The 1,153,433-nt window shown below is 41.8% G+C and overlaps 46 protein-coding genes and 4 long non-coding RNA genes across 122 annotated transcripts; 26 read left to right on the forward strand and 24 right to left on the reverse strand.

The window, feature by feature from the left end:
• The first annotated feature begins 612 nt into the window (after nucleotides 1-612).
• coq10a (coenzyme Q10A) lies at nucleotides 613-5,713 on the forward strand. Its single transcript, XM_071477180.1, has 5 exons — nucleotides 613-1,239; nucleotides 2,800-2,949; nucleotides 3,036-3,228; nucleotides 3,441-3,542; nucleotides 4,079-5,713. The coding sequence occupies exons 1-5, from the start codon at nucleotides 1,103-1,105 to the stop codon at nucleotides 4,244-4,246; spliced, it is 750 nt and encodes a 249-aa protein (XP_071333281.1). The 5' UTR covers nucleotides 613-1,102; the 3' UTR covers nucleotides 4,247-5,713.
• A 2,910-nt stretch (nucleotides 5,714-8,623) lies between these two features.
• Nucleotides 8,624-20,802, reverse strand: cs (citrate synthase). The gene is made up of 11 exons (XM_071477178.1): nucleotides 20,617-20,802; nucleotides 16,874-16,924; nucleotides 16,576-16,683; nucleotides 15,787-15,852; nucleotides 14,970-15,101; nucleotides 13,974-14,162; nucleotides 13,497-13,696; nucleotides 12,810-12,939; nucleotides 11,591-11,692; nucleotides 10,789-10,998; nucleotides 8,624-10,697 (listed from the first exon to the last, which is right to left on the reverse strand). The coding sequence occupies exons 1-11, from the start codon at nucleotides 20,665-20,667 to the stop codon at nucleotides 10,527-10,529; spliced, it is 1,410 nt and encodes a 469-aa protein (XP_071333279.1). The 5' UTR covers nucleotides 20,668-20,802; the 3' UTR covers nucleotides 8,624-10,526.
• Nucleotides 20,803-21,878: 1,076 nt separating this feature from the next.
• LOC139621023 (inactive dipeptidyl peptidase 10) lies at nucleotides 21,879-46,629 on the reverse strand. Its single transcript, XM_071477181.1, has 25 exons — nucleotides 46,431-46,629; nucleotides 40,437-40,551; nucleotides 39,493-39,588; nucleotides 39,246-39,340; nucleotides 37,214-37,285; nucleotides 32,787-32,839; nucleotides 32,106-32,187; nucleotides 31,505-31,625; nucleotides 31,225-31,379; nucleotides 29,998-30,095; nucleotides 29,695-29,818; nucleotides 29,246-29,287; nucleotides 29,068-29,172; nucleotides 28,275-28,366; nucleotides 27,412-27,459; nucleotides 25,887-26,005; nucleotides 25,718-25,765; nucleotides 25,308-25,406; nucleotides 24,859-24,925; nucleotides 24,534-24,728; nucleotides 24,380-24,434; nucleotides 24,174-24,273; nucleotides 24,007-24,065; nucleotides 23,379-23,451; nucleotides 21,879-23,286 (listed from the first exon to the last, which is right to left on the reverse strand). The coding sequence occupies exons 1-25, from the start codon at nucleotides 46,467-46,469 to the stop codon at nucleotides 23,069-23,071; spliced, it is 2,370 nt and encodes a 789-aa protein (XP_071333282.1). The 5' UTR covers nucleotides 46,470-46,629; the 3' UTR covers nucleotides 21,879-23,068.
• A 1,115-nt stretch (nucleotides 46,630-47,744) lies between these two features.
• Nucleotides 47,745-57,478, forward strand: racgap1 (Rac GTPase activating protein 1). 2 transcript variants are annotated; one of them, XM_071477182.1, is made up of 17 exons: nucleotides 47,745-47,886; nucleotides 48,747-48,852; nucleotides 48,955-49,157; nucleotides 49,261-49,403; nucleotides 49,923-49,992; nucleotides 50,106-50,159; nucleotides 50,244-50,321; nucleotides 50,566-50,683; nucleotides 51,291-51,433; nucleotides 51,764-51,928; nucleotides 52,056-52,151; nucleotides 53,189-53,387; nucleotides 53,821-53,926; nucleotides 54,281-54,413; nucleotides 55,828-55,954; nucleotides 56,059-56,158; nucleotides 56,422-57,478. In XM_071477182.1, exons 2-17 carry the CDS (start codon nucleotides 48,768-48,770, stop codon nucleotides 56,495-56,497), a joined length of 1,896 nt encoding a protein of 631 aa, XP_071333283.1. In that variant the 5' UTR covers nucleotides 47,745-47,886; nucleotides 48,747-48,767; the 3' UTR covers nucleotides 56,498-57,478. The 2 variants fall into 2 exon arrangements, with proteins under 2 accessions (XP_071333283.1, XP_071333284.1); XM_071477183.1 differs by having other exon boundaries at nucleotides 47,750-47,886; nucleotides 48,755-48,852.
• Nucleotides 57,479-58,003: 525 nt separating this feature from the next.
• Nucleotides 58,004-61,187, reverse strand: LOC139621026 (uncharacterized). Its single transcript, XM_071477191.1, has 5 exons — nucleotides 60,953-61,187; nucleotides 59,440-59,545; nucleotides 59,085-59,191; nucleotides 58,682-58,854; nucleotides 58,004-58,584 (listed from the first exon to the last, which is right to left on the reverse strand). Exons 1-5 carry the CDS (start codon nucleotides 61,107-61,109, stop codon nucleotides 58,306-58,308), a joined length of 822 nt encoding a protein of 273 aa, XP_071333292.1. The 5' UTR covers nucleotides 61,110-61,187; the 3' UTR covers nucleotides 58,004-58,305.
• bin2a (bridging integrator 2a) lies at nucleotides 59,559-66,624 on the forward strand. Of its 6 annotated transcripts, none has more exons than XM_071477187.1 (13): nucleotides 59,559-59,775; nucleotides 61,962-62,070; nucleotides 62,166-62,246; nucleotides 62,418-62,472; nucleotides 62,565-62,659; nucleotides 62,843-62,938; nucleotides 63,076-63,183; nucleotides 63,280-63,365; nucleotides 63,456-63,531; nucleotides 63,629-63,711; nucleotides 64,128-64,746; nucleotides 64,864-64,939; nucleotides 65,041-66,022. In XM_071477187.1, the coding sequence occupies exons 2-12, from the start codon at nucleotides 61,987-61,989 to the stop codon at nucleotides 64,915-64,917; spliced, it is 1,437 nt and encodes a 478-aa protein (XP_071333288.1). In that variant the 5' UTR covers nucleotides 59,559-59,775; nucleotides 61,962-61,986; the 3' UTR covers nucleotides 64,918-64,939; nucleotides 65,041-66,022. The 6 variants fall into 6 exon arrangements, with proteins under 6 accessions (XP_071333288.1, XP_071333285.1, XP_071333289.1 ...); XM_071477188.1 differs by having other exon boundaries at nucleotides 59,647-59,775; nucleotides 65,046-66,022; XM_071477190.1 differs by lacking the exon at nucleotides 65,041-66,022 and adding an exon at nucleotides 66,510-66,624 and having other exon boundaries at nucleotides 59,690-59,823.
• A 3,959-nt stretch (nucleotides 66,625-70,583) lies between these two features.
• LOC139621028 (small cell adhesion glycoprotein-like) lies at nucleotides 70,584-74,852 on the forward strand. 3 transcript variants are annotated; one of them, XM_071477194.1, is made up of 6 exons: nucleotides 70,584-70,770; nucleotides 71,362-71,393; nucleotides 73,458-73,511; nucleotides 73,631-73,690; nucleotides 73,848-73,895; nucleotides 73,982-74,852. In XM_071477194.1, the coding sequence occupies exons 2-6, from the start codon at nucleotides 71,387-71,389 to the stop codon at nucleotides 74,152-74,154; spliced, it is 342 nt and encodes a 113-aa protein (XP_071333295.1). In that variant the 5' UTR covers nucleotides 70,584-70,770; nucleotides 71,362-71,386; the 3' UTR covers nucleotides 74,155-74,852. The 3 variants fall into 3 exon arrangements, with proteins under 3 accessions (XP_071333295.1, XP_071333296.1, XP_071333294.1); XM_071477195.1 differs by lacking the exon at nucleotides 70,584-70,770 and adding an exon at nucleotides 70,865-70,978; XM_071477193.1 differs by lacking the exon at nucleotides 70,584-70,770 and adding an exon at nucleotides 71,039-71,155.
• A 420-nt stretch (nucleotides 74,853-75,272) lies between these two features.
• dazap2 (DAZ associated protein 2) lies at nucleotides 75,273-81,022 on the reverse strand. Its single transcript, XM_071477192.1, has 4 exons — nucleotides 80,877-81,022; nucleotides 79,060-79,178; nucleotides 78,716-78,964; nucleotides 75,273-78,588 (listed from the first exon to the last, which is right to left on the reverse strand). Exons 1-4 carry the CDS (start codon nucleotides 80,887-80,889, stop codon nucleotides 78,460-78,462), a joined length of 510 nt encoding a protein of 169 aa, XP_071333293.1. The 5' UTR covers nucleotides 80,890-81,022; the 3' UTR covers nucleotides 75,273-78,459.
• A 1,662-nt stretch (nucleotides 81,023-82,684) lies between these two features.
• Nucleotides 82,685-92,234, forward strand: pou6f1 (POU class 6 homeobox 1). The gene is given in 13 exon segments (XM_071477196.1): nucleotides 82,685-82,826; nucleotides 83,538-83,633; nucleotides 84,162-84,200; nucleotides 84,202-84,241; nucleotides 84,569-84,758; nucleotides 84,908-85,044; nucleotides 85,705-85,930; nucleotides 86,723-86,976; nucleotides 87,086-87,214; nucleotides 87,909-88,142; nucleotides 88,247-88,382; nucleotides 88,467-88,635; nucleotides 89,840-92,234. Coding segments are annotated over 12 exon segments (1,926 nt in total). The 5' UTR covers nucleotides 82,685-82,826; nucleotides 83,538-83,607; the 3' UTR covers nucleotides 90,186-92,234.
• Nucleotides 92,235-92,630: 396 nt separating this feature from the next.
• tfcp2 (transcription factor CP2) lies at nucleotides 92,631-102,552 on the forward strand. 2 transcript variants are annotated; one of them, XM_071477200.1, is made up of 16 exons: nucleotides 92,631-92,972; nucleotides 93,313-93,521; nucleotides 95,176-95,327; nucleotides 95,749-95,825; nucleotides 95,974-96,079; nucleotides 96,338-96,444; nucleotides 96,746-96,898; nucleotides 96,990-97,100; nucleotides 97,633-97,721; nucleotides 97,904-97,952; nucleotides 98,768-98,861; nucleotides 99,231-99,321; nucleotides 99,554-99,660; nucleotides 100,754-100,896; nucleotides 101,061-101,112; nucleotides 101,246-102,552. In XM_071477200.1, the coding sequence occupies exons 2-16, from the start codon at nucleotides 93,400-93,402 to the stop codon at nucleotides 101,281-101,283; spliced, it is 1,491 nt and encodes a 496-aa protein (XP_071333301.1). In that variant the 5' UTR covers nucleotides 92,631-92,972; nucleotides 93,313-93,399; the 3' UTR covers nucleotides 101,284-102,552. The 2 variants fall into 2 exon arrangements, with proteins under 2 accessions (XP_071333301.1, XP_071333302.1); XM_071477201.1 differs by lacking the exons at nucleotides 100,754-100,896; nucleotides 101,061-101,112; nucleotides 101,246-102,552 and adding an exon at nucleotides 100,027-100,175 and having other exon boundaries at nucleotides 92,832-92,972.
• Nucleotides 102,553-103,038: 486 nt separating this feature from the next.
• Nucleotides 103,039-110,746, forward strand: csrnp2 (cysteine-serine-rich nuclear protein 2). 2 transcript variants are annotated; one of them, XM_071477199.1, is made up of 6 exons: nucleotides 103,039-103,708; nucleotides 105,558-105,730; nucleotides 105,870-106,132; nucleotides 107,173-107,469; nucleotides 108,926-109,652; nucleotides 109,770-110,022. In XM_071477199.1, the coding sequence occupies exons 2-6, from the start codon at nucleotides 105,571-105,573 to the stop codon at nucleotides 109,889-109,891; spliced, it is 1,569 nt and encodes a 522-aa protein (XP_071333300.1). In that variant the 5' UTR covers nucleotides 103,039-103,708; nucleotides 105,558-105,570; the 3' UTR covers nucleotides 109,892-110,022. The 2 variants fall into 2 exon arrangements, with proteins under 2 accessions (XP_071333300.1, XP_071333299.1); XM_071477198.1 differs by having other exon boundaries at nucleotides 108,926-110,746.
• Nucleotides 110,747-139,384: 28,638 nt separating this feature from the next.
• On the forward strand, nucleotides 139,385-171,450 carry itga5 (integrin, alpha 5 (fibronectin receptor, alpha polypeptide)). Its single transcript, XM_071477202.1, has 30 exons — nucleotides 139,385-139,830; nucleotides 148,508-148,638; nucleotides 152,758-152,858; nucleotides 153,403-153,526; nucleotides 153,681-153,742; nucleotides 153,834-153,879; nucleotides 153,987-154,112; nucleotides 154,207-154,251; nucleotides 154,485-154,528; nucleotides 154,767-154,823; nucleotides 155,414-155,466; nucleotides 155,655-155,863; nucleotides 156,358-156,549; nucleotides 156,638-156,683; nucleotides 156,836-156,949; nucleotides 158,278-158,333; nucleotides 158,762-158,919; nucleotides 159,120-159,257; nucleotides 161,872-161,939; nucleotides 163,402-163,552; nucleotides 163,667-163,759; nucleotides 164,919-164,998; nucleotides 165,132-165,212; nucleotides 165,307-165,412; nucleotides 165,794-165,952; nucleotides 166,598-166,705; nucleotides 169,068-169,181; nucleotides 169,841-169,942; nucleotides 170,060-170,182; nucleotides 170,288-171,450. Exons 1-30 carry the CDS (start codon nucleotides 139,622-139,624, stop codon nucleotides 170,369-170,371), a joined length of 3,180 nt encoding a protein of 1,059 aa, XP_071333303.1. The 5' UTR covers nucleotides 139,385-139,621; the 3' UTR covers nucleotides 170,372-171,450.
• Nucleotides 171,451-173,021: 1,571 nt separating this feature from the next.
• rapgef3 (Rap guanine nucleotide exchange factor (GEF) 3) lies at nucleotides 173,022-196,257 on the reverse strand. Of its 4 annotated transcripts, none has more exons than XM_071477206.1 (28): nucleotides 196,127-196,257; nucleotides 190,513-190,598; nucleotides 186,145-186,189; nucleotides 182,341-182,447; nucleotides 182,133-182,254; nucleotides 180,928-181,105; nucleotides 180,710-180,794; nucleotides 180,303-180,363; nucleotides 180,113-180,189; nucleotides 179,875-180,021; nucleotides 179,643-179,749; nucleotides 178,417-178,505; nucleotides 178,237-178,315; nucleotides 177,845-177,995; nucleotides 177,617-177,699; nucleotides 177,479-177,509; nucleotides 177,297-177,372; nucleotides 176,910-177,047; nucleotides 176,631-176,728; nucleotides 176,389-176,514; nucleotides 175,812-175,993; nucleotides 174,891-174,981; nucleotides 174,722-174,772; nucleotides 174,497-174,584; nucleotides 174,324-174,388; nucleotides 174,162-174,216; nucleotides 173,906-173,977; nucleotides 173,531-173,783 (listed from the first exon to the last, which is right to left on the reverse strand). In XM_071477206.1, exons 2-28 carry the CDS (start codon nucleotides 190,573-190,575, stop codon nucleotides 173,665-173,667), a joined length of 2,586 nt encoding a protein of 861 aa, XP_071333307.1. In that variant the 5' UTR covers nucleotides 190,576-190,598; nucleotides 196,127-196,257; the 3' UTR covers nucleotides 173,531-173,664. The 4 variants fall into 4 exon arrangements, with proteins under 4 accessions (XP_071333305.1, XP_071333307.1, XP_071333306.1 ...); XM_071477205.1 differs by lacking the exon at nucleotides 196,127-196,257 and adding an exon at nucleotides 193,140-193,280; XM_071477203.1 differs by lacking the exon at nucleotides 196,127-196,257 and adding an exon at nucleotides 191,203-191,392.
• Nucleotides 194,645-197,566, forward strand: slc48a1a (solute carrier family 48 member 1a). The gene is made up of 3 exons (XM_071477209.1): nucleotides 194,645-195,095; nucleotides 195,878-196,045; nucleotides 196,147-197,566. Exons 1-3 carry the CDS (start codon nucleotides 194,966-194,968, stop codon nucleotides 196,281-196,283), a joined length of 435 nt encoding a protein of 144 aa, XP_071333310.1. The 5' UTR covers nucleotides 194,645-194,965; the 3' UTR covers nucleotides 196,284-197,566.
• Nucleotides 197,567-197,727: 161 nt separating this feature from the next.
• LOC139621034 (solute carrier family 26 member 9-like) lies at nucleotides 197,728-204,883 on the forward strand. Its single transcript, XM_071477208.1, has 21 exons — nucleotides 197,728-197,790; nucleotides 198,641-198,767; nucleotides 198,941-199,080; nucleotides 199,242-199,352; nucleotides 199,507-199,682; nucleotides 199,795-199,959; nucleotides 200,055-200,207; nucleotides 200,353-200,435; nucleotides 200,526-200,673; nucleotides 200,758-200,871; nucleotides 200,969-201,046; nucleotides 201,164-201,259; nucleotides 201,359-201,465; nucleotides 201,584-201,653; nucleotides 201,736-201,828; nucleotides 201,935-202,075; nucleotides 202,245-202,496; nucleotides 203,365-203,419; nucleotides 203,750-203,886; nucleotides 204,565-204,624; nucleotides 204,729-204,883. The coding sequence occupies exons 2-21, from the start codon at nucleotides 198,643-198,645 to the stop codon at nucleotides 204,744-204,746; spliced, it is 2,322 nt and encodes a 773-aa protein (XP_071333309.1). The 5' UTR covers nucleotides 197,728-197,790; nucleotides 198,641-198,642; the 3' UTR covers nucleotides 204,747-204,883.
• A 4,565-nt stretch (nucleotides 204,884-209,448) lies between these two features.
• Nucleotides 209,449-216,580, reverse strand: tmdd1 (transmembrane and death domain 1). Of its 2 annotated transcripts, none has more exons than XM_071477211.1 (5): nucleotides 216,420-216,580; nucleotides 214,886-215,077; nucleotides 214,461-214,580; nucleotides 213,412-213,555; nucleotides 209,449-212,930 (listed from the first exon to the last, which is right to left on the reverse strand). In XM_071477211.1, the coding sequence occupies exons 1-5, from the start codon at nucleotides 216,487-216,489 to the stop codon at nucleotides 212,638-212,640; spliced, it is 819 nt and encodes a 272-aa protein (XP_071333312.1). In that variant the 5' UTR covers nucleotides 216,490-216,580; the 3' UTR covers nucleotides 209,449-212,637. The 2 variants fall into 2 exon arrangements, with proteins under 2 accessions (XP_071333312.1, XP_071333311.1); XM_071477210.1 differs by having other exon boundaries at nucleotides 212,584-212,969.
• Nucleotides 216,581-218,714: 2,134 nt separating this feature from the next.
• LOC139621042 (uncharacterized) lies at nucleotides 218,715-240,005 on the reverse strand. The gene is made up of 3 exons (XR_011690920.1): nucleotides 223,482-240,005; nucleotides 221,658-221,717; nucleotides 218,715-221,145 (listed from the first exon to the last, which is right to left on the reverse strand). It is a non-coding gene; the product is annotated as an uncharacterized lncRNA (long non-coding RNA).
• On the forward strand, nucleotides 221,730-520,406 carry plxna2 (plexin A2). Of its 5 annotated transcripts, XM_071477214.1 has the most exons (36): nucleotides 328,756-335,807; nucleotides 337,590-337,768; nucleotides 337,854-337,956; nucleotides 338,419-338,882; nucleotides 339,097-339,208; nucleotides 366,013-367,346; nucleotides 371,571-371,753; nucleotides 413,628-413,762; nucleotides 436,695-436,795; nucleotides 447,283-447,406; nucleotides 450,375-450,528; nucleotides 453,258-453,354; nucleotides 456,168-456,282; nucleotides 457,405-457,605; nucleotides 458,302-458,398; nucleotides 458,658-458,857; nucleotides 466,214-466,365; nucleotides 469,498-469,615; nucleotides 471,822-471,958; nucleotides 473,767-473,934; nucleotides 476,187-476,280; nucleotides 483,413-483,652; nucleotides 484,819-484,962; nucleotides 485,511-485,745; nucleotides 487,608-487,750; nucleotides 489,559-489,827; nucleotides 498,019-498,085; nucleotides 498,375-498,521; nucleotides 500,017-500,176; nucleotides 502,422-502,525; nucleotides 508,446-508,545; nucleotides 511,196-511,386; nucleotides 511,969-512,138; nucleotides 512,251-512,463; nucleotides 512,770-512,920; nucleotides 516,386-520,406. In XM_071477214.1, exons 6-36 carry the CDS (start codon nucleotides 366,147-366,149, stop codon nucleotides 516,479-516,481), a joined length of 5,706 nt encoding a protein of 1,901 aa, XP_071333315.1. In that variant the 5' UTR covers nucleotides 328,756-335,807; nucleotides 337,590-337,768; nucleotides 337,854-337,956; nucleotides 338,419-338,882; nucleotides 339,097-339,208; nucleotides 366,013-366,146; the 3' UTR covers nucleotides 516,482-520,406. The 5 variants fall into 5 exon arrangements, with proteins under 5 accessions (XP_071333316.1, XP_071333318.1, XP_071333315.1 ...); XM_071477215.1 differs by lacking the exons at nucleotides 328,756-335,807; nucleotides 337,590-337,768 and adding an exon at nucleotides 221,730-223,566; XM_071477213.1 differs by having other exon boundaries at nucleotides 335,796-337,768.
• A 590-nt stretch (nucleotides 520,407-520,996) lies between these two features.
• Nucleotides 520,997-554,470, forward strand: cd34 (CD34 molecule). The gene is made up of 9 exons (XM_071477241.1): nucleotides 520,997-521,280; nucleotides 536,705-536,811; nucleotides 547,913-548,017; nucleotides 548,232-548,497; nucleotides 548,675-548,752; nucleotides 550,581-550,692; nucleotides 550,853-550,905; nucleotides 551,211-551,357; nucleotides 552,617-554,470. Exons 2-9 carry the CDS (start codon nucleotides 536,730-536,732, stop codon nucleotides 552,806-552,808), a joined length of 1,035 nt encoding a protein of 344 aa, XP_071333342.1. The 5' UTR covers nucleotides 520,997-521,280; nucleotides 536,705-536,729; the 3' UTR covers nucleotides 552,809-554,470.
• Nucleotides 521,297-525,845, reverse strand: LOC139619902 (general transcription factor II-I repeat domain-containing protein 2-like). Its single transcript, XM_071474977.1, has 2 exons — nucleotides 525,772-525,845; nucleotides 521,297-523,598 (listed from the first exon to the last, which is right to left on the reverse strand). Exons 1-2 carry the CDS (start codon nucleotides 525,843-525,845, stop codon nucleotides 522,980-522,982), a joined length of 693 nt encoding a protein of 230 aa, XP_071331078.1. The 3' UTR covers nucleotides 521,297-522,979.
• Nucleotides 554,471-555,581: 1,111 nt separating the features above from the next.
• On the forward strand, nucleotides 555,582-576,228 carry LOC139621041 (uncharacterized). Of its 7 annotated transcripts, none has more exons than XR_011690913.1 (6): nucleotides 563,730-565,201; nucleotides 565,728-565,795; nucleotides 567,569-567,614; nucleotides 572,532-572,634; nucleotides 573,299-573,390; nucleotides 574,687-576,228. It is a non-coding gene; the product is annotated as an uncharacterized lncRNA (long non-coding RNA). The 7 variants fall into 7 exon arrangements; XR_011690917.1 differs by having other exon boundaries at nucleotides 572,532-572,626; XR_011690914.1 differs by lacking the exons at nucleotides 573,299-573,390; nucleotides 574,687-576,228 and adding an exon at nucleotides 555,582-556,982 and having other exon boundaries at nucleotides 565,102-565,201; nucleotides 572,532-573,100.
• On the reverse strand, nucleotides 576,009-586,339 carry LOC139621038 (membrane cofactor protein-like). Of its 25 annotated transcripts, none has more exons than XR_011690909.1 (13): nucleotides 586,184-586,339; nucleotides 585,305-585,388; nucleotides 585,020-585,205; nucleotides 583,488-583,587; nucleotides 583,184-583,260; nucleotides 582,881-583,063; nucleotides 582,477-582,656; nucleotides 581,591-581,695; nucleotides 580,701-580,736; nucleotides 580,528-580,584; nucleotides 580,117-580,168; nucleotides 577,780-577,925; nucleotides 576,009-577,533 (listed from the first exon to the last, which is right to left on the reverse strand). XR_011690909.1 is itself a non-coding variant. In XM_071477218.1 (13 exons), the coding sequence occupies exons 2-13, from the start codon at nucleotides 585,360-585,362 to the stop codon at nucleotides 577,488-577,490; spliced, it is 1,140 nt and encodes a 379-aa protein (XP_071333319.1). In that variant the 5' UTR covers nucleotides 585,363-585,388; nucleotides 586,184-586,339; the 3' UTR covers nucleotides 576,009-577,487. The 25 variants fall into 25 exon arrangements, 21 of the variants coding, with proteins under 21 accessions (XP_071333319.1, XP_071333320.1, XP_071333328.1 ...); XR_011690910.1 differs by having other exon boundaries at nucleotides 577,780-577,926; nucleotides 580,119-580,168; nucleotides 580,528-580,587; XM_071477218.1 differs by having other exon boundaries at nucleotides 577,865-577,926; nucleotides 580,119-580,168.
• A 485-nt stretch (nucleotides 586,340-586,824) lies between these two features.
• Nucleotides 586,825-592,290, reverse strand: LOC139621046 (uncharacterized). The gene is made up of 5 exons (XM_071477244.1): nucleotides 591,292-592,290; nucleotides 590,363-590,689; nucleotides 589,899-590,216; nucleotides 588,372-588,525; nucleotides 586,825-588,274 (listed from the first exon to the last, which is right to left on the reverse strand). Exons 1-5 carry the CDS (start codon nucleotides 591,356-591,358, stop codon nucleotides 588,106-588,108), a joined length of 1,035 nt encoding a protein of 344 aa, XP_071333345.1. The 5' UTR covers nucleotides 591,359-592,290; the 3' UTR covers nucleotides 586,825-588,105.
• A 595-nt stretch (nucleotides 592,291-592,885) lies between these two features.
• Nucleotides 592,886-605,754, forward strand: ptpn22 (protein tyrosine phosphatase non-receptor type 22). Its single transcript, XM_071477242.1, has 26 exons — nucleotides 592,886-593,182; nucleotides 595,351-595,459; nucleotides 595,976-596,052; nucleotides 596,204-596,299; nucleotides 596,524-596,562; nucleotides 596,715-596,786; nucleotides 596,972-597,031; nucleotides 597,338-597,480; nucleotides 599,151-599,217; nucleotides 599,311-599,388; nucleotides 599,571-599,657; nucleotides 600,088-600,640; nucleotides 600,773-600,838; nucleotides 601,032-601,109; nucleotides 601,472-601,543; nucleotides 601,665-601,801; nucleotides 602,139-602,166; nucleotides 602,411-602,506; nucleotides 602,665-602,733; nucleotides 602,846-602,979; nucleotides 603,087-603,114; nucleotides 604,235-604,297; nucleotides 604,527-604,630; nucleotides 604,709-604,739; nucleotides 604,830-604,913; nucleotides 605,009-605,754. The coding sequence occupies exons 1-26, from the start codon at nucleotides 593,057-593,059 to the stop codon at nucleotides 605,068-605,070; spliced, it is 2,559 nt and encodes an 852-aa protein (XP_071333343.1). The 5' UTR covers nucleotides 592,886-593,056; the 3' UTR covers nucleotides 605,071-605,754.
• A 168-nt stretch (nucleotides 605,755-605,922) lies between these two features.
• Nucleotides 605,923-615,632, reverse strand: LOC139621044 (lysine-specific demethylase 9). Of its 2 annotated transcripts, XR_011690921.1 has the most exons (8): nucleotides 614,899-615,632; nucleotides 613,486-614,156; nucleotides 611,573-611,710; nucleotides 609,338-609,480; nucleotides 608,998-609,165; nucleotides 608,786-608,894; nucleotides 607,819-608,662; nucleotides 605,923-607,067 (listed from the first exon to the last, which is right to left on the reverse strand). XR_011690921.1 is itself a non-coding variant. In XM_071477243.1 (7 exons), the coding sequence occupies exons 1-7, from the start codon at nucleotides 615,506-615,508 to the stop codon at nucleotides 608,135-608,137; spliced, it is 2,367 nt and encodes a 788-aa protein (XP_071333344.1). In that variant the 5' UTR covers nucleotides 615,509-615,632; the 3' UTR covers nucleotides 605,923-608,134. The 2 variants fall into 2 exon arrangements, 1 of the variants encoding a protein (XP_071333344.1); XM_071477243.1 differs by having other exon boundaries at nucleotides 605,923-608,662.
• A 299-nt stretch (nucleotides 615,633-615,931) lies between these two features.
• On the reverse strand, nucleotides 615,932-728,662 carry magi3a (membrane associated guanylate kinase, WW and PDZ domain containing 3a). Of its 2 annotated transcripts, XM_071477245.1 has the most exons (21): nucleotides 727,021-728,662; nucleotides 661,223-661,339; nucleotides 654,346-654,465; nucleotides 643,383-643,589; nucleotides 640,841-641,003; nucleotides 639,915-639,994; nucleotides 639,165-639,222; nucleotides 637,292-637,398; nucleotides 632,354-632,551; nucleotides 630,192-630,818; nucleotides 628,292-628,323; nucleotides 626,855-627,107; nucleotides 626,242-626,336; nucleotides 625,694-625,886; nucleotides 624,395-624,610; nucleotides 623,335-623,520; nucleotides 623,053-623,146; nucleotides 621,708-621,783; nucleotides 621,367-621,504; nucleotides 620,434-620,572; nucleotides 615,932-619,166 (listed from the first exon to the last, which is right to left on the reverse strand). In XM_071477245.1, exons 1-21 carry the CDS (start codon nucleotides 727,325-727,327, stop codon nucleotides 618,166-618,168), a joined length of 4,407 nt encoding a protein of 1,468 aa, XP_071333346.1. In that variant the 5' UTR covers nucleotides 727,328-728,662; the 3' UTR covers nucleotides 615,932-618,165. The 2 variants fall into 2 exon arrangements, with proteins under 2 accessions (XP_071333346.1, XP_071333347.1); XM_071477246.1 differs by lacking the exons at nucleotides 654,346-654,465; nucleotides 661,223-661,339; nucleotides 727,021-728,662 and adding an exon at nucleotides 645,834-649,340.
• Nucleotides 728,663-729,429: 767 nt separating this feature from the next.
• Nucleotides 729,430-732,341, forward strand: LOC139621049 (tyrosine-protein kinase STYK1). Of its 2 annotated transcripts, none has more exons than XM_071477251.1 (9): nucleotides 729,430-729,551; nucleotides 729,740-729,883; nucleotides 730,030-730,230; nucleotides 730,452-730,633; nucleotides 730,745-730,831; nucleotides 731,036-731,253; nucleotides 731,354-731,394; nucleotides 731,488-731,584; nucleotides 732,099-732,341. In XM_071477251.1, exons 1-9 carry the CDS (start codon nucleotides 729,503-729,505, stop codon nucleotides 732,268-732,270), a joined length of 1,191 nt encoding a protein of 396 aa, XP_071333352.1. In that variant the 5' UTR covers nucleotides 729,430-729,502; the 3' UTR covers nucleotides 732,271-732,341. The 2 variants fall into 2 exon arrangements, with proteins under 2 accessions (XP_071333352.1, XP_071333351.1); XM_071477250.1 differs by having other exon boundaries at nucleotides 730,748-730,831.
• A 101-nt stretch (nucleotides 732,342-732,442) lies between these two features.
• tmem269 (transmembrane protein 269) lies at nucleotides 732,443-741,741 on the reverse strand. Of its 6 annotated transcripts, none has more exons than XM_071477256.1 (8): nucleotides 741,473-741,717; nucleotides 740,672-740,723; nucleotides 739,568-739,617; nucleotides 737,992-738,139; nucleotides 737,156-737,253; nucleotides 735,814-735,957; nucleotides 735,466-735,666; nucleotides 732,443-734,809 (listed from the first exon to the last, which is right to left on the reverse strand). In XM_071477256.1, exons 4-8 carry the CDS (start codon nucleotides 738,030-738,032, stop codon nucleotides 734,700-734,702), a joined length of 594 nt encoding a protein of 197 aa, XP_071333357.1. In that variant the 5' UTR covers nucleotides 738,033-738,139; nucleotides 739,568-739,617; nucleotides 740,672-740,723; nucleotides 741,473-741,717; the 3' UTR covers nucleotides 732,443-734,699. The 6 variants fall into 6 exon arrangements, with proteins under 6 accessions (XP_071333357.1, XP_071333358.1, XP_071333354.1 ...); XM_071477257.1 differs by having other exon boundaries at nucleotides 741,651-741,696; XM_071477253.1 differs by lacking the exon at nucleotides 739,568-739,617 and having other exon boundaries at nucleotides 741,651-741,741.
• Nucleotides 741,742-742,223: 482 nt separating this feature from the next.
• On the reverse strand, nucleotides 742,224-747,614 carry LOC139621048 (mucin-5AC). The gene is made up of 12 exons (XM_071477247.1): nucleotides 747,463-747,614; nucleotides 747,329-747,362; nucleotides 747,204-747,234; nucleotides 747,086-747,115; nucleotides 746,823-746,994; nucleotides 746,406-746,509; nucleotides 746,134-746,305; nucleotides 745,917-746,020; nucleotides 744,818-744,998; nucleotides 744,619-744,722; nucleotides 744,100-744,271; nucleotides 742,224-743,705 (listed from the first exon to the last, which is right to left on the reverse strand). Exons 1-12 carry the CDS (start codon nucleotides 747,585-747,587, stop codon nucleotides 743,594-743,596), a joined length of 1,341 nt encoding a protein of 446 aa, XP_071333348.1. The 5' UTR covers nucleotides 747,588-747,614; the 3' UTR covers nucleotides 742,224-743,593.
• A 3,669-nt stretch (nucleotides 747,615-751,283) lies between these two features.
• Nucleotides 751,284-845,733, reverse strand: hspg2 (heparan sulfate proteoglycan 2). Of its 4 annotated transcripts, XM_071477259.1 has the most exons (83): nucleotides 844,877-845,733; nucleotides 815,939-816,068; nucleotides 815,596-815,655; nucleotides 803,796-803,905; nucleotides 803,550-803,608; nucleotides 803,081-803,253; nucleotides 801,422-801,547; nucleotides 801,072-801,275; nucleotides 800,836-800,955; nucleotides 800,582-800,713; nucleotides 800,035-800,179; nucleotides 799,314-799,471; nucleotides 799,064-799,204; nucleotides 798,759-798,922; nucleotides 798,494-798,673; nucleotides 798,028-798,224; nucleotides 797,446-797,593; nucleotides 796,718-796,845; nucleotides 796,400-796,486; nucleotides 796,181-796,239; nucleotides 795,823-795,884; nucleotides 795,491-795,631; nucleotides 795,092-795,265; nucleotides 794,609-794,788; nucleotides 794,402-794,520; nucleotides 794,157-794,268; nucleotides 793,704-793,817; nucleotides 793,369-793,496; nucleotides 793,106-793,192; nucleotides 787,788-787,858; nucleotides 787,625-787,689; nucleotides 787,381-787,521; nucleotides 786,202-786,393; nucleotides 782,067-782,159; nucleotides 781,883-781,975; nucleotides 781,510-781,740; nucleotides 781,288-781,401; nucleotides 781,080-781,207; nucleotides 780,503-780,589; nucleotides 780,329-780,387; nucleotides 779,453-779,617; nucleotides 779,122-779,232; nucleotides 778,710-778,810; nucleotides 778,181-778,361; nucleotides 775,680-775,739; nucleotides 773,065-773,187; nucleotides 772,723-772,875; nucleotides 771,731-771,891; nucleotides 771,391-771,468; nucleotides 769,615-769,750; nucleotides 769,351-769,502; nucleotides 768,253-768,397; nucleotides 767,514-767,657; nucleotides 766,248-766,382; nucleotides 765,947-766,128; nucleotides 765,595-765,790; nucleotides 765,250-765,429; nucleotides 764,839-765,099; nucleotides 764,491-764,653; nucleotides 763,530-763,627; nucleotides 763,156-763,422; nucleotides 762,950-763,062; nucleotides 762,689-762,836; nucleotides 762,471-762,587; nucleotides 762,258-762,275; nucleotides 760,928-761,012; nucleotides 760,675-760,819; nucleotides 760,488-760,590; nucleotides 760,288-760,397; nucleotides 760,089-760,197; nucleotides 759,886-759,984; nucleotides 759,515-759,736; nucleotides 759,085-759,329; nucleotides 758,818-758,989; nucleotides 758,453-758,575; nucleotides 758,059-758,115; nucleotides 756,379-756,454; nucleotides 756,182-756,260; nucleotides 755,706-755,753; nucleotides 755,313-755,383; nucleotides 755,122-755,205; nucleotides 754,396-754,499; nucleotides 751,284-753,987 (listed from the first exon to the last, which is right to left on the reverse strand). In XM_071477259.1, exons 1-83 carry the CDS (start codon nucleotides 844,943-844,945, stop codon nucleotides 753,815-753,817), a joined length of 10,674 nt encoding a protein of 3,557 aa, XP_071333360.1. In that variant the 5' UTR covers nucleotides 844,946-845,733; the 3' UTR covers nucleotides 751,284-753,814. The 4 variants fall into 4 exon arrangements, with proteins under 4 accessions (XP_071333360.1, XP_071333361.1, XP_071333362.1 ...); XM_071477260.1 differs by lacking the exon at nucleotides 762,258-762,275 and having other exon boundaries at nucleotides 844,877-845,732; XM_071477261.1 differs by lacking the exons at nucleotides 755,706-755,753; nucleotides 762,258-762,275 and having other exon boundaries at nucleotides 844,877-845,730.
• Nucleotides 845,734-853,091: 7,358 nt separating this feature from the next.
• Nucleotides 853,092-856,816, reverse strand: agmat (agmatinase (putative)). Its single transcript, XM_071477265.1, has 7 exons — nucleotides 856,217-856,816; nucleotides 855,557-855,759; nucleotides 855,317-855,365; nucleotides 854,784-854,979; nucleotides 854,089-854,268; nucleotides 853,701-853,785; nucleotides 853,092-853,599 (listed from the first exon to the last, which is right to left on the reverse strand). The coding sequence occupies exons 1-7, from the start codon at nucleotides 856,528-856,530 to the stop codon at nucleotides 853,526-853,528; spliced, it is 1,101 nt and encodes a 366-aa protein (XP_071333366.1). The 5' UTR covers nucleotides 856,531-856,816; the 3' UTR covers nucleotides 853,092-853,525.
• Nucleotides 856,817-858,602: 1,786 nt separating this feature from the next.
• On the forward strand, nucleotides 858,603-861,639 carry LOC139621053 (tubulin alpha-1B chain). Its single transcript, XM_071477264.1, has 4 exons — nucleotides 858,603-858,858; nucleotides 859,921-860,143; nucleotides 860,232-860,380; nucleotides 860,496-861,639. The coding sequence occupies exons 1-4, from the start codon at nucleotides 858,856-858,858 to the stop codon at nucleotides 861,474-861,476; spliced, it is 1,356 nt and encodes a 451-aa protein (XP_071333365.1). The 5' UTR covers nucleotides 858,603-858,855; the 3' UTR covers nucleotides 861,477-861,639.
• A 514-nt stretch (nucleotides 861,640-862,153) lies between these two features.
• On the reverse strand, nucleotides 862,154-868,542 carry pink1 (PTEN induced kinase 1). Its single transcript, XM_071477263.1, has 8 exons — nucleotides 868,046-868,542; nucleotides 866,748-867,023; nucleotides 866,537-866,640; nucleotides 866,259-866,441; nucleotides 865,362-865,525; nucleotides 865,134-865,261; nucleotides 864,501-864,731; nucleotides 862,154-863,777 (listed from the first exon to the last, which is right to left on the reverse strand). The coding sequence occupies exons 1-8, from the start codon at nucleotides 868,400-868,402 to the stop codon at nucleotides 863,493-863,495; spliced, it is 1,728 nt and encodes a 575-aa protein (XP_071333364.1). The 5' UTR covers nucleotides 868,403-868,542; the 3' UTR covers nucleotides 862,154-863,492.
• A 161-nt stretch (nucleotides 868,543-868,703) lies between these two features.
• LOC139621056 (uncharacterized) lies at nucleotides 868,704-872,402 on the forward strand. Of its 3 annotated transcripts, none has more exons than XR_011690923.1 (4): nucleotides 868,704-869,034; nucleotides 871,655-871,715; nucleotides 871,879-872,054; nucleotides 872,210-872,402. It is a non-coding gene; the product is annotated as an uncharacterized lncRNA (long non-coding RNA). The 3 variants fall into 3 exon arrangements; XR_011690924.1 differs by having other exon boundaries at nucleotides 868,704-868,956; XR_011690922.1 differs by lacking the exon at nucleotides 871,655-871,715.
• LOC139621055 (trypsin) lies at nucleotides 869,510-872,846 on the reverse strand. Its single transcript, XM_071477266.1, has 6 exons — nucleotides 872,795-872,846; nucleotides 872,280-872,349; nucleotides 871,892-872,045; nucleotides 871,553-871,691; nucleotides 871,158-871,412; nucleotides 869,510-870,441 (listed from the first exon to the last, which is right to left on the reverse strand). The coding sequence occupies exons 2-6, from the start codon at nucleotides 872,332-872,334 to the stop codon at nucleotides 870,286-870,288; spliced, it is 759 nt and encodes a 252-aa protein (XP_071333367.1). The 5' UTR covers nucleotides 872,335-872,349; nucleotides 872,795-872,846; the 3' UTR covers nucleotides 869,510-870,285.
• Nucleotides 872,847-877,189: 4,343 nt separating this feature from the next.
• Nucleotides 877,190-885,155, forward strand: LOC139621057 (trypsin). The gene is made up of 5 exons (XM_071477268.1): nucleotides 877,190-877,299; nucleotides 880,460-880,619; nucleotides 882,503-882,644; nucleotides 882,764-883,030; nucleotides 883,343-885,155. Exons 1-5 carry the CDS (start codon nucleotides 877,245-877,247, stop codon nucleotides 883,511-883,513), a joined length of 795 nt encoding a protein of 264 aa, XP_071333369.1. The 5' UTR covers nucleotides 877,190-877,244; the 3' UTR covers nucleotides 883,514-885,155.
• Nucleotides 885,156-921,898: 36,743 nt separating this feature from the next.
• On the reverse strand, nucleotides 921,899-928,088 carry fam43b (family with sequence similarity 43 member B). The gene has a single exon (XM_071477273.1). It carries the CDS (start codon nucleotides 924,097-924,099, stop codon nucleotides 923,086-923,088), a length of 1,014 nt encoding a protein of 337 aa, XP_071333374.1. The 5' UTR covers nucleotides 924,100-928,088; the 3' UTR covers nucleotides 921,899-923,085.
• Nucleotides 928,089-936,291: 8,203 nt separating this feature from the next.
• mul1 (mitochondrial E3 ubiquitin protein ligase 1) lies at nucleotides 936,292-943,144 on the forward strand. The gene is made up of 5 exons (XM_071477271.1): nucleotides 936,292-936,443; nucleotides 938,376-938,514; nucleotides 938,622-938,709; nucleotides 938,906-939,026; nucleotides 940,163-943,144. The coding sequence occupies exons 2-5, from the start codon at nucleotides 938,395-938,397 to the stop codon at nucleotides 940,890-940,892; spliced, it is 1,059 nt and encodes a 352-aa protein (XP_071333372.1). The 5' UTR covers nucleotides 936,292-936,443; nucleotides 938,376-938,394; the 3' UTR covers nucleotides 940,893-943,144.
• Nucleotides 943,145-950,591: 7,447 nt separating this feature from the next.
• Nucleotides 950,592-978,898, reverse strand: vwa5b1 (von Willebrand factor A domain containing 5B1). The gene is made up of 22 exons (XM_071477269.1): nucleotides 978,674-978,898; nucleotides 975,989-976,145; nucleotides 975,626-975,787; nucleotides 973,755-973,974; nucleotides 973,363-973,517; nucleotides 972,713-972,844; nucleotides 970,868-970,992; nucleotides 969,084-969,260; nucleotides 967,826-967,936; nucleotides 966,526-966,728; nucleotides 965,263-965,377; nucleotides 964,871-965,056; nucleotides 964,423-964,624; nucleotides 963,394-963,590; nucleotides 961,953-962,247; nucleotides 960,274-960,567; nucleotides 959,456-959,593; nucleotides 958,169-958,303; nucleotides 957,460-957,531; nucleotides 956,977-957,046; nucleotides 955,648-955,771; nucleotides 950,592-954,802 (listed from the first exon to the last, which is right to left on the reverse strand). The coding sequence occupies exons 2-22, from the start codon at nucleotides 976,125-976,127 to the stop codon at nucleotides 954,143-954,145; spliced, it is 3,912 nt and encodes a 1,303-aa protein (XP_071333370.1). The 5' UTR covers nucleotides 976,128-976,145; nucleotides 978,674-978,898; the 3' UTR covers nucleotides 950,592-954,142.
• LOC139621063 (uncharacterized) lies at nucleotides 964,504-972,693 on the forward strand. Its single transcript, XR_011690925.1, has 4 exons — nucleotides 964,504-964,639; nucleotides 966,584-966,741; nucleotides 967,836-970,146; nucleotides 970,831-972,693. It is a non-coding gene; the product is annotated as an uncharacterized lncRNA (long non-coding RNA).
• Nucleotides 978,899-981,388: 2,490 nt separating the features above from the next.
• Nucleotides 981,389-987,457, forward strand: ddx19a (DEAD-box helicase 19a). Its single transcript, XM_071477270.1, has 11 exons — nucleotides 981,389-981,593; nucleotides 981,784-981,847; nucleotides 981,979-982,171; nucleotides 983,439-983,531; nucleotides 984,473-984,575; nucleotides 984,669-984,783; nucleotides 984,884-985,061; nucleotides 985,171-985,408; nucleotides 986,004-986,166; nucleotides 986,275-986,466; nucleotides 986,559-987,457. Exons 1-11 carry the CDS (start codon nucleotides 981,531-981,533, stop codon nucleotides 986,618-986,620), a joined length of 1,464 nt encoding a protein of 487 aa, XP_071333371.1. The 5' UTR covers nucleotides 981,389-981,530; the 3' UTR covers nucleotides 986,621-987,457.
• Nucleotides 987,451-989,933, reverse strand: ubxn10 (UBX domain protein 10). The gene has a single exon (XM_071477274.1). It carries the CDS (start codon nucleotides 989,613-989,615, stop codon nucleotides 988,875-988,877), a length of 741 nt encoding a protein of 246 aa, XP_071333375.1. The 5' UTR covers nucleotides 989,616-989,933; the 3' UTR covers nucleotides 987,451-988,874.
• Nucleotides 989,934-991,595: 1,662 nt separating this feature from the next.
• cptp (ceramide-1-phosphate transfer protein) lies at nucleotides 991,596-994,388 on the reverse strand. The gene is made up of 3 exons (XM_071477275.1): nucleotides 994,308-994,388; nucleotides 994,054-994,193; nucleotides 991,596-993,440 (listed from the first exon to the last, which is right to left on the reverse strand). Exons 2-3 carry the CDS (start codon nucleotides 994,185-994,187, stop codon nucleotides 992,918-992,920), a joined length of 657 nt encoding a protein of 218 aa, XP_071333376.1. The 5' UTR covers nucleotides 994,188-994,193; nucleotides 994,308-994,388; the 3' UTR covers nucleotides 991,596-992,917.
• Nucleotides 994,389-995,549: 1,161 nt separating this feature from the next.
• On the forward strand, nucleotides 995,550-1,005,712 carry ints11 (integrator complex subunit 11). Its single transcript, XM_071477276.1, has 17 exons — nucleotides 995,550-995,751; nucleotides 995,982-996,079; nucleotides 997,193-997,266; nucleotides 997,374-997,602; nucleotides 997,700-997,798; nucleotides 997,883-997,917; nucleotides 998,008-998,146; nucleotides 998,257-998,321; nucleotides 998,702-998,891; nucleotides 998,979-999,062; nucleotides 999,141-999,230; nucleotides 1,000,638-1,000,800; nucleotides 1,000,945-1,001,055; nucleotides 1,002,418-1,002,479; nucleotides 1,002,657-1,002,799; nucleotides 1,003,102-1,003,231; nucleotides 1,005,288-1,005,712. The coding sequence occupies exons 1-17, from the start codon at nucleotides 995,724-995,726 to the stop codon at nucleotides 1,005,351-1,005,353; spliced, it is 1,806 nt and encodes a 601-aa protein (XP_071333377.1). The 5' UTR covers nucleotides 995,550-995,723; the 3' UTR covers nucleotides 1,005,354-1,005,712.
• Nucleotides 1,005,643-1,007,525, reverse strand: LOC139621066 (lysophosphatidic acid receptor 6). The gene is made up of 2 exons (XM_071477277.1): nucleotides 1,007,373-1,007,525; nucleotides 1,005,643-1,006,858 (listed from the first exon to the last, which is right to left on the reverse strand). Exon 2 carries the CDS (start codon nucleotides 1,006,823-1,006,825, stop codon nucleotides 1,005,800-1,005,802), a length of 1,026 nt encoding a protein of 341 aa, XP_071333378.1. The 5' UTR covers nucleotides 1,006,826-1,006,858; nucleotides 1,007,373-1,007,525; the 3' UTR covers nucleotides 1,005,643-1,005,799.
• A 631-nt stretch (nucleotides 1,007,526-1,008,156) lies between these two features.
• Nucleotides 1,008,157-1,016,830, forward strand: LOC139621072 (PHD and RING finger domain-containing protein 1-like). 4 transcript variants are annotated; one of them, XM_071477292.1, is made up of 8 exons: nucleotides 1,008,157-1,008,246; nucleotides 1,008,517-1,008,674; nucleotides 1,009,226-1,009,309; nucleotides 1,009,404-1,009,531; nucleotides 1,009,782-1,009,873; nucleotides 1,010,330-1,010,529; nucleotides 1,012,612-1,012,702; nucleotides 1,015,829-1,016,830. In XM_071477292.1, the coding sequence occupies exons 2-8, from the start codon at nucleotides 1,008,546-1,008,548 to the stop codon at nucleotides 1,015,906-1,015,908; spliced, it is 804 nt and encodes a 267-aa protein (XP_071333393.1). In that variant the 5' UTR covers nucleotides 1,008,157-1,008,246; nucleotides 1,008,517-1,008,545; the 3' UTR covers nucleotides 1,015,909-1,016,830. The 4 variants fall into 4 exon arrangements, with proteins under 4 accessions (XP_071333393.1, XP_071333394.1, XP_071333392.1 ...); XM_071477291.1 differs by having other exon boundaries at nucleotides 1,008,169-1,008,341; XM_071477293.1 differs by having other exon boundaries at nucleotides 1,008,168-1,008,674; nucleotides 1,009,404-1,009,510.
• A 4,432-nt stretch (nucleotides 1,016,831-1,021,262) lies between these two features.
• LOC139621069 (arf-GAP with coiled-coil, ANK repeat and PH domain-containing protein 3-like) lies at nucleotides 1,021,263-1,096,362 on the forward strand. Of its 2 annotated transcripts, none has more exons than XM_071477286.1 (25): nucleotides 1,021,263-1,021,773; nucleotides 1,054,438-1,054,495; nucleotides 1,058,877-1,058,996; nucleotides 1,059,715-1,059,768; nucleotides 1,068,587-1,068,645; nucleotides 1,069,013-1,069,196; nucleotides 1,070,251-1,070,295; nucleotides 1,070,410-1,070,505; nucleotides 1,071,080-1,071,154; nucleotides 1,073,371-1,073,382; nucleotides 1,078,532-1,078,644; nucleotides 1,080,126-1,080,177; nucleotides 1,080,555-1,080,655; nucleotides 1,081,217-1,081,328; nucleotides 1,081,969-1,082,177; nucleotides 1,084,678-1,084,747; nucleotides 1,085,286-1,085,380; nucleotides 1,085,492-1,085,709; nucleotides 1,086,676-1,086,765; nucleotides 1,087,000-1,087,092; nucleotides 1,087,291-1,087,517; nucleotides 1,087,707-1,087,816; nucleotides 1,089,028-1,089,138; nucleotides 1,089,239-1,089,300; nucleotides 1,095,347-1,096,362. In XM_071477286.1, exons 1-25 carry the CDS (start codon nucleotides 1,021,727-1,021,729, stop codon nucleotides 1,095,451-1,095,453), a joined length of 2,520 nt encoding a protein of 839 aa, XP_071333387.1. In that variant the 5' UTR covers nucleotides 1,021,263-1,021,726; the 3' UTR covers nucleotides 1,095,454-1,096,362. The 2 variants fall into 2 exon arrangements, with proteins under 2 accessions (XP_071333387.1, XP_071333386.1); XM_071477285.1 differs by having other exon boundaries at nucleotides 1,021,264-1,021,773; nucleotides 1,086,991-1,087,092.
• A 1,100-nt stretch (nucleotides 1,096,363-1,097,462) lies between these two features.
• On the forward strand, nucleotides 1,097,463-1,114,469 carry hipk1a (homeodomain interacting protein kinase 1a). Of its 6 annotated transcripts, XM_071477279.1 has the most exons (17): nucleotides 1,097,463-1,097,814; nucleotides 1,099,364-1,100,094; nucleotides 1,100,682-1,101,055; nucleotides 1,101,173-1,101,296; nucleotides 1,102,651-1,102,770; nucleotides 1,102,874-1,102,960; nucleotides 1,103,284-1,103,465; nucleotides 1,103,629-1,103,779; nucleotides 1,105,151-1,105,355; nucleotides 1,105,581-1,105,699; nucleotides 1,107,388-1,107,525; nucleotides 1,109,487-1,109,638; nucleotides 1,109,744-1,109,896; nucleotides 1,110,674-1,110,844; nucleotides 1,110,956-1,111,149; nucleotides 1,111,240-1,111,370; nucleotides 1,111,894-1,114,469. In XM_071477279.1, the coding sequence occupies exons 1-17, from the start codon at nucleotides 1,097,775-1,097,777 to the stop codon at nucleotides 1,112,338-1,112,340; spliced, it is 3,519 nt and encodes a 1,172-aa protein (XP_071333380.1). In that variant the 5' UTR covers nucleotides 1,097,463-1,097,774; the 3' UTR covers nucleotides 1,112,341-1,114,469. The 6 variants fall into 6 exon arrangements, with proteins under 6 accessions (XP_071333380.1, XP_071333379.1, XP_071333383.1 ...); XM_071477278.1 differs by having other exon boundaries at nucleotides 1,097,463-1,100,094; XM_071477282.1 differs by lacking the exon at nucleotides 1,107,388-1,107,525.
• A 1,985-nt stretch (nucleotides 1,114,470-1,116,454) lies between these two features.
• Nucleotides 1,116,455-1,122,634, reverse strand: sdf4 (stromal cell derived factor 4). Of its 2 annotated transcripts, none has more exons than XM_071477288.1 (7): nucleotides 1,122,284-1,122,634; nucleotides 1,121,205-1,121,521; nucleotides 1,120,350-1,120,486; nucleotides 1,120,067-1,120,180; nucleotides 1,119,750-1,119,908; nucleotides 1,118,854-1,119,029; nucleotides 1,116,455-1,118,061 (listed from the first exon to the last, which is right to left on the reverse strand). In XM_071477288.1, the coding sequence occupies exons 2-7, from the start codon at nucleotides 1,121,513-1,121,515 to the stop codon at nucleotides 1,117,885-1,117,887; spliced, it is 1,074 nt and encodes a 357-aa protein (XP_071333389.1). In that variant the 5' UTR covers nucleotides 1,121,516-1,121,521; nucleotides 1,122,284-1,122,634; the 3' UTR covers nucleotides 1,116,455-1,117,884. The 2 variants fall into 2 exon arrangements, with proteins under 2 accessions (XP_071333389.1, XP_071333388.1); XM_071477287.1 differs by having other exon boundaries at nucleotides 1,122,405-1,122,633.
• A 448-nt stretch (nucleotides 1,122,635-1,123,082) lies between these two features.
• On the forward strand, nucleotides 1,123,083-1,141,839 carry c1qtnf12 (C1q and TNF related 12). Of its 2 annotated transcripts, XM_071477290.1 has the most exons (8): nucleotides 1,123,093-1,125,723; nucleotides 1,135,427-1,135,531; nucleotides 1,135,698-1,135,809; nucleotides 1,135,972-1,136,156; nucleotides 1,137,183-1,137,291; nucleotides 1,138,083-1,138,176; nucleotides 1,140,073-1,140,151; nucleotides 1,140,239-1,141,839. In XM_071477290.1, the coding sequence occupies exons 1-8, from the start codon at nucleotides 1,125,544-1,125,546 to the stop codon at nucleotides 1,140,335-1,140,337; spliced, it is 963 nt and encodes a 320-aa protein (XP_071333391.1). In that variant the 5' UTR covers nucleotides 1,123,093-1,125,543; the 3' UTR covers nucleotides 1,140,338-1,141,839. The 2 variants fall into 2 exon arrangements, with proteins under 2 accessions (XP_071333390.1, XP_071333391.1); XM_071477289.1 differs by having other exon boundaries at nucleotides 1,123,083-1,125,723; nucleotides 1,140,073-1,141,839.
• The last annotated feature ends 11,594 nt before the right edge of the window (nucleotides 1,141,840-1,153,433 follow it).

Consider the following 1,153,433-nt stretch of genomic DNA (forward strand, 5'->3'; position numbering starts at 1 on the left):
TTGCTTTATGCAAAAAAAATCATGTTTATTTATTGCTACAATGAGAAATACTCTCAGTTCAAATAACTAACATGTGCAAACTGCATTGTAAAACAAGATGCTGAAATAAACCAAAACAAAAGCCCAACAAAAAAAAATTACAGATGGGCATAGCAATTTTGGTATTTGAGACTAGACGTAAATTCACCGCGACAATAAATACAAATTACTGTCAAGAGAGCCATCTGGCAAGACTTTGAAGCTGAACTTGCCATTCAAAATATCTTTTTTATCCATTACTGCCATGGATGTATTATAAGAATATATATAGGTCTTATAATACATCCATGCATCGACCTCGGTGCGTTGCTTCCTGATTTCCCGAGCTACGGAGTGGCCCGAGGCTCAAATGTCACAAGCGTTAATCACGTTAAAAAAATTACTCCCGTTAAAGGCATGTTACGTTAACGCGTTAACTTTGACAGCCTTAATAAAAAATATGGTATTATATGGCGCATATGTCTCAAAGTAAGATAATTAAATGGAAATAAAAAGTAGATTTTTCAGCCGGTAACCTCCAACACAGTGGGAGGCAGCATTGCACCTCGGAGCCGTTGGGCTGAACCGACGAGCGAAAGGAACAGTTTGTCCCACCGGCGTTTTATTTAGCGGTAGAAGGTCGTCGGCAACTGGGCGATATTTGACAACACGTAAAACCAAAACCAGCTTAAACAACTTAACTTTGTCGTGAGTTTGGATCTCGAAACATGGAGTGATATGAGTATTGCTGAAAATATAGAGGGGACGCGGCTGTGCGTCGCGATTGTCCGGGTTCGTTATGAAACCGTGCTAGCTAATGTTGCTAACGTTAGCCGTTGACCATCGTAACCGACGGTAGCTACGCTGACAGCTGCTAAAAGCGATCCGAGACGCGGGTCAACTCAAGGCAGCCGGGTAGATTTTTCAACGTGGAATTAACGCTACGTGTGGTTTTAGAAACCCAGACCGAAGCAGGGTATTTGGAGCGGAACCTTGAATCCCACCGCCTCCGGTCTTGGGGCAGACCCCGGGCCCAGCTTCTCAGACCCAGGATCGCTCCTCCTTGAACCGAGCGGCTGGCTTGATGGCAGCCGCGGCCAGTGCCCGGCGGTTACCCATGGGTGTGCGGACATTCAGTGACTTTCTCCAGATTGCCACTGTGGGCTCCCCTCGCTCATGTCGTGCACCAGTGGCAAAAGGGTGCCTTCGCCAGAACATCAGGTAAGTCGGATTTTATTATAATAATGACACACGGCTGGTGGTGCAACACACTGTGAATGCCACTGTGTCTCCTTTGCATCGAATAGTATATATAGTTGTGTGCAGAAGTTGGGTTAATCCTGAGGCAATATCCAGGTCCAACAGCCATCTGTACTTTGAATCTTGCAAATGTTTCATCTTTATCTGGCAGTACTGGTGACACAGTACCTGTATTCAGTAATTTGTGCAGTTTAAGTTTAGCTTGTGATCTGTCACACCACGTCTCACTTCTATGTGCAGTTGCATCTCTGGGAAAATTACATTCTATGTGGATTTTTGAAGGAAAATAAGAGAATAAAACTCCTGCTGCAGACAGGCATTAAAAAAATCCCTTCTTCAAATGTTACTCGCATTTATGTTTGATTTTATTGACTGAAAAACACTTATTGTGGTTGGTAAAAAAAAAAAAAGTGTAAAAAAAAAAGAAAGTGAAACTAAAAAAAGTCTGCCCTCTACAACAGGACATAATTCAAAACAGAAGTCACCTCTTAACCATGAACTACTTCAGGAAACACAAGCTGAAGCTTTTGGAAAGACCCTCACAGTCCCTTGACATGAACATCACTGAAAAACTGTGGGCAAATCTTAAACTTGCTGTATGTGTAAGACTGGGTGTGTAACATCCTGAAATATTTCAGCACTTGAAGTGAACTGTATGACGAGTGGGTGAGAACTCCTTAATCATGAACTGAAAGAGTTTTAACTGTGGTCATATATTTTTTTTTCAATCTCAATAGCAGACACCTACACTTAAGGGATGGACCAGTACCAATATCTAATTAATATCACAACAAATAACTCAGTAATGTAGGACAGATACAGCATTGTTTGTCAAATCCTATATCAGTTGACATAGGCTGTATATTCTTGTATTGACTTCATCACCAGCTAGGGTTGTGCCATATAATAATATATGTATTATTTGTCATGTGATACAAATTTAAAATATCACGATATCAATGAGACTGTGACGTGTTGATGTATTTAATTAATTACTACATACAACAGCAACAGGCACTGCTGAAAGTTATATACATAAAAAACATGGAATTTACATTAATTGTTGCTCATTACTGGAACACAGGAAATAAAACCTGTGTCAAAATAAAACCACAAATAAACAAAACGATATTATATATTTTACAAAATTATGGTATTGATTTATGACAATATTGCCCATCCCAGTCCCCAGTAAGTAATGATGTTTTTTCTATTCACATACCATAACATTTGTTCAGATTGTACAGGTTACTTACCGGAAAGTGGTGCAAAGAGCGTGAGTGGGTGTTACAATACATAGCCTTTTGCTATTCACATACCAAGCCCAAATCAGAAATTACCAGCACACTCACAACACAGAGACCTTCCGTTACCTCCTGATGCAGCATACTATGTGCACTCATTGACTGTAGTAGCTGGAAACTGGAATGTAGTGGGCCTTTTTTGTTGCGCAGTGTGCCTGTGTTAGGTTTCACTCTTTCCAGAATGTGGCCTTCAGGACATTTTCTCTTATCTTTTTAGACACCTGTCGTCATGTGGCATTTTGATGACAAGAACTCCCAGAGTGCTTTGCCTTCAAGACTGGGACACAATGACAACTGTTCCCCAAAGCAGAAACTTCATCAGCCTCACCAACAAAAGGAAGGAGTACTCCGAGCGTAGGATACTTGGGTAATTTTCCAGTATGATAATAATAACTGTATCTCTGAGAGTGTTTTTTCTTTGATTCCTTAGCTGTTAAATACTTGTGCTCTTAGGTATTCTATGCAGGAAATGTATGATGTGGTGGCCAATGTTGACGACTACAAGCACTTTGTGCCCTGGTGTAAGAAGTCCCAGACCATCATGAAAAGAGCAGGCCACTCCAAAGCCCAGCTTGAAGTGGGATTCCCTCCAGTGGTGGAGAGATACACATCTATGATCACTAGTGTCCGGCCTCATCTAGTCAAAGTAAGTGTCAGAAGCTACAGTGAGTGTGTGAGTGACAATATATCTGGTTTTAGATTTTAGACTGGTGATTGTGTTTGATATTGCTAAAACTGAAAGCATAGCCTACTGAGACACCAATAAATTTTAGTTGAAGCAAGTCGTGTTTGTGATGTCAATTTTTATTTTTTAACATTCCTGTTTCTGATCAGAGTTTTTCTTTTGGTTGATTTTAGGCAGTGTGTACAGATGGAAAGCTGTTCAATCACCTGGAGACAATATGGCGCTTTAGTCCTGGTATTCCCGGTTACCCTCGCACCTGCACGGTCGACTTTTCTGTAAGTAGCCTGCAGCTTGCTTCCTGATTTAGCGAGTGTGTATCAGCCCCTCTTGATGCATCTTTCGTAATCAACCTTGATCAAAGGAATGGTGTGACGTCTTGGAGAAAATGTTTATTTGCTTACTTGCTGAGAGTTAAATGAGACAGTTGATATCACGCTCATGTATGTACAGGAACTATGGAGCTACAAGCAACAGACACTTAGCTTAGCATAAAGACTGGAAGTAGGGGGGGACTATTAGCCTGGCTCTCTATATGTCTTCTGTTCCTGTCACTCAGAGCCAGGCTAGCTTCTTCCCACTGTTTCCACTCTACGTTAAGCTAAGCTAACTGTGGGGTTGTAGCCTCATATTTATTCTACAGACATGAAAGTGATTTGGATCTTCTCATCTAATTCTTGACAAGAATCAATATCAAATCCATCCTTTATATTATAATAATATTATAATATAAATTCACTTTATTATAAAAAATATATTCATATTTTATGACTGGTATTCACTAAAAAGATGATTATTTTTGTATCTTCTACAGATATCCTTTGAGTTCCGCTCTTTGCTGCACTCCCAGTTAGCCACCATGTTCTTCGATGAGGTTGTAAAGCAAAACGTCGCTGCGTTTGAGCGGCGAGCTGGTAAGCTGTACGGCCCAGAGACTCGTATCCCACGGGAGTTAATGTTTCACGAGGTGCATCAGACGTGATCTCGGCAGCTGTGTGTCCTCATGTCCTCATCTGGCCTTAAATCATACCAACCTTTCCTTCCTTCATCCACACAAACCTGCATGATGCTGCATAATCACCCCCTCACCGCTACATAGACATCATAGCGGCTCCTGAAGTTTTTAGACATCCAACTCTTGTAAGCATTGTGTCGGAAAATTAATAATTCTTATTCTCCTTGTGTTAAGTGTGTCCACTTTCTGTCTACCTCCACTGAAGGGATCCTTGTGTAGCACAGGGAAACCACCATTGCTCTTGCTCCATAGCAGTTACAAGCTGTATTTATGTAAACAAAACAGTAAATCACTGCAACATCATGCTACCAATGGTAGAGTCGACTATTATTTTAAATGAACAGCACAGTGACACAGAGCAAAAGATCCTTTTAGTATTTTATTACAAAAGGCACGGAGGCCGTTTGATCCAGACTTCTGCTTAAGTGTTATAGTACACTGCAACCACAAAGTTACTTGTCACACTGACACTTAATCAAGTCAAAGTGTGTCCAGTTTTTAGTTTTAATTTCAGCACTTTGATCAGCTGATTATACTGTATTACTTTGCCTTTACTTTTACCACTTGCTTTTATTTCAAATGAACCTTTTAATATATTGTTTGACTTACAGTCGTGAACGTGCAAAACAATATTTCATTTCATCCTTTTTAATTTATTCATCAGTGGTTGTATGCAATTTATTTTTATTATTTTACTGGGATCCAGATCAAATGTGCCATGTGTGAGACGCTGAGTGTTGTCACTGTGTGTTGTGACAGTATCACTGAAGTGCAACATTATTACGAGGGGGAAAATGTCATTGCTTCATTAGTTAGCTGTGTCCTCAATTAACCTTGAGGTTTGGGAAGTTAGATTTGTTGGCTGTTGTGCTGTGAGGATTGTGTTTTTGGACATTGAGACTTGGCCTCCCAATTTTAATAATGCCTTATTTTACAGCCCAGCACGAGGAGTAACTATCAGGAGATTAATAGGGATGATGGGGGCAGTTTAACTTTGCACAAACAAGAGCACCTGAATGAACAGGCTGGAGAGTACTGTGAAATATATACTGTAAATGGGATTAGAACAAAAATGTTACAGATCATGTGTGTTAACGACTTAACTACTATTATATTTGATAAATATATAGTTTGGTTTGCAGATTTTTTTTTAAGTTAAAGTTCAGACATTGAGATGCTATTTCTGATGATCACATTAAATGCCACTTTACCTCATGGCAAAATTATTGATAGTAATGTGATAAGGTCACAGTTACAATAATAGAATTGATTACTGCAGTGAAAACAAACAATTTGTAAAAGGTGTTGTGAAAGTTTCCCTTCTCTGCTTTCTGTTTTGTGGTCCATCTTCTGAAGGTCATCAGAAGTCATGTACATTGTTAATATAAAATACACTGGTGGGCTGTAGAATAAAACATTATCATTTATCATTGACTTTGGGTTTCATGCTCATTTTTGAGATGTTTAGCTTTTATTTATATTCATTATGATGCACGGATGTAACTAACAAAGAGGCAACTATACACGTGTCTAGTGTTGCACGTTAGTGTGACTACATTTTGATGGGATATATATTCCATATCGAGGTAGCCCTTTGCTCTGTTCCACAATAAAGGGCTCATAAAGTTCATCGATATTAATATCGTATTTGCCATATTTTAAAGGTGACTGATACATTCAGGTTGCTGAAGGTCAGTGGTAAGTTATTGAGTGACCATCATAACGGGCAGTTCATTTTGCCCACATGCTCCAAGTCTCATACTCCAATGGAACTGAACTGTGGTTCGTTATTTTCAAAGCTGGGTTTTTTGGCTTCAAAGTTTGTGTTTTTATTTTCTCTGTTAAAAAGGTGATTTGGAAATGAAGGGATATTTAATCATCAATGCATGAAGAATGTTAAATCCAATGGGCCTGTGAATCACTGTTGCATAAAAAATAAAAAAGTTAAACTTGTTAAAAGATTTTTAAATGCCATGTTGGAGTGTTATATTTTTAAGCAATAAAATATAAATTAGATTAAGTCAAATTTAAATTGACATGCTATCCAGTGATCAGGCTTTAGGTTGCTTTTTTTTTTTTTTTTTTTTTTTGCTAGAGATGTGTGTTCCACATGCTGCGTACAGATTGAATTTAATGCCAAGTTTTATTGTTGTAGGTGCCAATACTCAAAAAACCAGAAACAGTAGAAACTATTTTTAAGAGACAGTAAGAACAGCAAGAGTATTATATGATCACCTCTGCCCTCTCTCCCCACAGGATATTTCCACATTAATGGTCAAATTGCAGGTGTATGAACGACCCTTGATCTAACAGTGGGGGCCTACAATGTACACATGGATGTAGATACATTACGATAGAAAATATTGCCATTATTTTTGCAGCTCTTTCACTTTTTATGTTGCCAGTTAAAATGTATCTGTAAATACTGTGAGTGTATTTTAAAGGTTTGTTATTTAAATAAAAAAGCAGGTATAACTTATTTTTGTATGCGCAATTTTTTTGCAATTGCATCTTGTGTAGTATATTGTATTTCCTTTGTATAACTGTCTTTCAGTGATTTTTGTCCCAGTTTTTCACCTGTAGCAGCAGCAGCAGTTTACAATATGGTTGTATTATAATGCATTTAGATGAAATTTAGTGCATTTTTGAACTGGGTTTTTATGCCACTGCATTGCCTTGTTGCCACAAGGTGCCCATGGACACAGGCAGGGTAGAAACTGTTCTCCAAAAGGCAGCTGACCAGCAAGAAACCAGAGTGGGGTCATGGTATGTGGGCCAGTTATTAATAACGGCACATAGGAGAGGTGGGTATTTGGACCAACTTCCTTCTTGATCCTGTCAATTTCATGTATTACATAAGAGTCAGGCCTCACTAGAATAAACCGAAGAAGGATAAATTCAAATTTAAGCTCTGCTACCACAGAAAATAAAGGTAGTGGTGTTACCAGACACACCAGTTTCATTGTTTGTTGTTTTGCATTCTAAATCTTGTCTCCAAACTTGTAGACACTTTGGGGGAGGCAGGGGTACAGACCATCAGATAAACACTGATGCCTGTCGTATAATGTACATGCATAAGCATAAAGTACATTTCTAATGTAAAATAATTAATTCAACAATATGCTATTTTCAACACTTTGTTGGCGCAAATGTGACGTAAGCCGTGGCCTTCAGGGCACGCCTCTTGTAAGGGGACGCGCTGACGTCAGAAGCGGAGCCAAGGTTAAAATACACTGAGCCTCGCCTCCATCACGGCAAATAAACTGCATCCATCTGCCATTATCGCTGAAGGAGGCGGAGGGATATCGAAACATAAATCCGCAGCGAGGAAAGGACGGCAGCAGAGTGAGAGGGAGACAGCAGCAGATCCGATCAGCTGTTCACGACGGAAACAGCTGCAACCGGAAATGAGACAATAAGATTCCTGCAGCGCGTCAGCACCGCAATAAAAGCCTTGTTAAGAAATACGGGGCCTCTAATTGGGGGGCTTTTAATTTGAAACCTTTACATGAAGGTCAGGATGTTATCTGTCCTGAACAGAGTTTATGAATTGGCAGAATATTTCTGAACTGTCAGAGATAAAAAGCTGGCTGCAAATCCTGACCAGGTGTTGTCTGAGTGACCACAAACTGGCAGTCAAACAAGGACCACACAAAAAACAGGAAATATACATGTGGTCACTGTTCCACAGGTGAGGTTGAGACATGAAATATAAAAATAATTAAATGAAATAAGAACATTTACTTTATCCAATTCAATTCTGCAATTCCAATTTCAAATGCACTAAATGACATCTCAAAATTAAAACTACTCCTAGGAGAAGAGAGGGCATATCTCACTGCCCATTATATATCAGCATAGCACAGCCTGGGGTGAATGACCTTAACAGAGATATAGCAAATATATATTGAACATATACATGTAAATAGATCTTGGTGTTTGCTGCTATTTTGTCAATAGTTTTTTGCACCTTTGAATATCAAAGAGTTGAATTTGTATTAATACATAATGCAGTGACTCTAATAGGGCAAATAAAAAATGAGGTATCAAGGTAAAATCCTACAATTATACATATAAACAGTGGGAATAAGAAATAAAGGCCTGCCTCTAATACAAGCCTTCTTCAGATAAAGGCCTATTATAGTGACAGTTCACACCAAATCATCTGAAAGTGCAACGGCCAATTGGAAAAGCTGACCAATGGTGCAACGTAATCACTCTCACACTCTTTCACAGACATTCGTTGATGTAGCGATGGCTCATGGCTGGTCCAGCCAAAAAAGCCCTATGACCTGCATTATGTTGCATGCAATTTTCTAAACAATTAAGAAAATCAGACCAAACAAGTGTTAATAAAAACCTTTATTTTTCATTTTTTGTTAGGTTTTCCTGTAAGCTTTCCTTCAAGCTTTTCTTGCCCACTTGACCCATCCAGCCCCATCCCCCTTAACATTTCTCTGATGAATCCATCTATAATGAATTCTCCCAGTTATCATGTACAACCTTTATGCTCCTCTACGATCAAAATAACCTCATCTCTTGAACAACCCACCACATGGAAGAACACTACGATAAAACACAAAACACACCTGCTAAAGCCAGAAGGGAGATGGTAGCAGAGCAGAGAGATTCATACATCTGAATAAACTACTGACTGACACGGCTAGAGTAGTCTGGGGAAAAAAAAAATGCAAGAACTTAAAACTACACAAAAATGGAGTGTTGACAAACCCAGAGTTTAAGAGCAAGCTTGAAATATTGAAGTGAAACACCTGAAAGACAGCACCGGCTAAGCCCACAGAGCTAGGCAAGAAATCATGTATATACAAGATAGCTGCAGTTTCTTTTTGTTCATTGTCACATTTCAGTGACCAGCGAGACTGAACGTTACAGTGAGACTGGACACTACTACTACACTGTGGGTACACTATGGTAATCATTGTGGTTATTACAAGCAAGTGATCGAGCTCATACATTCAAGCTTTACATATATATACCTATGTACACAAAGTATAAATAAAACCACAAAATGAGAACCCAAAGATTATAGTTTTATACATATTCAACACCAAAAAAACCCTCTGTAAAAGGAACACAATCAATCTGGGGGGTGTCTACTGCTACAAATTAGGAAATCCAATCAAGCAAGTGCTCATTTTGGAGTAGTTGATGTTTAAAGCGCTCTCCTGTGGGGATAAAGTAACAAACAGACACTCAAATAAGACAGGACTCCCCCTCTCCCACTTTTCATTCAAGCTTGCTCTTAAGGATTTACTGCAGGCTGCCAATTACAACACCCTTTGCTCAAATCTTTATTACCGTTACTGTACATTATTTTATGATTTTTTGACCATTCAGAAGACCATTTGAGCAGAGAGACCCATTACAAGTAGGAAAGCATGTAAATGAAAATAGACAAGAGTTATTTTGATCATAGAGGTAATATAAGGTCATCATAAAAAAAAAAAAAAAACAACAACTACAAGTTGGAGAAAAAGGGGACACCAAAGATTTAAAGGGGCAGTATCTTTTAACTGATTTTCATGCTTTTGAATGTTTATCTTGAACAGTTTGTTAATTTTACTAGTGAGGACCTTCTTTTTCTAAGCTGGAGTGTTCATAAATGGGAGTGAAATGCATTGATAGACTGGGTGGGATGACATCTGGGAACATTGCATAGAAAAAAACTAAATAGTCTTAATTAGGAAAAAAGGTCTTTTGCTTGGGGATGTCCTCTAAAACAAATCACTGCATTAGCCAAAAGCAGCAAAGGTTGAGTCAGGTATTTAACTTTAGATCTTTGAATAAATACAGAGGAAGTGTACTTCACTCCCACAATTCCCTTTGAATGCCATTGCCTATTCATAGTTCAGACCCCGTGCTCAATGACAAACACGCAGGCACTGCACTGGGGAAAATCTTAGCGATGCTAGCAGACTTATAATGGTACATGGTTTGAGCCTACTATGGGTTACATGTATGTGTCTTGTTTTCACCTCACGTGTTCCAAATATGGAGACTTGCAGGGAAAACCAGTCAGTGGTTAACTAAACACACTAAAACACTAATGGTGTGACAATTTAAAAGGCCCTTCTTTTGTGAAATTACATTAAAAGCGTACTGTCTCTTTGAATCCCATTGAATCCCTGGGGTTGGAAAAGACGGGGGGTCAACTTGTGTCTGCCTTTTGATATTTCCACCTCCTCCCACCCTTCACACTAACCCCTAGCTCCTGTCAGGTGGTTCTTCAGCCTGACTTTGCTCCCACCAGTGTCATCAGTCCATCTGTGCTCATGGACTTGGGGCGCTCCAAGGGGAAGCCCAAGGCTCTACTCCACACCAGCTGAGCCAGCACGCCGAGGGCTCGGGACACACCAAAGAGCACAGTGTAGTAATTCATCTCAGTCATTCCATAATACTGCAGACAAGGAAAAAAGAGACAGGCACGTCAGCGTCTGACAACCATGACATGACAAATGCATGATTAAAAGCCACCACGTGCGTCTTACCTGCAGCAGCACTCCACTGTGAGCGTCCACATTGGGCCAGGGGTTCTTGGCCTTACCCTGCTCCAGGAGCACATTGGGCACAATCTTGTAAAGCTGGGCAACCAACTTGAACATGGGGTCGTTGGGAAGATGCTTCAGGGCAAATTCACGCTGGCAGGTGTAACGTGGGTCAGTCTTTCTCAGGACAGCGTGGCCATAGCCTGGCACCACCTACAGCCAAGAGAGAGGGAAAATTTTCTTGAACTTTTGAATCATTTAAAGATCTAACTACTAATTCTAGTACTCATAATCTTTTTGCATTTCTTCTTATCACCCTAGATTTTTTTTTTTTGTTTTCTGGATTGAAGAATAATTCCATGTTCATGTCAAATCAGAGCTATTGTAATTATGAGTTTCTGAGTAAAAAGGATTGATGGCAATGTCCAAGCCATAATTATGCCTGGGAAACTTCTGAAATATCTGACTTTCCACTTAATAATATGGAAATGCCAGAAAGCCAAACACGTAAGGATGTTTCCCATCAGCCAGATACAATAATTCTATCCATCAAACCCAAGATTAAGGGATGTGATTCAATGTACAGTATTCTAATCCTGACACAACGGATTGTGAAGTCATACAACTGTCTTGATGATTTGATTCCAGCATTAGGCCAAGGGAATCATAGCAGTGTGGCATATGACACCAGGCATCCAGGTTTACATACTATAAACCCAGTATGGTTTATTCTGAAAATGTTGAATTTGAGTGCAAAAATTCATGCAAATAACTATAAATGCTTGTGGAAGTGGTGTGCCTTTACCCTTCCAGACTTGAGTGTGTTCCAGATGTAATCCCTCATCCTCTCATCGGACACCTCTCCTCCCAACTCCTTCTGCAGGGCAGTCAGCCACACCAGCACCTCCTGTGACAAGCAGAAGACACATTGCACATTGATGAGTTATTACCTAAAATTCAGAAAACTTTACAGTCATTCTATACCAGCGATACTCAACCCGCAGCCGCTGTTCTATACAATTATCACTCATTCTAAATAACACAAAGCCCATGATTATGACACTTTTCCTTGATATTATCTGACCTTGTGTGGTTTTTGAGTAAAATATACTGCAGTGAGAGTAGCAGAAACAAATAAACCCCATTTCACACAGGTACTCTCTTTTCTATGTGTTATGGGAATTGTTAAACAATGGCACCATGTTTGAAAAAAAATCCCCGTCATGTACTATAAAACTTTGACAAGACGTTAAAATCATCAGTATGTGAGCAAATTAAGAATTAACTGACAGTAAAAACTGTCATCTTGAACCAAGGAGTGCCTTGGGTGTTGTTTGTCAGTGTAAAATAGGCAGCTGAATAAGACAATAATAAAATATAAATAAATAAATGATGGCACAATTTATTGAAATTGGTATTGGGTACTTTACTTTGACAGCTTATGGGATTACTGTAGCTGTTGTGAGCTTCCCCAAGCAACAGCAAACAAGCCAAGTCATTTAACGCTCGAATAAATTTTACATTCAACACTAAGGCAGCCTGTATCACAGAGACTTTATGTCATTATATTTGCCCTCAGTGTGGTTCACTTGAAATGCTGACATATGCCAGCATAGTGTGGAGAGGGGGAAAAAACCCCTCCATCCTGAGCTGTCATGTCATATGTGACAATAGCTAACATGCTATTCTTCTATTTGGTCTTTTTTACAGCAGATCTTTTCACTTATCAGAGTAGGGAAAGCACAGCTGTTACCAATAACATTAATGATAGCTCAGATCTACACAGCTGTCCCAGTAAGCCATGACTGGGTGACTGTGAGCTAGCATGATAGCAGGTCCTGAAACTGTAGCAGCCAAGTGGAATAATATTGTTAGTAGCATCTCTGCTTTTCCGACGGTGACAGGGCAAAATGTCTTCCTAGGAATGTCAAAACTCACTGCTTCACATAACATCCTGAAGCCAGCAACACAACATTTTCTATATGTGAAAGCACAGTGAAAATGGTGATTTTCTTGGTACAAACCTGGTTGGCCAGGCCATGCAGAGGACCGGCCAGACCATTCATGGCAGCGCTGAAGGACAGGTAGGGGTCGGACAGAGCACTACCCACCAAGTGGCTGGTGTGGGCACTGACATTACCTCCTTCGTGATCACTGTAACATAAAAAAAAAAAAAGAAAAGTTACAAAACACGTTGATTTGGCAAAGGAGCCTGAGATTTAAATTTTTATCCATTCCATTGCAAAGCTCTGCTGCAATGCAAATGCAAAGAGCAAACATTTATCTACCTTTGGTGTCTGAACAGTATATTGTTCACTCCCCCATGTGCAGTCTACATGTTAAATGAATTTACGAGTGGGGGACTGCAACACATAAGTGCCTTTATTCTGATAATGTGTCACTTTCATTACCCATCTAAAACAAAACTAAAACTACAGGTTTTGTAAAATAATATTATCCACTTTTATTGTGGGTAGCTGCAAATTCAGGATAGCAGGACTGCTGTCATGGTAGAACAGTTTCTCCACTCTCCTGGGTATTAGTGAGGATGCTACTGAAAATGATCTCACATGCTCTGACTTGCTGTGACTAAACCAGTGACCAATGATATTAGGTCATTATTTCAGAGTAAATATTTCCAAACTATTTTGTTCTTTTTCCTTGGGAAATTCTGGATTTATAATATAATACAAAAAAAGTTCAAGTTGCACCTGTGGATGGTGAGGTAGAGCCTCATTAGCTCAGTGAACTGGGTATCACTGTAGCCCAGCATGTTGGTGAAGTTGTGGGACCAGTCCAGGTTGGAGTCAATGGCTCCGATACTGCTGCCTTCACGATACAGGTTGCGATAGATCTTGGCAGCAATGCAGGGCAGCTTGGCAATCAAGTCCATGGAGTCTTCATAGACAAACTAAGAGAGGCAATATAAGAGGATTAGGACAGAGTACAGGAAACCAGACAAAACAGCCATGCTACTAGCAGCTCTGTGAGACTGTACTCTTTATACAACAACAAAAAAATCTGTTGGATTGACGGAAAACAGATTCATTATCTGAGGACAATGCTTGTACCAAATTCAATTGCAATCCATCTAATAGTCAAGATAGTTCACTCTGAATCAACAGACCACGGTTTTTATCCCTGCTGCAAGTATGATTCAAGATGAGATGAAATAGATGTAAACTCACCTCCCAGTACTTGGTCTTGTTGACACCCTCAGAGTAAGCCCGTGCAAAGCTGCTCTCACTGTTCAGAGCTGTGATGGCAGCACTGAACTGAGACATGGGGTGCAGGTTTGTGGGGAAATTATCCAACATGGTGACAACGTGAGAGGGAAGGGCTGCTCTCTTCGCCCACTCTTTGGACACCCAGTTCACCTGGAGGAAGAGAGAGAAGCACATAATATAAATGAGTGACCTGAAAGACCTGCTTTTCTGCTCTTTGTGTGTGTGCTACAGACACACGTACACAGTGTAGTAACTTTAACTTTGCCTCCAAATACTTTGTACAATCACTATGGAAAAGAAGGGGCCTAAGCTGGTGTTTACACAAGTAGAGCAGCAACTTTTTGTTAAAGAGATTTAAGATAATCCTAATTTATTCTGTTTAGCAGACTTCTGAGTCAACGGCAAATGCATTAAATGCTTAATATCAGATAAAGATGTGAAAGCTCTTTTTCTGTGAAAAGTTTGAGTCAGCTAGAAAGGTTAAGGCTTATCACTCAGACTGTCCTTGTATCACTCTTCCAGGAGATAGCTGGCAGCAATAAAATGCCAATTTACAGGTGCAGACTTTGTCTTGTTTCACAGTCCTAAAACAATCTATTTTATACACGTTGGATTTCTGGAGTACATACATACTTAGCCATTTAAAGTGCTTATGCTGCAAAACATCTTGGTATCTACTTTCCTTTGTTTATATCGAAGCGACAAATCATGTGATGCCTCTTATCATTTAGTCCCTAAACTGATGTGAAGCAAAGTTCACCTTCATCTGACATTTCTTATTCTGCAGGAATATTCAGTTTTAATAATGCACAGTTTGGGGAAATTCTGTAAAAATCAGACAGTGTCTGAGATTCTAACACTGACTGATGGATAGAAGAGATGAAAAGCTGCACAGTCATCCCTCATTATAACTTATAAAAATACAATAAACAGCTCCAGTGCTCCTCTCCCCCTCACCTGCTCTTCAGTGGGCACCTGCCCTGTGACCAGCAGCCAGAAGAGGCCCTCAGGCAGCGGCTCCTCACCTCCTGGAGCTTTAGGCAGCAACTTCTGACACTCTGGAATGCTGTAGCCCCGAAAACGGATACCCTGTTTATCAATGGGGAGAAAGAGGAAAACACAGAAAACTAAATGTTGGTTGTGATAAACAAAAACAACCAAATTCCCCTGAAATGCACCATCAAGCGAGTGTTGGCAAACTGCCAACACAAGCTCTAGTTCTAGTTCTACCAATGAATAGGAATGATTAAGTATCACACTCCCTGTGGTGGCCTGTTAACAAGCCATATGAAAATAAAGTCACTCTGCCACTGAAAGCTCTAAGCTTCATTAAGAAAGCAATCAAGGTAAGTGCCTATGAGATGGGCTGGTCTCCAAGGGATGAAGAGAGTACAAATTATAGCCACTGTAAGAATGTCTCCCATCATGAAGCTTTGACTATCAGCAGACTGACTACAGCCTGACACAGACAGATATTTGCTGTTAAGGAAATCCAGTCACCTCAGTTTTGATATGGATCCATTCTTTTTTTGAAGAAGAATTGTGACCAAGACACATACTAAGCAGCACATTTTACAGTTGAAAAATCAGCTCTGCGGTAGACATTATGTAATGGTGACATACTTTTATAAATTACCTCAAACCTATTTTGCCATTTGTGTCCTGCAATTACTGATCTGTCGACATATCATATCGTTATCAACATGTCTGCAATAAACTAACATCAGGTGACGCATCAGCCTGGCAGCTATTTTGGCCCAGCTCTAATACTGACCTCCTCAGGATCCAAAACAGAGGTCTCATACACCAGACCCTTCATCCCCCTCATACCGCCATAGACCTGTGGATGAAAACATACACAACACAAGCACATTAGACACACATTACACTGAAAACTGGATTGGTAACACCAACTCCAGTTACGCAAGTAAAAATCTACTGACTGTTCTACAGTTGCAAATATTTTTGAGGCTCGACAGTTTTTAAATCAAGCTGGCAAGTATTTTACAAAGACAGGAAGATAACTTTATGTCTGTTATAACATAACCTGAAATAAGACAATGCATTTGAATTCTAATAACAAATATATTTACATGATAAGGACAGGCCACAGCTGAATGCTTACTTTTTGTTTGAAAGTGAAACAGACCCAGTGACCCAAGAAATTCTTCTAAAATCCCCATGGCTACAAGCCAGAGGTCAGAGGTGAAGTGAGAGATAAACAAAAGTTGTTGCATTGGTGTGTGTGTGTGTGCAGTTGTGCGAGTCTAAAATAGGCAGTGTGCAGTAGAGGTTTGAGTGACTCAGCTAAAATGACTCTGTTGGCAGAAAGCAGTTTATATTGTGACCTCTGAGGGAGATGACCGAACAGTGATACCTGACAGTAAATACTGCTGTGCAGGCCTAGACAGATTAGGTGAGGCCATCACGCCACGTCTAATCTGCATCATGGCAGATGGCCTACATGCTTATTTCTTAATTAATATAATGGATAACACAAATCTGACTTGTTTGTAGTTCTCATTTTATTCTGATCCATAGACACATCTGAGCAGTTACTCACCATGTCAACAGTAATCTGTCCTATGTTGGTTTTGCCATATTGTTGTTTAAAGTTCTTGATCCTGGTCTGCTCTTTAGGGATAAGGTCTGCTAGAACATCCTTCAGATTCTGTAAAAACAACACTGAGTCAGTGATGTCCTGGATCAAACATTACATTTTAATATAAAACATATTGTGAACTGGAATTAATTGGACAGACTTCATGTAAACATTTCAGAGAAAAAAACTTGATCCCTAGCTTGACAACAATTAGCATATTCTAATACTCAATAGTACTTTAACTTAGTGTACTACTTACTGTTGTTGATGCGCTGGCATTTCTGGCAGCCACAAGGAAGTAGGTGGCATTCTGTAGAACAGACAAAGAAATAATAAAATTTTGATTATTAGTACAATGTGATAAGCTATGACATGACGAATCCTATGAAGGTCACAGCAGCATTTCTCGACAACCAAAGCTCCTTATGTATCGAATGAGAACCTTGGAGCAGTACAATATATTTTGCATAATAACATAATATGTTGTGACTTCCTATTAGTCTATGAGCAAAATGACCTTCCAACCCTGGTAACGTGGCAGACTGCAGAATTGTTTGTACACTGGTTCAAAGCAACCGTAAGTAGTTTCTGAGTTGTGAGACACATTTTGAAAATTCATTTTTTGCTCTGCTGAAAACTGCTCACATTATAGTTACATGTTCTTTCTGACCATTTTACATTATGCTGAGAATGACCATTTATCCTGCAGTACATAATTGTCGTTAATGCAAGTGATTAATTAAAGATATTAATTATTAAGCCGTCCTTCCTTTCATTGCCAAGCACTTTATTTCTCCCCTCTGCATAGCCTCAGTTCTTCTGGGCATCATCTCAAAAAGGGTTTTCAACCTGTCTCCATTTTTTTATCCCTGCTGTATGGAGTTGCCTGTTGGTCAGTTTTTAACCACAATTTCAATTTAAAATAAACTGGGGGAAGGTGGTCAGGGTAGATCACTACAAACAAATGCAACAAGTAACTACTAGCATCACCAGACGCATAGGAATTACCCAACTAAAAAAATCCTTTCACAAACTGAAGGCTTGTGACAGAGAGCCAATGATGTGACCATGGGTCTGAGTCATTCAAATATTGCTCCACTTCTATCAAACAGCACAGGGTGTGGCATTAAAAAAATACATACCACACAATACCACAACCAGTTTACAATGTCAATATGTTTGATTAATTAATGTGCTCGTGTGTTTTTAGGTTTCCCATTATTCTGATGCAGGTCCTGATTCTTTTAGCTACTATATAAACACTTATTGTTGCAAGACACAGCTTTGAATACACTTATAAGCCTTATTGTTTTAATTCTTTTTAGATTTAACTCTTGGTAAAACATAAGCCTTCCATCACAGGCTTCCTAGGTTCAAATCCAGAGTGAGTCAGCCTGACTAGTCACAACTTATGAATGTCATACCAGGTGATGAAATATGTGATATTTAGAAAGGCTGTCTGCTTCTTAACTCCCTCATGCCAAGATGTCAAGTTTCTAATGTGAATGTATATTCTGATTAAAGAGGCTTTAAATGGAAATAAACACTGTATTAACATGATGCGAAGTGAATCACAAAAAATAAAATAAATACGAAATGAAATTTTTAACAGTGATTTTTGCATGACTGAGATTAGTCCCAAACAGTCTGAAAATTAGAGCAATAATTAACAATTAGCTAGTTAACAGATAATTAATCAGTTTCTATTATGAAATTTATTTTATCTTAATCTTGGTGCTTGCTTTGCTGCAGTTCCTCACCTTACATTATAATGTACTGAGCAATTTGTGGTTTTCAACCCTTTGTTGGACAAGAGCTTTTATGAAGTAACCTTAAGCTCCAGAAAACTGTGTCACTCATTTTTCGCAGTGTTTTGATGCTAAATACTTGTCAAATTAATGGATAGTGAAAATAATAATTAATTGTAATAATAATTACTGTAAATAAACAAATTACTGGAAATATACAGGTGATTTATAATGCTTCATTTCTAGTTTGACATTCATGAACGGCTGGCAGGTATTCACCAAATGACCTATGTGACATTAGGAAAAAATAATCTCACATTACCCTCAGTAAACAAACATTTCTACATAATTAATGATTTTTAAGCCTTATACTGCTGCTGGAACTGGGACAAGACTGGGGGATGTAAGGCAGATTAAAAGAGACTGGCCCTGGTTATGAAAGTGTTTGAAGGAGAGTAATCTTGTTGGAAGCTCAGTGACAGTAGTGAGAAGTCAAGCCTACTGCTGCTCATCACTGTAACAGGACTCCTCTGCCAGTTTATTAAAACCATCAACGGGTGAGGGAAGAGTCTGGCGGACAGGTGACAGTTGGCTGCTCTCCCAGTGGGATCCCCTCCCCATTCCCACAACTAGTGGGAGTGGATAACAGCCTGAGAAGGCTCACCGAAACAAAAGGTAGGTTCCTGCGTCACCACACACACACTCCCTACACAGCTGAGTGAGATTACGTAACAGCTCAGGGTCTTAAATATAGAGTTGTGTGGAACAGTTTCACTCAGTCACTGGCCTGCCAGAGAGGTTAGAGCAAGTACACTGCACAGAGAAGCAAAGGAGTAAAACCTGCACACAAAATATTTGATTTACCAGTGACATTCTCTTAATTCAACAAAACTGGGTTATGACCAGGCTGGAAGAAGAAGCACTGTTACATGCAAACTTGACCTCTGAAAACCTTGTAATGAACATTTGTTGAATCCATGTCTTCACACTAATTTTTTCTGCATGTCTAAGCATCAAGTTTTGATGTTTAAAGACTTCAACACAGATTTATCTATTGATGAATTCAAATCAAATTTCTCTCCTAAAAAAATGGAAATTATCATGCGATATCCACATGTATAGCGTCCTTTCTCTCAACATGTGAATCACATGATTTTCAGTAATAGCTCAGGGACACAACATTTTATGGTCAAAGAATGTTATGTAAGAACAAAAATACAACTTACTGATAAATCTCTAGAGCAAAGATTACAACTGATAAGAGACAGGGTGAGTGTGACACAGGTTAGCTGCTTCCTAATTGCAAGATTGATAACAGGAGCACAATACCTCTTGGTTTGTATAGAGTTCAACGAAGAATACCATTCAGTCACTGATTATTTTCTATAGGAAAGGAGTAAGGAATAAATACTTAGGTGGTGGGTGACACAAACTGATATGAGGGTCATTAAGTGCAAGTAGTCTAGGTTGAGAGGGCAGTGGAGTAAGACAGTAGGTTACAGTCAGTGGAAGGTTACTTACTTTATCAATGATTGGCAGCCAAAGGATACTAACCAGTTAACAATTAAAGCAATTACCATTCCATAATCACAAACTACAAATGGAAAGATGTGCCAACAGACATTAGGTATTTTAAACTAATATTAGATGACTGAATTCACACTAATGCACTTGAATCTACAGTGTTGAGTGTTAAATTAGCTTTTAAATTTTAGAGGACATAGAAGATATTTTGAACGTCATTAAATGATTTGGCATTAAATTATTGGCTAAAATCTTAATGTGAAGGTCAACGGGGGTGGTGAGAATACACAAAGTTGAAAGTGAATTTAAAAGCAATCACAGCGTCTGTAACGGGTCGAAAACGCGTATTCTTTACTAAGTTAACACAGTCTGGCAAATGCTGGTTAAAGAAACATGTCCAGGCGGCGATAACACCAGGCCAGCAAATAGGGCAGTGGTACTTTAGCTAGCGTTAGCTAACAAGGCAGAAGTTCACAAACAGCACAACTCAAACGTTACGGCATCGCTTTAAACAATAGCAAGGAGTAAAGACGACGATTGTAATAATTTAAACTGCATTATCAGTTATTAGGGGCGCAGCTGACCACCAGCATTTCACAATGTGGTTGTCAGAGCTAAGCTGGCTAACGTTAACTAGCCTTCTGTTACGTCGCTAGCCGTTAGCTTCCAAGGTAACGGCCACAGCTTTGACTGAGAAAGTGGTACCGAGGCAGTGTTTCCGTCCTCTTACCTTTGAATTGAGGAGTTTAGGCGCTAGCCTGCTGACGGTCAGGAAGGACATTGTGTCTGTGTAAAAGTGTTATCTCCACTTATTCTTCAGGACTAAGGACGCCGCTGCCAGTGCACCGCGGAGCTGGTTGAAGGTGCCCCTCCGGAAAGCAGAAGGTTGAAGAGGGATTCGGGCCCGCAAGTAGCGGTATTGTTGATTGGACGACGCGCCGACTCGCTACAATGGCGTAGAGGGATCTGATTGGCTTGAGAGCTATTGGGGGGCACGCTGATTGGATAGAGGTTCTCCCTCTGTATGTGACGACAGCTGGTGATCAGGGTCCGTTCAAGAACAAGTTTTGTAAAGCCCTTTGCATTGTTTCACTGAACTGGATAAAAGTGCCGCAGTATCTTTATTTAAGATTAAAGTGCAAGTGCTGTGTAGTTAAAGGGCATTTTGCATGTGGCTCGAATCAATTTGACGCCAAGCCCTACGAGTTAAACAAGTCTCACCACAATCAAAATGTGGTATCAAGATCAATGAGGAACATGGCGACTTGATTATCTGAATTTCATAATAGCCTCATGAAAAACAAAATACTATCTTATTATACGATATTTTATTATCATCCCAGGCTGCATGCACACTCAGTTGGCAATTTATTAGGAATGCCTTGCCTTGCTAACCACCATTGTTTAAACTGGAAGGTGTTGATTCAACTTTATGACCATCTTGGAGGCTGCAGCATGTGGTGCTGTTGAATTGAATTGCACTAATCATAGAGGTGTTTCTGTTATTTAGCCTACATCACTGATACATGTCCGTATAACACAGCACAGTTCAACAGCACTACAAACTGCAACCTCCAAAATGACAACACCTCTCTGAAACAGGTTCAACAAAAACTGCACTATGACCTTCATGAGGTGAGGATTTATTGTAAGCCTGCATTAGTTTTAGCCAGGTGTCCTAATAAACTGCCAATTGAGTAAATATATTATTTATATCTGCAGTGGCATGTTCACTTTTAATCAGTGTTGGCAGGTACTATAAAACAATCCCTTTCAGACCTATTTGGATAAGTTAATATCAGTGGCCCTGATCTTTGTAGCCATTTAGAGCAATAATAGCAGATAATGTGAATGCCACAGTGGTGCATTTGCAGAGACCAAAGGCAGTATTTACCAAGTGTGAGGACATAACAGATTTCATTATTATCCCTCCAAATGGCTATGTTAGTCTACAGCCATGATGATTAGCGAAGAAACCAAAATACATTTTGCTGTAAAACAAGAAGATCAAACTTTATTGTCAAGGATTATTGGAAAAAAAGGAGTAGCTGGTTGTCTAGAGTCAAGGGCATTCATTTTCAAACCAGCTGCATGCAGTTTACCAGTATGGTTTGGTTCATAGTTTCATGATCAAGCCCACTGCCTTTGTAGGCTGCAACATCATGGCTCAACAGTTTGTCCAAAGAAATAATTTAATTCTGCAATACACAAGAATGATTAAAATGCCAAGATGTATAAAAACAGAAACATTCTGTACTTCCAAAGACAGTACACAGACAGACCTATATAGACATTGCAATATTTCTTGAATGGGAACTTGTGATGTTAATAGTTTCAGTTGCATACTCATTCTTAATCACATAATGCAAGTAATGCTAATAAACCAGTGGATAAAGTCCACAAAATGGATTTGGCACATTTAGAACGATCCATATGCTTCATCTAACTTCATTTAAGCCGGGAACACACTGTGCAAAAGACCCAAAATAACTCAGATTTTACAATGACATCTAAAAGATTGTGGAGAATCTGCCCAGGTCAGTGATCTGTAGGGCCAGCTTGAATCTTAATCTTCAAATCTCTTGTATTAGAGTTGTCCCACTTGTGTGATTTTGTGTGACTGGAATCTGCATAAATGTGAATGTGAGGCTGTATAGCTGGTTTAGTCAGAGATCTATAGTGAGGGAAAGCTCAGGCCTTTTCTTTTACAGTCACTAAATGTGTAAGGTTGAGTCTTATCATGGCATCAGTAAGGTTTTTTAAGTCTTCTTGTGTGTTCCCGGCTGTTGGCAGATTTTGCACTTTTAACCCTGATGGGCGACATTTAAAACCTGCAACACACAGAAAATGCAGTGTAAACTAATCCACGTCATGCAGCCATTATGACATGCATGTTTTAAAATCTTTGTAAACTTTTGGCAGAATCAGTAGCCTTCTAGTCCACATCATCTCAAGTGAAATCTGTAAACAAACAGCGTCTCAAACATACAGTAGAACAGAAATAATTGTGTGCAACAAGGTATACAGTACATCAATTTTTCCAGACGGTATAGGAGGTGATCTGATGTGTTTGGTCCCCACTCCTGTGCTCTTGTGCCTGATAAACTGACCCAAGGTAATGCATAAGATGGCATACAGTCCTAAGAGAGTCTTTCCAGAAGAAGGAAAGGGAAACTCTGGGCTCAGTCATCTTCCTCCTCTTCATCCTCTATGGGATCTAGGAGAACGCTGTGCTTCAAGCAGGTTTGGAGGTAGTTCACCACTGTCCGCTGGAAGTGCTGGACGCTGTGGGGCTCTCTCAGGATGTGACCCTCGTCTGGGTACAGCTGCAGTGAATAGTTGGCCTCCACCTTCACCAGTCGGCTCAGGAGCTCAGCACTGTGCTGGAAGTGTACCCTTGCTTTGGCCAAAAAACATACACATAAGGATGTATAAAATAAACCCATGAGTGAACTCTTAAAACTCAGCAGAAAACTGGACAAAAAACCTCACCATCTGCAGTTCCATGTAGAATAAGGAAATTCTCATCTTTTAGCTTGTTAACCTCCTCCAGCAAAGAGGCAGTCTGAAAAGATACACCATGACAATATGAGTGCTTTATTGGGTACACCTATCTAGCAAAAACGAATGCAGTCCAACACAACAGCCCTGCAATAAACAATAAATCCCACCTTCATAAAAATTTCATTTTTTATTGAAATTGTCTTAGAGAGGCATTAACTAAACTTTACGGTCGTTTTGGAGGCTGTAGCAGTTAAATTGTATTGCATTAGACTGAGTGGTGGGGTTTGTATTCTATTTAGTCTGCCTTCACTGATACAAATGGGGTGGACAAACAATTAGAAACACCTCTTAGTGTTATACAATATTCAATTCAACTGCACCACAAATTAAAACAGCTACAACGACAGTGTAGTTGAATCTTAAATGTTTTCAACAAAAACTGAATTTTATCACCATCGTGAAGACAGGATATATTGGAGGGCTGCTGCATTAGACTGCATTAGCTCTGGGTAATACATTTAAAACTGAGTGCAAATCCACAACCATTATTATTAACTTACAAAAACCCATTTACACCTGAATAGATGAGTTCAGAGCATTAGCTTTGGAGCCTCACCGAGTAAGCGTGCTCCTCCTTTGCTGGAAGGCCTAGATATCTCTCTGAGAAAGCAGCACCTGCAAAAAGTGGAATAACTTGTACTCTAAGACATGAACTATTTCTCTGTTTCATCACTATTACCATGGCTTCCTTGCATGAATAATTGATGACATGTTGCAACTCACTGTAAAGCCTGAAGTCAGTTATAGGTGCCACAGCAGCCGTGCATTGAAAGAGCTTATCAGTCGCAGCCAACATCTTCAGGGTTAGGTAACCACCAAATGCCTGCAGGGGAAACAGAAAATTGCCTAAACAAACAAAACACATGATCGCTTTCATTGGCTTCGGTAGAAAGGATTTGAGTTTACAAATTAAAAAAAACTGCTGTAACCTTTCCATAGAGGGCCATCCGACGGTCATCGATGTACGGCAGTTGCATCAACAACCTGGGGAAACGTCATAAAAGTCTGTTAGTTTATCGGTTCACAGGCTTCATCCACACGTGTCAAGCAAACAGCCTTATGTTGTTGCATAAGTGCACTGACTCTACAACTCCCAGATAATCTTTGACTCTCAGGGAGCCAAGCTTGCGCGGGTCCACAGCGGTGGTCTTCTGCCCGCGGCCAACCCCGCTCCTGCCGTCCACCCAGGCCAAGGCCACACTCTGTGTGCTGGAGAGGACTTGAGGCCAGTCAAGGGCAAATTCCTCCGTCACCGACTGACTGCCAGGAACTCCGTCTCTGAAGCAACGAGACGAACAGGATCAGCAAGCGTGGTGACAGTTGTTAAGAATGGAGGAGGTCATAGGTTGCAAAACAGGTGACGTTAAACATCTATGTTGTCTCGTGTGCTTGTTCGGTGATAACTTACACAATGATGAGGAGAGGGTGCAGGTTGGCCTCGTAACCCTGAGGTAAAGATAGTTTCAGGTGCAGATCTGAGGAAAGCAAACAGGGACTGAACAAGGTCGACTCTTCATAGATATGTCAGGATTATTATTACAGTAAAGAGCCTCTGCCTGAAATACATCTGAACCTCTGAAGTACAGAAAACTGGTCTTCAAAACGTTCATCCTTAATTAAAAAACAAATTAAAAAACATTCCCAACCACAATCACGTGCATGTCCCTGATGACACACATGAGTCGTGCTATTTACCTGATCACCACATACAATAAGTGATTGCTTTGATTAGTACTTATATTATATACTTTTTTTATATATATATATTTATATATATATATATATATATATATATATATATATATATATATATATATATATATATATATATATAGCAAAGGCTTTTCTTAGTTGTACCGTGGTTGTCTGCTGGGAGTGTCCTGAACAGAGTCTCAGGGAGCCTCTTGTCCTCCAGGGCTTTAGACAGAGGACTGTTATCCTCCAAGACGACGTATCCTACAGGAGATAAAACACCACTGTGTTATATTTTTCATCCCAAACATCAACACAGACACAGCATCTCACCAGGTTGTGGACCAAATCCCTATCATCTCCATGTAAACGGCTCCGACTGAGAGCCACAGACAGAGGGCAGTGTTCACAAGCAGGAAATGAATAAATCTACATTTTTGTCTACTTGAATAAATCGCCCCCTGCTGGCGGTCATAGTACACTGCAGACAGCCTGTGTGTGTGTGTGTGTGTGTGTGTGTGTGTGTGTGTGTGTGTGTGTGTACATTATTATTCAGACAGAGATGTAACACTCACTGGAGGGGTCCCTTGTACTGTGAACTGTCACTTTAGGGATTCCAGGTCCTGGGGAATTTTTTTTACAAAAGAAAACATCATAAAACCAACTGTCTGAGCAGAGTGATGCTTTTATATTCTTTTCAATTGCATATCTGTGTGTGTGTGTGTGTGTGTGTGTTTCATTTACCTAAGCAGTAGAGGGCGAAGTGGGTTTGATTGGGGCTGAATTCAGATTTAAAGAAGCGACATCCATCTATGAGGTTACAGGAGATGCACCGGCGCTGAAACACTCCATCCAGGTCCACACTTGGAAATAAAGAACAGGGTTATTGACCACACTTGAGAAGACTAGGACAGTCTAAATCAGGTTGTCTTGCTCCAGGAGAGAGTCAACTGATTGCTAAGATATTAAGGAAAAGTTTCAGTGTCTAGAGACAAACCATTCAGGGAGCTGACTTTCAGAAATAAATGGGGTTCAATAAGGTTAGACTTAAAAGCCGTTATACAGATTGCTCTGTTGGGCGGCGTTGAGTCTCTAAATGTACTTCTCCGCTCCACTGCTTACAAATTTCATACAGGATTAACCACAAGTTTAAACAAGCCATCTTCCCTCCTCCGTACTATTGAGCTGTCTCCTGAGACTCAAAGCTATGTCGGCTAATAAAAAGATCTCAAACCTGACGGGCAGGTGAGTAAAAGAGCAGGTGTGTTTATCGCAGGTGGGTGATAAGTCACTGAGTGGGCTGTTATTTGTTATAGATGTGTCAGACAGCTGTTGGCCATACACACATATCACACGTGTGCAGTTACTTACAGTATGGCTCTGAGGATGGTGTTATCAGGACTGTCTGTCAACAATGGTCCAGACTGAATTATCTCATCAATTATTGACTGGATTGCCATGCCATGCCACTATGTGGTTGAAATTGTTGTTTTTTAGTGAAATATGTCAACAACTCTTGGGTGGATCACCAGGAAATTTGGTACAGATATCCATGGCATCCATAGGCTGAATGCCATTCTCTCACTTTTTATCTTACACCAGGAACAGGTCAAAGTTTTCCCATATCCAGTGTAATAGCTCAATAGCTACTGGATGAATTGGCACATGTTTTTGCAGACATTCATGGCCCCCAGATGATGTATCCTGCAGACTTAGGTGACTTTTACCATGGCACTGTTGACATTTTGGTTTTAAGTATAAATGTCTCGACAGCTATTAGACGGGTTGCAATGAAAACTGGTGCAGACATTCATGTTCCCCTCAGGACGAATTTGGCTGACTTTTCATCTCATGGCAACATCGGGCTGTTTATTCATTCACATCATTTTTAGTTCGTCCAATACTTTGGTTTATGACCAAATACTTACAGCTGACATTCCCATGAGCCTCAGCTGTGCTTTGTGTTTACTGCTAATCAGCAAATTGTATCATTCTCACAGGCTAAACTAAGACAGTGAACATGGGTAAACATTATATCTGATAGTCATCGGCATGTTTGTGGAATCATTGTACGTGTGTATGAATAACACAGATGCCATAGAAGTGTTGGGACTAAAGTCTGACGAAATAAAAATTGAGCATCTCTCAAAAATGAATCAAGAGATTTTTTAACTCCACAGCACACAAGACATCTTATCTGTCTCTCTGGCATTGTATAGAATCTGTATTCGGCTGAGGTTAGGTTGTTTTCAGTGGGGAATATGCTTACCTGTAAAGGTGTCTGCTTTGTCGGGATTCCTCTGTGCTCAGGAAATAGCTGATGAGCAGAAAAATGAACCACAGACACAGCGAGTTATTCAACACTGACAGAGACCCGCAGATCACCTTTGGGCATCTTAACTTCATCCTAATTATTCTGGATATCAATTATTCATGACAATAACCGAACTGCACATATTTACATACTTCAGCATGTTTATAAAATCAGCTATGTTTCACATTTGGTTGGTTATGCTGATTAAAAACATCTGAGCAGTATCATCATCACAGTATCATGAGGTTAACTATCCACTTCTATATATAAGTATTGTGAGACAGAATGATTTGTCTGGAGGCAGAAGAGCAGAATTAGCCTGTGGGCTTTGGGACTGAAATTAATTGTCTAGATCTACATTGACTTTCCTTGATTGTCTGTGATCCTCACTGCTCAGTCAATCTGCTCCAGAGGGGTTTCTTCCCCCAGCAGGATGAAGGGAGATTTAGGCAATAATCTGCTCTGGTCAAGAGTAAATTGTCTTTTGTCCTCTTTAGTGGCAACACACTGCCACGAGCAAAGTCAGAGTCAAAGCCATTTCCTATGGCTTTTCAAACTGGGATCAATGCTACATGTTAAAATGGCCTTTTTACTTATGTTTAACAGACAATCTTATATGTACCATTCACCCACAATCTGACCTAACGCAGGAATTTTCCTCTCCAGCAGCCGACAACATTTTAATGATCATTGCAATGATGGGCACTGTTCTACTCAGCCTCCCCCATCACTTGTATATTCATAGTAAGGGTCCGCGGGCGGATAAATGCACTGAAGGGTGATTCAACCCGGCTCCGCACACTGTGGCTCTCACATACATTTTTCCAGCCTTCTCGTCTAGGGCGCAGAGCAAGGTGACGTCCCAGCTCCCAGATGTCAGGAAGCGAGGAGGGACAGACGGGATGGCGGGCTGTGTTACACAGAGACGGAGAGGAATGTAGAAGCAGGGGCACATATACAGAATAAAAATAGGTGCAGCCATACAATAAGTGTGTGTCAGCAAGAGGATGAGGGAAAAAATGAAGATAGGTTCGTGAAGTTTAAAGGCTACAGAGAGAGTTTGGAAAAAGTACTTTTTAATGATTTTGTTTATTTTGATTACGTCATAAAGACACAGGCGAGAAAGGTCTGGATTTGATCCTGAGCCACTAATGGTTTAGATGTGCTCAAAGTTGTGGGACTTATCTACCCAGCTATGATAAAACACGTGCTCTTTACTGCCAAATTTGCTTTATTCTTTAATGAGAAAAAAACTCTAATAAATATTTTAATTGCCCCACTTGGGAGGAATAAATTGTTAAACTGAGATGAACTGAACTCCTTTAAAAATGGAAAGGGCAAAGGACCAGTAAAATATTAATCAGTGAAATGACTCCTTAGATAAAGATGTTGTTTGGGTAATTGTATAATTAGGGAGAGAATAAAATAACTCAAATTGCTTTGCTAATGACAGATGTGAATGAGATCATGAGACTTGGCTGTGCTGCGCTGCTGAGAACTGTAATCACACACTGTTTAATGTGACCCTCGTTGAAACGTTAACAACGACCTCTGTCAGAAATGATTCAAGGATGACATGAAGTAGTAAAAGTTAACAGCCTTAGAACTGACCTGGACTGAAAGGCCGGCGATGTGGTGAAACTCTCCACGAGCACCCTGTTTGGCTGGCAGGATGGTATAAAACACAGAGCCGTCGGCTGAAAACAACGGCACGTCCTGTTGAAGAAAAGCATCAAGTCAGAAGCAAAGACGGGAGCGAGAAATTGGTGTAAACGCGAGCAACACTTACCTGTCGTTGGTTTTGCATTATGTCCATGGCCATTTTGTGTTTCTATGGATTTAAAATGATACAAAATAGAGAAATCTATTAGTCACATCATTCAAAAGGCAGTTACATCAGCATCTAAAGCTGATTTAAATTGCCTTGTATGAATAAAGCTTATTATGTTTATTATTTATTAAATATTGCATTAATAAATAATTGGCAATGGGCAAACTGAAATCTGTGTGGATTTACAGAAGGGGAACAAGCAATAAAATACTGCAGCACATCACTGAAAATTCCTCTCATGCAGCAAATGACCTTAAATATTAATCCAGCCAGTAGAGATTTGAGGGCTTAAGCAAATCAATCCTGACTCCCAACACTGTGTAAAAGAAGCAAAAATTCTATTAAAGCTGTATATTGGAGCGAGGGGCGCTTGGATTACTAATGTGGAACGACTGATGACTGCTCACCTCGGAGCATGCCCCTGTGGTGGCCTCACACACACAGAGCACTGATTGGTTCTGGGCACGATTCAGCCAACGAACCGCGAGCCGGGTGCTGCTGATCCAGGTCGCCATAGAGATGAAGCTGTCCCTGAAGAGGCAATGCAGAGAATGATACATGGGGAAAAGATTGGAAAGTGATGCAAAGGAATGGAGGAAAAAAAAAAAGCAGTGAAGGGGAAAGGAATTTACACATGTAATAATTTCTGACAGGTGGTGTCTAAAGTCTAACAGGTCTACTCTGCTTTTACATTAACAAAGAGGTACTACCTGGCCCTGAGGGAGTCGGGAGGCATCATTTCCAGAGTGTGAGCTGGACCATAAAGATTCACCACGAACAGACTGACTGATGGGATACTTGAGCCAGCCTTTGAGCACAAGCAAAAGACAAAAATATTAGATAAAATCATTAAAAACCTACGTGCATTTTTTGACAAATCTTTTTAGCCGCACTAGCAGCAAAGGCAATGTTGGTCTGTCGGTCCATCACTATTCTATTGGATCTATTGGATGGATTGCTATGAAATCTGGTACAGATATTCACAGTGACCAGCAGATGAATTCATTTGACTTTGGAGATCCCTCTAACTTCAGCCCCATGGCCAAAATTTCACTGATACAATGAAATATCTCACCATGCACTTGATGGATTGCCAGAAGATAATATTCAGACAATCATGGTTAACAGACGATGTCTCTTTAAAGGGGCTATTTGTGAATTTCCTCTGCTGCTGAATGTGGTTTCTTGCCAGGAGCTGGTGGTGGTGATGGTGGCTTGCCAAGATCTTTAGCCATAAGAGGTTATAATACACCCTCTGAGCAGCACTTCTTCTTCAGGGCATATAGTGGCTACAGTGACCGGGACCCTACCAGAGCTAGATGTTTAGTATGCTAACTTCAGTTGAAGTCCACCACCGGACACAGCTCCTGTGAGTAAAGAAATGAAGTTGCTGAACTGATGCTAGCTCAAGCTGAACTCACGTTTCTACTAGATTGGTGAGTAAACAGCTGTTAATGCTGATGCTGCAAATAGCTCCTTTAAGACTGTGTTCCCTTTACGTTCCCTGTCTCATCACCATGAGGTTGAGAGTTGTGATTATTAGTGAACTGTCTCATCACCCATTTGATGGATTGCTATGCAGTTTGGTACAGACATTCATGCCACCCCCCAACCCTCCCACCCCCCCACTCAAGATGAACTGTCATCACATCCTCTTAGACCGTCATCGTGTCAAAATGTTAATTTGTCCAAGTTATGACCAAATATCTGCAAAACATTGTCAACCTCAGCTGCACTTTGTGTTTAGAAATTAGCAAATGTTAGCATGCTAAACCAAAATGGTGAACGTGGTAAACATTATGCTTACTACACCTCAGCATTGTCAGCTGTGAGCATGTGTGCACGCTGATATGAGCATTCGCATTACAGCAACACTGTGAAGCCTCATTACTGAGCCATTAGTGCAGCTGTAGAGTCCTGTTCTAACCAGTCTTCACCTTGGGGTAGGGGAAGAGCACATTCGAGGGATAGAGACCGCCTAAGAAGTGAGGTATTTCCATCACAGGTGTGGCAGTGTTGTTGATGCTGAGGTATGCCAGCCGGGCCCCGTCCATAGACCACCAGTGGGCAACATATGACAAGAGCACCTCCTCTGTTTTAAAAGACAGTAACAGTTTTTTACTGTCAAACCACAAAAAAAGCACAATTCTGCTTTTGATTATCATGGCTGCCAACTTAAATCAGCAGATGTGTGTGTGAAGCTGGAAGACATCCTACCCTCATACGTCCAGTCAGAGAGCCCATTCACCACATTCTGCTCCTGGTCGGTGGTTGTGAGACGCAGGGCTTTGCTGGTCACGCTCGGTTTGTAGTAGATATCTCCGTCAAACACATAGGCCTGGCATGAGCAGCACAGACAGACAGCGCCAATTCATTATCAAAGACGATTTGGTTGCAGGCTTCATTGCTGGCTGCCTGACTTAAGCGTCGGACTCCGTCCAAGAGTGAGAATGAATCATTGGCCAGCACACATGAGTGAGAGCAAATACATCTTTACTTGCCAGTTGATATGCTGCAGATGAGCACTGACATAGCAGCAAGAGCCAATTACATTACAGGGAAGTTAGATGAATTATATTATGAGTGTTAAGCAACCCCATTATAACAGCACAGTCATTGCAATAACCTCTGAGCTGGAGGTCTTCTCATAATAACAAAGACATGGTACCACTGATGTTATCATTACAAAACAATGATGTGAAATTAAGGCCATTAATACACAGTCAGTAAAGGTTGAGAAAATCTTATCGTGTTGACAGGCGTAGTTGATGCAGATGACGACACATTGATCAGGTAAATGAGTAAGTGCCTGGCTTACCAGCTGGTTCCCCTGAGGACCCCAGGAAGCAAACTGCAGCACTGCCTTCTCCCTCTGCGGAGGGTTAAGCTCCAGCAAATCCCTGAAACACACACAAAGACTCACACATAAGCCCTCCATTAGGGACAAGTGTCCTGTTTAAAGCCCTCTGAAGTCCATCCATGCCCTGGCCTTGAGAGAGATACTGCACTGGGAGGACAAAGGAGCAAGATGCAGCGAAGGAAAACAAAACAGAGAATGGGGTTGCTTCATGCAAGAGTGCAACATTTCTTTTTCCATATTTCTAGCTGCATTCTTTTTTTGGTTCCTCTGGACAGGCAAACATTTTCCTCCAAGGCATATTCAGGCAACAATTAATATTGCAGGTCTTCTTGAAATCCTTTCCACAACCACTCATCAGAAGTTCCAGGGATCATCCCCAGCTACCACAGAGTTTTTCCCACTGATTTAATGCGTAGTATGATTCTCAGGCAGTGAAATCTGAAGTACAGTACAAACCTTACGTTGGGATATGGAACCTGGAAAGAACACTGACGAATGAATGCATGTCTGACAGGTATGAGGTTCTGATTCGATGAGACGCGCTTTTGGGGGGCAAGTTTTTCAATCCGCAGGTCTGCTTGCATTGGTAACGCTCATGCCCAGTGCAGCCCATGCATTAGCATTCACGATTCCACCTACCCATTAGCCACATTGTAGATAGCATAGGAGGCTGTGAAGGACTGAGAGAACACCTGAAAGAGGTAGAGGATATCATGCACACAGGTATGCCACACTTAGATCACACTACATATATCTTAGTGCTCACACATGCTCATACACATGTACAAATAAAGTGAATGAAACACAGGTTATGAAGGACACTGCTGAGGCTGACCTTTACAATTCAGCAATAAGCAACGGGAAGCTTCTTAAATCACTGCAAATTACTGCATCAAGTGGCTTATTGCTTTTATAAAAGGGCAGCAACACACCATTATGCTGCAAAATTAGAATGACAAATATTCATTGATCTCTAAATTAAAGGTCCCATATTGTATAAAGCGGGATTTCCATGTCTTTATTGATTATAAAGCAGGTCTAGGTTCTATATTCATACTGTGAAAGTATCAAAGCGCTCAGTCCACAGAGAAATGCACAAGAAAGGCTCAGAGCCTCTCTTCTGATTGGCTGACTGTTATCTGAGATTGGCTCATCAACCTTTCATTGCTTGAAAACCTGCCCCCTACCCCAAACCACAAATATATTGTAATGGAAAATTTAATTTAGCCATATACTCATATGTGACCTCACAATGGCTTATGTGCCCTGCAGATAAAATCGGTTCCGACTGTTTATTCAACCCTAATAACAACTTCTCGTCTTCTTTCATACAGTTCCTATCTGTGAGAGTTCCTCTTTGCTGAGGCTATAGGGCATTGGCTAAAACTATAAAACATATAAACACGGTTCCTTCACTGTTCATTCTGCTGCAGACAAACTCTGCAGTATGTGTGAACCCCTATGCAAAGGCTTTAATAAAACTCTTAATGAAAATTTGGTTTAATGATATTTAGTTCAGATTTCCACCACTAATATCTTCTTAGGGATATCAAACACTTCAAACAAAAAGTGTAAAATATGGGACCCTTAATTTACTATCAGATGGTAAATAACAATTGAATGTTATTCTTTTACTTCAAAAGCAGTATCAGTAATGGGCCTCATACTGTATGTATCTGTATGTGTGGTCATTTTAAGTGGACCAAGTATTGATTATTACTGAGCCAATCACAGCTTAGTATAAACATTATTTATATGAGTCCTTTAACTGCTGCTGGCAATCTGCATCAATATTACATCACCATTGTGATCACAGCTGGATAGCAGAAATTTGGATCACAAGGATCTTTGGACTGAGTAAAAGAGACAACATCAGCTATCCTTCCCACTGAGATGTATTGTGGCTGGCAACCCTGACACAAGCATTAGCAGTTCAATAATTAATTAAATTAACATGCTGAAGAAGACTAAGGGACCAGAATCGATGAATGCGTGCATGTCTATGGGTGTGTGTTAACTGTAATTGATCACAACATTACCTGATGAGCTCTAGGTATTATATTGATTTCTACCATTTTCTTTTTTGTCTCAAACAAAGGGTTGGAAACAGGCTATTTGCCCAGTGGCCTCTGAAAGCCTGAGCCTCCTGGAAAACCAGTGCCTAAAGAAATTAAATGTCACATCCTCTATACTGCACACTTAGCAGTGAAATTGGATTTCTCCCCTATGTTGTTTGTCTGTTGTTAGAAAATGCATGGATGGAGTGACACAGGGGTAAAGCTGCAGGGGTAAAGTAGGGGAAATGAATTCTAAGGCTATCTAAGTGAAATTGAAATCTGATTGGACTGTAAAGTCTCAGCATGAGGGGAAACATGGTGTACAGGAAAAGAGCCGTGTTACGACAGAAAATAACTGCAAGAACAGGAAGAGGAAGGGATGGAATTGGACACACACTAAAGGAAAAAGTGAGGGAGGGAGATAGAGAGAAAGAAACAAAGACAGGAAGGGAGGAAAGGCTGCAGAGAGGGCAGAGGCACTGGCTGACAGCCAGAGTTGACAGGTACGCCGCACACAGCAAGGACTGACAGGGAGAATCACTCCTCGAGACCAAAGGGGGCAGCATTGCCATGAGCAGCATGTTCAGTCAGCTGCTTATAATTTGTTAAGGAACCCAGTGATTCTGCTCATGATTTACTAACATGAAGCCGGTGGCAGAGGTTGTATGTTATTGTGTGTTTTTGTGTGTCCGTGTGATAAACAGACAGAAAGACTGAGAGCATCTGTCTCGGAGAGGCAGAGTGAACTCTAATGTGGCTGCCAGCGGCGTGTCATAAGTCCTCCAGATTGCTCTGCTTGTCACCCCACTTTACACCCCACCCCCTCCTCAAGCCACGCTGCCAAAACAGGAAAGGGGGGGGGGGGGGGTACAACACACAGATTAAACACTCAGAAGACGGATAATGTGAAAAAGAAAACGTACAGATATCACAACACCCTTTGCATGAGCACAGATATTGGGATCTGTTGTACACTACAGAGATAACAGCATCCTCCCCTCTCACAAGCAGCCCCACAATGCGATGCTTTTGATACCAACACCCATCAGCATTTGCTGCAGAGTGCAGACACGACTCCCCTGGCATTTTATTTGTCCCTAAACTGCGCCCTCCTGGCAGGCACTGTTCTGTTTGACTCCGCTCATCAATCTCTAAAAACCTCCGTCTCCTCTGAACTATCTTTCCATCAGTCTTTCAAAAATACATAAGTCTTCTCTCTCTGCTTTTCCCCTCTCGCGGCCCAAACCAGCTTAATTCTAACAGGCTCTCCTGTAGGAAATCTGTTTTCTCTTGTTCCTATATGGCCAAATCCCTAAGTCACTTCTATGTATACCTTCTTATCAAAATCCATTTATTTTCACCCACCAGGCACAGAACCCTCCCTAAAGCCTCCAGAGCTAATACAAAATCCAGACAAGCCTTTTAACTTTACACACAGCCCTGCTCAACCATTTCTCACCACAGCATCCCTCTCTTTTTAGCATCTTTGTCATTCTTTGATAACCATTGTGATTAATGTCAAATGGACAGTGTATCTAAGGGCAAATGGTGCATATCCCATTTTTCTTCTCCCTTCTATCACAAGTGCCTATCCCAGCTGCCTTCACTGCTTTTCTTTCTGGTCCTCCGCCACTCTCGGCAGCGCGTCGTTCCTCTTCTGAACAGCGAAGCTGGTGCCTGGTGCAAACTGCTTCAGTCAGCAGAAATCCCCCCAGAGATAGACAGAAAAAAAGTGAGTGAGAGTGAGGAAGATGAAACGGGAGAGAGCAGGAGGGACCAAGAAGGAAGGGGGGAATGGAGGAGTAGCCCCCACAAAATAGCACACAAAATGCCAACTGTGTTCACACACACACAAATATGTTTCTAAATATACAAATGATATCTGGTGGCATGCCCGCTGCCTGTGATTTCCTCGAGTGTGCATACACACTGAGCATACAGATGAGAACAGACAATTCCTGCTGATATCAAAGGAAGTATGCTAATGACGAAGCATAAATCAACCAAAGCAACCCACAAACTGGGCAAACATCTGAGCCCTTTCTCTACATCAGAAAACTGATTGGATGTATGTTAACTGCTCAATAATTCAGTTAGGATGCACTGTGTATGTGACGAATGCTGTAACACAGCAACAGGCTCGCGCACACACACACACACACACACAGAAATATGATGCGCAGAGATTAGAGCAAAACCAGATCTCTTTAAAGAAAGCCCAGGGCGACAGAGGAGACTGAACGAATGGGAGTGCGATAGAGCGGCAAAATCTGCTTTCATATTTTTAATTCTGTTTTCCTCTTTTGCCGATTACTCACACATTACACAACTCGCCTATCCTTTGAGGAAAAAGTCAACAATTTATTAGTGGTACGGGTATTTACAGAGTGAGGCGGCTGGTGGGGGATGGAGGAACTGAGCTACGTGGGGATAAAGTGAAGGGAGTAAAAGAACGGTTTTGTCTACCCCAACACTTATCTGAAAGCACCTGCGATTGTGATTCTTGTCAGCTTCTCATTAAAATTCCCCACCGAGCTAGCGGGGCGGTTTCATTATCGCAGCTCCAACTTTACCTCTTCATCTCATTGATTCCCCCTCCCCGCCCTCGCCCCGTCCCCTTGCTACCCACTTCACACTGATCACTCACTCTAAGCTTTCCTCAACCCCCTGCACCGTCTGCCACCAGCCAGTTTAAATATTCAGCTCCCCATATGTTATCCCAGCCATTTGGCGGGCGGTGTTACAGAGCTACAGACTGCTGCAGGAGCAGAAATCAGCACACACACAAATTCTCCTTCATGTTTCTCTCCGTCTCTCTGTTGCTTCTTTGGGGCCCCAATTAAGATGCATGTCACCGTTGTTTCTCAGCAACTAGTGCCCTGCCAGACGTGTAGGTTTGTGAGCAGTAACAGTTCGTCTGTGATATTAGTGCATCAATGTAACGGCCCTGGATATTTTCTGGAGGTTAAAATCTTGACGGCGCCCTCTGTAGTCACCTTGTCAACTTACCGGCTGAATGTTATACGCCAAGAGGACAAACCTCTTGTCTGCGGACACTTGGAATTTAGTAGAGGTCAGATCCTGTAGAAAAAAACAAAGGAAAATTAGACAACACTTCATCAGGAACTTCCATTTGGTTTCCAGTGGAGAAAGTGGGTCGGGATATTTGATATAGCTGTTCTGGGGAGATGGGCTGTAGTAGTGACTTTAATGTGGAAAACACGTTGGAGCCACAGCCACAAGTTTGGACTAATTCTGTGTGAACAGCTGTTGCAGTGTTATGGGGATCCTAATAGGCTTTGTGCAGATAGAATCAGGAGACTTAGAGCTTTCAAGCAAGGTATAATTTGTCAAAGTGGTGTGAAGACTGAGTTCAGTAAAGATCAAACACACCTGAAGTAGCACAACCAAGGCCAAAGGGTCCCACAGGTGGGAGAATGTATTTTAGAAGGTTAAAAACAATCTACGCCCCTTCTTATCTTTTCAACAGCTCAAACAAATCAGCCGTTGTTTTGTCTCCTCACACCTTGACTAATGTACTGCAGCCGAGAAGCTGTAGCACAGTGACTTTTGGTTCAAAATTCTGCACCACAATCACAACCTCAGCTCCTCAGCGTTTCCATATTACACCAGCGCTGGCTTTACTGCACCACACTGGCCTCCTACCAAATTTATGACCTTTCACTTATCAATTTGAAATCCTTCTTACAAGGCGTTACACAGTGTGGCTCCATCTGACACTGTATCAGCGTGTTCCCGATCCCATATGTGTCCCTTAGGCCACCCAAGTCATCGGACTGCATCTGGTGACCAAGCTTTCACTGTCCTAACTCCTAAACAGTGAAACAGTCTGCATCCCTCACAGCAACATGTGACGCAATATTAGCACCACATTTCTCACTGTTGTCTGTCTGAAAACTGAAATGTATTTGCCTACCAAACAACTCACAGCTGACATCATAGGCTGCGATGTTTCGCAACCAAAATTCAATGTCAGGACAATGTCTGATGCCAATGTCAGTTTGACGTGGAATAGCTGACACTGACTCCGTAGTTGGCTCCGTAGTTTTAAGTTGTGTTGTTGTGTCCAACCGAAATCCAACATCTTCCAAACGTCTCATTCCAACGCCATCTTGACATATAAAATACAGACGTCCTAGTCGTGAGGTACGGTGGCTAAAACTCAGTGACTGCAAACGCCACACTGTCAGTTAGCCAATGCCGGGTTTGGATGTCGACCCAATTTTTACTTCCAACTAAAATTTAACGTCTGTCCATTCTTTATGTTGACGTGCGGTGCCAGCCGGGACTACATTTGTCCTGGTATCCGAAGCTGCGTCGTCTTTGCAATGTTTAATCAAAACACAGTGGAAAATAAGGCAGAATTAAGTTACTGGTTCAGGTTATGAGAAGCTTGCATGGTTGAACAAGCTCTGCTGAGTATAACTCATCTCAAAACCTATTTACCCTCAAATGCATTTTTTATCATTGCTTTGATTTGTTCTTATTCTTTGACCATTTTTTTCTTGGCTTTGGTTTAAATATTCATTCAGACACCCAGTTTTTGAAGAGCAGTTATTCATATAAGATGTACTTGTTGGTATTCATATAAGAAAATACATTTTTCTGGAATTAACAACAGCAGCAGGGACGACAAACCATATCACGACACCGAGGAGAGACTTCTTCTCAACCTGACAACAGAACCCTGCTTTAAACTCCCCAGCGATGACCCACATAAGTCAGTCAGTGTCGTGCAGAGGCGGTGTTCAAAATGATGCCCTTGCTTGGAAAATTCTCTTTGAAGGCACATGTTGAGGGCTCACACAGCAGCCAGATTGGGGGGGGGGAAATGAGCTGATACTGTCACTCTGCCAAATCTTTTTTTGTCTCAGCTGTGGGATGTGGAACAGTGGGGCTCCTCAGCTTCTCTTTCTCTCTATCTGCAAGCATTGCCCTTAATGTTGGCCCAGGTGTGCATATTAGCCAATCACCACTGAGACCTGTCTCTGTCCTCATAAGGTGTGTTGTTATAACTCACCAGGGTGCTGTTGTCCAGCAGAGTCGTGGTGAGGTTGCTGTTGAGGCTGAATGACAGGACGTGTCCCTCTCTGGTGCGGAGAGCCACTTCGTTCTCTGACAGGGTAAAGACAGTTCAGGGACAGAGGGTCCTGTGTTACGACTTGAAGAGGCAGAAATGGTTACTGCTCTATGTCTGCAAACCAGCGGCTCAGTCTCAGGCGAGATCATTAAAGGAGCCATTTGTGAGTCAGAGCGGGGATCCTCACCATTCAACCATGCTACACAGGGCTCGTGAACTTTGAACTCCTCACTCTCCAGATCCTCCATGGTGAGATGGGAACGCAGTAACAGGTGAGATTCATCTTTAAGGGCAGAGAGACTTCATTGGTTAGTTCATCAGAAACTCTTTCCCGTTCACAGACAAGCAAAGCAGGAGCCTGGCCTACATTATATTTCTGCTTCAGTCTTGGATTTGCATTTCCTTTAATATTCATGTGTTTGTAGCATTTGCAACATTTATAAAATGCTTGTCCATTTTATGCCTCCCTTTAAACAAAACTTTGACATTTTGGGCAAAACTTTTATACACTTAATAGTTCATTAAATAAAGCTTAGCTTTACGACCGGACGCGGGAGGACGCAGCTAGCCTGGCTCTGTCCAGTGACAACATAATCCACCTGCCAGCACATCTAAAGCTCACTAATTAACTCATTATATCTTGTCTGTTTGATCCACACAAACACAAACAAAGTGTACAAACGTCTATTTGCTGTGTTTTGGGAGGTGTTATAATCTCTTAGGGACTATATTGTGGTTGCCTGGCAACTGCTTTGAGCCAAGAAATAGTCACTGGGATTTTAACACTCCATAAAACGGTGAATTGTTGTTTTTACACTGCAGTTTTTGTACAAATAAAACAGATATAAAGTGTGATAAAGTACGAGCTTAAGAGGTGCTGGTAGCAGATTTTGCTTCCTCTGGAGCTACGCTAGCTGTCTTCACCTGTTTCCAGCCTTTTGTGCTAAGCTAAGTTAACCAGCTGCAGCTTCCGATATCGATCTCCTCTCTCTAACTCTCCACTATAAAGCAAACAGGCATTTCTCAGAACGTCAAACTATCCCTTTAATTCCCCCACATCACAATCCCGCTTTGCTTTGATGCTTTTACTGCCCGTCGGCTCTTTACACTCTTTTTCTCTCTTTTTCTTACCAGGCGTGAGAAGGATGACAGAGAGAATGACCAGAGACATAACAGCCAGGATCACCACCATGGCAATACCTATGCCCTTCCAGTTCCGCGGGGGGCCCTCTGAACTCCCCAGGTCCTGATATTGAAGGGAACACACACAAAAACACACAAACACGGTGATGAATGTGAGCACAGCCGAGGAGGAGGACATTAGTGCTGCTTCATTTCCACAGTCTCACAGAAATTTCTCCCTGACAGGCATATCAGTGCAGTGAGCCTCGGGGGGCTTGAGACTAGTTTTCAGCATCACGGAGACCTCGCTGAATTGCAACAATTTTCCATATGAGAACTGCATAAAATTGTTGCATATGAGAGATCAGACTTTAATTGCAGCAGCAATTTGGGCCAGACCATAATTTTTCTTCCCCCCATCGCCTCATTTCACCTGTCTTTCACATGACTGATGGGCTATGTAGTATTCCTAAAACTGAGGAGGCTCTGGTGAAGCTGTCAAGAAATGTGCGGTGCCTGAGACTACAGTGTGCTTTTATAAAAAATAAATAAATAAAAAAAGCTGCTTCGGTGGATCAAGATTTATTCAACAGCTCTGGAAGAAGTGGTTAACAAGGCAATAAAAAAAAGGAGAAGAAGAAGGGACCATGTAACTATACAATGAGTTATAGATGAAGCTAGAGATGCCAGGAGAGCAAAACCTTTACAAATTTAGTCTCAAGTCCTTGTACACCCCCTTATGCCATCAGGGGGAACTGATGGAATGAGCCGGCAACAAATCAGTCACAATTAAACACAACTGCGTGCTGTTCCCAGGTTCAGCTCCGCTCCCCCATAATGAGTGGCTGGCACTGCTGGAGCCACATGCCCGCTGGAGTGTGAGAGTTCAATCATAGAGCGACTATAAAACTCAGCCTTCATTATCACTGCCCACCCCTTTGGCTTAACCCCTCACAACCTCGCTGGTCTTGATAGCCATGTGGGGGGGGGGGGGGGCAGAAGGTGGAAGCAGGATATCTACATGGTTCACGGGTCAACAGATTGTTTCTCCTCCGCACTCCCTGGGTGACACCAGCTGTCTCTGAGTCTGTGCTATTGGCAACACTCACCTTAACACCCCCACATAGCACTTCCTCTGCACACACACACACACATATGAAAACACACAAAGACACAAACATACACTTCTTTACTTCCCTAGGCTACCGTACTGTCTTAAAGCCCCTAACGCTTGGTTTTATTAAAGTGTGGAGAACTGATTTATGTAACTGGAATCAAAATGTCTTAAAAACCAATTTCAGAAAAGTGAAAACGGAAGATTAAAGGTCAGTGCAGATGAACCAGAAACAGCGGGATTTCTCAACTTACTTTATGGCTCCATGTTATTAAAAAAAAATCCTTGATACACATTTTAAACATTTCAGAAGTTTTCACCTCTGATTATAAGGGGGCGGTTTTTACTCTATACTCAAGATGAATGGAAGCCATACAAGGTCTGCTTTACCTCGACTGGTTGCCAGCGCAGGACTCCTGCCAAGGTCTCATCTTTAATAGATAGTCTTGGCTGCAGTATCATAACATGTTCAAATTAAAACCACTACCACTTGCACCTGCAGGGACAACTTTTAAGAGATGTTTGAACTCTCAGTGCAGACCACAGCTGGGTGATTGATGTCCAAGTATGTGTATCTACTGGCCTTTCTAACACTCTGTTTTATCACACTCTCCTGCCCTCTCAGCAGCCAATCTCTCAGCAAAACCAGCGTAATCCCTCCATCAGATAAAGAAACCCACGGTGGTCTATGAATCTTTGATAGAATAAAGTCAATACTGCATCACACTGCACCTTCAGCACTTTCTGTTTCACTGATCAGGTGCTATTTTGAAATACAGAGAATTTTGAATTGAATCTCATTATATAAACCCTGGTTCTATGTCGTATAAAACTACAATTCATGAACAGCAACGGTCATGTATCATGGTTACATTATCATAAAACATATTAGATATAATTAAATAGTGATTCCAGGGTCTCACAGTGGAAAGACACATTTCAAATTAAATTCCTGCGCTTGACTGATCCCACCACACAGTATTTCATTTCCAAGTCCACCCTCTAATTACTGTGTGCAACATGAGGGCTTGAACATCCTCTTAATGGAAACGGCTCATTCCCCTGAGACCAGACATTAGACCATACTTCCAATTAAGGTTGCATCGTTGTTAAGGCGGACCGGGGAGAATCCCACATTTGTGTGTACGAGGAGTTTTGTCACACCTGCAAATGAGGTACAGATGCACTGAGCAGAATCCCCCCAGGGTGAACACTGGCTGCTGGTCACGATGCACAAGGAACTCTAATGCAGCACAATCTGCTGGCACAGGTGAAACCGATGACGAGCCGGGCTGTGTGACGGACCCGGCGCATCTCACTCAGCATCCTGATGGACAAGCATATCTTAATACATCAATCTCAATATATCTGAGACCAGGTTTTCTGCTGACCCAGATCAAAAATGAATCACAAATGGATCTTCCTCAGCGAGCCATCTATTTTATTCAGCCTGCCTGATCCCATGAGAGTTGTAGTAGAAGCCTTAGATGAGGTGCCAGTCAAACACCAAAGGGTGCAAGAATGCAAATCAAGGGTCTCTGGTGTTCACGGATTACGCTCTTGACGGAATCCCCTTTTTGGCAAACCATGCAGAGCTACATTAGAGGAAAAAAGAGCACTAACGTTTTCCAGCAGAGCTCTGGGAATTTTCACTCAACCAAAAGAGAGAGAATCGATAAGGTGTGCAGTTGTACAAGGTCTAAAGGGAAACAATTAATAGTGAGAATACAGCTGTAAAGGAGACTTTTAGATAGACGTCCTCTGTTGAGCTCTGTTTCTTGTAAAGTGTGACACCTCCATGTGGAATACCAGGCCCTATTCTGACCTTTCTACCACTTCAACTTAAAAAAAAAAATAATAAATCATACTTATCAGACTGGAAGCATTTATTAAACTGTATGCGAAGAGATTCCAACTAACTGGCTCCTTTTTTTTTTTTTTACTCTCAGATCACTGCACACAAAATCAAACAATTCCAACTACATTGATTGAGTTTGCACACTAAAAAAAGCAAGCCACACCAAACGCAGTTACTCAATCTGCACAGCATGCACCACGGCTAGGTTGCGTAGAATCCAGGCGCTGCTAAGAATTCATAAATTAGGCTCAGGAGACCTCCTTAACTCCATCTTCTGTGTCTTTGAGGCGCGGAGAATCCGACAATAAATCACATGCAGCAGAATGAGGGGAACCAATGCAGGCTGTTCGGGGATTCTGGTTCTGGATTTGCATACATCTAAACCCCCCCCCCCCCCGCCGCCCCCCTTTAACATCAGGCAATGATGTTTATTACACATATGACATTGGCAGAGCCATCAATGAAATAACCACCACCATAAAAAGGTGGAGATCTATTGGCAGACACATACGGCCCTCAATATAACCTATATGCTCCTGATTTTAATGATTCACTGTAATTGCTCACAAGGGAAAGCTGCGTATTAGTAACTAACCCACGTATATATTACCTTGTCAATACCTCTCACTGCCTCATTTAAAATGAAAGTCACCATTAGAGCAGGCTGTAACTTTGGCATGGTTGGAATAAGTGGTAACCAAACAGCTTTAGTAATGAGACACTAGAGCTCAGTATTGATTCATATCTAAGCTACCTTTCATCACATCCAGAGCAATTTATGTGCCCCTACTCACTGCAGCACCATTTCACCCTTTGTGATTCTTATCTTAGAGATAGGTGGTATATACACCATATGGGACTAACTAGGCAGATTTTCTTTTTTTTTTTTTTTTTTGCCCTCGAGGCTATTGCCAGACAATGCAGCACAAGCCACAGTGAAGTGAAAGTCCTGCTGCTTTAGCCTCTGCTGCTGCAAGGCTGCCCTTACTGTCTCCTTTTCATGCTCCCCATCACGCATTAGAAAATTACTGTACAAAAGGGTCCTGTATGAGACAGCTTTTCCTCCGCACGTCCAACCACTCACAGTCACCGTGTTCCTGCCTTAGGAAACAAGCAGCATCTGTGGGAGAGCTGAGGGTGACACGATACAGAGTTAGGGTAAAATATGATACAGAATACTTTGCACCAGGCTGAGACTCCATGGAAATACTGTATCAGCAAATAATATGCTTATAATATGCTCACGGTATACACTATATGAATTCACCCGAGTCATATTGTCACATTATCAGTGCTGAGAATGAAAATAAAAACAATAACGCCTTTGAAGAATTAACTTAAATCGCTTTTTATTTTCTTCCTCGGTGCCAGGGATTAACTGAGGCAGAACCGAAGCATTATGTTTTTGTGGCATGAATCACAAAATTGTGATATTGCTTTCACAGTTGCACTTTGTACCTGCTTCATGGTAGCTCTGTCTAAAATAATGACACACAAATATATGACACAAGTCGCAAACCACATTATTCCTCAAACCACTGCATCTCCTCACCAACAGAGACATACATGACAATCTGTGACCCAGCGAAGCCGCAATACAAAACCCTCACTGAAAATGAGCAATTGGGTGATTTGTCTCATTAATAGTTTTTCTGTGCAAAGCATATTGATTGAAAGCAGTGACATGAGAGTTTGCATTTGCAGATAATGGATTGTCTATAAGCCCCACGGCCTTGTGTTGCCATGTCAAGGAGGCAATAATGCTGCAGGATTATTACACAGACGCTTTCAGACAAGTTTCACTGAGATTGCATCACATTAGAAGTGAAGGTTAGTGTGTCACTTAATGTGAGACATCACTGCGCTCATGTTACGGACCTATTCGACATAATTCATCTAATAACTTCGCTGCCCGATCTAGGCTCTCCAGCACCTTCTCAGCCAGTGCTGCCGTGCACTAATGATACCATGATTGAAACTCTTTCCCAAGAAGGGTGACAGTTTGATGAGATCTGTTAATTAGTCGAGTTGGCAGGGTCTTACATTGTTTTCACTGCCCTGTATATAAACACAGGCACTAGAGTGTGTACTGTTTCTGAACAATGTCTGATGGTGCATGAAAAAGTTTTACTCTGAGAAGGAAAGACTGTATATTAGTTATGCAAAGATATTAGCTCTACTATATTAAATATGTCAAACAGAAATATCATATTAAATCATTGTTGCTTAGATTACAATTCTGTTCACACTGGGGTATTAATAGCATTCATGAATCTTGTGTAAAATCCACCTACTTTACAGCTATTACTCTTTATGTAATATCTGAAATTGTGCTCCCACAAGTTAGTTCTGACATAAAAACAGAGGTGAGATGCCTTTTAAATAAACCAGGAAAAGACAGAACTCACATGTATGTTAAAATTCAATTGGAGAGCTGCACTGAATAATAATTTAGAGCGGATTCCACTGTCTGCATGTGTCATCATCAAGGACTGGTAATAGTGTGAGCAACAAACAGAGGATGTTGGTTCATAGTCTTTGTTCACTGCCAATATACACCTACACAGCAGAGGGATAATCAATCATCCAGTGCGGGCTGTGAGCCCCTTTGTCAGTGTGCAGGTCCTGACTGAGGGGGACAGTCTGCTGGGACAAATTGTTACATCTGATTATTAGAAAAAGGAGAATTGGTGCTGATGCAGACATTATGCAATAAAAGTATGGATGGGACAGAAAAGCGATTAGAGTGAGAGGCTCTGGACGTCGGGTTGCTACACCAGCCTGCACCGCAGTGCACGGAGTCAGGGTGTCCACAAGATTGATATTGACGAGAAAGTCTGAATGGGCGAAATGGCTAAAACACTAATCGATAGTCATCGCATTGTGGGCATACATGCACAAATCTCCCCTCACACACACACACACACACACACACACACACACACACATCTGTTCAGAATATGACGAAAAACAAGTAGGGCTAAAACAATTCTAAACAAACAAACAGAACAGAACAAACACGCACACCCACCAGCTCCGTGGTCATGTTCTGCTGAGTTGTGGCAATCATTGTAATCCGCAACAAGCTCCTCTGCCTCTGTGGCCGCAAAACCCGCCGAGCAGCTGCACTGTTGCACTGTTGTCTTGCGGAGCCTTTTCTGCATGCTCTGCTTCTTGCAAGTTTGTCCTCTCTCTCTCTCTCTCTCTCTCTCTCTCTCTCTCTCTCTCTCTCTCTCTCTCTACCTGCTTGAATGACCCGTTCACTCACTCGCCCATTTCCATTCTGCTTATAGGCTATTGATTGGCTCAGAAACTAATCATGACAGGGTGTTGGATATACTCGGCTTTAGCTGCTTCAGCATTTCTACAAACAGCCAAAATGAAGTGATTACATTTACACGAAATATTTAGTGAAAGATTAACTGCCAATTTTATCCATAAACGTTTCAATTTTGGTGCTATTTATACTTATAAACATATTATCTAGTAGTGTATGTAACACAATAGTGTGGTTGAGTATATCATTCAGAAATAATGCTGCAGTGCCTTATTTCTATATTTCTATTAAGTCTTTCTGGGTAACACAACCTTGTGCACAAGTCAAATTATAAGTTTATTATATCAGCAGATTAACACAATTGTGTTTAAATTATGAAAGAAATTATTGTGTCTTAAGGTCAAAGTCAAAAACACTGACAAATCACGCATAACTATATGGATGGATTGTCCTTAATGAAACCAACAAATATTGTTATATGGTGATAATATTGTTTGAAATATATATTTATTCATATATATATATATATATATATATATATAATTGCAGCATCGCAGTATTCCTATGACAGATAATTATCTCTTTAAAAACTTTATTTAATACCTTTCTTGTCTTCCTTTTTTTTCAATGAGCTAAAATGATTACAGTCATAAAATGTAAAATTGATGTGGTGGTGTAGTTTGGGCTGTAACAAATGTGTACTTGTGTAGGTAGAATTGAAGTCGTTATTTTTAGTATTTTTTACTCCGGGGGGGGGGGGCAGTTTATTCTGTAGTATTGATTTCATTTTGAAAGTTGTAACCGGAAGTGTAACATTTTTCTTCTCCTTCATTCCTCTTTTTTTGGTCTCTATTCGTTTGTTTCTTTGATTGTTAGCTGACTAACTTACAACATTTTATTTCTAAAATGTTCTAAAATGACATTTAACATTCGCTTTTGTACTTTTTTGCTGTCTGTTAGTAGCCCCGCAGATGTTGTTTTTTATTTTGAAAACACGCAGTCGGAAGTGACTTCTCTTCCTCCTTGACGTCGGCTCGGTGCTCGTCACTCATTGGCCAACGGCGAAATTTGAAATACAACGCGCTCAATGAAACAGCGGCTGCGGAAGGATGCGGATAAGGATAAAACAAGCTGGTCGCTAAACCAAAAGAAAAAGGAAGGAATACTCTGCTAAACATCGCTGAAAGGATTTTACTGTCCAACAGGAACGGTAGGTAACTGTCGCCAGCTAATGTTGCTAGCACGGACGATAAAACAAAAGTTAACGTGAGCAGCCAACGTCTGACCTAACGTAACCGCCGTGTTATTTTTCAATGGCACCGTTTAGTTACATGTGTAATGTTATTTACTGGAGATTTAGAACAAAAACAAGAGAAATAGAATTTAATATATGAACTGCGGTGGCAAATAAGGAGTAGATATTGATTATTTAAGTGGATTTAACTGGGTTATTTGATATTTTAATGTATTGTTTTTGTTGCCGTTAAGTTTTCAGATTAATTCCTTGATTTGTATCTGAAAATCAAATACACAAAAGCTCTACGAAACTGTACGAAGGTTTTATGGATTATAATGCAATTAATTGTTTTTATTTATCAATTAACATAACACAACCTGCAGTAAACAGAAAAAAACTAAATTTAATCCATACTTGCTGTGACCACCCTTTGCCCTTCAAACAGCACCAGGTCTAATACAGTTTTTCAAGGTACGTGGCAGGTGGGTTGTTGTAGGCATCTTGGAGAACTTGCCACAGTTCTTCTATGGATTAAGGCTGTCTCTTCATGTAATCCCAGACTAACTCCATGATGTTGAGATCAGGGCTCTGTGGGGGCCACAGCATCTATTGCAGGACCCCCCCTTTCTTGTCTCTGAGGCTAGTTTGGTATGTTTGGGGTTGTTGTCATTCTGCAGGATGAGTTTGTGACAGATTCCAAGATGGTAGAGAGTAATGTATGAGAATCTAAACATCTGAACGCCTAAAACTTTTGCACAGTACTGTTAACAGAACCACGGCCCTCATTGTCCTATGACTTAAATGTATGTAACTTACACTGCATCTCTTTGAAGGGTCGTAGGTTATAGAACATCATGGAGACCGCTGTGCTGAGCCTCCAGAGCTTATATGATAAGCTCAGGACGCAAGCTGACCTCCTCAATGAGAACATTGAACCCAGTGAGTAGTTTATGGTTATTGGTTTTATCTTTACTATTTATCATTTGACACAGATGCCACAGATCCCTATACTGTATTACAATGTGCATCTCTTTTCCCTAGACTTCATTCAGATGGCACAAAACTTTGATAACTGCCGTCGCAAATGGCTGAGAGCAGAGCAGGAACTAGGGTCTTGCAAAGAGGTTCTCACAAAAGCTGAGACGGAGAGGGGAGCCTTGGAGGTCAAACTGAAACATGCCCGCAACCAAGTCGATGTGGAGATCCGACGCAGGCAAAAAGCTGAGGCAGACTGCGAGAAGTTGGTATGTTGGGTTAAATGCTTGCTGATATCCTCAGTCTTTTATTTCACCCGGTTCAAATAGTTTCTTACAGTATATGTGCACTGCTTGCATTGCTATAATACAGGACCGTCAAATTCAGTTGATTCGTGACCTCCTGACCAGCGAAGGATCCACCAACAGCATCCAGCTGAGTGCAGAGCAGCGCTCAGCTCTGGCCTTCCTGAACACAAACTGTCAGGCTGCAGCCAACCTGAATACTAGCCGGAGGTAAGAAAATCACAAATAGAGAATGTTTATAGTTCCCACAGTATTTAGTTCCTGTTTCTGGCAATAAAGAGCTTCTGTGTTATTCTTCTTTTTTTTTTTTTTAATCTGCCATGTCTGTGGTTTGTCTGCTGGTTCAGCTGTTGTTTCAACCATATGGTGAGAGGCAGAGAACAACATTCATGGTGGTTCACCCCTGTGGGGAGTTTAATTTGCATGTGGGAACGTCTGACGATTGAGACTCACAGCATTGTATTCACAAGCTAACTTTACACTGGGAAGTCATTTTCCCCATCTGTTATCTTCTCCATCTTTTTATCACATGAATGCACTATTCCAACACACTTTGAAATCACTCTGAACTTGACTGTGTTTTTATTTAGATTCTCGAAAGGAATTAATTGCAAATAAAACCATCTGCAAAAGTTTTTGGGATGGAGGCAAATGTATTGTATTAATCCAAATACTCAATGTAGGGAACACTGCTGACTGGCTTAACATCTTTTCTGTTCCTTCTGATAGACTGATGACAATAGACGAGTCTGCCTCTATCTTGTCAGATATCAGCTATGACAAAACGGATGACTCTCTTGTAAGTACTTTACTTGTCAGCATCCTCTGGAATTAAAGCAACTTAAATGTGCTGTAAAATATCCTGCTTACATTAAGAAATCTGATTCTGATGCTGTGCTTGATCTTTGACAGGACTGGGACTCCTCCAATTTGAGGACGGTGCGACTTAAGAAACGAGAAAAAAGGGTATGTTAAGTGCATGTGGGCTTTGGTTTTTTGAAGAATGTCCATTGGAAGTTCAGATGTCATATCTGCGATTTTTGATTTCAGCGCTCCTCAAGAAATCATGTGGATGGGCCTCCAGTTGCCTCCAAAAGGTCTCGATCAACGGGCAGAACTTCAGAGAGGGTAGGGTTTTTGCTTCAGTCTGCATATAATCATCACTTTTTTAATCACTGAGATGTGTGATGTTATGACACATGACCACAATCACTCCCAATGTATGACGAGTTAAAATATGGCAACTATTCTATGAGCTTTGGCAACCAAAAGCAGCCCTGTAACCAGTTCTTAAGGACACATTTGGGCTCTGACATGGTTTGGTTGTATGTGGGTATTTTGACTGCTTTTTTTCTATTATTATTTGTGACAGGGAAATGAGACTCTGGTGACAAAGACCACAGTGACTGTCCCTGCAAATGGAGGACCTGTTGAGGCAATTTCTACCATCGAGACAGTTCCTTACTGGACTCGCAGCAGGAGAAGAACTGGTAAGATATTTGTAATGATGGAAAATGTATCCTTGGGTACTTCATTATACAAGGCTAATGGTATTCAGCTCAAATTATCTTAATTCTCATCCATCTAACTCGGATCTTAAGACAAAAGTGAAAAAGTGACTTGGGGCTAAGAGACCCAATCTCTTTCAGCCCGTTGAGGACAATTATACTGTACTTTTTCGCAGTTAGAAATCAGTGTGAATACCTTGTCATCACTCTGTCCTAAATTAATTAGTTAAGTTCATCTTAGATGAAATCCCTTCAAAGAATACTTTTATTTTGAAGTTGAGGCGACATGACACATTTTAAGTTATTTTGAAGAGTCCAGTTGGGGCTCATGCCAGATCCTCATCCACCAAATCAATGTACTGTTACTGTGTTTCCAAGACTGGTGATGCAGCCAAAATAAAATCAAAACAAAATTAAGTTAATGGAGACTGTGCTAGTCCACATATTATTTGCAAAAATGCTCTCATTATTTTTATAGACATATTAAGTCTGAATATGCAGCAGCAGTAATTCGCCAGTATATTTTCTGATACCTGCAGGATGTTTATATGCAATACACGGGTATTGATTTCCTGTCTTTCCTGTTCAGCTGCCATGGAGTGGGACTCTGAATCTGTCAAGTCTGAGGATGTCTTCAAGCAGCCTGCCAACCCTGAGGGAGAGATAAGAGCCCAGCCTAGCACTCCGCAGAGCACCGGAGGTGTCCGTCTCCATGAGTTTGTCTCCAAAACGGTAAGAATACCTCTTGTGTGAGAGAATTGCAAAGTGAATGAATCTGACAAGAAAAGCACATTTTCTTTTAGGATTTTACAATAATTCTACCAATAAATTTGATCAAACATGTCACTGAAGTTGAACATATTTGTTAAGTTAATCTATTTCCAAATTGACATATTGGCATCAGAATTGAATGGTTTTAAACTGCCACGGGTCCTCATATTTGCAGTACATTTTTGGCTTATTTATAATATAGTGTGACTTGTGGATTTGGCTGAACACATGCATAGATGTGGACCTACCATCTGTAAAAGCCTTTTAAGTAATTTCTAATGTCTTTTATAGGTCATTAAGCCTGAGTCCTGCGTGCCCTGTGGAAAGAGGATCAAGTTTGGCAAGATTTCACTGAAGTGCCGTGACTGCAGGGTGGTGTCCCACCCTGAGTGTCGCGAGCGCTGCCCTCTGCCATGCATCCCAAATTTGGGCGCCACACCAGTCAAAATCGGGGAGGTGTGTAAACATTTTCATGACATTTCTCTCTTGATATGAGATATAGAGGCACATTTAGAAGTTAGTTTTCTCACCAAAATTTTATCTCAGTGATGACAGTTTACCCCAATTTCTTATTTCCTGCCAGGGTGTGCTTGCAGACTACGTTCCCGACATGTCACCCATGATCCCCCCTCTTGTGGTCCACTGTATCAGTGAGATAGAGCAAAGAGGCCTGCATGAGGTGAGTGGTGTGTTCCTGTCCTAATAAGTGAAATGCAGAAATGTGAAGAGCTGTAAAGCTTCACACCCAAGACGTTATTTTAATGTCTTCCCCTTAAACTGAGACAGAGCTGTAACTAAGATTTAACAATCTGTTCCTGGGAGATTAAATTCGTAATTGGGCTGTGGAAGTTCTCCAAATCTGTCGATGGCTGTGTGACTGTGCTGCTGTCTCTTCTTTCTGTTGTTTAAGTTTTGTTCCTGTCTTATTGTCTCGCTTTCTTTCTAAGATGGTCATGAAATGTTGCCTTTTGTTCTCAAGTTTGCCACTTGTTCTGTTGATTTAGTCAAAGACATCGTTGAACTCCATGGCTCTTAACCATGCAAATTGTGTTGGTAAATGTAGACTTGATAAATATTGTTGTTTGCACTATTGAATTATGTGGGGATGAGGCTGGAGCTTCACTGATAAATTGGCAGAAATGATTTTGTCATTGCAAAATATGGGGATTTGATGATCTTTTTCGTTTGTTGTTTGTTGACAATACTGAAGAGACAGTCTGGCTCACCGGGTAGAGGCTGTGGGTATAAGCTTCGCTGGCTTCATGTCTTACGTAGCTTTTTCCTCCCCTCACCCTTCCAGCCTGTTAGTGTTTTTCGAAATCCCCCTCGCTGCAAGAAACAACAACATCCTCCCAAAATAACAAGTTTTGATGAAGATTTGGATCATCAGTCATACAGTCCACATACATCCTTTACTGTTTTTGTGTAGTTTGTGGGGAATTAGCATTCTTAATGAGAGTGCTCACCTGCCCATGTGCAAATGTTCCACCAAAACATCTGGACTGTATATGGACTACAACAATCATTTTAAATGTATCACCTTGGATTATGGAAAGGTGTAACTGGCATTTTTATCACTATTAACAAATTATTAATCAAGGAAGCAACTGGCAGATTCATTGATCATGAAAACAATCATTAGTTGTGGGCTTAGTTGGGGTAAGTTCACTAAAGAAAATTAAAGAATAGTTAATAATTGTATTTCTACCCTCTCAGGCTGGACTTTACCGTCTGTCTGGTGCTGATCGCACAGTGAAGGAGCTGAAGGAGAAGTTCCTCCGCAGCAAAACCGTTCCCGTGCTGAGCAAGGTGGACGATATCCATGCCATCACCGGCCTCCTCAAGGACTTCCTGAGGAACCTCAAGGAGCCTCTTCTCACCTTCCGCCTGAACCGTACCTTCATGGAGGCAGCCGGTATGTGTGTGTGTGTGTCTGACTGGTGTTAGAAAAGACCCCAGTCTTTGTAATAGCTGTTTCTGACATAGCACATAGCAAAAAGCATCGACACACTAAATAAAGTTAACTTGAAGTGGAACTTGAAATAACTAAAGCTTTGTGTCACTTCTTAATAGACAGCAGAAATGTATCCAACAGAGCAGTTAATTGCAGGTTTCTCAAGTGTTACTACTTTGTTTTTGCAATTTGTTCTGTACAATGATGAAAACTTCAGGCGAGACGTTGCCTGGAATCAACAAAAAGATTGATCTTTCAGTCTGTTTGCATTTTTGGTATTTGTTTTTTTTACTTGAGTCAAATACATTTCCTTTCAGGTTGTTTTTATTGAATTCACACAACCTCCCATTTCTTGGTCTCTGCTGACAAAATTGTTTTCTTGGTTGTCCCTCAGAGGTTTCAGATGACGACAACAGCATAGCTCTGATGTACCAGACCATCAGTGACCTGCCACAGCCCAACAGAGACACGCTGGCTTTCTTAGTTCTTCACCTTCAGAGGTTGGCAGCTACACTCCTCTAAATATATCCAAAAATACCTTAGTGAGCTATGCTGTGCATGTCCCAGTGCGGCTGGTAAAAAGCATGCTCCTGTTATTCTCTCTGTAATTGACTTTTTAAATTTCCCTGTACCCTCTAAATTTAATTAGGCTAAATTGCTTTAGGCAAAAAAACTGTGCTCAGAATTTTATCAACAGCTCAGCTTGATCTATTTTCCTGCTTTTTAGACAGAGCAAAGTTTCATTTTCTTAGAAATTCAATTATCTGTATTTAACCTAAAATACACTGCAGATTGTGGATGTTTGATTTCGTATACATCAAATCGACATAATTAAATCTAATCACATCTTTCAGAGTTGCTGACAGTTTGGACACTAAGATGGACATCAGTAACTTGGCTCGAGTGTTTGGTCCAACTATTGTGGGTCATGCAATTCCCAACCCAGACCCAATGACAATCCTCCAGGACACTAAACGACAGCCTAAGGTAGGCCGCAACAATTTGTCATGTCTGTTGTGTATTCTGTTTCTTCAGGTCTTAGTCATATACTTCCCCATACTCTGAAAACTTTAAAAATAGTCCATAAGATTTCAGACAGTTCATTTGGTGACACTGCAGTCACCATGGTAACAGCATGTGGCATATAATACCAGGACCCAGGACTAGGACCCATAATTCTGCAGCAGCAAACACTTTATTTTGTCAGAAATACAACAAAAGAGCAACTGATGTATGTGTTTACAACTCAGCTAAACACACTTGTATTGTTTTTAATGAGGTCAGTAAGTGGCCTTTTCCATCATGCCGTGAGCGACCGTGACATAAATTTTATGCTGGGCACGATGGGAGTAGTTTTTGACACAGCAGCAGGGCACAGTAAGAGGAGTTGGTTACCAAGCTGAGGAGCTGGAGTCCTGCACCATTTGGCTGCGGCTGCTGCTCCTTGTTTCTATTACTGCCTGCAAAAATGACCCGCTGTGAAAATACCCAGTAAAGGAATACTGTCTTGTTTTGTAGATACCTTGTTAATGAACAATCACTGTTGGCACTCACCTGTTAGATATATTGCATTTCCTTTGACTGCATCACCACAATAAAAACCAACCAATGTTTTGCCAGTGATGGCTTTTAATTTGAACGAACAGTCTTTCATACACCAATCTGTGCAATATCTACATACGCTGCTACTGTTGTATATTCTTGTAAATATGTAATTTTGTACACTATATATAATTTGTATATTATTATATTCTTATTTATCTTTCTTAAATATCTGTTATTGCAGTTTCTTTGCAGCTTTCTTTTCTCTGCACTGCCACTTTGTTGCTGTAACGCTGTGAATTCCCCCTGTGGGACTAATAAAGGCCATCTTATCTTATCATACACTCATTGATGAATCACTTGTGTTTGTGGAGGCAATCTAGCAATCCAGCATAGGAATGGTGGACTGAATGAATGACTCATAAAGAGGTAATTATAGACTGTAAATGTATTGCAAGGGTACAGCTGGAAAAATCTTAAAAACTGGTGAATTAAATTTTCTTTTATGTGGAATGTTAACCACATGGCCAAACTCAAGTCAAGATGAGTTTTTGATATTTTTAAAAAAAGTATTAAAGGATTGTTTTATTGTGATCAATAGTTGTGATCACAAATTTTCAAATTTTGTAAACCAGCCTAATGTGTGAGTTCCCACACTTAGAGACCACAAAAAACCTCTTTGCTATGTAATATTACACTCCTGAAAATCATCACAATACCATACACTTGATTCGTAATAATTCCCCTCTGTCTTGCTCAAGGCATCTTCGTAACCAGTGTGATACTACTGGAAGAGGATGAGGCAACACGCTGAAATATCCCTGATCTCTTTCGTTTTTACTCATCCCCCTCTGTTCAGGTTGTGGAGCGTCTCCTGGCTCTGCCCGTGGATTACTGGGGCCAGTTTGTAATGGCAGAAACCGAGCAGCCCAACTTGAACCATCTGATCATCGAGAACACAAACTGCTACGCCACTCCTGAGAGAGGTACCGGCTCACGATACTCTGTGCATTGTTCTGCAGTGCTTATATGAGTGTAGACACAGTTGTTTATTGGATGACATTTCATCGTAATGTTTGTACTGTCGCAGTGAGCATGCTGGGACCTATCACTACTCCTGAGCACCAGCTCAATAAAACCCCCTCCTCCAGCTCCTTGTCTCAGCGCATGAAGTCCACTCTGACGCCCAGGTAAACACACAAGCACAGCCCCCTCCTGCCCTATTTAAACACTGTTTTTACAACGATCTAATGATTCATTGGCTGTAAAAAGACTGTTGTCATTCAAAGTACTTTTTTTTTTTTTTTTTTTTAATTTGGAGAAAAGCTGACTTCTTTGAACATCTTCCATATAAATTAATCTACCATACAATATCTCATTATCCTCCAATCGCACTGTTTTATTGACCATAACACCTAATGTCATTACATGCCATGTGCTTTCCTCGTTGCAGATTTGGGAGCAAGAGCAAATCAGCGGTCGGATTCTCTCGCCAAGGAAAATTCTTTGCATCTCCGCTCCTAAAATAATCCAAAGATACACAAAACCTTTATTCATACTGCAATAACACATGATGCATAACACATAACAAGGTACCGCTTTCATAACCATATTAGTCTTCCTCTGTGTACTTATAATCGTTTAAATATTTCACAATCATAAGAGTTGTATTTTGATCATTTTACTTGTTTGTAAAAGGATTTCTTTTTTTTTTTTAACCAAATAGTAGGTTTTTCCTATCTATGCACACGTATGACTTTAGAGAAGGCTTTTGCTGAATATTTAACATGACATTCTCATTTCCCATCTTAACGCATGAGAATGTGCTTGATATTTACTATGTTTGAGAAGTGTGCTCATAGATGAAAATATGTACTGTATAAGCACAGTGTTGTTGTGATGTGTTTTTAATCTTATCATTTATTTGGAGTTTTTCAACTCATGTGTCACTCAGAAGTTGAAGAGCTCATTCTTAGGCATTTCATTCTAGGTTTTAAATGAATGTAATTCTTGCTTTTGCTTTCTTTTAGTTTTGATGTTTGTATTTCATTTCTATTTCAGCAGCAAAGTGTACTATAAATGTTTAGATTCACACGTTCTATCCTTTTCGTATATTGACTACAGGCAGTAGTTACAAGTCCTCAGTGGGAAGATCTTGATCTGTAAGCTTGACTGTGTGATATTTTCAGTGATCGTCATCAGTCTCTTCAGAAAGGGGACCAAATTTTAAAGTCTTGCTGCTGTTCTGTTTTATGGTGTATCATGCACTGCCAGTGATCATGAGCAACGTAGTCCACTGGTTTATGTCACCTGCTGTAATCTCTGTCAGATCTTTTTGATGTTTAAAGCTCTGTGTCATGTTCGTACTATGGGAGACAAAAGGCAATTACTTAGTAAGATTAGCCAGTTCAGTTACTGTGGCATTATTTGATTAACTATTAGCACAAAGTTTTTTACAGAAATACTCTTTAAAATTCATGTCACTTATAAAATACATTTCTAACATTTTACGCAAACGTCTCCTGTCATTTCTGTTGAATGCTCAGTGCTGTTTCTAAACCTCAACACCCCGAGTGTGAGGGAACACTGTGGTCCGGACAGTCAACACAAACTTAAATCTGTTGTTTGAGGTGCTACTTTTACCTCAGTATGGCGTCTAACTCCAATATATAAACTTTAAAAAACAACTGTGCTGGTGAAATGCGGTGTCAAAGGAAATTAGATTCACATTCTTGAAAAGGTTTCACCTCTCCATCTGAAAGGCTTTTTCAGTTTTCAGCTCAGCAGTATAACTGGGATGTTCACATCAACACTTTAAGTAAGAAACATAATTATGATAAGACCTTAAGCTCTAGATTCATTCACGCCTTGAGTGGTTGAGGTCAGGAGTGGGTTGTGTTGATGTGCACATGAATGGGATATCAGGACAGCGCTGTAATTGGTCCCTGTTGAGTGATGGTCGATGGCAGTTTTAACAAAAGGCCACCTTCACTCTTTAAAACTAAACATGTAACACCCATTCACACTGTGACCTGTAATCTTAACAGACACCTTTATTGTAGAGATGCTCAACCTCAAGAGGTGCCTTTATATTCTTGATAAAAACGCACTTATTTAGCTCTCAATCATGATACCACAAAAATATTTTACACATAAGTCTGTTATGCAAAGACTAGTTTACAACATTTATTTTATTTTACTGAATAAAATGACAATAATAGAGAATTACAACTACACACTCAATTTTAAATATGCTTAGTTTGGTTGAGAACATTCAGAGTGTGTAAACCTTTGTGTGAGGAAGCTACTGGTGCAACAGTTGAGAAAATGCTCAACATCAAAATTTTGGCCAAGGCCAGAGAAGAGGAGTGTTCTTGATGTAGTTCTGGAAGACTGGGTCAGACCCCCACTTCTTCATGGCCTGCTTCTCCAGGATGGGGATACCGCTGACGTAACGCAGCAGGAACCACACGAAGAGCGGTGACGCCACACTCAGATACTGGGGACCCTGCATCACCGACGAGGCCGAGAGCCACAGGCCCGACCACTGCAGGATCTCTCCTAAGTAGTTAGGATGTCTGCTGTAGGCCCAGAGTCCACTCTGGATGAACTTCCCCTGGAGGCACAACAGTAAATTGGGCAGTATAGTTGTCACTCTCAGTGAACGAGGCATTAAAGTTAGAGGTTGCACAACATGAGGTCTGTTAACTTACAGCATTATCTGGGTCACGCTTGAAAAACCATTTCTGCTGGTCAGCAATAGCCTCGGTAGCAAAGCCAAGGCCCCACAGAGTCCAGCCAACGTAGTCCCTCGTTCCCAGTGGCACATCTCGCCTCTCGCTGTTCAGCATGAGGGTGGGCAGGAGGGTCATAAATACCCACACAGCTGAGAGAAGCAGGAAAAAATAAATCATCTTCAACCAGACCTGCCTTAATACTTCCATGTACTAAATGATGTTAACCTACTGTAACCAACAGCTCACTGCCTACAATAAATGCATATAAAGAGGGAGAAACTAGACAGTGATTTATACAAGGCAACCCTCCCTTCAGTTTGGTGCTGAGTTGGTCAAGGACTATAGTAATAAGAAAGGTATTTACATCACATCCAAGTACCTTGAATAGTCCAATATACAAAGAAAGTCCCTGGGCTGTCTCTGACATTGTTGAATCTGCGATCATGACCGTCCTTCAAGATCCGCATGAAGAGGAATGTACCCAGCCTGCAGAAAGAACACAGTTAACTTCCATTCACATTAACCACGGCATTATTCATTAACCTGACTCTAAAAGTTTCTCATTCATTAGTCTCTCCTCTAACCTTGCCAACGACCCTCTATGACTGAACCTACACAAACGCCCAGTGGGTTTTAATGCAGCAGGATATATTCTTGGCCTGTGTTTCAGTTTAATTCAACCATAGAGGGCTGTCACTTCATATAAGACCAGGGGTCAATACTGCCTTGCCTACCTGAGTCCCCATGCTGTCACCAACCCAGTCTGCACCTTCTGACGGACATGACTGGCTCCACCCCAGATACGACTCAGGTGTGCAAGTAGTATAAATGTGCCAGATCCTGCAGAAAAAAAGAGACAGAGATAGAAGCTGCAGACTCAGGCTGGTTGGGACATGGGCATGGCGGACAGCTCTTCTTGTTGTAGATTAAGGCGTGTTCAATAAATCTTTTACCCAGGATACTGCAGACAATTGGTTCCAAAGTTCAAGGGTAAGAATAACCAGGAGCACAGAGCAGAGCGGAGAACCAGGGGAGGACGAGAGGAGGACGAGTAAAAGAGAAGTGTCAAGGTGATTCATTTGAGAAATTATAAAGAAATCAGTCACTGGTGTCGACAGGTAAGCTACGCTGTTCTACATGTGACTAATGATTCGTTAACTGACTGCATTTAAGTCCAGTGGCACCTTGTCCTGACAGATAGAAGTCATTTGCAAATCCGTAACTTCCTGATTGGTTGTGTCTATCTCATAATTATATCTCACAGGAAAGTGAGGACACAAGGGCTGCACCTAATGATTATTTTCATTCTCAATTAATCTACAAATTATTTTCTCAAATAATTGATTAATTGTTTGGTCGGTAGGATGGCCGCATATGGTTTTCTAAAGTCTGAGGCGGCACCTTTCCGTTTCTTGTGCGACCAACACTCCAAAACCCAAAGTTACTCAATTTACTATGACAAAAGACAAAAAAAAAAAAAAAAAAAAAGAAACATCCTCTCAATTGAGGAGCTGGAGCTAGGTAATGTTAAGTAATTTTTGCTTATTAATATCAAAATAGTTTGATAAATTTAATGTAACTTTAAAAAAGAATATATTTCAGCTTCTGAGGATGCAAATAAATGAAGATACGAAGAACATGCAGTAATTCTTCAGCTATCAAAACCTTTACTAACTCTTCACCAGTCTGTTTTCAAATAGTTTTTATCAGAGTAAAAGTGAGACCAGCCTGCAACAAAATTACAACATAATTTTCTCAGTCACAAGCGTACCAGTGTGCTTATGAGTGGAGAGACGAGAAATGTCCATTTCTTTCATGGGCCCCACAAAACAGCCCCCCTTTTGAGTCAGAGACAGGGCCCCAGGACTGCTCTCTACGCCCCTGCCGACAGGACCGTGGAGTTAAGCTGATTGGAGCTTTATTGCCGCCTCTGAGGCTGAAGGAGGAGCTCCAGGCCTGTTTCACAACAAACCTGTTTCAGATAACACGGCTTTTGTAATGATGATCATTCAACATTAAAGTGTTTTAAAGCTTTAAATGTATATCGCAACCCCCACAGCTGAGTTGTGGTCAATTAACCCCCCCCCCCCCCCCCCCCCAGGCTGCAAAGATGCGACTCTCTGCTCTGTCCAGTCGAGTTTACACCAATTATTTCTGTCGAACAACTCTCCAGACTGCACCACCAGTCAGCTCACGGCTGAAGTCAACCTTAACACAGGGAAATCCCCTCAGTTATTTTTACATTACCTGCCAAGTCGTAAAACTTCTCGGTCTTGAGGGCTGCAGCCACAGCCCAGCCGGCCCACTGGATGCCCAGGTCAGTGACGGCACATTTCACCAGAGTGCTCCCCATGATCAGGTCCTGCAGCTCGGCCAGCAGCACAGGGATCTGCTGCTTTATCATCGGACCACCCCCCCTACACCCAAAGAAATATAAACAGTCTGGGTAAAGTTCACCGCTGCCATGCCACAACGGGGAGCGGCTTAACCGCTGGGAACTCTGGGTATTGTAGTTGTTAGAGGATCAGGCGCAGGGAGTGTCCATGAGTCAGGCAGTGTTGTGCTACTTGCACTTTATGCATATATGGCTATTCCCTACTGCTTTATGCTGAGTAATCCGAGTGATGCTTTAACTAATGAAAGTATTTCAATATTTGAAAAAGTTGCTTTAGTAATTATTGAATCATTATTAAACAATAATAATAAAAAAATCAGAAAAGGTACAAATAGTATATGTACATTATACAATCATAATACTATAAAACAGCCATGAAATTGAAAACAATACCATGATACAGCTTGGTACAATGAGAGTAATATAAGTAGTAATATAGTATTATCATAAAGTAATATGAGTGACATATTGTGTTAAACATGCTTGTTACTACTACGTAAACTACAGTAACAATGATTATATCAATATATTAGTGAGGACAAGGTGCTTTGCTGTAAAATGCATTATTAAATATGCAGCATTAAAGACAAATACTGGGTGGTTTAAAGGTGTTATTGTCCATGTACAAGAGTCTGTATGGAGTCCAGAGCTCTGGATGAAGCTGGAGAAGCTGGAGACGTGGTAGTACACTCTTATGAAAATTTATTTTTGTTACAATAATTTAATATTTTCCTAACGTTGAAATTGCTTTGAGAAAAAAAAGGTGTTTGATGAGTAAATTCTTCACGCTACTTTTGACAGTTGCGGTTTTAAAGGCCAGTGTTCATGTATCCTGTCTTCTCTGTTTCCCTTCATCATCAGGAATAAACACAAAAAAATACAAAACATGACAGACAGCACGAGTCCAAAAGGCGGTTCTGGTGACTTTGCAAAAAAAGTCCAAAGACAGCTGAGCAGAGGCAAAGAAAAGGTAATAGTCTGCAGGATCGTGTTCCCCATATAACAAGAGAGAGAAGATATTACCTCTTAATTGCTGTTGCTGTGAAATGTGCGCTCTGTCTGCAGGTACTGCAAAGGCTGGGAAAGAGTGTGGAGACCAGAGACGACTACTTTGAACGTTTTCACCAGCAGTTTATTGACCAGCAGGTAATCACCCTCCTGCTTAATGAAGAATAAGAAGCATCAACCTAATTTTGCGTGTTTATCTGGACACTTAAAGCTGATTCAGAGGTTCGAACAAATTCTTTGATTGACTGTGTATGTAAACACTGGATGTCTAAAGACTGCCAGTTATGCAAACCTCTTGTCTATTCGCAGACTGATGGGAACCGAATATACAAGGACCTGAGGAACTACATTAACGCAGTCAGAGGTGAAACGTGCTTTTTCTTTCTTGTAGATGCTGCAGACCTGTAGATCTGAGTCCTCTCCAGTCCTCATAAAAACAGCTCTGCTTCTTCACAGACATGCGTGAAGCCTCCAGGCGTCTTTCCCAGTCTCTGTTTGATGTTTATGAAGCCGACTGGGCCGGAGAGGAAGACCTGGGAGCCCTCGTAGAGGTCAGAATCAGTGTGATAATACGCACTCTCTTATTGCATGCTGTACCACTGCACAGTTTTGTTTTACAAGTACAAAAGCAAGCAAGCGAGATTCATACCTCACCAAGGGACCAACCTCCCCCCCCTTTCCCCTCTCTCTTCATACATAATTAATGCAATATTTATGCTGCGCCTTTTAATAAGGGGGAGGATCTCCTGTGGAATGACTACGAGGTGAAGCTATTAGACCAGGCTGTACACACAATGGAGTCCTACGTGAGCCAATTCCCAGATGTCAGGGTAAGGCACAAGGAAGTATGCAGGCAAACACAACGTGAATACACAAAGTCCTGAGAGCAAACGCACAAAAACCAACAGGCAGCTCACACAGAGATATGCACACACAGATAATATATGTGGATTATTTCCATCCGTAGGAGAAAATTGCCAAGAGGGGAAGAAAGCTGGTTGACTATGACTCTTCCCGTCACCACCTGGAGGCACTGCAGACTGCTAAGAAGAGGGATGATATCAAGATAAACAAGGTTATTAAAAATGACACACACGTCTTGTTTTGACTGTGTATTTCAACCCTCATTTGTTCAAACATATACATTGACAGTCAGTTTTTCATTCCACAGGCAGAGGAAGAGATGAATTATGCCAAAAGTGTCTATGAAGGCATCAACAGGGAGCTAAAAGGAGAGCTGCCTGTTCTCTATGACAGGTCTGATAGAATATTTTCATTGCCATTTGATTTGTGTGAATTTACAGATTTTTTCTTTTAATATTAAGTGTCCATGTTTTTCTCCTTCAGCCGTGTCGGATGCTACGTGGCTGTCTTCTCAGCCGTGTCAGGTTTACGAGAGATCTTCTACAAGGAAATGCGCACGGTATGTTTTGATCCGTGTTGGTTGAGCAGCTACATTCAGGTGCCACTCAGTATTTATTGTTATTAAATAGTTTTTTTTGACTGTCTGTCTCTTTTAGCTCAATCTTGATCTACAGAGTGTGATAAAGGAGCTGCAGGCTCAGCATCCAGACAAAGGGTTTTCTTTGAGGGGAGTGCAACCGTAAGTTCTTCTTTTCATTTTGTTTGGGAAATGAAGTGAATAGTTCGTCATAAGATGATACCATCTACTCAGGACAGTTTGAGTTCAAATAAACTACCATACTGCTACTATTACACTAATACAGATCATGAAACACTGTAAAATATCCTTCCAAAGTCTTTTCTTAGCCTTTTCCAAAAATAATTTAATGCCAATAATCTGTCATCAGCTGTTTTGTGGCCAAACACAACCAAAGCTCCAGCATTTACTCATTGACTCATTGATTGAGCTACACCACTGAAACTGCTTTCTGCTGAGCTTTTTTTTTTTTAGGGATGAATCATTTTCATGGGTTGATGTCTCTATTTGACCATAAAATCTAAAAACTGGAACCATATCCCTCCTTTTTTCTGATATTATCTTGCTCAATGTTGCAGTTATGGCTCCCTGAGAAGACGAACTCTGATGTCCCCTAAGGCCTGGAAAGCCAGTTTTTCTGAGTTTCACAGGAGCTACAATCCTAAATCTGGCCAGAGGTTTAGTTTCAGGTCCCCAGACAAACCTCGCCGCGGCACGCTGTCCAGAGAGAGCAGCACCCTTGCAGTCTCCCCACAATCACCAACTCTGGAGAGCCCCACCTCTGGGTCCAGGGACCTGGATGCTGAATCAAGCCACAGTGAGATCTACAGCTCTCCTGCACAAGAGGACGATGCGGCAGCGGGGATGGGTGGAAACAAGCTGAAGTCAGGAGAGGACAGCAATCAGGTGGAAGAGGAGAAGGGCGTGAAAGACAAGCAGTCTGAACCAAAGCCTCCTGCAGTATCTGATAATAAGGGTGACGGTGAGAGAGCTTCAGCAAGTGAGAGCAGCTCTGAACTGAACAACTCCTGTGATTCAGAGAGCTTGGAGCAGAAGCTGTGTGCTTTAGATAACGGCCCACTGCACATTGAAGAAAACGGAGACAGCCCAGTAGCCCTCGACACTCCTAAAGCAAACGGGCTGAAGAATGGTGAAGTTTCTGAGTTTAGCCCTGAGGTCCTGGGCATTCCTCACAAGGTTTGTCATCTGATTAGCCTGCATGATGCTGCAGGCTTCTCCTAAGTACTTACCATCGTTGCGTGCCGTGACTCTCATGTCTTACAATTTTTGCCCTTTTCTTTGTTTCATTTCTAGGATGCTCCTGCAGAAAAACAGGCGTCCATGGATTCCAAAAGCACAGTGGTTTAAAATTTTAACACTCTGACATAAGGTTTGTGTGTCTTTCATGCGTACAGCCTGTTTCATATTATCATTCCTGTTCTCTCTTTGTCTGTTGTTCCAAGTTTTTTTTCATATATCTATGTTTGCCAGAACAGAATAGCTCAGGAGAGACTGAAGTCAACAACTGCACAAGAGAAAAAATGTGGAGACAGCTGCACTGAAACGTCCGACTGGCGTCATGAATGACGTTCTGTGCATTGATTTGTTGCTGTTAGTTTTCCTATTTATCTTTTATTGAAATCAATTGTAGATACAGTCTACAGTGTCATTGGGTTAAACTTTTTATCATTTTAAAGGTATACCCACATATTGCATTTATATCCTGTACCAAACAGGTACATTTTAAAATCAGAGTAGTTCTTTTATGTGTCTAATGTTGCAAACATAAATGCACTATTAGGTTTACATGGTTAGAAAACTTGCCAACGGACTACAACATGAACACAAAGATGTATTGTGCTGTGGTCTCAGTTTCATGAGGAACAGAGCTAAACTCGCTCATGTTGCCACTGACTGAAAGACTGAAACTAAACCGGAGTTTCAGTGATTTTTCTTCTACTTTACTTTTACTTTTTCAAATTTTATTTTATTTTCTATGCAGTTTTCTTAGCAGGGATTCATTTTTTAAAAACTTAATTTTAGTTTGAATTTCATGTTTGATCCTTTCTACTCACAAAATGGGAATCCATTAATTAGCTGAGCACTGTGAAGATAAATCATTACCAGTTATCTTCTTTTTTTTAAAATCCCATTTACACTCAAGTTATTTCAATACAGTTTAATTAATTTTAATTATTTCATGAATATGCACTTCTAAAACTAAGATATACAGGAATTATTATGAAATTTGTACACAAAAAAAATTTTAAAAGATTGCCTTTAATTAGAACTTTGTCTCAATGGCTGCAAATGCTTCTCTGCAAATGGACGTTTAATGTGATAAGGACAAAGTGTCACTCAGCCCAGACTAAATATTAACGGAGAAGTTGAGTGATATGGCTTTCTGCTGCAAGTCTCCTGTATTACAAGGTTTATTTGGACCAAATTGCAATAAAGATATTGTTGAATTCCAGAGTTCAAATATTTGATTTTGTAATGAGGAATGTGGGAATATAGAGTGTGTCTGTCTGTCTATGTGTCTGTGTTTTTGCCTATGCTTCAGTCATTATTGGAATAAGACATTGGATGTGAGTTTCCTAAAATGTGTTGTGGTCAATTAACCAAAATGTGTTACTTCTTCTTCTTCTTTCTTCTAATTGTAGCAGAGGTTTTTATTACAGTAGCCACACGTAGAGACCACTTCTTGCTGATTTTTCAGATTTTATAGCTGACGGTGCAATATAAGCTTTTATGCTGTTAAAATATGAACTCAACAAACCTCTGTGCATGAACTCTATTAGTTGTCACGCAATCATCTAGAGAGCCAACATGTTTGTGTAAGAGTGCAGAGTATGGGTGGACTGGAAAATATTTTTTTGTTGTTTACAAAAGCAGAAAGGAAGGAGGATTTGTGTTGTGATAGGTAATAATAAAATCTATGCATCTTTTTATGGGGACAGCCGGGGGAGTCAGCAGGGAGTCAGCGCTGGAGGAATGCTCATTCTGGAGGAAGGATGAAAGTTTATGAGATGTCCATCTCAATATGACTTGTGTTCTTTGACTTCTTCTGAAAGAGACTCCACTAATTTTACACACAAAGATAAGTTCACTCAACCTGAGTATGTCCTATCAAGATATTTTTCCAGCAAAGTCAAGTAAAACTAAAATGACAAATCTCTAAAATAGTTTTGCTGATAAATTCAAATAATTCATTTTTTAAGCTAAAATTCCAGAAATTCACTGGTTTCAGCTCCTCAAATACAAATGTTCATCAGGTTTCCTTGTCCTGGCCCTGTGTCAAAATCTAGTTTTAAGCCTTGTAATTTTTTATTTTATATTATAAAATTGCATTTAATCAAATTACCACTAATATGTAACATATTGTTCTACCACAGGACGTGTGGTTGCATAGGACCTAATAGATGTCACAAGACATGTTTTATTTAACTGATTATGGTAAAAATGTTGATGCTCTGTGTGTATTTTACAAATAAAGAAAAGTCAACCAACAATGACAGTACTTAAATCAAAATACAAAACAATTCTTGACACTAACAGTCACAAAAAGTCGTTTAACTTACTCAAAACCTGGAATCGGGAGTAGTATCCACAGGCTGATAAGTAGCTACTAAGCCTACTGTGACTGTGGTAGACTGCATGAATCAATCTGGCGAGCCCCAAACCTCCCACACGGTGTCCATTGGCTATAGTTCAGCATGTACAAGGAGTGTTGAGGGCAGTGAGTCTGCACAAGAGCTAGTGTCAGCAGCAGTCGAGTTGAGACAAGTACACAGGTTTGTATGGGTTTGTGGTACTGAACAATCTCAGCAGTGAGCACATACAGCTACGTTCAGCCCCCAGGGGAAAAACATGATTCATTTAGTCGCCTACTACTCCGCTTAAGGAAGCTCAAGTGAGATTTTAACAGTTTAAGGCTACTGTACTGCTTTTATTTACATGGCTGGCAGTTAGTTTGGTAGGCGGGAGAAGGCGAAAGCTTTTGTCGTGTCAGACTTAAGGGTAGGAGTGACACAACACTTCAATAATCACATATGTGTGAATGTGTGTGATGGTGATAAATACACTGACTTTTCAACCCTGTTAGCAGTCACTTTATTGAGCAATATTTAAGATAAAGTTTACATCACAGGTTTAGGCAGTTCTTCATATTTAATTTGTGTGTGTGTGTGTTTGTGCGTCTGAGGCACTGACATGCTGGGTAGTTCATTCTTTTTAGTGCAGGTTATTGCTGCATTCACTGCTCCTTGGATGTCCCCATGGTGTGTTCAAGGGCTTTAAGTCAGACGGTGAAACAACATGGAGGCCTCACAGAAGATGAAACAACATGTTGCTGCTGTTTCCAGTATTTGTGTTAGTGTTATTATGACAGTTATGGCTAAGAATCAACTTTTCTAACTGCATCTAACAGTTTTATCCTCAAACCATATCACTCATTAAATATGAGGAAAAACTGATCTGCAACATGTTTATTAAATATTGTACATTCTTTTTTTGTTACTTTGTGTATTGTATTGTACATATTGTAAGTTATGCTGCTGCTGCAACGCAACAATTTCCCAGTTTGGCATCATTAAAGTACTTTGATTTGATTTGATTTGATGTGAATTTGCACTATTAATCAAAAGTTTCTCACAATTAACGAAACATTTACTTTGGTCTGTTTTTCTTTATGCAGCAACATTTTCACTGAACTCTGAACCTGAAACTCATTTTTTGGATAATTCCGACACCACATGAGTACAGGCTCAGACAAAAGAGAAAACACAAAAAATCATTGATGAATAAATGAATTTGAATATAAACATTGTTTTGAAAATAAATTACTGGAGAATATGACATCATTCCTTCCTGTTCCCAACATTCCTTTCCTTTAATCTAATGACATCATCGTTTTCTGTGCCTTTGTTGTGTCTGTACATTTAAGAACTGGACAAGAGTCAGATATCCTCTCAGTTCCAGACGACAGTCACAGAGCGAACAGAGCGTCTCAGCACAGAAGACACACAGAGCAAACATCTACAGTCAAAAACTTGTTGCAGAGAGAAACAATTTGACTCATCATGGAACCAGCGATGAGGAAGATACCTGCAGCCGTGGAGCCAGTCCAAGGGGGGTTCGACCTGAAGTCCTGGCTGCAGGTCAATTTACATTTAATCCAGAGTGCTCCACCAAAAGAGCACAAAGAAGAGGGACAAGAGAGCTGCAGGACAGAGGGAAACGAAGCCCAGGCTGAGTTGACTCACCAGGCTCTCCTTCAAATACCTGAGCGGGAGCTGAACAGGATCATGGGCGATAAGGACAAGAGGATCTCAGAGCTGGAGGAGGAGCAGCGTGCCATCGTCCAGAGGATCGACCAGGTGAAGCTTGAGACAGTCGAGGAGGAGGAGGAGATGGGGTTCATCGCCAACGAGCTGTACAACTCAGGCAAGATGAGAAGAGAAGCTGCCAGAAAAACAAAAGCGCTGGAGGAAGCCATCAGAGCTGAAAGACTGATGCAGCAGGAGGCCGAGACCCGCCTCGCCAGAGAGGTTGAGGAGACTATGAAAGTCCAGCTCGCACTGGCCCAGGCTGAATACGACCTGGAATCGTCACGTCGCCAGTGGGAGGAGGACAGGTCTGGTCTCCTGGCTGAGAACAAGCTGGAAACCTCCAAGCTGACGGCAGCAGTGACCGAGGCACAGGAAGCTCTGGACCAGGAGAGGCTCCAGTGGCAAAAGGAGAAGTCCGGCCTCATGGAGTCCCTCGCGAGAATCAAGCAGGTTCTGGAGGACGGGGAGGACGAGAGAGATAAATGTGTGGACGAAGTCACCGACAGATTTCTGGCTCTGGAGAAGCAGATGCAGGAGGCTCAGGGAAAGAAGAAGAGGAAATCTGCCTGGAAACGATTCCTGCAGCTCTTTAAGAGGACTTAAAGAGAGAGACACCCTCTGCCCCACTCCCCCTCCCTCCTCACCCCACCTGAACTCACCCTCTGCCCCACTCCCCCTCCCTCCTCACCCCACCTGAACTCACCCTCTGCCCCACTCCCCCTCCCTCCTCACCCCACCTGAACTCACCCTCTGCCCCACTCCCCCTCCCTCCTCACCCCACCTGAACTCACCCTCTGCCCCACTCCCCCTCCCTCCTCACCCCACCTGAACTCACCCTCTGCCCCACTCCCCCTCCCTCCTCACCCCACCTGAACTCACCCTCTGCCCCACTCCCCCTCCCTCCTCACCCCACCTCAACTCACCCTCTGCCCCACTCCCCCTCCCTCCTCACCCCACCTGAACTCATCACCCTCTACCCCCACTCCCCCTTCCTCCTCACCCTCCTTCGTCATCCTACCCTCCTTCCTCACCCTCTCACCCCACCCCCGCCATCATTCCCTCCCCCTCTCCCCACCCAACCCCCCCACCCCCCCCTCCCATCCAAGGGCGACACGGGGGCTCAGGACTGCAGCCTCACAGGAAGAAGAAACCACCGACTATCCCTCTTCTTTCTGTGAGTTTGTAAGTTCTCCCCGTGTCTGCGTGGGTTTTCTCCGGGTACTCCGGTTTCCTCCCACAACCATCTGATCCGATGTCATTAAATATTACAGAAAATGTCAATCTTACAGCCTTTTATTTTGATAAAGAAAACATGAAATAGTTGTGTCATCTAATATAAACGAAGGTGTTTCAGCTCTAACCCTCATCAGTGTAAGAAACAGCAGATCAGACAGCGTACAGGCACCAGGTTAATCTGAGGGGTCATCATGTGAAACGCTGATCTGATTTCCTCTGATGTTTGAGTTTGTGTCATATATTGTATCATTTGAACAAGAAACTTATTTTATAGAAGAGCTCACAACCAGGGTACAAATTATCCAGTGACTGGGAGGTTGACCTTTTCTTAGGGGCAAGGGTCCAGTGCAGATGTGTGTTTTTTTGTTTTTTTTTTAACTCTGCAGTGAGATACTGTGCGCATAGACGATCTTTGACGCGGAGACGGGTCGGAAAGGGAGGGGTCGGAAATCGAGAGCGTGTCCTGAATGACTCACGGGTGGTGGGGGAAGAAGTGTGACTCCTGACGGTGTTTCACAGCCGCACTCCGAGCAGACCCACAGCGACTTTACTTCACTCTGAAGTTCGCAGTGTGCGTTAGTTTTCTCCACCTCTGCGCTGAGCTGCGGGAAAAGTTTGGTTATCCGGGTTTGTGAAACGCCCCCGCTGCGCCCAGGTAAGCCCACGGTCCAGCTGTGATGAACAATGTCGGATTGTTTGTTTAGTGTTTTTTTTTTTTTTTTTTTTTTTAAGCTCCCACGTCGTTGTTGAGGACATGCGGGTGCGGGAGTTTGCGTTTCTCTAAAGGTCAGACAAGCTTGTTTACCAGAGAGACAAAGAAGCCGCCGAGAAATGAGAAATGTCCGGTGACAAAGGAGGAAAAGGTGTTCAGCCGTTTCCCATGTTGGGATAAAACATTTGGGCTCATGTGACACGGGTGGAAAACATCCAAACATTTAACTGCGACGTGTTTTTCTCATCACTTCTTCTCCATCAATCGATAATTGATGGTTCAGCCCGAAATGGCGACAAATGAATGTTAAAATCTACCACAGTTCAAGGTTGAATCTGTTTCACACACTTACTCAAAAGTCTGAAACTCCAAAATCTGAACTTTTGCTTGAAAAATAACTAAAATGATTCATCAACAATCAAAATATAGTCAATCCAGAAAGAGTTGCGGCTCTTAAAGACAGTTCTGCAGAAATGCCAGAGAAATATTAACAATCTATTTGTTGGTTTTTACCATTTTGTGTGTTTCCTACAGGTCTGCAGTGAGTTCAAAAGCAGCCATGAACAGTAAGTGCACCTTTAATCAATACTAACAAGGCTGGTTCATTTCTGTGATTAAATGTCGTTGTGTGGCCCTGCCATAGGGGCCCCAGAAGCCCCAGGTTGATTCATCAGCTGGTTGTGCTGTTGAATGAATGAATTAAAGGGAGCTATCAGCTGAGATTATCATTTGTTACTTTAAGAGTTTTATTCTTTTAGGTTTTTATTTCTTTATTTTCCAAATGCAGTAAAATAAAATAAAAAAAATTTTTAAAAATGAAATTACTTCCCAGTAATTGACATCCATAAAACCTTGGGTGTTGTTATTCCCTGTTACGGCAGCAGCAGGATATAGATGAGGGGAGGCATCGAGATAAAACATATTTACATGATCAGTGTGTTTACGAGGTGTACTATTGCACATTATTTACATGAAGTGTAACATCGAGCAACGGTGAGAGAAGACCCCAGTCTCCTCCTCTTCTAACGTGTATTAGCATTATCTATCCAGTTTCTACACCCTGAAATTCACAGGTGTGGGTGGTGTTTGGTCCTGGGGAAATCTATTCACGGCTCTTTGGTTTTTCAGTGTTTATTAGGAGACAGTTCCACTGACACCAGCCCACAACATCCTGGGTTCGTGCTCTATAGCTCCATCAGTGATGTAGCCAACTTTAGTGGAGTTGTCTGAGAACTTTTGATGAGTTATGGATAGAGGATAAACAGGAAGGGGGCCAGGACTGTCCCTTGTAGAGCCCCCATGCTGCAGAGCACTGTGTCGGGGACACAGTCCTTTTTACCACACATACTGTGGTCAGTTTGTGAGGTAGTCCAGGATCCAGGAGCCGTCCTGTCCCCCAGGAGTGTGGGTTGTATGATGTTGAATGCACTGGAGAAATTGAAGAACATGGTTCTCACAGTACATTCAGGCTTTTCCACGAGGGAGAGGGATCTGTTGAGGAGGTGGATGATGGCGCTGGCCACACTGATGCCTCGCTGGTATGTGAACTGCAGCAGAGGGCGGAGGTAAGGCCAGGACCAGCCTGTCCTGGGCCTTCATCGGGGGATAGGTCGGTGCCACCTGCCTGTGGCTGTGCACTTCCTTTGGGTCTGGTTTCTTTGGCACTGGTCTCACGCAGGAAGTCGACCACGAGGATGGCGCTCTCTCCAGTTTCATGCTCGTGTTGGAGGTGGACTGGACCTTCCCACCCAGCTGGTCCATACAGGAGTAGAGAATTCTGGAGCCGATCTCATCCTCACCTTCGTCCGCCTTAGCTTTCTCAGCTGCTCTGTTGTGGCACAGGGATGGGCAGGGTGGGTAAATACTTGTTGTTGTGTGGGGAGTGAGGAAGTGCACAGGAAATGTGGTAATCACCAGGATGGAGCAGGGCAGCTGTGGGGTCAACAGGGGCCCAATGACAGATTTTTGCCCCCAGACCCCCCAGGAGGTAAACCTGACTCTGATGATTTCTGAAGTTAAGTAATACATACATTTACTAGAGTAATTGTGTCAAACTTTGAGGTAGTTGTACTTGTGAAAAATGCCTGAGAGCCCAAGGTGATGTCTTCAGTTGTCCTGTTTTAATTCAACCAACCGTCACAAAGCTGAGAAAATTCAGTTCACAGCAGAGTAAGACCAAGAAAAGCAGCACATTCTCACATTCGAAAGCTTCAAACCGAAGAATGTTTGGCATTTTTTGCCGATTTATTTTCTGTCAGTCGACTAATTCATGTTGTGTCTGTTGCTGATAATACTTGTGTGCTTCTGCTTCAGTCAAACTTTTAACATGCTTGTATTTGAGTGTTTTTATACTGCGGTATCGTCACTTTTACTGAAATGAATAAATCTCAGTACTTCCTCTGGCGCCGGCGTGTTCTCTGATTAAGTGCTTGCATCACAGAGGATTCAGAAATAAATAGGAGATTGACAGTTTTGTTTCAGTTCCAGCCCTTAATAATCAGATTACTGTGTCACAACACTTAATATCCCCCCCCCCAGCTATGCGGTTACACAAGTCTCTTCTAGCACACACACTGTGGGCTGCAGATAAGAGCCCTGTGACATTGTTAACATGCGTTTTGATCTTCCAGGTTCAGATATGGTGCCTTTAACAACAGACTCTACAAACACGACTGTGAGGCAGAGTGAGTACTCTGTGTTTTTAAGATCTGTTGGGAATGTGAATTTGGATGCTGTAGCTAACACGTATTCTGATGTCATAACCTTATAGTTTGTGCTGTGCTTTTTTTTTTTTCCTCCCCAGCATCAAGTATGGCGCCTTTGACATCACTTCCCACACAAGCAGACACCACGATGATTCAGGGTAACTCCCACCATTTTTGTTTTTATCTTTTCTCTCCTGGACACTCACAGTTTACTTCCTCTCAGTAGAAACAGATTCTCATGACCTTTCTACCTTGTCTCTTAACTGTCACCAGTGGTTTAAAAACTAATCTGCTTGTTTTCTTTTCTCTTCTCAGTGGTAACGACAGCCGTCCCCACGAGTTCAGACTCTGCCGTTATTGCAGGTAACTGTTCGTTGTTTATCCTGAACTTTGTTTTTGTTGCATTGTGAAGCCATAAATGTCTTACAACAGCATTTTTTTTCCCCCAGTGGTCATTGTTCTCATCCTGGTGACGGTAGCTGTTCTGGGCTTCCTGCTTTACCGGTACCTCTGCCACAATAAAGGAGACTACAGGACGACAGGGGAGCTGGCTCCAGGAGAGGACCCCGATGAGGAGTACAGTAACCAGGCAGCGAGTGAAAAGAAGGAATACTTTATCTAAATGTGAAGCATGACGTGCAGGTCGTGAGTGGGGCTTAAGGAAAAAAAAAAGAGTCCATGGAGGCCTGAGCAGAAATAGGACTTTTTCTTTTTGTTTCTGTGTGTGTGTTTTGAGGGAAGGCCGCTACTTGCTGCACACTGATCAGAGGAATACCTTGTTTAAGATTTTTGCTCTAAAGCAAACGCACATGTTCACAAGCAAAACCAAAGATGAAGTTAAGAGTGATGAGGAGCAGGTGACAGACAACAGGTGTGTGCAGACTAGCAGAGCGAGGCGTGAACAGGTGGCGGGATTTTAAATTGGTCACAGTTACATGATCAGTAAATACTCAGCAGCTTTTTAAAGTGTAAGTTTAGCTTCTAAGTTTCACTATTTATCAGCTGTGTTTCGGTTTTTCTCTTTGGTATTTGCAATATGCTGTTTCATTCAGACATACTGTATTTTTTTTTTTCTTGTTCTGGTGCTGTTGAGGGCAGTTACTTTTCTATTGATTTGCTTTTAAAATGATAGTTTTTCTATGCAGTTCTTTAATAAGCTAGTTAAAATAAATTATATCCCTCTTTGAATATAGGACAGCAAACTTTATTTGTTGCATTTGATGCTTTTTTTTTGTATATTTCATTTCCACAGATTGTTACTGGTTGCTTCCCCATTTGAGATAAACATGGAAGGCAATAAAACCTGTTTTTGGACTTGTGTCACAGCTTACAGTCATGTATTTAATGTTGTAATCATCAGCTCTGCTGCACACAATCTGACTTTGAATTGATGATCAATGTGTAAAGAATTCATATGATTTAGACACTTTACATGAGTTTGTTAGACACACCCTGACCCCACATCCACTATAATCCCAGACAACAGTCCAGCACAAAATCTCACTATTATGATGATGCTTATGTCCAGTCGGTGGCAGAACGGTGGTGCAGTGGTTGCACTGTCTCCTCGCAGCAAGAAGGTCCTGGGTTCGAACCTGCTGGACATTTTGAGGCCTTTCTGTGTTCATATGAATGAATGTTCAGTCTGTGTTGACCCTGTTTGAGGGTTGATTTGAAATGTTATGTATCATGTATTCCAAAACGAGACAACAAACCTCTGCTTCAAAGAATTACCACAGATATGAATCAAAACCTTTATGTCAGCATCAACAACAACTGAAACTTCATAGAGGTGTGACGTACTGTGGGCTGGAGTGAACAGCAACACATATGACTGAATGAAGGGAACAAACTGGCAACTCAGTGTAAGGTGGCTGATTTTACCAAAAATACAGAATCATGTTTGACTTGATACCTTTTTTATATCAAAGTGACAATATTTGGGTTCTGTACTGTAAATACTGATGATGACTTCTTGGGATGAAGGCCAAGCAAGTAGAAGGACCCAAATAAGTTAATAAAATTGTAAATGACCTGTGATTCAGTCTGGCCACAACAATACAATCACCTAAATTCCAGATGTTATCTAGTCTCGTACTTGAGATCAATACCTACAATACCTATACCTATTATCAATACCTAATACATTGTACATGTAAATAAAATTCAATGACAAAACATGCAACATTTCAAATTTCCAAAATAACCTTTATTCTAAACTTACATTTTAAATTTTAAGTTTAGTATAAAAAAGTTAAGTGCACCTAAGTTCTTTTTTTCAAAGTATTCCATCTTTGACATGTCTCAGCAAACTGTAGTGACACTCATCTCCTTTAGTAATCTTAAAAGATAGAATGTGTACCAAAGTCCGTCACATCACTTTAGTACATACATCTATTTTACAAAATATTGTCAAGAGAATCCCTGAACTATAAATGTCCATAATCCTTCACCAAAGAGTGATCCATTTGCTGGCTGTGGTTGGCATAGCATCTACTGGTCAGCTGCAGTTTACAGTACTTCATATTGCTGGGACAAAGCCACCATTATGCTGCTTAACAAACAATCAGAGCAGAGATGGGAAAAAAAAAGAAGAAAATATTTGTTGGAATCACATTTTTGGAAGTTTTGAGAGCTGTGGCCTCTTCCCCGTACGAGACAGTAACTGCACACTGAGATGTTTAGAAACACTTGCGTGGCCCGTCAGTCACGTATGCTCTAGCAGCTTTGTGTGTGTGTGAGCTGCATGGAGGAGGTTCATCAGACGAGGGTCATCAGATGAAAGAAGCGGGCTTTCAGACAGCTGGTCTTTCTGACTGAAATAACACTGAAATCACTGAATGTTGCTTGACGGCAACAGCATTTGTTTCCTGTAGGCCACAGCTGTTAAAACTTGATATGGTATGTCGGATACCCAGTGACACATTGATGCTACCAGCAACAAAATGAAGAATATCTACAAATATCAGTCGATGGTATCCACACAGACTTACCTAGTTTCAAATATTTTATTTAAGCTTGCATGATAATGTAGGATGTAAATATTCTAAAGAGGTTTAATTAGCAGCACAAAAATGTCCTGGAAATTAACAGTTATGCTGACAGTGATAATAGCCTCACTGCAAAAAAGTTTGCATACACTTCCAATCTACTGAACAACACGACAAATCTTGACATTACTTTAAAATGGAATAGACTTGATGAAAAAGAAGCATTTTTGTAAAATCTAAAAATGTTCAAAAATCTCACAGCTTTCCTTTAAAAAGACATGAAACCAGAATTTTAAAAAAAGAGAGAGTAGCCCCTTGTCTGCAACTTCTCAGATTTGCTTAGCAGTGCATCTCAGATAAAAAGTATTTAATCAAATTTGTACATAGCAAAAGGTGCAAAAGTATGCAACAACTTAAAAGATGCAAGTGACCCACATAAAGTGACATTAACACATTAACTAACACTCGCAGTCGTGTCAGACTGACGGCGCTGGGCACCAACGACCTCATGACTGCTCTTTCGATGATATGTTTGCTTTTAAATTGTGACGTTGAAAATTTACGGTCACAACCAAACATAAGTGCATTGTAGACCAAATCTTTGGTACAACCAGCTCATTGGTTATACTAACAAACGTACTAGCCTAACTACTCGTGTAAATCACTTGAATGTGGAAAAGTCATGAAGGAAGAAATGAAACACTGGAATATTTATGTCTCCTCAACCTTAGAAAATGTTGACTAATGCTATCACAAAGGTGACGTTCCTCTATGGTGAAGATTTTTATTTGATGATACCAAATTATACTTCGTGAAAGAGAAACTATGGAGGGTAGTTCTTGAAACCTGTACAATAAACATTTAGTGTATAAACTCTGGGTATCCGACTGTGAAATAGAAACAGGAGACAAAAAAAAAAAAAAAAAAAAAAAGCTAAAATGTTACACCAACCACCCCTTCCCATTCAACTTACTATTTGGATTTACTTTAAATTTCTTTCCTTTAAGTTTACTGAAGTTAATTTGCTTTAAATTGGGGCTATCCCCAGTGCTCTTTGGCACTTGACTATGTTCATCTACAAGTTGCCCACCAAGGTACAGTAATTCACTTTGGATATTGCATGGAATCTTTTTGTCAATTATTTGCTTTAATTCAATTTATTTAATTTACAAGTGATTTGAATGGAACAATCTGTCAGATAGGCAGTTCACTGTGCAACAGATTCGCCACGGTATTTTTGATACTGTGCAAAAGACAAGACAATTCTAACTAAAAGCATCCAGGATGCAGATTTTTTTTTTTTTGTATAGTTGAGTTGTAATTTCTCTTGATCATCATCATCATCATCATCATCATCATCATCATACTGGTATTTACATGGAACTATTACACATCTATTAATTGAACTACACTAAAAGTTTTCAAAAAAGACAAGTGGAGATTTCTTTTTTTTTTTGCGCTTTAACTGCAACTTTGTAACTGCGTTTCACTTTCACCATAAAGCAGCTAAACTAAATAATGCGGGTCTGTTATTTCAACATTTCATTTACGTAGCTTTACAGGTATACAAGAACATCTCAATGTAATTTGTGATCTATTTGATCAAAGGAGACCAGGTCTCTTCATCAAATGCCTGAAAGAGGTCCAATCTGGAATGACCAAAGAGGTTAGACCCAATGAAGAATAATGGCATGAACTCTACAACATTAAAAATTTTCATTTATCCTCTCCAGGCAGTGGCATTTATCATTTGATCTCTAGGTCACAAGTGGAGTACTGTACCTTTCACAAGGGCTCTAAAATATTACATTCCGTTAGGTGATATCAGTATTGTGGCATGGCCAAGCAGCCTGAAGAGGGTGGTATATGGGATGGGGGTAGAACTGGGGCATCATTTGGGACGGGGACACGGTTTAGGCATGATGGAGAAGTTGCTGTTACCAGATGGTATAACCTCCACTGGATCCACCCAGGAAGAAGTTACTCTTGCGCTGTGACATTACAACATTGGCACCCTGCATGGCAGCCAGCTGAGCTGCATTGGGTGGATGTCCAGGAGGTGGGGGCTAGAGAAGGGGAGAAACAAGCACAAACATACACAGACATAAGATAAGATGACACTGCATCTCAGCAACATCCTAACTGTGATTCGATGTGGCTCCTTTAAAACCGTTGAATTAGATGGACACTCACTGGGATGGAAACACTGCTGCCTGCTGTGAAGCGAGCACCAGCATCAAAGCCACCATCCACCATCACTGTTGAGCCATGCGGATACATGGCTCCCATGGGATAGTAAGCCATGGGGACATTCTGGCTCACTGGCCCAACAGCCATAGGTGGCTGCATGGGCATAAACATCTGAGCACCAGGGTAGTGAGAGGACATCTGAGCCATCTGACCAGGCACCTGAGGTGGAAGCACATATCTGGGCTGGTATATCTGCAGACACAGAGAAGGACAGACAGGTTTAAATCTGTTTAGAAAGGTTACTGTGAGTATTAATTGTATTACTGTGTGACGTATAAATTAGTTACCTCAGAATATGCAGGTGGTGTGTCTGTGTAAGGAGGTGCCTGAGGAGACATTTGCATAGCAGGAGGGTATACAGGTGCAGTGCTCTGCTGAGGGTACACAGCCTGCTGTGGATATGAACCTGCAAAACAACATTTTACTTTAAGTAAATAGTTGTCTCTATAGTCTTAACAATGACTGACACAAATCTCAGACTAGAGTGAAGTGATTGTGTGTCTGTTTCAGCAGTAAACAACATCATATTTACTGTAAGAATATAACATTTCAGCAGTACTAGAATATATTTTAATGTTTAATATAGACAGCAAATTAATGTAACACTTAATGTCAATTCTAGTAGCTCACAGCTGCAGATGGCCTTCTAGTAAAATTGATTTTATCCAAAAAGAATAAAAAAGGGCCATAAGAAATTTTCTGTTTATACATTCTGTATTGTTGTCTTGACAAAACTGCACCAAAAAGACCACATTTGTTATTCCAACTATAAAAACTGCAGCTAAAATGAATTAGTTGGTTTTTTTTTTTATGGAGAATTAATGTGCAACTAATTTTGATAATCAACTAATCGTTAACATAGTTTTTTTATGCAAAAGTTCTCTGGTTGTAGCTTCTCAAATGTGAAATATTTCTAGTTTTCTTTGTTCTCTCATCAGTCAAAAAAAGACGAAAGGTATCACCTTGTGATGGGCATTTCTGCTAATTGCTAACACTCGATAGACCAAACAATTTTATTGGGAAATTAATCATTCAGTTGATGAAAATAATCAGAAGTTGCAACTCTACATCTACTTCTACAAACCTGCCTGGCTGCAACAAATACCTGAGCATGGTTGTATGGCTGGCTACATGTATTTGGAAACTGTGACGAGGTGGAGTTTCTAAATACTGACTTTTTCATCATCTATTAATTTTTTCTCTATTTTGAAAACCCCATGCTGATGCCTTAAAGTCGAATTTTGTCTGATGGGAAGACAAAGAAAACAGAAATTTTTCACATTTGAGAAGAGAACTTTTGCCATTTCTGCATTAAAAATAAATCCAATTAGTCGCTGAATAATTTGACCAATCAATAAATCGACCAATCGTTTAATCAACTAATCGTTTTAGTTATATTTAATTGTTTTACATTATTATTATTATTATTATTATTAGTCTTGATGCTTTCAGTTTTTTTTTCTTTAATATTACACCCTGCTTCTGATTAACTAATTAGTTTTAGCTGTAGTTTTTATGGTTGTAATTACCAATTTGAACTTCTGTCAAAGACACACTACAGGATTTAGATACATGTGAGTAGCTGGAATCTGAGAAAATTTTTTAAACATTTTGGTAAAAATGACTAAAAAAGGGTTAAACGATTTTTACAATATTGTTAAATATACAACATATGAACTTATCTAAATGCACATGAGCAACATAGCAACAAAATACATGAAAAAAAATGAAAGTCCCATGCGTGGGTCTTACAAAACAAGAGGAAACGGTGACATCTTTGCCTTTAAAATTCGTCTGTTTTCAGTGATGCTAGCTGACTGAAAATATGCGACTTAGCCGACAACGCTGCGGGAATATAAGGTGACAGTGAATCTAGATGTTCCCTATTAACAGCTTTAGTATTAGATGATAAACTAGACGGCCAAGTTGAACATGACTGTGCTCGGTGTTAACCAGAAAGCGTCGGTTTATTGTCATGTACGTAGCTAGACGTGAAGTCCTCTCCTTCAGATGGCCATAACGACAGCTCCTCATCCATACTTATAACGTCAGCGTCCGAAAGCGAACAGTTGGCTGATCGCCTAAATAATGTCTGGAGAAATACCTTTGTTGTTCATTGTTGTGGACTGATCCGGAGGCTGAGGAATATCAGATTAAAAGGGAGACTCTGTCTATGTAGTCACGGCCTTATAACAGGTTACGGCTGCTTCACGATCATCCACTTCCTTGTTTTTCAGCTTCTTGTTGTTGTGGAAGTGGTGACGTCACTCGCTCTCGACGCACGCAGCGCTTCGTCGGCTTGCGCGCCCCCTACCGACGGAAGCCGAGGGGAGCCGAAGAGGGAGGCGAAGGTGAACAGTTTTCTCATTCACGAACAAAAATAATAATAATAATAATAATAATAATAATAATAATAATTGGACTGATTATAATTACGTGAAAAATGTAGGCTAATGTTACAGGAATTGGAACTTGATTGATCATCATGTTTTTAAGATTCCTGCAGTAATCAAAGTAATTCAGTGCTAGTTGTCTAATGTTGCATCTAATGGTAGATAGGAAAAATGATCTGTTAACAGCTATTCTGGCATATTTAATTTTACAAAATGTGAACAAATAAAGGCTAAAAAAAAAACTAGGCTTAAGTTGTTGTAACTCAGTGAATCCATGGCAACGTCATACTTCCTGTTTAAGGCTTGCATCTGTTCACACAAGCTTTTTAACATTTGATGTACCTTTTTTTCCAAAATACTTTATTTTATTACTATAAAACAACACGACAGCAACAGCTTTATATTGATAAAACGACAGGAGACAAAATAACTTTTCACTAACATTTTGTGGAACTGAGATCATAGAAAACGTAATCATGTGTGTGCTGGAGGTTTGTATGATCAAGGTATAATTAGCTTTGTTGTCATAATGTGGTTAAGGATTAAAAACATGTTTTATACATTAAAAACATGCTCAAATCAGTGTGGGGAATAAAACAACATAACAAATCACTCAATGCAGGTCTTTACCCAGTACAGTATCATTATGTAGGGTTTCAAATTCATAAATAGCAAATAATTCTTTCTTTGACAAACAACAAAACCAAACCAAACAAAAACAAGTAGGTAAATTTGAAGCATACACCTACACAGTGTGTGTATAATGTAGCTGCAATATTTATGTGGGTTATTTTCTTTTTCATTTTTTAAAATTGAAGTTGTGAGTTTTGACAGTTAAAATACATTATTAAGTCAATCAGGAATAAATACAGATGCATATAATTCCACTTAGCCAAATTAACAGTACACACACAAAATCACAGCAGGTGTCCCTATTACATGGCCATGTAATAGGGACATCCATGAGTGAGTCTATTTTATTCAATATATAAATAACAAAATATAGCAAAAGTTTCCCTCTCCAGTAGATAAAAATATGGTTCTGCAAAAACACAATGTGAGCATTTTTTTTTTTTTTCTCTTTGGAGGGAATTTTGTTTTCATAATTTTGTATAAATTCATAGAAGTAAACAGGCCATTCAAACGCACTGCTAGTTAGACAAAAGGCGGTATGAAGAAACTGTTAAGCAGCACAGAGTTTCATGTATTATTTCTCTGCTTCAATGATTCATGGCTGCCCGCGCTGTTCAGCTTTTATCGAGGTGCTTCCCCTTTAAGAGAGCCATGGCAGCTCTCAAGTCGAGGCAGACATTTTTCAATGCAAGATTTTTTTCTTGCATAAATTATGTTCATGACGTAGTGCAAAAGGCCAATTTTGTGGCAATTTTCTCGGACTTTACAGCTGAAATAGGATGTTGTGAGACACCTGGAGGATTTCCGATCATCTGAACTGTTGCAGAAAGGCCGTCGTCATTAAATATTAAGAGAGAGGAGATCCTAACATTGCAACCCTCCTTATCAATGCAAATACCTCTTTTGTGTGCAGTCACAGCGCCTGTCTGGGAGCTGAGATGAATTTTTAATTATGTGTGACTGAAACAAACTGTGACAAGGACCTTTATAAGAGCCGGGGATTACAGCAAATAAGCTGCATTTACGCGGTAAGTTGAATATAATATCCGGACTCTGTTCGAGCCTGCTCTTCGCGCATAGCGGCGAAATGGCGAGAGGAAATGAGTTTTGGTTAATATGCAATGTTCGTAATTAGCATAATTTATATATTTATGATAAAGAGAGGGAAATACATAATATTCGGTCTCTAGGCACGGGTCGAGATGATTTCTGTCGCCTGCGCTTGGTGGTTAGTGGTGGTCTCCAAAAGTGGCCGACGCGGCGAGACTTTTATTGGCCGGGATGGGGGTGGGGAGCCCATCAACACCCGCCGAAGTTTTGACAGATCCTCATTTCTAACGGGGGCATTGCAGCAGGAAAGTCATCATCTTGAATCTGTTTTTGATCCGAGATGAATTTGGAACCACTTTATGTCCACGATTAGCGTGTTTCACCCGGTTTTCTGCAGCTGAAGTGTGCAACACAGTATGGCCTGTTTATAGGCCCCTCCAAATAGTCTGGTCCTGCAATGACAGAAATAGCCATGAATAAAAAAACAGTCCTCTGCATGTGGGTCTGGGTCTGTAACCGGCATTTGCCCCCTCAAGTGCGGATAGTAGGGGTTTACAGGGGTCACAGAGACGAAACTTTCTGCATTTCTGTGCCTGAAGTGTCTGCAAAAGATATTAAGAAAGATCAGATAGAAAATTGAGGCTAAATCTGGAGTAGTTTTTTTGTTTGATTTGTGTGTGTTTGCTCAGAATGCCAGGAAGACAGTGACTGTGGTGGTGGTGCAGCGAGCCATGAACTCCCAGGACCTCCCTGCCAAAGATGCCCCGCTTACTGTCAATGAGCAGGTAACACTCACCTGTGTGAACAGTGACAGGCCCTGTCTTCCCGCTGTAGCCACACAGAGCTTAGCTGAACCCTTATGACTTATGTTGTCTTCAAGTTCTTTGCTGCTGTTTGCTCCTGTCACCCTCCATGTGCCAGCATATCATATCATAACGGAAGGATTAACTTCCACACAGCAGTTCATTGAGATCAGGAACCACTTTTGTGTTTTATCGCCTAATAATTCCTGCTGCTCTGTGCTTGTGAGTTACCAGTCTTTAAACTGCCATGCTTAACAATTACTTGTGGTTTTTCTCTCTCTAGTAACAATCTGTGTACATAGACATAGTCAGCAAACAAAAGCAATGCTCCTCACCGAGGGGATCTTGAAGAGAGCATTGCTTGAGCTGCTTGTTGGCTGATGCTCTTATCATTGTTTTGTTGTACTCATGCTCTTTTCATTTTCATTTTTGGTATTGTTTTTTTTGTTTGTTTATTTTGTTTTGAGTCATTGTGTCCTAATATGTGCTTGGCTTCTCTGTTCTCCTTAGCCATTCACTGTCTGACTGCAGAAGTCTTTTTTCAGCCATTTAAATCCTGCACTTTGAAATTCCCTGCCAAAGACAACCAGGTATGCATCCTCCTCTCTCTTCCTGCATTGTCTCTCTGCACTTTGTCCTCCAGCCCAGGTTGTCTTGCTGCCCCTCCTCTAGGTCTTTCATGATTGCATACCATAAGCCAAATCTGACTCACTACATGTAGTTAGACGGCAAATTGACGAGGGGGGTAAATAAATATAGGCTTTTTTCTTGTGACCCTTCAGGTGCTAGATGAAGTGAGATTATTATCATATTTATTAATGATAAAATTTAACTTGAAGCTTGAACAAAAGAGGTGCAATAGAGTAGGCAGCTCGCTCTACATGTCATCTCTGCTTTTAATCCCGATCACTGTGCAGGTCATTGTGATGTCCGGCCATGAGACTATTCGTGTGCTTGAGGTAGAGGTAGACGCGTCTCTGCCATCATCAGCAACTGATGGGAAGTCTGAAGGCAAAGCTGAGGAGGGGGTGGCTCCGGAGGCAGAGCAAACTGAGGGCGGCAGCACCCAGGACAGCCCCACTGCGCCCCAGAGCGCAGGAGGAATAGGTAAATCAAGGTTTTGCTAGATGACGAAGGGTAGCTGATGGCTTTTTATTATTCATATGCACATGACACAGTTGTACTGAAATGCCAATGACAGCTGTGAAAATCACTTCAAATGTCAGCAAGAACCAACACTGGCTGTGCCTCTGCAGTGCTGGGCGAGCAGCAGGTGGTGTCTGTAGAGGCCCCGGCCCCCGCTGTCCAAACGCTGACCCCTGCTGTTCCCATCAGTGTGTCCATGCCGCATCCACAGGCCACCATGCCCATCACTGTACAAGGCTGTCCACAGGTATGACTACAAGTTACACACTGAGTGCACTTTCCATATTCATCTTTTCTCATCAGAGGAAGGATATTGTAGACAGGAGGAGGAAACAATGGTCATTGGCACACTGGCCTTGAAAGTGCAATGTGAAATGTCAAGTGATGAGGGCAAAAAAGCCTCATTAGCATTTCGCCCTCTTCACATATAACTTGTCCAATATTCATGTGTCAGAAGGATTAATGAGACGATTGTCACCTGCAGGTGACTGCAGGTGATTTACTAAAGTCGCTGACTGAGGCAGTTGCCTCCAGTACATTGTGAATGTGAAAAATGGAACAAATTTGATCCCAAACACCTGAACATGTAGCCTGAGGCTGTAGAAACAATTGGAGAAAATTCAAACCAATACACACCACTGCAACAACAAAAAATAAAACATCAAATATAAAAAAAAAACAAACAAACAAAAGGAATCCCAGTAGCACAGCAGAGGAAGATGGATCAGTTGAGTTCAAGGGCAATAAAAAATGTATTAAGACCACTGTTTGGTAAAATTGCCCCTGTAAAACACCAGAGTGACAGTAAAAACAGATAAAGGAGGAATAAGTACCTTCTGAGAAAAAAATGAACTCATCCCAGTCACAAATACTGATGGAGAGCTGATCTTTTACTGCACGACATCAGGTGCTGACCCAGGAAAGCCTGGCCACGTTGATGACTGGCATGATGGCCCAGACGGGGTCGCTGGGTCAGCCCCTGCTCATCCCTCTGAACATGGCGGGCTCCATTGGTGGCCAAGGCAGTCTGGCTGTTCTCACCCTCCCCACCACCAATGTAGCTACTCTTCCTGGGCTGGCAGCAGCTCACACGGCCGGAAACCTCCTCAAGCTGCCTTTCGCCGGCCTCCAAGGTACAAACTGTCTGTGCATGTGTTCCAGCCAGTTGGCCTCTCTCATCCAGATTGTGTTATTTTAATTTTAATTTTGGCTACCTCACAGCTGACACCTGACTTTAAAGGTGCCATAAAATCACAACACACACACACATACCATCTCCTCTTGACGTCTCACTCATTGACAGTATTTGAGATGCAGCGCGGCTCTAGGGATGGCTAGGGTTGGTCAGTCCACCACTTTGTTCCTCACTGAAATATCTCAACTTTTATTGGGTGAATTACCATGAAATTTTGTACAGATGTTCATGTTCCACAGAGGATGAATCCTAATGACTTTGGTGATTACCTAGCCTTTATTATTGTCTCCAGCACGTTGACATTTGTGGTTTTAAGTGAAATACCTAAACCACTATTGAAAATGTCATGAAATTTGATACAAACATTTATGTCCACCTCATGGATGAATCGTAATAGCTTTGTTGATCCCTTCACTTTTCATTTTGCACATACCTACAGAATATTGACATTCCCATCAGCTTAAGCTATTCTTTGTGTTTAGTACTAATTAGCATATGTTAGCATGCCAACATGCTAACCTTGCATGGTGAACATAGTAAACATAATGTTTATGTTACCACGACGTTAGAAGAGGCCTGTAAGGACTTGGGTACAGCCTCACAGAGCTGCTAGCGTGGCTATAAACTCTCAGTGTTGTCATAATATTTTCAGTCAGTTTTCTCACATTAAACTCATGTAAAAATCATCTCAGGGTTCTAACAGATTGCACACCCTTGAATTCTCCTTCAGCTGCGACAGTCTTGAACTCAGTCCAGCCCCAGCTGCAGACGAATGCACAGACAATGTTCCAGCCTCAAGCAGCCTCCATGCAGCCAGTCCAGACTGCTGTGCAGCAGGTGACGTCTCAGCCGACACAGGTGACTCAGGCTACTGCAGCTCAGGTGGCGGCAGCCCAGGCTACCACGGCCACAACCACCGTCTCTCAGTCCAACATATCTGTGGCAGCACTGCAGACTGCAGGACTCTCCCTCAATCCCGCTATTGTAAGAGCACCACTGTGTAGTCACCTCTCTGCTGTTAACATCTGGCTTATGAGTCATGTAATTTTTTTTTTCCTGTGCTCAATGGACAATGGTGTGATTTTCTGCCCAGATCAATGCTGCTTCGTTGGGAGCACAGCCCCAGTTCCTCAGTTCCCTCGCCTCCACTCCCATCATCACCAGTGCCATGTCCAACATGGCTGGCATCACCAACCAGATCATCACAAATGCCCAGGGACAGGTGGGTGCTAAATAATACTTCTATTCTATTCTATTCGATTCTATTCTATTTGTGTGTTTAGATTTGACCCTTGCACTCTCTACTTTGGACTTCAGCTGAAGGGAAGATGTCTTACATATGAGGATCAGTTTGAAAAAATGTCCTTTGTAGCATTGTGTCATTAGTCAAAAAAACTAGACTGATTGACTTTGACAAGAAGACATAACAGTTTTCATAACAAAATGTGAATGGTATAAGAACAAGTAATTTACAATTTGCTCCCCTTACATAATGCCATTTTTATTTTTGCAGATTTTCATATTGATGTGTTTTGATTGATAATCAAGCCCTTTCCAAGAACAATCAAATGTTTTCGTATTGTGTTTCTGTTTCTGGGAATAAAGGCTTCAGCCTCCAGTTAACATCAATCAGCAGCGCTATTTCAAGTCAGTGGAGCATAAGACAATTTCTGTGAAACTGATTTGTCCTCTCAAACATTTCCATTATTCAGTCTTTCCATTATTGCAGCTCATTGCGGTGAGTAGTGCAGCGTTTAATCTTGAAAGACATGATTTTTACTCCAAGTGAACTGCTAATAGGACATTCTTATTTCCCAGAAGCTAACACACTGCCATGAGAGGATATTGAATGTCCTGACAGTGAAAACTATCACAGAGGGTCCAGTTTCAATTATTTATTCAAACAATATTTACAGGTTATAGGAACCCTCCCACTGTTGGTGAACCCAGCCTCTTTAGCTGGAGGGGCCGCAACTCCCACCCTCCCCCTGCAGGGTCTCCAGGTCCAGACTGTCACCCCGCAGCTGCTTCTCAACACCCAGGGCCAGATCATTGCCACTGTAGGAAATGGACCTGCCACAGTTGTGACTTCTGCTGCAGTGCTGCCCAAAGCCGCCGCTCCTCCAACGCTTACCAAGCCTAATACACAGGTAGACACAAAAATCTGTCTGGATTTGTTTTGAGGTCAGAAAGGACCATTACATCTATTATGACAGGTTACATCTAAGTATATGATTTATTTGTTCCCTCCCAGGCTTCTGTAACTACTGTCACCCAGTCACCAGTTGTAATCGCCCCGCAGCCATCTGTTCTGAAGACCGCCACCTCGCTCTCCTCCACAGTACCCATCACCTGTGGAGACATAGCAAAAGTGGGCCAGCTTGTGAACAGTATGTACACCTGCTTCTCCCATCCAAACATAGATCCGCTTTATGGTAGGTAGATATTTTTAACCGGACTCTTCACAACTGTAGAACCCCAGCAGGTAGTCAGCAGTGAGGAAGGCATTAATCTGGAGGAAATTCGAGAGTTTGCCAAGAATTTCAAGATCCGCCGGCTGTCCTTGGGGCTCACGCAGACACAAGTAGGGCAGGCCCTGACTGCGACTGAGGGTCCGGCTTACAGCCAGTCTGCCATTTGCAGGTAACTGACTCCCCTGTTCATGTTGCCATCAGTGACAGGGCGTGCACAGTGCATTTGATTTGTGTATACGTCGACCACATTTGCATGCACACAAATTACAATTCCAATGCTGTCACAACATGAATGTAGTCATGGCACCCATGTTAACACCTGCTCATCTGCTGATATTATCTTACTGCAGTCATGCTCAGTGGAGTGAGTGGAACACAGTGTCATAAAAAAAAAAAACATGATTAAATCAATGTTAATGCATTTAGGTAACTTAATGACACTTTCATTGCTTTAGCTACTTTAATAAGGAAGTCTTTGAGTGTAGATTTGAAGGATTTCTGAGTAACGCTTCATATTTATTATTCCTTAAATCAAAAATGATTTTACATGAGTTGTTTCACATGTTGGGAAATACGTTTATTTAATTTTTGGCAGAGAGTCAGATGAAAAGATTGGTACCACTCTCACGTCTGCCCATTAAATATGCATCTATAGCCAGCGGCCATTTGGCATAGCTTAGCATCAAGACTGGAGACAGGGGTTAAACAGCTAGTCTGGCTCTGTGCAAAGGTAACTAAATCTGTGTATCAGCACCAATAGTTTTTGTCTGGACTAAACAAATAAGACATAATGTGGTAATAAGTGAACTTTGAAGGTGCTGATAGGTTGATTTTGTTTCTTTTATTCAGAGCCCAAGCCAGCTGTTTCCCCATGTTTCCAGTCTTTATGTCTTTTATTTAGTCCTTATTAAGTTACGCTAACCAACTACTGGCTGTAGCTTCATATTTAAAGAGCCATATTGATCCTCTCATCTAATCTCAGCAAGAAAAGCAAACATATTTCCTAAAATGTCAAACTAGTTCTTTAATCCATCAATGTGATTTGGTAATCTAACATCAACAGCCAATAACACTTTCAATGCTTAGGCTAGATTCTAAGGAGAAAGAAAGACGTCTGTGAGTATAGATGTTAAGACTTCTCCAAATGGTTCACGGTCTGAAAGTGACATTTTAATATGAACAGCAATGGAGTCATTATTATATAGAGGTCAGTAAGTCAAATAATGAGATATTTTTCAATAGGCTGGTTAAAACTTGAACTGGTACGCAAAATATATAATTTACTTGCCTGCAGATCTATGTCATATTGAGACACAGTGCATGTAGTGTGCACTCATGAAAAACTTCAGACTGAACTTTGTTTTGTACTGCAGGTTTGAAAAGCTGGATATCACACCTAAGAGTGCTCAGAAGCTAAAGCCGGTGTTGGAGAAGTGGCTGGCTGAAGCCGAGCACTGGAACCAGAAAGGCCAGCAGAATCTGATGGAGTTTGTTGGCGGCGAACCTTCGAAAAAACGCAAGCGGCGCACTAGTTTCACACCGCAGGCAATAGAGGTTCTTAACTCCTACTTTGAGAAGAATGCACTGCCGACAGGTCAAGAGATTACTGAAATTGCAAGAGAGCTAAACTATGACCGAGAGGTTGTGCGGGTATGGTTCTGCAACCGGAGACAGACGCTGAAAAACACAAGCAAGATTAACGTCTTCCAGGTTCAGTAGTGACCTCATTCTGGGAACGTTTGCCACTGATCTTTTTTTTTTTTTCTGTTGGGAAGCTGAACATTTAATACAATAACACAGATGTAAATAGTGTTGTAAATATGATTTAACCTCTGTAAAAGGTTGAAAGAATATGAGCTTTTTGAGAAAATGAAGGAAATAACATGAGTGAAATTTTTTTGAAAGAATACTTAAAACGAGTTATTATTGTGTTTTAAAGCTGTATATATGTACACTACTTCTGTGGTGGGTACTAAGTCAAACTGCATGGTCCTCATATCATATACAGTGATAATAACATCATATTTAAAAACATTTGATGACTTTTTATACAAGTGGTTTTATAGGCTACCCCTCTGAGCTATTTTAAATGAGTGAGCATTGACTAACATTGAGTTTAATCACATTCATGCCACTTTGGCTTACTTTGTAGTCACATAATATTTGTACTGCATGAGCAGCTCTGCAAACATAAACTCTGACAGGCATAATTAAGACTGTAGGGGATAAGTGGGCAATGACCTATCACCTTGTTTTCATCAAAAGCTGTTGTCTTAAGAATACCAAAAATCACCCTGCCCTCTATGGTCTCCTGACTCAGCAGCAAGTGTTTCAGGACAATCATCATTTTGTCGTTTGATTGATAATCATTTAGACATATTTAATTTATCATTTTCTTTCTTGTTTGGCTTTGATAATTTTATTCAGCAATATGAAGTGTGTCACACTGTTGGGTGTTCTTAGAGAGGGTCATTTCTGATGTTCCACAGACAATGAGTTCTTATTAAAATAAAGCAGTAGTTCAGGCTGTTGCCCATGATGCCAACTTATTTTAGTTTTTTATAAAGTTTGTTTCATTTGTGAGTTACTGATAAGTGAGTTACTGCAAATGCACATGCTGTATCTGTGGGTGAATTCACAACAGTCTGTCCTCTTCTCACGCTTTCCGTTTAATGTTTTTATAATACTCTGAGAGTATTTTGTCTTTCTCTGTTCACTGTTGTGACTTTTCCCTTAATGGCTTGACACTGCTGCTGTGACATTTTTCCTGTCAAGTTAAAGAATATTGCAAAATAGGACCTTAATTGGCCCATTATAAAGTCAATTTGAAATAATCTCACAATGCCTGAAACATTAGTGCCAGATTTTTTTTTTTTTAGATACACTAAACCGAATATCAATCAAACTGATTAACTGAATTTCAAAAAAAGTAATTAACTGTTTAGCCAAGAAATGAGGTTTTTGAGGTTTAATGTGTTTTGAATTTCGGTCTGAATGAATTAGAGGAGTGTTTGCATGTGAAACATGGAGTTATTATATTTAGGAAAAATACTGTTACAGTTTTCTTTGTCTTTGCCAATTCTTCAAGAATTCTTTGCACTTTACTGACAGCTGAGAAAGTTAAAGTGTTACAAATGCTATAAGTACAGTGCAAGGTTTCAGTTGTGTTTGCAAAAGAATTTAATTTCTTCATTTTTAAGTCTTTGAACAGCAAGAAGCTTTGATTTCCAAAATGTAGCAGTACTGGCAAAATTGCAATAATCAACTTGACAAGCAACATCTATCATTGAGATTAATGTACTTTTTATGCAGATAAAATGTAAAATACTGCAGATTAAATATAAATGCTAATATGCATTAATCACATCTGTAAATGATTTTATTTGACTTTGTGAATGATATGTTGAATGGTGCATTTTATGTTCCACCTCATAATTTACCTTTTGAATAACAGTAGTCTTACATTGCAGTGGACATACAGTATGCCTAAACATAAAAATAATTAATATTACAAAGGTCTTTCTTTAACATTTGTTTTACTGTCAATATGGGAAGACAATATATATAATATTGTTTATTATACTAAGCTATCAATAAAGAAAAGAAAAGAATAGCTAAATCATAATAATAAGATATCAACTATTAGTTTTTTGACTTTGCAAAGCACACAAAAAGTTCAGGTCTTAGTGAGACAAGGGAAACACAAAAGTTTGATGCTTTTTGTCATTTTCTGTCAGATAAATAAAACCTCTCTTTATTAATCACTCATTATTGTTGTTTATTGATATGCTTTCTGTCTTTGCATTGGCTGTAGTTGATAATAACCACTGGCCTCCACAACAAATAGAGACTGAAAAATGTGTTCTTTATACAAGTAAAATATCTCCTGCAGTCATGGCTGGATTAACCTTCTGTCAACTTCCTTTTGACCCCCTCAGTACATGACACTTTTTATTATTTCCCCAAACAGTGAAAAACAACATATTAACACAATGGAACAGTATCCAACAGTCAACAGGTAAAAACCCCAAATGTTGATGATGCTCATGAAAAAAATACAAAGGGAAAACTGGCAACTCAACCTCATGTGTTACTGGCTATGAGCGGTGGGCGGTGGTAATGAGCCCCAAAGGCCATTGCTAGGACTGCAAAATTAACAACACGAAGAAGAAGACGAACCGGAAATTACGGCAGCTCCTTTTCCTGACGGAACTAGATAAACAAACAAAAGCAAGACATTATATTACATATATTTAGGAAGCAGAGATCATTTTAATGCATTTTCATTTGTAGATATGTCTTTTCAGGAATAATTCCCCCTCATGAATCCCCAATAGCGGAGGCTTAGAAGGACTAGCATTGTCTGGCTAAGTTCGCTGGCAGGCTACGTCGCTAGCTAAGTGTTTAGCTCGACATGTTTATTTTAGTGCTGAGACGAAGGAGCGCGACATGATGGCACGAAACAGTCGCGGTGTCAGCAAGTAGCTACACGTATCTCACTTGAAGGTAAGCTTTGCATGTTTAATTGGAGTATCTAACCAAATAAAAACGAGCAAAGTCTAAATATATCGTAGCTTACCACAAGTTGTTTTGATCTGCAGCGGTGCACGGTTGCATAAAACGTGTGCAGAGTACCGTTAACTTACCGTTAACCTCTGAAGCTCTGCATTGCTCAGAATAATAACTTAGTTACTTAGCTACTAACAGTTGCACTTGCTCTTCATTTGCATTTTTCCATCTTATTTTCCTTGATTAAACGTTTAGATGTCGCCATATTTTCACGGGGTTTAGAGTTGGGGCCAAACTTGATGATAATAAACTTCTTATGTCACTTTCTCCACTAAAGATCTGAAGCCTGTGGGACACAGGTATAACACCTGGATTAAGTTTTAACCAGAACTGCAGTCCGTAAGATCTCCACATTGCCACCACCATGGCGTGGGCTCTGAAGTTACCTCTCACGGATGAAGTGATCGAGTCCGGACTGGTCCAGGACTTTGATGCCAGTCTCTCGGGCATTGGCCAGGAGCTTGGTGCTGGGGCATACAGCATGAGGTACAGTATGACTTTTGAACGGGTTGAATAATCTGTTTTAAGTGCAGGGCTACTGTTCTTACCTGAACACGCCATCTGATTTGTGACTCAATAGTGTGTGCGCCATATGTTCTCTATTTGTAATATTTGGGGACGTAATTATTGATAAAAACAGTGGCAGTAAAAGTGCTGTCAAAGCGATGCCTCCCTCATTTCTCACTTTCTACAGTTAGTGAAACTATGTTACCTGCTTAAGCTTAAATGTTGGCAGTGTGTGTTTTCACTCATCCCTGAGCTTTTACCAGTCTGATGATGTTAGAGTGGCAACAATTCCTGTAATCAAATAGTTGATGAACAGACAATTAATTGGCAGCTACAGTATTTTCAGACAAAAATGTCAAAAACATTCACAGATGGCTTAAATCTGATTTATTTATTTATTTATTTTACTTTTTCTATCTTAATAGTATAGTGAACTGAATGTGTGCATTTGATGACATTACCTTGGTCTATGGAAAGCTGTTATGGGCATTTTTTCTTAATTCATAGACAAATCGGTTAGACTAATCAATTATTTGGAAAAATGCATAATAAAAATAGTAGTCGTAAAAATAATGGTTAGGTGTAGCCTTGGATTTATGACTGTTGATCTTACTTTGTTATTTGTTTCTCATGTTTGTTATATTCAAACGGGTGTATTCTAAATCCCCTCTCAAACATGTTTTTGTCTGAGCTCTTTATTGTGTAACAGGTCAGGGATATTTACTGTGGGTATTTTATTTTTCTCCGTGCAGATCAGCTTTATTAACATGCAGTGTTTCACATTGTCTCTCATCAAGGCTTTGTGTCTGCACCAGTTTGCAGCTTGAACAGTGAAATCTCTTCACGCTTTGAATTTGTAAATGAATATGTTAAGTCCTGTATTGAATAGATAGCAGAAAGGCAGATTAATAAGCGCATACAGATGAATTGCAAAGCAGTACAGTGCTTGGTGACAATCAGGTGAAGAATACTCTCTGATGAAATGTGACTGGAGAATTAGACTTTTCCTATAGATGATGCAGCAAAGTCCTGAATCACTGGTTGTAAATATCTGCACACAGTTATGCGGTGTGTAATTGTTGAGGTCTTATTCAGGAGTTCCAGATAGATATGTATGATCTTTCTGCTCAGTTTTTCATGATGGAAATTATGTGAAATGCATTTAGGTTTAGCTGACTCAAGTGCTTGGCTCTGCTGGGGAAAGCTCACTCTATTTTGTGTCCTTTTCTGGCTGGTTAAGTGCTCTGTTATATGATTCTGTACAAGCTTCAAAGTGCCTGCTTGTTCCCATGAAATTCTTTTGTTGAGAGGAGCAATGAGATACTGATTGGATACCTGGGTATTTAGTGATGTTGCCCAAATTACCACCATTATAATTAATGAACTGCAAAGCTGCCAAACACAATAACCCACCATTCAGCCTCAAGTGTTTTCTGGCGATGGTAGGCAGTGTTTCACTCTCCATAAGATTTAACAATATTTTTATCATGAGGTTTAAAATAATAAGTTCCAACAATTCACTATCAATATTTATTGTCTGCAGACTTGTTTTATGAAAAGGCAACAATGAAGTGTGGTGATCAGACGTTGGCAGCTTACTGACCGCTTTGTTCTTTTTGTCTCTGTTCTCCAGTGATGTACTTGCCCTCCCCATCTTCAAGCAGGAGGAGCCCAACCTGCCTCCAGACACTGACGACAAGATCCTTCCCTTCCAGTATGTTCTGTGTGCAGCTACCTCGCCAGCCGTTAAACTGCATGATGAAACACTCACCTACCTCAACCAAGGTCTGGATCCCGGCCACAGTCTACTCTTCTGCTTTGTGTAAATTTATTGAGATCCAAGAACATTGAGTCAAAAGCCACTGAAATTCAGTTCCCACATTTTATTACCTGGATGACTGTAAATCTTCTGATAGTTAGTATTAGATGTGGAGAGAAACAATCAGTATGGAAATATATTTCAGTATCTGCTGCAAGGGTATGTTTTGAGAAACTAGCACCAAGATAGTGACACATTCTTTTCCACCTCTTTAGTCATTGTTATCTCACAGTGTATTTGGTTTTATTGTGATTAGCTTGACTGCAAATGTTGCAAAAAGACACCAAACACCAAACATCCACAGTTGATTGTGGATGTTTGGTGTCAGCCAAACAGCCTGGTGGGAACCAAGAGCCATTTATTTACAATGTGCACTTGTTGTTACAGGGCAGTCCTATGAAATTAGAATGCTTGACAATCGGAAAATTGGGGAACTTCCGGAAATCACTGGCAAAATGGTGAAGGTAAGATTCTGACGTGCCGTTTCACACGAACATAACCATACATTCGCACAGGTCAGTGTCTGTCAGGTGAAACCATTATAAAAGTGCCTGAATAGAATTTACATGACCCTTGAATCCTTTGTAAAAACAGAATTTCTCTGAATTTCAGAGCATTATTCGTGTGGTGTTTCACGACCGACGACTTCAGTACACAGAGCACCAGCAGCTGGAAGGCTGGCGCTGGAACAGGCCCGGGGATCGCATCCTCGACCTGGGTGAGCACTGAACGAAACGTGACCGTTCTACTTTAAGGTTCCAGATGTTCTGGTTCTTCTTCTGTGTGTGGAAAGAATGTTGCTGTGCTGTGCAGCCTTGTATGTATATTAACCAACCAAGTAATTTTAGATAAAATCAGTTCAGTACATTGACTGTTAAAGTGACCTTCAAGCACAAGATGACAGTGGTGATATTTTGGAGATGGTTTGCATTAAAACTCTTTTGATAACAGCCTGTTTTGCATTGATCCATTGCAGATATCCCCATGTCAGTCGGCATAATCGACCCCAGGGCTAACCCTACTCAGCTAAACACTGTGGAGTTCCTTTGGGACCCATCAAAAAGAACCTCAGTTTTTATCCAGGTAGCATGATGAACAACACTGTTGTTTTCCTGAATTACTTTCATTCATTAAAAGCAATGGCAGTAATCTCAGGCAATTTACAGCATTTTTGCATTATGGTGCTAAGCTTGTTAACATTCAGTGTACTCATCTATTCTGTTGGCAAAATGTCAAGTAAATTGAATGTTATTCTGCAGGCAGTAATTACTAATACAACAATTTAGCAAAGATATATTCATCTATTGATTCAACAGACCTAGGTGTTATTTTATGTCATCATTCCCGTATAGATTTCACTTTTATTTCCTTTGTCTTTTTTTAGGTTCACTGCATCAGCACAGAATTCACCATGCGCAAGCACGGAGGAGAAAAGGGCGTGCCTTTCCGCATCCAGATTGACACGTTTAAAGAGAATGAGAATGGAGAGTACACAGAACATCTCCACTCCGCCTCCTGCCAGGTCAAGGTCTTCAAGGTGAGGGGACTGACAAACATTTGTTTGTTTTGGTCTATACCAGTGTCGTTCATGGCCACCACCGTAATGACTCCCTCATGACCTGTTTCAGCCCAAAGGTGCAGACAGAAAGCAGAAGACGGACAGGGAGAAGATGGAGAAGAGGGCGCCACAGGAAAAGGAAAAGTACCAGCCATCCTATGAAACCACAATCCTGACAGAGGTTAGTATATTAATTGAAAAAGGGGGAAATTATGATATGATAAAAAGAGGGGTCATCAAGCAGAAACGTTAAAACAGTGAAGTGAGGAACATATTCTTATTTCCAGAAATGGGAAAATTGGGATAAGAATAAAAAACAGTTAAGTGATGGGCAGTTAAAATGTTGACACCCATTCCAACTAGAGCTGCAATGTCAATTAATTATCAATTTTGTTTTCCAAAATTATTATTTAGTCTGTGAAATGTCAAAAAAAAAGTAAAATATGCTTTTCATACATTCCCAGAGCCCACAGTGATGTCTTCATATTCCTTATTTTGTCTGACCAACAGCCCAAAACCAAAGATTTTCACTTTACTCTGATATAATAAAGAGAAAAGCAACAAATCCTCACTAAGAAGAAGCTGCAGAGAAACTGATGATGACTCCATTATCACGCAGACAGACTAAACTGCGTCGATAAATGTTTATAACTGACTGCAGCACAAATGTATTTCTGAGGTGATGTAGACACCAAAGTGTTGATCTTTTGCAGTGCTCTCCCTGGCCTGAGGCTACATACCTCAACAACTCTCCATCTCCCGGCTTCAATAGCACACACAACAGCTTCCCAGTTGCAGAGGGGTAAGAGAGTTCTACCAGTGCTTCATAATTGATGCTGCCTGAATGTCATTTACCATAAAACATGTTGCCTGTGTTTGGTTAATGAGGAGCACATGTGATGTTTAGATTCTTCTTAATGTAGACGACATTTGAGAATTCATCTTGGATTCCGACATGGTTACATTTTCATTTTCTTTTTTTAGAAATGGATCACCAAACCACCAGCCGGAGCCTGTTGTTCAGGTACTAGATGTAAGTACAAGTGTCTTTTCACTTTTCAGATTCATATTGAACCGCTGCATAGTAATATTCACATCTGCCTGCCAGTAGATTCACCTGCACAGTTTGAAAACAAATAAAAAAATAAAAGAAAAAATTACAAGTTCAGCTCCCAGTGAAGACACTGAAACTCTTTTCTGTGCATTACAGGGAAGAAGCCAATGATTCAATGCCTCTTTTACTTAACCTTTTAACCTGATGTCACAATCTTTAATTCTGCACGCGCTGTATATTTAGGCAGCGGTCAGGCTGATATGTTATGCTCAGTCACATACACCCACTGAGAAATGAAGGGAGGGGAGAGTAACTGAAGAAGAATTAATAAAGATGAGTAAACCTCAGTGCAAATTAAATTGTTGCATAATTTTTACCCACTAATAATTTAACTCGAGGTTAAATAGATTAAAAAGGTTAAATAGGTAATCTCAGGCTAATTTATGTTGAGAGCACAATTACTGTGCAGATTTCACTTTCTGTCTTTAAAACAGACTTTTGGATATAGTTAGTTTTTTGCCTAATTGCAAAAGGCTGACTTTGAAAGATCCCTACATTTTGAAACAAAATAATGCAGCTTTCATGAAATCTGACATCATCTTTTTAATTTTTTTTGTCTTTACGTTTTCTTTTTTTTTTTTTTTAAATTAAGACAAATATGATGGAGTAGCTGTAAAAAGCAAACAGTAATCTGACACATGACTTTTGTGAGCTAACTCTTATGTGGTCTTTGAGATTGTTGCAGTTGTGTGTCTTGACTCACGTTCTCTCTTGTTGTTTTTTTTCCTTCTCAGAATTTGTTACCCACAGCAACCCCACAGGATGCACAGCAATGGCTTCACAGAAACCGCTTCTCACCCTTCTGTCGGCTCTTCACCAACTTCTCAGGTAAAGCAGCCCCTGGATACAGAAACAGATTATACAAATAACAACAACTTCTTTTAGCGTAGTGTCACCTCCAGCTGCCGCTGATGCCAAGAAGATCTGGAAGAAACATGTTGTATTTTAGTGGGTGCAGGGTGAAAAAAGTCTTAGCTTACCAAAAGTATCCTTCATCAAGGCAAAAAAAGATTGCCAGCACCTTGGACTGTAGCTGGCCTTGTATAGTGACCTCACTAAGGACACTATACAAGGACCAAGTGCTACACTTGCAAACTGTTGAATAACCCAAAACCAAATTATTGGTGTGTAATCTAGGTTCACAGGTAGAGGGAGGGGTTTTCCGCTCTTAAGCAGGGTCTTGTTTCTGTGTACCAGGGGCAGACCTGTTGAAGCTGACCAGGGAGGACGTCATTCAGATCTGTGGGCCAGCAGACGGTATACGACTCTTCAATGCACTGAAGGGACGGTGGGTCTTCTTTATGTAATCCTGCCTGAAAACATATAATTCATACTATATATATATATATATATATATGTGTATGTGTATATATATATATATATATATATATATATATATATATATATATATATATATATATATATATATATATATATATATATATAATATGAAGGAAAGAACGGCTTCATACATTGATGGACGTTTTGTTATTTTCTCTGCGTGGATGCTGCTTTTACAGCGTGGTACGTCCGAGGCTGACCATCTACGTTTGCCAGGAGTCTCAGCAGGCACGGGAACAGCAACTGAAACACGAAAACGGAGATGCTGCCGCCAACACTTTCTTTGGTGAGTCCATGTTTGTGGCTCATGTTCATGTTTGTTTTAGAAGAGTGTATAAAGTAATATTTGAATTACAGCGCGCTGATAAGGCAGAGAGCCACAGGCTTGACAGTTGAACAGCCAGGAGGCCTTGTTAGACATGTCACAGTGTCAGTGTGGCGTAATAACAGCTATAAAACTGGTAATACTATTTTTAAAGTTTTGGCACCATACTTGGTGATTTGCAGCCATAGCTGTAGCGGTTACTGTATTCCACGTCTCAGTCATCACTTGGCAAAAGAACCATGTTGCCAGTACTGGATCTATTTCTGCTGACATTTAAAGGAATAGTTTTGACATTTGGAGAAATACACTTATCTGCTGTCTTGCTAGGAGTTTATAAGAAGATCAGACCCATTCTCATGTCCGTGTGGTAAAACCTGGAGTCCTGTCATCACCCTGAGCTGGTCAGGGATGAAGTCACTGCACTTGGCGTAGATGTAGCCCCGCAATAAACCTGTAAAACCACAAGTTGCTGTTTTTTTGTCTTTACTAACTTTTGTTAATTAGTGAGCTTTAGGAGGTGCTGCTAGGTGGATTTTGTTACCTTCTGATGCAGCCACGCTAGCCTTTCCCCCTGTTTCCAGTCTTCATGTTAAGCTAGCCGGCAGCTGGGTGTAGCTTCATATTCACTGTACAGACATGACAGTGGTATCAGTATCATCTAATTATCAAGAAGAAAGTGAATAAACATATTTCCCAAATGTTGAACTACTTCTTGTAAGTTCAAGTGTGTCTTAAGGCACCGCTCTTTTTGTTCTGCTGTGGCAGTGGCTGCTGCTCATGCCTTCCAACCCTGCTCCCAAAGTTATGTCAGACAAGCTCCTGTTGGTGTAGCTTTAAGTAAAATGAATCACTTGTTATGTACAAGAGGACTCTGGCTTGTGTTGTATTTTTGTACAAAGTATATTTTAATACTAAATACAGCCATCATGTTTACAATATTTAAAATTTCCCTGAAAACTATAGTGTAATCATGACGCATACAATAAGTACAGATTTTACCGTGACAGAAAAAGGAATAGTTTTTGATCGAGACTGCCTTTCTGTCTGGATGCAGTATATCACGCCATCTACCTGGAGGAGCTCACAGCCGCTGAACTGACAGAGAAGATCGCTCAGCTCTTCAACATCTCACCCAGACAGATAAACCAGATCTTTAAACAGGGTCCCACTGGCATCCATGTGCTTGTCAGTGATGAGGTAAGATCATGGTTGTTTTTTCCTATAATCCCCTGCTCTCTGCTTCTAAGGCTACACTTTCAAATCACAGATGAGACCATGAGAAACTGGTTGTCATTACACGTGTTAGTAAACAGCTTTCGCTCGTTTCCCTCTCACGTTAACGTGCACTCTCTTTTTAACAGATGATTCAGAACTTCCAGGATGAAGTTTGTTTTGTTTTGGACACAATGAAAGGTACATGAGCGTGACAGTAATAACAGATGATGATTTATTTGTTTCTATATATAACATAGAACCTTGATTTATCATTGCAAGTTTATTTTTAAAAACCTTCCTCTGCTATGTTTTCTTCTCCTTTTCCTTCCAGATGACACGAATGATGGCTACCACATCATCTTGAAGTGAATACTGGGCAGGAGAATAGTGTAGCCTTCCTTTCGACCCGATCCAGTCAGCCCCTCTGAAGCTTCACGCTCCTCGATGTTCTTGGAATATGTGGCGATGGCCCAAAAAACCTTAATGCTGCAAGGAGGAACATTCGACTGAAGCCCTCTGGCCCCTCTCCTCAATATACCTTATTGTCTTACTTTTAAGGGAATGACTCTGTTACCGCAGTGAAGTAACATTCTCCTTCTCACCCTGCCATTGCCTCCTGTAAAGGGTTGCGTTTTCCTCTGTCGCTTGTGTCTCATGAAATGGGTTAGTGGAACTACAGCTGCCATCACCGTTTATTTGTTTGCTGAACATCTGGTGTGCCAAAACCCTGTGCTTCAGAATCAACAGTTTGTTGTCTCTTAAAAAAACAACAACAACAAAAAAAACAGCATCTAAAAAAGAAAAAAAAATAGAGACAGTTACAGTGACAGTACTTGACTTTCAGTCTGCAATGCAGCATGATTTCTTGTCTTCATGCTAGGTTGCCTCACAGGATCCACTTATGCCAGTCTGCAGGAGACGTGGTATATCTAACACACAGTGTTAGATATACCACACACACAGTCTCATCAGATAACCACAAGAGGCATTGAAATCAGCAATCAGGACATTAAGGGAAATTGTTGGAATCCAGCTGTGCTTGTGTAATTCCTTTGAAAGATAAGAATCTCAGTCTTTCATTGGTTTGTACTGTTACTTTGAGAGGAAAAAAAAGTCTTTTCAGGCTCCCAAACACTGTTAGGTTGTCATAGTGTGGAGAACGTACTGGCCCACGTGGTTGTTACTTATGAATCTTGAAAGATGATGAAACACTGTTTTTATTAGTGATCACACCAGCAAAGTGTCTCCGGCCCATGTGCTTCCTATCCCTATCTGCTTATTAAGCAAAATCTTTGCGGCCATTTCCCAACATTATTTTTTTAAGTAGATCATTGCTTTAAGATGCTTTCATGTTGAATCATGCATTAAGTCATGCATAAGTTGGAGGGGGTTTTTTTTAAATACTTTTTTTTTTTTTTTTTTACTTACTTACGTCTCTTCATTGTTGATTTTGGATGTAACCACTTCCAAATACTAATACATTTAATGGGTTGTTGGACACACCAGAGCTGCATGTGAAAAGATATGGTTAGTTTATGTTCAGTTCATTGTACTGCTTACATGGAAATTAATAGCTTGACATTTTAGATAACCATCTTTGCCTGCATCTCATCAGCATTATTAAAATACTTACCCATGTATCAGTCGCCATCTGTCTCTCCTTGTAATCTTTGCAAAAATAAAAATGTTTTTTTTAATTTTTTATTTTAAATGCTATATCCTAAATGTTTCTAACTCTCACAGAAAGTGTTAAAAGGTGAATTTATTTTATTAATAATATTTAACACAGCTGTCCCTTTGTTTGACAGATGTGGGGGCTTACTCAATACTTTGACTGTCATTTTGTTGCCATGGAAACTGGGTTATGAGGAGCCAATAATAATCACAAACCTGGAACCAGGATGCAGGTTCATGTTTAAAAAAAAAAACCAAAAAAAAAAAACATCCGTGTCGTGATATTGTCAAATTTAGCACATTTGTTTCTGCTCAATATGAACAAAGACGCTAAAGAGAGAGAGAGAGAGAAAAAAAAAAACCTCACTCCATTTCCCAGCATGCCCCGGCGCCGGGCATGCTTGTGATGTCACAATAAGTATATATACTGCTACAGGGAAGAATTTCTTCCTCCATTGTTACATTGTAACAAACGGGGCCGGGGCGACACGGGGAGAAAGGCGTCTTCTTCTTCGGGAATTTGCGGCGTTTTGACGAACCGGCTCATTCTTGGCGTGAAGAGGAGAAGACAGCGAAGTGAACCCGGCCGACAGAACCCGCCCCGGCGAGAAAAGGGATAAACGAACACAGATGTCAGCGGATTTCTCCATTGCAAGCATTTCAAGCCTCACATCAGGAAGATAAGACATCGGGGCTGTCTTCATTATTCATGCTGCACCGAAAATGTTTGGAAATAAATCGCAGCTAATCATATGACGTCCCTCTTCCTGCCGTCTGTCCTTTAAATAGATAGGCATGCAACATTTAAATCAAACCAGCAGGTCTGAGAGGCAGCTCCTGTTTTCTGCGTGATCCTCCGCTGTGCAGAACAATGAGCATGGAGCCTAAGTAGCCTAATATAGTCAGAAATAAGTGTTGCTAATTGACAATCACGCAGGCTTTGAGCCAGATCACCCTGGGCCAGCTTTGCTCCACGGTTGCAGTCTGGATACTGGATAGCGGGTTTTTGGCACAAAAAAAAAGCATCTCGCAGGGCGTTGGAAGATTGATGTGCAGCTCGTACTGGAAAGAGAAACGACCTACGAGTTGGTTGGAATAAGGGTCCCTGTTTCTGCCCCAGGTAAGAGGGTTTAGTGTTTCATTAACCGGGCGGGTTGCCATTGTGTGTGACTGCCTGTGTGTGTGTGTGAAAGAAAAAATGAAGAGAGCCAGTGTACTGGAGAGAGAGAGAGAGAGAGAGAGAGGGAGAGGGAGAGGGCCTTTGCCTGTCAGACTGATAACATCCAACCTCCCCCAACACAGTCTGGTCAGTTGCTGCATGCACACAGTAAAACAAATACCTCATCCCCACTGCACGTCCCTGAAGGGAAACACACCACCAAGTCACAGTTGTCTTTAAACACACCATGGCCTTCCACAGCCCAACTAAGTCCTTAAAGGAACAGGAGGGTGACTCTGATTTTCTTAAGAGCAATGAGCCTACCATCAAAATTCAGCCTCAGCTCTATTGGCTCTATTTATATTTTTTGAATCCCAGGCGGAAAAATGGTTCACATCAGTGCAACAACCACACCAGTATCTGCACTGGACCTCTAGGACCCGCACTTGTTCGTCACAGCCTCTTCAGGGGTTAAATTTAGTTAAGAACCTCATTCCCAAATAGCACCATCAAGGAAAAAGAATCCACATTAAAGCTGAATCTCTGTGCTTTTTCATTGATTTCTGCTCTGTAACATCACAATCACAGTCAACTACAGCATCTCCACAACCTTCAAGACATGAATTGATTAGTCACACATGTGGACCTGTATTTTTTCTGTGAGGTATTACATCAAATGTTAGGACTCTTTTATTGAACAGGAAGTGTCTTCATATCCCGGTAAAATCACTACGGCTGCAGCAGTTATTCATTATTCACTGTCCACAGAGCAGGTTTGTCTCTATGTGACATCATCTCTCAGTTTAGCCAAAGGACAAACTGCACTGTTAAATATTGGTGCTATCCTTTTGAGAACTCACAAACCTGAATGGATAATGGTTCATTAGGAGCTGTCCCATTTGGGAATGATGATTTAGTATGTTAGCGTCCGTGTCATGTGACATATTAACCCCGGCCCGGGTGAAAACGTGGAGTGTTCTGTGGAGTTGCATAATAAACTGGTTATTACCTTGAGAAGTCTCTTATTCACGCTGCAGTGGATGCTGATAGGACAAGCTTCAGATACAGTTTTGGACATGAACACACCGTCTTTATGAAATGTCATCATGCATTTTCATTTATTTGAACTCAGTCTTGAAAATACTAAACTTTGTGTGAGATGCAGTTCGACCACAGACTTACAATACAACATGACACGTACATGCATCTGTTTGCATTCACCTTGGTTGACCTCTCCTGCTGATGTGATTGATCAGCTTTCACGTTCACTCATATTGACCCCCGCCCCCGCCCCCCTGCCCTGCCCCCCCCCCACACACTGTTTATAGCAGATTTAAGAGAGAAAAAAAAAAGGATGTGAAGCCATAGAGATCATTTGCTTCAAGGCTGTTCACATAAATCGTGCTTGCCTAGTTGCCATGGCGACGTTTCTAGACTTGATGATTTCAAAGTAGGATTTCATGTGCGATTTGGGGGGGGGGGGGGGGGGGGGGGGGGGGTTGGCGGCAGAGAGAGGAAATGATGGAGCTGGAATACAGATGAAAGGCGACAGGACCAAACAGCTGATGTCATCTGTTGGTTTCTGTGTTAGTGTTGGTGATGGAACTTACACAGGAGCAGTCTGACACAAATTATCCAGCTCTCTGATTGACAAGAGCATTTTCTCTCCAAAGTAGTAAAGAACTATTACACAGAGTTGCAGACATTGTCCTCTCTGCCTCTCAAATTTGCACATTTCCACCAAAAACCATTTTTTTCTGGTGCAGAGTTTGTTGTGTGTGGCTCGACGTGTGCTGCTCTCTGCCCCCAGACACCCAGTTTCCATGGAGGCAGGTTCGTCCCTCAGCCTCAAACGAAGATATGAAGAGGTGGACAACAGCTCTCCATTCTCTACACCTAAGGACTCTGACGATGACATCTCCAGCAGTGACAGTGCGGACAGCTGTGACAGCCTCAACCCCCCCTCCAGCACTGCATTTACCCGTAAGGAACAACAGAAGACACACATTAAAGGCAATACACTCTAAAAACCCACTCAAACAGTTCATTAGAAAAAGCACTTTCAGTCATTACTCATGTATAACGCTGCACTCCAAACCTCTCCTCCCTTTTCCCACCTCAGCCACCTCCATCCTCAGACAGCACAAGCCGTCACCGGGGGGGAAGCGGGTACGTTTTGATGTGGTGACGGTGTATTACTTCCCCCGGCGGCAGGGCTTCACCAGCGTGCCCAGCCAAGGGGGCAGCTCCCTGGGCATGGCCCGCCACCACTCCTCCATCAGACACTACACGCTGGGCGAGTTTGCACGTGAACAGGAAACCAGCCACCGGCACACTTTACGCCAGCACCTGCGCCAGGAGAAGCTCAACGCCCGCAAGATGAAGGTAAATCCAGACTTTTCAGATAAGACTGTGGGATTCATCAGTGGATTGAAGGGAGGAGGTAAATAATTCCACCTTGTGTTCCCAGTGGCCGTTCTTTGGGTCAAGTACACAGTATTTCTGAGCAGAGAACATTTCTTTACTGTCTGTCCTGTTCTACTTGTCACTTAAGTTTATATTTTACTCTTTTAGTCTGACTTGAAAAACAGATGGTGTCTCCTTTTGCAGAGATGGAAAGTAACTAAATACGTTTACTCAACTACTGTACTTAAACAGAGTTTGAGGTACTTTAGTTAGGCATATCCACTTTATGCTACTTGATCCCTCTACTCCACTACAGGGAAATACTGCTCTGTATTGCATTTATCTAGTCCTCACTTTAAGATTAGACATAATTATATGTTTTTTTGTGACACCTGGTGAAAAAGCAGTGTGTGTGTTTGGGTTTGCAGTTCCACTTAAGAGTGAGTTCCTCTCAAAACGTCTCAGATGGTCTCATTTTCTTAACTGTTGGAGGCCCAAAGAGGTAAAACTCTCCCATAGCGAAAACTAGCTCCATCTGATGACCTGCCACAGTAAAATCTAACAGTATGAATAATCTAATAATAATATAATATACATGTAGAATAAAATGTGAACAAACCCAACAAAAATCACATCATCATCATCATTTTTATATTTTTTTCACTGACAATGAAATGCAAAAAATGACTCATATTGCAATATCGGCCGAAAATATGATTTTTTTCCCACCTAATTTTGGTGATAATTCTTCTCTACTCAAACTTAAATAGGATCATGAATTCTCTGGATTTTTACAAAGAGTGGAGTATTTTTACAGTGTGGTACTTAAATGAAGGACATGAGCACCTCTTCCACCATAGTGCTTTGGAAAGTTGTAGTTTTTTTCTGAATTAATCCAGCAATAAATCTGTTTTTGAAGCATCAGTCTTTAGGATAATTACCAACCACTTGAACTAGAAACAGGGAATCAGTCTCATATTGTCCACAGCTCACGGTTCTGCTCTATCTGTCCTCCACAGCTGACGAGGAACGGCACAGTGGAGTGCGCTCAGGCCGACCTGCTGACTCTGGAGGACGTCTCAGATGAGGACCTCGATGTGGACGGGGTGGAGGTGGACGACTGTTTCTTCCTTCAGCCGCTGCCCACGAAGCGGCGCCGGGCCCTGCTGAGAGCCTCAGGCATCGCCCGCATAGATGCGCGGGAGAAGGCTGAGCTCAGAGCCATACGCCTCTCGCGGGAGGAGTGTGGCTGCGACTGCCGTTTGTACTGTGACCCCCGACACTGCGGCTGCAGCCAGGCTGGCATTAAGTGCCAGGTAATGATCGTTGGCCCGTCTGTGTGGTTGTGCAGAAAGATGAGAGCCAGTGTGCGGTTTGCTGAGACTGAGGATGAGTCAGTACGCTCTGCTTGATAAAACGCGTGCCCGGTTTTACAAACTAGAATCATTTTTGATGTGGAGTCGTATGTGTAAGCATTTATTTTCCCACAGGCATCATTCACTGAAGACATTTGATCTGTCGTCATAAGAAAGGCACAGGTTTACATGATAAAAAAAAAAATTAAAAAAATAATGATGGTTGAATTCCCTTTAGCTGCTTCAGCCTCATGCTGCATGCTCATAGCTTTCAGGATAATGGATCTGTCATAAATTAGATTAGTAACTCCTGTCAAAATGTCAGCTTTAAAAAAAGGCTGAGTCATTAAATTGTAAGCAAATATTTCTTTTGAATTATGGCGTGATTTAATTTAACTGTACGTTTGATTCGGTGACTGGGCCAGCATTGTGTATCTGTGAAGTAAACATTCAGACTGTCCTTACTGTTTAAAAAGATGAAAACAGATCACTGCGTCACCTTAAACTGTGGCTGCATAGATAAACGCTCCTGCAGAACTTCTTTGCAGTTCTGACAGGTTTACAGACTGCATGTGTTTTATGAGGCTGGATGTTTTATTCCAGTTGCTGGCACTTGAGCATAGTCACTCGCTCTGTTTTCCATTTGTTTAAATCGAGTGTCTGTGCTGTAGTTTTCCAGTGAGAAGGTCTCCACTGGAGGAGAAGAACCTAAAGAACCAGAACCAGTGTTTAACAGTTGTGAATATTATGTACAGGCATTTCCCGATAGCGGCTGCAATCAGATCAAAATGCTTCTGTGTTTTACCGATCAATACAGTGAAATCAGTAGAATTTAAAATCAATGCACTGATACAGTTGATGCAGTGAATGAGTCGTTGCACCATAATCCTCACTGCTCTTATTTCAGTTTATTGAAATGAAAGATAATAAATAAAACTGCTAAACTGCTTTTTTTCGCACATCAACAATAAAAACCTTTTACCTCATTGTGCAAGTTATTGCGCATCTGCGTTGACAGTGAAGGATCTGAGTTGTTGCATGACTGGCTTCTTTATATTAGTAACATGTGTGCATGTGGACTATAATTTTCAAATACAATTTAAATTATAATGAACAAATGTATTAAAACCATATTTAACATTTATTTTAACAGTATCTAACATTAAAAGCTGTTGATGTTTTTCTGTTTTTCATTATATATAGTATATATGTTAGATTTTCACATGTAAGGTGAAAGTACACTGAACCTGTCTGAACCTGACCTGTTACACAGTAACCAGCTGTTGTCTTGGTTGCTGTGATTTTTTTGTACTTGATCTCCTTCTTTGTCATTTAAGCTGCACAATATTTATGCAAATGACTCAGTTAATTCTTCCTGTTAATATAAAATGTCTGTTACCTCTGCTTCCTTCCCCAGGTGGATCGAATGTCTTTCCCGTGTGGCTGCTCTCGGGACGGCTGCGGCAACGTAGCGGGTCGTATCGAGTTCAACCCTCTGCGTGTGAGAACTCACTACCTGCACACCATCATGAAGCTGGACCTGGAGAAGAGGAGGATGCTCATCCAGGGGACTGGGGACCAGTATCCTGAGTCTGACCCAGTGTCCTCCCCCACTTCCACCTGCCCCACCTCCCCGGACCTGTCTTCTGTCGCTGGCCTGGACTCTGAGCTAGAGGAGAGCGAGGTGCAGACGGTTGTGGAGGTGCAGGATCTCCTGGCAGAGCAGGACATACTGGAGCGAGAGAACGAGACAGCTGTGCTGCATCTGCAGAGCGCAGAGGAGCAGGAGAGGAGGGAGAGGGAAGAAGCCGAGGGGGAGGCAGTGCAGCAGGAGCTGGGCGCTGGAGGTCTCACAGAGCAGCCTCTCTGTCTTCTGCCTGGTGCTCTGGGAGGGGAGCTGCCCGAGCAGGCGGAGGTGCCAGGTGTGGAGCAGGTCCTCCTGCAGGGGCCATTCCCCACCGGGGCCACGGTGTTGTGCATCACTGACAACCAGGAGGAGAGCCCCTCTGACCTCCTTAGAGACTCCACTTCTCTGCTCTACTATCAGCTGAGTCCCATAGAGCCTGGAGCCTTTGAGACCCTTCCCAGAGCGGAGGAGGCTGAACGGGAGGAGCGCTCGGTGAGAGAACAAGAAGCAGGAGGAGGTGAGTGTGTGAACGGGAAACCTGGAGGAGGAGAGGAGTCCAAGGATGATAAGCCTGAAAAGATCCCCTGCAGGCAGAGTTTGGGCAAGTCTTTGACCGATGTGATCCTGTGCTCAGAGGAACGTGTGGCAGTCGTGGAGGAGAAGCCCTCGAGCTGTCAGCAGAGCCTCCCTGAAGAGCAGCGCTACGGGGAGTCCTGCATGGAGAAAGAAGCGAATCCACTGCCTCCTGAAGTTTAATTCTAGCTTCTCTGCAGATATTTTGCACAATAGCTTCATCTAAGATGAATAAATTACACATTTCACATTTATTACTGCTATCATCAAGGATGATTACAGGTTGCAATCTCTTGTAGTGACTGTCATTGAATTATGTGGAGAATGAGCTTGAGTATTACAATACATGAGGGAGGGGGAGATGCTGAAAGCACATACAGATCACTCCCCGGAAGTAATATGGGTGCAGTTACAAGGCAACATTGTACGTAATTCTGTTGGGGGTGATGGATGCGGCCTTAATGGAAAAAAAAACATAACACTTGTGTGCAGGAGTCATTTGTGGATGAGAAGTACAGCAAGTAGTGCTTTGTTAATTCACAACACAGCAAACAGAAAAACACGTGTGAATGCTGACATAAGCCTTTTGTTCGGTGGTATATAAAAGCTATCAACACTAACACAAATTGTTTTGCAGTGCGCAAGAAGCTGGTGTGTTTAGATACTCACTGCCTCAGTTTCCATTACAGTCTCTGTGCTGTAGTCAAGCCAAATGAAGGCCTCTGATAGTATCAACCGCTGAAAAATAGACCTAATAATCCTGGAAATACTTGTTTTTGTGTACTGTATATGCATTTGCAGTGTGCGACACAGAGCCGAGGTTGCTGCTTTTTTCTTTTTTTCTTTTTTCTTTTTTTTTTAAATCTGTATGCACATTGTGAACTCGGGGCAGTGAGTGTGGCTCTGCTGCATTGAGACATGAAGGTAAGGCAGCAGACTGGCACTGGCCTCAGTCGTTTGCTCTCGCTCACCTCGGGCTGCTCGTGCAAATGCAGTCGATTCGTCAAAAAAAAAAACAAAAAAAAAACCTAACTTAAAAAAAAAAAAGGAACTAGTTTACCTGTAGTTGCAATGCCTATGATATTATTTCTCTGAGTAATGTGTCTTTTGTGGATTAGATACTGTTGGTTTTGAAGTTATCACAGTCTTTGTTTTTAATTTTTATTTTTTTTTAAGGTGAAAGGAAATGCTGTTTCCTTCATACTGCTACACTGTAATGCCTTGTAGCCAGTCTTGTCACGTCATGATGAAATGCCAGAATATAGATTTTCCTAGTCCTCTTTTAACAAGTGGTTCTGTGAGGAGGATCCTGAATCAAGTGAAATTTCATATTAAGAAATCAGCATTTAAAGAGTCAAAGAAAACAGCAGCCTGTGCTATCGAAAGTAGTTATATGAGATGATGTGATGTTACTAATTTATGGAACAGATTGACAGCAACCTGAATTTGTATATTTTAGGTTCAATCTGTATGTGCGCACGTGTGTGTATGTGTGTGTGTGTGTGTGTGTGTGTGTGTGGACGCCCACTTTACATTTATATGTCTACGTGAGAGAGGAGGGTGTGTTTGCATCTGAGTGTGCACTTACATGTATATGTACTGTATTAAGAAAAAGGTGTTGGGGGGTGGGGGGGTGGGGGGGGTGGGGGGGTATATTAGTTAGGATACATATTTTATTCCTGAAAAGGTGCTGATGTTTCAGATTTACAATTCACTGCTTTTTCTCCGGACCATCATGAGAAATGTGATCGGAAGGAGCCGTTTCTCGATGGCTGAAGTCAAAGTGTTGGAGAGCCTCTCGTAAGGAAACGCAATAGAGCAACTGCACTGCAAATCATCAGCGTGGCCGTCATGGAATGAGTCGTTCTGTCGTTGAGTATGTAAATGCAATCGTATAACGTTTCTGGTCTTTAAATGTCTTTTTTTGAGCTACGTCTGACTGATACTGATCTGCATAAGTGTGCCGACTCTCCTTACACTAAATCAGTCCTTTGTTTAGTTGCCTGAAATTGCAGACGTTGCCTCTGGTAACGACTCGCCTGACACAGGACGTGCTGCTGTGTATGAGATGTCTGATGTATTTCTTTGTATTTCTTTCTTTCTTTTCCTTTTTTTTTCATTGTCTTAATATAAACCTGCTTAAGAGTTGCACCAAAGCAGTGGTTTCAAGCCTAATTAAATGATGCTTTCATCCATCAGATTTTAACAAAGCAGCCTCCTGTAGTTATTTGCGAGGCTGCAGATTTATTGTGGCCCTTTGTGTTCGCGTGACTTTGCCTTGCAATAGTACCATCTTTGAAGTGATGATGATTACAAGCTGCCTATTGTTGAGCCTCTGTCCTTGGCTTTCTATTAATAGACTAAGGTTTGGGACCACTGCATCAAATTAACTCCAGTACACTATGTGATTGTGTGTCTCTCTTGTGTGAATGGGGTGTGCGATTGTTGGAAAGACTGACAAGTTTTGACTCCATCTAAAAGCTGTGAGAACTACTCTCATGCTAACTGTTGCCTAAAGTGGACACAAAGGTTTTTTATACAAAAATAAAAACAATAAAACACTTATTTCAAAAAGGATAAAGGTTGATGTGTGTTGATTTTAGTGCTGAATAAATCTTTCTTTTATGAGCCCACGGTTTAAAGGTAACAGGTTATGTTGCCATCAATCACCTTTTGGCCTGTCCTTGATTAGGTCAGATGACAAATACACAGAGGCTACTGATTCCTTTTTTGGGATATAATTTAACACATTTTAATTTATTCACAAGTGTAATTCCACTGATGATGCTGAAGTTGGGCAAAACACAAAACTCAGACTTGAACAGAAAAAACAACAATACTCTACAGCAATAACAGGGGAAGCTTTGAATCTAATATATTTTTCATTATAGTAGTTTGTAGAGAAATTAGCTCCAATGCAATTATGCTTCATACATTTCCTTGTGTTTGCACAATGTTTATCTTATTGCTTAGTCATTAAAATCATCCACTGCAAATGGATGTTGCTGACTGAAGACTCTTCAAAATCTGAACATTATGTGTCGTTACTCTGAGGCAGAAAAGCAGAAGATGAGAGGCCATTGTCCTCTTTCAGACACTGGAGGTCATGGCAATGACTGGCTGCTTGTTGCAGCAGGATGTTTGACCACTAGATGGCAGCATAAACTCAGTGCATCCCTGCCTAACACAACCTGCTCCGTGCATGCAGGATGTGTGTATTACTGTGAAATCTGAGGCTCTACATGTCACCCATGCTACTCAGTTACAGCACCACTGGAGACATTAACAAAAGCCAGCTATAAGTCATCTTTAGACTGTTTTCTTTTCTGGAGTGATGCAGACTTGTAAAAAGAAGTAGGATGACCTCTTTCACAACCTAGCCCTCCACTCTCACTGAGCTGGCTTTAACTCCGCAGAAGGATCAGTAGCAGGAGGACAACATGTAATCTTTTTCTTTATTACCACTGCACAAGCAGATCATTCTTTATCCTATGACTCACTGGGTACAACAACTGATTGTGGAAGCCAAAATATTTGTTCTTTTCTCTCCTCAATAGCAGGAAGTAGAGAGCTGGATAAAGTGACACATTGTCTCCCCCTGTATTCCCCACTGGCCTGAGCCAGAAGTGGTTTCTTAAGAGCAGCCTGTTGCCAGTGTAACCCACACAGCTCCGAGGTCTCTGCTCTGGGCTGCAGGATGCAGTCTCACTGCTTTTGCTTCCTTTCAATGAGTTTTTGCAAACCAAACGCGGATACCCCGGGTACAAATAACACACATCAGCCATTCTGTGACTTTGTGCGATTATCTTCAAAAGGGTATTCATAATCATATTGTCATATTAAAGGGCAATCTGCTGTTTCTACACTTACTCCTACTTGAAGTTCAGGTTACACAGCTTGAAGAGCACTACTCAGTCTGTAGAATCAGTTGCATAATGTTTGCTGTGGCTCTGGAGGATCTTTGTCAAGTCAGAGAAAATAACGACTTAACTGTACTCCCAAAGTTTTGAAATAAATATGAAATACTTCATACCACAATAACTTTAAAGGTTTCTCAGAATACAAATAGTGCTAACATCATTTTCCCAAACTTTAGCTTTGTTCCCACAGGAAGACAACATTTACAAAACTACTGTAAAAAAATGTTGTTTTTTTTCCCACTGTGCCTGCATTTAAGTACCAGCAGGAAGTGGTAAGTATTTTTGTTGGTATCTGATTCATACAATGAAACTGCACTTTAAATTGTGGGCTTTATTTCAAACCTCTGTTGCAAAGTTGAGGGGGGGGACTTTAAAAGATGTGGACAGTTATCAGGAACAAAAGGCCTGACAAAACATACCACGAGTTACATTGTGGTAAACGTAGGATCCAATGCTTTTGAAGCTTGACTCGAATAGCGTAGGACTTAAACAAAACATCTCTCTACACCACTGCTTCAGTTTGGGCCATTTTATGTCTAATGTGTTCCCTGTTTTGTGGAAATCACTGGTGTAGCCCTTTAAGAGTGTCTCTTAACCTGAAAATACCTGATTAAAATCCCCCTTCCCATCTATGCCAGTGACTGAATATGTGCCATATTCAGGATTTGAGAATAGGGCCACACACACTCTAACAAACACCACAAACATGCAGAAACAAATTACCACTTGAAACTCTGGAACAATTGTGGCAGCGTTACACAGCTCTGAGAACTATGCATCATCTGTTTAACCTTTCCGGCCTCTGCTTTTCTATTGTTTCACCTCTCCAATGGCCGGAAGAAGTCAGCCAGGCCGATAGCCTCGGAGCTGATGATGGAACACATCAGGAGCCTGTGGAAATATTTTAAGAAGACATTAAAAAAACATCATAATCAGGGGAGAGAGTGGCTCCCACAGTCATCTCAGATTGTGTTGACAGATGTGCAAAATCACCAGCTTTATCTGGGCGTTCATTTTACTGTTGTGACTGGACAGCGAAATGGAGAGCAATGGGGCATTAGGAGGGTTAGGGTTAGGAGTGACGTATGTGAAATGGAAAGTTGCCACACCACCTCAGTCCAATCTACCAGTCTGAAAGTGCTGCTCCAGCGCCTGGAAAGAATGCTCTCTTTTTCCCTCTCTCTCTCTCTCTCTCTCTCTCTTTCTCTCTCTCTCTGTGACGCCACCGCTATGGCATCATTAGGTCTACACCGAAACCAATCCCTTTTAAATGGCACTATTCATAAAACCGGCGCATGGTATTTTCACTAGTCTGCGCTGCGCTTCACGTGCTGGCCGAACTGAAGAGGGAAATCCAGACCCTCCTGAAAGAAGTTCATTCTGTGTGCTCAGGAGAGAGGATCCAAATATCCTCCTGAAAGAAGGAAGAAGGAAACAATAAGGGCAGTAAAGGTCAACACAGGACTGTAGCTGCTCCAACTTTCTCTCTGGGACCTTCAGAGTAATGATGGATCTCCCTAAGCTTGTCTGCATGTGCGAGCATATTCTATTATATGTACACTCTATTGCACAGGGATGCATTTTCCTAACAGTGTAGTGGATGTATATGTGTTGTAAGGATGCCTTACAACAGTGATTTTCAATGTTTTTGGCATGTAACCCCATAAAATAAGGCAGTATCTACTACACACCTTGTTACAGGTTATAGTCTTAATGTGGACATGAGAGTCATTTTTCTCTCTCCGATTGTTTTCTGAAATAACTCAAGACAAGAAAAAAAAAAGCAAGACATATTTAGAGAAAAAGAATCAGTTTTGTGGAACAGAAATGTTTCGTTTTTGTTTCATTTAGCGAGATGTCACATTTGTCTTTTGACCCTTCGTGAGCGAGAAAAGTAGTTCCAAAGAGAACTGATCACATCAAGGAATTACTTTATTATATCCCACACAAAAGAGGAAAAATCCCCACCAAAGCCTGCCAATGACAGTTGACTTCGCAGCATTAAACGCAACGCAGACTCGAAATGGGTTTGGACCTGCAAGAACCTGCACAGTGAAGCCAAAACCTGGAGATTTGTTTGATGCCCTCCACCTCTGGAGGGCATCAACGAGGTGGCACAGCCAGAACAAGCAGAAAAGGGAAACTGAACAAATGCAAAGCATGGCAGCACAGCCAAGTGAGTCCCTGCTGAACCAGAAAAACAGCTGTGTGTCCACAGCTGTGTGAAATATGCTGCTGTCTTGCTCGGCCGGCTGGTCCCCAAGGACATGTCATTCATCGCTACATCCGAGTTCCCTAACAACGACTCTGACACAACATACACCAAGGAAGTTACTGTATGAAAAAAAACAGCATGTACTTTCTGTTCCGTACATGTTTCCTTGTGTATTTTTTAACATTACATGCTCCCCTGAGTCCTGTAATAAAAACCATCCCATTAGCTAAGCAGCTGGCTGTGTGCCCAGCTTTCCTCGAGGTGGAAGTTTAAATATCTATATGCTTACATAGTCTCTTAACAACAACCAGTGGGTAACCTCATCTGAATGTTTTCTATCTCACCCGGGGAGAGAAAAGAAGTGACTTCACGTCAGATGTATCTGGAGGAAGAACAATCCACATCTCCTGCCTGATGCTTGAAGCTTTGAGGAAGCTTTTAATTTATGTAAACAAAAAGGTTGTATTTACAGATTGGCTGTTGTTCATTTGGTGACAGTAGTGAGCAATTTTGGTTGATGACTGTCTTCACTTGCTTGGGTTTTTTTCTTCTAACTGAATAGTTGCGGCGGATGCTGTTAACGGGACAAAGGATGGCGAGAGATCGAGTGTGATTCATCCCCCTGGTGTGGTAAAATTATGTCATCAAAATAATGTTGTTCCAATATTAAATGACAATCCAGCTCACATTCTTTCACTCCCTAAACTGTGTATTAGCAACATTAGCGAGCTGGCTCGTTGGCATCGCCTCATGGCTGCTCCTGTTAGGGGTCACCAGGCTTCGCACGGCCTGAGCCACAGTCCAGACGAAAATATCTCAACAATTATTTTATGGATTGCCATGAAATTTACAGTGCCTGAAGGCTGAATGCTAATGATTTTGATGTTTTTCCCCTAACTTTTTATCTATTAGCAGCAGCAGGTCAAAGTTTTCGTTTTTCAGCGACATATCTTCACCGGCTTCTACCGGCTGCATTACCAGCAGTTTGGTACAAACATTCGTGATCATTTTGGTCATCCCTCATCTTTTCTTCAGGTGCCAAGACGAGGTTGATCTTTGTGATTTTAAATGAAATATCTCAATTTATTGGATGGCTTGTCATGAAATTTGGCACAGTCATTTATGATCACCTCAGGAAGAGCTGTAATAACTTCTCATCATAAATGTTCTGTGTCCAGTTCTTCTGGTTTATGAGCAAATACCTTAAAAACTTTTTTCTCATTCTTGTTCCCATCAGCCTTAGTAGTGCTTTATGTGAAACCTGCAATTACTACTTTGTTGGCCATTTGGGGGCAGTGGAAACAAGTTGTGAACACAACATTGATTTATCATACATCCAACACAACCAGCAGTTGTGGAGCAGCATTATCATTTATTTGGAGTTGCATGTCTGGCCACTTGGTGAATGTAAGTCTGGTATTAAGTCTCCTTTCAGCTCTGATTTGGCCTCTACCAACTCCTGAGGGAATATCTGGCTCTTTAGCTGCCAAATGGTCCACTGTTAGAAGGTAGAGTACAGTGGGTTTCTAGCCCATCTTCACTGAAAGCAGCTGCCGAAGCAGCGGCTGAAAACGACAATATGAGAGAGGTGACAGTGAACCAACTTAGTAAAGTTGTCACTGGACTATTAAACGATGATTTGAAATTCACTATAAAACTGTGGGGAGCTGAAGTTTCAGGTAGTAATTCTTTGTAGGTGACCCCTTTGAAATGTACACACTGTGACTTCATTTTGTTATTATAAAAACATTTATTATAGGCACTTTATGTCACCAATCACCAATAGCTAGCATGCTATCATCCTAGATTAAGATAGTGAACATGGTAAAACTGTCTGAGAATGAAAAAGAGAAGGGAAGCAACGTATTTAAATTATGTTCAAACAAATGTGTCTTTGTCTAAATATTTTCTAATGCTTTTCTTGCTTTGATCTGCTTTTCGCCCTGATGCTGCTGTCGCCCCGGGCTCAAATGATCAATAGCATATTTTGTGGGGGTCAAACGAAGTGTTGTAGAAGTGGTGGGAATAAGACGGATACGTGTTTTTGCAAATCTGGGAAAGGATGTAGAATCACTTCCTGTCCATGTGCCCTATCCCCTCATGGACAATTAAGTGAATCATGTGAAAGTCCCTGCTTGTGGCAAATGTCTAACCTCCATCGAGGCAGGCAAGTCGCTCCTCAACCTTAATGAATACCATGTTCCTACAGTACTTTTTGTGTTTCTCCATCCCTCTTGTGTAAAACTGGCAGTGACAGCAGGGGTCTGGCTATGTGCTGGTGTTTATAGAATTTCTGTTTTTAGTAGCAGGCTTGTATATTGATTGTTTTATCCAAATGATTTAATTCCCTGTGACAAAGGGGTTCACTGGTCTACCTGTAAAAACAATGCTTTGCCCTCTTCTCTGTGGGTCAGAGTTTCCTGTGTGCCCCCCCCCCCCCCACACACACACACTCACACACACACACATGGAAACATGTATGCAGAAGCAGGCAGTGGTGCATGTGTGTGTGTGTGTGTGTGTGTGTGTGTGTGTGTGTGTGTGTGTGTGTTTAGAATTGGGATGTTGGAAGGTGGAGGGTGCTTTCCATGTGTGGAATAATCTGAAAGGGTGGAATTTAGTCAGGAAATCTGGTGTGCACGGTGATAAGAAATCCTGTGTTCTGGTGAACTGGATCTTATTCCTTGTAAAAGCAGTGATTGGACTGAAAAGTGATGGCATTAGATATAATATTTTATCACTGACATCATGTTAATCATTACAATCTTTCATCTTTGTTACAAACTGGCTTGTTTATAGCTTTTTGCCACATGGTTCCTGCTTTGGAAAGATCATGTTTTTGAGGAAAAAGAAAATCCATCTATGCCTCAATTTTGCAGTGGAGTCACATGCTCAATTAATAGACATGAACTAACTTTCATTAAAAACCCATATCACATTTCTTCCAATTCTAAACATAAGGGAATATTGTTATGCATAAACATTATTTCTTACCTGCTGTGTCATTGGTGCCCGTGTGTGCTGGGAATCAGGGCCTGTTCTTAGGTTACTGCTGGGAAAACAGGCGTAGCGTGAGTCCAACAGGTGATGGGCATGATGGAGGGGCTTGTCATAACACTGCAGCACTCCATCGTGGGGGGATGGGGGTGGGGGTGGGGGTGGGGGGGGTGGGGGGGGGGGGGGGGGGGGGGGGCTACTGCTGAAAAATTAATTATCAGGGATGACTTCAGAAAATTATTTATAGCCTCTCTCAAGGGTTTAAGTGGAAAGGGGATCCCCTTGGAAAGGATGGAAGTATCAGAGGCCTTTCTCCAAGAATAAACTGCTGGTCTGGACACTGAGCAACATGCCTTTGCCCTGTGGACCAAACAAAGAAACGCGAGGTCATCCAGAGTTTGGTTCTTTAATGATCTGCTCTGCATCTGTGAGCTGATGTCAAGTTTTAAGTGTTAGTAATCAGTAACAGATAACACGTCAGTTCAACCAAACGAACATCAGGTTAAGCCTTCTAATGCTCTGGAATGCTGAATAGGTTTCTGTTCACTCCGTTCTTCCTTCCTTCTAGGTTGTTTTTAAAGTTTATGTTTCAGATAGATCACTAAAAAGCAAAGCAGGTGCACGATAAAGACTCTGTTGTACACTGTATTCAGCTTAAAAAAGATGTTGCTGTTCATTGGGTCTGAAGGATTCAGAAGATATCAGTACCATGCAGGCGTGCAGAGTCACCTGAGCTGTGTAAACTGGTGAAGAGGGGAGATTATGCACCAGCAAGAGGGCAGAGTTAGAAGGTCACGGCGCTGCTCAATGTCAATTTGATCTCCTTCTGCCTCCTTTAATGACCAGTTGCTCCCAGCTGCTCCCAGAGAAAATGTTATGGTTCAGCACTTCGGTGAGACGCGTCCTCAAAGAGAATCACAGAGAAACCTGGTCTCTGGGGATCTTCATTTGTCTGGGCTTTTTGGAGTCAAATGAGATTGACAAGGCGTTTCTGAGAAACATCAGAGGACTCTGCTGTGATCATGGTACAGATTTACTTGACTTCTATGTCAGACAGCATCCTGGGAGCTGATAACCCCCCTCTACACACACACACACACACACACACACGCCACCCTCCCCATAAGGAACTAAGCTCCAGGGGAGAGAAATGAGGAATTCAAACTGCCGCAAATTCTTGGCAAAGTAATGTGATGGATGGTTAATGATTAGAATATGTCTCGATCCGCCTCATTTCACCCTCTGGTGCTGTTTCCCACAGGCCACTACTTTTTCCCCCCGGGCTGTAACACTGAAAAGATATCGCTTGTGTGGGCACAGAGGCTTAAAATAGGTGCAATTAGTGTTCTCTTCCTGGCCTGATAAAAATTTGAGTGAAACCTTTGCCTGTATAGTTAGTGTTGAAGGACCTGGGATGTTTTGGCTGTGTGAGCAGATGCTGATTTTGTTTCCTTTTCTGAGCAAATGCCATGGCTTACATCCCAGTAAGTGATGGGTGATTCCTGTATCTCATATTCTTAGCTGACAGATTTGTCTCCCACTGTTTCTCTATAAAGCCAAAAAAAGCCCTTTCCTGTTTTAAGTGCCCTTTAAAGGATTGATTCATCCAAACATATTTTCCATTCACCTCCAGTGTTAGACTAATGCAGAGTTTTTCTACAATTCCTCTGAGCAAACCCCATTTGCTCATGAAGATAATGTAAGATGACCAGAAGCTGGACCTTGAAGTGAGGTAGTTTTGCCAAAAAACAATTTTAGTTTTAATTTAAAATTTATTTTTTTCAGGTTTTGGGACATCCATCTCCAAGACTTCTTCCTTCATCCCAATACAACAGAGTTGACTGGAATTTGAATTGTTGGTGCTAGAACTGGAAAATAACATTGAACATTGATTCCTGAGACTTACAGTAGACGCAAGGGTTGATACCACTCACCTGTTATATGAAGCTACGTCCAGCAGGCTCTTAGCTTAGCTTAATATGAGGGAAAGAGCTAACTCAGGTGCCAAAAGTTTTTTTTAAAACTACAAGTATGGCTAAATTTTATAACTTATCATGTCACTGCACCCAGCCAAGAAGTAGTCCCTGTCTGTAACTCCTCACAAAACCACAACTTGATGTTTTTACATTTCTGTTTACCTATAGATGAGACAAGAGTTTAAGAATTTTTGATTTTTTTAAACTATTGTAACTATTCTTTCAAAGGCATATTGTAAATGAAAAAAACATGTTACTGTTAAAATCTTTTAGTACTGTTTGTACCATAAATGAAGTACTACTCACCTACTTTGTACTCGGACGGAAGCAAAAGCCTCGGAGACTGGTATCTCTAAACCAGGTCAAATACAACCAAAGCTCTGCACAGCTAGATCATCGTATGGTTTTTGTAATTTGGGTGAACCAGCCCTATATAGAACACTTTGCTAAATCATATGCTCACACTTACGCATGCACACACAAGTCTGATCCACCCTGCTCTGATCACAGGGTTCTGCAGTTTCTCACTAACATCAGCATCTAACCCTGCAGGGCCTTTTTTTGCATTCAGGCCCCTTCATTAGGCTCCTGCAGAGTGTGACCACTCACCCAGGGAGGGGAGGTCACCTCCCACCCCCGGTCTAATCACAGCCTTCCCTCCTGAGTGGCCAGACCCCCTCACCAGCAGCTGGCAGGTGAATCAACGAACTCTTTGTCGAATCACCTGAAGGTCTGTTTTCTCCCCCTGAATCTTTTTTCTTTGTTGTTGTTGTTGTTGCTGATTATGGGGTAAAAGTCAGCGAGTCAGAGAAGAACCTTTGTTGGGTTTGAACTAACAGCTGCTCCTCATTCATTACTTTAATGTTTTCTGTCTTTCTTAGTCATCGCAGAGGGCTCATGTACGACATGTTCTTGTATTTACTGTGGTGACGTACACTGTTCATGTTCATGTTTAGAATGAGACCAAGCAATCCTGTAATTTCTCTCTGTCTGTGTAATCCTAAATTTATGCTTAACAAAATGCATGTTCATATTTTTGATTCACACAGTCTCTTTTTTTAGTAAAGACAAATCTCTTCGGAACAAGCACATTTTTTTTTCCACATGCACAAACTGAATTTCTCCTGCAGATTTATTTTACAGGTTTACAAAGGTTGATTTACAACCAAACTTTAGAATTATCTGTCAACATCACTTTACTAATTTGAGCCTGGATAAGTATGGGGTGGAGTCATGTGCATGACTTACCAATTCTTGCCAGTTTGTGGAGGACCATAAGGTGTGGTACTGGCTTGAGTTGGACTCTGCCATGCCTATGAAAACACATAACGACATTTAATACAAGTCTCCGTTGCAGGGCAAACAAGGACATTTAAAGCAGCTCTTCTTTGGACTATGACATGTTTTAGAAGTATTCTGGGGAAACATAAACGATTAATTCATTTAAACCTCATTTAGGATATATGGTAAGTACAAAAGTATTAAAATTGACCAATATAAATTTACCAGTTCCAGCACAACCAGCAAAGGTGACAGATACAAAACAGAAAACTGCAAAACTCAGCCCTCACAGTTCCCTCACAGTGTGGGACGCTGAAGTTAGAAGGAGATTTTTGATCCTGTTTATACGCCTAAATCTGATTCAACAATGACAGTCCAATCAAAAAGCAGGGTCCAGACAAAGGGAAGGTGGTTCTGTTGCCTTGGTCCTAAAGGGTGAAGTAGATTTTCAAGATGGACGATAACGCAGGCTAGTTTTCTGTCCATTTCCTGTGTGTGGGCAGAGTGTAAACGCAGGCAGCCGTGCTCTGCTCTGTTTTTACTTCCTGTTTACAATCATTTGCATTGACATTACACATCTTGTCAAACTTTGATAAGACATTTGATGTTAAATTGTATGAGACCTGAGTCCCAGCATCGTTGATGTCTTAGTCCTTTGCACTTATGAACAAACCATGTTTCTCTTTGAAAGCCAGATTCCAAACGGCTGATTTACTGGGTCCAGTTTGTCATATAATAGTCATTTGACTGATAACAAGATATTGAGACAATAGAGACAGAATCCTCTATGGCAGTGTTACTGTAACCTGTAGGGGTGATGAGTTGTATGCCCCCTTGTCATTAGCATAAAACAAGTCCAGTGTCGTATTATCTGTGGTTTGACATGTGACATACATCGTGTCTCAGGCTGGTTGTCCCCTGGAAACCTTAAACGCCCCTAAGGATGCAAACGCACTGGATGGAAAACTGCTGGCTGTTTTCACACATCGCACTGCCCCTCTGAGTCTCATCCTGTCAGGTATCCATCGTGAATCTACTCAGCTTCTTCTCATGCACCTGTTGTTTGAGGACAGCCCTGGTTAAAACTTCACAACCCTCACACAGACTGGTCCACCTCAACTGTTGTTAGCTGGGAGTGTATTCTGTCACTCTCACCGTCCTTGGTCAGCCTCAGCTCCCAGTACAGCGTCTGCAGCTCCCATGCCTGAGCCCCCGGAGTCTCTCTCGGCTGGTTTAATTCGACCCTACTCTTTTCCAGTTGGAGTTGGTTTCTTCTTCATGGAAAAGAAAGATCACACCCTACACCCCTGCCTTGACTATCAAGGTTTCAATGACATAACAGTTTAAAAAAAAACAAGCACCCACTCCCTCTCACTGACTCAGCTTTTGAGCCCCTTCACAATGCAACCGTCTGTTTGAGATCTTGAACATTCTGTCCCTTCACCTGAAAGGGAAAAATGTCAGAGAAACCCTGAATATTTTGCAAAGTATTAAATATATCAAAAAACTGAATACATATGATAATAGTCTCCTTGAGCTGAACATTTTAAAGCGTGAATCAAGTTTCTCTGTTGAAGCATCTGGAAGGAGATACGAATCAAAAAGTGGTGGAATATAAGAACATATAGTGGGATTGTGTTTGCAGCAATCTCACATAATGAGTGATGAAGGAAAAATGGTGGGATGCAGAGAGATGGGGAAGTGGGAGGAGGGAGAATATGATGAGTGCTGGACTCTGACAGAGGTGATATATGAATGTGGAAGGTTTAGAGACTCTCGCCATAAATGTTTGGCTTTAAATCACTCTTAGACCAGGGTGCGTCCCTATTAGAGAATAAGGGAACTTAAAGCCCCATGCTGTGCTAATGAGGGTACCCAGTGCCTTAAACCAGCATGGGTGCTCTTGCATGCAGAGGAGGTTGCGGGAAAATTGAGCTGCAGAGTGAGGAAGTCTACAGCTTCTGGGGCAGAGGCACTGGGAAAAAAAAAAGTTACCATGAGTCATATTTGAGTTTTCTCATATTGGTGATATTTGAGTCAGTGTGCAAATGCATTATAAACTGTTTTTCATAGGAATTACATTTATTTAAAGCTGTGAAGCTACATGAAGCTACTGCTAGAAGCTGCTTAGTTTAGCATAAAGACTTCTACAGAGGCGTCAATCTTATAATCTAGCTCTTAGCAGGAAAACAGATAAAGGAGTTTTGCTAAATGTCAAACTATTACTTTACATTGATGTTGTCATTTTAGGGATACTTTAACCCTTTATGTTTGAGCTAGCTACTGACTGTATGTAACAATCTTGACTCTGGATATTGTGTTTTTATATACAACTAAACTGCAACAGAAAATTCCTTTTTTTAGGAAACTTAATCTCTTGCTAGATTACGATTCTGTTCCTATAGGCTCTGTTAGGGGATTGAGACGGATGGCAGACATACAAAATGTAGATACTATCACACCAGAAACTGGGGTTTGCATCCAGACTCCTGTCTGTGGTTAGGTTTAGGCTACAAAAGCACTTTGGTCAAATGTAAATAAACACGTTGTGACTGAAGTCAGTGTTAACTCTGCATTAAATCAGACCACAATCTTGTCCTAACCTTACCAAGTGCTGAGAGTGTCTTAACATAACCATAAAAATGTTAGTAAAGCTGCAGTCACAAATGGATGGATGGAACTGATATGTTCAGTATTAAAGTATTTCCATCTTACCAAACATAAATTGACAACAGATCCTCTTTGCATTAATCAAAAATGTAATCTGGCTGCAATTACATTTCCTACAAAACATATTTGCTGTTGCTGTTTAGTTGTATTTGTAACTTAATTTAGGAGACATGGTTGGTTTATAAAGGAGAACTGAAAACATGCCTCATATATTTTTTGACAATAGTACTCTTTAGACTTCAAATGCATTGAATGTGCCTAAGTATCATTCATCCTTCAAGAAGAGAAGTCACAGACTTCAGCTGACGTAGAGTTTTCAGTAACCATGGCAGGATAAACAAATACTTGCCTGCCATAATAACCATAATGGTTTGAACATAGATGATTAGTTTAGATTGTATCTTAAAAGTGGGTCTCACTCCTTTACAAGTTAACCAAAAAATGTCCAAAAAAACAGGAACTCAGAGAGATGTGAGAAAGATGTAATCTTACACTGACTTTTTCTCACAGATGTGTTACTGAAACACAAGAAGAAACACACCCTTGGCTTCGCTGTTTGTGTTGAAACCACAGTGATGGTGTTACAACACACTCCTTTTCGGTATCTGTGCAACCCCTTCATACTGACCAGCACTGAATGTTATTGCTGTGCAACACTAAATCTGTCAAAGGTGTTGCATCATAAAACACATTTTGTTACTTTTGGACGGAGGCAGTAGTTGTTTCCCCATTTCCAACATTTATGCTAAGATACGATAACCAGCCAGCAGCATTTAGCTTCATATTTACTTTAAAGGTATGAGGCATGAGAATGGTCCTCTCATCAACTCTAAGCAAGAAAGTGAAAATATCTAGTTGCCAAAATGTCGAACTATTCCTTTAAAGAAATCTGCGCTCATTATTGATGACACGATGCTTGCTCTTTTCACACAGACAGGTTACAGATGCTCTTCTCCTTTGTATCGTCTGGCAGATGATACGTGTCAGATCAGCACTGCACCGTCTTTAAATCACACCTACAGTTTTCTCTAATGTTTTTCTGTGAGCAAACAAATGAGAATTTGGTTTATAGTTATTCTCTTATTAACTCTGTGAAGTGTGCTCGAAAGGGGACCACAGAAAGAGTCAGCAGCCTCACAGTAATGACAAAACTAGACTAATTACTGGATGTATCTTCCGGTAAAACCACAGCTTGTTTGCGTTGCATCACTGGTGTGTGCGACTCAGCAGAGTCTCCCCCCTGTGAACAACGTCTCGACCCTCAGACAGTGGAAGTGAGTAGGAGTGGAGTCACAGACTGAAGTCCTGCATCTGTGTACTGAAACACTTCCTCATCTGTGGGGCTCTCTCAGTGGCCAAACCCCCTTTAACAAAGCCCTCAATTGTGTTATTAACAAATGATCTGACTGTAATATCTTTTATGTGGCAAACACCAATGAGGAAAGTGCAGGCCACCCTCAGATTAGTGGTAATGTGGTGAAGAAAGACTCTCCACATCCCCGGAGTGGGGAACAATTGGATGTTGTTCTGATGAAGTTACTGTTACAGCTCGTCTTGCTTGAGTTTCTGTAATGTGGGGTGAGAACGAGGCTGTAATCAGTTAATCATTTCAGTTAACAGTGGCTTTTTTTTCCTCTGCTCCCTGAGGAGAACGCACGTGTTTGTCCTGGTCTCACCTCAAATCCTCTCTTATCAAAAGGTATCTTCAGAGATGGGAACACCTGGCTGATCGAGGTCAGAGGAGCCAGACGACACCTGTAGAATTCAGCCTGCTCACCTGCTGCCAGGGTGTGGAGCGCCCAGACACCTGGATAGAGTCTGGACACTGAGTTCATTCTGTTTTCCCTAAAAATACCTGGCTTTGACCGTCTGTCTGAGGGTTTGTCAGACAGACTTGTGATGATAAATGAATAAAAAGCTTCTGCGGATTTCCAGGAGAGCTACAGATCAAAAAGCTCTCTCTAACTGGAAGCATAATACTATGTAAAATCTTTTCATCTGTTTCAAATCAATACATCTCCCTTTCACATCTGAGGGCCTTTCACAGTTCAGAAAGGTTTACATGCACTGAATTTACCTCACTTCTTCTTTGCTAACCGTGTGGTGGCTTTAATTGGCTGTAGGAGGTTGCGGTTCAAGATGTAAAACCGCCCGACATGACTTCCATGGAAATAGCACGTTAAGAGTGAAGGAAAGCCTTACTCATACAGCGCACACACACACACACACACACACACACACACACACACAGAGGTCTCCATAGCTGTGTCATCAACGTGCAGGACTCTCAGCTGAGAGAATGTGCTCTCCACAGCCAGTAAATGACCCCACCCAGCTGCTCTCTGCTGTCCTCATCCAAAAACCTCCCCTCTCTCCACCTCTCACTAACATCATCAGCATGGCTTGCACCACAACTAAGAGACATGGAAGCAATTATAGCAGCAGGCACGGGAACATACATTATAGGCAGGGTGAATTCAGATCTGAGCGACCTAAGAAAATCAAAGCCCTGCCTCTGTTTAAACCTGAGAGGGCGCTGACCATTGATTCAAGAGACTGTCAGGAAGAGGAAAACTGTTTTTATGAATGTGTTGTGCTAGAAAACACGGGGATGTGAGCATATGTTGTTGAAGAGGCAGCGATTGTACACATGGGCTTCAGTTTACTCATCAGAGAGAGCACCACTCTGTGTATGTGGGGAAAACAGTTGTATTAAGTCTTCAGTGGGTCTGGAGAAGCTTTATAAAGCCTGATTAAAAATAACCCTGATGAGGTCATGAGGGATATCTCAACCTGGGCTAGAAACCATCAGATTTTCAACGGAAAGCCTGAGTTACAAACTGAGGGTGTGAAGCTTGAAGGCTGTGGGCGGCACCGGGCAACGAAAGATGCCATCAAGTTATGGGAACTGAAGTGCAGGATCCAGATTTTTGGAGCTCAGCTCAGTTTACTGACTAAATATCAGGACGTCTCAGCCTCTGATGCTTTGATTCTGACCATTTTTATTGAATCTGTAACTCTATATCTAAAAATAAAAACTGAAGTCCCGTACTAAACTGCTGCGGTGTCCCTTTAAAGCAGTATACATTGTGTTTTCCCATTAATGAACAGTTTCACAAAAAGTCTGTCTAAAAACAACATCCACTGTACATTTAAACTGTTTTTACTTGCTGTAATTCTTCCTCCTGTCTTGGCCATTAAAAGATTAACTTCCATTGTCAGTGATGGGGGACAAATCTGAAGTTAATATGAGGCTTCAGAAGTCTGAGTTTGACAATTCAAGTAAATATCTTCCACAGGTATAGTAGACAATGCCCTGTTTTTGTTACTATCTCAACAAGGAAACAACAAATACAAACTTCTGAGAGAAGAAACTTTTGAATGACACCCCTTCATTTGATTAAGTCAGCCTCCTTACACAATATGAACTTAAGATGAACTTTAGAATATAGTGTACTCTGTTCCTCCTGTGCAAACTGAAAAGATCTCTTATAACACGTTTCCTTATTCTGTGCAATTACAGTACAGAAAACCAGTGTCAGTGTCCCTATGGGCATGAGTGCACTGTTTTAAGATAGACTTGAAAACGCTGTGACCCCATTCTTTAACGACAAGCTACATATGTTATACATTTCCTTCCATTCTTTTCCAAAGGATGTCACACATTTTTAGATTGTGTACTGTATATAAGCCAACAGAGACATAACTTCTAAAAAAACATGTTGGTAAATCCAAGGGTATTCCAACATCCAAAAACTAAAATTTATCTACTCAATATCAAGCCTCTAATGCAAAAAATAACTTCGACAACAAATTAAAGCAGTTACATGTGACTGAACTCCCATCTCATTCATACTGTAATAGCTTGAACTAACGCTGTCTATAATGAAAGCATATTAATTTTAAAAAGTCTGTGCTTTGAAATGGTCAACTGAAATGTAAAATATATGCAATTTGTAGTTAATGGGCTAAAAAAATCCAAGGCCAGTGATGTGGTCTTTGAAATCACTTTTTGTTTCTGGATCCACACCAGCAGCTTTGATTCTCACCAGATCTGTGTAATTATTTCCGAATCAAGATGATCATTTTTCTCACCATTTCGCACAGGCTCATCCGACATTTTCTCTGATCCTCCCACCATAAGAACACTTTTTTTTTTTCCCTCTTCTCCTCCACCCCAGCAGAGGTTATTACCGTTCACATCACATGGGGTATTACAAGACAGCAAGGTATTTCTTCCAAGAGTAACCCAACTCCTCAGTGGCTGTGGTTCGGCCAGATCCTGATGAGCTGAGGTGGGTCTGTCCAAAAAAGCAGGACGCGCCCATGACAGCAGCTCCTCGGGGAGTCCACCCCTCCTTGTTACTCATGGAAACCAACATGTTAACACACACAAGTTTACTGGGAGACTCAAATGTTCCAGGCTGTCCGTGTCCCCAAGTTGCAGGGGTGGGACGGTGGGGGGTAGCTGTGAATTTACACATCATACATACACTGTATGTGCATATATGTGTGTGAGTCAAAGTGAGTAAGACAGACTGAGGGAAAGGGGCTAGGTTGTAAAAGGGAAATTTCTGCCTTAACAGCTCCCGTACCTAGGCAGACTGCACGCAGAGGCCTGCGCCAAATCGCTAATAGAAACCAGACACATGGCGCACGAGGAGAGAGGCTTTCACTGCACAGCTCCAGAGGGAACCACTGGAGGAGTGACGGAGGAGAGGAGGCAAAAAAAAAAAAAGAAAGAAAGAAAGAGAAAGAACTGGATAGATAACAAACTTTTAACCGTTATTTGCCCTCGGAGGCAGCCTGAGATGGGACCGTTAACTCCCTATTTGTATCCGAGATTTCTCCATCCACTCGCAAGATGAGTACTTCTGACAGATAAGGGGGAAGCCAGCATAGCACTTAACTGAGATAATTCTTTAAAACTAAGCCTGCTGTAAAAGTGAGAAAATACTCTACTGCTTGACGTCTTATTGATTTGACTTAGCGGATAAAGCACCTAACTACAACCACATGCACACACAGATAGCCACCCAGCTTCAACTCTCAGCTCACTGACAGCATATTGACATGTAGCCAGCACCGTGGTGCAAGATAAACATCGACATAGAAAGTTGAGTATGGTGTAATAGTGTATTTTCTTTTTTATGAGACAAACTGTGTCTGAAATGGGAATAGAGTGGGAAGAATTTGAGTACTTGGGTAATTTGGGACACTGGGACGCCAGATCAGATGATTCATAGTTATAATTTTGTGAATCAGATGTTTTCTCAAGACCACCAGACCCTCTCCTCTCCTCTCCTCTCCTCTCCTCTCCTCTCCTTGTCTCTCCTCTCCTCTCCTCTCCTCTCCTCTCCTCTCCTCTCCTCTCCTCGTCTCTCCTCTCCTCCTCTCTCCTCTCCTCTCCTCTCCTCTCCTCTCCTCTCCTCTCCTCTCCTCTCCTCTCCTCTCCAGGCCTTTGCATCACATTTTCTAATGTCTTTTCTCCCTCTTTTTGCCTGGAGAAGCTCCATGCTGGTCATGTGGGAGACATCCAGTGAGTAAGCACAGAGGCTCCACTTCAGTCTTTTTCTGCCTGCGCTGTATGCCAGGTCATAAGGAGGGACAGTGAGTACCAGCGAAGGGGGGAACGCACTGATAAACGCTGCCGAGAACTGCGCTGCCTTATTTAGAATCACAGTTGGAAGGGGATTTGAGTCACAAGGCAATCGGCAGTACAGTCTCTCCAAGGGGAATTCATTAGGCAGAATGAATCAGCATTTTAGCACAAACATTAGGTGTTGGTGTTTATGCTCAGCAGACTTCGCATGAGATAGATATATTACCATGAATGGTCAATTCCTTCCTGGAGTGAGACATTTAGTCTCCAGGTGGTGGAGATGAATCAGCAGTCAGAACAGTGCCGTCACTTCCCAAATGAGTCTCAGACACTGGAAATGAACGTGCGTGAATGAAAACGAACAAACACCTTGACCTCAGTGTTGGCCGGTCAGTGCTGCTTTATTCCGTCTCTCTCATTCTCATTTATACTCTCATTCGTGTCTTCCTCTCTCTGCTTACCTCATTAAAAACAGGCATGCACCTGTAAATCAGAGGCCAAACATGATTTTTTTTTGTAGAAAGTGGGAAACAGCGTCCCAGATGTCATGAATATGTTTTTAGAACTGACTTTACTGGTTGTTGCTTAGTAAAAATGTAACAGAAACATTGGTTTAAGAAAAAAAGATAAATAAATTAAAATCCTTGATGCTTTTGGCTCATCACAGTCTCTTTTGTTTGGCTGTAAATATGTGATACAAATTTTCCACTTCCTGTGGTAGTTTTATGGGAAGATGGCCACTGACAGGATAATGTTTTCCTGTTGTTTTCCACCTTGGTGTTCCATAACTGAACATTTGTTGGTAGTGAAATAAGAGCAGAAGCTCTGTTGTTAAAAATGTATATTTTAGCATTTACTCCACAGGGAAGACACTGCTGCTGCAGTGTGTAGGTGGTCCTTCACTAAGCCCTAAGCTGTGTTATATTACATTACCAGCTCTGCCTGTTATGTGTGGTCAAAATGCATTTTGTCAGAGCTATATAATGCATTTAAGATAATTACAGCAATACTACGCAAATGCCGGATTAGAGTAATGTCGTCAGTGTTACTTTAATGTGGCGTGACAGGAAATAAAGCTGTATTCGTTATGGCTGCAGATTGACTGCGAGTGGTCACTCATGAAGACATCAACACATTTGTCTCAACAACACGTGATGTTAAATAAACTGTGAAATGAGTCTCTTTTCCTTTGAGGAGAGTTTTCATCAGCAACACCAAAACACAAGATTCCTCTACACAAACACAGGAAGACTGGCAGCATTTGGCTGCAGTGCTCAGCTGTGGCACTCATAATACAGCCTGTGTTCCCTGATAAAACACACAAGGATCACTCAAGTCAATGTGATGTGATATCCAGAAATTAGGTTTATGCAGAGGGGAGTGGGACCCAGCTCTGTTCTTTGGATGAGGGTTTGGATAAACTTTCCTTTATGGAATAAAATAAAAGGCACGATGGAGAGGCTATTTTTAGTCCAGATCAGGCTGTTTGAATTATGGATTCCTTACAGCCAGGAGAGCAGTCACACAAGACTCAGTATTAACAACTGTCCCAAAGCAAAAAAAAAAAAAAAAAAAGCCTTCTAAAAGGATTTTCCATGGAGACGTCCCAGGGTTGGATTCAGCAGTAATAAAAATACCTGCATGGATTGGTTTTTCCTACTGGCTATAGCTTGTATTTCAATGATGATTTTAAACTACATGTTCATGTCGTATCATTAGCTGCAGCTCACGACATATGGCTTTTATGTTTAAAGGCTCATATTGTACCATTGAACAAATAAACGCAGAACAGGTGGAGATTCGGTGGAGCTCGTTCTAGGATATTTAACGCATGAACTTTGGGGATGAGTCAGATTACAAGCGGAGGAGAAAAACCTGCAGCTGAACCATAATAATGTTACTGACCTCGCACCCTTTCATTACAGAGGACACTTCACTTCCCCTCTGCACTGTTTGCTTGTGTGTCTTCAGTTTGTTTGGATTGTAACCCTGTCCAGGCAGGGGACAACTCTCCTCTAATGCCTTCATCAATCTTTACCTCCCCCAGAAAAATGGTATTACCATGCCAACAATTTCCCAGGACCCTTCATCCTGTGCCTGCACTGTGTGGGACCCTCATTCATATAAGGGATGGGAGTTAGCTATTGCTAAACAGCTTCACCAGACCACCTTAGGATGTGACCTCACTATGACTTGTACATTAGCAAGATGACAGAATGCCCTCTGCATGTTGGTTCACACCAGCTGATACTTCTTATGCACTGATTATAAACCTCTGTGGGCTTCTATATAAGGCTGTGCAAGTGCATGCAACACCTCGGTGGTCTGGACAGCATTAATATCAACATTGACTTATAAGGAGGAGCAGGACAGATTAAAGGGAGTCATGGGGGATAGGTGTAGCTTTTTAATGGGCATTGTGACTCACCATCCCAAACATTGTTCCTTGATGTTTACAGTAGGCGACGCAGCTGAAGTATGGTACATTCTTTTGAGACCTCCACATAATTCAGGACCCTACTTCCCTGTTCATCAGCCCTGGGTAAGGAAAGTCTGGACAGGACATAACACACAATACCTCAGGAAGTAGTCAGATGAAAGATAATGGGAATAATAACGATTACCAGAACACAACATGTTAAAAGTTTAGACTTATGTAATACAGGGGATGGCAATGTCAGTCTAATTGTCTTTCAGTTCACCATTTTGGTCCAGACTGAAATATCTCGACAACTATTAGATGTGTTGACATGAAATGTTGTATAGGTCTATAATTAATCCTAACTACTGAGGAGCTCCTGTGATTGATCCTGTGGTGCTACCAACATGTCGACACTTTCTGTGAAATATCTCAACAGCTATTGCCATGAAATCTGGTGTACAGCCCCCACCAACATTATACCTGCTTAACAAGGCACGTTAATGTTGTGACTGTGAGCATGTTGGCTGAAGTAAGCATTTAGCTAAAAGCAAACTCAAGTAAACCCATGTAGACGCTCTAGGAGCTGCAGACTCTTGTTAATATATGAAGCAAACAGAAAACAGGAAGCATTGAGCAAGCTGTGTTAAAGGATCCTGCTCTGCATTGCTGTGTGAAAAAAAGAAATCAAAGTGATAAAGTTTGCTTACAGGAAGGAAGAGATAACCTCATCACTTTAACCACTCGCATCTATCAAAACTGTGTTTATTTGTTACACCCATATTAGCAGTGTAGATGATACATGATGACAGTAAATGACTCCACTCAAAAACACTTGCTCACCTACCAGTCTCAGTGCAAAACGCACAGAGGACACATTATGGGAAGCCTTTGTTTGTGCTGTCAGCCATCATTGTTGTTCCATCAATCTTGTCTGGAAGCGTCTCCTGAGGAAATGCAACCATTCAGCTGATGAAGTGTTGAAAGTCACTGCAATGGTGTTGTGGCGACTGGTGCCACCAACAATTCATTATTGTGACATTTTTGAAGTCACAACACAAGTGGTGAAGCTAAAGTCCTTATTAAAGAGTGATGCCCCCCCTTTAATCAAAACTTCTATTACAAATATATATGTGCTTAAAACAGCAGTGGCTGAATCCTGGCCGCGCCATTTTTGCAACAATAACATCCGGCTGTAAAAATGAAAAAGAAAATGTTTACGCTCATGTCTATGAATATAAGGAGACACGGTATTCTTAGTTAATTATCTATTTTCACTTTAAGTGCAGTTTGTTCTTGCCATGGGAAGCCGGGTGTGTCTGTTTTTATATACATTGTGTCAAACATGTTTGGCCAAGAGGAGTGGGTGTGGGAAAGCAACAGCAGCAAATTGGAGGGAATGTGTGAATGGTTGTGCGTGTGTGTTGTGTGTGTGAAACAATAACCCGAGGCCAGTGATCGCACTGATTCACTGCCCTCTCCTGCTGTACCCCCAGATACTCACATTTTACAGCCGCATTCCTTCTCTCCAAGGCCTTGCGGCGGCCCCGCAGCACGCACCCGCCCCAATAGCATAACACAGGAGGGGGGTCAGGGGGCGCACCATTACTCTGGGAGACAAATAGGCCATCCAAATAAAACATGACACCCTGAACACGGGACCTGAATGCAAAACTGGACGACTGGCTGTGCACACGTCTTTCTCAATGTCATCGTTCAACTCAAACATTCCAGTTTGCAAGTTTTCACAATGAAAAGGGTTTTGACCTTTAGTTTATTTGTTGTTCTTTCATCCTGATAACTTGTAAGTACTGCCTGGTCCGACACAGAGTGTTTCGCTGGCTTTTTTTAATGGTAATTAAGAGGATTTTCTCATAAGCCCACCTTGTCCCACATTTCATAGCCGAGTGCTTACATCTTGTCTTGCTTCATCAGCCTGGCCACTGCCTCGGTGACCTCCCATTAAATGATGTCAAGCATTTTATGCCGCCTCTTAAAATGTTGTGTTTCTAAGCAAACAAAATCAGTGAGGTAGGCCTGAGACTAAACACTGCATGAAGCGCAGCGCTGGCTGTATGTGCAGGCAGGTTACAGTTGCTGTTTTGGGACACTTGTGTGTGTTATGGACTGTAGAATGAGGGTGATGGAGCTAGTGGTGGGGTTGCCCCCCCACCCACCCACCCACCTCCCCAGCAGCTCACATACTGCTGCTTTACTGCCCTGCTCCCTCAGACTGATTAGCAGCTGTGCATAAAAACACAACTGCTTGTTTTCAGGCGTTTTGTGGCTGTTTTAACAAGGCAACTAAACAATGGACACTGTTTAGATCATCTTGCTCCCCACACACGTTGTCTCAATTTGTTTGGATTGACAGTAAGAGCTCACAAGAGGAAACCATAATGGAGAAGGGCGGGTGATCTTTGCCTTGTAAGGAGTCTCAGGGATGATTTCTCCTTCTAAAACAATCATATGATTCACTCAGCCACTACGTTGCTAAGAGCTTGTGTTGAAAACAATGGACAGTCCACTCAGCAACACGGGCCAGCTCAGGACTTCCACCGCTCATGACAAATCTGTCATCCAGTGTGCAATGTCTCAGACTGGCTGGAGCAATCAGCAACACCTCACAACCCTTCCTCCTTGTACATGGGGAATGTTGCAGAAAACAGAGGTGGGAAAGCAAAGGGGAGTGTGCATGTATGTATGTACGGTGTGTGTTTGTGTGTGAGCGCAACAGAAACACAAAGACTAGGAACCTGGTGGAACAGGAAGCCCAGGCTGGCTTTTACATTGGAGGAATTTCCTGTCTGTAAGATGTGTATCACTGCGTTTCTACAGTTGAGGAGAGACAGAGAGGGGAAGAGAGGGAGGAAGGAAGGAAAGTTTGTTCTCTGTGTTTGAAAGGCATTTCAAGACAGGTTCAGGCTTAGGATTTAGATCAAGAGGAGGTTTGAATCTAAACTACAGAAGCCCATTCTTCTATAAGACATATAGAGCTGACCTTTTTTTTCACAACACTATATCCCCACATTTTCCATCGTTGGCCCCAATTTCCTTGCTCAACAAGACTTTTTATCCACAGCTAAATGAATAACAAATCCAATACATGTGAAAGGAAACGGCAAACTGCTTCAAGGAACAAACAGAAGTTAAATCCACCTGATTGTTGGGACTTGTGTGTGTACAAACCTATCGAGTTGCCTGTTGTGGCCTTTATTTGCTGTCTGTTCCCGAGTGGTAAAACAGTGTTTATTCTGCGACTTAAAAGGCTAACAGTTGCCTAATGGCAGCCATCAGTGTGTCTCCCCACCCTGCCCCCATGGAGCGCCCATCAGTGTCAGCCCACTGTTTGTGCTCCAAAGAGAAATGAGATGAGGGAGGGGTGCAGGCTGGTGCCTCGGGGATTAAAGATCATTTGAAAGTGGCAAATAGATTTAGTGATTGATTTCTGAGTAGAGTCAAGCTACCTTGATTTTAAAGTTTGAGTGCTGCACTGATTTAGCATTGCACTCCTACAACACTGATGGACAGTAAAAAAAAAAAGAAAAGGGTCAAAATTAGTGCAGCAGAACCAAAGATAGCACCTTTTTAATATCACACATTCTTCTTTCTTGTCAAAATCTGGCACCTACATTACCCACAATGCAACCTAACTGACATAAATGTTTGGTTTAGAGATTTGCGTGTATTATGCCAGTAGCAGCTCATTAGCCTCCAGCTGTTAGCTTCAAGCGGAGTTGAGGAGCAGGCTATAGATTTCTAGTAAGGTAAAATCTTTCTAACTCTACATCCTGAGATTTTTTTTCCATTTTCAAACCTGTAGTCAGCACCGACTCAAGTGGCGTCACTTAAGGCAATTTATCAGACTTCACGCAGTTACCTCTGGAACCCTAAAAGGCTCTATACAACTTTTTAAACATATGCATGTCTAAAATCTGGTAGCGCTATTAATAATATGTCCCACTATATTGGAAAACATGTGCTCAGTCACCAAAGAGGAAGAAGGTCAGTGTATGTGTTTGTGCACATATATGTGTGTGTCCTTGCATGCATGTACATACACATATTTATATATGCCTAGCTTTGCAGAAGTGCCAGTGTGTCAGCTCTATATTTAAAATAGCTGGCCGGCTGTGTAGAGTTCTGTGAAATGTTCTATAAGTGTTTTGCTGCACTTCAGATCTGTTGCCATAGCGGCTGAGTGATGATGTCAAAGCAGAAGCATTGGAATAAAACCACACCCCCTTTTTCAACGGAAATCACAGTAGGAGCGAGATGGAAAATACTGTTCAGTTAGCCAGCAGGCCAGGCTCCGGCTTCACACACAAAATATGCTTAACGGAACACACTTGTACACACTGGATTGTAGGTTAAGTTGCTACTGGAACGACACACATACAGACGTGTGTGATGAGAAAGAAGAGACAAAACACTTGAAAGAACTATTTCTCCTGCCTCCTGGCAAATCCTGATCCTTTGAGAGGTCAGATAGATAACTGTGGGCGGCTCGATAACATAAGAGCTGTGCTGCGCAATTAGGCAGACGGCAGAGGAGACAGTGACTAAGAGCTGATATGACGATTATCTATTTACAGAGTATTTGCTTGCCCTCTGACTGACCTCATTTATGAGGTCACTGGACTATATGAAGGTGACTATGACTTAAAATTTTCAGACTATCCAAAAACAAAAATTAAAGTGACATGAGCTGACATGCCCAGCATCTGATTCATCAGTATGTTTGTGACAGATTCCCATTCACATTTTTCCATTACACAGTTTGCGAATGATATTCATTCTGAAAACCAAATCATGACTTCAGTGGGAAAGTTTGGACACCAAATCATTCTGAGGGCTACATAATATCTGTCTTTCTGTCAACCATGCCTTGAACTCTGGCTCTCATTCATCTACGATCTCATCCTGAGGACCTAAAAACAGAATGAGACCCCTGCAGGATTAGGGCTTTGAACCATCAAGTGCCCTCAACAGCTGTGAACTGCCCCCTCCCCAGTCACTCTGGACTACTCCCATCACTCTACAGTCAGACCTCGCTCTCTGTGTCGGGGAGCTTCAGTCCAGTTATAAATACGAGCAGCACTTGACAGAGAGTTCATGTTGCTACTGCGACACAGCCAAATTTGGCCCCTGTGTTCAATCCCTGAGGCTTCAAGTGAATCAGCTAAACCAACAGTCACTAATTCCAGCCGGCCTGGATTGGTTTATTAAAGGTCTCATTTCAGTGAGTAGTTGCTTTTCGCAGCCTAACCACTTTCCTCGCTCTCATGTGACTCAGAGGCAGGAATACGAAATCTTCCCACACCCCCTCCAAGAGCACCAGGGGACAACGTATGCCCGAATCAGATCGACACTGTAATTAGATAGAAATACATATGGATCACACATTTAGTTCCAAGGGTGTGTGATGAAGGTATAATTACTGTGGCGTTATACAAATAAGTCACTTGGGAAGTTTATTTGACCAGTGCAGCGGTGGCAGTTTATATTCCTGGTTTTAGCAAAACAAGACTGTACACAGATCTACCTTATAATTATTGAAAACCTGGGGTGAAAGCTATTAAAGGTCCCATGTTTTACACTTTTTCTGTGTTTTATTTGAAGTTATGATAATCATAAGATGATGTATTTGTAGTTTTAAGTACCAAAAATCCTCTCAATGTAGTTTTACATCTCCACTCTCGGGCTTCTCTCTTGAGCTCTAGTACCAACAGGTTGGTGAGCCAATCAGAAGAGAGAGACTCTGAATCTCTCTTCTGATTGGCTGACAGTTTTCTGAGTGATCGAATAAAAGTACAACAGATTTCAGGCAAACACTCAAAAGGCCAAATCCTGCGATGCTGGAAGGTGGGTTTGGGTGGGTGGGGCTTGGGGCATGGCTGAGAGTGGTGACTGCTTTGTTGTGACATCACAAAGTTACGGAAGTCCTGACGGCTCGTCTTAAGGCTCTGTTTCTGAATACAGGCTGTGTGCATTTCCCCGAGGACTGAGTGCTCATATACTTCACAGTATCAATATAGAATCTAGACCTACTTTATAATCAAAAAAGACATGGAAGAAATGTCACCTTATATGATATGGGACCTTTAATGCTCACAAAGGACACATAAACAGTGCTTCTGAACAGTCTAAATTCCTGACTAATCTGTGAAAACCTCAAGAGATAAAGATCCACAAGATTATCATGTCAAGGACAGCAATGGCATCTAAATAGCCAAGCATGTATTGGTTGGAAATGTGAAGTTTCATTGACCTTCCCATCACCCAGCGGGCTGCCTCCTCTGACACCACCTTCAGTCTCAAAAAGGTCAAGATAACTGAGATAAAAGGAGAATTTTGGATTGTTCCTCTGGTTAATAATCTTAGTGTTCCTGATAAGAAAGTGTATGACTCAAAGGTGCAAAAGTGACCATATCTTCACCGCATTGGTAAAGATATACTCCCAGACAGGTCAGTGGATGAGAAGAGCCCTCTGCTAATTTTTTTTTTTCAAGGGAATCACAGGCTCCTCCTCTTCCAAACTTTGTCACGGGTGTGGGAACTCCCTGCTTCATGTATCATGATTAGGTGAGCAGAGAAGGCGTGGGCCTCGGGAGAAGCGGAGAGAGAGAAGCGGAGAGAGGAGTGAGGACGCTGAGAGGAGCTGACGGAGCACTAATGAGATACTGGCCGGTTAGAGTTACAGGGATGCAGTTTTAGCCATATTCCGCCACTGTTTTTCAGGCTTGATCTGCTGACTCGAAAGCGCGGAAACTGGGACATTTTCACCATTGAGAACAAACTTTAGCGGATTAATTTATTCTTAAAAAAAAAAAATGGGATTGGAACGGTTTTGCGTAAAGACGCCGAGGATGGTGGCCCCCGTCGCCCGCTCAGTTCTTTGTACCATCGGGCTGTTACTCTCCTTTTCTCGGCCTGTCTGCGAGGCGTTCAACTTGGACGTGGAGAATCCAACTGTTTACAGCGGACCTAAAGGGAGCTACTTCGGATATGCTGTTGACTTTTATTTGGCTGATTCCGCCAGGTGAGAATCTTTGACACAGAAATAATAAAGTGGCATAACAAATGTTTTAAAGTAAAACATAGAGTCAGGGGGTTTCAGAAGGAAGCTCCAGTAAAGGTCTAAGACATTTGTGTATTATTTTCCTCTGGGCACTTCACGATGCCCAGTTGTACACAAATATGTTGCGCGCAGCGTGCAAACTTTCCATTGGTCTGTGTCGGAGCTTTTGTTTTTTGCCAGACTTCAGAACATTTACAACTCCCCTGTTAAAGTAACAGAGCAAGTTTCCAATAGGAAAAGAACACAATACATTTGTGGGATGGTCTTTTGTCTCTGATATTAAATCGGGGTTCCGAGTAGCCTACATACTGTGCCTCCTGGACACATTCTTTACGCACAGCGCACACACCCTCAGCTTGCATACAACTCACTGTAATTGAATATGTTCAGGAAATTGCATTTATGTTCTAAATGACTCTTACAGCCCGGATAATGGCAATATAAAAGAGTGGCGGTTTCATCATAAAAAAAAGGATGAATCCAGAGAAATAACTGAACCTTTTGGAATCGCCCTCAAACCCTAATCTCATTGCCCCTCACAAAATGACATTTAATTCTGACCTCTTAATCTCCCCTCGCTTTGAAACGCCAGGGAAAAAGCCTGTTAACTGCAGCCGTTAGCAATCACATCTTATTTGGGTGAAATGATTGATTTTGATGCTTCCTGGCTCTGTGGGGATGTGATCTCTGTGACACCCAGCAGGCTACCACTGTCTCAAGCATTCCTCCTTAAGAGATTTTGCTATCAGTCATTTGTTGGACTTAAACTCAAGCATGACATGCCTGTGGTCAGGTCTAATACCCTAGTAGTCTGAGGAGAAAATAATACTGTGGCGCATCCAGACTGGAGCATGTGGTCTTTGTATGAACTGGGACTGGGAGAAAAAGCAAGGCATGGGTTAATTTGAAAGATTTGCATTTTGTGCTGCTATGCATTCAGTAGGTTTTGGTGAGCTGTGGACCCAACCCAACCCTGTAATTGTAATAATCATTAACAAAAGGTCATGTAGCCGCAGTCAAGGTTTTCACTCAGACATGATCAGACTTCCTGTCTGCGGAGCACCAAAGGTGTCTCGGCCCACCGTTGAAGCAGCCAACATGCTGGGATTTGAGGAAGGGCTTTGTGCCGAGTGGGCCGCCAGCAGCAGCAGCAGCAGCAGCTCTAGTTCCCCCTGTTTCTCTTCCCCGCTTCCCTGGCCGTCAGACACTCAGACATGGGGAGATTTCCCCCCTCTTCCCCTGGCCCCCACTGACTCTTTAAAAGCCTGCTGCTCTTGCTGTTCATTTCTCTGCCTGAGAAGAAGGGGCTGCAGGAGAGTGGTATGATTTAGTATGTGAGGCTTATATGCGTGGACCCCACTGATGTCATTCTCCAGGGTTTTTAATTCATCTATCCCCTCGACCCCCCTCCCCACCCCTCCCCACCCCACTGTCTAGCCCCTCTCCCGACCATCTCCTCATTCCATTAAGTATGAGACAGTAGACGTCATCTTACTGATGACTTAATCTGAACTTTTCTACACTTGCGCAGAAGGAGATGAGACAAAGGTTTTTGTGTGCAGGGTAAGAATAATGTTTAAGTGTAGCTTCCTACAGCCCAGTGCCCTGTAATTTCCCTGTGGATGATATGTATTCAGAAGTCAAATGTCAAACCAAACAAAGTATGAGCGAGCAGATTTAAGACCATGATTCATCGCTTTATCTGCAAACCACATGTACGTGCCACTTTTCATCCACAGTCTTTCTTAGAAGTCGACACATCAAAACATATCAGTCGAGTCGTGAAATGAGTTTCTGTTATCTGTTGGTTTTGCCATCGCACCATCATCGCCCACGCTTTGGAGACCCAGGGAGTGGGGGAGTAGCTGGAATCCCGGGTGGTGAGGTCATTTGAGGGATGCACCGGGAGTTTATTCCTGTCAGGATGAGCTGCTGTGAGCCTGGCTCCGACCTCATAAGTGAAATTATTGCTGTTTTTACAAAAAGTTTAGTACATCACTGGTCAGACTGCTGTGGTGCGTTAGTGAAACAAGAGTGATGGCAGATGTAGGAGCAGAGACAAGCGAAGACAATACTTCTTCCTCCCATAAATGCCCCTGTCAGCCCCACAAACACAAAGACTTACTTTCTCCTGCATGGACGCTCATCCCTGACAACGAGTTTATATATGAGGGTCTGTCATGCCCTTCGGCATAATAAAATTAAGTTTGGACGCTGGCAAACAGCCCACCATGGAAGAACGCCTGAGGATAGTGTCTGTGAACTGTGTGACGGCTCTCCTCAGATGCACACAGGAAGGGCAGGAGGATATACGGTCCCCTCATGGGTGTGTATGTTATTCCACGTTGAGAGAAGATGAACTCCTCACAGTTTGAACTGCCTGTATGTCAGTCACCACGCATGCCCTCCTCTGCATCGCGGGGAGGACTTCTGAGGACTGACACTCTCCTCAAGCAGTTTCTAATCAAACAACAGTAACTGACTCTGCTTTGACTTTCTCCAGTGCCAAGCAGGGATAAGGGAGTGGACCATACCTAGATAGAAAGGGTCAAAGGTCAGGGGCTGTAAATAATAACAGACCTGGCCTGGAGTGTGTGAAAGGATGAAACAGCTTCTGATGCCTGTCCAAAAGTGAAGGCAGAGAGAGTGACGGAAGATGTTGGAAAGCTCCTCTGTTGGACTTTTGAGGAAATTCTTCAAACCCCTTTTGGAGCTTTATGATTCCACGTCAGTAAAAAGCTATATCAGTGTGAAGTAACGGAGGACCCTGTGGTGGAGAAAGTAATATATTCCAGTCCATGCATGTGTTTGAGTGACATGTCGGTGATGCGAATTAGCTCACGGATGGTTTGGCCATGACGAGCACATGCCGAGGTCAGCCGGTCCGTGTAGGTCACTCTCCTCTCAAACAGGGTTAGAGTTGAACTAATATTGACATTGGACTGGGGTCTCCTTTGGCCACTAACGCAGCAGTGTTTTCTCTGTGTCTACACCAAGGTCCCTCTCCATATAAGATCAGTCTCATTTCTGTTATTGTTTTCAGCGGTGTCCTTTTCGAGGGACCTGTTTCTAAATCAAACCACTAAGTGTCTGAGCTGCAGGAGTGCAGCTTGTATATTCGGGCTGCCAAGCTTTTCTTCATCCAGGTTCTTGTAGTTGCCTGCAGACAATGGGGCCCTTTGTCTAACGGCAGAAATTGTTGACTGTTTTCCATTGGAGGAGCTTTTTAGTATGACTCAATGCTTTCTTTATTTATTGGACTTGTGAAAAGGCTTCTTTAATTTTCTATTGTCAAACTTCGTATGCACTCATGATAATCAGGCCAGTAGGTTGGGAACATTAATATCTGTTGCTGTAAAGGTCAGGATATACTTAGCATGGCTACCCTGCAGTCTGTCTCAATCATAAAGTGCCTGTCGAAGCTTTTACTGGTCTGTTGGTGGAAGGGGGTTTTGAATAATGAGCCTGTGTGTGTTTCACTGGAAAAAGATGTCAGTGTGGATGGTGACGATGTGTTTAAAGGGCCTGTGGACCCTGCCGTCACGACTGCAGTATTGAGTTGGGAATGCCCCCAGGACTTCACGTCTGCTTTGGGATGGAGTTGGCTGTTGGTCAGGGTCGTCCTGACTCATACTTTGCTAGATTTAATCTCTTGACTGCCAGCAGGTCTGGTTTCTTTTAACCCCAGGTCATGAAATGACTCACATCTCTAGTAACTTGATAAAAGCTATCCTTTATATAGCAATAAGCAAATGACGCCATTGTCCGCTGGTGCACTAAGAAATTCATCTGGCTGAAATTCAAATTAGCATCAGTTCTCATATTTGAGATGGAAATAAGACGTAACCTCTGGCCATTACTGTCCATGAATGTGTGTGTTTGTATGCATGCGTGTGTGGGTGTGGCTGGGGGGTCTGGGTGCACAGACAAAGTGTTTCAGCAGCTGCTTCAACCCCCCGTCACCAACTTTAATACAACAGCCTCCCTATCCTGAGGTGAGAGGACCGGACCCCCTGACGTGGGCATTGTGGAGAGGTGTGAACCACCAGCAGTTAAACTCCCTGCAGGAGGATTTTAGGACAGTTGGAGTGTGAAAGGGGGAGGAGGGGTGGTGGTGGTGGTGGTGGGCTGCAGTTTGGTATGAGAGAGTGCATGGGTCATTTTGATATTTTGCAGCAGCAGTAGGAGGATGTTTACATTTTATTTCACTTGCCACTTGTGAAAGGCTTTTTGTAGTTGGTGGTTTTCACAAAACAGCTGCTGGTTCTCACACATTATCTGTGCGGGAAAACACCCACAAGGACTGTAGAGTGCTGTTACACAATGATTGTTCCTTGCTGAAAGGTTTGAAAGTAAAAACAATAATTTCAAAATCAGCTTGGTGTCAACTTGCTAATTCAGTTACCAGACTAGTACGTCCCAACCCCAGCTGCGGCGTGGCGTAAAATCAGCGAGTCTCAGCCATAGTTTTGAATCGCCTTCGGATATCCACGCATTATTCCCGTGTGACAATAAGCAACATATTTTGGCGAACAAGGCTCACGGCACTTGTAATTTGCAGGCCACCTGTTGCCCAACACTCTTATCCTTTTGAAGATGCTGAGGAAATGATCTTGTGGTCCTAGTGAGATCAGATCCTTAACAGCCTGGACTGTTTATCTGATCAACGCTGGCTGGTGCCGGTTCACATCTCAGTGGCTCCTTCTCAAGTTCAGCCTGGCATGTGGGGACGTCTATAAATTGTTATAAAGGACGCGGCTCGCTCCACACAGTACCATCTGACCGCTTGCAAAAAGATGTGGCTTCATCTCAGCACAGTAGACTCTCTGTAGTCAGCACACGCCATCCCAGCAGGCACTGCTACTCTCATCATCTTCAGGCTCCTGGACAGCGGCGCTGAGAACATGTGTGTATGTGGTGTGTGTGTGTGTGTGTGAGTAGACATTCGTCCATATGGCAGCCTTAAGGAATCAAACAGCTTCTGTCTGGCCTTGGCTCTGAGAGGACGTGAGACTATTCGTGTGGCTCCATGTGGTCTAGAATAAGTCATCACATACTCCTGGTACCTCTCATTTCTGTCATTCAGCTGATCTCACTTTAAGTGCCCACGCAGGCTTTGAAAAGTCAATATAGCTGCTATAGGATGACATCATCCTGCAGCGTCAAGTACTCATTAATTTGTTGAACATGTCCAGCTCTATATTTCCACTCCCACTGATCCGGGAGTCATTTAATTTTGTTGCCGACGTGATCCTTCACACTCAAAGGGAAGGAGATCTATTTTGCTGTATTTTTTGTGTGCTCCGTTTGACTTCTGCAGGAATGAGAGCAGTGAAGGTCAAGAGCTGCCTCTGGCTCAGATCAGGTCACTGCATCTGAGTTCTTTTACTGATATGGAACCACTTCAGTGTTTAAGCATGTGTTGATAGCTCAGTGTAAACTCCATGGGCCAGTGTGCATGTTTTACTCGGGTGTTGCTGAGGGTTGAAGGCCACCCCCCCCACCCCCCCACCCCATGCGCCTGTGCCATATTGTTCATTGAACCATGTTTATGACTGCAGATGGTGACTGGCATGCTTAACAAATGTGAATGCAATTTTTTTTCCTCCCTCTCTTTCTAGCTGAAAGCACTTATAATAGTGTTCAAGTGACATCAGCTTTTGCAGCTGGAAGGAAGACAATTAAATGTGCAACGGGGGGGTTAGGGGTGTGTTTGCACTGAACGGGAGGGGGTAACAGAGGAATTTGCCCTCTGAAAACCTCCTTCTGTAACCTCACCATAGACTGTATGAGCTATAGCTCCTCAAGATAGTGTCCCATCAGCAAGTTGCAGCACTGCGCTTTATCCCTAATTCCTCATCCCCACATAAAGTCGTGGTTGTCTGGTAATTATGGTGTGGTGTCCTCTGATTGCTCGAGCTTCAAATGAGACAAACCCCAGTCCTCAGCTGCAGTGAAGCTGTTGTTTATGCATTCCTTACTTGCAGCCCAAATCACTTACTGTAGTTTAATTAATGCTTAATTGTCAGTGGAGGTCATTAGTGGCTGCTGTACGGCAGCTGGTTTGGGTCGACCGAATTCTAGACGTGGTGAAGCCGCTGATGCCTCTCATTCCCCATAGTGAGGACGTTACTCAAGTCTCTCTCTTGTGAAATGTATTTGTCCATAGCAACGTGAAAACTGACAAATGGCCAAGTGAAGATTGGGTTAATTCCCCTGTAGCCAAAACATTTCAGTGAGCGGAGCAGAGTAGCCAGTCTGGAGTGACTTTTCAGATGCATACTGAGCTACATCTGTCAGCGTGGCTGTCCTGCTGCCTGCTGTGGTCCCTATCAAACCTGTGATGGTGCTGCTTTCACTCCCACTATCAACAGTCTTTTGTCAAGACTCACTTGGTTTACTGTGGTTTGAAAACAACCCAATGAGCCTGTCTGCCCTTCAGCTGAACAACTGAGGCTTTCTCGCCCCCTCCTAATTACATATATTTGCATACACGCCCTTAGAGCCCCTACTTTTTTTTTCACAAAGGAATTTGTTATGCAGCACTCAGCTGACTGCAGCTAAAGCTTCATTAAATGCTAATGATACAAAAGCTCTACCTTTTCAGTGCACAGTTAGCAGATAAGGAGAAGGGGTGGGGAGATGCCAGCTCGAAGTAGACTGATCCTCGCCAGATAGAGGCCCATTAAATGCTAATTCTCCCACATTTTCTGCACTTTCAGATCGCTATCAATCTGTGCTTGTGTGTGATTGTGTGTCTGCACATCTGCGTGTATCTGGGTAAGGTAGTGAAAAGTTGCTTCGGCTGCCAACTTGCTGATTAAAGCATGATCTGCTTGTTTTGTTATTTCCTGCATTTATTTATTTTTTCCTTTTGAAAAGCTGCCACGGCCAATGATGGCTGGACTCTGTTCAGATCTGATTCAACAAAAGATGCTGTGGCTTCCAATTTCCGTGTTGTCATGTTCATGGTCCTGCAGTAGTGTCGCTTATTGCAGGCATATGCTCGCCCTCAGATTATTTCTAAATAATCTGCTTTTCGCTATAGACGCATCAGGACATTTTTCAGACTTATTGCACAGGAAAGGTCGCCTGAAACGTATTAAAATGATTTTTGATGATATATTTATTATTAATATTATTTATATGATATATTTGCAGGGCCTGAAGGTGATGGTGCGTGCTGACTTGTTGTTGAGCACCGTATCATGCGAAGTTCCCGTATCAGGAAGCCTCTCTGTGATTTAGATTATTGTACAGGTGGAGCTCTACTGCTCTGCTGGGATACTCCTGCGTCTGCACATGTGGTCAGAAATAAAAAGGGGGGACACTGTTCCTTGCTTTCCAAGTCAGGCTGGTTTGTTTCTTTTTCTCTCTTCCAACACAAACTGTTACGTTTCTGCTCCACATTTGGAATTGGCATGGTACTGTATCTCTTTTGAGGCACTGCGGCCACAGTAACGGTGTAATACTAAACTCCTACCTCCTGCTCTGTGGCCTTCCCTTTGTTCTCCCACAGTTTTCAAATGAAATAATGTGAAAGCTTTGCACTGACCACCATCACGCCCTGGCCTACTTCTGTTAGATTTTTTCCATGAGACATCTCGTAATGTTTTGTCATCCGAGGTAATAAATAGGTTCAGTGGGATTAATTATCATGGCTTGCAGGGCCTTGGAATATTGCACGGTTTAACTGCTGTTTGACTCATGCTGGCTCTTCGTCTTCCTCTGGACCCTGCTGAGTTGTCACCCCTGGGGGCAGGATGCTAAGTTTAGCCAAAATGTAAACTTTCATGCACTATTGGAAGATCTGGGGCAGGAAAGGGTGTGCTCTTCCTGTTTTGAAGCCCCCTAGACACTGTCTGGTCATAATGGTCCCATTCCTCCTTTACCCACATCAATGCCAGCCACTGTGTCTTGTCAGGTCAAGTGGGTCCAGAATGAGGTAATGGCTAAATCATCCACTTAAGACACATTATCTACTTTGCCAACTTAACCATGCCCAAATCTTGGTTTCCTATTTTTAATGTCTCACCACTCTCTGCCTTCTCTTCTTCCCTTTCATCTCTGACGTACATCAAACATGTCTGCAGTCTTGGACGCACCTGTAACCTCGCTGATTCTTTCTATGTCTGGTGAAGTGCTTGGCCTCCCTTCCTGCAGCAGTACAGTGTAGCTCCAAGGACATGGATGTTTAAGTGTGGCAGCTGTAGAAACAAGAGTGTGACTCCACTTAGCCTGTCTGCTTTCTTGTTTTCCTATTGAATGTGCCCCAAAGGGCTGCATGTGTGACAGTGTGAGAGTTTCTCCACCGCACACAAGTGGAATGAGTGCGTCTGTGAACATCACATGCACACATGTCATAGAAGCAGCTTCTCCTGATTCTAAGAGATTATGTAAAACGGTGCTGCAGCCTGTTAAAATGTTTCTCTTCTGAGTCAGAATACAGCGTGCTATAATGCGGTAAAATGTGCACACCGCATCATGTTTAAAGCTGTCAAGTGGGAGGTCTGGAATGCAATTTTTAATTGAGGCCAGGTTGGGCGCTAGAAACCTTAGCAATGGTTTAATAAAGAGACTTGGATTTGGTGAACTTGTAACATTTGATTTACAGCATGTTGTGTGTCTGTCTTCGCAGCGTGAGTGTGGTGATTGGAGCTCCCAAGGCCGACACGAGGCAGGTAAACGTCACACAGGGAGGATCTGTATTCTACTGCCCATGGAGCCTCAGCCAATCAGATTGTCACACCATTGAGTTTGATACTGAAGGTAAGCCTTATGTACACCCAGACAAATTGTGCATCCATGCGGTGCACTTCTGGTGCACTCCTTTACCCGCTCTCTTTGCACTTGCTGAATAGACATGGCACTTAGTGCTCACACCAAGGTCTCCTGCTGCACTTAAGCTTTAAGTGTTGTCCTTCACTTGTAAGTCTGCGAGGGGCGCCCTGGTAGCTCACCTGGTAGAGGGCGTACCATAAAGGCTTATTCCCAACTGCAGCGGCCTGAGTTTGAGTCCGACCTGAATGCTTGTGCTGCACGTCATCCCCTCTCTCTCCCTGACTTTGCTGTCTCTCTTTCACTGCATCTATCACAGTAAAAGTGAAAAATGCCCCCCACCCCCCCAAAAAAAAACTTTAAAAAAGCATCTGTAATGTAATGTAATGTAGTGTTAGGAGAATCCAACATCTGGGGCTTTTTAATCCAGCTGCCAACGAATATTGTATTCATCTATACTGTTGCCAAACAAAAGCTTTCGTTATGATTAAATGTGCAGTCAAACAGCCCTGATACAGTCTTATTAACTGCTTGCTTGAGAGGATGAGAAACTGAAGACGATGTTCAAACTCTTAAAATGTCTGAGTGTTGTTGCTGCTCTGTGCTCTCTTGAAGCCATCGGAGCATTTCCTCTCTGCTCCTGTTGTCAGCAGCAGGCCTGGATCAGGCGTCACCGTTCCACTCCACTGAACTGTTGTTGGCTACGCTGGCTCCTGGACTCGAGATGATCCTTTCTTCCTGTTTGTGTCCTCTGTTCGGGGATGAAAAGGATAATGGGGTGTTGAAGAGTTTTTTGTTTTTTTTTTGAAGGATACTCTTTCCTTCCTCCAGGTCGTGTTTGTGTTGCCTTGCCCCCGGGAGCTGTAGTGAGATAAGCAACCAATAAACAAATAGGTCAGACAAAGAAATGTCCTGTTTGTATGACAGGTGAGACAGCACGGCTGGTCTGGACAAAATGACTAAAGGTGAGTCAGATTTAGGTGAGGTAGTTTAGGAGAACAGGAGGAAGTGCGTGAGGTTGACTAATGAGTGGATTCATATGTCAGTGTGTTCACAGAGCATCCGTCAGTCTGTATAGAACAATGGAGCCACGGCAAAGTGAGGAAGACTGTGTAGTGACTAGCTTTTAAGTAAAAACACACACATGCACACAAACAGGATGAATCACACATGTAGAGGGACAGTTACTGTGGAGAAATCAAAGCTTAGTATTGTGAGCTCAACTTAATTTACTGTCCATAATATGGAGAGTTTCTCTAGCCTCCTGCTTGGTATCTCTCTGCTAGTTTTCCACCATTTTCCTCACGACATAAAAAATGTGTTGTGCATCCCTGGGTACTGGCTGGAGTCCACAGGGAGTGATGTCATGTGCAAGCGGCGAGGCCTCATGGTGAAGGTTAGTCCCCTGGGTTGTCAGAGAGCGTCCTTCGGTTTTTTTTTCTAAGGAACTTACTTTGAAGGAGCTGATTAGAGTGCCAGAGCCGGTTCCGACATCTGGATCATGGCAGAGCCGCAGTGAAGTGGAGACACAAACACTCAATACATGGACATCTGCATGCAAATGTGCCTGTGCCAAACAGCTGTTACATGGATGACATTTAATGCTATGACTGTTTTATTTGCCAATCCTGATAGTAAATGTTAGAGCAATAAAAAAAAGACATTCGGTGATGATGCTGGCAGTTTTGATTTTTTTTTTTTCTTTTTAGAAAACTTTTTCCACTATGAATGCCTGAGTGAAGGAGTACGTCCACATTATTTTTTTATCCTGTACTCAAGTGTTGGGACTTAGTATATATTCCTAGAACGAAGTGGTGTCATAGGTCTTGCTGTCTCTTGGTGTGTTTGAGCTCTGACCCACGGGCTACAGACCCTCTTAATTAGCCTAACTAATTGGGTCAAAGTGGCCAGAGGCCCCCTCCCATCTACTTCCTCTTCCATTGAGATAAGAGCCTGTCTATGGATCGGAGAGGAGGGGGAGAGGGTTGTGAGGGCAGTAGGGAGGGTGTGAGTGGGGCACATACAGGATGGGAGGAAGGGGAGGGAGGGTGAGAGGGCCAGAGGGAGAGAGGGGAAGGAGGAAAGAGGGAGAAACCAGAGCCCTGTTCCTCCGTTCTGTCCCCCCTCTGTTCTCCTGCTGTCTGTACTCCCACAGGGGCAGCTGATGTGATGAGTGAATTTGGCCATTTGTCTTCTACCACACTGACACACACAAAAATACACACACACACACACACACACACTCACTCACAACGAGAGGTTCTAACCCCCACTAATGGCCATCCTCGCACACACAGTTCAAAGGCGAGAGTTAAGGCTATGGATGCACTCCAGACCCCCACACTCCTCTGCCGGTCCCACGGGAAACTGGGCCAGGCACCGCATCACATCAGCACACGGCGCTAACCGGCCTCCCATGAGGGACTTCGGTCAGATGACACGTAGCTGTGGCCCGACTCTGGGTCTCCCCTCCTCTGTTTTCATCAGAGAGCGTTTCACGTGACTCCAGCTGGCTGCCTTCAGACGCCCCTCAGACAACAAACACAACTTTTCATCACCTCTTATAGTGGCACCGAGCTAATGCTAGAACTAATGCTGTCACGTGAGACCTTAGCTTAGCTTCTTTAGACGGTTATTTTTATCCACCTCTTCTCTTTTATGCGGTGAGATAACTGATCATAGTGCAGTATAAATCACCAGAGGACTTTGCTGCCTTGGTAACATGACTCAAACCAACACAGTCAGTGTTCACCCTCCACCTTCCCCTGGTGGCTTTGCATTGGCCTTACCCAAACAAAGACCCCTGAGTTAGGAAAATATTAAGAAGGTGTATGCCTTACGAAGACGTAGCATGCTGCTAAGGCAGATTAGTTAATGTAACAAGCTTATAAGGAGCCGCTTGAAGTGCTGGTCATGTTATTGCCTGTATGGCTAAAGCACTTCTTTTCACACATGGACTTCTGAACTATTAACACACACTGGGGGCAGGGCTGGCTGCTGTTGGACCACGATGAATAACTCCAGCAGGAAAGCCCAGATATGGAGATTAAGCAGAAATACACTTGGGTTATTAAAAAACTATAATCTCTCTGCTTACCATCTTGGGGGAGGGGAGGCGGCGCTCCCTGAAAGAAAAGGAGAAAGAGGGTTGTAGACATGGGCGTGATAGTGTAAGAAAAATGAATAGGAATATGGAGATAATATTGAAAATGAAAACAGAGGAAGAGAGGGAGAAGTGTGTGCCTAAACAGAGATTACTGGGGAGGTTGCTATGAGGAAGCCCGGGCCAGAGTGTGTATGTTTTCCTTGGACCCCAGCCCCTTCGCTGTTTCCACAAAGGCACGGAGCGGGGCCTTCACCCCCAGCTCCAGGCTGCCTAGTTGGCTTGGAAGAAAGACCAGGGGCGTGGAGAGGCATGGATACGGAGGCCTGACACACGGCCTGCTTTCCTCACATTCATGTAGGTCATGATCTCTTCCTCACTTTCTGAGAGATGCTGGCCTGCTCTTTAGCAACACGCCTGTGGTTTCATGAAGTCTAGTGGGGAAATGAGTCTAGGGACTGTGAAAAGTGAGGGAGGAGTGGCTCCTCACCTCACATTTGCACTCCCCTTATAGATGTCAGCTCTTACACTGAAATGCCAGCTATGTACGCAGCGGTCACGTGACTTCCTTGCCAAATCAATTTGTTTGGATTTCAATCTCCACTGCAGCACATACGTAATATCTGTCTTCCAATAAAGTTGTCTTTAAACCTGACTCCCAGACCATCTGTCATGTCACCTGCTGCTGTCAAAGTGTTGATGAGGGAGATCAGTGTTAGTGGCCAGGTGGTCAAACAGAGTAAAAGGTCAGCGAGGTTAAGCTGGGCCAGCCCAAGCCCAGGCAAGCTAAGAGAACTACTTTCTCCTCAATGTGTGGCAAATATCATCTTTTCAAATTCTCACTCTGATCATCTTTGCATGAGAGATCATCTAACTGGAGTCTCAGAGCCTGCTTTCTGCCAATTGTCCAGATGTTTCCAAGGGTTTGGGAGGGAGGGGGGAGGCAGAGAGCATGTTATATCACAGTCCTATCACTCAGTGTCCTTTTCTTGTGTTTTCTTTCCCAGGGGATCGCACTGTTTCACTCAATGACACGAAACACCAGGTTGATTTCAAGTCCCACCAATGGTTCGGCGCCACCGTGCGTTCCCATGGTGACACAATTCTGGTAAGGCGACCTTTTCAGAAATGACTGAGGGGGTTGGGAAGGGAAGGCCTAAAGTTTCAGTTTTGCTCCACCGTGATGATCAGGACTTTCATTGAAGCCTGGCCACATGGCTGTGAGAGACGTTCTCTTGAAGAGATGTCTCACTCTGACGTCATGGGGGAAAGTGTATGTTCCTTTTCAGAAATTTGTCTCTCACATTACTGTGCATTAGGTTGTTGTCATTGAGGTCCAATTTTCACCTCCAGTCTCGACTCACCATAAAGAAATGTTATGTGCCCACCCCCCAAGTAGCATCAAAGTTGAGCCGCCTGTTGTTTGGTCTGATAGTATGGGTTGTGACCTGGGTTGAGTTACGTGGTTACCCTGCTCCAGATGTACCACTGACCTCAGCCTGGGTGTCCTCCTGAGTTCACCAGGGTGTTGTTGCAACTGAAAAAACATCTCCCATGTTAAAGCTCATCCCATTCATCACCACCATCTCCTCCCACCCCTTCTTTCCTCCCCGCCAATCCCCATCTTTCTCCACCTCCTCTCTGTACCCCAGGCCTGCGCCCCTCTCTACTCTTGGCGGACTGAAAAAGACGTCCCCCACTCTGACGCTACAGGAACCTGCTACCTCTCAGTCCGTAATTTCACCAAATTTGTGGAGTACGCTCCATGCCGCACAGGTAACCATCACCTCTCTCACACTGATCTATTTTTCCTCACGGATGAATGAAAATTATGATTGTAGCTGAATTTTATTTGCTGATGCAGTGTAATGTCTTGAAAGCAGAAGATCTGGTTCTGGATCACATACATACATTCATTCTTGTGTTTCAGAGATCAGTGAGGCGGGGGGACAAGGATACTGTCAGGGAGGATTCAGCGCCGACTTCACAGCGGTAAAAACTATGTTCTTATCAGCAAACAACAGATCATCTGTGATAATCTTCTCTTTGTCCAGTGTAGTGATTTGCTTGGTTCATCTTTCAGGATGGTAAAGTGGTACTGGGAGGGCCGGGCAGCTACTTCTGGCAAGGTATGTAGGACATACCAACCAACCATGAGAAAATCAGGAAGCCCAAGCTTCAAAATGTCCTGTCAAGTTGATCGTCAACACCATTTCTCTTTTTGGTCGTACTTTAGGTCAGGTGATCTCTGCAGCTAAGGAGGACATCATCAAAGCGTACTACCCAGGCTATTTCATGCAGTCTGTGGAAGGCCAGATCCAGACCAAGCAGGTCCAGGCCGAACATGATGACAGCTACCAAGGTAAGAGAGGCTGACTAAAATGCACATTAACACATACCTTCATTTGTTGGCCATGCAAGCTGAGGATGATGTGTGTACTCTTGTGCTTCTCCAGGCTACTCCGTTGCTGTTGGGGATTTCAGTGGTGATCAGGTAGAAGGTAAGTCTATAAAACAGGTTATGTACCCACATGGCCCATGTTAGGTGAGACATATGGAAAGTAAAAAACACAAGGGCAGTTACATAGCAATGCAAATATTACAACTGAAGTGAACAGGAACTGAAGTCAGGAACCAGTCATCAATACTGGAATTCTCTTGTCCTCCTGCTGAGCTTGACCTGTGTATTTTCCCTCCTAAATCTTTATGCTTCGTCTCTCTGTGCTCCTATTAGATTTTGTGGCTGGTGTCCCGAAAGGACTCATGCTTTATGGTTCGGTAAGAAAGCTTAATCATCACTCTTACTTTGGCTTTCATTTCGGTCCTTTTTAGAATGAGATATCGTGGCTTTAGACTTGGGTCTGATACAGGAAAATGAAATAAAATAATTTAAAAAAACAGCCTTCGTGATATCATCACAGTGGGGATTATTTTTGTAGTGAATTCCATACGAGACACTGTGCTTATATTAGAGCCTATAAAAAGACGCTCACCATATGTTGCTGCTGTTCTGCAGGTGTCTATTCTGAATGGTACAGATCTGAAGACCATGATTAACTACACTGGTGAGCAGGTGAGTCCAAGAACCCCCCCCCCCGCAGAAATGTCCTTCATGCTCCGCCTCCCCTGCATTTTCACTGCTCAGCTCCTCGTGAGAGCTCTTAATTTGTTGAGTGAGTGTAAGCAAAAAATAATTTCCTTTGTGCAATTCTCTTCAATAGATTTTGGTCTCTTTCGTGGTTTGCTGTAAAGCTCAGTTATTGAGGGAAAAGTGCAGTGGCAATTTCTGCAAATGGGCCTGGAAGTAGAAAAGCACCGGGCTTGTTGAAACAGCAATGATTGACTCAGCTGAATAAATAAGATCATAAGTGAACGTGTTTACACTCTGGCAATTCGCACTGCTCCTACAATGTCCGTGCTTTTTACAGTGAGGTTCATGACAGACAATTCAGAAAATGAGACAGCTGGAACAGACACAGCACCCATCTGGGCCTAACCTGTAAAAGCCATCAAGCCTTCATGTTTCCTTCAAGCTTCCTTTTATTCTACTAATGCAGAAAGCAAGTCTGAAGATTGCAGTAGCATGACTGTGTTGTACAATCTTTATGATGTTAATGCCATTTGACAATGAGATTAAAGTCATGGAAACACTTTTGTTTACAGATGGGATCATATTTTGGCTACGCAGTGGCGACGACCGACATCAACAGTGACGGGTGAGTGTTCCCTGTTGGGTCTGTTTTTCTCACCCCCCCTGTCTTCCACTGTCTGTCTTTCTTCCTAAACAATTAGCTGACACAATCTAGATTGGATGCTACCAACAACTCATTACAGCTGGATCCTCAGGCGTCAATGTGTCTGAGCTTAAATGAATTTCTGTGTGATCTTCCTTTCTTGTGTGCAGGATGGCTGACCTGCTGGTGGGAGCTCCCATGTTCATGGTCCGTGACTCCGATGGCCGCCTGGAGGAGATGGGCCGGGTCTATGTTTACCTACAGCGTGGCCCCCTGAACCTGGAGCTACACCTACCTCACCTCACAGGCACTGAGGCGTTTGGGAGATTTGGCAGCACCATTGCACCACTCGGAGATCTGAACCAGGATGGTTTCAATGGTAAACATGGGGATTATAGAAATAAATCTAGTTAGCATCATGATGCATTAACTTCCACCTCTTAACTGCATGAATGTAAAACTTTAGATATATTTAAAAAACTGTAGCTAGAAATCCTCCCATTGCTTGACATTCATAAAATTAACGTTCTTAACAGTGCAAATTAAATAATGAAGTAGGAAACAAAGACAAAGACATTTCATTCCAGTATGATTAATGTGACTTTTTCGGGTGTTGGGATAACTATCCTATAGACAAACCTTTTTTTTTTTTACTGAAAGGAAGTGGTCAGCATTATAATACAATAAGAGCTATTTCCTATGTTACTCTTTGTGGCTTCAGTTTAACCTTATTTTGCCAGATAAAACTGTTATTATTTTTCCACAGTCTGCCAAACATATCTCACTAAATCTCTTAACATTCAAGACATAATTTAAATCAATTTCATGAATTAAAAATATCTAATCATTTCCTGACCTTTCGCTCTTTGGCAGACGTGGCAATCAGCTGTCCGTTTGGAGGGGAGGAGCGGCAGGGACTGGTCTACATCTATAATGGGTACTCAGAGGGACTCAGGGAGAAGCCGTCTCAGGTGATCACCGGCCAGTGGGCTGCTGGGACTATTCCTGCCAGCTTTGGATTTGCCCTCAGAGGTGCTAAGGACCTGGACATGAACGGATACCCAGGTGAGTGTGGCTAGAAGTATGTCAAGACCATCATAATATTTTAACCGTTTTTGGTACACTTTCTAATTCTCTTCCTTTGTTTCCTCAGATCTCATTGTTGGTGCCTTTGGTGTTAATAAAGCAGTTCTCTATAGGTATGTCATTTTGAATATGTACTCATTCAGTCTATTTGTTTAAAGGAATAGTAGGAACATTGTAGAAAATTGCTTTCTTGCTGAGAAAATCAGGATGCTTTGTACTCTTTGCCGACTGAGGCTTCAATCCACATCCTTTTCCTTGCCCACAGGTCCCGTCCAATAGTTAACACCAGTGCCTCTCTGACAATTTACCCCACCATGATCAACCCTGAAGAGAAGAACTGCATAGTCACCACTGGAAACACCAGCATTCCCGTTTCCTGGTGAGTGCCCAGTACCGCCACCCGGTTTCCTGTGACACTGCTTCACTGCTGCTTTGTTGGTATTCGTTTGACCCAAGTGCAAAAAGATGGGCTTCCCCATTTCCCCCATACATAAACATTTCTATCTTGGCAGGAAGTTCTGATAAGCAGCGACCTTTGCATCAGCAAGCAGTCAGGGTATTAATTTGTACTCAGTACTGTTCTTATCTGACCTATTTTCAAAATGTCTTCATATCACACTCTTTCTGTTGAGAGCAGAGAAACAACATGCTGAATAGCAGCATTGTGAGCCGTTTTTGGCTTCCTCCAAATGTGCACAGTGTTCGGTTCCAGAAAACTGGAGAGGAAACAGACGACGGGTGCTTGCTGCTCAACATGGTTGACACTGTGCTCATGTGTCTGCTGCTGCCCCCCTGCCCCCCCTTTCCTCCCTTCCAGGTCCTGATCCATAAAGGAAACTCTTGTATACACATGTGTCTTGATTATGCTACGTTGCCTGGTGATGAGGACTTTTTGGTGGGGGTGAAAGGAGAGCAGAGGGGATAATGGGGGGGAGGGGCTGGGAGGGTTTTGCAGTTGCTTTGAATGAGATATTGTTTGGTGGTGGAACACAGCTGGGAAACATCAGGACACGTAGACTCCGTGAGTGTGCGCACACAGCCGTGCAGAAACAGGCGGACACATGAAGTTATTACTACTACTCGAAAGGACTCCTTGTATTCTCTGTGTCTGTCTCATTTTTCACGTCTCTTCCTTTTCCTGTGTTTTTTCTTTTTCCAACACACTCCTGCTGCTTTTGCTCTCTCATGTCTTCCAGTGGGTCTTGCGTGGGTTTAGTAGTAAAAAGGACTCAGGGTTTTGGGATGGCTGACTTTTGGACAGCGTTGTGCAGCTGATGTCATGGGAGACAGCTACAGGCTTATATAGACAGCCATTGACTGGTCAGCATTGAAACCCGAGTCGGTGCCCAATTTCACCCTTCTTAACTCTGCTATTTCTTTGTGTGCGTGTGTGTTGGGTGGGGTTGGGGGTGTTGGAAATGGAGAGGCACTGATTTATCAGCCTGGCTGGCAGCGGCAGTCAGATGCCAGTATGTCTCCAAGCTATTGGCATTTTCTTCATAGTATTCATTGTATTCCCATTACACCCCATGCCCTGTAATGTGAGCCATGTAAGGAGCTGACACGAGAAAAGTGGAGCATGAGAGAAACGAAGGAACAAGTGAGGGCAAGTGAGGTGTCTTGTGCGTACAGCGTATTTATACTGAATCTCTGCCATAAATGAATATGCTTCCCTCATCATGTCCTCGTCCCTTCTGTCCAAAACAGTGTCAACCTGAGTTTCTGCATATCTGCTGATGGCAAGCACCTTCCAGGCATCCTAGGTGAGCCAATTTTCCACACTTGCACTTTACTACAAGCAAGGAAACGATCAAATAGCAACCACCGGTAATGTTTTAAATCCATAACTGCCTGTAGGTTAAAGTGTTTTGGCAGGTAAGGAAGTGTTTTGGATTTTCTTTTGACAAAAAAGGGAGTTCAGCACGCCAAATATCCTCTGTGATCCACCTTTAATGATCAAACCTCTTCTGTGCTCAGTCCCGTTCCCTATCAACCCTGATTTATTATCTCTAATTACTCTATACAGAAAGGTTCCCTGTGCCATTATGTTGGAGTTACATTGACTACATTGTGTGTGATTCAGAGTATTTATAGAGGTCTTTTTTTTTTTTTTTTTAAAGCTGTCATTACACGAGTCGAGATCATTCATCATGCCATGAATGCCTATTTGTGTGTGCGTTATGTGTTCCAGATTTCCAGGTGGAGGTGCAGCTTGATAGTCACAAGCACAAGCAGAAAGGGGCAGTGAAGAGGGCTCTGTTCTTGGATTCCCAGCTGCCCTTGTTCCAGAGGAGTGTGAGGGTTCGCCATGGGGAGCGTGTGTGCAACCACACAAAGATCTACCTAAGGGTATACCTTTCCTTCCAATAATGATGTCATTATACATCATGTGACTGAGCCTTTATAGCAGTCATAATAAAAAAAACCTGATGAAAATTTAAAATAATAAATAAATCAGCAGCTATGGTTATTTTTGCACAACAGATTCTGACTTTTTTGTGCAAATTGCATCTCAGTGAAAACCCTGGTATGTGTGTGTTTGACTGCAGGAAGAGAAGGACTTCAGGGATAAACTCTCCTCCATTTATGTGGCCTTGAACTTCAGCTTGGATCCAAAAGCTGCAGCCGACTCCCACGGCCTGCGGCCCATCCTCAACTATCAGACCACCAACGTCATTGAACAGAAGGTACATAGATCCTGGGTCTGCTGTCCACAACAGTTAACCAACCCTGGTGTGATTCACATCAATATGTGGTGAAGCGGTGTTACCTCATAATGTACATGTGGTTCTTTGATTGCTTAGACTAGATGATAAGAATATCCTCCACATTCGGTAATCATTCTTCATATCACTGGCCAGCTACTCACCCACTCTTCTCCTCTTCCTGATGAAAAAGCGAGTCTGTTTTTTTTCTAATGTAAATTCTAAACTGCTCTGCTGGGCAGACGTCCAGAGTGTCTGGAAAGCTGTTTTCAAAATGAAAATGTGAGGCATATGTACAGTGGAGCGTTCCCCTGTCTCAGCCAGCTTGGCTGTGTAATGGTAACATAGGTGAGCTGTTCCAGAGTTGCAGACACACAAGGCTGGTAGATATTTCAGGGCGGGGCACAGCCGGGATATTTGCCCATCTGGTCGAAATCTTCCGGCATTTAGCCCGTTTTCCTTTGGCAGTGAGTGGAGCTGGCTCAACATGTGGGCATCCTTTCAGCTGTGGCACAGCGTGCACCATATGTGAGTTCAGCAACAGCCATCGGCTTAGAGTGCTTGGGGAACGGCAATCTGTGTAGCTTTATCTCCCTCTCTTTCTCCGTTTTTTTTTTCCTCTGTCCTGGTCTGTTTCTGTCTTTTTCCTCTTGGATCAGGACTCAACCCTGTCATTGATGTCCTCCCTCGATATCAAAGCTGTTGGGCCTCTAACAGATGTGGTCTTTTGCTGAACCAAGACCTTGAGATGAGCCTGAGCTAAAATATCAACCTTAAACCTGAAAAAGCCCCTTTTTACCAAACACCCAAAGAGGGCAAACTTGATCTGTTGTGTGTGTGTGTGTGTGTGTGTGTGTGTGTGTGTGTGTGTGTGTGTGTGTGTGTGTGTGTGTGTGCGTGTGTGTGTGTGTGTGTGTATGTGTGTATGTGTGTATATATAATAGGAGTGGGAGTTAGTGTCAGGCTGCCAACATATTTCATTAATCTTTCTTTAGACTGTGTGAACGTAACAGTGCATAAACAGTGAGGGCTGACTGTTAGACCGCAGCCTTGGCCTTGATCAGACACATGATGCCCTATTGATTTGCACATATGCTTTGAGAATATGTGGCCGGCCATGTAACATTTCATTTCATTGACTCTTGCCAAGTTCTTACTCTCTCCAAGCTGCAGTGAGAATGAGAGATGGTTGATGTGCTCGACACAGTCGCACTCTCTCTCAACTTAAACGTATTCCACATGTTTGTATGAAGAGTTATGACTTAATGATGGTCTGTTAATTACCTTCATCCCCAGATCCCGCACAAAGAGATACATTCGTGCAAAACCACACAGGATCCCAGTTGTTATCACCTTTTTTTTTGTTTTTAAGAACTTGGAAATGGCTGAAACTAGGCATCAATGCACCCATTGTTCTTAAAATAATAACATCTGACCCAATGAGTGTGACTTTGATTAATGAAGAAACTCATATCGCCAAGTTACCGTTTTGATTTCACTGCATGACGTTTGCCCTCATTATGTCACGCGTGGATGTCAGTGTTGTTGTTGATGGGCCTTCTTCTGCCCTGCAGACACGTACAGACCACGGTGCACATGTGGCCAAGTTAGCATGGTGGTTACCATGGTGTCCATAATTAGAACCCCTGGATGGTGTAATAACAAGGGGGGGGCGCTCGGCTCTCTAATCACCTCCTCCATTTCTATTCATTATCCTCATCGTCATGAGCATCATCGCACTGTCACAGTCGCAGCGGGATGCAATTTAGCAATCCGCAGCAGGGCTTTCCCTGCCGCTGCCACACGTTCAGCGGTCGTCCACTTATCCAGTAGTGTTTCTGTTGCTTTCTTGTCTTTCCCTCCACTGCAAATCTTCTCTGAACCGCCCCCACTTCTGCCTCAGGTCGACAGAGATATCCTATGTCACAGAAAGTTCCTCTAGGATGCAGGCTTCCCCTTTTCCATATGATCATATACTGCTGCGGTTGGCTGGGTGGCGTAGCATGTGGTGAAAGTGCGGTTGGCCACAAAGCGCTGTCATGTGGGACGCTGGCGAGAGCTGGCAGGTTTTTTTTTTCTGTTTTTTTTTTTTTTTTTTTTTTGCTCAGTTCCACAGGAGTATGTCCTCTGGAAGAGGGCTCTGGGTTGGACCCCGTTCATCATTTCCTTCTCTTACAATGCAAACAGAAAACATGTGTTTTTCTGGGACAGCTGGTTCAGGCGTGTGTGTGTCTGCGCCTGTCATGACCTCACCGAGTCAGTCATTGTCCCTCTGAGCCATAGCATTGTGTGTGTGTGTGTGTGTGTGTGTGTGTGTGTGTTGTTAACTGTCTGATGAGCGGTGATGATGTCTTGTAAATAAGGAGGGGTCTGCAACCCAGGTGTGTGTGTGTGTCGGGAGGCAGGGGGGTGGAATGTATTAGTCATCCCACATGTCGCATCTTGCTGCACACATCCTGTTGTCTCCTTGAAAACAGATATCTGATTTATCTTGTGTGCCTAATTCTCCTCACATGTACCAGAAGTGTGTTTTCAGTCTGAACCTACTGTATGCTCATCATTAAAACCTTTATCTCCTCCTCTGCGCATCCTTTAGGCTCAGATTCTGCTGGACTGCGGGGAGGACAATATCTGTGTTCCTGATTTGAAGCTGGCAGTCCACGGGTGAGTCTGTTCATTTCCTTATGTGTTTCTATAAACCCCAGAGCATATGAATTTCAGGAAAAATACCAGAATGTGGTGGATGATACACAGTAAACTGTGAACAGGGTAACAGACACTGAACTTTTCACCTCTTCTGCTCAGATGGGACCTGGGGTTTGAGTGCTGAAGCATAAATACAGCTGTTTGTGTTGTTCCGCTGCTTTGTTTCGTTTAGCATACCAGAGAGCAGCTGCTAATAGCCACGGTGTTGCGGTAGTGTAGGTGTGCAGTGTGCACCGTCCTCTGGAAACAGGATGCAGCTCTGCTCCACAGGTGCTACGTTGAAGGGGGGGGGGGCAGGATTGTCACAGGGATTGTGTGCCAGAGTCCCGGCCTCGCCTGCCTCTGAAGCTGTCAGGAGCGCCCTGCCTGCCACACTTTGACTCAAGAAATCTGTTAGCATTTTTCTCAAAAATAACAACCTCCCTGATACTCCCTTCCCTGCTCTGTCATTTTGATTTCACATTCCTATATTTATCTACCATCTGCCTCCATTTTTTTTTTCTCAATGTATGTCTGATCCATCACATATGGAATAATCTGCTGTGAGTGCGGGTTAGAGCTGAGCTCCATCCAAGTGCAACTACAGAAATTGACTTGCAGAATGTGAGATTAGCGCAATTAAAGTAATAGCTTGACTTTTTTTTTGCAGCAAATTATTGAAGCCTAATAGTAGTTAGAGGGGCTGATGGGATGGGCATGATTTAGTGGAATTTCAGAAAGGAAAAAAAAAAAACCATATCCATCATTCCTGCAGTGTTGTTTCTTCTATTCCACTGCCAAAGCACATAACCTGTTAGACCAAGGGTCCCTCAGGGAAGCTTTAAGGTTTTGTGGTGTTTCTGATTCTGAGCCTTTGTTTGGCTTTAAAAAGTGCGATGCCAGTTAGAATCAGACCACGGTTGACTGTCGGGTCGGCAGAGGATCAGCTACAGAAGTCTTCCCTCTCTTCACTTCTCTGCTTTGCTTTATGGGGGGGGGGGGGGGGGGGGGGGGGGGGGGGCTGTAATTAAAAGCGTCTGTGTGGCCCTGCATATGGAACGTCTCATTGTTCTTAGCTGTGGGGAGAGGTGGAGGGAGCGAGGGAGAGCAAGGAAAGAGGAGGTGTTTTACAGTCCTACGCTCTGTTGTACTGCACGTATGACTTTATTGCTACATGGGAAAATCGTGATTTGTTTTTTTTGTAGCCCGGCTCTAAAGACAAATAGATATGCCAAGCAAAAGGCCTGGAAATTTATTGGTTTCATTACAATTTATTGCCCACTTTACTGCCAGCAAACATGCACAATGAATGTCATTGTTTACTCAGAACTTTACTCTGACACAACTTTATTCTTATTTATTTGTCTAAAGAGTCGGAACCCTGTTTAACCTGACAAGTGACCCTATTAGTAATCAGTTGTTTCTTTGTTTGGGTCCTCAGGGACAGGAAGGAAGTCTACCTGGGTGATGACAACTCACTGACCTTGACTTTTAACGCCAAGAATGAGGGTGAGGGAGGGGCGTATGAAGCTGAGCTGTATGTGGTGTTGCCCCCTGAGGCTGATTACAGCGGTATTGCCCGCAATAATGAGGTGAGTGCAATTGCAAACACAGTGAAAATTTACAACTTTTAGGAACTAATATGTATCTTGGGACTCTTTTGTTCTTTTGCTGTGGTTTGACTGATTTGTCCTCCTGGTTCCCAGAGCCTGACCCAGCTGACCTGCAGCTATGAGTCAGAGAACCAGACTCGATACCTCAGCTGTGATTTGGGAAACCCGATGAAGTCTGGAACCAGTGTAAGAACACCACTGTCTTTTGGCTGTTTTTAAGGGTTGTAGTACATGGCACTGTGTCTAAAGTGTATTTTAATAGTAGTAAGCAGTTGGCACCATGTCATGGTTTCCTGCTCTTTGTTGGAAAAAAGTTGTATGCCATCCTCTGGTTGACAGAGGAAATGTCAGTTCGTGTCAGGAAATGTGGTGACAAGAAGCACAGACTCCATCTGTGCCCTCAGCTCCCTGCCGGGCAGAGTTCCCTTTTTTAATGATGGAGTCATAAGCTGGCCTGCTTCTAATGGTTCTGTGAAGGAAGAACGTCAACTAATGATAACTGGGAGAGACTTTCCACTTTCCGCTTTAAAGGTCCCATATATAAAGTGAGATTCCCATGTCTTTTTGATTCTAAAGCAGGTCTAGGTTCTATATTAATACTGTGAAAGTATCAGAGCGCTCAGTCCACAGAGAAATGCTCACAGCCTGTATTCAGAAACTGAGCCTTAAAACGAGTCGTCAGGACGTCCTTAACTTTGTGATGTCACAACAAAGCAGTCACCACCCTCCACCATGCCCCACGCCCCGCCCACCTTGACCCACCATCCAACCTTGCAGGATTTGGTTTCTCTCAGTGTTTACCTGAAATCTGCTACATTTTTACTCAATCACTCAGAAAAACATTGAGCCAATCAGAAGAGAGAGAGCCTCTCTTTTGGGTATCAACACAGGAAAAGTGTAAAATATGGGACCTTTAAAAACAGGTTGTTGTCACAGAGTCTGATCCTGTGTTGTCTCTGAAGCTCTCAGACTGTATTATTATAGATAAAAAGGTAGAAGCAGAGAGACTTAATGTCCCAGTGATTTTCTAAGTGAAGGAGAAAACAAAATATTAATGGAACGCACACATACAGTATCCCTGCTCATTTACCATGTAATAAAAATTACTGCATACAGTCCCTCAGATGAGTTTCTGCACTGAATGTGCATGCAAACTGTGGAGAACAAATGGATCTGAAATTATGAAAACAGCACAGCAAATAGAGCATGTACGCATTCAGTCACTCTTGTCTTATCTGCGTCTCTCTTCTGTTGCTTGTTAGGTCGTAATGGAAAATATTGATTGAGAACTAATTTTCTACGTAATGATGATGATGATTAATATGTCTGATCTTTGTCTTTGCAGCTGTGGGCAGGTCTGCGCTTCACGGTGCCACGGTTGAAGGACACGCACAAAACAGTTCAGTTTGACCTGCAGATCCGCAGGTAAGACACCATGATGTGAACGTACCGACGAGACACTGAGAGTTAATAGTTAATAATATGTGTGTTTTCCGGTTCTCTTCAATGATGTCAGCTAATCAGAATCCTTTTTTTCTTCCTGTCTCTGTTTCCACAGTAAAAATGAGAATAATTCCCACAGTGAGGTTGTGCCCTACAAGCTGGAGGTGGTTGTTCAGGCTGATGTCATTCTGCAAGGGTGAGCCGAGTGTCAAGATTTCCTCATTTGAACTTCAGTAACTTCATTAAAGCCTCTATGCACATGTTCTCACACCGCCACTTCTCTTTTTAAGTGTGTCTCGACCAGATAAGGTCTTCTTCCCGCCAGCCAACTGGAAGGTGACCAAAAACTATGGGGTGGAGCAGGACGTCGGGCCTGCAGTGGAACATATCTATGAGGTAATCAGCCATAGCTGTGCAGACTCATCGGGGCTGAGCAGATTGGGTTGGAAAGCAGATCTACTGTTCATGAAGCAAGTCAACTTCCCAGGGCAGAAATGAGGGAAAACCAAAGAAAATGTACTCCAGATTACGTAGTGTGATTTATTCCCAGGCTGTGCGGATCCACTTTAACTTGGGTGACACTAAACAGAGCTCTACTCCAGGCAACCTATTTGTAGATTAAAGAAATATGTCAGATATGAAAGTTTCAGCAGGGGAGAAAAATCAGATGCAACCTCACAGCTGCACTGCAGCTACAACAAAAAAAAAAAACGATCAAGCTGCTCCTGAAGTTTTCTAATACTCCACATACTTAACTTTCCTATTTTCATTTTCCAGCTGGTGAACAACGGGCCCAGCCGGATCAGCCACACCCTGCTTGAGCTGCGCTGCCCCCTCAGTGTCCAGGGTCACTCTCTCCTTTACCCACTGGAGTTCTCCACAGAGGGACCCATCAACTGCACCTCCGACAAAAACATGAACCACCTACACCTTAAAGTGAGTACCACGCAGATGTGCGCAGATGTGCTCACCTCTCAGGGTCAAATGAGGCAAAAATCAGACAGTGAAGGTCTCCCACTGATTCCCAGTCAGATGTATGATTAACGGTTGGATCCTCCCCGCTGCCGGGCCCACACCCACCTCCTCCTCCCAGCTTCACAGCCCCACCCAGGACACTTACCCCACCGCCGCTTTGAAGTCCCAGCTCTTCCCTATGCTCAGCACAGCTTGATGAACCACCTCACTCAGCAACATACGTACTCATCTTCGACATCCAGCGATGCGCCCCTTATACCAAGATGTAGCTTTGGGATTTTGTGGTCAGAACATCCAGAGCAGTTGTTTGTGTTTACATCTGAAGCTTGACAGATGTTGAACAGGGCTGTGAGTGGTCATCTGTCTTAGCTCTGATTTAATGTTTTTTTTCCCCCCCTGGTGAATTGCTAAGTGCGATTTCCACGGGAATCCATGTGGAGAACTGCTCACATGCTTCTGATTAATGACAAAAAGCCTCAGGGTCATGCTAACATTAGCCCGTATATTGACAGAAAGGGTGGCGTGCTCTTCTGCCCGGTGGGGTCGGCAGTGTCTGTGTTGTCCTGCTGGCTGACGTGTGCGTGCTTGTACTCTCTCTTCCTGCAGCTCCAGCACACGTCCACAGAGCCACCTATCCTGGCGCTGAAGGGCCATGAGCACCGCGTGGAGAGGAGGGACGCCCACAGGAATCAGCTCGCTCATTTGACTAACCTGGTGAGATGCTAACAGAGGAAGTGTCACGCTCGCTTGAATAAACGTTGTCAGGCCAAAAGGTGAGGTCTAATGTAATAGGTGGCTTCAAAGTGTGGGAATGAGGAGCTTGAGTTTACGGTTTAGGGGAAATGTGGTTAGAGCAGATCAAGACTTGTTGAAAGATGAAACAATATATTTAACTGCGTCGCCTTAAGCGTGCAATTCTGGACCTATTTTGGTGGCTCTTACATGAGGCCCCTGGGATTGGGTAATTAGCTTATGATGTCGTTAAAAGGGAGGGGTGAAAGGGCACAGGCCGTGTCCCTTTGTGGTGATTAACATTAAAGAGCTTTTAGTAGTGGTGGAGGGGTGGAGACCCAGAGAAGATGTTGGACACGGGTGGCTTTTTTTTTTTTGTCAGTGATGCACCGACCTCTCTCTAATTTTCGGCTCTGGGTGCTGTGAGGCCCCTCGAGCCCCCACACACTGGACCCATTGATAAACCCACCTGCAGGTAGCTGCTCTCTCTGTCTCCATCTGTGGATACCTGCCTCCACCAAAGAGGTCTTTGTCTGAGCACCTTGTTGCTCTGAACCGCGCTCGTTTATCAAGCATGTCCAATGACACGTTAGCATGAAGGAGCCGATTCTCCTGTTTCCCCTGTGTCTGCACTTTTGTTTGTCACGCTCAGTGGCAGAAGACGTCCCCAGTCACAGTGTCTCTTTATTAGAGTCTGTTAGTGTTTAGCAATGCTTGGATGAAGCTGTCATCGTAGGTCACAGTATGAGAATTGAGAATGACCTGCTCAGTCTTTGAAGAGCTGATCTACACATAGAGAACAAAGGACTGGCTGTAACTGCTCTAATAGTTAGAAAGTAGTTTATAATCACTTTTTTTAACACTTTTACTATTACTTTCATTGTGTTTTAGAACTTTATATAATACATATATTATATTATATTATAAAATACATATGTATTATTATTGTGCAAGAGCAAGAGATATATTTGGTTTTACTTTGTAAACTGTCACCCTTAATAAAACATTTCTTGTCTTTTTAGCTTTTTAATTTGTCAGGAAGTCCCTTGGATGTAACTCAAGAAAACCTGCAGTGAATCTGAAAATCATTTACTAACAACTTATTAAAGTGTGCAACTGAAGCTTTGATGCTTTATTAGTGAAACCCACAAGTATGTATGAACAGAATACCAATATCTATAACGGCATTATTACAAATACAAAGGATAAACACCAGCCAGAGATATCTCTACCTCTATGGAGATATCTCTACCATATTATAATGTAGAAATGGGGCTGCAACTAATTATTGTGTTATTATTGATCCAAACTCCAGAACTGAAACAGATTAAATTTACAAAGGCACAAAACAGAAAAAAGTCCTCAGCCTTGAGAGGCTGGGACCAGAAACTTTATTAGAATGCTTTCATCAGCTGACACATTGATTAATCAACTAATCATTTCAGGCTTTTTTTTTTTTTTTTTTTTTTTTTTAAAACAAAGAGTTAACCTGTGCATGCCCTGTGTGTGCAACAGCTGTGAGTCAGACTAGACTGTTATCTTATGAAACTGTGGGAACAGCCTCCACGCCCCCTCAAGCTCCAGATCTTGACCACGTAATCCCACCAGGGAGGACATGACATGCAGGCATCTTTGGCACTGGACCATGTTCATGTCATTTCCACAAACTCCTGTGGCCCCGCTGCCCTGGAGCATTAGGGAGGTCTACCAGGAGGAAGTGGACTGATATGCTCACTGTCTGTCTGAATACCCTCATTAAGTCTGTCTAAGACTGAGCCTAAAGGAGCTAGGCGGGTACTCTCCTCTCCTCCTGCGTTAGCCCAACATGGTGTAATAAGTAAACTAATGCGCTCCCGCAGGAAACCCGCCGAAACCTCTCAGTGTGGTGGTGGTCTGGCTGCAGCAGCAGCTCCGAAACACACTGCGTGCACGTTTTAAAGTGTTAAACTTACCAAGCTGCATTATGAGGATCTAATTAAGAGTGTGTATTCTACAGTCTTGAGAAAAATGGGCTGGTTTTAGTGGTTGGGCAATAATGTGGAGAGCATGCTGCATTTTTACAGTCTCATGACATTCCTTCAATCTAATTCGAAGCAGGCATGGAATAGGGATCATAACATTGGACTCTTTGTTATATTTATTCGACCTGCGGCGTTAACAGGCCTGTTATTTGTCCTTCCCATGTTTATTTAGCCAGTTTTCACTTTTTCCTCTATGACTCTCATCTGCATTTAGGTCCTGTGACTTTGCTAGTTAAGTTTGGTGGGAATAAAAGGTTTTTTAAAATGCTGTCTATGCACAAGAATGACCTTTAAACTTAACGCCATTCTCCTTGTTTCCATAGTCCTGCTCTAACGTGGAGTGCTGGTCGCTCCAGTGCAAAGTGGGTCTTCTGGAGAAGGGGACGACTGCTATCCTCAAAGTGCGCTCTCGCGTCTGGGCCGAGACCTTCACTGAGGTTTGTTGGAGATGATCCTTGCATTACAAACTCACTAGATATGCACTGTTCATGAACATGTGTTCCTTCTGGAACAGATGAAAAGGCAGTGCACTATAGATTAGTGTTTTCCCACTGGTGTCTGTGTATTTTTTCATGTCAAGGTTTGGCAGGAAGTAAAAAGCCATTTTTCATTATAGCATCAAAAAAAAAAAAAAACCTCTTATGCGTGGCTTGCAAAGACAAATCGCTGCAGTGTCAGTCTCACATATTGGTTTGTGTTGACGAGGCATCGGCATCAGTTCTGGATCAGTTCTTAAGGCTGCCAGTTTGTGCAGTCTCACATATTTGCCTCAACAAATGGGACGACAGTTGTTAACTGAGCATGCAGATTTGCTCCAGACTGGCTGTGCAGATTGCAGCTTCTACCAGTTTACATTGCTGTCTTCCTGAGCTACACACACACTATTTACTACCCCCTGCATGCTTTAACACAAGGCATATGTGTGAATGTATTGAAAATTCATTATCTGGTAGTCCCAGCTGCTCATGGGATAGGAATGCTGAGAGGATTTTCCCTGGACAGATGCACGCGGTCTCTTTCGCCATCTAGTGTACAACTGGGGGATTTCACGCCTTTTGAATCTGATGAAATAACTTGTCATGTTTTTTCTTCACAGAGAGCCTATAAGCATTATGTGCTGGAGTGCTTGGCCAGATACAGTGTGGAGAAGATGCCCTACGCCATCCTACCCAAACATACACCCAGCGGACACAAAAAGGTATTCAAGATCTTTATTCATTGATTGATCTGTTCATTCCAGCTCAGAGGTATCATTTTCATTTTCATTTCTTTTTTTTGGAATTAAACTGAAGACAAACTGTGCTCTCATCCTCAGGTGGTGACCCCGGTGGTGTGGAACAAGCCAGATATCGAGAACACGGTTCCCCTGTGGATCATCATCTTGGCCATTCTGGCTGGTTTACTGCTCTTGGCTTTACTCATCTACGTTCTATACAAGGTCAGTGCTGCTGGGAAACAACCGATTGGGTCTGTGCACATTTTTATTCTCTGGCTTTTCCAAAAATATTGAAACTTTCTGTTTTTTGGGGATTTTTTTTTGCAGTTTGACTTCTTCAAGCGATCCGTACCTTACGGCACCGCCATGGAGAAAGCACAGCTAAAACCACAGGCTGCCTCTGAGGCCTAGATGAGCACCAGAGTTACCAGAACCACAGTACCTGGCCATATGATTGCAACAGAGAAACACAATGGAACGCATAGAGTGGATCAGAAAGCAGTTGAAGAGTTGGACAAAAGAGAGACCACTGGAACTCCACTGTGCTGCACTAGAAGAAGACAAAAAAAAAAAAAAAAAAAATCCAAAGATCTTCAATCCAGATGAATGTTTTTTTTTTCTTTTTTAATTTATGTTTGTTGGCAGGTTGGGATTGTTACCAGATAGAACTTTTCTCTGCAACGAGATACTTTCCTTTTGTGGATTCTCGTGATGGAGAATCCAGTAATACCCGTTTAACTGCCTTATTATTGGTGCTAATGATCTGATGTGTTCACGGCCTCTGACAGGATAGGGCCACATGTAGCTTGTGGCAGCCAGGAGCTGTGAACTACACTGCCTGCTGAGGCCTTCATATCAGAAGTTTTCTTCTATGTCCAGAACACATTAACACATTAACCAGTCTTTAGCAAAGCCTAGAAGCTGAAACCAAATCTGTCCAATAATTCTGTTTAAAAAGTTTTTTACATAAGTCCTGACCTGTCTGAGGTGTTCCCCTGATTCTTGGCCATTGCATGCTGGAATTAAGCTCCAGCACTATTCCCGCAACCCCGAACAGGATAAGCGGGTATTGAAAATGCTTGGATGAACATTTCTCGACTGTTGATGAAAATGATCTCTCTCTGCCTCAGGATGGTGGACAGCGCTGGGTTGAGTTGTTTTTGCACTCAAAGGAAATCTACTGATATATTTCCAAAGACACCAAAGACTGACTGATTGACTTTCCTTTGAGTTCTGATTTTTTTTTTTTTTTTTTTTTTTTTTTTGACTCCTACTGATCGCTTTGTTTAAATCCTGTTTGTTCTAGTTCAGAGTTACCAATGCTGGCACCGTCGTCACTGTGTAGTCGACTGGGATGGGACTGGAACCACCATAGACCTGTTGAACCCTCATGTTAGGCTTGAACCAGTGTGGTGCTTCTGGCAAAAAAAAAGCAGTGTTCTCCAAAAAGAATATTTCGCTGTCTTTACTCCTGCTCAGTTTGGGTTGAGCTCATACAGCATGGAGACCATTGGCAAGCAAATGACACTCAGATAGATGGTTTAATGACATCTTGAGCCAAAGACGTGACAATCAGCAATGTCCTTCACTCTCTTTGTGAGTGTGAAGGATCCATTTTCAGCTCACAGTTTGTGTTACTGTGAGATACTGTATTCTTCATTGTCTTGCCCATGTTTAGACAGAGACGTGGCACAAGTCATCCCACCACCAAAAAGGCTACAGGGACTGAACATGTTAGTGCTTTGTGTTGGTTTCTTTTATTTGTCATGTACATAGATTTTATGTGCCTTAAGTGTAAATACGTCATGTCTGTGGGTCAGAGTTAGGGCTGCGTGTGCTTGCATGTATACATGTGTGACCTCATGCGTACATGCATTTGTGTGAATGGTGTATTTATGAATGTTTGTTTTATGTATGAATTACCTTTCCCGCTGCTTTGTGCTGCTTATCCCTTACCACCTCTGTAGCTTGAGATCGTTGAGGTTAAGCCATTCTGCATTACTATTATTGAACATGATAGAGCAAATACAGCCAGTATTTTGGATGCCTTGTTTAAGTTAATATACTTATAACCTCAGTGGAAATTAAAAAAAAAAAAAATCACTATAAGGCTGCCGTCCAGATGTTAGCATCCTCCAGGATGTCTTGTACCTCTAACAAAGGGATAACAGCTCAGCACTGGGAACTCAATGTTGTTTGAAAGTGCAATATTTATATTCACTCTTTTTTTTTTCTTTTAAATATTACAGTGCTTTCTTTGGTTTTATGATTTATTTGTGACCAGAACCTTGTGTCAAAGTATGTGATAAGCACATAGACTAAATTCTGGCTTTTCACTTTCACTTGCTTTCTCACTAAGCATACTTCAAGTATGAAACTCACCACTTGCTGGACCACTTTCCTGATCTTGCTGATGATTATTATTATTTTTTTTAATATACCACAGACGGACACAGAAACACCACCACCACAACATATCTTGAGTTGAACTTGGGCATGTTGTCAGTTTGATAATTCATGTGCTCTGCTGTTGCACCTGTCCAAACACTACCATGATAGTAACCATATGTTTTACATTTGTTTGCCTCATTACACTCTTTTCACATGGCCCCTCTTATTGGATAGTGATTTACTATTTGTAAAATGGTCCAAAAAAATCCCTCATTTGATAATTGATTTAAATCCTTGAATATTGTCTACATGGAAATTCTTTACTGAACAGGTCAACCCATTATTTATAATGACAGGGGATCATTTTACTACTTCCTCCGTGGTTCCATCAGGAGACGGCACTGGGTTTTCTTTCCTTTTTCTTTTTTTTTTTTTTTACATGTCTTAGCCCATTTTCACTCTCCAGGACTTTTCAAAAGAAGAAGTTGTACATATTTAAGACGAGGAGAGTGTTGAATTCAAATGAAAACTGATTTGTGAATTTTTCTCACCCCATATTGGGGGGATGATTTTTTTCAGGGGGGAGGGAGGGAGGTCAGTTTTTACCTGTTACGGTTTGTACTTTAAATAAAATATTCCTCTTTTTACAAATTCCTGTGCTTTCATTAAATACACATCACTTAGAAAATAATTTATTTAGAAAACAATGTATGAAATTATATGCATGTCAGTTACCAAAAAAAAAAAGATCCGATACAATACATTAGTTTTGATGTTAATATACAAGTGCACAAAAAACTGACCTAAAGTGATTGTGATAGCTAAGATCCGTAGGATGTGTTCTTATGGCCCTTTTGTCTCCCACAGACAGCAGTTCAAAAAAAGGTAATATAAATGAAAATTTGACACCAAAGACAGGCACAGTTTGCCAAACTGTACATGTTGTAACATTGCCTTCGTGAGGGGATCAGTTTCCACTGCAGCACACACAGCAGAGGTGTGCTGTAAGGCGTTTTGGATAAAAAAAAATTTGTCCCACAAGTTGAATGGTTGGAGAATTGGATTCTGTTTCAGCATCAGAGGTCATTACTGTGCTCCCTGCACATGTTCTCTCTCAGTGCTGTGCTGTGCAGAAAGCTCCTCCATCAATGTCCAAGCTGCAGGAGTGAATTTCCATGGTACTCAACGCCTCCGTCTTATTGAGAGAAATGCGGAAGCTTTGTTCATCTAGCTAGAGTATGATCTCCAGTTCAGATTTGTGCTACAGTTCTGCAGTTTTTTTGGTTTTTTTTGTACATTTGCAGGCCGATGTCCTAGCTTTCTAATGTTCTTGATAGCTGCGTTAGCTTGCGCTGGCTGTCAATCACCCTCAGGTTCTGAATGTAGTGTCGGATGTTGCTGGGACTCCGCAGAGGGAGGGCGTGGTCCGAGTCTGGACAAGAGAGAAACATGGGGATTGACTCTACATACGTTTGAGTAGTATTTGTATTGGAAACCTTCCTTGTGTGAAAACAGAGGAATACATCAGTCACTGATGAGGTGGATGTAGCTTACATGTGGATATGCGAGTAGCAGGCCCTTCCAGAAACATCCGATCTGCCAGACCCCTCTGTGGAGACGAAGGCACTGCAGAGGAGAAACAGAAGTTGATTTACCTGATATGTCCTACAAGCCACAATCCTGACCTCACCCCCCTTACTGCAACATGCACATGCAGTTGTTTGATGTCGACTGAATTCATACAGCTTCTAGAGTATGAAGGGTGGGTCCCTGCCGGCGCTGTGGGCCTCAGCTCGGCTGGGTCTCTTACCATAAGGCTGGCTCCTGCATCCTCGTACAATTTTCACTGTCTTGGCGATCATTCGCTGTGACAGTGGGAGGAAAAGGAACCATTTCGGGTCAATATCATAAGGACAAGATGAGTGAGGATAACTGAGCTGAGCAACTTTCCAAAAGCATCTCTCTGTCTTACCATCTTCTCAAAATTGACCAACTTTTCTACATAGTTTGGGTTCCCTTCATGGATGAATGTCATGTCTGCGCATAGACAGAAACAGAAAACATGTCATTTCTCTCCTGGTGATTTAGATCATGAGGTTTATGAATTTATGAAACTGAATCAGCGACACTGCTGGCGTCTGTTACCTTTGAGCAGCAGAGGCATGAAGGGGATGTAAGGAGGACTGAGTTTGGCCACAGCCAGTCTGTAGGCCCTGTGGTTGCGTGAAGGATCCTGACATGAGCAGAGAATAAACACCATCATAACACTTTAGATTACAATTAATTATTAATAAAACAACAGAGGAGATATTGCAACAGTAGAGGCAGGGTATGCTTGGGAACAGTGAGAGCACACATAATGTAACTCACCATCAGCCTCTCATAAGCACAGTAAATTCTTTTTGTCTTGCTGGGTATTCTCTGTAACAGACAAATTGTTGTATGAATCATTTCCAAATTACTGTTTCGTAAATGATGATGCAACACTTCATCATCATCATCATCATCATCATAACTGTTGCAGTCAGGGGTTTCTCACCTCCCACGTCTTGTAAAGCCTGTGAACTGCGCTGTTGCTCAAACCGAACATCACAGCAAAGAATGAATTGAGATTCCTCTGCTCCTTTAAACTGTGGGAAAGAGAACACCAGGCTGTAAATAAATAAGTAGGTCTCAGACTAACGAATACATTTGTGATTTTTGGAGGTTTTAAAGACAAGTTATGTGCAAACAACACTCCTAGCTATGACTCCTAGTCATGCTAGCAGCTCTAATAGGCTGCAAACTAAATGCTAATGTCAGCATGCTGTTGTGCTCACAGTGACGAAGCTTGCATGTGGATGTTCACCCTCTTTAGATTAATGTATTAGCATGCTAACATTTGCTAATTAGCACTGAACAGACTGTACAGCTGAGGCTGCTGGGAACATTATCGGTTTTACAGGTATTTGGTATAAACTAAAATATTGGACAAATTAAAAATCTGAGCTTATGATGCCACTGGAGTAAAAGTCAAAGTCAAAAAAGAAAGAAAGAAATTATCAATTGCTCCCTCCTTCTTTACATTGTAATATATTGCATTCTTCCATCTGTAACTCCACCTCGGTCCCACTTTTCACTACCATTGTTTTTTTATCTGTCAAAGCACTTTGTAAAACCTGTTTTTAAAAGTTTTATACATTATACATTATATATGTTATAGTTTACATATACGTTATCATTATTATTATTATTATTGTTATTATCAATTATGGCATCAAATTCTTTGAGACATTCTTTGAGGCTAGATGAAAAGACCCAGGACCACCACGGTGAGCAGGCTTCATCCTCTGGGGACCATGAATGTCTTTGCAGGATTTCATGGCACCCCATCCGAAAGATGTTGAGATATTTCAGTCTGGACCAAAGTGGCAGACGGACTGACCTACTTTCTGATCAAAACACGGCAGCTAACACTTACACTGCAGCAATCTTGATGAACTTCTTGAGCAGAATGGCTCGTTTCACCAGGTCCTCGCAGAGGCACAGCTCAGTCACCACCCAGTACTGCACCTCATTGAAGCGACGCACAAATCTCTCCAGGTTAGCTGTGATGGCACCGGGAAATTTATGGCGCCCGAATATGTAGTGGACAAGCTCCACCTGGAGAGACGGGGGAATCAATGAGTCACAGATAAATTACACACTGCGAGAAAAAGAAATCTTGAAATCAAAGAGAGGCCTGTTTTTACAGGTGTCCTAATGAATGCGACTTGCTTCAGAAACATGTGAAACATGCAGGAAGTTGTTGTATCACAGGACCAGATGATCTGATGGCAAAGCTGGCGCTGTCAGATAAAAGCGCCAAGGAGTGTGACTCAGATAGATTGTGTCAGAGAGATACCCAGTCCAGTTTCAGCTTTGGCTGCACTTGTTATGACAAACAGGTGGAGCTGAGCCCTGAGGAGGCATTTCAGTGTGTAAATAAGCCGTTCCTCTCTTATTCTGTAGCATTTATGTGCTGTGGTGAGTAAAGTTTGTCATATATGCTGAGTCACCTCATGCATGGCAGTGAACAGCTCCCAGTCATAATTAGTGAGTTCATTGGCGATGTCTTTTGAGCCCATCTGTTCGAGGACGTCAGTTGTTCCTCGCTCTGGACCCTGCTGCTCCTTCAGCGGCGTCTGAGAGAGAGAGAGAGAAAATTAGTGAGAGAGGGTCATTCTGTGTGACTTTGATGTCTTTCTTTATGGGCAGGGACGCTGCTTTGAACAAAGTATGGAAGGCACCCATTCCTCACCAGTTGTTCCACTTGGCCACTTGTGCAGATGAACAGTCTTTCGTTGAGGCCCAGGGCGGTGTAGACTGCAGTTGCATCCAGCTTTAACTGAGCTCTTTCTGCATGCATGTAATATATCAAAAACTCATTTTCAGCACAACGAACTGACGGAGAACAGTAGAAAATCTATAACCACAACTCAGGCTCAAAGGGAAGCTGAATCAATAAGCAGCTCTGATGGAATTATTCTAACAATTTACAAGAAACATATCTGCAATGTTAGAAAAAGATGAGTCCCACCTCCTGTGGAGTTCATTTTGACCAGGATGTGATCTCCACCAGGTTTGCCTATCGCTGACATCACATCCTGTACGGACGTGTTCACTGGGAGCATCAGAGTGAGAGGTTTGCTGTCTGGCCTGTAGATCTCATACAACACTGCGCCGAGAGGGGACAAAAAAGAAAAAAAACAAAATGTCAAGATCTGCTGATCTGATGATTGATGATGTGAGTAATGACGTGTGGTCACATGTGTTACTCATAAACGACACCCACAGATGCTGAACATCTGAGCTAATGTGAGGTAATCACTCTACTGCAGTGATATAGATCAGTGTTCTGTTCGGCATGACATGATTTCATGTGATTGATTTGATTTTCCTGTTTTTGTGCCCGTGCCTTACTCACCTTTATCCTGTGCTCTGATTGGTTGCAACCTCCCCACAGGCTCCTCACAGTTTGAAAACCAATCGAATTGCTGGTTCTGTCGATAGCATCAGAGTGACTCAGTGAGCGAGTGACATTAAACAGCTGTTTCCTCATTAAAATGTATCGCTGATATTGATATTGTGTTTCTGTGAAAGTCTCACCCTGATCAGTGACTGATATCCATTCTCCAAACTGTGAAAAGATGAAAAACAGTGTTATATAGTATGACTGTTGCATAAATAGCAGATGTTATAAGACACACTTATAATTTATAATAAAAATATAATGTTATTATTTACACTTTTGTTCTCCTCCTTTCCCTAAATTGTTCTTTCAGCAGGTTGGACAGACGGAAATCTCCTGCCACCTCCTTCTTCAACCTCTGTTTCAGATCAAACATGGAAATTGAAAAAGCAGAAACGTAAAGTTTGATTCTCCTCATAATAAAGTCTAGATTCTTAAAATTGAAATGTTCATATTTCCACATATTACACATGACTATCATTAAACTGAGCCTGCAATCTCACCTCCAAAAAGTCCAAAGCGATAGGGTCTTCTTTCAGCAGAAGGCCATACAGCGCCACCCACTGGCCAACCAACTTCACTACCTTCTGCTTGGTGTTGAGAACGTAGGCAGCCTTCTCCTGATCTGAGCCCTCAGAGAGCTCTGCCTGGTAGGTGCAATGGAGGTTAAGGGGCGTAACATAACAATCTTTACTGAGAGAGAATCTGAGACAATTACATGACACTGTATTTCAGCAGAATATAGTTCACTGGGAAGTAAATGCTTTGTTTGCACTGTGGGCCATCGTCATCGTAATCAACAACTCAGCAGCAGCAGCAGCAGAGGCAGAGGCTGTACACTTTATCACCGGCTGCATCATTACTGTTATCAGTGTTATTGACCATCTCAGGATATTGGTGCTGTAGTGCAGGACACAGCTGGCTGGAGGGCATGAAGACTTTATAGGTGAGCAGGAAGTCAGTCACGCAGGGATCTGCAGGGAGACAAACACCACAACAACACACGGTTAAATAACTCGTTGACTGAGTCTGCTTTTCCTGACTCACTCAGTTAAACAAGTTAAAAGCCTCCTACCTATGGCGTCGTTTCCATTAGAATCCAACTTTACTGTTTCCAGCAGGTGTTCCAGGATTTTCTCAGGTGTTCCTGACATGACTGTGTACCTGCACAGAGCGTGATAGAAAGGGAGAGAAGAAGAAGTGATTCTTTTTCATAACATCATTGCATAGTGTGCTTCTTGGTTTGTGTGTTTTAATTAGTTCCTGACAATCCAGAAAGAAAGTTTTCTTGAATATAAATGCTCTGCAGGCAAATATCTTATTCCAGAGTCTGCTCATATAAATTCCTTTAAAGGGCGACTATGTAACATCTGCCCAGGGACCAAACATGAACAAAACAGCGGCTACAGACAAACAAAACTGAGTCTACAGCAATGCTAGTGGCTCTGTGAGACTGTACATACTTACTGCACTCAGCTAAATGCTAACACTATTCAGTTTAGCATGTTAGCATGCTAGAATTTCCTAATTAGCATTAAATACAGACTACAGCTGACGTGCACAGTCTTGGTAAAAAAAAAAAAAAAAAAAAGAACATTACAGACATTACTGGAACCGCCTTCATCACATAAACTGTATTATCAGTTTGTGTGTATACATTGACTGATAACCATCCCAGAAAAGAAGAAGCAGAAAAGGGCCGGTGACGTAACCGCTGCAGACTCCTGTGTTTACAGCACTTGCAGAGTTGGCAGTAGCATATCACAGCTGAGTGGACAGAGGTGCTCTGTCTGTCACTGATCACACGTTTATTGTTCTTGCTTTAAATGCCTTGCCTTCTGTGTACGTCATTACTTCTTTATAACTAAATGTGAGGGCTCTTTGTCTGATGGCATCAGACCGGCCAAAAACGTAATATTGGTTGGGCTCCACAGATAATAAATCTTGGCTGTTTGCTGGTTGTTTGGTGGAGTTGGAGGGAAAGAAGGGGAAGCCGACCTGAAGGGGAGGTCAGCATCAAGTTAATTCCCCTTTGTGTTTGCTAAAACACTTCAAGACCGATAACGAGTCATTCAATGAGGCAGGGTTGAAGTCCACTTCTTTTCAGGCTGTTAGATAACAGTGCATTAATAAGAGCTTAACCGCGTTTGACAGAAAGGTCTGCATACTTGTCCCCATGTGTAGTGATGACCAATGGCAGCGCTTGTGTTATTGGTGTGATACATTATCTGCTCACACCCATGTAAAGTGTCTTAACGATGCTTGTGAAGTGACTGTTCTGCCTCAGAGGTGAACTCTCACTTGCTGTTGTTTCCTGCTCCGCCTTGCTGCGCTGAGTCGGCGCTCTTCTCCAACACCAGCACTGTTTTCCCATGCTCCTCCAGTCGCACTGTGTTGGCCTCCACATCCTAGGAGAACAAGAAACACAGACTCAGTCGAATACATTTTTAGCGTGTTTGTGGATTTGACTTTCTGATGCACATGCTTTTGAGCCACGGTGCTGCACCTGTAGTCATTATGTAATCAGACACACCTTGAGGATGCGTATGAAGTCCTGTTTATCGACACGGAGGAAGTGGCAGTTGTCTTCTCTCAGGATAATGGTGGCAGCACGAGGCGCATCATTCAGCAAAGCTAGCTGCCCAAAGTCCTCGCCCTCGTGTAGTGTGGTTACCAGCCCCTGTATGCACCAGCATTACATTATACATGGCAACAGGGCATTACATGGGTGGTAATTCTGAGCTTGGTGAATGTATGACGTATGAGGCTACCTTCCCATGTGTGATCACGTTTACAGAGCCCTTCCAGATGATGTACCACGAGGTGCCCTTGTCGCCCTGGCTGAACACTGCATCACAAAAAAGACAGTCACCACCAACACTGGTCATTTATGCACAATGAAACTGAGTCCGAGAGTCTCTAGCAATCGAGCTCAAACGTCAGCAAAGCTGTCACACTCACACACTGTTCCAGCCTTGGCGTGTGATTCAAAGACCAGCACCGCTGCCAGCTCCTTACGCACCTACAGACACAACAGAGCAGAAAATGAGACTGAGATGCATTGATAACTCCTGTTTCCAATATATTACAATCCAGTGGTTCTTTTGACAAATAGTTTAAGACTCAGTGGCAACTAACTGCTTGATTTGACTGATTTTCTCATAATAAGCTACTACTACTGTCATAAATCAACAAACATGAAAAATTATGGGGCAACTATTATATTTTAAATGTGGAGCACTTCTTTAATTCAAACTGGGCTCTTGAATCAAATGAAATTGAGGATATACTATTATAACAAAAGAAATTCAACATATACTGTCTTTAATCACGAGGACACAGATCAGCAGGCAGTAACAGTGACTGACCGAGGTGGAGAGATGAGCAGCAGCTTTGACATGGAGCAGCTCCTCGTAGATGACCTCCAGGTCCTCAGCGCTCCTCTGACTGGGGCTAAAAAAAGTTTAATCAACATACAGAATTACCACCTCGTAGTTGTATGCCTTTTTTTAATTCATTTTTTATCAGTTTTTTTTTTATTCAGGTTTTTATTCATAATAGTTATATGAAGGCTCAGCACACTGACCATTTGCGTAGAATCATGGTGAGCAGAGCATCAGGGCCGAGCTGAGACAGCAGCGACAGAGCCTCCTGCAGCTCATCCTCTGAGTCCTTCTCATTTGTTATGTGGTTCAGGCCGAACTCAGCGTCTTGGAAGCGGTAGAACTGGGCGTCCTTGTCATGGAAGTTCAGCTCATGTTTCACTTGATGGAGACAAAACACAGAGGAGGAAAAACATAACTAAGACTGTAGACATGTAGTGATGAAGTGATTACATAAAACTGAATTATTTAAACTTTACAGAGGCTATTTTTAACGTTTCTTTGGTGCCGAAAGTGGTTTCTCGCCAAGAGTGGGCGGTGGTGATTGTCACTTGACAAGAGCTTCGGCCGTTGTTGCGTTTATAAGACAAGAAGTTATAATACGTCTGAGCAGCGCTACATCTTCAGGGCAGATCGAAGGCTACAGTGAGTCGCTATCGGACAGTGACAACACGGGCTAGCTGGTCAGCATGCTAACTTCAGTAGAAGAAGAGATGCGATAGAGACTTAAGACTTAACATTGGCGTTGCTTTTTACCACTGTAGACTGTAGCTCTTGGCGAGTAAAGGAATGAGGTTAGGTGTTGAACTCGCAACATTTCCTCTACACTGGTAGGTAAACAACTGTGAATGCTAATGCTAGCTATGTAGCAACAGCAAAAACTTACAAGTAGAATTTACTGACATGTATCGACTTCACAAAACTCCAAGACAAATGGAAATAAATGAAAATCTGTTCTGAGTGATGAACTTCATTTCATGATGAAGCATTTCTGTCCTGATTGGAGTGGTCTCTTCCAGGCAGACGATGTCCCATCCAAAGAGCGCGAGTGGTTCGCGAACACTTGACTGAGCGAGAACACATTGTAAAACAAATGCCTTGACAGACGCAGCCACCAGATTTCAAGCTGCTCAAGCATCTTTGGGAAATTCTTGAGTGCTGCCTGAGACATCATAATCAGAATATATTAATAAATCCCAGACTACAACAAGACTTTCTTTGGAATTACTTTCACATACTTCTACGGTCCATGACAAAGCATTGGCTCGCCAAACCCATGACAAATATTATGTTAATATCTTTAAAAATTTGGCTACTGGTCAAAGGCCTTTTGGGTAAAACTGTCTGGTATGAAGAACATGCGAGCAAAAAAGGATTTGTACACTTGTATCAAAACTGAAGCTCTTACCATGAACCAGGATTCCTTCATCCACCAGGACCTGCCACATCCCAACTGCCTGACTTCTTGACTGGAGGCATTCGTTCTGTTTCATCAGCCAGTCAACAAGCTCTTTACCAGAACAGCATTGTCTGTGGGAGAAATTCAACACATCATGCAATTTGCAAAGACCGCCACACTTTTAATGTGAAAGAAATCACAGCAGCTGTGTAGGTACCTGTATGTTTTGAGGTGATACTTTCGATCCCGGATCAGACCGGGGTTCCTCTCGATCATGACACTGTACACCGATCTCGCTGCCTTCACAACACGATCTGAAAGAAACTGGATAAACCAAGAAAGAAGGTTATTAAACTACTAGTCTCTCTTTATTATCTTCCTATTATGGGAATGAATGGGCCATGTTGTGCTCCCTTTTATGAACCGGGTGAGAAAAAGTGTGAGAGGGCAGCATAGGATATGTAACACAGGTTGTATTGTAAATGAAAAAAGTGTGTGTAGCTTGTCGGTGACAGAGATGTTTTTGTGTGCTTGTGTGTGTGAGAGAAGTTTTCATTTCCCCTGAGCATGGAGATCATGTGTAATGGCATGTACGTCAACATCGTGAGTGGAGATTTCTGTAGGTGTTGGTGTGTAATGTGGTGTGTGTGTGTGTGTGTGTGTGTGTGGGAAGCAGGGAGGTGAGAATGTGTTAAAAATGGCTATGTTAAACTCTCCCACACCTCGTTGAGTTTCCAGCCTCTGCAGCTCACCCACTGGCAGGCACGCAGTGACAACAGACTTTCACTTTCTGACCACCCTCAAAGTGTTACCTTTGAACCCCTCTCGATTCTTCCCCCCCTTCACTCCCCCCCTCACACACACACACACACACACATACACACATACACAACTCAGGTCTAAAACCAAAAGAGACTGCAGACGGGTGCAAAACCTGTCAGCCACTGATGCAGAAGCGAAGCTTATGTAACAAAAATGTGCTTTGTTTGTTGCTGTAATGCGGCTGTCCTATTTCAGGTCATTTCATGCTTTATGCTCCGCTTATGTTTCAAAAACAAATTGGATCAAACTAGCACCCAACCACATGTACTCTCTTAGTGATTGACAAAACTTGAAGTAAATATTTTGCTCGTCCTTGTTGCACTCCAGCCCCCCCCTTCTTCCTTCTCCTGCACCCAGTCTTGTGATTCCACGAGTGACTCAGACGCCTGTTTGTTCTTCAGATTTTCCTCAAGGCACTGCTGCGTGCCCAAGGTGGTGGTGTTGAGATGCGCACAGAGCCCAGCACTGACCATTTTTCTATATTCTTCACTGTCAAATAGAGCTGTGGCAATGTAAGGAAGCCAGTGACAGAACCTACCTGCACCCCTTAAGTCTCCTTAGTCAGGACGTAGAGACCTCTCTGACCTTTCATCGCCCCACGCTTCAGTGACGCCAACACAACCTCTGCTCTGCTCCTTCACCTCGACTGGGGGCTTTAACGCATGCTTGATAGATCAAAGTTCACACAGGCCTGCTTATTACATTGTATGACTATATCTGAGCACTGTGGGTAACACTGGGCACCACATACTTCAACCTATCATTCCCACATCGGCCCGTTCCCAGACCTGACATCGACAGAGTAAATGTGCCCCGAGGCGTCTCCTGTGCCCCATGGGAGTTATGTTGTCTGGAGGTCACAAGTATTCCCAGGGGCCTTTTTTTCCCCCGGGACTCCCACAGTCACAGTCTCAGGCATTTCAGCTCCAAAACTTGTTTTCTACATGAGGCATTTTTCCATTACCTAACCCAGTCCTTACAAAAACAATATCAAAATCCATATTTCACTGAGGGGCTTGGCCCTCACCGGGAAACCTGACAGTCATGTAAACAAGCAAAAAAACAGATTTTTTCATTTCTTACTGTAATTCAGTTCAGAGCTACTGTAGCTCTCTGTGGTGGATTCTCTTTTGTTTCTTCTTCTTCTTGTTTATTGTCTGCATGTGGGCCAGCTTATCTCTGGGAACTATAACCCACAGGTAAGTGTTTCAAATGTGTCAAGTTACAGAGCAAACACCCTTCACCCAGGTGCGCCAGTCAATGACACAAAGTACAATACACACTCGACTGATACTGATGTATGGGCCATGTGTGAGGTTTGACAGGCAGCCATAACCCACTTTATGACAAGGGTTTATTCTACTGTTCAGGTCATTTTACAGTGAAGTACCTATATTCAAAAACTGATTCAAAGTATATAATCACCCCGATGTTGGTTTACACTTGAATTGTCTATTTTATATGGTCATATATTCTTTACCTACAGAACAGCTGCTATACAGCCTGTGCAGTTTGCTCCGACACTCCTGAGCAGGGCAGATGCTCACTATCACACAGCAGTGACACAATCAAGTGGATGGAAAAAAATGTTGTAGTTTTCTTTATCAAAACACAATAATATTATATATCAAATTGCAGAATTTTCTTTAACTCCATTCTGCAGTTTCATGCCTTTGATTTGTTAGGTGGAATAATGATGAGCACAGTTATCTAGAGTATGGCTCCTCTGTAGGCGAGACATCTCTCTGTCTTTTTACTCTCTCTGTGACCTTGTGGGCTCATCTGCGGTGAGAAGCAGCTACAGATGAACACAGTTGGAAAGGAGCTTAATGCAGCTCTGTGCACGGCAGATACCTGACTTTTTCCCCTCTCTGTGCGTAAGAAAAATACAACACTGCACTTCTGAAGGCTGCCAGGTCTTTAAAGCTGCACCTATGGTTTTTATTTTTGGTGAACTTGCACCCCACTCACTCGATGTGAATGGGAAATCAAAGAACACAAACACATCATTCAACTGTGCACAATCTATGTATCCAATTTCAGACTTCCATGATAGACTTTTCTGGTAGTTGCATGGAACATGTCGAACTTTTGTTACATAAATGAAAAGCGCTTTTTTAAATGCAATTAAAATCAGTGGCTGTTAAGCTTGTGATTAAGTGTGGTTGAGAAAAACAGCATCTTTTTCCCATCAACATTGGAGGACAATCACAGAGATCTTATTGGAGACAATCTGTCTTGTACTGTGCTATCAGAATGTACGATGCTCATTAGTGACTTTTAGGATCTGGAGCCAACACTTGCATGGCAACCAAACAAAGCTCCAAAAAGTTAGCAACACCTGCGTCCTGCAGACCCGATTACTCTACTTCCTCTCTCTGGCACAAAAGAAAATTCACAGGAATTGATTTTTGAGGGGTTGAAATAAGCTCTATCTCACTATCTGCTTCTTCTGTCTGAGGGAAACAGCGTTCACTTTCCATGTCCAAGCCTCCTGTTTTATAACGTTCTCTCCTTGGCCTGCAGAGATAACGCTGTGTGAGGGGCCTGGGCTAGGTGAGGTAGGGCTCTGGAGGGTCAATTAACTGTGAACCCTGGAGTGCCCTTTAGACTCCTTGTGACTTCACGCCCCGCTAGGAATGTGTTTTTTAAAACTCGCTTGAGTAGTAATGCAGGATATTATAACAACAAAAGAACAAGTTCAGCAGTTTGAGAGGATGCAAGCACTGCAACTCTCAGGTCAGTACAGCTGCAAAGCCTCCAGGAGAGAGAAAAAATTTGTATTGTAGTTTAAAGACTCACATCAAGGTCAGAGCCAACCACTGGTAATTACTGTGAACAGCTAATTAGCAGACAGATTGAGAGGTTGAGAAGCCTGATTTATCCTTACAAACCTGATTATGTCATGGAGGTATTGGATAAAAAAAATGACATCACGTGACTTATTATGAGATGCCGAATAATAATTAACCCTGGTGACCAAAGCTCGAAGAAAATCTAATTTTTCATTAAAAGTTTCCATAATGTTGCAGGAGACGGTTCGTGTTCTCTTAGGAGCAGAGGACGCTTTCCCTCTGACACTGTGTTTCTTGTAGTGTTCAGCAGGAGTTTAAAAACACCAGCGAGAACATTGGATTATGGTTAGCTGTAGGGAGGGGGTGTACCAAAACATAGCACGCCACACCATGACCGTACACACCTGCTTCATAGTGTCCTTTGAATCCAAGGCCTCTGGCAGTGGAGTCTAGGAGAAACAAAGAGAGAGAGACGTTATCACACCGGAGTCATTCCTGCATATCTAAAACAGCTGAAATGAAGCCGATAACTTGCTTTTCCACAGGAACTAGCCGGACTGGTTGTTAATGATAATCTGGCTGAGTGTAGCACCAAATAAACAGATATGACCAAGCTGGACTGTCCAGATAGAAAGAATAATTATTTTCTTTCCATTTGGGATGAAGGTCAACACAAATACATTATCTCAACCTGTGCTGTGTTACCATTGTCTCCAACGTAGTGTGGGTGGGTGTCAAGTGTGTGTAATGAAGTGGGAGGAAAGAGTGCACAGACATCAGCAAAGGAAAGTACATAGCCTGTTGCCACGTGTGTTTTTTTTTAAGTGAAAAGGTTGCTTTTAACAGCAGACTGTCCTTTCTTCTGAAAGGGCTGTTGAAAATCCCAACTGTTTAAAGGTTAAATGAGCTGCCGCAGTTGCCACAGATACAGTTTTATCCATTATTATTTCTGGAGACTCCCTCACTCTCTGCACTCACAAGCGTGAGATCAGCCCTAACTTAAAAACCTGCTGGCATGTACAAATATTCAGCATTCCCATATCTACACTTCAGTCCAAGCTGCACTTCCTCTTTGTTGCTTGGATTTTATGTTTTTATGATCCTCATGTAGCTGCCACTGTGTACTTTTATTCCAAAGGCAATAGCCTCCAGTGAACATAACTCAGAGACTTTTGAGAAAACCTTTTTCAGGCCGATTATAAATATAAAATATCTCTCTCCAGATCTGGGAGCTCATGTTGCAACAGCAAAAATATTTACTAAGACAGGATGTGAGTTTCTTTCTTTATGCTGCGTTGTTGCATTGAATGAATAGCTTGCGAAAAAATGTCAAATATGCAAAGTAAACAGATGGCATGGCTTGCACTGCATACATACAGTAGCTCTATTGATCAGGCAGGTGTGATCAGCTCTTCACGTCACTGATAAACATCTGTAAATTGTCTCCGGCCCATCTGCAGACAGACTTTGTGGCGTGTTTTGTCTGGACCACCGGGCAGCCAGCTACGTCACATGATCACTGCCTGGATGGCACATTGCCAATAGTTTTAGCCTCCTCATAAAAAACTCATTAAGTCCCGCTGTGAGTCTGTTACTGTGGGTGAAGAGTTTAAAGAAACATGTAACTAAGGCTGAATTTTCACTGACACTGATTTAGTGTGTGTAATTTTCAACTGAATAAGCTCCAAAAACCACATGCACCACAGAGTTTTATCAGTTATGACCAAACTAAAATGACATTTGTGCCCCCTCGGTTCACCAGAAATGTGGAAAAACCAGTGCGCTCCCAGGTCTGTAGACACAATTGGGAACCTATATGAATGTGAGGTATTTGGTTCTGCTTTGTGTCCATGTCTCAGCGCCGGTATGCAAGAGCAGGAAGGAGAGGAGGGACGATGCCATGGCATCTCCTAATGATGACAGCAAAATGAGCTCAGTTTTGCCCCCGTTAGAGGTCTCCGACTGTATGAGCCCAGAGGAGGAATTAGCTAATGCCTCAGAGCCTGTTTAATTGGGCTCATTGTTGATATAGGACAACAATGAACAGATAGACTGGCAACCATTCTGGGAAAAACTGAACTCTGCAGCTCTCTGCAACTTCAGTGAGTTGCAGTTTACAGTTATAAAACCAGTCGTGTTCGTAAGGCAGATCCCACTGCTTTTGTTCCAGTATAGTACAATGTTTTGATAACCTTAATGTCAAGTCAATGCATTTGTTAATATCATGATTAGGCTGTTTTACTTTTGAATTTCACACTTTTCTTTATCTTGTTAAAGTGGCTAAATCTCTGTGGAGGAGAGTTACGTAATTTATCACAGAGAAGACACCCTGGATAAACACAAACTCACTCAGTTCAGTCTCTATAAGTTGAGCTGCTCTTGTGACATTTAAGAACATGTGCAGCAAGTTACATGAAATGATTATTAAACTCTGTCAAACTGCCATAAATCCAGATCCAAAACATAATTATTAGTTATTTACTCTAATTACTCTTTTGATCCACTCCATGTAAACTATGACTTCAATGCCTGGCAGGTTAACAGCAGGAAGTTCAGGATACAGTCAGTGGAGATTTACAGTTGTCTTTGACCTATTGATGGTTAAATGTCAAGTAAATTTAGAAGCTGAAGAGCGTCGCCGTGCTCTGTGTCTTCCTGTGACCTGGAAACAAAACCACCTCCCCTTTGTTCATTCTTCTACAAACTCTTCTGTAAACTGAGCAGGGTTGTTGTGGTGAAGGTGAACAATAAACAATACACTATTTATAACCTGAGTTTAATAAATTAAAAAAAAAACTTTATGCTTTGTTCACCTTCCTGTGTCCCCACCACCCGAGCTGCTCCAACAATAGTGGAATCTGCTCCAGTCTCCTGGAAGCATTCTTGAAATATCTGCAAACTGCTGTTTTATGGGGAAACTGTGTCATGTCGTGGAGGTGACAGGAAGTGAGATGATTTAAACCCCATCTTTAAACACACGGTGATAAATAGTGTCACTATCACTTTCCCCACCTCTCCTGTACTTTTTGCTGAGTTACAGCACAAAATGTAGCAGATGCAGCTTCCTCCTCTTCTAGAGAGTGTTTGTCACTTTAACAAAAACTAGGGCCAAGATATGCCAGACACCTTGACAACTAGAAATGTGAAGATACAGTTTTAATTACACTACAATTCTTTCAGAGCAGTGAATAATACTGATATTCTCACTAATTCACAATAGAAAGCAAATGACATTTAGGAGAGGAGGAGTAGAGAGCCCCCCTCTCCTTACACTACCTCATTGATGATGATCAAAAAATAATGGTGGTGCATTATCATCACTCTCATCTCTTCATCTCCTCCTCATCACCTCTGAGTGCCACCTGACAGCAGCCTACACTGACTCAGTTGTGTCTGTGAAGGTGAACATGAAAGGCAGCGTACCCAGCTGATGCCTCGTATGGTCGGTGTCTCCACCGAGTAGCGGTCCGGGAACACTTGATAATTGTGACTCCGGAACAGATGCATCTTCGCCTCGGATTAAAACGCACAACTTTCCCGGTCAGAAGCTCTGCAGACGGGGCCGGCGGCACCTCCAGGCATGATCCACAGCGCAGCACATCGACCCGTCGTTAACCCCGCTGGTTAATGCGCAGCGACGACGGCTCAACACTCAGCACTCTCTCGCCCCAACTCAGAAAATGAGAAAATAATCCAGCCTGCATCCAGACGCGGACCCGGCTCAGTGAGGACGGGCTGTGCGGTAACGCTCAGACATCCCTGCAGCACAGGCGCACTTTGCTGCTGAGTTGCGTGTGTGCGCCTGTGCTCTTTGGCTTCGGCGAGAAACCACACGGAGTCATCTGAGAGACGGCCTCCTCCGGCATTTTTACCATCTCATTAATGGCTAAAGGAGTTATTAATCTTGGCACTCAGCGTGTGTGTGTGTGTGTGGGCAGGTGCACTTTTTACACTTTGTATGTAAAAAAAAAAAAAAAAAAAAAAAAATTCATCTCAGCAAATTGTAAAATGTGATTTGTCAATTTAAGCAGGATCATATTTTTTTACTGATGCAGAAATAAAGATGACAAAATCTTGACCTAACTATACTATGGTGAACAAAATCCCTCTTTAAACCACTTCATCATTGTGTGTTATTATCTTACATCTCCATAGCTGGGTTTAATCTGTTGACAATCTCAATGAAACCACACACTCACACACACACACACACACACACACACACACACAGCAGGCTCACAGGATTTATAAACTACCTGCTCATGAGACTGGGTCAAGGGTATTTAAGGAGGCAAAATGTTCCACGTACCAATGTTCCAGGCACTGTATGGTCTAGTTTGTTCGGTGCACTAGTTCAGAGCAGCCCACAGGAGCTGCAGTGCAGAACTCTGCACACACACTTATCAGGTTGTCCAGCTGTTTGGCTCAGCCGGGTCTGTGGGCACATGGAGGTGCAGATAAACTGCTTCAAGGGCAGAAAACAGTTTAGGTCGGAGAACAACACTTGATGTCCCTCACCGGTTTTTTTTTGTCGTTTCCAGGTCACAGTGTGAGCTCGGGTGTTTTACCTTTGCACAGGTGTTAAACTGGTACATACCCATTACTGATTTATGGATCCATAAATCTCAAAACTAAATACTGTATATTGTAGCAACAGGTCTATTGTAGTGCTCAGCTGTGAACGCAGCTGACTATGTTGCAATGACCTCATCTTTTTGTGTGTCTCTGGCTCAGACGTTATGCCTTCTGTGGGGCGGCAGCAGATAACTTACTTCTCCATGCTCTGGTGTGCAGCGTCTTGGTGGAGAACACATGGATTTAACCAAGTCCTCCATAGAGAAGTTGGCTTGACTTGTATCTGTGTAAAACATGGACAAACAGGGTAATAATTAGTTTCTTCAAACGCAAAACAAACATAAATCTGCAGACTGTCAAGCAACGACAAGGGAACCATCTATTTCAACTGATCACCCATGAACCTCAAGTTATAACTGGATCATGGTCAACTGTGTCTCGCAGGCTGGATTCGTTATGTAAGACTTGTTTAAATCCCTGCTATTGTTCCAGTGCGGGGCTGCCCTTCCTGTACTGACCTCAGTGACTGAGTCAGTTTACCATGGCTTTCCACAAGACACATACAGACAAGAACGTCTATTCTATCATGCTTTCCATGCCTTGGTTTGGTTGTTCCTCCAGCTGGAACGATGTAGGAGGGACATGTAAGGGCCGAAGTGTTGCTCCTGTGTGTGTTACCTCTGTTTTAGACATTAGTGTTTCTGCATTCTTCTTAGTTCTTAGTTAGTGTGTGTGGTGATGGCTCCCAAAGCCTAGAGAACTTCATTTCACTTTGAATCACATCCATGGTTAGTCTCCACTGCATAGCAGAAGGTAGAGTATGTTGCACTCCCTGTTCTGTGAAGCATATCTCCTGCCACCCCTCTGAAAAAATAATGACTTCTTACCAAGTTTAGCCCTCCATGGAGTCATGAGGACACGCCAATCCCATCTGCCCCGAAAGCCAGTATTAAAAGTAAGAAAGCAATCAAACCAAACAGAAAATACTGTTTTAACCACGGCCGATTAGTTGTGTGACTCCCTTTTCTCTTCCAAGCGCCTCACAGGGACTCCACGCTGCCAAATTAAGAATGTTCACAATGAAGGAAGCCAGTTTTGCTTCTTATGACCTCCTCAGGGAATGTAAACACGATAGTTTTGCTGATAAGAAAGAGCACATTGCTACAGTCTTTTGATAGTATCTGACAAAGTTGACTGTCCTGTGTGCACAGCAGCACATCACTAAGGAAAAGGTGAATGTTTTCAAGAGATTTAATATAAACGTCTCCAGCCGCGCTAAAGGAACAAACTGCTTCCTGGAAGGTTAATCTAGACTGGATGGAGATAATCTCAGGATTGATTTCTGAGTAAAGACAGAAAATTCAAGAATGGTAATTGCTTGGTGGCCCTGGGACTGAAATGAAAGCTCATTAATACTGGTGCATTGTTGGATGACTGTGTTTCAGGGTTCAGACAGTATCGTAGAGATGTAAAGCCCCATCACACAGGAGGAATTCAATTTGGCTCGCTGACACCACGGACTGTTCAGTAAAACCGGTCCCAGGTCACTTTGCATTGCGTAAGGCTTCTCGTCACATGCATGTGTGGCATTTTGAAAATAAATGGTGCCCTCTATTGAGAACTCAGAGGCCCTGCAATCTGCGTCCGTATAAACCTCTGTGAAATTTCCTCATAAATCCTGTAGAAAATCATTAGATCCAGAGATTTCTAAGAGTCTAAAAGTTTTATCGATGAATGTTAATGCACTTGTATTTTGTCTCACAACTAAACTAATAACGTTTCTTGTGTGTTGTTTGTGTGTCTCTCTCTCTCTCTGTCTTGTACTTCTGTATTTATTTATGCATGTGTGTTTCTATTTAGATCCTCTGGGAATGGGAGTGGGATTTCCTGCAACACATCTACGCCCATGGAATGTGCACTTTGCCAACTGTCTGGTGGCACACACACACACACACACACACACACACACTTGTACTTCTATCTTTGTGAGGACACTCATTGACATAATGCATTCCCTAGCCCCTTACCCTAACCTTAACCATCACAACTGAGTGCCTAACCCCAACCCTGACCCTGACCTTAACCTAAACCTAATTCTAACCATAACTCTAAAACCAAGTCTTAACCCTCAAAATGTGATTTGAAGGTGTCTCAAAAAGTGAGGACCGGCCAAAATGTCCTCACTTTCCCAAAATGTCCTCACTCTGTTAGTAAAATACTTTTTTTGGTCCTTACTATGTAGCAAGTACAAGTACACACACACACACACACACACACACACACACAAACATAGACACACAGACACTCAGAAACAGAAACAGACACACACACACCTTTTCCTTCCTCTCCCCTCACCAGTTAGCAGTGACAGGGAGAGACTTATTTTATCTGTTTGACCTCATGGTCAAATAAGGACTCTGGCAAAAAGAAAAGTAGATTTGATTTGATAAACCTCACAAAACCTCCTCTTTGTCAGCATCCCTCTAACACATCTGCCTCCTGCTGCCTTTAGTCACATGGTGACATTTACCAGTGTGAGAAAGTTAGTAATACTAAAGAACAACAAATAACATATAACTTGGACATATCATTTAGTGAATAAGTAACTTGCGTTGTCTTGAGCAAGTGTGATACAAAATTATCAGTGTATATAATAAACGGCTCATAAAATCGTATATATGATGATAATTGGTCAAAGTGCACATTTTTTTGACACACCATGTAAGAATAAACTCCATTTTCCATCCGAAGACATAAATATTTATAAAATAGTATAATAAATGTCAGTCTATCACATTATTCTGAGAAGTGGCCAGTAACTCACCACTGCCTTGTTCTTATGAGATTCTTCAGTCCGATGATTTCCACGTTTTGTTTTTTTTTTGTGGTTTTCTGCTTTATCCTTTTCTTTGCTCTTTGTATATGTCCGAGGATGGTTCTCACTCTGCAGTTTATGTGAGTTGAGGGGAGTGTTGCTGGACACGGCTTCCTGTATCTTTCTGATTGGTCATGAGGAGAGTGCCCCAGGACATGGGCTGACTACAGCAGTGAGAGACACGGCAATGAGTACATGTAAGTGTGTGAACACAGGATGAGTATAGACGCAGCTGCACAGTCTTTGGTTTTCCGTAATTTGCTTTCACTTATAAGTCAATGCTGTGGTTTTCATCTGTGACTGCAGCACAGCTATGAACGACCACATGAAACCACTGAAGCTTGGTTTTAGATCAGAGATTTCAATGCTTCACATTATGAGTGTCTTTGTTTGATTTATTGTAAAACTGTGAAACATTCCTTGGAACAAATTATAATATTTTGCTTTACTGTTTCCGTCATGAAAAGTCACGTCTTGTCTGACCCCTTGGGTTTTACATGAATATATATTGTATAACATTTTTGCATATCAAATTGTTTAATATTCGTTAACGGTTACTGTCTGTATTTCTTTCTAGTTGACAGTTTGGATTAACACAATATTCATGTGCTCAAAGGAAATGCATTTATGCCTTATGACTTTATGAACTTATATAACAGTTTTGTTCACAGTGTTTTATAAGTCACACGCATATTTCTTCTGCAGCATGACAATGGCCCCACACATACAGCCAGAGTCAGAACTACAGAACTACATACTACAAGAAATACAACTACAGAACTTATCTTCAGAGACCAGAAGACCAAGGAATCCTACAACAGATGGTCTGCCCCCCACAGAGTCGGTCTGGGATTACATGAAGAGACAGGAGACACAGAGACACTGTGGGAATTTATCCAAGATGCTTGGTTCAACTTACCTGAACCTGCCATTGTAAAGAACTGTGCACAAGTGTAGTGAGGAGAACTGAGGCTGTTTATAGGCAAAAGGCTGTCACACAAAATACTGATTTGATTTAGCCTTTTTTTTTTTTTACTGTACTTTGTAAAATCACATTTTATGGAATTGTTTAATACTACTGTACACATTGAAAACGAATGGTCTTGGCACAACAGGTCTAAAGTTGCAACTCCCTCTTCCTCCACTAGGGGCGATATTTCGTTTAGTCGGGGGTTTCCTCAGTGCAAAGATATTACAGGCGTAAAAGATCATCGACTTTGTGACAAAGTGTTAAAAACACCCCCGAGAGAGATGTTTCCCGCAGAGTAACAACCCCTATTTTGCGTGTGATGATGTGTTTTATAAGGATGAAGTATATGCACATATCGATAAGATGTAAGAAGCTCAGCCCGTACTGATTCGTGTTGCCATCGGCTGCAGACCGGGATCCGACCAGCTTGTGTCTTCTCGGCCATAAGACGCCATCTTTGCGGCGCCTGTGAGATAAACACTCGCCTCGGTGTTTTGTTGCTGCTCGGTAGCTGAACATCTGAACTGTGCCATCGACGTTTGTTTGCTGTGCAAGTCACACAAACCAGTGATTATTTAGCTGTCTTCGAAAGCTAGTTTTGCTAGCGGAGATAGGCGTCGCTCTCCTGGTTGTTCAGCCGAAGGGACAATTTCATCTCGTCGTTTTCCTGTTGTTAATATCAAGGATATTACATAATGTGGCGATAAGCTGTCCATGTAACTTAATACTTCTACTTTTTTTAAAAATACGCCTTTGTCGCTTGCGCCTGTTGCAAACTTCAAGCTAGCAGTGTTAATATCTTACAATGGGATTCAACAGGATCTACATTAGCATAGGTTATGCTAGCTTTGGAGCCCTGGTTGGACTTTCGGCTTTCCTGGTCTGGAATATTGCTTATAAACAGCCATGGACGGCGGCCATGGGGGGCCTGTCAGGTACATTAACACAGCCAAAGGCTTAATAGTGAATATTGAAGGATAACGTGATCTGCAGCTTGGTCTTTCCCCACATTATAATGGAGCATTAGCCTGGCTAATCCCAATGCAGGCCTGCACCATCAAACTACATCACACCACAACCTCAGCATTTAAAGGCGTTTTCTATGTTTTCTGTGTTTTTCAAATTCAGTCTCTTTCTTCTCACTTGAAATCTTTACAACACATCATTTGCTGTCAGTGTTGGTCAGTGACATTTTGTGCTAAATGCTCTTAGCATGGGTCACACTTGACCAGATTTGTAGCTTGCCCCCTTCCTCGGCATCATTTCTGACATTCACTGAGCCATGCAGATCTGCAATAACTAATATCCTCTGATATATTGACATGGATTTACTGGCAACTATTTTTTATAATCGGTTATTGTTTGAAGTCATAAAGAATAAATGTAAAACTGTCTCCACTTCCAGCTTCTCAGTTAAGCATATATTCTGCTTTTCCTTGTCTCATCTGAGAGTCAACTGAATATTTTTAGGTTTTGTGGAGTTGTTTCAGGGGGACATGAACATCTTAAGAATTAGAAACAATTGTGGCTGTGACTTTCACCATTTTCGGGCATTTTTACAAACTAAACAATGAAGAAAATAATTGGCAGATCAGTTGTAGTGAACGTTGGTTGGTCTCAGGCACATATGATATATGGTGGAATTTTTCTTAAATATAATGCTCCAGATATTTGGTTATAGTCTCTGTGATGTGTGTGTGTTTGTCTCTTTTGACAGGTGTTCTAGCGCTCTGGGCTCTCGTCACACACATCATGTACCTGCAGGACTACTGGCGCACCTGGCTCAAAGGGCTGAAGTTCTTTATTGCTGTCGGAGTGCTCTTCTCAGTTTTGGCAGTGGCCGCCCTGATCACCTTCCTCACTATCGCCATCACACAGAAGCAATGTAAACCCTCCTTCTATCCCACTTGTTTTATAATGTTTAATGCTCAACGACCATTGGTTTCTTAACGAACATATTCATCACCTGGTTTTTCTGTCCCACAGCTCCCACTGATCCGAGGAGCCTCTACCTCTCCTGCGTGTGGAGCTTCCTGACTCTCAAATGGTCCTTCCTCTTGGCCTTGTACTCGTACAGATACCGCCAGGAGTTTGCAGATATCAGCATCCTCAGTGATTTCTAGTCAGTACTCGTTTTATAGACTGTGATGGACTTTGAAGGGTTTTAGGCTGCCGGCAGGAGCTGGTCAAAGAGCTTTTGTAACAAAGAGGAGGAAGCCCAGACATGGCTAGATTAAAAGGTCATCTGTCTTTTACCACATGGAGTTGCACTTGTTACACTTGCTTAACAAGTTCTGTATTTGTAATGTAACACCTTATCCTACTTTCAATGACTTGCATATTATATTCCTGTTGTAGTCGTAAGTCTAAAGCTCTGAAGACTGGAACTGCTTTTGAGTGAATTGCTCGAGACTATTTATGAAGAGACACAGCAGTGGGTTTTCTGACAGATTTTATCCTGAGATTGTTTAATAAAAAAACAAAGAAAAAAATTAACATGTAAGAGGTAAATCTCCACCATAACAGGTTTTAATCCAATGATTAGTTATTAAAATGAAAATGAAAATACTTGCAAAGCTAAAATCCTCAGAACCAAAACTAAAACCGCCTACCTGAAGCCACTCTGATAATACTAGCTTGACAGTGCTAGGTTGGAGTGCTTCATTGTTTTTACCCAAATGAGCTTTTTCATAGCTGCTGTTCTACAGACTAATTACAGAACAGTCATATCTCCATATTGCCACTGTCTTAGTGTCTGCAGCATTAGTCTCTTAGCTCCATTCATCATCAATTTGAGAAGGGATTTTTAAAATTCAACCTGTGATTTCAATTCTTTTTAAAGATACAAGTTTATGTATGAGGAGGAAGGTGCTCTTTATTTCACACTTCATACTCTGCCTTTGTTTTCATTAGAACTGGATGGTGGAGTTGTTTATCATGCCCCAAAGAAAAGGCATTCCTGTGGAATTTGTGCTTTTCATCATTTGTTCCACCAGGGGGAGACTTGCTTTTTCTGTGTACAGTCCACACACATTCCTCTTTAAAGAGAAACACACATAGATTGAAAAATAATTGCACTTTAGTCTTTGATATTGATGCCATTGTTTTGCACACAAATCCTGATACAATGGAAAAGAAATCATGTTGTTACATGCTGTCATTCATGTCTTACCCTTTTTAATGTTGAAATACACTATTTATATGTATCAGTTATGTTACAGTTAGTTTGATTTGTGTGAGACAAGTTACACTATGCTTTGTAAGTGGTTTAGTTCCATCTGTAGCTTATGTCTACCTTTTACCTTACAACATGTCGAATTGTGTTTTTGTTGGTGAGAGAATGAATGTAAGAATGAGACATGTATATAGAAACTGAACCCATTAAAGATGCATTTATTATTAATTACACCATGTCTCATTACTCAGTACCACACAGCAGCAGTGATTTACATGTGTTCACCTGCAGGGCTGAATGTGCCAAAGTTTTCTTTTCAAGATTTTCAGTTGCTTAGGCTCCACCCACACACTGTAGAGGGTCTTGAGCTGTGACTTGATAAGAAATCAAACAAGTGAGCAATGCACACATCAAATCACACCAAATGCCTTCAGACTTCGTGCTTCAACAATAAGGTACAGTGCTGTGTTTTCACACTACTGCTTTGACATTAATCGCTGCTTCTCAACGGATAGTAATGGATGTGTTGGCCTTTTACATGCAACTTAGATTTTGAAGGTTTGTAGAAATGACATTTTTATCAGATTATGTAGAACTGATGCTTTTAGTCAATGTCCTTTTTTGACTGAAAATAGTATCTATTTTATTTATCATATAATGGCATTTTTAATTCACAAATTATGTAGGATGGATGGTTTTAGCAAATGTCCTTTTTTTTGATGATTGAAAATGGTATCTATTTTATTATGAATGGGTGTTCTTTTGTCATACAATGAAGTTAAATCTCATTATATCCAGTTATCTGTTCACTCTAAATGTCCATGACTGTTAAGATTCCTGAGGACAGAGTGAACTTGTGTGTGTGCTACTATTTGCCTGGTGTTGATCAAATATTTTAGCAACGTACTGACCTGTTGGCATACGTCAAGGTTAGATTAAGGTCTTTGCACTTGAAATATACCACTTAAATGTTAAACAGCATAAATGTAGTCCTGAAGATTAGCAGGAAGAAAATTAATATAAATGTGATTTTTAGATGACTTGGGCTAGAATTGAATAGAAAAAATACTTTTACATACAATAAAATGATATTATATTGTTAAACTAACATAACAGTGATGCTGCCTGGACTTAATTTCTATCTTGTAAAATGCAACCGTTATGAGACTCAATAGAAGACTTAACTTCAGCCCATAAATGTGTTTTTTTTTTTGGTTTTGTTTTTGAGTACTTTTTATTGCGTACATTGAGGATATAGTATTGCAGACTGTTCTTTATGGCCTAATATGTTTCAATATGCTACAGCCATGCACCAGGACCACCCACGTTATGTGATTGACAGGCCGGCATATAACCTCCCAGACTTCGACAGAGAGTTTGACAAGAAGACTAGACAGTTCCCCATTGGAGAGAAAGTAAAGAAACTCTTCAGGTACAGAATTACAGTATGCTTCCCATTTTCATGAACTCTACCTCTGACAAGCTTTGGGTTGTGATCAAACAGCTGAGAGCTATGACTACATACAAAGTTTAGACATGTGTTGTGGACTTTTTCAAAGTAACAACAAGAAAACTGGAGCTTTTCAAAGAGTTTGTTTCTGTCAGATGCTCTGTGCCGAGACTGAGGGGCTTGTTACTCAGGCACCTGCCTGTACTGAGCTGGCTTCCCAAGTACAAAGCCAAAGACAACTTGCTGTGTGATGTCATCAGCGGGGTCAGCGCTGGCACCATTCAGGTTCCCCAAGGTCAGTCGGTCCTCTCCTGTCTCTGATGCTTGTCTGTGATACCTACTGAGTGATGCTAGCTGCTGCAGCGTTGGCTCCAGTATATACCATGTTTCTGTGTAACTTTCTATATGTGATCATGATTTATTTGACAGTTGTAAAAAGGTTTCTGTTCTCTCCAGGCATGGCTTTTGCCCTCCTGGCAAATCTCCCTCCTGTCAACGGTCTCTATTCCTCTTTCTTCCCCCTCATCCCGTATTTCTTCATGGGCACTGCTCACCAGATGGTCCCAGGTAAATCAGAGTGATTTATCTATTGCGATTTCACAGGATGACAATGATAAGTTGCCAGAGCTGCACAATGCAGATCAGCTGCACTCAGCCTGCCTCTGCCCAGTTTGCAGTATGGCAAAGAAAATAGATGTGACACACTACTTTCTATGTCCAGGCACTTTTGCTGTCCTCAGCATTATGGTGGGAATCGTATGTCTTCGGCTGGCCCCAGAGTCAGACTTCAGCCATTTCAATGCCACTCTTAATGCTACAATAGTGGACACAGACAGGATGAATGAGGCTCGTCTGGGAATATCTGGAACCCTGGCCTGCCTCACTGCCATCATACAGGTACTCGAACCACTAAAAGCTCAGTATTTTTAAGTGAAATTATGAAGAAATTAAAGAAGAGGTGCACTTTAATCTACAAGTCGCAAATTGAAAACTACTTCCGTGCCTGCAGATCGGCCTCGGCTTCATGCAGTTTGGGTTTGTTGCCATCTACCTGTCAGAATCCTTCGTCAGAGGCTTCATGACTGCTGCAGGACTGCAGATCCTCATCTCAGTGCTCAAGTACATCTTTGGCATCAAAGTGCCACCTTACAGTGGCCCGCTGGCTGTTGTATATGTAAGTATCTGTTTACATACAGTGATAAAAGAACTTCAGAAGGTGTGCTGGTTGATTTGCCAACTAAATATTGTCATTGTTACTCTGTGTCACAGACTCTCATAGATATTATAGTTGGCCTTCCTAACACCAACATAGCGTCGTTAGTATTTGCTCTGGTCAGCAGCATAGTTCTGATTGTCGTGAAGGAGCTGAGTGCACGCTACCGCCACAAACTGCCCTTCCCGCTTCCCATGGAGATCATTATTGTAAGTAGTTCATAGTTTGTTATTTCTCAAAGGACAAAAAAGTGCATTTCTCTATTTTTTGATTACTTTCACGTAGCTGCAGGACAGAGAATATTGCAGTATAGAGGTGACAGTGGTGATTGCCTCCTGTTCCTGCTCTACACAGGTGGTGGTCGCAACAGCCATCTCAGGCCCTCTGCACCTTCCTGAGATCTATCACATGGACATAGTGGGAGAAATCCCTTTGGGGTAAACATCAGCACATTTATTATCAATGGCTGCCTCACTCATTAAAATTACTAAGGCAATTTCGATGCATTTCATGTCTTTATTTACCAGGTTCCCAGCACCAATCCTGCCAACAGTGAGTCAGTGGGATGACATGTTGAGCACAGCCTTCTCCCTGGCAATAGTGGGGTATGTCATCAACTTGGCCATGGGCAGGACACTGGCAGCCAAGCACGGCTACGATGTGGATCCCAACCAGGTAGGAGAGCAGCTTCTCCTTTACTAGTTCAAAATGTGTATCTTATTCCATTTTGTAAACACTGCCTACATGGTTTTTGTACAGGAAATGTTGGCTCTTGGCTGCAGCAATTTCCTCGGCTCCTTCTTTAAGATCCATGTGATCTGCTGTGCCCTGTCTGTGACTCTGGCCGTAGACAGTGCTGGGGGAACATCGCAGGTGAATGCTGTGTTGCAACTATATTTATTCTTGCATGAGAAATAGCACGGACTGTAAGATAATAAGCTCAAACTGCTGACTACTGCACCTCTTGTAGTTTGCCAGTCTGTGTGTGATGCTGGTCGTAATGGTTACCATGCTTGCGTTGGGAGCCTACCTGAAACCGCTTCCAAAAGTAAGTGGACGTAAGACGATGATACTAGCACCTTGGAGAACTATACAAAACATTTAAACAGAGGTGAGAGAAAGGTCTTGGCATGATTAATAATCTATGTTATCTTTGATTTCCCAGTCTGTGCTTGGAGCCTTAATTGCAGTCAACCTGAAGAACACGCTCCTACAGCTCTCTGATCCCTATTACTTATGGAAGAAGAGCAAATTAGACTGTGTAAGTCAAAGCTGTGTCTTGGATGCAATATTGCAGCACAATAAGTTATATTTTTCTCCATATGTTTAAAAAACAAATCTACTGCTCTTTCTCTTCCAGTGTGTGTGGGTTGTGTCATTCTTGGCCACATTCTTTCTTAGCTTGCCTTATGGAGTCGCTATCGGAGTGGGCTTTTCCATCCTGGTGGTGATATTCAAGACACAGTTGTAAGTAAACTCCATATGATAAGTGTTATATTAGAACCAGAAGTTAAAAAAAAAGATAATGCAACATTGTAATATGTATATTAATGGATCACTTCTTTTAATAATGTGTTCCTTGTAGTCGTAATGGTTCGGCAGTGGTCCAGATTATGGATACAGATATCTACAAAAACCCAAAGGTGTACACTAAGGTATGAAAACTAAATATCTTTGTGTTATTGCACATAATGTAAGTGGACCTGCATCTCATTTTTTTTTGCAATAACTCCACAGGTCATGTCAATAACGGGTGTGAAAATAGTGAACTATTGTTCACCACTCTATTTTGCAAATGCTGAAATATTTCGCCAGCGGGTCATCAAAAAGGTACAGTGAATAAATAACCTCTTTTGCTGTCACTCACAGACAGCCAGGTTTGAATGAGTGTATTCATGTGGTATGTGAGTGTTTACATAGGCATGTTTGTGTCTAGACTGGGCTGGACCCTGGCAAACTTATTCTGGCTAAGCGGAAGTTCTTAGAGAAAGAACAGAAGGAAAAAGCACAAAAGGAGAAGACGGACAAGGAGACAAGAAGGAGAAAGCCCAGCTCTTTGGTTAACATGAAGGTTCAGGTGGGTTCATAATACAAATCATATGACACACACATGTCATAACCAGAAACTCATACAAAACCTCTTTATATTTGATATCGCTGCTGTTAAACATTACAAAGATCTTCTGTAAATACAACCTGTGACCTTTTCTGTGACACCTTTCTGAATGTATTTCCTCTAAATCTAGACCATATCTCAGCTGGAACTGCAAAATGACTTTGATATGAACGACGGCAGTGCCAGCAAACCTGAAACTCCCACCAGCTACGTCAACTTCCACTGCAGTGACATTGAGCCGGGTGAACAGGCGCCTGACCAAGAGCCACCCAGTCCCTCTGCTGTCACACTGGAGTGTCAGCCCATGCCCTTCCACACCCTCATCCTTGACCTGGCAGGGGTCTGCTTCATTGATCTAATGGGCATCAAAGTATTGATAAAGGTCATAAACTTGTTTGCAATGCTAATAACACAAGTGGTTCTATATTGTACATTTTTCAGCTTGATATTTAGTACATATATGGCACAGGTAAAAGGTTCAATGAGAAACAATTTACAGGGTTCATTCAAAAGAATTCTCAGGACTCTTTATAGGCATGACATTGTATTTCATAATAAACTATTAAATATAAGAAATAATAATAATAATGATGACATCCTGATGACAATAATAGCACACTTCATACAAGAACAGTGCGTTGTCTCACAAGAAGAGCGGTAGCTAGTAGATAGGCAGTATTGTTGTGGTAACTACTACAAGAAACAGAGACAGAAACACGGCTACAAAAAAAGGTTATTGGCGACAATCTGCAGTTGACAGTTAATCTTGGTTAACTAGCTAATGGTTAGCCTTAACTGACATTAACTGACACAAGAGTAATAATATCATAGCATAATTTGACATTTTGATTTCTGATGTTAATGTTCATGCTAAAGAAACAGAGTGAAATTACAAGAGGAATGTCTAAATGGAGGTGAAAGAGAAATGTCTGAATAAAAAAGAGCGCTACTAACCTGGATTTGACAAAACTGGGTAAGAGCAGATGGCTTTGGCAGAGTGCTGCAGCTCTCCTCTCCAGTAGCTGGCACGTCAAAGAGCCCCTCAGTCATAAAAGCTTATGCTTCCTGTACAAATTCTTGTTAACAGCCTGTTGAACATTTTGTGCCAAAAGGTTGTTTGATTTGGAATTAAACCCTGTAGTTTCTCATTGACCCTTTTTGTGAGAGTATTTTTTAAGAGTATAGGTGTATACAATTATAGTTTGTCCAGCTATGTATGAACAATCTGCTTTCCTTTATTTCCCACACAGATGAACTCAAGCTATGCAACACTGGGTATTAAACTGTACCTGGCTAATGTTCAAGGTAAAATCTCAAATGACTTGCATTCACACTTGTTGGCTCTACTGAACAGAGACGTAGTCATTCATACAACACTGAGTCTGTAAGGTCTGTGAGGGACACTGATAGAATCAGACATTAAGCTACATGAAACACTTGGGTTTCACATATCTTTTGTTTCCTAGTGAGATAAAGGGATGATTCACAGTAACTGTAATTTGTTGTGATTGATTATTTTAAAGCCTCAAATCAGCAGTCATTGTATTTCTCTTTAAATACCAAATAAACATCAGGCAAAATGAGTTTCACTGTGTTGAAGTCCTTGTTTGATATTTGTTGTCTTGCTGCCTGCAGCCCAGGTGTATGAGGAACTGGAGGCTGGAGGAGCTTTTGATAACGGGAATATTGCCCGCAGTAATCTCTTCCTTTCCGTTCATGATGCCATTCTGTTTGCTCAGCACACCTCCAGTGAGAGGCGAGTCTCCCTAATGGTAAGCCCCACCGTATAAAAATAACGTTATCATACAAATCCTTTTCATAAAATCACATACAAACACCTGCTGTTCAAAGGTTCTGAGGTTAGGGGTATAGGGAGAGATTAAGAAGACTGGAATAGTATGATTTATTTTCTGAGTAAGAAATTCCTCTTTTTTAGCATAGCCTTTGTCACCTTATCAGGTCCTACAAGGGTAAACAGAATATCACATTGGCTCGTGCAACGCAGTAAGTGCTGCAACAAACAAAGTAGTTAGTTACACCAAGGTCATCCAGCATATTGAGTGTAGCTGAGTGTGTAGCTAACATTGCATAAGTGACCATCTTTAATTTATAAGGTTCGTGACAGCAGGTTGCATGGAGTATGTGTCACCACTTCGAACTGGAAAATAAAGCAGTTCTTTAAAAACTATGAAATATATTTAAAATGCAGGTGACTACAGGTTGTAACAGGTAACGTGGCCCTTGGATGTGATCATTTCGAAGGTCACTTCAGAGATACTTATAGACCTGCTTTATAATCAAAAATGACACAGAAATGCCACTTTATACACTGGGACCTTTAAAACGAAGCATTTTCTACAACCATTGTCTTTAAAGTAATGCCAGTGCGAAGAATATCACAATGTGTACACACCTGTTTTACTACAAATATGTGCGTTTGCTGGCTGCAGGAAGAGGGAGCAAGACAGGAACGTGCCTTAAGCATTGATGAGGAGATGGATTTGGAGCAGGTATGTACTAGTTTGTGACGGCACACAATTACATATTTTGCCGTCATACTTTTACATATCATGAAGTCATTATTCTATATCTAACAGTCGTTTTACTCTTATAGGAAATGTTTGAGAACTGATTGCTGCGTTGGAGACGAGCAGAGGAAAGATGCCAAAAACGCTGTCACTGTAATTTATGGAAATGTATTGTTGCCAAAATACACTCTGTGCACCTTTTTGCTGACTATCAATTATCCAAATAAAATGTTTTACTTTGTGTTTGTGTGCACAGTAATCAGCACTTGACTCCACTGACAGGGGGCTGGCACATACCAGCACAAGAGACCCCAACAACAAGTACAGGCGGCGAGCAGATAATGAGGGGAACTCTAAGTCTCAGTTCATACACCCCTCACAATAACTGCGGAGTGAACCTGCTGACTGCGCAGTCATACACAAGTGGTCCTGTAATTAACTGAGAGTGTGCGTGGCCACAGCTGTGAGGTACAGCCAGCTGAGCAGTCTTGGCTGTAGTCCCTGGTGAGGCAAGACGTTGAGAAAGGCTAAACAGGAATGAAAGGCAGACTACATAGCATCAGCAGATTCATGGCTTTGTTGTCTTCTAAACTCTATTCAGCACCACTGCATCATTTTCCAAAAAGGAAGAATAAAGCTGCGACAACCAAAATAACACTTGTAATTGTTGCCGTTTGCATCAGTGGTTACTGTAACAAAGAGAAATATGTGGGCCAGCTAACTTGTGTTTGTGAAGCAGGTGCTCAAAGGCCTGTGGTGTCTGGCTGAGCAGCAGGCGGACAGTGGTGTTGGTGTGTGTGTGTGTGTGTGTGATGCATGAATGGATTTATGAAGCTATTAAGAAATCATCCTAAGGTATTCTGGCACACATCTGCTATTCTGCTCCCCTTCCTCTGCAGCAATTTGGCACCACTAGTGATTACAAGGTTTCTATGGCCATCAGCTTTAATTTGGAGCTCTGGGAAAGTCTCTCATCACTTAATGTGTGTGTCCGTGTGTGTTGGAGTGTGTATTTGTATGTGTGTGTGTGTGTGTGTGTGAGAGAGAGAGAAAGTACGTGTTTGTGTTTAATTCATCACCTGCAGCTTATCCTTCTCTTTCTTTTCTCCTTCATTGTTTTCAGACCGTCTGTAGAAGCCCTGTAGAATCCTTGAGCCTGATTTAATGAATACGAATTTGGGAAATATTCAGATTGAAATAATTTGTTTGACCATTTTTTGTCAAATAGTTTCAACTATGCCACTCTGCCCTGTCTGAACTCTGACTGTCTTTTCACATATTCTGGCCCAGTTATACATAAATATACACACACTGCATACTAATTACAAAGCAGGTTTTGAGTATGAAGTGTTTTTACATTGGAAAAGTGACAAAATGAAGTATACTCATAACAGTAAGTATACATACTAAAAAAAACCACTTGATTTCCAAGTGTGCAACAGTGCAATACACAAAGCAAGCTGCTCGCAGCTGAAAAACAAAATAGAATAAGAGAAATATTGGGGGGTTGATATGCAAAATGGGTTGATATGCAAAAACATTTAAAAGTTTAATGGCAACACAACTGACATCCATTGGCACACATAGGCTATTGTATCATTTCCTGTTACTACACTACAAAATGGTAAAGTATGATGATTTTATTGTGTACTAACTGCAGAAACATGCTGTGCCTGGGTCGCTATTCACAAGCTTTGAAGCTTACTGAGGTGTCCCATTTTCACCCATTGCGATTATCATATTTGTATGTTTTTTATTTTGTATTCTATTTCTGTAAAATAAATGAAATGAAATGAAACAGTATACCAGGACAATAAGTGTATAATATTATACTCAGTTATGGGATTGGGACACAGCTTTTGTCTCCACTGATACCTATTCTTTCAGAGATTACAGTGCAGAAGCAGTCAGGGTAAAGCACCTGTTGCTCAGTAGCACTTTTTCCACCTCTGTCAGGCCACCCTCTGTCACCTGTCAGCCATTCTTACCTCTCCGGACCCTCATTACATGGTGTGCTGCTTTCATTCTTTTCATTTATCTAAATTTACTACAGGCTTTGGCCTATTTTGCTTTTTAATTTGACCTTCTTGATATTGTGCCATATAATTACCCCTTATCAGTAAAGCTATAGGTAGAGAAAAACCCTAACCTTTCTGGAGGTCAACTGGTGATTACATTGAATTATGAAATGCTTCTAGCTAAATCCTTTTTCAAACGAGATACCGTTATAATGGACTAGCTTCTCAGTCCCTGTAATTGCAAGTTCACATAAAAATTAATTTTACACCCCTTGCACATTCATTGACCATGATGGTTTAATTAACAAGGTTCCTTTTAGAAATTTGAGACGGAGAGATTTATGTATTAAATTTGTTTACACGCCTGGTGGTTTCATACTATTGAGACTAATTGCATGGTGTCAGAGGGTATCTCCTCGTTGAGTCAGGGGACCTTGTCATTTAGTGCTCGCCTGCTTTTATGAAAAGCCCCTGAGACAATATTCAGCTCTGACCTTTCAGAATCAAGATTTAAATTTGGAGCACTTTAATAAAGAGCAAGGAAGCCAAATTTTTATTAAAAGACCGCTCCTCAAATGGGTTGGGGGCTTGTAAAAGTCATCTCAGGAAATGAGGATGATTGAGCAACCAAAACCACTTCAGGAAATTTAAATAATGGGTGTTTGACATTGATCAAGCGACACCAGTTGGCGCTTTGCATATGCATTTCACAGGCCTATGTTAGGGGAATATATTCTGCTTCATTAACACACCACTTTGCAGCCAGGGAATCATAAATCTTGATCGCGCAATGTCAGCAAATTGTCTTTGGACAGGGTTTATTTACAGAGTTGCTGAGGGCAAATCTGACCACTGATAACTGGTATTAATTAATGTTGTGTATTGTCTCGTTCCAGTACTTCAACAGCAATTAAATGCACCAACAATGGGGCGTTCTCTGGTGATTAATTAAGGCGTACATTTATTGGGTCTACATCTCTGACTACAGGATGGTTAATAATTTACAGTTAAATTAAGTCACAACCCGTCTGATGAAAAAAATTCCTGCTTGCCATTTTCGCTTCTCTGTTTAGCAACTTGTAGATGTAACAAGTTCTTTCATCTCCTGTTGCCATTTTTGAATTAAAAGTAATCAGTGTTAATTCATTCAAAAGCCATTGACCTTTATGGAGTGATATTAACTACAAACAGCCAGAGTTTGAAATTGCAGCTGCTGAAAACCTCTGAGACACCTGTAAATTTTATGTTTTTAATCATTTCTGTGGGAAAGAAAGGAAGGAATGAATTTCAGTTTCATAAACAGCGTCATGAAAACCAAAGCTGAAACAAGAAGACAAAGCTTTGGAAAGATAAACAAATTTGACCTTCTTTCTCGAACATGCCATCAAGACAAAGACAGATTGGCAGCTATTGCAGCATTGGACAGATAGGTAAGTCAGTGTCATCAGTGCAGTGTCTTATCATCCCATCGACTCATTAAACAGAGCGGCAGGTACTGTTTGCTCTCCTGTCTTCTTATTAGATGGAAACTGCAGTGTGATGCCTACAGATAGCAGCTCCTCACTGAGCCACTGAATATCAGCGGGGGAAATTAGACAAGACAATGCAAAACAGCGCAGTGTGGTGCAATGCAAAGGGAACTCATTAGAGCACTACAGCAAGGGAGGAAACCACATGATGCTTTGCAACATGTCATCAGGGGTGTTGTGAGTGTTATTACACAATCATAATTTGATATCTTGTGCACAATTGTTTTATTAATGTTGAGAATCTCGCATGATAAAGTCACAAGACAAGAAAGACATGAAGGAGGGAAAGCTTCGACGCAGTATACGGATTCATCATTTCGGGGGAGGTGGGGTTGTTTGGATTCTTCAGTTCTGCTTGTAAAGGATTCCATCTGCTCTGACAGGATGTCAATATAGCTGTGAATATATGATTATAACCATATGCAAGTAAACATGTTTTTGTAAGAGACAGGCTTGTTCGGAGTGATGATCAGCCTGATGCACAGTAATGATAAAGGACCACTTGAAATGTCTATAAGAGCCATCAGTCATGCTTTACACTCTAATATAAACCATTAAAGAAGGACTGAGAGTGGCTCGGCCGACAGCTGAGGACGACTTTAGGAAACCAGCCGCGTCTGGGTTTCTACAAACGTCTGTCAGATGGAGCAGCGTGCAGGCTGAGGCCATTAACCACACAAGCATTAGTGAGACTGACCCCCAGAATGCATCAGAATCATTACCACAAATGTTTGCAAATTAACTTTGCAGTGAGCTCCACATGAAAGCGCCCCATACAGTTCTCCATGTGACTCTCATTAACCTCAAAACACAGTGGTTATGTTCTGAAAATAAGGGAGGGATGAAGAATTGGTGGATTTGAATTTCAGTGAAAACATTCTTCAGACCAGCTTTGGTGTGCTCTATTGTTGCCTAGTGTCCCATGGGTGCCTCTGTCTGTCTCTGGTGCAGAGGAAACACACCTGTCTGCAGCTCAGAGGAGAAATCTCCCGCTTTTATCTCAATAAACAGACAAGCAGGGAGCAGGCAGCCGTTACTGCTTCTGTTTACCTCTCCATCATGACTTTTCATCAGGGGAATTTCACTGTGCTGGTGATTATGAACTCTTTTAAATTAGAGCTTAATTAAATTAATTAATTGAATGCATGAAGACTTTGAACATTGAGTCATATTATTAAATTTCAGGGCAACAGATATTATAAAAACATGATCAGTCTTTAATTACCTCTTGTTTAAAAGTCATTAAGTTTATTTAAACATATATAACAATATTTAAATTTCAACACGCTGTGCTTTATATCATAAAGCAGAAACATCCTGAAGTGGATAATCACTTTTCATGTGAGCCATTTGAGAAAAATCAATGCGATTTGAACTTCTTCACACGTTTGTTGCACGTCTACATGCATGCAAGTTCCCCAGACATCACACTCACATCTTTGGCCACTTAGGCTTGTGAAGCGTTTTCCCATTATTGTGACAACACCGCTGCCTGGTGATTCAGTGCGCCTCGTGCTCTACAAACAGCTGTCTAACAGCACCACATCATGACCATCTACTCACCGCTCTCTTGCACTTGAATTGTCAACAACTGCCAGTGTTTACCTGCTTCTCCACAGCTGCTCTTAGAGGTAAAGCAATAAAACCAATATACAGTCTGGAATATATTTGCATTTATTTATATTATTATTATTATTAATATCATATAGTATATAATAATATGCACTGCTCTCTCTCTCTCTCTGTCAATGTGATTAAACCATATAGTAACTATTCTTCCATTACAGCACACAGACTCATTGTAGTTATTTAAAACTGCTCACAGGTACAATTATTAAAATAAAAATTCTAAAATGTAATTTCATTCAGTTGATTTTCTGCTGTAATGACCTGTAACGACCACAGGATGGCACTGTGGCTTTATCCTTAAAGCCCCTGAACTTCTCGTGTCTGATCACCACCAAAAACTTTGAAGAAGTCTCAAATTCCCCCAAAGGAAACCATGAAAGACAAAGTTGTGAAAGCCGGAGCCGAGGCGATTAAAAAAAAAAAGTATGACTTTAAAAGAGCTGGTGTTGTGATCTTGATCCCTGTGATCCATATGTATTGAGCAAAGGGAGAGTGATGGTTGAGTGGGGACTGCAGCACCTCAGTGGCCCCGCAGATGAATGAAGATGCAAATGGAGGGAGGGGAAAGTTAAAGCCTTTAGTGACACTAAGCACACCCCAGAGGCCACGGTGCAGAACACTCAGCCTCGGCACATCAAGGACACAGCCCCTCTGTCTGAGTGTCCCCTTGGCACGCATCACATCCCGTCCATCTACATTTTCATCCAGACAAACACTTGACTCCTTATGCTGAGCTGAGCCAATGACAAGAGACAGATGTGCCCTCCTCAGAGAATCCAGTTTGATAAGCTGCTGCTCCGCAAACTATTAAATAAGCCCAAGAAACCAGAGGAATAAAAAAAAAAAAAAGCCCCTATTTACATGAGAATAGATATACCTGGAAACCATAGCCGCACAGGCTGGCTTTTTCCTTGGCTGTAAATGTCAATTTCATGTCAGATCCTTTCTCTATTCATCCATGACGTCTGTGATTGCTTCATCTCTTTGCATGAGAATGGCTTGAAATGAACATTTGCCTATTCTGGCGCTCAGACTTCTGTAAATGAAATGCATCTTAAAGGAGCAGGTTGCGGGCAATCTCATGATCAGACTCAGCTCTATGGAATATGAAATTGTGCACTGCACTGTATATAGCCCTGAAGTTATGCAGTGTGTCTGAACAGGCCTGGGGTGTTCCAATAGTTTTCTTTATCCACTAAGAGAGGCTTCCTGGTGGGACCTTGGCTATGCTTAAGGAGTGTCACCACCATGATGCTGGCCCCATGTGGCATGTTGTTTCTGTGAGTTATTCAGGCATACACTACTCTGGCTTTCCTCTCCACTGGTTACAGAAATACAGGTGAGCCCACAGCAGGTGAACCTGTCATAGTCAGCACCTGCAAGATCCTAACAGCCAGCAGGGGAAAACTGAAGGACAGAGGAAGTTTTGTTGTGAAGAGTTCTGCTGTGCCACCTGGGAAGCTTGCTGATGAAGGTGAAACACAGTGTTGTCTAAGGACACATGGTGAGGAAGACAAACTGTTGCAAAGTGTCATCGCTATATGTTACCGGTTTGCTTTACATGTCTGATTTGACTTTTTTTTTTTTTTCTTTTCTAAATTTCAAAAAAAGTAGCATACACTGGTTCATGCACTAGATTATTAAAACAACTCTAATACCAAAAGAGGAAAAAAAGTAGCATAGACGAACATGCTGTATATGTCAGATTCATTATGAAGGTAATAAGTCAAAACTCAAATCCATGCCCTTTTGGCCTTTTAGAGCATTGCTCATGCAGTTCTGCTCGGCTTTATAATTTGTTTAAATGTTGATTTATGAACTAATTGTCTGTAATTGCTGCTTAGCGCCACTGTTAATCCAAGCTGTCTGCCTCCTGAAGCACATTAGGCCAGATTTGTATAATGAAGTAATTAGTTCAATTACGAAGAAGAAAGTAGGGATAGCGTAAGAAACTGGGAACAAGAAGCTAGAAAGTACTCCAGTGCCAGGAGCGTCTTGCTATTATGAAAGTGTTTGTCTCAGCAGAGTGTGTGAAAACACCCTCATTGTAAGCAAATGCTTTTCTTAATTAAAGCTTGCACATGTCAACAAAGTTAATTTGAATCTTCTAATACGGACATTTTCTGATTACTGATCTCGCTTTCTGGACCTCCTTCGCTGCAGCATCTCATATACCGAGTTATTTCAGCTTGCTAACAATGCTCGCTACTTCACACCTTTAAAAAACAACAGCAAAAAAAAAAAAAAAAAAAAAAAAACAGTTCTGTGTTTTTCTCTTTGACTTCTGTCACCCGCCAGAAGCTGCCATCGCAACCAAAAGTGCTCCATTGTCTGCTAGCATTGTCATTGTTATTAGTCTTTTGGATTGCCTGTGGAGGTATCGGCAGGCTCTGGGGAGGCAGGCGCCAGGCTGGATAATTAGTTGTTCTTCGATGCCAGACGGGCACAACGCCGTCTCTTGGAGGGGGAAATGGAAAGTGGCATCACTATCACAGTAACACCGGAACAACCTTTGGTGTGAGGGCCGGGTTCCAGTGCATCTGTCACACCACTAGTCATCTACCCAGTGGCAAGACAATAATGCTGCTCCAGCCTAGCAATACACAGCAGGGATAATTACTTTATCTGCAACAGCATTATTCTTGTCATATTTGTCACAATTAGCTGTGGTTTAGTGGAATCGATACTGAGTTTCTGTGTCAGTTCTGCTGCTCGGTGTCGACTACGATGCAAGATTTAGGCATTTTAAATCTTCCATAAAAGAGATGTATCTGAATATAATGTATTTTGCCTTTATTTATAATTGTATGCCAGTTGTATTAAACTTTATTTTTTAAATGGCTTTCTATACAATTTAAAGCCCTAAACTCCTCATTTGACGTCCCTGAAGCTGCATCTTCCTCCGTCCCGTCTCCATCCAAGAGCTTACAGCTTGAACTTCTATTGACCCTGGGCTGACGGCTCTGCTGGCGTCTACGGGAGATGCGGGTGATGACGAGGAGGATGAAGACGCCTGCAAGCAAGGTGCCTCCGAAGCCCAGCAGGATGCCATACAAGAGAGGCAGAGCCACATCCAAAGGCCCCTTCTGGTACAGAGGGACAGGAGCCCGCTCTACAATCAGATCCAGGTCACGCCATGTCAGATCCCTCACTGACACACACACACACACACACACAAACACACAAACAGGACACACTTGCAATCTCAAAGGACTGTGGGAGCATTTTTGTCAAGTTTCAACTTGAATTAAACACCCTGAAGGATCCAAAAAAAAAAGTGGACAGGTGATAATTACATTTTTGAATTTCTAGGTATCCTGGGAAATACTCCTCAAATAGTGAGTGTTGATGTTGAGAAGTAATTTGTTGGAAGCATGCCCACGGCCACCAAATCTAATCCAGCATCTCATCGAAACACTTAATAGATTCAGGGTTCAGTGAAACATTACATAATTTGTCTTTCAGGAAGCCTCCAGAGGGATAACCCAAAAAAAATCTCCCCTTGACACCAATAGCCCAAGACATTCCCCTCTCCATCACTTATTCCGGTTGATAATGCACCACACTAAAATGTGTTGGACAAACGATCATACCTTTTCTTTTTCTGACCCTCTGGCCTGCACGCTGGTGGTGTTTTGCGTCTGACAGGACGTTTAAAGAGCTCACATATTTGTGATAATCGTCAACGTAGCGTTTCAGGCTCAAGACCTTGTCCTGGTTGATGTTCTTCCCCACTTCTGTGAAAACACAAGCGCAAGGCCAATCTAAAAGTATGCCTCTGCACTCCAAATTCTAAAAGAGTATGTCTTCCATCCTGGAAAAAGTTGTACATTTGGATTTAATTGTTGTTTTCCTGCCATGAGCATAATTAGTTCTGGCAGGAGAACAACTGCTGTCCTTCGGTTCAGAATAAAACGAAGCAAAATGAACCCCTCAAGTTTCTACGTATGAGTAGATCTCTTCAGAACTGCAATCAAGTGCACGATAATTGCCACAGTCTGCATCCAAACAGTTTTTTCCATCAAAAAAAAAAACTGCCCCCCCATCCCCCAGCCCACCCCCCGCTCATGTCTAATAACTCATCTCTTCCCATCCTCTTCTTGTCTTTTTTTTTTTTTTTTCCTCCAAAGCTGCTGATGAAAGGAGCAGATGGTTTGTTCTGTGGCTGGTGTCAGCTCCACTGAGTCCTCTGTCAGATCATTTACACCTCCCTCTATCCAACGCCACTCGGCTGTGGAGTTGTGTGCACACTGGACTGCAACACATGCCAGAGACTGGCAGTGTGCAAAATATGCCACTTTTGAAGTTCCAATTAATACGAATCTCAAAGTAATGAAGCAATTACGCACCGTTGTTAAAGACTGGAGGAGGCCTTCTTGACCGAAATGAAGCAATTTTGAAAATACACTGCCATGTACCCAAATGAGGCTTTGTTCCAATTTCCTTTTGTCAGGGGACATGCTGTGATGTCTGCTCCTGAGATTTGCTGCTATCAACAACACTCCATTGTACACAAAAAGTTAACTATTCTAATTTGAAATCCATTACACATGGTGACATTGGACAAAATTGTTCTATTTAAAGAGGAATTATTCAGTGCTACAAGAGGCACGTGTTCTCTCCGTCTCCATTTGTTTCTCACCAATGGCGATGTCTGTTCTGCCGATGTGCTGCAAGGCGCGTGAAAGCCTGTCGTAGTAGGTCTGCTCGCCGTTCCTCAGCAGCCAGTCTGTCAGGGCCGTCCGGCACTGAGCCTCGCTATCTGCTCAACACAAAACATATGGCCCTGAGACAGACAAGGTCACTGCCAGAAACTCCCCAAGCTGAGCTGGACATGTGAGAAACAGACAGGTCATGGACTTGTCCTTATTTCTACCTTGTTATAGCTCATAGTGTGTCTGCTCTCTCTGTCTCTGAGAGCTCTTCTCTCTTCTCCTTGATATGTAGCCTGAAACTTTTAATGTGTAAGATGCAACATCTTTAAACTCTGCGGTGTAATGTGCCAAAAGTCTCGAGTGAGACGTGTTTCAGATGATGATGATGATGATGATGATGATGAGCACTAACCCTCATCAGAAGGGGCGTCTCTCTTGGCTCGAGGCTTCAGATCGAGTTGATTTTTCTCTGGTGAGAGGCGCTCGAGATGCTGGAAGATGTTCTCCTCTGGGTGAGAGAGGGCAAACAGAAGGTCCTCACACTCTGTCGACGTCAGTAACTCCACTAGACGCTCCAGCTGATAGACGTCGATGTCTTCTGCCACTAAACACGCAGAACACAAACTAGTTAACAGGGTGTATGAACTCTGTGAAGAACAGAAATAACACCAGTTTGGCCAATAAGCGATACAGAAATGTAACACATGATATCTACTCTGTGTCCCTATATCAAGAGTGATCTCGCCATATATGTCTGTAGTGGGATATATTGTTATCGTGTATATATAATGTAAGTTTACAACATGTATGAAATACCCATAGCAGGTGCAACAGGTTATTATTATTATTATTATTATTATAAAGGACCACTTTATGTTGTATCTATTATCCACGACCATTAGACAAGGTTAACCATGTTGTTATTATTGTTACCGTGACAACAAAGATCGACCAATGTTGAGGAAGTAGCTCAAATCATGATCTTTTCCGAAACCTAACCAAGCCATGACCGTTATTATAGTAGCCTAACCATGGCGATGAAAGTAGGTATGCAACTGTTGGTACAGTCCACGTGTTCATTATTGTAACCATGACAACCAAGATCTGGTACACCTGCCGATGTAGGGCCACTGTTTCAGGGGACACTCCTATGGGTTGTTTGAGAGGGTTGAAAAAAACGACCTACTGTATAAGGTTGCTCAGGTTGTTGAAATATCTATATTGCATAGCATGTTGCAAGGATATATGTTAACAATATATTTTCAATTTATGCAAATGTATTAAAATTTTATGTGCTTTATGTTTTTCTTGTTGTAGTAGTCATTTTAATGTCTATCTTCCCATTGTGGAAAGTGGTCTCAGAGTTTTGCAACCTACTGTATATCTACAATATCAACATATATTGACAAGCTATGGAATATATTTATTTAAAATCTGTCTACAATATAAGTATAAATACATAAACATATATATTTGTATGGGCCAGACATATAGGCTATGTCAATGTATGAACTTGTTCCAACAGACTGTTCTAATAGGTGTTATATCAAATGTTTACACATATATGTTTTTATCTTATAAGTACATATATTTCATATATGGAAATGCAATACATGTACATGTATTGCATTTGCGTATGGGACCATAGATTGCATTCTATTCACATTAACACATGACCATACAGAACACTGAATTCCAGTTAATGAAGCATGGTGCTGACACTACACAACATTTCTGTAGCATGGCTTGTGCGCTCTCAATTAGCAAGTGCTGCTTGTGTGGTGTGAAACTGTCATATTACCCTTCTCAGCTGCAGAGAATAGAAACCGAATAATCAACATTTCACAAAGCAATCAGCAAATTCAGACTTTTTTTCTTCAGTTGAATTCTTATGACACGCCAGCTGCTGATGTAACTGCATCTGCTGCTCGAGCGTTTGCTCTCACCTGTGTCCTCCCCGAGTGTCGAGCTTAGAAGTAGAAAGATGAAGAAGAGACAGAATTTCCAGACTTTCATGTTCAGCTGAAAAAGTACAAACTCAATTCATGCTGTGAAAATTATATGAAGTTTTCTTTCAAAACTGACAAACGATCTAGAATTTGCTGAACTGTGAACAGTGCAACTGTATGAGTAACATTCTTTGTCATTTTTGAAACAGCCAGTCGCTATGCAAAAGATATTCATGCCACACAGAAGATGGTTATGAATACATTACTTTTTTTTTTTCTCTTATTTGTGAGCGATAGGAGAAGCATTGAGTGTTTGAGCAATTTCACTGAAGGGCTGCAACAATTATTTTCCTTACTCATTAAAGTTCCCATATTGTGTAAAGTGAGATTCCCAGGTGCTATATATTAATATTGTGAAAGTGTCAAACGCTCTGTCCACAGAAATGCACACAGCCTATATTCAGAAACTGAGCCTTAAATCTGAGTCTTTACCTGAAATCTTCTGTATTTTTGTCCAGTCACTCACAAAAACAAATCAAACAGCCTCTCTTCTGATTGGCTGACCGACCTGTTGTTACCAGAGCTCCTCAGAGAAGCCTGAGAGAGGAGAGAGGGGGCTGGGGTCGTTCAGTCTATGCCAGTGAGAGCAGGAGGGTGCATTTATATTTATATGAGAGTACCCACATGCATAACCATCGGCCAACAATGTGTTACTTTGCTCTGCGGTATTTGTTGTTGTTTCCCTTTTTAAAAAGTGTCCAAAGGGGATTGATTGTCAGTGACCAAAAACAAAACAGACTCTGGCAGGGAAGGGGCATGCTCACAAACATCCACATGCAGTGCTCTGTTTCATTCAAAATTCTATTGAACTGAAAGCTTTATCCACACAAGGTCTGGTTGAAAGACCCTGCAGCCATAGACTCTGAGCTTTACTAAAACTATAAAGCCCAGCCTACATATGGAATCTGTACCACTTCCATTGCAATGGAGGGTAATTAATGCATGTGTTGTGGAGTAGAAAATGAAATCGTAACATTGCAGTGTGGAAAAGTGAAACAGCAAAGACTATTATGTTTGTCTTTGCCTTTGATGTGCACTACTGGAGAGAAGTGTGCAGGGAGTAGGTGCATCTCTCTAGCAGGGAGAAACATGTTTAATGACATTATTGTGTGGGCTACAGTGAGGGCATGTTTTAAATTGTTAATAAGCTTCATTTGCCAAACAGTAAAGGTTGTTTGTGTGGGCTGAGTCTCAAATTCTCTGTGTTGGCTAATGAAAAAAAATCATGCTCTGGGGCTGAGAACCACAGAAACTTGGGTGTGGGTGGTATAATGGTTCTGTAATGATTTGAAATGTTGCACTTGCAGAAAAAAAAGAAACACTGAGCACAAGGTCACCAAATTTATTCACATTACTGAGTTGCTCAGTACATCATCTTGAATAACATGTAACATGCATAACATTTTGTTCCATATGTCTATGAAAACACCAGAAATACCAGACATCACATAAGCAGCAGGATCCCACAAACTTCATATAGTTTCCAACATTTAAAATACAAGCAAAAGTGTGAAACAAATTCCGATTTTATTTCTTTGACTTCTGACTTTGATGCCCTCTGGCATTGGGACTGTTGATTGTGAAGCCGTATCCCCATGTGTCTTACACTTCACACCACTGAAATCTGGTTAAATACAGATACAGACTCCGGTGGAATGAAGGATAGAACACATGGAATAATCTTGCAGGTAATGTCTGAAATTAAACACACAAATGTACATTGTACATACATACTAATGATAATAATAATGATAATAAAATAACACAGCCTTTTTTTCCAGACTTAAACTCAGATTTTCTCTGAAACATACCAGTTTTCCCAAAGTGACGCTTCACAATAACTGTGTTTACTGAGTGTGAAAGTTACATTAAGAAAAGCCTTAAGCTTCACTTTCAATGTTAAGCTGCGGGATGGAGGTCAACCCTGGCACCTGGTGCAGAGCAGGCGATTGGGACTGTGTGATTTATGAGGAAGCCTCCGAGGTTGAGGGGGTGGCAGTGAGCGCGGCAGGAACTGGATGCCGGGCCTCTCCCTTTTCTTGAGTTTAGGTTTGAGCCTGAGTCTGAGCGAGACCAGGCCTGCCCTGATCTGTGGCTCCAGGGTTTCAAGCTGCTGTTGAAATCCTGGGCTCTGGCACGTTATCACAGGTCTGAGCTGAATGACTAGTCTAGTCATCAGTGATGTAACCCCCCCACCCTCCCCACCACAGCCCTCCTCGAGCCCACCGTTGCCACCACACAGCACGGTCAGTCCTCCTATCTGTCTGCCTCGGGGTCCCACTCCTGGGGAAACACTACACCAACTCAACACTTCCCTCACTCTCCACCCCTGAAGCTTTCTGATAGTCGTACTTTTATGCACTTAGACCTGCACACTTCCTCACACAGCCGCCTCCTACGCCCAAAAATCTCTGCTCCTCCTGCTGTATCTTAATACAAATGCTGCTATGATTTCCCCAGGTGATCTTATCATTTTAATATGACTACAAGTACTTTTGTAACAAATTATTAGTTATGATATTGTTGCATTTCTAGACAAATCTGCTGTCTGAAATATTTGCAAAATTAGATTTTAGCTTTCTTTTGTGCATTGATGAATTCCTTACCTTGCTTAAAATGCATTACTCACCTTATTTGCTCCTTTAGCTCCCCAGTGACTCTGTGAGTGAAGTGCAAATCAAACAACAGAAACGTTCAAGTCTTCACAAGGAACTGAAGGTACAACTGACAAGGTGCAATCTGTCTCCTCTCTGACTTTTTTCTCTACCTGATTCAGGTATTGGTGTTTTAGAAGACTGCGCCAACCAATAAGACACAAACACCTGAGTAGGACCACCCATTCCTTCAGTCATAAAAAACCCCACCACACCCTGCCATGTGGCGTGGTTTTACTGCCAAGAGTTAAGAAAAAGAACAAATAAACACGCAAACCAGAAATAAAAGTAAAGGTGTACTCCCAAAACTGGCGTGCCTAAACCACAGTATTAGTAAAATCATTGTCTTTTCACATTTTTTAAAACCCCTTATTAACATAACAGACACAACATCTTATCCACTTCAAAGGCTTTGAAAGAAGACTCCAAGGAAGTCATAAACTTACAAATGAAATAAAGGAATTTCATGTAATATTCATTGAATAGAGGCCCTGTGTTCATTATTTGATGAGTCTCTGCTGTAATTGGTTCGTTTTTTGTCTTGTTCTCTAGAGTAAACTACAATCTTCATTAGGCCAGAGCATCTCTGAAGTATTTCAGAAGCCCCTCGAACCCTTTTTCATAAAGATATTTGAAAGATAATTTGCAACTGTGGAAAGAAAAAAAAAAAAGGAAATTTGCCTTTGCAGTGAGTTAAATAGATAGCACCATATTCTACCTCCTGAACATCCTTCACCCCTAAAATCATTTGAATTCAGATGGTAATTTATTATCAAAATAATTCATCAGTGCATTATAACCAGTGTAATTTGTTTTCTGGCTGAAAAAAAACCCCAAACACATGCATATACACATATATGATTTTTCTTACAAAGAAACCTCTATCTGCACATATACACCCCCCCCCTTCAGCCCTAAATGAAAAATGGGGGCGACACCCAACATCCCTCACTGTGAAAGGACTGACTTTTTCAAAAGCATTCTTTCCCCTCACAATGGCAGGGTTGAGGGGGTGGGTGGGTGCTGGGGGGGAGCAACCGCACCAACACATTCCTGAGGTACAGCGCTGCACCGAGCCTGCCTCACCTGACAAGATATTTCTCTCGAGAGCACATTCATTTGAGCCCAATCTTCTTTATATGTGATTTTATTGACAAGGACACCAATATCTTTGAGTTATGAGCTGTTGTTCTCCAGAGACAGACTGTGCTTTACCTCTGTGTTCTGTGTGGGCCAGATAGCCCTGGACAGTGTGACTTGTTCGGGGTAATCTTTTGGACCAGTGGAAGTTGACAGCTGAAAAACGAGCCTCTAAAAACACTGCACTCGAAGGCAACCCTGCGTCTGGCTTACTAACCACGCTGAGAAAGACTCTACTGGCTGTGTTGCCTCGCACTGTGGACTGTTTGAACTTATAGTGTTGCTTAGTTTGAAATGTTTATGCAAATAAACACACAATAAAACCTATTTATTTTCTTTTCACAGCTAGACTTTCACCATACCAGCAGCTTGTATCAGTGTGCATCAAAAGCATCAACTGATGTCTCCTTGATGTCTCTGACAAAGGTGTGTGTGCTGTTTTTGGGGAGCTACCTCAGGTGAGATCAAAAGCCCTGTGTTAAACAGCAAGCAGCATCCACGAAAAGCATTGCGCTACAACATCTTTTATTGATATTGCTAAAACAATATGCAAAATGTAAACATCAAGCATCGAATGGCAACGAGCAGCCAGCAAAGTGTGTTCGCCTGCTCCACAAGCTCTGCAGAGAAGATTCGATTGATGCTGGTTTGTGGTTGTGATCCAGATCAGATCTGTCTTATGTAATTTAAATTTGACATTACACATTTACACATTTAATATCATCACAGTTTCTGGAATGAAGCAAATAAAAAATGCTCTTCTATATACTTATGTCTTTGCCCTAGTGGGAGGAATCCCTCAAAGCTGACAGGCTGGTCACAGTGCAGGCAGTCCTCAGGTTTCTAAAAACCTGCACCTCCATGTTTTGCTGGAATGAACAAGCAGGGTTACAGGTTAAAAAAAAACCCGCAGTCATTCAGAGCTGTTTTGAGTAAGCACTGACCCTTAGACAGAGAGATTTGCTGAATGAAGAGGTGCCGTATTTCAGCACTACACTCCCTGAAGGCAGCACACAGAGCCAGGGCTCCGTTGAAACACGCCACTATGAGGAATGTGAGCTTCAACATGGCGTTCGGATTTGCAGGAAGCCTCAGTGGTGTTACATGCATGTGTTACTGTGATCCCCCCACAGATGGCTGAAACACTATATGACTATTACAGAACTCGGCTTAAAACCCAGTTTCCCCTGTGATCAGGAGATTTTACAGACACACAACAGCACCAACATCTGGGAAACAGCACGATATAGTATTTGACATAACGCACAAAGTTAACACATTTTTTCTATTAAATTCACAGTCTCTAAATGCACGTGGCTAACAAGGTCGCAAATTAAATTTCAAAATAAAACAGCTACAAATTAATTTGGTGTTAGCATACCGGTGTAAGGTGATAACCCTGGTAGTCCTCACTGCTTTGCACTTGTGCCATTCAGTCAAACTGTTAAAAAAAAAAAGGTGAATAGTAAAACTGCTGTATGATGCAGGCCTCTACCATCACTGCAGAAATTTGCATCAGTCTGCATCTACATTAAAATGCAAATTACAGTACAGTCTACAGTATAACCCCAATTCAGAAATTTCTTCGCTAATCACATCCATAAAAGTTACATAAACACATCACATCTGTCACAGATGCTTATTGTTTATTCATGTGTGTGGGATGAAACATGCAGCATTATGAGCTCATTTTATGTGCGGTGGTTGCTTCATATTTATGAAGCAAAACAAGATATACCTCTGAACAAATGCACATAATAATCCTACCTTTGAAAAATGAAACAAAAACTCTTTTCATTTTTAAATGATGGTATTTGCTTCAGAGCCTTTTGACATTTATTGCAATTTGAATGTATTTGTGTGAGATTCCTGGGTGTCGCCCTTGTCTGCAGGCTCTGTAGCCCAGGGCTGCCCAGAGGTTTTCGCTCTACCTTGATACTCCCCTCATTGCTTTCTCTCTCTATCTGACACCTCATTGGCTGATTCTGTTCTGACTTGCCTGGGCAGGAATGCACCTATCTTCTAATGCACTTTTATGTTAAAGCAAATTGACAATGAAGAGTGCCATCATTTTGCAGCATAAATATTTCATTCCCCATTTGGATGCAGATTTGAGGTGTCACACCCAGAATACAAATGGGCTGTCTCCACCGTGGAAAAAGGAGACCCAGTGTGAATATGATTTGTGTGAGCTGTAGACAAATATGGTGCGATGTGATTATGTCTTATTGAGAGTCACTGTCACTGTACAAAAAATAAACAAATAAATAAATAATGAAGTCTGAATCATAACCAAATTCCAAGATTTCAGCTATTGGCAGTAGCCGGGAGATGCAATTACCCAAACGTCCAACATTTCTACAATTTCTCAAATAAAATGGATAAAACAATATTGACGAGAGCTTTAAAGAAAAGGGTTTGGGGCAAATTCAGTGGACTCTGAATCTGAATCACTGTTAATAAGGGTTGACATCAGAGAACTCAGCAGCGAGCCTCATGTTTATAACTGGGTGGCCCTGTGCAGAGCTGAGTGATCCCGAGTCGTGGGTTTTCTCAGAAAACACTCAATTGGAAGCTAATTTTATTCTCCATGTTACAAAACTGAAGTGGATATTAACTATATTTGTTCAAGTACCGTATACACTTTATACAGTTTTAGAATACTTCAAGGTATATCTTTCCAAAATGCACTGCAGCGGGGCCCAGTAAAACCAAAGGTTCTGAGTCATAGTCTCTTATGTTTTTATTGCCCTTATTGAAATGTTTCAAAGCTGCATGTTTTATTAAAATTAAATATTATTTCTACCCACCACGCATTTAATTTGGTTAGTTTCTTCCATAGAGTGTATATAAAAAGGTTACTGCTCAAAAGCTATGAAGTAAGGCTTGCTGGGAGATCTTAATTTAACCAATGAGCTGGCTCCTTGTCATTTCTGATAACTTGCGGGTTTGGACGTCAATTTTTTCCACAACCTTTTAGCAAGTAGCTAGCGTCTTCAGCTAATGGACGATTCAGTTAGCAGCGTCATGTTTAGCAAGTCCAAACGAAGAAACAGCTCCCAAAAGAGGAAGGATAAAAGAGAACAGGACGAGTTGAAGGAACCGAGGACATTATTTGAGTTGTTTCTCACCGCGGTTCAAGTTCATTGAATGCTAGCAATGTTGACACAGAGCCGGAAGCTAACGTTAGCTGGATTAGCTTTACCGTCAGTGGAGACCAGCAGAGGCAGGACCACGGCCTTGTTAACGACTTTGCTGAGCTCACGGCCCGGCGGATGAACTTCTAATGGGTGAGTACAGGTGTCTCTTTATGGATTTAAATCTACAGCAGTGTTTTTTGTTGCCTCTCATGTGTTGAATGAAAATGCGCAGCCACCATAATCAGTGTGTGCGTCATAACATGCGACCGCAGTGTCATTGATGATGAATGATGAATTTTATAAATGCAAATGATTGTGTGATCATGTGCTGTCATCCATTCATCCATCCATCCATTCATTCATTCATTCATACTGTGTAGACCTAATGTGTTGTTGTGCTTTTCTTGATGGATATTTGTTCCATGCTCACCAACACACTGTGTAAGCGACCTTTGTGTTGGTTTGTTAGTGTTGGCTGGATAAAGCTATTTCAGATGTCTCACAGTTGAAGAAACCAGGCTGTTTGCTGCGGGCTGACACTAAGGCTGCTGTCAGATTCCAGAAAAGCTAGCTTGCATGATGGGAGTTGCATGGTGGGCATCTCCATGGTGACTTAGCCATTGTCTGCAGTGGTTGTGTGTGGCACAGGAGTATGTGCATGATGGACACAAGAACATATTTGCACCTGGGCCCATAACAAATATGTTATGCCACAAGGGGGTACTTGTACTTTCTTAGACTTTCCAAAAATGATGAACATTTAGATAACAAACATTTTAGTTTTAGTCAAGACCAAGATTGAACACTCTCGTCGAGCTTCTGACAGCTGCTTGCAAGATTTCATCCATGTGAGTGTTTAAGAAAATGTAATATAGTTTCATACAGTCCTTATAATTTTATCTTGTTTTTTTTTTCTTCAACTATACTGTAAGGACATTTAGTCACAGTTATTTGTTTAAATCTGTTTCTTTCGGTCAACCTTCTCCTTTTCATAATGTAAAAAATTGTGTTGACATTTTCTTTATAATTTTTGTTAATGGAATTATCATGGATTTGTATTTAAATATAAACATTACTTTGTATATATAGTGTGAAATACTTTTTTATATTGTGGTATTGCCGTGGTATTATACTTAATCCTGGGGGCAGCAGAAAACACAATCTTTTAAGTTACTATTCTAAATTTGTTAGCATGTAGTTGCTTATTTACCCTTCTATCATTTATTGGTCAACATATTCATTTGGAGTAATTTTTCTCTTTTTAGCTCTATTTTGGAAATGTCTGGCTCTTCAGCAGCTAAATGCTTCACTATGTTCACTAGCTAATTCCTAACTTTGACCCCTGATTAGAGGACAGCTTCCTGTTGCAGCTGAAAACAACACTACAAGAGTGGTGAAAGAGAACCAAAATAGCAAAAGTGCTGCCCCAAGAAGCTAAACGATGAGCTGAGGAAAGATGTAAAGCGCCTTAGATCTCTCGCAGGACCTCCAGAGTAGGGTGCTAATTGTCTGTGGAGGCGTCATTACGAGCACCCTTTCATTTGGTTTGTTGCTTTTTAAAAAACAAATCGATTATAGCTACTACTACCTTCTGAGTTTTGCTATATAGATCAAATGCAATCCTAGGTAATTTTTTTCCTTATACACACATTTACAGTGTCGGGCAGGGGCTCCCTAACGCCGCCTGGTGGCCACTCCTGAATGGCCGCGCATCGTAAACCTCTCAAAAGCTTTAGAAATAGTTGCACATGCACATCATGTCAAAAGTTGCTTCGCAAAATGAATGTGTTGGGCCAGAGGGAGCTGGATAATTCTCTCATTCATGTGTGAGACAGGGGGTCTGTCAGTACCCTGTGTTTATGTGCTTCTCTCACTGACATGGTGTAATGGAACGTGCAGTAATAACAGTGGAGGAATGGCATCGCAGCAGGAATCATTGAAAACACCCCATTTTGCTGCAACATTGTGCCTTATCTGAATATTACTGGAGCGTGAATGGCTAGTCACCGCCATCACTACGGTGCACAACACCACAGACATGGTTTATGGTGTCCAGAGCATCAAGAAAACACTCCTGTTGCCATGGGGATTTAACACATGAAATCTTAATAAGAGGCATTGTTTCATTATGTTTGGCTGCATTCATACTCACATTTTGCAGGATTTTCAACACTTTCTCTGCCAAGAGTGTTTTCTCTCATTGAGACCACTAATACAAAAGCTCCCACAACACTCCCTCTTTTTATAATGGTGCACTGCAGCTTCATCAGTGAATGAGTTTGGGCTTGTTTGCTGTTCAGAATACCTGCCTGGTTTTTCACTAAGCCTCCACTTCTATAGAAACTGGGGACATTCCAGCTGGCTGGAGGTGCAGATTAGTCCTGCTTTGTTTTGAATGAGAGTGTATGGGGCATCGGGTCTGTGTTGAGGGAGGGGATTGGGGGCAGGCATAGCTGGGAGGTCAACATTCATCTATTGACAGAGGTGAGACAGACATGACCAACACCCTTTGATTAGCTAGTCCATTAGTTAACCTGGTCACACAACAGAACAGACATCACACGTCAAATGTGCCTGCAGGAATTTTGTCTTCCAGAAGGTCTGATGGTAATTAGGACGAGGATTCAGGCTTCTGTGTGTTTGTGATTGTGCCTTTCTGCGTGTGTGTGTGTTGTGCACGACTGTGTTTTATATCAAGAACTGAACTATGTTGTCCAACTAATAAGAAAGTAACTTATATCTGATGTTCATGTGCAGCTCCACTCTTCAATTCGAGACCTGAATTCCTAACTCGTATATTAAAGCAAGGGTTATTCAAGATGCATTTCCCAAGTCCTTGTTTTCACATGCACAGATTCACCGTTGGATTGATTTTTTTTTTTCTTTTCCTGCTAACCTTAGAGCACAGGGTTTAGGTACCTTGATGCAGAAAGTCAATACATTGTCTAAAGGGACTGAAAGGGGTCACTGAGAACCAATTTAGATTCTTCAGCTTCTACAGTCTAAAGTTAATCCAGAGACAAAACAAGCTGCAGAAAAAGTGAGCAAGGTGTGACAGGTTGCACGCTGCACTGGTTTGTCTCTTTGTTAAGGTTATTGGGTCGAATTCTGCAGGCAGCAAGAAACAAATTACACCAAGAATATGTCAGTGGTGTGTTCCTGCTGAATACTACATGAGAAACGTGACCTGTCTCAAAAAGAAAGTAAACAGCACTCTCAACAAAGCACCTAGTCTAAATTTGTTTAAGTTTAACACATATAATAATGTGGGAAAAACTCTTGCTTTCTTGCTGAGAATTAGATGTGAGGATTAATACTGTTTTTGTTGACTATAGCCAGCAGTCAGTCAGTCACTATTAGTACTTTCTTAGTGAAATTGTAGTTCCTTTGATCATTTTGCCAGGTTTTGATGTGAAGAATTATGGTTGGACTTCAACACCGATTTGTGTTAAAGAGAAATAATGATAAGTGATAGATACTGTGGATGCCGTGGTAGCTATTAATTTCTTAATTGAATCAACACGTACTGTTTCCGTGAAATGTGTAGGAGGTGTGAATGTGAAGCCATACAGAACAACAATCTAGCAGCAAGATTTTTTTTTTTTTTTGTTTTTCATGATGGAACAAACGCAGAGGCAGCACATAGTTACTGCCAGACTGTTCCCAAGCACACGGTAGCCTCCAGTCTCACCTGGAGGTATTTAAAGCTTCCTCAGAAAGCAGCAGGGAAATATGATGTGAGAAAATGTGGGTTGATTATATGGGCATAGGTGTGAAAAGGACAAAAAAAAGTAATAAATACTCTACGGAGTATCACAATATGCTTGATTTGTAATGATGCAGCTTCTGTGTGTTCAAAATATTCAAATTAAATTGAATTAGACCCCTGCTGCTTAGGGGAAAAGCTGATAGTTTTATCATCGGTAAACAAAGGCCAACTGTCCTTTATGGTCTCGGCTAGGACCCACCTCCCTCAATTACTATTGCTATGTTGTTGAGCTCTCTGCTCTAGAATAACATAAATTCATTGTAACGTCAACATCTGCAGATTTACCATCATTTTTTTTTAACATTTTACATTTCACACAGAAATTAACAAAAGCAGGCGTCTCATTTATCGCTAGTGCTGACGATGGATTTTTTCAGCAGAATTGATGGCTGTTGCTAATGTATTTTATATGCTGTAGCTAGTTTGCGTAGGCTAATGCAGGCACTACAATTTCTTAACTTTATTGAAAAGCTGGCTTTCAAATGTTACCAGTTGGCTTTCAAATGTTACCTGTTGATTTGTTTCAAAACAAGGAAAGTCCAATAAGTCCTCCAACCTAAACAGCGATACACAATAGGTTGTTTGACCCCACTCTTCTAATATTTATTTCTCTATATACTACATAACGTAATACACTAACTGCATCCTAGCTGTGAAACGTAATAGGTTGCAACAGGCCACACTGCTTGCGCAGACGATCTATGGGGTCATTTTTTACAGGAGGTCAGTCTCAAGAAAACGCCATAGACAGTGTAAGGGATTAAACCTTAGCGTGCCTGGCTAACTGCAGTAGCAAAGTACAGTAGTAACCTAGTGTTACCTCCAGAGTCAGGGGGCATTTCATTAGCTGACTTGGATTGTTCTGTGGTGTTACAGATTATGTTAGAAAAATCCCTGTTCATCTGTTCCCAGAACATCAGTTGTGCTATTGTAATAAATGCGGCTCCACCCTGCTCTGTATTTAGATTGTAAACCTGTGTAAACTTGGATCAGATGGGTTTACGTCAGTGTTTAAAAAATACTAACATTAAAGCATAAATCTAACATCTGTGTCCATTGTGTCAAAGTACTCACCAAAGAACAAACAAGAAACATTTAAATCACATTTTTATTTAGAAGACTGTAATCCTGCAGCCAACTAGCGCTACTCTGTAATACAAAAACAATACTGTCATTTATTTCCATGTCTTTCACGCTTGTGAAGGCTTTTTGCTTGCTTCCCTATGCACCCATTTGAGTTTGAAAGGCCTGTTGTGCTTAGTTACGGTTGCTAAACAATGATAATGACTGATCAGTTACAGTAAGACTGACTAAAACAAAACTGGTATTAAGCAATACTGCTGACAACCTGAGAAAGATGTTTTGGCAAAGGTCAGCAACAGCTGCAGATAAACCTGTAACAAAAAAACCCAAAACAAAACCCTGCTGTCACTCTGAAGCTGATAATCTCTGAAAGGATTGGAGGCCCTGAACAGCTTTTATAAGATGTTGAAGCTTAAACCAGCCCTTATGGAGTTGTTTTCCTCAGAGTCTCCAAATTTCAGTTTAATACAGAGTTACAGGATTATCCAAGCTTAGCCAGCAGAAGCACATCAGTGGTGACACCAAACTTTTAGTGGTGAACCAGTTAAGAGGAGATGATCCCGCCTCAGTCAGAAAAGAACAGAAGATACTGTGGATGTGGAAAGGTATGCTCAATAACTACCTCACAATAGTGGAGACTTTTATGTCTTGAGAACAACCTAATAACTGAGCAGCCAGTTTTCAGCGTCTTGTTCTGTTCAACATATTTTCACATATTTTCAACCTATGTGTTATTCCAAATCCATGAACATAATACAGCTCTATAAAAATCCTAATAATACATTATAAAGTTTCTATAAGTGATTAAAACTGTAATGTAACTCAGTGGTCAGGTCTACATGTTTATATGCAATTTATTCTTTGCAGCTCCCAACTTGATGAAATTTTAACACTTTCTTTAGAGTAATTAAGTGAAATTCATGACTTCTGTCCTTTTTGAGATAATTACTGAGTTTAATGTGCCAAAGCTTATTCAAGATACAACAAAGGCATTTTAAAGGGTTAGAATTTAAAATCATAGTCATTTTATGTATAGCCTAATTATTGTTCTTTGAAAAATATTATGAACGTTAATTATAAACATCCATCACTGAATCTCTAGAATGCTTATGGCATAACATCACTGTCTTGAACTTGCAAACCAGTTGCAATAGAAAAAAACAGTCCTGTTTTGTCATGTGGCTGCAAATGCCTGTGTTTGTGGTAGTGCTGTCACACGCTTTGCAAATGAACTTGTTCTATTTGTGGCACATGATGTCGGCCTCACATTTCTCAGGGTGCAGGGCTGCCATCTTTTACATTTCCCTTTTCTCTTGACAAGTACTACAGCCGTGGCAGAGGCAACGCCGAGGCTGGTGTGTGTGGGAAAGTGCTGTCATCAGATTCTCCTCATGTGGAGCTTAAGTTAAGGTCAGGTTTATTTCCCTCCACGCCACAAAGCATTGTGGGCAACACGTCTGTGCTGTTACAGAACAGCTCCACAAGCCAGAACTGTCATTCATTTAAATGTGCACGTGCCAGTAACAAACTACTATTGTAAAGGTTTAATATGTAACAATTCTACATTAAAATGTCTGGTTGCCTGTTCATGGCATTATATCCCCTTTACGTATGCGTCAGTGTTGAGGTTGTCTGCCAGAAATGGTTAAAATTGGCTTTTAATCCAGTTTTAAGACACATTTTCACAATATACATTTTAGATTGTGATCATTTTTAACTATATATTTCAACCAGATGTAGGATTTTGATCATGGGTGGACTGGATGTTAAGAGAAACAAGCTGAGCAAACAGCTAGGCTCACAGCCCCTCCGTTGAAAAACATTGGAGAAACACTTTTTTTTTTTTTAATGAAACTGCTTTATTCAGTGTTTTTACCAGGTTAAATCCCTGGGTCCATTTGTTTTGGAGAGGAGAGACCACTGTGAATAATTCAGCTCCAGATAAAAATCTTGCAACCCTCTGGATCATAGGTTAGCCCCTCCAGTGTGATTTTAAAGGCTTTACTCAGTGTTTTACTGGTTTTGATCACTTCGTCCGTGTGTTTTGAAAGGCAGGATACCTCTGAGGATAATTTGGCCCCTGGTAAAAACTTCCTGAATGATTGACCCTCAAGGAATCCTTACCGGGAGAAGTAGACAACAACTCCCATGATCCCATGCTGCTTCACAATGCCACCAAACTTTATGTTTTGTTATTGTTTTGATTGACAGACTCCTTGTTTTTGAGCCTCTTTCATCTCGTTGTTTTGGATTAACAGCCCACAACTTTACTGTTGCCATGTTAGTGTTAGTGATTAGTCCGTGAACACTGGAGCATTTAAGAGCTGAAGGACCAGATATTTTCCTCAGGAGAAGGTAGAGACCATAAAAGAACTAAAATGAGAACAAATATAAACCTAATTTCATCAGGTGGATACACACATGACTAAAGAATGCTTATATTTCTGCATATCTATGTATTGTTTAATGAAGCCATTGTTTGTTGGCACGTTTCCCATATCAGCGTTAGCCTATAAGGTGATGAGCTTGGTGTGATGCCCCTAAGTGGCCAATAGATCAATAGGCCTTTTTCACAGTAGGAGAAGCAGAGGTATAAATAATCAAACCAGTGATGGCTGATTCCCATTTGGCCATCGTTGATTCTATAACTGTGTTGTTCCTGTGCTGTTCCTACTATGACAAGTGTCTGCTGTGAAAAAGGCCTCTTACTGTCGCGCAGGTTGGGCTGTCGGCAGAGTTACGTAACTCCTATTGCAGATTCTTCTTCATCAATCATCTAAGGTTTGATATTCTCACTCTCACCAGAGCCATGATCCAACCTGAGAATGAATTCCTCATTCAATTTCTGTCACTTGATCATTGTTGTGCTACAACAGAATGACACCAGGGGCCAGAAAAGCCTTACAGTATTTATAGATCAAAGCCATGAGAAGTGATCGTGCGATAATAATGTGTTTGTTCCCACGACACACAGGTGTAATGGTTGGTTCCCATGGGTGGAGGCGTGAACTGCTGTGAATGTATAAATCACAACACTTTCATGGGAATGTTTGGTCCTTGTTGGATGGGAAAGTGTAGTAAGAGGGGAGATGTGCGCGTGACAGGGACACACACACACAAGCAGGTTTGGCCTGCGTCTGGTCTGTAATACCAGCTAATATTTGCAATGTTCATATTTGAATAAATTAGCAAAATTTGTTTCAAGGAAGGATAAGTTGGAAATGTTTTAAGAGACTTGAAGTGACTTTTCTGACTCTCAGGATACTTAATCAAGCCAAACTAAAGGAAAAAAGTAAACACTGTCCTGAACGGCAAACACACACACAAGGTGGTTGATATTTAGCCCAGAGACGATTCCTACATCACTCTATTTCTAGAAGTCATTGGCTCTAAATTGAGAGTTTGTAATCTGGCATTGGTTATTTTCTAGCCTCTGCTTATCTGAATAGAACATGAGGAGCCGAATGAGTTTCTGACTTTTGAAAATAAGAGCCACAGCCGCCGGCTTTACATATTTATTTGGTAGCAAAGGTTGGCTTACGCAGCTGGGAAACTAAATTATGTATCCGCATCTAATGCTGATTCCTCTTCATAGGCCAAGCTCCCTAGATGAGGACAGGGCAACAAAGATGGCAGACATGTAGCTCTGCAAGTGCCTGTTTATCCCGCTGAAGTACGTGAAGCCAGACACTAAACACTACCTACTTTATATGTCGATAAGAATGGTGTTATGGGTTTGGGATTTGATTGAAAGCACTGCTATCTAATCTGTGATAAATATTCATCCCATTGCCTTTTTTTTTTAATTCAATTGTTGCAGAGCCCAGAATTAATGGGAGTTTAACTTGTCAGCTCCAACACGCGGTGTAGATTCACGACATCTGGACGTCTCCTGTGTGGAGAAGTTTCGCCATCAGGAAGCGTTTTACATTCTATTGTGACCTGCAGCAAGTCGAAACTATGCAGAGTTTGTAAAGCTTACGTTGATTCTGAGGAAGTATCCAGCGGTGAAAGAGGGATGCATTTTGTCTTTCTTACGGTCCTTTTAAAGTCATCTCGCACCCCTCCTCTTTTCCGCCATCTTTCAGGTAGGAATTTTCCAGAGGTGTTTCTGCAGAACTGTGGAATGCTAACAGGATGGAGCATGTCTCTGCAGAATATGTCCTCAAGTGTCTGTGCAAACCAGCTCAGATGTAAAAAAAAAAAAAAACTGGAGGAAACTTCCCTTTTCACAAAGTTGTCAGTCGATCAAATTAAGTCAATGTCATTTTAAGTATATAATTTCAATATAGGCCTTTGTTATTACAATTCCTAGTAAATTGTAATCGAGACATTTAATGTTATAACTACATAGATGTGAATAAATACTAATTGGACGAACAATACTTGATCATCTGCTCCTGTACCGATGGGTTGCCTCAAGTCTTTGATATCCTGGTTTCTGGGGACAAATGGCAGACATGATTCATGCCACAGTGAAAAGAGGAGAAAAGAAGCTGCAGACTGAGATTTTTACCACAGAACTCAGACAAAAGCTGTACATGTGCTTCAGGCTGACTCACAAATGAGTGTTTTGCTTCCACCTCCTCCTCCACCTTCATTCCTCACATACTGAAGTACCCTACTGAGGTTACTGCAGGAATTTCGACGGAGTGGAGGATGCCTTTATTTTCTCCCCAACGATGCTAACGCAGGACAACATGAGCTGCAGCTTTGTAAAGCTCCTCGTCCTCTGTGATCAGCTCTGGTTAAGACACTGGACCTGCCCGCCTGTGAAACCTGATCCAGTAGTGAGATTTTCTTTGAAATGGAAAGGTAATACAGTTTGCCTGCCTCGAGCGGAGATAACAGTTTGGCGCTTCTACACTCTCTCTATTATGTGGGAGTACCATCAAAATGCATCAGTGCAACACATCTCCGTGGACGTAATGGGATCTGAGTCCCTGATAATGGTGTACAATTTGAAACCTCATTTTGGGGGGGTAGTTAAGCTTTAACACCAGCAATGCTTGACCATTATCTGCCTTAATGCTGATGGAGATTAGGAGAGATCCCTGAATTAGGCAAACATGACCACAACGTCCTTTAATAGGAAAAATACTTAGTAAAGAGCCTTCCTGCAGTTACCCAATTTATTCCTCTGGAAAATGAAACTAAGTGACTTGCAAAAAGGGCAATAACAATCTCAGCAGCAGGGCTACGCTGATGACCTGCAGGAGGATCTTCAAATATTTGTCTTGCATGGCCAGCTGAGAGGCTTAAAACGCACTTGTGCGCCATCTACTGAAGCAGAGAGGGAAGCATGTGAGTGGAAACCGCAGAGCTCCACAACAGGCCCCCGTGTTCCCAGGCACATGACAGGACCACCAGAATGTGTGAAATACAGTAATACTGTCAACTTTTTACTTGTTATCTTATCTTGTTTGTACTGAAAAGGAAACATTTATTGAGATAAAGAAGAACACCCATACCATTCCTCAAGCAAAAAGAATTAATACCAATGGAAAGCAGTTTAAAGTTTGTGAAATGGAAAACAAAATGACGTACAAAACCATTTGAAACTAAAAGTATTCACCTTAAAATAACCTCTGCTATGTTTATTCATATTTGTGTTGTCATAATGCATCTCTTTGATTTACTTTTTGTTTTGTTTTATTCCTTCAACAACATTTGTAAGTTAAGTTTTATGAACTGACTACATCCTCTCAGCACATTGGGAAAAAAATGGAGAGGAAGTAGGAACCAAAATAGATTCCATCACTCATCTAAAATCTGTGTGTTGTCCTCTGTTAGGCGAGTTGGTTGGATATTATATATATACATCTACAAGTAATTTTCTCCTATTGTAAAGAAACTTCCACGAGTATTGTGTTCTCAGTCTGACTTTGTACACCAGCTCTGGAAAAGCTGACCACTTGCACCACGTTCTCTGTCTTCCTCCACGGAACTGCACATCTGAGTGATAAAGTCTTGAATATGAGAGAGTAAAACCATCATTCCCTCCTCTGTTTATCAGGCTTGACCGCGGGTTGATACCAAACGTTGATAAGCTTATGTGAAACCTGACATTCTGTGGAATTTGTCTTTCTACTCAGTCTGATTTCATATGAGAGACTCTCCTGGAGCTTCCGTGCCCAGACTGAAACTTTTATTTGATAGCCATAGAAATTCATGGCGTGTCCGTCGTGGTGTGCACTTGGACAAAATGTGAAATGATCAGCCTCCTTTGCCCCAGTTTCTGACTATTTCTTCCTTTTCTTTTTTGACATCTAATTTAATTTTGCTCCTTAACCCACCCACCCTAACACACACCTGACACAGGGTGTGAAGACGGTTTGAACCAGTCCTGTGATTTCACACCTGAGCTTCACAAAGGCTCCTTGTTATAGCCAGCCAGCAGGAGAGACCCCGGCCTCTGGTATCTCCATTCACACTTGAATAGACAATAAAACATCAACCCAAACAAGTCAATATGACAATTTAAAATATTATCTGCTATATTTTTAATATTGTAAACTCTAATACACACAGGCAGCACGATGGTTCAGAATAGTTTTTTTTAGAACAGGTTTGTGGTAATTACTAAGGTCAGGAAACTGTCAAAGACTCCACACAGCTAATCCATGGGTGATTGCTTTCACTATCTGTCTCTCAGTGTGTAGCCTATTTTCACTTCTCCTGCTTTTGCAACTCAGATATAGATTTCTGGAGGAATGTGCAGAAACAAGATTTCTGTAACTTTTGAAAGTTACAAATGGTTTGTGCAATCTCTTTTCTCCATATGAGAGTGAGCGAGTCATGCGGCGGTATTTTCTACAGCTGGGGGAGACACATAAAAAAGAATGTTGGCAATATTATTTCTGAAACCGAGTTGACGTTATTGCAGTTTTATGTGTCATGGGAAATCATTGTGTCCTGGGCTGCAGCAAATGATTATTGAGAGCTAATAGTGTGCGATGTTTAATATAAGGGAAGGAACAGACAAAATCACTCATAGCACCTCAGGGAATAAATTAAGGGTGAGGGAGAGTGAGGGTATGAGGCGTTTCTGCAGAAAGAGAATCTTTATTACCACCTGCCTGGCTTTGTGTTGTGTCATTACTGGGACACAACAAATTTCATACAACTGGTTGAGAACTCTATTCCCAGACTCTGCTGGAATGAGCTCTGTGTGTGGACTGCAGTATTTACTGAAGCCAATACATCCGGCAAATATTGACCTGTGAAATGTAGTGAGAAGCCATAGTGCCTGCAAACTCCTGAGGAAATCGGCAGCATTACTTCAATTTTTTTTGCCATATGTTTGACTTAACAAGTCCACTGTCCTTTCATTACACACCTCATGTTCTCCAGTGTAGGAAGCCAAACAAGGATAAATTTGCTGTCTGCAAACTAGATCATACATAATTTACTTCCTTAACTCGTTGGACTCATGCAGCCCAGTGGTCTGCGGTTTCAGGTCATTGAGTCTCCTCTACATCCTGGTCCCCAGGCAGATTTCTCTCTCGTTGACCTTCTGCAGGGCAGACTACTGCTCCTGCGATGTGGAGAAAAGCAGTGTGGTCTCAGGAGGCCTGCCTGCGCCTGGGTGTGCTTATCAGCAAGCGGAAGAGAGAAGCTATTTTCCCCTATCCTTCAGTGAAGGGCACCTGAAGAGGCTTCTGCACAGGTAGCTGCAAAGTACATGTGGCTTCCAGACTGCAGAAAATGAGAATAAATTAAACTCAATGAGAAATAAGAAACAAAACAGAATCATTTATCATGTTTTTGCATGCTTAATTCATTTCACATATGTCAAAACAAAACGCTCTGTAATCCACAAAGTCAAGGACGAAACATGGCCGAGGTATGTTGAGGATTTATTGTGTTTTAATAACATGTCAGTTAGAAAGACAGAAAAAGAGCCAGCTCAATACAGGAGAGCACCCACCCACTGTTCAGGTACAAGCAGGAGTCTGGTTGTGTAAAGTGGACTGAGAGGTGCGAAACATCAGCAGTTACAGTGTCAAACCCGTCACCTGTTCCAGTCCGTCGCAGCCTGCTAAGGCGTCTTCTCACCCTGTCTCCACCTTTGAGTCTCTTCGACTGACTGATGACGGCATTCATCTGAGCTCAGTGATTTCTTGTATCTGTCGTATGTTCTTCAAACACTATCAGATAGACATGATCAATTAGTCCAAATCCAATTCTGAATTTTTCACAAACAAGCTATGGCACAGTCCTCCTCAAAAAAAAAAAAAAAAAAAAAATTCTGGCAAAATAATCATCTCTTATCCTGCCATAATCATTTCTAAAATAGTTCCTGGAAACTTTTTTTTACACTTTATATCATTAATGTTGTGTCGACCAATTTAATGTGTTGCTTTCTGTTAAAAAACAGTGTCATTTATATTTTTTATGTGCAATTCAAACAGTGATTGTCATCATCAGCACAAGCAAACTAATATTTGATTTCCATTAGGTGAGGTTTCAACATTATCAAGATATGTCTGAATAACAGTGTAGTTAATTTATATTGCTATTATTAAACTAAACTATATTAGAATTTTGCAGCACCAGAAAAAGAATGTATTGTGTAAACTGTGACAGTCTTATTTAAACATCTTAAACTGTCACATTAAAGTGCTCAACGAATGAAGGAAAGATCACAATAATAACTGATGTTACAATCCATGAGGAAAGACATGTAGGAACATTCTGCAAAAGCACAATATGACTGTGTTTCCAGATGTGACCCACTGTAAACATTAAGAACGGGTTAACAAAAAGAGTAGATATTTTCATTTCATTAGAAATTCACATGATAAGAAATGACACAGCGACAGAGAATGTGTTCTGACCATTAGACGCCACAGTGCTTAAAAGGAGACCCATGAAGACGGGATCCACTTAGAATCCAGAGAAGAGCCAGCAGGTGGATAATGGGACCTGCTGGGCCGAACCTTCCAGGACAAGCTGACAATGATGATGATGATGATGATGATGATGGGGGCGGGGTGGGGGGAGGTAGAGGGTTGTGCAGTATCAAAGAGCTGCATCCAACAACTGATTCAGTGAGTAGTGGAGGACCATTGAACCAATCACTACTCTTTGAACCAATCAGTGCTCTTTGAACCTGTGTCTTTGAATCCATTGACTGATTGGTTCAAAGAGTGCTGGGAGACCACTGATTGGTCCGATATGGTGATGTATGGAGTTTGTGAATGTGACCAGATTTATCAGCGTGAAAAAAAAAAAAAAGGAAATTGACAGATACTGGAAAATTTTCAAACAGCACCATAGAGGGAAGAGAAGAGGAAAAAAAGACAGTAAATCATGGTGAGTGTATTATTAAAAAAAATGACTCTTACTTCATCACCTGAATAGATTGCCTGTCCTCTTTGCAGAAGTAAATCAATTAATCTAATGCTTTCACAATTAAATATCAAAATAAAATGGATCTTAAGCTTTATAAACATCACATTATTTTCACGGCAGGTAAACATTGTGTCAGCACACTTCACAGTTCTGTTCATGTGTACCATTCATATCAACATCCATGCTCTCCATCATGTTTTGACATTTTGAATCGGATCCATATGTTAACGTAGGCTTTCAAATTAAAAATATCTTTAGAGACTGTTCTCTAACAGACTATGTAGTACTTGCTGCAGTCTTTGTAGTCAGTTGAGTGGACAGAACATAAATTTAGTTCATTACATTTCAGTTTTGAATAAGTCATTTCTTCTCATGCATCAAAGAGCATGGGGACATATGACAAGCACGTGCTTTATAGTATAGGTTTGTGTTGATTATTCGCTACGCATACACAAATGCAATATGCATGCATACATTGAATTTCCTTATATGAAATACATGTACATAAAAAAATAAAGATAAACCTATAGATATATTATTTATATCTGCTTATATTTTGGACATGTCACATAAATATATATCCATCCCAAAGCCTGTCAATATATGTTGATATTATATACAATGGGTCTTGACCACTTTCCCAAAATGGGAAGATAGACATGTTTAATAAGTAATTAATAAGAAAAATATATATAAGTAGCCTACATAGAATTTTTATATGTATGTTGTTCTAATAAACTAAAATATTTGACATATATGGTCACAACATAATATACCATATATAAATTCATCATATAGATATACTTAATATATGTACATATTCAAATTTTACTATGGGTATTTAATATATGTTATAAACTTACACAGGTGTGATATATAATGAATAATAATAAAGTAGTGTTTCTAACACTACACAAATAACTGATCATCTGTTTGGACTTGTCAGCTTGGACATTGCTCCTAAATGAATCAAAAATGCCTGCTATAGCTTTCCCCCACTGACTTGTGGCCCACCGCAGGCCTTGCCCTCTGCATCATCTCACAGCACTGGAGGTCTCAGCAGAGCTGCAGCAGAGCGAGTGGTGATTAAGTTGGAAGGTCAGGTGGAATTGATTCTTTTCCCCATGGTACATCCTTGCAGCACTTAGACTGGAGACAAGTGCCAATTTGTTTTGGGAACATAGGATTATTTTGGAGACACTCATTTCCCCCCCCCCCCTTTCTCCCAGAGTTTTCGTCTGCTCTCGTGAACCCTGCGGGGCTGCCCTCGACTGGACAACTCAACAGCTCGCTGGAGGTCAGACAGACAGTGGTCAGACACTGGGAGAACAAGGCGAGCCCTGCAGAGATCGGCTTAATTGAGCTCAATTACTTCATGATATGGCATACTCTAACCCAGAATGATCTCCTCTAATGATTCATTAGTGCATTAATCACCCATTTAGCTAATGGGAATAACCCTCCCTATATTAATAGCTGCTACAAACAAAAATCATTTGCCCTTGATGTGTCAGGCTTTTCCAGTGTGTGTTGGACAATCCAGTCATAAGACCACCTCACAGCTTCAGTACAGCAGCTTCTCTTTAAGATGAAGCAATATAATTGTTGATTAATTTGTCACTCAAACTGTTCTCCTCTTCTATTATTTTTTTTATATTAAGATGTGTGTCCTGTACGGTGGGAAGCAAAAGCAGGCGTCATGTATTTTATGTCATGTATACAATATCTGAGCAGTGTGAGCTTCAGTCTGACAACTCGTTCCGTTGTCTTCATGCCTCATCAAGAAGTGACAGCAAGCTGTAATTGTGGACCGAGCTTCTTGTTTTCGCCGAGCTGACTGACACGAAGCTGACAGCGCGTTCAGCCGCCATCAGTTAGGAAGCCACCGACATTGTCTACGTGTTTGTCGGGCTGAGCTGATTTCAAAGACACCTGAAGTGCATCAAACAAAAGCACAAACAAATAGGCGTCTTTAAACGCGGTCGCTTGAAAGATGTGTTCAAGTCGCGCCGAAAACCGTAGAGACTTGTAAAAAAGGTTTAGTGGAAACTAGTATGTACAGTAAATGTAACATCAAAAACGTCTGTTATTTCATGTAGATAAGTAAGAACAAAGCGGTGTGTGTGAGAGAGAGAGCGAGAGTCCTCTGAGACTTGGTGTTTTTCTTTCTTTGTTTTTAACGGTTCATCCAACTCATCCTTTTCCCCCCTACATAACTGCAAGTCAGCCCGCCCCATCACGGGTGCTGATGGAGGCACTCCTGACTGTGGGGAACGTGAGTAAAAGGCGCTGCTGCTAAGCGCCTCTCCACACATCCCAGGGGAGATTCAGATGCTGCACTCTCCCTCACCTTGCTTGGTTACATCCGGATATAGGAAACGGTGGTGGTGGTGGGGGTGGGTGGGTGGGTTTGGTTGGGTGGAGGGTTGGAGGAGCAACAAATGCAATCATGACACAGGTAGTGGCTGCTTGGAATGGTAATGCTATTATAATGATTTTGAGGGAATGTCTTCATAAATGTCTGCTCTCTGGGGAGGCAGAGGGGGAGACGCGGGGGCCCTCGCGCGGATGGGCTTTTTTTTTTTTTTTTTTTCTTCCACCATGAATAAATTCATGTCCACTCCCGTGTGCCGCTGCAGCCTCTGTTTGCTCATCTCATATGCAGCTGGTTCTGCAGCCCGTCCCAAGAGAAGAAAGTTTGTAAACACGAATAATAATTAGAAGCAGGTCGACGGGCAGGTAATCTGCATGTGGGTCCCAGAGACGTGCTTGCCCAGTGTGCAGCCGTTTGGGTGGCCTCCCATTAGCATTCACTTTGCACAGAGATGCGGGTAATGTTTGATCTCTTATTGAGGCAAACAGAATAGATGTAATTTCTAATTGCTTTTAAAAGGGATTAGACCTTATATAAAGAGGGGGACGACTGGCAAGTAGATTTTTTTACGACTTCTGGGCATCCTTGGTTCGTGACTCGACTTTGTTTATGTCAGTCACCACACATGCAGCTCAGCAAACCACACCCACACAACTTTTAGGCCTATTTGAGTTCAAATAGGAGACAAACAGCCTCTTATTTAAATTGTCTTATCAGCAGGATGTATATGTACAGCAGGTTTATGCATCAGAGTTTGTGCAGCAACACTCTGTTTACCAGACAACATGGCTGTCCCATTTGCTTATCATTTTCAAATGTTCTCCGGCCTCTGTGTTGAAAAGTCGTGAATTGCATAAGAGTCGGCCGGTGCAGGGAGCAGGCTGGCGAGCATCTGGGGGCCGGCTAAATTAGAACTCATGGGTTTCAAGAATTTGATAGAGAGCCTATGGTGGCACCAGGTTCCTGACTTGTTAATATAATGACAGGATGCTAATGATTAATTAAGAGTCAGATTTTCATTATTGCTGTGGCAAGAGAGAGAGGTTTGATCTTGAAGTGACTTTGGCGCGGGGAAGAGAAATGGAGGCCCGAGCTATTCTGCAGTCATACCTTCTCCTGGCACTAACAAGCCCCTGACAGCAAACAAATCTTTGACAAGTCCCCCCTCATCGCCCGTCCCCCTTTATAGATAGTCTTAAGACTTTAATCCGGATCCAGTGACAGACTCATCCTCAGTCAATAGGGTAAAGAGAAGCTCATGCGAGGGATGTGTGCACTTGTCCAAAGGCTGGTTCAGGTGCACATGCTCCGAATCTTAAACTGGAGCTCACCTCGAATGAAGGGTATTGAAGGAGGAATTGACATATGTTTTGTGAATAAGTCCCCACATTGATTTTTTATTTTTCAATTCCGTCGAATTTCAGCTTCTTGGATCTCAGACTTTTAAAGTGAACACCGAATTTACTGTAAGAAGAAAATAACGCTTTTTTAATTTTCATTTAGTAAAGCGTGGCCCATGTATAACTCCATACCAGAGGAGTTAATGATTCAACCTTGAAATCATTAACTCCTTGCACTCCAGCACTCCTTGCCGTGTGAATTTTTAGAAATACACATTGTCTCGTGCAGCTACGTCTCCTGTGTTTTATGTGTGTGGTATCTGTTCTGTCAGCGGTGATCCATGCACAGTCACTTTTCAGGGCGTAAAGGTGGAGCGTGGGAGAGGATCTGCTGGTTATAGCTACTGTATGTGCCCTGCAGGTCCCAATCTGTCTTTGTTAGGCCTGCTGCGTGGCCTATCACACCTGCCTCGCCTAAGACTGATCACCGGCGTCTCCAGCAGCCTATGCAGCCGCAGCTGATGCAGCAATTCACATGCACTTTGTAATAGGCACCTTAACTCGGTCCCTTGTGTATAGTGAGGACCCCCAACCCTCACGAAACGCACTGAAATTGAAACAACAAAGCAGATTTGAGATTTTCTTACATCATTTATGTTAAATACACAGAAACTGAACCGTACATGGCTGCAGCTTTGAGGCAGCGACTCTTCATTTGACCGTTTCAGTTTTGGTGGGATTTTTTCGCAGCACACATTTACCTTGTCTTAGCAGGAAAAGAACATTTGTTACTAACAACATTTGCAGTGGCTCTCCTCTGCTCAGGTCTGCTCATGACGGTTTGACAGTGAGACAGCGTGCACAATACCAGCACTCTGAGATGGAAGCCGCCAAATGAAATTCAGCCGTTCTTCTTTTTTTTTTTTTTTTTTTACACCTGTGTCTTTCCTACTGTGACGTGTCAAAATGTCTGCTGAGAAAATGTTTCATTACTGAAAATATTTATTAAACAATATCTCACTGTAGATACACTGATGATTTGAGGAATAGCATTTCATATCCAAAATAACTGACATTGTTAACATACATGCAACAGTTTTAACACCTGTGCTTCTTCTAATTGTTTCTTTAAATAAGTTAAATTCATTTTAGTCAATTTAAGTTATCATTTAAGTTATATTTAAGTGAATCTGTAGGCAGGTATAATCAATATTTTTATATTAACAGTGGCTTTCATGTATGTGACAGGGGTCGCTCATAATGACAGACCCACAGTGAATCACGAACTGTCTCTGCAGTTCCTTTGCATCTGACAGAGCTTTATAGCATCGGTCACATCTTTGGTTTTCGTTTTCCAGTCTGCAACTTTACTGTGTTGGTCGTCTCACTGCCCTCATCAGCATCATTTCCCAGAAATAAGTAGTGCTCCCCGCTGTATGCAAACTGGCCAGCACCCAGCGGCTGAAGCACACAGCTAACAGCCAGCTGGTGAACGTAGTGGAGCATTTAGCAGTTAAAGAGCCAGGTACTTCACAGAAGTTGGTGGAGACCAAAAACAAAGCTAAAAGAAAAGTGAATTATACGGTCGTCGGGTGGACAGAGACATGACGCCAGATTAGTGCTAATGCTGCTCTGTGTCTGTGTGAACAGGTCTGCTACATCAACTTAAATGGCGATAATATGTCATTACAGCCTGTTTCTGCTGCCCCCATGTGGCCACAAAGGTTTGAATCTTAATGCAGGTTCCTATTGACCAGTGGTGAACATTAACAAATTATATTTACTTGAGTACTGTAATGAAGTAGGCTATATTTTCTGACTGTCTGATTATCTGTATATTATCTTCATTCGTGTTTTTATGCCCACTTCCATAGTTTATAGTATATTCTTCCAGCTTTTTACTCTACAGGTCCAGGCAGTCGTCCAGTGGGTTGTTTCAGAGTAAATGTAAATGTGGAACAATGTGTTGACAAAAATGTACTTTTTGTACTTGAGTATCTTGGAAAGAAAGTACTCCTTAACTCAAGTAAACTAACTTTCACTTGTACAGGAGTCACATTTGACCAGGAGTGTCTGTACTTTCACTTAAAGAATGGAGCTGTGTTCTTTGTCCACCTCTGATATTGACTTATCTGTTTTTTTTTTTTTTTTTGCAGTACAGTCATTTCTCAGCTGTTGTACCGAAGAAGTTCTTCCTGAGAAATTTTTTTTGCACCATCATTCAAAAAGTGAAAACATTTTCAAATCATATTCTCCACATGTAATCCCTGCTGCTTCGCTATCAGGTGAAAAATGTTGGCTTTATCTTCAAAATACCAACTTTGGCCACATAAAAAAAATAAAAAATAAAAATCACACAGTTGTATATATAAAAAACCCCCCACCAAAACTGGAGTTACAAAGTTTTCACATAGCAGCAGCGATTTCTCTGTGACTTATATTCAATATAAAATATTGAAAGTAACAGTTATGCCTGGAGGAATCATACGCCAGCTGCCCCTCATTGTTTAAACACAAAGCGCCTCTACATTGATTGGTTGTTAACTTTATCAGAATGTCAATAGTCATTATTGCTTATCTTGTCTTGATTATCCTCTGAGCTGTAAAATCAATTAGGCATAATCCAATTCCATTCTGCGGGTCAAAAGTTCATACTGTATGATGATTCACTGTACGGCGTTAACCTCATAAACGCATCACTCTCATGCATTTCTTCCTGTCCGAGGAGGTGCACGTATCACATTTTCTGAGCACCCCAAGAATAAATCTAATTTGCTACATAATGCCATCACTTTACCTGTTTCTCAGTGGGAGAGAACAGGTCACGCAATACTAATCACAAGGCTAATAATGTTGGATACACTTGTAAGCAGGAGCTGCACAGAATGGCAATGATCAATACAGATGAGCCAGTGTGAGCGCGAGCGATGCAAAGTATTCCGTGCCGAGCGCACAGGTTAAAGGTGCGTGACGTGACCTAGCTCGGCTCACGTGGCGCAACTGTGAATTTCCATATCCAAGGACAGACTTTCTCAACCGATTCGCACACACTCCACATCCGCCACACCAATGGAAGCATCTTCAGGTTATTAGTCTGTGAGCTCTGTGAAAGGCTCCATCTTTCCCTGCCTGATTACGTGATCAAATACAACAGTGACCAAAAGCAGTGTACAGTAACTGAACACTGAAGTAGTAATAATCCCTTATTTCCCCCCAGCAAATCCAATTTTAACAGCATATTGTGTCTGGGTAGTTGTTCATCCTTGACTGAATTTGATGGAAACCTGCAGTAACGTGGGCATGCCTGAGATAATGCAAAGTGACATTACCACGAGTGGCTTTGTTTTCCACATTTCTCCCCTGATATAATTTAATGACGCGTCATGGAGCCAGAAATCAATGTGATTAAGACAAAACGTGGTCTAACAGGTCGTGATAATTATGTGGATAAATCCGTAAATCAATATTACACTGTGTCCTTCTGACATTAAAAAAAAAAAAACCAAAACAAAACAACAAAACACAAAGTCACCTATTTGAATAATCAACAGACTGTAGCTGTGGTGAAAGGCTGCAGGTCACTGAGGAATCGTCCCTGCAGCAGCCCTGGCCTAAGCCCTCCACGTCTCCGGATCAGAGTACACTAATTTGATTTCACGACATGCCGTTGAAGATGCATTAATCTTTCCCAGACCATCGCATGCCCCCGAGCAGCTGGAGAAAGAGGGAGAGTGAGAGACAGAGGGAGGGAGCGACGTGCCTCCCATGCTAACAATGTTCTCCTGCCAGCAGAGGCGCATCCCTCCAGGCAGGCCGTGTAAACAGTGCACACCATCTCTAAATCACATTCACACCCTCAGAGACTTTCTGTCCCTCCTCATACTACCCCCCCCACCCCCCCCTCCCTTTGTCTGCAGGGCTGAGGCAGTATGGTCAGTTGGCCACTTTTGCTGATGCAAGTTTTTTTTTTTTCCTTTGAAGATTTTTATTATTTGTGCTTTGTGCTTTTGTGTGGATGCAATTATTAAAAAAAAAAAAAAAAGTCACAACTTTGACATATTGCACCATCTTTCACATATGATTTTTATTATTTTGTACAACCAGTGACTACAGTACTGATACTATTAGTATTCCATGCAGTACACTTACTATTACTAGTACTATTGGTCGGCCCCGAGAACAGCTGTGTGCAGTGATAACTTCTGTCACAAAATCAAAGCTAATCCATAGCTCTGGGGCAACATCTCATATCTTACTTTAGAGCAAAGTGGAAATAAAAAAGATCCATCAATGAGCAGATGTCCCCAAGTCGATATTGGTCACCAGAAATCAAAGAGAAAGAAGAAGAAGAGAGGGAGGAGATAAAGGGGACCACCACAGACTCTCTCTTGCTGTTAACCCCCACCCACCTCCTGTCCCATTGGCCCACCCAACTGTCATCTCACTCTGGGGTACGGCGCAGCTCTGCCAACAGCTTTCTTGTCTTGTTCCATTGATCCATTTTAACACACGGTGGTGAACGCATCAAACACTGCGTGCCATGCAGGATCCATACCCCCCCCCCCCCCCCCCCCCTTCACGCCTTTCAAAGGAAATGATGAAGGCATGAAAATATGAAAATGCTCTTCACAGGGGTCTGTGAAGGAGGCAATTTCCATCATGCCCATGTCTATTTCCTATGTAGAGGAAAATAACACATTTCTCTGATGTTCCTGCACGCAGAGCAGCAGTGACTCTACTTCTGCTGAAGCTTATACAGAGGGTAGAACAGATTGGGGGAGTATTAAATTACTGAGGAGGCTGACATTTTTTTTTCTAAACTCTTTATTTGGTTTACACCCCTGGGGTATGTAATCATAGCCACAGCAAATCCTTGGATTGGCTTATTAGCATATTCATATATCCTGGGTTATTTGTTCACATAAAACTTTGTGGTTGTCCTTGATAAGCATTTTTAACTGGTTGTGTGATTACAACACAGTGGAGATACTGTACACAGAAGATAGGCCACAGTGTGGAAGCATAAATGAAGACATTTATTTCTTTCATTTATTTATTTATTTATTTATTTGCAGGCAGGTTTAAGATTCTCTTATTGGAAAAATGAGAAAAGCATGTTTATATATATATATAAAATGTAGCCCTCACAGGAGAGATAATGTTCACATATTAAGACAAGATTTGTTGTTTTTTTTTTTTTTTTTTTTTTTTTAATCGAGTTAAAGCACAAGATTTATCCTGGGCATTCACTTCAATAAAGAATGGATTTTATGAGGCCTGTGTACTGCACCAACCCCCCCCCCCCCAACCCCAATCTCATCTAGCTTGATTAGTCCTTTTAAATAAACATAAGGCCAAAGAGGGATCATGGTGTCGGGGGGGGGGGGGGGGCATAGTGTTTCAGTAAAGAGCCATTTGCATGAAGGAGATGTGTCCATATCAGAATGTGAGGAGCTGACTTGCTTGGTAAATAAGTGAATTAATCCTGTCTATTGTCCTTGAGATTTATTCAGCTGGCGTCCTCACAGGAGAGTAGAAGTTAATTAAGATCATCGTGAGGGATGTGGTTCTGTCGACTCATAGAGATATTGTGCTTGAGTGGAGTAGCAGTCCTTGGGCTGACTGTTGTGTACACAATACACATTTTTTTCCTTCTTTAAATCAGATTTTCTTCCTTTTTGGAAGATAATTGCAATCAGATTTATATAATTGAATTCATCATCTTTGAATGGATTCCGCAGCAAAATAGTCGAAGTAAATTTCTGCGTCTAGGAATCAACACTATAACAGTGTTTATGAAAGCCTTCACCCTGTCACAGTTAATTTACCAGTTTCATATCTATCACCCATATCTGATCTATTATAGTGGACAATTTTTCAATTATCACCTATCACCTCAAATGAGTTTTAACTGAAAAATAAACCCTTGGAAATGTGATGTATTCCTTTTTTTTTTTTTTCTTTCAATGTATTCATCGTCCTACACAAGTGAATTGAGTCTGACGCCTTTGGTAGATGGAGGTGCTTAAAGGACGACACCGAAACCTGCTGAGGTAAACTGAAGAAAAACAGCTCCTGGGATTTGAGTGTTTTTATTTGCTAACTGTGTTTATATTCAGGTCTGTGTTTATATTTGCTCTGTTTAATAAGAAGCCTTACACAGTTTGAAACATTAACAACGACTCAGTTATTTTACTCATTATCAGTGCAGCTAAATTGCTTGTCATTTAGGTATATGGGGTTGCATTATAGAGACTCTGTAGAGTTTAATTAGGATGTGATAAATACTCTTCTTGACAATTTGCTCAAGAATACCATTTGAATTTAAATCAGCGGATACGTTTTTCTACCTTCCAGGCAGCCAGTGCTTTAACTGCGATCTAAGGACAGGGGCTATTTGTAAGTTTTCTCTACCACCAAGCTTTGGCCATCGGTGTCTGAGTAACACAAGGGGTTATAATACGCCCTCTGAGCGGCGTTAACATCTTCAGGGCAGATTGGAGGCTACACTGAGTTGCTAGCTAGCTTCTTAGCATGCTAGCTTCAGTCGAAGAAAGATGTGGTAGAGTTATCGTCGGCGTTGCTTTCCACAGCTGGAGACAGCTCTAGGTGAGTAGAGGAATGAAGTTTGATGCTGAACTTGCAACGTTTCCTCTAGACTAGTAAGTAAACAGCTAACAATGCTAACAAAGGCTATGTAGCGATAGCAGATCTCGTCATCTCTTGCTCCTAAATTTTTTCATCCCTGAATATAAATGATCTCCTTTCTTGATTTGACTAGAATCTCCAGTGACCCGGGGATGGGCCAGGATTTCTAATGATGTAACACTGTGCTAGCCCTGACGTTATCGTTGACGTGGCCCAGCTCCGTCATGTTGTTTGCCACTCAGGTCACTGTTTTCACTTCATCAGCAGGCAAGTAAACAGTTAAACTGCACAGGAGCTGTAGTCTGACATTATGGAGGTAGTTATTTTCATGGCACCTCCTCACCTCCCACAGGCACTAGGAGACGAATGTGGCAGTGGAAGTAAGGTAAAGTTTAAGCGTCGCTTTAAACTCAGTTTGAAATGTCACTTCCTATATGTACCAACAAGATAAATCTTTCAAAGCGGTCCTGCTGTTAAATCCCTCAACACACAAAGGTATTTAAAGTAAATATGATGACACATAAAAGGCAACAGGATGTTCACTCTGATTACGCCTCTGGTATAAAGTATCTATTGATTGATCACTGCACTAACATGAACTAACTAATGCATCAAAAGTAGAAAACAACTGCAGTGGAAATTTAAAAGCTAAAGCTGCTTTGAAACATAGTAGGCGGTAATTATACATGTTTAAATGGACTGAACATTCAAAACCATAAGCGTGGTTTTCTAAATTACCTATTAGACCTGCTCTTCTTCCTCCTCCTCCTCCTCCTCCTCCTCCTCCTCCTCACTACCATTCAGTTTGAGTGAAAGTAAAAGACTCTAACCTGCCCCACGGTGACTCCAGTTACTCCAGGGAGCTGACTCCTGAATAAGTCAGCGGCATTATCATACCCTCCAGCACATTCCCTCACCTTATCCCAACCCCATCAGCAAATACTGTACTTCTCCACTGAAAATCAGTAATTAAGCTTCAGATTTACTCCCTTTAAACATATGGCCATACTGATTTATAACTGAAAGCACTGCAGAAAATCTGAACAACACAGAGAACTCCACACTAAAGTGCCAGATGGATGCTTCAACTGTTTACAATGATACTAAGATGTGCAGTTTGCAGCTCTATGGTCTCGAGTCAGTATTCATCTCAGGTTTTACACCAAGGCTACTGTACAACTGCTGACCTTCAACAGAGTCACTACTAAAGGAATTATTCAACCTTCTGAACACTGTGGATAAATGTATCCGAGTCATTTGAAATATATGCAGCCCGACACCATAATGAGATAAAATAACCCTGACTCAAATGAATGCATATTGTTAACTTGATTACATGTAACTGCACAAGATGTCAATTGTCCAATGCTTTCAAATTAATTCCAATAAATTGTTTGAATCAACATATTTCAAAGAACAGTGTTTATATTTTCCACCTTCCGAGATGTGTGATCTCTGCCATCGACTGTTTTTATGAACTGTATACCTTTTAAATTGATGCCACGTAGTGATGCATGTAAAAGATCACTGCATCTATTTCTTTTTTCTTTCTTTCTTTATTCCCATTAAAGAGTTATAGGATAAAAATATTATTACAGTATCTAAAACCTAAAACTCCATGGTCCCATAGGTCCTCATTGCTGCAGGAATTTTGTAATCGTCTTGATTTTGGCTTTGCCTGAATTATCAAGCTTAATGCGAGATGCACCCCAAGATACTTCAGAACATTACTGTATATTTAAATCATTTTAATTTTTTTTCCCCCGTAACAAATAGGTGGTGGGGCCACTGTTGGCTGTGGTCCCCCAGCAGCTATTTCTGTGGCTTAATAGCAGGCACTGTAGCTATATTTCACATGCATTTCTTGTCTGTGTACTTATAGAGGCATGCAATAGAGGCGCAGCAGTGATTGAAGTGAAGCCCTTAGCAGTGACAGTTCCAGCCTTGATATTAATGGAAGCCCACATAATTGCGCATGCCATTAAGGAAGTACAGATGCTATCAGGGAGAGCACACATCGTTATTTCTCAGTGTAACACCTCATTAATATTTGTTGTTTTTTCTTTTTCTTTTTCTTTTTTTTTTCTCTCCACCTCCCTCCCACTTTGCAAGGAGGAGGGTTGGATTGGATGCTGCGCGGGACAGAAAGTGACAGAGAGATGAATCTTCCTGACTCCAGGCAGATGTTTCCTGTTCAGCATTCAAATTAGAGACACACCCCTCACAAGAGCCCCAACAGCACGCACGCACGCACACACGCACACACGCACACACACACCCACACACCCACACACACACACACACTGGAGAAAGTGCAAACATTTCTGAAGATCATAAAGGAGATTTAGGCATCTCCGCCTTGTGCCTGGAACTTCCCCGAGTGTTTAAAGGTCAGATGGCTGAGAGCGAGGTGTGATCTATTCAAAGACGTGGGCAGGAAGTGCAACGTCACCCTGTAACCTTTTGCTGCTCAGGTCCTTGTTGGGTTTGTTGTAACCTGCGGTTGCGATGGCCTGTGGAAAAATTGTAGACCACAAGTGTCGGAGTGGTGAACACGTTAACACTATCAGTTCAGTCATGTCTTATGGGATAAAAACAGCTGAGAAACAACTGTGTGAGCATTTTAACTTGGCACCATGTTGCTTATTTTGGCTGATAGAAGAACATATTTGTCACCTATAGCAATTAAAGGGGAGCATAAGGGATGATGTTCGTTCCCTCAACTCCTGCTGCAGGTAGAATAAATTCTCCAGTCGTTGAAATTGATTGATTTGATGCTCTGTTCCATTTAATTCCTGCATTTCGAGCATGCAATGAGTCATGTTTTGCTCATGATGTGGTGATTCTGTCTCTGATGTAAGATAAGGTTCTTCTTAAGGATTCTAAACAAAACATGAATATTTTCATGCAGTTCAGTGTGAGGATATTAAAATTCATTTTCTTCTTTCCAGGGCTGATTGAAACCTCCCAGCATCATTTTGTCGGAATAAAGATAATACTGGCTTTGAAATTAACTTTTTAAACCCACACTTGTGTTTCTTGGAGAATCCTCTGCAGTGCTGCTTTTCCCTCCTGACACTCTCCCCTCAGCTTAAGAGATAAAAAAAAATCTTTTGAGAAGCAGAAGTGTGGATATTGGACTTGAAGTCTAAATTCGTGTCATCTTTGATTCCATGATTTCTCTATTACTCAGTATTTTATAGCCTCTGTTAAAGGAAACATAAAGGAAATGTCCTTATTACATAGCAAATCTCATCATCCCTCACTAGTATAAGTTGAATTTTTTTTAGCCCTGAATATAAATGATCTCCTTTCCTTATCTCCTTATACTTATATAGCTTTTACTAGCCCTGACTTTGTCATTGACATGGAGGAGGGGTTGGTCAAAGCCATAGACTGTGTATAAAAATGGACGTAGACTCCGGGTCTGAAAAGTGAAGCCAATGTGGTAGTGCCTTAAATCTGCAGTCTCCCATGGTTGCTAAAAGAAGTCAGATTATATTGAAGTCTACGGGAAGATGGCTCTGCTATTCTATAGATTTTTTTTACCTCAGTAAACATTTTCCTAATGAGTTTATTATCTCAATTGCTAGTTTAAAGTCTTCTTTAATACAACATGATGTTCATTTTTTAAATTATGGTCCCATTTAAAGGAAAATAGACGATAAAGGGTATGTGTTAGGGCGGGACCTGGCGACCTGCCTGACATTTAGGATAGAGCACAGAGCAGGTCAGATCCAACCCTCACTCCTCCTCAGCTCCACCTTCTTCTCCAAATATGCTTTCTTCTGGTTTCAAAAAACCAAGAAGGCTTCACGGTGGGTTGCCACTTGGTCGTAACTGCTACTGTTGGTTCATGTTTAATGGTGCCGCTTGGTCATTTGGCCAATTAGTTCACTGTATTCACTGCAGCAGCAGGCGACTCAACAGCTAAGCAGCACATTAAAGCAGCTGTGGTCTGACATTGTGGAGGTAGTTATGTTCACCCTCCTCTCCTCCCACTGGCGCCAGGAGACGTAGTGTGTGGCAGTGGAAGAAAAAGTGACTGTAAGAGTCACTGACAGGCTGAGTTCAGGAAATTGATCACACGGCTTTGTGTGTCATGATCACAGGCTGCTTGATAGCACAAACAGCGTCACAGGACATGAAGGTGAAGGCTTCACGAGCTGTTTCTCATCCTTACAGCACATTTTATAAACATGGTTCAGTATCAAATAAAGACCCCCAATTCCTCAGCAAACACCTGAGCTGAAATGAAGCAATACAAATGAAGTCATGTTTTCTCAGCCACGTGTTGATGAGTAGGTGTCCTCCACCGCACTCTTAAAAAGAATCTGCATTTATTCACTCACACAGAGACGTCCCCTATTACAAACAAACAATTAAATGTAATAAACAACATGGGGACCACATGCTGGCCCCCCCCTCTTAATGACCAAGTTGCAGAGGCAGCGTTCACCCTTTAATAACCCCAGTTTGGGCATTCTCTTGTGCTTGTGTGGCAATCCCACATAGTAACATTAGAGTAATGTATGGCTTTGTTTACAGTTAGAACCTTCAGTGCCACTACAGTTATTCATCTCCACTACCTTATTACTGTTATTTGCAATGAAGTAACAATTTCAGGGCAATTTTCCTCCTCCTAACTAGACCAACTGGGAATGTGTTTGTTGAGAATGATATGACTGGGACACATCGCCATCACTCCTCCCCGTATTACTGTCATGTTATGGTTCTCCAATATAATTACTGTATATGAATAATGCTGTGCAATATCTCTCTCTAAACGAAGCAGGCCCTAAATTGGCCCCGGAAGGAAATCTAAGCCGATCAAATTGAGAAAGTATTTGATGAACTGGTCTAAGTTTTATATTATTTCCACTTGCAAATTCAGTTTCTTCAGTGTGCATGTGCTCCTCGACAACAATTGAGCTCAGTCCACGGTATTTTGTTGACTGCAAACGCTTCGAGCCATCAGAATCAGATTGAAATTAATCAATCCCTTGATGCTTAAACCTTTAATATGAAGGTTCCTCACACATTAGAAGAGTATTTTGGTGCACAATCTTGCATTCATGTGCACCCGTTGCTCTGTGTGATAGCAGGTGCATTGTATTTCATTTCTCTGATTTGTCTCCTCGTTACCCTTGCTTGCATCTCTGACTTGCTCCTCTGAACAGCGTTAATGGGATTGAGATGTTCTGAATGATGGCGGGCCGGACTGATTTCTAGATGCACCAATGGCTCAACTGAGGCAGAAAGAAAATAGAAAGAAAAGAATCAGCAGATGAGGACCGGTCTTATATCACATGGCCCTCTTTTCTGTACCTCCTACTTATGCTGAATATATTAAGGTTACTCATATTATCATCACAATGTGATGTAAAGTCTCAGAATTATCTTTGAAAATGTAGGTATTCAGAGATTTCCTTTAACTTCTTCTATTGTGGGCATGGGCACAATGTCCTTTAGGATGGACTAGACTGGCTCAGTGGTGACTTTGAGATAATTATTGGCATTACTGTGCCAGCCAAAATATTTAAATTGTGTTATTTTAGAACTTGCTATTCCCTGAGGAGATCACACCACCTGTGACTGCTCCTCATTGCCTCAAACCCCCAAGGGCTGAAGCCGTCTCCAAACACAGGCCAGCAAAATGCAAACAGACTAATGAGGGATTTATCTACTTCCCTCCTTTTGACTCATAAATCCCAGCCCCACTTCTGTCCTGTATTAGCATAGCTTTTGTCCACAGTGAGATCTTAATCCATTTGTATGTCCTTGAATGTAGCACAAGGAAAGTTTGAAAAAAAAAGAAAAAATCTGTAATTTTCTGCCAACAACACTGAAGTCATCCCACTGTTCAGTAATCCAATTAAAATTATCCTTGAGTCCGATTCAAATGAGGGTCCTTCCCTCAGCACTGCCACCAGATCAGCAGTGTGGGAGGTTGTTCAGCGTGTATTACTCACTGTGGGTGGTTTGCCACAAAGAGACAGCAAGACCCCATCAGAAGAAATATTATACTGTGCCTTCATTACCCTCTGGACCCATAACGGCTAATAAGGGAAATACTTCTGGCTTGACACAAATACTGTTTTGCCGGGACCGAAACACAAAATCACTCGTGGTGACATGTTCTTCCTGTGGCTTACATGGTTCGTTCTTGTCACTAACCCACAAAAAACAGCCGTTACTGCTGTTGCAACTTTCTTTCTTTCTTTCTTTTTTTTTTAAAGAAAACATCAATTATGATCTGTAACGGAAAACCCATATGAGCATCCTGGGATGAGGAATTCTCGCAACAATCATCCTAAATAATTTTCTACTCCTCATCCACTCTCATTTCCTCTGTTTCTCTTCCCCTCCTTATTCATTTTTTCCCTTTGCAGAGATCCATTCATTCTAATTGGAGATGATGAGGATGGGGACTTCATTACCAGCTTGCTATGAATTATTATATGGTGTAATTGGCCCTCCTGTCCCATAGGAGGTGCCCTGCTGCAGCTGCTTTAACTGGAGGACGCTCCTGTGGTCCAGGTGGGGGCTTTTGCACAGCTGAGGTTCAAGTTCATCTCTGCAGCCGCTTCCATTTATCCCCACACTGCAAACTCTGACAGGCTCTGACTGGAATCATTGAATTCTATGCATTGTAAAAAATTTAAATGGATTTCCAACAGATGCTTTAGAATTGCCCGTATTTATGGCCTCCCTCGTAAAGCTGATGCTGATAGAAATCCTTCTCTTCCATAATCATGAGTTAATTAACATGTGTTAATGACTTCTAAGATGCTAATTGAGAGCCAGTGTTTACACCACAGTAAACAATGCGCTCAGGCGGCGGCGGAGAGTTCATGACTGATGTATAGCTGGCTAGTGCTGCACGGCCTGTCGCTCTCCACGGCGCACACTTAATAAATCATGTCGTCCTGTCAGAGCGGCTGATAATTACCCCAAAAGATCACACACTGAAACATTTCTAAAGGATCCTCCATTTTTTTTTTTCCTCTTTTACTCATTTACACTTTTTGCTGTCTCCTCTCTAGTTCAAACAGATTAGCAAGTCTGCATGAGATGTGGTCTTGGAGAAAAAAAAAACAAAAAAAAAAACAAAATCTAATGCTGAAAGTCAATTAGAGGCTGGAGATCTAATTAAACTGGAATTGAATGGAAATCTTGCTCCAGACTCAATTGCTCTCTCCAATTTATAATCTCCTCAAGGCTCTGATTTGCCTAGTGAGTGAATGCAGCTCTCCTCTGTGAGTTGCTAAAATGCAATTGGCTTTTCCAGTGTAGTCATCTGACAGATTGATTTGGATTCAATCACAGTCCCTTACCTGGCTGTGAGAAAGATGAAAATAATAATGTAAAGTCATTACGTGGATGGGAAGTCTCTAAACAAAGACAGACCTGTGTATCTGCCGCTCCCCGAGAAATCCCTTGTGGAGACATTTTCTAATTCAGGCCTGAATCTTGCAGGATAAAGTAACTGATGGAATCAGCTATGAGCTGCTGTGCTCAAGCGGCGCCTCAAATGCCTCTGTTAAGGGCATCACCATTATTCTTAAAGGAATTGATGGCGAAATGAAGATGTCACTCATGACAAACTAGTTCTGTGCGCACTGTCTGGCTGCTGTACAGTGATGCTGTCAGTCTCTCAGGCTACCTGTGTCTGCCTCATGGAAACGTGTGGGCAAAATTAGTTCATTTTAAGCAACAACAAACTGGGGAGTCACTAGGTAATGTATTGACATGCCCAGGTTCTGATGCATGAGAGTCAAACAGCAGTTTGTGGCTTCACAGTGGGAGTTCAGTGACGAACAGCTGTGTGAGTAATGAAAATTGTGTTGGCTAACTAATCTATACTTTTCCTCTGCTTCACTGTGTATTGTAATGTAATATGTTATGGGATTTGATGGGTATTGCTGACTGCTGCAATTTTTTAAACTCTGCCCTAAACATTTTATACTGTGGCGATCCATGAAAATGAATGACTGAGTGCAGGGCTATATCAGGCTCATACACACCACACTGATGGCAGATTCTTAGGAACATTTGGTTAATATTCATTTTGCGGTTGTTGGCTGAAAACCTTGAATTTCCAAAATTTTTACTTTACAGGAGAAGAAGAGCCTTATTTTAAGATTAAAAATGTTGCATTTTTGATGTCACCAAAGGGTTTTGAAAGATGTTGTCCTGGTGGTTTGTTAGTCCTTCTTCCTGTCCTGTCCTCTCTGTAGCTCCACCCCCCCATGAGGTGCACCTGGCCTGGGAAGTGGGATTGCGAGTGCTTAAAAGCTCTGGGGCCAGTGTCACAAAGATACTTTAGACTGGTTCATTCATTTTGCTCATAGATTAGTCTAATGTAAGTAAGACTGTTTCACAAAAATAAAAACTGATTCATTTTAAGACAAAAACATGAGACACCTTACTCCACCAGGCTAGCTCAGACCTAAGACCAGTGTTGCCATGGTAACAATCAATAACATCTGAGCTGACAAACAGGAAAACATGGCTCATAATTTGTGGTTTGGCAACGTTGTTATGGAGAGACTGATGAGAAGAGAAAGAGTTTTAAGAGACCACAGCATTTTATATTTGTCAAATCAGATTATTCTTTTTATTGGTACAATATTGGCTGAATTTCTCAAGTAAGATGTCCCTGTAACTGATGAATTCTTCCAAAAGACAAAAGCAGTTTAGGCATTTTTTAAAATTTTTAATAAAAAAAAAATAAAATAATAATAATTACTTAATTTACCCAGAATTCATTGTACCAGAGTTAGGCTTAACATAGTCAAGACTTAAACTGCTTTGTGCAATGGATGAATTTAGAAGTCTGACTATTTGTTGAAAGTCATAGTCAAACATGCTTCTAGCATGGAGAGTGCTGGTCTTGCAGCCTCTCAGCCCTGGTTTTTGTGTTGCTGTTGTGTTCTAATTCTGTGTGTTTTGGAGTCTTGCTTCAGTGTCCCAGTTGTTTTATACATTTATGTTAACCAACTCTGTGGGCTTGATTGTTTTTAAGGTGTACTAATGTGCATGATTCGGGTCAGAGGTGGGGTGTAACAGTTGTTTACATGTCTAAGAGGTTGTAAGACAGACTGAAATATCTCAACTACTGCACTTACAGGAAGTTTTGTACAGACATTCATGCTCCTTAGAGCAGGAACATTATTGACTTTGGTGACTCAGCTCCTCGTTGGGTTTGTTACACGTTGTGTTTAATGTGCTAAACTGAATTGGTAAACGTGGTAAACATTACGCCGACTGAACATCAGCGTGTTTGCATTGTCACTGTGTTCATGTTAGCATGCTGGCGTTATCATTAAGGCTAATAGCGCTGCTCCGCTTTCGTGCAGTGTCACAGAGCCACAAGCATAGCTGTAGCACTCAGTCTTGTTGAGTCACAGTGAAGCATGTCATCTTCCAGTTTATCTGAACATCGTGAAAATCACTACACTAATACAAGAATTCTGAAAACATATAACAAGGATGAGTCATATAATTCAGATACTATCTAATTCCCAAATGGAGCACACATTTCCTCACTGTGCTTCATTATGTAAAAAGCTCTGTGCAAACAAACTGAATAGTCATTTGTTCAGTTTGGGGTTGGCTCCACTAAGCCATTTATCCCTTCTCATTATCTAAGGCATAATCTTTCACTGAGAGGGAAGGCAAGGACAAACGTTCACCTTCGCTTCTCTTGATCTAGTTTTTTTTTCTTAGGTTGACAGAGATTGCTGAAGGAAGACAGACTGGATTTTCTCTAAAACATTTCATTATGATCCCACTTTGAAAAATCCAGTAGGTTGAATTGGACTCAGGTTCTTGCTTTAATATTTCTTAAAAAAAAAATCATATTCAGATTTGAGTGACCTCTTGGTAGCGCATTCATCCTGAACTTGCTGGCATACTGAACTTTTGTGCAGTTTGGACTGTAAAAACACTGTAGTTTTATATGTTATGCAGATATATACAATACTGGTCAAAAGTTTCAGAACACTTCCATGTTTCCAGTTTTTATTAAAATTGAAGCAGTTTAATTCCCGTCCACAACCTTAAAAGGCACAAAGATAAGCGGTAAACTGCCTAAGGTAATAAAAAAAGGTCATTTTTTGGATCACCAAAACCTGAAAAATCATATACATTTCACAGTGAAAGGCCTTTTTAAAGGACAGGGACGATTGAGGTGCCCCAGACCTTCTGTTGACAAAGGCAGTGTGGGAGCAAATTGTGTTACGATACCCCTTGATGTACCATTAGGACAATACTGTACTGCAGGAAGTCGGTCAGGGGTTCATCCTACAGCAAGACAATGACCCAAAACATTCAAAGAAAAGAACCAGACTGTGGCTTTAAATGTTGGAAGAGCAGCACAGTGTCCAGACTTAAACCCCACGGAGCTGGTGTGGGTTGAACTGGACAGAAGGTGAAAGCAAAGCAACCTGCAAGTGTAACACTTGTGGAAACTTTTGCAACAGTGCGGGGACGAACTTTCCAAACGTTTCCTTTCCAAAGCAGAAAAGAACGCCGCAAATGTGTTAGGCTGCTGAATGAGTCAAACATTTAGATTAAATGTCTGATTTCAATTTCAGTAATAACTGGGAAAATGTTTTCTTTTAAACTGTTTGTTAGTTGTTAAAATTAAAGGAACTCTTTGTAAGTTTTGCTATTGCTACATAACCAGCATTAGCATTAACATATGTTTATTCACCAGTCTTCCCAAGAACTTCAGCCATCGTTGCTTTTACAACACAAGAGTTTATAATACGTCCTCTCAGCAGCATTTCTTCAGGGCAGCCTGGAGGCTACAGCCACTCGAAAGTGACGAGACAGTCCAGCCAGACTGGGGCTAGCTCATTAGCATGCTAACTCCAGTAGAAAAAAAATATGTGACAGAAATGACAGTAAAAAAGGAAGGTTGTTTCCCATAGCTGGAGGCAGCTGTTGATAAGTAAAGAAATGCAGTTTGATGCTGAACTCGCAACCTTTCTTCTTTCTAAGGAAACAGCTGTTCATGCTAACGTTAGCTATGTAGCAATAACAAAACTTACAAATAACTTCTTTAAATGAGTTACACAGCCCAGTTCAGAGGCCATGTGCAGGTCCAAGTCTGCATCTTTTTAGATAGTTGTGCCTTTTGGCTGCTATAGTGTTAATAGAGCGCAACACTTCTCGATTATTTTTAGAATATTTGTCAAAGCAACATGTTACAAACAATATAGTTCAATGAAAGACATCCAGAAAGCTGTTGTACGTGTTCATGTCCCAGTCTTGTTCACCAAAGACAGTTCCAGACAACATAAGGTCAATATTTACAAGAAAACTGCAAAGCAGCTTTGTACTTATAATGATATAATGAATAAAACCTTTGTTGTGTGTGTGTGTGCGTGTGTGCGTGTGTGTGTGTGTGTGTGTGTGTGTGTGTGTGTGTGTGTGCGTGTGTGCGTGTGTGTGTGCTGGGGCATGGAGACTGCATATTGTGTCTCATCCAGCTATTGTGATTATTTTTGTGATTTGTATTTTATCTTCCTCTGTACAGGATCTGAGTCCTAAATGGACTTCTAAGAATATTTCATATTTGTCAGACCAGCCTCCTAAGTGCTTTGACTCGTGGCTATTACAGAAAAAAACAGCAGGGCTTTCTGTAATAGTTCTTTAAGAAGCCATTAGGGAGTCAACAGTAATAAATTATGAACAATACTTTAATGAGCTTGCGCAAGAGGAGCCCCATAGAACTTATTAATGATGACTGGTCACAGACACTTCATTTAAAGCATTAACTCTGATTCATTTGTTAATATTTATCAGAATGGGGGAGTGTGTGAAAAATGACCTAGAGGAGCTGATATGTTATTGAGCTTGAGGCTGAAATTACTTCCCCTGCCCTTTCAGAGCGAAGGAAACTCACGTGCTTCAGTGCCGGTCGGAGTTCGACCTTCTCCACAGCGCAGTACTGTACATGTGCTGCTGTGGGGTTTACAGAGCGAGAGGGATGGAACAGAAATGTCTCCAAGGGTGTGAGTGTGACTTCCACGACACTGGCGATGGGTCGACGACCTGCGAACAGCCTGAGGGAGGCCAGACACCATGGCACACCCCCGGTAGAGTCCCAGTACCTAAACATTCAAATCATTTATGGAGAATGAAGTAAGAGACAGGGGTGGAGATAAACAGTAGGGGTCAGAGTCTTACTCCACTCTCTGGTGGCACATGTCCCTGCGTCTGTGTATCCTGTGGGTTGACCAGCCTGCCCCCTGCTCTCCCTGCTGCTTTGTCCCTCCAGCTCTGGGTGACAGGGCCTGGAGAGAGGGGCGGGGGAAAAGTCACTCCCATCTGGTACAGTCAGATCAGCGTGGTCTGAGATGGGGGCGTGGGGGGTCATGTGTCCCTCTGCATCAGTGACAAGACTGCTCTGCCAATGATGACACTCTATCCACTGGGGATAGTCTGCTTTCTTTGTTTGACAGAAATGGGACAAAGGCTTTATTTTTTGGGGGTATTTACTTATTTTTTTCTTATAACAATGCAGTTTGTTGGCTGGTTCGACGGGGCAATTAACCCTTCATAACAATCGTAATTGCCCCACTGGTTAGGCAGAGGTTTACTGGTAGGACTGACTTCTACTTGTCACTTGAAATGTTCATTTCTACAACTGTGATTAAAGAAGCTTTCAAAGCAAAACTCTCTGGTCAGAACTGAACCTCACAATAATGACACAGCCACGGCCGCATATGTGTATTTCTTTATCAGATATTAAACTCCACAGTGTCAACAATAAGCCAACATAAATACCTCACATATTTAATAGCTAATTATTACACAAAATAAATCGCAGGCCCTCGTATGAATTACTCTCATCTTATCATCAGGCCCTCACCAGACCAGCAGAGACACCCTGAAATAAAAGATAGACTCTGTTTTCATGTGAAATAAGTCACAAATAGACACGTGTTTCTGTTTCTGGCCAATATCATGGCGGTCATTTTACATCAACTGTTCATCCATCTGAGTGTGTTGTCTTTGGTGCTACAAGCTTTTCTAGCGACACAGAAATAATGCCCAGCAGGCGAAGCATCTCAGCGAACATCTGCTGCCCACTTTTGGAGATAAATAATGGTGTGTGTTAAAAGTACAATAATCAAACCATAAATAAAACTCTTGTCCTCAGTCCTGCTGTACAAACTCCTCTCTTTCAAGTACAATACATTTTCCAGCATTTAATATTTCAGAATCATTACATTATCCATCACAAAATACATTCCAAGTAAAAAATATATATATATATTTTACTGAAATTTAAAGTGAATCCTTATTGGGTGCTTTGCTTTCACTGAAAACTATATTATTCCAGTTCTCTCCAGCCTCATGATGTCTCCCTGTTTGTCTTTTCAAATGGTCCCACAGTGATTCATTGGGTTTGAGGTCTAATGACTATGGAGGTAAAGAGCCACACAGGTCAGCTTTCCTCACTCTTCTGTAGACTTCAAACGGTCCCACCGTAGCTTTGATGTATGGTTTGGCTCATTGTCCAGATGGAACATTACATTCTGTTTCAAACACATTTAAGAAGACCGGTATGTACCATTTACCAAACCCCCAGAACTGGTGAAATACTTGGGCACTGCAGGAGCAGTCGTCCAGCCTTTGAACTCATTGGATTAGTGGTGGCTATCATAATTATCGGCGGGATTTGTAATTATTAAATGACAGCTCTCTAAAGGATTAATTTTGGGAAGGATGAAAAGTCAGTTTCAAATGAGAGCTACACATCTTGTCAAAGGAAAAAAAAAAAAAAAAAAAAATTAGAGACACTGATATTCAGTCAGTCAGTTCCTATTTGCCCTTCTCTGCTGGTTTGCTTTACCTCCATGTCTAATCCCTTTACCTTTGGTGATGAGCCAGTCAGTAATTGCTTGATGAGAGAAGACAGCAAATGTGAGCCACAATTCCACCTTGTTTCCAGAGGGATCCTAGTGTGAAGGGCACAGACGGAGCCTATAAGGTGGCATAAATTACTAATTATGCCTTGTGCTTGTTAGCTGGGGGGTCAGTGGACCGTGCCAGCTGTCCTGCCCCTGTGCCCCCCCCCCCACCCCCGACTATACCTCAGCTGTTAATCGCGACGTCACAGTGACTGATCACTTGGCAGAAGTCCACTTTTAATTTTCATATTGAAGGGAAATGAATTCATGGGATAATGTCCCACTTAATGACATACTTATTAGTTACAGGAGAGGAAGAATATATTCACTGTAGGTATTTTTGTGACATAAATTCTACAAAGAGATGAAATCGTTATGAGAGTCACGCACTTTAGCCACATTGCTGAGCAAACTTTAAAGCATTAAAACAGCATAATCCGTTATTGTCCATTAAACGTCCCTGAATCTTTATATCTGAGAGAAAGTAACTACATAAGTACTTTCAGGGATGATGACAGTGGTTTCTCAGTGCCATTTCAAATAGACGTCTAACTTTTCCGCACGGCCATTCCAGTAAATCACAGGGAATAACAGTGATGAAAGTGAACAAATGAAATCAAATAAAACAGGGTCACACATCACTGGAAGGGCAACAAATGGGCACTGAGATGGAAGTAATCTTTTTTCCCTTGTGTCTCAACAAAAATGGGGGAAAAAAAGCCATCAGCTCTGGTCAAAAAGCAAGTTGTCATTTTGCCTAAAGCACCGCTAACCACATGAACAAAAAAAAAAAAAAAAAAAGGTCTGCATGGAACTTTGTATGACAGCAGAGGGTCACTCATTTTAATGGAAAAGGACAGTTCTTTTGTGAAATAATGCTGAGCGATCCAAAACCCAGGCGAGGTAAAAAAAAAAAAAAAACTCAAAAAAACAACACTTTGAATAACCTGAATCTTATTCACTTTGATTTGTTTTCTGGTCTGCAGTGGCAGGTTTCAGGTTTTTAGGGAACCAGGTATTTCTCAAATTGATCTGCTGCCTATGAAGGAATATTCTCCAAAGTGTTTGCATATTTAAATTCTAATCCAATATTTATTCTATTTGAGGTTACACTGGTGAAATTTCATTAGAAAGAATGGTGTTATATTAATGTTTTCCAATAAACTTCTCTGCACATTTCAATGCTTCATGGCTCCATGGTGATATACAAATGAGTATTTAAATGCAACCCTTTCTGTTGATACAATTTATATAATGACTGTTATTACTACTGATACAAATCATGATAAACAAAATGAGCTACAGCATGAAAACATAATCTTTTATCTGCAGACAAGTTTAATAGTTTCAAACTTGAGGATGAGACCAGAAGAAAAGGGATGACTGTCCACTTCTCCAGATAACGACCTCTGACAGTTGTGAAAGAGCAGCATTTGCAAAAGGGAACAAATTCATAGAAATTGAATCCAGGGGCACCAGTGGGGGAATGAAACAAACAGAGTTGTTGTGTCTTAGCTTGCTGATGCCAGTGCGGTCTTCTGCCCACTCGTCAATATTACGAAATCTTCTCAAAAATAATTAGTCCTTTTCTTTTAGAATTCCGATGGTATTCTGCCAGTGTTCATGCAAATCTGAGTGAGCAAAAATCAACATCTTGCCAGTGTTTATGTAAGCTTATTCCCATCAGAGTTCGTTTAACACTTCTGACAGTTCTGAACAGCTGCCCCAGAACCACATCTGCTGTGAGCGGACAAACAACCCTGCAGCCGGCTCAAAATACATAATGGCTGAAAAATACTTCTCATCCCGCCTGAAAAACAAACTGGTAAAATTTTTACATATCTGTGTATTATACCAGAAATTAATATGACAAATATAAAACAAGGGCTTCATAAAAATTTGTAGGAAGAATTTTTTTTTTTTTACAAAATAAGTAGAGACACATGTTCCTCTTCCCTTTTTTCATGTTTGACTCAAAGAAGGAATCCCTCCCCAGCCGGTGCCCTGGAGAGCACAGGCATGTACAGTTTGTCTGCTCTGGCAAGCAGCTTTCTCCAGGGGGGTATGAAACATGCTGGGCCCCATTAAAAGTCAACGGTCACCATGTTAACCACGGAGAATGTGGCCTCACCCCTTCTCTAATGATGTAAATGCTTGCTGACAGCATCCCCACACACTCCATGATGAATCACACGGGCCAGGTAAACAGTGAGTATTACCTGTCTCGCTGTTGGCGTGCAGTTACTGTAAATGTATGTGTGCGCCTGTGGACATGACAGACTAATGTGGCAGCAGCCCATATTTTTTCATACTGCAGCTGCTGGTAAGTAATAGCCTAATGTCGCTTGCAGTATTTTCGAGGCAACTTTTGGTGGCTCCTCTCTGAGCGACAGTGCAACCGTGAAAATGAGATTTAGTGCATGTTGTCATGTGTAGAAACATCCTTCTCATCCTTCTCTTTTTCTCTCCATTTGCATTATTTTCCACACAACTTCCACTTAATCTCTTTGTTTTTTTCATTTTTTTAAATTTTATGTGTATAATGACTGACGTGCAGCTCTGACAGGTTGTATGCGAGAGAAACGGGAAGAATGGCAGCCGCTGAAGGCCACGCCACTGCGGCCCAAACACTCTGCATATTCAGACTCCACTTCTCTCTCTCTCTCTCTCTCTCCCTCTCCCCCTCTTCACCGCGTCTCCCCTTTTCGCCCCTGCAGGGCCTGGCACATGTGCGACATATAATTGATTCATTAATAATGTGAACAGATGTTTCTGGTCCAGTCTGGCATCCTGCCAGCTCTCCGGCACACTATTTTACTGCCACAGCCTGCCTGACTGCATCCCATTAAAAGCGCATTGACACAGAATGGGAGGAAAGTGATGTATTTTTGATCCTTAAGAGAATGCAGGGACAGAAGTGATTACGGGGGTTAGATTTATGGTGCAACTTATGCGCGAGTGTATCGGGAAGAAGTGTGACCCACCAACAAAATACAGCTTTGTCTTTGCACTCATAGAAATGGCCACTTTTCTTAGGAATATGTGAGCAGAGGAAGATGAGGTTTGGACCTGATCACTTTCTCTGTTCCGGGTTTCTGACTTCTTGATGTAAAGCACAAGCTCTAACGATGCTCTTATTTGTACTTTAGACTCATCCAGCTGTGATCTGCTCTCTCATTTCACAAAAAGAGCCATTTTATACTAAAGCGTGATGTTATGCAACCATAGCAGCCTCTTGATTAGTTACACAGTAGTGCTAACAGCCCCCCGCTCATGTAGATATTGCATAGAAGACCTTTTTTTTTTTTCTCCTGTAAAATCAGTGCATGTGAGTGTTTGTGTGTGCACTGTGTGAAGTGACTGTCATCATTATCCCCTCCTGCTGGTGAGACCCACTGGCCTGTCACACTTGGTAAGGCTCCAGTCCTGCACTCCACTGGTAGAATATCAGCTCACCATTAAATCAGAGGTTGAGATGTGCTCCCGGGAAAGTAAAACAAAACGTCATCTCCATCCACGGCACCAACACGCTACACTCAAATCTTATCATAGGGCATTTGTGCATGCAGAGAATATCCATTTTCACTTCTCTGAAAGGGTAATAGGTATTGTGGCCAAGATGTGGGGGCTTTTGTGTTAATGAGATGGAAAGGAGAAGCTTTAGAGCGCATGGTGAAGGTCTAATTAATCGCTCTCTGTGGCAGCTTCCCACAGCTATCCATTAGGGTTTCATTCAACAAGTCACTGCAGCTTCAATCTCACTTTCATTGTTGAAAACGGCTCCATAATAATAACATGATTGCGGATTGATCACTGCAAGGCTCTGAGGGGAAACGCATGTGGTGAGGAATAATGATGTCCTGCCTATATCTGTGTGGATAGACCTCAACAAAAGGATTTTATACAAATTCGGGATTCAGAAGCAATTCCAAATTGTTCCAAATCAATTATGCTTTTCTATCAACGTGAGGCAGCAGACAGCAGACGTAAAGCATTTTCACAAGCCGTACTCATGCTGCGCATAAGAAGCACCACCAGCACCGGGGAGAGCATCAATTTTTGTTAGAGGTGAGAACTACTGCTGAGAGCTATCTGGGCCTTCAACATTAAGTCTGAGCCCCCTGTGGCCGATGCAGCCCACTCAGGATGGGAACAGTCTGCTATAAATTAAAGACGAGCAATACAAACAGTCTGTTAACATCCGCTGCCCTGCAAGGTCCCACCATGGTGTCTGGGTGTGGGGCCAAAGACCTCGCTTCAAGAGAGGCTGAATATGTGGAAATGTAGAATTCTTTTTTTTTTTTTTTTTTTTTTTAAATGACAGCTTATTTCTTCTGATTCAACAAAGCAGTTTTTTGATCTCTGACACCAATGAACTGAGAACAGGAAATTGGTTAAGCGAAGAATTGTGCACACTGTTTGGATTCTCCTCGCACATCTCTTGGATGAATCATACAAGAGAGCTAAAACAGTTAAAATAAAAAAGTTCACACACATTTGGATGACAGATTATTTCTTGACAAGCTCTCTAAAACCTTTCCCATTTTATAATGATTCAAAGAAGTCTGGCTTATTCATTGATGATTTATGTAAGAGTAGTTTTTTTTCCCTTGAAAGGAATCTAAAATATAGGCCGCTCAGGAATAACCATCGAACAACAACTTCAAATTTTGACCTGATGATGTCTGCTGAGTGAAAAAATGAAGGGATCACCAAAGTTGTTAGAATCCACCACAAGGGGAACATGTGTACCTCGACATCTGTATCAGATTTCATGGCAATCCATTCAACAGTTGTTGACAAAACTGACAAAACCACAGATGTCAACCTCGTGGTGGTGCTAGAGAAAATCTGAGGGGATCATAAAAGTCTCTAGGTTCCTCCCCTGGGAGCCATGAATGTACAACATTTTATGTTAATCCATCCAAGTTGTTGAGATATTTCAACCCTGTCTCTAAACTGCTTTTTTTTTTTTTGAGGAAACGTAATCACTGGCTGGATGTTAGCAGGCAGCATTTTTGAATGAATGAAGAACACTTATTAACAGCATTGGAGTCTCCAGGAGGTGGTTAAGGTGGATGGTAGGTGTGTAAAGTGCACGACTTTCAGACCACAGACAGACGTCAGTGTCTGATCTGTGGTTAGGGTTCGGCAACAAACTGATAAAGTAAGTTTTTTCTGTATTAAACCAGATCAAGTTTTCTCTGCCGCCAAACGTGGTTTCCTCTTGTCCCCTTGTCCCTTGACAAGAGCTTTGGCCATCGTTGCACTAATAAGACAGAGGAGTTAGAGGGCTACCTGATAGCAACTCAGTGAGACAAGTCAGGCCTAGCTGGTTAGCATGCTAACTTCAGTAGAATAAGAGACGTAATAGAGACAAGATTTAACATTGGCGTTGCTCTTGGTGAGTAAAAGAATGAAGTTCGATGCTGAACTCACAACATTTCCTCTAGACTGGTGAGTAAACGGCTGCTAATGCTAACGTTAGCGATGTAGGAATAGCTGAACAAATAGCTCCTTTAAGCTGTGAGTGCCCGGCTGTAACCTTTAAAAGTTCACTGATGCTTTTCACCCTGCAAATGAATATTGTACTGCAAGAATATTTCGGTGTAAAACAAACACGCTGTCAGTGAACATATTGTTCATATGATTTTTCAAATACATAAACAACATCCTCATTGTAAATATTCTGGTTGCAATTACATAGGGTACAACATGCGTGCTGCTCAACTTAAACTCCTAAACACAGCAAAATATTACCTCTGCTCATCTCCCTGCTTCCTCCCTCATAGTACGCCCAGCAAATTTCAAAAGACACTCTCTCCTTCAAGACACTCTCTCCTTCAAACGTCCTCTACCTCAGATCCTCCTGAGTGTTCCCCCCAGCTAAATGCTTGTGTCAGTAAAAGTTTGTGACTTATTTTGCAGCAGCTGGTGATTTGACCAAAAGCCATACCTCAGGCTTAACACTGCAGGCCTCATTAATGCAAATCTAGCTTTAACAGACTGATGGGGAAATTGGCTCCCTCCACTCCATAGTGAGGCTGTTGAAAAGGCAGGAACAAGGTGAGAACAGGGAGAGGTTAAGTAGCCTGGGCACTGGATTTTTAAAGAAAATGTTTGTATCAGTCAACTGGTGTTCACTTGGAAGCCAAAACCTGTGAAAGCCTGAAATTAAAACTACAGCAATAGTTTGGTTAAAGTCACTTTTCAAGCCTTTACTTATAATATAGGCAAAGATTGGAGACCAAATCATTATCCCAGTATTTGAACCAAACAATTATTGTGTCACTGCTCACAAGATGCCCGTGCTGCTGTCTTGGGTGGAAGCAGAATGGGGAGAATAATCGCTTTAACAAAGGCAAGGACATCCAATGTTACTGTGTTACTAAAATTAGCAAACGTTAGTCACCGTGGTTGCTGTTTTTCTTGGTTCTTGTCACTTCAAGGTTCTTGGATGTTGTCTTGTCATGCTACTAAGATAAAGCTCAGACTTACCAATTAAATTGGCATGGCTCAAAAGTTTCCATGAGTCTGAGTATCTTATAATGAGGAGAATTTAGTGCACGCAAACATGCATGTGCAGTTTGGTGATTTTGGCTGTTTACAAAACACTGGGGAAAATGCTCAAAATTAAGATTTTTCTTAGTAAAATACAAAAAACAGTAAAAGATTTGCTATATGCATTTGTAATTAATGCCACAGCCCATATACAAATATAACATATGGGTATATCTTACATATATGAAAAGATATGTACATATAAAAGAAAAACATACACAAAAATTATGAATATGTTTATGTATGTGTGCATATATTCTAGACAGATGTTAGATACATAAGAGATACTAATAAGAAAAACATATAAGCATATAGAATTTTTATGTGTGTTGTTTTAATAAATTTGCATATAGAAATTTTATATATATTGTGTATATATATTTTGCAACATGTTCTACCATATAAAAATTAATCATATAGATATTATTGATATATATACTTACACTAATTTTACTATGGGTATTTAATGTATATTATATACTTATATCTTCATATATCCACAGGATGTAAATATTTGATTACAAGAATATATTCCCTTATAGGAGACATATATGACGACAGCACTAGCGATATAGGGACATACACTGTTTGTCATGAGGTTTAGTCGACTGTGAAATTATATTTTTGGAATATAAAACAATTGCAATTTGTCTGTTTTCATAACCCAGTGTTTCTGAGCAGCTCTGAATCAGCCTCTCTGATTCTAAGCACCAATTTAAATTGCACCATGCAATATCTTGTTTGCAAACCATTAAAAAAAAAACCATCTGACTGTGCTCATAGTTGTTTTTAATGGTCATGCCCACCTTCAGGAATTATTGCCATGTGATAGGCTGAAACCTAATGATGTTAGATAGAGTGGCATTGGCAGAAAATGAGACTGGGGCCATGCTGTTCATGGTTTCATGGCAACATTACTCCACTGAATAACAAAGCATCAGCACTGAGAGCAAAAATACAATTGTTTTAAGCTTATTTTCTCACTATCAAATGCTTCACTCAATTATGAACACAAAATGACACAAACTGAATTCCAGTGAATACTGTTACATTAAACAAACAAATAACAGTATGTCGCTGCAAGTGAAGCAGTGCAAACACTTATCACCTACAAATGTGCCACAACGTTACTCCAGGCACTGCGATGAAGCATGCATGTGTGCACGCACTGGGCTTTTAACACATGGATAAGTTTATATTACTCCTCTGGACTGCTTCAGCACTGATAAGAAGTAAAGAGAAGACGTCACGTGATTGTTTCAGGCGGTAGGAGGCAGTGTCTTGTGTCCATTGGTCCCTACTGCTCTATAATGAGGGACACGGCAACACTGCAGGTTAACATTCTGCCCATCTCCTGGAGACCCCACGTCAATATGGATTAGGGGACTGGAGTAGCCCTGGAGGGGAAAAAAAAAAACCTCTCTCCCATCTTCAATTACAATAAGCAAACAGCTACTGGGAATGAAAGGGAGAGAGGGAGGAGATGCACTTTAGCAGCACCGGGTTCAACCCACACAAGACAAAGTAAACATTATTAGCTTAATAACATTTTCAATTAGCTGTAACCCGCATAACCACCAGCTAATGGAACATGAAGCCCAAAATTAAATAGAAAATATAATTTCTGATTATAGCTGCTCTCACAGGTCCTAACTTGAATAATGGCACAGAGAAGTTGGCTTAATTCTCATGCAGCCATCCGCGCATGACTACTGCGCGTGAAGATATTCCTCAAATTATCCCAGCACAACGCAGGACGCTGCAGAAGCATGCTGTTTCTCAGACAGTAGTCCCATTACCAGGTCTGCCTTTACTTGTACCTGTATGTTCTGGGCTATTACCTCTGCCGTATTGAAGACTGTGCCCCTATGATATGTTTATGGCACATTACAGAGATGATACACTTGTCTGAACAATAACTGTCTACCCTCCAGTGTTCTACATGATGAAGGGAGATTGAAACTGTTTTATGATCTAAGTGGAGTCCAGGTAGTGTGTCTGAGGCGTCACTTACCATCTGCTCTCCCCCAGCTTCATCTGCTTGTTTGCTTTTCTTGTTCGGTTCAATTAATGTTGATTAAGGATTTACATATTCAACAAATTTTAAACCAATAGAGAGTAAAAAAGTCTGTGATTTTTATCATCAAGACAAGATGTGTCCTGATTCTTCTTGATGTTTTTTTTTTTCCCTCCATGAATGAGCTTTCCACAGCTCATCTCCTCCGTCCATCAGCCTCTGAGTTATTATCATCCTCATGTCTACTTATTTGTGTGGACATCTGGCTGTTTTTCATGAAATGAAGGGGTTCCACAAATCCAGTGAATGAGCTAATGGACTGGCCACTGTGCCACAGTGTGTGGAAGGATATCACACTCATTTTCCTTTTGTGTTTTTAAGGGCAAGGAGGATCTTAACACGAATATCTGGGCTGCAGCCCAAGTTAACCGTCCAGCACAAGCCCCTGAATACCTGTCCAGATTCTCTCAGCTGCCCACGCTGAGGGCCCTGAACAGCTGGCTGGAGCATAGGCACAGTGAACAGCCCAGCGAAGACAACGTTAAAGCGCATTAATCCCAAAATGATGCAATTACTGATGCAGTACTTGATGTGTAGTCACAATTCAAAGCGCACTTCCATTCAGCAGTTTGGCATTGAGAGATGCCATAAAATGACATTTTTCAAAATTCATCTTATTTATAGTGTGTGCACAGTGGCTTAGCTTGTCAATACTTGTGTTTTTAAGAACAGTAATGACTCACTCTTACCAAGGTCGGTGTTTCAAACTTAGGAGGAGAGGCACTCTTAGACAGCTGAGCTGCTCAGCGGGGAGGAAGATGTTTGGGCTCCTATGTCTTCTGGGAGTTGCTTTAAATGGTTTTTACTGGAGAGTCATTAATATTTTACAGGGTGTAATAGGCCCCGAGCCTTGGGACTGTGTTGGCACCATGATTACAGCACACGTACCCATTAAAACCGATTAGCTCTCGTGAGAGGGGAAGCCTGTGTCCACAGAATGCTTTGATAATAATTTTGTTTTAAGTATTAAATGTTGGGGCCTTTTGAGTCAAGTGAACAAATACAGCCTTTGCCTCATCATAGCCTGTGCCAGTGAAAAACCCGTCCCTCGGGTACGAGACAACTTCCATCAAAGCCTGACAAATGATTTTAACCACCTCTTTATTATGCATGTCATAACGGCAGGGGAAGAGGAGCGGCTGCGTTTAAATCGCCTGAGCACCGTGAAATGATAATACTAATACTCGACAAGCCAGTTGTTTTGGTTCAGAAATGTTCTGTTCGAGCATGTTGCACGGTTTGTTTCCCCCTCTAACGCATCCTCTAAACGTGTATAATCATGCAGAAGTGTTGTGCAGGCTCATGTTTTTTACATTGAGTTCAATGATTTCATTTTTTTTTGACTCTTCATGATTTTTAGTTGGCAGATGCAAAGGCAGTTCTGAATGAAACAGTGGATACAAATATTGAAACCTCCTGTGTATCTTGTATCTTGGTGTAGTGTGTAATCATTTCTCGAGGTAACGCTAGATACAATTAGCTAAAGAGATAAATTCAGTAATATAAGTAAAATGTAAAAGCATCAGTTAATATAAGAGATGTAATTCTCCTCAGTGGTTGGGTTATTCTGGAGCGTTGCTGTGCCACACGCGGCATGTGTGTTGTTTCCTGCGGCAGACTGGAGACCGTGCTGCACTGCAAGCTGCAGGGAGGATTCCTGAGAGCTGGACACCATGTGGGAGAGATATGGCCATTACTGCCAGCAATCCCTCCAGTGCTGGAACAGGCCACATCGACGTGGGGCTGTGGGTCCTTGTTAACATTATTGGCAGGTGGTGCGTAAAGCCAGTTGTCCTTGTCCTTGTCAAACTAAACTAAAAAAACCTAGAGACCTCTGTCAACTTCTTTTTTAACCAGGAGGCGCCGTGATGGATCAGACGAGGCATTTCTTCAATCAGATGTTAACACAAAAATCTAAAATATTATTGGGGTTTGAAATGTGCAGTTGATTTATCGCCTCAGAGAGCACAGTGACTGCTTTAAATTTGTCTGCAACACGATGACGTGATATAAAAACTTCTTACACATGGACGTGTCCCAGGGCAGAGTATCGACATCACTCAGCTGCCACAACAACAGATGGTGCAATGTGTGTGTTTGCGCTTTGTTTGTGGCGACCGCCACAACACTGCATACATAACGTAATGTTGGAAAAATATGCTACAGCAGCAAAAATGTTAAAATTAGGGTTTTGTTTTTGCACCTACTGAAAGCATTTTGCCATCTCGTCCTTTGAAAAGACGACTGAGATTAGCAGCTACCGACACAAAACCACTCACAACCATTTATATCTCCAGAGTCATGACTGAAATGATGTAGCTCACGTTGAGTTCTCACTCTTTATCTTCTTCAGTATCTTCTCTTTGTAAAAAAAAAAAAGAAAAAGAAAAAAAAAAGAACAAGATCAATTCGCTCTTCTTTAAAAACTGTGTTGCTTTGGAAGAAAAGCATAACTGAGGATGAGGAGAATCTGTAGGTGAAGGATCGTAGGGACTGAATTTTCTTAAGGGAACAAAGGAAACTGAAACTACTAAAGACAATAAGTGTTGAAGAAAACTAGTGCCTGTAGAGGAGCTGAGGGGGCACACAGGCACGTCCGGCCATCTTTCCACACGTTGACGCACACACTCACGCTCACACATGAGGCTCTGTGTCTGTATTCCTGAATCAATCCTCACCTACACAAGGTTAAACTGTGCAAACATCTGCAGCTTCTAATTTATGAGCCGTTCAAACACGCGCTTATGTTCTTGTCACATCAGGCGTTATGAGGAGGGGCTGTGATGTTGACAGGGCTTTGGCGACAGGTGTGTGTGTGTGTGTGTGTGTGTGTGTGTGTGTGTGTGTGTGTGTGTGTGTGTGTGTGTGTGTGTGTGTGTGTGTGTGTGTGTGTGTGTGTGTGTGTTGCAGAAGTCCATCACATTTGATCCAGAGTCTTTAGTGATTATTTTTCCAAATAATTGAAAAAGAAAGCATCTTTTGTTTCATGATAATGAGTCTTGTGTCTATTGAATTGGAAGTTGCAAGAATAAGAACTGGAACCAACAACTGAGTGAGACAAAATTCATATGTATAGTTACAGAGAAGAAGCATCCATCAGGTGATCTCAGGTAGAGCAAAGATAAAAGTTATTTCGATGGTTTAAAATGCTCAGAAGTTTTCAGCCTCATAACAGAGATGACAGAAATACTTTGGAAGAGACGGCCTGTTTGACCTGGACTGTATATTCTGTCTCTGTTTTTATTTAATTATCACAGATGAATGAATTAGATATGCAGTTATTCCATATGAAAGTTGGCTGAATATCACTAAGTATGTAAGATATGTTAATCCCTTCACTGTAAAATTGACTTTATTTAATTTAATTTATTTTTGTTTATTTAATTTTGTGAACTCAAAATGGCAAGTGAAATGAACTTGCTCTTTTTAAATCTGAGCAACTTAAGTAAAACAAGTTGGCCGGACTTAACTATATAGTTGTGTTGCCTTAGATAAATGAAGTAAGCACAGCCAAGGATGGTTTGTTTACAGGATGTTTTATTAACAAAATACCATTCTGAGCATCTTAACCCAAGGCCAGTGTTTGTGGAAGCAAATGAAATTTTAAGAGCTGAAACTATATAAAAAAAAATGTTTTAGAAAAAAAAACATTCAGACTGAATTGTTCTCACTTAATATTTCAGCAGGGCTCTGTGTCACAGAGTGCAAGGTTTTAGACGCCGGTTTTTATTTTCTTTATCCAAATAGTTTCTTTGTCAAAAGCCAGTGTCCATTATCCATCACATATCTTATAAAATGTTTATTGTTCACTTGCATTGAAAGTACACTTATAAGTGCTTTTGTCACTTTGCAAACATTTGCTTCTGTTTGCATCCCACCCTGATGATTTAGCTTTTCTTTTCACCACAGGCACCCGGTTGTCAAAAAAAGCCCCTTCAGCCAACCTTCCGGAAAAAAAAAAAAAAAAAAAAAATCTCCATCCTCAACAACTGCTGGAAAAAAATGAAGAATCTCTGACAAGAGTTTGTGTCTCCTATTCTACTGACAGCCCATATGTCTGCTCCTAGATCTCCACTCCAGGGGCTGCAGCAGCTGTCAACACGTCTCCAAGTCCAGGTGAATCTGAGAGAAAGACAGACGAGAGCATCTCAGCAGATGATGTGCTTTAATGCTGGCTCAGAATCAAATCCAGATCCTCAACCAGTGCGCCTAATACTCATTAGGGCGGAGCCTCTGATATAGTGTATAAATATACTTGCAGATGTTTATTTGCTCCCTTCCTCTGGCAGGTTATCTTGAACAGACTGTGTCTCCTTAGCAGTGACACATAGGTGCTGACACATAGACAGATGGGTTGCTAGTTGCCCCCTTGGTCTCGCTCCGACGGCGTCTACCAGGATGGATGAGCTTATTTTTAAGGTACAATTGGTGGTCTCACAACCTGCTGTTGTTTATTCAGCGATCTACATGCGTGGATCTTATTTACTCCCGGTAAATAACTTCTAATCATGAGCACATGCTGTGCTTATGGCAAGAGCCAAATAAATAAATCCTGCTAGAACATAGCCACACACGTATCGAGGGAAAAAAAAAGAAGAAGAAGGCAGCAGTGGAAACACAAACACACAGTCATTCTTTGGCTGTTTTACTAACACAGACACCGCTGGTCACTGCTGATGCCTGTTAGAAGCTACAGAAAGTAGAAGCAAGCAGCTTTCTAAAGATGCTACTTTGCATTTCTGAGCTGCAGGATGATGAGGCCAGACTGTGTGTGTGTGTGTGTGTGTGTGTCTGTCTGTCTGTCTGTCTGTCTGTCTGTCTGTCTGTCTGTCTGTCTGGCAGGCTGGCAGGCTGCTGTGCCAGGTTGGAGAGGGAGTCAGGAACAGTTCCACAGATCTAGGCATTAAACTAATGTGCTGGGATCAGGGGCCAGCGCCTCGCAAGCTGTCTCTTTGGCTGAAGGCTGTAATACGAATGGGCTGTGAGTGAGCACTGGCGCCCGCGATGGCACAGAAACCAAACACCTGCCTAAGTCCTGCTCCAGGCCCCATAAACACATATATTTCCATCTACCCAGCGTCTCCTCTGGTTGCGATTAGTGTGATCAACAATGGACCCAGGTGATGAGAATAATGCCCCTGTTTTGTCGGCCAGAGGGGTTGTTGAGAACCCATGGCTGGTGGCAGCCGTGGGTGGGATCCTACAATGGGAAAAGCCATTATACTTTTAGCAAGCACATGGTGCTGTTTGTTAAATTTGCACCTGTTACTATTTATCTCTGGTTGAGCTCTCGCTGACCACGGCCAGGGAAATTGATCGTGTTCGGTGAGATGCTTCACTATGAATGTGCAGCATAAGAGATATGTACCTGTAACCTGGAGAGTTTCCATGACATCCCAAACATTTATCATAAAGAGTTCCAGACTTTTACTTATTTAGATATAATATGAACTAGACACTGTATCTTATCAGCAAGAATAACTGCTGCAGGAACTGAGACTTAATAACTCAATATGAAAGGATTTTTATTTTTATTCCCAGTGATGAATTCCTCTTGACACGCTCACTGGTAGAAGACGTTTTCCTGACTGCGCCCTGAAGTGAAGGCGCTTCTTCTGTTCAAGTGGGGTTTTTTTGTTTTTTTTCAACTCCTCGAGTCATCTTTATGTCTCTCTAATTTCATCTCTGATCTGTCTCTGCCACAACACTGCTGCGTTGGGTAAAAGCAATGGAGAAATAAAATAGGAGGAATGGATTTGTTTTCACACTGCCATCAACTTTTAGCCCCCCTGACACTCGGAGTAAGGTAAAGAAAATGAAACACAGATCCCTCTGAGTATTGTGTCTGTGCAAAAGGATATGATGTGGAGTTTATTTTCATTATCAGCGGAGGTATCTGTGCAGTGTGGGGGTGATTAGGTTGCTCTTAAAGTCTGGTAAAGTCTGCTGTTTTTTCCCCTTGAAATTGTGGCTTGCTTGCCGGTGTCCTTCATAAGCTCTCCCCCATCTCTGATGTCACCAGGGCCCCCTTCTCAATGCTGTGGCTCATAAGAGACTTACATTCTCTCCTTGTCTGGCATTAGCAATTACCGCCACCGTGGAAAGGTCAGGAGATGTTTTTAAAATGCGACCCGGGCCTTTGCCTGACTGCTCCACTGAAATGTTGTCATACATTTATTGGGTATCAAATGAGGCTTCTGCAAGTGGTGCCAAGTAGAGAGCCGTGACACTCTGACATTTCATAACCAAGGTGAAAGCCTGTCAGAAGACGTCCTCTCTGTCCTTTGTCTCTTACAGTGTAATCCTCGGTGTTTGATCATTCAGAGGGAATTTGCAGGTCAACTCTGTGCATTATGGGGGTTATTTTAAAATCAGAAGTTTATGAGAAGAATTTAATTCTCGGACAAGAAAAAAAAGAAGAGGTAAAAACACTTAGTTTTAGTGTTAATTCCGCTTCTGTTCGACACAGATTTATTTTACCATTTCCATAGTCGGTGACAAATTTAATAGATACGGATCTAAATGACTTTGCTCTATTTTAGAGATAATTAAACTGAGTTGGAGAAACAATACCATTTGCAGCATGGTAGAAATTGAATTCACCATGCTCACAGGTTGTCTAATTTTCCTTAAGGTTGATAACAGAATTGTCAAATATGTGCAGTAAGCACATTATGTCCTCGTAATTAGTCATTTCTATGTTTCAGACCAGATTACACACTCACACACGTGCACACGAAAGCGCACACATATATTTCAGGTTACATATATGTTAGATAATCCTTGACATCCTTATCTGAATTCTTAATTGCTCTTAGTTGCATTCAGTTTTAATTCTGTTCATTAAGCCAAGTCTGTGCTATAGAACATTGGCTCTTTCTGCAGAGGGGTAAGGTTTTCCCAGACTCCTCCATTTTGATTGTAATGGTGAAATGTAAGCCCTAATGTGAGCCTAATTCACTTCACCCCTCAGCAGTTTGGGCTTTGCCTCATCCATCTCACTTAGAAACTGCACAGCTAGCCAGATCCCCCTCTGTATAGAGACATCAGCTTTATTACACTGCCTAACGCAAGGATGCTAAATTATTTATCTTGTTTAGCTATGGTATTGCAAATAACTGCTGGACGCGGAGTCGTAGCGTTCTAGTTATAGTCTGTTCTGTCTACTGTTCTGCTGTGCTGGATTGTGAAGGAGGTGCTTGAATAATGAAGATAAATAGAAAACATTTTTTAAAGGTCACATCTCTATGTATCAGATTTTCCTCTGGTTTCATTGCAGTAAAGGTCCATAAACTGCGCCAACTCTAATCCAACTGTCGTTATTTTGGCAACATATTCTTTCCCTTAATCACGTAATTCAGAAATGTGTTCATGCATTAAAAGGTCTAAAGAGGTGTGACAGCAAAACAGGTGTTCTATTCACATCAGTAGCTTGATAAGAATATTAAAAAGCGTCAGTGAAGAGCACACGCATCACATAGGCTTTATATTAACAAATGAGACGAGCCGGTCTTTGCAGCAAGAAAAGATGAATTCTGCCCCATATGTAATTATACCGAATGCATGCTGGGATATAGATTTGCTCCAAGCTAAATGCAACACAAGATGGATCATGGCCTTTTGATGAATACATTTTTTATGTCAAACATACAAAAAAAAAAGCACTACAGGTGCAGAACCCTGCAGCTATGCTGCTTCTTCTGTGGTTGCAGTTTTACATGCAATATGCATCCATCACATGTTGCTATGTTATTATTTAACCTTTTGCAACTTCATTAAAATATTTGGAATCTTGTGATTGTGTTTTTATCAGTTAGAGAATACCAATAAAATGCTTTTTTTTTTCTTTTTTTCAGGATTGGTATTGTAGTTATTATAGTAACAGGTATGTGGCTGAGGATGCAGAGTTGTATGGATCGGCTGGATCATTATCATCTGCTTAGGCCTCTGTCTCTGCTGCTCATTGTGCTCAAGCTCTCGTGTTCCACTACCTTACAGCCGGGAAAGATAAGGGCACAAGAACAATGCGAGGAAGGTGCATCATTTGTTTAGAGGATGAATTATGGATAGCATTTCTGATAGGTGACCGTAGCCTTTACCTGAGTGTGCCGCCGCCGCCATGCCCTTATACTGCCATATGCATATCCACAATGCCAATAAATAATAATAAGTGATCCAACTGTGGGGGCTTGAAGAAGGAAACTAAAAGACAAAAGATCTTTTCTGACCTCGCTGTTCGACAGTGCTAGTGTGCTTTACACATGTGATAATGAACAGAGGGAAAATTCAGCTCTGCGCATTTGTTATGTTTGAGGGAAGGCAAATTAGTACTTTTGTCATGCTTCTTACTTTTTTGTTCTTCCCAATTCTCAGTTCAGTCTCAGCTACAGCTGGTCTTCCTCCATCCTCATTTTATAACACTGGTGTTGCTGTAATTGCATTGGTTTTTTCACACTTGGTTTTTACACCTCCTTAAGAGCCAGGGCATAAGAGAGGCTTCTTTTTGAACCGAATTAAAGGAGCTATTTGTAAGTTTTGCTATGGCTACATAGCCAACGTTAGTATTAACAGCTGTTTACTTTTTTGAGTTCAGCATCAAATTTCATTCCTTTACACCCCATCAGCTGTCCCCAGAGATGGAAAGCAACCTTTTGTTTTGCATGCTAACCAGATAGTCGAACTGTCTCGTCACTTTCCGATACCGAGTCACTGTAGCGCCCAGTCTGTTTTGAAGAGGTAACTCAGAGGGCATACAACGATGACTGAAACTCTTGCCAAGACTGGTAAGTAAACAGCTGTTAATGCTAATGTTGGCTATGTAACAATAGCAATGCTTAAAATGAACTCCTTTAAGGGCTGGTTCAGAATCATATTGACACATTGAATCATTTAGTACAATATTGCCCATGTGTTTAAAATTTGGGGAGTTGGGGGAATCTACTTTTTAAAGAAAGAAATTGCCTTAAAAAAGATGCTTTGCCAATAACAATGTGTTTTCACCCAACAAGCATATCAGCAGAACCCTATAAGAAATAGTGTCATTTGAAGAACTAGATTAGGTGATATGTTTGGATGAAGGGGGACAAAGAAGTTAAGCTAAAGTTAAATTTCACCTCATGGGCAGCAAACAACAAAAGAATTGGCCACAAACAAGAGGCACAGCCGCTGGGAAAAAAGTAATCAAAGCTTCCGCACAGAAAATGGAAAAATAACACCTTGATTTACCGTGTGAGGAAGAGCTATGTCCCTGTGAAAGACATCCCTCTGAAAAGTATTTCTGGGAGTAACAGGGACAGATGTGTGCAATTTCAGAGATTTAGTCAGGAGACACCGACAGAGGGAGAGGAGAAAGGTTTTTTCACTGTCTCCGTGTTCCTTGTATTTTTATCTGCCTCTCAGTGTGATTAATGCCAGCTAAAAGCCCCTCTGACCTTTCTGATAGATTTATGGACTTCGCGGTACAATAACTTAGTGTTTCCTTGTGCATTCATTTTCCCTACATTGATATTTGTCATTTACAGGGTTCAGAGTTTGGCCTTTTCCCTCCCATGTGAATTGTTTGCTTCCTGAGTTGATTGGCTCATAGTCCCTCAGGCTTGTCACTGGGAGGTATAAGCAGTCTGGTGTCATCTCCACAGGTACAGCACAATTCACTGGGAAGGTTGTTAAAAGGATCATGTGAGGCACTACAATCGTTGATGCAGCAGTACAGACTCTGAGACTGGGAAGCTGCTTTTTCAGCCAATTAATCAGTTACTTGGTTGTTATTAAGTGTTATATATACTGTGGTACACAGTGTGAATGCGACATTTTAATACGTCTGTGTGTCTTTTTGCAGACTTACCTACATGTGTGTCAATTTTAGATCATAACATATGTTGATACTTCTTCACTTTGCCATCACAGCTCTCACGTGTTACTGTACAATGTGGTGCTATCCATGTATTTCATGCTGAAAACAAAAGACAATGTAAATAAGACACGTGTATAAAAGTTTTCGGCGGCCTTTTTCTTAAATATCCCTTTTATTCTCATCTCTCAGAGCGTCCATGTCTGTCAACCTCAGGACAGTTTCTAACCTTATAATTGAGTTCACTGTTGCAATGGTAAATTGACTGCACTTATATGGTTTATATAGAAACCACTCAAAGCACTTTAAATTGCAAGCCACATTCCCCCATTCACACACACACACATACACACACACACTTTTCTATTCCTATCACACACATTCACAGGTTGGGGTTCAGTATCTTGCCCAAGGACACTTCGACATGCGGACTGGAGGAGCCAGGGATCAAACCACCAACCTTCTGATTAGTGGACGACCTGTTCTACCTCCTGAGCCACAGCCACCCAAGGAACTACTCTTTGAAGGAACTACTCTTTCTGCCCTGAAGGCAGGAATCTTACCAAAGAGGTCCTGTAACTGGAATTCATTAGTATGGCCAGCATAGATTTTTAGAAAATCAAAAAATTTAAAGTTTTTAATGAGGGAACTTCATCAAAAAAATAAAAATAAAAAAAATAAATTATACAAAATTACCAGCCTGTGTCACAGCACTGGGTAAGTAGCCAATACTGTATTAAACTATTGAAAACAAACTGAAACTGATAAAAGTGAAATTTTACATATATCATATATCATTATTATTCTTTGTATCCTGTTTCTTTTGTACTTATTGGGTCAAAATATAGCCCAATCTAAATTTTCAATTGCAGACTGGAATAAATAGACAAATAAATAGAGATTGACTCATAATCTTTGAAATGTTTTAAAAATGTTATATTAAAACCTTTTAATTTAATTTCAGTCATTAATTGTGAATGTTAGACTGCTCAGTTTTTTTTTGTTTTTTTTTTCATTTTAAGCTTCATGTTGAAAAATAGCAAAAATAATAACATTACTGGCCGATATTCACAACCAATGAGACACACAGTCTCTGTTTGGGTAGAGAAATATAACCTGACAGTCAGGCTGAGGGAGAACAAAAGGGTTTACTGCTTTATTAGTCTAACCTATGATTTTTACCTCCAGTAGATTTGCTCTGAGTTCAGTCTCAAAAATACAGGACAGGGCAAACCCGAGCTAAGCTAAGGCAAAAAAATAAACTAACATGACAATTGTTTTTATTGGACAGGGGACCAGGAAACTCTCCTTAGACCCATTTAGGACTGTGGCTGGAGTCCACTCACAGCCTTTTCCTTGCACCCCTCACCCATTCTCCATCTTTGCCTTGCTGTTTCTTCAGACTATAATCCATGGGTTTGTGAGTACTGTATTGCACCTGCGTTTTATTTCGGTAACTTGCGCTAGCAATGACCTATTTCATGCCACTATGCTCCCAAGCCAAGACTAAGGCCTGTATAATTGTTTTATTTTAAAGGGCATTATTTTTGAGTTGCACTCTGTGTGTGTGTGTGTGTGTGTGTGAGAGAGAGTATGTGTATGTGTCTGTGTGACAATGTGTGACAGTGTGGGCCCACTGGTTCAGTGTTAGAAGTTGGGTAAATAAGGTATTGAAAGGTCAGTTTTTCACATCATAATTTAAAAGGTCATTCCTGCAAAATTCAAACTATATTGAAACTTTTGGGAGAGGACTAGATTCTTAAGTGAAAATGTGTTTTCTGTCTTGTTGTAAGATATGAGACACTTTATTTGTTATTGTTGGCACGCAACAAAATTATGTTTGATAACTCTGGACTGGCATCAATATAAGAAAAAAAAACGTAATAAGATAAATATGAAGAAGTAGCATTCTCTATCTATCTATCTATCTATCTATCTATCATTTTATTTGTACTAATGGGTGCAATATCTGTGGTTTCTGAAGAGCTTAGTCTTAAACTGCGAAGGTTACATAACCAATGCTATGTGGACTTACTGATAATATTGATAATGTTAGGAGACTGTAAAGAAATATGATCTGCTACATGCGGTACCGCATCATAGAAGTTGACAGTGTGTCACCTAGCAACGCCTGTGAAAGGTGCCCAATCATAGGCTTGAAGTTTAAATGATGTTTCCATTCATATGTCTAAATACAGTTTCATCCTCTTTTATAATGTGGAAAATAGCTATAGGATCAGTACGGTTTCTATTACCTTGAACAAAGTGAGGAGAATTTAAATTATATGTAGACTTTAAATGTACATGTGAAAGGCCAAGCTTTTATTTGAGAGCAGAAACAACCCCTGAGTAATTTGAGTTGTCAGTTCAGCAGTTGTCAGAATGCTCCTCTAGATTTATCCACGTAAGAAAAAAAACCTAAATGGCCTCTGTGCGTAAAATTTATTCCACTAGAATACTCAACTTCCATCCTTCATTCCTGCTCTGTTTTACTGTAGCACTAAGTAAAGATCAGATGGCAAGACGCCACATGTTCCCAGTGAAAGCAGATATGATGAAGTGACTGTGCTGCTTGCCATACTGTCAGAAAGCTGCTCTCATCATCAAAGATGGGGCGGAGCTCATTAAGAAATGCAGTCTCACAATATGCAGTTTTGTTCTTCAAAATTGTTCAATAGTTCATCAGGAGAGTTCATTGAACTGTGAATCATTTATGTTATAATAAAGAGTTCTATCATTTTTTTAATCTGCAGTACAGAAGTTACAGTTTTATATCAGAATCAGAATCAGAATCAGAATCAGAATCAGTTTTATTGCCAAGTATGTTTTCACATACAAGGAATTTTTTCTGGTGATTGGTGCAATTGATCAGCAACAGTGGGGCTCTCTAGCCTTGTTGATGAGGCTAATAGCAGATGGGAAGAAGCTATTTTTGTGGCGAGAGGTTTTGGTCCTGAAGGACCGCAGCCTCCTGCCAGAGGGGAGTGTCTCAAAGAGTTTGTGTCCAGGGTGGGAGGAGTCAGCTACAATCTTCCCTGCACGCCTCAGAGTCCTTGAGGCGTACAGGTCCTGGAGGGACGGAAGATTGCAGCCAATCACCTTCTCAGCAGAGTGGATGATACGCTGCAGTCTGTTATTGTCCCTCTCCGTGGCAGCAGCGTACCAGATGGTGATGGAGGAGGTGAGGATGGACTCAATGATGGAGGTGTAGAAGTTCACCATCATAGTCCTTGGCAGGTTGAACTTCTTCAATTGCCTCAGGAAATACATCCTCTGCTGAGCTTTTTTGATGAGGGAGCTGATGTTTAGCTCCCATTTGAGATCCTGTGTGATGGTGGTTCCCAAGAAGCGAAAATGCTCCACGGTAGCCACGGGGGAGTCACACAGGGTGATGGGGGTGGGTGGGGCTGGGCTCTTCCTGAAGTCCACTATCATTTCCACTGTCTTCAGAGCGTTTAGCTCTAGGTTGTTCTGCCTGCACCAGGTCACCAGACGCTCAGTCTCCCACCTGTAGGCAGACTCATCGCCATCAGAGATGAGTCCAATGAGAGTGGTGTCGTCTGCAAACTTCAGGAGCTTGACAGACTGATGGCTGGAGGTGCAGGTGTTGGTGTACAGGGAGAAGAGCAGAGGAGAAAGAACGCAGCCTTGCGGGGATCCAGTGCTGATGGTCTGGGAGTCAGACACGTGCTTTCCTAGCTTCACGTGCTGCCTCCTGTCAGACAGGAAGTCGGTGATCCACCTGCAGGTGGAGTCAGGCACGCTCAGCTGGGAGAGCTTGTCCTGCAGCAGAGCCGGGATGATGGTGTTGAAGGCAGAGCTGAAGTCCACAAACAGGATCCTGGCATAGGTCCCTGAGGAGTCCAGGTGCTGGAGGATGAAGTGGAGAGCCATGTTGACGGCGTCGTCTACGGACCTGTTGGCTCTGTAGGCGAACTGCAGGGGGTCCAGGAGTGGGTCAGTGATGGATTTGAGGTGGGACAGGACAAGACGCTCAAATGATTTCATGACCACAGAGGTCAGGGCAATGGGTCTATAGTCATTTAGTCCTGTGGGCCTTGGTTTTTTGGGGACAGGGATGATGGTGGAGGATTTGAAGCAGGCTGGCACGTGGCAGGTCTCCAGTGAGGTGTTGAAGATGTCTGTGAACACTGGAGACAGCTGATCAGCACAGTGCTTCAGGGATGATGGAGAGACAGAGTCAGGACCAGCTGCTTTGCGGGGGTTCTGCTTCTTAAAAAGCCTGTTGACATCTCTCTCCAGGATAGAGAGAGACGTTCCTTTGGTAGGGGAGGAGGAGGGTTCTGATGTGGCTCTGATGTGGAGGTTAGTGTCAGGCTTGTCCCACTGTCTTTCAAAGCGGCAGTAGAACTCATTCAGATCGTTGGCCAGACGGAAGTCGTTAATGGAGTGGGGGGGTTTAGGTTTGTAGTTAGTGATCTGTCTGAGCCCTTTCCAGACAGAAGCAGAGTCATTGGCTGAGAACTGGAGCTGAAGTTTCTCAGAGTACAGTCGTTATATGAACATTATACATCTATGTTGGAGTGAAATTAGCACAGAAAAAAATCATTAATGAAGAATTATGTCCTGCTCTGTGCATGTAATGACACACAGAGGATAAGAAGGCTTTGTGTTTTCCCAGGATGCAGAAGAGCTCTGTTGTCTGGCGAAAAAAACACAGCGTTCTAATATGAAGCATAACTCCACACAACGTGATCAGCTTGACCACGGCTGACGTGTGACCTCTCCCTCCTCCAGCTGGATCTGTCTATTGGCCATTAACACTAGAAGAAGGCTTGCTCAGCTTTCTGCACTCGTCAGCTGTGGTTAGTGTCATGAGTTTGTTCAGATCAGGGGCACCACTTCAGGCGACAATAAGACATTGCTTGATTTACACCCATTATTTTCTTGTATTTTCCAGTGGGATTTGAAGGAAGAAAAAAACAAGTCCTGCTGCACGAAATATCTGACTTGGAAGCAAATCTCTTATGGGAGAGGCACAGTTTTTTTTTTTACAGAATTTGTGCATTTTATACACTACGAGTAAAAACAGTAAAAACTAACTTTATTTTATTATTCTTTTTCTTGATTTGTTTCTCTGGATGGAATCAGTTCTCCAGCTGTCAGACAGAATTGATACTATTAAGACTTCAGGATTGCTTCGCCATTTGTCATTAATTTTGGCATATCACAGGCTAAATGATTAGTAAACTAATAGAAAATAGATTCAGGCCATATTTTTCATTTTTATTGTAATGCTGGTTACTCTCAGCTTTAACCATAAACATAGTCCTTAATAAATCAGTCTATATGTCTGATCATGGGTAGAGCAATGACTCTTAATTCATGAGCGTTCAATTCATGAGTGTTTTATATATGCATTGTAGTTACCATTACTTCAATTATTCCAATTCTCTCAATAAACCTGAGGGAAAATAATGTAATGTACAAAATAAATCTTAAAAAAAAATAAATCTCATCTTACATTATTATCAACAAATTGAATAATAAAAAAACCCCAAAAAAACCCAACTGATATAACTTATTTCTCTGTGCCATGAAGTTTAATTATTGTCCACAAACATTTTAAAACACTCAGAATACATGAATATATGGTAACTGTATTTTAATGATTATGTAAAAATTCACATGTTCAATAAATCCAAGAAATATTTTTTCTCATTTTATTCAAATTTGTGATGGGTAAAAAAAAAAAGATGGTGCTCACAGTGCTGTCTGTAGTGCTAGATGTCTATCCATGTGAGCAGGACAGTGAGATGGGCCAGCGTTGAAGTGTTGAAGGCAGATTTCCTCTTACAAAGCTGTATCAGTCGTCCCATAACTTAACAAGTACAGACAGCTCCCTTTTTGTCTCTAGCCGTTGTCTCGGCACCTCAGCCGAACCCCTTCTTGAAATTCAGGCTCCTTCGTCGAGCTCTCCATCTCAGTGAGTGAGTGCAGCCAGGTCCCAGGCAGACACCATGAAATGGGTACGGCTCTGGATCACAGAGCAGGCCAGTCAGCCCATACTACCCATAGCTGGTCCATTTACCATGGCCCATTAGTATGAATCGTGCTTTGCTGGCTCCGCAGCCCTGCCATTCATCCTTTCATCCTGCTGCGCTGGGGGTGTTTGACCACACTAATGTTCAAGGTAGTGTGCTCAGCTCGCTAGGTAGCTCTGGCACTAATAGCCCTGGGCTGTGCAGGCTGGTAATGACTACACACCAGACTAGACATGCAGGATTGATAGTTTTGATTAGATGGGCTATTTTAGGGAATGCGATGCTTAGGCTTATTGATTTGTTTTGTGTGTGATATCGGTCTTGACACCAACCTCATATTGCAACATTAGGGATGTCAGGCTGATGAAATTCTTATGAGCTACCAGGCGGCTGTCTTTTTAATTGATAAAGCGGATGAAGCCATGTGACATCCTATAAAAGTGAAGATACTGAATGATGGTGATGAGGCGCTCATTGTGATGATAGAGCGGCCTCTGTGTGTCAAGCTGTTAAAGTGTAAAGTGCAAGGTGAAATTGTGTGTTTGTGTAATGTAGTGTATAAGTGGTTGTTGAATTGTCCGCACAGACACAAACTATATATGTTGTGTGAGTGTGTGTCATAATGTAAAGGCCACTATTCCTGTCATCCCAGTGATTTATTACCCAGCTGGGGGGCCCTGTGGCCTGGCCGTGCCCGTCTCCCCAGGCCACCGGAGTCACGCCATGCAGCCACATCGCGTCGACAAACAGCACAATATCGCCAAGCTTCGCTTCACTGATGCCAGCTGACACATGAATCTGTCTGTTGACACCGCGGCGTTGTGTTCTGAGGCTTGCGGGTCAAGCATCGGAGCAAAGGGTTAATGTGAAAATAGATTAAAACCCATGAGAGTAATGTGGGACTGCGTTTCGCACCTCTTTCTAAGTTTGGGGCCGTGCCATATATGAGATGCAGACTCAGGTGGACTGTTGACCATTAGCGAGACCCTCAGAGTTCGCATACTCAAATCTGAGATCACCATCGAGAAGATGTATTCTGTTTCTTCCCTAAATCACCTCATGTCTGCAGATAGCCTTGTCTGGAGTGCACAAATCAGCAGACCCATTAGGCCTGAAGTCTCTCTGCTGTTCAGTATTGCATGAAGTGGACAAGGCGTGAACTCTGTTACATCTGTGGTCCTTTTCCTCTGACTGTGTCTGCGCTGACGTTGTCGTCTGTCCTCAAAAATACGGTGGTTCTGTTTTTCCACCTCCTGCCTGTCTTGGCATTTGCATGGTTCATCTACAGCGGTGCTGAAAATAGATTTCTGTCACTTCCAGTGTCCAGAGCTGAATGAACAAGCAGGGTGGAAGCTACATAGATAAAGTTTAAGGGTTGCTCGCGAGGTGTTAGTCAAGCTGTGTGATAAACCAGACTCAAACACACAATCACACGTGTCTACCTGTTGTGCCTTTGCTTCACATCTTCCTTCAAAACAAAACAGGAAGAAACAAGATGCAGACTGATTCTTTATTATTATAGCATATTTAAAACATTTTCAGCATTTGTAATGAAGCCATATAATCAGCCCAACAATCAGACTTCAAATGGTTTCAGCACAATTGCCACTGGAGTAAAGTGTTAGACTACATAACCATTACACTTCCCAGTAATGGTGCAAAACTCCAGTTTTATTTGAATTTTAATTTTAAATTGAGGCTTGAATATTAAAAACAATCATTTGCTGCTCCCCCCTTTTAGGAATATTCTTTATTTCAGTGAGAAATAAATCCCTAATTTACCAATAGTAGTATTTATGAAAAGCTATTGTACATGTTGGTTTGTTGTTCAGTTTACCAGTTTGGTCCAGACTGAAATATTTGAATACCTGCAAAAGTAATGAAGTTAGCCTCAGTTACACTGTGTGTTTAGTGCCAATTAGACAGCATGAGAATACCAAAACCTTGAAATGAGATGATGAAGAGTATATGTATTCATCACATTAAAATATAACAAAAATATCACAAAATTCAGCCCAAGCAACAAGAAGATTGACAACACAACAACAATGACAATGTTACAGTTGTTGTTGCAGAGCTAAACCAGTGTTGTGCATGGAAAAAATAATGTGATTCATGGCAGATTTGCAAGAGTTGTTGCAAGAAACAAGAAGCTGCAATGGAGTGTCCCCAGCCTTCAGCAGAGCAATTTGATCCAGTGGTTGACCAATACAGGTTTTTCAGTGGCGATATTTAGAGAGCAGGGCCATATAATGCTGATATTTGAATCTGATAAATTACAACAGTTCAACAAATGAGACACAACATGCCTGAACTTAAATGAACATTAATTTAAGACTAATGTATTATTCACTTGAGTGGATCTGCACAACACACACAAAAAAAACAAAAAAAAGGCGTACTTAAATGTCTGCAGATGAGGAAGTTTAGTATAAAGTATAAATACTTATATAACTATAAAGTAAATATAGTTTGAAGCAGAAATAGTTAAAAATCTAGTGTACTTTTTGTATTCACATAAATAAAATCACTTTGCTTGTAAATGTCTCTTCGTACCCCTTTAAAACAGAAAAACACATGATTTGAAAAAATTTCATTAAGGCCCCTAAAGTTCTCTGTGCATTCCTGACTTTTTCAACTCAGGAGCTCCTTGGGAAAAATTAAATGTCAAGCCCTGAGGTCGGTCACCAGGAAGAGGGCAGCTCCCGAAGCTGTGATTTAAACCATATGTCCTATAATGAGGCTAACAAGAGGCTGTCGAGTGCCACGAAGTTGATAAAGGCTTGTTAATGTCACTGTCATGTTGTCGATGTCTGGACCTTGAGATCAAAGTGGGGGGGTGGTGGTTGTGGGTGTTGGGGCTGGGCAATTGGCCCTGCATCCTTTTCTGCTACACCAAAACATTTGACATTGTGCACACACAGTAGTTGTCCTGTGAATCATGAACCTCAGTGGAGAGACGACGCCGGCTCGTCCTGCCTGATGCGTCTGGACGTCCGTCACCACTGTGAGCAGACACGCACACATTTCAGAGACCTTTCTCTCTCTGTTCTCTCTGGTTTCTTGAACAGTGCACACTTTAAGTCCAGAGCTAACTCATGTACTGAGTGTGTAAAATATAATTCGTGCTTTCATTTAGAGGCTTGGCCACTGTTCTTTGTGCAAATGTGTTTCCCTCGTGGCATATATCCAAAACTGCGGGAGAACAAGAAAGCATGCGTGTTTCTGTCCTTCCCCTCTTTCCACTTCATTTGACATTCTAAGCGCTGCCCTTCAGCGGGGGATGAAAATAGGATTTATTTGTTGACTCAACTGTAGATGTTCACACTTTTCAATGCTATAATCTCAGATAACATTCTCTGTATTTAATAATTCAACAGGCTTTAAATTAATAATGAATATTCTACTGTCTCTGTAAATGACAATGTAAATGTCACTCTGTGTGCGTTTGAATGACTGATCAGAATTTGAGGCAGCATCCTGTGTATAAAGACATCAGCAAAGAGACATTACTGTGCACTGAGGAGTCCAGGTAATTGGATTGTTATTGACCAGTAGTCTTTCTCTCTCAGTAGTAAATTTTTCCTCTTGTCCCAGGGAACTGTGCACCGGGTAAATTCCTGTGTAACCTTTAAGAAAGGATCCAGAGGAAATAGAAGGATGGGTTTCACCTCTTGACACTCCTTTTGCCTTTTCCGCTTGTCCTGTTATCCACAGTGTTCAGTAAAGCCAGTGTTCGGTTCTCGTAGCTGGAAGCAGGCCAGTTAGGAATGTCATTTTATAAATGGGCCGCTGTGATAAATGTTCCCTTGTCTTAGGATCAGGACCCTGACACTGCAATGCTATGGGATAGGGCTATCCATAGAGGAAACCAAACACTTACAGTAGCAGCAAAGAAACTTTCCTACAATACCACTTTCCCTGTTGGATAGTTACCTCTGAACACTGGGGGTCATGGGCTCCTGGACTGTGCATCCTAATCTCATTTTAACATGTAATAATTATCATTTGGGCTCAAATTCGGCTTCGGGACATAGTGACACAATGTGATGTAGAGGACTATGTGAGAAAGTGAGTGTTGAGAGAGTACCTGCTGCTGCTGCTACTTCTTAACTGACCAGAGCAGTTACCACAACCTGTAAGTGCAGCTCTTACTGCTATTCTAACTTAACAATATTAGCCTAATTAAATGGGATTAATTAATAATTGGGGCCACAATAGAATCATTTGTGAACACAAATTATTTATGGGAGAGAACGAATTAAGTAATTTGAGGGTATACATTATTGATTTGAGGGAACAAATTACTCATTAATGTCCACAACCACTGGATTGCATTTTAGATGGCCAAGTTTTGTGTAAGAATGGATTCACAACTCATTATTTACAACGGGGCGCATATGGGGGACAAACTGAGGTATCAAAATCAGCTGTTATAAAATGCTTTACAAGGCGAGGGAGTGAAACAAACACATACAATCCCACAGATGTACATAGATGTACATAAACAAATATAAATAAATCAATACACAAGACTATGAGACAGCCTTGTGAATAAAAGTGAGTTTTTACAAGTGAATTAAAAGACAATCCTGAGTTTTTTAAGTCTCATCCACATCTGACGTCTTTAGTATTCAGTGCTGTAACATAACATCACTTTGTATCTAAACTGCCTTGTTTTTCTTTTCAGTAACGTTTCCTTTGTTGTTTCGCAGCTCTAGTCATCCATTATACATTGTGTCTATCCCACAGATCATAGATATGTAACTGAGTACTTACCAAACTTTCATTGTATATTATTTGTTTTTGTATTGTATAAAACACTTAAAAGTGTTGAAAAGTAATGTTTTTGTCCAAAACAATTAACCAGAGTGTAACGTTAAGTAATTACTGTAAAGCGCCATCCCAGTGATGTCTTTATCATCATTGCCTTTTATTATTGTTTGATAAATAATTTCCTCTTTGTTTATCTGCTTGTTTTTCCGTTGTGTTTGTCTGAATTGTTGCAGTTGCTGAAATAGAATATAAGCAGCAGAAGTTGGCTGCTGTGAAAAGACAGATGTGGATTTGCGCTTGGCTTAGTGTACATCCTACACTTGAGCAAAGAGGTGTGTGTGTGTTTGTGCGTGCACTGTGTGTGTCTAGTGTGCTTTTCTACCTTCCTGTGCTTTGTTGTACTTCACACATTTGCTTCATCTGGGCCATTGTTTCATCAGGGGGTTTAAGTAACTTTGTTATTTTGAGCTGACTCTGCACACTGTAGGTCAGCTGTCTCTGCTGAGACCTATTCTGGAGCTTTCAGCTCCCCAGTGTCCCCCGCAGCCAAACAGCCACACTAGCCGCCAGGCCCGTATAAGTCATGCAGCTGACAACTCACAGAGACATCTTTGTAATTTAAGACGTAATTCCCTTTTCCACGGAGCTGTATAAAATCTATATTGCAACCATAAACAACGCAGGCTTTCCTGTGAGCCTCACCATCCTCCTTTTTATGTATGCAGAGAGATATTATTGGAGATGTGCAATGGCAAGCAGTTCTGTTTCCTGAAAGGCCAAGCAGCAGTAAAGTGGAATGAGGCCATGTTCTTGGTCATCCTGATGGAGCTGGTTTTCACCCCCTTTAATGCCTGCGTGTTGGCGACAGCTGTGGTCGAAGGCATTATGCTTTTAGATTGTCCCTCTGTTCGTACACAGGCGATCGGTGTAGTTTTAGTTTATACTTCCTTTTTGACTGTGATGGGAATCCACCTTACAGGCTGAAGAAGTCATATGGAGATTTACACACATTTTATTCCAGTCTAACACAGGAGATGTATCTCAGTGGCATTAAAACGACTGAAGTTTGGTAGAAACATTCACTTGGATACAAGGATAAACTGATTACAAATTTCCAGTAAAGAGAGGTCAACACAATGCAGAAGCCACAACACAAATACAAGAGCTACAACACAAATGCAAATTAAGGCACAATGGAAGTGAGCAGTGGTCCATCAGTACTATTACTATAACAATAAATATATAAATGAAAAAGTATGACAAAAGTGCATGAATATGAAAATATATTTGTCCTACTTTTTCATATTTATTGTTATAGTAATATAAGGGATTTAGACGGACTGCTGCTCACTTCTGTTATCTTAACCTCAGTTGTGGCTTAATGTGTGGCTTCTGCATTGTGTTGACCTGCCTGGGCCACCATACAATTTGATGATCAAAGGTGATAGTTCAAGGTCACTGTGACCTCATGTCCGTCCCATTCTCAGAAACACAGTACATCAGGAATTGTCGGGGGGCGTTAAACTGCCAATAAGTGGCAAACTGCAAAGATAAAAGATTAGGTAACTTTTGACTTTTCTGGAGCAATGTAAGCAGATTAAACCTTAATGCAGACAATCCCTACAGGTGTCCCACCTTTTGTTGTTTACCATCTGTCAGTACAAAGGCAGTGTTGGAACAAATTGTGTTACAACACACTCTGAAGTATTATTTTGACAGTAGTACACTGCAGGAAGTCTTCCTCTATAGTTCCATCATAATGATGAGAAAACAGGCAGGTCACAGAGGAAGACGGACGGGTTGGTCAGGGGTTCATCCTATAATGACCCAAAACATTAGAAGAAAGAACTGGACGGTGGCTTCAAATGATGGAGGAGCAGCACAGTCTCCAGACTTAACCCCAAGGAGCTGCTTTGGGATGAACTGGACAGAAGGTGAAAGCAAAGCAAACTACAACTGCAGCACATTTTTGCAAACTTCTGCAACAGTGTGGGGACCAACTTTCTGAACAGTACTTGATTTACACAGTAGAAAGAACACCACAGGTGTGTTGTGCTGCAGGTTGAATCGCAGATTTGTTCTTTGCTTTCATTTCAGAAACACCGAGATATTAAACCACATGAATTTTAATAACAACTGGAAAATGGAGGCGTTGTAAAACTTTTGACTGGCTACTCATTGTCACCACAGAGGATGCTTGAGTTCACAGTGTTAGGAATACTTCTGTACATGATGGTCGGGGTTCACTACCTCATTATACCACAGAGTCATTGTCCTATTGTTGAAATGTTTCTCTTTTATTTCTTTTTATTTTCAGTTTTGCTTTTTTTTTTGTGTGTGTGTGTGGATCCATTTATAGCACTGGATACTGGTTCATGACAAATAAGTGAAATAATCATCATTATTATTTCTGGTTATTTATCATTTGCCTGACAGAATGTCAAAAGCACTGAATTTCAATTTCGTATTGTTCTGCAGTAAGGCTAATTATGCATGTCTAAGTCTCCAGCTACCGTAACGATTTGTGCTTATGAGGCTGCTCATTGTGGCAGTTCCATGTGTCTGCTGCTGCAGAGGCTCCAGGCATTATTCCACTTCAGTCTGACACCAGTGTCTCTTCCAATTCCATCTCATTGCATTAGTCATTAAGCTCGGCACTGACACCACCCATCATATCATTGCCTTAATCACATCTGAGCTCCACTGTGTACATATGACCGTATCGTTAGCACAAACCTCCGTCCCTTCTCTCCCCCCTCCATCCCTCCCTGCCCTTCCATCCTGCTCTCACTTTATTTTTCTGTCACAGATTTGACCTCGCGTTTCATCCATCACGCTCGGCTGTCCGTGTATCTGTACAGTGACAAATGACGTTCACGTTACAATGATTCATTCAGTGATCATTTCCACCACCTCATATGCAAAATTATTCATCCTGAGGGCAGGTTGTTGGGGTGGTGTGGATATCTAACAGTGATGGAGTGCAATGTAGGTTCCCAACCTTGTGTGAAATGGGGGGGAAATAAAAAAAAGTCTCACCATACTATTCTATTAGCTATTTTACCATTAGCCATCCGCCGGAGCAGGGAGATATGGTATTGGTGGGATTTTTTCTATCTCCTGTCTCCTGAGGTCATGATGAGGGAAGTCTGGCCTGCCACACTGATTATACAGTGTGTGTGTGTGTGTGTGTGTGTGTGTGTGTGTGTGTGTGTGTGTGTGTGTCTGTGGGTAATAGGCTGTCTGAACTTTGCTGAGGTGGTGATTACAGACACCCTGTCACCTGTCTAATAGACAGCTCCGGTAGGTGAAGCCAGGTCGCATCTGCAGCCCTGTATTCTGAAAGACACGTCCCGACGTGTGTGTGAATGCACTCGCACATGCTCATCATGCTCATGATTGCAGCCACATGTACATCCACAGGGAAAATGACTGTAGTGCTCATGTTAATTAAAAAACTTCTGCGCAATGGTAATTCATTTAGTCTTTTCTTTAATATTACTTTCAATAAAGAATGTGTTGCTATGAAATAATACAATAAAAGCTGCGTTTGCACAGAAATGCTAAATAATGCCTCTGGTATTTTTACTACGTGGAGCTAGCTATACGATGCGTCAGGCCATCCATCTTTATTGCATTTTGCTGCAGCTTGCTTGCTCTGACTAAGTGATTGTAATATGTGAATTGACAAATCTAATTCAGGAGACAGTATTCTCCCACCACAGTGCGCTGAAATTTACTGTTTTATTTGCTTCCCATTCTCCCAGTGCCCCGTAACAGCATCCACTGCTCTCAAGCCGTCGTATATCCAACTATTTTTAGCCCTGAGTAGAAACCTGCAGACACACCATCATTTCTGGACACGACTGCATAAAACGACTTTCATCTGCTGGATGGCTGCATATATACACATTGTAACCTCATAAAAGTGACGGGGGCAGAGCGTGACTTTTTATTTGGTCGTAACCTCATCATGTATTCATTGTTGATTTTTGCACGGTGCTGCCCATATGTTCTCGGCTGTGGTGTGGCCCGATGTCAGAAAATGAGCTACTCTCTCATCTCCTTTCTGATGGATACATGCAGCTCGCTCAGCAATCTCTTGTATATTGTCATCTTCATTTTCAGACACATGATAAGACACTGTGGCCTTTCTCGGTTGAGGGTGTCCTGAGGAAGCCAGTGGGTGGGGTGGAGTGGGGGGCTTCTTTGATGGATTAAATGCATAGAAGCCATGACATTTTATCACTCCAGTGCAGCAGAGGTCACTGCATGAAACCGTTCTGTTGTACACCTCTCTCTCTTTGTAATACCTTCTGTTCCAACTTGTTCTGAGACACTTTGAGATAAGCAAGAAAGTTAGGGGCTATTATGTGAACTGTCATTGATTTATCTTTTAACATTGCAGCAGCTCATGGAAGAGGGAAGTGAATCAAAATTTTCTGTCTTTTTTTTTTTTTTTTGCAGGAATACAGTCACATCACCCAGATACACTAAGCTGTCCCTCAATTTAAATTTAATTTATTTAATTCTTTCTGCTGTATAGTGGTTGGGTTACTACTACAGGCTGGATTATTGGGATTCCTAAAACTATGTGGAAAGTGGCCCGTGTGCTGCAGGGGCCTACAGTATCTATGACAACAGAGATCTTGGCACTTCCTCAAGCTATGGTGGATTAACCCTATCTGCAATTTGCCCCATTTTAAGGCCTGACTGATGATTGTCTGCCGCCAGAGGTTTATATGGAATTAACACAGCTGGAGTTGATGGTAAATGACAGCTGCTGAGTCCCACCAGGGACCCACCTTAGCAGGATAAAGGTATTTCTGCCTGCTCTTTTCTTCAGCGCGTGTGATTCACTGTAATGAGCTTTTCCTGGCCACTCTGGTCCTGGGAGAGACAGGAGATCTCCTGTTGGCTCTCCAAACCACCCTGATGAGATATTACTGCAGAATCAAATATAATTACAGGAACATGTCAGCGGCATCTGCACCAGAGCGCAGGGATTGTAACTAGGGCTGCAGCTGAGGACTATTTTCATTGTTGATTACTCTGTTAGCCATTTCATTGCACAGAAGTGGACTGTGTAATGTAAGACTGTGTGGCATTTCATTGCTCAATCTTTTCTCCATAGGCACCGAACGACTGCAGGCAACGGTCCTTTTCAAATGACTTTCAAGTGGACTTGAAAGTGACGATAATTAACAGAGATGGAGTAGATAGAAGCAATGGAACTGTATAAAATGGGACAAACAGCACGGCCCTTAATGTACTATCGCTAATGTATATAAACACTGACCTACTGTCTTTATTGGACCAAAAACTGTGTCTCTACAGACTGTGTAAACCTAAAGCTGCCCACTCACAACAAGAGGCAATAAACCTCAGTCCTCAGTCCAGCAGCAGTGGCACTTGTCTCTCTACAGTATTACTCTTGGGGTGCACTGCTAAAACTTACTGTCCCACAGTTACCCTCAAAGTTCGACTTGACCCTTTTTTGCCGACAGCTTATGAAAGGCAAAAATGTGTGAGATTGAGGTGGAGGAGAAATATAATACCTTCCCAGCAGAAACTTATTTTACGCTTGTGTGACTCCCCAGAATTATACAATACATCTTTGAAATTATATCATAATCTTGTTTAAAGAGGAGCTTTGTTATGATCCAGAGCTAAAAGTATTAACTCTTTAGGGATTTTGATTCCTTCATTTCCATATTCAAACATACTCGGCCTGTGGAGCAAAGTTAGAGAACAGTTTTGAATGATGAGCATGCTACATCTTATCCTACAGACATAGTACAGACTAGAGCTTCAAACAGTATTTTACCCTGTCACTGTAGTGTTAGTTTATTAACAACGGTTAATTATCAGAACATTCATTTATTCTTGGTTTTCTGTTGATTTATTTACATTTCTAGATACTTGACTTTGTTAAGTTTTCTGTTTTTTTAATCTTTCACCCATAACTCTACAAGTCAATCCCTGACAGACAGAACCCAGGTTTGACAAACATTGTTCATAACCCAGGAAAAAAAAAAGTATTTTCATCTGCTTTTGATGAAAGTTCCTCTCACCGGCGATAAAGCTGCAGACCTCCACAGATATCCAACTCACCTTTTTGACTTAAAGCGATACAACAGAGGCCGAATGACACCAGGTATTAGAGACATTAAGCTTCTCTGTTGCAGTTGTATGCTGCAGTATAAGACTGCTTTTTGAGACAGAGAATAGTCAGAAGAGTATTGTATCTTCTCCTATACACACTTGGTCTTTGTTTTTGCTTTTGTTCTTGCTTTTGTACATTTCTTAAAAGTTTCCTCTTGGATTGAATCAGTTTATGATAATACAGGTTGTGTGTATGAAGAGTGTGTGTGTTTGGGTACATGCACTATTTCTTGGACAAGCCTGTTTTGTATTCTGCAGAGTAAATGCCAGCGCGATTGTCTGAATGCTAATGACTACAACTCTTGAAATCTGTTTTAATCACAACTCAAGTCCACTATCTAAAGTGGCAGTCAAACTCGGGACGCGAGATTACATTTTTACATTATAATATCCAGATGTAACAGAGCTGGTTCACATCTAAGCACAAACGCTGAAAAGTCCTGAACTAACCAGGCATCTGTCCAGTAAATGCAAGTTCTGAATTCAATGACCTCAATGCAAGTGGCAGGTTTGTCCTATTAAAAGGTCTCAGCTCCCTGTCTTTGTCTCTGTGTAAACAGATCTTTAAAAGGGGATGAGGTCGTCTGGCCTGCACTGCTTTATCTGCAAAGTTACGATTGTCTGGAGAGGATGACCCCAAGCTATTGATTTGTGATTCCTTATATTAACTCACACACACACACACACACACACACTCACACTCACACACACACACCTACTCTGTTTGGCGTAGCGTCCGTCTTCCTTTGGCCTTCTCAAAGGTTATTTCTGGCTTGCTCCTGAGGGTTGCTGACAAGGCAGAAACATTCAAATCAGACTGTCAAAAATGTTTGCAAAGATATCCAGAAAAGTAGAAATAGCTGTTCACCGGTACGAAACAGATCTGAGTAAAGCTAACTGAAATAAATAATTACATAAAAAAGCCATCTGGACAGTTAACATTGCACAGCTTCTTTTCCTCTGCAACCTTGCTGTTTCACTTAGCAGAGGCCTGACTGTGTCAAATCAATGTCAAATTTAAATGTTAATAGAATCTTAAATTATTCACCATGCAGTTTAGCCCATTTGACCCATTCCCTGGCTCCAAATGACTCCCCCATCTAGATATATGGCGCAGAAATAAGGTCTGGCCCCACACCAAGGTGTGCTCAATGGTAAGGATACAGGATGATTCAATCATCTTAAATTATTAAAATGATAATAATAATCTTAATTATTCTACTGGTATGATTTTCTTAAACAGCTATTATACTACAGTAATATCTAAGAATTTTCAAAATGTAACTATGAAATAGTTATTTGTTATTAGTGACTTTTTATTTTATCATAAATAATCTAGTTCAATCAGTACTGACTGGTTTAGAGGTATCTGATGTAAAACACTGATTATATATTGTTTATATATTAAGCAGGATGTCAAGAATTGGGACTGTGAGAATGGGATTTTGAGAATGTTGTTACGTCTTATTCTAAAAAGACATAACGAGTAACTGATTACATTTTTTTTGACATGCCCAACATTGATCCGACCATAATTATTCTGGTTCTACATGGGTTCTCAATGCTAGTGGCAGGGGGGAAGGTGCTGGTTGGAGTTTTGCATCAATAACAGATGCCTTGCACGCTGCAAAAGAACTTAATGCAGGAATGGTCATAAGTGACTTGGGTCCTGAGAGGACCAGCTTATTCGAATGGTTGAAATGACCCGGGATGAAGTTGTTTCTTGGCTTGGCTTGCGTTACAGCGGCGCCACTAGGCTGTCCAATTCTGAAGGCTCCTTCAAATGTCACAGAGAAATGTGTCCTTCTTTTCCTGGGTAACAAAGGCTCCAACAGGTGGATCTTTTGTGGCCCAACCTATCCCAAGAATCATTGCGCCTTGGTAATGAAAATAATATGGCAGCAAACAACACCCAAAAATTAAACCTTAAAATCTAAGTATTGGGTTCCAGCTCAGTTGAACAGTGATTGGCACTGTTAAAACCTAAGGCCTTATAACTCCAGGTTTTTGCAAAAAAAAGTTACATGATGTCAAGTTTGCCAGGTGACAGGAGCCACGCCCACCACACATCAGTAAGGGCGGGCACAGCTGGTGACAAAAAGCGAAAGTCATCTGTAGGCCAGGCCGTCTCATTTCGGTTCAGCCTTTGCAGTTGACGAAGGTGCAACCCTTTGTAGACTGTGAAGGCTGAAGCGAAACGAGAAGGTCTCGCCTCCGAAGGATGTTTGCCTGAATTGGGACACAGCTTAGGTCATGTTGAGTGACATAAAATGCCATAAACATTCGTTAATTCACCCATACCTCCCTTTTCCTCATTTTACAATTACAGTGCTGGAGTTTTACTATGACAGTGACTTCCTCCCACCAAAAAAGCCCAGACGTTTGTCAAAGGAAGTGCAGCTACTGGATGTTGGATCCCATTTATCTTGCATCACACTGAAAAGTTTCTCTGAGAGTCACGTGGTAACAGCGCTACAGGGCAGATAGCACCTTTGCACACACCACTTTTAGAATCTGCAGTTAGACGACAAAGGCTTAAATCTCTATATCACAGTGACCTTTTGAGGAGTGACATAATGATGGCAGCGTTACTTCCAGGCTCCAGCGCTGTGCCTGTGCTCCTGTTACCCTCAGGTGCCCGTGTCAGCTAGCGTGTAAAATATAACGGCGCAACTAATTCTTTTGAGTGTATTCAAATGTTTCACATGTGGAGGTAATGGTAAGAAAGGGTGTTGGTGGGTATTTTAAGACATGGGCAGAATGCAGCCAATAAACGAGTGTGGGGTGTTTTATTAGGACGAAGGAGGATAAAATGTCATTAGTGAGGTGCAGGAGTTGACTAATGTGGACCAGGAATGGGCAAGTGGCATCATCTCAGAATGTGATTTATTATTGCTGAGAAAATGAGATGAAACTTTCATTGAATCACAGAGAAATCATTTATCACTTTTATTAGTCTCAAGTATTTGGTTTGCTGCTCAGCCTAGAGCCATCCAAATAAACACCGAGGAGGAAGTCAGAGAGATTGGACCTCTAATGGCAGTGGCAGAGAGGCAGATTCTGATGTATTCCAGATGTTTTATGATTAGACATAATGGCCGCCTTGAAATGGCAACTGAGGCTGCAGACTATTAAACTGTCTTTTTGCACCCATTTGAGAACAATGTACTGCCCCAGAGAATACTAAACATCTATCATGTAATTAGGGGGCCTGCACACCATATGTAAAATCAAGACTTTGTGAAGTCCTGAGTGTGGGGAAGTGACAGCGGATTGTAGCGGTGAATGGCGGTTGCCATTATTCTTACATCCATCTGTTCACATCACGTAATCACATCAATTGCCCAGTCCTCTAACAATAACACACAGACAACCACCTGCTCGCACTGAAGCTACAGACGAACGCTGGTGGAGACACCGGAGTGAGAGTGGACGCTCGGCAATTTGGCCTTGAAGACAGACATTTGATTGTTTTTCTTGAATCGACCAACAGCTTAATTCCTCGGGGCAAAGCCATCACACCGGCGATCAGCTTCTAAGAGATCTTCCATTGAGATACAAACAAACCATGACAAAGTCCTTTGTAATTCATCAAACCTGTGCTTCCACTTACGGGATCTTTCAGCCAGCTGGTGTGAAATGCCTCGGCACTTGTGCGACTTTGCGAAGCTCTGATGCACTACTATGTCGTTGTTTTTATTTGTGTTGACCTTGACAGCATTTTCCTACTGTTCCACATGCATAATTTTATGAAAGCACGTGTCACTCTTAATGCAGCTGCTGTGCCATCGCATCAGTGCGACACTTTAAAATATGTGACAAGCTTTGAGAACAACAAAGCCCCCACGCTTCAATCAAGGAAATAAAACACACACACAGCACACACAGACTGAAATCCACATACATGCGCAGATACACACGGGATATACAAAAATAGAGAGGGGCAGGGTGTCAAACAAAACTCTTTCACATTTAGCTAGATGAGATACCTTAGCAGTAGCCAGTGTGAGGCGTCTCTCCCCTGCGGCACAGTCATTTAACGGACGATACCCAACAGCGGACAGCCAAATATTGGTTTTCTCCATCTCCCTCTGTACATAACTAGAGGGGTTCACATTCCCTCCCCCTCCCTCTTTACCTCCCTTACCCCCAAATTGCACCTGCACTCATTACCCCTGCAGGATTGATGTTTTCTTTTCATAAAGCAGCAAGCCGATATCCCCTGGATTTAGAATTAATAAAATATGAAGGACATTAATATTCCCAGTATTCACATTTTGCTATTATTGCAGAGGGGCCAGTGAAGCCCCCGTCTCACCAGGCTGTCAATCACCCTCCAGGTATGCTGCTCCCTCTCTGCCCCAGTCAGGCTGGAGGTGAGAACCGCTGACAGGCTTCTAGCAGCTCCCTCAAGGGCATTAAAGGGCAGGTTATGACACGGGCAGTTCATGTCTCTGCATCCAGGACATCCTTGTTTTAACGTGAATCATGTTCAGAGGACTGAGGATAATTTTTTGTCTGATAATTTTGTTTTGTCTGATTTCTGCCGATATGATGATCGAGATCACTTTAATTTTAGACCATCAATATCTTTAATGTTCTTTAACATGAGAATAGCCTAGTAAATTGTACACTGAGGGCAGTAAATTGTACTGTAGGGTAGATATGCTGTTATTTATGTAATTTTAAGACTTAATAATGATGTATACCAAAATAAAATACATGCCACAGTATGTTGGAGTGATAACAAAGTGACGAACACATGTATTACAGATTTTTTTTTGTCCATGCTGGGGCAGCAGAAACAGGCTGTAAAAACAATACTGACATATTAAGCTCTTGAGTTGATGTGGCAAACAGTTGCTTAGATACGCATCCAGGAGATAGACGGCAACATTAGCATTAGCAACATTAGCATTCTTTCTGAGTCTTGTTTGGCCAATCTATAAGACCAACAGCGAAACCCTGTTTTGCTCTGTTTTGCTCTCTACAAGCCTCTGAGGAAAATAAGCTGCTCGCTGCAAAATGGTAAACTTGTTAGTCTCCTGTTCGGGGCTGGGTAGATATCTCACAGCTGGTTTTCTCAGAGCTGCCTGCTGTGTCTGGAAACGATGCTAAGCAGAGCGGTGAGAGCGAACCAAAGCAGGAAGAGGTGCAGGTTAGAAAACGCCCCGTAGAGCTGAGGGGAGGTGCCGAGTCAGGTGATAATTGCCGGTGGGTTCGTCATCATGAGTGCCTCCATTTACATGTAGTTAATTAGTTAGATCCATCATTAATGTAAAAGCTCCAAATCAACTAACGTCAATTTCATATCATGGAATATTTGTCCCTCATGGTAAAACATATAATTGTCAATTTGTGCATGTTGGGTTTTTACATGTTGAATCTAATCTAATCTCGAAATATTATCGAAATCACAATACGACCAAATGAAATATCCATTTCACAGGAGCTGCAATTTCTTTTTTGATCAAGGTAAAATGTGTCACAACAGACCATTAATGAAGCATAGTGGTGATATGGAGACATCCCGGCCCACAAATTATGTTCTCCAGACTTAAAAGGAACAGGCTTGCTTGGTGCAAGCCCCAACAAAAATTACATCATCATCATTTTATATATTTTTCAGTGGAAGTGAAACGTAAAGATGACCACTTATATTGCAATATCTACCAAAATATATATATATATTTTTTGTATGTCATTCAACCCTAATCTAATCCATTCACATAAATATAGATTTCTGATTAAACAGTGTTGAATAAATATACTGGCATAAGATGCTACTGGTGACATGAACAAAATCTGCTTTTCATAAAGAAGACTTGAGGTTTTAAATTTTCTTCAGGTGAGACAAAATGCAAAATTTTGCCTCCTTATAACACCAGTTAAGATTTATACCTTCTTTTTAAACATGGTGTTTGTTTTTCAGACACCTAGCAGACTGGACCAAAGAGAAGTAGACGTGCACATTTGCCTTGTGTTCCTCTCTCTCTCTCTCTCTCATCATGGCGTAGGTTGTCCAGCGCTGTGGCTCTAGGTGGGTTTGTCTGACAGTCTTTAAACATGACAGATAAGAGAGAATAATTAATTTATCAGAGCAGGCCAGGCTTTAATCCCTGGTGTCCTGGTGATAAGGGAAGGTTTCTTCTCCCCTGATCCCTCTGCCGATAGGGGCTTTTTCCTTGGCGGTTTCCCGTTAATAAGCCTGTCAAAGAGGCACATGACTCTGGGCTCCGTCCCGTACAGGTTATCTTGCCTCCACACGTTCCCATCTCCTCCCTGACAGCCGACAGCAACCGGGTCGCCGGGCCTTTGAAACCCTGGGAGAGCGGGGCCTGTGGGCGTCTCTCTGAGGCGGCCCTGTCATTTAAACCAGCTAATTCAAACATCAGGTGGGTCCAAACCCACAGGTGAGGCAGGAGAAGAGAGAACACAGCCCTGACAGGCCAACAGACCAACCAGACGCTCGCCAAAAGCTCAGCTTTAATAATTCTCTTTTAAGGCTTATAGAAATGCAGACATGTTTTGTACAACTGCTCTCCCTTTCTCTCCCTTCCCTACATGCAGCTCCTACCTCTCTCTCTCTCTCTCTCTCTCCCTGAGCCTTCTGTGAAATTGATTGGTTGCTTGTGAGATATAGGGTATGTAGACATTTATCATCCTGTTATAGTATGAAGAGTAATTCCGGACGGAGGAGTGATGAGATCTGCATTGAAGCTGTGCGCAACAGGAAATATGGTAATGCTGCGTCACGCGACTGCAGCCCTGCACGTGGTAAACACTTTCAGCTCAAATCACTCAAAAATAAAAAAATAAAAATAAATAAATAATCAACTTCTTCTTCTGAAAGTCCAGTCGGTCTGAATAACTTAAACAATTATTTCTTTCACAGTGCTGAGCCGTTTGGATGAGGAGAGACAAAACAGCTGAGGCTAAATCTTGAGGACACACTGTGAATATACACGGCATTATAGATGCAACGGTGATGGCGGCTCATTTCGTTTTTAATTCAGAGGCTGAGCGGCACGCTGACTGAGTGAGGGGGACAGTGCGTATCTCGGGGGAGCGGCAGGGTGTCTGCTAAGTGGCAGTGTGCACGGTGGCCTTCGCTGCACTGTGGTCCTTTATCATTTCCCTAAAGCCTCACCTATTTTGCAGGCTGACTGCATGAATTATCATATTTTATGTGGGTCATGAAAAGCACAAAGAAGTTGCACCGCTCAAGAGAATTTGTGTACATTTGTGTGTGTGTGTGTGTGTGTTCAGCTCCAGTTGTAAGTACAGTTAAATCTTGAACATTCGGCCTTAGAATGATAATATTATCACTTCCTGAGACGTCCTCGCTGTTGCTGCTTCAGACCAAATAGCATCTGATTTTTAAATCTACTTTCTGAAGCTGTGTTGTTTCATCATTGATCCTGTGTACCCATCTTTTTTAATCTTCGAACCAGCAGAGGAGTTTACGCACGACGATCAAGTCAAGGTCAGTGCTGAATGATTCACTTTATGTCCTCGCTCTGCCAGTCTGTCTCTGTCTATTTGTCTGTCTTCTGGCTAACTGGAGCACTTCAGCTTTTTCGATCTGTCCAGCCCAGGCAAAAAAAAAAAAAAAAACATTTAGCCAATGCTGCTCCTTATCTCTCCCGCTCTTCTAATCTCCTGTGAGCTGCAGGAGTGGAGGCAGAGGGGCTGTCATTGTCCGGGGATGTGAACCTGCAACCTTTTCAATTTCACCCCGCGCTTCAAAGCCCTTCCGCCTGGACGATCTCACGTCCTGGACAAAGGTGCCATTTGCTTTTCATTTCCTCCACGATAAGAGAGGAGAAAAAGTATTGTATATTGTAATGCTCCCTCACCTTTCTGACATCAGCAAGATTGAGGTGCAGGCGAAAGATCAATACAAATTAAAAGTAAATACAAAAAAAAAAAAAAAAAAAGCTGAGAAGAAGAGGAGATACATTACCATGTTTGGAAATCCATTTCCTTCCTCTGGCTTCTCTCAGCCAACAAGCTTTGTTTGATCAAGAGATGGAAAGAAAGGATGAGGAGAAAACTTTCATCAAGTAATTACAGTAAAAATATCTCAGTGTCTATATGGATATTATATATCTATAGTATAGTGTCTGTGTCCCACTAAAAGTTCCAGTCTCTCCTCTGCCACCGTGCAGCAGCTGGTGTCACCAGTAAACTGTGATGTCATCCCTCATCTGGACCACTTTACCCGGGGTCCCAGCTGCGTGGTCAGTGTGGCGGAGAAACTGTGCGTGGTTTTTACACAAGCTGCTTTTATTTATTTTTTTGCCTTTGTGCAATGAGCCACACTGCTACAGTTGTAGCTCCCGCTCTTGATTTATTGCAGCATCCTTTCTGCTCTTTTTCTAACAGTATTCACCATTTTCACTTCTTTTTTTTTTTTTTTTTTTTAAACTCTGCTGGCATCTCGTCCCTGGTCCTCTGCTGCATCAGAGGAAACCTGCAACGTGATATTCTATCATTATAGCAGCAATATCTACACAACATTAAGCAAATTACATCTGGCTGGCAACATGTTCCAGTGCCTAAGCACACCTCACGGCGTGGCAGGTGGTCTTGCATCGATCAAACGCGGCACTGCCAAGATCGGTCGGCGGAATGGGGAAAATGGCTGCTCGCTGTAATTGTGTTTCTTTTCTCCGCCATTCTGTTTCTCTAACAGTGCTGCATTTCCATGGGAATGGCTTGATGGTGTTGCATCTATCCACAGGGATGCAAGGATGTTGAGAAAATGTGATGCACTGTTTATCGTACCACCTACACTTTGGTTATGGCTTGTCCGGGTTGAAATGTGCAGGTACAGCAGTAAAAGACTGAAAGAGGATATAAAATAATTTTTAATCTGCACAGACCCTGGAGTAAAGGTGCTATCTGTTCATGCAGGTGAAATATGCTGCATGTGGGGCCATTACCTGCAGCCTCAAGCTAAATAAAAACTAGCCTTTATGGAAAATGACTGGGGTATACTTTTATCTTTTTATTTGTTACTTTTAAATATAGTGTTTTATACATTTAATTTACTGAATATAGAAAAGTGAGATGCTAAACCACTGGAGCTCATATTCTCAGGTGGTGTTAGGTTGTTCTTTGAGATAATAAAAAGTGTGTTGGTAGTGGTGGGGGTGGGGTAGAGGGGGGGAAATGTGTTCACTGTGGTGCACAAGGCACTGTGTCTGAACAGTGCAGCACTAGTAGCGAAGGCTTTTGGAGTTCAAGGGCAGAGGCAAAGAGCGGGGTCAGGGAATAGATTGACGTCTACTACGTCTACCACCCTTATTCCTCCATGTGACTTATAAAGCTTATGACTATTCCCAACTCAGGATCCCCTGGAATTACATCCGTGTTGGACGAATCAGCACCTCACCATCTCCGCTCAGTGCCAACACAACGCCGAGGATTTAGAGTGTGACAGTGTAAAGACTGGGGTAGTGGATGGGCTTCGTAGCATGTCCCACTTTCATACAGGGGACCAGAGTCTGCCTCCAGTCACAGACCAGGGGCCAGATGCATAAATGATTGTGCACACACAAAAACCATGCTAACGCTATTTCTCGCGCATTAATTAGTTTTTGTGAACATGTGTGGTGAGACTGTCTGCACCTCAAGTTATGATACAGTGACGTGAAAATGCAAAATAAAGGAGACACGGAATTTAACATAAAACAAAACAGCCAACTTCTCTGAGCTTCATTCATTATTATCATTGTAAGCTTTGCTGTTTACGCAGCAAAACAATTTGACAGTTTGTAAACGGAAATAATTGTGTTTGTGTGCTCAGTGTTTTCTTTAGCACTGTTTAATATTATATCCTCATGATTTTTTGTGAGTCATTCCGTTAACTGTTTCCATATTATATTAATATTTACTAATCACAGTTTCGGACGTCTGTCTGGAGCCTAATGAAGAAGTCTCTGGTCCCGACAAATGAAGTTCAGAGTAAAACAGGACTTTGCAGAGTTATTTCACTAACGTTTACTGTTGAGCTGCTGTTTGTGATCCGACCAACAATCAGTGACGCTGTTCTTTTCTGTGCCAGTCCTGATAACTTGTGGCACAGACAGTTTGTATGCACACTGATGGGTTGAGGGAGTGTCGTCATCTGTTTATGGCTAATTGTGGGAGTGGAAATGAGGCTGGGGCCTTCTGACAAAAACAATGCAAATGCATATTTCTTGTTTTGTGTGCGTGCACAGGTTTGGTTTTATGCATCTGGCCCCAGGACATAACGTTTACTCTTTTATTAATCATAACCACAAATCACCTCAAATTGTTTTAGCTGTCTAACCCTAACCATTCCTTAGATATCATCAATTTCCAGAAACCTCTCTCTAAACTAAAGCATGGAGTGTTCCACTCTGCAGCTCTAGATGAGATATGACCAGTTGTTTGTCCTGGTGGACAATTCGGCCTTTTCAAAGTAAGTGTAGCAGACAGCAGCAGTCAGCTCAGTCCAGAATCTTGCTCCAGATGGACAGTGGAAGAATAAATGTATTGAACTCTAAATTTACTTGTACACGGGTGTGTGTGTGTGCAAGAGAGTGAGTGAGTGATTCCACCAGCTGTCTTGTAACCCACCCGTATCAAGAAGCAATCGACAAATGCATTACTAGCCCAGGCGTTGTCCACTAACAGACCCGCTCTACACTTACTGCAGGAAGGACACACAAAGTGAGCGGACGACAAGCATCCTGGGAGACGCAGTGGCATTTACACTGTTATTGCTTCTGTATATCTGAGCTGAGCCAGGGGATTACCATCAGTACAAATTAAAAACAAATAAAGGATGTAGAGGGAAACAGAAGGCAAAGATCTGGATCTATTATGCTCTGATTTATGGACCACTGATCCATAGCAGGTTGGGTCAGTGAGCCAGTGAGTGTGCATTCTAGCAGCCTCATTGCCAACTCACCTGCCAGTCAATAACCTATTTAATTTAATGTCACAGCCTATACGGGCAAAGCATATTGACAAGCTGCAGAATACACCTTCAAGAGGCCCCCAGCTGCAAGTGCCAGATAAACTGCATTTGAAAAATTCAATCTGGCTTCCATGGATGCCCCTGAGTCCTTTATAAATTATTGAAGCACCCCCCCTCCCCCTCCTCTCAGTAAAGCATTGGGAGAAACTAATAGTTGGTGATCAGTTATTGCAAAGACAAGCCACTAGTCCCACATTGCATTTCAGCGGTGACAAAGTCATGGACTGGCCTTTATGAATCTTTCAGAGGAGGAGAGAAGGGAGCAGACGGCATTTGTGTCTATCCTCAGGTTTGATGCTGATTCTATATGTTACGCTGTAGACACTTTAAAACAAGGCCTCTCTTTGCTTTTTGAAAACCAAATTTCACAAAGAGGGAAATACTGAAGCAGATGACAAATCAAGCTCCGTTGCAGCTCTGTTTGAACTCTCTTACTGAAAACAAAATCAAATGTTGGCACACAAACCCACCATGGCATCCTTGCGAGTGTGTCAAAGACTTTGTCGGGGCGGGTGACATCTGAAGGTGACTCCCTCTGCAAGTCTACATTTTTGATGCCTCTGTCCTGTCGCAGTCAATAAGCCATTTAATCTTGGTGCTCAGCCGAGTCGATGCAGCCGATGTCGTGTCCGGGGCTTATGGTAGACAAGACGAGGGTTCTGCCCAGACCTGATAAACCATTCATTTCCTTGAGCTCCTTTGTCTTTCCATTCAGTTCAGAGAAAAGAGCTCTTGGCCTCTTTCAATCATGGATGCCTCTCTTTAATGAGCTGCTTTAATCCTTAGCAGCGAACGCAGCTTGCCTTTCGGCATGACAAAAATGTACTAGATTAGAGGATTACGCACATTTTTGTATTCATGTACTAATTCATGAACACAAGCCATTCTGAGAATCCCATGCAAAAGAATTAGAGTTGATGTCTGTTTCAATGCTCGTATCAAAAGCTTGTGTTGTACAAACTGCCATTACTAATATGGGTGATTCATCCCTTTGGGATTATTAGCAGCTTTATCTGCCTTTTTCATGTTAGCTGTGTTTATTTAAATGAAACACTACTGTTCAGTTCCTCTATTAAAAGTATGCAGGTGCTCTATCATTGTTCTGTAATCAGCATCAGCTGACATTAGCAACAAAGAAAGTAAGAAGATTTCTTAATGTCTGACATTTTCTCATCTCGCACCTCAATTCAGAGTAAAATAACACGTTACATCAAATAAACCATCACTATTATGTGTCTTTTTAAAAATACTTACCGTAGCATAGAGAGGAGCAGTGAAAACATAGAAGCTTTCTGTGTACTTATTTGATTAAAAGCCAGGAAGTGAACCCCCCCCATTAATGTTGCACAGTTGAGCTAACTTTTGATACATGCATATATTTGCATGTCATTACATCAGAGTGACAGGACCAGTGGTGATGATTATTTGAAAAGATGCTTGAATTGTAAATGAGTGACTGAACATGACGATGCATGTACTTGTACGTGCATGTAGTTTTCCAGCTTCCTTTTCATCGTGTGTTTGTTGTGTCTTTTCTTTCGAACACTCAGAGATGAGGTTATTCCAGATGCACAGCTCACCTTTGACTTTTCCAATAAGTGTACACCCACACTTTTCCTTGCTGGCCTCTGTCATGCTTAGAAATATGAATATGATGATTTTTCTAAAGAAATACCCTTGTGTGATGTAAAGATCAAGTCCGGTAGTTGTAGGTTTTGTGGGAAAGAGTCACTGTGAGAGGTGTTGGTGGGCAGACAAAGTGCAGTGGGACGCCTCCCAGGCTCTTCGGGATCTGGCCACAGAACATCTCGGTAAATGCGGTCAGACAGATGAGTCTCGCCTCGGAGCGCTGCCTCCCAAGGGCAGAGTGACATTTTCTGGGGACAATATGGGACTGCAGTGACATAGAAAACATTTCCCTCCTCCTCCTCCCCCTGCCCCCCTCTCCTTTCCTCCATCTCTCCAGCCTTCCCTCCCTCCCTCCCTCCCTCCCTCTCTCTCTCCCCTAATTTCCCTGGTCCTGAGTGCTGCAGTAGCTGCCTTCTGCCTTTTCATTCTGTTACAGGTCAAAAGACTTGACAAAGTTCCAAAAGCCTGGTGGCACAACACCAGGGAGTGAAATGGATGAAAATGTGACTGGGTTCAACAAAGCAAAATGATTACCGACAGAAAAGCTACACAGTACCAAGTAATATTTTCTGAAATCTTTTGGAAAGCTGTAGCTGTTGTGTATTTTTCATAAACATCCAGACTCAGGAAGGAAAAGTTAAAAACACAGGGGATCAGTCAGCAGTCTGAGATGCTGGATATATTTTGCGGCTTTGGAAGCTCTAAGGTTATTGTTTTTCTCACAGCTTTGCAGAATACCTTCACTGTTCCCTGCTAGTCCTTGATTACTGTGAATAAAATGCTAATCCTATAATTCTCCATATGATTTTAAACTAGCCATTAATATATTTCGGACACAAAAAGAGAAGAATATTGATTCATACCTCAATGCGCCCTGATTATATATCATCAATACTCATGTAAACCAACATCTGACGCCGGCTGTATGTCAGCGTCCCCACATGTATTCACTGTTTAGCCTCCTGTACTGTGCTGTCATGCGTTTGAGTCAGACTGCACATCTGTCGTTGTGGATTGCTACGGTGGTCTGTGTGACAGATGAGTCCTTCCCTCTCAGCGGGGAATCTCCGGGGAGGTGCAAATTTCTGCGCATCCAAGCATTGGCAATCATGCATAGCACCTTGATGAGAGACAGGGCCCCCGCCACTTGATTGACTGGCATACTAATGTGACGCGATGGCGACGAAACACCACAGGCACAGAAACATAAAGACCGCAGGCGTGTGGCCCCCGTCTTCGACACACAGAAACACGCATGGACACACAGAACGAATCGCCGCACATTAAGAGCTCATCTCTCTCCCGCTCTCCTGTACTAAATAATGTGACTCGCTGATATCCGTGGCTAATCTCATTAGGGTATGTCACAGAGCAGGGGACAGGTTGGCCACGGAGGCTGCACAGCCTAGGTGTTATCGTTGATTACACAAACACAAGACACTCCATCATGGAGGAAGATATTTTATTGTCCACTTCAGAGGAAGGATAATGTATTCAACCAGGGTTTGGAGAGTTTCTTGACATGGGCAGCAGAGGGTCAGAGACAATTAACTTTGAAGGGTCTGGTGAGAATCAGGGTTAAAAGCATCCAATCAAGTCAAGAAGACAGTAATTTGCTTTCCCCCTCATTGCACTGCTAAAGCCGGTTAGTGGTCGATCCAATTAAGACTTTGGTTCAGACCTGGCTGCAGTCCTGCAGCGGCGTCCTGCAGGCTGGAGCGCGGGGAACAAGACGAGATCTCTGTGGAGGGTTGTCTGTCACACAGAGACTGTTTGACACTCGGCTTTGATTGCTCCATTTTTCTGTGCTGGGTTCCGCTGTGGGAGGCTAACAGGCCCAGCTCAAGATCGTCTCTCTCTGTCTGTCCTCCCCAATGAGGACAAGCGTAGCTCCCGCTGGGTCAGCAGGACACTGATTGGGGCGAGAGTCTCGACGTCTGCCGAGAGCGAGAGAGAGGATGGACCCAGCGGTCCTGCTGTTTGTTTAAGAGCAGGACGCCATGAGGAAATGCCTAATGTCTTAATTGGCGTGAGTGGCAACGGACGGTACCTGACGAGACTCATTAATCAGAGCAGAGTGAAAAGGCTAGAGGCCTGAATGGCGAGAGGGAGACAGAGAGGTGGAGGGCGGGGGGGTATCAGGCCAGTGTCGTGTGTCAAGCAGAGCCCCAGAGCTACCTTGTCCTCCTGCCTCGCACCAATCCAAGACACCCACTGATACCCTCGCAGCTGTGTCTGTCACACTCGGCCACTCAACCACAGTGCAGAATGAGGATGCAACAATAATTAGAATCCATTTCCACCCACACACACTCATGTCCCCCTCCCTCGTCCCCCCCCTCGCTCCCCCCACATGCATGGCACAAACACAGCAACATGCCATGTTGTAAAAACAACACCCAGATCACGGCCATGCACCGTGGAGACAAGATCTTTGTTGCACAGAGAATGTTCCTCCCAGAGTTTCATCTCTGTTTGTCATGTCCAACAAGACCTTTGCTTTTTTTCTTCTTTTTTTGGCGGGGGGGGGGGGGGCATTTCAAGCTCTGTCACACATCTGTGACAGCAACGCTCCAGAGACTGATATACCAACCACATAAAGAAATCATCACAGACACACACACACACACACACACACACACACACACACACACACACACACACACACATATACACACATACAAAAGTTCTCCCTTTAGGTCAGTCCATCAGACAGCAGCCATTGTGTAGGGGCCGATGTTCCTCTGCACAAAGTGGAAAAAAAAAAAAGTTATTTTCTCCCTCTGTCTTTCTCAGTGTGTCCTTTCAGCATGTTTGCCCCGATCGTGTCCAGGTCACTTCACCTAATGGAGTAAAATGAAGGCCCTGAGGCCAGGAGTTGTCCTCTGGACACAAACATCCATGTTTCAGGACAACGACTTCCTTTGTTTTTCACTGCTCTGCCCCCGTGTCTCTGCCCCCGGCTTGCCGAGAGACAAGTCACTTAACTGCCTTTTACGTTGCCATTTTCTCCGGCTATTCATGGGCAGACCATTAAAGCAAGGCTAGCACTTTATATTTGTGTCACTGCGTTTGTTGGCTGCCTCTCAATGTCCTCAATTTCTGTGGTTGACATAACAACCGGTTGAAACATGATATCAGTGTAATAGTGCTTGTGGAGCGCCGTATACTGTGGGTCATAAACACATCATCTTTTACTGATAGATCTCATTCAGTAGCCGATCTCAGATATCGGCAAGACGTGAATGTTTCTGTTGTTCAGTAACGGCTTTGTTTTATTGAAAGGTCAATGTCGCACAAGGTGGCTTTAAACTATCGTAATTCTCCTGAAGAGATGTGCGTTGATTTTATTTTTATGATCAAAGCAGAGATTTTTATTTCTCTGCATATTGACAGCTGTCTCTTTCATGCACTGCCCCTTTTTTTTTTTTTTTTTTTTACTTTGTTTTGGATGCTTATGTTTTAGTTGCATGCGCAATATCATGCAAATGTTTGCACACTGTTGTTCCCGCAGATGGATTTCTATCAACAAAATATTGCGGCATGAAGAAGAAACCACACTGAGGCAGACTGGGAAGAGATCAGAGATGAAAATGAAAAAGTGATGTCACTTCTTTTTTTTTTTGTTACTAGTTCTGCACGATGAATTTTATTGCAATCACAAACTCAGCCTGTGCGATTATGTAACTGCAAAAGGCTGTGATTTCATTATGTGTGTGAACGTGACACTATATTCTCTGTTTGTGTTCAGCCTGCTCATCATGTAAGAGGTGACCAATCAGCCTCTGTCCAGGCAGTGGAACAGGTGCGCTGTGTGGTCACATGGTCCGATGTGCAGACCAGGTGGGAATGGATACCAGCGAGCAGGCTGAGGCTGAACTGGTGGCCAAACAAAGAGAAAGCAGCAAGAAGTACTGTGTTAAAAAAAAAAAAAAAAAAAAAGTGGCAGGATGGCATATTAGTATCACCATCTTTAAACAGCACAGAGGGAAGTGTGATGAATGCATCGAAGCCCTGATCAGTAAAGAAAGTCAGTCTGTAAGCCAAGCAAAACAAAACACAATCAGATGTGTTTTTGAAGTCCTCATGGATACATAAAGAAATCATCCAACTCCATAACATACGACTTGCCACAGTGTCCATGTGCACTGATCCACACCCTGCAGCACAGGAGGCATCAGCTACTCTCGTGGAACTATTTCTGGCAGTGGTGAAGTTCTGTTCAGCTGCTGCGGACATGTGGTCAGCTGTGCACTTTGTTGACACTGACTTTGAACTGAAAAGCCACTGTGTACCAGGGAGAGAGAGAGAGGAGGAAAGAGGGTTTGGCTGCGTGGCACCTGCGTGAGGAGCTCCAGCTCGATACCACAACAGACAACAGCACTAACACTGTTAAAGGTGTGGAGCTGAATCACAGCTTCCAGTGATTTGGACATTTTCATTGTTCAGTTACATTTATTTGATCTATTTTATTAGAGCGTTGTATTTTTTTACTCCTGTGCACCTGTAAAAAAAAAACAAACAAAAAACTGGGTCATTTCCACAACCTAGCACAGTGTCACTGTACAACAGAACACATTTTTGGTCAAACTGACCCTGCGATGTTGGCTTATACGAATGACCCAACAGGCTCACTCTCCCAAAGATAAGGTCACTGTGACCAGTGCTGGGTTATTTTCAACCCTTTACTGTCTGAGATTTATTTTGTTTGTTTTAAAGAACTGAAGTACTATTCAATAATGATAAACTGTTTAATTAAAAAGAACATCTTTATTAATATTTAAGCTTCTTCTTAGCTCACCTTGGATATTTTAGCACGTTTGTTTCAACCTGTAAAGAGAAGATAACCAACGTTAGACAAAAACAACTTACAAACACAACACAACACTTGACGAACATGTCCCACAACAAAGCCTTATCTGAAGGAATGCACCACACATTAAGAAAACAGTGTTGATATATATTATTTAGGATTTTTCATGAGGGTCTTTTTCACCCTCTGCTCACTCACTCAGACGCATTAAAGAATGATTGTGGGGAAAGAAAAGAAAAGAGGGATCTTGAGGGAGGCACCAAGAGAACTCAAGCTTCCTGGTGTGCCATGGAGACTTGTTCACCAAATCGTGCAGCCCTGTTTGTGACTTCATTGCAGGTCTCAGTTGTTTCAGTTTTCTTTTTTTTTTTTTTTTAATTCACATTGCTGCCAACGGCTCTTCTGTGTTTCACTGAAATATCACCTAAGAGGAAGTTAACAAGGATTTCTTCGTCACTCAGGATTATTCTCCTTCAAAACTTTGACCACACCCCTGATGTGGCTGCTCACCCACTGTCCTGGTGCGAGGCAGCACCATGGCCGTCTCCACTGTATGTGCCACCTACATTAACAGTCCCACACGGCCCCCTCCCACCAGGCAGTGCACACTGTGGAGGGACAGTTTGGCTGGTGGGCATGGTTTCCTTCAACTGTCCGCCCACCAGAACTCATCATCTTAATTGTCCCTTCTGTTGATGTGAAATTCAATAAAAGTGGCAGGGACCATTCTGAATTGATTGTGAATAGATGCCACTGCCTGGCTGTCTACATGACAGCTAGAGCTGATGTACTGTATTATTGTGGGTGTGGGTGTGCACACGTGTGTGTGTGTGTGTGTGTTTTGAGGTGTGAGGGGGGGGCTTCTTCATTATTTTGACTTGAAAAGTGTTTTGCTTGGAAGCGTGGCACATCGGTGAACTGTGTCTGCATTGCCCATCCTCTGTTTTTTTTTTTTTTACAGAACCTTTCTAGTAGTGCATAGCAAATCTGTCTCTTCACATTTGTATAGATATGTTAAATTGCTCACAGGGCATGAATTCCTCATTGGCGCTGGAAAATGGGGAGGTAAAGATGAAAAACCACCACCACCAAGTCCTTACTTTTCACATGACTGCGCTCAACTCATTGCTCTTTGATAGCATGCCCCTGCAACTTAAGCTGTGAATAATGATGTTTTTTAGGCCTTTTAACCTTGCCTCATATATACAACCAAACTCATATTTAATATGTTGCATTTCCTGCACGTGCTGTCTTGGGACAGAAATGCACAATAACCCCGCAGCGTTCGGAGGGCCAAGAAAGGTGAAGCCTGTCAGTGTCACACTAAGATATGCAGTGACAGGTGATCATCATCAAGTCATTTCTAGAAAAGGTGCTGGAGCTGAAAAAACACAGAAGGCGCACGATTCTTGAAGTTAATTGACGAGGTTCTTCCTTGTGTGTAATGTTTTCATGGAGGAAAAGCACAAAATGCATGTGACTGCTGTTTTCTTTTTTTTCTAAATCAATATTGATCAGCAGAGTGTGCTCCTTTCCAGACAGCAATCAAGACATTGCAATGCTTGGCACCCATTTCCCCTCTCATCCTCAGGCTACATTGATTTTATGAAAGCGGAGCTCCTCTAAACCCAGTTGGTACTTTGAAACTTCATCGTTCTCTTGCCCATTATTATCGTGGCTCATGAGGCCTTTCTGCTCTTGGGAATGACAGCTATTGCAGAAAATGTTGCCGGTACATTTGCCTCATTGCTATTTTATATATATATATAAATATATGTTCAAAAACTCTGTCTCTCTTCCTTTCATGATCTTAATCTGTGTTTTCCACTCTACGTCAAAAAGGGTTTGATTTTTGTCTTCGCAGTTTCTATCTGAATCCATCTCCTTTTATTTTTAAATCAATCAGCTCCATGTGTTAGTGCGGTCTTGATGGCACATGATCCTCCTCCTCTGCACTTTATTTATAAGATAAAAGTTGATCAGTTATCTGCAGTTTACTAATTTAAAGCCCTGTGGTTGTAGCACAAGTAGTATTGTTGCAGGTATTTTGTCCCCAGTGAGAAATTTGAAGTAGGCTTTGCATTTGAGAACATTTTAATACAAACTTAGAGATAACAAAACCAAAAATCTGTAATCAAAAGCAGGATTATAGAATTAAGAAGCTGATTTTTTTCATCATGGACACATGATGCAGGTGGTACCGCCTCCGCCTCATTTAGAGCCAAGAAAAACCCTTTGTATGTATGTTTTATGTTGATCTTTAAAGCATTTATGTCTGTGAAAAGTGCTGTAAAAATAAAATTTACTTACTTACTTACCTATGTAGACTGATGAAAACAATTGCTGCCTGTAAGGTACAAGAATACATTTTAAATCCCTAAATAGTTGAAACTGGTTGGTAATGTAATGTAAAATATTCATGATAAAGGAAAGTAATACAGCCCTTGAAAAACTTCCAACCATTTGGACACTCATATTAGAGGCAGATATTAAATCTGACTCATCTGGAGACTTAAGGGGATTTTCAGGCCAACAGCATCATTGTAATTTTTTCCATGCAGTGCTTCTGCGTTAAAGCGGTGGCATTTCACAACTACCTATTGGCATATTTATGAATAACAAAAAAATATTCAACTATTGAACAAACTGCATGACATTCTCCAGTCCCATTATGTGAACACTTCCCAGCATTTTATAGTATTTCAGCTACATTATTAATAAGGTAACTTGCAGCTTGCGCCTGGTGGCTTCAGTACTGGTTGGTGTCAAACTGGAACACTGAAAACGCTAACAAGCCATTTCTGATCCAGGAGCTGCAGTGTGTTAATGGGGTAGATGACACACAAACATGACCCTCTGCACACTTTGACAGATGCCTGACGAAAGAACGACCAAACTAAGATTTTGATTTTAAATGGAGAATTTTTCAAACACAAATGGCAAATTGGCAAAGACATTTGGAAATATCAATTGTATGAAAAATAAATACTATTTTGGAAACTCCTCAACCTTTCCTCACTCTCCCTCGCTCTCTCTTTCTCTCTCTCTCTCTTTTTCTCTTTCTCTCTCTTGCTCTCTCTGTCTCTCTCGTCATTAATTATAGGCTCAGCATCAGCAGTGCATCTCACAGCACGGGGTTAATGTAGAGGAGGATATGTCGCCTGGGGAGGCTGATGGCTGATGCCAGTGAGTTCTCCACACCCCTCACATCCCGCTGTGCCACCCATATTCACACTCTCGGCACCCATGTGCATGCTAAGTGCACCTCTTAATCTGCCCACAGAACTTTCCCAAACATTGGGCACATTTCCATCAAAAATTAATTTTTTCTGCTAAAGTGGAATGGCTAAACGCTGTTGGACTTCTTCGTGTTTTTCTTTTAAATTTCCACCGACAGGAAGAAAGCATTATATTAGGACCAGCTTTTCCATTTAAATGAATGTTTTTCAGTGTTGAGAGACTGGTCTGGGTTTTTGGCTTTTAGCTTAGTCATTGGCCTTACGTGTAGGGGGTGGGGGGCAGAAAGCATAGACAATATGAGAGTGACAGTAGGATCCAAACTTGTGTTTTGACTTTTGGTAGTGCGAAATCTCTTTTGTTAAAGGTCCCATATTTTACACTTTTGCTGTGTTTTATTTGAAGTGTTGATATCCATATGAAGATGTATTTGTAACCAAAAACCATCTCAATTTTTCTTTCTCCTCTCTCAGGCTTTTCCCTGGAGCCTCTCTTCTGATTGGTGGACTGTTGTCTGAGTGATCAAATAAAAATATAGCAGATTTCAGGTAAACACTCAGAGAAACAAAAACCTGCAAGGAAGGTGGGTCCAGGTGGGTTGGGCTTGAGGCATGGCTGAAAGCGGTGACTGCTTTGTTATGACATCACAAAGTTTCAGAAGTACTGACGACTCATTGTAGGCTCAGTTTCTGAATACAGGCTGTGAGCATTTCTCTGTGGACTGAGCACTTTGACACTTTCACTGTATTAATGTTGAACCTAGACCTGCTTTATAATGAAAAAAGACATGGGAATCTCACTGAATACAATATGGGACCTCTAATGTTTGTGGATTAAAGGATCACTCCATCCATATTACAAAAACAAAAAGAAACTTACTTTTCTCCAGTAAGAACCCGTCCAGCCATGCAAATATTTATAGTTTCGTCTTACTTTGTTGATTCCCACCAGCACTTTAATACAGCGGATAGACAATAATTTGTAACAATGACTGTATAAAATAAATCTCCAGCAGAGTCTGTTTCCAGCAACAATGTTTCTAGGTAATCCTCAGATTTTACTGTGAACAGTTTTCAGTGGAACTACTTTATACCAAAGGAACAGTCTGTATGAGAAGTGTTGACAGAGTACCTGCTCTAGGATTAGATGAGGAATACATAAATAAAGGGATTAGTACGATCAGTGTCAATCTCCGACAGGAATGATTTATATTGCCTAAGGTGTACTTATTCTTCTGGAACAAAGACAAGTCATGATTAATTAGCTACAAAACACTGCATTATTGCAGTTACTCAGAATGTGCAGAAAAAAAAAATAAATTAATTCAAAATGTGTGTTCACTCTGACGTCCGAATTTTGTCGGGATGTTTGTAATTGTACTGATGCACAGTAAATCTCCTGCTCTGTTCAGTGAAATGCAACACTCACATCTCGCCTGGGAAATACATTCCATTATTGCTTTGGATAAATAAATAAATTCAATTATGTCCTATGCATCGAATAACTTGGCTCTCACGCAGCCAAGCTTTGCCTGTTTCAAAGTGATTAATGTTGCAGTGGGGAGTGGAAACTCAAGACACAGGAGAGCCGTGTTGACATTAAAGAAGATATCATCACACCAGCTCAGGCTCCGCACATCAATGAAAGAATCACTCCCACGTCCAGGAGCCGTGCAGCATGGAACACAAAGTTTCTAATTTCAGCCAGGTTTATTGAGGCATCAGATTGCACCTGCCGTGGGCTCACACTCCGATGGCCTTTCAGACCTTAACTTTCTGTCTCAATCAGGGAAAATGATTGCCTGGCTGGCTGCTACCTGCCTTCGTCATCCTGTAATTACACTTACTTCCATTTAGAGACACATGCCTGGCAGCTCTGACTGGGACTCGACAGCTCCCACTGAGGGACTGTGGGCTGGGTATCAACAAGGGCCCAGCTAGCGGGTACGAGATGAGGTTGTTGAGGGATGTTGGCGCCTCCTCGGTATTTATTTAACAATGAAAACTACATGTGACTGATTCTCACCTTTCCATCATCTCTTTTCAGCGCAGTTGTCTCATTATATGGTGTTACAGAAGCCATTGCTCCCTCAGAGCCTTTTTTTGTATTAACACTCAAAGAACACTAGACAAATAGTCTAGAGAGGAAGAACAATTTCATGACGGTTGGTACACAAATCCAAAAACTGCTCATCAGAAGGTAAGAAAGGCAACAATGGAGCAGCTCTGGCTCGTGTGATGATGTTCACCTCTCCCAAACGAACCCCCACGAGCCTGCAGTTGGTCCACCCGAACAGCTGCATCGCCTCACAAGTTTGGCTCAGTTTCACAAAGCTTCTGTTTGTTCTGCAAGTTCCACCAAAGCAGTCTGCACTCGCTGTTTAAACCCAGCCCAGTTGTTCAGAAGTTTGTTGGGTAGACTCATGGCACAATAGGCTGCGTCACCATCTGTTAAGAGAAAGGAACAAGAAAACACTCCTATACACAAGTTTGTTGTGTCTCTCCTTAATGAGCGGCACACACCCGTTCTTCCTCCTAAAACAACTGAACACATCAGTATCATAGTCTGGAAAACTTGTTGTTTTCCAGTTGTTTCTGAGTACAGATGGCCCACACACTCTTGTACCTCTTTGGAAGTGTTTGAATACATTTCTCAAAAGTGACTGCAGTTGTTTGGAAAAGATTACCTAACCAACTTACCAAAGGAATTAAGTCTGAAAAATCTATCAAAATATAATCGAAATCGCAATTTGACCAAGTGCAACATGTTTGATAAAGGTCAAATGTGTCACAGCACGCCATAAATGAAGCATTGTGATGCTACAGAGATGCCCCATCCTACAAATCATATTCTTCAGACATAAAGCAACGTTCTCGTTTGGTACAAGACCCAACAAAAATCACATCATCATCCTTTTATATTTATTTCAGTGAAAATGAAATGCAAAAGTGACCACTCTGACTGAAATCTCATATAATCTCTCAGACTCATATAGAAATCACAAAAAAAGTACATATATATATATATATATATATATATATATATATATATTTGGAATGAAAATGTATTACATGTTTTTTTATGATTTTCTAAATGAAATGATGCAGTCGTTTTTTATTTTGACAATTATTTATACTTAAAATCACATTTCTCGTCAATCCTGACAGTTAAAGGTTGTTTGCTCATTACAAATACTACATCATGCAAAAAAGGCAAGAGACAGTGACATACATGTTGCAGGGCCTAAGCAGCTCTTCAGCAGAGTCCTGCAATGTAGCATCCTCACTGAATGTGAAAGAGACCAAAAGCAGCCCTTTCTTTTTCTGTTCTTTGTTTTATGCTTCCTTTGTACACTAGAAACTGCATTTCACACAGGCGCAGACAGGATTTACAATGTTATGTCAGTGTTATTGTATCTGCATTTTTGTCTCCTTTTGCTTTATGTAGTGTGTGACTACTGATCAGTCACTGCGGTATCAATGTCTCAGTTGGTTTTAGGTTTATTCTCTGGTTCATGACAAAATACTGACGCCATTGAGTTGCTCATAAAATTTGATTTGAATTCAGGCATGAAATTAAACTGTTCTCCTGTAAAAAAAAAAAAAAAAAACTATCCCAGAGGTTGTTTGTGCAGCAGGTTATTATGACCCATAGTTACATTTTGTTCTTAAGCAACATCTAGTAACCTTAGTGATTATGACAGGAGCAAAGGGAGAGTATATAGCGACAAAGTCCTTGTTAGGAGGGGGGTGGGGTGGCTGGAGGAGTCATCAAAGTAGCACTTTATGTTGTTCCTTCTATCCATGACCACACTGTTATTATTGTAACCATGACAACAAAGCTGGTCTAATGTTAAGGAGGTACTTATTTTAACCCAAACCACAATCTTTTCCTAAACCTAACCAGGCAGTTTTAGTGCCTAAACCTAACTAAGCCATGACCGTCTATTAGCAAACACGACGACAAAGGAACAGTACACCGCTGTCATTACAGTGTGCGTGTTTATTATTGATAAGGAATGCTACGTCTGCCGCCATAGGGCCACAATTTCAGGAGACACTCCTATAGGTTGAATCAGAGGGCTGAAAAAGACCTGTGTGGCTGTTCAGGTTGGGGGACTTGTTGGAAATTAACCTTTGGGGCAAATCGCTCTTTAATATTAAGAGGAGCATTAGTTATGCTGGTTAAGTGGAGGCAGTAAAATGTAGTTTGCATTCGTCTTTGTTCCTCAATTGGAAAGTGAATGCGGGATAAACATCAGCATACAGACAGTCACAACCACAAACAAAACATTCAGCTGGAATGCTCAGACAAATAACACACAAGCTGTAAGTGACGCACCACAGCTGAATGCCTTGACAATGGCTAATTTATCTGTCATGTCCATGGCATATGCCTCAATTAGAAAGTAATTTTCTACAAACGTCATTGTTCAGCTTTCTGCTCTGTTTTTCTTGTTTTCCACAGTGGCTCACTGCAACAGTGCTATACATTAGGCGCATTATCACTGCCTCCAGGGGCTGTTTGATAAAAAACATAGCAGGTTTCTAGGGGACTACAAGAGGGAAATTTGGGGCAAGGGTTATATATTGCATTACGATGATGGGCCATTTTGGTGAATGGAACCCAATATGGAATGACTTTCTTTAGGAAACTGCAGAAAATGACCATCAGAGCTGCGGGCCAGAACAAAAAGGCTTCATTATCGCCTGTGGCTTTCATTCTGTTACTCTGGGAGTAATGAGAAATCAAATAGAACTGCAGAGAAAACTACAAAAAGCAGTAGTAAATGTTTAAGGTTTCACAACTGGTGGAAATGTGTTGAAGCCATGTTGCTTTTTTTTTTTTCCTGTCTTGCTTGTCAATAATTGCATCGACTTCTGGAGGTGGCCATATCACATTTCTGCAGGACATAAAGGACAAACCAGCCTGCATGTGCTGTAATGAGCTTTTTGATTAAGAATGAAAATCCGCTGGAGGGAAAGAAAAAAAAAAAAAAAAAAGTCTTGTGATAGAGTAATTTCTCCCGTGCCACATCACTACGCCTGCCTGCGTACATAGGCAGCATTAAACGACTGCCGTAGCCAAACGTCTCTCATCCTCCTTCCAGCCCAGCCTGCCCAGTCAGGAAGCCAAAAACAAGCACTTCGGTTGGACACTTATGCATCTGTGTGCATTGTTATCTAAAAAGAGATGGCTTGGTAGCTGCTATTTATCCTTCAAACATTCCTATTAGAGCTGGCTTCAGTCGGCCTCATTCAGGTTTGCACTCAGATGATGTGAATCCAAGTCTCAGGAAAGTGAGCGGAATGGCCCGAAATGGAGAGGAGACTATTGTTGAGAGAGCATTAACGGGGGGTGTGTTCCTCTGTCATTCCTTGGATAAGGTCTCGTGGTTAACGCACTCTTTTGTCACACCTCAGCCTTGTTATCTATTACCTCCCCCCTCTTTCTATCTCCATTTCACTGCCTTTGTGTGTGTGCGTGTGTGTGTGCGCATCCTGTTCTACTTCTGTTGTAAGTTTGGCCTATGTGTGGAGTTCATTACTCTCTTCCTCGCTTCATTACAGCCTAAAGACGGGCTGTCATCACCACTGATGGCTGTGCATTAGTGTGCCCCCCCTCCTCTGTATCCCTACCAGTGTGACAGGACACCCAGAGCAGCACAGCAGGGGTGATGGTGCCATGTGGCATGTGCATGTTGTTTTTTTTTTGTGTGTGTGTTATTTGGTAGATCGAACTATTTCTGTGCTCTTACAAGACCCCCCCCCCCCAGAGGTGTTATCAGCAAAAACAAAAGTCACTTGCCTGTAAGAGATCCAAGCAAATCAAGCAAGAGAGTCCTAGAGGGAGGAAGAGGGAGCGCGAGGTGTGTGTCTAATTAAAGCTCCTGGTGATTTTGGTGGGAGCAGTAGGGTGGTGGAGATGTCTGTCGGTTTTCCTGTAAAGCTTCGGGGCTCTGGTAGACTTCCACTGGCCGTGTATTCACAACACGCTGGGGCTGCATGTGGAGATAATCAGCCTCTATTCAGATGAGGATCAGGCAGGTTTGTTTGCTGGAATCCTTAGCACCCTGTTCCTGCCATATAAACACCAGGCATGCCATGCCTGGTGGGAGGCTGCTGCCGCTGCCGCTGCTGCCGCTGCTGCTGCCGCTGCTGCTGCTGCTGCTGCTGGCAGTGACACAGATGAAGTATAGTTGCTGATTGAATTACAGCTTTCATCAAGTGATTTTCTTTTGAGTTTCTGCGTGAGTGACAGCAGCATCATACTCGTCCTCTGAAAAAGCTTTGGTAATCAGGATGAAGTTTTTCACTGAGCAGAGGAGTTTAAAGAGTCATTGGGTCTGGGTGAGGGCTACTGAGAACTGAACACTGACATATCAGTGATGGAGCCTTGCATTCCCAATGTGGAGGCAGAGATATTTTTGGGGGAAATCTGTCAAGGGGGATAAGTTACCTAAGGACATGTCATCTATGTGGAGAAGTTTCAGTGTCACTTGCTCATGAGAATCACAATATTTCTCATTGCATTTGAATGAGAAGTGGCAAACTCTATTCACAGGGTTTTAAAAACTACCACAACATTTTCTTACTTGCAGAGCTGCTTCTTTCTTCTCCCGTCATACTGATGCTGACCTCTAGGGGGCATTGTGGGAGCCTGATTGTGTCAGACAAATAGTTCTAATTTTTAAACATTCCCTTTCATCATGTATTGATATATTTCCAAGAATTTAATGATTTTGGTTTTGGTGAAAACATTTTAAAATTAATACATGAATCTTAGACCTTTCATGAATATGTAAATCAGGAATCATATCATTATCTCTTTTGATCTCACTCTGCTCAGTCTATGTAAGCTTTTTGAGACTGAGGTGGTCTTGGTGTACCCTTCACCATCATGTTATGTTTGGTAAAAAAGCTGGAAAGGATGGATGTGGGATGCTCATGGTGTGTGAAGTGCAGTATATATATATATGTGTGTGTGTGGGTCTGGAGTCCATCTGTGGCAGAACAAGAAGGTTCCTATGTCATTACCCACTCCACTGCACTAACATCTTCAATTAACAGCGGCAAGCTACTGATGACATATTTTCAGGATGTTGCTCTGCCTCTGTGACCGATCTCCTCACACTCTGCTGGGCTCCAAACTGCCAACAGAAAAACAAAGCTTTCACAGACATGCAGCGAATGCGTACGTGCCATAAGTACCTCTTCTGCTGGTTCCTGCTCCCGCTGCTCTTTCAGCCCGCTCGGGGGAGAGAATAAACTAAATGTGACTTAGGAATCATGCATAATCACGTCTCCAGGTGTAAAGGAATTTGCAGCATGTTTTTTTCCCCTGGCTGCATATGGGGTGCATAATCACTTAGCACTTGACCTTGACTTGTATCATTAATTCAGTGAGTAAACCGTCAGCCTCTCAACAGCTGTGCTCAGGATTGTAACCTTGGCTCGCTGAAGGTCAAGCACTCTTCACCAGAGTTTTTACTTTTCTTTGATGGTGGGGTTTTTGGAGCCAACTGTCTGTCTCTCTGTCTGTCTGTCTGTTCATATCCCTTTTATCTGTATCCATCTTTAGAATAACTGCTGTTGCATTTTTTTAAATTTACATATTTTATCATTTCAAGTAATCAGAATAAATTAAATTGAATTAGTAGTTAACTTCAAAGTAAAGTTTACCTGCTACCAGAGGAAATGTCGATTATTATTATTTAATTACTTTACTCATTACTCTACAGCAAAAGTAACAGTTACTGTACATAACTTTCATTGCTCAGCCCAACGGTGCTGAAGGTGCCTTTCTAAGCCTCAACACCCACAAGTCATACCTTTTGTATTAACAGAAATAGAAATTTTGGCTCAACAAGACATCAGCTTGCGATTTAAAGGTAGTTTCTGAGCATCAACAGCTAGCTTAACGTTAGCCCTGTTGACCGCACACAGCACGCCACATCTGTCCTCACAGTTCACACACTCTACAATACAAAAAAACGTGTTTACCAGTGGCTGACATTAGCAACCTAGCTAAGACCACACAATATCTCTCCACCAAACGCACAGAAACTAATTTCAACCTTCAACAAACTCCAGTGAAGATAATAACCATGCTTACCCCTGAAATGTCATAAATGGAGTGTTAGTGTATTTAGTAACTGTAAGTAATTACAGGACTTTAAGTTGTAATACCTAAGGGACTGTATAAAAATTATTAGGAAGGGATGATGAGAAAGGGGGAAGGGTGATGTACCTTTATGTAAGAGCAGGGGAGGGTGTTCAATTTTTTCTCACCCCAGATATATATTTTATTTAATTTCCTTGGCAGATAAATGAAAAAAATCATAAAAATCAAAAAGAAAAAAGAAAAAGGTTATTGCATTAGCATTAAAAGTAATAAATTACAGTAAGAGTACACCGTCTTAAATTCTTTGCTGCTTTTAGCTATCATTGGTGAATCAAGTTGTACAAATACTATTACATTTAGCTATTTGTGGGAGTAGTTTTGTAGTTTCGTAGTTTTTATGTAGTCAAGGCAAGGGTCAAAATAAAATATTAATACTGCTGTGGATGGTGTTGCTTAGTCAAATGTGACAGTACTGGGTTTTATCTCCCCTCCTTGCACAAGTAATTTTCAAACAGTCCCTTACAGTACTCATTACAGGAAAAATGTAATCATATGACTGTAACAGGTTAATGCCCAGCACTAGTCAGCTCTCCATTGTTTTCAAACACTGTGGTAGAGGAGTGGTGGCTTCATCAGGTTGGAAGAGTAGATGGAGGCAGCAGTATCTAGGTCAGTAAAGATGGACTCTGTTGGGTAACAATGGTATAGTAGCAGGTGAGCAGCTGAGCTACCAAGCCAGAAAATTCAATTAGAGCCCAGTGCCTGCCTGCATTCAGTTTATTATGGTGTGGCTAACAAAGTCCTCCTGCTTGGCGAGATAAAGCCAAAGACTGGTGCCTTTTGTTGGTCCCATCAGAGGATGCACTGATCAGCCTGAGATGTCCTCAATCCTCCTTTGGCCAGCAGGCAGTGAACTGTAAAGCACCCAAGTCTTTTGTGGAGTTTTACTTAAAATAATTTCTGCCCGTGTCTCCCCCACCAACAATCCCCACCTGCCTTCAAATTACATTAGGGCCCTCTCCTACATTAACCACCGGACAAATCAAATTGCCATTTCAGGAGGAGGAGGATCAGGGTTAAATGAGCCTTTCAAGAGATTTGGACCCGGACTGACTTTTAAAAGCTCATCAAGCAAAACACTTCACCTTGGCGTGCCCTTTAGACCTCACTGCCTCAGAGTGGGGTCTCCTTAGTTTCTATTTACAAGGATACAATGTCATCTGGTCTTCCTTGTTTGCAGTGCTACAGAACTCAATCAAATAAAGCGTTGCTGATTGAAGCAGGGTCACTGCGGAGATGTCCTCCGTCTTCAGCGTGACGTGGCTATCTCAGGTGAAATGAGCTGGAAAAGCTGCTGTCATGAGGTGGCAAAGGAGACCCAGAGCCACGAGGGAAATGGATTGTAGTCAGAGCCAGATCTGACTTTTGATAACAGCCGAGCAGGCCTTTGTGTGAGCGGACACACTGATGTGCAGTTAGCAGGGGCAGTCATCCTCAGAGTCAATATAAGTCACATGAACCGCGAAGGGCAGAGGTCAGCGGAGGTCAGACGCACACTTATGCATCAGCTACGTCGCAGTGAAGGAAGATTTCAAAATGCTAAATGTGAAGCAGTATCTGCAAATGTGTGAAATGAATATATTTGAAGTCCACATCTGTTTTTGCAGTATAGTCATTTTGCTATGGGTGGTCAAGCATGAGTTTTCATCTGTATGAGGGGATCTGAAAGAGATAAGAGGCAACTGGGGTTGTATTACATGTTGTCTCAGCTGTGGAAAGATTCACTGTTGCAAACGCAAAGGGATAAAGTCATCCCTCTTTTGAATTTTGTCCATTTATTTAGATCGCTGACCTTTTCACATTTCTTGCTTCCTTTGTTTTTTTGTTGTTGTTTTTTTCAAGTTCAGATGCAAACTTCCTTGTGTTTTTGATTTCAAAGGGAAATCCTCTTCAGATGGCTGCATTTCCAAAGAAATTCTGCAAGTTTGTGATGTACTTTGGTACCAACCTGGGGACTCTGAGTCTCCTATGTCAACACCAGCCTCAGTCTCGAATATCTGGGATCTACTCTTGTGGATTTTACTGCAGGGGGAAAAAGAAAAAGTAGTCAGCCAGGGGATGAGAGAATAAGTATCCTGAGCATTTACTCTTATCTGTCTTATTACAGTAATGTTGGTGTCCTATTGACACTGTGGCCTTTCAGGAAACAACTTTCAATCAGAATGGATATGGGTTTTTTCATACACAGAAGCAGATATGTATGTTTGTATAATGTTATTATTTTTTACTGCAAGTCTGGAAGCTGCAAGAAGCTGATTTTTATATGTTGAATATTTTGCCTATTTATTATATATAGGGATTGTATACCAATCCTGGCTGGAGGTATAACATATTCTGTGTAAATCCTTCTTTATTTGCTCCACAGGCCCTGAGACAACGGAGTCTCAGGGCCCCCCCAATCCCCCCCCCCCCCCCCCCCCCCCCCCCGCACGCACACACCCCCACACCCCCCTTATTATCGGGTTTGAAAACCTGGTGGCCACTAAAGCATAATTGCTTTAATGGTGGAAAAGGTGAGGGCAGTTTAAAGGATTGATTAAGGGATTTGGTTTCACGCTGAACAAACCAAAGAGGGAGCCAAGGTCACAGCCAGGGGCCAAGACAAACAAATATACCTGTCAGCCCGTTCTGTCAGCCACGGACTCGTGCGCAGTCACACTCAACACACACTCAGAGAAACAAAAACACACCTCAAGTCATCTTACACCCCACTGCGTTTTCAGTCAGGAATACCTTTTATTCACCCACAGTCATTTATACTTCCACAGGGCTGGAACAACATAGTAAGCCAAATGCTTTAATTATTGTGTTTTTATTTATCAGCTCTAAATTCTATTCGAATACCCCATATGTCGCTTAAGCTTCAATAAACTTAAAATTAAATTCCTTAATCCATGTGTTATAGTCAGACAATCAAATTTATGCATTTAGAATAATGCTTCTCCTGTTTCCAAGCAAGTAACTTGAACATTAAATGTCATTTAAGCTGTAATTTAACATTATAGCTATTGAGTATGTGGCATATATCAAGTCTAAGGGGCCCTGAGTGTCAGGAAATGTAATGGATGAGTATTTACCCTCCAGTTTTAATTTCATGACACGCCCGCCCATCACCCTCTTTCTGCAGCCAGCACCTTGGCATAACACAGGGTCAGTGCCACTGCTCAAGATAGTGGCCTGTAACTGAATTAGCAAATTCAATCTCCTAAAACAAGATCTTGCTTACTTCAAAAAAGACTCGCTCCACACTTTTAGCGTAATTGCCCAGGCAATTATGTTAATCTAAAGGTTCTGTACTTAATGCAGCTGCCTGTTTGCTCTTAACCAAAAATCCTATGCTAATTTGAAAGGAGAGGTTCCTTCATTTCATTTGGCTCAGATAAATTGCGTGTCCCGTATCACAAATGCCTGTTATTATTTGTCTGCTGGAAGTGTTCGGAAATAAGATATTTAGACACAGTAGGTTTTTATTTATCCTCCATGCCATGTGAGCTATAAAAAAAATATTTCTAACACACACCGAGCCACACACAGTTTTTCCTTTTGCTAAGAAATGTATTTGCCTCTGGCCTCTGCTCTTCCCAGCTGGTCACATCTGTGTGAACAAGCAGAGCAGGCACAGCCGTACGGCCTGTGTACAGCACTTATGAGCAGTTGTTGCTTGGCAACCTTAAAACTCTAGGTGATTGGGGATGTCTCGCTGCTTGGAGGATGGGTAGGGTTAAACGAAGAGGTGGTGAGTTTGAGCTAAAAGGGCTGCATTTATCTGAGGCTAACCAGCTTTCTCCTTTTCATGCTGCTGCCTCGACATCATCGGTGCTATCGTGTAGCAAGCACGGAGGTACAGCACTTCCCGCCGCTGGAACATCTGAGACGCAAATATCTATTTCTGGATGAAGTTTGAACGTCAACATGCAAAGAGCAGTCATCTTCAGATCATGCTCATGGCGGTTTAAAGGTTAGGCTTTGAAAGTGAAGAGATTTTCTGTGTGGGCTGGAGTCAACTCACACAAGTGCCACAGCGCGTTTGTGGGCTTGTGCGAATGCGTTGCTTGTTAAGTGCGTGTTTGTAGTTGCGCGTGACACTGTGTCATCATGCCAGCGTCCTACTGTATAGCCAAGGGCATGCCATCATAATTGCTGCGAGTGATTCAATTATGATCCAATTCTATCTACTCCACAGGGGGCAGGAGGTGCATTGGGACATTAGAAATGGATAATTTACTTCACTGTCAAGAGATGTACACTGCTTCTTCTTTTATCCATGACAAAACACACATGATGCGACGCAGCCATTAACTCCCTGCAGAAATCCCAAACAAATATGTACAGCTGTAGGTCTCAAGCTGCTCAAGTCTTTTTCTAACAAAGGGAAATGTGTATTTCCCCCCTTTTTTTTGCGTCTGTGATGTCTCATTGGGTCGTGGCGCCATTAACTCTATACTCTCAGAGGGAAGCTAGCTTCATGCTACATTAGGAATATGGCCTCATGGATTTCGCATTAAATAGCTTTTTTTTCCTTTTTTTTTTTTTTTTTTCAAAGGAAATTACAATGTTAAATATTGGAGCTTAACAGACCACACTCACTCTTAGAATGCAAAACATTCTTGAGCAAATGTGATGGTGTCACATTCACGGAGGGACGTACAGTGCCTTAATGTTTGCTGCTCTCCTATCTGGTGGTCATAACGTGATGAGGCCTGCAGTCTGGCAAACAGCAGTCATGTGTGAACAGTAATCATGTGTTGTCAATCAAACGCCTGAAGCTTTCACTCAGGAATCAATCAGCCTTGGGCGGCTTACAGACAAATCAACACTTCTGCAGGTGGACAGGATGGACTGGCTGACTGGCAGGTTATTCTGTCTGTCACTGGAGAATTGAGGAGAAATCGAACACTGCCTCGCTGCTGCGAACTGAGGAGATTCTATGACTTTTTCAGAATGACTCCCTATCACTAAAAATGTACACACACAAACACACGCAAATATAAAACCCGCTACTTTTCATACAGAGAAAGCTTGATCTCCCCCTGTGCCTTTGTCTGTTATCAGAGCAAAAAAAAAAAAAAAAAAAAAATCATATTTTAGAGTATTGGAAATGTGATGAGCTTTTTTAATGGTTGAAAAGACATGGAAGGAATCACCACCCATTCTGGACTGCTCTGGTTCAGTGCAGACCTCAATGGTTTTTACGCCTTTGCAGACTGATGCTACAATTTGAACCAGCCTCAGTGGGTTACTCACCGAGACCCCAGTATCATTAGTTTATATGGGGAAGCAGGATGTTGAAGTGCAGGATCTATTCCAACATGCTTCTCCATCTGCTCCATACAAAGAAGCGTGCAAGCTAACTGGTGCCTCAGATGGACCACGGTTCAGGGGAAGATTACGCTTTGATGGTTGGGTTCGCCACTCCGATTTACACTGCAATTAAAAGGCCAATTAAATGCCCATTCTCTCTGTTTCCTGGTAATGGCACTAAATAATACGTGTTGTGGGGGTGCGGAGAGCGTGGATGTGCATGTGCTGCCATCCAGCTGAACTTGGCCATTGTCTGACATGCTGCTGCAGAGCCAACCCCTGTGTTGACGTGCTTCATAAACATTTAACTGCCATTTTACAGAGCTCTAACAAGTCATGCAGAGACACACTGGGTGTCCCTAACACCCTTTTTTTTAAATTACTGACATTGTAATTTACCACTGAGAGTGCAGTTGGTAATTAGCCAAAAGAATCAACAAAAAAAGGACAACACACAAAAGCAAGGGTGCATCCACAGAGACAGACTATTATATTATTCATTTTCAACCCCGCGTACATGTTCGGGGGTGTAATGCCCACCCTCCTGGGCACTGCAGGGCCGCTTTTGTACACATCATTCAAACAAGTCCGAGTTATATTTCATTTTCCTGCAGAGGAACTCATTCAAACTTCATTAGCCTTCTGGGCTCAGAGGAGCACTCTGGCAATAGCAGAATCCAGGTGTGATTTAACATCGCTGGGTTCAGCCATCATTCACATGAGCTGAGAGGATGGGGGTGCCGAGTAATGGTGCACTACCTCTCATGGCTCCTAAATGTGGGAGATTCATCAATACCGCAGACACGGCTTGAATACATGTCATATCAAGGTAGGAAGTTAGCACCACTGCACAGGCTGGGGGCATTGTTACCACTGTCTCTCATTACATTGTAAGTTACTTTAAAAGTCTGAATAATTATTATTATTTCTTTTAATATTTAATTTTGTTCTTAAATCACTGCCACACCACAGACAGTGGAGTCGTCGCTGCAAATCCATAACTAAAAATTTGTTGTTTTTCTCCAACAAAGACAAAAAGATCAAGAGGAGATTAAGGCAACGTCCACACTACTACATTTTAGATCACCTGCCTTCCACACCACTCTGGAGTTTTCATGCACCTAAAACAGAGACTTTTGGAAATGCTGCTGGGCCCGTTGTAGTTTGAGAACTCCGGGGTTGCGTTGTAGTCTGGAGACCTTTGGAAACAATGAGGTGGACGCCCTCTCTCGCTCCCCGATTAGGTCTTATCAGCCTCGACTACCAGTGGTGAAAGCAACATTGATAATGAATTACAAGTGTTACTGACCTTGTCTTTGCTAGCAGCAGTTGTGCAGTTAAATTCTGCATTTTAACTCTACAAACTGTCTTTGTCGTTCCTCGTTCAAAGTATTTTGTGCGACTAATCAACTGCAGAGTAGACAGTCTGCTTACTGAATGGAATAGTCGTGTATGTGTGTGTTTTCAGGTGTGACAGTACGGACGGAGATAGTTTCTGATATGGACCTAAAACGCTTGTCTAGATCTTTTTTGTTTAAAATGAAAACATAGTAGTGTGGGCGTAGCCTAAAAAAACACACCCTGGAATAAAAAAGACCTGGAGACATTAGCTATTACAACGGTGACATTTTGGTTCCATTTTAAGCTTCAGTTACATTGAGGGAAGCCTTGCGCTGCAATTTTCCCATATCCCCTAGAAAGCGGCAACCACAACTAAATAATTTTTTTTTTTTGACATTTCCTGTGACCACAAAAATCTTGCAAAAACATGTTTGTCTCTTAGAAAAAGAAAAAAAAAAGAAACAGAAAAGCCTGAAAGCAAGAGCAAGGATCCGTGCTCCCGAGGATGAATCTGGAACTCATGCTGGTGACTCCCTGCCATCAGCAATGTTTGGTGTGCAGCACGGGCCACATGCCAGGGCAGGCTGCACGAAAATAGCAGCATTTCTAAGGATCTTAGGAGGGTTTTGGCTGGTCATGGCTCCCTGGGGAGGAAATCCTGATGTGTTCTCTTAGACATTTAGATGCATACACACACACACACAGGCACAGACATGAAAAAGAGAAAACTAAAGGCTGCGACATAGAGGTGGAGAGAAAAAGGGAAGTGTAAGACTGGTTTTCTGTACTCCGATGTGCATATGATGACCTGTGAGAGACTGAGAGAGAGAGCACACATGTCATGTTCATGGACAGACAAGGTCGACCACTGGGGCATCTCTGTTGTTGTCTTCTTTCTTGTGGTTTCTGTTGCACCTGAAGAAAGAAACTTGAGATGAGGTCAGCCAGGGATCGATGGCCTGTTGGTTTGATACATTACAAGTACTCTAGTGGTTGTGACTTAAAAAAATCAAACATTGCATGCTCGAGAACATCTCACTGAAATTAAGTGGAGTAAAAAAAAAGGACATTGTGCAAGAAGATAACTGACTAGTGATCTTTGCTTCCCCACACAGTGGACAATGGTAGGCCTGTATTGAAATAAACGAGGTGTAAGAAAGTGAGATAAGCAATTATGTTATTAAGGAGAAAACTAGTCCATCTGACAGGAGGTCACAGCAGCCGCTACACCCGTCAACATGATGACGCTCCGACCAATGAGGACTCAGTAGTCATTACTACATTATCATGACTACTCAGTTCTAGTGGGTCGGCCCACCAGTTACACACCTGTAAAGTTACTTGACTTTATCTTTCACAGTTGTGAAATCTGTCACACCTGACCTGACAAAAGCTGTGTCCTAAATCAGGGGCTGTATCCTTAAGAGGAAGTTGTGTACGAAGGTGTGTCCCGTCGCAGCCGTTTGACACTGCGAAGACTCAACTGAAATGAGACGGTCTGGCCTGCGGAGGATTTACGCATGGCTCTTGTCGCCCAGCAACCTTCAAACTCAAGGTTTTAACCCTTAGGAGTCTTGGGATGTTTTGGCTGTCTCTGAATACTTTTGCGCCAAAAAACATTTACCACGCCATGTGTCCTGTATGAACTTGTTGAACCCAAAAAATATATGTGATTTGATGGATAAAGACTGCTGATGAGGATCCTCCCTCACGGTCACCAAAGCGTTTGCGGTCTTCGCTATTGTTTTCCCTCAGTGACTAAAAGAGGCTAAAGGAGTCAGAAATCCCCAATTCAAATATGGAGATCTCATATATTTCCTTTGCAGCGCCATGGCGACCTTCATTCCAGGAAGTAATTTCGCATTCTTGTTTATTTTGTTTTGAAAGCATCACTTGATGTAGTTTGCAACAGAGTTTCTGGGTATTCACAGAATCAATTCATTCTGGAGCTCGTGTTTCTTCATCGCATGTCTGAAATTGATCCGCATTTCATTGCATTTAGAGTTACAGTTACACCTGCTTTGCATGCATTCGGTGAAAGTTGTTGCAAATGCGATACATCTCAGAAATGTCTTTGGGAGAACAGAATCTTAAAGGCATTCCTCGGGCTAGATGTACATTTTTAATATCATTTTTATAGATAATGATAGCCCAGAACTCCTACGGGATACATTTGGTGCTGCTTTAGAGCTATTTCATTGGTGAATAATTCATGATTAAGAAATGAAACTTTGAATTAATCTAATTTGAATTTTAATCTTTTGGCAAAGCAAAGAATGATTGAAGGACCTGGTGTAAGCATCCAAATGCCGTAGTAGATGTTGCTCTCTGGCCTCCCGATCTGCCCACAGGAAGAGGGGGCTCACAGCAGCTCAGTTACAACCTTCATATTACGCTGCAAAACCTGATGAAGTCCAGCTGTGAAAACATAAATTATTCTTCTTGGAAATATCTCATGTAATTGCTGGTGATCAATATGGACCATATGGGCCGTGTGAAGAAAATGATTAGCATAATACAGATTATTTTGTCTGTTGTTCGGTTTGTGATTCTGTCGGTTACATTGACACTTATGAGCATGTTCATGTGGTCATTGCTTATGTGTGTTTGCACGTAAAGTTTGTCAGTAAAGACAGCCTTTCTGGATTTACCTCTGTCACAGATTTCTCGTGTGTGTCATTTTTTTTTCTGCTTGTGGCACCAGGAACTAAAATGGTAGAGCTAATGACTATGTCAGTCTGTGATTCTGGCATTTCCCTATTGACATCTTCAATCCCCCATTTACATTTCATATCTGGACGAGCCACAGGCTGGGGCCCCATGTGAAAGGCCAGGCTGGATTAAGGTATCACTGCGATGGTATGCTACCTTATGGACAGACAGGCGGGCAGAAGACCTAAATCCCTGTCTGGAGCAGAGCAGGTCTCAAGCTGCTGGTAAGCTCTCATCAGTCTCACCCTCTGCCTCACGGCGCTCCCCCTCTCATACCTAGGAGATCAGGCGTGATGGCATGTAATGGTGGATATAATTGCTTTGTCCTCTATCTATCTTCTTCCTCTTTTCCCTCTCTGACTTGGAAGTAACCAAATGAGATGAGGTGACACACGAGGAGAGCACGAGCTCTCTCTGTCAAAGAGCCCAATGATTTCTGTCTCACGTCCAGAAGCAAATGTCAGATTGGCTGCAGTCCGACAATATTTTGTTGGTGTATCTGGCAATGGTTTTCCCTCACCCACATGCATCTGGTATCTTGGTACGAGTCAACTGTTTTTATATTGGTGCAAAGCAGGAAGTAGCAGATGCAGCATGCTGACTGAATATGTTGTTCTCTCTCTGTGTTTAACAGGGCTCATAAGCCCTAAAATCATGTTTCAGTTCTGCAAGCCTGCTCCTCGCAACTGTAAATAGCCGGTATCAAACAGTGAGCTAAGGTGGAACAGTAATCCAACCCATCGCAGCCAGTTGTCAGGATTTGCCTCCTCTTTCCTCCTTTACAGATACTACGGATAAAGTGATTGTCTTATTCTCTCTGTAACACTCATGAGTCAGAAAATGTGTTTCTCATTGTTGTGGAACATATCCTATCCTCCATAAGCGTGAAGGATAAGGATATCCAAGGTCCCTTATTAGTATGCAAAACGTTGCATCATATTTTTCACCATGTCTCATTTCCAATTGCAAATGGGGGAAGGAATGAAAAATATGCAGGAGATTACTGCGTTAAACAATTTGGTTCTGCTTAATAGTGACTCCTTTGATTTGGTCCCGGGCCCCTGAGATGAGCATGGATGAGGAATGATTGAGATGCATGGAGGAGCTTGTTCCTGGCTGCCTGCTCTGCTAAGCAGGCCCACTTCACCATAATAAGAGGTCATCCCTGCTGGAGTGTGGAAATGTGTCTAATTAAAACAAAATGCTTTATCAAGAGCCGAGGCAAAGTGAGCAGCCACAGTAAAATAAATAGCCAGCTATTTCCTGAGACTCATATTCTGATAAGCATCTTTAAAACAGGCCACTATCTAATGGAAACGCTTTTCATTGTAAGAGGACTTTTTGCTAATTTTCTCTCTCTCTTGCTCTTTTTCTCTCATCCTCTTCTCAGCCCCCACCCTTGTGTGTATGCATGTATGTAGTTGTTTGCATCAGTGTGTGTGTGTGTCGGTGTTTGGTGTGGGCGTGCATGAGAGACAACAACAACAGCACAACAAACCGGAGTTCTACCTAGTTTCGTTGGGAATTTGGATTTCGCTTGCGTTGCAGTTAAGCAGGAGTGTAAATTACTTAGTCCTGTGGGCACAAAGTACTTAATTGTTTTTCTATATCATCATTATTCATCTTCCCTGACAGCTCGATTGTGGTAGTGATGTGTTGAAAGATGGACCATCACTACTTTTACCACCCCCCTCCCCACCACCACCACCACCGCCATCCTCCTCTCTCTCCCTCTCTGTTGCTATTTTTGAGGTGCCATGTTTCCATACTGATGGCATCTGAGTCTATGATTTGTTGCCACGAGTCTGATGTGTGAGATTACAGCACAAGGCTGCAGCTCGTGGAATGCCTCCAAGCAAGGACAAAATAATAATAATACAAAATACAATGCCTCACTCTGAAAACACATCAGAGCAGCTCGCAATTACCACGTCTCCCGTGATTGCATCTCTGTGGAAATTAATTGCTATTTTAATTTTGTTTTTCCATTGATAAATCCTGACAAGCTGAAGGGACACCTCCGGTGAGAGACATACGACTGGGCCGCGGATCAGGCACGTTATGTTCGACTGAATGTCGAGGTGGGCGCGAAAACAAAGTTGCAGCCATGACACCTCTTCGAAATACGGGGACTGACATCATCACTCTGATGCCGTGCAAGTTGCTGCAGTTTGTTGACTAAAAGGTGAACTGGGCATGACGGTGTTAGGCTTCATTTTTTACTTATCTCCCTCTTCTAGTAACTTCCTGTGTGAAATGTTTCTCCTCAGGCATGAGCAGGAAAACTGACCGATCATCACTGCTGGGCTGCTGGGCCATCGCCGATGCAGTCACGGATGCAGCAGGCTACCTGTGTGAACGTGGTTTCTGCCTGTGCATTTGCTGATCACATGGCGTTAGTCCCTAGAGCCTCTTGAGTGTGTATCTAGTAGCCGCTCTGACAGGTGGATGGTGGGAAGCAAGCAGTGGGGGTGGACTTCCTAATGGATCTGGTTCAAATGCCACACATATCCAAGTCCCAAGACAGTTTACAGCTCTGCAATGAGAACTTAAAAAAAATGGACTCTGCTCATTACCTGCAGAATAAAAAGAAGCTATAACGACTGTAGTGGCGTATGCATGTGTGTGTATGTGTTAACTAATCTTTTAAACACCCTTGTACTCATCAGGTACCGTTATATTATTAACTGGTATATATCATAAGTATAAAAAATGATGAAGTTAACAAATGTTTTTCCTTGACTATATAATCGTTCGACCTTTGTCGGTAAATTGGCATCATATGCAGTTTAGTTTTGTATCTGAATGTTTCCTGGTATTTGTTTTTCTCCCCAGTCAGGCTGATTGCCTACACGGGTCAGAGAAGAGAGCGAATGGAGTTTCAGTGGAGTCGACAGGTTGCCACATTCCCTCGTGATATCTTCAAATATGGCTGGAGGGAGAAGGAATTAAAGGCATCACAAGAGGCCCCTTTGAAACCTTCCAACTTAGTATGAAATCACCGCGTGCAAGCACTTTGATCAGCGAACGGCCAAGCGGCAGCCCTGCAGTCGGCCATCTCTCCATATTACCACTGGGAGCCTCATTCCCAGCACTGCGCGCAGCCCTCCACCTGACCGCTGTTTGATTTGCTCACTGAGCTGATCTTCCAACAAATAAGCTTTGTGCTTTGCCGTGATTTTACCCCCCCCCCCCCCCCCCCCCCCCCCCCCATCTCTATCTCCTGTCACACATGCCTTGCAGCATCGGCCCCACCTCTTCGCATTCACCCGGCTGCCCTGTACATCCAGAGATAAACAGTAGGTAGTGCACATCACACAATCATAATTCCTGCAATTAACCTTTTCACCCACCGTGGGCTTTGAATCCCTGCAGTTTCTTGCCTCGCCCCTACACTCAGAAACCGTCTTTGTCTACCAGGCTGGAGTCCAGATGTAAACAATGCAAAGTAACCAATGGCTTTGACCTACCTGACAACACCCTAATGACCAATGATGTGTGCTTTGATTTCAGATTCAACGTGGACAGGTGCCAGGGCTGAGAGTGGTTGAGCTACATCACTTAGGATGCGGACACATCTTGGCTCAGCCGTCTGCTCTGTAAGAGATCCAGGAGTTTAATGAAGGTCTGTGACAAGAGGTGAATCTGTGAGTTATGAGCACATCAATAAGCATCTGCTGTATCTTTGCATTGATCTAAGGTGCTTGAAAGAGCACAGTCACAGAGCTGGGCACGACAGACAGGCAGGGGAATACAGATATTTTCCTGTTGTCTGTCACATGATGCATGTTGCTGGAAAATTACATCAAATCTAAGGAAGTTAAAGGAATGAAATATCCAACAGCAGCTACACCCCTTTTCAAATGTTAATAATTAAAGGTATTTTTTTTTCCTATTTCAAACAATGCACTGGTCTTTTTCACTGTTGCAGAGTCTGCAACCAGCCTCAGCGAGTCGATATGTGTCCTGAAGTGAAACATGACTGATAATATCGTACTGTATGTAATAACCAGACTTCACCTTGCAAAATGGGTTAATCTATCATCTCTCTCTCTGCACAAAACAGGCAAAACCTCTTCCAGACAGTTCTGTGCAAGCTGTTCTTTCAATATGAATTGAGTTATGTTCCAATCAAACAAATCACGGCTTGTTCAAAACAGGGCTGCTCCAAACAGGGCCGTGAGTAATGGATTGAAAAAGTCTGTATTTGATTACCCCTGCTGCCCAGGGTTGACTAAGATCCATTTGAGAGGCAGTGCGGTGGAATTCCAATATGGACACCCTCCAGCTATTGACCCTGTCTTTAAGTGGGCGCTGTGCTTTTAGTGTACTTACACTGGTTGTTCCACATCTTCCTCCTCCTGGCACTTTCGCAATACTTTTTGATGGCAGACACTGGCTCCCTTTCCCCCACTCTGCATTATTGATGCATCAGAGAATGTGGATAGCCTACTTTTTGTCATAACCCTCTCAGGGCACAGATGCAAGAAGATAAGGGGCTGGGGTTGGTGTGATGTATAACTCTTTCAATGTCATTCCATCATCGTAATAGAAAGAAAGAAATACATTACGTTGTAAACAGGATCCAGCCCCAAAGAGAGGAACGCTAAGAAAGCTAAAAGATCAAAAGTGTGTCATTTATGATAAAAAATTAAAGTAATTATAGGCGTGTAGTCATTGGCTGCAGCCCAGGTGGCATGAATCTTCATAGATTTGAAAGTGAGAGACAAAAAGCAGATACAGCAGCATAAAGAAGAGAAGATGCATGTCCCATGTAGTTCTATGTCCTGCCTCGTGCACGTTTCCACCCAAATTACCTTAAATATACAGTCAGCATACTGTGCACGTCAGATGAATGTGGTCCCTGACTAAAGTCTGTAACCTGCAGCTGCAGAGCACCATGTCACTGATGTCATGGTACAATTTAGGGGAAAAAAAACAAAAAAACTTTTAAGGATTTGAAAACTCTATGATGTGATTATTATTTACAAAGCATTCCTCAGCTGTTCAGTTTGACTGGCCAGTGGTTCAGTAAACACATGTCTGAGCCGGAGAGAGAATGAGCGGGAGCAAATCAAAAAAGTAAATATGAGATTAGAGAGAAAAAGAAAAGCAGAAACTCAAAAATGAAAAGGAGGAGAGAGAGAGAGAGAGAGAGAGAGAGAGAGAGAGAGACTCTGAGCAGGAGCAGGCTCTCGGTTTGGTCTATAGATGGCAGTATTCTAACAGAAACAGAGTTGGACTGCAGCCTGGGTTCAATGTGAGCCGCGCAGACTTGACTGTGATGGGTAAGAAAATGTTTCTTTTCATAAACGTGATTCACCATCCAGATGATATATCAATATTCAAATCAGTTTAGTCGGTTATAGAGGGAAATACAAAGGGGAATTCTGGGAAATTTAAATCAGTAGTCCCTCCCTCCCTCCCACAGAGATTTCTCCAAAACTGTAAATTAGGCTACACTTAGAAACTATCATTACCCAGTGAGCATATTTTAGGTAAGGTGTGTTTTTTTTGGGGGGGGGGGGGGGGGGGGGTTGAAAATTACCACACAGTATCATGTTCACATCAAAGTGCTCAGTGTTTTTAAAATTTTTTTAAAAGTTCTTATTAGTACAGTTTCAGTGTTAATCCAAGGCTGAAACCTTGCATCATGCGCAAATGTTCCTTTAATGTATTTATTATGGATGTTTTTCTTTGGGCGGAAACAGTTAACAGCACAATAAGCCGGAGTGTGAGGGGGCTGGGTCTAAACGCGCAGTGTGCCGGCGGCAGCCTACACACACTACTGTACATTGATGGAGCCGCTGATCTATGGCAGAGCTCTGTGAGGAAGCCACGCCGCGGGTCTGAGCCGACGCTGCGCAAATCCCACCGTCGGACGATGGAGAGACCGGACACAGCTTCCACATAACCCGCACATAGCGCACAGCCGCCCGGAGGACGCAGGACCCCGAAACTGAAGGAATGTGTCGCTGCGGTGACACCGTCCAGTAAAGTAGCGTTAGGTCACTTCAGATGCTGACGGCTCCGCTGCGAAGTTTACGCACTGAATTTGCAATTACTCTGGTTATTTTTTAATTTTTTATTTTTTTTTCTCTTTGACTTGAATGAATGACGCCGCCGCGGAACAGGTATCGTAGGCTGATTTCTTTACGGAATTGGAAGAAGTAGTGAATGTAAAAAAAATTACCGAAGCATCCCCTGAACGGGAGACTTGGTCCTGACCCGATAGAGCATTTGGAAACATTTCTTTTTTTTTTACACTGGATGTGAGTCTAGCGCATCAGTTCTAACCCAGAAGACAGTGAAGCAGCCGCGCTGGAGGGAGCAGGATCACCGGGAGATCCAGTTTAAATGAAGAGGTGAGTGAACCATTCACACGCTCGTTTCGCCTAAATCTGCTTTAGTGGGTGTAAATATTTGTTTAAATCCCACATGACTGTCATATCCGCTATGAGAAGAGAGAGAGAGAGAGAGAAAAAAAAGCAGCCACACTGCTCAGGAGAGGGCTAATTTCCGACACTGCGGAGAGACAACTGAAGAGAGACGTTTTTCATTTGGGGCTGCAGGCTCTGATGAGGCAGCAGCCCGTCTCAATATTTCACTGTGGCTTCTGACGCTTCCCTGAATGATCAAGTGCGGCTGTGAAATATATGGTTTACAACAGCTGCATCGTTTGTGCATATGAGATCATTGCCTTGGAGCCGTGGTCTGCACCTACAGCAGGCTTCACACACAGGTGTTCCTTCACATTTCTACCAATCATGATCTGTTCTCATTCATTACATTCATTATTTGGCTTCTTCCTATAATAAACCAGCATTATTGAGTTACAGTCTGCTCCACAGCAGTGATCCCTCCACTTAGCCTCAACCTGGTTGATGGGATGCTCCTGGTTTGTGTTAGTAAGATCTAGTTCCACAGTATTTAATGAAGTTAGAAGACCAGCAGAGTTATTTTTGGAGCCTTTATGTCCTAATGGTTGCAAACATCACACTGCTAGCCTGTCTAATGAGTTTGATTTGTTGACCTTGAATGTGAGCTCAGAATTACACAGCCATTTATTTAAAGAACTACACACTGCACATTAACCATTTTAGATGTAATACGCCAACTGGGAGCAGGCTTGCAGACCCAGACCTGCCTGTCACTGCAACAAGTGAACCTTAAGTCTGTAGTCGGAGCTGATTATCAGAGAGATGGCTCACTTTTTGTGTTCACTAAAATAGATACACTGAATTACTTTCACAAGGTCACTGATCTGGTTCACATCCTCTAGATTTGATGTATTTCTTGTCAGATTTTTTCTCCTCAAGTTGTAAAACGAAACAAAAAAAAAAAACTAAATAGAAAATGAAAATAGCAGAAAATAAATTTATATATATATATATATATATATATATTGTTGCCAACTAGCACTACTTAAGGATTCCAGGTCGACTCTAGACCTCATCTGTCCAATTCAGCAGATGCACCAACAAATCTTCATTCTCTGTCAGGCTGCCAGCGGTCCGGCAAGCACCCGTGACAATGACTCTAAAGAAAATAAATGTTGTCTTAAGTAGAAAATTGCCTTACATTTGCATGAAAATAACTTACATCTGCCATGGCTGATGGGTAGCATATTAATCCCACTGCTTGTGCAATCAAAACCTGCTCCTTCATGATGAAAACAGTTTTTTTTGTTTTTTTTTTTGTGCGTCTGAAGCGTGACCCGCTCACATCATTACTTTAATATTTATCTCAGAGTGAAACAGTGGTTTGACCCCAAAGCAGCCACCAGGGTGGAAATAGTTGCCTTTGGAAGAACAAACCAGAGCTCAGCATTGGTTTGATTATTACATGTTGATTATGTTCACCTAATTAACTCCAATCCAGTGGAAAAAAAAAACTAATAGTGTGCAGCTACCACCGGGCAATCAGTCCCTCTGACCAGCAGCTGTTACATGACTGTTTTATACAAATTCATTTTTACCAACTCTGAACCCACATTAACCTTAAAGGACTCAAGTTTACTGCTGCTAACTCGTTTCTTTGAAGACGAGATCATACGAGAGAATTGCTGTTAAAAATATCTCCAAAGCTGTTGTTGATGGTCTCAATTAATTCTAAAAGCAGTGAATCACAGTCAGTTTGTTCTCTTTTTAAATAATGGAGGATATGAGCAAAGATGTTAAGAATTCTGCTCAATGAATCACTTTCAAGTGATGCCTTTGAAGGCACGCCGTCCAAGAAAGCCTTTTGAGAACCACAACATCACACATTCATCCAATCAATAAGGTCAACCTCACCGAGCTGGAGAGAAATTGCTTCGACTGGACAAACTTGGATCGAGCTTTGTGGAGAAACAGTCGTTCCTCCTCTGCTGCCGCTTCACTTCACCTCACTGTAGGGGGCTGCAATATTTTTGATTGGATTTACGCTGAGGCTGTGTGGGTCAGCAAGGTATCCTGTACTTAGTTTCTGATGGAGTTGATTTTCAAAAGCCTGTTTACGACTGCTGCAGTTCCCCAGGGAAAACACTCCGGTGCTGTGTTCTTTCGTAACGTTTTTTTCCCCTGTCCTTAAACACAACGTCTTCACTGCAAACATTTTATCTTGAGTCTGAATCAGCATCTGTCAGTGTCTGCGACAAACTCTGCTGATGGGCGCACATGGCTCAAGAGCGTCCTCTGTTGATGAAGAGCAAAGAGCCTAAACAACTAGCAGGAGCTAATTGTCGGGCAGCAGCGCGATCATACAACCTCTCTTCATTCACTTCCAACTATGTCGACATCACACACTACATTTTTTCAACTGCACGATTTACCTCTGAATGAGTTGTTACTGCTTCTGCCTTTTTTTTTTTTTTTTTTTTTTTTTTAATGTGTGCTGTGTCACCACCAGCATTCACACAGCACACAGCTTGCTACATTTCGACCCCCCCCCCCCGCTCCCCCTCCCCTTCCCCTGAAGGCAGCCAGTCTCACCACAGTTTAGCTTGAGAGATTTTGACAAGTCGCTACGCATGCAGGCAGAATCCTTGACCTATTTCTTAATGAGTGAATACTGCAAACGCGCTCGGCGGCTGTGTATTCTTGAACGAGCAGCACTGCAACCCCCCAACTCCACCCTCCCCTCCCAGACTCCCATCCCAACTGTCTTTTGCTTGCACACACACACGCAAGGAAAAAAAAAAAACACATCCAGATAATGGCGCTTTTGTGACTTCAGTGGCTCACTCTCCCACAGATATAATGTGGGTCCTCCTTCTCCCGATCTGCTGGAGTGTGCAAATAGTGAGTGTTTGTTTTAATGCAATTGGGCTCCGGTCTTCCCCTCACTGTGGGCTGTTTATCTGAACCTCTCGACTGTCCAGCTGTCACAACAGAGATCTCAATCTCCTTGACCCGCGCGCACGCTTCACTCCCTCGGCCTTGATATGTGCATGTTTGCCTGGAATCCGCGTTTGCGCTTGCGAGCGCCAACGTGTGAGGGTTGACATAAGGGAGATCTGGATCTGTGGTGACATTGATCAAGTGGAGTGCAGCCAGGGAGAACATTTAGTCTGAGGAGGAGTCTGAAGCTTCGGTGGAAAGCAGAAGAACACAACCCGCCTCAAAGCAGGCGGCCCCATTTAAATCTTCCCTTCTCCGGATAGTTATAAACAACACAAGTTTAGTCTGCCTGTCCCTGATGCTTCAAGTGCTGGATGCTGCCGCAGAGATGGTCTCTGTAGGTGATGATTAAGCTAACAAACTTTCATTGAAGCTGTTGTTGAGGCAACACTCTGATATCTTGATTGGGGAGTGCAGGAGCTGAGAAGTCCGTCTCTGCATCTGGTGTAAGGTGACACAAAGCCTGAATGCAGTGACTCTGTCTGCTCAGATACTGGGCAGGTATCAGGCTAAAATTGGGAGCTGATATTGGAGAGCTTCCACAGTGTTACAAAACGATAGCTTATGTTAGAAAGCAGAGCACATTGATTTTCAGACTCTCTCCATTACATAGATGATGAAGTGATAGATCTCTTTTCAGTGGGAAATAGATAGATTTTCATTTACTTTGTAAGTAAGACTGAATCAGAATACATTTGCCTACAATAAACTGATGCATCTCAATGCCCCTCTGTCCCTTCTGCTGTGTACCAGATAGTAAACTCTAGTGTTGAACATCCTCTTTTAAAGTTACTCCCTTGACACTACCATATAGAAACATATATATCTCGATGCTCTCTGATAATTCCCACACAATAGCAGCTGTTTGAAAACACCACAGGGCTACATTTAATGGTGTAGTCATGCTGCCGCAGCCATTTTCATCATCTTGAGTAGTTGTACGTGTTGCCTTCAGTGACTTATTGAATTGTTGAAACCATTTTAAATTGATGACTACAGGCCACTACATTGTTAAGTAGCAGCTTGCCCAGTATGAGCAACACATAGCACAGAGTGCAAAAATCAATGCCACTCCTTTGCATTTCATTTTTCACCTTACTTTTTTTTCCTAATGCTGCAAGTACTTGAAAGAAAAAAATCCACTTCTACAGAGTTTGTTATTTTGTTTCCCCATCTTTGTCAGGATGCTGCACTGTTTTTTTTTTCTTTCTTTTTTTTGGCGAGATGCAGGCTCCAGCCAGTCTCATCAGAGGGACAGGGAACGGTTAACAGTCGTCCCTCTGCCAGGCGCAACCGTGGCCAGTTCAGATCCTGCTCTCTCTATTGATGGCAGCAAGTTAGCAATGAACCCCTGTGTGCGCTCCGCTGTCCCAAAGGCTTGCCAGCTTGCTGAAACAAAGCCTTTTGTAGGGCCACTAAATCCAACAGATGGAGAAATGGACAGTAAATGAAAGTAGAGGGAAAGGGGAATAAAGGAATTTAGTGGAGCATGTTTGTGGGTAGGCATTTAGGCTACTCCTTTGGGAAGCCTAACACCCTCACAATGCAATATTGGCAGAACTTAAACGTTCTCTCGTTGACATGCTTTGGGCCCCTGCATGAGTGGAGGAGGCAGTCTGCTCACGAGGTCTCTCCAGGGCCAGGGAAGCCTTTATTAAGATGTTAATGGAACTGCCTTCGTGACACATTTCCATGGGACAGGATCCCTCGCCTCGCCCGTTCTTTAGGGCCTCAATCCGCCTGCCACAATCATCAGTCTCTCTCCCTCACACAACAGTCTGTTTAGGCATTCAGCCCCATCTCCACATTCCCCTGCCCAAGCGCTCTCACTCTTTATCTGATCTCCGCTGTCAGAAGCCGTCCTATATTTTACCACGTGTAACAAAATTACGCGATGCCAGAGATAAGGGCAGCAATCCTGGAACAGGGACCCGTAGAATAACAAGGCTGGCTGTTTGTTTGTCACTGATCTTCACACCGGTTGGAAGTCAGACTGTCACCCCAGCAAGCCATGAGGGCTGTTCTGATTTTTTTTTTTTTTTCCCTTTTTTTTTCCACCAAACACTGTCAGCTGGTTGCTCGTTTCCAGAACACTACCTGCATTGCTTCCCCCTCAGTCGCCTTAGCCCTGAAGCAGCTCCCCAAGGCTGCCCAGTGCAGCCAGAGCAGCTTATCAAAGCAACAGCAACACGAGAGGGAAGGGGAGAAAGACCTCGAGCTTTACATACAAATGTCTTGACTTAGTTCATTTTCTTGAAAGGCACTGAATGCATTGTCTCTACCATTTTCTCTTTTCACGTCCGTTTGAATATAAGTCAGTTTAGCCTGGCACCATCAATAATCAATTAGCTGGTGTCATGGGAGGATGTGTCTTTTTGTTTGGTGGAAACTTGACAATAAGTGAGCAACAAAAAGGAGCGGGAGAGAGAGGCAGAGTGGGAGGGGGGCTTGTGTAAGACGCCATGGGGCAGCTGTCAGGAGCAGATGACTGTGTGTGTGTGTGTGTTTGTGTGAGAGAGAGTGTGTGTAATTTGTGCTTGGCTGCCTGTGTGTATGTGTGTCCATTTGAATTTATTTTTGTTTGACTGTGTGGCACATGTGTCTCTTGAGTGTGTGTGTGTGTGTGTGTGTGTGTGTGTGTGTGGAAGATGAGGCACCAGGGGTAGGCAGTAAGGGCAACACAATGCTGTGCTGCCCACACTGCCCCCTGGTGATCAGGATGCCTCTGCCTGCCGTTGTCGCCATGGTTACTGCAGGAAAAGGGGCGCAGAGACATTGCTTGTCTAGTCTGCTCATGTGCCATGGGGGAGCCCAGCCAACAGCAGCTTTGTCCCTCTACTATATACACTGTAGCCCAATTACAACTAGGACCGCTTTCAACTCAAAGGGGGGGGGGGCACTCTCCGCTATTTCAAAGCAGTGTGTAATCGACTTGTGTTTGTAGTATTTGCCCAAGAATCGTACAAATTTCATTAAAGTACCTCTCTCTGTGCTTTTTTATTTTTTTGAATTATCTTCCTACAGGAGTTGCGGGAACACACCACTCAAATTCTGTTGTGCGTCAAGGCTCAGTGACATGTACATACCTGCGCCCGTGCTCTCCTCATTGTTACTATTTTGCAGTCAGCCGTGACCTTATCTGGGTGGATAGATCCTCTCAGTGTGAGGCAGGAGCCTCATCCTCAAGCCTCAGCAGAGACGGGAAGAAAAGAAAAGGGGAAATCAGGCCTTCCAAAGTCATTCCTGAGTGAGATAGCAAAAAGAAAACGCTGTCTGGAAAAGTCCTCCCCCTTCCTCATCTATCTTGTTCCCTCCCACACACACACACACACACGCACACGCTCTTGATAAACTTTTTCCACTGTTGTAGACCAGAGTAAATTGTGCTAAATTGATGATGAAAGACCTTGAAACTCCCGCATCTTCAAAACACAGAATGTGGGCCACTGTCTTATTTCCCTGCAACACTGATAGAAGGATAAAGGCAAACAATTATACTAAGAGAGTCGGCTGCTGCTTGCAAAACCCGCATATGTAACTTAAAAACATGGAAGGTTGTGAGTTTTTTTTAGTGTGAATGCTTGGTCAGATTGTGAAGGTACTAGGAAGGAAGGATCTTAGATGCATAATGAGAAGAAAAAAGTTGGACTAAAGCTGCTGCCGCCAGTCCTGCAACTCCAGACTCTTTACTTTGGCCCAAGGTGATTTATAGTGTCCAGGCCAGGGGAAAATGAATTCTCCCCTGGGATAACAGTTATGTTTATGCATGAATACATGACTCTGGTCCACACGCTGAAGCCAGTGGGAGAAAAGGGATGAAAGGTACTTAAAAAGGGAGGCAGCTTGTTATAAAGCCCACACAAAGTCTGTGCCGAGGATGTCAGCTTGCTTTCCTGGCATAGTCAGGGCAAAACCGTTAATAACACTTTATGAACATAATTGCCTTTTGCTGCTGATTTTGACCCCGGCTTGACCTTTAAGATTATAGCTTTGTGCACCATAAGCATAGGGCTTTGTGGACTGTGTGGGATACTGAGGAACAATGAATCCTGTTTACCCCTTGATGCATTTCTGGGAGCCTGTCTTATCAAATGATATCAACAAAATAGCCATTGTGAATCATGCTGTACAAACTAAATGGAGCTACAGCAACTGTGTGCCTGTCGACTGACTGCTATTTGTTCCTGCCAGCCAAATGTTATCAAGATGAATCTATCATAGGGGAAGTTAGATGTTGTTTCATTACTCTTACTTCCTAGTGGCCCTCACTATCAAAGGGAAACACTGCATGTACTCTGCGGGAGCTCGTCTAGACGGGCACATTATTCTTCCTCCGTCATAACCAGTGAAATGTGAAACATGACAGCAGCATCTTCGTGTGACCTGCAGTAGATGCAAAGGAAATGATTAACATGGAGTAAAACAACATGAAGTGATATCATGCCATGCAAAAACACATAATCAAAAATCACTACATCTTCACACATCATCTGCAATGTAGGTCAGACGCGTTGTCTTTCCCGGACTGTTTAAGGAGAATGAATCAGGGTATCTAAGACAGTTATTCAGGAGTGTGACAGCTGAGCCTTTTGCAGCAGAGGACTTGAAAACCCCCTGTGTTGTCCGTGAAGATGCTGATTAAATATGACTGCTCTGTTGCATTTGCCTGCCTGATGGAGGCAGAGGTAGAGGAAGGAGGAGAGGGAGGAAGGCAGAGCACTGGGCAGGTTTGTACTTGAAAGCGATGATCGAGCATCCTTTCTTGTCTTAATCTGCAACAGTTAGAGATTTATACCATGGAAGCTAATGGTGTTAACCAGCTGATCCACACAGAAGGTGCATTCAGAGGATATCTGACATGTTACTGCCGCTACAGCCTCTACACCTCCTCTGTCCTGATTCATCTCACAACGAAGATGAGAAAAGTTGTGAATTAAGAATTTTTATTTATTTTTTTTTTTCACATCGCAAGCGTCTCTGAGCTTGTAGGTACAATGTTTACTGCTAAGTACTTTGCACAAGCCTCATTGCCTTTGCTGCTGCAAGCCCTCCCCCACATTTCGCAGAGAACATGTTCAACCTGACAAGAGGTGAATAGGTGAGGTGGATTTGCATTTTATTACAAAGCGTGCGCAGTGTTTCAGGCAATTTTTTTTTCTGAACAAAATGTTGAATATAAACAATTTGCTTTTGCAGAGTTTCAAGGTCTTTAATGAATGTTTTTATTCACAAATTTTCACATTTCACTGTAGAGGAGGATTTGATTAACGCAGTTCATTTAGTTAGTCTTTGCTTTTCAAGGAGGACGGTGAATGGTTTATTCTTTATTTTTTTCTTCTGCCTCCTCTCTTGGTTCTCTTCTATTTATTTGGAAGAGCGAGAAGCAGAGAGAGGGAGCCGGGCAGGAAGGATGCCAGAGGGGACTGGCATGTGGCTCCGATGCTGGGAAATGTCAGCACATTTTTGCATTCACCTGCTTTTTGGGATCTCAGCCCGTATTCTGTAGAAAACAGGATTTTAAAGGAGAGAGGGGCTGCTGGGCAACATGTCACTGTTGAATAGGTCCAGAGTACTACACACAATCACATTCTTCCTCATCTGAGCGCACACACACAGACCTCTTCCCGCCGCAGTGTAAATCCTTCGTGGATTCCTTCTCTGCAGACATTGACAGGGCTGATAAAGGACACCTTGCCTTTGTTTATTTTGCCAAGGCTACAGTATTCATGGGTTGTGTTGTTGAAAGCATTAATAGCTTCAATGGCTTCAGGTCTGAAAAGCTGAAAATGTAGTGTGTCTGCCTGTCTGTCACCCAGAGAACATGTACAGTAGCTTCTGTGTCAAGGTAAACAGCCCCACCTCTCTTTGTACATTACATTACAAAGAAAAGAGAATGAAACTGTAGACAGACAGAGAGCCAGACTGATTTCACTGCAGTCACTGAAAGATTATTTTAGTCCAGTTCCTTCATTAAAGTACAGTTACAAAAGGAACCAGTTGCTAACATAGCTGCTTGTAACATTTGGCATTAAAGGGTCTTTAATAGGAAAGTGTTTAAAGGTCTTTAAAGGTGCATTTGAAGTTTTGATATCCGCAAGAAGATATATTTGTGGTTATATGTTCAAAAAACCAGTCGGTAAGCCAATCAGAAGGGGGCCTCTGAGCCTCTCTTGTGATAGGCTGACTGTTTACTGAGTAATTGAATAAAACATGGCAGATTTTAAGTAAACACTCAGAAAAACCAAATCCTCCAAGGTTGGATGGTGGGTCTGGGTGGGCTGAGCTTGAGGCATGGCTGATGACTGCTTTGTTGTGACATCACAAAGTTAAGGAAGTCCCTACAGCTCATTTTTTCTGAATACAGGCTGTGTGCATTTCTCTGTGGACTGAGTGCTTTGACATTTTCACAGTGTTAATATAAAACCTAGCCCTGCTTTGTAATCATTAAAAGACATGGGAATCTCACTTTATACAATATGGGACCTTTAAAGGAAAAGCAAATGGGAGGAATTGGCTGCTGTATATCTGCACTGTCTAAAGTGCATTAGTGGCTTAGACGTATGACTTAATTTAACCGAAACACTCAGCGAAACAGAGATGCCATCCCCAGGCTTTCTTTGAGGTTGAGAAAGATGTTGATAATTCCCCTCAGTGAGATGGTGAGGACTGACTCACACCTTGACCATGATTCATCAAGGTCAGGGGTCACTCCTAGTAGAACTCAGAGGGCTATGCTGTAACAATGCACTGAAATCCAGCTGTGCCCAGCCTCTGGTGCAAAGCAGAGGAAGAAACAGGGAGGTGTGGGATTTTAACTTGTGACACTGAGTCAGACAGGAAGAGAAGAGGAAGCTGGAAGGGAGGGCCGGAATAGGAAGGCAGAAATGTTTTTGTAGAGGTCAAGGGCACTGTGTACCAGGCAACGGTGTAGCTAAGTGGCACCATTTGCACAGCGTTAGTTTAAGAAAATAGAGGGCATGGGAATAGACCGATGATCGAGCCCAGCTATCTCAATCTCACAGGATGTGCAGCGCAGGCTCAGATGCTCTAGGTGTGTGTGCAAGTTTAAGACTCCAGACTAATGGGAAGACTCTCTCACTGACTCCGAGTCGTTCCCAGCCAGACTGAAACAGCAGCGAACCAACCACCAAGTGTCCTAATTAGCCCACTTCAGCGTGTTAGTTTGCCCCAGCTGCTCCTATTTATGTTACTGATGAAATGCTGAATGGGGCTTTTTTTCCCCTTGGTTACATTTTCTCGAGGGTAGCAAAGAGTCAATTTTTATCGTTTTTTTTCTTTCCTGTTATTGCAGTTTTTTTTTCTTGCTGGAGTGTGATTATATGTTTTGCCTGCTGCTGATGCAGTTTATGGTGAGCAACAGCGGGGACTGTTTTGTTTGGCTAAAAGCGGCGACTGCCAAATCCCCTACCCCGTGTTTTGCCCCCATCTCCCCCAAACTGAGAAATGACAGAATGTGGCGATAGAAGGAAATACTCCGGCTGCCCACCACTGTGTTTATGCTGACTCTAATGTGGGCATCAATTTCATCATATCCTCTGCCACAGCATACTTAACATCGAGAGGTTTCAGTTACATCTCTCAATTGGATGGAGAGGGGCTGGCTGGCTTGCCGAAGCCTCATTTTACTGCTTCACTAAACCCGTGGCCCAGTATGATCGCTTTTAAAGCAGTCAAGCCGCAGCGTCCCTCCCTCAGCTTCATCATCTATGTGTGCGGTCTAAGGAAAGAGTTAATGTGAGGTAAAAACTTCCACAGAGGAATTCAGATCGCCCAGGTTTGGCATTGGACATACTGACCAAGCATGGGAATGCTTTCGTTGATTTATTTTCAGTTATTGCTCTGTCTGTTCATGTTCTTTATTGCTCTCCTTTTTTCTCTTGGTATTGCTCTTTCCCTCTCTCCCGTTCTTTATTGCTCTTTCTTTCACCTCTCTTTCTTTTTGGCTGTCTTTTTTGTCTCTCTTTTGCGCTGTGGGATCTGGTCCCAGTCTGCCTTGCTTCCCTAACAATGAAACAGATGCTAATTTGAATCATTTTACCAGCAGAGAGATTAGTCTTTGATCAAACTTAATGCTCAGAAAGCAACTGCTGCATTCAGCTTCAGAGGGAGAGAGAGGGAGAGAGGCTGTGCGACTAAGGAAATGGATAGGATACTCCACTGGAGAGCTGTTACACTTAAGCCCTTTATACATGTATTCCTCTCACCCAACATTTTACATGATGTGCAGCCAAAGCATTCGAAGAATTACAGTCCATTTTACACTCGAGCTGGATTTAGACACTTCCTGCTCTGACATGTCTATGCCCCCCCCCCCCCCCCCCCCCCCCCCCCAAAAGACCTACTTATGTGCATACAAGTGTGTGTGATTACATCAGTGACATGCTTCCCAGATATCCAAGCCTCTCCACTGGGTGACTCTATCAAGATGTAGTACAAGAACAATTCTGATGGACAGTTGTTCGAGGCTCAGTGTGGCCACATATAAAAGATGCTCTCCAGTGTCTGTCTGAAGAATATGGATGGCCCGACTATCTCTGTGTTATATCTACAGCATAGCAGGGGACAGACTCTGGAGCCCCTGGCCTGTGAAAATGAGTGTGAAGCACTTATTCCCAGGTTCACTGATGTAGTGGACGGGCTGCAGTAGCTCTTCATACAGCTCTGACAGTCTCAGAGTGGCTCTGACAGCCAGGAATTGAGTATGGTGTAGGCATCCTACATGTGTGCCTCACCAGCGGTTACCTCAGTCACCTCTATCTCATTTCAGGCTGCTTGACTTTCCATGGATCACCAAAAAGGGCAGAACCCTAGCCCGAGTTACTGCAGGTGTAATGACTGCAGGAAAAGGAAGAAGGGAGAGGGGAGATGGGAGCAAGAAGAAAAAGCACACTTGGCAAGTAATAGTCTGTGGTGCTCAAGGTTTCTCTGTATTGGCTGGCTGTTTAAGGCCACAGAATATAATCCCCAGAAGTCCATAGGGCTGTTTCTCTTCTCCCTCCTGTCCCTGTGACTTTGAACATAATGAGTATTAGGCCTCTTCCCCCCTCTGATCCTCCGCCGTTCTCTGTGCTTCATCACAGCGGTGGACAATAATGCTCATACAAAAGCTGCCTCCATCTCTTGCGTATTACACAGCACAATACTCAAACTTCACTGCTATAGTGAATAACGCCATTCGTTGCTATTACTCTGCCAACATACAATTTTTCATTTTACACCTTCTAGGTCACCATGACATTTCATCCTGCCATCTCCCACCTCCCCACTGCTCGCCCATTTTGCTGTAAGCAGGAGGGGAGCAGTTGTGCCACATGTGTAATAAATGGGCTTCACAGTATTTTGTACATGCCTGTTCTCCAGGGGACATGCTGTGAACGCTAGCCTTTCTTTACATTTTTGCTGAGTTTCAAAAAATGCTCTTTTGCCTTTTTATGAAGAAAAAAAATGTAGGTCATTTCAAGCATCCTTGCCAAATTCATTTTACTTGCACTAGTGTTGTAATTTAAGAGTACATTACAGTTGTTTGGCAAAGTTTATAACAGTGTTCCTAAAACTTCACACTAGTGTTTTGATAGAACAGTGTTTGCTGCGGTAGTGTGTCTGCTCAGCTCTCAGTACCCTAACTTACAGGAAACCAGCCAGTGCTGATTTTCCACCGTATCCCAGCCAGCACTGCATCCTGTACGGGGTTCACACGGAACAGGCCGGAAGGCATGCATGTGCGCTTCAGCACTGATCCAGCGAGTCACTCACTCAGCCAGCCAGCCCGTTCCCTGCGCTCTGTCCTGTCCTGGCATGGCCTGTCAGCAGCTGCCGCACTCCAGAGGACGATCAGGTGGATTTTCATACACCCGGCAAGCGCAAGCCTGAACTAATGCTTACTGCAGCACTCACTACTGTTTTATAATTCATATTCCTTGCTAGTCCTAGTTGGACTTGCATACAAATGGAGTGTAAGCTTTCCTCTGAGCTGTGGTCTATGGCAGCAGTTTTATAACTTTGCCTTCCTACTTGCTAGACTTAAACAATTCCTGGAATTTTTCAGAGAGCTCTCCAAATCGGTGTCTTCTATTCTGGGAAGTTGCCAGGTTGAGTTTCACCCCACATTCCCCTATTGCTCATTAATTGGTCTTTTAGAGAATGTGTGAAATCATCAGTAAAATCTTTCATTTATTTATATAAAGGACCTATTTGTAAGTTTTGCTATTGTTACACAGCCAACGTTAGCATTAACAGCTGTTTACTTACCGGACAGTTCAGCATCAAACTTCATTCCTTTATTAGCAAAGAGCTGTCTCCAGTGGTGGAAAACAACACAAATATTAACTCTCGTCTCTATCGCGTCTTTTGTTCTACTGAAGTTAGCATGCTAACCAGCTAGCCCTGGCCCTTCTTGTCACTTTCTGATAGCATCTTACTGTAGCCGCCACTCTGCCCTGATTTGTAAGTTTTGCTATTGCTGCATAGCTAACGTTAGCACTTACAGCTGTTTACTTACCAGTCTTCAGAGCTTCAGCGATCATTGCATTTAGAAGAGGTTATCATTTGCCTCTGTAGGCAGACCCTGCAGTGATTCCACGGGATATTAGAAAGTGACAGGACAGGCCGACTGGGCTGGAGCTAGCTGGTTAGCATGCTAACTTTAGTAGAAGAAAATAAGTTATTGAAATAGAAGCAAAGAGTTAACATTGGCGTTGCTTTCCACCACTCTAGACAGCTCTTGGCATTTAAGAAATCAAATTTGATGGTGAACATTCCTTCTAGACGTGTCGGTAAACAGCTGTCATTGGTAATGTTGGCTATGTAGCTGTAGCAAAACTTACGAACAGCTCCTTTAAAAGCCATGATTTGCCAGCGAAATATGATTTGTAGGCTGCTTATAATCTTGCTACAATTGTGGCACATGCTATCCAGCCCTTTGCTACCAGTTAAAATGACTATAAAGTGTGGTGTATACACAAAGAGAGAGAGTTGAACAGCTTTGTTGTGTTTTGCGGTGGGTTGTCCACAGTCTTCACAGAAAGCAGTGCATTCTGCTTGCTAGGCATGTATCCTTCTGTGTGAGTAAGCACCCAATTTCCTCGCCACATGCTGTTATTGCCTCTCATCCAAAGGGAGATTGGGCTAAGTAACTAGCCGCAGACTTGATTCTGTGGTGTTTTATCACCTTTGATGAAATTAGAGTGGCCTCTCGCAGACTGAGGTAGAGAGAGAGAAACAGCCGGAGAGAGGCTGAACCATTCAGGACGTGTGCGATAATGCATCTGTTATAGGTGCCTCAGAGGAAAGAGCCTGAAAGTAGGCCTCAGTGGTCCCCAGACAGTGTTGTGTATTTGAGAGGCAGGCACCACTATGCTCTGGATCATAGCATGTCCTGAACACAATGAGTGAGGGTTTCCTTCCTCCTGTAAAAGTTTACATAACAAACAATGCAACAACCACATTAACTGAAATTTACTGTTATATTACTTTAGAGATTATTTAACAGGTGATGAGTGAAATGATTTATGGTGTTTATCATTTAATTTGCAGGTCTCATCTCAAATGTTATTTCCATTGTTACCACTGACATTATAAAGAGTCAATTCTTCCTTCACTTTTCCACATGAAGCCTTTTCTGTGATGTTATTTCTCAGGAGATGTCTGGCTTTGGTCAGACTCTAATGTTTGGCCTTTTTTTTTTTCACTGTTAATCGAGTTTGGTGAGAAGACAGAGCAACAGACAGTGTGAGGACAAGGCATGATGTTTATACTGTTGCACTCAGTCTGGAGGGAAGAGGAGCGGGTCATTGGGGTTAGGCGCTTAAACTCCTCACAAGTTCTTCCACTGCAATAAATCACAGTCATGAGTGTGAGATAAACTCCCCCAGTGTGTGTGTGTCTGGAGCTACCGCTGACCCTGGGCAGACTGGGTCTGTGTGGAGTGGAGTACGACCTGCACTGGATCTTGGACTGGAAGAGCAAGTCATAGACCTGGTGACAGCCATATTTCCAAGAGCTTCTACGTGACAGCGGGAAACATTTCACATCTGTTTGTTTGTACAGTCTTTGCTGTTTGTCAAAATGTCAGTGAGGGAGCGTGGCTAGCTGTAAACATCATTAACCCAGCGGTGAGAGTCCCAGAGAAAACTGCCCTGGATGAGCTTGAGGAATTCAATTGGACACATGCACGCTGACACAGACAGACACACACACTCCAACTGCAGCTGTAGACACCATCAGTCAATCACATGACAGCCGAGATGAACAAATGACAAATGAATCCTGCCTTGTCAGTATACTGAAAACTGAAAAAAAGGATTTGTTGTGTGTCTTTTTTTTAGTGCGTAGTTTTTGCTGTGCTGCCAGCCAACTGGTCCATAACTCCGAGCGGTGGGGAGGAGTAGCAATCACACATACTCTACTGTCATGATAATTGCATTGACGGATAATTGATTTTAGCATTGATAGAGCCGCAGCTGGCGCAGCGAGCATTCACAGTTACATGTCCATATTACATCATCAGTCCTATTCTCACCGCTCAGAGTTACATCACAGACCTGGTCCGTGGGAATCGTACTGTCTGTCACCGCACTCGAAACAACACACCATATACTACCTCCCCTGTCTTGCATATCCCCTTTAATCCACGCAGCAATTCATGGTGATCTTTTACAGTGTGCTTGATGGAGGAGCTCAGTAGAGGAGTGTGTTGCCTGCTGCGTTTCCAGTGCCTGGGTGTTAGCCAAGCCAGCGTAGCCTCATCCTCTCAGCCAGCGTGTGATTACAGAGGCTATATCATACACTCCTCAGATGAAACAGTAGCAGGAGAAATTGAAGGGATTACTTTGACTGACAGAATCCCCCCCCCCCAAAGAAACGCTTGCATAACCATTCTGGATTTTGGCCCATGGCTATTGAGTGAAATAACATGTCTCACTGTCTAATGAGGAGATAAAGTATACATTTAGACCAAAATAACAGCATCATCTTTTGTTCACCTGCTTTTCTCGACATGTCTCTGCTTCTCCTCATTCCCCATTATCTTTGGACCCCCACCCGTCCCCCCGCCCCCAGTCCTGCTCCCCTCTCCTCCCTCCCTCTTGAGTGTGCCAGCCAGCCTGTGTAAATTTGCTCCAGATAATAGTGGATGTACCGTGCCAGCTTCTGGAGTTGTGGCTGCTGCTGTGGTTGTAACGGCTTGTTACCCAGCTGGAGTAATGACTGCAAGGCTCCTTTGTCTTCCCTGCTTCCTTCCCTCCTTCCCTTAGTCAAACTGGGGGCACTGTTTCTGTCCTTCTCACTCACTTTCACAGGCCATCACTCACCGTTTCTGTCCCCTTATCTCAATTCCTCTCTTGCCGTATTTCATTGCTCGCCTCACCCTTTTCCTATTTCCTCCCCGTCCTTCTCCCCTCTCTCAATCCCTCCAACAGTAGTTGCCTTGGCCACTGAGCCGTGCTCCCAGCCCCGCTGTGATCCCGATGAGACAAATGATGAAGCAGCGAGCGGGGGAGTAAATGAACGCTTGGGCGATATGCGGCTACTGAAATGGAAGCCATTTTTAATGTGATCTTCATCCGTCTGCCTCTTTGAACCTGAAATGTTTCACACACACATTCCAAGTGCTTAATCTCGTACATTTCAGATCACTTGCGGGGCTGTTGGTGTTGATGGTGCTTATCTGCGGATTTGCCGTGATTATTTGACAGAAGGTTCGGTCCATTGGTGCCTCATTTTGATTGGGTAACTACACACCGAAAGGTCAGAATCCAGGCTTTGTTTAGCCGAGTGCAGCTGCAGGCAGATAACACCTCTGCAGGGAGAGTCTGTTGATAAAGAAAGCAAATACACAAAAAAAGACCCAGTGCAAACAGACACACACTATGTTAATGCTGGTGCTTGCATGCACGCAAGCATGCACACACAGGTCATGCTGTGGCCTGCCTTTGTTTTGGGTTAATTTCACCTATATCTTCTTGGCTTAGCTACCCATCGCCATCGCTAGTCCTTTCTTATTACGTTCAACTCTGCAGCACATTAATGACCTACAGTTTATGTAATCTGATTGCAGCAAGGCCAGACGAAGTGAGCCGTTCATTCATTTCACTCCAGTCCACACAGGACGCACAATTGCCTGCTCACTCAGACCAGTGCCCCTCTAGCTGTCCTTTGCACCTGCTACCTGGTGCATCGGCCAAGTTCCTCAGCTTGCCAAGTCCATTTGTCTGCTTCAACAACTCTTAAATGTGCAATAAGATTCAGCCTGAAAAGAGCAACCTCAGATATGAGAAATGTAACGTGTCAGGCTCAAGCTGTTTTGATGTACGCAATTAAAGGCTCCACTGGAAGAAATTTTTTAACCTCAAAATGTCCTTATGGTCATTGTGATATGATACAGGACATATCATGAGCGAAACAAGTAGTTAGTGCCATGACTGAGTATTTCCACCACGGAACTGCAGTGAACCAATGACTCATAAAAACAGATTCAGACAGCCAGGATTTCATACATCACATATCTAAGGAACCAATCCTGTCAACTTTGCAGGGACGTGGGGTGAGTAAAATAAACTTAAAGCCTTGTCAGTACAGAGAGCAAGAGTTTGCATTAGCACAACCACTAACACTGTTTCAGCCACTGCCAGTTACAAGCTAACAAACAACATAAACAAATAAAAGTTTCTAACTACGCTAACTGCTCTGATACGTCAACGACCTCACTCCTCAACAAACTCACTGAGGCTCAAACATGTGGCTGACTCTCCTATGTTTCACCCACTAACCATCTTGATACACTTTGCTGTTTCACCTGTCAACTTCGCACAAGCAGCAGTGGTGGGTGGGGCACAAGGCCTGATCCAGAATTTCTCAATGAGGAAGTAAGCATAGATGTGGGTCCAGCCCCAGTTTTCCATTTTTTTAAAATAACTTTTTATGTGGGGGGAAAACCATGTTAAATAAAATATTAATCACAGCAGATGGTTTTTACATAGTTTAAAACATGTCTGGAGAGAAAAGTGGCTTTACTAGAATACTTGGAATTTATCATTTAATATAGCAGGTCAGTTGAATAAATTTTCTTTGCACATTTCATTCACTACTCGTCCCTCGATATACCTATGAGAGGACTAAATATTCTACTCACTTTACGTTGTAGTGCAGTTCAATAAAATGAGCTCACAGCCTGAAAATTCACCAGTCTCTGTAGCCATTCCCACACATCATCGCCACTTCTCTTACACAATCTGAACAATAATTTGAAATACAATTTCAAATTCTCTTGGATTGCAGGATAAAGGATAGATTTTTACAGCCGCATGTCTGTATAGCTGCTGTTTTTAATAATTCATATCGACATAATTCATTGTCAGATTCACCAGCCACTGAAACGTACCACACCACAGGTGCTTTACCTTTTATGCCACGCAACTGCATCCCTCCACATACGGCTTTCATTACACCACTATTGACTTTCAAAGTGACAGAACTGTACAGCATTGGCAAAATGCTTCAGGAATAGTTAAGACCCTCCAATTTGACAAAAATGTGTATGTTGTCAATCAAAGAGCCCGATTCAGTCCCAGTCTGTGTGTGAGCTGAGGTGAGCTATCATATTCTGTGGCCTCCAGTGACATCCTGCTGTGCTTGTTTCCTTCGCCCACTGAGGATTCCCTCTCCTCTCACCGAGGCCCTTTACAATTTAGATTTATGGAAATGCCTCCTAATAGAAAGCTGCTTTCACGGGATGACAGACAGCGATGATGAGGCATACACCACATAGCTGCGTGTAGTGGGACTGCCTGAGAAGATCACACTTCAGGATTCAACCTCCCAATTTAGTGGAAAAACTACATGGAGGCTGTTGGTTGTGTCAGCGGAAATGAGGATTGAGGAAAAATAGGGGGGATAATTTATGTGCGTCTGCAGGGTGTGTGCCTGTGCGCCCCTGTCTATATGTGCACATGCCTTTGATTGAAGGTGCGGATATGTGCCTGTCTGAGCTCGTACAAGAGCGTGAGAGTGGATGCCGGTGCACGTGTGTGTTTGGAGGAGGCGGGTCGCTGTGGGAGGGGAAACAAAAAAATTATCAGAATAACAATGACATAGTAATCTCTCTCAGTGGATGTCACAGGTTTTAGACGTAATGCCTCTGTGTGCTTTTGCTCAAACAGAGTTTGAAGTGTGTGAAGCAGGAGGAGTGGCGGGGGGGCTCAGCAGAGAGGGGGAGGGGTTAAAGGAAAGATTAGATACACGTGCCACTGTTTGCATTCAGGGATAAGCAGCGATGCTGAGACCCGATTATTCCTGTGTCATGTTATTACTCCCTTGCATTCGTTGGAGTAATAACTGAGAGGCTGAGGCGGAATGAAGTACTTTGACTGCTGTCACAGCTGAAGGCAATTGAAGGCCTCGCCTCAGGCCTCTAAACTCAGATGGTCATGAGCAAGTGCGCTGATATCAGTCGCCAACAAAGATAGAGCTGTTCAACACTGGATGCAAAGTGCTCTGTTGGAGTGCCCTCAGAGCACATGCTTAATCGTGGACAAGTGCGCATTAATTTACTACGCACTACTAAATTACAGCTCTTTTAGTCACGGCTCGGAGACCGCCACACATCACATGTAAAAACAAACAAACAAAAAAAACAAAAAAGGCTTGATAAAAATGCACTTTGGTGTCTTTCAGTGAATTCTGTCACTGAAGGAATTATTGGGTATAATCAACTACCACCAATGGCACAGCACAGGAAACCAGATGAGAGTGAATGATAGCGGTTGCTGGAGTGTGTTATCCCTCTGCTTTGCCACTGTGTCATTTCCTTGTGGTGGCTGGAAAGGATGGATGGGTGGATGCAGAATAGATGCGTTGAGTTTTCTTGGAAGCTGAGAGACAGAGCTGGCTCCATTTCGTATTGAGACAAAAGAATGTATAAATATAACTTAACAACTCCAAGATGCCACCTCGTCCCCTCATTACCTCTGCTCTCGATAGCAGCAAAGAGAGAAGACTAATGGACTAACCTCTGCTGCTCATCGCTTTTTTATTGCCTCCTATAGAAGAAGATCTCCCTTTTGGGAAGATTAAACTTTCTATTTTTACTGTGCAAAGGGCCACGTCAGCCCCTCACCACGCAACGAGCAAAAAATGTTCAACATTTTAAACCCCTTACTTTACTCAACTAGCGGGTTTGTAGATTTTTGTTCCAAGTTGTCTCTTTGATTTGTAGCGTATCACTTTTACTTAAGCAGTAAGATTTCACGCTTTACATTAATCATTCAGGGAATAACACATTAATCCAGTGCATGAAATTATGATCTCCCATTTCCTTTTCCTATCTGACAACAATGGAATTTAAAACCGTTAATGGATTTTGGTTTATATTCTTTATCTTCTGCAATACAATTGCTATAAATATGAATTCAGGAGATCAAGCAAATTTGGCTGCATTGTTAAGAAGCTTAGTATGTGTGGACAGAAAGGGGGGGGGCACAAAAACAGAAAACCTGCTGCCTATTCCAGGGTGACAGAGGTTTAGAGCTGCTCCCGCTCCAGAGGCCACTTCCTAAAGCCTGCTCTTTCCTGATTCACTTTGCTGGCTGCTGCACTGCCCTCAGGCTGTTGTGTCCACAAGCTGCACTGACGGCTTGCATAGCTTATGATCTCACATTTCCTCATGTCTGGCTTTGCCTATTCCTTCTGCTGCTCCTTTGCATCTTTTCACGAGGTAATCAGCACAATGCACCCCCCCACTCCCCACCTCAACCGTGGTTGGCATGGCCGTTGCGTCTTGCCCAGTGGCTGGGGAAATCAACAGCCTATCAGCAAAGGGACCTACAAGCAGACAGGCAGCCAGTGGGAACGGTTTGTTTAACAAGCAGCCTGGCTGAGTGTGCCAGCGCGGGGTTGTGTGCGCCTGACTATTCATTATGAATGGGAAGTTTTGGGACAACTGTCTTTTTCTCTGAGCCATGATCACAGCTTGCATGTGTTCTGGAATGTGAGTGCTCCTGTCTCTCTTAACTTGATGCCCTGCTTTCTTTGCCTTCCATGTCTGGCAAAGAGATTGTCAGATGAGTGTTGGAATGGAGCTGTACTGACAATGACCATGATGTTTTGAGTGTTTTTTTTTTTTTTTTGGCATTTTATTATCTTGTATGATGTAATACACTGAAGCAGCTGACAGTTTGTCATCATGCCAGTCCATCCTCCCGCCTCAGTGCAACCACCACGGTTGGGATGCGTCAGCAAACTGAACTTACTTCAGAACCAGGACTTGACTTGCTGTGTTACGTTACCAGGCATCTGCTCATTGTGTGTTGACATGCAGCTGATTTTGCAGTTGCTGTTAGAGTCACAGCACCAGTGGCGAAAATAGTTCTCACACATCAGGAGCTACGTTTCCAAAGCTGCTGACTTATATTTGTAATTAGAAGCTTAACTCACCACCTTTCTTCTGCCTCACCCATAATTGTATTCACTGCCAACATAGTCATGCTCTCCTCTTTTTCTAGGTCAGTAGGTAACTGTGTTTAAGTATGAATCATTCCTGGTTGCATTTATATGTTAATTTCCTTCTTGGTAATTCCGACCCCTTATAAACAAAAGAGAGGCATAGCTTTGAACTGAGGAGCATGAGGAGTGACCCGGTGTTGTTCTTGTTCTTTTCAAGTCTACTCCTCAGCTGCATAGTACAGAGAAGTCTCTGTCAAGTGCAACAAAGAGGTGGTCATGCAATCAGCTTAAACAAAGACTTTATTCCCTCTGTTACTAAAGGCAATATGAATGGATAACCTTTGTGGAGCCTCTTATTTACAGCGTTCAGTCCCTCTCTTTCACTGCCTCCGCAGCTGTTGCCTTAATATGAGGGAGTGATGCATATATTTCTTCCGACGACTGGGGAAGAAGAGGGAAATAATAAGGAGAGGAAGAAAAGATGGATGGGAGTAAATGTTGTATACACATATACGATTAAGGGGTGTGGGGGGGGGGGGGCTGGGCAGCTCGCAGGCAGCTGTAAGTTAGGGTGGGGGTCTGGCTGTGGCTCCTTTTTTTTTTTTTTTTTTTAGAAGCAATGGCACTTTTATGACCATGCTAATAAACTGCTCCTGGGACAGAGCACCTCCCACACCTCCGCCTGCACACACGCCAAGAACAGCTTGACTGGGCCTTAGGACCTGTGTTTATGGACACGTGGATCAATACGCTCCCTGAGGGTCTATATTTAAGTCTGAGCTGAGTAGCATGCCCGTTGATCACAGAGGGGGGGCAGGGGGAGGGGAGGGACCCCAAGATGGCCATTACCAGATTTGGAGCGAGGTCTATCAAAGGGCAGGCAAGGTTGAGCGGGAATCCCAGATCGGCTCTGCAAATCAAACCTGCCTCAAAACACAGTAGCCTGGATGTGCAGCCTCTCTCCATATATCGCTCCTTTTCAATCTGGAGTTGCTCTTGCTTGTTAATTCAAGGCGCAGCCGCTGATTATTCCAGCCACATCTTTCACCCTTGATTCTCTGTGCCCTCACTGCTGGAAATGCAAATCTGGAGCGTGACAAACGATGTAGGGCCGTCTCTGACACGTTCAAGCCCCTGGCGTCCCCGTGTCGCTCCCCAGCTTACCTCCTCCAGCTCCACAGTAATTACCCTTGTTGGATCGCTACGCCTAATCATACTTGATTTTGGGATGCACTGCCATTGTCTCCACTTGTTAGCCCCTCACGCTGCTTGGTTCTGATAGAGTACACTGATAATACTGGGGAAATGAGGCACACACACACAAACACTTACAAACACACACACACACACACACACACACACACACACACACACACACACACACACACACACACACATACTGTATATTCTGCTGGCTGGTGTTTCTATGGGGAAGCTGAGTAAGGATCCAACGCGGGAGCTGATTCATTTGAAGATGAGTGTTGTGCCGCCAGTGATTAATCCCTCTACGATTTGATCATGTCAGTAGGAGATGAATAGAATGAAATGATAAGAAAAATTAAAAAAAAAAAAACAACAACAATGTTTAGAAAGGAATAATTAATAGATTCAGATTGTGTAAAACAGGCCCCTTAAAGAGCAGGGAGCGAGGGGAGGGGTGTGTGGAAGGGGCTCCCAATTTGTTCTCACTTTGTTCCAGTAATAAGATCCAGGCCTTCCTTTCCAATGGACGAGATAATTAACTCCTGGGGACAGACTGCACAGAGCTCCGTCTCTTGGTTTATGGCGAGCGAGATCTCCGCAGCCCAGGCTGAGCATGGTTGCGTAAATTGCAGACTGTGCTTGATGTATGTTTTAACAGATAGATATGGAAAAGGGATAAATGATAGTGCTGTTGGTTGATGGCTTGTAGTCATGTGAAAAATGGGAAGGAGGGGGGGGGTGGATGTAGAAATGAAATGAGGAGGCGGATGCTTGAAAGGAAAAGAGAACATATGAATTTCAGCTATTTAGTCATGTATCTGGTCATGTTATTTCTTGTTGAATTTTTGTTGATATTTTCATCAGATGATGGTGATTAATGGTTATTATTGTCATAATGTTTTCACAGCTTGATTTCATTGTAGCTCCTTTTTTATACCTGAACAAGCAACAAGAAAAACCAAAGCCTTATTTTATGTCTTGTTGTTATTAGATGAGTCATTACACAGTGTCCAGGGCTTTGTGTGAAATGTGAGTCTGTGGTCAGTGTCAGTCAGCGTTGGATGTTCTGTTCTTAGAAACCGCTTGCTCAGTGTGCTACGACGGCAGGGGTAGTATGAGTCAGTTCAGGCTAATTTCCGTTGCTGTAACCTGCCTCTCTTTCCTGCATTGTCCTGCCCTGTCCAGCAACTTCTTAGGAATGTGCACCATAATGGTTTCCGCCAATTGTCTCTTTAAACTCCCTTTCTCCGCAGCTTATCGCCTTCACTGAAGTTCAACTTTGACCTTTTCTGCGAATGAAGATCCTTTTTCCATTTGGTCACAGGTGGTTCCTTTATGGAATGTGAGTCATACTTTGATTTCTAACATTGTTTCTCTTTTTCCTCTCCAGAAACATGTGAAGACCCTTGCAAAGGTTTGACCTGCAAGTTAGCCTTCAACAACAAAAAGGCGAAGGTCTCTTCCCTTCATCCCCTCATCCATTCTCTCGGCTTCCTCGGCACTTTCCTTGCAGGCCCGATAAACATGGAGGGCCGGCAGGCTTCACACAGGACTTTATCACCTCACCCTAAAGTAAGAGCTGTAGTGACTCTGCTAGGCCTCTGGCTCTTAGTGATCCCTCCCTTGTGCAGTGGACAGACCTTTACTAGTTTCCACCCTGAGCGCCGGGACTGGGTCTTCAACCACCTGACGGTTCACCAAACCACAGGGGCATTGTATATTGGAGCGGTCAACCGTGTGTACAAGCTGTCAGGCAACCTGACCCTCCTTGTTTCCCATGATACAGGCCCAGAGGATGACAACAAGGCCTGCTACCCCCCTCTGATAGTCCAGCCCTGCTCTGAGCCCCTCGTCTCCACCAACAATGTCAACAAGCTTCTCCTCATTGATTATTCCCAAAATCGGCTGCTGGCCTGCGGCAGCCTCTACCAGGGTGTCTGTAAACTCCTCAGATTGGATGATCTCTTTATCTTAGTGGAGCCCTCCCATAAGAAAGAGCACTACCTCTCCAGTGTCAACCAGACTGGGACCATGTATGGGGTCATTGTGCCTTCACAGGGCCAGGATGGCACCCTGTTCATTGGCACAGCAGTAGACGGAAAACAGGACTACTTTCCTACCATCTCCAGTCGAAAGCTGCCCCGTGACCCAGAATCCTCAGCCATGCTCGACTACGAACTGCACACTGACTTTGTGTCCTCACTTATCAAGATACCATCAGACACACTGGCGCTGGTCTCCCACTTTGACATTTACTACGTTTACGGCTTTGCCAGCGGCAGCTTTGTTTACTTCCTGACTGTCCAGCCTGAGACTCCAGAGAACAGCATGTCGTCAAGTGGATCCACCAGCGACCTCTTCTACACCTCCCGCATCGTCCGCCTGTGCAAAGACGACCGCAAGTTCCACTCCTACGTCTCCCTCCCCGTCGGCTGCGTGAAAAACGGCATTGAGTACCGGCTACTGCAGGCCGCCTACCTCGGCAAGCCAGGCCGCGTTCTCGCCGCCTCGCTCAACATCAGCGCCCAAGATGATGTGCTCTTCACCATCTTCTCTAAGGGCCAGAAGCAGTTCCATCGCCCACCGGATGACTCAGCGCTCTGCGTCTTCACCATCCGAGACATCAATGCACGAATCAAAGAGCGCCTGCAGTCTTGCTACCAGGGAGAAGGAAACCTGGAGCTCAACTGGCTGCTTGGGAAGGATGTGCAGTGCACCAAAGCGGTGAGTTAAAGTGATAGACGCTGATGAAAAACATACACATACACATGAACAGATGTGCTACACATACAGTAGGAACTCCTTACTCATTCAGTGTGTGGAAGTGATTATGAATGAAATATACCTTTTCCATGTGTTGACAACGTGGTGACATTTCCCCTGTTTCACCCATTAATCATCAGTAGTGCAAAGCTGCTCTCATAGGGAAATGTAAATCATCATTTATGCGTATCAGTAGATATTTTAAGGTGAAGCAGGATCTCCCTGATAGAGCATTTCAGTTCTCCCTGAGTTGTAATCAGCCCTCAGCCCAACTACTGTACATTTCAAAGGTCAGAATTCTACAATGGTCCAACAACTTCTACGTCTGGTTTCCTTTCCCAGAATAAGTAAACAGTCAGGGATTGACCAAAGCTTCTCAATGAGCCCAGAAACCGCAGTGTTCGAAGTTTGAGGGTGTGTGCTGTAATGAAAATAAACACCACAGTCATCAGGAAATGTTTTTGACTGCCTTGCATCTCTCTTTCCAAATGATTCTCACACTACAAGTAATTATGTCAATAAGTAAATGTCAGCGAGAGATATTCATGAGTTAGGGAGGGATTTCTTGTCGTTTCTTTTTTTTTTTTCATGGTCATCATCAAAGTGATTATATTCTCCTTGAGCACAACGTAAATAAACACAGTTTCCCCTTTACTGTGGTGGGTGGAGGTGGGTGGGGGTTCTCCAGTTATCCTACTATGCAAGGCCATGTATCTGTTTCATGTTGTCATGTAGAATTAAGTTCCTTGATTTTCCCTCATTCCCAGGAGGCTACAGTCCTTGTAATTGCTGTTAGGAATTTTAAAAAATAAAGAATTAATGACAAGCTAAGTGTATGACTAGGCGGTTACACTGTGTGTGTGTGTGAGTGAGTGTGTGTGTGAGTGTTGTATGTCTTGTCAAGTGTGTATGTGAAGAAGCATAGGTCTTGATGTTTTTTTTTTAAGGTTTAATGATATCCATATCCTCACTATGGTGACAGCCCCCCCCCCAGGGCACTCAATTGACCACTCTTATTAAAATCAGTAAATTCCCCATTAGCACCATGTCAGAGGTGATTGTCAGGAGGAGGGAGACGTTATCTTGAACTAGCTGTGTGTAGTTTTATTAGCTCCACTGAGAAGGCGGGAGGAAGAGGAGGAGGAGGAGGAGGAAGAGGGTGAAAGCAGGAGAGTAGGCGGAAGATGGAGCGATGGTGGCATATAGTGACGACAGCGCTGAAGTAGGGTGACTTTCTGAGTGCGGGGAGCTCAAATTAGAACCTTTTTCCAGTCTCCCAGAAGAATACCAAATCATCTCGCTCTGCTCTGAAGGGTGCCAGCCGTTACCTGCAGAGCTGCACCTCCCACTCCATTCTTTAGACATGCACTGCCAATAATGTTCTGCTCTCCTTTCACATTACACACCGAGGATACACGAGCTTTGTGTGTGTAGCTACAGAGATAAGGAGATGTAAAATACAGTCCTTAAGACTGTGTCCTCATGCTCAATGAACAGCCAGTAAATCCATAGTATAATATGGATTATGCAGATAGATGTCAATGGATGAGGAACTCTTAAAGCCTATACAAATTACATTTAACAGCCGAATATGTCAACCATGCTAACATTGTCTGCTTGCCTTTAAATCCCCAACTCAAGCAGCGTGGCTCCTTCAGAGTGCACACATGTTTCACATCTTGTCTTTCTTAAATAAATATGTTCCTGTGACTCTGTGTGCGGTATTTTTAGAGCGCCCATGTCTGAGAGCCATCAAAATATGAGGTGAATCAAGGTTAGACCAACCCGAGAGCCTATTTCTTTTTTTTTTTGAACTGTTAACTGTACCTCGCTTGGTTTCAGAGTAAATTACACATGCAGTCCCACTGCCTTTCCTCTGGTCCACAGCTAACAGCAGGTAACCAGCGAGCTCAAAGCAGAGAACCTTAATTACACCCCCAGCTCCCATTCCCGTCTTGCAGACATTTGAGTGTGTGTCCGCATATACAGGCTGAGGCTGAGGCCGGGAATGGGAGTGAGGCTGAGCCAGGGGATTCAGACGCAGCAGCCAGTCAAAGATTTATCACCCAGCCGTCCAGCCTTCTGCCATCTGGAGATTCACACCATCTCTGTAGTCACTCCCGAGGAGGGGAGCCATGATGGGATTCTTCCTGTATCAGACTGTGTGTTTGTGTGTATGTCTCTCTCTCTCTCCCTCTGTCTCTCTCTCTGAGCAACACTATCATCCTGTCTTGTTTTTTTTGCCCATGCCCCACCAGCTAATTAACCACTCGTGAGAGCAAAAGGGAAGCTGGTATTGATAACACTGATGTACGCTGGGAGGGAAACTCTTGAGAGCAGACATCCTGTCACATCTAATTCATACGACATTCGAATCCCACACCAAATGCAACGCTTGATGTCATTGTCCAACAAGACTGTGTAAGCGCACTGTTGAAGGAGACCCGAGGCAACAACAGTTTTTCTCAGTATAGGTAAAATATTTTACCGTGTTGTGAGTTATTCAATAAGGATTAATCACGCAGGGTTATTGTCTATTTTTAGCCTCACCGCAGCACAGCCCCCGCTAAAGATAATCAATGTCATTTTGTATGAAACAATCTTGAGATGTGGCAAATCCACATTTCTCCACTGCCTGAGAGATTTGCGATAAGACGCAGGGAAAAATAAAACAGTCTGCGAGAAGGTGAACAAGAAAACAACAACCGCATGGAGTCCGCAGGGACTCGGCTTGGCTGCCAAGTCTGCTAAGTGTACATCATCTGAACAATCTAGATATAATCAGAACCAAATGGTCTGGAGCCCAGCAGACCATATGTGGAATAGCTGCATGCATTTGAGGGAGTAATGATTGATAAGCCAAAGTCTGGAGCTCACGGCTGTCTTTCCCAGCTGATTCCTTCTGTGTCCATCTAATCTGCATATGTTTAAAATAAGCATTAAACACCTATATGAAAAGTAAAGGATAATAGAAGCTTACCTGATTTTTTTTTCTAATTTAAATACTGCAGTGGAGAACCCCCAAAGCACTCTGTGCTATTTTGGGCCAAAGGAAATAATAATAAAGGAAATGCTATAAAGTGGGGGGGGTGTGACTATAAGAGCAGAGGCGATTATTCCCTGTCAGCATTATTGCTTTTGTTCCGCTCAAGAAAATGTGCGTCGCGCTGAACGGTTTTACAGCCGTGGAGTGTAGTGAGAAGCTGAGCTGCCTCCCAGCGTGGGAAACGTCACTCAACACAGTCTGTCTGTATCGCTCTGACGGGGACGGAGACAGAGACAGAGGCGGAGAGGGGACAAACATATTGACAGTAAGAGAATGAATGAATGAGTGAGGGGGTTAAAGAGAGCAAGAGATTGCGGGGTGTATACATGGGAGGCTTGCTTGGCCATCTCTCTTTACTCCACATGGCACTTTGAGGCCACCGCCACTCAGACTGTCTCAGCTGACCTGGTTCAACACCAGAAAGGCTGCTGTGATGCTCCTCATTCACCCCCCCTCCTCTTCCCCTGTGCTATATTCTCTTGTCTTAGAGCCTTATCTTAGGAGAGACCACTTCCTCAATCCTCCTCAGAAATTCAGTGACACCGACATTTTCCTAACAACTGACGTCAAACTTCGTGAGACTTTCTGGTTTCCATTATTTTCTAACGAATGTGTAAATGCAGACTCCTCGCTTACATGCGTATTTCAGGAGTTATCGCGCGGGTGTGTTTGCCAGCGTAGATAGTTATCATGCAGTGTGTGTCTTCCTGCAGAGGTGTGATGATAGGCCAGGGTAATGAGCCACAGTGAGAGCAAGGTGGAGCTCACTCAGGCGGATCTGAAACATGTCTGCCAAGTGGAACAGAAAGGCAAACGTTTGTCTGGCTGGGAGACTCAACTCGTGCACCTCCACCTCGCTCTGACCTCCCTCTCTCTCTCTCCCCCTCCCTCAGGCTCACCTCTCTCACCCACCTCATTTCCCTCTCTGACATTGCCACTGTTTCCACAACTTTGACCATCGCCCGCTCCTTCTGTCTCACTCTGTCACCTTCATCTTTTCCTCTCTATTTTTCTACACTACTTTTTCATGTCAGGGGTTTCTATGTTTAATGTGACACATTTGTCTCATAATTCCTATCACTTGATTTATTTATTTATTTATTTATTCACACTTCATCCTCTAACCTCTCTGCCTCCAGCCGGTGCCTATTGACGACTCCTTCTGCGGTCTGGACATCAACCAGCCGCTCGGAGGTTCCCAGCTGGTCACCGGCCACACGCTCTACACCGAGACTCGGGACCGCATGACGTCTGTCACCTCCTACGTCTACAACAGCTACTGCGTGGCCTTCGTGGGCACTAAGAGTGGACGGCTGAAGAAGGTGAGTACCGGCTCCCCTCCCGCCTCCCGCCCAGTGGTTAAAGGAGGGAGAGTTCTGCTCGCTTCATCACCGTGATGCAGGCTGTCCAGTGGCCCGTGGGGTACAGACACTGTGAAGGGGTCCTATTTCCGTGCAGATGGATCATGGTCACAGGGAAACTTATCTCCTTAATATTTAATGCCTGCTGTCAAAACGTCGGAGAGGGGTAATGGCGATGGCTAGCTCACTGTAGTGGTCATTACCAGTTCCTTGTTAAGCGAGCTCCAGTGTTGCAGTGTTAAATAACCTGCACTGGCCCATTAATTTTAATAGGCACCTTTCTGCCTGTGGCCCACTGAGAGGCAGAGGATGGAGCAGGTTCATGCTCGAAACTTAAGTCTTGGTTAGAGAATAGAGACGCCACAGAGGGGTAAAGGGCTGCTGGCCAGTTCATAATCACAGATTTCACACCCCAGCCACAGGAATCAAGGTATGAGGTGAGACTGCGCATTGATAAAAATGAATAGGGAAGAAAGTGAGTGTTATGCTTTGATGTGAGGTGAGAGGTCAGTCAGAAGTGTCTGTGTTTTGCTGATTAATCCTGAACAGCACTGTTTTGCTGCTGACATCGCTCCAGACGCCTGATGCTCAGAATATATGTCGAATGTTAATGCGTTTACGCTTCCATGTAGCTGATGTGTTTGCATGGGTCCATTGTGCACAATAGTTGTTTGTCTTGCATGCTGACGGGGCTTTCTAGACAACATTTAGACGACTGGTTGAAGGATTTGTCAGTATTCACTTGGCTCCTCCTCCCATGAGGGTGTTTTTTGAGTGACAGCAGGAGTGTGTCACCACAGGGCCATGACTGGCTCACACAGCCGTCCCCTCCCTCTGCTCACAGCTGCATGAAGCTCAGAGGAAAGACACTGAAAAAGGAACGAGAGTCGCTAAAACCATTTTGATACCTCTTTTGGCAAGTTCTTTGTTACCTCAAGCCTGCAACACAAATGGTGTTGGCCTGGGTTATTTTGGTCTCCATGTATTTATAATTAAATCAATACACCAATCAGACTGTCGTGGAGAGAATATTCATTCCATGTAATCCCCTGTTTGAGCTGTTTAATAATTCAGCACCCTTTTCTACTTGGTTACATTAGAAGAGACAGGGAAAAAAAAGTGTTTTCCCCACTGCGTTGCTGTTGCTTTTGTTTTTATCTTCCTGCCTCTTTCCACACTCGTCTGTAGCTGCCGCCTGCCCTCCCCAGGCCTCTGGCTCTGCTTCCTATCTTCTGGTTCGTGTTTGAGGATTCATGCAAAATAACCTCTGCGTGCGCTGCTATGTACATAAGCTTACTCCTCACAGGGGCATGACTGTAACCACAGTAACGGTAACGTGGGGCGGGATTAACCACGATATGGGAAAGGCACCACGATCCAGAACAGAGAAACCTAGCAGAACACACAACCTGATCCAGATCACAGCAGAATAAGATTAAAATGCCGTCCCGTCATCTGATTCATCATAGTTATCATCCTCTCCCTATGAGGTAGCCTGGAGTATTTCCACCTCTAAAAATTCTACCTCATTTATATCTTGCAAAGCACGACATGAGCACTAGCTCTCAACATTATGAATCATGAGAGAAAGCCACCTATTGCTATTTCTAACGCTATTTGTATTCCGAGTTCATCTGTGTTTTTGGTGAGCTCGTATTTTTAGTGCACCGTCGCTGCAGAAGCAAGAGTTTGCTGGACTCAGTTTGAACCTGATTTGTTTGAAATCACGTGAGCAGACGAGGCTGCCACTGCTGTGCAGAGGAATTTGCATGCAAGTATGTTGTTATTAGACAGGGACCAGTGGCGATTTGCATGCAAACACAGGATTCAACAAGCACCGACTGTCCATCTAATGTGCATGAAAGAGAGAGTGACCACAATTAGCCTACCCACCATGGCTCTCTGCAACAGCGTGGAGAAAGAGAGCATTACTTTTTTAATAGGTAATGAATAATCAACAATGCTGCGTGACAGCGGTGGTGGGAAGGAGGGCTGCTTTGCCCACTGTCATTGTTAAGGTGTGTCTGTGTGTGTGTGCTTGTCCTTCTATCTTTGTGAGGACCGTTTTTTTTAGCTATAGGCATTACGGAGTGAGGATATTTAGGCCAGTCCTCACAACTTCATAGGGGCTGTTTTAGGGTTAAGACTTTTGAGGTTTGGGTTAGAATTAGGCGTGTGTGTTTTTTCTGTGTGTGAAATACGCATGTGTTTATATTGAGGCTGTTATCCATTCGTTCCCCTCAGGTGTCGTCTCAGGGAGGGCAGAGGGATAGGGTGACCTGATGAGCCCTGGCTGCAGCTCCTCTGCAGAGGGCTGATAAGCTCCTACAGAGCTGTGTGAGACAAGTAGATGGAGGCAGGGTGCTGCAGGCTTCCTTCAGATGTGAGCATGACACAGCTATAGGGTGACAAGATTTGACGCCTTGCTGGTAATACAGCTCCATACCTCCACCTCTTTCATACAACCAGACAAACAGAGACAGACAGATGGGGAAAGGGAGGTGTGTGTGTGTTGTGTGTGGATGCAGCTTGATGGTTGGTGTGAGTGGGAGCCATGATGAGAGAAAAAAATAAGGAAAGAGTCACAGGAAGAAGGAGAAGTAAGAAGGTACTAGGCAGGGGGGAAGGAGGGGGGGGGCGTTGAAATGTGAATTTAGTGCCGCCAAAGAAACCAGGGCTGCACCGCTGCCTGTAATTGGATTGGCTCCCTTCCCAAAGAACCCCCCAACCCCCACCCCTTCCCCTGCCCTCCATCTCCCGCTTCCCCATTCAATCCCGCTCCTCCTTCCCTCCCCTCCCTCCACCTCCCCCTTGCTCTCCCTGCAGACCCGGCTCCTGTATATGCCGCTGTTTCCTGGGCTTTGCTGGAGCATGGCAAAGCAGGGAGGGATAGTGTTGGCGGATATCACTGCCAGGGACGGGCTTTTGCAGGGGATTGATTGAGAGAGAGGGGTTAAGAGGGTGGGGGAATAAGCAGACACTAAGGTGAGGAGGATGCATATACAGTGCGACAGACTGCAAGAAACAATAACGTTGAAGTTGCCGGCCACACTCAGCGGTACAGCACTGGCATGCTGTGATTGTGTGCACAGGGTGTGAAGTGATTACATTTGACTGTGTGATGTAGGATTTGTTTTGTGAAGGTGGAAGGTTCTCATCCACAACCTAGTGTGAAACCTCATGGTATCATACGACAGCTGTGTTAAAGGTGTGGTCTGAGTGTCATGAGGCTTTCAGAAATTGGTTTTGGACTTCTGGGTGGCACCCTTGGAGGCAGTGATTGATTGTGGAGGGCAGAAGATTTTCACCTCAGCAGAAAGCTGCAAGGGGGCAATCAATATTCCAGGTCTTCATGCACTTTTTCTAGCTACAGTGAGACCACTTCCAATCAGGACCAAAACTAGAAATTTAGTCCACTCTAAGCTCACACCAGAAGATTTTCCAGTGAGCTTCTAGTCCAGCTCATGAGTTAATGTCCTATTTAAATTCTAGCCATAGATTTACATTGATACTCACCAGGCTCCATCATCTATATTATCACTCTTATGTACCCGGAGACCAAAAGACTGCTACAGGGCGCTACGGGTCAAATTATAGAAATAGGCGATCTGCTATGCCGTTTATTCTGGATACACATTAGTCAAGAATTGCATCATTTAATTGGAATTGGCTGTGTGTGTGGTTCACTTCATGCTTAAGCTCAGACGTATCCCGCACAGGGACCAGGATTGGTGGGGAGCAGGAACTAAAGCACCGAGGAGGCAAGGAGCTGAGGGGAGCACTCCCTTTGATATAGATGGAGATGTAGGACATGGACGTACATGTAAAATAGGATGTTGAAAGATATCCCAGCAGTTGATGAGTGGGGAGGTTAAAGCGAGCTCAGCCAAGGCATGTTCAGGATCAGAGTCAGTGAAAGTGAACATCATCCATCCTGGTTTTGTCATACAAAACAGCAGGGGTCAACCTGAAACCAGTTACTGAGTTACTGAGTTACTCAGGGCCATATAGGTTATTTATTAAATGTCCCATATTGTATAAAATCAGATTTTCATGTCTTTTTTGATTTTAAAGCAGGTCTAGTTTCTACATTAATACTGTGAAAAGTATCAAAGTGCTCAGTCCACAGGGAAATCCACATAGCCTGTATTCAGAAACTGAGCCTTGAAACGAGCTGTCAGGACTTCTGTAACTTTGTGATATCACAACAAAGCAGTCACCACTCTCAGCTATGTCCCAGGCACAGCCCACTCAGACCCACTGTACAAACTTGCAGGATTTGGTTTCTCTGAGTGTTTACCTGAAGTTTGCTATCATTTTAGCAACCAGAAAACAGTCAGCCAATCAGAAGAGAGGCTCAGAGAAGAGATGTAAAACTATTACAAGATGGTTTTTGGTAGTTAAAACCATAAATATATCTTGTTATGGATATCAAAACTTCATATAAAACACCAGAAAAGTGTAAAATATGGGACCTTTAAATGATGTAATATGTAATTAAGTAATGAAGCCTTGCCATAAAAAATAAAACATTTCTTTCAGTGGTTTTAGGCTTGTATTTCCTCATCACTTTAACCTGTGATAGATGTTTTCTTTATTCAAATACCACAAATTATGGTGGTGGATGCCAGTGTTGAATGTAAGTAAGGTGGGTTGTATCAGCAGGAAGCAATTCATGAAAAAAAAGTCTCCAAGCTCTTTATCCTTCTATCCTTCAACCGCGATGCGCTGCTTTCAGCCTAATTAAATCTTCTCATCATGGCCTGATGCATAATCAGGAATTGGTTTATATAATGCCCCCGGCAGCTGAAGGGGGCAACTTGAAAGGGTGGTTCAGGTGTTTAACTGGGCAAACTGTTGAACTGGTTATTGTAGCAGAGGGTGCGTGGCTATCTCTCGTGGCTCCCGGACCGGCCTGAAAAGCAGCATGGATGTGTGTGTTGTGTGGGCAGTGCTGGAGTGTTGCAGGGGGGTAGCAGCTGATCACAGGGCGTAAAGTGTCCGGGACTTGAAAGGCTTCTAAATGCCGGCAGCTGCTCCTACGGGGGCCCTGGTGGACAAGTGGCCGACCCCCCCACCCCCCCACCCTCCCCACCCTCCCCTCGCCTCCAACCCCTCTCTCACCCTTCTCTGCTGTGTTCACCCATACCGAGCCTCAGAGAGTTAGTCCTTAGATTTGTCGCCCTCGGAGGAAATGTGATCTGAGAGCCTTGCCTGTCTGTCGCCTGTCAGCTCAGAGGCTGCTCACCTGCTTGACTTGTCCAGGCCCTGCTTTGCTGTGGCCGGGCTTTGCCTGGTCTGGATATTTATGTGGAAGCGAGGGATCAGCTGTGCAGATTTGCCGTCGCTGCTGTCAAACCTTTGGGGTCTGTGTTTGCTGTGGCCCACCTGGGTTTTCTACCTGGTAGTGGAGGAGGAAATTGGGATAGGGACGAAGAGGATGAGGAGGACAGGTGGGAAAGGACTGAAATGAAGGGACAAAAATGAAAGACAGATGGGCAGATGGACAAACACACAGAGAGAGAGAGAGAGAGAGAGAGAGAGGGAAAGAGGTTCTAACTAGCATTTCGGATGATGTCCCTAGCAACAGCTGAGGCCCATGGCAACAACTGAATGGATGCCAAACCTGTTCCCGCGGGGGTACAAATTAGTCCGTGAACAGAACTGAGGAATCCTGTCACCTGCATCCTCTAAACCTCATCCACACACATGTACTCGCTCCCATAATATGTGAAGTATGAACATGAACTCTGTTCACTTCACTTTATAAACAGCCTTCAGTTGTTATTTCCAGCTGGCCAGTGCTGCTTCCTCATGGGATTGCAAACAAACAACCAAAAAGGAAAAAAAAAACAAACACAAAGAATTAGTCATTTGAATGTCTTTATTAAACGTCTCCATTGTTGCTGCATGACTTGCATTAACCCTGAGCTGACATGAAAGGAAATACAATTGCAAGGGAAAAGCGCTGTCACAGTTGCCACCAGGTAGAATTTGTTCCCAACCATCACAGTCACAAGTTGTTATTTCTCACTAAATTACAATAACCATTGCATCACTTTGTTTCAGATTGAATGTTGAGCTCCAATTAATCCCACACTGAACGGAGAATTGCACCCCTTTGTTAAACTGTCTTTGTTTCATTTGTCCTGTTTAAAACTAAATGAAGACCACCCAACTCCACGCACCTGTTCATGAAGCAGATAACTAGCATTTCAAACTCGGTGAAATGACACAAATGGCAAGTGACAAGGAGACATAAGGAGCATTTCTCAGTCGGAATGATGGCTGCCAATATGTTCCAGCCATCCTCAGGACTCTCCCTGCTCGACCGCCTGCAATCTTTTTAATCATGTTAAACTAAGCAACACAGTCTCAGTCTGCCCACAGGCAACAGCTGGAAGCCGAGCATAGCCTGCAGAAATGACTTTTACTAGTAAAAGAACATTTTCCCAACACAACTTGCAGCACTTTCTCAGAGAGACTGAATCAAATGTCCCACAGGGAAACCAGCTCTATACTGAGAACTGCAGATGCAGGTACATTTTATTATCTGAACCTCAGGGTGCTGGTGGAGGGTGGCTCACAGAGAGAGCCTTCAAGCCTTTACAACAAGACAGGATGACCATTAAATATTATCCCACAGTATTGTGAAGTGCTCTATGAACATCTGCTTTGTGCTTGGTGGGGAATACCCTCTGATCGCCAGGGGGCCTTGAACGCAACATAACATCAGTGAGGAACTTCAGCAGAGCCCTCTGTTGTATCTGTAGAAGCTATTTTTATAGGAAATGCTATTATTTATTTTCAAAATCAAAGGGGGCTTTTTTTTTGAGGCTATGTCTTTGTGGGGTGTGGGGCGTGGGTGTTTGTGCGTGGAGGTGGTTGCCATTGGTGTTTAATTACTATAACCATAATGATTAGGTTGCTCATTGAGCCATGGATTGGTAGGATGTCTGCGTGACCTTTAGGAGCCTGGCCTCCACTTGACCCCCTCCTGCTCAGTTCTTAACCCTGAGGCAGATAAAGAGGCGGCCACCGGCGGCCCCACTCTGCAGCAGCAGGCTGTGTCTTTCATGGGCTGTCTTAAGAGTACAAGCCCCCTCTCTCTCCCAGACCTGGTCCAGGCTTCTCTAAACACTTCACTGTTAAAAGGCCAGCGGAAGACTGAGAGCCCCTGCTGCTCCATTCATCCGAGGCCTTATATCTGCTCTTAGTCTCTCTGATTTACTCTCTCTCTCTCTCTCTCTCTCTCTCTCTCTCTCTCGCTCTCTCTCTCTCTCTCTCTCTCTCTCATTCTCATTCCCTCTTTCCTTTCATAGCAGTGAGTTAAATGTAGCCTGGTCAGTCACCCGGCTGTCCCCTCTCATTTTCTTTCACTTTTCTCCTTCCCCTCTCATTACTCTCTTTCTTCCTGTCTCTCTCTCTTTCTCAGTCTCTCACTCTTTTTCACAGTCTTTTTCCCCTTCTCTTCCCTGCTCAGACTATTACAATGACAGAGCCTACCCTGCAGTGATCTCATTAATCACATTCAAACAGCTCTCCGTTGCTTTCTCTCCTTCTATCTGTCTCCCTCTCCATTCTCTTCCTCTAATTGCTTGCTCTTTTCTCTGCCAGTGTCTCCAAGGAAGCGTTTTTCATTATCTAACAACAAGAGACAAATACTTGTACAGTTTTACTACAGATGGATTTTTTTACATGTAGGCTTAATTTAGCCAGGAGATATGCAGGAGTATGCATCCATGCTGATCTCGCCAAATCCAGAAAGATACAGAGATGGAATCATACACGTATGTCCTTATTCATTCATCTATCACAGTGATCACTTTTTCTTTTGTCTGAGCAGAACACTCAGTTTTATTTATTAGATTTGTTATTGGCAATGTCTTTTATTTTTTTAGGAAACAAATTACCCTGTTGAGTGCACCCCATAATTGGACATAACCTCATGAGTGAGATTAATTAACCCATTGTTGATTAGAGGCACTTTCCACCAGAGACTCGCTGTCGACAGAGCGTTGCCGAAATCCAGTTTCTCCAGCGTGCTTTCTTCTTGATTGTGCTGCAAATGACCATCGCAAATGAAGATTTTCTCATGTATGGAAGCACTTGGGGCCTTAAAGGGAAAAGAAGACATAGGTCTTGGCTCTGCTTTTACACTGTTGCTCACACGCAGACTCTGGGAGTCATTTTATGCCTGTGGTAGTGGATTGTGTGGTTTCCACCAATGTTGGGAGCAGTGGTGTCATTAGGACTGGGAAGCCACATCAAACACTGCTTCCTACCCAGATCCATGTCTTCCTGGTTGGGCAGAAAAATACAAGTAAAAGTAAGGGTGAATATTCCCACATGCTCCTCTTAATAAGAAGTTGCCTCCATTCTTATGAATATAGTATTTCTAGCTCACACATCCCGGCTATCAAATGTTTTATGTGCAATAAAAACACAACAAAAATATTTCCAAGACATTATGCAAGGAAGCTGTGTTTGGAGGCAGGGCCTCCCAGCCTATCAATATTCCTGTTTAGTCTGCAGCCAATGTAGCCACAACGGGAAGAACATTCGAAATTCATAGAAATTCTTATCAGTTGTTGCGTTGCTGTTATTGATCTGTTACTGTGGAAACAGTTGTAGGCCTTGTTATTTTTTCTTGCCTGAGGTAGAAGTCTCAGAGCTTCACAGTGACTTCCAACAGTTCTACCAATCAAAGAGAAAATTTCTCCCTCTGTCAAATGAACTTATAAGTGCGCAGTGCTTGACTTTTGTCCTCTGAGTTGCCAGCTGGCATGGAATATGAGTTTTTTTTTTTCAGCTCCCCCACTGACCTTGCTGAAGTACACAGAGAGAGAAGGGACAGAGAAAGAGTAAACATCTTTAGGACAGAAAAAACACAGAAATAGATTAGCAAGCAACGTCTGTCAAAGTGGATGGCTGGCCCTGTGCCAGGTTTTATTGATTTGCTTTACAAAGCACTTGAATGGGCCAGATAACTGTGATTAGCCAATTCATTACTGCTGGATCTTAGAGTGGTCCAAAATTAGATAAAAAGGGGGAATGGGGAGGACAGAGGGAGAATGAGAGAGAAACTTGCACAGAAACTCTAACAGTGACCCACAACAAAGGGAATCTTTTTGAAGTTCTTGATGAATTTCCCCTATTTAACATGCAGCGTAATGATCGTCCTCATTAGAAGCTGTTGTGAAATGAAACAAAATGGGGGAAAAAAAGAAAAACATGTATTGTTTATGTGTTTGATAGCATGCATAATGATGCTAGATTACTCAAGCAACCAAAACAGCATTTCTCTCATCTACTTTGCAAATGTGTGCTTCCATTTCAAGTGTCTTTTCAAGTTGCACATCTCTAATAGATCTTGGAAATGAGAACTGTTTCGGCTTTGATGATATACTAAACTGTTGTCTGTGCGAAGGCAAACTGAGTGTGACAGCGACTAATGTTTCTGTCTGATAGGGAGACAGCTTTACTGCTCCTCCGTCTCCCACTTCATACGAGACAGCAGCAGTTATCAGGGCCCTTAGAGTTAAGCTTGCTTGGGTGACAGCATTGTTTAATGCATTTCTATGATCACACAGTGTTTACAGGAAGCTTTCATGAGCTCTGCACAAACCTTTTCTTTGATATATGTGTTTTGACATTGTACAGTCATCTGGTTATCATTTATTATGAATGTTATGGCTATAGGAATTAGGGATTGTCGTAAGACGCCATGTTCCTTCTTGCTGCCACATTAAATACAGCAGCTGCCCAGTTTCCCTTTGAGATATTCCTGTTTACCTCTGAAACCTGGACGCTGAAGCCCTGACAGTGAAGGATCGAGGAAAGGAGGCCTTTATCGTTTTCTCTGATTTCCCTCTTGCTCCAATTTCCTTTCTACATTTGTTCTGGGCACAGTCATCTCCTCATCCCTCTCTTTCTCTCACTCTCTCCATCTCCCTCGCTCTTACCGCGGGGCTGTCAAGTAACTCCAGCTTGCCATCAGCCTAATGAACAGTGATACAGTGCTAATAGCATGTGATAATATTTCAAGCCATTGGTAATCTCCACTCACTCAGCCTTTACCTTCTCGTCACTTCTGCGCCTTTAACGCACGCATACACACACGGGGCGTCTCTTTCTCTTGACAGCCGTGTGTCAGGTCTTGGCCTCATGCTGTCATGAAACGAAGCTGTCAGCCTAGACTCCGTGTTAATGGTCCATCCGTCCAGTAAAGACACCTACAGTCTTAATATGATTGGACAGTTCCTTCTGTGGAGCTTGTAACACATAGTACAGTGTGTTGTGTTCACTGGCCAGAGCGTCCATGGTTTCCTTCGTTTTTAACACCTATCTGCTGGTTTTAAAGGACCTATTTGTAAGCTTTGTTAATACTACATAGCTAACGTTAGCAGGAACAGCTGTTTAATTTACAGTCTTGGTGAGAGCTTCAGCCATTGTTGAGTTTACAAAACAAGAGTTTATAGCACTACGGTATTGGAAAGTGACAAGACAATCTGACCGAGCTGAGGCTAGCTGGTTAGCATGCTAACCTCAGTAGAAGAAAAGAACAGGAAGGGTGCTTTCCACCGCTGGAGACAGCTGTTGGTGAGTAAAGGAATTAAGTTTGAAGCTGAACTCGCAGTATTTCCCCTAGACTGGTAAGTAAACAGCTGCTAATGCTAATGTTGGCTATGTAGCAGGAGCAAAAAATTCCATATAGCGCCTTTAACTGTATTTATAGTCACATAACTCCACTCATTATTTCACCAGAAAAAAATAATTTACCATTTGCCTTCTATTCCTAGTCAAAGGAATCAGGTTAAAGCTCTCTTTCATTATGTTCCCTCCAGAGAGCTGTGACACGAAGCACAATGTCACAGCCATATAATGCCTTTACACACCACACAGACTGGGGAGATTGAAATAGCAACAGAAAGAGGAAAATGTGTAAGAGCCCACCGCCACCAGGTATTGTCTGAATGGAGATACAGAATAGAGAGGAAATACAGTCCATGTAAAATATGTGATATGTCAGAACGTGTGGGTGGATAGATTGCTGGACAGATTCTGTGTAATAGGAAAGAGGAGGCGTGCAGAGTTACAAGTGAAGAACTGAAGGAGGGAGAAAAATAGCAAGGGCATGTGTGTGATTGTGAACAGCACCTGCATCACCAGAAAAACCCATGCCAGGCCACTGAGAGGGCATTTACGAGGTCATGATATCAAAGAACAGAGCAGGAGCCGGAGGCCTCTTCCAGTCACAGGTCAGCTCAGGCACCGCTGTTATTCATTAAACCCTAATGGTTAGCGGTTGGGAAAACATTATCTGGGCCCCCGGTAACTTGACTAAAGGTAAGGGTCACGGCCAGAGGCAGGGGTGAGGCGTCCCCTCGCTTGGTGACATGGGTTTGCTTTGTCAGATTGGATTAGCAGTCAAGGCGGAGAGGTGATGATTTGATGGAATCACAGCACAGCGGCAAACCATCAGCGTTCCTCCTTTTTACTTCATTTAAAAGGGCAGTTAAACATTTCTGTGGGGAATAACGTGTTACTGTCAAGTCGTAGTTAAGTGTTTCGGTGCATTTGGCAGCCACACTTTGGAGCTGCTGGAAGCAGCTGTTGGCTCAGCAGGGTGTATGGATAGAGGAGGTGTGTCGCGTGTGCATGTATGCGTGTGTTTGGCCTATATTAGCTGACTGCGATCATGAATTAGCAGAGAAACAGACAAACCAGTTTCAGGTTATCCCTGTGCCTGTTAAATTTGGTGATTAGAGTGCGAAGATCCTGTCTACGTAATTTGCATGTTGCTTTTCTAAGGTATTATACCTTTGGCGTTTGTGCACACAGCACATGCAGCTGGAGGTTTATGTTTGTTTTATCGTGTGTACAGCTCTGGTGTGGTGCGCACACAGATTTGACTCGGATATTTGTATGAGAGAGGTGTGCAAAAACTCCCTTGATCATACGTTCAAAAGACACTACGTGTTTTCACTCAATTTCAAGAGTGTTTCATCACACATACATGCATGCCCACACATACACAGGCTGGGGAGGAGGGGGAGGAGGGGGTGGGGGGAAGGGGGTAGGGGGTAGGGGGTGGGGGGTTGGGGCTGGTTGCCTTCCAACTGATTACGAAACGAGAAACACTTGTGTCATGAGTTTTCACCCTAATAAGCCCAGATTGTTGCGGTTGGGTGAATATTTCAGGTGCAGGTATGCTGTGTTTAGGCTGGGAGCTAGATTGCAGGGTCAGGGGGCGGCAGCGGCGGTGGTGGGGGGTTGGATGGGAAGGTGTGGTAGATCAGATGACTGCGTCGGCTCCCCGGGATCCGCGGCTGAAAGGGGATAGGACGCTGTTTGGGTTACACCATGCTGGGAGTGCTGTCCTCTTTAAATAAGACACACTTGAACAAAGTGCGGCTGATCAGATTAGCGTGGCTGATCAGGTTTCTCAGCAGGTTGTTGGCTCCCACTGTCTGAACATCTTGACTAAGAAATGCTGTTAGTACTAAACACACTGAAGAACAAAGGGGGTGGAATGAAGGGATATACCAACAGTTGCTGTTAAGCTTTACTTGGAAAAATGGATGACGATGGGAACATGGATTTTAACTGAATTCATTTGTGATCAGCACAGCCCAGGCTGTTAACATGGTAAACATCCTTCCTTTTGTTCAGTGAGTTTTGCTTCTCTCCATCTGCAGTCTTTCTCAAGGGTGAAGTTATTCTTACTGGCAGTAGACAGAAATCCTACAATAAAGTGGACCTTTGGGACATTGTCTGAAACAATGGTAGCAGGATGAATTGTACCAATCGAGTTGTGCTGGGTTCTATTGTTAAGTTTGCTATTGTGTGACGAGGAGGAAATTGTTTCTGTTCTCGGGCACTGATGAATCCCCCCCTTCAAAGACCAGAGATCACTGAAACACATCAGAGGAGGAGAAAAACAAGAGTATCACCAGAAAGGCAGTGTCTTGGTTTGATTCTCCATTTCTTTTCTCCGTCGGTCTTCGTCTCATCCTCTACGACTATTCACTGCATCTCTTCCCGCGGATCCACTTTTCAGCATCTCCGTCTCTGTTTGTCTCATGTTGTTTTGTTTTGTTTTTTTTCTCTTTTTCAAACGCCTGGTCCCTGTTCCTGTCTCTGCCCTTCTCTGTCTGTGTTTCTCATTCTCCATGGCTTTTCACCCGCGATCCATCCAGGCCAAGCCACAATCCCTTATAAGGCCAATAGAAGCCCCCATCTGGCCTCTTATTTCCATATCAGATCTCCGGTAACAGACAGGGTTTATGCAGGATCAAGCCTGGAATGTGAAGCTCCCTCTCCATCAGCTGTGCCACAAACCCTGCTATGCTCTCTGCTCCTGGGCACAAACCTGGTCACACCTCCTCCTCCTCCCCCTCTCTCCCTCTGCTCCTCTCACCTCTATTTCTCCCCATTCCTCCTCAACTCATCTCCTCATCTGCCTCCTTTATCCCTCCTGCGTTGCTTGTATTTCTCTCTGCACCTCATCTCATCTCATCTCTGCATCCTCTGTCCCGACAAACCTCAGCATCCGGCCGCCGTCACACTTCGCTCCTCTCTCGGCTGCACCCTCTCGGCTGCACACCTTTGCGTTCGGGGGACGGAAGCGCAGCGTGCTCAGGCGGTCGCTTGCTCTAAGTTCGTAGCTTATACAGCGATGCAGCCGCAGACAGCCAAACAAAAGACGAAGCCACATCCAAGAGCGAGACAAAAGGAGGAACGCAGCAAAGCTATACAGTACAACTCCACAACAAACGCTTCAAAACTGGCTCAAAGGACAACTGCGGTTTCGGGCTTACACGCCCATTATTTTTAAAGCTCTCTTCCCTTCATCATCATTACATCTCTCCGTCTCTCTGCCTCTTCCTCTCTGTCCTTCCTGCTCTCACCGAGTCTGTTCCTCATTACAATTTGATGTTTCCACAGGCTTTTTTTCCCTCCCTGTCGAGCTCTAATATGTAAAGTGTCGACTTTCCTGCGTGTGTGTGTGTGTGTGTGTGTGTGGTTTGGTTTGTTGTCGTAGAGAGTCTGTTTCTGATTAGGCTGGCTCTTCACTAAGCCGTTCCTTTACTGCCACATTTGGGCCTGGCTTGGCAGTGGAAGCTTCGGCGTGAATCTCATCCAGGCCTTAATTGTTTTAAAAGGCTGGCAGACCTGGTGTTCTCTTTGGCTCTGTTTGTTGTGTCTTTCTGTCCTTCGCTCTCTCTGTTCTCTCTCTCTCTCTCCCTCTCTCTCTCGGTCTCTATCGCACCTCTACCTCCATTCCGCCACGCTCTCCTTTTGTTCCTCCTTTCTCTCCGAGGGTCTGACACAAATGAAGGGATGAAGGGATGAGAGGGGATCTCATATAGCCTATAATGCCTATGTCCTCTGGGGCCTGCATAGCTCATTAACCTACGTTAGTTCCCACATGCCTCCATTAAAGAGAGACACCTGGCTCCCGAGGGGGCCAACAGGGAAATGACAAGTCCACTCTCCTTTCCCGTCATTGGCATCCAAGACGCATATAAGGAAGGGACTCATTACACAGAAGAGCCACACAGGCAGCGCCGCTCGGCCCTTTGTAGCTACGCCCGCGCTACTTCCTTTATTGTGGCTGCGGCGGTTATTGATGCTGATGTGTTGATTTCTCTGTCATGTCAGCCGTGCTGTAATGTGACACGTATACTACACATTGAAATAACGACGTCCACGTTATACTCAAGTGGCTTTTCATGAATAACAAGCAGCCCCGCTTCTCGCTTTAAAGAAAGGGGGGTCGGGGGGGCGGAGTGTTCAGCCCCTCTGTTCAGCTGGAAACACACTGTGAGCTTCCGGTACAGCGGCAAGTCTCAGATTAGCCAAAGTCCTTTTCAGAGCCAGGGTCGCATCAGCTGCATTCCTGGGGTTACGCATTGAAATGTGTACTGTGAGTAATTGCCAGTGAAAAGCCTAAATCTTATTTGCGGTGATGCATCCCAAATCTGCGTTCAGGTCCCCTGGCTGCCTCTGCTTAATCTGCTTGGTGGGGACTTAGCCTTTCTAATGTTCTCCCCGTCCACTCTGCAATACGGAGGAATGCCGAGATAAGCAGAATGCCCCCGCACCCTGCCGCCTGACCACAAACCAAATAAACGCTTTTTATTATAATGGGAGATGAAGAGATATGCAGATGGCAGATGGTTTTGCCATCTATCTTTATCTATATCATTTTCTGTAACTTTCTGTTTGTCTTTTCTTTTCCTCTCCTTTTTTCTCCCCCCCTTCTGTCTTCCTACCCTCTGAGTTTTTTGGGTTTTTTTTTTTTTCTTCTCCCTTGTGCGTGTAGCTCTCTCAACCATGCATTTCTGGCTCTAAAGTGAGTAAGTTGAACTGCATCACTTTAATGTCAGACTGCGTGTTTTCCACAACACTGACCTCTTTGTCTTCCGCTGGCTGCAGTTTCTCTATCTTCTGCTCTCCCCTTTTCTTTATTCTCCACTACTCCCTCACACCCTGTGCTCTGTGTGTGTGTGTGTGTGTGTGTGTGTGTGTGTGTGTTTGTATGCGAGTGTGTCTGGCAGACAAGTGGATGTTAGGGAGTTACAGTGACCTGGAACAGTCTGGAGTTTGTCTTTTCACCATTTTCACATTTTCCTCTCCCCCCACCTCCTCGTCACTCAGCGCATTTCTTTTCTATTGCATCTGGCTGCTTCTCATTCTTCTGTCCGTCTCCACTGCTAAGAAATATTAGCATATCATTGCTGTAAGGAGCTTCCAACTTCACAATTAATGGCTTTTTAATGGTTCCCCGGGCCTCACCATTATGTGGCCGGTGCTTCTTAGCCTAATCCAGTGGGGACCATATGGGCAGCAGCCCGACTCCATACGCTGGACCCAGAGGTGTATTCAAACCAGTGGGGAAGCTGAGCCAGAGTGTATTTAAATCCAGTGGAGCTCGGGGCTTTATTTAAAATCAAAGAAAGTTTATTTGTTCAACGACCTCAGAGACTGGAGCGAGTGCAGGAGGGTCTCTCCTTCTTTTATGGGCGCTGGATTAATGGTCCACTTAGGTTCAAGGTGTGAAAGTGTGCAAAATGTGTGTGCATATGTGCATTTGTGTAGTTGATTTCACATCATCTTTGTCTTTGCTCAGCCAGCATACCAGCGTGAGCCTGAAAACAAGCATCCAGCCAGTTTTGCAACACACTCAAGAGACCACCAACGATCCTGAACCATCTCCATCTGTGTGAGTCGCTGGTGTGGACTCAAACATCGGCAGAGTAGAATAAACATGACACTTGACACGCTGACAGTGTTGGCACATTTAAACCCACAAGGATTTATTGTTACATATTGTGTTTACGTTCAAATGCTCAGCTTGTCCTGAAAAGGAAGCTGTCTGTGTCGTGGGTTTATGATCTGTTTGGATAAATGCGCCTCAAGTAAATTCAGAATTAGATGGAGTTTATTCACTTACACTGTCCTTGCACCTCCAGTTGCTTCTTTTCATCCCTGAAATTCACCATGGACGTCTGAGCCTGCAGGCGGATGATTACTCAGTTCAAACTGCAGAACATGCAAAGTCTTTGTCTGCGTGTTTTCCTGCTTTTAAAAGCTCGACCCTGCAAATGCAAACTTTGTTTGTCCCGCTGTCCGCAGTCAGTTTACGACAAAACTTTGAGCACCTTCAGACTTTGTCCTTGGTCACTCTTCAGTAAACTCACGCTGATCCAATTTGGAAATCCAATCCTTCCAGATGGACTTGGGAATAAATTACTAAAGGTCAAACTAACTGGCCGAGCAGCTAACAAGCCAGCACACCACGGTCAACACCTGAGTGGAAAGCAGCCAGAAAAGCTCTTTACTCATTACAGTTTCTGTCAATGGAAAGAAGATTAAAAACGACTAAAGACTGTGTCTCCTCAGCTCGCACACTTTTTCCTCAACATGATCCACTTAGGCTTTTAATGTAATGCATGTTATATAGAGGGGATGTGATGTTACAGTATGTATACAGTCCTTGCTCCTCCTTTCTTTTTTCTGTGTGTGTGTGTGTGTGAGTGAATGCCAGGCAGTGCAGCAAGTGCTGACGCAAGCTTTATGCGTCCCTGTCCAGGTAATGGCCTGTAGCAGTGCCGTGGAGCAGCACTGCAGCCCGGGGGCCTGCCAGAGGAGGAATGACATTTACTGCCACCTTAACTAGCTCATTAGCCTGCTTCACAGCCCTTCTCTCTATTCACTCCACAGAGGGTAATGAGAATAGCACTGTTTTACACTGCCAGTTGTTATTCTGCTCATGTCTTTCAAGGCTATCAAGATGGAACACTCAGATTGTTTTGGGAAATGGCTTCTTGTTCCCGCTGCTCTCTCTGCTGCTTTAGCACGAGTGTTCACTCAGTCTGTCTTTGAAGAAACAATTGATGGGAGTGTTGAGCCTTCTTATGACTACCACTCATTGTGCTCCTGGTGAGATACCACCGCTACACACTCACCTATAGTGAGCTCATCTTTTAATCAGGCCTGATCCAGGCGTCTGATTGGCCCTATTGTTCAGTTTGCAGGCTGTTGAAAACTGCTGCTCACTCCTTCTAAACAGACAAACGTGCATTTGTATTCACACAGACAACAGGCAGACACTCACACACACACGTACACACACACACCTGTGCGCACACCTGTGCGCACTGTTGCACAAACTCACATCTTCATTATGCCGCTTCTTCTGTTGATTGGAGGGTTGTTGTGTGATGTTGATGTGGGACAGACTCAACATAATCCTTTCCGCTCCTCTCTCGCTGCCTGACATTTCTGTGTTCTTCATTAGGGACGGAGGGATTGACAGAAGAGAGGCACAGCAGTAACGGCGGGGAAATGACATGCAAATAGCAAAAGGTGTAATTAAAACATCAACGTACCGACCTAGAAGCCAGCAGGCCTCTTTTACTGTGGCGGCGGCTGCATTCACCCTCTCTGCTGTTGTTGACTGACACCAGATCCAGCACGAAGAGATGTATTTGTTTAGTAGGCGTGTGAGCGCAACGGCTATACAGCTACACACACACATGCACACACAGGAACGACAAGTGTGTCCACTCACACAAGTGGAATGCCCCAGGCCCGGGCACATCCCAAGGCCTCTGTTCTGGCTGTGTGTACTTGATAAGGCGGTGGGGATTTACAGACAAAAAAAAAAAAAAAAAAAAAAGTGTTAAGAGATGAGATTGATTCAAAATACAGCACACTACAATACATTCCTGAAACATGCTAAAAATCTTTCATCGCAGGGCCAAGCGGACAGTGGCATTCCTCTTCCTGCGCTCCAGTTCATGGTCTGCTTGGTACAGTCAGTTGTCTAGTGGCTCCAGTGTTGGTCAGCGTTCCCTGCTTGACTAAAAACAGCCTAAGGCTGTTCTTACAGTCTGATCCCCCTTTGTCTTCCTTTCACTAATTGACTGTGTGTGAGTTTTGTGCATGCTTCTGTGTGTGTGTGTGTGTGTGTGTGTGTGTGTGTGTGTGTATTGCCTCGCCACAGCCGCCGTATCCTGTGTTTACAGCGTTAATGTAGCGGGTTAGACATTAGGCTGTCTGTGACTCATAATGAGTTATTGTACCGCTCCTTGGAAGAGCCATTCAGAGGCATGACCGCGGGGCAGAGCACAGAGGCCTCTGCGTGTCTGCACTCTTTAACAGGTATCAGACGGCATTACAGGTTCCCACAAGAAGCGGATTAGACAGCCTGTACTCAAGCTCCTCAAGGTAAACACACCTTTCCCTTCCATCCGTGTCAACATCACTCCAGCGTGCTCCGGTCCAGACTTTTGTTGAGGATCTCTGGGAATATGAAACAGTCATGAGCTGTCAGTTTTGTTTAAGGAGTATTTCAGCCCGTTCTGTTCTGTTTGACCCCACTGAGCAGTAAGGAGAAATGAATCATTGTTGGCGATCCCTGCTCTCAATATTTACTCTCAGAACGTAATGAAGCGACACTAAAACCCTGCTCGGGGACTGGTCGAATAAAGATATTTCAGCTTCTCTTTTACTTCTGGCACGAGACTGTGTTTAAACAGAGATGGGTTTTGGTGCCAAATGAGGTGCCCATTTGGCCAGGACCTCACACTTCTACTCCATTCTCTACGAAGACCCGGCTAGAGAGGAAGTGTCCTCACTAAGCAAATATGCCAGCTGCGACCAATCTCAGAGCTCCCCCCAAAGCTCTCTCCACTCACAGCAACTATGTTCTGCTTTAACTGGTCTGGATCTCTGCATCAGTGCTGGCCAGAATAGTCTTTTTTTTTTTAATGAGCGTTTAAGTCAAAGCATAAACAAAGTGACTGCACGCATTGTCGTTTTTTTTCCCCACAGTCTTAGCTCGTGGCCTCTCCATCATTAAAACAACTGCTTATTTCAGACAGCAAGTAAGTAACTAAGTAAGTTGTCTTCCTTTTTTTCCCCCCCAGCTGCTTTGTTAGCTCCCCGTCTGCTTGTATTTTCAGTCTCCCAGTCTGCTCGCTTAATGACAGCCTTGCTTTGACTTTCACAGTGTGTAAGTGGTAGTGGGTGCGTTTGTTTGCTAGCTAGCGTGCCTGCCTGTGTTTGCAAATTGTAGTGGCATTATGTGAAGAAGAGGCCTGTTTTGGCTCTGGCAGGCTCCTTTTTGGGGCTCTCACAGGGGTTCTGAAGAGGGGTGGCCGTGTCGAACCGTACCAGACTGTGTTAAGGCGGCTCGGCATGGCGCTATCCAAGTGTAGTTAACATGTATGAGTGTGGATTAACATGGAGGCCTCTCTCCTCAGGCACACTCTGTCACAGATCTGTCAGGCCTCTCTGAGACCCTCTCACAGCGCAGCTCTCATCTGTCAACAGGCAGCGCCCTACACACACACACACACACACACACACAGAGGAACAAAGGCATGCATCTACATGCAAATACACACACACACGCATACAGATATATGGCTGTAAACATACTGTACAGGCACACATACACACACACACCTCACCAGTTGATGTGACCCCAGGGTCTGTATCTGAAGTTTTTTTGTTTCATCACATGAATTTTGAAATGTGTTGGACATTAAAAATGATGCCTTCATTTCCTCAGACAAGCAGCTAAGAGTAAAAGTAAACCACAGCCTGTCAGAGGCACATACCAAAGTTCTTGTTTAATTTATGAAAGACAGCTGTCCAGGGTTGTAGACTGATGCTAACAAATAGCTTGTGAGAAAGTTTGACATTTAATATGCTTTTTCTACATGTCTGTGAAGTCATCCAATAAACTAAACTAAAATCAGTTCAAGAGACAAACATAGTTCCTCTTTTTTCACAGTAGTTTTCGTTAAAGTTCCCGTATTTTATACTTCTCTTGTGTTTTATTTGAAGTTCTGACATCTGTAAGAAGATATAGTTGTGGTTTTCAGAATCAAAAACCATCTTAGTGTAGTTTTACATGTCCTCTCTCGGGCTTCTCTCTGAAGCTCTAGTAACAACGGGTCAGTGAGCCAATCAGAAGAGAGACTCCGAGTCCTTCTTCTGATTGGCTGACTGTTTACTGAATGCCCAAATAAAAATATAGCAGATTTCAGGTAAACACTCAGAGAAACCAAATCCTGCAAGGTTGGATGGTGGGTCCAGGCGGGCTGGGCTTGGGGCGTGGCTGAGAGCGGTGACTGTTTTTTTTGTGACATCACAAAATTACAAAAGTCCTGACGGCTTGTTTTAAGGCTCAGTTTCTGAATAAAGCCTGTGTGCATTTCTCTGTGGACTGAGCGCACTGATACTTTCACAATATTAATATAGAGCCTAGACCTGCTTTATAATCAAAAAAGACATGGAAATCTCACTTAATACAATATTGGACCTTTAAAAAGAATGTCCACAGACATACAGTCTACTGAGCTGTGAGTCAGACTTTCAGTAAATTTAACGTCATAATTTCCATTTGTTTAAATTTCAAGTAAATTTGCAAAATACTGAAAAACCTTACACTTGTCTGTCTTGCAACACACACGCACGCACATATGCGCACATGCACAAACGCACACACTGTGCATGAAACAACAAATTAGCTGTTTCTGAAAGATCAAAGGCGTAGCACAGATGAGAAACTCCCATGCTTTAATTAACTTTAATTAGTACATTCTTATACCTTAGTTACTGTTTGTTGTCTGCTGTATTACATCTCTTGGCCTTATGAAAGCATTAGAGGCAATTTGGTCTCATCTGAGCCACTTACTGTATTGTTTGTGTGGTCGTAGCTGAGTGACTCCAAAGGGCTTGCTCAGACACTGGTTGACCGAGCAACCAAATGGATAGCCAAAGAATACAGTGCATCACGCACAGCAACAGCTCAGATCATGTTAATGCAAGTATAAACCAAGATAAGCTCCTACTGAAGTCATAATCGTTCACGTAGACGCAGACAGAGAGGCTTAACACACAGAGGTGCACACGTCATGCATGTGGCCACTGATGCACTCCACTGTTTCATCATAATAACAGATTTTGTGACCTTTATAGTATAATGATTCTAAATAGGCTCTAAATCTAATTCTTCTTCTTACTACAGTGAGTTCATCACCTCAGGTGAAGTGTTGTGGCGTTGTTAGGGGGAGGGTCATGAATGTGTGGAACATCATGTCATAAATAATAATGTTATGGATTCCAGAGGTCAATCAGCCGTCACGCCGCATTAAAGGACAGGTGATTGATTTGACCAAAACGTGATCGATAGGTGACCCCTACTGAGACAGGCTCCTCTATACGCCAGTCTGTTTAGGTGTCAATTGTCTGTGTCTGTGTGTGTGTCTGTGTGATGTTGTGTGTCTGTGTGGTGGGTTGCAGGCCAAGTTAGCGGTCATGGCCGCTCAGTCATCCAGGGAACTATGGGAGGCAGCTGCACTCTGCAGGGGAGCAGACTGGGGTGAGGTGGGCTGGGGATCGACAGGAGGGAGGTGGAGGTGGGGGGGTAGACAGGATCCCTGTCTCTGTCTGCCTGCCTGGCTGCTGGCTGCAGGCGGCACGTCAGCTGGGCCTGTTCCCCAGACCCCCACCCCACTACCCCATTTCTCCATCCCAGTCTCTCTCCCCAATCAGTGATGGACGGATGGTTTGGAGAAGGAGGAGGCGCATGGCCAGTTAGTTCCGCCCCACAGCGGCCTGCTTTATTGGGCTTTCATTGGGGATTATTGTTATTGAATTATGGAGGGCCTCCCTTCAGACCAATCTCTGGCAGGAAGTAGGGACGGCAGGCCCTCACACAACTGCTGATGTGTGACCATCTTGCCCCCCTTCCTCACCCCCTTACCCTTCCCATCCTGCAGTTCTGCTCCAGCCTCATAACTTCAGCTGGCCCCAGTTTGCACGCGCACCGTTTGGATCCCTTACATGTGCACACGCAGAGGCGAGCACAGGCACGCGCAGGTACACGCGATCAGGCGCGCATGTTCAGATGGCAAAGGAATGCACCATTTATAGTCATTTGCCTTTCAGCTGGCATTAGCCAAGCATTAAGAGAAAGGGAGAATAAATAAATGGAAAGTGTGAGGCAGACAGATGAGGTGTATGAAAGGGGTCATATGGTGGCAACTCTCCGTGGGTGGGAGGGGTGGGCTCCTATCTTTCCATATCGCTGGCTGTCTGTTCACCCCAGTTCATCCCTGCCATTGCCCCCAGGACCCTGCATTCCTCACACACATCCCTAAACCCCTCTGCCTCCGTCTGGCCTTAACACCCCCTCGGCCTTAACCCTCACACACACACACACGTGTTCAGTGGAGGGGCACAGACCAAGAGACACCCAAGAGACCGAAAACCATTTATGCATGTATGAACGTTTGCGCACACACACACACACACACACACACACACACACACACACACACACACACACACTCGTCATCTGCTCAGCACCAGCTCCATGCCTTTGTAAGGAATTGAGATTATGATTCCCTATTGTGCTGCACCCAGAGGATTGCAGTAGGTGATCCGGGCTTTGCTGATGTCTGGGACCTACGTATATACTGTAGATTAGACGCTGTAATTTATAGAGAATGAGAGGATTGGTCGGTGTCATGAAACTGTTATGGCTAGACATCAAACTGAGTTCTTTGCACTGATGTTCAGCCGATTATTGTGAGGTAATCTGGTTAAAGACACACTGTCGGCTAAATCTTCGGGATTAACTTTATATCCACCCGGAAACAGTTCATGATACCCCGGTTGCCTCATTAAGGTTTCCTCTTGACCCTGCAACACACTCCGTTCCCTTTTCACATTAGGTAGCTTATGAGGGGATTTGGTGACCTTTGACCTCAAAGGCCCCCCTTGCCCCCCTTATGGCTTTACACCTGCGTGAAAGGACATATGACATCTGCGGCTCTGCATTAACACCCTCAACTCCTCATACACATAAAGAATCCCCTTTGGGACAACACTTGATTTATAAAATCCTAACAACAAAGCTTTGACTTTCTTTTTCTGTTTGTTATGTAAAATAGTCAAAATTTCCTTAATCAATCAATCAAACAAACTTTATTTGTATTGTACTTCATACAGGTGAGTGCAGTTCAAAGTGCTTCACAGAAACAAAAACAAACATAAGAAAATTAATAATAAAAGAACATATAAAATAGAAATAAATACAATTTACAACATAATTACAATAAAACAAGTGAATAAAATAAAATGACTAATGACCATACTGTAAACTATATGCAATTGAAAGCCAATGCTAAATTGTAGCTGCTCGTCCAACACAGAATCCGGGTTGTTTTGCTTCCCCCTCTCAGGTACAGTGGGATATTCTGTACCCAGCCGATACTGATCCTGACACTGTTTATTCTGGCCCGTATATTGTAGCACATGAGTGTGTGGTGAGTACACTGCTCCTCTTGCCATCTGCAGTTTCCTGTCTCCCACTCTCTCTCTCTCTTCTCTCTCTCTCTCTCTCTCTCTTCATGCTAGGTGCTAACTGTTGTCCTCCTGGCTCATTGCTAATGCACTATGACCTTTCCTTTTTACCAGTCCCTTCAGAGAGAGTGTGTGTATGTGTGTGTATGTGTGCCTCAAGGGGGTATCCCTTGTCTGCCCCCTACCCTCCTCTAAGACAGAAAATACCTCCCTGGGTCTGCCAAAAAAACCGTTAACTAACCAAACACCCCTCTCTCCTCCTTTTCCTCCTCCCTCCTCCTCCTCTTCTTTCTCCTCGTAGTTACTTCCCACATATGGACACAGTTATTTAGCCTCCTGTTGTAGGGGAACAAAGAGGGTGTAAGCAGCGGTCGGGGGGGGGGGGGGCACTATATCAACTTGCTATGAATGCTTCCCACAAGACCTCCATGCCCCCCCCCCCCCCCAACCGCCCCTTGCATTCAATGATGGAAAAACAAGCTGCTGGGTTTTTGTTGACCCAAACATTTATGTGGTTTTTACAGTGAGAAGAACAAGCAGCGCAGACGTGGAGAGAAAAAGGGGAAGAGAAAAGAAATGTGTTTTTCCACAAAGAGACAGAAAGCCCAGTTGTGGGATAACAGGAAGCCAGAGAGTTATGGGGGGATCTGGACCGAGGTACCAAAACATGGAGCCGTCTGGCCGGAGTCTGTGGTCAGCTCATGAAAAAGAGAAAATGGAGAAAGCGGGTATTGTTTGATGTGGGTCTTACAGCTTCGTTTCTTTAGCTAATTAAAGAAAATTTAAAAAAAAAAAGGGACAGTGTACCTGATCTGCCAGCTTAGCTCGTATTTGAATGGTACATTCAAATCAAGCTATCAGTAACACTGAGCTCTGAAATTTGAATTTGAAAGCACAGACGTGTGAAAGTAGATGAACGTTCCCTCTTAGGAGAATGATCTCATCCTAAATCTGGCCGAGTGGCGATAGAGCAAGAGTAAGAGAAAATGACAGTGTAGTGTAACATGCTTCCTTTTTGGATTTCACGGTAATCTTGTGTGCTTTTTGGCAGAAGATTTTTAGTGTAACAAAACCCTCCACGGCCCCCACTGCTAATGCTAGACATTACCTCACAAAAGTGGATTTTTACAGAGGAAATAGCAAATCCCTCAGGTAATATGGGCATGAATCAGTCAGGCCAGGCAGCAGGAAAGATCATGCTCGCTCCCTCTCTCAGCTCCGCACACGGCGGAGACAGCCCCTCAGTGCCGTATAGCTGCGCTGTATTTGTGGAGGAAGAGCTGTCACAACCCTTTATGGCTCTGACTCTCGCTGTAGCTCAGGGCGGGAGCGCAGTGCTGCGTGTTTGTGCGAGTGCAGTAGCTGTGCTGTTTGAGCAGGGAAGAATAAAGGGCTGCAGGGTTGTTGGTTTAAATCCTCGGGGCTATGTGCGTTTCTGAATAAAGAGAGACGCCTATTTAAGCAAACATCGTTGTGAGCAGCCTCAGTCACGCCCACACAGATTCACGCTAACACACCCCAATGTGCAGGAACTGATGAGTTTGGAGGAGGGGGGGGGGCACCTTGCCGCTTCCTGTCTAATTTTGAGATCCTCAGAAATATTTACCAATCAAGCACGGTATCAGTTTGCGCCTCCTGCCCCAGGGTGTTATCGCACATCACCAATTTCTTCTCCACACACACACACACACAGACACACACTCTCTCTCACACACACAAACTGGCTGGCTGCTGACCGGCACTAATGTCCTAATGGCGCTGTCCTACATACTTGGTACACTTGTGTCTGTTGGCAACCTTGCACACCCACCCTGAGCTGGAGGCGGATGGGGAGTAGAGGGGGAACAAGATGGACCTCAGCTCATCTGCTACGCTCTCTCCTTGCTACAGTCCACAGCTTTACACCAGACCATCCTGTTTTCATTATTTTTCATCCTTCTTTGATCCTGAAAGTCTTTAAATAAAGGATTTTAATTTATGAGCATCAGCATCTTAAGGACAGTGATTAGGAGAGAAAGAAAAAGTCGAGCAGTGACAGGTTTTCTTGTTAAAATTAGAAACAAAAAAAACCCAAAAGAAACCCTGCTCATTTCCATTCATCAGAAACTGCCCCGGCTTCTCTGTCAGCAGTGGACAGTGAACTAGTTTCTGCAATGAGAAGATAATGATACACTGAATTTCATTGACATTTTATTTCACCAAGAATCAAGGGCCTCATGGTTTAGGTTTGGATTTTTCAAGGCTCTCTTAAGACAATATGTTGAAAATTTTATGAGTCACTGTAATCATCCATCCTCTTTGTTTTGGCCATGACACAAAACCATCACAGGAACACGTACACTGGAAGTATCCGGGAGCAAAGTTCACAGTCCATTCAGAAGTCTCACATTAGCTTTAGCATTAGCTTTGTGCCTTTATTAGATAGGATAGTGAAGAGTGACAGGAAATGACAGGCCAGTCGGGAGTGGACGACTGTGGTTGCCCCAACCACTCGGCTATGAGATGCATTTTTACATGAAAGGAGGCCTGTGGATTTTGGCCTGTTCAGGATGCTTGTGTTTTATTACTGAAAAATTAAATTTCAGTTTGGATTAGCATGAATGTGTTAGTTTTCTCTGAGCTTTCAAAAAGTGCTGACACACCAAAACTTCAAGACGCCCTGTTATCCTATTTCCCAAATGTGACCTGCAGACAAATGGGATGGCTTGTAAAACATCTCTGCTCTTGCAGGCACACAGTGCCATGATCGCCACATGGCGCTGTGTGTCTGTCAGTGTTAGTGTCATAGACAGAGATACAGGTCTGACAGAGCGGGCTGGTCCATCTCGGTCCACCTCCCTGAGCAGGGAAAGTGCCTCCTCTGTCTGGGCTCCTATTTATCCATTCATCCCTGAACCCTCTGCTGCTCCCCACTCCCTTTGCATATGGAAGAGGGAAGCAGAAGCTTTGCAGTGTGATGGAGGTGTGTATTGACTCAGTCAGGCGATGGGGATGGAATACTAATAGGGTTAATAGAATTAATGGTGCTGTCACCCTTGGTTGGGGAGGAGTGTCAGGCATCTTGTTGGCTGTTTGCAAGCTGATTGCTTTTTGCTTGTTGTAGCTTTACTGCTGGATATGACTTAGACTGTATCTCTCTCTCTCAGACACTCACTGTTATCTTCCATGTCTACATCTTTGTCTGTCTTGTTGTCTTACTAAGTGCTACACAAAGGAAACTGGACTTGCTTGAGGTTCTTTAAAATGTTTCACCTCACATCCGAAAGTCTGTTACTAACTGACTGGTGGAGAGTCCCAGGTATTTAACCTCTTCTGGGTTGTTAATGTCACATGTGAATTCTTAACTCACATGTGACCTCAACCCTCCGGCAAAGTCCAGCTGCCTTCGTACGGCGCTTAGAAAGACCATGACCTGGATGACTCCGGCCACGTCCACACTAATATGTTTTCATTTTAAACCGCGGCTTTAAAATGAAAATGATCTCCATCCAGCCGACTGTATCAGTAATAATCTCTGTCCACACTAACAGGCCTGAAAACACATATCACATGACCGTTCGTGTACACTGGGCATTGGTGTGCCAGTGTAAACAGGAAGCAGATTGCCTGCTCTGCAGTTGGTTCCTTAGTTACAGAGAATACCATGTACAAGGAACAGCAATGATGAAAAGTAAGAGCATAGATTTCTTTGCTTAAACTGTCAGATGAAGTGACACATGACTATAGGGCAGGGGTCATGGCGGTGAGAAATGTAGAATGGGAGTTGTTGTTTTCTCTCAGAAAAGATTCATATGATAGGAACACGACGAATCAGGGGAGGATACCCAATCAGGGACGGATCTGGGTCTCTGCCTCATCATTTCCAAAAGTCTCCATCCAGACTAAAACAACCCCAGTTTTCAAACTGAAACGGGGCCAGCAGCGTCTCTAAAAGTCTCCGGAGTAGTGTGGACGCCAGGCATGAATGTAGCAAAAGTGATGCTTTTTTAAACAAAAACATGTTAGTGTTGATGTAGCCACAGGATCTTCACTGACGCCTCGCTCGCTTCTTTCTCTCTCCCTTCCTCTCTCCTGTATCTTTCTATTGCTCCCTCATTCTCCCTTCAACATGGCTAAAAGCTGCTTTAATAATGCACCTTTGTGGCAAATGGCCTTTGTTCATTCAGCTATTGATTTTATAAAGTGGTTTTGATCTATAAGTCTTTATATTCCTTGTGTCCTTGCAGGAGCCTGATTTGTGAATCTCTGTGTGTTTGTGTTTGTGCATGTGTGCTGTGTCTGTGTGCGTGTGTGCGTGTGTGCGTGTGTGTGTGTGTGTGTGTGTTTACGATTCCACACCGGTCCTGAGGCAGGCAGAGTGCGTGTAATAATGGAAGGTTGACATTTAAAGCAGTGTATTTAGTGCCACTGAATTAGCATACTTTAAATGGCTGGTCTATTCCTTCTGGAGAGAAGCAGGCATTAAATCCTAACGCAAGATTGGTGGGCAATTTTAAAGAGCTTTAGTGAAGATTCATAGACTACAAAATGTGCTGGAATCACACACAGTGTACACACAGACACACAGACACATTCCTCTCCACCTTCTCCGTCTCTGTCTCTCTCCTTCTCTTTCAACTCACTGTGACCTGAGCGTGCGCTGCTCGTCTGTTCTGCATACACAGCATTTTCCCCTTCTGCCACTCCAGAGCGTGTGTATGAGTTATGAGCGGATGAGAGAGAGGATGGGGTGTGTGTGTGTGTGTGTGTGGGTTTGTTTGTGTCGGAGTGTTTTGGGGGATAAAGGAAGATACTCTGTCACCAACACATGTCTCTACTGATGAGTATCTCTGATCCCCTGGTCTACAGGAAGAAGCAGGCGTGTTGCTGCTTTGCATGTCTAATGTGGAAACAGGGATGCACAGCTGCGGTCTATGGAGTCAGTGGAGTCCCTGTGCACACAAGCATGTGCCTGTGTGATCATGCGCTTGTGTTGCTCGCAGTAAATGTCATAATGTGCGTAGCAATGTTGAGAACACAAGACCATAAGTCATTATTCACAGTGTTTTCTAATTAGCAGCATATGAATCAAGGCCTTGTTTACTGCTCGCACACAGAACAAATATGCCTGAAAGTCATTAGTGTGTTTTATGTGCAGACAGCATTACACATGCTCACTTGGATGTACTTTACAGAGTGTCGTCTAGACTCTTGGCTTGGCTGGATTCTTTATGTACAGTAAAGCTATTTTTTAATTCAATTAGTGTTTTGCTTTTCATGCACGTAGCCCTCATAGACATGTAATGCTAAGTACATTGATCCCATTGGTTGGATAATTAGGCCACGCAGACACACACACACGCACACAAAGACGTACACACACATTTGCATTAATATGTATAGTATGGCATCAGTTAGACAGCGATGCGGTAATAAATTAAATCGAATAAAGGCTTTTTCATCTGATTATTGTATTTTAAATCATGTAGAATATTCTGTTACACAGGTTACATTATTTAAGAGCCTATTTCATCACCATAAAGCAGGCTGTTTTTTTCTGATGTCATGCTCCCATAACAGATAGAGGAAGTGTTTAATTTCAGTGCCTTAAAAAGATTTTCACTACACAATAATATGAGATAAAGAAGTGTAATTAGTACTGTGGAATATGCAAATCATTTTGCATTTTATATTAGTATTTGTGTATGGCGCCTCGTTGACACTCAGCCCCGCCATTAACAGGAAATGTCTGCAAATCAAATTATGTAATTCCAAAATGGAAAATGTGAAGAGCACCGTTTGTTTCAGGGAAGGAAACAAAATAAATGTGTGGGCCGATACCAAAGTCACAGTGTTGGTGTTGTAGCTGCACCAAAAAGCTGTTAACCTACGGAGATAAATCAGGTTGAGCTGGAGCCATGACCCGACATATCCTGTTTTCAGTGTAAGAGAGTGTTTGTGCTGGAATGCAGTTGTTTCCTGGCAAGTTGAAGTTACCATGTATTCTCACTTGGGGGGGGGGGCGACTCTGAAACAAGTAAAGATGATCAACGCGTCGTCTTAACCAGTTCATCCTGAGCACAAACAATGGTGATGACATAATAGTTTTTTATATGTCCAAGCATATCTACACACACACACACACACACACATTCACATGGACACACACTTTCAGTTGATTCCCTGCTGCTCCTGTGCCCAAGGGGAGAGAGGTTACCATGGCAACCCTTGTCCAGCACAGGGGTTTTGGCCTGCTTTTCTTGTGAGCATGTTGAATGGGGTCAGACAATCCAAACACACACACACACACGCACACCCCACCCACCCCCCAACTCATCAGTAGCATCACTGTCCCCCTGCAAACAACTGATTGGATAAGCCGCCGTCCCTCGTAGCTCATCCTACTTTCTTAGCCCTCCCCCCCTCCACCCCTCCTTACTTTTTTTTTTCTGTTGGCCAGCAGAGGTTAAAGGTTCGCGTGTGGTGTCCCATCTCATCCTTTGCCTCTTTGTGGAAACCTACAGGAGGAGCTCTAATTATCCAGGGGGCTGCTGGGAACTGGGTAGGTTCGAGGTAACAGGAGGTGAAAGGTTGTGACATCAGTCTCCATGGAGATAAGTGTGGTATGGAGTTGGTGTGATGTCATGTGAAGGAGCGGTAGACTTCCTCTCCTGACCACCTAGGCCTGTCTATACCTCAATAACCCCGCCTCACTCCTCTAAACTAGTCTGATATTTTTATTATATTGCTCATCTACAGTATATTCTGATTGATTGAGTTCATTCCATGTTCACATGATAAACACAGAGAGGAAAAACCCTGCGGTGCACATGTTGTAGTGTGTATTTGATGAGAAGCAGCAATGAGGATTATTTGGAATCAGTAACTTACTGGGGAAAAAAGACAAGATTTATGGTAAATGGATTTCAGTAACAGAAAATCCAAGGAAAATAACTCTGGGTACAGGATGCACACACAAGCAGCACAAAAATACCTCGGCAATGACTTATTGACTGATCAAGGATGATGCCAGAAATAAACAAAAATATGGATCCTGCAGATTACTATTTCCACATTATCCTGCTCCTGAGAATAATCTTTCTCTTTCTCTCAGTTTTTCCATGTGACTGTTATATACACTCACTGAGCGCCTCATCACGACCACTACACTGGTACTGGGTAGGGCCTGGTGGACCTGGTGACTGGGGAGGCCTCTGAAGTCCACTGAACTCACCAGTGTGAGAGGACTTTTGCCTTGTGACATGGTGACATTATCATGCTGGAAGCTGCCATTAGAAGAAAATTGTTGCAGTGAAGAGATGCACAGGCTCAGCAGCAATGCTGAAAACTGCCGCTCACTGGCTGAAGTCAATGAGGTGACATTTTTCCTAGCTCTGGAGTTTGATGTGAACATAAACTGTATCTGCATGATTATATACATTGTACTAACCTGGCAAGGCAGCTGGGTTGCTTGCAAACAGGAATCCATCTTGCAAGGCTCCAAACTATTTGTCTGTAGCCGAGCCACAGTGATTCGGACCGATCAGCATCCTCTGAGGGAGGAACTACTTGCAGCCACCCAGCAGCGACTGTGCTGGTGTCCGTCACGGTGCCTTGAATGTGCAAACCGTCATGCTAACCACCCTTCAAAACTCCTCAGACTGTAGCTTCCTGTTGTATTGTGTCTCTTCTTTGGCGCTGTTCTACGTCACATGATGGACAGATGGTTCATCCAATCACCTGCCAAGTATTTTTTTACATTTTCTTTGGAAGCGCCTGCACTTTTCCAAACAGTTTCCAATGAAGCCTTCCCAGATGGTTCTGTGCAACAAACCATCTGGCGCATCAGGCCACGTGATTGGCCGACTGGATATTTGCATGATTAAGCAGGTGTATAGGTGTTCCTAATAAAGTGAATAGTGAGTATATGTGCGTCTCCCAACACTTCTCTCCTTTCCTTATGTCCTTGGCTTCTCCACAGACTCCTTCACGCTCATGTCTCATCACACGCCACGTGCTCATCTGTAATAGGTGCAGCTCATGTCACAGAGGCTCCGCACTAATGTGGCCTTGATGAAGACTTCACTCAGTGTCAGAGCCTTATAGCAATATCATACATTCATCAATAGCACGCTCGCTCACCTATAGCGAGGTTGTTGAAGCCCACATGCATTACAGGTGTAAAAGGTGGGCTTGATTGAAGTGCTTTTATTGTCTCATTTACCGCGGCCGATCCCGCTGGCTATAATTTCCCAGTATCTCACTTCTACCTGCCAATCTTGTCCCACATTTATATCTCACAAATCCGGTGGGAGAAATTGAAACAATTTCCAGCTAATTTGCCCCTCACCTGAGCCTTTTTCCCAGATACTTTCTGATTCACATATCTTTGTGATCTACTTTGAAACACGCCGAAAGGGAGAAAACAGGCGGTGTGGTATTTTCCTCTGGTTCAGACTGTTTGACATTCCTGTAATAACTTTTGTCTAACCATCAATGCGTCGGCTGTGTGTGCTGCATGTAATGGTTGCGTGATTGCTTTGTCCGTTGCTTATTTGCTCACATGAAATAAGCATAGTTTTTCTTTCCTCTTGAACACATGCATCATAACAGCAAGAGCTTCACCTTTGAAGCATAAATTCCCCTGGGGAAAAGGCTCCGTTATTAGAAGAAAGGCTTTTGTGAGGAGGTATTTGTTACTTGTGTGCTGAAAACATGGAATTGTTAAGCTTGTGCGTGGCTGTGTATATTAACATAAGCAGTGGTTTTATCCTGGTATCATATATTGTGATGGTGCTGTCTGTATATAAAGCCTCAATAGGACTAAATAGTTGTCATCACCAAGGGTGAGGTGTGAATGCTGCTGCGTCTCTGCTGGGAGTAGCCACAGTGCTGACTCCTTTTTCTCACCTCCCCTTTAACACCACAATTTTCATTCCGAGACACACTTCTTTTCCATTCTGTGCTTGTTTAATCCACCTCATCTTCCTCTCTGTTAGCTGCCTCTGTTCCTCTGTCTGTCACCGTGTCCACATTAACATGTTTTCATTTTTGAAATGGCGTCCGGGCGACCACATTAGCTCCCTATCACAGCTGAAGATGCATACATACAAGACCTTTACACTGACATAGCTCTTCACAGTTTTATCCATTTGAAACTATAAATAGTAAAACATTTTTAGTTCATTATGAAATTGACTGTGGCCCAGACCACCTCTGAATGTGGTCTGAGTGATCGGCTCTCAGATGCATCCTGAAAGCATCTTGGGTGCGTTCACGCCTGAACTTAGACCTGTCCACTTGAGATCGAATCACCGGAGGATGTCAATACCAGGTCTGAACAGAGCCTACGTCATTGTTACCAAAAGGTCTCCGTTTCTTCAGACTACAAGGCAACCCTGTACATTTCAAACTAAAAAGCACTGTGGAGTACTGTAGATGCCAGGCGTAATATTATTAATATTATTCTCTATACAAACAATTTCTCTCCAGTTGAGTAGAAACAGTGGCTTCTCCTTTTCTGTTGAACCCCATTCTTGAGGGCTAAGCACAAAATCCCTCCCCACCACATCCCTCCGTTTCTGCTCTCTCTGAACCTTCTTGGCCTGCGTCCATCACCAGCACGCTGGCCACAGTTCAGTGTTTTAATGCCGAGCTAAATATAGGCCTCGCATTGTGCTGCTGTGTTTAATGTGTGTGTTTGGGCTGATTAGAGTTGAGGCCTGATCTCATCCCGCCACAGACCCCTGATGCATGCAGCGGCGGTCTCTGGTTTCTATTTGGACTCTTGGTGGGGGGGGGGGGGGGACTGGGGAAAGTGCTGATACAATCATGTTTAGGGTTGTGAGTTATGTGACCGAGAGAGATGGCAATATTACAGAGCTAAAATGGAGCTGAATGAGTCTCAGATAGAGCTATTACAGACGCAGCTGTTGTACAATTGGCTGTTAAGACTCGCTGGGAAGAACTTTAATAGGATGTTTGCGTTTCGATATTCACTGACAATCGATGCTAATAAAGAACCGGTTATTTGAATGGTTATCAGGCATGATTGGATGGGTACATCTGTTTTGTCCAAACAGATGAGGGAAGATGTTGTATAGAGAGGGTTAACTGCTTTGTACATGGAGCGGGAAGGCAAATCAATAGGCTTTATGGTGCCTGGCCAAAAATATGAAGTAACTGCTCCTTGTATTGACTAAGGCTCAGGTCATTTGAGCAGATATACTGTAGTGCCACCACATGAGCAGGTTAGGGAGAGAATTACACGAGGAGTGGAGTCTTTCTCCTGCCCCTCCCGCCTCATGCAGCCTCTCTTTTTCACTCACCTTTCCTCCGAACCTTTTTTTTTTTTCCTCCTCTCCACTTTTTTACACCTCCGCGCCGGCAACAGCCGTCCAGCTGTCCATACATCCATCTGTCCGTCCATCCATCCTGCTCTCATATACACAGTATCTTCAAATTTGGCACAAGCATTAACTTGGACTCAAGGATGAACTGATCAGATTTTGGTGGTCAAAGGTCAAAGGTCAAGGTTGTGGTGACCTCACAAATTGCAGTTTTGGCCTTGTGAACGCAATATCTCAGTAACACCTTGAGGGAATTCCTTCTAATTTAGTAAGAACCTTCACCTGGACTCAAGGATGAACTGATTAGATTGTGGTGGCCAAAGGTTAAAGGTCAAGGTCAGAGTCAGCCATTACTCAAGACTTCACACAGCAATTATGACAAAATTTCACTCAAATGGTTAATATATTATATGACTCTGTATAAACAGGGATGTAATCTGAAACTAGTCTGAGTCACGGAAGCATACAACCACAAGGTGGTAATTCTAGTTTTCCTCTCTTCCTGTCTTCCCTCATGTTCCTCTCCTCCGTCACCACACAAAAACCTCTCCAGCCTCCTGTCTGTCCAATGGGAAGTGACACATAGCACATATAGGCAAGCAGGCTAACATGCGCCTTATGGGAGCTTATATTGTTCAACAGGAGCAGGAACAAAAGAGAGACAGCATGCTGGGCTGGTGGGAGCTGTCACACACACACACACACACACATACACACACACATATACACATACACAGCACATTTCTACATGCCGCTCGCTACTGACACCAGAATTCTTCAGCCTGACACTGGTGATAGATTAGATGCGTTATCGAGGCGGAGAGAGGCTCCATGTTTTCTCCCACTGCACGGAGAAAGAAAGTGAGTGAGAGAAAGAGGGAGAGAGACACAGAGAGAGAGACATACGCACACACAGAGGCAGCAGAATAGCCTGTACCCATTTCACCTGAAGTAAAGAAATACAATAGCAATCTGCAACATTTCAAGCCGGGTTTCCAGGAGAGAGATGCGAATAGATAGAGATAGAGAGCCCGGTTGGTACACAGTGTTCTGCCTGCTGTCGAATACAGCCAGTTGATTTGTATCTGTGTTCGTGTGTGTGTGTGTGTGTGTGTGTGTGTGTGTGTGTGTGTGTGTGTGTGTGTGTGTGTGTGTGTGTGTGAGAGAATGCTCATGCATGTTCGTTCATGAACTTTGAACTCATGTGTACTGTACATTCACGTGTGTGTGCCTCTGTTCTCTTGTTAAACAGAGGAAATAAGGTTGAATTAGTGTGTGGGTCACTGGTATCTGACACACACACACCACCACCACCAGAATGACTCATACCACCAGCTCACTCTCCCTGGTGCAGCCCCAACTCACGCCCAAAGGGACTGACTTCATCATCGGCTGGGCATTATACATCCTTCTCCGGGGGGGGATGGACAGTGGATCTGTCAGCGCACCTCACACCCCAGTGCCAGCCTTTCACTGCACCATGTAACACGATGTACTCACACTCGCATACACGTACGCAAAGGCCCTTCCTCCCGCTGGAGCCCTTTCCATAGCAACCATAAACACCAGTGAATGTTCAGTTTGATGGGGTTAAAAGCACAGGACAAAAGATAAGTACTGCACGTGGATAGTGTCATTTTTTTGTCCTGAAAGCCGGACTGTCAATGCAAAACCAATGTGGTGAGACCCCCCCCACTCGTCCTGTCACAAAAGCCTTTCAAATCATGGCTGCCTCCTGACAAGCTTCACTGGCTCTTAAAATGCTGTCATCAATCTGTCACTTGTCATCTGGCCCAAGGTACCAACCGATCTCAGCATCAAATTGAAGGCCATTAGCTGAGACCGAGATTGGCCCCATCAGATGTATTGGATTTGATTGGATAAGGCTTATCATGGTCATTGTCTGATCCCTGTGACCTGTGTCTTTTTCAACCGGCGTGACCCCCACAAAGCTCCCCTCCTTTCCTCACCGGAGTCTCCTCACTCAGAGAAGGGTCAGCGTATTGAGACGGAGCAGGAAAGAGTGTGGCGGCGTGCTGCCGTAGGATCTAATCCAGCGCGTGGGATCAGGCAGATAAAGGCAATGCCTATCACTTCAGCACCCAAGACTGTTGAACTGGATTAGCGCCGATGCAGGAGATAGCTCTCAGATAGGTTACTCAGAGACTTCAACTTTCACTCGCCACTCTTATTTTTTTTTTCTCTTCCTCCCTCTCCCTCCCTGTCTCTCTCTCTCTTAGGGTTTTAGCCATAACAGCACAATCTGCCTAAAATCAACTCCCATTATGCTATTCTTGTACAAGGTGTAGGTGGAAGCCCTACAATTTGACTTAATTCCATCCCGGTTCAAGGTGTTAGTGTGGCGGGTGCTACACACTGTGGTTTGGTGAAGGTTTCCGTGCGTGGGCAGCAGTCTGCTCTGCCAGCTGAAATATGGTGGTGAAATAATGCACACCCTCATGTATCTGTATTGGTGTTGGCAGCCACCTGTGTAAAATGTGCGTCCTGTCTCAGAAACGCAAAAACCTCCCTCAAGGCAAAGGTTTGAAAATAGCTTCTTTTCTTTTTTGTTTTTTTTTAACAAATCTGAAAAGAAAGCAGCTCTCAGGTAATAGTTTGCAGCTGTGGCCATTAAAGGAGAAACATTCTTTAAAAATTGACTGGCTAATGTTGAGCAAACACTTGCAGACAAGCTGTAAAACAGAGACCAAATCGGTAAATCAGCATATCATCCCTCACAATGTATTTCTTGTAAAATGTGTTTATATTAGGATTTTTTTTTAATTTGAATGGTGGCATTTTATTTTTCAGTGGCTTCTCCTACAGTGTAGCATTATACAATTTGGTCATTTTCATTGTGTAGCGGTGTCTGCAGAGGGAACTTCAGTTTTGGCCGTATCTCATTTCTTCTATCTCTGGGCGGCAGCATCCACAATGCATTGCAAAAACACACATTTGATGCACTTTTACCTTGGATTTATACAGCACTTTTCACTCAGCAAATTGCTTCACACAGACTTACACGGTCGGGGATCCAGCGTCTGGCACAGTGTTCAAAACCAGTCAGACCAAGTGAGGGAGAGAGGGAAAGAGAAAGCGGGAGAAGGGCAATTTGAATTGGAGTTTGGTCAATCTTCAAACGGTTTTCCAGGGTGCTTACATGGTCTGATCAAAAGCACCCCACTGGCAGAAGCCCTTGTAGCCACAAGGGGAGGCCTCTGATGCCGCTGCCATGGCTTCCCTGCTGGCCAAACCCACTCCCACCTCCCACCCGCTCATGCCTGACTAGGTGCTGTGACATAAAGTTTGTACATTAAAAAGTTCCTTTTTTAATCCGTTTGTTTTTACTGGATGTGGCCACTTGAGAACTTTGCCCTCTTTCATGGGTAGTAAAATGTTACTATTCTACATCATCACATCATCACATCAGATTTGAAAGTCTTCACTACAAGAAAAGATGTGTATCATAATAACACTTTAGTTTGTCATTGTTTTAACTTTAAAATAGAAATGCAACATTTGATTGATTGCAGCCTTCCTGAATACCGTGAGAATTGCTTTTGTACTTTACTGTCACTGTACTATGCATTCGGGTGTTAAGTGAAAGACTCGGTGTTGGATTTTTAGCTGCACACGAACTTCAGAGGTGCAATATGAAGTGCTCAGGGCAAAAGCTAACTCACTATTTGTCATACTGAACAGCACATTCAGTTGAGTGTTGCTGGACACATTATAGTCCACGGTAAAACATGATCTGTGTGGTAGTGCAGGGAAGCTTCATACAGCTGTTTTAAGGCGGGGAAGTTGTGCCTTTATTCCGTCTTATTGTATAAAAGGTACAAACACAGAATTTTTTTGGGGGGGGGGGCACTGTTGTTCCAGCAATGATCTGGCAGCAGAGGTAGTAACATAGCTGGATCTATGTCCGTGTAAAAGGGAGGGACAGACACCAGCGCTGTTGTGCTACATATCCCGCCTGTGATTCCTGAATCTAAAATCACACGCTGTGAACCGTCATGATTTCGTGATCATGATCAGCCACATGGGTTTGGTTCAGTGTAAACAAGCAAAGCGTAATGAGGAGTCTCCTTAACTGTAATACAGCAGCATCTCCAGAAAATTCAGCCGAATTGCAAACTTGTTTTAAGAAAAACATTTCAAATCCAACTAAAGGTAACATCACATGCACACAGCTGCACAGACATCATTCCCTCTGAACTGACAGATAACGGCCTCCTTAAGGAGGTCCTCCAATCTGCAATCAGTTAAGGCAGAACCATCTTTCTCTCAGGGGTTTGTCATTCCCTCACACTCAAAACAGGCAATGACAAGACAAAATAATCCTCCCCAACAACAAATTATATCTTTACAAATAAAATAAATTATAATCAACAAAGCATTCAAACAAACACAATCAACCCATTAAAAAGTCAGAAAAAAAGATACATTTAATATTAAAATCAGGAAAAGGAAAACAGTTTAATTTCATTTAACCAGGAAATGATAAAGTGTACACATGGGACAAACGATGCGGTCGCACCCTCTTTGTCACATTTGAAAAATGTTTCTATATAAACACGCCACACTGCAGGGCTGCCGTCAAGAAAATGTGGCCCAAAGTTATTTGAAAGTGGTGAAAGTGGTTTGGATTTTGAAAACTAAATACGGCAGCCCCGCGCGTGCTTCAGGATTTACAGCGAGCTGATTAAGAAGTCCTCCCACTCAGCGACGCCTGGGGACGTTTATTTCTGTCGTTACTTCTCCAGGCGTCTCTCGGAGCGCATCTGCGTGCGTCTGTTTGGATTTGTTTGTATGTGGAGGATGCCACATGTGAATATTATGAGTACGAGACGGCTGCTAACAGGTGGGATTCATACCCCGGCCCCCCCAAGCTCCTCTGACAGTATTATTGAAACTTTGATATTCCACACTAATGTTGAACACTAGTGTTTCTTTTCACAAATATTAACTACACAGTCCACAATGCCTCAGGGGTACATGCAGAGTGTTTTTCACCACTCTGACCCATCCCCCCCCCCCCCCCCCCCCCCACTAGTGGCAGCTCCTCGATGCTGCTGATGGAGAGAGGTTTGCTAATGGCTTTGGTGTTGAAATGGCCGGGAAGGGTGTGTTAGACTGGGCCAAAGCAAGAACAGCTCTCTGGGGTAGCAGGGGTGGATGGGTCCTTGTAAAATACAGGGGCAGTAATATTGTCAGAGGGGCTTTGGGGAGGGAGGTGGAGGGGGGTATCAATCCAACCTGTTAGCGGCCTTCGCATTCAGCCTGATAAATAATGCAGGGTCAAATGGGGCAGAGAGGTGATATGTTCAAGGACCTGAGAGAGTCGGGCTAAAGGTTGCAGTAAAATGATGCTGAGGAAATGGATGTTTTGGACCTGAGAGTTACTCACTCAGGTGGTAAGATACTGTAGCCTGGTAGAAAGGCAGTGTGGGAGTGAGTGAGTGAGTGAGTGTAATAAAGAGATGGAGGTTTTTTTTTTGGTGAAGACTGTTTTCTCCATTTACTTTCCCAGAGTTTTCAATTTCCTCCCTCTTTATTTTTTCTTCTGTCTCGTTCACCTGCCCCAGAGGTGAGCCATGCCCTGCAAAGAACCCCACATTCAACACAACCCACCTCACACACGTGCGAATTTTCCTCGCTACCTTACAATGATGTGTGTGTGTGTGTGTTTGAGAATGTAACACACTTTGCAAGATTTACAGCTACTATAGAAAAGCAGCTTCTTAATGTGAAAAGCAACTGGCTGTGGGTGTGTTTGTGTGTGTGTGTGTGTGTGTGTGTGTGTGTGTGTGTGTGTGTGTGTGTGTGCACAGCGGGATGGTGTGAGTCGCTTCTGGAGCGCTCGAATGTCAGTGATGTTGATCCAGCTTTCTTTGTGTGAGCTATAAGCCTAAGAGAAGTAAGAAGCAGAGACAGTGTGTTAGTGCCCTTGTTGTGGTGTGTGAGTAAATGTTACACCCCTGCTCTGAGAATAGAGGTTTTGTTTTGGACACACTCTATGACAGCTGTGTGTGTGTGTGTGTGTGTGTGTGTGTGTGTGCGTGCTAAGGTGTGAGTGTGTTTCTGGCCAAATGTGAATTTCGACGCCCCTGACCAGCAGTGAGAGACTGTGTGATAGCAATCTGATTCAGATGAACTGCAGGCGTGCAGAGGGGAGGGGTGGGGTTGGGGGGGTCGGGTTATCTTGTGATCCCCAGTGGCAGCCTGCGAGGACACATATCACAGCATGACAGACTGCTCCTACGGGGTGCATGCACATAAACATGCACACACACACACTGACACAGTCGTGAACAGAGCGGGGCCGGTCTGGCCGTGCACCAGCCTGCTTTATGGAGGAGCATATTTGCTGAGGTCTCCCTCCTCGCTGCAGTGTCAGTAACCAGATGAAGACTGGCACGACTTCCACATCCCGCCTTCCTCCTCCTACATATGGTTTTCACATATGTCCTCCTTCTTCTGTGTTTGGATTAGCTAGCCAAGGTCAAGCGTAGGTCAGCCGTGGAAGGCTCAACCACTTTGAGCTGTGCTCTTTCGCCGCGCCCGCCTGCTGCCGTGCACTCAGCTAACCCTCGAGCTTTGAAGGCGCAGCTCGAGGGGCTGTGTGTGAACTTGCATCACATTTCTCTTACGTGACAATCCAGCAGTTTGACACACATTCACACACAAAGGCCTGTGCGTGAGTGAGTGTGTCTGTGTCTATGTGTGTGTGCACACATTTGCCTACATACCCTCCCACGCGCCCAGTACATCTTCTTTTGACAGACGTATGACCTTGACTTTCCCCTCTGTGATGTTTTATAGAGAGTCTGGCTGCTCTTTGATGCTGTCACAATCTGAATAGATAGATGAATGTTTGGGTGGAGGGAGCCAGGCGGGGATGGACAGATGATAGAGCCATCAGCTTTCACGGGTGGAGGAGGTGTCTAGTGACATGTGACATCACGGAGGCATCTCTCTCACGCCCCAGCTTCAGGAAACCCACGCACACCCCTCTAGATTTACTATCCTGGTTATATATTTGGCGGTCAGGGTCTGGTGAATGAAGGAGAAACGGGGGCTGGCTTTGGTCCATTTGGGTCAGGGAGGGTCACGTACTTCATATAAGTCATTAAAATGCTTTTTTCCCACTGTTTTTGCAGGAAGGTGGTCTTGGCCTCAAGTTCAAAAGCTTTACTGTGGAAATACATCATTCATCAGGAGGGAGAGAGGGAAGGAAAACAGAGCTAAGGTTTCACAAAGGTCTAATAATATCAGCAAATAACTCTTAGCAGTTGTTGTAACCTCATCTTTCATTGCATCACAGAGAGCTGACATTTACCTCATATAATGAGTGGCACACATTTTTGGCAATGAAAAAGAAGTAATCATCCCTCCGCTGTTTTTTTCACTATTCAAACGGTCCTTGTGGAGCTTCTCCCCCTGCCCGAATCTCCAAGTAGCCAAATAAGGATGATAGATTGTTTTGCAAATATTATTTGACCCCCGTCTGTCATCCCTGTCAATCATTCTGCATGTGTTTTTCTATTCCTGCCGTCAAATTGATATAAATAGCGAATCACTGACCTGTTTGTTTTCTGTTTTTGCTCAGATTCGTGTCGACGGGCCTCCTCACGGTGGCGTCCAGTATGAGACGATATCGGTCATCAAGGACGGCAGCCCCGTCCTGCGAGACATGGCCTTCTCCCTCGACCGAAACTACCTCTACGTCATGTCCGAGAGACAGGTGGGTGCTGGGAGGATGCACACTGTACATGCAAAGCTGTGATGGCTGGATACACAAGTGTCCTCGTGCGGGAGAATGGATGGTTTCTGTGCTTATGTTTAAATGGCAGGAAAAGTGTGTGAGTGTGTGTGAGTGTGTGTGAGTGTGTGTGAGTGTGTGTGAGTGTGTGTGTGTGTGCTCCAGCAGGGCCCAAGATGGCCCACCTCTCAACATCACCAGCAACCACCACCCTCTGTTAGCTATAAATAACCTGGGTGGCGCAGCGGGGGACGTTGTGACAGCGTTTGATAATGAAGGAGAACAATGAGGGCAGAGAGAAAGAAAGACATAGAGAGACAGGGAAAAGACAAGGCACAAATGAGAAAGAGAGAGAGAGAGAGAGAGTGAAAGATGAAGGGCACTCGCCGGCTGGCTGAGGCAGAGGATGGGAGGAAGAGTGATGAGGGAAAGAGAAGCAGCTGGAGGAGTGTATGACTTAGACAGAGAGACACCAGGAGAAAAAGAGAGACAGACTGCAAGGTCATCCTTTCACACTTCTAATGAAGTGACACAGCATCACGGGGCAGGTGGGAAGAGGCCGATAGCCATCAATGCAGCTGACATACTAAGCAGGCAGGAGTGGACGAGAGGGCAGGCAAGGGTGGAAGGGGACACGAGGACGGAGACACAGGGTGAGGAGAGGAGAGGAGAGGAAAACATAGGGTAGAGAGAAAGATGAAAAGAGGAGGAGAAGTGACGGGAGGAGAGGAGCAGCAGCAGCTGCAGGGGAGCGTGGCAGCGCAGCGACCCCAGAGACACAGAACGTGCGAGGCTGTCAGTGCGAGGTGATAGATTGCCGTCCTCTCTCCTTATCTTTGCTTTTAACACACTCAACGACCGGCCGGCCGGAGATACAGGTGAGGAACCACAGCGGGGCGGATACGGCGCAAAGGAGTCGCTGATACAATAGTGTCGTTCGCTGAAGGAATGGTTACTTTTTTTTAATCCCTTCAGCATCTGTGACTCACATCACTTGTGCTGTGTATGATTTGTTTTACTCCACTCTGAGAAACACAAAAGAGAAAAGTTGCTCAGCCTTATTTCATCCAGACACTTTCCTGCTGCGAGAGTAAAAATATAACAGTCTAATGCAATCACCAGTAATAGCTCAGCACTTCAACCAATATTACAGCTGATCTCTTAGTCAGACAGACCACAGACATCCCAACCAAATTATTTAAAATCTGAAATCTCCCTTTTATTAACATTCATGCAGTGTATTCATCAAAATGTTTTGATTGCACAACCGGTATTTAAGTGTGTTTTTCCAGGATCAGAACTCCAATCTGCTAAGTTCATGCACAAACACACCATGTGCAGATGGATCTGACAGTGGGGTTGATGACTCTGTTGCAAAGCGTGACACGAAATTCAACAAGTAAAGAAGAGTTTGCACTCAGTCTAAACTCTGTTTCCCATATTTATTAAATCCTTTATTCCCACTTATTCCACGGGTGAAACGAGTGTTTGATGTTGAGCTCGTAACTGCTAGTCATCTGAATGAGGAGTGATGCTGGTGAATATTATTAGTATTCAGCATGTCGACCCCTCTGTCTTGCTCTCCCGGGGGTTTTGGGGAGGATCGAAGCAGACACACACACACACACACACACACACACACACACACACACTGAAACTGTTGCCCCGCATGGTGAAGGATACAACTATAGTTAGACTGACAGTCACACCTGATGATTAGGATTCAGTGTGGCCACACTCTTGTTCAGTCTTTTTTTTCATATATAAATGTGTCAAATTCAACTGAATCTACATGTTTTCTTTTAGTATATTTAGTTCTTCACAGTTTCAATTTGATTTATTTAGAATTTAATCTGTGATATTCCCAACCTCAAAGCCTGGACCTGCTCCAGTGTCTAGACGGAGGTGCACATACTAATCTGGATCATATGAAGAGTATTAAACCTCTGTCATGAATCTAGGAATATAACAGTGGGTACCACACTGTATTTGTCAGTAATCTACTACCTATTATCCAGCTATTATCCCCCCCTTTCGCACTAGCGTTCAGTGGAAAACATCTATTTGACCTTTATCTTATCCTTAACAAAAATGTCACCTCGAGCCACACTTGAAGTTAGACATCCAGGACATCACGAGATCTCTCTCTGTCTAAGCGTCACTTGTTCCCATGTGTCTGGCTGATGCTGTCTGAGGCCAAGCACATGGTGATGGGAGACGGCAAGAACAAAGGAGGGGATGGTATCAAACAGAAACCAGGGCAGATTTGGCTCTGGTTGCATTTCCTACTCTGAATAACAAAGAGGCCCTCTGTTTTTGGCACAGTGGGAAAGACAGAATACAGAGAGAGAGAGAGGGAGGGAGAGAGAGAGAGAGTGAGGGAGAGAGTCATATTTGCTCAGCGAGGCCACGCTCCAGATTCTGGGCTCTCGCTCCCTCCAGTCCTCACACCTGAATGTGTTGTGGCGAGGCTGAGAGTCGTAGGATGTGCGAGGCCTTCGTAAATACAAACATGCAGACAGGCACCCACAGGGACACACACACACACACACTCTCGCACACATATGCTCCCTGAGCTTTCATTTGCATAGGCACCAGCATGATGCAGTGGCTCTTGCAATCACATGTACACTCGCACAGAAAAGGAAACACTGTAATTACAGACACATGCGAGCACCAGTCTCCCATTCACTATTCAAATGGAATCTCTATGAGGCTTTCTGAGGCTTTTCATTCAGCCTCTTTCTCTCATGTATAGGTTACACCTACTGCATATGTATAGACCCTCACACACACACACACATTCACTGCCTACCCCAAGTTATCTTTCACTATGTGAAGAAAAAAAAAAACTTTATTCTCGCCCTCGTTCTCATTTGTTTCTCTCTCACCATCATTCATTCTCCCCTCCACCCCAAACATATTTAATAGCTCCCTGTTTCATATTCGGGCCATGGGGCTGTCATGTTAAACTGTGCTTTTGTTTTGTAGATGTAATGACAATGGCATCCACTATATTAATGATGTGGTGAGATTGGCCCAATGCGAGGCAGTGCAGTGGAACTGATGAAAAGACCTGGCTCACTGGCTTTCTCTTCTCCAGGAGCAGTATGAGGAGTGTGTGTGTATATGTATGTGTGTGTGTGTGTGTGCGCGCCTTCCTGTAGGGTGCTGTATCATTACTGACAGTCCTGAAATACATAACAGCAGGTTTTCATCTCAAGATTTATCTTCAGACGACATCTGTGTATATCCACTGCGGCACCTCTGTTGGAAAAAAAAAAACCATTCAAAAACATGTTTGTTGCATCATCTTCGGGTTTTCACTGGACTCACACTTGGTCTCTTCCAACTGTCCTTGTGCGTCCTGTGATTGTGCAGATCCATTGTATGGATTTTTGCCAGATCACATGTTTGAGTCATGTTGTGTGAGTGTTGTGTGTGTGTGTGCGTGTGAGTATGTGTGTGTATGTGTCTGTGACTGCATCTATATTTAGACCAATAATCCAGAGATTTTTGGTACTTGGCTGGGTAGCTGCGCCGGCGGCAAACGCAGTGATGGAGAGAAAAAGGTCGTAGCTGTTTCGGGAGATTCAGCTGAGCTGCCTCCTAGACATGTCCTCGACTCTCTCGCTCTCCTCTTCTTCTCTCCTCTTCCTCCGTCTGCGTCATACCAAATGCCCCCTGAAATGTCTTACATTCCTGAAACACCTCGCTCCATTTAATATTGCATCAAAAGCTGTAGATTTCAAACCGAATACCACATCTTGCGCTGCTCTAACAAAGCACACATGGGTCTGCGCTACATAGCATCTGCCCAAGTTTCACATGGTAAAGCACAGGGGGCTCTAAGCTTTATCTAGAAGCCACACTTTACATGCAGCCAGATACACTGTGCCTGCAGTATGAGCCATAACAATTCCAACAGAGGCTCTAATCAAACAGGTAGAAAGAGTATCCATGTGTGAATGGCAGCTGGAGCAGACGTAAACCACTGGTGCTCTTGCCAGCTCATGCAAATTCATTCTGTTGGATATGCATGTGTGTTTGGCCTGGCCTCATCTTTCACTCACTTCTCTCTCTCTCTCTCTCTCTCCCTCTCTCTCTCTCTTGCTTTCTTTTTTTTCTCTGGATGTGCATTGCCTGAGAATGTAAAAGGACCTCATCTGGTTCTTTTAATACAGTGACCACTGCTGCGTTTGTGTGTACTGCTCTGCAATTTGGGAGCTCGAGCCAGCGAAAGGACATACAGTACAAACACGCCTAACGCAGCGGCCCACATGAGGCCTTAAGCGGCCACTGGCTCTCTTTGTAGTCAGTTTATCAACACAATGCAGTGCACTGGGATAAATGGTGACAACTACTCCAGTAGCGAACGGGGTCTTTTGGGGCCTGGATTATCAACAATTTTATGAGGCCTTTTCATTCCCTTTGTTGGTGTATTGTGCTGTTATGGCCGCTGGCACCCAGCAGTAGGGCTAGCACTCATCACACACGGCTGAGAATCAGTGACTGCATTATGTCGGCTGCTTTGGTCAGCGGCCAGTATGCAGAGCCCGGGCTATAATGTATTATTCATGGTGAACAATCAAGATTTAACATCTGAAAGGGTTTTGAAGTGATACCTGTGGCGTGGCCTTAGTTCTGCCTGAAAAGGTTTTTGAAAACACCTTAATAAAAAAAAAAAAAAAAGGAAAACACACACACACACACACACACACACACGAAATAAGTGGTTATGTTTTTATCATACCATTAAATCCTAAGAAAAGAGGCAGCTTTTGACTTTGTAATGGAGCTCAATGGTTTTTGTAATGTTTTATGACTGTGGCACACACACACACACACGAGTACATAATATACTTTCACAGATTTAATAATGTTCCCAGTGAAATAGTGGCCCTCTAATTGCCAGCTCTTTATAAGGATGAGTGTGAAATTCTTGCTAGCATGACCAACTGAGTGATACTGAGCTGGCTTGTAAAACAGACTCGTCTTTCATGGACGGACACACGGTCCTCCCCCTATAGAGGCGGTCAGTCATGTGCTGCTGTCACTCTCCAGTACATCCTTAGCTCTTTAGAAAGCATTAACCCCCCGCCCGCTCAGCCTCCAGTCCTCATACACCATCCCTCCTCCCTCAGCCGGCTCCACGTATGGAACGGCAACATTACAGCTCAGATTATCAGAAAAGAAAAGAAGACCTCTTTTTTTTTTTTTCAAAATCTGGCAATTTCTTCCAGGTGCTCAGCTGTGAAATTTGAAATCCATGCATGGATTCTTTCTACTCCTTTTAAATCTGTTTTTTTTTTCTACGAGGCCTCTTCTCAACCTGTTCTCCCTCCTCCACCCCCTCAGAGTTTTCTGGTCCCCCTCCCTCCTCTCCCCTTATCCCCCCAGACCTTTTGTTTGGCTGGTGTGGTTAGATTGGGAGGAAATGGGTTCAGTGCTTATCAAGACAGGAGGAAATAGGATTCATTCACACCTCGTCCAGGCTTAGATGAGCTGACATGCTACTGGCTCATCGTTATGCAGGACTTTAGTGTGTATGACACGCTGATTTCACGTGTTAATGGGCATGGAACACATGGTGGCTTATAGCCAAGGCCTTCCACTGTGCACTGTAGGTGTTGCAGCTCGTCCAGACATAGGAAAAGCCACTAGCAGCAGTGTTGGTGGAGGGCCGTTTCCGGGGGTTTACTGTTTACACCCGCCACAACAAGTAGATTGGGCTGGCTCATATCCAGGCCACTCACTCAAAGGCTAAAGGATGTGTGCATGTTCCTGTGTGGGTTTTTTTTCCTAAAAGCCCAATTCTTCTTTTAACCATCTATTTCAGAGCTTACCGGAAGATACTTGCTTCCTTATCTAATAGAACAATAATAACCAGGGAAAACTTCTGGCAATGGTTCAGGCCAAAGGAATGGGCACGACAGTAGGGCACACAAAGTCAAAATGGCACAGGGACAAAAGATTAGCGCTCTGTGTCCACTTCTCCTGAGCCCCTCTTCCTTGTTAGTTTGTCTTTAAGCCTGAGTAGCAAAGGGATTTCCAGTAACTACCCCTACAAGTCAACAAGTGTTGCCTTGCCATCCCATGACCCTGGTCTGGCCCCAGGGCAGTCTGGTTAGCTCGCAGCTGCCAGAGAGTGAACAAGACCAAGGGTTTGACCACTGACCCTTATCTCTGTGCTTCTCACCAATCTGTCCATCAGTGACACCCGAACAAAGAGTCCCAATAACTCCACTACCCACCATTACAGCTCAGAGGACAATCCAGAGACAGCTTTCAGGGTTGAAAGAGCAATCAGTGGAATGTGCTGAACTCACTTAGCAACTCCGTAGCAAGTCCCACAGTCTTCTCACTCCTTCTCAAGAGTTTTTTTTTTTCCTTTCACATAACTGAGGTTCTGAAACCAGAATGCTGAATATTCTCCTCTGCAACCTCTGAATGTGAAATGCCTGTCTGCCTCCCACGGGGTATGGGAGATATCTCTCTGTCATACCTTCTTGAATGTTCCCTAATTTCCCCAATGTGTCTGTGGCTTTCACCACATGAATATGAGTTAAGAAATATATATTGTACTGTATCTAACCTAGGTGTTAAACTGAAGTCAAATGAGGTCTGTTCTGTATGGTACAACTGATAATACAAGAGGTACCATGTAAACCAGGCAGCAGGCAGTTTTTATATGAGGGAACTGACCCGTCATGCATGAGAAAACCGTGGTGCCGTGTGTCAACATATGGACCACTCATCTGCGTCCCGTTCCTCCCTCACTGGAGCTGATCACGAGAGGGGAACCATGGCCACCCCTCACTAGCTGTTTTCCAACAGACCTCAACAACAGACAAACATCTGCGGGACAGCATCCTATCAGTCCGACAGCAGACACCGGCCCTGATTGATCGGCGGTCATGTTTTATCTGCGATGTGAGCGCGGCCGCGGGGTCAGCTCGGCAGCCGGAGGGGTGAGGGCCAGCAAATCAATCGCACGGCCACTTTCTCACCCAGGTGCTCAGCAGCTGGATGGGGGTTAGTGGGGAGCGGGTGGGTGGGTGGGGTGTGGGTTGGAGCTGCAGCTTGGAAACTTGGGCTTAGATTCTTTGCTGCTTCCCTGACAGCTTCACTTGATATTGACACCTGGACAAATTAGGATAAATTCCCCTGTCAATATGCACATCCAGTGTTATTGATAATGCAATTTAGCTTTTCATCCTGAAGAAACCGCTTTCATTCCTGTCCCACTTGTCAAGCCCCCTAATCTGGAGCTTTGTGTGTGTGTGTGTGTATGTACATATCTGTGTGTTTGTTTGTTCTAGTGTAGTTTGAACTAAATTTATCTTTTGGTGGTAGTTTTCTCTTCAGTACCTGATGTTTTACGAGGTTTTTCTTTGCTGAATTGTAGTGGAAACCACCACTGAGCAGTCAGGAAACTTTACATGTGCCTAGTTAAGATCAAAATTAAGGCCAAGTTCTAAAATGGGTGAGGTCTGAGCAAGGGCACCACACATAGGGGCGTAAAAATGCAAACAAGGGGCCATTTGACATCCACTTTACATTACTCGCAGATCACTGTATATGTTGGTGAGATCAGACTAGCTGTGTGATTTTTGTATCATATGACACTGTGGCTGTTGAATAGAAAGTTGTAGTTTGAAGAAAAATGACTAACCAGGTTATATTTCTCGGTATATGCGTGTCAATGTTGCGTGTGTGCTGTTTCTTGCCTGAATCAGACGTGTTGGAAGGTTTATGTGCACGGATGTTTACATACATGCTCTGTGTGTGTGCTTTAACGCATGTGCTCTCCGTGTGTTTACGTGCTGTCTCTCGGCATCGTGAGGTCAGGGGTTGTGGGAAGTTCAAGGGTTGACTGAATGTGTTCATCAAACTGAGGGGGGGTGGGGGCACTCAGCAGGTCAGTTGGAGACGCCCCCTCATTGAATCATGTTTTTATAGTGTCCATTTGCTCGACCACTGCTACTCAGCTATTTCTTTCTCATGATGACCGATACAAGTGTCCTCCCGCCTTTCAGCTATGTTCTGCCGATGTTTTACACGTCTGAATGCTGAGCTCTGTTTGCTCCCTCTGCGCTAGCCTACCTAACAAAGGCACCTCATTTGCATGAGTCCCTGAGCAGGCATTGTTAATTGACTTAAGCCAGGATTAGTGTTAATCAGGTTTTGTGCCCTGGAACCATTGGCCAATCCTAACCTCATTATTTGATAGCAGCACACGTCCTGTCAGCCCCCATCATGCTGTTAATTAATAGAAGCCTGTGCACCCAGGTCCCCGCCTGAACCCCCTCTTACCTTTCATTTCCCCGTCTACCCATAACCCCTTCCCCCTTTTTCCCACCTTCACACCCAAGCCCCTCCGCTATGAGCAGAGGTCAGTACATAGCAACGCCCTGCACAAGCCGTGAATTCAGTGATTAGGCCGGCAGACTGTGTTAGCCGACCGTGCAGCTGTCAGTAAACAACTGCGCTGCAGCTTGACGTCTGCTTCAGGTGAAACGGTTCCCAAATAGACTCAATAGTGTCAAGTCCACTATGAATGGATTTTAAGACCCATATGAGAGACCCTATGGCGAGGTTTGTTTGTGTCTGGCTTTACGATCCTGTGTGTCTGCACATCCCTTAATACCAGCTTAAACCTCACGGCTGTCTCCCACCCCAGCCCCCGCCGCAGCAGCCTCTCACTGGCCCTCTGACATAATATGAGATAATGAGGAAAAGGATACCTGATCCTTAGACTCTCTGACACCTCTGTCTCTCTCTGTCTGCAGTCTCCCAGAGTTTTCCATTTCCCTCAAACGCAGCCCCCCTGAAAAGAGATATATTTCTCTAAGCTGGCTGCACTTTTGTTACACTGTTGAACCTTGAGGATTTATTGGGAAATTCTGGATCGATACGTGTTTGAATGGTAGAATGCAGGGGAATGAGGGGAATCGGGCAACAAATTGCAAATATTAAGAAGTAACACTGAATAGAGGTGGTCAGTCTGAGGCAGAAGAATCATCCCTCTAAGTAGCTCGAGTAGCAAACCTGTCCTTGAACTTGTTTAAAGCCCTTCATTATCTCAAAACAAGCTATTAATCACTGATTAAGCTCCAGTTTCAGTCCACTTGATATTGTGTTGCTGTGTGTATGTGCAGAATTCAGAATAAACTTCCTTTTTATGTCAGTTTTCTCTTGTTTCATCTATATGAGGGTTTATAATATATATATGTGTGTGTGTGTGTGCATAGATAATGTGTGGTGCATGTGTATGTTCACATTTATGTGTGTGCATGTGTCACTGTGAATGTGAGCCAAAGGAGCAGTCCAGGAGCCACCCTGCCAGAATAATCAGCTCTATAATTAAGAGCTGTGAGTATGTCCCCCTTCTCTCTTTCTGTCTCTTTCACTCTGACTGTCTGTCTGCCTCTATAATGGCAGAGCATTTGTCTGTTTCCTCCCTGTGCCTATGCAGAATGCTCATGACATTTATTGTGAAACTAATGGCAGTGCTTCACTCCTCCTAATTGTAGGCTTTAATTGCAATAATTATTTACAAGCCTAATTAGAGCCTAGAGAGTGTCAGGGAGAAACACGAGTGCTGGTTGAAGGAATCACGACAGGGTTTGTCAGGAGCCAGGCGAAGAGTAAAGTGAATAGAGTGGTAATGTTTGGTCTATAATTGGGGGAAGCCATGTCTGCAAGTCTCCCTGCCTCTCTCACTCTCACTTTTACTGTCTTTTTTTTTTTTTTTTTTTTTTTGCATCTGTCAGTTGCCAACCTCCTTAGTGCTGAGACTGGGCTGCAATCACCAAGTGAAGTGCAGTGTAGTAGGTTTTGAAGCTGAATCCACACATCAGTGGAGAGCGACAGGCTTGGTCCCCAGCACCGCGGTAAAGGTGTTTATTTAGAGGTCTCAGGCTCTGCAGACTGATCGTTCCTGTTTGAGAGGGGCTGACAGCTCACTTCACTTCGCCACCAGCTGCCTTCTACAGGGGTGAATAAGTGTGTGTGCGTGCGTGCACACGTGCATCTCACATGTATTTGTCACTGAGTACATTTGTTGCTGTGTGTGTTCTAATCAGGACCTTGGTTCATTTGCTGCAGTTTGGCAGACCCTCAGGAGGTCTTTTGTGTCCGTGTGTGTGTGCGCGTGTGTGTGTGTGTGTGTGTGTGTGTGTTTTACTGTGTGATGCGGTCATGCTGCCAGGGCTGCAATATGCTCTTTGTCTGTCCTTCACAAGGCCGGTCTCAGTAAACAGGCTACAGCAGGAGAGGTGCTGGTTTTGATGGGCTGCCCATGGCAGCTCAACCCTTTCTTCTTCCCAATGGAAGAACACACACACACACACACTCTCTCTCTCTCTCTCTCCCCTTCTCTCTCTCTCCCTCTCTCTCTATTTGCTGGGGTTGTGCAACACATTCCCCCGATTTTCCCTACTTCTTTCCCCCCTTTCTCTCGTCTTCTTCCCCTTTCTTCTCTCCTGTCAGTGCAGAGTCCGATGGGAGGACTCAATCCCACAATGCCATTCTCCTCTCCCCTGCGGCTCACTCTGACAAAGCTGTCAGCCTGAGCCCCAGTGATGGATGTAGTATTGTACAGTGTGCGTGTGTGTGTGTGTATCGCGGGGGGGGGCTCCACTACAATGATAGAATAAGTCAGAGATCCTGTTTTGGACTCGCGCTGGGCAGACGGGTTATTTATACACTCCATAGGTATCATTTACAGATGTGTGTCGCCCTGATCCTCTGTGTTGAGAGAACTTGGACGTTGGCCTGAATCTGCATTTTTTTGGCAAAGAGTTTAAATGATAACATTCACATGAGAGGACTGTACATGGCAAATATTAGAGAAAACACTGTCCTCAAATGTACTAGAACACACGCACGCGCACACACACACTCTTTGAACACTGAATGAAGATGAATGCGTAGGGATGGATAACATATCTCCTAATGCAATATTTGAGGAAAAATATTAGAAAGAGCAGAGGCCAGATAAGGCCAGTGATTTAAACAGTGCGTCTGCCGACAGCCTGTTGAAATATTACCCTTCTCGCTGACTTGTAAATCGGATATTTGGAGCCAGAGGATCACATGGTGGTAATAGATAGGGCCACAGAGTAACGGATGGGGATGTACAGGGGTTTTTTTCTTTTTCTAGGGGCATGGGTGGAAGAACTGAACAGATTTTATGGTGGACAAATCAAATACTTTTACCTACAATCTGAATGGAGGCAGCATCCAGAGCTGTTTAAAGTTCATATGTGGAACCAATAAAAAAACAATATACCTCAGAGGCAAAACACTTATTTATCTCACACTTTCCAAAAGCAACTGGGGAGCAGTTAATTTGGCTGCACAGAAGCAGCTGTCTGAGAGTCGCGGGATGAGAGGGAGAAAGAGACAGAGGGTGGAGAGAGAGGAGAGAGAGACGAAGAGAGTGAGACACAAAGGCAGTTTGGGCTCATTATGTTGATTTTTTTTTTCTCCTTTTCTGCCAAACAAAGACAGCCAGGCACTTTTAGACACACCGCCGGAGATCAGTCACTACTTTCTTTCTCCTTCTCACCCCACAGAGTTTCTTTATAGGCAAATTTAATCATTTTCCCTCCACTGCAGGAGCATGTTTGCCGATAGCCTTTGTCTCGATATATATTTCTTATGGAATCAAATTGGATTAAATCACAGGCACCATTATAGGGTCTGAGGAGGTCTTTCAGCCTCAGCAACACTTGTAGACTCTCATTAACATATCACCACTGAAGTCCAGCTGAGAAGGATTTTGTGCGTGATACACATGCAAACATGCACAGCACACATGTGCATATATCCATGCTTTGAATCTTGCAAACAAGCTGCTCACACATAAACACACACACACACACACACACACACACACACACACACACACACACACACACACACACACACACACACACACACACATTACGTCCGCGTACACAACCAGTTTGAGATTAGATGAAGTGTCCCTCACCACCTAAGCCTTGTTATCAATGCCCCGCCTCCCTATCTGTCTCCTTTTCTCATGTACACAGACTAACATTCATCTAGGCACAAACACACGCACACACAAACACACACACACATACACTTACACTTATGCACAAGCAACAGCCCTGAGAGCAGTGGGGTGTAACCAAACCCTTCATTTGTATGTACATCATGTACACAGGGAGAGACACTGAGACAAAGAGAACAAACATGCTCCCATGCACACACACACACACACACACACACACACACACAAAAAAAAAAACACACTCAGACATGCACTGTGGAGTCCCTCTGTGGATCAGAATTCATTTCTGTCTGCCTCTTCCCCTCCAAATCAATACCCCCATTGGTCGACAGACAGCCTTAAGTGTGCCAGGGAGGCTCCCTAGCCTTCACACCCTCCCCAAACACACGCACACACACACACACTCACACTCATACACGCGCACACACTCATGCCTGTTGATGTGTGATGGCCTCTGCTGCTTCCTTATTAACTCCTCACATGCTGACTGAAGCATACACCTCATTACTGGCTGCATTGACAGTCTGGGATCCTGCTGAGACACACACACACACACACACACACACACACAGAAACGCTGGACCAGGACAGACAGGCCAGAGATACAGAAAAAAGACAAAGAGGTACAGTGAAGCAACAAACAACAAGAGCATCACATAGGCATGTAGTCCAGACATGTGACTGCAAAGAAAACCATTCAAAAAAAAATATCACTTGAAGGCAAAAAAGCAAATGAAAAGAATAGTGAGTGAGACGGGTACAGTATGAGGCCAGACATGTGACTCCAGCTGCAGTAGACATGGACTGAAACAGAGAGACGGGGACGGAGGCGAAGGCGGGAGCTGTGAAGTGTATGAGTGAGTAACAGGTTGTTCATCTAATCTGTAAATATCACTCAAACAAAGCTCACTTATGTGTGTTTCATCACATATACATTAACAATTTCCCTCCGCTGCAGGTCAAGCGCACTTGAACTCCGTTCTTTCACTCCTGCAACCGTTCCACCAGAAGTGACTAAAGATTTCCAACCCACTGCTAATGTCTTAATGAGTCATATTAGGGTTTGAAGTGGCTGCTGTTCAGACACCCTTTAGAATCAGTGGTCAGTTTGATATGACGTCTGATGGAGGATGGAGGCCAGTTGCCATGGAGGGAGGTTTGAATACAGTGCGACAGAGAAGAAGTGGAACATCTTCAGTATGTAGTATGTTGCGGGAGTGCATGGGTGTGTGTGCGCAAAGTGCTAAGATACACAGTGCAGTGTCAGATGTTGACTTACTAAAATATAGTTAGGTTTAATTTAAGCATATGTTTCATCGTGGTATGTCAGGATGTCACTTTTTTTTTTAAAGCTTTGCACATGAGTGCACACAAACACATACACACACACACACACACACTCTTAGGCACTTTCACAGCTCCCTGTCTCCATCTCTTAAATGTCAGTGTGGGCCTTTAAACCAGTTGCCAGTGAGCAAGCAGGGTAGAGGGGGGCTGAGAGTTCAAAGTGGCCAGGCAGCATGGATGTAATTTCCTCCTTTTAGCCTCCTGACTGAATTACTGAGCAAAGAGGGCCACCTTGACTGGGAGCAGCGTAGGAGAGTGAACACAGGAGCATAGAAGAGAAGGGTTCAGGAGGGGGAAGAGAGTAAAAAAAAAAGAGTAGGGGAAGAGATTGGGAGATAAGTGGAAAAGAAAGACGAGAAAGGGCTGGGGAAAGAGCCAGAGAGTTTCAGATCATATCAACAGTATCCATCTTAACATCTTTACCTTTGTAGAGGAGGGAGCACAAGGGATGTGGAAAGGAGTAAAGGCTCTGGAGGTATCATTAGCCGTGCTTGACATTGGGCTATTAAGTGAAGCTGTTAAGTTATGCATACAGTAAGAAAATTAATGTGTTTTTCCGTGTAGGTGTTCTGCTAAGGTTATTGCCTGGCACAGCTTTCCATTAAGACTGGAAGTGAGGAGTGAAATACGCAGTCATGAACTGAGAAAAACAGCGAGAAGTAGCTGTAAGTCAGATGTCTCGCCGCCCTTTTGTTTTTTTTATCCACATCATTTTTTGATGTAAGTTACTGAACAGTGATGGGAGACATTTTAAAGCTGGCCAAGGGCTTCAGTTTTCTGCAGTCTGATACCATACACACACAAACACGCACAAACACACCCGCTTTCTCGGCCTAACCTATTCCCCCTCTCTCCTTGCCCAAAAAGAGGATTGAAGCCATACATAATTGATACGCTCCTCGCTGTATTGACTGGTTGGATTTTTCATCGTCCTCGCTGGTCGATTCCCTCACTCCATTATTTCTATGGTCGCCCTCCCTTCGCTGCCTCACTGCTCCCCACCCCACCCCCCTGTGACGCCTCCCTCTAAGTCCACTAGCTTGTAATATCTAAACACACGTGCACAGACACACAAACAGAGATTAGGAGACAGTCCTGTCTCCCTCCTCCACCTTCCTTACTGCCCACTGCCCCACTTTGTCTTTAATCCATACAGTTGGCCGTCGGTCCAGGCTGCACAGGCTGAAATTCAATACTATGTTGGTGCAAGTGTGTAGTCTGTCTGTCTGTGTGTGTGTGTGTGTCTCTCTGTCTGTAGGAGGGGGTTCATACCACCAAGAGCTGAGAAGATCAATAAATTTTTTAAGCTCCTAAAATGCATTTTTTAAAAATTTCAAAATAAATGCAACAGATTTTGGCGATGAACTAAACCAAACTGACCAAACTGGTGTAATAGTGTCCAGAATCCTTTGTTATATCTTGTAACTGATGACTAAATTCATGTGTAGAGGGATGAGGGATGAATATTTCAGTCTTCATTGACAGGTGTTTGTGATGGACTGAATAATGGAGGTGTGGGGGCTGAGGGTGAAACATACCTCCAGAAATGGTGTGCTATGCAACAGTCTCCCACAATTTTAGATGAATGAAATTTTGCCACTCAGTAAAAATAATGGAAAGTCATCTGCATTGTTTACACTCATAATTGCATCACCCTGTGTTGCCCTGTGCCATCTCAGTGGCAGATGTGCACTTCACTCCCAGGCACCGGCACTACCACGTCATTTGAACTAAGCAGAAGGAAAACTGGGAAGTTAGCCTGAGCAACAAAGAGCCACGGTCACTCAACAAAAACACGAGCGGAGCACCGCCGCCGCCAAAAACACCAATCCACAGAAAATCCCCAGCAAAAGAGGCCAAAGTGTTGACCGCATGAATTCCACCACAGTCCCCATTACAATGACCGTTCCTCACAAGTGATGTCGGGAGGAAAACACTGAACTCTATTATTTCTGCTTTAAATACATAGTTATCGCTCCTGGGTCAGCGTTAACGCATAATCACGACCCGGCTTCAGGGTTCAAACTGCGGTCAGAAGGCACACGCCTGACCTGTTCCTCCCCTTCTTTCCTGCCCTGGCAGTTTGTCTCCTACCAGTCTGTTACTTCTGATGAGCTGCCAGGGACCAGGCCTGCTCAGGATTTAAGGGATACAGGCGGGGGGAGTTAAAGCCTGAATATGAGGGTGGGAGGAGGGGGGTGTTGGAGTTCTACCGATGCTGTTTGGCTTGAGAATTTAGAAACAGCAGCTTTGCTTAATCAAACTGTGTTGGGTAGATATCCACTGTAGTCCAGTATTAATTCAGAGAGAATTACAGAAGCCGTCTGGGTTGTTGTGTTTGCCTTGAAATGCCTCCTTCTATTAGCTCTACCCCGCCCCCCTTTCATTTTCTTTAAATCAGCCTTGTGGTGCTTTACAGTGTCTTGATGTTTTCAATTGACCAAAATCTAGGCACTCCAGACCAAATCCAATAAACACAATGAATGTGTGTTTGTGCATGTATCTGCGTGTGCATTTTCTCTTTGGGAGAGTAGACAGGGAGGAATAAGGAAAAAATTGGGCCGAGAGAGCTGGCCGTGACAATAAAGGTTAAAAAGCTCCCATTTTCACACCGAATCATTTCTGGAGTGCGGGAGATGGCTGTTTGTAGATGAGGCAAAGTGTATCATTTCATTTCGCCTCAGCCTTTTCTCCCTCACAGGTTTAGCCTCTTAAAATCAATGAGTAATATCTACTCTGAATGCTATCTCCTCTACTTTAAAATCAGTTATTCTAAAAAAAAAAAAAACACACATAGTATAAAATGCTCTGACCTTCATAAAAAAAAAAGCACCGCCACACAATGGTGCTGTATCTCGCAGTTAATTCTCCTAACTTCCATTTATTCCAAACCTATCCTGCATTAGCGCTATAGACAGTTCTTTAATAAATGTTACACAGTAGAAGAAAATCAATATTGTGGATTTCTACACAAAACTTGTTTCTCCCTAACAACTTGTCAGCGAGCCCTCTGACATGTGTAACAAGAGCAGCAACAAAAACAAGGCTCTAAAAGCAAATCCTCTCAGTGTGGAAGTGAGCAGCTGATAGCAACCGTACTTCTCCAGGGGATAAAGGTTGCAGTTTTTTTTGTTTTTGTTTTTTTTTTATGTACGTGATGAGGAGGATTTTTATGTACAGTCATTACGCGCACATGTGGCTGTAGTTAATTACTTTTACACATTTGCTCGTGGAATGCGGGTTCTTTAAGCCGTCATCAAAAGCTCCCAGCTGCTGTGGTGTCTTTGCACAGTCAACTCAAGGCCTCCAAGGGATCAGCACCAGCACAGCCAGCACAACCCCCCCCCCATGCCCCTGTGCTCTGTCCTATAATCAGCTGGGTGTAATCGGTGCGAGTCTCGAGTCCTGATTATCCTTGGGCTAGACACAACACTTCAACAGAACCTCTCACCTCTCCTCTCAGGGCCAGCCAGGCTCCGGATGGGTATTGACGATTAGGTTGAACCGCTGGCTGACCTCAGTCTCACAGTGAAAAAAACACCTAGGGAGGGAATTATTTTGATCAAGGTCTGTTTATTAAGGATTTTCACAGTGTACAAAAATACAAATACAAACAGAGCGTTGCACTCAGTCCGATACCAAGAGTCCATCCAACCCACCCACCCACCAGACCCTGCTGCTGAATAAAAGTTAGTCTTTTCCGACACCACCAAAGAGGAGAAACATAAGTATTTCGGGGTTGGCAATGTCAAGAATGGCTGCCAAATTACATAGAATTACAGAGCAGGTTTTTGGAGAGAGTATCTTATCTTCTCTAGCCAACACACCCAATGAGAATACATGGGGGCGGAGAGGGTCTTTCAATCTGAACATTATGAGCCGCCTGACCAACAAAGTGCAGAAGGCCAACGTGATTGTTCAGATGCAACACAAAATAAAGCAGTTAAGAGGGCATGGATGCAATGGCGCTTTTAGTATTTTAGAGAAAGTATTTAAATTGGCTGCCAGGTGTAGCCTTGGACTTGTCCAGATCATGTATCATAGGCCTGCAGGGGCTTCACTGTATCTCAAAGTCCGATCTAGTTCTAGACCTTTGACCAGTGAAGTCAGTTTACGATCTTGAATTGTGCGACAACATGCCGTTGACAAATGGATGATGGGTTGATCCTACAGGTCCTAGGGAGGGAATTTAATCTCAATTTCAGTCATCTTGTAAAACAAGTTAAACAAAGAGGGGAAAGATGGCACTTCGCCCTCAGAGCAGTAGGTTTGTTAATGTTTTTGTTACTGTGAGAGAATGCCATTCCTTGTGGGTGGATGTCAACAAGCCGGATGAGAGGGCTCTGCTGTAACACTACAGGGCCGATTTGTTTGGAGTGCAGTGGAAGGATTTTTTGAGTCAAGGAAAAGTAGACAAGGAGGAGGAGAAGGGGAGAGCGACAGAGTGTGTAGCTATGGTGGACGCAGGAAACAGTGGCTGCAGGGTCACTGAGGGGCTCAGGAGCCTGTAGATTTCATTGGTTTTCATTCATTCAGCAGCGAGTGTTTGCTCTGCTTTTGTGCCTTTTGTCATTAGGTCCGCTCAAACACGCACAGAATACACCCCTCCCCTGCCCCCCCCCCATCTCTCTCTCTCTGCTGGAATGGGTATTGTGTTCATGATCGATGTGCCTCATTCCAGTGACGTGGTAGCCTGGCTAATTCTCATTAAAAATGGATGGGGTGTAGGGGAGCCGCCACTGTGCGTGCGTGTGTGTGTGTGTGTGTGTGTGTCTATGTCTATACATGTTGAAAAGGAGGTGTAGGTGGCAGGAAGTCCCAGAGGTGCCAGCTGTTTACTGTGCGCTGCTGAAGGTTGCAGGGAGTAGTGGTGGTTGTGGTGGTGGTGGTGGATGTGGATGTGGGGGTGTTCCTGAGGTCAGTGCCAGGCCTGTTGCCCTGGCAACAGCTTACAAAATACAGTTTCCTCTGCATTACTGGTGACGGTGGGATTTTTCTCTTTCTGCTGCTTTCCCCCTCGCTCAGCGTGGCGAGGCACATCTGGCACCACAGAGACTCGGTCTCATCACAGCACAGAGCAATGGGCCATTTCCACTCTGCTCTGTCTTCCTTTATCCCTTTTTTTCTTCCCAGCCTGTCTTTTCTATCTTCCTCTCTTCCTACTCGGCCCCTGTGCCCCCATCCATCACAGAGGTGCAGTGAGCATGGCTGGGTCTCAGGGCAGCAGGGCAGAGGAGCTGAAATGGAGCCACCATTTATTCTCAGCTATGGGGATGCAGGACCAGATGAAAGCAGTCCTGCTGCTGTCTGATGCACATACATTGTCAGCATCTCCTGGGTGCCAGAGCCAAACGCCTTTGCCCTCTGTTCAAAATGAAAATTAAAAATGAGGAGTAGACTGTCTGAACAGGTGGCCAGAAAATAAAAGTGGAAAATGGGTGCAATGGGAATTTTGTTCTTTTCTTAAAATGCTAAGAAGGCAACTTCTTTTAATATGCAGTGTCCACACCTCTGTGGCAATACTGTCACCTGTCTGCTTTCTGTTTTCTCGAGACACAACCGCAACAAAAAGAAGCTAAATTAAAGGTCCCATATTTTACACTTTTCTGGTGTTGTATTTGAAGTGTTGATATCCATAAGAATATGTATTTGTGGTTTTAAGGACCAAAAACCTCTCCCAGGCTTCTCTTTGGAGTTCTAGGAACAGGTTGATGAGCCAGTCAGAACAAAGGCTCTGAGCCTCTCTTCTGATTGCCTGTTTTCGTAGTGATCAAATAAAAATATTGCAGGTTTCAGATAAACACTCCAAAGAAACCAAATCCTGCAAGGTTGGATGGTGGGTCCGGGTGGGCCTGGCTTGAGGCATGGCTGAGAGCAGTGACTGCTTTGTTGTGACATCACAAAGTTAGGGAAGTCCTGACGGCTTGTTTCAAGGCTCAGTTTTTATAATGGTCTGTGTGCATTTCTGTGGACTGAGCGCTTTTATACTTTCACAGTATTAATATAGAAGCTAGACCTGCTTTTTAATCAAAAAAGACATGGAAATCTCACTTTATATGGGACCTTTAATTATATATAAAAGTTACACAATTCGTCATGATGGTCATGCCATATGGCAGCATAAGGTTGAATTTAGAAGACTTCATTACCCACAAATCATGTTAGGTGGCAGCTGTTCTTTACTTTTGTGGTTTAGGTTGATAGGAACATTTGTATTTTTGCATAAAAGCCTTGCCTATTGATGTGTTAAGGCTGAGCATTAATACTTGAGTCCAAATCCCTAGCTATAGGTTTCAGTAACAGGCACGACACCGCTGCATTAGTGAAGGCTTGGCAATAATAATAATGGGAGCTGAAGCCTATTCAGCATGAGCCTTTGAAAGAGAGGAAGCTGTTGTTTTAACCCTCAGCTGTCAGTCAGTCCCCCAGGTTGCTGCAGTATGCGACTCCACTGTAGCCTCTCTGGTTGAATAACCCCCTGCTAAGGTCATCTTAAGCTGGAATTTTATTAGCATTCATTTGCCAGAGCACAGCACTTCTCGGTGACAATGCTGAGTCTACCTCAGGTCAGCTGTGGCTGTGAACGTGTTCTTGGGAAACGGAGGCAGAGGGAGAAAGCAGAGAAAGTTGGAGGCGATATCAGAGCACATGCAGCGCGTCTTTGTCTTCTCTGAAAACACAGGAACAACAATCTGGACATCCGTTATGGCGCCGTGCATGTGTGCATACAAACACACACACACACATACGCACACAGTGGGAGAAGGGGCTTCATTGTGCTGCCCTGCTGTGTTGAGTGACTGTAGCGTGTGCTGGGCAACAGCTGCTGTGATGCCCCCCCCTCCACAATCCCCCTCATTTCAACTACTGGCCCATGTTGGTCTAAACATCAATACAGTCACACACACACACACACACACACACACACACAGAGTATATACAGTGGACATAATCACACTTTCTGTCTTTATTCTGCAGCTTTTCACTGCTCAGGTTTTAGTTTTCCCGTTTACCTCGGCCCCCCCCCCCCCTTTTTTGTGATTCAGTCTACATCAGCTGACAGCAGTCTGTATATGTCCGTCTTTAGACACCGCTCCATAAGGGACACCCCCACCCTCCCCCACCCCCCTGCCCCCCCCCACCTCTCCTCCTGCTGACAGCTGTCTCCACACTGTAACCCTTTCATGGAGCTGGGCCTCTGTGAAAGTTATACTCTAAAGTTTCGCACATGTTTTGGGAAGGATCTGAAGGCTTTTTTTGGGAGGTTAAAGAGGGATTTCAGGGACTTTGAGATACATATGCTGACTTGAGAGTTACCGTTTCCCCAGCCAAGTCTGCTTCCTGGTGGGCTTGTTTGTCATCGGTTGTGGCTTCTGCTGCTGATGTGACCCCGTCTGCAGCTCATTACAGCATGCCACCTGTTTGTCCTGAAGCAAGGCAAGACACACACACACACACAAATAGAGTTTGTTGAGGTGACAGGGGGTTAATCTAACAGGAGTGTCCATGGCGGAGCTGCCACACAGTGCAGAGACTATCAACGTCCTGCCGTGTCAATGGCTCTCTTTGTCCCCTGGGCCCATCTTTCTGTTGCCGCAGGGTTTAGCACCAGGCAGACAGGTGGAGGGTTATTGAGCTTTTGAGGAGCCCAAGACAAAACAAAGAAAAAATATATAGGCTGGAACACAGCAGCTGACAGGTTTGCCGACTGCAGCTTTTCATAGGCCACGCAATAGCAAGCACATGTTACAAATTTTGCTGTCAGCTGTTTTTTTTTTTTTTTTTTTTTTTGATGCATTGTAATAAAGAAAAGCCACTGATGGACACCCAGCTGTTATCTCTTCCTAGCTGACAGTTAATTCCTGCCGGTGGTGCTAACAGCAATTAATATCACCCAGTTGTGGGTGATTTGCACAAGGTTCAAAAAACACTTAAAAGGTGTTATTTGCACCTTTCATTCACTCCCCCACATTTTGCAGAGGAGCCACTTATTAGGCATTGATCTGAGCCTGAGGTTTGAAGCCGAAGGGGCGGGGGCACACTGTCAGAGTCTGCTGTCATTATACAACAAGGCAATTGCCAGGAAATTGAAAGACAGACAGGGCTGAGAATGAATCCATGTCACAGTCTAAGATTCACTTTTTAAAAAATTTTTCAGCCTACGCTTTTCTCGCGCCTGTGTTCCTCTGCCGCGCAGCGATGATGTCTGTGTTGCAGTTTGTGTCAGTGTGTACGTTTACTCCCTCTGACACGGTGAGATGCAGGTGTGAGCGGGGGCAGCCCCGTGGGGCACTAAAAGACCCACAAACACACACACACTGACTTCCTCATCGTACAGACACAAACAGACTGAGGGCCATTTGGCTGAGCAGAACCTTGCCCAGCAGACAGACAGACAGACAGACACAACTAGATGCGCACACGCACATTCTCCTTTACATATACAAACTGACAGAGGTGCACATTACGTAGCAGCTGATACCAGGCCCAACACACGCGCCCGTAGTTGTCCAGTAGGAAATGTGTGTTTTAATTCTTGTGCTTCGCTGGTGTGTTGTGTCCACATATGTAAATTCTCAACCCTGTGTAAGTTTAATGTCAATCGCATAAGCACATAAGCACAAGGGTGTTTGTTCTTTATTCAAATGATTGTAGTCCTCCGGCCATGTGTGGATTAGTGTGGATTCGTGGGTTTGGAGTGTGTTTGCTTTGCATTGGAAGTGCTTATTCAAATTCTTTGCTGTTGACACTTTGAACATGTTTTGCTTTGAAATACCAGTTTTAAACTCCATTCATTCACATTGCAGAAAAGCAACAGCATCTATGCCGCAGTCATCCTTTTAACTTTATTCAGCTTTGTTTAATAAAGCTGATCTTTACATGAGCTTGGGGAGAAAAGTTACCCCTGGAGTTACACCTCATTTCTATAGTTCTACTTCAGTTACACTTTTTCTAATAAAGTTGAAACTGACGTGAGCTGGTGAAAAATTGCCCCGTCATTCTTCATCATGACTTTTATTCCTGACACATTTTATACTGTCGTAATAAACTTGGGCTTTTGCACATGCTCCTGAGAAAAGGCCTGTCGCTGCTCCTCCGTGTACAGGTGTGTTTGCACAGGCTCTACCTCGGTGAACAGATGCACTGCTACAGACAAAAGCCCATTGACGGCAGAGGAACAGCTCTCTCTGGCCAACTGATCCCAGCTGCTCACTGCTGTTTCTTTGGTTTAAGATAAAGGCAACAGTTGCCTGTGCAGTTGACATGACGCACACTAACACACAGGGGCATAGTGCACCCAGACATTTTGACGCACATCGTTCTGTCCGTCAGATCAACGATTTCATAACATAGAGGCGTCATATGTAAATGCTTAGATTTTTGGAAAAGTAATTGTAATGAATCATCCGTTGCTGTGTGAATGAAAACACAAACACATACCTACCCAGAGGCTTCATTCTGTGTATCTTGTGATGTTTGTGAGGCTACACTGTGACCCTGACCCTTTAATGTGTTTTCAGGTCACTCAAGTTCCCATTGAGTCATGTGAGCAGTACGGGACCTGTGGAGAGTGTCTGAGCTCTGGAGACCCACACTGCGGCTGGTGTGTCCTGCATAACATGTGAGTATCCCAGAGTCATCCTCATCATCATCATCATCATCATTATCATCATCATCAACATTATCATCATCATCATCATCATCCAGCCAGTTTACAGATATTTTACATACAGTTTTTGTTACACATCTCCCAGAAATGGCCCTCAATCTCACTACACAATGGAAGAAAGGGCTTTTATTTTTTAATGTTTACCTCAGAGTTCAAAGAAAGGAGACAGTGTCTGGCTGGAAGAGGATAGTTGTGTCTCAGAGGTGCAGAGCTGGTTCAAAGCTACTTGCTGCAGTCATAGCCACTGCTGCCCTGTTCCTCTGACATGGCTTAATCGTAACAGGAAATGAGACCAGTTAGTCTGTGAGGGACTTAGTGGAATCTGAAAAGAACAGACCTAGGAGACTCATTATTTAACCAGCGGTCCTGAATAAAATTATCATATATGCTTTGGAATTTATGAGTTTAATGGACTTGGTCAAATACAGGGGTTCTCAAACTTTTTCACATCGAGGACCCCTAAACTGACACAAATTAGACCACAGACGCCCCCATCTGATAACATTTTCACCCAGGGTCCTTCATCTAATAATATTTTTGCTTTTAGACGTTTTATTAGAGAAAGTGTTTGAAACCCAGGACCAATACATACACATTCTGTCATTGTGTTAACTATGGATGGAATTATAGTGGAAAGATGCTTTCCTCAAGGACCCCTGGTGGGTCCCCGGACCACACTTTGTGAACCACTGGTCTGATAATTTATTTTGTGTCTGTGTTCTGAGCAAGGTAGGGGATATTTCCCTCCCAGTGTAACATCAGTAGCCACAAGATTGAGCATAGAAGCCATGAGTGACACCTGCTGGGGATAAATGGTTACTGCAGCAGAACCAACTTCCAGAAGGCCAGACAATATGAGAAAAACAGACAGAGCACTTGAAAAAACATTTATATTTGTTGGGCATTTGGGTATGAATCGTTCATCTCTGTTTTTATCTGTAAATGGAGCTGAAGTGACGGTAGTTTGGTAAAACAGTGGCAAGGGTCTACTGGGGACCGAAGATGAATACAACAAAAAAAGCAGAGGGACGTTCTGCTGCGTCTCTGTCTCTCCCTCTTTGTTTCTCAAGCACACACGCGTTCTCTCATCAGCCAGAGCTTTTTTCCTTGGCTGCTGTGTCTTGAATTCCCCACTTACGTCCCCTCCTAAATGCAGACCCTCTCTTTAAAGGTATAGCTGAATATTTGTGTGTATCAGAGCACCGCCGCAATCATCATTATCGTGATGGCGGCCCCTGCAAAGTGCACTTAAAGTAATTTACATCACTCCAAAGCTGGGACAGGACAAATAATTGCCTAGCGACAAGGTAATTCAGCATGCGCTGGCGGAGGTGCGGGAGGGGCCGGCTAAAGCTCTGTGTTCTCTGCAGCCTGCGTGCCTTCACACAGGGATCATTTACCACAACATTAGCCTCCGTGCTAAGCTGTTAATCATGTGCTTTTGTGTAGGTGTGGTAGGGAATGGAATCATTCAGGTTGCGAGGAATTCCAATCTGCAGCATGTAAGATCTGATGCTAAAAGGTGAATGGGTCTTGAAAGTTGTTACGGCGAAAGCAGCTGTGAGGAGAAAACAGCTGTTTGGTGTGTAAATACCACCTCGAGCATGTGTGTGAGCGTTTGCGCCTGAGAGTGTGTGCAAGCGTGCACGTGGGTTTCGATTTTTGTGGACATGCACAAACACTTGTGTGGACTGCTGTACTGTAGTGTGGGGAGAAAAGGTCAGCACCCCGATTCACGTCAGATCAGCCATCTGTTCTCCCAACGCCGTGGACCCTCGTGCCACCTGTCCCTAGTCCTAATCCCCCTTTCTCCGTCCTGACCCTGCAATGAGTGTGGCAGGACCCCTGACAGCTCTGGCAGAGTTACTGCCGGACTGGTAGTTGCTGCTGCTTCGATAGACTCCTGTGTGCATTTTCCGTTTGCGAATAATAAACTAAAAATGCCAGAAATTAAATTAAAAAAGTGACATATTGCAAAAAAAGTTTCTACATTTGTCTGAGGTGGAAAAGTTTGCATATCTGTCAGAAACTGATTTTCTTTAAATACACCTTCACATTGTAGAGCCGGATTCAGCTTCTTCTACTTTAGACAAAGCATTCATGTCATGCTGCCACTCATGCTGTCACTCACGATTACATTTTCCACCAGAAAATCGCCCAAAATAAAGCATAAAGAGGGCCTGGAGTGTCTGGAGTGTACGTATTTGCAGTATCCCTGGCTCAGATCCAGACAGTGGCCTATGTTGCATGTCACCCCCTCCTCTCTCTGTCACCATAGTGGCTGATAAAAACACCCCAGGCTACACGTATTGGAAATCAGAAAAGACAAACTCCTTCGTTAAAAAAAAAAAAAAACACAAATGCCATCCAATGTTGGAAGCAGCAATGGAATGTGAAGAATTACAGGTGCTCAATTAATTATGTAATCGCACTAATTTATCTGGAGCTGCTTACAAGGTAGTTGACGGAAACATGCTCTTATTTACCCACAAATTCCGAAATTTTGCAGGATTTTAATGGAAACATAATTAATGACACGTCAAAGTGAAATGTGATCAGCTAATAAACCTGACATGTCTTCAGTTATCGTCACGGAGACTGCGTGAACACACAGTATAACCACCAAGAGTAGAGGGAAGAATCCGTCAAACACTGCTGGAGAAAAGCAGCTGCACCCTTCTGCTGAAGAGCTCCCCTCATCTCACACACCCAAAATTACATTTCTTGCCAGCCGTGGTGCCATCCGCAGCTGCGATCACTACCACCGCTCCCCTCTGCACCCCTTTTCCCTCCAGTTTCCCCAGTTCTCCATCATCCATCCCTAAGCCATTGTTGACTTTATGAAATTATCTCCCCCGCCTCCCCCTCTTCCCCGTGTTTGTGCACACCTCCCTCACTCCCTTCCCAGCAAAGCTAGCGTCTAAGCTATGCCACTCATCTCCTCTCAGCTCATCGCGGCTCACCACCGCGCCGTCTCCCATTTAGACGCTCTCCCCTCAGGAATCAGCTCCTCCACACTCCAGAGATGGTTGGCACCCCTCACTTTGATCACCCCCCTCCCCCTCACTTTGTATACAGCTGCCATCTACAATATCCATCTCCTTTTTTTTTTTCTCCTCCAAACATTGTCCCCCTCCCCTTTTTCTTTATGTTTGTGCACGTATTCTCATTGAAGTGCAGCTTTTCTGAGGTGGCTAATTAGCAACATAGAGGGGCATTAGCTTGGTTAGCGATGATGAGGAGAGGGAGAGAATGGGAGACAGGCGGCGAGGTGGTGAGCTGGCCAGGAGTAGCGTCTCTTGTCTCCCCTGTCTTTCCACTCTCTTTCTTCTTCCTCTGATTCAGTGTGTTGTGAGACTCTAAAGTCCTTTAATTACCAGCAGCTGCTAGGCATCCACTGAATGCATGAAGAATGAGCGAGAGGGGGGGAGAAAAAGAGAGAGAGAGAGAGCGGATAAGAATGAGGGGAAGAGAATGGGAGAGGCAGAGAGTGTTTGATGCCGCACACTCGTCAGCCCACAAAACCGAGCAGCATTTTGATTGCAGCTCAAAGGGAGCTCATCATCTCGAGCGCTCTTCAGTCACAGTCCTGTGAATGGGCCGTTCAGCCTTCGTCTGACCACAATCCAAAAACATGGAGTTATGGTGATGCTTTCTCCCTCTCTCTCCCTCTCTCTCCCTCTCGCTCTCTCTCTCTCCCTTAGCCTGCAGCTCATCGTTGTTAGATTAGCTCTCTAATCATGCCCAAAAGAGGCTTTTCCATCTCAAAATGCCCCACATCACTCTGTTCTCCCTCCATCCTCCCAGCTTGCTCCCGCATTCCAGGGGAGGACTGGCGCTTTCGGTTGAGATTTGTCAGGATTAGTCTCCAGTCTGACTCCTGTCCAAGAGTTGAGATTGGACTGATCCAGCGCCAGTGGTCAGCAGTTAACCAGCATAGTTAGTTTCCTCTAAGCAGCGCTGTTTATTGTAAGCAGTGAAGGATGATAGCTTTTAGTTATGTGATGTGAAATTCTGCTCAGCGTGTCGAAATCAGCGCTAGTTTGTTGTATGGATGGATGACAGCTCGGGGCTATTGGTGTAGTAGGCCCCAGCAGAGAGTGAGTCAGCATTTCAGGGCTGCTCTGAGCAGAATAACATATCACTACTACACTGTGATACTGTATCGTATTGTACTGTCAGTCTCCATGTGGCTGAACTGCTCAGATCTGTTTCAGGAACAGCCCACACGGCAGCCTGACTGGCACAGCTGTCCACTGTTCGCAAATTGGTGTTACGAGCTTAAGCGCTGTCAAACGATTTGTTCGGCCTTCCTGGTTGGAGCACATGACGTGGGTGCGCTGCGTCGACAGAGAAGAGACAGGTTCTGGGACACGGCCAGTGTCTTATTTTGAAATGTGACCCAGGTTTTAAGACGAATGGACAGCGATGTTGTTGCTTCTTCCCCTGTGTGTCCATGAATGAACACCAGACTCAGTTTTTAAGATTACAGCATGTTGCTTTGGACCGTTCAGCGCTGTGTTATGGAGGATGTCGAACACCGACCATAAAATCTCCTCTAATGTACCAGTGGCAACAACAATTAGCCTAGCAGTGAAAATGGCTGCTTCAGCCCATTGTGGATGTCAGACTGTGTGTCTAATGGCCGACTCATCAGCCACAGCCACAGTTAGCAGTCAGAGGGAAGCTGCATCCATCTTCCCAATTGTGCCTAATGAGATATCGATCACGAACATGCAGGTCTATCAGTATTTCCATAGATTCCTCCCACATAGAGCAGGAACAGGTTGGCAACATGATGGCTGAAATGCTGCACCAGTATGAGCAGGCTACTTACAGTACGCTGATCTAAACCGGAGACTAGTTTTAACACAGTTAATGATCCTGAAAGCTCAGCGGGTCCGTCTCTTGCTTGCTCACACATTTTCTTTTTGAAATGCTTCTATCTCTCCACTTCGTCCTCTGTCTTTTTTTTTTCTTTCTTTTCCTTTTCTTTTGTTTCTTCTTTTGTTTTTGCTCTCTATGCTCAGCCCACACAAGCAAAGCTATAGCTTGATGCAGAGCACTGAGCAAGAGTCTCTTTGTAAATCTTTTTCCTCCCCTCCAGCCTCGCCTGATGTCTTTAACAGAGACCAACACACGCTGTGTTTGCGTAAACCATATATGCGTGTGTGTTTCACTGTTTGTGTCTTCATGAGTGGCCTCGGTTTACACTACAATAGTTTCTGGATTTGTAAGAAGATGAAGTGAATGTGCTGTGGCCACCCTGTGCTTGTGTCCTGTGGACTCTCTCCTGCAGTGACATTATCAGTCGCCACAGGAGACAGGCTCCGAGCTGCAGTGGGGGATTTGACCCCTGACATGAACTGTGGGTTGCAAACTTTGCCCTCACATGTCAGCCCAAGCCCCCACGGCAACTTGAGCTGGTGAAGTTTACCATCTCTGCAGTGGTTTGAAATAGGAAACCCTGTGTTTTGGGGTTGTGATTTTTTTTTTTTTTTCCTTTTTTTTTTTTACTCCTTCTTCACTTTTCTTTTTACCTCCTGTGGTCAGCATTTAAATGGATATTTTCACACTTTGGGGATGCAGCAGTAAGAAAACAAATGCCGTGAATCACTCAGTGTGAGGATAAAACACTGACGGAAGGAGGCTGTGTTTGTGTGTGTGTGTGTGTGTGTGTGTGTGTGTGTGTGTGTGTGTGTGTGTGTGTGTGTGTGTGTTTGTGTGTAGGCAGCGCAGCGCTGTACAGCCCTGCACATCACTGCTCACCTAATGATTCCTCTTTTCATGTCGGGGAGCCAAAATCCCAGTGCAGTCACTCTTCATACATGTTTGCATTAACATGTTCCTGTAGAGATGCAGGGTCCCCAGACTAGGTTCCATTCAACCAAATCAAATCATGCCAGTGATTCTCCAACATAATGGCTTACTACTTAAGACTACTAAAGCTTTGTTTAGTGCCATCAAATATTCAATATACATCTAGTTCTTCCTCTCTGTACCTACAGGTTCCCACCCTACCCTACCCACCCCTCCAACCCCCACCCCCAGTCCGTGCCACCCAAGCATCTCCGCCCCGCTCTTATTTTTCCTGTTGCTGTGTGGCGTTTTTGTAGCCTGGCTCTGGTGAGGGAAGGAAGGTGATTTTTTTAAAAATGGCTCCCTCTGTTCTCCGCTCCTGTTTTTAAACACGGTGCTCACAGCTAGAGCTGCAATCAGACAGGGCCTTCACACCTTCACTGAAGTCCTAAGATGTGGTAAGGGAAGGGGAGGAGGGATAGAAGAGCAAAGATCTCTCCCTGTCGCCTGCCTCTCCCGCTCTGCTGTCAAGGCCAGGATCTGTGTGTTGGTGTGTTAATGTGTGAAGGTGTAGGTGCAAGGGGCTGTATGTTATTATGCATATGTATGTCTCCCTGTACATTCATATTTTTTATGTCTCTGGCTATGGTCCCTCGCAGGGTTATGTGTCTGTGTGTTTCAGCATGTATGTGTGAACGGGTGTGTGTATTCATAAGTCTGGGTGTCTGTCAAAGCTCGGCACAGCAGAGACAACAGTGTAATTGCCTGTCTAGGGCAATAGAATAAGAAGCAGGCAGTGGTGTAAGAGACCCAGAGGTCTTACCTCTGCTACCTTCATCATCCCGCACCATAGCAAATGCCTCTGCAGCCACACAACACCACAAATTACACTGTATATTACATATGGGTTACTGCGTTAGATAACATCGACTGTCTCAGTTCATTTGCACCTCAGAGCTGCAGCTCCAACAACGTAGCCCACACAAACTGCCACAGGAGAAAACAATATTCGCTCACTTTGCTTTTTAATTATTTTTTTTATTTATTTTTTTTTACGTGAATGTTTTTTTTTTTTGTTTTCACACTCAATTCACATGACCGCATGGGATGTGCCTGCCATTTACAATTACCTTCATACCTTGCAGTGGAGTTGTACATGACAGAGAGGAGTAATGATGGAAGTGCAAGCAACTATTTCAGCACCATGGACAGGGCTCAGAGAGCGTAACACCCAGGCCGACTGCCTGCAGCAGCTGCTGGAGGGAGGAACACCTACGAGATGCTTATAACAGGAGACAGGCTGAAAGAACAGCATGCATTTGTACTGTCAGTCTGTGCATATGCATCGAGCCACGTACGTGTGTGTGTTTTTTCTTGTAACCAAGAAATTCAATGTGCAGTATCATTTCCTCTAACACCTAATTTCTCTGTGTGAGCCCCCCACCTCTCAGGAATTTGAGTGATGGAACACAAAGCACCAGTAAAGCTACTGAGTGACAGGCCAGGGCCAGGCGGGGGAATAAGGGGAGGGGGGCGTGTACGGGGGGGGGGGGGGGGTATGAGGAAGGCAGGATTCTAGTCAACACTCAGTGGCATGCACTTCAGCTAATGAGAGAGGCAAGGGGTCAGCCTCTAACTACACAGAGATAATGGCCATCTCCTGAAACCATGGCAACAGCAGCCGTCCTGTACTCCTCCCACCCCCGCTGCCTCACCCCCTTGCTGCGCCCTCATCTTACTTCACCGCACAGAAATGAATTTTATTTAAAAAAAAAAAAAAAAAAAAAAAAAATTCACAGTGAGGAAAATCAATGCAGGGCTTTTTGTCAGTTAATGACCACCCAGGTTTTTGCATCTGTACCCGTACAACTGGGAGACATGCATAAAACATTTGCCGTAGCCCGCACCTGAAAGCACATTAAGTATCATTTTCTGCTGATATTGTGGATGTAAAAGAAGCACCAAATTGCAGACGGAGTAACACCTTGCCTCAGAACGGAGAGCTAATTTCAACTTGTGAAAGAGTGAGACAAAAGGGAGAGAGATGTGGCCAGATAGAGGAGAAAGAGAGAGAAATGTGGCAAATGTAGTCGTGATGGAGTCAAATGTGTAAAATGAAGAGGCAAAAGAATTGATATCAGGAGTAACAATACAAAAAAAATGTCACATTTAATATGTAGACAGTTCCCAAAGTGGTGAAAGAGAAAACCAGGTAATCATTTTAGGAAAAAAAAATCCCTCTTCAGTGCCCCCCCCCCCCCCCCCTCCCTGTTCCCCAGTGAGAGACTCACACTACTACATTAATTCTACACTTTCCTGCTCTCTAAAATCCCCAGGGAGAGCTGCGCATATGAGCGTTTGTATGTGTACATGCCTGGTGTGTCTGCACGTTTGTATGTGAACACTGGTGTGCGCGTGCCTCCTCATGTGAGTCTGCTGGATGTGGCTTGAACTTCTGACAACATAATTACACACACAGGCTGTGGATGAAGATGTAGCTTAGAGTCAGTATGTGTGAGAGTATGTGGTTAAGAGGCATGATATGGGCCCTGACACACACTGCCACACGCACACACTCCACACACACCACACACACACACACACACACACACACACACACACACACACACACACACACACACACACAGTTAGCAGCCAGGAGAGAATGGACAGGGCTTGTAGTGGCACATCAGCACCATGGACAGCGGCTGACCCATCGGAGTCCAATTAGAGCTGCTGTGACCAGACAGCCAGTTAGCCAGACACTTAGACTGCTGGGTTGTATGAGGATAGAGAGCCTGCGGTGTAATGGGGTGGCCGGGCACACACAGTTTTAATAAGAAGGAGGAGGCGGCTGAGTTTTAATGAGGGATGTGGCGGATTGTGGGGGTGTTGTGTGGTACTTGATACACCGTCTGACCATTAAGATCTCTTATGAGTGAACTGCATATAATTTGCACTTGTTACGTCTCCAAAGTTATACAGTGATTGAGGGATATAATTTGGGTGTGTAGTGCTTAGTGCTGTGGCTTCATGGTTAATGTTAATATGGTGTATTAAATTACCCACTGGAGGCAGAGGTTCCACTGCAGTTGCCACCGCGTCATCCTGTGGTTTACTGGAAATGCATAGCTTCCTGGAGGCCATGATCACCTACAAGTTTATAAAACTTTTACAGCTACAAGTCCCAGAAGCCAGCTGTTATTGATGGTGGGATTGTCAGGAAATATACATTTTTACCAGCGTGAGCTATTTTGTAATTGATGTTTTTAAGCAATCCGATGAAACAGCAAAACTGTTTCACATTATGTCTTCAATATGCCATCTGTTCTGCAAACCGAAAGAGAAGAACAGTCTGGTAACAACAGCATAACTTATCCAGACTTTAGAGCATGTCACATTTAAACTAAATCAAGCAAATCTACACGACTAATACAGAAGCTCTAAGCATCTGGTGCCATTTTAAAGGCAGAGCAGATGTCCTAAAGCTCCCATAAGTAACGCTTTTCTGGTGTTTTATTTGAAGTTTTGATAACCATAAGAATATACATTTATTGTTTTTAGTACTAAAACCCATCTCAGTATAGTTTTACATCTCCTCTTTCAGGCTTCTCTCCGGAGCTCTAGCAACAACAGGTCAGTGAGCCAATCAGAGGAGAGGCTCTGAGTGATCAAATAGAAATATATCAGATGTCAGGTAAACATTTGAAATCAAATCTGGAAAGACTGGACACTGGGTCCATGTGAGCTGTGCTGGGGGCGTGGCTGAGGGTGGTGTCTGTTTTGTTGTGACATCACAAAGTTACGGAAGTCCTGACGGCTTGTTTTAAGCCGTTTGAATACGAGCTGTGTGCATTTTGTCTGTGGATTTCACACTTTGATACTTTCACAGTATTAATACAGTGCCTAGACCTGCTGTATAATCAAAAAAAAAAAAAAAACATGGACATCTCACTGTCTACAGTGTGGGACCTTTAAGACGAAGGTGGTGGATCAAAATGGGGATGATGTCCACCTCCATCAACTATAATGTGGCCATACAATGTCCGGTAGCAGTTAGGGCTAATCAATCATGCTATTTTTACGCCCTGTCTGCCCAGTAAAATATTCCTATCACATATCCTGTAGAGGAAAGTGAGTTATTAACCTCATGTAAAGGAGACACAGTGTTAGTTCATCCTCACAGCACCACTGCTGGATAGTTTATTCCTGTTACAACAGTGTTTAATATTCTATTTCTTACACAATGTTCACTGTTAGTGTTTTTGACATTTTTTAATCCCCATCTTTTCCTTCCCTCCCTTCTGTTGTTACATACAGTTTGAATTTCTGTCACAACACCAGCAATTTGTCTTTCTTACTCCCAACTTAAATTGTCACATAGTGTTTTCACTGCGGCATTTATTGTAACATCAGTATTCATTTCTGTTTCACTGTCTTCATACCTTTCCTCTACTTTTCATTCCTAATGTTATATTTTTTTATTCTAACTTTAGGCAGCAGCTCTTTTTTCCTGTTAGTTATTCATTCATTCCGTTGTGTTTTACTTCCTATTATAAGATTGGTAACATGTCTGCGTTGTTTTTTTTTTCTCAGTGATGTCAGTAACCCCTTTCTGTCTCCATCTCCTCTGTGTTCAGCTGCTCTCAGAGGAACCGGTGTGAGCGTGCAGATGAGCCGTATCGCTTCGCTGCGTCTCTCAACCAGTGTGTGAAGGCCACAGTGTACCCAGACAGCATTGCGGTGTCAGAGCCCAGCGTACCTGTAAGTTTACACATACACATATACACATTAGTATGTGCAGTAGCTGCACACACCTGCAATCTCAAACCACAACTTGCACACATCACAATGAAAAATTAGCTCCCATCTACATACTCCCTACCCACGTACAGAGGCAGAACATTTTAAATGATCCCACATAGCGGCTCGCCCAGTCTTGATTGTGGCTGATGCATAAACATTAGATGGGAAGGTTCATAAGAGCTCTACGTGGGCGTTTCAGTGTGCATATGCTCACTTGTTACAGAGCAGTCAATATGTGTGCCAAGACATGTTTGAGTGGGTGGGTGTGTAGGTGTTAAAGTGCAGCACAGTACAGTGCAGTATTTCCACATGGACTGAGCATAAAAAAGGCAGATAGAGCATCAGTGAAAGGTTCTGCCTGTCCAAGGTCTGGTGATGGCTGCACATGTGCAAGTGTGGACACACTTTAGCTTTTTACGTACCCACACTGTCAAAGGATCAGTTTATCCAAATCACAAAAGGAGAGATGCAATTTTCAATCTGTCCAGATTGATTTTCTCAGGTTTGTCCAATTTAGAAACGTCTGTCTTCTCCCCAAATGCTCAGCAGCATTTAGTTCATCTTTTTGCACATTCATTTCAATTACACGGATGAGTCATGCACACTTTGGTATCACAAGAGAAGGTGTGGGTCTAAAAATGCAGTGTTGTTCTTAGCTGAGTTGCTATTTATTGGTGCTTTGTGTGCTTTTCTGTATCCACAGCTGCTTTTGCGTCATCGCACGTGTGCTTGTAATCTGTCAGGAGAGATGTTTAACAAACTTTTGCTGAACAAAATTCCAGGAGAAACTGCAACCTCCAAGGCTGAAAAATAACCTGGAAGTGACAAAAACTGCAGTTCTTCAAATGAGTCGAGCGAGTTAATTCCCATAGATTCCATTGTTAAAATGTTCAAATTTACATCAGAAATAAACATTTTTACAGCCTGGTGCAAAAATGGTTTTGGTCTGTATAGCTAATTCTAGTCTGTATAGACTAATTGCTAGTCTGTATAGCTAATTTGAGTGACATGTGGGTCCCACCTCTTTGCCCATTTTTGGATTAGCCGGGAGTTAGTCAGTCACTGCCAAGATGGCAACTTCAAAACTACTCTTCATTTTCTTAACTCTTAAAATATTTCAGTTTTCCTTGTATTTTCTCTAACTGGTTAAACATGAAAGAAAAATCTGATGAATGCGCCAGCAGCTCTGGCAGTGACTCACCCTGCACCACATGATATCTCACCCTCGAGCTCGCCCTCGGTAAACCTCACCCCATTGTCCAGTTTACAAACATGTTAGCAGCTATGTCTGCCTTGTCAGCCAATACCAGCAACAGGGTCACCTCAGCAAGCCATCCACAAAAACACTCGCAAATACACACACTTCCCAAATTCCACAGGGGCCGACAGCTATCTCCATGACAACACATGTCTCTTCGTGTGGGCATGGGGAGAGACAGAAGCACAGAGAAAACAATCAGATTACCTTTATTAAAACTCTGCCACCAATTAGACTGGCTGTCGTTGCCGGAGCTGCAAAAAAAACAAAACAAAACAAAAAAAAAAACACCCACCACTAGCATCATCATCATCACCATCATCATCATCAGGGAGGACAGGAGAACAAAAAAGAGCAAAGGCTTAACACCCGGAGACACGCTTACTTTCTGCAGCAGCCTGCCTCTGTGTGTGCATGTGCAAATGTCGAGTGTTTATCTGTATATAGCAATATGTATATTGCTAAGACACATGTATAACATGTGTCTTAGCAAAACGATGAGAGCTAATTAATGTGAGAGGTTACTCGGGGAATTCTACGTGGAACAAAAGACATTGATTGCTGTAATCAAGGATCTCTCTGACACACCTCGCAGTGAGGCAACACAAACACGGTGACAGTAAAACAGGGACGAGAGGTCCTCAGCAGACCAAAAAAAAAAAAAAAAAATTCATCCATCCTCTCAATGGGTTCCAGAGTAAGCCAGCTAACGAGGGAGGCAGTGTAGTCAGCTACTGAGACAGTCAGCATCTCTTGAAAGGCCTACAGTTAAGCTGCTCAGCTGCCTCGCCTGTCCCAGTAGCCCTGCGGTGTTTAGTGAGAGGCAGATAAAACAAAGAGAAACTTCAAACGGTATGGCCCAAAAATAACAGCTAATGGAACAAGGCTGTGAAATGCCATGGTGATAATTATCCAGGCTGCCTCAGTTGGCTGGAGAGCCAGATCACAAACCCTGTGCGCAGAATACATTTATTTATAGGCAGAGCAGCTGAATGCTTCAGCCCCAGTGTCACCAGCTCTCCAGAGAGCGACTTCAAACGCCTCTATGTGTGTGGTATATTGCATATGTGCTGCACATCATGTGTGAATGTGTGAGTGCAGGTTTTTTCTTTTTTTTTTTTCTTTTTTTTTTAAACAAAATTTCCCAAGTAGCCGTTCCTTCCAATTTCCTTTCATGCAGCTCCATACTGTATATCCACCGCTGACTGAATCACAACATCTGTCTCTAGCATTGGAATAATATTTCTACTCTCAAATAAAAGATTAAGATCCAAACACAGTCTTATTATGGTGCTGATAACATTTTTTAAGACACAGCAACATTTCTTGGCGAAGTGGATGAACGGCTTTGCCAGCAGCCGTTTGTTCTTTTTTCCATTTCTATTTGGAGCTTATTATACCGCTGCATTCAGACCACTGTGTTTCTCAGCCTATCGTGTCTCATCTTACCAAAGATGCAAATGTTAACGGAAGAAGTTTTGCCTGGTTTCTTTGCCCACACATCTCCCTGTTGTATCATCACATATGCACCTGACTGTGCCCTGATCTGTGTAGGAAAATATGACATAATGCTCAACCTAACAACCCATTTTGATCCATGTTCGAACTGCTGTGTATAACAAGCTGTTGTTCTGTTTTGTCCCCCACCTCCCCCCACCCCATGTGCAGCTGCTGGTGAAGGTGAGCGATGTCCCAGACCTTTCTGCGGGCATCACCTGCTCCTTCGGCAACCTGACGGAGGTGGACGGGCAGGTCAATGGCAACCAGATACTCTGTGTGTCTCCTGCTGCCAAGGATGTCCCCCTCATCCCCACTGACCAAGGTACATACAGCAACAAACAGGCTGGCGGTTACCCCACACACATAGCCTTTGTAGGATTCCCATTTGCCCCTCCCTCTCTAATATAACTGCTCGTGCACACTCTAAAACATCTTTATTGAGTCAACACTCCTAACTTCAGCAGCCACCGTCTACTTAACAAACTCCCACTGATCCAGGATCAGTTCTCTGGCTCTGAAGTGTGCTCCACACAAGGCCAGACCCCATTAGAGCTGATGGAGGATCGGATTGAGGTCTCCCGGCCTGTGGCTGAGCTGCAGTTCTCCACATTACTGCCCTGATGCTGGGCTAACAGGCGATGGTCTCACATGCAGGATGAATCAGCTGGGGGACGATTTAGCTGAAGGGGCAACAGGGAAGTTGATGTGGTGGATTAGTGTGTTTGCATAGCCAAGGCACAGGGAGGCAGTGTGTCGTTTGAGAAAGTGCTACCTGATAAAAAACATAATAATTATCATCAATGGTGGTAAATGATTGTATTTAAACAGAGGCCAAAGAGTCCGATGATTCATTTTTATTTCAGCTCATACAGTCTAGCGCAGAACACGGTGGTTGCCAGTGTTGTGCAAGTTCACACTTCTCAAGAGCAAGCTCAGAGTTCAGTTCACAAAGGTTAAAATCAACTAGTTAACATTTCATAATTCACAATTTTGAATTTGAACTAAGGTCACAGTCCCAAAAAATGAACCACTTCACATTAATTTCTTCTGGTTTTTTTTATGCTTTTTCTGTTGTACCTCCTCCCTCTCATCCATCCCAGCCTCAAATCACTGCCACTTCTCAAACCACAAATTACTGTTTACTAATACACCGTCACAGACAGAGGTTAATTTTAAAAGAAAAACCACTGTATGTGTTTTATGTGTATATGCTGTGAGTTTGTGTGGCTGTTGGTTCATGGTCTGACCCATTTCTTAATGATTTCTCGTGATCATGGTTCACTCCGGTCAGATGCTTCAACTTGTTGTGTCGTTTCAGTTTCATTACTGATAAAGGTTCATTCAGAGTCAGTGGTGAGATTTTTTTTTTCTGTTGGATTCTGCACTCATTTGTTCAAATCTTCATACCAACTGACTTCAGTAGCACCGAACACATGCCGGGTCGCCATAAAACCAAAACACTTCTTCTTCTGATGCTTTTTTTTGGTGGTTGGCAAACAGCTTTTTGGTTAAGTACCAACACCTTATGGCGTGTGAGCTCACGTTCACATTCATTAGTTGCAAACAGACACGTTCAGGTCATCGTTCACCAATAAACTCGATGACTGGTGCCCATTTAGCACTTTCATGCACAACAGTGTTGGCGGGTGGGTAGAACCTATACAGACACTGCCTGAAGCAACTTTGAGGTCCAGGTATGAAGCTATGCTAATCAGCTCAAATACAGTGTTCATAGAAATGCCATGACCTTTCCAACATTCCTCCAGCATATTTCTATATATACCACAGTGACTCTGGCAGTCATTTATTTGCAGACATATATATCATTATGAGCACAAACACCTGTTGTTTGACAATAAATACCTGTTGTTTGCAAACCAAGATGGCTGCAGGGTGACAAAAGCAAACACCCTGAATAATATATTATGTGCGGTGTGTGGAAATCACTGTGTGTTTTGGGGGTTTGGTAATCCTCCTCCCTGTGAGTAAATGACAGCCCTGTTTGCCCAGAGCTCCCATGGGGAATAGTGCATCAGGCACTAATATGAATGTTCTCCCCCAGGTAAATGTCAGCCAATCCCCCCTGTAAGCCCTTCCTCCATCCATCCAGCTACCCATCCATCCTACTGTTCTTCTCTCTGTCTCCTCCCTCCTCCCTTTTGACCACCTTCCTCGTTCCTCCATCCTCTTTCCCGGCCTCCCCCAGCTGCTTATACCTCCATTTTTCCTCCACATTCATTCCCCCGGGGCCACTTCCTCCTGACCTCCCCGCTACACTCCTCCATCTCCTGTCCCCTAGCACACCTTTCTATCTGTTGCACATCAACATTGGTCGTGCATTGGTGATGACCTGAGGAAAGGAGAGGAGAGGAGGAAATGAGATTAAAGGCGAAGAAGAAGGGGAAATGAAGGAGAGAGGAGAAATTAAAACAAGAGCAGAAGGAGGAGAGGTCAGGATGCAACCGTGAGGACCCTGGGCTGATATTAAAGCAAATAGCTGACACTCTTCTCCACTCAGGAAAAACAAAATCCTAGAGGAGGTTTTGTGCGCACAAGAACTCTGTACCACTTTGTTTGCCAGATCCTGTGAGACAAATATGCAGTGGTAGAAGTCAGCTATGAGCCGGCTATACAGACTTGTGTGAAACAGAGCCTGATTCCCAACAGGTGCTGTAGAGAGAACGGGGCACGGAGGGTCATTCAAGCCTCCTACACACTGAATGTCATCTGAAATTCAGGCTGCTACATATACACACACACACACACACACACACACACACACACACATTTATGGAGTCTGTATTCTCGTGGGGAGAGATAAGAGGCTGTTTTCACAGAGAACAGAAGCACAGCCAGATCTCTGTTCAGCAAAATACAGGAAAACAACATTTGATCAGATTAAATGATTGTGTGTGTGACTGAAAACTGCTAATTTTATTTGCACATATTTTCTCAGGTATTTTCCCTTAAAGTTGGCTTGCATGCGTCGAATACTGTGCAATAAATAAGTAACAACGCCTGAGTGGATAATAAATGTCTCTTCTCTTTCAGACTGGTCAGGCGTTGAGCTGAGACTCAACTCTAAGGAGACTGGGCAGATGCTCATCAGCACAGAGGTCAAGTTTTACAACTGCAGCGTCCACCAACTGTGAGTATCTCCCTCTGAGTCTCTTTTAATGTAAAAAAAAACGATGTCCCGGACCTGCTTCCCAAAAGCTGCTGGATCAATGCTGCGGGAATTAGTTACAATTTGTCCTTAACCTTGGCCAGCCCCTGTCCCCCCTAAAAATATCCCCTGTAAAGACTAATGTAATCTGATCACCGGCTGCTCCCTGTACACCGCAAACAGGAAGTGTCTGTCCCGCCACGCTAATGAAGCCTTCTTCTCAAACGTCCTGCAGTACAAAGCCCGCTACTTTCTGCCTAACAGGTCTTCAGTGGGGATTTCATGCTTGTTTTCATTCCATGTCTGTCCCTGATTGAGTGATGTTGAGCGGAATCCCCCGGACTGGAGATCTCAGCGTCTGCGGTGCCTTTGCTATCACTTGCTTTATCCTGGTGCGGCACTTTCTGTTTGGGCAAGAACCAAAGGCCCTCGCCGACTTGGGAGCATCACCAAATGGAGAGCAGGAGAGTGATGACAGTGTTATTCTGCATCTTTGCATCGTTCTCTCTCTCACACACACAAACACGTCAGCAGATACATACACACAAGTACACACTGCCCTATAGCTTCATCGTGCTGTCTGCTGTCTGAGAACCCTGTCTGAGTAGCACAGAAAGCAATTACCGGCTCTCACATCAGCTCAGTTAATCGCCGACGACAAACATAGTTGCTTATGCAGTCACACACATACACACACACACACACACACACACCCAAACACACTCTCAAGCACACAAAGAAGGATACACACTTGAAAAGGGCATACGCTCTCCCTCGCACTCTCTGATGCCAACTCTCTCTCTCTCTCTCTCTCTCTCTCTCTCTCTCTCTCTCTCTCTCTCTCTCTCTCTCTCTCCCTCCCTCTTCCAACACATACTGTACACACTGTTTGCCTGAAGGTGAATCAGCCCCATTGTTCTGAATTAGTGTGCTTGCCAGAGATCCCTCCCTTTGCTTTTGCACCGATGAATATTTCACAATAAGCAAGTATGCATAACACAGCCTTAATTCGGAGAGAGAAAGAGAGAGGGAGAGCCAAGCGAGACTACAATACGCTCTCTGAACAACTGTTCATGAATACATAGCGTAGTAAATGCCGTCACCATCAATTAAAAGTGTGTGTTGTCTCTGGTATGGCAACACACAGAGAGCATCATGTCTTTTCGCCTCAGGCTGTCACTTTTTCATTTGCTCATCTCTCCATCCATTCATCCATGTGACCATCCAGGTGAGCAGTGTTAGAAAGTGCATTTACTCAAGTACTGTACATGTCTGAGGCTACTGCACTAAACTGCTGACATTACAATGCTGTTTACATGTTAATACATTTGTAATATTCATTCATTAGCCGTACCACTTATCCTTGTAGGGTCGCAGGGGGGCCGGAGCCAATCCCAGCAGGTACAGAGTTTTTTGTAAGTTATTTTTTGGGGGGAGAGAGATGCAGTTAGAGAAACAGGAACATGAAACAGGGACATGCAGCGGAGGTAAGGTAAGACTCAGTCTTAAGTGTACACGCTCTAACAGGTGAGCTACCAGGGCGCCCCAGGTCACTAGATCACCAAATAACTAACCTGCAGGAGTATCCAGAGGAAACCACGCAGGCCCCAGGGTTCGAACCCAGAATCTTCTCGCTGTGAGGCAATAGTGCTAACCACTGCACCACCGTGCCACTCTAAATTTGTAATATCCATCCATCCATCCATTAGCTATACCACTTATCCTTATAGAGTTGCGGGGGGGGTGGGCTGGAGCTACTCCCAGCTGACATCAGGCAAGGGTGGGGTACACCCTGGACAGGCTGCCAGTCTATCACAGGGCTGACATAAAGAGACAAACAACCAGTCACACTCCCATTCACACCTAAGGGCTCTTTAGAATCACAGAACCCAGAGTCTATACCAGTAATAAATGGACTGCACTTATATAGCACTTTTCTGGTCTTATCGACCATTCAAAGCACTTTACAATACAAGCCACATTCACTCTCTTGTACAGCACTTTTTCTACACACACCAGTGATATATCGGGGGCAGTTTGGAGTTCAGTAACTTGCCAAAGGACATTTTCACATGTGCACTGAAGGAGCAGGGAATCGAATCACCGACCTTCCGATTAGTGGACAGTCGTATAATATGCGATGTGATGATAAAACGTTCGGACGGACCGTGCCGCTGCATATTGAATACTGTTAGTTTGTGATTTTTGTTAGTAAAACTCGAGAACTTTTACCTTGCTAAAAAAGTATTTTTGCACAGTGATGTTGATGCTTTAACTTTAGTGAAGGCTCAGTACAGTATGTACCCTGGTTGTGACACATACACAAAAACACACACGCTTACATATTGCGCATGCAAAAACAGACACACACACACCTAACAGCTGGTAATTACAGTGACACTCCAACAATGCAGGGCTAATGGTAATTGCAGGATCAAGCTGCGCCAATGTCTTATTTGTCCTCATTACTCAACGTTCCTGCACTCCGTCTCTCTCTCTCGCTCTCTTCCTCCGTCTGATTCTGGTTACGAGGGCTAATACACAGCCCCCCGTTCGCACATGACACGCTGTGTTAATATATACCGGTGGAAAATATATGCAGGGAGAACTTGGCCCAGCAGCTATTAGATACTGTGCCAACCACAAGGGCACAACAACAGCAGGTGCCCACTTGGGATCTGAACTCATTTCCTCTGTGGCACTTCCCCCACTTTGGCAAACTCACTGCCCCTCCTTGACTGCGTTGCCTTTTCTCGTCTCTCACCCTGCGTGCATGTGTGTGTGTGTCCACGCAGGTGCCTGTCATGTGTGAACAGTGCCTTCCGCTGCCACTGGTGCAAGTACCGCAACTTGTGTACCCATGACCCCTCCAGCTGTTCCTTCCAGGAGGGACGAGTCAACGCCTCTGAGGTTGGTGGAACACGCATGTGCTCAAACACGCATATGCACATAAGCACGCTTGCTCGCCCGACTTTTTCTCTCTTTCTTTCCCCCTTTCTTCTCCTCTCTCTGCTGCACATCTGCACAGCCTCTCTCTGTTTACCTCTGTCGGCATCCTGCTCTCTGTGTTCCAGCTCTGCGTCAGCCTCGGGGCATGTCTTCAGAGAGACAGCCATCTAAGCTCTTCCATTTCCGAATTGGCGTTTCTCAGTTTAGATCGCTTGTTCTCTGCAGTAGCAATTAACAGTCTATTATCTCTGGAGTTATTGAGCTTAGCGTGTGTTAACAATGACACAGGATCACTCTGACCAATCAATCATGTGCAGTAGATACAAACTGCTTGAAATATGCCCACGTGTGAAGCTTTCCATGTGTCTCTGGCTATGCACACATATAGTACTTGGGCATTTGATTGTGTGTGTGTGTTTTTACCTCTCTAATTCAATTTACAGACATTACCACTGTGAGCATCACTACTGCAGTTCTGCTATAGAACTGATACAGCTTCAAAATTAGATCACTTTAACTCCATGCACCAGTAGCAGCTGCTTCAATGGGATAAATCTTAACATAGAGCTCATAAACATAGAGGTCTTCATGTGACGTCTATCTGACCATCAAGATTTATGGACGCTACAAAGGCCACTAGGACCAAATCTTCAGTGTGTGATGCTGCTGTCATCATTTTCTTGGTGCACATGTTGCTTTCACATTACACTGCTAACAGAATTGACCTCTAAATTGCTGCCTTGTGCTTCAAACCACTGAGCACTTTTTTTTTCTTTTTTTTAAATCATTTTCAGTCTCAGTCTCGACAGTTGAGTAGTTTCAAAATTCCACTCCTGATAATGAGTTGTTCAACACCCAGATATCAGCTCAGAGCTTCCCAAGGTCACAGGAGTCACTTTTAAATTCTAACTCAATATGAATTTCATCTGCAACTGAACATATCAGATTTCTAAATGTCATTCCTATTCATCAACCCTCCTGTGCAACCTCTCGTGTTGCTTGCGAGCTAAAAAAAAAAAAAAAGGACTGTTTTTATTTGCTGGCGCTGATGTGTGCTCTCTGCCCTGTTCCCGTCTCCTCCAGGACTGTCCCCAGCTGGTGCGCTCTGAGGAGATTCTGATCCCGGCGGGGGAGGTGAAGCCTATTACCCTGAAGGCCAGGAACCTGCCACAGCCTCAGTCTGGCCAGCGAGGCTACGAGTGCGTCCTCCACATCCAGGGGGTCAGCCACCGAGTCACCGCCCTCCGCTTCAACAGCTCCAGCGTGCAGTGTCAGAATAGCTCGGTAGGTTCGGTGCTCACGTGCACAGATTAGGTGTAATTGGGTATGCATGATTAGTTTGTGGGCATATTTCAGTTGAGTACACATTGTGCATGCAGTATCCAGAAAAAAAGATGCTGTCAATTGGTAATTACATTGGTTGTATTACTGATACGAGCGCTATACTACTTTGCCACACAGGATATTTGTGCGTTTGTATATGTGTCATTTAGTCGGTGGAGACACAGTAGATGCAGCCGTGGTAATTACACTGGAGAAGAGTGCAGCCTGGCTCTGCCCTCCAGTCAAGCACGCACTGACTTCTGCAGTATATTCCCAGTGGAACCACATACATGCACATTTTACTCTCCATCTCTCTCTCTCTCTCTATTTCTGTCTTACACACACACGCACACACACACACTCTTACAGTCGCACACTCACACAATGAAAGTCAGGCTGGAAATAAGGGCACAGGAGCCAGTTAAGGACAGCATCTCTAAAGGCCATAAGGGAAGCTGAAGCTTCTTGCCCGGCTGTCCCATTTCTTGTGGTTCCTCACTGTGTCACACTCTCTGATGATGAGATGATGTAAGTTTGGAGTAACAGTGGAAGGACACAGAGCTGCAAGGGCTCATGGGGATTCAAATTCCCAAACCTCCCATTGAAACCCTCCTCTCTTTTGGTCTCCTCCTCTTCCTCGCCATCCTTGGCCTCCAGTATCTGTACGAGGGAATGAAAATCAGTGAGCTGCCTGTGGATTTCTCAGTGGTGTGGAACGGCAACTTCATTATTGATAACCCGGAGAAGATCCAAGGTAAGAATAAAAGATGCTGCTGACAACATGTGCTGGATGATGAATGACAAATATAACACTCTCCACCATTTTAATCCTTTCTGAGTAAAGGTAATGTGTGTGTGTGTCTGTTTATATATTATGTTAATCACAGGTGTATCTTTAATTTTGTGGTATTGGAGATTAAGAGACGGTCTGTCGTGCAATCTGTTTTCTTTAATGAAAACACTCTGTTATTGGGTCTTCACTGTACATCCCCACCACTTCCTACTTCTCACAGTGCACCTCTACAAGTGCGCGGCCCAGCGGGACAGCTGCGGCATGTGTCTCAAGGCGGAGAGTAAGTTCCAGTGCGGCTGGTGCAGTGGCGAGGGAAGGTGTACCCTGCGGCACCACTGCCCTCCCATCAACCCTTACACCACCCGCTGGCTGAACCTGTCCAGCAAGAACGTCAAGTGCACCAACCCACGCATCACCGAGGTCAGTACCCATAATCCCCTGCCTGTCCTTCCCACCTGCCCACACATATCTGGCCCCAATCAATGTCCAATAATCAGCGATCCCATTCCTCACACAGGATCATGAGGTGCTCAGCTGACACTAGTCTGTAGGACTGTATCTAAACAGCTTAATAAGACATTGTCACTGGTGACAGCGGCAATCCTGTTCCATTGTTAGAGACCGTCAACCACTAAAGCGTGGTAAACCCAGATTACACTGGATCCTGGCTCGCTTCATTTCTTGAAACATTTATATAAGAGTTGCGATGGCAGCAGCAGAGTCCTTAAGAGACGAGTAACACTCTTGACAATGAAATGTCTGATTTGCATTGAGAGGAACTGTATGAGAAGCACCTGTGCTACTCTGCTCTGTTTTCCTCTGGACCTGGGGAGAATGAGAATGAGCCTTAAAGGAGCTCCCCAGGGTGCTAGCCCCACCTAATGCATGCAGATCTGTCTGTCTTTTGTCTTATTTTTTTTTTCTTCCCCTGTCTCTTTCTGTAATTGAGGGAACACGTCTTGGAAAAGTATATACCCCACTGTGCGTATGTATGTGTATGATAGTGTTATGTACTTGTATGGCTGTATGTGTTATCCTCACAGGTGCATATTCATGTGAGCTCTTTTCACCTTCAGGGATTATCCAAGGTTAAGGGCCATGACACACACACACACACACACACACACACACACACACACACACACACAGGGTACAGAGACATTCACTTTTAAAGGCCTGTCTCTTTGACATCTTGCCTTCTCTGTGTGGCTGGGTGGGTGCAGTATGCACAGATGCCTGCTCATAGATTTTAATGTCTTTTGTCCTCTCACAAGGTTATTCCAGCACTTTGAAAGTAACTCTGACACCAACAAATGTTGAAAAGGAAACAATATAAAATAACCTCACAAACAAAAGAAAAGCAACCACTTTAAATAATTAAGTAGCTATTCCTATTGCAGCAAGCCGGTACTTCTTAATCTCTCGCTATTCATAAAGTCAGTAAGGAGGCATACTGTATGTGTCGCTTCTTCTTCTCTCTTTCTCCCGCTCTCTGAGGGAACAACCCAACCCTCCACCTCAGCAATGCCAGGGTCATGACCTGGAAGTGCTTATTTGTTTCCCCATAGGCCTTGTGCTTGTTCAGGCCACAGTCTTATATTATTCCACCCTGGTGGGTTGGCTGTCACGGGGGAGTCAGGCCGGGAGGACATACTATTTAATTAGGCTTGGTAACGCACCAGTGCATTGTGGCTAACCCACCAGACCTCCTCTACCTCAGCATCGATTCATTCGGCGTCTCTTTCCTCCACCACACACTCACGTCTAACTCCAGCCAATTAAAAAGTGAAGTTAACAACTTGGTTAATTGATTCGCTATACTGTATGCAGATAAGGCAGAAAAAGAGAGGCAGGACACAGAAGATGGCCGCCGCCTACTTCTATTTAAGTCTGTCTCTATCCATCTGTCTTCTCCCTCCTATTCCTCTTTCCTCCTCGTGTGCCTCTGTATATCACTATCTCTGACTCATCCTGGTGAATTAAGTTACTCTCTCGTGTAACTCCATTATGCTTTCAGTTTATCATTTTATGGCACATGCTCATTGCCATCCAGTGGGACATACCTCATTCCCCTCCCAGCTTTTATTTGTGTTATGAGCATGTTATGCGATTGCCAAGGCCGCCACTAGCCCAGACCTTCATCTGCCACTCTATAAACACTAAGGAGGTTTACTGGGAGGTTCAGGAAAAGCCTGAAACTTCAACATTGTTAGAAGAATATTTGAAAGTGCTGGTAGTTGTTTTGTTTTTTATATTTGAGGAAAGGCCGCCGTTCAGTTCGAATATCTCACAAAATGTGCTCATTTTCATCAGTGTTGGGTGCTTTGGCCCACACACAGGTCTTATAGGTATATATTATAGGTAGTATAAGTGCAGTAAACCTAAAGTTATTGTATCCATCTGTTTTTCAATAATGTATTGATTATAACTCCTGGCCTGTTCTAGCTGCCAAGATAATACCTAAAGATATTTGTAGAAGAGCTCCACTACCAGCAAACATTTAAACCGTGTCAAATATCTGCAGACAACTTCAGGTCTGTGCGTCCGTTTGTCAGAATCAGTGTAAGGACTTACAGACTTGCTCATGGTCAACAATGGGGCAGAAATCCATTATATTATCGAGGGCAGAGAGATACCAATTTATCCATCTACAGCAGCTGCAAGACCATGTTTTCTGAGCTAGAGATGTTCCCTTATTGCCAAAGCTTTTTACAACTACATACGGTGAATAAACCACAGATCGATGCAACAAGTTCATGTTGCAGGGGAGCTGTCAAAACTAAAGACAGAAAGTCTCACACTGATTTAGAAGCAGACGTTGTAAGTCGAAGGAAAGAGCTCAGAAAGAAATATATACACTGTTATTAGAAATTATTCCTGGAATGCTTCAGTTAACAGTGACTGGTGAGATATTACAGAGCCAGAGTGTCACTGGGTTCGTCTTTCCTTAAAGTTTGAGAGATGGATAGTATTAATATATTGTGAATGACAGCAAGGAGAGTATGGAGAATATGGAGGGTTTGCGTGGGGTGAAGTGAGGCAACAGAGAGAACAAAGGACGGAGCAGAGGAGCTGAACCATGAAAAGGTGGGAAGAGCGAAAGAGGGGGGATTGAAGGAGGAAAAGAAAATGGAGCCCCCGTGGGCTGTCTGAACCCAAGTCTGTTTACAGCTGTAGGTGGCAAAACCAACTCTGCATTAATTTCGACGCTTCACATGAGCACGCACTTCAGATACACGCAGACGCGTCAGTATTTCTCCTCCCCATCACCGGCTAAGGCAGCATTCGTTTTTGTGCCGCGCCCTACCCCCCTTCGTCTCGCAGTGATTACAGTTCCTTTAAGGAGCAGACATCCCCCTGGTGGGCTGAATTTATTAATAAATTTGGTTTTGATTGTATGCACCAAAGCCCCCATCATGAGTTGATTTGTATACATACTAGCACATTAGTAGAGGTGCCTACCAAAAGATAGGCCTTTTGAATAATTAATGTTTCTATTAAGTGCCACGGTGCCTCCCACCATGGGCCATTAATATTGAAGAGATGTAAGCCCCTGCTAACAGCAGAGGGAACAACATCAAATAAAGCTGGGAGTTGGATGGGCATATGAAAGGCATCTCCTCAATAGGCTTTGGCTGTGGCTTGTGTATGGGTTTACAGTATAGCAAAGAGGCTTCCCTGCCTCCCAGTGACAGCCAATATAAAGATCTAGCTGTTGCCTTAGGAAAGAAAAAAACATAGGATTCCTCTCTCTCGCTCTCTCTCTTTCTCTCGCTCAGACAGTGTATACAGGCTTATTGTTGATATTTTTAACACCACGGGGAGGGTGGGCCTGTCAGTCAGCATCATAGTAAAACTCAACTCTCCTCAATGCTGTAGGAGAGCTGATGTACACAATGTGTGGTACCCTTCATTAAACCAGCCGATAGATGAAAGAAGAAAAAAAAATGTCGCACCGTAAAGTCAATCTTCAGCCAGGCAACACTACACCCACACGTGTATACCTTGCAACAGGTTTAAAGGTCCCATATTTTACACTTCCCTGCATTTAATTTGAAATTTTGTTATCCACAAGAAGATGTGTGAACCAAAAACCATCTCAATGTAGTTCTGTATCTCTATCAGGCTTCTCTCTGGAGCTCTAGTAACAGTTCGGGCTCTGAGCCTCTCTTCTGATTGGCTGACTGGCTGACTAAACACTCAGAGAAACAGAAGCTTGCAAGGTTGGACAGTGGGTCTAGGTGCGCTGGGTTTGGGGCATGGCTGAGGGTGTTTTGTTGTGACATCACAAAGTTACAGAAATCCTGACGGCTCGTTTTTTAAGGCTCAGTTTCTGAATACAGGCTGTGTGTATTTCTCTGTGGACTGAGCACTTTGATACTTTCACAGTATTAATATAGAACCTAGACCTGCTTTGTAATCAAAAAAGACATGGAAATCTCACTTTATACAATACAAGACCTCTCAATGACCTGTTCAAACACACAGCATCAGTCATACTCAGTGAGGAAGACTCTATCATCCACAAATACAGCCCTCAACACGGAACTGTGCCTCTTGTTTTCTCCTCTTTTTATGCACTAAAAAAAACTCTTTTCTCATCCTGACCCATATCTCTTGGCTGACTACAAGACATTTAAGACTCCATAAAGTATTTAGGATGTAGTTTGTTCGGGAACAAGTGATCAGTGGGGTTTTTATCAAGCCCATTAAATGCTACTCACAATTAAATGTGACATGCTCGAATTAGTCTGAGCAGAGCCCCAAAGACAAAGAGATTAGCTGCAAGCTCCTAAATTGTATCAAGGGCTATTTCATTTCAAAAGGAAAAATATTCAGCCATGGAATAAAGAATGGAAATACATCAGCCGCTGCATAGTGTAATTCTGGGAGAATCTCTTTAGAGTGCTGAAGTGATAAAATTCTGTTGAAATAAATGCATATATTAAGGTTGGGGATGAAGAATATACAGTAAAAAAAATGCTGATATTCTACATTTGAACAGTATATGAGGTGATTAAACATTATTATTGCTGAATTGTCTCGGGGAATGTCATTCAGCTCGGTCAGCTGCTGTAGTTCCAGTGACATGTTAGGCTTGCGTAGCCCGAAGGCAGCCGGGGCGGTGTGTTGCTCTCTGCTGTATGTACTGAGTTTAGCCTTGGCTGCATCAGCACAACTTTCCCCACCATTACTTCAGCTGAATAAGTCAACACCACACTGACAGACATCCCCAGGCTGCTCACGTTGACGGCCATTTCTCTCCACTGTTTTTTTTTTTTTTTCTTTTGCTCAGACTAGCAGATTATCTTCTCAAAAGAGACCCTTTCTTCTGTGGAAGTTTCTGACTCGTGGATTAGAATGTTTTCCTCCTCAATTTAGGTCATCTCACCCCTCTTTAGTCTTTCTATGGTTGTTGCCAAATCCCGCAGAATGTCTAAGGAAAGCGTGGTGGTGAATGGCCACTGCTCTGATCCCCCTGAGTTGGAGAGAGCTAGATTACGCTAGAGAGAGCACAAGAGTGCGACGTGCAAGTTGACTGGCTGTTTGCTGGGAATTACCCTCTATTGACAGTGTGACAATGCCAGCCGGGCAGCAGCACTGCTCCTAAAAGGATTACACAGGGAGCATGGCACGGCGGCACTGGGTGGGAACGGGAGAGGGGAGGGGGGTGTAAGGGCGGCAGGGGGTGCGTGCATGTCCAATGAGCCTTCCTCTTCCTCTTCCCTCCGAAAGTCTGTGTGGTAAGACAAACAAGCAAGCTGGTGCTTAGAGGAGGAAGATGTGTCACCTAGCCTGAGGGAGATGAGATGATGAAAGACAGAAAGCAAAAGAAGGCAAAGAGATGCAAAGAGGATGGATGGAGGAGGATGTTGCAGTGAAAGTTAAATACATACTCCACCCCTCTGAAGATTATCTACAGTACACGAAGGCAGTTGGTTCCCTCTGGTCTGAAAAGGTCATTAGGATCCAGTCAAACCAGAGTATAATGTACAGGGCGCCTCCTTTATAGATTTAGTCCCTTTGTTTGTGTAAGACATACAGACGCAGAGACAAAGAGCAGCACTTCTCTCACGCCTCGCAGCCTACAGACATCCGTCAGTGGCGTGAGCCTTTGAAGTGGTGGGTTTTTCTATGATCTACTGATGAATCGAGGCTCTATCTGCCAGTGGGGAGCTCAGTCAAATGGGTTTCATGCATGGATTAGACTGTCTTCCTGTGCCTTGTCCACCGTGGGAAGGGCTCCATCTCTCAAGGGCAGAGGGAGGAGGTCTCCCAAGCTTTTAGCAGGCCCGTCTGTGATCCGGCACCGCTCTCCTGTCACCGTCCCTGCCTCGTCTGCCGTCTATCATGGCTGATAGGACCAAACAGAGTGGCATCCATTCCCTCAGCTGCTCATCCCATTTTCTCTTCTCTTCCTCCAGCCCCTTTCTTTTTTTTTTCTCCCTCTGCTCTCTATTTTTTCACTCTCTGTTATAGCCTCCAATCCCCCGTCTCCCCTCCCCTCCGTCTTGTTCTCTCTCAGGCCCTTACATTGCTTATGTAACCATCACTAAGTCTACTCGAATAGCTGCTGCCATTCCCTGACATGGATATATTTAGCCATTATGTTTTCCCCCCCTTCTATACCCTGCATGCCCAAGCAGTGCTAAAAGATTCATGTATTCAGACCCCTCAGGTGGTGCAGTGACACACTTACTTTACATCCAGAGCAATTAATGTCCACTGAATCTAGATTACAATGCCGGCGTCCCACAGGGAAGCCACAACGCCCTGGTGGGTGTCGGGGGTGGGGAGGGAAGGCGGTGCAGCACCTCCAGAAAGGGTCGCCGTCACGTTGCACTTTCCAGCTCAGGAAGCGTGCACAACTGGCTGTTGGTTGTAGCCCTTCTGCTTGCATGGCCAGTAATAGCATATTGATTGTTTACATAGCACTAGCAGCTCCACACAGCAAAGTGACAGTCATCTCCTCCCTTTTTCCCTCCTCTTTCTTCGTTCCCTCTATCTCCCTGCTCGCCAAACAGTGTTGTCTACTCTCTCTGTCTTTCCTTATCACCCTCCTCTTTTTTCTCCCTCTCTCTGCTCTCACTTCATTTTCCCCCTCCTCCTCCTCCTTCTCATCCTCATCCTCTGCTCTTCTTTTGTCTAAAGGGCTGGATGACGGCCAGGTCGGAACCTCAACAGGGTTCTGCAGCACAGAAGGCAGTGTGCCACACTGTGCCAAGGTCATGCTGGGCAGCCATATTGTATTTTATGAGTAGGTGGTCTGCACTAAGCATTAATATGGCCCCTTGTTAGATTTATCATCCATGGCAACAGCAGTAGATTCTGTGCAGGCGAATCCAGAATGTTAATAACGCCTCCTGCACTTTAATTGTGAAGTTTATTTTACTGGATTTACTGTTGTATCATCTACGGTAAGGAGTTGTTGAAAAGTGTGATCTTCATTATGCATTAGTGTGCGTATGGATGTGATGCCACATTTTAAGAGAAAGATCTGCAAAGCATGTGCCATTAGCTGCTGCTGTGATTAGAGCTGACTCTTGGCGCAATGACTCATGGCGTGTTCTGACATTCTGTGGATGCAGGCATGGAGAGTGCTCTTAATTGCTTTTACAGCCACCTGGATCGAAAGAGCATATTTACCTTTGAGCATGCACAGAAACCTGTGCACGATAATGATTTCCATAAGACACGTCCATAAATGTAGAGAAAAAAAAAACATTCTTTAAATTTACAAATTTCTCCCTGACTTTGGCTCTTTATGCCCTACAGGTGACCCCAGTGGCCGGACCCCCAGAGGGAGGCACACGGGTGACCATCCACGGCACGAATCTTGGTCTGGCCTTTTCAGACATGGTGAACAACGTGGAGGTGGCAGGGGTGAGGTGTACGCCTGTTGAGGATGGCTACATCATTGCTGAACAGTAAGTAACGCAAAATAGGACGAGCACTAACATTATTATCTTAAATCAGTCATTATGTTGTTTGAAAACTATGTATGTGTATTATTTGAAGACTTTATTCTTCCTGCAAGTCAACTGAAAGCAGCTGGGAAATTTTTGGCATATGTTGTTCACAATGCTGCATGGGAATAATACATTGCAATTATCCTGTTTTGTAAACAGCACAACTTGCAAGCCAAATCTCCTGATAGTAAACCCAATACAGAGCCACAGTGTAAGATAATGACCATGCAACAAATCTGTAATAAACACTCATAATGCTGTGCATGTAGACTCTGGTTTTGATACATTACTTAACACCTAACAAACTCTGCTCAGTATATATGTGTTTCGACAAATAGCTGCTCTCCCCATCATCTCTGCCTTAATGAAGACTGGAGCGGGTCCAGACACTCTGGAACCTAACATTGCTGTTCCCACCCGCCCTGCAGCACACAGGCCTGGTTCTCTCTCTGCAGCTCATCTAGTCATCAACAATCCCATAACAGCTGTGTGTGTTTACTTCTGTTTACCTCCCAAATTGTCCCATGCTGTGCATACATCACGTTAAAGCGTGTCCCGTTCACCCCGAACTAATGAAACGTGGCCCATGCTTCACTACATGACCACCCCACCACCCACCCAACCCCCCTCCTGGCTAGACATGCATAGTAAGAAACCCAGCGCCTTATGGTTGTTTAACCTCCTCAGGTGATGCAGGTTCCACCAGGGGAAGGCAAGGATGTACATACAAATGCTGCTAAACATGCTTCACCCTAAATTTATATTAGCATGTTTGGATTGGGATTATCTTGGATTGCCCTGGGGTGGTGGAAATGCAATTCTTTATTTAAAAAAATCCTGTAATAAATTTCATAGGGTGCTGTACAGACAGCGCAAAAAATTCTCATTATGCAGCCACTATAGGTTGAATAATTGCACCATGGAAAATCAATATGTTATGAGGAAAAAACATATATATAAAATTGTAGTACAACTTGGCCACAGTAAACCCATTACTGGGTACCACGGACATTACATCTCCCTATAGAAATATTATTCTAATATTTTTAGATTTCAGACAAATGATCAGAAATAATTGGCCTGTCTCTCAGCTGGTGTGATATTCCCCTCTCCCTGCTGACTTGGAGTCAGTTAGAGAATAGTGCAAAGTTTTAAATGTATAGCTGCGCACCGAGGCCCAGATGACACACATGCACTTACACACACATGCACACACACACACGCAGGCTATCACAGTCATGGCTCTCAGAGGAGCCTTTAACCCTAATTCTTTCCTTGGCCTACTTCTGCCCTCGGAAAGAGAACAGCTCAGCACTGCACCATTGCTGCAACTCACACTTTCAGTTTTCTGGTGCTGTTACGTTACATATGTCACACACATATTCTCTCACACACTAGTGCTTGTACAGTTGCAATGTACTCCACTGCGGTTATTTTTATAATCTGGTCACATTGTTTCCAGCTCCTGGTGGTATTTGAAAAGCATATAGCTCATGAACAGTGGCGATGACATACATTGTGTCTGTGGCTCCTTGCTCTTTACTGGCCAGTTGTAATTAAAATTCACTATGTGCCGCTTGGCTGTAGGGGACAATTTGTCAGCAGTGCACTGATCTGACAGCACTTTAATCCAATTGGGGACAAGCTAGGGAATTCATTTATATGGCATGAAAAAAAATAGACTGAGCCAAATTAAAAAACTAACCTATGACCTCTTTAGTCTAACTTGGAAGGAGTTGGAGTCTTCTGAGCTGTTCCGAGGTGCACTTTTTATTCAGGGTCATATATTGGCTCTGTGTTCATTATATGCATGTCTTAACTGACTGTAGCTGTTTGTTTCAAGTCTTAATTCACTCACCTGGCATCCTATGATGGACTTTACTGGACTGGACAAAAAAAGAGAAAAGAAATCATACATATTTATGTGTCTTTTATGTTACTACTTCAGAGGAGTGTGTGAAAGCCACACCAGCTTTGAAGAAAAAGTCTCAACTTTTGTGTTTTTCAGCAGGCAGAAAGTACTTTTTTTCTGAGGGCTGATACTGTTCTGAAGGTTTTTTTTTTTAATATAGTGGCCAAATTGAGTCCTCATCAAGAGGAAGAATTCAGGTTAAAAGTAACCCTCAGGTTTTATGGAAAGAGCAGGCCTCTCGATGGAGAAGAGAAGACACAATTTAATATTCAGTTTTGAAAAGCCAAATATATTTCCATAAATATTCAGCTTCACAAAACAACCGGCTACATCATGGGCTTCAGGTGGGGGAGCATGTCAGTCTCTGTTTCTCTGGAGAGCTCGTGAGGAGAAAATATCAGCTCTGTCAGTGAGTAAATCCTCCTTTAGCCTTTACATAGTTCATCCAGCAATGCCTCCAGTGTAGATTGTAATCCTGTAATTCAGATGATCAGCTCTGGAGAAACAATACATCTGCTCTGCTTCGTGTGCTCCACTCCTACCTGCCCCTGCCATCTGCCTCACCACGTACTCCGTCCCTCCTCCCCCACTGCGGCTGCTTCTTGTACTTTATTACTCCCTGGCACCACCAATCAATAGACGTCCTCGTTTTTATTATGTCACTTGATCTAGTCACCTGCAGCGCTGGGCTGACACCTGATCACGCAGTATGATAAAGCTCCATTGATCCCACTGCATGATTTACATTAGACGTGCCGCACTGGCACAGCACCAGCGCTGTCGGGTGCCTGGTTGTTGGCGGGAAATTTACTTGACTCGGGTGCGTGGGCATGGCGAGGGGAGGAGGAGCATTGGTCTCATTTAAAGACTGTCATCGAGGGGGTCCTGGTCGATGTCTGGATGTGTCCCGTAATGAAATGAGTGAGACAACAAAAGAAGATTGCATTTAGAGAGGAAGATAAATCAATATCAAGCAGAGGAGTGTTTTGATTACTTTCTCCCAACTTCACTCAAGCACTCAAACATATAGACAACTTTTGAGCTTTAAGTTATTTTTATGAAAAAACAGAATTCTCTAAACTCCAGATGAAATGATTGCGAATAGTATTTTGTGTTTTTATGGAGCTCAACTTTATTTTGTACAGTGACTTTAATGAATTATTTTGTGTCTTTTGTAGGATTGTGTGCGAGATGGATGCAGCTCCTGCAGACAGTAGACCTGGTCCAGTCCAGCTGTGTGTTGGAGAGTGCAGACCAGAACTCAGGGCTCGCTCCTCACAGCTCTACTCCTTTGTGGTATGACTGCAATTCTCCATATTGCTTTATATCTCACATAATAAAGCTTAAAGTGCACTGAAGTCAACATGAGACAAACAAAAGAGATGCATTAAACTAAATCAGAATATACAGTTAGTTCAATTAAAAGTCATTTTGTACTTTGCATGCAAAGTAATTGTTTATGCACTGGAGGCAAATAATGATGTGAGTTGCCATGCCTACCAACATTGTAATTAAGCAGCTCTGTGTATGCTTACTTGTTGTTTTGGATGTAACATTCTTCCATTACTGCACAAGGTTTACAGAGAGTCCTCATTACTGATCTCTGCAGGTCTCTGGTTGTAGATTCTATTTGTCTTTATTGAATTAAGATCATAAAGTTAATATAACCTCATTTTTTTCACTAGTGAGTGTTTTCCTGTTCCTAGTCTTGCAAATCAATATACTCTATACAACTCACTAGCTGAGCTGCGTTATCTAAGCGAAGCATTATCCAGTGGAAAGGAAAAATAATAATATATTCCAAGATTTCTTGGTAGTTGTTACAGTGTTTTAGGTAGTTTTAAAGGTCCCATATTGTGTAAAATGAGATTTCCATGTTATTTGATTATAAAGCAGGTCTAGGTTCTAATACTATGTTTAATACTGTGAAAGTATCAAAGCGCTCAGTCCACAGAGAAATGCACACAGTCTATATTCAAAAACTGAGCCTTAAAACAAGCCGTCGGGACTTCTGTAAATTTGTGATGTCACAATAAAGCAGTCACCAGTCTCAGCTATGCCCTAAGCCTAGTCCACTCAGACCGACCAACCAACCTGACATCTGTTATATTTCTATTCACTCACTCAGAAAACAGTAGAGAAGAGAGGCTCTAATCCTCTCTTCTGATTGGCTGATTGGCTCTCTTCTGACCTGTTGTTACTAGAGCTCCAGAGAGAGAGAAGTCTGAGAGAGGAGATGTAAAACTACATCGAGATGGTTTTTGGTTCTTATAAGCATAAATATATATCTTATGGAAGTCAACACTTCATATAAAACACAGAAAATGTGTATAATGGGACCTTTAAAATACAATGCAGGAAAATAAAATAGTGGATCAAACGTGATTGGATGGTTGGTCAGGGTCATAAGACGGAAAGAAAGACAGATGAACAAACAACTTGCCAACATGGAAAACCACACTCTACAGGCAGGTGAATATTATCTGCTCCCATCCTCACGCATTCACACACATTTCCCTGTTTCTGTCATCTGCCGCCTGCCCAGCCTGCAGCTAACAGATAATCTACTTTTCCCATTTGCGCTCTCTCACACCTTCACAATTAGTGCTCCCTTAACAATTAACAGCAGCCAGTAATTACTACTGTTGTCTTCAGAGTACCTGCTTTAGCCTGCATCCTGGAAGTCACACATAGCTGACAGTTTTGAGTTGTGTCAGAGTGATGCTCTCGGCTCTGTACTTTTTTCTCACCAGTGTTACAGCTGCTACTCTGGGAAGCAGCGGTATTCCCCAAGAGAATACTTCACAGAGCCCAGAATTGGCACCAATTGCGAGTCCCCCGGATTGCAGGCCACCTAAAAAGAACATCACAGAAATATTCTTCAATTTTCCCAACAAGATACACTCCCTATGAGCCTGCAACAGCGGAGCACTTGGCGAAGGGGCAGTGTAAATGATAGTGTGCATTTAGTTGTTTTTTTTCTTTTCTTTTTTTTTTCCAAAAAAAAACATTGTTTTATGTTTGTGCACATAGAGGTGTGTGAGAGCGCCTGTCTGTGTACATGTGTGTTTCTCTGTATGATGGGCTGTCCACTTGGATGTTTCTCCGTCTGTCCCTCCCTGCCCGACGCTGTTAACACTAGTTATTTTCGGACTGTCTTTAAAACGCTTCACTCAGACACAACCCAGCAATGCACAACACGCAGGAGGATCTCTCAGGGACTCTAACAGCTCCTGGTTTTATCCTCTTTTCACTCACCATCTCTGCACTCCACCGCCATCGGCCTGGCAATATGAATAACTGTAATTTGCCGGGGATATGCGATAATACGTGAAGGTTTCAAGAGATACCACAGAGATGCTGGGCCTTTAACTCCAGAAAATATCTGTCTTTTAGTCTTTTTGCTCTCTTGCTGTTGTGCTCTCTTTCTGCTGCTTCACTCTCCCTTTAATTTACTTAGACAGCTCAACCTCTCTTTCTCTGCATCTCTTTTGTTTCATAGACTCCCACAGTCACTGGTCTGTCCCCCAGCAGAGGTCCAGAGTCTGGGGGCACAAAAGTAACCATAATGGGAGAAAACCTTGGCGCCGGCAGCAGTGTCAACGTTCAGTTTGGAAACCAGACATGCGAGTTCTTTGGGTGAGACTTTCCTCTTGCACCCATTTATATATCGTAAAAGTGTTATTAGTAGCTCATAAAGTTTAATTTTCTCAAACAGCCTGCATGATTGGGCTTTTGTTTAACACAGCATATTAATGGAGAATAGAGGCCTTTTTTTAACTGCTTTTTTTATTAACATGAGGTGGAAATCTGAAATGTTCATATTCAATAAAGTGCAAATGAAAGACAAATTTGAATTTCACAGCTCACAGTTCCAACATTACAGTATAAGGTGGATGTAAGGAAGGGAAATTGATCCCCTCACCTGCATTAAGTGATTAAAAAACTTTAAACACAAAAAAGTGGAAAGCACCAGGGACATTTCGTAGCTTATTATTCCTAATATCTTTATATGTTATATTCTTTTTTTGTCATTTGCATTTTGCAACACCAACAACATTTATGCATTTAATATATATATTATATATATATACATATATATATATATATATATATATATATATATATATATACTAGTACAACAATTCTTTGACTCAGTGTTTGTTTCTGAGCTGCTACATGCATCACTGTCAGAAAATATTAGATATATGGCATGCTGTGAGCAAATGGGGAAAAAAAACGAGAGCTCATGCTCCCAAAATGATGTGAATTATTCCCATTAAATAAGCTGCTATGTTTCACGGCTTTCTTGTATTTTCCCTTGATATTACTGAGAAACCCCCCGGGGGGAAGCCTCTCTCTCTCTCCCCCTCTGTCAGAAGCTTGTGTAAATCTTAATAAGGTTTTGATGACCTACTGCATCAAACCTTGTAATAATAGCTTCCAGAAAAACCTGGCGCTCCAGTGGATCTTTCTTCTTCTTCACGCACCCCTTCCTCCTCATCCTCTCTATCAATCTGTTCATCTATTCTAACCCCCCACCCTTGTTTTTCAATCCTCTTGTCTCTCACTCTCGCCGTTTCCTTTCATTTCATCCCACCATCCCTCCTTCCCTCACTCCCATCTGCCCTCCTTCTACTTTCCAGTCCTGTAGGCATCTATTTTAAGCGCTGCCACGGCAGTCTGACTGTAATGTTGTAAGGTTGAGGAGTCAAGCCAGCTTTAATGAGATATGGGGCTAATTACTGGCTTGTGTTTCTCCACTGTATTCCTGGCATGTGAGGGATAGGAGGATGGGGGGGGGTTGCTCTACTACAAGCTTGCCTCTCGCTAATGAATTGGGACAAATACAGGGGGTGGGCAGGTAAGACATGGAGCCATGCAGAGGGAGGGGAACACTCAGACACACATATGACAGTGGTGGAGGTACTGCTCATGTGTTTGTGTGCAATCTCTGAAATGTTTAAGGATGTGTATTATGTTCTCAAAATCTAAAAAAAATATATAAAGACTCAGGCCTGTCTTTGTGGTTTTTGTTCAACATAGCATTCAACACTTACACAGAGATAAAGGGTCCCCTCAAAGTGAGAGCCTTGAAATGAGAATAATCCTGTTTCTTATACTATAGCAAGCATGGATGTAGGAGTTTCTGCCCCTAACTGGTAGTTGGTGATTTCAGGCTGCACAAGCAGGCCTGTGAGTTCTCAGTCCAGCTCCAGTTGGGACAGTTAATCAACTGCAAAGAGATACACATGTTGTTACATGAGAGAACACGTGTGATGCATAAAATTTCCCCATTTCAATAAGAAGACAAGTTACAAATACAGTCACACTAAGATCATACAATAAATTAATGGATAATGCATAATGACTCTTCATAACATCCACATATACCTGATACCCACTGAAGCAGTTCCATTAATCTTGGCATTGTGCTTCACTTGTAGCCGGACCATGACGGAGATAGTTTGCTACTCTGCCCCTTCTCTGTCCGGTGTCGGCCCAGTGCAGATCAGCGTGAGCGTGGACCACGCCCAAATCAGGGAGAGCCTCACCTTCGAGTACATAGAAGACCCCACTGTCCAGCGTATCGAACCAGACTGGAGCATTGCCAGGTAAAGTCGTAACACTTGTTATGTTGAAAGCACACAGCACCATCTACACTCCACAGACTGTACATGTGAAATGTTATTTTACCCACATCTTCACCAACCAACCTTGAGCTTTTGTCACGGATTTCAACCCCCTCCACCCAATGCAGAGCTTTAAAGCCAGCCCGTCCAGGCCAGTGGCAACAGCCAGACACAAGTCAATATTGCACTTTCAATTACTGCTCAGTTCTCTTCCAATTAGTCCGGATCTGATTGAACTGCCACAGCTCACAGATTGGAGAGGATGGGCACCATTGAGACTGCGATTCTTCTATCAAATACAGAGTTGATCCATCTGTTGAACGTCTTTGGCACATAGATACACATGCACCATACACTACTAATTAAAAGGAAGAGAGGGATGAGAATGAAACAGCGGCTTAGTAGAACAATGTGTTATCAGAGGTGTGAGCGTGCAGCAGATGGCGTGGGCTTAGAGACGGAGTGCAGGGGACACTGCGGCAGAAGTGTGACTGCACAGAGGGAACAGAGGCTGGAAACGAAGGCTCTGCTGGCACACAGCTGGCCACCAACTCTGATGGTTGGTTGAATGTAGGCTGTGACGTCGTGTGACTAGAATTCAATGTCAGGACGACGTCTAGGGCCAATGTCAATTTGAGGTAGAATACTGACGTTCATATTTAGTTGGTTTTTAGTTGTGTTGCTAAGTAACCAAAATCCAGTGTCTTTCAAACGCCTCATGCCAACGCCATCCTGACATATAAAATACAGACATTCTAGTTGTGAGCAAAACCCAACGTCTGCTAAACATTGGCTAAATGTCACGACATCAGTGAGCCAACATTGGGTTTTGACATCAACCTGATTTTCATTTCCAACCAGAACTCAATGTCTGTCTCACATTATAGTCGTTAGAGCCCAATGTGTTTCTGAGGTTGCATTAAGTCTGGCGCCTGCTGGGGAGAGACAGGAACCTCTATCAATCTCTTTTATGTTTTCTATCTAGGAAGAGAGAAGAAATTCAGTATTAATTTGGTTGCTCAACTGCTTCTTCTTTAACTAACACAATGTGCACTGACCCATGATAGATAGATAGATAGATAGATAGATAGATAGATAGATAGATGCTGCAAAAACTGTCTAGTTATCTTCGCTCTCTGGTTACATGTAAATGCAGCACTTACGATGTCAGGTCACGGGCCTTTTTAACTTCAGCTGTACCTCTTGTTCACACTGAACTCGGAAAAAACTGGTTTCAGATACTGTGCTGCTTACACTGGAACAATTGAAAAGTTGTGTATTTACAGTCACACTTGCTCATCCTTTTTTTTTTTATGTGATAATGTATGTCTGTGAATTATCTGTGTGTGTCCATTTTAGTGCCAATGAATATATGTCTGACTGTATATGTGCACAGGTTAAATAAGAGATCCAGATCTCAATGAGACTCCCTGTTTAAATATGATTTAATAATGATAATAATAATAATAATAATAATAGATATTGTATTTCAAGAGACAGAGGGAAGAGCAGTCAGTGTATGAGTCATGTCTCCACAGTAGCTGAGTATATAATTTATTGAGCCTATAGACAGCGCAAGGTCCATCTACAGTAACTCACTCTCCACAGTGCCACAGTGAACCCACAGCCTAATAGCACACACCCATCCAACATTTATTAGTCTATTAGTCTAGCCTGGCGTCTCTATACAGCACGCCACATTTGACAGCCACAACAACAAAAACAACAAACGTCAACAACAACCCAAACAGCTGCAGGGCGAGCCGCACATCCAGCCGTTTCCCTCCTGCTTTGTTTACGTGTTTTGTTTGTGCTGCTGTGTTGTGGAGCGCAGGACCACCGGTGCATCCTTATATGCTCGAGCTGCCTCGGTTTTTCAAAACACAAAGCTGCACCAGCTGATTGTAGGCAGTGAAGTCGGTTAAGAAGCATCTTTAACCATCCTCCACTCCAAAGGCTTATTATCTCCCAAAAGAACGGGAGGATGAGGAGTTGAGTCGATGCTTTTCATTTTGGACTGATGGTGAAGGGTTAGAAAGTTTAGTTGAGAATTGCTCGTGGACATTGTTCTGTCTTGTTTTCTCTTTCTGATTCTGATTCTGATTTGGTCTTTCTTCTAGTTTTTGTCTCTCTTCCCTTTTCCTTTCCTCTTGAATGTTAACCAAGACAGAGAAATGAGAAGACATTTGACAAACATAATGAATTGTGTCTTTTCCTTTGTCCTTTTTTGCCAGTGGCCACACCCCTCTGATGGTCACAGGGACCAATCTGGACGTGGTTCAGGAGCCCAGGATCCGAGTCAAATACGCTGGCCGAGAGTCTGTCAATGTAAGAACTGATACAGTGTCTTAACCACAGAGCAACTGCTGTATGTGCACCAGAAAATGCTCCTAGTGCATCTACTACGTACACATGCTGGATAATGTCTGCTAACGAGCTCCTACAGGACTCACTAAATCCTACTATGCAAGCGAGCTAAGTGATGTTTAGCTTGGGTTTAAACAAAAAAAAAGGTGCTATCTCTCCTAACAGCCCCTGCAGCTCCCCACGCTTCCCTAACTTCCGCTTGAACTCAGTCGTCTCCAGCGCTCCAGCTAGCATCTGAATAATGCAGCCGGCAGTGAGAGTGGTCTGCGTGTAGTATTTAAGAGTTTACTCTAAAGTTTCTTCAGGCTAAATCTCAGCTCCTCACCCCAGCCCCCACCTGCTAAGCCCTGTTGTTCTTTTGCTGCCACTCTAGTCACCCTGAACAACATTTTTTTCCCTCTCTTGTTTGAGGAAAAGTCAGATTTTCAAACTGTATGGATTTGCAGTAATGGAGCCGGCTGGAGGACAGTGGAGTTTTGGGGAGGAGGGGGGCAGGTCAGTGGGGGGGGGTGTCAGAGGTGTGCATGATCAGGGGCAAGGAGAATCCTAATGGCTTTCAATGGAAGATTAACTACGGTCAGAAGTCTTTGGTCAGCATAAAGAGCCTCTGTATAATCAAAGTCTTGGCTGCGGGAAATCGTTACAAATTGCTTTTGAGCCCCTGTCCTGGGGGTCCTTGTTTAATTAAGAGGATGGGATTTCTCCTCCGTGGTCTGGGGAAAGGTGGGGAGAGCAGATGGATGGACTAAAGAGGAGTGGGAAGAATGGCGAGTGAGAGGAATCAGAGAGGAGACCAGGGAAAAGAATAGTGCTCTGCGCTCAGTAAAGCATATCCAGTGTGACACACATTCTGCATTCACACACACTGAACTGACACAACACAACACACACACTAATATAACAGTTCCCAACCTTTTCAATTGGGATTTTACATGAAAAGAGTTTATTAATAAGCAGTAATTGTCAGAAATTATCCTTCTCCAACGAGGTATAATTACAAGTGTATGTTATATTATGTTGTCATTTATTATCTGTTTTTATGCCAACATTCAGTCAACTTTAATACAGGAGGAGTTAAAGTTGTTGAGAAATGCATTACTGAATGCTTATCTCTGCGTGTAACTGCATGATAGTGTGTAAGGAGCCATTTATTAAATGTTTCTACACTGGGAGGACAAAAAATAAAAACTAAGATTAGAAAGAACATCCCAAAGAATAAACATAATTTTTGCATAAGAGACTCTAGATTTTCTTAATTACAACCCTGGTAATCATCTTGTGACCTGTTATATTTATTTATGACCCCGTGTGGTTGACTCCAACTGTGATCTGCTGCTCTAATGTTTGGTAAAGGCTTTGCTTTGGAAAGATAAATCTGGCAATTTTACAAGTTCCCCCTGCATATACACACTCCACTCCAAATTTGTGAATCCAAATCTGTGGCGCTGTGGCCCTCAGTCACACATACGTTTGAATGAACTAGTGTTATTTTATCATACCACACGTTGCCTCTTGTCTATTTCAGAGGTTTGTCAAGTAAGCAACAGAATCTTTTTAACTTCTGGCGGAACGTTTCAGAATAAAAGCTCTCAATAGGTGAGGGCAGATTCTCTGTTTGGACATGATAGTTAAATGTGACACTGCCAGTTCAATGCTGGTGGGCCAGGTTTTGGTCTGTGGGCCGCCAGTTGCCAACCTGGTACAAAAAAACTTGCGTAAATCTTACATCTCATTTAGAGAATCTCAAAAGATGCATGAAAACCTCCTCAATGCCATCCCTCACTTTCAGAATTCAACACAGATTTGTCCCAACATGCTTCCTCCCCCTCTGCAGTCCAACTTCCCATCTCCAGCATTAGTAGTCTAAAACTGGCCTTATGTGTCTGACTTGCTTAGTGAATGTTCCTCTGCTAAAAATATATATATATCTCTGCCCTGGGGTTTTTATGCTACAATGTTTTCCCCACGTAAGGACACGGTTTCCCTAAAAGACCTTTGTGAGTTATGAAAGCCTGGTAATTACAAGTAAAAGACAGATCTTTGCTCTGTTTTATGTGTAGAGAAGAAAAAAAAAAACATTTGATGATTGAGAGACTGCTGGAGACCTGGTGAAATGGGATTTGACTCGTGTGTGTGTGGGTGCCGCGCTGTCTGATTTGTCAGTTTCCTCTGCTTTGAAAGAGAGTTGTTCATCTCCACCCAGCCTCGTCAGCTCTAACTCCCCACCTAGTGCCTTGCAGAGCGAACCCCGTGTCACTGTCTTGATTGCCCCTCACAACCACAGAGAATGAATTCCTGTTAAATACTAAGGTTACAATTACCCATCCTTCATCCCATCTCCCCGCTCTTTCCCCTTTCCCCCCTTTTGTCACTGGAGGAAGGCAAACAGCAGCGCAGCCTATAGCAATAAGAGCCGCTGTCTGTCAGCCAGCCTTCAAATGATCACCTGTCTCCCACTAAATTGCTTCTCTTCTTTCCCTCCCTTGTGTCACCTGCACAGATTCACAAAGAAACCGGGAATGAAAAAAAAAGACAATTTTCTTTGTGGAGCGCTCTGTATCTGTCACCAGATTCACAATTGAAACATTTATCATAATCTCGATTAAAGCTAAAAAGGGTTATTTTCCAGCTCCGGAGCATTTCCCTGTCCCAGAAAGATTTCATCTGCTGCATTTGCCACACTTAAGACACCTGGGCTGAGTGTCAGGCTTGGCACATCAGTCACATTTAGAGCTGCTGCTTATCATAGATGGTGTTCAGCATCGGGTGTGCCAGGCAGCTATCACTTCTAGGACAATCGGGCTGATTGTCTGGGCGTTAGAGGACGGCGCTGATCAGTTTCACAAGTACTGATCATGCACACTCAAAACTTCACAAATGATTTTATATTCTAAGCTGTATGCATCTGTCTTAAAATGCCATACATCTCATCTCAACAGTATCAGCGGCTCACTGAATCTCATCATGGCATCTCGAGTGCCCCGCAGTCTGAAGGGCTGGCCACGTTTTTCCCTCTTTGACATCTCTGTTATGTAGGTCTGGGTATTGATTTTAAAAGAAGAAAAAGAAGCCGATAACGCGTGGAGCGGCGCTCACAGAGCATGATTGGAATTAGTCACACCCTCATCACAAGCAGATGATTTTTCACTCCCAGTGTGGCGCAACATCTCAGAGTAAAAAAAACATACCTCATAGACTTTGTATGGATGGAGCTGGAGTTAGAATAAATGCCAGTATTAGCAGTTGGTTGGAACAGCAGGCAGGAAGGGAAATAGAGAAAGTGTAGGAGTAACAAAGTAAGAGCAGAGCACTAGCTATCGAACGCTAGCCTCCAGATGACCTTTTGCTATCTGACCCTTCGCATTTCTCCTACGCACATCTCCACAGTCAGGTCATCTTATCCCTTATCCCTCTCTCTCTCTCTCTCTCTCCCTCACCCTCTCACTGCTACCCTGGCCAAAGACCTTTGAATGGTTGAGTGGGCTTTAGCAGCGCAGTAGATCACGGTAATGTATTCAGCCAGAGGGGCTGGAGTGTTACTGCCTTCAAACACCCTGGCTCCATCCAACACTGGAGAAAGAAGACAGATGAGGCCAAGATTCCAATTATTTTCTCTGTGTGTTGACCTCAATTCACTTTATCAATGCTGAACAATGTGTAGCTTCGTTCTCCACGTGCCCTGAAGGACTGGATGTTCTATTGTATATTTGGTATTGGCAACATACAAAATTTTGTATGTATTGTCATGTGCTAGATATAGAGGGTGAAAATAGACAATGCTGTTTGGAATCTGTGCAGTGCAATGTCATGACTGCATATTATAGCATTCTGCTGAGAAATAGAAGGAGTGGTAGAAAATAATCTTGTGATTCAGTAGAGTATTTCAGAATCCTGTAATCCTTATAAATCCTTTTGTAGTCCCAACAGAATGAAGTGTACATTAATTTAAAAAAAGTACTTAATATACGTTTAATGAAAGGCAGATGCCATGCAAAGGTGTCACAGTGTTTTGAAATATGGCCATTTATTACCCCACCTACATAGGAACCCAAATACCCCATTTCCTTTACTAAATCCCACAATGTCCCATTCACCCATCGCTATTTACTCACTCATGCAAAACATCCTACATGATAGCAGCAGCTTTCTATCCTGACAGGACTCAACGGAGGAAAGGATTTATTTAAGCCAAAAAAAAAAAAAAAAAGAGAGAGAGACAGTGAGGACAGTGTAGAAAAAAGTATCCATCTCAGGCAGAGCAGATGGTAGTCAGAACTGTGCTTGACTTGCAAATGCCTTCCCGTTCCAACGTGACAGTCACAAGGATGCTGCCGGAGCATCTGGGCCTGTCTATATGACATGTCGCCATGCCAACGGTAAGAAAGCAGTCACATCAAACTTCACTTGAACTTGAGGCAGCCATTAGACCTTTTGATTCCCCTGTTGATCAGAGGAACACACTGTATAAGAGGGTAAAATTCCTAACTGCTGTATGTAAATTATGGGAAACAAAAATCTTAATTCATCTTTATTAATGCCCTGTCTTTTCTACAAAGCAGTGAGTGGGTGTTATACTGTGAACACCAATGGGATCACACATTCTTTTATTAGTAATTATTTTATCAGTATGGCTTGTGTATATATGTATATTTCAATTTTAGAACAATGCTTTTTTTATTTCATTAGTCACTTCTGGCTTAGAGTGAAGCGTGAAGCCATGCATTGTAAAGCCTCTGTAAAAAATTTCAGAAACTCTCATCACTTCTTGCAACTTCTCAGCGGTTAATGTGAATTCACACAACCTAAACTTGGTGAAAGTGTGTCAGGAGTCCTATCTGGTTGTGCTTTCTATTTTTAAAAGGGCTTATCGTCTCGCTCTTGTCACACTCTGCTACTGTAGCTTGTAAAGTGCGAATTCTAAAGAAAAAAAAAAGTCACAAGACCAGGGAAAGCTGCTACGGAGCATTCAGGCCTTGTAGTGCAGCTACAGAACGGTGGAGCAGTGTTGCTTTATATGTTGCTGTGAAAGTTTGAATCGTGTTTCTGTCATTAATCTGGAATTTTTTTTAATTTTTTATTTTTTGCTGACTCCCGGATAGACCTAAGTGTTATAGAGCTGAAACGATTAGTCAATTAATCAGTTATTTCATTGACAGGAAATGAATCACACTTGTGAGGATTTGCTGCCACTCTGTTTTATATCATTGTAAACTGAATATCTTTGGGTTTGGGGCTGTTGGTCAAACATAACAAGACATTGGAAGGTGTCAACTGTGGCTTCAGGAAATTGCTGTGTTTTCTGACATTTCACAGAACAAATGATAACAATATGCTGGAGCAGTGGTTAGTGCTGTTGCCTCACAGCAAGAAGGTTCCGGTGTTCGAACATGTTGGCTGTCCAGCGCCCTTCTGTGTGGAGTCTGCATGTTGTCCTCATGCCTGTGTTGAAATGGCACACAGGAGCCTGGTTTAGAGCTCTAAAATTGTTAACATTGCAGGGAAGGTGATTGGCAAGTCACAAAAGCTACTTTGCAATACATTTGACAGTGATGTACACGGGAAGTTGCAAGTACCTTACGCCCACTGCTTCTGTCTGCTTCCATCCGGCTGTTGATTCAAGGCCCCAATCCTATAAGTTGTGTTCTCTGGTATTTATTTAACCTATCTGCTGCTACCTGCATTATTATATGTTGTACATGTATGAGTATTGTGTTATGCAAATTGTATGTATTTTTATTGTACTTTTTTGGGAGAGAAGCCAAAGACAAATTTCTACTGATTCATTGTCCATCAATCAATCGATTTCCTCCACAGACTCCAGCTTCCTCCAATCCAAGGAGATGTATTTTGGGTTAATTTGGCGATTCTAAATTACTATATGTTAGCCCTGTGATAGACTGGCCACCTGTACATGGTGTACCCCGCCCTCACCTAATGTCAGCTGGGCTTGGCTACAACCCCCTTGTGACCCTAAGAGAATAAGCGCTATGGCTAATGAAAGGCTGAATGATAAGAATGATCCAGTGAAATGATAATTAAAATAATCAGTAGTTGCAGCTGAAAACCATGTACACATTAAACACATTATACCCAAGTTCTTCCTTTAGATTCAGTGCTTTACATGGTGAAAACACACAAACACTCTACAATCTATACCCAGGAGCAAAGTATGTAAGGAGACCAGTCCCTCCTTCCACCTTCTACAGTCACACTCCCGCAACTCGCCTTGCACCATGTTGGCAAAACACAATTGGTGTAGCCTACACAGAACGAGTTTGCATCGATCTCCCCGTCTTTCTCCGCAGGAGCAGACAACAGGTTGGAGGTGTGGCAGTCGCTAGTGTTCAGCAGCTTTGATGATATTTACCTCTAATTAAGTTTCTTCCCCAGAGAGAGAGCTGGGAGGGAGTGAAAGAAGATAAAAACCTCTCTGAGCAGAGTGCTGTGCAGCAATCAATCCTCTCTCCCCTTCCCTCCAGAGCTGAGCTGGGTGAGGATAGATGGAAGACAGGTCTCTCATCTGGGCAAACCGGAGAGAAGTAATAAAAGAGCCATAGCTCAACCTCTACCTGAGGAAACAGAGAAGCAATGCCTCCATCCTTTGTGTCCTCCAGTGTTTTTCGGTGAAGCAGTAGCAGCAATTTATTTCCGATTTTATGGAGGCTTCCTCTCCAATAAAGATGGATTTAATGACAGACAATAAATCCTTTTTCTGCGCACAGAATGAGGATTTTATATGCCAGTTATTAGGCTGGTGAGCTCCCTGCAGGGTTCATGTTGCTACCACTGTGTTTCAGTTAAGATCACACTTTAGGTTATAACAAACAGAGGGCTTTTCCAAAGGATCAGCTTGAAAGTTGGTGTGTTATTTCGGAGCCAGAGAAAAAGAAAACCAAACATCTTAGCTGTGCTGAACTGTCGAAGTTTATCCTAGATGACTGAATCATATTGCTTGTTTCATTTCAGGGCTGCTCAGGCTATCATAACATGATGTGTCGGTTTGAGTGCAACACCCATCCCCAGTAGTGTCTCAAAAAGTGGATTTCTTTTTGTCACACTTTTTTTTTTCTTCTTGTTTGTTCATTTTCCTTAGGTGTGTAAAGTATTGAACACCACCAGTATGAGCTGCTTCGCCCCCTCCCTGATGGCGGAATACCATCCAGGTTTGGACACGGTGAAGCACGCTGACGAGTTTGGGTTCATCTTCAACAACGTCCAGGCACTGCTGGTCTACAACAACACCAACCTCCTCTACTACCCAAACCCTTACTTTGAGCCCCTTAGCACCACTGGTGTCCTGGAACAGAAACCAGGCTCGCCCATCATTCTCAAGGTAAAGGACATATTCAATAGTGTATTTAAATCAGAAGGGATCAGAACGTTTACAACAGATTCATCATTTTGTCCTTGGGAAAGACGCTGAGGCTACGTCCACACTAATACATTTTCATTTTAAAACGAATCTCTTTCGTATGTTTTCGCCTGCCGTCCACACTACTCTACTTAATGTAGACTTTTGGAAACGCTCCTGCCCTATTTTAGGTTGAAAACTCCAGGGTTGCTTCCCACAGCAATCTCCATCCAGACAACCGTTTTAGCGCCATATCAGAAACGATCTCCGTCCATTCTGACACACCTCACAACACATTCATACATGACTGTTCATCTACAGTTTTTGCTTTAAAATGAAAATGTATAAATGTGGACGTAGCCATAGTCTGGATGGGCCAAAATGGAGACCTTTGGAAACAATGATGTAGACACTATTGGTCACTCCCTGATTGGGTCTTACCGGCCTCGATTACCAGTGGTTAAAGCAACATGTGTGACTAAATGCAAACATTACTGACCTTTTGTCTTTGCTAGCTGCTGCTGTGCATTTAAATTCTGCATTTTAACACTACAACAGCCTTTGTTGTTCCTAATTTGTAATATTTTCTGCAATTAATAAACTGAAGAGTAGACGATCTGCTTCCACCGACTCGCACATACTCAGTATATGTGAATGGTCATGTATGCGTGTGTTTTCGGGTGTTATAGTATGGACGCAGATGATTTCTGATACGGAGCTAAAAGCTCGTCTGGACGGAGATCGTTTTCATTCACGTTGCCTGACTCCACTTTTTGCTCACCATTGTTTACTCTCTCTGGATATCAACATAACCTAAAAATGTACTGTAGATATTTTTGTTTCTTTCATTATTTGGGTTTAAGAAGTCTTGTGACTTGAAGACTGAGAGTTAATTGAGGATTATACTCTTTTATATTCTTTCATCCCAACCCCGCCTCTGTGAAACACTTCACCTTGTTTGATCTCAGTATGGAGTCCTATTTGGCCCCAGCTGTGCTCAAACCTGGGGATCTAATTTACAGTGTATTTAGGTGACATATTTGCTTTGTGGGTTTTTTTCAAATTTCCATCAAGCCATGTGGTTTGTGTGTCTGAGTTTTTCCCTCTAATTTCACACCCTCTCTCTGTCCATCTCAACATGCCTACAGGGCAGAAACCTGGTTCCCCCAGCATCAGGAGGGGTGAAGCTTAACTATACGGTACTGATTGGAGAGACTCCCTGCTCCGTCACTGTGTCTGAGAGCCAGCTGCTGTGCGAGCCGCCCAACCTCACAGGACAATACAAAGTCATGGTCAGTATTTGTCTGTACATGTGCTGCGTTTGTGTGTCTGTCTTCCAAAATGTCTGCTCCCCACCTATGTATGTATGTGTTATTTCTTCTTCATAATAGTTGGCCTCTAAACTCCTTCAGTCATGCTCTCGTCATTGTTCATTCAGCTGAAGGAAAGGGGTCAAAGGGAGAACAGCATGAGTGTGCTATAGCTGTCAAAATGTCCTGCCAGAATCCACTGCAATTATTTTTAGTTGCCTGCTCACTTATTGAGTGCAAGCCCCAGACTATTTCCCTCTCAGCGTCAGTGTGTAGGTGGCCGCATGTGTCTGCACTCGGTATCAATTTCGGCAGACAATATTTACCTAGGTTTTGGCGGGATTTCCAAGACCTGGCCTAAGCATGACTGTATATCAGTTATCATGTGATTGATCTCGCTAACGACTGATCATATTTTATTGAAATATGTGCAAATTATGCCTCTTTGTGTTTTATTTTTAAGGGTTTTCTCTTCAAGTGGTGTAGATGTGTAATGTGTGTGTGTGTGTGTGTTTTCCGTCTTTCCACAGGTCCAAGTGGGTGGTCTCCACGTTTCTCCCGGCGCGGTCCACATCATGTCGGACAGCCTGCTGACTCTTCCGGCCATCGTCAGCATCGCCGCCGGCGGAGGCCTCCTCCTCATCATCGTCATCCTCGTCCTCATTGCCTACAAGAGGAAGTCACGCGAAAATGACCTCACCCTCAAGCGCTTGCAGATGCAAATGGACAACCTGGAGTCGCGGGTTGCCCTCGAGTGCAAAGAAGGTTAGAGTTAAGAGTAGGGAAGCCGACATAAAGATCGAGTGCAGCAGCCAGCTGTTAAGATTCCAGGTCATAGAGCAAGCATGATTATGGGTCCACTTTGCTTGGAATATCCATTTACAGCCATTAATTTGAAAGGCTGCTCTATCACTCCTGCAGTTGAACAGGGCTGGGGAATGTGTTTCACTTGTGCAGGCTGTAATCACATAAAAGGCTCAAATGTCTATTTGTGCATATAGTACAGTAAGTAAATTAACACTTCTCTGTGTGCGTTAAATAATGCAGTGAAAATTTCTCCAAATCTGGGTCAGTGAGTCATCCCGGTTACATACCACAACACACGGATCCAGTCAGTTAACCCTGCATGAGACCTGTCTGGTCACATAGTGAATCCCTGCACCTCTTGCTGCTTTCTAGTTTGCATGCTGCGTGCAGACACCTACATAAGCTGACACATGAATACAGAGTTTCTCATTAGAGAAAACCCAGCGAGAGAAACACATTATGTTTACTGCGTTTTTATTCGCGTCTTAACTGGAGGGATAATTCCTCATTTATGTTTTTATGAGATGTGTGTGTTTCTGCACCTGTGTAGTTGTGCATGCTGTTGTGTTTTAGTCCTGCTAAGTTTACCCCTGCAACGCTATCTAACACGCAGCTACTTTGAAACACGCTCCGCCCATGTGGCTCAGGGTTAAAAGAGGGCACAGTAGTCCACCTGACCTTTGGACTTCTACCCAGTGGGAGGACCGCAGATAACCCCGGGCTGACCCGTAGTGCTTCAACAACCCCTCCATGTTGTAACATCGTTTTTCACATCAACGCTTTCAAATAAACACTGCTGATTGACCCCTGGTGTCATCATCGGGGTCATTACAGCCAATCACTGCGACAGCAAAAAGCACAGTTTGTGTTTGACAGCGTTCAGGGGATTTCATCAGCCAGAGAGGACCTTATTATTTATCCCCTCCAGCTACTCCTGAGTGGCTTTTCTCGTGTTATTATGCAGTGAAAAACACTGCTGCAGCAAACTTCCAGAGTGGTCAAATGACAGACAGTTAGACAGACAGGCTGGCAGATAGACGGAGCAGGAAAACAGGGGAAATCAGTCATACCCAGGCAGCCTTGGGAAAGGAGGAGATTAATGTTTTAACCATTAGCAGTGGCTAGGAGTATACTGCCCTGCAGGGTAGATTTAGATGGTACCTGGGTCCCTCCTTATGAGTACATACACCCCGTGTGTGCCTTTAAGCCCATGTGTCAGTGTGTAAAGCCAGCAGTCACAGGGGGCTAGGGGCCAGGAGGTGAGGGATAAGACCGGTTGGAGATGGTGGAGTCTTGAGGAGGGTGTTAGGGGACTGCTGCTGCTCCTGTGATAGGCTGCAGACAGGGAGCCTCCCCCAAGGGCGGCGAAGCAGAGCAACTGCGCCATGAGCCTGAACAGGAGTCAGTCAGGATGGAGCCAATTAACTAGTGCTCACCTGCAGCCTCACACTGAGATGACACACACTCTTTGGGGCCTTAGGTACAGCCAATTTACTGGCTGGTAGATAAAAATGAGTGAGAAGTGGCGGGGTACGTGTGTGTGTGTGTGTGTGTGTGTGTGTGTGTGTGTGTGTGCGTGTGTGTATGAGATAGAGAGAGATTTTTTTTTTTTTTTTTTTAGGGGAGAGATGTGAAACATTGAGTTTCTCTGACATGAAGACTATCTTACGCTCTAACTCCCCCCTTTATAATAATGGTCGTAAATACCATGAAGATAAGACGGATTTTACAAATTTGGTCCGTGGGGATTAAAGAAGTTTTATTTATGTGCTGTATGTCACTCAAACTGGTCTCTCTCTCTTGTTCTCCCTCTCTCCCAGCCTTTGCCGAGCTACAGACAGACATCAATGAGCTGACCAGTGACCTGGACAGAGCTGGGATCCCCCATCTGGACTACAGGACGTATGCCATGAGGGTCCTCTTCCCTGGCATAGAGGATCACCCCGTCCTCAGAGAACTGGAGGTAGTGAGATACAGAGAAACAAGCAGCAAAAGTGTTAATAAAGGGCAAGAGAAAGTCAAACTGAGGTAAAAAGAGAGATGGGGAGAGAGTGGGTAAAGTGTGTTCGCCGTGCCCACTCCCCCTGCAGGGGAACCTCCATAAGCAGCAAAGTGCTCGAGGGGGGAAAGGAAGCCAGCGTGCCACTTATCCTTTCTACCCTCTGGTCTCACACACATACACACAGCCGATCACGCCGGGCAGCGTACACTCATACACACATGTGCACCTAACATGCAAGCTCCCTCATGGAAAACAGGGTCCCAGCACATGGTTATTTCATCCACCAGTGGCTGCAGTATGAGAAGTAATGAACTGAGTAATTCCCAGTCCTCAGGCAGGACTGTGGGTCCTTCCACTGGGGGGAAAAAACTAGCTGGTTCACACTTTTTGCTCCTCTTCATGGGGCCAGAGGAGTGTTGGGAAATGAGTTTATTTTATGTGTACCACACAGAGTTGGTGTCCGCTATCAGGGATAAAGAGATTCAACACGATAGAGGTGCAGCTTTCTGTTTGTTGCTTGTGTGTGAGGCAGGTTGGGATTGCTTTATTGGGGATGGTTAGGCAGAGGGGGTGGTGGTTCAGATCAGAATAGCTCTGGATGCTGGAATTCAAAGGCAAAGTCTCCTCAAGGGCTGAAACGATTCGTCATTTAACTCGATTAATAAAAGTCATCAAGGCAAATTCTTTGCATCAAAGCTTTGTTTAATCCACATGACGGCTCAGCAGTCAACGTGTTTTGCACGAATGATTATTACAGTTGCACAACATTCTTCGCTTACACCGTTGATATAGTGAGGTGAAGAGACAAGCCAGAGAAAACTACATCAATTGTCTAAAGTTTTGGATCATTTCAAACTGAAAAAAAAAGAAAACTCGTTCAGTGTGTCTATTGTAAAACAGAACTAGCCTTACAGAACCAGCCTAATGCTTAACCTTACTAAATGGGTTTAGTTTTGACAGATAATATTGTAGCAATTTGCACAATAAAAATGTTGATTTTTCTCAAAAGGAAACCAATTCATTATTCATTCATTTCTTTTGTTCTATTTTCTATATTCTATATTTTTGTTATGTATTCTGTTGTTTTCTTAATGTCTTATTCTTTAATGAGACAAAAGTAATTCTTATCTGATTACTCGATTAATAGACGGAGTAATTGGTAGAATACTTGATTACTAAAATAATCAACAGGCTGCAGACCTAGTCTCTTCCCTTCCACGGTGATCAGTAAGTTGTGTAAGTGAGGCATTTTGTTTGTGACAGGCTTTCGTATCAAAAGAACCCAAATTAAGTCATGTCAGTTGTATTCATATATCCCAATTTTACAAATCTGCCTCGGGAGGCTTTGCAGTTTGTACAGGCCTCTGACCTTAGACCCAAACTTCTGAACAACAGTGACATGTGGACAAACAGAAACAAGGACAGTGAGTTTTGTCTCGTCAGGATTGTCTTACACTGGCAGCTTATTTGACATTTGACTTGAAAGTGAAATGGCAGCTAACTCAGGGTACAATGCTCTTTAACAGACCTGGGTCAATAATTGATTAAGATCTTCTCAGTTACTCACCATGAGTGGAAACTTCTGTCTGCCCCAAGTGAAACATGAGTGAGGGTTTTTGGTGCCTTTGGAAAAAATCTTTATTTTGTGTGAGACAAGGTCAGGATGGAAACACAACTCAGCTCGTTACTATTCTAATTATTACTTAGGCATTTATTATTTAAATGAGTGCTATAAACTAACACTAACACTTCCTCCCTGCTCTGCCCAGGTGTCGGGTAATGGCCAGCAGAACGTGGAGAAGGCCTTGAAGCTGTTTGGCCAGCTCATCAACAACAAGGTGTTCCTGCTCACCTTCATCCGAACGCTGGAGATGCAGCGATCTTTCTCCATGAGGGACCGCGGCAACGTGGCCTCACTTATCATGACGGCCCTGCAGGGGCGGCTGGAGTACGCCACCGACGTCCTTAAGCACCTGCTGTCGGACCTCATCGACCGCAACCTGGAGAGCAAAAACCACCCGAAACTGCTGCTGCGCAGGTAACACAGCACACAGCCGATAATGTCCTGTAGCAGTGTGAGGGCCTTGCATTACTTGAAAAGTAATGTGTCCAATCTATTAATTAAATTCTATGAATAAGATTTAAGGTGAATATCATTCTGCAAAGTCAACAAAGAAAAGCTTATTAACAAATTAGATTGGCATTACTGTTCCTGTTTTTGCTTTAAACTATTCAGAGAAGAAATTAAAAAAAAAAATGTGTATTTAATATTCTACATGTTGATAAACAGAAAATGCCTTAATCCTCAGTAATACTGTGTGCTTTACAAAACTGTCCCAGATGTTTGATTTGATTAAGTTCAGTCAAAAAGAATAAGAATGTGCAGTCCTCATTTCAGAACCTGTAAATAAGCACAGGGCTGTAGGAGGACATTGATACACACAGACAGATGGATGAGGATTGATTTAGAGTTGTGTGTTCTTTCCCCTCTTTTATTCCTGTGGGTGGATGCATTCAGATTCTCCCCTGTGCTCCCATGTAGACGCTTCACAGAATAAGGCTCATAAATGAGTGCTACAGTAACATCTACAGTACGCCGGGATAAACGCCGCACGCTCGTCACGTCAGGAGGAACATCTGAATTCTCTGCATAATTCCTCGCTCTCTCCCGCGCTCGGTCTTTCCCCCTCCTTCTCTCACATTGCCAATGTCAGTCTCACTTATCCTCCAGGCTCAGGCACCTTATAAAACATTCAGAAGCGGTTCAACTTAACTTTTTTTCTTTTCCTTCCCTCTGTGTCTCCAGTGTACATTGTTGGGATTATGTGCTAAAACTTTAAACACCTGCTAAGTCCTTGCCCATGTGTCCTCAGCTGCTTTGGTGGCTCTGTATGTATAGAAACAGTTTGAAGGACTGACAAAAAAAAAACTCAGCTCAAAAAGGTAGTCAAAACACAGTCACTGTGAACACGCTCTCTGAAAACCCGACTGCTCTGTTCATGATTTTGATTATGTTTACATGACTAATAAGCAGAGACAGTGAGAGCAGGCAGCTGCTCCACTTTCAAACACCACCTTCATTCTGATGTTAATGTTCCCTTTGTGTCTGTATTTGAAAAAGCCACATTAATAGTCAGGGTAAATAACTGCCAGACAGAAAAGACGGCGCACTCAGAAGCAAACAGAGCAAGAGGTAGGAAGACGGGGGAGAGGACTAAAGTGACACAGCGTCAAAGGGACCTAGATTAAGCTGTTATTTCGTATGACAGCAGGGCCCCACGTCACCTCTAAGTTTTCATTATCCTCTCCTATTAGGAGCACAGTGGTACGTAATCCTTGGGTCCTGCCATTTGCAGCCTGGAGGGCTAAATGTCCTATAGTTTTTATATTTCACTCCCCATTTTTCTGAAGAATTTAAGGGATTAACGATTTGACATGGCTCTTTGCCGTTGTTGTCTTCCTCATCGCCTATTTAGTGAAAAGCCGGCAGTCAAGCCAGCCAGCTGACTCACACACACACACACACACACACACACACACACACACACACACACACAAATGTCTGTGATGATGTTTGTGCAGGGCGTAGAGTGAGGCTGCTGGGCTGTGTTTTGTTGCCATTTTCCCGTTCAGTTGTCTTTTCTATTGGCCCTCCTCAGCCTATTATCACATGTAATAGGATAGTGAAATGCTTGCTATTATGTTGGCTAAGATCCCCCTCTGTTTTCTGGTATTAATGAATACTGCTTACAGTGAGCATGTAAGCAGATCCTTGTGCTTTTTTATGATGTCCAAATATATCTGTCTGGGTGAAGCCTGCGTTTGTGTGAATTTGAAAATGGTACACTAATGAACTGAAGCAAAGAATAAAGCTGCATTCACTACACTGGAATTCACTGTGCTCTCAGTAGATTAGTAGAAGTAGCAATCACTCCGAATGTTGTTCTGAATGAATTATTGGTGAGTTTTCAGTCCCTGGGCAAAGTTTACATGGCTATAGGAGAGAGCTGACATACAGGAAGGACCTCCGGGTCATCCAGCCCACTTCCTGTTCTCATTTATATTACAGCGGGTTGAAAGTGCATCCCGAGACATGTCTGAGTGAGAGTAAAAAGCTTTGCTTCTCTCACCGTTCTGCTGTCATTGAATGCCTCTCTCTAGAGGGGAACATGTCCACAAGCTACCATCCTCGACCTTTTAAGAGAAAACCATAATCACACAAGCATAACAGACAAAGATACAAAAATAGCTCCATCTGTCAAAGTGTTTTAGCGTGCACCTCATTTTCCCCCAGTGACCTGCAATAGTAATCAAAGTTTAATGTGTACAATGGAGCCAAATAGTTGTTCGGCAAAGGATAGGGCTGGCCACTTTCCATATGTCAAAAAATCAAAAAATCATTATTCTATCTCTCAGTTCTTCTCAGAACTTAAAAACATGTTCTTTCATTTGAACTCCCTAAAACCCATGGCCACTACAAGAGTAAATAGTCCATTTGTTAGAGACTATTTTTTTGTATTTACAGCAGCAGTGGGGGTGCATGTGGGTGTCGACTCTAAATAAACTACTGTGCCCATGATCATTATAGCATGCCGCCCAGTGCAGCACTGTGGCTCATTTGTGTGGTTTTAATAGTTTCAGGTCAATGATGGGGGTCTGTGGCACAGAGCAATAAGCTAAGTAAGGCTTTGGTTTCACAGGTAATACTTGTTAGTTGGGTAAATTAACTGTAGGTTTTGGCCTTTTTCTTTCCTTTATGGAAAGAAACATAGAATAATACAGGCTTATGCTTTAAAGGTCCCATATTGTATAACGTGAGACTTCTAGGTTCTGTATTAATACTGTGAAAGTTTCAAATGCACAGTCCACAGAGAAATGCACACAGTCTGTATTTAGAAATGGTGCTTTAAAATGAGCCGTCAGGACTTCTTTACCTTTGTGATGTCACAACAAAATAGTCACCTCAGTTATGCTGCAAGAGCAACACACCAAAAACCACCTGCCAGCCTTGCAAGGTTTGGTATCTCTGAATGTTTACCTGAAATTTGCTATAGTTTTATTTGATCACTCAAAAAAGCCAATCAGAGGCTCTGAGCCTCTTATCTGATTGGCTCACCGATCTGTTGGTTCAAGAGCTCCAGAGCGAAGCCTGACAGATGAGATGTAAAACTACACTGAGATGGTTTTTGGTACTTAAAACTACAAATATATCTTGTTATGAATATTACATCTTCAAATAAAACACAGAAGTGTAAAATATGGGACCTTTAAAGACAGAGTCTATTATCTAAATGTAAACAAAGGATTAAAAACAAGATTAAAACCTGTTGTCATTCTCAAATTGATTGACAGGTTCTTTAACACAAGGACTTACACCAGACAACAGCTTAATAGACTTTGTTTACCATGAAAAGGTAGCTTTAAATCTTTACTGTATGTAGTAGTTGGAGTGTATATGCTATACTGAGTAGTGTAAGTGTGTATAAGAGACTTTAGGTGCAGTATGTGCCCATGGTGAATAGGGAAGCTCTGACACAACGGCAGCACAACGTGGCTGTTCCAGCAAAGCTAAGGTGCCCTTAATTATTGAGCCCTGTTCCTGCAGCAAGCGCCAGTGTGAAGATGGAGTTCCACGCCATCAGTAACCACAGCACAGAGGGAGTGGCGTAGGACAGGAGGGAGGATGGGAGGAAAAATGAAGGGAAAGGCTGAGAACGGTGGAAAAGGATTCAGCCACGGCATTGTAGTTAAACAACTAATAAACGTATTAATTCCGCAGATTAAGAGGAGCCTCTGAATGCTTTCCACAGATAAATGTTCAAGTCACAGTACGTGGGCAGCACATTAAAGATGCTGTATGTAAACTCCTTCTGATTAACATTATACGTCTCTGCCTGCCTCTCGCCATCTCTGTATGCCCCCATCATACCTTTTATTTTCTGTATTCCTCTCACACATGCTGTTTCTCACATGGCTGATTATCTCCTGATAGTATTTTTTTTTTTTTTTGGTCATGTTTGAGTGTTTAATTGCTGATGTACTATCTGTACCGTATTGGGAATGATAATATTAGCTTAACTTATATCAGTCTACTGTCACTAATACAAAATCCTAAATATAGATTCGGCTGCAATCATTTCAGATGTTTGATACAGAGCAATGAGGAATGATGCTCTCTTGCCTGGTTTGCAGGGCTAAAGGTAGACTGTTAATGGCTGTTAAAACAACATCCCTCCTCTTCAGTCATGTTATGCCAAGATGTGATGGGAACATTTGCTGACATTGGGTCTGATTCATAGCACCTAATATGCTCACGGTAGTTCATAAATATGCAACAGGAGTGTACCATTCATTTGAATTTTCTGTCCCTCCCCTGAAAGAAGCTGAATGGGCTGAAGTGGTATATCGCAGAATGGAAATGACTGCATGTGAAAAGCCTCATGGCAGATTTAACAGGATGGGAAACAGATTAGCGTCGTTTACTTGAGGAACTAGTTACCTTGATAATGGTTACTGGGAATGCGATGCATGCAGCAGGCATTCAGCTCGTGTCATTGGCTGGGTATAATAGGCTGCTTGTGTTTGAATGCCAGGGGGCAGTTTGCATACGTTATTCTGTAGCATTTTTTCCTATTATGCTCAGCTAAGTGCTCGATCCCGTTTCACCATCCATCAAAGCAGTGAAAACAAATCAGAATATGTACAGTAGTTTGCCTTTATGTAGCAGAGATATCATAATAATATCCCCAGTCAGTTAAATTCCTGGAATCACGTTTGAAGGGTGCACTCGTGCTCTTCTGGGGTGCATTGTTCAAAGAAACTCTGGTCTCCTTGGTATTTAAAGATTTGAGATGCCTTCCACTTCCTTTGTCTTGATGGGGGAAGATTTTAGCTCGCAGACACTTACACTCTCCTAAAAGCTTTTTGAAAGCAATATATAAGCTTTGACAATGTGTCTGATTTCCTCACTCTCCGGTGTGCTAAGTGGAACTGATGCTGCACCTCATGCTGTTTGGATTGTATTTCCCACCATTAGGAAAATTTGTTTTAGCGTTCACTTTTCTTTCTCTGTGCTTTATCTCACCGGTGCTCATCTCCTCATGTCTGTGGTCATTTGGCAGCATTGTCCTCTCTTTCTGCCTGTCTGAATCACTCACGGTGTTTGATGACCCTCCCCCTCCCACCACCACCACCACCACCACCACCAGAACATCCCAGAATAGCAAACCACATCTTTTTAACATTAAACTCCCTTCTCCATCCTCTCGATCATCTTCTTAAGTTTTGCACACAGCTACTCCCTTTACCCAGCTTTCTTTCTCTTTCTCCTCTTTATAATGTTCTTTTAATGGAATCACAGAACATTGCTTCTATCACCTTGAGACTTTTCAATCTTGTATTATTTTTCTCCTCAGCGTTTTTGTAATGAGATTTCCGCCCATGCAGAGCAATGGAGTACAGCGTTATTAAGAGAGCGAGTATTGTGTTTGGCATTAGTTTCATTGAAAGACATTCCACCGCCTGCTAATATACCCTCCCCTCCACCCTAGCTGCCATTAGGAGACCAGAAGTGGGTGGGGTGGGATGCAAGGCCCCTCTTAAACACTATGTGGGATAATGAAATCCTGATGTTCATTAATGAAACTCAATTAATAGAAAGAAGGAAGTGGAGGCAGATGAGGAGGAGGACAAGAAGGAAAGGAGAAGGAGGAGAACAAAGTGCTCCCTCCACCATTCAAAAGGAGGGATATTAAGGGGGGAGTCAGCACAGCCCCCGCACAAAAGGCTTTATTTGACTTCCTTCTTCGGGACTTGCTGAGCTTATTAAAATGCTTAATAGGTTCCATTAACTTCTAACACACTCAAGTCTCATACTAGCTGGGAGGGGCACATGCTAAGCAGAGAGGGGAGGGGGGGGCAATTACAGAGGGATTTGGGGTATTGTCAAAAAAATAAATATCCACAATATATTTAGGTTTATTCAGCGTGAAAATACAGCCTCGGGCACTGGTGGCGGCTCCGTATTATGTTATTGAATGAAGACTTTTTGTTGAGCAGCATTGTGAGGTTGAGCTTGTGAACGCTGTCCGTGTATCGTCCTTTCTTCAAGTGTGTATCCCCTCACCTGTTTGTTTGTATATGTTGGGATGACAAAGAGGAGAGAGGCATTGAGCTTGTGTATGTGTGTGTGTGTGTGTGTGTGTGCCACCAAAAGAGGATGCAGAGACACACACACACACACACACAGAGAGAGAGAGAGAGAGAGAAAGAACATACACTTCCTCAGCTTTCCCCTTTTCCACAATGTTTACTCTCTTCTCATCCTGTAGCTGAAACGAGGTGAATTAATCTAGCCCCCACACACCCGCACTCCACCTCTCCACCTCTGCTGGCGCATCGCAATACGTTGTCACCCAGCTCTCCATCCTTTCAAAGAGCTGCCAATGCACTGGCTTGCAGAGGACTCGCCTCCAGGCGTGGAAGACAACATCACAACTCCACCACACATCATTCAAAAACAAAAGTCTAACCTCTGCTTCACTGTCCTGCAGCTCGCCTTCCGTATTTGCATGTGAAAGAGAAAAGGAGAGAAGTCTCACTCTCAATTTAATGAGACAGACAGAGTGACAGACACGTTATCAAGTCTCAGTGACTAAAATGTTAGCTGTTGTAACCACCCCTGGCTCATACAATCCTTCTGGGACTTCTGCTTCAGTCCCAGACTCTTGCTTATAGCCCTCAAACACGACTTAACGCAATTATCTCCATAATAGTCATAATCTCCCTTTAGGTCCATTCAGAGCCTGAATAGGTATAATCATCCCCAGCACTATTTAGCTGTGAGGAGACGGAAGCCTTCCAGCTTGTCTTTAATACCTGGCTGCTTCAATTCTTGCTAATCCCTAGTTCGGCACAGTGTGTTGTAAGGCCCCTCCATCATATCCACCAGAGTAATCACAGTAATTTCCTGCTACATTAAGAGGGTCATTTTTTTTTTTCAATGCATTGCCGTTTGAATTGGCGACGCTCATGTACAAGCTGATGGGGAGTGATCATTTGCAGCCAGGTGACAATCACAAGCTGCCACACTCCTGCAAACAGCGGCACAGTCTGTGGGGCACTTTACCATGGCATGTTAACTTGTGATTAGTAAGTGTGGGGAGCTATGTTTGAGCTAGCAGGAGTAATGACAGTGATAATGGTGTGGACCAAAAGCTGGCTGGTAGGAAAGGGAAAAAAAAAAAAAAAAAAATCCCATTTCCAATCCAAAGCAGCTTGGTACTGGTGGCTTTTCAAATAGCATTTTTTAATTCTGTCTGTGCGCAGGCGTGTGCAGCAGTCAAACGGAGAAGGTGAAAGAGCAGGGCAGAAGCGTTTTTACAAGACGAGGGAGCTTGTTGCTATTCACCTCAGGTGCTTGTCCACATGAGTTGCACAGAACTAACCCTTTCATCTGTGTTTCACGCTTGTTAACTGTTCTCACCTGGGTGTTTGGTATTCTTTTTTTTCTTTTTTCTTTTTTTTTTAGTCTAACTTCTGTTTCTCTGGTGTTCCATGATGGTGCTAATGAGGCAGATGGGGGGATGTTTGTCTGCCATTCAGAGAAAGACACGAGCAGCAATCATAAAAGAGGTGTATACACACACACACAACATCCTCTTGTGTGCTCTGTGGTAGAAACAGTGGAGAGGTCATTGCACACTTGTGTGTTTTCATGCCCAATCAAGCCCAGCAGCAGTGAGCTGCACCTCCATGTGTGAGTGGGGGGGGGGGGGGGGGCGACGGGAAATGAGAGGAGGAGAGGAGATGGTTTTGGCTGTGATCAGGCATTACCAGGCTGTGACAGCGCTCGTCTCTCTCTCAACAGCTGAGGCTTGTCACAGCTGCCGATGTCCCGCTGTGTTCAACCATACGTGAACATGCACACACACACACACACACTCGCTAACGCTCACATCCATGCATACTCAAGTCACACAGATGCCCTCTCTCTGCTCTGCTCTGCTCTGCTCTGCTCACTCACTGTGACACAGTGTTGCAGGCAGTGCACAAGCAAAACCAGCAGCAAGATGCACCCACCCAGGATGCCAAGATAACCTCCCTGAAGTCTTGCTCATAACCTCATGAATTATGGAGCCCCTATTATCTCTAAGTTTTTGCTTTATCGAGAGAAAAGAATAGACTGAAATTTGTTTTCCTGTTTTTTGTTTTTTTTCATGTAATTTCAGAACGGAGTCCGTTGCAGAGAAGATGCTCACAAACTGGTTTGCCTTCCTCCTTCACAAATTCCTCAAGGTTAGTCCACCAAGCAACACTTATAGGTTGTGTGTGCGTTTACCCGTACAAATATAAATGTATCTTATGTATCTTAGATTTCTAAATTAAAAGCGTGATTGCACATAATCCCATATGTAGAGAATGTGAACATAAAGGTGATTTCAGTCTAGAGATTTTTTTGTGTTTGTGCTGTGATGTTCTCTCATGTGAATCTGTTGTGTTTGCATATGTGTGTGTGTGTGTGTGTGTGTGTGTGTGTGTGTGTGTGTGTGTGTGTGTGTGTGTGTGTGTGTGTGTGTGTTTGCAGGAGTGTGCTGGGGAGCCTCTGTTCATGCTGTACTGCGCCATCAAGCAGCAGATGGAAAAGGGGCCCATTGATGCCATCACTGGAGAGGCCCGCTACTCCCTGAGTGAAGACAAGCTCATCCGCCAGCAGATTGAGTACAAAACCCTGGTACGTCACACTCCGTGAGGCACACAGCAAGTTTGCACAGAGGCTCACAGATATATGCACAAACACACAGGTGGACCCGTGACACACGTGCCATACAGCACAGGGACCTCTTGACTTAAAAACGACAGGCTTTTAGTTAAAATGATGCATATCCTGCACACTGCTCTGGCTCCACATCACGATTTACTGATCACCCGAACGTTTCGGTTTCGGTCTCTCTAGACCTTCGGCAGAAGTGTTTTAAACAGTTCATATAACCACGATCTTACATAGAAAATGCATGTTAATGACTTTAAGCATGGCATCTCATCATTTAGGTTTCGGAGCATTGAAAAGGTGGCTCTACATTAGTCATGTGATGAAATTCTTAGTAGAAGAGAAGTCTACTGGACATTTAATTTGTAAATGCTCTCCCCAAAGGACTGAATGATGAGATCCAATGGCATGTCATGCTCTAAGAAGTGTGAAATACCAATATTTCATATGATGACATAGTTTAAATGACTTGTGAAAGCTGCAAGGCCGATGTTTTTGCTCAGTAGATTGTAATTCAGTAGATTGTAATTTCTTTAAATAATCTGCAAGCTGGTGCCTCACCTGGTAGAGTGTGTACCATGAAGGCTTAGTCCTGACCTCACCGGCTCAGGTTCGAATCCGACCTGTGGCCCTTTGCAGCATGTCATCCCCTGTCTCTCTCTCACTATCGGAATAGAAAATGGAAAAAAATGCCCCAAAAAATAACTTAAATAAAAACAGTAAATTACTTCTGATGAAAGTCTAGAGAGACCAAAACATTCAGATGATCAATAAATTGTGATCTGCATCCAAGACATTTGGACGTGTGAATATATCTATCGAGTTAAAATGATGCCACACACAAACACAGAAGCCAACACTTAAAATAAAATAAAAAACATGTCATTTTCACAACATATAATCCTAATTTTACAGTTTTTTCACCATGAACCATCTTTAAGACAGCATAGTTGTGTCTGCTGTGCTGGGTTTCTTCCTTCCTGCACGGGAAGGAAATTAACTAATGTTCCCACTGGCTCCAGTGTTGGTCCAACATCAGGGTTGGTGGCTGTGGAGATTGGAACACACAAAACAGACCCCTCTACTCATACACACACACACACACACACACACACACACACACACAGGCACACAGTGGAAAAAAAACACTCACACAGCCAGCATGTGACATGACAATGCTCTGATTGCTCTGACTGGGAATTTGGCTCATTACGTGCTAATACCCCGGCAGAGCTGGAAATTGGTGTCCCGCCGAAGGTGTGAAATTAGATTTTGGGATGCCAGCGAAAGCGGAAATGGTTTCTCAAAGCTCCAGCCATGTTCCAAGGAGACTCTAATGAGGGCGAAGCTTCAAGCTGCACCCAAGTTGGGCAGTAACAGGACACCTCGAGCTTCTTTCCTCTGTTCCCTCGTTTCCCTCAGTGACTTTTCTCTTACTCTCCCTTTTCTTTTCATCCAGATCCTGAACTGTGTGAACCCAGACAATGAAAACAGCCCAGAGATTCCAGTGAAGGTGCTGAACTGTGACACCATCACCCAAGTAAAGGAGAAGATTCTAGACGCTGTTTACAAGAACATGCCCTACTCTCAGCGGCCCCGTGCTGTCGACATGGACCTTGGTATGTCGCACACACGCAGCCCAGACATTCACAGATACAGTTGGCCGGTGTAAAGTCCTTCATACCCACAGATTAATGTATCAGTGAGAGAGAACCTAGCCATGTGTACAGATTATCAGTGCATTAGTGTGATAAAAGTTGTGTTCCAGCAGCCCAGCCAGACAGCCAGCCTCACTGTTTTGCTGCCAGGCCTTCTATCAAACTGACTGACAGTGTGTGCTGCATCCCTCCGTCTGGCTGCTTTCGCTGCATCGTAGCGCCAGTAAGACACAGCAGATCGAGACAGAGAAGTGTGCATGTGTGTGTGTGCGTGTGTGTTTTTGTGCACGTCTGTGACGTGGCTGGCTGGCTGACCCAGGTAAGAGCTGACAGACGGGCTCGCCAGCCTCATGCCAGGCTCCACTCCCACGCAGTCTGCCACTTCCATCCTCCATCCTCGCCTGTCCCCACCTTGCCTCCCATCGCCCTGTCCCTCTCATTTCCTCTCACTCCACATGGGTGGAGAGAACAAAAGATCCCCCACCACCCCCCCACTCCCCCACCCCCGCCCCCCCTTCACCACCACCCCTCCTCCTCCTCTGCTTACTGCAAATCAGCACATCACCCATCACTTCACAATATGCCTCTCTGTCCATCCACTACCCTCTCCTCTGCCCATTTCCAACCCTCTCACTGATGCCTTGAAGATAATTGAGTGTGTGCATCTGTGTGAGAGTCTGTCTAGATGTGTCCATGTGTGGCTGCTTTTGTGTTTTTATTATTATTATTTTTATTATATTTTATTTTTTCTGCAGCACTGAGTGTAGGTTAGGCGGTTTTTGGAGGATGTTGTGCCAAGCAGGGATATCATGTGGTCACCTGGCAAAGGCACACAGTAATAAAACCCAGTCAACAGAGAAGAAAATCAATGATCACTCCCAGCATGAGAGCCACAATGGCTGTCCACTTTCCCATCAGCGCCCTTATTATCATTTCATTACCCCACAACAAGCCGTCAGCCGCTGCCCTCCACCAGCACTCGCTTATAGCTTCCACCTGTTTCCCAATTTTATTTTTTCCATTTGAAAGGAGGTGATTTCTGCATACATCGCTTTTCATCCTGTCTTGTCTGCTCTGCTCTTCTCTTCTTTCTGACCCTGACGGGCCAACTGCTGCGTATGCTAATGGTGCGCCATCTCCACGACACAAGTACCAATTAAAGTGCGCAGCCCTGCCTGCGTATATCTTGAAATTGTTCGTGTGTAATGTTTAATTAAGATGCGTGTCAATCCAAGACGGCGAGAAGTAGTACACACACGGAGAGTCGCACAAGAGAGCCGGCTGTTGATATCTACTCATTTGGGTAATGTGTGTGGAGAGCTCTCTATGGGAGCTGTGTAGGGTGACGTCCCACCAGCTGAAAGGTAAATGAGCTTTGGAAGAAAAGTGTTTTAATAGTTTGTTTTGTGTTGTAAGGAAGTCGCGCTTATCTTAGCACAGTTCACGATACCTGCGAGGTAACTGGTTGTGAAGGCATTTCAATCAGGAGAGAAAAGAGGAACAAAAGATGGAATTTATTAGGAACGGAAGGAATAGATCCTGTCAGTGTTTCCTGAACATCCCCAAAACCAGCAGAACCTACTATTGTGGTGAGCCTGTGCAGAAGGAAGTTACCTGAGGGCGAGGAATGTCTTTATAGGACAGTGAGTGGAGAGTAATGGCATGCTGCAAAGAGTCCAGAAGCCCAGGAATCGAACTGGTGTCTCGCTACTCTGTGCATTTGCACCCATGTGGCGTGCACCCTGACTGCTCTGCTATTGAAACTCCCCAAACAGGGACAGCATTTTAATTATTAGTAACCCCTGCGCCTCACACACTGCACAGCAACAAGTGGTGCTATTTACGTAGCATCAAAGTGATCACATACATATGAACACTGGCTGGATGTCATCAAACGCACCACGAGTTTCAGTCATGGTGACTACATTACTAGTAAAACTTTACATATGCCTGTTGTGTCCATTTTATCAGAGGGTTTCATTTGAGTCCATAATTTTGTCCGTCGTCTGTGTTTGATAGTTAATAGGCTGATAACTGGTGAAATTTAGCACAATCCCAGGGCAGTCGCAGACCACCAGGGGTCACTTGTCCGCAGATGAAACATATAACGAAAAATCTCCTCTCACACAAGACAGACTGCAGACTTTGATGTGTCTTTTTAAAAGCAGCTGTGTCCAACTGCGTGTGCATGTGTGTGTGTCCTCAGAGTGGCGTCAGGGGCGAATGGCTCGCGTGGTGTTGCAAGATGAAGACATCACCACCAAGATAGAAAATGACTGGAAGAGGCTCAACACTCTCATGCACTACCAGGTAAACACACACCAAGGTTTAGTGAAATGTTTTCCCTTAATTAACTCTCAAACTTCACCTTTTTTTTTTTTTTTTTTACCAAGAAAAGGCTCATTTCAGTTCCATTTCTGCTGCAGCTTTTATTATGGAAATTGAACCACATACCTTGCCAAACTTTGATGTTTCCTGCTCTTGACTTTTAGGCAGCCAATTTTCAGCTCCTCATTTGCATGTAATCCAAGTGACTCACAGAATAGAGGACAATTACTGTACAGGTGGCAAGGGAGATGAACTCTTAACATCTCCACCGACACTTCTCCCTCCTCCCCGGAGAGAAGAAGCAGCTCAAGTCAGGAGGACAGAATCTCTCTCTCTCTCTCTCTCTCTCTCTCTCTCTCTCTCTCTGACTCTCTCTCTCTCTCTCTCTCTCTCTCTCTCTCTCTCTCTCTGACTCTCTCTCTCTCTCTCTCTCTCTCTGCCCCGTTGACTTTCTACGCCGGAAACAATTAGTCTCGCCGTGACTACCTGCTTCTGTCTCTTCACATGTAGAACCTCGATTCACACCTCGCAATTTGAGGACCCATGGGCTCACCTGTTGCCCCCTGTTAAACAGAGAGGAAAGTGAAGAGCTAAAGTGGAGGGAAAACTCAGACCAAAGAGGAGTTCTGCATTTTTCAGGAGACTTTATGGCTGTTGAAATTGTAAATTAAAAAGGAGAGGAAGAATACAGAGGAATAAAAGGGAGAGAAACAGGCGAGGCAGAAAGAGAAGGCAGCCATCTCCACAGGTCATGAATCTTCTGCAGCTCACACTCAGCCATCTCTCATTAGTCAGCCATCTGCTTAAAGACTGCACCAGGCTGGATCCTGGGCTACCTGGTGAAGAGCGGAGGCTGGGACTTGAGGTGGAGCTGCGGCTGGGGTCGGACGCGCACCTCCATCTATATGCAGACAAACGACGAGGACGAGGCCTGGCAAGGCTCACGCCCTCGCACCGGGGGGGTCAGCCTGAACTCCCACCCCAGCAGAGCGAGCAGAATAATTTAACAGATGTAGGAGTCATTAGAAGAAGGGACTCGCCATAGTGTCCTTCACACAGGACTTGGCACCACGCAGCTTCTTTCCCCTTTGTCTTTGCTCTGCGGTAACCCTCTTTTCTGTCCTCACCTTCACTGTCTCCACTTTCTCAAATTCTCTCTCCACGTTTTTGCCTTGTTTACTTTTTTCTTTACCCATTTCTCATCTTTTTTTCCTTCTCTTTTGGCTTCATTTCCTCCCTTCACTCTTTCTTCCTGCCTTGCCTCTGAGCACCTCTTCTTCTCTGGTCTCTGCAGAGCTTTAATCCTTGATGAAGCAGTGCAGTGTGTTTGCTTCCACACCATAATGGGCTCCTCTGTTGTTGTTTTTTTTTTTTTGCAATTCGTTGCATCGCAGTCTGTCTGCCATCATTAGCCAAGGGAGACGCTACAGGGCACACAGGAACACACGTGTGGCCGCTTCACTTATTCACTCGCTCAATCGCAGATCTGAGGGCTGCTATTGATCACGGATCTAAGGGACCCTGCGCGGAACGCAAGGCCCGACAGTGTGTGACTTCAGAGGAGACGGGCTGCAGGGCATTGTGGGGAAGAGAGAGGAAAAGGAAGGAAGAGACAGAGAAGCAGAAGAATGGGAAGGAACAGGGCAGTTGACAACATAGACACTTGAGCATCATTACTGTTTTGATGAGCTGGCAATGGCCCTTACGAGGGAGCTTGTGTGTGTTAGCGTCGCACACCGTGCCACTGCATTGGCAGCTCCGGCAGCACATCTGGCTGCCTATCACAACAAGGGAGCACAGCTCATTAGGCCCAAGAGTGAGGAAGAAGCTTTACGAAAGAAAAAAAAAAAAGGGAAGTTGTAAAATGGAAAATATTGGAAGAGGGGCCTGAAATATGCAGAATGAGACTGAGCATTACAGTGAGGCTTTGCTAATTCTCCTGTAACAGAGACAGAGGCATTAAAATTCAAAGGGCTCACAGCATCCCAAGAAATCCCATTGGCTATTTACCCTGCCACATGAGAAATAACGGTTTACATAACCTGGATATGGAAATACACACCCTGCTACTCTAAAATTAAAAACATAAATACACACATTCAAAATGAGTTCAGCTTCTTTATTCAGCACCTTTGCATTTACAGTCAGGGGACTAAACTCCCATCCTCCCACCCCACTCTCTCTATTTTTTTTCTTTTTTTTTCTTGCATAGATAAAGATAGAAGAAGACAGCAGCACACCCTGATTCACACACAATGCATGTGCACACACACACACACACAGATCCTTGCTGCACATGCTTGTGCACAGACAAACACAGGAGTTGAGATAAAAGATTTATGAGATTGGAGAGTTTTTTTGGCTGATTGCTGATCTGGATCTTTCTTACTGATTAATCTTCCTCCGAGTCATGGCGAAGCTTCCTCCTCCACCTCCCCCCGTCTCTGTCATCTTGAGACATGTTAGCGTTAACCTTGCTGCTGCTGGATAGTATCCGGGCAGTAAGCAGGGAGGCCAACACCCACACAAATCAGACATCTCACACACTCGAGTCACTTTTGGGAGAGCATTAACAAATCTCATGAACGGGACATTATCATGAACTGAAGTTGTCAGCCTGCTTAGGTTATTTATGATGATTCAAATTGCAAACAGACCCACGCTGCATTCACTGGGGCATAGTGTGAGTAATTGCATTGATGGTGTTTGACAAAGCGTTGATTTATTACAGGTGGACTGTGGCTTTTCCAGCATATTAATACTTGTTTGCCACATCCATTTGTTTGGGGGGGGGGGGCACATGGGCAATGTGTGTTTTGTCTGCAGTATTATTCCTAATGTTCAGATAAGTGACAGTAAAGGACAGACTGCTCACCATCTCTCACTTTGGCTGAGACTGCACCAAAATGAAAAGTAAAAGTCAGTTTGAAAAACTTCCATCCCCCTGCTGCCCGGTGACCTCTGTCTGTCCTCTTCTCTGCGGTGAAGGAACAGGGAGAGCAGACACTGATGACCACATCAGGAGAGCCTGCCAGCTAGATCCTGTTACCCACCTTTCAGACATCACTTGGGGCATTTTGGGCTATTTTCAACAGCCCCAGACACAACGGATACTACTACAATGCTATCTGTTCATTAATCTAATGCTGCTGCTGTCTTGGCTCCCTGGTCCACATTGTAAAACCTGAATACACATCCTGGACAGATGGAAATATGAAGGTTTCTTAGGAGGAAAAATATTCCCTGAGTAAATATCTTTGACAAATAGTGTTTTCAATTGAAGAGGAGCACCTGCACTGCTGCTGCACCCTGAGTCATATTTCCAATAGCGTAGCTATAGTATTTGTAAGAACTCTTCAATGATACATCTCATTGTTCAAAACCCAACAGTATCTTCAAAAGATGTAAGTTGTGTCCCAATTCAGGGTCTGCATCCTTCGAAGACCAATTGCGTCACAGGGGTGTGACTAGGCTTTCAAAGGCTCTTTCAGATGCAGCCTTCTTTTCCTGGGCGAACCTGTCCCGAGATACTTTGCACCGGTAATGAAAGCAAATAACACTGACAGGGAATTTGAGGATTACACTTTTAAAAGTAAGTATTAGGTTTCAGCTCAGTACAACTGTTAAAAAGCCAAGGGCCTTAAGAAAATGTTGTCAGGGTTGCTAGGTGACAGGAGCCCCTCATTGGACACAGTGGTTAGAGCATGCAAAGCTGGTGACGCACAACAGAAATCCTCCATAGACCAGAACATCTCATTTTGGTTCAGCCTTTGTGGTCTACGACGGCTACGAAGGGCCACGCTCGACAAGGGCGTGGCCCTTGAATTGGGACACAGCTACTGTGACACCCAAGAGAGTTGTGTTCACATGCAATGGCCCATTACACATTTCGTCATTCCTGACGACAGCTGCTCACATGCACAGGTTGTGTGTTTCCAAGCTGCTGGGCAGAGTGATAAGCATCGTGATCTGAGGGCATGAGTCCCGAAGAGATGGGACACCAGGCTGGGACCAGGGCTGTGGGGTTTGTGTGGAGAGGGCAGAGAGAAGAAAGATAGAGGCTGACCACACTCTGCTGTCTGGTCGGCTCTGCGCTGTCTAATGGAAGGTCTTATCACAGGCGGGGCCCACAGCCCTTATCACACCTGCCCACTATCAGCCCCACACTGGATTATCCCTGAAGGGCGAATCTGCACGCCTTCAATCATTTACTCTATCACAAGGACCCATCTCTGCTGTAGCCTCTCTGTCAGCCATGAAAAGCAGAGAGAAAGAGAAGGAGAGGTGGAGGAAGGTGTAAAGAGAAGGGGGGTGTGGGGGGGGCAGAGAAGCTATTTCATGCTCCCCAGGAAAAATGTATCATAGGTATAGCAGTGGAAAACTTTCACGGAAGTCCAAGTCATTGCCGTATTAGAGTTGGTCTGTGCACCGTCAGCCAAGAGGAGGCTATAGGATGGAGAGGCCGATGAAATGAGGTTTAGGAAAGCAGAGAAAAGGGAGAGAAGGGTCAAAGACCTTAGTTGTGGGTGGGCATGGGGGTGGGGGTTGGGGAGACTATTTCTCATTTCTCTTCAAGAGGTCTGGGAACCAGAGCTGCATCTATAAGAGGATTCCTCCAGATTTCATCCCCAGTTTCAAGTGTCTCTCCAGTGCAGCCAGTAGAGGCCAGATGGCAACTCCAACTAATAACACAGGCGAGATTAGTTTGGGAAGAGTGGGAGAAAGGGGTGAGGACAAGACTGAGGGAGAAAGAGAGGCGATTGACTCTCAAGAGAAAGGAGGAATTCTCTACATGTCCATCCCAACATCCAGCAGCTTTTTTTTTTTTTTGGAAATTTGCTAAAGCAAATGAAAAGAAGAGGAAGAATTTTCTCTTTTGGTAAAGATTCTTTGAGGCATTCCTTTTGGAGCCTGGCATTTGCCTTTTGTTTATTCCTCCAGTGGAGGCTCATCAGTTTTTCTTCACTGGGTCTGAAACAGAAATCCCTCCTCGGGGTGGGCTGTAAATGCCAGCCAACAAGCTGTTTGTTGTTTTGGCTTTCAGAAAAGAACCTCAAGTTTTGTTTGCTCTGTTTTGTGCTGTCTCTAAAACGTGATGTTTTGGTGTGCTAACACTGCTAAATATAATGAAATTTCTTGATTACTTAATTACACCATTAGATCTCCGTTAACAAGCGTCTTATTGAATGGATTTTAGGGCATCCTCTCTAATGCAGGTTGCATCAGTTTTTCTGAGCTCATCTGAAGTGACTGGGGCATATCATAAGGGCGGGAGCCCTTTGTAAATATAAACCACACAGGAGGAAGAGGATGAACCTCAGTGTCTGTCTCTTATTCATGACACACCATCTTTTACACAGCCTCTTCTATCTTTGTCTTCCTCTTTGACTTTGACTCCGTGCCGCTCTAATGCTATTATTATACCTGCGTACCCCATTTTCTTTAAGGGTGTGAAGTGTACACAAGATGAGACGTTCAGCATTCTAGTCTCTCCTTCTGACAGTCTCCCCTTCCTTTCCCTTCTCCTCCCTCTCTCTTTCTCTCTCTCTCTCTCTTAGCATCTCATCCTAGTTCCAAAGCTTACATCATGTCTCTAATGTTTGTGAAGGGGGTGACAATAACAGTCATGTTGAGTACAGCCATCATGCAGCCACAGCACTCTGCTCTCTGCTGAAAAAAAAAAAAACTACAAAAAGCCATGGGGCTGTGGTAGAGAACAGCAGGGAGTACAGATATGACAGGAAGGGGTGGGTTGTGGGATTATTCACTAAGGACCTGACATACCCTCCTGTAGTTTACCCTTTACTATGACACAGACATTTTTTTAGGAAAAAAAAAAAGCTCTAGAATAAACACACTCTGTTCTAATTATAATATGGAAATCATGCGTCTCTTCACACAGGTGTCAGACCGCTGCGTGGTGGCTTTGGTGCCGAAACAGACCTCATCATACAACATCCCCTCCTCAGCCAGCATATCACGCACCTCCATCAGCAGATACGGTGAGTTGGTAGACCTGATTTTTTTTTTAATATACCCTTTGACATTGATTACACTGATTGCCAAATGCCACATGGCACATATATTAGGCAATTACAGATGGACTTGCGAGCTTGTTCAGCAGTTAATCAACGGCTAATTCCATGCAAATTTAGTCTTGTTGCTCTTGTTGCTGCACAAACACATCATAATGTTTTTTTTTAGATTAGTTGTTGTTTCAGTTATGAACAAAGCCAAATGTGCTCTCTCCAAAGAAAGGGTCAGCACTGTTTGGCGGTGCTCTGCTTTTTTGCTGCAGAAGGGGGGGAAGGGGGCAGTGGGTGGGTGGGTTTGCAGCCTTTCTCTCCTTCCCACTGTGTGTGCTGCAGTTTGCTACACTTCAGGTCTGCTGGATGGAAAAGAAACACATGAAGAAGAGGGGCGAGTGAGACATGTAGCCGCTCTCCTTTTAAAGCCGTAATATCATCGTGAGGAAGATGCATTCTGTGCAAGACACAGTGGCCTGCTGGTTGCATGCACACTTGCACACACACTCCTGCATTCAGCACATTCAATACCAATACACATACACATACACACACACACACACATGCATGCAAATACACACATACTTCAGATATGCTTGCAGTTTGTGCTGCTGGGTGCCGAATTTGGTCCAATGCCAGACACAAACACAGTCAGCATCAGGCAACTTGTGATTGCTAATTATTCTCTGTGAATGATACTTCACACAAACAGAAAAAGATAAGTGAGCGTGGCCAATTATCAGGATTGGGGATAGAAAGTGAACACTGCTTTTAAACCGCAGAAAGCAGCATTCCCTTCCCTCCAAGTCTTATTTACAAATATTGGAAACAGTATATACCTGCAGTGGAAGGCTTTTATCTTCAATGTATGTAATGGTTATAGGGAGAGACAGGAAGGTGACAGATGTAACTACTAATGTAAGTGGAAGAATCCTTCTGTGCATTATGCCGTTATTTTAATATCCTGTCTTAATTTACCTTAATATGGAACTTTTGTGCTTAGATAGTGGTTGTGTGGAATCACTTGAGACATTCAAATCCGTTATGAAATTGCATTGAGCTGCTGAGAGTCTCCCACTCTTTCTTCTTACTTTTTTTGCTTTTGGGTTTGTTTTTTGTTTTTTTTTCGGTGGCTCAGACACTGAAGTCGGATGTGCGTGGCATAGAAAGCAGAAGCTCTGCTGGCATGAGCCCATCCCTCATCAATCACCAGTTGGCACAGCAGGCACAGCTGCACCTCGACACCTGCTGATGGATTCATACCAATTTAACGTTCAACACTTAGCATCTTGACTCAATTTACACCGCCGGCACCCCCCTCTAGCCTTAAAATCAGCCTGAACACACTCCCCTGCTGCCTGGCTGTGTCCAGGAGAGCTGGGGACTGCAGCAGAAGAGGGAAGGGCTGTGGGGCACTGGTGTTAGGGGAGCAGCGAAAAAGGCCAAAGGGTGCAGGGAAAGATGGAGGGGATGAGGAAATAGCAATGCAGTAAAAACCAGTGACTGGATTAAGATGGGATTTGAGACCTGAATCCACCCTGCGCACAGCCACATATATTCAAACCCCCTTTACTCAGACCCAGGTCCCTAGTGGCCACTCCAGAGGCGCAAGTTGGTGTTATTTTGAAATGTGTAAGTGGCTGTAACGGCAGCAAAAAGCTTTGTTGTTGAGCTCGGCCTTTGAAGCCAGGTGAGAAAGCTCCTCATTGAGATCCTCAGATCTTGAATCTCTAGAGAGCCGGCTGCCAGGAGTAGATGCCGGCTAATTAGAGAAACTGAAACCAGCATCATTCTGACTGAGTGAAGAGCAAGGAGGCAGGAACACGAGCGCAGAGACTGGGAGGATATATGGATATATGAAGGAGGGTGGCTTCAGTGCTTAACAAATTAGGCATCTTTTGATGCATTGATTAGACTGTGACAGGGACGTTTTCAACAAGGCGTTGGCACACTGTGGCAGGGAAGAGCCAATTATGGATGCTTTTAAGAGGAGCCAGACACAACCATGTCTCAGCCAGCGAAGCAGGGATTATATAAGAAGGGAAAAAGGAGCAGAGAATGAAAAGAGTGTATATAAAAGATAAAAGAAGCAAATGATTATCAAACAATTCAGGACAGGTAGAAAGCAGAGAATAAATAAACATTTTGTAAATCCCTCTCTTTGTCCTGCACACTCTCTAATGTAGGAGAACAGGGGGGGAGGTCCCGCTTTCACTCGTCTTGTTTGTCATCCAGGATTCCAGCTTCAATAAGGCTGCCAATGCCAATAATCAATGCGATGCCACGGACCACAGCAACTTCCCCCTCCCTTTCATTACTTTGCTGTTCTATGAAATTATCCACCACTGCAATTTCCTTCACAGCATGGCTTAGAGCAGGAGGTGCACTGAGGATTCAGCTTTGTAATGAGTTACAAAGACGAGATGGAAATGAGAGACAGGCTGTGTGTGTGTGTGTCTGCGTGTGTGTGTGTACATATTTTGCTAGTGTGAGTGTGCTGTTTTAGGTGTGTGCTTAATTTACACAATGCTGCACCAAAGGGAAGCTTTTGTTATCACGGTCATTTAGGCTTAGCAGTAATTCTGTATCTCTCTCTCTCGCCTTTTTTTTTGTCTTTCCTTGACAGACTCTTCATTCCGCTACACGGGCAGTCCCGACAGCCTGCGTTCGCGTGCTCCCATGATCACCCCTGATCTGGAAAGCGGTGTGAAGGTGTGGCACCTGGTGAAGAACCATGAACATGGGGACCAGAAGGAAGGAGACCGCGGTAGCAAGATGGTCTCTGAGATTTATCTGACCAGGCTACTAGCTACCAAGGTACATGAGTATCCTCTATCTCCTCTATCTGTATTATTAGGACATGCACAGTTATCTTACATTTTTCAAGTCAAGCTTGAGCTGGCCAAAGTGCTGCACAAAGGACATTAAATTAAATAAAAGTGAAACAAATGTATAAAATAAGTAAAACACAAGGAAGGCGTATTAACTCCACTGTACACAGAAACAACAAACATGCAGCAAATACACAATTATGAACGTGACAATGGACTAAAAGGTAAGTCAAGGTAAAAAGGTAAAGGCCAGTGACTAAAAATTTAGCAGCTTTAGCTGGGATTTAAAGATAGAGATGGACGGAGCACATCTGATATCTCACAGCAACTGGTTCCATAATTTTGGAGCAGGAACTGCAAAGCCTCTGTCCCCTTCTGGTTTTAGTTGTGATGGTGGGACGTACAGGACAGAGAGCTACATCACCCCTCTTATAATCAATAATCGATCCTGCAAATCGCCTGCAATGGTGGGAGGGGTGAATTTCCCGCAACTTTTTTTGGGGGTGTACATTTCATCTCTTGGTGCCCATGAATTGCTAATCTCCGTTTCCTCTCCTCCCTCTCCCAGGGTACTCTACAAAAATTTGTGGACGATCTCTTTGAGACGTTGTTCAGCACAGTTCACAGGGGGAGCACTCTCCCCCTGGCCATCAAATACATGTTTGACTTCCTGGATGAGCAGGCAGACAAACATGGCATTCATGACACAGACGTACGTCACACGTGGAAAAGCAACTGGTAAGGACCTTCTTCTTAAAGACACAGTATGTCTCAACGTCGTGATATAACTGACCGAGTCGAGATAACATCGTTCTGTCTCTCACTTATTCTCTTCCTCTCCATCCTCCAGCCTTCCTTTGCGTTTCTGGGTGAACGTGATCAAGAACCCGCAGTTCGTGTTTGACATCCATAAGAGCAGCATTACGGACGCCTGTCTGTCTGTTGTAGCTCAGACCTTTATGGATTCCTGCTCCACCTCAGAGCACCGCCTGGGCAAAGACTCCCCATCCAATAAGCTGCTCTACGCTAAAGATATCCCCAATTACAAGAGCTGGGTCGAGAGGTAGGAGCCGCCACAGTCACTTTACACACCATCCTGATCCCCACTGTCACATCTTTTTTTTTTTTTTTTTGTATCCTCTTAAAATAAAAACTGTGATCTCTGGGAAAATTGATACATAATTCTCTTTCTTCTTGCCTTTACTTCTCAACCAGATTCTGTAAAAAGCATTTTGTGAGTGACTGTGTGTTGTTAGTGGAAGTGATGTTGTGGTTTAAAAAAAGAATTTAGGTCTCAGTTGAGCGATTACACCGACAAAGTGAGTCTCTTTCGGTGATGCCAAGTGTTGCCCCCTGCCTCTGTCCCCAGGTACTACGCCGACATCAACCGGCTGCCGGCCATTAGCGACCAGGACATGAACGCCTATTTGGCAGAACAGGCCAGACTCCACTCCACAGAGTTCAACATGCTCAGTGCTCTCAATGAGATCTACTCCTACGTCAGCAAGTACAGTGAGGAGGTTAGTGAGATTTGCTCACACACGCCGAACATGAACACAGTTGTTTGGAAAGAGCGGTGAATGGTGCCTTCCTCCTAAAACTGATGGAAGAGATATGAAAATTGTGGTTTGTATTTCGGCAGGAGTCACCAAGGTTCGCACAGTTTATAAGAATCAATTTTGAAGAGGCACCAATAACGGAGGTTTATTTCAAGACAGTTTGTGGTAGGAAAAAGAAAAATGGAATAGAACAGGGGTTATTCAGTTCAAATTCAGAGAGGTCCCTGTTAGACAAATATCCTCATACAAAGGTCTGGAGCGTTGGTCAGGTGGGGAGGTGGGGCGGTGTGTGTGGAAGGTAATAATCATAATATATAATAAAATAAACTAGTTAAAAGATGACTTTTGAAAAAAAAATTAAATCACAATTAAGTGCTTAATTTTGCAAAATGCAATAAAAAGTACAGCTTGACTTTCTGTTTTTCTTCTTCATGGTTACAACAGTCTCCACCAATCCCACTCTTCCAACTAATTTCACCATCGCTGTCACGGTTCTGTATCTCACTGACTCAAGGCGCAGTGACTGGGCAGCAGAGCCTCACATGTCCAGTGCTGTAAAGGCTAGAAAAGCTCCACCACTTAAAAAAGAATCAGTCAAAAAGAATAATTATCAGTAATTTATAGGTTTTTATACGTCTGGGTCCAGATATGGAGCAAGGTCCACCTTTTAGTGACCTCTGGAATAGAAATGATAACATCTGACTCTCATGTAATAATTCATATTATTATATTGTAACATATTTTCCAAGCAAATAGAGGATGGGAAATTGAGGAAATTGTTTTTGTTAATTAGATTGTATAACTTATTGAAATATCCCCCATATATAAACACCATCTCCATCCTGTAGCTGCTGGTGCTCCATTCTGCTCTGTTATCTCTCTCTCTATATTCTCCCTTTCTCTCTCTCTCTCTCTTTCGCTCTGCCTTTTCCGTGTAATGACTCCCAACACATTAACCGTATAAATTCCTACAGATAGATTATATTATATCATAATTTACATCATGTGCAGTTAAACTGTGCCCTGTGCCCCCTATTAAATGTTTTGGACATCACTGTGCAGCATAATTTATTTTCTGAACTTGGTGATCTCAGACCAATCCCTCCTCTGAACCACATGCTGAGCTCCTTCACTTGAAGATTTTACCTGGAGGCCAGTCGCGGGCACTGATTGCGTAATGAGCTGCTGCCTTAGTAGATCAGGTGCTAATTACAGGCAGATTGCGAGCGCAAACTGAACGAAAGGCGTGCCGCGAATTTACCCCCATGCTTTAATGTACGTACGTATCTTGCCCCTCAGTGTTCCCAGACTATTCATATCAGGCAAAGGTTAGTGAGGTCAGCTCAGAGTCTTCAGCAGACTTCCCCAAAGCCCAGAGGTCTAGTGAGACCCGAGCTTAACAAGGCGGCGTGTCTGATCTGTGGAGTAGAAAGTGAATGTCTACAAGCTCTCAGCATGGCGCTCTGTCCTTTCGCCTGTGCTGAGTCGGAGTGGGCTCTCTGTTATATAGGGCTCTCATGAGCAGAATCATAGGCAACACACACACACACACACACACACACACACACACACACTGTCAGATCACAGGAAGCATTAAAACGGAGGGAGGACGATAGGGAAGAAAGAGAAGGAGAGAGCATTCATGGAGACATTCTGCTTCTAATGTCAGCTCCTCCTCTGGGAAGCATTAGCCTGACCTTTACGTTGGACCACAGTATCTCTCTCTCTGTCTCGCTTTCTCTCTCTTCTCTCTCTCTCTCTCTCTCTCTCTCTCTATCTCTTACTTTCTCCCTCCCTCCTTCTTCCTGTACGTTCCTTCTCTTTTTACCCATTATCCAGTCAGCTTCCCCTTTGCTCTCCATGAATCTCACACGCCTGCTTTTGCTGCCTCTGCAGTCGTGGCTGTCGGGCACATGCAAACACGCTCGTTTTGCACACGTGCACTCTTCGCATGTACCCCGTCGCTCCTGCAGTATCTGCTGTCTCTCAGAGTGCAGTGCGTAAAACCTCATCTTGCACAGTTAACGGCTGCTCATTCTTGCTCAGCCCCTTCACAAAGGGCCGTGTGTGAGGCTATAACCAGGCCAGAGCTGCAGCCTACTTAAATGGATTTGGGAGACGGCAGTGGGAGCTGCACCTGCATACAGCGCCACAGATTAATAATAGATTGCTATCTGGCCCGATGAGGAGGAGGAAACGCTCTGCCAGTAGCTGCCAGCCTTTAAGAGCACTTAAGCAGATGAGTGGAAGATGGTAGGTGGGCAGGCAGATACTATGTTCTGCAGCAGGACAGGCAGCAAACAAAGGTTTGCCATGCTGTGCAAAAAAAAAGAGAGAACAAGAATGTTGCTGACATGTTTTCTAGACAAAAAGCATAAAAGGTGGTAGTGCTTCCAGCCTGCCAAAACCAAATGCCTGAAAATGAATATTGTGGCTCTGATTGGCTGAAAGACTTTGGCACCAAAATGATATTCCCGTCAGCTGAGACATGATACGCCTTATAAAATGTCTTGAAAGAATAAAAATAAACGTAGCACTGTGTTATTTTGCAGCAGGGAGAGTTAGCTTGACAAAATGCTTCTACAAACCAGATATTTTATTAATATCTATGACTGATGTAGTCTCCTATCGTGGCTGACACAGCCCCTGGGTGACCCTGAGCGTGAATAGGTGACCAAAAAAACTCTTTTTCTAATTTAAAACAAGGATAAACATGTCGGTGATGCTTTCTCTCCCATATTCCTTCATTATTTATCTCTTATCTCAGAATATTTGAAATTACACATTGCATAAGAGGGGGCTAATGAATTATTTTGTTTGAATTATCAATTATTGACTGGAACACTGCACCCCAGTCTGGTGTCGTCTGATGTGAAATTGATCTCCCGTGGCAAACACATACACATGTGTTGAAATAATGGATACAGATCCATTTCAAAGGTGATGGAGACATATTGAATTATTTTTTTCATATTAAAGGCCTTCGCCATGTATGTTGGTGTCACTCTGACATAGATTCATCCTGACAGGGCAGACAGCAGATGAGAGAGCGAAGAGGGGAGCCTGTCTGGATCCCTTTTGAACCCAACTTGACAAATGCCAAATTTACAAGATGGGGCTCAGGAGATAAAACGGGAAAGGCTAATACACAAATATTTCTCTGCGCTGTCAAAGACAAAGGCAGTGATGTAATTCTTTTCTTTTCCTTTCATGTGATGCCCATATAGAGACCTAGAAATATATGCTCCGCTGCATAATGCTCTCTCATAATTGTCAGTTTTGAACCGAAGCAGACACCCATTATTCTCCGTTAAATGTTATCAGATCTAATTTTATAGTTGCATCATAAACAACAAGGATGTAATCACACCGTGTGTCTTTTATGAATGATATTTGATCTTTTTTTTTTTTTATTATTCTCTACAGATCACAGCGGCTCTGGAGCAGGATGAACAGGCGAGGAAGCAGAGGCTGGCCTACAAGGTGGAGCAGCTCATCTCTGCCATGTCCTTCGAGAGCTGAGAGTGACCCCTGATGAAAAAGAGAGAGAGAGAGAAAGAGGACCACAGTCTCTACTGGACCTTCCAAAAGGGTCCTGCATTACTTACCTCTCATCGTGGGGGCTACAACCACGAACCAGACCTGGGATCTCTGTAACCACAGCCGGACAGACACACAACTGCATTAACTTGTAATACTCCCCTCTTTCCTTTCATGATGGTACCAGCTGAGGGGCCACAGACTGAGACAGAGGCCCCTGCAGCTGGAGCTGATAACGGCATAAGGAAGGAACATCAGCAGAGAAGGCAGCAACATGGCTTGTGTTTATTTATTTATTTTTGTGTTTATTTTGTTTTTCTCAAAGGAAATTTTCTCTGTTCGACAGGAAATTGTATGTTGTGTGTGGGTGTGGGTGTGCACGAGTGTGTGTGTGCGTCATACTAAGGAAGACTCCTGCAAAGACTGTGAGAGCAAATGGAGAAGCAGATTCATTCTCTACTCAGCCAGAAACTCGCATCTGAGTGTGAAATGGAGACAAAAAAAAAAAAAAGGCGAGAAGAAGCACAGGAGCAGATCTCATGTCGGACGGCTGAGTTTAACGTTCAGATTCCTCAGATTTTATTTTTGTACTTGTACATTTGAATATTATCAGTTGCAGTTGAAATACCCACCCAGGATGCCACAAGTGTTATTGTATAGAGACGTTAAGAGTGCGACACTACATCAGGGTGGTGTGGTAGTAAAACAGGCCATGGTCCATGTCTTCTCTCGCTCCTTGCCTCCTCGGGACTGATGCTTTCACACGACACGGACAGAACGTCTGCTGCTCTTTATCCAATCAGAAGTGTACAGGAAATCATGGAGCCTGCGCTCATCATCCGAGAGTCGAATGAACTCCGCTCATGGTGGTCACAGTTCAGCCAGCATGCTTGCACCTAAACTGAGGATGACAGAGATGAAGTCTATAGTGTATTGGTGTCCAAGGCTTTTCTTCAGCAGTTAGGTCATCCGTGTATGTACCGGTCAATACTTGCCAATCAGTGTATGTGAATGTACAAAATGTTTTTTTTTTTTATTTGTTTTTTTGTTTGTTTGTTTGATTGTATGTCTATTTGAGTTTTGCAAACAGAGAGGGGCTCGGTTGAACTGAGCTCCTTGGATATTTTCAGCAGCTCGTCAAGTGAACAGGTCCAATTGTCTGTCCTGGCCTCCGGCCCATCCAGCTACTTCCCAAACATTATTTACCCAAAATCACATCTCTGCTAGAGGAGAGTGTGTGTCGTCTGCATCGTGGCTGTCACAGCTAGCGGTTAGTAGACACAAGGCGAGACCGGTTGGTGTCCGTAGGCTAAAACTCTCCATTATATATCCACTGTTTGTATCTCTTTGGGAACTTGATCAACTTTATGTGTACTTTGCATGCATGCTGTCACACATCAGAAGTGTTTAAGGGTCCATCTTTGATTTTTTTATCAAGTGCCAATGAGTCAAGCCAGTTCTAGTTGGCCATTTGAGACGTTAGCTGATGGGAGATCTTACCCGAACACCACCACTCCATGCTTTCACACAGAACAATAAGAAGCCTAGCTGCGTGGGTCTAGTTTGACCAAGTGCCAAAAGATCCTGTCGTTTCAGATCCTTCTTCTAATGTGTCAAAAATCGGTTTATGCTTTACAGAGAGAGCAAAGCTCTCACATTGGAGTGTAGAGCCGGTTGAAGCTGAAGCTTGTATAACTGGAATGGTGTGTTTAAAATGTCATGAAAGGTACAAAACATAAGCAGGAGAAAAGAGAATTCGGGATGAGGGAAGAATTCAAAAACACAGACATAAGACAGAGCATGTTTCTTGTTACGTGGATGCGTCTCCTGACTTAAACCAAACAGTCACAAGCTAAAAGGCTGATAAATAACCTTCCAACCTTCTAGCTGGATGACAACAAACTGTAGACTCCGTCGTCTGGATAAGTGATTTCATTTTCTTCCAAGATATATATATTTGCTTGTTGTTTACATCAAGTACTTGAAAATAGGTAGTATTAAAGGTTTGTACAGTATACTGCAGTTGTGTGCGCTGAAAGCTTGATAAACACCAGGAGTGGGCGAAAGGTGCTTCTTTTCTCTGTGGCCTTAGATACCCACCTGCTTACCGTTCCTGATCTTATTAGTCCTCGACTCGGGCATAGTCCTTTCAGTGTTTCAGAGCCCAGCGGTTTTTCACTGATACCTGGCCCAGGCAGTCTGCTGCGAACTGTCTTAGCGAGATAAAGTAAAAGGAAAGGTGAAGAGGGTACGGCCTGGCTCAGGCAGACATTGCCTCGCTCAGCACTGGGTTTGCCTGAGCTGTTTGAAGAGAAGTGTCGAGAAATGAGGAGAGAGGGAGAGGTAGAAAGAGAGAGAACCCCTTCAGCTCTAGTTTCCTGCTCTGGCTTTGAAGCTGCTCTTTGATCTGAGTTAGTTGTGTGCACAGTATGATCAGGAGATGGAAAGGAGAGAAAAAAAAAGAGAAACATCAAACTAGTAGGCAAGGAGAAATGTAGGATGAGGTGATGATTGACATGCTATTACCAAGTCCAGCCAGTGGGGGCAGAAGTGGGTAAGAGTAGCTGTAATGTGCTCCCTCGTCTGAAAAGGCACCTTCTCGCTCCTTAACCCCAGTAATGAACATCTATAGGTACACAATGGCGCACACATACAGTACATACACAAAACATGAAGCTTCTTCCTTTTGATTAAGGTGTCTTCCCAATTCCAGCGAATAGAATTGTATCCTCCTCATACCTCACATTGCTTGTATGGAGTAATGCTTTTTATCATTTTAACAGGACCTAAATGCCTTTTCCTTTTCCAAGGGATGAAATGTATGTTTATCAGAGTCCTTCCAACTCGTAGATGAGCTCCCCCTTGTATTCAGAACAATGACGAGCGTAATCAGAGGCACGCAAATTAGTAGAGTGGCTTTGATTTTTTTTGGTCTCTCAGAGATCATTTATACCAGGATGTTTCCTTTTTGTCTTGTGAGATTTTTTTGCATGCGTTTTAATTCATGCTTTAGTTCTGCCTGGTATTCCATATTGATCCGCGCCATCATTAGTCGAACTGCAATTCTTCCTGAGAGCCCATTTGTACACGTCTTAAATTACAGCTGAATGCACCTTTTTTTTTTGTGAAAGAGATTTTTTTTTTAATGTTGAATAATAGCTTGTTTCCATGCTGTGCACTCAATTCTGGGAACCTTTTTAATTCAGTTTGAACTGAGAAGAGGGAAGTTTGTTTACTCTTTCTGCAGCGCAGAATCCCATTTGACTGCCAGTTGTGATATGGATAGATGCTCATAAACACAACCTCATTTCAGCTCAAGCTGACTGCAAATTGAAGATGCTTTGTGCACTCTTTTTTGCTCTCGGTGTAATGTGTTGCCGAAGAGATGGTGTTGTGGTTTTGACTGGCACATGTCGTCATTCCTTATATAAAACAAAGCATTTAATCAGCTTTTTTTTGTTTGTTTGTTTGTTTAATGGCATCAGACAGAGGAACTGAAATCCAGATCAATGTATTAATCTCAAGTCAAAATATCACCAAGTATAAAATGAGTATCCTTCCATTTTAAACACATTGTAAACAAACCCTTTGTAGACACTGGAGTTCTGTAAAATAGTAATTACTGGCAATGATGACGATGATGATGATGATGATGATGATGACGATAATAATAATGGCTGTCTGTTCTTCTTGTTTTATAAAAGTGTTGTGAAAATTGTAAGAAACTTAAAGTATTTAAAAAAGGTCGTTCTCTTGTTTTTTATTTGCTTTGGTTTTGTTATGATAATATATTATTGTGTACCTATTGTAAATATGAAGCACACCTATTTTGCAAGCCAAGGATTCACTTTGTACTGTTGTTATATATAAATAAACTTTGCTGGTTAAAAATTGCATAGAGCTGAAATCTGTATTTGCGTCTTTTTTGTTGCACAGCCTCCCAGTTCAGACAAACAGAGAAGAGACAATCATGAGTCTTGATGTCATCAAACTGAAGTGAAAATCCCATAATTTACACAAGATATATTTGTGGTTTTAAGTACAAAAAACTATTTCAGTGTAGTTTTACATCTCTCTCAGTCTTCTCCCTGGAGCTCCAGTCGCTGACTGTTATCTGAGTGACGAATAAAAATATAGACTTCAAGTAAACACAGAGAAACCAAATCCTGCAAGGTTGGATGGTGGGTCCAGGTGCACTGGGCTTGGGGCATGGCTTAGAGTGGTGACTGCTTTGTTGTGACATCACAAAGTTACAGAAGTCCTGATGTCTTGTTTTAAGGCTCAGTTTCTGAATACTGCCTGTGAGCATTTCTCTGTGGACTGAGCGCTCTGATTCTTTCACAGTATTAATATAGACCCTAGATCTGCTTCATAATCACACAATAATTTATAATCTCACGATACAATATGGGACCTTTAAGACCCACAACTTGTAGCTGGTACACCGGCCAGCCCACATCCTCTGTCCTTCCTCTCTTAAGACAAGGGTTGTCACTTCCTGTTAGACTGTGAGCTACAACTTGTTTTTAGCCTATATATTTTTATATCTTAGCAAACTAGAAGCATTAAAAGTATGCCGAATTAGCTATTAGTAGTTCCTGTTTCCAACGCACTCGTGGATGTAAAAACAGCTATCACTGGGAAACTTCAGTCCTGAAGAATACTTTAAAATATGGTTATTCTCAGGCGAGATCTGGAGCGTCTTTTTTCAACTATTTCTAAGTGGATTTATGGGCTTTTATTCGTGGTGGACAACAGCGACAATGCTATCCCCGGAAAATGTAAGTCACACTGAATATAAAAATATATGTTTTACGTCCGTGTGTTCAGATTTAACTGAGTTAAAGAGTAAAATCTGGACGCAAAATGCGGGCTGTAGAAGTGTACCTTAAACGCCTCCATGCGCTGCGTGACAACACAGCTGCTGCGCTCCTGTAGTTTCCTGTATACCTGTCCTTCCCACCTGGCGCCTTATATTTGCCTCACAGAGGTGTGCCTCACATTTTGAAAACCTGCTGTCCTGAAGTCTGTCAAAACCAGGGAGACACAGGTCATATCTCCCCGACCCCTTGTACCTCTGGGTTCATTCTGAGATCATTTCTTTCCCACTCACTTCCTGGCCGGCGGCTAACAGAATAACCCACGGCTGTAACATGCTGAATTGTGATCGTTTGTCTTAATGCAGGTCTGTTAGCTCAGACTGGGCTCAGCTTCTTCCACACCGCCACAGGGGCTGCAATCACATTAGGTTGCTAATGGAGGTTTGGGTCTGTGAGTTTAGCTGGAATGAAATGGCCCTGAGGTCAGTGAATCCACAGAGGACGACTGTGGATGACCACTGAAGCACAAGCTCATAGTTTGTTTTTTTTTTATAAGTGTCCACTGTTTGGATGCACCTGCTTTTTTATTAGAGAGTAAACAATGGAAGGAAGCAGATGGGTGGGCAGGGAGAGAAGTAGGAAGGAGGTTCAGGTGCCCATGGAAGCATCAAATAAACTCCTTGAGCAAAACACTGCATCTCCACCAGATTATTTTCTAATAGCCATCACATTGTCGTTGTCGGAGGTCATGTTTTCACCTGTGTCTGTTGGTCTGTTTGTTTGTCAGCAGGATTATGCAAAAAATGCACTGAACCAATTTGCACCAAACCTGGTGGAGGGACGGGGCATGGGCCAACCCATTCACTTTTGTTGCCTATCCAGTTAAAGGGGAAAGTCTTTTTTTTTTTTTTTTAAATCACTTTTCAATAACACTGCAAAACTTTTTTTTTGACATTTTCATCAGCTTCTCAGGAAATAATGTGTGGATCTTGATAAAATATCAGACATATTTGTTTTGTTGTGATCTGTGACTTTGTGCAGTTTGGTGCTGATCCAGATAATAATGCTGATCTCGCACAATTGTTGGATTGTTTGCTCTTGGCTGAGGTATGTGTTCTACTGAGTGCCATTCTGGTGGAACAAAGTCACGTAGCAGTCAGCGCCCTGCATCCTGTATCTTTGATGAGAACTGTTACCTTGCGTGCATTGGTTGTCAAGACGACAGCAGTAAGATCCCTGTAATCCAAAGTACAGTGTACAATTAGTTTTGCCAACTTACTCAGTGGGAGAAACCAAGTCTCTGATGGGTTTGAACTAGTGAATTGATGTTAGATGTAATTCCTGGTGTTGCTATATGCAGCACAGCTGACAGATGATCATCACTCAGAATTTCATTACTGAGAGTGTCTGCTCACATAATGTATGTTGATCCAAAGAAACTGAATCTTCTGAGCTATAGGCTACTCCTCCTGTGTGGGAAGTTCTCCTCTTTGAGACATGAGTGAAATGTCAGTAATGGTACTGATCTGAGGTGTTATGCAAGTCTATGAGTCCAAGTTGTACATCACTGGGGGCCCTGACCACATCACATGTAAAAGGAGAGGAGATTGTGAGCATCTCAGCTTCCAGTGCTTTGAAGTCTTCAAATCGCCTGGAAAACTCACCGTGCAACGCCTTCAACATGGCTGCATATCTGTACAGTTGATGAGCAGATGGGAGTCTTTTCTTCTCGTGTGGGAAGGCGTGTGAGTGTGTTGCTTTCCACTTGTCGAGAAAGGAGCAGTAGCCTCTTCGTGAAGGCCTTGAATAGGCTATACATCTTATGTTCAAAGAGACGCTTTCCTTGCAATTTTGAATTCAGTTCTTTCATGTGGGCAGTTAGATCAAGGACAAACACGACACCAGCCAACCAGCCTGCACTGGTTTGTTCAGGGATGCTCTGTCCCTTCATCTGAGAAAACCCCTGGATCTCTGATTTCAGGCCCCACACTGTCTTGAGCACTTTGCCCCAGCTGAAGCACCTGACAGCTGTGTGGTAGCCCGGATCAGCTTGTTCAGTCCCATCTTCCCCCAACAGCGCAACAAATTGCCTGTGATTTAATGCTCTTGCTCTAATGAAGTTTACAACTTTTGTAACAACATTAACCACATGGTTTATTTCCAGTGCTGAACTGCATTGCAGCTCTTGGTGAATAACGCAATGCAAAAATAACAGATTCTGTTCTGGGTTAATCTCAGTCACTTTGCCCTGCATCCTCTTCAAAAGGCCAACATTTCTCCTGGTTTAATTAGCACCAACTAACTTTTCCCACCATAGTCCCGTACATGCTCGTAATTCCCTTCCCAGTTGTTGTCACTTTTATTGATTGCCTGAAAACAGAGCCCATGTCATTTCCAAGTCTTTGGTTCTTCCTTTTATGAAGATCAGTAGCTGTGTCATGCTCGTCACAGCTTTCATCCCAGGCCAAGTAGACGATGTTGAAATTGTGTCTTGCTTTTCAGCTGTAGCGTTCTGTAGAGTTCCCACAGTGTCCCCAAACCACCTTGTAACCATTCGCTTTGAGAGGGACAGATGTTGAAAAAGTATTGCCACATCCACCAGGCACTCTGATAAATTCCCCATCAGAAAATGGTTTGCTCCTTTTGAGCTAATGCATAACAGATTTTTACATTTCCTTCCTTTGTTGTATGTAGCTTTGTAAAAAAAAAATAAAATAAAAAAAAGTCCTTGCTGCTTTTGTAGTGTAGCTAGCAATCCCTTGGCTGTCCTTCTCATCTTCCAGTAGATTTCTGTTAATTATTGTGTGTTTTGTTTCAAAGTGGCGGCTCACATCACAGCCATGTTTGTTGCAAACTGAGCGCGCAGCTTTACTGCCAACCTCTGTGGAAAAATACTTAACAGCCCATCACTTGCTAAACACTCAACGTTTGGCATCAAGCTTTTGTATTTTATCACTCATTTTGTGTGTCAGGTGTACCTCCATTGACTGTATTGCAAAAAATGAGAATACCCTGATATGCCTCAGCAGATGCCGCTGTGACTTCCACTCAGTTTCAGACATCACTCACGCCAGTGTCCACTGATTAAAAAACTATTTAGATAATTTCATTCAATGTCATTCATTCATTCTTTCTACATGACACAAATTTAAAAATGTACTCTGAGACAGTTTACTGAGATAGAATGAATGCTGGTCAACTTCCTGGTGCAGCCAGTATATAAAGCAATATGTATTCTATATCTCGAGTCCCTTGGCCTCCCCTTCCCCTGTATTTCCTCAAGGGAAGGCCTAATCCCCACTGCTTCTAATCCTGTACTGCTGGGACCAATTCAAATCCACGTGGGACTTAACGCCCTGTAATGCCTTTACAAGTAGTTGCATAAAGCTGACATCCCATTCGTTCTGGGTGGGATTCTCAGCCTGGATTACAAGGCAAATTCTGAAATAATTAATGTGAGTTGGCAAAAGAGGATGCCAGGGGTGACTTCAGCCCCATTTCGAAGAATAGTCGGGTATTAATTTCACAATGAAACAATCCCTGACACCTTGTTGGACTTCAGTGCTTCTCATTCAAGTATCTATCTATTCTGATCCTGATAGTTGTTAAAGGTTGTTGTTTTCCCTTTGCATCCTTTTGAGATCATCTTAAGGTTTAGTGAGGCAAACCACTGCATCAGGGATTTGTAACTCACACCTGTCACTTTTTAACCATGTATTTGATTATAAGCTGTGGTTTTGGATTACCATCTGTTGTGGCATTTGCAGGGTTGTACATTTGTATCTGACAAGCACTCATAGGATATATTCTTATATTGTCTTGTTATTGTGCATGGGTGAAAGTGGGGCATTGTGAGGTGCTTTACACCACATTGTACCTGCACTCCATTTATCACTTATATCTTTGCATTCAAATGATCAGTTCTATAATAAAGACTAGGATAAGGCTTTATTCTGTATTTTTTGCTGTCATCAAATCCCATAAAAATATCAAGTTGAAGAGTGCTTCAGTCAGTCTCTCAATTCTGTCTGACCTCCCCTGCCAGCCTGTGGTACTCAAGTTCAAACATTCTCACTCAAGATGTTAATCTTTAAAAACAAGTCATTTTTAGCAAACATTACTCAAACTGGAGTAAACAGTACATTTGTTGGGTACTATTTTCAGCTGCAGATGAATAATTGGTAGAACTGGTGAGTATTTACGGCAACAGGACAATGTATTTCTGACTTAAACTACAGTCCCCAAGTTCATCGTAATGAAGAAACATTTCACCCAGTTGGGGTCTTTTTTTCAAAAGCCATTTTTTTGTAAAACTAGGACTAGTAAAACATTAGCAAATATACCAACAATAATCCCTTATATCACCAGAAATCATAAGCAAAAGTGTACTGGCCAGTTAAAAGGTGTAACTATCAGCTCTGACTGGAGACCAACCAGCTAATTAAAATAAACGTTTTCTCCGTCGCCAGACGTGGTTTCTTGCCAGGAGCAGGTGGTGATTGTCGCTTCACAAGAGCTTCGGCCATCTTTGCGTTTACAAGACAAGAGGTTCTGCTCTCTGAGTGGTGCCAGGTTCAGGGCAGATTGGAGGCTACAGTGACTAGCTATCGGAAAATGACGCATGCTAACGTCTGTAGAAGAAAAGTCGTGATAGACACAAGTTAACATTGGCGTTACTTTGCACCACCAGAGACGATGTTTTATATGAAGTTTGATGCTGAACTCAACATTTCTTTTAAACTGGTAAGTAAACAGCTGCTAATGCTAGCAAGCATCAGCAATAGCAAAACTTAGAAATTTAGAAAGCTCCTTTTAAAAGCGGGTATGTTTTCCTCTCAGAAGAGACCATCCTTATTACTTATATCACTTTAATGCTGGTGGAATGATTAATGCCAGCTTCAAATATTAATTTTATGTGTTCACATTGGACTGATTGGAGGTCACGGAGGAAATTAGTTCCAGAAATGGGAGGGAAACAGAGAGCAGACCTGTGGGAGGAATCCAAGATTCACGACCACCTGAGCAGGAAAAAGTGAAAGTTAAGAGAGATACTGTAATTTTTTACTGGCATATGAGAAGCAGCATCGAAGCGAACACAAGAAAAAGACGCAGGTGGTGGTGGTGGAAGTTAGTCTGCAAACGAATGTGAATCCAGGTGTCATAAGCTCTCAGCACAGGCTCTATTTATAGTCTGGCTTCCCGCTGTTGGAGCTGTCATTCTCAGTGTGCTCTGCAGCCCGTCTCGGCTGCCGCCCGCTAGCCTCTCTCTCATTAGAACTCCACAGCTACAGCACACACTGGCCACGTCTGTGGGTGCTCTGCATAATTCACAGGTCAGAGACTCATTCAGTAGCATGTGTTAACCTCACACACTCTCTCTCACACACACACACACACATACACACACAAGTCAAACTTACAGTATGATGTTTAAAAACAGCGCACACATGAACAAACCGGTGGATAATCAGTAAGACGAGCCCGGGGAATTGTGCAAACATACAGGTTCACATGAAAAGGGACACGGTTTGGATATTAATTAACTGCTTCACCCATGCGTAGGGGTATAAAAAGTTTCCCACTGACATTTGCTGACAACAAGTTCTTCCACTTTCCTGAGCACTGTGATTGTCCCTATCAGCAGGCGAGGCTGACGATCAGTGTCTTTCTCCAGACGCGACTTGTCCCTGCTCCCTGAGATGGTAATGACGCTCTCCCAGCAGGCCCGCTGACAGCCTCCTGTTGTGTGGCCTCATCTCTTTTAGCACTGCACAGCAAAAACAAAGAGGTAGGTGGTGGCGTCTGTACGACCCAGTGGCCCCGCTCCACCCATACCAACTGTGCTTCCAAAAAGTGCAGGCGTAAGTATTTTTTCAGCTATGCAAATGCATGGGGGACATTAAAATACACATGTGCACCCAGGAGCTGGGTGGTGTTATGAATACGAAGTCACAGAACACATATAATTTGATTTTGTGTGTATTTCCGTGCACCCTGTGCACCCACACTCACACAGCGACACAAACTCAACTACCCTGCTGCTTTCAGGCGCGGGGTGCAGGTGAGAAAAGCCTGCCAAATTTCCCTAGCTGGAGCACTCGTTTGCATATGCAGATGTTAATTACCACTGGAGCTTGTATGGGCCAATCGGCAGGCTGCTGGAACAGCTTGTGCATCACTCTCTCTCCCCCCACAGGTCGCCGTTTCCACGGTTACTCCCCTGGCTGATAATAAAGATAATCACCTCCGATTTCCTTCATGGCTCATTTTCTCCTGCTCGCTTCTGAAAGGCCAGAGCGCTGCTGTCTGATTTTCCACGCTGAGCTCTTATCAGCGCGCCAGGGCCGAGGACTGTGGCGGGGGCCAAGTCTACACACCACCTGCCACACACTCACCAGAGGGGACAGATTCGTTCAGTCAGAGTCTCAGATATGGAAGGGTAATGAGTGCGAGATCATCCATCCGGTATGGTGTAATTGTGGTTGGAATAAAGGTCTAGATGAGAGCGGGGTCAGATCAGATGAGATGAGGTGATGGTTGTTATCACACAGACTGACAAGGCGCTGAGCCCGGCCTGCGCAGTCAGAATGAAAGCAGGTTTTCAAAAACCTTGAAATTAAGACTTGGCACACTAAATCAATAGATAATATCCTTCAGATATTGTCAGAGTGGTTTATTCTAAACCCTTCATGGTTGTTAAAATGTCCAGAGGGTTATTAATCAGGATGTTTTAACAATGACTTCCATCTTTATTTGAATTTTTACAGTAGTGTTTACCTGCTTTAACCATAATCTGGTGTCATTAAACATTGCCTGTTGCTCACTGTATATCCAGTTGGTACCTCCTAAAGCAAAGCCATCTGTCATGGGTCAATACAATAGATCCAATTCCCACTCTCCCTCTCTCTCTTCTTTCTGTCTCCCCTGCTTGTGCTCCCTTGAACCCATTGTCCAGATAGAAACGTGCCTGGGATAGCAAGGCTTTTGCTTTCGGCACACTTCTTTGAGAATTATTTAAGGCTTAGGAGTTTCTGTGACATTAATATTTGATGTGCAGGACCTGAGCGTCTCCTGACGAGCCCAGAGCAACACTTCAGAGAACGACTGGGGTAAGGTGTGTAGCTCCCTGCTTCAAAACATACACACACACATGCAGGCTCACATCCACTCATCACCATACCAAAAAGAAAAAAAAACACTCCAGATGTTTTATAGTGGGTTATTGAATGAAAAGGTCTGCATCATGAAGTCTGGAGGCTGTCTGATCTGATCTTGGATGCATTTTGTCTGAGACTGTTCTTTTATTTGCCATCTTCTCTAACCCCTTGGCTTAGTTCAGTTTCTACAAGGTCCCTCTCAAAAGTATGTTTTTTTTTCTTTTTGGCATACTTTCCTCAGGCTGTCATCTTTACCCCAATTTATGACATGTTGACGGGTTCACGGCATGGCATTACTAGATCCCTTATGTTTTCTGTGGTAAGCATTGAGGAAATGTAACATTCTTCAAGGAGATGTTTAGTTTATCCTGTTGCCACAAGAGTGCAGAGTTGAGTCACTCAGAAATATCTTTTCCCTGCGTGATGGGCTTGAGATGGTTTTAAAAACCCTGGTCCTACAGTGCCATCTCATGGTTCATGTGTGAAGCAGCTTTATGGTCAAATTTCCTTGGAAAAAGGAAGAACACAACTGAAACCACTTGAAACAGGAACTTGCAACTGTTTACACCAGTGGTCCTCAAAGTCAAGGGTCCCTAGCATTTCTTTTCCCTGTATTTCTGTCCATATGTAAAACAATGACAGAATTTATGACTATTATGTTCATGAGTTTCAAACACTTTCTGTAATAAAACAACTGAAAGAAAAAATCATTTCACCCTGGAACAAAATCTTATCCAATGGGGGTCCGTGGTCTAATTTCTGTCAGTATAGGGGTCCTTGACATGAAAAAGTTTGAAAACCACTGGTTTAGACATCTGTTAATTGTGGCTTTAGCAATATAATTTCAGGTACCTGCATTCAGCATTTCAGTGAGAGACTATCAGTCTGAAAGCATACCATGTGGGCGCAAATGCTCTGAGCAGGCCAGTCCTGGGTCGACTCCCACCCAGTTGGACTCTTTGCTGCATGTCATTCCCCTTCTCTATCCCATCTCCTGTGACCGTTCACTGTCCCGTCGTGTAATAGAGGCATAAAATGGCCAAAAAAATAGTCAGAATCTTCAAATTGTGGAAAAACAAACAAATCTAGATTTGAATGGGATCCCAAGAGACCTTAATGTCACTCATTACCAATCTTTGGCAAAAACGTTACAACTGTCAGGTTGTACACTGACAGACCACTGCTACTGCTGACACTTTAACTCATGTGAAAGTACTCCAGAGATGAATCGAACAGATACATGTAATGACAGCTATCTGGGCAGCCAGCACTTTAATGAATTAATCCCACAGAGCTTATCTGGCCATGTGCTGCCAGAATACACACACAGTCTCCAGATGCTTGTACTATGGTTGGTGGAGGGGGTGGGGGGGCTCTCATTTGGCATCCTACAAACAGCAGTGTTTCGTTTTCTGTTCTTCTTCTTCAGTCGTGATGGATGACAAGGCAGTACATGAAAGTTAACCAAACACATTCATTCAGTGTTTCAATGTTAATTTGACATCAAAACAAGGACTGTTTTGCAAAAACAGGAAAAGCGTTGATGAAAATTATTTGGTAGTATTCTGGCATTTCTACTCTTCTTCTTTTCCCTATTTGTTGTTTTGTTTTTTTGTGCTCTTGTTGCAAATAGAAATCAAAATAGTTATATAACTTGGACATTAAGGACTAAGAAATGATTGCTCAATAAATTTGCAAATAGTGGGGTAACAAATCAAAAATGGGTGGTTGTGAAATATGAGCTGTGAAATGCCTTTTGAAGTACTAAATGCTTTGGTCTCATTCTCTGCGAGGGCTCTCTCTCATGCATCTTGTGCATCAATATGCATAGACCCATAATAGATGCACTCAAAGAAAATCTGAATCGGGGATTTAAGGCTCCTGGGGTTATGACTGAGTATCTCTGAGACCCAAAGCACTCCCAACCTTCACAACCCTCTCAACCTTGAGCATAAATTACTTCAAGATGTCTACCCAACCACCCAATCAGAGCCAATTAGGGCTAGTTACAGGCCTGTAGACTTTACCCTTTTCAAGAAAAAAACCAGGGAAAGGACATGATGACGCTGGGGATGAAGAGGAACGTTGTGAACAGACAGAAAGAAAGAGAGAGGGAGTGTGTGCATGTTTGGGAGAGGGATTTTCCACAAAGTGTTGCAATTGTTGCTAAGTAGATTAACTTTCCTTGCTGTGTTATGTATCTGATCATATGTGTGCGAATGTCCGATGGTCTGCTCATGAATCTGTTGCGCACAGTACGTGTGTGCCTCGCGCACTGGGCTGGGTCGACTGGTACCAAGGGACTGACTTTATGAACAATAGGAGTGGGCTTCTACCAGAGGGGAGTGCTAAAGAAGAACATCTGTGTGGGATCAAGGCAATGCAGAGAATAAAGGAGAGTTGAAGGTGGGAGGAGAAGGAAAGGGAGGATTCTGGCATTGCGCTCTGTGTTGTGGAAAGTACTACAACGCAGACCTCTCAATCATTAACGAGAGCACGTCATGCATGTCAGAACTAAATGAATAAGAGGGAGGAAAATTTCTCTGACTCCACACACGATTATCAAGACTGCGTATCAAATATTCACTTTATTTTTTCTGCAGAACATATCCAGCAGTATTTTGTGTGAAAATTGTGTTTACACAGAAACAATCTCTGGGCTTCCCAGAACATGATGCAATGACAAAAGAGCTTGAGGCCTGTGCCATATTTCCTGTTTGTTTCTTTCTCCTCTGACAGTCTGTTTTCTGCAGTAGGATGTGTCACTGGTGTCAAGATAACGTTTAGGTGACATCATGTCCTGAAAGCAATAGGTTTGTTGGTGAAGTGGGATCAAGCTCTTTACTTAGATGCTTGGCCTGGAATCCTCTAACTGAACCCAGGACCACTGGATTTCCTCTCAACATGGTATATCTTCATTGTTCTCGAGCCACACCGAGACCTGAGATTGTGGGGTATGATCTTCTCACTGATCAACTCTCCAGAGTATTTGGCAAGAGGTCTGGCTGTTGTGTTATACTACATTATGTCTTCCTGTGTTTCTCTTTCCACGCAGCTCCCTTGGTGAGAAACTGGACTCTGGTGCTGTCCCGCCATTATGATACGGAAACACTTGGCCAGGTCCTGTTTCACACGGTCTTATGTAACACGCAGGAGATAGCAAGATGGCACAAGCTACAGGGTTAAGGCTGAATATTAATACATTTCCATGTTTATCTTTCATGGGCTTGGGGGTCATCACCGGGTCTGCCCACACACTTGTGGACACACAGAGCAGGGCAGATGCCTGGCTGTTAGGAAACATCATGCATACAAGGTGAATGGCAGGAAACAGAAGAGGAATTTAGATGCAGGAATGGTGAGAGATGGGTAGGTCAACAGGATGATGTGGGAGGAGAGGATGCCGTCAGACTGAATGGAGAAGCACCAGCGGTGTCATCACACAGAGATGAGGGTTTCTCATAGTTTCCTCCACTCTTGTTGGTCAAATCATCACTAATGTCCTCTCCAATAGAGTCCCTCTGCGCTTAGGTTCCTGTTCTACACCCCAGTCCCTCTCATGAAAAGGAAAGCAGGAAACTTCCCTGCAACTTCCAGGAATGTTTGCTGACATTTTTATCCTAACAAACATGTAATTATAGTGACTTTTAATGGCAATTTTTTAAATGGCTCATCAGCTTCCTCGTAATTATGAGTTAAAAACAATAACAAACTAACTAATTAGGAAAACGGAGAATGAAAGAAAGTTTTGGTTGCAAATATGCAATTTAAATTCAAAGCAGAATGACTATAAATTCATGAAGGGCAGGTTAACAAAAACTATCATTTTATTGCAATCTATAGGAAAAGCAATCTCTTAATATTCTGCAAATGATCTTGTGGCATGCCACAGCACAGAAGAAGGGTACAGAATTAAGAAGGATAACAAATTGGACAGAGAGACAGAAAAGGGAAAATGAGACCACTGCCAGGACTATTATTGGGAACAGCAACAACTTGCAGTGCTCTCAGATTCATGCATTTATTGCAAAATATGAGCTTTGAATGTAACCAATATTACCCCCATAGTTATGCCTGTTAGCCTGTGCCATCACATGTCAGTCATGCTCCTATGATGGCTCCATCCAGCTGGCTCAAAGACCCAAAAAACAGCAAAAACTCTTTAAGAAAAAAAAAAACCAAAAAGACCAAATGGGTCCCTGAGGGTCAGATTCTGTGCTGCCATGTGCTGTTCCTCGTGATGTCCTGGCAATGGCCCCCCACCCCTCGCTGCACAGAGATTCTTTGTGCATGTAAACCAAAATAAGTCAAATGGTCACATAGGGAGGGTAACCAAAAGAAGGAGGGGGCAAAAAAAGATATAAGCAAAATCCCTTAGACATACCCCCTGCAAAGCTTAGCTTATCAGGATTCTTCAACTGTAAACAGGCACATGCTTCACATTCAAATGAGTGTTAACCATCCCACGCAAAGATAATCCACTAATAAATAATAAATAAATCATAACAAGAGAGAAGTTGTAATGTATGTCATCTGAAAATGTAAACTTTCAAGTTTGTTTCATTTTTACAACACCAAGGTGCTTCACAGAGACAGACATACAGTATCATGTATATACAAACAAGTGTAAAGACGTATATGTGCATAACAGATGTTTTCGAAATAGCAAAACCCAAGGAAAACCAGAAATGAGATAAAAATAGATTAAAATGAAAACATATTAAACACAGTTAAAAACCAGAGAATAAAAGTGGATCTCGAGGTGCATCTTAAAAGCATCAGCAGACTGTCTCTGGCCTCCGGCAGGCTACTTCAGAGCCAAGGAGCTGCTACAGACAAAACCCTGTCATTGGCCTTGTGTTTCCATGAACAGTGCACAGCCAACATGCCACGGGGGGAGGATCTGAGGGGTCTGGTGGTGCTGTAAGGGGTGAAACCACAGAGAGATTTGTTGACAATTAGAAGAATTTTGAAGTTTATCCTAAAATTAATGCGGAGCCAGTGTAAGGATGCAAGGATAGGGATGGTGTGGTCTTGTTTCTTTGTTGACAAATGGGCAGCAGTATTTTGAATTAGCTGTAGAAAGGAGATGGATAGCCTGAGAGAGGGTAGTAGTAGCCCAGGTAGAGGGTAGTGGTCCAGCCTGGATGATGTTATTGTGCATTTATTTGTCTTTATGAGTCAGAGGTTGATAGTAAATGACTAATTTCGGAGATGGTTCTAATTCGGAAGAAGCTGGACCTGCCTTTTGAAATGCAGATCACCATTGATAGTGGAGTTTTTCTTGGGCCTATGTCTAACATGTGTAGTACTTATATAACTGACACTTCACATGTTAAGATGTATGTTTTCTTACAAGGCACCAGGGCGTCAAGCAGATATGCAAGAAGATACTGCTTTACAGTTGTCAGAAGTTACTATGTATGGTAAGGTATATTGTTAGAACACATGTTGCAACCTATATATCTATAGATCTGTGTTCAAGAGTTGCTCTTTGTCAGTATCTCCTGAATGCATGTTTGCTGATTATTGATCCGTTGATTGTCGATAATAAAATGTTCAACTGAGCTTCAACCTTCCAGTATCTACTATATTATTCCAGAGCTGTCAAATTCTCCGGCCTCCAATAAGTTCTTCTCATCTCCTCAAGAAATCATCCTTCCATCCATCAAATATAAGACCCAGGGTCTGCTGGAGGCAGAAAGGTGATTCAGGTTCTGTATGGTAACAGTGGTATAATGTGGGGGGTAAAGAATAGGATCTCTTTCTTGTCCTCATTTAACTGAAGCTAATTGTGAGCCAATCAGTCTTTAATATGTTTGAGACAGAGTTTGGGAATCGAGGGTAAATATGAGTATCATCTGTGTAGCAGTGAAAAGAGATGTCATGAGTTTGGATGATTTCTCCCAGTGGGAGCACGTAAAGAAAGAAAAGAGGTGGACCTAAAACTGAACCCTGTGGAACCCCACATGAAATATTCACAGGTGTGGAGAATGAGTTGCCAATGGAAACAGTGAAGCATCTGTTTGAAATGTAAGAATGGAACCAATCAAAGAAATGCTGACTGAGCATGTCAGGTGATCCAGAAACATCGAGTAGTTTACTGTGTCAAAAACTTCACTGAGATCTGGAAGCATTTACCAGCATACCACACTACCACATTTGCCTGGAATTTCTTGAATATATTGCTCTGGCTGGAAAAGGACACACTTTGATTAAAAACAGCATTTTAACCTACATCTAAAACCTACGAAAAGATAGAAAGCTGAGAAGTTCACCTAAAATGATTTGGAATAGCTGTCGATACCAGGCTTCTTAAAGAGTGGCTGAACTATTGCATGCTTAACGCAGGCCAGGACTGAACCTGTGGCCATAAAATTATTAGAAATAATACAAAAAATATAAATTAAAATTTATTAAAAGTAGGAGGGATTGGAGAGAGATTTATAGTGGAGCAAGCAGGGCCGTGTAGTAAGGAGTTTATGATGTTATGTAATGGTTATTAATCAGTTTTCTGCACTACGTGGACAGTATATTTAGGTGAAATCATAGTGAATATTTCAATGTATTTATATTATTCCGTTCAGCTTAGTGGCCTACTACTTTTAATGAGATTTTTGCTCCATCATGTGTCACCGTGTTGCATTATGTTTTGTTTTTTTTTGTTTTTTTGACAGATTTTATTTGACTGTCACATCATTTTATGATGATTTTCTAATGGTGTGATAATGAGAGACGATTATTAGACAGAGGCAGTCGAATTCAATTCCCACCGGGCCTACTTTAAATATTTTATATTTGATATATTATATCAGGTTTCTTCACATCTGTTTCAATTTATTTTGACTGTATCAAGAAATGTTTTAAACCACAGCTAAGTTTACTTATTTGTCAAAACTTACTTCACTCAAAACATACTTTAAACCCATACTGTCACTTTCATTAACTGTCAGTGTGATTTCAAGTGGCCCTCAGCATCCTTTAAAAAAGTACTAGGACTGAAACATAGAAGGTGACCAGTAGGAGCAGCCGTTCCCAGACACCAGCCTGAACTTGGCTCAGTTCGGTCTCATGGTTGAACTGTTTGACAAGCAAGCCTCCAGGCAGTCCTCAAAAACCCAGCAGTGGGACTGCAGTGCTTCCAGATGTGGCCTGCCTGGACGTCTGGAACGGTACATCTCTCATGAAAACGGTGAACACCCAACATCTCACAGTTGAAACACACCACACATCAGTACAACAGTCACTTTCTGCTGATGTTTGCGATTACGAAATAGCATGTGTGTTTTGTCTATGATGTCAGTGTGTGTGTGTGTGTGTGTGTGTGTATGTGTATGTGTGTGTGTTACAGCATTTGAAAAAGGCGTGTACATGCAAACATGCATGTGCGCTTGTGCGGTTCAGTGGATGACTCACTATAGGCTGTTAGTCATCTGTCCAGGGACACACAAAAACTGTGGCCAAGCGTTGTGTGTGACGCCATGTGCTTTTACAGGCCTCTCAGGTATGTGCACAACATGTAGGAGGCAGCAGAGCTTTCTGTTTACCAGGTGCATCTTCAAAAAAGAGAATTAGGACGTACTCGACACCTTTCTACAAACCTTCAAGCTGAAGTTGTGTTTTAGATTTCTAGATTTTTTTTTTTTCAAATTTGTTCTCTCATAGGGATACTGAATCTATGAGTATTGACTATACTTTCTTCTCATAGCCAAACCAGGGGAAACCGCTTATATTTCTACCTCGTCTGAGAGAGCGTCACATGAAACTTTGCTGCAGCGCACCCACAGCCCCCACACTGCAGAAGCAGATGTGCTACTGGTGCACAAACTGTACCAACTTCTGTGAAAGAGGGCCAACTTCTTCACCAGGAAGGAAAACTATGACAAAGATAAGACCCAACCAGTTGCCAAGTTTCAACCACTAACATCTCATTATTTTATCCCCACTGCACGTGTGTAGGCACACAAGGACAAGGAAGGAAGCCGGGACCGTTGCTTTGGGGGAAACGAATTAACAAGAGGCAGTTAGAAAAGGGGTGTGGAAAGAGCAGAGAGGGAGGCTGAAGGAGTGGGGCCATATAAAGAGCAGCAGAACACAAGCCAGGCTTTATCCTGCTTGTCTGTCCCGCTCACTCAGACCTCACAGGAAACTCCCATCTACCGCCCCCCGCCCCCCTTCCCTCACACTCACTCACCTTCACTCACCACACTTTTTGCTCTCACACACAGACTGCGCTGAGTCTGACCAGAGAGGATGGCCGCGTCCATGTGGAGAATGAATGGGCTCTGGAGACGGATGGCTGGAGTTCTGGTGCTCTGCACTCTGTTGCTCAGCAGTGAGTACTCTTCTAATTATCAATTATACTACCTTCTTTTACAACTCTGACTCACTCTTGTTATACTCTCCACGCAGTCTTATGTTGCCTGTGGAAGTGAGGTTTCTTTGTTGTTCCTTTGTTTTTGTCTCAAAAAGTCTCATTATAGCGGGCAAAATTCAGTTTTCTTCCACACTAGTTGGGGGGTTGTCTTTGATGTGTTCTGCCATGAGGGTGCACACAGATGCAAAGAGGAATGGTTAGCAGTTGTGCAGCTGCAGACACAAAGGGTCTGCTCAGGAGTGGAAAGTTGCAGTTGAGAATAATTATGCTTTACATCCTGCAGTGCATCTGGGTGGAGCTAATATGTGTTTGAATGGTTGTAAAAGGACTAAAGCCACACACACACACACACACACACACTCACATTAATGTATTTCTTAATTAAAAATAGGATCTGATTAGTGCCATCTACTGCATGGTACGCTGTATATGACTGTCTCTAGTGGGTTAGAAAGATACTTCAACTACATGCGTCTGTCTGTGAGTTGCGTATAACAAAGTGAACGCACATGTGGTTTCAACAGAGAGCAAAAATAGTTCCCTGAACTGTGTTCCCTACAGATCTGCATACAGTCAATAAGTGTGTGTGCGTGTGTGTGCGTGCGTGTATGTGTGTGGACTCACTGGGCAGTCCGCTTCAAATCAGTCTGAGGCCTGATGCTAATTGCAGGGTGATGTATGGCTTGGATGGTGTTTCTTCCTCGCTGGTTGTAAAGCAGGACTAGGTCTAGTTCAGCCCAGCAATAACGACTTCTGCAGAGCCGTCCGTGAGCGCAGGGGCGGTAAATGTTAGGAGTGACCTTGGCAACGCTAGGAGGAGTACTCCACACTGATGAGGGTTTACTTAAAAAGGGAAAAGATCATGAGATGGCGGAACATGTTCGTAGTTTGCGCAATAAAAAGGCACACCACATACCATCTGCATCAGCAGCTAAACAGATGGTAATTAGATTTACATGGAAATCTAATTACTCCAGGCACTCCCCGCCAAGAAATTAAAGCCTCGATACAGGGACAACATTTTAAGACACATCTAATAATCAGTTGTGTATTTTTTGTTTATTACTGCTGTTGCTTGAAAAACAGTTATTTTACTATCTTATTATCTCTATAATTAGGACTTTGTAATAATATAATAATTGGAAATGGCTTAAAACAACCATGCTCATTGTGCCTTTTATCACATTTGCATATTGCCTACCAGGCATAATCTATCTTTGATGTCTGAGTTCTACTGAGATTTCATTTTTTAAATGTGAACAAACAATCCTGTTTGAAATAGGATCTTTCACTGGCGCCATCCTCGCGCTTCTGTTGTAGGTTTTTAGCAGACAGCTTCTGATTTCTACTTTAAGAATATCACAGGGGTGTTGTCTCAAGTTTGCTGACCCATCATCAGTTCTTTACCACATCCAACAGCAGCCGTCCAATCACACAGTCCTGCAACATTGTTGACCCTTGTGTAGCATCACAGCGTATATTTGCAGGGGCATGGTCAAATTTGGCCCTGAACGAAGCTCTCAGTTAAAAACACTGTATATAATGATTTCTTACATCTACATCCCAGCAGTTCCTCCATGGCTATTTCTGTTTTTGTTTTGGTACATTTTGCACCACCAGCCAAGTCACAAGAGACATTCTGTCTCCTCAGTGACTCTTTTCATAATATAGGACTATGTGGCTGCAGTGGTATATGGGTCAAAGGTCTCACTCTGATGACGTCAATATTCTCCAATAAAGACACAAAACAATTTTAGTGTTTCATGCTCCATTATGGCTGTCTTGATCAAATAAAGAAGACTCTTTGTTAAGTCGCTCTATCCTGATGAATACATAGCCATGCCACTGCACAGCTCCCGCCTTGTTGTGTGTTATTCTCAGTCAGGAATAACGGTGGATCAGGAGGTTTAAAACCAAGTGACAACCTCCGGGGCTGATGGAGACAACGTAGAAGTGACAAAAACTGCAGTTCCTCCAATGGCCACTTGAGGCTGGCTCCAAAATTGAGTCAATCCCCATAGACGGCAATGTTGAAATGTCCAACTTTGCAGCTGAAATAAACAGCCTGGTAAAACGGTTTTTGGTTTTATAGCTAATTTCTCCCTTCATGACACCTGTACAGGGGGTGATTTTTTTATGTATTAATATGTAACTCCCAACTCTTTATAACTTTATATATACTATTTATAACTTTATATAACTACTATTCCCACAAACCAGAACACACCAAAGTCTCGGCTCCACACACACCCCACCTTTTTGTCCCTTTTGAGTTAGGCAGAGTCTGCCAAGATGGCAACGGCAGAGCAGCCCACTCTCAGCTTCAAAACCGATCTTCAGAAATCTATGGATGTCATCATCCAGGCTATGTCCATCTTTATTGACAGTCAATGTTTAAAACAGGCTTTGTAGTATGGACTACTACATTGGACTTACCACTTATTCAAAAACAGGTGGTCAGATAGGAGTATGCTAAAGGAGAAAAAACCTGAACATTATCAAGCATTAAGACAATCTGTCGTCACATACATTGCTGCAGCTAAATCACTGAAAAGCGTGAATCATTCTGGTTGCAAGCCCATCTGCAGCTCAGTTGATAGCACTTGCAGCTGAAGAACATCTTGGTTTAGGTTTGTAGTTTAGAAACGCTGATTTCAGTCAAACAAGAGCAAGAGAATGGAAGAGTTAATGGCAGGCAGGATGCAAGAGCAACAAGATGACAGCCTTTGGCACGCTTGATTTGTGGATGTGTTTGACTGTGTTTATCAGAGTAAACATCCTTGTCATGCACTAGCAGGCCAATCATGCCGATTCTCTGGCAAACACAGATTTAGTTTATGCTCCCACTTCCCATGGCTGTCAGTCAGTAGTTATGCAGTGGTGCAAATATGTAGCACTGAAATGGGCATGGACTGCAGTGTCTGATGATGTCATTCAATGCCTTTTGGAGAATGTTATAAGCTGTCTCTCTCTCTCTCTGTCTCTCTCTCAAGATTTTCAGGGGAAAACCCAAGCTTTATGTCTGCTCTTGAGAAGGGGGGAAAACATCTTGTTTTTCATTTCAGTGTATGATGACTGTTTCTGTTGTTATGACAGTTGCTGTTAGAACATACAGCATTAAGCAGAAAGATGTTTGCTTGTGATTGGGAGATTACAGTGTTGGTGTGCATGTGTTGGTGTGTGCACGTGTGCAAAGCCATCAGTGCTCCTTTGGTAGAGCACACACTCAAGTGGCCTTCACCGATAGAAGTCATTTAAAATGGCATAAATCGAAAAGGTTGATTGAAGAAAAAGAGGCTGAATTCTGTCAGAGAAAATGTGACACGTCGTAGCTAAACCTTTGAAAAAGGACAGAGCAGGCTTCACAGAGAGTAGAACCCAGCATCCATATCTCCCTGCATACAAATGTACAAAGCTTTGTTTTCTCAGACAACTTCGCCCTGCCAACGTAAACATGGGCAGAATATTGCCACTCTTTCCCATGGCCCTCAGCTAGTGACCAGCATTCTCTCAGTCCCAAGTCGTGATGGTGCAGTTTGATTCACGTCATCTGCTGGAGGGTGTGGGTCTTTTTATGTAAGGCTTGGCAGATAGTGGTCTTATGTCAGGCTAGGGTGTGTGTCCACTTGGGCCCCAAAGCTATGGCTGAGGTGCCACGTGAGCTCTCAGAGTAAATTAAACCTGGAGCCTGCACTCTGTCACACTTCTAGTTTGCCTCAGTGAATTTCTACACACGAGAGAGCCAGGCCTGTCCACTGCTGAAATCATTCAAATATTCTTAAAGCAACGCCTCTCCTGATTGTCCGCTCTGTTACCTCATCTGCCAGCCCTCATCAGCGTAAACACCATAACAAGGGGAGGACTTTTTAAAAAAAATTGTTTTTTCTTCCCGCTGAATTATCTTCATTTGAATCCGACTCAGTTCCAAAGAAAACATGTTAATTATGAGAAAACAAAAACCACTGTCGCCCCTAACTAAACGATCATCCAGGAAAAGGAGTTGACTTGGAGAAATAGATCGTCTAGCAACAATATTTACCTAGTGAAACAATCTTAATGAAAAGCAGATGCTGCATTCAAATCTTCCTTTTCCTATTACTGCTGTTTCTGGTGAGCTTATTGTTCCTTGTTTCCCTGGCACCCTGCTGCAATTTTACAGCTGTTGAGTTTTACCAGCGTAAAGGAGTGGGAGAGGTGGGGTGGTTGGGGGGCATGGGGGGTGGGGGTAGCCGCCTTCTCCTCCTGTTTCTCCTTCATTTTCAGCAAAATTTTGGCGGCGCAAGCAAAGGCAGAGAAACTCCAGATATATATCACCGCTCGGGTCGAAATCACCCCACTCCGTTTAGCTAATGAGCAGCCCCCAGGATTATAGTGTGAACTTGGAGGCACCCTCTGCTTCTTGTGTCATCCCTGCTTCTTTTTTTTCACACTGCCTCAAAAAAAAAACTTGAGCAACAGCTCAATGATCCTCCTCAAACTGATTGATCCGAGGTTTTGTTTTTGTGATATGATGCCAAACACTGGTAGAAAGCAACTGTTGCATAAAACACATAGTGTACGGAGGATATCCAGGCAGGGCTGTCTTTATGGAGGGGTATACTATGCACCCTGGGGAATAAAAGCACTTAATGAGCCTTGGCCGAGACCTTTTGACTGCCAGAGTAATTGCCCCTGGTAATTAATGTTCAGTATAAGCATGCCATTGAGGCCATGCTTTATACTTAACTGAAAACACAAGTCTGTTTGGACACTACGTTCATTTGTACTGTATGTGTGTACACACATAAACAGTGTGCAGGATTTTCTTTTGTGTAACCATATCTGGAGGGCTATTAGATTATTGCTATTATTTCTCAATCTTCCTCTCCCACTTAAGCTCCTTAGCCTGAATCATATCAGAACCAGATTGTTTTGGGGCTATAGGTCTCGATATCTTTTTACAACCTCTCCCCACACAGTTTTGTGTAAAAACAGCAGCTGGAATCAGTCCATGGACATCTGCTGCTGAAGCCCAGTCCTGGGTCTGACACAGGGAGGGGAGCAGCTAGCTGCTCCAGCCTCTCAGAGCAGCTGGTGCTTCCAGTTTTCTAATCCGCTAACAAAATGGATGGGCTGTTTTGGAAACACAGGTTTTAAGTTTCACTGGCCTGCTGAAACTATTTTAATGAGTAAATTAGGGGTAGAATAAAAACAATGGCAAGTAGCTGCTATCAATCATCACGTTATCTTTTCATTCTTTCCTTTCTTTAATTTAACTGCTTCTCTCCGATCTTGGGTTTTAAAAGTGAGTACATGAAGGAAACAGAAACATTTAAAATTGAATAAAAATTTTGAGTCAAATTATCATATCAATCCACTAAAATGCAGAGGATAATCCTTCTGCTGTATCCTCATTGGCGTGTGGTTGGTGCATGTGTTATCAGGAGCCCCCAGCATGTTCACCTCTGCAGCCAGAAGACGTCACTGCATGCCATGTGCTGTGACAGCCACATCCTGTTAGAGGATGTGCATGAATAACATTCCAAATCTGTTGTTAATTCCTATCATGTTTTTTTTTCAGACTATCTGGTATTTTGTTTAAAAACACCAGGGATGTGGGCAGGGTGGAAAAAGTAAACTTTTGCCACCCGTCTGTGCAGAAACAAAAATAGTTCTCACGTTCAGGGACCCGAGTTCATGGGATTTTTTTTTTTTTCAGATTAGTAAGTGAACTGTATTTCTGTAGCTTCACTTGGTGGTATAGTCTGCTATAGTGTTGTCTGTTTTTTATTTTTTTCATACAGTTGCAGAAATTAGACAGTGAAATATTTATGGTTTACCATGAGATCACACTATGGTTCCTCAAGGATAGTGTTGCTGTGATTGCAGAACCTGCCATTCTAGCATTTAGAGAGCTTTAGGATTATGTCACATCTGCTCCTGAAACAATTACTTGATTAATACATTAGTTGAAAATGAATAGAAAATGAATTTTCATTTAATTTAATCATTCATTAATCATTTATGTCATTTATGAAAAGTGCCAAACATTAAGAGCATCCAGCCTCTCAAATGTGAGTACTTGCTGCTTTTCATTATTCATCATTATCATTATTTCATTATAAAACAGATGCCATTGGTTTTGACTTCACCCTGGGCTCTTGTGATGGGCATTGTTTGCCTTTGATATTTTATGGAATAAGCGATTATCAGAAAAAAAATCTTTACAAAAAATCAATCAATAATGAAAATAATCATTAAATATCATCTATTAAGTCCCAGAATTCCTTTAGTGTCTGTGGGACTGAAGAATTCTTGACCCCAGGAAGTCTAAGCTGTAGTGACATTTCTCCTAACAGAGAGTGAAAACAAAGGAGTGAGAAGAGACTTTAGGGTGTTCTGAGGACATGGAAAGGTGACAAGAGCAGGGTGTGGCTCGGCGTGACAGCCAAGGTGTTGTCTCAGTGGTCTGGGTGGAGGTCAAATGCAAAGTCCCACGACTTGGAGCTGAAGCTTTCCCCCTTTTGAATGATGTCACCAATCTCACAGCTCTCTGACGGCACATATGCAGGGAGGGAAGGAGTTCCCTAAGGAGACTCGCTGCAGCTGCAGCACTCTTCATCAGGCCTCCTCCCCAGTGTCCCCAGAGAGGAAGCAGGCCTCATCCTCAAAATCACAAGTAAAGGACTGCCGTTCCCTGCTCGTTCTCTATGACTGCACCCGTTTAATCAGGTGTGGCGATGTTTGTTTTTACTGCAACTTCCTCACTCCTCCTCAGCCTTAATCTGAGCGCTGAGAAACAGGAAGGGACGACAATTACAACGGGATCTATGAGTGACACAGATGAGTGACACAGGGACACAGTCAAGTGACTGGAACCAGATAGCACCATTCTAATTATACCTACCCTCATATCTTAAGTGCACCTTCACACACACTCAGACTGACACAATCTGTTTGGCTGCAGCTGCTTGTAACTGAGGCACAGCGGAGGGTGATAAAGACAGGAGGAGCATTGTGTTGCAGTTAACAATCCGTTCATGCAGCATGCTGATGCCTCTGTTGTAGCCGGAGGCGAGCTCGCTGATTATAAACAGGATAAGCACAGGGTCCACTGGTGCAAAGACGAAAAGCGGTTCTCAAACTTGGTGTAAAAACAGTGCTGTTAAAGGCCATACTGCGAAAAAAATGAATTTTTTATTTTCATATTATTAAAAAATGAGTTCACCTGGAACACGAAACACAAGCCGTCAGATGATCACAGAATCAATAACTTTTGTTTTCGTGATCTCTGGCTACCCTCAAGCGTACAGTTGTGCACCATGGGCTGAGGAAGGAAAGCATCTACTGAGCAGTAAACAAGTGTCAGTGCAGGATGCTGGAATCAAGCTGTGTGCTGCTGAAACTAGATTTCATACTGAACTCACCAGGCTCAATAAACTTTAAAGAAGCATACACATAAAAATGAGTACAGTGTGTGTTTTTTTTTTTCCCTTGCCTTACCAGGATAGCATCAGCGTTTAAGCTCCCTCCAGAGAAAGATATGCACTCTATATTCTCTCGTTGTGTGGCTATAGGTGTGTGTGTGTTGTGTGTGTGTTGCTGAACTTGCGTGGGTGTGTCTGTGTCAGTGAATAAGGGGCAGTTGGAGGTGGAGAGCTGAAAGGAAGTTGTCTGGAAGAGAAGAGAACCCAATGTAACGATGGAGGATCTGGCTTTCATAACAACGTCAGTATGTAAATCGATGATAAGAAACAGCCTCCCCCTCCACTTTATCGTCTCTGTTTCCTGCCCCCCCTCCCCCCTGAATACCTTGGAAATATATGGTTCACCACCTAAACCCAGGAACCCTCACATCTGTATGTGTCTGTGTCTATCTCAGCCTTGTCATGTGATTTATTTTTCAGTGTGGACCACCACATACTATATCCTGGAATTCAAGCAGTGAGTGATGATGAGCAATAAAGGGGTTGTCAATTCAGTAATGACCTTTCTTAATCCATTTCTCTCCATATATAATCCACTACAGTCAGCTGTGAAATTCCTGACAATCTTCCAAGTGCTTCGGGCTGCTTTATTTATGGACGTGATATCTAATATGTTTACAGTCTGACTGACTCCTGGAGTAGCCTACGATCCCGTGATGAAGCACATGAAATACAGTTGGGCCTGCCACTCAGTAGCTGCACACATTCTAGCAACACCTCAACAATAACTATTGCGGTTTTGTAAATCCTCCCACACAGAACAAAGCATTTGCCACAGGATGCGTGTGCTAATTATGTAAGCGGACACGGTGCTCTAAGGCACTTTAAGCATCCCACCAAATTACAGTTGTCATTTACCGCTGGAATATCAGCCTTTCCCCTGCCTTTTAATTGCCGTTGCTTTGTCCAACCACAGGCTAAAGAAACGCAGCATTTGAACTGTCACTCACAATGCCGGGCTTGTGTTGTATCCCCTCTTTAACCCATGATTTAGTTCTTTACATCTGGCAGGGCTACACACCACATACCACGTCAAAGGCTGGAACACCCAGGCTGAAAGATTCAAGGAGGACAGCCAGGGCAGGAAATCCACTTGACGTAGCCCGGTAGTGAATAGAGGAGTGAAGAGCAAGATTTACTTGAACCCAGAGGTTATTTAGTCTGCAGCCTTGGCCGTGTGCTCTCTGAGTCCATCAAAAGCTCTCTGGAGGGAGACCAAGCTTGTATTTATGGAGAGGGAGTGTTACTCTGTGTTTGTGTTAAGACAAGAGGTCCTAAGGCTTCGTGGCTGATGCTGTGGGGCCTGGCTGGAAACACCATGAGATTTGTCTGAGGAGGCTGTGTCCACATTGGTGGAGTGTTACTGTCTGTTAACCTCTAATAACACAGAGTTCAAACATGTGACAGTTTAAGGTGAGTAGACCGGTGTGTATGTGTGTGTCAGTCCATGAGCATCTGTATCCATGAGCATATACAGTACGTGCTTTATATATCTGTATGTGTGCAGAGTCTGTGCACGTAAAGGGTGTTTAAACAAGAGAGGCCATTAACACAATGATTTATGTTTTAAAGAAAGTGAGGCGGTAAAAGCTTTAAAGCATAAATAATCATGCTTATTCCAGTCAGCACTGAATACTTCACTGCTTAGACAGTTAAGTGCTTTAAAAACATACCATAGATACTGTTTGTCCTAAGAAAATCTTTATGCCTACGAGGCATAAACTGAGGCACTAGGTTAATTCAGTGATGTGGAAGCGAAACATCATTACACTATTAAACATAGCAGCTCAAGCTGAAGGCTGAATGAAGTGAAAGCTCTAATAGCACAATGAAACATTAGGATCTAGGCCCAGTTGGACCAATTAAAATGCAGCATATGACCAGCTTTGGACAATGTTCAGCCATTTGACGCCACTGTTGAGATAAAAGGCGCTGCAGGGGGAGGGGGCGGCTTATGTTACGGAGTCTGGTGCACAGCGCAGGACCATGCTGGACTCATACAATCATGGTGGCCACTTGTGATGTGAAACTACCTTTTGTTTGTGGCGCTAATATTCCCACAGTAAGTCCTACAAGACTTTGTTAAAATGAGTCATGTTTATAGGATTGCAAACACACACTAAACATCTAAATCCACCACATTTATATAAATGTACCTTGCGTTTAACTAAATAATGGTGGTGGTACACCAAACACATTTTCCCTCTGATTGCAGCATAGTTTTGGTTAGATGTTAAACTGTTTACGCACTATACTGGTTTCCTTCCATGATGAGGGGTGTGTTTAGAGATGATTGTGCAGGAGGCATTGGTTTACAGTGCTTTAGCCCCTGATTTATATTGGAAAAGTTAAGTTCTCTCTTTTTGATTGGCAGCGTGATTCCTGATTGGGCCTGAACACACACTTATACCACTTCATTTATCCTTCATGACTGTAAAAGTGGGAGCAGAGATGGTGGGCTTGGTTTTAAGGTTCTGTGTGGTGTGTGTGTGTGTAATAAGACATCACAAGTTAAAATGTTTGGCCTCTAATTGAACAGGGCACTCTAATAACATAATCCAGTTTGCAAGATCAGTCTTCCACCCATTAAACAAAAAAAACCACGAATTATGAATTTGGGAAATGCTTTTCTATGTTTTGTAACCTTGCTATGTCAGAAAGCTTTTCAGCACCACCCGACTTAATCCCAAGATTATTACAGAAACGGGATTTCTCCCAGAGGACGGATGTGTAGTCAAGAGGCCGCGACCTTTTCACTGAGCTGTTTATTTGCGTAGGCTGCAGACGGTGAGAATTAGCCCATATGTGACCACCAATTAGTCAGAGCCCCTAAGCACACACGCCAAATTGGTTTGGTATCTCTGGGTTGGGCATGGACAAGTTGTGCAAACCAACCCTCTGTCCTGACCCCATTCACTCATTCCACTGAGTGTGTGCTTGAAATTACATCCCAAAAATTCCACATATCTTTACATAAGGACAGTAGGATTTAATGATGAGCAGGAGAACAAGCTGTGATTTTAGGATCGATGTTTTGTTTTTTATCCCATATTCAACAGCAAGTGGGTTTGCTGTTGCATCAACCCTCCTGCTCATTCAAGTCATAATTCAGTCAAATCTGAAGACCCAAACATGATGCACATACTGTGTATCATCATCACCAATGTCCACTGCAAGTAAATATCAATAAGCGTGTTTATAAATCATGCTTAACTAACTTAACTCCAGGACTTGCCTGAGTATATTGCAAACAGAGACGTCAGCTTGCTTTTATTGGTGTATTGATTTTGCCAAAATATAAACAAATATGAAATGGAACTGACATCCATCAAAACCCCAAGTTGTAGGAACAATAGCTGTAAAACTTGGAGCATGGTTATCCCCCAAACTGAAGGACAGGGAATAATGAGGGAGTTATAAGAACTTGTGGGGGAGACTGTTGTCTTTTGACTTGAAAACCCCTGCACTAAAAGCTTTAATATACGAGGCTGATGTTTTCATTTCTGCTGGCATAAAAGAACACGGATGCATCAGTCAAAAATCAAAATGTTTAACACTCTCTCTCTCTTTTTCTGTCTCTTCATTCTTTGCAGATAAAGTGGTATGTCAAGATAGTGCACCTAGTACCACAGCCTCAACTGCAGCCAGTCCAACTGATCCAGCTGATCCAGCTGATCCAGCTGCAGACGTCAGTGCTGGTAGGAGCCTTGATAAATGACATTTGATATGAGCACAGGGAACCGATTGGGATTTTTGTGTTAGTTATTTCAAAGTTATTTCACTCTATATTCACATCAGAGGAGGCTATCATGCTGTAGTGGCACATTAGGTTAATTAGATAAAGGTTATATATACAGAACATATAGTATGTGGTCTGCATATAATAGGATTGGCCATGGATTGTGTCCTTAGTGACAGATGCTGCAGCTCCAGCCCCCACTGCTGCCCCGACTGTGGGTGACGCTGCCAGTGTTGCTAGCGGCGAAGACTCTGCTCCCTCTGCAGCACCTGGAGATAACCCATTCCCAGCAACAATTATAACCATTTTGCCTGGTGATGACAGCAAGGATATAGACACTTCCGGCACCACGGGGACCACCGTTGCCCCCCGTGGCAGAGCCAATGGGATTCCTGCAATTGCTGAGGTCCCAGATGACTCCCACTTTCATAGAATAGTGGTGAGTACCTGCCTGTACTATGTTCAGATCAGGTACATTTCTACTTTTCAGCTTTTCTGTAAAAGATAGCACATATGTTTTTAAAGGGACAATGGCCTGACACTGTGGTTACAAACAAAGTGTGCTGTCTTCTCCTCACCTCATTTGTCTATCTGACCTGGCTTACTGTCTTCACAGCCTAGTGTGCAGTGTGTTGGAAAGGAGGACATCCCAGAGAGCAATGCTGTCAGAGCCGTGGTAGTAACAGACAACTGTGTGAGTACGAGTTTAACGTTACAATAATTCTTCTGTAATAGGTGAACATTCTCGTGATATATCAATCCAACACCACCGAAGCTACATCCTACCACCACCTTTTTGTCGTTCAGCTTGTAACAATAGCTCTCATCCCCTCCCTGCCAACCACAGGCAGTATCGAACTACCAACAGCTAAGATTTTTGCCTTGCAGCATTAAAGACCACAGTGAAATGAGAGCAGAGAGCTGAGGCCAGTTACCATCTAGTGACACATTCTCTTAACTAAGACCTTCATCTGGCCCCTTACACCTTCGGGTCCAGAGGAAGTGGCTTACTGTACTTAGAAGAAGAGGAAGATGAATGTATTTTAAAGCGCTACAGTTGGAAATATGGCCCTGATAAAGGCGGCTCTTTTCTCAGACATTCCTCAGGCATTGTAAATCTTTAGACTGTGTTCCTGGCGGGACACAAATGAAGAGGACAGCTAATGTTTCCTCCTCTCACTCTGAGGTCCTCACGGCAAAAGGAGGAATTGCAAGGGTGTGGCTTCATTTTGTCTTTTTTTTAAAAATGATTATTATTACAAAATGCTAAGTGTTTTAGGGTTTTGTCACAAGAGGAAGATAAGGAGTACGATATCTATGTCTCTAGAAAATCTCGTATTTGGATCCATCTTACTGCACAATTATTTTTTTCTCTTACACTGCTAAATCCTACTTGGGTGCACAGTTGTTAGATGATGTGTGATGTTCAAATGCAGCTGATTGTTGCATGGTACAGTATGCCAGTCCAGATGCACAAGAGCAGAAGCAGCAGGTCAGATCTCAGTCCGCATACTTTAGTTAGCCTCTATTTGGGTCATTACTGTAACATCCACTGAGCCAGGACCAGCTGCAGAAGTCATCTGTCCAACTCACCCTGAAACTAAACATGGACTGCAGTGCCAGAGGCCTTTGCCAGCTGATGATTGGTTCAAAATGCAGGCAAAAGTGAGTTAATGGCCTGAAAGACCTTGATAAAAGAACAGCTTGTATCAATAGAACAAATTCAATAAAGCCACAAAACTTCTTTTTCATAGTCTTGTAAATCCCCAAGTCATCAGTCACTATAAAAGGCAGTGTCAAATGACAAATTATAAAATAACACACATGTTGTTCTCCCTCTTTATATGTTATTTCAGCATTAAATTAGATGTTTGTGTTGTTAAAATATGTTTCTTCAAATGCAAACCTGCTGCAACTCATCTGAACTCCAGGCACGGATGCCACGTAAGGTCAAGCTGAGCGAATATGAAACAGTGTGGGATTCCTGAGAGCAGCATGTGACACAGACAGATGGGGAAGAGAAGAGGTTCCCCGGGAGTGATTCAAGTTCAGCCTTCCTGAGTGTCTCCCACCCCTTCCTTAAAAGATCTGGACGTTACAGCAGAGTCCAGCTGTGGGCCTACTCCCAACTAACTGAGGATTTGGGGTATGCTCATAGTGGCCCTCTGGGAACACTGAGCACTGTCTGGATCACATTACAGAAAATGAAGACTGTTCCCTAGTCACAAAGCCTAAAGTTGTGCAATGAGGTGATATCATAACTTGGGGTTAAGGTGGGAAAAGGAAGGTGTGGTCAGCAAGTTTTCCATCCAAATGCCTCTGGTCTCCATTGTGCACGCAAAGGCCTACGTGCGCTGATGGTCATCAGGGAAAATTCAGGAACGCACATTTGATTGCTGGCCCTCATGTCTCTGTGTATGAAGGAAGCTATACACTACAAAATGTGAAACTTGTTCAGGCTTTTGTTAAGTTCATGTGTTATTTGCCCCACTTCCCTTTGACATATGAATCCTTTCTTATAGGAGGCAACTAAACACATTATTCAGGAGAACCCTGCAAGCTGGTGCCGCAATGAAAACTGTAATCTGGAAATCTTCCAAGATGGCAACACGGTGCTGGTGTCCAGCAAAGATGGTGGGTGTTGATGATAACTTGTACATGCACATGCACATTTTCATTCAGTTGTGACACTTAAGGTTGTAATGCATTGTTGTGGTGTGGTTTTGCAGCAAAACAATGCATAGTCCTGCTTTATTAAGTACTGATATATTTCTAATATCCATTGCTCCTGCAGCTGGTTTGGGAGCTTTGGCTGCAGCACTCCAGAGTGAGCATTTGAAAGACAAGGTAAGAGAGCTCTAGTTGCTGCCAGCTTGAGTATGATGGTGTGGAGGTGCATTAACCCTTGAAACCCACAAGACAAGTCAAGTTCTTCCCTCCAAGGCCTATGAGGGTAATTTCAACCTGGGTTACTACAAATCTGAATCAAATTAAACAATTTGCTGGACCTAAATTGGCGGCCTGCTTCATGGACGACTGAGATAACTCAACTCTGGCTTAACTTGAGAATAACAATTTTGTTTCAAATGCTATGAATTCACAAACATTACTTCTTTTCTGACCACAATCTCATCTCTTCAATTTGCTTTCAGCTGGGTGTGACAAAGACCGAGACCCCGTCATCAGCGGGCTCCTCAGTATTTGTTGGAATACTGGTCTCTGGTCTGCTTGCTGCCCTCGGGATCACTGTAGGTTACTTCAAATGCCAACGCAGGCCTGACCCCAAGGGAGTGAGGCTGGTGAGCACATTTTCACGCTGTCTGTTAAGAATGGATTTACAATATACTGTACTATATGTTGCCACTATGGACCTGATTTACTTTCTCTCTGGCTCTACATCATTTGCCACACAACCAATGAACTGAAAATCATTGCATAGGTTTTTTTCTCTGCAGACACTGCATAATGCTTAGTCATGAGCATGTCTGTGGTTCTAATTTGTTCACCTGAAATCTGTCTAGTATTACATTATTAAGATTGACCTTACATATTACCTGCAGGTGTGTTTTATCATAAATATATTTTTCACCATATGTTGTGGGTGTCTGCAATCACAGCGGCCATTATAGATTCAGTAATGCTATATGCATACATTTTCTTGGGCAAGGTTCATGTCTTGTCACATCTGAAATCAAAACAGGTCTATTTCCTTTCACTTCTGAATGAATTGCTGCCAGTGTTTTAATTAGGCAATGTGGCTGGCCAGCTATCAGAGGGAACACGCAGAGAAAGAGAGAGTGAGCCTTATCCAAAGACCCACACCCTGCCTTATTCATCTGTTTCATCTAGTAACCAGACGCAGCTGTTTCTCTGTACCGCTCACACTATCACGTGATAGGGAACCACATCAGAGGGTTTGTTTGTGTGTGTTTTTAAGTAATGGCGGGCTAGTGGATGCATCTGAGTGCGTACAGACGGGTGAGAAATTGATTTGAGGAATGAGTGGGAAAACAGGATGACAACGCCCCCATTCACGGGGCACGAGGAGTCACTGAATGATTTGATGAGCACAAAAATGATGTGAATCATATGCTGTGGCATTCGCAGTCACCAGACTTCAACCCAGTTGAACTCCAGCATTATCAAAACACCAAATGAGGGAATACTTTTTGGAAGAATGGTGTTTGATCCCTTGAGTAGAGTCACACAGACATGCAGACTCAATGCCAAGGAGCACTGAGGCTGTTCTGGCAGCACATGGTGGCCCAACACCTTATTAAGACACTTTATGATGGTTTTCCTTTGATTTGTCACCTGTCTGTGTGTGTTTTTATGTGTATCTGATCATCAGATCAAATGCTTCATTTTTAACACCCTCAGAATATTTAGTGCTCTCTTACTCAAACATTTAATAGGCAACATTAATGTAAAAAAAAAAGAGGTGACGGCTGCTTCACAGCTACTTCACTCTGCCTTCGAACAATAAGTGTCTTGATACCCAAAGAATTTCCATCTAACCTTTTCCATAATGAGTTGTTCATTTGTGCTGTATTTGTAGGCAGAGGAGGCCTATCCAGTAGATCAGGAGAACCAGGCGAACACTCTTGTATCTGTGGCCCCCCTCAACCCCCCTCCAGAAACCCAGGAGAAACCCAGTGTAAACGGAGAGTCCCCTGAGGCAGCCAAGACCCAGCCTCTCCCTCCCACCAACGGCCACTCCACCGCCAAGACAGCAGACACCGAACTGTGAAATAGTCTATAAAAGCCGATTTCAGCCCAGGAACTACCCCCACAAACACACCCAATCCACACACATGCCTATGAAAACTCACCTCCTTTTCTGAATCCACTCCTGCTTAACCACACAGCAAAGTGGACACCAGGGACTAGAACAATCCCCTACATCAACACTCCTCTTGTTATGGTCCCCTTGCCTCCTCCTTTGGCGATGTGCCTCAACAAACATCGGGAAAACTAGCCTGATGATGACGACGATGGTGATGATGATTGATGTCGATGATGACGAAGGCTCAGTCCCTGGGTTGTTGACTCCAGTCAGGCTGGAGACGAGGGACAGGAGATGGGCAGTTCTGGGTGGGAAGAAAGTGAATTCTAGCATTAATCAGCACTGGTTCCCATGACGACTGCAACCCCTGGAGTCACAGCCGTGTGCTGTCAACACCCAGCAGGGTCTCTGCTTGTCGTCAGGTTTAAAGCTTCAACCAAATCCTCCACTCAAAAATACAGTATAAGCACATAAATGAAGTTGACAGACAGAGAGGAAGCGAATCACACTGCCTTGAAATCTGTTTACAAAGTCGTCAGAGAGAAAATCCACTGGGCTCTCATTTTGTTTGTCTGATTGAATTATTGCTTGTGTAGGTGTGCGAATGCGTGTGTGTGCTGCTGTCAAATCCCGCACGTGTGTGTTAACATATACTTGTATTTGTACTGTGCATGGACTGTATATATCTATACATGCATCTCAGCTTTTCACGCTTACTGTATGTACTGTATGCATGTTTGATGAGGAGTGATAGAGTCCAGCGCTGAGTTTGAATGTGCATGTGACATTAGCCATGAAAAGTGTACAGTTTTGTAAAATGAGCTGACAAAGCAATTGCTCACCGAGTTACAGGCGTGATGATGAGGAGGAAGGAGAAATTTTTTTTTAAAGACGAGTGGCCGTGAGGAATTCTCCAATCTGCTACTGCAAACCAAAGTGAGATCCATCACAAAGGCTCACGGGCTTCTTTACAGTGGCTTCATGGTCACTGCTGAAAATCATGAGACTGACATATCTGACCAGCAGATACATAAAGGCCTCAGCCTTTAACCATCAGCTCTGTCCATCCATTTGTCAGTCTTTTTTCTATATACTGTATAAGCTCTTTTTACTATCAGTATTCTATTGCGCAGTGTGTATAGTATGGTGACTTTTTTGTCTTGTTTTTATTCTGTGTACACACACTTGCTATTTTCATTTTATGTGCCAAAGAATTTCATTTCATAACTTCTACTAAAATATGTACTTTGTGGCACCTTTACAATGTTTGATCCAGGTAATACGATACAAAAAGATGCTCAAGGGCCATGACTGTTAGAAAGATGCATTTAGTGGCCAAAATGTGATTTTTCTGTTTTCTTTTTTTAGCCTTTACCTTCAGATGACATCAGTTTTTATTGACATACCAGAGAAAATTTTATTTTTTTTGCCAAACAGGAACAAAGAAAAGTATTCAGTTATATAAATGGGATGTCTTAAATTGATTCTTCCTTTCAGTTCATTTTGTATCTTTTCATTTCTAACATTCCAGCGTGACTGTTTCATTTTACTAGCACCCTGTAGTTTAAATTGGATTTAACATGAAAAAATAAAAAGCAAGAAAATAAACAACTTTTTATGAATTGTCATGTTTTCAGCCTCGTTTTATTTAAAAAGAAAACATCAATCATGAGAGTCAGCGGAAAGAGTAATGGGGTGTCTAACCTCAGAGATGGTACGGTACATAGACACACAAAGGCGCATGCACTTACACATATGCAAACACATACATCAGTCTGTGCTCTAATACACTTGGAATTTAATCCCACACAGCCCATAAGGTCACACATCAGCTGGTTTTCATAAGCAGTAGTAATGACATCACATCACGCTGTTTTGTCTTTCACAGTTTGGGTGGGGCAGTGAAAACATCCCCCAGCTGTCTTTGCTAAATGTTCAGGACATGCTCATGAGCACCATGTCAGTCCAGGGTCTACTCACTATCCATCATTATGTTCATATATGTATTTTTAATTCAGTTTCTGTCACCATCCACTGTAGGCACAGTGTCACAAGTTTACTTCCCGTCCGTTCACACCCCGTCTTTCATCACAAGATCGAGCCTAATGTGAATTCCTACCCTGCCCTGTCCCCTTCCACGCCCTGTGGGGAAATTAGTTCCTCAAGGCCATTTAGCAGCACTGTGAAACAGTCCTGCTGTCACTATATGCCACAACCGTAAAGAAGCACATACCATAGACATAAATATATTAGGTTAAATGTCGACATCTACAACCTGAGACTGGCCAATTGCTGCACACTTCAAATTTAAAAGGTGTAAATCCCTGTGCACATGAACATTACTGTGTGCACACTCATGCAGGCTCGTTATTTGCAACTTATTTGACCTTGAACCCTGTGATGTGATTCCTCAGCTCAGATCATCTTACTTTACACTGCAAACAGATTAAAACCAACAGCCATGTGAGAATATTGAGTTCACCTCTGTTTTAACTGTCTGCTCCATGTTTACTCATTCCTCTGGCTCTCCCTTAAAGGTTAGCTTCACTCAAATGGCACAAAAACATCCATATTTTCCCACTTACCTTGTATATGCAGATTTATTTGCTCTGGTTTCCAGATCTCTGGCTTTTTTGCAAAAATGAACAGCAACATCTCCTTCTCTGTCCCTGGATTATTGAGAAACCTTTCATTTGAACTACTCTCTAATGAAGACACAGTAAAGTAGCTGACAGAGAGCTGTGTAGTAAGCAAATTTTGTTACTGGAAAGAGGTGTTGCAATTTAATTTTTTATTAAAATATAATTTATCAGTTTTTATGAGCACCACAAATTTAATTTTCATTTCACCATTTAACTCCATTGTATTGGGGTTTGTAGTAGAAATGTCAGCCAGATATCTCAAAAACTTTGATTTGTAATTTGGACTGTTTAAATTTCCCACCCATCGGCCCCTGTACCCCAACAACATCCAAATCCTCTCCTCTACAGCTTTTCTTCAGTGTCACATAAATCCTCCAGCTCCAGTCTGCTCCCCTCCCATCCTTCATCCCATCCAGCTCTTAGTTTCTCCACCCCTCTACTCCTCCATCCAGCCAAGAATAGTGTATGTGCAGTGGAATCTGGGACTATGAACAAAACTCAGCTGGTTGTTTTTATTGTGGGGAGGCTCCCCCCTCAGCGTAGTTACAGCTGCCAAATACGTCATATTTTCCCATTCCATGCCAAAGCACACCCCTTCTAAACTCATTGATGGTAAGATAACATTTGGTGGAATAGAAGGGTGGGAGGTAGAAAAGAGCACACAAGAGACCAAGCAGGACCCTGAGGTCAGAAGGTGTAGTCTGCATATTCAGCCTGTGATGAAAATTAAAAACTGATTAACTCTCAGGTTCATGGAAAGGTTAGAAGAACACCAGGAAGGTAATAGAGACAGAGCCCATCAAGTCTTTGATCTTGCATGACAAATGACTTGAAACATTTGGTCACAATTTTGTGGAAACATTAATAACAGCATAAATATTTTTCTGCAAATCCCCAATAATTGTTTCTCAATCTTTCTGGGTTTCCTGTTGCAGAAGAAAATAAAATAAGGAATGCTTACCAACTTCCTTCCTCTCCGGATCATCATGCATGGTGTTTATCTGATCGGAAGAGTGAATAAGACAATACGACCTCTCTGGAACTTAAGCAATAACAGAACAATATCTGAACAAATTCTCCAACTATAAATATAAATTAGTCAGTGATTACACTATGTAGTTATTCCCAGAGCACTTTAAGACAAATAAAGAAACAACAAAATATCCTGAGACTAACATTCCCTTTTTTTTTTTTTTTTTTGTCATCCTAGCCTGAAAAGAAAGAAGACCTTTACCATATCAAGCAGCAAATTATTTAAATCAGTGAAGAAGATATTTTTCTTTTGCATTTCATGAATAGCTTAAACCTGCAATAACCAACTTTTGGCCACTTGGGGGCAGCAGAGGCGGCATGTAAACAACACTCATACACCTGTATTATCTTCCTTAATTTGACACGGCGATCTCATTAGCAAAGAGTTGCCCGTTTACACCTCCAGAAGCTATGGAGCAACTTTATGATTCATTTGGATGCTTGTGTCTGGCGCCCTGGCGGAGGTAAGTCCGGTATTGACTCTTGTTTTTTGCTCTGTTTTAGCTGGGTGCTGATTCCCGATGGAGATAGCATGCTAGCTGCTAATAGCTCAGTTTGAGCCTCTCACGTATTAGCATCATTTCCGGTCAGAGGGCTAACCGTGGGTGTCTCTCAAAGGTCAACTTTAAAAAGACTGAAGACTGTTGTTCTGAAGGTAAATAATAGAATGAGTGGCACTAGCTTCTGGCTGAAGTGCTCCACTGTTCACCAGCACATTGCAAACTTTGTCAGTCACCTGTTGCTGGGCAGGCAGGGTGAGGTATTTTGGGAGCCAGACAGTCAGGGTACAGCTGTAAGAGCAAAACAATGAGCTGAAAGAGGCTAAAATCCTCCATTGGCCTGAGGGGGAACTGCAGAGTCAGGTGATAATACCTCACAAGCGACCCATTTTCACACACAGGTTGTCATATGATGCATTATTTACATAAACATGGTAAACATCAACAAAAAAAGTGGTATTAAGTTTCCAAAAAATACAGAAAAGGCATGCTAATAGGGCAAGATAGAGGAACCAAGTTTCCATGTTCTGTGTCCACTTATAGTCAGAGTAAATAGAGCTAATATAATACAATACAGTGATTAAATGTTAATTGACTTGCATGATTTTCCACTAGCTGAATCACACTGTATCAAAGCCGGAGGGTCAGACAGGGATAAATATCTGGATCCTTTCAAGCTGACAAGCGATATTTCTTCCAAAATGGATACCATCCTGCTCATAACCATGACATTATTAACCCTGGCTTGGCTCAATTAATACTACATGTACAGCATGTGAGCTGTTGAGCCTGTTTTAAGCAAAGAATATAAACCAACCGGTCAACTGACACATTTATAAATAAGCAAGTATAGTTTGAACAGTTGGAGTGGAAGTTTTAAGAATGTGCTCCACTTCATCTTGATTAAATAATTTAGCAGCAAAAGGGTATTTTTTATCATGCAACACCCCTGCATGGACACAACAGCATGTATCCATCGGCTCACACATAGGCACTCACACACGCAAGACAACAGGGGAGGAATTTAATATATTCTCACATATTAAGAAAAAAAACATGTATCTTGGGAAATGTACTATGCAGTTTCAAAGCTGGGATCCACATTAAGGGAGGGGCCCTCCGGAAGACAAATATGGGGCCCCACTGACTAATGTGCACACATGAGGGAGTGAACAGACACATCCTACATGTTACTGTCCATCAGACAGCCATGCCAAAGGCCATTTAACTTTTAATCGGTTTTGCAGGGTGACTGTTTACACTTTCAGCCCTGGTAAAAAGTTACTGCAGGGGGTGTGTGTGTGTGTGTGTGCGTGTGTGTGTGTGTGTGCATGCATGCATGCATGCGTGTGTGTGTGTACGCGCGTGTGCATGTGTGGTATGAGGCTATACTTCAACTTAATTAATTTTAAGGTGTCACCATAGAATTTTCTTAGGAATCTATGCTCTTTACCATCTTTCTGGAAATTAAAAAATAGCTTAAATCGCTACGAAAATGAAGGGACAGCATGACATTATAAAAGTAATGAATAGCTACCCTGATGAACAAATGATGAAAAACTCATTTAATATTTTGTCTCCATAGACACTTAAACAACAAATAACAATGGAAACTGAAACTGATATCCTGTCTGTTTCCTGCACATTGCTCTGTGCTGTCGTTGTCTATTACCAACATCTGCTGTAGGAAACAATCTGGAAAGCATTGTCTCTCTCTTTTCCAGTGATGCAACTGTCCACAGATGCGTCACACCCTGTAGTACACCGTAGTAAAAGTCCATGCTGTTGATTGCAATCTAATGCTAATTTACAAAAGCTCACTTCAGTGGTGCAGACAAATTTCACAGCAACACCACATATTAGTTTAATTTATTAGGCTGATAGTAAGTAGTAATTATATTCCCTTCAAAATACTTTTCAACTGAAAATTAATTTAAAATGTACACGCTTTAAAATTAGCATGTGTGTTCTACAAGTGATTTACATCAGTCTACACTGAAATAATCCAAACTATAGATAAAGTGAAGCACACAGAAGAAAGTGAAGTCTGAATGTGATATTGTTGGGTTAGGATGCCCCCTGCTGTGGCCTTGAGAGCAAACTGGGGACCAACCTCGGACAAACTAAAGAAAGCAAAGTCAAAATGAAAAAGAAACAAATGAAAGGGAAAAGCAATGAATTTTAATAATTTTAGAAAATATATTTTACATGGCTCAACCAAAGTTTTATCTTCAGCCCAGCGGGAGTCTGTTCCACACAGTGTTTTGTCCCATACACATTATGTAAACTACAATCTGAATAGTTCTAATAAAGTTGCTTGGTAAATGCATTCATATTCATTTTTAGTAACCTAAAAAGGTAGAACACAATATACATGTTGGGAGTCTACTGAATACAAAATTAAGCATTGAAAAACTAAACATACTAAATACTATACGTGGTATATGCACCATTCATAAATAGTAACTGCAGTAATAGCTTGAGATTACACATGTCCAATTACATTCAGTACCCATTCTTACCTCCATACCCCTGGCTCCTAGGGTACAAACTCAAATGATAGAGGATTATTTCTCTATTTGACATCTTCCTGTCAGTGACGGGGTCCTACATAAACACAGTTTTCTGCTTAAAGTAAAAAAAATGTTTCACATGAAGGATTTCTATTGGCTTTGTTTCTATTTGTGTTTTTGTCTTTGGTTGTATTGCTGTTCTGAAGTTTGCTTGGCTCAGCGATGTCATGTATTTCTGTACACCAGTATAGTATTGCTAGGTTGAAGTGATATTTACCCTAATCTGGACCTCTAACTGTACTGTGTATTTCAAGTTTTTGAGAATTGAGTGTTGTGCACCTTTTAGGCCACAAGAGGGCAGGGCAGACTAACATTATATGCTGATTTGGAGTGGAAGTAAAACAGCATGCATCGTTATTCTCCCAAAATATTAGGCCGTAGCCAAGCATACAGTTTAATACATACAGCTTTAGCATTCAACTACAGTCAGTCCCCAGGGAAAAACATGGATCAATCAGTCATCTATCACACTTCATACAAGCTGAACTGTGTCACAAAGTACTCTTTCTAACACTATTTAAGGTTGTATATGCTTCCATTTATTTGGCTGGCAGTGAGTTTTGTGCTATATAGGAGCCGAGAGCTTTGGCACTTGGAGTGCAGGTTTATGGCTCTTTCCAGTGTCAGAAAAAATGTGTTCATTCATTTTTGAACAGCACTACATTTTACAGTTTAGCACAGTTTGAAGCCAAATGTTATTGTTTTGCATAAGGTGCCATCATCAGCAATTAGATCTATGCAAACCACACCTACATGGTCCTGATCAAACAGATTATTTTTCATTTCATTTCATTTTTAAGTTTTTTAGGAGTTTTTTTTTAATGTTAGTTAGCTTAATAAATAATAGGATAGAGGATGTTTGTTTTTTCCCTCAAACTCTAACATTGGTTATTGCTTATTTAGTAATAAATATCAAATGTTAAAGAGACACACTTTGAAGACTAAATTTTAAACTATGTATTCAGGGCTTTTTAAGCTTTAGAGTCATTAAGGTGTCTAATAGATGCAAATCTACCATTAAAATTCTTATAATTTATGTAGTATAAATATAGTTATTTTTTTCTAACAGCTTTGTGATTTGTATGGGCACAGGAGCTGTACCACTATTATTAGCATATCCTCTGTTGAACCTTTAAATTTGGGGAAATGCATTTTGTTTTTTAAGTGAAAAGAAGAAAATACAACCCATGCAGCAAACAAAGGAGCCCTTCTTCAAATGTGAATGAAAATGCTACTATTTATTTCATGAACTTAAAAAAATGGGGGGAAAAAAAGTAATTGTGGAAATAGTAATTGTGGAAATAGTAATTGCGTACAAGAGTCTGGGCACCCTTCTAACTCAGTACTGACTGATTTCTGGGCTTTTAAGATAACATAGCATGTTTAAGATCTACCCACAGGACGGTTAGGTTGTTTGTGTTTCTTGAAGTAGTTCTTTGTATTTCCACTTTATTGACTGCATGACATTTGCATTCAGAATTATTTGCTGATATTTAGTGGAATCCATTCTTCCTCTAACTGTGCCATGTTTCCTGTACCACTGGCTGCCACACAGCCCCAGAGCAGAATATTTCTACCCCAATATTTAATAGTTCGGAAAGCGAGAGTTGCTAGGTACCGGTTGCCAAACATTTGCACATCACAATTGCTGTTTTTTTCCCTTATTTTTTTTTTCCACAAAGTTTATGAAATAAGACGTAACAGTGCAACATTTGAAGAAAGGCTGATTTTATTTTATTGTTTTATGTATGTCTCTCTTTTATGTCTGCAGAGGTTGTATTTTCACTTGTATTTTCGCTTCAAAAATCAATAAAATATGTAATTTGCCCTGGGGCGCCAAAACTTTTTCATACAACTGTATCTAATAATAAAAAAAAAAAATTAAAAAAGTAATACATTAGCTTATTTAGAAGTAGTACATCATACTATCAGGAAGGGGTAGGGAGCTGAGACCATGTAGTATGGGAAAACTATGTTGTTGAAAGTTTGGTAAATCTGACATCAAAGGAACTTTATCGCCATGAATTTCTGCATCAGACTTAGTTTTTCCGTGAAGAGAAACAATTTACAACCACAAAGTCAACAGTTACAGCCTTCCCGTTGGTTATCCAATTGAGTGAAAGGAAAAAAAAAATCTAGCAGGACAGTGAGCCATTATAGGCAACATCATTAACTGATCATGCAATGAGAATTTTCAAGATTACAAGTGAGCTGTATTACAAGTTGTATGGCCTTGACATGGCCTATTGATTGTCAATTATTTATATATTATATATTATTATGGACTGATATATAAAACATGCTCCTCTAAGGTTCTGTTTCAGAAAGTAGGCTTAGTGAAAACTCTTAGTTTGTTAACGCTGAGATGAGGGAAACTTTTCCGTTCCAGAAACTGAGCGCACTCTAACTCGAGGTCAGTTACCACAGTAATTTACTTTGTTAATTTAACATACTTGCTGGCAGGTTTTCTTCAACTAACCTTGAGTTTCTCTCTGTCTCTTCCTGAAGAAGCTGTCTGACTTGTCGCTTGATTTCCTCATTCATACAGTCGATATCAAAGCGCATTAATTTGCATAAATTTATCTTGAGGAGATTAAAATCCTAATTGGACATTAGTTTGTTACCCAAGATGTGATTTTACTAACTTTACCTCTTTTATGATCAATCGGTCATCAGAGACAGTGATCACATTCAAATATAACACATCATGGCTTCATCCTCAGCTCAGAATAAAATCTATACACTATTTTTCTTTATTAAACTGAGACCCCGTCAGATTGTCAATCAGTTCCCCTGTACTGAAACTTTTACTGTACATTAATCGGTGTAAATGAAAAAAAAGTGTGTGACACATAAGACTCTGATCTGTAAACAATCATTTCTTACAGTGGGACTGGTCGTACTGATGGAACATTCTTATCATAGTTATTGATATCCTATTGTAGATATGTGATATTTCTGAGTGAGCATGATTGTAGTGCAGTGAGTTTTTGACAATAGGTTCCATATAATCTGAATTTATTTTAACAGACTTTCAGTTTGTGTGTGTAAATTGGCTATATGTTGAAATATAGTCAGTAAATGCTGTTGAGTAATTTTTTAAAATGTAAAATATACCACTGAAAATTTACACTCCTAAATGCTTTTTCAACTGCAAATCACCAGAAGTAATAGAGGGAAGGCTATTACTGGGTCAGACAATGAGGTTCCAATCATAGATTTATTAGCTTATGTCTTATCTGCTTTTTCATAACATTTTCATCTTCTGCTGCTAGCAGCACTTTGTCCCCATTAGGCTACAGCTGAATAAATCTATTTCAAAACAAACAGAAGGGTTCTAGCACTTTCCATCCATTAAGGGAATTAAAGTCTATGGTAAATAATGTGGTCTGCACTGTAATAGTTTGAACTTTTAAACTTTAGACTCTTTCTCCAAGTCATTGCTGCTGTTTTTTTTTTTTTTGTTTTTTTTTAAAGATAAATGTGCATTGACACATGTTTATCTCTCTGGCTCCACTGGATTAAAATGGAGGCTCTGCTCTTTATTTACCCGTCGCCATGGTGAATCGCAGTATCGGCGCTCCATTGATGATGACTTCCTCCCCACGCAGGCTGTGAACATGCTCGGAACCGGTCGGACTGACTCACATCAGCTGTTCTTGGACCGGAGCCTCGGGTTTTCACATTTTCGGGGTTAATCGGCTCAGGGCTCCGACGCCTCGGCTCCTCAGACCTCCTTTGATGCGCCTCATGAAACAGACTCCCGCTCTGCGCCTGTTTGTAAACATGCGTCAAAATCACGTGATCCTGTCGACGCATTAGGGAGCGACATCCAATCGGGAAACGGGGGTGTGTGCGAGTGGGCGTGGCCCGATTGTGTTGTTGCCGTGAAAATGTCGATGGACCAGGTTTTTTTTTTTTTCCGTCAGGGCTGGGGACCACTCTGCATTTAATAATAATAATGATAATAATAATGATAAGAGGGTTAATGGGAGGTTATGGCTGCGGTGACGGAGTAGTGATAGTAAAGGGACCGGAGGTGTTGCGAAAGAGGCGCTGTCGGGGCGACCCCCCCACCCCCCACCCCTCCAAAAGAAACTATTTATTTACATCCACTTTCTGCTCCGGTGAGTCTTATACCATCATCTGTATGGATTTAGGTTGCAGTGCGTCTGTGGTGGACGGTAGGCTGTTTGAGAAACGTCCCCATTCATTTTCCTGTGTAATATTTCCATAATGTAATAATATCCATGCTTTGTTTTCTAAGTGTATCATTTCTTTTGTAACTGTTAAATTGTGTTTTTTTTTGTTTGTTTTTTTTTTAATTTAAGGGGAATGAAGAATCACGCATGACCGTGATTTCATTATTGCGATGTAGTGCGCAGTTTCCAACGTTGCTTCCAACGTTACCCGGAAATAAGCGAGGTATTTGCTCTCAGCTGTTTCCTTATAAAACATGTCTGTGCGGATTTGTGGCTCATTCTTCGTCGGAGCCTGTGACAGGGCACAGGAGCAGGGTGGGATGGAGAGGTGTGCTGGATGCTTGCTGCGGGAGGATGTTGCGCACTTCATTTTTACCTCAGGAGTGAGCGGTCTGGTCATCCATGCGGTGCTGCGTAATCATTCAGTGTATGAGGTAGATGTTTTACTGCTCAGTGTCTGTTGTGTTTGTTGTTGGGGCTAAAGATTTAAATATATTTGATTCAGCTCGGGATATTCTTTATATCACATCTTCACCTTGTGATATCAAAATTGTAAGTAGCATGATACTAAGTTTGATTGAGTTACAGAGGAGGAAAAAAATACTTTAAAGTAGTGTACTGTGGGGGAAAAAAAATCATAAGGAAAACTATATGTTGTTACAGCTTTTTCAGGAAATGTATTTTATACGATAGTGACTTTGAATTTTGTCACGTCAGTGTCTGAAGATTCTCTCATGTTGTGTATAATATCCTATTCCAGCTGAGCTGGGTGTATTTAAACTTAAACATGCGTAAAGAAATGTAAAATTAGTTATCACTTAATTCAGGAATCTTTTGTTATGTAAAGGCCTAAAGTTAAAATTATGTAAGATTGTTTTTGACATTGTCCATTGCAGAAATATGTTACCTTCAAGGAGTTTATCTTTTTAAAACATATTATTGATTTTCTGAAAAAGCAGATTTTTAATGTTTGTAAACCTATAGTGCGTGTGATTACTGTGCCAGCGCCTTGACTCAGCTCCATCCATCCATCCAGAGGTTTCTATGTCATACGCACTTTTTATTCCTGATGTAAACAAACCCTCCAAAAGCAATACTCTTCTTCAACACAGGATGGCGTATTTGTGCAGGCTTATTGCACAGCTTGTACTGAACATGAAATCACAGAAACAGTGTTCTTGGAATGAGTCAGATATTTTATTGGGATTTATTGATGCAACACTACAGACTGAGGGTACAACAGCAGCTTGCACATCTAAATGAGAGCCAGTAAATGTGTTTTTTCTTTCCTAACTATTCTGTTGACAGGAGGACCGGCATATCCATCTGTTGTGCGTTAGAGAAAAATAGTCTGACATCAAAACCCCAAACTGACTGCAACTGATCTGATGACCGTTTGAGAAGCACAGTAAGAGAAAATGTTGCCAGTGTTGTGATAGAATGTGTCCTAAGGAAATTAATATATTAGAGAATCTAACAAAACAACAGAGGGAAGCTTAGAAATTTAAATTGGTTGCTATTCATCTTTTTACAGAGGGAAATTAGGTATTGCTTTCAACTTTCTGTGAAAGGCAACATAAAAACGAATGGCACAACAGTACAGCATCCCAGTGTTTATATCAATTATTGTCAAAACGTCACAGGATAACAGTTGGCTAGCTGCGTATTGGCAGTATTTAAGTCCAGGGTGTGGCTATATATACATAAATACACATACATTCAAACAAACAAAATTCTAAAAGTTCGCAGTTGCTCAGAATCAAAGGGTCGCATTATGTCTGTACAAAGGTCATTGTCTGACTTGTCCAACACAGATGCCAGGAACTCTAGAGCTGAGGGGAAATATTTTAGTTCACTCTGTAGTATGTTTGACATGTCATGAAATAATTCGTGCTGGGGGTTAAACTCTGCAAGACTTCTTTTTTTCTTCATAGAGTACATGACGCTGATCTGTGCCAGAGAGAGCCTGCTTGCATTCTTCGGAGTGGAAGCTGCAAAGCAGGTAATAACAAAAAATAAGCACACTGTTTACTTCTCAATAAAACAGTGTAAAGACTTAGTTTTTTTTTTTTTTTTGCTTAAATGTATGTGTGGGTGCACTTAGGATCTATGCCCATTGTTCCCAGTACAGCCAAAAACAATATCAATGGAGCTGACTGGGCATCTTTCCAGGGAAGAGATTAAGGTTTAGGAAGTAGAACAGGCATGGCTGATAGATGACATGGCTAAAATTAACACTGCCCACTGGATGAGGAGCATAAATAGCAGACAGGAAGGACCAGTGCTCGAATGTGTCTTTAAAGCTGTAGCGTGTCTCGGTCAGCATTAAACACAAACCACTGTCGCACTAAAACTTCCTGTTCTTCTTAGAAGCTACAGGCGATAGGATATTGCGTAAAGCAGGAATTCCCCAGTTATCAACAAAGCTGGAACACCTGTAATGATCGGGTATGGATATAGTAGAAGCCATACAGACGTATGATTCAGCATTAAATGCATCAGTTATTTGATATAGTGCAAAGTAAATGCATTCAAAATGTTAATGTGTTATTGTTATCTTGCATAGGATGCACATATAGACTTAAGAGAAGATAGACCTCAATCCTCAGATCAATACCCTTAGTATCTACCAGTCTGCTCAGAGCAAACATGCTTTGATCCCTCAGATCCCTTACATTTCCCATATAGCTAGAGGATGAAAGCTGATGCTTTTACCAATGCTCTGTGTAAGGTGAAGCTGTGGGCTCCATATCCTCTGGCTCCAGTGGGGAATTAGAACATCACGAGCTACAAGTGCTTCAGGGAAGAAAATTTACAGCCACAAAAAATGTAACTAGAGGATAATGGAACATTTAAGGCATTAAAATAAAGGTATGGTTTATGCTTCAGTAGCCCAACCAGTACCCTTTGTATTATCCTATATAAAAGTACAAGTTTGAAGCAGTCAGTGAGACCGCACTGCAGCATAGAAAGTATTCTCAAAATGTCGCTGACTGCAGTTCAGCACTTGAGTTCAAGCCAACAGTTATGATGTTAGGAGTAAACATTGTCCCCTGTGGAAGTATTCTTCCAGGTTTTTGTAAATGATGAATTATTAATGAAGGCACTTGTTGAATGCACACATTATTATATATCTCTGTGATGATAAATGTGGTGGTGAGCTGACACAGACAGAAGCTTTGTTTACCTTTTGTTAACCGAGACAAAGCTTTCATTTCAGCTTGGCGTATAAAGGGGACTTTATGCTTCAGAAATGCAGACAGACCTAATGGTCACAGTCTTGTTGAGAACAGACGAGCTCATAAAAGAGACAGACCAAAGATTGTCCCGTTTATTGCCATGCTGGATATTGTTTACACTATTGCAGTGGTAACACTAACACAAAACTGACTAATTTACGACATTATTTTTCATTGGACTGACCTTTCCCCAAAATAATTATGGGAGAAATCATTCATAATGTGTTTCTTGATTTTTAACTTTGTGCATAACAGAATCTCAGTAAAATTTGATCCCTTTATTTTATATATGAACAAGTACCTGTCCTTTTCCTCACTGGAGTCATTACAGCTTTACAGTTCAATTGAAACTGTTTTGTTTACTGGAGTATTCCCCAATTGTCTTGATTCATTTCTGTGTTATAAGACAAATGAAATAATTTAAATGTTTTTTTTGTTTGTTTGTTTGTTTTTAATAAGCCACCATTGATCTTTAGGACATTACTTTTTGTTACTTTTTGTCTCAAATGTGTTTTTCTCATTTTATCTTCCCACAGCTCTGTTGTCCAGTTTACATTCGAATTGAAGAATCATCTGAACAAGGTATGTGAACAATCAAATGCAAGGCCCTGCAAAGGCCCAAATTCTTAAAATAAACTCTGCTAATGTTTGACTGAACTGAAACGGACTATTTATAAAACAGGAACACAGTCCTTTTAAAGATACAGCTACATTCCTCTTTTACATTTAATATCGTACACTTTTATAAATAATATATACATATATTATTTCTTTTCATGAGTGGATCGCAGTATTGTTTTGAGATGGAATAGAGGATAAAACAGTTCTTTGTTTACTTTGGATGAGGTCTGTGGTAGGAAACACCTAGAACTAACAGAGGAAGTACATGTGGTAGCCTTATTCATGGTGAAGTGTCAGAGTTTTGACAGTCAGTCACCTCACACTGCGCTTTTGTATTTTTCTCAATGCTAGCTCTGTTCTAGAAGTAAAAAGCAGTAACACTGAATGAGGAGCAGAATGGGTTCTATGTCAGAAATCACTTTGTCATCCAATGTGTGTTACAAAAGACTCGCACAATAATGTAAATATTCCCTTCGGTGCAGATTCAGAGATAAGTAGAATCCCTCATTAGACGGTATTTTAAAAGCTAGAAGACCATCTGAGTGCTTATGCAACTGATACATAAGCTGGTGATGTGCCTTTAAAACCAGTGGGTTGTCAGGTGATCAAGGAGGCTCAGTCAGCTCAGCCTCACAGACAGAGGAGCCAGAGTGTGTCTCTAGCCGAGAGCAGAGAGGAGAGCGCCGGAGAGGAGGGCAGCGCAGAGGGAGAGAGACCCAATTATAAGGGGACATAGGGGGAAATGGGGACACAGCAACGTCACAGAGTGGGGGACAGGGGAGCCATGGTGGAAGGGTCCCTTTAACTGCATTCTGCTCGTGCTGACTTGTCTTGTGTGGCAGCTAGCAAGTGTGTTTCTGGCTCAGCTTGATCAAGAAGCTGCGTTGTGCAGCCACAACAGTGGTATAAAAGCACAGAGAATTAAGTGCTGCGTCACACTCAGGAAGAGGAATAGCGTGATCGTGCGTGCGTGTGCATGGTTGTGTGTGCATGCGCACGTACATATGCATTTGTGTAGGGTCTGCTGTGCTTCTGTGTATGTGTTAGTTCGAAGTAGCAGTCTAATCGGAGATCTGCTGTTGCAACCAGATGAAAATAAAGAGTGCGTGTGTTTGAGAGGCAAGCAGAGAGGGAGAGAGGGAGATACAGAAAGGGAGGGAGAGCAAGTCAGAGAGAGAGAGAGAGAGAGAGAGAGAGAGAGAGAGAGAGAGAGAGAGATTTTGGATTAGTTGCTACGTCACTTTTTCATGTTGGGAGAAACAGAAGCTGAGATAACAGAAGCCCAGAGTCATCGAGTTTTCCACCTGAAGTGGACACAATGGTTTCGGACAACCTCGGCTTTCTCCTCCTCTTCCTCTTCCTCCTTGGTAGTTGGTCTGCTCTGCCTGTCGCTACTATATATATATATATATATATATGTGTGTGTGTGTGTGTGAGTGTGTGTGTCTGTGTGAGCCGTGTAGTTCCTGTGAGCTGGTATCGGGAGTTTCAACATGGATGCTGAAGATGTAACACAGTTCCTCTAGGTCTTGTTATGATAGCATGGTAAGGTGTGTGTTGGGTGGACAGAGATGCTACAAAGGGGTTAACAAAAGAATATTCTGGAGGTTTCTTAATACCACAGCGAAGCTCAGTCAGGAATGTTTTGTCGAGAATTATCGAGGTATTCGTACATCGCCTTTTTTTTTTTTTCTCCACCATCACTACAGGGAATATGGATGATTACATTGGTGTAAATAGGTGAATACAATCATGCATGGTGCCGTATGACCTATTATAAAACAGCATTAAATGTTAAATACACCATTATATGGGAGTGTGTACCGATGCAGCCAGGTGGGCAGTACACCAGCCATCAAATGAAATTACAGGATAAGTTGGTTGTTAAATTCAGCGGAAAAGCTGGCATTTTTCATCTCCCTACATACGTATATAAAACATATATATGTATCTGTGTTCGAACTGTTGACTGCTGGCCTACTTGTTGTGGTTAACTCTTGATGGAGTTGATGGAAAAAGTGAGCATGGGGTGGGAGAGGCAGGCATGTATGAAGGCAGAGACCGGTTGTGATCCAGCTGTTTGTTGCTATCAGACAACAGATCAGCTTGGCGTCTGTGGCTAGTGGCACTTTTATCATGTGATTTGTTTTCACCCTCCAGGGCCACTGGGATTTGGCAAAACCCTTCCCAAGACACATTTGTTTCTGCGTAGTTAGGAGAGACAGAGATGGTGACGCAGTCATTTCTGGGCTGGACTTCTCTTCAACGAGTGCACAGCTTGTATCTCTCCCCGTCTTCCTCTCTCTCTTTATCTGTGTATTTATCTCTTGGAGAAAGGGAGCAAAGGATGGGACTAAATGTCACGGCTCAGGATGAGAGACGGAGAGAAAGAGAAAAGGAGGAGAGAGAAACTGAGACAGAGGAAAAGGGGGAGAAAGAGAGGGAAGTTGTTTACCTTGCTCTATTGGTGACTCTGCTTTGGCTTCTCTCCAGTTCACATGCACTGGACTTCCTAAAGCTGCAGCATCACAGGCCATCGTGCCAAAGCTGGATCCTCATTGGATGGGAGGAGCTCCTCTGGGCTCACAAGCTGCACAGCAGCACTTTATTGGCTTAGTGCAAGCAACTGGAGTTAACATCTGATTGGTTAAGAAGCGTTGTTCTCTTCTACAAAGGTTTTGCATACATGAGCGTCATATATGTTCATACGGGTGGATCTATTGTTGATTGTTAAAAAGGTAACAGGGGAATTTGTAACAGTGGTAACAAGAGTTTTCTTTGTGCGTTTAGAGAGCTGGTAAGTGATGAATCAGAGTTTTCAGCCGGGAACATCGCTGCCTGTGTTCCTGAGTGTATATCTTTCAGGAGGACAATAGCATTTGTGAGGTGATTATCATACATTCGTCATCTAGCCAATGCTGACATTTCCATCTGTACCTCCCTGTTATGATGCAGTGGGCAAACCTAAGGCCTTAGTAACACAATGTTTTACAGATACCGTAATTTCCCTGGATGTTTCCTGAAATGTGATGACAGAGAAAATAGAGACAATGCTCTGTCTTTCAGTTGCGTTAGTTGGGTTAACTTGGTGTTTATTTCCAGAGAAATTTCCTTGAAAGAAATGGTAAGATCTTAATGACTGGATCAATTTAGAGCAGAGTAAATATTTGTTAACTTGATCTCCATATGCTTGGCTACAGACAAATTTTCACATTTTTGCATGTGGCCTGCTGTTTCTAGGTTGCACCAGCAATTAATCAAATTAATGAAATGCAAGTGTACTAACAGAACACATCTTTCCAAGAGTTATTTCCAAATTACTTTCAGGAGCCTTCCTACGAATTTACAGCAACATATCAGTTCCTTTCTAAGAAATTATAGGAAACTATGAGACCCTTAAAATAAAGTGTTACCAAGGCCTTCCTGTTCACTCTGGACCGTCAGTAAGAGAGAGCTGCTCAGCATCTTAGGCCTGGCACTCCCCAGTACCTTTCTGTGTTCGTGTTAAGGGGGGTAACCACACGAAGGATTTAAACCCCTCGACGAGAAGCAGGTCTTCTCATTCTCCTGGCTGGAAGTCCAGCGTCCAAACGATGCCACATTTCTGAGATGATGCAAGAGCGTGTGGCTGCCCGTGGTCTGCATTGCAGCTCCTGCTTCTACAGTCAGTGGCTCCCTCTCTCTCGCTCTCCCTATCTATCTCGCTCGCTCTCTTCTAAATGTGCTGATGGTATAACAAACTGTATACTAAGACTGCGTATTTATTTTTCCTTTTTTTTTTTTTTTTTTTTTTTTTTAAAGATGATTGTAAAAAAGATTCTGGTACCGTCCCAGGCTCCTCACCACTGTTGGAGGTCATTTCTCTTTTCAGTCAGTTAAGACTATGGTTAATCTACTGGTCTGTGGAGGCTACACGTCAACACAAGGCAAAAGGTGACACACAGTCAGAAACAGAAGTACAGTATTCCACCTTCCTTCCAGACAGTTGATTCATCATGTTGTGTTTTTTTAAACACACAAGCTGTATTTTAACTGAACTTAAAATGAACTGTCACCATCAAATTGCTTATCAAGCATATTTTACTGCAGTTTACTCATTCAGCGATTTATTGTTGGTATTGTTTACTACGAAGATACTGTGTTACCCTTATGGGTTTACTCAGGGTGCTTCACAGGTCCATCCTGATGTCACTGACCACTCTCTGAAGGCCTCCTGTCCCTTTAAATATTTTATAAGCATTACACAACAGGTCCAGTGGCACACAAGCAACAAACAGCCCGAAAAAGAAAATTGACAGGGTTGGGTTGAGCTATCCAGGCGAAGGAACTAGACACCTACGAATACACAGTCCCTCTGATCAGAGCCGTCACTGTGGCTACCATGCAAACACACGCACACAGGCATTGCTTTACACACCCTCACACACAGAACAAAAAAATGGACTTGTAAAAGCCGTTTTGTCCTTCTTCTTATTGTGAAAATCAAAAGTAAATCGCATCTGATGTTTTGCAGCTGGGGGCCAGGCTTCCCTGATACGGCTCTAATCAGTTAAGGACAAGTACTGTAGTATTTATGGGATTTGTCATTGTTAACATGAAGAAATGAAGGCAGACTGTGTGTAGGCATGTGTTCTGGAGGCACAAGCAAAACAATGAATTGTCAGTTATCCTTTCACCTGCAAAGGGTAAAAACGAGGAAAAAAATGTTTTAAGAAATGACTGGGTAGTTTTGTATTTGGTTGAAGCACTTGGCAACAAGTCAGCGAACTGGCCACTACCTGTCCTTGCCCCACCCTGTCAGTGTATTGTTGCTTTGTGCCTGCGTCATGGCTCTCATTGCCAGCGATTGACTTCCACTTCCTTGCTTTTCTCTTGTAGTGGCTGGAGAGCAACGGACTCCTCATCATCCACGCTATTCTACCAAGCAACAGAGAAGAGAGGACTCATCGAGGCCTGTCTGTATATAGCTGTAGGTGAGCCGGTACGTTGAAGACATACAGTGACAGTGTTTTATGTGTCTGTTCTTGTTTGGCCCCCCTCACACATCCGTGAAGCTTGGATCGAGTATCAGATCAGTTGTGTAGGTGTGTTAGAGAGAGATAGAGTGAGAGGGGTGTGTGTTCTGGTGCTTTCTCGGTGGTTTTCCATTTCGTCTCTGTCTCTCACTCTCCCTTCACCTGCTTCCCTCCTCTCTGCTTTCCGGCCTCAACCAGGGCAGTGAATCAGACTTCTTTCTGGGCACAAGCCTGAGAGTCCAAACCAGTGTGCTGCATTTGTGGTCCCCAGTCTCAAAGAGGCTGCCAGGCTTCCCTGGACCCCTAATTTTGGGAGACACAGACAACATCACTGAAAGCATACTGTGTCTGTCACTAATTCAGTGATCAGCATAATGGAGACCAAGGAAGCATTGTTAAAAAAAATTAATTGTTCTTTTTGCAAATGTTAGGCCTCTGGATGAGCTGGGATTTAAGATGACCATGCCTCTAATAGATTTTCTCCTCAGTCATCTCACATATCTTATTGAAGTCAACTTTCCCAACTGCAAGAAGGAACCAGTGTAACAGTCTATTGTGGTAAATGTCATGCATATTTGTGTCATGTTATTGTGGGTGTTTGATTAATGACTAATTCACATTTGTTAACAGAGCATGCAGTGGTTCTCCTTCAGAGACGTCTTTGTCTTTTTGGATGCCCCTGAGCATCACTCCAAAACCTTAACTGTTTCAGGTGATCAGAGGTAAAGTGAAGTACCTTAATAGATTTTGAATAGAATATGAATTTAACTTCAGAGAAATGCTGCATGTGCCAGCATCCCAATTTTTTTTAAATGTCTGCTCCCATTTTCCATGACAAATTTTGCCCTCTTGAAAATATGAATTCAAAACATGAAAACATTTGTATGTGTTGCAGACTGCTAAATCTGTGATGTCCCTCAGGTTTGTAGCCATATCAGTAACTGCTTCACATCTACAGTATCTTTCCTGGGCTCTTTGTTAATTATGGTACAAGAGGATATCAGGCTACATGTGTATCTGCTGCTGCATCTCAACCACTCTTTGGTTCTCTCAAATCCTTTTGTTTCATTTGCTCTAACTAAAATGTTTCTTGAGTCCACCACAGGGATTCCTGCTCATACCACATCCACTTTAATAGAGATTCACTTCTTTTTGTCAATTTTTGCCACCAATTTGCTAATTTTACTAATTATTTTCCACTGTTTTCTACTGATAATTTTCCACTTTTCTCCTAATATTAACTAAATTTTCCACTTTTTCTACAAATAATATCTTTATTTTTTTCTAAAAATAAGAGCTTCAATTTTGACAATTTACTACTATTAACCTAATTTTCCACAGTTTTCTACTAATAACTTCATTTTCAATTGTTTTCTACTAGTAACTTTATTTTCCATTGTTTTCTACCAATACTATCTTTATTTTCAATTGTTTTCAAACACTAATAACTTGATTTTCCATTGTTTTGTTGTTTGTTTTTGTACTAATGATATTCTCATTTTCCACTATTTTCTATTGAGAACTACATTTTTCATTGTTTTCTACCAATAGGAACTTCATTTTCCACACTTTACTACTAATTACGTAATTCTCCTCTTTTTTCTACTAATAATATCTTTATTTTCCATAGCTTTTTTTGTAACAATAACCTCATTTTCCACTATTTTCTATTAATAACTTCATGTTCCATTGTTTTCTACTAAGTTCATTTTACATATTATACTATTAATAAGTTCATTTTCCAGTTTTCTGCTAATAACTTCATTTTCAACTGTTTTTCTACTGATATCTTTATTTTTAAATTTTTTTCTACTAATAATAACCCAATTCTCCACTATTTTCTACCAATAACTTCATTTTCTATTGTTTTCTACTATTCATAAGTTAATATTCCACTATTTTACATAGTTTACAGCTAATAATATATATATATATATATATATATATATATATATTTTTTTTTTTTTTTTTTTTTTTTTTTTTTTACTAATATGTACTTAATTTCCACTGTTTTCCAGATTCAAAGGCGTTTCATGCCACAGGAATTCTTCTGTCAGGACTGCCCCCCTTGGAAGCTGGTTTCAGATGGTGGCTTAGAGTATTGTCACCTATCTAGCACCATTTGAAATCAGTGTTCTTGGGGTGGGAAGTGTGTTTCACTGACCAGCAACCATGAAGTGTCGTAAGAGGTAAAAGAATGAGACAACTTCACCTGGGAAGTGTCACTCCCTGAAGCACCACTCAGCGGCTACAAAACCACCAGTCTACAGTGATGTTTGACAGCTCAAGCTTTATGTCCTCTCTCCAAGGTTGACCGATTTCTTTTGGTGTTCAGAGTCTGCTTCTGTTTCTAGCACCATTTGAAATCGGTTACAGTGAAGGACAGATCTCGTCTTGCCTTAAGGTGGATTTTGCAACTAAGCTGTGCTCTTCATTTTACTGGCTATGCATTGACTTCGGTGAAAGTTTTTGTCAACATTTTAAACTGATTAAAAAAAAAGTTACTCTCACAGCGGTTACTAACACCATCGCAAATTCAGTTCTCCAATAATCCAGGATCTCTCATTGACATATAGATTAATTTGTACAGAGGAGGAAGAAATATTCAGTAAAAGTGACAGTATCACAAGGTTAAAATACTCTATACATAATGCATAGAAGTCCTGCATCATAAATTAAGTAAAGTAAAAGAAAACAAATACAATTAGCAAAATGGATTATTTTGCATCTAGCATCCTAAAAGACAGAGACATCTCTTATGTTTGCATGGACAAATAAACACAACAGTAAAACTAATGGCAAGAAGTAAAATATTTGCAATCTAGTGATGTAAGTCTAGAGAAGCATTAAATGAAAATAGTAAAGTAAAAATACATTTAAATTGCGCTTGTGACTTTTAACAATTCACCACTGATGTTTGCCAACTTGATCAATTATTTTAATGTTTCCACTGTTACATCCACAAGGGGGTGCTGCAACATAAAATATTATATCAGGAATTTTTGTTTGTGTTGTTTTTTTTTGTCTCTGTGCCCACAAATGGTACTACTGTAAACTACAGTAGTCCCACTCATTTTTAAAATATTGGGACATTCAGTTAAAAAAAACTAATATATCATGTTCACGTGTTCAATTTTAACATGTATAGTCTTTAAGGTGAATATTAATTCCATTTATCCGTATTAAATCTATAGTAAACAGAGTGCAGATTATGGCTGTATATTATGGAGAAGCTCCTCTGTAATGTGAATAACATAATAAATCTTTCTCACAAACTGAAGATGGAATTAAGTGTGATACAATAGGTTTGAAATATTTAATAATAAAAACACAACCAATAGTCTGTTTTTCTCTTTATAGGTTCCATCCAGACTCATTGCATTGGAATATACAAAATAGACACAATGTGGATCAACAGAATGTATATAAATGGTTTCACACAAGTAATTTAATGAGTTTCATCCACATTTTCATACTCCATTGCTTGAGAGTGAGTCATTATAAACTAAGCTTGTGTACATATTGTGTATATGCACATTAAAAGTGTGATATGAACACAACGGTGAATTTTCATTTTCTGTTTTATTTGATTAACTGATTACAAAAGGCAGTGCAAATTTAAGAGCAGCTTTATGCCCATCTCAAAACGATACATAAACTGCCACTGATGTTCTGACACAAATTTTATTTTAATAAATAAAGATAAAATGAAAGCAAGTGCAAAAAAATTAAACAGAGAAAATGTTTAAATACCCACAGACATAGCTTGTCATTTCTGTTATTGAAAATTGTTTAAAATGAATTTGATGATGCTACAGGGCACAAATAACAGTATTCCCTTACCTCTGCCCTGAGGGGAGGCCTCCCAAAATTAAACAGACAAAATGTTTTATGTTTTTTACGGAATTTATGTGTACTCGTTTCATTCCAGTTTAGTGCGAGTTCTGCTGCTTTCCTGCCAAAGCTGTATCCCTAGGGGAAACACTGAACAATGTGCCAACATTAAACATGTCTTATTATTTAGTACACACCTTAAACTCAGGAGGGCCAGTACCTAAGCCTTTAACTGACCTCAACAAACACATTAACATTTATGCAATTCACACACAATTGACAAGCTAAAACACTTGGCTGTTTGCATTAAGGCAATTGACTGATGTCAGGCACTATGCTAGGAACTGTTTTACATCTCTCTCTTGCTTTCTTGCTCTCTCTCACTCTGTCGCTCTCTCTCTCTCTCAGATTCTTCTAGGGAATTTACCATTTCCATTTCAATAACACAAATGGTGTAACATTTTATATGAATATTTACAGGTGTATCCAGTGTTTTTTAAGCACCAACCTTTTTTTTGGCTTTAAAAAGAAAATTATTTAATCCCAATTGCTGTGTATATGGTTGAACATTGTTAACCGATTTTGCCTATTTCAAGGCATTGGTGCAGCTGAAACTATAATAGCCTGGGTGAGCTGTGGTGTGAGTCATAGTGCAAATGTTTAAAATAAAGAAACAAACTTTTCTAATTAGCATGAAATCTCATTCCTTCATAATTACAGAACAGAAAAACTGTTGTGATGTTGGAAAGGAAGGTATCCTAAACACCACTGGATTGAATTATGAAGAGTAGGAAAAAGTGTGGTTAGGAGTGGCCCATCAAGGGATCCACTTGAAGCATAAACTGGGGATTGAGCTCAATTTGCAGAGGTTTCTGAATCTCAGACCGCCATTCAGAAACGAATCTTCAGGTCGTTTCGTAAAATTGTGCCATCCACATGCAGAGCACAAAGACATTTGAAGCCTCATCCAGTGACATTCCTCTGTTCAAGGTGTTTTTACACCAAGCAGTACTGGACAAACAGGGTCATTACTGCAAAAAAGAAAAAGCAAAGGAAAGTTGTGTAGATGAGACTTTTTTTGACATAATGTAAAAACTCCTAATGTGCTGTGAAAGAAGGAAAAGTTAAACAGGGTTTGAGGACAGGCAGTTGTCCTGTTCAACAGACAGGTTAGTTCGCATGCCAGGGTAATGTGGAAGAGGGAAGAAAAACATTAATGCAATAATACAGCATAGCATGGACATACAAAATAAAATATTATAGAAATATCTGCATACCGAATCACATATTGTTCTTGCATGTCTCATGACTGTTAATTTGCCATACATGAGTTCAAGTGTGGTCAGTGGTCCATCTTCTTACCGATAGTTGTACTTCCTCTGCATCTTTTGTAGGCACACTTTCAGGATAGCTTCTCTGAGAACTGTAATCCAATAATGACTGGTCAACATTACTGTATATGTACTGCTCCCAGCAAATAGGAAGCCAGCAAAATTGACAAAGTCAAGAGATGCACCCTCTTCACCCACCGGACTATATAATCTACAAAAGAATACTGCACACAAACACCCAGGGGCCAGGTGCATAAATGATGCGCATACACAAAAACCATGCGTACACCATGTCCCGCACATGAATTGGAATTTTTAAACAGAACGTGCGGTGAGACTTTGAGCACCTCACGCATTCTTTTGACCATGTGTACACGCAAGCCAAGTTAAGATACAGTGACGTGAAAATGCTAAATAAAGGAGACACGGAATTTAACATTAAACAGAACAGCCAACTTCACAGAGCTTCTTTCATTATTATCAATATAAGTTTAGCTGTTGTTTAAACAGAAAAACAATTCACTGACAATTCATAAATGGAAATAATTGTGTGCTAAATGTTTCCTTTAGCATTGTTCAATCTTATATCCTTATTTATTGTGAGGCATTCTGTAAACTCATTTGATACTATTTTAATATTTACTAATCACAATTGCAGACGCCTGCCTGGTAGCCTGTCTCTAGTCCCGACAAATGAAGAGTAAAACAGGACCTTACAGTAGGAGTTATTGTACTAAAGTTTACTGATGAGCTCCCGTTTGTGATCCGACCTACAAACAGTGAAATTGTGCTTCTTTTTTGTGCCATGCCTGATAACTTGTGGCACAGACAATGTTTTGGTGTGTAAGCTGATGTATTAAAGGAGTGTCTTGATCTATTTATGGTTAATGGGTGGAAATGAGGTTTGTGCATGTGCGTCCAATTTCTCAATGAGTAAGACTTATAAAACAGAATTATGCGTACGCATTCTGACAAAAAGACTGCATATGCATATTTCTGGTTTTGTGCGTACACATAGTTTTGGACATAAATCTGCACAGAGTTTTATGCATCAAGCCCCAGCCCTCTGTGCTGCTACACAACTATCTCTTACAGCCAAAACATACAGTACAAAGTTGTGTGGGTATTACTTTGAGATGCCAAGTACTACCTGTTCATTTTTGAAAGCGAAAATCAACAGGTCACCACAGTATCATCAAGATACAGTCAGGTCATTATTGTATATGGAGTCTGTTGTTACACTCCAACAACAGTTCAAATAGCACTTTTATCTTCATATCATGTGGCCCCGTGTACGAAATTTTGAAATATTACTGAGGGGGAAAAAAAAGATTAACATGGTATTCAAATAGTAATGTGGCTATAATGCCACCAAATGTGGCCACATTTTTAATTCCTTGACTGATTTGTTGAGTGTTGTTACCGGCAAAAAGAAAGTTGTGAAGCTTTGATGCATATTTTGTATTGAAGGTACTCTCCTATAGAGCTGTTAGGCATTACACAGCAATAACTCTGCACAAACAGGAAACAAAAGGCGTTTCCTAAACTGCATTTCCATGTGTCATACCAGCAACCACTGCTTAATAAATGAACCACTGTTCACAAATAATGAATAAGTAATAATAATGATAATGTTCCATTGCCAATTGTTCCTGTCATCCTTTAGATCCTACCAGGGACTATGTGCCATATAAGCTGATGCGAATGAGACATGAAATCCATGAAAACAACAGAAAGCAATAAACACCACCAAGTATTAACATTTATAAGGTGTGCATAACGAAATCAGATAATGTAACCACTGCATACCTAATTGTTAATACTTGAACATGCTTAATCATCTACATGTTGCATTTGGCTGACCTCGACATTTGAGTGCATTTGTCAATACATGATAAAAACTTTCATAAAGCAGTTGGGGCAGAGTTTTTTCCAATGAGTGACTGACAGCTCTGTACAGGAGAGTACTCTGAGGGCTTATTACAGCGCACCTTAATGACAATGTTGATACTGTGGTAGAGAAAATCCTTAAGCCAAAAAGCCTCACAAATTCACACAACATCAACATGCAACACTTAATAATACACGACAGACACAGAGGTCAGACGGTTTGAAAATGCTGACCAAATACACTGAGACAGAAACAAAAAGGTTGGAGAAGCCGTGAAAGCGATTGAGCACTGTTAATGGTCAGTCTGGGATGCAAACGAAAACATGGACATGCCGTTATGGGGATGAAGCCGTTTCAGGGGTTAGTCTGCACAGTTGAATAAAACCTTTTACCTTTTTTTTTTCCACCAATATACAACCAAAGCGACAGCAATAACACCAAGTGCTATGATAAGGGAAAAAATAGATTTTTTTAAAAAATTGAGTATTGCAATTCAGAAATAATGATGTAAACATTATATGTGCATTCCACTGCGAAGTAGATTTCATGTACAAAACATAAAGCTAATTTGAGTCACAAAGTGACACATCTAGCCATTACTGCATGAGTATGTTCTAAAGGCTAAACGTGTCAATTTATTCTTATTTATTGATCTACGTAAGAACACAATGACCTCTCATGAATTTCACAGTGTACTGTTATATAACTATGCTGTACTTCTGAGGCCATCATGATCTTACTTTGGGCCAATATTATCTCTCCACATTCTTGATCTACTGTTCAAGGATGAAGTTGAAACTTACGTATCAGTGTCCCAAGTACAGCTTTAGTTCCTGTCGAAAGCCCCTGACCGCCATTCTCTGCTAAAAAAAAAAAAAAAAAAAAAAAAGAGAGAGAAAATGAGGACACAGAGAGATGAAGACAGAGTAGAGGACAAAAATGAATCTAACATAAAAGATTATTTTTGATGATTTACTTGGGTCCTTAGGTCCGTCAGTTGGATGAAGACGATCTGAAACAGAAGTTCAGTTACAGCTACTGTATCTTACATAGACATATCACCTAGGGCTGAGCAACATTTTGTGGAAATGCTATTGAGGTATAGGACATCGTGTTTAGCACTGGCTATACTGTGTTGCAGCTGCTGTTAATTGTGTGTGACTGGTCTACAACAGTGTTTGCTTTACACACACACACAGCATTTTGAGAAATCTGTAGGGCTGCTTGGATGTTCAGTACAGATTTCAAGCCAATCCAGTGAAAGATAAGCAATAGGTGAGGCTTAGAAGAATAAACATACAAAGAATTGTAAACTTTAACAAGAGGACAGAAAAATTCAACGCTAGAAAAGTATTTGGAGTAAAGCTACAGGGTTTTGCAAGGTCCAGTGAATTTAATTTTCAATGATTTTTTTGGAGAATATCCACAACATTAACTGGGAAAACAATTTTGAATTCTGGTTGAGTTGCCATGGTTAACCCTTTAGCCAACCAGACTTGCAAAGGTCAAAACTGCAGTGTAAAACAAACTTCTGTTTTGGCGAATCCAATGCGTTCAATAACGTACAAATCAAGGTAAAGTACAGTAATTCATTACATTCACACAAATATAAAAATTTTGTATTGGTGTTATTGTAAACAGGTCTGACAAATCACCAATTGTCATATCACTCAAGCCTGTATTACCTAAGAGCAAGTAATATGAGCAGGAATTGAAAGCATGTTTACACTTGTAAATATACTATCACTTGGATCAACTACAACTGTCTCCCCAAAAAAAGCTTTTTTGGCCAATACAAATTGCACCATTATATCAAGTGAGCACACTATGGGCCTTTTGGTGGTTATGCATTAAAATGGACTCTACCTGTCGGTTTCTTTGTTGAAGGAGTAGGAGTGGGAGTGGTAGTGGTAGTGGTAGTGGTGGTGGTAGTAGTAGTAGTAGTAGTAGCTATAGTTGTCGTTGGAATGACTGCAAGAACATAAAAGGAGGAATCAGGACAGTGATAGTGATATCAGGAATATGCCAAGCTCACGATCATGAAGTAGCTCACTTTAATTACTGCATGCTACTGAGTCAGCCTCTTAGGCTGTAGAAACTTGTTAGTTGTTGTTAATATGTAACTGGTCCCCTCACTGCCTTTCTAAAACTTGTCCCCATGAACAAACAGGGGTAAGATATTGCACAGCAGCACGGCCTCATCCAAATCCTATGCTCAAAAATGTAGCCATTATTCTGATGATGGTGTTATGATACACCTTTTTTTAAAAGCAATCATGCTACAGCTGAACAATATGCACAGAATCACACATCCAGCTGTGACAAATCTTTCATGCAATACATTTTTATCTCTATGTTGATGTAATGAATTACTGTATTGTACCTTGATTTGGAATGGATTGGAGGATTATGGAAGAAGACATTAAAATGTATTATTATGAAATTATCCAGGAGTTTTAAACAGTAGCAGTGGTAATTTCATAATATGAATAAAAGAGACTTTAGAGTCAGAGTGAAAATATTTTAAAATTTGTGGGAACTGTTTTGCTAACGGTGGCTGTAAGAATTTCCTTATTTGAAACCCCAGAGCAAAAAATAAAATAAAATAAAATAAAACATCCGATTTAGCTCACCACATGTAGGAATGTAATAAAATCTGAAATTAGAATGACTATAAAATCACATGCAAACAAAACAGGTTAGATAGTCTTTACAGATCTAAGACAGGTAGTAATCTTCATTTAGGACTTACGTTTACATGTTGGAAATGAAGTTGACCATTTGCTATTTATTTCACATATCAGGGTATCTTGTCCTTCCAAGACAAATCCAGGATTGCACTGATACTTCACAGTAGCCTTGTGTCCATAAGGGGGTCGAGCACCGCTAACTTGAAAGGCATTTTTAATATCAGGCTCTTCACATTCAACCTCTGCAGGAAAAGAAATAGGAAGTTAATACAGATGACCAAAATAACCTGCATGTGAAAGTATCAGTCACCATTGAGATTACATTGGAAAATGTTGAAAAGGATGGGGACAGACACACACACACACACACACACACACACACACACACACACACACACACACACACACACACACACACACACACACACACACACACACACACACACACACACACACACACACTTACTGATACAATTTGGCGGTTCTGGGTGGAATTTTCCATCTTCTGAACATGTTAAAGTGTTTGATCCATTGAGTACGAATCCACCGAGACAAGTGTACGTTATAACTGCTCTATATGGATAGGGTTCGTCGCTTAGTGGTTTGAAATTGGCATTGTTCCCCGGAGGTGGTTGATCACAAGTCGTCTCTGCAAAGTAAAGATGACAACTATTAGAATGCAAACAGGCTCTTTTAGAATTTTTTTTGTCTTTTGTGAAGCTTTTGTTGTTAGTCATGTGACTTGCATTAACACACAAAGATTACCAACCTTCACATGTAGGCAACCTGCCATCCCACCCCTGTTCTCTACAAAAGATATTCGGGCTGCCACCAACTGCATGGTAACTAATTATGGGGGAAAAAAGGTTGACTTCAGACAACAAATTTGAAGAAGAATCTATGTTAGCACTTACATTTCACATTACGACACTGAACAGTAAGCAAGTCCACCCATTTTAACTGCAATAAGTTGATTTTTGACTGGGAAATATTATGGGTGCTGACATTTTAGAGTTGAAATACACTACTCACAGCTGATTATAAACCATAAGAGAGATTGGTTTATTACTAACCCAGGTTTACATTCGAACTTGAGTTGAGCGCCATACTCAGTCCCTTCAGGGTAGTCAATTTCTAAATTTGGAACCTCTCCAGCAGAGCCACAGTTCTTCTCTGTAAAAAGAAAAATGTCATAAGGATTAAATTCCTCCCTTAAAAATTATTGGATGATAATACTCACAAATGACTCAACAGACTGGTCACTCGATATTACCAGTCACTCGTTTAAAAGCAGCATTTCGATGTTGGTAAGAGATTATTTACTAGAGGAATCTACACTCACCAGCCACTTTATTAGGTACACCCATTCAACTGCTTGTTAAGGCAAATATCTAATCAGCCAATCACATGGCAGCAACTCAATGCATTTAGGCATGTCGACATGGTCGAGACAACCTTCTGAAGTTCAAACGAAGCATCAGAAGGGGAAAAAGGTGATTTAAGTGACTTTGAACATGGCATGGTTGTTGGTGCCAGATGGGCTGGTCTGAGTATTTTACTTACTGCTGATCTACTGGGATTTTCCTGCACAACCATCTCTAGGGTTTACAGAGAATGGTCCGAAAAAGAGAAAATATCCAGTGAGCGGCAGTTCTCTGGGCAAAAATGCCTTGTTGATGCCAGAGGTCAGAGGAGAATGGCCAGACTGCTTCAAGCTGATAGAAAGGCAACAGTAACTCAAATAAAACACTCGAAACAACCTAGATATGCAGAAGAGCATCTCTGAATGCACAACATGTCGAACCTTGAAGCAGATGGGCTAGAGAAGCAAAAGACCACACCAGGTGCCACTCCTGTCAGCTAAGAACAGGACACTGAGGCTACATTTCACATGGGCTCGCCAAAACGGGACAACAGACGACTGGAAAAACGTTGCCTGATCTAATGAGTCTCAATTTCTGCTGCGACATTCAGGTGGTAGGGTCAGAATTTGGCGTCAACAACATGAAAGCATGGATCCATCTTGCCTTGTATCAACAGTTCAGGCTGGTGGTGGTGGTGTAATGGTGTGGGGGATGTTTTCTTCGCACACTTTGGTCCCCTTAGTACCAGCTGAACATTGTTTAAATGAGTATTACTGCTGAGTATGTCCATCCCTTTATGACCATAGTGTACACATCTTCTGATGGCTGCTTCCAGCAGGATAATGCACCATGTCACACGGTTCTTGAACATGACAATGGATTCACTGTACTTAAATGACCTCCACAGTCACCAGATCTCAATCCAATGGAGCACCTTTGGGATATGGTGGAACAGGAGATTCGCATCATGGATGTGCAGCCGACAAATCTGCAGCAACTGTGTGATGCTATCATGTCAATATGGACCAACATCTCTGAGGAATGTTTCCGGCACCTTGTTGAGTCTATGCCATGAAGAATTAATGCAGTTCTGAAGGCTAAAGGGAGTCCAACCAGGTACTAGGAAGGTGTACCTAATAAAGTGGCCAGTCAGTGTATATCAGGGAATACTGCCAAAACTGGTTGTGAATGATTTTGGCTATCAATCATGTGAATGTAAAAAATCAAGTGGTAATATTTACTCTCGCATGTCATCCTCACAGGAGTCCATTGGCCACCGGTGCAAGTAATATCTGTAGGCCCTAAAGACCGGTAACCTTCCTTACAGCCCAAATGAACTATAGCCCCGTCCTGGAATGATGGTCGAAGAATGTCATCGCCCTTCACAAACATGGTGTCGTGTAGCACAGGTTGGCCACAGTTTTGAGCTACAATGAAAGAGAAAGAGAGTTAACTTAAGACCAAACACCAGCATGTGTATCTAATCGCATTTATGGCACAACAAGCTTATCCACAGTGCCACTCACCTTGGACAGTAATGGCAAGGCCAAGACTGCCCAGCAGGAGGAAGTGAGTGACACCCATGATGAGATCGGTCAATAAGCCCCTGTCTGAAAGAAAAACGTAAAGAGTGAGAGTTAGAGTATTAACTTCGCATTGATCACATCCGAGCAAGACTGTCTCTTAAATTACACGCAAGGCCAACGTTGACAGGTACATCGGTACAGCACCCATTTAAGTAAAAACATTAATATTACGTCACTTCAGGTCAAAAAAATGACCAATATCTTAAATATTGACAAACACTTAGTCGCAAAATGGTGCTTATCCGGCTAATCTTTGGAGGTATTTGCGTTTAGCATAGTTATCATGTCACGTAGTTTAGAAAACATTCAGCCAAACGTTATTCAAAAATATGTCGACATTAGCTAGCAGAATAGCTAACCTCACCCAGCGACTTAACCGTTTGTATATAGTGACAATTTCGACCTGCAAATTCGGTTACAAGTTTAAAAAATAAAAATGTAGAGGCCTAAAAAGCAGTGATATGTCGGCCCTTAAAACTACTACGTCGTGTGTTGCTTTTTCTTAGTAAAAAAAAACAAAAAACGGGGCGGTAACACATCCGAGTAAAGCTAACGGTGTAATTCTTGACTTTGCTAAGCAATTTAAATTGGACCTATGGCGGATTTAAAAGTGCTTAACAGTTGAGTGTCTGAACTTCCTGTTAATCAATACATTATCTAATTCAAGAAATTAATGTGATGGGTTTAGTCAACCCACGTAGCACCCAACAAGCGAAAATGACATGTTGTTTTAGTCGCGTTAGCCCGATATCGCCGTTCAGTTTTCGGTTAGTTTAGGTTGCGTGGTTAGTAAAACTATAAGACCGAGATATGCCTTACCCCACAAAACGAGAGGAATCACAATGGCAGCACCTTGTTCCAAAATGGTGTGTCTCGGCTTCTTCCCCTGAATCACCTACTTCCCGTCAAAAAAAAATGGGCGTGGCGTGGCCTGTGGTGCCTTCCAGTGAAACTTGGATTTCGGAAACATCAACAGTGACGCAGCTGTGTTCAAAGGTAACGTTTATCTCTCTCATAAACAGACTTCGAGCCCACACCTATAAAGTTAATTTGAATAATATTCCCGAAGAATGTGTCCTCTTTGACCACGATTTATGATGGCATATATCTTTATGTTGTGGTATTGTTGGCTGTATGTTTCTGGAAAAATAAATACACTATTTCTGTTTTTCGGCGGCCAATTATTTGCCAGAATTTCTGTCCTAACAGTGTAGACAATCAGACAAAGCATTCATAGAGAATTATGTCATAGACCCACCCCAGGGAGAGTCAATACGTGGAAATGACATGCTTCCTCCTTGGCAAAAAGTGAATGGAATTTATTAAAAAAAAAAAAAAAAAAAAGATCATCTGACTATTTTTCTTTCCTGCCTGTAAATGTACCAAATGTACAGTGGTAAAAGCATTTAAACTCATAATAAGTTAATAGTTGGGCAAGAAAATATGTTTGCAAAAATCAGACGAACCCAAAAGAATGACAGACAATTTTTGACTGAAAATGACTGAATTGTTCACACTTCCACAACCTGAAAGCCACCTTTGAATTTGTGGTGTTACTGTTTTGTAAATTCCAGTTTTGCTTTATAGAAAAATGAATGTTATATATTGACCTAAGACACTTGAATGAGTTGTAGTTGTTTAAGTGGTTTAAATTTGGATTTAAACTGGCCCAAATTTTTAAATTTTCTTCACCATCTATAGGACTGGTTTTCACAGTCAAATTATAAGTTCACAGATAATATCTCTACTTTCTGGGAGCTGTTATAGTTATTGTACTCTATGTCTAGAGCTGAACATATTCCTCTATTAACCTTTTCAAATTTTTTATCAACTGGTCTTGTAACTAAGACTACAATACATTTCCTTTCCATAAACCACCTCACCACTGATTCATTGTTTATACAAAAGGTTAGTTACCAGTGTGTGGGTGAGGTATTTGCATTACTTTATAATCTGAAGAATCCATCCTTGTTCATGGAAGGTTTGCAACACTCATCGTAACATTTCCACACCCAATTGGTTTACACCCAGTAAGTAAAAAACCAAAATGGGACAACAATCAGCTTTAAGAGAAAAAAAACCAAACAAAAAGAAACCAACTTGAACAATTCAATAAAATATATTCAACAATTCTCAGCTATTCCACTGCCAGTACAACATAAATATATACATGCAACTCGGAAGAAAGGGATGTATATATATGTATATATACACAAACACACACACACATATATATATACGTGTGTATACATAAATACTCCTTTATTGACTTGTCTCCCAAGTTACACTCATGTATGTATCAAAATAAAGCCAACATACTAGAAACAGATCTAGTTGGTTTGAACATGGCGGAGATAAGGGCTGCATTGTATGTGGTCTGTGCTCCGTATTTCCACAGAAAAAAGTACTGGCACACGCCTTTGTTTCATAATTTCCTATTGTGTGACTGGAGAAAAAAAAACCTCAGAATACAAACATGTGGGGGTTTATTATTCCTCTATTTTCATATTTTTAAATAGATTAAACAGAAAGCCTGGTGAATGAATGAAGACCTGGGATTTGTATGTGTATGTCTTTTTTAAATGGCATTTGAAAAAAAATAAGACACCCATGATAAACATGCTGACATAAATTATGACCCAGACTCTTCACTCATCACATGATTCCACAGAAGCAATAAAACCACAAAACAACTATTACAGACATTGATAAGACTAAGAACTATCATTGTAAAATGAAGATCACTGAGCCAAATGGGGTAATTGCTTGAAGTGAACCTTCCTCTTCCTCTTCGCATGTTCTCTGTGTCTTGTTTTGGTACATTTAAGAACTATGCACAGAAATATCAGCAAGGACACAAAAGAGCCCCAACGCAGCAGTGTATACCAGAGTGGCATCTTCATCCATGCCCTGAGAACACAAAGATTGAATTAGTGATTGGTTTGTGAATAAACATAAATCCATGAATGAGTCCCCTGTTAGCTCTTGGTATATTGTGGAGCCTAACCTGCTTAAAAACAGATCGTGATGAGTTTGATTGATCCGTAAAGACTGGTTTCTTATGTCACTGTGGACTTTGACGGTGGCTTGGCAGGTAGTCTGAGGTGGCGTTTTGGCCATGATTGTGCTCATTCTGTCGGCGCAGTCATAAACGGGTTGGCCTGATGATTAAAAAGAAAGCCATTAAAATCCTTTATGAGTTTGTACCTTGTGAAATACATATTTCACAACAACCTTGAGACAAATCAGATCAGTAGCTATAGAGCCAATGTTTTTAATGTAATAACTTGAAGCTCCTGTGTGTAGGATTTTTATTTGAATTTAGAATATTTGATCTTTGAAATATATACAAACTTATGGCATAGTTTTTCATTTGTAGAAAACAGACAATAGTGGTGAGAAGTTGTGCAGTGTGTGTGTCCTGGGTCACATCTGTGAGGCTGACAGGGAAGAAGTCATGGAATGCTGTTTCCCACAGTGTCTTCATCTAGCAAGACCACTAGGGGTCATCAAAGTCAACTCTGACACCCAAGAACTCTAATCCATTATATTAAAAATATACTGTAAATCAACATAGTCATTTTAAAAACAATAAATAATATTCATAATGACAAAGAATATCAATGATTGTTCATTTACAGTGTCACAATCAACTGTTTTGTTTTTTGAAAGGTTTTAAAGGTCTTTTCTGCAACTAATGAGTGGGAAGTGTGATTATACTGTCTTTCCATTATGTCGTCATTTAAGCAGCAAGTGAAGTAAGGTGTAATGGGGAAGGAAGCACTGGGCGATGTGTTGATACTGACATCACAATTTTAAGAAAAAGGGAAGTGTAACAATTATTTTGGAACAGAAGAGACAGCCAAAGCCTTACTTAGAGAACAAAACAGACTGGAAAATGATGATACACCAGGACACACAGACACAAGTGGCAGTGAATAATGAGACTTTTTATGCCTTAGCCTCCTGTCTATTTCTGTCCTCCACTCACCCTGTATAAAGCCTTATACGGTCAAACTGAAGGTATAAAGGTAAGTTGTGTAGTTTAACCCTGACCTTCATAACTCTGCTGTAAAACTTGTAAAACGGCGATGAAAATTCTCGTGAAGGAACAACAATTCATACTAACAGTGTTATAAAAAGATTGTTCACACCGTACCTATACGCACTGCACCTAAGCACCTATAAGCACTTGTTCCTGCACAAAGAAATTGACTTTGCTTGGAAACCCACAGAGTCACTACTATTATGACATGTCATAACCACACTCACCATCTACAGTAGTAACAGAGAGTACCTTTTACACTTTCTTGCATAATGCAGGAGATATAGCAAAGCAAGTATAAGTGATTGTGAGACTTTACCTCAGGAAGTATTATAATCATTGCTGTAAACTATTAAAATCTTTACCTGCAGCATCTATTAGTACCTGCTGTATATTTGCTGTGTTATGATGCAATTTGAATGTATCAATAAAACATAATTATTGCCTTGACATTTATAAGAGAGAATAGAACACCCTATCTGTTCTTACCCTGCATATTAATAACAAAGATACAGCTGCTGTTTGCAGGTATCAGAACCTGCACAGAGAGTATCTCGCTCTCTTGTCTGCTTATGTCATTACTGGCAATACAGTAATAATCACTGTCCTTCTCCACTGTGCCACAGTGTAGGTGCAAGTCTGATGACAGGCTAAGAAGTGAGTCCTTGTGGTGAGTGCGTAGATACCAGGCATAAAGAATGCCAGTGCCCTTTGTACAACCACAGCGCACAACCACCGGCTGCCCCCAACATGTTGGCCTGCCCACCAGAGAGCTCAAGGGCCAAAGTCTGGGTTTAGATACTGGAACTGGAACAAAGAAGCAAACAATATATTTGAATCCATTCGGCTTGGTAGTTTAGAGGAATAAATGTTCAAACGTAATCCATAAATATCATATCGTGATAATATACATTTTTCAAACTAATCATTAAAGGGTCTGTTTTTTTTCTTACCTTTAGTTATAACAACTTTAACTAAAGTCATGATGTCAGCATATATTTTGTCAACGCCAACCCAGTACACTCCAGCGTCATCAAATCGGAGGTTTGTGACTTTCACAAAAAGCCCTCTTCTTCCTGTATCTATTATTCGAGACCTCTGTCTGGTTTTATCAGTATGCTCTGAATCCACCAGAATCTCACAGGTGGTTCTGGAGTCCCCTCGACACCAATACTTTTTACTGTACAGGAATCGGTTTGTGTCATAGTTGCAGATAAGAATGAATTCACCTCCAATATGTGCTGTGATCTCTCTTTTATCACACTGGAGCTGGAGACTTGCTGAAAGACAGAGTCTAATTAGACCAAAACTGCTTATAGCACAGGACCTACTTAAAAATCTATCTATCCTTTCAACTTAAATTTCTACTTACTGAACTGTTTTGATTTCAACAACAATGGGTTATGTGTGAAAAACACGTTAGTTGTGACATTTATGTTTCTTTATTTTTTCACACGTAAAATAAACAATTTCATGTGCAAAAATATGAAAATAATGTTAACACTTCCATTGCTGAATTACAATTTTCACAAATGAAGAAGCAATGTGTCTATAATGTGCGAATAAGAAAATCATTCCCATAAACATTTCCAGAAATCATGCGCTTTAAATCGCACCAAACACTCTTTTGCTAAAGTGTATGTGTGTTCAAATATATCATAATCATTACTGCCGTGTAACTGGATAAGAAGAATATTACTAATGCTTATATAAAACTGAACTATTAAATTTTATGTTATTGACACAAATTTTATTTGAAAAAAGACTGTCCCTTACATTATTTATTTTTTTCTTTCCATTTTAGAATTTTTATGATGAATAAAAAAAACTGATAAATAAAAAGATGATTATTAATGGAAGTTGTAAATTATAGTTCACTCACCATGCAAAAGCAAAATTAGACACAGTATCTTCATGTTGAAGTTGGAGGTGAGAATGTCAGATCTCATTTACTTGAAATCAACACTCAGGAAATGCTAGAGATGGACTGTGGTAATTCTAGCTTCCTGTCAGGTGCATTGTAGGTGGCAGAAATGAATGTGTTGCTATTCCCTGAACACACATCCGACAAGCTGCACTTATTTCTAGGGCATAAACTATTTTTTACCATATTTTTCAAATGATTATTATCTTAATTATTTGTGTAATTTCTACAATTAATTGTTATGTCAGTGCTTTTACTTTGAAATGTCACCTTTTTATGTAATGTGTTAATCTGTGTTCTTTTGTTATTATGTATCCTGATTTCAATATGTAAATTTGATCATTCACACCAAGTACATTTTAACTATGTATCACTTGTAAAAGCCCCTTAAAATTCACAGAGATTTGGTTTTACAATTTAGGAAACTACATTTGCACTGGGGCAGCAAACCTTAGTTTGACTTGTTTTTCCACCTTTGAGACCATCATTTCATTCATTCACTTGGACTGTCAGATTGTGTAATTGTTTGCAGTATCAGACTAAATGCCAGCCAGTGATGTTTTTGCATTTTACTCAGACCACTTGTAAACTGGGCTACTCGGGGCCATGTAAAAATGGCTATTTATGTTATATTACCAAAGAACCACTAGATGGCACCATACTGTTGATATTGTGCACCTGCTGAGAGCTGGGTGTTGTGCATTGTCAATATGTCTCCTCCTCTCCTGACACATCGAGTAACCAAGGCAGATGAACCACATGTGAGCTCATCTGGTGAGCCTTTTTCAGTATGATTTCCTTATCATTTTGAAAAACTGGTATTTACATCTTTATACTTTGTTATATGAGATATTCTTACACGTTTATGTTTTATTATTTTTAATTCATACTTTTATTAATATTAACTCGGCTATATATAATGACAGGAAGTCTTGTACGCATGGCTAAATGCTCATAATGCCTTGAAACAGTGCTCCTCCCAGTGCTCTTCAAAGCCTGTGGTGAAATTAGAAACTGGACTGTCTACCAAACATACGTCTGAGTTTTACAGTTTGAATGGCAGAGTTTACTACTAAGGTTTCACCTCAAATACTATGAGGTTGTTAAGCAAAATAAGTGGCTCCCGTGGATAAACTGCACATAGGCATAAATGAAGACCTGAAAAGTTGAGTGGGTCTAATTGCTTGCTCAGAACATCAGGCTTTTCAGGATTCACAGACTTGCTTTCACTTCACCACTCCTTCTGCCTCTGCCTCCATCCCTAACCACATCCCTCTTCCACTCCTCTTGTGTGTCCTGAATGTTGTCCAACAGGCGAGACTGCCTGCATTGCACTCTGACGTTGGGTAGGAACAGCTGTTCGTGCCTGTTTCTGTGCATAATTGTGTGGCCCTGTCTGTTTGTGGGTGTTTCCCACTCATTTCTTCTGTGACACTGTCATGCAATGAAACACCCGAGTGACTTTAGGACCCAGTGAGAGACATCAAAGGGGGCGTGGCAAACTCTTTATTCTGACCACATAACCTGTTAGCTTACTCTTGCTTCCTCTAAGACAGTTTGCATAGTTCCCTCACTATAGTTCCCTTATGTGAGAGACGCAATAGAGAAGCGCTCTGCAGCAACAACAGAAGTTCCACAGCCCTGAACCCGAACCTTGGCGACCCTACTCCATGACCTGTGGATGAGGACCTTTGTGTCCTGACATGCCTGTGAAAGGTGGCCTATGCCAGGCAGCGTACATCCAGCCATGGAGCAGCAGGCCTGGATACTGAGGAGCTTCCTGGTCCAGTTGGAGAGACAGGAGGCTGTGGATGAGGGGGCACCGAATGGCATTGTTGGGGAGTTTGCTGTGAGTCAAGATTTATGTTTGCTTTGTTGAAGCACTGTTGTGAGTGGTATTGTAGATGAAGCCTCCACAAAGTAGAATTATTTCTCCTGTGACTTTCATTATCACATCACCAGAAAGCATGTCATAATTTAACTGACTGAACTGATGGTAAACACGATCAGAGGGAAAACTCCAAATTTTCACAGAAGACGTGGTGTTTCAGGGAAGTAACACGCTGGTCTTGTATGAACAGCTCATACACCACATTTGTGCTTCCTCTTTGTACTGATGTTGTTATTAAAAGGCAAACCTATAGGCAACTGGATTCTAACACCTACAACTAACAAAGACTATTCAGTCACACTATCATCTGTTCATTTATCATTTATATGATCGTGTACATATAACAATTCAAAAACATTCACATGCAAGCAAATGTGGGCTGCTGCCATGGTGATGAGCGACATGCCAGTGCCTGAGGACCGCTCATGCTGCTGTCATGCTGCTAACCCCCCCGACCACTCCAGAGGAAGGGGTCTGTTGCATCACTTCCTTTCAGAACAAAAAGCACTCTGTGGTATTAGCAGCGCAGATGGTCTACAAGGCCTTTAACAGACTGTTCGGAGAAATAGCCTCTGAACAAAAAGACCAGTGTCTCAACAAATCCAGTAAGTATGGATGTGCCATGAGCTTGAGTGTCAAACCTTCCACACAGTACATTTGGCACTCAGTTTGTGAGCCATCGTGCCAGTTTCTAGTAAAATGAGTCACAGATTCTGGTCATCAAGGGTTGAATCACATAAAAACTGACCATGTGTGACTGTTAATATAATTTGCTTGCCATTTGCCACATCTTTTCCCCTGGCTCCCCTGTACATACGTGGGTAAAGCTTTATTTTAAATTGCACTTGACATTAAAAGCATTAAAAGCCATGCTGGAGTGTACAAAACAGAAATAGAAACAACAAAACTCATTTTATAAAATAGCAAACATCAGTTTAAAAAGCAAGGATAAGTGATTTTAAGAAGCTTTTTTTTTACTGGTTAATCTAATAGTAAGAAATAAACTATTCCAAAGTTTAGGGGAAAAGACAGCAAATGCTCTGTCTCTTCATTTTATGTCAAGCGCTCAGAACATCCAGTAGACGCTGGTTAAGCCAACCCAATCTGAGAAAAGTTTCTACATAGATGCAGCAATTCAGAAATGAACCTCATAAGTGATAACCAAACTTTTACAATTAATTCTAAATTGTACTGCAGCCAATAGAGAAAGGCCAACACTGGAGTAATGTACTTCCTGTACTTTGTTTAAAAATGGGATGCAGTAATTTTGGACTATCTGCAGATGAGCTTCAGCTCCCTCACTAAGGCAGGTGTAGAAAGAATCACAGCAATCCATTCTCAATGACACAATTTCTTAGCATTTCTGAAAGATAAAACCTTAAGAAATTCTTCAAATGCTTCTTAAACAAGTTTGTTTTAATTTAAACAGAGAAGTTAAATGTGAGAAGAGTCTAATTGAATACCTCAAGAAAGATTGCTGTTTTATAAAGGTCTCGGAGACTTTGGAGCATTCTCTGAGCCAATTATAAGTATCTCTGTTTTATCTTCATTTAAATTGAGGAAGTTTTAAGACAACCAGCACAAAAAAAAATAATAAAAAATTACATTATACAACAAATTAAAAGACCCAACAGCAGCATATAGAGAATAAAACAGGACCAAGAACAAACCCATGAGGCACTCCTTCACTCAAGACATCAGTGTAAGACTGTACAACTACAAAAATGACCAAAAATAGTTTTAATAATACAAATGAATGATGAATTTGTGTACAACCTGAGAGCATTTTGAGTTATATAAAAAAAATATTTAAAAAAATTAATTAAAAGTTATGCTCCAAAGAAACCCAGATATGCTGAACCTTGTATTACTTTGATACTTCTTGCCCTACATTATGAATTATTATTACTTTGTTTTACTAATTAAAAGTTGTGTAAACCTACATGGAGTTGAATCTTAACCTCTGACTCTGAGAGGTTAAGATCACAACAGGATATGACATTAACCCTCATGAAGGGAGTATTTCACACACCCCATACTCTCACACACACACACACACACTGTAAAAGCTGAAATGCTGTAGTCAAATGCTGTGTAGTTGATTCAGTTTCCCTCATGTTTTTCAGAGGTTGAAGAACCAGTCAACTAAGTATCGTACTGACAAGACCTACCCCACCAAGACAGCAGAAAAGCAGGAAAACATCAAGAGGAACCGATACAAGGACATTGTTCCCTGTAAGCTGTGCTCAAGGCTGATTCGAGAAAATGTTGTTTCATTTATACTTTTGCATAAGATCTTAAGACAAGTGTTGCATAAGATATCACTAATAAACTATTACTTTTTGATTTCCATATATTCACACATCTGCCACATTAATACTGAAAAAAACATAGATGAATTAGACCTTAGCATTAACTTAAACCTTAAATTAATTCTATCTGTATGTATGATAACCTGAAATAAAATGTGGTATCCATGACCAAAAATGTTCTACTAGGTTAACAATAATGTGATATAGGTGTGATTTATTATGTTGAAGATCATATTTTTCTTTTTACTACATTTTCTAATATTCATAATTGTACAATGGGGAATATGTCCATCTAGTCTCAAGAAAATACTACAAATATGAATTCCTTTATTCTATTTATATTTCTTCTCTTTTATATTTCTATTTATTCATATTTTGCCGAAAGGTTGTGAAGCACAGTAAGATTCATCATTATAACTACATATTTCTCTCCTTTTAGTTGACCACAGCAGAGTGAAGCTCTCTCTCACCACAGCTAAAAATGACACAGACTACATCAACGCTAGTTTCATCAAGGTAAATTAACAGTGTCCTTTTAAGGAGAATCTTGTTTTAGTCATTTAAATTGCATGTACATTGAACTGTACTGTACTGTACATTTGTGTGAATAATATGGTTTGTGTAAACGTTACTACAACAACGACGATATGCTGTGTTTTGTCTACAGGGAGTGTCTGGTTCAAGGGCATACATTGCTACTCAGGGTCCTCTGCCCCACACAGTCCTGGACTTCTTGAGGATGCTTTGGGAGTACAACATACAGGTACAGCATGACCTGCCTGTCATCTGTTGACATACCAAAGTGTTTGTAACACAGTCGTGTTGCTCTCAAAACAACCGTAGATGGGCCTCTGTGGTAGGAATGAACAGAGGAGCACCTGCTGAGGCTACATTAACTGACCTTTTGAACTCCCCCACCTGCAGTTAAAGATGTACTCATGTTATATTTTGGCACATTATATCTCGCATTGTCTTGTTTGACTCTAGGTCGTAGTGATGGCCTGTCGAGAGTTCGAGATGGGAAAGGTAACATGATGTCGCTGTACACAACTCTTTTTTCACATTTCACTTTCACTGTGTTCCATTGTTAACTGTCAATACCTGTGCATGTAGATTTAATACACATCCGTCAGTTTGTATGTCAGGTCTTTCTTTTTCTTTCTGTCTTTTTTATGTAGAAAAAGTGTGAGCGCTACTGGCCAGAGAAACAAGAGCAGTCATTTGTTTGTGAGCCTTTTACAGTTTACTGTGTGAGTATTTTTATTTTCAGTTGCACTTCCTACTCTGACATTTTCCTATAACTGAACCATAACATATGCTGACATGATAAGTTCACATTATTTTCACATACCATCTGTGTCATACTCTCTTGAATATTCTATTTTTAATACAATTACAATACAATATAATATTTTTCATTTTTTATTTTTTACAGGATTCTGAAGAAATGAAAGGAGATTATTTAACAAGGATGTTAAGGGTGACTTACCGCAATGTAAGTGATGTTTACACCTGTACTGTGAGAATAACTGTCGCAGTAATTCTCCTGAGAAATGCAAAAGATATTCTGTTGATGTATTGTTCGCTGCTACAAAGACTAGAGGCAAATCTCAAAGCTAATGTGGTGATATATGACATCACTGAGACAGGATCTGCTAACGTCTAGTTAGTATGATCTATTGATTTGTGTAAATCTGTAGCTTTCATAATACGGTAGCAAATGTGTTTGCAAAGGCCTGATATATGACCTTGTTGTTAGGCTTGTATTGTAATTGCCTACAATACTTTTTTTTTTTTTCAGTGTAGCCGAACTTTGAAACAGCTGCACTATGTCAACTGGCCAGATCATGGTGTACCAGACTCCATCCCTCCCATTCTGGAAATGTTGCATGAGATGCGTTCCTATCAGGCTCATGATGACATCCCTATCTGCATCCACTGCAGGTCAGCCACACATCTTTATAATATTCTTATAAATAAATAAATAAAAAAATACTGAGCACAGCACAGAGTGTCTCACCTAAAGGTGTTCAGTCTATTCTTGAATTGTAACAAACATGTTGAGTGCATTTCCTTCCTCAAAGCAAAGAAACTGCATTTTTGACAGGACAAACCAAGAAATCAGTGAGCAGATTTCAGCTTGTACAAAGCTGAGTACATCACACTCATTTCAGCATCTCTACACTGGCATTTCATGATATTTCATGACTGGTTTACAAGAGGTTACAAATTAAGTTTATTATTAGAAATATTATAATTATTGGATGGACAAGACTTGTTTTGTTCCAGCATCATAAGATGAAGTGCAACAATGTATGAAATGTCTATTCTAATGTGTGAAAACAAACAGTGATCACGCTTGTGGTTTTGATTCACTAGTTACTATGGGAACGTATTGCCTGTGGGCAGTGTGTGTATGGCCCCTGGTTTAGGGACTTCCTCTCTGTCTGAGAGACAGGAAGTGTGCGTAGGTGGTTTGCCAACGACCCACTAGGTTTTAATCTATACATGTGGGCAACTCCCCTCACTTTTTCCAGCACTTACACGAAATGAAATGATTTTTTTTTTTTTTTTTTTTTTACTGGGAACCTCACAAGACTTTGTTCAGTAGGAACAGAAGATGATTTTGCAAATGTGGATGATCGACAAAGAGTGAGGTGGCTGTTCACATATGTACCACTCTAAATTTCTCAGGTACATATCAAGAGAATGGGAAAACAGTCTTAGGCTTTCTAATACTGTAGAAAAACATATGAAAACATGCCACACCATGACCGGCCCACACCTTTTTTGAGGATGATGTGACTGAATGGAATGTTGAGTCAGTGGCAGATCTAACCTACGTACCAGAGAGTCACCCCACTCTGGAGGCAGTTCACTGATACAAAAGTGCACCCGAAGATTTTTCACAACAGAAAGAGCTCGTGAGTTTTTGTGCTTTGACACTTACAGAAAAAAGAGGTGATATCACAAACCTCTCACCTCATGCTATATTATAGTTCAACACCACCAATACACCCTCAATAACCTTATAGTTGAAGCAACTTCTGTCTGGCTGTCAACAAAAACTGAACATTATAAGCTAATGTAACCTTTTCTGCTGTACTTTGCTTTAGATCTTACACAAGGTCATGTCAGTGCAACCGTCCCTTGCGGTTTATTGATGACACCATACTACACTGATAAAGGGACTGTATGGAGGACATCATTATTATCATTATTATGAAAGAGCAAATTCACATTTCTTGAAATGACAGCATGGGAAAAACCCATATAGCCTTAAACATCTTTTATTTATTTATTTTGTAGTCATTCTCAGAGTTTCAAAGACGTCCACAAAGGTGAGCTTGGTCTTTTATGCTGGATAAATCAGGAAAAGAGTATTATCAATTGTCTAAACCTGCTTAGAGTGTCGGATGGGTGTGGTACAGGCAATGCAGTACAATGAGTGCCAGATCAGGACAATATGAACACTGTGCTTGAAAATGTAATGTTTGCAAATACTGTCAGGTGTGTTGCTTTCTTTAACATTTCTGAAACTGATAATTATTTGAGGAATCACGTTGAAATGCTCTGCGTGGTTAAAATGTGACTTTGTGCTGCTGTGGTTGTAGTGCTGGTTGTGGGAGAACAGGAGCCCTGTGCGTCATCGATTACACATGGAACCTTCTGAAGAAACAGGTGAGAAATTCCTTCCTTTTGTGCACATTGTTTTTACCATGACAGATAAAAAGATCCTCGCGGTATTGGTGCTGTTTGTGTGCTTGTTTTTAGATGATCACTCCAGATTTCAATATCTACGACTTGGTTCAAAACATGAGAACCCAGAGGCCTTCGTTGGTTCAAACCAAGGTATTAATTTTTTTTAAGCATCACGTGTAGCAAATCTTCCAACAAGCAGAACCACATTTCAGGCAGTTCTTTATGTCAGTTCCTTCCTTCTATCAAAGACCTTTTGATGATTTGTGTGTTTCGTGCGTCATGCCCCGGGGCCCTGTCACCTAACAAAGCAGGTTTTTGTTGTTTAACCCTAGGAACAATATGAGCTGGTGTACAGAACCATCAAGTTACTGTTTCAGAGATATTTGCAGTCCCTGGATGAACGGAACTGCAGACATGAGGTGAGCAACCAGTAGCACACACCATTGTGAATCAGCCAAAGTACATAGAGGCAATGGAAATGTAAAATAGATGCTCCAACAACAGCAACCAAAAAGTACAACCATCACAATCAGCATAGCAGACACAGCAGCTGTGGCAGGCTTTCTTGTGGTTTTGTAACATTAATATAGAGCGCAGTCACATCATCTGAGTGGAAAAAAAGCATATAGCAGACTGGGTGATTCAAAACTGAACAATGAAGGTTGTGTCAGCCAAGCTACTGCTTTTCTTGACGCTAAGAAGATTTGTTTAATGGCCTCTTTATTTACATACTGTATAATACTGCACAAACTTACCATGATCCTAAAAAGACATGCAGCAGAATTCGTATTTGCGTAGCATTGATTCATTTAGCTGTTGTGACTCACACTCCTCTTTTAACCTGGACAGGTGACCATGGGCCCGTCTGCTATCATGCCTGACACTGAATGCGAGCTCTTGGATCTGAATGAGGAGTCGGATTTGCTGCCACAATTCCAGCACCTGCTGGATGAGGAGAGGGATTTTTTACAACAGTACCACACACCCTTGCCTTCCACTTCAGAGAATCTCATTGTCTTAAGAGCCAACAACGAGCAGATGGACCAGCAACAATGGCACCTACTCTGCTCCTTTCCTGATACCATGGTCACCCGTCAGGACCTGCAGGAGGGACCCAGGACCTCACCCAAACAGATGCAGATGAGCCAGGTGGCCCCTGCGGTGGAGGAGAGTATGACGTTAAGTGATGACATACCATCACTGAAGCCTCCACCTACACCAGTTGTGGAAGAAGCCATTTGTCTGATGGTGGAGGACCCCTACTTTGACACCCCTCTGAGCTCCCCTTCATCAGATGAGGTACCCGAGGACTCTACTGAAGCTACCAAACAGTGGACAGTTAGCCCCGTCTTCAGCACACCCTCATCTCTGAATGACCAGAACCTTACCTCTCCTGTCTCAGGTGAGTGTTCATATTTGTCGATGTCTTAGTCTCAAAGACAAGCAACATAGACAACAGGGGAGTAGAATTGAATTTTGTGGATATCTGTATTCATTTACGTGCATTTTGTTGGTTCTGTTGAAACTCATTCAGATGAGGAGGCACCTCCTCCGCTGCCTGAACGAACCCCTCAATCCTATGAACTGGCTGTGGACACAGGTTTGTATATAAGTCTACTATATAAACCACATCCTTCTGTAAGGCTTTCTCCTGTGTGTCGGGTTTATTATTTGCATTCCTATTTAATAGTTTCTAATCATCTGGGAAGAAATCACAAATGGCTTCAATCCTGATCTTGATATGTGCAAATACACTCTTGAGTGTTCCAACATTTTATGATTTTGTCTTTTAGAGGCCTCAGATCCCTGTGAAAGGTTAGCGGTCATCATTCCACCAAACGCTGCTGCTGAGGCTGTCAGGGAGTTGAGAGGTGAGAAAATCTCTGAAACTCTTTATCTGATGTAACATCACGCTCGCCAATGTTTTTCTTTGGGTTTGAAGGTAATATGATTTTTCGGGGTGCTTTAATGTCCACAATTATTTTCTCAAAGTAAGAGTAACTCTTTGATGGTAAATGGACTGCATATAGAATACATGTAGGGCTTTTCTAGTTTCATCGACCATTCGCTTTACACTACAAACCACATTCACCCATTTACACACACATTCATATAGTGCTTTTTCCTATCATACACACACTCACAGACACACAAATTATACATCAGGGGCAATTTGGGTTTTAGTATCTTGCCCAAGAATACTTAGACTTAACACTTATTTCCATATTCCCAGGCTGCCCCCCTTCACCTGTCCCCCCACTTCCAGAGAGAACCCCAGAGTCATTTGAGTTGGATTTTGATCAAGGTGACCTAATAATATCATAAATCAATAAAAAACAAAACAAACAAACACACAAATAATTGTGCATTCTATGTTTGACTTAATTGTGTAATAATGAAATGTATTATTCTTGCTTGCCATTCAGCTCCTGTGGAGCAGAACTTTAAGACTGCACCGGCAGTGAAGCTGAGCAGAATAGGAATGTCTTCAGAATGGTCCGGTATCTCAACACCAGTTGCCACTGGATCTCAGAATGAGACCAAACCTTGGGTGAGGAGTAAGGTAAGAGTAAAGTAACTTCAACGGCAGCTTAGTTCTATTCTGTGCTGGTTCAAATGATAAACCAAATGATGAATTATGTATATTCATATTATTTGTGCACATAATGAAGTAAGCAACTGGTTATCAAACACCTCTGGTCAACGTAGAATGTGGATGATGACTTTATATGCCTCACCCAAACCATGAAGTGGTATCATAAATGTTAGGATATTTTAAACCTCTTTACCTAACATGAAACATACACATGCACTGATGAGCAGGCTGGAATACCAGACAGCTTGAGCACTGAAAATAGCATGGCAGTTACGTAACAGCAACATACTTCTCTTTCTTTTAGAGTCTGAGAGTAAAAACAAGCTTCACAGGTAAGATTTTTATAATGGCAATGTACTGTCTAATAATCAAGCCATGTATTAAATATAGATTGCAATTATATAAATATGATTAATTTAAATTTATGTTGGAATGTTTGTGACATTACATACTTATGTCCTTTCATTCAATTTGGAGAGAATGACAGAAATCAAAATTATCTTCCAGTGTAATAGCATTATTTTGTGTGCGATGATGATTTCCGTGATACAGTATTTTCTTGTGATATATTTTTAGCACCAGTAACACATCTTGATGTCGCATCACATTCAACTTCAAACCTCCAGCCTATCTATCCATCTCTGGACCCACTGACTCCGCTGCTTTCTCACAGTAAGTTGACCAGGCTGATCTTTGCTTTGAGGTCATCATCATATCAGGGCAAAAGGAAATTCAGATAAGGTGCACACGTGTGGGAGAACAATACGTGAAATAATGGTTTCTTAGTAAGAAATGAAAAACTGCTGACTTGATTATATCTGATTGTGCAGCTGAGAACAGCCTGATTCCTCCGCTTCCTGACAGAACCCCAGAGTCCTTCTTCCTCAAAACAGAAGAGAGTGAGTGAATCGTCATCTTCCTTACAGCAGGAGACACAAGATCTTGCTTCTGCAGCAACACGTGTTGTCTAGGCGAAGTGATATTTTAATTGACTTTGCTCTTTTCCAACAGTCCATGTGAATCCTGCCCTCAGCCTGCAGCCCTTAGAGACAACACAGCCCTCACCAAGGGTAGGCATGTCATCTGAGTGGGATGGCAACTCTCAGCCCAAGAAATTCCTCGACGTTGTCATGAGCAGAAGCAAGGTAGTAGCTCTCCAATAGGAAAACAGACGCATTCTCACTTTGTGATTAACATTATAAATTTCTATTGTCTGGACATTAAGATTTTTGCTTTCAAATGTTCCCCCCAGACTGTTCGAGTTAAAGGTTCAAGACCGGGTAAGCTATTTTTGAATGAAGATTCGTTCCTCTTCTGCTTTCACTTTACTTGACCTGGATGTTAAATGATAAGGCTAGCAATATTCAGTGCTTCTCTTACTGTCACAAATCACATGGGAAGACCAAAACCAACAACAAGCTACTCCATCTCATAAAGGTCCCAGATTTTACAATTTTCTTGTATTTTATTCACTGATATCCATAGGAAGTTATATTTGCGGTTTTAAGTATAACTTAGAACATCTCAGTGTATTTTTACATCTAGTAACAACAGGTCGGCCTCTCCTCTGATTGGTTAACTGTTTTCCGAGTGATGTTTTGTTCTGACATCTCAATGTTACTGTCCTGAATACAGGCTGTTTGCATTTCTGTGAGGACTGAGTGCCTTGATACTTTCACAGTATTAATATAGAACCTAAACCTGCTTTATAATGAAAAAAAGACATGAAAGTCTCACTTTATACAATACGGGACCTTTAATTGTTTCCGACATCCTCAGTCTGTCTGTGGCGCTGAGCCCCAACACAGTTTGCTCCAACAGTAGATGTAAATCTTTAAAAATGAATCATGAATATTTCAATTTTTCTTTTTTTTCTTGTTAAAAAAAAAATTATTTCTGGCCATTGTGATTTTTTAAAATGTCACTCAAATAGGACTAAATAGTGAATTTGTTGGGGACTATTTTAATCTGTGGATTTGCTGCACTAGTGAGATGTAGGACAATGTATGTGGGTTAGACTCAAAATAAACTACAATGCCAATGTTCATCATAATAGGGGAAAATAACACCTAGTGTGACATTGCGGTCAGTAGAACTCTGTGGCGTAAAGTACCTATCACATTTCAGCATTGGTTTTGGTCTTTTCATCGGATTTGTTGCTTGTCCTTTAATGTAATAATAATTTTGTTGGCTGTTTAAGACATTGCTTTGTTGTACAAAATATACAACAGCAGGCAGATTAAAATGAATTTGTAGAAGTACCTGTCGACACCACAGGGAGGCATCCTTTACTAAAGCAAGGGACAAAGGTTTGATTGGTGAAATGCCAGATTTGTTATTGATTAATCCAGTTGACTGTGTCTATACTGGGGGTTGTTTATCAATGTGTTTCTACTGCAGAGCCCCTTACTGCAGATCAGCAGCTCACTCCATCTCCTGTGGTCGTGGCTGGAGCAGGAAGTGGTGAGTTGCGTCAGACATTAAATGTGCTGCATGTTATACTTTAGCCCCTCTCGCACATAGTGTTATTAATAGACACATGAATGCTTACCATATAAAAATTCAAGAGCAGAGATCTTACACCTGATTATTTGCTCTCATACAGCCTTTAAGTGCCATGCACTTTGAGTTAGAAAAGAGTAACTATATGAAATTTCAAACACATCAAATCCTCTGTCTTTGTGTTCATCAGCACAAGTGGGACAGCATGATGTGAACCATAGGCCCTCTGCTAATGCCGAGACATCAGGAAACAAATCAGACAAAAGCAACGAGAAGGGAATGTCTAGAACAAAGGTAACAAAAGTTGTTAATAGCTATGGAAAATCTGAAAGTGTAGACAGCTAAATCTGTGTTTTTATTTCCTTCATCCAGAGTCTGAAGTTTTTTAGACACAAACAAAAACGTAAGTAATTCCAATTTAAATCTAGCTCAATAAGTGCATTGATGTCTGTAAGAAAAGTTGAACTAACATGTCTAAAAACTATATTACCAGCTAAAGCTGGCCCTCCCCCTACTCCTAATCAACCTGGAACACCACCTCCAACACATGGCGGTGCATTTTCAGTGTTCAAATTTGGTACGCCAACATCTACTTCATTTTCACATTTGCATATTTGGTCTATTTCAACACATGCAACTTTTATGATACTTTTATGATTTTATCATCCACAGGATTTGGGAACCGTTTTGGAAAACCAAAAGGCCCCAGGAATTACCCAGAGACCTGGATTTGAAGCAGCCACCCCTCTCTAAACATCAAGTTCTTGTAATAGCGTTGTTAAAGGACTCGGACATTTTGAAGATTAAGTATCCCTTGAAGCTCATATGAAGTGTAACTGAAAAGCACCAGAGGCCGCTTCTCTCCGTCTTGCACAGCGCAGTAGCACCCTCAGCAGAGAGCAAACAGGAAGTGCTGTGTTACCAGCTCTCTAAGCGTTTTGTACTGTACATGAACTAAATTTAATTTTAACTATTGACCTGCGCCTTGATGAACAACAAGCACAGCCACTTGGATCAATGGCTTGAACATTTAATTAAAAACTCAGGAGTGTCAATCTATGGAATATTTTGTGGACTGCAGCAAGAAATTTTACACTGCGAGATATATTTAGTTGTGTGTGTGTGTGAGAGAGTGTGTGTACGTTTGTGCTTATGGCATGAAATAAGAAAACGGGTATAACGTGCATCTACTTCAGTACCACATGTGTCATTTAGTTTTGCTTCTATGCCATAATTGACAAACCTGTCATCTGTAGCTTTAAATGATTTTAAAAGCATCATAAGCCTGTGAAAAAGGATATCTTAAGGTACAGTGGATGTGATGCATATTAAATATGCATATAATGTAACTGTCCATTTAAACTGTGTTACATGAAGTGGTTACACACAAAATTATTTATTAAAAAATATAGAAAGTCTATGCACTCAGTTTTTTTCTACTCAACAAGACTGAATCACACTGCTACCAGATTTTCACTGTCTGTAGATTATCACCCAGGTAACTGACAAAAATGATTTAAAATGTTTTAGTACAAACATTAACAACAGCAATTGTTGGTCTAGCACACAGAGCTTCACAACAAATATGACAAAAGGCTGAGGTGACAGTATTGTAACTGTCAATTTATTTCTACATTAATTTAGTAAGTCAAGACCCTATGACAGACATATTTTTGACAAACGAAAAATAACCGCTCTGCTTCCTGACTAGGATCTAATATGTACGAAAGGCATAATTTTCAGTAACAATATGATGCAATAATTCTTTGCTTCCAGGTGACGTGCAGATATAGAAATCAAAAAGCATCATCTGACCAACATTTTTTATAAAAACAAAAATAAACACATGATACACTATGGCTGCTTGGCCAGCCCTCATTTCAAATCCTGCTTGCCAACAAATGAACCTCACAGTTTAAAATGAGGCTAAACCTATACAGTACAAGGCACTAAAACATAGCCAGTGGTCGAGCAAAGGCAGTATCACATCATCACTTCCTTAATAGTGCTATTTTTTAGAAGACTACAGAATGACGGCTCAGAAGAACTGTAAATGTCAATTAGAATTATTGGGTGACCTCATTCAACTTTAAAGGACCTATTTGTACATTTTTGCAATTACTATGCAGGCAACATTAGCATTAGCATTAACAACTGTTCACTTAACAGTCTAGAAGACAGTTCAGCATCAAACTTAATTCCTTTACTCACCAACAGTCGTCTCCAGTGGTGGAAAGCAACCCTCTTCTTTTGCTTCCATTTCTATTACTTCTTTTCTTCTAAAGTAGCTAGCACGCTACCCAGCTAGTCCCCGTCTGGCCAAACCATCGCTGGTGAAGTGACGCTGCTCAGAGGGTATATTATAACCTCTTGTCTTATAAATGCAACAACGGCTCTTGGCAAGAATGGTAAGTAAACAGCTATTAATGCTAAAGTTGGCTATGTAGCAATAGCAAAACAGGCTACTTTAGAGTATTTTAGGGAACAGTTTGTATCTTTCTAGACCTATAAACAACTGATCTGACACCACAAAATTACACTCAGAAAAGTAGATACAACCACGGTAACCTTATACAACAGTGCCTTCATATGGACATTACCAGTTAGAACTAAAAGTGTGAATGGATTTTAATCAAATGAAGAACGAGTGCACCAACAGCATTCACATATCCCCAGTGATAACAACACAACATAATATTTACATACCAAATTCTGAAGACATACTCCACACCTGAAGAAAAGATTCAGACTATTATTACTAATATTGATAGCTGTAATTCTTTTGTCATTTAGAGGAGCTCCTATAATTAGATCATTATCTTAAATATTAATCACGGGTTATAAACCCTTTGCTATATGTTAAGTTCAATCTTAAGAAAATAAATAAAATATCAAAAACAGTATTAACAGTAAGAAAAAGGGCACTGTATAAAATGGCATTTAAATAAAGAATTGTGTTAACTGCAACTTATAAAGCTGACAATAAAAGTTTTAAGTGCTAGTAGCATAATAAGATAATTGTATGTCACATAGTTTCAAAATAAAGGAAAATGTCTCTCCCTCAATTTATATGAAAATTAACAAAAGTGGCCAATTCCAATATGTGCTGGACTTTTAATTCTGGGCTTTTGATTCACATAGCAAAGGCCTGGCTGCACTGACAATGCAACAGTACTTTTTGGGTAAGGTTAGTCTACATGCCTCTGTCAGTGAAACTAATAAAGCAGTATGATGTCAATATCATGCTTTCAGAGTAATCATATTTTAAATATGCAATGAAATCAGTCCACCTGCATTTGTGACTTCAGTTCTTCAATTAAATAATTCTGCCAAAAATATAACAGCTGAGCCTTGACCATAAATTAAAATTAGAATTTTAAAATTCTACATAAGAACATTAAAAGTAAAATTTGCGTCTTGCGGTTAGTGTAGCAACCCATATTGTCAGTCTAAAAATAATAGCTTAATTACATGATACACACCTTTTCGATGAGACGGCAGAGAGTTCCAGGTTAGGTGTGACCAGATAAAAAAAACAAAAAAACAAAAAAACAAAAAACAAAAAGCATTATATAGTCTGATGAAACAGTGTACTTTGGGTGAAAAAAAAAAAAAAAAAAACACGGGACATTTTAACCAACATTTAAAGATTTAAAAAAGTATGAAGAATAATTTAAGTTGAAAGGCTTCCTGATTGACAGTCAGTTGTCAGTTTTAGTTTAAAATTCCTTCATATACGCTCCTCCCATAGCGGACAGAGAAAAAGAGGTTTCGGGGGGGGGGGGGTAGAAAAATCATTTAGGGAACAGTGTGGCCAAAAGCTTTGGGAAGTGTGGGCTCTTTTGAAGGTGTACAGCCAGAGTGGACTGGTGCCAAGGAAAAGTGGGGATCCTGGTATGTTGGGGGCAACTGAGTAGATTTGGTGGGCTGTGGAGGGGCTGGCTGAGGCTCCTGGGGAGGTGTTGCTGGCCTCTGAAACTCTGGCTCTTCAGTCTTGGCCACCCCACCTTGGATGTTGTCTCCCTGTGGTCTTGCACAGGGGGTTATGGTGGCATCAGGCCTGGCAGGAGAGGAAAAGGAGACTCGGCCTGTGGTAGGGCTGAGATCATTGGGCTGCTGCTCCTCCTCCTTGACCTTCTCCTCTGGATGGTACTGTTTGAGACGAATATGCCAGGCCAGGCTACAGACTGCAGACACCGTCTTGAACTGATGGATGACGTTCCTTGGGATGAAGTAAATGTCGTCGTCACAGAGCTGGACGCGGACATAGCGGATGCCCTCCCTTCTCAGCTGGTTGAGCTTGGCGTCATCCACCCACTGGACACACTGCACAGATACACAGTGGTTCCATGTTTAAAAATTTAGCAGTGCTGCTGGTAGTATCATAATTTAAGAAAAAGATGCAACACAGCACACATGCTATTTATGTATTAAAATTCCAGTTCTCACCTGAGACACTGGAGGCTCATACAGATCAAGCTGCAGTCTCTGGACAACTTCATTGAAGTCCCCAGCATGGAAACACACAACATCTTTGGTTATTCTGGGTCGGTTATTCCTGTAAGAGATTGCAAAAAAGTATAAAGCTACAGAGTTACCTCTCCTTCCTCACATACCATGATGTACTATTATTCATTGTTTAACACTGTTGAGACACTCACCATTCTCCAAAGTGCACTGCCTTCAGTACCCCAACAGCAGCAGTGCTCTGCCAGTCAAAACTCTGACCCACGTGGTCAGCATGGGCCTTAGTCCGGTCCTCAAACAGAACCTCTCTGGGTTCACTGGCCCTTGGCAGGTAGTGCAGATTTTTTATCTCATTCATAGACCTGGACAAAAAGATATGAGGGGACAGGGAATAGGGGAAGGATAATAAGAAAGGTTTTTACTTACTTACTAACTTACTCATAAATGCACCATGATTATGCCTAAACTATACATCTCCATGACAATTATTACTCCATCTTATGGATATGTAACTCTTTGAAGCTGGGGTTGTACCTGCGTCGTTTAAAAGGTGACTTGGGCATGTCAGCAGTGGGTACCATTTGTTCGCCTGGTCGCACCCACATGATGGGCCCATCATCACTCTGAGACCGACAGTCCAGCTTCAGACTGGAGAAGCTTCCCCATGGTAGGGTCATCTGTAGTGACACATCCCAAGACATTCACCAACACAGCTGTGAGTTTAGAGCCCTGCTGAGAATGAGATTACACTTAACCTGATGTACATCAGGTTATTTAACCACTGAAACATACACTGTATGTTGTTGAAAGCTATGGGCAAGGGCTTAACTCCTTTCCCCGCAAGGCATCCCAGGACTATAGTTTGCGAACCAGAACATGACCAGGTAAAATGGCTAGATCCGCAGTGGATGACTCCAAGTAAATCACATCAATACACTGGAAATTCTAGTTGCTCACTGAGAGCTTGTCACCTCATGGCGACCAATTTCTTGGCCCAAGTATGGCCAGCAAGAATAAGTCTCTCACGGTACTCAGGAGCCGGCAGCTGAGATAACTCATTTGGGAGTTAAACAGTTACAGATACTGGCATAGTCAAGGAGAATATATCTGACAACTGAGAGGAGACCCCTTTCCAAAAATGAGCAACAGATGGGCATTTCCAGAACATATGGAGAAATGCCTCCAGGGAACAAAGGGTACATCTGGGGATCAGCCAGGAGATCCATCAAGTGCAGTCTTCTGGGACTACAGTAAATTCTGTGAGCATAGCTCAAGTGGGTTTGTTGGTAATTGGGATTATGTGAGGCCAGAATAACATTAACCCAATCCGACCCCCAATAAAAATCACGTCTCAATTCTGGGACATCTTTTCTCCAAAGTCCACCTAAGGGAAAGTCCTTATAGGCAAGTACAAGTAGGCAAAAACCAAATGTAGAGACAAAGCCCCTGAAACTTCATGTATTAGTGATGAGTTGGTGAAATGGGTGTTGTTTTAGTGGCTGACCCCATGGCACCCATAAAACCTAATGGCCCCGCTAAATTGTAAATAAAACAAGAGGAGCCAACGGGGTATTAACAGCCTTTAAGATCCTGGATTGAGTTGTAGTCAGTGTCACTGTAAATATCTCTTAAGGTGTGAACACCTTTTTCACCCCATTAGGAAAAACGTATAGACCTCTGTCTCATTGGAGTAGTTGGAATACTGGGGAGATGAAATGCCTTGGGCATTGAATGATGCATAATTTCTGGGCATTGTGCCAAGTCTGAATTACACGTGTAATAAAAGGGCTGAACCGCAGCTGACAGTCTCCATGGGGGAACTGCCTTCTCTTCTAAAGCACACCAGGACACCGCAGCCTTGGGTTTAAACCAATTAATCAAAGGTCTTAACAAGGAGGATGAAAAGCATTATGTAAAATTTGGGACTGCCTGCCCACTATCCAGCCTCCTCCTTTGTGCGATGGACCTTCTGAGTCTGGAACATTTAGTATTTTTCTGAGTGGAGTTTCCACTCATGACCTTTAGCTGGGATACAGGGAGCACTGAACTGACAAAATTAACTCTGGATAAGATATGCATTGTGATTACTGAAGCACAGCCTTGCAGAAAGATGTGTAGGCTCGACCAGTCTATTCAGGTCCTGGAGAACATTGTTTTACCTGCCTGTTTAATTTTACTTCACAGTCTGTTTGAAGGTGTGGAATATTTCCATGCTGAGATATTTAAAATGTTTGAACATCTGGATGTCTGGCATCTTCGTTCAAGGGTAAAAAGCCAGATTTTGGCCAACTGATCTTAAAAACTAAAAGGTTAATGAATTCTTCTATTATCCTACACGGATGAGTTGCATATGTTGATGACAACGTGATGAGGCGTGTCATAGATAGATATGGGGACAATATTCTGTGACAGTGAGTCACTTAATGTTAACATTATTGTTATCAAAAGTACAACAGTATTGAACAGATGTTACAACAATAACAATCAGTAATGGAGTTATAATGGAGCGCTGTACTCCTTAATGAGCTTCCAGAGAAAAAGATACTGTATTCAGCATATTAAGTGTGGAGCTGGCCTGGGGCCTAGAGCATGATGCACAGTGGACAAGTTATGGATGCACAATGGCTCGGCTCAGTACACAATGATCCATCAGGCCTGAAATTGCAAAATTTTTGTGTTGTCTAAGGGCTGTGCTGGGGAAAAAATTTGCACTCTATTTAGCTCACACATCTGATAAAAAAAAAACATATAGATAAAACTTCCTCTGACCTTGAGAAAGGGTGATTCCTCCAGCATATCCAGGAACTCTGGGAAATAGTCTCCAACTTCCTCATCCACAGCTCCCACCAAGCTGATTTGCCTCATGGGTCCGGCCCGGTATGTTCCTGAACAGTAAGTACGGTTCACCTAAGGCAGAAGAAACAGTTTGGGTCATTCAGTGATCCCCCATTTCATACTATATGCTGCAGGTACAGTACTACATTTGAATTGTCTCGAGTGGTATTGTCATCACTGCTTTCCACTGAACAAAACGTAGTTACTGCTCCAAACAAGCAGCATGTTTTGTAAAATACTACTTTTGTCCTTTACGCCAAAAGGTACACTCTGCACTCTCATGCTACAGGTTAATGCCTGCGAAGAAGCTACAGCAGCACATCCTGCCGAATGGATCCCTCTGTCTCTCATCTGTCACCTGGCACCTCAGTATTCAAAGAATGTAAAAAATCATATACAGTCATCCTTACATGCTTATGAGTGTATGTAGTATAGATCCTAGAGCCCACAGCCTGGCTGTTTTAGACCATTATATCAAGACTTTTTTACAAATGAACTCACAAATGAACTCACAGATGGCAGGTATCTGCATAGAAAACATACTCGGCTAAAACTATTGTAGCAAAAGAATCTAAGGCTGCATGTATGTATGCATAAGATTATTATGTTGTTATTTGAAGACTGCAATAACGAGAAATGCGTTTTCTATTCAAGGGCCTATGCAATTTTATGCACTGACCCAGAAAAGGGCAGTAGATAAAACAAAACATTTTGGTGCAATCACTTTGCTTAGCATCAATTTATTCTCTGCACTCTCCAGTGGTGAAAATGATCAAACTAGGTCTAATTTCCCTGCATAAACAGAAGAGTGCTGAGCTCCCCGAGTCCTCTGCAGATCTAACATACGGACATCCCGGCTCACTCGCTCTCCTCTCTGCCATCTTTCTCAAGCAGTGAGAGAAGCTATAATCCCCCATCGTCATGGAACAAAAGCGGCTCCATTACATCTCTCTCTCACCAACTTGGCACCAGCACAGCTTTTATACTTAACAACAGTGTACTCTGGAGTGAATCAACGACTGGGAGGTAAACATGTACCTGAGCTCCTTCATGACTCCAGCTTGGCCTCAGCCTTCAACCTCTTATGCCTTTCTACAATGTTTCAGGGCATATACAGATGGGAACTCACAGTAATTTTCTGTCCTGACAAACAGCAGTTGCTAATAATTTTTAACAAACGCCGTCTCCACACTTTTATTCAAGAATGTAACTTACTAAATCATAGATTTTTATTTTTATTTTCTTGAAATAAAATCCATATTCCTTAAGTTGAGAGCTCCTCTTCTAAAAAGTCCATTATGCATCAAGCTTCTCACATTACAACATGAGGTCTGACTGTAACTGGCTACAACAGCTCTAATGACACATTAAAGTCCAATTCACTATGATTTCTGTGTGAAAGGATCCTGTTCTATACCACTGCACTCAAACTCTGGACTGTTAACAAATTGATTTAAAATGTTTGGTCAATCATTAATTAGTTGGCTGACAATTAAGTTCCACAGTTTTAATTAACAGTTGCTGTTTTTTGTTTTTGTTTTTTTGACAATTTTGAGTCATGAAGCAGAAATCCAGCCTCTTAAGTGTGTTTATATATTATAAATACTAGAATTATACTAGAATTAGATTGGATCTCTGTGGTTTTTGGGCTGTTGCTTTTTTTTTTTTTAGTTTCATAGACAAAACAATTAATTAAAGACATAATCAATGTACCACTAATTAAAAAAACGGATTTGTTGAGGAACGCTAATCTCACCAGAGGCTATGATCTATGAATTTGGTTTCAATAAACATGCAGGATTTGTTGAGAGGTGGCAAAGTGATGGACCACTTGCCTTTTCACATACCTGAGAGTGAAAGTTGGCTATAGTAGTGGTCTCAATGTCTTTCTTGCCCAGTATCTCCATTTTGACCGGTGTGTTGGGGAAGTTGAAGGCAAAGTAGTCCAGGAAGTCAGGTAGGTAGGCGGCTGCACCATGCACCACTGCCAAGGCATAGGAGGCTGCACCTCTCGGCTTCTCGGCAAAGGCCAACTCCAGGAACTCCTGGGCAAAGCACTCCATCTCAGCCGGACTGAGACAAGCCAGCTCATCAGCGTAGGCGTGCAGGACCAGTCCCCCACCATTGGCTTGCCTTTCCTCATGCATGAGGCGTCCGCACCAGGTGCCCGTCTGAAGGGAGGAGCTGCGGATGTAGTGATCTTGGTGGGAGAGGAAGGGGACCTGTCCCAGTTTGAGAGCATGGAGGTAGGGATGGTGGTTGTTGACAGTGTCTCTGCTGGGCTCGTGACTGCTTTCATGCTTCACTGCGCCGGGCAGAGACAGATCAGGGCGAACGGGCAGAGTAAGATCTGCTCCGAGCCCTGCACATACAGTCTGAACTGCTTTGTTGTGCATGTATCGGACCTTCTTGGCACTGTGCTCATCCTCCTCGCGATGCTTCTTCTTCTTCTTCCTCTTCTTTAGGAGATATTCCTCCAGGGTCAGGGACTTGATGTTCTCATTGTGAGGCCTTGGATCTACAAGTAGAGGAATAAGTGAAAGTCAGAGCACTGGAGCACATGCAGAGTGGAGGGCGTGCTATGTTTTGCTCTGTGGCCCTCCTGAACACTACATCTGAATGAGCTATACAACTCAGTGGCTCTCAAAGTGCTGTCTGGGTGTGAAGGAGGTTTTTCTCACTCAAGTGTTCCTCTTGTTTTCCTAGACCTCACTAACGCTCAGAGAGTTCAGGCCATAACAACCTTCAAACTGTTAGACAATGTTCCACTGTTCAGCTTCTATTATGACTGTTTGTGTGACTCCCATCCTCCGTAGATAGGGTACCCAAGGTCTTATAGAAAAGGGGGTAGAAGGAACGCATAAAAATATTCAAATTATTGAGGATGTGCTTCAAACACTTTCTGTGATAAAACACCTGTATGTGATCTAATTTGTGTCAGTTTAGGGGTCCTAGATGTGAAAAAGTTTGGAAACCACTGCTCTTACTGATGCATAATGTGTGAAATTAGCACTGGTGATTCATGATGACATACTTGTGTATTGTCATACAGCCTAAAAAGACTGACACTAGACTGCAGAACATCAATTAATGGGATTTTTGGGGTCACAGGTAAAAGTAACAGGAACCCAAACACATTCTTTTACAGTAGAAACCACAGTGAAAGACATTTTAAACCTCTTGCAACTTGTCAAAGACTGATGCGGGCCCCTACACGCCACTTTGTGAAGCCTTAAAAATGTATGATTTAGACTCCTCACCTTTCTTTTTCTTCAGTTCTGCGTGTGTCACGTTGGCCTCGGCGTTTTCCTTCTTCAGCCTCAGTTTCGGGTCTTTGTCCCTGTGCTTTTCTTTGAAATCCTGGGGCTTGGCCTTGACCACTTTGAGCTGCGTGAAAGTGAAGAGCGCGGGGGGCGCGGGGGGCTCGGGGGGCAGCGCTCGCTTCTTCTGCAGCTGCTCCGGTGCCTCCCGGGGCGGCGGGGCAGGGAGAGGCGGCGGGGCAGGGAGAGGCGCCGCTGGCTGCAGGCTCCTCTGCGCACCGTTGGTGAGACCGCGGTGCTGGTGCTGCTGGTGGCTGTGCAGGACATGTTTATCCGCGCCGAAGTTGTGGGGTGTGGGGCTCTGCTGCAGCTGATGCGGCCGGTGGGTCCGGTGCTCAGCGTGCTGCTGCTGCTGGCTGTGGTGGTGGTGGTGGTGGTGGTGGTGGAGCTTCACTTTCTTCGCTTCTTTCTCAGCCCTCTCCCGCTTGTCAGCTGACGGCGACAGCTCCCTCTTCTTCTTCTTTTTCTTCTCCTTGATGAATCGGTCCAGACCGCCTCTCACCTTCTCTTCTTCTACTTTCGCACGCAGCAGCTCCACTTCAGCTGCCATCTTTGCACGTACGGTGCATTTAAAGGACTCGGGACTCCTACCGCGCAGGTTCCCGACAGATTGTAGTTCTCCCGCAGCTCATTTGTAGTTCATTTCGATATTTGGGCTCTGTTGCGCACGCGTAACATATGGAACTGTGGGTCATGTAGTTTGTTGATGTCGCAATGCTGCATGGGAGTTGGAGTTTCTACTGGACTGTATTCGTGCGGCGAAGCACGCACTCACTTCTGCTCCGCTGACGTCATGGTTAGTGTCGTCACGGCCGCGGGGGGGGGGGGGGGGGCAGTGTTTTCTATGCGAAGCAAAAATAAAAACACAACTATTAAAACCAACCCACGCATATAAACCACACCGATAAGCGCAGAAACAACTTTATCAAAACCCTTGCAGCCTAAATCAAATCAATAAAAATGACCCCAGCCATGTTTATTCAGTAAACCTTTATTTATCAGTGCATGAACAGAATGCCATGACCAGATTATTTCTTTTCACCCATTTTATATCATTTCCTCTCAGTTCCCTTAAAAAAATAATGAAACGATTTACAGAGTATTTTTTTTTTCTGCATGAAGGCAAATATTTATACAGGTGCTGTACAATTTATAAACATTTACAACTACCATGATGTCAAAACTAAGAGACTTCTTTTTTTCTATGTTGGAGCAATGCAAGGCCACGGTATCATACATGGTAATGGCATGAACAGTAAATAACACAGTAGCCCATCATTCAACAATAAAGTGGACAATAAATTAGTAAGTAAACGGTCTCACAGACCAGGAGATGCATGTGTTACTTCTGTACATCACTTAAGGAGCAGGCTGACGCAGGAACTGAGAGCGATGACCAGGTGCTGAAGAGCAGTGGATGAACCACTAGATGTCTCTGTACTCCACAGTAGCAACACTGAAACAACACCACATTTTGTCTTCAGAACAGGGGAAAAATTAAAAAAAACTTTTTTTTTTTTCACATGGAACTTAAATCCCTGTTTAATTAAGTTTGAGAAACTTTGTAGTGTAATTTCAAATAGAACTCCCAAAGAGGCAGTCAAGCCATTTTCAAACTATGCAGCACGTGCAACCACCAATTCCTCCGTGTGTGGAAAATGAACTGCTTTCTTTTGAAGTCTGGGTTTATTTATAACACAAAAGTGACAACCATGATGTTGTTAATAATTAACAGTTAAGCAAAAAATATACACACCATTTTTTTTTTCTCACATTAAGGGTCACGTACTAAATAACAAATTAAATCAAACAATAGATTTGGAAGTTAGAATGAGGAAAAACAATGTTTTTGTGCTGACATTTATGATGACAACAAAAAAACAAACAAAAAAAAAACATCTCTTAAGGTTTTCAGTAAGTTGAAGGCAGAGGTCTCACTTCCTTACAATCAAGCTCTGTTAATTCAATTCATCTAAAATCATGTGTCAATATATGTGTAATCATTTTGTTAAATACATGTTTCAGATTAAGTATAGTCGATGCTACAGCGATACCGAAAAATACACAGGCCTACCAGTCAGCTTGTATACATACACACAGCCAGAGGACCTAAAATACAGAGCTGCTAACAGTAGACAACATTATGAATTAGGCTCTTGTGACTGTTTGAAAGCTTAGAAATAGAACGCATAGATTGCAGTTTTTATAGCGTCATTATTTTTAGAGGGTGATGCATGTCTATGTATTCTATTTCTACCTCTTAAGTCCACATCAAAAGTGAAATGACTCAGCACGGATATGTGTACTAACAGTTTGTTGTTTACATATAATTTCAATAAATTACATTATGTTTTATTATTAACACACATATAACAAACATTAGAACTATAACCACAAGTATCTGGTCTGCTGATTGATGCATATAAAGCTCCAGGGTAGTCTGTCCACCCTCTGATAAACTAATGGGATCAGAGTGTTTCAGAGTCACACATACACACACAGTTCACAACTCTAGTCTGGCTCTCAAAAAAAAAAAAAAAAAAAAAACAGTGCGGGAATGACTGAGAAAACACTCTGTCACACCTCTGCAGCCGATTTTAAGAGAAACTCACCAGCCTCACTTTTTTTTCTTTTTTAATACATCCATCAGTGAAAGCAGCAGCGACTCAATCTTACCAGGAAGAGAAGCTGAGTGATTGTATGAATATGTCTTAAACCTCCAGAGTGACAAAACAAAGTAGGATCCTTCATTGAAGTGGGTAGACGGGGAGAGCAGCTCATCGAAGTACCCACAAATAGTCTCGGAGTGAGTGCAATATGGAGCAGCTTCTTTTTACAACCGGAGTCTCTGATTGGCACAAAAAAGACTTCAGTGTCACGTCTAAAAATCACAGTCGGAACCCATCTGTCACACACACTCATGGCCACACATCATCAGTACAGCACAAATACTCATGTAGGTACAAGCATGTACGTCAGATCAGGCATCAGCAGCTTGATGCAAACTAACCGAGGCGAACTGGGTGAAAAAAAAAAGACAACAAAAAAAAAAAATCATAAGCAATGAGAAGCTATGTTGCTGGTTACACAGTGATCTGCTTTGTCCGAGATTACTAAAAAAAAAAAAAAAACATCTTTCCATTCTGAATGTCCATCTGTCAGAGGCTCAACTTTCTCTTAATAAATGCAGAGTTTCCTGGAACGATATCAGATTTCTGCGAATGTTGTGTCCACTTGGGACTGGATCTTGGCAGAGCTAGGAACTTTCCACGGGCCAGGGGTGATGGGAGCCTTCTTGCTGGTAGCGGTCCCGTTGCAGCTGGGGTCCTGGATGCTACTGCTTGAACCTCTGGGGTCCTTTCTATTCATTTCTTCAGATGGCCCATGGTGCTTACTCTCCCAATATTCTTTATCCCCCTTCTCTCTTCCACCCCTTCGGCTCAGGGTGCCACTATCAGCATCTGACCCCGCCCTTTCCCTGTGCATTTGGGAATAGGATTTTTGTGCTGCTGCCTCTTGCTCAGCCCTTTTGCCCTTCTTGTGGCGTTCACTGGTCCCCCAGCTTCTGTCTCCACTCTCTGTAGTCCCCCTCTCCTGCCAGTAAGCTGCATCCTCCTCTTTGTATCTCCAGTCCTTCCCCTCTCCAGTGGGAATGCTGGGCTGTTGGCCAGCTGGACGCCTGGGGCTCTGGGGCTCCTCCAGGTTCTGCAAAGGCACAGCGGGGTCATGTTCCCTCTTGGATCCCTTCCTGGTGTTATGATCTCTCTGCCCTTGGATTTTTCTCTCCTTGCTCATCTCTTCCGAGGACCCGCCGTGGCCTCGCTCTGCTTTTCTAGGGCTCTGGGAGCGCTCCACGTGATCTGCCCAGCCATCAGTGGCTCTTCTGGGACTAGCAGACTTGGAGTCACTCCTGCTTGTTTTTCTGGTCTGGGTGCTGGGGCTGGTGGTGCGCTTATGGTTGTGGTGAGGGAGCTGCTGTCCTCTTGATCTGTTAGCCTGCCTACCGTGCTCCTGCCCACTGCCAGGGGACCCAGATGCCCTGGGGTCCCCCCCAGAGAACTCATCAGGGACAGATATTTTGGGTGAAGATGGGGACAGTTCCGAGGTAGAGAGGGAGACAGAGGATGGAGAGGCTGGAGACGACTGCCCTTCAGATGCAGAGAGTCTGGGAAAGCTTGAGGTTTGAATGGTTACTTTGTCCTTTGAACCTGAGGAGCAAGCAGTGCAGGGTAAGAAAACGTAAGTACTCAAAAACGGCAGCTAAAATATCCTTTAAATGCGCTACTTTACACATTCAACCAAACTGAAAGATAATTACATGTCATGCAGAAGAAGCACAATATCCCAAAAGTGTGAAATAAGATGTTTTCCACCGGGCTCGCTTTCTGTAATAACCCCCTGTAATATCCCTCTAAATATTTGCCTTGTTTGAGATATATATCAGCTGGCGACATAGCCATCAATGAAAAAGGTGCTAGCGTTCACCCAGCACTGACGTTTCAATTTTCCCCCCGAGCTGATAAGAATTGCACAGCTGTGATTGAGAGCAGATATATGCAGCAGAAAACCAGAGAGAGAAAAAAGAAGAGTGATGGTCTTAGTGGTGCTGAAATGAGCTTTTGGATTTCTAGGAGCAAGAACTCATAGAAATTCATTATAATTTGGTCTTTGGATTGAAAGGTGGATGCCAGTGAATGCACACAGATCCTTTTAGCACTTGTCACTCACTGATCAATATCTAGTTAAGGACTTTTCTCCAGGTCGCTATCTTCATTCAGGATGAGGTGTGAGTTCAGTGGCATCCCAGGTTTTGTAATACCTTTAAAAAAACGTAAGTTGCGGGGCTCTGAAGCCTCCCAGTGCTCCTGCAGGTCTGTTTGTTCTTCTAGGACTCACTGCTTTAGTTCAGCCCTCCAGAGAAGATCCTACTTATTATGCATTGGGTGATTACTGAGTCACAGATAAACTGATCTAGTTCAGATTGATCATGGGGATGAAGTAAGGGACAAAGAACGACACTTAAATTCTGGGAGATGAATCACTTCGAAAGAATAGGTCAGAGGCAAAAGTAGGAGGAGTATAAGGTTTACCAAGGTTATTAGGGACAGACCAAGAAAAGCAGTGAGGCCTTTAGTGATGCTCTGGTTTCATGTAGAAGCACAGGGTGGAAGAAGAGTTCAGACCTATAGGAGGAAGAGATAAATAGGTAGAAACAGAGAGCCGTGCTGGTGCAGAAAACAGAGAAAGCAAGGCAGATAAAGAGCACAAGAGGTAGATCCAGATCGAATGAAAGGAGAGAAAGGTCAAGAGAGAAGCTTGCAACACATGCATGAGAATAAAGAAACTCAGCACCCTGCTATCAAGCATATCCATACAAAGGCTCCTATATATGTATGGCTAATATGCTATTGCGTAGATCTATATGCGGTGGCAACAATGTGTGTACATGCGCGCAGGTTCTCATCAGTCACTCACTGTGATCCGGGACCAGGCCCTGGCCAGGTCGGAGCAGCAGATGAACTTTGCTGCCTCCGGCTTGGATCAGCTCAATTGCCCGAGTGTGTGTGATGCCCTGGGTGGCCTCACCGTTGATCTCCACGATCTGATCTCCAACCTGTGATGCAGATATCTCAATCAGGAAGTCTTTCAGAATTTTTCTTATAAATAAAGTCACAAGTTTTTTTTAACCATGAGGCTGGTGGAGGGAGAGAGAGATGAGGCAAAGATGGTTAAGTTAAAGACACAGTTGCATGGAAGCATTTCATGTTTTTGAACACTTAGTGGCCAATTGCCTAAATTTGCATGAAAAATTGTAAAATAACTACACCAGTATCTTGAGACGACCATCACAAATAAACGTTATATTACATTATAAGAAATTGTTTGAAAATTTAAATTTAAATATACAACAATTTCTTATAATGATCTTATAATAATCTTTCTTCAGTATCAAAATAACCCAGTGTTAGTGTTGGCTGTACATCCATAAGTTAATTACAAGCAGGAACTGCTAAAAGCTAATTCAGCATATTTTTAATGGTGTCACTTGGAAACAAATAGAGGATAAAAATGGGGCTCAAGTTGTAGCCAATAGCTGAATGACTGACTGACTCCATGGCGAGTCATACTTCCTGTTTACATCCCCCGACATTTCTGAATTATGAGAACTGTAACTGTAATTGAAGAATTATCATTATTCTCCAAATAGAAATATGACAGTTGTGACAATATATATTATTATTGACTTTTTGGAGGAGGGTTTTGGGAGGTGCAATTCTCTTTTTTTTGTCAGACCCTGAGAACTCCTGAGTAAGATTTATCAGTTTCATTCAAAGTGCAGTTGTGCAAAGTAGCATTACCCAGATTAGAGGATTCAGAGGACAGAGACAGACTAGCAAGATAACTCACATGTATCCTGCCGTCTTTAAGAGCAGGTCCGTCTTCAGCCAGTCGCAAGATGAACAGTCCCATGTTATACTCTTTCCCTCCCCTCAGACTGAAGCCGAAGCCCCGCTGACTGCGCTCCAGCTCCACCACAAAACAGCCCTGCAGTTCACAGACAGTAAAATGAGATTTTTGAGACTGCTGCATGTCTTCTCAACAGGCATGCGATTAAGGTCCCAGCTTCTAGTCAAACATGGAAAATCACTGTTGCATGCAACAACTTGCTAAGATTAAGAATTTACCAGTAAATTACAAGCATCATATACCGTTAATTGAGAACTCAGTCATTTTGGCTTTGATCTTACCTGCTTCGGGCCTGATGTGATGAGTGTACCCATTTCTCTTTGTGTAAAAGAGTTCCTCATCTCACTATCACCATTCCTGCCCCCCAAAAAAGACCAAATTCACATTAAAATGTGACCCACATACTGTAGATACAAGGTATATTTAGTCCCATTTTAATGCAATGTGGCACAATATCTCTTATCTGACATGAGTCATGATAATCAAATATCAGCACAGAAATAACATATAAATGAATATAAAAGTGTGGAAACAATAAAAATACAACAAAAAATATCAGCAAAATAAAAAAGTAAAATTTTACATTAGTATTTATAAAATACATTACAAGCTTAAAGTCTGTGACCAGTCTGAAGGCGAGGGATTTAATATCTGATGTGGGACAATCTATGCATAGAAATGTATGTGCTTACTGTCCGCTCTTGAATATGCCTTCACCAACTTGTGCAGTGTGTATCATGTTAATACTGATGCCTGTGCAGCACATGAAAAGTTGAGATCTTCCATATTGTGGAGATAGAGTGTGCAGAATAGAGAGTAAAGTCTCATTCTCTTCCTCCACTGCTGTGTCCAGTGTGATCCACACACTGCCACGCCTTCATAACAACGGCATGAGCCCCTTTCTGTTGGTTTCATTATACAACGCACAGAGACCAATGTAAATCCTTCAAAGAGCTGTGCTGCTTTTACAGTTCAGCGGCAGATAACGGGGGCATACTTTAATGCTTCGCAGAGCTCATTACAATGCCTTTGTGGGAACTTCGCTGCGCTAACACACTAAAAAGTCTAGCCTTTCTTAGCCGCTCTGGCACGGAGAAGAGTTTACACACTTCATGCTGTCAAGCTGACAGCCTCAGCTCATAGTCTGGGCTGACCCAAGGCATGTGTTGGAGATTAGACAGAGAGGAGGGAGGGTTCTGCTAAGGGATGGACGGAGGGCTAAATTTGGAGAAGAGGAACACATACTGAGAGGCAGCGAAACAGAAGAGAAATGATGATAGAGAATTGCTGCTGAAGTAATGGCTTAAAAAGCCTGACACAGGTAATCTTGTTTAAAAAGAAAGATCAAAGAGGAAGTGTCTCTTTTCTTTGCTTCACCAACCAAACAGTGACCATGGGGGGGATTTTCTGTCTTTCTGGATAACAAGCAGAGTGTGGGCCACAAGAGACGGTAATGGGGCCACACTGAAGCACAAACCGGAGCCTGCTCTGAGAGGATTGGGGCTAATTTATGGTTCAAGTGGCAGAACCTGTATTAGACTGTCTCCAGTGGACTCAAGAGGGACACTGAATGTTTTTGGTTGTATGGGATTGTGTGTGTGTGTGTGTGTGTGTGTACTTGTGTACCTGTCTGGATAGCTGGGAGGCTGCTGGCCCACAGCTCTGTGTTGTGCTGAAGGGCTCTGCTTGGCTGAATTTGTTCCAGATGGAGGAGCGTTGTCTGTAAAAACACAGTTCATACAACACACCCATTTAGCATAACACACAGGAAAGCCACTGTCTTGTGATCTGCTATGGAAGGCCACAAAGCAATCTTAAAAAAAACCTTCTAACTACTTCAGTGTAAAAGTTGAGAGCATCAACATTCCCATTGTCTTATTCACAGAAGTTTCCTCGGTGCCAACCTACCATCTTCAGGCACAACAGTGAGGGTGACAGAATTGCCGGCATCCTTGATGAGCTGGACAATATCGTTGTGCGACAGCTCCATAATGGACCGACCATTGACAGCAGAGATACGGTCTCCCACCTTCATCTGACCTATACGGTCTGTAGGGCTGCCCTCAATTATACGGCCAATCTTGTGAGGTATAACTAAAACAGAGAAACACACATAGAGATGACAACCACTTGTTTTGGATGTCTGATTCAATAAAACCAACATAAAGACACTGCTTTCAAATAACAACACAAAGTCTTGTTACTGGGAACCTGATCAATATATGGCTCCTAATTGAGAAAGCATGGAATTAAAGTGTAATGTGATACATTTTTACAAATAAAATTGAATGAATTATGTTATTACATTTCAAAAAACCCTGACAAAATGATAAATAAGAGTAAACATCTGTAGCCATTCTAACAGCTGTGTGAGGTTTGTGCTTCTTGGTGCTTCGAGCTAAATGCTAACTTCAGCATGCTAAAATGATAACAATGTTTATGTACTGATACTTAGCAAGTATAATGCTTACCATTTTCAATTTGCTAATTAGCATTTAACACAAAATACAACTAAGACTGATGGACCATCATTAAGTTTGCAGGTATTTTGGGGATAAACCAATGCAAATTAAAAATTAAAAGACACTTTAAGGCGCTAGGTTAAAAGTTAAGGGATCCCCAGAGTTACTGCAATTCATCCTGATGGAGTCATTAATGTCAAATTTCATGGTAATACATCCAATAGAAAAGTCAGGGGATCATTAGGCTATTTCCTCTGTAAAGCATGAGCCAATCCCTCGTCTGGATGTGAAGACATTTCACTGGACATTTGGAAATAAAATGATAATCCTATCAGTCAAATTCATGTTTGACTTTGTTTATGGTATTAGGGTTACTCAAAATATGCTTCAGCTGCTCCTGTAACTTCTTTCTACACCTGCTTAAAATGACCTTTTTTTTAAGTTTTATATAACTAATAAAAATGAAAATTGTATACAGAAAATGTTATTATTTATTTATTTCTGACCTCCAGGTGGGGGCTTGTTCTTCGAGGTGAGGATGACAAAGCCAAAGCCCTCGTTGTCTTTGCGCTGCAGAGTAACGTCAAAGCACTCCGGACGAGGGGACTGGGCTTGTTGGACAGCACTTGGCCCCTCGACACGAGGCATCTTGGGAGAGCTGTTGACCAGGGCGGATGCTACCTGGTGGGGCTGCTGACTGCTCTCCTCGTCTCCACCACCATCTAACAAATGACAATGCACGGGAGCATGAGGAAGTGCATCTGAATCAAGCTGCTCAAGAGGATTCAGGGTTATATTGAGTCACCAGCAGGGGAACATAAATGTTTATTTTTAACAGTGGTCATTCCAGTTTAGGTGACCTACATTATAATCCACAATTATTAAGAAAAAAACCTTCCCCATTTGTCCTTCTTCAGATCCCTCCATAAATAATTCAGCACACAGCGGCTTCATTGAAGACAGCCTCTTTGCTGCGTTTATTGCACACATGAAATACAAGACTGTCAACTCTACACTTGAGATGAAAGCCCTTTAAATTTGTTATTCATAAGACAAACTGATCTACCTCAATCTCTCTTCATTGTGTGTTTGTTTTGCTGAGTCCCTGTTTTGTCAGCCGGCATCAGGGAATCTCTTTCTAAACCCCTGCTTTGAAAGCACAAACCCTTACATGATTGATGCTTAATTTCTGCAACGTGATCAAAGCTGTTGTTGCAATACATCAAATCCAAAGTAATTTCAAAAAGTGCTTGTACTATTCATGCAGTGGGTATTTGTGGGGGTAAACCAAGCCTGAATGCAGCAGTGGTTTGTGCTATTGAAAAATAAAACTCAGCATATTCTTTTTTTATTTTTTTCCTCAATCCTTTGAGATGTACTTCAGCTCTACCATCTGATCTAATCTTCACTGCCCTACACAACTGCAATCTGCCCCAATAGATAAACACAAAGCAAACAATCTTCAGCTGTTTATTGTGAGCCACTTTTTCTTTTTTTTTTCTTACTTTACCCGTTTAGGTAGATTTTTCATTTCAAAGTAAAAGTAGTAAACACAGAGGTCTTTCTTTCCAGGAAAACATCTGCACAGAATAAGTCAATTTTGGTTAAACTTAATTTAGTCAGATTTATCCGCAAGGAAATCATCCAGAACAAATTTAGAGGATTAGTTTAAAAAAAAAAATTTAAAAAAAATCCCAGATCAAAGCTTTTGCACAGAGGTTCTCCTCCAGCATACTGATCTAAACAAAAGGGATAAAAGTGCTCTCAAAGAAATGTAGAGATGATCGTTGAACAGCAGACCCCACCTGAGTGTGCCAGTTTCCTGCGGACCGTGAGCATTACTTGGCCGTTACGGGCGGCGTTGGTCATCAGCTCCAGCACTTGTTTGTGGGATTTGCCTTTGACTGGCACACCGTCTATACACAGCAGCTCATCCCCTGCCCGCAGCCGCCCGTCTTTCTCAGCTGCTCCGAGTGGCACAATGGCACCAATGTACACCTGTGGAGGCAACAGGGGTGTAAGAGAAAAAAGCTTGACACACTGATCTGAGCCAAAGTGAGCATGGAAATTGACTGGCTTTATGGAAAATAAATCCTCTCAGTTGCTATGAGTTTTTGATGCTGTGTTTGCTATGTGTAAAATAGAGGTTTTTGACAATCTAGTTCTCCTCTGTCCTACAGCAGTTGCGGAACCTGAGGGAACAGAAATTCTGATTATCTCAGTGACTGAGTGCAGCTCAAATGTTGATTCGCTTGGTGTCTAACTGGTATTCTCTGATATCTGAGGGTTTGGGATTTTAGCAGCATGCCAAGCCTGGTTGTAAACGGCCAGCCTGTGCTGGCCTGCTACCTACCGGCTGATCCGGCCCCTCGCCCCCAAGGACTCTGAAGCCAAAGCCTGACTCCTGGTTCCTTTTGATGAACACATCCAGGTCCTTGGTGTTAGGAGCTGCAGAGAGGAGAGAAGAGTTGTGTTTTATGTGCTGCTGGTCATGTGGGCAATACATGTATTATATAATGCAAGTGGTTCTAAGCCTGTGTTCAAGGCCAGGAAATGCTGAAATGATTCTGTTAACACTTGCTTAGATGACACAGATTTTATTATTCCTTCACTAAATAAAATGCTGTAAAATAAAATGATTTGATTTGATTTGATTTCAGAAATTGAGCAGTTAGAAGTTGATATTGATAAATTGATGATCAACAGAAAATAATCTGATGTTCAGACTAGATTTATTGTTGAGAAAAGTAAACAATTTGTCTAAGATTCTCAAATTAGTTTTTCATTATTGAAAATGTAATATCACATGGGCATCATTACTTTTGACACTACATTATGATGATAAACTGAAAAGTATTTGCTAGATTAACAGAAAATTGTTAGTTGTGAGTCTGTGGTTCATGACTTTCATTTTCAGCATGAAAGTCCTGAGCCACGATGGCTGAAAACCCTCTCCGTGCACTTACGCTTGCTGTCCAATATGGCCTTGGACTTGAGGTAGAGCTCAGACGCGTCCGGTTTGGGTGAAGACGAGCGCAAGGTGTTGGCAGGGAAAGAGAGCGGATTGGGGGGTATCTCCGGCTGACTGAGGGCCTCTGTGCTGTTGATTATCTCCTGTTGCTGTGGCTGTGCTATGGGCTGGGGGCACGGGTGGGGCAGTTGCTGGGGCACAGGATGGGATGCCTGTTGAGGAGCAGGCTGGGATATGGGAGCTGTGCACTGCAACACGGAAACAAGAATAAATGGAAAGCCAAACTATGGCTGCAAGTCAATTATTTAGCTAGACCATTAAATATTTTCCTGTCCTGGTATACTATGATAAATTCAGTGAATTTATGTAGTGATTTCTGTCTAAGAAAGGAGGGTAGCTAAGGCAGGGAAACTGATTTAAGGTGAGCCTACAGTCCAGAATGATGAACTGCTCCACTGTTCTTAATTTTTAAAGGTCCCATGTGTTACACTTTTCCAGTGTTTCATTTGGAGTTTATATATCCATAAGAAGATATATTTATGGTTTTAGGCACCAAAAGTAATCTCAGTTTAGTTTTACGTCTCCTCTCTCAGGCTTCTCTCTGGAGCTCTAGTAACAACAAGTCGGTGAGCCAATCACAAGAGAAGCTCAGAGCCTCTCTTGTGACTGGCTGACTGTTTTCTGAGTGATCAAATAAAAATACAGCACATTTCAGCTAAACACTCAGAGAAACCAAATCCCGCAAGGCTGTACTTGGGGCGTAGCTGAGCTGAGCGGTGACTACTTTGTTGTGACATCACAAAGTTACAGAAGTGCTGACAGTTCATTTTAAGGCTCAGTTTCTGAATACAGGCTGTGTGCATTTCTCTGTGGACAGAGCTCTTTGATAGTTTCACAGTATTAATACAGAACCTAGACTTGATTCATAATAAAAAAAGACATGGAAATTTTACTTTATACAATATGGGACCTTTAGTTTAGTGCAACCAACACTGAATAATTCTGTGCTGAACCAGTAAAACAGTATGAGTAAGCCTGTTGCTGCCTCAGCTCCTCTCTATTTTAAGAGTGCAACATGGAGGAGCAGCAGCGCAGGAACAAGCTGTTGAACATGGCATATCATCTTAAACACCCATACACAGAGGGATGTTAGGTTGCTGTTTGCCAGGAGCCAGCATATTTACCCACATGCATCTCCAGAAATAACAGCCTGGCTAATGTGGGCTCACTGAATAATGTAGCTAACAACAGCCACCACGGCACGCACACACATACACACACAGACACACACTGAGTGGTGCTTGCGGGGAACCAAGATGAAGTTAAAACCTTTCCCATTTAATAATTCAGCAGCAGTTTTATCGTAAGTATATTCTTTGTTTCGCCCAACGAGATGCATTAGAAACTACAATAAAATATGGCTTCAACTTACTGGTTTGAGTGATTTCACAGGAGATGTCTGACCTGTGGGCAGAGATGAAATAGTGCAGATTAAATTATAAATTCAGTTTATTAAGAAAACAGCAAACATCTGTGATCAAATGCATGGCTCAAAGGCTTACAGGATGAGTTGGACCTTCCTGCTGTATTTCTCTTCACTCCACTGACCTATTAGCCTCCAGTGGTACAGCTTCACAGTATATCTTCTCCCACGTCTTATGCACCTTGTTCTGCACTCTGTCACTTAGCATACTCGCCTGGAGGTTTTGTAAATATTTTCTCATACCTCACTCTGCTCTCGTCTCTGTCTTGGAGTCATAGAGTAGGTCAGCCAGTAGGGGACAGTACAGTCCAGTAGCAAAAATGGTTTAACATACCACTAAGGGATGGGAGACACAGAGGTGACCCCAAACCATGGGAAAGCATGGACTTGTCTGTGTTAAACCTGCCAGATGTTTCTACTGTTCTACTACTAGGACACTGTAAATGCTCTCACTGGCTGTAGATTTTTATATTTCAGATTTCAAAGAAATTAAATGTTTTAATGAATGTGGAGGTTTAAGTAAAACTCATGAAGTTTTTAATCATTGTTATACAGTAAATGTACCGGCTGTTTCTCCTATGGCAGTCCAGTATCATAACACATCATATCTCAGGCACTGGGCACAGTACATATCCCATTGGGAAGGGCAATTGGTCTCATTTCCACATTGAAATCCAGAACAGGCAGCAGGGCCAAATAATTTCCTGTTTCATTTCTGTCTGCCACTGTAAACGGAAGGGAGTTCTAGCCCCTTTGGCTGGGAGTAAAGCCTAACCTAATCCTGGTCTGTGGGTGACCTGAGGGAAGCCCTGCAGCGCTGCTCCTTTTAGTCCTGGAAAGCTGTGATGTTCTGTTCCTTTATAAGCAGTAACACACACACACACCCTGAATGTGCACATGCACCATAAAATATATGTGAGGCTGGCACACGACAGCAAAAAAAAAAAAAAAAAAGTTAATAACAGTGGCACATAAACAGACACAGGACAAGCCCCTGGTGCTCACAGCCCAGCTGAGTACATCTGATATGTGGGTGCAACACTGATCTCCCGTATCTAGGCTACTGCAGTGCAGTAAAGGCAAGAAGCAAGAAGCCCTTCAAATCAGTGAGAGCCTAAAGTAAGAAGAAGGGCAATGATTGCCCACCATGCTCCGTCTCTCCTGCCTTCCTTCTCTCTGTCTCTCCGAGCAGCAAGTGAATCACAGAAACTGCCAGTTCTCTGCTCCTTCCCAGCATAGCTCACCATGTGACTAAGCATGACTTGCTCGCTGTTTGGGAAGGCGCATGGTGGATGATGCAGAGTTGGTGTGGACCGGAGCGTGAAATTGCTTTATTTAACATAGGGAAAGTCTGTGTGTCCGAGAAATATCGACAGACCACCTCAATCCTGTTATTTAGAAGTTGAAACGTTGGTCGTGTTACATTCAATCTCAACTGAGTAGACCTTTGTCAGTGCTGGTCTAACAATGTCTCTTTCTCACTGTCTCAAACAATTAATTTCAAATCCAGTGTGTGGGCTTCTCCTCCTATTGTTTTGCTCATTACTTTCTTTCAGGGAAAAGGGAAATAAGAGAGAGAGAAACAGACCATGGGCGACACAAAGCTGCGTGGGGATTAAAATGATTTCAGAAGCATGGGACTACAGCACCAGACTATCTCTGGGCACTAACACCTGTTTGTTGTCAGTAACCTGAGTAGATTAATATAGACAGCAGCGATTTAACAACAGAGATGTCACAGCATCAGCACTGTAACCCTGCCAGCTGTGACATACTTCTGAGGATTAGTCCAATGTTGCTGCAGTGTACACCTGTGCAGCAATGTGAGCTCGCATTTCTGCCAACTCACCTCCTCTAAGCACCAGCACGTTGACCTCACTGCCCACAGGCAGGTCTTTGAGGATGTCCACTACCTGGGAGTGGCTCAACGTCTGGACGTTTTGTCTGTTGATCTCCTTGATGACATCACCCTTCAACAAGCCGCGGCACCACTGGGCGTCCAGGATCATCTTCACCTTTTGGCCTAAGGGGCAATCGGCGATGGCGAAGCCGAAACCTCCGGGACCTTTCACCAGTGGCACGCTCACCAGCTCTGGCTGTAACAGAGTGGGGTCAGGGCCTTCTTGGTGAGGAAGATGGTGGTGGTGTTGGTGGGGATGAGGATGGTGGTGATGGTGGCGTCCTCCGTTGGTCATGGGTGGCACTGTAGCAGTCTGCCTGGACAGGGTTCCTCCGTCTGGGACTGTGTAGTGAGGGTCCTGTGGCGTGGAAGTGGGTGGCGAAGGGGAAGTTTCCTTGGAGATGCACAGGCCTCCTGAGGCCTCCTCACTGTTGCTGGAGTCCTCAGGCAGGGGGTAGCCCCGGCACAGGACCATGTCCACATACTGGTTGACTGGGATGGACTGGAACATCTGCACCACATCAGCATGAGTCTTTCCCAGTACACACGTCCTATTGATGTTCACGATCACATCACCTAAAAGAAGATTATACCAAGTGTAAACAAAGTGGGAATATCAACACACACAGGCAAATTTAAATAAGTACAAAATAAAAGAAGAGGCAATAATGTCACTAACTGAATAACTTAAATGATAGTTATCTAGCTGGATTACATAAGTAGAATCTGTATCTGCTCTTCCAGCTCTTAAAACTTATAGATGTTAATGAGGATGGCAAGAACAAGAGATAAAGTGAAATAGAACAAGATCACTGACATGCTGTTCTCTTCTTCTTCCTTTCATCTCCATGTGAGGATCGGGGGGGGGGGGAATCTCATCACCCCTGGCCTGGCTGAGATATTGGCCTGAATGTTCAGCTGAATTGCTGACTGGCTAGTTGGCTGGGATTCAGACCACCTACGCAATCAATACCTTCTCCCAGCGAACACAGCTAAGATTTCACTCTTGAAATGAGCTACATATCCTGATGTAGTGCCTGATCAGAACCACATACATAGTTCTAATGACACGTCTAGTGACTAAGCATCCACAAGGTAATATGAGTACATTAAGTAAAAAACATAGTCTATAGAAAGTTTAAATAGGAACATAAATAAATGCTCCTGCCCTGTAGTCAGTGAGACTTGAATCAAAAGGAAAGGCACATGAAGTTGCTACAGTCCACTGCTTGCTATTATAACCCACTGAAATTAATTACATTCATTTTTTGGTTAAATCAATTACCCTCCTTCTCGAGGGAAATGATATACTGAAAATAATTACCCTGTGTTCCACTTTCATGCTGATTCTCAGCAGCAACACTGGTGTGGATGTTAAGAGCATTCAGTGGAATCAATATTACTGTAATGTGAATCCTGAGGCATTTCACTAACTAGTAATTGCTAAAATCATCATGCATGTGATCACAGTATTTATAAAAGGGGGTCGGAGCAACATGTGGGAGCTACAGTGGCACTAGTGAGACCTACAAAGCTGCATGTAGCCAGCTGTAGGCTGTCTGTGCACTGTATGTGCTTGGCTGTCATACTCCAGCCATGAAAAGACTTTTAAACCTCTAATATATGACAGCATATAAAATCTGAGTGTCAACCATAAACTGAACATGTGCTTTACTGACAGAAGTTTCCTATTTTTAGATCTGCTCTACTGAACACTGCCTATAAACATTTGTCTTTGCTTGATCAAGCAATGTGACATTCACGGTGAAGAGCCTGTCCTGTGTTTTTCCTCTAAATGTGTTTGTTTGTGTGTGCCCAGGGTACATAAAACTGTATTATGTACAGTACGCATGCTGCTGCCAAGCCAGAGTGTCAGTGTGTGCATAGGCACACATGCCATGCTAACAGAGCACATGTGAGTGACGCCGGATTATGTTTTGTTTTATTAGACAAGTGATAGAGGCCTGCACCTCTTCTTTCTGGCAGTTCCTCCTTGCATAGCTTGACATTAGGGTCATGTACAGCAGGATGACCTCTAACCACTAAGCCAGAGTGCAATCCAGGTACCGGAGTGCATTTTTTATAAGCATTAGTCTGTGGGGGAAGATTACCTGAGGCGATCTTGTTGTCATGTGCTGCAGGTCCATCCGGAAGGACGTTTTTGACCTGAAGGAACTCGTCAGGTCGGTCTCCTCCAATGATGGTGAACCCAAAGCCCTGGGGGCTTTTTCTAAGCGCTGTCTGCAGGATGGATCCCTGCAGCTGAGATGGGTCTCGTGTGAAACCCCGCACTCCCCTCCCAGACTCTTCTGTTGAAGAGATGATGGAGGAAAAAAGACAGACAGACTGATTGACAAGAGGTAATGGACAAGGACATGGAGAAAAATATCTTTAAAGAGCTAATTACTCTAATTACTTTATACTAAATGTATTCTGTTTACCTGCTTGAACACAGTTCTAGTCTAACAATAATGAGTGAAATATAAAATCCAGCTTTTATATTAAACTTGAAATGAAGTCAGCCATTACTTCTATAGATGAAAGCAGAACATCTTTAAGGTTCACATGTTTACATGTGGCGCAGAAACATCTATGTGTTTTCGAAAATGAGCCTGAGCTATGAAGGGAAACTGAAAAGCTTCCTTATAAATTGCCACCTGTCTCCATCATAACAACATTTGCACGGTGACAACGTGTCTGACGGTACATCACTCACTGCTGGTAATTACACAAACACTCTAAGGACACGCAATTTCAGTGCAAACCAAAACCACACACACAGGCACACACATGCACAAAACTTGCGAATCTACTGCTCCATTTGAAAAGCCAATAAACATCCAGTTATTACAGAATGTCTCTATTTTGACCCAGTCTCGCCACAAACAACCAATTCCTTTAACTGCCATGATAAATCTGTCCCCGAATGCGCCTGACATTTTCCAGGTAAACTTTTCATTGCAGATTTTCTTTTGTGGTGCTGGGCAGAATGTGTAAATGGGGCAACTTCACAGAAGACAGGAAGGGGATTATATTAGACAGTGTGCGTGTGTGTGTGTGTGTGTGTGTGTGTGTGTGTGTGTGTGTGTGTGTGTGTGTGTGTGTGTGTGTGAGAGAGTTAGAGAGAGCAGGATAAGAGCAATGAGACATAAAGAGACAGAGAGAAATCAGGTTAGCCTTGACAGAAAGAGGGAAATTCTGACTAAATCCTAGCTCGCCCTTCCCCGTGGTGTGAGCCAATGAGATTTTGAGTTATGTGCGGTGTCCCTGCTGGGCTTCTTCTCTGACAGTTCCCACACTGATAGATGGTGCGACATCAATCTCATTAGGGAGGGTACAGATAGAAGCCCACCCCTCCTTTCCCCCTTTCTCCAACACAACTCTCAATGTGTCATGGGACTGCGATTTGCATAACTGCACAGCAATTGGCAAATGAACATGCCTGCTCTGAAGAAAAAAAAAAATCATGCCAAGTATGATTAAGATGGCTTTCCTGCATTGGGGCTGCACCAGAGAGATTTTTTCAAGTGTGTATATGTAATTTTGTGTTGTATATGTGAAGAATATGCATGCACAAAACATGAACTTTCTCATGACAACTTAAGGTGAGAGTGTGTGTGTAATATGAATGCTGTTTGACAGGAAACCCTTGCAGACATTCCATGTTCACACACTATGTCAAGAAACTGTCAACACTGTTTCTTACATGATCGCCATGAAAGCAACACTGACAGAAGAGTAGGAGAGAGAAGGGGAGGCTGGAGTGGGGCGGGGAGGAGGCTACACACACCAAAACCATGTTTACATGGTCTTGATTAAGCTGTGGGCCACAAAGGGACAGTCTGTATTCTCGGGGGTGAAGTGATTATATGAAATGTCAGACAGGATTGTCAGCGCTGTAATTATGGCTGAGCATAGTGCTGCGCTTTGCTCCTCTGCTCTGCGGCATTGTCTGGGAGGTCAGGCTCGCCAGCCTTGTCAAAACAGTGTTTAGGAGCCACCTCACGCGCGTCCACACACTTGCACAGGACCACTAGCCATTAATTCTCATTAACAAGGGTGGTGAAGGTGCACAATGGGCACCGGGGAGGCAGTCGAGGCTGCAGGCGGTGGCGCACAAGAGGAAATATCATCCACAGACTGCAGAGAGGCTCAGCTGTGGGAGGTGGGGTCTGCATGCAACAGAGTGAGGCAGACAGTTCTGTCCAACGGGTGTCTGAAACACAGAGGCTAGTTTGAATACTAATGCAGTTGCGCTTTGTGTGTTTGTGCACAGAGGAGTGCAATAACTCTTACTCATGTTACAGCAACACAGTGCTTCTGCTTCTCTCACGTTTACATTGACTGAGACAGGGGTGATTAGACAGTCATTCAGCATTCACCACAGGTGGTAAATGATGAACAGATGACCCAGTAGAAATGCAATTTATGATCATGAGTCACTCTCAACCTCAGTCACCTCTGTCTCCTTCACTGTCTCTCCTCTCTCCCTCACTGCCTCTGTTCCAACGAGAGATCTTTGAACTGCGGTGAATGACTAGGGCAAAAGCATTTTCAAAGAGACCCCAGAGCCCTCCCTATTTCATATCTACTTGTCAAAATGAATTCAGCCACCCAGTGAAGCACTGCTCCATTATTCAAATTGAATATCATTGCTTCAGAGGCTATGGGCTGTTTATCAGCAGCCTGTCAACTGTTAGAGCATCTTCTAGACAGACATCTCAGCATCAAGGAGATGATAAAAGTGCTCCAATATTTGGATAACACATCTAATACCTTGTTATATAGGTTTTTTTCTTCAGTGAACAGAAAGCTACACCTACAAAGCCAGAACCTTTGTCTTTATAACACTGTTGCCAGAGCTGCACCTAAAGCACAATGGGCCAACTGCTGACACCTTGGGCAGTCATAAGTGCACAGTCTGAAGCGCATGGTGCAAATGCATTTAGAACATCTCCATATCACTTTTGCTATTTTAAAGGCAGAAAAAATAGTTGCTGCACCAGGAGCATGGTTCAAAAGGGTTGTACTCAGTCTCTTAATTAATCATGAGAGTGTTTTAGGAGTAACATGCAAGAAACCAGTCAGAGTGCCATCTCCCATTTCCTTTAAAAGCCAGCCACCCTGGTGAATTGCAATTATAATGGTGCAGTGTTTCACACAGAATTAGATTCTATTTGTGGCTACTTGATTACATATTGTGACTGACCAGTGAGCCCAGTCCCAGCACATGTATACAGCAGCTCTTTGCGCCCGAGGGGCAAAGACAGGCTGAGCGAATCAATGCGTTGCGCACAGCTCTGCCAAGAAGCAATGGCACAAATCACAACGTTACACGATCTTTTATGTTATATTATGAAAAGTGTAAATACATTTTTGGGTTATTATGAAACTGTGGTGGGACAAATTTAGTGTAGATGATGAATGGGAAACAATCTGGCACCCTCTGCTTGTATATGCGCGTTGTGCGCCCGTCTATGTAGGTGCATATTACTCTCTTGATAATGGGCCTGTAAAATAACAGTGAAATACTGCGCCATTGACTTAAGACCAGGTTTTTGTTGGTCAATCACACAATCGCCTTGTGCTGCCTCGAAATAGCAACAATGTGCCTGATCACACCTTGTTTTAAGACCAACATGCCCGTGGGTGCTCAAATGGGCGGAACTGTATTTGTATTTGCTATATAACAATGAGAAAGCGACGAGAAAATGGCAACGGTGTTGGTCTGAAACTAGCAAGGACAGACAGGTGTAAGATTGAGCCCCTGGTGTCAACCTTTGATACGTGAACTACACATTATCCTCCATAATTTATTCTACCATTATGTGTAATAAAATGTTGCATACCTATGGCTGAAATCTGTCCTTGTTAGTCTAATAGTTCGAACAACAGTACAAGTCTACGGCTGCACTAGCAGCTCTATGAAGGTGTACTTCCATGTACTGTATTTCCATGTACAGCTGTGCTTTGAGCTAAATGCTAATGTCAGCATTCTAACATGTTCAACACATTGTAAGCATGATGATATTAGCTGATAAAATGTTCACCATGTTCACCATATCAATTTAGCATGTTAGCATACTAACATTTGTTAATTATCACTTAACACAAAGAGTAGCAGAGGCTGACAGCAATGGCATTAGTTTTACAGGTTTTTGGTGAAAAACCAAAGTTTTGAGAAAATTTTATTTCCGACCTAATGATGGCACTAGATTAAAAGTTAGGGCTGAAGGGCTGTTTTGGCTGAAGTTATTACAATTAATTCTGAGAAGGATATCATTTGCTTGACCAGATTTTCCATCCAGTAGCTGTTGAGACATTTCACTCAAAGCCACAGATGTCAACCTCATGGTGGCACTAAAGTAAAACTCTTGGTTTTATCAAAGTCAGCAGGATTCAGTATCAAATTTCATGTCAGTCCATCCAGTAGTTAGTGAGATTTTTCAGCCTTAGCTAAAGAGGTAAACCAAGTGGCTCACTGACACTGGAGCCATGCTCCTAGTGTAGCTTTAATATAAAAATAAAAATATTAAAAAAAACAAAAGAAAAAGATTTTTATATCTTTTAAGGATCATTTAAATCATCTCTCTAATCTCTCATCATCTCTCTCTTACATTCCAGGATGCAATTTAGAGCAAATGATCTCACTTCCTGTCCATTTCCGATGAACAGCTAGCGGAAAGCTTCCTGGCCCTCAATCCAAACACTGACAATTAATTTAAATATTGCAAAACTGACTCAAGATCTGTTTAAAACCACAATAAAGGTATCATGTTGAGTTTTTCCCAAACTGAAAAAACACTCTATGCCAACAATAAATTCTTACTTTTCCTAAAACAAACTGCCATCTCTCATGATTTAATGATTCTCTCATTTTCTCCTCATGGCCACTTGTTTACATGAAATTCAGGAAAAAAAAGAAGAAATGCGAATGACAGGAATGACAGGAATGCTCTCACTCAGCTGCAGATCCTTCCTCACTTCAAACTCCCGTAAATAGCATGTCTGCAGTTTGCTCCAGATGATTTGTTTGTGGGTGCATTTACCTGAGGGCGTGGCTGCAGGCGGTGGTACTGCTGTGGGTGTGTCCACACTCAACTTTCTCTTTGCTTCCAGCACTGGATTCTCAAACTGGGTTTTCTGGTTGATGTGGCTGCACAAGCGAAACAAGAACATTAGATGAACAAGAGTTGTAAATAGTAGAAGCTGCAACACAAATCTTGAGCATGCATAGCAAGCGTGTTTCTGTTTTTCCTGTTTTTGTTGGCACCCTGCTCATCACACATCCTACTATTTTTACTCACTCACCTACGTCAGTTGACTACACACAGTCTGAGCTGCCAGCTAATGTTTCTGTTTTTGTGTTCGTCTGTGGTTTTTTTACCTTTTGGCCTCGCAGAGCACAGCTTGTCCACACTGCTGATACTGTTCTCTGCCTGTCATGCAAACCTGTGATTTGACTATAAGGGCTGGATGTGACATAACCATGCTGGGTAGACAGCATGTCATACAGCATACAGACTGTTCTAATACAGTATATACACCACAAACCACATACACAGAAGAATTGAGAGCATGTCCAAACCTCAGAAATAAGAAATTGAATTGATGAGAGGAGCCCAGAGAAGATCAGTTGCAATCTTTGCTGTGACGGTCCACATTATCATGATGGGATAAACATCTGCTCAATGCATTATAAGCCGAGGATCTAAAGATTCAATATACTGTGCATAGATGTAAACAACAATGTGCCCTTTATCATATTACATGCCTAGAGATGTCCTTCTTTCTTACAATAAACAGCCTTGCAGATATACTTTGGGGATTTAACACCAAACTCAATCTAAAAAACAATTAATGAATCGCAGGTCACACCTGCACACTGAAACATTTGCTGCTACCTGGAGAAATGTCCCTCCACGCTTAGATGGTAATAGAGAGAGAGGTAGATCATCTGCGTAATGAGCTTTAACAGCTGTAAATCCCAGTCATGACAGCACAGTGGGAAGACAAAATGCTTTGATGTTGCACAGTGAATCAGCCACATGCTGAGACACTGGTAGGATATATACGCGCGCATGCATTCAACAAAAAAAAAAGCTGCGCTCTTGCTGTGTGTGACTCATGCACAGAGATACCCTCGCCATTAAATCTGAAGAGATAAACATTCCCCTCTCTTTCATTTCCACTCTTTCATTTACTCGCTGCTCTCAGTCTCACTTTCTCACTCCTTAATTGCCACACCTCATGTATTGTGTGGCAGTTGAGGAAATAATGAGACTTTGTGCCACACTGTCGCATTTGGTCATTCATTCACAACAACATTTGCCAGACAAAGAGACATAGACAGAGGAAAGGCAGCCTCTCAGTGACCCTCTTGCATAAACAGCCCACCACCCCCTCCCTGCCTGCAGGTCTCTTCCTCTTTGTCCACATTAATGGGACTAAAATGAAACATTGTGCTCTTGTTTACACTCTTGATCAGAATGGAATCTCGCCCTTATTTCTCTCTCAGGGATCCTAAACCTTCATTGTCTGCTGTCTTCACTGTCTCTTCCCTTTCTCACACACACACACACACACAAAGCTGTACCACACCAGTATTGTCAGTGCTGACATAATTGCTTTCTGCAGGACTGTGGGAAACTACTGTATGGACAACAGCATAATATGCATCTATCATATGGTCCACAAGAGATTCAACAGCACCACATTTAATGCTTCTGTACATGTGGTGAAATCAAACATGCAGACATAGCTTCAGAGGAGCCACAAAGGTGTAGACTGAAGCCCTGCATAGAGTTTGACTGTAACTTTAACAAAGACTCAATATAAGCATGGAGTAAGCCATCTACAGCCACAGCAATTCACAGATGTAGCCATGTATGCCGCATCTGGCAAAAGGAGAAGTTTACTCACTCGACGTAGTAGGTGCCGAACTGGGGGTCCTCAATCTTCTCCCAACCGTAGGGCAGCTCTGGGGGAGAACACAAGGAAAAAGGCAGACTCAAATCACTTCAGATACTGCTGAGACACGACATGGACAATTGGACACACGCAATGAGGCATGTTGCTTTGACTGGCAGCTTCACAGCATGCTTACCTACACCTACAGAACAGGAGGCCTCCTTTTATTAGTCACTGTCATTGTGTTTAGGGTTTAATACACAACATGGAGGAGGCAGGGAGGAGGAAGGACTTTTTTTTTAATACAGCCTCCCCTGGAAAATAATACCCTTCCTCTCCAGCGGGGTGTATGTGTGCAACATCTTGAGTTTCTGCCGCTGTGTGACAAACACATGCGTCGCAGAGGAGATCTTTACGCAAGAGGGGCCATAGAAAATTGCCTTTTGAGAGATGCTACACTGATGAGCTGCCTGCGTGTGTCCCCGAAGCCATTAGGAGGAGAGGGGCAGACTGGAGACCGGAGGTTTGTGCTGTGTCACCAGTGCGACTGTGACCAGGCCCGCTCAGCTGTTCAATCTCCGTCTGTTAGCCAGCGCCCCCCTTTAGAGAGGCGGGCACACACACTCTCCTCTATGCAGCAGGGAGTTGGGATGAAGTAGTGGAAGTGTGTGTGGGTAGGGAGGAGAGCATGAGTGGGACTGAGGGGTGTAAGTGCCCATACAAATGTTGCTACCACAGAACTATCTGCAGATATTGTCTCACCTCCTTCCTCGCATTTCTCAGGGGGCTTGGCTTTCTTGGCGAGGCGGGGGTCCAGCCAGGTGGTGGTCTTGCTGTTGTGACTGAAGTACAAAGAGGAGACAGGGCTTTAGGCACAGTAAAGAAAACATCTAAAAAACATTTAAGATACTGTGAAAATTAGCAATTACCAATTAGCACTGGAGACTCTCTGGAGCCACTTTACCCTGGAGTTATTCCACCACCTCTAACAAATAAACTGAGCTAAAAGCTCCCTGAAACTAAGGTCTAATCTTTTGGGATCAAAAGGCTTATTAAAGGAGTCTTTACAATATTTGTAAAATTTTAACAAAGCTCTATGGACTCTTTGAGATACAAGGAAGTGGGAGAGAGAGAGAGCGATGAGGGAGGAAAAGGAGGTATACACAGACTACAGAGAGAAAGAGTGAGCAGTTGCAGAGCATCATAAAGAGCAGAACTGAGAGAGTAGGTCAGGGGTGGTGAACTCCATTTAGCCTGTTGTTTCTCTCAGTGGCAGAATGAGCTATTGATTTAGCGGCGAGCAGCAGCACCTGGCTCTCTGAGCGTCTCAGCATTGACTGCTCGCCACACTAACAGGCCAGGTAAACAATGCAGTCCTGCTGCTTTTAGCGCCGGCCAACAAAGCCCACATCAAACACAGGGGAAATAAAAGAAAAACTTAATCACCAACAACATAAAGAGCCTGCACGTAGTTTCCCGCGTCCAGCACCTGGTTTCATGCAGCACAGAGGAATGTGCTGGATGGGCATGTAGAGGGGACCCACTGCCAGATCTCTCAACACATTTGGCTTTAAAAAGACATGAACTGGAAGAGTACTGGGACGAGGATTAGCACAATGCTGATGTAATGGGAGAGTAACCAAAGGACCAAAACAAGGCAGGCAAGTAGCAGTAGAAAGGCTACTTACTCTATGAAATAGACCATGCCAGTCTCTGTGTAGGCCATCTCCCAGTTTTTAGGCAAGGGATCCTGACTTTCATCCTGTGTGCTCCATGCACGCAGCTCCATGGCCCCAGCTGACTGGTTGTAGCTGGGCACCGTCTTCCTCCACTCCGCCTTGTCCTTGTGCTCTGGGGCCCGGCATGGAGAGAGGGACACGGGCATGGAGACAGACAGAGGAAGAGGTTGGGAGTAGGGGTACGGGAGATGGTAGAAGGAAAAGGAGACAGGAGGTGAGAGTGTGGCGCCATTGGAGCTCCTCTGGGCTCCTTGCATCTCTCCCTGCTGCTGTTGCTGCTGCCTGCTGCTCGAGCTGCTCTTCCTCTGTACACTGGGTGGACGGTTACATCCACAAGAGAGGAAGGGGTAGTGAGAGACAGAGCGAGAGAGAGAGAGACAGAGAGAGTGCACGGAGAGAGGACGGAAGCACAGCAATTGCCATAGGATTTGCATGTCAGCAGCGATGTACTGGGAACTGCCTCCCAGGCAAGGGCAGAGCTGACCAACGCTTCAGCCCAGCCACGAGCACCACATCACTACTCTATTAGTATCACACAGGCTGCTGCATGTGTGTGTGTTTGTCTAATCTTGACACGTGTGTGTGTGTGTGTGTGTGTGTGTGTGTGTGTGTGTGTGTGTGTGTGCGCCTGTCTGTGTGAGGCTCTTATCTGCAGGTTTTCATCTGGCTGTGTATGACCTAGCTTCATCATGGCATTGAATGCTCAGTCTGTTTGGCTGGGGTAGCTGAATGGTAGGGATACAAACTGACAGCTGTTGACTGGAGGAAGTCAAGAGCTTTTTGTGCTGAAATTGGGGCCTCTTTTTCATGACGGAACATGGAGGGTTTTCTCCACTTATAAAGTCAGGATAAATGACATACATACAGACAGTTGCTCTAGGCAATAGCCCCTTTCAGCCATTGAAGAGAAATAAACCGAGGCTGTTACAAATGCGGGCGTGCAAGCTGCACAAACTGACGAGAATGCTGAAGGCACACAAAGGAAAAATGGCTGTTCACAGTAATGCATGACCATTATTGAACTACCTTCAAGGCATGGTCATACGGTATGTTTTCTGTCACTTTTGTTGTACATCCTCACCATTTCAGCAATCCAATCCATCCACATGCTGACTAAGGTATAATAGACTTAACACTTAACACATAACACTCTATGTTCCAGATGGCTGGGGGTTTTGAAGGCCAGTTCCTTCAGTTCATGCTTAGCATGTGATAGCGACAGCAATAATATGGTAATGACAAAGATGCTCTTATCGTCCTCAGATTGAGAAAAAATCCTCACAGCCTATACCAAGAAAAAACCTGCTGTCAGTTAAACAACTTACTTCAATTTCTTCCTCCATGAATGTTGAATATTAATTTATGTTACAGAAGCGTAATGCATTTACTTGAGGATAAAAAATCTTCTGCTCTGTTTTTCTGATTTAATGAGATTATAATCTCACAATTCTTGGATAATAATCTAATTAAATTAATAATAATCTCAAAAATGTATAAATTATCTAATTAAATTATGATCTCAGAATTCTGAGATAATCAGCAGCAGATTTTTTTGTTTCTCAGAAAAATAGCAGGATTTTTTTTTTCCTCAACTCAATGCATTACGCTTCTGTAATTTGTCTTCTAAACTGTGGTAATTGTGCTGCATGTGGTGACATGATGTTTGGCTGGTTCTCCTCAAGATTTACAAAAATACACAAAATAACAAAATCGGTAATGTCAGACAATATGCATTGGATGATAGCTGTTTTTTGCAGCACTGGGACTTTTTCTGCAGAGCAGCTCCTCTGGCAAACAATCTAGATTGGCAGTGCCATACTGCACCAGGCTGTTTGAGGCTGGTTAGGGGCCTGTCATTGAAGCCATAACAGAGGACAGGCCAGCTGACGGGGGCCTGCTCCAGCTGGAGCAGCAAAGAGCCAGAAGCTGCCACGTTGTTCAGTTGGCTAGTTTAAAATGGTTGAATGGTTACAGAATTAAAAAAATATTTCATATGCATTATTGGCACATTTTAGAGGCTTTCCAATGTCTTTCACAACGAAAACAATAGTTCAACATTCGTTAAAACACATTTTTGTGTGAGACTTGTGAGGATATCCTTGTAGGGGAATCAAACAAGGACAAAGTCTATCCCTCTAACCGAGGGACTGCTTCTATTGATCCCTGACAGACTTCTTGACATTGCTGGGCTGTGATTTAATCTAAGTCCTTCCTAATAATGTCTCTGATTTAGTGCTGACCTCACATGCAGAACAGATAATCCAGAGAATGTTTGTTTGGAGAGAAGAATGATCAGGAGGAAAGAAAAACAAAGGTCCTGCTGTTTTGCATTTTGATATAATGAACTGCTAGACAAATAAATAAATGAAGCAAAGAAACAATACTGGGGTTTAAATGAGACAAATGCAGTCTGGAACAGAGCTGCATTACAACTAGCTGTGTGAACTATAGAAAAAGTGGAACATAAAAGACAGAGGTGTGTGTCTCTCACCAGCCAGGCCGTTGACCATAGGAGGCCTCTCTTCTTCCTCTTCCTCCTCTGGTGCAGCGCTGTCCTTTCTATCCATCTTACTGACAGAGGTTGTGCGTTTTCGCTGGACCTCTGTGTCAAATTCCTCATCAAACAGAACCTGGTCCACCAGGTCTGGCTGCACAGGGCTGGGCTCTGCAGGGGGCTTCGGGGTCCCATAGTAGTTGCCTGGAATGAAGAGAGGGAGACAGAGAAAACAAATATATACTTATATATATAGTATATATATATATATATATACACATGGAGGCTTTCAAAATTCATTGCATAATCCTATCTTTAACTACACACCTAGCCATAAATAACTCCCACACTCAGCATCCACTTCTAAACTTAAGAGTAGAGTGAGAAATTGCAGCACAACCTTGTTTTGAAGATTTTTCTACCCAGTGAGAAGATTTGGTCTTCATGAGTATAGGAGTACCACAATGTACATGTACACACACATACACACACACACAGACACACACAGCAACAAAGATTAAATACTTTAGGAAAGAATTACAGGTCTCTTTATGGCTTCGTGCACCACAGAACAGATGAAGAAGAGCCCAGATCACCTCAGCTGTAACTGTTGTTTAAATATGTTTAACAGCACAGAAGAGTCTGGTTGTTAGCTACAAATCATATCCGGCAGAGCCTCACTGGTTGGAACAAAATGAAGCCAAGATTTTGCGGTCATAAATCTCAGGTTTTGGAATAGTCTCTCAGACAAGGGAAAGTGTTTCATTCCCTGGATTTTTAAAGCAATTTAGTCTTTGCTGATTCCCACTGAGTGTTGTTATTGCTGTCACTTCTGACCCACATTGCTGTTCCACGGAAAGTTTACCCACAGTATCTTATGCTTCCTCCAAAACAACAAGAGGGTCCTGTTGTCTCCTTGGACCCAAACCTGCTGATAACAAGGCATGCCAACCATCTAAGAGCTCTTTATGTAACAATAAAGATATGGCTTCTGATTGGCCAAGATGCTGGCTATCAGAAGAAAAATTTATTGTTTTATTTCATTATTTATGTCCTATATGGTATATGGATTTTTACTGTATTTATATATATGTTGTTATTATTATGATTTCTACTAGTATTTTGATCCACTAATGCAGTAAAAGCTTGGACTGTTCAGTCATATTTACTGCTTCACTCCACGAGGAACTGTGACTACATCATTTATGCCAAAGTAGGTTCTCCAGCACTTGATTGTCCCTTTAAGTCTACTAACTTGCCTTTGCTGTCATGTTGGTGCCTAAGGCAGGAAACAGCCTTAGTCCACAGAGCGAGACTTTCCTCAACTATATAAAAGAAGGGTGACCCACTTTACCACTCACTATATACTCTCTCCATGCAGGACTCTTGAGAATAAGGAAATCACAGAAAGAATCAAAACTTAAAAGCACAAGAGGTGAAATAGTTGGGAAAGGTATGGTACAAATGTTGATTCATTGGTTTTTTTCAGTCTCTGGGAAACTGCAGTCCTCCAGTGTTTGTGTGGGATTGCAGCGTAGTTAAGACTGATCTGTGTCTGAGTAGCTGAAAATTGTACTGTAGCAGTTAAACGGCACATCAGGGAATGGACAGATAGTGTGACAAAGGAGACTACTGGGAGGTAGAGAGAGAAACAAGAGAATGGGAACAAAGGAGGAAGGACCGGCAGCAGCAGCAGAGGAAAAGAGAAATTTAGTGACAATAAAATTATGGTTCTATAGAGACCATTCTTTCTTAGATTTTAATTTCTCTCATTTAAATAAATATTTTGAAAATTTTTAAAATATTGAAAGAAAGAAAGGATACAGATTGATTGGTCTCACATGTAATTTCAAAGTTGGGATGACAGCAAAGTGGACATAACCTTCACAACTTGTCAAGACTTTACAGATGCACAGTTTTTCATCACATGTAATTATGGTGTGCTAAATAAACAATCAACACATCTACTAAACAGTGTCAAATAGTGTCATGTTAGACCATACATCATAACTGGTGAAGGTAATTATAATAATCCGTGTTCTAATTTAATAAGTATTAATATCAGTACCTTATTGAAAACCATTAAATCCTTTACTAGGTTTGTAATTAACAGGAAGCTTACTGACACAATGCAAATTGAGGGAGTTAAATTAGAAGCGGTAATTTGCTCTGTGCACTTATCAGCTCCTGGAGCTCACACAAACGCACATGTAGCCTCTGTTAAGTGCACATTAGCAGGGAGCTGGAAGACAGTAGCCACAATAAGGAAGTGCACTGAGATGGATAGTGTTGTAATTATACTGTACTAATGAGCCACAATGTGAGGAGCAGTCTTGGAGGAGAATTTATAACATCATCCAGTGCAGATGGAAAACCACACAACCTTAAAAAAGAAAAAACCCCCAAAAAAAACGCAAACAACTAGAGGCTGGGTGGGTTTAACTTTACCTGAACAATGAAATGAGACGTCTCTTTGAGGCTTCAGGACTTTTGGTTCATTAAATGAGCTGTTTACTTGAATCTCATGTGACTAATCATTTAGTTTTACTTTGTTATCTTTACAATTTGCAATTTAATCTAGCATTTATATTTTGTGACTACGGGGTACAGCGTCCCCAGGTGTCTACTAACAGCTCTATTATTTTATTTAGTGCGATGTATAATCATAATGTAACATAGTAGTTGCTCATTATCCACTGTTCCATTAAAAAGAATTAGAATTTTTAATAGAATTCCCTATTAATATTCTAATGTGACAAACAAGTCCTGTTTTTCTTTTGAAGCGACATTTGTACATATCATGTTTTATCATATCAAAGATTTCAACTAGCTGCACAAACAGGAATAGATTTAATTACTGAAAGCAGCTCGGACATGGGGAACAACAATGGGCTTGATCAAACAGGTGAACATTTGTGATTCTAATGCATAATTAATAAATAAATAAGTGAATGGACAACTAAAGTATATCAGATTGAAACAGATGCTGTATTAGTTGTCATTCATTCTACTAGGAAAAGTGATGATTCGTTATCCCGCCTGAGTGAAAAGAAATGCCTTATTTGATAAAGTATTGAACATGTCAGAAACTGTCGGGGTCAAGATTAACTGAAGCATCATGCAACAATTAATGAATTAATCGATTAGGTGATGGAAAACATTTTAATAATAGATTCATTTTCAAGCAAAAAACGTATTTTGTGGGTTTTAGACAGATCGTTAGGAATAAATTACACATATTTTTTCATTTATAAATTTTTTCACACTATTTTGGACATTTTAAAGACTAAACTATTAACTTATTAATCAAGATAATATTCAGCAGATTAACTGATACTTAAGATTATTGTTGCTACAACCTTAATCATGTGATAATAACTTTTTATACAGTATGAGTAAGTTAACAGGTTGTTAACAGTACTATAGGCTCTTACTCAAGCCTAAAACCTGTTAAGACTTAACATTGCCACTGCTGTCTGGAGACATGATGTTGGCACAAAGGCCAGAAAAAGCCAAACTAAACATAACAAGTAGTTGATGCTGAATTCAGAGCTCTGCTTTCGATCATCATCCTGTTGTAGGAGCCAGCCCCTGTTCTAGTTTCAGTTTCTCAACTGACTGCAGGACATTTGCATCCACACTTTGCTGATATTTACTGGAACCTGTTCTTCCTTCTATTCCCTGTGCCACTGGCTGCCCAAGCTTTTGCACATGTCACAATTACTTTTTTTTTTCTAAGCTACACATTAACATTTGAAGAAAGGCTCATTTTAATGTCTGTTTGCTGCAGGGATTGTATTTGGGGATTTTTCTCCTACTTAAAAATCAACAAAATATGTCATCTTTCCAGGGGTGTTCAAACATTTGCATATTTTTGGCTCCATAGAGCCAAACATTCTTTCCACTGAATATAAAAAACTACAGTCTGAGCAAACTTTATTGGCATGTTTGCCCAGTTAATCTTCCAAATTCAGTGACTTTATAGCTGCCTCCTTCTGCAGGGATGATGTATTTTTGTAGGCCAACCCAAAAGTTAGCATCACCCTGGTTCCCTTGACAAAAAGACAGTGAGGTTTTTACATGGGCTTTTGGATTACTGCAGAAAATGAGCTCTGTGACAAACAAAAGTTTATGATACTCAAACACAACTGCCAGAAATAAAAAGCTAATGTTAGACTATAAATGGATTAAACCATCGTCACATTACTTCAACGTCACCACATTACCTAAACTTCCAAACTGAAGTTTGATTTAGCTCTTACCATTTCTACAAAAGCCTTTTCTTATACAAGTTAGTGATAGTTTGAAACACAAGGCTGTAAAGGTGGACTGGTGAGAAGATCAGTTTTTGTGTTCAGCGTGATAATGTTTAACATGAAAATGTCTTCAGCTTGTCTTAACTACGGACCTTATTGACCTTACCTGATTTCTAGGTTTTAGGACTAATTCCTGCAGCACTAGTAGATAACATTGATGCTACTGCTGTGTTTTCCCTAACAACTGATGCTGTGATCTCTTACAAAGACTGAGGGTGAGGAAGAAAGCACTGATCTAACCTGCCCACGGCCCTGATATATAAAGTATTTCTGCCTCATAAATGTCCTTGGTGCAATTACCAGGACAAAGGCCTTTCATATTGGGATGCCAGGACAAATACTAGGGGAAAAAAGCCCCGATTTGAACAGAATGTCTGGTCACTCTTTGGCCACGTCAAACAACAACCGTAATTACTGCATTAGATTAATGGGCTGTTCATTATTGGAAAAAAGGAGGGAAAAAAAGCCTGGGAGCCACAACACTAATAGCTCCCCATGACTATGTGTGTGTGTGACAAAAATAGACACCTGCTGATATGGGCACTGAATCAACAAATCAACAAGCTGTGCTGCTCTATTTTACATGTAACAACAGGCAAGAAATGGAGCACAAATTACAGTAAGAATTACACTAAGATCTAGCAAGCTGTTCCTTAATGATGGGTCAAATTTTCTGACCTCCAGATTCTACAATATGCTGTAGATCACCCACTCACAAACATTTCAGCTGCATGAGCATCTCAACAATTATAGAGTATACAAAATAAGTATACAAAATGTAGACTGACTAGAAGGATAAAAACTGCCAATGAGATTAATACACATCTCAGTAGCTATTCAAACTATTTAGTGGCAAGATTAGTCTTAAACTCAGAAAAGGACAGTGGATAAAAATATTACAGTTCACCACACTGTAAAGTTCAACATTTTTGGTCATCAGTGGCTTATGTAATTTAAATCCTTTGTCATGCTGTGGCAAAATGACAAGTACTAGTCGTGTTAAAGGTAAAAGCAGCAGAAACAGTGTGCACAGAGGGCGGATAAATTCAGCACTCTGTTATTACATTTTGCAGGTTTCTGAAAGTGGTGGGTGGGCAGTGTAAAGCAAAGCCATTTTCATTTTAACAGCCTGGGCCAACATTTACTTGGCATCGTCAGTGAACTACACAGCCATTCGCTCATATTACACATGCACGGCTGGGGTTGCTGTGAGTAAGAAGTAGTTTCATGTCAGAGGGAACTTTTTTTTTTTTTATTAAACTTGCCCGGAAAGACTCCAAGTTTAAGTGTGTGCTACTAGGGCTATGTGTGTTTATGGGTGAGAAAGGATGTCTGTGTGTGTGTGTGTGTGTGTGTGTGTGTGTGTGTGGATATCAAGCCATCTGTTTTAGTCAGCAGCTGCCAGTATGTCTCATCTCCAACTCGTGAGAATCTGAATAAAATGTGACTACAACTGTGACCAGAGTTACATCTGCAGTGAGACATAACCTCTCTAAATCTCACTGTATCCTTCATAAGACCCTCATCATAAGCTGTGATGGAAATTCTACACAGCAAAGTTTCTTACAGTCATGGTCATTTAGCAATGTGAAATGCAAGCAAATGGTTTTGTGGCAATGTTTTCAAACACAAATGGAAATCGGAGACTTCCCTTATGTTGTGAAAGTTTGGGGAAAACCCCCCTCAAGGGTTTTGAACTTTGGCTCAGCCCCGACAATCGCCCTCCCAGGCCCCCCCCCCCCCCCCCCTCCCCCCCCCCCCCCCCCCCCCCCTCCCTCCCCTCTGGCTCTTTGAACCTGCCAGCCACAGTCACAGACTCTCATTAATCATTGAGAATGGGCTTCCACTCCTGGGCAGTGCCCAGTCTGCCCGGGCCTCATCGCTGACTGCCAGTGCCACAGGCGGGTGAAGCCCATCTTGTGCTCCAGTCTTGGCACAGAGCTCAGGTGCTGCTTGGCATGGATGACCACACTTCACAAGCCAGCCTTGTCTACCCTGCATTCCTCTACTCTACTCCCTGTGCTTGTGTGTGTGTGTGGTGCACGGCTCCACTATCTTCACTGCTAGATGACCTGCCTCTCATAAATAAACTTCCTCTCCGGTTTATGTTCATCTCCTCTGTCTGTGTAGTGACACCCTTTATAAATTACACACCATCCATATCTTCTCATTGAGCTGCTCTCATCCATCCTAATCCCCCTTACTTTATCCATCCATCTATTGTTCTTTCACTTTCTGTTTCAGCTTTTCTCGTTCTCATTTGGACCTGCGCAAAAAACAATACTAATCCAACTGTATTATCAGCAGTGCAGTCCTAAAAGCTGGGGTACTTCTTAATCTTCCAGGCCTCTCTGTTGCCAGTGCCTAGGAGCGGGCAGCTGTCGCTAGAACAGCACCTTTGCACCCTCTCTGCTCTTTGACTTCTGGCCTGTTGCCCTGTTTCTATCTAATCCACAGCTATGCAGCTTTGCCTCAAAATGTCACAAGGCCTATGATCCCAAAAAAGTCCCTATTATAAAATGGATGTAGGCAATGTGGGGGAAACAAGGGGATGGTAAATGGTTGTTTCTTTTCCGGTAAAGATTGTCAAAGGGAATAAATTTTGTGTGGCACAATTCCCCTGTCAAATTAGTCCCTTGTGGGTCTACAGCTACAGACGGCAACTGTCAGAGGCAATGAAAGGACCACACTGCTGTCTTGTCTATAATAATGTCATTTTTCTCTTTGTTCTGGTCTTTCATGCTTCACTCGTGTTGTACCAATCTGTAGTGTTTTATATTCCACTGCATCCTTACAGCAAGCCATTGTATAGTGGCTCTGAGAGTTCATCGTATTGTTGCTTAAGAAAACACATGTATGTATAGATAGATAGATAGATAGATAGATAGATAGATCCATCCATCCATCCATCCATCCATCCATCCATCCATCCATCCATCCATCCATACCGCTTATCCGTACAGGGTCGTGGGGGGGCTGAAGCCAATCCCAGCTGACACTGGGTGAGGGTGGGGGTGCTGCAAATACAACACAAGCAAAAACAGAAATATGCTGCATGTGCCACAGACAACAGCGGAAGTGTTAAAGGGCGATATAAAAAGTGATGAACCAAGCTGGGACAATGCTTTTAACATCAAAATTCACAAACACTTCAGTTGTCACCTGTGCTACTTGCAGTGCGTTTCTGTATTTGCCTGTGGTGCGCGTATTTGCAGTGCATGTGCTGTCAAATTGATGAGGATGTTTTCTGACTTCGATTGTGTTTCGTCTATTTTCATGTGTTTTCTTAAGTTGCAGTGCATTGAGCCCTCAGGGACCCACAACACTACCTGAAACCTCCAACATGTCATCATGGTTATGTTTCTTATGCCAGTCCTGTATGCATACATGGATGGAGCCGTGCATCTTTAAAGCCTAATGGAGTTTCAAACTATAAGAACCTCAGTGAAAAGTCAGAAAAATCTAATCTTTGCTGACCTTGATTTTGACAGCTAGAAAAAAAAATGCTGTGGTTCAGTGTAATGAGACATATGGAATACAGACTATATAAATGTTCAGCATAAATTGGGGAGCAATAAGACATCAGAGTTGATGCAACACTGCATATCTGATGGAATCCTTGTATCATCTACTGTGCCGGGCCTTCTGTTGCTGACTTTTATTTCCAACACCTGCTTCTCTTGCATTTCACTTGTCCATTTCAGCTCCCTGTCTCTGCCATGAATGATTCATACTCATGGTTTTTCTGTACCCGTCTAGAAACCCGTGTAGAAAATTGGATATGCCCTAATTCACATAGATGCACACACTCTTGCACACAAGCAAATCTAATTCTTGAGAGTTTCAGCACAGCCAAGGTAACAAGTATTACTCACACCCTGACACTTTCATCTTTCTGTAAAACAAAAGCTGGCAAACCAATCTCTTGGTTTTTTTGTTTCTGTTAACTTCCTCATCCACTCTGCCAGTGGTTGAGTCAACTTTGCTGCTTTAAGACCTGCTTGGAATGCAGACAGCAAGACTGTAGAGAGCTGAAAACGCAGTGGATTAATGCTCAGGAGTAATCTCATGAACGCACAAAATTTTCCTCTTTTATGCTTGGTTAAGTAGTTTCATAATACTGGCATTCTAAAATTACTTTCTATTACTGGTGAGCGATATGACAACCAATCTGTGAAACGCTTATTGTCTCGGATATTGGCTCCGGCGCGGCAGCGGGAGACAGTGTCACCCCTGGTTACAGATTAACCATGGCTACATCCAGCCCCAGTTGTTCACAGGTCTGGAGGATTAGTCACAGTGGTGAACGAGGCTGCCCAGGTCGATGTCTCCATTCAACCAGCTGCATGTACAGTAAGGCCTCGTTCAGACAGAGAAACCTTAATGTGCCCCGACGAAGCCAAGCACGTCAAAAGAGGGGGAAAGAGAGATGAATAATGATGGACTGGGATGAAAAAGTAGACTGGAATGGAGTGTGGTTTTCCCTGAGCCTTTGACTCTCAAAAGTTCAGTTCAGTTCAGTTCAGTTCAGTTCAGTTCAGAGCTTGTCCCACAAGAAGGAAATTCTTTTTGCAGCTAGGCAGCATGGAAACAATAAAAACATAAAACAATAGGGGGCACAAAAAGTGGAAAAACTGGAGTCTGTGCGATATAAAGCTGAAACACAATTTTCAATTTTTTGCCTCACCATTGCTTTCTTACCCCACCACAATACTTGGACTTGTATCCTTCCATTAAAATACATGTTAGTAGAAGTTTAGAGACTGCTTTTCTGTGTGAATGGATCCTTAAGGCTAATTGTGTAATCTGTAGTCTAAAGGCTGCTGCAATCAGTGACAAACTCACCATGGGGCAATCACTCATTAAATATATCTTCCTCTCTTTTACTGCATTTAAGTGTGTGTGTCTATCTGCCTGCAGATCTGTGTTTGTGTGTTTATCTGTGGAGACTCACAGGTCGAAAGTCTGCGCATTAATAATTAACTTTCAGAGAGTTTCTGAACCTTTGCCTTCAACACACACTCAGTTGTGTCACAGTAAGCAGGTGAGGGCAGAGCAGCAGATCCATTATTCATCCCGCTGACTGCTTCACAGGCTCGAGGTTGTAGGGCCAGTCTCCCAGGGCTGGATGTGGGTATAGAGGTCGGATGAGAGAGCTCTTTCTTAGCCAACACATTTCCGGCGCTGCATGTAAAGGACCAGGGAGAAGTTCTGTTCTTTTTCAGGAACAAAATCTCCCCTGGGGATAAATTATCTCCAGTTCCTTCACATTTACGGTGATAGTTTGATGACATGGGCAATGTGTTGACTTCACCTGATGACCTCATGGTGCACAGCTCAGCAAAATCACAAGAAAGCGAATCCTCAGGGCATCACGGGGGATTCACCCTCAGCTGCAGCCATGTCCCCAGGGTGGACTGCGACGCTGTACTGTACTGATAACTTCATACTCTGTTTTTTGGCCACTTTTCACTCTTTAGATAGTAGTTTTCCACGAATGGTCTTCCTGATTTATCTTTATTATATCTACTTCGTCTCTAAGTGTGCTTTCACAGCTAACCTGTTTGGTGCGGCTTGCACAAACTTAGCTGCATTGGCCTGTTTGGTAGAATCTTTTTAGGCTGGTGTAAAAGCTCTCAGCTGAACACTAACAGATAGATAGTGAAATCTGGTGCAGCAAGTTTGTGGACACCAACGACGAGAATTCATGACAGTCGACACTGTATGTGGTTTTAGCACAAATTCAAAGGCAGAAATAATATCAAATCTATCTGAGATCTATATAAAGAGTATATACAGCCTGTTCAAAATCAACTGGTAACCATGGTAACATGTATGTGCATCACCATGTGAGTGCAGGGGTTTTATTGATAAATCAGAAGGTGGAAAGAAGTTTAAAAAGTGGTGTGTTTGCATCTCACTTATCTATTTTGGCAGCTCCTCATTTTACGATAAGAGAAATATAGCAACCAAAAAGTAACTGTCTTCTCATATTATTATGACAAGACCATTTTTTGCCCTTTCAATTCCCCAGTATTCACAACAAGGTTGGAGTCTTGACTAAAAACACTCATGATGCTCAGTTCTTTCTTGGTGAATCATAAAGATAAACGCACAAGAGGCAGAATAACGCTGCATGAGTTGATTTCCACATGTGGGTCCATGTAGTGGTCACGATGATGATGTTGCAGGATGACACTTATTAAAACTGTTCAATAAATAGTTAGCGGTAAGTCATGATAACTTCCTGTGTTTTGCTCTCGGTAAAAGCCAGTGTGAATATAAAACAGACCAGATCTGACAGATATGAATGTTTATTTTTTCTCATTGTTCCAGACCACATGAACTGAAACCCAGATGTGTGAGCCACCTAAAATCCCACCACTAACACTAACTGAAAAAAACAAAAAATCACAATGTGAACCAACTGGGATTTACCAAAATATGTTATATTATTATCCAAGAAAGAATAAACAAGAATCTGAACAAGCATTGAGTGCAATATAACGAAAGTTATTTCAGGTAGATATATATTTGACATATTTTCCGACAGTAATTCACACCAACTCCAACTTTTTAAAAAATGGTCTATACACTCCCCTTCACAGTGTTGTTGTGTACAATGTGTTGAGTTTCAGACATACCATCATAGGTGCCACTCTCCAGCAGCAGTCCACTTTCTTCCAGCTCGCGGAACTCCCCCACACTGATGAAATTGTAGTCCACACCAGGAACTTCCCCCTCTCTGGGCTGCCGAGTGGTACCTGCCAACAGTGACACAGTTTAAGACAGGGGGAACATCCAGACAAGTGGAAAGTGCTATTTGCTGATGGGGGGGATTTGTAAGTGACACTGTTTCCAACATGCCCACAGGGATGTGATTCTAGTCCAAGTACAGCACTCAGGGGAGAATCTGTATCTACATCATGAATAGTCAACAGAGCTGAGACCACAAAGCTACGAATTCATTATTCAAATATGAAACAGAGAAAAAATATCCTGCACACAGCAGCACAGCTGTCAGAATACAGAGGGAGTGTAACTGATGATAATGATAATGAACAGGATTTTAATTGCACACTCAGTGTACAACCACACCACTTTTAGTCCTTAATGACGCCATTAAACACAATATCAGTGCAATAAATAAAGTGAGGGGAGTGCAAAGAGTACATGAATGGATGAAATCTAACTTCACTATTGACCTTATGCACATTTATTGGATACTTCTATATATCCCGTGTATTCACCAAGTTATTTCTCCTCACAATCTCACACACAGCTTTCATGGTAATAAAATGGCATATAATTATTAAAGATAAATATATAGTGGTAACTAGTCAGTGTAATTCTCCTAAACTACACATTGTTTATGCCAGACCTTTTCTGGGACCTCTTATTTGCAAGAAATCAAACAATGAATTTGTGGACTCCTAGAAATAAAGTTTGGTCCCCAGAGCACCATCAGTGTAAAAGTCCTTTCCAACACCATTACAGATTACAGTCTAATCACTTGTTTCTAGTATTTGCTCAGGTTTATAAAAACAGTTTTAACTCTCCAAGGTCATGGAAGTAAAAATCAGTGACATGTTTTACAGTGTATTGTCTCCGTCATGCCAGTGGTTGTGGTCAAGGCCAGTCTCTCTATGAATTGATCTTGAAGCAGCAGCTTCAATATTCAACTTCTTTATTTTCCCCCTTTTCTACAGTGGACCTGAGAGCTCAACACATTGCAATTTAAGAAAATACATGCAAAACTGTTGCACATGTGTTGTGAAATTGATGAAGATGTTTTCTAAATGTTATTGTATTTTGTCTATTTGCATTTCTGAAGTTGCAGTGCATTGAGCTCTCAAGGTCACAATATTTTCCCCTTCATTTTGAAATATTAATATCTTTCCCCCCAAAACATGCTGCTGCTTCAAGGGTGGAAGCTTTGCACTGCATTTCCAGTTCCTGCAAAGTTACAGCCATTAAATAATTATCTGCCATAACTGCTGCAACTAGTTTAAAAAAGTGTCATGTTTTGCCTTGTTGATGCTCTCATCTGCGAGACATTAAAAACAGATTGTTATGAAAATGATTTCACGTTCCCCAACATGTCAACTCTGCTTACCGTCATCTTAGATGTAATCAGAGCTTGCACGGTACCTCAGCTGAACTGCTCTGCTATCTGGTTGCACTGCAGGCACGGGGGGGATTTGAACTCAGAGTTTAATAGGGAACTCATCCCCATTCTTCATTTTCTTTCTGTGTCAACATCCATCCTGACTGCAGGATGAGCCATCACATCTGAAAACAGCTTAGTCTGTTGCAAAGACCATTTTTTATGCTGTCAAAAAGAGTAATCAGGAGACCAGCGAAGCCTCAAAGGGAGGAAATATGAGCTTGTTCTTGGAAGAAGGTAGGGAAACTGGGTTATTTCGCTTTTAATAGTTTATTCAGCTACCTTACCTGATGATCCTCACACAAGCTGGATCAGTTTTCCCACCTTGACGGTTTTAATTCTTAGCACACCATCATGTGCATTTGTAAATGTTATTTTACTGTGGATCTGCAGTGATGTGTTCTAGTTAGGGTTGGGCAATTAACCAAAAAAGTATCAAAACTGACATTTAGAACCTCTCACGACTTGATCTTGTTCATGTCGATTAATTTGGTTAATACTTTTCCTGGTGCGTGTGTTCCTGAGATGTTCCCTTTAACAAATACTACCTCATGCTCAGTCACGTGCCTCTGCCCTGTGCAATTAACATTAGTCCACATTCACTCCAAGCACAGCTGGCCATATGGATGACTGGAGCACAAACACTGGAGCCTCAGGTTACATCCGTAGTTTTAAATCACATCACTTCAAACATAGTTGTGCTATTGTCTTTTTTTGTAAAAAAAAAAAAAAAAATGATGCAGACACCTGCCTCGCCTCCTGATTGTCACAACTACCAGATAGCCATGAATGCAACATGGATAGCGACCAAAGGTAACACTACCAATTTGATAAATCACTTGGAACACAATCACATTGCCAAATATGAGTGCCTGGCTCAAAAATAGAGAGAGGCAGATAAGTGCAAAAGTAATCATGCATTATTCGTAACCGAGGTAAACGGTAGAAATAATCGGGATATTGATTTGAAGCCATATCGACCAGCCCCAGTTCTATATGGGTGAATTCACAAAACAAAGCATCTCTTCAGTCTCCACGCCTGGACAGCTTTGAGGGGGAGAGTGTGATTACATCCCAGCTATGGATGGACAGTGGAGAGAGACTACTAAGACTGTTGAAACTAGAAATCTAAGTGTTATCTGAGAAGGAGCACTGGGATAAGGAGCTTTGAAGAAAAGACAGGGAAATTTGCTGCCAATTCTCATTGGAAAAAGAACACATTATTTTGTGTGTGGTTCCTCACAAGCTTCTCTTTGAAGAGATGAAACAACCACATGAAAACGATATAAAACAGCGTCAAAACAAAGCAAATGAACAACAAGAAAGTACCAGTAGTTACCAGGTCTACAGGGTGTATTATATTATGGCTTAACAACAAAATTAAGCTCTCTGGTGTGTGTGAGGTGTAAATGATATTGTGTGTTTCCCTCCTAGCAGGTTGAACACACACTCAGTGGCGCACTAGAAACCAAGTGACACACATTTACCAGATAATAGTTTCAGCCAAACAATAGAAAAGAAAAAAGAAATAGGGGAAAAAACTATTGTAAAATTATACCGACAGATACCAGATCAGATAGCGGCAACTTTTAAATTTGTGGAACAAGAGGTAGTGTTGAATGATGGCTGTAATGAATACACAATAACTGTCTTGAACAATATTGACCATCACTGTCACTAGCTGTGGTAAACACAAGTCAAAAGTCTTCACACAGTCTACTATAAACTTGGAATGATGGGAATATGTATATGAACAGGGCATATGACCCTGGAAGACTCTGACACCTGTCAGTCTGAATGCAGCGTCCCCTTCCCTTTTTCATCTCAATTTCATCACGGTCTTACAAATGCTCTCACTACTGCAGACTGATTAAGTCTGGGAGTCCTCCCAGCCCCCTGGTAAGTTGACCCTTGTGTGTCTCAAAGTATCTTCTGTGAATACAAATATGTGGTTCTTCATTTTTTTTATCCTAACTATAGTTACACCCTTCTGGATCACAGTTCCTGTTCCCATTGATCGCTACTGTATTTACATACAGTTGACCGGTCTGTTGCCACAGATCTGTGTGTCAGTAGGCTCACCATACTTTGGAATACTAATAAACTCAGACCACTACAACAAACTTTGAACTAAGGACTTACTAAACTAGCTGATTTTTGCTTTGAGAGTGTGGACACTGATTACTTAACATAAATTTTCCTGACACTGTAATATATAATTTCAGTAATAACATCATTTCAAATAATGACAAGAATAACCCCATTTCATGGACAAATTGGACTGATGTTGTTTATATTGGGTTTATTGAACCTCATACAGATATATGAACTGGTATTAATGTTGAAGAAAAATATGTTATATTAATATATTATACATTAGAAAAACACAAAAGACTATCACGAATGTAATGATAGTAACATGACTGACCAGCTGATCCTGCACTGTGCTTCCAGCTCTGACAGTCCTTTCCACCATACGTGATATTGTAAAACTGGAGAGGCAGATGCTATTCAAAACATGGCAACACTTTCTATTTCTGGCATAAACAGGAAGTTCAAAGACAAAACTATGGAATCTGAGTACTTCCTGTATAAGGTCAATATCACAGGCAGTCGCTACAGATGGATGGTCATCCAAAAAAATGTGAGCCATTTGAATCATGACAATATGGCAAATGCTGCCTTACTACTATTTCATTAATGCAGTATCTTACTCATGTATTAATCCAAAGTGAGAATTACCACTTAAGAATGATACTTTCATTAAAAAAAAAAAAAAATAATTAATTTCTTCTGCAACATGGAGGGACTAGTATATCACAATGCACCGAAAGAAGCACAATGTTAGAGGCAATCTGAAAACAGAAGAACAAAAATCAGAAACAAATTGCTGGCATTTACTGTGTTTGACCTTGCAACACCTCCATTTATTCCCTGAGGCTCTCTGTCAAGTATTTTTGAGTGTGGATAAATGCAGTCTTTACATGAAATACATAAAACAAAACTTCATCTGATGTTGTAGGCAGTTTTTATAATTTACTTTTAAGTTCTTAATTCTCTATCAATGCAAAGCTACAGTCTGTCTTTTGTCTCAGTGGCTTAAAAACTTAAAAAGAACCCTCTTCAATCTTCTCAAAAAAGAGATTGAAAACCTGGGGCTTTCTTTTTACATTTCCACTATATTTCCTCATTTTTTTTATCTTGAAATGAGACTCATGGAGCTGATTGCTGTGCCGTGACAGATATTAATGCCCAGGGAAGGAGAAAGGTAGTTGGCAGTGGGTTGAAGCAAAGGAGGGGGGCTGGGATTTAGCCAAGCTTCAAGGATTTGGTGGTGCCCTGGACCCCTGGCACTGTCTTGAGCTCCTGTCATCTTTTGTGGGAGGCAGGAGTGACACTTAATGAAGCCTCACTGTGGGTGTGTGTGTGTGTTTGTGTGTGTGGTGGAAAAAGGAAGTCATGCTTTTATCACTCTGAGATACCACTTGGGCTGCCGTAATGAGCATGGGCACCATGCTGTAGCAGCTATTTAGGCTCCTCGCAGGGTCACTGTGGCTCAGTGCGCTGTGATAAGCCACTGGCACGGGTTTGCATTAGCAGAGTGGACAGGGGACATATGCTGAGCTACTGAAGCCAGACTGCAACATCTCGCATGGGATACGCATGGCACAGGTTTTCATGTTCTTCCGTTCTGACTTGCTTAAGTAGACTCAGTGAAGAACTGGGTAACATGATGTGTACTGTAATGCTTTAAATGTTTTATATTTTACACTTTTCTGGTGTTTTATTTGAAGTGTTGATATCCATAAGAAGATATATTTATGGTTTTAAGTACCAAAAACCCTCTCAATGTAGTTTTTCATCTCCTCTCTCAGGCTTCTCTCTGGAGCTCTAGCCAATTAGGCTCAGAGCCTCTCTTCTGATTGGCTGACTGTTTTTTATAGCAGATTTCAGATAAACAACCAAATCATTTGAGGTTGGATGGTGGGTCCAGGTGGGCTGGGCTTGGGACATGGCTGAGAGCAGTGACTGCACTGTTGTGACATCACAAAGTTATGAAAGTCCTGATGACTCGTTTTAAGGCGCAGTTTCTGAATACAGATTGTGTGCATTTCTCTGTGGACTGAGCTCTTTGATACTTTCACAGTATTAATATAGATCAAAAAATCTATATTATATTCAAAAAAGACATGGAAATCTCACTTCATACAATATGAGACCTTTAACAACTGTGATCATCATTGGGATGATGGGAGGAAATTGAGCACAATAACTGATATGTTACTGGTTTTACCTCTATATACTCTGTACCATAACTAAACAGCTATGAAGCACTGAGGCCTCATGTAATGTTTTATACTTTCAGACATTTCAGTGACAGCAGATGGGTAGCTTCATTAAGAAAGATAAGAAACAACAATCCCGATGATTGTGTTATTATCTCCAATGAATCAGTACAGCTTTATTAACATCAAACACAGCATCAAAATATGGCTTAAAATGGCTTTCCCTTCATGCAAAATGTCAGAAACAAGAGCTTCCCAAATGCTGACTGAGAGTTAGATAATAAACAATGTCTTGAGCAAAAAAAAAAACACAAAACAAAAAAAAAAAACAACTCAGCTGTGAAGCCCAGAGAATTGCAGCTGCTCTTTCATTTATGCCTGTCCGCCTTGATGTTCATTTTAAAATCACTGAGGTATACAAACAAAATTGTTTTGTCCTGGTTATTTATTTGTCTACTTTAAAAGAAACAGTGGAAGAGACTCATAAAGAAAAAAAATACACATTTAATTGTTTGATAACTAAGGTCTGACTATAATCAGAAGCTGAAAAATAAATGTCTCTCTTAATTCAATACTCCATATATTCAGTCTCAAAGCTTATTTGCGTTAAATTAAACATGAAAACCAGGAAAGTGTGTAATTCCCCTCAATTCCAATATAGTTTCTTTTGTACAAGCCCTGGAGTCCTAAAGCATTCTACTCAAGGTAGATAATGTTATCCCTCCACACCAAAGTCTGCTCAGGTTTTCCTAGGGCATCACAGTTACTATTAAGCATAAGAAAGGGTGCTTTTGCTAATTATATGAAGTGAATAGCAAAGTGTACATTAATCAGAAATACATATTATCTGATGAACTGAGGAGCAAAGGAGGGAACTGAGGGGAAAATAAGTTAAAGCGGGATAAAAAAGGCATAAGAAATGCAGGCAGGTAGAAAGTAGGATGGTACAAGTAGTTCTACAGATGAGAACAGACCAGGCTCCATCTGGAGGGGTCAGAGGACAGCAAGCAGAGCCCAGACAGTGAGAGAGAGAAAACTGAGGTGCCCAAGGCTGTGGAGGCTACTCACATGGAATGGTACGCAGGTACAGGTTGTCCCTGATCACCTGCTGGAGCTTGTGGTCCAGGGAGCCTTTCTGAAACTGCAGACTGAGGTAGTGACGCAAATCAGTATTCAACACCTTACCTAGAGGAGAGGAGAGAGAAATCTGGGTCAGTCCAACAATTAAATCACGTAGGAGGGCATCTGCATGCTCTTACTTACAAAACACCCACTCTGATGATTCGATTCTGAGACAATTAAAAAGACATTTTGAAATTTAAATTCGCCACAACCTACGCTGCACTGGACTGACCGACAACAATGCACTGGTACAAGCTTCAAATCAAAAGATTGCTTGTCTGTACAGCAGTTACTTGTACCTGAAAAAAGCTAGGTGCTTAGTGGCAAAGACGGGATATTGAAGCTGCCAGATGTACTGAAACATTAATTGGGCTCTATCATTAAAATCCAGATGTACGCATGACAAAGAGGAACACAAAATTAGGACAGTTGCGTCTCAGGAATAACAGCAGAGGAAGTGTAGGGGCTGCACAGTCATCTTAAAGAGGATGGAAATTTACCATTCTCCTTGGAGCAACAGAATGACTGACAGAGGAAAGAGATAAAGACAGAGGGAAGACACAGAGAATTCCCTTGTGTTTGCTATAGTAGCACTCTTCCTCTGTGTGGACTCCAGCTGCGAGTGTCTTGGGAAGGAACACACAGGGTGAGCTTTGAAAATGACGTCAGTTACACTGCGGGCATCAATAACCAGTGCTTTCTCCTCAGAGCAGCTTGGCAGGAGGTACACAATTAACCTTATAGAGACAGAGGCTGTGAGATCAGTGAGGTCTGCTAGCTACATAAAACATCACATTAGAGTGTTCTCACAGCTCAGCTCAATCTCAGCTGTACAAGGCCAAAGTGTGGATGTGGTATTGTTTGCAGTCAATGTCTGCCACAGTCTCTGACGCAGGGTGTTAAAATCCCATCCCTGCTTCTCCAGATTAGAAAATGTTGACAAATCAAAAAATCAAGCAGAAGCCAGGCGGTGAGCAATGTCAAACTCCAGTTGAGATCTCTGTTAAACTGCTGCGAGAAACATCAGTCAGTAAGATAATACACCTCTCCCAGCAGGACACCTACAGAGACTGTAAATATATGATTTTTTTCCCCATTGTGAGACTAATTCTGCAAGCTGTTGGCTAATCTGCTGATGAATATTTGATCATACTACACAGCTTAGAGCCAGTGTGCCAGACACTTCTAATTTTTGATCAACTGCACACTAAAAAGTCCCTGTAGACTTGCTTTGATTTCAATATGAAATATCTTTTCAACTCCATCTGAATCTATTCACCAAATATAAACACTCTCTCTCTCATACACACACGCACACAAAAGACTCCCCTCTTTCATACGAGTAGCAGGGTTCAAACTAGTAGAAATTGGCAGACAGAAACTGAATAAGAAATAATCATACTGCATAGTAACAAAGAGAAATATTCCCACAGTGAAAGTAATGAAAAATTTAAAAGTGCGGAGCATCCTACGCATCCCACACTCTACAAGACTTCTACTCTGAAACTTGAACGGTATCTTTTTTTTTTTTTATGACACCCATTTTCAGCAGGAAGTATCGAAGGATAAACTTGGCTGCTGGGGAATGAAAAGCTTTTGCCTACCGAATTCAAAAATGTTGTAAATGAAATGAAGTTCACTTATTCAGTCCCTCAGGGGATAAAACGACTACCGCTGGGACTGTAGATCAGCAGCATTATGTCGTCTGGTTAACGGGGTTGATTCTCACCCTTTCACATCTATCAAAAAGTGGTGTTGAAAATGTTTTTGATTAAAGCGATTGGAGTTTCTTGCTTACTGGGTGTTCAGCTGTACTCAATACTTTGTGCTTTTGCTCTGCAGGCTAATAATTCAAGTGATTTCGGAATTTCAAGCTGCTTTGCATGTGTCTGCTGCTTTACTGAAGTTGAAACAATCGAGTATCTGCAGCATGGCAGAAGTACAAGTGAGGGCTGGGGCCAAGAGAAGCATGGCTCTGTATTATGTAACTTTTTACTGACACAATGAATGTGAGGAATTTATGTCAAGGATACAAAAGCTGGTTCTGGCTACGCATCATAACTTGAAAGCCACAAGCCTGCGGTCCACGTTCCCAGAAGCTGTGAGACATGAAAACCCCAAAACACACACACAAACAATATACATCCCGTTTCCTCCCACCATGTCACCATGATTGTTCCCATGTTGAAAGGGACGGGAGTGCTTTCTTTATGCTTGGGAATGCCACCCTGGATCCATTTTTCACACACAAGATCAGCTGGTTTCAGTACGGACAGTGAAGGGGACTAATTGTTACCACACGATTCCCAGGATTCCTGCAGGGAAGGGTAGATACTCCACTGGGTCAACAAAATCAATCTCTCCCTCTCCCCGTCATACACACACACAAACACATGCAAATCACCTCCCCTGCCCATAGCAAACTCCCACTCAAGTGCTTCCAACAGGGTAGTCTTTGTGGTCCGCCTGTCAGGTTGCGTTAGCGTGCTACATCATATCTCCAGAGACGGAGAGAAAAGAGAGAAAGGGAGGGAGCTGCAACTCTCAGCTTCCCGCTAGGTTACAAGGCAGCACATCACTGGCCTGCCAGGCTGGTAGTACAAGGCATGTGGGACACAATGGAAGCCTTTGTGCCTTGCTATTAGACACTCTCATACAGGGGGGTGTTGCCCAAAAAATAAATAAATAAATAAATAAAAGGCGGGGTGTGGAGGGGGCAGTAGTTCAAGGATGGAGAACCATTAAAAACAGAAGGAGCGAGGGAGCTAGGGAGTGGGGTGGTTGTTTGCAGAATGGAGTAATGATGATGCATGGGAACGCACATGGAAACTCACTCCTCCTGCCCTTTCATCATTACTCTATCGCTCCATCTCTGACTGTGTCTCTGACTCTTTGCCTCCCTCGCTGTGGAGTTTCATCAGCCCTGGCAGATCCCCACAGGGCTGCTCACACCTATGTTGTTTGAGATGACTGTCTGAATAGCTATCTACATTCCCTGTATCTCCCCTTTTCCTTTCTTCCATCCCTAGCCACTTAACCTTTTGTTTTCTCTCATATCACAAGCCTCTGCTTTCAAGTGAAGTGTGAAGCTAGCTGTCACTGACTCCACTGCAGCCCTTATCTGCCTGTCTTCTGCCTCTTAGATCAGTGTAGATAAAGGCAAATAAAAACCAAACCCTCGCTCTCTCCAAATCTGCTATTAGTTTTCAGTCTCACACATATGGAGGAGAGGCCTTACTTAGATCAATAATAAAAGATCTTCAGAATAAAAAAAACATACTGTATGGATGTAACTAAACTCCCACTTTCTTTCCATCTCACGCTCCAACACACACACACACACACACACACACACACACACACATACACGGAAATGAAAACAAAGCACATGCTGCTGCCCATCATCCTTCCCTCATTCCCCCTGGACACTCATATTTTGGTATCTGCCATGGGAAACTGCTACTCTTAGCTCACCTTACCATCTGTCATTTTCAGTAACTGATGTCAGAACTACTGAAGTGCTTTGCAAAAAGACAAGTTGTTTATGAGCCAAAAGCCCGAAACAAGAGCAGCAGTCCTTCTACCATTAGAAAACAGGTCCAGCAGCACCATCTTTGACTCCACTTTTCTGCTGCAAGGTATACAGTGACACAGTCCACAGCACAACAAAGCCTTTAAAAACAGTTAGTTGGCTTATATATGAGCTTTGGATTTTTTGGTCAAATAGTCTATGGCCTTGTTAGCAGCTCTGTGAGGTTGTACTTGAGCTAAATGCTAACCCGCTCGCAATGACAGCACTAACATGCTGATGTTTAGCAGGTACAATGTTTATCAGCATGTTAGCTTAACATTTGATAATTAGCACTAAAAACGAAGCACAGCTAAGGCTGATGGGAATGCCATTATTTTTTAGGAATTTGGTCATAAATAGTAGTAAAAAGCACTGGACAAACTCAAGGTATCACCAAAGTTATTACAATTAATCCTGAGGGGGGCGTCAATGTGTGTACCGAATTTCATGGAAATCCATCCAATAATTTATGAGGCATTTTTCTCAGATAAATAAGAACCTCATGGTGGAACTAGAGAAAATTCAGGGAATCGCCCCAGCTAGTTCATCTTCTGGGAAAAGTTTCATGGCAACACATCCAATACTAGTGGAATTTTAGGTTGCGACAAAACTGGTAGACTGACTGACCGACCGACTTGCTGGTTGACCGACTGACTCATCAACATAACCATCAATGGATCCATGCCCATAATCATACTCACAAACTAGAATTTTAATGAAATTACCAAAAATGCAACAACATTGAATGGCAGATAAGCTTGAACACTAAATACTGAGCACTCTGTTGAAACTAGTTGAATCAGTCCTGCATGAATTTGGCACAAGAACCATTTCACCAAAAGCAAAGAGACATGTCTTTCCCTAAATCCCCGCAGCTCAGCTCATTTCTTGGCACACCAGCATGTCCTCACATTACCAGGGCCAAAACAATTGACTAGCAGCACAGATATTTACAGAGGCAGCCAGTAAACAGGCAGTTAAATAACAATGGACTTGCATAAGTACAATGCTTTTCCTAAATGAGAGTGGAAGCAATGCAGAGATGTTACCAGCAGGGGTGTCAGTGGGCGTCTAATGAGGCAATTCTCTGACAGTAGCGCAGCTCTAGAATCAGCGAGGAAGCCCCTACCATCTGCTAATTACCACCTTGTTGGGTTCATTTGGCAACTTGGGGCAACATAATGTCCTGCCTCATTCTGTGTGACAGGCATGGAAAGAGAGAATCAACAGCTTAGTGGCATCTAAGGGACACCCACTTTCTTTACTTTCTCTGTTAAACGGAAGAGAGACAAATAAGATCAACAATTCTGGCATGACTTGCCTTCTCTCCAAAGAGCAGCGGGTACATGTTGGGTTCCACCAGCAGTGGTCTCACACCTCAAACCCATGCTCATGCTCACTAAAAGTAAAAGCAGTGAAAGCACAACCTTCCTTTAAACACTCTCCCTCAAAATGGGAGAGGTGTAGAGTGTTTTTCTGTCTGAGACGAGCTCTGTTGCTCTTACAACCACTCTGTTGCTCTTGTGAATTACAGCTGAAAACTGTAATTTGCTGGCAAAAAATGGTGTACAGTGTGAAGTCAATTAGTGGTTACTGAGTCCAAGAGATTAACTGTGGATGAGGGGAGGCTTTGGGATAAAGAATGTTACATGAAGGAAATCAATGTCCCTGTCACCCATTTCCCCCCTTCAGGTTAGATATATCTCTCTTGAAATCCAATTAGTGGGACCCTATCTCAACATAAGGTCAGTCCGCACTAGCTGTGTGTTTTGGGTATGAAATGGCTAATGATCAGGCCGAAAGACTCTTTATACAAGACCCTCTTTTCCAACCTTATCTTTGCTATATTGATTTGCAGAAAAATCTTTGTCTTTTACAACTTCAGATCAAAACTTTTCAGCGTTTGCAGAATTCAAAGGCCATGAGCATCACATTGCTATCAGTAACATAGAAAGGGATGAGGTGCTAGAGGAGAAGTGACTCTTCATGATACTATTTTGAGCTTTCAGTGCCACAAAAACAATGGTATCATCCCCACACCCTTGGCAGAATAGCACATCTTTTAGCGGGTAATTGAAAGGAATGGTTTTGCTACACATTGTGTGCAGGCTTAATGTTGCGGGCTTATTATAGTCAATGTGATAATCATCGGCGCATTTGGCAATAGACACAGATGGTGTCCCAGAGCATACAGCATTCAGAGATACATTCTTGGCTCCGGATGGCTTGCCTGCTATTGTTGGCTGACTGTACTAAATATCCATTAGTTACATGTTTGAGATAAACCTGGCTTAGTGCATTCTTGGCTCATTTAATAGGACACACCTATTCTGTTGATACATGGAGTATGTGTGTACACAGTCTCACAACTTCAGAGCAACCAGCCAATGTGTAGGTGGGTATAATAAATTACTGCGCCAAGAGGTGAGCTCACATTAATTCAAGGTACCTCCCCAGTGTTACAGCATGTTACAAGAATATCATTTTTTCCAGACATTGAGAAATGACCTTGAAATTGTCCTTTCTAATCCTATCGTGGCTTAGAGGGAGACAATTAATAAAAAGATGAAATGAATTGGGGGGTCAAGCCTCCTTTGTCTTGTCTCTCCCTTTTGGATTCTTAGATGGGGCATGAAGGTGAAACAACAGTCACAGCCACCCTGCAGTCATCCTGAGCGAGCAGGGCCCTCTCCCCCCTCCTGTTTGCATCCCGTGATGTGGAGCAGACAGACAGATCATGACATTAACTTCTACTTTGCCCAGTATCCATGTCCAGCTGCTTCCCCGAGCATTGCTATCTGCCCTACCGCAGTCCGTTGGGTCTGGTGTTGCTCAGTGGACACTCCCACCACCACTACAGCAGTTAGGGGGCCAAAGGAGAAAGACTACTGATCCTGACTTTTCATCTAGTAGTGCCACCAGCAGGTGAAGGTTTTCACTTTTCCAGTGAAATATGTTGACGTCTATGTGATGGATTGGCACAAAAATTTGTACAGACATTCATGGTTCCTTGTGGATGTACCCTAACAACCTTTGTGAACCTTTGTCTTTACTTTGAGGTTTTGAGTGACATATCTCCACAACTACTTAATGGATAGCTGGTATCCATGGTGCCGAGTGGATGAATTCCACTAGAGCATGGAGGGGTATATTATGTATAAAGCTACGGATTTTGTGACACTAATGATTCACTTTCACCTCACTCATGGACTGACCACCTCCATAGTATGTTCTTTTTGCCACACTGGACAGTGAACAGTTCAATACAGAACTGTGCAGTGAGAATAGTCCCACAGCACAGGGGCTGCCATTCAGAGAGGCACTACAATAGAAGACACTAACAAAAAGAAAAAGCAGGTCATTAAAACAAGACAGCCTTTAACAAGCCATGGAAACCTCTGTTGTCCACTACTGCTGAGGGCATTGCTAAGGCATGCAGTTCCGGAATTACAACCAGGCAATACAAAGATAAGAAAAGCAGAGAGAGAGGGAGAAAGCATGGGAGAGAGGATGAAAAGAGCGAGATTTTTTAACTAGGTATCTTTAGGCTTTTGCACCTTTCTTTTTAGCTACTGGTTTCTCTTTCATCTCTAGGGACCAATATCCCAGCAGCTCTAATCCACTCTAAAAAGAAGAGCTCTAAACCTCTAACAGCAAGGTTAGCTCCCTTGGGAAGCATACAGATCAGCTAAAATAACTGGATAAAATGCTAACACAATGCAGCAGAGTTTAGGATGGGAGGAGTATGGTTATCTGTGTGTGTGTGTGTGTGTGTGTGTGTGTGTGTGTGTGTGTGTGTGTGTGTGTGTGTGTGTGAACTTCAGCCTCTAAGCACCATTTCCTCCTCGCCCCACTGTTCATCTGGCTGATCTGTGGTGTGGAGACTGTCTGGATGGCAGGCAGAGAAGAAGAAGCTCCTTTCTGCACTGTGCATCATCAAAAACATGCTGCTGTTTGCCATCATTGAATGAGAAAGAAGGATCAAAGAATGAAGCAAACCTTCTCGCCTAATTTCCATGATAGAGTGATCTTTACATCCCATTGTATGGAGAATGAGACAAGAGGTTTCATTGTCACCAACAGATCAGAGAGAATGGAAGAAGCGACACGGGGAGAGATAAATCAGTATTGAAGGATCGGTGAGAAAGAAACCATATGGAGAGAGAGGGGAGGAGTACTACATGAAAGACATTACACTACACAACATCTTTAATTATATGATAGCATTAACAGCAGACATTTACTGTATTGTAGGAGCAGCAAGAGGGCACAATGATAGGACACTGACAGTTTTCCTCAAGTTGTGTGGAGACCCAATAAGCAGTGGTGCCACAGTTTGACTTCTCACTAACGGAGTGCTGCAGAACAGCAGCAGCTTCTGCCACCCCATGGATTACGGTTCTGCAGAGCAAGTAAAGTAATGTGCCCTTAGCCTCAATAACTTGGGCTGTCACTGACAATATGCCGCCCGATGCATCAAAGAGAACCCCAGGGGACACCAAAGCCTCTCTATTCTTTTTTCCCCTCTCTCTCTCTCTGTCTCTCTCACACATACACATAAATATGCGTGTTCAAACATTTCTAACATTTGACCCCAAAAAAAAGGATGGTGTAGTTCTGCAAACAATCCCGATGACACTATTTTAATGTGATGGTGATAATATGGTATAACTGAGTACAAGCTGGTATGAAACATGACACGAGCAATTTACATGGGTCAGAAAGTGACTCAGGTATTTGCTCTGTTCTCCAACTCTAGACATGTGCCATTGTGTGACTGTATGGCCCTGCATATGTGTGTGCGTAAAACTCCCTTCAAAGGTTCTGGGTAGTCAACAGAGATGCCTGCTAATAGTATACTGAAGCGAGCAGAGGGCATTGTGTTGGGAAGCACAGCATAAAGAACTGCAGTTGCGGATGATTTGATGTGTGCATCTCTTGTTGCTGGGCTGACCCAGATGCTGGCTCCATCCTTGACTCACACACATCTTCAAATGGCACTGTGCTGATGCAGGCACACACCAGGCACAACACTATATTTGCATACATTAGTGTTGAAACAATTACTTGAATAATCGATTAGTTGATTAATTACTGCAGCCATTTGTGAGATGAAAACACCAACCACTGGGTGGTCTTTTATAACACAAACATTTGCTTTATATAATTCTGACTTGGATTATTGGTTAGAATGTCAGTATTTTATATGTCAAGATGCCATCGGCATGAGATGCTTGGAAGATGTTGGATTTAAAACCAACAAAATACCAATATCAGCTGTCATCAGTATTCTACCTCAAATTCACGTTGACTTTAGATGTCATCGTGATGTTGAATTTTGGCCGTCCAATGCCACAACTTACATTCAACCAAATATCAACATCTAACAATGTTGGTGGCCAGCTGCATGCCTACAGAGAAAGTTTATTCTTGACCTTGGGAACAGCAGTTGGCCAAACAAGGTCTATTAAGAAGGTTTTCCAGTGCTTTTGATCATATCACACAATTAGATATGAAGGTAACCCAGTTGTCACTGAAATTGTAGATGTGCAAATTTCCCTGTTTTGAATTCATGCTGGGAAACATCGAGTGAGATGAGATAACATGAGACTAAGATGAGATCATTTTGTTAACTGCTGTTTCCAAGGTAAAGAATGAAATTTAAGTCTCGTCCTTCGAGCCAAACTATTTCTTGACAACTTGGCAAACTGCATCTCATGAGGAAGATTGTGCAATACAACCGAAGCCGCTGAACTGTGAAGTGGACCTTTTGTTGAGTTTTGTCAGGAAAAAAACTGACATTTTAACAAAAACAGATAAAAACACTGACTTAAATGTAATCAGACCAAAACTCAATAAAGTGCAACTTTTATAACCCCTGAAAACACTCAATATTTCACTACCAAGGTCCTTGGCTGGTCCTTCAATCCATTGTCTCAACATTTGCCATCACCACTGGGTGCAGCTAAAAAAAGCAATTCCATGTCCAGGGAATGGTGTATTCACCATTTCTCACACACACAGACACTCACAGTCATAACCTGATCCCTGTCGTCCATCTCCAGAAGGTCAGGCAGGCATGGCGGGCATGAAGAGAAACCACTCTCCTACATTACACCCATCCATCATGTTCTGGAGCCTTTGGCTGCCTAACAGGACACTCGCCTATCAGTGAAATGAGTCAGCAGACTGGACCTCAGTCATTTCAGCCCTATGTCCACATAACATCCCTCTCACTGAGAGATGTGTGTTTGTGTGGAGAATGGTTGGGGTTTTGGTGCAAGGGTTTTCTGAGCACAAACACACAAAGAAAGGTGTATGACTGTAGCTTGGTGAAGCCTATGGACATTGTTTGGCCACTGGATACTGACATTTAGTCCATGATTTATCTCTATCTCTTTGAAGGCGCACACAAGGCGCTTCTCAATAAGCTGGGCAGATGCCCAGGGAGGAGAGGGCAGCCACATCAGTCACTCACAGCAGATGAAAAGGCTTCACCGGCCAGACGCCAGAGAGCAAGATACGAAGAGAATCAGAGGCAAAGCCTCTCTACAACCACTGAATGTCAAATGAATATTTACCTCAAGCTGTTATCGAGGCTCTCTCTGATGACAGAAATTTGTATTCTTTCTGTTGGTACATAGCAGACGTTAGTTATGTTTAATAAATAATTCTTCCAAATGACCAACAGACTGACGGATGGGAGCAGTGGGGGTGAAGTGGAGCGAATCAAAATGAGCACTATGTGCTCACTGCTGTTATGAGACGGACAGAAATGGGGTTTGACTGAGTCAGCCAACAGCCTATATAAACACTGCAGCGTGTGGAGGTATCGCAGCATGTGTGTATCTGTGTAAACGCATATGAGGGTAAGTGTCAGACAGAGGAAAGACATATGCATAAATGCAACTCTGCAAATGTGTATTCGAACTGCTCCCAACACGGTGCATTGCAGTGGCACAGAAAGAGGCTGGGACTATATGCTCGAAGTAAAACATACACATCTGTTAGATCCACAGCCAAATGTCGTGATGAGCGAGCAAAGCCCCGAGCCACATCTTATTCTTATTAGCATCTTTAAAATATAAGGGGCTTTCTGTCAGGAGTGAGCAGTGCACACGGAGAGCACAGCAGTAATGACACCCAGCCCGAGAAGGTGAGTCATGGCGTTGTGCTGCTCAGGGACTGATCCAGTCAGAGCTGATTTAATAGAGGCAAGTCTTCTCCCTGTTGATCCATGGGTCTTTGTTATTAGTATGATGTCAGAGAGATAGCACGCTGGAGCTTTCCGTGGGGTGGGTGGGTGGGTGGGGGGGGTGGGGGGTGGGGGGGGGGGGGTTGAGATTTTGTTAGACTGATTCCTTCCATGTGTGATGGCTCTAGCTGACTCACAGAGATTTGCTCTCATTCATACTGGCATGCAGTCACACACAAACAAACAAAAGGATAGGTCACCCCCTCGAGAGGTTAACCTTAAAAAGCACAGGGTGGTTTCAATCATGTCCAAAGAATGGGGCTCAGGGGCGAGCCAGATCTGTGAGTAAGTCTAATTCAGTGGACCGGTATCAACCAAAACACAACCTCTAAAAACACCCAAACACCACCTCACCTGACAGATTACACATGCTGGCACAAAACCACAGCGATATTATTTCAGTTTCATATTGAAATGTCAATAAATGCTTGAGGACATGATCACCCCTGACCACAAACATATTGACTCACTCCCACTGACTCACTCAATGATAATTATCAGGGTTATTTTGCCACAGATGCTTTGCTGATACACCAAACCGGATATGCGCTGTTATTGTAAAACACCGGGGGATAAGAATGATGGCTGAAAATGCACTGAAAAATACACGTTTAACTATTCACTGCATTTTCAGTGTCACGTTTTCTCAAGGTCAACAGGGTCAGTGTGGGAGGGAGAGCAGAGAGGAAACAGAAAAGCAGTCAGAGAGGAAAAAAAATGTTTGTTTAACTATGTAGTAGGTGTACTCTTGTGTCCATCTTCAACACCCCCTTGCACAGCTTGAGTTCAATGAATTCAGAGGGAAGCGCTCCTCGCCTCTTTTGTGCTCTCCTCACACACTCCTCGAGGTTTCTTTTGACAGCTGAAAGCTTCACCATCTCTAACGTGGAGAAGTGTGTCTTGCTCTGCAACAAAACAGCTCTGCTCCTATTTGTCGAGTGCTGTGAAAGTTGCTGTTGCTGGCGGCACTGACGGAAGAAGAGAAGGGGAAGAGTGCGACAGCAGAGAGTGACAGCTGCTCACACACAAACCAAAGTTATTAAAGTTGATACCACCAGGTGTCCTTGTCATTGGGTTTACTTAAAAGTTTTCTAATTGTCTTCAATCTTTAGCTCTATAGCAGGTACTCAGGGAACTTGTTGTGGTGTTGACTAGGGGGTTCTTCTTAAAGTTCCTCTCCAGACATATTTTAAACTGTGTAAAAATATTCTGATATTTTCAGTACTTTGTTTAAGAAAAAAAAACTGGGGCCTCACTCAGACCCAGACTCAGATGAGGAGTGTGCTGTTTACCAAAATTGGCAACTATCAGATGTATCAGAATGATTAGTGTAGTTAGCATCTTTTATTTGTTAATGTTGTTTGATAGCTTATGTTTTGTCCACTCTGGTCCCTGCAAAGTTGACAGGATTGGTTCTTTAGGTTTATTATGTATGAATCCCTGGCTGTCTGAATCTGTTTTTATCAATGTATCAAGGTGGAAAGTATACATCCATGCTTATTTCAGTCCTTATATGTCTTGTATTATATAGAGTTTAATTTGTATATGCAGTATAGAATTGAAAGTCAATTCAAGTCCATCATGGGGAGAAATTAATAACTATACCACCAGTAACTTATTTCCTTCCCACAAGAGAGACTGTAAATGCTTTGCAGGCATTTCAATTTTCTTCGTGTCCACTCAATAGTGGCACCGTCTCTGTAGCAATGTCGAGTAGCAGTGTGGAGGTGGGCTGTCATTCACAAAAAAACATGACATTTCATGTATGTGAGTGTGTGCACGTTTGTAAGGGGGGGTTACTATGCAGGATGGAACAAAATGTACTTCAGTGTGTGTGTACACTTTTATCATGTTATGTAACAGAAGCAAAGGATTGTTATCCTGTGTTCTTTTGTACAATAACACACGAACAAATATACACAGATTAACCATCTACAGGAGGTTACATACCCACACATACCAACAGGTGGATGAGCAGATTAAGAACATGAGTCCCCAGGTGAGAGGAATCCATCAGGCTTAATTACTCAAACAGGACGTCCCTTTAGTAGAGCACATGTCCCAGCGAGAGTGAAGAGAATGATGATGCTAGCCATTTCCGGAGACAATGATAAATTTAATTAACTGTGAGATACAGCTGCGGGGAAATTTATACCACTTTGCATGATAATCCGCTTTCCCTGAGAATATTTCTGGAGGATTATCAATGGCAGAAGGAGCAAAGAGCTGGCAGCGAGATGAGGACTGGGCTCAGTGGCAGGGCATCATTCAGCGGGTGCAGCTTCCTACATTTACACTTTTGCACCAATTGTGAAATGGTCACAGAGATCAACTACCACCATTGTAATAAGTGATAGTCTTCATCACAATTATCTCAGTCCTAAATGAGTATCTCCACGGCTTTGCACCTCAGGGGTTGATGTTGTATATCTGCTCTCAGTATGAATGACAAGTCTGTCAGGAAGCAGGCGGAAGGAATCTATTAAGGCCAATGGAGAGACAGCATGCTTTTGTGGTGCAACCCCTAATTTTCAATTACAATAGTGGATTAATAGCAATCAGCACACCCAGGTGGTGCCTGTGATTAACTAATCTACAGAAGCATGCATAATGACATCTGTTCCACTCTGCACCTCGTGCCAGCTTGCCCTGGTTAATATACTGTAGCAAGCAAGGGACAGGGATGAAGAGGCGGAGGAAGAGAAGGAGGGGAGGGAGATGTACTTCAATGAGAAAATGTTTATCGTGAAAATGTCTCAAAGTGTAAAACACACAAGGTCACACAAGGATGTCTGTGACTTCACCATTGCCCTCATTTGAATCAGTATCAACAGTGAAGAGGGAAGAACAGAGAGAGGCAATTATGAAGTAAATTTGCTCGGCTGAAATAGACTGACATCATACAACATCTTGTTCCGCTCTGCCCCAGTGAAGCCCCTCTTGGGAAACGCCGACACATGGACGGAAATCGAACTTTAGCACTTCAAAGACCGCCACTTAATCAAGTCGACAGAAACCCATGGCAATGAGGACTTTTTTTTTTTCAAAACCATTTCACTCGTTAAGTGGACAGACAAAGTTAAACGCTCACAGCCAATCTTCTCGACACTGGAGGGAGGGAAAAGCCGGGAGCTGGCGTTAATTCAGAGGAATAAATACATTTTCAATTAGCCAGCAGAGGCGGTGAAGGAACTGCCATTACGCAAGCAGTCCACTTGTCATCACACAGCCCGCCTCGGATTGAGGCATTACTCGTTGGTGTTAAAACGACTTTTAACTGACTGTCTGCAGTCCTCGGGGCTGCTTCAACTTTGCTCACCAGCTTTAGATCAAATACACTTGGAAAACACAAAGATAATTAAACTTTATTGTATGTATGTTAGCTGTCCAGGCGTAAGTATCCCAGCATGAAATTTACTAACTAGGTCTTCCAGGGGAAACCAGAGTTCCAAGTAATGTATGGTTTATATCACTTCAATGTTATTACTTCTGAGACAGCCAAATGAGGTTACTTACCCCTTGACCTCATCTTTTCTAGAGCACTTAGGTGTCTTATAGTAAAGCATAATTAAACATGAGTGAATGATGAACTGTCTCATTCATGGACTGACATAATAACATAAATTAAACCATGTTCTCCTTCGTCTTTCTATTCAAAACTGTTATAAGTTGTTGAATCTGCTCAAAATAGATCTGTATTATATTATATTATTATAATCTGTATTAAGTACAAAGACCTTTGAGGGAGGTACACACAAATAATCCACAGGAAAAAATGGCTGCAAATGATAATGAAAGGGTTCAAGCACAACTAGAAACCTAGAAAAAACATGTTTTGAACTCAAGGTGGCTGTAAAGACCTGACCTGTTAAACGATTCAACAAGCCCACAACCAGAAAACATATTTTGGGAAGGGCAAAAGAGGCATTTGCTAAATAGGCCTGCTGTTAGCTGAAACTTGAACTGCACGGCAGAGGAGGAGTCCGTGAATCTCATAAAGCAGGAGAGGGAATCTCAGGATTTGGTCCTTAATCAGTCAATCATAAATTGAAAGTTTTACTTTCCTGTATGTGCCCCCTTGTGTCATGCTACATGGAAATTAAGCCAATTGGAAGTGTCCTCCTTCCTTGGTGGCCACTTTCACAAAAGTTTGAAAATATGTTGGTGGTCCTTCCCCCTCTGCCACAGAGCCAAGATGGCGACCGCTCTCTATTGTTTTACACTCAATTTTTGGACCGTTTAGAGTGCACAATCTGGGTACTTAGTGCACTGCATGTTGCCAGTAAACTGCATGTTGCCAGTACATTTACAGACGTGAGAGTGTCTGTAAATGAGTATATTCATTTTTGTGTAATTTATTCAGATCATATTTCTGTTGTGACTTGTGTATAAGTTCAACCACACTTTGCTACTGCTCGGGAATTCAGGTCCATTCCAAATAGCTAATGTTTTTTGTTATTCTGTTGTTATCAAAATAAAAATTCAGCTCCAGAATATGAGACTGGTGAGAACAAAAAACACTCGAGCCCAATCCTTAAACTGAAAGTCCCTTTTTGGCCCTTGTTTTGATGTAAAGACCATCAAACAAGGGCCAAGATATATTAAGTCATACACTGAAATAAAGCTGTCTTCTTGTCAACAGAGATAACAGTTTACTTTTATGACCCTTGGGTCAGATAAGAAACCAACAAAGAGAAGGGTAATTCGGAATGATAAAGCACAAAAGAGATAAAAAAGACAAGAAGACATGGGCTGTAAACACTACAACTGAGGGAGCACCAGCGTTGCTCTCTTCTAAACGTTGTTTGTCTGAGGGCGAGCCAAGTGATGAACCAGCCTGTGATTGATGCCACTTATATCTGTCCTCCCCTCTCGCCCCAGGCAAAATCACACTGAGCATAGTGTGAAATGAACCTTGGCTCCGATTTATGATATTGGGACATAGTTATGAAAAATGATAAAAGCGGTCTCAAGGTTTTAGATGAATGAGAGTGAGCGAGAAAGGCAAAAAAAGCGGAAAACAATAATTGAATTCTGCAAGGATAAATGTTGGAATGCGAGCCCATATTGGATGCAGCTTGCTGTAGGGTCCTTTTGAATGAGAATAATAATGAAGAAGAATAGGAAACAGACAGAGGTGGGGAGGTGGCAGGCATAGGACAGAAGATTTGCATCTTCTGTGCTATATCACTGTGTGTCAAATCCAGCCTGCCAACACTACATATATTCAATCAAGACTGCACAGGCTTTTTACATGGCGTTTGGCTGCTTGGCATGACACTCACTTTCATACTCCACATAAATATTAGATGCGGTGCATAAAGACCAAGAGGGTTCCCTGTGCTGCAAAGCTATCTGATTGAACGAAGGCAGACACAGACTGAGCCAGACGAAGGAAAGGCAAGAGGGTTAGTCAAAATACAGACGTCAAATCTGACTTTCTACATAATTGAGAAAAAGTGGCCTTCAGTTGTTTCCCAGAAACAGAAAAGCCTTCGAGTAGAAGAGTCATGACGTCAGATTAGTGTCAGAATGGTTTCAAGGGGTTGTCTTTTCATTATCAGGCTCAGATGCAAGGCTCAGAGTTGTTTGGGGGAGAAAAAAAAGAGTAAAGCCAATCAGCAGAGAGAAGCATCAATCATCCTGATGCCTTGTGGGGATTTCAGTCCTGGTGACTCTGCAGATACACTGTGCAGGTTGCCTTGTCCAGAAGTAAAAATAAAAGCTATGAGGTGCACAGTTCTTCATTCTTCTGGGAATAAATAAAAGGGCTGGTGCTGTGTGTGCAATGCTTTATTCCATTTCAAAAAAATAAGAGTAACACCTGTTTTGTGTTCCTTAAATCCCCACAACAAACACTCTTCTGGAATACAGCTCAATCAATGCTGACGACTGGAAACAGCTACAAAACCTCATCACACTAGACTCTCTATTCTTTGAAGGGTGTATGTTTTCTGACACAGATCTCTGCTAGTGTCCAATGGCACTAATAGGTATTTCAATGTATACAGCTTTTGTTTTCAAAAACTAGAGCAGAATTAATTTTCTGTAGCAGCTGTTACATGTGTGCAACTGGGCTTTTTTAACACTATAACAACAATAAAAGGGTTCTTACTATTCACATTAATGAAGGTGGAAACACATTAAGAAAACCATGTTGTGACACTACCTTTCCCTAAAACAAGAAACTAGTCATCATAGAAAGGGCGGGGATTATAAAGAGGAAGACGTAATTGTTACATAAGCTGAATAAACAGCCTCCATTGAATTTAAAGGTAGCACACAGGTAGTAGTCCCCAGTGCGTGGAGTACTGTGATTTAAAAATGTAGAGTGGGGTTAGCCCATATCTCCTAAGGCTCTTGCTCAGAACCTGATCCCACTGTTACAGTTTCCGCCCTTCTACCTCTACATCGCTGCCGATGGCTCCATTCTATTTAAGTGTCCCAGTAAGCCACGACAGTGTGACAGGGAGCCAGCACCCTGACACCCGAAGCGAGTGAATAGAATTCAGCCATTGTTAATTTCATTATTTACACCTGTGCTTCCTCTGCTGTGACATGTCAAAATGTCTGCTGTGAAAAAAGGTCTATTGGTGCAGCTCAGAGTGAAAACAGATATGGAGGAGCAAGAAACTGTTGTGATGTGGGGAAAAGAATTTGCTCCGAATGGTCTGAGCTCTGCCTGTTTTCACACCAGGCCAGCCACTGAAGAAAGCAAGTGTGGCTGTTAGATTGGGGAAAAAACTATGCAACACAGCTGCAGAACAAGGACTTCCAGTGTCATAACAGCACTTTCATTAGAACATGAGAAAATCTTTCAAGAAATAGATTTACTCTTAATTCTGCTGAGTCAACAGCTGAGAAAGTGATGCTGCAACCTGCTCATTTCAGCCATCAACAACAACTTGACTATGACACAGAAACCAAAAGGACCAATAACACACAGCACAGCACGTAGCAAATACAACTCCAGCCATTTTTATATATGATTACCAAGGACCTCATGTAATATAAAGCTGCATGGCCTAATTTTCCCTGGCCATATGTGGCAGAATGATGGATGCTGGAGTGGCTATACTTAATACACTGTAGAGAGGTTGTAGTTGGTGCACTTGAGGCCAATCATACGGTCTGTCTGCATGCAGTGAGGCTAAGTTAACTTCTGACTGTCCTTGAAAGCTGGCATCCAGCTACTTCACAGTACTGTAATAGCTGGCCGGATAAGAGCAGCAGGGTATAAAGCATCCCCCTGGTCTCTGGGGGATTGCAGTGTGTTTGACTCTGTATTTGATGGGTTGTGGACAGGTCACAAAGTAGGCAGAATTCCCCCTAGCAGTCTCCAGAGCAATGGGCTGAGGTGGCCCAGGAAGATTTTTGTTAAATTTTCCTCTCAGAAAGAAAGTAAGGCTGTGACTGGTTGCCAGTGTTCTGCTCTAGGCAGTTTATCACTACAGAAACTGACAGAACATTACTAGATGGAAATAAACATTTCTAACACGCTACTGCATCCCAAAGAGGTGGGCATGCTGAGTTATCCTACTGAGAAAAAAGCTTTTAAGGGGCAAGGTGGCATCCAGTGTAGAAAATAAACAAAACCATGCTACGGCTGAGCCAAAGCAGGTCCTGCCTGTGCAGTAAAAAGGATAAAAGGACAAGAAATAACCAGTTGTGCCTCAAGAAGAATAGAGTCAGGTCTGTTAACAGGAGAAAAACCATTTGCAGACTCAAGACAAAAGCTGCTTAGATTCAAACTTAACTCCATTTTCACTGTGCAAGTTACAGTATAAACAAGGCCATAGCAGGCAGACAGTAAAAGGGGAAAAAGAACATATTGCTCTTACCTGATATGGTCACAGCCGATTTTGAATTGATGGAAAGAAGAGGATCCACATGAAAAAAAGAGAAAAAAAGTACAGTCAATCATCAGATACAGTTTTTTTTTTTAATTTGACATTTGCTTCATGTATACAAATACAATATTTGGCATTTAGACAATCCTTATACAGTTGTCCAAGGGCCAAATGGCAAAAATAACCTCTAGATATTCATCCAGCCATCTTGAGATGACTCTTGAAGTAGCTCCCCTGACACAGAAGCAGTAGTGGGACAGATGAAACTCATATTGATAACATAAGAATCAGTTTTAATTCTGAGCAAATATTTTTCCATTCCCCACAAGACAGCAAATGCCTCCTGAAATTATGACACATATCAACATTAAACCTTCTGTACTGGCATATAACGTACAGTACATCCAACATTATGATGATGTTACTGCAGCCACTGCTTGATTTGATGAGATCTGCCATGTGTGCACGAACCGTAAGGACTCTCTCCACAGGTATATGAATTACCACAGAAAACAAGCACTATTCATATTCATTGCACGAAAGTGGCACGCTGCCTTCAACTCTATATTGGAAATGTGCAGGTACAGTAATAGAGGTGCACTGTATAATGTGCTACGTCGAAATCAATCCAGAGTACGTGCAAGTAAATATGGATCAGACTGGATGCAAACAGTCACCTTGAGATGATCAACTTTAAAGCTGAGTCTCTCTGGAAACTGTAACCTCTTCCTATTGTTTAGAAGAACCACAATACATAGCAAGGCTATTTTTCATATTCCTATTTCAAAATAACAAATTGTTGAGCCGCTGCACAGCAACTGTCCATCAGTGACACCAGTCTACCTCCTGCTGTAACTTCCAGAATCCCCACTTTTGAAAACAACAAAGAGTAGTGACGGCACATCTGCAAGGATCTTGGGTTTTTAGAGAGTATATCCACACAAAATCAAAGACAATGCACTTCAGTTACCATTTTTGACTTATTCAGCCCTTGGGTGGTGACCCCTGTCTATATCAGACAGGTTTTAATCCTAATATCAGTCATGTTTCATTATGCAGTGCAGTTTTTCTTAGCTTCCACTAGTGAGATAGATATTAGATGCCAGGCTTTCTCAGAGCCCAAAGGGTTTCTGTAAATTTTCTCGGAGGTGTGGACAGCTTGGAACAATCAGTCAGCCTACAGACAGCCTCTCCTTGTCATTACTCTCTATGAGACTGACTCAGGAGGGAGAGGATTTTTTTTTTCCCCCCAACCAGCGGGCGTTCTCTGAACACTCCTAGCAGGGCCCTTGGTCCCCCATCCATCTGCTGGCTGTCCCTCACACTCATTAATTCTGCCCGTCCCCAGGTGGCTGCTAGTTGGTGCGATGTGATTAAGCTCAAATGAACCACCAGGAATAAATAGAAGCTCTCTCCCCCTCAGAGGAGAGAAAGTTAAGAGAAAATAATGACAGATCTTTGTGATTACAAGGTGTGAGGGACTGTTTGTCTCTGTGGGCTGCAAACCGGTGATAAACTATTTTGACTGCAAAGCAAACTGGATTTTAAGGGTTTTCGAAGAATGATAAGGCACGGTAACAGAAATGGCTGGTGGCAACTGCTTAAAATCAGATTAAATTCAACAACCTGGGTGAAGGTGTTTAAATGAATACACATGTACCCCATTCAAACTCAAGACCCAGTTAAAGATGCATTAGTCACACAGATTACATCAACACGACATACCAAGTGGAAGCTACAGTAAATATTAAGAGAAGTAGGTTCCTCTGGTGCTAACTGAGGTAAGCATATGACTGAGCCTCCACTCTTTTTAAATGCAAACTGGTGTCCATCCTTAGCTCTAATGTATGCATGGTTGGATTACTGGAGGGGCCAACCAAGCATAGGCCCAGGGGCCTGTGGGGTCAGGGTGACCCTTGACTGCAGCCTCTGTTTGAGAAATAACTACAAAGAGACACAAAACAACGACAAAGGGACACAGAACAGCTACAAAGAGTCATAAAATGACTACAAAGGGAAACAAAACAACTATAAAAGGGACCCGTGACAACAAAGAGAAGCAAAACAAGTACAAAGAGACACAAGCAAAATTAGAAAAATGACTTGGCCAACCTGACACTTTTTCAGTCTGGGGGTCTTTCTCCTATATAAAAGGTCATGTCTGTGCCCAGGGGTCCATGGATGTTTGTAGTTTATTTTCATGTCTAATGGCAAACTGTATTCAAGTGTTAAAATCCTTCCACAGTCCACAGCAGCAACATGTGGTGACCCATGTCCTGTCATTTCTTCAATTGAAATTGGTAGTGGCACTTGTGCTGTTGCACCCTCCCCCCCTTGTGTGATGTGTCATTACTAACAGTTCTGCAGCTACTGATTTGTAGACAAACATGCACTGATTGGCCAGATGTTGATGCTCATCGCCTGTCATACCTTTTCTACTCTGCCAGCCACCCACGTTCCCCTGAGCTATCCCTGGATTTCACTGTGAAAACTATTATTGAGTGGCTCTCCAACCTTTGTCCTCCTCTCTCCTGGGGCTGCTCAGCCTGGGGCTCTCTCAAAATCCTGTCAGCCCTGCTCTTTCCAGTGACTCAGCATATTGACAAGCTGTCTGCAGAGTGCCTGGGCCATACGAGCCAGGCGTCTCAGCCCAACAGAGTCTGAGTGTGCAGATACTGCCTCCCCGGCCTTTTGAAGTAGACATGATGGAAATGCTATCAAGACTGGTCCATCTGTCCTGTTGGCTTTTGTGTTTATGGGTTTACAAAAAGGATGATGTTCAGGGTGATCATTAATAGCTCTGCTCGCTGCTGTCATGAGTTTAGTGGGAGGGCGGGGAGAAGAGATACCAACTGCAGGGGCTTAATGAAATGAAGAAAATGAAAGTTGGTGAGTGTGTGTTGGTGTGTATCACCAAGCATTTCTGCACTCTCCACTGATATGATGAAACAAAACCAGGGTTGAAAAGATGGAAGGTGCACATTACAAACCCACAAGCCATCTCCCCCCAAGGTCTTTTGGTTAATGACATTTCTTCTTTTTTTTTTTTTTGCTTTTCAATGCTAACTCCTCACTAACAAGGGAGCTTGTAACAGCACATCATAACTATAAAAGCATGATTAAAACACGCATGAACCTGTGATCAGAATGTCTGCTAGTAAAGATAATGAGAGCAATGAATACCTATGACTTTAACAATCTGTCCCTGAACCCAGTCTTACAACGTACCAGCTGTTTTTCTTCTTTGCTCTCTAAAGAAGTATTCAGGATCATCAATATTAGTAGAGGCTTCTCATCCTCATCCTCCTTCAGGACTTTGATCATACTTTCAGCCTTCATTTTACTGGTCCAGTCCTCCTAATCACATCCATCTGGGTCTGTTTTGCCTCTAGACTGTGTTGCTGCATTTATGCAGAAGTTTGATCCCAGATTTGGATATTAAGTCCACATAGAGGCTGAGCATGTATTAGTCAGTTTGGATACAGCATTTTTGCTGGAAACCAATAAAAAACTACCAGCCTACATGAGAAAGGCAAGTGGCCATGCTAAAATGTGTGATCAGGTCAACTGCTGAAAAAAAGATTAAATTAAATTACAGTTCCAAAACAATGCAATACAATGTTATATGGGAAAGATATACATTTACATAGAAACTTGTAAAATTTATAAAATCTAAGTAGGTTCCATCATTTACATTTACATCAAGGATGAGCTCCAAAATTTTCATTGATACTTAAGGTTATTGCAACTAATTTTCCTAATGCTTCCTCTTTAGCAGTTAAAAATCTATGGCCAACCATTTTATAACTAGACTATGTTTGAACCGATGCATTCAGCCCGTGAGGTGTGGATGTGCAACATTATGTGCAGTTATCCGTAGAGCACTATGAAATCATATCACTGCCAGCTCAGGAGATCAGCCAGACTTTTACCTGCTTTTTCTCAGTTTAGGATCTGTTGTGGTTGCTGAGAGCTGAACAGAATCATTTCCAGCTACAGCTGCTCTTATGGGGATTCAGAATAAGATTTGTAGAGTTGAAGAGAAACTCAAAAAAACTTAAATCTTTTCCATATCAAATACTTGCCTATCCTTTGGTAGGGCTGCTTCTTTTATAGAGAATGTTACCTGTTGGTTATCTCTTTAGGTTTATCACTTATGAATGTGTTTTCTAAGGAAGAAGATGATTATGTGAGTGGAAAACAAAAGCAGTGTATTTAGCAGTAGCAATAAAAGTTGATTGTCACAGAATTAGTCAGAGAAGTTTCTAAGTTTTGATATTTCTTTACTTTGCCATGTAAACTGGCAAGAGCCTCTGTTCTCTATGGAGGATGAAATGGCCTATATTTAACAGCTACCTTTCACAAGTTTATTCAGTATCAGTAAAGTTTCAAGAGGTGATCAAGAGGTGCTGTAAAAAACAGACACGTTAAATTAAAGTTTAGAGAGCTGACCCTTGTTACGGGGAATGAAAAATGTATCTATGGCAGTGGCTGTACAGCAGGGGGCAGACAGGCAGTGAGCATACAGCTCACATCTATGTACACCAGAGCTGGTGTACATACATCCCATATGATCTCCATGTAAGGACATGGACTTTGATTTCTAATTAACCTGAACAACTGGGGAATGGCACACCTGCAGTGACATATCATACATTCATTATGATGTGTTTTGGTATTGGGGAAGTCTTCTGATGAAATGCATCACAGTCCTGTCATGCATTGTTGCTGTGCAGAATGTCTCTTTCTTCGTTGACAGCAGCGGCCATCACCTTGCTAGATTTCTCCACTGCAATCTGAGCTGGGCTCATTTCATTATTGCACTGTATTGCGGCTGTCCTCGTCAACAAGAACCTGAAGATGTGAAGTATGTGACCCCCCCCCCCCCCGCCTCTCCACTCCAACATGAAACCCAAACTGGTTTGAACAGTAGTAAGGCATGCAAAAAACTGCAGCAGGAAGGGCCAGGCTCTCCGCTTTCTGACATTCTCCACACATTCCAAATAGTTCAGTGGGAAATTAATATCAGCCCCCACATAACAAAAAAAGATTGCTCCAAGCCAGGCAGAGTGTTCATTTATCAGAACTACACACACAGCTGCATTAGCGATATCTTGTATGCGTCATTAAGATAAATGTTGAGTGGAAGTTTGGTCTGATGGGCTGCTGGTGTCACGAGGCCAAACACAAGTTCTGAAAACAGCTCCTGCACACACTGTCAGTCTCACTGCATAAACATGAACCAGAGAGAACATACCTGCGCCCGTCTAAGTCAGTGCAAGACACATCCTGCTATTAATCACACACAGCATGATGTAACAGTTCGTCTTCACACGTTTTACACTCTTTACACATACCTGTTTTGAGGGCATGGGGGCTTACAGGAAGTGCATGTAGAGTATGATGGGTGTTTTGCATGTGTGAAGTAATGACAGCACTTCAGAAGGGGCCAGGGGGGTAATAACTCTGTCACCTTAGTACTTGGTTATTACTGCTCTCATCTAGTGTCTTAACTTCAGTATGCTAACTAGATGCTGATGGCATCATTAATCACACCTCATTTCTAGGCTGATGGGACAAAAGAGGCTGATTCAGAGTGCAAATTATACAATGACAATCGGGGGTCAACTTTTTCTCTAGGGCGAAAGGGGACCCAGTACAGCGCAGACATGTGCTTCAGTGAACTGAAGTGTTACAGTCCTTACAGTATCCTGCCTGTTTAATTAAAGATGTCAAATAAATGTAGTGGAGTAGAAAGTACAATATTTCCACTCACATGGCGTTTGGCTGACCAGTGGTCGAAATCAGTGTCATTTGCCATTACAGGGCTGGCCCCAATGTTGTGGTCCAGCCATAAAGGTAAAAGACTAGCCACACAAAAGACTATTAAAATGAATTAATAAACTATATTTATGTCAAAAATTGTCACAACACATGGGAGCAGAGATTTGAGGGGCCGCTTATGCTGATGGAATAAGGCAGGCAGGCAAGATGTCCACCTAACATTAGCTTTAAGAAATGGTATTGTCCACTTTAGCGGTGTCTGAAATCGCAGTGCAAGATTCTACAAGATTCAGGCATGAATATGGGAAACGTATGATAATATTTACAATTATAGGTAAGTAGGGTATATAACTGTTTCAACCCTCCTGAACTGTTGTTTTTACCTCTTTTTTTTTTTTACCTCTTCATGGGGGGGGGGGGGGGGGGGGGTGTCAGAGGGATTACCCAAGAACAGCTCATGGAGCATTCCAGAAGGATTATTGAATTTAGTCATATTTTTTTGCCTTTAAAAAAACACAATAAGATCTCCGTTGCTAAGCTTCTTGTGTCAAGCTCCAGAGTGTCTTGTGGGGTGTGTGGTACTTTCTTTAGCGCTGAACAAAAGGCACTGTCTTTACAACACATCCTCCACAAACAGCTCACAACACTTGTCATGTGGGTGAGACATTTGGTCCAACATTCCCCGAACGCCTCCAACACCTGCCTAAGACCATCCGTCATAGAAGAGGGAGTGTATGCTACCACCTCTGCCGTTAGGCACTGTGGGAGGGTTTTAATTTATTGTATGTGTACTGTTTGCTGTTGTTGCAAATCAGTTATCTTCTGAAGCTGACAGCCTGCACAAGACTTCTGAGTGAGGATGAGAAACACGAAGGATTTTTCAGAGAGAAGCGCTGTGGGTGCTGCCTCAGTAATGCAGTCATATTTTACCCCCATTCAGCAGGATGTAGTGATAGCCAGCAGCATCCTGGGGGACCCCCACTGCTTTGCCTGCACTCCACAGAAAGAGTGGGCTGCATGGAGGAGCTCTCCTTGTCTAATTATACTACAGGAAAAATAGCACAAATGACTTCATTTTATTGCAACAGGGACTGGTGGAAAATTTACTCCGGCTTATTAACTGAGAGGAGGGAGGAATCATTCATCCCCACACACACAGAGGAGGTTTTTCAATTCAAACTAGTTGGATGCGTCAGCCAGGTGCAGCGTTGCAATGTTAATGCTCGACAGAAAACAGAAACAGCAGCACTGTTTTCAGGTTGATGTGTAAGTGGAGAGGGCTTGTAGATGGAGCCTCTCCAGAGATAAATGGTTTAAAGGTCACATACCGAGCTGAATCTCTAAGAGGAGAGGTAAAAGGTAGGAGGGGAATGAGGGACAGAGAAGGAAAGAGAGAGAGAGAGAGAGAGAGAGAGAGAGAGAGAGAGAGAGAGAGAGAGAGAGAGAGAGAGAGGGAGGGAGAGAGAGGGAGATGGAAGGACAAGGTAAGACCAAGAGATGTGGACAGAGAGCAAATAAGCTCAGATGTGGCATTAATATGCATTTCAGTTGATCCGATCACAAAGGGACATCTCTAAGTAGAGGTGTGAATGCATAGTCTTGAGGACGCATTTGAGCTCTGATCACTCAGACCACATTCACAGGTGGTCTGGACTGCATACGGCCATATTATTTTAGCAGTGTGTATGCCTAGGTGTCCTGGGCCACATAGAAGGAATGCCTGCTGTCCTCTGTCACAGTCTGATATGTGCCGCCGGAGTTTCATAATGAAGTAAAACTATTTTTACACTTCTCATAGTGTTTCCCATACATTGATTGATTTTGTGGCTGCCCGCCAAAATATCAGCATTGACCACCACATATTGATTTTTTTTCTTCTTTTTTTTTTTTTTTAAACTATTTCAAATGGCCAAAACCTTCATTGTAGAGTTGTGTACAGCGCATTGATTCGCTCAGCCCCTCCTTGACCTGCTCTCTCTCTCTCTCACACACACACACACACCCACCTGTTATAGCTAGATTGGCTAAAAACAACATCTTTGGTCTTTAACAAGAAAGATGTACATGTGCATAGAGTGGAGAAACGAGATCCGACCGCAAGTGGTCACTCAAGACGCATGCAGAGATGCATTTGGATGCTAGCTGTGTATACGAACACGCTTGTCCACTTGTGATTAGATCACCTGAGACGCATGTTAAAGCCAGGTCTGAACAAATGCCATTTCTGAGAGCAGAGATGTAAAGATAAAGTTACTGATTGTGAGGTGGAGAGAGAGAACTGGGCTTGACTGCTGGGGACATTATTAGTTTTGCAAGTATTTGGTCATAAACCAAAGTATTGAGTAAATTTTGACAATTCATCCTGAGGGGGGACGGAGACATCTGCACCAAATTTCATGGTAATTCATACTAATAGCTGTTGAGATGTTTAGTATTGGAGGAAAAGTCAGGGGATCTCCAAAGTCATTAGCACACATCATGAAGGAACCATTAATGTCTGAACAGAATTTTAGAGCAATTAATTCAGCAGCTGTTAAGATATCAACAACTGCCTCATCCATAGATCCATGGCTCTAATATGGCCATAAGTCTTGTGAAACATCCCAACCCAGCGTTTTATTAGTAAGTTGTTTTCAGTTTGTAAGTGGGCCAAAGAAAGACACAATAAATGTGTGTAAGCTATAATACAGCTGTACCAATGATGAGTGCTCTGTTTAGCTGCTCATTAGCCAAAACTAGGGAGAGTCAGGAGCAGCTGGTTTGAGGAGAGCACATGGGTTAACGAATTTCATGGCGAGACTGACAGCAACCAGCCCCTTATTTATCAGTCCATTCTGCTAATTAAATAGAAGGCATTGCAAAAGAATTTGGACTGGTTGCATTATCAACAGCTAGAACTAATTAGTGTCAAGATGCTATTTAATTACGGGAACCATTTTGGAATTATACACACCATTAGACTGTTTTCTCGGCCCTGTCAATAGGATATCAGGCAGCTGTGGTAGAGAAAAAGAGGGTGAGAAGAGAAAGGGAGGGAATAGAAAACATGCATCCATTGGATGGTGGAGTCTCATGCATTTATTTCAAGTGTTGAATTATTATTATTATTATTTTTTTAATCTGTCCAAACTATAGGCCTTACTGTTTTTTGCATACAATAATCAATACAGAACTAGTGTTTGTGTTTTGTGGGTGTGTTTGGAAGTGGAAAAACTGCTCTCAGGTGAACTAAATGAATAAATGTAAATTCACCTGAACAAATCCACTACAACAAACAATACATTAGGTGATTCTTCTCTGTTGTCTGTCTTACTATCTTTATAGTTCTCCAATCCCTAAAAGGAATTAAAACACACAGTCAAATGAAAGTAGAATGTTAAAATGCACAATCTCTGTTTGTCCGGTGATCCTGTGTGTGAGTGGCTTAGAATAAAAAGTGCTCTTCTTGATGACCATACCCAATTAAGTTTTTTTTATTTAGATAGAATTCTATCTATATCATCCCACCTCTGTGCTACCATATATGCTACACAGTGCATTATGTGTACATGCAATAGTGTCTTTTACTCTCCAGTCATGGCTGACTGTGACGGCCCTGGCAGAGGGGTTCAATAAGGGCGCCATGATTCGGCTGCTATCTGATATGCTGTCATTCAGCTCACGCTGTGGCAGCACTGAGAGCTCTCACCACCTCTATGATGTGCCTTTCTTCCTGTTCTGCCTTTTACCCTTCTCCCTGTCCCCAGCTTTTTCATTTCCCACTTATCTTGTTCCTGTCCATGGCGTTGAAAGGGTTTTATTTTTTTTTCTTTCATGCCCTTTTTCCCTCACCCACTTCTCTTCCAAACAAAGTCTTTATCTGCAATGCGAAAATTCTCATTACTGGTATCTTAAGAAGTCATAACACTGCAGAATCACAACTTCAGTTTGAACTTCCTCACTCTCTTTGTGAGTCAGCGAATGCTACCCCAGCTTCTGTTTGGAGCCTCTGTTGAGGTGTTAATCTGATCGGTGGAGCAACTCAAGAGTTCATCAACTGAGTCATCATATCGGTGCCACCGATCACATTTACATTCGGCTGTTTAAATGACTCCTATGTTATGAATAGTGAAATATTAATGTATTTTGCAGGAATAAAGTAACTTAATCATGGCCACATGAGTCAAAAGTGCATTTGCCTATTAAGTTTTAAAGTGGGTTTTAATTTTCAGTCTGATAGCCATCATTAGCTAATGAGTGACTACCGACCCATCATTATGCAATGGAAGCCACTGCTCAGCCCAGCCAAAGAGCAGCTTTGCCTTTTTTTCGTCCTTTCCTAATTGAGGCCCCCTGATGGTTTAAGCCTTTGAATTTGCCCAGTTATAGTGGCTAGGTACTAAAAATAAACACACAAAGGACTGACCCAAAGGCTTCCATGCCTTCTGCCCTGTGCACATGCATGCACGCACGCACGCATGCACGCACGTACACACACAAACACACACAAACACAGCTGTCTGACCGATGGTGTCCTCAGTCAAAGGAGGAAACGTCCTTGAGACAGTGGCATGTTGAGTCACTTGGCAGCTTGTTCTCCCGCTTTTCTCGTATCCTTCTCCTCATTCCTTTGCTCTGCCTTCAGCAAGCCGAGGAGATAGTTAATAACAAAAGACTGTTGGGGAGGGCAAAACAGAGATTGGACATGGACGCCTCTTCTGTGCCAGCTGATCCGCTTTATCTGGGTGCCAGCACAGACCAACGCTTGTTCCATGAATGGGGTTTTTTTATCTTGTCTGGTTAGATTTTTTTATGCAGCCACTTCATGAAATAGTTGCTTGCTCAGAGATTAAGCAATGGTTTGCCTTGGAAGGAATTTGGGATATTCTAGATGCAGAGCTGTTGAGGCTGTTTGACTAAACATATAATCTAAAGCAAGGTTCAGAGGAACAGCCACACCACAGTGGTCTACAAAAATATCACTCACAATATCCCCCTCCTCAGCTTGCGTAACCACATGCACACACATTCACAAATATGCACATCTACAGAAACGCTGCCATAAGTACTCATCAGTTTCTGAAATGTAGTGATGAAGTCCTATCTTATGGCTCACTTTTCCAGAAGATGTTCAGAACATCTTAATGCCTCAAACTCCAGCTCTGATTCCAGATGACAATTGAATATGCAACATTATTGAATGACTGAGGTCCCGTGAATAGCAAAGAATTAGCAAGGGGTCAAGTTAATTACTGGCAAGGGCAACCAGCAGCACAGGAAAAAGTGAACAGATGCATACAGAGAGAAATTCATATTATTCACACACACACAAACAAACATTCCCACACTTTATTTGTTTTGTGACACATTGGGGCCGATTTATTCACCTTGCCCAGTCTCGGGGAGTAAGATTGGCTCAGTCAAATAAACCCTCCATAAAACAGCTTTCAGCAGCAGTACGACTGCTGCATACTAGACGCCTTCACAGAGATCACGCATTAACATTCCATTTCTGGGTAAAGCATGATCGATCAACCTTTATTCCAAATCAGTGGTTCCCATGGTGCTGTCTTGTAGGGGCCAGGGGCAGAAAAGAATTACAACCACAATGTGTAATAGTTACATTTATTTATTCCTTCATGCACAGGAGGTAAGCGGAGCTAACACGCACAGATTGATATTTTGATCACACTGCTTCGCTCTGACAGTGACAAAACAATGAAAATGAGTTTCTGAATCATATCATTGAACAAATACACTCTCACATTGGATCCCATTGGAGCAATACTAAGAGTCTACAGCCATACTAGCAGCTCTGTGAGGCTGATGCATAGGCATAGCAGAGTTTTGATCTAAATGCTGAAGTCAGCATGCTAAAATACTTGAAATGACAATGCTAACATGCTGGTTTAAGCAGGTGTAATGTTTATCATGATCACATTTACTAATTGGGACTAAGCACAAAGTACAGTTGAGGCTGATGGAAATGTCAGTGGTTTCACAGATATTGGGTCATAAATAGATCAATGCATTTGACAATCAAAAGATTTAGCCTGGTGGTGGTGTTATATCCTGTTTTATTTTGGTGTTTCCTGGTTACCCTGGTGTTGATATGTTTGGTGTTCAAACCAGCTGCAGCAGTGGTGCTAAAGGAAAAAGTCAGGAGACCACCAAAGTTATTAGGATACCTCCTCTGGGCACCATAGATATAAAAGTTTGTACCAGTCCATGCAGTAGATATTGAGAATATTTCACAGAACAACTTTGACCTGCTGGCACTGCTAAAGAAAAGTCAAGGGATACCCAAAGATAGCAGAATTCATTCTCTGGAGACCACAAATATCTGTACAAATTCAATGGTAATCCATGTAAAAGAACTATGGAAATATTTCCATCTAAATCAAAGTGATGGACCAAGTGACATACCTAAAGCTACGCTGGAAAAAAATGTCTAATTAAGGTTTGTGATGCAATGCCTCTAATTTGTGGCTGCTGATATGAACAAACAGAATTACTGCTATCAATGATCCTGTTATGATCAGACATAACATACAGTAGTCAGTACCGTGATGATGAGCTTAACTAATTTTCATCCATCTGTTTTATCAAGACGTTGAAATCTGGTGGCAAAGTCTTCTTTATGCCCTTGATTCTTTTCATGACCTGAAAGGACCAGCTCTGCCTCAGTGTACAAGAAACAGTTTGTCCTTGGCACCGATTATAAATAAGAGATTAAAGAAGAAGTGACGAACACTGCAATCATCTGTCCAACAAATTATGTTTCTTACTCAGTAAAATGTCTACATCAGTTGATGTCTGACAAAAAAAGACGAGAAGCCCTGACACACACCAGAGAAGGAACTTTGTATAAGATCTGAAATTTTGTAGCATTGTGGCCAAAGATGCAGAGTTAGTGGTAGTGTTCTTTTTTCCACAGTTGTTCTAAATGAAAAGGAGGTAAACCTAATGCTGCAAAGTTGGATGGTGGGTCCAGGGGAGCTGGGTTTGGGGTATGGCTGAGAGCAGTGACTGTTGTTGTGACATCACAAAGTTACAGAAGTCCTGACAGCTCGCTTTAAGGCTCAGTTTCTGAAAACAGGCTGTATGCATTTCTCTGTGGACTGAGTGCTTTGATACTTTCACAGTATTAATATAGACCCTAGATCTGCTTTATAATCAAAAAAGACACGAAAATCTCACTTTATAAAATATAGGACCTTTAAGGAGATATAACAGTTTCTATTAACAAGACTGTTTTCCAGCTGCTCTTATACTGCAGTGCTTTCACGCATTAGGATATCAGTATTTATCCATGACCCACAGGGACAGCGTTTCTCAAAGCCAACTGTGGCTAGCCACTGCCATGTTAATTGCGGCTCTGACATATACCATGAGGGGAAACTGCAGCATATGCTAATTGTTGAGGTGAATCGAGGCCTCACTCAGCCTGCGTTCATCACTTCTCGGAGCCAGCGGGATGTTTGTTTTCACCCATTCGGGAAGAGGAGATCAGCTCAACATGGTTCATATTTAAAACCAAACAAACCTCAACAAAAAAGGCACAATTCCACCACCCCCGCATTCCTGACTCTCACTACATGTCAGAATGAGATCCTGGCCTCTTCCCTACAGCACACCAACACAGCGACGCTGTTGTTGTTTCTTCTTGCACATGCTGCTGACAGCTTGCACCACACAATCTCTTGGGAAGCCTCATTTCCCCTCATCTGAATATTTATGAATGTTGTTGAGCAGCCACATTCCATTATCGGAGAGATTGCCTGGCATGGGGCTCCCAATCCTTTCACCCTGCTCGTGTCCGTCTGGGAGGCTTGCACTTCATCCAATTGCAGTCTGTATTTCACCGTGCCTGGCTGCCACCGGTGTGGCCGATATTATGGAGAAAAATAAGGGGGGGGGATTGGTGAGCAGTCAAGTAAAAAAAAAATCTATACAGGAGAAAGATGAATGGTGTTTTCAAGGTTACAAAGCCTAAATTAAATCGACTAATTCTCTGAGGTAGAAACCCATCATGGTAGGGCGCCCACCCCCCTCCCTCCCTGAGAGAAGAATGTGTCATACTTTCAGGGCAAAGGTAAAAACAAAAACCCACCATTGAGAGGAGACGTGGATGCATGCCAGGTGCATTTACATTCGAGTTCTCCTTCTTTATCTGTACTTCCTATAACAAGCTACTCACTGAGATTTATTAGCAATCTCTGCCATCTACAGAACCAAGCAAATAAGAGGTGGTCAAGGAGCCACTGCAACTCCACTACTGCACAATGTCCTCATTGTTCCCCCGTCTGGTTTACAAGTGGGTGTATTTGACTAACATCCTCTATTCACCCTGCTGAAAACAAACACTGGTGAATAGGAAGGGAAAGGCTGATCCAGAACTGCCCGATAAGAATCAGGTCCAGCTCTAAGATTTTTTTTTTTTACCCTCCTCAATAGTTAAGAGGTGGTTCCCTGAAAAGATATAAAATATATAAAGGTGGGAAGAAGGAGAATGTTCCCCCGGGTTTTCAGCTGAAGACGTTTTTATGTGAAGGAGTTACACTCTATTGACAATAAATTACTTCAGTGGCTATGAACTCTTGCAATTTCCATTCTACATTCCATTGTAAAATAAGCCAAAGTCCAACTCTGGCTGCATGTGATAAGTTTGACCTCACATGTTGATACTTTTCTATAAGGCATTCAATGTGAGAAAAAGGACAAGGATTTCAATTTTAATTGAGAGAGAAATTCACAAAAGATCTCTTAAACGTGTTCATCAGTGACACCACTGTAGAGCACACACATTCTCCCTCCAAGGCTGCCGCTTCTTTCTTTTTTTGGATACTGTTAAAGAACAAAGATGACAAATATAATAAATGTTCTTGTCATCCTACTCACATAACCCAAAAGGAAATGTTGATGAATAAATTCACCGTGGCAAAAGATGGCTTTGAGAAAAAAAAGTGGTGGGATGTATTGAGAGGAAAACAGAATAAGAGCCAAAAATACACACAAGCAATTTTTTAATATGAGAGGCGTGATTTCATTGAAGTCAGCTGTGAGCTGCAAGCACACACACACCTGATTTTTGTACCGTGTCGCTTGTCCGCCTTCTCTGGTTTATAATATATATTCATCGCAAAGGCTGTAGGTGCGACTGCCAAAAGGGACACAAGAGTAATTTAAAGACAATCCCAGGCCATGGGGTGAATTTGAAGCCGTGGTTAAACAAGAAAGCTGGGTAAGGTTGGGCCTTGGACTGGCGATGGATGAACACGGAAGAGGACGTAGAGCTAGATATTTTGCTGCACCTGCTGCTTGCACAATTACTCACTGTTACACATCTATGGCCTCCCTGTGAGCTGCACTCTCTGGCATAACAACTTCCACTTTACCAAAAAACATTCTCCCACTAGACACTATGCATCTGGAGCTCCTTCACCCCCAGACACACATTCATATAAATATATCCTCAGTGGCTGCCCACAAAACACAGACACACATTTAATCTAATCAGCCTGTCAACAACTATTCAGCCGGCTCTCGCACATCATTTTGATGCAAATGCACATTGCACACAGTGCTGAGATATTTGAAGTGTAGGGCAATGTGCATGATGGATAGGCATGTGCATTCTGATCAGTCATTCAGGCATGAATCGACAGCAAAAGTCAAGGTCAAGCTTGCAGAGCCTTGCTACCTTTTTGTGCTCTGCATAGGTTCACCATGCCCTGCATGAGAGCAGCATGCATCACACAAAGCACCAAAGAGCTGCATGTAATCGGGATACAATGACTTTTGTAAGAAGTGTCTGCTGTAGATCTCTTGTTATATCATGGCCTTTCACAGGATGTCACTCTCATTTGTTTTTGCTCTTTGAGAAATGACCTTCCCAAAAATGTCACGACTGTCTGACGAGTCCTTGTGCAAGAGCGAGATAAGACACAACAATGTGCCCTCAGCTGGTAATTAATGCTTTGGCTGGCCTGGGTGTGGGGGGAATTCTTAGAAAGGGCATGAGTGGTTAAGGTGGGTGGAGGATAGCACTGGAAAACGTCCTGCTTTCTGACAGGTCCAATTATGTTAAAAGTACCACGAAGATGAGGCAAGAATGGGAATGAGCAATGTGGGAGACAACAGACGGCTGATAAGACTGTTTTGCCAAAATGATCTGACAGTGGAGGCTGTGTACACATGCAGCTGGATGGGAAAAAGATAACGATCAATGGTGCTAGCTGGACTAAGGCCACACTGGGACATTAGCACATTAGCACTGTGTCACCACTGTGCTGGACACAGAGCACTTCTGCAAAAAAAAACCCAGGTTTAACATATTTATTGGAGGACTCACAATATGTCATCAAACTGTATTTATACTTGTGCATTAAAGGGTTGCACCTTAACAATATGCACCTATGCACATCCTGATGTGCACATCCTCAAAAATGTTAACTGTGTTGGGCCTTTGGTAGGTATGGAGGCAACATTTGTGGCCCTCAAGCACTGTTATTACTCAGTTTGAGCTATCTTAGTTTTGTCTTACAAGTTTCTGAAAAGTTGAAGAAAGACTCAGGAGTCTCCTCATTTTTAGTGACACACATCTAGCAACGTAAATACAGTTACTGTGGGATTTATAATTAGAGATTTGTGTAGATGAGAGGTCTGACGTTGCAGAGATTCAGCATGTTTACGATGTGACCCTCTGGTAACAGGTGCACAATGGTGCAGTGGAGGTACATTAATTTGTAACATTAATAATTCTCCTGTTAAACTCACAATCATCAAGACAGAAATGGCTGCCAGTTACTATGTGATAAACTCTGCAGTGTTTAGGCATCTCATGAGCGTTAAAAATTAGACTAGACTACCTGGATTGTACTTCACTTTCTCACCTGTATCTATCACAACACACACACACATATACACACACACACAGCCCCTAGCCCTTGTACTTTTTGATCTGGAAACCCTTTTAAAATGTGTAGATGAGAGGTCTGACGCTGCAAAGATTCAGCATGTTTATGATGTGACCCTCTGGTAAGAGGGTGAATGGAGCAGTGGAGGTTTACTCCTGCCCTGTGGTCAGATGGGTTCAGATGAGCAGCTCTAAAGTGATTAGGTCTGGGTGCAGCGGCATGTGGGAGGTACAGCAAACAGAGGGAGACAGGCAGCACAATGAGCTTCCATTGTGTGATCATCTGAGGTGGAGGAGAGGTGAGCTTCGATGGCCTCACCTATATACTTTACTGTTAGTCCACATTGTTCGCTATGATTCGATTCATTTTGTTGTTACAGTGCAAGTTAATAGGAAATCACTTGAAGAACTGGAGGGACCTTGGTTTGTCAGTGCTTTTTAGTTACAACCTGAAAGCCCCACTAACTTTTACATACAAAGCTGAGGCAAACTACTGCATGTGTGTGTCTGTGTGTGGGTGAGCACATGTTTTGATTCCACCTTGGGTAATGATGCAAGGCCCTGACATTTCTACAAAGCTACATCCCTTTCTGGCACTGCTTAAGTTGTTGACAATCACAAAGTGAGCATGAAATTATCCAATGAGGCAGCAGGTGGGGGGCATCCGGTTCCTCCTCCCCTGGAACCTGTCGTGTTCCTCAGAGAGAGGTCTTGATACAGCTAAAACAGCTCCTCGCAAAGCCAGGAAGGAAAAAACTGAAAGGGGGGAGCAGCTATGAGGCACCTGGATCACACCCTGTGAGTAACTGAAAACAATAGTTGTTACAACACTAATGAGATTACATCAAATGTCCCTGGGAAATCTGCTTGAGCTGATGAGGTGAATTACCTTTAATGTGACTGGATACAATGTAAAACACCAAACATGGAGTCAGTCAGTCCACATTAAAACATGCAGAGTAGAGTTTCTGCACAATTCATAAATCTATAAAAAATGTAATGATTTTAGATGATTTTGTCTATGATCTGTGCATTTTCTATAACAATAAAGTTACAGGTTGTGTAAAAGTACTCTGTGTGTACACCTCCTTGCATCATCTGGGTTAATTACAACTATTTACAAGTCCAGTGAAAAGTAAATAAGTACATTTTCATTTATATAGCAGCTTTCAAAACATAGGTTACAAAGTGAAAAAGAATAAAAGTATGAAAGAACAGAATAAAAGCAACATTACAAGTGGATAACTCAAGCACAATAACACTTAGGAAAAAGACACTGTAGATCTTCAGCTTTGACTTAAGAGAGAGTTTGCTGACCTGACTCCCAGGAGAAAACCCAGGACAGCAAATGCATATCGTCATGTGTTCTAAGTCTTACAACCAGGCCTCACCCTGAAGAGGTGATGGGCCTAGCAGACGTACAACACATTAATAGTTCAATTATATACTCTGGAGAAAGATTATTCAAGGCCTTATAGATGATGAGGAGGATCTTGAATTGAATCCTAAATTTAATTGGAGCTGGTGCAGGGACACAAGAAAAGGGATGATAAGAGAAGGATATGAGGTCTTACTGGGTAATCCTGCTGCAGAGTGTTGGACTAACTGTAACCTGGTAACATTGTCTAGGCTTAGGCAGGAATATAGGAAATTATAGTATAGTATAGTATAGTGGTTGGACACAAAAGCATGGATACCATGAATGTTAGTGGAAACCTGAAAACTAGAACTTTATTTTTACTTTGATTTAATTGAAGAACATTTTGAGACATCCAGACCCCATTGTGTATTTATGTATTATCTCTTTTAAACTAGAAGACCTGAATCCCAAGTGACTCATACAACCTGCTCAGTGCTCATATGATCTCCAGCCAGTTCAAGTTAGTTTTATTTATATAGCCCAAAATCACAACTCTGTCCCCGATGGCTTTACAGTCTGTACGGAACATGACACCCTCTATCTTTAGACCCACAGTTCAAATTATCTGAATTTGGATCCATCCGACAGCCTAAAATCTACTGAGATTCCACCAAGGTGTTATCTGCATCTGTTAGCTAAAAGGGCAGGGAATGTCTTCACTTCTTAAAAGGTGCTTAATATTCAAAACCTGTGACTCTAGCCTGAATATGAGACCTGAACAATTAGATGTGAAATATGAGGTATATAAAAGGAAACACATCCTTTTACATACCTCCTTTAACTACCTTTACTACCTTTTTGCCTACCTTTTTTTAACTCCACTTGATATTTTCTGTCAGAAAATGTCTAATCCTTTCATTTTTTATTTGGCATAACTTGATAAATTGTCATTGACATTTTCACTGAAGCACTTAACAGACCAAAAATTCCAATGAAACTAATGCCAAAGTTAAAAATTTGATTAGGCCACTGTGTGTGTGGAGTGAATGGAGAATAATAATCATATTTAATAAGATATTGATTTGACCAGCACACATCCACAATAAAATACAATAGAGAAAAAAGCATGTTGTTTGCCCTTTCAGGAAACATGGACTGTAGCAAGAATATAATGGAGCTTCTCTGGGAAAGGGTTTGGAGTTTGATTTCATATTGAAGTTGGCTCCATAAGGTTCACTGATGGAGCTGTTGTAGGAATAACAAACTATTGATTATTCTCTAATGTCTTAAATGTTAGTAATGATTTTCCAACTACAGGACAGTTCATGCGAGCCTGATTACACATCATCACACAATGCTGCAAAAACACCCATCACACAGACAGCGAGAGAGAAGAGGACGGAGAGGGAGCACTAAAGATCACACACTCACACATACACACACACACTTAGGTCAATTCTACCTCATCAGCTCTTAAATTAATGAGGGTGGTCCAGACACCACGTTGGGTAATGAGACAATTAATTCCTCATCTGGCATTTTCATCCAACAGCTCTTGAACAACAGGAACAGCCAGCAACGATGGGCACGGGAGTCAGAGAGCAGGCAGGGGTGACACGGAGGCGAAGGAGGCGGTGCACGGCTGAAACAGGTAAACAATATCATTCGAGGCATGCCAGAGGCAACGACAGCTGACTGGGAAGGCAAGGGAATAGAAAGGCACAGGAGCGGGTCAAAGGCTGTAGGAGAGGAGGAGCTAGAGGTGAGAGATGAGAGCAGAAATAAGAAAGAGACTGATTGAAAAGATGGAGAAATGGGAGAGGGAACAAGCACCAAAATTGAAGCAATTACGCACCATGCCAAGTCCCTGTCCTTTCTCCTCTCTGTAGCACTCATGGGAGAGGGATAGAGGTGTGAGAGTGCTGTGAGCTATCAGCAGAGCTGAACTCTGTCTTCTCTGACCTCATTATCCACAGGATGGTCCCAAGGTGAGCTGCAGGACACTTAAAGGGTGTAAAGGCTGTCCATACAGCAGAACATACATCTGCCCATCATAGTGAAAACACACAGACAACAGCCAGCACCAGGGAAAATCGAGTAATGTACTGATAAAGGCCAATCACACTAAAAAGTAGCTCTATGATAGAGAAAGACAGAGAACTTGTGCTGTTAGTTTGGAAATTACTGTTGCTAGTGAGCTAACTGCTACACACTAGCCAGCTGGAAACATGCTATAGTCAGTCACAATAACCCTCCAAACTTTCTTTCTTTTTGTCAGGACTGGGCTGTTTTTTTTCAAAATTTTGTTTTCAGGTTTGTACATTACTTTGCTGTTTAAAGCAGGCATAAGGAAAAAAAAACATCTGGGTCCTGGTACAACTCCTAATGATCCCATATTTTACATTTTTCCATACATTGTTTTAATTTAGGTTTTCATATCCATAAGAAGATATAATGTAGAGACCTGAAATTATAATAATGTGGTTTTAAGTACCAAAAACCATTTCAATGTACTTACATCTCCTGTCTCAGGCTTCTCTCTGGAGCTCTAGTAACAACCGATCATCTAGCAAATTAGAAGAGAGGCTCTGACTGTTTTCTCAGTGATGGAATAATCCTGCAAGGCTAAACAATGAGTCTGATTGGGCCTGGCTTGAGGTATGGCAAAGAGCAATGACTGCTTTGTTGTGACATCATTACAGGAGTCACTTTAAGGCACAGTTTCCAAATACACTCTGTGTGCATTATGAGCTTTGATACTTTCACAGTATTAATATAGCACCTTGACCTGCTTCATGATTAAAAAGACATGGCAAGGCAAATTTGCCTATGTTGAAACAAAATATCGCACTTGTTACATACCATAATTATGAAGATCTGTCTCATTGGCTAAATAATCACGTTATTTTTCCCCTCATTTTCTACCAGTTCTTTTTGGAGCCTTATGGAGTAAGCACAACTCTAATATTTGATTACCTACTTGTATTTCACATTGAATCTAGATGTTTACGAAAAGAGATCGGGCTGTTTCTGAACTGATGTGCCATCAGTTCTACAGATTGCTGTGTCAGTGTATGGTATTCTTTAGTGGGGGGGTGGGGGTGGGGGGTCCAACATCTTTTTGCAGCAGAACATCTAGCAACACACAGCATTTCTGCATGAAGACTTTCCTATAGCATGTACAAATGGGCAATTATGGACAACCCCATTTAGCATGTAATCACGTCTCAATAAGTGACACTATTCAACATCACCTAGATCAATGCTCCCCGGCGTGGCGTGTGGCTCAGGAGAAATCAATACACCCTTTGTCAGACAAGACTCATTCACGTGCTGCAGCTTAATGGTGCAAAATGCAGATGCCTGAGGATTGACACGTGCGAAAGAGGTGTTGCTACTGCGTCAGGAAGACAGAGGAGGGAAAGGGGGAGGATTATTATGACGTAGTATCGATTAAGGTGGAAAACAAGCCTGGGATGCAGGAAGCTAAGGGGGGAACGGATGCTCAATCGATCCGATCCCTGGTGCCAGACAAACCACAGGATTATGGATGTTTGCACAGACAAAAGAATGGATAGGGGAACGTATGGATGGTTAGACAGGCAGGCTGAGAGAAGACAGACATTGGACACATAAATCTGGGGACCAGCAGCAGAAAAATTATACCTGGCTCACATGAAATAAACTAAAAGGAAGAAATGAAGTTCAACATGTGCTGCAGAAATTAATGTCAGTGTTAACACAGTGGATGTAATTTTATGTTAAATCAACTTTACAGATGGGATTATGTAACAGTCAGTTGCAATGGATGGAACAACGTGCTTGGAGTCAAGCCCAGTCATAATCCGGCCAATGTGTTGACAAAAAGCATCACTAGGCCTGGTCACCTAATCCCTCATAGTGACTTTGTAGGGCAATGGGGAAATTCACCGGGAACATATTTGGTTTAGTTGCTACAGAGGAAAGGGAAAATAAGTACACACTGTAGGAAAAACCTGTTTGTTTCTGTGGTAAATTCAACCCATCTTCTGTATGCCTCTGCTGCCAGCAGACCATCGTGCTGGAGCAGACCATCATTGATGTAGAGCCGCAGACGGGGGGAAATGATGTTGACCAGATTGTGCCTCTGCAGCCTCGGCAAAGACTTAAAACCTGTGTCCTCCAGGGATTACTGACGTCTTACAGGAAATTGGCCTAATCCAAAACAAATCCAGCGGGATATTTTCCTGGTAATTCTTCGCTTGCAGTTACTGTCCTTTTAACCACACGCCGACACATCTGACAGATCTTTTGTTCTTGTGCTTCACCGGCTGTGGCCTCAAGACATCAATCTAACAGACGTTATTAGCCAGCCGGGACTGAGGAGCATTAGAGATGTAAAATAAGTAATCCTATGCAGATTAATGATAAAATCTGTATACGGTTAGATAAATATCACTGATTTCTTAAAATAACATTTATCAGCTAAACACAATCTATTATAATTTACATAAAGGGATTTTAAAGGCATTATCCATGCCTGTGATTAACTATTAATTCAGACTAAATGTTTTTATTCTAAGAAGCTTTATGTCCACTGTAAAAACTAAATTGTTACTGATTGTCAGAATGTAGTGTTTTTAACCTTATTATGTTGTTCTATTTATTCATCATTAATAAAGGTCTGCACATACATATAACTCACAGAGCAACAGGCTGCTGTTGTTATCAACTACTCTGTCATGGCAACCTTTGTTAACTACACTCTGCATCTGTGCCTCTGCCTCCCCCTCCCCTTTCCCCCTCCCAGCTGCACTCATCCTTGCTACTGTCAGTGCTGCACCCAATCTCCCTCCTCCTCCTCAAGTGAAATCAACAGGACCTCAGCTTTTGTCATGCCATGTTCTTTTTCAGGTCAGAGCCCTGCCTGAAAGTATAGTTGGCCCCTGCCCTCCGAACCTCTCTTCTTGTCCCCACAGGGTCCCAGTCACTTGCTGCCAATTAGCCTCAGCTTATGACCCAAGCGCTTCCCTCCCCTCCAAACCCCCTTACATAAAGGGATCAGGAGTAGGACATATGCCCGTGTCTCCTGACGCTGACACAGACCCCACGCCCCCGCAGCCAAAGCTGGTGGATGACAGATGATGAGGGGAGAAAAAAAAGCAACTCCTCACTGTGTGGAGTTTCACATTATTTGTTGCTTTCCATTGCAATGCAGCATCTAAAGGTCTCTGGACAGATCAATAGAAAGCATGACTGAAAGGTTTCAGCTCAGGACATATAGCGCCCCCCCAGCACATGATAGGGCCAGTCATTTTAGGATGAGCAGCAAAGTACATCAATCCCCTCACTTGGGAAGAGGGCAGTGAGGACCAAAGGTGTTGCCATGGAAGGGGGCTGTGCATAAATAACATGACTCTGAGGGGAAAAAAAAGATGGAGGGGAAAGAGGGTTGTTATCGTCTCTTCATGTTGACATACAAACACTGAGTCTCTACAATTTCCCTCCCATCTGAGTCATAAGCAGAGCTTTGATTTAACCTGCATATTCTACACAGAGATGTGGTTGAAGTCCCCCCCATTGCTGTGTGGGGTTTGCAAGTACACAGAACGGGGGGAGAAAAAGAAATTAGACCAGGATCCTTATCAGTTAGGTATAGTCCCAGATCCACGATCTCCTCCTCTCCTTCCTCGGCTCCCCACTCTGCTATCCTCTTCCGTCATTTCACATTCCCTTTCCACCCCTCAATATCTGCTCACTGGGCAAGCTTTACCGAACAGCAAGCTGCTGCTGCGGTAATAAAAGCTGCTTCTGAGACAAATTGCATGGTTGGGAAGAGAGCAGCGAGCAGTGATTGCGTCTCTGATTGCGGTTTGTGACCTGCCACCTTGAGGTCTGGAGGTCAGAGCATGGCGACCTTCGTGTGGTGGGGATGGAAGACTGGTATCTTATCTCTGTCTCAGGAGAGGTGATGGCGATGATGGATTTCTACCTAATGGGCCTTTTGTTTGACTCTTGATAAACTCTATTAGACGACGCTGCTGCTGTTATTGATTTAACAACATTCTATCAGATTCCTAAAGGGCTAAAAAAAAAAAAAAGGAAAAAAAGGAAAAAAAGGAGTCAAAGTCTTATTGTTGAATATTACCGGCTTACAACTGAGCAATCCTCTCTACCTTTAAGAATGAAGTGTAAATCCATAAATACTGCAACAAGTTCAAGTTCAAGGCAGGAGCAGAGGGAGGTGTAGTTTGCTTGAGTGTCCCATCCCACTGCTACAAATCTATAGACCATGAGCTGTAGATATATTTTTATCTGCACATGGTCACACAAATCCCAGGTGACATTTCTCAAGTGGTCAAGGTCGTCGTTCTCATGGTCATGAACACCCATGGTTAAAACCCTGAGGGCACCAAAGCTAAGTGGGAGTGCGGTCTGGGGGATGAGGTGAGGTGGTGGGGCAGCGTGGGGCCGGCTGATTCAGGAGAAGAGAATGACAGACCAAGAAGAGGAACTGAAGAGGACGGGATCACCAGAGGTTAAGATAAGCAAGCATGTGCTGGAGGCTGGGGATACAAAGGTTACAGCATTATCTGGTTTTGCTGGTAACACTTGAAGAGAGGAAAGGGAAAATGAGTTTTATCTCATACAGAGAACCTCCCCTTGGTGTTTTTTGTTTTGATTACACAGAGTGAAATCTGAGCGCAGAGGCCAGCATACACAGTAGATAAGATTACAGCAGTGAAGTAGCAAAACCTCTTTTCCCTTTGTTTATCTCACACAATCCCTTTTAAAGGAATCAATACAACCCATGTAGCTCTTGCGTGAGAACTGTAAACTGCTTTTGCACCAAACCCTGAGTCAGGTAGAAACCCAAAAAACCCAAAAAAAAAAAAAAACATGTGGTGGCGGGTTTATTGATTTGGTCTGATCACTCTGGGGACCAATTTAGCTCAGCGAGGTTGAGGCCTCCGACACACTGTTTGGTATTCGATTCTTTAATCAGACAATATTTGTTAGAAAGTCATCAGTTAGCTGACATCAAAGTGCAGGTGCTAATGAGTTTTTGCTCATTACAATAAAGTTGAAAAGTGCTGAAAATCAATAGTGGATGTTACTCACATTCTGAGAATGCAACAAACAAGTCCATACCTTATTGTGTAAGACGAAAATGCAAAACCAAACATGAATGGCATTAATATTGCGTTTTACCTCAATACTTACAACCTTCAGACTGTATCTTATTACATTATGTTGTACTTTTTATGATTAGACATATCTCCATTTTAAAGGTCCCATACTTTACACTTTTCTGGTGTTTTATTTTAAGTGTTGATGTCCATAAGAAGATATATTTGTGGTTTTAAGAACCAAAAGTCATCTCAATGTAGTTTTATATCCCTTCTCTTAGGCTTCTCTCTGGAGCTCTAGCAACAGGTTAGTAAGCCAATCAGAAGAGACGCTTTTAGCCTCTCTTCTGACTGGCTGACTATATTCTTAACAATCAAAAAAATACAGCAGATTTCAGGTAAACACAAAGAGAGACCAAATCTTGTGAGGCTGGATGGTAGGTCCAGGTGAGCCGGGCTTGGGGCATGGCTGAGGGCTGTGACTGCTTTGTTGTAACATCACAAAGTTACAGAAGTCCTGACGGCTTGTTTTAAGGCTCATTTTCTGAAAATGGGTTGTGTGCAATTCTCTGTGGACTGAACGCTTTCATATTTTCACAGTGTTAATATAGAAGCAAGACCTGCTTTATAATCAAACAAGACATGGAATTTCACTTTATACAATATGGGACCTTTAACTTGGTTTGCACTACACTACACTGTAAATAAAGTCCATTCCACAAAAACAAGGCTAAAATGAGTTTAGCTGTTTTTATCTTGCATGTTTTATAAGACACAGGAATAAGCAGTTGCTTATTTCTTTCATCAATGGAATAATGCTGCACATTCCTTACAGCTCTTGAAGCTGCATATTTTTTGCACTTTATACAAACATTTCAACTTTCAACTATATGCCATGTTTCAAATAGTCTTTCAGTGGTCACTTAGCAACTACAGGAGCTTCGATCAATGCAAAACTTCTGATTCATGCTACTTGGAAAAACAAGAAGTGCCCTGCCTCAAGGCTTCCGATTGATTTTAATGGTCTCCAGCAGCCTGCCTTGTTTTTCTGTTGACACTTGGACTGCTCAATGAGCTTGGACAAACATAAAGGCCTATTGTTCACAGGCATGCTCTTACAGGAATGTTCAATGCCTCTCCCGCTGATTGTTTCCCTCAGTGCTCAGATTCCACACAGCACAAAGTGACCATGGAGTTAGGATCCAAACTGTGTGTACGTTTGAAAAGAAAAGAAGTTCAAGGGAAGGCCTCAGACTTGATTGCTACTATCTTGCTGTGCAGTGGGAGGACAAAGGTTTCTGGCTTGGCTGGACTGGGGACTGACAACTCTGGGCAGAGGTAGATACAGATATCAGAGTAGACAAAGGCTGAATGGGAGACAGGAGATTTTTATGATCCTACATACTGCATTACTGAATATCAAGATTAAGAGGGGAGGCACTGAAGAGAAAAAGGGCAGATAACAGACAGCAGGGCAAAAGAAAACAAACAGTCAAAGGATAATGGCATTTTGCGTGTTTTATATTCAGTTAAGCCGCAACAGAGGAATGCAACTACTACTCTGCTCTTCAGCAGAACTGCACCACTAGGGAGTCTGGAAAGCCAAAATGTAATGCAACACAGGTCAGTACTTAAGAGCAACGTGGCTGATCGATACTGCTTCATGTAGATAACAGGAAACATTGCTGCACACGCAACAGCACACAGGCAACTAGCCAGTGGGTATCAACACGTGAGAATGTTTCTGGATAACAAATCAAAATTTTTCTCTACAAGTTTCAAGCATTAGATGGAAAGCACTGTGGGGGTTCCATCTCAAAACTCACAGCTCCACATTCACTTTTAACCTATCTCCAGAGAGACACTCGTAAGGGAACAGAGAGTGAGGCAGCACTGAGGCATGCGTGGAGAAAGGCCTTGAAATCAGTGGGCCTTGGAGCGGGAATGGCCTGTCAGGAAACACAGGAAAAAAAAATCACTTGGAATCTAGAGACATTTCCTTGTCTGCAGCTGCTTCTACTAAACACAAACGTTTACAAGATAAGTCAAACGCAGATCTAATCAACACACACGCACCTGTACACACACCTGCAATCTTGCAATTACAGTGAAAACGCACCCGGCTCTTTTATTACATCGTTGTACATCAGTGGGCTCTCTTTGGGATTTATTAGGTAAAATCTAAGGGGGCAAATTAAGCAGTGAGATGAGAGGAGCGCAAACACAGACATAGGGCTGAGATAATGCCCGCAACATGAATGCTTCAGTTCACACGCGGTTCATACTCAAAACAAACAGACACGGCTGCTCGCAGAAGCGGCTGTTCCCAACAAACAGACACAACACACTCACACTCGCCCCTCTCCTCCAACACGCACAAACACGCACACTAATCCATAGTTCACTTAACAATGACTCGGCGCTATGCTCACTGAACTACAAAAAAGTATGTATGCCTGTGTTGTGTGTGTGTGTGTGTGTGTGTGTGTGTGTGTGTGTGTGTGTGTGTGTGTGTGTGTGTGTGTGTGTGTGTGTGTGTGTGTAGAGGGTGGGGGAGGGGGGTAAGTAATGCCCCAGCTGGGTTCCAGCGGAGTGCAGCATAACACACTCCTGTTGTTCTTCCTGACCCCCAAGACAAGGCTCAGCCAGGCACGCACAGCACCTCACACAACCCTAAACTCCTCCTGACTGAGCCAACTATACACACACACATACACACATACACACATACACACATACACACATACACACACTCTCTCCTGCAAAGTGCCTCTTCCCTCCCTATGGTCTGAACATGGATCAGGAGAACAATAGGCTCCATTAGCCCACCCCCAGTTCCCTCCCTTTCTCAAGAGAGATATTTCCTTTAGTTGTGCAATTATTTTGAATGAATAATAACACCCCTGCGTGACCTCGTCTGAGGGAAGAGATCTTGGCCCGAATGCGGCAATAGTGACTATTTGGCTGTCACCGCGTGCGGGCCACTCCTCTTGGCTTGCACCGGCAGCAGAGCTGAGCAGAGTGAAGTTCAACTAAAAGTGCAAGAATCATCTTTCACTTTGTTTTTTGCATATTTGGTTCATTATGCACTACCGCTGTTAAAGTAAAGAATTTTTAAAAAGACAAAAGGTCAAGGCTTCTATCACCACAGCACACACACCACCCATGCAGAGCAGAAGAGTTCTGATGTTTTGATACCATTTTTTCATTTTCACTACTTGTATATCACCCAGTGTCACCAGGTACTAATCCAATACTACTGCTTTGAACAAAAAAACAAAACAAAACTGTATACCATTAACTGCTGTATACTATTAACCCTGTGTGTATGTGACATGTTAGTCATTTTTGTATGGCATGGCTCAGGTTAAGGCCTTTGTAAAACATGAAGGAATACATGTGCCATAGAATCTTTCTTTCAATCTTTCACAATCCCTACACTAGTTGTCCTTCTTACTGGTTGGACTTTCCAGTGTAACATTGCTGACATTTTTCTGATGGCTTACACTATTAACCAAAGATTGCTTCTTCTTCGTTGCTCTAAAACAGTAGTTGCCAGTAGCTGCACAGTGCAAGTTCCTGTGTGATCTACTTCTGTAGAGCGGTGAAGAAGAATTGATTTCCGGGAACACTGCCATTTTTATCCAGGTGTGAAAGATTATTAATAAATTACGTGATATCGGATCGCTTGATCGATACCGTATGTTAGGCTGCGTCAGAGGCACTAGTATCAGTACTGGAACAACTCTACAGGGCAGATTTCATTCAAAAATACAAACTGTTATTCATCAAGGCCACAGCTCTCTGCCCGTCTCTACTTGTGTCATGCTCTGCCATCTAAATAAGCAGGACTCGCATCACACTGTGGGAGAAACGCCATCACAACTTCCTTTCAACTCTTCACCTCAGCAGTTTTGACAGAAACAGCTCCAGAGTCAAAGTCTTTTAAGAGGCATTTCAAAGTGCAACTACTTCAAACAAACAGGTTCATTGCACCAGAGGGATTTTTGTATAAGTTGGACGCCTTTCAAAGAGAACCATGTCTTAATATGGCCACAATGCAGTGATGATTGAGCATAAATCTACTACTTTTGCACCTCGTGGGCAGAAGCTCAAGCCGAATGCCCAGCATGTGACCGGCAGACCAAACGCGGGAGACTTAAACCAACACATGCCTAATTTATGCTCAACTGGTCAGAGGTAATCTGCCGTGATAGGCAGACACATTAAATACGAGAATCACATGCAGCCCACACCCCCCACCCCCACCCCCCCCATGCAGCGCTGGCATAGGCTAATCCCCAAATCATTGATAGTCATATCAAACATGAGGCTGGCTGTCTGTCTTTCTAAGAAAGTTGTGTGTGTTATTTGAAATACTATGTAATGTAGGAGCATGATATGGAAAAAAAGATGTACTAAATGATTAAAAGAACAAAAAACAAGATATCTACATTCGAAAAAAGAAGTTTCGGCCCAAGGCTGAGATGTTGAAATAATGCTGTAGCTGCAGGCTGTGACCAGTAAGCAAACACTTGGGTTCAGTTTGTATTTGTACTGGAATATTTACACAGACCATGTCGTCTAGCTCCAAGAAGAACCAAAGAATGTGTGTGTGTGAGTATGAGTAAGTCTATTTTCGAGGGTTAATCTGACGGTAAATACAAGTCAACCACTTGAATGCTGCGGGGAACTATTTTCCTCCAAAGCAATTAGGCTTTTCATTTAATAACTTTCACCAATTTAATATCTTCCACCAATCACACTCAATAATAAATTCATGAGGGGATGAACAGCAGAGAAGAAAGGTGGGAACACCGTAACATAACATATAAACAGTGGGCTGGTTGGAGTTAAGATAACACTTGGACTTTGATAAGTGTTAGAAACACAAACACAGTAATGCACCCACCTATGTACAGACAGAAACTCCCACTTAGACATACTGGAGAGTAAAAAAACAAAAATAAAACACGTGCACACACATTTAACACACAATTTCAAGACAGCCCTCAAATTCTACCCCTCTGCATGAAACTGATTTTCAATTATGCTTTTGTATGGACACAGTAAATATGTATTTATCGCTGGCACACACACACACACACACACACACACACACACACACACACACACACACACACACACACACACACAAATACACCAAGTTCAGAGTCCAGTGACTACTGCTTTCCAGCTTAATGACCCAGTGAGATATAGATGCTGCTGAGCAACTGGAGAGCAGCTAATCAACACATGATTGTTGTGACATTTCCGACTTGCCATTATCTGCAATTGGTCGTAATTCGCTCCTACTACCAATGACTTAATTTAGGCCTCCCCACAATTTACAGACGACAGCGCGGCTCATCTCCTCCCAGATGGGGCATAGGGCTTAGTTCAGACCTCATCCCCTCCTAATCCTCCTCTTTTTTTTTCCTCTCCTGTAGTCCTTCCTCCTTCTCTTGCTCACCCACCTCCTCCTCATAGTGTTCCTCTTCTCTCTCTCTCTCTCTCTCTCTCCGTTATTCTACTTCTGCACTGAATTGAAACGGACTGTAGCCTGCGACAGAGAATGTCAAATGCCTTCTCGTCCTCATTACAGAGTTTCCTGAGGCACCTCTTTCCACCAAAAAGCATTCATTTCTAATGCACTTCCACAGTCTTTGCCCCTGTTGCTACCTACCAAACACAAAGGCAAAGAGTTATTATTATCATCTAACATTTACATAATTTTTTTTTTTTCCACATAAGCTCTTTGTTTTTCCAGTTTTGTTTATGAGTGATTTGCCAGCACAGGCAATTCATCATAACTCAAGTACAACTAACAGTACTATTACAGAGGAAATAATTTATTAATGTATCATCAAATGCCCTTTGATTCCACAGGATTGGCAAGAGAGGCTCAAAATAGACTACACAAGGCACCTTGGAGCAGGTTTAATAAAGAAAAAAATATGAGAGAATACTGGATGTGAAGCAGATCAAAGAGATGCACAAAGAAACACTTGCAAGCTTGACAACGAATCACAAACAGAAAATGCCACAAAGTGAGAGCTTAGGGGTTTGTATGGTTCTGAAAGAATAATATTCCATACTGCAGCAAGCGTGTCTCTGTGTGCATGTGCATGTGTGTAACTGATGCTGCAGTGCTGCATTGCCGGAAAGGAAGTCAGACCTTGCTCCCAGAGAGATCCCCAGTTGGGCTGGGATCAAGGAGCAAGCTAATTGGTCTCACTGCACTGTCTTTCCTCCTGCTCTCCACAAATGTGCACAAACACACATGCACAGCACACATTCACTCATCTTTGCTCTGAGCTCAGCCCAAAAAACCCCTTCACACAATCGTGGTCTTACACAGCCATTACATGACAGACCAAATCTGAGGGGATTCAGCTTACCTCTCCTCAGGTGAGTGGGGTTAAAGCAGATGTAAGCTTCTGTGTCATTTTAAACCCTGCACTACAAGTCTTTCTCTTTAAATCTTTAAAGGGGAGAAAGAGAATACACAATATCCCCATTCCCAGGGATTGGATGTCGGCAGGTGTAATTGATACCGGTTGGTAGTTAGGCACCATGGCTCAATACTTTCATCCTCGATACTGTCATCAGCCACACTGGTTGTCAGGGGCAGCAACAGACGGCAGTTAAGTTTCCAAAACAACAGGCTTTCGGAGTTGATTATCTCCACCTTCAATCTGCTAGCGCAGCAAAGCGACTCGCTTGCAATGACAAACATCAACATCCCTCAATCTGGAAAAACAGGCTCCAGTTGGAAATACAATGCTGCTCAGAAACTCCCCCGAAACCAACAAACTAGTGCGACAAGTTCCACATACAGGGCTGACAGGCACAGCTCCCTCTGGAGACAAAAGCACTGATGAGTTTTACATGAGGAGGTAAAGTGATGCGTTACCTGCACCTGCTCCCTATGATGCAAAGAATATCCTCAACTTTGAGTGTTGCTGCTTCTCCACTTGCGGATGCATCTTTGGTTAATTTCACATCAAAAAACAACACTTGAGTAACAACCAGTAGGTTCAGTGAACATGACATCTTTTCATGATGTTTACATGCACTCCATTACAGCCATTGTTCCCCTTCCTATCAACAGACCCTCCTTCCTTTGAGGCTCGCACTGTAACCCACACAGAGGAGGAGAATAAAGCTTGCTCTACTTTAGCCAGTCTCCCACATAAGCCATCCACAGATGAGCAAGAGGAAAACAGAAGGACAGAGGAGATAAAAACAGAAAAAAGGGAGGAAGAGGAGGGTGGACGGAGGGCTAAGAGGAGGGAAGTACGGGGCCACTTATGCGCCCTGCCACCCTGCATCACCAAGCAGCCAATGATGGATGAATAGGAGCACATCCCATAATAGAAGCGACCTGGGCACCGAGCAGGATCATTAGCTGAGTAACAGCAGGCTTTTGGGGGAGAAATTAGGCTACATGTGTGTCTCTGAATGTATGTTTATATGTTAAATTCTATCTAGTTCAGTGTGGTTACATTTGTCAAAGTGCTCAGCCGCAAATCTACAGGGGATGAGTGCTAAATGTGTCTCTGCTTCAAGGTAATATCAAGGCCTGAGTGCAAGCAGCAAGCAAAGACTAATTTGCACACCACGGACTTTCACAGCTCGCTTCTTCCTCGCCATCACACTCTTTTATCAGCCTTGTTTTGACTCCCAATCGACAGTTGTTCCTTCAAACTTGGGATCACGCCGTTATTTGCTGGAGACAAAGCTGGTCATATATTTGCATATTGTAGCAGCAGCACTTGCTGTAGTGCAGAGATAAAACAGACAATAAATCAGAGTAAACAAACAGATGGCTGGAACAAACAGAGCACCATGAGAACAGAAGGGCTTCGATGGAGGAGAAAACACAGGTATCGAGGACCTGTTAAGACTGAAACTTGTGCTGTTGTACCTCTCATCTGCATATGCCATTTAAGGACTACACTGATGGTTGCCTTTGTTTTAGACCATTAACTTTAACAGGTCGCACACATTTGACATTTATGCCGGCTATTTTGCAATTTCCTATTTTTTGGTTTGCATTTCATTCATTTCAGAAAAATCATGAGAAACTTATTTGATGCAAGAAACAAACAGAAATCATCCTTTTCATTTATGTCCTTACCTGCTAATTGTTTTTCTTTTGGCTCTGATTTCCTGACATCATATCAGAGTTCCTGTTCTCAGTTGGCTTCAACACAACGTGATGAATAAATTACTTTGATATGGGAAAAAATAAAGTAAGGACGGAAGAAAAAAAAAACTTAACTTCCATAAAAACCAAAACGTCTCCGCAGTCTGTTTTTAATACCAAAGTGAAATGAATGAAAACCAATGATTGCCTGGAATGTAGAAAAATAGCCTGAAAATGACTAATGTGCTTTAAAAGCAGTCATTAGTTAGTAATGTGGTTAATGGACCAGAACATGAAAAAACAATTGTATTGTCCTTTAACTCTGATGTGTCTGTGTGTTTGCGATTTGCTGGAGAGTGTTTTTTTTTCTTTTTCTGGGTTGTGGTAACCCACTATATGATCATCTACCATAAGCAGCAACATGACAGTACCAGTGATGTAAAAATTCCTGTAAGTCAGTGTGGTCTCATGGTCACACAGGAATCCCTCTCATCCACAAGCTGCTGCCATTCAGTGGATGTGTGACTCACAGCAGAGGTGAGTAAGTCATCAACTGCATTGCTGGAAAACCGCAGCAGCTTTTAAGTCACAAACACACCCTGAGTGAGTCTCAGTGTGTGTGTGTGTGTGTGTGTGTGTGTGTGTGTGTGTGTGTGGCAGGGATCCACTGGCGGAGCCCTGATCTTGTTTTGGCTGACATTGAGGTGGCAGGGAGAGAGAAGATGATGCTGCAGTATCGAATATTGCTAAGCATTTGTGTTGAGTGCTTTCTTTTTGTTTGGTTTTCATTTCTGACATCTGTATTTTGCAGAATGTATTACTGCTGCATGTATATTTGCTGGTTAGATTTTGAATCTTTTGCTGTGCACTGGGGGAAATAATAGGTGTCTTCCTTCAGCAAGAGCAAGGCAGGCAGCATTATAATTCAACAAGGCTGATATGGTTGCGACTAGGTCTATCACCTTGTCATGTTTTTACTTCATGATTAATGTAGCTAAAAGAATTCACGATAATGATATCATCATAATATGAGTGTAGGGACAGAGTGTGTAACTATAACTGTACAAAAGCACACAAAAAGAACAATTCCACTTAGTGGATAGTGAAAAGGCAACATGATAAAGTGAGAAACAAAAGATCCACAAGGCCTGACATCTGCAATCATCATATTATCATGTGTGTACTATGAGGCTGGGTTGAAAAGATGATTCTCCAATTCAAATCGATCTTGATTTGAATAATCTGATATCGATTCTTGAAATCCTAGATCGATCTCATAATATATGCCTGTTATAGTCTCCTGTGAATGTGTGAAGCAGTAACCCCATTAGTCTTGCATGACCAGCTTTCTCACACAATGAGATCTGGTCACATAAGAGACAAAAAAACATGGCAGATCCGACTCCACTAAAGCGAGATGTGTGGTTGCATTTAAAAACAAAACTATGAAGACAGCAAAAAGCTGGACAAAAGCAAATCTATATGCAAGAAGTGTAAGAAGAAGCCGACAGAAGAAGCCGTGTGACCTGTCGGTGCACACTGTATCAGGACGAATCAGAACCTTGTGAATCTGAATTTAATCGATTCAGAAAATCAGTGGCTATACCCAGCCCTAATGTATCATTTGCACAATCTCAATATTTCTTTTTTTTAATATCACAGTTTTTGTCAATACCAGTATATTGCGACACCGCTAGTTGCAACTTTGCGAACATACATATGGAAGCAATAGATGCACTGTAAAAGCCAAAATCCTAAAAAGCTGATGCAGAAAACAGAATCATTGAATCCCATTATGCCATAATTTGATGACATGCTTAAGATAACAATTTTTACAGCACAACTAAACCTCAAAACTGACACTGCCAAGAAAGTGTCCTATAATCAGGGTTTTCATCACTGTGCTACATTAATCTATGCTGTGAAATAACTCAGCAAAAAAACAGGAGGGATGATTTTCTGCCCCATTTGAATCCTAGAGAGGAAACAACTTCATTTCACAGACACCAGTAAATTATGTTTGCAAAGCAAGCACCAAGCCCTGAAACTGACATAAAACACATACACTGCACATTGTGATCACAGTACTGAAAACAAGACAGTCTGCATGCTTCATGACAACACGATCCATTTCTTCTCACTCCCATATGTCCACTCTGGAGCCATCTCGTGCTAAACTGCTGTCAGGGGTCATGCAGGTCAACAGACGGGTGGGTGGCTGTCAAGAGGAATCTGAACTTTATTCATCATTTGTGCATATGTGCATTTATGTGTGTATATGTGCATGTGCCGAGCACCCATGCGCGGGTCTGAATGTGTGTTTACTTCTCAACATAGCTGTGGCGCCTGTGAGCAGAAGTGTTGAATCAGTGTGAGCTCTGCTCCTCTGCCAACTCCTAAAGAGCCCCCTGACACAGAGGCTCTTAGGCAGCCTGGGCACGCAGACAGCACCAATGCCATCCCAGAACAGCTTCACTAAGCCCTGGACCAGTCTAAAGGAAGCCTGATATCATGAAAGCAGGGAGAGCCTGGCAGTTGGCTCTTCCCGGACTAGCTCAAGGCAACTCCCATTTTCCAAAGCCAAATTTTAGACCATTTAAGTTAAGATTTGCCAGCACCTTTACTCATATTTTCACTTTTTCTTCAGCCAAGGCAAGCTGTTTTGCTCAGTTATTACATCTCTGAAGGACTGAGATTCATCATCCAGTTTTATAATTAGTCTATGGTGTAAAGACACTTAAGATTAAATCCAAAAGGCCTGTTAAGACCAGGTCCTTCAGGGCAGTTTAAGATGTTTCAACACCCCTCATTTTTTTTTTACATACAAGAAGGAGAAAACAGATTGTACAGTACGTCCACACTAAAATAACACCAGTCGGACCACATTCCTGGTTACTGAGTGAATCATCTAGAGGCAGAAAGGCGTTGAACCACTTGAGAGTGATTTTTCTGGGGAGATGTTTCAGTGTGACAGCATGACTGGAATCATAATAGGTTAAGAGACCTTGATACTGCACAACCTTGAAACCTCTTCTCATTTACAGGACATGTTGCACAGATACAATGAATGACTACCACACAAATTACAGGCCTTGAATGATGCTTGATGAGGTTTTGATTTATTGTGCCAAAGAGAGGCAAACTATACACACACATACAGACACATGCCAGGATGAAGGACAGCTGTATCTAAGGAACCGGAGGAACAGAAAAGACTACTTTGAAAATAAAGATTAAAGACCTTAATTTGATGTTGTGGTTATATTTGTGGTACTGATCCTCTTCTGGAGTATCACACTTGTTACAATGTTGGCATTCAAGGAAGTGAAGTGTATTGAAGTGTTGCATCTTGTATGGGAAACAAATGTAAGATAGAGGCCTGAGATTTAAGTCAAAATGACTTGATGACAGAAGCAACTGTCTTGTTGAAGTAGAGGTTTTCACTGTGATCTCTTTGCAGGGAGAGGCGACTTGGAAACAATGTGAAATTTCTGCCAGAACAAGCACCTGCTGCTAACAATACCCCAGTGGAACTTCACACTACACTCAACAAATCTGAAATAACCACATTCCACACATGATCGCCATTCCCAGATAAACACACAAGCCCTCCTGCGGGTACATGCACTGACAACAATGAAGCTATTTGTCAAACAGACATCAGGGAAATGTTTCAAACCATGTCATCATTACCGGTTTCAACTCATTATGTAATAAAACTGTCACAACACATCATCCACACAGATGCTTTAGAAACATGTGTTGCTGGAGTAACACATTTTCTGGAGATCGGTCGGTTTGACTGAACTAACTATTCTGACCGAAGCTGTTGTTGCATTGAATGAACCATGGCACAAAAAAAAAAAAAAAAAAATTACAGACAACAGCTGACGGAGCCAAAACCAATGACAATCTTTATTCAGCAAACATCACACACCAGAAAACACAGTGACAACAACACACTGCTGAAGGTGATCACAAGGACGCGAAACACAAATATACAGAGCTTTTTCTGCCAGTTGTAGCTCACAGTTACAGGGTACATTGGGGTCAAAGGGTGATGGGAAATATACAAGAGCTGTTGCCCTAAATACATACAACATGACCTCGTCTTAACCCCTGAAGCAGGTGAGGATACTCCACTCTACAAACCAGGTCAAACAGAAGCCTCTGTGCTCAAAGAGGACAGGACAGAGGCATCATATCTGAAAGCTATTCAAACAATCTGCCTTGGCTATTGTGTGGCAGGCTTGAATGACTGGTCCTAGTGGATACTTCACTGATGGCATCACTGCAACGTCAGGATTGCAGAGAGACACGTCCTGCTGCTTACTTTAAACAGTGAGTAATGTGCATGTGATCTCTTGAGTCAATTTGCTCCAAGACCTCAAGAGAGCTCGCGACGGGTCGGCTACTGCCAGAGCCTGGGGGCAAATTTGTCACTCTGTGTGTGAGTGTGTGTGTTTTGGCCTTTAAAAAGAAAACACAAGCCAAAACACCTGACAACCAAACACACACTCACAAATGCAGAGAATCCTCTTCTCATGTCAGGGGCAGAAATATTCTGCAATTTGTGCCCAGGGATTGGCTTATTAGCAGAAAATAAGAAAAAAGCCTCCATGAGCTGAATACTGAGAAGGCAGGCTGTCAAAACGGATACAATCAGCGGTCACCGTGAGCACACCAGCACCCTCTGCACAGGCAAAACATCATGAATAAGAGCTTTGAGTCAAATCCACTGTAAGCAAGACGTCCTCCTGGTGTCCTCGACTTTTCATAAAGACTGGGCCCTTGGGCGCATACGGCGGCTCCGGATGTGTCGGCTGACTTAACAAAGATGAGATTGGACCCGATCAATAACCTGTTAGGGAAGCTAAGGAGCAAAGCAAGCTAGATTGGCCGGGCTGAGATCCTGACATCCATGAATTCTAATGAGGACACTCAGAGAACCTCATCTCCACAGAGCATGACATCTCACCACAGAGGGAGGAAGGAGTACACACCATGCATTAATGGCATGGTGAGAAAATGGCTGCCTCCCACGACCCACATCAGGAGAAATGCATCGTCAAATTGACTTTATTTTCCATCTGTGCTGCTACTTGTCTTATAATGATTTCATCTGGTTTGTCTATCTGTGTCTAAACAGATTTAAAGGTCCTATATTTTACACTCTTCTGGTGTTTTATTTATAATTGTGATTTTCATAACAAGATATAATTGTGGTTTCAAGAATCAAAAACCATCTCAATGTAGTTACAACTCCCCTCTCAGGCTTCTCTCTGGAGCAATCAGCAATCTCTCAGTGAGCCAATCAGAAAAGAGGCTAAACACTTAGAGAAACCAAATCCTGCGAGGTGGGATGGCGGGTCTGAGTGGAGTAGGCTTGGGGCATGGCTGAGGGCAGTGACTGATTTGTTGTGACTTCACAAACCTAGACATGCTTTACAATCAAAAAAGACATGGAAATCTTACTTTATACAACATGGGACCTTTAAACAACCTTGCTTATGCCCAGTCAAACAACTGACGCCAGCTTAGTCTAGCCAGTAATACCATCTCTTGCTTAAGCAGATCATAACTCAAACATATGGTAGCAGGATTTTCATTTTATTCTTTACAGGGACAAAGGAAGATAGACAAAAAGGAATGAGGAAGTTTCAGTGGTCAGACATGAAACACTCTCATGCAGAGGTTTGGCAGAAAAACAAGAGGTGCTGCAGCTCTGAGAGCAGATGGGGCCACAGCAGCAGCCGGCTAAGTGGGTGGTTACTGTGAGGGAGGTGGGCTTTACATCAGTTTGATATGAGATGTTGTCACGGGCACAAGCAAAAAAAAAAAAAGAGCCAAAATCGAACAGTTCAGTGGGCTGCACTGGCAGAATGAGTATTGACGAAGGCCCATCAGCACAGGCACGGGGCCAAGTCCGCAAGTACCACAGCCAACCAGGAGTCAGAACTCTGGGATTGAGTCTTCTCAACTGATTTATTACCCAGAGTGTAAAGAAAAGATCCCAACTGGGGGAACAGAGGTATGCACAAGTCCACACTATACTGACAGGCAATCTGTCTCAGTCTTATCATTACCTTCCAAAATAAACTACTGAGATCTATGGGAAGAATGAATCCAAGAAAGTCAAAACAGCACTACCTCTACATCCTCCCTCAGTGTCACAGAAAGGAGAAATATTGGTGGAATATAAGAAAAAAAAACTTTTAAAAGATATCCTGGCAGCTTTCAAATACACTGAGAAGGAAGCACACTGTCTTTCTCTATGATTGTGTTTGGCTTCCAAAGGCAACCAGGAGAGGCAACCAATTCAGATGTGACTTAATTTTTCATTATCATGCATGCTTGCACACACATATGCAGTCAGCTCACACAGACTGGTTACTCGCAGACATGATTGGAAATACTGACTGAGCCGTAAGTCTGACATTGTAGGTGCTGGCCTGATGAACAGTTGGAAGAATCATTTCAGACAGCCACAACAGAGAATCAATACTATTATCGTGATTAATGGTAACATAAGCAGTTTCAGCCCGGAGATTATTATCACTCTCTCTCATCTTTTTCCTCTTCCTATGTTTCCCAGTCTCTGTTTCTTCTTATTCTTTCCTCTCCCCCCGTGTTGCCTGCACTCCTCCCTCTTTGACCCCATTTTCTTTTCTTCTAAACCTGTTCATCATTTATTTTTTTCCCTCCCTCCCGGTTTAAATCCAATACATCCTTCAAAAGAGAATCCGTCTCAGGGAAATTTCTGAGACAGCGATGTGCCAGCTGCCTCTTCTCTCTGTTCTAGTTATTGCCTGTACAGCAACACCACAGGGATGTTTCATACAGACCCAGCCAGAAAACAAAGTCCCCAAATAGGCTCTCCACAGAGGGCAGCGGGTGTGCATCTGGAAGGAACTCAGTTCAATCAACTATCATATAATCTATCCCCTACATCCCTCTATCCACATGTGCACCTGTGTATTGATTCATAACAGTCCATTTCCATCACTCTATCCCTATTTCCCTTTTTGAATCCAAGTCCCTGCCTGCAGTTCATGGCAACTCAAAAGGGACATTTTCTTAATCTCAAGTTAATCAGCCTGTGGACGATCTGTCCTCAGACACATCAAGGTCAGGTAGTGGTGCCTTTTTGCTAAAAGCACAATATCTTCATAACAACAGCTAACTCCAGCCCAAACACCTCCTGTTTTTTTTTTTTTTTTTGTCTAAGGCTGGGGGCACAAACATTCCTTATCAGGAAGTCAGTGCTCAGTGCAGCAAAGTAATGAGAATGTTAAAGGATGACAAGAGGGAAAAACCCCAGGTAACAGTTATCAAAACAACTGTATTACCATTGCTCTGCCAGTCACTGATTTACATTCTCATTTTCAAGGGTTAATGCAACAGCCAGAGCACTAATTCTAACTTAACTACATACACAATACAGGCATGATAATCATCAGCTTCATTGCATTTCAATCAGTTTCAACACACATTATGTAACTTCTGCCGCTAGGGGTCTCTCAATCAAAACGACAACAAAACACGGAATTGGATCAGGGTGGGATCATGGGAGTTGCTGTCTTCACCACCATTGCCGTCAGCTTCTCCCAGTTTGGATTCCTTCAGTGTCAGTTGTTCAGGAAGTTTTTACCACAAACAGAATTATCTGCAGAGGTCTCCTCTCCACAACAAACAGACTAGGTGATTATAACCGGTAAAAACACTGAATAAAGCTGTTTCACAATAAAAATCAGTGATTCGCCGACATTCTGGTGGACAAAGGATGTCTCGGAATGGCTGGAAGCTGAGACTGGTTACCTTTGTTTCTTTGATAACTTGTGAACCAGACATTCAGGAGGTTTTTACCAGCAGCTGAATTATCCGCAGGTCTCTTGTGTTCTCCTCTTCATAACAAACGGATCAGGGGATTTAAACTGGAAACACCCAATAAGGCAGTTTCACTTTAAAATTCACTGATTCACCGACACAGTTCAGCTGTGTTCGCTGTTTGTTTTTTTTTCTGATACTTAATATCCAGATGTCTGATGACTGAAATCCTTCATCTGGTTAAAATATATAGCTGAAAATGACCAAGGTGTAAAAACTGAATCTTAAAAATGTGGCATAAAACTGGATAGAAGTCTATCTTGAGGTTCTGGCAGCAATCAAAACTCCATCACACGAGGGACAGGCGACCAAATGAAACAGATCGTTACCATAATTAAAATCACAACTCAAAAACATATATATAAGATAGGTCTAGTCATTTTTAGACATTTTGATGTGGAAAAGTTACATATTATAAATTTAAATGTGTATTTTTCAGTAGAAATAGGTGGAACACAAGAAAAGATTAGCTGTGGTCATATAGCGCAGCACTAGAGGTTATCATTCCTAATGACATAGGAGGTGCCAGGCTCTGGTCTCTGTTATGTATATGTACTGTTTGGAAGCTGACCTCATCTTATCTCAAAAGAGATAAACAGCTGCAGGGATGGCTCGCTGCTGGAGAGAGACCAATTAGGAGTCAAGCTGAGGAAAGGAGGGCAAGAGACTCTGAGAAAGTGTGTGTGTGTGTGTGTGTGTGTATGTGCATCTCTAAACTACACCATCCATTTCCAACAACCTGGAGACACTGCTGCTGCTGACATCACAGCACGACCACTCAGTCAGTAGAAAGAGGCAGTCTTGGTGAATCAGCACACACACTCATCTCCACTGCTTTTAAACATGCCTGCCAAGTCATGGTGCCTGCCAGTGAGAGACATGGCTCATATGAAAATGCTATCTTTGCTGCTGGCCTGTTCATTACCGCAATGCGGCTCTACGGACGGTGGTACCAAGGTAGAATGAAGAAGGATGCACTTGTCACTAAACATCTGTGGAAGGTTTGAGGAGCTCTGCCATTCGCTGATGCTTCCAAGACTGTAAAAATGATGCAGGAGTCTTTAAATGAGCAATTATATTAGGGAAACTGCAATTCTTCCTTGTCCATCAGTCATTTTTCCTTCTTTACTGGACCGACTTGCACTGCAGGAAAGGAGGAGGCAGACGTGTAAACGCTGTAAGACAGAGGGGAGTGGACTAGGAAGGTGTGAGGGATATTGTAGAAGCAGAGGGCTGCTCCAGGGAGCAATGAAGGGATGAAAAAGAGAAGAGGAGGCGTGTTTTGGTATTCAGAGCAGCTGCTGCCGTCGGGGGGGGGGGCACTGTGCCCATTCACTCGCACCATCGTCCCTCACAGCTGACTGGTGGGCCAGGCAGAGGGTGGAGAGGTGTGACAGGTTTGGGGAATGAGCCGGGAGAGCAGCCAGTGGGAGGGGATGATGGGTGGTTGTCACATCAGGTGTACAGCTGCGATATGCACATACTTACACGTGCATATGCTTGCACAGAAAGTAGGATGCAGCAGAGAGAGCACAGAGGAAAAGAGTGCCAGTGAAGCTCCATTTGCACCTGGAATACTAAAAAGCCTCCATGTTTAGAACTGCAGGAGGAGGATGAGGTGAGAGGAGGATCCAGGACTAACTATAACAGTGGTGTGACTATTGTACATTCCCTGTGAAGTTTTGGGTTTTTTGTGCACTCAAAGCCTACAGAGAAAGAACTGTACTTAAGTTGTCTGGTTCCAGCGTAATTTTCACCCTCTTTACAAGGTAAATTCTCAGACGAACCTGTGCTTCAATGTAAATGCAGACAGATGAACAAAGGCGGCGAGAGGAACAGAAGTAACGTGTACTGTGGGGAGACAGAGCCACAGAGCCAGAGGGATCCTGGAAGCTCCACTCAGCTGGTTTAGAGCAGCTTAGTCATAGAAGCCTTGAATGCTCTGTGGAGGGAACCACATTAACACACGCTGTGCGCTCATTTCTCTGCTGCGCTGCTGATGGCAAACATATGAAGTGTTAACCTCGATGTGACACCACTAGTGAGACAAAAAGCAAAGAAAGGGAGATTGCATGTCTTAAAGAGAAAAAGTTAGCAAATTACCACATGATGCTAAGGTTGGTTGGTTAAGGATTTAATGCTTTGCTCTGTCATACATTACAGTAAAATTAATATCTTTGTGTTTTGGACAGGTGTTTGGACAAAACAGCTTGGGAAGTGGCACTGACATTATTTTGTCAAAACAATCCATGAATTGAGGAAATAATACATTCAATGTTAGACAATGAAAATAACTGTTAGTTGCAGCCCTAAATACAAGACATGTCTCGCAATGTAAATTACAATATGCCACACGGAGTGTGAATGTAGGTACCTCACTTCATCAGAGAGTAACTCCTGGGAAGCAAAGCATTGAACATCACAGGTTGGTCATATATAAACGCAGCCAATAAGGGGAGGAGAGGCCTTTAAGTTTGTCACTGTTGAAGAAAGTCTAAAAGGTGGAATAAAGAACTGCAATTATCTCACACACAACTGTTAAAGCTTGTTACCAGGGTTCCTGATGACATCTTAGAAACAAAACAAAAACTAAAAACTGCCTGTGAATTAGAATGCCTGTAATATCAGAATAAAAGCCCTAGCTGGGATACCTCATGTACTTCAGTTATCTATAGTTCTCTTTTACTAAGTGAAAAATTGTAAATAAAAAGACTGAAAGCATCTCATTTTTAGCACTTCTCCTTGGGTATTAAGTGGAGTGAGACTGTATGAAATGACACTTTTTTTTCCAGTTCATTTCTCACCTGAAACTAAAGGTATAGCTGATAAGTGCCGTGTACCTGCTACATGTTCAAAATAAAGGTGCCACTCTGCAGCTAAAAAAACTCCTCAAGACTCTTAACCTCATTCATCTTTGAAAAAAAAAATATATTACTTGAACAAAATTATCTATAAATACTTCAACATCCATCCATCCATCCTGTATCATTTTACACATTGGCATTATGTGTATTAATAATGTTGTGTTATGTTCCAAGTTGATACTGACATAATGCTGCTTTAGCTCATATTGTGAAATATTAAAGTGCATTTACCATAGGATTTTTAAGAATTTTTTCTAGTAAATAATTCCTTCAGTGGACACAGGAACACTTAACACCACAGTAAACAATCTAACCTGTGATAAAGTGTTTCCTCCATCTAGACCGTGCCTTTGTAACTGTATTCATATACTGCATTCTGATCTAATCTCTAGGGTAGCACTGTACCTTGGTCATTTAAGTATTATTATCATTATCTCCCTTTCAGACTTTGAATGAGGAAGAGAAACACTTTAGAAAAAACTACTTCCCAGTTTCCATTACAGACCCGATTTGTGAACCAAGGGTGCTCTGGGACCTGAGAGCTAAAATGCTCCATCCATTAAGCTCTATGAGGCAAAAAAACAAGCAGATCTAAGTCTGTTTACAGCATTAATCAATGAGCTGCCCACTCACAAGTCTCTGCAATAGCTGCAATAGGTATATGTGATCACTACGCCTTTACTCTCAATCTTCTCCTCAAGGTTACTGCCTATTGCCTTGCTCTTCTAACTAGATGAGAGATGCATACTGAGCGCACAGGCTGGTCTGAAGCTGAAGGACCATTCAAGACAAACTTCTGTCCTCTGTCCCAACTGTGCAGGGGAAAGTGTTACCAGGTCTCAGCTGTGGTGAAGGTACAAAATCATGTTTGCTTTCAAAGCTGCAGGTGTAAATGTCATGGCAGGTCTGTATGTAAAATTTTGAGGGAACAATGCAAATTCTTTAAGATTTCTTAGATTTAATAAGAACAGGGGTTTAAGAGGGCGGGTGTCAAGGCAAAAGTGAGGAGTGAAGTATGGAATAATGTATTGAAGGGAAGAAAATACTACAGATGAGGAGGAATCGCAAGATATGATGATACGGTATATTAGGCTGAGGAGAGAAGATAAATGAAAGACAAACTAGGCAATGAGGAAAGAAGGGAAAAGAATTTCCAACTGTGGGACACTCCAGTCCAGGAAATGGTGGAAATGCTTCTCTTTCTGGTGTTGTGCAAACACAAGGCACACAAGCAGAACTGTATTTTGTTGGAAACAGATGGATAAATCTTAACTTTTTACATTCATCTAAAATGAACCCAAAACTCCTCTATTCAGTCCTAGCATTTATCCCCACCCCAAACTTTGCAGTCTCAAGAGAATACAAGTTTATATCCACAGCGGTCGGCTAACATCCGATCCGCCCATCTGCCACCTCATCCTGGCACGGAGAAGCCATCAATGATGGATGAAGCGTAAATTAATCATGAAAGAGGGGGACAAAGACATAAACACACAGTGAGGCCTCATGAGGGACCCATGGTAAAGCAGGCTGCACACGTCAAAGTGTAGCTCGAGCATCACTTAACACACAACTAACATTACATAACACAAGGTCAGAAGGAGATCTTAGAAAGCTTGAGACAGTGTGAGTGACGCAATGTCAGATTGGATGTGAATGTCCAAACAGAGACAAACACTAAATTACAATGCCTGTAAAGTTTTTGTTGTATTCCTATGAAACACTTGGTCTCATGTGACACCTAAAGCTGTATCCCAGCTCATCTTGTTGAACACTAATTCTTAAAATAAATCTTAACAACACTGAGCTTGATTTCAATTACCTGTCTTAACCCCAATCAACAGGTTTACCTAATGTATAGCAGGAAGATCGACAGTCAAGGTGTCAAACCGTAACTCCAGGCTCGCACAGCATCCTGGGGATTTAAGGATATGGGCCTAATTGATTCAATTAGACTTGGACTCAGCTCAGTGCTGCAAGCGGACTGACAATGTCTAAGCTGGCAAGGCAACCATTAACAAATCCCTGCTTAGTATTTGCACTGCTGAGTGCCACACTCAGCAGTGCCTCCATCAAATTTATCCATCCACATAAACATACACACACACACACAAACAACCTTTATGTCCCACATGACTGGTAGTGTTTGACTCTCAGTATGTTTTGGCACATTGAGCACATCCGTTAGGCATCAGTGTGAGCCATAAGGAAGTACAAATTAATTGCTTGAAAGTCAGGTAATTACAGATACATAAATCCAATCAATAAGCTTTCAGCTGAGCTTACAGACAGAATTACAATGACTTTAAGAAGCTCTGTGTGTGTGTGTGTGTGTGTGTGTGTGTGTGTGTGTGTGTGTGTGTGTGTTTATATGAGCGTGTTACTGTGCCACACACGAGCTAAAGAATGGGACAGGCAACACTTGTGCAATGGATGCAAAGAAGATTACATGCTGAGTTCAGACAAATGGCTGCAAGCTTATTGACCATTCATGGTTTATGTTGTATTAAACACACATACACACACACACACACACACACACACACACACATCTGGGCACTATGAACAAGTGTGCTGAAACACAGCATGCTCCTCACTTGTGTTGTTTGGCAGGATTGGACTGCAGCAAAAGCAGTGGTAGAAAATTGTATGTCTCCACATGAATGAAAAGGAGTCATGCTAACAGGCACTTTAGATATGCTTAAGCCAGCTGAAAGTTAAAAAAAAATTACCCATAGACTTGCTTCCAAATCCACACAAGACCACACACACACACACCTGATCCTTACACACACTGCCCCACAGGCAAACAGGGGCTCAGCTGCGAGGCTGACCCCCAATTTCCTCTTATTTATTCAAGGCACTAGTCACACCTGCTACTATAAGCATCACAATCTTCAGGTTTGTCACCACTTGAAAGCATTTCACACACTTGTCAGGTTTGGTCGTGTACGTATGTGTGTGATGGTGGGGTTGGGGTGTTCACTGTTATTCTAAATGAGGCAGGGTACACACCTGGTTTCACAGTCTTCAGGCGGATGGGCTCCCGAAAGTGGCGGATGACAGCCAGCGTGTCCCGGTTGGTGAGTCCGCTCACCGGAGTGCCGTTCACCTCCAGCAGCACGTCCCCGCTGCCGGGAAACCTACCGGCGTGACAAACCATCGCCTCCGAAACTATGTGTCCGAGGTACGGGAACTCTCCCAGCTCTGCGCCGCCTCTCACCGCAACTACAGTGACCAACTCCCCGGAACCCCCCCAAGACACGGTGCACTCCTGCACTTTGGTGGACCAGTGCTTCTTCTTTTTCAGTGTCTTGGACATTGTTGGTGGCTCTTGTAAACCTGAAAGCGAGTCCAAGAACGGTTGTCCTTCAGCGCTTCTGATCCCTAAGACGCAATGACGCACGGAAAAATCATTGCAGGTTACAGAAGTTGGGGCTGCTTTCTTGTGTTGTATTCCATTCCGGGAGAAAACAAGTCTCTTTTTTTTCTCAGATCTTAGATCAAACTCCCTCTGTTGACGATCAGTCCTTCCATTGAATTACTCAAGCATCACCTGTCTGCGACTGGGATGCGAGACCAGCTGCGTCAGTGTCGCAATGAAGCGGAAAGTGCTGGTTCTGATGCTGGGGCGTCTCGATCCCACACCCCAGTTCACAGCTATGTGTACTCAAACAAACAAAAAAAAAAAGAAACAAAAAAAAACAACAGCAGCTTCCTCCACGGTGTTTAACCTCAATATTATAAAGCAGCAGGGATCCTGTGAGCTCTGCAGTTTGTGCGCACCAGAGGCTGTCACTTCCAAAAGCGTGGAGCAAAATATATCCCACTTAAGATTTCAAAAAAATATCAGCCAAATATATAATACTGTCCAGAAAAGCGTTTCAACAAATACAGGAAAACTTTAAAAACTGATCTCCAAAAAGATTGAGCGATTCTCCGCTCCGTTACAGTTCAACATCCAAGCCTCCTGTAGAGGTAACTTTACGCTGCGCACCTGTCCTCCACTCCTGCCCTCCTCCGCGGTGACATCAGCAAGGCAGTCCCTGGAAACGGAAAAACATACCTGACTCTCCTCTGAACCGGGCGGGCGTCTGACTCTTTCAAAACAATGAAACCCTGCTCCTGGTTCTTAGTTTTGCGCACACTGTGTCTTCCTCTGCTTCTCCGGAGGCACTGTGGGGATTTTTTCCCACTAAAAAACTACGCAGCAGCATGCAACAGTCGTGATCCGATTAGGCTTCACTCCATAACTTTTTTTTTTCATCTTTTTCCGTATTGCTTTCCTGAGTGGAGGGGATTCTGTCCAATCAGAGATTGGGGGAAGGTCCCAAAGCCTCTCAACTGAACCAATGGTGAATGACAAGAGGCGGGTCTCCAGTGATTGGGAAGCGCTAGATTTTGTTTCCATGGTGTGTTTAGGAAGGCGGAGTTCCCGCACTGGGACGCATATTTTCATGTGGGAACCTCATGTTGTGATAGTCCAGCTTTAAACCCAATTGTCCTGATGATGTTTCTGCCCGTTCCTATGTGTTGCCACTGTGATAAACTGGGATTTTGGGCGATTATTGGGCTTTACTTTACTAGCTTCAAATCCAGGAACAGCGTCTGGCGAACTGCAGCCGGTCCGGTTCTCAGGACGGAGGCGAAGGGTTACTTGTTGGAGGCGATTTCTTGCGCAATCCTGCCCCCTTGTGGTTGTAGGGTCAGTCAGAGGCATGGCACCTCAGTCCAAGCACCTTTCATCAACACTGGTGCCGCTGTAATACTATTAAATCTTATTCCTAAAATGCACTTACAACACAAAGATATAGAAACTTGTAAACTGCGCTTTAAATAGAATAATTACACACCTGCATCTGCACTTTTTTAACCCCTTGTTTTTATTGGTTTTACCTAGTTTGATTACTTTTTCATATGTGATATGCTTATTGCTCCTGTCTGCTACTTTATTTTCTAATAGATGTTTTGCTGTCCTGTTCATCGCCTGAGGAGCCACATCCAAACTTCACATCAATGTCACAAAAACAAAGTGAAATTAGCCCTTTTGTATGCATATTAATGCCAGTTTAATCAGTGAACTGTTAAGGTTGGAGCAGGTCTGAGCACGTTCTTCATGTTATCATTTCTCTTGATCCGTCAATGATTAACATTCAGTCAACTTTCCAGCTGAACACATCGGTCAGCGCCCTCACAGGCAGGCAGACAAACCTGAGCCGATTTTCTAAAAGCAGCTGTGTCATTTTTCAACTTCTCTGCTGCTGTTAATTCTTCTATTTTATATGGTTAGAAATGTGTGTTCTTGCGATCATGAGGGCATGAGGTAGGAAAACCTTAAAGCAATATGTAGCAATTACACTTTATGTCATGTCTGCTTTTTCAATTTGAAGTTCCTTCATAGTAAATTAGTTTTTCTCACCACAGGGACAAACTTTTGAATTTGTCTTGTTAATATGGTCTGCTGTTTCTCTCATGAGAGAAATATCAGCTGCTCCTGATGGACATGGACACAATATGTAGCAATAACACCTCACTCCCTGAGTGCTGTAAGTTTTACACATTGCATTGCAAACAGCTAGGCATTTCTTTTGAATTCAACAAATGACATGATTTGGTATGCATGCACCAAATCCCTATTTCTCTGTCGTGAAGACATTATGATGTTCTCACCTTAATTTTTCTTACCCTTGCTGAAATCAAGACAAGAACCTGCTTTCTTTCACTTTTTGTACAGACGAGGAGTCATCAGGTCCACTTGCTGTGATCATCATCCCGTCTCTCCTAGCTCTCAGCACAGTTTTAGTGGTAGCTTTGATCTTCTGCAGTCTCTACAAGAACAAACAAAGAGGACATAGCACCTCATGTCATTTTACAAATGGTATGAACTGCAATTACTGTTTTTCCTCTTTATACAAAAACTAGAAAACACCATAAAAAGCAAAAGTTATTGTACATCAGTGCCCATGTAGTGCCAAGTTCTTATTTATCTAATCCACCAATGTGTGTTTTGTTGTTGTTTAACAGGTCAGCAGAGTGTAACCCTGACTGCAGCTTCTGTAAGCACTCCAAAGGTCCAACAGGCTCTGTATTCCTGGGAAATCCCTCAGGAGTGTGTCCTTGAAGGACTAGAGTTTTGGCAGACAGGCCGCTATGGCCCCATTTGTAAAGGTCTGCTGAAGAAGAGAGACGGTCCCTCCTCTGCTGTGGTGGTGAAGTGCCTTCGAGGTACAGCATGAATCTGTCATAAGGCTAGGGCAATCAGTGTTAAAAGCCTGAACTTAACCCTATCCCTAAATGTGATGGGATCATTGGTGTTTTCATGAGCAGTAGGGCAAGGTGGGCGTTAACATATGTTGTAATTATAATGAGAAAACAGCTAATAACATTGTTCACTTTGTTATTATTTGAGTCCTATAACCTACTGTTATTAATGTGACTCCATAAAGATGGCCCCAACCAGCCTGAAGCTAAGGAGTTTGTGGAGTGGCTCCTGTTCCATGCCACAGTAGGTAAACACCAGAATGTGGTGCAGATGTTGTACTGTCAGACCAAGCGTCTGCCCATGTATCTGGTCTTAGATGCCCAAAGCCCAGGGAACCTCCTCCACTTCCTCTGGACGCTCAGAAAGGTAACCGTGGTACACAGCGTTGGCCCACACCTGAACTGAAATTTGACCAAACGTGCCTTCTCCAGTTCCTAATTTTTAGTGCAATGACGAGCAGCTTTTCCTTCACTCTAGAAGAATTCAGACTCTGACGCAGATCCATTGCAGAACTTCTCTGAGAGGTCAGTGTTTCTGGTGGCAAAGCAGGTTGCAGCTGGTCTGGTGAGTCACTTTTTGTAGACCAATTATTTCCAACAAATAACTAGACCGAAATGAGTACCTGTGCATCATTACCTGCTGTGCTGCAGCAGGTAATGATGCACTTGGCATTTTTCCCCATGGTACTAGGGAAAAAGTGTCCTCTATCTTGAATGAATATTTCAACCAAAGACTGATATGTTTGTCTGTAATGTATTCCTCCTTCAGGATTACCTGATGTCAGAGCACAGGCTGGTACATGGGGATGTTGCTGCCAGGAACATCTTAATTGGTCCAGGCCTCTCAGCTCGGGTGTCTGGACTGGGTGTAGCATTTGGAGGACGCAGAACAGGTTCAGCATTTAGGCAGAGGGCAGCAGAGGTGCCTCTCAAATGGCAGGCACCAGAGAGGATTATAATGCAGCTCAGTATCGACAGGAGTGATGTGTAAGGGCAGAGTCAAGGCTAAAAAGAACAAAACACGATCAAAACACACTGTTTTGTCATCACTGAGTCAGAGAATCTGTTAACATTTTCCTTTCCATAGGTGGTCATTTGGAATCTTACTGTATGAACTGGTAACCTTAGGTAAAGTACCATGTTATAGTATCTGTAAACAAATTATTTTGTCCATATGTGTCTTTATTTATGCAATACCTTTTCTTCTTTTTTTTATCTCAGGCTCTCCTCCATACCCCGAGTTAGAGCCTCTGTCAGTCCTTCCAAAGCTGCAGGGGTCTTATCGAATGAAGAGGCCGAGGAGTTGTGGAGGGCCTTTGTAAGTTCACTTGTAAAAACAATAACATGGAGTAATGGACTTTCACTAAGTGTTAGCAACTAAGCCAACTTATACATATGTCAATGAGAAGTCAGATATTGCAACAAGAAGTCACTGCACACAGATGAGCAGATAAACGTACATATTCAGCTTCTTGTTAAGAGCTGGGTGAGATGATTGATCTCACTCCCGCCACTTACCGATAAAGCTACCAGCTAGCAACCGGTTAGCTTGACCTAGCATAAACTGGACACGGGAAAAGTTAGCTTAACTTAGCCCAAAAGTAAAAGAAAATCTGTCAACCATCATCTCTAAACATCAACAATTGACACCTTATATCGTTTTAGTTTAAACCATTTGGTTAAAAAAAAAAAAAAAAAAAAAGTAGGCTAGCCGTTTCCCGCTGCTTTCAGTCTTTGTGCTAACCGAAGCTAATCATTTCTCCACAAATCTTCAGAGAAAGCTATTAAGTGTGTCTTTCCTTTAAGTCGTATGTGTTATGAATTCCTTCTAGGTATGACCTTATGAAGTACTGCTGGATGTGGAGTTTCAAAGACCGACCTGCTTTCTCAGCCATCATCAAGCTGCTGGAGTCCTCATTGCACCTGGCAGCTCTTAAACCTCTTCATGTTCCAGATGTCATAGATATATTTGACTATAACAGAAAGGCAGGACTGCTCTCTTAAACCCATTTACAACCAAATATAACAACAACCAAGAAAAGGAACTTAAACAAATAAAGTCTGAGCATCTCTCAGGCTGTTGCATCTGTTGAATACTGTTGAATGTCTTCCATTGAAGTTGTACACCTGGTGATAAGGTACAGTCAAATATTGAATTAAGAACACTGAAAGCAAGTTGTTTTGTTTTTTATTTATTGTCAAAACGTACATACTTAAAATAACAGATCTTATTATTCATTAAGATCATTTTCCTTTCTTTATCATTGGGCAAAGTACAGTTTTTGTATCTATAATGCTCTTGGCATGCATACATTACTGTGACTTTACAGTTTGAAAACCAAAACACCCACACAGGAAAGCTGAATGCACTACTGAATGTCCTAGAGTAGATTTGTGTTCAGTCTGTGTATGCACTTTACACTGTAGATTTTCTACACAATGCCAGTTACCAAAGTAGGTTTAAATCAATATCTGAATCAGAGGACATGCTCTTTTATATTAGTATTTTTAAAACAGAGGTCTTCATTTATGAAATCCTGCTCCACCTGTTCAGTTTTCCCTCAGAAAACTCGGTTAGGGAGATAACTCATAAAGTCTTAACACTATGAGTTATGGCTTATACCATGTTCATAATTAAAATCATCATTAAAACCAAATTGTGAGTGATGGCATACCTTTTATTCTGACACCTCTGATTACAAGCCGAAAGATGAACGTTATAAGAAGGTATGGAGTGAATCTAATATAATCTAAATATGGGGTGTCAGTAGCTTTTAGGAGTGAGAACAGATATATTTAACCTGTTACTCTGTGCTATTATCTTCATCAGGCTTCTGAATAAATTCCCATTTGTCACACACAATGCAGAGAGGCACATATACCCATTGTGAAACATGATGAGTGATGTCAAAAAGTTGCCCTTGCTAAAAAGGACTGTTCTACAAAAACATGATGTCCCACAGACTGAATACTGGCCAAGTTAAAGAGAAACAACGTGCTTATTCTTTCCTTCCCTGATCTCTATGGATTTAGTTTCAGTGACATTTTTACCCACTAGAGGGCAGGAAAAGAGGATTTGCAGCCTAAATGTTGTTGCTCTTTAAGTGTAAATTCACACTGAGTCACCTGAGGCAAAGAGCTGCTGCTGCAGTGCTATTTATGGATTGCAACTTCTACTCATGTTGCATTTCTGACCCCACCTGAATCGATAAAGTCACTGCAGGTGTTTAGACCAGCGATGGGAAAAAAGCCCTGCAGTGTTGTCACTGATTCAGCTGTTGTCAGAAAAGCAGTATGAAAGGTGATGGTGATCCAGTGTGGATTTCATATTTAAACTGCAATGCCTCTTAAAACAGAGGCAAACCCATGCAATGATCCAATAAAAAAATCACACATAGAAGAAAAACTAAAGTCTAACACATCATTTCTTGGACTGAGCCACAACGTGGTAAAAGTCTTGCAAACTAAATAACAGACACAAGTACCCAATTTCCATAAGCCAGGGTTGGGGTCAGTTTGCTTTCAGTTCAACCTTTTTAAAACATACATTCAAACAGCAAATCAAATAATAAGAATGACAGAACCAATATGTTCAAAAGTTTTCTCTGGCTGGTTTTAAAATGGAAAACGTGGATTTTGAGGACACATCCTGACCTGAATACCAATGAAAGTAAATTGACCTCAACCCTGACACAAACATTAACAGATGTCCTTTAACACAAAACTCATCATAGTGCTGTAGATAGAGTCATAGATAAACCAGAAAGGGCATCTCGAAAACACTGCTGAGAAGTCATGTTGTAGATTCATGGATTAAAGGGCTTAACTACAGACTGTAGTACTCAGTTACAGTTACTATGCTCAACACCGTGGACAACATAATAGGGGTTATGATGTCCAGTGCAATTACAAAATTAGACATTTTCAAAACCAAATTAGAGGCAGAAATATATTAGAAGTGTATGCAATTATTTCATTTGAAATCATTTCTTTTTCTATTATCCCGTGGGAAAAAGATGTGCCCTGCTGCCGCGTGTTCACAACAATAAAGAAAAATGGATTAATGCTGAAGTAGGGAGATTACACAGGAGATAAACCTGATGAAAATTCAGTTTTTGGAACAAGCCACCCAACCTCTGGCTTCAGTGAAATTGCAACAAAGACATTAAGACTGCATGAAGGTTAATCCTTACCAGTAATGTTAAAATGTCCTTCCCACCCCTCCACTGTAACTCCCTTTAGTCTGGTTCTGTCTTAGAGGTTTCACATCAAAATAAAGGTTAAATACTGCAAGTGTTCGCCTGTGGCGCATGAGCATGTTCAGCTTGAATCCTCCATGGCAGTGGGGAGCAGCAGCAGTCTGGAAGCCTCACTTCACCCGGATGGGCCAGAGGTAAACCTAATGGGATTTTTGGACAGAGCCAGCACACCTTTTACACTTTACTGCTCCAAAGGGATGTTGGGAACAAAATGTAGGAGACAGACCACAGCAGATAGTACACGCAGGCAGGGGGGAAGGAAGAGCAGAACACCATCACAACTCCTGAAAATTAAAACAAAAGAAGAAGTTAAGTGGGACAGCACTGAAAAATTACATCTGAAAACTCAACAGCAGCATCAACTAGCACAAAAAATGTTATGATCATTTATGATAATCAAACCTCGCTGTGTATGGTTTTCATTACTGAACAGATAATGCTAACGACCTGATGTTGAGCAGGTATAATGTTTACCACGCTCACTGTCTTAATTTAGCCTGCCAGCATGCTAACATATGCTAATTAGCATTAAACACAAAGTACAGCCAAACTGCTAGCATGGCTAAAAATAGCTCAACTAAAGTCACTCGATAGTGATGTCTGTGGATCATCCTGAGTAACATCTACAAAGACACAATGCTATTGAGTTGTTCATTGTTCATTGTTGCTAATCACATGTCGTTTTAAGTTGTGCAAACTAAAATCCATTCACCTCTATTATATTTGGTTTGTTTCAGAGACAGATGACAAAACTTCTGCCCATAATATCATCTCCATGGCTAGATACCACCACCACGTGGAGATGCTAAATGTTGTACTTCAGTCTAATTTGAAAATGCACTTCTCACATGAATCAGTTCTGGCAGTCATTACACTCAACAACTATACGTTTTTCCAAAAGAGATGTGAATCATACTGGATTTTTAAAATATGGCTTTACCTCCGGCATAAACTACTTTCTTCCAGGCCTGGGACTCCAGCACTCTGTCATGGGGGTAGAAGTTGTGGCTGATCATGAAGAGGATCATGGCCACTGCAATGACACGCAGCGCGGCCATGTTTCCCCCCGACAGCAGAGAGGCACTGGCCAGGATGGCTGAGGAGTAGATGCAGGGCAGGCCGCGGTACATGAATGGGATCCCTAAGGTCCAAACAAAAAATACATTTCCAGTAGGTCATTTAAATGACAAAGTGTGTATGTGTGACTGATAGAATAAATAGTTTGATAGGATAAATCTCTCAGACAATATCACTTAAAATAGCCTACACACTACATTTTGAAACTTACCGCTTGAGAAGAAACAGAGGCGGACAAACACAGACAGGACGTAGCACATACACAGGACATTGTCCAGCAGGTCTGATGTCCTCAGGAGCAACGACGTGGCGATCCCGAAGGTTGTGAAGTCAGCAAAATCATCTAGTTTTGCACCTGAGCATGAAAAAAAAAAAGTGAATACATGTGGCTCTGTGAAGTTTAGAGGAAGGCATGACTTGTATGTGTGTTAGGATTTGTTAACAGACAAAACCACTGTATTCTGAATAACCTGTCTGCTACTTGTGAGAATCAACTGTCCTATTATTACACTGTTTAAAATCTGACAGTGCCTTAGTCATGAGTGTACAATTTAAAAAGGATAGGTATGTTATCATCTCTCCAGTCTGGTCACTGGCAGTGTCACTGACATGTGACAGTGGTGTGGAGCGTGCATGCACAAAAATCCCCAAGTGGAAATTTCAGTGTCAGCCCAACAGGCAGCCATTCTATAAACAACATTCTCCACTGCCTTGTCTCTTTATCCCTCAGGAGCACGGAGCATGTTTTCAGCAGATGAGGATGAGGTGATTCAGGCCACGGCTCAAATGAACGAGGTGGAATTCCACAGCCCAGGGTCAACAATTTTAGCAATTTCAGATATGCAGAGAACCCAAAGCAACGGGATAAAATAGACAATTGGAGCGTGATCCCATGGAATTAGGCTGCTTAATCAGAAAGTGATTGTTCATTTGACTAAAATACGTGGGGGGCACAACAACATCCACCTGCAAAGTCATGCAGAAAAACCCTGTCGGGACACAAAGCCCCCTGAAATGTGCAGCCAATGATGTATTGTGATGCACCTGGGAGCTATTTTGGGATTCTGAGAAAATGTGAACTTGCACACTGGAAGCACAGCTTTTTGTGCCTTTACTATATACTTCATATGGTGATCTTTTTAAAACACAACATCAGTGGTACACTTTATATGCTGTGTCTTTGCATTGGGTGCCTGTTATTTAAGAGGGGACCACAAAAGGAATGTCACCCCATTTACATTCACACCTAAACCCTAAAACCTGACAATGTGTAACTTGCAGAATCATTAGAAAAATAGAAACAACTAAAAAGACAGTGATTGGATGAAGCTTGAATTTCATGATATAAAATATGTATGATTCTCCTTTTGAGACTTTGTAAGACTATCCATAGTATTTCAATGGCGGAGTTTCGTTTTACTGGTTGGCTTTGTTTAAGACTTTTTGTGGCCAAATTAGAAAGTCCAGACAAAGGACTGTGCAGCGAGCCCTGCCAAACATCCCAGTTGGAGTTTATCTTTGGTAAGAGCTGTTGACCACAACACTCCACTTACCCAGTGCAGAGCAGGCATCGAGTCGCCTGGCAACTGCTCCATCTGCCAAATCCAGCAGGTAGCCAATCAGAACCAGCCAACATGCAGCATGATGGTGCCTGAACAGAACGAGTTAGGGAGAGTTAGGTTTAGCTATTTGATGACAGTGACCCATTTCAAAGGGTAAAATATCTGCAGGTTGTCGCCTGTGGAAAAGAGCTGAAACTAGTGCTGGATAGATTTCAACAATGTTTTAAAAAAGTTAAATAATTGTCTTTATCCTATAGATAATTATTATCTGTAGACCAAGTTTCCTGACACTGGATTTTCTGGCTTGCACTTTCCTGTGCCTCTTTACACTAATCTTAGTAGATTTAATCTGGTAAGCACAGAAACTTGTCATCATTATAAGAATTACTTACTGTACGGTGGCCTCGAGATGCAAAACATAACAACACTGTTTTCTATATTTATAAATAATAAAACAGTGTGTTTACTCATTTGGTACATGTTTTCTAAAATTACATTTTCAATTTTGTTACTTTTGTTTTCTCTAATGTTTTCATTAGAGATTGATCTCTTTCTTTTTTAAGGTTTTGCACCTCAGAGCCACTGTAAGTTTGGTTTTAGAAATGCTAGCCACAACCTTAATTTTCATTTAAAATATGATTATTATTATTGTTATTATTATTATTATTATTATTATTATTATTTCTCTTTCTTTCTGTCTTTATTTTTAATTGAAATCCACATCAGTCGACACAATGATTATAGCTTAAATATTTTTTTGTCCATCCTGCAGATGAACGAGACTAGTGTTTCAAATGATAAAATCTAATGATGGCGTGTTCACTCACCCATTAAGACTGCTGAGAATGGAGGCCATGCCCATGACCATGTTGGCAACTGACAGAGCATTCGCTGCATTTTTACGTGCAAACTCCTTGATCTGGAGCCCTGTGGCCTGATCACTCAGGAAGAGCTTGTTGGTACACTGGAAGAAACCTGAGACCACACAGCAGCTGCAGTTAGTAGTCTGTGTTGGGTCAATAACCTCTGCTTTGGTTCAAGAGAAAAGCTAAATCCCTACTGTGATTGGGTGACCGTATGCCAGCTGACCGTTTGGTGAATGAGTTTCAATGAGAACAGTCTACAATTTATATCCCAGTTTCAGTCAAACTTCAGTTCAGGTGAGAAGAAAAAGGTCTAAAAATTCAGAAAGTAATCTTAATGATTAGCCTGTCAACTGGTGACTGAATAATATTCTGTATACCATCTAGTGGGAATCCATATTTCAGGATATTGTAGCACATGTGTTTCTTTTCCTCTGTATTTAAATCAAAACATAACTATGAATCTGAATCCCCCTCTTATGTAAAAGAAGTATCACTTACCAAGACGTATGTTTATTGGATGGAGACCAACCTTACGATACATTCATCCATTTTCAGATCACTAAAATGCATTTGTTACTGTACATTCATTCAGTAAGGCGTGCGCAGCGTCCAGCATGCAACATTAAAGAGTGCCTCATCACCTACTCATTACAATAATGCAATTATACATATTGTAACTATTAGAAAAGAAACTGCCACAGTGACATGCATTAAATGTCAATATTGAGATAATATTTGGAAGGTCAAAAAGATACAATATCTGAACATGACGTATGTGAAGTGTTAGCACTCAAATGTGATCTTATCAGGGGTCAAATACACACAAATACTGGTGTGGGGAGCAAGCTATGAACATTTAGGGGACTACCACATACACCATTAGCTACAGTGAATGTGAGCTGGACCTACTGCATTGACACATACCAGACGTGAGATCATTAAGCCTGTTAGCTCTGATCAAACATGAGACAAGGACATGGCAGTAGCACTCGCACGGCTAACTCTAACTGTTCAAATCTATTAATACGACTGCAGCCCAGGCTTTAATGGAGATTGTGGTGTACAGATAAATCTACAACCTCACCTGGTCTCCATGTTTTTATAGCACGCAGTTTATATTGAAATACTAAACTGCATGGGGTTATATCATCAGTAGGAACACGTTAACAGGCCGTATGTTTGCTTCAAGTGCAATTAGTAAAAGTTGTAATTATAACTTGATATGTTTAGTTGTACTGATGACAAAATTTGCTGTAAGAACGATAGTAAAAGCTATGTTCACTATCCTAGTCAGCAAGATGGAATGACTGCTGACTCTGCCTCACTCCAGCCAAAAACTGCCTCTGCCCCCACAAAGCTGTGATGCTTTTTAATGAAGACAAGGAAATCTTTGTTTTCGGTCTGCCTCCTCTCTTGTGAGCTTATTATTTTCTCTCAAGTCATAGTACTGCCCAAGACAGTATGTACAGATAATGACCTGCAAAAGTTTAAATAGCTTTTAAAATGTTGCAGTAGCAACCCTTCAAGTGTTTTTCACCCTGAACTTCCTGTGATTCCAAAGCCAGGCGAGTTCAAGAGACTCTTCATCTGAAAGAAAACAGCGTATGAGACACAGCAGAAAGCCAACAATAACTTACACTTTTTACTTGACAGCATGCTTTTGACTTCTCATTTGGGACTTTTTAGCACAAAGTGACAACCTGGCATTTTAAATAGTCTGAAAACTTTTCATGGGAAAACACAGCACATCAGTGAATGCAGACAACACTGCATTTTTCTGAAAATCATGTCATTGCAAAGTTTGCTACATTAATAATGAGCTTGAGTAACTTTAGCCACAGTAAGTATCATTAGACAGCCACATATGCAGCTCCACGTGCGTTAAAGAGCTTGCAGTAGAGTTTTACTCTAACCACTAAACACACTGCCTTGGTCACTAATAAAAAAACAGGATAAAGCCTGAAGAGCCAAACACACTGTCAATTTCAAGCAGGTCTCTATTTCTGGATTGCTGCCTAATGAGTGCAAAGCATGATGGGAAAGCCCTTGTTATGTAATGCCCTGCTATGTTACCTGGTAACAACTAAAAAGACTAAATGAAAAACAAGGAAAACGATTCACAACAGAACCTGAAGTGAATTTACTGCACAATAAATGCTCTTTACTGTGTTTTATTATAATGAGATATAGTGAAAAATAATTGACAATGATTGCAATTATTTATAAACAATGTACATCAGCCATAGGAGATTTAATCCTATAGGTTCCACTGGGTGTAGTATCTGGATGTGTAATGTATTTTCAAAGTATATACTTCCTATAGCCTATACCTATATACCTCAAACTGTACAATGTGTGGTATACATGAATATATGAGCAGTGATAATGAATTATTTCTCTCAGTTTCAGATGTCCCAGGCTTTATTGTGTGATATATGCTCCCCTTGTCAATCTGTGATTAATTCTACAGATTATTTATTTATTCCATTTCATTCAGTTCAAGCATCTTTAGAACTCCCTTAGTGGCTGTTTTCCTTCCCAATTTAGTCCAAGAAAGCCTTGTCTTTGATCTCTGGCACCCCTGCCCATGTAGGTAAACAATAATCCAGATTAAAGATGAGACTGAGAAACAAGAACCTACCAGAGGAGGGAGACAGGAGGATCATGATCGTCTCTGGCTCACAGTTCAAAAGCTAAAAGATTTAAAAAAATAAAAATAAAAAAAAAAAATAGATATATCACATATTTTTCATACAAAACATATCTGTCCAACTTTAAACTTACAATTACTTGCAACTAAATCTTCCTCAGCAGTCCTTAATAGGATTTTAGGGGACCAGTTTTGGCAGCCATATGTCTACACATTTAGCTCTGATGAACTGCTGAGAATATGAATCCATAAGGAACTTTTAGCCCTCAAATGCACCTCTTTAAGATACTGTGGATTTAATCTCTGAACTCTCTATCACATTGTGGCTGAATCATTAACGCTTTGTTGTGGGTCTTGCCTGATCCACTCCTGCTTTGCTTGACTATCTTTTCTTTATCCACTGAAATCACACCGGTGATATGTCAAACAGAAGGCGCTGTGTGCCGCTTTACAGGCGCTCAGCGGGGGCCTTAACGCGCAGCGACACTATCCTCAGCACCAGTCCTCTGCGCTGCACTTAACCTGCGGCGCCGGACGGCCTCTGCGACATCCCTCTGCGCAGAAAAACCCCACCATGTAACAAACAGCCGATCTAAAGTAACTTGTGCGCATGTGGAGCTGCCTCACATCCCATCGTTCATCTGAAAAGACTTTGGAGCAAAAGGCGCAACTGCGTCACAACTCAATGATCCGAAACAATGAAAAGCAGGCCCATATTCTGACTTTCATCTACATGTTCGCGATTGATGCCACACACACACACACACACGCACGCAATGCATCTCATCTTACCTGAGGGGACCTCCACAGATTACACAGTCTACACAAATCAAATGATGGAGACGTCTAAACGCGCACGTACGCGTACACAACCTTATTGTCTCTCTTTCTCTTCTTCTCTCTCTCACTGTGCTCACTGATCCCAGCGCTTAAGGTTGCAGCCACACAGACGCAACATGTGGCCGTTTACCTGTCAACTTTACAGCCGCCCTTTCAGCGCGTCCTTTTAAAGACCAGGAGTGAACCCGCTGGAATATTCCACCGGAAATGACGCTCGCATTGCTTCGAGTTTTTTCCATAATATTGTTGGGCACTTTGTCGATGATAAACGCAATACTGGAGGTACTATTCGGACAAAAAGTGCAAGAATGTGTGTAGACTGATGATATTACACAAGTTGGTGTTGTGTATTTTTTCATCCATTTCTTTTTTCTTTTTTTTTTGTTTGCATACAAACAAATGATCATACACGTCAAATGAATGCTGCAAACCTGTAATAGTTATGAGATAGACTGTAACTCCTATAATTATTATTATTATTATTATTATTATTATTATTATTTGAATGTTAAGACCATAGCTATTCCACAGCTATGGGAAATTGAAATTGCACTTCTGTAACAATAATAAACTGTAATCAGTGAGGATGGAAGATAAGTGACAAAAGTAAGTGTATTTGTTCATGTCATGCAGTTAGTGCCCTTTGGCTTCAGGGGTGACAGAATGAACACAAATACACAAACTTAGGACAATATTCTCAATATTGCTATAAATGTTTATTTTGTGTTTTCATGAATAAGGTTAGAATTCATACGCTCTCATGAAATCTCCACAAGTTACAAGTCAGACAGTTACGTTTCCAGTAAGGTCTAAGTCACTGTCAGTGAAGTCAGATGATGATGTGCTGTGTGACTTTCAACTAATTAATTACTTGGCATTTGCTATAATTGGGATGTGGCTTGACTGGGGTGTGGAACTTGTTTGAGACTGTAAGACTCAAACTATTATGCTTGACCTGAAGCCAGTGAACTGTAACCCTTTACATTACTGTTAACTAATTAACCCTAAGTAACCATTCAGTATTATTAACAGAGTAACCCCATGTGATAAATAATATAAATTATTTGATACTCGATTCTTAATGAGGAAACAGATAGTTATATTTTCTATTTTATGATTATGATAATGATTAGCAGTATTACATTACAATATTCATTTGCCAAGGTAATTAGTGATTAAATGTGACCAAATTAAATTACTGAAATTAATTAATAATCACGACGGAATAAGCTTGCATGTGAGACTGCACTTACAGTTACACATTAATCACAGTATTACTTAACTGAAGCAAAACATATTTAAGACTAACATGCAAACATTTGACTAATAATTGACAAGTAATAAGGGGTTGATCAAGTGTTAATGTCACGGACGTATGTGCAGTGTATGTAGATGTTCTGGTGGAATTTATTTCATGGTGGACTAAACAAGATTCTGTCACTCTGGGCTGACCCTCCTCCGTCTGTAAAGGTACAAGGCCCACCTTCTTCTTACACAGCGTCCCTGTTCATTCAGTTTGAGCAGATTCACATCAATACAGAATAATGAATGAATGAGCCTGTATGTAAATGAGCAAATATAGAGGACATGTGGATTTGTACATGAATAGAAAATACATGTATTTTACTCTGATCAGTAGTAAAGATAAATGATCCATTAAATCTTATAAACCACGTAAATAGCTAAGAAAAAAAAAAAAGAAATGCTCCGAGAGGTTTTTATTATAATATAAAAATATTTTGTCTACAAACAGACTTTCCTCTATGAATGAGTCTGAGTGACTTATCAGCCATTGCTTACAGTAAACACATTAATTCTTGTTTTTCTTGCAACCATAAGGTGTGAACTTGTTAACCACTAATATTCAAGTTTTATTCGCTGACAATTCTGGTTTCTGGTTTCTGGAACCTGGATCTGGAATTTATTTACATGTGAATTTTTCATGCATGTATCATACCCTGATGCAACTTTAAAAATAGTATATAGGTTAATGATTTTAACATCTTGTCTTAGCTGTTACTACACATCCTCACTAACAGTATATTCCCCTAATAATAGTTGGCCACTTATTGTTCATTCTGTGCAGAAAGTCAGAGGACAGGTGAAGCGGACCTTGTAGTCCTGACAATGTTTTCCACCAGGCTGCTCTTCATTGACACAGGCAAAACCATGAGCAGCATCATACCTGCAAAATATATAATAAGCAAACTGTAAAATGGACACATCAACATTTTTACACACTAAGTTCAGTTTACATTGCTAATGTAATGCTAACTCTAGAGTCATGTCTGAACAGTAAATATGAAGCTACTGCCTGCAGCAGGTTATCTCAGTTTAGCATAAAGACTAGAAACTACTAACGATGTTGTAATGTAATGTTGATCCAGCTGCTATTCATACAGTTAAATGTAATTAATGTCGAGAGAGTCATTGCTTTTGGCACATTTAATATCATTTGCAGCATAAAATTTCCACTAAGTATCAATTTCACTTTTCTATGTGCTGCTCCAGGCAGAGTGTGATGCAAGCTTTTGTTTATTCAACAACACTGCTGTGTTATTGTTGTTCCCACAACTCACACTTGAAAGACGTCGCCCGTCTTGTGCGCGGGGACACCAGACAGTGTCATGGCTTCGATGGCCACAGGCTGCGAGCACACCTGACTAGGGTACAGCATCTGCAGCTGGAGGAGAGTCTCATAGTCTCCCTTTTCTTCGGGATTGTCCACATCAAACCAGCGTGTCCTGCAGCCTGCCAAACAGTGACGAACATATGTTCTTCTGACACTGGCCCTCTCATTCAGAATTATTTCCAACTTGCTGTTATAGGTTGTGATATTTGTTTATCTACAAAGCTAAGGAGCTGTTTTCTCATAAGAGAATCATGTTGAAGCCAACACTGTAAAATCTGTTAATGCACTTGCCTTGAAATAACTAAGTAAATATAACTATTAGTCTTGAGTAATGTTGACTTTATGTCCACTTGTTCAGTTGACTTAGAATTATGTTGTTTTTACTTCATTTTATGGAGTTGTTCCAACTTAAAAATGACAACTGTTCTTTTTAAGTGAAATGAATTGTACATGCATGAAAACTTACCCTGACAGTAGTCTGAGGGACAGGTCAGTATCACTTGATAATCCTCACATTGTTTACTCGTCTGTTTTTCATTGATGCATGCAAACCCAAAAGTGACATCATAGCTGGAATATTTAGAAAAGTCAATGAAGCATTCCTTATGACTGAACAAATGTCACATTTGAACCTGTTTGTTTGGTGTCAAAAACAACATGCTCACGAGAGGTATGTGTCTCCAGTGTGAGCGGCGGATATTCCTCTGGTTGTCTTGGCCTCGATGCTGACTGGGTTTTTACAGACTTGACCAGGGAAGGTTTTCATTAACTGAAATATGGACTCCACATCGCCCTCCTCTGATGGGCTGTCACTGTTCAGCCACCGTGTTCGACACTGCTCTGACACTGAGCAGACGTTACAAATGGATGCAAGTTGGTACAACACTCAAGCTCAGCAGGAAGAAGCATGTGAATCCCTAGTGTTTGTGGGTGTGTGTGTGTGTGTGTGTGTGTGTGTGTGTGTGTGGACTAATGCAAATCTAGAATGTATATAGGACATCTAGTTGAAGCTAATTTGCAGCCCCAGTCATTAATTAGACTGATTATGGACATATCTGACATTTACATTTTTGAACATTTTACAGGATGCAAATGAAATCTATGTACATACAAAATAAAAGCAGATATGTATAAATTATAGATTAAACATATTACAAATTGGAACTATTTCATATCTTTAAATATACGTGTAGCCCATACAAATATTTAAGTTTATGTATGCATATTGTAGACATATGTCAGATAAATATATGTCCATGCCAAAGCCTATGAGTATATGTTGATATTATATACCGTGGGGTCCAAAAGTCTGGGACCACTTTCCCAGAATGGGAAGATAAACATGTTTAAAATCAATGAGAAATTAATAAGAAAAACATATGTAAGAATATAGAATTTTTATATCTATGTGTTTTAATAAATCTGCACATATAAATTAAATATTGTTTATATATATTCATTATATAGATATTTTAATATATGTACACCAGCATATACAAATTTTACAATGTGTATTTCATATATGTTATAAACCTACATCTTCATATATCCAGAGGTTGTATATATGTGATAATAATAAGTGACATATGGCAATATCACTTTTGATATTGGAACATATACTGTATGTCATATATTATATTTTGGTATGGGTGACCTATGCACCTTTGTGGATACTTGGAAAATAATTTTCCTGGTAATAGTGAAACTAATTCTTTTCACATAAGTGAGTTCATTCAAAAGGAAAACAAGACCAGGCAGAAATACCTTGGCAAAACTCTTTGGGGCACGTAAACCTGACTCTGTAATCTTCACAGCTCCCGCTCCCCTGATCTGCATTTACACAGGCAAACCCATAGGTGGCATCATAGCTGCGAGAAACAGAAAAGAAGGCAAAGACAGATGAGTGAGGCCTGTCCCCATCACATTCAAGTAATTATACTGATTTCATTTTTGTGGTTGAAAATGATGTTGGTAACCTCACTTTAAAAATGTATCAGAAGTGTTGGAGGCAGGTTTCCCTGAGATGGTCTGGACCTCGATGGCTATTGGCTTGGGGCAGATTTCTCTGGGGTAAGTGTAAAGTAGGTCACTGAGGACCTCATAGTCTCCATTTCCTGTTGGGTCATCGTGATCGAACCAGCGCGTCCTGCACTCTTTAAGCAATGAGGGATATTACTGGACTAAAAATTAATTACTAAGAAAAAAGAGCTCAACCCTTCATGTTTTCATACCCTTATTTCTGTTGTAACACACCTGAGCAGAACTGTCCGGCGCAGGTGAACATGACCTTGTAATCTTCACACTGTCTCCATGTCTGTTCCGAGTTGAGGCATAAAAGGCCCTCTGATGCACTGTAACTGTAAAACACAACCATCACTGCTGTATCCAGAAGTCTGAGTCTGTCAGACAAGACTGTGGTATGTCTGGCCAGTGATTTATGTTGTATGTTCCTCCCACTATGTCATTTCCAAACCAGCTCAAAAAGGACAAAACAAGTGTTTATGTATGATCAACAAATGTGATGAGTCAATTTTAGAAATACTCAAAAACTGCTAGTGAAAATACTTTCTCTATTATTCATGAAAAAAGGAAAAGAAACAGTTTCTTCTCAGACTTTGTGCATCATGAATCATTGCTCTCTGGTGTCAGGTCTGTGTTGTGGCTCCTTACGTGTGGAAGGTGTTTCTGGTGTTCTGCGACTTAATCCCAGACACGGTCTCAGCCTCCATGTTCACCGGATCAGTGCAGATCCGTGATCCGTGCTTCCTTTTCAAGTCAGTCAAGAGCTCTGAGTCCCCGTCTCTGGAAACATCTCCTTCGTCAAACCAGGCTGTCTTACAGGCTGGGGAAGGAGAGAGTTAAGTGTGCACAATCTGTTCTCTGTTGTTGCTTCATTTGTGAAAAACAATGACACAGAGTAATGCAGGGCTTACTTTCCAACGCGGTGGCAAAAAAATGCAAGTCTGGAGGAAAAAAAAAAATTTGATTTCAATGTCTGATAAATGAGTGTGTGTATGAAATAAAGTGATCATTGGTTGTTTTTTTTTTTACCTGATACTAGAAGACACCAAATTCCGAAGCTCTAAAATAACAAAACGCAACAGAAAACAAATGAATCTTTCCCCATTATGAGATGCCCAGTTTTAACCAGCTGAAAATAAACAAAATCAAAGTACCTGAAAGACCAACATGATTCTCTGTCTGGTAATACTGAAAGAGAAAAAAAAATATATTATATATATTTTAAGAATCCACATTAACTTAAGCTCTTCATTTAAAGAAAATAAAATAAGTTTTGTATTTTACTCACATGGTTGGTTTCATGTGAAGAAGTGTCTGTTGTTTGGAGGCGTAAAGCATGTGTACCATGGGTTTAACAGGGGGATGATACGGGCATGCCCTGTTCCACTTCATCATCACCTTTCCATTTAACATCCCACCAATAGGTTTGGTCCCCAGGGATCTTGAGGTGTGTGTATGTGTGTGTGCGTATTCCTGCCCTTCCCACAGGCTTTGAGACTGATAGTGTTCCTCAGTGATCAGTGATGAAGCAGCAAACAGCAACACAAACTCAAAACTCCTTTCAGGAAGTTCATGTTTCTTCTTGAGGCACTTCCCTCTCCCACCTCTCAGTTTGAGTTTGACTCAGCAAACATGGGCTTTGCTAAAATTAATCAACACTGACATTCAGAAAAATGAACCGCATTGTTTTCTTATGATTGATATTGACATTTCCCTGTATTATTGGCTCATGCATTGTTCAGGTGCTAACTTGTGAGAGGTGAACTGTAGAGGAGTTGAATCTTGGATTTTTATAAATCATGAGAAATTTCTATCTTCAATCAAATAAATTAAGTTTTATATAATTTCCTCATCTCTGTAACAGATCTTTTACTGTTCATGTTTTCTTTCATGTCTGAAATTCATGCTTTTGATATGCGTCCAGTGACTGTAATATTAAATGTGGCCTTTTTAAAAGTTATCAAGTACCACTATTTCCAAATCAAAGGATTGTCCTAGAAATTGTTTATCAGAATTTATATCTACTATTACATAAGGTCATATATTTGGACATTGTTTACGATTCTGTGGAAGAGCATTTGTTTATTTATTAATCAATATGCTTTATTTCTTTATTTTTTACATAATCATTGGTAGACTGTGTTTTACTGGATTATTTGTGACCATGTGCTCAATGGAACAGTTTTGTTTGCTGTGATAATTTCTCCCGTTCACACTAGACATCTCTTCCCATGTAAGTAAAGGGGGACAACATTTTAAGTCCTCATTTTGTCCAAAACTACATTCCAACGTCGTATTAATACAAATTTTCCCTCCTTCTGTTACAAATCAAAACTTGGAAAATACTCACTTGATTTAACTAACTCAGACTTTATTAGCTTACGGAAGACTTAGGCTAATGAATGTGGTTTTTTTTTTGTTTTTTTTTTTCACAGAACAAGGAAGGTAGATTTTGGTCCCCTACACTTATGATTTCTATGAGACGTGTTTGGAAAAAAATGTCAATCAATACTTAAACTGCTATAATCTGAAGACAGGTCTTATGAAAGCATCTGTTAAATAATGGGGAACTTAATTTTTCATTTCTTTGTGCATCTGTCTGTAATTGTGGCTTTACCTCGTCACTGATGCTGAGTGTATTATTGGACCTATTCAGTCCCTCAGTTCAGCAGTCTGTGGTGTTACATGAACATATGATATATACTGGTGAAAGTCAAAACTTTGTCACCTCACAGATTGAAGCCAGAGGGATTTAACTACAATCCCTGAAGCTCAGAGGGAAAGAGAGAGTAACTTGATGACACCCTTCTTGTGTGAACTTGACAACCATAATAATAAATATGACAAATAAGGCAAACTAATCAATTCAGTCCTGCATGTGGTGAAATGATTGCTGCAGAAAATGAAATGATTTTGTTGAACTTTTTGCTGTTTTCTGATACCACACTTTCAGACGGTGTCTCACATGAAAAGGTCACGGCCCAGAGTCAGCCTTTATTATATGCTTTAGGCAGGTGTACTGTGGCTGCGCAGCGAGGATGAACGCTCACCTATTCAGAATGACTATTGAATTTCTGTAGATAACAACTGAATTGTTGGCCAAACAATACGGCCTCAGGCCTGTCAGTCTGCTAAATGTTGCTGAAAGAAAGGTATAAAATAACCAGGATTAGTGTAGAATAACTGAGTCCATGACACAACACGCCCAGGAAAGTGATGCACTTCTGACAAGAAGTGACCGCAGGGGCTTCACTGGGACAGAGATATGATATCAGACTGTCTAAGTGAATTGAATTTCTTTAACAAGAATGGATGAGTCAAGTGTTGCTGCAGTATTATGTTCAAACTGTGTTAGTTTTCAATTATGCACTAAATGTTCACCACATCCCTGATCAAACCTTATTTCTACTGTGAATTTTAGTGTTTAGTTTTCTTCACAAAAGCACAAGTTATTTTTATTAAAGAGGTACTCCAGTGACTTAGTGCAAATAAAAAAATAGTCAACATCAATGCAGCAAAAGATCGAATAACCTAATTTTTAGTCCCTAATATGGGTCAAGCCACAAAAACACTGGATCCTACACCTCCCATAATGCTATATGATAGCATCTTACCCTTCCTGCCCTACATGCCCATATGTTTCAAACTCCTTTCTAACATAGACTTTTTTTCTGTTTAATATCTGAAGTCTTCAAGACCAAGCTGAGACACCAATGATGATGTAAACAGGGGTTCTTTTTTTAGACTTTAGAAACTTATCTAAAGCTATCTATCTAAATCAAAACATGACAAAACAACAAAACATGTCAGATTTTAATGAGAAATTGGCTTAATTGTTGTGTGGCTCAATCAAATATACACCATATAATAAAATTAGCATATGAGCATGTGTTAAAATGTGCAATAATGACTGGAGGAAAAAAACTAAACAAAACAAGACCTTGACAAATCAACTTCCATCTAAATCTTTGAGAGGAGGAAAGACCTCAACACTTCTTTCTTTAGCTTGTGAAACTAAGAAGCTTTCAAATGCAATTATTTATTCTGGAGTCAAACAAGCTGAGAGTGAGAGTGATGATTTATTTATTTGTAGTTGGGCCAGTGTGAAGTGAATCTTTTACAAAAAAAAATACAAAATAAAATAAAAATAAAGTTAGAAGAAGTCCTCACCTTTTCAAAGGATGTCAGATCTGTAGGGCTGAAATGAGGACACACAATAGACCTGCTTTTGATTCCAAGATGTACATTAAATCTTAACGATGTGACCTTTTCTTACATAACCACTACATGAAAACTGAGCCATCTCAAACCCACCTCTGCCTCGACCCCCCCGTGGTAAAAGTCCTCTGACAGTCTGAGAGAAGATGACTTCTCATGTTTACAGTCTGAACATCACACAGTCAATTACCATGTACAGGCCCCCCCCCCTCCCCCCGTGGCTCTAAAGGGGTCCCTCTAATCTGGTTACATAACTGCTGCCTGTTTCAGGCGTCGTCAGGGACAAATGTTCAGTTTGCTTCAGCACGAAGCATCAACACTAGACTTCATGACAGTTTGTCTCAAATGTAGCTTTTCAATTTAAGCTACCTCATATTCTTTATCTTTATCACTTGTACACAATTTTCATGAAGTCATTAATATAAACTACTGTGATATCACTGTACATAACACACGTACACAATATTCTGTCAGTATCAACAACTCATCTGACATGTTGACCTACTTAACCAACTTTTTCTTTCTTAAGACATTTTTCTTCATCTCAATCTTGCTGGGACTTTGACTTTAAATAATGTTTATTTATCCACTACTATGGTAACTTCAATAAATACAGTAGACTGTAAGATGAGAGTACTGTACCCCTGGGACAGGTTTATTTTCGAAATCTTGGGTGTAACCTCCCATGTAAGCAAGGGAACACTGGATCTTAACTTTCTAAACAGAAATTGTAATCGGCCCCTCTTCAGGGACTGGGTTAAAGGATTGCCTGTACAATAGATGATTTGGGAACAATGATGGTGCAAAAATGCTCCATCTAAACTAACCTCCCAGCACAGAGCAGACAACAGTAATACAGCAGTGAGAAAAGAAAACTCACGAGATTACAAATAGCACATGAATTTTGTTTTTAATTAAGAAACACCAAGGGCAAGGGGAGTGTTTTTTCAACACTGGAAATGGAACTGTCAGGTCGTCCTGACGTGGACAATATTTCTTCTGGTACAGTTTCATTCATTTGACTATGTGATTTGCCTTTTTTCTGTCATTCAGAAATGAAACAGTAAAATAAAAAAAAAAGTAAAAACTGCCATCATTACTAAAAGTGCACCTTTCATATTTTGTAATGGCGTGAAAACAAAAAGCAGTGGCAGTTTCTTAACAACTTTGCAGCAGTGTACAGTGTATATATGAAAATCCAGTTCAAGAGCAGATACACAAAAGGTGCCCAACGAGGGGCACGCACTCCATCCTACTCTGCTTTAGTGTCCGAATCACGGAGCACAGGATTGGCTCTTTTCAAGCCACATGTTCATGATGACACCACTCTGTGTTAATAAATAACCCATTCATTGTATTAGGAGCCTAAGACTTTTTTTTCTTCTTCATCGAGTGAATAATAAGACCAGTTTCCAAGCATTTGACCAGGCAGCTCCAGTCAGGTCTTACACATTGACCTTTCATGGAACCTCATTGGGGTGATTTCTGAAAGAACTTACCAGGGGCGGGGGCATATTCAAACATGAAGGGAAAAACAAGGGGATGTGGGAGGCAATACACAATAACCAGAGGAAAGAAAATAGCAAGCCATGAAAAAGAGGAAAAGGAAAAAAAAAACAAAAAAAAAACATAAAATAAATAAAAAATGAAGCAATTCTAAGTGAAAGCATAGTGCTCATTTTTTAGAATATTAATACAAATATTTTAAGGTTACAAAAATGAGAAAAAGAAAAAAGGTTTGTGAACCCCAAAGTGATCGTGCCGTTGTGGTTTTGTGGTGTGGTCGACTAAAGGCGGGCGAGCATGCTTTGTTAGAGCTACACTACCGGTCGCAGCACTTTAACAGGAGGCTTCCACTGCATCCCCACATGACTTAACATTTTTTATTATTACGGCTGTGTCCGGTTGCAGAGAAAACAACCTACAGAACCACGGAGCCTTCAGAGTTTTATAGCTTCCTGAAATGTCACTAAAGCTACCAAACCTGAAAATGAAGTAACATCTTGAGGCAGTTCTGGATTGACCCTCCTGAGGATATGGATGATGACACATAAACGCACATACACACACACATATACACACACACACCTGACTCCATATTGGGGCTTGAAGTAGAGTGACCTGTGAGAAATGGAAAGGGCTGAGACGTATATAACAAGCAAATTTACTGATAGCAAACACACTCATTCTCAGTTGACACAGATATCTACCTGACTGGCAGTTTTACACATAAAACAATATCTTCAACGACCACACATAAAAAAAAAAATTACACCCTTTTCTGCTCTTAAAAACTGCTTTTTTTGAGATCTACTCAATCATATAAGGCTGTGGAGGCAACGAACCATGCCATATCGTCATAAACTCAACCTCAAATGCCATGCATATTAACAAATGTGAGACAAGTGGATACTGTTTTAGAGAGTTTTCTTCATCTAAAGTAACCAAATACTAAAAAAAATAAAATCCCCTCTACATGTGACAGACAGGCAACCATATGACTACGTGCTGTATCTTCATGTCTGACATTAGCACCAAGGTTTCTTTCTTTTTCATAAAAAAAGAACAAATACAGACACAGAAGACACACCGGCGCTGCGAGTGACTTATGAAGCAGAACGATTCAGCCGAGTTAAAGCAGCAGCATTTGGAACATTTGTGGTTATTAACTTGTATTTGACGACCTGAGTTGTGTACTGAAGCTGCATGTGACCGTGACTGCATGTGTGTGCTCCTCTCCCAATAGACTGTGAGCATGCTCGCGCAAAAAAAAAGAAAAAAAAAACAAAGAAAAACAAAAGTTCCTCTACAGAAGTGAAGAAAGAAGGCCTAAACGCCTTCAAGTATTAATACAGTTAGGCCTATAAAAAAAAAAGCCCTGGACACACAGTATTAGAACCCAGAATAAACTCTAGGAAAGTTGAAGAGCAGTTATGGTTAGTTTGCATGTTTTCCCCCACAAATATAATATATATATTCATATGTATATAAATAAAAATTCAGTGCTGTAAAAACATCTCCGACTCCATAGGATCTGACCCATCGTAGAAGGCCTAATATGTTTTACTCTTACTCTTCTCATGACTAAAACTACTGCTGGAAGTATGTAAACTGTACTGGTTCTCCTGTGTTAATAGTCCTTCATTGAGAATACAACACTGAGGAAGAGAAGACTTGTTAATATCATTTCAATTTTTCTCTCTTTTTTGGTTTTACTGCACACAGAGAAACAAATCCTGTTGTGTCATCTTGTTGTTGTTTTTTTGTTTTTTTTTTGGTAGCAGCAAAGCACCAAGTTTGTCAGGCTCTATGTGTGTAAGTCTCTCTGTGTGAGTCTGCTGTGTGTGTGACATCACTCCATAGTCTCTGCTTGTGTGTGTGTGTGTGTGTGTGTGTATGTGTGTTGCCATGTGTGCTGCGGTCTATGAAGAGCACGGCTGCACGTTGATGCCGTGGGCTGCGTGGGATTGCAGGTCGATGGCCTGGGCCGGCTGCTGTCCCGGCCGGGCGTTCATCAGCGTCAGGTTCCTCACGCAGCCCGTCATTCCTGACGAAAACTTCCCTCCTGTCATAGCAGCCATGTCTGGGGCTCCACCTGTCACATGAGAACACACACACACACACACACACACACACACACACACACACACACACACACACACACACACACACACACACACACACACACACATTAAGCATTCAGTGATAAAATTTCTCTTTAGACATTTGGACCAACTAAACAGGTTTGAGAGAATTTCCTTCTCTGATGTAGCTTAAATAAATGTTAGAAGAGTAAGACATTAAATATGACTTTCTGGAGGAGCTCCTTCATTTATTAAAGACTAAAGGAAACTAATGTAATCTTTTTATCTATTATTTATCTAATTTAATTATTTATTATTTAACTAACAATATTACTTATGAGAGTCTTCATATGTATTTTTGACTTGTCTGACAAATAAATGTTGTCAGTTTCCAGACTCCAAACTTTCACTCTACTCACCAAGGTATATGCTGCCTTTGGTGTTGACCATGAGGCTCTTGCCTTTAGACTGTCCATGGTGCGTGGCTCCTCCATCAATCTGGATATAGCCATCTTTTCCAGTTCTAAAAAATAAAAAATACAAAAAATTTAAAAACACTGATACACTCAGACACTCACAGCCTCATTATGAGATCTTAAGCCCGTATGGCACCTTGCTTCATAATAAAGATTAAAATAAAGACATAAAAACAACTATAGCAGTATCCATTTTGCAACAGTTGCAAAGCATGTTGAAGTATTTCATGTCTGAATGTGTTTTTCATGCTTTCCATTGAGTAATATATCTCACTGAACATCATGTCTGCTCTTGTTGTTGTGAAGTTACATTTTTATTGCATAATATGGGTGGAAATGTACATTGATTTAAAAAGAAGCAACCAAGAAGGCTTGAGATGGCACCAGAAATCCCACACAATGTTGGTCACACGTTCTCACTTATCTGGTTATAACATTTTGACCTTAGGCATCTTAAATCTTACCGACCAAAATTCACAGTTATTGAAAATAAAGAGAGTATGTGGGATTTCTGCTTTCCTTCTCTTTTACACAGGTTTTGGTCCCACAAACTGGTCCTGAAGAATTTTGTGAAAAAACAGCACCTACTGAAACTGTAAATGTTTAGGTTTTGTATGCATATATAAAGTGTGAAATCAAGGGACCACAGGGTATAATATATAGCCATACCTGACTGCTGTGATCTTGTGCCATTTCCCATCATTGATAGACTTCCTGGACATGATCTCTGCCTCTCCACTGCCCAGCTGGTAACTGGATATTATACAAATCATCAGCATTACGACAACATTAATTTGAGCTGAAAATAACAATATTAGTCCAGATATCAATATTAATATAGGATTACAGGGCTGAGTCACCTGAAAACAAGATGTCCATTCTGCAAGCCGAGGCTAATGAAGTCTTTGCCTTTGCCGTGTTCTCCAGGTTCCTGGAAATAAATGTGTTTAGTCAGCAGAGGAAGAAGATGTTGTGTGACTGGGTACAATGACTACTGACCAACTTTAACTTTCCAGACCAAGTGCTTTAAAAGCAAACATGATTTAATGCGATCAGCTCATTCAAAACAGTGTCTGTGTAAGTGTGACATAAAACCTTCCATACAAAATAACAATGACAAAAGAAGCCATCATGCACACAACAAACACAGACACAAATCCAGTTGAACTGTTCTAGCATACATATTTCTTTGGAAAATGCATGTTATGAAACATGCCAAATAAGTAAGGTGTGTCTTGTGTTTGAGTCGATACCTTTTTATTAGCATGCACCTTTCTTAAATTGCGTGCGCCATTGGTCTCCTGAGGAAAATGGAGGATGAGTTAGAGAAGCAACATGCACTTATTTAGTGGTGTCAGATAGAGCCAGGCTTGCAGCCAACATGCCCAACAAAGTCACAGCCTCAGCAGCACAAGTATGAATTAGACAGTGTGATGATGACTGCTGCTGAACAGTGAGCATGGAAATAAAAGAAAATGCAGTATTGTGTCAGTGGTGTATTGGTGTTTATGTATAAGTCAGAAAATTGCCCTAAATGTTAATTAATGACTGTCACTTCTGTACAGATGAGGTAATGGTGATGGTTAAGAGTATTGATGTGCAGTCGCAAAGTATGGGTGAGGATTAAGAGGTGGAAGGGAGGGATGTGAGTATTAGGTTTAACATTTGGATTAAACCATGGCCCAGTCCTATAGATGAGTCAAAAGACATAAGCAGGACGAGGACTTACCACTCCCTGCCACAGGATCAGACCCTCAGAGGAGCCAGTGTTGATCTCCAGTTCGATGGTCTCTGGTGAGTCATGGGCACTAAAAGAAGCAAACAATAAAAAAAAAACAAAACACTAATGTTACTGTTGATGCATTAACTCCTAGTAACACATAAACTATAAGAGCAAAACAACGTTGCAAAGAAAACTACACTTGCCTTCTCGGGAAAATGGATTTAGGAAGGGCAATGTATCCATTATCGTGGAAATGAGCTGCATATTGGTAGGGTGAATCTACAAAAAAATACAGTAAAATACAAATTAAAACAGTGTTCAGATTATAGCAAGACTGCTGTGAACTTTCATCTTCACTGTTATGGTGCCCTCCAGAGGCGAGAGCATGGAAAAAACCCTGGTGAGACAGGCTTGGTTAGGCACAACATTCATAGACCGAAATCAGCAAAGTATTTTATTTGATGGCGTTGTTAAAAGTGGGACTATGTACTTTTAAAATCATATTCTTACTCCTACATATGAAAAGTTGAATTCATAAGCATGTTGCTCAGTTAAATAATCTTTGCTGCTACAGCCTTAGTCCTTTAAGATCTGTAGCTTACAGTGGCTAATGTTAGCTAATGTTAGCGAAGAACTTTAGTTCAATATTGCTGTGTAGATTATATTACTGAATTTGTTTGCTTCTTCAGTGCTTGTGCTACTGTTACACTATGTTTTAGCATGTTGAATAAAATTGAGCATGTCAGTATGTACTTATGATAAAATATGTGAAAAATGAATCTGTGACATGTTAAAACACAAATAAAGAAAGACAACAAAGTCAGCAAACTAACTCAGTAATGTCTTTGTTTGCAAAGCAACATCTGTCTTCAGTTTGCTGACAATAGCTAACATTGGCCTCTATAAGCTAGTGGTCATACCAGACCAAGTAAGGCTGCAGTAAAACCTTTGAATGTACTGAAATGAGCAAAGGTGTCTTTTACTGCTTGGAAATGTTTTATACATTTATATATTTTTTTAATATTATTTCTTCTCTCAAAAGTTTTACATTAACTACATATATGAAACAGGATATCATAATACTACATTTCATTATGTGGCCAAAATCCATAGGCAAATTGTACAATTTCAAAACAAAAACAACAAAAATCTTCAGTACAACCGCACTGCATGATGCAGACTCATTTGACAGTTCTCACCAACACATGAGCAAGTTATTTGCCATTCCTCACACTCCACACCATCTCAGACCTTCCACAGAGATGGGACATAACTCACTAAAACCATGACTTCATGCACGAATAACACATTAAGTACAGAATATGCTTGAAATACATTTTCAGCTCACCCACACAACCATCACGCTGTGCTTTCAACAGTCACTTGAAGTTGTTAGTAACAGCACAGATGTGTGGACATGGAGCAGATGTAATGTTTGGACTTGGACAGTTTCAGTGAGCTTTGTTTGTTTTCTTGTTGTATAGACAGGCAGTTTTGAAGTAGATGGAGACGAAAGATTTTATGTTGTGAGTAGCCATCTTACAGGCATTGACATGATGACAGGGAAAAAGAAAAACAAGGGGAATTCCACATTCTAGCATTTCCAGGTTTAAAATAGTGTGATGTGTCCAAAAAAAGGCAGAAGAAATCAGGTGATCTCCCATCTGCGGTCTACCATCCTATTACCTTTTAGTACAGATGCAGAATTCCCCTATCCCAACTTTCCAAAGGGCACCAGAGCCTCAGTTGCCAGTTGAGGACAGACACATGTTTGGTTTTGTGTTTGTGCACAAACACATGTTAGACGATTGTAAGGTACATGGGACCCCTCAAGCCCTTGTTAGTTAGTCGTGTCAGGCAGACTAAATGTTGAGATACTGTACCATTTGCCTCGCTAGCTTCCAAATTCCACAGGGCCTCGGGGAAGCTGAAGACCTGGCCTGTGTGCGCAGGATATAGCCATGAGAGTGCAGGGGTAAGACACAAGTAATTACTTATAGGGTTAACCCTCCCAGCATGCACTGCCATGGTGGGAGTGAACTGTTTTATGTAGGAGGGGCTTCATACTGTGGAGAATGTGAGTCATATGAGATTGTTTCTGGCTTTATGTGTAGTTTTTCTGCTTTGAAGATGAATATCTTTGTCTACAGCAGGTGTATTAAGTAACGTGCATAAGAAGATTCACTATGCTTTGCTTTTAAACAAATTGGCTGTCACTATAAATAAGAGTTTTATTTATTTGTGGTACACATGGTAAAGTTGATGGGCAATACTTACTTTCTTCACAATTCAGGCCTGTGTACCCGGGTGTACACACACACTGACCGTCGACACAGCTGCCTCCATTCTGGCATTGAAGGTTGCTCTGGCACACATCTTTCACCACCTCACAGCGCTCACCTGCAGGGTCACATACCAGGGGTTAAAGGTCAAGGGTCAAGTTCTCACCAAAGGCAATGTGAGTTCATAGGGTTTGGAGATTGTTTCTGGTTTTCACCAATTTTAATTGAAAATGAAAGAGATTTTTTTCATTTGTTGTATGTCCTGATGCACTCCAGTTATATTTCCTGCTGCCAGGAATTCTGGTGAGATCTGACAGTTGCTATGTCTTTTCCACTGTCTAGAAAACTTTGAGCGCTAACCTTCAAATCCATCCTTGCAGAGGCACTGGTACTCATACTCAGCGCTCGACAGGCAGTGACCACCGTTCAGGCAGGGCCGGCGGTCGCAGGGGCTGTTGTCCACACACTTGCGGATAGATCTGCTTTCTGTAAAGCTGTAGGACAGATCCACCTTCTTGTTGTTGATGGAAACCTAAGCAAACAGCACAGACATGTTTAAGTTACCAGGTACAGGAAAATATTTATCAACTTTTATTTTATTTCCTTTTTAGCACAGAGAGATCTCACCTCTCCTATACATCCCTGAAACATTTCGCTGACATTGGCGGGCTTAGGCAGGAGGTCCATATTGGGGACTCCTCCAAGGAACATAGAGGTGTGGATATTGAGGCCCTGGGCTTTTCCTGGAGATGACTTCCTCTCCACTTGGCCGTAGTCGACCCTCAGGTGGCCGGCCCTCTTGTTCCGCTCGGCCACAACTCTGTGCCACTGGCCCAGAGAGACTGGCTCAGGACTGAAAAGGATTGCTTGGCCTGAAAATCAAGACAGGTCAACAGAGACTTTACTTAATTAAGACTATTTAATGCCTTTTTGAAACCGTCATTCATTGGTCCTCATACTGATATTTCCTTGTACGCATCACTGCAGAGTGCATGTGTGAAGAAGATTTTTCAAGAGCAGATAAACCTCAGTTTTACACAGTTATAGTCTACTTTACCTGTGCCAAGTTCATATCTGAACTCTACGTGTCCGTCCACCATGGAGATGGCGACGAAGTCCTCCACCTTCATTTTCTTCCCACCACAGAAGAACATCAGGCCGTCTCTATCCAGAGGCTTGAACTCCAACTCAACACGAAGGTCATCATGGATGTTAGTCAAGGGAGGATATGAAATGTATGACTCCTCCCCATCAAACAGTGGAGTGGTCACCAGTTCTCCTAATAATAGCAAAGGAGGAGTGCGTCAATGAATCAAAATGTAGAGTTACTTGAAGGATATTAACAGGACATAACAGCTGGAAAATACATAAAACAATGGCATATCTCTGTGTTTATGCGCGATAAGGATTTTTGAATTCCTGTCTTACCATCCATGCATTTGTTTCCAAACTTGCCAAGATGGCAGCGGCAGTCATACCCCAGGCCATTTGCGCGATTGATGCAAGTGGCGTCTGGTCCGCAGGCCTCTGTTGTGGGAATTCAGATCATGAATGGTCACAAACAAAGACCAGTTACTAGTATATCACTGCCCTTTCAATACTTTGATTTGGCTGTGGAGATTCTCACGTACCTGAGTGACAGTGCAAGGATGAATGGTGCTGACAGTTGCTTCCAGTGAATCCTCTGGGGCAGCTGCACTTATACAAGCTGGCATCTGAGTCCTCACACCTGCCTCCATTCTGAATTACATGAGAGAAACCTCCTTGATATTAAGGAATTAAACACAGGTCAGTCACTACAAATACATCCAGTGGATGGATGTAACTGACCTGGCATGGGTGATCTTTGCAGGTGGGACAGTTGGTGACGCCGGTAGAGCTGCGGTCAAGGTCTTTGAAGATGACTTCCTCACCCTGGATGACCAGCTGACGGATGCAGCCTGCACAGTAACAATATTCATCAAGCACAAGTCAACACACACAGAAAACATTTACTCCATAGTATTTTTCTGTCCTGAGTGATGCCTTACCAACAAACCCGGTCTTTATGCCAGCGGTTTTGGCGAGAAGTGTGTAGTTAGGGTAACCGCCCACATGCAGCTCCTCATTCAGATCCAGACCCTGGAACTTGCCCTGAGGAGAGGAAATGAGCGTTTACTGTATGAAACACTGAATTCATCAGACACACATGGGTGAGTGTAGGGGTTACATAAGTACCTGTGAGCTGCCATTGATGGGCTCCCCTCCATCTACAATGATGTAGCCCAGGGTGTGGTTGCGGTATAACTCAACGGTGTGAAACTCTCCCAGTTTGATGGGATTGGGGTCACGTATAGTGGCCATGCCGGAGCCCACGTCAAACCTGTGACCACACAACAGATTTTGAAAAATTATGATCATCAACAAGTTTCATGATGCTGTATTTACTTTAAGTCATTTAGGAGAATTTTGAAGATCAGTGTAAACCAACCTGAACTCCAAGCGACCGCCCACAAGTCCCAAAGAGATAAAGTCAGCTCCTGTGGTCCTCCTCTGGCCATTGTAGAGGATCATACCTACATCACAGAAACAGGATTAATGAGTACTGGAACAAATGTGATCCTGGATGTATACCTTACAATAATGTCCATCTTAACAAGTCAATAAATCTACCAGTTTTATTTTAATTCAATCAAGCAGTATTTGCAGTAATTCATATCAAGTTATTTCAAGAATTTCTTTGGGTCAATCATGGAATGGTTCCCTTTTTCCCATCCCTGAAATAAGCAATTGATCCCAGTAGTAGAATATTTCACTCAAGAAAATTAAGTGGAAATGACTTGTTAGGAAGGACATTGTTTGTAATGGAGTCATTCACACACAAGATAAACTCTTTTAGCAGCATGCTATGGTGAGGCAGGTTTAAAGCCAACCAAAGCCAGGTTATAACCTGCTATCCTACCATTGGGCTGCCAAGTGCAAAGAGTTACATTCATTCTACTGGTTCTCACTTTTCTTTCTCCACATGCTGGATATTTACATGCTTAATAGGAGCCACACAGGCTCATGAGGAAGTGGGAACATGCCCTCTTACATGTCTAATTCTATCATGTCTGATAGCTCTGATCATGAGAGAGAAGTCTACATAAATGTGCGACAGAGTTGATTTTTAGACTGTAAGTAAGCTTACACGTGATCTCGTGCGAGTATTTGTATCACACATTTAAATTAAAGGAGCAAGTGCGGTCAAAATAGCTTTTGCAATAAATTTGTAGCTTTTTTTGTTGTAGTTTGTAAACTGTCAATATAAAGAATGACAGTCATATATTTAACTTCAATTTTCCAAACATGTGTTTTTTATTTTGCTGTCATGTCTCCACAAACTGTGGGCAGGTTAAAAAAGCCAAAAACTACTTGCAAAGGCTATTTGAGGTACCTCTCACTCACTCAATCACTCACTCGTAAGATGTGTGTAGCATTGCATTTATATAGTTCTCAGCATACAAGGACTGTGATTTAAAGCAGCAGTGCTGCTTTGTAGGCACTGTAAAAGCTGATAAAGTAGACCGGGAAATAAAAGTAGATTTGTAACCAAGCTTTTATTAAGCAGACGACTGTAATAGTCCTAAAAGTGGTTTTGTGTTCATGACCGAACAGCCTGTACAGTATAAAAACATAGGCCATGCACCATACTGCATCTCTTTCACAGCTCCTAAATCAGCTCTGAGCTGGATGCATTATGTGAAAGTCTGATGCAGCCAGAAAGCAGCATTGCCAACATCAGGCTTGAGCTCCTGTGGTTCTCAAACACTGAGACTCACCAGCATACAATATGAGACCTTCCCACCACGTGGGTGAGAGGGAGAGTTGAGGGAGAGAGGGGAGAGGACAGAAGACGCAGTAAAATTATACATGAGGAAATATGACAAACAACAAAAAACATTACCACACTGCAAGATTCAATAACTAAAAAGTATAAAATGATAAACTGTAGAATTAAACTGTCAAGAAGATTTAAGAGTGTACTTCCTTACCATCAACGTTATCAGGTCTAAAGTTGATCTTAATGCTGAAAGCCTTGTAGGCATTTTTGATGGTGGGCAGGGTGAGGTAGGACAAAGGTTCCTGGGCAAAGTATGGCATCACTCTCTCTGAAGAAGCACACAATCTCATCGTAAGAAACACAAAACTATGTAGATCTTTGCATTTACTAACATCCACTTCTACTGTGCTCTCCACTCTGCAGACTAACCGTGAACTTGAAGTGTGGTAAAGGCTTCCACTTTGCCCTGTTTGTTAGAGGCGGTGCAGACGTATGTCCCAGAATCCTCATGGGTGATGCGAGGAACCGTCAGCACGTTGACTTCCTGGAAACACTTAGGAGGAAGCTCTCCTTCCAGCTAGATGAAGATATAGAGACACAATCAGCATCACAAATAATTTCATCATCAACAAATATCCCCAAAACTGCCTGATGACTTAGAAAAGAATTCCTAGACACTGGTTTATTTACCTTGGACCATTTGATCTCAGGTACAGGATATCCTGAAGCCACACAGGGCAAGACAGCATCAGATCCCACTGTCACCTCTTTTGTTTCTGGCAGTGCAGCGATTTGAGGAAGGGCTGTGCAAAGAGGCAAAGGATTTCGATGAAGATGGTCATAATAGATCAGCTTGTGTGCAAGTGCATTTGTTTATGTGTTTGAGGATTACTCACACTGGACGTTAAGGACCACCTGGGACTGCACTGAGCCAACGTCATTGGTGGCGGTACAGCGGTACTGCCCAGCGTCGGCCTCTGTAACTTGATCGATCCTCAGCATGCCGCCCTTCACCATGATGTGAGCTGGCAAAGCCCCACCGACTTTACTCCATTTGACCGTGGGCTCCGGGTCACCGACAGCCTGGCATTCAAACTCCACAGAGTTCCCAATCATCACGGTCTGCACCGAGGTACGCACATTGATCATCACCTTTGGCAGGGCTGTGGAAAAAAAGAGAAATTGAACAAAAAAAGGGAAAAACACAAGTTATATTGGGTTTTGATGAAGTACTGTATACATTGGTGTATATGCAGTAAATGCAACAGACCTTGGATGGTCAGCCTGGCAGTGTCCTGGGCCTGACCATACACACTGCTTGCTCTGCAGATATAAACACCTTCATTGCTCTGCTCAAGGTTCTCAATCCTGCAGAGAGACATTAAATTACACATGAAAACGAGCCATGGTTCAGTTTTTACTTCATATATTGCACATTATAGAAACTATATCAGTAGATTTTTAATGTTTTAGTTCATTTAAAGGATACGCCTGGTAACAATCCACATCTTTTATGGTCAGAAGAAGATAGAAATTCCATGAAAAGACCAAAACCAACAACAAATGTATCCTACTAACAAGTACTGTCTGTGTAGCCAAAGCCCAATATATCTTATTCCTCTGTGCGACTTCCATTGTTGTCCAACAACTATTAAAAACACATGAGAGTCTCAGACTTCATTTAAGATGAACATAGACACTGTGGTTTATATTGAGTCGACCAAACATTCACCAACCATCTTGTTGCTAAATACTTGCTAGCTCGTGACAGCTGAAAATAGTCCACGTGGACTATTTACTGAGTGACCTTTGCTAAAAACTACTGTGCTCAAATTATTTAGCCTTTTTAAAATGAGTAGTATATCTTTAAGATAGATATAAATATAATAAAATAGATAGATTTACACCTTTGGTAGAAACAAACAGTTAGTTCACTAGAATAGAGTACCACAGACGAGGCAGGAAAGTTGGAAAGTGCTGAGACACAAACTAATTTAGTGTTCTTTTTTTTTTCTTAAAAAAAAAAAATATAGAAGATTAACAGTATAAATTATGTCAAAATTGTGCTAAATATTCTCAGAATAATTTCAGCTGTAAATATAAGTTGCAAAATTACCACTCTGATCCCACTCTGATCCCATTCTGATCCACACATATCCAAACATTCAACCTGTTTTTCTCTTGCAATTTCGTCTATTTTCACCGAACCAACACAGAGCCTGATGAGTCACCTGAGCACCCCATCTTTGATGTGATGGTTTGGCGGTAGGGAGCCTCCTTCCTTCAGCCACTCAATTTTGGTTTCTATACCACCTGCTGCTGAGCAGGTAAACTCCACAGCGCTGCCCTGGGCCTTTACCTCAACCTGTGGTGACACACGCACTGCCAAAGGGGCTAGAGAGGGGAACAACAGAGATGAAATTAGGTAATTTGTTGTGGTGCAGGAATATCACCATTTCAATCTTTAGATGCTCCAAAATATTTGCTAACTACTGTATCTACACCTGTAGGAGGGAAGAAACATTTCTGTAGATGAGTGGTGCATAGCAACTGATTCATCACAGTATTAGCAAACTCACATCTGACTGTGACTTTGGCGACCGCTTCACTGTTGCCCACTTTGTTGCTTGCTACACACTTGTAGCTCCCAGCATCCTCGGCAGTGGCCAGGTTGATCTGGAGATCCCCTCCGCTAACCTGAGCCCTCGGGGACAGGTTTCCATCTAGCTTGGTCCAAGTGTAGGTCAGAGGAGGAGTGCCATGGGCCAGGCACTGCAACCTGATCACCTCCCCGACCCGCACAGCCACATCATCGGGCATAGAAGTGGCATAAGGAGGAGCTAAAGATAAGAGGAAAAAAAATCACTGGGTTTAAGTGTTTTCTTGGGAGAGACAGAAGCAACATAAAACATTAAGAGTATATTAAGGAGTATACACTACAGGACAGATTAAATTTAAAAACAATAAAGTTGGATAGTTACAACACTCACTTTCTACATCTAGCATGATGGTGATGTCAGTGGTGCCCATGTTGTTGGTGGCACTGCAGATGTATTCTCCGGAGTCTTGGCGGCCCACGCTGGGCAGCACCAAGCTGTTGTTCACCACCTTGTGTCTCCAGGGCAGAGGAGACCGCAGCTTGGACCAGGTGATTGTTGGTGAGGGGAAACCTGGACAAGTAAAGGTGGAGAGCAAAACTTACATTCTCAGTTCAGCTCATTTCATTTACAATAAAGGTGTTTTTTCTTCAGTACAGTGAAGTGATGCTACATAAAAAGTGGCGGATGAAGACAAAATGTGACACATTCAAGGGAATGATTTTTCTCAGTCATTACCGTGGGCCTCACAGCGCAGCGTCGCAGTCTGTCCCTCCACCACAATCATCAGTGGCTCAGGAACAGAGGCTCTGGGCGCTGATGGAACTTGAGAGCTTCCCTCAACAATGACCTCTATCTTGGTCTCTGTAGAGCCCTCATTATTACGAGCTGTGCACACATATGTGCCTCTGTCTTCCGGACGTGCCACTAATATCTGCAGAACAGGAAAATGGATTTATTTCACTATTAAGATACAAACCAAACAGAAAAAGAGGTTGATTTCAACCACTGACCATGAATCTGAGTCTTTAAATAGCAAAACAGAAGCAACAACAGAACATGCAGGCATTGCTATTAGGTGTCTCAGTACCTGCATGACTGCATTGGACTCCATTGGTACAGGGCTGCTCAGCATGGTCTTGCGGTTGCTGTCCAGCCTGTGCCATGAGACTGAAGGGCGTGGCTCTCCTGATGCCTGGCATTCCAGGTTAATGGGTTCGCCCACTCTGACCCGCACAGGTCCAACAGGGGTGACAGTGGCCACAGGAACCTCTGAGCGAACAGATACATAATGCATGTATGGCTGTGTCTCTGGTCAAACACTAGAGGGAACCCTTCCCCCTTTGAAGTGTGAATATCTGCTGTTGGAGTCTCATGTGCATGTCACTTACCTTTGACAATCAAGGACACAATGGACTGAGTGATGCCGAATGGGTTGCTCGCCACACAACGGTAGGCACCGTGGTTGATACGGCGAGCACTGGTAATGGTGATAACAGAACCATCGGGGCCAACTTTGACATTATCTGCAGAACAGAGGAGCAAATGCAACATTAGAGCTGCTGCAGGAGACTTCTGCAGCTTTAAGGTTCAGTTTACAGTTCATGTTTTGATGTTACTCAGCCTAAACAGTTGTCTAATGTTTTCTGCAGCTCTGGAGAAAGCTTTCTCAAGTTTTTAAGAAATGATGCTGATTATATTAACTTTGGTTTGAGATTTTAAAAAAAAAAGACGCTATTTATTTTCATTGTGAGCATTGTATGATCCAGTGTTTTTTGAAGCTTCAATTAGTTGAGTCCTCCAACTTCATGAGGAGTGAATCTAAATGTCTGGGGTAGCCTTTTAAGACAAGTTGAGTATTTCTCAATCTTAGCATTAAGCTAATTCTTGAAGATACTCCAAAACAGGGGTGTAGAGTCTAAGAAAACCAAAGCTGAAGACATCTTTATGTGAGCAGCCTAGTGCAGTCGAAATTTATTTTAGCTCTTTAAACAAATTCTAAACAAAGATTATCACTCGAAAGAGTAATAATAAGTAGAAAATAAGTCGAGAGAATAAGAAGAAATAATTGGATACAACATGCACAGTAGATTTACTGTCTTTATTTCATCCCATGAAGCAAAGACAGGTTTCAAGAATAAAAACCACCATGACATGAAATTTCCCCAAGCATTATTACTGCTGCCAAGGAGGTTATGTCTGTTTGTTGGATTGTTTTGTTGTTAGATTAAGCAAAAAGAACTGAAATGATCTAGTGGAGAGATGGGGCATGGGCCAGTGAAGAGCCCATTAAATTTTGCTATGAATTTGAATTTTTTTTCCCTCGAAAGTCTGATGTACGTTGCTTGACATTGGCCTTGGCAGAGGTCTGCACTCTCTGCGTGCCCTTCTAGTAGATGTCATGCTAAATTTCAGTTAATGCAAAAATGTCAGTGCAAGTCTAGGAGAAAGAGATCCGAGAGAGTTCTCAATTAGTCATTACAGTCATTAAAAGAAGTAACAGAGGAGTGCTTAATGGGTGGACTGTAATTGCTTGTAAATAATGACTTCATAAAATAAGAACTCATTAAGCAGGTTCATTCCTCAGAGGCAGTGTGTGTGTGTGTGTATGTGTGTGTGTGTCTGTGTGTGTGTGTCTGTGTGTGTGTGGTTATTACCTGGCAGTGGCTGGTTGCTGGACAATTTCCACTCCAGTCTGACAGGCTGGGCTCCGCTGTACACCCTGCACCTGAAGCTAGCTGACTCCCCCACACGCACTGCGGCACTGTGGGGCTCAATGGAGATGATTGGACTCTGAAGACCTGCAGCAGAAACCAGCAGTTTTCGACTCTGGACAGATTCTGTTTGAACATTAATGTTCATGATCTCACATCATTATGCTGGTTTATTATTCACAGACACTTGAAGTGACAAATTACAATCCAATGTGTCTATGGGCTTCATTGGCAGCAGTTTAAGAACTCAAACTCTGGTGAAGTCCGGGAAGGAGTGAATGAGGATGAGATCATGGGACAGTAGTGAAGAAAATCATTCAATCTGAGGTCACACTGGGCTGCACTGGAAAGCGCAACTGGAAAGTTCATTCATGAAGTGAGGCAGTGTTAGTCTGAGAACAACACTCTGCCATGTAATGTGTTGCCCTTAATGTGTTTCTCCCTGCCTGTTACTGACGCTGCCATCAAGTATAATTTCCTTAGTGAGAAAGAAATGACTGTCAAAATCTGAGTTAGTTGCCCGACCGCAAGCGCAGCAGAGTCCAGTGGGATTAGACATTTGGAAAAAGAACAGACAGGCTCTTGTGTTTATTGTGTAGCACTGTGTTGCAGTGAATGTAGTCCACAAAGTAAGACAGTCCACATGCCATCTGCATGAGGCCTCAAGTGCGGAGCAACTTACGTGAAGAAGATGAAGTGACAGACACAGAGACAGAGGCCTGGTGGACACGAGAGCCTGGGTTTCCTGGGTTGCCCAGCACCCGACAGATATACTCTCCTGAGTCTTCTGGAGAGGCTGACAGGATACGCAGCTGACTGCCCAGTACCTGCACAGAGGAATACAGACGCTTCAGCTTACCTTATAATACTAAAAATATTATAGCTTTTACCTCTCATAATATCTCTACAATTACCACCATTACTGCTGCTACTACTACTGCTGTATAATTCTATATGATACTAGTATTACCAATGATAAAGAATATGAATATGGGATTAAACAGGAAACATGAATACGCTCTTCCCCACAAAAGTGTGCTTTAAAATTAGTAAGAGGAAATACTCTTATCTTAATACCACTCTGCAAAATACTCACACGTACTGCATTCAAACTTTTTTTTGGAAATATACAAAAATATAATCAGCAAATGTACATAACAGTATCAAGTAAAGTATAAGTAAAAGTACTTGTTTTGCAGAGTATCTGACTGACAAGTACTGACACATTAGCAGTATTTTTACATTACAGGTGGTTGAGGTGGAGCTAATTTTAACTACTGTATACACTGTTGAGTAGTTCAATGTATAATGTAACATAAAATAGAAACACTCCAGTAAAACACACACAACAGTACTCAGAAGAACACACACAGAAGAACAGTACTTGAATAAATGTATTCACACTACTCAAAATTTTAATTCTTATTCTTCTTATTTTTATCTTATTCTCTTTGTCTCTTTTATTAAATGTATTGTTTTAACATAACATATTTGTAAATCTCCCTGTTATACCTGCTTTCCAATTGACACTTTTCCCTTTATCCCCTGTCTTTCTTTGCTTTGTTTTGTTTTTATGTATGTAAGTTATTATAATAATAATAATTATTATTATTATTATTACTTAGCCTAAACAACCATGTTTTTGATGGGTTTGTAAAAGATAAAGATAGAGAAATTACCAGCATGAACAGTGGAGGTAATAAAGCATAATTCTACTCAAATGGGGGTAAATGATGCACAATGATACACATACAGTTAAGTTGCATTTTAATGTGATTACCTGGTGGTTGGAGGAGAGGCGTCCACTGGCTCTTGTCCAGGTGACTTGGGGAGGAGGATTTCCAGGTGTGAGACAGTTGAGCTCCAGACTCTGGCCCTCCTGGACATCAGCTATTGATGGCTGGATGCTGACCACTGATGAGATATGGTCCGCTGTATAAACACAAACATATGCACCTCATTATGTTTTTATAATCTAATGTAACTACGACACATGAAATGCTCCCAAAACATAAATCAATCACCAACAGTCACGCCATCTCACCTTTGAGCACTGTCACTTTAATTGGAGCACTATTTGAGCCAATGCTGTTGCTGCCAACACACATGTAAGTGCCCGAGTCGGACATCTTGATGTTGGGGATGAGCAGAGTACCGATGTCGGTGCGCTCCATGCGGGCCTGGAGAGGACACATCAGTAAGAGAGCAGATTAGAAACCTGTCTCTATCACACTGTCCGTTTCCTGCCATGATACACGAGCGCTAAGCATTGCATTTTAAAGATGTGACTTTATTAATATTGCCACCAAACTAACATAGATAATTATACTAAAGACACAGCACATCACTTACCTGTCTCGCTTCCTTGGAAAAAACAAGAATATGACATTATGGCATTACTAGCTAATAGCGACACAAAAGCACCACAGCGTAGCTCTTACAGACAAGACAAGAGCTGTTATTGCTACAGTTCAGTCTTTCTCTAAATGGATTTTTGTTCATGATTTCTGTGGCACAATACTTTGCACGTAAAATTCTGCACAAAGTAGTGCCAATTTTTTATATGATGATTGGTGGGGTTATAATTTGTTAATATATTATGATCAATGATTATTACATGTACTATACTATTAAATTCATTCTAAAAGAATTAATGATTGATGAAGGAGTTAGAATCGACAGTTTGTGACACATTGATTTGAGCCAGAAGATTCTCAATAAGCATTAAAAAGAAGATTTTGACAGGGAAATCTTTGACAGATCTGAAACTAATCACTAGCCAATGCCATCGAAGTCAAACTATCCACAATCAAATACCTCAGAGCAAATAGTGAGTAAAAACCAAAACCCTGCATCAATTTCACCACTCACATTTAAGAATGCTCATGTCTTTCTGTCTCATGAGTAATCAACAAGTTGACTTGTTTGTACACTACTCCACATGGCAAGCAGAGACCCAACAAGGCTGAAAATTAGCTTTTATAAAGTTTGGAAACACCTCAGAGGGGAGGGGAATCAGGAGGGGAGGGTCTGGGGAGGGATTACTATATCCGGGGGGTGTTTGGGCATCCATGGACAAAGCTGCTTAGCTCCAGCCCATTCAACCGTGAGGGAGGCTAAACCGAGCAGTGGCTGAGGCGGGCCTTGGCTCAATGTGTGTCTGAACCCATTGACAAGTTTTCAAAGCAAGCCGTTTGCTAGAGCATACAGAATTTCTGCGTGGTCGCACGGCAGAGCCCAGCTCCCCCTGGGAAAGGCTGACACAACGCAGTGGCTCTCTGAGGCAGAACTAAACAGGCCCCGGAGCCCTTGCCGAGCCGAGGAGGACCGTGCAGAAACCAGACTAACACAAAACCCCCTGGGGCGTGGGGGCAGTGGGCTGCGCCTGGCACGGAGCAAAATATGTCTGAAATACCTACACTACCTACTGTATACTTAGTCCTGTTAATACACTCGATGGAATGATGAGGGTCAACTGGGTACTGAGAGCCCAAACATGTCAGGGATGGTTTAATGCGGACAAAACAAAACGAAAGACTATGGAACACCTTCATTAATAAAACGCAACATAAAAAACAAGTACTGCATGCAAGTACACCAAGATGTCAAGCAGACCCAGCTAGATGATTTTAATGTGTTTGGCACCAGCTCTAAAGGGACTTAGTGAGCAGCTGATGTAAATTAACAGGGTTTACAAGGTGTGAATCAAGGACACGTTTGATCATGCACTTAGTCGACAATGTGTGAAGACGAGGTCAGTAGAGGACAATGGATGTGAACTATGAGACAGGACAGACAGACATCGGACAGATGGACAGACCTGCAGCTCCTCAATACGTCTCTGTAACACATCGAGACTGTTGCTTTTAAACTGATGGAAACCGTGAGAGGGAATGGCCTGAGTAAACGTCAGAACAGGGTGGGATCAAAAAAAAAAGGGGGGAGGAGACAAACAGAAGGGAGGGAAAAAATAAAGGTAAGTGGTCAAAATGCTGAAACAGTCATAAAAACTGATACAGTGTGATGAAATACCATCGGCACCTGACACACCTGGAGGTGCAAGATAGAGATATAGCAGCAAAATGTAGATACAGTTACAGTTGTTATCAATCCACCTTAAAGTCACCATTCAGGTAATAAGACAGGAGGAGGTGTCTCACCTGTGGAGGGATTTGTCCTCCATTTTTTAGCCAGGTGAGCTTCGGGTTGGGTGATCCTGATGCGCGGCAATACAACCTCAAGGTGTCACCCTCATGGACTTCAACATTTTGGGGACTGACTTGGACTTGAGGCTGGGTGCCTAAGCCACTTGGGTTAGATTCTGACCACAAAAATGCATTGTGATCATTCAAAGGCAAAATATATCAAATACACCACAACATCTTGAGCTTCACAGTAAAAAAAAAAATTACATTGAAATGTTTATCTGTGCCATGCTAAAATGTAGTATTAAAGTAGCACAAACAGAAAAGACTTTAACTTTAGCTAAAGTTATCCATCATAAGCCACTGGCATTTCCAGACCAAGTAAGAGTGTATTGAATCGAGTAAGGGTTTGCTTAAATGCTAATGAATTAAACTTTTAATTTGTGCAATGAATATTGTGGTATTTCTTTTTTCAAAAGTTGCATAGTCTCACTTTATAGCGAGAGGATGGTGAGCTTAAGAGAGTATTTAATTGCATTTGATTCCTGGACATTTTACAGAAATAGTGATGTGATACGCTTCTGTTGTTTTTCATAAAAATCATTGAACCACCAAGAATCCATTGAAAATAGGTGGGACAGTCTCAGTCTGATGGGAAGAGTTTTCTCGTTTTTACAGAAAGATGTGTAAGTACTGTGTTTACATCCTGTATGTGAGGTCCACACACACACGCTGGTTTCCATAACTTAAGGGGACACTCGATTGACTTAATTTCCTGAAGACTTTGCCTGACCTTGCTAACCTTAGCCATAACTACTGCATGCCTGATCCTAACCCTCATCCTAACCTTAACCTAACCCTAACATTAAACCAAGACTTTACCCTAATACCTGATGATGTACAGTGTGTGGACTTTCTTCCCCAAAGAGGGGGCAAGTCCCATAATGTAAGAGTGTGCACACATTTATTTCTCCATAAACACACACACAAATAAACACAGAGCATACTTTGTACAAAGAGGGAAACCCGCGCTGTGTGCTCGCCATGAGTGTTCAGGGCCTTGCAGGTGTACTCTCCCTCATCAGCTGGATCCACTGATGAGAAGGTCAACATGCCACCTCTTATTACTGCTCTGGGACTCATTCTGTTCCCCGGACCTCCTGCAACAATCACACAGTTACACCTGGTCACTGAGAGGGAATTATTGCACATACATATGAAGACCCGTGAGTTTGTAATGGACTGAATTTTCCAGAATCCTCTTAAAACAAAATAACGAAAATTTGTCTTTTCACTAAAAAGAATGATTTTATCCACAACAAACAAAGTGGAGTTCAAACTAGTCGTACCGATCCATTCGATGGCGGGGGTTGGGTTCCCAGTCACTGCGCAGCGAAACTCTGCCCGCTGGCCTTGCTGGACATTCAGTACTGACGGAGTAATAGTGGCCACAGGCTGGGCCCCCTCTCCAGCTACAGAAGCAGACACACCAGTCAAACACAGGTCAAAACAGAGACTCCTCAGAGTGATAAAGTCAAGTGATAATGCAGACTGGTCTGTTGGTGAAGTGATGGAGTGGAATGAAACCGCGTCATGACTCTAAATGCTGCTTGGGCATCATATATAAGCTGTGCGTAATGAATCGACTAGACTGTGATGGCCTCTGCTCGTGCCCCCACCGTCACCCTTGGCAGTCTACATCCTCAGAGCAGACAAAACAGATGAGATGTGGCAGGCACGCCTTGGCATAGCCTCTGGGCATACTGCTGTCTGCGCCAGTTTGGCTGGCTGCTAGACTTCGAATTCAATCCCGTATGATCCCAGGGTGACAGAGCAAAAGAAAGGCCTCTTTCAGTAGGGAGGGAGGAGTATGAGGCTATCTAAGCAGGCCGAAAACTTCTGAGACTGTCCAGGCTTTGACTCTCTGACCTTAGTTACACCAGTATTGCAAGGCAGAAAGAAGCTGTGGGACCAACGTGATAGCCTAAAGTCTACACTGAACACGCAAGTAACCTCTAAGAATGAGAAATTCTTTGATAATATACTGTAGGTGTTTTGTATAATCTCAGCCATGGGGTATTGTAAGGATCTATGGTAGAATCAGTGCATCAGATGATGAAACTTGGGTCAATTCACCCAAATTAAGAAAAAACGTATTGCCTCACTGGTAGTATCTAACCAAGTATATATTGTTGGTTTTATCTGTCCAGGTTTTGAGAAATCTGTCAGTACAGAGTTATAAGGGTGAACAGAATTTCATTTGCACCACTTAAAAAAATATAACAGGTATGTTAACCATGTTCAGCATATTTGTTTAGCGTGTCAGCATGCTACTTAGCACTACACATAAAATACAGCTGAAGCTGATAGAATGTCATTTGTTTTTCAAATATCAGGACATAAACCAAAGTATTGGAATGTTTTGACTCAATGATGGTGCTAGATGAAAAGTTTATGGGATCAACAAAATTATTACAATTCATTTTGAAGCGTTCATGAATGTGTGTGCCAAATGTCACAGCTATCCATCCAGTAATTGTTGAGAAATTGGGGGGGGGCTCTGGTGATGAACATCAATACATAATTTATGCCAATCTATCTTGTAGAGGTTAAGATGGGGAATCACTAAAGACAGTAGGATTCATCCTCTTGGGACCACGCATGTCTGTACAAACTTTAATGACAATCTGTCCAATAGTTGTTGAGATATTTCAGCCTGGACCATCCACAGAGCTACACTGCTCTGCAGTAATACGTCTATGAAGAAACAGTGTCAATCTTACATAAGTTGTTCCATCCAGCTCCATTGTGTTTGCATGGCAGCAAAAACAGATGTCTGTAAACCTGGGCAGCTAAAACTAATAACTAGCTATAACTTCTTAATCACATTTGAAAAAAAGTTTGACTTCCATCTAATAATATCACATTTACTGTGTTATTCCATCTGTGTGACGCACTGAAACACTGCCTCTCCCACTGGACACCAGTCTGCTACCCACATTCAGCTAATGATGTAATAAGGGTGTGATGGGATGTATCAAGCACAGTATGATGTTTGAAGCCCAGATGACAGCATGTTTCCTGAGGAGAAAAAGGGAAGAGCAGAATGCAAAGAGAAAGAAGGGACATCTCTTGTCTCTGAATGTGGAGACACTATCAATTTACTGCAAGGACCAACCACCTGATAATGAAATAACTGCCAGACTTAATCATTTGGCGATATGAAGTAAAATGTCTCTTTTTATGGGTTAAAAACCAATTAAACCTCATGGTGTATAACAGAAAGTTGCTGGATAATTAACTTAAAGTGAATTTGTATTATGTCATAGATTTTTATATATCATCAAAAAAATAAATCCATGAAGAAACAGGCTTTTATTATGTGTTTGTCTAATTCAGAGAGACATTTTCCAATAAAATCCCAGTTATTATCAGTAATTGAATGGTTTGTCTGCTACAATATGAGCTCTGTGAGGTGCAACTGAAGAAATATTATATATTTTACAGTACTCATTTTCTGTAATAGAGAGTAGCCTCAACATTCATAAGGAGTTGTCCGTAATAATGAACATGCACTTTTTCCTGCTGTGATGGACCCCGATGAACCCAAAGAGCCAGGTGGGAGCCAGTAATGCTCATGTACAATCTTATAAGCTTTGACTCTAACAAGAACAGGAACTTGATAACTTAAAACAAATATCCATCTTTAGGTCTGTATTCAACTAAAGATGATTGCTTACTAACTGCACATTAGACAACACAGATGCTCTGGATTTGTGAAGGTCAGTGTAGAGAGTTTGTTTCTCAGAGCTGCTTGGTTGATTGTACATGGGCACTACCAGGCCACCTTATACATCCATGCTGTGCAAGGTGAAGTGCATGCATGACACAGAGTGGAAGAGGCCTGGGTCCCCCGCCTAGGGAGCCCGGCAGAGTGAGGAAACCGTGCCCATGTGGAACTTACGCTTTCTGTGTCCTTCAAACATTTCATAGGCTGTGTAAAACATCTGAGTCTGTGAGGCCTCTGGAGATGTGGGAGGAAGGGAGGGAGGAAGGGAACAGGTAAACTGACAGGTCAGTTCTCCAGGATAACAGCAGTTTACCTTCCATCTCCCCCAGAGACACTTAAATCCATCTCCAAACGTGGGCCGCTGTTATTTGTGTCCAATTGATTCCATACAGTGTCACACATGACAAAAACATGCTAAAACAAATCATGAACTTGAATTCAACGGGCACCACCTTGATATCAATAATAATAATTTTTTTTTCCTTTATCCATTTCAGCTCATCATTGATTTCATGATAGTTGGTGCCATTTAATTCAGGTACATGAATTCAATTTTAACACTTACCTGATATATGTTTATTGATTATTGACAGTGTGTTGATTAGAATGACCATATTGTTTGTAAAATTCAATGGTTATGTCACAGTCAACACCATCCAAAAACAAAAAAACAACAATACTCCAAAATGCTTCTTATGCTGTGAATTCAAAATCAAGATACACATATGCACAAACACGTACACATACACTCAAAGTGCATGAGAACTGTACAAGCAGCAAAAAAGGAGAGGTAAGCAGAATAGCCACACATGAAGCATGCAGGTTAGTGGCAGGAAGCAATTTAAAACACTGAAACACTAGTTTTATTTCAGCTGTTAAAAAGCTGACATACAGCTTGTGGTTATCCTCGATTGATCAAAATAATATATTATCATAAGCCCCATCCATAGATTTTGCAAATCAGTGTGAGCTATTGTCATTACTTTAATCAGTTTTCTCTTTTTCACAAAATATTTTCACAGTTAAGATAAATACATTACAATGTGACATGTGTACATTACATCAGTTAGGTGTCCTTTAAGAAGAAACAAAAATCTTTACAGAAGCACCTTTGGTTATATTTGCAATCATATAGCCTTTGAGTCAATAAGAATAAACAAATAATAAAAAAACAAAACAAAACAATGCAGTCATGGTAAAAAAAACTGAAGACCAAATGTAAAAAAAAAATGGTTTAACATGTGACCTGTGATTTTTGAGGTGTAATATATTCTCAGAGATATATAAAAATATTTTCCTATAAAAACATTTGAAATTGTCTAAATGTAAACACACATCATGCAAGGTCATTGCATTCTCATGGCCAATTCCCTTGGAAAAAAATTACCGAAAAAGAAAAGAAATTCTAACATTTCTGATATATTTGATTTCATGGAAACATTTCAGGATAACATATTTCAGTCAACAAAAAAAAAAAGAAAGAAAATGTGCCAACAACATTGACAGGATGTAAATAAAAGGACCATATTATACAATTGTAGCTGATTACTGACATAATTAGGATTAAAAACATTTTTCCCCTTAAGAGTCAGCCCTTAAATATTTTATTAACGAAATCTGACAGGTAACAATCAATACAAACTGGACCGACTTCTGCCGACACTAAAGGAATGACGGAGTGATATTACAGTAGTACAACAGCAGTCCAAATACAGGTTTAACCAAATGCATAGCTAATAGCACCGTTTTGTTCATCGTTCATTCATCATCGAGATGATCAAGAGAGTAACACAGCAGACGGTAATGTCAGGAAGGAATACTGCATCGACTGGAACAACACAAAAAACTGTAGTGGGCTTCCTCCTACTCCAGAATACACTGTAGTCCTCTTTGAATGTCAGTCGCGGAGTCACTAAGCACCCATCATGGCATCCACATTCCTCCTCATCATTACACACTACAGCTCAGTCAAGGGAGGGGGCACCAGGAGCCCAGCATTAAAGACAGAATTCAGCACCCTGCTAGCAAAACCTCTAAAAGCAGCAAACAGCGACTCTACCAGTGATCGAGAAGCAACCAAACCACCACCGATTAATTCAACCAATGTGAAAAAAAGAGGAAAGAATACAAAAAATAAGCAGTAAATTCAGTAGAGTGTTGGCGGAAAGCATCCCCATAAATCGTTGATCCGAAAGAGTGCTGATTTGTCGCAAGTCTAGAGGATGTGTAATGACTGAGTGCCCATTAGTTCAATCTAGAACTCCATACTTAACCCCATATGTTATCTGCAATTTTAGTTTATAACAGACCCACAAGCTGTATTTCTTCATTTAAAGCACAGAAAAATCCACTGATCAGAGAGAGTTAAATAAAGGCAGTGAGAAGAGCAGAATGATGATAACAAGTCATGGCTTTTATGTTGGTATCTGAGAGCAGCGGTTTAAAGCGTTGGGAGTTAGCACTAGGTTAACAGCATGATAAGCTTGCAGTTCTAAGTGTTTACAGTGCACAAATGCAGACGAATGCAGTCAAACAGAAAAGCATGCACCATTCCAAGCTGGGGGGGTGGGGTGGGGGGGACTCAAGTTTAAGGTTGGAAACTACAGGAGCCAGAGCTGGTAGGGTGGGTGGCAGGGGGTGATGGGTAATGGAACGCAGTGCCAAGGATCACGAACCTGGCACGTAGAGGATGGCGTTGCCTTCGTCCATGGCAAACATGTTGGAGCCCGTGCAAACGTAGATGCCAGCATCCTCAGGCTGGACGTTCTGGATCGTCAGGATGCCATTGAAGTCCATGGCCCGGTTGGGAAGCTTCCCATTACCCATCCGGGTCCACACCAGGGTGTAGGCTGGTGACTGTGGAAGTGAGCAGATAGACACACAGAAATAATAAGATGCATGAAATCATCTCGGCCAGTCTCATTCTCTGGAAGCAGGAGGCAACTGCTGGTCTGTCTTTGTCCAAAGGTAGCAAAATCCACACCATACCTACTGATGTCTCAGTTTGTCTTTATGCTAAGCTGAGCTACCCTAACCAGCTGCTGGTTCTAGCTCCACATATGAGAGTGGTGTCTATATTCTTGTCCAACTTGTAAAGAAAGTCAATAAATGTTGAGGTAAACCTTTAAAAGTAAAACTTTAATAAATAAATCAATCAATCAAGTATTTTAGTACTCATCATTGACAATCATTGACCAGTGTTACCTTGCTCTTTGCAGTACAGATGAAGCTGACGGTAGACCCCACCCTGACAGTCTGGGCTTTAGGCTCCTCAACTGTCACCTCAATGGGTTTGGACTGGACGCCTGGCGAAAAGCAGAGACAATTCATTTACACTGACTGTTCATTAATACAGCTGGAAAATTAATAAGAAATTAAAACAACCGTGTTATACCATAGGGCAGGTCTGATTCAGACTCATTTAAACTCATTTTTTTTGCCAGTGCTGTTGCACATATCTTATCCCAAAATGAGGTCTTATGTAATCTGTGCATAGGCAAACTCATGCTGAGCCACAGATGATATCTATTTACCATGCCCCAATAAGCAGCTTGAGGTTAAAATTTTTTTTTTTTCCAAATCTATTTGCTAATATGGAAGTGAGACTCATACACACTTGTGACAACTATTTCAGCACGGCTCCTGTTGGCGCTGCGCTGGTCTCGGCAGGTACAGACGTAGACGCCGGCATCACTCGGCTGGACATTGGGGAAGTACAGCTCAGCTCCTACACACACACACAGATGATACAGTATGTGTATCAATTACAGGCGATTTATGTGTTAAGATCAGTTAAATCTGAACTTCAATAATGTACTTCAAACAACTCACAAAAAAAACCAAACCTATTTCAATAACATTTCTGTGATTTCTAGAATACACAGGGTATGATCATATCTTGCCATCCCACCAAAAGTTTGGCCATGTGGTCAAAGTGTGTCCCTTACCTTGTCTGCGTCTGTCTGCACTGCTGGAGATGGGCCGCCCATCCTCTCTGGACCAGTAGAAATAGTGTGGAGGAGAGCTGGACACCTGACACCGCAGTGTGACGGGGCCACCCTGGGATGCCAAGACCCTCTCTGGATAAACCTTCACCACCATGGAAGCTGCAGCTGCAAAGTGCAAAGGTCATAACAAACTCATCAGGGATCTGTTTCACAAAAGTGATTTTGAGAGCACCGCAGATCGCAAATAGTGGCAGTGTCACATTTCATGACTGATTGTCACTTGCAAATTGCAGATAAATGTGCGAATCCTACGGGGCTCCGGCGTGCCTGTGCATGGTGCCTGTGCATGGGTCTCAAATGTGGCGTTTGTTCTGATTAGAACAATTAATTTTTAACAAAAAGATAAATTATTGCAGCTTGCATGTCGGAAATTTGATGAAAGGGGTCACAGGAATGCTCATTGGGATAATATTTCACAAAATAAGCTTGGCCAAACTGGGCTTCTTATTCATGCTTCTTATTCATGCTTCAGAAAGTAAAACTGGATGGACAACATTCAATGATGACTTTGTTTTTAACTGAAACAAATCAGGGATGAGTTGAATGTGGCTAACTCCTAAAGAAACCTTCTTCTTAATTGAAAAAAACCTGGAAGTGAAATGGGACAAATGGGTTCAAATTAGGTCCAAGTGATAAAAAAGAAACTGGAGTGTGAAGTCTAAGTTAAAGAAACAAGACGTTCCACTTATCTTTGCCTCCTTTGCAAAATATCCTCCTGTCTTTTTCATTATAGCTCATTGTGCTAAAGTAAATATTTGAAGCACACACAATCCAAGTACATTTTTGAGCACACGTTAAAACAAAATGTAGCCCTACCATCGTGTGGACGACATATCTCTCTCTCCTGTGGGTTGCCAACATATCCAGGAGCACAACTGATGATGGTAAAAACAAGAGAGAAAATTTAACCACACTGTAAGTGCAATTTATCAAAATTAACCACTTGAAACAATTTCAGTAACACAGAAATAAAGTGCTGGTTTATCTTACTTTTCACAGTACTGGCCAGTGTAGCCAGGCTGACAGGCAGTGCACCGGTAGCCTCCATTGCCAAGGCTCTCACATGTAGGGGAGAACCTGTTACATGAGTTGAACACACGCAGACAATAAGCTAAATTCTAGTTTCAATATCAATGGATTCCCTGCAAAACCTATTAACAAGTAATTTAGCGCCACATTTTTTTAAGCAGATTCTGGTAGAGGAACCAAAATATGACACTCGATTAAAAAAACAAGTGGATTTGCCCAGGAAGCAGCAGATTCTCACATTTTACGGAACAATTACAGTGTAGTTTTTTCTCTTGCTTTTTACTGGCACCTACAAGATTTTGTATTCCCAGTGATTTGTTAAAATGTGCGGATACCAAATCAGATGACTTCAGCAGGACAGCGAATCTGCAATAGTTGGTTGGCAGAAAACGGGTTGATAATGGAAACGAATCAAACTCCAGAATTTACAAGACAATGGAATTTACTTTGAACAACAGCAAGTGAGCCCAACACAGACTTGTCTTGAGCTATAAATGGAGGTGGAATGTGAGGTCTTGTTATCTGTGCCAGTACTCACTGGTTGTCGGGGTCAGTGTGAGGGCAGGCGCAGGGCTGGCAGTCCTCTGGAGTGCCAACAGTGGGGTCGCCAAAGAAGCCAGGGGCGCACTGCCCACAGAAGTCACCCTGGGTGTTATGCAGGCAGCTCTGGAAGAGGAAATGCATCATGTTAAGAGATCTGTCCATCTCATCAGACTGCTATAACACCATAATCCAGTGCTTCATACCGTGCAGATGCCAGTCTCAGGGTGGCAGGAGTCAGAGTGGCCGTTACATTCACAGAGCTCACAGTGACCCAGGTACAAACCTCCTCCAGTGCGAGTATATCCAGGGGCGCAGTCCTAAAACAGACATTAAGATTTAGATACATCAGGGAGCATTTTAATGAAGCAAAATCAGCCTGGATTGCTTCCACTGAAGTCAGCAATTCAGAACAGATGATGTGTTACCTGGCAAGAGAGTCCCTGGTATCCAGGGGGGCAGCGACACTGCTCTACCTCGAGGGCCTGCGCCAAGCCGCTGTAGTTGGGCACAGCGACTTCCATGCTGACATCAGAGATGCTGGAGGACCGCATCTCAGTGGAATAGGATGCTCGGATAAGGATGTCATCCAGATCAGCCAAAACCATCATCAGGTGCTCACGGGTTGCGGGCATGCCATCGGGACGACGCCAATTTTCCTGTGAAACAAGAAGACAGTGGTTATTCTCATGCAATGATGTGGAAACCTGGAGGTTAGGTTCAGTCAAACATCTCTTCAACAGATGCTTACTGACAACACTTCCTGTTCAGCATGTTAATGTTTAACTCTGAGTCACTCACCTCTCTGAAGACAATCTCGAACGATTGACTCTCTCTGCCCTCCCGCTGCCTCCTGTTCCAGGACTGATACGTTACCAGGGTGATGTCGTTACCCTACAGGAGCAACAGCGACAGGTGAGCAAACGCTGCGAATACACGCAAGCTTGAGAGGAAAACAAGCAGGTCAGCGTGAGAGGATACTCACAATAATCTGGACATTAGGACCCTCGAGAGATGTTCCTCTGCTACCGGTCACATAGGAGATGGTGTATTTGAGTTTTCCGCCGTAAGAACCCACCTAAAGCAGGGTCAGCAAAGGAAGAGGCTTTAGATCTGTCACCAGGTCAAACACAGCAGCAGTTCCCATGATGAAACAAAAACACAGAGCGACACAGTCTGTTCTGAAACATCAAATCCTGTGTGCAAAGAGGATGTGCATGAGCAAAATAAAAATTCTCTTTCAACATGTGAGATTGCACTGAAGAAAAAAATTAATGTTGCGATTATTTTAGCAGCCATTACAATTGCTGTATGAGTCATGTTTACAGTTGGAATGCTAATTTTTGCATTTAATTTTCACTAAAAATATATAAAAATGCGACAAAAAAACAAAAAACGAACGTATTCCCTTACGTGTGGAGAACATGATGCATAGGTCCAAGCATCTCTGTTGCACCACAATGCTTCATTTGTGGTATGTTGTGACACATTTTGCCCTTTTCAAAAAAATTGCAGCTCCTGTGATTCAGATGTTGCACTTGGCTGTATTGCGATCTCAAAAATGTTTTGATTAATTGTTCAGCCCTAATGCGAGTTATGAAATTAACACATTTTGATACTCCCGTGAATGTCACTAAATTTCAGAGCGGTGAATGCACTTTAAGGGCCACTACACCCATTTTACACATAAAGTTTAATTTACTTGTCATGTAAAAACAGTTGTATTGTGTCTGACATTTGCCTCTGTGGCTTCATTTTTGGCCATCACTGAAGTGGCCCTTTAATGAATAAAATATTTTGTACACTTTTTGACCTAAATGTTAAACAACAGACAGCCAAGAAGGTAAAACCTAAAATGTATTAAGGGATATTTGTAAATTATTTTTGTGACAGAAAGAATGAATATGGATTATAAACCACAGTTTGGCCCTTACTTGACATAACATATGGTATGTCAAGTAATATAGCATAACATATGGTAACATAGCACAAGCCTTTATCTCTGTTTTTATTACAGTGGAGGAATGTAGTACAGGAATTCAAGAGGACAGTTGGAGGGAGGGCTGGGACAAAGTCAAAGGGCACAGATAGTGTGGACAGGTGAGGGACTAAAGATAAGGGAGTTATGATGATGAGGACAGAGGGGTAGTGGGAAGACTGGAGGATATAAAGGTGCTGTATTTCTGTGACTGGGTTGGGTTGACCAGGGATCAGGAGGGGACATCAGCAGAAGTTTACCTTATCCCCTGTGAACTGCGCTGGGAGCTGCCAGTAGAGCAGATCATCCTGGTGCATGCTGAAATCTTTGTAGACCAGCGCGTACTGAGAGGCAAAGGAGGAAGGAGAGGCGGAAGAGAATAAGCCACAGAGGGAGAGAGAGAGGCAGAGAAGCAGTACAAGCAGGAAAGCATGGCGAATGAAGGCAAGTAAAGACTGACAAGACTCTCAGGACAAATGTTTGGCAAACAGTTAAACTCCTTTAAGTACACACTCTCTAGTACAAGTGCTATTAAAGACTCTGCTGACAGTTTGATAACAGCGCAGAAGCTGCACTGTGCTTTGTCTGACAACTTTAACAACAGCTACCACTGTCAATAAGGTGAAAATAACAGCTTAAGTTTTAAAGGAGACAACGTTATAATGACAGACCATTGTAAAACCAATGCCACTCTCAAGTGGTCAATTACAGTGACAGCACCGAGTGGGAGCTATTTGGTTCACAATGGAAAACACCACCCAGTCGATTATGGGGATTTTGTGAGCTATCCCTAACTATGAATTAAAACTATTCTGCATTACTTCAGTAGATCTTATCTAAGTTTGTTAGGTGCTGTTTCAATTTTTGAACAAAACATTAACTGCCCTGAACAAGCAGAGGACAGCCAGTTGTTAATTAACTTTTAAAGCTTTTCTATCAAAGACAGCATGGCAGTTTCCTATGTGTATGTGCCAAGAGTGATTCAGTCACTCGTTCAATCACGTCACTGTCTACCTTGCTGCCGTCCATAGAAGCCCTAGCAGAAGTCTTGCTCACTTTGTTCTTGCTCTGTTGATCCCCAGCAGAGCCAGACCCCAAAGAGAAACACAAGAAGTCACCAATATGAGCAAGAAAAAGAAAAAAAAAAGATCATCAACAATCCGTAAACCTGTTGTAATCTCTGACAGAGGGTACCTGCAGATGAGGAGAATGACCTGGGGAGTAGGGTTGGGGTCTGGTTGGCGTAACTGAAGAGGAGATACCAGACGGAGGAGAAGGGGGGCTCAGGTGACGCAAAGACCATCGAGAGGATGAAGAGGTGGAAGTGGAAGTAGGGACCCGAGAAGAAGAAGAAGAAGAAGAAGAAGAAGAAGAGGAAGAAGACGAGAAAGAGGAGGAGGATTTAGAGGAGAAGGGAAAGAATGGAGGGGAACCCGCTTGTCCATTGGAAAAGTTAGAGAGGAGCGCCCAGACCTCATCATCCAGCTTCCTGACATCACCCTGGGAAGGCGGACAGTGGGGTACCGGAGATACAGTAACCATGGGAACAGTCAAAAATGACTGAGACGGGATTTAAGAATTTAGTTGTTGTACACATGATGTACACTGATGTACATCACTGTAAGAAGGTGAACATGCTGGTTCATGCTTTTCAGTCCTACTCTACGATGCTCAGTATGTTTACATGCACAGAAGCAACCAGGTTACTGAGAACTCAGGTTATGCAGGTAATCGGAAAATGCATCCACAAGCACTGTAGTAACCTGTTTACTGGAGAAAATAAAGGTTTTTGGGCTCTGGTGAATTGTTCTCAGTCCAACAGTGGGATCACACCAATGAAACACTTCAATCAACAACTTCTTGGACTTTAGAAACTTCCCTGAAACCTACCTCTGCATGCCAACTCAGATCCTTGTAATTCACACACATGCACACGCAGTCACATCTGACAACATGCCCTGCTCAGTGACCCTTCGTCACACCGAGGTGATCCTCCATGCTGCTACATCTATGAACCACGGGGGATTCTCTTCCATAGATGTCCACAAAGTCTCAGTGCGTTAGCTTAAAATGACAGAAACACTGTGCCTGGGTTACTCTGATTAGTGCGAGTGCTGCCTTCACTACAACAATCTACGGTGCAATTCAAACCAAATACCTGGCTAGCTCGTTTGGATCTGTGGGTGTCTTTATGTTCAGAGGCCATCAGGTTCCAAATGGAAGCACCCTTCCTTAGCTGCTCCTCTGGCAAGTTCGAGTCACTCTATTGATGTGGATAAAGCAAGCTCTTTGATCACTTTCCTTATCACTGAGCTGATGGCATTCGGGAGTGTTATGGCAGTGTTATTGGAGCAAAGTTAAACTGTATGAAGCTCTTTAATGGACCATTAATGATCAATCCATTTACAGGGCTCATGTGATGTGGAGCAGAAAGCAATTTCTGTGTGCAAAATGCACTGTGACGCATCTGGTCAGATCTAAGAGACACTTAGTCCTCACCTTCAGCCGCAAAACTGCAAACACAGCTGTAAAAATATCATGCTTCTCACAACAAACTCACTCAACATGAAGAAATGATTACAACCATAAAACATGATGTGCATCCATCATGTATTGATATGCACTGCATAAAATATATGGCATTCAGTATAATATACTGAATGCCATATATAATTTTTAATATTATTAAAAATGCCACATCAGCAATTACTTGAAACATGCCAGACAACACTTTACAGTCACAACACGACAACTACTGCCCAACATTACTATACCTGTTCTCCTCGTCTCATGCGAGTAAAGAAAGAATCTTTCTACAAAGAGTGAACACACACACGAAAAAAATCTATGTTATGTAAGTGAACACTTGGGCCCATAAATTTACGCAAAACATTTTGTCCTGTAGCACAGAGGTTGCACACAGACGCGGAAAAGCAATCTGCACAAATTTGTTTGAAAAGAAAGACTGGCTGAAGTTTGAAGTAGGAAAAAGCAGTAAAATGGAGACGGCGATAGCAGAAGAGTGGTCTACAAGTTTCGGATGAGTGCTGCTCAGCCCCTTATGTACAGCACCATGAAGTTTATGTCCTTGCTTTGGCTACTTTCACTGATTTAGCTGCTGTATGTGCTCTATGATACTGACCTTATCCCCCAGGTTGGCCCTTGGAAGCTGCCAGTAATGAGGCTCCAGTTCTGGGTAGTCAAAGTTGCTATAGGACAGCTGAGTGTTTCCAGTGGAAACCTCCACCGTGAAACCAGTGGTGATGCGATTGGTGCGCTGACTGTTCACCAGAGCAAATCCCTGGAAGTTCCCTGGGGAAAAGACTGTGGACACCTGCAAGAGGACATTTGAAAATACAAACAATCTTCAGTAAATAATAAAGATTTAAAGGTCCCACACTTTTCCTGTGTTTTATTTAGAGTTTTGATATCAATTAGAAGATATATTTTTGGTTTTAAGTAGCAAAAACAATCTCAAAATAGTAACATAGATGTACATAGGTACATCTCCTGTCTTGGGCTTCTCTGTGGAGCTCCAGCAACAAAAGGTTGGTGAGCCGACCAATAGAAGCTCTGAACCTCTCTTCAGCAACTCTTCGGCAAAGACACGGAAATCTCACTTTATACAATATTACAAATAATAAGTAATAAAATTACTTTCCACAGCAATTTTGACTGATTATTGAAGACATGCAGCTCTCTTTGTAGGGGAAGAGGCAAAGTCAGTTTATGAGAAAACTTAGTTGGCAGCTGAGCAAAAAGGTAAAAATAAACTTGACTTAAGTTGCTGAACTGGTCCTGACTGGCACATTAAAAGTTTCAAGAATCAAACCTTTGTGTCACCAGAAAGTCACTGGAGTAATGCCAAAACATGTACTTGCATTCCTTGTACTGACCTGACCTGACTGAATAATCGGCAGATTTCCATAACAAGTGACTTATCAGTTCTATGGGCTGCTGTTGACTATCTCTGCAGGAAATGTAACAGAGAAAGCTTTCACAACAATGGAGTGCTTATGCAACAGCAGACCTTGGCAAAAGACAATCAAAAATATATCAAAGTTATCCTTGCAGTTATTTACTAAAAAGGGGAGAAGAAAAAAATTGCTTCCACTGGGAGATATCAGTCAATCTCTGGCTAACATCACTGATGGATGGGATTCAGACTCCCCTGAATTTAGCCCACTCATGTCTTTTCTCTGTGGAACTCACCTGCCAACAGGCTGTGGCTACTGCATATAGCTACTTTACTCAGTGCAAACTTGCATTTGGTTTCTTTGTTGAGAGTGTTTGTTTACTTGCTGCAGCATATAGGCCTTACCAGGTCTCTGTAGTATGTGGAGCTGGAGCACTGCTGAGTGATGCCCATGCAGAAACAGGACAAGCAGCCATCTTTGTTTTCACTGCTGAGACTGAAGGTCCCAAGCTTACAGCTGGAGCAAGATGGGCCTTCAACATTCATCTGTAACATAGCATCAGGAGAAGGAGATACAAAGAAATAAGGTCCACATCGGGACACACAACAAGAGAGACGGTGTAAATAGAAAGTGTCTTTGTTTGGTCACCTTGCAGGTGCACACACCACCACTGCAGCTTTCGCTTCCTCTCGGGTCACAGTTACGGCAGTTCCCTGTAACAGGACAGTGGAGCAGATGGGTTTCAGCGTGTACCAACTCTCACTCTTGTCAAGATGAAGAAAATTTTCATGGCTCATAAGATAAAATGTACCATTGACTTCATTGTTGCCAACAATACATCTCTGTCCGAGCAGTGGGTTGCCAGTGTATCCTGCAGCACATCTGAAATAAAAATAGACAATGTGTTTGAGTAAATATTTCCAGTCAAGAGGGATACAAGCTTTTACCCAAAAACAATGAGGCAGGAAGCTGGGAAGTCTGCAAGAGGTGATACATCTGATGAATTGCGTCGTTTAGGGAGTCCTCTTGACCCAAAGCAGACCTTAACCACGAACAAAGGACTGAGTCATTCAGACAAGGAAGATACAAACTATTCCGTTATTCCATCCAGGAAGTACACATATCCACACCAAAGACTGGTCTTATATTCACATGACCAAAAAAATCACAGACACCCCACTTTTGCAATGTATACAAAGAGTTTTCCCAGAGAAAAAGATAATGAAACACTGCTTGCACTGGAGATGGATGAAGCTGCTGCTAAAACATTCAACATGTCTCAGATGTTGAGTCCATCTCTCATACGAGTGTGGTACAGCTGAAAAGCCTTCGCACAGGAACAGAAACAATGACATTAAATTAACAGAGAATAAGAAATTATCACCAGATTTAAAATAAAAAAAAGTTAAAATAAAAAGCTTCACAAACACAGAAGTGATAACAGAACGAAGCAGAAGTGAGCACAGCTGAAAAAATGAGCAGCAGATCAAGATGCTAAGCTGCTGAAGAGGAAAGTTATTTCTTATTTTGTGACATAGCAAAGCGATACGACTTCTACCCAAGCCAACAATGCCACTGCCACCAGAGCAAAGGCTAATCCAACCACAGATCTGTGCAGGCTGCGCTGAGGACAGCTGCTATTGGTCTTACCTCACCTGTCCAGGTCCGCAGGTCAACAGCCAACAGAGAGGACGAAATTGCTTTGGGAAATCCTATTCAAAGTTACTCCTGAGATATACAGTAGTTTCTAAGGTGTAGTTAACAAAGTCCTTCCAGTCCGTGTTGTTTTACAGATTTAAAGATGAGGATAATTCTCATTACATAGGAAAATAGAAGCATGTCAAAACAGATGTGGTGTTGAAAATGCTATGTGTTCATAACCAAAGGTTCTTATGAATGAACATACAGCTCATAATAACCATAACATGACAAACAAAGTGGTCTTACATCACAATAAAATGACACAATTTGCACAAACAACTTACATTTTTATTACTCCTAAAAATATATAGATATGATTTAGGAAACTAGGTCTATGTATTTCTAATACTAAATGCTGATGATATGATCATATATGATGGACCAAACCTTGGCCCTGCTAGCAAAAATATAGGGTAGTCAGTCTGTTTGTACTTTGGTCGCAACAACTACTGGCCAGATTACAATGAAAGTGACTGTAAATATTCATGGTCCCGAGCAGATGAATCCAGTTGTTTTCAGATGTAGCTAAATTTTCTTCTAGTGCCACCATAAGAACAAAAACATCATTAGGTTCACAAGGAATATCAAAATGTAAGGTTCAATTTGCAATAAAACTTCGTGCTCAACAGAGCATTTTGGCCACGCCATGGCCCTTGTGCCAAATTATTACCTTTCTACACAAGATTTTCAAACTTTCATTATGATTTTGACCTGATGATGGTGCTAGATCAACACTCAGGAGCTCATTAAAGTCATCCTGATGGGAGCACAAATATCTCTCTACTAAATGTCAATCTATCCAATAATCACTGAGATATTTCATTCAAAACCATAAATATCAACCTCAAGGTGGCACTTAAGGAGTCAGAGGATCAGCATAGTCAATTTGATTTATCCTATGGCGGCCATGACTGTCTGCACACAATTTCATACCGATCCATTTCATAGTTGGGGAGATATTTTAGTCTGGACCAAAGTGGTGGACCAACAGTCATTGCCATCCCTACAGCAACATCACTAGCTCAGCTAAAACTGTAATTTTAGCCTCATTACTTTTGAAAATCTATGAATAACAAATAACACAGTAAAATGTTTTTTTCTCGGGCTACTAGCAGGGTGGGATATTGTTAGCTTTGTCGATAACGTAGCGGGGGATTATCGCCAAAACTAATCTTCATATAATAATAAAAAAAGCACCTAACCTTTACACTGAAACTTAACACTTGTGTTCCAGGAAGACCTTGTATCTTCAGTCAGACCTTTACACTGAAAAGGGAAACTAGCCTAAACATGTAGAACATTTTAGGACTTATTCATAAAATTATTCAGCATAGAAAGCAGTGCACACGTTGCAAACAATAACTGATTTTGTCCTGAAAGCGAGGGTTGCCATATTTAAGGTTTTTCCAGGACACCAACACTGTATCAATTAAAACAAATACTGAAGACATACCCATGTGAATGGAGGAAACAGGCATGACGTACATGAGATTTTCAAAACAACCTAACAAGCATTGGGCAGCATTGGGGGTAAAACTTGAGGTAGTCTGGCCATAACAACTTGTACAAATGTATATACATGAGAGGTACTAATGCTAAGCTATCTCTTCATAGCAGGGTTTTGTGCAATAGTTCTGTTAGTCATAAAACACACCTTTAAAGCCAATAGTACCAAATACTAAGACATCAGCATAACATCAAACATCTGAAAGGTCCCTCTGCAATAAAACAATGTCATAAAATGTGTCCCTTCATAAAGTTCCATTGTCGTGGTAGCAGTATAAATATTTAGCATCGGAGCCTAGCAATATGAACAATGGAAAAAATTAAAAATAAAATAATAAAAGTCGAGGCATTATTCCCTAGTCATCAGGGATAATTCTGATAGGAATGGCCAGCCTTCCCAGGACAACATGAAGAGAACCATCGTGATTCTTTTTGCGCTTTGCAGACTTTTGGTCTCCTTGTAACAACCTCAGCAGGTCCAAAACACCAGAATGAGGGTTAGTCTTCTTTTTCTGCTGGGGCTTTTTAGTTACTTTCTTTGCAGTAGTACGCTTGGTTTTTGAGGGAGTTGGTGTCCTTTTCGCCGTTGTGGTAAAGTTCTTCTTCGCAGTAGTAACCTTGGTTTTAGGAGTCGTCGTCCTTTTTATTGTTGTTTTAGATTTCTTTGTAGTAGTAGCCACGGTAGGCTTTGTGGCTGTGACTGTGTACTTAGCAGAATTCCTTGTTTTCTGAGAGACCAACTCATTTTGGTTTGACTTGTGTGGCTTTGATGATTTCTTTGAATCAACTTCTGAAGGCTTCCTGCTCTCCCTAACTGTCTGTCGAACCGGTGCATCTGATCTAAACACCTTGTTATGCCCATTATTTTTAATAGGTAGAGCAGAATCCTTTTTGTTGGCCTGGTCAGATTGTTTTTGCAGCTGATGGTTTCTAACAGACTTTGATTCATGAGATGGTGGCTCCAGTTGAAATTTAGTGACCGTTGCCTCTTCTTTGACTCGCTCTAGTCTTGTTTGGCTTGGCTGCGAAACATGTTTAGCTGTCACGGCAGACCTCCCACCCTCTGGACTTTTCGTTTCGGGCTTCAGTGTAGTCTTAGGTTTAATTTTAGAAGCAGTCTTCGGTTTACTCAAGGTCGTCTTTAACGTTGTTGTAGAACTTGAGACTTGCCTTTTGGATGACCTAGTGACTGATTGGGGTTTTGTAGTCTTTTTATCTGGCTTAGTGGTTGCTGCTGGTTTGAGTTTTCTATCTCTCTGAGGAGCAGATGTGGGTTTATTCGTGGGAAGGCCTGGGGTAGGGATGCTCTTCGGCACTGTGGCCCTACTGGTGAGTGGTGTTTCTGTAGGTATAATTCTGACTGGAGGCTGAGGTGTTGAGTATGACGGGAGTGCAAGGACTGTGCTGAGTGGAGGCAGAAGCCTCCTTTCTTGGGGTGAACGGGAGGTGTGTCTTGCACGCTTCATCTTATTCATCTCCTGAGCCAGGGCGGTGAAGCCATCGATCAGGATTTCTAGCCTTCCTTCTAGTCTGCTCAGACGGGCCTCCATGTCTGTGTAGCTCTTCTCCAGTTCACTAACCTTCTTGTTCTTCTCCCCAGCCGAATGGATAGTGATGAGCTCCGTCAGCTGGGAGCTGAGATTACTCTGCTGGTCCTCCATACTACGAATGCTCTCCTTCATATCAAGTGTGTTGCTTTCCAGCATGCTCAGGCGCTGGTTAAAAGTGTTCAGGTGAATCCGGAGCAGGTGCTGGAAGCTGGAGTGTCTACTCTCTGAGCTGGGTGTGAAGCGTGGTGGCAGTCTGGATGTTGATCTATTGGCAGTGACTGAGACAATGCCCACCTCTGTTGCTTTAGTGGATTGGGCAGAGCGACGGTCACCTGCAGTAGATAGTAAAGCTCTAGTAGGGATGACAGTTGTTCCTAAAGTAACAGGCCTTGAGGGGTCAATGTCATCATCTCCACTGCCGTACGGCGTTATCTCTTTCTCCCAGCTGAAGTTGAATACTGCTTCAGATCCACACCCCACAGGCAGGAAGCCCTCTATCTGCTTCTCCCGGAAGGGGTCCCCACAACTGTCTGCAGAGGGCATCTCTTCTCTTAATGTCAAAACAGCAGAATCAGGTATGATGCAGGCAGAGATGTTCAAATAATAAATTATTCATAAGTTGTGTCTTGCACCCAAGTCACCTCGTCATCTTTGCCCTCGGAGCGGCAAAGATTCATTAGCCAGACAGGAGTCCTCATAAATGCCACATCTACATTTATGTTGTAGAGACCCAGAAAATACATTTGGTCTCTGCACAGACAGAAATCACACGAACCAACACCTTAAAAAATCACTACCAGCAAAGCGCAAAGCTGAAGCAGAAAGCAGTCACTGAGAAGGCTTTTGGAGATAAAGCAAAATACAGAGGAAAGCAAAAGATATAAAGCCAACTAAACTCCAGGTTTCCTGAGGACATTTCTACTTATTTCTTTTCCACAAACAATAAAATCTGGGTGATATTCTCAGTACCACCAAAGGCCCCTTATCCTAAAACAAACAGACTTTTTTCTACCACAGTAGAAAACAATATCCAACAGCAGATCTGGAAAAACAGGACACAGTACAAAACTTCACGTGTACGTCAGAATGGGTGGCACCGATTTGCATCTCCCATCCCTCCACTTGACGCCGCTCAATCACAACTGCTAGGGAAAAAACAAAAGTGATGCCGAACCACAGACATGCTTACATCCCTTTCCTGTGAGTGAAACCAATGGGTGCCAGTGCCAGCCCCTGCCCCCCCCCCACCTGCTAACCTTGCTCCCGACCCGCTCGGTAACCCCCACACACTGAGCAATGTCCAGACGAGCCTAAGAGGAAGACAGAGCCGGAAAGGAAAAGCAGAAGGAGAAGGAGGGGGGTAGGTGCGTACCTTTCACAGCGTCGGCCACTGTATCCGGGGGGACACCTGTCACAGGTCGGCTGACCATCAGACTCCAGATAACATGTCGGGGAGAATCTGTGGCGACAGAAGTCCACACACACCATGAGGTTTTTTATACAGTTGGGTCTGGTTATTATGATGCATTTCTGTTGCACACAGTTTACTTTTCCCAATGTAGCATTAAACTGTAGAGGTACTCTGTACCGACTGAACTGACCCAAATTGACTAAGATTTTTAGACATGAACTCACTGGTTGCTGGATGTGCTTCCAGGACAGGGGCAGGGCTGACAGGCTTGAGCGCCGTCTGTTACAGGGTTTCCATAGAAACCACGCTGACAACGTTCACACCTTGGCCCAGCGGTGTTGTGGAGACATTGCTTTTAGTCGGGACACACACATTCACAGAAGAAAAAGAGGTGAGATCCATGGAACGGTTGAATATACACTACTTAAAAGGGACAGTGTAGTGTGTTTCCACATGTTGGAAATCGCCATGAAACCATTAGTGCATTCCACAACAGAGATCAAAGCGTGTTCGACACCAGCCAAGAAGTGAGACAGAGGAAGAGTAGCAGAAGACCTACCAGACAACTGCCGGTCTCTGGGTCACAGCTGCTGGCATGACCATTGCAGTCGCACCTCTCACATGTGCCCAGGTAAAGGCCAGAGCCGGTCCGCGTGTAACCTTCATCACACTCCTGCAACGGGAAGGGAAAAACACCTCAGGTGAGAGACAAGTAATGACAGAGGAATATGTCTTTGTTCCACTGGAGTAGCAGAGAGACAGACTGCAATTATCATCAGGGACTGCAATGGAAAATAAAATACCGAGCGGTTCTTAACAAGCTAAGGCATATATGTATGTATCTGTATTTGACTCAACTTTTTTTTTTTCCCTTTTCAAACTAAACTAAACAAAGAAAGGCATTAAAGTTTATAGTTGATCTTGGACGTCAACTATCATGATGACGCCCATGAGATGCGGTTGAAACCTCCCAGAGAGTTAGTAAGTAGATATTTTTTTTATCAGTCAGTACCTGGCAGGAGGGTCCTCTATATCCCTGAGGGCAGGCACACTCTTCCACCTCCAGAGCACGTTCATTACCAGTGGAGTGAGGAACAGCAATGTCCATCTTGATGTCTGAGATGCTAATTAACATGATAAACACACAATCAACAACATGCTTTATGTTTGCCAGTTTTCAGTGAAATGCTCTTGGATTCAGTTTGAGGTGTGTGAATGTGCTGGCAGCTGTCAAAAGAACCACCAGAACCACCATACCTGCTCTCGTCCATGTTGTCTGCGTAGGAGGCCCTGATCATGAGGACAGTGACGTCAGCCAGAGCCATCAGCAGATGCTCACGAGTACATGGCTGCCCATCAGCGCGACGCCACCCAGACTATCAGCCGGAGGAAAGGGAGGAGTTAGTCAGCTAACAGTGTGTGAGGACACAGATTTAGCTAGAAATCCCCATCAATGAAACCCACCTCCCTGAAGGTCACAGTGAAGGTTTGTCGGACACGTGGGAGGGGCTTGGTCTGGGAGTAGTGTTCCAGGAAGATGCCGTTGCCCTGGAGAACCACATCTGGCTTCCCGTCAATCACCAGCGAGCGCTGAAACGGTGTAAACTGCACTGTATAGCGAAGCTCCCCGCCATAGGCCGTCACCTGGTACACAACACAGTGAAAAGATAAGCACATCTCAACAAAAGCAAATGGTGGAAAGGTATTTCACCCCTATGATAGTGTGGGGGCAGTCACAAGACACCCATGTTGGGCTTCACTGTGAATTCAAGCAAGAGGTTCAAAGGAGGCTCGCTCTGTGGGTAAGTGCAGCCTTTTCATTTGGCAACATGTTGAGGCACGACTGAGTGGGACAGACAGGGCAGAGAAATCTACCTTGACTAACACTTGGGAGTTATTTTCTCTCTTATCCCCTCATCTGCTCTTTACTTTGCCGTTTTCTCTCACCTTATCGCCTCTGAAGCTCTCGGGCAGGACCCAGTAGTAGATGTCGTTGGGGACACTGGAGAAGGAGCGGTAGACAACTTCAGAGGAACCCCTCTGGGAGATGCCTTCAGAGATAGTCTTAGTGTTGGCACTGTTGGAGAGGGAGAAGAGCTGCCCATTCACCCCTCCTCGCACCTGAGACACACACACACACACACACACACACACACACACAGTTGTCAGACTTGAGATGTGAACTGAGATTTACATGCGCTTGCACTCACTGTTTGCACACTGAATCTCACCATTAAGTGTCTGAAAGGATTTGCTGATAAAGCAGAGCTGCACAAACACTGAGTCAAAACCTTGACACCAAGAATATTCACCCCTCCCTTAATTATTCACAGCTTGGCAACCGACCTGATCCCTATTCCAAGTGGAGCTGGCGCACTGCTCGGTTATGCCCATGCAGAAACAGCGTAGACAGCCCTCGGGGTTGGCCTCTGAGAGGTGGAAGAAGCCGGGCTTGCACTCGTCACACAGCGTGCCTGCCACGTTGTTCTGCAACACACACACACACAGATATGAACTCACAAGTGCGCACATGTGTAATCCAGCTGCGTGTCAAGCTTCCTTCTTTCAGAAAAGATGACAGCAGAAAAAATACAACGAATGAAAAGCAGATTTAACAATCAGTGGTTATAATATCATCCCAATACTTCACTTTGCAGTTAACTACAGTGCATGAGTACCTTGCAGCTGCACGGCCTGCTGCTGGAGCTGATGGTGCCTCTGTTGTCGCACTTTGAGTTTTCTGCAGGGACAGAGCAGTGGAAAGAAGATGACATAGGGGGAGGAAAGTGAACCTGGAAGTGTTCCAGCCACTCTGCATACCTGAGCTATGACCACATACTACAGCCTACTGTAACACCAGAGGGGAAAACCCTGATGGTAATCATTACTCAGGGTCAAGACCTCCTCGTGGTCATATTCCTGGGATGACTGAAGTGTACAACAGGTAAAGCAACCCAGGGGCAGCTTGTGTCAATTTCATGCCTGGAACTGAGAATTTCAAAAAACTGGTAGTGCAGTTGTTGAATGTATACTCACGGTTAGGAACACATTTTCCATTAGGCAGGAGGGGGTTACCCTGGTAACCAGGAGCACACCTGAAATACAAGAAAAATATGAGCTCATTTTGCTTGTTACAATAATTACAAACTACCAATCATTATGGATGATATCATTTCTTTTAAATCTAATCACCAACATCTTCAAACTCTTTAAACCACAATCTGAAGGTATTATTAATTATATAGGTTTCCTCACTTTTCACAGCGTCTTCCTGTGTAGCCGGGCCTGCAGGCATCACATGTCGGCTGTTGGTCAACATCCAGGAAGCAGGTGTCAGAGAAACTACAAAACCCAACGAAAGAGCCCAGCAGCAGGTTAGTGAGTAGGATGTTGAATGAATAAATCAGTGCTCAAATATCTGAATGAGCTCAGCTATGGGAAATAAAAAACCGAAGGGCAAAGCAGCCAAACTCCCAAAGATGTCATGTGGGTGGTGTGTGTGTGTGTGTGTGTATTTGTACTGTGGATGTGTTTCTGCATGTGTGTGTGGTCTGGGTGGATTTGGGACCTTACCGGCGTGAGGTCTCATAGTACGGGCAGGGGCAGGGCTTGCAGTCATCGGGGCGACCTCGGCTCGGGTCACCAAAGTAGCCGGCGCGACACTTGTCACACTGAGGGCCCTCTGTGTTGTGCTGGCAGCTCTGTGGAGGGAAGAGCACACACGTCATTCTCTGACATCGACGCCCATCAGACTAGTTTCAAATTTATAGTTGGACATCTCGGGAAAACCCCTTAGCATAAAGAGTGGAAGCTGGGATAAAGTGGGGAAGTGAAGTGATTACCATCACCTTTACACACAAGCTGTACATTCAATACAAAAACATATTCACACATTTTATCTCATGTGTTTAATCTGTGCACAAACAGAAATGTAAAAACAACAAGTCGGTGAGTGCAGGGAGTTTTTGGCTAGGCGCAGGGACTTCATGTTCCAGCCACAATGTTTTATTTTTACTCTTCATCTCACTTTGTGAATGAACTGCAGTAAACAAACAAAATGCAACATGGCAATTAGTAAGCTTTTTTTTCCTAAGAGGATGTTTTCCCGTTTCTGTGCTTTATTTATCAGTAGCTAGCTACCACTAGAGTGATATTGATATTCTCAGTTCACAAAAAGTGAACAAACTGATTTCCTTAAATCAGACAAATATCTAATTTGAGCTGTAATTTATCTCTGAATTCCAATTTAAAACATTTGATCCACCTAACAATTAGATTCTGGCTCATAAAGGAGTTATTACCAGACAGTGTCCGCTGATTGGATCACAGGCGCTGGCATGACCGTTACAGTTACAACCGGCGCAGGTGCCCAGATAGGAGCCGCCGGGGACGCGTTCGAAACCAGAGGAGCACATCTCACAGGACAGGCCTGAATATCCAGGAGGACATCTGGAAACGACAAATCGTGTGGTTAAGTTTCCGTACAAACTATGATGAGTCAAATTACAACACCACAAAATGCACCACAAATTACTGTCTTAATCGGTTAAATAAAAAACAGCTGACTGAGGCACAACAAAAATACTACAAAATTGCACAGAGAGAGAGAGAATGACACACGGCAATGGTCCTTGACCACAACTGAACCAGGGACATTAAATTTTGGGGCAGGGCCACCAAGCTATTCATCCAAGTACGTTTCTATCATTATGATTTCACAAACAAAACTTTCAAAAGCAGTCCCCATCTATATGAATGCTCTTCAGTCTAAATATGCTCAAACTGAACACGTCCCAACAGGTTGTGGACTGCTGACTGACGCCCTGTAAAGGAGCTCCCACCTCACAGTATCAAGCTGGAATCTTTTTTTTTTTTTTTCTTACCGGCACTCTTCCACGTCCTTGGCATGACCCAAAGTGCTGAACTCCACGGTGGTGGTATCCATGACGATGTCACTGAGCGCCACGCTGACCATGTGGTTGTCGTAGATGGTGCGGATGTTGATGCTGTCCAGGTTGGCCAGCGTCATCATCAGCTCCTCCCGGCTCACAGCGCGGCCATTGGAGTGCTGCCATTTATCCTACAAAAAAAAATGATACTTCAAGCTTGCTTCATTTTATTTTTGATGATCTTGTTCTTGTATGATTTTTTAATATATTCAACATTAATCATAAGTAAAATTTGATGACATTTCTATTTTTGTGGAATCTGGTGTTTAATGTGTTTTTTTAAACGATATCTTTGACAAAGTTTTTGTATTTTTTTGACAAAACTATCTGTCATCAACCCAAACGGGCCACAGGATTGTGCAGAATCCCTAATTGCTTTTGTTAGAAAAACTTTTCCTACCTCTGTGAATTTGATCTCTTTCTGGTTGACCGCTTGGGCAGGGGTGCCGTTGCCTCTGCGGTACACAAGCCTGCGTCCATTTCCAACCAGCACCACATCTGGCTTCTCCACAGGCTCAGTAAGACCACGGGCCAGTATGTACCGCACCTTGTATCTCAAGGACCCTCCGTAGGAGTCGATCTAAAAACAGATGGTATGATTTTCAAACATATTTGTGATAATAACTTAAGTTAAATAAAGCCTGGAAAAGGATTGTTCTCTTTACTTTGTTGCCAAGAAACTGGCGAGGCAAAGTCCAGAAGGAGTCAAGGTTGAGGAAACGGCGTGATAGGTCGACGAGCTGGAACTCTTCCATCTCAGGGTTAATGAGGAGCTGAGTGGAGGAGAGAGGAGGAGTGCCCGGCCTGGAGGGGTAAGTGACATTCACTCCTGGAAGCAATGACAACACATTCACTCAGGCTTGTATTCATGGCCATGATGTCAGGTATACTATACTCAGGTATACTATTTCTTTTGACATTGTGTTAGCTCTCTTAGCTCCAATTTCATAAGCATCAATAGCTTCAGTGCCTTTGAAGTCTTCCTCCTCGTTGAAGCGCAGGCTGATCTGGTTGCGGTAGCGGCCGGTGCTCTTGCAGTTCTTGGTGATTCCAGCACAGAAGCAGGACACGCAGCGGCCAGACACACTGAAGTGACCGTCGGGACAGTTTCCTGCAGAGAATAAGATAGACACAGGAAAAAAAAAATTTGATTTATATTTTCAATCATGTATTGTTTTGTCTCTGAAGGAGAACCTGCAGTAGAAGTGAGGTGTCAGTACCTGGGTTGGGATTTGATGTGAGAGTCAGCACTCCGTCAGGAATGCCGAACACCAGGCCTTTAGCATTGATGGCCTCACAGGTGTAGGCCCCCTGATCCGCCTCCTTTACATCACGAATGGTGAGGGTGCCGCGGCCGTTCTCGCTGGTCATGGAGATCCTGGGAACGCAGAAACACAGCAGAGGTGACCATTTTTACAGCATTTAACTCAGTCTATGTCAACCAGAATTCATGGTAACATTCTGAGGAAAAAAAAACAACAACTATAAACTTCAACTGTAATTGCCTAACCGCACACACACCCAGAGTGAACATTTTGACACAAGAACTCTTGGAGTTGAAGTACACCACAAATATCTTGGTAATTAAAATCACAGTTTTAACTACAGTTGTGAGTTAGCACTTATCTGGGAAGACTGTCCACAGTTATGCTGTGGTTTCGAAGAGAACTCATCAAACATCAGGTGAAAAGAAATAATTCAGGGTCAATTTTCAAATCTTCATGGTCTGATGCAGATAATCTGGGGAAGACTGGCTTTCACCGGATGCAGATGTTTTGTTCAGCTTGCAACACATGTTTTTGTGACAGTAGCATCGACAAAATCAGCTCGATAGATATTAAAAACCTTTGCACAGCATGCAGAAATGCTGTTCACAGCTGGTTTATTAAATGAGTTTTAATTGCAAAATCAGAAAGGTAGAGGATTTCTCATCAAACCCACCTGCCGCTGACAGGGATGTGTCCCCAGTTGAGTCTCCAGGTGATGATGGGCGTCGGCACTCCAACAGCCTGACAGGTGAACCTCACCGTCGCCCCCCGAGCTGCCTGGATGGACTCTTCTGGTGGGCTTGTCACAGAGGGAGGGGCTGTGAGGTGTCAAGAAGATGACAACTGTTTAAGACACATAATGAACGCACATGTGCAAAGACTGTGAGTGGAATTTGGCGATCCAGCGAAGCTCGTAAAAGTCAGAGGAAATATAACTCTCTGTTATGGACGAACAATTCCCTTTCAGTTCTGAGGAATGGATGGTTCACAAAAAGCTCTGTGTCCCAGTCAACGCATGTGTGAAAAAAAAGCCTGGTTCACAGCAAATTAGTCACAGCATGCAAAGAAACTCAGAGGGTGAATATGGAAGAGGGTCAAGGGAGCGAGGAGAGAAGAGTGACTGCAAACGTGAGAGAGAAAAAGAGTGAAATGTGCACGAGAGAGAGAAAGAAAGGTTGTAAGAGCAGAGAGCTGTAGACAGCTGTCGGTGAGAGACTTACTGCAGCCGTACTCGTCGGAGCGGTCAGGGCAGTCTGGCTCTTCATCACACTGGTAACTGGCTGGGATGCAGGTGCGATCGCTCAGGCATTCAAACTGCTCAGGTGCGCACCTGTCGCCAGGACCCTTGGTGGCTAAAGTTATGACAAAATGGAGATTTACGGCAACTGTTAAATCGCTCTAGGTCGATTTATGGTCAGGAAGCTCTTGTCATTTTGTCAAATGTTGACCTGTTCCAAAAGAAATGGAGACTTACGGCAGTCTGTTTCATCTGAGTTATCCTCACAGTCATTGTCTCCATCACAACGCCAGAGCTTGAGAGCACAGCGACCGTTTTTACACTTGAACTCATTGGGTTCACAGGGAGATGGCGTTCCTGGGAGAAGACGGAAGATGATGATGATGATGATGAAGATGATGATGATGATGATGATGATTAGAGCGTAGGTTGTTGTCTGAGCGTTCGTGCATGCACAAAGCCACGGCACCTACCACATCTGAACTCATCGCTCCCGTCTGAGCAGTCCCTCTCTCCGTCACAGATGTAGTCTCGAGGGATGCACTCTCCACTCTGGCACGTGGCTTGATCTGCTCTACAGGGTCCAGGTGGGCCGGGGGGCCGTGGGATCTTCTTGGTGGTGGTGGTGGTTGTGGTGGGAGGGGTGGTGAATACGGGAGGTGATGGCGGTTTTACATCTAAAACAAATCTCTGATTAAACTCGGCCAGTGCACAGAGCGGATACTTGGAGCTGTGACCGTGAGTGATTACATCACACATCATCCAGCCATGCTACAGCCGAACGTGTTAGAACCTGCCGACCAGTCAAGCTGAAGCCACTCACCACAGTTGGTCTCATCACTCATGTCTCTGCAGTCTGGCCTGTTGTCACACAGGTATTCCATCAGGATACACGTCCCATCACCACACCTGTGCTCATCTGGCATGCAGGGTCTGATGCTGGGGGTTACTGTGAGAGATGCACAGGGGGGACGGGGTGAGGAGGAGGGCGTTGAGGGATCAGAGACGTGCGAGCCAAGGCTACAGTAGAGCCAACACACTACACTAACGTCACATCACAGCACAAATAAAATGTGAGGTGAAGAACAACAGCATCCTGGTCCCACTCAGGCATCAGATTACTACAGCGAGTGCAACTCAGGCATGTGGTAAAGACTATTATCAGACGGGTGCTTCGAGATATGCAAAAGGTTTTTAAAGGATATCGGAATATTTTTGTAGACATTTATTTAGCATTAAGTTTTGTGTTGGGTGCACTTTCTGTGCTTAAACTAACAAACCTGACTGGGAGAAAGACAGAAACACTTGACCAGACAGACTCGACAGATACACAGACTGCATTAGAAAGACTAGGATGGATGCATAAGACTAGACTAAACCCACAGACTAGACTAGACTAGATAGACACACAGACTAGACCAGACAAGAATAGATTAGATAAGACACAGAGACTAGACTAGACAAACTAGACACACAGACTAGATGGACAGACCACACAGATAAACAGACTAGACAGGACTAGATAGACTAAGCTGGATGCACGAGACTAGACTAGATAGACACACAGGCTAAACTAGACAAAAACAAACTAGATAACACACAAGAGACTAGGCTAGATTCACAGACTTGATGGACACACAGACAAGATGGACTAGGCTAGATGGACTAGACATATAGACGAGATGGACAGACAAAATCAGACACACTAGCGATACAGGACGGACATACAGAGTAGAATGGTCTAGACAGGAATAGACAAGCTAACACACAGAGACCAAAAAAGACAAACTAAACACACAAACAAGACTAGAATAGATTCAGGGACTGATTGACACAGACAAGACAAACTACACCGAAACAAAGGACTAGACTAGACACACCAGAGATAGAAGACAGACACACAGACTAGACAAGACACGGTGTAAGATGGACATAGTCTGAATAAAGATATTAAAGATAAAGTCACCATTACACTGACATCATGCCTGTGTACAGAGATGATGGAATATGGATAAATGAAAACCTGGTTTCTGTTGCGGTGAACAGAAGCATTCCTAATCAGACTCATGCCATGCAAAGGTCTTTCTTATTCACTGTGCACTACTGGACTTCAGGGGCCCCACTCAAGAGTCTACTTTACACTGGTGCTTCCATGCAAAACATTCCTCAGACCACACGACAGTTGCTTGTACATAAAGCGATGGTAAAATTTCTACGAAACGCTCGACTGTTCCTTCTAAAGGCACTACAGTCATCCTACGGTTTCTACAGCACAGTCGGCTCAGTTACCATGCAGCAGGCATGGCACAGTACAAACCTGGCGCCGCTATAGGCTCCACGGAAGGCAAAGCTAGAAACCAGAGGGAAATGTTAAGGACGCTGCCTACCGCTCTGGTGGACCTTAATTTGCTGTAAGCACACGCCAAACTCTTGTGTAACAGAGTCCGTGTTCAGGCTGTTGACCTCTTTGCTGAGGTCTTACCTTCCCCGAGCTGTCTGAACTGAAAGCCCTGGACTGACGTGACGTAGGAAGCGATGGTCCCCTCCTTCACCACGTTGTACAGCACACTGCGGATCTGTTCTTCGTTGCTGTTGTAGTCCGAACCCACGTCCAACTCCACAAATACATCCACACCGTCGTCTCTTATCATCTTCCTGCAAAAGAGCGTGAAAGGCCTGGTGAGGCTACGGGCTGTGCAGCGTGCGCTGCAGAGGGTTAAACAGGAGAGCTATTTAGAGGTAAGGTTTCTCTTTGGATGTCCCTTCGAGGAATTACTCACCGCTGATGAATTACTGACTGCACAGGCCTACAGAGCCGGCCTTGTGCAGTTTGGAAAAAGAGAAAGAAATATCACCCGCCTAGAGTGAGACACCCAGGCAGAAGCAGCACGCAGCTGCAGGGTATCTCTTTGGGCATCACAAAGTGTGATTTAAAGGATGTGTATTCTTACTTAATGAGGACCACGCTGACTGTCTGGACACCTGGAATCCTGTTGTACTCCGACTCCAGCTGTGGAGGTAAAAACCAGACTTGGTTAACTTGAAATAAACAAGCCTTATTTTCAGACAAAGGCTCACACATACTTAAATCAGCAAAGTCATAAATTACATGCCTGAACCTTATAAGGTACCCTTAGCTTAGAGCACATGAATACAATTCGGTTTATCCAAGTTTATCCCAAGAGGGAAGGACATACCGTGTCCACCACTGCTTCAGAGATCTCATTAAAGGCTGGAGAAAAGATGTCCTCGAGCTCAGGGCTGTAGACCAGGGAGTCGGTGAAGTTGACGAGAGCTCTGTAATAAACTAGAAACACAGGGAAGGGAGGAAAACCTGTCAGCTGAACCACACATTAACACACAAGACAACCACAGGCTCAGCATTCTGTTGCAGAGACATTACAAGCCAGATTTAAGTCGCTAAATCTATTAGAGATGATGTGACATGGGATAGTGTTTGGGAATTAATTCCCTTAGGAAAGCCTTTGGCTTAAATGTTGCAGAAAGTAAAGACTGAAAAGCATGACTGCGGCTTCAACAAGAGCCACATACAAATTATGACGTCTATTTCCATATCTCAATTGTGGTTGGGTCTGCACAGCGCTGCACCACACGTAGGAGCTAACAAGAGGCACACGCTGACACAGGCACTCAAATATAACCATGAAATAACAGTATCGAGGCATGTCTTCCTCTCCGTGTGTCTTTCTGTTGGTCACATAAATGAGACGCATACCCAACATGCTTAAACAGTGGCAGACGGATGCTGATAAAGCTCCTTTGTTGCAAAGTCAAAAGTGAGTCTGAAAAGTAATCAACGCAAACATTCAGAAACACAGTACATGGCGATCAGCCAAAACAGCAGCGCCACAAGTTCGCACCAGACCTCCTGACTGATGGCTGATGATATCAGAGGGTTATAAGGCAAGTGGGAGTCTGAGTCAGCATCACCACTGTGCAAGCAGCAGCAGAGGAAGAAGAAAATCCTCTGTTGATGACTCTGGGCGGCATTTGGGATTATATCATTAAACATATGGGTCAACTGGTTGAACATAGGACAAGTCCTTATTCAGACCTGAATCATACAGAAACTAGAATTAGTTCCCCTTGTTTTAACTTGTGCCAGGTGAAATTGGATAATCCATCAGTATAAATGCGGATTTCTTTTTCTGGTAAACTGATTTATTTGCAAGCAGCTGGTTGGTTTCACATCTGCAGTGTCCACTAAAGTGTCCTTGAGTTCGGGCACTGCTACACTGTGGCTGACCATGCCTTCTAATCACTGTGAAGAAATGCAGCAAGGGGAAAAGAGACTAAATTCAATTTCTTTTTGCAAAGTGAAAAAAAACGTATTCTCTCCTTTGTCCCTTCTCTTCTAGCTCTCATGACGCCCTGCATACAAAAAACCCCACCCATCTGCTACACACGTGTGTTAGAACAGACCATAAACAAGGCTTTTTGTGCTTTATTTCAATTCAAATGTATCAGCAAGCATGAGGTGACACAAACTCCACTGTGCTTTGTACAACAGTAACATAAAAAAAAAAATTAATGGATGATATGCACAATAACAGTGCTACTTACACTTCATATGGTACACTTCTTTTGCATTTTCAATTCCACAGTTCATAAACTTTTAAAGGATCAGCTGTTTCCAAAGTTATGCCTTTTGAGCATTATAATTTTACATCGCAAACTTCCATAAAACTGTAACAAAAAAAGATTAATCCAACCGCAGTAATTAATTTTTCTATACCATTTCTAGATAGAGATTGTGAAACATTGTCAAATTATATATATACCCAGCTGTATGAAACATGCCAATAAGCTATATGAGGGAACTCATTATCAACAAAAATGTCAGCTGTATTATTATAATTCCAATGTCACAGGCTTAGCCCATGGAACTTAAAATAGCCCAGGCCCGCAGGGCGTCCCGTTCTCACAGTCCTGCCAACACTTTGTTAGAACGGGCCTGCCAGCCTCTGATTTCAGACTGGCAGTGTGGGTTTAGGGAGGAAGTCAATATTTGTACTGTTTCTTGCAGTGAGATGCTACTTGCAAGGCCAAAAGCAAAGAGTTGTGTTATAAGTAGGCATCTGCTGTGCCTGTAGTTACAAACATGCATGCCCAAATATGTGCAAAACAATAGATACACACACACAGACACACACACACGCACACACACACAACATGCAGAAACTACACAAACACTCTTTGTGTATAATGTTTCCACTCTTTGCCTGCTTGTCAGTTAATCAAATCTCACTAGACGTGTGGACACTGACAACATGCATTTATCATACCTACCAGGGGCTATTTAATTAAAAGTTAAAGATTTTGTGTCTTGCGCTCAGGCTGTGTGTTCACTGTGTTAAAGGCCTGTGGGGATCCTTATGCTCCGCTGCCTGAGCTGTGGCTAGTAAACAGCTGTCCTCTCTCTTAACACTGTTAAATCCCCTTTTCTCACACACAACGTTGGCACTACAAGACGTCCCGTTCCTGGTGAGGAAAAGCCTCATTTATGACAAAGTAAACTGAGCACTGCCAACGAAAACACAGAGTGAGGCGGACATGCGACGGCAGAAGTGCAGGCATTAGCACAGCCTGGGAAGGGCTCCTGAGTGCTTGCTGTGCCGGCTGTTACTTTCAGACTTACAGGAATAATTGTTAGGCCTGAATGTGGAACCAAAAGACAGGCAACATCAAAGTTACTCATCAAAGCGCCTCATTTGACCCGCATATAATCTAATCACTTGAGTGGGTACTCGCCGCCGGGTCAACAGTAGCTTGTAGCCCCAACTCCCTCTGAGCTTGCCGCTTTGACGTTACAAGCTGGCAAGTGTGGGACCGCTGCCGCCAGAGATCCTTTGATTAGAAAGCCGGGTTGTGCCCTGCTGCTAACGAGCGGCTCTTTTACTCCAAGACCCATTCTGTTATACATCACTTGCTCTTTCCAGTGAGGGCGGGGGACAGGGGGAATCCCGCTGTCAAGCACCGCTACCATCAATGGTGATGAAACTGTCATAGTGCAGACATGATGAGTGGGATGAAAAAAAGAGGAATCTGGAAAAATAGCATTCCACACTCTTAATTCACAAACTTATTTAGCTATTAAAGCTGGTCAGTGGAACTGTGGCGGCTTTGTGCTAAGGGCCCCCTCTGAACACATAGAGGCCTATGCAGAAGACAAAGACTTGATTGAGCAGCGAGCCTCCCTGGCCTTTAAAGCCCAGCCGCGTTGGGCTTGACCTTCAGCCCCCAAGGCAGCGCCCACGGCACCGGCCCAGCACCACCCGAGCCATAGAGAGAGGGAGTGGGGAATCTGTAAGAACAAGGCCCACACCACGCTGACTGCAATGAGGATCCTGTCAAAAATCTTTCATAATAGATGTTTCTCCCTTCCATACTTTTCTCTCTCTCATCTCCATCTTTTTCTTCATCTTTGTGCCTCTCTCAGTGTTAGTTATTCAGATGCCAGCTGCCTCTTTCTCAGCTTAACTCATGCAGACAGGACCCCTGCTACTTAACCCTTTTGCTGGTGCCTGGCCAAAAAGCCCTGTCTCCAAGTCCACTCATTGCCCTCTGGGGAACTCTTGTGAATAACTTCGGGCTTCACTGTTAAGCTAGCTCCCACAGCTTGCATTATGAAGCATCAAAAACCACCACTGTGCATCATAAAGCATGTTTCTATACTCATGTTGTCAAACAGCTGGTTCATATCATGGCGATGAGGCGTCTGCATGAGATTGAAATTACAAAAAGTGCTATTCAAATATCCACAAATATGAGTAATTACATAATTCCAAGATAACTTTACAAAGATGTTTTCAGCTGGGAACGCAAGTGCTGTCACTCGAGTGCGATGGACGCTATTACTCGATGGAACAACCCCATCATTTTTCATTCATTTTCCACTGGCATTAGAAAACACTGGGAGACGCCTGCAAGACGCTTGGAAAAACAGACTCGCCAGACTCAAACACTACATGCCCAAGCTGAGTCCTTCCTTGGAATGTTATCTGAGAGTGTGTTTGGAAATGGGAGTGCATAACTGAGCAGAGCAGATGACAGGAGAGTGTGCCAAAGACAAGTGAGGAGGAGAAACGCACAGCATCAAAAAATGGGTAAGAAGTGCACGAGGACTTACTCTTTGGTTTGACCGGGCTTTGTATGTTCCTCATAAATGAAGAGTTCAACTGGTGTGCTATGGCAAGCGATGAGGGGGACAAGGGGCAAGGAGCAAGAGACAGTGGGAAAAGAGACGTGGCGCAGAGGTCGATGGGGCACAAACAGGAGCCAGAGGTCAAGGATCAAACAAGAAAAGCGACACAAGGACCAGGGAGAAGGATCAAGTTAGCCAGGCAGGTGCAGAGAGGTTAAAGTTTCAGGAAAGTTAGGAAGGTAATGATTGGAAGCAAGGAGAGAAAAGAGAAAGTGACAATCAGAAAGTGAACTGGCAAAAGAGTCGTCTTAACAGACACAGGAAATCAGAAAAGGTTACGTGAATTAAACATATTCAAACAGCAAGAAATGAAAGTAAAGTTGTCATCACCATTTTGTAAGAAGCTAGAAATGTCAGCATCAATTTCACATAATCAGCAGTCCCTCTAATCATTACCATCCACATACTGTGGGTGTTCATGCTTAATGGGACAATGGCTGGGAGTCTGTGGTTTTTGTTGACTAATTCAACAAGTGTCTGTCTGGGAGCACACAAGGAAGTCTGCTTGCACGACAGCGTCAAGGAGAAGAGGTCGGAGGGCATCTCTTTAGAAGTGACTCTTCTTTGGCGCAAGAGAACAAAGAGGATATCCTACAAAACAAAACACACACTTCCACGCACTGCTCTTCACATCTCTGCTGTCCGACACACATCCACCCAGGGACTTTTGCACCGACACAGGGAGGAGCTGCTTCCTGTTTTCCCTCCTAAATGGAAAGAACTGAGCACCATTAAAACCATTTTGTTTTTTTTTTAAACCAAAAGTTAAGCCCTCTGCACTGGTACCAGCAACAATGACCATGTTCTGTTTGGTGGTGACTCATTCATTCTTCCACTGCTTTGGATGGTTACACCATGGGGCATGCTCTGAAATGTCAGCTGAGGGGGCCTCTTGGTCGCTCTGAAACATGGGTGGGTTTTAAGACAAGGACTATTGTGGGCTGAGGTTGAGTTGGTTGAGTTTATAACATATTTTCTTGTATCTCTTCACTATCTTCCAAAAAAAAAAAAGATTATCTTGTAAATTAATACAGATTTGAAAAAAAAAAAAAAGTGTGTTCTTTACTCTGGAGCTGCACTGACAGGAATGGTTTTCCTGCTCTGATCCAGATTCTGTACAAGTCCACTCCATAAACTTCAACAGACAGTGTTAAACAACAGCTCCTTTATAATCAAGAGAGTGTGCTGGTTCCAGCTGTTTTACAGCTGCACATCCAAAAAAACATATGGCTTCTGATACACCATTACTGCATCTGTCTTTTAGAGCAGAGCAGATTTAGAAAAAGTTGGTGTTATTTGCTTTTAGATTGACTGTACCTGCTGCCCCCAGGTGAAAAGCAGGTAAATTAGATTAGAGAGAAGAATACTGCAGAGTAGACAAGAGTTTCTGTAAAACGATTTAAAGTCTGCAAAGTGCAGCCAGGAAACAGATGACAGAACCCCCCCCCCCTCCTACCCAAACCATCTGAGGTCTCCCTCAAGAATAGTGACCCAAACTAATTAAAGCTAATGAAGCATCCGCTGCTTCAAAGCCTCGCAGATATGTTGTGATCCTTGTCGGAGTCAGAATGGGAGTGAGGGCCAGACATGCAATGCAGATCGGGCCATGATCACTGACTGAAACAAAGCAATCACTGTATAATAGCATGAACGGACAGGAAAAAAACATCAGAGAAATGAAATGAAAGAAACAAAAGTAATAAGACAATTATGATATATTTAGACTCAGAATATACTGGATTCACTGGATGTGCTATCCAACAGAAAAAACAGTTAAAAGCTTAATAAATCCCAGGAGAAGTATTGCATACTCTCTAGTGTTCACCCAGGAAGCCACCGGTCAACTGAGATTTATCCAAATAAACTCTCAGATCTGGGAAAACTGTGGACAATTAAACGCCCAGCCAATAACAACAACTAATTTGGTGTTTGTTTTTGGAAGACAGCAAACCATTCTCTTAGCTCTGTTTTAAGGTATTCTCTTCTCGTTGCAGCATAGATTATTATGAAGGGCATCAAAACAAACAGACACATCAGTTACAAGCCTGTCCTCGACGCCACTGTGAGGAAAAAGAGATCAGTCAAACAGACAGACGAGCCTTCCTCCTACGAAACCCACAATATCTCTTTCCTAAAGAGGAGCGGCACAAGCCAGTTCTCCAAGGCAACACATTTGTTATTGGTACAACAGAGTGCAGCATCATGGGGTTATAGGAGCAGTAATAAGGCTCCAGTCGGTGACTAAGTCCATTCAGCAGCGGCGTTTCAGAACAATGCCCACACCAAGTGCACATTTACTGTTTGTGAATGGAGGGTACTGGCGTTTATCAATGACTGACACAAACAATTCAGATAAGGTTCACACAAGTGAAACCAAACATGTCCTTCAATGTCGCAACACCCATGTTTGTGTCTGCTGTGTTATAACTGCCTTGTCTACAAATGGGAGTATTTCTGTGTCAGTGTGTGACCACCTCAAGGGCCCCCAGCAGTGCAACAACAAAGACCTCATCCAAAATAACTGCAGCTGCCAGCGTTTGTCCCCTCTGCGCAACTACCCGCGAGGCTGCCTCTATCGGACACACAGGGACACACACACACACGGGGGCAGTGCCACTGGGACACAAGTATCACAAACTGCTTATGACAAAGGCAGGAACACTGAGTGGGTGGCCTGGCCGCAGCCCTGTCCATCGCCCGGGCCAAACTGACAGACAGGCTACATTACCCTGATGTATTGTCCACTTATGCTGCAACATCTGTTCCCCTCCAGAGATAAAGGAAGAATCTGAACCTGGATTGTGTTTTGTCAGCAAGCAGCCACAAGTAATTGATGTGATTAGGAGAAAAACCAGCTGAGGCTACACAAAAATGCAGCAACCTGTCTGTGAGTCACGCTCCTCTGTAGTCCACGTCGATCAAGGACAGCCTGACCCTTAAGTTTAAGCAGAACGTCCCAGAAGACTAAACTCCGAAGACATCTCACTGCTCTCACTGCTTAAATCAACTGAGAAACTCAAAGCTGCATGTTCAGTCTCAAATCAACATGTCACACAGCACTGAGTAAATCAGTGATGGTTTATGGAACTATAAGCTTAAATAGACTTTATTTGACTTTGAGAGTTAATAGTCTTTTCTCTACTACATATGATCACAATTTAAACATTTAGTCTAGTTCAGGTTCGGGACAAATACGCAGCATTCAGTGCTTAAATGATTTCTGGTGGGTCCCAAACTTTTCTAAACCAGGAAGGAACTAAAAAAATTTTTTGATAAGCTTCCCATAATGGGGCTTTTTGTGAGTTTTCTCTGACGCCGAATGTTGTTTCTTGGTGGGAGTGGGTGGTGATTTGTAAGCGAAACTTACAAATAGTGGCTTTAACAGATATTTTACATTAACAAATGATTAAATGGCCTATGTGACAACAGTTACAGAGGGAAAGGAGTTGCTCATAGTGATGAACCTACAAAGACTTTGATCTGCAGCTACCTTGACTTTACAGAGTCCATTGTTTAACTGTCCAATCCACAAATTCACTATTTTGGTTCATTCTCATCGCTCTCATGGTGTTATGTTCAGCTTCAAATGCCAAAACATTACACTAAATGTTGCATATATAAAAAAGGTGATGCTGAGTGTGATGCAGCATTCACAGCTTGTTTCTGTTGCCCCCAAATAGCCAGTTGTTGGTTGTTGTAGCTTTAAAAGTGACAAAGAAATGCTACTCTCTGGTAAAAATTGCAAGAGCTGCTATTTTTTCATAAAATAAAATGTATCACAACGTAGAATGAAGCATTGTGGTGCTACAGAGATGACGTGACCTGCATTTCATATTCTCCAGAAGTACGGGAGCATGTGGAATCATGACTCATCGCAGTCACAATATGATATTTTTTTCGCATATCTTTCAGGCCTAATATACTCCTACCTTCTACCTTCTAGAAGTTAATCTTAGTCAGCACATTAGTCAACAGATCTGAATTCTCAGGCTTTTTATCCAAAAGTAGCACTGGTAGCAACTTAACCCCAGCAGCCCCTCACCAACCTCCATCACCATTGCTACGAGGACATGGTAATCTTTCTTTCTTTTGCTTCTAAACAAAGTGGCCAATATGCTTGGTGCGCTGGGAATGTCTGTAACAGAGCCTGTGGAACAAGGGAAGGCTCTCACAGATGAGATAAACTAGATTTTGTCTCCCAGAAATCTCTTTGGGGCTCTTAGTGTGGAGGTCAAAACAAGCGGTCAGGAGGACATGGGATGCAACCTTCGTATCTCCAGAGAAGATTACAGACTGTGATTAGACGGGTTAAAGAACAACAATGGACAAAAGAGGTTCAAAATAGCCTGATCTCAAGAACAGTTCAGACTCCAGATGGTTTTTTTTTCACATCATCAACATATAAGGCTGAGACAGAGGGAAATGGAATTCCTTATCCCGCTGCAAATAGTAGCACAACAGGATACAAGGCATAATGGAGGCAACAGTGGCACCTACGTCTCCAACATCACAGTAGTGGAACAGGGGAAGGAAGGCAGAGGCTTGGGTGAATGGTCTGGACAGCTAACAGGACAGAGACACTCAGCAAAGTATTCAGCATTCAGCACAGGAAACTGAATTTCCTTCCCATCCCTATCATGCTCAGATCTATATATGGAAATAGCCTGCCTGCTCCAATTGTAGCACCGTGATCAAACAGAGAAGAATGCAAATGTCTAGCCGCCTCTGAGATAAGACAATATATTAAAGAAAGCACTGCATAATCTCAGCCTCCTGTTTAATTGCCACATTAAAGCAACATTGTCAAAAGCTGGGAAGTTTATGAAAACAGAAGCAATAAACCAGAGTAATGGGAAATGTTTGTAGGCTCATGTCACACCACAAAATGTGAGAACATTAACAGAAAATATTTTTTCCTGTCCTGTGCTGTCAGCACAGGAAAATCTGGCTTTTTATTCAATGACTTTTTTTATTCTTTCTGTGCATCTGTGTCTGCCCAACCGACTCCGACCTGAAGGATAGCGCACCACCAGGATCTGGCTGAGAAATACACACTTCAAAACAACCTCAACTCTGCTGCAGGAGGTTGAAATAAAACTTTCAACGACTGAAATGATCTGCAACGTTGCTGTGTTTACGAGAGAAAAAAATATATACTTGCTTCATTGGTGCACAGCTAAAAACAGACTCACTGACCTAATTCATCACAATCATATTCTGTCAGCACCTAACACATTAACGTCCACTGTGTTAAAATCTCCTCTGGCTAACTACCTAAATTCAGCGAGGCCTCACAACAGAGCTATTTCTGTGAGTGAGGCACATGTTATATGCCTCAGCTCTGATGTCAGCTAGCAATAGCAACCAAAACAATTACTTTGCCATGATGTCATCAGCTCCAGCAACCTGTTGAGTGCCAGCGTCTGGCACCAAGGACAAAGTAAGACGGAGCAGCTATCAGGCCTTTGTCTTGAATAAGGAGGGAAATGATCTGATCTCTTAGGATATTGACTTTGGAATCAGTAGTTATAAGCATATAAATGTTGAGGCTGCGCAAGATTATACACAGAATAATGAGCTCTACAGAAGTGGGACTGTTAAGTAATAAACTGGATTTTTAGATGTGTGTTAGGATGTTATGAAATAGCCACAGCAGTTATGTCAGGACCAAAACTCAAAAATCCAGCTACACTTGGACCTGTGACAACTAAGGACGTCTGTGATCTAAGTTGACGTAAGAGAAACATGGTAAAATCTGTGGTTGTCAAACTTAAACAGTGGTTCCTACATTGCCCTGTGAGACACATCCACCAATGGCTGACTTGGAGTTTTGGTGAACCAAGAAAATTTTGACAGAAATTCAGTGTCAGAAATTTAGGAGCAGATTCTCACAATTCAACTGCTGCCATGACCTACGTCTACAAACCAACCAATCAGCATAAAACATGAAATGAGACAGAATACAGTGGTTGGTGCAACATGTTGTGCATGCCATTTTTTCATTATATTTTCGAAAAGAAACACATATGCACGCACATGCAGAAACCAAAAATGATGGAGATGGATGGAAAAAAAAGTTTCCGTGACCTTGCAGAACTGCATTTTCAGAAAATAACAGAAGTGAAGTTGGATGACACATGCTGATGAATGTACCACTGCTTTCATGTACTTGTTAAACCTAACCCTTCATAAAGCAACGATTCACCATGCATTCACTGTACAGTCTGACATGCCTCAACCTGATATGGTACAGTCTGACACAGACCGAGAACAAGATCGTATTAGCTCGCTGCTTTCTACTGAATGAAATAAACCTGGATGTTGCTTAAGTTCTTCAGGTATGGGTGTATCCCACTGTTGCTCGTACATCAAAGAGTGCTATTGTATTGAATACATGCAGTCAGTGCTGCAGAGGTACCATCAATAGATAAAATCTAATGCTGAACTATAAATCCAAACCTAGACCATAAGCGTCTGTAATGGGACTCCTGTTAAAGGATAGGTTCACATCTTTTCAAGTTTGTCTTATATAATAATCACGCTATGGGGAGTTTTCTCTTCGAGACCAGCATGGACAGGCAGAACAGTTACAGCAACTAAAAACTATTCCAGTGTACATATACTCAAGCTATGTTCATACTGTTTTAAGGGACTTCAGAAAATGTGAACCCATCCTTTAACCTCATGTGTCAAACATAAATCCAGCTACAGCTGAGTGTCAGCGTTAAGATAGCAAAATACATCTGGCCCACACTTTGGCCACATGCTTGTGTTTCTACTGGCCCAGTATAGCCCCCAGTTCCATAACCATGAGTGTGGCCCATAGACAGCATGATCAACAGATGCTACTTCCACATCTGGACCAATTCTGGCACACACACAGAAAAACATCCGGCTATCAGACAACACCGGAGGATAACAGCCGGAATCTGCCCAGATGTGAATGTATAAGGGTCAGACTTGGAACGATGACCCTGGGCCAGAAGTTTCATTTTTAATGTGCTTCCAATTGATATATTTAAAGTATCCTTGGTGGTGTATGCCAAGTAGCATGTAGATATACAGCAATAAGTGAAAAAGTAAACTGTTAGAAACTTTTTTTTTTGTTTTTGCGGTGTGCAATGAAGAGAAATTTAGAGATGGCATAAACAAGAAAAATGCACCAAGAACAGAAGTGTAACGAGCAGCAGCAAACCACAGGCGTGATTAAAGAGAGGGACCCATCATGCAAAGTTTAATACGTTATTTACTTTCCGCTGCTACAGTGGGATGTGATATAGTGGGGTCCCTGCATATAAATACTTTTCAGGTCCACATAAAAATGAGGGGTCTGGAAAAAAAATGCAGTTGTGAATGGAATGCAAAACAGAGGTGCTCTGCTGCAGCTTTTATTGTTCATCGAGCTTTCATGTATCTTATAGTGCTGTCACCTCTGCCACTGGTTAAAAGGATGAAAGAGGAGAGGAGATGTTTATGTCTCAGAAGACAAAGCCGGGGCGCAGTGTTATGACCAGACTCTGGCAAGTTGGCGAGGAGTGAGGAGAGGGTGCAGCAGGATGTGAAGGCACCATCACTCAGACACAGACAGACATTTTGCACAGATGCACAGATGCACACACGCACGCATGCACAAACACACACACACACACACTGCTGCATGCATCCACTTGAGTCACAGATGGGGGAGCTTTAGAGTGCTGAATGATCTTCCACACATTAATAAAATCTGTCACACAGAATTGTTAGATTCACTAGATTTTTCAGTCCCTTACTTGTGCTCTCACTGACTGGAGGCCACGGTGTGCTGCCATCATCCTCTCCACTGGGCAGATCTTTGGAGAAAGAAACAAAAGTACGGGGATTTGGTCAGTGTGCAGGTTCAAGGACAGGGAAACGCATGCTTTGTTCACTTATGTAACAATAAAATCTGCAGGAGAGATAAATTCCCCTTGAAAAGCATGAATCCTGATAGTTATTCATATGGTTGAAATCATCCAAATAAGCAACACTCCCTTGTTGTCAGTTTTGGGATGGGTTAACAAGCTAAGGAATGCATCATGAAACACATAACTCCTCTGAATTAAGGGCAGCTGTTGCTGTGGTTTTAGGTCATACCTCCTGAAGCTTCATCAGCAACAAAATCCTCATCGTCGTCAAGCAAGCTCTGAGACGCCTTGACGTCTTTCTCTGCCTCCAAGTCCTCTGGCAGAGGGACCTCTCCCCACACCTTGGAGGCCTGAGTCACCTGCAGCAAACAGAGAGATTTATAGGGGTTGAAGTCTCTGCACAGAAAGGTTACACCCAGTGCTATACATGGACCCTGGAAGGGTGGAGGGAAAACAAAAGCTGAGACGGGAAACGGGGCATTGTGATGTGTTTACTTTTACCATTCATTATCTCTTGGAGGGCTTCTCAAGAGTTTGCATTTACAGCTGAAGGTTTTTCATGGGAAAAATGTCCAAAGATTTTTTTTTCTATTTGGTGTTTGCGTGAATTTCTAATGTAAATGGTGGAAGTTGGCAACAGATATTCACCGCTGACTGCAATGACACACATATGAATATACACATGCCAGCACACACTCAACAAATCTCTGCAATCCTGAGAAAGCAGCTGACGTTCAGATCGGAATGACACCAATCTGTCTAAGTATGTTTTAAACTTTGTCCCCCCCTGGGTTTAAAAAAAAAAAAAAAAAAAAAAAAAAAAAAATCCAGCATACCACGACCAGTGTTTTATGACCAGCTCCTCACCCTGGAATCAGGAAGGAATCTATCACGGAAACATTATGTCACCTCGAGCAGCAGTAAAAACACCTCAGATAAACGCAACACCTTGAAGGGCAGGTTGCTTCAAAATCTTCATGTCATTCAGCAGGTTATGGAACAAAAGCAGGGGTCTAACTGCAGGATGGGATTGAAACTGAAAATGGCCATGGGCAACAGAAAGGATCCTAAGCCGAGCAGAAACACTGTTAAGATACTGCTGATACTTTTTTGGTACCAACCAAGTATTGAAAACTGTCAAATTCTGTTGAATTGGATTGGATGCTTGCACAGGTTTGTACTTTTATTAACTTATTCTTTGATCAGGAACTTTCTGAATTAAATCTTAAAATTTTAGATTGCTTTAGTTCGGCAAAGTTGTTGTAGGCTGCTTGTGTTTAGACAAACATACCAACATTGGTATTCCTAGAGCAATGGCACAAGTATGGGACTAAATGGGTTTTTTACTCTATTCTTCAATGTAGAAAGCTAGGCAGAGGCAAAACTACTCAAAGTCACATAAATAAAGAGATAGAACTGCCTCCTCTTAGAGTCCAACTCATAGACCCATATGTACACTCAGTGAGGAGACACAAAGCTTAGCCAGCCACTCTTGTATCTGATCATCTTGATAAAGTTTACTGTGCCAGGCCAAGTGGAGCACAGTGTGGGTTTATTATCTCTGCTCTCACCATCTCAGCTTCCAGACTGCCCAGACTCTAGCTATAAGTTTAGTTACGACTCTGGCAGGGTGCCACGCCTGGCATTTCCAGTTGGCATGGCCCGCCAGTTCCTATTTCCACCGATCTCTGTCATGGTAGTTTTCCCATTTAAATGGCTCCAGCTAATAAATAACTCGATCTATCCCCCCAAATCCTCTCTCCCCTGGCTGAACACCCTTACAACAACAATCCCGGGCCATTTTCAAAAGGAAACTGCTGACTAACCAGATTCTTTTCAGTTGTGCCGACCAGCCAACCATTGGTGTGATCATCTCCTGCTTCCCACTCCCTTGGGATGAGGTGTCATCTAGCCCTGCTGGATGCCATCTGGGCAAAAACCTCCACAAACTTACAGATTATCCTTTGATGGATGAATCCATATTTGCACCCGATCTTGAAGCTAACATGTGAAGCTACACTTGTTTGAGAATGTCCATCTGGCCTCATCTAAGCAAGAGCTGGGAACCACATATGAATTTGCTTTCTCACTATGCTACTGCGTTCCAGTTCAAAAAGCTAGCGCGACCTTTACTGTCAGCCTAGGAGTCGGGACACGTCTGTTGTGTTGAAGTTATGGTTCCCTCGAGATAAAGGTCTTGACCCTCTCTGTAATTCTTTGAACTCCACCCCAACCCAGAGGACACCAGCCTCAGAAGCTCTCCTCATTCCTCGCTCTGGTAACTTGTTGCAATTTCCAATGGGACATATGGCCACCAGGTATATGCAGGCCTGCACATACACACAAGTATCCTGCACATATGCAACACACACACACACATACCAGCACACACATTCAAGCCAAAAGGAATTCCACTGTTTACTTATGAATTACTCTGCCCACAATGCACAATGTTTGCCCTGCAAGACAAAGCGATGGCGGCTCTAGAGAAAGGGAACAACAGAATCCATAGATAATGAGAGACAGGTGACACTTTACAGAAGCCTGAGGATGGGCCTTAAGTTTGCTCAGCTGCAGTTTGCAGGGACCAGGGGAAATAACTGCATTTTCATCCACATCCATGAACAATTGCTAAACAACAGGACTCGAAGCTTGAACGTTTTGGAAAAAGTTTGGCTGGACTCAAATGACTGAGCCAAGATCCTTTCAAGGCAGAACTACCGTCAGCTGTCGTTGAGCCTTGCAGCTGGAGACCTGCTGTCAACTCCATTTCCAAACAAATGTTGGCTCCTCAACATGTACATTTTCACTGGCTATTAACAGCTAATCAGATTTTCATGCTTCCTCATTTTCCCAAAATGGATAACAAGCTAATTGCAGCCACTCAAAGCCTCTCGATTCTCCACAGACCACAAGAACCAATGTCTCATACATTTTTTTCTGTTATCTGACTCAGTGGGATAAAACTAAGTTAAAAGTTTCATCAAGGGATTTAGTATCTTAACATAGATGCTGAGATAATGTTGTGGTGGCTAATGTGGCATTCACTTTTCCATATTCACCCCTCCTACTACTACTGCTGTATTTCAGTGCTCCTTAACTAGTGCTTGTTTGGTACCTTCTGTATTTCTAGTTTGTATAAAATACACAAAATTATAGGAGGCAATAAGTAGTAGTTCATACATGTTTAAGATCATTACACAGCATTTTCCACCACCCACAATTTGCTAGAAAAGCAAATCCCCTACCAAGTTGCTCACAGTGTGAATGCACAGTAAAATGGATTATGGAGCTCAGCCTATTTATGTTTTAAAAACATACCACAAGTATTCGTAAAGATGCCCTACCTTTCAGAATGCCAGTACTTTGCATTCATTTCTGTATGGTATTAAAAGCAATTTTGCACAGACTTGAAATCTGTTTGAGATTTGAAATCGATCATAGTGAACATGGCATTGTTATTAGGTTTAGAGAACTGCGCCTTGGCAGTGCATTTCATTTTAAAGGTCATATCTGATGTTTGTGTTATTGTCAATACATCCTATGAGATATTCTGTCTCTCAAAACTTTATGATTACCCCAGGCTGTACGTGTCAATCAACCCCAAGCCCATTCATTCCTACTAAAGATATTAACATTTTAAAGCCAGTCATGAATATATAGTTGAATTAAAAAAAAACAACAATTTCCTGAAACAGCTGGATACTGTAGTTGATAGCAAACTTTACTCAAACATGAATGGAATAGATCTTTATTGTCCACCAGGGTAGAAAATTGTCTTTGGCTCAAACAAAAATGAAGAAGCATTACACATGAATCTTATAAAACAAAGACAGCGAAGCAGTCGGCCCTAACAAACCGAGACAAGGTTACATTACACATTACAAACAGCTCATGTCTGTGGCTTAAACCTCATCCGTCAACTTGCAGAGTTCAGAATACTGATGGAACTTGAGACTGAAAATGACTTCCTAAATTCATTTTTTGTTGCCAGAGACACTGGCAGCTTCCACAGCTCAAAGGCTCAACCAGGCTGAACAGAAGTGAGAGCTATCTGCTAAGGATGCTCTTTGCTTTAGTCTTTGTTCTTTCTGTAAAGAGCTGAATAAAGGACCTTTGAGGTTTAGAAACTATTCAGCTAGCCATTAGGGCAATCCTGGAGAGTTTATTCCTCAACCTACCATACCAGACAGGAAGATGAAAAGTTAAAACACTCTCAAAAAGAGTTTTGCACCCCTTATTCTAAAACTTTGCTAACTAACACCAAATTTGAATGTTCTTCTGAGAAAAAAAAATAGAGCAGCTGTGAACTTGGTCTGTGTTTTCAGAGAAGCTGTACCAAGGTATTTAAAGCCTTCCACAGTTTCAAACTACTGGCCATTAAGCGAAACCGGCTTTTTTAAAGTCTTGTTTCGTACAAACAGTGGAATATTTTGTCTTTGCCAAATTGATTTTCAGCTGGCTAACACTGGAAGCACGTTTAAAGATCCAGGTAACCTCACATAATGGGTCGGTTGTCTGTCGAAGGCCAACTAAGGCAATGTCCTCTGCATACTTAAGCAATCTAAAATATTGTGCAATTATCATAAATTAATTCGGAAAAGAGGGAGAAGAGCACAACAGGGGAAAGACCACAACCTTGTGCACAGCCTGTGCTCACACTGAGCACAGCTGACGTGCTCCCACCGTCTCGGCCTCTCTGCGGGCGGCGGGAAAGAAAATCTCTAATCCACAGAAGTAACCCACTATTGATGTTGAAATCAATTAGTCTTTTTAAGAGAATGTGAATCTTCACTGAGGTAAAAGCCGAACTATAAATCTAAGAAGCATGAGCTGTTTTGTGGCCGTGTTAAGCAGAGTCAGCACAGCGTGGTCTTTGCCTCTGTCGCTCACATGGGCAAACTGGAGTGGGTCAGAAAGACGAACATGTCTCTCAGTGCAGACTTTTGCAGGGTGCAGCGTTTGAATAGTTACTGGACAACAATGGGGCTCTATGGTACCGAGGAAGAAGCTACACAAGGCAGCACTTGTTAGAATTTATTTAGTCATTTCTGGTTTTGGTCTTTTCAAGGCATTTATTGATAATAACAAAAACAGAGAATATCGCCAGATTTATCCTTTCAGTTTTGACATCAGAAATTTTAGATTCAGCAACTGAATAGCACTTGCAAACAACTTTGGCAGGAAATCAAACCCAGAATGCAGAGTGTTGTGAATGTTTTAGTTTCTTGCTATTCTGTCAACTTTTCTGAGATGTTACAGAATCTCAAAATATCAGAATCTCAAATGTTGGAGTTTCCTGTAATGGACCAACACAGGAGACTTTTCAAAACGGGCTATTCCAAATGGGTGTTTCTTGCAACTACATTACCATATAAATGTTATACAGTACGGTAGTAATTAGGGGCAATTAACTGAAAAAGTATCAAAACCGACATTTAGAACTTCTCGCCGACTTTTACATTTATTTATTTATTTTTGCTATGCTTATGCCTGGCGTCCAGACTACTCTGGAGCTTTTGAACCCCTAAAACAGAAAGAGTGAGGGAGCCTTTTAGCCTGGATTAATAGAAACGGAGACCTTTCAAAACGATCATGCAGATGCCTGCCTCGCCTCCTGATTGGGTCTTGTTTAATCACTTGCCAAATATGAAGAGTGCATGGCTCAAAACAAGCACCAAAGTAATCATTCATTAATCGAAATCGAGATAAAAGTTTGAAATAATCTTGATATATTGCCCAGCCCTACAAAACATAAACATGACTAAAAGTTGAGTACAGCAGGTTACTGGAGGTTAAAACCAAAGTGAATTACAGTGAAAAAATTGTCAGCAGATTTGCAGATGATGGATTAAAACATCCAAAACCACAGATGCACTGACATGTGGTCGCGCATGCAAACATACACCCACACTCTCACGCACACACGCACAAACAGACGGACACTATCATACGCCCACACTTCGACATTCCCGTCCCGGTTACGTCTCTGTGACAGCCAAAGCCTGTCAGAGGCAGCGTGAGAAGAATTCTTCAGGGGGACTCGATTCGCCCACTCTCCTAATAAACCCACTGATGCAGCTGCAGGACAATCTGTGAGAAACATCTTAGAGGCATAGCCGGTGCACTGCAGAAACTAAGAAAGTGGACCGAGCTCACGCTGGCCGTGAGCCTCACAGGGGTGACGCTCTCTCATGAAAATGTGTGACACTATTTCCTGACAGCAGCAGCACAGGTTTAGCATTTAAAGCATCTCCTGAGCCCACACGACCTGTCCACATTTGTCCCCACCAGAGCGTGTGATAGGCAAACACAGAAAGATGAAAAGCCGCAAAGGCAGCACACCGTACTGCTCATACCAATCAATTGATTCAAATGGCGGGTGACCTTTCATGCAAGCAGCGGGCAGGCACTCACAGAAAATCTCCACAAGATGAATTCCCAACCTCCTTGACCTTCCATCTCTCCCGAACTTCCCTCCTCTCTCTCTCTCTCTTTTCACTCTCCCTCTATAAGACTAACAATATCTGCTTGGACTTGAAGTAGCAGTGTGTACCAAACAGGAATGGAATGTAAACTGCGGAGGGCATTAAGTGGATGAAAGCTTGACACATGCTCCTCTCTTTAGGTAGAGTAGGCTGAAAAGAAGGAGCCCACCAAGCACTGCCAGACACCAGCAATGCTTAGCTGCACAGCTCCTGCACTCCCTTTACTTGACCCGCTGCTATCTGTGGAGTAGGTGCGGGAGTAATAGCAGGGTTCCAATAAATCAGGTCCATTACAGCACCTTGAAAATGTTAAAATAATCTATGGCTCCATGTGTACACACACAGAGATTTAGATCACCAAAGACTCACACGAGGATAAAGATGCATTACATTCCTACCTGCACATATGGAGGTTTTTTTTGTTTTTTGTTTTTTTTGCGACATGTTGTGAAAGAATAATGAAAGAGAGGGAGGAAAGAGGATCAGCTGAGGAGAAAGGTAGGTGCAAGAGATGCAGACGTCTCAAGATTCTTTTGACAACAAAATTGTGGCAACAGATCAGCTTAGAGAATGTTTGTGCTTGAAGGACAGAGTTTTCCAATGCGTTTTTAACCCTTGCTTGGTGCAGCGGCTGAACTGACAAACTGCCACTTCTGACGCTAAAACCTCTGCCTGGGCCCCTGCTGCATAAAGGGCCCGATGAGTGAGGCCCTCCTGCTCTCTGCAGCTCTTTTGACATTTCTACAGGGTTTAATCCAAAGTGATCGCGCTGGGAGGAAGTGGAAAGCAGGCTCTTCATTCAGCAGACAAACACTCTTTGACAACGTGCACGGATTGTCTTCTCAAAAGTGTTCCATGACTAATACCGTGTGTGCAACAAACACACCGGATTTTCTCAGAAACAAGGACTTGTGGAGAGAGGGGAAGGGGGCCGGGGAGCAAAAAGTTAAGGATAAGTCCACATTTTTGAACAAATGCTTGGAGTGCCTGCCTGGCCATCTTCCCCCAGGTCATTTATTCTCTCTCCCACACAACAGTCATGCCATGCATTTTACAATAAGCTTGGTCTCCCACTGGAAACAGGCACTGGCGCTGTTCCTTCCTTAACATGCATCATGCCTTTTCAGATATATGTTGGTATTGCAAGATGCTGCAGCAGAGTGTTGTGCTGGTAGCAGCTAAAGTAGCCCAATAGACCAGGCTACAGAGGTCTGGTAAAGTCACTTCTTTCTAACGCTACAGTTCCAGATTTTTTCTTTTCTCCCTGTTTTCAAACCTGTAGTTTTTAAGCCCAACTAGGAGGAACATTTTGCCAGGTATTGTGATTGCGATGAGTTGCACTTCCAGTTGGAAAGATTGTTTTTGCATTTCATTTTAACTGAAAATTTTAAAAAATGATGATGTGATTTTTGCTGGGGCTTGTACAAAACAAACATGTTCCCTTATGTGTGGAGAATCTGATTTGTAGGCCGGAGCATCTCTGCAGCACTACAACACTTACGGTGCTAACAATGCACAACAATGTTGTGACACATTTTACCTTTATTGAAAGAAATTGCAGCTCCTCTTCCTGCGATTTTTTTGAAGCTCCTGCGATTTGGATATTGCACTTGGCCATATTGTGTTTTCGATTATATTTAGATTAATTGTGCAGCCCTAGCCCCAACCAATACTACTTCAAATGACATTACTTGAGTGCTCGCTCTGTAGCTACACAAGGCTTCATTCAGCTTTTTTTCACATCTGCAGCAGTACTCCCTGAGACCAGTAATAAGACTTTGATGTGTAAAGTCAGGGGAGTTTCTCCTTACAAGGTAAAAGTTAAAACCATGGAGATGTAAATCACTTCTGTCACCATGTAAGCATCCTGGAAATGCATGAAAAAAATCATACCCGCCCCGTCTTGATATGATCAAGCAAATTCAGCAAAAAGATATAAACTAGTCTTTGGTGTTTTCATATCTGCCCCACCTCTACATGTGAGGCACAACCAGATTAAGAAAGTTATCTGCGGTGAGGGAGCGTGCACTGCCTTCCAGCTAGTCAGGCTCTGACACACAACCTCACACACTCCTCTCATTCTTTACAGGAACATTCACTGTTTTGGGGGGGTGGGGGGCAGCATCACAAAATAAGCATCCAGCCTGTAGGGACTTGTGTACGTGGTGCAGCAACACGGAGGGAAAAAGGATGTCAGTAGAGCTACAATTAAGTTAAAAAAAAAAAAAAAAAAAGTAATTTGTCGATGACTTTTTTTCTTTCTTGCTTTGCAGAGATCAAAGGAGCAGGAGGGTGTACCAGTGAATCCCAACCCTGTATACACGTGTACACTTGTACATGCTTGCAAGACCTTAATACCACGCCTATTTAAAGACAAGCCTTAGGTTTTACTGTAGCAGCCTTACTGTATCAAATGGTGGGTAACTGCTGCACAATGAAACTTACTGCAAGAAAGAAATTGAACTAAACTAAATGATTAATGATTAATAAAGCTTTATTGGATACTCCACATAGATTAAAACTACAAACACTCAATGTACATTCTGTGTATTTAAATTTGTCTGAATCAGCTTCCAAATGGCACAATTTGCAAAGTGGGGGTGAGTCACCATGATGTATTTTAGGCCAAAGGTCACAGCCTGGCGACACCACGACCAGACAGAGAGCAGAGATCGTAAGCGCGGTGTGAAACCAGACACCCCCAGCCTAACGCTAGCCACTGATGGGCTTTTTTCAGCTTCAGTGATAGCACAATCACAAGACTTGGAATATGTGTGTAGAGCAGTAGAATAAAGCCTAACAAGCCTCTTCATTTATGTTTCTCTTGTGATTTTGAAAGAAAAGAAAGAGATGGCAGAGAGGAGTTCATATTAAATTGCCAAAAGTCTGTTTTTTTCTAGCTGAGCATGGATATTCCTAAACTAAATATTCTTCAGGCTAATTTGCAGGTGGCAGAAAGTGTTTTTAAGAGCTGTACTGTATTGCAATTTCACTGTGGGTGGGATAAGAGAGCTTTAACACATTCCACCCAAACGTCCCTAGGCGTGAAGGCCCAGTTGACACCTTCAGAAAGCCCTGTCTTTTCAATTACAACCCCAGCAGGGGCACTGGCAGGACCCTGCATCAACAGACCACCAAGAATCATGACCACAGCTCATCTAGTGGTGCAACCTTAAGGCCCCCCACCACCAATGAACAAAAGCCCTGTAACCACACCCTTTATTTACACATGCAGGTATTAAGAAATGCACACACACACGGACAGGGTGCACACATGCACACCAACACTCGTAACACAACTTGTTAACAGGCGCACAGTTATCAGCCGACTGTTTCAGCTGGGAGTGAACCTATTCTGTTTTAATAAGGCTTCGCGGTCTGTGGGAAAGGCGAGTTACTGGATTGGAGGTTTAGCTCTTAAAACTACTGGGGCTCTTCTTGTGAGAAACATATCTCAGTGAATGTTTATGCTCTGAGATGAACGAAAATGTTTAACTTAACAGCAAATACAAAAAGAGATAGAGTTTCACTGGAAAAATACAATCACACCCTATCCCACCTGAACTACATGTGACATCAAACATAAACACTGTGGGAGTAATTCATAGCGTCTATAAATAGCGTGTGTTTCCGGTAACATTTCTGAGAGAGTGACCCGCCGGGTGGAGGGGACTGGGGGGCCAGCTCCAGTTCCCCCAGACGACAGCTGAAAGGCGAGGTGCTGAGGCTGAGGGGAAGAGCAGCTCCAGCTTGGCCAGCCCAGGCCTGTTTATTTATAACAGAAAGAGTCCCTTTGAAAGCACTGCTGTGTCATTTAAGATGTCTTCTTTCCTTCCCACTGGAGAACTCGCAAGGATCAGGGATCTGAGGTGTCCTAACATTAAGCTGACGCTGCAGCCCAGCAGCACCTCAGGACAAAGACTGACTTGAGCTTCAGCTGCAGTAAATTGATGCATAAGAACTGTGGATTTCCGTCTACAAGAAGACTTGTTTACTTTTTGCAGAGGGAGACACACACACACACACACACACACACACACACACACACACAGCTGCTACTGTACAGAGCTCCCAGCACTGAAGCAAAACCCTCGTGATACCTCATAACTTCATACTCCGTTGTGCTATGTTACCAGTTCTACAAATATACACAAAAGGTATTTCTACATTCGAATTATATTCATGAAAAATAATAAAATCAGTAAAATAAATTAAAAACTCTGAGCATCTACAGCCAGGCCAGCAGCTCTGTGAGGCTGCACTCAGATAAAGTGGTGCTGTGAGCTAAATGGCAATGCTAACATGCAGATGCTTAGCAAGTATAATTTCAGACGGAATATCATCAGTTTTATAGGTATTTAGTCATAAAGCAAAATATTTGACAAAAAGTTTTTGACCTGATGGTCACTTCTTGATGAAAGGTTAAGTTATTGCAGAACCAAATCTGATCGTAATCTATCAAATAGTTGTTGAGATATTTCGCTTAAAACCACAAATATAAGCTTCATAGTGGTGCTAGAGGAGAAGTCAGGGGATTCCCACAGACATTAGGATTCATCCTCTGGGGATCAGGAATGTATGTACCAAATTGCAAAGTAATCCGTCCAACAGCTGTCCACAAATTTCACTAAAAAAAATGCCATTACAGAAAAAGTCAGGGGAACGCCTTAGTCAGTAGGCTTCATCCTCTGGGGAGCAGGAATGGCTGCTCAGAATTTCATAGCAATCCATCTCTTCATTATCTAGATATTTTAGTCTGGACCCAAGGGACGGACCAACATCAACATCCCTACAGCCCTGCTGCGAGCATGTTTAAAAATGATGTGCGTGTGAAATGCTTTTTTTTTGTCAATATATTTTTACAGAACGACAGATTCCACAGAGATGATTTCAAGGTTTGTGAGCCAGCTCAGTTTTAGAGAGGAAGTAGCAGCAGCTGTTTGATGGCTCTGTGATTAACACTCTGGTTTCTCTCATGGCAGTGGCAGAGTTAGATTTACCCCCCCCCCCTCTCTCTTTTTCTCCCGCTCATTCTCGCCTCAGGACCAACTAATCTGACACCACCTGTTGACTTGGCCACACTCGCATTGTCCCACATAATCACAGGCCAGAACTAGCTCAGTCTGTCAACTCACTTCCCCCCCTGTGTATCGTACTCGATTAGTTCATCATTGCACTGTGTGGGAAAAGTAGGCTAAGTCGACCAAATCTTTGTAAGTATGCAGCTTATGCAACCGTTTATGGAACAAACCGGGGCCCTTTGGAGCAGCAGCATACAGTATGTAAAGCTTTCCATTGAGGTGCAGAGACAAAACACTTGCATTTTTACGATAATACATCTCTCATAAAGGCTGACTTTGTGAGAAAAGAATAGCCTGCAGGCTCTTTGGCCAGGAAGAGAATACCCTCCAGGCGTCCTGGCTGGAGGGAATAATTTCATGTTGGTAAAGCCACTTTTCACCAGTTCCCAAGGTCATGCTATTTGGGATGGCGTTCTCACAATTAATTGGGGTTTTGGCTGGGTACCATGGTGAAGCTTTCGGAACTCAAAGCACTTCCAACATGTTGAGTGTCTCAATCCGTGAGTTTTGAAGAGTCTTTGTTTGCTCACCCAAGATGCACTTTGAGCTTATAACATCACAACAAAACCTGCTGTTAACTGAACTCTTTGTTGGGCGCCATCTGCACATCAAAGTCTTTCCTTTTTTTTCCCCACAACTTTTTCAATAATACTCTCTGTTAGCTCTGCCAAGACAAAAAAAACAGAGCAAAATATTCTTTCTCTTCTAGAGATGTAGCAGAAAAGATGGCTGTGCTCCTCTCCAGCTGTTTTGCACCGATGAGCAAACAAGACGCTGCAGTCTGATGTTGACGAAAATCATCAAAGGGAGGAAGGGTTACCCTTGTCTTTCAAGAACCTCCTCCGTTCTCCCCGTTGGAAATTACCTGACAGCTGTTTCTGCTAACCTGTGCACCATGGGAAAGACGAAAGTGGGAGTAGAAAAGAGAAGAGGGGGGGAGGAGAAATCAGATCTGGCCTCAGAAAAGCACATAATTTCCATGGGCAAGAAGAACAAGAAGAGGTCAACTTTCATCAGAGCCCACACAGACAAGAATGAAAATGGTCCTGTAATCTTTAACATTCTCAAATAACCAGATAAAAAAAAGTATCCATGTGAGTATCGCGGGCTAGGTGCCCGTAGTCAACAATTAAGAGGAAATTTGAAACATATTTACACAACGCAAAGCCACTGACACTGGGTACTTTGCACCTGAGGATCAGCTGATACTCCAGTATGAAAACCATGGACTGTTTTTGTGACTTCAGGCATGAACAACATCATTCACTGTTGCTGTAGTTTTTTTTTTTAATCCTTATAAAGCTTGGCAGGAAGCTTCAGCTCCCTGATTATGAATGAAAACAGTGAACCCCACTTGTCAAATCAAACTGTCAAGTAAATGGGTCTTTCTGTTTAATGTCCACATCAACAGCTCTTCATACAAGACAATTTACAGCCAAAAACAATCCCACGTCCTTTAAAAGGAACAACACAGAGAGGACATCAAGTATAGGAGGACCATCTGTGCTTTGACTTAGGCTACCCCCAATACACCTGCTCCTCTTTCTCTTGCAGATAAAATTCAAACATGGGAAAGTACGACGGCTGAACCCTCATTTGACGTAGTCACAGTTATGGGTTGTTACAAATAACACTATTATGAATGCCCTCAGCTGTTGTCACATTACATAGAGTATGTTTTGGCTGAACATACCAATAAACCAATTCCACAGCAACAAATACAAAGCCATTTCTGAATTTGCCATTTCTGCTCCAAATGCCAGCATATTTTCCAAGTCATCTACGCTTGTTTTGTTGGATTCGGCTCTGAGCGAGGCTGGGAAGAGCACACTGCCTGCGCCTGCTGGGAGGACGAGTGAAGGCTGAAAATTCAGTTCCAGAGGCGGGTTTGCCGCAGCTGCTGGTGGCTTACATCATCCCTGATACACAACTCTGCTCTCATTTCTACAATGGAAAGTTGTGTGCATGCTTGTTAACACAAGTAAGAGTTCTTAAAGGCTGCGCTCATTCCAACGGTTATTTAACACAGCACACAAGTGAAAGTGAAGGAAATGAAATGTTGCGAGGCAGGTGACATCTATGTCAAGTTCCCACAAATTCAGACAGGAGAACTGCGAAGGAGAACAGAGGTGGAATTCCCTGAGGAGATAAAAATATCTCAGGAGCTGAGTAGCCGCAGGTGTTATTACACCCTCCTCCAGAGGCCCTGCAGCCAGAGAGGGTGCCGAACAGAACAGGGGGTGAGGTCTAGTGTGGGGACATCACCTGCCAGGACATTTGCTAAATCACTGCTCATTCCCCACAACTAGTCATTATGGTCATGTTCAAAACACTGAGTCGAATGTAACCTGAAATATTTAAAAAAGATGCTTTTGTATAAGACTCTCCCCAATGTAAAACTCCATACATGCATTTTCCAGAGCTATCGTCAGAGAGGTTCAGCACAGTAGGCAGTCTGCTGCTGTGGTTGGCCTCACCTCCCCGTTTGAGGTTAGGCCTGGACGAGAACCAATAAACACTGAAGAAAGCCATGTTTTCAGAGAACGCTCTGAGTGGTAGCAGGCACAGCCAACTGTTGCTCAGCATACCGGCACGCCCACATCTGTGCAGCACACCATAACTGACTGGAGATCAAATCGGTAAGCTCCTAAGAGCAAAAATGTGCACCTCACAGCCTCTGAGAAGGAATTACACACAGAACACAGTTTTGTGTTTCGTTTCCATTTCACATTGCTTTTTTTTTGGGGCCAAATTTAGCAATTTTGTTTTGACAGCATGTAATTTTTAATGACCAAAAATAGACAAGAATGTTTTGAAGCAAATCCGCCCACACTCCGGTTAGCAGAGATGTGACCTTAAGCCTCAGCCTAACAAGGGACTTTCCTGCAGGTTGTCTTCTGTGTTTGGTGAAGGAAGCCATTTATTTCCCCCAATCCAAGGATCAAGGCAAATCTTCACCCTCCACAATCCGCCCTCCAAAACCCCAGTGAGCATTAGTTCTTTAACGATACCCTGAAGCACACAAAAGTGAACATTCCTGAAGCCAATTATTGGGTTCGGCATGTGAGAGGGGATCAGGTACCCACTTTGTCGGCATAAAATGCCTGCATTGTGATTGGCTCTCATCTACTCCCGTCACAGTTTTAAACCCTTGATTCAGACTCCCTCTGTCACCCCGTAACAAAGGATCAAGGGGCCGGACACTCGCAAAGAACCGGATAATCTTCTGGAGGCTGGTTCAAGGAGAGGGATCTTGGGAAACCGAGCGATATGAAGGTTGGATTTCTCCAGGTGTGAAGTGCTTTTGTTTTGGCTGGTCAGACAAGGCAAATCCTAGAAACAGGATTAGTTTACCTGTATTACTCATGAGTCATTCCTCATGTTTCATTTTCATCTTTTCTGTGTTTCACTTTAAAAGCCTGTACTTGTGTCTTCTGAATTTCATCCTAATTTGGTAGGAGAGAAGCAGTTGTTAATGGGAAGAATTCATGAAGACAAACACTGTTAACAGGTTCTGGCAGCTCAACAGTTCAACACTTGCACAAGAAGTTTCTTATACTGTTGCAATGTCTCCAACTTTAGAAACAAGTATGGAAATCAGAAGCCAGCCAAAACCTAAGTCAGTCTCTGAGCAGACTTTGGATAAGCAAACAGAGAGTGCAGGATGAAGATATGGTTATGAATGAGGGTCGGGGGAAAAGCTGTTGGATGGGAGATAAACACTAGCCCCGTCATTACTTTTGTCCAAGGTCAACAAGTGGCTTTATAAGAGCCTCTTGAGACGTCTCTGACTTTTCCTGCATCATTTACAATTTTAAGGTCTGATGTCTAACATAGCTTCTAACCATACATAAGTAAAACTTGCGAAAATATTTGAATATATCAACCACGTCACAGGTAGCTTTTAATTTTACCAACAGTATATCCCTATAGTCCTATCAAATGCAATGGCTGATGATGAATATGATACCCTGTGATTGCTTTTAACAGCAGTAACATCCTGTTTAGCTTCAAATGAAACATCTCGGTATGAGTCATGCTTAAAAGCTATGCCTTTCTGTATTTAGTAACTTACTGCAGCAGCAGAATAACCTGCAGTTTATTAACTCACCTAGACTTGGAATCTTCCTGTCTAGACTATTTCCCTGCAGGCATCATTCACCAGCCTATCACAAAGATTTAACAAGTTGTTATGTGGTTTCAATTGTGATGATTCACATATTGACTGAAGACAGCAAATGATGTGCTCTGAAAGAAATGGACTGAGTCAATACATATCAAAATCTAAGGCACATTTGCTTTACAGTGAATGCTCCTCTGATGGCACACACCAATGCATAAACTCAATAAACTCAGCTCAACTAAATAATGTAAATGTGGGGAGTAAATATGACAACAGAACATTTCAGTGAGTCTGACATCTATCCCTTTTTCACTGATGAACTTAGGAGGAGGAATTCCCCCAGATAGGACCACGCCTGCTGGATCTTACGCTTTGAGAACCAGATAAAATCCCAAAGCTAAATTAAACACTTCCTTTACTTCACTTACCCTTCCCCCGCAAGATAGTCCCAATAATATACTGCTTGCATGTTCAGAGCAGAACAATACATAAACATAAACATGGATTTCCCTACAGCATTGAGAACAAAAAAAAGACCTGGTCACACTGAACATAATCTAAACAAGGGTATGTAAGTATGAACCAAACAATGCACACTTAATGCTGAATAATTATACTATACAGACAGATGGATGGTCAAACAGCCCTTTCCTTTGTAACTACATTTTTTCAATCATTGAACGTCTGTACTCTTACAGATAACTACACTTTATTACACCATAGATCAGATGTTTCAAGTCGCAAATGGCTGAAATGGGTTAAAAAGATTCAGAATATAGCGTACACTTAAACTGATGTTTTTTTTAGGTGGGCATTTTTATAAGTAGCTAAAATAGGTTTTATCTGCTGTCCCCGACCACAGCAGTACACCGCTCAGCTTCTGTGCCTGTACTTGTGCCTGCTTGCAGACCTGCTGCAGGTAATACACTCAGTATGGATAACTACCTCAAACAACCCCACGTCAAATAACCCAAACTATCACTTTAAGTTTGCATTTGTAGCAGAGGCGCTGTGTCCACAAATTCTACAATTAGGCTGCTAACTAAACTGTTACCTTAATCAACAAAAAAAGACCCAGTCTGCAATTAAACTGAGTTTTCTCGAAGTGGCTAAAATGGAAATACCCCATAATATTCTTGTGTCTGTACTAATGAGTAATAATCCCACCATTGGGTAGCTAATTGGAACCACAAACCATTACTGAGGCCATTCACTGCAGACATTTACCTTAGAAGCAGAGGTTTTTAACGATCCTGGTCCTGTGCTTTGTAAAAAGCTCCCATTACAATTAGCCAGGAGCAAGATATAAAAGTCTGCAGTTAACATGAAAAAGGTGGGCCAACTGAGCAGGAGCTCTTATTTCATAAATTTTACCGTTATCACATTTGGTATGTTTCAGCAATTACGTCATAAATGGCTTATGCTCCTTCTTGGCCACGGCTTCTGCCAAGGAATGTCGTCTGGCGTTGCCATCCCTGCACAAAAGGCAATCACAGTCCAGACTGTTCTCGTCTGTGTTACTGAATGCCACCAGAGCAGGGGCGTCCCTCTCTATCTTCAAGAATCTCTTCAAGACTCAACTCTTCCGAGACCACCTCCTCACCTCACACTAACTTGCCTAACTAGCATCTACTATGCACTTTTGGTGCACTTACCTGGTCATCATGCACTTATTGAATAGATGTAGTACTTAGTACTTACTCCAAGGTCTCCTACTGCACTGAAGTGTTTGTGTTGTCCCTCACATGTGAGCTACTTTGGATAAAAGCATTTGCTAAGTGAGTAAATGTGAATGTAATAATTCTGCTCCTAGGTTGTTTATTACTCCTGAGAAGCATTCCTGACTCATTTTATTGTAAGGCATTATCATGCAGCATAGAAATTGTCATTATTTAAGGCCCCAGACTGCAACGTCCACATGGACTGCATTCCTATTGCAACCCATGTTTCTGACGATACATGGGGGGGATCACATGGACTCTGCACTCATTTACTTTATACTTAAAGGAATTTCTGTGAATATGTTCTTTCCAGACAGAACAGTTTTAAAAACATGCTGCAGAGTTTACCAAACAATTCAAATAATCCTCTACATTTAGGTCCTACAGAAACTTCGGAGGATGCATTTGGCTTTGTGTCAACTAGACAACAAACCCAAGGGCAGACATCTGACAACCATAAACAAAGTCTGGGAGTATCTTCCTCTCAACAGTTGACAGACGAATTTCACCTGTCCACATAATTCAAGAACAGGCCTTAATTTGAAGGTGTGCTCACACCTACAAAGACATCTGTTTGCTAGGAGTTTATGCAATAATTTAAGAAAGCAGGAGGGCTAACCTGCCCATTCATTGGAAGCAGATGTGAGGGATCCATTTCCTACTATAATAAGAGGTAATTATAGGCAAGGGGCCCTGTGTGTCCGTGTGAAAATACACCGAGCTCTGGTGGTTAATCAGAGAAGTGAACCCGTTAGGTATATGAGAGAGAAGGCAGTGAAACTCACTGCAGTCTGCTCTATATGTGATTTATCACTGTTCTAATGGACAAGCCAGCACAAGCCAGTTCATGACCTTTCAAGGAGAAAAGAGCAGAAAGAGGATAATTTAAGACTCAGCTTTCACCGGTGAGGTTACATCACTTCTTCTGACCTTGCTGACAGTTCTTTACAGTGAAAGTTTGCTGTCTCGGGCAGGGAGCAGTAACAGAACAGAACAGCATTTTTACATAAATAAAAATGTCATAATAAAATAATTTCTATTGCTTGCATTTTTCAAGTGATCCTTAAAGTGTTCTCGTCAGCAAACACACATTCCTCAGCTCAAATCCAAGTATTTCTGCCTGAGGGGCTGAATGAGGGCAGGGTGAGCCATGACTGACAATGCATGCTATCCCTTAGAATATAATAAATGTTTATGTTCGAAATATAATATATACTGGTATTTTGAATACATGTTATGAACAGTTATTGTTCATTTTTCATAGCTAAGGGTACGAAACGGCTCAGCAGAAAATCTGTTTCCAGCACACTTTAAAGTGCCAATCAGATTTTAAGTGCCAACTTCCATACACATATTTTACATTGAACGGAGGCACTTAAGATTCAATGGCGTCAAGAGGGTTGTGCAAAGCAAAGTGCAAAGTAAACTTTTTCTCTTTTGAAATGTATGTAGAAGGGTCTTTGATTCAACAGCTATCAGAAACAGAGCAGGCCTGCAGCAGGATACTGATCTTTAGAGTGGTTTGGGTGGGTTGATGACATCAGGAGGACTAGCTCCACCTCTGGGCTGCAGCAATAGTGCTGACTAGCCCTCAGAGACGCAGCACCCGGGGCTGATGAGACCCTAATCTCTGCCCGTCTGGCCGGCCTGTTCTAAAAAACAAATAGGCACAAAAAACAACTCTGTTCTTGTTCTCCTATTATCTCCCCCAAATCTTGTTTTCCATTACTCCTGCATGGGGAAAGCCCTGATGAAACAACAGACCAGAGAGAAGTTAACCATGTGCCCACAGGCAAGACTGATGTCTGTGCCAGAGAATCTGACTGCGGTCTGCAGTCTGGTGTTTGTGCCAAATTTTAGCCCCCGTGTGCCCCCATCTCCACCCCTTGTACCCATGACAGGGTCATAATAGAGCCTCAGCAGGTGGAGCCTGGTGGGGAAGACAGGGCCTCTTCATCCTGGCACAGCTGAAAGAGTCTTCTCTATGTGCTCACAGTCCACATAAATCACACAGTTCAGTGAGGGAACCATTTAATTACCCCTTTTAAAACAATAATTGCCTGACTTGGTTGTAGGTGCTGCCTGCATGAAGATGAATAGAAAAGTGAGGCCTTCACTGTCTCTGATGACTACGGGAAGAACATCAAGGGCAACCAGAATCTGTAATTTAGATGAGCAAATCCAACACATGTATCTCCCATGGTTGTAAAAAGAGATGAAGAAAAGAAATCAGAAATTGACTTCTGGTTGTCACATTTAATCACATATCACACCAGCTGTGCACTGATGTAAGAAAAAAAAATCTGTAACCCTTAACAGCTGCTGCTCCCGTAATTCAGTCCTGAGTGGTGTGGTGTTGTAAAGACACTGTTGGTGGTCACCAGCTACTTACTGTAAACTTTATACCTCAACTGAGAATGCAGGCTGACTCATGCCTTCACGGAAATTAAATGTTGCACTGGCAGAAATGCAACAGAGTGATGGTAGGTTGCTTTCAAAACAGTATTTTTCAATAGATTTCCTCCTCCTTGAATATCTCTGCATGCCATCTCTGATCAAACAGTAAACTGAAACATTCAGGAGTGCTTAAACAAGGCTTTAAGCTAAGTATTTAGATGACTCCTCATCCCATGGAATCAACAGATGGTTTGGGTGGAGAGAAAATTATACACAGCCACTTTAGTCTAAAACCACAGAAATTCCCGTTGCCTTACCAACTGTGCTACAAGGCCAACCTTCAGCTTCAACAGGCCTGCCAGGTACTGGGTAGCCTCACATACTGTCAGGCTTCTGTGCACATGATGGATGCTGAGCTACTTTAGTCAGCGTGGTGATTAAGGAGTACTTGTGTTTCTTTGTATTTAGTTTGCAGCACTTTACATGAATTAAGACTAAATCTGAAATCCTCGCTGAAGGTGATCTGGAGCAGCTTCAAGAGACGAGTATTTGAGAATGATGAGAAGACTCAATGGTGATGCAAAAAGCTGTGATTTTAATCTAGGGAAACACTCGACCACAAACAGGGTCCACATTCCACTCTTATCAATGCTTTGACTTTCACATCTCACAAAGAAGTGACTGTGTAGTGGGCTGCTGTTAAACCTCCCACCCTGGTTAACCTAACACATGCATATCTTGGTGGCGAGACTGTCGTGGAGACCATATCAGCTGAAAGACACATACAGCTTGAAGAAAAAACGCAAAGGTTGAATGGTGGTATAGGAAATAGGTTCCCATGTTCCCACTCATAGCGTAGCAACTGTAGCAGGCCTGTCGATCTTAAGATTATTCTGCATACTGAAGCAGTGTGCATGGGGCTGCAGTAAAAGTGTTACTATGTGTATACGGAGTTTGAAGGTGCTGTCCTTTTAAGACTTTCCAAAACAAAACAAACAAACAAAAAGTGTAAGGAAGGGGTTAAATAACATCTGTCTGTGCCGCCATCATTGGCATGTCTGGCTAACGAGCTTAATTTCAATAGTAGTAACCTAACCTAGCGGAGGCCTAGGAGCACATACGCATTATTAACTAACTAGTTTATGGGGTTAAAGGTCACATCCTTTAACAACTGGCACAGTCACTGTAGTGAGTGGAATTCAGTCCTGGATGCTATCAGAGTTTAAGCTAACATTAGCAGCTCTATCCTGCTCTTTCCTGGAATTGGGGAAGTTTACACTCCAGCAACCACAAGCTAATGTTACGTTAACGTTACCCTTACATTAGCAACACACTGGTGAGCCCTCATCCTGAAAGCCTTTTTTGTTGAAATGTTGAAGTAAAAATAATAATAGGATAGCAACCAAACAGGGTTATGTCAGAATTAAATAACAGTCTGGCCTTTCATTTTTTGTCATCATGCTTTCATTTAAAAAGGCCAAATTGATGGACACCAGCTAGAAATGAGAACTAAGTTCTACTATTAAGAATTTCAAGTGGTAAATCTTTCACCACTGTCATTGTAAACTGTCTCTGTGATGTCCACTAACTATGGGAGGCAAGGCTTGGCAAATTGCAATAGTAGCAACAGGTCATGTTTACATGATGTCTTATAATTTGCTGTAACAACAAATGCATTATATTATTTGAATTATTATAATAAGCAGTCTGGATGTTTTACAGTGTGAGTTTTTAATACTCATACAGTCTGAGATCAGGTCAAAGTTTCTGTGATTTGTTGTGAGTACTGTTTATTTTTAATTAAAAATACAGTACATGAATGAGCTTGTGTGTTTAAATCAAAGACTTTTTCCATTACAACACAGTTTGGCTCATGACATGGAACACACATCTTCAAAAGCAGCAAACCTGGATGGAAAATATTTCCAACCAAGCACTTCTACTCAGTTGAAACACTCTGTGATGGAAATTCAAGTATCACATTCAAGCTGAGAGTGAAAAATACAAACAACAAGGGCTTATACTTTGGTATAATTAGGTCCAGGGGATTTCATTAATCTTTAGCTCTAGTGTGTTCTTTGCCAAGTTATAAAAACTTGTGAAAACTTCTGTGCAGCTTTGCTGCTACACTTTGTGACCAGTTAAAAGACACTCAAAATTAATTTGATCTCACAGACCAAGATATAAAAACCTGCATGAAAAAAAAAAAAAGGCTGAGATGCCAGGGAGATGTTTAAACAAGACTTACTTGTTGCGATATGACTAAAGATTATGGGGATTTTCAAACATAAACACACTTCAGAGGGAAAATAGATTTAACTTTTTAAAAAATGGGTACGGGGTTTAGAAAAACAACAAATACTCTGGGTTATATCTTTCAGGATTTATAGAGCAGGGCATCTGAACTGTGCACAGGAAAGCCTGAATAAACTTTGCTTCAGGGCAAGTGGGGTCCTCCTGTCCTGTAGATAATTTCAGGTTTCATTTCCCCAACAGGATGGCGACTCAGCAAGGGACAAATGTTTTAGACCATCACAAACCACTGCATCAAAACAATGGACGACTGGCAACCTCTTAACCACAAACCAGTGCTTTAAAGATGTTGCAACATGGAAATCAAATCACTTGTCCAAGCTGCTTTATTTGCTGTACTGAAGCAAAAAGTGGTCAGTTGGGTAGAAATGAGTTTTCTTCAACAACTATGATACAAATACTGGTTTACCACTTGTTTACAATGTGCAGGGACTCAGAGATTTGATCAACATTAGAAGCTACTAGCAAGAGTGAGGAAGAAAGACAGAGAAAAGGATGAAGGGTGAAATCGACAAAGAGAAAATTCCACTGGGAGGCGAAAGCGCGTACACGTGCGTATGTGTGTGCAGATGTGTATATAACAAAAGAAGGAGTTGTTATGTCTCGTGGGACGACAGCTGACGTGATAACACAGACCAGACTGGTGCAGCTCTCCTCCCGTCTCTCCTGAGGGCCTCTGCAGCCTCAGCGAGGGGCGCAGCGAAGGCCCGAAGCATGAGAACTGACCTCTTCCATAAACCAGAAGTTATATGACACATATCTTAGCAGTGGCTGACATTTTGAGGTTTGCCTGTTGCTGTACTATGTGCTATGTCAGTACCGGTACTAGGTCAAGAGCTCTTTATACCCAAATTGACCATTCGCTGAGTCCCGCCCATCCTGTTCAAGCTTCCCATTCCTGCTTAACACATTTGAAATGTTAACGGAGGCAGATTTACCACTCAGAGGTTTTAGTTGTTGTGCCTCCGGTTGACCTGCAAAATGGCCTATGCACTTGGTAAGTACATACATGATATCATGCTAAAAAGACATGAGGTTGAAGCTTCAAGTCACCACCAGCTGAAGATCCTTATAAAAGACATGGAAATAAAGAAACAGCTTTGTTCTTGCACTGCAGTATAGAAATAATCGGTGTGAGTATTTGAAGGTAAAATGCATGATCGGACTGTTAATTCTTTATGTATTAAACGCTTGGCTGCTTTCCCTTTTTTTTTTTTTTCAAACTGTACATTTTCACTTTTAATGTCACAAGAAGTAAGGCAATTAGGCTGATGAGTAATTGATGAGTTTGGCAAATGTAATGCTATTGCAGAAAATAACTTTAGCTGGAACTGCAGGAGAGCAAACTTCCCCATATCATATACAGAGATGCATTTGACTATGCAAATAGTTATATTATTATATCAGACAAACATAATTGAATTGGGTTGATTTTTAGTGAAGCTGGTTTTTAGTTTTCAGAGTCTCCAGATTTGCTGTAGTTCAATATTTTTAAGAAAAAGTCAATCAGCCCTGGTGTTCAAAACAAACAATTAGTGAAGTCATTGGCTAATTAGGCACCTGGAGAGCAGCAGACTTGTACAGCCGTCTACAAACAGGCTGCTGAATTAAATAAAGAGTGTGCAGATAGAGAGGAGGCCCTGTGTTTATTTGTTTTCCCTGTATTTAATTTTCACTGAGCCATTACACCCTGAAACCTGCAAAATTCCACTTTCCGACCTCCCTCTGTGAACATTAAGGATTTAACAGCAGCTTAGGCGAATTTGCATCTTCTTAAGGTTACAATAAAGTCTTGCAAAGATGGCAGGCTCTCTGTTGCACAGGTAGAGACTTGTACAGAAAAAGGAAGTGGAGGCAGGGCACTACTAGTCTTGTGTTCAGGGAGTGGGAAATCATCAGCTCTGATAAGACACCAGGGTGGGATTTCTTATAAACACTTCACGGGATGTCAGGGTCAAACCTGCTTTTAAAAGACAATGGAGAAAAAAAAGACAGATAGCATTCCTTTAGCAAACTTAAGTACCTAGAAAAAAAAATCTATTCTGCTCACAATACACAAAAACGCCTTTGGTGAAAAGGGTAGCAACCCCCATTAGAGTAGCTGTATGAGTTGGGAGGGACCATACAAGACAATGCAGCAGCTCCCTTGAGCAAAAAGTAGAATACCCGAGTGACTTCACATCAGTGCTGCTGGCAAAGACAATGACAGACTCAATAGGGCACAGGCAGCTATAGAGCACCTTCAAAGGGAAAGTGCAATACAGTTAACTTAGCATTTCAATGAATCTCTAATAAGAGCAAGCCTGGGTACAGCCTGGGAAAAAGCCCGGCAACACAATGTGAGAGGATTGAAGAAGACTGTTTAAAATGGGGAATGAGCCAGAGTCTCTGTCAGTCTATTACAGTCTTTTGTTCTTTTTTATCAAGCTGAATGACTCGTGTTAGATTTAAAGCTTGCCATTTCCAGGAGGAGCAGTGTGACCATTGGCGTTAAAGTACATCAAGTTAAAGACCTGCTTGTCACTTGTTTAACAAAAAACATAAGGGAGCTGCAAAGGAAAAGGGAGTTTGCTCCGTATTAACCCTTTACCAAGCTGAAAAAAAAGCAGAAATGTGTGATCTGCTGCTCTCAAATAGCCTCTGACCACTGCTGTTTTTTATTGCTCGTGGTGTAGACTGTGGTGTCCTCAGGAAATCCTGTGACCTCTCCATGACCACTGTTGGGTTTATTGCACCTGTAGCTCCAAAACACAGGAATGAAGAGAGATATACGTTTCACTGAAACAGAATGGGGCCAAGGGGCCACGGATATGTTCAAACTTAGACTTTATTGCACATAAAGCTTTGAAGATTTCATTGCAGATACTTAACCTGACAGAAGATTGAGACTGATCTGAGGATGATACATGACTGTGAGTGTGATAAGCTGTAGTTTGAAACAAAAGCCGTCCACAGAGGATCGCTTCAGTCACGGGGAAATGTAAATGTGTGAAGACATGCGAATGGAAAGAGTGGGACTCTAGTTACAATAGGCGGTACACAAGAGAATGTGTGCTCATGTCAGCACATGCAGAGCGTTGCTGCAGCACCAGCTGAGGCGCAGCTGTGTTTGGAGTCGACTCTTCTGTCCAACACGGACGCAACGCTGGGCATGACAGCGCAACGCTACCCCAAGCTGCAGAGCGCAGTCCATTGTGAGAAGACGTTTGTTTGTATGCGTGTGTGTGTGTTTGAGAGGGTGTGTCCCAGACAAGGGAGAAAAAAACCCAAATATATTTTATCCATCTGTAAGGCTTTGATGCGTCCCTGTAATCTGGATTGCTTACTTGCATCACAGCACACATCACACTGATGTCTACGGATAACGAAAATATGGTTCTTTCAGGAAAATGCCTGATTTGACCGTATTCTGACATAAACTGGAATTAGCTGCAAACAGAAAATGGAATCAGAAGATTAAGAAAAGAAAAAGAAGCATTTAATTCAGGCTTAGAGGTGAGACTAACACTGCAGATTCTTAAAAGATCGTAGCAAGTTTTACTAATTTAAATAAAATCATGCAGATGTAACACATTACTGCTGACGACCTTCCAAAGTACAAGTTAAAAAAAACACATTATCCATGTGTTTTACAGAAGATGTCAAATCAATCTGAAAAGTCTGCATTGCATTAATACGGTCAACACAATAAATGCAGACATGATGTTCACTTCTAGATTGATGACAGTTTACTTTCACACAGTAGTGAAATGAATTGAAACAAATGGCCACCAAAGAGGCAGCAAAATATGAAATACTACAGCTTCATTAGTGATGTAAAACTATGCAAGGGTTCTTTGAGTCAGGCATAAGATGATGTGCCTCTTCTACTCATACCAAGCTAAAGGCTGAATTGAAAGCAGTCTTTATATAATGTTATAAACTATAATAAAACTACAATGGAATATTTTTAGCATCTGCATCCAATGGATTTATTGTAACAGTACAGAAGATTTAAAAACAAAATCAGAAAAATAGGAAGCAAATGTGAAAAAGTGAGGAAACTGCAGAGGGAGTTAATCTTGGTCTGTGAATAAATCATGAGGAACACCAGTGAACTGAGAAACTGAGTCAGGTTCAGAGTCCTCACCTCTCTGACCTCTATACCGGCCCAAGTCACACCTCACTGCAGAGTCAACAAATGCCAGTCTGCCGGCCTGCACTCCATATGTGCCAATGTGCTTTGAGTGGGGGGGCAGCCACTTCACTTCAGCATTGTCCCATCATCCTACGACGGCCGCTCCCCCCGGGGCTATAACTCAACAATGCAATGTTTACTGAAGCCAGTCTTCAAGCAATTATGTGAATGGGTCTGGAGGGGGCAGACCTTCCCCACTGTTCAAACTGTGGAGTGGAGCTGCTGTTTGCACTGCTGTGCTTTGCAACTCCATGGAGTCCTCATCGACTCTGAATGGACATTAAACACCAGGTAGCCGTATCTGACACGACAAAGCACCACACAGAGACCAACCGCCTCGCCCAGTCGATGCATCACCCGGCACCAACTAAACAAATCACCAGATCAAACTACCGCGGCACAATATTTACCACAGGAATGATGGGGCTGAGTTACACGCAGTGGTGACAGAGGGCAAATTATGCCAACGGTACACAAGCTCTGCAGACTATATAGTCATAGGAATCCAGGCCGCCCTTCCCCCAAACCTAGTCCAACCCCCAGTGAAGTCAAGGGACACTTGTGACAGTCTATACTGGGAAAGATCTCCGTGCCAAAAACTGTCAGCAGGACTCCTCACGGTTGGTCTGATGTCACACGCCAGAAAACAAAGTGGGCTCCCTCACTTTTACATGACCAGAATCAAAGACCACTGACCTAATCAATCCACCTTCAGAACAGATTTGGGTGTAGCTGTTTACACTCTTCTTTAAATTGAATATTAAGCTCTACAACTGCTTGACCTGGATAATTCCTCACACTGGTGCTGCTGGTGGTTCACAGCAGGATATGGGTACTCATTTGTGATGGAGAGCTCTTACCCATCGAGAGTTTTTATTGACTTTGATTGTTTGAGTTGATGCGCATGACCCTGACATTCCAGCAGGGAGAAAGGAGGGCCCGTGGCAACACTAGTACGCGTGCTTAATTGAATCAAGAGGCAGTTGGCCTGCTGCAGTTCAAAGTCATAATGCAAGAAACAGATGCTTGTGGTTCCACATAATTCAATTATGGTGGTATTGTTGGCCTGGTAGTCAATCAAGGCTTTGGTAAAAGTGTAGAGGCCATCTCCTATTACCGCCCAGTGTCAGGACAACAGCAGATAATAGACCTCTAGGGATGGGATCGCTTTTGTGGATCGATGATACTGTAGATATATGACTTGTGTTGCCTTTGAAGACGCAGGTAATGAAAGTTCTGTCTCAACTTTGTGCGCTGACACAAAGTGATGGATCATGTCATCCATGGGTAAGGCACAGTGTTCAAAAGCAAGTCACCACTGGATGTTAGATATACCTTGAAGTCATGAAAGTTTTAACGCTATAGATTTTCAAATGTCAGGCAGATCACTGCTCATATAATCTATATCCAGGCAGTGAAACGTTTGTCTGTTGGTCGCCTCAACTATGTCCCATCATTCATTCGCTTCAGATCAAATCAACACAGAGGAGCCACAGATATCTCAACCGTGACAGCTCTGTTTATTGGAGGGCATGAAGGTGAGACTGGGTTTCTGGAGGGTGGGGGTGGGGCTGGCTGGGTGGGTGGGTGGGTGGGGGGTGAGGTCATCCTCTATATGATTCACACCATAGATATAGCAGAGTTACTTAAGAGTCAAACATCATTAATTACACTTGAATAGATGCCCAAAAGTGCATGGACTGGTGTATTAGTGCTCACACAATTTACTGATAAATTGATAAGTCAATCAATTAGAAAAGTAATCTGCAGCAAGTCAGATAAGTGATTAATGATTACAGTCATTTATCAGGCAAAAATGCCAAACATTCTCTGGTTCCAGCTTCTCAGATATGAGGATTTGCAGATTTTCTCTCTTGTGCATCGCTTTAAATAAAATGTTTGGGTCTTGGGCTATTGTTTGGATAAAATGAGCAATTTCAAGACATAATTTGGGCCCCAATAATTTTTCTTGGACAATTTATAGACTGGAGGATTTAGCGAATCATTTAGAAAATAATCAGCACTGAAAATAACTGTTAGTTGCAGCCCTTGAGTGTACTACTTAACAGTGAGAGCTGAATGATTAATATCGGAGGATGCAACTTAGTAGGACCAAGTCCCAAAAGGGTCCTTCTCGATCTTGGATGAAGATGAATGGCTCTGGACAAGTGGATTCAATTATTATTAAAAAAAAAAAAAAAAACAACCTACACCCCATTTTTCATGTGCAAATAACCCCGACTTTTATTCTGAAGGATTTCAAGATTTCCAGGACTAATTAATCGATAAGAAGGACAAAGAAAATATCTAAATATGCTGGTTAATATTGGTAATAAATGGACATTTTCATCTATTGTGATCACACTGCCATTAAATTAAGTTTGCTTCACTCACATGTTGTAACTGGCACACAGTGTAGGCGAAGCCAAACTGCAGCCTGACAAAGTTTGGGAAGGTTTAGGAGTTGAGGACTCCAGGGAGACTATGAATAGCTTGTTTCTATGGACAAACTTAGCCCGGCTTCACTCAACAGGAGGTTCTAGTTTGTCATATTACTTTTAAAAGCATCTTTACAGTTCATGCTGATGTGACTGTGTGGACTGGAACCTGCTCCACAGCCCACCTGCAAGTGAGCGGCCCTGCACCAGCAGACCACACTATTTACAGAACATAAATAGCAACACACATATCAACACATGCATGATTTTTTTTTTCCTTTCTTCCTTTAATAGGACATAAAGGCAGTGGTTTGTAACTTTGTCTTGACCTCTGGGGGATTAAAGGTTTTATAGGTCACTTCTGTGGGTGAATGAAACATAAAAATTCCTGGAGAGAAAGAGTCAAGAGAAAAGTTTGAGTTGACTTACAGTGACCAGCTGGCATGTGAGTATCAAGGAGAGGATAAGTCCACAGATCGATGTGGCCGGAGTGCCCATTTTCCACCAACCCAGCACAGGCTGCAAACGCCGGGGAAAAGGAAAAGCCGAGGTCCGTCGCTCCTCCTGGCCCCTGGAGCGGTGCGTCGCCTGCGCCTCTTTCACACTTTCCCTCTGTGTGGAGAAACCCGACTGCTCCTCTGCTTCCCACACGCCCGGTGGGACTTCATCAACAGGTAAAACGGATCCTTTTACGCGCTTGTGTGTGTGTGTGTGAGTGTGTGTGTGTTTTTTTTTTCTTTCCTGGAGGGGGAAGTAAAATATCGACCGGAGGGGGATCGAGACTCGCCTCTTCCACCGGTGCTCAGCGAAACTTAGGACTCGGTTGTGGGGGCTAAATGCAGTCCCGCAAAGTCACTGGGAAGTCCTGTGTGCAAAGAGAGAGGGAGGGAGAGAGAGAGAGAGGGAGAGAGAGAGAGAGAGAGAGAGCTGCCGAAAAAGTAAAAGGCGGAGTGGAATTCAGGGAGTGCTGAGAGGGAAGGCGGCTGGTCCCTGTGTGCGGGGCCGCCACCCAGTAGACCCATGTCTGCTGCGTGCATGGACGCACACTCCTCACATGTGACTGCTCCTGAGGAAAAATGCTGTTGTGGTATTATTATATCACTCCCACACAGACGCAAAGTCTCCCTGTGTTACTGAATACTGAGCTTACTGCAGCAGTGACAGAAGTATTTAGACATTTTACTTCAATCAGAGCAGCAGAGCTCTGAGTCCATTATGTAAAAGTACTGCATTTAAGATTACTCATTAATAAAAGTATTTGCTGCAAAATCTATCAAAAAGTAAAAGTAGTCATTTTGCAAAACGGCCCCTGTTGTCTTGATGTATAGACCATATAGGTGCATTTAATGTGATGGTGGAGCCGATTTTATATACTTTCATATACTGTAGGGGAGTTTATTCTATAGCAGTGCATCTTATTTTCTGCTTGAACTCTGCAATATATTCATCTGCAAAGTATTAAGCGACTATGTCTGTGAAGATTAAAGGTCATGGTATAAACCACATAAACCAGTAACTATAGCATAGGGAATAAATGTAGCAGCAAGAAAATATCTACCTCTGAAATGTATAGGATTAGAAATATAACCTGAAGTGGAAGAACTCAAGTAAAGTACATGTAAGTCATACAGTACTTCAGTAGATGTACTTAGTTAATTTCCCCCAGTGGTTACAGACTGTATGTCACTGCATTGCCGTAGTGGAATTAGTATTCAGACGGTAAAAGTAATAAAATGATGTAAAAATACTCCATATCTTATCTAATTCTTACGTTACTATAAGTACTGAAGTATTATCAGCAAATGTTACTTTAAGTATCAACAGTAAAAGTAGTCATTATGCAGCAGATGCACAGACATGTAAAAGGTGGAGATGCCTTCAATTACTGTTTGGCAGTTTAATGCATCAGATCTTATTAATTTATGTTTTGTGTGTAAAACCCCAACCTGCAATGTCAGTAACTATAACTAACATAAATGCAGTAGAATAAAAAAGTATAAAGTAGCACAGAATTGAGATACTCATGAAAGTACAGAATTGTACTTGAGTATGATATTTTAGTTAAATTCCACCACTGCTGTACTGGTCATGTTACCCAACTGTCTGTTTATCAGCTAGCATGGGAGGGGTGGGGTAAAATGGTGCAGCCATATTGTCCTTTTCATGTTTGTAAAATATTCCCATAATAAAATTTTCAACAGGGGCTTTTATTATAGAAATATTTTAAGCATTTCAAGAATATCCTAGTATTGTATGTGTGACATAAGGATATAAGAGAATAAATATAAAAACTCATTCAGAATCATTAAATAAAAAAGACAAGATTTGATCAGAGATTTGTCATTTCTCTTTGATTGGGTAATAAGCCTGCTCCACACCTGTAGTGTACTTTTTATGCCCTCAGGACATATTTTTCACAGGACTTAATGGCTCCTGAAACTATTCCTCTCACTCAGCATTTTACTTAAATAAATCAATGACAATGAAATTTTCTTATATAAAGTGTGTCATCACTAAAAGATTACAATTGTGGTAAATAGATCTACTGTTGCAGACCTTATTAAAATAGACGTCTCCAGCTAAACACTATACTTGAGCATTAAGCACCCTCTACTGGAGTTAGAGGGGGCATTACACCAAAGACTAACATGACTTCTCCATGCAGTGGATACAAAGGACCAACTCAAGCATCAAGTAAAAATAGAGACAAAATTAAGTGTCCCGTGTTGCTTTCCCATCAGAGGCACATCCTAAATATAACACAGCTGGGAAGTGTTTGTCAGGGCTGAAGTCGGTAGTTGTGTGGAGGGCCGCATGTTTGTGGCCATTCATGTAACTAGTGTAAAGAGCATACTGTATCACTCAGAGATGTGAGAGAACAGCTGTTACCCATTAAAAGCTGAACCCTGAATAGAAATGAAGAGGAGCTGCTCTCATTTGCTAACCAAAATAGGCTAAAAGGGAGATGAACATAACAGGCTTATCAAGCAGGCTGGACCGTTTTTACAGTCCACATTACAAAAGCTGTCATAAAAATTAAAGAATCACTTTAAACATATTGTTAGACACATAAAAATACTACTGTGATGTTTTCCTCAAAATCAAAAATTCTTACAAAACACAAATATTTCTTAATTTGAAATTACAGAATAAAAAAATAATTTTGGTTTCAAAAAGTTTTACAGCTAAACACTATATGTCTCCTCCTTGTTTGAAAAGTCCACTCTCAGTGTTTGTGCACTGGAGGCTTCAGGTTAAGCTTATGTACGTTGTATATTGGACCAAGACCAGCTTCCAAACTCGTTGTGATGTCATTATTGCCTCACATAGATGAGTGTTAAACTGAGATTTAAGGTGAGACAAACTCTGCCCATGCTTCATTCTGCACAGTACTGTAGTGCTCAAACATCCAATTTAAAATCCAATTTATACAGATATGCGTGGATAACATGAAATTCGGACTCAGCCAAGACATAAAGAGAAGACATATAATTATAGACGGATGTACCACAGGGTCCACAAGTAGGACAGTGGTGCTCGACCTGGAGGTAGGGACCGCTGCAACAAGCTGCAAAATGATCAATGAGCGAAAAAACATCCGCTACCTAAACTTCATCCTCTTTTTCAGATTTTTGTTGTGAATTACTAATTTTACTTCTCCACTTAAGCAAATTATTATTTTTTTATGTTGAACTGGTCACAACTGGCAGGCACATGCAAGGAGTAATGAGGGGTTGCATGCCGTTTTATTTTAAGGGTTGCCATTGCTGCAGAGTGTCCAATTATTCTTTCAATCTTCCAATCCTCATTATTTCGCTTTTGACCTATTCTGATGATAACGTATTTAAAGCCACAGATATAAACTATAGACTATATCTCAGTCTGAAAAAGAGCTGAGCAGAAACTTGCTCCTGTGCTCTTCAGACTATTCTTAAATACAGGACAAGGATCATTTCTGTTCTTTGATAGTGAATGCATACTGGAAGCATCTCACTGACCACAGTGGGGTGATTTAAGAGACTCCTCCCTTGCATCCTGTCAGCAGAGAAGTACTGGAAAAATCATGTCAAACATGTTTAGTAAAAAAAAATTGTATCTCCCCATTATTATAGGCCCAGTGTAAACCAGTGTAACATTCAACAAACTATTTAGGATACTTTGGTATCCTTGACTATATATGGACCAAATGTTCCGTGACTCACAAACACCATCTATAGGTGCTGGGAGTTTAGAGTAAAGTACATTACAGTTTAACTTGCATGTGCATAGTACATTATGCCCACTAAATCAATGCTTAGAACAAGATAATGTAATAGAAAAGTTACTTGTCTAATTTTCATCTGGCTTCCAGAGAGACCTAAGTGCTAACACAGCTGGGAAATTGAGATTTGTGCTGGGGTGAAGAGCTGAACAAAGTGTAAAAGCAAATAACCAAATCCAGAAGTTAGCTTCAGGCTTATTTAAGGCCTTTATCATCACTTCTGAGAGTCAACTTTATCAGACTGCAGCAGCCCTTTACTACACAAAGTTTAGGAGTGGTCATCAAGCTCAAGCCCAAATCTGATTGACTCCCAGTTCTGTTGCTGTGCTTGCACTCCATGTACACATTATTAGATGCATTCATGAGGTATGTCGGTGAAGATGTCAAATGACTCACTCTTACACAGGCCAACTTAGAGTAGCTGCAGCACAGTGTATGTTACCAAATGGAGCTGGGCTGTGCAGCTGCAAAAACAGCTGTGACAATGAGCGACAGATCAGCTAAAGAAGAGATGCTTCCACTCTCAGTGGGGACATTTGGAATCAGATACACATTAATGTGTACTGGAAGAGAACACATAGGAATCAGCCACCCCCTCTTTTATTTAACTGTAATATGTGGGTCATGTCTTTCCTTGTCTCCACCCAGACTAAATAGCTCAACAAAACACAATTTCATTAACAATAAGCGGTGCTATGTGTACCAAGACATTGTGACTATAAAAAAAACCTCACACCATAGCCAAATATTTCCTCTCCAAGATGAACCCCATCATTAAAAACTTCATTTCAAAAAATTGTCAAATGTTAAAAACACAGAAACGTGACAGATAAGTAAATTCATGAATCTTGCAAATGTGGTCAGACATAATCCCAAGAAATTACAATCAGGACCTATGGTGTGGAAATACATTGACTGAAAGTGCAAGTGAGTATAATCAAGCTGATCTTTGACCCAATGCTTGGATTTTAAAGTTTCCAGAGGAAGTTAAAGGAGCCAGGTATTTGCTTGCAGATTGTTTTGGCAGACTTCATTATTGAGATAAGCAGAGTCAAAAATCAGATGTGTCAATGCACAAAATAACTGGAATTACCGCCTCATGGTGGTATGCCTCTGCCAACCAGCCAAGTCGCAGGAAATATGGTCACAATTCCCCCTTCCTGAGTTACAGCATTGAATAATAGCTAGAAGTATTTTTGCAGAACATTATGATGTCACAGTGAAGTTGACCGTTGAGTGTTCAGATACAAAATGTCATCACTTCATAATTTTATCCTGTTAGACAGTTGTGTTAAATTTTGTCATAATTGCCGTATGGATTTGTTATGAGTTATGGTCAAAAACATGTTTTGTGAGGTCACAGTGACCTTCACCTATGACCTTTGACCACCAAATTCTAGTCACTCCATCTTTGAGTCCAAGTGGATGTTTGTGCCAAATCCGAAGAAATTCTATCAAGGGGATCTTGATTCAAGAGGCCAAAACAGTGTTTTGTGAGGACACAGTCAAAATTTAATCAATTCATCCTTGAGTCCAAGTGGACATTTGTGCCAAATTTGAAGGGATTCCCTTCAGCATATTGCATTATCGTGTTCGGGAGAATGGGACAGACAGGTGAAGACATAATGCTCTGGTGGCGAGGAGGGATAAAAAGTGCTAACAATCGTCAACAAGTCATTGGAAGCAGCTTTTTCTTTCTGAATATAGTCCAGTGTCTCAACGTAACAAGAGACAGACTGTGTCAAAACAAGCATTAGGAAGCAAGTCATGATGATCTATAGCTTTGACCTGCATCTGAAACATTGTGCTATCATTAACATACTCACGAGTGAATACAATGCTCTCTCACACACGCACACACACACACACACACACCTTCAAACACTAAAACAAACAGGGACAAGTTGAGTGGAAGACCAGAGTGTCACTCAGGGTGAGCAGCGTGGCCCTGGCATCCAGGTCATCACAGTTCAGACAGTTCATGCTGGATGACATCAGAATAGCACTAATTTATTATTCAATCCAAAGATTTGTTTAATAATGACTGTGTCCTCCACAGGCCCGAGTGAAGACAAGGCACCAGGAAAGGGACTGCAACTTACCAACAAACATATATGACCACACATTAGGTCTGACCAGTCATTTGGATCTTAACTTGATCTGAACTTGAGCAAGTAGTAACAGGATTTTATCATGTGTCAGTGGGTGAACTACATTTTAATAGTAGCATGTACTCCCAGGTATGAGTCAATCCCTCAAAGCTATATATTCTACTGCCTCCCATAATGCAACCTGATTTGTGAGATGATCCCTGCCTATTACATGATCATGTGTTTGAAACTGCACAACCCAAATAAACAACACAAATAAACTACTCACTCAGCGCAACAACAGTGAAGTGTGAGCAGAGAATGAGCTCAGGACACAGAACAAAGAAAACTCATGGCACCTGTGTGAGCTGCCCAGTCAGCACACCTGTGCCTGCCCCCCCCCCGTCACACTTCAACCCAGCAGTCATGTGACTCCACTTCCAACAGGATGTGCTCTTTAAGTAAAAATTAAAAATGAAATGCAGTAATCCACTTTGCAGTTTCATTGTCACGTTCTGTCACATTAAAATGAAAATTGAAAAGTTGCAGACAAGTAATTTTCAAAGACTTCACCTGCTCTACGGTGACAGTATTCAATTACAATAGGCAAACAGCACCCTCAGTCCATACGTTTACATTTACACGTCACTACGCTCTTTTAAGGTTAAAATGGAAAAGAAAATGCGATCTGTCACTCAGGGCAGGTCATCAGTTAGACTGTCACTTGTCACTGTGGCAGTGGCAGCAGCTTGTTTCACCGGTCTCTGTCCTGCACTGTGTTTTCTGTCAAAACAACTCACTGGAAATTACCACACGTAAGATTTAAAGAATTTGAAATGTATTCCAATTAGTGATAAGCTGCTAAGAGACAGGAGTCTGTGGGTGTCAGTGCACACGAGTGGGCTTAGGACTGACAGGGCATCAGTGACACAAAGATTTGCAGCATTTAGTGTCACTGGAAACTTTGTGATCTCCCACTATTGTGAGTTTCAACAATGTTTGATCACATAACAGGAGTTTGAGTTTGTCCAGTGTATATACATGAGGTGTAATATTGCACATTGTTTCCAAGAATAACTTTGCACATTGTTTTCATTAAGTATGTTGCTGCACATATGTCGAGCAGTACCATCTTCCTTAATCTTTCTCCTCAGCTCATTCTGCACCCGCTGCAGCTCCTCCTCGTTCCCCGACCTAAATGCACTCCTCTTCTCATTCAGCAGGGCCTTTACATCTGGAGTAACCCAGAGCTTTTTTGTTAGGAAACAACCCTTATTGTCTTGGTGGGTGCAGTGCTCTCTACACAAAAGGTGGTCAGTGATACACAGTGTTGTTAAGGCTCACAGAGAACATCCCAGTTGGTGGAGTCAAAACTGTATGCCGAGGTCTGGTGTTATAGCAGGGTTGTCTCCTGGTGGTGCTGCTAACAGGACGGACCCATACAAAGTCATAGGGAAAAGAAATCCAAGCCAGGCTGACGTTTGCCACAGTGTTGTAGCACAGGCTGTTTGTAGAAGACCCACTCCTTCAGAAACTTGTTGAGCAGATAAAGTTCTTGCCATCCTGTCGGCAGTGACGCTCGTAAACATTGTGTGAGCAGTGCAATTCAGAAAGGATGACTACAACATTGCATTTGAAAAAGCTTTACACCCATCACATGGGTTACAAGACTTCTGCACTGAAAAAAAAGGAAATGCCTGCACACTGACTCAAAAGCATTTTTATCCCGTTTTATCCCGTCAGATCTCCATCAGTCCACCACGCACTCAAATATTGCATTTGCCATATATCTTAGTATCTTACTAAGACAAAAATGTGGACCAGGAGCTTTCAGAGACCTCTAATCTGCACAAAAATGTTCTTTCATTATTTACTGTTATCTTCATAAAGATCTACTTGCACTTATGCACATTAAAACATTACCTCACTCTTTTTTCTGTATTGTTGCATTTGTTCTCTGCAGGCTGAATTATTTCTGTTTATGTGTTCATGTTGAACACATTTCCACTTGCATTAATCAGCTATTTGATGAGCTTTGTCCAGTCAAACCTTTTTTTTTAAACATCTCTACACATCTGACAAGTCAGTAAAATAAAACATTAAAATGAGCTAAACTGAAGTAATATTTAGTTATAATTTTGCGCCATGGCCACGTCACATTTGAGATATTTCAAGTAATGCAAGGACTTTTATACTTAATACACTGTATGTAGAAAACATACAACAACAGGCTAGCCATCATAAACTCATGCAAAACCAAAATCATACAGATTGATGTTACATGACAAACACATTAAAGTCACACTTGGTGTTTGCTCACTTGCTTTATTTATAAATTGGTTTTGTCAACATAAACTTTAAAATCTTAAAAAAAGTCATTGATATATATTTGTTGGTACTGTGAGATATTAATATTGTACATAAACATGTTATCTGTAGGACCTGTATTTCAAAGTACCTTGAAAGATAAGGTGAGATTTTCACATTGATTTATGATGTATTTCTTTCTAAACTTAGTGTAAATGATCACCGGCACTGTCAGATGTTTCAGTTGGTCTTCCACACCGAATTTGCAATCAAATGCTTCATTATACATAAAAGTGTAATTGTTGCAGAATTTGCCCTCTTTAGTGTCTTATTCAGCAGAACAGCATGGTCATTGTGTGTCCAGGTAACTGTATTGATTGTTAACAAATTACCTGCCCTGTTCTGTGTGGTTTATTCTGATCAGTAATATTTAATTTTCGGCAAGACGCACAACATTTCAAAGAGGAGGTTGGCACCAGTCAGCGCAGTGTTGCCTGGTAAGGAAAAGAAAAGTGTTGTAAATGTATATATATATATATATATATATATATATATATATTCATATTTTGATGAGAAGTAAGTTCAAGTAGCCTACCTGTGGTGTCATAGGGTGGAGACACCTCCACTAGATCACAACCGACAAGATTCAGACCACGACAGCCCCGGATAATTTCAACTCCCTAAATCAAACCAAGATAACAAAAATGTATGAATATTCATACTATAAACTACAATAAATGACTACAGCAAAAGGACATGTAAAGGCTCCGGTTTTAATGTAACCTTCACCGGTGTCTCATTTTGAGAAACTCTGCTAGTTTGAATAGCATCAGTAACAACCACTCTAATTCCCCTGTTAACATTTTCCTGTACTTTACACATGTGGAAGTGCTGGAGGAAGTTTTTCAATATGACAAGTAAGATCCATTTAAAAATCACAGAGGATAGTTTAGATGGATTAAAGTCTGTTGTATCATGTTTACCTGGATGGGTGTAAGTCCTGCTATCTCTGGTGTGCCTGTTCCAGGAGCAAAACCCGGGTCAAGAGCATCGATGTCGAAACTGAGGTAAACTGGGCCGCTGCCCATCTGAGCCCTGACCTCAGCCATCAGTGGTGCAAGAGATTTAAACCAACACTCTTCCACTTGGACCACACGGAAACCCTGCACAATATTCAAACAAGGAAGGTTTGTTCGAAGACAATATGCAAGATTATGACTGGCAAACATCACAGAATGACCTTATAGTATCTATTATTGACTGGTTCAGTGACTGTTTGACCGAGAGCTGATTTTTGGTATTTATTATGTTAGTGCACCTGACCAATAAATAGTCAGGCACAAAAAATCGCAGTTTTCTTGTCTTATTTAAGTAAATGTCAGTCAAAGAAAAACATTTGAAGACATAATCTTGAAACTGTGGAGGCTTTTTGTTTTTTACATTTGGCAAATTAATTGATAATTAAAAAATCATTGGTTACAGCCTTACATTCATTTAGTCATGACAACAGCACATGATATACAGGACAAGATGTTTCATACACTATGTACCACACCAGTGACGAGACATAATGACGCTTATTGACTGCTCGCTCATTAATTGGCTATGCAATAAAACCAGAGTGTTGGTATTTGTCTGTCACTGTATCTAAAAGAACTACAGTATTCTAGCAGAGTACCTGGGCCCGGCTCCATTCATATGAATCTGCAGAATACCCTGAACCCCGCAGGCCAATCTGGACCACTCTCTTACAGTCCAGTAGCCCTTCCTCCACACAACGTCTGAAAGGAGTCCCATGTCCAATCTTCTCCCCCAAGACCACATCACTGGTGTCAGCATGAGCATCCACGTGGACCAGACCCACCGGGCCATGCCTGATATCACAGAAAAGACAGAGTGAAGACACTAAGTATGTACGGGCAGACAATCTACCAACGATGTCCAGTCATGCAAAAGTCATACTGTTCATTAGGATATGGAGCGGAAAAATTAAATATCTGATTTACAGCTAAAATAATAATCAGTTAGTGACATTTTCAGAATTAATTAATTGTTTCAGTTGTTCGTTTTATCAACCAAAAATGCACTTAAATGTGCAGCACTTTTCATTTGATCTGCTGGTTGGACAAAACAAAGACATGTGAAGACTATTTTTATACTTTTCAATGATTATATTGTTCGAGAAATAATCAACATATTAATCTTACTTACTTCTCAGCAACAGCCTGCAGGATTGGATATGCTATTGTATGATCGCCACCTGCAGACACCAAAACGTCCTTAACATCTGACCTTTGATCAAACATGCACGTCAGTACGCAAGGCTATTTAAGTGGCAAATGACTGCACAGACACGACAGAGTTTGCTTTTACTCATAGACCTGAGCTATCTTGATTATCTGTCTAGAAGCTGAACCAATCAATCACCGTTTTTCACCTAGTCAGTCTCACCCATAGTCAGAGGGATACATCCAGTCGCCAGGATCTTCCTGTAGGCCTCCCTGATGCGTTTGCAGGTGTCCTTCAGGTCATACACATTCACATTGACGTCCCCAATATCAGCCACCATAAGGGACTCATAAGGCGCTGCCCTGGTGCCACTGTTGAAAGCCCTCAGCATGGCAGACTCCACTCTGATCTGACGAGGACCAAACCTGTGGTGCAGGTGTTTAATATCAGCGCTTTCAAAATTTCACTCTGACTGTAAAAACTTGACTTCACCTTTTCCCTTCATCTTGTATTGCTTTATATTAATAACCTGTGACATTTATATGGCAGCTGTGGTTACTAATTACATTTCAGTTTTTTAAGATTTTACACACAAAACATATGGTGAGTTTATAAAACATAAAGCACTGTTATAGATGAAACAACCCAGCATTATAGAGAGCTGTTAAAATTAGCTTCACTTTCTCAACATCAGAATGCTGCTGACATGAATGCATCAGCACTGACATGCAGGACTGCTTCTATCAGAGGGTTTTAACAGCAATACTTCTCTCACCACTGTAACCACAGATGAAGTAATGGAGTAATGCTGCATCATGACTGCACGTTTAAGGCAGCAACAGGCCCACACTGGGACACAGCAGCTGTAAAGAAGATCAGCACCTTGCTCCAGGTCGGTTGGAGGTCCCGGTGTCTATCGGGACGCCGACAAACGCCGCGTCCAGCCCGTCCGCTGTCTCCTGGTGGGGTAATTTGGCCATGGTGGGGATCCCCGAGACCCGAGCAACAAACTCAGCGCTGGGTGGCACATTGAAGCCTTTCCCTGAGCACTTTCTGCTCAGATCAGAGGGTGAAAGCCGTCTGTCGCTGCAGAGACACGCAGCTTGTCGCGGCCGCGCAGAGAAAAGCTCCGTCGCTGCGCAACACGGTGACATAAAAGTGCGAGTTGCATTTAAGTTTCTCCAAAATGAAAACATACTTGCTGCGTTATGGAGGTCTGTGAGTTGTTTGACGGACTTGCACTGCTACTTTAAGTGTTTCCCTATAAGCTCGTACAAATGACAATGAGTACACCAGGTTAGTGTTGAAGGTGTCATGCAGTGTCCACGCGTCGCTGTGTTGACTGCAACACGTCTCGATAGTTCATTAAACGCCACACAGAATAATATCAACCTGCCTGAGGTAGTAATCTGTTTCATTCTTGTCTGGCGTTTGTGGCTTTCAAAGTTTCGACGTGGTTGTGAACCTGAAGGCAGCATGAGTCCACAGAACAGTGAGGGCGTGTGGGAGTGACAGTCTGTGGAAAGCTGACCTAAAAAAAAAAAAAAAAAAAAGCAGAGGTTGGTGTATTAACCACAGACTGTATAAACAGATGATTGTCACACAGGACATACAATATAATATGATTATATAGCTGTTCACAAATATTGTACATTAATAAATATCTAAAATATACTTATCTTATAGCTGTGAATATGCTTATGAATACTAAATGTGCAGAATAATAAAGTTTTACCTTACTGAGTCTAAAGTATAGATACTAATTTACCAGTTTGTAATTTGACTTCAGTAACTTTAATATGCATGTGACACAAAGTCAAGATGAATAGATGGTGGGAGCTATTTGTACGTTTTGCCAGCCAACATTAGAGTAATAATAACAATAAGAAGCATTTTAGTGTTTGATTCAATTTGTTTTGCTTTAAAGCCTAATTCATTGGTTGAAATGTAATAGAAGCAAACAGAAACTGTAAACTCATGTTATCTATAGGACGTGTATTTCAAATGAGCCTGAAAGATAAGGTGAATATATCATATTGGTTTATGATTGATTTCTTTTTCAAGTGAGCGTAAATGATATCTGGCACTGTCAGATGATTCAGTTGGTCTTCACCACTGCACTCATCATGGTTGTAATCAAATGCTTTATTGATTAAAACATGAAATAAAATAAAAATGTCCCTTTACTTGAGTACTTCATCTTGTAATTATACTGTATGACATGTATATGGCAGCTGTGGTTAATAACATTTCAGATGAAGATTTTACACACAAAGCATATGGTCAGTTTATAAAATATGAGGCACTGTTATAGATGAAACAACCCAGCATTATAGAGAGCTGTTCAAATTAGCTTCACAATCAAAATGCTGCTTAGATAAATGCATCAGTGCTGATATTCCTAACTATAACACTGAATGGTGAGATTCAGCATCATGATAAGTGAATGATTGATGCTTAACAGAGGTTTTAATATTTCCATTCATACTTACATCCCCACTGATTAACCATTAAGCGCTTGTGTACCTGAATCTGTTCTCCTTATGAGCTCAACTGCAGTTTCAGTTCATCATTTGAAAATAATATCTCAATGCTGGTGAAACTGTGGAAATGGATGATATACTGTCACCACAAATTAAACGGAGGTGTAATTTAAGAGGGATGTATGATGAAGGCAGCAACAGGCCCACACTCAGACACAGCAGCTGCGAGGAGGGTCCGCTCCATGGTGGGATCTGCACATTGAAGCGTTTCCCTGAGCACTTTCTGTTGGGATTCATGCAAAAAAAAAAACAAAAAAAAAAACCTCTGTCGCTGCAGAGAGAGAAAGTTTGTCGCCGCTGTGTAACAGCTACGGTAATAAAAGAGCGTGTTGCGTTCAAGTTTCCCCGAAATGAAAAGATACTTGCTGCAGAAGGAGCCCCGTGCGTTGTGGTGACACGGAGTTGGCTCTTCTACTGAAAGTGTTTCCTCATCAGCTCCTAACATCCTGTGTCTTGTTGGACATGGAGACTGGGGGAGGTTGTTACCTTTTTGCATTTCTCTCACTCAGGGATCATCAATACAATTTAAAGATGAGGAGGCTACACAGCCTGTGACATGTCATTCACAATATTCATTTGAATGAAACAATTCCCACCTTGCAACTGATATTAAAATATGTGTGTATATATGTTATGAATATGTGTAAATCACGTTTGTTGAAAGGGAACAGGAAAAAAAATGTAGGCAACAAGCCAATTTAAAAAGGCACAATACCAAACAAAGGATCCAGACCCAAGACCCTGTAAAACAGACTAAATAATAATGAATCAACATATCGTCCTGATGAGATTCGGGGGAGTTCAGGCTCTGGATGGGAAACAGTTACTGCGGCAGACGGGGAGGTTTTTGCGCACTTCACCTGCCATCCTCAGGAGGCAGAGAGGTGCGTCATCAGACCAGCTCCAGCCGCCGCGCACCTCAGACGCAAACACTCCCCAGACTTGTCTCATTACATTGCATAATATCGACAAGTCGTCATGGTAAGTACGACATCACATTTGATTTCTAACATTTATGTCTTCGTCTTTTGTTTCTAAATGCATCTAATCCATATTAAGAAGGAAGAGGAGGGGGGAGGAGGTCGTTTCTATGATATTACTCCAACCTTACCATTTCTAGTCTTGGTGTTTTCTTTAGCCTGTATGGATGTAAATCCATTGTTAAAATTCCTACAGTCAGACATACAGTTATAATTTATATAGTTATCAATAAGGGAGTGTTTTTTTTAGTTTTTGCAATCTAGTCTGACACATTCCTGCTCTGCAAACACCTAATCCTCTTCCCACATAACTCATCTAAATCAGCTTAGATACCAATGCTTGACCACTGGCTTCACACTAACTGTGTAACTAGTCACTAGTAAATACTGGATTTTCTGCTTCTTTATGCACATTTATGTACATAAATGTTTATATACATTTATATTAAATCAGTTCAGTGGCCATCAATTCAGTGATCATTTTATGTGAAATGATAAATCTCTCTGACTGTCTTTATGTGTTACATACAAGCAAGGCACCTATAATATTTCTATTTACCATAAAAAATATAGCTATAATAAAGAAGAAATGTAATTGCACATAACCTCGGTGCATGATTTTAATGTGGCTCTTTTAAAGAGACAGCACACTGCAACATGTCTGACCTAGATAATCCTCTCTGCCTTCAGTAATCCCATGCGCAGTAGGCACAGTCTTATGTCGCAGCAGAACATGGCCTGGCCACAGCGAAATAAATGACGGACTCAACTTCAGTTAGACATGTTCTCACAGAAAATAAACGATGTAAATAGTAGAGGCTCTTTCATGCAGGGTGGAGAGAATGAGCTGATACAGTTTGTGCTCACTTCTGACAGACAAAATAACAGTTGTGCCAATAATGACTTTAGGTTATCTTAAAAAGCACCTTCTGTTTTTAAAGAACCTGGCATCAAAGTTTGAAAGGCCTTATTGTTTCAGGTTTGCATGTGTTTCCTTCCTTCAGTCTGTTCTCTATGTCAGAAATGCATCTTAATCCAAATCTTCTTACTCTTCATCCCCCAGCGTGAGTGCATTTCCATCCATGTTGGTCAGGCTGGTGTCCAGATTGGCAATGCCTGCTGGGAGCTTTATTGCCTGGAACATGGGATCCAGCCGGACGGGCAGATGCCCAGTGACAAAGCCATCGGTGGAGGAGACGATTCCTTCAACACCTTCTTCAGTGAGACTGGAGCTGGAAAGCACGTCCCCAGAGCTGTGTTTGTCGACCTGGAGCCCACTGTCATCGGTAAACCCACAGAGATATAGATATCATGGTTCCATGTTGATTTCATTTGGTCAAACTTCATCATTTGTGACTGAATCTGTCTCTGCAGATGAGGTGCGCACTGGGACCTACCGCCAGCTGTTCCACCCTGAGCAGCTGATCACTGGTAAGGAGGATGCTGCCAACAACTACGCCCGTGGACACTACACCATCGGCAAAGAGATCATTGACCTGGTGCTGGACAGGATCCGCAAACTGGTGGGTAGCTTCATACCAGGAGGAGTTCATTTCTAAATTTGACTCAAAATATCAAAGTAAACCCTAAGACTGTATCTCGTGTGTTTGATCAGTGTGTCTCCCTCTCTGTCCTCAGGCTGACCAGTGCACTGGCCTTCAGGGCTTCCTGGTTTTCCACAGCTTCGGAGGTGGCACCGGCTCTGGTTTCACCTCCCTGCTGATGGAGCGTCTGTCCGTCGACTACGGCAAGAAGTCCAAGCTGGAGTTCTCCATCTACCCAGCTCCCCAGGTGTCCACCGCTGTGGTGGAGCCCTACAACTCCATCCTGACCACCCACACCACCCTAGAGCACTCTGACTGTGCCTTCATGGTAGATAACGAGGCCATCTACGATATCTGCCGTAGGAACCTCGATATCGAGCGTCCTACCTACACCAACCTGAACAGGTTGATCAGTCAGATTGTGTCCTCCATCACTGCTTCCCTTCGTTTCGATGGTGCCCTCAATGTTGATCTGACAGAGTTCCAGACCAACTTGGTGCCATACCCCCGTATCCACTTCCCTCTGGCCACCTACGCCCCAGTCATCTCTGCTGAGAAGGCGTACCATGAGCAGCTCTCAGTGGCCGAGATCACAAACGCCTGCTTCGAGCCAGCCAATCAGATGGTGAAATGTGACCCTCGCCACGGTAAATACATGGCTTGCTGCCTGTTGTACCGTGGTGATGTGGTGCCCAAAGATGTCAACGCTGCCATCGCCACCATCAAAACCAAGCGCTCCATCCAGTTTGTGGACTGGTGTCCCACTGGTTTCAAGGTTGGCATCAACTACCAGCCTCCCACTGTGGTTCCTGGTGGAGACCTGGCCAAGGTCCAGAGGGCTGTGTGCATGCTGAGCAACACCACTGCTATTGCAGAGGCCTGGGCTCGGCTTGACCACAAGTTCGACCTGATGTACGCTAAGCGTGCCTTCGTTCACTGGTATGTGGGTGAGGGTATGGAGGAGGGAGAGTTCTCCGAGGCCAGAGAGGACATGGCAGCTCTGGAGAAGGATTATGAGGAGGTCGGAGTCGACTCTATTGAGGGTGAGGGAGAGGAGGAAGGAGAGGAATATTAAAAGGGACAGTAAGGACAGTTAAAGAGGAAACAATCGACCAGTGTGTTCCTAAATACATTCCAAACAGAAATGTTTGTCTTAATTACCAATTAAACCACATTCAGAGTAAAATCATAAAAATACCGGTATGACTCTGTCCTAAATAAAGTTCCTGTAACATAAAGCTGTTTGTGTGTCATTTATGAAACCTTTTTTTACTTAATGTTTTGGTGAATGCTGACAAATGAGCCATTAGTTGCAGGTAATTTCTCTAGCATAACATTGAATTACTAAATCCTATCTAGCCCTCAGATGTCATCAGACAAGAAAACTGTAAAAATAAGTTTGAGAAATATCTGTAAATCAATAAACATCATACACGACATGTCAAGTTTTGCAGAATACATACAGAACTCACTATGTTTGAGATTCTACCTTTTTTTTAAGTATTTGTAATTAAAAACTAGTCAGCACATTAAATCAGTGGCTTCAATATTCAAGATTTATGTATATTAAATCTTGTATATTATGTATATTATGTATATTAAAATTCAAGCCTGTAATTTGTTGCTAGGTTGTCTTACTGTGTATGTAATCAACTCTGACTACAAATTCAAATTCACTGAACTTGCAGAAATTTTGAAACAAGAAGAGAGGTCAATACACAAGAGGAATGATTTGTACAATCAATTCAGAGCTCTTTTCAGAGAGATACCTTTATTCTGAAACACGGCAGAAAAATCTACATATATCCAAAATATTTCTCACCATCTTTAGTATGAAAACATTTTACACACTCTTTATCTTGTATCCCTAATTGAGCACGTGATTATGTGAAATTTAAAGATGCTGAAATTGTAGACTTGATAACAGATGAAAGTGAAGTTTGAAAGGTTAAATTACTCTATTCAAATCGTTCAAATCAATTTAGCAGAATATAATTTCATACATAAGCTAGCAGCAAACAAACACCAGTAAGCTGTACCATAGGCTCTGAGCAAGTGCAAGCATGGACATAAAGTGCAAACCATGGGACTAAACACAAATTACCATCCATGAGGTCGGTCAATACCCTGCATGATCCACCCTATCCATCGTCGTCATTGTGATTACTAAGTAGTAACACGATGGGGAGGTTTTTACATGCAATACATTGAGCAGAGTAGGAGCATAAGTGATGGTTTGACTGGAAACCTCACACAGACACCCACTGGAAACCAGTTGTTTGATGACAGGGTGATGGACAAACAAGCAGTTTACCTGCCGCGTGTTACCTGTGAATATGTAATACTTAATGTCACCCTACACAGTAGAGTCTAACAACAAGTACAGTGTATTGTCAGTTTAATTTAAAACATCTGCATTGACCTTCACCTTTATAAGTCCATAACTTCTACAAAGGTTAATTTTCATCAGACACACAGGTAACAAAATGTGTGGGGTCTAGCAAATATTTAAAAAGTGCATTAGAGCTTATAAAGAAAACATTCACTCTTATAGCAGAATTACCAGTAGCCAGTGGCACCTTGCATTTCTGATATTATATTATATTTCAGACATATAGATATTTAATTAAGAAAACATAGGGATGCCAGGCTTACTTCTCCAACTACAGTAGCCTCTATTGTCCACGATGCACTGCAGCCAGAAGTCAGGCTGCATTTTGCATTAGGGGCACTAGTAAGACTTTGTTAATCTCCTGCTGATGGTGTAGTGATGCTGAGAGAAACAAGTTCATAGATTTTGTGAGAACTCATTCTGGGAAATGCAGATTAGCGTCTGTAGCAGCAGTACACAGCACTGGGTAAGGGTGGACCAGGAATCTCAAAAAGGCGAATTACACCATTTGACAATTCACAATAAATGCTGTAATACACTGACAGTCAGTGTTTTGCTCCTCTATGGAGCCATTAGATGTAAAGGCTCAAACTCAAAATGTTACAAGTATAATTGTTTTACTGAATATGAAAGCAGGTTTAGCCTCTAGCCTCCCAGTGTATTCATGTGAAGAACTCAAAGTTATGTGTTTGAGTGTATCTATGCAGACAGTATGCAGGCCTGACGCTGCTCTCGTCCATACAGCAGGAAGCCCACAGCCGTGCGCAGGTCCTCCAGGTCCAGGTTAGACAGAAAGCTCCTCTGTAGCTCTGCCTCCACCCTGTTCCCACTGGGTCCACTGCAGCCCTTCAGGAGAACCACAGCAGACTGGCACAGCAGCCAATCAGCCAGCTTTCTCATGCCCGCACTGTCCTGATTGGCCAGGGCCTTCATTCCCCAAAGGCTGAGATGAAGCATATTAGCTGCGACACGGGCACTGGGGCGCTGCAGAGTAAGAAAAACATCACTGTGTAGTGTTGTATCAAAGAGTTGCACAACAATTTACAACAGGAAGATATAGAGGAATAACATTACTGATTTTATTTTGAATGAGCCTGTGCTCATATTCACAATCAGCAAAATGCAATATAACAGAAGCTACTTATAGCCGTAAGCCCACAAAGAATTGTCATTTCTCCTCTTTGCAGACTGTTTTATCATTTTTAAGCTCACTGTTTTGGTTTCATTTGTGATTTCTGTGTATCTTGGCTGTTGCTGTAATGCTGCAATTTCCCATTACAATCAATAAAGTACTACCTATCTTAACAGATAAATACTAATGTTTATATGCCAGGTGTTTAAATAGGCAACTATTTGCTAACACAATCACCATATCAACTTTATAAGAAAATAATTCTGCAGATCAGTGTTGTGTTTAGCATGTTGCACTGCCCCCAAGTGGCTAAAAAAAGAATGAATCAATGAATGAAGGTCTAAGATGTTTTCATATCCATTAATAGTGATTAAATTGGGCTGAACATGACCAAAACCAGTGTAGCTTCTCACCAGAAAGAGAGAAATAGACACTGCTTCGATTACAGCATTTCAAATTGCTTAGATAATGTGATTTTAAGAGTTTTCCAGGAAGTGTAGGCACTCAGGTGAATCATATCAATCACTGACTGAGCACACAGGGTCCAAACAAATCCCCCACAACCGCCACTCTACCTTGCTTGGGCTCCTCCTGAGGAGTAGTCGGATCACTAACTGCACATCAGCTGGAACAGTGGAGGGCAGAACAGGAAGCTGCTTTTCCTGGTAACTCCGGCTCTCCAGTCCCACTGCTCGATAGAACGGGTTACGCTGGCCGAATATCTCGTAGGAGATGGCACCCACAGCCCAGGCATCTGCTTTGCTGTAGTCAATCACCACACCGCTTCCTGGAACTGCAGTGGCCACCTGTGGGCAAACATATCACGGAAAATTAATAAATATATAACGATAGTTATGGTTAATTGTGAAACTTCTATTTGTGTGAATCTGTATTTATCATGACTACTCAGTCCATTATATCTTTAACTGCAATCTGAGCTACTGCCCCCTCTGGTTATAATTATACAGGTAACAATTTCATGACACATGTATTGGTGACTGTCAGTTATATCATCCCCAAAATCCCATATCCCTTTTGGAAAGTTCCTTGTTTATTCCTTAGGATATATGACAGCTAAAACATGTGGAAACACATAATAATGCAAATTATTTTATTTATCTGTGTGTGTATAGGGGCCAATAAGAGATGACTCAGCAACTGTTGGACATTCTTCTTTTATGTAACAGTGAAGAGCTACTTAAGCCTACCTCAGGCGCCATAAGTGACGCATTCCCTCCTCTGTTGACCCACATGCTGTTAAAGGGCAGCTGTAGACTGGAGTCACTCTGAGCCAGGCAGCAGCCAAAGTCGGTAATCACCAAACGAGGGCAGCCATCTGCATGAAAGCAAAATTTTGACTGATAGAATCAAATCTCAAATTGACATAATCTGCATTTTTGTTTGATTTGGTCTCTTACTAATGTCATTCATTTCACCTGAGTCAAATTCCAGCAGCACGTTGTCTGATTTGAGATCTCTGTGAGCGATGCCCTGTCTGCACAGATGGTCCACCCCCTCAAGGAGCTGCAGCACCATCAGAGAGCCCTGCCTGCGGCCCGGTGTGGACACTTCCAGGTACTGTCGCAGCGTGCATTGATAGCTGAGGTACGGAGGAAGACAGGCTGGTTTATTTTCTGGTTTTCTTAAAGTTATCACCCTCACGGTTTTTAATACTATTTATGTCGGCATTTTCTCTGCAACAGTTAATGAATGAATTAACATTCTGTCATTACCTCTCCACAAAGTAGTTTCCATTTATAGTGGTAGAATCAGGATTCAAATCACACGCACAAGGGATTCACAGGAAATCCCAGGTGTTGTAAAGCACTGAAAGTTATTGTTCATCAAAATGCATCTACAAAATAAGACTAGTGTCGTTCTAGACATTTTTTGACAGTAGATCAGTTTTAAATATTGCAGGATGCATGGAGCATGAAGGAGCAGCCTCAGTGAAGAGCAGCAGGCTGAACACCTCCAGCTCCTCAGCATGATACCAACAACTTCCACTGTGCTCTGCTGATGTGTCGAAAAATACTTGTGCCATAAGCAACATGAAATTACATTGAAATTTCTCGTGACATGATGGGAAAAGACATTTATTGACTCACTTCTTTGTTAAAACAACATGAATTCGTTTGGCTTAAATTCAAATACAAGAAGTGTTTGCTGCTCCCAGAATTTAAAACGCTCTTGCTGTTACCTTCAATAACTATGGATGTCACCAAATCAACCAGGACTAAAATCTTGATAATATTTTAAAAATAAAGCTAGTGTCATCTGATTTAGAAGCACTATAATTGTCATCCTGTATGAGATTTGGTTGCAGGTCTTACTTCTTCATGACCAGGAAAAGAGTGCGATTGTTGCCCAGGCCGTCAGGGTTGAGCCTGGCTGGCAGCACATCTGGATACTCTTCCTGGGCACCTGGCAGCAGTGGAACATCTGCGGTGAAAGCCCGGTACACTCTGATCACATTGGGGTGCGCTGACACTCTTTTTGGCAGGACTCCAAACTCTCTGAATGTAGAAAGAGATGGGATCACAGCCACTCATGAACACCTTTCCTACACTGTGTTTATCGCTACAGCACTGAAAAAAAAGAGAATTCTTACCCATCCAGAGTAATTTGTTCTTTTTCCTGCTTTAAGGCCAGGGGGCCTGCAGGCACCAGCTCCTGTGACATGGATTTTAATATAGCCTCACTCGATGAACCTGCCTGCAAACAAATGAACCAGTCAGTACTGATGTGAGCCAGTTTTCCCACAGAGACCTGAAACCTAAAAATGAAATCTCTGTGAATCAGATCTGTTGTAGGATACCTACCCCAAAGTTCCACATCATCTTGATAGCCAGAGGGAAGTTTCTTAGCGAGCAGCAAGTCAGAGAGCAAGGCTTCTCTCCTTCCTCTTCATCCTCTTTCAGCTGCACAAGGGAGCACTTACTGTCTCTTTCCTTTGGAGGGGCAAACTGAGCTGCAGCCTCGTACACAGCTGCATTGGAGCCTTTCCCGATCTGGTTCCCAATAATGTAATCCTCCAGTTTATATCCAGAGGTGAATGGCTTGAGAGGGCTCTGGAACTTTTTCTTCCTGAACACAGCCTGCAGATTGGGATAATTGTTTTATAAGATGAGAAAGGTATCAGAGTGATTATCACATATATCATTTTTTGGCTTTTTATTATTTATCTATTTATTCATTTTTTATATTGTTTTTAAAAGTTTCCCTAATTGTCATTAAGGTCATTAAGTGTCATTTTTTTTCATTCCTATAGTTTTGAGAACTTTAATCCAGAAATATTTCTTAACACTTAATAACTTAGTTATAAATATATAATAACACATTATAACATAGCTGTAGATTTGTCATATCAGCAATGAATCTGGCTTATTTGACTGACATGTCTGTACTGCCAAATTCATCATTTCTTTTTTCTTTTAGCAAGCTTAACCAAGAGGCAACGACTACAAAGATGTCATCCTATTAGCTATAAGAAGAAAACAGACAGGATTTGTGTAAAGCCAGTGGATAAAGCAAATAAAAGCAAACTTTTATTATTAGAACAGTTCTCAACGAAGTTCTTGTTATTATAAAATAATACTTTGCTAGTGGTGGAAACAGGGATCAAATCCTTTACTTGAGTAAAAGTATTTATGCTGCATTATAAAACAAGTAGATCATAAGAAGTGTCTTGTTTTAAAATATTTATAGGTAAAAGTACACACGTTTTACCAGCAAAATATACAAAGTAGAACAATTATTAGACAAAATGTTAGTAAATACCTGACATAATTGTATTATTACTACTGATGTTATAACATGTAAGCAGCAATTTAGCGTTGTATTGGTGTATTTGGATATAATTTGAACTCCTTTTTACACTGTTGGGTAGTTATCATGTTATAAACTGATGTGTTTTGTGTGTAATAAGTTAATTAGCATGAAGTAACTAACTGTCAGATAAATACAGCCAATGGAATAAAAAGTACAATATGAAATTTAGTGTTGTGGAAGTATATAATGGCAAAAAATGAGGGTTCTCAAGTTAAGTACAAGTACCACAAAACTGTATTTAAGTACAGGACTTTATATTATAATAATTATAATAATTTATGTCGGATACCTGGATCTCCTGACATGTCGCCGCACTCTGTCTGTCATCCTCAAGCTGCTGTTCGATGAGCCCCACGCCGAGACCGAAAGCCAGAAACACGGCCCGGTTTCTCGGGGACCCGCCGGTGAGCCTCCTCCTGAAGCCGGCGGACTGGAGCTGGGCTGCCAGGCCCCGCAGAGAGGTGCGGTAGTAGCGGTACCGAGACGGCAGGAAAGCCTGAGGCTGAGCGGTGCGGACCGACGGGCCTACACGGAGACGGTCAGCTCGGAGCTTTGCTGCGAGTCGGCCGCCGGCTTTGAGGAGACCCACCTGGAAGACCGAGCGGCCCAACTCCAGCCCCCGGCTAATGGCGTGTTTCACAGACATAATTTACCCACAGAGGTAATTTATGCTGTTTGTAGAGTCCGGCTAGCGCAGGCCACACTTGAACTTCCTCTGACAGGGAAGGACACTGCGATGTAAACAAAACAACTGCTACTGAGCATGCGCGAGAATGACAGCCGACCTACTTACTCTCTCATGTCTATTCTGTTACTGTACAAAGAAATATAAGTTCAAGCTTATTTGTATGCTATATCATCATTTCACACAAAGTTAAAACAGAATAAAACAATAGAAAAAAAAATGGTTATACGATTATAAGTATTTTGTTTTGATTTAAAATAACACAGTGTTAAAGAAAGTCTAAGATCTGTTCCATTCATAAGATGCATAGATACTGAAAATGATTTAAAAAGTGCTCTATAGGCACATGGAGGAAATTTCCACCTTGTGTCCTGAGAGATCTGCTGGGATGGTATACTGACAGCATTTTTATAGCTTTAAACTGCGGTGTGAAAACAACAGGTTACAGTGACTTAAGGATTCAGAGAAGATGTGGCCTTATTTCTTCCTGGCGGCTGAGTGTGGTCAACCCACTTGTGAGTCTGCGGATTGATTTTCATACCATATGGACAAGGATGTAGAGCAATGCCTGGATTCTATCAATTCTTTAAGAGGTTAGCATCCTCTTTAAAATGGGAAACAAATATGAAAAGTTATTGTCACTTGTAGTTTAAAAAGGAAAAATTGCACACTGGTATAATCCTTTGCTGTGATCAGATTGGGGCTGCACTTACCTTAACAGTAAATCACATCACAATACAAATCTGAGTTTAGGGTCATAGCAACTAACTGACATCAACAGCAGAGCTCACCAGTTTGACCTTTGACTTGTTTCCAAAAGACTAGAAATGTATCATCAAAAATACAGCAGCATTATAGAAGTATCATATAATTTATGTTGTGCATGAACACATACATGCATGTGCTCATTAAATTCAGTGATTTCCTGATGAAGATAGTTCCATCCTTTGCCATAGGGGGCTGCTCTTATTCTTGACTTGCTCCAAGGACGCCAGATAACCTCTTTTGTTGAGGAAGACTTTTGATCCAGTTGTCTTCCTCGTTAGTTTTTTAAACAGATGCTGCTGATACAGTTTGTTAGAATCAAATTTATTGGCTTTTTTAATTTTTGTAAAAGCAGGGAAAGAGATTGCTCAAAGCACATACAGACATCCAACATATAAAAGAAAGAACTCATCTTTATTGTCGCTGTGGATGTTTTATTCATTCATTCAGTGCTCGAGGTGACATTAGGAAAGTTTCACTATTCAGTGTACAGACCCAGTGCTTTGGTATAATGCCCCTAAAGCTGTGTCAGTGAATATTCTTTTATTTACAATGTATTAAATGACTAAATATAATGAGAAAGGTGTGCGACCACCACTTCAGCAACCACTTTCACATAAAATATAGTCTTTTGATTCAATGTGGCAATAAAAAAATATTGATAAATAGAGCTCATTATTATTATTGATTTTTACCATATTGCAGCATTAACATCTTTGCTACTCCTACTACTATTCCTACTACTACGGGGTTTATTTCTGTATCTCATTTCAGAGCAATGAATGAATAATAAACACAGAATTATTAGCATATTAACATGTTTCCACAAAACCTTTTTACCAAGAAACAACTAATGACTCTGGAGCTATATAGCAGACCTCAACATTATAAATGGCAAATAAACTAAGTGTGTAAAGTTGACATTTAGTACTCTAAAAAAAAACCAAAAAAAAAAACCCAAATAATATTATTAGTAATAGAAAAAAGCCATTGAAAATAATGTCATGAATCAGTGTGAGCTTGTTTCAAATTGAATGATTGATCTCTGCAGTCTGCTCATCAGGGCTCATGGAGACTGTTTATGGTGTGTCATTGTCGATTATCCATTTGATCCACTGGACGTAGTTCCTCACTTTGGTGTAAACTCCAGGGAAGTACGGGTTTGCACAGCTGATACCCCAGGAGACAATGCCCTCGAACTTGCCGTTGCAGATAAGGGGACCTCCAGAGTCACCCTGTAGATCACCGAGACAAATTAGAGATGATGAACAAACACGTTTTGATATGATGAAGTTTTTTTTTTTTTCAATTTCAGCCTTACTCTAGTTTTCAGTATTAACTGTGCATTATATAGTTATATAGTCTTTATTTACACACCATGGTACTTTGAAACTTGTGTCACCTTTACTTCTTTACAGATAGAGAGATAGATAGATCATTTAACAAGCATTCTTCATATTGTTTATATTAATAAACTAAGCCAAAAGGCTACTTTTAGTCCTGCTAGTGACACAGCTCTTGGGATGGCACTGTTGGGCTGTTGGTTGGTCCACCAATTTGGTCCAGACTGAATTAATCCTACTGAGACCCCAGGACTTTTGCTGCAGTGCCAAGAGGTTTACATTTTTGGTTTTTAGTGAAAACAACTGTTGGATGGACCGCCATGAAATTGTGCATATAAATTCATACTCAAAGAACCACTGTGCCAAAATACAGCCTCACAGAACCACTTGCATAGCCTTAGACTTTTTTGTGTTGTTCATCTGTTTCATACTCACTCCTAAAAAAGAATAGCCTATGGGCATGGACAGCGATAACTAAAAGGAGGGAATTAATGTTAAAAGTGGTTTGCACTGTACCGGCCAGCATTATGCTACCTCATTATGTACTGATTACAGCATACAACATATGCATGAAAAATAAAAAAGGAAAACGATAAATCTTCCTGTACCTGGCAGGAATCTTTTCCACCCAGTCGAGATCCAGCACACAGCATGTTTGAGGTGATCCTGCCCCAGTAGTAATAGCTGCACAAATGTTGTATTCTCACGTCCACGGCACGCAGCACAGGGGAGAGGTAGAAACTGTAAATCTTTGTCACACCCCAGCCGCTCACCGTGCAGACGTCATTGAGGAGTTCAGGGGTGTTTTCATCAGGCAGATCGGCCGGCTGGACGTTGGCGTTCAGCTGTGCCGGCTCACTCAGCTGTGGCAGGAGCCAAAGTTATAGCAGCACATTTATGAGATGCAATCACATCACTCATCAACAGAGAACAGCAGTGTGTGCATGTGTCAGGAGCCCCGTGTACAGTATCTATCATTTCAGGCTTCCGTTCCTCTGCTTACCTTAATGAGCATGATGTCGTTGTTGAATGTCTTGTAGTTATAGTTGTGGACATATATTTTTGAGACATTGAAGATCTGTTCAAATCCTTCTACCATGGTCAGACTGTGTTCACTCAACACAACCTTCATCAGGCTGCTCCTGGGGGCCAAACGCAGAGATAAAGTGCGTAAGAATCTACCCTCTAACTGCAAACTGCAAAGTACAATTTCACATCTTTGCTGCCCTTACTATAAATTAACACAGTCAACTATTATTACATCTTAACTCTTCTGGAAACATCATCAGTCTACGTTACTGTACCTGTGTGCCTCTGTCTAATATCTAGAGTCAGTACTTACGGTCTCCAGCAGTGGGCAGCAGACACCACCCACTGAGGGTGCACTAAGGTTCCTCCACAGTAGTGCTGGCCCCTCTCAGACTGCAGGGATGCCTGATATTTGATGGAGTACGGCACAACCTCCTGACCCCCAATGATCCTTGCTGCAAACGCCTCTGTGGATGGTGAGAACAGGCAGCGAGTCAGTCTTTTTAGATCATAATAGTTTTTGTTTTGAAAACTATTTTGAAAAATATTCTGTGGCGTACTACACTGGAAAGTGGAAAAATTAATAAATGTGTCTGTTTTAACCCTCCTTTCTGCTGTTGTTCAATTAAAGGCCCTGTCAGGATGCCGTACCTCTAAGTGTCTAACCAGGAGCTGAACATTTTAAAGATTGAGGAACTTACCTGATACTGAGAAAGTCAAAAGCAGCAGCACGGTAGACCTTCGTAGTGAACCCATAGTTATACTTATCACCTGAAATGCAGAAATATCACTTTAAGCAGCTTCTCTATACAGTATGTAATTTGTAAATTAATTGAATTGCTCACAAAGTCTCAATAAAATCTGGTTGGCTTTTTAAAAAAGGGAATGCATTTTGAAAAATGATGGCAGAGTCAAATCCTCAATACACATGTGCACCTTTATGGCCTTTTAAATGTGCAAAATGTCCCAACTCCATCCTATAATAGCTCAGGGCTCAGGGCTAAAATCCAATGGTAACAGTCTCTTAATGAGCCATAATTCAAGGGCCTTGCTTAAAATAAAATCAATAATGATTCATCATTATACTCCACTGTATCACCGTGCTTTTATTTTGAAAATAAACGTTCAAGTGACTATTCTAACGCAATTTTAGCATATGTGACAGGCTACTAAATACTGACTGTTAAATGTGAAAGAAGAGAAAGCTTGTACTTACCTGTTAAGTCCAAACACAGCAACCTTCAGATTACATCCAACTGGTGGGGCCGATGATCTCCTGTTGTCTTTTATAGTGTAACTGTATCCTTACCCAGTTCTTTTGTTTAAAATATCTTTTCGTCCTGTTCTGTACCGTGACAATCTCACACTGCAACAATGAGACTGACCTACTACATGACAAAGCTGAGGCGTTCTCTTGTATTATGTCTGTTGCACCTTGGGATATGAAGGTATTTAGGCTGAGAACAAAGTCATCACTCGGTTACAGACAGAGTAAATATTTACAGCTTTGTCGATGTGATCAAAATTGCTTTGAAAAAGTCATCATGATGTTGTTGTTTTGTGACAACATAATAAAAAATCGAATTAAACCTGAAAAATCAACAGTGTTTTTGTGCTTTGACTTATATTTACATATAAATTATAATCGAGTATATTATTTAAATAAGCGTCTTATTTACAAATCAACACACATCTTAATTAAGTTTAATTAAAGAAGTAAGTCACTAGAGGCAGCTTGTGGTTGGCCATGATGATTATATAGTCATTGCAACATGCTGAGATGTTCACTACGTGCTGTTTCTAGAAAGAACAGATTAACACCAGGGGAAAAGCCATTAAATCTTTACTGACTTAACTTTAAATCTATATGAATTACACGGTGTCTGGGAACATGCAGAAAACCTGCAAACACTTTATTAATCTCAGGTTACTCTGACTAACTCTGACTCTAACTGTGCTGCTTGCTCTCTCCATTACAATAGGCTATAAACTATACAAAGGCTATGGTTCTACTGACTACACACCCTGGTTTGGTTATACACACTAGTGCAGTATCTCACTGGTTTAACACACAGTTAGTCACAGATACTGTACAACTATGGCTTTGAAATTTAAAATTGGAAATGAAATATTCAGTAATGTACAAATGGGACTAATAAAACTAATACCTACTAATACTACCCTGGTAATAAAACAAATTCTGTAGTAATCAGTACTCATATACTCAATACTCATAATAATAATGCAGCTATTAACACAACTATGACCACAAGTGCTACTAAAACTCTTATTTAGAAAGACCCTAAAGCTAAAACATATTTTCTTGATTCATTGTTTCATCCATGAAATGTCAAAACACAGTGAAAAAAATCACAAGGTGTTGTCTTTACAGCTGCTTGTTTTGTGACCAACCCAAAAAAGAAATCCAGTCTGGAATGATATAAAGCAGAGAAAAGCAGCAAATCCTCATGATTCAGAAATGTGTTTTGAAATAAGTTAGAAAAGGAGAGACATTAGTCAGGTTTGTTGAATTTGAAGCAGCTGATTTTGAGTAACAGATGCTGACAGAATTAGAAAAAATTGGGAAATCTAGATACAAATGTAAACTACCTGTAGATTTTTCCTTTAAGTTCACATAAATTGAGCAGTTTATATATTTTTAAAAATCTGTCGAGTTGAACTTATACTGTACACAAATTCTATCATTTACTGTAGCTAAGTGTCTGTTCATCTATTTTAAAGTATTTCACTTATCACCTTTTTTTCTGTTAAATATCACTTAGTGAATGTCTTTTTAATAAGATGATACTGAGACCACTGAGCTCCCAGTATAGTTATCTAACCCCAGCACAGGGAATAAGCTGCAGGATGTGCAGTGTGTCACAATATTACCTCATGTACACTGAACCTAATTTTATAACCGATAACACATGGAAAATGACGCATACACACACTGTGCTGCACTCACCAAATGAGTCACATCTATCTTAATTCTTTCTGAGTTCTGGGTACCAACTGTTTCTTGCAAAGAATGACAAACTATCAAGAACATGAATGTTTCATCAGACTCTGGGCCTGTTTATCCATCCTTTAACTATATATTGCTTGACTTAAATCAGAGGTTGGGTTATTTAATATTACATCAGGCCCAGCAGTGTAACAGAGGCATGTCCAGGGGAACCCGAGGCATTTCCCAGGGCAGGTGGGATACGTGATCCTTCCAGCGTGTTCTGTGTCTGCCTCGTCCAATCAGAGTGCTGCACCTCCACAGGGAGGTGACGAGCACGTAAGGTACCAGGAGGCACCTCGATCAGCTGCTGAATCACCACTGCTGGGTCCTCTTAAATGTGAAATGTGAAATCTGCTCAGCTTCAGGCTCACCTCTGTCTCAACCATGACAGCCGGCACACATCATAAGCAGTCAGCCCCCACCTCACTGCTTACACTGGACCCACCCCACTTGTGAATAAGATACTTTAACTTGCTCCTAATCTGAAGAGCACAATCCACTGTCTTCCTGACTGTACCATAGACTAAGAATAAAACCACCTCACCAACAACCTTGCATAAGCATCCTGGAGCGACTGAGCAGTGGAATATCACAGTAGCAACAACTATGTAATTTGTACTAATTACGGGGTTAAATAAGTTATAAGACTTTAATTAAGTTAGTTAACTTAAAAAGAAAATATTATCAATCATTCATAAGTTATTGGCTTTCCTATTGGCAACCATTTACACGTTTGCATGGTCAGCTGTGCTGTGTTCAGGTTACAGTAGCTTAGCTGTTAATCACAAATATGTAACTGACAACTGAACACTGTCTCTGTTGCACAAAACTTAAAGGAATTGATCAACGTGTTTGTAAGTGACATTTTCCACAGGAGGAACTGCTTAAAGTTTGACCAGGAAGTCAATGCTGAGTCACTGGTGCTGTTGGAGAAGTGATGCTGGCACTGATAAGACCTCAGTGTCACCCCACTCTGGGGATTGTAAACCAAGAGTATCTCAGGATCATCACGGCTCCTCTCCAGCAAAACATTTTGTTACAGAGTCATGAATTAATTATTTTTTAAGTGAGCTGAGTTTATTCTTCTCATGTCAGTAATTAAAAAACAAATAGATTACTTGCAAATGTCAAGTGCATTTTAAATCATTCAGTAAATATGTCAACGCTGATGCTTTTTTTTTAAATAATCTTTGTCAAGACATTAAAGTATTTACACAGCCACAACTGGTGTAATTACACTTGAAGAAAACACTTCACGAGTTTGAAATTGTTTATAGATGTGCTCCAACCTCCTAAAACTCAGCAGCTTGACGAAAAAAAAATCTCAACTCAAGGTCCTCTTACTTGATTTCTGGCTTCATCAGTGTATGGAAATTGCTCAGTTTTGAGAAGTAGTATTTATAAATTAGTATGTAATTAATACATTCAATAAACAAAGTGAATATAGAAATAAAAAACAATATTTCTTAGTGTCAATCATTCATTATCTGTTAATACACTAGTTACAAATGGAGTTATAATTGTTGTCAAATACATTAATAAACATAAAAATGTTGTTATCACTGCACTACATTAGTGTGTTTGTAGTGAACAGGGGTGGGGGGGTGGGGTGGGGGGTGGGGTCTTGTGACTTAAAAATAGAAGAAAAAAAAGCCTCTATTTCCAGTCAGCTGATAAGTTTAGTGTGTGTATTAAAACAGGCAGGATTGTTCTGGATTAAAGCATTGTACCTTGTGATATACAGTTGGCTTTGCATTCCAGGGCCAGACAGATGAATGTGGGAACAGGGGAGCTGGCAGCCATGTGTAATAATGATGACAGCACTTGGACTGAGGAGTAGGTCATGTGGAAAAAAGGCGGTGGTCAGCACTCAGGGGATGAAAGAGGTACCAAGGGCCCGGCTGCAGCTATCAGTAGCAGGGAGAGCAACAGAGAGGGCTATTAGCCAGCCGAGGTCAGGAACTCCACAGAGGGATGATAGCAGTGATGAGACCTGCCTGAGCTGTGCTCCATTTTTAATGACACCCGGCCCTAGAATAGATGTGGAGCAGCAGTGCTGTCTTGACCTGATCTGATACAAAAGCTTTTGCTGCTTGTAATCAGTCAAAATCCTCATTAATCCTTCCTGGGGAAATCAATGAGGAGACACTGTACAATGACGAAGGGCTGCAGAGACCCTTACTCTTTCATTTAAGATGACAGCAGCCCATTTGATCCATATTAGGAGCTTCAACAACAGGCTGAAATTTGTCAAATATTGGGCACAGCTGACACGGCTACAACACCAGAGTAGCCGTACAAAAACATGATAAAACTCTACAGGAGGATCTGATGTACAGGTTCATGACAACACAATAAACACAGTGTATCCTTCACCTTTTATGTGACAGTTAAATGGGCCAACAATAAAATGGGTGATTACATAAACAATGGACAAGTATAGGACAGCTTGAGTAGGTCACGGTAGAGGTGAGACAAGGGGCCGTGCTGTGGAAGCTTCAATTATATATCCGTCCAGGACAAGGAGGTGACCATGGAAACTGAAATAAGAACTATAAGAAACCCGAGAGTGCAGGTGCGATGACTTCCCATTAAGATTAGCACACACCTGTGAAGCCTCTCTTTGCATGTAGACTGCTGCTCCCACTGTCTCACTATGGACCTGCCATCTTTACTGCTTTGCATACTGTTGGAAGCCTTGGCTGTAAATTGTAAGTAAACACCTTTATCTTGAATTTACAGGTTTTTTTAAATTATGTTTTTTATGAATGCATGACAGGGCTTTAAGTGAAGTTAAGCCTCTGGATTACAGTGACAGGAAAGTTGGGATGCACACTTTGTAGTCTAACATCCTGAAAAACAACATACTCACCATTTTGGGTTCATAACCTGAATATTTATTTACATGGGCCAAATGTGTATCTAATGTGCGATTAGTAACCCTTCTATTAAATTTTTAAAACATCCCTTTTAGCTGTGGCACTCTCAGCACTGATGCTCCCCTGAGAGGGTGTTTTGGCAAAAAAAGTGTGACTCAGAGCCATTTTCATCTGGGCATGACTGAGTGTCTTGCTGCTCTGAATCATAAATTACACGCGCTGAGTAATGTGGAAAGGGGAATGTAGCCATGACCTGAAATGTGGAGATGAGGATATTTTGTAGCACAGTTTTGTTCATGATATTTGTAACATACTGTAAATACACATGATTGTAGTTTGTTGAAGTGGCTGATCTTCTTGTTCATATTTTAAAGTATAATGAGTGGCATTGCTAAACGTCCTGGTACATGCACTTGGTTACTCAGTACAACAAAGTCATCTGAGATGAAGAGCCTTTGAAATAAAAAGGTCAGTAAAAGTGTCCTTATACATGAAAAGAATTTGAAACCTCGGGAACAAAAGATGAAGGCGAACAACAAAAATAACAATAAGTAATTGTGGCCAACACCCCCTTTTGTGTCTGCCAATTATGTCACAAAGATAAAATGTGAAGGGGGACTGATAAATATCTTGAACAGGATCTAGTTCTAGGATCTGGGCCTTCACAGAATTTCTCAGTTTCAAAAGTGACAGTTTTCTACTGTATTTTAGCTTATTTTGAAAACATGGATAGATTATGGTAAAAAAGTAGAGTTGTTTGCATTAAAGATGGCCATTGCATTACCAGTAAATAGTGAATTACATGTAATTGACCTGCTACGTGTACTGTTTAGCAGTGTGTGCAATAACCAAAAAGAACATATTATATTTTATTCTATACAATTTAGCCCACATGACACCGAATAGGATTCCCATTGTTCAAGGTTCAGTTCAAAGGTCTTACATAATGCTTTCGTGTACCTGTGTGTTTATCTCACTGCATAGAGTTACCATTTTGTTCTTGACACGCACCATTGCTGCTAATTATAGCTTGGGATCAATATCTAGGACAACAATGAGAAGGTATTGTTTCATCCCTGATGGCACTTCTGTGGCTGAAATGGCTCTCAGTCACTGGGATGGACACTTAAACACATTAAGTTTCAAATGTTCACAAGACTCTAAGGTCCATAGCCAGATTTTATAAATACTAAGGTCAAGATTCCCCCGACCCCCTTTAAAAAAGCAAACAGCTTCAAAATTTTGATAATCGACTGACTATCCAGCAGCTATCATTAGCTTAGCTTCAGTGACTCACTGACCTAAATTATGCGGTTCACTGACCCTTAATGGAAAGGAGCTATTTTTAAGTTTTGCGATTGGTAAATAACTAATGTTAGCATTAACAGCTTTTTACTTACCAGTTTAGTTGCAAGTTCAGCATGAAACTTCATTCTTTTACTCTAGTTAACTCTAGTTTCTATCACGTTTTTAATTCTACTGAAGTTAGCACGCTAACCAGCTAGCCCCCAGTGCGCCTCACCACTTTCCAATAGTGACTCACTGTAGCTCCCAATCTGTCCTGAACACGTACTGCTGCTTAGAGGGGGGCGTTTTATAACCGCTCGTATTATAAAGACAACTATGGCAAAGCTTTTGTCAAGTGACTGTTGTTTATTAAACAGCGATGATGTGAAGATGATGAAGAACACTCTGCTGACACTGTCTTGCTTGTATATAAAGAGGTTTATTACAAAGAAGTCCAGCATCAAATCAAGCACCATGGATTGCCTGAGAGAGGAGTCGAAGCCAATATGATTCTCTTCTGAATAACTGCTCTAACTCCCCGTCTACATGGGTTGGTTGTCTTCATGAACCTAAGACAACGTATATGATCCATACCATAAAAGGCCTCATTCAGAGAGACAGTCATCTCCCAAAACCCCCTAGACCTAAGACCAAAAAAGGCCACATTTTCCTAAACAGAGAAGCACCCATCTCCCAGTGCATCCTCTGACCTGGAGCTCCTATCTAAACATACCAAACCCATAAAGTTACATATCCTATAGAACTTCAGATACTACACGACAATCACCACCCCCTACTCCCAGCAGGAAACCACGTTTGGCGGCAGAGAAAACTTTCACTGCGGGCTATCAACACGTGAGAAAACACGTTCACATCAGTCTTCGTTCTCTAATTCTGACTAAAACATATCAGGAATTTCTCACAGCATCGTTGGTCAAAAGACAGGTCAACAAACTGTTAGCAAATAGCTGCAAATGTGCCCCCACTGGCAGTTACAGCAATTAACAACATATTAACACAATAGATTCAGCTTATTTAATAGGAGCTCTATACTGTTTGTATCCATGTGGTTTCACTTGGTTACAAACTGCTACAAATACATGATTCAACAAAAGTAGGTAGCTAATAGTTAGCACTAGTGCTAACAACTTTGAATACTGTCAACATTTATAAGCTTATTATATGTTTTGCATGTAAAATCTTAATTTGTAAGTAAGCCTATCAAGTACAAATTGTAAAATGTACCATATTTTCCACTGAATCGTAGCAAAGACATTTAAAATGGCACAAAACAGAAATAATCAAACAACAAAGCTTCAACTTGAGTAAATGGACTTGGTTACTTTCCACCACTGTTATTTAGGATTCAAACCACTACATAAAGAATACAAATCCAAAATCAAGTCAGTGTGTCAGTCAGTGTGATGTAATTGCGTTGCTCTGTGTTAACATGAGATCGATAAAATCATTGTGAGTCATTGTGCCTCAGAGATGAGATTGTTTTTCATTGATCTTTCAAACCAGAAGCATCTGTGCAGGGAAGTCCTCTGTGTTCTTTTATGACTTGTATTGTTCTTGCTGATGCTGCAACCTTCACTAAGAAAAATAACTAAAATGCTCTGTGTGGTTTGCACAAAAACCTTATGGACTAATGTCTCTAAATCCAATCTCAGCTGATCTTTATTTCCCTCGGCGTGTGTTGCAGGTCTATACGTTGCACAGGAGCGTATAGTTGGGGGATACGCACCAGTTCCACATTCAATCAAGTACATCGTGTCGATACAGACAACAGAGCGTCAGCACATCTGTGGAGGCTCCTTGATAAATAAATACTGGGTTATCACAGCAGCACACTGTGACATTGGGTGAGCTTTTTTTTTTTTTTTTTTAAATCTACTTGTACTGATTATAAATTTTATTTAAACTCAGGCAGAAACACAAATGGTGAAATCAACCACCGATCAGGGTCCACTGTACATCCTTGTGTTCTGATTTAGCCTTTGAACGCAGTAAATAAAAGGCCCAATTATGACCTCTGTTTGACTTCTGTGCATGTAAATATGTGAATATAGGATTTCATTTGAAGATCCAGTAAATTCAAGCCATATCAGGTATTCAGTTCTGCAAGTTATAGGGAGTGAGAGAAAGCACATGAAAGTGATACAAACACAGCAGTTACAATGGAGCTCTGCTACTGGAGACTAACACAAGCTGGCCTCAAGGCTCTCTGATAACACAACACGCTTTCATATAGATTACAAACACTCATAAAGAAGTAATAATTTTAGATGAAGGTTGGTGTTTGATCCAGCCTCTAGGGTTACAAGAGCACATCAGCAAACTGATATTGGCCTTTTATTAAATGGCACACTGGATTATCGGTGTCGTCAATTTCCAGAATGTCAGTGTTTCCTACTTCCCTATCAGTCAATAAATATCTGTCCTCAAAATCCCTCACAGTCTTTACAGAAGCAGCCAGATATTTTCCTCAGGGGGTTGAGGAGGGATTTTGAAGACATATACTGTGAGCACAAACACTGAGCTAAAAGGAAGGTGGATATATGAATGTTTGCTTTGCTCTGTAATTGCTGTATAAGTGTTTGTTAACGAGCTCATTGCAGTAGCTTTTTAAGGTGAGAATGTGTCAAGCTAAGGGTGTATTTACAGCTTGTTTTGCTGGAATATACCAAGTTTCATCCCAGCATTTCTTTTTTTATTACTGACATTCTGCAGGAAAAGCATTTATAATTACTAACCTTAATAAAAGTTGCTTCCAGATAAGTGTGTCAGTGCCAAGAACCTGGTATTGTGCATGTTGGTTCACCAGAACAGTTTACTGTAACACCCAAATGGAACAGAGCCATCATTAAGGCTATTACTCACACGTGTGCTTTTCCCACTTTGACAACTTTAATTGTTTGTTGTAAAAAATTCTGCCAGTGAAAGTAAAACTTTTCTTACTGTGACATGTCATGGCAGGAAAAACACACGTGTCACTAATAACTCACGTTAACAATGGTCCTGTTCTGTTCACTTGTCCCAGTGCGATAGAGTGGCAGCAAGCACAACACCAGGACTGAAGCATTTAAATGGAATTCAGCCATGATTAATAACACTATTAACAATGTCATAAGAACGAATGTCAAGTGGAAAAATCATTCATATGCTTCAAACACAGATATTATTTTATATTGTTTTTTTTATATAAGGCCTATTTCACCTCCTGCACCTGTAAATTCTTCTGTAGCCACCTGGGTGATAGATTGACAAAAGAAAATGTTCTGACCTTTTTAAAATCTGTGAGTCAAACCAAAAATCAAACAAACTTTAATTTAAGCAGAACTTCACAGTGCTCCCTCTCACTCTTAAAACACAATTTTCTTCCACGATCAGAGATGATAAAATCGATCATGGGATGAAAAAATGAGACCTCACCAGATTATCCCGAGTAGAATTTGGACCTGGTCTTGGTTCCTCATAACCAAGAGGAAACATCTATCACTTCTTTGCTTTTGTGGCATAAGCTAATTGGCTGCTGGCTGTAGCGTCATTTGTGGACAGAAATGAGAGTGATCTCAATCTCATGTAACTCTTGGTAACAAAGTGAATAGGTGTATTTCGTGTTGAAATATTCCTTTGATAGTGTAAAATATGGAACCTTTAATATTAAATGGAACCATTTGACAGCCACGGTAGTATCGCTGCATTACAACGTGCTGACTTTGATTTTCTTTTTTTACATCTGCAGGATACAACATATGATGATAGTGGCAGGAGACTACTCTTTGACCATCTATGAGGGCACAGAGCAAGAAATCACACCCCATCTTTTGTTACCGCACCCTGAGTACAACGTGACCACCAACAACAATGACATTATGCTCATAAAAGTACAGTATCCAAACTACTGGTTGTCTCCTGTTTTTTTAGATGTTGCTCTGAGACTGAATCAGTTTCAGTCACTCTCAGTAGGTCTGTTTACTGATCACTCTGCCCACCATCTCTCCAGCTGAGGGCCCCGGTCTATCTGAACAACTACGTTTCCATCGCCCTGCTGCCCAGGCAGGACAGCTCCATAGCGGAGGGCCGAATGTGTCGAGTGTCAGGCTGGGGATTCACCAGCCCCAGCGGGGGCGAGATCCCCTCGACCCTTCGTACTGTCAAACTCCCCATCGTCTCCACACAAAAGTGCAACAGCAGTGAGTCCTTTGGCGGCAGCATCACAAATAACATGCTCTGTGCTGGTTTCACTGATGGTGGAAAGGACGCCTGCCAGGTAAGAGGAACTTTTTGACTCAGTGTGGCTATAATAGTCAGTGACCAAAAGGAAAGATTTATAAAAGTTGCATGTTTTACATTGGAACATGATATTTTCCAGTGATAGTTTAAACAAAATGAAAAAACAACAATGGGAGTCTACGACGCAAAAGAATAAGATATATCAGGCTTTGGATACACAGGCAATACTTGTTAGTAGATCAATTCATTGTTAGTTTTGGTCTTTTCATGGGATTTGTTGATCATTGGACCTATTCAGTAAAGCATGACTCTAAGAAGAAGTCATGATGTTTCTTTCCCGCTGGTTCAGGGGGACTCTGGGGGTCCGCTTGTATGTGAAGGCCGGGTCTACGGCGTGGTGTCCTGGGGGAGAGGCTGCGCTGAGGCTCAGTTTCCTGGAGTCTACACTGCTGTGTCCAAGTACCGCAGGTGGATAGACAACACCATATTTAGCTACTACAGCAGGTGTGACAAGGATTAGAGCCCAGTGTCACTGGGATAAAGACAACACACTCAAGGGAGACCTGACGTTCTTCATTTTAGTTTAGCCTGCTTTGATTTAACTTTTCTTTTTATCAATTGTGCACATTTGATCATATGTTCATGTGTTAAAGGAATAGTCCAACAGTTTGGGAAATACATTACACTTTCTTACCAAGAGATAAATGAAAGGATAGATATCACTCTTATATCTACAAGCTAAATATGAAGCTACAGCTATCAGATGCAGCTGCAGCTAGCTTAGCATAAAGACTGGATGCAAGGGGAAGCTGAACAAATCCACCTACCAGCAGGTCTAAAATGTGTTAAATGACACATCTTGTTTGGTTATATGTAGTAAACCCACAGTATAAAAACATCAAGTTGTGGTTTTTGCTAGTGCTAAGTTAACTCTCAGCAAGAAAGTAAAAAAGTGTATTTCCCAAAATCTTGAACAATTCCTTTATGTATTAAGGCTTGAATATTTATCATATGATCTGTTTAAAGCATTTCAAAAATAAAACAAATGATGATCATCACCCCTCTGACTAAACAGGACACATTAACAACACATTACCACAACAACAGCAAAGAGGTGCCATATCAGATTCAGAGCTTTCAAAGCCTCACAAATAATGATTTGAAATGCTGTAAGCAAGCGCACTCACAAGTAACCGGGTCTATCTGCAAATCATACGAGCAACCAATGCTCAGATGTGACACAGCAGCAGAACGGGAACCCTGCAAAAAACAAACACCTTTGTGAAGCTGACTATGTTTAATTTAGATAGACTGCAGCTGAAATGATTAGAAAATGAATCAGCACCTATTTTGATTAATGTAAGTAAACTGCAAAACATTTGATTGTTCTGGCTTTTCAAACATGAAGATTTGATGAATTTGTTTTCTTACATGATTTCTAAGTGAAAATATTTGGGTTTGGCACCGTTGATCAGATAAAAATGTTACCTTGAGCTCTTAGAAATTACGGTAGGCATTTTCTTCTGATGTAACAATGAATCGATTCACTACAACAATACTAAACTACAATAATTATTTGAATCAGCCCAAATAGTTGATTCAGCTGAAGGTGATTTTACATTTTTCACTCTATTGTTTGTGGGTTAGTTGTTTTGGATTGCAAAAAAAAAAAAACATCAAATAATAAAGTTCATACTTTTGACAAACTCAAATAATATTGAATGCAGACATAAACAGCACACAAATGGATTGATTTATTCTTAGCAGACTCATTTAATCAATAAAAGAACATTATTACATATAGACTTCAATCTGAATGTCAATTAACTCACTTGATTGCAATAATTAAGAATCTATATACTGTACGTGTGTGTGTTGTGGAGGAAGACAGAGCAGCTGCTTTTTGATGACCCTGTGGTTAGTTTTCAGAATAAAGCTGAATTAGTAGGTTAATGATTACTGCCAATTTCATGTGGTTTATTTATGGACTAGTCTTGTTGTAAACCTGGCACTATGCATAAAGCACCTTAACGTGTGAGAGTTGAGTAAATGCATGGAATTGGTTTAGAAATGGAGACTGAAATTGTGCGTGTGTTATCAAACAGTGACATGGACTGGAGTGTTTTCTTGTTTTATACACTTTAATAAATGACTCATCATCACATCTTGTCTTTTTTTTGTTTTTTTCCACCCACTCCCTGGCTGACTTCTTTACAAGGTCGATAACACAGCTCGGAAGCTTGTCGCTGCTCGTGGCTTCAGAGTGGAGACTTGTAACAACTGATTACACAAACAGTTTGGATAGATAACTCGCACAGTCCTCTTCAACAATTCGGTAAAGCCATTAGAGGGGGACAATTAATTAGTCAGTCCACTGATTAATTTTTAAAAGCCACTGTGATCCAGTTTGGTTTAGAGTGTAAGTCTTGGTTGCTTGTCACGAGCCTTGTTAGAAAAACTGATGAATTATCCCAAAACTGGAATACCCTCATGAAATATGCATGGGCTCAGTCTTCCCTCTCAGCAATCTGGCTCTGACACATCACTGGACTCCTCTTCCTCCCCCTGGCGAAGCCTCAGCCAGCAGTGATTCCTGTAAAGGCGAACAGAAGCCTGGCCAGGTGAAATCAGTACAGGCTGCATCACACCTGATAGGTGTAGGCGTATCACAACAGAATGAATAGTTGATGGCCTACTTTGGAGGCATCTCCGGTTTCACCGCTGGGCCCTGTTTGTCTATGATGATGGGCGTGTTGGTGCCCCATGTGATTGATAGGTTTCAAAGTCTTTTATGCCTCTGATTTTACAGGCTGTGTTACATAAAGGCTGATTCCTTTTGTTCTGACATGAGAAGACCTCTCTGGGGAGTGTTAGAGTATATCGCCTGACACGGTTGATCCAAAGCTCCCTATGCATGCTCACCAGCTCACAAAGGAAAATGTGCCTCTCTGGATTTGTGTGTCTCATGTGGAAAAGTATTGATCGAGGCACACAGATTGTGGCCGTTCCCTGAAAAGCTTCTCCCAGCGGACTCCCAGCTTTGTGGCAGCAGGGAAGACAAAATATGTTTTACGGTGATAATGACTTCTTTTCCCCAAAAACTAGGACACCAGCATTCATTATTTTCCGATATGTGTTATTCAAAGAATAAAGTTTCCTTTAATTCCTCGGGCTGCGATTTGCAGGGTGGGAGGGTATGCACACAGACAGTATTCAGATCATTTACTTAAGGAAACGTACAATACATATATAACATGAAAACATACTCCCACTGATGCGAAAGTATAAGTATTTCAAGCCAAATTTACTTAAAGTATCAAAAAGGAAAACACAGGTTCTGCAGAAACATGCTACTTACACTGATGAATTTTACTGTTGTAGCTAGTTTGAGGTGGAGCTAGTTTGGGGTTAGGCCCCTCCAAAGGGTCCCAAGAAAAATCTGAGGGGCCATGAGATCATGAATGGGAAAGAAGAAAAAAAAAACAATTTTCTTCTTCAAAGGTTTGCATTCAGGTATTAAAGGATTATGTTGGGTAGTGTTTGTATACATGGTAGTATGTTTAAATGAGAGTCCATATGATCAATAATAATAATAATAATAATAATAATATTTACATGTACAGAGTCAGTATCATAATCAACAATACAATCACAATAATAACAATAACAATTTTTATATTCATGTGGTAAGGGTGGGGAGAGACACCAGAATGCCAGAAGGGCAAGCAAAGGCGCCCCAGCTTCACCCCCCCCAGCGTTGCACCTGGGAGCCCATGGAGGAGATAGCTGCAGGAAAGTGGTAAAGCTCCCCCACCCCCCCTCATCCACTTTCTTCTGAGATGTAGTGGAGTAGAAGTAGAAAGTAGAATAAAAAAGAAACAAGTTCTGTAGAGACCTCGAGAAAATGTCCAATGTTACTTTCCAGCAGTGTTTAGGTGTCTGCCCGTGTCGGGGCTGAATCGCCTGGTGATGGCAGCAGATGTTTCATTATTCAGGCAACCTTTTTGAAGATGAATGCTTTGTTAATAGAAAAGAAAAACATTGATGGGTTTCAAGTATGTCACAACAAAAAGTGGCAGATGAAAATGCACATGACTCACTTGAACCACCAGGGGGCATTTGATCATTAAAGCATGAGGAAACAGAAAAACAACAGCTGAGGTGCAGACCCGCTGGCACACTCCCTCCTCTTCGCCTCCTCCTTGATTATAATGAGCCCTTCCTCTGAAGTGTTGTGTCTGCGCATGAGAACGTTTCATCACACTGAAAATGAAATGATTATGAATGTATTAAAAAAAAAGCACAGTCATGGCTCTGTTTTCATTCTGCTGGTGATGCTTCATTAGAGGTAAAAAGAGGAAGAGGGGCCGGACAGAGAGAGAAAGCTGGAAGAAAATGTCCCTGGTCCTCTGTACTTATTTTGGCCGTGGTGCAGAGTCTTGGAGGTCAGACAACTGTTCGAGTTCAGTGGGATGCCAGGAAGCTCCGAGGCATCACAGAAGCTGAGATGAAAACGTGACTGGATTATTGTGAGGTCCTCTCCTCAAAACCAAAGAGCCACTCAACTTCACAAACAGCCCCTTTTTGCATTTATCCCCTTCCTCTTTTTTTCCTCTTCTGACCCTGCAGAGATTCATGCACTTTATTATTATTTTTTTTTACAATTGCGCTCCTTAATTCTTTGATACGGCTTCAGCCAGGAGGCTTGTTCATGAATCTGGGACGACAGGCATGTGTGAAATATGCAGAAGATGGAATGACTGGCTCGGAGGCAAAGACTGAATTACGTTTTTTTTTTCTTCTAGGTTTTAGAAAGGACAATCATTACCAAAGTCTACTTGGTTTTTTTTTTTTTTTTTTTTTTAGAGAAACGGACAAAGGCAATGGCAGAAAATAGCCTCTCTGTGATTCTCCATCATTGTTACTGTGCAGTCAAATTGCTTTTCATAGTAAAAGCATTCTTGATGGCTGTATTAGACACCAAAAATAGATGCCGTCTCGCACAGGAGGACAGATCCATGGGATAATGAGGAGGCTGAGTGACTGAATCAGCCACTTGAGTTCAGACTACCTCCACTCCACAAAATGCAGCACTCACAGTCAATTGTCTCAGTGAGGTCTAAGCCCGAGACAAAACGAACCATTAGCCAAACACAGAGAATAAGTCATGTATTCCAGCTCTAGAAGACAGAAAAGTTTAGTAGTTATGTCATAATTCGGACGACGGTCTTTCAGGATTTTACAACCAGTCAGTACTATAATACATTATGTCTAAATTGGGGCCATTCGTTTCCTGTTTCCACTGAGAAGAGTTTGAGGCTAAATGGAGACGAATAGCTTAAGTGTTATGTCCTGACAGTTTTGGCAGCACACACCTGGGAGGGCACAGCTGAATATTAGAAAGGCATTTATCGAGTCAGGAACATGGTGCTGGATGACAAGAGTGGGAAACATCCTGTACAGTAGCCAGGGCCACATTTACATATAACCAAGCTTGCCAGTGCCCTTTTTATATTACAATAAATGCAGCGTCTTAAAGTGAGTCATTGTGCTGCTTGTGTGAGCGTTGTCTTAAATCACTACAGTGCAGGGCCCTCATGATTTGGGAGCAGCACTGCAGGTGTAGCTCATCAAGTTGCCTACCACCCCACATGTGGATGATTATATTAGTTACATAACTGGAAAATCCTCCAACACAGGACAGCTCGCTTAATGGAAGTGGTAAACAATTACAAAAGGAGTGTGAGGCTGAAGTACAATGTAAAATGTCAGACTGTGACAGCCCGAAACAGAGTAGAAGAGAGAGTGATTAGTATTGAGGAGCAGGATGGCGATGATAATTGCAAACAACAGCTCTTCAGTTTGCATGAAAGACATTTAACCACGGAGGATGAGAGATATGCGCAGTGTGTCATCTCTCTTTTCATCCCCCTCGACAGTCGAGCGAGACGGTCTGAGAGGAAGTTCTTTGGATTCTCGGCTCAAAACATTTTGCTGAATTTGTTTGTTCCTTAATTACCAACTACAGGCATGAAGAAGCATCTTTTGGTTTTGGTCTTTAATATGTAAAGAATAAACGGCAAGATACATTTTGAAAAGCTGCTTCCACCTCCCGACTTTTTTTTGCTTTTTTCTTTTGCCTCTGCTCTCTACCACGTCCTTTTTGCTGCTCAGTAGATTTATCAAGTTTCCCCTCAGAGGATTAGCAGAAAGTAGAGCACTTTAATCATGTTTCCTAACTTAGGGCTGCCATCAAAGGGAGGCAGTGCTTTGTTCTGTTGAGAAGATGTTGCTGATAACCCCCCCGAAGCCTCAGATCACAGCCCACCGTCATTTTTCCCCCAACTCACTTGTGAACACATTATAACTTGTTCATTGTCATGGTGGCTTTGACAGTGCCTTCAGTGGAGCAAAGTACATTCACCCCAGGACTGTAACTAAGTATGGTTTTGAGGTATTTGTACTTGAGTACTTCCATTTCATGCAGCGTTATACTTCTAATGGACTATTTTAGAGAGAAGTATTGTATTTTTTACTCCACTGCTTTTATTGACCAGTTAGCCTGTAGTTGGTGTGATATGGTTGGTAGTAAATAAACGAGTGAAAGGTTTCTTATGGTGGCCCAGAGGGCTCAATTCACTGAAGCTTAAAACAACATATGCAAATAGGCGAAACAATGAAAAGAAATAATCGTATCCACCAATTTGACAATGCATATAAAGCATGCTCTAAGAACAGAAAATACAAGCAAATATAGAGATGTTCTATAAAAACAGAAAAAATACAACCAAATAGAAAAACATGCCACAAATACAGAAAAGTTTCCAAGGGATGCAAAGAGCTGACAAAGGCACCCGACACACCAGTTGTTGAGACTGAATGAAACTAAATGAGAATGAAATTCCCAACATATATAAAGAAAACTCAAGTGAACAAAATTTACTCAGTTACAAGCAAATGTGAAGCCTTCAGAGATACTGTTACTATACACAGATGTTGACAAATTAAAGGAAAAGCTGAGGAATGTGTAGAGAAACAGAGTGCGCCCATCCATAGGGCATGAGGGGTCACTGAATGGGTTGATGGGTATGAAAACAAAATGAATCATATGCTTTGGCCTTCACAGCTGAACCCAGTTGAACACATATGGGAGATTTTGGACCGATGTGTTAGACAGCGCTCTCCTCTTCCATCATCAAAACAACAAATGAGGGAATATCTTTTGAAAGATCAGTGTTCATCCCTCCAGTAGAATCTACACTGCAGAGTTTTGAAGTTGTTCTGGCAGCACATGGTGGCTCAACACCTGTCAAATACACTTTATGTTGTTTTTGTCACCTGTCTGTATTACATCATTGGATCATTTTTACGCATTCAGTAACATGTGGGCAGAATTTTTTACTGTGCACTGCAGTATTGATACTTTTCTCCCTGCTTCTTTCATCTTGAAACGGCATAACAGAACATACAAGGAGAGCGAGATACCCGTATGGTCAAATTAAATACACACCTTTCTTATCAAGCTGTCCCAGCATGAACACAAATACAAAACAAGAGCAGACAACCAATCAAAACAACCCCCATAAAAAAAGAGAGGGGAGAAAATCACAACAACAGATGATACTGAGGTAAGCTCAGTCTACTCCAATGCAAGTTATTACTGGGTAAGCAACCAAAATAGAAACGGGGGTGGGGGGGGGCACAGCTGAAAAGGCATACAGCATACAACAAGATACTTGGCAATTTGCCTTTGGACCACTACTACTTTTAATTTAGTAAGACCTAATTACCTCCTGAATCACTTCCTGAGACCGTTTGATTTAACTGATGTGCACTTAATATGATCACTGGTCCAGACAGGGAAGGATAATTATAAGTAAGCAACTGTGCTAATTTAAAACTTGACGGCACAGAAGTGACACTTGTACTATGTGACGAGTCACTGTCAGATGGTGGGAAAGACAACATTTGCGGTTGCATGAGGAGGAATGAGAGAGTTAGCGACAGAGGGGGCGATGCGAGGGAGGGGATCTAAATATCAGATGCCATCAACGTTGACAGAGCGTTTCAAACTAGCCATGAGGCTTGTTGTGTTTGGATGTGAACAACTGTCACTTCCTCTTCTTTAATAATACATGTCCACTGTTTCCTGTCTAATCTAGCAAAAAGATGCCATTTTACGTAACAACAACCCACAGAGACAACATCACTGCTGTACATCTTGCTCTTGGCGGGTGCTTCCGTGCCTCTGGTGTACATGTCACACCGCACAGAGGATGATAACATCCATCCACACTGAATAATACACTACAGTTAAGCACTCAGACAACTACCGAAATGTTTGGATCAGAGAACAGTGATTAAACCAGCGGCAATGTTGTGGAAAGTAAGAGAGAAAAGCCCTGTGCTACCAGTGCCAAGAGACTTTTGTTTTGACATCTATAAAACTAGACAAAGCAGAAATTGTGTAAGGCAAAGGTAGCAAGGGGCCAAAGTGGAACAATTAATCTTCATGTGCTCTGAAGCTCTTATGTGCAAAATTGATGCTGCCACTCAGAAGAGACCCGAATCACACTTCCTTCCAAATCTAGGAGGAAGACGGAGAGGAGATCTCCAACGCTGTCATGCGAAGAGAAGCAAGGGAGGGAGGCTTTGACGCTTTGATTGGTGGGTGTGCTGTGGACGAGCTCTGCATTTCTTTTTGAAGCTGAACCGCTCAGACAGAATCCTAAATGTACTTGGCAAACAGTCTGAAACTTCAATGGATCTCCCCAAAAGCTACCCTAACAAGCTTCTTAGGTCTCACAGGAAAGGAACACATTCGATCCCGTGTCAGAGAGCACACGCGGTGTCACATCCGAGTCTGAGATGCTTTCAACACGCGGCTTTCTGCAGATTACCAATCTGAGAGAGGACGTCGAGCTCACTCGCCGCTGAACTGCAATGTCAGGGGTGAGCCTGGAACTTGAAACTTTTAAAAGATTATCTATGTCACTGAGGAAATAAGGCAGGTCCAGAGTTGGACACGAGGAGGTCAGTGGTCGCAGTCTGTCGACTTGACACTTTCTGGACATTTACTGGACATTGTTCATCAAAGAGACAGCCCCTTCCTTGTGTGTACGTGAGAGCAAAATCTTTTAGCTCTCAGCTCTGTCCAAAATGCCTGGTTTAAGAGAGAACAATGATTGAACAGAACAGAGTCATTTCCGCTCCTGTGCCCTGCGGCTGCCAGATAACACTTCCAGCTGGAGATAGCAGACAGATTACATCTCATCCGTATGCAGAATGCAAGAACTGCCGTCGCTCCCCCTTCGCTGCCAGCCAGTGATTACTCGTAGAGGAGAAGGAGGGGCGGCGATCAATATGGAGAGAGAGACTGATGGGATATTGAAGTAAACGGGCCTGATCTAAAGAGATCCATGTTAACACCTGGCCAATTCCAAACTGAGACAGGTGTTATAGGGCTGCAGGGCCCGGCCGCAATGCACAGGCTCTTACATGATGGAGTTTCTGCGAGAACCAGGGAGGAAGACAGCGATCTCCGTGCATGACAGCAATTGCAGTGGGAGCTGAAAATCAAAAACAAAATAGTTGAGAGGAGTTGTCAAACTGGGTACTGGTGAATAAATGAGTGAGAGGTTTGAAACGTGCAGAAAACACAACCACATAACAGGCTACAAGACACGCAGAAGAAAATGCAACTGAGTAACAAAACAAAAAAAAGTTTCCACTAAAAACTGACGAACAGGTCAGTTAGCTGCCATTGGCCCAGGCCCAACGTACCTCCGTCACGGAACCACAGACTTAGTGGAGCATTACAGCTAAATCCATGAGGGCTTAAGGCTCTCCCACCGTACAATCATCAAGGGCATGACGGCTCTAACAAACATTTGGGCCCTTAATTCATTCATTCGTTCAAACAAACATTGGTAAATCATGGCCATAAAATGGGGAAAAAAAAGAAGATAGAAGAAGAATAGTTAACATACAAGAATGAAAGGAACAAACCCAAATGTTAACACTACAAGAAAATAGAAGTTCACATGTAAGTATAATTTGTTCTGGCTTTCCATGGTATAAACACAGAGCTCACTGGTGATTCATAGCTAGAACTGTGTCTGTTTATTTTTAAGGCATAATTACAAATTCCAAATAGTCTTTCATCAGCTCTTATCCAACATTATTATTATTATGATTGTTATTATTTTTATTTTCACAAACAGGGAGTGAAGAGAAGAAATAAAAAATGCTAAATTAAAACTCCATGTTTTGGTGTCACCACAGTAAAATGATATGTAAGAAAGTGCTGTCCCATTCCTCTTAAAACAATTTTGAGCCCTTGCAGATTCTTGCACTTAATCACTTACCAGGTGATGTTAATTAAGGCTGTGAGAGTTCAGTTCAAGGATTAGGTTTTAGTAGCGACAATGGGATATTCCACAGAATGTACTAGATTTTCCAGTTTTAATGTCCCCTGGAAAGTTCTGTGTTGTTGTATTTTGTTTTCCTGTATTTGCAGCAGCAGTGTACGTGCAGTAATGGGGACACTGGTAATAGAGGTCCCTCTTTTGATGCCTACACAAATATGATAGAAGCTTTTTTATTGAAGAGCAGTTGGAACATCATAAATGACAGGGTTACATAAAGATCATTGAATAATTTACTGATGAAATATTTGCCTTCGTGTTGTGCTCTGCTGTCTGTTTGATTTAGCAGCACTCGCAGCCACTTCATGATGATGCTTGATTACCAAATAATTCATTCAATGACTTTCCGGCAGCATGCAGTATGGGCAGATTCACTGCCAAGATAGTCTTTTATTCATTAGCATTTTGGGTTCCCTGCACATTAATAAGTATTCAGTCCTCAGGCCAAATGTCACCCTTCCCCATAAGTACAAACAAATGTCCTTGCAAACCGCAGCTACAAAAGTTTCTCTTCAGAGGTATGGCCTAATTCAAAAATCAATTTGTGGCAATGGTTTGCAATATCAAATGGATGCACTAACTGCTCTGGTTGTATGTTAAATTCAGTCTGTTGAAATGCTGCAGTGTAATGAGGCTCAAACCTCACTGAATATGTTCATAGTCCATAGCAATTGTTTATAAACAAGGTTTATTTGCCAAATTTAAGTGGATGATACTGACAGTCATTGTCTATTAGAGGCAACTTGTGATGGTTAAACAGAACAAGATGAAAACAAGTGCATCTGTAGCAGCAGCATGAGCGGCATGGCCCACAGTCCCTCTGGTTACACAACAGAGCTAATGGCTTCATTAGTGATGGGCAGTAATTAGGATTAACGAGGCTTCGCCACAACAACCCGACATCCCTGCACTTAAACCTCCATCTGTGTCAGGTTTCAGTATGTTTCACCATATTCAGCCTTTGAGGTAAACTTCACATGGTGCCTTAATAAGGAGTGTTACATAAAAGGTAAGTGGGATCAAGTGAGTTGTTATTTCAGATAATTACTAAGAATTAAACTTGCTTCATATCAGACGTTAAAGGAAGCAGCGCAGCAGATAAAGCTAGATTGTGCTAAATTGAATATATGTACTGTTAAATAATTCAGGAACATTACATGAAATATGCTCATTTGTTTATATGCTGAGATTTCTATTAGAAGCTTGACACCTGATACTATTGTCTGTGCCTGGATTATGAAGCTACAGCCAGGAGCTGATTAGCTTAGTTTAGCATAAAGACTGGAAACAACTAGTCTGGCTCTGTCCACTAGTTAAAAAAATCCACCTACCATGACCTCTCTGGTTAAAACTCACCTGTTTTCTAACCTCATTTTCCTACATTTGCCTATGTAAATGAAAACGCTTAAAAGAGAAGAACTGTAAGGCTAAAATACATTTATCATACATAATTTGAAGGGTAGCATTTTAAGGTTTGGATCACTGATGTTCCCGGAGGCTAACTCAGAAATTAACATTATTTGTTTACTGCATACAAAAACTGGAAGGTACAGTATAAGCAACAAGTTGTGGTTTTACAGTGAGTTACACGCTGGAACTATTTCCTGAAGATATGCAATGACTTCATGGAGAGGACCCTATGATTTAGAGGTGCTGGTAGACTGATGTAACTTTCCAAACTACTCTTTTAAAGAGGCTATTTGTAAGTTTTCTCTGTCACTGAAAGCGGTTTCCTGCTGAGAGCAGGTGATGGTGACTGTCGCCATGGTGAATACGCCCTCTGAGCGGCGCTACGTCATCAGGGCTGATTGGAGGCTACAGTGAGTCGCTATAGAAGTGATGAGTCTGGCCAAGCTAGCTGGTTAGCATGCTAACTTTAGTCGAAGAAAAGAAGTTATAGAGACAAGTGTTACCATTGGTGTCGCTTTCCACAGCTTGAGACAGCTTTTTGTGAATAAAGAAATAAGGTTTGATGCTGAACTCACAATGTTACTTCTAGACTGTTAAGTAAACAGCTGTTATTGTTAACGTTAGCAAATGTAGCAACAGCAAAACTTACAAATAGCTCCTTTTGAATGTTACAATACAAACATATTTTTATAACTTTTCAAGATAAAATAAAAACATTGGGACTAAACCATATTCAATTCACAATACAATTCTATCAGCACATACATTAATAATACCGTGTTACAAGCACAGGCATTCAGGGGGTGCACAAGCTCTCTAAATAATACAATGTGTATTTGCAACCTCTTTCTTTTTGTCATTTATAGGAATATTGCTTGTAGCTGCTCAAATCTGCACAAAATGGCAAAAGATAATATAACTTTAAACATTAACATTTTTACTCAAAATTATGATTATCTAAAAAATGTCTTAGTCTTAGTAGGAACATGTAGCTGACACGTAGTTTGTATGCTATCTTTTGGACAAACTCAGAATCCTGTACAGTGATGTTCAGTTTTATCTGCTCTGGATACTGTAATTCATGCCAAGGCTTTACTGCCAGCTGCTATAATATCATCATTAAGTGGAAAATGGTGGCCCCCTCAGGGAGTGTCCACGAATCCATCATATCCTTTCATCATACGCTGTGCTAGCTGTGAAGATGCTGTGTTTACTCCAAGGTTTTTTCTTCACATGCCAAGTGCTCCGTGAGAGCCCAGGGAGAGAAGCAGCATCTGTTACTACAAACGAATGGCCTGTAAACCTATGAATCACCCAGAGTGACCACAGGCAACTTAATTCATCCAAGCCCCAAGCAACTAACTCATGCTGGTCTCAGTCTTTTTAATTTGAAAAGCCATCTGATAGGACCGTAGTCTTTTTAAATGCTGCACACTGTGCTGCTATATGATGTTAGTGGAATATTGCTGGTTCAACTTAAGTCCCTTGAGAATATGTTTGAAAGCCTTGATTCTCTCTCAATCTGGTGTAGTATAAATGTGCTGAAATAGAACAAGGGGTATAGATTGAGTGTAAATTAAATAAAATGCTTACACTTTCAGAAAATATCTTCTTTAGTGAGATAGACAGTGGTTTCTTTTGGCAGCTGAATTCAACAGAAACTACTTCTTTATACAATACCTGGACATTTACACTGTTTTCTTATTCATGAAACAAGATCAGTTGTGTCAGCTCAAAATGAGCTGGAGTCTGTTGTCCAAACCTCCCAGATCGATGTGTTTCATTTCATTAAATGGATGTTTTCTGGCAGTAACAACAGCACATGTCCTCAACATTGAATGAAAATGATTGGTTTTTCACTCTATTACTGTTCAAAGGACCTTCGCTTTCTCATCCCGCTGGTTTTCAAATTCTTTTCAAAGTTTCTGTTTTGTCTGCACGACCTTTCTCATGTTTCAGACCAATCCACAGAAATATTACCCTGCAAAAGGTAAAACCTTGAGTCTTTTCTGGCCATGTTCCCATTCTCCATTATAATTATCCTTTATCACTTGGGTCAGAGTGACTATGCATCATCACAGCAAAGTCCATTTCAATGGCTCAAGGTAAAACAGTTTTTCTTTTTCTTTTAAAATTATCTAGACTAGTTACCGTGAATCACTGTCAGGATGACAGACTAACAAAACTGTGGCACACTCTCTAAGAATAAATAAGAATAAATACAATAGTTGTTTCCAAACATCATACCACTTTTTAACTGTAGGCGGTATATATTGGAGACTAATTGTTATAGTGTACTGTTTTGGAGTTAGTATACAAAAAAAAAAATCAATATATTGTTTTACACTGACAGGAGATGACACAATACTTACACCATCAGACATCAATTAAATTGGGACTAAGAAAAACTATGCTACTTAAACCTCTAAATGAAAGAACATAATTCAACAGTTACTCTTTGTTTTCTGAGCACACTCAAAAATCACAGGTTCCCTCATAGATTTGATTATTTGGAGTCTACTAATATTTTATTACTTTTTCAGTGTGAATGTGCTTCATAACCTGCTTACAATGTGATAGATTTGGGACACAGGTTATGGTTTTGAAAGCTTAAAGGACTGTATGAAAATTACTGAGGTGGGGAGGGGGACAGATTCTTATATTTCATTTTATAAAAATGCAAATCTGTCTCCAGTGTTATTGATATTTTCACTGGACCCTCCCCTTGACTTTGAACACCCTGCCAAAACTATCTCAATATAATATATTTAAGGAAAACATAGCAAAATGGGCGGCACTGTTGTTCAGTGGTGCAGCAGTGTGTTATCCATGGGCATGAATCTGATCATAAATGACTGTCTGCATGTCTCTATCTGTTAGCCCTGTGATTAACTGGCGACCAGTCGAGGGTGTACCCCGCCTCTCACCTATTTATCAGCTGGGATAACCTCATGAAAGGACAAATAGGTATAGCTAATGGATGACAAAGAGGTGTCCGCTCCATGCTGCTAAAACAATTATTACTGCCATAGAATGAAGGCAATGAAGCTCTGTGGCGGCAGACGGACTTGAGCAATATTTTGCCCTCACCCCCAGATTTCAAAAGACAAAATAAGTATAAAATAGATCAGGTTATGTAGCCTGATATCTAGATAATCAGATGTCAGAATCAATCTAACTGTATGATGCTCGAGTCGCGTGACCAGATTTGTTGGGGACACTTCCTCCAGACAGATGTGTCAAAGAGTGCACCTTTAAATACAAAACCACATGTTAATAACTGATGGAAAAGTAAAGTTCAGTGTTCCCTGATGTGGGGAAGAGGGAGAGAGCTGCTGCAGGAAGTTGTACAATGATGAGCTCTCTGGAGAAATAATTTTCAGTCACTAATAACTAAGATACGTCTATTTTCTCATTATTTGTTCTGCATATCACCAGACATGCATATTAACTGTGGCTATCACAAAAGCCATCTTTTTTATGCAAGTATTTAATCTTTTCTTATTGTGTATTCTTCTTCTAACATCTTCACTCTTGGAGTTTTGGAAAAGGTTAGTTTTCAGGGATGTAAAACGCAGTTTGTGTGAGGACAAGCCTAAAATGTATTGTTTTAAAAATACCTGTGTACGTGTGGACTAGGCCTCACAAGGGAAGAATAAAACATAACACCTGGGAACAACAAATTTATGCTGATTAAAATTAAAATTGGCATGCTGATTCCAAAATTGCAGTCAGTTTTTTTCTAGCACGTCAAGTTTTTTCTCCACAGCTTACCCTCAGCTGATTACGATTGGACTCATCAGCAGCTACGTGGCAACTTGTTTGTGCAGTCACAATGAGACGGTGAGAGGTGTGTACAGCTCCCAATAGGTCAGTACTATCAATATCTGCAAACAGAAAGCTAGCATAGTAGGAATTAAGAGGATTTGTGCTGGCTTTTCTCTTAACCTTGTAACCATGGGCATACCGTTGTAAGTTCTATTTCATTTTATGCTGTTTTTTTATTTTTCAAAGCTTGTAACTATTCCATCTTAGTACAGTATTTTTCATATTTTTTAAGAAAACAGGGATCCTATAGTTCAAAAACTTGACGTGATAGAGAAAAACTGAGTTTTGGATTCTGCACCCAAAAATTAGTTAAAAGCAGCTGTCAGACCTAACTCAACAAAAACTGTGTTCCCCAGTGTAATCTGATCCCTTGTCCCCCCTGCAGTCCATAACTGAAGTTGCTGGTTGTAATAGCTTCTCTGTTAGCATTAGATAACACAGCAATTGTACCTTACCCATGCCAGAAATACGGCTGTTTGAAGCTCTGTATTGTGATATTTTCTTAGTACTATTTTCTTGCAATAGTTTTGATGTATGCAAATAATAATTCAGTGACAAAGATAATACAACAAATATGTCACAAAGTTTGTGAAGTAGCTTTTTCCTGCCCCCTCTGGATGCTGAATATCTGAAAAGTTATTGTTGAGGCATCTATGTGGTTCAACTACTGCAGATTGAAACAAGTTATTGACTTATGTACAAAGAGCTCACTGTGTGTTTGCAGGTGTAGAAGCGTGTGTGTGTGTGTGTGTGTGTGTAGGAAGGAGAAGAAAATTGCAAACCGTTCCTCTTTCCTACCCTCTACATTAAAGTCTCACTTGGGCTCTCTCACTCAGATTGCTCATTTTCCAGCTGCTGCTTTTTAATAGGAAGTCTGTCCTGTGAAACTGGACAATGGGTGGAAACCCACAGAGGGTCATTTAACAACTAGATCAGTGCTCCATTTGGACTTATACATCATGAAAGTGAAAGAGTGCAACATACATAAAGCGCCTTTTTTTTTTTTTTTTACTATCCTTCTGTGTTTTGCCTCATCACTGCTAAGGTATTAAAATATTTATATCATACAAAGTGTGTGGTGTGCCGCACCAAGTGATGCCCATCCTGTATGGGCTTACAAGGCACTAGACAGCAACAACAACCAAGAAGAAACTCATAACAGAGTTTACATAACAGAAGTGTTCTGTTATAAAGGACACAAAGAAGAACCCAGTCTCAGCCACAATGTACTTTCTATACATCTGGTCAAAATGTTAATCTCATTGAAACAACAATTCAAAGTATCACCTTCAAACAACCAAACAAGTCAGGAATCTTTAAGTGAATTTTTAGACAATTCGCTGGCTTGTCTGTATGGATGGCAGCGATGAGAACTATTGAAAGGATTCATGTTCTCCTCATGATGAATTATTCTTACTTAGATGAGCCCACAACTTTCATCTATTGCACCATCAAAACTTCACTTTGACCAATAATTTGACTTATGGCTAAAACCTTATGAACAAAGTACACCTGCCTAGCATCAGCATTGGCTAGGTATGCAATTACGCAACTGCCATTGGTAAGATACGCGTTCTTAACTGGATACACAAATGGGTGCTAACTTGTTGCCAATCATGATTTGTGGGCAAACATAATGGCTGCCTGGATTATGTTCCCTGGCAACATTTTTTCTAGTGCAGGAAGTGCCACATTTATACACCACGTGGGAGTCATATGGAGGTGGTGTAGCCATTTTTATGCCACCATGCCGACGACAGCCATCGCCGGAGGCATGATGTTTTTGGATTGTCTGTTTGTCTCATGAACGCAATACATCAGTAATGCCTTAAGGAAATTTCCTCAAATTTTGTGCAAATGTTCGCTTGAACTAAAGGAACTAATTAGATTATAGTTGTCAAACAAAACACACCACAAAACTGATTTTTGGCCATATGCTAGTCCATATGCTAATTATGACACAACTAAGCACAAAATGTGTAATAGGATAAAATGATGAAGTGATGACATCTTATATCCAAACGGTCAAAGGTTAACTTCACTGTGAGATCATAATATTAAAACAACTCTGGACATTATTCAGTGCTGAAATTTAAGATTCTGACCTTATCTCCTGTATCTTCATTGGTTGGCAGCGGCATACAACCAGTGATTATAGTTTCATATTTTTCAATATGAAATGAAGTTTTTCAATATTTAACCATATTTAATCATATTTTTTTAAACTGCAACCAAGTATGTGCACACTTAAACATAACAATAACACAGGTTTATTACTTTAGTTTCTACAACCAGGTATCACTAGAGTAGATATTGTAAGAAAACAATTGATATACATTGTTAGTAAAGATGTTACTGATATGTACAGTATTAACATTACATCACTTCCTAATTATGTTGATAGGAAATGTAATTTGGTGGCAAAGAATGTATTTGCTATTGCAAATTAGCAGTATATGAAACTAATTTCTAAAAGAAAGGGTGTCTGTCATCTGTTTAGTTTTTCTTTTATATAGATCTTTAATAATTTTGTGGCCTAGTCCAGTGCAATTAAATACAGCTTTAAAAGTGCCAGTTGCCATAATGCTGGTGTTGCATCAGAAAGAAGGAACAGACCAGACAATTTTCTGTGTTAATGATATGCCGCGCTGTGTTTAGAGGAATAATGATTATGAAAATTAGTTTAATTGGCCATCTCTTTCCTTTTATGATCCATAGAAATAAATAAATAAATGCATAAACTATCATCAAGTGGCATGAAGCGCTGAGAAATGATTGGGTCTACAGAATTCATTACTGACACAAACTGCTCGTATTCAGCTGCTTAAAACTCGCCTTCATCCTGCCACTGATCTAATTTCTTCATTTCAGGGTTTCAGTTTATTGAACTAGCAAAACAAACGCGCCACAAGGAGGATGATGTGTTCTGAGCAGTAAATCAGCACTGACATTAATGTTAGAGCATCAGCGTTACCCTCCTTTGGCATGTGAGGACTAAAATGAGCAGAGGTCTATTAATGCGAGCGCTTTTATTCTTAATCCACAATTAACTTGAGTCAGACTTTACAGAGGAGCTTTACTGTGTAGCTTAATTACCAGCTGCTAAATTGAAATGTAAATTTGTTCTTTCTTTTCCTACTGAGGCAGAGCACTTCAACAGTTTGCAGTGCAAGCACAAGACAAAGACAAGCGCTTTCTCAAATGAACTTCAAGGGTATAATGTCACATTCAGAGCACATCCACATGAGCTGAGGATACAAAGCATTCTGCAAATCATAGCAATCCAACAAGATGCGTGTATTCATCACCTATAAGACTGAGAGATATATAAAAGGCTGCACAAAAGCAAGGCAGGTTCTGTGAGATATGAACTGTTTTCTGGCATAGTCTGGTTGAGGAAAACTGATGTGACTACATTTGAATATTAAATGCAATTAAAGGTCTGCTCTGTGCTTCTGGTTGTGTTCTTGCTTACAGTTATTGGCTGCGGATGTGGTGTGATTCAACAATAACTCTGTACTGCTTTGTCAAAACAACCACAAGATTCATAAATTCATAATTCTGCTTTGGGAATCTTCTCTTTGATACTTCTGTATGCATGCTCTGAGGAGAGATTCCCACAAGTGATTCCACTTTTCCCGACCTATTTCCCTTTTTATATAACATTGTATCTGTTTAAGTCCCTTTCCAAATCTTCTCTTGTTTTGCCTGTCTCTTCCTGTCCCTCTCACCGTTGCTATTATTCTGCAGATGAGTGCTATTATTGTTTCCTTCACACCATCAGTGAGATTTAGACCCCATTCAGTCAAAATATAGAGGAAAGGCTTATCCCCAAAATGCTTTCCTGCTCTTTTATTGTTCGCTCTTCCATCAGGGGACCCTCTCCACAGAGATCTGTGATTCATGCACGTCTGCAGTTGTATAAATATTTGGTGGTTGAAATCTAAATAAAGAAGTCAAGTCAGCTGAGTTTTCCATAGGGAACTGTGCTGAGTTAACTTGTTAAGGCTATCTTTCATTGCCCAGTGTTATTGTTAATACAAGCGAATGATGAAACCACCCCCTCCACTTGAATTAAAAGGAATAATGAAAAAGTCTTTTCAATAGTCATGAGTCCCACAATCATGACAATGGGGAAACGTGTACTACACTTACCACAAAAATACCGACCGGATTGACGCATACCTTTTCATGACAGTAGCAGCAGCAAATCTCTCTCCTGTCTCTCCTGTGCCGGAAGTCTCTCTCCTGCATCTTGTTGCTCTCCGTCTGGACATCTTCACCTGTCTTCTTCCTGGCTGAAGAAGTTTTAGGATTAATATTTTGATCTGGCACTAAACATAAAATGGGTAGTATATAGGAAAAATAACTAAAAAAAAACACTTGAATGAAAATTATTTACCAGTACCTGATAACGACACACTCCTGTGACAATGTACAATCCTGCATCTTCCAGCCTCGGTGTTGTTAACCTGGCTTGTCCTCTGGACTGTAGCAGGGAAACACAGGGGAGACGCGGGAACTTTGGTTTTCAGGAGCTGTAGCATTTATTTCCTGACAAACAGCCTGAAGTGCAAATGGTACAGAGCTACACTGCTAACTGCTAGCTAACTAGCTAACTCTGCTCCGGTCTTCACCGCTGCCTCTTTTTATCTCTCTCTCCCGCTACGCTCACAACCGACGTACTGAGCTGTCCCTGAGAGGAGCCGCTCTACTCCTGTCACAATATTCTCTAACAATAAACTTCTCAAACTTACTGCAGACCTTGCACAGAGATGATAAGTTAGTGTAATTTGCTCGTTTAACGGATACCGCTGCTTCTGAACGCTGCGCATGTGCGTGATGCCTGCAATATCATCACTGACCTCAGAGTGGTAAAAGCTGAAATCAAGGACAGTTTGCTGACCCAAAAAATTGCAGAGATACAAATAGCTCATACAGAAATCTCTCAATGGAAATGACTAAAAGTATTCTAACTTTGGCAGACAATTTGATGTTGTTGCTCATAGTAGGAAGCTGAGGGAGAAAATGGGATTTAAGTACTACAGAGGATGAATATAACAGGGTAATGTGAAGCGTACAAAGCTTTATTATAATGTGAAGTCAAGAAAAAGTCATGCAGTAATATACAAAGCATTGCTGCTCTCAGTGGATTAGAAACATTACATTCTTCTCTGGACTGAAGCTGTGGGCCTGTTCTCGACTCAGCGAGAGGTTTAAGATGCTTTTTGTGGAGGCAGATTTTTAATGAACACTTTGGGGTTTGAGCGACTCAGAGGTAGGAAGGGTTCATAAAGCCTGGCTGTGTTTGAAACAATTAGCACTTTGCTTACTTATTATTTTCCAGTCTAGACAGCCCCACGAGGACCACTCTGTGAGGAGAACCAGAGAGGACAATTTTCAATCTCAGCTCTGACAGGCAATATCTAATTGACATTTGCACAGCCGCTGTCCGTCCTCTCCGGCAATTACTGTACCTCAGCTCTGAAATCTGAACCACATAAATGCCCAGTGGATACTGACTGACATTACATTACAGTGATGCACAATGTTCTCCATATATGAAAGCCTTGCATGCAGGCAGCGATGGTCTGTATCTGTCTGACAGTTGTGATCATGCAACATATATAAGTGATCATCTGTGCAATATGTGAATGAAAATGTGTGACAGAAAACATAAATAGAGCCCATTGCACAACTCCTTTCCAGTTCCCCAAGTGATGAGTCATGAAACTTTTTTTTTTATCTTACCTTCATCAATGTGGTATCTGAAGCTTCCTCATATTCGCCCCATTCTCACACCATAGCTCCACCCATTACACCTGACTGCAGGTTTAATCAGCCAGAGTAAATGAAAACACCTCTGTATGTGTGAAAATCATAGTGCAAGTAGTGAGCTATATATTTTTTGCAATTATAGCTTGTGTGGACATAACCACTCCTGATTTTTGTCACGGAGTCACAGTGGTGTCATCCACGCATCTCACGCGTAACACTGAGGCGGTGTGAACTGACTAATGTGGGGCTATTTATGGACATCAGTGAGAGCTTCATGATTAACTGTGTCAAGTGTGGGAGGCGATGCTTTCACACACTGGGAAATTTACACCATACTCTTCCTCTCCACTGATCCAGTCCATCTGCTTTATCTAATGGCTTTGGTATCTCATCTCCAGTGTGCCTCCCTGGTGCCCTTCTCTGTATTAATATAATATAGAGGAAGAGGGAGGGGGAAAAAAAAACATGGCTCATATTCAAGGAGGGAAAACACATTAATAACGATGTGGTCTGATAACACATGCAAAAATGTGACTATGGTGACACTAAGAGTACATAGCTGAGCTATAGTTGTGCTATGAGGCCAGATTTACAGGTATCAGGCCATAAACCACATCAAGGAAATTTTCATCTGATGATGGTGCTACATCAAAAGGAAAAGAATCACCATTCATGAATAATTCATCCAATAGTTGACATTTCAAAGTCAAACCCAATAATATGAAGCCTGTGGTGGTAAAAAGTCAGGGGATCACCAAAGCCAGTTGGATTCATCCTCTGGGGACCGTAAATGTCTGCACAAAATGCTGTCTCAATGCAGCTGGTAACGCTTGGGATATTTCACTGGATTAGCGATAAGTACATTCCTGAAGATGTTAAGATTCATCCACTTAGTAACATGAATAACCGTATCAAATGTAATGGCAATCTGTCCAATAGGTATAGACTTTTCATTCAAAGGTATAAATGCTAATCTAATGGTGCTTATAGAGGAAAAGTCAAGGGATGAGCTAAGTCATCAGGATTCACCCACTGGGGAACATGAATAACTGTACCAAATGTAATGGCAACGTGTACAATAGTTAAAAACATTTCATTTAAAACCATAGACGATAATCGATAATCTCATGATGGTGATAGAGAAAAAGTCAAGGAATCTCATGAGTCATCAGGATTCATCCTCTGGAGACCATGAATTTCTGCAGAAAAAACAAAAGGCAATCCATCCAATAGTTGATAGATATTTCATTCTGGATCAGAGTGGTGCACTCATCGACCAACATTGCCACCCGGAGGGCCACACATTTAGCTTGGCTAAAAGATAAAGGAATGAGGTTACTTTGTAGTAGCTGACTGGCTTCAAGCACTGGGATGCATTTCTGCACATTTCTGCACTCCACATCTGGCTCCAGAACAGCAGAGCAGAGACGAGTGTTGCTGGGGATCATTTGCCACTCTGAGACTCGGCTTAGCCGAGGGCCTTGGCACGCCCTGCCCCTGACAACCACATTGTTCAAAGCTTCAGGAGATTAGCTGAGCCACAGCCGCTGCGAGGCACTGATATGACTACTGCCGGATGTACAGCAGGCGCACTGAATGGAAGTCGGGTCTGGGTCTGGCTCTGTGGGGGCCATGACAGGCAGGTGTTCTTATTCCAGCTGAGCAGTGGGAACAGGAGGCGGCGACTGAAAAATGTCTGCAGTGCTGTTGGAACTGTATGGGGGATGGGGGCAGAGGCTAGGGCCCTCTGGTGATGTCCCCACCCAAAGGCAATCTCATTTTAAAAGGTTCCCATATCCCCCTGAACCGCTGCAATCAGATGTGCTGTAAATCCCTTGGTTCCAATTTATTCTGGAGAGGGCTGACACGGAGAGTCCATACCAACTAATAGCTTTCCAGGACTTCAGTTCTCAGATTCACACACACAGGGCTAATCCATTGATTACAAATAGCAGTGTTGCTAATCAGATGAATTAATATTAACTGGTTTATGTTTGTTATCTGGACAGGTAATTTCTTGCACCTTCACTAAAACACCATAAAACATCTTCTAGTGTATTTTCTATTTAAACTTCCAACATCTATAAAAGTGTCATCGTAAAGTAAAATTACTCCTCTCTGTTTCGTATAGTATGTATCACTTTGTGAATGATCAATATTATAGCTATAAATCTATTCCAGTCCAACATTGCTACTTTCTGTGCTTCTATTCCCTCAGCTGACACTAGTGTGGTGCCCAATGATGAAGCTGAGGCAGTGCCTTGACCTGATATGAGCTGCTCCCCTTTCCTTCTCTCTACATGTTTTACAGTCAGTCAAGTTCAGTGCTGTTTCCTTGAGGGAAAGGCCAAACCTCTAACTCATATTAGACGCTAATCTCACCAGCTACAACTACAGGAGACCCTAAATTTTCGCAGCATATGCTCAGGGAGCTCAGCATATGGTGTGAAGGCTCAGAGCCATGTTGCCTGTCTAATGAGTAAGCCTTAGTCCCTCTGTTAGAAGGGACAAAATATTGATGACGGAATATACAACTAAAATTGAACCCAATATAAACTCATGAAATAGTTAAAAAAAACACACAAAAAAACTTTAATATGATCGATAGAGCTTATGTCATTTCTGATTCTTCTTTGTGTGGATTTTGGACTTTTCCTGAAGGCATGAATTTGTGAAAGGTTCTTCCAAGTGCGAGACGAGGGAGCCCAGAGAAACAAATCCTGCAGCTGCTTCACTGACAGCGAATGAAAACCTGCTGGAGATAACAATGTTTTTTTTCTGAGTTCAAAGCCTCTATTCCTGCAGAAATAAAAAATTAAATTAAATAAAAGTAAATTTGGATTTAAAACACTCAGCTAAAGTCTCAGTCCCCAAAATCCTTCTCCTCATTAATTATTAGCGGAGCAGCTCCAAGTTTGGTCTCTTGATGATTTCACTGATGGAGGCGTTGGCTCTTTGGTTTCCAGCATTTTTAGTGTCTAACACCACGGGCAGAATGTGTACATGCTAATTTATGCATTTCATTGTTGTGAGTACGGCTCACATTTGCATACCGTACCCACTAGTGCTAGATGAGATGTTGTTCCCAGGTCATTATATGGAGGATGTACCGTACCACGCTGTTCCCTCCATTTTTCAGCAAACGGTGTACATGAGTGAGTAATGAAAACTTTGGGTGGCTTGCTGTGTGCACTGCAGTATTCATTTGCTGCTGTTAAATGCCTTGTTAGCAGCACATCCTGCTACTCTCTCCCTCCCCTAGCATGATTGGAGGTAATTGTTTTCGGTATGCATCATTGAAAGACTCCTAGAAAGCAATAAACCACCAGAAAAAACACAGCAGCACGACTCAGCCTATCTCTCTCTGTCAGATTTGTTGTTCTGAACAATTAGCAGGGTTGTTATCACACTTTTTTTTCTTCTATCTGTATACATTGTGGTGAGATTTAGGCATTTTCCCTTGGCATGGTGGCTGGTGAATACCACACAAACAGATGTTACTACATAGCTTTTTTGTTTTCAGTTGCCAATCGAGGTCACTGGGTTATTTTTCTCATTACAAGTTTCCTCAGTCATTGAAAAAAAAAAAAAAAATTCTGCAAAGCAAAACCTGTGGTTTTTGTATCTCCTGCCAAAATTTACCCATTTTACCCGACTTTCTACGTATCCACAGTCTTTCATGAGATTTGAATTTAAAAAGGATCAAGCAGCACCTCTTTTCAAAAAGAGGAACTTCTCCCCAGAGTTAATGAATGGGTGGTCTGAATAATTTTGCAGTTGTAATTTTAGACATGCTAGCAGTGTGGCTCCATGGGTATGATAATGTTGACCAGTCAGTCAGTGTCTCTCCCACTTTGTGTCCAAACTTAAATCTTGCCATGACATTTTGTACAGATGTTCATAGTCCCCAGAGGATGAAGTTTTGTATTTTAGTGAACGGTCTCAACAACTATTGGCTGGATTGTAGACATTCATGGTGCCCAGTGGATGTATCTGGATGACTAATGTGATCAAGTATCTTGATAAATATTGTCCTTACATTTAGTACAGACATTTAAATCCCCAAAAAGATCATTTGTAATAACTTATTTTAGTAATTTTAGCCTCACAGAGCTGCTGGCATGGCTGCAGACTTGTTCCCTGCATGGTTAAGTTGATAAAACTGCAAAATTGTATTCTAAAAATCAAACTCTCCCTTTAAATGAAACTGCAACTGTGTCATGCTGTCATTAGATAATGATGTTTTTCTCTGGCACAGACTGTGAGACATGTGAGCTCAGTTGTGGAGCTAAGGGTCACAGCTCTGTGACTGCCAAGGGCAAAGCTGCAACTGCCTCAGCCTGAAGAGCCCCCGCGAAGCTAAAAGGACACTGCAGAGCAAAGCCTGGTTCATGGCTAAATGGAGACGATCCTTGGCCTCGCTGAACTTCCTCACAGCCCTGCCTTACCTACAGGGTTTCCTGCATGCCTCGTATCTACAGATGGCATTTCATCCGTGTCTGCTGGGAAGCTGAGCCAAAAGGACTCTGCCAGAATAACAGGAGCAGAATCAAGAGAGGGAAATATATGGGAGATACAGAGAAAATGCAAAACTATAAATGATAGCAATGTTTTTATTACTGACTTTATGCAATCATGTACAAGAATATAGCCTTGGATCTGTCTCATTTTTGGATAGAACATTTTGAGCACAGAAATTATTGTTTTATTCTATTTTGTAGAGATATTAAAAATGTCCCTACCAAAGACAAGACTGAACTTATTCCCTTGAGCTGAAGTATTGACGTAAGTAACTGGAGGCACTTTTATTTCTTTTTGTATCCCACACCAATCACGTTGACCCTCAAATATTAAAAAAAAACCAAAAAACAAAAAACAACTCATTTAAATTGGTTGAGAAATGTAAATGCGCTTTTTATCCAGACAAACCACAGCTCCTGTTTACTTGTATTTGTTTACAGGTCTTGCCTGGTCCAATATGGCGGTGACGGTGATGTATGATCCAGCGGCTGATGCAATATCTACATATGTCTGTGGTTGCCTTATCCTGAAAGGTGTAATAGAGCTTCAAGATGGATGACTCTCCTGTCACCCAAGCAGATTTGCATACACACACACACACACACACACACACACACACACACACACACATTTAATGTTTTCCATTACCAATATATCTACACCCCCCTCCACCACCTCAAAAACAAATCTCACTCCAAGCTGAACTCAAAAGTTTGGCGGCCCTGATAATCATGACACTCAAACACTCAGGATAAGCACAGAATAATGTTATGTAAGTGTCCTGGCTATTTCTTTTGATTTGATTAGCCATCATACTGTAAATCGCTGCACTGATGCGACCCGGCAGAGCTACATTATATGACAGTGTGCGTATGCAGTAACTTGCAGAACAAAGGCCAGAACCAGTCTGTTGGAGAGAAAGCTGTGTCTGAGGACAGACTGTACGTCTGGGAAGAACTGCGTGGGCTGCGAATTTAACAGAAATGTGATTTATGAGATAAACAAATAAATGTTTGCTAAAATGAAAAATCTGCAGCTTTCTTTTCTTTTATCTTTTGGTCTTTCCATCGCTGTCTTCTCAATCATCCTCACACTCTCACTTTCCCTCGCACACATTTTACACTGGCACCAACTGTTCTCTGTGTGAAGCACGATATTAGATTCTCCAATGTGTACCCAGCTGAATACCTGAGATCCCATCCAATTCATTTGTCTTCAGTCTGCACAGCTGATAAAACCGACAAGTGCAGTCTCCAGTCATGAGGGTGAAGTAACCGAGATATTAATTTTACCCCGAGCTTTGAAATGTGAGGAGCAGCTTTGAGTTGTCAAGACGACATATTCACTCCCCTCATTTATCACTTTTCAAAGTAAACCCCGAGCCTGGCGTTTGGAGGTGTTATTCTGACGCTGCCGACTTTACTTCTAAGAAGATGAAAAATTCCCTACCGAGGTCATGGTGAGGTTTTGAGGCTTCAGTCATGCAGTCGTCTCACACAATGGCAGGTCCATTTATTCATACGTACAGTAGATATCAGGAACGTTCCCCACCTCAGCCGGGATTAGAGCTTTGATCGTTTTTCCACCATACTAATGCAGTCTGATGTCAACGCTCTGTCAAGTTTGGCAACAAAGTTAAAGTTGAACTGACATTAAAATTCCTGTTGCCTGCGGATATACAGTGAGGTCAGAAAGTCTTGGTTCCCACTGTGTACATGTATATAGTTTCCCAGGCAATCCAATACCTAGCACACAAAACAATACAAAAATTAAATAAGGAATATACATTTAAATTTATTCATTTATTTATTTATAATGCATTTTACAACATCCTCTACACTGGTGTTGTCCGGGGGTCAGAGTTTTTGGTAGCAACTGACAATAGGTGCATCTCCATTACCCTGCTTAAAAGTTCACTTTGAAAAAGCTCTCAAATGTCGAAAAAAAACAAAATAATTCTTATTTATACAAGGTGGTTTTTCAGGCTATTCGACAAAGCAATATTTCACATTCAGGTCGTGCTGTCTGCAGTATGATGCCCCAGGGAGCCGGTTCCAACCAAGAGGCAGACTGATGGAAATCCATCGTCATCGTTTAATTGGCACCTATATTTTGTGCAAAATTGCAATGGAAATCTGGCTGATGTCTGAACTGATTTAGTATCTACATGTATGAACTCTATACACTTTGTGACATCACTTCAGTTAACCAGCGGGATTGGTTGACATTGTTATCTGTGATTTACTCCGCACGTTACTCTGTGTCATTGTTTGAATCCGTAACATACACAGTGCTGAGGTTACAGGACTATTCATTGCTGTGAGCGTTGACAGCCCGGTGGTTTGCCATGTCATCACAACTGGACCCTACCTCGATCCCCTCATAATGCAGAACACAACGCTCAGTGTGCAGGAGCTGTCAGTGACTCAGCAGGTGTTGATATAACATGACTGAAAAGTACATTAATGAGCTCGGCTTACCGCCCACTTTTTTAGCCAGACAGAGGATCCTCTCAAATGCTGAACATAGAATATGATCAACACTGGAGTTGGTAAAAATGGGGGAAATGCAGCTTGTGTCAGTGTTCAGGCTTTTTAGAGTCGATGTGCTCAGAGACTTGAATTGGTGCATTCAGACAGAAAGTGAAGGGATGTTTCATCTCGTGGCGTTCACGTCTATGTCACCGCTGGACCATTGATGTTAGCTTCAGTGTGTGTGGGAGTGTGCTTTTGTGTGTGTCTCTGTGGGAGTGTATTTTACTTCAGTCTCTTTCTTCTTTTTTTCTGTTTTCTGTTCTTATAGATCCATTAAGCCCTGGGTTATGAAACACTTAGAACTCGCCCCTACAGAACAAATTCAAATTTTATCACCTCTTTTCATTGACTTTTTGCACTTTGTAGTGTTTTGTCTGAGCACAGAGAAACTCTTTCCACAAATATGCCCCCCCCCCCCCCCCCACAAAAAAAAAACAGTTTTATCTCCTTTTGAAAAATGGAGAAATAAACAAAACAAATACGCTGCATGATCACTATATTTTACATTTCCTGATGGCTCAGAGCCAACAGCTGGAGCCAATGGCACGTATTCAGTCTCTACCTGTGAAAGGTAATGATGGCTCTTGATGAAAGAAATCAAGCGCAGCATGTACAGGAGGCGGGGGCAGGGGGGGGAATATTCAGGGAGCAGTTTTTGAGTGATCCGTGGTGATGCCTGTCTGCTTTCCTAACTCAGACACAGAAGATGATGAGTTTTACAATTAATTAGCATTGTGTGTGTGTGTGTGTGTGTGTGTGTGTGTGTGTGTGTGGGACCACATCAGTATTCCCTTCCAGCTCTCGTCAACATTTATAAAGTCGGCGTGTCATGCAGTAGTGGGGAGATGACTGACTAAATGGTTACGAGGACGTTCACCTCAGCTGAAAGACTGAAGGAAACTTGGCTGTGAATAAATGAGTGTGTGAGCCGGGAGAGCAGCGAAATGTAGACATGGTAAATTTATATACGCATGAATGTGTCGTGCACTGCCGTTAAAAATAAATAAAGCCAATATTCTATCACCCGCTGGCCTGATGTAAACCCTCATATGACGTAACGGGTTGCATCTTTAATCTATCTTATCCTTTATTGGAGCACGCCTCTGATGATGATGTCCGCCTTAAGCCCAGCTTCAAGGTTGCACCCTGTAGAGATTGGCAGGTTTTATAATGACTTCCTGCTGATCCCAAATGAACACAGGCACGGTCTGAGAGAGCAAGAGGGATTTGTCATGCATGTAAATCGCCAAATGGAGTAATCCAAGTGGAACGCAAAACCCCTGGTTAGGGAAACATTAGACTGATGAAATAGCCCAAGAAAAATATAAAATGTCTATATTCTATCATGAGTAGGTGTTATTAAATATCCATGTGAAGAGTTTAATTTAATTTAGCTCCGGAAAAAAAAGGTTGAATTTAAAATCATCCAGAGCTTTATGTCACTTTTCAGCCATGTTGTTAGCATAGGGATGTTTGTGTCATTCAGCCACTCCAGACTGAATAGTCTTTTTCAATTTGTTCACACATTCATGGTCCCCAGAGGCTGAGCCCCTGGAAGTTTCCCTGACTTTTTCTCACCACAGCACCATGATGAGGTTGACATTTTTGTTTTTTAGTGATATGTCCCGACTTAACTATGAATGGAGGCCATTAAATTTGATGGACTCTTTGCTGCATGTTATTCCCCTTCTCTCTGTCCCGTCTCCTGTCACTCTTCACTGTCCCATCAAATAATAAAGACATAAGAATAAAAAAAAATAATAACTTGACTGACATTCATGGCACCCAGAGGATGGATCTTAAGTACTGTGGTGATCTTCTGACTGTTCATCTAGCACCATCAGCTGTTCACATGATTTATCTGTGAAATGTCTCAACATGAGATCAGATGATGATGATGATGATGATGATACAGAATTTGGTGATTCACTCCTCTAGTTCCACCATTAAGTCACAGATGTCTCAACATCTATTGAATGGATTGGCATAAAATTTGGCACAGACATTCATGTTCTCTGTAATAATTTTGGTGGTTCCTTAACATTTTATTCACAATATATGTTTATATGTTTATATTACCAGGTTATATTATATCATTCCACACAGAAATTCTCTCATGAGGACAAGTACTAAAGATTTATAGGAACAAGATAGACCCTGATATGACCGTGATACTACCTGGAATCTTGTCACTGATTGAATTTACTCCTCAGATTTTTGCATTTGTCACTTGGCAACAATTCAGAGTAGCTTACTGTCTGTATTTTACCAAAGAAAATGGACCAATGCAACTTTTTAAAGAGGATTTTGACCTCAATATTTGACATGTTCTCATGCATTTGTAACAGTGGAAGGTTGCCTGCTCTTCATATTTTATACAGTGGATTAAAGAGATCATGACATGTCTGCAAAGTTAGAAACTAAAGTAAAGTTTAAGTGGATCACTTGAAAATGTAATATTTTTCCCTGTCTATCAATGGGAGGAGTGGAGTCTGACATCATCCTTTCTGGCAACTTGATTGCTAATGTCATTCATTAACTGACATTTTAACCTTTTTCTATTGTGCATACCAACAATTTATGCACTCACGCATTGCATTGATCATTAAATCCATTGCAATATGCTCCTGCACCCTGAATATAGGACCTACTGCAAATGATGGGCCTGTTCTGACATTGAAATGCATGAGAGGGATCCAAATCTAAACATAGGCAGTCTGCAGTCACATAACCATGATATTCAAATATTCCAAGTCTTCTGGTCTTTGTTTTTGCCATTGAGTAGATAAAATATACACAAACAATTTGATTTCAATCAGCCATCAACATCTGATTCTGCTGTGATCATCAGTGCATAAACTGATGTGGAAAATAAAGCCGTGGCAGCTGGAAAAGTCCCCTCTAATAGGCTGCAGAGGTCCAGCCTGTTTTTGTGCATCCTTGTTTATTCAGGTGCTGTGGCCATGGCTCGCATCCATACATGGCGTCCTCCGTGGCATGTGCCAACCCACTCACATGCCTGCCAAGTCCACCCACTCCACTGCCCCCTTTATCCACCTGCCACTCTCTGTAGCTCATCAAAGAGAGAAAAAAGCCTTATCTTATCCTCTAACACTGTCTACCTAAATAAAATGCCTCAAGCTTTGTGCGCACGCGTGAGTGTGTGTGTGTGTGTGTGTGTGTGTGTGTGTGTGTGTGTGTGTGACTTGGCCCAGTTTCTTTTATGACTGTTTGTTTGTGAGTGTGTGCCTAAGTGATTGCTCTCCAGTACCTTGTTTCACTGTTCCCCAAGTAATAGGAAACTTGGAAACAAACGGATGCTGGACTGATTGCCTCTTCGCTGTCCAACGAAATGCTTCAGGGGTAAATAGGGATATCTTTTTTTTTTTCTTTTTTTTTTTACTTTTTGATGGAGCTTTGTTTTCTTCTACTTCGCAAAACTTTCTCTGAAGTGCTTTTGTGTGGTCATGATATTAGTCATGCCTTTTACTAAGACATCAAAGAGCTAAAAGTGCTGCATCAGACCCACAGGTATAATGATGAGTACACCTCCGCTGTGACTGCAAGTGGCAGCAAATGTGATGATAATTGCAGCCAATTACTTTCCTGTTGCCCCCTGGAGTTTCGCAAGAGCTAAATATATGGGTCCTCCAGCAGGGAGGCAAATGACATGACTATAATGTTATTCCTCTCTCCATCTCCAGCAAGCAGCACTGGTTTAAAACAAAGACAAAGAAGGCGTCTCTAAGGGCACATTAGCTTCATTGCAACCCAATGGATGTCATTAATTTGAGATAGCTGTGTTACAATTAGCTGAGACAGTGAAAGGAAAGGCATGTTGAGAAATGTAACACACTTGAAAGACGTGATCTAGTTTAACAATAACCTCAATGCAGTGTATATAGTGTATGTATTTGACAACATATGTGCTGCAAATACACACAACACAACCAGATCAGAACAGTGTTTATAGGGGACAAAAGAAAAGTGATGAACCCAGCTGGGATGCACTTGTCGTTCAATGCTTTGTGACCTTTGATGTTATGAAGACGGCTACTCGTCGGAAAACAAGCAAAATGTAAGTTTGTTTGGTTTATTAAAAGCAGGTGGGATAAAATCCTACAGGCTCCTCTACAATTCACTGAAACTCACATCATATCTTGTGGGTTCAATTTAGACCAAAGTGAGCTTTAGAGGTGGGATTTTTTTATAGAAGGTTGAATGAAAATTGGCCCAGTACTTTTGACTCAGACAGGCCATCACATACAGCCCATGTCCCACAAGAATCATTTAGTAAACAGAGATTAAATTAACTGAGATTATTTCTAGATCTATATAATCACCTGCATTTCAAATGTGTTTAGATATTTTTGTATTGTTATAGTCTAATGTTTTTATTTTACAGAATGAAATTACAGATTTGATAATGATTTTATAATTGTAGTTTTCATGTTACAGTCCACAACTGCAACAAAAAAGTATTTAAAGTTTCAAAAATGACCATATAACTCTATAAATGCAGGTTAGCACAGCGAGATCAGAACAGCAGAAATATTTGAACTTCAGTGGCTTTTTCTTTCTTCTCTGGATGTTTCTGTAATAAAATCTTGTAGATCTGATGTAATCACACAGACTTTGAGGACTTAAATTAGAATTTCTCATGAAACCAGAGCAGAAAACAAAGCTATACAACATTATTCTGCTAAATAAACTCAAACTATCGTCTTCAGTCTTCTGTCTTACTCTGTAAAACTTGAGTGTTTTTTGGAGCTGAGGTCTTGAACCCACTCTGCTGCTCCGCTCCTCCTGTCTGCAGAGTCAGTGCTGCCAGACGCACAACTATTTGAAGCAATTTGGATTTTTCTGGATCCTAACTTCTTTTTTCTCAGTTTTTCAGATTTTATTATTCATGTGAAACAAGTCCACTGCTGCCTCCGTCTGCAATGATGATGAAGACAAACAGTGAGCAGGTGGGCAGAGCCGTAAGACTGAACAGGACGTAATTAGCTGGACATGGAGACAGATGTGAGGGAGATGACCGCCACATAGAACCGGAGCGGGCCTCACGGTCTGCTCCACTGGAACCATCACCACAACACAGCCACATCTATCTCTCTTGCTCTCTCTCTCTCTTGGATTTTTTTTTTTTTGTTTTGTTTTTCAACATTGAGCCACCGTCCCAGTTTGTGAAGCGGCCCATCTGGAAAAGATTCTCCTGATGGCCACTCTGTCGTCACTTTTTTAACCTGAGGACCGAGCCAGTAGGTAGTTTTTTTCCCCTTCTTTTTGCTAAGCTAAGCTAACCGTCTCCTGGGTGCAGTTTCATATTCAGAGGACCGATAAGAGCAGAGGTGTAGCGGTGCATATCAGCAGGTATACAGTGGATGTTTATCTCTGGGTAGAGGGATTTACTGTAGACCACTTAAAAAACAACAAAAAAGAGACACGGATACACATCAGTGCACATCTTCCAGAACAAGCATAACATGTTTCATATAATCTGCAGTGTTTACTGTGCACAGGACAAGCTTAAAAACTGGTTAGCTTGCTAATCAAACACAAATACATGAATACGTGAAGGCACATTATTCAACTGTGTGTTGATGAGAGGTGGGAGCTAAAAGTTCCGTGTGAGTGTTACACTATTAGTGATGCATGAATGAATAATTAATAATAATAACAATAATTAATAAAGTTGAGGTGGAGCTAATTTTAACAATTCTAAATTCAAACGGCATGGTATCAGTCCCCTCATCTCGATCTTGGCTAGAAAGTGAACCCAAAATATCTGTAAAACCCATTCCCAAAATTTCAATCTATTCCTTTAAAATCACATATATCACACCTCTTAATATTCTACTCTTTAATTCCAAACCTGTGTTTTTCTGCAAACACTGCTGTTGTCTGCATATTTACAACAGTCAGCACAGATCTCAGGTGTCAGGTTGGTGCGATGTGTAACCAGATCTCACCGATACAATCAGTGAAGCAGCTGACGCACAAGCACAACAACCACAAAACCATTCGAGCACACTCCACAAGGACATAAGCGGCTACGCCCCCGATTTGGGCGCCATAAAAGAACAATTTGGAAACACAAACCTGCGCTCCCAGCTTATTGATTTCATAATTAGTCTGTGTAATGGCTCTCTGTTGACGTCAGGGGACGATGGATACGTGCAACCTGACTGCAGTTTGCTGGCCTGTTCTGTACCCTGTGGTGGAAAGACATCAGGTGCTGTGTGACAGGGTTATTAAATTGCCTCACGTAGGTTTTATAAAAATGACCTATAAAATCACCAGAACCTTTAAAGAGCCTTTTTCATATTTTGCAAAGAGTAATTTAATCAGGTTTAATGGAGGCGACGTGGTGAGGGGATATCTGCTGTGGCTCATTTTCAATAAACTCAGCAGCAAAAAGATGTGCAGGGATGAGCAGTGAAACTGACTGAAACACTATTCGAGGTTGTAGAATTCATTTCATTTCACCAGCATAAATTTATCTGCAGCTTTTGACTTGCTCCAAAAAACATTCACCGTCTCAGGGAGAGAAAATGCAACGGACATATTATTCACTTTTCTGAACAGCATTATCAAGCAAAATGCACGCACAGTTTTCCTGAGGCATGATTTTTCATCTCTGACTTCTTCCCTCGACAATTTTGGGATTGCTTATTATGTTTTAATGGGATAAAACCATTAATGTTTCATGGCAGTAACTAATCCCTGATTCTCATGAATTAGTTAGCTGTGTAGTTATGCTTTCTGGTGCTCAAAGTTTTTTATTTATTTATTTTTTTATAAGAGTCTGGGTTGCATCTTACACACAACAGGAACAGTTGTGGCCCCAGGAGATTATTTGACAACTTAGTCTAATACGTTCTCACTCACTTGAGGACCATGTGGCGAAGTTGTGCCATGTAACATCCAACACGAAGTGTTCTAGTCAAACCAAACTAAGTCATTAATGCGCATCTTACCGTTGGAGTGCAGTTTTGTTGTTTGTATCAACGGAGAGAGAATACTCTGCCTCGGAGGGATTTTGACAGTGTTGCAGCACAGCAAAACACAGAGCATCTCATTTGCAAACTGCTAGATGTGCAACTCTTTTCTCAGATCGTACTATTAGATATGCATGAGATGGAAAATGATGCTTGTTAGCTTTCAGAGTCTGACCAGAACTTGTAATCTGTAAAAAGATAGGAGCATCATGTGATGTCCTCCTGAGAAGAATGACAGCATCAGAAAGTGAAAGTGTGGTAATTACGACGGGACCAAAGGTGGCAGACAGGTGACAGTATTATAGCCTCATTCAAGACTGTCTCATCCACTGTGCAGGAGACAGTCCCAGTGGGTCCCATAGAAAAGCTCTGGGACACGTGTGCTACAAGTCTCACCGTTGTGTTGAAGTTCGTTTTTGAGCGTGGAATAACATCCAGGACTAGTGGGTGTTTTATACCCACGTTCCTCAGGAGACAATAATCAGCCCATTACAGTTTGGCGCACCACTGAAGTGAAGAATAAAACTAGAAAACAACCTACACAAGTAACAAAATTGTGACATTTATGATTTATCATAAGTGTTTTCGAACTGTATTTTACTGTATTTGGACTTTAAAGACGAAGACTAACCGGTTGGCTTGGTAAATGTATATCTGGTAAACTGTCCCACCTCCGTTAAACAGCAGGGTACAGCTGCTTCCCTGAGCTTATAGCTTCCAGGTCTGTCTCTCACACTGTGGATGGGACAGTCGCAAATGGGCATAGACCAGCAAAGTCCACGTGGATGAATGACTCAACCTAAATTGTGACTGACATGTTTCATGTCTCCAACTGATATTTCCCTAACCTTAACCACATATTTAATATTGTAACCATGATGGGAGAGGACCCCTTAATGAAATGGTCATTTTAACTCAAAACGCAATGCTTCCCTAATCTAAGTCCATATCTTAACCCAAACATAATCCTTCCTTAAATCTTCCTTAAAAGAGCTTCAGCCATTGCTGTGTTTATAAGACAATTATAATACTCCCTCTAAGAAGCGCTTCTTCTTCAAGACAGCCTGGATGCTACAGTGACTCGGTATCACAAAGTGACAAGACAGTCCAACTGGGGCAGAGCTGATTTGTCAGCATGCTAACTTCAGGAGAAGAAAAGGACAAGATGGCTGCTTTCCACCGCTGGAGGCAGCTCTTGGCAAATAAAGGAATGAAGTTCGATGCTTAACTCGCAATGTTTCCTCCTGTCTGGTAAATAAACAGCTGCTAATGCTAACATCGGCCTTGTAGCAATAGCAAAACTTACACCTAGCTCCTTTAACAATGCCTTGTCAGACAATGGAACAGATTTATCTGTGAGTCATATTGGTTATGGATGGCACAGATAAACAATGCTGTCCTGCTGATCAGAAAACATTTCAGTGTGTCGTTGTAGTGGGCGCAGATAAACAACATATTTTGTTGTTTTTGTTCTGTGCAGTCACCAGCATTAATCTCTAAAACACACACAACCACTTTTCTACAAGGACTCATCTCTCTATGTACAGCACAGACACGTGTCACTTCCTTCACTGTGTCCTTCCTTCCTCTGCATGGACTCCTCTCTATCTCTGCCATCCTCACAGAGAAGCTGCTCAACACTTTTTTTTTTTTGTACAATTCTCATTGGAACAAAATGGATTGCCACCTGCTGCCAGCTGCTCTGGGACACAACATTTTGTTCCCCCTCCCTTTCATCTCGATGGAGACAAGCAGGCCTGTGGTGCTGTCATTCATGTTCCTGTGTTTGCTTCACAGACGCTGCATGAGGATGAGAAAGCATCTAAACAGCTGTGTGCAGCCAGAAGCAGCTTTTTGGGTCTCCAAAGATCCCCCGCTGTGAAATGGCACAGCATGGTTGTATGTGATACTTGACAGGCCAGTGTGTCTGCCACGTTTGATCAGATTTTGTGCTCTTTAAGAGCATCTCCTGCAGCTGACGATGTGATAAAGCACAATAAGCTTTGGATCTGGGCTTGAGCCCTTGTTGTTCGGGAGGATGAGTGTGATGAAGCCCAGCGTGCACCTTGCTGATGCCATCTGCTCCCTCTCTTCTGCTGGCCTGAGAAGAGTTATGTTTACATAAAAGCACTGAGGCTCCTCTGCTAACCACTCCATGTTAACACAACATTGGCAGTATGTCAGGCACAATGCATCTCTGCATGAATGTCAGTGAGCAAACAATGTGACTTTATCACATTGTGTACTGTGAGTGTGCATGATTACTCATCTATGCAGAACAGACGCCTGTCAAAGATTAAAATGCAGGAAAAAATTGAGGAGGCAATAAAAGCAAAACCGGCTTGTATTAGTATTCAGATTCTGCAGTTATCCTTGCTATGAGAGGATCTGTGGCAAGGACACAGGAATCCTTTATTATCTATTCCCTCACATTAGGTCCTGTTCTTTTTCAGAGGTAGTTTATTCCAAGAAAAGAAAAAAATATTGATCTCAAAGGCTCCAGCTGAAAGTATCCCTTCAGAACAATCCATCTCAGTAATTCAAACCAACTCAAAATGATTTTGTGATGCATCAACAGAGCAGCACCTATTTTCTTTTCAAAAAAGCACCGTTCTTGACGAGGAATGACAAGTCAAACAGCTTTTGATGCAGTTACATAAGACAATTAAAGCGAATTTATGAACAGTTTTGACATCAATAATTTCACAGAGCATTATTTATTGAACAACTATATAATACTATATTGAGATGATATAATGTGGGGGATGGAAAATTAATTCATTGTTAATCAAATAAAGAGATGCTGGTGTTTCTGAACTGCCACAACACCACAACTCAAATGTGCTACACCTTTAAATGTTTTGTTGTTTTCACTCGCTGATGTTGCGTTATTCCAGTAAAACAGCATAAAGGCTCAGTCGTCACTGAAATGGCTGATGTTGGCAGTAAAATGGTTGATGGGTGAGTCAACTTCCTGGTCCCCGTTTTGGATCACTCGGTCCTGTCAGAGCCTGACAGCCGTCCTGCAGAGGCAGGTGCTTTATGTTCCCGAACAATTCAATTCGCTGATTAATTGCCCCCCCCCCCCCCCTCAGGGTAAAGGCCTGGGAGGCCAGTACAAGGCCTGCAGAAATGTATCACATTAACATCTAATGGGACTAACTGGCAGTTTAAAGTTGACGTTGTGTTTTTCCTTTTTCCTTTTTTTAAAAATACAGTTTAACAGCTCAGGAAGCAGATTATGCTTGTATAAATATGTTGTGTTTTTTACTTTGAAGTGCAGGTTAGACATCACAAACATGCAAATGCACACTGGAGGAATGCAGAGTTGTTGGATTCATTTGAATAACGTCTTTGATAATATCTAGAAACACCCTCCCTCCGAGACTCAAGAAGGAAAGCCAAGTGAGGGTAAGTTTTATTCATTGTGTTTGGAAAATAAATAGCTTCATCTCATCATAATAATAATAATCACAATGCATCGTTAGACGGTAGCACAGATATTATCAACAGGAAATTAGCTAAAGTCATATTCAAAACAGTTTGTGTTAAATTTGTAAGGGTCCATCTGCATTTTTGCAAGGGCTCATGTGGAAAAACTGCATTAGCAAAACATGGCTAAAAAGAGCGTGGTGATGGCAAATTGAGATCTGAGTTGTTTTTTCTTGTTTTTTTTGTTTTTGTTTTTTTGGCAAACCAGGTGACACTGCAATAGATCTAAATCAGAGGAAATGCATGACACAAACAAGACGTCGCTGCGTGAACAGTTGTGTGTTGTGTCCCTGGTCACACATTTATCACAGTGTTCATTTTTAAAGCCGAAGGATCAAAGATGTCACATGAAAAAAAAAAAAAAAAAAGACAAAAGCTCCGCACAGAAAGGTTACTGCTGACATGTCATGCATAAATGATAAGGACTGTGACAAATGGCAGCAATAAACACGTCGACTCAATGGCTTGCTTCCTAAATTATCGCCTTATTCATTAGTCGGCTGTGATCATTAGTGAAACCGTAATAAACTTCGTCCTGCGATTGTGAGCGCTCAGAAAGGTCAGTCTGTGAACAACATCAGTGAGGATTGTCATATTAGAAAAATTACACAAATTTACAAAGAACCTCCCTGAAAAAATATTAACAAGTCGATCCGAAAAAATGTCCCTGCTGGCAAACACGGCATTGATCATACTCACAAAAATAAGAGAGAAGAGGACTAATAAACACATCCTGCTTGGTGCTGTGATCAATATGTGACCTGCGTGTCAGTGATCTCAGCGCCAGCGCGCTCCTGTTTCCTGAAACCACTGTCCTCGTTCGTCATTGTGCTATCGTTAGTCTGTGCATCACCAGCCCTCGTTGTAAACAGTTCCCCAAACTGCTACAGTCAAACCAGCATCTGAGCCATCTGGCAAAGAATCGGAAGTTACTCCCACAGAACGACCGTCTGCCTTTTCTCTACCGCCTGGTAGAGGGAGAAGTTTCTGGTTAACACTTCACATTACATGGACGGGGCAGGAGGGAGCCTGAGTGGGGTACTGGTGAAGGGCAAAGAGAGAGGAATGTGTTACTGTGGTGTTCTCTAAACCACGTTCTCGTCACACCAGAGAGGTTATAAACGTAAACGTGTTATTGCTGCTGTCACTGACAAAGTTGATCTGGCACTGCTCCAGTCTGGCAATATCCCCAATATCCAACTCTGATAATAACTGAGTTGGGTCTGTGTTTGTTGTTAAAACCTTCTGTGTCTCCTGCTGCTCCTCTACATCCTCCTCTGATTCCTCTACCTCCTGCTTCTTGTCTTTGCTGTGCTCTTCCTCCTCCGCCTCCTCCTCCTCCTCTTCTTCCTCTGTGATGGAGCAGAGGCGGGTAGCGCTCCCGGGGTTGTCAGCAGGCGGTCTGTAGTGGCACTGCCCATTCAGCAGCCTTCTCAGTGGCATCAGGGGCACCGCTTCCTCACCCAGCAGCTGCTGCTGGCAGTGCCGGAAATCGCTCTGACGCTTCAGCCGCTTGAACTCGCTGAAGGCGGAGGTGGCATTCTGGTAGAGGCTGTGGGCGATGGCCTGGGCCTTCTCCGACTTGCTAACCAGAACAGCGTGACACCGAAGCACCACTGCCATGTTCTTGACTTGGTGCCTGTAGATCCAGGCCAGGATCTTGGGCCGGCACGGGTCAGCGGTGCAGTAGGTGATTCTGTTCAGAGAGTAAAGATGAATGGGTTTCTTTTTCCCAGATTTGTCGGTGCTCATCCGGATGCCTTGCGGCCCCACTGTTAACCTCATCTTGACACTCTGCTCCCCGTAGTTGCTCCTCGCCCAGATCTTGGCAACTGCCTCCTGGGTGCAGCCGTCTCCCTTAGCCGTGATGGTGACCACACTCCCCAGGTAGCGTACGTTGTAAACAGGCTCCTCTTTGTTCAGTTCCACCTTTTGCCGTTTGGTGTGGAAGATACTGCCCACCCAGTCGAAGGGACAGTCGGGCAGCAAGTCAGGACAGGAGCGCAGCAGCGAGGAGAGGATGGAGTGGTAGGTCAGCCCGGTCCCCAGGCTCTTGGGTTTACTCTTGGCTTCATCCTCCACCAGAACAAACTTATTCCTTCTCCAGGGCAGCATGGTGCGGGAGGAGTTGGAGCGAGTGAGCCCCTCTGCTGCCGCGTTTGCTCTTGTCAGCTCAGGCAGAAAGAGTAGGAAAGCTTGTGTGTGTCTGTGTGTGTGTGTGTGTGTCTGTGTGTGTGTGAGAGAGAGAGAGAGGAAAAGCAGAGAGAAGCTGCTTTGCGAAGCACTGAAGAGAGACTGAGAGCTGCGAGCCTCAGCCAGTCTGTTCCCCTCGCTCGCTCCTCCTTCCTCTCCTCCTCCTCCTCTTTCTCCTCTGTTGTCTGCATCATGCAGCGCTGATCAGTGCAGGAGACTTAGCCCGGCGCTCAGGCACCCTCAACCCCCTCCCTGCTCCGTTGTTTTGCTTCCAAATGGCTCCGTACCAAAGCATTATTTATCCTTCCAGCATTGCACTGAGGTATCACTTTATTTATGCGTCTTGTAAAGCTGAGGAAGATGGTACATCGCCGAATCATTCCCTGTCAGGAGAGATATGTGACTACTTGTTAATTCTGGTATAAAATTCAGTTGAGTCCAAACAGTGTAATTAATTAGTCCTGTTTAGTGTGATGTTTAAATGTCAGTAGAAGGTTCTTGTAACATTATTAGGACCTTATACAACTCTCAAATTGTTGGAGAGGACGTTTAATACATGGACATTGTATCTAAATCTAAGTCTGTTCTGTCCTTTAACACTGTAAAAGGTTTATTTACATCAGAAATTCTTTAGTATAATTACTTGAAAATCAGATTAAAGGCACAATTTCCATGTGTAACATAAACTCTATAAATATGGATATGAAAATATACCTCACATATGGAGTATGGGCAAGCTCATGTAGATTGGCCTTTGATGTTACTAATAACTCAACTAACGATAATTCAATAACAACTTGAAGAAAGAGCAAGTTCCTGAAAGAAAAAATTGTTTATAAGCACCTGCATCTAAAGGGTCAACACTATATGTGTTTGAGGATTTTGTCAGATGATGTTACCATTATAAAATCTTCGACTGGAAATAGTTTGAAAGTGACTGCTGGATAACATTGGTCTGTACAAGCATTAATAATAATGACAGAGATTTATAGTCAAGGAAAAAAATATAATAATAATAATGAAAACATATTGATTGCCCCTCCCTTTCCTTAAACAAAATAAAAGCCTTGATAGAATAAAAAAAGCTCAAGCAAAGGGACCTTACAGTCCAGTAAATGTAAGTGCTTAAAGTGGTTTTAAAAAATTAGATATGGAGTCCATATTTAATAAACTGTCCCTTTGAAGAGTGAAGCACACAGGTATAGTTTTAACATGTAGTCTTAATAGGCTGCATTTCAGTCACTATTTCATACTTGTTCCGTTTTCTGACAACGGAAACAGGAAAACATGTAAATGAGAACAGCTTTATTGGAACCTTCACTGTATTAAAATACTGTATATGTGAGCAGAAAGAGAGTAGAAGCAAACAGATGAAGAGCTGAAACCGGCACTCAGCAGAATGCAAATGTCCTACAACGCCTCCAGCCATATACTAGGTTTTGACTTTCTCTTGTTTAATGTTTAACAGAGACCACAGTGGCTAACTTTCCTTAAATACAGCCATAACAAAGTTTAACCATTCTTTAGCTGCTATGAATGGATGCTGTATTGTAAGAATCAATATTGCAGGACATTGAAATAAATTGTCAGTGAATGTATGAACATTACATATCAACATTCTGCAACTAGGCAGATACATTCATTAAAAAAAAAAGTCTTATCTGTTTCTTTGCTGTTGCAAATTAGTAGTATATGGTATAAACATAATTTCTAGGTGACTCAGCCGTGGTTTCTATCGGTGGTGCAAAGTGATTTGGAACAGGAATAAAAAACACAAGGGTGAATATCTGTCTAATGTGACTCCTGTGTCCAAACACCTGTGTGACTGGCCCGACATGTAATAACGTTGGCAGATAAAAGGCGGCTGCTCTTTCAGCGAAGGATTCTGCTGAAATGAATCAAAACAAGTATCATCTGTGTCTGCTGCTGAGCTGTGCCGGGCAGCATGGACTGAATTGCCGTGTGGAGACGGCGGAGGAAGTTCTCTGCTGAGGTTACTGTGGCAACGCTGGAAAATAAATGTCTCTTCTCTAACCCTGGTGTGTGCTGTGAATCAAAGGAAAGCCTGACTAGAAGAAGAAATTGAATGGCTTCGGAGGAAACATCTCATATGTGGATGTGATTTATTCTGATTGCATAATGGGGAGAGCAAATTTGACTGGAGATATATTTTGGATTTATTTTTGCTCTTCTTATCTATTATTCTGCTCTATTATCTAACAACTTCTGTTTGAAATCACAGTTCTCAGTGGCTCAGGGAGCACACTGAAAAGAGCTTCTTTGTAAACCACACACATAGTCTAACTTAAGGAATCATTTGGGCAGACAGTACCCTGGAGAAATGGTTAAGAGACTTTTGCTCTCAGTCTAGTTAGATGTTTAGTGTATAAAGAGTGGGACTATGATCTGATCCGGGATGAGCCAGAATCTTCTTAAGTAACCCAAGACTGATTATACAAATAGCTGAGGTCCCATAAATCACCTCTGATGTGAGATAACTCATCTTTAACCACAGAAGATTAATGCAGACCCTGATATGCTAAATTGAAGAAAATCCATCATGGTTTGGCCTTTACAGAAATGGATGTGTGTATTCAGTATTGACTCATCTGCCATCTCAGATACCATCCTGTAAAAGGTTTGATTGATAAAATAAGGAAATGTATCGACTCTCATGTGGTAGGTGCCCAGTCTCATTATTTCCAGCCTGGCAGTTTACTCTTTGCCTCTTTAGCTCTAAAGTGTTGTGAAAGTGTGCAACAGTTTCTGTGTAAGAAATGTTGTAACTGAAGTTAAAAACAGTGTAATATAATTATCTGTGCATGCATTGAGTTTAAGCGTTTAATGCTGTTGTGATCAGTGAGGAAAAATGGTTTAGTGTGATTTTGTTCTCACAGACAGAGAATGTGGTGCATTTTAATAAAGCTGTCTGTGTTCAAGGTGAATGTTAGTTTAAAAAAAAAGTTCTATATCCACTTTATATCATCAAACACTTTTAATCTTGTTGGAGAATTAGCAGTTCCTCTGGCTTAGTAAAAAAAATACTACTGACCCGTGTTGTGAAATATTCCTGGCTTGTGTTCATTAGCCTTTTGCCCTGGAACTAATGTCAATTTAAATCACTCAGCAAATCATCAGCACTTCACCATTAACTCATCTGTTAAAGGAGGGAAGTATGAAACCAGACTAAGTCTGCAGCCATGTGTGAAGCTGTACTTAGACGCAGACATGCGTTAGGCTTAATGCTAATGTCAGCATGCTAACATGCTCATAATGATGATGCTAACGATGCTGATGTTTAGCAGGTATTATGCTTATCATCTTCACCATTTTAGTTTAGCATGTTAGCATGCTAATATCTTATCTTATAATATCTTGTAATTAGCAGTGAATACAGAATGTCATTACTTTTCCAGGCATTTTGGCTATAAACCAAATTATTGGACAAATTAATGGATCACCAATGTTAAAACAATTCATTATGTACATTTCATGGCATCATTCATATAGCTTTAGAGTTTCACTCTTTGACGTACACGTCAGTCTCATGTGGCACCACAGGAAAAGTCAAGAGGATCAACACCTGCAGACCATGAATGTCTGGACAAAATTTGGACAATTTGGTGCCAGTCCATCGGGTAGATAAGTGATGATGGCATCAGGTGAAAAGTTACAGGTTCTCCAAAGTCATTAAGATTCGTCCTCTGGATGCCATGATTATGTGCCACACATTTCTTGGCAATGCATCAAATAATTATTGGGATATTTCACTGAACATGACCAACCTTGTGGTGGCACTAAATGGAAGTCAGTTGGATATGTCATTTTCATATCATATTTCTTTTTGTATTTTTTTTGTGCCAAAACTCAGAAGATGAAAAGTGAAACTCTTGCCTACTATTGACACTGAAGGAAAAGTCAATGGATCACCATGATCAGTAGGATTTATTGTCTAGGGGCCATGAATATCCGTGCAAAAGCACAATCCATCTGATACTAGCTGAGATATTTAAGTGTGGACCAAAGTGGTGGAGCCAACAGACCATCAGTACCAATCCTTGAGCCACAGCATTATCATGACTAAAAACTGTTTGTTCACTGTTTCTTGGAAACAGTTACAGGTCCATCTCCAGCTCAGCGCTGAGGTCAGATTTGTCCCCATTTCCCGTAACTCTAACTTAATCTCCCACTCTCTCTTCCTTGAACATACACATCTGTTATTCCGCAACCCGGGGCGCCGAATGATATAATGCCAATCCAATTACTTTTATCTAAGTGACACCCCCCCCTCCCCCTCACCTCCCAAATTCTTCTTGCTTATCCTTATTTTCCCTTCACTGCTCTCAAAGACAGCCTTTTATCCACTGTATGCTACATATTTCTGTCTAGCAGGTCAGCCTAATTGAATTGGGCTCTCTCTTCATCATGCCACACTTACCGGTGCACTGTAATCAATGAGAAGGGGCTGGCAGAGAGGGGCCCAGCTCTTAGATGGCTGATTTATGGTTGTACGTGAGGACGGGAGCGAGGCAGTTGGGCACGCAGTAAAGAAAGAGAGAGGGAATGATGACAGAAAGGGCTGCTGTGCTCTTCATGCATCAGACTGCTGCCACAGATAACGCGCCTACACCCAGTCAAACAAAAAGAGACAAGTCTCACAAAACTGATAAGGGAATGACTTGAACGTTTGGGAGCTGCAGTCATTTCGTTGTTTACAAAAACAGAAAGGGGATGGGAATCAATATCATCTAATTCCCGTGCTATAGATTCCCACAGGCTTGGCTGAATACATAATGAAGTTCAAGTGACTCATAGTGTAATGAGCAGGGAGAGTACAGGACATTAGATACACAAGTCTCATTCCTTCCAAGAGAACAGTACATTCACAGGGGACCTGCAGTTCAACTTCCCCTCATTTACTACTGAGTTTCACCAATGGGAAATACTGCACTACAGTAAGTGATTTATTAGTTTGCATGTAAGGTGACATAAAAAATCAGCCAATTAGCCAAATGAAATTAGAAATAAGAGCCAATTAGTGTACGGTACTGTGAATTATTACTATTAGCCTCCGTCTTTAATCAGGGTGCAGAAGCGCTTAAAGGAAGGAATAATTAAATTATAATAATAATAATAATTAAACATACACATTTGTTTGCTTTCTTCAGTTAGAGGAGAGGATCCACACCTGTCTCATGACCGCCCAATTAAATATTAGAGCTGTACCCTACAGCTGGTTAGCTTAGCTTAGCATAAAGACAGAAATGGGTAGAAACAGCCGTCCCAAAGGTAAAAAAAACACCTATCAACACCTTTAAAGCTCACAAGGTAAGACTTCACGTCCCATTTATTTAATCTGTACAAGAACTGAAGTGTAAAAATGGCAATTTGTAAATTACAGAGACTATTTTTGGCCAGGCAGTGACAGAAAGGAGCATCTACTGGAAGTCACTGTGATTGGCCAAGTAAATCATAAATTGATTAATTGCTTAATTTATAGCGCCTGTCTCTGCTGTTTAAACATTTTAGAGCCATGCTCAGATTTGCTGCTCCATGACATTTACACTTTCATGAACATAGAGCTGTTTCCATCATCACTTCTTCACAGTCTGATGATTACACTTCACTGACCCCCCCTTATTCACAGTTATTGGCATCATTAGTGTTTCATCATGTGATGCAGGTGTGCATATGCGCTACACTTTTGAAGTTTTGAAGGACCGAACACGAGAGGCCCCACAATAAAGTCTGAGCCAAAATAGCTTCATTATCCAGACAGAGCTCTTGTTGAGTGATCCTCAGAGGCAATCCTCCAGGCACAGAATGCCAGCTGATTTCAATATCTCCAGGAACTGAGACTTTTCCAAATAATGTGCTTTTCATGTGGGAGAATGAAGACATTGTATACCAGTGTATAGCTAAAAGCTGTGATACAGCGAAAAAAATCTTCCAACTATTCCTAAAAGGTTTTTACATTAAAGACTCTGTTTTTGAAGTTTTTCATCTCATACCCAAAACTTTTAACCACATCCTTGATTTTGAGTTCATTATAAACACCTGAATAAAGTAAAAAATAGAATTTGTGATTGATGATGTCACATTTATAAGCTGATAATAGTATTTTCCAAGTCAAAATGGCATAAAAGTTCAAAGAGGTGCTGCAACTTTGAGACTAACTTACTCAGCTCCTTCAACCAAGAGTAGCTAAGACTTTGAATCTGACATTTTAAAGTAGCAATTGACAAGGTTCGCTGTTGCTACAATAGCCAACATTAGCAACAACAACTGTTTACTTATCAGTCTCTGCTAGAGCTTCAACCATTTTGCATTTGTAATACAAAAGGTTATAACTGCGCCCTGTGAGAAGCGTCACGTCTTCAGAGCAACTTGGACGCTGAGGTGATTTGGAATCTAAAAGGAATGAGACTGTCTGACAGGCCTGGGGCTAGCTGGTTAGCATGCTAGCTTTAGTACAAGAAAAGAAGTGAAAGTGAAAAAGAAGCAAAACAAGATGGTTGCTTTCCTCCACTGGAGACTACTACTTTTGGCAAGTAAAGGTATAAGTTTATTAGCAATGTTTTTTTCAAGACTGGTAAATAAACAGCTTTTCTAAAGTTGGCAATATAGTGATAGCAAAACTTACAAATAGCTCCTTTAAATGATCACATGTTAGTTCTTTGGCAGTATAATAATAATAATAATAATAATAATACTTTTTAAAAAAAGGTCTGCATTCAGTTACTTGGGTATTTTGTGAAGGTTTCCAATTTCAACATCTGTCTGGTAAATCCAGCACAGTATAACAACAAGTGCCTGCTGTGTATTTGGGTGTGTAATTGGATGGACTCTGCAGGGAATGGAATTTGTCTGGATGTTGACAGGCAGGAAAGGTCTCAAGCTTTTCTGAACACAGCGAATTCAAACTGTCTTCCTTTCAACACTGCAGCATCAAGAGCACACATGTGATGCTCTTCTAGCCTCTTGCACTCCTCCCATAAAGCTGTTGCCTTCATCTGCTGTCTCTGTCTCTGCCTGTCTGAAATCCACTTGACTGTGTGTCAGGCTGGCATTTGGACAAAAGTCATGTGACAGGCACAGAGAAAGTAAGGAAGTAGGAGGTTTACGTGGGCAGAGGGGGCACTGGATCTGCTAGGTAGACAAACCGAAGTGACTAATATTGAATTGAAGCCCCAAGGACATTTTTGTTCTTTTGCTGGGGTTGAAAACGAGGTTGCACCTTTTCCCGTCAGAGGCAATCTGCAAATTCTCGTAGGCTCATCATTCACATGTCAGGCTGATTATGTCAGACTGATGCAGCCAGAGGAGTTTTCTGTGGCAGCTATTCCTGTTACATTATTAAACTTATCAAGTTTTTAAAGGCTAGATCGAGCCATATCAGAGTAAACCACAAACCCTGGTTATATTTTTTGTCTTAATAAAATATTTTTAAGATTAAATTCACACTTTTAAGACCATTTAGATACCACATTTTCCTTGTCATACTGCTCTAAGAATTATAGAACAGACAATAAGGCCTACAATTATCTAATCATACAATCATGTAATTGATTACACAAGCTTGACATGCAGTAACATTACCTTCTTCTGCTGTAGCGTGATGAAGTATTCATGTCATGCTGCTACACACCATTATGTCACAATTACATGGCAGGAATACTAATCTCTACTTCATCCAGGAATTTGTTTCTTTAGAAAAGAGCCAGAAATGATCCCAAAAAGTTCCCCATTACCTCCAGTAATGAAGAATTACAGGCCTCCAGCACTAATCCTGAAGTAAAAGTGGACAAACAAGATATATATCAAACGTGTCTCTTGTTCCGACTCCTTAAAGGAATATATTATTCCTGGGGAAAAATGCTAATTTGCATTCTTTCCTCGGTTGAGATGAAAAGATTGATAACAGTCTCATGTGTGTATATGGAGCTCAGGATGTGATTAGCCTAGCTTAGGGCGAGGAGAAACACCCACCAGTTACTAGTCACACCAACAGCCAACGTGCAATGCAATCAAATGAACAGCAATGTAAAATTACAAATTGTGATTTTAGGGAGAGTCATGAGGCTTTTCTTTTTTGGACGTCTGGAGAAATGCAAGTCAAAAAAAATAATACAATACAAATATAAAAAAACACATTCAGATCTTCATTCATTTCAAAGAAAGGTGAATTTATCAAGAAGTGGACACAGACTATTATTTCTTTATAAACAGTTGCCTATATTATGTGTAAAGTCCCACTCAGACAGGATTTTTTTCACTCTACGGGAGATTGTCTGTGATATTTATCCCAACCAGAGAGAAAATGTGATGTCATTCACTCTCACGCCCAGTGAATTCAGTGGTCCTCCTGTAATTTAAACTCCATCCAGATTGATGTCCTTGTATTTTAAAGTAAAGAGTATTTGAAGAGCTACAATTTCTTCTTCTTTCTTCTACTTAAAAAATAATACAGGATATGGTCTGTAATAGATGTGGACATTCTGCAGAACTAGCCAAGAGACAATACCTGTAGCTGACATGTCCTTTTGATGAAGAGTTTTGCTCCCTTGATAGTCGCACTTGTTTCCAAATGAATTAGTTAAATTACAAGGAGAGCAGTGAATATTTTATATACAAATATACAGTACATGCATGCAATGATAGACATGGTAGGAACCTTAATTTTTTGGCACATGTTTGATTTCTACTATTTTTGTCCTTTTAACATAGCTAGAACAACATATAGGCTCAAAATCTTGTTATAACAGTGAATATATAAGGCATATACAGTAATATCATCCTACCCAAACAGAAAAGGTCTGCTGAGAAAGTTCTGCCAGACTGAAGACTGGTAACGAATATTAGCCTTTCTTCCCCCCAGCACTAACAAACTAGTTTTAACTGTTTTCAACTATCAATGAAGTAGAGACTCTCCTTTTTTTTTTTTTACTGAGAGCAGCTCTGCTTGCACTCATGCAGGCTATCATTGACTGAAACTGACTGCTGGTTATTTGCTCCACAGTTCACTTTCTGGTAATTTACCCCCAACACTGTGCAGTACCAGTGTTTTAATGGATTGCAATGTGGCGGCTTTGACATTTGGAGAACCTAGTGCAACTAAACAAAGACTCAGAAATGGTTTGGGGTATTTTGGGAAACATAGCCATTACAATCTTTCATCTGGATGTCCCTTGTTTTTCTGTGTTTTCTGTTAATTTGTCAAACACTATAAAAATCACTGAAGTAGCCTATAGTTACTTTGTTGAGGGATTTATATTTCACTTAACTCAAACTCCAACAATCTGTAAAACACACAAAGGTTGTGATAGATGTTTTCTTTACCTGGCATTATGAGCAGATTCAGTCAGCAGTGCATGAAACACCTACGTTCAGTTTGCTGGAGAAATGCACCATACCCATCATGCAATGAGCATGTGCAAAGGAACAATATAGAAGGAAATTCAGTTATTTAGTTGAAATACGGTTCTTGTCAGATATGAAGAGCAGTTCATTAAATAAAGGGCTCCCCTGCAGTCAGTGTTATAAATCTACTAAGGTACACTCATGTTGCCTGATAACAGCTGATCTCTCTCTCTCTCTCTCTCTCTCTCTCTCTCTCTCTCTCTCTCTCTCTCTCTCTTTCTGGTGGGAAGTGGAAGTTGGCCCTAAAGCCATGGTTGACATAAGAAACTGCCAATAATACTAGTGTAGAAAGCAGGATTTGTATGCAGCCGGGGATGAACCGGTAGCTCAGAGCATCAACTCAGGGCAAGAAAGTCTTCCTGACCTCCATCTGGCCCGTGGGTGCTCCCTTACATTTTTATGGATTGCAATAGGTATTAATTTTACCACAGCGCTGACTTTATGTCCTCTGCAGTGACACAAGAGGATGGGTTTCTTTTCTATTTCTATTTCAGCACAGAGAAGCGAAGGGCTGATAGGCCTACATATTTCTTTAAAAAACTGGGTATGAATTGGAAATAATACATTTTGCATCACACTAACACAGCAGTGGTGGAATGGATATTTAGTCAAGTGTAATACTTCAGTACAGTTTCGAGGTACCTGCACTTTATTTCTATTTTTGACTTCCACTGTACTCCACCACATTTCAGAGGGAAACCTTTTACTGCACAACATTTATTAGTTAGTACATTTTCATCAGTGATCTGATCCATCAGCCTTTTGGGAGCCCAGGAGAAATTACAGTTGTTGACAATGAATTTGTTGTTGACATTATTAAACTCTTATGTCTGCTTACAAAAATTGCTCTGTCTCCTCATATTTGTTTATTCTTAATGAATAAATGATGAAAACAATTACATACAAACGTGTAGATTTAGAGTGAGCACAAAGCAAACAGTTCAAAGTTATGTATTTGGTGTGTAGCTGATTTAATTTCAGCTGTGCTCCTTTAGGTAAGTGATTATTTTCAAGATGTCATCTGGTACTTGGTGTAAATTATTTCAGAGCCATACTGTTCACATTGCTAAAAGGACTGAGTATTTTAAACCACAAAGTATTTTAGCCTAATATTTAGATCATGTGTGTAAATGTAGCTATAAATTGTGTGCACAGCTGTGCAATCACAACTGTTTGTGGTGTTTTTGGGATGTTTGCCTTTCACACAACCCTGATCCATGAATTTCAACAAAGAGTCCAAAAAGGTGAGATTCCCCTCTTTTCATGCAGTGTGGCTAATCACCAATAGCAATTTATATTTCTTTTTTGCAGCTGTGAGTTGTTCCTCCAAAGCTTTGTGAATTGCATTGTGAGACACTGGAGTACATTTCACAGCGCACTTAGAAAATCTGAGACTTTTCTGCTGTAAACAATGTGCACATGTCCAGCCCACAAATACACCTGTAGTGATGAAGCATTAACATAACTTTTTACATTACAATGCAATCAAAGAACTTTGTTGTCTCTCCCGCACTTCATAAATAAAAACTGCTGCAGAAAAGATTAGATTCCTAAAACACATCTCCAATTTTGGATTTTCCAATTCTGGTTCAATCCCAAACTTCTGCAATTTCCTAAATGCCCAAGATGATGTATCATGGGTGTGTGAATGTATGTGTGAATGTGTGAATATGACCTGTTATGTAAAGCTCTTTGAGTGGTCAGGTATTCAGCTGTCATTAATCTTGTCAAAATGTAAAGGGCCTATTTCTGGACATGGCCAAATTAATTTCTCGGGGGCTTCAGGCAAAGATTTATCCTCAGGCCCCTACTGACCCCATTATACATTTTTGTTATTGCCCTGGGCACCTAGAAACCACTCAGCACTGTTGAGATGACAGGATTAGCTGACTGACGGAATATTAATCAACAACAAAGTTGATAGTTAATTAATCATCAAGTCCTTCTTAAGAAAAATGCCAAAAATTAACTTGTTCCAGTCTCTCAAATGTGAATATTTGCTATTTCTACAGTATTTTACAAAGTAAATGCAACATCTTTGTATTTTTGACAGCTCCTCAGACAAAGCAAGACATTAGAATATGTTAACTTGGGCCTCTGGGAATACAGATGTTCAGTGTATAAAATGCCATTGCCATCAGGGATGTTATAGCCTACACTGAACAATCAATCAGCTATTAAACCAAATAATGGGGCCAAAGGGTGGAGGACCTGACTGGTTGATATTGTAGGCTCAAATCTAAACGATGTGGAGTAAACGTGAGGCTTTTGAGACCCCAGTCTCAGTAGTCATTGAATGAGAAGACGCTGCTTATAACTGCAGAACCTGCCTGAGAATCGTCATGTTTTAACTTGTCCTTAGTATCAAAGTAATTTACTGACACTTATCAGTGCTTCAGTGGGTACATTACAAGCAGTTGGTACTAATAGCTAATTCGGCTTCGTTAATTTTCCAAAATGGGAGCAAATTTAAGCTAAAAAACGTCTCATTTTATAGGACACAGCATAACTCACCGATTCCATGGCAACAATATACATGTAGTTTCTTGAAAATATTTAAATCTGTTCATAAAAATTTAGACTAATGTTACAGCACTGTATATTTATATTTATAAAAATTTAAAAAAACAACAACAACAAAAAAACAATAACAATCCTACATTAAAATTAAAAATTCTCTGATTGGCCAAATCTGGCAACTCTACGTCACATTACTGATTCTACAGCGACACCTTCTGGTAGAGAGCGGAAGTACATGTCCGGGGTTTACCGGTGGTTATTTTGAGCTGTGGAGACCTGCAGCTGTTGTCAAAGCCTTGTTGACAGAGGGAAGACTGTGAACACAGGTCTGACAAACCTTTTGAACAGTGGTCCGTACGAGCTGTCGGTGATTACAGTGCGTTGTAACATGTCAGCTACACCAGCTTTTAAACGGGTGTTTAAGTCATGCTATCCTAGTTAGCCGAGGCATAGCTAGCAAACTGCTAATTTAGCTAACTTAGCCAGGAAGCCCATTCAAGTGTGTGGGTTAGAAGTAAGTAAAGAGGAGTAGTTAGTTACATGTTAGTGGCGTTTATTTAGTCAGTGGTTGACATAAGCTAATATCAAGTTATCTTTGGGTAACTTAGGCTAGTTGTCTGTGTCATTTCAAGGACTCCGGGAATCAAACGTCAAGGTGCAATCGACGTTACCTCAAACGTTAACATTAAAACAGACACGTCCAGCAAAACAATGAACGTTTTCGTACTGTGTCATATTAAGTGTCTGTGCAGTGGCTTTGCAAATATTATCAAGTCAGTTCGGTTTATTAATCTTTTCCCAAAGTTCAGTTAAATGTAATATCTCCGTCCCCTGCGGTCTAGTTTGTGTTGTCAGGTATGAAACGTTTAGTGCAGGTATTCAGACCCTTTACTGAAGTTAAAGTTATAACACCACGGCGTAAAAACAGTCCTGCATTCAGATTATTATTATTATTATTATGTAAAAATAACAGCACAATGTATTTGAGCCTGTTTTATTTATGAAAACAAATATCAAAAATTGCCTCAAGGGGCTTTACAATCTCGACCCTCGATTCAGATGGGAGGGAAAAATATATTTAAATTATGTTTATTGTGTGTTTGTTTGTCTTCTACCCTTCTGTTTTATTACTTTGTTTCATATTTCTTATTGCTGTTTATTTTCTGTGGTTGTGTTGGAGTCTTTCTTCCCTTTTCCTCTATTTTTCCTGTTTCATTTTGGATCATATGATGTTCAGAGGCTCTGATGAAGCAGCTGAGGGAATATGGCCGCCCGAAGCCATGACCTCAGGTTGCTGAGTGAACTTGACTGTTATTTTGTTTATTTGTGCTCCTGGGGCTGTACTGTTATTGTATGCCACTGGAGACACATTTCCTCTCTTTTTCTAAACACAGTGCCACGTACGTGCTCTGTCAAAACTGATTAAAAAGAATTTTTCCTCTCCCAGGAGGGACAGACATGCAATAGATGTTGCATACAAAATAGTGTCACATAATAAAATTTAAGTATGAAAAGTTAGGACGACAAAATTACAGATATATTGTCAACATATATGAAGAATATAAATCACTGAATACGTTGAGCAACTAACAGGTACTGCCAATTTAGACCTGAGCCACACAACCTCATACCCACTGTGGAGACGTGGAAAGAGGACAGAACCACAGACACAGACGGAGATAGAGAAAAGGATAAAACAAAACAAAAAAATAGCAAAATTATAAAAACTAAGAATCCTAAACAATTTCTGACTCACTTTTTTAAAGGAAAATTATCAAAGATTCTCTGTTTCCAGCTGCTATTCTTACGTGATAGTAAATTGAATATCTTTGTTGTTTGGACAGAACAAGCGATTTGAAAACATCATTTGGGCTCTTGGATGTTTTGATTCACACATTTCTGAATTTTCCCACATATTCTAAACCAAACAATTAATTGAGAAAATAATGGGCAGGCTGACCCACAATGAAAATAATCATTAGTTGCAGCAGTAGTTTAGTGGTTAACACTTTAACACTTATATTTTAAAAGTTGATGGCATGGTTTGTCAAATTTTAATCTGCTAAGTAACTAGCTGTCAAATAAATGTAGTGGAGTAAAAGGTACAGTATTTCCCTCTGAAATGTAGTGTATAAAAAGTAGTGGGAAATTGTGCTTAAGCACTGCACTTGAGTGAATGTACAACAACTATCTGTTTGACTCACAGTGTTGAGTGTAAAAGACCAACTGTGAGTCTGTTCTTGTCACCTCTGTCACAGCACTGCTGCAGATCCCAGGATGGACTCCAGTGGGAAACCCTCAACTGCCCAGATCGTGGTTTTAGCCACCAGCTCAGCCCTGACTGCACTCTTCTACTCCATTTACAGGAGCAGAGCTACGACGGTTGCCAGATTAAAGGTCAGCCACGTTCCTCCTCGCTCTGTCTTTGTCATGTGAATGTCACGGGTGTGTTAATTTATTGCTGTCATGTTCCATTTGTTAATCTGAAAAGTTTGTTTCCACAGGAAGCCAAGAAAGTATCCATAGACCAGGATTTGAGAAACCTCCTGTCTGAAACTCCTGGCAGATGTGTCCCATACGCTGTCATAGAAGGTGTGTTGAGCCACGTCGAAACCTAAATAAAGTTACTGTTTTATGGATTAAATTATATATATAGCCAATAGCTACACGGTCTGCAAAATAAATTCTAACTAATACTATTTAAATTGTTCATGATGCCTAAAATTTAACATGCATATATATTATAACAGTACTTTTACACTGTGTCTTTATGTATTGCACACTGCAGGTGTCGTGAGAAATGTGAAGGAAACTCTGAGCAGTCAGTTTGTTGAAAACTGCAAAGGCGTCATCGAAAGACTGACGCTGAAGGAGGAGAAGATGGTGTGGAATCGCACCACTCACCTCTGGTAAGTCAGTGAGGGGGTGAAAATATGGTTAAAAGTATTCTGGATGTAGTAAATACACTCAGAAGGCATTATCAAGCTCATAAAACCATTTAGTGCTATGTTGTTCAAGCACAACTGCATAAATCATAAAGCAATAGCATCACCGCCTACGAACAGACAAGCACAGACTTTGAACAACAGCCCACATCAGCTCTCCTGCTAAAGTCTCCCTCACAAACAGGAACACACATCCTCTCCTCCACCTTAGCTTGTTGAACAAACCACTAAATACACATTTACCAGGGAGAAGTGCACTGTTGAAGTTAGTTTGCAGTTTCCTAATCCAGCTCTTTCTTGTCATTTACCATGCACTTACATATTAGTGTATGCACCTGCAAAGCTTGTGGCACTTGTGTCAGGTGGAACTAAGTGTTGAGGCACTTCTGTTTTTCCTCTTCAATCTTATCTACTTGGACTGTACCTTGTTATACATTTTAATTGCAAATTAGTCGCTCAGCTGCATGAACGTCACATGAACATACCTGCAAATATCACCTCTGTCCATTGACATGCTGGTGTGGTCTGAACACAGACACCAACCAGACGCTGAGAGGGAAAGGAGTATTTCTGAAATTGAATATAAAATAAACCCTTTTCTTCTTCCTTTTAACAATAAAGTAAACTATAAACAATACATTTAAAAACATATTAATGAATGCAAAAAAGATGACAAAATGTGCTTTCACTTGGATTTTAACATGACTCACCTACATTAAAAAGATAGAACTGAAACAGCTGATTAACAGAAAATGAACCAGGAGTTATTTAAATAGGTTTTTTTTAAAACTCTTTTAGTCATTTTTCAAACAAGTATTAGCTTGTTCCTGCTTTTCCAATATGAAGATTTTCAGTTTTTCTCCGGTTTAAATCATTGCAAACTGAATATCTTTGGGTTTTGGACTGTTGATCAGACAAAACTAGATATTTCCAGGTCTTATCTGTTGTCTGCAAAACTCTAATGGGAATTTTTCAACATTTTATAGACCAAGCAACTATCTGATTAATCGAGAAAGTGATTGACAGATGAATCAATAATGAAAATAATCATTTGTTGCAGCCATAAACAAAACATTAATAAGAGGGGTATTTCTGAACAGGAACAGCACAGAGAAAGTCATCCACCAGCGCACCAACACAGTTCCATTTGCCCTCGGGTCTCATGACGAAGAGATCGCCGCCACAGTCCGCATTATACGTCCACTAGACGCAGCAGAGTTGGACCTGGAGACCACCTACGAGAACTTCCACCCCTCAGTCCAGTCCCTGTCCAGTGTCATTGGCCACTTCATCAGCGGGGAACGACCCAAGGGCATCCACGAGACCGAAGAGATGCTCCGGTTGGGAGACAGCGTCACAGGGGTGGGGGAGCTGGTGCTGGATAACAGCCTGATCAAGCTCCAACCTCCCAAGCAGGGCTTCCAATATTTCCTCACTCGGCTCGACTACGAGTCTCTCCTGAGGAAGCAGGGGAACAGCGTCAGACTGTGGAGGATTCTCGCTCTCGTCTTCGGCGTCGCTGCTTGTTCTACGCTCATCTTCATCCTGTGGAAGCAATACGTGCAGCGCAGGCAGAGCAAGAAGGAGAAGAGCATGCTCGAGGAGTTCAAGGAGCAGCAGAAGAAACGTATGCGTGAACTTAACATAGAGGAAAGCAGCGTGTCGCCCACCAGCTGTACTGTGTGCCTGAGCCGGGAACGCTCCTGTGTGTTTCTAGAGTGTGGTCATGTGTGTGCCTGCGCTCAGTGCTATGACGCCCTGCCAGAGCCAAAGAAATGCCCCATCTGCAGGGCAACTATAGACAGGGTGGTGCCTCTGTACAACAGCTAATGTGAGCATTAAGAAAGGCTTGCATTACATCTGAAGTCTAGGGACTTGAAAAGGGTTAATATCTGTGCTCTTTGTTGCTCTTTTCTTTTTGCTTTTACACATCCTGTTTGATAAATAAACATGATGCAATTACTATTCCCCTCAAATGTTCATATCCAATTTGGAAACTGTAATTCATCTCGATAGCGAAAATGGAATCCCTCCTTTCATCTCAATGAAGAATTTAAGTTCCTTCTTTCATCCTGAGATACAACGACATGTTTTCTTATTTAGACACGTAAATATTGATCAGACAAATCTTGGTTCTGTTTCTCCATAAAAATCAATCTTAGAAGTTAAGAGCATTTTCTAAGAGTGTTTCTTTGAACGTTTTAACATTTTATGTGTTTCCCAAAGCACTTAAGATCAAAAGCACACACATTTAAGAGCTTCTGAATACACTTTAAAGTAACATCATTACTCTGTGTAAGCCATGTGATAAATTAAAAATGCATCAATTACAAAGGGTAAATGTCGTAAACAAAACAACAGAAATGCTTTACACTTGAAATTTTTCAGTATCAAAACTGATCTTAGATGATATTAAGCATCAAATGAAGCAGCAACAGTTCTTTCATAAATTTGAACATCATATACTGTGTATGTGTGTGTGTGTGTGTGTGTGTGTGAGTGTGTGTGACAACAAATATACAATAAAAGAAAAGAAAAGACATCACAACAAAAAACGTAAAAAAAAAAAAAGTGGCATTTCAGCCAAAGGAGATATAACATATTGGGTGAAAACAGGAAGTTGATGATGACAGAAACTGTCAAGAGAGCAAATCTTAGTTTATTTTCTTATTTCTACATCAAACCAGTGCCACAAAATTTACATCATTTGACCTCTTTGGGCCTCACATAGTTATTTAGATGAAACCATTTCAGGAGTACAGAGGGGAAATCATGCTTTGGTGGAACTGCCAACAACATTTTGAAATCTGACAAGGGACTCCAACCAGGCAACAAACCAAACCACTGATTGAATGTCCTGCAGTGCATTTTTATAAGCTCATCCTGTGTTATATTTAATATAAAATCTTATCTGTAGAGTAACGAGTAACTTTAGCTGTCAGATTAATGTAGTGCCTCTGAAATGTAGTGGATTAGTAACATAAAATGAAAGCACTTAAGTAGATTACAAGTGCATAAAAAATGTGCTTAAGTACAGTTTTTGAGTTAATGCACTTAATTACTTTCCACCACTGGAGGCACTCGGTGTACTGTATGATCATTTCTAAGAACGTCTTGTCAAAATGCTTTTGGGAAACACATAATAAGCTTAAGAAGGTTCATATGATGGATGTACCATCATCTCAACCTGAAGAGTCTTGTTTTCTTTTGTATCTTGCTCTTGACTCTACATTTGATTTGAAAGTGTGAACAGATCTTTCTTCTAATGGCTGATATTGGGATTCTGCTTTGGTAAGGACTTGTGGTTCATTTAAGGTGTGCAGCCAGAGCAAAGGCTGCAGCTCACACTAGAGAATTTTGTGCAAGAGTTTGAAGGGTGAGGTGAAGTGAGTTGAGGTGGTGGGGGGATAATTGTACAACCCTCTTTCAGGTTGTTTCATGTTCTGGAGAGAGGGAGCAAACTGACCCTGTCCTGCACTTTTTTGATTTTTCCACCGGGTGCCTGCTAATAAAGACGTGTGCAGCAGGTGCTCAGGCTTTACTGACTTTCAGCCACAGTGCACAGAGCAAGTGGTAACATGTAAAACTTGACGCATCACAGACACTGATTGTTGGACTTTGAACCTGCTTTTCTTGGACTTTGGCAAAAAAAAGTCAACTCACTGTCATTTTTGCAACTGAAACCTCATTAAAGACAAGTGTAATGTAGATTAAAAAAAAAACTGAAATGAAGACATTGTGCAAGATGAAAAGAAAGCTGTTAGAAGAAGATGGAGATTTCTGCCAGGAGAGGGTGATGTCTGCCTTTGAGGACCATCGCAGGATTCAGGATTTGGAATCACAGAGCATGAATAGACATAAAAATGCAAAGCCACATGCTCCCTCAATGCAAGCAGTTGTTTTAACTCCTGTTGCATTCGTTGCTTCACTTGTCAAACTGCCTGCGTTTTGAAATATTGAGAACAAAATATACTTTAAATGTCATGAATCCAAGGGCAGTTTGTAAGTGTTTGACCCTCATATGAGATACTCAGCTTGACTTTGTTTCTGTGGCATAAAAAGAAATAGTTGATTCACTGTCATCTGTCCACGTTTTTTTCATTTTAACACGGTGGTCATGGTTTGAAACCTTTATTTTACCTTTGGTTTTGATTATAAAGCACATTTTTAGTCAGACAAATGAGAAGCAGAGCATGGAGACAGACTAGAGGCAGGAGAAAATGCCTCAGCACGATTTGATTTTAGGCCAGCAGGGAGGCAGGCGTATCCATCTACATCGACTTTAGCCAGTTAATGTCCATTGTACTTTTAAATGATTCTGTATTATTCACAAAAAATCCCATTTTATCATCCCACATTATGCCGTGAAACCTCAGATGTATTATTTAACATTATACTGGGACCCTGGTATTATCATTACATTAGTATTCAGTGGCTGGTGCACAGTTATCTGTTTTCCAGGAGTGAGCTGATGTGGCTTGGTCTCCGAAGGAACCTGAGCTAAATGTCAGATATACAGTGTGAACAAGCAGGAATAGTAGAATGCACTCCTTCCTGCTGTACGTATCGATGCCTCTAAAAGCCACTAAAAGCCACCTCACCATCAGGCCTTCACCGTAACTGACCCAGAGCTCCTTTTCTTGCTCCAGGCTCCATTATTTCTTGCAGCGTTATTGTTTGCAGTTTGGCTCAGACTTGACACATCTCAACAACTGTTTGGCTGATTGCTGTGAAAGTTTGTACAGAGATTTACTGGCTCCCGGCTGATGAAGCCACTGACTCTGATGATGCCCTGACTTTTTCCTCTAGCTTCACCCGCTGGCTGGCATTTTTGGTTTAGACCAAAATATATTGACGTTTAGCCGTCAGGAAATTTGGCACAGAGATCCATGTTTCTCAGGATGAAGTTTAGTAACTTTGGTGACCCCTTTTCATTTATTTATTTTTTTATTTTACCTTTATTTTGAGATACATTATCTCTTTTACAAGAGAAACCTGGTGAAAATGGCAACATTAGGTGAGTTTTGCATAGTTACATAAGAACTCTAGGGCTGCAGCTATAGATTATTTTCATTATCGAACGATTGATTTAATCATTTTGTCTCTAAAAAACAAAGTGTTGAAGAATATGTGTAACTGTTTCCCAAAGCTCAAGGTGATGTAAATGAAACTGAATGTTTTGTTCGACCAACAGTCCAAAATATAAAATAAATAGAATTTATTATCATATAGGACCAAGAAAAGCAGCAAATCTTCACAAATGACAAGCTGGAATTGGAATTCATTCATTGTTATCAATATTGCTGATTATTTTTCTGTTGATCGACCCATCATTGCAGCTGTAAAGAAAGCACATCATTAATTTCCTACAATCACATATAACACAAAAAACAGGAACTGAGACATGACAGAGATAAAGTAACTACATGAAACATTTCTACCTGATATGAAAGAAGCTTTTTTCACAGACGGAAGTTAATCTTGTGAATTTTTCCAAACCCAGGTTGCATAATACAAAAATCCAGTTTTCCCAAGATCTGAGCAGGTTTTAAGGAGACTGAGTTTTATCCATCGATTCAATCTGCTCTGACAACTAGAAGACGACAGAGCAAAAATATACCAAGGAACAAGAGCAGAGTGGGAGCTTTGTCACTTAAAAATCCAATAACATTTTACATTTACTCTACTGCTCTGTGTGTTTGTATTATTTTAAGTTTTGCACCTAGTTGAACAGCAAATCAAACTCAATGTATAAGTTAATAAATGGTTTTATCATAATAAATCTACAGCTATAATGTTAACAAGCATTTTATCCAGATGTCCTGCAGCATTTTTCCAGAAGAAAAATAGGGAGATTACACAATCTGGCAACATAAAATTTGTTCTTATTAATGGTTTATAACTGATACATAAAGCACTAGTAAGTGATGTTTTAACTATAAATAAATCCATTAATCACTGCTGATATTTCATTCATTTTAAATGGTGCTTTATCAGAAAGTGGTTCCTGTTGCCATGTTACTTGTCAGAAGCTTTTATGAACATGTTGAAGCATCACCTTGAACCTTTTTTGCCAGATGTTTACATACACGTTTTTTTTTAAGTGTGGCTGGAAATCAGGAAATGATACCTCAAGATCTCAATTGTGGAAACATCACTTGTTGAGCCACTAGTCACGCATTAACAAACCACTCTTCCTCATTGTGCTACAAACATGAAAGCAGCAGCTCTGGTCCAACACCATGGAAACCCTTCAGTCTAGCGCTGCAGTGCTTTTAGCAGCAGGAGCTGTCACTGAAAGTGAGTGAACCATCAAAGACATTCCCTTTATTATTCTCCGCTCAAGAGGGCTGTGCAAGAACTGCAGGGTAAGAGCTGAACGCAGGCTTCACGGCGGAGGTGAGATGTTTAGTGTACAGAATTTACTCCCGGGTGATTTGCAGTTGAAAGGAGAAGCACATTTTCCTGCACACGCAGAAATCGCCCCTCGATTAAAATCCTCAGAAATCACACAGCAGTCTGGTGTGACCCTCGAAAATACTAATGTCAGATATATTTTTCCTCAAACAAAGATAATGTCAGGCACCTAGACAATGAGATTAATCAGGTAAATAACACCTCTGACAAGACACTGATCTGAGCAGCACATGGGATTACTGTGTGATCTGCTCCGACAACCATGGAAACTGGTGGCTGAAGCTTCCATTTGGTGTATAATTTTAAATGTGTATGTAAAGAATCTGAATTTACTTCTCTCCGGCACTGTAGTTGAATTAATTGTAGGTAGTTTATACAGATCAAAGTCTAAATCCTGACTAATTTGCTCATGTTGGATTTTGTTTTTTAACTGCACTCAAAGCTCATAAAAGTTCTTTTATACCACAGGATAACTAGAATTGGTACCTCGCTCTAAGAGGGCTCTATAAAGGCTGCCTTATTTTAAAAAATGACACCTTTGAATCACTTTATTTACTCTCTTCTTGAATCTAAAAAGTGGTGTTTGCTGTCAAGGTGGTGGATGTTTTTTCGGTTTAATTATCCAGTCGTGGTAGCATCTTGTTCAAACCAGGTATCTGAGTGTCTCTTAATAAACTAATACAGCTCTGATCCATGTTCTCAGTGCACAACTACATTGCAATGAAAAAAGAACACATGGCTCATTAACTGCACTTCTGCATGAGAGGAATTTTATTAGCTTTTGTCTGAAGGAGATCAGAGATATTGGGGAAGCTTTTTATGTGATCATCCTCTTATTATCTTGTATGACTGCTTCCTCTTTTGCAGTTTTAAGGATGAAGCTGATGCTACTGAAATAATGTAGTTACAGTTTGAATATTCCCTGGATGCACATTATGGGACGTTGACGTATTCTTAGCATCAAATTATAGGTTTCAGTTTTTCTTGAAAACATCCATGCAGTGGAAGAAATATTCAAATATTCACTAAATTAAATGTCTCAGTGCCACAACGTAAAAAGACTCTTTTAAAAGTAAAAGTGCTGCATTCAAAATCTTACTTAAAGGTACCATATTGAATAAAGTGAGATTCCCATGTCTTTTTGATTATAAAGCAGATCTAGGTTCTATATTAATACTGTGAAAGTATCAAAGTCTCAGTCCACAGAGAAATCCAAACAGCCTGTATTCAGAAACTGAGCCTTAAAATGAGCCGTCAGGACTTCTGGAACTTTGTGATGTCACAACAAAGCAGTCACCTCTCAGCCATGACCCAAGCCTTGTCCTCACGTACTGACCATCCAACATTACAGGATTTGTTTCCCTGAGTGTTTAACTGAAAGCTATCACTCAGAAAACATTCAGCCAATCACAGGAGAGGATCAGAGTCTCTGTCTTCTGATTGGCTCACTGACATGTTGTATCTAGAGAGCCTGAGAGAGAAGTAAAATTACAATGAAATGGTTTTTGGTACTTAAAACCACAAATATAGCTTCTTCTGGATTTTAAAACGTAAAATTAAACACAGGAAATGAGTAAAATATGGGACCTTTAAATAAAAGTATGTAAAAGTAACAAAACTTAATATGCAGAATGCATTAATGTTAGATTATCATTATCAGATTATTTTATCGAATCATTACTGAGGCATTGATAATGTTTTGATGTTTTGGATTAAATTAAACTATTTTACATCCTGCTGGTTGGTTCTTTTACTAAATCCTTAACAGTGTCATATTTTATCAGCTGATCATATGTTTGTTATGCAATATATCGATCTATAAGTTAACAACAGCTGTCAGTGGAGAAAAAGGTGCAATATTTCCTTCTACAAAGTGACAGTACCATTATATGGAAAACATTCTATTACTGCAAACATGTCAAGTGTGAGCTTTGCTAATGGTTGATAATTAATATGATTAATTTCTTGGAATAATTTGTCGGCTGTGGGGAGTCAGTGTGGCTAAAAGGTTTCGTCTCGATTCCTTGGTTTTTAATTAGCCCCTTTTTCTTTCTCTCCTGATTGCAGTTACTTTGTAGTGACATACAGTCAATACAATGCCACCATTAAATGAATCACAGTTAACACAATGGGCTGATACATGAGGTTCATCTATGGTATTTATCACTTTAGAAATTAGTGAGGGCTATTGCTGGTACCCATTTTGGTGTACTTCTTCAAGGCTGAGACACAAAGGCTCAGTGTCAGCGAGAGTCTGTGCAGCTAAAGTGTGAAACTCTTGAGTCCCAACCAGCCCTCAGGTGTTTTTTTGTTTTTTTTAGCTTCAGGATTACCACTCTGAGCCTCTGAGAAACTTTGGCTAGGCTTTTTTTTTTAGTCAAGTGTCAACCTACAGGCAATAGAAGAAGAGCTGGTTATTATCTTACTATTTACTGTTTGGATTAATAAATAAATAAATCTGGGTGGGGCATACAGCTGCATGACTCAGGACCATCACATGTGACAGGACGTTGTGTCCAGCGGATTTATATTAAGGCAAAGAATGGCCATTAAGTATACATTCATTTGTCCTTTGCTTTTGAGTCAGCCTAACGATCTCCAGGGTATCTGCAGGTCCTGAAAAGTCTTAAAAAGGAGTGAATTCAGTTCACTCAATAGAGGGCCTAGAAGGTTAAAAAGCCTTAAATTTAATTTGCAATGGTATTAAATATTTCAATATTTAACACTTAAATGTAAATTACACTTAAGTGTAAATTTCCTTAGACACCCTTCCTTTCAGAACCTCCCATCTGAAAGAGACACAAATGACTACAAACTATGTGTCTCTTAGTGTTGGTGAGAGACTTGGTATGTAAATGATTGAATAGATAAATAAATTAGACATGTTGCAGGACACTTTGGACCAAAGCAAAAATAAATATCATTGTTAAGATCATTTTCATTGCAGTACTTCACATTGGAAAAAACACACCAATGGTTTCCATGGGAACTGCTAATCATCCTCTTAACTCCTGCTCCCCAAAGTTGGGACAAGATTCATGTATTGTACCCTGTGACCCACCTCTGGACTAGCTTTCAGCCAGACAGTGCAATTACTTATGTTTGTTCTGTGTGCTATTTATGTGCACATTAAACTGCTGTGATATAGTAGCCTGGATTAAATTAGACATCAGCCTCCGCTCTGCAGCCAGAGAAGTTTAAATAGCTGTAATGTGAAAGAATAATTGTCACTGAAGACACAGTGTCAGCACACCCACGTGAGAAAAAACATGATAATAGTTATATGAGTGGTGCGTAATGATAGCTTTGATGTTTTTATCCTAAATCTAAATGAAAAAGGTCAAAACGTTGAATATGGCAGGACCACATTGTAGGAGATTTGCATTCTGCCTTGTGTCAGCTCGTTCGCTTCTCTTTCCCCATGAAGCTGTTCTCATTTACATGTTTTTCTGTTTCAACTATGAAATAGTGACTGAAATGATTTAATGGGCCACGTCGTTAACTCTCAAGCCATTTCCGAGCTGCTGCTAAAATCCGGATTTGATAACCATGACATCTGACAAACACATAAGTTAAAGACAAACACTGTTGTGGTTTCAGCTATATTTAGTTATATTTAGTTATATTTAGCTATATTAGTAAAACAATCACTCAGAGAACTCAGAGAAAAAGTTAGAAGACATACATACTGAAGGTATAAATCAGCTGCCGCATGGTCAGCATAGAGAGGTGGGCCTTGTACTTGTGGGGCAAAACTAGCAAGACTCCTCTATAGAAAGTAACTAACCTTTGTAAAAAAAAAAAATCACTAGATTTGTCATTTTTTGTAAAATCAAAAGTCATTAATCTAGCAACAAAGGCGCTAAATTGGCAACCCAGCTTGTTCGCACCAAATCATTTTGAAAGAAAAAACAATTCAGAAACTCTGTGGAAACTCAACTGTCTGACCAATGGTGTAACCTTATCACAGTCACGTGGCATTTGGCTAACCAATGGTGTAGCTCATCACTCTCAGTCAGACATTGTGGTCCAGCCATATACTGCTTGCATCATGTAAGCTTAATTTTGTAAAGCACTCTGCTGCACCTTCTCGTGTATATAGCACATGTAGAAAATGTACTGTAAGTGAAATCATGTTAATTCTAACCACATATTTTCTTGTCTTATTGCCAGTAGCTTAGCAACAACACATCCAAGGTCCAAACTCCTCCATGTCTTGTCATCCTAATTACTAGCACCCTCTTTGATTCCAAGGAGCCATATTTTGGCGTTTTTTGTTGTTAATGAGACATGTGCTATATCACGCAGGGAATAAATGTAACCATGTCACCTTGACATCACATCACCTACTGAGCCAGGTGAAATTATACAGCATGTCTTTCAGCGTGGGCTCTACTGGGGAAGACCATGTTCACTGTGAATTACAATAAGCAGATTTAGAATGAACTGTTTGAGTAAAGTGTTGAGTGAGAGCTGTTAACAACCAGAGCAACGCACAATTTCAAGGTACGGTGGATCAAGGGGAAGACATTGAGATTTAAAAGCCACAAGTTTCAAATTCCACCTGACACAAGAGCCACAAGGGTAAAAGTGCATGAGGTAAGATATAAATGCAGGAAAGGAAGATTTTTGAGAGTTTTGAGATTTCCTGTCTTTCAGTGACAGAAGGACTCGTCATCTTCGTAGTCATGGTCATAGAATAAGACGTATAAACCTGAATCAAGTAGATGTCGTGCTAGTGGCCGTCTATAGGCTTGGCTGTATTTTCCTCCTGGGGAGCCCTGTGGCAACCCTGACAGAGCTCCACTGTACAGTTTTATTATTTCCTCATGCGCCATGAAACCAACCATTAGTCTAAAGTTTACATTAACTTTGATTAATGTTTGAGTAACTTTTCATGCAAAAATGCTGAAAACTACCTTATTCCACCTTCTGGAATCAAAATATTTTTGGCTGTTGGTCACACAAAAGCTATTTGTATATGTCAGTATGTTCTTTACTATGTTCTGTCATTTTACTGTATACACTGGACAGTCGATTGTAGGTTGCAGTACTTCTATGATGGAATAATTCTACTTTATCTGAGGTTTTCACACAGAAAAACTGAAGGAATTTGATGAAACACCACTTTAGAACAAATGAGCTCAAAATAAGCTGAGCAATCAGCTGATATTCACTGGTGCAATTTTGGTGCAAATGGTGCAAATTGTTTTGACGAATGTGGGATTATTCAAATTATGTAGATCAAAATATGAAGTAAATCTGACTTTTAGGGGCAGTTGCCAGTGAGACGGTGCAACACAGCTAATAAGCTACGATAGCTACAAATTCAAGTTTACCAGATTTAAATGAGTTGTGAAATATTTGCACTGATTTACTTTGTCCTGTTTGCGAATCAACTGATTACAGCTACTGTGAAATTTCCGTTTTGAATATTGCTTTGGAGAGATTGAATTGAATGTGGCTTTATATCATCCATTTTGAGACACCAGTGAGGCAGGCCGAGATCTGTATCACCAGAATAGCAGCAGTCACAAAAACCATGTAAGTGGATATTCAGTCCAAGGGAGGGTGTGGGGTCCAAGCATTGATCCATGAGGTACCCCTTGTTGTTAGTAATGGGACAATAATAGCAACTGAGCCTGTACCTTTGGTCATTGAGTCATTTTATTACATGCACCTGCAGAGCTGGTCATAGCATCAACAGTTATAAAGACACTACAGAAGCTTTCAACAGCCTCAAACAGTCAACAATCATTTATAAAGGCACGCACAGCAAGGTGAAAGATACTGCACTATACAACTGACCCAGTACATAAAAAATACAACTTATTACAATTACAGCTGCACTTACTACTGCAATTACAGCACAAAAATATTACTATATGACATCTACTGTATTTCTCATTTCATTTCAGAGAGCAAAATACTGCACTACTGGCTCCAATGTGGCGATTCGGTCATTAAACATCGTAACATAAACACCTGTGTCCATGCAGAAGTACTTATGCAACTCAGCCTGAGTGAAAAAAATGAATAAATACCTGAGTAAAACAACACTGTGATGAAATAAGAAAGAGAAAAATTGATACTGAAAGATGCCTACATAGGCCACCAACAGCATCAAGAAGAGATTAAGAAGGAAAAAAAGGGTACCCATTGTGTATTTAAGACAAAGAATCAGTCATTATCCACACTGATTAAACTGCAGCAAGCAGATCTACATTTCCTGCTGACATTAAACCTTGGTTAGGCACTTGCGGTAAATGAGCTGTGACAGTGACCGAAATATCAGGGGCCTTTCTTCTCTGATTCCCGGCACAGGACTGTTGATCGCTGCCCTTATTATGATTGGGTTGCATCAGCTGTTTGCCAATAGATTACTAAGTTTATTTGTAACATCCTTCCTAAGGTCTAATTAACTAGTAGCTAGTTTCAGACTAGTGACTAATTGTTGTAACATTTTGAGGGAATTGTTGCCCTGATACAAGCGAAAAGTGTAATATAAGTATAACCTTTAGAAACGAAGTCAACAAACTTTTTAAGCATTTTTTAAATCAGATTTGACAGGTGATTTTTTTTTCCATTTAGTTTTTATGCCGCAGTAACCACAGACAGTGCAGTTATACTCTCTCCCCATTCATTCATATAGGAGCCTGGTGTTATTAGTCAGAAATAGCAGCCTTGGTGTTGCCTAGACGGCTGCCAAGTAGCGAGAGTTGCCTATAAGGACTTTGGTCTTAGCAAGTCAAGACTTTAATAATGTGTAAATTTGTTGCTGGGAAGCAGTGCAGTCAAATCAAAAGCAATCAGATATGTAAACAGTAACTCAGTATAGCATCATGAGCTATAACATAAATGTATAAATAAGAGTTTAAGGAGCTGAGAGAGAAATTAAAATCAACTGCCAGTCATTTTTAAACACAGATATGACTTTGTTGTCTGAGCATATTTTACATTGTACATGGAGAAATATGTAAGTTTTAGAGTTAAAAGTACAATTAATAACAATTTACAGTGACTGGGAAATATCTGTTTATGCTTAACCAGAGGTTTTCAAAATAAAAGTGAGGTGACAGGGAGAGGTGCCGGCAGGTCTCCCAAAAAACAAGAGAAAGTTAGTTATTCTGTGTTTGGCCCATTTTTCAACATGTCATACTTAAAAACCCTTAAAATGTGATTGTTGAAATTTGCATCAAAATTCATATTCCCTCTCCAATTCATAACTCAGTCAAATCTGGACACAAACATAGCACGCATATTTTTACATTCATCACATTTTTCGCTATTCATCATTTATAATGCGCTTGGCAAATAATCATCCATAAATTCATTTAGAAATAACAGAAAAAAAGATGCTTCTTGTGACTAATAGTCGTTGATTTGGCATATTATTAATGGTGCTAAACTGCTATAATTTATCCTGACTTTATTTGGTCATTTAGTCTCATCCTGTCAGCGTAACATTAGCATAACAATTTTAGGTATATTTTTTTCAATTCAGTAAATTTTATTACATTTTTTTAAATTAAAAACTTACATTGTTGAACAGAATTTTGGTCAAAGGCTAACCATATTCCCTGGTATCGCTTCTTCAGTCTGAACACGTAATATTTTAGCTGGCGAACATTAGCTGGTTCAGTTAGCTACACAGTTACAGTTAGATTCGGCTGGTACAGGGTGTGAATACTTAGCAACAGCTAATATCTAGGTAACAACTAGTTTGTGTGGTGTAACCTTTTTGAATTAGTGAGGCCTAAATATCTACTTACATTGTAAACTCTTACCTTATCCAGGCTAGTTCTGAACTTGCAAACAGATGATGCAACCATCTCCAGGTCTGTGGTACTCCCTCTTAATCTAAAAACTAATGCATGATCAAAACCTAGACTCTTAGACAGGTATACTCAGATAAGTGAAAAAATATAAACTGTATGTATCATTAAATAATAAACAATAAATAACATGCCAGTGGGATACACATTCACAGATTCCCACCTAAAGCACATATTTCTTAAAACTAAATCTTAACATGTATTTTCTATTTTCTTTAGCTGTTTGCATATTTTTCTGTCTCTGCTATAATCAAACTGCAAAATGGCAAATATTAATAACACTGTAATGGTAACAGCCATTAGAAAAAACTGGCATTACTGCTAGCAAGTGCCCAGATGTTTTCATTTTTTCCACAATACAATCAATTCAGAAAATGCTGTAATGATGTAAAGACTGGTGAGCAATTTTCTCCAGCTGTGGTTTTGCAGCACTCCCCCCATTAACATCAATATGATGGCAGTAAGAGCTTTTCTCAGATGTTGATGGTCGGTGGCCCAGCATGCTACTAATTTAACACTTACATTCTTCTCTGTGCAACTCAAATCTGTGGCATAACTCTGATTAGATCCTTTGCTAACAGGGATCCAGCTACAGTATATGGCACCAGCGAGGTAATAGCTTGCACATAGTGCCTCTGAAGAGCCTGTGATATGTTTGGAGGAACAGCACACGAACAGAAGAAGATACACATTGTTCACAATTGCCACAGCAAAATCAAACTCCAGAGGACATACTGCTGAATGAAGGATAGCACAGCCTCAGTTAGCATAGTATCATACGGGACTGAGTACTCTGAGTGGTCTGTGGTAGTCTTGGACCAGCAGGCCTCAGACACTGTTCGGGTTGTAACAGAGCATGTTCAGTTGCAGGTTTTCATCCCAGTGCCTGAGGATGATGAAGAGCTGGTTGGCAGCTGCCTTGATGGAGGCTAAATCTCGGCCTTCTGGAATGTCCTGCGCACTCAACCACATGCTGGCCTTGGCGGCTACCAGTTCCCACTCTATGAAATAGCTGGCAGAGCTGTGCTCCAGCCAGGCGAGGGCCACAGCTGTGGCCCACACCATGCTCTCTGGATTCAGCATCCCTCGAAGCACACTGCCGGGTGATGCTGTTTCCAAGCCCCCTGACCCAGAGCTCCGCCCACTGTCCAACTGGGAGTGCGGGGAGACTGTGGGCTCAGCAGCGCTGGATGGACTTCCTAATGAGGAAGGAGCAGCATCCGTCCAGGTGCTCCTGGACAGATGAGAAAGGCTGTGGACACCTGCAGTTTGCTCTGCAGGGTGCTGATATGTTTCTGGATCACACGGTGATCTGTGCCCGTCATCGGCACTCTCAGTGCGACGGCTGCTGGAGTGAGACAAGTGGCCCAGGCTGGTGCGGTGGCTGGTGAAGGGGGACGTCCACTTTAGCTTGTCCATGGGGACGTTAATGGCATCACACAGAGCTATGTCCAGGGGAAATGCTCCACAAGCCAACTGCAACAGCAGCTACGCAGAAGGAAATAGTTTACAGTTAGACATAAAATACAGCTGAAGTTGTTTTTTTTATGCTAGTTTTTTTTTTTTTTTTTTTTTACAGCCTTCAATCAGCAGTGTAGTACTTGTGATGGAGGGGTAATGCATTATGTGTGCTCCCAGAATTTATCATCAGTTGGCAATTTGTGTGTGTGTGTGTGTTTTTTTTTTTTCTTTTGTCTGCATGACTGAAAAAAGAAGTGAAAGAGCATCTGATTTGAGTTTTCTCTGCCTCATCACTTTCTCCTTCAATCAGCCGCTGGGTGTGAGGCGCCTTGTTAAAGGGGGCAGGTATTCTGATCATTTTCGACAGACATTTTCTTTTCATTGCATTTGGAAAGTGATGAACAATGTGTGCGTGTGTGCTGCATAATTAGAGCCTCCTTCACGCTCTTGGTGGGCTCGGGGAGGGGCAGAGTGTGCTCTTATAATATTACAGTTAGCATGGGCACAGCTTCAGGCCCTCAAACAAAGGTTTGAATTATAGAAGACTGTTCTATCACTGGTAATTTATTTTGCGAGGCAGAAAAATTGAGACATTCGTTTTTATCATCTCTTTTAAACTGAATTTTCACTGAAAGAATTTGCAAAGACAGGTATAATATGAAGACAAAGGAACTGGGTTGGATGTGAATAGGATATAGCATGCTCACGGGGCACACAGCCCAGAAGTACCACTGTTTACGTCTCTCTTGTATTCAAACTGGCTCAACCGCTTGTGGCACATTCGCCTCCCCAGATAGTCAGCTCAAATTAGTGTCCATCAAAAAAACATGCAGGTTTAACAGAGCAGTCACATGTATGGATCAGCTACCCACCAGAGGAATGTAGTCTTTGTTCTCGTTGTCGCTCTCTCCAATTGAGTCACCAGATTTGCTGTGAGATCGACACATGAATCCTTTGGCAGCTCGAGTCAGCAGACGAGTCCTGCTGAGGGCCAACCTTACAGAGGGGCAGGACACATGGATGTAAATCACAGTGCACAGTACATGTAGCACACACCATTCGATTTAATATACTGTTCTTATTATTATAGGAAAGCTTCTTTTGATTTTTTTATACATCTGAAGATTTACACATAACAGAATTCTACTACATTGAGAGCAAAGAGGATTTTTACCAAACGAGCAGAGTGGTTCTTAGAAAGTTGCTGAAATATCTCAACAACTATTTGATGGATTCCTGTGAAATTTGGTAAACATCCTCTAAACATCAGCAGTTAGTATTGTCACTGTGAGTATGTTAGCATGCTGACGTTAGCATTTAGCTCAAACCACCACTGTGCCTAAATGGACCATTATATCAGGGTTAGCCTCCATTTCATTAGCTTCTGTAATTCAATGCATTCTCTCATTCAACATTTTCACTTTGTAAACCAAAAAAAGCTTGTACCTCTGGATTTCTTTCCATATTCTAAGATGACTACGACAGCACCTTGCTATTAGAAGCTGAAACCTTGGTGATTTTAGTAAAGTTCAACAACGTTTTTTTTTAACACCCAAATAACTGAATCTCCCAGGAAACAAAACTACAAGTGTTCAATGTTCAAACCATCGTTTCTGCTGCCTGAAAACTTCTGCAGCGCTCAGTCCTGCAGTTATTACAGACACGTCTCCCACAACACTTATGCACACCTACTTTATGCCACGGTAGTCCAGCTGCGTGGGGGTGAGAATGGGAACAACATTTAAACTTCTCTCTTTCATTCTTCATATGGATATTTCTGTCACTTTTCACTTTTCAACTGAGTGAAACAGTGTGAATGCCTTCCAGGAGAGACTGTCTGAAACTGGGGTCATTATGTCCACATTTAAATGATTATGGCGTCTCGCTTCTTTCTTTGGCGGAACGTGGTAGGAACTAATTCTTTTCTTGCTTATCTTGATTTTCAAAGGAGAAGAAATTCTCATTCATCACTGCATGGTCATGAAACAGCCTGATATTGTTCTGATACATTAACCTGAAGACAGCATTCTCAAAATCATCTGAGGGAAATAGATGAAGATGAAGACGGTACGTGGAGCGATGCTCTGCCTTGTGAGACATCAGTTACAGAGAACTATAATGCTGAAGTCCCTGTGTTTGGTCACGCAGTGGTACCACAGCTACAGCACATTTGTGCTGCCAGCCAGTCTGCAATCACCCACCTGGCAGAAAAAATGCTCTCCACCGATTTCTGTGATTGGTCAGAGGTCACAGACGGACTCCTCTGGGAGACTTGGAGACAGAGAAGCAGAGTCAGACAAGGAAAGGGGAGAGAGGGAGAGAAGCAGTGGCATTTTCTGTCACTTTTCTATTTTGTTCTCAACATGAGTCTCACGTAACAAAGCGCTATAACACACCCACTGAGCTGTAGCAGTGACAGTGGAGGACATATATTCCACCAGTTGTCTCTCCTCTGCCGCTGAAACAGTGTCTGTATTTCTGCTCATGGTTTTTTTTTTTTTTTTTTTTTGAAAAGGTCCAGACAGCATTTGTCAATACAAGCCACAAAATTGCGCCGACCTCTCTCATCACTTACAAGAAGAGGGACTTAAATGTCAATAATCTCATGTTTCACATTTGGAGCAGATACAACATAGTTGCCTAGAAAATGAGAAGAGACTGCCAGACAGTTGTGTTGCACTTACCCTCTGCGAAGCTACATCTCTCCCAGCCAGCGGAGGAGGGAGTGCTGCACGGAGAGACACCATCCTCTCCACCTGAGACAATGATAACAAAAAGATTGAGAATTAACTGTCAGCTGTCATTTATTTTACTTCATCTTTTGCAAAATCATTGCATCTTTTTCCTCAGAACTTAAATAGATGTTGCTTTGATTAAAAAAAAAAATCTGCATCTGTGCCCACTGTTTCTTCCCCCTTTCTTTTAACTGGCAGTGCCAAACAGATGCTCAAACGGTGTGTTAGTCTTAGCGCCTGCTGTTGCTATGCCACCGCCGAAAACCAATTTAAAATGCTGCGCCCTTTTGCTGAAGTTGGAGTATTTTTAACGTACAGCAGCACACACCTTCATGAGCTTCATATTTCACAGCACCGGGTGCTTGTGATGCGAGACTGCAACCTTTCCATTTCAAATAAAGACAGATTTGAGTAAATATAAATATATAAATATTAATCTTGAAAAATCTCATATCGCCTTCTCCCTAAAGAATCATATTCCTTCTTCCGCATTTTCACGACTTTCATTCTCGATCCATGATCCCTTCTACCTTCCTCTGTAGCTCTTATATCTTTCTACTGAATTTCTCATTGGTTAAAGATCTAAAAAGTAAAGCTCCATCTGTTTGGGATTGATTAAAAGTGTGAGCTTAAAATAATTTTTAAAAACGCAGCTTACTGTTGGGCTGCAGGATGTCTTCAGCTTCCTCCGACATGCCGCCAGACTGGGAGCGACCCAGGCCAATGGAGTAACCTCTGTTCCTCCTGCTCCCTGAACGAGAGCTGGAGTGGGAGCCCCTCTTCAGACCTTCACCTGAAAGTAAAATTCAAACTTTAAAAAAAAAAAGGTTTTAAGTCGGAAGTCTAAAACTATTTTGAAGCCGGCTTGTATCTGTGTAGCACAATTTCAAAGTTTAGTCTAGACCAATCTGTGATGCAAACCTTATGGGAAAAGGCAAAACATTTGCAGCAGGCTGCATTTTCAGAGATATTTTTGTGATGTTACTCCTCTCTGCTCTGAGTGATTAAATATCTGCCTGAGGCAAACCAATGTTTAAATCTAATATTTCCACAGACTCCACTGCATTTCTCAGCTCTTCTTCATCTTCTTCTTCTTCTTCGCTGGAACATACGTTTACCATGGCCAGCTTTGTCTGCTGAAATATTGGATTTAAACATTGGTCTCACACTGGGCAAATATCTTATCTTTCTGGACAAACACAAGACATCTGTGAGATTGAGAAAATACAGATATAAGCTGTGGCTGGATAACAGGTAAACAAATAATGTTTGACTTTTCCCCTAAAAGTTTGCTCAGGGAACGTGAATTTGACTGAATCCTGGACTGGAGAGCAGAGAGAGAGAGTCAAGTTTAAATATGAATACAACACTACAGAATATTTTCCATTTTTAATTAAGCAATTGTGATGATTAATCAATTATCAAAAGTTTCAGAAAGTCAACAAATTAAATTCAGCATCTCCTCTTGTTGACCTGTTGTCTTGATAATTTTCTTGCCCATAAAAATTGGCTCTTAGTGTGAAAAACCATCAGGAAGTGTTGAGTACATCAAGAGAGGACTGGGGTTAATTAGAGTGTGACAATAGTATTTGCCTGAGTGTTGAGTGTATCATGACTTATTGCACTGATGAATTAGTGCTATGAAAAATAAATGTATAATGGGAGCTATTAAAAGAATAATCAAACCCACTCAGTTTTTGTTTTTGTTTTTTCTTCGACTATTATTATCGACAGCTATTACCTGTAAATTGTTATATAATCATTTTAGCTCTAAACGTGAACTTAGGTGGAGTTTTTTTTACTTTTACTGGTTTATAACTGCTAAAGAAGTTTACCTAGAAGAAGTTTTTCCAGATTATGTTTGATGACACTTTCATGTTCAAACAGAGGACTGGGCAATGGGTTTTATATAAGGACCTAATCACATTAAATCTTCATGACTTACCAGGGTTTATGTATTCAATACATGTCGGCAAATATTCATTAGTATCCAGGTCGATGGGAACAAACGCTGTGTATTTGCTCAGTATATTACAGGCTTTGCTGGTGTGAATAGCATATAGCTGGTACTTCCTGCCAGAGCCTGTGAATTATAACAAATATAAAATGATTATGTAACATTTCATGGGATTGCATAATATTATATATCGACACTGTATTGCAATATATGTAGTAACATTCCAGTCATACAACACATGTACAGTACATAACCTATATACTAAAGCAGCTTAAAGGAATAGTTTGACATTTTGGGAAATGCACTTATTTGCTTTCTTGATCAATAGCACTCTCATATATTTAATATGAAGCTAAAGCCAGCAGCTGGTAAGAGAGCATTAAGAGAGGAAACTGGGAGTAACAGCTTGCCTGGCTCTGTTGAATACCGTCAAAATCACCCATGAGCACCTCTACACCTCACTAATTAAAATGTTATTCGTCTATGCAAAATGCAAAGTGTAAAAATGATGTTTACAACACTTGTGCTGCACATAATCTCCCATAAAAACACAATGTCTCCTTTTTATACTTTAATTATTAAAAAGATATAATGTTTTACACAGTGAGCTTTTGAGAGTATAAAAGTAAGAGTGGAATCAAACTTCTAAACTAACTCTCAAAAAGGAAGCAAATAAGCATATTTTCCAAAATGTTAATATGTTCCTTTAAACTTTTATTTCTAAAATTTCAACACCTATGTGAAATAAGAATATAACAGCTAAACATCAAATTGAAACATCCCCAGATCTTCCCATAAACACTCACCGTGCTCAATCTCACACTCTTTATCCACCATGTGCTCAAAGTCGTGAATGATGGAGTGTCCAGCCAGGTGGTGGAAGGTCTCGTTCCACAGCTCCTCGTGAACCTTTTCCTCACGTTCCCGTCCGTTCAGGAAGGGCTCGATATCGAAGACCACCTCCCACCTCATCGGTTTCCCACACAGCAGTCCGGACACCACGGCCTTGCAGTCACCTTCGTGCTGGTTGGTGGCATCCAGATCTGATATTCGGTTCTCCTGTGGGGTTTCTGCTTGACATAACTGGTGTCCGTAACCATCTGAAACATCACAGGAGCACGATTTGATTCCTGAATTTGCATTCATAATTCACACTGTTTTCAGAGCTCCCTGAGGCTTCTTACCTGCTACTTCTCTCTTGCAACTGAATTTGTGTTAAAGTGGTTCATCACCCATGTTTCCAAAGCTCTCTGTGTTCAGCCTGCTTAAACAGACCTTGAATAACAGCTATTCATCTCCTGGGTCATTGTTTGTTTTGTCCCCAAATATAGAAAAAGATTTCCTGTCCTTCCTCAGAAGCACGTCTGTGCTCACTCATCTGCCAACACTGAAGTGCAGCGTCCTTATTTTAGATTTAGGATGTTTTATCAAACTTCGTATCAGACCGAATAAATCTATCGTGGTGGTCTTGTCTTCAACTCACAGGTTACTAATTTAATTATTCTGATTAAAGTTTGGGATTAGGATTTCATGCTTCAACATTCTTGGAAATATTTGCTTTCTTGTTGACAGTGAGGTGCTGTCGAGTCTGTCCATTAAATATAAATGTACAGCCGACAGCTAGTTAGCTTAGCATAGCATAAAGACTGGGAAACAGGGGGAGACAGCTAGCCTGGCTCTGTCCAAACGTCACCTCTAAATCTTAGTAATTATGCATTAGTCCAGTAAATCCTAATTACTAAGATTTACTGGACTAACACTAGTCCAGTGTTTGTTCCCCATTGATATGTGTTTCCCTTTGCCTAAGTCTGATCCTAAACTTATTCCTAACCCCCACCAGTCATCCTTAACCTAACCCTAACCTCTGTGACGTAACTGAAGCCTTAATCCCAACAACGGGCAACACTACAGGAAACACTCTTTGAGCAATATAATGAGTTACTTAGTGATATTTAATTATGCTCATAGGCATTCTGTTACTTTCAGACATATCCAGGCCAGCTGTTTCCCCTTGTTTCCAGTCTTTATGCTAAGCTAAGCTAACCAGCTGAGGAAGAGTAGCATTGATTTTCTGGTGTAACTCTCGCGGAGAGAGCAAATTTCTTCTCTTTGATATTAATGCAGCATTACATTTTAGAACTTCTTAGGTTTAGCTTTATGATTAGAGGTGTAAAAGGAGGAAAAGATCATGAACTAAACCAATAAATGTGAAAAAGAATAAATATAATTGTCTCCCATGAGGGAGGGTATGGATTCAGTGTGCTGTAAAACTTCAGGCAAAGACCATAACTACTTTAAAATATAACATAAGAACTTGATCAGGCAAGATCTGGTTGCATTCAGGAAACTTTTGATTAAAATCAGTCTCTGCACAGTCTCCTGTCCTGAGAAACCACAATCTTCTGATGCTACTTTCCAGATTTGCTATAAAAAGGGAATCGGATTTGTTTGTTGGTATCAAAAATGGTCATGTTTGTGGTTTCACCTGTATCTCCAACGCTGCCAACAGATGGGCTGTCAGTGGAGGATCTGGATCCATCTTCCCTAGCGGTGTTGCGAGCTGCTGGCAGCACGCCACCGCCGCTGCCGCCACCGCCACCGCCACCACCACCCCCACCGCTGCTGCTGCTGCTGGGTTGTGAGTTGTCCTGAGGCTGGGGATGGGAATGAAACTCTGTGTCGGCTTCCTGCTGCAGAAGCGGCTCCTGCTGAGGGAGAGGCCTGTGAAAGCTGGCAGCACGCCCTCTGGAAGATGTGGCACACAGGCTTGCCAGCTGTGGCTGAAAACAAAAGAAAGTTTTTTTTTTTCAATTTAAAACACCCTGGTCCCACCACAGGTATGCAGCCTCATCTACTGATTGTAATTCTGGTCATTTAATTGTGTCCACTCGTCCTCTAGATTTCATGGTGCTTATGTACATACAGGGGCCATTTAAAAATAATATTAAAAGAGCAAAAAAAGATTCCCTCTTATTAAGTCTTATTGTCTGATGAAACTCATGCAAATCATCTATGTTGGAAATAGGGCTACAAATAACAGTTATTTTCATTATCAGTTAATCTGGTGATCATTTTCTGGTGTAATCTATCAATTGTTTGGCGTTTAAAACGTCAGAAAACAGTGAAAAAGCTCAGTTTCCTAAAGCCAAACTTGACATCATCACGATGCTCATTTTGTCTGGCCAAGAGATGAAAACCCAAAGATGTGAAGTTCACTGTCACATAATGGTATTTTTCTTCAAAATCACTTACACAATAAATTGCAGCTGCCATTAATTTTCTGTTGATTAATTTTTTCAGCTTTAAAATCTAAGTTGGAGCTGACTGATTAAAATAACTTAGATAAGCGGATGCTGAAGCCTTCATCTTCCCATTTGTGTAAAAATAAACAAATAAATAAAATAAATAAAAAGTTACTATTTACTCATTACAGTTATATTTAGATTGATGAGGCATGGCAAGAGGGCAATCGAGCCTCAGCTGCATTTACAAAGAGAAGATATAATTTCTTCACAGCCCGATGAATTCTGTGCACACTGGGAAATATTCAAACTTAATTACCATTCATAAATTTGCCCTTCATTACTGAGCTCTGTCTGCTCTTGATTATACACCGGTCCAGACGGGGTCAGGTGTCAATTTGTCAACACAGTCTGAATGCAAATATCATTTTTCCAGATGCAAAATAACATCCTCCTGTATTTATAACCGTACTAGACTGCGACTTGTTTAATGTGCCTATGTGTGCTCAAACATGTACAGTTTGTGTGTGATTATCATTTTCAGTTCGGAAGCACTGGTTTACGATACGGCTGAATTACAGACTGAATCAAACATAACTGCTGACCCATTTTAGAGACTAGAGCAGAGCAGATCATCTTAAAAGCAATCACGTGGATGTCACTATTCACAGTGTGGGACCACACCTGGTAGTCGTTCTTCCACTGCGCCTCATGCTCGGGGCTCATCTGGCCTATCAGCTCCTGGACCTTGGCTCTCCTCAGTGGATTCTTGGCCACCACAGAGTTGGGGTCACTGGGAGTGTAGACCTTCTTTGCCGGGTTGTAGTCTGTTATCTGGTTGGTGCTGTACGCCCGCCTTCTTGGTGATGTATTCTCCAACCCTGATGTTTTGTTTAAAGATACAAATATTCAGCATGAGCTGATATTAAATAATGTTTTGACCTATGCTTTATGAGCCATCATAAATCTACTGTGCCCTTTGAAAGGTGACACCATTCAACCATGACCAAGCAGCAAATGAAACCAACATGGAAAAAGTGCCAAAAACTGCAGTTCCTTGAATGTCCACTTGAAGTTGGTTCCAAAAGCGAGTCAATGCCCGTAGACCCGGATGTAAAAATGCCAAACTTTACAGCAGAAATAAACATTTTTACAGCCTGGCACAAGAAACAGCTTAGCTGTCTATAGCTAACTTCTCCTTCATAACAACTGTACCGAGGGTGAATTATTTATATAATCCACCTGTTTAACTTTGATTAAGGCTTAAAGATCTGCATAATTGAGTGTGTGCCGCTATGAGTGGCAGGTTGATAAGCAGAACCTTGCCACAAACCGGCATGAACCGAACTCTCGGCTCAACACGCACCCCTCCTTTTAGCTCATTTTGGATTAGCTGGGAGTCAGGCATTGCCAAGATGGCAACAGCAGAGCAGCCCACTCTAAGCCTCAAAACCACTCTTCAGAAACCTATGGATGACGTCACGGAGGATATACAGTACATATATATGTATATATATATATGTATATATATACAGTCTATGACAGTGACCTAACTGTGCCCAAACAAAGAGCAGATACTTGGCGACTTAATCGTGATCTTCTATCTATGTTGTATCTATTTAGGATAACCTAGAAACAAGAACACGCTAATAACGAGTTAACAGCTTTAGTCTAAGCAGTTGGTGATCTCCTCATTCAGGAATATGCACTTACCCATGGCGTCTTGTTCTGTGGTGACAGGGCTGCCATCTATCATGGAGTCCAGGTAGGGGTCATACAGAGGGCCAGAGGCCGCCTCCCTGTAGGAGCCCTGACTGTCGACACTTGTCTTCGCCGGATCCTCCTCTTGAGAGTGGTAAAACACGGAGCTGGCTGACTCGATGGAGCGCATCATGCTGTATCGTCTCCTCTTATCCTGTTAAGATTTAGAGTAGGTGACACATCCAAGAAAAGTGCTTTAATGAAGACCCATTAACGAGATTAAAAAGCTTCTGCATAGTTGAGCTTAGCCTCTTTATCTCCCTCAGGATTTACTTCAGGCACATTTCAGAGGCAACAGATAAGTGACTTAAGTGAAGTCAGTGGTCAAACTTAACATCAAAAGGTTTTTTTCATACCACAAAAAGTTCACATCACTTTTCAGCAAGTGTCTCCCACTTACAGATTTGGGGTTGGCGTGGTAGCGGGTGGTGTCGCAAACCACGCTGTAGCCGATCAGACTGTCCCCTGGGAACAGGAAGGTGTTTCCCACAGGGGACAGAAGCACTTCCTTGGTCTCAGGGAAGAGCCATTCAATGGAAATGTCACTGAGCACTGGAGACATGGTTTTCTTCAGGGACTTTATCATCTGCGGAGTAAAAATAAGCCAGCTAAAACATTCTCAGCTTCTGTCTGACCGGCACATAAAGCGAATGGCGTCTCGGAGATATGATTTCCTAATTGGTATCAGCGGCAGACACTCAGTGCTTTGAAACCGCTGCTTAATGGCTCTTCAGTGGCCCTCAGAATAGCTGGCTGTCATTAGGGTTGATACACAAAGCTGGAAATGAGTACCTTGGGTTGCAGCCTCTCTCCCTCGGCCAGGAACTCTGCTGTTCCTTTAGAAACCGTCGCCAGTCCCTGCACCAGCCTCCTGCAAGCATTCTGTCCTATGCCGAATGTAAAACATCTGCACAAACACATTAAACACTGCAGCTCCGTGGACAGATCGAGACATACATGATCATTATAACAGGTGTGTCCTCAGGATGTGCACAGATCTAAAGAGATTCTGTGGAGATGCACATAAACCATCTCATTTGTCAAACACAGCTTTGGGGGAAAACAGGAAATTATCTTTCATGATGGGAGGTTGAGACATGTCTGCTGCTTTGCAGAGTTCTCTAGGGAGCTTTTTTTCAGTTTTTCACAGAGGGAGGGAATGACCAATTCCACTACACCTGCAACATCCCTTTACATTTTTAATGAGCTCAGAGAGAGCAGATTAAAGCATAAATGTCACCTTCGACGTAGTTAAGAACCTAACACGGATTTTTGCAAAACAGAGATTCATCGTTGTTTGATCTCGTCTCTGAAAGGCTGCACTGATTTGTAAGCAGAGCGCGATAATGACCCAGGAAGTGTCGGCGTTTTGGCCGAGCTCTGTGTACCTAATGCAATCGTCTGGGGGAAGGGGGGTGGGAGGGGGTCATCCATTAAAAGGGGGAAGACAAAAGTCAATTATTTCCAGGGTGACTCAGGAGAGGGAATTCACAGTGTGAGACTAAGAGATGCAAGCGGCAAAATGAAATGATTTCCCTGTGCACCGCAGATCTATTGTGCCACCAGCGCCCACTCTCAGTCGACAGCTGCTGTTGGCAGCCGGCAGGGAGCATTCTTACGTCCACATTCAATTTTAAAACAATGTTCCACGATCTGCTTTCTGACAGATTCTTTGTAGTGATAGAGCTGTATAATGTTTGACACATACACGACATAAAATGTGTACATCCAGATTTCATTTTGAGAGGATTATAGCTCCATAACTAGGTGCTCCTTTTAAGCCCCCGACAATCCCCGGATGTCATTTTTATGTTCTCTGCCAGTGCTGTTACTGCTACAGTGGTTTCTAATAAGCTTGCCCCCGATTCATTCTCTCAATTCTCCTAATAACCAGGCAGCTACCTCAGACACATATTCATGTCAGTATGACGAATTGTGTGTGCAGATATGAATCAAATTCAGCCTCAAATGAGTCATTTTGTAATGTCAGTGTTGATCTTTTTGCCATTTCTAACGTTCAGCACAGTGCCTGAGTGCAGGAGCTGTCATACTTGCCTAATGTAGCGTGCATGTCTGCGGACCAGCTCAATAACTTTGCCTGTGTTGCTGACAGCCCCGTCAGTGAGCAGGAAGAGCAGGCGTGGGTGTCCACTGGACATCGGCTGCCTCAGGATCCAGTTGAGCGGTGCCAAGATGTTGGTGCCTCCCATGTCGGCTCTGATCTTCCTGACATACTCACAAGCCAGAGCCAGGGCCTCCTGGATCACCATGGTGAGGAGGAGAACATTTAAACTGAGGTTTCTTGTTTAACAGCATTGTACAAATGCTTTGGTTCAATGTAGACAACAGAGCTACTGCAACACAAAATGCTATACACACAAAATAAAAACATCTGTATCAAATTAGATAATATCATGAACAATGTATTACCTAGTTTCCCAACATTATAGATCTTTATCACTTAATTTTAATTATTATTGAATTTCAGAATACAGTGGTGATTAGCAATGGTCATTTCCTCAACATTATACAAATATCAATAGACCTCCAACAATTAGTTGATTAATTGATTAGTAGTTTTGCAGAAACTTAATCAGAAACTGTTTTTAATAATAGTTTTTTCAGCAGAACTGTCCACCATTGATTCCAGCTTCTCCAATGTGAAGATTTGCTGCTTTTCTCTGTTTTATATCACTGTGGAGTCAATGTCCCTGGATTTGGGAACAGTTGGACAGAAAATATTCGAGATGTCACCAAATGATCTTTTTTCTTATTGAAAATGCTACATTATTCTAAATATATGATGTAGCTGAGGTTGTGTGGCAGAACTTTGTTGTTTGTTTTTTTTTCTTCCCCAATCTTCCCATTAATCAGCTCAAACTCTTCCAGATTTATGACCCTTTTGAGGGGGCTGAATCCTAGATTAGGAACCATTGGACTAACATAACAAACTCCTTGACCAGCTACAGCAGTAAAATGGCACTTATGCACTGATGCATCAGTATTAACAATCTAATAATGTAGTCTTTACTTTGATTCTTTAAGTACATTTTGCAGATGCTATACTACTAATATATTGTACTATATTGTTGTATTAGTTCTTTTACTTGACTAAAGGATGTGAATAAATTTTCCGTCACTGTAAGTATGGATATAACTCCAAAAATGAATCCAACATTTCCCACAGTCTAACAAAACAGCACCACGTCATCAGGGTTTTCAAACCTTTCAGAGCCACAGAGAACACTAATACATGTCTTCAAAGCCTGGGTTGTACTCCTCATTACAACTAAACTAACACTCAATGTGTGTAAAATTAGTAAAATGCCTGTTTAATGATACACAGTTTCTTTACCTCCTCATAGTTCTGGCTGGTTGTGAACAGTGATTTGAATGTGGAGCCAAATCCTACGATGTTGAAAAGGCAGCCAGGCACAAGGCTCTTGAGAATCACCACCATGGCATCCTGAGAAAGAGACCGAGAGCAGAGTAAGTCCACATCCAGAAAACAGAACCGCACGAAGGCTGAGAAATCTGAAATATGTAAAGAAAATAACAGGCAGAAGTCTTCTGCTCATTAGGTGCTTCATGTCCTGTTGGGAGTATTTGATAATTTCCACCGCAACACAGCTACATGTGCTGATGTCTGCTTGAATGAATGCAAAGTGCTCTACACAGCTGTCATCACTCCGCAGCAGATTTTCTCAAGGAGAGGCCTGAGTGGAGAGTGGCAGCGTGCGGCATCATTTCATCAATCACTGCCTCTTCGACAGCAGAGGTGCAGTTTCTAGAAGAACACCACTTATCTAAACCTTCATTCAGGCGAAGAGCACGAAGGTCACATCAGCCAGACAATCTGTCATAAAATGCTTATTCAGGCGCATTAATGAAGAGAACCATTAGTATATAATGCCCCAGGTATCGTGTAGGATTTTTGAAAGATCAGAGATAAATAGTCGGCACATCACCACCAGGCTCACCCCGGCCTTGAGCCCAGACTCTGTAGTATTAGACATATCCAATAAAAGCCTATGTCTGAGTCTCAAGTTAACATCAGTTGGCATCACATCACAGGGCAGGCTCAGTGCACAAGCAGCCACATAACCAACAAATATATAAAAAAAACCAACCTATAAACCTTGGATGTAGGTATTGAAGAAACCTCACATGAAGCCTGATAAAAGACTTGCTGTCTAAAACCTAGCAACTGGGAGACGTTTGGTTAATAGTGAATGATTTGCCTGATCAATATTCTTGTGTACATGACCTTCACACAGTTGGCTGACCACGTCTATAATCTCTGCAGACTGACTCTACAGTATAGATAGGAGCCAGGAAGGCAATTATACAGCCTGTGTCTTTTGATTTATTAGCTTTCCATTTAATCTCTTTAAAAATGTGTGCATTTGTGATGCTTTTGGCGTCAACTATGACATATTTCAACAAATTCAGTGTAATCTGAGAATATCATTTCAGAAAAACTCCTCTTTGAACTGCTGATGTGTGATGTCGTGTGATATATTACAATTTATATGCAAATCAGTGTATGCATCCATGCATGTTTGGATCTGCATCTGTAGGAGAAATATAACACCCTGCTGGGATTAAAATACCTTCACGCGGTTGATGTTAACCCCGCTCATGCTGCCGCTGCGGTCAATGAGGAAGATAAACTCGCCGTGAACCTTCCTCAGGTCTGAGCTGATAGACTTGAGGTCAGGACAAAAGTTCAACATAACCACAGGGTTGTGAAGGATGTCCTTATGGAGCCGCCTGTGAATTATATCTACCTATAAAGACAAAGAAAGCAAAAGAGAAGGCATGAATTATAGTGGATCTGACACCTTGAGATAACTGGACCTGAATATGAATCTGTGACTGCTTCAATTTAACACTTAAAGAAGCCAAAAAAGTGATAAAAAAAAAAAACAGGTGAGGGAGACAGGTGATCAGGTGGATAGACAGAGCGCATCAATTATTGTAGATGTGCAGGAAATTCCAGGCAGAGTGTGGCGAGCCTTTAGAGTGTTTCCATAGAAACCCATTTTTATGGCTAAGTGCTCTCTCTCCTTCTCCAGTTAAGGTCTGCTGGTCACTTAACAACCTCATCACAGCTGAGATGTGAATGGAAACACATGAGTCTCCTAAATAAAAAAAAGCTATTCAATTTGCAAAAAAATATTAAATAAAATAAAAATCCCAAACTGGTATCAGTGTGTGGATTTGTGGAAAGTGGATTTGGGCGGGTTGTAATAATTTAGGTTACCATTAGGGTGGTTTCTACCTAAGAGGAGTTAGGCTCTCATGGGGGGCAGCAGTGGTAGTGAGGCACAGCTCGAGGAGACAATTAAAGGTGATTTTTTTTTTTTCTCTGCCACTGAACACAGTTTCTTGCCAGGAGCGGGTGGCGGTGGTGATAATGGTGTCTTCACAAGCGTTTCATCCATTGTTACAAGACAAGAGGTTATACCCCCTCTGATCAGCGCTACTTCTACATCCTCACATGCTGAACTGAGGGCAGGCTGGACACCACAGTGACCCACTATTGCAAAGTACAACTGGGAGAGGGGATGAGGCTAGCTGGTTAGCATGCTAACTTCAGTAGAGGAAGACAAGTGTTAGAAATAGAAGCAAAACAAGAGTTGAAATTCAACCGCAGGAGACAGCGATTAGCAGGTAAGGGAATGAGGTGGATATTTCTTCTAGACTGGCGAGCAAACAGCTGTTAATGCTAACACCTTTAAAGTGTGCTACGTTTTAAAGTTAAGTTAAATGCCTCGCTGCCAGATTGCAGCAGTTTCTGCCATAACTGTCAAATCTGAACACAACAGCATGAAGGTGTATTTTTAAAATCAGTTTGACTCCCTCTTTATGAGTATATCTTTTTCTCCAATATCTACTGCAAATAAACTTCCATAAACATGCTTAGAAACAGTGTCGTGACATCAGGACAAGCAAGCTGCGCAGTGCTTGTGCAGTTCAAGTTAAAAATAGACATCATTTAGAACAAAGTGTTTTGTGGCTCTGCTTGCCTACCTGTAAGAGCCCCCGCACACCACTGGAATATAACCTAACTTTGATACAACATTAAGTCGCCAAAATAATCACAACCAGCCTAAAACAATTTTTTCCTGTCTAATTAAGTAAAGAGTTGCCCAGTCGGGCAGAAAATCCTCCATCTGGCAATCCTGACTTCACTGGTCCTGCTCTCTGCCATTTAGGGAAGAATAATACAAGCTGTTCTCTTTATTCATTCCAGATTTTTACACAAATTTAGCAGCTAGAAAAAGTCTACCTACAAAGAAAAACCTCTTAACCACTTTCCTCAAAATGACATTGGTGTGATATTGGCGTCATCAGTTCAGGTACACGGTGTTGATGTCGATGACACACTCACTTTCCTCTCATTGCTGGAGTCCTTCTTGGTGGCCTTGATGAAATCACTCCGGCCGTGAAGATACTCATCGTACTCCTCCTGTGTCATGTCTCCGTTCTCAATGAGCACATGTGGCAGATGAGGCTCTACAGTGACACAGTTGGTCAGGACAAAGACATTACTAAATATATTACAGAGAGATTGTAAAGCAGATGGACAATGCCTGAAAGTGACTCCAGGTAGCAGCACAGGGTGGGGAAGTGTGGTAATCTGGAGTGCAGAATTATTCCCATATTGATGAGGAAATTAAGAGGTGATTGCGTATAAAGATGCGGTATCACAGCTGGGTCTAAAGAAAAAAGAATGAGCTCGGAGGGTTGAGTGAATCCTGGGGATTTGGACTGTTTATCCTCAGTACAAGGTATCTGCAGGTCCTGAAAAGGCTTAAAATTCACTGATTTCATCTTGAAAGAAAATCTTTAATTTACAAACATTAGTTATAAAATGTTTTCATTTTTGTCATTTTAAGAAAAACAGGCTGCAAAATCCCAAATACCAGTTTTCTAGACCTCTGAACTCATGTTAAATTCATGTGGACCTTAAATGAATTAGTTATTTTTTTGCATTCATTCATCCATCCTTTTTCTGCTGCTTATCCACTTCCAGGTCATGTGCTGCTGGGAAGTAAAAATGAAAATGTCAATAAATGCGTGCACTTTGCCTTATCATCCCCACTGGTTTTCACTGACATCTTTTATACTTTGGCCATGAAACAGATTGCTTCCTATGTGGAATTAAAAAATACTTCAAAAGTCTCAATTTTCACTTACTTGATGAGTTTTCTAGCCAGTCGTGGGCTGTAATATAGTTGTAAAACGTTTTGTATGTGATTTTAGCTTTAAATGAAAAACAACTGAGAAAGATTAAAATAAAAATCACCAGTGCTGTTGTTACAGGCCTCTGATCTTACATTAAATTTGTGTGGACCTTAATTAACTGAGTGATGAATTAGTATTTTCAAATTGGTTGATCTATACATCCGTTGATCCATCCATTGTCTGTGTTTAATGATTAATCCAGGATAATTGGGGATTACTGTTACATACTGCTGGAAAGAACTGACAACAATGTGATATAAATGTCAATAAATTCATGTACTAGCTAAATAACCCTTGGTGTTATCACCCCTACTGCTTTTCATTGATTTATTTCATGTAGCAACTATTTAATTGCACATTATATATTATTAAAATATCTTTAATTGGTGCAACTCAGTCTGTGTTTCGGGTCATTAATCGACCCAAGCTGAGGATGAAAATAAACCTCTACTTTCTGTTTTTTTTCAGGTGTGTTTGTTACAACGCAAATGCCTGCCTGTAATGCAGCTGAGTTTCCTCCATCTCTCTACTTGAACTGAACATCCATGTTGTCACTGAGACCGCAGCATCGGTCTGAATTAAATTGCCCAGCACTGGCCACAGGTCTGTTTGTGAACAAAGCCTTCATAAGAGGCCTATTGGATCAGCGAGGCTGGGGCTCATTCCTGCCTCTGGGAGACAACTAGCCCACACATACTGTAGGTCAAGACAGCAGTTAGGGAGAGACGAGAGCATGGGGGGGGGGAAAGGCCTGGCACTGCACACCCACACAATGGAGTCTGACTCTGCTGGCATGTCATACATTAATAACAAGAGGCAGTGAATCACCTCACCACTGATCTGATTATCAGCTTAACATAAAAAAAACATAATGTAAGAGAAGCTTGACAGAGCTGAAATAAACAATTTCAAAACATTGTACTTGAGAGGGGAGGAGAGTCTAATTGCAGGGCTGTGCTGCGAGTGAGTTTTATAGCTGTGCACCTACCACTTGGGTAAATGAGGATTTTGACAGGACAGTCGTAAGTGTACTTGTCCGCCAGAGTGATGACGACGCTGGTGGCAGAGCGGGCCAGAGGGTCTGCATCAGCTCGAATGGCGTGAGAGGGGCTCTCTACACCTACACAGAGCAGAAAGCAGGCGCAGATCAAATAACCTCTGGCTTCACCTCCAGTAATGACAACCACAGTAATAATAAACCATATCATCCCACAGAAATGACTCGAAATTACACTACGAGAGCTCAAATTTCCAGAAGATCTAATAAGCAAGATAACTGTTGCACTGATGCCTTCGTGTGCTGGTGCAGTTTGAGCAAACATCAAGAATAAACACACAATAATTATTATTATTATGTCACAAATTCTCTGATGCTCAATTCACCAAGTTGTCAAGTTTATAAAAAAAAGGTAATAATGCGACATTTTTGGAAAATACACTCATTCACTTTCATGGCGAGTTGGTTGAAAAGATCAATACCACTTTCACGTCTGTGGGATAACCCTAACCCAGTTAGCCTAACTTAGCCTATCTTAACTTAGTTTAGCTTATTTTAGCTTAGCCTAAACACACTGGCAAAATCAGTATTCCACAGCTGATTCATGGACTTGCTCTGGGAATAATGGTTAGTTGTCTGACCTGCGAGGAGATAAGGAGCACGTATCTCGAGCTGGAAGTTAAACTTATAGTCCATGGAGTTGATGGCCTCCTCCTCCAGCAGTGACGCCAACCACAGCTGAGGGGAGCTGGGAGTTTGATCATGAGGACTTGAGGCGCATGTATGCCTTTCCCGCCTAAAAGTGCCAAAGCATATCTACATTAAAATGGAGCCATCTTGATTGAACATATAAATTTGTTAGTATTCAGTTTCTGTCCATAAAAAAATGTATAACTGGGGCCTAAAAATCCAGTTTACAGTACAAAATCACACTTTAAATTACACCAATTTTGACAACAACATGTAACAAGGTGTTATATCAATAAGAGTTTTTTTTTTAATTGTTTTCATGAGTTTATCAGTTTTTTCTTACGTTCTGGAGAAGTTTGGGGACAGTCCCTGCTCCTCATTGATGGTCCTCTGTACTCGAGGCGTACAAACCGCTGGGGTCGACACCCTGATGCCCCCGCTGGGCAAGGTGGAGAGCTCAGAGGAGGTACTGACCAGAATGTGGACCGTCTCCATGGGAGGGATGATCCCAAGGTTAACCACTAACACTGTCGTCTCCAAATCCTCATCCAACACTATGTGTCCTGTAACACCAGACTAGATTAGTAAACAACCATATTTTTAAAACTGATCACAGCTGGTATGACTCAGGGTATCCAGGCTAATGCAAAGCTGTCCAGAAACCTGCCTAGAGTTATCTTTTATTCCTTCATTGAGTCTTCATTTGAATCTCCAAAACAGATGTTGCTCTTAATACAGAATGGTGTAATGACTTTTTGCTGGTTAAAGACTTTACAGATTCATGTAGAAATCACAGCCAGGCTTCACACTCAATTATAACTCTGAATTCCTAACCTCTTAAGGGCCTGTAAACAACTTAAGTACCTTGAGCAAGGGTCTTTTAGGTCGTTCCTAAGATTAAAGCATGCCTGAGAGGGCAGGTGTTTCTTTAGAAAGACGTCAGGGTGGCATTACCTCTGCTGTCTTATTGTTCTCAGAATTCATTCTGCAGTAGCACTTTGTTTAATTGAAGACACTATGTTCATTTGTAAAATTAATGGAGTGCCCCCTGCATCAAATTATGTTTTTTTGGCCGACTGGGGAAAGTGCAGCAAGCTGTAAATACACCGGCGACATATTATCACCTCTTAAAATCGATATGCCACGTGTTAGCAAACAATTACCTATTTACACATCCAGCAGCCACGGAGCAACATTAACATTCATTCCCATCCACCTGATGGATATACAGACAGGCAACAAATTAAAGGAAAAACCCAAATGAATGAGTGGAGAAACATAACAAATGCAGATGCTTCCACCCCGGTGCACTGAGTGGTACAATTAAGCAATTAACATCCAGTCACGCTCTGTGGCAGGTATAAAAATACTGAGCAGGCTCGGTTGATTCTGATTTTGTATCAAGACTGAGGTGATCTGGTGGCTCGGTTATGCTGTGGGTTGCATTTTGCCGGCATGGTTTGGGTTTACCTGTCCCCTAAGAAGGAAGGGAAATCAATACAAAGCTGTTCTGAGTGATCACCTTTATCCTGTGATAAAACACTTCCATCCTGATGTAAGCGGGTGACTATAGGGTACAAGGGGCCACTGAATGGTTCGATGAGCATGAAAATGATGTAAATCGTATGCTATGGCTTTCACTGTCATCAGATCTCAACCCAGTTGAGATTTGGGACTGACATGTTAGATAGTGTCATCATCAAAACACCAAATGAGGGAATATCTTTTGGAAGAATGTTTTTTATCCCTCCAGTAGAGTTCAAAGACTTGGAGAATCATTACCAAGGCACAATGAAGCTGCTCCGGCAGCATATGGTGACGCAACACCTTACTAAGACACTTTATGTTGGCTTGTAACTTGTCTGTGTGTCCAATATTCACTCTCTTTTAGGTCTGATTTGGCATCCAATGATTCCTGAGGGAAATATCTGGATTTGTAGCTGGTAAACTCACCACTATGTTCACTAGATAGTTTCTAACCACAGGTTAGAGCAGTGAGAGCGGTGAGAGTAACCAAAACCATGAAGACATGGGCCATAAAACCAAAACAACGTGCTGAAAGCCACTAAAACACCCCGTAGAGCTGAAGGGGAACTGCAGTCAGCTGATAATTCTCTGTGGGTTCATAACTACAAGCGACCCCCTTCACATTACACATAATCATTTGATCCTTTGCTTATACAAAAATATTGATTTGAGCAGCTTTGATCTTACCACTTGCACTCTGGAGAGCTCCGTTAGACGTGTTGTAGCAATCAAGATAACAGTCCTCAATTTTTGCTTTGTCTTTGATTTGCAGTGTTATAATCTGACTGGATATCATAGCCTCGAACCCTACAACAATGGATCTTTCCTCCAGTGGATAAATGAAGAGTCCTAAAAGGCCATACAAGAAGAAAAAAACATAAATATGTGCAGATGCAGCAAACAAGCAATTACACATTCAGTCGATAATAATCAGTCGATATTAATCAGTTTTACAATGTGTTTCAGAGCATAAGGTGGGTTTAAATTGATCGAAAGTGGATAGCCTTCACATAACTGACATAAACAAATTGGTCTATAGTACACACTTACCCTCGATTGCATGATCCTCAATATTTTCATAGGTCATAGAGGCTGTCAGAGCCAGAGTATATCCCCTGACACAGGAAGTGATATCAGAGACACTGAGGGGCAGAGCGCTCCGATTCTCCTTGTTAATTAGTCCGGGCATGGTGCTGGTTTTAGGATTCTGGTTTGTTGTTTGTCACATGTGGAAGAAAAGGGGGGAAACCCCTAATTAGACCATCACAATCTCACCGACAATTTGTGACATAAGTAAAGAAATGATTAAAACAAAAAACAAGAAACAAAAGAAACAAAAACAGAAATGTCAAATATTTTTACAGATTCAAATATTATAAATTTTCATTTTTTACTGGATGTTTTTTTTATTTGAGTGCCATATACCCTTGTTCAAATTTTTGTTTTTATTTCATAATGGCATTTTCGCCAATTAGCAGTAAATTTGCAGTTTGCCTATTTGTTCATCATCATCATCAGATTTAAAAAAAAAAACTGTGTATAGTTCCCTTTAAATGTACTCATTCACCTAAACCTAAATTGGATTTTATTTCAATTTAACTGCCAACGATGGCAAATTTATAGCATTTGTTGACATATAGGCTACAGTTCTTTAAGTCTATTTGTCTTTATGATCTTTACAGAGTTGTGTTTCTTTCTCTAAGGTAACATCTTAACAATCATGCTCTGAAATAACCTATTAACATTAGCTACCACTCTTCACACTGGTTCTTCGCACAGCTCGCAAACCCCTCGCTAGTTAGCTAGCTAGTTAGCATGTGCACCCTTGTTGAGCTAAATAAATGGAACATGTTTAGCAGGAGATTCAAAATTACTTTGACAATGCTCTGGCAAAAAGGGGCTATCTGGCTAAATTTGGTTGCAGATTTTAAAACTTAACCCTTATAAAACATGTAATAATAATTGGATTAGTTTTAATAAATTATTTCTTAAATTTTCTTCATTTTTTTGTATTTTTTACATAATTTATCCTGTTTTTTATTACGTAGCTGTTTATTCAACATTGAACACTACAGGGCTTCAGAGGAGAAAGCCTCCTTTTTTCTCCTTTTTCTCCTTTTTACCACTTTTGCTACCCAATAATAACACATCAAACACAGCAGGGTCTCATTACAGACTCCAAAACTAGATGAAAGCTTTTATCTAGGTATGAGTTCAGTGCAGTGGGTTTTATGGGTATTTCAACCTCAATAATCTTCTACGATATGATGTAAAATCAAAGACCCTGAGGGAGGGGGACAGAGGTACTTTGAGTATTTGAGATAAAGGTCATGGCAATAAAACAAATTTAGGGTGGTTTCATCATTACAACACTCCAGCAATGTAATAGGAGAGTAAAAAAACAGCATTTGAAGCCATGTTAGGGGGGGAAAAAGAAACTTTAGATGCGTTAAAAATGCTTGGGGAGCAATACAGCATAGCTAATTATGTAAGTGATACAATAAAATTATCTGTTGCTTCAGGGCTGTGCTTCATTGTTAGTGTCGTCTCCTCCGCCAGCAATCTTGGTTATGCGCTGTCAAGGGTCTGTGTCTGCTGCACGACCAGAGCCCCAGCACAGGCTTGATAGGAAGTGTTATGACGAAAGCAATTTCCATAGAGACAGCTCTGCTTGCTGGCCTGCTCGCCTGCTGACTGACCAGCAACATCTCTAAAGTGTGCCTTTATTTGCGGCACTGTGACTGATTGCAATTAAAACACCACGCAATCTCTGTCCATCACACAAATCGCAATATAATAATCACTCAAAATTCAAGCTGGTCTCCTCAGACACAACTTTGACACTCACAGTCTGCCTGCATAAGAAGTCCTTCAGAATCAATGTCAGATTCGACCCGTCTTTTCAAATAGCCAAACTGGGGTTTTAGGCACCACATGGTTATTTATGACGAGGAAAAGGTCATACGGATGCAGTTAGAGACCGTTTTGTTGTCTGTCTCAACAGTGCCATCATGTGTCCAGTCAACCACAGATTGAGAAGCAAACAGAGAAACATCCCTTTGTCCCTGTATAGAATCAATCTCCTCTTACATGTGAATAAAGAAAGACTTATAAATAAATGCAATATTGAGCAGGCTTGACTCCAAAATATCCTATTGCTGTCAATGAAAAGATGATAACATGAGTGATGCGATATAGACGCTGAACATCAATAAAAATATTTAAAAATCAACGTGAAATCATGTGTAAAAGAGGATTTCACATTATACATTTAAAAAAAATGTATTTCAGTGAGATTGGCAGGTGTTTTGTTTTTCTTTATGGTCTTTCAGCTTTATAGTAATTAGTGTTAAAAGTGGCAGTCCCAGGGTGCCCCTCTCCTGGTTGGCTCAGTCACATGAATCACCCTGCCTCTCTTTGGGGTTTGCTAAAAGACCAGCAAACCATCAACTCTCAACATTTTCCATCAGCACTGTCACACTCCTCTGCACTCATTAGTGTCAAAACACAGAGCAGATGCTGTGGTAACCACCTGTTGAAACACACTGTCTGTATATCCACTTACAGCACCAACCAAGACGGATCACTGGCAGTTTTAATCATCATCTAACTGGCTGACCTTTTCCTGATTTAAAACAAATGACAAGGATGTTTAATATATGCATCATCAGAGAGACACACTGCCGCGTTTAAAATGCATCTGATATGGTCACACTATCAGCCTCAATGCCTTACCTTTCATTTGTGTCAACTGGATATGCAGCGTGGATCTCTCTCTCTGTCAGAAGTCCACTTATCATGAAAGATATCCTCCTCCTCTCCGACCTCTCTCAGCTCCCCTTTTTTTGTTCTCTCTCTCTGTGGCGTAGAGGGAATAGGAGTGCTGCCACAGGTGGCAGAAACTACAGACGCAGCGGACCCATCGTTAGTTACACGCACAATGCAAAGCAAGGGAAAGGCAGGAGCTGCTGCAGCACTTCAAGCACAGCAACATGTGGTTACAGAAACTGTATTTATTCTCTCCTCCTTCTCTTCCTCCTCCTCCCTGTGGATGCTGGAGTTGGAGGGCTTTGAGAGAGAGAGAGAGAGAGCGAGAGAGCGAGAGAGTGGGGGGGGGGGGCTGAGACAGAGGGTCCAGTCCTTCCAATAAATGCCCCCCTTCCCATCCCCTACGCATTGTAAGCATCACCACCACCCACTCGCTCCAGCCCTCCCTAACATCGATGACAACAGTAGCCATCCAGGTATCCTTTTTAATAGCAAGGGATCAGTGTAAATGACATGTGCTGTGTCAACAAGAGGGTGAAAAAAGGGGCTGGAAAGAACAGATGGGTGGGTGAGGGGGGCACTATGTTTCTCCTTCATATCACCTATAATCTCTCTCTCTCTCTTCCTCTCCCTGGTGTGATTGGAAAGCCCTTAATGTTTTAAATCCAACGTGGGAGTCTGGCTGTTTCTGTGTTTTTGTGATCAATCCGTTTGATCCGTCTGTTTTCCCTGCGGGGTTACCATGACAATTAATAAGTGCTTATAAAGTCATTTTGGTAGAGTCGTGAAAACGTAGATTGTGTCTCTGTGTGTGTGTGTGTGTGTGTGTGTGTGTGTGTGCATGTGGGGGTGGGTTGGCTGAAACTCAGCATCCGCCTTCAAATTGAATTTACCTGCAGCCAATAAAACTTGGTCTGTGCACCCTCACCACCACCACCACTTGCTGCCTTCTCACTGTCTTATCTGTTTCCCAACCTCTCAAACACGTTCACACACTCACTCACTCACTTTCCCTCTACAACAACCACACGGTGGGAGGGTTAAAGGCAAACTGAATTTACATTTAGAGGTTATGTTTTAGAAACACAGTAACATAATTGACTTTAACAGCTGCAAGTGACATTTATTTTTAATTCTTCTAGATTAAACATTTGGTCAAGCTGTCAAAAATCCAGATATTTTCACTTTATGATCACGTTAGACAAAGAAAAGAGGCAAATGCTCATGTTTGAGAAGCTGGAATAAGGGGATGTTTGTTATTGTTGCTTGAAAAAGTAATCATTGGATATAAGTGATTGACTCATCAATTAGTCCACTAATTGCCTCAGCTCGACTTTGAACAGTGAGTATGTGTCACTATCATGCGCAAGGTAATCAAGCATGTTCTGCACAGGAAGTTCTGATGAATGTTTTCACGTTCATGCATTTTGTCATATGTCTGTCACCATGTCAAGCACTGACAGCCGATTAGTTAACAGACATGAAATTCATCTGCAAGTATTTTTTTCAAATTGATTAAATAAGTTATTTCAGGAGCAAAAATATCTGGTTTCAACTTCGCATTTGTGAGAATTTGCTGCATGTCCTTGTCTTAGGCGATGGTAAATTGAATATCTTTAGGTTTTGGACTGTCGGTGGACTAAACAAGCTATTTCAAGATGTCACCTTGGCCTCTGGAAAATTATGATGGACAGTTTTCTCTATTTATTGACTTTTTAGACCAAATGATTTATCAAAAATAAAAATAATGAAAATGAAAAATGTTACAACATCTAAATTTAAGTGGAACTTTCATACTATAAAATAATAATAATAATAATAATAGGCAGCATAAATAATGAAAATAATCATTAGTTGAAACTCCACTGTAGAAAGAGCAATGATAATAAAAATAATAATACTTTTTATTTACTGAGTGCTTTTCTGGATACTTTACATGACAAAAGTATTGTAGGCCTGCAAGTAGACTTTAACATTGAAAATACTTTAACTCATTCGTATCAGCACACGTCAAGATTATGACAATGAGTGTTATGAGGAAATTAAAACACTCAGCACTTCAGATAAACAACATAACAGAGTAAGATTTATGAAATACAAAGCAAGTTTAAAATAGAGAATGGAACAGTTGCAAAATATACCATGTGCAATGTTGCAGTTATTTTTTAATGGATTTACATAAACATTAGAGTAGTCAGTTGGACAAATTGGTGAAATACCTTATGTGGTGTACTTCAGTGCAGCTCATCTGTGATGGGTGTGTCAGCAGGTTCACTCGACAAACACACTACGGTGCCTTCAAGTTACCCCCATAAACTACGTAAATATCATATCTAACGTTAAGTCTAATGCATTGTTGCCTTTTCATTTTTTTTATCCGACTGCAAACTATGCAAAAGTTGCATAAATAAGACCCTTTAACTAATTAGAAAACTATCAGACAACTACCATCAAAACAAACACAGAAAGAGAGATGTAATAGCAACTTTTATATTGTCAACAGATGATAAAATGAACTTTCTCTTACAACTTTCACCCCATGGTAGGCCACTGAATTGCGGTTAGCATTAGCTGATGTAAAATAACCAGGAGGTTTCCATTTGTCCTCCTTTTACCTCTTCGATTAGTCGCCCCTGGCGGCTCAGGTCTTAAAACTCGAATATTTCCGACGCCCGTGAAGGCGGCATCGGTGGTGCGGTCCAGCGGGTTGTGGTTGGTTCAGCTCGGGACAGCGGCACAGGGTCACGTCACTTTCACGCTGACATCAAACTTTTGATGAAAAGTGTTGTTTGTCTCTGAAGAAATACTCAGTTAATGTTTGAAAATGTCCGAAGAGTCGTGGGCAGTGGCTGTCGACGTTCAAGAGGCTACGACTCCATCAGCACAGGTAAGTTTTACAGGTGACCGACAGCTCCGAAAGTAGCACCAAACCCCGCTAACCGGCCGCTCGTCGCCCGTTAGCGGGCTAGCTTAATCTGCTGCCTCGCCGCTTTGCTTACACACGCAGTTTGTTGCATTTTTGTTTTCTTTTTTTTTGTTTGTCCAATAATGTGAGAAACTGTATTTTCCCCAACTAGTTTGACTTCCCAAAGAAAGTGGATCGAGTGCGTGGTCCACGTAACATGAGAGGAGACATAAACGGTGACTTAATTAATCGTTTTCTCTTATTAAATCACTGTTGACTGATTTTATCGCTGACTAACGGTGGCGTTTGACGCGGTTTCGGGTGGGGGGGTGTGTGTGTGGGGGGGGTCCTTTCTCCACCTGTGCAGGGAACATTGTGCCGGAGAAGAGTGAAAATGGAGACTGGCGAAGAGACGAGGACAAAGTGGACCTGGCCGAACAGTCCCTGTTGAATAAACTGATCCGCCGCTCTCTGGTGCGGAACAGAAACCAGGTGGAGGTCCTGCAGAGGGACCCCACCTCTCCTCTGTACTCTGTGAAGACATTTGAGGAGCTGAGGCTGTGAGTCTGCAGGGAAAACCTTTTATGATAATGGTCTGGCTCTCAAACAGATGAGCACATCCACTCAATTGACAGATAATCTGGTACACCGGGGTAAAACTAATGCAGGCTAATACAGCAGTCGTGCAATTAAATCCCCTTCATGAAGGTTGTAATTTACAACTTCTATTGAAATTCTCTTAGAGAGTTGTTGATTTAACTGTGTGGCAATTTTGGAGGATGTAGTTTTAGGTGCTGTTGAACTGTAATGCATTATGCAGAGAGGCCTTTCTGTTGTTAAACATACCTCCAATAATATAAGTGGGGTGGACAAAATAATAGAAACACTCATCCATGTAACACAATACATTCAATTCAACAGCATCATAACCTGTTGCCTCTCAAATGAATTGAATCACACCTCTCTAAAACAATTTCACACAAACCGAACATTATAGCCTTCATCAATGTGGGATTTATCACAAGGCTGTTTTATGAGACTGCGTTAGTTCTACCTAGATTTATCTAATTAACTGCAAACTGAGTGTATTCAGGTGTATGCAAAAGTTTAGGCACCTCTGGACATAGGTTTTTTGTTTGTTTTTGAAGTGAAAAGAAGCAAATGGAATTCCTGCAACAAACAGACTTTTTTAAAAAAAAGCATTTCACTTCAGTTGGTCATATAGTTTTGTTTTTTTATTAATGAATTTTAAAAAGTTGGGGGGGGGGAAACAGCAATTGTGGTATTTGCAGAAGTTTTTTCACCCTTCTAAAGTCCCATTCAGGGGGGATTAACACCACAGGGGAAGGTGGGGAATAAAAGATTAACTGTGCTCCTTAGGAATATAACTCTTACACATTTTATTCATCAGGAAATTACGGCCTGTAATGGACTTTTTGCAGGATGAAGCCAAAAGAGATGGGTGAAAGCTTCTCCAAAGTGAGGAGGGGGCGGATAAATATAAAATAATATTTTGTTATCATTCATTGTGACATACATATCATTATTTCATGTTCATCAAGATTAAACTTCTGTAAATCTAGAAATCAAAGAAAAAATATGCTTAAGAACTTAGAACTAAGAACCTGAGAATCATCTTATTTAAAGTTTTCCTCTAAATCAAAGTAATCAATTTTTGGAGTTAATTTAATAAAAAGTAATTGTGCATTGACGTCAAAGAAAGGCTCTTGTAAAATCAACAAAATGTGATATTTCCCAAACTTCACACATAACTTTGTGTGTTTGGGTTTTCCACCATTCCTGTTGTTTTGACTCGATCGTCAATAGGAAGCCTGAGCTGCTGAAGGGTGTGTACAACATGGGTTTCAACAGACCATCCAGAATCCAGGAGAACGCTTTGCCCATGATGCTGGCACAGCCGTGAGTTCATTTTCACTCTTCTGAAGTAGTGCTGAGACAAGTGATCAGTTCATTGATAACTCAAAGGGCAGAAGATTCATCTTTTTGATCATCAAGTAAGATTTAATCACACATTGAGGTAAAGTGCCTTATATCTGCCAAGGATGTGTTGCTCTCTTTGACTAGTACAGTTTTCTAGTACACATTTTGTAAATGAACAATTAATTAACAAAATGACGAATGAATTGATTGAAAAAATATTCCACAAATCAGTTGATAATGAAAACAATTTTTTGACTCTTTTCTTTTCTTGAGCCACTTTTGACCTGACAACACTTATTGGGGCTGCAACTAACTAAACTGTTATTTTCATGATTGCCGCAATGATCAGTTGATTAATCAATCAACAGAAAAATAATCAACAATTATTTTGATATCTAATCGTTTAAGTTGTTTTTCAAGCCAAAATGCCAAACATTCCCTAGTTACAGCTTCTCCTTTGTAACATTTTTCTGCTGTTCTTCATCTTATGTGATAATAAACTGAATATCTTTGCATTTTGGATGATTGGTCAGACAAAATAAGCAATATGATAACGTTTAATTATGTGGAAATTGTGTTGTTCACAATTAAAAATAAATCAGTTGTAAAATAATTATTAAAGGTATTTTTGAAATCGATGAATCTACCCAAACAATCAATGTCCTATGATATAAGACCATAAGTAGCAGTACATTCTTCCATCTGAGAACCTGGAACTGTCGAACTTTATTTTCATGATTAATTGATTATGAAAATATTTTCAAATTCATTTTTTGTCAATCACCATGTTGCTGCCGCTGAAAGTGACTGAAACTGTTGTCCCTTAATTTAGTGTCAACAACTTGTAAAAATCCTATTTTAACATACTTGACATCAGATTTATCCGGGGTTTAATTTAAATATGTTTTCTGTGGTTGTAGACCTCAAAATCTGATCGCCCAGTCACAGTCTGGCACAGGAAAAACTGCTGCCTTTTCTCTGGCCATGCTCAGCCATGTAAACCCAGCCAACAACTGGACTCAGGTGAGCTTGAAACACGTAATGTGTAGAGCCAGCCAGTGCCAACATTCAGCTTAGGAAATGTACTCACCCTTAAAAACTGTTTGGTTCTTTCAGTGCCTGTGCATCTCGCCAACGTATGAGCTCGCTCTGCAGATTGGTCAGGTCATTGAGCAAATGGGGAAATTTTGTCCAGACGTGAAGCTGGCATATGCCATTCGAGGCAACAGAAGTAAGAACGTGATCGTAATTGTGATTACCTCTCATGGAATTGGTGGCAGGTAGCCAGTGTTGGCTTATTATCACTGCTTGTATTTGTGTCTTCTGCTCAGTGGAGCGAGGCATTAAGTTGCAGGACCACATTGTCATCGGGACACCGGGCACAGTCCTCGACTGGTGCACCAAGTACAAACTCATCGACCCCAAAAAGATCACAATGTTTGTCTTGGACGAGGCCGATGTGATGATCGCCACACAGGGTCATCGGGACCAGAGCATTCGTATCCATAGGTGGGCTCCGTGCAGAGAAACCTGCAAGTGCAAGATGTAGAGTTTTCTGTCACGGTCAACAAGCTTCTCTTGTCACAATATTTTCCCCATTCTCTTGTTACCAATGCAGACAGCTGACAAAGGACTGCCAGATGCTCCTTTTCTCTGCGACCTTCGAGGACTCTGTGTGGAGATTTGCAGAGCAGATCGTTCCCGACCCAAACATCATCAGGCTGAAACGTGAAGAGGAGACGCTGGACACCATCAAGCAGTTTTATGTGCTCTGCAAGGAGAAGGAGGACAAGTTCACAGCACTCTGCAATCTATATGGAAGCCTGACCATAGCACAGGCCATGATCTTCTGCCATGTAAGTCCACTGTCTTAACCCTCTGGAGAGCACAGTTCATTATGATTTTTAAATTAATTTCTCCTTTACTGTTGGACCTCATTTACACCTGGTATTAATATGCAATCTGTACATGGATACATGAACTGCCCAGTCTAATTATATTTAATTAATATTCATTAATATTAATATTCAGTTACCATTGACAAGCTGCATAAAAGCCAGAATTTTTGGCATTTTGCATTCAAAGGTGACCAAAACACTTAATTTATTGTTGAAATAGTTGCCAATTAATTTAATTGATCAACTAATTATTGCAGCTTTCTCGCATGCTAAATCACCATGGTGATAATGTTAAACATTATAACACAAACATCCACATGTAGCATTTAGCTCAAAGCACCACTGTGCAGAATTTCAGCCCCACACAGCTGCTCAGTTTGGTTTTCTTGAGGATCTGATCACACTGTTTACATTGCATTTACACTTGGGGGAGGTCTGATCCTTGTGTTTTCAGCTGGCATTAATGTGCATCTTTCCTTCTCCAGATACAGATAACATGTTATTGCAGTATGAGCTGTTCAGTTTAGCTGACACTTTTTTTTTTTTTCCCCAGACTCGTAAAATGGCTGCTTGGCTGACTGCACACCTGAGCAAAGAGGGCCACCAGGTGGCGTTGCTGAGTGGGGAAATGACAGTGGAGCAGAGAGCCGCTGTCATCGAGCGCTTCAGGAGCGGCAAGGAGAAGGTGCTCGTCACCACAAACGTGTGCTCCAGAGGTGAGGGAGATGAAGACTGACATGAGCCAGATTTTTGAAATTAAAACTTTATCTTCATGTTGTGAGATGAGTGTCGATGTCTCAAACCCGTTTGTGGCCATGTTTCAGGTATTGATGTCGAGCAGGTGTCACTCGTGGTGAACTTTGACCTCCCTGTGGACATGGACGGGAATGCAGACAACGAGACATACCTGCACCGGATCGGCCGCACAGGACGTTTCGGCCGAAGAGGATTTGCTGTCAATATGGTTGACAGCAAACACAGCATGGATATTATCAATGAAATTGAGATGCACTTCAGTATGTTTCCTGTTTCTTTCACTTTGATCACGTCAACAAGCAAATATAAGGAATCCTAACTTGTTTTTCTTTCCTCTCTCTTTCTCCCACAGACCGGAGAATCACAAAACTTGACACCAGCAATCTTGAAGAGATGGAAAGCCTGATGAGCTGAATGCTTTGCTCCACGCGCTACCCGATACTGAGGCAGTTAGACGTGTTACCTCAAATGTGACTTGAGTTCTTTCAAGGGTTTATTGTTTGCATTTTATTGTTTACAGAAGAGAGATGCATGCCAATGTTGATTATGAAAAACCAGTGTGCCAAAGTTTTCACTTGGGTTTCTTTTGATATGTCCGACTTGAATCACTGAAGTCACCTTAAGCCTTTAAGCTGCGTCTCCCAGAGACTCTAAACTAACCACTAGCTGTTAAAACGGCATTTAAGAAGGGTGGAGACAATACTATCATTGATGGTTTGCTGTGCTGTGTTTTTTTTTTTTTTTTGTTTTGTTTTTTTTTTATTTTGTTTGAAGTGTATTATTAATATAGAATGGGATATAAGAGTGTGTCTTATCTATAGATTTATGCATGGCTTGATCAAGGGTGAGTTCAGATAAAATATCCTTGGGTGACTTGAAGCATTTTAAGTTTTAAAATGCCTGTTTCAGTGTAGTGGTAGTTGGTTGTTAATTCAACTTAATTTGGTTGTTATATCGGTTTTCTGTGGATAAAAATAAATAAATATCCTGTCACATGTAAAACTTGTTCAGACAGTTGATTACTGTTGAAAATGCTGTTTTTGTACGACAGGTTTTGGCACCTTATCAAGTAAGACCATTATATCGGGTGTATCTACAATAATGAATCAGTTGCTGAGAAGCTTTATTAAACAAAAAAAAAATAATCTTCAGAGAATATACAATATGTTCAAAAGATAAGAAACCTGTAACTTCCTTATTCTTTGTGCACTTTATTGTGTGATTGTTTTAATAAATTTTTCAGAGTGAGAAGGAGTCGTCTTCAGTTTATGTTGAATGACATTTGATAAGTCATATTATAGTTTTACTTTTAGTACTCATGATTAACACAGCTCTTATTCACTCAGATAATGTTGTGACTAAAAAAAAATATAAAAGGGAAACCTGTTCAGAGTCAGGCTGTTTAGACTCCTCATGGAAAGACAAACTGTTCAAGCTGTTTATGATTAACAGTGGCTACATTCTGGATTTCATCATTAGTTTTTCCTACCAGGACTTTTCAGAATATTTTCCTTTTTGCGCCTGGTTAATTTTTTTCCTTTTTGAACCGCATGATTCCTCTTACCTAGACTCAATACATAGAAGTTTGTCAAATTAAAAAGCATAGTTCAGACCTTCATGTATTCATGTTTACACACTGAAAAGCAGAGCGGTAGGTTTATCATGATCATTCTTCATATATTAATCTAGTGCATCCTAGTGAAAGACTTTATTTGGCATATAAGAACATCAACCATAAAGAAATGATGGCAGCAAATTAGGAAACCCTGTTTGTTGTTGTATTTGTCAGCTGGTCTGCAGACGCTACAAGAATGTCTGAGTAAGCATTGGTATTGAACACCAGTGTTACTGCAACCATCACACACTGACACCAGATTATTTTCTACATAAACACCTGAAAGCAGATCCCAGTCCTTCGTTTGGTATTTCCATACCACTGTGATGAAAACATTGTGAGGAAACATACCATACATGTCCTCATGGGACAGCTGTGTGCTGTTACATACAGGCATGCCGGATACATTTTCATGAAATTGAAAATGAAAGTTAAAGTTGTGTTATACATGCGTATAGTTAAAAATCCTCTCCAGACATGTTTTAAGGCATAAAAGTCTCTGCTTTGAATAATAATTTGAGTCAAATGTTTTTTCCACAAAAACTTCAATTAACTACTTTGAACTTCATAAAAACAAATCTACTAATGGAGCCTCCTGAAGTCCCTGAAAGTGAGACTTTTTTAAAATCTTATGTGAAGCAAATCCAAAAACATATTTAATCTTTCAGGTCTCCCTTGTCGAGAGATCCAGAATTCATAAATACCATAATATTTTTATTTTTGGAAAGTTTATCTACTGGATGCAAGATGCCTGCTACCTATAAAGAAAGGTTTGTTCATTCTCCGTGAATGTGTGCTGGAGGTTTTAAGTTTCCACACTTTACACTGTTGTGAATTGCATATTGGACCACAATTGGCTCCACAAACCATGCTTGTATTTAAACATCTTAAACTTCAGATTTAAAGCAAGCACAGAGAGACATCATTCTGCACAGTGGTCAGACGTCCATCATCCAAATAATCAGCAAACATATGTTTGAGAGGAGGGGGACTTTAAATGCCACCACAGAGCCAAATGTCAAGGGTGAAACAGAACTTTAAAATGATTTCAGCTCAGTCGTGATCCACATCACTGCCATTATTCTGAGAAATGCACAGCACTGATCTGTTCAAGATGCCACACTGGGCCAAAGTCATGTCCATGTCTGTGAAGCTCCTCCGTGGCACATCCATAGTCTCAATGGAGGCCCCTCCATACTTGGCCCCATACCTGGCCTCTGCACTGGCTCTCACCATCATCAGAGTGTCAGTGGGCTCAAAGTGCTGCTGAAACCTCCTGCCACACGGTTCTCGGATTGCTAACAGCAATCTGCCACAGGCCCCAGCCTCTTTGGTTGTTACAGATCCTGGGTCAAGGGGCATGGGCCAGATCCTGAATGGCCCATCAGCCCTGGTGTCCCCTTCGGAGGAGCAGGTCTGTGCTGTGGGGACACCTGGCTCCTCATGCCCCAGCTGCAGGATAGCCCCATCAGACAGGGTGAGCTTGGACATGTTTCTGTCCAGGCTTCTCCCTGGACTCCCCTCCGGCCGCCTCCTCTCTATGGATGGCAGGACCTTGTACTTGTTGAGGGACTGTGGCCGGGCAGCAGGGGCGTGTTGCGGCAGGTGCAGAGCCTCGTCCTGGCCGAGCCGGCCGGCCTGCCACAGCACGGGCTGCGACCGGGAGCGGAGGCTTCTGTCCGGCCTGCTGCGTGCCGGAGGCTCTGGAGACACAGCTGTCCCCTGGATGCCGTCTGCGTCGCTCACAGCAGGCCTGCTTCGTCCTTTGGAGGACTTTGGTCTTGTCAGATGCATTGAAAACCAGCTGTCGAGGGTCTGTCTCACAGAGGAGCTCCCGGTGGCCTGTCGGGGAAGATTTCCGCTTGTGTCCTGGCTTCAGTCCTTCGCAAAAACAGTGAAGAAAGTCATATCTGCGTTCACACCGGCCTCCACCGACCCCCTCCAAACGGTTTTAGAAGCTGTCCTACAGCTTGGAGGTATGTTTCTGTAGCTGTGCAGCGGGTTAAAACGTTAAAATGCCGTTTGTGCGCATTACTTTTCGGTCGCTTTCCACCCGCTCTCCCGGTTTCAGTCCGTCTCCAGCGTCACTGGTTACCATGCAGCCCGGTTGCCATGACGACGACCAGGAAGCCCCCTGGCGGTCGTAGGTTGTTTTTTTGCACAGTTCTGTATATTATATATTTTTTTTTATTATAATTATTGTTTCAAATATGTTTATTGGGAAACCAATCACTTAACAGAGAAATTAACAGTGGACAGTTATGTTTCCTTTTTTTTTTTTTTTTTTTTTTACAGAAGGTGAAAAAGTAATCCCTGACAAAAAATAAAATAAAATAAAATAAAATAATGACAAAAATTATAGCAAGTAAACAAGCAGAGCCCTGCCTCAACAAAGCAGACGAAACAAAAAGGACAGGACACAAAAAATAAAAATAAATAAATAAAAATAAAAATAAAAATAAAAATAGAAAAGAAAAAAACAACAAAAAAAAGGCGACAGTGCAATACCCTACTATGTAAGGTGTCTGTCAAATCAGTCAACCAATGCTTAAACCTATAAAGCCAAATGCATCAAATTTGATACAAGCATTTCTGAGACCGATTGCATCACCTTATGGTAAAAACTTCACTCAAAACCCTCTTGTATCCAATCTGACACTTGTCTTCCAACCCCTGGTGGATCCTTTATCACTACAATAATTCAAACACAGTTCATGGGACAATCCAGGTTGGCCACCTTCAGATAGTTCCCAACTCACTGGATCAAGGTCAAGAAAATTGCGATTTTTACGATTTTCCAGTGACATTTTCTTTGAATTTTTTAGTAATATTCTAACATGAACACTTAATCTGTTGAAGCAAGTTATAATTACATAATTTTTTGCATTTTAGTATGTAGTAAAATCGTGTATAAAATTTGGAAAAACCTATATGCAAATAATTTTTTGTAATTTTTTTTTTCAAATTTTGTGAAAGGGCCAAATAAAGGTTCCAGATTCAAGAAATCTGAATTTTCTGTCCATTATTTCTGGGGTCAGGCATTACAGGGTTAAATGAGGGGACCTCTCTCTTCCTCCAGTTAAGTGGAATCAGTTTTTTTGCTGTTATAAGGCCATATGCCTGAAGGTGCTGTTGTGCACTATTTAGCTTCCTTAGCCCCTCAGATGTTCCCAGAATTATTAAAATAAGATCTGGGTCTAGCTGAATCCCCAAAATCAGCGAAAAGAAATCAAATATTTCATGCCAGTAGTTTTGAAGTTTGGGGCAGAGAGCGAAACTATGAGATAGGGTACCCTCCATGGACTCACATTTCTCACACAAAGGAGAGACTTCAGGAAATATTTTATGCAGCTTCGTTTTGGAGTACTGTAGTCTGTGCGCTATTTTAAATTGAATCAAAAAGTGTCAGGCGTTCATTCATGGATGTGCTCCAGACTCTCCTCCCACACACTGGGAGGTATCAGGGCTCCGAACTCTCTTTCCCATTCCTCTTTTATCCTGTCCATGATTATAATTATTGTTTGTGTGTACATCACTTTGATGTCGTGGCTGTGTAGTTCACCTTTGTATGTGTCCATGCATGGCCCATATAACATAATACAAAATGAAATATTTCCTGATTTGGTGTGATGACAATGCCTCATGGTCATATACATATTTTGTCATCATCTAATGTGCAGCTCAGATAGTAGCAAATAAATGGAAGGGTTACTACTAACTTCTACATGCTGGATTTAAATAAGATCAGAAGAAAAGAAAAATATTTGAAAGGAAAAAGGTTTGATTTTTTTATAATTTTTTCTCTACATACAGTACCAGTCAAAAAGTAAGGTTCAGGGACCACTATATTTACTACCATTAGCACAGAATTATAAAAACATGACACTTTCAAAGTTAACTTATCTCCTCATTTACTTCAGACAACAGGTAACAAAACTCTTCTTAGGTAAAAGGCCTTTGAACAAAATGTACTGATGAATAATCAATAGTTAGATAAATCGAACATTGCACAAATTCACAACCAACATATATTTTATATATTGATATTTTTTTATTAGGCTACATTGTTGATCATTGAAATCATAGTAATATGTGTATATATATATATATATATATATATATATATATATAATACACAGTACAACACATTCTTATAAAACAATTCACCATTAACTTAAAAAGAATAATCAATTAAACCATGTACATTAACTATAAACACAGCATATTCTGTCCTTAATGTTTTAAATGTAAATTGCACTGAGATATAATACAGTGGGATTGACGACTCCACTAATAAGAATTTGTATTAATACTTTACCAGTTGTAGAAACTGCTACTCTTCTGTTAAAGCTGCAGTTTGCTGGTGGTCTCTTCTCTGTATTTTAAATTCAAGACCATAGTAAATTATAAAATATCTGACCTCGTCATCCAGTGGCATAAATGTGTTAATATTTGAATTAATGATCTCCATGAATCCTGAATTAATGGCCCTATTATTACATTATTTCTTACAAGAATTGGCATCAGGGGCTGCAACTAACAATTATTTTCATTGTCAATTAATTGGCTGATTATCAAATCGGTCATAAACTCAAACTCAAAATCAACCCAATTCACTACAATGGAAGACCAAGAACAGCAGCAAACTTATTACATTTAGAACCACAAAAGCAGAAACCTGGTGTTACTGTTTGAACAAGAATCAACCTAGTCTTATTTCTTTGGATAAATAATGAAAGCAAGCAGCTGCTGGCAGTGACCAAAGACATGTGAATCCCACTGTAGTTCTCTTCATCCATTTCAGTTAAAAACAAATGAATCTACAAGCAAAAGCTGAATTTAAAATTTAATTCAGAGGCACATGATAAAGAGTAAGGAGAAACATGCAATATTATGATTAACAGTGGTTTTATATTAAAGTCTGGGAATGCAGGAGGTACAGTGAAGTTCTGATTAATTATTTGTGCCCAACACTGTACAGATAACACACAACCCTTAAATCAACAGGAGTAGCAGCCAGCTCAACAGCCCGTCAGCGGGGACACAGATATTCAATCACGTGATGTATGAAGACGGAAATTATAGCCCCACTTGCTCTATGGTAAATCAAGCAGGTTATGTTGAGAGTAAAGTTCCTCTGTGATCTGGTACACCTCAGAGATTAGAGGCAGGGCTTCTCCCAGCATGGCCACGACCTGCTCTGGAGGGCCGACATTCATCACTTCGAAGAAAGCTGGACGCCCGGGGAGCACGCAGAACGCTACGCCTGCAGCCTTCCGGACCATCCACGGGTGGTGCTGGGCGAGGGACTCATTGTAGGCGTCTGCACACATGACAGAGGTCTTGCTGTCCTCTGTGCTGGTGCGGAGGCGCTCCAGGAAGAGCTCCAGCCACCTCAGTGCACGGTGCAGCCTCAGCAGAGTACGGCAGCCTGACTCCGGATGGCCGCCTCTCTTGGACAAGTCCACGAGTTCATTCTCAAGCTCATATTTTACCATCGACTGCATGGTGACGTACTGAGACCCGTTCTCGCCGTTCAGGTGGTTGACCAGGATCTGGATCTTGTTGACAGCATCTTTAGAAATGAAGCCGAAGATGCTGCCTAAGCTGTTCAGAAACCTATTTAAGACATACACGAAAACAGTCTGTTAACACCAGTGTGTTACAGATGAGTCAAGACTGGATTACCAACTAGGGAAAAGGGGGGCAATTGTTCAGGAACCCCAGAACTACAGTGGCACCAAAAGTCTTCATAATTTGATTAATCATTAATCTATTAGAAATTAGCTACATTGAAGTATAATACCTCCCACTTCTGTCTTATGGCCCTGGTACTGTGGATTATCATTGTGTTTTATTTCTGAACAGTGTGCAATAGGGACACAATCGAGCATTTGTTTATTGTGTATGCGTCTGTTGTGCAACATATACTTGTGCACATATTGTATGTACCTTGAATGCAGCACAACTTCCCCCTAAAGGACAATAAAGTTTATCTTATCTTACTCAACTTTATTTCAGCTCTGCAGTACAGGTTGGTTTCTGGGTGCCTGGGGAAATAAATAAAGTGCCATGTACACTGAGGGTCAGTAGGGGCCCACCAACAAGTATTTGCCCCGGGGTCCCATAGGAAGTTAATCCAGGCAAGAACTGGGTGTAGTATGCACAGTATCTTCATGTTGTAGATGCATACAAAACATATAACCACACAAATCCAACACAGATCACTTACTTTACAAGCCCACGCCATCCAGAGACATAGTGCTGAAGGTAGACTTCTTTATTTTCCGACAGACACAGCTTGAAAGTGTCGAGCACCTCCTGTAAACTGAATTTCTGCTCTACTGATCCCTCAGAATCAGCCATGGTTTTCTATAAGGAAACGCGGTGGAACAGGCACCAGATGAATGAGCAAGTGTGTCAACGAACCGAAGGTCACTGCAGATATGAGTTCTGGTCTATCCAGCCCAAGACCGAGCACAGTACCTGCAGGAGAGCCTAAGACTGAGAGGAAAACTCCGCATTTCTTCTGGGAAACGACTGGTCGGTCCAGCTCTAATCCGCTTCAACTGCGCAGACTCGGGCCGGAAAACACCGGAAATTGGCACAAGTTGCCTTCAAAATAAAAGCGCCGAAGTTGGATGTTCAAACCAGATACAAGAAGCAGTTGAGGTGGTTGAGAAACGATCAATATCGTGGGGATTTGTATTTTAAGTGGAAAAGACAAAGGTGGTTTCAGCTCATTGGGGAATTATCCCAATGAAAGTTGTAGTGTCTGAAGTTCTATAGGATATGTAACTTTATGGGTTTGGTATGTTTAGATAGGAGCTCCAGGTCAGAGGATGCACTGGGAGATGGGTGCTTCTCTGTTTAGGAAAATGTGGCCTTTTTTGGTCTTAGGTCTAGGGGGTTTTGGGAGATGACTGTCTCTCTGAATGAGGCCTTTTATGGTATGGATCATATACGTTGTCTTAGGTTCATGAAGACAACCAACCCATGTAGACGGGGAGTTAGAGCAGTTATTCAGAGGAGAATCATATTGGCTTCGACTCCTCTCTCAGGCAATCCATGGTGCTTGATTTGATGCTGGACTTCTTTGTAATAAACCTCTTTACTTTGTTTTTTAATAAACAACAAAGTAATTGCACATCCAGTCATCTGGTGCAGGAGCGCTGGAAAACGATGATCCAGGAATTGAGGGGAAGGAAATGGCAGACTCTCTAGCTAAAGAAGTTCTGAAACAGAGTGTTATGGAGGTAGCTTTCAATAAAATTGAAGCCAAAGCAGTAATACAGAACAATATTGCAAGTGCCTGACAAAAGAATTGGGATGAAGGGGAAAAAAAGGATATGTCATCTGAATGAAATAAAGCAAAAAGTGTCATGAAAGAAAGCAAAACTCCAGAGAGCAAAAAATTATATAAAGACTGGAGACAACCGGGGTTAAATCTAAATCAATACACTTCATGGGGAAAAACCCAGAAGCATAAACACAGAGAAAAACTAAAGAAGGCAATAAATAATTGTGGGTATTGTGTATTAGATTGAAAGAATGTATTGATTCAGGAAAAGGAATTAAACGTTTGTTTGTTTTTAAAAGAAACTAAATAAGTAAAGATAATTTAGTATGTTTTTTTAACCACGCCCTGGTCCACCCTCCAGGAAGGTGGCAGTAATGCACCCTGAGCGCTAAGTGCCACTCGCCAATAAACAAAACGAAGAAGAATGCGCTAACCGGAAGTTAGCTTGACGCCGCTAACTCCACATATGCATACTGTATACAAGTTAGACAATTAATATTTCTGTATAGACAAAGTGCTATTCATCGCAAGCAGCGGGGTCGTTTGGATTATCTTGTTTTCACATACTATGTCAAAAAAAGTGGCTGCACTGACGAGAAAACATGCCTGAAATAAACGTCACACCACTGGGTGAGTAGCTTTACAATGGCTAGCTAACATCTGCTGAGCTAGTTCTGTCAACATTTTTTACTTTAGCATCCAGTTTTTAATAAAGTGTTGACTTGTTTATTTTCTCTGTGGTCGTCCTGGAACAGTTTGTAAGTTTGACCCTTTACTGTTGAGCTGGAGTGGCTAACTGAGTTTGCTTCAGTGTGTGTGGCTTTTAAGCTCTCTCACAGTTTTGACTTTCCCTCTCCAAGGTGCTGGACAGGATGTCGGCCGCAGCTGCATCCTCGTCTCCATTGGAGGCAAAAACATCATGCTCGACTGTGGGATGCACATGGGATACAATGACGATGTAAGTACAGTAGCTTGTTTTACCAAGCTGAAATGGATAAGATGGAGAGTACTGGGTTAATTTGCATTCAGGCTGTGATAAACAACCTACATACACTCTATCAGCACTTTATTTGTTTTTGGCATTGTGATTAAACTCTGGAGACGCAGTCAAAGTCACAGAGATCACATTTTTTCCCCATTTTGATGTTTGATGTGAACATTAAATGAAGCTCCTGATCTGTATGAGAAGGATTTTATGCATTGCACTGCCACCACATGATTGACTGTTTGGATAATTGCACGAATAAACAGGTAAACAAATGTGGCTCAGCGAGTGTATAACAAACTTGTCCAAACATTCACAAAAAAGTAAGAAAATCTGAGCACAACACACAAATTCATTAACATTCAATTGTGTGTAACGAGCGCTACGCAAAAACAACTAAAGCATAACACGGGATAAAAATAGCAAGTTATAGTGATAAAATCTCAGGCAGTTGTTCCTGTGAGATATCACAGACTGATGTGAGTGTTGTGACATTCAGATTAGTCAGCAGACACAATATTACTCATTATTAAAATTGCATTAACACCCACTCATCTTTCTTTCCATTTCCTTCAATAAAAGTTTTTCGCCTGTTTTTAAAATCTGCAGTATCATAACTTGGTGGTTTCTGTTATACAGGAGTGTTGTTGGTCAGCCAGACTGACTTAACTATCATTTTAAAATTACAGTTTAAGATTTGGAGGTTAATCAATTAATCAGTCTACAGAAAATCTCAGCAACTATCTTGATAATTATTGAATCGCACGTAAAAAAAAAATCCAAAAATTCCTGTGAGGATTTGCTGCGTTATTTCTTTGTAAATTGAATATCTTGGGTTTATCTTGAGCTTGGAAATCGTGATTGTTAGAATAAATAATGATCATCATTAACTGCAGCCTCATTTGAAATCAAGTAAATCTAATTCCTCTAGTTCCTCTTCCCTATTCTCTAACGGCATCTCCTGTGACTTCAGTCCCTGCGACAGTCTTGTTACCAAAGAGGACTTTACTTTGATTATACCACTGTTGATTTGGACCTTGTGAAGAAGATAATGTATTTGAATGAAGGCCTATGTTGTCATTCCAGAGACGTTTCCCAGACTTTTCTTACATAACCCAGAATGGACGGCTGACAGACTTTTTGGACTGTGTGATCATCAGGTTTGTTGTCTGCTGCACAATAATGTGTCGTTTCCATTTCATTCATATCTGTAAAAGAAATAAAACAATCCTGTGTTTTTCCCTGGCTGCACCTGTTCCTTTCTCAGCCATTTCCACTTGGACCACTGCGGCGCTCTGCCCTTCATGAGTGAGATGGTGGGCTACGATGGACCCATCTACATGACCCATCCCACCAAGGCTATCTGTCCCATTTTACTGGAGGACTTCCGGAAGATCACAGTCGACAAAAAGGGGGAAACCAACTTCTTCACCTCACAGATGATCAAGGACTGCATGAAAAAAGTGATACCTTTGAACCTCCACCAAACTGTGCAGGTGCAGTGCTCGTATAATGTGCCCGTTAATCATTTCTGCACCAGCTGCTCGTCTCTTTTGATGGCAAATCAAGCTGTTTCTGTTGTGCTGCTGGCAGGTTGATGATGAGCTGGAGATCAAGGCGTACTATGCAGGCCATGTCCTGGGAGCTGCCATGGTGCACATCAAAGTGGGATCAGAGTCTGTGGTCTACACTGTGAGTTTAAACAAGTCTGCGCTGTGTTAGTACCAGTGACTGTGACAACCACAACCTCAGAATAATGTCTTTTCATTTTTTTAGGGAGACTATAACATGACGCCTGACAGGCATTTAGGGTAAGTGGCACTTACTGTATTTATTGATTACCTGCTGGGGTGTGTGCCTGTGACACACAGTCTGTTCATCTTTGTGTTCTACATTTGTAGCGCTGCATGGATCGATAAGTGCCGTCCAGATATCCTCATCTCAGAGTCCACGTATGCCACCACCATCCGTGACTCGAAGAGATGCAGAGAGAGGGACTTTTTAAAGAAAGTGCATGAAAGCATAGAAAGAGGAGGAAAGGTAAAACTTAGTTAGTTGAATACTCTATGTTGGGGTTGAGGTTTTTGTTTTCTTTCCTTTTTATATGATGTTATGGAGAGAAAATTATTATTTCCTTGTTATCTTTTCAGGTTCTGATCCCTGTTTTTGCCCTTGGAAGAGCACAAGAGCTCTGCATCCTGCTGGAAACATTTTGGTAGGGTTCTTTTTTTTTTTTTAAATGTTAAGCTTTTTAAGCTTTCTATATACTTTCTCAAATATCCAGTATAGATTTGTGAATGTGAACAAGCCAGAAAAGACAGTGATGTGTGGAGGTAATCACAGTCTGCTCCCTGCCTGAATGGTATCAGATAAAAGCCATTTTTCTGGTTTATAATTGTTAAATTAAATAAAAAGTCCTCTCTATCAGGAGTAATTGCACATGATTACAATACACTAAAGTCATAAATTGTCTAGATGAAAAATAGCTGCCTCCTAAAATAGCTTTTATTCATTTTGTTAAGATCGTTAGAATAATGGTGGTATGTGAACTTTTTCATTGGAGAGACACTCTAATTACCTCCTCTCACCACACAGGGAGAGGATGAACCTAAAGGCCCCCATCTACTTCTCCACTGGGCTGACGGAGAAAGCGAATCATTACTACAAGCTTTTCATAACATGGACCAACCAGAAGATTCGAAAAACCTTTGTACAGAGAAACATGTTTGAGTTTAAGCACATCAAGGCTTTTGATCGCTCCTACGCTGATAACCCTGGACCTATGGTGAGTTTTGTTTGTGAGTATTTAAAAAAGTTTCTAATTAAAGATTCACATTTCAGTGAACTACAGTAACAGTACCTTCACTTTCAGGTGGTGTTTGCCACACCGGGTATGCTTCATGCTGGTCAGTCTTTGCAAATCTTCAAGAAATGGGCCGGCAACGAGAAGAACATGGTGAGTTCTCATCAGGAAATGTGAGGTGTTTCAAAAAATAACAGTACTTCATATACAGCTAATTCTTTTTATTCTCAGGTAATCATGCCTGGGTATTGTGTACAAGGAACAATCGGTCATAAGATCTTAAATGGGCAGAGGAAGCTGGAGATGGAGGGGAGGGCAACGGTAAGATTTTAAACCATTTTTAAATTCCATGTGAGTCTTGGGTTCACACTGTATATTATGGCTTCAAGAATGTCTTTGAGCTCGGCAGTTAAAGTCACATATTTTGTACTTAAAACTCATCATCATCTTTTTCTCTCGTCTTCCTCGTGACTTCATCTGTTAATGCCAAGAAGCTTAAAGGAATAGTTCAACATTTTGGGAAATAAGTGTATTCGTTTTCATGGCGGGAGTTAAATGAGGAGACTGACCACTCTCATGACACTGCTTTCACTCCCCTTAGCTGTGTCTTACCTGCTAAACTTGTGTGTGTGTGTGTGTGTGTGTGTGTGTGTTGGAGAGCACAAATATCTGTCTATGTTCAGCTCTCACTACCTTTGTAACTTCTGCTTGTATCTGCGGTTTGGAGTTTCACTCCTACATAAATGTTTTTACTTTTAGATATCAGAAACAGCCACACTGAGCTGAACAGGGCTGCATGTAACAGGCTCTCACTGCGGTCTGTGACTAAAACACATCCAACAACTCATCAAAGAAAACAACTTGACTTTGCTTTATGGTGCAGAGCAAAAACACTTGCATCAGGACTGAAGATTTGCAAAAAAAAAAAAAAAATCATATTGCACGATTTGAGTCACAATTTCAGTTGGAATAGTAATTTTTCCATTTCGTTGTAACTGAAAAAAAAACAAAAAACATTAAAAATGATGATGATGTGGTTTTTGTTGGGTGTTGTACCAATAAAGCATGTTCCTTTAGACCTGGAGAATATGATTTATAGGCTGAGGCATCTCTGTAACACCACAATGCTTCATTTATGGTCTGTCGTGACACATTTTACTTTCATTAAAAAATGCCCCCTACTCTATGAAGCCAGTTAGCGTAGGTTACATAAACAACGAAAGTAGAGAGAAACAGCTAACTTGGCTTTATCCAAAGGCAACAAAATCTGCCTAACAGCAACTTTAAAGCTCACTAATAAACACAGTTGTGTGCTGGATTATTTCTTGGCTGGACACAGTGATTTCACTATCACCTTACGTTGTCAGAAACAGTCCATAACCCTCCCCCATAAAACTACAAATTGTTGCTTTTATACATTAGTTTTTGTACAGATTAAACAAGTTGTGTTGTGTGAGTTGTGTTAATTATAGAGGCTTAGATGTGCTGGGAAACACATTTTTTGACCTATGAACAGAGCCAGGCTAGCCGTTTCCCCCAGTTTCCTGTCTTTATGCTAAGCTAAGCTAACCGTGTCCTGCCTCCAGTTATAGTTTTCTCATCTAGAGCCAATAAGACTATTTTATAATAATATCAACCTATTCCCTTTAAAATAAGCCCAAAAAAATGTGATCCATGTTAAAAAAAAAAAAACAAGGCTGACTTTTATTCTTTGTGTGATTGTTACAGTTGGATGTGAAGCTGCAGGTGGAGTACATGTCCTTCAGTGCCCATGCAGATGCTAAAGGCATCATGCAGCTCATTCGGATGGCAGAGCCTCGCAACATGCTGCTGGTACACGGGGAGGCAGTGAAGATGGAGTTCCTCAAGGGCAAGATCGAACAGGAGTTCAGTAAGTGTAACGACAGATCTGCAAACTATATCCGGGCCCTACACATCAATAACACTCGTTGAAAGTAGAATGGTGTTATATATATGCTAACAGAAGGAAGAGGGGGATTTTAGTCCAGTTAATGTTGCTGTTTTTAAATGGCAGGTATAGACTGTTACATGCCAGCCAATGGAGAGACAGCAACTGTGACAACAAACCCCAGCGTGCCTGTGGATATCTCACTCAACCTGCTCAAGAGGGAGATGGCTCTCGGAGGTAAGTTTTTATAATTATTTAAAATTTAATTTACAGTCAAAGGAGTCATGAACTGACACTGGCCTTTGGTAAAGTTGTTTAGGTATAGTGCGCCCACACAGTTTCAGTTCCACATATTTTTTTGTTTGGCTTGTTTGACATTTTGATTCGTCGATTTGATTGATGTGTTTGTGCAGCGGACTGTACGCTGCCAGTTATCCTGCCCTGTGCCACTTAAATACCATGACCCAGACTGGTTGTCAAAATGACTAATGTCATTTATGTGAAGCGAGAAGACGAGGAATCACGTTTATCAGAAACAGTACAACGATGATTTTCTCTGCTTATTCCTGGTCTTTTTAGACTTGTGCATGATTCCTGTGGTGATGGGATGAAGTGTGAACGCAGGCATGGTTTAGTAAACTCCATGTTACCTTCTCTCTCTGTTACCATGTGCTAGCCCCATGAAAAATATATTGCTATATTAGGTTTGGCGACGCAAAACTATATTCTCTTCAGTGCTGTAGCTAAATTCAAATCATATAAGATTGCAGTGAAGTAACAGTGGTGACTCAACTGTCACAATCCCAAAGCCCTAACATTGTATATTTAACGGCAACAATAGGAAACACATTTATTGTCTCTGTAGTTCTGTAGTTAACAGAGGCCACCACTGATGCACACTGTAAACAAAAATAACAGACAGTTGTTGATTACATAACAAGTGAACCCTGACGACTAACATAAAGAAACATATTAAATATAACATGTATACACTCTAATTGCCGGCTGGGTGGTTCACCACCTGTGATCTAAACATAATTAGAACAAACAATTAATCAATTTAAGATTCTCCAAACACACACATACAGTAGTTGACGTGCATGTAGAAAGATAATGATGTTCAGTTTTTATTGACACTGTCAGAGAGGTGTTCATTTAATTGTATGTTTATTATTTAGGTGTTTTTACTGTGTTGCTCACTCCATTTACAAACATGAGAGAGGAAGAATATTAAAAACACAAAATGCAGTCTAGTGCAAGACCACCACTAACTACCACCCTGGTAATTAAAAGATGCACTTGAATGAACACCTCTGATTTATGGCAGAGCTGTTGTATTGAATGGCAATAGATTGTACAGGTGAATAACAAGAAAACTGGCAGAGAGGTAATAGTTGGTGAATTGTGAGTGATGAAAATTTGCCTCATTCTCCTCGGAAGGATTGTAATGTTTCAGTACACACCACGTACAGCTGTTCTAGGAAGACTTCATATTGCTGTTCATTGTTTTGTTCAGTTTAACAATTTGTTTGTTTGTTTATGGAATTATTTGCTTGTTTATTTATATATTATATATATTAAACCACTCTTGTGTTGAAGGGCCTCTCCCTGATCCCAAAAAACCTCGCACCATGCACGGAACCCTGATCATGAAAGAAAACGTGAGTTCTCTGTTATCACAAACTTTTAAGTAGATATCCAGTCCAGTATGTGTGTTGTTCTTTTTTTTTTAATATTTTAAATACTTTTGTGATCCTTCAGTAGATTAACTACAGTCTGGTGGGATTTCCTTGAGTTATAATGATTGACACCCTCTTGCCGTCTTTCCCCGCACACAGAGTCTGAAGCTGGTGTCGTCGGAGCAGGCCCTGAAGGAGCTGGGCCTCAACGAGCATCAGTTACGCTTCACCTGCCGCGTGCAGCTCCAGGACCCGCACAGCGACCCCGACACGCTCCACAGGATCTACACACACCTCAAAAGGTGAGAGGATGACCTCAGGAAGCCTGAACCTAACTCATCTGCATTTATTTTTATTTTTTTTACAATTCACCTGCACCCATCCACTTTATCTGCCTTCCTCCCATAAACCACACCAATTTCTTTCTTCTCCTTTATTGTTAGATGGTTGTGATGTAAGAGATGTTTAACTTATGTATCAGATTTCTAAAGTTTTATTTTTTATTATTATTTGTGATCTTTTTTATTTAGAAATATTTCTCATACTATGACATGTAATATTATATCTGTTATAACCCCTTTGCTTTTACATTTCTTTGCTTCAGCGTGTTAAAAGGTTACACCATCCAGCACCTCCCTGACGGCACCGTCATGGTGGAGTCTATTGTCATCAAAGTTTCCTCCTCCGCTGAGGACCCCAACACTAAGGTGCTGCTGCTCTCCTGGAGTTATCAGGTAAAACATCTGCATTGTCTATGCTTCACTGAGTTAATTTTACTGTTCACTGTTTGGTTTAGTTCAAATCTTTATTGTCCCACAAGAGGAAATTGGTTTTGCTTCAGGGCAGCATAAAACCAAGCACAATAAAAACACAATAGGACAGTTGAAGGCGATGATACTATACATGCAATACAGATTAAAATGAAAGGATCAAGTAATAAAAACATAGAAACTGCAACGGTAAGTGTCTTTCTATCCACTTGATTTCATGCACATTTTCAAATTGCACATAAAAAAAAAAAACCTCTAACCCTAAAAAAGGAGTGGAAACGCTGGAAATTTAAAAAAAATCTGAATACCTCAAGGTTTTCAATGCTTGGCTGAGCTGGAAAAATTGATGCACTGACTAAAAATAAAATGCGACAGTGCAACGGAAGCAGACTCAGTAGATAAATCATGACACATGAAGCATGTCACTTATTTGTCACTCAAGCAAAGAGATAAGAACTGGCAGTGGACAAAAACATCAAATTTGTGTGGAGATTGTAGCCTTTCCTTTAAATTAAAACCCAAAACAGTAACAAATATGAAACACGAGGCAGTTTATTTACAGTTAAGGGCACTTACTGCACATAAATGAAAACTTGTTTCACCTTTTCAGAAACCACTCCCCAGAGGAAGGAATGTCAGATTCCTTAAAAAGATGATGGTTCAGATTTGTTATGATCAGATTTGCTAAAAGAATCATCATGAATCTAATACAACAAAGACTTATGGTGTGGTCATTTAGTTGTAGAAATGACAAGACGTATTCACTACTGGTTTCAAAGTTTAATCTAATTGACCTTGACACGTGAAATCACAGGAATGTCTAATTCCAGCCAAATGGAGGATTTATTGATTTATTATATTTGATTGTTCATATCCTGCTTTAAATAACTGCACCATTAAATAAAACTGCCGCAGAGGAGGAGGGAAGCATCTTGGGCACGAGTGCAAAGCCGATGCCTGAGGATCAAAATCATGACAGTCTTTCCTGTTCAAGATCCTTTTAGTCACAGCATGAGTGTGTTTTTCTGGGTGGAATCCAATCTGACCACATTGTTAGTTCAACGGTTTGTTGTTTCATGCCCACACAGTCCCGAGTAGAGGTCTGATCAGCGATCATCGAAGAAGTGAAAACACTTGTGTGGGTGGACAGTGCAAGAGTAGGGGCTATGAAAGTGAGAATATGAGCGGTGGGGAAACCTGCCTGTAGTCGCTGTGTAATGGAAGGGAGGTGGTTTCTGTGGCCTCATGTGTTCCGTGCAAAGAATAAAGGGCAAAAAAAAAGACATGATGGTTATTTCTGTCTTTTTGTCATATTTTGTTCAACTCATATTCCGTCAAAAGGGTCTTACAGACTTGATAGCCCCTAAACGTAAACCCAAGATCACACATATATCACAGTATTTGTTGGAAGGATAAGTTAAAGCGTAGAATCTGTTACATTATCATTTATTCATGTTGGTGATATAATCAGGTACTCGGGAAGAGAATTTTTTTTACATGCTATTCGGTTAAAAAAAAAAAAATCATGTAATATCTCTTTTCTTTATGCTTGTAAAAACAAGGCCACTGGTTTTACAAGATATGTCGACCCTTTTCACTGCAGGAAGAGCACAGGTGTAAAAACACAATATGTGAAGTGAAATGCAAAAAGACTGTTTCTCTGTCTTTTATGTTGCTGTAAAATTACCAATGTTTGGGTTGGTCACACAAACCACACAATCTGAAGGAAATTTTGACAAGCATTTTTCTTTATATTTGATATCATTAATTAATTAATGCAGAACATAATCTGCAGATTAGCTGATAATCATTTATACTGTAAAATGGAATAAAAACAAAAATTATGTATTGATTATGTTCTGACTTTTAATTACTTTTTGCATTTTTTTCTTTGTGTGAAGTACCAGATAGTTTTACCTCACTGACATACACAGTGCATGACGAGTGTTTATGTTAACATGTTAAAATGCAAACATGCTGCTTTCTTTTCTTGACTTTTTGTTCTGCTTTTCTTTGCCAGGATGAAGACCTGGGAAGTTTCCTTTCAACTCTGCTGAAAAAGGGGCTTCCCTCTGGACTGTGCTGAAATCTCTTTTTGTCCCTTTAAACGTTTGAAGGGAACTCACACTCGAAAGAACTCATGAACTGCCCTTTTTCACATCCTGGACTTCTGGAAGCTACAAACTCTTCTCCAGTGCCGGGGATTTCAAAGTCCCTCTTCCTGTTGGGATAGCGACTCTTAAATGTGCACGTCTTCAGATGTACCCAGGATTTTGTCCTGATGGCTGCGTTCTCTTATGGAGACATGGTAGACTCTTTCATAGACTCATTTATAGACCAAACTGAACAAGATAAAGAAGAATAAGACACCTGTGTTCTGATTTTGTCCCTTTATTTTGACATAAAATGACAGTTTGAATAAACACTTTTATTCAAAAAAGAAAATTCAAATTTTGCCTTCATGCAGTGATAAAAAAAAAAGCATATACAGATTTACATTTACATGAGGCGTTTACTGCAACCCCTCTCAGCTCATTCAGCAATGGTATAAACACCCCTTCTCCTACTGATATATCCACACAGCCACATAATCTTTAAGCGCTTCCATCTGAAGTGGCTGGTGGTGACGTAGTAAAGCACAGGGTCCAGGCAGGTGTTGAGGATGACGAGGGCCATGGTGACCCGCCTGGCGTGGTAGATGACGTTCGCAAAGGAGGAGCAGCTCTTGATGATCCCCATGCGTCGGAGGAGGTGCAGCAGGTACACTACGTGGTTGGGCAGGAAGCAGAGCAGCGTGATAGCCAGGATGGTGTAAATGACCCTCACGGCTCTTTGGGCCGTTTTAGTCTTTATCATGGAAATACGCTTCGCAACCAGTGGGTAACACACCAGGATGATCATGGACGGCAGCAGGGAGCCAAAGATTAGGGACAGCACGCTGTACGCCCCCAGACGTGTGGTCCACTCGTGCTTGGCGAAGTTCTCAAAACAGCTGTGGCTTCCAGATTCGCCTTCATTGGTCTCCAGAGGTCCCATGAGGACAAAGACCACCATAGCCACTCCGGCGACATACCAGAGCACGATGCTCACAACCAGAGAGCACCAGGAGCTCTGCAGCCGCAGATAGGTGTGTGGACGTACAGTGGCCATGTAGCGATCCACACAGATACAAGTCATGAAACACATGTTCATGTAGATGCTGGTGAAGAACAGAATCCCCGTGATGCGGCAGGCGACATCCCCAAACACCCAGTTGTTCCTGTTGATGTGGTAGTGGATCCTGAAGGGGAGAATGCAGAGGATGATGATGTCCGCCAGAGCCAGATTTCTGATGTAGACGCTGAAGGCTGTGCGGGGTTTGATCTTAAAGGTGAAGACATAGAGGGCAACCAGATTTCCAGGCAGACCTATTACTAAAGCCAGGATGTAGACAGCTGGGTAAAAGTAGTACTGGTACTCTACAGAGACAGTGCTGCAGTTGGCGTCTGTCACATTCATCTTGGCGGAGCGAGGTTGTTTTGTGTGAATGTAGTCAAGTGAAAGCGTAGGTTGACTCATACACGCTGCTGCATCACAGGCCGTCCCCTGTAACTGTCGCAACACAAACATCACTTTTACTTTAACACAACCTTGAAAAGTAATCTCTTACTCATCTGATAAATAACTTATATAATAATCAATAATTATTATTATTACTGATTTACCTAAAATCATTTTTTGATTCTGCTTTTAACACATTAGTTTTACTCTAGAAACTGACTCAATTAATCTGTTTATTTTAGTTTTGTTTTTTTTAAACAATGGGAATAAACCAGTAGTGTGAAGTGAAACAAGGCGCAGAACCACTGATCACAAATAAAGCCAGCAGTTACACTTCATCCAACGGTGTTCTTGAGATATTTAGTATTTCATCTCACTTCTAGTTTTCTCCACACTTATTAACAAAATATTTGAATCCTGTGTACTGAATGAGTTGTCCACCGTTAGAATGTTAAACATTTTCTGTAGTAATAGATCAATTTACACACTGTAAAACCTCAACACAAACTAAACCGTGACTACATTGATTAATAAAATACAAGAGTATTTAGAAAATGTCACTTACCAAGTAGCTTAGGGACTCTTGAGCTCCAAATGCAGAAAGCTACGCTGTAGGTAGAAACACATCAGAAAAAGTTGCTAAATCTTCTTTGTGCAGCTTCTATTCTTAGCTCCTCTCAGACTGCAGTGAGCATATACCATACTACTCTCAGGCGTCATGATTTCCTGTAAGTGTACTGTAGGTGTAGTGTTGAGAGTGGAGCAGGAAACCATAGCATTACACCAGATTGTGCGCAAAGTTTACCACCCACCACAGTATAATAATGAATTAAGTTGAATAGCTTTATATTGTAAGGGGTTTCTATTATTTTGTCAAATCAGAGCAGGCAGCCTCCACAATGATACATACAGTTTAATCATCACCACTTTCACACAGTTTCAACAAAACATTGTAATAATACCATCCATGAAGGAGGATTCCTGTTGTATTAGACTGCAGCAGTTTTATCTGAGGGTATATGATGAGTTTATTTTGTTTGTTTATAAGTTGCAATATTTTGAAATGCATCAGTACTATATATCCAACAGCAACAATTTCTTAAAATAATGAGAAAAATATAATGATGCAACTCTTCAAGGAAGTGCTAATCAAACCCTCCCACTGGAAATCAGCGTCATCAAAAGCAGATAATATCTCACAATCTAAAAAATAAACTGCAAACCTGTGCCTTTCACGGCGAACTTTTACTAATGAAATTATAACTCACACCCTTTTAGCCTGAAACACAAATAAATAAGTAAATAAATGTGACCACTACAGGTCGTGGTTTTGATGCCTTTATTCTGAAGGAATTAGACCGGAAGCTTGTTTGTGTAACCCGGAACACGGGGTGGATTGAAAAGTGAAAACAGATTCTCGTCTCAGCAACGTGTGAATTGTAATTCTATAATATAATATATGCTGAAACACCGGCTAGCAAGAGGCCAAAAACAATTGTAGATTGCACTGACTCAATTCAAGGACGGACTCAGAGTAGGCTTCATCATGTTGTTAGCTAACAGCTAAGCTAGCTAGCTAGCTGCTGTGGTTAAAGCTCATAGGAAAAAGATATAGCTTATTAAAAGTGGTTTAGCAGCTTTAACTGTGTTTAAAGGAAAACTGTGTTATATATTTTTTTGATGGTAAAAGTTTAAAAATCTCTACATAGATTCGACTGTTGACCAGCACTGTCACAATATGGACACAGGTTTAAACCCAGCAGATAAGTGTCACATCTGCCTGAGTGGCTTTGAGCAGCAGACTGTGGGCTCTCTGCAGGACTGCCAGCATGTCTTTTGCCTTGAATGTATTCTGCAATGGTCCCAGGTAAACACACACCTCACCTGTCACACAGGGAAATTATGATTTTGTGTTTTTTTCAGAAATGTATATTTATCTATTTTTTTTTCCACCATGAAAAACTAACAACTTACAATTATTTTCCTTATCAATTCATCTGTTGAGTAATTAATTAATTAATCATTTAATCATTTAATTAATCATCATCACTATGGGATATCTTGAAGTTGCTAGTTTTGTCTGACCAACAGTCTGAACCTCAAAATATTCAACTTACAATGATATAAAACAAAGTAGGAAATCCTCACATTGGAGAAATTTCCTGCTCATTGACTAATTACTCGATTCATCATTCATTTCAGCTGTACAGGAGATTAATTAATAATTAAGATAATCATTAGTTTTATTCATATAGTTTATTTGTTTATTTTTATATATCAGTGCTTGTAAAATCAGTGCATATAAAATTTAAACATGAGCACCAACCATCCATGACAACACACACACAGACAGCAATACAAAAAAAACAGATAAAAGCAAACAAAAAAAAAACTAAAACATTGCGCCCTAAACTTCAGACAGCGAACACTTGCCCGGTGGATCGGATCAGTTTTTCCTTCATCCACCAGAGACGTTGTCCTGGAGGCTGCATTCAAAAGAAGGTGATTATTTTTGCAGCGTGTGAAGGAAGCTTTCTGCAAACTATTTGGAAATGTGTTAACGGTGCTGGTGGCTGAACTGTTTGTGCTGCTGCAGATCAAAGTGGAGACACAGAAAAGAGATGCTGATGATGAAGAGGAGGTGAGCAATGCTGTTATCTGTGAGGAATGTGGACGGAGCGACCGCAGGCACCGGCTGCTGCTGTGCGTACAGTGTGATTCAGGGTATGGCAGCACAGTCCTGATGCACTCATCAACTTTTTGTTCAGCAACAGAATTTTTGTCACGATTCAACCCTAAGACGCTCTCACTCTGGACTTTGATGATCTGTTTATTTTAGTCATAGCAGCAGTAGCATTATAATGAGCACGAAAGCCATACTTTAATGACGTGTACCCTTTTCCACTCATGTTTTGTAACTGAAGGAAAAGCCTGGACATAATGTCATGTTAGTGATTGTGCGGTATGTGTACAGGTATCATATGGACTGCTTGACGCCGTCATTAAACACAGGCCCTGAAGGTGACTGGATTTGTCCTGAGTGTGCAGCCAATCCTCATCGTACAGGTAAAGCTGTTGTAGTTACTATGCATATTTTGTTGATTTTCAAAGTGAAAAGGGGTAAATACAAAATCCATATTTCACATTACTGACAACCACTTTCGAAAGCGTATTCCTTTCCCGTGAGACACTAGTAGCAGCCTGTAAGAATATATTCACCCATACTATTGTAAAAAATATGGGTACATTTCTAAATCCTTCTCTTTGAAATCTGACAAGAAATCAGAGAAGGACAGCCACTGTAAAATGGACTTTACATGCAGAAATACAAATGTGATCATATAAATGTGAATCTACCAAAAATAGCCAAAGTAGTTCAACAACAGTGTTCAGTGATGGGATGGGTGGATTTGTTTAAAACTATCAGGTCCTGGTACAGTCAAGCAAAAAGCGCAGGAGTAGATTATGATTGATTATAACAAGACGTTTTATTTTTACTTTTGTGAAATTGTCCCTGTGCAGACGAGTCTGTGGTGGAGGAGGAGATAAGCGATGGAGAACTTACAGACCTCTTAGCCGAAGTTGATGAAACTCCATCTACCAGCAGTCGCCTTCGGCCCTCGACCATAAATCGTCCCAGCCGCTCCACCGAACGATGGCGCAGCGAGAGAGTCCAGAGCAGAACCAGCAGCAATCCTGATCCTCGCCCACAAACCTCCTGGGTCAGTTTAACATTTCACAGCAGCATCGTGTTTATTCACCAGAGAGCACGACGTAAACACGCAGGGCTCCACTCTCAGTAGCCAGGAATCATAAACACATCTGGTTATTTTATGACACACAGAAACTATAAACATGATTTTTTCTAAAATGAAAATACTAAATAATAGATGATAGCTTGATACAATATGACAAAATAACTGAAAATAAATAATGAAACTACTTTCTGGGCTTTTCAAAGATTTGCTTTGTATTTAGTTTTCAGAAAAACCAGACAGTTCATGCTCTGTGAGATGAATGTGATCTTTGTTTACTCTTTACTCTTATTCGCATTACTCATTTAAGTAGCCTGAAGCATGCAACTCACTGAGTAAGTAGAGCAAAAGAAAATTCTTCAAGCGATCGTCAGGAAGACAGAGTCCCGTCTGAGGTTTCATTCATTTTACAGTATGTGGAGACAAACCTATTGCAGTGCTGTAACCACACTTCCTGCTCTGCCGAACGCCCTCCTCAAGCATGTACTGTTAGTGGTGGTGCAAGAAAAAAACCTTCCCACCAGGTCAATCTACCATCTGCAGACACGTTTGCGTTATCTTTGGCTGCATATAGGTCAGGCAGGGTGGCTGCTGGTGTTTGTGGTTAGCTTCTTTGCCCTGGTACCTGTGTGGGTGACTGCTGCCTTGTGTAAATGTTAAGTCATTGTCACTTCTGTTATACTGTACCTGGCCTTGAGGCAGGGGACAAGGGTTCAGAAAGCCCTATTGTTGTCAATGCCCTTGAGAGGCTCGTATCACCTTCTTCAGAGCTCTTTGTAAACTGTTAAGTTTGGTTTATAAGCTTGAGGTGATCAATACTCTTCACCTGACGAGGCATCAGTGAGCCTGTGCACTTTGTAGACCTGGCTTTGTTTTCTCACTCAGAAACATCTCTGTTGTCAGTGTGCGTTTCTCCTCTTCACTTGAACTGTGGTTTTCTGTTTCTCCAGCGAGGGCCCCACGTGTTGATGTTTCATTGATGAGCTTGAAGTCAGCCACATTATATTCCACTTTATTCTTTTTCTGTGCAAGCTGAAAGGCGCTGCACGGTCAAGCCAGGCGTCTTTAAAATGTGAAATTGAAAAATTAGGGATGCTCCAGCATGGATCAGTAACAGGGCTGATAGTGGACTGCATCAAGAATTAGTCAGTTAGAACTGATTCACGTGAAATACAGATTCTTTATCAATCTCACCATAAAATTCAGCGTTTCTGCTGTATGTCGCATTTGTTAAAGTCACAGTGGTGCCACGTTAATCTCTGACCTCATGTTAACTTAACTTATATAAAAATAATGCCATCTAATTCCACACAGTGAGGTACACAGATTTAAAATTTGGGGAAAAGAGAGAACGTTCAGGATCAATATCAGCAGATATCCTGAATTCAGATATTGAAAGGTACCGGGAGAGGAAAAAGTCAGGTCTTTACCTAAAAAAAATCTTATGTCAAAATATTCTTTAAAAACAAGAAAGAAATAGATGGTTAATTATCCTTTTTTCATTCTTTTAGTTTTGGTCAGTTCAGATCTTTCAGACAAGAGGAAAACCCTTTGCAGAAAAGCAGCATAAAAAAAATATTAACATAATAAAAAGTCCAATTAAACAGTAAGAGATCTGAGGACAGTGAAAGTGCTGATACTAAACAGAATTAAATTGTATAATAAAATAAAAATAGCTACAGCAGGAATAGGTTTAAGGCAGTTTATGGTGCATTTTATAAGAGCTTTTATTGCACACAGCAAAAATGAAAACTTGCACCTAAATGTCTGAAACCTTTATTTTTCAATAGAGGAGAAGATGTCAGTTTCCTTAAAAAGGGAGGACGTTCAGTCATTTTTAAGATGGATTTAGTTTTTCTTCTGTCTCATAAGATGATGTGTGTATCATTCAAATCTTGTGATTTACATTATGTTGTAAATTTATGTTAAGATTGAGTTAATGACAGCACAAAAAAACTTAGTCAGTTGAAGTTTTATTCAAATGAAATCTGTCCGTTGTAACAGATCACCTTCCTAACCTCATGACTGTGTTTTGTTCTTGTTCTTCAGCATGTACCTAAATACCTGTTGAAAGCATCGAGGCCTCCAGTCACACCAGCTGAGGCACTTCCTGACAGTGAAACCAGCGCTGCTTCAGTCGGTAGGTTATCTCACTGTCACCTCACTTCCCTGTAGCTTCAGGAGTCTGTACATTCTTTAATATTCAACGTGAAACTGTTTTTTTTGTGTTTCACAGAGTTAAATACACGGAAAAGAAAAAAGGTTTAATTTTAGCTGCTGGTACCAACAAGCTAAAAGGGACGCTGGAAGACTCAACACATCTCAGCAGCTCAAAGTGCTCTTGTCAGAAATGACCACAGGGTGGCAGCATTGTGTCAGCGGTTAGGTTCAATCATAAACCTCATGTGAAGGGACTGAACCCGAAGCTGCAGGTGCCTTTCTGATTCTCTTATTGTTTTATTAAAGAAATACTTTCGACACTTTGTTTATTGTCAATAAAACCAACAATTCAACAACTCAGTACTTGGTGTCGTCCCAGCCCTGCATGTGGCACAGGGCTGTGGTGGAACGTAACTCAAGTATTTTCTTTTCATGCCACTTTATTCTTCTACTTCACTACATGTCAGAGGGAAATATTTTCACTGTGATGCATTTATCTAACATCTTCCGTTACTTAACAAAAAAAGGTTTTTGCATAGATAATATATGAAGAGCTTATAAAATATGATGCTTTATCATAGATTTAGCTGAATTCAACAGTTTACACAAACAAAGCTGGCAATGGGCAACTGTTTGGTAACTGTCACAAGTTTTTTTACATGTAGGAAAATGTGAGAATTTCCTGCTCTTCTTTTTAAAACATTTAATAATTTTAGGTTATGGTTGGTGGCAGGTCTTTACAAAAGGGTTAAAAATCCAACCAACCTCAGCAACAAAATGCTGCTTACACATGAAAGCATGAGTAATAATCTAATGATATATATCAGTATTACAAAGACAGGGACCATTTATCTCCATTTAATAATTTTAATGTATTTTACATTTAATGCTGTAAGTACATTGTCCTGGTCATACCTACATATTTTTACTTAAATAACATCAAAGTATATATTTTTTGAAGTGTGATATTAATTTTACTTTATTAGTACTTTTACTGAAGTAAAATGATGATGCATTTCAGGACCTCTTAAGTGCCAGGTTTGTAGTATATGTGCTGAGTTTAATCAGAAATAATCTTGAGAGGGGACATGAGTGAGTGTAATAATCTAACAAGTCGTCAAAATATTTTACTAAAACCACAAATGCCAACCTCGGGAAATAACTAGAGGAATGTCTGGACACAATTTTGTGACGGTAGATGTGGAGACATTTCACAGGATAAGGGTAGGTTTTGACCTGCTTGGTGGCACTGGAATAAAAGTCAGTAGGATTCATCCTCTGGGCACCATGACTGTAAAAGATTTCATGGCAATTCATTCAATAGTTGTTGAGGTATTTTATTCTGGACCAAAGGAAGTGAATGATTATGTTTCTTAAAGAGCCTGGTGTGGGTAGACATCAGAGGTAGGTGGACTCTGGCCAAGGTAAGTATGTGAGGCAGTGGAGGTGTCAGACAATCAAAGACTCAGACTTCAAACAGGAAGCAGCTCCTCTGATCGTCTGCAGGTTTCCCTCATCCCGCCTCTCAGGAGCACTGAGCCATCGCCTAGCAACACCAGCCTCGGCGATTTCTCAGGATGTCGTGCAGCCGAAACACAAGAGGAGGCTGTCTCTCTCTGTCTCGCTGCTTCTAATGTTAAACCCATCCTCTGATGTCCAAAAGCATTGTGTTGTATGTTGCAACCAAAAAAAGACTTAATATGAGGTTGTGAAATCAGTCCACCGAGATACTGCTGAATTTATGTAACTGAGACCAGCACATGTTCTCACTTTACTGCTGCACAGTGATTCCTGATGTTATAGTAAAGTTATTATAGCTCATATATATGAAGTCTCTGTTGATTTGTGTGTGTGTGTGTTATGATTCAGTGGGCGGGGATGTAACAAGCCTGCAGCTCATCTTGCCCTACTTTCCCCCCTCAAACAACTTGCACAGAAAAACAAATGCTCACCTTCGTTGGCCAGACATGTTTGCTGAGCAGAAGCGTTGAATTGAACAAAATGTCCTGGTTGAGACACTGTAAGGAGTGTAAAAAAAAACAAAAACAAGTGTACACAATAAAGCACTCTCAGTTTCTTGTATGTTGGTTTATTCTTACTTAGTCAATCACCTTAGGACCAGAAAGCAGTTACTTGCATGATTAACAATCCCCACTTTCTACACTTTTTCCTTTATCAGCAGTTTCTCCATCTAAGTATTGAATAAATTTAATGGCTGATTTGCTGCCTACCTTGATGACTGATGCCTTGATTCAGAAAACTATATATTATATGAGTCCAGGGCTTCATTAATCCTCTATTCATTTTGTCATTTCAAATTTCAAGGTTTTTTCTTTTATTTTTAGCCATGCTAGCAGCTAGTAGAGATTGCATATCAGTACATCCACTACTTTGGTCTAGACTGAACAAACTGTTGGATGGACTGTTATGAAATTTTGTGCAGACATTCATGATCCCCAGGAGATGAATCCTAAATGATCCTTTTCTCTAGCGCCACCATGAGGTCTACCATGAAATCTGCAAACATGCATGGTTCATTCACTCTGGTGACCTCTTGACTTTTCATCATGCACCATCATCAAAAACTCAAACTTGAGTTTTTGTCCAATACCTGTCCACCTCGAAACTAAACATCCTCAGCTGTGCTTTGTGTTTAGGGCTAATGATCAAATGTTAGCATGCTAACACCCTACACAAAGCCATGGTGACGATAATAATCACTACAGCTGCAAAACATCTGCATGTTAGCGTTGTCATTCTGATATATTAGCATGCCGATGTTATTATTACGTATTTCCCAAAATGTCAAACTGTGTCTTAAAGGTGTTTTGCCTACACAGGCTACATGTGGATGAACAGGCTACATTATTTTGTTGATATAAGTTTGCCAATTAATTTTCCGAAGCCTCAGCTACTTTGCTACTGTAATGATGCATTCACTGTCAGCAGTGGAACCCTGTGACCCTGCTTGACCCTGACCCCTGTTGACCTTATACCTTGTGGTGATGATTTAGGTTGCTCATGGTTATCTGAATATTTGATACCAGTCTCGCTGACACAGTGAAAACAGCTTCCTGAAAACTACTATCCTTTGTCTCTGTTCCAGCTGTTCCCGCTCTGACCCGGCGCTCACCCTCTCCGCTCTTTATGGGATCCTGTCGCTGTCTTCCTCACAGGAATCGCTGACAGGAACAGCAGCCTTTTGAAGAGCCCTCCAGTGGATAAGGAGCTGGGCCTGCAGAGCTCAAGGGCTTTGGGCCTGTAAAGCTTGTGACTCCTTAAGCAATTAGGCTTACCCTAACACGATTAAGACACAATGGAGCCAAGGTCAAAACTAATGACTGGCTGCTCCAGAGAGAGTCTGTTTATCAGTACAGTATGTTCTTAAAGTCTGACATGCTAAATGACAATAAGGTGAGAGCGATGTGACTCTACAGGGCTTGTTCCATTCATGAGTACAGTCTGAAGTACAGAAATTCTCCCCTGCATGTAAAAGTAAAGTGTATTTTCTTCATCTATGGGAACAATTATTTAAGCCTAGATCAGACTCTAAAAACATAGTTCATGTTTTTGGGAAATACACAACAGTTCGATTAGAATATCGATAACAATAACCCTCTTTATGTCTGTGTGCTTAAAATAAAGCTATAGCCTGGAGTGAAAAGAAGAAACAGAAGAAACAGTCAGACTGTGCTTTCCAAAAGTTAAAAAAAACAAAATCCTTCCATGTAACCCACTGATAAGATGTCCCATGTCTCATTTGTTTAATCTGCACAAACACTAAAACGTCCAGCACTTAACTCCTAAAACAACAAGTTGTCGTGTTTATGTTTCAGTTTGTGTAGGTGTATTTTTTTAGCCATGTAAACGCTGTGTTTCTACAGATGGTAATGTCCTGATCGTCCTGGTGATGCTGTAACTTTTCCTTCAGTGCAACCACGACGTTGACCTTTTTGTTGTTTAGTGACATATCTTGATTATCTTGATCAATCTCTGTTTGATGGATTATTGTGCATTTTGGTGCAAACATTCATGGTCATTGTAAACAATCCCCTGACCATCATCATGTGAAGATTTCAATGTGTCCAATAACTTCATTTACACAACAGTCAGTTTTTGTTGTTGTTGTTGTTGCTGCTACTCGACTCATCTTGTTTACCTTTGGACAGAGCCAAGCTAACCCTTTACCCTTTCCACCTGCTTCCAGTCTTTATGCTAAGCTAAGATAACTATCGCCTGGCTCTAGTTTCATATACAGTGTACAGACGGGAAAAGTGGAATCAGTCGTCTCTGCTGTTAGTAAAATTAGTAAAAGTTATTTTTACTGCAGCAGCAGTGATGCTCTAACACCCAGGAGCAATGCTTGGAGCAGCTGAAGCAGAGAAGCACCCCTGCTGAGACATTAGCGGCACGAGCTGATGTGCTTTGGCAGAGCTGCTAAATAAGTCAGCAGTGATGTTAGTATGATTGCAAACAGCTTCTGGTAATGGGTGTTTCAAACTCAGAAAGGTCATGTGTCAGGGGTCTTTGGATGTGACCCAGTATGAAGAGCAAGAATATCATTTATTAAAATACATTTTATGACCACAACTTGCAGTACACTTTAATGCAGTGATAACCAGCCTTTCTGGATTGCGGCCCCTTAAAATTAAGTAATATCTACTTTTTTTTATACCAGTAATGCACATGAAAAAAAGAAGAAAGATTAGCGGAAAGTCTAAAAAATTAATCATTATTTAGTACAGCAGAAATATATATTTTTTTCTGTATATTATTTCCAGTTAATTATCTCTTGACCTTTCAGTTTAGTCATGTGACCCTATGTGAGGGTCCAGACCACAAGGTTGTTAACCACTACTTAAATAATATGTACTACTAACATAGTAATTATACTAGGTATTGATAACCCTAATTTACAAACAGTGAAGAATGGTTGTCAAACTGTGTAGATTAGAGAAAAACCCATTAAATCCTGCTGCACAGCAGTATAGCAGTTTTTAGTAAATATGTGCTCAAAGAAAACAAAACAAAAACCTGATATTTTGAACAAGCAGAAGTGACAGAACCCTGCAGACATCTCTATTCAGCATAAAAGACAGATATAAGAACTGAAATGTTTAATAAATTGTTTAAGATTTTGAGAAAAATACATGTCATCATATAATATGAAGTTACACACTGTAGCAGCATAAAGACTGGAAACACCTCTGGCTCTGCAAACAGTTGTTCTTATACTTGTGTGTTAAATAAGAAAATATGCACACTACCAAAAATGTGGAACTATTCCTTAAAATTTACTTAATTTCTAATCTCTCTCTTTCCCTGGATAGAGAAATCTGCAAAGCTCTGTCAAAAGTATAGACAGCATCGCACAAGTACTACAATGCTATGATCATGCCAGTGTGTGTCTATACTTCCATCTATCTTATAAGTGCACTTGGCACATGTATACATCATTGCCACCAGTGTGAGCGCAGCAGCCCTGTTGCAAAATTAAAATGAATTTGGAATAGATGTGGGAATACATTTTGGAGGAAGTCAGAGCTGAGAAGACATATGCATAATAAACCAGATTCCTCCAGCATCTGTACATGCCTCGTTGGTAGTGGCTTGTAGAGCGCTGCACCTGCGGTCAAAAGGGATAACATTACAAGCTGTGTGCTCAGCAGTGCGACTCACAGCTCTCTCTAGCAGACCAAAGAGGGGGGCAAAAGTAGGTCACCCTCCCAGAGACCCACACATCTCTCCCAGTGATTCCATGCTGCAGTTGTGTTTGTGTCTGCCATGAGAGGGCCGCTGATGGGAGAGAAAATGGGAGGCGACAGCTCCCTTCCCTATGTGTGTGTTGCGGTGCTAAGGCGGGGAAGCCTGATCGCTGCTCCTGGTAGATGTCACACAGTGTTGGAAACAAAAGCAGCAGGAGATGGATCACAAACAGTCCATTGCTGATATGATAGCTAGTCTTCCACTGCTGTGAATCATCTCACAGTCACATTTCAGTCATCATATGGCCCATACCACCCTCGATGCCACTCTCGCATCAGTCTGTTAAATAAGAAACTACAGCCAGAAGCAGGTCAGCTTAGCTTTGCACAAAGGATGTACAAGGGGGGTAAATCTGCGGTGTTTTAATATCAGGGCTGTAAATGCTAACATCAGTCCACCAACATGACAATGCAAACATGCTGATATTTAGTAGGTTTAATATTTACAATGTTCACCATCTTAGTTTGGAGTGTTAACATGCTGACATTTGATACCTACCATAAACCAAGGTACTGATCAAATTAACAAACTGACCTGACGATGAAAAGCCAAAGGATCAGCAGATTATTACAGTTCATGCTAAACGAGATCATTAATCTAATAATTTTAAAGATATTTCCCCAAAAAACAAAAGTTTCAGCCTCATGGTGAAGCTGATGGAAAAGTAGGAAAAGTCAGCAAAGACATTGGGATTCATCCTCTAAGGACAACGAATGTCATGGCAGTGCATTCAACAATTTATGAAATATTTCAAGTTATTGACCAACATTTGCCGTCCCTAAGGCCAGGCTGTTAGCATGGCTAAAGCTAATTTAGGAGTTAGGAGCTAATTGAGGAGACTTTGATTCACTTTGACTTTGATTCACTCTCCAAATCACTTTTAAACACGTTATGTCGGATTTGCTTCATCTCTGCAATTAGTGAGCTTTAGAGCTGCTGGTAGGTGGTTTGTTTTTGTACGACAGAGACTGGTTTGCTGTTTACACTTTTCCAGACATATTAAAAAATCTACTATGTTTCTGTTGAAAATCAAAAACAACCTCTCAAGTGGCAGAGCTCAAACAATTAGTCAACTAAACACCCAATCAAACGAAAGCAAGCTACCATGATGCTCCAACAGGTCAGATATACTACGATCATGTGCAGCTGCTGTAATAAAATCCACAACATTGTAGATTATACAGTGTATGTATCCACATTATACAGTATGGTTTGCTCTTAACTTTCTCCAGCAGTGTGCACTTTCAGTTCAGCCGACTGCTGACTCAACAGCTTCGTGAAGAAGCTCTCTGTGCTTTGATCTCAGATTAGCACAAGGAACTGGGGATGAGGCAAAGAGGGAGAGCGAAAGGAGCGGCAGTGGGGGGAGTCAAAAGACTGTTTTAGTTCACAAAGCGGAGGAGGATATTTATACAAGAAGCGAACATGATGGATGGAGCACCTGCTTTTAGACTTTTGGTTCATCTGGTGATGGTCCTGTGTGGTTTCATAATCCCCAGGTTAAGGCGGAATTGATTTTTGACCACCAGCAGAACAAAACAAGACCAACAATATTTATCTGATATTCAGAGAAGTAAAACAGATGAATTATTAGAAGGATACTCAGAGAACGCAGACCAACGCCAAGATGATGTCAAACAACATAAACCAGACCTCAAAGAAAAATTTAATTCATAATAGATGATCTGGATCTTCCCCAAAATTTAATGTGTTCTTTGCTGGCCCATATGCCCCATCCCTCCACCAAGTTCTGTGCAAATCGGCTCAGTACTTTTTGCATAATCGTACTGACAAATAAACAACCACAGATGAATACATAACCTCCTTGGCGGAGGAAATAATGTGGCCCGACACATGCATTCATTTTTGAAACAAGACTTAGAGTCTGCAGCTTTATCCTACTTTACATACTATTACATGCTACTATTGTTACTATGAGATAAGATTTAGCAGATATAATGGCAAATTCTGTGTGTAATGCACTGGAAATGTAATAGTGTCTTGTACAAGTTTCATGCCAATACATCCAATACTGTTCCAGACATTTTGCACAAAACCAAAAATGTGAACCTCATGAGACTGAAAAGTTACGAGCTCGGCAGAGTCAGCAGTCTTCATCCATGGGGACCATGAATGTCTGAGCCAAATCTTAATGCCAGTCCATGAGGATGATGTTTTGCTGGAGACAATAGAAGACAGTCCAAAATATTGGACCAATCCAACAATCGCCATTGGCCTCCCATGATAAAGTCTGAAAACTTTCCTCTGAGATTTCAGTGAATGGCGGTGGCATTTAGTCAAGACACCTCTGCTGAGAGTCGATGAGATCATCTCCATTCATGGCCTGAACTGCAGCCCTTTTAAAGCCCGGATAGGAAGGAACAATGGCGCTCTATGAAACCTGCAGTGAAATCCCAGGCAGGCGCTCTTTTTTTCTCCAAGCTTTCCTATTTCCTGTGAATTAATAATAGCCCTAGCTGGGGAAATGGATGCACTTAAGAAACCCTCATTTAACAGCGGCATGGTAAAGCAGTATGATATAGCAACCCTAGAATGTGTTAAAAGGTGAAAGGTTAATTTTTAATGTTTTGGAATCAAGCAATTGGTTTTACAGTCAATTCCACTCATAGTGCTTCACACAAAAAACAAAAACAAGACACAGGGACAAAAAACAATAACTTAAAAAAGCACAATATTAATAATTATAATACTAATAACAACAACAAATTGAATGATGAATAATAGTAAGGTTAAATAAGACAGGTATATGAAAGGACACCATATAAAAGGGGCGACTGTGATAAGGTTTCTAAATAGACTACTGCACATTAAATACTACAAGGATTATAGAAAACTACAATCATGGCGTTTAACAGGTTGAAATGTGTTATGGAGATGGCAGTTGAGAAAAAGGAACCGTCTCCCACTAAAATCAGCTGAATATTATACGTGGTGCCCGCTACGAGTCATACGTCAGATGTGGCGGCTCAAAACTCCGAGCTTGGGGAGGAGCTCTTGAACGCAACACGGGGTCCAGCAGTGAGCGCAGCGGCTCCGGAGCCTCAGAGGAGGACTGACCGAGGGAGGGAGCGCACCGCCCGGGAGCAGGAGCCGGAGCCTGAGGGTAGGACCGCGGTGTCGGATACTGACAGCTCTACTTTAACCTGCACAGGAGATGAAATCCACATTTTGAGCGTGTGAAAAAAACAAACAAAACTTCACTCCCCAGCCCGAGAAAATGACGGTGGACTTTGAAGACTGCATTAAAGATTCACCCCGGTTTAGGTAAGAACAGGAAACCTCCACATTGAACTCGCTGAAGCAGTGAACGCCGCAGCTCTCACGCAGGCTGGCGTCTGCGGGGTTCATTCACGCATTTTCTGAGAGGGGGGGGGGGGGTCCTCTCTCTCTCTCTCTCTCTCTCTCTCTCTCTCTCTCTCTCTCTCTCTGCATGTGCGACACGTTGCACTGAAATCTCCGATCCGATAAATGGTGGATTATAATTACAGCTCAGAGCATCTGTCAGATTTAGAGGCATTTTCCACAGCTTCAGGGCAGCGGAGTCCTGCAGTACTCATGATGATGATGATGATGAGGATGATGATGATGATGATGATGATGATGAATGCAGCCGTCTGAGTTGTCACATGGACTCACTCACTGACTGGAAGCTGCTGAAATCACAGTCTCAGCTGTTGTTAGGTTCCTGCACAGATTCCCAACCTCATGCTGCAGCAGGTTGTTTGTTTGTTTGTTTGTTTGTTTGTTTGTCAGCACCCATGATCTGTGATTGTTGTCAACAGTGCGGGAAAGTAACTAAACACATTTACTTAATTTACTGTAGCGTTAACGTCGACTTTTAGGTCCTTGAACGTTACTTAAGTATATTCTTTTCACTACAGTTGAACAGGTTTAGAAATCAAGAGTGTACACAAGAAGAGCTGAGATGACCAGTCAGCTAATCCCTGATAAATCAAAAGACAGAAAATTAACTGGCAAATATTCTGATAAATCATCTTTCATGCAAAAATGCCAAACATTTCATGGTTGCTGTTTTCTCAGATGTGCAGATTTGCTGCTTTTCCTGTTGATTATTTTAATAATTTCAATTTAGTTGTATTAATTTTGAGTTTTGGATTAACTGTTGTGTCACTTTGGACATTCCTCACTGAAAAGATCAGGAGATCAACCCATTATGAAAATTATATGTAGTTGTTGGCCCATGTGAAATATTTAAGAATCAGCTCCATGTCAACTGACTACAGCACTAAAATGCTGCATGAGTAATGATTTGATAATACTACAACACCCATGTGTCATTTTCCTGCTCTGAGTAGTTTTACTTTTAATACTTAAAGTACATTTTTCTGATTACATACTTTTACTTAAGTAACATTCTGGATGCAGAACTGTAACTTGTATTTTAGTAATATTTACAGTGTGGTAAGGATCTGAATACTTCTACACCATTGGTTGCCTGTAATCAGATATTCTTTAGTCCTAATGCGGAAGAAATGAAGGTATAATGGGTGGAAATGATTTCCTATGGTGCTTTATAACAGGAAGTAAGGATGCATTTCAAAGTAAGGCTGCAACTAATGATTATTCTCATTATCAATTAATTATCTGGTTTATAAAATGTATGTCAGAAAAAAGTGAAAAAAGTCTTTTCTCACTCGTTTTGTCTGACTAATGAAGATGAGCAGCAACATTTAGAAGCTGGAAACTGAATGATTGGCATCAATAATCAAAATAGTTGCTGATTAATACTTCAAACAGTGTCACTAATCACTGGATCAGAGGAAACTGAAGGTTTCCACTCACAGGCTGTGCCAAAGCCTCTGACCGCCGCGCACCAAAGGTTATATAAATAAGGCAGGAATTTTCTACACCCACATCTAAACCTGGTCCTCCGCTCCCCAACAGGCAGGAGCCTCTCAGGCCGTGAGGGGAGCCAGGGTCAGGGTCAGGCCAAAAAAAGTTGATATGAATTTACTTTAAATAGGTTGTATTTCAGTCTTATTTCTGACCTTTGCACGTTGTATTTCTGTGTATAAAATAGTGGAATGACATTTTTATAGGCGCCTGTGTCTTTTCTCTCTGTTTTCTTTTCCTCGCAGCTTTAGACTTTGTTAAATTGACAAAATGAGAAGTCAGACTTGTAGCTGAGTTTGTGTTGAAAGAAAAGACACCATGCTCATGTAAGAGGTGCTGAGCAAAAAGATAAAATATTGTTACTGTGGACACTGATGCGTCAGTGTGTTCGCAGCATTTGTAGCTGGTTTAGATAGTTTAGTTCAGTGGTTCCCGGTGTAGGGGCCGTACTCAGGGTACCACAGTGTTGCTGATGAGGTTGGTTAAGTTCTTCTTTTTGTGAAATACTGGGCCTCAAACACTTGTTTCGATAAAAACCGTCTGAGAAGGTTAGAGGGGAAGTAAGTCTTTGGTGGATCTGCTAAGAACTCAGTAGCTGAGTCCCAAATCAAGGAACGTATCGTTGAGAGGACGCAGTCTACCAAGGTGTTGCCCTTCGTAGTCGTCGTAGTCCATGATGGGCAAACCAGCTGTCCCAACCCTTCCTGCTGCGTTGTAAAGCACAGCTTCTGTCGCCCAGCAACCTTGATGATGTGTAACCTTTTTTGTTTTTGTTTTTTTTTTTTTTACAAAAACTTGAGGTTTCAAACTCTTGGTTTTTTAACAGTTATACCATTAGCTTTTGAACTGAGCCAATACTTTTGTTTAAAAGTGTAATCCCTGGGCTCTCTGTCAGTGTTGTTTGCTACAGTGAATCCACCTGGTGGATCCTTCATTGCCCAGGAAAAGAAGGCCTCATTTCTCAGCCGCATTTGAAGGAACCTTCGAAATGGGACAGCGCGGTCACTCCTCTTTGACGCAATCGGTCTTCAGTGCAGCCTCAGAAGGATGCAACCCCTAAACTGGGACACAGCTTACAAGTAGCTCCAAACACAAACTTTCTTGCAAGGCATCAGCCAAAAAGCCAAAAAGGTTGGGAGCCACTGACGCGTTGTATCTTATAAACACAACATTTCTCAAGCTTTACTAACCTTGGTCCTCAGCTGCTAAGTAAATGTCATGGAGTAGAAGTACAAAGTAGCATAAAATGGAAAACCTGATGTTAAAGTATCTCAAACTAGGTACAGTACTTGAGTAAATAAACTGAGTTCCTCTCCGACACTGCACTTGTGTGCTCCCAGAGATAAAATCTCGGCTCCCAAATCAAAGACTTCCAGACTTGGCAGCAGCACCTTAATGACTGCCATCTGGAGCTGGAGAAAAAGGCACATCTCAGGAAGCGCTGAGTGAGGGGTAGTCGCACTAACCTTCTCCTTCCTCGTTTCATATGCTAAGCAGAGCAGCGAGACAAGCTGCATGCTAAAGAGTCACCTACCTCGTTATTTGCAGCTCTGAGATGCCTCATTGTTTCATGTTTTTTCTCACATGGGTGAATGAGAAGATCTCCTTTCTGTCTGGAGCTGCGGTGAATGTGCAGTGAGAGTAAGCCCCCGCCTTGTGTGCTGTGCTGGAGAAAGATGTTCCTGTTTGCTCAACTTGTTGTGAGCTTTTTTTTTTCCTGTTTATGTTATGAGTCTTTTATCTGCTGCCCGCTGTGTTTAAATGAGTAGAAGGGACGTGTTCTTGTAGCCACTGAAGCCTGTAACAGTGTTTTCAGAGAACATTCAAGCGGCTCCTTTGTGGAGCTAAAAGCAGCGCTACAGTATGAAGTGTTATGTAACAACCCTGGAGGTGGATGACTGGAAGGAAGCAGCAGAAAAATCAAGGTTTTTCACTCGGAGCATTGGCATGATGCACCGCTTCCCACACATGTAAAATCACGCAGGAAGTCCATCCTGTGAAATTACCTCTGACATATACCAGCTTCCTCTGTTTATGAGCTAAAGCTTTGGCCTTTTAATGATCAATCACTCAGTGCTCTGACAAAGACGGGGAGCAAAAAAGTGAAGTTCTTCTCTCCTCTAAAAAGCTGCTGTTTCAGCACTTCCTGATGACATGACAAATAACCAGATCTCCCAAGCAAACTGTTTGTTTAGTCTCTATGGATACTCCGACTCAGGACAGATGTCAGATCGCAACCAGTGATGCTCTCCACATCTGTTCTGAGAAAGTCTGCAATGAACACAAGGCCACAGGAACTTAAGTTTTTGTGTTTGCTCCGGCACAACATTGGCAACACGCAACGTTTGAGCGGTTTTCTCCCCACTGATGTGTTAATTTGAGGTCGCACTCACACACTGTTGGAGGATGATGTCTGAGGGACTTAACTCACATAGCATCAGCAACTTCTGTTGTAGCTCATATAAAATGCACGAGGGCTGCAACTAATGATCATTTTCATTCGTGATTAATGTACGCAGAGGCCATGATGATGTTTTATAATGTCTTTAGACATCATAACAGGCATTTCCTGTTTTTCACTACAAAGTAATCAGTCAGTTAGTCAGGCCTGCAGATTAATGGAAAATGGAAATAAAGATTTAGTTGCAGCCTTGTTTTAGAACTTGAAATCGGTCGACCCTGTCTCCCAGAAATTACATTTATATCCAACAAATTTGCAACAGCAAATATGTTTTGAAGGAAACATGACTGTGGCTGGATAACGAGAGGATATATTGTGAATTTATGCATTTGACAAGTTGCAGATACACTGATACTGAAAATATCAGTCAAGAACCGACTTCTGCCAATAACGGATCTTTCACCACAGTATCCATTTATAGTGACGACAGCGTTATTGAGCTTCCTCGTGGTTCTGCTTAGACTCTGACAGCACTCAGTAAAGTTTAGAGAAAGATTGTGGTCTGGTTTAACACAGAAAAAGTTCACAGTGACTTCACACACAATGCGTTCATTTACATCTAAACTTAACCAAAGTGCCTTTGTCGCCTGAACCTAAAGCACAGACATGACCGTGGATGTGAACCCTGGTCTCTGCCGTCACAAACACCTCCTGGAGGCTCGCTGACATTAATAAATGTCATTCTTGAATATGAGATTTGAAATATCTTGCTTCTGAATGTTGTCCAGCCAGCGATTACATCTGTCATCACAATGTCATTTAGAAAACAGTTTAGCAGTGTATGAACGCAGTTTTGGGTTGAACCAGTGAGAAGGGAAAACATCTGAACACTTTATAAACACTGTGTTGGTCAAGCCACAGCCTGACTTTTATTTCTCAGCCTCCTGGTTTTGTTTTACACTATTAAACGCTCTAAACTGGCCAGAAGCACTATGAATGGCTCCAGTATTTATGCTGAGCTTGAGAGGATATTTCGTTAATGGCCTTTTTGCAATGTGGCGGGATTTTCAGTCTCTCCAATGGTCCTTTCCTGTGTCCTAACAGTCCTCCAGCAGAATATGACTATTGTCCAGAGAGCGTCTTGCTTCCGCTGAGGGACAGACTCTTTTCTCTGTATCCCCCCCCCCCCCCCCATGTGAACAGCTTGGGGCGGGGAGCTGAGGCGAGGCTGCCTTCATGGTGATGGGCTTGTCATTGACTCACAGAGCGCAGCAGAGGGCCCCGACAGGCGGGGGAATCCAAGGCCGATGACCTGTGGCGCGCGCTGCTTGTGTGTCTGTGGGAGAATGACTGGATGGATGGATTTGTGACTCAAAGTCAGATGACAGGCTGGGGGGGGGGGCTGCCTGGTATGAAGGAATGCCAAGCATCTGGTGTAATGTCTTAGCTCGTAGGGGTGAATTAACTACGCCTGTTTAAAGGAAAATTAAGTACATAATAAGAGATTTAGTAAGCTCCAAAGTCAGTAAACAGCACATGTACTGGAGGAATGAAAAAGCTATGGTTGAGGGATGTGGTTGAAATTGCGAAATGTGGTAAATGTTTGAAAAATCCCTTAGAAAATGAGCCAATAGACGATCAGATGACCATTTTTTTGCAGCCAAAAAGAAGAAAGTGCAAAAGCAAATGTTTAACAACTCATTTGGTTTGTTTTTAAGCAAAGATGTGTTGAAGTCAGTTATTTAAACAACAAAATTTTAGAACATGATCAGTGGCTCAACAGAAAATTAACTGGATTCAATATTCTCATGATTTATTATCTGTTTTGCTCAGTTTTCAAGCAAAAAAAAAAAAGCCATAAGCAATTGATTATGAAAACGCTATTAGAAATTAGATTTTCTCAAATTTGAATCTCGTGCTAAATCCTTTACCTAACCTTATTAGATTTACATTTCAATAAATGAATGCAACTAAAGACTAACTAAAAGATTTTTAATGGCTAAAGCATAAAAAATGCTACTACTTCCTATTGAGATGAGCTGCATCATATCAATAGATGATAATACTGCAGGGCTGCACCTAATATTGTTTCTATTATCAATGAATTATTTTCCGCAAAATTTGAGAAACAAATTTCACACAGATTCCAAAGGAAAGATAAGGAAGATAAGTAACAAATCTTCACCAGTGAGAGGCTGGAATCATCAAATATCCAGTTAATTTTCATCCGGTTAGTCGAGAAATGATTGAAGTTTTCTTCAGTTTAGATCCAGCTGCTGTTTGATTAAGATCAAATCTACGCATCAGCGCTCACAGTCAGACCATGTCCAGACTGGGCAACTTTTCACAGCCAGTTTGAGCTTCGTTCTTCCATACTGTTCAATGTGTAGTGAACTGGAAAGTACCAGGCTCATTTTCCTTCTGGATTTCTTTGTATTTAAAGATGTTCTCTACCCATCTGTCTACCCATTTTCTTTAGAGAAGGAATTTACAGTTGGTTTTCATACACTGACTTCATATTTAAAACATGTTTACAGAGAGGAACTTATTGCCAAGCGTGGCCCTTCGGCACTGTTGAATGCCCTGATTTCAGATCGGGGTCTGTTCCTGCTCATTGCTACTCTGCACATATTATATTCATAATGGTCCCAAGAACAACTAAAGTGAGGCCTTAATGCTCAGATTCACACTGAATCCCAAGCATCAGGTTCATGTCAGTTCATGGTTGTGTGAAATGATCTCTGTGCTTCGGGAGTTGGGAGGATGTTTCTTGTGTTTCTGGAGGATCTGCATCTCCAGCTGCATGGAGCTGGAAGGGATTTCTACTGCGTGGTCTTGTTGTTTCTGCTCTATTTCAGACTGACCTCCTTCCATCTTGAATCTGTGTCAGTGGCCCTTCTGTTCAGCCAAGAGTGCTCCTCCCAAGACTGTGACTTTGGCCAGTTGAGGGTGGTGGGGGGTGGAGGGGGGCGCTTCATTGTTGTGACTGATATCAAGCTGGCCTCTGTCACATCCGTCTCCCTGCAGCTGATACCTTAATCTTTTAAAAAGTGCTTTCACTGGTGGACTGTAACGAGTACATTTACTCCAGTACTGTACTTGTACTTTACTTGAGTATTTTCTTTTTGGCCAATCAGATCACATGACAATCTTTCCAGGTAGAATCGTCATCGATGATCAGAATCACAATCTGCATTCTGTGTCCACTCTGATTTTATTGTGAAAGTCCTGACCGGACGGAAGTTGTGATTCGTATCATCCAGCGGCTTTGACACTACCCTCAGATGTTTGTCTGCTCGTCACTACTCTTCACCCACAATGCACCTTTTAGTGACACGATCTGTACGATCCATCTGAAAAGTTAAAGGGAGTTTTTCCTCCCCACTGTTGCCAAGTGCTTTCTCTTTGTGAGAACTGTGGGGTTCCTCTCTATAATAAAGTAAGGTCTTGACCTTACCCTGTAAAGTACCTTGAGATAATGTATATTAGGATTTTGCACCATACAAATAAAATTGAATTCAATTCAATTGAATATACTAAAGTAAGACCGGCCAACCCCTGGTCTGCAGATTAATCCATAATGACAATAATCCTTAGCTCCACCTATAGTGGCTACAACAGTACAATTCTCCTTCAGTATTGATGCATCAGTAATGAGAAACTAACAATATAAATGTTGTAATATACTCTATGCAGTAATAGTATCAAGTACTTTTACCTTTGATGCTTTAAGTAAATTTTTCTGATTATATTTTCATACTTTTTCAATGCAGGACTTTTATTAGTAATGGAGTATTTTTACAGTGTGGCATTAGTAGTTTCATGTAAGTAAATACTTCCTCCACCAGTGAGTGCTTTACAGACAGCGCTGTTTCTGTTGCATATTCGAGGTCTCATAAATCCCGTGTCCTGGTTGTGATGTCCACATTAGACGCATTAAACTCGTTCTCTTCTACCATCTCCCCCACTCGTGTGATTTTATTCTGCTATTTTAATTTTCATTCATGTGCTTGATTTAATGCCTGAGAGAGCTCAGCGGTGCTGGCCCACGGGGCATTTTCACCATCTTGTTAGGGGCGTTATTGAGCTCTGTGCGCCGCCGCTAACAACTCCAGGTAATGAAAGTGACGGATTAAGTCAGCAGTGTGCGGTTTGATGGCCCTGTGTCTTAATCAGGGATTGGCCCACATTCGTCTGTTCAATCCCTGCACGACAGGAAAGGTGTCGCACCTGGAGGCTTAACGTCCAACTGGTGTCATCCTGATGCAAGGGAATGCAAACAGATCTAATGATACATACTGAAGGGGAATATGATTTCTTAATCACAGTCGCCTTCCTACTGAGAAGGCGCTGCACCATTAGCTGGAGAGGTTTTCATCTTTTGAAAATGAGACCAGATGAAGGGCTTTTGCCCGTTGAAGCCTCGGAGCTCACCAGGCTCCAAAGCATGTAGGGCAGCTGCTGAAAGGTCGCTGATGATCAGAGTGTTTGAAGGAGTATGTGTCTTCTCCGCAAACACAAACTAAAAGGCAAAATGTGCAACAGATACAGAATTCTTCGGGGTAGATATCAAGAGATAAGAGATAGCTTTTGTATTTGTGGTGCACAGAGCATTGAAACAACACTTTTGCTGCAAAGTGTCTTCTGCTAAGGACAGCAGGTCTAGCAGTAGTTGTTGGTTTGGGACAATCAAGTTCCTCCAGACCACCATGCAAGTGAAGATTATCCCTCCAGATTTTCACATGCTTGTTGTCAGCACCTTAACGCCTCCAGTGATGGCTAGCAGAGATGATTGTGTCTTTGTTTATTGCTCTGTGAGGAAGTTCCTTCAAAGTTCTGCCTTCGGTACCAATTCTTGTATTTATCAAGTCAATGGAAGATCAGTATTCTGGTTCAGTTTATTCAGAACATTTTGAAATGACTCATAATCTTGTCATGTCAAGTCTCTTATAAAACCAGATCTAAGCAATCTGTCTTCATAGTACCATGCTACATGCTAATTTGTAAACTAGCTAACAGCTACCAACAGTTATTGGTCTTCACGTGCTCCCAGTCACAACGCTCCCTCACACATACAGATCAATTCTGGGTGGGTGCGGTGATCAGAGATCGGATGAACCCTACAACAGCTCGATGCACCTTCTGTGTGATCATGTTTTGAAATGGCTTTAATAATGAAGGGAGAACAAATGCTAATTTTGCAAATTTAAAGACGAAAATTCCTCAAATGTGTCAAGTGTGCTGCAAGAGGAGAAAATACACTGGACCTCGTGTATGTATGTCTAACATATGCATGGACTTTGGCTCACCTATTGATGTAGTTACTCTTGGGAGGAGTAAAGATTACTGATGCATCTCGGAGACACAGATGCGGTTACATCTTGTCAGCATCTGGCTAGAATACATCTCGAACCACCTCCGGAGACACTGACCAGTGTAGCCAACAAATTATGCATCTTGGAAGCTTTTATAGATAGTTTTTTTTTTTTTTTAGATTGGACAGCTATCCCATCTTCCTGAGAAGCGTGAGGTGTCCAAGTGTAAATGGGGTCGTGAAGCTTCCTCTGTGTGTGGTGTCCTTGAGGCTTTATTGCAGCCCATCCAACATGATTCAGGAGTGATGTGTAGTGGCTGTTGTAGTCAGCCTCACAGGTCCAAGAATTGCTTTAACATTTAGTTCCCAGTAGTAGCATATTTTCCTCAATCTCCCCAAAACCTGAGATGATAAGTGGGAAAACAGTAAGTTAAGATACAGTCCAGTGAAGCCAACAAATTACGCATCACTTCGTTATGCACCATCTCTTGAGACTTCCCCTTTGAAGGTCAAAAAAGGCAGCATTATTTTTCCCAGCTTACTGACGTGGCAGAGCATGTGCATGTGCTCTCACCAAAGAGATCTTCATCATTTTATTCAGTGCTGCATAAGCTGTTATACTGTGTCTATTTATATGATCTGTATCCCGGAGGTTAATTGATGATTTGTGTAAATGAGGATTAATCCCTGATGAAATGCTTTGGGATGCGGAGATGATGTCATCCCTGAGCCCTTTGTGTTGACGGAGGGGACTCGCCGCGTGAGTCCTGGCTGTCCCTCTCATTTCATTTGAGTGAATAGCAAGACGTTTCGCACACAAAGAGCCACGAGAGAGCAGGGTGCTGCATGTTAATCCGCCTCTGTCGGACGTCCTGAGAGGTGACAAAGAAGCGGACCAGTCAGTGCGCGCAACTGGCGAGAGTGTGAACAGTTTATTAAGTGCGATGAAATCCAATAGCCAAAAGCTCAGTTCCTGTTCTCTCTTTCAAACCGGCCATCCGGTGTTGCCACAGGTTGCGCACGCTGTGCCGCAGACATTGAATCAGCACTATGGCAACATCCTGAGCCTCAAATGATGGATGAATTGTAGTAAATTGGCATTAGTATTCCCATCACGGCTCACGGGGGAATAAACCCAGCGATGACTAATGCGAGGCAGGGGAGTTAGAAAACAAGAGCTGGGCCAGAGACTGCAACACACACACACACACACACACACACACACACACACACGCACACACACACACGCACACACACACACACAACAAAACTCATTGAGCAGGCTTTTAACGCTGATAATCTGAGCCTTTGGTCTTTCTTCACAGAGCTGGTGAACAAAATCGCTCACAATTCGGCATTTGTTTTCCCTAGCAGATTGGATTATGGTAATGGAGACCGAACATCTGATCTCAATTCTGTATGGTTGTAAATATCAGATGTCTCATACTGTTTGGAAATCCACTTTCCCCCCTTGATGCGTAGGAGAAGGGCTCCAATTTGCCCAGAGACAGACTCGATCATGTGTTTTCCCCCGGGGATGGCAGAGACAGAAACATCTCGAAGCATGAGCGGGACCCAGAGAATCTGTGTACCGGAGCGTAGCTAACAACAGGTTGCTGGATTCGCTCATATTTGGATTAGTATCATCTGTGCACCTTCAACCCTTTGTGACCCCGCGTGCAGGGAGTTAAGCCTTGGCTGCAACGTGACTCCGTGCATGGCTGCCGGTTATGCCTTGTGAAATGGACGATAATTCTGAGTTAATATAAATAGTCTGACTAATGTTCCTGCAGGATTATCCAGACTGTAAAGTGGAGCTGTCAGATGGAGTGCGGGAAAGACCACCATAACATGACAGGACAGCAGAGCAGTGGTTCTCCTCTTCTCTATGCTCATTGGTGTTTTTTTTTATGCTGCTTTCATGTCATGTTAAAGGAAAAGTTTGACATGTAGGGAAATACACTTAATTCCATTAAATATAAAACTAGAGCCAGTTAGCTTAGCTTGTCACACAGACTGGAAACAGAGGGAAACGGTTAGCCAGGCTCTGGCTAAAGGAACAAAATCCATCTATCAGCTCTGCTGAAACTCACGCTATTACCATGTTATATCTTGTTTGCGTAACTTCCTGGTTTCTGTCTGTCATGGCCAAGTGCAATATCCGGATCGCAGGAACTGCTATTTTTTTTCTTTTTTAAAAAAGGTAAAATGTGCCACAACGTGCCATAAATCAAGCATTGTGGTGCTGCAGAGATGCTGGTTTGGTGCAGGCCCCAATGAAAATCATATCATCTGTTTTTATTTTTGAAACTGAAAGGTAAAAATCACCACTCCAACTGAAACTGTGACTCTTACTGCAATCAAAATATCTGCCAAAAACAATTGCAATATGATTTTTAATTTTATAATTTAGTAGTCCGGTGCGAAAAAAGCTAATTGTCGTTTTTAAACTTCAGTTTTTGTGTGGATTCATTAAACAAGAGATAACCTGCTAATTACTGAGCTGTAGAGGTGTTAGTAGGCAGATTTTTTTCAGTTACCTTTGGACAGAGCTAGGGTAGCTGTGTCCCTCTGTTTCCAGTCTTTATGCTAAGCTAGGCAAAACCCCCCCCTAAATAAACAACTTTATATTTAACAAACAGGTGACCTCCTTATCTTATTCTCCCCAAAATACCAAACTATTGCTTTAACTGCTTCGAAAAATGCTTCCTCTCTCACAGGTCCATGACCCAGAAACGCTGCACAGAGGTTCAAGGTCGTAAAAATCAGATTAATCTGTATCAGGTTTTCTTATTAGGGCTTTGCAGCGTGTTTCACCGGCCACGTTTTACATTCAAGATAGAGCTCTGATGGGAAAATATCCAATTTCCTCAGCACATAAGGTCTGTCCGATCTCGTGGCCCATCTCTCAGCTGTGTTTTCAGACTTTGCTGGAGGGGATCTGCTGTTTTTTAAAAACCATGCCCTCCAGTCAGAGGCAGCATGTGAGGGACTGTCCTCAGTGAGACAGAGACTCGGCTTGGCTCCTGGGTCGTGGCTGAAGGAGTAGAGAGGCAGAAATAAAAGTTATGACTAACAGATTTCACTGTTTAATGTCATGTCTCTGAAACTTCTCTCCCCCGATGACCAGGCTGCTTGGAAATCTTCAGTCTCAAGGGGAGAGTGGCTGGGTAGTTTCCAGGTGTGTCAACATCAGACCATGCTAAATGTTTATCGCCCTATGGGTCAGGAAGCGGGATAAAGTTACTGATAGAAGTGGGGTTTTCAGGCGTACAGCTGTTGCTGCTTGTCGTCACCTGGGGAATATGGAATAACTGTAGGTCCAGTACAAATACGACGCCGTTGCCCTGAAAGTGTGAAGAGGAGATTAAGGGAGAAACGGTCGGGATCCGCAGGCTCTCTGCCCCGTCTCCGCTCACTTTTTGAAATGCTGAATCACATGTGTACGAGCATCTGTTTTTCATTTGTTCCGTCCCTCTCACTCCCTGCCTCATACTCTCCCCTTCTCTTTCCCCTTTTCCGTCCTCCCTGCCTTCCTCTGTGTGCGGGGGCAGACTTCTGGTCGCGGCTGGGCCAGAACCGGGTCTGGGGACGGGTCAGGAAATGCGTCAGTCTGCTCAAATATTAAAAGCAGGTTCAGAGTAAAGGGCAAAACCCCGGGGAGACGGTGTGTGTGTGTGTGAGGAGGTTGCTGACTCCCCTGTTATGACAGCCAGCCCTGAGTCACAGCATAAATCCCTTAAACACCCAGAAACGACTTCCAGCTTTAATAAACCTTAAATGACAGTCCACTCATTGTTTACTGAGAATATTTCTTTATTCCACCAGTTTACAGAAATGCTGTAAGTGAAGACACGTGTAGTTTACTGGGTTTTAGTTAGTTTAATAAAGTGTAGATGATCAGTAGTAATTTTTTTTTTTTTGGCAGCAATTTAGGTTCCAGCTTCTCAAATGTGAAGATTTTCAGCTTCTGTCTGTTTTATGTGATTGGAAATTGAATCCTTCTGAGTAAAGGTGCAACAATTAGTTGATTAATTGATCAGTTTCTTGACAGGAATTTTCAACGCTGACCAATTTACTAATACATTAATCACATTGGGTCATTTTCAAGCAAATTCAAGCATTTCATGGTTCCTGGTCATCAGAAGACATTTGAGAACATAATCTTAGGCTTTATAAGCTTATAACAGGCATAACAACAGCAATAATTCAATTGATCAACAGAAAAACCAAGAGATTAATTGATCATGAAATAATAATATAATTATTAGTTGTAGTACTTTTGGATTTGGGGCAGTTTGTCTGAAAAAAAATAAGCAAAGTAGTTTGACGAGAACACTTTTGACTTAACTGTTTTTTTAATAGTCAATTAATAGTCAATTAAATTAATTTTGAATAATATATCAGAATCTTTTCTTTGTCCGTATGTTGGACTGATGGACTGGTGCTAATCTCAGTAGGAGGCATCTCATATACTGATGTTGATGAATCAATAGTCCAAAACCCCACAATGATTTTCTGATTTACTGTCAGGTTACACAAAAAATCCTCACAATGTAGAAGCTGGATGAGGTACTAGGTAGTATTTGGTTTTTTTTCTTGCTAAATTACTTATTGATCATTACTATTATTATCAATGATCAGAATAGTAGATTTATTTTCTGTCGATCGACTAAATGTTAAATCAACTCAGTTTCCATCCAGCTTTGGGGGGATGCAAGGAGGAGGTGTAACCTTCCCTTACCTGGATGTTTTTTTTTTTTAAACAAGAGATTATGGGTGATATTATTCCAAGTACTTTTTTTTTTTTACCTCATCTGCTTTCACTAAACAGATCAGCCTGATTTTTGCATTCCACTTCACTCGCTTTTCATTGTTCTCTCCCTGTTTGCTGTGGCGCTCTCTGTGGAGAGGGTGGTTTGGTGAAGAGACCAACGAGCCGTGACCCGACTTCATTTTTTCTCACACAACTGTGTAATTTCTGCTCCTTTCTTTCCTCACCCTGAGTCTGTCAGAGGAACCGTAGCTGTAGATCTCCAGAGAGCCATTTTCAGTGCCATGTTTCAGCATTGTTCGCTGAGGACAGGCAGCTATCCCACGCTTCACTTCACCGCACTCTGCCATTGATTTTCGCACAGCAAGTGTCACTCTTGATTTCTCTCACACAGTCTGTGTGAGGAAAATTTGTGAAGAATATCTGCTGTGGGCTTTTCACTTTTCAGCAGATTGAGCAACAAAAGCTGCAAATTTCGGCATCCTTGTTTTCTCAGTATCCTCCCTCCTTTGTCTCCTTGTTTTGCTTCCTCGCTGTTAGTGTCAGGGTCCGGTTAGGTCTCCGCTGGATGACACAGGAGTAACATCAACATTAAGGTCTGTGGACTGATGGAAAGGGGTCAGGGGATCATGGAGGACGGCCAGAGACTGACGTCAGGGGCACGTTGCTGACTTCAGGCCAGAGGAAACACCTGGGGGAAACCCAGAAGGAAGTGACAGGACTCAACGCCTCTCCTGTTGCCTCTGACTGTCTTTCAGTCAGCTGACCTGACACTGTGACACTCAGATGATCAATGGGTGGTCACCAGCTCCACATGCTGCCGTGAATCTGCTGTTGAAGGCAGTTGGATGTGTATTGTATAAAGTTTAGATCAAATGTAGAACAGCAGCCGTCCAGTTGTTTCACATCTGTTCATGAAAGGGACGTCAGCATAATTCACACGGAGGCTGCCTGTCGTTCGAGATGTTGTTTCTACGAGCTCCATCTCTCAAGCCTCTAGACAGGAAAGAGCTGCATGCTTCACACGTCTGGTATGTCTTTCTAGTGCAAGCCAAGCTGCGTGTTTAGCCCACAAAAATGCCGGGAAGACTCCCAGCTCAGCCCCGCCACGGCCGGACACATCACGCCTGCGTAGGGATTTCACTGAGCTATTTCACCAAAATGTCAGGGTGTTACACTGCAGGATTTTTTTTTTTTTTTGGGGTGCTGCCCAGAAAAAGGCTGCAAGAAGCACCATGTCTGTAGGCTTTATTGTCTTCCTCCCTTCAATGGAACATTGTCCAGGCCGGTTCTCACAGCCCAGGCCTCTTCTGAATCCTCCCTGTGTGTGTGTGTGTGTGTGTGTGTGTGTGTGTGTGTGTGTGTGTGTGTGTGTGTGTGTGTGTGTGTGTGTGTGTGTGTGTGTGTGTTCTGTCTTTCTTTCGTCTCCCTCATCCCCGAATATCTTCATTGACATTTTTGCGTGCTGGAGTCATCTCAGACCACCCTGAGTTAATATAAACCTGCGCCGCCAGCCGAGGCCTCTCATATCCTGACCTTTCTCTGGCCTGTCAGCCTTTCTTCCGTTTACGTGCCCCCCCGCCGATCAACAGCGTCCCGCTCCCCACCCACTCTTACAATGCTGCTGTTGCGTCCTACGACATCCTCTTGCGTCCTATATGATAACAAACACACACTCTGAGACTGTCCATTCAAGTCTGTTTCCCTTGTGATGATACACAGGAAGTGCTCGCAGACCAAACTCACTCAGTCTGTGGCGTAAACGCTGCAGAGCATTGTTGCGCTTTAAGGGTTAATCTCTGTCATATTTCCTCTACATGACCGTCTTTGTTGGCCCCGTGTCTGAAGTGCCATTTCCCCATGGGCTCCCCTCCACGATGAAGGATGGATGGAGCTGACATTGCATTATGCATGGCCACTACACCCAGCTGGTTTATCAAAAAGCCTAATTGCAGCCAATGTTAAATGCCCCTCCCCCTCCCGCTGTGTGCCAAATGTTACAATCCTGCAGTTTTAACACAAGGTCCTCTCAGCTCTGGTCGCTCTTGAAAACAAGAAACGAGCTACTACGCTTCTGAAAGACCTAAACCAGGGTTGATCAGTATGGTTTTATTGGCCTCGCTAGCAGCGAAGCTAAATCAATCCACCACTTTGGTCCTGACTGAAATATCTCAATAACTAATGAATGCAAATTCTGCACAGACGGTGATGGTAGATGCTCTTCAGAGGATGAATCCTGCTGACTTTAGTGAACCTATCACTATTTTGGCTTCTAGCGAAATCTCTCAGCAACTATGAAATGATTTTCCATGAAATTAGGTTCAGATGTTCCTGCTCCCCAGACGCTGAATTGTAATAACTTTTGCAATCCTTTGATTTCTCATTAATGTCTGTGTCTGAAATTAAAGCATTGAACAAATAAACAATTGGAGATTTTAAAAAAAGAATCATGGCACCTTTTTGTTTAAAAAACGTTAACTTGAAGCCGTCATATAGTTGTTATAATGTACTCTCTCACTTTGCCTTGATTATCAACCGTTTTATTTTTTTCACCCGACTTTTCATGACACTTTTCTGAGGATAAATGCTTTTAGATAACTGGTGTCTTAAACTAATACGACTTCTGGTCGTATGGAACTAAAGTGATATAGAAATTACAAGATGAAAATTGTTTCTGAAAGTCCAAATATCAACGTCTTTAATTATCAGCCAGTCTGTTGATCTTATTGTTGATCAGTTAGTGAATCGTTTGATCTAGTTACCAGAACCCAGTGTGATTTTTGACAGAAGCTTAAACCAGCAAATGACCCAAATCACTGCTTTATTATCAAAGTGATCCTTTGTTTGTTGACTATTGATTAGCCTAATTGTTTGAGGACCTCTCTATATTTGCCTGAAGCAGCTCTGGGGCTTGGTCTGTTTTAGCTGTTTGCTCTCTGGTATTACTCTGTCATTGCTCAAGCGGAGCAGGAAGATACTGTGGTATGTTGAAAAAACAATCATTTGAATGTGATATAACATTAAGTCCAGTTACAGACTGTTGCATCACACCCACTCTGCCCCCCCCAGCCGGTCTGCGGCAGCGGTTTTCGCTCATGCTGATGTTTTATCCATTAAAAGCACTGAGAGTGAAAGCAGGGCCGCCGTTTCTTCCTGTGTTGATATCAGAGTGGGAGTTGTTGTTTATGACTTCAGCGTCTGACCCACAACAACTCGAGGTCGCGCAGGACTCGCTGGCCATGTTCCCATTCATTGTCTCTCTGTTCTTTTTTCCGGCTGCATTCCTCTTCATCTTCCAAGAACAGTGCCGTCAGCAGGAAGTTCAGGAGGGGAGCAGCACGCGGCCGCTTCCAAATCCACTGTAAACACTGGATGCTAAAATTGACAGTTGCATTTATAGAAACCTCGGCCTCGTCCTCTCCTCCTCTCTGACTATATTGTTTCATTATATGCAGTAGATTTAGCTCTTTGTCTGGGCCGAGTGTCATCAGTTGTTGCTAACTGATCCCTATAATCTCCTGCACTGTGGTTGTAGCGTCCAGTGCAGACTGGGGATTTATTAGTAGCTAATACAGCTCCAACCGCAAAGCTGCAGAGCCTTTTAGGAACATGATGGCGTGTGGAAAACTGCTAAAGGAACAAACCACATCAAGTCTGAACTTCAGGACTAAATTGAAATCGCAGGATGGAGCATCCTCGTCGACTTCTCTACGCCCGATTCAATAACCTGTGCACAGCTGACACAGTGAGACGTCGGATACAGTTTTCACAGTGAACATTGGAAAATGCCCATAAGAGTCCTGAAAAATACCTTTCACAGAAGTTGAAAAATTGTCCGTCATTAAAAGTCCGATTGTAGTTTAAATAGCTGAAATGGAGCAGAATTCATGTTTCCTCAATGATAGGGCTATCACAGCTTTCATTATAGATAAGTCATGTGTTTTTAAAGTAATTTTAATTAATCTGAATCATTACTTTAGTTTATTTAAGTGTCAGAAAATGGTGAAAAAGTTCCGACACTTTCTCCGAACCCAGGATGATGTTTTTATCTGTCTTTCTTTGTCTTCTGATGAATTTACAATGATGTAAAACAGAGAAAATTAGCTCATTAGCTAATCTTTACATTTGAGAAGCTGAAACCAGAGAAAAATATATAAATCACTTCAGATTAAATGATTATGAAAATTGTTATTGATTACTTCTCTGTCAACAAACTAATTTATTAATCGTTTCAGCCTTATGAAGAAGAAAATGATCACACCAGGAGTGGATGGCAGTGATTGACATTAATACTATGATAGTTTAAATATGATTTTCACTTTCTCTTAACACCATAATATTATATATAATTACACAGATGTTCATCGTATCAAACTACTTTGTGATGTTGAATTAAACTTTTGTGTTGCATAAAATATTTAGTGTAGAATTTTCTTTCTGTTGTAAATTTCATCAACAGAATTGCAAGATTATTATCAACACTTGCTAAACAGAAATATTTTATTATTGCCTACCTCTGTTTTAAAGTGACGTCTTTATGTTGCTTCTTTTGTCCAAAAGAAAATCAAAGATATTTAGTTTTCAATCATACATGAGGAAGAATACAAGCAAATGTCCACTTTTTAGTAACTGGAGAAATGACTGAAACAATTAATCAGTTATCGAAGGTAATATTTGGTTCATTGGTTAAGTGATTCATCATTAAATATCAACAGTCAGAACGATGCCCACCCTCGAGCCCCACAGGTACTGATCCTCCACTGATTCCCAGATCAACCTCAGCAGTCTCGTTCCTACTGCGTCCACTGTTTAGTCCACCCAGGCTGTACCAATAATCAAACCCCTCACGGATAAGCAGAGTAATATCGCTGTCATCGGGTTATTTAAACAGACTGAGATGCTCTGAAAAGATGCTTTTGTATAAACTTAAATCTTTCTTATGACTGTCTTCAGCACTGAAATCCATCCAGCTGTCTGACTACATAATGAAAGGCGATATTGTGCAGGAGACGTCTGTTCCAGAGCTGACCCATAGTTAAAGCTTTGAAATATTAGTGGAAAGGCTGACGCAGGAAAGAAAACCCTCACAGATCCAACTCCTGTGCAGCAGGAGAGAAACCTTCTGCCACTTTATGGGAATTAGGGGTTATAATTGTGGAGTTCAGACATGGGCTTTTACACCTCTGTGCATAATATTGACAAGGCAGAAGGATTCTTCTTTAATATTTAGCTAATAACTGTGGTTTCACTTGGGTCATGTACCCTTAAATTAGTCTGGAGTAGAAGATAAAATTAGATAATCCAGATGTTTTGCCATCTGTCTGCTGCACAAATCCCTGAGCCAGACCAGTTAAAAATGGAAACAGTGTTATTGTGTTGTAAAGAAATCTCAGTGGATGACTTCAATGAGAAGAAAGCAGCAGCGCTTGTCACATTTGCATATTTTAAGCTTGAAAGGGCTTTTTTTTAATCATCTGCTGATTATTCTCCTCACTTTCTTTAACTAATGCAAAGATGTTTATTTGCTTTAATCCAGATTATGTGGATGTCTTCGTCATACAGTTGACTGAAGCGTCTCCATGTCGTCCTGGTGGATTTGTCTGGGCTGACTGATTTTGAATTTGAATGGGCTAGATAAAAAAAAAAAAAAGTGGGAACGGCCTCCGTAGCTTTGAATTTGAATGGACTAGATTTCAAAAAAGAGCGGGACAAGCCTCCTCAGCTGCTGCTGTTGGTCAGCAGCAGTCTGTTTCTCTCTGGCTGTGAAGCAAACGGGGGAAACGTGCTCCGTTTTTTTTTTTTTTTTTTTTTTTTTTGCTTTGGCAGCCGACCTTACTTCTCGTCTGAGCGTAGCTCTGTGCTGGAGTGCGATCAGACGGGGGCTGAGGGCAGCTGCTCGCTCCCCAGGGGTCAGGTCAATCTCACAGGGTCGCTGCAGGGTCAGGACTCAGGGTTTTGGCAGCCAGCGTCCACTGTATGTGTGCATGAGTCAGTGAGGTGTGAAAGGGCTGCTCTTACATTAACTTTTGGCCACGAGTAAAGTGCTGTGGTTTGTGAGTGATTGCATCATTTGAATCGGTCTTCAAATGTTTTTTTTGTCGGCTTTGGTCCAGGCTGATATTTCTCAACAACAACTATTGGATGCTTTGAAATTTTATACCAACATTAATGATTCTCAGAGGATGAATCCAACTGTTTCTGCTGATGCCCTGAATTTTTCTGTCACCAATTTGAGGTTGACTTTTGATGATTTAAGTGAAAGTTTCAACCACTACAATTTGCCATGAAAGTTTGTACAGACATGTAATAGCAAAATAAATCTGAGCCATACTTGGACCAAATGTTTGCATTTCTTCTGGCTTAGTATACGCCCGGTTCCACACCCAAGTCTGGCCCGTGTACAGCATGATTATCAGATGCTATTTCCACATTTGGACCAATTCTGGTGCAAACACAGGAATATGTTGAGCCAGAAGTTTCATTTCTCTATCTGGGCTCAGTTTTACTTAGCCGATTAGCAAATGCCTATGTTCAGCCTCGCGGAGCTGTCTGATTCTACTTTGTGTCATTATATTAAAGAAATAGTTTGACATTTTGGGAAACACAGTTACATGATTTCATGCCAAGAGTTAAATGAGAACATTGATACTGCTCCCATGTCTGTACAATCAATATAAAAGCAGCAGGTTAGCTTAGCGTAGCTTAAAGCCTGAAAACAAGTGGAAACTGTTAGCCAAGCAACAAAATCTGCCTGTCAGCGAGCTGCCTGCTGGCTGTAGTCTTATAGTGAAAGGACAGACATGAGAAGGCACATTTTTTCCCAATATTGAAGTATTCCTTTGATTTTGTTGTTTTCTCTGTATATTTTCAAATGAACTGCTCTTGAAGTCATGTCCAAATGAAACCCTTAAATCTGCCTGATTTCACTTTTGGACTTTTTCCTTGGACGTATCAACCCTGACAGGACTTTTTGCAGGAATAAGCTTGGCTGCAGAAGTTTTGTTTGATTTGAATGTTTCTGCAGAAGAATGTCTCTCTGTTCTTGTTCTCTTTATGTGGACATTGAGAAGATGGGATTCATCTGCTGAGCTTAAGTGGGAATGTTATCCCTGTTATGTGCTGAGGGTCGGCCGGCCGGCCTGCCTGGCTGCTTTACTGCCTGGGAACCGTTGGTCGTTGGACAGCGCCAGAACTAATGTCTCTCGCCAAGGGAGGGTCTGAAAATATGCACACATGTTGTTCAAGGTCCAACAAGTCACTAACAGGCTGATACAGGAGGAGGATTCGTTGCAGCAGAGAGAATATTTGATTATATTTGAATATGTTTTGGTTTTCTTTCTGTAGAAAACTTAGATAAAAGAATGTGTGACGAAGAGTTTAAAAAGACAGATGCACTCATTTTCTAGGAACTGTTTCCATGCAAGCAGTCTTTTCTTAAAGGACCGTGCCACCAACTTTACACATGAAGATCAGATTTTAGAAAAAGTGGATGTGCAACTGATTCACAGAAGCTATGGCTGCTGTCAGTGCACTGTGAAGCATGACTTGTTGAAAGCCACTTATAATTATGAATAATAAAAATGTTACTTTAACTCGGTTTATATTTGTTTGCCAGTATAACAGACCTAAATTAGCCTTTAATAAAATGCAGGATATTGTCTGGTGATGTGGCCCTCCTCTGATATGATGGAAGGTTTTCTTTAACCACATTTATATAAAATCAGTCACTATAACCAGCAATGAAATTTATTTTCTCCCTTTTTTATTGCTTTTGGTGAGCTTTTTAATTAGTCTTGGTTTTCCCCAGCAGTTAATGTGTCAAATGAAGATCTAAGCATCATTTCAAAATAGAAAATTATGGTAAAGACTGAGCATCTGTCATTTCTGGCAAAGGAATTGGCTTTAGCTTTATTTTAAACACTTATTTATATTTTTTTATATTTATTTCAAGTACCTTCCGTTTGTGGCTACAGTGAATGACATGGACACGAAATATGTTTTTGACTTTGTCTTTTTTTAAGTGTTTTTTGGGGGGCTACTTTCTGGGGAGACTCTTTGAGCCCCTGGGGTTTTTATTCCCACAGGATTTATGTGCTGTGGTCTGCGGCGTGCAGAGAAACACTGCACTGCCAACCCATGAGCATGTAGGAGGGAGGGTTTGCAGGGGTGTGGCAGGGAAGGTGGAGGAGGAGGAGGAGGAGGTGTAGGGAGCAGACAGGCAAAAGTTCACCCACAGCAGGCAGACTGGTCATCTGAGGTGGATTGCTCAACCTGTCGCCAGACTAGATATCTCCCTCATTTTAAAAAAAACATAAAGAGTGTTGACTTTGGAGAGGTTGTGTGCAGTCAGGAGAGAGGAATATATCAGCCAGACTCTGCAGTCAGACTCCTTTACCTTTCCCCTCTTTTTTCACTCTCCTTATATATTTTTCCCTCCCATTCTTTCCAGCCCAGACGGCTTTCTGGATGAGAGATGCCCAGATTTTGGCTTGTTACACTAAGCTCAGTCGGCTCCACATGCAGATACTGTACGTCTCTGAGTCCAGGCTTTAGGGGATTCCTCACAGCAGCACATGGCATATGTTTTCATAATTTCAGACTCATGCTCTTTGGTTTGATTTCTGACTTCAGTATGTCACCATAAAAAATTTGGTCCAAACTCTGGAGGTATTGGAAAAAACCGGACTCTCATTATAGCTCTCACTCACTTGAATGATCCTTCCTTAGGAAAAAGGTTTTCTAGCTCATAGATTAGAGTTTCCATGTGGCTATGCTGCTTCTCAGAGCTGTAATTTCCTGTCTCATAGTATTGTAACTGTAGGTGCTGTGTTTTAGCATCTGATAAACAAATATTTTCCACAAACTGTATCATATTTCATTGTGTCCCCAGTACCTGAAACAACATGCCCCCACAAATGCAGCCCCTTGCGTTGCTCTAGCACAGGACTGATTTAGGTCTGAACGTCCACTGAGAGGGCAGACAGGACAAGGAAAGGACATCGATGACCATCCTTTATTGATTTCACACACCCATCTAGAAACAGTGTGATATATGTGGTATTTGAGGGGACCGCTGATGGCGCCCAGCAGAATGGTGTATTTACAAATGCTCATGCAAATTAGTGTTGTCAGAATCTTTTTGTCAGCACCATTCATTCACAAAGACGGCGAATAGTTTCGTTTAGGTCGTTCAACTTGCTGGTTGTGTCTGATTTAAAACCAAAATAATTCCAAATAGGTGATTTCTGTATTTTTTTAAATTTTTTTTTTTTTACAACAAGCTAAAAAGTGGTCGTGGGGAGTTTGGGACACACCTGCACAAATATATGGGCAGTCAACGGTGGATGGAATATTTCAACACATCACCCAACTCAATAAGAATATCTCCCGAAATGTAAAACTATTCCATTAAAAATGAAGCATAGTGCATAAAGTATAAAGCATAATTTGTCATAACAGCAAAAATCAATCACAGTGGAGGATTGCGTCCTCTAAACTGAACCTGTAGAGACTGAACCAGCGAAATACATGAGTGACTAAAATACTGGAAAATTGTTGATGAAAATATGAAGGATATACACTCGTCTATTTTCAGACTCTCCATCTAATCTAATTCGCATTTCAGAGACTTCTTTTTGCGTGCAGCAACAAAACTGTGCAGAATTAACCTAAAAGTCTTCATTTCACACTGCTGGATTATTCTATTTAAATGCCCTTTGCATCATATAAATGTGGTTCTGTGGGGTGTTTTCATGCAGACAGAGCCGTCCTGAATTAGCTTCTGTCCTTGTCGGTGGTTTACGAGGGCCTGTCATTGTGTAGAGAGAGGGTACACATATGCCCTTCTGCTAAAATAGACCCAGTTTTTGTTTTTGTTTGTTTTTTTTGGGGGGGCTTTTCCATGAGGACAAGCGCGGTCAGGTGGCAGTTAGGCCAGTCACAGTTCATTTAGTCACTGTTTCACTGAGAGCCCCCCAGGCAGAGCGGGGTCTGGCTTTTCATCCTGGCAGATTTAGATGGCACAACGTCGGGCACACGCTGTAGTATTCAGAGAAAAACAACCGACTTTATTTTTGTTTTATTAAATGGTGAAAGAATTTTGTGTTGTGTTTTTTTTTCTTTCTCAAGCTGACTTATTATTTCAGCATGTGAAATATGGCTTTTACTAATGATTATATTGATTTTGATTAGAGCTGAAATGATAAGTTGATTAATGTATTAGTTGGTTGTTGATGCACAGAAAATTTGATTTAAAATTTTTTTTTTTTTTTTTTTTTTTACAGGTCATATATGATAGTAAACTGAAAATCTTTGAGTTTCTGGGGTGTTGTGAGGCATTTTTCACAATTTTTCTGATATTTATAGAAAAAATAATTATCAGTTTAATCAATAATGAAAGTAATCATTAGTTGCTCATTATTACTGATGACAGCAGCAGCAGGTCTGTTCCTTTCTGCTTTTATTATTTTAATTTATTAGATCTAATATCTTCAGCTTTCATGTTTTGTCCGACCGACCTAATGAAAACAATGAATGAATTGCTTGTCAACATTGCTACGGACTCATTTTCTGTAGATTAATTTATCAATCAATTGTTTCAGCAGTTAAAGTGAAAGCATGTGACCCCAGAGTTTCACAGGTCCTGTCCTTTCGTGAACTCGGCAGTAGACATTATCTTCAGACGTGGCAGAGTCCAGACACACGAGGCCCCTGTGAGGAAATAGTTTGGTGGGAGTGTTGGTGGTCTCTCTGTTGAGTCCACTGAATGAAGTGGGTGGGCCGGGAGGGTCGCCTGTCTGAGAGGGTTGATGTAGAGAAGGGGCCTGGTGAATGGTTGCCACTCACCTGTTTGGCTACACACAAGTATTTGGCACAGTAGGGAGTCAGAAGGGAGGGGGGGGGGGGGAGTGAGGAACGACCTCTGCTTGTAGAAGAGCAGATCAGGCCTTTGTATACACACATCCATGCATTCACCGCTGGATTAATCAAAGCATGAATGAGTAATAATTGCTGCAGCAGACGTGTCACCTCTGTGAAGCCATGTGCAGCGCAGAAGTGCAGATGTGTGTGGTTGAGGAGGGTTTGAGGTTAATGCAGCGACAGCGACACACTCACAGTGCAGTCTGGTGCAGAAATGTGAGCAGTGTGTCTAGTGCAGCTAAGCTCTTTCCTCTGTCAGAACAGAAAGCAGACCTGTTTAATTATGAGGGACACATCTAAGCTTTCAAGTAGAAATAAAAGCCTGGGCTTATGGAACAATAGTCAGGGCTTTGAACACATGTCGGGGAGGGTATTAGTGGAGACATCTGAACTCCCTCTACACCTTAAATGCATTAGGATTGGGTTACTACAGATAAGGGGCATTGTAATTCTTAAAATATTAGGCTGATGATGTAAATCTGATGCCAACTGGAAGGCTGCAAAGGTCATAAGGTCCAGGTTAGGGCTTGCAACATGGGCTATTTACTTTCTGGATAGGCAGTGGTAATCGAGACCCTCTCAGTTGTCGGTTCTATGCCTGTCAAGCTTTCTGTTCTTGCACATCGTATAATGCATTTTTTAACGATAACAGTGACAGTTTTACTTTTGAAATTCTTTGTGATTTTTGAGACAAATGGTCCTCACTTTCAGACAGAGTCAGAGCTTTTAGATTGATTTTCATCACCTTGAGTCTATGTTTTAGCAAATATCAGACTAGTTTTGTTGTATAAAAGTTTGAAGGACCGACAGAGCTGGAAGAAAATGAGATTCTCTCTCAACAGCAGTCCCACAAACATCGACCACTAATTACATATTACTGCTAAATTAGTTTAGTCCTTCTCTGCCCACACAGCACTGGGATCAGCTGCCTATCTTGCTGTTGTAATTGTTGTGGTGACTGCTCATTGTGTTTGTGTTTTATTGTGTGTTTTATAACAGTATGATATGATAAAAGAATAACTTGTCAGGCTGAGAGCATTCAAAACGTGTTAATATAACTTTTCTTCATCCAAAAATCCATTAGTCTATATTATCAGTAAGATACAAATTATATTGGACAGTTGAGAGAAATGATGCGTTTTAATTCATGTTGATAAATCAGATTACAGACAACTGGTTAGGGACTGTTTGTGAAGAATGTAAATAGTGTTAATAACTTAATTATCTGCATCATTGCACTGACAAGTTAACATCAGAGCTCTTGATTCTTTTTTATTTTTTTGCGGCTGAAACACACATTAACACATGAATATTTTGAAATGTATTAATTTTGCACCAAAGATCGTATTTTTATCTGTTTAGTTGTTGTTAGTTGATGGGTTAGCTAACTCAGCTAGTCTCATATAACTTCTGTTATGATTTGGCACCATATAAACAAAATGGACCTGACTTGATAATGTTAAACCCATTTGCTGGCTTAGCTTACATACTTTCCATCCTGTTTTTCAAATGGTATTTTTTCACTTGTATCATTAGATGAGAAATGTGTTTCAGGATGAACGCCGATGCTATCGTGTTAAATTTGCTGAGGTTGTTGGAGTTTAACTTCCTCAAATCCAATGTAGACGAGGACGTAGCTGCTACTGCTAATATTAGCTTAAAACTCAGTTAGCATCCAGGATTCAGTATTTTTATTCATATCTTTTTAAATATAACCTGTCACCTCACAAACTAAGGGTTTTAGTCAATGATGTGCACCTTGACTTTGGAAATAACGTATTTCTGAGTGGCTAGCTAGTGCTCTGAAATGCACTGGGTATATTTTTCTAAGTGCTTGGCACCGCATAGCCAGGGGAGCCTCCTTGACCCTGCATTAGTTCATATAGTGCTCTGAAGGAGGAGGAGGATGGGGAGAGCTGGGAAGGGTAGGGAACATTAGGGGCCGTGCAGCTAAGAATAACCCGAACTGCTGCTCAACGTAGCTGAAGGGAATATCCTCGGGGAGCCCACCCCCGCCTCAATCAGCCATTCAACCCCTGCAGCCCAGCCTCAATTAGGACACTAAAGCAATCAATATTATGACAAAATGCCGCCTTTTCTCCAGACAAAAAGCTGCTTTGTCACAATGGGGCCCTCAGACAGACTGGGCCGCCCTGTCTCCAGCTCTTTGCTTCCCCTCCTCCAGCCCACCCCCCGTCCCATCTCCGCCCTCCCAAATTCTTCACACTGATGAAACCTCTTGTGGTAGATTCTGAATTTCAGATGAGATATTGAAAGAGCAAACAGCAGATTGATATCAAACAGTCTGCTGATTACTGAGGATCACTTGAAGCTAGCATCTTACTTCTGCTCTACAGCTGTTCTCATTTGTATGCTGGCACAGAGACCAGAGCACTGACACTGCTGCATCACTCAGTGGCTAATTCGCTCTCCCCAGCCGGCTGCTGTCTATAGATTTAGTTCCCGCGCCCCAGCTGGTGGACGCTTTTGAGTTTGGTTGAGTTGTGTTTAAGGGGTCACTACCTGGGCTCAGCGTTGGCTCCCTCCTCAACATCCCACCTGCTGGTTCTCCATCCAGACCACCAGGCCCCTCTGCCTCCAAAGCACAACCCTCTGGGGCAATCAGAGCCCAGCTGCATCTTTGTCAGCCATCCGGTTCACACACAGCAGCCAAGACAACAGCTTACTGGCTCAAGTGTTTTGGTTAGGTACAAATTCAGGGTACTAAACGTCTGAATTTTGTAACTTTATATTTAAAAATCTAGCCTTTAATCACATTAAAAACACAATTGACATTTTTGATTGTGATTCAGGGACCAGTTACTCGACACTTACACTGACAGTAATAGAAATGACAGTAATTGCCTATAAAACCTAAACCATAGATATTCTGTAGTGCTGAAGGGTTGTAAGGATTTCACTGGATATTTCATCATTGCTCTGTGACATTTATTCACCCCATTCTGACTCATTTCTCCTTTCTGCTGCAAGGGACAAGGGTGTTTGCTCCTCAGCTGGGCGGGTACGTGCTGCAGCTGCAGAAGATCATATAAAAACAACACAGGGAGAATAATGTTAATTCTACTTCATCATCTACTTTATCATTCAGTGGATATCAGAATTTTAAAACAATAATGCCCATATCTGTTATACATACATATATATATATATATATATATATATATATATATATATATATATATATATATATATATATATATATATATATATATATATATATATATATATATATATATACATATATATATATATATATATATATACATAATATGGTACATTGTTATGTATTTAAGCACTATTGATGCTAATAATATGCACTGCAGTGCTGTAATTGAGTAATTTTAAAAAGTGGCAGTGCAACTTTTACTTTGCTTTCCATATCAATTTAAAAGGTCATGATAACTCAATGCTGTGTTGACAACTTGTTTCCATGTGGTCAAAAAAAATGAGTTGTTTCAGGTTTAAGTGAATCAGAGTACTTTTTCCCTCATTGCTTTCTGGAATAATGGAAACGTTTTGTTTGAGATGATGCTTGTTGAACCTCTAAAAGACATAGTTCACACACCACAGAACAAAGCCAGCATGGAAGAAATGTTATTTTACATTACAACATTTCAAAAGGCTTTAGCCCAGCATCATGTGTAACTAGTTAAGACATGAGTCAGCTCATGAATTAAAGAGAAACAGAGTTGTTCTGCCACTTTGGGCCAGTAAATAGCACCTCCGCTGCTCCTCTGGACGCCGCGTCAGCAGCCAGAAACCACCGGAGCTGCAGCTTGCTCAGCACAATCTCAGTGTTTATTATGTTTTTACACCGCTGCCTAACTGCACCGTTCCATGTCAGATAAATGATCCCAGACTAATCCTGCACACCAACAGGGGCACATAACCTCAATCTGCTGAGACGAGCTACAAACTTATTGTGTTGTTGCTGTTCGGTCCTAATCAGTCGTTAAGAACAACCAGCGACTGCATGTTCATTAGAGTCAGTTACTGGACATGTGAGGCACCAGTAGATTTACTGGTGTTTAATAGTCTCCTGACGAGGCTTTAATGGTGCAGCGATGGTCATCTCCTGTCACAGTGGCCTTGTTGTGAGTCGTGTTATTATCTACTTAGCTTCCTTGCTCCCTGTGGTGTGAATAAGGGTCAACTCACAAGCACATTGGGGACCTCTGCGGCCCACTTACTAGATGGTTGCCGTGGCTACGGGCCCGGGGCACTGTGTGCATCCATTATGGGAGGCATGTGCAGCGAGACAGGCCAGTGGGGGTTACAGCCTGGGGGTGGGGTTCAGCGGGAGCAGCTGCCCCACGAGCCAGAGTCTGCACATCTGGATCACCGAGCTGGGCTGTCACCATGTTGAGCCACACTGGATCAGTTGCATTTGGAGCAGTGATGTGCACGAGACACATTGGCTGAAACTCTAGTTGCACCAACAGTGGTTTAATATTTTGTGTCATTTAGATTCCTTAAGATTTGGTGTCTTTGTTGTTACAAAATGGGATTAATTCAAATAAATACTGTATGCATCTGGAAAGAAAATAATGGTAAACATTTAATGTGCTGTGTATGTATGCAAACCCACCTTAATAACTATAAAGATCCTCTCTTGAAGAAAAAGAAAACGTATTTAAATTCCCCCTTTTCTGGCCCCAATGAAATAATTTTCACACAGTCCCTTAAAAGGACAGTGTGAATCAGAACCAGCTTGTTTTGGCCAAGAATGCGTACAAATACAAGGAATTTGACTGTTTTTCCTTTGCTCTCAGTGCACTTACACACTGGTCCAAAAATAATTTAAGAAGATAGAGAGACATACAGCTAAAATTAAGCATATCAAAGCTGAGCAAAGATGGATAAACACAAACATTTAGCTATTATAGCTGAAAAAAAGATGCATATAGAAATATCTAAATAAGCAACAATGAACATCAACATACAGCGTCTGTATACTGTATCAGTCAAACAGGTTGTGTAAATTGTAAACAAGAAAAGCATTTTAGAGTAATGCAGTTACTGTGTATACATGAATGTGGGTGTGTGCAGTATGTGCATTTATACATTTCTATATAAAATATACACAACATGCAGAGGCTGACGTTTGACAACGATGATGATGATGTGTACTTGTTAAGGCACAGTGTGAATTATAAACTGTTAAATACATTATTTATAATTTATATTGTAGATGTTTTAGTGCTACGGGGACTGTGTTTGGACACTATATGATTTAACTGCTAGTCTGTGAATTCAGTCTTTCACAAAAACCCTTGGATGCAACAACAGGCAGCAGTTTTCAAAATATGACTTAGAGAAAAAGTGAAGGTAACTGAATGTTTAATTGGATTAATTCCCCATTTCAAAAAGCAGCTCATATGTAAACACTGATGGGCTGCTTTGGAAAGTGGCTGACAGTAACATGGTTTATTTTATTCATGGGTTAAAACATGCAAAGCCACTACAACTCAAGATCTTGTGGCTGAGGAAACACAAACATTAAATGTATAATTTGCAAGACAGGTTGAGAGGAACTTTCCTCATATCAAAGAAAACCCCAGGGGTTCCTGAGGGTCCCCAGCAAAAAGGGGAATAATATATTTTCACTATAATTCCATCCATAGGGAACAAAATGTCAGAATGTATGTCTGCTTTGGTCATAGGTTTCAAACACTTTCTGTGATAAAACATCTAAAAGCAAAAATCACATCAGATGGGGGTCTGTGGTCTAGTTTGTGTCAGTTTAGGGATTCTTGGTGGGGAAAGGTTTGAGAACCTCTGTTTTAGAGAAGATGTATCAGTGCCTCTGGTTAGAATGGGTTACTCATGAATTGCGTTGGGTTTGAAAATAAAAAAGTCAGAATAATGTTTTAAGATCGTATGGCTCCTGCTGAAAGGCGTGAGGGAACAAGCCTCTTGGAAAACGAGAGCTCGCTAAGCTCTGCATTATGACATGAAAAGGGCAGTTTCAAAAATGACATCAGCAATGAAAACAGCTTCGCTCACTGCAAGATTATCCCCGGGTGTGGTTGAGCTGGAGGCTGTTCGGTAGGAGATCAGTTGAGGTTACAACAACACGTGTCCACATGTGGAATAATATGGTATTGATTATTTAGGTAATGTGTGTTTCCATTCTGCATGAGTCGGAGCTTTTGACAGATATTTCCTCTCTGGAGTATTTCTCCCTCCACTCCATATAGAAGGGGATGGTGGGAGTAAAAGCTGTGCGGGGGTGGAGAGGAGGGTGCGAGCACGTGCCATCCTTCGTCCCCTGAGCTTTCTGCAGCCTGGCCAAGCAGGCTAATCCACCCAAGGCCAGGGGGAAAGAGATGAGACTGATACAAGTTTTATATCCTGCCAGGCATGGCTGATATATGCCACGGATACTCTCATCACAGAGCTCCCATGTTTGTAGGGCTGCCATTTGTAATGCTATCTCCCTGATATCGAATGGAAAATGAGCTTTAAGAGAAAGCTGCCAGAATAAATCTTCAGAAGTGTCTGTCAGATAACTTCGGAAATCCCCTCATACCCAACCCTCTCTCCTTAAAATTCTGTATATATGCAACTGAATTTAAACAACAAACACAGAATAATGGTCCCATACTTTATACTTTTCTGGTGTTTTATTTCAGTTTTATAAAATAAGAAGATATATTTGTGGTTTCAAGCACCAAAAACAATGTCACTGTAGTTTTACATCTCCTCTTGGGCTTCTCTCTTGACCTCTAGTAACAACGGGTCAGCCTCTCTTCTGATTGGCTGACTGTTTTTGTAGTGATTGAATAAAAACATTTTTCAGGTGAACACTTGGAGAAATCAAATCCTGCAAGGTTGGATGGTGGGTCCAGTTGGGCCACGCTGGGGGTAAAGCTGAGGGTGGTGACTGATTTGTTGTGACATCACAAAGTTCCAGAAGACCTGACGGCTCGTTTTAAAGCTCAGTTTCTGAACACAGGCTGTGTGCATTTCTCTGTGGACTGAGGCTTTGATACTTTCACAGTATTAATATAGAACCTAGACCTGCTAATCAAAAAAAGACATGGAAATCTCATTTTATACAATATGGGACCTTTTAACAGTAGATAGAAATTAATACATTAAGGCGGTGTTCATGATCCACATTCTGCCTCCTGACGTCAGTTGTGGAGAAACTATAGATTTTGTTATTTTTTAGGAGCTACATCATCCAGCTGTGAGCCTCTGGCTGTAAATCACACCTCTCCCAGTGGACCGGGGCTCCAGATGCAGTTGGGCGTGGTATTGGTGGCGGCAGTGTTGACAGTGGGTAGGTGGATTGGGAGTTGTGGGATGAGCCAGACAGCCACATTCCCTTCACTGTGTGGAGACCTAGTCTGCCACTTTGTTTTGACAGAGCTGAACTGCTCCCACCAGGACGGCGTCTCACCCAGACTCTCGCCTGTTGCTGAGTGAAACATGTCTGGCTTTGGCTTCGCAAAAGCTCCGTCTGTCGTTCACAGATTTAGGGAGTGTTCCTCAAACTTTCTGAGAACGTGGGAAATCCCAAGCAGATTGTTGAACGGCTGTTTTCCAATCAGACGAATGATCTTAATTAATTTTTTTTTTTTTTTTACAACATATTAACACATGAACTAACAACTTCTCTTTGCTTTTGTTTTTCAGGGCAAATATTGATGAGGTGGAGACAGAGGTTGTGGAGATCGAGGCAAAACTAGATAAGGTAAGGGCGTCGGTGACATCACCGATCACTGAGGTGTGGCCACAAGTTTGACAATCCTGAAAGTTTTAACAGCAGCACAGCAATGATTTACCAGCTGCTATGGTTCTGTACAGCAATGCAACAAATGGCATGGCTTTCCAAGATAGTAGTAAAGCTGTGTTAGCTGAACATTAACTATACTGTACAACAATGTGTTCAGTGATCCAGGTGTTAATGTGAACACTGTGGAGGCCGTGTTCTTCATGCTCTTTAATGACTGGAGTTAAAAAATCTATATTGCAAATTTACATCTGTGACTTTTGTTTTCGTAAAGTTTCAGTTTTAGACACAGTGACAAACACATTATTATCAGCTTTGAGTGACCTGTTTTCCAGAGCCCTTGTATATGGCAGTGTGTGAAATATGAAGGGGTCTCGCACCCATAAATACCACCTCAAGGAACCTTAGACCCAAATTTGTTGACAGGGTCACAAAAATAACCAAGTGCCACATCACATACAAGCACTGCTGGTTATATTTGTGCAAATACACATTAATAGATTTAAACTTTGCATCTTTACTCTGTGTATTTGAAAAGTGTTAAAAGGTCAGTATACATAAACAAATAAAAACACAAAATTTCAGCCCTTATTTTACTATAGAAACTTTTTTTTAAAATGAGGTTTGAGGTGTTGTTGAAAGTAAAAAAAAATAATCACCGTATCAACTTAAAATCTTTTGAAACAGGTCACCAGTGTGTACTAAAAGGTCAGTTACCATCTTGGTGCTTTGTGGCAAGATTTATAATGATTGAAGGTATCCATACTGCGCCAGCTGTTTCGTGCAGTCTGAACGTTCGTCTCAGCTGATCAGTTCTCAGGCAGAAACACAAGTGAATGTACCTATTTTTTCTGCTAACTTCTGACTTCTGCATGGATCATGGTTATTTTTTTATCTTTAATTTATTCTCACAGACCTTTTGTGAATGTAGTGCTCTGAGATTTTGCATTTACTGCCTATATCTGTAGCCAGTTCTGGACATATTTGGTTACAGTCCTGCTCTGAACCCTTCCAGAGTATTTCACACACTGATCTTTGGCCCATATGATAGCGCTGAATAAAAAAATGACTGAAAAGCAGGAATGTTGGTATGTCGTTCTCCACATTCTGTCACAGTATATCTGTTGCAACAGAGGTTAGACACAGCTCGCCCATTATACTCAGCTGCTCACTCTCAACATGATATTACTCTGCAGTGCCTAATCCTGCATAGCTAACATTGCTACCCTCCACTGCTGGCGGTCTGCACTTTATATAATGGGCAGTGCAATGTTGAACAGTGGAAGTGGCAGCAGTGTGAGATGGGACTCACTGAAAACATTAGACGGCATCACACTCGCTTTCAAAGCATCCAGTTGCCCTGTAATGAGGCAGCCAGATGCTTTGCCGGTAATGCTCATGTCACAGGTCCATCTGCTCCTTTTGACTTTGAATTACAGCATGTGTCACAGGGAGAGCCAGGATTAGTCAGGCAGGCACTTCTTCTTTTGCTACCATTTAAGTTAAACTCCTAACAGAAGAGATCCAGGTCACTTGTCTTCCTTCATGACGCTGTGGAGACAATTTCACAGCTTTCTCGTTTACTCACTTACTCACTTTGGCATCTGAATTTGAAAACTCCTGCAATTCTGTGATCATTTATTTCTCCTTCTGCACTCTGCCTGAACGGTTCTAATAAAATCCAGTTGCACAGTTTAAAATTAAATAATGAAACGGGGGAATAAGAAAAGAAGAAACTATATAGATCCACATTACAATTAATTTTCTCATCTAGATTTTCAGTGTTTTGTTTTTTGCTACTTGAACCTCATTAGTAACATGTAATTAGGAGGAAATTCACATTACACAATGAAACGGTCAATTTTAGCTGTGTTAGTAGTGTAGCTCTAGGCAATACTGAAAAACCTCAGCAACTTTAAAATCTATTGCCATCAATTTTTTTACAGACATTTATGGTCTCCAGAGGATGAAGCCTAAGGACTTTGTTGACCCCCTGACCTTTCCGCTAGCACCACCACAGGGTTCAAACTTTATGATGCTGAGTGTTTGCATCAGCATGTTAGCATTTAGCACAAAGCATTTGCTACTTAGTCTTGATTTACTTTTTCAGTAGCTTTTACTTTCTAGCTTTGTTTTATGGACAAATACCAAAACCTTTGATAGTAAATTGTTCTGTAGCGAGGCAAGACTGTCAAACCTGTCATCCTCTGTTTTCCTTAATTTACCCCTATAGAAAAATAAGTGGGATTGCCATTCAAATGCCCAAAATGTCAGTGCTTTCCCAACCTTTCACTCCTCATAAGACCACAACTTACATTTAGGTTTGGATACGAATTCATCAAATAACATGAAAAACATGTAAACTACTGAGTTTTGGAGGTGCTTCCGATCTCAATGCTAGCTAAGCTAATTATGTATTTCATATTTAACTGACTTCATATCAGTCTTTTCATCTAACTCTCGACAAAAAAAGCTAATAAGTGCATTTCCTAAACTGTCAAACACTTCCTTTAGACTAAAGGGCAGAGTAGCTCAGTCCTGCAGTGTCTGGTTAGCAGATGGGAGGAAGTGGGACTTTGCTGGAGAAAAAACAGCGCTGGGAAAACAGAGAGGCTGGCAACAGAACACAGGCTGAAAAATAAGAAGAAATTAATTTTCCTCTCATGGAAGTAGAAGCTAAACAAAGCAGACTTTGGCAAATTTTGCTGACAGTTGCAGCACGTTCACTTTAATGCGTTACAGCATGGGCTCAAGATACAAGTCATACAAAACATACATGCTGCATTATCAGTGCCTGGAATCAATTCTCCAGTCCTGACATTAATAGCTTTTATGTGCTCTTATGTCATATGGACCCCACATGAAAATACACCCACTAGTATATGTAATTAGACAACAAGCAAGCATCTATATGACATGCATCCTTAGCCATGTGTGGTTAAAAAACATGGAGATTTTGATATGGAAACAAATGTTTGAGTGTTGTGGCTGAGCACATGATGATGAGCCACGAAAGCTGCTGCTGCCCTAAAGTGTTGATTGTACCTCAGTTATAGTCACATGACGCCTCTGATTGAGCAGATTTCACCAAGGCTTGATGAAATAGGAATCTACACATAAGGAGACGATGCAATCACAATCAACATTCAGGGCTGTAGCCAGTATGTAGCCTACAGATTATTTATTTATTTATTTATTTATTTCACATTATTTATATCTACTGAACTCTTAAAATATATTTTCTGTGAATGTTATTTCCCTACATAAATCTGTAAAGCTGTTTCAAAGGCGCCTTTACAGTGCTAGAAATATAATTCAGGTGGAAAGGCCTTAAGTCCCCTTTGGACAGGATTAACATTATAGGGGGAGGTAGGGAATTACATATTCACTATGCTTCTTGGTGGTTTAACTTATTTAACTCTTATAACTAATGTCAACCATTGGGAAATTCCAGGATATGGTCTGTAATAGACATGGACATATGACAGGACAAAGCCAAAAGAGAAAGCCACAAGACTCCCCAGGCTGAAGAGAATTAGTCTCCTCTGAGTCATAACTCTTAACTCTTAACACACAGACATGAAACACAGTGATATCATTCAGTGTTACTTACACTTTCTGAGGATATCATCATCTCCAGTAACCATTGCAAATAAACTTCCATGAATGTGATTTTTAATTATGGAAAAAAGACGCTGCAGAACTTGCCTGAGAATCGTGATGTTTTTAAGTTTTCTCCAATATAAAAATTATCAAGTGATAGTTTTCTGTACATCAGTGGCTACATTACAAACTGCTGCTGCTAATAGATAATGAAGCATAGCTTTTAATAGTGTCAATATGCCAAAATGTAAACAAATATAGGGAAATAAACAGGGCTCAGAAGAGCTGTAGCTGACTTTACAGCAGCCCATCTGACCAGCTTTCACTGGGTCTTTCTCAACTGGTGACCATCATCATGTTGGTTCCCAGATAGGCCTATATGTTTTTAGGTAAATTTTCACACTAGGATGCCTATATTCTTTATTCTTTCTTCTTTGATCCCCATTATGATTATTCATATACAAACAACATATAAACATACAGCAAACAAACAAGCAGTGATTTACACCCTGTCAGTCCAAACAAAATTACATTAAAAATCAGAATACTCAACATATCAAATAAGTTAAACAACGCATGTACAGAATCTAAACAATGTATAAGCTCCGATGATTGACGTTGTCTTTAATGGTAACTACGACCCTGCTCACATCAATATTACATGTGTTGTGTAAGCCCCAAAATGTACAGTATGTTGTGATACCTTCATTTATCCCCTCTCCTCTCTGTCTCTCCACAGCTGGTGAAGTTATGCAGTGGGATGATTGAAGCAGGGAAGGCGTACGTGAGCGCCAACAAACTCTTTGTCAACGGCATCCGGGATCTGTCCCAGCAGTGCAAGAAGGATGAGATGATCTCGGTGAGTCTCTGATGAGCTGGGAATGCGTCCAGGTCATTTCATCTCGCTTCTGTTTGATCCATTATCGTCTTTATTGTGGCTTTGTTTTCTTTATTTGTCATACTTTTCTGTCACTTAGTGGAGGGGATTGTTGCAGTAAATGTCTCCAGGGATGGGGACTTTCCCTCCTCTTTGGGTGTTAGCCTTGCAGCTCTGTACTGTATGTGTGTGTGAGTAAACCTGATTACTAACAGATCAGTAAATGACGATCAGATCGGGTCTGGAAACTTGCGCCTGGCTTGACTCACAGCACCAGCGTCTTGGACTATTTTCATTGCTCCTGACATTAAGTACTATTAAAAGCCTTCTTGGCTTCAGCTGTATGACTAATTGTGAGTTTCTTATTAAAGTCTTGTTCATATTTGTAGTTTCCATTGTAAAAAAAGATCTGAATCAGCCCTGCAATTACAGTTCCTTTTCCCGTACAAGGTTCAAGGAAAAAAATCCTCTCGAACTTAAAAGTCCACCTCAGTGACATTAACCAGCTTTGACTTAATTGTAGCGTTGCAGAGCTTTTCATTTTCTTCTACTTACAATTCAAATAAATTTTGGTTTTAGTTTGTGACAGCTTTTATTTGCTTCATTTTACCCTCAAATGCAAATGCAGCTGCAGTTATGCGAATATTTCTTTCTGTCTAGTTAAAGAAGGTTTTGTGTTATTTATTTATTTTTTTTGCAGGAGTGCCTGGAAAAGTGCGGGGAAAGCCTCCAGGAGATCATCAACTACCACATGGTAAAGTCAGCCTGCTCTCCAGACTGTCCCCATATGCTCCACATACGATAGATTGAGACACAGCAGCACGATGATTTCATCCAATCTTGAAATGCAAACATTAATTGGCATTTAAGGCGTCACTAGGGTCCTATATGCCCTTTAGTTTGATACAAAGGGTCAGGCTGAGCTGTGTTTGAACTGATCCCACATGGATCACTTCTTTCACACATCATTAAGTCTGTCTGCCGTTGTGCAACTGTCAGTAATGTACCTGTCAGTCAGAGCTCCAGCACATCTCAGTACTGCAGAGCAAAAATGGCAGAAAGGTCAATTCACAGGAGGAATGCCTCATATGGTCCAGTAGAGATGTTACTGACACCTGTTATAAAGTTACTGGTTAATGAATTATTATTTATTGATGCTTTATGGATCAGTTAAAAGCCATTAAGAAGAACAAAGTTAAATCACATTTACTTTTCTTTTTGATAATTATGCAGTGATCCATTAATAACTGCTCATGGTTTCTCACTGATCAATCAATTCTGCAGTTATAAATGTTAATGTCATTAATGAAGGCTTTTAATGATCATACATGCACTTTTAAGTGTCAGTAAGTTGTTAATAAATGGGTTTTGGTCCAGATTGTCTGCAGCCCTTTTCTATAAATACTTTAAGCCCCTATTTATTATTTATAAGCATCTGCTCATGTACAATCTATACACAGTATACGGTCGCTATCCCACAGAGTTACACACAGTGTACAGTAGGAACTATATTATCATGTCTTATAATCCATGTAGTAAATGCTTTTGGATGCTGCTTACAGGGGATTTAAAATGAAGTAAACTACCCATTAATAAATTGAATAAATTCATTATTTATAACTTACACCTCCTTTTATAAAGAATGTTCTATTAGAACATGGTGCAGTAAAGTCCTTTTCTGTCAGTTATCTATATTTTCCCCATACTCAGCTTTGTTACTGTATTTTATAATATCCACAGCTTCCCCCTGACATTAGAGCGAGGTTGTGCTCCACTGCTGTGTCGTTTCCCCTCCCTGCCTTCAAGCTCTTGACCCCCTGCCCCTATCCTGCCCCTCCAAGCCCCTTTGAAGTCCATTAGCTTGAACCCGTTGCGTGCTTGGCAATGCTGTAAAGTGCAGCGTGTGTGTGTGTGTGTGTGTGTGTGTGTGTGTGTGTGTGTGTGTGTGTGTGTGTGTGTGTGTGTGTGTGTGTGTGTATCACAATCCTTTCTGAAGCTGAAACAAAGATGTGTTGTCTCAAATCCCAAAAACCCTCAAATGGAGGGTTAATAGCTCAGGTCGGTCAGGCAGGCGTGGATTAGCTTTAGCCGCTGGACAGTAGTAACCCCGTATAACCTTGACATGTCACAGAGTGTGTTACATATGGCCAGTCATGGCCTCAGTATGTATGTGCGTGACTGCCGATAGCATGTGACCATACAATAGTGTAATCTTAAAGTATCTAATATGTGTGCGTGTGTGTGTGTGGTGCTGAGCGGGTCTGATGGATCTGATGTGCAAAAAGCCAGAGAAGAAGACATGTTGACAGACAGGCAGGATCCTGCATAACACAGCGACAAGTCTGCGAGGCAACAATTAACCTTTCACAACCTTGATCAGCGCACCATTTTGCTGAGAGCTAGATGAGCAGATTGGTGCCACTTTCATGATGTCCATGGAATAAAAGGAGACTGTTAGCACAGCTGAACACCGGAAACAGGGGAAAACAGTCCGGCTCTGTCCAAAATTAACAAAATCAATCTGGCAACACGTCTAAATCTCACCACTCAATACGTTATATCTTGTTTCCTTAATCTAAATAAAACTTGGAGTATCATTGGTATAAATTGAAGTATAAAAACTGCAGTTTGTGATGATTGTGGGGTTATTTATTCCTGCCTGGAAGCATCCCAAAGGACCCCATTAAGACCCCATTTAAGACCATCCAGTCAGACCTCTCAGTACAACATAAAGTAATTAAACAGCACCACAAACTACATCCTTCAAAATTCAGTACAATATAATGTAATAAATATGCAAAAAAAGCAGATTTTGTAAATCTTGTATTGTTGATTTTTCTTTGCTGAGGTGTGGATTCAACACGATGGTCACTTTTGAGGCTGTAGTTTGTGCTGCTGTTTTACATGCGTGCTATCTTTCCTTTTGTTTTGCTGTACCTCTCTGAACGTACTCATCTCAGAGCTTTTGGTAGTTTTAGGATCACATCCTTCTCTGTTTCCAGTTCTTGCCAGCTCCAGTCAAAAGCAGACCTCAGAGCTCCATCAGTCTGTCAGTGCCACACTGACTGAGTCCTCGCGTGTCTGGTTCAGTGTGTCACACTTTAGAGACCACAACAGAGCGTGGTTTGGCCTGGGATCAGCTGGCCTCTTCTGCTGTAAGCTCAGCTGGGGTTTCAGCCTCCTCTTTCCCCTCACGCTCCCTCCTTCCCTCCATCCAGACCATTAGAGCCAGGGGTCTGACTGGACATTAATATGATTGGCTCTCAAAGGTTTTCTTTGTTGCTTTGATGTAAAAGCAGAACAGAGGAGGGGGAAGTGTGTGTGTGTGAGAGTAGTGCGAGACTGACGCGATAAGAGGGATTCCCCTGAGATGAAAGATTCACAGGAAAGATAATATTTGCAACTCTGTGACCTTAACGCAGCGAGCAGAGCCTTGTGATGCACCGTTATTAAAGAGTTTCATATGATGAAGCTGTGACACTTTCTGTTGACATCTTATGCATGTTCATCTTTTAATCAGGGAAGACACCATACGCATTTAACTGTGCAGCTCTCCCTGCAGCTGAGGGACTCCAGCAGGGCTCCGATGAATAAGAAATGATGATGGTTATATCTGCTACTTGTGACGGAGGTCCCTCTGCGTGCATGTTTTGCTGCACAGCTGCCGCTGCGCTCGCTCCACGCGGCAGACACTCAAGAATATTAGATGGCACCGTACAAACCGGACCTCTGAGTGCCAACTGCCCTTGTCGAGATGCACGCTCAGATGCCTTCAAATCCCGCAAAAATAAACACAAACAGCACATATGTTTGAGCATTTACAGCACATGGATGAGAGCTGAGACAAGCAAACGCACAGAGCCAAGAAAAGTATAAAGGCCCTTGCTTCCCTCCATTTCCTGATAGCTTGGTTCCCTTGCCAGTCTATTACGGCACAACAGAACAAACAGGCTCTGTTTGTACGAAGGGCAAACACAAGCCAAGTGTAGCTCCTTCTTCTCCAGCTCCGAGACCGTAGCGTCTTTTCCCTTTCAGAAGATTTCACAATTGAGTTTTCTTTCGGATGGGCAGAAGCATCAGCCGAACCAGGCCAACGTTTTGACAGTCGTGTTTAATTCAAGCATGAAACTCCATATGAATACTCCATAAATTATTGACTTATGTTTGACTCTCTGAGCATCCATTAGAAATGAGGAGAGACTGACACAGAGATGCAAAGAGAGACTAACATCAGAGCTGCCAAGTTGAAGCTGCCAAGTCTTAATGCATGGTTTATACATAGGGGAGCTTGGAGGAGGGGGGGGGTTACAGTAGGTAGATGGGAGGAATTTAGGTTACATGTGATTCTGAAAACTGTTTTTGATTACATCCAGTGTTATTTTCTGGATTTGAATGCCTCTGAATACAGTAAATGTCCTCGTGCAGGAGGCTCTACATACTGAATGAGTGAGTGAATTCCCAAGTGGGACACCAACACCACTGTCTCTCAGTTATATTTGGAAACTGGAAAACAAAGCAAGACACAATAGGGAGTCTACAACAGCAATCCTTATCATTCCTTACAGACTGCACCGACATTGTTTGTTTAGAAAGTTAAAAAAATTTACTGAACTTAACTAAACACTTCTATATGTGACTGAACACTGTTGTTCCTGTGTCCCTTAATATACTTCACATTGACAGCTGGTCATGCAGTAGTTGTGTTGTGCAGCACCAGCTTTCTGGATGGTAAGATTAATTTAACAACATGAATATAAATAGCAATTTTGATCTCCATTGTCTGGATGAGGACACATTCATCTCAACATAGATTCATAAATTATAACGGCTTTATATGTGATATAATCCAAGTTATTCTAATGTTACATGGTCTTCTGCCTTATACCGCAGCTTAGTCTATATCAGTGGTTCCCAAAGTGGGGAACAAAGCAACTGCAAAGGGGGCGTGGATGACTAGGGGAAAATTTGGAGTAAAACTAAGTTAATTTATGCAGGAAAAATAAACAGCAGTTTAGATGGTTGTGTTTTCACCAAAATTCAACGTGGATCAGTTTTTATTAGTTGCTTCATTATTGTCAATGATTGATAAAAACTGTGGGGTGGGTCCGTCTGAAGGGGGGCCAGGCCAGAAAAAGTTTGGGAACCACTGGTCTATATTTAGATGTAAAATAAGCAGAGTAATAAATCCTAGAGCAGGTGTCAGCATGAGTTTCAGCCACCGGCCAGTTTTTCAGCATTGTTTATTTGCTGAATAGACAATAGTTTGTGATTTTCAGACGGTGGCCTGCCTGATTTATGGTTAAATTAATACTACAAAAGTACTCATGTTGAAACATTGGCCAAATTATATGATTATATTAAGTTTATTACTTCATTCTAGCACCATGAACTGCATCTCTTATGTTGGAGCAGTAGCAGATGTTACAACATCTTATTTTTTGGATTTTTTGAGGCTTGTATTTATATTGTCATCTATAGTAGATTTGTGAAAGATCAGGTGGAAGTTTTGGTGTAAATGAAACTTCAGCTTTCTTCAAGAGACCAAACAGTTTTGTTGAAGGGCTGGATCCGACCACAGAGTAGGTTACCTTCCTGAATAAAGTCTAAAAACAACAGTTTTTCTTGACACAATATGACGTTTTCTCATGGATTTAACAGAGGTGCCTAAAGGAAGTTGCGTGCTCACTCTTGTGCGCCAACTGGGCTAAAGATAATTGCTCGATTGATGTTATTAGATCAATCTGTGTCCCAACATGCCAGTGGAAAGAGAGGGATATTAACAAACTCACAGTCAGGACAGTAGTGCATTGTGATGGTGTCTCATTCTTTAGCTCTGATATCAGGCAAGTGAAGATGTGCCAGATGTTCCTTTCTTACTTACAACATGTTGTTTGACAGTGTTTTCTTTGTTTGCCCACGTCCCCGCTCTGTTGTGTGCGTTGATCTGTCTGTCAAAAATGAGGCTGAATGTTATGATAGTCAGCGACTGGTGGGAAGATTTTCAAGTCCACGCGGAGTGTGATTTCATTCATAATTTCACCACGTCTGAATGTGTGTTTCCACAATAGCAGCCTCAGGGGTGTGATATTATCTTACTGATAACAGAAGCATGGCGGCACTCTCACAGTTAGCACGTCAACATGCTAATGTGTAGCATACCAGTATGTGAAGCTAATATTTTAAGCATCTAGCATGCTAATCTCAAGCATCTGGTTTGATGTTTTTATAAAATACAGAATCCTTCACTTTTTTCTTTTTGTAATTTTTTTTTAGTCAAAGCCTGTCCTGTTAGCTAGTGGGTCATAGTCGGTAGCAGAGAAATAGGATGTGTGTGTTTGGACCACATCTGGAAAAAACTTTTTTTCACATTTCAAAAAGAGCAGGGAAACATTTACTTGTTATGTGCATACAAGTAGGTGAATAAAAAGATGTGTAGTATAAAGAGTGTGGGAGTTAATATTTAACAAGTATTGCTGTAGGCTACGCTGTTAACATGAAGTGGTGGTTATGAGCAGTATATGCACGTCTACATTAGTATATGTAGCGTGCTTAGATTAATATTTGACAAAGATAATGATAATGATGATACGTACATGTTTAATGTGAAATATATCGTTCATAATTTGTAGCACCGTTTGGGGTCATGAAAACTACTGTTAATGGTATCTATCTAATATTTGCGAAGGTATTTCACAAACGGAGAAAAAAAAACACACAAAAAATCACAAACGTCCATCATCATCCACAGAACGCTGCGTTGTTACACTAGCTGATTAAAATACAATATCCCTTTAGGGGTATTGTATATCTGTAGGCAGTGCATGCCTTCCTCCCTTTCAGTCGGGCTGGTTCACGTCACGCAGACACAACCTGTGAAATCTTGGTGCAATGAGAGTGGGGTGTCAACTTGCCACAAAGCAGCTCAGGAATGCTGCAGGATCCACTAACCCCACAGCCAGGAAGTCCCAGAGCAGCTTTCCTGCCACCACTCACTCACATCACATCATGGTGGTGCACTTGTTGACTTCACAGCATTTAAAGACTGTGGTCGACATTGAGCCAGCGCTTCCCAATCTAATCTTACACTCAAGTGTTTATGGCCCCTGCGCACCTCTGCCCTGCTGATCCTGTTTTGAGTCACTGTGTGTTTGTGGGAGCCCTCGATGGCACAAACTTCTAGTTCTCACTTGCACTTTTCTGAGAGCTTGTTAAACTGCTTCCAGGGAAACGGATTGACCACACATGGGCAGTCCTTTGAACATGACACTTTGCAAGACGCCATTAAAAGCAGTTTATGTACTTGACCAAAAACTTTGTCTCACCTGTTGGAGGGCTGGAAAAGTCTGGTTTAGTTTAGTATCGGAGGAATTTCTTTGTTTGTTAATCACATACAGTAAAGCGAATGCTTTCTTTGAACCACAAAGCAACAAACAGGATGGAGAAGCTTCTTTGTTGTTTCACTTTCACACATATTTAGACCCAGTGAGTTTATAGAGCAATAAAATGAGGCCTGAACCCACAATCAAAACAAACACTTCCCTTTTAGAGGTGGTGGCAGGACTACATTAAAACTGACCACTTCCATCTGAGCCACATTTTTATTTTTTAAATCTGGCCAAATTAAAGTCATCTATGTTTATTTTTTATGCCGGATATTGGATGCCTCCATACACTGCCTACAGCGACTACAATAGAGCAGTGTCGTACTCGTCATCAGCTCCTGTAATCCCTGAGTTAAAACGCCCATGAGCCTAGTTTTATAGGGCCTTGCAAACTCAAATCTTCTAATCCACACACACAGTTGTATATCCAATTATTCAGGCCGGATGAGGACGAAAACCCTTCAACCAATGTAGCTGCTCAGCTGTGGTGTCAGGACATGGGCTTCAGCAATTTGCCTGAGAGGGTTTGCACCCTGCATTGGATGCCGACTCTGCAGTGTCACATTGAACCAAAAACTCCTCCCTCCCACTCACTTCCTCTCTCCCTCTCTGCCCAAGTGACCTATTTAGCAGCAGCAGCCGCAGCAGCAGTGGCAGCAGCGGGATGGCAGGAGCAATCGCAGACAATGTGCTCAGAGGGTGAAAGGGAGGAGGAGGGATCTTGAATGTAAAACACCCATCTGAAGGCAGTGTGTTGTTGTGTGAGAGCGGGTGTGTTCGAGTTTGAGTGGCATTCCTCTTCCATTCATTCCAACAGGCATTAGGGGCTGATTTGCATCATTTGAATGCAGCTTGTGGAAAAAAAAAAGTTGTGCTTTGTCGCCCTCTGTTGGTTAAAAATTACATGCAGGTGGTTTGACAGTAGAAAACTATTGTTTACATTTTGTTTACATACATACATGCAATTAAATCTCAGTTTTTTACAGTAGCATTGAGTACATTTACTATAATACTGTACAATATTGAGGTACTTGTACATTACTTGAGTATTTCTTTATACTTTTCTGCCACTACAAATCATACTCAACTTTTAATCACTTCTATATTTTCTGACAGCTTTAGTTTGCAGATTCAGATTAATAACACGTAAAATTAATAATAAATAAGTTATGTTATTATAGGTCAACATGAGGTACGATGAAACTTATTTGATCCCTCGGAGGGAAATTTATAAGCTACCCAGTAGAATAAACCAGCTGCAGCATTAAAGTGATGTACACATTAATGCATCAGTGATTTTGATTCTTAGACCAACTTTTGAAGTTTGCCATTCTCTATAAATATAAGAGTATTTTTACTTTTGATACTTTTGGCATATTTTAATACAAATACTTTTAGTTAACTCAGCACCAATGTACTCTGTTTTAGTGTTATATATTGATGTTGGGTAATTAAAATATGGTTATTCTGAGCCAGTGTTAAACACAAGTTTTACCTTAAAGCTGTCACAAATTTTATTTTTAGTTGATATCCAATATAGAGAAGAATTCAAATACCATATTATTAACAACTGGTAACAAAATTGAGTTTAAAAAGAGTTTCAATGGATTATAACAGTATGCAACTATACCATTTTTTAGTCTGTGTGAATAACTCAATAATAACTCAAAAATAAATAAAATAATAACAATAATAAATAAATAAATGACACCGTTGTCTTAGATTTGATTGGTGAACCAGTGATTTTCTACCTATGGGAACAGCATAAACTCAACCCAGCATTGCACTGATGGTATAATGGCATAAATTGGTGAATAACAGGTAATTCCAATAGTTTTACAATCACAATTCTTAACAGAAATTGTAAAGATCTTTTTTTTTAAATTTGGGCTGCAACTATTTTTTTCATTATCTGTTATTTTGCAGTTATTTTCTTGATTAACATCTTAATTGTTTTGTCTATAAAAGGTCAGAAATGGTGAAAAATGCCCATCACAGTTTCCTAAAGCCCATAAAAAGCTGACGATTAATTTTCTGTCGATTGACAATTGTTCCAGCTCTAAATGATTGATATATTCATAAATATCCTGGAGTCGGAAAAAGAAACTCTACACTAGCAACATGAAAAAGTTTTGCCCATGGTTTTAATGTGTTTCAAAAATGCTTACTGCTTCTTTCCTTCTGTTTCAGATACTGTTTGATCAAGCTCAGAGGTCTGTGAAGCAGCAGCTGCACAACTTTGTGAAAGAGTGAGTGAAGCCACAACTCATCATGCTTCAGTCAGGTGTCCCTGCAGAACCTTTAGTTGTATGAAAAATTCAGCACAGGTAGAGAAAGGCAAAGTCCACAACCTTTAAAGAGCAGAGGTAACCTTTTAACCCCCGAAAACCTTTTTGGTGTTTTTAAATATTAAACAGAGAGAAACCTTTTGCAGCCCAGATATTTTGCCAGATTATTTTATCATGAAATATGTAGCTCAAGGAGGTTATTTCTAACCTCACACTGACTTAGCAGGTTGACTCCTGTAAATATGAAAACTCTGTAATTCTCCTGTCTCCTGACTTGAGCTTTTGATTCGGTGGCTGGTCTTAAAGTTTGCTCATCTGTGTTTGTCAGGGATGTTCGGAAGTTCAAGGAGACCAAGAAGCACTTTGATAGGGTGCGTGAGGATATGGAAATAGCGCAGGTCAAGAACGCCCAGGCGCCGAGGAACAAGCCTCACGAGGTCGAGGAAGCCACCAGCACGCTCAGCATCACACGCAAGTGCTTCCGACACCTCGCCCTGGACTACGTACTACAGGTCAGAGAAATGACTCGGATCCATGGACCAATGTTTCTGTCTTTTTCCTGCAGTTGTGTAGTTTGCAGTGGCTTTAGTTTTTAATAGTTAAACATAAAATAGTTTTACATACAGTGGTATAAAGTTCGAAAACTTGTTAATGGTCCAGGTGGTCAAAGTTAGAACGGCCAGACAATACTAATATGAAATGTTGAAGTAGATCTGAGTTCATTTACAAACTGATGGTACACATTGCATTGAGAGTTTATCATACATGTGTGTTTCAATCTGTTTGAGTTATAACCCTGAGAGGATGTGGTGTGACCTTCTGAGGCAAAAAGTTTCAATCAGACAAGAGGGAACAATCTGATACTGTTACTACATGAACTAATCTTGCCTGTACAGTCGAGGAATGACCATGACGCGGGACTTTATCCAGCAGCCACGTCTGTGTCCGTCCTTCTGATCTGTATGACACATTCTCCGCTCTGCTCATATGCAGCATGGGTTTATTTTGCCCACAAGTTGTAAACCTCCTACCCAAGACTGCCTGCGGGAGCAAAGAGACTGATTCAGTGTGATCGCTGTGATGGCCGTGCCCTCTTTCTTGTCTCGATTTTGTCTGCTGGCAGCCGTCTCTCACTGCTCTCAGACATCCGACCCTTTTGAGTCTTAACTGAAAGTGTCTCAAGGCGGAAAAGGTCAAAGCTGTGGGGAGATGCGCTATATGTATAAGTGACTTCTTAAATGTAGCACAAAATGTAATTTAGGTTTGCATCAGTTAGGAAATACAATGCAAAGGCTTTAATTCAGGACATGCCTTAGCAGGGATCATGGTTGTTGCATTCAGTATAAAAGAAACAAGTCTGTGTTTAATGTTGCATTTATATACAGAGAGGTCACCCGTCACGTCAGGCAGTGTTACGTTTTTTTCTCCTCTTCTTCCTCACACAATGAAATCAGGGTTAACAGTGTCACCATTAGACAAAGGAAGGTATTGTCCCCTTTTCTCATTAGCCAGTAGGTCCAGACTGTCTAATGTTCATTTAGAAAACTCATCTCTTCTTTTCTGCAGATCAACGTCCTCCAGGCAAAGAAGAAATTTGAGATCCTAGATGCCGTAAGTAGACTGTAACGATGCAACACCTGCATCTTTATAATATATTCCACATACATGAGGAGTGTGTCGTAAAACTTTTTAACATTTGAAAACCACTGCTTCTGTCCCATTCAGATGCTGTCATTCATGCACGCCCAGTACTCGCTGTTCCAGCAGGGCTACAACCTGCTGGATGAGATCGACCCGTACATGAAGAAACTGGCTGCGGAGGTGAGCAGAGCATCTTTATCTCCACTCAGCTTGTGCTCCATCAGCTGGGCTCTATTACCTCCCCAGGCTCATTGTCTAGATTAGAATCGGTTTCATCCTCATTTGAACTATCGACCACGGCCAGTTGCATAATTTGTCCATTAAATTTCCGCTTGATGATTGAAACATTGTGATACATTGGAGTTTTGATTGGATTTAGGGTCTACTTTTTTCATAAAAAGCTTCCTCTCTGCATGCACTTCATTTGTGACTCATTGAAAAGGCTCCATTAAAGCTGTTTTGAGCGCATGTTATTGTGGGCCAACTTGTTTGCCACAGCAGGTTGACTGCTGCAGGAGAACTGAATCGATGCTTCATTACCAAACACTGACCTAACGTGTGATTGGAGGCTTAGCCTGTGTTTGCAAGTGGAAAGTGTTACAGTCAGCGAGTCTGCATCACTGCAGCTCTGACTTTGTCGTTACTACTGTCATGCTGTATGTATTAGAATTATTTCATAGCTAATTGAAGAGTTTGACTGGATGTAGCTTTGGCTGAATGTCTCTGAAACGACACTTTTTTTTTTGTTATTCAGCTGGATCAGCTGGTGATTGATTCAGCCATGGAGAAGAGGGAAATGGAGCATAAACACGCCACCATTCAGCAGAGGGTGAGTTTCTATTTTACGAAAAATATGCAGGGTATCTGCTGGTGAGGAAAAGTTTTAAAACATTTTATTCAATCCCCAAAAAACTGCTCTAGAAGGTAGAAAGAAGTCTTAAATTTATTGAATCAGTAGTTTGGCTCGGATGATTATAAAACAGCTGTTACATGATCACACATCTGTGTTATTTGAAATGTCTCAAAAAGTCTTAACCATTAATTGGATGAACCTGCAGAAACCCAGATACAGCCTCAGTATTTTCTTTCTCATACATAAAAACAGCCTCACACTGACCAAAAAGAAGTACAAAAGGCTCTTGAGATGCAAAAACAGTTTAGTGTGTGTGCGAAAAAGTGACCAAAAATTTGAAGTTTCGTTCAAAGGACCTTCGTCCGTACAACTTCAACATGTGAGGAGCCTCTTCTGCTTTTTAAATCAGTCTGCAGGTTTATCTTGGCTATATGCACTTGTCACAACTTGAAAACAACTAAAGATTCAAAGAACTAAAACCCTTTTATGTTTGATATCAATATTTTCCTGCAAGAAAGGATTGGGGCTGGCAGGTTGACACTGAGCTGTACTGAGAAGTTAACAGGGTGAGAATGTGCTCACATCACACCTCCGAGATCCAGTCTGCCACTTAGCCCAGTGCATCTGTTGTGACTGGGGAGGGATTAGACCTGGGCAGCTGGGAGGTGTTTGATTAATCTCTCTAACAAAGTCCATGCACTGGTTTAAGCATTAAATCAGGTGGAATTAAGTGTTTTTAAGGAGATATTAATCCCACTGTTGTCTGCTGTAGATAGCAACTGTCAGCACATTGACTATAAGCAGGAGCTCACTGTGTTCTTAGTCCATTAAAGTGCTGATCTTGTGGTTTGTATCATGTCTCCGCCACTGTGGTCCAGACTGAAATATCTCAACAACTATTCAGTGGATTGATATAAAATGTGCTACTGACATTCATATTCCATGGAGGAGGAATCCTACTGACTTTGATGATCTCCAGACTTTTCCCTTGACACAATTCAAATATCGGTTGGATTGCCGTGAAATTTGGTTCCCCTCAGGATGAATGAAAACTACAATCATGACAGAAACAGACTTTTTTTTATTGAATTCAGTAAAATGTAGTCAATCAGATATTGAAAACCATATTTTCAGGATCCTTTCAAAGTCTCATAGAAATGCCAGCACTGAGGTTTATGGGAATGTCTTTAGCTTTTCAGTAATTTGGTCATAAACAAAAGTATTTGACAATAAAAATTTGACTTGATGTTGCACCTAAATGAGAATTCAAAGGATCGAAGTCACTGTGAGTATCTTGAAAATTTCATGGAAATCCAATTCATAGTTGTCGAGATCACTCTGAACCACAAACGTCAACAAAACTAAATTTCACCGTAATTTAATAGTTGTCAACATATTGTAAGATTACCTAGCTAGCAGTAGTAGAGCTAGCTCAAACCACTGCAAGTACAGTCTCACTACCACGGCTGTTGACTCTTAATCATACTTAATTTCATCAGTAATGATAACGCCCTTATAACTTTGTTGATCCATTGCCATGTTTCACTAGAATTTTGTTCCTCTTTTCACACATTTAAACAGGCTCTGTGATCATACTTTGATGTTCCAAATAATCAAATCAATAAAAGTAGGGTGCACTCCCTGTCTGGCATCTCCTTCCTTAATAATTCAAAAAAACCTTTATTTTCAGTGGGCCAGTGTCTGGCTCCTCTGTACCCCAGGATCAGTGACCATCTGTCAGACAGCTCCGGTCAGCGCTCTTCCTCCAGGCGCCATGGTCTGTGCTGTGCATAGAGCCACGGGGAAGGGCTGGGTCACATGCGCAGCCAGTTATTGATCTGTTTTTGCCAGAGCTGTTAGACACTAAGCTTCATACACCATCCATCACCAAGGGATATGTAGTAGTAGTAGTAGTCGTAGTAGTAAATAAACAAGGTCACAAGGGGGAAAAAAACCACAGAGATTTGTATGACAGTATTTTGGTGTTATAGCAGGCTGGTGATGTTTTTCGTTGCTGAGGTGTGATGGCAGCTTCGTTACTGGGGGACCGGTAAAGAGGATAATCAGAGGTGCATTCAACCTAAAAGATTATTGTATTATCCCCATTTAACCCAGTCTGCTTTTGGTGATTCTAATGCTGTGTTCTCCTTTCCTCTTGTCTGCATGTTCCCGATGCTGCCGTCTCCTCTCAGACCCTCATGCAGGTGAGTACTCCTCCATTTGTTTTCCCCTCTGAATTTTCATTTTTACTTGAGACACATCTATAGTTTAGTGCAGTGGGAGGGTGCAGTGTAGCCCACAGTGTTAGTGCATTACATTAGCAAACCCCTTTGAAGTTTTCCTCAGCTGTAGTCGCACTCCAGAAGCCTTGAGGGCAAGCTGAAGCACGTCCTGAATCATTTATGCAGAACAATTAGAAACACTGAACTTAGTTAGAACGGCCTGTATAGACACTGTCTGTTACATCACCCGTTGCATAGACATAAATGCAGGGTCCTGAAATGGGTATCAGTGTAATTGTTGACCACTGAAGATGCTCTTACTGCACAAAAGTAGGTCAGTCAGCTTCTGTTTTTGCTTTTTCATGCATCATGATGTGTAAACTTAAACTGAAAATATTACATGAAATATTAGTCATATTCATGCCAAAAACTGTAGAATATCATTGCATTTTGTTTTATGTTCCCCTTCTTTGACTCTCTGCTGCTTCTAGAACAGTATGGCCTACATTGTGTTATTCTTTTCTCCTTCCTTTAAAGAGATTTTTTTTTTTCCTTGTCTCTTTTCTTCCTCGTCACACCGAGCATGTGCAATAAGCCTTGTGTAAACTTGCACAGGATAAAGGGGGGCAGCCGTTACTCAGTACAAGCAAAAAACCAGGGGAGCAGAAAGGGAGTTAAAGTGCTCCACCCGTGGACTGTCACTATTGTTGGCCGGGGCAGACAGAACAGGGAAAGCATCTAAATGCCAGCACCATTCATATTTAACCACAGATTTAATGGAGAAGTGCTGTCAAAGGCAGTCGGCTCTGCCTGCTATTCTATATTCCTGTGTTTACATCGCTGGTGCAGCGCTACATGCTGCCCCTGTGCATGGCTGGATTTATTTTTACTGCCTCATACTCCAGATAGATGTTGTAATGAAATAATGATTAAATATTTTGCTTTTTACGATCCTCAACCACCCTTTACATCAGGCGACAAAGCATAAAACCACAACAAAGATGTAAATATGCAGGACACATAGAAGGCACCTGCATAAAGAAATAATACAAGTAGGGATACAACCAGTGATTATTTTCACTATCAATTAATCAGCAAATTATCTTCTAGATTAATCTGTTAAATGTTTAATATATAAATCATTGATTCTTGCATTTGAGAAGCTGTAACCCTCACGTTTTTTTTAGCATTTTTAACTGGATAGTTTCTGATTAATTTTTGTTTCAGTCCAAATTTAGTTGTTGCAGTTGTAAATGTAACAACATATAAAAAACTGGAGGGACTGCAATTTTTTCATGATCAATTAATCTGCTGATTCGCAATTAATCAATTAACGATTTTGTTTATAAAAGTGTTTATAATTGTTTGTGACAAATGCTTGTTAGTAGTTCCATCAGGCCAAAGGAATTGTATTTATATTGCTTATACCAACTTGAAATTTTGTGGTGCATTAAAAACTGAATGTAGCTTCTCAGTGTTTAGTTTTGACTCTGGGGAAAAATAAACTGTCTCCAGATGATCTGAGAGGCCGGGACAGTTCATAAAGCAGCAGTGGATCAGAAATGTATTTTGGCCTGAAACCATTCAGTGCTTTATAAACCAACAACTGTATTTTAAAGCCAGTTCAAGATCTGAAACTGGGCTGATGTGATCCACTTCAACGGTCTTGGTGTGAACTTCAGCAGCAAGATTTTTAAAATAAAAGCTTCCCTAGAAGTTTTTTGTCCTCTCTGTTTAAATATTCTCATCCCTCAGCAGGAGAAGAGGAGGTGTAGACACATATAGCTCCGTTTATTCGTTAACACATGACGTTTCAGCCCAAGGCCTCATTAGATGAGTTCATCAGATGAAGGCCAAAGACTGAAATGTCACGTCACATGTGTTTTCTTGTCTCAGCTGCTGGCTTTTTGAATTTTCTCAACCCTTCAGCATTGCTTTTGTATTCCACCAGAACTCATTAGAGGGGTCAGTGAAGCTCCTAAGGATACAGAGAAAGGGGTTTTTTTTATTTTTTGTTTTGTAGCGGAACATGGAGAGATCTGTGTCCAGAGGGAGGTTTTCTCGCAATAGTGGTGTCAGGAACTGGAATAGCCACTGATCTGTGTTAACATTTGCTCTCGAGGACTCTCATTTAATCTCATTATTTAATTAAAAGCATTTACTTGAGCCTGTCTGATCACCGCAGTTTGGGCTCTTTGGTGTGTTGTTGTGGCAGTTTTTCTTCACATTGCCACAATATGACATTTACAGAGGATTGTGGGGGATGTTTCATGGCTGGATAGGGTAGGCAAAAAAGTAACTCTGCAGCGAAGTCGACCAGGTGTGTTGAGGATTAGCTGAAGGTGGCCAAGCAGATGTACGGCACAGAGCCAGTCTGAAGGCTTTCAGACTGTAGTAGTAATGAGACACAGGAGGACCTTAGAGACAATGAACAAACACACCACAGCAGACTGAGTAATCAGTGCTACCAACTGGGCTCACCATTTGGTGTTGCAGCTCTGCAGCATTGCCTGCAGGCCTCCCTACGTAGAGCAGCAGCAGGTGGATGAAGCATCAGGACGTGCTGTCTGCATCATCTGGCGTTGCGGTCTGTTTCCTGTTTGTGCCCCTGCTGCTCCACAACAACTTACTTATTTGCTTGTAACATTTTTAGAAGTCTCTGTTTCCCCGCTCGTTCAATAATTCACCGATGTTCGGGTTCTGTCTGTGTGACGTTGCGTCATTAAAAATAGATGATCTTTGTTGTGGGCTTGAGAGATTGCAGAGTACCACCCAGCGCACATCTTGTTCCGTTTTGCCTCCTGCGTCTGTCATGTGAGTTATTCAGAAATCAAAGGCTTCAGACAGGAGAAGGTAAGCGGCGCCGGCTTGACTTCTTACACATTTGAAAGTTGTGTTGCAGGGATTTTGGTTGTGAGTGTAGATGGTCACTCTGACCTTCACTTGTATTTGTTTGGTGATCTTGGCCACCTGCCAGATAGATTCCCTCTGGGTCAACATGGGACTGAAACTCCCACCTTCCTCAGCAAGGGAGGTGTGTTTAGGGAGTTGTAAAACTGAAGCAGACCCACACTCCGGAGCGTCAAAGCAGTCAGCTCGTCTTTGGGTCAAGAGCAGCTACAGTGCTGCGTAGTGTAGTCTGCTATTCTTCCACACAGCACCCTGCCATGGATACATTGGCAGCTGTATGGTAATTAGTCCTAATCCTGAGGCTCACAGGGCGGCAGGCAGGTGGCTGTAGCAGAGGGCACACATGTCAGTGTTGGAATTACGCAGCGTGCTGCAGCAACACAACGCGCCGTGAGAGCTGCAGCCCTCAGAGAGTGAAGACAGGAATGTTTCTGCTCTGAGAGAGCTGCTTTTTAGGAGCCTTTTTATTGCTTTTTTGTGCTTTTCAATGCTGTTGGAGCACAGTAAACGACTGAAAATGAAGATCTTTTGCCGGTGGGACCACAGCTTGGTGGGTTGATTTGCATTACATTGGCTTGTTTGTTGCTGCTCTTACTGTATTTCTCGTGTAATGATTGTAATTTTAGATGATCCTCTCAGATTTTGTGATGATTTTATGTCTTGACTTTAGAGATGTTTAAGTTTGTAAAGCAAGAGTAGTTCTTTCACTCACTCTCTTTACCTCTGGCTCTCTCTTAATCCCCATCGTTACTTTTTCTCAGCGCACTCTCATTAAAATCCAAATTTAAAAAACAAATTCCCAGGCATAACGCTCACTGACATATGTGCAATGAATGTTTAAATGTAGAAATAAGTGTTGTCTAATGCAGTGGTGGAAATGCAAGCATGTGAAAGAAAAGGCTCATTTCCTGCACACTTAGAACAATACACTTAATATTTTGTGTCATGTAAGACTATTATGTAATTGATTATATTGTCCTTATCTTCAGTAATAGATGTATGATATGGTTTTCTTCAAGGTTATGAAGATATAGTTAACAAATTTGGACTGGTTATTGCCTCCCCTGCACCTTTTTTAGCTACTTTTTTGTTGATAAAAATCCCTTATCTTACACTGACCATTTAAAATTTTTTTTTCTTCACTCCTTTCATTTGTATTCAACAGTTTCTGACATGTATGATTTCTCTTGCGGTCTCATGTTATAAATTTGACGCCTGGCAGTTGTCTGTGATAGAAACGTTGTGTCTCTAGTAAAGTGTGTGTGTGTGTGTGTGTGTGTGTGGGAATTCAACTTTGTTTCATATGTGTACAAGTCAAATTGGTGATATATGGAGAGCAGTAAGTCTGTTGTATTATTCAAGCACGCAGTGAGTAGTTAATGGTGTGCTCAGGGCTGCTGTGCTGCGGGTGCACAGACCCTCTTATGAAACAAGTCATCAGTGAAGGTTGTTTCTTATGTGGGTCGCTCCCGCAGACACTCTCATGTATTCTGGATAAGACTGTGTTTGGTCTTTTCATAGAGACACATGCATGTCAAGTTAAAATTCAATTTGGGATAAGTTAATATTCTGTCCCTGCTGCATATTACATTACTTGTAGGATGTTGTGTACTAGTAGTTTGAGGACACACTGTCACAATTATCTTCCGTCACATGAAACGTCAAAACGCTGATGTTTAAATGATGATTTTAATTTAGGAATGACTCTGCCCTAAGCCCTAAATACCTGTGTACTTCTTTCTGTTGGCTGCTATGAAAGTGTTGGGTGTCATGCTGTAAGTCATGAAAAGGTTCGATGGTAATTTTTTCATGAATCACTCTGTTTATATAATAATTTGCGTCATACTCACATCTGTTGAGTTATGAAATGCCCCTGTGTGCCACACAGGAAGATGTCATGCAACTCCACAACTCCACTCCTATGCATACATGGACTCACACGTGACTGTTTATACATCAACGCACAATTTCTGCTGATTTGGTTGGTTTATGGACTGTATGTACAGTACTGCACATCGAATCACACTGGTATTCCAGGAACAGCGCACATGCAACCTCTTCACTACAGAGAAGGAAGAACGTGTTTGTTTTTTTCCCTGTTTAACCATTAAAAGGTTAGAACAACGTCCTGCCAGCGATCAGCCGGTCTATTAACCTTTCCTGTGACAGTCGGGGTTAATTTTTGGGTCCCGTCTCTCTGTCTCTCTCTCCGCTCTTTCAGGACTTTTCCTATGACGACTCTAAGGTGGAGTTCAACGTGGATGCTCCTAATGGTGTGGTGATGGAGGGATACCTGTTCAAGAGGGCCAGCAATGCCTTTAAGACCTGGAACAGGTAACTAACATGGCAAAAATCTCTATTTACTGTAACACATCACATTATTATATACAGTCAACTGATGTTGACAGTGTACTTATGTGTAATTATGTTACATAGAATTAACAGCTATAAAAAAGGGGGGGTTGTAACTAATTTTCACACAATGCCCAGTAATAATTATATACAAAAAATAAGATAAGCCTTTATTGATCTCCGGGAGAAAATTGTGTTAACCAGAAAGGTATATATAATACATGATTAACAATGCCTTAAATTATGTAGGTGAATTTTGCCACTATTTGTGCAAAAGAAATCCAACAGTGCAACTCTGGCAGCCACGATGTTTGAACAATATTGTATATGCCTTTAAGTATGTAGGTAAAGGTATCAATAATATGTGACACTCATCATTTGTTTTATTTTGTTTTATTGTGTTTTGCATGTCTATGTTTTATGTCGCAATGAATCAGTGTGTTTTTGTTTGTTGTTTGTTTAGTGTGTTATGTGCTGGTTGTTTTATGACATGATCCAAACAAAACAAACCAAGGCAATATGCATATACATATGAAAGCATATGTTATAATACAGGTTATGTGCAGTAAGTGTAATATATAGTTAATTCAATAACAGGGATAGGTGTTTGCTGCTGTTCTAAAAACAAAAAGAAGTTAGTTTTTGTTGTCTGGTCCACTGATTTGATCCACAATTTTTCGTTAAAAATAGCCTTCTTGCCTTGACTTATGTTTTCCAGAGATATCATTTCCTTTAATGTCCATCATGACTAACCTCCATAGATCTGACTAGAAATCATAGAAAAGTAGACTCCTTGTAACACCAGAGCTTACCTGAGAATCTTCACATTTTTAGGTTTTCTGCAGTATCAGAGTAATCCAGTGATGGTTATCCACACATCCATGGGTACACTGCAAACTGGAACTGCTAATAGCTAATTCAGCATAATTTTGATGGTGCCAAAAAGTAAACAAATAGTAGCTCGCAGATAACTCCCTGACTCCATGTCAACATTAGGGAGTAAGGAGGGGTGTGGTGTCTGAGGGGGGACCCATAGTCTCTCTGCAGTAATAATACAATTCTGTTAAATATAGTGTATATATAATAGAAATTAAAGAGAATTCCATGACTTACAATATAATATAATAATATAAAAATACAATTTTACAATATAGTAGTAATATTATTATATATTTCTATAAGAAATATAAAGCAATGTAATATAATATGTATTAAAATTTATAGGGTACTGTTACCGTCTGATTGCTGTTAATGCTATTTCCTGTCAGGTTTTCCAGCCTGTTTCTTTTACATGTTCAGGACACTGTGCAGCCAGGAGCAAAACCCATTTCACTCAATGATGCTTTTACATGTTCTCAATCACTGGTGTCCACAGTGGTTCACCTTTGACCCTCAAGCACTGGAAGGATATCCATCTAAAATATGTTTTATTTACCCCCCCTCCCCCCCTCCCCTCTCTCTAGACGGTGGTTCTCCATACAGAACAGTCAGCTGGTCTATCAGAAGAAGCTCAAGGCAAGTCCATATATCTTCCAGCTATCCGTTTTCCCCAGGGTAGTGCGGGCTCAAAGAGGTTAAGTGCAAAGTTAATGGGGGGGGGGGTCTTCACTGAAATCCATCATCACTCACTTGTTCACTGATTCAGTGTTTGCGAGTCACGAGATCTCTGCTGATATGTGAGCGTTCAGTCTGAGGCGCGACAGAGAGCAGAGGCCCGTGTGGGTTTCGGGTCATTTTCAATTCTCTGCTTGACATCAGCGTGTGTGAATATCTAATGGTCAGGTACTCCGAGAACTTCCGGCTGCAAGGAAAATGTCTTATCAGGGAGGAGCAGCTGTTTTATGTTTGTATTTGTGTTGTGGAGAAATGAGAAGTTGATTGTGTGTTTGCAGGATTCTCTGACGGTGGTGGTGGAAGACCTCCGGCTGTGCTCCGTTAAACCGTGTGAGGACATCGAGAGGAGGTTCTGCTTTGAGGTCGTATCCCCCTCCAAGTAAGGCCCACTCTCACTGCCATGATAACATTTGCTTTGGTTCAAACTGAAGTATCACAACAACTATCGTTGATGAATTGTCAGGAAACATTCATGTTCTCCTGAGGATAAATCTTGATGACTTTGGTGATTTCCTGATTTTCATTTGGCCAAAATCTTAATTTGTCTTATGACAAAATAAATTGCACTTGTACTTTGTGTTTTGTGCTAATAAGCTAATTTTAGCATGACAACATGGTGGCTAAAAACAACAAACTGACTTTACATTAGAATTCAATGGATGAATCTCCTGCACCTGCAAATTTATGTCATTTCAGGGGTAGTTTTTCATTAAAATCTTATAAAACCATGAGTTGAGACATACAAATAACAATTATTGACTAATTTCTGCTGTTATTTGGTTGTAGCGTTTTATTTTTGCTCTTAAAAATAAACAATATGAAGGCGATCTGGCCTGTGAAACCTGTGATGTTTGTTCAGCATGTGGTACTGTACTACAGTATGTAGATCTGTCAGGAGGAACATTATGATTTGGTAATACTGAGATTGTTTGTTTCACAGGAGCTGCATGCTTCAGGCTGAGTCTGAGAAGCTAAGACAAGCATGGATTCAGGCAGTTCAAGCCAGCATTGCCTCCGCCTACAGAGAGAGCCCAGATACCTACTATATAGAGGTAAGTCACTTTTGTGGGTCATAAATAACCTACAAGAAAGTTTTATAGCTTGTTTATCATAGTGTGTTGTCACAGTGGTGCAAAGTAACTAAGTACATTCACCCAAGTACTGTATAAGTACAGTTTTACTTTACTTCCATTTTATGCTCTTTACCTCTATTTCAGTACATTTCAGAGGGAAGAATTGTACTTTTTTACTACATTTATATGACAAATATAGTTTCTAGCTACTTTGCAGATTAACATTTAACACCCAATATATAATGATCGGGTTACAGAAATGCTGCATTGTCATAGATTGAAGTATATAAAGTAGTTGTTTTGGTACTTTTACTAAAGTAAATGATCTGAATATTTATTCCACTACTGTACTGTTCTGTTGCATTATATGTGTAATTGAGCTATGGCTGCAACTAGAAAAACACAATTTGTCACACTCATAAGGTCCTAAAGCCCAACCTGATGTCTTTAAATGTTTTGTTTAGTTTGACCAACGCCATTAAGTTGAATACTTAACTGGACACTGTACTCAAACCTAACATGATAAACCCCAGCTAATCTGGTGCAACAAAGCACACGTAAGTAGTGACTATAAAACAAACCAATATGGTATTTCACAGTTTATTGTGTTTATGTTTAGCATCTGGACAGAACTGCATCCCCGTCCACCAGCAGTATTGATTCAGCCAGTGAACAAAGGGACCGCAGCGCCCGGGGGGAGACCATCCTGCAGCGGATCCAGTGTCTGCCAGGGAACGAGCAGTGCTGTGACTGCAGTCAGGCCGACCCTCGCTGGGCCTCCATCAACCTGGGCATCCTGTTGTGCATCGAGTGCTCTGGCATCCACAGGTAGCGTCCAGAACAAAAAATATTTTTCATTTTAAAGGTCCCATTTATTACACTTTTCTGGTGTTTTATTTTAAGTATTGATATCCATAGAACCTAGACTTGCTTTATAATCAATGAACACATGGACATCTCAGTTTATACATTATGTGACCTTTAACATTTTAACTACTGGATGTCTCCTTCATCACTGTAAGTCCATTGTCAATGTTTATTCACTGGAGGCTTCAGGTTTCTATATCACACTGGTGTAAGTCGTCTATTGGACCAGGATTAGCCTCCAAACAAGTAAATCACAGTTGCAGGTGCACACCTGTCACTCAGACTGTAGGTGATCACAGAGAAACTTTTTACATTTAATAGAGGAGTATGAAAACAGCCATCTACTGTAGTGTCAGACTCTGCAAATACATGATTCTGCACAGTGAAACTCAAACATCCAAGTGAAGCAACGAGAATCAAAACATATTTTTGAGTTGAGCAGAACTTTAAAGATCCCTCCAGACATGTTATAGGACATGTAAAAATACTTTTCTGACTGACTTTTCGTTGTCCCTCATTAAAAATCCAAAAGAAGGAAGTTTAAAGTTTGCACATCACACTTGGGTAAGTTGAAATTGCAGCAGCTCACAGATCTCCATGACATATCCAAAGGGAGAGCTTTTACATCTCAACTCTTCAAACTCCAACACCAAGAGGTCTGGATCAAGAATTTTTGTAGCTTTATGCTTCGGATTCATTAATGTTATCTCTTCATAGTGTCGACCATCACAAACATAAATGCAATTATTATTATATTTGCACTTTAAAGATGCATTTGCCCGACATTTAAAGGTCCCCTTCTAGTTTCAAACAGTTTATTGTTGATATTTTGATATATTGCTTTAGTATTTATATCCTTTGAGACGTACTTTCTTGGATTATTATTAATTGCTATGAGATGTTTATGACCCTGGGTGACAAGGAGAAAGAGGACAAAAGGATCCTTTAAGTAAAGGATCTGAAATCCTCTACCTCCACTGCCATGTGCTGTGTGGTTACTGGCCCTGAAGAAAGGAGGCGCTGCCAGCTGTCTGCGCCTTACCTTGTGCTGCTAAGGGCACTGAGCACGTTCTAGCACACACTGCCGAAGGGATTAAAGTGTAGGAGGTTGCACATCGGATCAGTCTGGCTTTGATTGAGAGTTTTCATTGAGGGGAGGGAAGCGAGAAGATGAATAGACTGAGCTGGGACACACAGAGGAGAAGTCCTTGAATCGTTCAATTCACTCAGTCAGATCCTGGTGAATATGATGAAATGCTGTTGAATGAAGGTTCCTGCTGCAGATAAACACACTCTCTCATGTTCGGTTACATCACATTGTTGTGTCACTGAGGTTTGTTTTCAAGCTCCCAGTGGGAAAAATCCTCTTCAGTTGTGTGTGTGTGTGTGTTATTTTTAAATTGCAATTTTCACTGCTTATGTAATCACAAACCCTATTCCTGTGTGTGTGTGTGTGTGTGTGCGCGTGCGCGCTCCCACCTGTTGAATATTCATTTTCCCTCTTTGGCCTCGTCTTCTCACGGTGAGAACAGACACGGCTTCTTGTTGCAACGCAAACGAGCGGGAGAAACACTATCAGTTTTTTTTTTTTTTTTTCCTACTGTGCCATTGTTGCCAGGATGCCACACAGCGTCATCAGTGGAACTTAGCGATTTGCATGACATTGGGAGCGGCTTCTCTCATTTCCCCCAGGATAACACTCTTGTGATTTTAGCCATTCAAACCAGGTCACCACACAACACACTAGTCATGGATGGATTATAAGAAAACCGGCCCCTGGGCACAGACAAGTAATAGTTATATAGAAAGAAGACACCCAGAATAAAAGTGACACAAAGCAACTACAAATGATGTGGCAGTTTGTGTCTCTTTGTGATCATTTTGTATCTGTTTGCAGTCGTTTTGCATGTGGTCATTTTTTATCTTTTTGAGGTGGTAGTTTTGTGTCATTTTGTAATTGTGGTAGTTTTGTGTGTTTGTGGTCATTTTATGTCTCTTATGGTGATGATTTTGTAGCTCTTTGTAGTCATTTTATCTTTCTTTGGGATTGTTCTGTGCATCTTTGTTGTCGTTTTGTGTCTCTTAGAGGTCATTTTGTCTTTTTGGGGAAAAGAATACATCTCTTTCTAGTCATTTTATCTTTGTGATTGTTTTGCATCTTGCTGTGGTTGTGTTGTCTTTTAACTGAGCTCTCTGACTGTCAAACAAGAAATATTAATGTCATACTGAGGCACAGGTCTAGGGCCCCTCTGGCTTCTCAGGTCCCATTCATTAATCCATCCATGGCCATAGTGTGTTTCATTTGTAAAATTTCCTCTTTTCTTCTGAGAACAACATAAACTGCTTTTGCTTTCTCGTGCTGGCCCCCATCTGCTGCCTTATAGTCATAACAAATTCTTCCACTTTTGACCACAGGACATGTGCAGCATGTTGTTTAACCTGAAACATGTTTTTGTTGCAGGAGTCTTGGGGTTCACTGTTCGAAGGTTCGCTCACTCACATTGGACTCATGGGAACCAGAATTATTAAAGGTACAGTTTGTCTCAACTGTGTCCCGATGAATAAAAACAAGAATGAGGCAGTTATTATTATTGTTAAGTCACGAAGTTGTTTTAAATGCATTAAAGAAACAGTTACATTTTGTGAAATACTCCAGTTCACTTTCTTGATGAGACATAACTGGGAAGATTGATATCACTCTCATATCTGTTCATTAAATATAAGGCTACAGCCAGCAGTTAGCTAGCTTAGCTTAGCATTAAAACAGAAAAACCACTCCTTGTTGTTTTAACACTTTGTTTTTGTATGGATTTGACAAACAAGATGTATCAATTGGTGAGCTTTAGAGGTCCAGGTAGCCATTTTTTTTTAACCTTTGGACACAGCCATGCTAGCTGTTTACCCCTGTTTCCAGTCTTGATGCTAAGCTAAGCTAACTGGCTCCTGGCTGTAGCTTAATATTCAGTGAACAGATATGACAGTGGTATCAATCTTCTCGTCAAACTCTCAGCAGGAAGTCAGCCTTAAAGTGGACGCCATTAATGTCATGTCTCCTGTTTTTCCTTGTAGTTGATGTGTGAGCTTGGAAACAGTGTCATCAACCACATCTATGAAGGCTCATACCAAGAGCAAGGTCTGAAGAAACCATTACCCTCCAGTTCAAGGTAGGAGTTAAAGCTAAAATACAGCTAAACTAGGAAAATGATCTCCTTGAGTATTTAAATCTGTTACTTTTAATCATTCAAATCTGTCATGTGTGGCGTGGTCCTTTGCAGACAGGAAAAGGAGGCTTGGATTAAGGCAAAGTATGTGGAGAAGAAATTCCTGAAGAAGCTTGGCTCCACAGAGATACTCATCAACGGAGAGAGGAAGCCAGAGCGGCGGTGGAGTGTAAAGAAGTGTCGGAGACATAACAGTGCCACCACGGTATCCAAAACACGGCGAAGATACCGACAAGAGCCCGGAAGCACCTCCCCTTCTACCCTCTCCTCAGGTACTTTACCTGGTCTCTGTCTGAATCTACTCAGAATAGATCTTTACACTTAAGTGGTTCATTTGATTTTGTTTAAGTTGTTAATTTTAGCCTGCACATGTATTAACATCACATTTGAGTTACATATAAAGATAAATATTAGGCAGTTTTTTAAAACACAGTAGATCGCTGATCATAACTGACCACTGGACACACTGGAGGCATTAAGGTACTTTAAAGAAGCAATGTGTACGTTTTGCTATTGCTACAGCATTAGCTTTAAGAGCTGTTTACCTACCAAGTTGCAAGTTCATTATCGAACTTCAGTCCCTTACTCGCTGAGAGCTGCCTCCAGCGGTGGGAAGCAACACCAGTGTTAACTCTTGTTTCTATAACATCTTTTCTCCTGCGGAAGCTAGCACGCTAACCAGCTAGCTCTGGCAGGTCTTTCCAATAGCAACTGTAGCCTCCAGTCTGCTCCAAAGTTGTAGCACTGCTCAGAGGACCTCTTCGACCTATTATGACCTCTAGTCTTGTAAATGCAATGATGGCTGAAGCTCTTGTCAAGCAACAATCACCTCTACTCGCCCCCAGCAAGAAACCATGCTCACTAAAACCCTCTAGCGCCAGATTGCTGTAATTTGTGTCAGACATCGTAGTCCTTATCAGAGTCACTTTGTCAAATCTGAACATGCAGACACGATAAGCATATTACATAATGGATAGAATAATTTTTTCAGTCAGATTATTAGAGTAGTCTTTAAGAATTGTAGAAGTATCTTCAGAACAAAGTTACGTCTTGTTCAACAACCTTCTGGCTGCGAGGTTTTCAAAAATTGCTTGTTATGTACTTTTAGGAAAATTTAATGCTAAGCACTGTGACTTGAATCTAATGTTAATACACGTAATGGTCCGACAAATGTAGTTCAATATAATACAATTTTCTGGTGTCCTCACTTGACACTTTCACTTCTGTTTGTCTCACAGCTGCTGCCAAGTTCAGACGAGACTCCCTGTTTTGTCCTGATGAGCTGGACTCTCTCTTCTCTTACTTTGACACAGGATCTGGGCCTCGAAGTAAGCGACTATCACTAATTAGTCTGGAAACACAGTATATTCACCTTTCACAGTGTGCGCACACCTTTGATAGCCTTTCTACCCAGATTAAAGCCCCACAGCAGCATGTGGATAAGATGTTTGAGTCTTGTGTGGAAGACTCTCTGGGCTGTTTGCTTTTGAACAATGCTGATCAGCCTGAAAGAGACAGCGGTAACTAATGTGTCCATGTTCTGGCGTCTCCTGGTCCGGCAGGCCTAAGCAGTGACAGCGGGTTGGGAGGCAGCACAGATGGCAGCACAGACATCCTGGTGTTTGGCTCAGTGGTGGACAGCGTCACCGAGGAGGGTGAGTCGAGTAGAGGAGTAGAGTTCTACACTGTGGGAATAAAATGTTATGTAATGAAATTAATCTGAATATAAATGCAAGTGCAGACTTGCTTTGTTAGCAACTGCCATGAGAATAAATTATAATAAATAAAGAATGAAAAGTATCTTCTGTTGCTGTTACATAAATAATAATCAGTCTTCTTTCCACCATCCTCAGAGTGTGAGGTGTCCGAGGACTCGAGTGGTGAAGCAGAGCTGGAGGCCGAGCCCGAGACGTCAGATCTAGAGGACATAAGGGACCTTCATCCCGGCGCGCTGCTGTACAAAGCCTCAAAGGCCCGCAACATGCCTGTCATGGCTGAAGCGCTAGCTCACGGGGCCGACGTCAATTTGGTCAATGATGAGGATGAAGGGAAGACGCCCCTCATACAGGCAGTGATCGGGGTGAGTGGCACCGGATACTAGTCAGATGTTAATGTTTCAGCAGTAGAACAAGAAGACTTGACCATCAGACATGAGGAGCATTTCTCATTGTATAATGGTACATCTGAGAAAATAACCTTGATGATGTCACAAAAAGCGTCGTAAGTTGTTGTCAGCGCCGAGCCGACTGGTGTTGTTACTTTATTTTAGGGTTCACTGATCGCCTGCGAGTTCCTGCTGCAGAACGCTGCTGACGTCAACCAAAGAGACGCGAGAGGGAGGGGCCCCCTGCATCATGCCACATATCTGGGACACACAGGGTGAGTCACGAGGCAGAAAGTAACTGTTTACTCCAGCCTGCGATGGTAGCGTTTGTAACCACCTCACACACATGGTTTCCATTTCAGTAAAACCACAACAACAACTTGTACAAATAGATTTGTTCTTCAGTGACTCATATGAATGATTAAAGAGAATTTGTGCCATTCACCAATTTTCTCATACTTTGTAAAAAGTACTTTGTGAAATTTTTTAAACAAAGGTGCAAACTATTTTTTGAGTTGTCCAGACCTGTCATCGCCACAGGCATCAAGGGGGAATCAATTGTTTGACTTAAAGCAGATATAATCAACATTTTTAAAGGAGCAATGCATCAAACGAAAACCTGAAAAGTGTTGCTCGTAGTGACGAACCTGCAGAGAATTATCCCCTGAATCTGCAGCTCCCCTCGGTTTTATGGAGCTTTATAGCAAGTGTCAACTCATTTGTGTTTCACTCTCACAGCTCTACCTGCTCAGGACCAACCTCAGTTAACAACGGAGCATTTAGCAGCTAAAGAGACAGATATTTCCCTCAGGGGTTGGTTGAGACCAAGAGGAGGTAAAGGAGAGTCAGTATTGGACTTAATTTCTCCAGGTGGCCAGAAACGTGACTCCAAATGAATGTTAATGTAGCACAGTAACTACTGGATGTGTAGATAACAAATGTTTAAAAACCAGTTCATCATAAGATGATGATACTTTAATGTTGTGTTCACAACTTGTTTCTCCTGCCCCCAGGTGGCCAAACAAATCCTAATCTAAATTTGGAGATTGAATATGGAACCAAAATCATCTAAAGTAAAATATATATAAAACTAAAAAAAACATTAAGCAAAATTAAAGATCTCTTCACCCTTTCATCATCAACATAGCCGTCAATTTATTGTTTTTTTATTTTTTATTTCCCTTCCGTTGGTGTATTTCAGCACATCAGCCCACACATTACTTATTAGTTAATAAGAAAACTCTGTCACTCTGACAGCTGCTTCAGAGTCTTCAACTTCATGTCAAATCAAGATGACATGCTCTTATTTTAGTTATATTCTCTATTTGTTGCAGGTTTTGCAAAAGCTGTTTTCTTCAGCTGCCTCTTTGAATTACCGTGATTGTGTCATTTGTGTTCTCACATAAGGGGCACAAACCTTTGAAAATGAGAATCTGATTGGTTGTGTGTTTGCTGTGATTAATCTCTGATTTCTTTGTATTTCCAGGCAGGTGTGTTTATTCCTCAAAAGAGGAGCTACACAGAACGACGGGGACGAGGATGGCCAGGACCCTTTGAGTATAGCTGTACAGCAAGCTAACGCAGATATAGTTACGCTGTATGTTCATTTTCATCCATACTTTCCTCAAAGTTGTTTTTCCACTCTCCAGATTTAATGAGTTGTTAACACTCTCTTTGTTTTTCCTCTTGTTCTTCAGGCTGCGTTTGGCCAGGATGAATGAGGAGATGCGGGAGTCGGAGGGACCCTTTGGACAACCAGGTCAATACCCAATCAGCAGTCCCACTGAGCAACAGTATAAGAAATGCATTCAGGAGTTTATCTGTCTCAACATAGCAGAGTGCTGAAGCCCAGTCAGGTTAGAAAACAGTGTAAAACCAGTGCAGGGGGTGCCAGGAGACATTTGACTGAGACCTGTTGAGGATCCTGTGCTTCAAGCTTGTTTCCTCCACTCGTTCTCTCGAGAAGGGACTTTTCACCACCAGATTAACTTCACCTCTACATCAGATTTATCCAGTATATTTCTAGTGTTCCTCTCCCCAGCACTGTCTGTTTACGTTAGACCAGAAACCAGAGTTTACCAGCAGTCAGCTCCCCTCTCAGGATCACACATGAGCTCAGTGTTAACCTCCTTTAAATGATGTCAGATTGACTTTGCCAAAAAAAAAAAAGTGTAGATGAGTGCAGTGAGGTCCAATCAGTCAAATCACTGCAGACATGAGAAATCACTGCCACTTGTTAAAGTTTATCCAGCAGCAATCAGTAGATCACCAGTCATCAGCAGTGTATTCAGGACCAACTCGGCCCTTCATCTGGAGGTTTTAGAGGGCACAGGGTGCTCTGAACCAAAGACCTGCAACAGCTCATTTGTCCCAACAGTTCTAGGTTTAATTTCACCATGTTGTTATTGTGATGCTCAGTGGGAGGAGATATTTCCGCCGTCCTTGGTTCCAGAAGTTAAATACCCATTAATTTTTTATGATAAAGTGGTACATGACTCTAAGAGTTGGATGTGAAAATATCTGGTTCTCTGATAAAAATTCAAAGTCTGTGTATATAAAATCTTTGGGATAGAAGTTAACTACAACTCCCAAGGTGCATTTCAGCAAGAAACATACAATCACAGAGCATTAAGGGGAACAAGATTTCCAAAATCTGGGCCATTTGTGGGTGAATTCAGCAACTATGGCACCTTCATTTGCTACCAAGTCTGATGAATAATTGGGTCGTACCTGTAGCTGGCTTCTTCTCCATGGCAACAGCAGCCAAGGCTCATGGTTATTGTAGTATTTAGAGCCACCCACCATATCAAAATGATGGACAAAGCTTGATTTCTCAGAAATGAAGTAGAAATAATTAAAACTGATGGTCATAATGCAAACATATAGGATTGTTACATTATCCAGAAGAGTATTGTAAATCTGTGTAAAGAAAAATTGTAATGGGAATACAGAATGAGGAAAAACACTTCTGGAACCAGCCCTCCCTCTTCGCAGCTCGAATGATGCCAAACTGACGAGTACAGGGTGGTGCAGCCAGTTCACTCACCTGGGATCACCTGAATCTGATCCGGCTGTGCTTTCTTTAATTACCTTAGGATCTGTTGTCCATGCACGTGTGATCAACGGTGGTAGCGCTCTTTATTTTAAATTGTGACGGTCATAGAGGGGTAACTGTGCGGCTGCGATAACTGTGACTGAGAGTAAATGATCATGGAGTCATTTCTCTGTATTGATTGAGAGATTGATCAAGTGAAGCTTTTAGGTTTAATTAAAAGCGAAATTATGCACTTTTTTCTTACCAACAGTGATTTGAATTTTCTTTTTGTCGTTGTACCGTCATTTTATTTTTCTTTTCAGAACAGTTTTGAATGCTTCTTTTTTTTTTTTTTTTTTTTTTAATTTATGAGAAAAATCCCAGAGCAATAGTGCAATGATTATTTCAGTACAGATAATCTGTATTTTTTGTATTATGTTTGACAACAATGCAGATGGTATTTTTTTAAGCTGGATATATTTTGTTAGATTTTATTTTGCTGAGCACTAACCCACAGTGCCAGTATTATATTCTCATTATGAGAAAGCAAGCCAATACTCCACAGTCTCATTATATATAATCACTTGGAGTAATTCAAACAGAAGATGGACATTTTTGATAAATCACACTGACATGTATTACTGTATATACAGTATTTGTATGTTAAAATGTTTGTTTATGGTAATCTAATGTATCATGATTAGGCCTATATTAGATTTGTTCTTTGGTTATAGTGCATGGGTGGCTATTGCTCAGGTCTTCCTAAGCCCTGTTGCTTTTGTTTACTTCTGTACCCAGTGTATGTGAATATTTGACATTTAGTATTGTTGAATAACGTTAATATCCGTATTATATATATATATATACTGCCAAATCATGACAACAGTGCATGGAATGACATTCATGACAGAAATCAGTAGACTGAACACCCAATTCCTGCTGTCTTACATTGGCTGGATATTGTTTGTGCAAACAGCTTGATGACAATGAACATGGCAGCTAGGCTGTGGCTCAAAACTGTATTCAATGATTCATTTATATATTATGCTTTTTATTCTTATTTGACCCCATTGGTAGCTCACAGTAAATGACTGATCCAGAATGTGCTGGAGACGACTGTTGGTTAAAGCATTGAACAGCCTCGCCTGTGACTGACCTCGGTGTTCTTCACATGTTATCTGAGGCAAAATTAACCTAAAGAAAAGTGCTCATGAATTTTATTTTATTTTTTCCAAAGATGTTGTTTGTCCTCAGATGCTATTGACTGTTGGGTTTAGTTCAAACCAAAGACCAGAGACAGGTTTTCAGAGAGCCACCAAGTATTTGTATCGTTTTCTTTCTTCTTATACATTTAAGGGACTGTACACAAATTATTTTTGGTGGGGCTAAACTTTATATTTTACTGGTACTTGCAGGGCTAGCTGCTGAATTAGAGCCAACCGCTAACATGATTGCCAGCAGAGAACATGTTGGCACAATACTTCTCTGAGGTTCTTGCTATTCTGCTCTTCTGTTTTTGGCTATTTATCCCCCCTGTCATTTTATTTTATTTTATTTCTCATTATTTCATTCAATGAAGAGATTTATTGAAGGAGGCAAAAAAAAGCTCTCCAAGCTAATGAGCTCGCTAACAGTCATTTAATAGCATTATCTGTTACTTAGCAAGCTTGTTAGCTAATAAGCTACGATAGCTTCCTCCATTTCTGTCCCTCTGGCTTTGTGTTCCTGCAAAGGTCAGTACTGTCAAGACGGCCTTCTGTTGTTTTACGTTGGTTGGTATTTACATGAAAGATTTCGCTACAAATTTTTGCTATTTTAAATGGATTTTAAAGCAAATTTTGACCTCCCTCTCTTCAGCAAAATGAAATATACATAACCCTCCCCTTTTTCTGACTCCATCTTCCTCCCTGATAATTTCCATACAGTTCCTAACTTGTATTTGCCAACATGTGGTTGGAGTCCTTTAGCACTGAAATATTTTTAGAGGATGTCACAGCGACAGAAAGCTCAACTCACTTCTTGTTTCCCTTGTTGCTTGTCAGTGATAGATTTAACGCACTTTGAAATACACAATCTCTCTTAATCCAGCCTTTTCTTATTTAGTGCAGTACTTCATAAAAATTCACAGGAAACAGATTTTACTGAATGATGTCAACACTAACCAAACAATCATTTACATCAAGCCACTGAATGATTATGTCTTGTACAGTACAATGTGTCTATAGTGTATGAGTCAGTACGTCAACGAGTTGACTGTTGTGTATATAAACTAAAAACTATTAACACTTTAACTGCTTGCTTCTTACATGCAATTTTTAACTTTGTTGTATTTTTTCTCTCTGACTGTTACCTGTACAATTTCTTTGAATATTGTAAGCGAACATCTGTCTCTGAATATACAGTACCTGTGCATATTAACACTAACTGCTACCTATGTTTGTTTTTTGTTTAATAACTCCTCCCAGTGTCTTTTAAAATGATACTGAGAATAAACGGAAGATGTGACTAAAAGCTGACCTCTCCCTTTGCTTCCTTGCTTCATTTCCACGTTCTCTTGGCTTTGCTTTGCCAGCCTTTCACTGCCTCTAACAGAATTAACAAACTTCTAACTTCATGCTGCTGGTGCACTAATTATGAAGCAAATATTTCAAATATTACCACATATTTATTGTGTAAAGTAGAATGTGAATAACATGTTTCAATATGCATGGAGAGAGTTTGATATTTTTTAGTTTCTGATGAATATTTTTTCCATTGACTCTTTGCAGAAACATAATTAGTTTTAAATGTTTACCTTTATGTTAAACCAATTATAAATCCTCCTGTGAAGTGTTTGTAACTGCTGTAAAAACAGTTAATGAAGGACTGATTACACAGTGTAACAGTTGTAATTATACATGTTTAAACATGTATGTTACACGTTATAAAGCATTTATTAACTGTCTATACACACGTACAAGTTATTCTTCACAGGTGGCTTTAAAACTGCTTCTAGATGTGTTCAAAACTCAAAGATTTATTCTTGATTCCTCAGAAACTGTAAATGTCTTAACTCAAAGTTCAGTTGCTGCATTTATTTTGGGCCTTTCAGCCACATCTTGTGGCTTTCATCAGCTGATGTGGTTGCCATGAGAGTGAAGAAAAATTATGTATAAATAAATGCGTATGTTATACAATATAATTATAAGTAGTTCATCATTAATTTAATTCATATAATAAATATGAAGACATATTTACAACTGTGTTGTATTATATTGTAAACCATTCACTAACTGTTCAATCACCTGCAGCGGTGGAAGAAGTACAGTTCTTTGGCTTAAACTAAAAGACAGTATTATATCTGTTTACTGCTATAGTTTGTTATAAACAGTGCATTAATTGTTAGGGGTATTATTAGGATGTCTAAAACATAATGTCACAAAATATTTTCAAAATGCTTAGCACAAGGTCCCACATCCAAAAATTACATATTGAACCTATATCTTGTTTTGTCCAACCAACAGTTCAAAACCGATTTATTATGATATTAAACAGAAAAAGCAGCAAATCCTCACATTTTAGAAACTGAAACCAGCAAGTAACTCATGTGATTAATCAATCAATCGACTAAAAGTTTCCTCTTCAGTCACTGTTCTGCTTATGAATGCCAGACAGTGGAGGTTAAAATATAGTGTTGGAAAGAAACTCATATATTTAGTTTGAGGTTTGAACTCACTGATCTCTCCCCGTTTTTTCTCACACATACACACACAGAGAGAGAGAGAGAGAGAGCGGGGGAAAGCCAGGAATGTTCATTCCCCTTTTTAATTAGCCGAGCCTGGGAGCGCTCATGGGACACAAAAGAGTTCAACTGCTTTTGTTATGCCTGTAGATTCAGCGGTTACCATGGCCACAAGAAAAGTAAAGGCTCAGTATCTGGAAAGTTGAAAGAAGGAAGCTTCATGGTGCCTCAGTCTGTTTTTGCCTCTCCATTCATCAGGCCTTTCTCGCCCAGGGCTGCTCTGCGCTCTGTTTTCCTCTTTGCGTGTATTCTTAACTTTCATATAAAAGATGTTTTGACTGTTCACAGACTAGTGCCAGACTTTTCAGTCAGGGTCCTTATTTATCACACTGGTGAGAATAACACTTGGGAAACTCTAAAGCACCAACTTAATAATAAAAATCTCTGTGTGAGAGCAATACGACACATTTATCAAGTGACTTACCGCAATGATTAGTCGGTTAATCAATTACCTGATCAACAGGAAAATTATTTTTATAACTGATGAATCAATTTAATAATATTTTAAGCAAGAAATGCAAAACATTTACTGCCTCCAGCCTCTCGAATCAATCCATCAATGAAATCATCTGCAGATTAACTGATGATGAAAATAGTCATTATTTGCAGTCCTACTCTGACGTGATCACATGATTGATCCCAATTATGCTCAAAGAAGGAATAATATTTAGTTTATATACACTGCCATATTGTACATTCTATGAAAATCCTTACAGTTTATGCAGTGGTATGCTATTCTTCAAGAACATATAATTGGAAATTTATTTCATTTTTGTGGAATCTGTAAATCTCCATTTATTTAACATGGGAGGTTAACACCAGTCTAATGTACTTATAATGTATAAATGTTTAAATAGGGATGAAATAATAGGAAAATCTCTGTAATAGAAACTGAATTCTGCTGCAAGACATTCTGCTGTTGGTAGAAGGGCTCAATGCACAATCATGAACCATCATTTTCATACTGTTTTCCGTTGTTTTCTTCATCAGGAGACGCCACGTACCTTGACATCTTCCGAGAATTTTCCCACATGGCATCCCACAACCCAGAGAAGCTGAAACGAAGGAGTGTGCACTTCCGGCACTCCTTCAGGTAGTCCGCCCGAAGAGGAACAACATCATATACTTGAAAAGTCACTTTCCAGATACCACAGTCACACGTGGAGCTGCATGTTCAACATCGCATGTGATCCTGAGGAGAAACCTGATGGCATAAATGATACCATTGATGCAATTAAAAAGGATCAAATTCCACTATTATGGTAAAACACCCAGCCACCTTTAAAGTGCATTAAAGTGAAGAAATCATGACACTTTTGTGATGCTGTTGTTTGTTATCATTCAGTGTTGAGAATAGCTGCATTATATCTGCAAGAGTCTTGTGTTTTTCTCAGATTGACTTTTATTTTGATAGGATTTTGTTCTATGAGGATCTGCTGGTCTTTTCCTCTTATATAAATATAGCATTGCTTTTGTACAGTGTTAGATTTAACTTTTGATTAAATACCAAGCACTTGTTTTGTTGCTTTTTCTTTGTTTTTGTTTTTTTTTTTGTATAATCATCATGTGTTTGCTCTGCCTGATTCTGTCAGTGTCTGATCATTGAAGGAATTTCATCAATACTTTACATAAATGTTCCTGTATGTGTAATGCATGCATTTACTCCCATTATATCCCATTACTTAAACTTGAATTCTGCTATGTTGTATGGATAAAGAGTGTCAAATCATCATTAGTTATCATCACCAATCCAACATCCTGAAGTCGCAGTGTTATTTTCTCCTGATGAGCAGTTTATTTTGATATGAATGTGTTGTTTTGCATCGACTATGCTGGTGTAGTCCTTGTAATGTTTTTGTTTAAATGTACTTTGCAGTACCACTATGAAATGCAGTGCTTGTGTTTCTGTGTACATGCTGTAGAAGCAAAAATGCTAATATATCTGAATGAACAGGAATACTGATGAAAAGTGGACTGAAATAAACATTGTCTTTGTTTACACATAATCTCTGGACTAGTCTGATCACGCCTCCTCTTCTGTAGCTGGGACATCAGCGCCCACCTGTGTTGAAATGTGAGATTAGTAGTCACTCTAGTTGATGTGAAATTTGAGAATGAGGTGATGGTTTTGAGGTCCAGATTTCCTGTTTTAAGCCCTCAGTATTATTTATCACCATATACTGATGAATGACAAATGTTTCAGTCAGGAATGATGTTTGTGTTGAGGACATTTCAACTCAAATACTTAATACTGACACATATAATAACACAATGTCAATGAGTCGAAAGATAAATTACTGAACAATTCAAATTGCAATAAGTTTTTAATAAGTTGCTTTAATAATACTGTAAAAACAGTGTCTGTATTACTGACACTAAAGAACACAACATCTTAATGATAACAACTGTTAAATCCTGATTTTCCCAAACTAGGGGTCAAGCCTCTTTAAAGGGACACAAGATAAACCCGAGGGGTCATGAGATCATTACTGAAAGAGACAACACGAAAAAGTTGCACGATATTGTATTCACATATTGGACTTTTCTCTAATCTTTGCTATTGTTTTGTGAAATGTTGGATAATTTTACTGCTTTCAGTCTCAAGCTGTTGTTTACATGAAAACATCTGAGAAGTCTGGAGTTTGTCACAAGCCAAAAAGCTTGGAATCACTGGATTAATCTTTAACAAGAAACTGTATTCACATTATATGTAAAATCTTAATCTGAAAAGCAGTTGTAGGAAGTAACACATTTACTCAAGTATTGTATATTAGTACACCTTCGAGGTACTAGTACTTGGAGTGTTGCAGATTAGCAGTCAACAAGGAACTTGCACATAAATGCATCGGTAATAATAATAATAATAATAATAAGTAAATACAATATGTATGTGTACTTGACGCATTTACTGCATAATGAGTACTTTTACTTGATACTTTAAGTAAAGTTTTACTTCAGTAACCTTTGCAATGCAGGGTTTTTATTTTTAATGGAGCGTTTTTCACAGCCACAGCTACAATTTACTCAAAACTGTGGCGCAGTGTTTTAAAGTAAATGAAGTGACACATGCCGGCACATAGACGATCTTTGACGTCGGTCACGTCTCGCCGTCGCCGACGTCGCCCGGTCGGAAGTAGGCCACGGTGCCGGCGGTGATGGAGCTCGGTGCGTTCAGGGGACGGAGCTCATAGTGGTGAAATGTGACATCCGTGAGCGACATCATGCGCATGTTGCTCCAGTCAGGTGTGACTCGGATGCTCGTAGCTAGCTAGCTGTTAGCTTAGCCAGCGCTCACCCTCCCTGCAGCCTGCTGCCTGCCGCCTGCTGCAGTCAGGGCTCCGGCTCCGGCTCCTGCTAGCAGCCCAGCTGATCAGCTGCGGCACCGCACCGAGCCCAGAGACAGCATGATGAGGCCCTGATGTCAGATCGGCGACGGTGTGTTCAGGCATCAAATACAGGTACTGTCATTCATGAGGAGCTGAAGCCCAGGCTCTGTGGTCTGCTGGCTGTCAGACAGGTAGCTTTATCCCAGTGGCGTGTCCAGACAGGGGCGAACAAAAACTCCAGGTGGGGCATGGAGAGGAGCACTGTGGTAGGCACGTATGTGGGTATTGTTGCAGTAAAACGATTTGTGGAGAGAATGTGCAAAAATCTGTAAATATGTAGCTGAATTTGTGAATATGTAAAGAAAACAAACAAACAAATGTGTGCACAGATCTGTAAATGTTTGCAGAGGTCAGTAAATGTGCACACAGACGTGTAAGTGCATACACAAATTATAGATGTGTGCACAGATTATGTACACAAATACATAAATGCAATTATTATTTGTATGTGTAAAAGAATCTGCAAATTTATGAACTCAATAACCGGAATATAAATGCACCTTTATCATGAAACTATAAGTATTTAGCTCCAGGAGCTGAAAAAGAAATAATCCTACAGTTTACGTCACGCAGTATAAAAGAGTTTTTACATTCAGTTTTTTTTGTGCATATATTTGCTGATTCTTTTGCACACTTGCCGCTTTATTTACACATTCCCAAATCATATTACACACAGATTAAGATACAGTCTTGCAATCCTCCACAAATAATATTGCTGGGATTTTATTTTATTTTTAAGATAAAAACATCCTCTGTTCTCTGGCAGCAGCTTTTCTCTGCTTCTCCCTCTGGCTACAAAAAAGGTTGGCAACCACAGCACCAAATGCACTGTACCAAGATGATGCATTTACATTGCATGTTTCATTCAGCCAACCCAAAGAACCCAAACATGTTCAGTTTCCTCTCATATACGACAAAGAAAAGCATCAGATCCTCAAATTTCAGAGGCTGGAACCAGCAAATGTTTGTATGAAAAATAACTAACGTGGTTAATCCATGATCAACTTGGTTGCTAACCAACTTCTGTCAATTGACTAATTGGTTAATCAGCTAGTCATTACAGTTGTGATTTATTACCCAGTTGTTGCCAGCCATTCATTCAAAGCGAGCTGCACTTGTTGGATCTGTTTCTCATCAGAATCAGAATCTGTTTATCAGCCAAGAATAAAAACATACAAAGGACAGGTGTCTGCATTTGCTCCACCAATGCAACATAGAAGAATAAGAAAAATTTGAGCAAGGTAAGGTAATAAAATAAAAATAAATAATAAAAACTACTTACAGACAGTTATGATAGTTAAATAGAATAGAAAAAATAGAAATGAAATGTGGACTGTGCTTTGGAGACAAAAAGAAGAGGTATATTAAATATGTGAGGGTGAGAATTAGAAGTGACACGTGCAACCAATAATGAATTGACAGTGGAGATGGAAAGCAGTGCACAATGGAAAGTCCAGTCAAATAAAATCACGTTCAGTGATTAAATGTGCGACAGTTAAGTTCTGCAGTTTTGTATATTATCTGAATGATCATCAGTAGATGATAAACTCTTTAATTCCACCTGTTTCAGCTTCTTGCCGTCCCACTAATGGTTTCCTCCGACCTTTCATCTCATCCACAGACATGGCGTCGCAGCTCCAGGTGTTCTCCTCTCCCTCTGTGTCCTCCAGTGCCTACTCTCGTTCTAAGAGGCTCAAAGTGGAGAACCCTGCCTGGGATGTGTCCAACCAGCTGGGAGACAATGCTTACTACCAGCAGAGCCCCACCCAGGGAGCTGCACCCTCCACTTCAGGCTCTAACTTCAACCCAGTGTACAACCCCAACCAGGTGCATCCGCCGACTGCAGGCTCCCGGGAGCAGACAGTGGTGCGTGCAGCAGACAGCACAGGTAGCCTTCGCGGACCTCCCTCCTCCTCCTCGTCCTCCTCCTCTAGCCGTCGCGTCAAGGATGCCGAGTCCTCCTCCCAGCCGTGCGACCTCTACCACAAGCAGTACAGCTTGAAGCGGAAGAGCGAGGAGGTGGACAGCAGCGACAGCGTCCAGATACTGGAGGAGCTCTCTGCCCCCGTGGTCTCAAACCGCGCTGGTGGTGGAGGGGGGACCACCACAGCTCAGTCCATAGCACATTCCACTTCTACCACGAAGAGCAGCAACTCCCACAGTGAGGGCGACTACCAGCTGGTCCAGCATGAGATCCTGTGCTCCATGTCCAACAGCTACGAGGTGCTCGAGTTCCTGGGGCGCGGTACCTTCGGCCAGGTGGCAAAATGCTGGAAGCGGGGCACAAATGAGATAGTGGCTATTAAAATCTTGAAGAACCATCCCTCTTATGCTCGACAAGGTCAAATAGAAGTGAGTATGATGTTGTAAAGAATGAAATCACCAGGTTGCATGGGTAGAAAGCTCCCGTTGCTCTTAAACTCTCGGCAGGGGATTCAGAGATAATCAGTATCAGTATTCAGTATTAAAATAATCCAGTCATATTTGTCTGTACATGCATGAGTACAGTGTAAATATGAACTGCTAATAGCTAATTCAGCATCACTTTTAATAGCGCAAAATAAAATGTAAACACATAAGAAAGGGGGAAATAAACAAGGCTAAAAGTGTAGCCTGTGGCTACACAACAGCATTATACTTCCTGTCTGCATCCCCCAAAGCAAGGACTCTTAGTCATGTTTTGACTTAGAACATGGTTTTATATCCCTGCAGCACTGACTCTGTGCATATATATTCCTATAACCTGTGGACATGTAGGCCAAAAACTCAATTTACCATTTTTTTTGTAATACAAAAATGTACTACAGCAGGTAAAATGGTGGCATTTATGAGTAACCCATCTGAAAACCAAGCAAAGAATGGCGGTCAGTTATATTCTCCATTATTATCCATTAATGATCACAAATATATCTTCATCCTCCTCCCCCTCCTCGTTGTAGGTGAGCATCCTCAGCAGGCTGAGCACAGAGAACGCTGACGAGTTCAACTTCGTCCGCTCCTACGAGTGTTTCCAGCACAAGAACCACACGTGCCTTGTGTTTGAGATGCTGGAGCAGAACCTTTACGACTTCCTGAAGCACAGTAAGTTCAGCCCCCTGCTGCTCAAGTGCATTCGGCCTATTCTGCAGCAGGTCGCCACGGCGCTGATGAAGCTGAAAAGCCTCGGGCTGATCCACGCAGACCTGAAGCCTGAAAACATAATGCTGGTGGATCCTTTGAGGCAGCCGTACAGAGTGAAAGTCATTGATTTTGGCTCCGCCAGCCACGTGTCCAAAGCGGTTTGCTCCACCTACCTGCAGTCACGATACTACAGGTGAGTGCGTTAGCCTGGACTCTACAGCCAGGGCTTTGAATGGTCAATTCATTGTGTCTGTAATATGTAAATTAGCAGCTGCAACTCTGTCATTGGTTAATTTTGACTTCCTTGCAGAGCTCCAGAGATCATCCTGGGCCTTCCTTTCTGTGAAGCCATCGACATGTGGTCTTTGGGATGTGTCATTGCTGAGCTGTTTTTGGGATGGCCCCTTTATCCTGGAGCCTCAGAGTACGACCAGGTCAGCTGCAGCTCTCTCATATATACATGTATACTCTAAAGCAGGGGTTCTCAAAGTGGGGTCTGCAGAGTCCCAGGGGTCTTTGAGGCAGTTCTTGGGTGGTTCCAAGCAAAAACGGTAATCATTTATTTTCATCCATAATTAACACAATGACATTATGACTATTTTTTCAAACAATTTTTGTAATAAAACAATAAAACAAAAGCAAGTCTTATCAGACGGGGGTCCGTCCTCTCATTTCTGTCATTTTTCGGGTTCTTGACGTGAAAAAGTTTGAGACATTTATATTCTTTCTTAATATGAAGTAGTAGTAGTAGTATTATAAACATTAAAAAAAATATTTTTCAAACATTGTTTTTAAAGGAACCTAGCTTATTCGCTTTGGGGCTGATGTCTGTACATGAAGTGGCAGCTAGCAGCCTGTTAGCTTAGTTTAGTATAAATACTGGAACAGCTATGCTGGTTCTGCTCAAAGGTAACAAAACCCTCCTCCCAGCACCTCTACAGCTCACTAATTAAAATGTTATATTTATTTGTTTAATCCATACAAATGTAACAATGACAAAGTGAGGTTTTGCAGGGGCTTATATGTGGGGCTATTTCCCTTTGTGTGTATGTGTTTCTTGACCTATCATACATTATATAACCTTCATTAAGCAGAGACCTTTGTGCAAAGCCATCTACAGTAAGTGCATTCAAACCTCGAGGAGCAAGAGCCAGATATCATCCAAAACTCAATGACTAGTATCATGTTCAGTGCCATATTTTTTTTTTTTTTTTTACAAGTCATAAGTCCAGGGAAGGGTTGTTGAAAAAGAGTGTTTTTTTTAGCCTGTAGTGGAAAATGGGAGCAGTGACTGCTGTCCTGAGCTCATTAAACTACTGTGGAGCCAGAACAGAGGAGCGAGTGAAGGGTCCTCTGAGCACCAGTCAGTCCAAAGAGCTGCAGCTACATAAAGGCACTTTCACTGAAAAAACATTAGCAGCTCTCATCATGGGAAAACAAAGTCTACTCAAAAAGTCACTAGATAAGTTCTGCAAAAAAAGCCACTGCAGGGGTTTTAACCGTTGGCAAATTTAGCGGGAAAAGAGAAAGTTGGCAAATAGCAAGTTGATAAATTTTTCTTATTGCAAATGTGAAATCTCAAAACACGATTGTGACGATTCATAATAAAATAACAGATCAGTGTAGCATGTTTTTCACGTGAATCTAATGTTTAAACTGACAGAACTCTGCTCTGAGGCCGAGACAACCAGGCCTCAGGTGGTTTTAACTGTGTAAGCTGCACAAATAGAGGTCACAGAGTTTACATCTGTCAGTAACTGACTTTTTTTTTTCTCCTTTCGCTTTCAGATACGTTACATTTCCCAGACCCAGGGCCTTCCAGCAGAGTACCTGCTGAGTGCAGGAACCAAGACCAATCGCTTTTTCAACAGAGGCCCGGACTCAAGCTACCCCCTCTGGAGACTGAAAGTAGGTGTCCCCGCACAAATCAGGCACAAACAAACAACATTTCTGCACAAGCGTATAAACAGTGTACATATACTGAAGTACTGATGTGGTTATGTTTCTGCAGACACCTGCAGAGCATGAGGCAGAGATGGGGATCAAGTCAAAGGAGGCGAGAAAATACATCTTCAACTGTCTTGACGATATGATGCAGGTGAGGAAGTAACCGTTTAATGTTCGATTATGCTCAAGACTCTGAACTTTATTGTCAATCCATCCATAAACAAGTACACACAAGGGATGAAATTATGTTTCTCTGCAGCCAATGGTGCGATAGTTAATGTTTAAACAGTGCAACACAGGACTGTAAATGTAAGGTGATATAAGGTGCCTCCAAACAAAAACAAGCTTAAAAAAACAACAATGTACAGAAACGGAGAATGTAAATCTTACAAGTTAGGAGACTGTATGTGTAGGCAAATGGATTGTGGGTGTGTCAGTCTGGGACCCTGGTTAAACTGACTGTCTCCTCCGCAGGTGAACATGACAAACCTGGAGGGGACAGACATCCTGGCGGAGAAGGCTGACAGACGGGAGTTCATAGACCTGCTGAAGAAGATGCTAACGTTAGACGCGGACAAACGGATCACGCCCATGAAGACTCTGAACCACCCCTTTGTTACCATGACGCACCTGCTGCACTTCCCTCACAGCTCACAGTAAGTCAACGAGCGCAGGACTGCTGATGCTCAACTGTAGAGGTTTTTAGTTAATTACCAGTAGATGTATTGAGTTTTTGTTTTTTCTAGTGATTGTAGTGGATTTAGCAGTACAGTTAGCATTGTGTTTTGTTTTTTTTTGACGATTTTCTTTCCTTTACAGCGTGAAGTCCTGCTTCCAAAACATGGATATATGCAAACGCAGATGCAGCGCCTTTGAGAACGGGAAAAACATGTTTGCCAGCAACAATACCCCAAGTGCAGCGACCAACCTCACCGTCACCTTTAGTAGCCAACTAAACCAGCACAATCAGGTGAGAACGTGATCTCTAACCTGCCTCTGGGTTGTTTTTGTTCCACGCACAACATTCGTCGATGTTTGTTGATGTAGTTTTCACTCATTAGTGGTTTTTATCAGTAGCTTTGTAAAGTGATGGCTCTGGGTGTATGAACAGTTTTGTGTATGTACACTTACTTCTACACACATAATCTGAATTATTGTGCTTTAGACTGTATGTTTTAGAAAAGAACACAATTATGTAGCTCACAGGGAAATTAAAGCAGTTATTAAGTCTTATTTCTGTAGTACTGCATCAGAGAGAGATGAATCAGTCTGCATTAGTATTTTTTAATACCATTCATTTTAATTGATGTAACTAAGACAGATTCACTCCCTGGCCACCCTACACACTGTCATCTAATTCTATACAATTTATTATTATCTAGTTCATTGGCCTGAGATATTCTACATTTAGGAAGATGAATATTTTCAGTTCTTGCAGACAATTACTGTGTCTATCATTGAGGTTGCATCAGTGGTGGTGCACTATGCTGAAATGTGATGCTAATATTCTTCCTCCCTCCCGTGGGTGGGTGAAACGTCAGAAACACCTCTCTGTATAATGCAGTTCAGTTCGACATCACTGCAAACCACAACCTCAATAAGAAACCTCAGTCACATGAATACCTCTCTGACGGTGTCTCTAGCATTAATAAATGATTACGGCTGGGTTGGTGTATTGGTTTGCATTAGACTTCACAGCTGTATCTCAAAAAGGGGTCACTGAGTGTGTGTATTCTGTTTGAACACAACTTTGCGATCGCACAGTTCTTTAGCCGCCACATAAAGTGAATCATATGTCCTTGTAAAGAATCTTAATTCATCCACCTTTGGACAAACCACTTGTTAAACAGTTTAGTTTAATGAAACTTCATTTACTGCTGTTGTGATCCTCGGTTCTGTCAGTTCATTCAAACCAGTATTTTTGCACAGTGGGGAGGGTTAGATGAATGAAATGTGCAAATAGCAACACAATGTAACACCTGTAAGAAAACAAATGAGACCTTTGTCCATACAGCATCTTAACCTCATTTGTCTGTGGTCTTTTTTTTATCTTTCTCTCTCTTGGCTGCTACTTCAGGGCACAACATTTAATACTGTGGTCACAACAGTCATTCTGGTGGTGTTTGTGTATGTAAATGAGTCTGTGTGTGTAGCACCAGATAGATGAAGAACAGATGATCTGATCATTATTCATACCAGCTTTCTTTTCCACGAGGACGCTTCCTTCAAACACACTTACAGCCTGTTTCCTTGACAAATGAGGTCCCTGGATGTTGGTACTGAACTTGATTCATCTTCTCAGGTGTTAAACGCTGTGTTTTCTGCATGTTGCCTCTTCCAGATGGCCTCTACTGGAGGCCAGTCCCTGTCCCTCAGCAGTAACGTCCCATTGCTGAACTATCAGCCTGGCCTCTACCAGCAGGCCACCATAAACATCCCGGGCCTGACACAGCAGGGTGTCCCCCTACAGACCAGACCCACCCAGCTCTGCGCCCAGACTGAACCCTTCCAGCAAACGCTCATAGTTTGCCCCCCGACCATCCAGGGTGAGAATCAGAGTTGTTGTGTTGATTCAAAGAAATCTTAATACTTAAAATGTAGAAATTATAAGTTGACCAACCAGCAGCTGTAGGAGTAACAGCAATAAACAGAAAAAGATATTTTCAGCAGTTAAGATCATAATCCCCAAATTTCTCATATTCTATATTTAGTGTATCTCATTGTGCACGTGTTGTATTTTTGAAATAATATAATTGGCCTCCATGTTCTAGGTCTTCAAACATCCAATAAGCCCTCTGGTTACCCAGTGAGGATGGACAACTCCGTACCCTTAGTCCCTCAGAACCAGTCGTCCCAGTCTCTTCACATCCAGCCCGGCATGCTGGCCCAGGTAGGACCCACTGCCGGGGAACCAGGGTTGTAATTATTACTTACCGGTCGAGATTAAAAAAAAAAAAAAAAAAAGTAGGATAGAAGTATTAAAATCTTTGTTAACCCAGCATTTTTGGCCTGTGAACAGAAAAAGCTGTATATAAATTTCCTGTTTCAGATGTCTATGTGTTGGCATCAGTTCCGCCAAAAAACACATTTCCCCTCTAAATTTCTCAGATGGTTTTTATTAAATGAGTGTTTGAGGCTAAAAGAACTCAAATTATCCAACATTTCACAAAAACAACAAATGTCAATACAATTTTATGCAGCAGAACTTTATTTGTTTCTTCTTTTCTACCACATTAACTATCTCACAACCCCTCAGATTTATCATTTGACCCTTCAGAGGGAGCCAGGTGCTTCGATTGGAAACAACTGGACTGTATAAAACTGTATGTACAGTAGATAAGCCAGATCCACCTCAGCTACAACAGTAAAATGCAACTTATGCATAGATGCGTTAGTTTTAACAACGTAATAATATAATTTATACCATTCATAGAGGCATTTTATTCAGTTTGATGCTTTATTTACATTTTGCAGATCATTCTTACATAGATTTACATTTTGAATTTTGCAGGATGTTTACTTGTAATCGAATGTAGAGCTAAAGATTTGAATTGCTGCTTTTTAGTCTGTTATTAAGTTACTCCTTCACCTGACAACAGCCAAGTTTCATTTTGGCATTTTAGCAGATGACTTTGGCTTTATGAGTTACTCCTGATATAATCTGCTGCCAGTGATATTTGTCATTTAAATCTGTGAAATCGACATTCAGTGAAGGCTAAAAATGAAAAGCTGCTACCAGAACGTTTTGCATGTTGTTCATGAAAAACACTGAAGGTGTGATAGCAGGTTTGTTGGCGAAGCTCAGAGCTTCTCCGGTTCAGACATGTTCATCAACAGGTAGCTAGATCCAAAATGGAGCCGGCTTTTGGGACCCAACCCTAATGTTTGTGGATATGTGGTCATGTTTTTTTTTTGCATGCTAAAAACCATGTTCTCTCCACAAAAGGTGAGGTGCCCTCACCTCTGCACCAGCCACTTTATGACCCCCCCCCCCCCCCCGATCTGACAACATCTGATGCCTACTACCATCCCCCCCAGGACTGTACTCCCACATACTCACCCATACAAACCAACTCAGGGACCTCATCCACCTCTGCTATCGCTCTACCACACTACCTCTCCTTTAACTGCCATGTACTGTCAGGATTATTTATGCACTGTATCACTGCACTATATCACTACACTACATGGCTTTGCCATTATGTAAAAAGCTGTTTACATTACATTTATATTGTTTACATTACATCTATATTATATATTTTATATTTATATCTTTATACACTTTTTTTTCTTTATACTGAAATTGCAATTGTGCTGTATGTCCTGTACGTGTAGCATAATTGACAATAAAGCTGACTTTGACTTTGACTTTGAAAAACTAAAACTCTCAATGACTGTGACTATCAGTATTCTTGTTCTAGTGTTGTCACTAACTTCTCCAGAGCAAAGACTCCCTCCTCTTTAGGATTCAGTGGAATATGAAGCAGGTCTGTTTCCAAATATCTCCTCTCTGTGTCTGTTTTGGTGTCTTAACGCCTCCCCTCCCTTCCTCCACCCTCCCCTCACACCTCCTCCCAGGCCTCCTTCGACCCCCTGCTGGTAGGCAGCCTGTACGGCTCAGTGGCGGGAATGCCACATTTAGGCTCGTTCCAGCTGCCAGTTGGCTGTAGGGGTGGAAACCTCTGCAGCTTTCTGGATCAGAATGCCTCCATGCTGGTAAAACACCATCATCATGACTGCCACCTCGGTTGAAATCTCTTCTTTCTTCCTCCTAGCACATGTATGTTGGTGGTGTGCAGCAGGGCATGGGATGCATGTGCAACTCACCAGTCCGGTTTGTGCTTTCGCTTGCAGCTGCTGGTGTTTTTCTTAACTCGGTGTTTAAAGAAGGACGGGTTTTCATGGATATCTAGACTGTGTTACCCTAGAGGTGTGTACAGTGTTTGCACAGTGTTACAAAAATCCTTTAACAGATTTCCAAGTTCGTTTTAGGTGATGCTTGCCCTGTTGTGTCTCATTTTGTATCTTGGTATCTCAGTGTGTTTGCTTACCTGTAGCTATGATATATGGTGCAGATGCGGTGTCTAGATAACAATGTTTTATCAGTGCTAGATCTGATATATTACTGAGAGCTTCCAAGTGCCTGCATTCACTCAAGGAGCTAAGCAACAAGTGATTTCCCCTCAAATGTAGAATTGTGTAATATTAAACGGAGCCTGACTGATACAGGATTTTTAAAGCTGGTACCAATTTTGATATTTGAGGGTTAAAAAAAATAAAAACTATAACGACAAATCAAACAATATTCATTTTTAAGATGATTGATACCCCTTATATTTATTTTTTGACAGGGACATGAGGAGTGTCTGAATCACCTTTCACTGTTATTTACATGTCTTAATGTGCACGTTTAGTTCTGATTTCTTTCTGCCGGTGTAATAATCTTTCTATTGATTCAAAAAAGAAAACTTTTGAAAGAAGAATTATTCAGCATTTTTGGAAGTGAGCTTAATCACCTTCTGGCAAAGTGTTGGAGGAGACGGCCAGATTATGTGAGTGCTAGCTAGCCGGTTATCTTAGCGTAAAGGCTGGAAAGATGGGGAAAAGAACTAGCCTGGCTCTGTTCTGATATCAAAATTGAAGCTCCAACTCCTCCTAAACTAACATTTCAACATTTAATCCAAACAAAATCCACAGTGTAACAATGACAATTTTTACCACAATTTGTTTTGATTAAACAAACGATTAAACAAATAATTATTGAGCTTTAGGCTGATGGGTGGCTTCCGTTACTAGTGAACAGCCAGGCTAGCAGTTTACCCCTGCTGTCAGTCTTTATGCTAAGCTAAGCTAAACTAACTGTGTGCCTGCTGTACCTTTTTCTAATGGATGTGAGTGGAATCAATCTTGTCATATTGAATTATTCCTTTAAAAGCTTCCTTGCTAAATGCTGACTGCAACATTATTTGCCACAATAAGAAACACATTTTTGTAAATTTCTAAAGTTATTACAGATGATTTTAGAAATCCAGTGTGGAGAACTTCAAAAAAGAGGTGGTGGCACACACCAGTACGCACCCCTACATCTTTAAAGAAGTCATTTATTTTGGTAACAATGCTGTTTAGCAAATGCCAGGAGTTGTCACTTGAACAGCGAGCAAGACGGTGGTGACACCTTCCCTGTCTAACTTTAACACAGTCCTTTTGATTTCAGGTTGGCTGTTTCCACTGGACTCAGTGCAGCTGTATGGCATGCATGCTTCCTTTCTGTCTTTGTGTGAGCTTTGTTTGGTGTTTACTGCTTTGGAAGTCTCTTTGAGCACATTTTCTTCTCAGCAGTAACACATGCAGCTCTCTCTGCACAAGATTAAGTCTGCAGATGACTTCATCTCCCAGTTTGTTCAGCTTGTCAGTATCAGAGCTTAGTTTTAATGTGATATCTGCTGGATGTTGTGGTGTAGGACAGAGATGGGAAGCTTTGTCGTTGTCTACAGACTGCATGTCTTTTCTGTCTGTATAATTCTCTAAGAAAAAAATAACTGACTTCTTTCCCACTATGGTTCACACACTGCACTTTGTTCCCTTCTTACAGACTGTCACTGCTGAAATTGGACCAAGTGACATCTAGTCATTGCAGTCTTTTCAATTTGTGTTGATGTGTGTGTTTGTGCATACAGCAGGGCTGGCCAGCAGGCACACAGCAGATACTCATCCCCTCCACATGGCAGCAGATGCCCGGCATGGCCATCCACAACCCTGGGCAGACCGTAGTGCCTGACTCACCTATGGGAGCCCCGGTCTCTGACAGTCAACAAGCTTCTGGCTGGAGGTGAGTTCATTCAAACGTGACCCTGGACGACTGGTAAATGATCAGACGGTCATACAGAAGTGATGCAGTTCAGATTAAGCAAGTTAAATTTATTCTTTTTCAAAGGGGCCGTCATGGCAGCCAGTATGATGGTGTCAGCCAGCAGGACTCTGGTGTTGGCCGTCACGCTGCCTCCCAAAACCACAACTCAGGGGCCGCCCACTCAAGAGCCCAACAGGGCAAGAGGTCGAAGGCTCGACATGCTGAGAGCAGGGCCAGGTATCACATCATCTCCATGTTTATAGAGAACAGGTCGTCCATAAAGTGTAGTGTTGGTGGTTTGTTTGGGGTCAGGAGGATTTTGCAATGATTTTCATTAACAGTAACTCCACAGATCATTTTCTTGATTAATCGAGAAAGAGTAACAGTATAACATGCCAGTCTCCTTCCTTCAAAGGATTAGGCAGGTGATGTGATATTTTTCTTGTCAACAAATTCTATAAAAAAACAAAAACAAAAATCAGCAATATCTAGATCCTGCTAACAAGTATTGTCTGTGTATCTTATTCCTCTGAGCCATAGAGCTCAACTGTCGCCTAAAAACTGTTACTGTTACATGTTCCTTCATTACTTTGAATACAGGCACTGTTATTTACTTTAAGCTGAAGCTACATACGCTGTCCTGTTGTCCAAAACACTTGACAGAGCACTTAATGTGTATTAATATACGGATGAAAATAGTCCACAACAAATACACTATTTTCTTTTGTTTGAGTAATATTAACTAAAAACCACAGTGCTCAGCTTCTTTAGGAAACTGTGTAGCCTTTTATAAACATTAAAGTGTATTTTCATGACCAGTTGGCTTTGAGTGGAGAGCCACAGACAGGTAAAATGAATGTGCTCTAGTGTGTATTTTAAAAGAATATAAAAATAAAGAGGGATAAAATGCAATGCAACATAAATAGATGGCAGTGCACATCTGTTGCCCTCTCACTATGGAGAGCAGCAAAAATAGATTTTGTTTCTGGAATAAGGTTGTCTTTTTCCCTTCAGGCCTGTGTCATCAGTGCATTCAACCACCACTGTGGTCCACAACACTTCTACTTTTGCTGGTGACCAGTCTCAGCCCATCGTAATCTCTGACACACCCAGTCCTGCTGTCAGCATCATCACCATCCACAGCGACTCAGAGGATGAAGATGACAGGAAGTTCCCTGCGGCATGGTGAGCTCTTTTCCTGTTTGTAGAATCATTTGAGTAAAATTGAGAGGCTTTATATTTTTTCCTGATATAGTAAATTATAAAATTATTATTATAATATATTCTGTCTTGCAGCTCTGGAACAAGCCAGAGGACCAACGTGATCAGCTGTGTGACGGTGCACGACTCCCATGACTCTGATTCCTCCACCAGCAGCCCCCTCAGCCCCAAGACCAGCTCACAGCCCACCAAGTCCCTGGCCATCATCATGCCGTCTGTGAAGAGCCAGCCTGGAGAGAGCACAACCCACAAAGCTCCAGCAGCTCCAGGTCTGCTTGGAAAATCCACACTCAGTCCACATTTATTTGTATTCTATGCAGCCATCGATGTAATTCTTCTTTTGGTTTTTCCACTGGCAGAACAAGCTACAGGTGGCTCTGGAAAGTCCAAGAAGGGGTCAACTCAACAGTCTAGTCGGCCAGGAGATTCCAACGCTGATCGCCATCAACGGGCCGCATCTAGCAGATCGCAGCCTCTTAACCTGAGTCAGGTAAATGTTTTCAAATGTAGCTGATGTCTGTTCCCTAGAGGAACCCACCAAGAGTCTGTTCCAATGCCAACATATTTCAGGTAACCTCAGCGCCCAAGTGCTAATCAAGACAGGTCTGTGTACATGGCAGTTGACGAATTTTCATTTTGAAACGAGAAAACCAAAACTGGAAATGAGCTGTTTCCTAATTACCATTTAGAAATAGGGACAAAACAAAACAAGGAAAATGACAAAATAAAACAAACTGTTTTCTGGTTTTCTTTGATGTGATTATAACTGGAAAAAAGGAATTGAAATACCTGTGTGGAAATAATCTTTCTCCATTTTGCATGGATTTTTCATGTTTGTTTTTTTTTGGTGTGACCCGGAAGTTGTAAATAGTATGCTGCTTGTTGACATGATTTGGAGACAGACATAAGCAAAACGTCTTTGCAGGAATACGTGGGTTTTATTGAAGAATGCAGAATAAATAGAATGCATATTCCTGCAAAGACATTTTGTTTATCGCTCTCTGTTGTTTCAGGTACAGCAGTCTGTGATGTCATCCTCTCATGACCAAACAGGAAGCAGTAGTTCCCTGAGGCGGCAGCCCACATACCCCCCACCTGTCTCCTCCCACTCATCCTACCGGCTTCATGAGAACGCTCTCTTCAGTTCGACCCCCAACCTGTACGCCTACCCGGCATCTGCCGCCCTGGCCTCAGTGTCTCAAGCTGTGGACCAGATGCAAGGTGGCTCATCCCGCCACAGCAGAGCAAGTGGAGCGTACTCCTCCCTGGCGCTGCTCCAGAAAAATAGCAACTTAGCCCTGGGAGGGTCTGCTCCGGGACAGTACAGCAACCACCAACAACAACAACAGCAGCAGCAGCAGCAGCAGCAGCAGCAGCAACAACATCAGCTGGCAGGGCAGCCTTTCCACCGCTCCAGTGCTGCTTACCAACGAAAACTCAACCAGTATCCCTACCTGTAAAGACTGACTGAGGGCTGACTGAGACAGATGCTCTGCATGAAGACCAAATGGAGACCGAGACTAGAGAGGCGCACAAGCTCATCACAGGCGACTGCGACTGAACTTGTTTTCGACTCAACTTTTTACTTTCCCTGTACTGTCCAGTCTTTGTTTTTAGAACTTTCTCTGATTATTTTAGAGAAAATAATCACAGAGTGTATTTATATTTTAATCATGATCAGTTTTGTTTTTTTTTTTAAAGCTATTCCTACTTTCGAGTTCGTGTTGCAGACCGGTGTGTTAACAGTGACAAACATTGCAGTCTGGAAGTATCTGAACAGTGTTGGTGGGGTCGCTGTACTCCAGCACATCTGATTTGAAATGAATCAATGAGGAAGAGGTTAGAGTGCTGAGTGTTTATATCCACATGAGATAAACCTGGGGAATGGGAATTGTAGCCCTTTTTATATTTAGCGCCCAAATGAATGGGATCAAACTTCAAGTGTTAGTTCGGATTATTTGACATGCGCTAGTGTGAAGTACTTATATATAGTCAGTGTACTACCTGCAGTAGATTAGGATCAGCATACTCCCAATTTGAAGAAGCAGCAGAGGTTGAATGATGTGCTGCTGTGGACAAGGACAACAAAAAACGTTTTAGCCACTTAAAAACATGCCCACAGAAAAAAAAAAGCTAATACCAGTTGAAGTGTTTGCTATATTTTGAATATGAAACAACCCTTTCCTTTGGAACTACATTTTTCAACCATTGAACTACCATATTCCTACACACAAGCACACCTACGCTTGACTCACACAGCTGATCTGCGGAGTAATACAGTGCGTGCATAGGAAGGAGGTGCGATGGTTCACAAACTGTAGTTCCAAAGCAAAGTGCTGTTTAAGATAAAGCGGAGAAAATAATCAAAATGAAGCGTGCAATTAAACTGATGTTAGCTTTTTTTTCTGTGGGGATTATTTTGAGTGGCTAAAGACCCTGCCCACAGCAGCATATCACTCAGATTCTCTAAAGAGGGCACACATTGATCCCAATCTACTGCAGGAAATACACTGACTATAGATAAGTACATCACACAACCCCACGTCAAATAACCCAAACTATCACTTAAGGCTGAAATTCCTGTTACCACTTACAGACTGCACTGTATTCTAAACATGTAAAACCTAAAGGGTTAATTTTATTTGAATAATGTGTGTTGAGGAGAAACTGGAACTTGACTAACTGTTATGCTGCTCTCTTATTTTTATTATTGTTAATTATTGTCAATCATCAAAAAAATTGTTTAAAAGTTGCATTTACATACACAATCGCCTTACTCGTTTAGGCCAATTTCTTTTGTTATTTTAAATCTTACTATGCCGGCACGTTGTGATGAGTTAGATGAATATGTTGTATGTTTTCTGTATGAATGTACTGTGTGTTTACCTGTGCTACAAAAACAAATGGAGACCGTAAGCTATGTACTGTACTGTATAATGATGTGTCACTGTGTTCTTCAATGTTTTCCATGTTAGTTCTGTTTTCAGTATCAGCCATTAACTTAATTATATTTTTATGTTTAGTATATTGAATAATGCAGTACATTTCACTGTAGAGTTAGGGTGTGGTATTCAGAGGGGGACTGTCCTGTTTTTTACGGTTTTAAAGTTATTGTTAAGGTTGCATGTGTCTGACATGGAGTAGCATTCAGGAAAGATTTGTAAACTACAGCTGCACTCGGTGTCGATTACAGAGGGATTAGTAATCTTATGTTTAATTTGTACGACAAACACATTAATGATATTGGGGAAAAATGTAAAAGCTCTTGTCTTGTGAAGTGATGTCTGTGAAGTGAAGCGTGCACATAAAATCCGATTGGGTATCACACTTATCATATAAAAGTTAAGGCCATTTAGATGACAATTGTAAAATTCACAGTGATGCGTTTAAATTGTGAATAATCAAATCTGACAAGGATGATTTATAGAAATATGAATCGATGTTTAGTGTGTTACTGCTTCTAAACAAATTCATTGGTTTGGTGAAATGATGGTTGTTCTCACAATCCTGCTGTGTTGTGAAGTGCTACATTACATAGGACACACAATGAACCTTAACCCGTATATACGCAATAAAATTTCAAAACAGACTTGTGACTCATTCATAATTAGATAATTACAGATGACATATATCTTCAGAGTCCAACAGCAAGGCTGCAACTAACAATTATCATGTCATTACTCATTAATCTTGTGGCCTAAGAAATTTTGTATAATATTGAGGTATTTGTACTAGAGCATTTCCTTTTTATGTTACTTTATAGTTGTATTTCTCCACATTTGAAATCAGATAATGTATTTTTCACTCCATTTATTTTAACAGCTTTAGTTGCTAGTTACTTTGCAGATGATCAACTGATAAATTATGACGTATTGCTATAGATGAAGCAACCTAGCAGTAAATACAGCAGTTAAAATTAGCCCCAGCTGCAACATTAGTAATCCTCATACATTAATGCATCATTAATTATAATCCTGTAAAATAAATTACATTATTCTGAAATGGGCCATTTTGCAAAAACCTAACTAAGTTTTAGAAACAACATCAAGCTTTCAGGGTTTCCACTCTTTTCTAGAGATCATTGTCCAGGACTATTCCAGGATATTTTCATTTTCATGTTCCCATCTATGGAAGTCTGATTTAAAATAAGTGCAGTTAATACTTGTCTATACTTATCAATAAAATCTTCTCTTACAAGCTTCATTATTTATGAAATTATGACAAACTGATCATAAGGACTTTGTTACATATAACCTGACTCGCTTTTTCTCATGAATCTTGTTAACCATTGCTGCCTGAACACCAATAACACAAATAGTAGCCTTCAATTTTACCTACTAACCAATCTAGACTGAACTTTACATAGTTATATGTACGAATCAAAGTTTAATTTATTATTTACTGCTGCTGAGTCTTATCATTTACTGGTTACAGAAAGTGGGGTTAATCACACCCACTGTGATACCGCTAAAAAAGTTGAACATTTCATGCTAAAATTTGGAGCATTGGGTTTGAAGTGACGCTAACAAAGATGCTAGCTAGGTACAAACAGCCGTTAGCGAGTATTTAGCCCATGTTTGACTAACACACAGTTGGCCTGCCATTTATTGTAGTGACCTCGGCAATATTATCCAACTTTCTGCAATTAACCAAAACACATTGGGAAAATTTGCTCTTAACCAGAGCTGAATCATAAACTTTAAACCTTTAGCTGCAGACGCCGCTGAAGTTAGCCACAGGCAAAACAAGCTAGCAAGCGCGTCAACTTCAGCAACTGCACCTAGCATGCTAACCCACTATTCAACAGTTTAAAACAGGTTGGGAAGAATACGTTAAAATATTAACCCAATAAAAACTAACACAGTTAACAGCCAACAGTGACATTTAAAGGAGAATTTAACTTACATTCTTCAGAGTTTCGGCCTCTTAAGTTGTAACTTCGGGGTGCGTTGACAGCGTTGCTAAACTTACCAACTGGAGCCAATTCAGGATATTACCGTCCACAAACTAGCCTGACAATTGAACGTCAACATGACCCTGAACACAGCTTTGCCCGAAAATAGGAGAATATTGAAACAATTTTGCAGGACAACGCAATATCTAGCAGGACATTCAGCTTTTCCTCTCATTCTCCATGACCCGCCGGGGCCCTTGGCTTTACACAGATCCAAGGTTGCAGCTAATGTTTACAGCTCCACACATTTTGTTCACTTATGTCAGGATATTTCTTTTGGTGAGACACCAAGGGGTTGAAAAATGCATGAAACGTTTTTGAGATTTTCAACATTCATAACGGGAAAGACACTAAATATTTAAGAAAGAATTAAATATGTAAAAAATAAAAATAAAAAAGGAATACATGTAATACTGTCCTAATTAAGGCGAGCATTTTAAAGTTAATAATGATAATAATAATAATAATAATAATAATAATAATAATAATAATAATAATATACAATTAAAAAAAAAATGAACCAGAGAACATATAGTGAGATTGCATTCACAGCAATCCCACTTACTAATTCTTCATCGCAGCCCTAAAAATTACTAACCACTACAGAAATCCAGGTGCTCTTTACTTGATAAGAAATATTTATTGTTTACCAGTATGTTTGCAGTACATTTTATAAAGCTGTGTCACATTCTGTCATCATAAAGTTATTTTACAATCCAAACAGGACAGAGGAGACTGTAGCAGGATCCAAACGCTTCCACAGGTTATTGAAAATCTCAACAAAACCGAGGAATGTAATTCCATTATTCGTTCATGCATTTAAAACATGGCACAAGTAGAATTATGTGGTTTAACCAAGAGCATTCAAATGGTAGATATGATGAAGAGTGAACTTTGTGAACCAAGACAAAGACACAAAGACCAGCCTGCACTGCAACAGAGCAAAACATGAGCATAAACCTGTGTGAAGTTCAAAGACGCAGCTGATCTAAATTATACTGGTCAAATACATGAATTCATCTTCATCCATATCTTCACAAGAGCATGAATTAGATTGTTTGTGGCGAAGAACAACACAACAGGCCTTTACCACAGGAGACTCTCTGACCTGACACACACAGGTGAAACTAAAGCTTCCCTTTTGGAAACATCGTCAGTGTTGTTGTGCTTGTTATTGTCACTGTGCTGCATCTACGCTTTTCCTTCAATCAGCCCAAACATCTGCTATGACAAAGACACATTGTTCTTATATATTAATCTATTTTCCTCCATTTTAAGTTTTCTCTGATGATAAATTGTTAATGAAAGTCTGCGCTAAGTAGAATTACTGCCTATTGTTGAGACATTTATTATTACTCATACTTCTATTTTTACACAACCAGTACCCTGTTTTTAAGTACTGTAGAAGGACGGATGCTAACCGGTGAAACTGTACACCACTACTGACAAAATCACCTTTGAATCTGGGGAATGCAGCGGTAGCAGATAGTTAGTGTGTCACCAATAAACTCTTTGTGTGATGATATGATATCTCTCGAGGGGTTGTTCCTTTCAGCAGCATTATATTTATTTTTTCCATTTTTTGCATTGGTATGTGATGATGAACATTTACACTGATTACACACACGCCAGCTAAAAACAACAGATCCTGCAGCACAAGTAGCTCACCAAGCTGCACAGACTCTCTCACCACTGCCCCAGAAAAATCTACTCAGGGTTAAAATTCCTCATATACACATATTTCACAATATAACACAAATAAATTTGGAGTTGATGCGATGCCTCAACATTTAAAAGGTCAGAAAGTCCCAATGGCACACAGAAGGCCGACCTTGTTACCTCTGATGGTTGGCAGACAGTCCAGGGCTGAAGGAAGGGTGTATTAACTGGAGTCAGCAGTGAAAGAGGCCGTTGAGGCTAGGATTTAGACACAGATTGCACAATGAGAACATCCTATCATTAGGTTGCCCCTCGCTACCGTCTCGTCCCTGAAGCAGATGTAGGATGCCGCCCTGCCTTGCTGAGCAGACAGAGGAGGATGGATTTATCTTCAGAACTCCTCATGGACATTTCTGGCGTAATCCATGAGCTTGCTGCCTGTGAAGTATTCGCTATACTTGAGAATCTCGTCCAGCTCCAAATTATGATTCTGATTCTCATCTGCGACGGCAATCATCTGCTTGGCCTCGTTCAAAGCGTTGTGCTCATTCATTGGGTCCATGTACTCCTGTAAAACACACAGGAAGACATACAACAAGAGCAAAGTGGGGGAAATTTGTCAGTGTTAATCAAGTTTCAATTCAATCTCACATCCAAGGCACTTGGATTATTTATGTCCCATCGTGATCTCTATAGCAAAAGAACTCACAGGACTAGGAGTTTAACAATATCAACACAAGTTTAAAAACCGCTAATAATAACCATGATGACTTTACTTAATTAATATGCAAATATATGCAGCAAGATACAACAAAATCTAATAAATTCATCTACTTCATGGGCGGTAGATGTGGTGTAAATATTAGAGTTATACTATGTTTCATTCTTGGCTTATTGTGTTCACATACAAAATCAGTTTCCTCCTAATTAAGCCAATTAGCTTCTTATACCAACACGTTTCTCTTTGCATGCAACATAACTAGTATCAGTTTGAACCTGTTGGCTTAAAGTGTTAATGAGTTAACAGCAGTATCTATGCACCTTTCTTATGCAGAAAGGTGTTTTAAAATCTAATGAGTCATTACTCCGCATGGTGTTAATATGAAGTTTCTACTATGCCTCATTCTTGATTTGTCATGTAAACACAAGAACGTGTGTACAGAGAAAAAGACTGGTTGACTGGACAGAGTTATAAAGAGTTGAGTTATGCTGACCAAGCTGAAATATCTTAGTCAACTGGATAAACAGTACTCCAGAAATACAAACATCAGACAAAACAAGTATCGGCAAATAAATATACAGGATGATATGATATTAAAAAGGGATCTTCAAGAAAGACTTTTGCTTTTTAGTCACTCACCTCCAGTTCCTCCATAGTGACGATACCGTCACGGTCTGAATCAATGACTTCCTCAAACTCCTTCTTCCTCTCTCGAACCCAGTCGTCATCGATGTCCTGAGCCTGCTGGTTCTCCACGGTGCCCACAGGTAAAGAGATGAACTCTGACAGGGTCAGTTTCTTATCACCATCCTGGTCTGCAAGCAAAGCACCACAACCATCTGATTTACACTCTGTATCTGTTAAATGTGTGTTTATAAATATATATAAATTGCTGGTTCCAGCCTCATAAACCTGAAGGTTTTCTTCCTTTATTTATTCTATGTGAAGTAAACCTATTATCTTTGAGTGTAAAACTGTCACTTACACAAAACAAGCAATCAGCGAATGTCATCTTGAGCTCTGGTGACTTATATATTTTTATGGAAGTCTTATATAAATATAGATAGAATATAGATATAAATATAAGTGTTCAGCTGATGAATTGATGATGAAAACAATCTTAAGTGGCAGCCTTAACACATGCCATGTATCTCTGCTTCATGCTTCAGTCACTTTCTACTGTGCCAAAATGTGAACACAGAGCAAAGTTTGTTTGTGCACTGTGTGTCTCGAAAGTGAGAAGGAAGCTTGCATTAACTAGTAAGCTGTGTAATACCAGCTCAGCCCATTTCATCAGCCTTCTCATAAGAAGGCTCTAAGTTTAACAGGGTTATGAAAGCTGATTTGTAACATTTACATCAAATGACACAAGAACTGAAATTATGTTACTGGGTGTTAAGTTTGTATGATCAATATTTTTATGGTAACAATGGATCTAATGACTTTTGCTGCTCAAGAGGCCAAAAAAAAAAAATCACTTAAAACATGTTAAAGATGACAAAGGTCATGATTTAGATATTTTAAAGAAAAGGTACCTAAGTCCCGAACGATCTCCTTGACCATGTATTTGAGCATGCCTCTGCTGTGCTCAGGGTGGAGGAAAGACAGGAACTCCTGCTCATTCAGCAGCTGGTCAGCTGGAGGGTTGTCAGCCTGAAACCAGCGGTCCTTCAGACTTTCCAAAACCTCCTGAGCTGCAGTGATGAAAATGAAAAGCACATTAATAACACAGTGCAACTCGGACAGATTCAAACTAAATGTCTGCAGCACACATTCACAGATATAGAAGCTATAAGCACCTATAAAGATTTTTTTCTAAAATGTGACATAATCCGAACACTCGTATACTTACTTTCCTCATCCAGTTTCAGATCTTCATTATTCTTTATTTTCTCAGCAATTTCTTTCTCATCGAAACCTTTGCTGGCCAGAAATTTAACTCTGTATTCATCCCATGTCACGTGACCTGTGGACAAAGCTTGAATTCAGCATCTGAGTTTTGACTTAACAGAAAATATTTATAAATTAGGAGACACGGCTCACACAGGCCACAAGCCTGACCGGATTTGCAAACAGACAGTGTGTTTCTAGGATAAAAGTGGATGTGACTTTCCGCACGCTCTCTTTTCCCTTACCGTCGCCGTCTGGGTCAACAGCGCGGAAACTGTTCTTGTTCTCCATCATGGCCTCCTGAAAGTGCTCCTCCGTCTTCTCCATGATCCAGCGCTGCATCTCCTTGGCGCTGACACTCCTGTCCTTATTGAAATCAACTCTGTGAAAGGGGAATTGAAAGAAGAAATTAGTGTCTAATTTAGCTCCAGTTATTGAACCATGCCATTATACACTATCAGCTGTAATGACCCATATCTGTCTGGCTTGTGTCCAGTCAGGTGCTTTAGTTTAAACATGACAAGTACTTTTAATAGACATTTCTTTACCATCTAAGGTAAAATAAGTACAGATACTGTACTGATAGAACAATAATCTTCAGCCACTTTGATAATTGATTCATTGTTAACATTTTTAAGCAAAACAAGCAATTGTAAAACATCATCTCAGGCTTTAGAAATTTGTGACATCTTTCAGACTAAATGATCAATCCGTTAATCGAGGAAATAATCTATGATTAATTAAAAAAAACAATTAATTACATCCCTAAAAATAAGTTAAGAATAATGAGAATTTGTGAAGTTGGGGAGAATGATTAGTTTAAAAACACAAAGTGGGTTTTCCCTCTACTCTACCATGTTGTGACACAGCACAAGGATATCTAAATCCTTCACACCTTCAACTTCTCATGATAAAAATAGTTATTTAAAAACACAGGACAATTTCCTAAGGCCTTTGCCTCTTTGTTTGGCACTTTTAAGTTCTGCAAATGATTGAATTCATGCTGGTGAATTCTGAAGAACCTGATCAGCAACTACGCTCACGCATTCAGTGCAGCACAATCCCTGACCGAGAGTCAAAGAATGAAAAGCATGTCTCACTTGGTGAAGATATCAATAAGCTTCTTCCTGTTCCTCCTGGGCTCCGAATCCTCATCAAACTCCTCCATCTCTTTCCCCAGGAAAACTTCCTGATGGAAGTCCTTGTTGAGGTGGCCATCCATCTCCATCTTCACCCCGTTCAGGTGGTCAGGGGGAAGAATCTCGTTCTCGTCCTTGCTGGCTGGAGGCTTGTCTTTAGAGGCTGACATGTTGGCTGGTCGTGCGTGCACATCCATGGTGTGGAGCAGGATGTAGAAAAGCAGAGACGCAGCCATGAGGTTTCTGCACCAAAGTTTCCTCAAAACAGCCATGATTGCCTAAGTAAGGATGAATGTAAAAGCAAGGTGGTTAGTTAGGTAGGTATCAACCACAGGTAGCAAAGGCAAACACAAACTAATGCAGGTCAATACAGTCTGCAATGCTGCGTTCCCGTCCCATCGGATTTTCCAGAATTGCAACACGCCCACTGGAAAATCCTGTTTTTGTCAACACCTTTCCTGGTATACTTGAGTGAAAGACTGAAGAAAACACTATTTAGTGAAATTTAAACTACTAGACTCGATACAAGCCTTTAAAATCCAGAAAAAGACAAATATGGGAAATCAAAGGCAAACAAAATCGCGTAAATGAACATTTTCTATGAAACACAGTGAACTTTAAAAATTGAGTAATATCAGCTGCAGTTGGTTCATTTAAGCAATTCTACAAAAAAAAACAAAAACACAAAAAAAAAAACAAAAAAAAAACAATAGTTCGTAGCAAGAGACGCCATGGTGTTTAAGGTGGTTTTTAAGGAGATTTGGTAAACGCAATAGGGATAAAGTATTAAAAACACTTCACACTTTTATTTATTTATGTTCACTTTAAAATTTTTGCCAGCATAAATCTACGTTTTCATAAAACAGCCGGCGATTCCTTCCTGTTAGCTCGTTAATTTAGCCTCGTCATGACATGTGAATTATTTAGCGTCGAAATTATGCTAAGTGGCTAGCATAGGCAAGCTAATGAAAACACATTTGATATAAACAAACAGCCCGGTGTTTAAAATAAGTGGTAAGTGCTCGCAGAGAGCAACCGACCTGTCAAGCTCCGTAATTACAAAACGACACTGCGGGGAAGTTGAAACGACTTGGAGGGGGGGCGGATGAGAGATGGCTGGCTGCTGCGGTGCTAGTACCAGTCAGCTAATGTTTAACAGACCTGCGGTGGATCCGGTCACAGCTGTCAGGCTCCAGTTCCTGTACACGTGGCTCCCCCTCAACGCCCAACTCCGAAAATGTGGGACGGCTCAGTCCGAACCAGCACCAGAGAGACCCGGGTTGGCGACAAAGTCCGCGCCGATGTCCCGGTTTGCGTTAATTCACTCAAACTGTCAGTTGAGCTGGTGGCTAAGCTAGCTAGCGGCTAGCCTTGCGATTCGTTGGGTTAAGCTGCCTACGTTGTTAGCGCAACATCCGGTCTTTACTTTCAAAGTAAAACTTAGTAGGTTTTTTTGGTGACTCCCAAACAGGTCCTGTGAGAGAACAAGAACTTAAAACAGTTAAACTGAGAATAATTGAATAATTAAAATAGATAAATAAAAGTAATGGATGTCATTAAAGTTGTTACCGTAGCTAAGAGTAATGGATAAATGGTTAAATAGATAGCTAGCTAAAAGTAATGGATACACGTTGTTAAAATAGATCAAAGAATTTTTGCTATTTTAGCAATTTGTGTGTGTGAAGGAGAGATACTGCAAGTCTTTCCTTCCCGCTGCTGTCACACTTTACAACAAACACTGTGCTCAGTAACCACACACACACACACCAGAAATGGACAACTCACCACCGAAACAGCCTCATGCATTAGCTACCGTTGTTGTACATATGTGATTTTTTTGTATCTATATATTTAGTACATTATTATATTGTTATTATTTATCATTCTAAATATTTGTTATTGCAGTTTCTATTTAACCACTAATTTTAAAGTAATGATTAAATGATTAAAATAGTTAGTTAAAAGTACAGGTAGTGACATATAAACTAGAAAAAGTTGAAATAACTGGCTAAAAGTCACGGACCAGTGGTTAAAATAAGTAAGAACCGTTTTTAAATTGATAGCTAAAAGTATTTGATGAATAATTCGAAAAAAACAGTAGAAAAACATTAAAAGTTGAACTTGCCATCGATGGTTTAACTGGCTATAGGTAATAGATAAATGCCTGAAATAGTTAGCTAATGAATGAATGCTTAAATAGTTAAAAAATAAAAACAAATGGTTGAGAAAACACTGATTCAATAAGAAGAAGAAAAAACAGACACATAAAACAAACAAAAGATGGCTTTTAAAATCTCTTTTTTTCTCTCTTTATTCCATTCAAACACATAAGTTGAATTTCTTCCTTTTATTTTGATGACAACTTACCCAATTTCCGTTTTGGCTCTGCCTCTCTGTGTGCAACTTGACGCTGCTCGGCTGCTACGTATTGAGACGGGGTGTGAGCGGATACAGGAACCAGGATGACACCAGTTTGGAGTCATACTGGAGAGATACTGGTTCGTTGTTTGTACTTCAGGCTGCTGCCTCTGGGTGACGCTGTGTTAAAATGTAATAAATATAAGCCTGAGCAAGTAGCAGTCTAAAAGTGAAAATTGTGAAAAAAAAAAAAAAAAGTCCAGTAGGCGCTTATGAGCTAACATGTTATTTACCCTAATAAGAATATAAGGGGTTGAATTCCTTTTAGACAAATGGGCTGATTGTAAAAATACACAGACCAACAATTTGTTCACATCAGTCATAGGTTATTTACTGAAACCTGCAATTTAAGCTACTTGAAGTTTTAGTATCACTTCAACTTTTTTTTTTTCCCCCACTATGGCTTTCAGAAAAGTGAGACATTTTACTGAGCAGCAACACAGAATAAAACAAACACGTATGCACTCTATGCACGTCTGTGGCACAGTCAAGATTCTTTGGCAGGTTTTCAAACAACTGATTACACAAGATAATGCCTTAAGGTCACAAAAAAAAGCGCAGGAATTTGTTTCTATTTCTTGCTTAGATCCAAACATTGGGCTTTGGTAGAGTAGGCTAATATTGAGCCAACGTGTCAGACACTCTCAGACAGATACACGACTTAATACACATTACGCACACACATACAACTTGTCTGCCAGGGAACCTCTTCAGCTTGAGCATTTCATCTATGAGATAAAACAGAGCTGAATAAGCGAGTGAGGTTGCCAACAGAGAGAAGGGAAGGGAGAGAGAGAGAGAGAGAGAGAGACAGGGAGAGGGGGGAGACAGAGTAGCGGGAGGGAGAAAGGGTGATGATAAAACTCCACTGTGAGCCCTCCTGCAAGCTCAGTCAGAGAGCAAAGGAGCAACTGAGACCAGAGGGAGTGGGAGTGCAACGGAGCAGGCAAACAGAGACCTGCCACACACCAAAACCCCTGCACACTCGGACTTGATGACTTGTTGGGACAATCAACAAGCAGCACTTGAGTTGTGTCAGCCAGAAGAAGAGGAGAGCAGTGCTACTTGTAAAGTTTTGTTGTTTTGTCTGAAGCCAGTTTATACTTCAAGGAGAAGAGAGAGGAAGGCCGGGCAGAAAGAGCAGAACTGGACCTCATCCATCTCCTCTTTGGCTGTGTTCGCTCTGCATCCCTGCGGGGGTATGGTGTGCGGATTGACAGGGTGATTTGCTAAACTGCATCTTTTGATGAAAGCCCAGCTCTTGTGGATCTTGCAGTTTTTCCAGCTACCACAACACTGTGCTGGAGACTGGATCCAGTGCTCAGTGTGAGAAACAGCAGGAGAGAGCAAGGGGGGGAATAAGAGAATATTGCCAACCATCTCTCACCCCCTCAGCCCACCCTCAGCTTTGGACGCCCCTCCTCTCTGCCTCTTCTTTTGCCCCCTGTACCCCCTCCTCCTCCTCCTCCTCCTCCTCCTCCTCTACACCTCACCCCCCAACAGAGCAGAAAGCGTGAAAAATCTCACTAATGGGTTTATTTGCTGTCAGATCTGCGCCGATCTGTCATTCCCTTGGACCATTCTGCTTGACACATTTCATAGTTGAGTAAGCCTCCTGGCTTTCTGTATAGAGTTAACAGTGCCCCTGCAACGTTGTGCTGGCTGAGAGCTCATCAAGAGAGGAGCAACGGCGGCAGCAGTCAGTCTGACAGTCTCTTGGACGGGGAGTCCCTGAAGCTGCATTCCTCTGGTCTCCTTCTCCCCGTTGGGACTTGGTGTTTTGTGTGAGCCTTGTGGGCATCCTCAGCTCCCGTCTCATCGCACGACCGGCCCATCACAGAAGACTCAGGCTGTCTCTGGTGCTGATCAAAGGAGTGTGAAGATGTGGTGTGGGGCTGGGCCTCTGGCTGTGGTGGCTGCAGTGTTTTGGACTCAGTGTGTCCTACTGGATGGGGTGGATGCCAAGAAGGAGAGAAAGAGGCCAAAGGAGGCCACCCCACAACACACAGAGACGTACAATGCAACTCTCTCCAACAGCGAGGAGGTCGGTGGAAGCACCAAGGTAGAGACCGAAACACTCTCGGTGTAAAATCTGTATGTTAAAGTTTGGTGTTTTCAACTTGTTAGATATTTGTGATGCTGCTTCCTTGTGGCAGTGACACACGTAGAAAAACAATAGACCAGATTAAAGTTTGAAGTCAACCTGCAGATATGTGAGATATGTGCAGATTCCCTGTCAGCACAGGCAATATGCCGGACGAAATAAAGTGTGGAAAAGGTAAAAAGCCAGGACGGGGCAGGTGTGCCCTCCTAGGTCAAGCCTCAGACAGTGAGACGGACCAAAATGTGTGAAACCCTAAATGGATGACTTCCGGAGGTATGCCAGGAATGTGGACATCTAAAGGCTGATCAATGCATCAATTAGTGCGCGCTGCGGGTTGTCTGCCACCAATTTTCCAGCCTTTGAGAGCAAAATCAGGACAAAAGTTTCACGTGTAAGGAAGGGAGATGAGGTATTTATTGATGCCTCATCACTGCGGCAAGAAATTAGATCATAAACAGAATAACTGAAATTATTACTATGACTGTGCATTAAGTGCAAAAAACAGTCATCTGTAACTTTTATGAGGAACGTATTCCTCACACGCAGCAGCATCACTGTGGTGTAATTCCATTTTCAGGAGCAACAGTTGGCCCTTGACTCTGTTATTTATTGGTTTATTGCGGGTGTTGCATATTTGCGAGGGTTTCCAACAGGCTATTTGTTTTGCTTTCAGCCCACCCATTATGTTGGCATTCTCATGTAACTCTCACTGCCCTATATACCAGCTTTGACTTCAGCTTCTACCAGTCTCTGGATTCCTAACGGTACTCCCCCCCCCCCCCCCCCCCCCTCCTTGAAAACCAAGCAGTGAGGTCTCCTTTGTATCTTTAAGAACACATTGTAGGTGGTTGTGGCCTGGTGGTGTTTATTTGACTTGGTTTGCCCTGTAAAAGCACAAGCTATGAAGGATGACCTTGTGTCAACCCTGAAGCCTGCTGAGGATTGCACCCCATCGGGATTTCACTCCTCTGTCTCGTCCCATAGGGAGCAGAGTGCCTTCACAAACACTGCCCCCCCTCCCTCCTTAGGTCCCTTATAGGCCCACTGCCATGATGTAACTCCTGGGAAAGTTAGGTGGGCAGATATTTAAAGACCTATGGCGATGTTGTTCCCAGCCCATTGATTCTGTCATTCACAGGACTAGTCTGACTCCGCTGTGTCTGGGACATCCGATAGGGGCGGTGCGGCCCCGAAAACTGGGGCAGCATGCCGTGTAAGCCCCTCACAAAGCCCCATAGAAAGGGTCCTGAAAGAGAACACCTCGGTGAGGATTAGCCCCCAGTGCCTCCCTCTCTGACATTCTTTTCATCTCATCTCCCACAATCAGAGGGTAATGACATAATCACTCTTAAGACGCGGTGTTATGCCAGATAGTGTCTTTGCCAAACATTGTCACCTCTGACGAGAACCTGAGCTTTAAGCTTGACATCCGCGGAAGTGGTTGTGCTCAAGGTCGCATTTGTTGGTGCCACTCTAGCCCGGTTTCTGCTTGTGAAGAAAAAAGTGTACCACACACTGCGAGAAGTTGTAAACTTGATTTTCTTGGGTAGTTTGTAAGTTTATCCTATTACACATCTGTTAAGGCCCCAGAGAAAACAACACGTCCATTGGAGCAGTCTTGGCAAGAAATTTGTGTTCTCAAACAAGCCAAACATTTACACTCCACATTTACATTTTTTTCCCTTGTGCCCAGTGGAAACAGTTGAAACAGTTCTTATGATGGCATTTGCTTTCTATCTGACCAATCCCGTGTGTGGGCTGTGTTGGCAGCATGCAGTCGCACACTGCATTCCTCGGGAGATTTTCCATTTGAAAGTGATCACAATAGTGAGGTGTGGAGTTGTGCTGCGAGTGGAATTTTTTTAATGAGTCGATAACTGAAGCACATTTCAAACAACGGTGATTTCTGTGAACCGTCACGTCGTGCAATTGCAGAGCAATATGTCAAAGGTACACGTTTGTAAGCCTTATTGCTCTCCACTCTAAAGATGAGAGGAATCTGTCATTGTTGAGAGCAGCGAGGGATCTGTGATGGCTGTAATTGAGGGAGTCAAGTCAAACATCACGCCTGGCGTGTTGAGTAATGGCTGGGTTTAGCCCCAGGCAAGGGTTTTTGTTTCCTCTCTCTCATCCCCAGTGATGATTAATGCAGCAGTGTGTGGGACCTTGTGGATCAACCTACACATAAGAGAGAAGAACAAATCCCATAGGAAACAAGGGCACTGCGAGAGCACACGCCTCTCCTGCACTACTGACGGCGTCAACCACCTTCAGTTTGTGTTTCATGATAATGAACTCCACTTTCAACATGTCAGGCCCTTATAAAGGTTACGCTTGTTTAACATCGTAAAATTACCTAATGAAGTCATCTGAAAGAAAAAGAAACAAATAATAAACAGGCTTTTGTCATTACATCTGAAATATGCAAGTAAAATAAACTGCACAGTTATGTGTGTTTCACCTCACAGACGTAGAGGGACTGTTTTATTTGGATTTTGTTTCATTTATAATAGCTTCAGATTGATGCCAGATTTATAGAAATCCCTTAATCTTGCCTGATTCTTATCATGTGCTGGTCATGTTCCTGAAACCACAATTTCAGAATTATTGCTACACTTTACAGTAAACTGGGGCTTCAAGCAAAAATGACTATAGAGCTGATTGGGCAACATAATATGGCAACTTTAGTTTGGTATTGACTAAGGAATGGTTTTTCAGATTTATTCTGCAGATGCATATGATGGGCATTGTGGTGCGGAGCTGTATGTATTATTTAAAAAAAATCACAACAGCCGGTTAGCTTAGCTTAGCATAAAGCCTGGCTAACAATATCTGCCTACCAGCACTTATAAAACTTACTAATTAATGTTTTATATTGTTGTTCAGATGTAAAAATACCATGTTGTGACCTTATGGGGAGTTGTTTGTGGTGAATGTGCTGTTTGTAAACTTTGGTTTTCATGCGGATAAAAACAAATGAGATATAATATATTCATTAGTGAACTTTAAAGGTGCATGTAGGTGGATTTTGTTACCTTTGCATAGAGCAAGGCCAGAGGTTTCCTCTGTTTCCGGTCTTTATGCTAAGCTAAGCTAAACATTTTCAGAGTTATTGTGCCATCATGAGAATGGCATCAATCTTCTCATCTAACTAAAGGAAATCAGACATCTTGAACTACTCCTTTTATAATAAATGCCATTGTTTTTCCCATGTTTTATATTCTTTTTAAAATACACATGATGTACTATTATGCAGTTTCAATTGATACTCCTGTTTGTTTTGCCACCATCATATTTTTCCACTCATAACCCAACACGCCAGGGGCAAATTAGTTGCATAACAAAAATGAGAAAAGAAAACTTGAACCAGTTATAGTGTGTACTTATGTAACATAAAGCAGAACCACAAATGAATCATATAGAGAAACGAGGACCTAATGACTTCCTACCTGAGACACTGTGCCCAGAGTCAGACCGTGTGGCAAACCTGTACCTGAGATGGAACTGGATCACTGGTGCTTTTCAACACCTCGCTTTACCTACCACAGGGAAAATGAGCACTCGCTCCAATTTCAAAGCTATAATTTGTACACAAAACAGATGTGACACAGCGATCAAAGCAATCAGCTTATATCACCTTTTTTATATCAAATGAGAGCCAAGGCTGTCTCTGCTGGTTTTTTTTGTTTTTGTTTTTTTTAGCATAAACACAAATTTATTCACTTTCTCTCACACATGATAAAAGCATACACACCTTTGTTTAAGCAACAGTGAAGCTGCAACTTAAAATCAGGCCATATTGTAAGAAGCATGCTCAACCTTATCATTATATAATAACTATAATTAATTTATGCTTTCAAATGGTGTTCCTGCAACACTTGTTGAACTAATAGCAGCATCCTCACACTGTGATAGAGTAATTATGTTTTGCACACGGTGCTTGCCAATTGAGTAATAACACAGTAAGAGGAGAACAGAGTCAACATTGCATGCCTAACTGTATTTAACTCTACGGTGATAAATCCTCAAGGCAGGTCTGTGTCTGTGAAGCGCAGCGGTGGGGAACACAGGGGTGGACGCATGACGACTGGGATGCACGCAGGTTACCAGGATCCCCTCGTCCCACACAGCCACGGGGATCCCTGCCTCCCGGGGTGGGATGGGCCCAGCGTTGGGCCCGTCCACCCATGCATGGATGACTGCACAGGCAGCAGCACAGGGATGTAAAAACAAGGGATTATAGAAGGCTCTCCATCATCCTGTCCAACCTTAAACCTGCTTGTGCAACTTTTTTTATCAGCAGCAAAACGTTTCATGTCAGCTAGTGTGTACGAACAGGTAGAAAAACAGATAACACGTAAAAGAAAATAAGATATGTTCAACTGTACACATGGAAGAATTCGGGAGCTGGCTGCAGTGGGGTAGAGTTTCAGTATCTGGTTGCGGCCCCAGAGACATGTTTTAACAGTTGTGTTTGTGTTTTTGGTGGCATGCTGCCCCGGGGAAATATTTTCCCATTTTATTGCTTCAAATAAATTCAACCTAATTTTCTCTAAACTACATGACAAACACACTTAAAACAGTGCGCATAAAAGAATTATTCATGCAGGCCCAGATCACTCTTTTCATGGTAATAAAATCTCATATGCTGCTGGGAATGATTGATCTAAAAACTCACACTGCGCTGTGGGTTGATAAAACAATCTGTGTTCACTTTTACTCTGTGCCCTGGGTAATACACACAATCAGTGGTGGAAAGTAAGTTAGGTATGAGTATATTTACTCAAATATCTACTTAATTCATTTCTCAGGTACTTGTGCTTGAGTGTTTCCATTTTATGTGACTTTATACTTCCGCTCTAACACATTTCAGAAGCAAATATTGCATTTTTTTACTCCATTGCAATTTATTTCTCAATTACTTTTATTTACAAAAAAGACATGCTTAAGATAAACTCGCAAAATACAATGCACTGTTAGACATTAAATCAAAGCCTCCCAACCTTTGTGGCAAAAACAGTGTCTACTTGGGGACCCTTGTCACATTTCCATCTCTACACTATTCTGATGGTGTCATTTAAATAACTGCTTGAGACACAAAGAGGAAAACATTTCAACCAATCTAGTTATAAGTAATCTAATTTTATATCATATTTATATTCTCTGAATAGTTTTATTTGACATTTTGCGAAATACTAAATTGCATTCTTGCTGAGTCAGATGAGAAGACTGATACCCTTCTCATGTCTGTACGGTAAAGTCTTCGACTGGTTAGCTTAGCTTAGCATAAAGGCTGAAACACCCGGATTGTAATGACAGCGGCGAACCTACCCTCGTCACCATGGTTACTGTAATAACGGTCGTGGCTTGATTAAGTTGAGGAAAAGATCGTGATTTGGGTTAAGATATGTACTTTCTTATCATAAGACGGTGTTTCTTGTTGTTCTTTGTTGTCATGGTTACACTAAGGAGCACAACTTTCCTGCGTAACATTCCTGCGTTTTGTTGACCCATCCATCGGCCCCTACTGCTACGTCACCACACTTTTCCCTTTGCTCCTGCCGCTAGATGTCACCTAACAACAAAATGTAACTATGGGTCATAATAACGTGCTGCACAAACGACCTATGGGCTCGTTTTTTTTGCAGGACAGTCTCCATAAGACACAACTTCATATTTTTATGTGTGAATAAGTACGTCGGCTTTTGTACGGGTTCACAAATGAGATTGCATAAGATGTAAAATCGTATTAATATCTTCTCTGTAGGAAAGAAAATATATGTATTTCCTAATTTCCTATTCCTTTAAGTAAATTGTTGCAGGATTTACACTTGTAACTGAATTATCTTAACATTGAATTCCTGCTTTACTGAAGGATCTGAGTACGTCTTCCAGCAGTTAGGGTTAGGACACAATGCATCACATTCTTGAGCTCTGAGCCTCAGTAACATGTCATGATTTAGAGCCACATCAGCGAGGATAAACACTGGCTAGAAGATTTAAAGTTTCTCACCTTTCCACAGAATACCTGACACATTCTCTCGGCCCGTGCTGGAACGGCGTGCGCTCAGACCCGCTGACAGACGAGGCCACTTTAAAGGCACTCGCACATCAGCGGTGATCAAAGCCAGGGCCCCGGTGTTCTTCATCAACTCTCAGACTGATACCTGGATCCGCTCCCTCCCCACTTTGTTCACGATTTGTACATGCTGATACAGAGCCGTGCGAGGGGGATCCATAGTTTACTTTACGCCACAGTCAATAGCAGCGAGTGAGAGATTGAATGCTTCTGACAGGTTTTTCTGTGTCATCAAGCAATATGGTTTTCATGTCTGCGTGTGTGTGTGAGTCTTTGAAGTTCTCAGACGAGACAGAGACTCACCTGCACACAATGAATCACATTTTTTTTTTTTTTGGCAAGTTGCATGAGCCATCCCAGCTGTCACTATACATACACGGAGTTATGCTCCTGCAGTGCGGACAGATGCAATGCAGAGAACACAGTGTGTTTAATGGAAATAGTGGAGTATTTTTTTAAGCTGATGATTAAATTATTTATACAGTGATTTGCTGTTATTTTTTAGCTCAGAAATGAAGGTAATAATTACCTTGGCCGTAGCCTTTCTTCCTTGAGCACAGAAAATCCTGGAGGGCAAGGTTTTAATGGTTTAATTACAATGCCGTGTGTTAAAGAGGATAACAAGCTCACGGTATGGCTGATTTCCTGGCAATGATATTCTGTCTTTTTATTATTAGGCAGAGCTTAGATATGTAATTATAAACCACATGTGTGGGCCAACTTGCCCAGTTTCTTATCTCTGGAGCATAAAGACAATCTTTGACGTAAACACAGGAACAAATGTTAAGTTTTTAGTTTTTTTTGGAACAGCGGCCACTGGCTGTCATAATCCTGTGGGTGTCTTTAAGATCATACTGAGCTATCTGAGGTGACGATTCACAGTTTTACTATTATTCCCAGTGGAAATATACTCTAACTGCCACAGGCGTGGAATAGTAGTATAACCCCAACGCAAACTCCTTTCATCTAAATGATAATATTTGTTCACGCCCACAGAGCTTGTATGTTAAAGCCATGGCACAACATTTTGGACAGTATGCTTTTTCTCTGTCTTGTCGAGAATTAGTTGAGACGCAGGAAAATAAACAGGAATCAGAGGGAAACAAATGAAGAAATCCACCAACCAGCACCTCAGAAACTCAACAATTAACACGTCATATCTTGTTTGTTTAATCTGTAAAAACAACGGATGCGTAAAAAAACAAGACTTTGTGGTTATTGTCACCTTCGTGTCGTAGAGGATGGATGGTAGAGTTTGGAGAGATTCCTATTTTAGTAGTAGTGTGACATTGTATGTATCAAATTCGGGTTTAATTGCATTGAACAATGAACTTTGGCTAACGTGAGGCCGTTGGCTTGATTTTCAGGCACTTCCATGCTATTGAGCTCCAAGTCAGATATGACATGAAGCCCCCATAAAACCACAAATTGTTGTTTTTACACTTCAGTTTTTGGACTATTGGAACAAATGAAGTATAACATGAAAATCAGTATTCAGATTTTGTTACTCTTAGACAGAGCCAGGCTACCTGTTTCTTCCTATTTCCTGTCTTCATGCTAAGATAATCTAACAGGCCGCTAGCCATAGCTTCATATTGAGAGTGGTAACGGTGTTCTCATCTAAGTCTCACCAAGAAATGGAGCTAAAGAGCCGGACATTTCCATCAGGAGCTGGTGGAAACTAAAACAGAGCTAAAAGATAGTGAATCTTGGACTTACACTTGCAAGGCTAGCTCTAAACGAACAATGATGTAAATAAGCAACTGTTTGCTCACTAGTTCACCACATCACCTAAAAAGGTGAGGATATTGATGTGGTAACAGCTTGTCTCCGCTGCCTTCAAGTTGTCAAAAAAAATCAGTTTTTGTAGGTTAAATGTTCCCAAAAAAGTATGTTAATGAATATGAAAAATTGACAGGGTAATGGAAAAAGCAGTTTATCCACCGGGCTCCCAGTCTTATGGAAACATTACTGAGTTGCGTACAAGTATTCTTGTCTTAACCAAATCAGTCTTGCTTTTATCTGTTTCCAAGCCTCAAAATCACAACAAAAACAGACGAGGATCCAACATGCAGCCGGCGCAGTGCCTGTTACGGTGTTTATTTTTTCTGCTGTCAGAGAGAAGAGAAAGTCACAGAGAGAAAGAGGCTGCTCCAAATCCCATATATTATTATATATATACTGTAAAAAAAAACAAAACAACAAAAAATTAATTTTTATTCCAGCATATTGAAAAGACAAACAAGGAGTTACTTTGTTGCGGTGGAACAAGAGGCAAGTCTTCAACAGTGAAGAAAGGGGCATGTTGGTTTTGCAGATAAGTGATCCATGTCCCGCTGCCAAACCTAAACAAATTCCATTTCAGACAGCTCACCTCTATGGCTTCTCTTTATCTCCTCTTCTATCTCAACTGAAGGCACTTGACATTTGGGGAAGGGTTAGGGTAAAATTCGAGCTCGCTGTAATTGGAATTCATTCAGCCTCACATTTTACCAAAATGAAAACATGCCAGTTGTAGTACTATGCATAAAAGTGTTGCTTCCAGAGGTCTGCCTGGAGTTTATCTCCCTAACAGATCCCAGTCTCTTATACAGTAATTTATTATAAATGAGTTATTTCAGATAAGGAGATTGAGCATACCTACGGTTAGGAAATAGACAAACAATCCTAAATCATAACTGGCCCCGGTATACATTCTGTGTATACTTTTGTTATCTTGTTTATTAAATTTTCCATCATAACATTACTCACACAAGTCGTATTAATATAAGAAAATACTAGTGTTTCTTTGGGTGGAGGAGAAAGTGTTGGCCATTTTGACATGTTGTTACAAACTACAGTAACTGAGGTCTGCAATCCACAGAATCTACATCACACAAGCAGACTCATTTTTCACCAGAGCGCTCATGGAAATTTTCATGTGCTGAAAAAAACCCAAAAATCACTTGACAAGGTTTGTTTACATTCATCCGAGCATTTTGGGCAAATAAGACCTGACGTGGCACCTGAGTGGATTATCGGGAATGAAAAAAAGAGCATAAAGTGAAGCTTTCAGAGAAGAATGGTGACTAAATTTAGATGGCGAATTGATGCATTTCTCTTCGAGGAATAGGGGTCAGCTGGGACAGCGAGAGAGAGAGGCTTCTGGCACCCATTCAATTGTATCTATAAGATTTTCCAGTGATGGATTAAAGGAAGAAATAATGATGTGTTGGGTTTAGCTTCATGGGTACGGTCCTTTGCATTATAACATATTAGGCAAAAATATTTCAAAATAAAATGTAATTTAAACTTGTAAATTTGTTGTAAAGACTAATTGAGAAAACAATGTGGAGACTGTGGAGAAAAGTTTGAGTTGAAAAATGTTCCTTGTTATTCAGCTTCGCTTTCCTATAGCAGGACATGTTTTTTTTGATCCTGTCTTATTTATTTTATTATGCTATTTGCCATCAGTTCACATCAATATTGATTATACAGAAATTTCCCTTCATATGTTATGTTTCATAATAGTCAGTACTGATGTTGGCCTATTAATTAATGTGGGAAAATGTTTTTTTTCTCTGTCTGTTTTTTCTGGTCTAGATTTCAGACCACCAGAGAGTCGACCCACTGGGATCATGGATGGACTTTGTCAAAAGACCTGTTGGCAACTTCCCTGGCAAGTGTCGCAAACGCAAACGTCCCCTGGTAAACCCTGTATACATACTGTCAAAATGTTTTTCTTGTAATGATGATGATGGTACATTTGATACAGTTTCTTATTTACTACAATAATTGGTAAATAACCCAAACTACCATAATGATTTTTGATGATTCATGCACGACAATGTTCTCTACATCTGCACTCCACTAGCCGGGCCCACCTGGTCCTCCAGGTCCTCCTGGCCCACAGGGACCTCCTGGCTCACCTGGCGCTGAAGTGACCCAGGAGGTTCTTCTCCAGGAGTTCAAAGAGATGATTAAAGGTAGAAACATTGTAGATTTTCAACCACATTTCAGCTCCTCTTTAGGCTCCAAGGTTGATCTTTCATTCAGTTTGCAGAGATAACGTCCACAATATAATGTCCATATTTGGTAACAGTGTTAGCTCACTCTGCATTATAATGACCTGGATTTGTTTCTGTCAGAGGCCACAGAGAGGAGAGCAGCAGCACTTGACAGACAGATCAGCCCCAGCCAGCTACCCACGGCTCTCCTCACCCTGGAAGGGATGACCTCGTACCGGCGAATAGAGGAGGCTTTCCACTGCAAGCTCAAGGGACCCGTGGTGGTGGATAAGAAGACTCTGGTGGAGCTCCAAAACTTTCAGACAGTATGTTTGTTTGAAACCAAGTAAATGTTTATGAACTGGTTCAGCTTTGCTCCCTGCTCGTGGCTGAAAAAGTAAAGTTTTGGCTAATCTCCCCTCTGCATGGTTGCATGGTTTGTTTCTGACCCATTTGCTTCTCTGTCTTAACTGTGTGTGAAAGAGTGAGTGTTCGGTAATCATCCCTTATTTTGCATGTGGGGGAATTATGAGCGGATCATCCCCTCATTGGTAACTGGCACTGGCAAAGCATGCAGTGCCACTCCAAGACTTAGACTGGCTCTTTGGTCAAAAATATCTACTTTTTCAATTCTACACATCACTCTCTGGGCGGCACACAAAAGGCACTCTGTCTCTGACTTGGAATAAAGTGTGGAGAGGACAGAAATAGACACTGTTTGAAACAGCATGCTGTAGTGGAAGAACTATGCCATGCTGGGATGGGCTGACAAGCTTTGGCGAAGTATTTAACGTGCTAACGAAGCACTATGTTAGTGAAGACGTGTTACTATAACTTTGGAAAGTTATATTTAATATTTTAGCAGAGTCAGGGGTAAAGAGGAGGAGGGACCTTAAAGTCACACCAGAAAGTGGGACAGCAAGTTTTCATCCACACATCTTGACAAAATATGTGGTTCTATAAACTAGTTGGTAAACTGCACTGCGCCCTGGCGTTCTCAGGATTACAGTTATCTGACCCTGGAAAAACTCATTTCAGGGACTCTTTTCAAATTTGAAGGTCAAAGTTCACCAAAACCGAACTCAACATGAAACATTTCCGCAGATTTACTTCCCCCACACAAGTGAACCCATCGATCAGAACGATTCAGCTGAAACGAATTGATATCTTAGTAAAGGTGTGATCAGGCCTTAAGGATTTTGCCCTGCTGAAAAACTCTTGAGCCAGGCGCTGAACTCCTTCATAGTGTCCTGTGAGCCTTAGTTTGAGCTCCTGGAGGAGGTGCATAAGGAGGGACCGATGGATTGTTGCTCTGAAATGTTATCATTAATGCAGATTTCCTGTGCTTTCAGCCACCTGCTAAAGGAGCCTTCCTCAGAGGGTCGGGAATGGACCAGTCTACTGGGAGATTCACTGCTCCCATCACAGGCATCTACCAGTTCTCTGCTAACGTCCACATTGGTAACTTTTCTATGTGGGGTTTTACACCTATCAAGGCCTTAAAGCTGCTGCACACCTGTAGTCTACAGCCATTTATGCTGGCCAATAAGATGTCTGACTTCTGACATCCTACACTCTGTCCCACGTCTGTTGGTTTTGTTGAAACTGTTACAGCAGGAGAACTTACTGTGTTATCATCCTCAGACCTGGTTGATTTAGTGACCCCTGAGGTTACTGGTGGTAATAGCGGGTGTGGTTTAATACTACAGATCCCAGGCCAGCAGTAAGCACTCCCTGAGCAGTGAGTTACTCAGAAATATAACACAAGAGCAAGTGGTGTATCTGTTTACAGTGCAGCCAAACAAATTCACATTATTTTAATACAGAAGTCTGTTAATAGTCAGCCTCCTTCTATCGGGCAGTGAGCCACTGGCATGTGATTTCATGCCGAGCATAGCACAGGTAAAATGACTTTTGTCACCTTGCTGAATGTTTTCAATGTAAACTTGCTCTGATACAGCTGTAGGAGAACAGCAAACTGAGGTTGATATCAATGAGATAAAAATGAATTACAAACAGGAATGCCAGACTATATCCTACATCATTCCTGTGAGTCCCCAATGTGTGAAGCAATTGTGTAATGACAGAATGTATATACATTGAGGGAAAATTGTTAAAAAAAACTCCCGACCATAAATAGTATCATGATCTTTAAGCTTGCAACTTTAAGATTGTTTTCATTTGAGGGGAAATATACGTTGTCTTGAGCTATGGGTAAACCAGTATGTTTATGTGATTTCGCTTCCTTACAGACCACAATGAGGTGAAGAGGAGCAAGAGTCAGCTCAAGGCCCGGGACAATGTTCGGGTGCTGATCTGCATCGAATCGCTCTGCCACAGATACACGTAGGTATTCGGTATCATCGTTAAACAAGCTGGAGAACTCATCCCCTGAATCTAAATCAAATATACCCTACCTAGCACCTTTGTAACCATGTGGTTCTAATTTGTTATGGCTATAACACATGTTGGTCAGTTATACCCCACTTATCACCAATATAAAAGTTCATAAAATTTATCTTGGGAAGTAATTAATCTGACCACAACTACCACGCTTTGCATTCTTGACATTCTTGTTTTGACAGTTGTTTACTTTTCCCATAAACTAGTGATATTTTATTGGTGTTTAATGCTGCCTTCACTTTCACCAGAATTTATGAGCTGTTAAAGGTGTTGTCTGTTACAGTTTGTGTGGAACCAGTTTGGCATTTCCTGTATAAAAGCAGAGCAGGTCTTTAAAGGAAATGTCCTCTCACTTAGAGCCCTCGTCCCTGTCGCCTAACTAATCTTTATAGACTCACCTTTGACATTTCAGGCAGCTTGTAATATTCAGCAGCACAGTAGTGAAATGCCCTTATTTGGGATGTGGGAGGCGGATAATGAAGTAGCTGATACAGTGGGTTTACATGGTGAAAAATTACAAATCCAGTCGGGAACGGTTCTGAGTTCTTTCCAATATTTCAAAATTTCTATTTACATAAAGGCAGAGAAAATTGCTGAAATGAATTGCTCCCTAAAGTTTCCCCCAAACTATGCAGAGCTCCACCACCTCCCTCCTAGTGTGGTACAATGAAGGGAACATATAAATAATATTATTATGATGGGTTACCTAACCCAGAGGAGCTCTTGGCTTTTTTTGAATCGAAGCCCCAGCCAGTCTCGCTCTCCCACACATGAAAATGCAGAGAATGTGAAATGAGGCTCATTGTGATGGCAGTTGGAGTGAGGACAAACATGATTGATTTGCCATAAAAATGTAGCATTTTCCACTTAACAGGAGCCAGTACTCTCACTGTGTGGTTAAAGCCTGCAGCGATGTTACAGCCATTTCTACAGACTCTGAGGGCACTGAGTTGTTATTAAGGAAAAGTTTGACATTTGGAAAGTGCACTTATTCGCTTTCTTGCTTAGATGAGAAGATCGATACCCCTCGCATGGCTGTCTGCTAAGTATGAAGCTGCTGCTAACTTAGCATAGCTCAAAGACTGGAAACAGGAGGAAACAAGCCCGGCTACGTCCAAAATGAACAAAATCCATTAGCACTAATTAACAAGCTGCAAGCAAGTACAAGCTTATATAGTCAAAGTCCTGACATGGCCTCTGTTCAGCTAGCTTCTGTTGCTCAAACCAAACTGTCATTCAAAATTTCTTTCATCAGTCTTTCTGACAAAATGTGTTCATGAAGTTTGCTAATCTAAGACTGTTCAGCACTAATGCGCTTGCTGTCAAAAATTGAAACCTCTGTCGCTTCAACAAAATTTAACATTTACTTTGTGAACGCAGCTTAGTTTTAGCCATATCCAGTAATTAGTAAATGCAGTAATAGTAATTTTCCCTGTTATTAGCTGTAATAACTGCTTTCTGAGAACTTCAACAGTGTCCAGTCCTCCCTATCCTGCTGCTATTACAGATGTATTTGAATCCCTTGCTCTTCTGTTCTGTTGAGCTGTGACGTTCTACCCATGAAACCTCTAGGGCTTATGGAAAAAAATTTCTTAGAAGGCCACTAAAACATATCAAATAAACAAAGATACTAGATTGTTCTTCAGAAAAGTGATGTTCGTATCTAAATGGAGTTGGATAAAGTCAATTTCTTTATAATGCACATCTAAAATAAAGTTGAAAAATTTAGCAGGCTGCTGTCTCACTTCACTTTAACAAGGTCTTAAAGAATTCAAATTCACCATGAATTGTTGAAAACACAACATTTAAAGAGAAATTTCATTCTTAATATGATTTCAGCTCACTGGAGATGATCGTTGGGTTAGAAAGCAACAGCAAGATATTCACCGTCAGTGTACAGGGGCTGCTGGAGCTACAGGTGAGCAACATGCTAAGACACACACAAACAAAAATAAGTGGATTTGTGCTTTCTTTATGCTTCAGTGTTGTATATTATCCTCTGCAGGCCGGGCAGTACACCTCCATATTTGTGGATAATGCAGCCGGTGCTTCCATTACAATACAGAACGGTTCAGATTTCATGGGCATGCTGCTTGGTGTATAGCCTTACACATGAACAGGCCATCATCCAAGCCATCCACTGCTGCCATTGTTTGTTTTGTTTTTTTTGTTTTTTTTTGTTTTTTTATTTCAACGGACTGCTTATGAGCACCATCACTCAGTACCAAACCACAGGGGAGGTTTGAAGGAAGGAAGTAAGGCTAACGCTGACTTGACTGCATGTCAGATGGTGAAAGGACAATGTGAAGAACTCGAGGACTGAGTTTGTTTTTCACCGTGCACTGCGACTTCCCTGAGGAACTTGGTTGCCTGTTGCTTCACCAGTAAAATAACCTGTATGTACAGCAGTGAATACATCTCTTACAGTATATTTTTCATGGTCGTTGAACACCTTTGCAGTAAACCAAATATCAATGTTTACTATGTTCTCTGGATAGATGTCGGAAGAGCTGGGGAACATGAAAAAGTGTATTTGTGTGTTTTTGTATACTGACATGTTGATGTTTTTTGTCTACATGATCCACACACTCATGAACTATTGTATGTTTTGTCATGGGGTAAATCTTACTTTTAAGTTATATGGTACATAGACTCTGTGAGTACACTGGACAATGGGAATCAAGAGAATATTGAAAAGTGATGGCTCACGTGTGTAATTACACATTTTGTATAGCTAGTAATGTTAGCAGCGTGGCTCTATATGACAATGTCAGTCGGTCCTCCCGCCACTTCAGTCTGACTGAAATACAGCTCATTTACTATTAGACAGATTCCAGTGAAATTTGTACACGCATTCATGTTCCCCTGAAGAGGAACTGTAACCAATGTTAGCATGCTAACACGCTCAGTTAAGATGATTCAAAAGGTAAACATTATACCTGCTAAACATTAGCATATTAGCCTTGTCATTGTGAACATCCAGCCGACGTTAGCATGTAGCTCGAAGAACTGTTGTGCCAAAGTACAGCCTCATAGAGCAGCTAGCCCAGCTGTGGACTTGTATGGCATATTCACATTACAGTAGCTGTAGCGTCTGCCAGGTTTCTACGTCTTTCAAATAGCAATTGGCCGCAAAGATCAGTTCAGCTCATGTTAAAGTTCAACATATTTGGATTCCTGGCACACCAACTCTCCGCTGAGCACACTGGGGATATTTGTGCAGAAGCTGTTTTTCCGAAATTTATGTGAATACATCTTCAGTCTTGTTTAAATGTGTTGTTAAACAAATCCACACACACTTTGTGACTGTAAAACAGCTTATTTTTACAGTCCCTTTTGTGTTTTCAATTTATTATCTGTTCATTTTTACTGTATTTTATTATTTTCATTTAGATGTTTGTAATTTATCATAACTGATACACCAGTAACATTGGAAAGCATTGAAATTTTATATTTATGTTTAAGAAAATGTATCAATCGCGTGTTGATTTACACTCTTGTAGACTGTTGAACCCACAGATTATTGCAAGAATAAAATTATATCTTTTTACTATTTTTTTATTACCCATAATATTCTGTAATTTGAAATTAAACTCTTTAAAAACATTGTCACTTGGTCTCTGCACATAATAGTGATGTTTACTCATGAAAACACCTTATAATGACATTATAATCACGAGCTCATATCTCTATGTCTACCATCGGAATTTCTTTTTTTTCTGCATCTTTATTTAGGAAGGTATCTCTGCAGTGCAACAAGACTTTACATTTCTCTGTGGCATGATTGGAATTGTAAAATACCCAAAATACCTCAAATACCTTTGCAAACACAGGCCGACTGCCAAAAATTCCATGACTACACTTACCTGTAAAATATTACTAAAATATCTTGGTGTTTGTAATTAGACTTTCTGCGTGTTATTTGGGTTTGTGTGTCTCAGTTACGCCTTGGGGGAATTTCTTAAAGGGGCTAATTGTAAGTTTTCTCCGCCACCAAATGTAGTTTCTTGCCAGAAGCGGTTGGTGTTGATTGTTGCTTAAGAAGAGCTTCGGCCATCATTGTTTTTACAATACAAGAGGTTACGGTGAGTCACTATCAGAAAGTGATGAGACAAGCTGGGGCTAGCTGGTTAGCATGCTAACGTCAGTAGAAGAAAAGACGTGTTAACATTGGCATAAATTTGATGCTGAACTCAGTTAGCTATGTAACAACAACAAAACAAATAGTTCCCTTACAGTCTCCATTTACATGAACTCAAGGATGAACTGTTCAGAAATTGGTCATCAAAGGTCAAAGTTCAAGGACACTGTGACCTCACAAAACATGTTTTCGGCCTTGTGAAAGCGATATCTCAGGAATGCCTTGATCTGTCACTTGAGGGTTTCAGTGTTGTTCAGTATTTTATTGATTTGACTTTTAGGAGTCCAACCCCTCCTCCCACCTCAAGGTAAATCAGGACTTAATTGCCGCTCTTTAATATTAGTATATTGTTTCCTGGGTGGTCCCACAAGGCTCTAATAAGGAGGTCTTAGACTTTATGGCACGAATGCTTGTCCAGTCAGTGAAATTAGCTTGTTAGCGTCATTGCATGAATGCCTTATAATAGAGGCTTCTCATGGAAGCATTGCTGAGATGCCAAGTGTCACATACTGTACCCAAGGACCAACCACAAGAACGTTGCACCCACATGCTATTTCAGCCACCTACTGTAGCACACATCTCAGACAGGAGTGGGCTGCCTGCTGAAAAGCACTCCCAAAATTTGGAAAACAAACATTACATTTTTATTTTTAAATGAACTGCCCAACGTTTTTAGGCACAAGTTAATATCTGTTATTCCCCCCACATCTTAATTTTCACATAAACCACCAGTCAAGAGACATGTTTTGAAAATGACAAATGAAAATAAAGATGTTGAAAATAGCCCAGCCAGAATTTATAGTGTACATTAGATGACTGGGATTGCTAAAGCATATTCACTTTCCTTTTTTTTTTTCTTTCATAAGCTGTAGTTTTTCAGTGTGTTTAACTGTGCAGGGATGAAAGACGACACGTTTCACATAATATTTGCCTTTTCGTTGCTCAAGAAGCAAGAGAGTGGCACACACTTGTGAGTTTTGATTGTCTTATGTTTTTTTTTTTTTTTTCAAAATGTGTTTAATGACAGCTATGTGAGCATGCCGTAACGCATTCGCTGCCCTGCAGTGGAACACGGAGCCTGCCAAAGTGGTTGTGAAACCACCCTGCGCCACGACTCTGACAGGAATTTCCCATCACCCCATTATCAACATCAGACAAGCTGAGTGATTGCAATTACATCTGCCCAAATGCTAAGAGCAACTGCTTTTTCTCCTTTCCTTCAGAGACGTGAGGTATTATGAATGGCCCCATTGTGGATCTGTGAGGTTTCTGTCTGCCTGTAAACCAACATAGTTGTGCTGTGCAGCTTTAATGAGGCCTTAATTATGAGATTCCTCTACCTTAGCGACTGACTCATTGGGTGATGGCTTTAAGCAAATCCCCCTTTGTACAGACATCCCTAAAACAAAGACAGAACAGAACAGAAAGTGTCCATATTTCTGCAACACCACACGTTTTTAATACTTTGCAAAATTCATGCAAAGCAGGGAAATCAATCCAAGGCACTTTTTAAAAGTGTCGAGTTTACTCTGAATATATGCAATCAAGCATGGTTATGAAAGGTGACCATAGTTGGAGCCCAAATATGAAGAGGACGTGACATTTTGGCGAGGAGCCAGCCACCGGCTCGGACCCCATGCATTCTGTCTTTCTTCTCTGTTTGTCAGCACTTCCAAACATGGCTACCTGCAGAGAGGAACAGACAGTGAGACTCTCTCTTAGGGATGCCAGGCTCCTGTATATTATGTTTTTAGCATGCCTTGGATTTTTTCACAGCAGCCTAAGTTACTCCAAACAGAGCCAAGCAGTCCAAGTCCTGCTGATACAGAGGCTGCCCTAAACAAACCTGTTGCTGTGATACCGTCCCCGTCCCCTCTGTCCTCTGAGAAGCAGATAAAGATAAAGCCAGTGCAGAGGAACTCATTACTCGCTGGTTTTCACATTAATATAATGTGTATCACTCATCCTGCTATTGCTTTCTAATAAGGCACCTTCAACAAAGGGTTTTAAGCTCCAATTAAAGACCTTAATATAAGCCATTAATAAGAACAACATCTGGGTTGCCATGTTGCGGAAAATTGTCCTCCAGTATGACTCTTGTTGTCTTTTTTGCTAGCTCTTTAAACTAGCTATAATCAATATTTTCATTGAGGGGTTGTTTGTAGTGATGTAGCCCCTGAGAATACGGAAGGCACGAGGATCCATAGACATTTATAAGTCTATTTCAGCTCACATAAGCTGGGAAGTAAAGTATATGAATGACAAACAATGTCAATTATAGCTTATCAACCCTTTGTAAAGGCTCTCATATTAGACAGTGGTGGTTCCCTCCTTTTGCACCCTTCTAACCATTTGCTTGAACATATTGAAAGACTTTGTGAGACACTGCCTTGCAAAAGCAGACAGCTCAAACTGTTTCCATCCAAATTTAGCTGTAACTTTTCATTTCTCCAGTGGAGCAGAAACTTCATTTTAAGTCAAATCATGTGCCAAGAATTATTCATTAAGTCTGTTTCCAGTGCACTTTGCATTTGCATTTTGCTTTTATTTATACATCAGCTTTTCCTCCTCAGCCAAGTTTTTTTGTGATACGTTTTTTACCATTTCCACTCAGGCATTTTAATTTGCATATTCAAATTTTTTTATTAAAAACAGGTGGATGGAAACACACATAGAGAAGTTGCAAAAAGGGGGTTGACAAAGTGGCCACTTTAAACTATGTAAATGTAATTTCAAGGTATATTAACTATATCAAACTATGTTAAGTCGACTAGAGGCAGAAACTGAGATGGCAGTTGGTGCTACTCTGCTAGCTAGGTTAGCTTGCTTACTGGGACTAAATAACCAGATGTTACTTTTTCCTCCATTATGATTAGATTTATCTACAACATTATTTATGGGGTGTAGACTGAATGACTAAGATGTTGGATCGTCAAACTCCATCCATCAAACCATCTTCTTTTGCTTCTACATGGTCAGGCTACAGTGGCAGCAAGCTAAGCAGGATATTCCAGACGTCCCTTGATCTAACCAGGAACATTTTCCAGCTCCCCCTGGGGGATCTTGAGGTGAGTTCTGGGTCTACCCTGAAAACCTCCACAGGAAGTCGTCCGGGAGGCAACCTAATCAGATAACCAAACCACCTCAACTGGTTACTTTCCACACAAAGGAGCAGCAGCTCTTCACTCTATCTCTAAGAGACTCTACAGAAGAATCTCATTTTGGCCATTTGTGTCCGCGATCTCATTCTTTCAGTCCCTACCCAGAGTTCATGACCATAAGCGAGGGTTGGAACATAGACTGACTGGTAAATCAAAAGCCCCACTTTCCAGCTCAACTCACCACAATGGTCCAGTACAACATCCATCTCGCGCTGCATTTTACCATCACTCTGACCAAGATCCTGAGATCCTTAAACTCCTTTGCTTGGGGCGGCAAACTTACCCCCAACCCACAGTGAACAATCCACTGTTTTTTGACAGAGAACGATGGCCTCAGACTTGGAGGTTCTGGTCCTGGCCATCTCAGACTCAGCTGTAAACCACCTTGGTGTGTTCTGGACATCATGGTCTGATGACGCCAACAGAACCTCATCATCTGCATAGAGCAAAGATGCAATTCAGATATTTCCAAACCAAGATCCTATCCATGAATAGAACAGGATAAAAAAGTGTTTGACTTTGTGTCAAGAACATGGAGCATCAAAATGATTTTTTCATTACAGGACCAAGAAAAACTGGGTGAAGTTGCTTTAGCTAACCCCCAGCCCCAAAGTGCAGTCACTGCAGTGTGGTTTTTAAAATTTCTATTTAAACGCTGATCATGTTCTTATACAGTGCCTGGAGGACATTATCCTATTATACCTGTGCAAATTGAATGTCATGACCAATTTTCTGCAATGCAGGCAAACTGAACTTGTCATGTCTTCCACTGAATAATCTTGCATTAACACTGTCTGGATGGTTTCAAAATCAGACAGCAACTATAACTATTTTCAGCAATTTAGTTCTCAAATTGCCGCTGTCAAGTGTGGTTAAAGTTTCCCTCAGTCATGCATGGCCCCTCAAATTGTGTCTCATGTCTCTGTCATGTCTGCATTTCTGCACCTTCACAGGTTTCACTCAGCAATCTCTGGTGCAATTACACAAAAAAGTTATATGAGGACACAGGACGCATTAGAAAAACTGGTCCAGCTTGACATTCACACAGCAAATCCACACAAACACACACTTCACAGCACGGACAGGCAGCAGGAAAGAGTCTGTTGTAGTTGGAGTGGAGACGGCGGGTTTTAATGACACAGTATCTTTCAGAACGCCGTTCCCATAATTATCCTCTGTCTGACGTGGATCTGTCATTGGCATTGATTGTTTGTCCTGATGCCCACCTCCTCAGGCGTGTGTGAGTGTGGAGGGGAGGGGGAGGGCTGGATGTTTAGATTCCCCTGTACTGGACAGGTTGTATTCAGGAGCCCATGGGAGGCCCAAACTGGAGCCATTGGTAAGATTGGTATCGTGTTAATGGCTCCACAGGCTCCAAGATACATAGCAGCAAAACCATAAGAGGCACTGGAATGTGGACTCCCTTGAATCATTGTCATAATTAGGGACAATTGCACACACAGATCCAAGACCCATTGTGCTCATTTGGAATCTGTCTTGTCTGTCTTTTCTCATGCCTTACCACACTGCTTGCATCTCTGTGTTTGTGTGTGCAGAAGGGATAGTTTGACATTTTGGGAAATGGATATACTGTATTTGCTTTATTTGAGATAACAAGATTGCTACTGCTGTCTTGCCTGTGTGTTTAATATTAAGCAACAGCCAGGAGATAGTTAGCATAATTTGGAAAGACTGGAAACAGGGGGGAACACCGAGCCTAGCTCTGTCCAACTTGTTGTTTTTAAACCTGGGTTTTGGTATGGATTAAACTGATTAAACTAAACTATTTGAAGGGATACTCATTTTCCGAGTTTAGGAACTACATTTCCCACAGTGCTTTAGGGAGTGTGAAGAGGAAGCATAATCTTGCTAAGGCTATGGGTTGCAACTAGGCTACAACTTGAGGCTACCCTTTTTTGTTTGTTTTTTTGGGCATACATTTGCTTACATTTTGGCAAAAAGTATGCAGAATTAGATATTAGCAGTTCCTGTTTACAATGTGCCTATGGATATAGAGACAACTATCACTGGAATACTTTGATACTGAAGAAAACATAAAAACATGACGATATTATCTTTGAGGGTTCAGATTTGACTGATTTACGGCTCCAGAAAGAACATTTTGTCAATGAGGGCTTTTGAGGTCCCTCAGTCTGCATCCTCCCTTCACTAGCTTAATCAATTTTATACAGACACAAGAGTGGTAACTACCTTGTCTAACCGTTGGCAAGGAAGTGAATAATCTTCATCTCATACTTTCCCAAAATGTTGAACTATTCCTTTAAAAATGTTTTCAAACTTGCAGTTTCTGCAGTATATTCTCATGCCTACATATGCAACAGCATCACTATGCTCCGTTGTTATGAAAAACATGTCAGACATCCAGTGTAGTATGTGCCTCTCCATAGGACAGATGATTAGACCTTAAATAGCTCTGTTGACACTAATAAGGGCAAATATCCCTCATTATCTTCCCTCTGTGATAGCAGATGGTGGAGAGGGGAGGGGGTGCAGGTGAGGTGACTCCAGGGAATAAAAACAGCAGATTTGCTGGTTTGGTTGAGGGCTGGTAGCTCATGTCTAAGGGTGTGGTGAGTCTGAGGATGATGATGTGGATAAGATAAAGCTTTGCAGTGTTGAGGGCGAGTCCAGAGAATAATGCATGAAAACCTCAGGGGCCCCAGAGTGATGAAGTAGAAGGTGGCCCTGAGAGTTCAGTGCACTGCAAGTTAAGAACACATGCAAATAAGCAAAACACAAGCACATTCAGAAAACATCCTCATCAATTTTACAACACATGTATTGCAAATATTCATAACAAAAACAAAAACGGGAATGTGGAGCAAGTAGCACAGACAACAATGGAAGTTAAAAAGTGATGTACGAGGCCGGGACACACTTGTTGTTCAATGTTTCTAACTTCCAAAGTCACAAAGCATTGAACAAGAAGTCTGTCCCAGCCAGGTTCATCACTCTTTTGTGTCCCCTGTAAACACTCCCGTTGTTGTCTGTGCTACTTGCAACGCATTTCTGTATTTCTTGGTATTGTGAGTATTTGCAGCGCATATGTTGTCAAATTGATGAACATGTATTCTGAATTTTCTTATGTTTTGTCTTTTTGCATGTGTTTTCTTAAGCTGAGTGCATTGAGCTCTCAGGGCCACCGTACTCACTAAAGTGTTGTTTCTTGGTCTTCATCATCCTAGTGTTGCAGTATGACTACAGTGCATATAATTAGTATGAAATATTATATAACTGTACAAGTAGTATAAATATAAATATAATAGTGTAACCACAAGTTGTGTTTTGGTTTTCAACTTGTACTGCAAGGTATACACAATACATGTGTATATATACACAGTACATGTACACACACAGTGGGCTACTTTCCTACCAAAGCAGTAGATGGAGTGTCGGACTGAGCCATGCAGTTAGCATGACTAAAAATGACTGGGATCACTGACAATGTTAGATGGTGTCTGAAAGTTTTTGGCCAAATAGATCAAATATAAATATCCCATGAAATGTCAGCACTCACTCCTCTGGTTGCCAGCATGTTAATGAACTGTAAACCTCAAACCTGGCCACACCCTGCCTTGTCAACATCCACCACCCTGCCACATATTCTCCTTCAGTTTTTGTGAATCCACTCATAGGTGATGACAGTGTTTCGGCCTTTGCAAGCTTAAGGGAAGAAGGCCTCCTCACGAATCTCTTCCTCTTCCTCCCTCTGCAGCCTGACCCTCTGAAACACCCCGGCCAGTGTCAGAGCAGCCTTCCTCACTCTGCAGGGAGAGCCAGTGTGGTTTTTCATTACTCAAATCAAGGCTGTCAAACGATTGTGTGTATCCTGGCGGAGACTGATCCAGTAGGCTCATAAATGCCCAGGTTCCTGCCATCCATTTGTTCACATGTGTGATCTCATATATCACACTTGTCACTCCTGAGCAGCTATAATCTCCCAGAAGCTTTTAGTAGAAATCCTGCTGACAGTGTTATTTGAAATGCCTTGTGATTATTCATTATAGAGTTTACACATCTGTGGGAAGGTCTGTACAGATGAAGATACACAGAATAACTGTAAGGACAAAAATAACTTCGCAGTTCTTACTAGGAAATGACTGGATGGATATTTTAAGTGTCATTTACTTTTCTGCCTGTTAATGGGACTGCTGCTCGTCTACACCGCCTTAAAAAGCTGCTGTATTACCACTTAAGGCACTGGGATATAATGAGATGGTTTGTGGGATGAGGTGTTCAGTATGAAAAGATAAACACAAAACACAAATGTACTTTCACACAGTTGACAGACTGCAAACTATAATCTTCCAAATCCTGTCAAATCTCAGGGATGTATGGTTCCTTAGTAAATATACACATTCACTATATGTACCTTCTGTCTCCCACTGCTATGTGATTACACCCATAAATGCATTTGAATGACAAAGAGCATCAGCAGAAGTTTTGGCAAGCTGATAAAAACCTTAAAAAAAAAAAAGTAATATTTGTGGACGTAACTCTTCTGCCTTGAGACAGGTTTACAGTCTCGTGCTGGCAGGATGGATTCCTGAAATAAACTTTCCAGACCCAGGGAGTGAAAACAACTCCCTTTCTTTTGTGAGGGAGACGAGGCTCGGCCCGATATTCATCAGTGGGGATAACCTCTGACCCCGGAATCATATGACGCTGAGTGCTGGAGATCCTGCTGCAGCCAGACAGTCTGTCTGAGACGCCATCTCTCTCTCTCTCTCCTCCCGACACTTTTGCTCCCTCTCTGTCTCCTTGTCTCCCACTTTTTCCTCTTTCCTCACCTCCCTTGCAATCATAGGGACGGTAGAAGTAGTATTAGGGTGGGGAACATTTTTACACTTCACTCTTTAAGAAAGTGAGGCCCTCCACAGTGTTGCTAATATTTTCTTTGGACCCTGCCAACATGTCAAAATACAAGCACTGAAATGGTTCATTTCATAAGAGGCAAAGTCACACTGAACACTTCACTTACACCCATAAAGATTCAGTATCTTCTGTTTACCCCAAACACATTGACATATTGGCCTGATTAGCTACCAGCTGACTGTGTTGGTCATAAAGAGACAGGACCACTGTCCTCTGCATGTAGAGACCCAAAGTCCTGGCATCCCATCCAGGCCAGTCTCTGTTCCTCTGGCTCCTTTAATTCAATGCAACCTTTCATTCAGCATTTATTTAATTCACCTTTCTGAAAAAATGAAACATCTTCTTGGAGTTTACTTTCAGACAAAGACAAAAAGGCAACCATCACAGTATGGGCTGTTATAAACCGAAACACTTGGGATTAAACAAAGTTAAACAAAGACTTTGTGAGAAAAAACTATAACTACCATGACAATTTAAAAATGTGGCAGCGCTTCTAACGTCACTCATTTCAATTTGATACCTGCTGTCTAAGAACGGCGACACTGTTAGGTCCTTCTGTTTCGCCCATAGACTCGCCTCATCTGTTGAACTGTGACATTTAGCTGGTGATGATCAAGGGCTTATGGGAAATTGAGTTCATCAAAGGCCACCAAAATTTAAAAAAAAAGGAATTCTGAATATTTTTAAAAATTACTATCTTTATCTAAACATACGGAGTGAGCCACACAACAGACTGTTGAGGAAGGTTAAGTTCCAGAGTTGGAGTCGTAATTATTTGCATTATTACAAAAGTCTGTGGGATTGTGAATGAAGTTTTCTGACTTCTGGAAACGAGCGCAAATACAAATCTGTGAGCAAACAAAAGCCTCCTGTGGCCTCCCACCTAAAACGATGCAGACCACTCTTTCTTCAGCAAAAAGAAAACTTGCATAACCAGCTTAAGTTTTTTTGGTAATTTTCATACAGTCCCTTACTTGCCCTCTGAGATACATCTGTTTGTCTTGTAACTTTGCATAAACTTTTTATAGGCTGAGGAAATCTGGAAGAAATCTTCAAGAAATATCAGTGTCTCCCCTCTGACAACCCCCCCTCCTCCTCTGCTACCTTTGCTGTCGCCTCTGCTCCAAACCCCTGAGATACCAGCGTGCAGACAAGACGTTGGGCTCTCACCACTCCAAACAATTACCATTAGGTAGGCCATGACAGAGCTTTTCCACACCGAGCAACAGACTGAAACAGCTGCTGACAACCCCATTTCTCCAGAGCCCTGCTCCGGTCTGCTGCGATGCTCTGACTGTGACACTGGTTTTCAGATAAGGAACTCTCAGGACATACAAACAAAATACCTAATGGGCTTCCTACAACATCTGATTTGATTTAATTGAAGTCCAGGAACTCTCCAAATTGTTTCCATCTTGCAGCATCATACTGTTGCTAATTGTAGTTGCTTATCAGGGTGATCACAGGTTTTAACCTTAACATGATGCAGTGCATGTCATGGTAATGTATTGCAGGGTTTTTGTATGAGGCGTGCTGTAATTACAGAGCAACTATGGATAAATCTTTGGGTAGGATGCATTCATACTTTCACTAATCCAGACATGGAGCCTCCAAACATGTAATTACCTTATAAAAGAAGTATGCCCCATTTACATGCACTCGGATCGTTCAGCAGAATGTAAGAGCAGATAATGTGGTGATTTTCACAAAGATAAGCACTTGAATCTGGTGTTTATGCTCTAATCAGTGTTGGAGTGTATTGCGTACAGCCTACATAATGAACTTGAGCAATTATAGAAGCTGTAATTTAATGTTCTTGTGTGCAGACTATTACCTCATTTTTTATTTCTCCGGTGTTTATAATGAATGAGATGTATGCTCTCATGATGTATGGTGGCAATATACGACGCTGTGTTTTGATGAAAAAGGGGGCCTGCAGGTGGGTCGCAAGCGGCTGTGTCAACCCACCCTCTGCTTACAGGAAGAGGGGGCAGAGCCCCACGCATACATTTCTGTTCACTTCATAATTTGGCAACTGTAATGTTTGAGGCATTTCACTCAAGTGAGTCATGGTTAGAGTAGAGCCCGGTGCCAAAGAGGTGCTGGGTTTGAGTGCTGCGCTGCTCAGAGTGAGCCGGAGAGCATGAGGTGACATGTTTTGCTGGTATAGAGGATATGGGAGATACTCCTGTAATGAGTGCTTTGTGAGATAATGGTATGCACAAGCCCGCCTCCTGCTATGTTTCCTCACTCAGCTCCAGAGGCAGAAACAGCAACAAGAACAATGCTGAAACATGTCATGTAGACAAGCTTGAGACGCAGCGCTCGAGGAGTGGTTGGTGGGGTGTGTAGGCAATATAATCTGATTTCTACATGGCACACGATTGTGAGAGGCTGAGCTGCACTGAATAATACTCCTGACAGCTCTGACGCGCCGAATTGAAAGCTGTTTGGCCGTTGTAAAATAGTAGTCATGTACATTTAATTCATCCATTCCTCCTGCTCACACTGGCTGTTAAAAGATGTTTCCAGTGGAAGTGATCGGGGAGAGAAAATCCACAGTTCTCTTTCTGTGAAAAATATAATCCTAAGGAGAAAGTATAGGGCTTCAGCAGTCTGAGTAAGACAAATCAAACGAGTATCTTAAGTTAAAGTCTTTTTTAGTATCATACTCCCCACTGTTTATGTTACTCTGCTGCAGCTCAGCAAGGAAACACTGGGCCTCAAGCAAGAACATTTTTGTATTCTTGTCCTAAAATAAATATAATTATATATATTCCAAGTCAGATTCACCAAATTCTCTTAAATGCTTAAACCTGTCTTAAATCATTTGTTCCAGGCTGATGAATATCACCTGATTTTATCATTGGCATAATCATCGCCCCTAAAACTGCCATATAAAGCTACTTGTTGTGCTTTTTTGTGGGAAAGTTTCCCTCAGAAACATGTCACACAAGAGTAAAAAGAAGAATTTTACACTTGGGAGCTTGTGGTCAGAATTC

Source organism: Trachinotus anak, unplaced genomic scaffold, assembly GCF_046630095.1.
Source record: "Trachinotus anak isolate AG129_WGS33_773 ecotype Australia unplaced genomic scaffold, CSIRO_AGI_Tana_v1 ptg000004l, whole genome shotgun sequence".
In the NCBI taxonomy this organism is placed as follows: domain Eukaryota; kingdom Metazoa; phylum Chordata; class Actinopteri; order Carangiformes; family Carangidae; genus Trachinotus; species Trachinotus anak.

Bases quoted from the DNA above. Each gene is read 5' to 3' on its own strand.
- cptp (XM_071477275.1), bottom strand. From the start codon at position 994,187: ATGGCTGATTCTGAGGGATCAGTAGAGCAGAAATTCAGTTTACAGGAG. The intron at 993,441-994,053 runs GTAAGTGATCTG...TGTCTTAAATAG, and splicing joins GGATGGCGTGGGCTTGTAAA to GTTTCTGAACAGCTTAGGCA.
- LOC139621072 (XM_071477292.1), top strand. From the start codon at position 1,008,546: ATGGACACAGGTTTAAACCCAGCAGATAAGTGTCACATCTGCCTGAGT. The intron at 1,009,874-1,010,329 runs GTAAAGCTGTTG...GTCCCTGTGCAG, and splicing joins AGCCAATCCTCATCGTACAG to ACGAGTCTGTGGTGGAGGAG. The intron at 1,012,703-1,015,828 runs GTAGGTTATCTC...TCTCTGTTCCAG, and splicing joins AACCAGCGCTGCTTCAGTCG to CTGTTCCCGCTCTGACCCGG.
- ints11 (XM_071477276.1), top strand. From the start codon at position 995,724: ATGCCTGAAATAAACGTCACACCACTGG. The intron at 997,603-997,699 runs GTGCAGTGCTCG...TGCTGCTGGCAG, and splicing joins ACCTCCACCAAACTGTGCAG to GTTGATGATGAGCTGGAGAT. The intron at 1,002,800-1,003,101 runs GTGAGAGGATGA...TCTTTGCTTCAG, and splicing joins ATCTACACACACCTCAAAAG to CGTGTTAAAAGGTTACACCA.
- rapgef3 (XM_071477203.1), bottom strand. From the start codon at position 191,227: ATGACTCCATGGAGGGCTAAACTTG. The intron at 178,316-178,416 runs GTAGGAGGCTTT...GTCTCCCTGCAG, and splicing joins TAATGGAAACGACGCCATAG to ATCCCTGCGTGACTGACTTC. The intron at 174,773-174,890 runs GTGAGAAACCCC...TGTCTGTTACAG, and splicing joins GGCTTTACAAGACGTGGGAG to AGAATACCCAGCAAGACAAA.
- LOC139619902 (XM_071474977.1), bottom strand. From the start codon at position 525,845: ATGGCCGAAGCTCTTGTGAAGCGACAATCACCACCTGCTCCTGGCAAG. The intron at 523,599-525,771 runs GTTTATTTTAAT...TAATTAAACCAG, and splicing joins CGTCTGGCGACGGAGAAAAC to GAGAAATGTTGGCCTTTTGA.
- hspg2 (XM_071477259.1), bottom strand. From the start codon at position 844,945: ATGGGCACTCCGGCCACATCGATCTGTGGACTTATCCTCTCCTTGATA. The intron at 780,590-781,079 runs GTGAGTACTGGC...CTCATGTAACAG, and splicing joins CACACTGACCCCGACAACCA to GTTCTCCCCTACATGTGAGA. The intron at 759,737-759,885 runs GTAAGACAGGAA...TGCTATTATTAG, and splicing joins TGGAAACAAATGCATGGATG to GAGAACTGGTGACCACTCCA.
- LOC139621044 (XM_071477243.1), bottom strand. From the start codon at position 615,508: ATGGCAGCTGAAGTGGAGCTGCTGCGTGCGAAAGTAGAAGAAGAGAAG. The intron at 614,157-614,898 runs GTGAGGAGTCTA...CTCTACTTGTAG, and splicing joins AGAACTGAAGAAAAAGAAAG to ATCCAAGGCCTCACAATGAG. The intron at 608,895-608,997 runs GTGAGTGTCTCA...AATCTCTTACAG, and splicing joins GCAGTGCACTTTGGAGAATG to GAATAACCGACCCAGAATAA.
- fam43b (XM_071477273.1), bottom strand. From the start codon at position 924,099: ATGCTGCCCTGGAGAAGGAATAAGTTTGTTCTGGTGGAGGATGAAGCC.
- LOC139621048 (XM_071477247.1), bottom strand. From the start codon at position 747,587: ATGTTAAATGGAAAGGTGATGATGAAGTGGAACAGGGCATGCCCGTAT. The intron at 744,272-744,618 runs GTAAGTTTTCAT...ACTGTTTGGCAG, and splicing joins TCCCTCAGACTACTGTCAGG to GCTGCAGGACACGCTGGTTT. The intron at 743,706-744,099 runs GTGAGTTGTGGG...TATATTTTGCAG, and splicing joins ACGGGCGACGTCTTTCAAGT to GTATGATGCTGCTCATGGTT.
- ubxn10 (XM_071477274.1), bottom strand. From the start codon at position 989,615: ATGCATCTGACAAGACCAAAGTCCTCCAAAGGACGAAGCAGGCCTGCT.
- bin2a (XM_071477187.1), top strand. From the start codon at position 61,987: ATGACAGACAGCACGAGTCCAAAAGGCGGTTCTGGTGACTTTGCAAAA. The intron at 62,473-62,564 runs GTGAAACGTGCT...GCTTCTTCACAG, and splicing joins CTACATTAACGCAGTCAGAG to ACATGCGTGAAGCCTCCAGG. The intron at 63,712-64,127 runs GTAAGTTCTTCT...TCAATGTTGCAG, and splicing joins TCTTTGAGGGGAGTGCAACC to TTATGGCTCCCTGAGAAGAC.
- mul1 (XM_071477271.1), top strand. From the start codon at position 938,395: ATGGACTCCAGTGGGAAACCCTCAACTGCCCAGATCGTGGTTTTAGCC. The intron at 938,515-938,621 runs GTCAGCCACGTT...TTGTTTCCACAG, and splicing joins CGACGGTTGCCAGATTAAAG to GAAGCCAAGAAAGTATCCAT. The intron at 939,027-940,162 runs GTAAGTCAGTGA...ATTTCTGAACAG, and splicing joins AATCGCACCACTCACCTCTG to GAACAGCACAGAGAAAGTCA.
- LOC139621034 (XM_071477208.1), top strand. From the start codon at position 198,643: ATGCACCAGGACCACCCACGTTATGTGATTGACAGGCCGGCATATAAC. The intron at 200,872-200,968 runs GTGAATGCTGTG...CACCTCTTGTAG, and splicing joins GTGCTGGGGGAACATCGCAG to TTTGCCAGTCTGTGTGTGAT. The intron at 201,047-201,163 runs GTAAGTGGACGT...TTGATTTCCCAG, and splicing joins ACCTGAAACCGCTTCCAAAA to TCTGTGCTTGGAGCCTTAAT.
- tfcp2 (XM_071477200.1), top strand. From the start codon at position 93,400: ATGGCGTGGGCTCTGAAGTTACCTCTCACGGATGAAGTGATCGAGTCC. The intron at 97,722-97,903 runs GTAAGAGAGTTC...TTCTTTTTTTAG, and splicing joins AGCTTCCCAGTTGCAGAGGG to AAATGGATCACCAAACCACC. The intron at 99,661-100,753 runs GTGAGTCCATGT...GTCTGGATGCAG, and splicing joins TGCCGCCAACACTTTCTTTG to TATATCACGCCATCTACCTG.
- LOC139621038 (XM_071477218.1), bottom strand. From the start codon at position 585,362: ATGGGTGTCACTCACTTCCTCCTGCTGGGCAGTCTTGGCCTTGCCATT. The intron at 583,261-583,487 runs GTTAGTAATAAA...CCCCATAATTAG, and splicing joins AAGTTCGAATGTAAACCTGG to TTACCATGCAGTTGGTGGCA. The intron at 581,696-582,476 runs GTAAGTCCTAAA...ATGTTCTTGCAG, and splicing joins TTCATTTCCAACATGTAAAC to TCATTCCAACGACAACTATA.
- tmem269 (XM_071477253.1), bottom strand. From the start codon at position 740,696: ATGATCCTCCTGTCTCCCTCCTCTG. The intron at 737,254-737,991 runs GTGAGTGAACAC...CGTTCTGTTCAG, and splicing joins ATTCTCAGCAGTCTTAATGG to GCACCATCATGCTGCATGTT. The intron at 735,667-735,813 runs GTAAGTTTCAAA...TTTGGACCTTAG, and splicing joins CCTCTGTTTCTTCTCAAGCG to GGATCCCATTCATGTACCGC.
- hipk1a (XM_071477278.1), top strand. From the start codon at position 1,099,282: ATGATAAACTCTTTAATTCCACCTGTTTCAGCTTCTTGCCGTCCCACT. The intron at 1,103,780-1,105,150 runs GTGAGAACGTGA...TGCCTCTTCCAG, and splicing joins AACTAAACCAGCACAATCAG to ATGGCCTCTACTGGAGGCCA. The intron at 1,105,700-1,107,387 runs GTAGGACCCACT...ACCTCCTCCCAG, and splicing joins AGCCCGGCATGCTGGCCCAG to GCCTCCTTCGACCCCCTGCT.
- LOC139621028 (XM_071477193.1), top strand. From the start codon at position 71,127: ATGAATGTTAAAATCTACCACAGTTCAAG. The intron at 71,156-71,361 runs GTTGAATCTGTT...TGTTTCCTACAG, and splicing joins AAAATCTACCACAGTTCAAG to GTCTGCAGTGAGTTCAAAAG. The intron at 73,691-73,847 runs GTAACTCCCACC...TTCTCTTCTCAG, and splicing joins AGACACCACGATGATTCAGG to TGGTAACGACAGCCGTCCCC.
- LOC139621066 (XM_071477277.1), bottom strand. From the start codon at position 1,006,825: ATGAGTCAACCTACGCTTTCACTTGACTACATTCACACAAAACAACCT.
- agmat (XM_071477265.1), bottom strand. From the start codon at position 856,530: ATGTTTTCATTTTGGAGAAACTTAAATGCAACTCGCACTTTTATGTCA. The intron at 855,366-855,556 runs GTGAGACTGACT...TGGTGTCTGCAG, and splicing joins ATGTATCCCTCTGACTATGG to GTGGCGATCATACAATAGCA. The intron at 853,600-853,700 runs GTAGGCTACTTG...TTTCCTTACCAG, and splicing joins TCCACCCTATGACACCACAG to GCAACACTGCGCTGACTGGT.
- slc48a1a (XM_071477209.1), top strand. From the start codon at position 194,966: ATGGGATTCAACAGGATCTACATTAGCATAGGTTATGCTAGCTTTGGA. The intron at 195,096-195,877 runs GTACATTAACAC...CTCTTTTGACAG, and splicing joins GGCCATGGGGGGCCTGTCAG to GTGTTCTAGCGCTCTGGGCT. The intron at 196,046-196,146 runs GTAAACCCTCCT...TCTGTCCCACAG, and splicing joins CGCCATCACACAGAAGCAAT to CTCCCACTGATCCGAGGAGC.
- LOC139621026 (XM_071477191.1), bottom strand. From the start codon at position 61,109: ATGATAAAGCAGCAGATCCCTGTGCTGCTGGCCGAGCTGCAGGACCTG. The intron at 59,546-60,952 runs GTAATGTAAAAA...TTTTTTCTGCAG, and splicing joins GAAGTTTTACGACTTGGCAG to GATCTGGCACATTTATACTA. The intron at 58,585-58,681 runs GTAAGTTAACAG...TTGTGCCTCCAG, and splicing joins AGCGTGACCCAGATAATGCT to GGGAAGTTCATCCAGAGTGG.
- coq10a (XM_071477180.1), top strand. From the start codon at position 1,103: ATGGCAGCCGCGGCCAGTGCCCGGCGGTTACCCATGGGTGTGCGGACA. The intron at 2,950-3,035 runs GTAATTTTCCAG...TTGTGCTCTTAG, and splicing joins TCCGAGCGTAGGATACTTGG to GTATTCTATGCAGGAAATGT. The intron at 3,543-4,078 runs GTAAGTAGCCTG...TATCTTCTACAG, and splicing joins CCTGCACGGTCGACTTTTCT to ATATCCTTTGAGTTCCGCTC.
- tmdd1 (XM_071477210.1), bottom strand. From the start codon at position 216,489: ATGAAAGTCTGGAAATTCTGTCTCTTCTTCATCTTTCTACTTCTAAGC. The intron at 215,078-216,419 runs GTGAGAGCAAAC...CTGCGTGTTTAG, and splicing joins GACACTCGGGGAGGACACAG to TGGCAGAAGACATCGACGTC. The intron at 214,581-214,885 runs GTTAGTGCTCAT...TGTGTTGAGCAG, and splicing joins AGACGCCCCTTCTGATGAGG to ATAGCGAGGCTCAGTGCCGG.
- itga5 (XM_071477202.1), top strand. From the start codon at position 139,622: ATGGGATTGGAACGGTTTTGCGTAAAGACGCCGAGGATGGTGGCCCCC. The intron at 164,999-165,131 runs GTAAGACACCAT...CTGTTTCCACAG, and splicing joins TTTGACCTGCAGATCCGCAG to TAAAAATGAGAATAATTCCC. The intron at 170,183-170,287 runs GTCAGTGCTGCT...TTTTTTTTGCAG, and splicing joins TCATCTACGTTCTATACAAG to TTTGACTTCTTCAAGCGATC.
- c1qtnf12 (XM_071477289.1), top strand. From the start codon at position 1,125,544: ATGTGGTGTGGGGCTGGGCCTCTGGCTGTGGTGGCTGCAGTGTTTTGG. The intron at 1,135,532-1,135,697 runs GTAAACCCTGTA...GCACTCCACTAG, and splicing joins GCAAACGCAAACGTCCCCTG to CCGGGCCCACCTGGTCCTCC. The intron at 1,136,157-1,137,182 runs GTATGTTTGTTT...CTGTGCTTTCAG, and splicing joins AGCTCCAAAACTTTCAGACA to CCACCTGCTAAAGGAGCCTT.
- ptpn22 (XM_071477242.1), top strand. From the start codon at position 593,057: ATGCCAGGCAGCGTACATCCAGCCATGGAGCAGCAGGCCTGGATACTG. The intron at 599,218-599,310 runs GTGAGAAATTCC...GCTTGTTTTTAG, and splicing joins GGAACCTTCTGAAGAAACAG to ATGATCACTCCAGATTTCAA. The intron at 600,839-601,031 runs GTTTGTATATAA...TTTGTCTTTTAG, and splicing joins TGAACTGGCTGTGGACACAG to AGGCCTCAGATCCCTGTGAA.
- dazap2 (XM_071477192.1), bottom strand. The intron at 78,965-79,059 runs GTAACTAATTTA...CTGTGTCTGCAG, and splicing joins CACCACCTGCATATTCTGAG to ATATACCAGCCCAGATATGT. The intron at 78,589-78,715 runs GTGAGTGTCCAT...CCCCTTCTCTAG, and splicing joins GCAGCAGTGTTTCCATCCCA to CCCCCACCTCCTGGACATCC.
- vwa5b1 (XM_071477269.1), bottom strand. From the start codon at position 976,127: ATGCCCGGACTAATTAACAAGGAGAATCGGAGCGCTCTGCCCCTCAGT. The intron at 973,975-975,625 runs GTAAGATCAAAG...CTGGTGTTACAG, and splicing joins AGCTCTCCAGAGTGCAAGTG to GACACATAGTGTTGGATGAG. The intron at 954,803-955,647 runs GTGGGTAGCTGA...CCTTCTGCGTAG, and splicing joins ACAAAGACTACATTCCTCTG to CTGCTGTTGCAGTTGGCTTG.
- LOC139621053 (XM_071477264.1), top strand. The intron at 860,144-860,231 runs GTAAACCCACAG...CTGTCTCTGCAG, and splicing joins CCTGGAGCCCACTGTCATCG to ATGAGGTGCGCACTGGGACC. The intron at 860,381-860,495 runs GTGGGTAGCTTC...CTCTGTCCTCAG, and splicing joins TGGACAGGATCCGCAAACTG to GCTGACCAGTGCACTGGCCT.
- LOC139621057 (XM_071477268.1), top strand. From the start codon at position 877,245: ATGGACCTGCCATCTTTACTGCTTTGCATACTGTTGGAAGCCTTGGCT. The intron at 877,300-880,459 runs GTAAGTAAACAC...CGTGTGTTGCAG, and splicing joins GGAAGCCTTGGCTGTAAATT to GTCTATACGTTGCACAGGAG. The intron at 882,645-882,763 runs GTACAGTATCCA...CCATCTCTCCAG, and splicing joins ATGACATTATGCTCATAAAA to CTGAGGGCCCCGGTCTATCT.
- LOC139621046 (XM_071477244.1), bottom strand. From the start codon at position 591,358: ATGAGATCTGACATTCTCACCTCCAACTTCAACATGAAGATACTGTGT. The intron at 590,690-591,291 runs GTGAGTGAACTA...TCTGTCTTTCAG, and splicing joins TCTAATTTTGCTTTTGCATG to CAAGTCTCCAGCTCCAGTGT. The intron at 588,526-589,898 runs GTAAGAACAGAT...TTTAATCATCAG, and splicing joins CTTTGTTATTAATATGCAGG to GCCAACCCGTTTATGACTGC.
- LOC139621055 (XM_071477266.1), bottom strand. From the start codon at position 872,334: ATGGGTTCACTACGAAGGTCTACCGTGCTGCTGCTTTTGACTTTCTCA. The intron at 872,046-872,279 runs GTAAGTTCCTCA...CACCATCCACAG, and splicing joins TTTGACTTTCTCAGTATCAG to AGGCGTTTGCAGCAAGGATC. The intron at 871,413-871,552 runs GTAAGCAGAGGA...CTCCTGCCACAG, and splicing joins ACGACATCATGCTCATTAAG to CTGAGTGAGCCGGCACAGCT.
- LOC139621069 (XM_071477285.1), top strand. From the start codon at position 1,021,727: ATGACGGTGGACTTTGAAGACTGCATTAAAGATTCACCCCGGTTTAG. The intron at 1,054,496-1,058,876 runs GTAAGGGCGTCG...GTCTCTCCACAG, and splicing joins TCGAGGCAAAACTAGATAAG to CTGGTGAAGTTATGCAGTGG. The intron at 1,084,748-1,085,285 runs GTACAGTTTGTC...TTTTCCTTGTAG, and splicing joins GGGAACCAGAATTATTAAAG to TTGATGTGTGAGCTTGGAAA.
- ddx19a (XM_071477270.1), top strand. From the start codon at position 981,531: ATGTCCGAAGAGTCGTGGGCAGTGGCTGTCGACGTTCAAGAGGCTACG. The intron at 985,062-985,170 runs GTGGGCTCCGTG...TTACCAATGCAG, and splicing joins CAGAGCATTCGTATCCATAG to ACAGCTGACAAAGGACTGCC. The intron at 985,409-986,003 runs GTAAGTCCACTG...TTTTTTCCCCAG, and splicing joins AGGCCATGATCTTCTGCCAT to ACTCGTAAAATGGCTGCTTG.
- cd34 (XM_071477241.1), top strand. From the start codon at position 536,730: ATGGCCGCGTCCATGTGGAGAATGAATGGGCTCTGGAGACGGATGGCT. The intron at 536,812-547,912 runs GTGAGTACTCTT...CATTCTTTGCAG, and splicing joins CTGCACTCTGTTGCTCAGCA to ATAAAGTGGTATGTCAAGAT. The intron at 550,693-550,852 runs GTGGGTGTTGAT...TTGCTCCTGCAG, and splicing joins GCTGGTGTCCAGCAAAGATG to CTGGTTTGGGAGCTTTGGCT.
- sdf4 (XM_071477288.1), bottom strand. From the start codon at position 1,121,515: ATGGCTGTTTTGAGGAAACTTTGGTGCAGAAACCTCATGGCTGCGTCT. The intron at 1,119,909-1,120,066 runs GTAAGTATACGA...TCATCACTGCAG, and splicing joins TCTGAAACTGGATGAGGAAA to CTCAGGAGGTTTTGGAAAGT. The intron at 1,119,030-1,119,749 runs GTACCTTTTCTT...CTTTGCTTGCAG, and splicing joins GGAGATCGTTCGGGACTTAG to ACCAGGATGGTGATAAGAAA.
- cs (XM_071477178.1), bottom strand. From the start codon at position 20,667: ATGTCCTTCCTGACCGTCAGCAGGCTAGCGCCTAAACTCCTCAATTCA. The intron at 14,163-14,969 runs GTGAGGGGGAGA...CTCTTCCTCCAG, and splicing joins AGGTGCCCACTGAAGAGCAG to GTGAACTGGGTGTCCAAAGA. The intron at 10,698-10,788 runs GTAAGACGCACG...CCTTGTCTGCAG, and splicing joins ACAGTGGAGTGCTGCTGCAG to TATTATGGAATGACTGAGAT.
- magi3a (XM_071477245.1), bottom strand. From the start codon at position 727,327: ATGTCCAAGACACTGAAAAAGAAGAAGCACTGGTCCACCAAAGTGCAG. The intron at 654,466-661,222 runs GTGAGTAGCCTC...CACTGTTGGCAG, and splicing joins GTACCTGCGTACCATTCCAT to GTACCACTCGGCAGCCCAGA. The intron at 643,590-654,345 runs GTATGTCTGAAA...TCTTCATTCCAG, and splicing joins GGAGAGTGGCACCTATGATG to GCAACTACTATGGGACCCCG.
- LOC139621049 (XM_071477251.1), top strand. From the start codon at position 729,503: ATGGACATGGACACAATATGTAGCAATAACACCTCACTCCCTGAGTGC. The intron at 729,552-729,739 runs GTAAGTTTTACA...CTTTTTGTACAG, and splicing joins CACCTCACTCCCTGAGTGCT to ACGAGGAGTCATCAGGTCCA. The intron at 730,231-730,451 runs GTACAGCATGAA...GACTCCATAAAG, and splicing joins GGTGGTGAAGTGCCTTCGAG to ATGGCCCCAACCAGCCTGAA.
- plxna2 (XM_071477215.1), top strand. From the start codon at position 366,147: ATGGAGGGCCGGCAGGCTTCACACAGGACTTTATCACCTCACCCTAAA. The intron at 447,407-450,374 runs GTAAGTTTACAC...CCCCATGTGCAG, and splicing joins TGTCAGAGCCCAGCGTACCT to CTGCTGGTGAAGGTGAGCGA. The intron at 456,283-457,404 runs GTTGGTGGAACA...CGTCTCCTCCAG, and splicing joins GACGAGTCAACGCCTCTGAG to GACTGTCCCCAGCTGGTGCG.
- pink1 (XM_071477263.1), bottom strand. From the start codon at position 868,402: ATGTCTGTGAAACACGCCATTAGCCGGGGGCTGGAGTTGGGCCGCTCG. The intron at 866,641-866,747 runs GTAGGTATCCTA...ATTTGTTTGCAG, and splicing joins AGATGATGTGGAACTTTGGG to GCAGGTTCATCGAGTGAGGC. The intron at 865,526-866,258 runs GTAAGACCTGCA...TCCGTACCTCAG, and splicing joins CTTTTCCTGGTCATGAAGAA to CTATCAATGCACGCTGCGAC.
- csrnp2 (XM_071477198.1), top strand. From the start codon at position 105,571: ATGGAGGCAGGTTCGTCCCTCAGCCTCAAACGAAGATATGAAGAGGTG. The intron at 106,133-107,172 runs GTAAATCCAGAC...TGTCCTCCACAG, and splicing joins TCAACGCCCGCAAGATGAAG to CTGACGAGGAACGGCACAGT. The intron at 107,470-108,925 runs GTAATGATCGTT...TTCCTTCCCCAG, and splicing joins AGGCTGGCATTAAGTGCCAG to GTGGATCGAATGTCTTTCCC.
- LOC139621023 (XM_071477181.1), bottom strand. From the start codon at position 46,469: ATGATTGCCACAACTCAGCAGAACATGACCACGGAGCTG. The intron at 40,552-46,430 runs GTGGGTGTGCGT...CTTCAATATCAG, and splicing joins AGAACATGACCACGGAGCTG to GACCTGGGGAGTTCAGAGGG. The intron at 29,288-29,694 runs GTGAGCAGTCAT...TTAAATCCATAG, and splicing joins CCACAGGGGCATGCTCCGAG to AAACACAAAATGGCCATGGA.
- racgap1 (XM_071477182.1), top strand. From the start codon at position 48,768: ATGGAGACCGCTGTGCTGAGCCTCCAGAGCTTATATGATAAGCTCAGG. The intron at 51,929-52,055 runs GTGTGTAAACAT...ATTTCCTGCCAG, and splicing joins CACCAGTCAAAATCGGGGAG to GGTGTGCTTGCAGACTACGT. The intron at 53,388-53,820 runs GTATGTGTGTGT...GTTGTCCCTCAG, and splicing joins TACCTTCATGGAGGCAGCCG to AGGTTTCAGATGACGACAAC.